Source organism: Geotrypetes seraphini, chromosome 1, assembly GCF_902459505.1.
Source record: "Geotrypetes seraphini chromosome 1, aGeoSer1.1, whole genome shotgun sequence".
In the NCBI taxonomy this organism is placed as follows: domain Eukaryota; kingdom Metazoa; phylum Chordata; class Amphibia; order Gymnophiona; family Dermophiidae; genus Geotrypetes; species Geotrypetes seraphini.
Window position 1 is genome coordinate 433,966,230 of NC_047084.1, and position 1,023,755 is coordinate 434,989,984.

General features: G+C 42.6%; 1 protein-coding gene and 1 long non-coding RNA gene across 3 annotated transcripts; one reads left to right on the forward strand and one right to left on the reverse strand.

The window, feature by feature from the left end:
• The first annotated feature begins 17,530 nt into the window (after nt 1-17,530).
• On the forward strand, nt 17,531-621,733 carry MLLT3 (MLLT3 super elongation complex subunit). Of its 2 annotated transcripts, XM_033919532.1 has the most exons (12): nt 17,531-17,889; nt 18,849-19,029; nt 351,521-351,603; nt 369,309-369,452; nt 396,049-396,171; nt 418,549-419,148; nt 560,357-560,432; nt 575,368-575,494; nt 587,361-587,457; nt 612,386-612,457; nt 616,253-616,324; nt 620,616-621,733. In XM_033919532.1, exons 1-12 carry the CDS (start codon nt 17,878-17,880, stop codon nt 620,745-620,747), a joined length of 1,719 nt encoding a protein of 572 aa, XP_033775423.1. In that variant the 5' UTR covers nt 17,531-17,877; the 3' UTR covers nt 620,748-621,733. The 2 variants fall into 2 exon arrangements, with proteins under 2 accessions (XP_033775423.1, XP_033775416.1); XM_033919525.1 differs by lacking the exon at nt 396,049-396,171 and having other exon boundaries at nt 17,537-17,889.
• On the reverse strand, nt 212,084-265,372 carry LOC117347992. Its single transcript, XR_004536887.1, has 3 exons — nt 265,272-265,372; nt 217,841-218,005; nt 212,084-212,386 (listed from the first exon to the last, which is right to left on the reverse strand). It is a non-coding gene; the product is annotated as an uncharacterized LOC117347992 (long non-coding RNA).
• Nucleotides 621,734-1,023,755: the final 402,022 nt, after the last annotated feature.

Sequence of the window (1,023,755 nt, forward strand, 5' to 3'; positions counted from 1 at the left end):
TATGCAATATATTTTTCCCTGTGCCTTCTTTAAATGATGCATTATTAAACATATGTTGACCTTAATAACCTGGAGTCCTCTATACCCCAAAAATAAAAGCCTTACTCACCTATAAGTGGACGCCAATGGCATACCTAAGTGACACCTAAGTCGCGTCTACCTAACTCACATCTACCTAGCACCCAGATCATGATCAAAAGTAGACCTGGTTTTGCAACATCTACATTTTAGGCATTAGATAGATGCGATAGCACGCTCACTGGCATGCGATTCTGTAAATGGAAATCCAAATCAAAGCCACTCCCACCCATGCCTATCTTTTATGCACAGCTTTTTCCGATTGACGTATACAAAATTGTGGACATCTATTTGTAGAATCATGTCCACAAAAATTGTGGACATCTAACTTCCAATTATTGCTTTTCAAAAGCGTTAATTAGGCTTATTATCCACTTTATTTGGGTACCTAAGTCAATAGACATCCACATTTTGGACACCTAAAGTTAGACGTCCTTTACAGAATTTGCCCCTTATACTTCTATAACATGTTGATAACTCTGTGTAATATGTACAACTTTATGTTAAGAATCAATTCCTAACTTCTGTAATACCCTATATTGTATTACCCCATACTGCTGCAACATGCAGATACGTCTAGGTAATATGTATAACTCTATGTAATATGTTTTTAGTCTACATAGTATTTCTGTGTAGTACTCTAGAACTCTGATTTGTGAGGATTCAGTGGGATATAAGATTGAAAATAAGATAACATTACATTAAAATGTGTCATGAATATGAAATGCATTACATGTGTAAGTATGGTCATTTATAAAAGCCGATTTAGGCATGTGGTGAGCAGTGTTCCCTCTAAGCGGGCGGGTGTTGTGAGCAAACTTTTTTCACTGTGAGCTAAAAATATCGGGCGCCAGCAAGTTATGAGCCAAATAAATATGTTGTCAAAGTTGCTGATACATGAGGACGAGGTATTCAAAGGAATTTTAGGCCTACACGCTAAATTAAATAACGTTAAATAATATTTTTAAGAACACAAAACAACGCATGAATTCTTGAAAGTACAAAATTCTTTATTTTTTTTTTTTTTACCAGAAAAACTCAAATTTATTTTAAAACAGTCTACAGAAATTGTAGGGATGAAATGATATCTTAATAAATGTTTTACAACAAATGTAGTTATGTCTGTTACATCCATATGTGTAAACTGTAAATTAAAAACAGTCCAGAAGACAATACGTTTGATGCTTTCAATTTCTAGACAATCTATCAATTCCAGATTCTACACAAAAGTATAAATACATTAAAACAAAATATTGAAAACCATTTTATTGGGCACAAAGTTTGCCTTCAGTGAGAAGAGTTCACTCAATATGTTGTAGAATAATTGTTGTGAAACTGGAATGGAATCAATTCTTCACTCAAGTTAGATATCATCAATATCTTCATCATCATCCCCAATATCATCAAACTGGATTTCATCGTCATCACCGGGGCCAAATGTGTCCGTTTCATTGATTTTAGCATGTTCTGGAAGTTCTCCATAGGCTTTTAGGCTCCAAAATTCTTTATTAAGATTGTTCTCTTCTGCCTTTTTCTGATTTCCAAAAATTGTAAACACTGTCTATGTTTACATTATTTCCTGTGGCTAAATAAAGTTTGATTCTAATTAGGCATTCCAAATGTTCTACTCTTAACTTATTACGAGTCTTTGTCTTTATAGCATTCATCAAGCTAAATCCTCTCTCACAATCGGCACTTGAAGCCTGAAAGGTGCCACACACGTCTAATAGAGCATTTAGTCCACTGAACTGTTTATGCTGCTGAGCAAAATTGTACATTTCCTGAAGCGTTTGTATAGCTCCTGCTTTTACTTTTTCAGCAATAATATATTTGAACTCCGAATATTCTGAAATAAGCTGCCTTTTGAAACAATGTTCATCATCTTTGTTCATTAACAGAAAATAACGGTTAGATAATCGTGAAAATTGTTCGTTTCCAAATGTAAATTCCTCTAAGTTGGACGGATTTGAGATACAGTCTTTGTCGAAAACCCGCCAGTCCTCTAATTCATTGTCAGGAAATCTTTTGTCCATATGATCACAAGTTTGTGTAATAAATGTAAGAATATGATCTGTTTTAATTACAGAATTACAAGATGAAATGAGAGTTTCAACATTTTCATTGAAATGTGGTTTTTCTCCCAGATATTGAGATCTGAGTTTCCTTAATTTGGCTTTAGTGAACTGGAATGCATCCAAAGGTGCCAAACAACTCTTCTGAAGAAGCTTACACAGTGATCCAAGCTCCTCAAGAACATCGCAGAGAATAAATAGCGCAACTTTAAATTCCAGATTACTCAATTTAGTCAGGCAGTATTTGTGCACGGGATCATTGTCTTCTTCCACCTGTTCTTGACAATATTCTAACAGGATGTCATAATTTCTAACCACTGCACTTACAGCAAAGTGCCGAGACAGCCACCTAACATCATGTATAGCTTTAAATGAAATGACATCTGAGTCTGCAGCATTAGCAATATCCTCCAGTTTGGCTTTTCGTACGCTCGATCTACTGAAAATCGTATACACGGTGCGTATTAGAGTTTCGATCTCTTTCATGAATGGGATCGTTTTCCATGCATCGTCTATGCCTAGATCTTCGCGGTGAGCTACACAGTGTTGCTCTAGAAGATGAGGAACTGATTGACGTAACTTTGCAGCTACACCATTATGCTTCCCAAGCATGACTGATGCTCCATCGGACGTGAACATGACCATACGACTGAAATCTAAATCGTTCTCACTATAAAACTGCTTTATAGCATCAACTATAGCTGTGCTGTCACAAGCAGTTAGATGTTTGATGCCAGCAAAAACTGTCTCATGAATGTTGCTGCCACTTCTTCTAAATTTAATGTATATTATGAGCATTTTCGAAACAGAAATATCAGTACTTTCATCAATTATTAGGGTATGAAAAGGAGACCTCCGGATTTCTGTAAATGTTTCCCGTTTAACAATGGCATTTATGCAGTCAAGGAACTCGAAAGCATAGTTTTTGCTTCTCCAGCTATCAGGTATTTTTACGTATTTAGCCATGTGATTGTGAATTTCCTGGACGGATAGCATGGACGAATTCAACTTTACCGCTAGCAATATATTATCAATTAAAATGTTAACTTCCTCTGGACTTGATTTATATCTCTGTGCGTATTCGATTCTGTTGTTCCGACTATCGGGAGTTTCTTTCAAGAAATTCATTAGAAAACCTCGGCTTTGATTGTGAAGCTTTTGAACCGCTTCTAAATGAGAATTATGATTCAGATGACGCTTTAAATAATCAATTTTCCACTCAGACCAAGTCTTCCCTGTGCTCCATTCTCCGTTAACACCTGCTTTTCGGCATAGGGAGCAAATTAATGCGTTGTCCGTGTCGCTATATTCGAATATTTCTTTCATCGCCACTGTTTTCCGTCCACTCGCGTGCGGCAACGTGGTGTCAACCAAAAACTCGGTCAGCCATTCCTTCTTAAATTGGCTGCGCTTTTTCTTTGTGCTGCTACCAAACTCTTCATTCTCTTTATGCTTCGACATTTTCGAATGGATGTAAAAATTATTTGACTGAATCTATGGAAGATCGCAAAAGAAAGTTTATGCACACGCTTCAAACGATCGAAACTTGAAAAGAACTTGCTTCATGCATGTATAGATAAACAATGGCGCTCGTGCGGCCTCAGTTTTGTAGCGCATTACTAATTTACTAGTAGTAGTACCGTGTTTCCCCGATGATAAGGCAGGGCCATCAAATAAGACAGCCCCCCCTTTTTAGACAAAAATATAAAATAAGGCACCCCCGCAAATAAGCCACCCACCGATACCTGCGCTTACCCGAATCGAGTGGTACGGTGGGTGACTTCATGTGGTGCCTAGTGCAGGAAATCACTCGCGTCTGCTCTGACCGCCTCTTCCTGCACGAAGTCGGGCCTTATCCAATCAGGAGCTGCATGTCAAAGCAGCTCCTGATTGAATAAGACCCGGCTTCTTGCAAGAAGAGGCGGTCGGAGCGTACGCGAGTCCGGCTGCCTCTCCTTGTTGGCGAGCTGAGCGGACCGTCGGGATCGACCCCCCGCACCCCCTAGGTACGCCTCTGCAAGTCTTGCCTTGCCCGGATTTGCCGCTCTCTTCCGGTGTTACTCCCCCCCCCCCACCCGACTCTCCTCTCGCCGCCCTGCCATCTGCCGTACGCCTCTTCCGATCGCCCCCCTCCCTGCTCACACCCCCACCCCGACGTCCGATTCCTCCCCCAGCCTCCCCTTACCTTTGCGACGCGTTACATGGACTGCCAGCTCGCCTGCCTGCAAGCACGTGTGTGCGCTGTGACGAGAAACTTGTGCGCTGCGATGTAATATTTTGTGCGCCAGCGCACGCCAGCGCAGCTTAGCGGGAACACTGGTGGTGAGGCATGGGTTGGAAGGGACAAGCATTTACATGTGCACTCCTGATTTTACAAAGAGAATACATGTTTTCCATGGGGTGAAATCCCATTGGGTTTTCCAACAGCTCAGAAGCACACAGAATTTTAAAAAGTGCTCATTTTGAGCAGGGATCTACACAAGGGATTAAGGGAGTAATTATCTTTAATCTCCCATTGTTTATCCCCCCTCCTCAAAAACCAAGAAAATAAACACTGCAGTCTCACAATTTAATTAGCAGCACTTAACAGGTCTAGGGGGTCCTTTTACTAAGCTGACTTAAAGTGCCTTTAGGCAGATCTGCCCTGTGTACAAAAGCCATTTTACCCCAGCCATAAAAATTCTAATTTTTAAATTATTTTTATTAATAGCTATGCACTATTACCATTAGTGTGCAGCCATTTTTTTTTTTTAAAGTAACTTGTGAGCACTTAGAAACTGATTCTGTAAACGGCACCTAAATCGGCAGCCACCTACAAAAATGGCGCCGGCTGCACGTCAATCATGCTTAGGTGGTATTTAAAGAATTACGGCTAACTGCCCCATCACAGAACTTAGGTGCCGGTAATGTAAGCCAGGGTTTTACGGCCTACATTGCACATGCCTAAGATCTTGTGAGAATCACGCCTAGCGGCACCTAATGTCATATCCACCTCTAACCATGCCTACTTTGACCTTAGGTGTCATTATTAATAATAATAATAATAATTATTATAACAGTTTATATACCGCAGTACCGTGAAGTTCTATGCAGTTTACAATGATTAGAAAGCTGCTACAAATTGAGTGGAACTTACATAGTTGGAGATTAGTAGCTAACAGTTTAAGAGATCATTTGTTATGGGAGATTGTGATGGGAGAGATTGATGGGCGAGATTGTGCAGATTAGCTACCTAGGTACTTCAGGAACAGGTATGTTTTTAGGTGTTTCCTAAATTCACCATAGTTATTTGCTTGCATAATTAGTTTTTCCAGGTCTTTGCCCCATAATGCTGCTTGATAAGAGAGGAGGTGTTGATGATGTTTTTTAAATTTACATCCTCTAACCGGTGGGGAGACGAACTTCAGGTATACGCTTCTCTTATGTCTATTGGTTGAGAAGGAGAAGAGGTCAGTTATATATTTAGGGGCTAAACCAGATAGTACCTTAAAGCAAAAACATCACAGCTTGAACTTTGCACCTGCCTCCATCGGCAGCCAGTGCAGGAGTTGGTAGGAAGGAGTTATGTGATCAGACTTCTTCAACCCGAAGATCAACCTGACCGCCGCATTCTGCACCAGTTGTAGTCTCTGCATGTTCTTCTGGGAGATTGCCAGATGGGCGATATTACAGTAATCGAGATGGCTTAGTATTAGGGATTGTACCAGAATTCTGAATGATGAAGCGTCAAAGTATGCTCTAATAGACCTAAGCTTCCAGAGAATAAAAAAACCCTTTCTGACTAGGGAGTCCACTTGGTCTTTCATGGTTAGGCCTTGGTCCAGTATTACTCCCAGAACCTTCATTGTAGGCTGAATAGGGTAGCTGAGTTTGTTGATGCATAGTGGTGGTGTAGTGACAAGTGGGTGTGGCGAGGCTACAAATTTAGTTTTTTCTTAATTAAGCTTCAGTCTAAATTCTGTCATCCATTGTTCCATCAAGTTTAGTACTTTTGTTGCCATAGGGGTAGCTTCAGAGAGAGAAGTAGCAAATGGGATAATGATTGTAAAGTCGTCTGCGTAACTAAATAGTTTTATACCCCGCTGGGCCAGTTGCGCGCCTAGGGATGACATGTACACATTGAAGAGCAGTGGGGATAATGGTGACCCCTGTGAAACGCCAGATGGGTGTCTCCAGGTATTAGAGAGGTTGTAATTGAAACGTACTTGATAATCTCGGAAACCTCGGAACCAAATACCTCTCCTCTGATGCCAATTGCGTCTAAGCATTGTAACAATTAGGCACCTCACGATAGATACGATTACGCTGTCTACCCTAGTAGGTTTCTACTTTTTTAAAATGAGTTTCTAATGGCATGGTCAATTAGCGTGCTGATTAAAGCCAATTAAAACAATTAAGTTAATGGCGGTAGGGCACATACCACCACCTAACTTAAAGGGCCATTTACAGAATCAGCCCCTTATTCTCTAAGGCCTAGATTCACTAACCTTCCTGATCCTATCTGATCCATGGTGATGTGTGGCAGGCCAACAGATCCACAACGCATCCTCATGCAAATGAGGGCAATCGGAGGCATGCCCCCCACTGACTGCATGGATCGCTGGAGAGCGATCCTGACGCATGCACAGACCGTCTTCTTTGCCTGTAGAGTCTATGCATGCTCTCTGCGTAAGGAAGAGCTGGAAACTTTATTTTTTTTGTGAGCCTGTGGTTTTAACCCATGGGTATAACGTGGGGCTGTACTGTGGTGTGTTCTGGAACTAAACAGACCTGTTTTAAACCCACAGATTAAAACCATGGAGTCGGGGCAGCAAGAGCAGGAGAGTTGGGGCAGAGAACAGAGTTTTTGCACAAGCGACTGGCCCTCAGCAGTCGCTTGTTTCTGGATTGGCCAGCCCAGTCGGTGTGCCTGCATTTGTTTAGTGAATCAAGGCCCTTCCTAATGTGCATTCTGTTTCCTCTCATTTGCATGTGCGGATTGGATCAGAGGATGATCGGCCACGAGGTTAGTGAATCGGATCGGAGGAAAATCAGGTCAGTACATGATCACAATCGGTGGGTTTAGTGAATCTAGCCCTAAGGGTTTTATTGGATCCCTTTCTTACAAATGAAGATCAAATTGCTAATCTATGGAGAAAGACTTTGTATGAGACAGCTGAGATTAGTGAAGTCCTACTTCTTTGAACATCTTTTTGCACTGCTAATTCAAATGCTAGTGCTACCTCAACTTGATTATTGTAACTCTTTGCAACATAAAAAAAAAGACTTTATTGGTTACCTATTGAGAAATGTATTAATTTCAAAATTGTCTGATTCATCATATTTTACAGGCTGAGGCTTCTGAATATCTTCTTTTGTTTTTCTCTCATTTACATTACTCAACTAATAGGTTAAATGGTTCACTCTTATTGCATTTTCCACAATTTAGACTGAGGAATAAGATTTAAACGTCAGTTTAACTCTGTAAATGCTGCTATTGTTATCTGGAATAATCTACCAGTGCAAATAAGAACTGAAGTATGTTATTTGAGGTTCCATAAAATGCTGAAAATTTTTTTTTATATATTGTTTAAATTTTATTTTAATTTAAGGTGTTTAGACTGGGTTTTGGAGTTTCCCTATATTGTATGTTTCCCTTATTTGAAAATTATTTATTGTTCATCGCTTTGTAATCTTTGAAAAAGCGATTTTATCAAATACAAAATAAACTTGAAGCTATGTATGGCTTCTTTTCATGTAAATTGCCTTGAACTCATAAATCTTGTATTAGATTAGATTATTTAAGAGGTGATATGGGTTCCCTCGTTAACCATGCGCCAACTAGTTTGCGTGCAGTAATACAGATTCCAGAGTACACCTGACATGCCCCTAAAAACAGGAAAAATAATTAGTATGCAGCTAGTGCATGCATGTTCCTAAACTAATCCAGAATGCTTTAATGTGTCCAACTTGTAATACATCCATATCTGTTCTCTTTCTCTCTTTACTCTCTGCCTTTAGAGCCTTATATTTTCTCACCTAAGTAACTTGTATAAACCTTTGTACTCTGTCCATCTTAATTGGATTGTAAACTCTTTCAAGCACAGACCATCTCGTGTGTTTGTTGTACAGCACTGAGTGCATCTGGTAGTGCTTTATAAATAATAAATAGTAGTAGTAGTAGTGAATATAAGAATTGCCGCTGCTGGGTCAGACCAGTGATCCATCGTGCCCAGCAGTCCGCTCCCACGGTGGCCCTTAGGTCAAAGACCAGTGCCCTAACTGAGACTAGCTTTACCTGCGTAAGTTCTGGTTCAGCAGGAACTTGTCTAACTTTGTCTTGAATCCCTGGAGGGTGATTTCACCTATAACAGTCTCTGGAAGAGCATTCCAGTTTTCTACCACTCTCTGAGTGAAGAACTTCCTTACATTTGTACGGAATCTATCTCCTTTTAACTTTAGAGAGTGCCCTCTCGTTCTTTCTGCCTTGGAGAGGATGAACAACCTGTCTTTATCTACTAAGTTTATTTCCTTCATTATCTTGAATGTTTCGATCATGTTCCCTCTCAGTCTCCTCTTTTCAAGGGAGAAAAGGCCCAGTTTCTCTAATCTCTCACTGTACGGCAACTCCTCCAGCCCCTTAACCATTTTAGTCACTCTTCTCTGGACTCTTTCTAGTAGTACTGTGTCCTTCTTCATGTACGGTGACCAGTGCTGGATACAGTATTTCAGGTGGGGGCGTACCATGGCCAGCTACAGCGGCATGATAACCTTCTCTGATCTGTTCATGATGCCCTTCTTTATCATTCCTAGCATTCTGTTTGCTCTTTTTGCCACCGCTGTGGATAGCTTCATTGACTTGTCGACCAATACTCCCAAGTCTCTTTCCTGGGGGCTCTCTCCGAGTACTGCACAGGACATCCTGTATTCGTGTATAAGATTTTTGTTACTGACATGCATCACCTTACACTTATCCACGTTAAACCTCATTTGCCATGTCGCGACCCATTTCTTGAGCGTGTTTATGTCACGTTGCAGGTCTTCACAATCCTTCTGTGTCTTCACCAGTCTGAATAACTTCTTATCGTCTGCAAATTTAATCACCTCGCTTGTCGTACCAATTTCCAGGTCATTTATAAATATGTTGAAGAGCACGGGTCTAAGCACCGAACCCTGCGGCACTCCACTCGTGATGCTTTTCCAGTCCGAGTATGGTCCATTTATCCCCACTGTCTGTTTCCTATCCACCAACCAGTTTTTAATCCACGTGATTATTTCACCCTTGATTCCATGGCTTTGCAATTTTTTCAAAGTCGTTCATGCGGAACTTTGTTGAAAGCCTTATGAAAATCCAGATATACAATGTCGACCGGGTCACCCTTGTCTATCTGCCTGTTTACTCCCTCGAAGAAGTGCAGCAAGTTCGTCAAGCAAGATCTTCCTTTGCTGAAGCCGTGCTGGCTGATCCTCATCAGACTGTGTCTGTCACGGTGATCAATGATACTGTCCTTTATCAGCGCCTCTACCATTTTTCCCGGTACTGAGGACCGACTCACCGGTCTGTAGTTTCCTGGATCTCCCCTCGAACCTTTTTATTTTTTATTTTTTGCTGCATTAAGCACATGTTAGTGTTTAATATAGCTTAGCAAAAGGACCCCTAGGTTTGTAATATGGGACATCTACACATGGAAGAGGCAACACTTACACATGGATGTCACAAAATTACTACTTCCATATGGAAGCTGTCAAGTTTGAGCAGTTCAGTTTTTTAACATGTATGTTTGTAAAATGTCTATTCCCACTATGGATGCAGCACAATTCACCTGTATTCTTCTGTCAGCAGAAATACGTACTGTTGGAACTGAGCACTTCCCACCTTGGACATCTCAATTCAGATCTCTATATCCTATGAGTAAAATGGGATTTCATATAAAGGCTCTTTTACTAAAGATTAGTACTTGTTATCTGCCACAAGGCTCATTTTATCCCTAATGGCCCTACAGCATATAGCATGCGCTGATCTTTAGTAAAAAAAAACTAAACAAAAAATCTTGGTAGTGTCTTATTGAATTATGTGCGTCCTGCACAAGAGAAAACTCTTTATTAATCAGAAGCATTAGCAATGTTCCTGAGTTCACAAAGTAAAGAAAACAGGTACATGTACAGAAGTACATTGCTGTTAGGAATAAACACCCAAAAAGATGATATCAGGGTATTTGCTCCCTGCTGTCCGCCAGATCCCTGCAAGTTTCCCCAAAAACCCTAAAGAGTGATGTTGATTTCATAGAGTTACTCTTTTTTTTGGTGGTGGTGGGGGAAATATAGCAAGAAACTATCCCAAGTTATAGGTCACATTTATGGGATAATGTCATAGAAGAACATCGGTAGTGTAGACTGCAAACAATCTCCGATATGGACATAGGTGTGTCACAGGTATATTTAATTGTCAATTTCCTGATTTTGTTTTGCACATGACTATGATATTTAATGTGTTACCCACACATGAATATACACTTCCCCCTCCCCATTCGCGGTTCCTGCACTCACGGTTTCATATAATCGCGATTTTTTTTCTGGGGAGGGGGAAAATTTTAAAAAGTCTTAAATGTAAAAAAAAATCCATCTTTTTTTCCTCCCTGCTGCCTTCCCAGCCTCTCGAGACTATGTTGGGAACTCCCTACAGCCATTTCCTGATGGCGATCTGCATGGGGCAGGAGCGTAGGAAGATGGCTCCTGCCCCGAAAACCCTCTAGACCACCAGGTAAGGCCGGGAAGGCGGCAGGGAGGTGGGGGTGGGTCAGAGCCAGATAATCACGGTTTTTCGGCATTCGCGGTCCAGCTCTGCCCGTACCCCCCGCGAATGACGAGGGAGAAGTGTATGATTTTTAAACACTTAGGGCTCCTTTTACTAAGGTACGCTAGCGTTTTTATCGCCCGCTGCATTGCCGTGCGCGGTAACCCCACGCTATGCGCCAAGAACAAATGCCAGCTCAATGCTGGCATTAGCGTCTAGCGCATGCGGCAATGCAGCCCACGCTAAGCGCGTGCTAAAACTGCTTGTGCAGCTTAGTAAAAGGAGCCCTTAAGATTTATACAGAGATGTACATTCATCCTAATTTCCATTCCTCTTTCTTTTGTGGTCTTCTTTTAAAAACACCTTGCAGATTCAGGGCTGACTTCCTTCTGCTCGGTATACAGTAGTCTTTCATGGTGTATTCTGGCCACTCTCCCAGCGCCTTAGCCTGTGTTGCGAAGGACTGCCCAGCCTTTGCTGTGCATGATTGGCTGGCATACTTCCTCCACTGTCCCCTCCCTTTCTATTTTAGCCTTTTTCTTTTTAGAATACAAAAAGCAAGCTAATGAAAACATGAAGTAGGGTTTTAGATCGATTAAAATTTTTTCTCACATGATTAATCATGATTAAAATTCTTAATCACACGATTAATCACATTTCCTCTTGTAAAGAGCAATAAATAGACAGCAGATGTAAATTCTTAAAACTGACATTTTTCAATTATTAACTAACACATATCTCCCCTTTTGCTAAACTGCGATAGTGGTTTTTAGCGCAGGCTGGCGAGCTAAATGCTCTGCGCTAGCAGCACAGAGCATTCATCACACCAACCTGCACTAAAAACTGCTATCATGGTTTTGTAGAGGTGGGGGGGAGTAAATTAATACATCTTCCCTCACAGCTCTCTCCTTCTCTTGCACACTCTCCCCCCTCCTCCCATAGTCTGGTATCTTTCCCTCTAGTTCCCCTCATAGTCCTGCATTTTACCCTCTCTTCCTGCCCCCTTCCCTACACCTCTCTCTCTGCTCCCCACCCTCAGTCTAACACCTCTCCCTCTGCGCCTGATTCTTCTCCTCCAGTCCAGCACCTTTCCCCCTGTACCCTCAGTATAGTACCTCTTCCTCAATTGAGCATCCCTCCCGTACAAACGTAAAGAAGTTCTTCTTCACCCAGAGTGGTGGAACACTGGAATGCTCTTCCGAAGGTTGTTATAGGGAAAACACCCTCCAGGGATTCAAGACAAAGTTAGACAAGTTCTTGCTGAACCAGAACGCATGCAGGTAGGGCTGGTCTCAGGGCACTGGTCTTTGACCTGGGGGCCGCGGCGGGAGTGGACTGCTGGGCAGGATAGACCACTGGTCTGACCCTGCAGCGGCAATTCTTATGTTCTTAGCCCTCCCTTCTCGAGTACAGCACCTCTGACTCAGCCAGCCTCCCTCTCTATTGCAAGGCGCCAGCACTTTTTTCCTTTGTTACTTCTCCTCTCAACTCCAGCTTTCAAAATAATCCACAGGCAGCAACAGCAGCAGTGCTAACTTGTTGCCCAGGCTGACCCAGAACCTATTCTCAGCTAGATCTGATGCAACTTCCTGTTCAAGTCAGGACCTGGCTGAGGAAAGGCGCTGGGGCAGCAAGTTAGCACTGCCACTATTGCTGCCAATATGATTTTGAAAGTTGGAGATGAGAGGAGAGACAAAGGAAAAAGAGCTGGGGACTTGTGAGGGGAAGTTGTTGCTGCAGCAGGGCAGGATGGGGATTTCCAGGCAATTTTAGAAAGCTCTAGGAGGAGGGGAAATGCGATTAACATGTTAAATTATTAACGTGAGTTAATATTTTAACGTATTAATCATGTTAAAAATGCACTAAATGTGCAGCTCTAGTTTTTATCTCTTTGGATTTTACTGCTGTGAGAGCACACAAGTGTTCACAGTTTTGACATGTGTGGTGTGTCTCCTAGTTTAACGAGAGGATGGGGAGCAACTCAGCTTGACTAATATAATTGTGTTCATGTGGGATGTTCCAGAACCCTACTGAAGAAGTTGCAGATTATTCAGAATGCTGCAGTTAGACGTGAAGAAGCCTAATCAAAAGAAACGTCTAAGTCTGTTTTGGACCTAGAGTGCTAGTCGCCGAGAAAGTTGGCTGCTTCAAAAAGTCCATTCTCAAAAAATACATCCAAAATATTTTTTGGATGGGGGAATCGTCTATTCTATCTTTGTACCACATTCTTGTCCAGAACAAGACCTTTTGTCCAGAACTCCCTTGCAAGTCATGGTAACCCTCCCAAACACCCCTAAAACCCACTATACCAGGGATCTCAAAGTTCCTCCTTGAGGGCCGCAATCCAGTCGGGTTTTCAGGATTTCCCCAATGAATATGCATTGAAAGCAGTGCGTGCACATAGATCTCATGCATATTCATTGGGGAAATCCTGAAAACCCGACTGGATTGCGGCCCTCAAGGAGGGACTTTAAGATCCTTGCCCCTATACCCATCTATCTACAACCCCAATAGCCCTTAAGGCTGCAGGTGCCACCTATATGGCAGTAGACTAGGGTTTGGGTTTTTTTTTTTTGGTGGGCTCACATCCATTTTCCACCATGAATGGCATGGTTAGAGTGGCCTATGGGCTTGGGTCCTCCTTTCTATGGTTCACTAGCCCACCCCCCAGACTACTTAAGCCACCTCTGTGCAGCTCTACTTGACTTTCCTATGCTAGATGCTGATGTTCTGGAGGCAGGTATGTACGTTTTTATTACGATTTTTGTGGCAGTGTGAGGGGGTCAATGATCACTGGGAGAGTATGTGGGGGTCTGTACTTTGTCCCTGCAGTGGTTATCTGGTCACTTTGGATACCTTCTGGGTACTTATACCTGTTTTTAGATCGCCTAAGTTACAATATATAAGTTCCGTCCAGGGAGCCTCACTAAGCTTTTGATTATCCCTGTAGTACGACTAAGTCTAGATCAGCCCACATTCCGCCCTCACTACTCCTTCAAAAACGCCTCTTTCAGCTCTTGGCGCACAGTGGGATTCAGAGGCCTAAGTCTCTGGATATGTCTAAAAACCTGTTTCGATTATTGGCACTTGGACGACCTGTATTTTAGAATGACTGATTATGGTCTTAGAAATTATTTTAAATTGAATTATTCATATGTGATAGGGATTAAGTTCATGTAAATAGGGTAGATTTACCTCCGAAGCCAATTACATCATCAAAGGCCCGATGTGCAGGCTGCCGGCATCGGAGGAGAGCTGACAACACAGAGAAGAGCATCCTGTGATGTCCCCCGTGAACCCAGAAGTGCCACTGCCATGAATCTGGGTCACGGCGGGAGAGTGGAGACAGACATGCAGTGAGGCCAGGAGTCAGGAGGATGAGCCATGACACAGGAGCGTGCCATGGCAGAAGACAAAAACTGGTCAGCTGATCTCCAGCAGACCCAGGGACCCTCCAGGCTGCAGGGAGGGAAGGAGAGAAGTGAAGCCCAGAGGAGGGCTGAGGGGCTGGGCTAGCACCAAAGAAAACTAATTGGGAGGCAGGACATGCTGCAGAAGAGAAGCTAGCCAATCAGGAGACAAGGTGGGCTTGCAAGAAGAGATGACCCAATCTGAAGTCAGGCAAGGGGCATCCAATTGGGTGGAATCAGGCATCAATCTGGAGGAGAGCCCCTGCCTAGCAACAAACCTGCAGCAATTAGGATCAAGGAAGCCAGGAGAAGCTTGAGGGAGTCTGGGAAGAATGAGAAAGAAACCAGGAAGCAGCCAGAGAGAAAGCAGGAAGAGGTCATGCTGCAGGGAAACTGAGGAGAGATGTGTCTAGGCAAAGAAAGGCAAGTCTGTGCAGAAGGAAGCTGCTGCAGGAGGGAGAGAAGCTGAGCAGAGGAGCAGAAACAGTGGACACAGACAAACCCAGGTAGGATAAAACTGCAGCATCTTTCTATCCCTCCCTCCCTCTCATCCCCTCGTGCAGTCAAACCATTGAGCAGCATCTTTCTCTCCCTCCCATCCCCCCCGTGCAGCAAAACCCTTGCACAACATCTTTCTATCCATCCCCCGTGCAGAACCCTTGAGCAGCATCTTTCTATCCCTCCTTCCCATCCCCCCGCCAACCCTCCCACCGCGAGACCGACATACCTCCTCCAAACATCAACATCGGCAGCATTCTAAACAGTGTGCTTTGCGGCCTTCTCCCGCTGGGGCTTTCCCTGTGCTGTGTCGCTGATGACATCATCAGTAACGTGCAGGGAAGGACCTGGCAGGAGAAGACCGTGAATCAGCTTGTTTAGAGTGCTGCCGATGCTGCTGTTTGGAGGGAGGTATGTCGGTCTCGCGGTGGGAGGGTTGGCGGGGTTCGGATGGGAAGGAGGGATATAAAGATGCTGTGCAGGGGAATGGGAGGGAGGGTCAGCGGGGTTCGAATGCGCGGCGGAGGGGGGGGAAGGAAGTGCTGCTGCTGTTGAATCCAGGGATCGAGTCAGGGAGTGTCAGGGACATTTGGGAGGGGCTTCAGGGATCGATCTAACTAGGGCTTATTTTCAGGGTAGGTCTTATTTTCAGGGAAACGTGGTAATATAATATATCACCTCAACATATTCATCTTATAACTCTATTATTACATTTCATATGCACTCTGATCCCTTATATTGGGCCATGATCACTATTATCATTGCTCTTTATAGTCTACTTGTACACTCACATTGCTACATATCTCCATAGGATCCCAGAAGAAGGTTTCTATTACTGAAACGCAGACCATGATGGGTCCACACCACAAAATTCTCACTGTGTTCTATATGGAATATACAGTACATGGAATGATCAACTGATCTGCATCACTTTTATTGTGAATACTTTTTAATAAACTTTTCATCAAGATCATCAATTCTACAGTCTTGTTTCCTTTGTTTAATTTTCCCAGTCTTTCTGTGGAACATTTTGGTGATTTTGTTTTTGGCTTGTCCTGGATATAGAAATTAAATTGACCGTTGAACTTTTGCCAACTTTCAGAGGTAAACTGTAATATCCTATTACTTTTGTAATTTATCCTGAAGTATTAACATCTGGTACCATTTGGTACCCATGTGAAAAGCTTACCTGACACTCTTCTTCTATCTCTAGATTCGGTAGGTAGGAAGGAGGGAGGGGGCCGTACACGATCGGTGACCACGCGTGTTCCCTCCCTTAACTGCTGGGACAAGGCCATTCACCGCTCCACAGGGCAGTGGATGGCCTTATCCCCGGCTAGCCGCAGCTAACAGCCACGGTGTCATTCTCTAATTGTGAGCTCTGCATTAAGAGCCCCTTTTAGCAGGGACGAACAAAATGATGGCGCCCTCGTGTTTCACCGGTGATCTGATTTTGGCAAGTTGCATGATATCCAGAACATGTTGGTACCGGAGCACTTTGAGCACTATCGGTCTCGGGTATCTTTCGTTGGTATGTTGTCAATAGCAATTCAGAATGTGCTTCACTGCTGGAAAGATTTATCAAAAGTGGAGTTTCATACTTGGTGGAACTCATTGTGTCTCATAGGTAAATATGAAAAATTACTGGTTGAAAGATCTACTGTTCCGTCCGCCTACGGAACTGTCTGGGCACCTTTAGTCAGATATTGTAGTTCGTAGTTTCACGGGCTTTTACATATATGACACGAAATTACACTTGCTTGATATTGATAAACCTAACTCAATGTTTTCTTGCAGGACTGCTTGTCCTACCCTATTTTCTTTATGGTATCCTGTATACTTGATATAGTCTGATTTTCATTGGTTTATTTCACCATGATGTATGTTTGTATCGAACTTGCATTCTGTTCTGTATGTTTGTCATTACAAAATTCAATAAAAAATATTGAAAAAAAAAAGAAAAGAGCCCCTTTTAGAAAGCCACAGTAGTGATTCTGGGCACAGCAAATTCAAGGAAGCCCATTCAATTTCTATGGGCTTTGTCACATTTGTTATGCAGGGAATCGCTACTGCGCCTTTGTAAAAGGGGCCCTAAGTTAGTCTAATCAAAAAGGTAACACCTTATTTATGTTTTTGTTTTATTTCTATATATTACCTTTTAAAAGTGGACTAATATGGCTACTACACCATTGTACCCTAGGAACAGAGAAATACCTATCGTACCTGAATGTAAATATCAACTTCAATAGTTTGCAGGCAATATACAGTATAAAGACATTTTTGTACAGAAATAAAATAAAATCCCCGGCGACGAAGCTAAAGGTTTCTATAGTTGCGCCCTACTAACCCATTTGGAGACGTTACCCCGTAAGAAAGGCGTTGCACCAAGTGCTCCTGTTTTACCATCATCTACTCTTTCTCAACTAAAGCGAAGAGAGAAAAGTACATTTTTTATTTTTTTTTTTGTTATTCTCCTTTGTTCACGTCTCTTAACATAGTGCTACGATCGTCTGCTTCTTGCAAGGCCACTACGATCCATCCCTTCCCGCCCATCCCCTGGACCTGCTCGTGCCAATGGGATGGCAGGAGGACGACAGAAACTTCCCACACCTCCGCCCGATGCCAGCCTCCTAGCAGCTCTCTCCTCCTACAGCCCGCCCCCTACCTTCTTTCTTTGCATTCTTGCAGTGCATCTTGCGCCCGTGTCCACCCCCCCCCGGCCTGTCAGTGAGTAGGGGGTGGGGAGCGAGCGCTGTGCAAAGATCCTCCCTCCCTTCACATCGGGCCGCGCCTCCGCCTCAGTGTCAGGCTGCGGCCGTACTGCGCATGCCCCGCGGTCCCCAGTCACCGGGGCGGCTCGCGGCTCCGCTGCCTGCCACAGGGAGAGAGGCAGCGGCGGCAGCAGCAGGAGGAGGAGGAGCAGGAGCAGGGGGGGAATGTCCGCCGGCCCTTCGCACGGCCAGCGCTTTTCATGAGGCGCCCCCGCTGAAAGGGCGGGGGGGGGGCCACAGCTAGCGCACACCTCGGCAGACCTGCGGCCCCCGGCATGGCCAGCTCGGTAAGTGCGAGGGCAGGGGAGCGGGGAAAGAGAAGACTCCCCTCCGTGACAGCACCTTCAGTCTGTGAATAGGTGTCGGAATCCCCTGCTCTGAGCTGCTGCGTTGAATGAAAGCTGGGGGGGGTTGGGGGGGGAGATCGGCGCTTCTAGGACCAGTGGCTACTACAAAATGCATTTCTTGATATTTCGGCGTAAGTTTTCCTTGTGGCCTCGCTCGATAATCTGAGAGTTTCGCCTCTTTTGTGCTCTCTGGCTAGTTTCGTCCAGGTATCATTCCGTTACAGAGACGCCCCGAGGTCTCCTCGGCAGGCGGCGTTGGGCTGAGCCGCACATGCGACTTGGCTTTGATTTTCGCAGCGGGGTTCGCACAAGGTGGAATGGCCCGAGGACGCCCGGGTTGCTAGATCGCCGCTCGCCAGCCCTCCTGGCGTGAACCGGCTCTTCTTGTAACCGGGTGCATGCGTGCAAACTGGGATCGCCTCTCCCCCCCCCCCCCCGCACGCGCTGGGTGTTTGTGTGTCCGTCTGTGAGAGCACGCGTGTAAAAAAGATCGTTCTCCCCGACATGGTGTGTGCAAAGGATTTCCCCCCCCCTTAGTGTGGTGTGCGCGTGCAAAGGAATCCCCCCTCGCTGTGGTATGCGTGCATAGGATTCCCCCGTGGTTGTGAGTGCGTGCAAAGGATCTCCCCCCCCTCCTTCCCTCCCCGCTGTATGTGTACGCGCGTGCAAAAGGTTGCCTCCATCCTCTCCGTACGAGGAATGTGTGTGTGTGTGTGCGCGCGCGCGTGTGAAGGGATAATACTCCCCCATCCCCCCCCTGTGTTTATGGTTGCTGCAGATGTTATTTCCACCCCCCCTACACTTTGCTGGAGCTACCTGTACGTTCAGAGGTTCGTGTCCCCCCCTCCCTATTTGTCCAGATGGTAGCCCCTCTCATCCGGGCTCTATGTTCCTTGCAGTGTGCTGTTCAGGTGAAGCTTGAGCTGGGACACCGAGCCCAGGTCAGGAAGAAACCCACTGTGGAAGGCTTCACTCACGACTGGATGGTGTTTGTCCGAGGGCCGGAGCACAGCAACATTCAGCACTTTGTGGAAAAGGTCGTCTTTCACCTCCACGAAAGCTTCCCTAGGCCAAAAAGAGGTAAGCAAGGGCTCTTGAAGTGCTTTTTTTTTTATGACGGGGAGACCTTTTGCTTCTGAATGTTGCCTTGATATTGATTTGTGTCTCCTTGTTGGCTTCTCATTGACTCTGCACCTGGTGGTAGTTGCAGCGCTCATTGCTGTGGAGATCATCTTGATTGCCTAAGCTCAGGCTGGCAAAGCCCTGTCTTGCTTGATTCTGCCTTGAAATTTGCTGGTTAGGAGAGTGAGCAAATGGTTTTGTGTTGGAGGTGACAGAGAAGGGTTGATTCTGTAATACCATACAAGATGTGACCTGATTGATGAGCCTTCTGGCAGTGATGCAATAAGGAAGCTCTGGCTGTTGACATTCCTTTAGTATCTGAACCTTTCCTTCCTTATTTTATCATCCTTCCTTGAATAAGATGGAGTTTGGGTTTGTTTGTCCTGTTCGCTTTTCTTTCACACTGGTTTTACATTCGAAATGTCATCAACCTGGGCCTTAATGTTTCTTTTTTCACATTGGATTAGATTTATTGCATGTGATATACCGCTAGGCCCGATGTATTTAGCGGTTTACAAAACTAATTTGATGACATTACAGTACAGTTACAATGCAGATGTCTCAAACAAGTACAGTACAATTATAGATCTCTCAATAAGCAAGTAGTGCGGAGCAGCAATGACACACTTTTTTCGGTTTCTATGACACATCTGCTGCTGCTGGAAAATGTTGATTGTGCCAGTTGTCTTTATTTACTTATATCGCTCCAGATTTCCGCACGTGACCTTTCTATGAGCTGTGCATGTCAGGTGTTCTAGATATGTGTATTGTGGAATGATGTTATAAAAAAAAATTTACTCACGAAAGACCAATAGAATATTCTTACTGCAAATATAATTCTGTTTATGTTCACGGCATACTCTCCCTCTCCCTAATAATCTTGTTACATTGTCTTCTTAATAAGACATTCTGTACAATATAATAATAATAATAATATAACAGTTTATATACCGCAGGACCGTGATCCCAGAATATTTAACAAAAATGGCCTCGTGTTTAATCTGTGATCTTTGTTATGAGCTGCTGTATTTGTTAGGATGTCCCCCAGGTAAATAGCCCACACAATATAACAATAACAGTAGTTCCCCTCCTCCCTGCCGAATATGTCTTTCTACATGCCCAATGGTGAGGAACCATCTCCTATTTAATCTTTTTTTTAGCTGCCAGAGCTCCTGCAGCTTCTTCGAACCTGGTGTTAAATCCATTCTGCTCGGTGCTACATGAGAATTACTGACAGTGGCTGGTATAAAGAGCAGTGACACATGATTTGAGGAAAAGGCAAGCTTTTATTCCAGCACTGTTGTTTAGTTTGCCTGATTTACTGTTCATTCTGGCTTCAGATGAACAACGGTGCCCAACAGAAGTTGCCTCATTGTTCTAGTGGAATATTTACACAGTGAGTGGGCGCTGGTGTAGAATTCTGTGCCGAAGCTAGTATGTTTATAAGCACTGCCAAAAAAACTAACTGTATGTGTGCAGCAAGGATGGACTGTCAGTGAGCAGAATGGAAAATATTGGTGGTGATGTTTTAGCTAGAGCGAAAAAAATTAAGGGGAGTATTACTTCTGGCCAGCACTGTGCTTCTGAAGCAGCAGATGTGGCAGCTTGTATCCATTTATGTAAATAGTTTGAATTACCTGATTTCTTGAGATTCACTTATTCTCGATTTTAAGATTATTTTGCCTTTGCGGGCTTCTTGGTTGTTGGGTTTGTTTCTGTTTAGTTTTGTGTTTTATTTTCTCTCTCTGGGGTCCTTGTACTAAGGTGCGCTAGCCGTTTTTTTTTTTAGCATACAGTAAATGCTAACGCATCCATTATGGCAGGGGTAGGGAACTCCGGTCCTCGAGAGCCGTATTCCAGTCGGTTTTTCAGGATTTCCCCAATGAAAATGTATTGAAAGTGGTGCGTGCACATAGATCTCATGCATATTCATTGGGGTATCTTGAAAACCCGACTGGAATATGGCTCTCGAGGACTGGAGTTCCCTACCCCTGCCATAATGAAAGCGTTAGCATTTACTGTGCGCTAAAAAACATGGGTAGTGCGCCTTCGTAAAAAGACCCCTCTGTCTTGGTATTAGACGCTTCCTTATATATTAGAGCAGTGGTCCCCAACCCTGTCCTGGAGGACCACCAGGCCAGTCGGGTTTTTGGGATAGCCCTAATGAATATGCATGAGGCAGATTTGCATGCCTGTCACCTCCATTATATGCAAATCTCTCTCATGCATATTCATTAGGGCTATCCCAGAAACCCGACTGGCCTGGTGGTCCTCCAGGACAGGGTTGGGGGACCCCTGTATTAGAGTATTTTTCATTGTCAGATGGTAAGAATGAATTGTAAAACGTCTCCTATCTGTTGGTCATAGGCTTAGCAAAGTGATACAGCCAAGAGAACAAAAAAAGGATGACCGTGCTCAGAATTGTTCCCGTTTGGGTCAGTGTTCGGCTCACTGATGTTTATTCCACTGCAGCATGCCCTGTCCTTAAGTCATATCAAAAGTTGAGCAGTATATCCTGAAAGTTTAGACCTACATATAGAATGTATCATACCTACCACTGTTTTTGTATATCTTTTATTGGGTGGTGTTGTTTTTTTTTTTTTTTGCAAACCTAATAAAAATATTGAAAACAAAAAGTAGAGCAGTCTGGACAAAAAAAGATGAGCATCTTTGTTATTCATCATATAAACCAGGGGTGTCCAACCTGCGGCCCTGTGAAGTATTTTGTGCGGCCCCGGTCGAGTGTGATGCAGTGTTTTCCACTGCCGCCCCCGGGTGTTTACCATCTTGCCGGCTCCCTCCTCTGTCTTGCTGCAGCGTTTGCGCGGCCCCAGAAACATTTTTTTCGGACAGTGCGGCTCAGGGATGCCAAAAGGTTGGACACCCCTGATATAAACCTTTGTTTTGTTGTTTTCTTACTTTAATATATGACAGTTTTACAGAGAAATTGGTCCGTGCAGTCTATGAAATGGTTAAATTTATCCATAAGGAAAAGATTTTGGTTGGAGTGACGATAGGGGTTTGGGGGGGGGCATTTAAACATTCAGTGGTAAAATCCAGTTGCTGAATGTTTAATTTACAGTATATGTCTGTGCGCCAACACTCATACAGTAGGTATTAATTTAAGTATTTATCACCTGCCTTATCACTGAAATTCAAGGTGCAATACAAATAAAGGTAAACAATATACATACAGCGAAGCAAACATAGGGGTCTGGGGGGTATTTAAACATTCAGTGGTAAAATCCAGTTGCTGAATGTTTAATTTACAGTATATGTCTGTGCGCCAACACTCATACAGTAGGTATTAATTTAAGTATTTATCACCTGCCTTATCACTGAAATTCAAGGTGCAATACAAATAAAGGTAAACAATATACATACAGCGAAGCAAACATAGGGGTCCTTTTACTAAGGCGCGCTAGCGCACACTAAACGCAAACACGTCCATAGAATATAATGAACGCGTCAGCGTTTAGTGCGCGCTAAAACGGCTAGCGCGCCTTAGTAAAAGGACCCCATAATATTACACGCATCTAATCTAAATAAATAAAATAAGACACCCTAAACGCCTAGTCAGAATGACTTCTAGACATGCACGAGTCATAGCTTGAAAGCGGCCTTTAGAATTTACGTGTCTGGATCGCTGTTTCTCAATTGGGTCCTGGAGTACCCCTTTGCCAGTCAGGCTATCCACACTGAATATGCACGACGGAGATTTGCATAAAATGGATATGGTGTATGTAAATCAGTTTCTTTAGCAAGAGGTGCTTGGCACTAGTTGGGAACAGTTGAATTTACAAACCAAAACATTCCCTTTTTGGAATTTTGGTGGAATTTATGTGAGTGGTAGCATTCTTTGTATATCATCATTTCGTGATTCTCAAGACTCCTGAGGCAGGCTTGTTGGCCGAAACATGTACATGTCGAGTCATTGAGTCATAGAGTCGTTTGAATGTACCATTGTGACATTGGAGGAATAAAGATCCTCACATTATCAGTTGAGTTGCAGGACACTTTCGTAGTGCACATCATTCTGATCTGGACAATTCCATTTTGTTTTGTTGTATTTGCATCTGTGGTTTTGTTTTCCCCCTGATTTGTTCTTTGTATGTAAATCAGTTTCATGCATATTCAGTGTGGATAGCCTGAAAACTTGACTGGCGAGGGGGGGGGGGTACTCCAGGACCCGCTTGGGAAACACTAGTCTAGATCAGGGCTGCCCAAGTGCAGTCCTCGAGATCTACTGGCAGGCCAGGTTTTCAGGACATCCACAATGAACATGCATGAGAGAGATTTGCATACCAAGAAGGCAGTGCAGGCAAATCTCTCTCATGCATGTTCATTGTGGATGTCCTGAAAACCTGGCCTGCCAGTAGATCTCGAGGACCGGACTTGGGCAGCCCTGGTCTAGATAGTATATGATTAGCAAAATATCAACCTCCTGGTTTCTGAAAAAAGAAGAGCGAAAAGCTGCAGCACAAACTCACATGTGTACTTTAAAAATAGTTCTAATTCTGAAATATTTATGCTTCAGTGCATAGTGTCTGAAGGAGCTGAACAGAGATAATACTCAGTTATTGTTACCTGCTTGTGACTGGCACTCCTTGTGTATGCCTCCTGTGACCTGCTGAGTCAGCCATGGCAGGATTTAAAGGGCAAGTTTACAGAGAGGCAGTTGCTTCTCGCTGCCTGTCCCAAGGAAACCTTTCTTGGCGTAATCATTAACCACACTTGGTGGAAGCAGTGCAGTACTTTTTCTTTGATTATACACCTGAAAGTGAAATGCAGCCTTGCAGCAGTTCTGGCCCATCAGGCACAGAACAGCTGTCTCAAAGGCTCTTGCTGAAGGGCACTGCTTCTTTAACATCACAAAGACAGTCTGTTGGTTACTCCCAAGCCAGTGCAGCTTGAAACACACATTTAGGGCCTGATTTCAGAAATGCTTTTGCCCCATATGGTATGTTTGAGAAGAAAAAGCTTAGTAAATAGGTGACCCTAATAATTAGTGTGAATTGTTATGATTTCCCATTGGTTGCTCAGCACGTTATCTGAAACAGTTTAAGTAAGATCATTTAACCAAAATTCACAGGGCACAGATGCTTCTTCAGTGCAGGGTTTATTCTGGTGTTAGGGGATGTGTGTTACCCCCCCTCCCCCCCAGGTGACTGGTGGCTTGGCTTCCTTTGTGCATTCGAATTGCTTGTGATCAGTGAGAGAGAAATCATTATTGCCCGGGCGACCATTTGCTAGAAATACACATGCAGAAGTGTCTCTAGATAAATCCTTGTTTAGATTCCGCAAGGTGGTGGTAAGTTGTGTAAGCCTGTGGAGGATTGCCAAGCAAATGAGCTGTGGGATTACCAAGTCACAGAATCCTATTTTGCATTGTGTGTCTGACGTGTCTCTAACAGTATTTCGTATTTCCATGGAGCTCAGTTGCATTTATTCACTCTTTCCTTTAAATTTCAAACTGAAGTGATTTCTCCTGTGTCAGCTGCAGCTTTTGCCTAGCAGTGCATATATTTTGCTGGGTACCCTTTTACTATTAATTCCTAAGGGCTGAGGAAGGGAGAGAAGAAGCCAGCTCATCTTAGAAGGGCTGGTTTTCTTTTTCGCATGCTGTACCAAATGGTTGGTATCCAGCAGGAGTCGGTACATATCCTGTGCTAAACATGGGATGTTCTCCATCCTACCAGCAGGGCCTCCTAAGAGTGGCCAAAAATCTAGCTGGTCATAAGCCTTCAATATATGAAGCGTGAAAATTGTAAAAAAAAAATTATTCCCCATTTTCCAACATGCAGGCATAAGCCAAAAGTTGCAGAAGAGGAGGAAAAATCTTGTTTTTATCCTTTTTATGATTTGCCATTTGATTTGTCTTGGCCTGTGGCAGAATTATTTTGATAAGTATCTGAATGCTGAATAATGTTAATATTAAATTAAATATTAGCCAAATATGCTTCATCAGTTCTTCCCTCCTCATAGCAAAGAACTGGCCTCCCATCCTTGGCAGATTGCTGTTTGCCATAGGCAGTATGGCACTTTATTCCACTCTGTCTTTAGGGAAAATGTGTGATAATTAGGATGCTTGGTGTATATTTTTCTTCCAGTCCTAAGGGACTGTGTTTGTTCTGTGCCAGTGTGTGTTTCTGTGGCACCTTGCCTTGTATGCTGCTCCCTCATGCCTAATGATTTTCTTTCTAGCCTAAGGGAGAATGACAGGGGCCCAGGCTTTATTGCAAGGTGTAGATTTCCGTCTGACTTTGCACATGTGGACTTTTACTTACCTGTTTTGGCAAGCTTGGACATTTCTGTTTCATGGTTGTTGACTTTTTATTTTTATTTTTTCTGTACAGCTAACATTTCTTTTTGGAGCATGCTTGGATGTTTTTTTGGGGGTGACAAAAGCTGGGACAATGCCAACCTGAAGTCAGCCTGAGAACAAGACCTTATCCCCTTGTAATAAGCAGTGACTCAAACTGAAAGAGAGTGTTTTGTTTTCAGGAGGAATAGTCTTACTTACCTCCTCTGCCTTCTACAGTTCCTTTCAGTTTCTGAGACCCTGCAGAATTTACAGTAATGAGCAAAGCTTGGGCATGGCTGAAATCTCCAAGTCATTTCAGAATTGGAGAAGTCGGGGCTCAAAGGAGGTTAGCAAGTTGGATTTTTTTTTCCTTTTAACTTCCTGGTACCTCTTTAAGGCCCCCTTTTATCAAGCCGCGTTAGGGTTTTTTATCGCTGGCTGCTGCAGTAAAAGCACCAATACTCATAGAATTCCTATGAGCATCAGCTTTTACCGAAGTGGTTGGCAATAAAAAAACCCCTAATGTGGCTTGATTAAAGGGGGCCTAATTTAGAAGATGAAGAAGGTGGTTGTTTTACCTGGTGTTTAAATATTTGACGCGCTTTATTTTCCTTATTATTTTGGACTGACCAAGATATTGTAGCTAAGTACATTTGACATGTGCCAGGGTACTACTGCCTGTTTATAAGCTTTGTTTAAAATGTTGCCTGTGGGTCTAAGGTTGAGTTGGCACTGCAGTGTGGTTCCTTAACAATAATTTGTTCATTTGAACAGTTAAAGCTTTTTTTCTTTACTCCCTGTCCTTGAGGGCTGCCAACAGGTCTAATTTTCAGGATATTCCTAAAGATCATGGATTGTAGAGATTTGCATGCCTACCACCTCTACTATATGAAAATCTTTATCATGCATATTCATTAGGGATATCCTAAAATCTGATGAAGACTGAAGTGTTAATCCTCAGCATTGATAGGTTCTTCAGAACGGTGCTTCTTAAGTCCAGTCCTCAGTTCACACCCAAGCCGGTCAGGTTTGCAGGATCTCCACAGTGAATTTGCATGAGAGAGATTTGCATAAAGTGAAGGTAGTATATGCAAATTGACCTCATGCATATTCATTGTGAGTATCCTGAAAACTTGACTGGCTGGGTGTGTTTTGAGGACTGAGTTGAGAACTCCTGGCATAGACCCTCCAACTATTCTGTCTGGTCATTGCAGTAGTGGTTCTGAGGACAGGAGTCTGGCATCCTGACTTCTCCTAGCACCCTACATTAGAGGCTGTAAATCTTTATCAATGACCAGGAATCCTATCTTCTTTTCTTATGTGGGTGGGGGGTGGGGGGAGTTGTGAATGATGATTTTACAGAATATTAGCCCCAGCTGACCCGGGGAAGGTAGACCTGATTACCTGATCTATGACTCAAACCTGAGGTGTTCCATATCACTGGTTCCCAAGCCTGTCTTGGAGGACCCCCAGGCCAGTTAGGTTTTCAGCCCTAATGAATATGCATGAGAGAGATCTGCATATAATGTAGGTGCCAGGCATGCAAATCGGCTCCATGCATATTCATTAGGGCTATCCAGAAAACCCGACTGGCCTGGGGGAACCACTGTTCTATTTAGCAGTGCACAGTATTGTATTGGCCGTATTTTGATCTTTTCTTCTTTTGAACATCTTTCCTGATGACTTCATTGGGTCAGATTTCCAGAAGGCCAGTGATAAAAAGGCATAAATTCCAACCAGGCAGCCCCGGTGGCCAATCCCATATTTTCTGAGGTAAATCCCCTTCTCCTGGGGCCCTTTATTTTAACTTCTGTATTGCCAGTGAGGGTCTGTGAATGTTATAAAGATAGTTGGTGTTCCTAGCTCCTGGGACTGGAAGGTGAGCCAGGATAAAAGAAATTCCCTAAAATCCATTCTTGAGTTTGAAAGATACAATTCTTAGCAGTGTCTCTTGTAAGGTGGCAATTTGAGTCATTATCTCTCTTGGCAATCTTTTCTACTACTGCCGGAGACTAATGGAGTTTATTTCTGATATGAGTTAAAAAAAACAACAACCCATAATTGCAAGTTGTGAAATTTCCAAGTGCCAGTTCTCCACCAGTGACTAGAAATTTGATGCTGGTGAGCTAGTCCAGGATACTGCTGCAGGGAATCCTTAGCGTGCTGCTTTGTTTCTGCTTCTTACAGTAGGTGTAGAAAAACCTTGACACCTGTTGCTGGACTACCAAAAGGAGTCTCTGCTATTGCTGTTTCTCAAGATGGACGCTCTGTTCCTGCGCCACACAGAAGGGGAAAAGGCTGGGGGTAGAGAAGTGGAAGGAGGAAATCAGAGGGAGGGGAGAACAAAGAAAAGTAAATAAAAGCCAAAAAGCAAAATAAATAACAAAAGAGGAAAGTGAATAAAAACAAAACAAACACCCCACAAAAAATCCTCCCAAGCCCTCAAAAGAATGCTTAAAACCCCCCCCCCCATAAAGGAAAAAGTTATTTTTCTTGGGCTTCTAAACATTTTAGGTCTCCTTTTACAAAGCGGTGCTACCATTTAGTGGTGCACTGAATGCAAAGAAGTCCATTCAAGTCCCATGGGGCTTCTTTACATTCAGCACATGCTAATGGTTTTGCTGCTTTGTTAAAAGGAGTCCTTAGCTTGTACCAAAGTTTCCTAAACATTTTCTTCCTCCTGGCTATCACCAGAGTGCTAATAAGCCAGTGGAAGATCATGTTTGAAGGAATTATTTCATGCCTCTCCTTTCCTTCTTGTGGTTCTGGCTCTATACTGAGCTAAAATAAAGGGGAGGGGGGGGGGAGACAACGAACGAACAAGAAAAGAGGAGAGAGAAAAGACAATGATTGAAAAAAGGAGACAGAATAAGAGAAAAGGGGGTATGGACTAGAGCAGAGATGATGGGATGCTGTACTGCTGCAATGAGGAAAAGCTACCTGCTGCATGGAGAGAGCAAGAAGAATAGCATAGACGATTGGGTAGGAGGGAAGGGGGAGAAAGGAAAGTAGGAAGGGAGAGAACTGAAGCATAGCATTGTCTAGCTTACAGGAGTGGGCAACGAGGGCCGCAATCCAGTCAGGTTTTCAAGATTTCCCCAATGAGTATGCATGAGATCTATTTGCTTGCACTGCCTCCATTGTATGCAAATAGATCTCAAGCATATTCATTGGGGAAATCCTGAAAACCCGGCTGGATTGTGGCCCTCGTTGCCCATCCCTGGTCTAGCATAATCTCAGACATAAGAAGGTGCCTGATATCCTCATTTGTCTTGTAGATAGATAGCATCCAGGTGGTTTGCTTCCTATTTTGTATCTTGGTGGTTCCTATCCACCCCAAAGACCCAATGGTGTCCAGTGGTATGTGCTTGTTAAGGTGGTCAGCAGTAGCCTTGAGAACTTCTCATCTGAATCCAGATCCCCAGGAAGTCTGACCCAGTGAACTCCATTTATCTTGTGAGTTTCCTCTTGATAAATAAGACCATCTGTGTCTCTTGTAGGCAAGCTTTGTGTTTGTGTTCATACCAACAAACACACATATATGCACAAAAATCATTGTACAGTGATGAAATGTTTTTAAGGCATTGTATTTTGAAGGTGATTCCAGATGATGTCTTTCCTCCTCTTCCTCAGCTATTCATTCCATAGTAGTTTGAGTCCAGACTTGATGGTGATGTTAGTGCAAAACGTCCACTCACCCTCTTGGATTTCCCTAACACATTGGACCTGCTACTTGAAAAGTAAGATTTTCTAGTCAAAGCGCATTTCACTATGCCCCTTTTGCACACATCCAGTAACATACAATTTTCTGATCATAATGATCTTCCTGGACTATACAATGTCAAGCACTTAGACAAATGGTAAAATACCATAAATCTCTTGTACAATTTTCAAAATCTTAAATTGCACATGAAAAAAAATCTGGCAACCAGTGAAGTTTTTTCAAAGTTGGGGAGATATCTTCAAAACGAGATGACCCCCATCAGGATCCGAGCTGCAGAATTCTGCCCACTCTGTAATACTTTCATCTGGGACAAAGGCAGTCCAAGATAAATCCGATTACAATAATCAAGCTTAGATAATACCATTGTCTGAAGCACTTGTCTCAAATCCTAACCGGTTAACACGTTTTTCAGCTGCGATAACTTTCTCACTGCTAGCTGTACAACTTTCTCTACTTGTGATTTGAATATTAATTTTGCATCAAGGATTACTCCTAACATTTTGATTTCTTCTCTAATCACAATTACATGTTCATTTACACAAACTTTATGGGGCCACAAATTCTCATGCTGGTTCCCAACAATCATTATTTCTGTTTTATCTACGTTCAGGTTGAATCCACTACAGCTCATCCAATCATTGATCTTCATCATATATGTTTATAGTCCTATTTGTGCTGAGCATTACCTGGAAAATGAAACTCGCTCTCAACCCAATGTTTTCCACTGGGTTGCTGGAACTCTGTGCGCCTGGCCCAAAGGGCCTTACTAATTTATGTGGGCAAGTGTGCCTGCACCTTTTGAAATTGAAAATCATGCAGTAGTGAGCCCACAGAGGTGAAGGGGGCTGGTGAAGGTCAGTGAAAAAGTTGGGAGTTTAGAACATCCCAGCATGGTGCCATAATTAACTACATAGCATCTTGTCACATGCTTTGCTTCTAAACCAAAATGCACCTTCTTTCTGTCTTCCTCTCTTTCTTTTTGTCCTCTGTACTTCTTTCTTTATTTTCTCTGTGCTGTATTTGACGAAAATGCTTCCAGGCTCTTCCTGTTTGTTGAGAGGTGGTTTTGAAAAGAAGCAGAGTTGACAAATGTTGAGTAAAAGTGATGAGTCTGTTCTACAATGCCTACCACATCAGATAAAGCAGTAGGACCGTCTGGCTTGAGCAAATATGAGCAAGACGCCCAGGAATGATCTACCCCCTTCCTGAGTAAGTAATATAGCTCATTGCTTCACACCCACACATTTCTCAATTCGATCAAAATGATTGTAGGGCTGAAAGTTTCGATAATCCCATTTAGATATGGCCACCAATATAGTTTAATTTAACATCACGTTTATATCCTATCTTAACCAAGGAAAATCTGGTTCAAAAGGGTTTATGAAAGACAAAACTGGCCAATATTCTGTAAAGGAGCAGGAAGGATTAGCATGGGATAGTAGATGGCATGGATAGACCATATGGTCTTTTATCTACCTTCATTTTTCTCTGTTTCTTTGTTTTTGCTGTCCACTTAAGCCACTTTGAATATCAGCCAGGTATAGTTGTACAAAATTTGTTCAACAAAATCAAAATGATAAAACATGTGCATTCAAAAAATAGATGGATAACATTGGGCCATTTCAGTCACTTAAGGGCCAAATATTACCCGATGTATTTGTGGACCAGGCTGATGAATAGGGAGGGCAGGCCAAAAAGTTATTTAGATCACTGTTTTTCAACTTTTTTACACCTATGGACCGGCAGAAATAAAAGAATTATTCTGTGGACCGGCATCAGTCCGTGAACTGGCAGTTGAAGAACACGGGGCTAAGTCGTGGGCCAGACCCCACCCATCTCTACCCAATCTCCACCCCAGCCCCAGCCCCCATAATAGTACTAATTGCACCTTGCACATCCCGTGCCTCATCTGGAAGCCTTTTCTCTGACGTTGCAACGTCAGAGAGAAGGCTTCCAGTTCAGGCGCAGGATGCCCTTAGGAGCCACTGCCCGTGGCTTTGTGCACTGAATTAGTTAGGAAGAGGAAGCTGGCTCGAAGATAACGCCGCATCGATCGCACTGTGGACTGGCGGTTGAAGAACTCTGTTTTGGGCCTGATGCACATGCTGGCCCTGTGGATCGGCAGGAAATTTCTGTGGACAGGCACTGGTCCATGGACCAGTGGTTGAAGAACACTGATTTAGATAACAGCAGCATATAGCTGCTACCTGGGTAAGTTACACTCAATCAACAAAAGTAGAGATGAAAGAGATGCTTCAACTGGGACTTTATTGCATTAAAACAAACATCAGACACAGTCTGTGTTTCGGCACCTTAGTGCCTTCTTCAGGAGTCAAACTGTTGATATATTCTGTTGTTTGGAGAATGACACTTCATATAATGGTACACAAAAAAAGCCCAAACATCGCAATATCAATCTCTTAAGTCCAAATGAATCAAGCTACCAGAAATGGATAAGTTATACATTTCATTTTGATCTGCCAAATAGCAGGCCTAAACCAAACAGGTATTGCAGTGATCAAGCTGGCACTCAGTATGTTATACAGATAACTGGCACTGAATACATGGATTAAGTTAAATGCCAGTGTGTTTAAATTAAGCTGGTGGCCTTTCTGGCTGCATCTGCATGGCTCATATTGCCCAAAGATGAGGTGCAGCAGCTTGCTCCGAGTGCTGCAAACCCTTGAGCTTGCCTTGATGTTACTTGGAACAAGAGCTGGAAATCATCCTCATTATTGTAGTGATGATCCCCAGAAGGTCTAATGATGCCGCCGAGTTGGTTGGATAAATACATTACAAAGAATTGGAGGCACTGGTGACCTCGGTGAGAATTTAATGCAGTGTCTATCTAGTATTCCACTTCTTTGCTGGCCCTCTGCTTTCCTGGACTATGGTATGCCAGTGTTCCCATTGGGAAAAGAGCAGGAGATGAGGAGAGAGGATGTATCTGCAGTAGGGATGTCTCAGATGCCAGTACTGGAGGAGGAAGTATATCAGCCCCAGGTTGCAGCACAACTTTACAAGAGAAAGAATAGACCCCGTCTTAAATAATGAGAAAAAAAGGAAGCAGTATAGAGAATCTGATAGACGCTTCTGTTTTCATGCAAATTAGCAAGAGCAAGAAGAAAAATATCTTTCTTAAAACTCTCAGTAGCATGAAAAACACTGCTGGGTTACCCTGATCATGGAATTTAGTCACTGGTAGCCATTTATTTTCATATATTTAAAATTTGGTGCTTTTATTATGCATATGAAAGAAATGTGTAAGATAGGTTTGAAAATTAGAAAACAGAAAACATAACGGCAGATAAAGGCCAAATGGCCCATCTAGTCTGCCCATCCACAGTAACCATTATCTCTTTATCTCTCTGAGAGATCCCACGTGCCTATCCCAGGCCCTCTTGAATTCAGACACAGTCTCTGTTTCCACCACCTCTTACAGGAGACTATACAGATTGATTTTACTGCTTGTTGAAATATTTTTGCAGAAGAGAATAAAATCTTTAAAATATTGCCAAATTTAAATAACTATAACAAAGTAGAGCTGGATATCATTTCAGGAATATAAAATGAAGCAGCTTTCTTTTGTTTCTGGAAAAGGTAAAGGGACATTTGTACATTGATTTCTGCTGTATCATTTTGATCTCTGTTTTGTTGTGGTGGTTTACTTATTGGCCATAGTTTCCAGACCAGAAATATTGGTGAAGCGACTCTTCAAACTTTCTCTCAAAAAAACCATGTAATTTGTACAGGGTTAGTGTGTAACCTTACAATGAGTATTGTGTATATTTCTAGTTGCCATATCTCAACATAGAAACATGATGTGGCAGATAAAGTCCAAATGGCCCTTCCAGTCTGCCCATATGCAGCATCCATTATCCCCTCCTCTCCCTAAGAAATTCCACGTGCCTGTCCCCTGAATTCAGTCTTTGTCTCAACCAATTCTACTGGGAGACTATTCCATGCATCTTCCAGTGGTTAGAGCTACAGCCTAAGCACCCTGAGGTTGTGGGTTCAAATCCCATGCTGCTCCCTATGATCCTGGGCAAGTCACTTAATCCTCCGCTGCCCCAGGTACATCAGATAGATTAAGAGTTGATTGGGACAGATAGGGAAAATGCTTGAAGTACCTGTGTGTAAACCACATTGAATGTGGTTGTAAAACTACAAGAAGGCGGTATACAAGTCCCAATCCATTTTCCTTTCTTTCGGTAAAAAAGTATTTCTTTAGATTATTCCTGAGCTTATCACCTCTTAACCTCAATATATGCCCTCTCACTTTGAAGTTTCCTTTCAGTTGAAAAAGACTGGCCTTGTGTATTTATGCCACATAGTTATTTAAACTTCTTTATCATATCTCCCCTATCCCACCTTTCCTCCAAAGTATACATATTAAGTTCTTTAAGTCTGTCCCTGTACGCCAAGCATGTCAAACTCAAAGACTGACACCCAGGCCAAATAAACAAGGTTTAAGTTTATGTGGGCCGCAAAAAAGCAAAAACATAATTTTTCATAGAAACTTAGGGCTTCTTCTACTAAACCGCGCTGAATGGCCCGAACTCAGTGAGCATTGGGAGCAGCGCAGGCCATTCTGTGCGACTTTCTGCGCTAAAACCACTATATCGGTTTAGTAGAAGAGGGGGTTAGGTTTATTTCAAAAACTACAGTATTAAAAAAGAACAAGAGCAAAGATAAAATTAATGTTTTCTTCCTGTTACTTGGCATCTCTTCTCTGCTACTATTTTTCCTATTTCGGGGGAAATCTTGTCTGCAGTGATTACTTGTAAAACTAACCCAAGATGAATATCGGTAATTCTGGATCTGATTGGAGACTTATTTCCTTTCATAAGTGTAAATAACTGCTCCAAACATGAAATTAATTTCATATGAGAATTTTCGATTATTTTCAAACCTGGCTGGCAAATATTTGTAAAATTCAAGCAAGCCAACTTCACTGTATTTTGTCTTCAAATCTGAATCGCACTGGATCATGATTAGGTATTGATTCTATATTTATTGAGAAAATTGAAGAAAACAAAGAAAACTTGTCTTCTAAAGATTTAAAATCTGCAAATATTGTTTCAAACTCAGTTCTAAGGCTTAAAAATTTTTCTGCATATTTTTGATATAATGCAGTTTTATCTAAATTTGATTTGTTTTTGTTGCATGTTGGAAAGTGCATTAAATCTTCATTTTTCAACTGCTTTTCCCAAAGAACTATTTTACATTGGAATGTTTTAACTTGATCACACATGTTCGTAATGATCTGATCTTTTCCTTGCAATTTTAAGTTTAAGTCGTTTAAGGGCTCCTTTTATGAAGGTGCGTTAGCGGTTTAACCGCCGGCCTCGCTAGTTGCTACCGCCTCCTCTTGAACAGGCGGTAGTTTTTCAGCTCGCGCGGGGCTTAGCGCCTGATTAAAAGTCACGCACGCTAAAGTCGCTAACGCGGCTTCGTAAAAGGAGCCCTAAGTGTTTTGTTATATCAACCATTAAGAATAAACCTTGCAACCATATTGGATCAGAAAACAACAGTGTCTTAATTTTTTGTTATTAGAAATGGACATATTTCTTCTTTCAAGTCCCAGAATTGTTTAAGGACCTTGCAGCAGGATAGCCAACGTACCTCAGTAAAGTAGGACAAATTGGAATATTCGCTTTCTAATTTACTTAAGAGAGCAGAGAATTGTTGCCGATTTAAGCCTCGAGATCTTATGAAATTGATAATTTTTTGACAAATGTCAGCACATTTTCCATGTTTATTACCTTTGTGCATAATACTTCTTGATGTATAATGCAAAGCGTATGATAAATCTTGGATCCATCGCAAGTTTCACTTTGGTTTTTTTTTCGCAGTATGCCACAAAACCATTGGTTGTTCCGGCTATTGAAGGAGCTCCATCTGTAGCTACAGAAGTTAGTTTTGATAGAGATAAATTGCATTTTTGTAGAAGTTCATAAACACAATTAAATATATCTTGTCCCGTTGTAGTGCCACGCATCGGTACTAGTTTGAATAATTCCTCAAAAATGTTGAAATTCGTGTTGCAAGCATGAAGAAACACAGCTAATTGAGCTACATCCCCAATGTCCATACTCTCGTCGTATGCAATGGAAAAAGCTTTGAAACTGAGGGGTCCTTTTTACTAAGGTGCCCTAGCCATCCATTATAGTCTAGCACGCCTTAGTAAAAGGACCCCTAAATGATTTTGCTTTGATCTGATCACTTAAATTGCTGGCCAAATTAGTAATTCTTTTTGCAACTGTATTTCGAGACAAAGAGACTGTTTGTTCGAAAAACGTTCACGCTTCAAGGACAAACAATTTCTGCAGCTTTAATTAGACATTCCTTGATGAAATCACCTTCGGTAAACAGTTTCAAGTGTTTGGCTATCAGCTCTGACAAGGTGTAGCTTGCATGCACCGCCGCTTCACTTTCTTGTGATACTTTAGTAGACATGAACTGTTAGTTTTTCAGTCCCAACTTGAGCTCTTTCAACTTTTCTTGCCTCATTAATCCTTTGTAATTATCATATTTTGATTTATGCTGTTCTTAGTGCCGCTTAATGTTATATAACTTTGGCACACTAATAGCATTATTACATATCAAGCAAATTATTTTATCTTTTACTTCGACAGCAAAAAATACTCCAATTCCCACTTTTCTTGGAAATTTCGATGTTCATCAGCAATTTTTCATTTAGTTTTACTACCACTTGGTTTCAATAAAGACATATTGAATTCAAAGAGCTGAAATAAATGAGTACCATATTTTCTCGCATATAATGCGCGCGTTATACGTGGTTTTTACAAACCGCGCATACCCTTGCGTGTTATACGCGTGAGCGCGTTGTACAAATTTTTTTTTACATAGTTCCCCCCCCCCCCCGACGCCCGATTCATCACCCGGAAGGAGCACTTGCACTCCTACCCCGAAGGACCGCTCGCACCCCCACCCGAAGGACCACTCGCACCCCCACAGCCTCCCCCCCTCCCCCATGGAGAAGCTGTCTACCTTGTTTCCGAATGCCAGCCCAGCTGCTTCCTCTGACGGCGGTCCTGCCCCTTCTCAGAGCCCTGTGCTGCGCTGCTTCCTCTTCAGGCGGTCCTGCCCTTTCTCTGACGTCAGAGAAAGGGCGGGACCGCCGGAAGAGGAAGCAGCGCAGCAGGGCTCAGAGAAGGGGCGGGACTGCCGGCAGAGGAAACAGCTGGGCTCGCTGGCATCCGGAAACAAGGTAGACAGCTTCTCCATGGGGGAGGGGGGGGAGGCTGTGGGGGTGCGAGCGCTCCTTCGGGGTTGGAGTGCGAGCGCTCCTTCGGGGTGGGGGTGTGAGTGGTCCTTCAGGGTGGGGGTGTGGGTGCGTGCGAGCGGTCCTTCGGGGTGGGGGTGCGAGCGGTCCTGCGGGGGGAGGGGTGAATCGGACATCGGGGGGGCATCAGGCTTTCAGGGTAGGGACAGGACTTCAAGGGGGAAAGGAGAGTCGGGGCGGGCGAAAAGAGAGTCGGGGTCTCCAGAGGAGAGTCGAGGCGGGCGAAAGGAGAGTCGAGCAGCATGCGCAGTATATAAAAATTTCTGTACATAAATTTGTGTTTTTCGCGCGCTATACCCGTGTGCGCGTTTTACACGGGTGCGCATTATATATGTGAAAATACGGTAATTGTTAACACAAATCGTTAACACAGATAAATGAGTAATCGTTTATCGTTTATTGAAACACATTTCAATAAAAATCAATCTTTTCTTAAATATTAACTTACCACACAATAATAATAATAATTTTATTTTTTATATTCCGCCTAACCAAAAATGGTTCTAGACGGTTTACAACAAATAAGCACTAGTCATACAGTGATGAGTACAATTTAAAAGGAAAGTACAATTATAAACAATGTATAATAAATAAGAACTAATCCCATAGTGAAGAATATGATTTTAAAAAAGTACAATTTAAAAGAATGGTTCTGAGCAGTTTACAACAAATAAGAACCGAACATACATGAACTCTAAGATTAAAATTGGCAGATTTATGGTCATCTGGAAATATTGGATGATTGGAGGCATATGCACTTTAGATGATGTTATTTCAGATGGTAAGTTGTTTGATTTTTCACAATTGCAATGCAAATTTGGTCTTAATAAAACACAAAATTATAGATGGTTGCAGTTGAAACAGGTCATTCAGGAAGGGTTCCCTGAATGGAAAAATTTGGAGGTTCAAAATAGTTTGCCGGTCTTATGTTTTCAGGTAGACTTCCTAGGTCACCAGGCTGCTTAGTGGTATAAATTAATATCTGGATTTTTGATTAAGAAACCAAAAAATGGTCTGCGTGACATTTGGAGCATTGAGATAAAGCATCAAATTACTGCATCTCAATGGCCACGAATTTGGTCTTGGAGGTTGAGATGTACAATGTCTGCATCTATGAGACAAACATGTTTTTTTTTTAATTACATAGAGTATTTTGGACCCCAGTTCGTTTACATAGAGTAGATAGTTCTAAATCTAATAGATGTTAGCATTGTCATCTGGAAGTTGGGACGTTAGATCATTTACTATACTATTGTCCTTTGATACTAAAATTCTGGAGATCGATTTGGGATCAGGTTAATAATTTATTAGAAAATCCAGTGGTACTATCGTATGATACTATTTTGTTTGGAACATTTATGAGGGCAAAAAGTCACATTTCAGCAAAAAATAACAAACTTTTGATTATAATGACGGGAGTTGCCATGCAGCTTATTTTAAAGAATTGGAAAAATTGGAATAGATTAAATTATTCATTCTGGTGGGAATCCCTATGTTATATCTTTAAAATGGAAAAGTTTATGGCCATCAGAGGGGTTATTATAAAAAATTTATGGAAGTTTGGGAACCATTAACTAAATATTGTAAAGATTGATTTATTTGTATAAACTGAGGGAAACTTGCACATCCGTGGAGGGAGGAGGGAGATATGTTTTGGCATTTGTTAAGAAATATAGAAGGGTTGATTACAAGTATTTTATGAGGTGTTTGTAAATTGGAAAGTGGGTGGGAGAAAATAAGTCTTGTTTTTATTCTGTTAAGTATATTGTGCTGTAATAATAATAATTTATGTAAATGCATCTTCTTTAGTGCACAATTGAAATTCTAAAAATGAATAAAGAATTATTAAAAAAAAAAAAAAAGAACCGAACATACAGTAAAAATACAATTTAAAAGGTAATACATTTCATAATGGAAGCATAAAATTATTAAATAAGAAAACCAGTTAGGATACAAATTTTTCAAATAATTGGGTCTACAATAATTTTCTAAAATCAAAATAAGAAAAGGATCCTAATATAATTTTACCAAACCAGCCATTCAATTTGGCAGCTTGAAAAGAGAGAGTTCTCTCAAGAAATTGCACAAATTAATAAGTGTAACGTAAATAAACCTATACTTGTATTTTTATTGTACTCCGAAGGTGAAATATTTCCTGTTAGGTGCACCAAGCAAGTCAATACAAGATTAATGGCGTGGTAGCTATTATTATCGTCTGATTCACTTTTAGTATTAGTGGGGGGAATGGTGCGTTATGACTAGAGGCGCGAACCTGTCTCGGGTACCAAAGGCGTCCGCATCGTAGTACTTAATAAGAATAAGCAACTGATTATACTTGTATGTTGTATTGTTGTTTTCAACTGGCTTAGATAGGCGACTGCTTGGTGCCAATGGATTGCAGGAGAAATTTCACGACTCTAGTTATGACTTATTGGATTACATTGGCTGGGCCACAAAGATGTTTGTTATGGGCCACGAGTTTGACATGCTTGCTGTATGCCTTAAGACACAGACAACCAATTTTAATAGCCTTCCTCTAGTCTGACGCTATCCTGTTTGTCTTTTTGAACGTGCAGTCTCCAGAATTGTACACAATATTCTAAATGAAGTCTCATCGGAGTCTTATACAGGGGCATCAAAATCTCCTTTTTCTTCCTGGCCATTTCTCTCCCTATGCACCGAAGCATTTTTCTAGCTTTTGCCATCACCTTTTCAACTTGCTTGGCCACCTTAAGATTATCACTTACTTTCACACCCAAGTCCTGCTCCTCTTTCATGCACAAGAGTTCTTCACCCTGTAAACTGTACCATTCCCTCAGGTTTTTGCAGCCCAAATGCATGACCTTGAATTTTTTAGCATTAAATCTTAGCTGCCAAATTTCAGACCAATCCTCAAGTTTCATTAGGTCTTTCCTCATTTTATCCACACCAGCAGGGGTGCCTACTCTATTGCAGATTTTGATATCATCTGCAAAGAGGCAAATCTTACCTGACAGTCCTTCAGCTATATTGCTTAAAAAATGTTAAAAAGAACCAAACCTTGAGGCACACCGCTGGTAACATCCCTTTTCTCAGAGTGATCTCCATTGACCACTACCTTCTGTCGTCCTTCCACTCAACCAGTTCCTGATCCAGCCCATCACTTTGGGGCCCATCCTGAGGGGACTCAGTTTATTTATTGGAACACTGTCAAAGGCTTCGCTAAAATCTAAATATACCACTTCTAGTGCACTCCCTCTATCCAATTCTCTAGTCACCCAGTCAAAAAATTGATTGGATTTGTCTGAAAAGACCTGCCTCTAGTGAATCCAGGTTGCCTCGGGCCCTGGATTCCAGAAACGTCACTATTCTCTGTTTTAAAAGTGTTTTCATTAATTTACTTACCGCAGAAGTCAGACTTACGGGCCTGTAGTTCCCTATTTCTTCTGACTTCCACTTTTGTGGAGAGAGACCGCATCTGCCCCTCTCCAATCCTCTGGCACCACTCCTGACTCTAGAGAAGCATTGAAAAGGTCAGCCAGCGGAGCCACCAGAACTTACCAAAGTTCCCTCAATACCATCAGATGTACACCATCCATCCCCATCAGCACTTTACCACCTTTAGTTTAGCAAGCTCCTCACGAACACAATCCTCTGAAAATCTATCAGGGTCTACCACACCTCCACCCTATTTGCTTTTGTTTTCTGTGGTCCCGTTTCTGGTGCTTCAACTGTGAACAGAAATATTTTTTAAGCAATTTAGCCTTATCTTTATCAGCTTTATTCCTCTCCTTCACCTTTGAGTCTCACATTGCCACTTTTGCATTACCTCTTATCACTTATATATCTTAAGATACAGCGGAACTAGAAAAGGTTCAAAGAAGGGCAACCAAAATGATTAAGGGGATGGAGCTTCTCTCATAAGAGGAAAGACTAAAGATTAGGGCTTTTCACCTTGGAAAAGAGATGGCTGATGGGTGGATATGTTTGAGGTCTACAAACATATCCATCCTGTAGAGCAGGTAAAAGTGAATAGATATTTTTACTTCTTTCAAAAAGGACAGAGATTAGGGGATACTCAATGAAGTTACATGGTAATCTCGTTACCAGAGTGTGTGGCAATGGCGGTTAGTGTATCTGAGTTTAAAAAAGGTTTGGACAAGTTCCTGGAGGAAAAGTCCATTGTCTGCTATTTAGACATTGGTTGCATGGAATCTTGCTACTATTTGAGATTCTGTCAGATACTAGTGACAAGACATGGCTGCTGCTGGAAACAGGATACTGGGCTAGATGAACCACTGGCCTCACCTGGAATGGCTATTATATATAACTGTTCTAATTAATGTAGTTACCTATGTGTCCAGGTGCAGGGATTTTTTCCTCCTTCCATGTCCGTTCTGCTTGGTTTACTAAAAGACATTTGCATGTATTTCTTTGTTGCTTTGACCCAGATTCATCTGGAGGTGTTTTCCAACTTGGCTTTTATGTGCTGCCAAATATATAGTTTTAGCTGGCTCATAAAAAACGCACTGGGCAATGTTTAGTTGCGCTGTCTTTCCAAGAAGCCCTTTCTCGGTCAATGTGTGTGTGCATTTGAGACGCCTCTAGGAAGCAGATCAGAGTGATGCAAGCACATTAAACAGATTATGGACAGAAATGCCCAAGGGCTACCCAATTGGTCACCATCTGTGCAACAGCATGATTGCAGTTTAAAAAGAAAGAACTTCAAGACTTGTTAGTGGATATCCTATGAACTTTAATTCAACAGATGTCTAAATAATGTATGTCTATGGAAGGCTGACCTCGCTACGGGAAATTCAGTGGCTGAAAACATATATCAGTTATTCTCATCTATATCCATTCTTCAGCAGCACCCCAGCCAGTCTGGTTTTCGAGCTGACCATAATGACTGTGGATGATGTGCATTTGCATACTTTAACCTGATCCATATACTCACTGTATTTGAACAAATGTCCTGAAAAACAGATTGGCTGTTCTGTTTCCAAAGACTGAATTGAAAATTACTAACAAATAGTATCTTGCAAAAGTCTTTACCCTTGTACAAATTTTCACACTTTATTGTCTTTAAAAAATTCAATTCATAAATTATTGATTTTGTGAGTTTTGGCATCTCTTGTCTCTACGTGATGAAAGTTACTTCTGCAGTAATAATAGCCATGAGTCTTACTTTTGCATACTGGGACACAGGGCTGGCTTAAGCTATGGCCAGTTGAGGTACTACTTAGGGTGCCAGTGATAAAAGGCGCCAAAATAACTATTGTCTCTAGGCCTCTTGTGGTCTGGCATCTCTCCTCCTGTTGCCCCACCCAACCCAACCCCACCCCAGCAGTGCAGCAACCCCTTCTCTCTCAAACATCTCTTTCCTCCTGAGTCAACTTCAAATTTGTCTTTACTCCTAGAGGTAGCTGGGAAAAGCAGTGATTCATACATGTGTGACTGACTCGGAGCCTTCCTTCAACCATCCCAACTTCCTGTTTCTGGCAGTTTTGCACATGGACAAAGGAAGGCTCCAGGACTAGCCACCAGACAATGTGTTTAAATCACTGCTGCTTCCAGTGATCTCTAGGAGTAAAGGAATGCTTCAAATTGTTGAATGTTTAACATATTTCCTTAGAGAGACTTTCAGGGTAATCTTAGGCCTTACAATTTCCTCCTCAGAATTTCCTTACTCCATAGCTACTGACTTTGGAGGAATGGCCTGACTGAATCAGTTGTGAGAAAACAATAAGGCAGTTGGTCCACTATAGAATCCAACGTGGAACAGAAGACAATAAGACCAGATGGAGAAGAAAGCAAGATTTAATCAACATGCTTCCAGGAACAGTGCACAACACCATTTGCCAGTGCATCAAGGAATATTCAAACACATTGAAACTTTTTACATCCTTCCCCAATTTGTTAGATGCCATTGACTCGCGTTTGAGTCCTAGCGACTTGATGAATTACAGATCTAAAAAGAGATTGGTTTTTGTGCTAGACCGTTAAGGTCCTCCACTGTCATCCCCAAGGTTGTTTTCAACGCATCCAGCCATCTGATTGCAGGTTTCTCTCTTCACCTGGTTCCATCGATCTTCCCAAACATAATGTCCTTCTCCAATAATCTTTCTCTTCTGACAGTATGACCAAAATAAGACAGTCGTAACTTCATCATTTGGTCTTTGAGTGACATAGCTGGTTTGATCTCTTCCAGAATCGATTTGTTAGTTCTTCTGGTGGTCCATGGCACGCATAAAATCCTTCTGTAGCACCAAAGCTCAAATGAGTTAGTCTTAATAATAATCATAATAATAATCAGTTTATATACCACAAGGCCGTAAGTTCTATGCAGTTTACAGTAGTTAAAAAAAACAATAAAAGAAGTTGAATAGAACTAAAAAAGTTAAAAGCCAATAATTAGAGACATTAAAATGATCAAAATAATACATAATAAAATTTCTCTCTTGTTTCCATAGTGTCCAGCTTTCACATCCGTAGTTGATCACTGAGAAAATTAGTGTGTGGACAAGTCTGATCTTTGTTTGGAGTGTTATTTTCTTGCCTTTGAATACTTTGTCAAGGACCGTCAATGAAGAGCAACGCAATGATATTTTGCAAAGTATTTCTTCCCAGCTAGTTGATTCTTTGTTTACGAAAGAGCCCAGAAGATTGAAATCCTTAACATCAACTATTCTATTGCCTTCAAGCGCCTTCAATTTGTACCTTTTCATAATTTTATCCGCATTGTTTTAACAACTGTATATTTGGTGTTTTTAGATCTTTAGTTAAACTTTACCTGTCTTGGGGCAAAATATCTCTCCAGAAATTTAATGGAATGGGATGAAAGCTTGTATTTTGGAAAAACCATTGTAAAGACACATAAAGTACAAAAATGAGAAAATTTGGAGTAGGTGTTCGATAGAAGTACTCTTCCTCCCCAAACAAAAATTGGCCCTATGCATTTCTATCGGAGCAGACATGTAGGCAACATAACTCTTTAACAGAATGGGATGAAACTTGGCATGTGGGAAAAAAAACTGGTAAAAACAAAACAAAACATGGGCCAGATCAGTTTGAAAATGGGCCAAAAGGTCTGGAGAAATTTTAATAGACTTGAAACTTGAAATAACCTTTTCCCTCCCAAGAAAATCATTCAGTGTGTTTCTATGGGAGAAGGAATTCCAGCTTCTTTATCATAGAAACTTACATACAGTGAAACATGGCAGTTAGGGAATTCCTATTTTCAAACTGCCTCTCCCCATTTTCTTCTCTACCAACCCACCAAACTACGTGTACCTCAAAAAATATTCTCTGCACCAACTGCCTCTCCAAACTGCGGCTGACCCCAAAAACTGCCCCATCTGAAAAATACTCCTCTACTGTATCCAACCTCCCTGCTAACTGCCCCACCCCCAAACAATTATCTCTAGAACTGTCTTACCCCCAAAACTATCATCCAACAGACTGCCCTGCCCAGAAAAATTATCCTCTGCAGTTGCCTGACCACCCCAAAAAACTATCCTGCACCTGCCTCGCCACCCTTTTAACTGTCCCTCCTCCAAAAACAGCCTCCTCAGACTGCTTCACCTTCAAAAATATGCCCTGCCCTCCAAAACTAGTGCTAACATAGTAATATAGTAACAAAGTAGATGATGGCAGATAAAGACCCGAATGGTCCATCCACTCTGCCCAACCTGATTCAATTTAAATTTTTTAAATGTTTTCTTCTTAGCTATTTCTGGGCAAGAATCCAAAGCTCTACCCGGTACTGTGCTTGGGTTCCAACTGCTGAAATCTCCATTAAAACCTACTCCAGCCCATCTACACCCTCCCAGCCATTGAAGCCCTCCCCAGCCCATCCTCCCCTAAATGGCCATATACAGACACAGACCGTGCAAGTCTACCCAGTACTGGCCTTAGTTCAATATTTTTAATATTATTTTCTGATTCTAGATCCTCTGTGTTCATCCCACGCTTCTTTGAACTCCGTCACCGTTTTCCTCTCTACCACCTCTCTCCAGAGCGCATGCCAGGCATCCACCACCTTCTCCGTAAAGTAGAATTTCCTAATATTGCTCTTGAATCTACCGTTCCCCCCCCCCCCGCACACCCACCGACAAAACACACATATGTGCAGATGTTTGGAAGATCATGAATCATGCTTTTCATGTTTTTCCCATTTGTTTATTCAAGAGTAGAATCAGCTCAATTACTGTGTCTGAACTAGAGGTCTGCACGGGAACGGGGATTGCGGGAATCCCGCGGGTCCCGCGGGAATCCCCCCTAACCCACGGGACTCCCACGGGGACCCCTCTCTGGCCCACGGGACTCCCACGGGGACCCCTCTCTGGCCAATGGGACTCCCGCGGGGATGGAAGGCTTTGGAAGCAGGGTTCGTCCATATAATATAATGGACACGTCAGCCTTAGTAAAAGAGGGGGTTTATAAGTTAATTACCTGAACAGAAAACAAAAAAAGGTTCCACCAAAGAGATTCCACAAGGAAAACAGCAGCGTAAACACAAAAGAAACTGTGGAATTGATGATCCTGTCTGAAGTAATTGCTGCTTTTTATGGGGATGGGCGGGGATGGAGGTAATTCTTTGCGGGGATGGGTGGGGACGGAGAGGATCCTGGTGGGGACGGGTGGGGACAGAAAGGATCCTGGCGGGGATGGGCGGGGACGGGTGGGATTTCTGTCCCCGTGCAACTCTCTAGTCTGAACATAGGTAGACTCTGTGTAGCTTATTACAGGCCTTGTTAAGGCAGTTTTGGAACCTAAACTGGTTTGAGTTTGCTCTAAGAATATGAAGGCTAACAAAAAGAAGACATTTTGTTTCTTATTTTTAACTACTGTACTTTTTGAATAATTCTATAATTGTTCTCTGATTTTAGAAAGTGTAGAGCAATGTCATGCAAACACTTTTTTTTTTTTGTTCTGGCACGCTAACGGAGCAAATGTGTTTTGCAGCACACAAAGAAGCGGACATGTGGCCCCACCCACTCTACCTCCAGTCCCGACCTGCTCTACTTCCAGTCCTGCCCCTGCACTGACCTCTGACTATACGCAGACATTGATGCAATGACATCACACGCATGTGTGCATTCATGTGACATCACATCGACATCCACGCATGTTTGTAGGCCTGTGTAGGGGTTGCCCTGCGCTGTCTTGATGGCAGAACATTTACGGTGGTGCTGGGGGGGGGGCAGAGAGGAGGAGAGGTGCTGGCAGTGACAAGACTCGTGACACGTCATTCTTTGGCAGCACACTACTGTGCCATGGCCCACAGTTTGCGAAATACACGACATCCTCTACACCAGTGTGTCAGTGAAACTTCAGCTTTAATGCATTCTGAATTGTAATTTTGTAGACAGCAGAATGTGGAAAAACATATGAGGGTGTGAAGACTTTTACAAGGCACTTTTATATTTTTTAAGTCCAAAGGGTCCTAGTTCTACTCCATTGTTTGTAGATCTATGGAGTCCTCTTTTACTTTTGGGAACTCAGTAGAGAAATCATAATGCATGCAGTGGTAAATCAAGGGTTGGCTTAGCTTCTCCCCCTCTCCCCCCCCCGTTTGGGGAGCTTTATGGTCAGCCTGCATCTGCGGTAGTAAATTGCAGCTTACTGAGAAATCTGAGGTTACAGTTATTTGTTAATTTCTTGATATCTTGTTATGGCATTGCTTGTTATACAGTGCTGAGAGAAGTCACTTATAAGGAGTGTTGCTGCTGAAGAAGTGTCAATGCATGGAGTAATGTACAGCAAGTCCCCAGGTTAAGAATGAGTTATGTTTTTAAAGCTGTTCTTAAGTTGGTTATGCGGTCTATAAGTTGATTTTATGTTATGTTATGTATGTAACTCAGAACAAGATTCTTGTTGCTTACCTCTGCTCCCAGCTGACAAAAGGGCCAACTGTCCCTACCGGTATTCCTTCTAAGGTACTGCGTGCGCAACCACACACTGTTCTTAAGGTGGCCATGCATCATCATTTCTGAATCTGCTACAGGAGAAGCGTAGGAGTCTATGCCACTGGAAATACTGCTCAGTGAAACCAAATGAAGCCATGAACGTGTTCTTAAGTACGAGTCCTACTTAAGTTGGGCATCTGTAACTCAGGGCCTGCTTGTATATTAAGCTCACCCGTGACACAGCAGAACTGGAAATATGAATTGTGTTCATTTTTTTTGTAATATAATTTTTATTGACGTTTTTCCATTTCAATGACAACCAAAGGGGTCCTTTTACTAAGGCAATACCAGTAGATCAAATGCAAAAATAGGTATGTGTAATAAACAGTCACTGCCAAAACATACCAGGAAACTCGCACCAAAGTGAGAAGTTTTATAAACAAAAATGAAGGGGAGCCTCAGAGATCTTGAAATTAGGCTAAAAATGCCAAAATTCCAGATCGACAAAAATCTCAATCATTGGCTCCACCTCCACCGAATAAGCATATAATTTGAATTTTTTTTTGCTTTTTATAAGTATTTTTTAACTTAAATATATAAGAAAAAGATAGTGCTGTAATTTTCAAAAGCACTTATCTTGATATGAATAGTCGTCAGCACTGCACTCTGCTGTGAAACCCGACAGGGCCACCGTTTCACCCGAGTCAGCTTCGTCAGGGGTTAGAATCTTTGCAGTATGGAACGTGACTTCCTCCGTGGCTCAAAAGATTGAATTCAAAATGGTCCTTTTACTAAGGCCCACTAGCCATTTTAACGCGCGCTAAATGCTAACGCGTCCATAGAATATAATGGACGCATTAGTGTTTAGCGTGTGCTAATATTTACTGTGCGCTAAAACGACTAGCATGCCTTAGTAAAAGGACCCCAAAGTATCAATATCCAATCCAACCAGCATAACATTCAGGAGACCACCTGAATCACAGGGGTCTAGATATTCATGACAAACATGAGAAAAAACACAATACACACTTCTCCCTTCCCCCAAACCCACCCATAAGGAGCTGCATTATCATGAATTCAAAATAATTCTAAACGCCTGAGGTGACATACTGTACTCCATTTTCAACAAGTAGAACAGCTAATTTCTCCACAGTGTGAACGTGGGGGCCTCTGGCTGCTTCCATCCTGAAAGTGTACACTTTCTAGCTAACAAAAAGGCTTTTTGAAGTAAAGCAATACCCCTCTTACGGAGCCCCAAAGCCCGAACATTAAAAAATAATTGTATGTCCACCTGTAAGGGGATACATTTATGTAACAAATTCTGCAAGTAATTTATAACTAAGGGCTCCTTTTGTGAAGGCGCGTTAGGGCCTTAATGTTCAGAATAGCGTGCGCGTGCTAGCCGCTACCGCCTTCTATTGAGCAGGCGGTAATTTTTCGGCTAGCGCGCGCTAATCTGGTGCGTGCGCTAAAAACGCTAGCGCTCCTTCATAAAAGGAGCCCTAAATTTCAAGACTTGTATCCATTCATAGGACCAAAACATATGAACCGGTTTTGTAGGTGAATACTGACATCAAGGGCATTCAGCATGACATGTTATTTGGGACTGAAAAGCACAAGATTGAGAAATTGTGTTCATTTTTATAAAACGTCATAATAGCATGTTATCCTGGATACCTAGTTGGCGGCATTTGCAAGTGCTGATTGGTGTCATTGGTTTATACCATTGGCAAATTGATAGGGGCTGAGCATTGTTTTAAAGTAAATACATTTTTTTGCATGGTCATTTTTCTGTTTTTCTCTTAATAGTCACTGGTCCAGTAATGGTATACATGCAGGAGACTTGGTTTGGTTCTGGATCTTGCTTCTGCTCCTGGCCTGACCCGGAGGCAGATGCAGCAAATCTCGCTGTTAGAGCTGCAGCATGCACTAATCAGTGAACATGCAAATTACTGTTAAAATCATGACTGTAATGGGCAGTTCATTGATAAATGTCACCTTTCCTGGTGACTGGAAGGGTGAAAGGCAAGCATGATGCAGCATTTTGCCTATTCCGTCTCGACCTCCACCCCAGTCAAATGTTATGTTATTCGCGGACTTCTATCCTGCCAAATCCTCCGAAGTGGAGTTTGAAGTGGGTTGCAACAGTAATTATTGCAATATAAAACTTAAATGTACATTAGAGTCTGGTTGTGCTCTTAGCAGATTTCAGCTACAATGAGTTACAGACAGTATATTTGTTTCGCAATTATAGACATATAGTGCATCATTAGGTTGAGCTAGTTTCTTAGCCAGGATTTTTTGAAGAGCCATGTTTTCAAGTTCTTGCGAAATAGAGAATACATAATAAAGGTGTGAATTTCTGTGGGAAGGGAGCTCCACATTTTTGTAGTCTGGTAGTGAAATGAATTGCAGTCTTATATTTTACCCCTTTCATGGATGGAAAGGACAATATCAGCCAATTAATGTTCTCTAGTGGCACTCCAGAATTACCCAACCCCATTCCCCCACCCCTTTGCCGTGATATTTAAAAAAAAAAAATATATTCCAAATATCTCTACTCTCTCCTTCCTCCCTCTCTTCCCCTGTTGGTCTAGTATGGTTTGGTTGGGTTGGGTCTGTCTCCTCCCTTTCGCCCCCTGTGGTCATCTTTCTCTCCTCCTTCCCTCCCTCTCTCTAACTTTTCATAGCCGCCGGAAGTGCTAGTGATTAAAGCAGAGCACTGCCTGCAGCCTAGGTAACTTCAGTCTCTCGTGGTCTCTTCAGTCCCTGCTATACCACAACAGCTGATGTAACTTCCTGTTCCTTTAACCGTACTTTCATAGTAAGAGTGCTATGGCACTGATGAGAATAACCTATAGATAAGATGACCCTGGTTTTATACACAAGTATATATGCTATGTCAAGTATTTTTGTTATGCAGGATTTGATTGAGGTTTCATGAAGGCAGCCCCTGCATTGTAGAGGATATCAGATGGTACTGGTACAGCGAGTGATTGCCACTGTTGGGAGGCCTGGGAGAGGAGTGAGGCGAATTGGAAGGAGGCGGGAGAGGGAGAAGGAAAAGGGTGAGTGATCTGAAAGTGCTGGCCAGGGAGGTGTGATGGAAGAGAGAAGGTTGAAAAGGGGCAGAAAGAAAGAAAATGAGAATGTTATTGAAATGTGTGATACAGGGAGCAAAGGAAAGAAAGGTTGGGGAGACAAATAGGAAAGAAGGGATTTATGGGTGTAGAGATAAGGAAAACAAGAGGAGAAGGGTTGCTTTTTTCAAGGAAGGAGGGATAGATGACCGGAAATAGTAAAACAAAGAAATACGAGTTTGAAAACAAATGCAAAGCACAAAAAGACAACAAAATAGGAGATGAAACTGAGAGGCAAAAATCACCCCCCCTAAAAATCTGAGAATGTTTAGAAAGAAAGTCTTGTCATTCTCTTCCCTTTAATGTTTGCCATATATAGCTTTGAGTCACTGGTTCATTAAATTCTTCCCATGTTGCAGTGACTGTTCTGAATTATTCTATTAAGCTACTCGGCTACCTCGTTCCGTCCATCAAAGCAAGAATCCCAGGCCAGGAAGTATAAACATCGACTCTGGAGATATAATAATCCTAAAGAATGGACCTGTGTGGTCTCAAATCTGTGGACAGCAGTCTCTGAATAATAATTATGCTGCTCCAAGTTGAGAAATCATAATCTGGCAAAGAAGTGTGGCATAGTGGTTAAAGCTACAGCCTCAGCACCCTGAGGTTGTGGGTTCAAACCCACGCTGCTCCTTGTGACCCTGGGCAAGTCACTTAATCCCCCCGTTGCCTCAGGTACATTAGAAAGATTGTGAGCCCGCCAGGACAGAGAGGGAAAAATGCTTGAGTACCTGAATAAATTAATGTAAAACCGTTTTGAGCTCCCCTGGGAGAACGGTATAGAAAATTGAATAAATAAATAAATCCCTTTGGAATGCGATAATGTGAAGTTTACTGCTTGAAGCTTCAGTGTCTGTATAGATAACACTTTTCCACTAGATATGTAGTAGAGAATGACACGGTGAAAAAATTGGTCCCCGTCACCGCCCCGTCCCCGTCTCACCATCCCCGTCACCGCCCCGTCCCCGTCTCACCATCCTCTTCACCGCCCCGTCACCGCCACTGCCACCCCATTCACCGCCCCGTCACCGCCACTGCAATCCCATTCACTTTTCTTTATTTACGTATAAAGGAAACATTCTTTAAAACTTTAAAACTTAGTTAAATATTAGTTAATAACTATACAAAAACAAAACACGCAGAGAAAAAATTAATTAATATAAATTCTCAAAACTGACACATTTTGATCACTAAATTTAAAATAGTTATTTTTCATACAGTTTTTCAATCACTAATCTTCCACCACCCCTGGGGCTAGCAATGCAAAAACAAACACGACATGTACTTTAAATGCTTACAATGTTAGCCTATATGGTAAGTAGACGCGGCCGCTGTACCTAATCGCGGCAAAGATCTCCCTGCCGTGATTAGCATAGTGACCGCGGCTACGGCTGCAAGTCTCCCCTCCCCCCAGCGATCACGGCAGGAGGGCACCCAACCCCTCCTGTAGACCCCCCCAACGGCCCTCCCGACAATCGCAGCAGAAGGGTACCCAACCCCTCCTGCCGGTCCTCCCAATGGCCACCTCTAAGATCGCCGGCAGGAGGGTACCCAACCCCTCCTGCTGGACCCCCCCCCAACGAACCCTCCCACCCCGGAACCCCCTTAGTCTTACTTTCCAAGTTGGACCGGACGGCTCCTCACACGTATGGCCAGCAGGCTTGCCTCCGTCCAAATGAGGCGGGCCCGCCCCTACCTTGCCCAACCCACAGGATCCTAGGGCCTGATTGGTCTAGGCACCTAAAGCCACTCCCGCTATAAGAGGGGCCTTAGGTGCTTGGGCCAATCAGGCCCTAGGATCCTGTGGGTTAGGCAGGGGAGGGGAGGGGCGGGCCCGCCTCATTTGGACGGAGGCAGGCCTGCTGGCCAGACGAGCGAGGAGCTGTCCGGTCCAACTTGGAAAGTAAGACTAAGGGTGGTGTTTCGGGATGGCGGGGTTTGTTGGGGGAGGGACCGGCAGGAGGGGTTGGGCACCCTCCTATTGGCGATATAGGGGGCCGGGGGGGGTGCCGGCAGGAGGGGTTGGGCACCCTCCTACCAGTGAGGGCGATCGTCGGGGGGGGGGGGGGGGCGAGTTCTATTGGCAGGAAGGGTTGATCTGACAAATGAGGAGCACGGTGAAAACACAGGTAAATAGCGGTTCCTAGAAGGGGGGACATTGGCCTGCGGGGACAAATCTATTCACCGTTTTTGCGGTCGGTGAAAGGATTTGTCCCCGCGTCTGCGGCGATTTGCTAATGAGGTCACCATAACCCGCAGCCAAACCGCAGCCACGCAGCGGTTCGCTGCGGGGATCGCTCCCCGTGTCATTCTCTAATATGTAGCTTCAAAGCGTCTAGTACTTGAGACAAGACTGTGTGTTGCTTACTTTGTTGCTTGGGTGCTTTGTTATTTTGCATAATTCTTGAGAACTTGGAAGTTGTAATCTTCATTCGAACTGACTGGGTAGTGAGGCAGTTTGTGTTGAATTGCGTAAATGGAAGGTAAGCTTTATTGTTTAGTATGTGCTGCTTTGCAGCTTGGATTATTGATGCTTTAGTTTGTCTCAATAGCTGTAGAACTCTAAGGGCTCCTTTTACGAAGCCGCGTTAGCGGTTTAACGCGTGCTAAACCGCCGGCCTCGCTAGCCGCTACCGCCTCCTCTTGAGCAGGCGGTAATTTTTCGGCTAGCGCGGGGGTTAGCTCGTGATAAAAAGTCGTGTGCGATAAAGTCGCTAACGCGGCTTCGTAAAAGGAGCCCTAAGATTCGGAAAACCTCTCGTACTACCAGTGCCATAGTGTATAGTAACAACCTTAAGAAATCGGCAGACAAAACAAAGGGACTGAAAAAAGATATAATCCTTTAAACCGAGAAGGTGCTCAGAACCAACGGATGGTAAGAAAATCACAAAACCGGGGACAAACCCCTATAAGTGTTTTCAAAAGTCTATCATTGCACCATCTTCAGTCAGGTTTAAACCAGGAGTATCGAACCTGTGGCCCAGTGAACTATTTTGTGCGGCCCCGGTTGAGGGCGATGCAGTGTTTTCCTCTGCCGCCCCTGGGTGTTTACCGTCTTGCCGGCTCACTCCTCTGTCTTGCTGCAGCGTTTGCGCGGCCCCAGAATCATTTTTTTTCCAGACAATGCGGCCCAGGGAAGCCAAAAGGTTGGACCCCCCTGGTTTAAACTGTGTCTAAATATAAATATATTGTTTTAAAGTGTCCATTTCTTTGTAAAACAGCAAGCTCCAATAAATTAAAGTGCAAATTGTTTTGCAAAACTTAGCTTGAAATAAAGGTGAGGTTGTAAGGAAGTTGTCTCACTCCAGCAGGTCGCCAGTGGCTTCCTCAGAGAACCACCTCACGCTGGCTGTAATAGATGAGTAAAACTCCTTCCTCACTCTTCGCCCATAATTACTTCACTTCCTGGTCAACGGTTTAAAGGATTATATCTTTTTTTCAGTCCCTTTGTTTTGTCTGCTGATTTGTTCAGGATTTTGGGGACATGTTTGTCTAAATCTAACCCAGTAGCGTGATTGTAGTAACAACCTTAGACATTGATGTCTTGGATTGCATTTGGCTGTTTTATATTGGCACTTAATTTTCTATTTTTCTAACTTGCTTCATTTTAAGGGCAATTTTATAAATTTGTACCTAAAGATCGGCACAAATTGTACACTAAGTTATAGAATAATAGCACTTAGTAGTGTGGCGCCACTAATTGACAAACGCTTAAGTGCCAGGTACAATTCTATACCATGTGCACCAGAATCACTTAGGCCTGGATTATCTAACTGGCACCAATTTTTTTTAGGCGCCCAAATTCAGTTAAAAAAAAAAAGCTGTTTAAACAATGTTTTTAACTGAGTTTCAAGGTGCCTACCTGTGCCTAAAAAATCAGCAGCAGAATCACACCTCTGTAGGCGCTTTAGGCCGCCTAACGCCATTGTGGGTGTGGCTCATGCTGGAAGTGGTGTTAAGTGACCTAAAGCGCCTATAGAGGTGTGATTCACTGGAAATGTAGGCCTGGAAAACCCTGGCCTACATTTCTGATGCCTGTGGCACCGTTGTGTGATTGACACGTGATCAGCGACTGCTTTTACGGTGGCCACCGATGAAAGCACCAATGACAGAATCTGGGCCCTAGCACATAAGTGCAAGGGGGCACAGACATAGGTAGAGTATCGGCGAGAAAACAAAACAAGGGAGAACGATCCTCCATGAAGACAAATGCAGCGTTTTTGCCTACGTTTGACCCATGAGAAAATTCCTTACATAGAAGATTTTGCAATTCTTTCTATGAATCCAGGTGTTGTCACAGCATGCACAGATTGCATGACCCCTGATGCAGGCCATTAAAAGCTGAAACACAGTCCCACATTGAATCTTAGATGCGTTGCTCTGACTGAAACATCAACCAAATTTTGAACTCTATCCCCCTCCTTTACAAAGCTTTGCTATCATTTAACGCCAGCCGCAGCGGTAACAGCTCGGATGCTCATAGTAATTTTGTGAACGTTGGAGCTGTTGCTGCGGCAGCTTGCAATAAAATTGCTAGCATGGCTTTGTAAAAGGGGGGTATATTTGGCTGCTTTGTGAGCCCTGTTGCCCTTCCTAACTTCTTTGTTGCTGTAGAGCAGTGGTTCCCAAACCTGTCCTGGGGGACCCCCAGCCGGTTAGGTTTTCAAGATATCCCTAATGAATATGCATGAGAGAGATTTGCATACCTGTCACTTCCATTATATGCAAATCTCTCTCATGCATATTCATTAGGGATATCTTGAAAACCTGACTGGCTGGGGGTCCCCCAGGACAGGTTTGGGAACTACTGCTGTAGAGTATGGGCAGGTCATGGGTGTGTTCAGAGATATATGCTTAACTTAAACAATATTACACTTCTCCCTCCGTATTCGCTGTGATAGGGGATTAACAGAACCGCAAATACAGAAAAACCGTGAATAACTTTTTCATATGTTATTCGCTGTTTTCTATTAAAAACCATTGTGAATATGGTGAAACTGCGAATAACATGGTGGGAGACCTGGCCTGTTCCTGAAGGAGAGGCAAAACACGGTGAAGAAAGTGCTGGGAATCAGTGATTTCTCTATGCAAGCTGACATAATTGGGGGGGGGAGGAGCCAGCAAGCTAAAAACCGTGAATACGGAGGGAGAAGTTATGTTATGTGCACTTCAGGGAACACGTGCCAACAGTGAAAAATGCCATTGATTTGGCATAATTGACTTTACACTGGTGGTCTATAATGGAATCTTGGCATCATACTCAGCTAGTGTGGTCCCAAACCAGTTTGACTTTTAATTGCATGTGACAATTGATTGCTCAGGTGGCTAGCTCTTCTGTAGAAAGCAGCGAGTTTAATGGTTCCCAGTTTCTGTTTCGAGCTATAATACAATAAATTGAAGAGTAGTGGTTTTTTTTTTCCAGGAGTTGTGTGCCAGTTTCTCTTTATAATTTATTTCAGCAAGGAGTTAAAATCCTTATCTTTTTTAGCACAATTGTCTTTTTCCCTTTTCTTAAGTATGTTACTTGGTGAATATCTTATCAGTGCTTCCTTTTTTCTCTCTCGTTGACTATATGATCCGAGATTTCTTAAGATGTGTTAAGTATTTCTCCACATATTGCTACAAAGGTTTTATATATATATTTAAAAATTATGTATAATTGCCTAATCACTAAAGTGGTTGGCAGAGTACATCCAACATCTAAAATAATAAGGGAGTGGATTGGGATTTGTATACTGTCTTTTTGTAGTTTTACAACCAAACTCAAGTGGTTTGCATACAAGTACTTTGAGCATTTTCCTTATCTGTACCGGTGGGTTCACAATCTATCTAATGTACCTGGGGCAGTGGCGGATTAAGTGACTTGCCATGGTCGCAGGGTCATTTGAACCCACAACCTCAGGGTGTTGAGGCTGAAGCTCTAACCACTACGCCATACTGTCTTCTATGTACACACAAATAACATTAAAACATAATTTAAAACTAAACAGAACCAGCCTTCAACCGCGGTCACTGAAGAGATTGTTCTTTAATTTATTGTACTGTAGAATCTCAGTTAGCCGGTTATCCTAGGATAAGCAGGCAGCATATTCTCACTTATGGGTGATGTCATCCATGGAGCTCGGTACGGTCAGTATGAAAAATGCACTGTCACTAAGTTTTAAGAAACTTTGCGACCACGCATGCATGAGTGCCTTTCCGCCCTGCCTGCTCATGGTACCTCAGTTCTTCATTTTCTGTGGAGCGAACAAGTCTCTTTTTGACTGGACTCTCTGTTCAGTCGGCATTGCCTTTCTGCTTTCTGCTTTGCGTTTCTTTTTCTAGTTTCTAGTTCTTTTTTGTTTATATAGTTTAAAAAAAAATTGTTTTCTTTTTTGTTCAGCCTCGGGCTTTGGCCTTGTCGTTCTTTCCCTTAGCGGGACTTTGCTCACCATTGAGTTTAATCTTGCCAACCAGATATTTCTCATGTTGAAACCTACAACGGGGTTTAAAAAATGCTGCAGGTGCCAGAGGCCTATTTCGATAACCGACCCCCATAATTGGTGACTTCAATGTTTGAGCCCTGATCACCAAACTGAATCGTGTATTAAGTGTTCACCTTGCAAAACCATTCCACTAAAGCCTGTTGTATTCAACAGGAGAAGCTGTTCGGCTCTGCTATGGACATCAGAAAAACTTCATAGCTGTCGCCTTTGAAAACGCATACATTGGCATTGACATCGGGAAATCTAGCATCGGGGAAGCCAATTTGTGAGTCTCTTGATGCAGACCACACATCGATGCCATTGATCTTAGACTCTACAGGTTGTCTCTCCTCATAGGTGTGCCTCCTTGTCGAGGTCACCCTCTCTGAGACAACCTGCTGCACTGATAGTACCGGCTGGTGATCCTTCAGTACTGGTGCATGCTGTTCAGCAGGCATCACAGGCCTCAACGGCATCAATCTCTTGATGCAGGTCAAAAGACGTTGTCGTCGTTCTGCTGAGCTGCAGGTTGTTTCTCCCATATGCGGTACGTCTTCTGCAAAGTTGGTTGGTGCAGCTCTTCCCAAAGGAAGATATTCTCCTGAAGAATTCTCCTTTGCTGCTTACATTAGCCAGTTGTGAAAAGATTTGTCTCTTTCAGTGGAGACTGATGCTTCATTTAGTGCTGAATTTCAAAATATATTGAACTTTCTTGGACCTTCCAAAGATCTCTTTAAATTGCTATTACATGAAATGTTTAAATAAATCCTTTTCAAAAATTGGGAGATGCCTTTGTCTGTCTTGGCTGCTCCAGGGAAAATGAATTTGCTTTATGGAATTTTCTCTACTCCAGGATTTGATAGTCCACAACTTCCACATCGAATCAACCCTCAAAAAATATTTTCCTACAAGAGTTCATGCTTCATTTCCTCCAGGACATAACAACTTTGGATTTTGCTTTTACCAAACCTCTATACTGTTGAGCAAAATCCGTAATTACACTTTCTACATATCTTTGTATCTTCAACAACATGCACAATGGTTGAGCGATTTTGAGCAATACATTCCTTCAGAGCATCTTCTAGAATTTCAGTGGACTATTCATACTCTGTCACAGACAGCAACGTATCTTCCAAGATCACTCTGATGCTTTTCAACCATCTTTTAGAGCGTCGGCTATGTCAGTAGCTATGGGACGCCTAACTTGTTATTTTGCATAATTCTTGAGAACTTGGAAGTTGTAATCTTCATTCGAACTGACTGGGTAGTGAGGCAGTTTGTGTTGAATTGCGTAAATGGAAGGTAAGCTTTATTGTTTAGTATGTGCTGCTTTGCAGCTTGGATTATTGATGCTTTAGTTTGTCTCAATAGCTGTAGAACTCTAAGGGCTCCTTTTACGAAGCCGCGTTAGCGGTTTAACGCGTGCTAAACCGCCGGCCTCGCTAGCCGCTACCGCCTCCTCTTGAGCAGGCGGTAATTTTTCGGCTAGCGCGGGGGTTAGCTCGTGATAAAAAGTCGTGTGCGATAAAGTCGCTAACGCGGCTTCGTAAAAGGAGCCCTAAGATTCGGAAAACCTCTCGTACTACCAGTGCCATAGTGTATAGTAACAACCTTAAGAAATCGGCAGACAAAACAAAGGGACTGAAAAAAGATATAATCCTTTAAACCGAGAAGGTGCTCAGAACCAACGGATGGTAAGAAAATCACAAAACTGGGGACAAACCCCTATAAGTGTTTTCAAAAGTCTATCATTGCACCATCTTCAATCAGGTTTAAACCAGGAGTATCGAACCTGTGGCCCAGTGAACTATTTTGTGCGGCCCCGGTTGAGGGCGATGCAGTGTTTTCCTCTGCTGCCCCTGGGTGTTTACCGTAACTTGACTCGGACTCTCTGATATAGACCTCAATCTCCAAAATAGATTGGTCAATTTTCAATGCTTAGGGAAAAAGCTTTTTGGGAAGCCCATCGAGGTTGCTGCACAAAAATTAGCTCAACATGAGCAGACTTGGAGTACTTTAAATAAAGCAAAGTCTAACCCCCTCTTTTTCTAAGGTGCGCTAACTGATTAGTGCACGCTAATGCGCCCATAGACTAATGTGCACGTGTTAGTGTTTAGTGCGTGCTAATCGGTTAGCGCACCTTAGTAGTAGAGGGCCTAAACCTTTTTCTTCAAGGAGATCTACTAAACAACCTCCTTCACATCAGAGACATTCTCCTTCTATACCTTCTGTTTCTGAGCAGTCACTGAAATAGTGGCAAATGTGCTAGAGGCCTTGAACTGATTCAGTGGAACTTGTTCATAACTCTGCCAATTCTTCTAGATCAGTGTTTTTCAACCTTTTTTGGGCAAAGGCACACTTGTTTCATGAAAAAAATCACGAGGCACACCACCATTAGAAAATGTTAAAAAATTTAACTCTCTGCCTATATTGACTATATATAAAGTAATTCTCTTGAATAGGAATCAAATAAACACAAAGAAAGTATTTTATAATTACTTTATTACGAAATAAAAATTATAAAATACTTTATTCAGTGCGAAACCTGGGCCTGTTTGGCTGAACACAAAGCTGATATTCTGGCTGGAATCGAAGAAAGACACACACGTAGCTCTTCGTCAACAGCTCTCAGTCTCTCTCTGTATTTGGTTTTTATAGCATACAAAAATAGACAAATATACCCTCCATCCTTTTTATTAAACCACAATAGCAGTTTTTAGCGCAGGGAGCTGCGCTGAATGCCCAGCGCTGCTCTTGACGCTCATAGGCTCCCTGCGCTAAAAACCACTATTGCGGTTTAGTAAAAGGGGACCATATTGTAAAATATAGACAGCAGATATAAATTCAGAACTGTGCATAGTAAGTGAAGGGAAGTTTTCATCTCTGGGAATTTACCCAGTTAACTATTAAGTTATTTGGGCAAATTCCTTTGAAAACTGTGGTAATACTGCCTCCACTTTGCTAAATTTAAAATAAAATCATTTTTCCTACCTTGTCTGGTGATTTCTGGTTGCACTTTCTTCTTCTGACTGTGCATCCAATCTTTCTTCCCTTCTATCAGCCTGTATGCTTTCTCTCCTCCACACCTCATTCCCTCCCCCAACTTTTTCTTCCTCTCTTCCTGACCTTTCTTTCTTTTTTTCTGTTTCTCTTCTTTCCTTCTGTTTCCCTGCCTGCCCCCTTTCTTTCTTTCTCCCTGCCGTTCCCCAAGCCACTGCCACTGCCGCTGCCATCGGGGAACAGGACCCACCAATGGATAACAGGCCCCAAAGCCGACGCCGACGCATGCTCTCCCTGACGTCAATTCTACAATCGGAAAGGAAGTTCCGCCCAGCCAGGCAGCGATTGGCTGGCCCGAACTTCCTCTCCGACTGTAGAATTGACATCGGGGAGAAGAAGACTAGATCGCCAAGACAAAGTGAGTCCTGGGTGATCGACTCACTTTGCCTTGGCGAGCTACTGGCGCCCCTGCCTCGGGCCCCCTGTCAGCTCCGGGCCCGGCGGCCCTGCGGCACACCAGGCAACATCTCGCGGCACACTAGTGTGCCGCGGAACAGCGGTTGAAAAACACTGTTCTAGATCAATTGAAGCTTACCTCCACTATACCATCAACGTTGGTCTCTCATATCAACTGACCGGTTTCTAGTTTCATTTTATGCCCGTACCGCTTAAAAACAACAACAACAAAAACTTCAGTTTTTTGATTTCCAGCAGTATTTATACTTCATATTCCTATGAGTTCTGCTGCACAACTCGCTTTAGTAGGAAATCCACCGTGGGTGTAGAGCAGCAGTCTCAAACATGTGGCTCAGGGACTATTTTGTGGCCCACGATCTGTCCTCTCCACTTCACAAGTTTTCCGATTGTGGAGAGGACAATCGCGTACAGACCGCAACTGCTGTAATTGGACTTGCAGAAGTCTCTCTAGAGGGAATGTCGGCAAATGGATTGCGGCTCGCCTAAAGCAGGGGCCCCCAATCTGCTTCCCTTCCCTTTTCACTGCCCTCCCCCAAGCCACCACAATCGGGGAACAGGCCAGCGCCAAAGTCTTAGCTCTCCCTGTTTATCTTCCCCAGCTCGGAGTCGACCAATTCTTTCCACCCGACGTTAATTCTAACGTCGGAGAGGAAGTTCCTGGCCAGCCAGGCAGCATTCTGCAAAATTTCATTGGCAACTCTCCCTCCATCCCATTCTAATTAGCTAGGGAGTCCCATATGTGAGAATATGTTACCGTAACAAGTGTTATCCGGAGACAGCAGGCAGATATTCTCACAACTAACCCACCTCCCCTGGTTGGCTTAGTGTACTTACGGAATTACTAGTGGGCATCAGGTGGGAAGGCACTCGCACATGCGTGGTGCGGGCAGTCGCAAAATTTCTTAAAACATAAAGTGACAGTGCACTTTTCATACTGTCCAAACCAGGCTCTGTGGATGATGTCACCCATATGTGAGAATATTGTAACAATTGTAACTTGCTACTTTGTACTGTAATGCTCCTGGAAATGTCCAGACCTCTAATCTGTAATCCGCTTAGAACCGCAAGGCACAAGCGGAATATAAATCACTAATGTAATGTAATATTTGCATGCTGTTTCTGGATAACACCTGTTATGGTAAGTAACTGTGCTTATTCAACTAACTGGCACGCTCAACCAACCGGCAAAAAAAATTGTCTCCCATGGGTGCTGGATAACTGAGAATCTATTATAGTTCTAAACAGAATCTGGGAACATTAGACTCACAAGACTGTTTCATGGCATTTAAAATATGGAACTTGGCATGCACTGTCAAGTTAAAAGTACCATTGTGTTTTTATCTTCCTAATCACTATGTTCTCTAAATAACAGTGCTGTGAATGTACTGGCCTTGCAGGTTGCTCGATGTGTAAGGACATGTAATCAAAATGTACGCTATAGCTGCTAGAGAACTGCATTACCTGAGATAGTATGATTAGAAGCTGATTTTTGTGGTTTTAGGAAGAAGGTAAAACCATTTATTTATTTAATACTCTGCACAATCCAGTGTTCTAGGTGGGTTACAATAAAATATATATACATTGCTTCTGCCCTATGCTGATGCTGGGTTCAACATGGTGACAGCGAACCTTAGCAGTGGTCTTGTACTTCCGCTAGTAGTCAATCTGTGTAAGTGCAAAACTATACCGATGCACAAACTTCATTTAACCAAGCTTCCTTATGTATTCACACTGAATTCTGTGGGCAAGAATCCTCACGGGAGGTGGAAGAATGGTCCATCTATAATAAACTGGTTGCTACTTTTTCATAATTTCTGGGAAAGTAGGAAACTGTGTGGCTTTCTGATAACTTGCAAAATTTTGCTGTGAGGCAAGTCCTTCTCCTGACAGTTAGCTCATGCTTATTCCGCAATATGAACAGAAACTAGATTCGGCAGGAACAATACCGGTAGAAGAATTTCTAAGCTTCTCCATTACTTTGGAAAGCTCTCTTGGGTCCCAATACTCGGAACCTAATGCTGGCTTTAGAGGCAATTAGCATTGGAATAGAGCTGGTGTTAATGTGTGCAGAATGTTCAGAGGGCACTAGCGCAGGAAACAACGTGCGTGCCAAAGATGGCCGCAAAATGTATTTAAATATTTTTTGTGAGCTCCTGAACTTTTCTAATATGCATACTGATATTGAAAAAATTGCTGAAGAATGAACTAGAAGGGGACTTAGTTGTGTTGACATCATCAGACAGCCTTGAGCTTACTTCGTTTGTGGCATCTTCTTTGGATGATACTCAACCAAGACCTACCCTTCTAGTGGTAGTGAATTAGACAATATTAATGTATTGAAATCTGTTGTCATAAGACAGAAGTGTCCTTTTATGGTCAAAGGATCTCTGTTTTCCCTGATGTATGTAAGTGACTATGGCTCATTGGAGACTATTTTTGCAATTAATGCTCAGGATTTTGATTCTGGGCACTCATTTCTTTTTTAAATTTTCTGTAAATGCCTGATGTGTGTTTGTATGTGTGCATGCTGGTCAATGGGAAAATTTTCTTAATAATGTTTAGCGATGTTGATTGTATAGCTTGAGGGGATTCATTATGAACATAAGGTAGTGGTTTGTGCCTTAATAATGACTCATTCTGTGGGTTACTGGATGATATAGATTTTTTTTTTTCCCTTGGATGGGTTTGTCCTTCTTTCTCCATTACATAGAAACATGATGGCAGATAAAGGCCAAATAGCCCATTTAGTCTGCCCATACGCAGTAACCATTATCTCTTCTTCTCTCTAAGAGATCCCACATTCCTATCCCACACCTTCTTGAATTCAGACACAGTCTCTGTCTCCACCACTTCTTCTTGGAGACTGTTCCACACATCTACCACCCTTTCTGTAAAAAAGTATTTCCTCAGATTACTCTGGAGCCTATCACCTCTTAACCTCATCCAATGCCCTCTAATTCCAGAGCTTCCTTTCAAATGAAAGAGACTCAACTTGTGCTCATTTACGCTACATAGGTACATTAACATCACTATCATATCTCCCCTCTCCTGCCTTCCCTCCAAACTGTGCATATTGAGATCTTTAAGTGTGTCCCCACACTCCTTATGATGGAGACCACACACCATTTTAGTAGCCTTCCTCTGGACCGACTCTTTATACAAGGGCATCAATACCTCCTTTTTCCTACTGGCCATACCTCTTCCTATGCACCCCAGCATTCTTCTAGCTTTCACCATCACCTTTTCAACTTGTTTGGCCACCTTAAGATCATCACATACAATCACACCCAAGTCCCGCTCTTCTGTCATGCACATAAGTTCTTCACCCCTACTTTTCCTTTGGGTTTTTGCAGCCCAAGTGCATGACCTTGCATTTCTTAGCATTAAATTTTAGCTGCCAAATTTCAGACCATTCTTCAAGCTTTGCTTGGTCTTTCTTCATGTTATTCACACCATCCAAGGTGTCTACTCTATTGCAGATTTTGGTATCATCCGTAAAGAAGCACATCTTACCTGACAGCCCTTCATCAATATCGCTTATAAAAATGTTAAAAAGAACAGGTCCAAGAACAGAACCTTGAGGCATCCCTTTCCGCAGTGATCTCCATTGATCACTACTCTATTGCCTTCCACTCAACCAGTTCTTGACCCAGCCCATCACTTTGGGACCCGTCCTGAGGGCATTCAGTTTATTTATTAGAAGTCTATGTGGAACACTGTCAAAGGCTTTGCTAAAATTTAAATATATCATATTTAATTCACTCCCATTACCCAATTTTCTGCCCACTCAGTTCTGTAATCCACCGGATTCCAGAAACTTCACCACTCTATGTTTTAAAATTGTTTCCGTTAATTTGCTTACCACAGAAGTCAGACTTACTGGCCTGTAATTCCTTACTTCTTCCTTACTTCCACTTTTGAATAGAGGGACAGCATCCGCCTTTCTCCAGTCTTCTGGTACCACTCCCGACTCTAGGAAAGGTCAGTCAGCCAAGCCACCATAACTTCCCTAAGTTCCTTCAGCACCCTCGGATGAACACCATCTGGCTTCACCGCTTTGTTTAGAGAATGACATGGGGACAAATTTTTCTCCTTCTCCACAAGAACTCTTTGTCCTGTCCTGGAGAGTTTTTATCCTGTCCCTGCCCCATTCCTACAAGCTCTGTTCTCATCTGTACAAACCTCAAACACTTTAAAATCATGTGTTCGAGGCTTGTGCGGTTAAGGCAGAGCTTACAGGAATGGGAAAGGGACAGTGACAAAACTCACAGGTACGGGGTGGGGCAATTAAATTCCCATGGGGACGGGGAAAAATTTTCCCCCATATCATTCTCTAGCTTTGTCTACTTTCAATTTAGTTAGTTCTTCATGAACACAACCCTCTGAAAATTGATCAGCCCTATTCGCGTTTGTAGTCCTGTGCTCGGCGCTTCAGCCATGAACACAGAACAGAAATATTTGTTAAGCAATTCAGCCTTTTCTTTATCAGCTTCTACATATTTCTCCCCTTCACTTTTAAGTTTCACAATGCCACTTTTGCACTTCTTATCACTAATATATCTAAAATAGTTTTATCTCTCTGTTTTACCGTGTCAGCTGTTTTTTTTCTTCCATTTGTATCTTTGGTTTCCTGACTACTCTTCCAGCTATTCTTAACTTTTCCAGATATTTTTGCTTGTCTTCCTCTTTCTATGATCTTTTGTAGTTTATGAAGGCTAAACTCTTATTCCTTACCTTCTCAGCTACTATAGTTGAGAACCAAAGCGGCCTTCTTTTCCAAATTACCTACTCATCTCACAAAAAGATTTGTCATCCTTAGAATAACTCCTTTCATTTTTGCCCACTGCATTTCTATTCCTTCCAGATGTTCCCATCCACACAACAATTCCTTGATGTAATCCCCCATCCGAACAAAGATTTTTTCAAGTGTAGAACCTTTACTTTTGAATGAGCTCTCTCTATACCCATATTAATATTAAACTGTACCATGCAGTGATCACTGGTTGCCAGATGATCACCCACTGTAACTTCAGAAACACTTTCCCTGTTTGTGAGCACTGAGTCCAGTATGATTCCATCCCAAATGGGTTCCGTTATCAACTGCTGGAACAGTTCTCCTTGTAGAGAATCCAGGATCTTCCTACTTCTAGAAGACCCTAATCAACATTTAGCATGTTAAAATCGCCTATTAGTAAAACTTCCCCTTTTTTAGATATATTCTGAATGTCTACTATTAAATCTCTGTCCACTTCTTCCATCTGTGAAGGAGGTCTGTATATCACACCAATGTAAATATATTTACCATTCTCTCTTTCCAAATTGATCCACAATGCCTCTTCCTTGCCCTGCGCAATTGTATGGCTTTAATATGATCTTTAACATATAATGCTACTCCCCCTCCTTTTCTTCCTACCCTGTCTTTCCTGAACAAATTATAGCCTGGTATAACTCGAACATCTTAGTCATGGTTCTCCGTGAACCACGTCTCTGTGATCGTTACTATATCCAACTCATCTTCTTCCATCAGAGCTTCTAGATCCAGAATCATGTTTCCCATACTTCGAGCATTAGTATATACTGCTTTACAGACATTGCCCCCTTTTCCCATTTAGGTAGAAGTATTCAGTGATTTACTTACCTGAGGGCTTATACTCACCCGGGGGCTTTGATCACCTTGCCACATCACTTCTAGTTTAAAGCCCTCTTCAGTAGATTAGCCAACCTGCTGCTGAAGACACTTCTTCCCTATTTTGATATGTATGCCATCCCTGCTCAGCAGCTCTTGGAAAATCATCCCACGGCCCAGGAAGCCAAAACGCTCTTAACGACACCATCCACATAGCTACACATTCATCTCCAGGCTGCGTGCTTCTCTGATCTGGCCCTTACCCTAGACAGGGAGGATGTACAAGAATAACACCTGCGCACCTTACTACTTCACCTTCTCTCCCAGAGCCACAAAATCATTTTTGATACGTTTGTAGGGGTATCTGGCAGTATCATTAGTGCCAATGTGGATGAGCAGCTTGATAAAGTGAGGTTTATTTTATAGTAAATCCATAAGTTATTATTTGTATTTTTATGTTAAATTTTCAATTTTAAAAAGTTTAACAATGGTGCCAATTTTCATGCCTAGCCACTACTTTCTTTTTTGGAACTAAGGAGTCCATTGGTACCTACAGCTTTGTATTCTGTAACTCCACTTGGGCTCCACTAACTAAATTGATTTGTTCTCCAGTGCCTGTAGTAGGTTGTTGGGACATTTTGATAAAGAATCCACAGTTAACCAAATTTAAAGTTTTGAATTCTTGGAATCACCTTCACTCAAATGCCAGTGGACACACAAAAAGGAGATTGACCTATGGTTAGAGATATGCCCTGGCAGGCTGTAGATTTTTGAGGTCCTATCAGTTATTCAAATGCACTTCCTTTGTGCTGGAAGGCTCGTGCTCCATATTGGGTGTTGGGAAAGGAATTACCTGATGTTGCCCTTTGTCTTCTTCACAGGGAGCAGCGCAGCATAACTGGGTTGACTTGTCACATGACAAATTAGCAAGGAACCTGATCAATCTTTGATAAGGACTAACAAATATCTAAGGGTCTCTATTGATGAGTGAAAATCTCCCCACCCCCACCCCCCTCATAAAGTATTTGCTTAACTGAAAGATAATCTGTACTTGTTAGATGAAACACCAGTACAGTAGACAAAAGGCAAGAAATCCACTGATTGCTAATATTTACCCAGCGAGGAGTGTTCTGATGGTCAGGCCAACCCCCAAATTCCCTCTCTCTCTTTCTCTCCTCTCTCTTTCTGAGATTTGGTTAAGAGAGGGATGAAGAGAAGGTCTACATTTGTTAAACAATACTAGGGCAAAGATTTGATGCTCTTTGTGTTACAGGGAACTAATATTTAACACACAATCTCCTGGAAACTCTCAGGTGGCTTTCATATTGTTTGAATCCAAATAATAGCCATGTAGGAATAGATAAACATGGACTGTATTCACAGGAGAGAAAATGTCAGGTGAAAATATAGCATATTTGCACAGCCCTTGATCCCTTCTATATCGTCTCTGAAAATATCCTGGTGCTGTACTATGAGATCAGAGAATAAAAACATGAAATAATCACTGCTTTATGTAGCCCTGAGTGAATATTATACACTAGAAGGTAAGGAGTAGTTCATATAGTTCTAGAGTTACCAGATGCTCAGATTTCCTCGGACACGTCCTCTTTTTGAGGACTCAGTTGGGAGTCTGGGTGGTTTTTCAATTTAACAACTTTTGTCCAGTAAACTAGACATCTAGTAACCCTATAGCAGCTCAACCTATCTGGAGTTCTTTTTCCCATGTGCACCTATGCGGAGTCCTCCTTCCTCCCCCCTCCACCTCCACGCACCTATCCTGAGTCCTGTTGTCTCTCCAGCTCCTCCCCCCCGCGCTGTACACCTATCTGGAGTCCTCCTCCCTCCCTCCCCCCCCAATCCGCGGGATCCTGTGCTTGCTCACCCGGCGCTTTTGTATGTCTTTGGCTGTCGTCAGCATCAGTGAACAAAACATGCTGCTTTTGGTGACCTGGAAGCTTTCTCTCTGCAGAGAAATCAAGTTGGAGGATCACAGATAAGTCCCAGTTTTTTCCCCTTATGTGTGCACCTGATTGGCAGTTTTTTTCATTTCTAAACCTATCTGATATTGAATGGGAGTTTTTTTATGCCTATGATATTATTGAAGGCAGCTTGATGTTATTGGTAAAACTGTGCTACTACGTAACTTTGAGGCTTTATTCTCCCCTCCTTGTATACGGTTTGAAATGAAATGCCTTTCAGTGACCATGGAATAGTTTTGATTGTTTGTTTGGTTTGCATTAGCATTTTGCTGTTTTCTCTTGTTTTTTGTTTTTATTTATTTATAAGTTTTCAATTCATACAGTCAAGATAAACTTGTACAGAAAAATGATTCATGAAAAGAAAATTATCAAGAGAAAATTAAACAAGCAACTAAAATAACCCAACATAAATCTTCTCAAGTCCTCAAATGGATCCAAGATGTAAATCAAATGCGAGTACATCAAAAAGAAACAATCTTTATAGAATCATAATGATTCTCTGATTCTCTTGTTTTGTTTTGTGTGGAACCTTATATATTCCCCATGGCTGCAAATAAAAGTTTACAGTTAAAAATGATCACTGCTGTGTTTTACTGTGCTATACAGTGGAGTGTGAACTTCTGACCTATGTGTGTGTGCTAAGCTACCTATATCTAGGTTTCCGGGGGAATGGGAGAATAGCTTCAGGCATTGAAGCACCTTTGAAACAGCCTTTGATTTCCAGCAGTTTCCAGAAGACAGAGAAATAATGTGAGAAGCCAGACTAGCTCTTAAACTCCCTGGAAGGTGGGCTTAGGAAATTGACATTCCAGAGGAGTCTTAAGCGCTAGCTCTGGAAGGGAAGTTGTCATTTGGGCAGTACAACCCAACTAGTCACAGTAGAAAACTCAGATTTAGGTTTAGGTCTTTCCCACACCAATAGACCTGGACATTTGGACTTTGCAGTTGGATCCATCCAACAAGTTGGATCCCAGTTTATCTCAAGTATTTACATCTGATTTTGAATTTGTACATAATTTTGGAGTTGTTGAAAGAAACTGTTATTGGTCAAGTGCATTTCCTCTTTTACGTTCCAAGAAGAAGTAAAGATTGGAATTATTCTTTCAACTGCCGGTGTGGTGTGATTTTATTAAGAGGAGTGAGTGGAAGTTTGCAAGCTTGCTGTGGAACCCAAACCTAAAGAGTTGGCTCCTGCTCTGATCCTCAACAAATAAAATAACTTTATGTGCCCTTTGCCAGCATCTGGGAGAAACAGGGGATTACATTTATAAAAATTTTTCTTTACTGTCTACTGAGGTAAAAGATATGTTGTTAAGCAACCGTATCACTTTAGTAATTTATAGAAATACAGTGGTACCTTGGAATCCGAACTTAATCCGTTCCCGAACTCAGTTCGAGTTCCAAGACAATTTTTTCCATTGAAAATAACAGAAACTGGATTAATCCATTCCTTGGTCCCACAAACTCAGATTGACAGCACAATAGAATCACTTTGATCTTTTATTTTATTTTTTTTTACAATCTAGCCATGAGATTTTGCTACTTTTACATGCAAGCCATCCCCCACGCAGCTACAAGTTTCTAGAGCAGCCCTTTAAAGGCAAGTACCTCCTAATTTTTTTTTTGTTGTGTTTTGCTCTCAGATGGGAGAAGGGCAGAAATGAAGTAGGAAGTAGGAAAACCTTGCAATGTGAAAAAGAAAAATAAGAAACCCTCCCCTCCATGCAATTTGACAGATTTTCAGCCTGAGAGGTGGAATAAAGGTACAGCCAAAAAAAAAATAAGAATCAGACATCAGAATGCTTCAAAACAAACAGGGAGAATGGAGGGGGGGGGTGTTAGAGATCGTCGGGGGGTCTGGGAGGGTTTCTGGAGACAGGAAGAGGAGGCATGGCGAGAAGGGGCTGGAGTAGCCCGATCGGCAGCTGCAGGTAGGGCCCCAGCAGATCCAGCCTTCCTCTCCACCCCACCCCCCACAAAACTTTTTCCTTCCCCACCTCTCTGGCAGCATGGCTTACACAGAAGATCGGAGGGGGCGACTATTACTGGCGAACTAGCATCTGCCACTTTTAATTTCTCCTTCGCCGCCCGCAAAACAGCACAGAGGAACTGGCTTTTACCCATGTGTACAGGCGATCGGGAGCTGCTGAGGAGTTTTGTGGAAAGGAAGTTCGGATTCCAAAGCAGCCTTCGGATTCCAAGACAAAATTTACTAAAAAAAAGTTTGGATTCCAAGTTGTTCGAGTTCTGGGGCGTTTGGATTCCGAGGTACCACTGTAGTCTGTAAAAAAAGAGGACAAAACAGCTTTTATGGAATATTGTACTTATCTCCTAAGACATTGTGTGATGATGATCATTTTTGTATAGTTTCTCTCTATGGAATTTTCTTTGTTGGATTTCATGCAGAATTTGTTTTTTATAATTTGTATAATGTTATGAACGAAAGGTTCATCTTCATTGTGGAGGTACTTTTGAAGCATGACAGAGGTTTTAGTTGATAAATATTTATCAAAAATGTCTTGTAGATGATATTTAGTAGCAGGGAGTCATTCAAGCCACATATACACGAACTGCTGACACAACACCAACTGTATGAAAAATCATAATACAACGGAGAAAAATATTTTGAGAGGAGCCGGCTGTACGATTGTCGGGTTGTAAGAAGCGGGGAGATATTTGGACACTGCATGGATTCCCTGAAGTAGCCTTTCCAGGCGAAACAGAAAGACTTTTCTGTCGGGACAAGGAAGTTCTACGCCTTCAGATGAGTGCATTTTTTTCTCTTCTACCGTGATTCTATGCTCTACACCTCCACAACCGCTTACACAAATGAAGTTGAGCTGTAGCCCTCGCTAATATTTTAGTTAGTTTGGGATTCTAATCACTTTTTTGGACACGATTAAGGCATTGAACTTTGCTTACACTGCTTACATTTAAAAAATTTTGAAAAAGATTTGATCCTGTATGAATGGAAATTATTTATTCATTTATATGTATACAGAGCTTTTTTTATAAACCTGTGATGATGTGAACAGGTTTGGGCACTTGTGTAGTCCCGGCCTTTCACAATTGAGGTTTATTTTTCTCCGTTGTATTATGATTTTTCATACAGTTGGTGTTGTGTCAGCAGTTCGTGTATATGTGGCTTGAATGACTCCCTGCTACTAAATATCATCTACAAGACGTTTTTGATAAATATTTATTGATTATATACGATTGTATTCCTTAATATATTTAGAGGTTTTAGTTGACCATTTCCCATAGATTATTCCAGGACACTCAAGGCTTATGAGCCAAGACAGATGAGCCGAGGGACCCACGTTCTTTCCTTCTGAGCAGCGACATTGCGGATTTTCTACTTTTGCTACTCCAGTTGCACACATTTATTTTGTTTACTCCTTTCCATTTTTTGGATAAGAATGTTGTGCTCAGGTCTTCCAGTATGAATTGCCTGCATACGCAGCTGAAACACAGTGTGTCCAGTCTCCTTCCATTGGTTTCCTTGTGAATAAAGACTGCCTTTTATCTCTTTACTAATTTGTGGCCTTCCTTGACTTTTTTGTTACCCCACTTAATGTGACCCATTGTTTATAGACATATTGGACATTTCTCTCCTGGTTGATTTCTTCTGCTACTGATGAGCCACCACAAGGGCCATCTTTTGTGTAATAAATGTCCTGAAATCTTGGTAGTGTCTTATGAAAGCACCATCAGCAAAACTTGGATTATTCAATGCAGCTCTTGTTTAGGTTTTGGTTTGATTTTGCTTTCAGGTTTGGCAAAAGATTCTTAATCTTTAAAAATCTAATAGAGATACAAAATAGACCTGTATTGCATTATGTTTTGTCCCAATGATGGCATTGATTTTGTATTGAACTGAGCTCAGCTGAATAATAGTTTTTCTAGCAATGGTGGCATTGCGAGGGCAGCGCTTCCATTGACTCAGAACGAAGAAACCTGTGGATGACTACCGTATTTTCACGCATATAACGCACGCGTTATACACGATTTTACAAACCGAGTATAACCATGTGCGTTATATTCATGAGCGCGTTATCCCCTTTTTTTTTTTTACATAGTTCCCCCCCCCCCCCCGATGTCCGATTCACCCCGCAGGACCGCTCGCACCCCCACCCCGAAGGACCGCTCGCATCCCCACAGCCTCCCCCCATCATGTAGAAGCTGCCTACTGTTGTCCTGCTGCTTCCTCTGCCGGCGGTCCTGCCCCTTCTCTTAGCTTTGTGTCTACGCTGCTTCCTCTTCCGGCGGTCCTGCCCTTTCTCTGACGTCAGGAGAGTCAGGCTGGCCAGAGGAAAGTCGGGGCGGGCTAAAGGAGAGTCGGGCAGCGACGGGAGAGTCGGGGCGGCATGCGCGGTACACGGGTGTGCGCAGTATATAAAAATTTATTTACATAAATTACTGTTTCCCGCGCGCTATACCCGTGTGCGCGTTTTACACGGGTGTGCGGTATATGAGTGAAAATACAGTAATCATTAAAATGGACTGACCAAAAAGCTTCAGTGTTATCCTCATATAGGCATGTTTTCAAAATAAGCTTTAAAACTGTACCTTGCACCAATGCTGGATAGAGGTTTGATGGTGGGATGACAGCAAGATTCTTTTTTTTTGGGGGGGGGGGATTTAAGAGAAAAAATATATTGGTTTGGTCCACTAGGAAAATTTTTGGTTAAGGTGGAACTAGGGTTACCATATGGCTCCAGAAGTAAAGCCCAGATGTCTCTATCTGTCCTCCTTACTGCCATTGCTTTCAGTAGAAGTAAAACCTGGATGTCTGAATCCGTCCTCCTTTTTCTGGAGCCGTATGGTAACCCTAGGTGGAACATGGATAGATGTTTGTATATGCAAACCTTTGAATCACATTTTCTCTTGTGTTTCCATGGAAATAGTATTGACAGTATTATATATCATTTTATGCTGTGATGATTGTTGTCCATGTATCTTGACCAGTAAAGAGATTTTTTTTTAAATTTGTACATTGCTGATCATTCAAAAACCCTTCTCCACAAAACTAAATAAGATTAAGGAACTTGAGAGAGGCCTAACTTTCTAAGGCATTGTACTTCACTGCTTGATAGACGAAAACCATCTGCCTGCAGCATTTAGATGTAATAATCATACTAGAAAAGATGTGCCCAGCAGTCAATATAGCTGTTTTTCAGTCTCCAAAAGCATTTTCTATCAAGGGGCAAACAGTTATGTTTGTCTTGGACTGAATAACTTCTATTGTGTAATTTACAAATGATGGTTAAATACAATCTTTGGTCCTCCCCCAGAAAAAATGGGAGACTGCAACCAGAGGGGTTGCTGTGAGGGTAGAGAATGTGGACCAGTTCACATCCCATGCTCATTGAAGCATCGCAACCAGTGCTGAGAATAGTGTCATACCTGCCTCTGCTGGAGGCTGTGAACAGGTGGGAGGGAGGGACTTTGATGACCATAGTTACAGTGTAATAATACTGTCAATATCTTGTGGGCCTGGACATGTTATTGTTCAGAATTCCTTCTAAAAATGTTGAATTCAGTGTCCTGGAGAGCCTTTAAGCTGAGAATATTCACATTTGTGTGCAGTTTCTTTGAAACTCATCATGAGTCCTTTGTTTACTTTTCTCAGCTTGCTGAATTGAGCATTAGATGGTTTGTCTTTTAAGGAGCAGGAATGAAAATGATAAAAAAAAAAAAAAGATGGCGGTGTACAATATTTTTGGTCACAGATTTCCTATGAATCCTGGTAGAAACGTATAAGTCCCTCAAAGACAATGCCATATCTAAAAACCAGAGACACGTGTTGATTGCATAATGATTGTGAATATTAAAGTTGGAATGACACATTAAGGGGTTCTTTTACAGAATCGTGGTAGCGATGCTGCTGCGGGAAATGCACCAAGGCCCATAGGAATTGAATGGGCTTAGGTGCATTTGTAAAAGGGGCTCTCAAATTTTTGAATGATAATGAATATCTTTTTTTTTTTTTTTAATCTGGACAGTTTTCTCCAGCTCGGTTGGAAGCAGGATAGAATCAAGGCCCCGAAGCCCAATGCTCCGACGCCATAGTAAAAATTACCATGGCGGGAGCGATTTTTCCCAATAGCTGATGCTCAGCATGAATAGCATGCAAATTATATGCACACTATTCTTGCGGAGCATTGCCAAAAAAAGGGGACAGAACTGTGTTTAGCGCCTGTTCAGAAGAGCAATTGCTAGGCACAGCTCCTCCTTATCTATCCTATCAAATGTTTTTTTGCTTCTCTCCCTGCTGGTAGGACTCTCAAAAAAGTCGCAGCTTTGGGGCTTCTCCTGCCAGCTGAGCCCAGGGGAGTGGAGGGGCCTTAGGCACCTGAGCCAATTAGGGCTTTAGACACCTCCCAGTACACCCCAGGATGCATTGAGAAGGGGAAAGCTCACCATTTTGAAGAGATGGACCTGCTGACAGGAGGGAGTGAGCATCCCTCCTGCTGAACTTAAAAAAAAAAAAAGTACAGGGTGGGGTAGGGTAGGGGGGGTGTTTTGGCCCTGTGTCAGGAGGGAGTGGGTATCCCATCTGCTGAAATTTTATTCATTATTATTATTTTTTTTAAGTGTGAGGGTTGGTGTAGGGGTATGAGGAGGGTGAATCCCTGCACAATGTGTTGGGGGGAATATGGACAGCTGAGGGGGGGTGTCAGAGGCATGGGAGGAGGGAGTTCGATTTATTTTTAATTTGTGGGGTGAAGGGGGGTCTAAGCTGTTGAGACTTACTTTCCTGTCAGTGCTTGAGCTCAGACACTGACAGGACCCGATGAAGACTTTGACACGTAAAGCTTGGGGCAATGAGATGGTATTGAGCCCCAAGTGGTGCCGCTGAGGATCCTGAAGAGCAGTGATTGAAATATTTATGCATGAGGGCATATCAGGGTGGTTGAATATACGCTACCTTGGGAAGAACAAGTATACATGTGGGGCATTTAAAAACCCAGTAAAATTATAAGCTGACCACAGAAAAATGTGAGCTGCTTAATCAGCAGAGGGTAATGCGCTTGTAACGCTCTTAATGACTGCATTAGGAAATGGATTTCAAACAAAGAAATGTAAATGTGTTGCTTATTTAATCTGATTATACTATCAAAGTGTACAAGACTAACATGATTAGCAGGAGAAGGGAAGCCTGCTTTATGCTTGTCTCTATTTTTCTCTCTCATTGACATCTTAAAAGAGTCTGGGCTTTTGTGTCATGTTTCAGTGACATTCAGATCCACAGAGACAGAGAGTGCTTTATGTTGGTAATGTGGGATTTACTACCTTCAGAGGTACTTGTCCTCAATTTATCAGATTTCCCCCCCCCCCCTGAAATACTGTTTAGAAAGCTATTATATTGTCAGGCAATTCATCTTACATCTTACATATGAGACTATCTTGTGGATTTCTTCAGCGATTCCATTTTTGTAATATTAAATAGGCTTGACAAAGCCTACTTCTGTTTATTGGGTTTATATACCGCACCATCTCCACGAATGCGGAGCTCGGCACGGTTTACAGGAAGAAAGATGAGAGAGGAACTACAGTGGAGAGATTAAAGAGTTAGGTGTAAAGGGGGAAGGTGAGAGGCCTAAGAGGGGGGAAGTGTTACAGTTTTGAGAATAGCCAGGTTTTTAGGTGTTTGCGGAAGAGTTGGTGGAGGGAGCTTGAGGTTCGGAGAGGGGAGGTGAGGTTATTCCAGATCTCAATGATTCTAAAGGGGAGGGATGACCCAAGTTTGCCTACATGGGAAATACCTTTTATGGAAGGGAAGGATAGTTTAAAAATTTGGGAGGATCTGGAGGAAGTAGGGGTTGGGGAGTTCCAGGATAGAGGGATAACGGCAGGAAGGATGCCATGTAGGATCTTGTAGGCCAGACACGCACATTTGAAGTGGATCCTGGGGATTACTGGGAGCCAATGGAGCTTAGACAGGAGTGGTGAGACGTGATCAAATTTGCTTTTCGCGAAAACAAGCTTAGCTGCGGCGTTCTGAATCCGCTGAAGTCTGTGGAGGCTTTTCTTGGTTAGGCTGAGGTAGATAGAATTGCAATAATCCAATCTGGAGAGGATGATGAATTGTACTAGGACTGCGAAGTGTTTTTGGTGAAAATAGGGTCTGACTTTCCTTAGCATGTGAAGGCTGAAGAAGCATTTCTTCACCAGGGATTGGAGATGTTCGTTGAAGGATAGAGAAGAGTCTAAGGTGACACCCAGAACTTTGCTTGAGAACTCGAGCTGTAATGGGGGGCTGGTGGACAATGGGATGGAGGAAGGTAGATGGTCTAATTTTTGGCCGAGCCAAAGGAGTTTTGTTTTGGACTCGTTTAGTTTCATATGCATTGTGAATGCCCAGGATTGGAGGTTATTTATGCATGAGGATATGTTCGTGGAGAGGTTAGTGAGGTTCGAGTCGGTCTCAAGGAGGACGAGGATGTCATCAGCGTAAGTGTAAAGAGTTTCAAGGGGTGATAGTTGGAGTAGTTTCAGGGAGGACATGTAAATGTTAAAGAGGATTGGGGAGAGGGGTGAGCCTTGTGGGACACCACAAGTCGGGGTCCAGGGGGAGGATGAGGTGCCGCTCATGTTAACCATGTAAGAACGGGAGCTCAAGAATTTGGAGAACCAATCAAGAACTATGGAGCTAATGCCTATCTCGGAGAGTTGGAAAATTAGAATGTCGTGGTGGACAACGTCAAAAGCTGCGGAGAGGTCGAATTGTAGAAGGACAGCAAATTTGTTACGAGAATGCAGTTGCTGAACCTTAGAGATTAGAGAGGCCAATAGGGATTCAGTGCAGAAGTTGGGTCTGAAGCCATATTGGTAAGGTAAGAGGATGGAGAATCTAAGTAGGAAGAGAGCTGGGTAGATATGATAGACTCGAACAGTTTGGTGAGGAGAGGGATATTTGCTATTGGACGGTAGTTGGATGGTATGGAGGGGTCTAGGTCAGCTTTTTTCAGTAAAGGGGTCAATGCGATGTGTCCCATTTCAGTGGAGAATAGGCCTGATAATAGGGCAGAATTTATGAGTTTGGTAAGAGATGTGATGGCCTGTGCAGGGATTTTCTCAAATAGGTAGGAGGGAAATGGGTCCAGGATGCAGTTGCATGATTTTGACTTGAGGCAGAGTTTAAGGGTCTGAGAATCAGATATGAGCTCGAAGACAGTCCAGGATCTGTCGGCAGGGATGGGGTTGAGAGCAGCTAGGGTGGGGTTGGGTTCGGGGGGCACCAGAGAATTGTAGGAGATTGCGGGCGGGAAGGAGCGCCTTAAGGTAGAGATCTTATCATTGAAGAATTTTGCTAGGACCTCGGCTGAAGGAGATGAGGGAAGAAGGGTGGAGTCATTTTTAGTGGTTAGGGAGCGCCAAATGTTGAACAATGTGCCATTCTGATTTTTAGATTTGGAGATCTTGTCTCCATAGACGTTCTTCCTTGCTTTTTTTAATATTGAGTTGTAGAGTTTGATATTGATTCTCCAGGCCTGTCTGTCAGATGAGGATTTGGAATTTTTCCATTTTCGCTCTAAGGCTCGACATTTTTGTTTCAGGTCTCTATGGAGTGGAAGGTACCAAGGGGCTTTATGGGGATAGGTGATGGATTTAGTGGTTTGGGGGGCGAGGGAGTGGTAGGTGGACTTGGAAAGGGCGATCCAGTTGTGCCAATTGTTTTCAGAGTCTGCAAGCTTGGGAATGGAGGGGAGGAGGTTGAGGAATTTGGTCCAGAACAGATCGCTCAAAATTTTTTTCTGGAAGGTAATAGAATTGGGGGATCGGGGTGGGGATCCGAGATGAGACATGAAGATGGGGAGGCAGAAGGCCCCTAGGAGATGGTCTGACCACGGGATGTGTTCCCAACGGGTGTCTTCGGCAGACGTTTTATAAGCGGTGAGGTCAAGGAACTGGATGAGGTCTAGGGTGTGCCCTTTTTCATGGGTAGGAGCGGATGTGGGGGGGGGGGAGAAACCTAGGGAGATGAGGAAGTCATTGAATTCTATCGTGTCCTTGCTGGTGGAGTCGTCAAGGTGGCGATTAACGTCTCTGATGATTAGTAATCTTTGGAATTTGAGAAAGGCATTAGTTATGGTCTCGAAGACAAGGTTAGAGGAATTGGACCAAGGGATAGGTGGACGGTATAGTAACAGGATGCCCAGTGGGTGAGGACGGAGCTCATCATTGATTGAGGCTAGCATATATTCTAATGAAGCGTGGGTGCCTCTCTCGAGGAGCTGGACATTAAAGAAGGATTTGTAGAGGAGTGCCAGGCCACCTCCTTTGCGGTTGATTCTGGGTGAAAAGAGGCCTTGGTAGTCATGGGTGCAGAGTTCGTTTTGTGTGAAGAGGTCGTCTTTTGAGATCCATGATTCTGTGATGCACAGGAATCCAGGATCGAGGTCCTCAAGGAGGTCCTTCAGAATTTGAATTTTATTGCATGCGGATCTGGCGTTGCAGTAAAGGGTCGGGACAGGGGTGAGAGAGTTAGAGGCATGGCAGGGGAGGTTAGCATGGGGGACAGGCTTTAGAGAGGTGGGATTGACTTTGCGGGGGTTTTTTCTGGTGGGGTGATTCCTGGGGCACGTCAGGGTGGGGATTCTGGTGCCAGGGCCAGAATTGTGACTATTTGAGGAGTCGAGCAGGTTGGGAGAGGGAGGGTTCAGGCAGAGGGAGATGAGCAGAGCAGGAGTATAAGGACCCAAAGGGGTGGCTTCATGGTTTGTTTGTTTTTTGGTCAGAAAAGGGCCTTAGCAATGGGCAGAGACTAGTAACTGGACAAATTCCAGCGGAGGGGCTTAGCGATGGCTAATTGGGTAAGAGCCTTTATAATGCAATCAAGTAAACTGTACAGATCACGATGGAATTTGAACATGGGAGACTTAAGCCAGGCAGGCAGAGTGGAGGCAGCGGACTGTTTTGTATTGTGTATCTAAATGTTAAATATACTCTTGCCATTATTAAAAGTACCATATTTTTCGTTACATAAGACGCACCCTAGATTTAGAGGAGGAAAACAAAAAAAACAAACCCCATTCTGAACCAAATTGTGCACCCAGCCTCCCTCACTCCCTGCACCCAACCCCACATTCAGGCTCTGTACCCTGTCCCACTGCCCTCAAATGTAACCTTCCCCCTCTCACCTCTGGTGGTCTAGTGGTAGACTGGGACAAGAGGGATCCGTCCCAGCCGACTAACAATTTTTCCTCCTCCCCCCCCCCTTCCCGTATCTTTTTAAAACACCCCTTGCCCCGCAGTACCTTTTTTTAAAAAAAAAAAAAAATGCAAGATTTCAGAGATGTTTATTTCCAAAAGCTAACATTTAAATTAATAAATGCAAAATAAAATACTTTTTTCTACCTTTGTTGTTTGAACACTTTTTTTTTGGTAATTTACTTTGACTCCATGTGTCTTTTTTCTGTTTTGATCTGTTTCTTCTGTTTGTGCAGGGTCTCCTGCCCTTTGACATTTCTTCTATTCTCAGGTCCACCATCCTTGTTCCTTCTGCACCCCTATTTGCTCTGCCCAGCATCTTCCTTCTCTGTCTCTTCTATGTTCTTATCTCTCTCCAGGTTCAGCTTCTCACCTGTCTCTTCCCTTCTTCTAAAGATCTCCTCCCTCCACCCTATCTCGCCTCACCTCAAGGCCATATATCTTCCCGGCCTGCCCCCCCCTCCCCGATGCTCATATCTTTTCCTCTCTTTCCCTCCTCCAATGCAGTCTCTTTCTTTCCTCTCCACCTGCTCTTTCCCATCCCCATGTTCCTCCTTACTACTCCAGCAGCAGTGATTGCATGCAATCTTCCCCGCAGTACCTTTTTAAACACCCCCTTAAGCCTGATGGCCCAGCAGTGTATAGGCCGGCAGAAACCTGCTTTCTGTGCTGCTGCCTGGGCCCACCCAGCTTTCTGAATGGCTGCAGTCAGTTCTCGCGAGTCCCGCTCCTGCCAGCTCATACACTGCTGGACCACCCGGCATAAGGGGCGTTTAAAAAGGTACTGCGGGGCAGGGGGTGTTTTAAAAGGAAGGGCCAGCCAGCAGGCAGGCCATGTTTTTAAAGGGCGAGTGGGTGGTGTTTTAAAAAGGTACTGGGAGGAAGGGGGGGGTTCGTCTTTACTCCATAAGATTAACCCACTTTTCCACCCCCATTTTTGGGGTAGAAAAAGTGCACCTTATGGAGCGAAAAATGCGTTAATTAATTTGCTTTTCAGAACAAATTTGCAGTAGTGTTTTACACATGGCAGGTCAGCTATGCCCAGGGATTTCAAAAGTCACACGTTTATTCTCTTTCCTTGCATAAATCTTTCTCAGTTTTCATCCTTCCCTTATCTCTGTTGCCACATCTTTGCACCCCTTGATAGTACCAGCTGACACTAGACTGTTCCAGCTGCCTTGTGTTGCTGCTGTTAAGGCTCATAATTTCTCCCCCTCTCCACCCCTCCTGCAACAAGATTGGTGATGAAATTTTAGTTCCTGAAAGGAGTAGAACCTGTGACCTGACCGCGTGCACTGGGGTCAGCCTGGGAGTTCAGTGCAGGAGTTCTCCATTAGACTAGACAATAGTCTGGAAAAGTTGAATTCATACACCAGGGATGCACTTCAGGCCAGGTTCCGGCTTTCAAGGCCTAAACTTCAGCATCCCTACTATAGACCTAAAAATTGCATCAAACAGACTTCAAGGCCACACTTGTAAGAGGTTGTCTGGGAAGTAACCATTTGCAAAAACCTAAAAGTTAACTTGTCCTCTTAGTATCAAACTCTATGCTTGTAGAATCTGTATTAAGTTTCATTCCTTTTTAGGCTTTTGCTTCAGTACTGCTGCTATTTGCGTCTGTTTCTTGCTTATGATTCTACACTTCCAGTTTCTGTGTCCCTCCTGCAACTTGCTTGCTGACTCCAGTTTCACACCTGAAGCCAAGCTCTAGAGCAGAGCTTCCCAAATGGGGTCACAAAACCCTTATTTGGGGCTGCATGCTGGGTGGGTTCTCCATATGTGCATCATTATTCTGCATTACGGTGGGGGGGGGGGGGGCACTTTTATTTGGCTGTGATTATTGGGGGGGAGGGTCATGGCCATAAAAATAAATTGATAAGCACTGTTCTAGATGCAGTTCTGCTCTACCCTTATCTCTCAGGCCCCTAATCCAGGTCTTTAACAAATGCAGCTGGGTGTTTCTTAGCCTGTGACCGTCTCGGCCTAGACCAGTGGTCTCAAACTCGTGGCCCGGGGGCCACATGCGGCCCAACAGATACTATTTTGAGGCCCTTGGTATGTTTATCATAATCATAAGTAAAATAAAACAGTTTCTTACAATACTATCATTAAGACTTAACCAAAAGGAAATATTTATAAACTATAAAGAGAGTTTTACCTCATGCAAAATTGTCATTTCTTTAATAAGACATTATCTATTTTTTTCTAAGGCCCTCCAAGTACCTATAAATCCAAAATGTGGCCCTGGAAAGGGTTTCAGTTTGAGACCACTGGCCTAGACCAAGACAACTGGGGCTCAACCCTCCTAGAATTGTGAGTTCTTAAGTGGGGGCTTAATAGGCCCACATGAAAGGAAGATATTGAGACTCATTTTCAAAGCACTTAGACACACAGTTTCATAGGTTTCTATGGTACTTTGTGTGTCTTAAGTGCTTTGAAATTAGCACTATTATCTCCCCCACCCTCTCATCCTTGCTCATCAAATTTTCAAACACTTGGGGTATGAATCTATTTTTTTGTGCCTCATTTACATCCATCTCTTTTCCAGACGTTCAAGAAAATAAATATCAACAAAATAGGTAGGGTACTTTTGATACCCTTTATTGCTGAATGTTTAAATGTACTAAAGCTGCAACTGCAATGCTTTCATCACAGTCCTCCCCCCCCCCCCCTAATGATGGAGGTTTGTTTCTTACATGATTTTGTATTTGAACTGAATCTGTATTGCAGTAATTCTGGGCAATTCTCCAAGTTGACGGAGAACTTTTGAGGAAAGGCCCACCAGTCTCTGAGGTCACCATGGAGTTTAAATATTGACTCAATAAATAATAACATCATAAAACCACAGCATAGTTCCCCATTACTCATAACTTATCCCAAACAAATGAGCCTTCAGACTTTTCTTAAAACTTAACAAATCTTGCTCCAAATGTAACTCCAAGGGATAACAGAAAATGTCCTATTACAAAGAATGGCCCACCACACTTCTTTAATACCCGACTCAATCAATAGTGCCGCTTCATTAGATTGCAGAGAACATTTTGGCAAATTGTAGGGCTCACTTCATTCAGCCTCTAACATATCCTTTATTTTGGCTACAATCTTTGGTTTTAAAAAGGATCTGGTAAGGATTAGCACAGCCATACCCCTGCTCCAAGTTCACTTTACATTCATAATAATAGAAATGGCTGAGGAGGAGGAGCTTTGGCAAACGTTCAAAGCACTCACATCGCTGAGTAAAATCAAAGATTTTATCTGCCAACCAGCTGAGTCATCTTAAATGATATTATAATGGTTGTAATGGATGAAGAGTAGTAGGTACTGGGCTCTGTACTGTAATCAGCAGTTCTCATTGAATTTGTGTATCTTTGTGTGTGTATGTTTTCCGTTAGCATGGGGGGTGGGTGGGCAGGCAATTGTGGTCCTTGAGGGCCACAACCCAGTCACACTTTCAATACTAATCCCTCTAAGCCAGTGGTCTCAAACTCGCGGCCTGGGGGGCCACATGTGGCCCACCAGGTCCTATTTTGAGGCCCTCGGTATGTTTATCATAATCACAAAGTAAAATAAAACCGTTTCTTGATCATGTCTCTTTACCTATAAATTACAATATTATTATTAAAAAACTTAGCCGAACAATTTATAAACTATAAAGAGTTTTACCTCATGCAAAATTGTCATTTCTTTAATAAGAAGAAATTAACTATTCTTTCTGCAGCCCTCCAAGTACCTACAAATCCAAAATGTGGCCCTGCAAAGGGTTTGAGTTTGAGACCACTGCTCTAAGCCGAATGAGAGTCCTCCACCTACAGTCCTTCCAGTAGAGGGTGCTATTTCACCATTATAGTTTCAAAAGTGAGAGACAGCCAAGCTGTGCTGGATTCCAGGGAACCTGCCTGTCCTTAACGATTGAAGTTACAGGGATATACTTTAAAAAACCAATAGGAGAAAATATTTTTAAACCTGGAGAATTGTTGAGCTCTGGAACTCATTGCCAGAGGATGTGGTAACAGCGGTTAACGTAGATCGGTTTAAAAAAGGTTTGGACCAATTCCTGGAGGAAAAGTCCTTTATCTGTTAATGAGATAGACATGGGGGAAATCACTGCTTGCCCTGGGATCAGCAGCATGAAATGTTGCTACTATTTGAGGTTCCAGAATCTTGTTTATTCTTTAACATTCTGGAATGTTGCTACTATTTGGGTTTTTGCCAGGTACTTGTGACCTGGATTGGCCACTTGGAAAAAGGATACTGGGTTAAATGGACCATTTGGGCTGACCCAGTATGGCTATTCTTACGTTCTTATGGTTTGAAAACACAATATTGAAGGATCACCCCTTACTGGCAGCAGTCATGGTTAGTGCAGTGACTTGAGAACTAACGGAACCAAGTTTGATTCCCACTGCAGCTCCTTGTGACTCTGGACAAGTCACTTAATCTTCCAATGCTCCACTTACAAAATACAGTAAAATCTTGGTTTGCAAGCATAATTTGTTCTGAAAACATACTTGTAATCCAAAACACTCATATAGCAAAGCAAATTTCCCCATAAGAAATAATGGAAGCTCCAAAACCCCAAAACTTTAGTACAGAATACTCTATGTACTCGTATTGCACGACCTTGCTTGTTTAGAACAGTCACTACACTCCTGCAGTGTCAGAGAGAGAGAGAGAGAGAACCATCGGCTCAGTTATGATGATGTGTGTATGCTGTATGTACTTGTATTGCAAGACCTTGCTTGTTTAGAACAGTCGCTACACTCCTGCAGTGTCGCAGAAGAACCATTGGCTCAGTTGTGATGATGTGATGTGTGTATACTGTATGTACTTGTATTGCAAGACCTTGCTTGTATATATCAAGTTAAAATTTAATAAAATGTTTTGCTTGTCTTGCAAAACACTTGCATACCAAGTTACTTGCAATCTAAGGTTTTACTGTAAATAACTGTATATAATATGGAAACCGCTTTGATTGTAACCACAGAAAGGCGGTATGTCAAATTCCATCCCCTTTCCCCTTAGAGCAGGGGTGTCAAAGTCCCTCCTTGAGGGCCGCAATCCAGTTGGGTTTTCAGGATTTCCTCAATGAATATGCATGAGATCTATTAGCATACAATGAAAGCAGTGCATGCAAATAGATCTCATGCATATTCATTGTGGAAATCCTGAAAACCTGACTAGATTGCGGCCCTCAAGGAGGGACTTTGACACCCCTGCCTTAGAGGGAACAGTGGTTTTCAGGATTTTCACACTGAATGTTTGATCTGCAGAATGCAATCTCATGCAGATTTACTGTGGAAATCTTGAAAGCTTGATGTGTTGTGGCTCTTGATCAAAAATGGGTGTGTCTGTGTGACAGAGCAGGTACATGTATCACACTTTGTAGTGTTCAGAACAAAAAGAACTCTTTATTAAACTTCAGGGAAGAGCCTGTTTCCTTCACAAGTTTCCCTTAATGGTTTATTTTCCCAAGAAACAGCTATGCTTTTCACACGTCTTTTCAGTAAACACAGGTCATATTTTCAGTAAGGCTTGCCACTACCCAAACCAGTCTTTATCACAGTTGCAAGAAATAGTTTTATGCAAGATTCAATCCCAGCTCTGGTCAGGCATTAGAATACAGGCAGAGTTTTCCACATAGAAAAAGATTCTCCTATCAGCAAACCAGGTCAGCTCTTTCATTCAGCTTCCATAGCTCCTGTGTTCCCTCTGGGGCTTCCATATGCAGCAAAGCTGGTCCACACATATACCATATAATGCCTGAGCTAGACTGAAGTGCGGTGGGGGGTTGGGGGGAGGAGGTGAAAGGAAGGATAAGAGGAATGCTGCACATGCTGTAGGAGGAAGGGAAGGTAAGAAAGTTGCGGCACAGGCTGGGGGGTAAGGGAGAAAAGGAGAGATGCTGTATGGGTTGGGGAAGGGAGGGAAAGAGATGCTGCACGGGCTAGTGGTAAGGGAGGGAAAGATGCACAGGCTGAGGGGAAGGGAGGGAAAGAGAGATGCATGGGCTGGGGGAATAGAGGGAAAGAGATGCACAAGCTATAGGGAAGGGAGGGAAAGAGATGCTGCACGAACTAGGGGAAGAGAGGGAAAGAGATGCACGGGCTGGAGGGGTGGGAAGGGAGGGCAGGAGAGATGCTGCATGGGCTGGAGGGGTGGGAAGTGAGGATAAGAGAGATGCTACACAGGCTGGGGAAAAGGAGGGAAGGGAGGGAAAGAGATGCATGGGCTGGAGGGGTGGGAAGAGAGGGTAAGAGAGATGGTGGGAGAGGAAGAGAAAGGGAGAATAGTTGCACATGGGTGCATGGAGGAAAAGAGTGATGGTGCACTTGGTGAAAGGAAGAACGTAGGACAATTGTTTGACATGGTGGAGAGGAAGGAGGGAGAAATTTTTGATGTTACAGATATGGAGAGAGAAAGGTTGAACAGATGGAAAGAGATGCAAGAAGGAAGAATGTTGGCCATGTTGGTGGAGGGAAGAGTGGGAGAGATAGCAGCATGGTGCTGAAGAATGTTGATAGAAGGAGAAATGTTGGGCATAAGGCTGGTGGGGAGGGGCAAAATATGCTGAACAGGGGATGGGAGATTAGAGAGGTACATTAGATAGAGTGTGAGCCTGCCAAGACAGATGGGGAAAAATGCTTGAGTACCTGAATAATTTGTAATCCACTCAGAGAAGGAGAGGAGATGAGGTTTATGTGGGGGCAGGGCTGGGGGCGGGGCCACAAGTCCTCTCTTTTTTTTGTACTTCTACAAACATGGTAACTCTAGTAATAGCTGCGTTAGATGGAAGAAAGAAAACCTTAATGAGCTCTGAATGAAGGGCTCACATAGCTCACTGGAGGTCAGTTCAGAGTGAACTGAAATTACAAAAGCAGAAGTAAACACAAAAGCATCCTCTTCCATAAGTGGCGCAATGAGGGTAGGAGGCGCTTTGGGCGGTGGCACCCCTTCCCCCAGGCCTCTTCTCCACACTGCATGCGCCTTCCCTTCCACCTCCTACAGCTTATGCAAAGCATGATCCCTGTGGCAACATTTAGCCATAGCACAGGGCCCTGTGTGTCAGTATGCACTCACAGATCAAAGTAATCTGCAGGGGTTCCCAGTCTTTTTAAAAGAGGTCCACATTAAAAGAAGGGGTAGGGACTGTGATGTTTGGATTCATAAGAACATAAGAATTGCCGCTGCTGGGTCAGACCATTGGTTCATCGTGCCCAGCAGTCTGCTCACACTCTCTGGTCAAAGACCAGTGCCCTAACTGAGACTAGCCCTACCTGCGTACGTTCTGGTTCAGCAGGAACTTGTCTAACTTTGTCTTGAATCCCTGAAGAGTGTTTTCCCCTATGACAGACTCCGGAAGAGCATTCCAGTTTTCTACCACTCTCTGGGTGAAGAACTTCCTTACATCAGTACTGGACAGAGGTCACAGTGGAGGTTTGGGGGGAAGAAGAACTAGCTCCAATTTTGGGTCCCTCATCCACTGGGGGGAGGGGGGTGTATGTGTTCTGACTCATGGTTTGGTAACCCCTGTAGGAGAAAGACGGGATGGATTTTGCAGTCCTTATCAACTTTAGACTTCTGCATTTATGGGGATGAGGTGTGAGGACAAGGGAGTTTCTTGATTTCTTTTTCCAGCTTCACCTTTCCAGCCTATATACTGCTTCACCCTCAGCTGGCCTCTGCAAACATTGTTTTCATTTGTTTCCCTCCTTCACAGATGGCCCAAGTTTGATATGCTGATTTGGACTGGAAATTGAGCCCCGTGACCCAGTTCCTTTATTTGTTCTTGTTTGCAGTATTAGCTGTAGACAATAAAAGGCCGGTTGGTTTTAACTGCTTGCAGGACTGCCCAAACCTGCTGGAAACGCTTCTTTTTTTTTTTCAGTCCAAGGCTGACTAAAACACAAGGGAGACTTAGCAGTTCAGAACATTATGCCTTTCAAGAGGTTCTGCTCAGACAAATGGTGACGGAACCCACATGGGAAAAAGCAATATTGGATCTGGTCCTCACAAATGGAGAGAGTATTTCTAATATTCGAGTGGGTGCTCACCTGGGAAGTAGCGATCATCAAACGGTTTGGTTTGATATAACGGCTAAAGTGGAGAGTGGCCGCACGATACTTAAAGTCCTAGATTTCAAACGTACGGACTTTAATGCAATGGGGAGAGTACTTGAAGAAAGAGCTTTAGGATGGGAAGACATAAGAGAAGTGGAAAGACAATGGTCTAAGCTGAAAGGAGCGATAAAAATGGCTACGGACCGTTATGTGAAGAAAATCAATAAAAACAAGAGAAAAAGGAAGCCGATATGGTTCTCCAAACTAGTGGCAGAGAAAATAAAGGCGAAAGAGTTGGCGTTTGTGAAATGTAAAAAACCCAAGAAGAGGAGAGCAGAAAGGACTACAGGGTGAAACTGAAAGAAGCCAAGAGAGAGAGACATCTGGCGAAAGCACAGGTGGAAGAACAAATGGCTAAAAATGTAAAAAAGGGAGACAACATTTTTTTCAGATATATTAGTGAAGGGAAGAAGATGAAAAATGGAATTGCTAAACTAAAAGATGCTGGGAGAGTGATGAGGAAAAAGCAAATGTGCTAAACAAATACTTCTGTGTTCACAGAAGAAAATCCTGGAGAAGGACCGAGATTGTCTGGCAAAGTTACATGAGAAAATGGAGTAGATTCTACGCCATTCACAGAGGAGAGTGTTTATGAGCAACTGAAGGTGGACAAAGCGATGGGACCAGATGGAATCCATCCCATGATACTAAGGGAGCTCAGAGAGATTCTGACGAGTCCTATTAAAGACTTGTTCAACAAATCTCTGGAGACGGGAGTGATTCCTGGGGATTGGAGGAGAGCGGATGTGGTCCCTATTCATAAAAGTGGTCACAGGGATGAAGCAGGAAACTACAGGCCGGTGAGCCTCACTTCAGTTGTTGGAAAAATAATGGAAGTGTTGCTGAAAGAAAGGATAGTGTATTTCCTTGAATCTAATGGGTTACAGGATCCGAGGCAACATGGCTTTACAAAAAGTAAATCGTGCCAAACAAACCTGATTGAATTTTTTGATTGGGTGACCAGAGAGCTGGATCAAGGACATATGCTAGATGTAATTTACTTAGATTTCAGCAAAGCCTTTGATACAGTTCCTCATAGGAGGCTGTTGAACAAGCATGAAGGGCTGAAGTTAGGACCCAAAGTGGTGAACTGGGTTAGAAACTGGCTGTCGGACAGACGCCAGAGGGTGGTGGTTAATGGAAGTCGCTTGGAGGAAGGAAAGGTGAGTAGTGGAGTCCCTCAGGGTTCGGTGCTGGGGCCAATCCTGTTCAATATGTTTGAGTGACATTACTGAAGGGTTAGAAGGAAAAGTGCCTTTTTGCAAATGATACCAAGATTTGTAACAGAGTAGACACTGAAGAGGGAGTGGAAAATATGAAAAAGGATCTGCAAAAGTTAGAGGAATGGTCTAATGCCTGGCAATTAAAATTCAATGCAAAGAAATGCAGAGTAATGCATTTGGGGATTAATAATCAGAAGGAACCGTATATGCTGGGAGGTGATAATGTCCGAAGATCTAAAGGTGAAAAAACAGTGTGACAAAGCAGTGGCTGCTGCCAGAAGGATGCTGGGCTGTATAAAGAGAGGTGTAGCCAGTAGACGGAAGAAGGTGTTTATGCCCCTGTACAGGTTGTTGGTGAGGCCCCACTTGGAGTATTGTGTTCAGTTTTGAAGACTGTATCTGGCAAAGGATGTAAGAAGACTTGAAGCGGTCCAGAGGAGGGCGACGAAAATGATAGGAGGCTTGTGCCAGAAGACATATGAGGAGAGACTGGAAGCCCTGAATATGTATACCCTGGAGGAAAGGAGAGACAGGGGAGATATAATAATAATAATAATTTATTTCTTATATACCGCTATACCGTGAAGTTCGAAGCGGTTTACAATAAAGATACATTTGACAGTACATGGGATAGAAACGGTTTACAATAAAGATACATATGATATAGATACAATAAAGAAGATACATATGATTCAGACATTCAAATACTTGAAGGGTATTAACGTAGAACAAAATCTTTTCCAATGGTAAAACCAGAGGACATAATTTGAGGTTGAGGGGTGGTAGATTCAAAGGCAATGTTAGGAAATTCTACTTTATGGAGAGGGTGGTGGATGCCTGGAATGCGCTCCCGAGAGAGGTGGTGGAGAGTAAAACTGTGACTGAGTTCAAAGAAGCGTGGGATGAACACAGAGGATCTAGAATCAGAAAATAATATTAAAAAATGAACTAAGGCCAGTTCTGGGCAGATTTGCATGGTCTGTGTCTGTATGTGGCCGTTTGGTGGAGGATGGGCTGGGGAGGGCTTCAATGGCTGGGAGGGTGTAGATGGGCTGGAGTAGGTTTTAACGGAGATTTCGGCAGTTGGAACCCAAGCACAGTACTGGGTAGAGCTTTAGATTTTTGACCAGAAATAGCTAAGAAGAAAAAATTTAAAAAAAAATTTAAATTGAATCAGGTTGGGCAGACTGGATGGATCATTCGGGTTGTTATCTGCCGTCATCTACTATGTTACTATGCTCTGTGTACATGTTTCAATAGTTTGGCTGTGCCTGGTCTACAAGGCTGAGCATGGTCCAGGAGCTTAGCTGCCTTGACTAGCTGTATGGATGGGTGACTGACTGACCTTCCACAGGCTTACTCCATGAGGATTGTTGGGGGGGAGGGGGTGTTGTTGTTTTCATTAGCAGTGGCTGTGACTGGATTACCTTCAAAGCAGCCTTGAGAAACCTTTTTAAGTGGGAGATAGGCAATACATGGCATCACATTTCTCTTCTCTCCCCTTCAAAGTCATAATGCTTTCTACAGTATATCAAATAGTACCAGCTGCCCATTGCTGATGTTGGATACAGCAGTTTTGTTCTTCCCTTTGTTTTGTGGTCTCTCTGCCCATTAAGCTTGTGTCTCAAGCGGGACTAAGGTGCTGTCTAAGGTGATAGGAAGTTTCTTATGTAAGCTGAGCACCATAGGTGTGAATCCTAATGTAAACAAGGTTAGGAACTGGTTGAGTGACAAGCAGCAAACGCTCCAAAGAAAGGGGGATTCCTAGTGAAGCCTGATCACTTGATCAGTCTTTTAGTAATTTTTAGTTTTTCTAAAACTATTGTTTTTCTTTTGAATTGACAGTACTACGCAATGGTGGCACATTTCTGAGGATTTTAGCGCTTTTTTTTTTTTTTTTTAAGAAATTATGTACAGTTGTTACATTTTGTTAACCAAGTCAAGCCAATAGGGCCAGGAGGGATGAATCCAAGGATCGGATCGGATTTTCTTTTGAAAATTGATCTTTGATGGGGGTTGAAAAAGCATGTTATCAAGTTGTCTCTTCTTTCCAAGCCACAGTATGTCAGAAAAGTATATTTATATACCTCAACAATCCAGGATAATCAAACACAGAACTCAGTTACCCAGCTCCCTAAGGAGAGAAGATCTGCCACATGTTAGCCACATTCACCTTGACGGGTGTTGACTGTCCCACACGTATTGAGCTGCCTCTTTATTTAGACTTCTGCAGTCTGTCGAGGGAATACAAAATATTGTTAATATTGCTAGGTTCACGTTTATCTCTGATTTCAACACCACAGAACAGTTGGGTACCTTTTAACTAATATATATATATAAGTAAAGAGTGCAATTTCATTTATTCATTAGTTTTTATTTATTGCCTGACCAGAAGACTGTAGGTGATGAATAAAAAAATGTATTTATTGCTAGCTATATAGATTGATTCATTTTATTTAGTTCATGCTTTTTTCAGTAGCAGCTCAAGGTGAGTTTCATTCAGGTACACTAGGGAGAGCTTACAGTCTGTTTGTTGCTGAGGCAATAAAAGGTTAAGGGTTTTGCCCAAGTGTACAGGGAACATCAGTGAGAATAATAAGATTCTCTGGTTCTCAGACGGCCTTTCTAAGCCCTGTACCACTCCACCAGTTAGTTTAAAATCTCAGGAGCATTAAACAAATAATATTTTTTAATAGTATAAGAAACAAAATCCAAGTCTATCGCTTTAAACTTGGCCACCTAGAACGTGTTTGAAATAAAACATAAAATTATCACATTGCTCTACAAAGGTCCTTGCTTGCATGATTGGCAGGGCTAAGGAAGCACATCAACCAATATGATTATCAAACTGGTTCTAGTTGTATAATATGCTGCTTTATGTGGTAGAGAGCTTTCAAGAAGGTACAATGTGAGGTGCAGCCAGTAGTGTTGAGATTATTTTAAACCCATGAATCCCCTTTCGACTAAAACTGGAGATACAACATTTTAAGCTAGTTCCTCTCATATCCAATAAAGTAGTATATTTATCCTAAGACAGTTGCACTTTTGGTAGTTTGTGTAGTTCTTAAATAACACACTCGGAACCTTTATATAATGAATGCCTCGTATTCCCATTACTGTCACACTCCTTTCTAAAAATTATAAGACTCCGTCGGCCACAGTCAAAAAAACTGAAATGGATTGCACCAAGCCCTTTTCAAAATGCAGTTTGTATTGTAAGATTTACAGCTGTTAGTCACAGTCCCCATAAGGGAAACATATATCGGAGCACTGCTTAAAGACTCGGCAAAAGTACACAACGTTCAATGTGCTTTGTTATATAATAATCCATTATTGTTCCCACTCTTGAGCACTGGTTCAGGAGGACTTTAATTCATTGCTTACTGTTGGCAGCTAGTTGTAACTACCGACAGGACTACATTTACCAATGTGACAAGGTGGTGGCTGTAGCTAAAAGGATGCTAGGTTGCAAAGAGAGAGGCAAATCCAGTAGAAGAAGGAAGATTTTAGTGCCTTTGTACAAGTCATTGGTGAGGCCACAGTGGTACCTTGGTTTACGAGCATAATTCGTTCTAGAAGCATGCTCGTAATCCAAAGCACTCGTATATCAAAGCAAATTTCCCCATACGAAATAATGGAAACTTGGACAATTCATGTAAAATCTTCTCATTAACTGGTCAAATTACTTACATTTTAGTGAAGGTCTTTAATACAACTGTAGATATGAAATAAATATTAAATAAGAACAAAAATAAATAAAAGAAAGATGAAAAGAAAAATAAATGGGGAGTGAGTTGAAATCAGTCATTGAGGTAGCTCGGCCACCACAACAGGACACTGCCTTTGTAAGCAGGGGAAGGCGCCGTTGCCCAGCTCCAGGAGCAACCGAAAACAGCAGGGTCAGAATGGAGAAGGCTGGCCGTCGGTTCATTGAAGCAAAAGTCCCAAAGCAGCCGAAGGAAGTGGGCTGAGACAGAAGGCAGGCCCAAGAATATCAATCAAGGCAAGCCCACCACTGCCAAGACAGAAGGCAGGAGGGGCAGAATGACCAAAGGCAGCAGGCTGAGGAGAAAAGGCGGCCCACAGAAGATCCATCGAGGCGAACCCACCACTGGCGATGAGAGCTCTGGCATCTGCCCCAGGTCCCCAGTACACAACCAGACTCCTAAGGCGTACCACAGCCCCACCAATAAGCAGAGACTGCACCGAACACCACCAATAAAGCAGAGATGCCACATCAATCTCGGAGCCCCGCAGCTGTTGATGAGGGAAAAGCTGAAGGGCCTCAAATTCAATCACCCTCTTCAGGCCTGCTTGTCGGGGCCCGTGGCGCTCAAGCTCGCTAATGCCTAGGCTTGCGACACTTTCTAATTGTGCCGGTCACTGGTACTTCGCTGGACAGCTGCCTGCTGATTACCGGCATGTCGGGGCCAGCGGTGCACAAACCTGCTGCATGGGTGCGCACCACTTCTGAATGGCTGCCTCAGTTCTCGTGAGGAGCTAGTGAGAACTGAAGCAGCCATTCGGAAGTGGCGCGTGCCCACACAGCAGCGCGCTTGTGCGCCACTGGTCCCAACATGCCAGTAAACAGCAGGCAGCCGTCCAGCAAGCACCAGCGACCGGCACAATTAGGAAGTGTCGCGGGCCCAGGCATTAGCGCATTTGTATGCTGCGGGCCCCGACAAGCAGCAGGCAGCCATCCACCAACCTCCACAATTTAAAGGTACTGCCGGGGGGGGGGGGGCTGGAATGGAATTTAAAGGTGCTGGGGGCTCCAAAATTTAAAGGTACCGCTGTGTGTGTATGGTATATTTGCATCATAAGATGTACCCTTATTTCCACCCACTTTTGCGGGGGGGGGAGGGGGAAAGTGTGTCTTATGGAGAGAAAAATACGGTAAGTATACCGGTGTTTAATCATGAAGAAGTAAAACTCGTGCAGAGTGCCAGATTCAACTCTAGCTATCTTGTTGGGCTGACAAGATGAACTGTGCAGGTCATGATCTGCCGACATTTACTATGTTACTATAGTGCATTGCAATAGTCTAGTGGTAGAGAGAATTCCTACTATGGAAGTATGTAAATAAGGCACATGGAATGATTTTCCTATGAAAAGATTACAGCCCCCATGATGTATGTCAGTGGCAACAGTGAGCTTCTAGTGTTAGTTTAATAGCAATCAAAGAAGGAGTCTTTATAGATTTTAGATTATATGAGAAGAGCCAAGTTGAGAATTGGTACCTTTATCAAATGTGTGACGAGACAAGAGGCAGTTTGTAGAAAATAAAAAAATTCTAGGCTGCTTTAAAGGATAACATTAATTCTGATTGTCAGGATCTGTAAGCAGAATGTGGAAAAACATCAGTAATTATAATACTTTGTGAATGCTTTGAAGCTTACACACTCTGAAATAAGCTCATTACCTCTCGCCTGGATTACTGTAACGTGCTTCACACGGGTCTTCCACAAACCTATTTGTTCCCCCTTTAGTCTGTTCAGAATTTAGCTATGTGCCTCGTATTATGCTCATGTTACCCCTCTCCTCAAGTTGCTTCATTGATTTCCTGTTCGCTTCCGCATACAGTTCAAACTCCTCTTACTGACCTACAAGTGTATTCACTCTATGGCTCTTCAATATATCTCCTCTCTTATCTCTCCCTATACCGTGCCCTTCCATTCTTCGGATAAGTCTCTCTTGTCTGTACCCTACTCCTCTACTGCCATCTTCCAACTTCACCCCTTCTTCCTTGCTGTGCTGCATGCCTGGAACAATCTGCCTGAATCAGTATGCCAGGTTCCATCTCTGGCTGTGTTCAAGTCCAGGCTCAAAGCCCAATTTTTCGAAGCTGCGTTTAGGTCCTTACCCTTCCAACTTGTAATACACTATATCATTTCTTCTATAGCCCCTACCCTCTCTACCTATTCATCCCTTTATATTTCCCTTCATGTGCAGCATATATTGATTCACCCTGTGTCCTGTGTGTCTGTCATAATTAGATTGTAAGCTCTTTTGAGCAGGGACTATCTCTTGTATGTTCAATGTACAACATTGTGTGCATTTGGTAGCACTATAGAAATAATAGTAGTAGTAACTATACTCCATGCTGAGCCAGGATCTGATTGTCAAAACATTAGTGCACTAATTTTTGGAACTTCATAGAATTTTTGATTTGAGTCCGTATATATAAATATAACGGTTCAAGTCCCGCTCCTACCTCATGCACTTATTTGCTTACTTTCTTTTTTATATTACTTTCTGGAGAGGGCTGTTATTATGGCGCTTATTCATGCAATATCAATTTTTAACATGCAGTTCAAGAAAGTAAACATATATCCTCAAAACCCTTAGTTAATATGAACAATCAATCTAGTCAAACAGAACAAACACACTCTCCCCTCCATATTTGCGGGTTTAGGATCCATGAATTTGGTTATTCAATCACAAGTCTCTAAACCACCCTGCCTCCCAGACCTTTCCAACCTTACTTTTAAAGCCTGTTGGTCTTACGGTGAATCAGGGCATGAGCGATCTTCCTATACTCCTACTGTCTGCAGAGCTGTGATAAAAATGGCTACCATGAGTTCCCGCTAAAGTCTCATGGGAACTCAAGGCAACTATTTTTGATCACAGCTTTGCACAGGTAGGAGGAGCATAGGAAGATTGTTCCTGCACCATTTGACCCTAGACCACCAGGCTTTAAAAATAAGATGTGTGGAGGAGGAGGCATGGATGGTTCAGAGTTGGCTGTAAAGTTATTCACAAAATTTTGTGCCTCTATCTCTCATGATTTGGGTGGGGAATTGTATAACAGGACTGAAATGAGGCTTAAAGAAGAAAATAAGTACTGTATTTTTCACTCCATAAGACGCACCTGACCATAAGACGCATCCTAGATTTAGAGGAGGAAAACAAGAAAAAAAACTGAACCAAATTCTCCCTGCCAGGCTCTGTACCCAACCCCATACTCCTTGCCAGGCTCTGTACCTGTCCCCCCTCTGGTGGTCTGGTGGTAGGCCGGGTCGGGGCACAGGACAGGCAGGCCTAGTGGCTGGCAGGCAGGTAGGGACAGGGAAGGCCTCCCCCCTCCCAGGCAGCCCCCCCCCAGGCAGGCAGGCAGGTCTCTCCTTCCTAGGCAGCCCCCCAGGCAGGCAGGTCTCCCCCTCCCAGGCAGCCCTCCCCCAGGCAGGCAGGCAGACCTTTCCCCTTCCAGGCCTCCCCCCCCCCCCAAGCAGACATGCCTCCCCCCTCCAGACCTCACCGCTGGCAGGCCTGGCCTCTCCCTCCTCCCTCCCTATTTTTAATTTGGCAGGCAGGCCCCGGACTCTCTCCCTCCCCACCATGTTACTTTTTAAAAATTCTGGCGCCCTCCCTCGCTGGACGCAGTTGCCTGCCTGGTCCCTGCTGGTTCCTGCGAGCACTGACGGCTGCCTCCGAATCCTCTTCTTTTCCCTTGCAGCAGAGCAGTGCACAAGGCTGCCCGCTTGGTCCCGTACCACTTCCCATGAGAACCGAGTTCTAGCGGGAAGTGGTATGGGACCAGGTGGGCAGCCTTGTGCGCCGCTCTGCCGCAAGGGAAAATAAGAGGACTCGGAGGCAGCCATGTCAGCTGTTAGTACTCTCGGGAACTGGCGGGGACCAGGTAGGCAGCTGCATCCAGCGAGGGAGGGTGCCAGAATTTTAAAAAGGTAACCGGGAGGGGGGAGGTTTAGGTATTCACTTCATAAGATGCACCCTTATTTCCACCTCCTTTTTGGGGGTTGGAAAAAGTGCATCTTATGGAGTGAAAAATACGGTAAATATATTTCACAGTGTTGTTTTGAAAATGTTCTTTTAATGAAGAGCACTGTACATGGACTGGTTTGAGTAAATTGGCTGCCTAATAGCGACTCAAGTCTGGATACAATCAACAAATTGTGTCTGAACCCAAGTAAAATGAGATTCTGTGGGTTCCTAACACAAGTGACTAGGTACCTGACATCAACATTTCTTCTGGGACCTATGAACCTCTCCTAAAGCGCAGGTCAGGAACATTGGATTAATATAAACTCATCAATTTCTTTGATTCCACAGGTTAAGGCAACATTTAAAAATGACTTCTGGCTACTACAGAATCTCTCTGCATACATCAAGAAGGCAAGCTATGATAAAGTCATGAGCACACTACTGTAATGCTCTCTATATTGATCTAAGTTGACAGTTTTCATCAGCTCCAGTCACTTCAGAATGCCACAGCATGACCACATATCTTTCCCCTTGTAATAATTCCCAGCGTTCCTTACGTATTTGCACTTTTTTTTTTTTTTTTTTTAGTATCCTTCAGCAAAGGGCAGTACACATCAAAAATATATAGAGCGAACCTTTTCATATCATGCTGCTCATTGGGAACTAAGAGTTACCGGCACATTCTTTAATAATCTTTTGAAAATGTATTTGTTTAGGAAGTTCTTAGAATAATGATATTGATATTATTATTTTGATACTGTTACTAATGACTAACCCCGTCCTTTACAAAGCCACACTAGCATTTTTAGCGCCGGCCGTGGAGGTAACAGCTTGGATGCTCATAGGAATTCTATGAGCGGTGGAGCTGTTACTGCAGCGGCCTGCGCTAAAAACACTAGCGCAGCTTTGTAAAGGAGGGGGTAAGTCTAGCTTTATAATTTATTGTAATTTACTATATTTGTACAGCTCTCTTTGCTGTGTTACTCACATTGAACTGAAAGGTAATATAAAATAGAAATAAAACTTTGTTATATAACACATTTTCTGTGAAAGAATCCACAGCCAAAAGTATAGTACAAGGTCAAATTTAATTTAAAATCCCATCTCTGATCTTTAAGGTTCTTAAAGAAAACGGGCTAGGAGTTAGACTAGGTTGATCCTCTATTTACCTTTTGGACCTCAAGGTTCTCCTAAGGAGCATTTTTAATTAAGCTCTCACCAAAGGAAACCACACGATATGACACCAAGTTCCAAGTTTTCAAGTTTATTTACATTTTAATATAGCGACCATCATCATGTATCTGGCTGGTTTACATAGCTAAAACTATAAAAATAAATTTAAGAAAGGGGTTAAAGAAAAAAAAAAAAAAGATTGAACACTAAATAGACAAATACAGTTATGTATGCGAGTTTGTGGGAGAAGGGGGAAGGAAAGTTTGTAATTACATCATTAAAAATAAATAAAAGGAAGAGAGGGGAGGAAAAAAACACCCTGAAGGGGGAGTCGCTTCTTAGAAGCAGTTCGTTTTATATACTGCTGTGCTGTTAGAAAGAGGAAATGTTAAACGCTATGGTATGTGTCTTGGAATAAGAAAGTTTTTAGTTTAGTCTTGAATTTATCAAGTGAATTTTCTTGGCGGAATTGAGATGGCATGGCATGCCACAGGGTTGGAGCTGTAACAGAGAAATTAGTGTTTTTAGTGTAATAAAATTCCTTAATTGGGGGAACAGTCAGCTGATCTGAGGGTCCATGGAGAACAGTAGGGAATGATAAGTTTATCAAGGAAAGCCAGTGATCCTTCTCAGAAGTAGCCCCCATGTTCTAGAACTCGCTTTCAGAAGAACTACACCTAACTTAATTCTGTCTCTACTTCAGAAGGCACCTGCCTTCCTCCCACTTTTGTTTCCTCCTATACTTCTGGTCTCTATTCCCTTCTCAGTTTTCTATTCCTATTTCTTCTCTCTCTTTCCCATTCGATTGGTTATACTGTACACCGCTCAGATATCCTCGATGGGTGGTATATCAAGTATTAAATAAACTTGAAACTCTTCTTTCAAGTCTTTAATTTATATGACAACTAAGGGCTAGATTCACTAAAGATAGTGACTCAATCGCTGTTGGCCAATTCTCTGGCCGATTTTCCAAAAGCAATTGATTACATTACATTACATTACGGATTTCTATTCCGCTTGTACCTTGCGGTTCTAAGCGGATTACATTGGAAGATAACTGGGCATTTCCAGGAAGTTACATTACATTGGAAGATAGCTGGACATTTCCAGGAAGATACATTGGAAAATAGCTGGACATTTCCATGAAATTACATTACATTAGAAGGTAGTTGGTTTCAAGTTACATAGTGAGGTTTCAGGTTATTTTGTGACATAGAGGAGGTGTAGCATTATATACTAAAGATGACATTAAGGTCACCAGAATCACAGATGTCCACTACACTGGGGAATCCCTTTGGGTAAATTTGGCCAGAGGGAAGGACAAATGCCTGTATCTTGGTGTAATATACAGACCCCCAAGACAACAGGATGATCTAGATATGGAATTAATCGGAGATATAGAGAATATCACCTTGCGTGGGGACACAGTATTGTTAGGTGACTTCAACATGCCTGATGTGGATTGGGACACTCTTTCCTCTGCTTCCGGCAGCAGCAGGAGGTTATTAAACTCTATGAAGGGAGCAAGACTCAGGCAACTGGTGTTGGAATCAACAAGGGATCAGGCAATACTGGACCTGATACTTACCAATGGAGAAAGTGTCAGAGGTCTCGGTGGGCGACACATTGGCCTCCAGTGACCACAACATGGTATGGTTCAATCTCAGGAAAGGTTTCACTAAATCTACCACACTGACCAAGGTCCTCAAATTCAAGGACACAAACTTCAAAGAAATGGGAAACTTCGTTCACCAGGCGCTACAAAGCCAAGCAGAAACAGATAACGTGGAAGAAATGTGGTCGACTTTGAAAGCCACCATACAAGAAGCAACAAACTGCTATGTTAAATTAGTAAGTAAACGGCGAAGGAACAATAAGCCACAGTGGTTCTCTGCGGAGATTTCGGACCTCATCAAGGAGAAGAAAAAAGCATTCATCTCTTACAAACAATCAGGGAAACAGGACTCTAGGGAAGTCTATCTGGCCAAGTCAAAAGCCGTCAAAACAGCAGTTAGGGAGGCCAAATTCCGCATGGAGGAGTCTCTAGCGAAGAACATCCAGAAAGGAGATAAATCCTTCTTCAGGTATATCAGTGACAGAAATAAGAACTCAGGCGGGATAGTACGTCTTAGGAAACCAGATGGAGACTATGTAGAAGCGGACTCGGAAAAAGCCCAACTGTTAAATGAATAGTTCTGCTCAGTCTTCACCTGCGAGGCGCCAGGACTCGGCCCTCAGCTACAGACAAGGGTTGACGCAGATGACCCGTTTAGTAATTTCGAGTTTACACCCAGCGGTGTCTACTGCGAGCTGTCAAAGCTTAAGGTTAACAAAGCAATGGGGCCTGACAACCTACACCCCAGGGTGCTCAGGGAGTTGTGTGATGTCTTGGCGGAACCGCTATCCGCGCTCTTCAATCTCTCCCTTAGTACGGGTAACGTCCCGTTGGACTGGAAGACGGCTAACGTCACTCCACAAGAAAGGCTCCAAGATGGAGACAGCAAATTACAGACCGGTGAGTCTCACATCAATAGTGTGCAAACTAATGGAAACTCTAATCAAATGCCAATTGGATACGATCCTGAACGAGGAGAATCTACGGGATCCCTGTCAACATGGATTTACATGGATCCAACTTGATCAGCTTCTTTGACTGGGTGACGAGGAAGCTGGATGTTGGGGAGTCCCTGGACACCGTATACCTGGATTTCAGTAAAGCATTCGATAGCGTACCACACCGCAGGTTGCTGAGCAAGATGAGTTCTATAGGATTGGGCGACACATTGATGAAATGGGTTGGGAACTGGCTTGGAGGTAGGCTTCAGAGGGTAGTGGTGAACGGCACCCCCTCCGAAATGACGGAGGTAATCAGTGGAGTGCCGCAGGGCTCGGTCCTGGGCCCGATCTTATTCAACATCTTTATAAGAGACTTGGCAGAAGGGCTGCGAGGTAAAATAGCATTATTCGCCGATGACGCCAAACTAAGCAATGTAGTGGGCAAAAGCACAATAGACATAAATTCAATGTCCGACAACATGATGCACGACCTACTCCTACTGGAGCGCTGGTCTAGGTCCTGGCAACTCAGCTTCAATACCAAAAAATGCAAAGTCATGCACCTGGGCAGCCAAAATCCATGCAAGACTTACACCCTTAATGGCGAGATCCTAACAAGAACTGAAGCAGAACGAGACTTAGGGGTGATCGTCAGTGAGAACATGAAGACTGCCAATCAAGTGGAGCAAGCTTCATCCAAGGCAAGGCAAATCATAGGTTGCATACGCAGGAGTTTCGACAGCCGTAAGCCTGAAGTCATTATGCCATTGTATTGTGTGCAATTCTGGAGGCCGCATTACCGTAAGGATGTGCTGAGACTGGAGTCGGTCCAGAGAATGGCCACCCGGATGGTCTCGGGACTCAAGGATCTCCCGTACGAGGAACGGCTGGATAAGTTGCAGCTGTACTCACTCGAGGAACGCAGAGAGAGGGGTGACATGATCGAGACATTCAAGTATCTCACGGGCCGCATCGAGGTGGAAGAAGATATCTTCTTTTTCAAGGGTCCCGCGGCAACAAGGGGGCATCCGTGGAAAATCAGGGGCGGGAAACTGCACGGGGACACCAGGAAATTCTTTTTTCACTGAAAAGGTGGTTGATCGCTGGAATAGTCTTCCACTTCAGGTTATTGAGGCCAGCAGCATGCCTGATTTTAAGGCCAAATGGAATAGACACGTGGGATCTATTCACAGAGAAAGGTAGGAGAGGGTCATTGGGGTGGGCAGACTAGATGGGCCGTGGCCCTTATCTACCGTCTTTTTCTATGTTTCTATGTTTCTATAGAGAAGAAGATTCCAGCATGATGGGATTCATGTTAGGTTAGGTTAACCGAATATGTTTTTTGAATAGTAGTGTTTTTATTTCTTTTCGGAATGCTTTAAAGTCTGTTGTTGTAGTCAATAGGTTGGATATGGAGGGGTCAAGTTTCGCTTCTTTAGTAGCTAGGAAGCTGTCGTATAGTTTTTTGCCTCTCCGGCCCTCTTCCCTGCTGGCACCCCCTACTGGCGTCTCAGGGCCCTTCTGAAGGGCCTGTGCACATGCGCGGACGTCGACGTGATGATGTCACGCATACGCGTGATGTCATCACCGCAACGTCCGCACACTTCTGGGTGCCTCAAGCCGTGGCCACTACCTTTAGTGTGCCGCGGCTCGAGAAAGTTTGAGAGACACTATACTAACAGGTCTACAGCAATCGGGTTTTAGGATCGGTAAAATCTGATGCTAAGTAGCCGAGCAATGTAAGTGAATCAATCGCTTGGCTATTTTGCCTGGGGTTTGACTAATTTGCATGGCCGGATTAGAAAATGGGCGATCGAGGGGAAAAACACGCAGTGGGCTGTTTAGTGAATTGGGTCGGTTAGCAGCAGATTGTTGCTAAACCTTTGAAAACAGGTTTAGTGACGATCGCTGACTTTAGTGAATATAGCCCTAACTAACTTTCTGCATATCTGGACTAGTTTGCTCTACACCCTGTAACCAAGAGCAGTCCTGCAAATTTTATTCAGCTGTACATACAATAGGCCCTCCGTCTAACCATACTCTCTTATTTATCCCAATGCTTTAGTCATAGAAACATAGAGTATTATGGCAGAAAAGGGTCGACAGCCCAACAAGTCTGCCCACTCGAATAATCCACCCCCTTAAGCACTTCCTCGAAGAGAACCTACATGTTTATCCCATTTATTCTTAAAATCGAGCACGTTGCTGGCCTCTACTACCTGGAGTGGAAGATTATTCCAATGATCAACCACCCTTTCGGTGAAGAAATACTTCCGAATATCCCCATGAAATCTCCCACCCCTGATTTTTAGCGGATGCCCTCTTGTCCTACCTGTTCTTGTCTGTCTATATGCCCAGTGGCACATGTCTCCTCTGGCACCTGTTCAGATTTTATTTGCTTATTTTCTTCCTTAAACAATTTATTTCATATTGATCTCAGACAGCAGGCACAGCGGTAGCACATGCAATTGTAAAAGCATGCAGTTCAATAAGCAGACATAAAAACAAAGCCAAATTAAAACACATATATCCAATAACCTGGACTCTGTGTGAAAAAGAAAAGTCCTCTCTTTTCCATTCTTAATTGGCAGATTGTTCCAAAGAATGGGTGTCTGGGTGCCATCAATATAAAGCTCTTGTTCTAGTTTCAGCCTTCTTAAACAAATACATCGAAGCCATTTGCAGTAATTTCTGCTCAAGAGCGGTTTCATTTGTATTGTGCTGACATTGTGAGGATCATTTTTCTTATTGCAGTGTTTCGTTGTGCTGTTTTAATGTGCCCATTACTGACACTGTATCACATTATTGCTAAGACTGTGATTTAATTTACCTATTTCAAAATTTACTTCCCCATTCTTATTGTGTATTACACTGACATTTGACAATTACATTGTAAAAAAACATTATGTCTTGTTTTTCTTGCTATACACTGCCTTGGGTGAATCTTTTCATAAGGGCTACCAATATATCTTAAATAATAAAACATGTTAAAATAAAATAAAACTGAAATTATATTCTCCAAGTGTTAATTCCTGCATAGCATAGAAAAGTGAAGAAAAGAGAGAACATAATAGTTGTCATACTGAGACACACCATACGTTCCTCAAGCCTAGTACTGGGAGTAAGCAGTGAATTTCCCCAAAGCCATCTCAATAATGGCTTATGGACTTCTCTTTGTAGGATATAATCCAAAAATTTATTAAACCCTGCTAAGCTAACCACTTTCACTACATCCTCTGGCAACAAATTCCAGAGTTTACCCGTTGAGTGAAGAAATATTTTCTCTGGTTTATTTTAAATCTACTATATAGTAATTTTGTGCATGCCCCCTAGTCCTAGTATTTTTAGAAAGAGCAATTCACATCTACTTGTTCCACTCCACTCGGAAAATCTCTGGTTGAAAAACTTTGATCATTTATATAAAAGAATGACAAAAAGGAATGAAATTAGTCCAGGCATGAGACTTACGAGCTGCAGCACTAGTCATTGAGGCTGAAATCCTGGCTATATCTTGGCTATCTCTGTTACACAATTATGATTTAATCAAGGCAGAATAATGTTATCTGAAGGGAAGTGTGTATCTCAGGCTGCAAGGTTAAGATGTTTCCTTGAGAAATTCAGATATCACAGGAAGAAGAGGTTTATAAGAGGATGGGATTTTCCAGGGAGTGGATAAAGGGAAGCCTTTTTAAGAAATAATGGAAAATTACCAGCTTTGAAAAACATTGATCATCATTGTATATAACAATACAGTATATTTACAGGTACACCAGAACAAACAAACAAACAAGATTTGTTTATTTTAATTACTTTAGAATGCAATATCTTATGTTTATAATACTTGATTCAGGTGTGGCATATCTGGCAACAATCTCACTTTTATGCCCATAAAGTTCACAAATAACTTGTTTTGGTGTTGAGAGAATGACCTGAGAGGCTAGGTCTTTTAATAACATTGCGGCTACTAGAGCAATTGGGTATTATGATGTTATATAGACCAGTGTTACTCAACTTGCGGTATACGTACCCCAGGGATTTCTCCCTGCTTGTCCAAGCCTCCCTGCCCCACTGCCAAAGCCAACCCTGCCACCCGACACACTCCATTCCCACCCCCTGCAACTGCCGCAACAGGAACAGGCTAGGTGCGTACAGTAACTGCATGCGGGTAGACCACAAGCCTTCCCCCAAAATCAATTCTGACGTTGGAGAGAAGGTTCTGGCCCAGCTAATCCTGGGCTAGAACCTTCTCTCCGATGTCAGAATTGACGTCGACGGAAGGCTTGTGGGCTGGCTGTATGCAGTTGCTACACATGCCTAGCCTGTTCTTGTTGCAGCGGGGGTGGGGGGATAGGGGGTGGGAATGGAGTGTGTCGGGTAGCAGGGTCAGCTTCAGCGGTGGGGCATGGAGGAAGCGGCTGCTTCAGTGGAGGGGGCAGGCAGGGAGAGAGGAAGAAAAAGTTGGATTCATGGAGGGACAGAGAGAGATGGTTGGGGAATAGAATGAGGTCTGGAGGAGAAGAAGCATGCAGGAGGCAGAAAGAAAGGAAGAAATATTGGATGCACAGTCAGAAGAAAGTGCAACTAGAGACTCATTAAATCACCAGACAACAAAGGTAGGAAAAATAATTTTATTTTCAATTTAGTGATCAAAATGTGTCGGTTTTGAGAATTTATAATCTGCTGTCTATATTTTGCACTATATTTGTCTATAGTTGTTACTGAAGTGACATTGCATATTTTAAAGTCATCTGCCTTGACCTCTTTGAAACCCCCCGAATATAAATGATAATTAACATTTTCTCTGCGTACAGTGTGCTTTGTGATTTTATAATTTTGTGGTTCTATTATGTATTAATAAGATTATATTGTGTGTATATGAAAAATGGATAGAAGAAATTGCAATTGGTACTATTATGTGGTGGAGTTAGGGGCGGAGTTTAAGCGGGTCTGGGGCGGAGTTTTGGTGGTCTGGGGTGGAGCTTGGGGGGATACTCGGTTGGTATTTGTTAGGCTTAGGGGTACTTGGCTTGAAAAGATTGAGAAGCACTGATATAGACTGTCTATCTGGTGGCCAGGGTTTTCTTAAGATGCAATTGTGAATCTGATTTCTTATATTTTATATTTGATAATTCTAGGAGAATTTAATTTACATTTAAAGGATAATACATCCAAAATGAAAAGGAAGAAGAAACTGTGGAATCAATGTTTGTGATGCAGGATTTTATTCAGTCAGTTTTAAATATATTACAATTCAAAAATCCAATAATCTGAAGTTGCTCACGTGGCGGATTAGAAAATTGTGATATCTTACAGACAGCACTTTTATGCATTATTGTTCAATATCCAAATTTTTAGCACTGTATTCTCAGCGCTAGGACCCCTGAGGAAGACTATTTGTTGAAACACGGACTGTGTTGGGTCTACAACCTTCAACACATAGGGCTCCTTTTCCGAAGGTGCGCTTGTGTTTTTAGCGCGTGCACAAGATTAGTGCGCGCTATAGCACACGGTAGCCGAACAACTACCGCCTGCTTAAAAGGAGACGGTAGCGGCTAGTGCGTGCTAAAACCGCTAGCGCACCTTCGTAAAAGGAGCCCATACTGTATGTGGATTTTTTTGAATTGTGATCTATTTTAATTGATTGAATAAAATCCTGCATCACAGACATTGATTCCGCAGTTTCTTCTTCCTTTTGTTTTTGGCAACCTTTCCAACTGCAGAATTGCTGGGTTCCTTTTTGCTTGAGGATAATACAGCTACAGGAGTACAGGATTTTATCTTTGCTCTGGTCATTTAGCCATCCATCCACTTTCGATTGCTACATAAATAGATACCCTGCTTAGCCAGGGAGGGTAAAGGTGACTGGAGAGGACGTTTCATAGACAACGGCGCGAAATACAAAAGCACACGCCGACAATTGAGCGCAGCACGCGCTGCCGCGCCGCTCTAAATTACAGTTTTTAGGGGCTCCGACGGGGGTTTTTGTTGGGGAACCCCCCAGTTTACTTAATAGACATCGCGCCAGCGTTATGGGGGGTTTGGGGAGTTGTAACCCTCCACATTTTACTGTAAACTGAACTTTTTCCCTAAAAACAGGGAAAAAGTGAAGTTTTCAGTAAAATGTGGGGGTTACAACCCCCCACACCCCCCACAACGCCCCCACAACGCGGCGCAATGTCTATTAAGTAAAGTGGGGAGGTTCCCCCCATGCCCCCTCTGTCGGAGCACTAAAAACAGTAATTTAGAGCGGCGCAGCGGCGTGCGCTGCGCTCAATTGTCTGGGCGCGCCTTTGTCCCAGCGTGCTTTTGACCTGACACCGGAGAGGACAATGGGAAATCACCCCACCAGTATAGTCTACCAAGAAACTGTTATGCAAGCAGTGGGTCCCGTAAGTTGTTTTTGACTTGATACATTGAGGTGACACAGTTTTTGTCCCCTCTTGATTTCTCCTATCACTTCATATACAATATGTCACACTGAATGGTTTTTGATCTCTGAGCAAAATGTAATATTAGACAAAGCAAACAGTTGTAACGTCATCATTTGGGCTTCAAGTGACAAAGCCAGTTTGATCTCTTCCAGAATCGATTTGTTAGTGCTTCTGGCGGTCCACGGCACACATAAAATCCTCCAAAAGCTCAAATGAGTCAATCTTCTTTCTGTCTTGTTTCCGTACTGTCTACCTTTCGCATCCATAATTGACCACTGTCTGATCTTCGTTTTGGAGTGTTATTTCCTTGCCTTTAAATATATGTCAAGAACCTTCACTGAAAAGCGACCCAGTGCTATTCTTCAGAGTATTTCTTCCCTGCTAGTTGATTCTCTGTTTACAAAAGAGCCCAGGAGATTGAAATCCTTTACAACTTCTTTTCTGTCACCTTCAAGCTCAAACTCTTCATCATTTTCTGTGTTAATGATCTTTGTCTTGTTTATCTTGAGTTCTAATTCCGAGTTGTGACTTTTGGCTTTGACTTTCCTCAATAGATAACAGCAATAGATGCTGTTGGTGATGAGCATTGTATCATCCGCATGGCACCAGTTGTTTATATCTCTGCCACCAACTTTGAAACCACAGATTGCTCCCATGACCTGAAAACCACCCTTAAATGTCCTATCACCTTGTGAACTGCCCCATCCCAAAAAGCCATCACCCTGTAACAGCTCCACCAACCCACAAATTGGTTCCTTAAATTTCCTCAGTGTCCCATAAACTGCCGTACTCACAAAAACTGCTCCCACAACTACTGCTTTGTTCTGCACACATACTACCCTCGTATTATTGTGTGTGTGTATGCGTGTGCATGTATATATTGTGGCAGGGACCCCTGCGCTGCACTTCCCAGACTTTGAGATAATGGACTTTGAAACAGAACCAGCATATGTTAGTCCTACCCCTGTGCCCAGAATCAGAGCCAGGACAGCACAACCCAAAAAGGAGAAATATTTCTGTGCTTCTCCTTATAAGTCTGGCCCTTTAAGAACAGGCAAGAATGTGCTCTGGCCAGGAATCAGCCAGTATAGCAAACCTGCACCTGAGTTAAACAAGGGGGAGGGGCGTAGATTGAGAGAGCCCTTTTCCAGCAGCAGAGCGCAGGCAGAAGGGGAGGAGCTTGGTTGAGAACACGAGAGCTGAGAGCAGCTGGGATGTTTCAGATGGGGCATCAGAGAGTTGCTCGGGGACAGAAATCCCACCCGTCCCTGCCAAAATCCCCTCCATCCCCGTGAGGAATCCCCTTCATCCCCCCATTGCACTGCTCTCCCCAGGGAACCATCAAGCCTTAGGCAAACAGAAGAGGCTCTGAAAAGCTGCCATGCATTTACAGTACACAAATCTGGGGATGGGGGGTGGGAAGTTAAGATGAAAACAGGCAATAAACAATTCTACTCCTACTAATAATAGACTTACTTCGGCAGGCTTGTGCTTTTTTTATGGAGTCCTGGTGACATATTTGAAGGATGCATGGTATATTCTGGGAAGAGTTGCTGAACTGATTATATTTTAACAATGAACAGGGCACAGCTGCAAAACACTGATCTTACTGGGAGGAAATATTTTTCACATAGAGATTTAAAATAAAGTAATACTTTTCAGTAAAATGAATCAAAAGTGAAAGATTTTGAAAGGAAATGGTGGCAATTTCAGGTATATGATTTTTGGTCCCACAAATTTTCAGAAATAATATTAAAACAGTCTATAAATAAAAATTCGTACAGAGTTCGATAATATTATTTCAGCCTTGTAAAGTGTAGCAGAGAATTCAGAAGCATCTTTGTACCTGAACAAGATTACAAAAATTGAACCAGGTTTGATTTAAAAGCTGTAATATGAATATACTGTGATAGGGAAGAATAACCAGTTTCAATCACTTGGACTGGGCTATGACAGCTTCAGGAAAAATACTGGGTCAGACCAATGGTCCATCTAGCCTGGCAGAAACCCAGATAGTAGCAACATCCCATGCTACCGATCCCAGGGGCAGGCAGTGGCTTCCGCCGTAGCTAAGATAAACATTTATGTTGGACAAAATTAAGCATTTGTGTACTTGTTTTGACACACTGATTTCTTATATGCTTATTTTTCTAAACTAATAGAAGGTGATAGTGTTTGCAGACTTTTAGACATCTCTCTTGAAGGTCGAGATTTCTAGGACTATAGCCCGACAGGTGGGGGCTTCTGTATCTTCAAAGAAATGAATTCCAGGAGCTTCCCTTTCCCTAAAGCCACAGGGCTACATTCGGGATGCGTTGGTAATTCCTGTGTGTTGTACACACTTATCCTCACAGCTGGCTAAATGTAAAATTTGGAGTTAAATTTTCAAGCACTAAAAGCTCAAACACACAGTAAAATCTGAGACGTGTTGAACAGAGTTTGCAGCGCATCTAATCAAGTTTATTTAAAGCTTGATATACCGACCATCACATGTATCTGGACAGTTTACAATGCTAAGAATTTTTTTTAAAAAGTCTGTTAAATTTTAAAAATCTAATTAATGTAAAATAAAAAGAGGGTAGAATTAAAATATTAAGACTTTTGATGTAAGGCTGGTTCCAAAAAGCTGGTCTTCTCTATTAATCCTATTTTCTGGAAGGAAACATAGCTACAGGTAGCTGGCAAAAGAACACAAAGCCATCTATTCTATACAAGAAGAAACATTTTGGAGGAGAAGACACCTATTTTGACAGGATGGTTTACCTTAACTAAGGGTAGATCACAGCTATTGACACTAATATTCAAAAAGAAAGAGAGAGAGAAAGATCAGTTTTTAAACTCAGGAGGCCATGATTTGGAATAAAGTGTCTGTCAAAGTGACTGTTAAAACAGGAAAGATAGGATATTCTATTAGAGCTGTTGTCAGATTTGAGGTAGCTCAGGTAGGTGGGTTTAAATACAGATGAAATAGATATTAATGAATCCAAGTAAACTGACATTTACTCTTAATAAACAGGCTATGATAGAAATAAAGCATACTTTTTGGGCTCCTTTTATCAAGGTGCGGTAGGGGGTTAGCGCGTCGGACATTTCATCACGCGCTAACCCCTGCGGCAAGCCAAAAAACTAAAGCCTCATCAATGGGGGCGTTAGCGACTAGCGCGGCAGGCGGTTTAACGCGCGGTATTCCGCGCGTTAAACCCCTACCGCACCTTGATAAAAGGAGCCCTTAGTTGTCTATCTGCATTGTCAGACATCTAAAAAAAAAACCCAAAACATTGGATAATCAAGATGTTAACAGTAAGGCCTCTTTTATCAAACTGTGGTAGCAAGTGCTGCGTGGCAAATGCACTGAAGACCATTCAGTCCCCATGGGCTTCAGTGCATTTACTGCACCATCCTGCACTATTTGGCAAGATATAAGAGGCCCTCATTAAAGATATGGGCATTAGAACCATTTCAAGGACTTGGTAGAAAGAGAACAACCATTGGAAGTACAAGCTGTATTATAATTGGTAGAGGGGTGGTACTATACATTAGAATAGCATATGAAATAGAGCTTTCATAATGTCAGACTTCCTGACTGAAGTTTGGATGGAAAGGGATTGTGTTAAATTTAGAATGATGGTAGAACCCCTTTTATTTCTGGAAGCTCTTTAGTGGCATTCACTATGCTTTTTTATGGGTGCTCTATTTTTGGGAACTTTTAATTGATTGTAGGTGTTTCTAATTTTATGACTGTCAATTCTCTATTTTGTATATGTATTGATTGTATTGATGTTTTCTTTGCCACTTGTACAGAACATTTTGATCAGTTGAGACAGAAATACACTAAATTAGATAGAAATAGTGTAGAGATTTTATGGATGGAAGTCCAGCCTAACGAGGAAGAGCAAAGCATTGGGTACAAACTAGTGCCTACCAGGTCAGACCATGGTGATAAAATAGAGTAAAATGCTAACAAAATTATGCAAATAAAATTGGCAGCAAAATAGTAGCAGAAGATTTTAGTTAATCCAATATTGAATGTATAAATGTCTCATCAGTCCAAAGGAAAGCTAAACTCTTCCATAAAGTCCAACTGAAATCTAGAACAGCACGGAGACTGTGGTGATCTGATCTAAATGGGGACATTCCTTGAGGCAGTTTGTTAGTGAAACGTGAATTCACATCGGAGTCCCTCTTATGCTGCTAATTAATAATAATAATAATAATAATAATAATAATAGTTTATTCTTATATACCGCCATACCCATGCGAGTTCAAGGCGGTTTACATCGAGTTATATTAGGGTCTGCATAGACAGGCAGATTTACAATTATTTGTCAGAATTACAGATTTGTTATTAGAATTACAGAGTAACAGAATTTCAATTATTTATCAGCTTTATTTGAACTAGACAGAGGATGAGGAAAGTGGGGAAAAAGGGGGAAGGCCTCATGAGGGGGCCGGGTTGGGGAGGGGGGAGTTATTGTCGGGGGGGGGAACAATTCGGGTCTTGTTTGCTGAATAGGTAAGTTTTAAGTGATTTTCTGAACCCGAGGTAAGTGGGGGCCTCTAGTATCATTTGTGCTAGCCATGGGTTCAGCTTGGCTGCTTGGAAGGCGAAAGTTCTGTCAAGGAATCTTTTGAAGTGACAAAGTTTGGGTGAGGGGAAGGCGAACAGCTGAATACGACGGGATTTCTTGTTGGTGCGGTAGAGGTTGAAGTGAGGGTTGATGTAACTTGGTGAGGAACCATTTACAGCCCTGTAACAGAAGCATGCGAATTTGTAAAGGACTCTAGACTCGAAAGGCAGCCAGTGGAGTTGGTGGTAGAATGGGGTGACGTGTTCCCATTTCTTTAGGCCAAAGATGAGGCGCACGGCGGTATTCTGGATTATTTTTAGTCTCCTGGTTGTTTTCTTCGTGGCGTTAAGGTATATGATGTTGCAATAATCTAGAATGCTAAGGATGGAGGATTGTACAAGAAGGCGGAAGGAAGTGTCATTGAAGTATTTTTTTATAGTGCGAAGTTTCCAAAGTGCAGAGAAGCTTTTCCTGATGACGAGGTCGGTGTGATTTTCTAAGAAAAGATTTTTGTCCAGCGTGACTCCCAGGATTTTTAAGGTTGGTTCGAGGGGGAAGGTCATTCCTTTCAGTTGAATTGTAGTTTCTTTGATTTTGTCATTGGGGGTGGCTAGGAAGAATTTAGATTTATCGGGGTTTAGTTTCAGTCTGAATGCTAGCATCCAGAGTTCGATCTGGTTGAGAATGTTTGTAGTGTGGTCGAGTATTTCATGTGAAAAGTTGGTTAGTGGGATGGATATTGTGATGTCGTCTGCATAAATGAAGAATTTGAGCTTGAGGTTATGAAGAAGGTTGCCTAGGGAGGCCAGGTAGATGTTGAATAGGGTGGGGGATAGGGGGGAGCCCTGCGGGACCCCGCAGGTGTTGTCCCAGCTGTAAGAGAAAGAGTTGTTCTTGCATACTTTGTAGGATCTATTTCTTAGGAACCCCTGAAACCAGTTAAGGACCTGGTCTGAGATGCCGATGTGAGCCAGTTTATAGAATGATTAAGCATTGACCGATGAGGAGACTTGCTACAGTTGACTCGAACTTTGCATGAAAAATGCAGTTTGAGTGTAGCCGCTGAGGTCATCATTGAAATATATGACAAGATTTGAAAAGTATTGCAAAGTATTTGAATATGCTAAGTGAAGCGGTTTTTAAACATTGAGCAAAAGAAAGAAAGATTTCAGTTGGACTATATGCAAGAGTGTAGCTAACCTTTGGACTGTGTTATATTAAATTTGCTTCACTCACAAAACAATATATTGGGTTAAAGTACTTGGTAAATGTCTCATCAGGGCATGTTAGAGAGGTAAAGTTTCTAGAAATCTTCAATAATTGCTTCATGGAGAGCTGGTTTTGGAACCCACTCCAGGGGGATCTCAGTGGGACATAGGACTCGTGCAAGAGCCAAAGGTGGTGGAACTTGCTTGATAGTAGTAATTACAATTCAACCAAATTTGACATGATAACTAGAGGTAGATCTTGTCAGCCAAATCTCATCAATTCCTTTGACTGGGTGACCAGAGAATTAGATATAGAGAGTATGCTAGGTGTGGTGTATTTAGATTTTAGCAAAGCCTTTGACAGTATTCCACAGAGGCATCTAATAAATAAACTGACTGCCCTTGGAATGGGCCCCAAATTTGACAGACTGGGTCAGGAACTGGTTGAATAGAAGGCGACAAAGGGAGATTTCTCTGAGGAAAGGAATGTTACTGGTGGTGTGCCTCAAGGTTCAGTTCTTGGGCCTGTTCTTTTAATATTTTTTGTAAGAAATATAGCTGAATGGCTATCAGGTAAGATTTTCATCTTTGCGGATGATACAAAAATCTGCAATAGATGGTATGAATAATATGAGAAAGGACCTAGTGAAGCTTGAGGAATGGTTTGAACTTTGGCAGCTAAAATTTAATGCTAAGAAATGCAAGGTAATGCATTTGGGATGCAAAAACCTGAGGGAACTGTACAGTTTAGGGGGTGAAGAACTTATGTGCATAAAAAGAGGAGCAGGACTTGGGTGTGATTGTATGTAATTATTTTAAGGTGGCCAAACAGGTTGAAAAGGCAACCGCAAAAGCTAGAAGGATGCTAGGTTGTATAGGGAGAGGTATGGCCAATAAGAAAAAGGGAGGTATTGATGCCCCTGTATAAGACTCTAGTGAGACCTTATTTAGAATAGTGTGTACAATTCTGGAGACCGAATCTTGAAAAAGATATAATCTGGAGTCAATCCAGAGGAAGGCTACTAAAATGGTCAATGATTGTCATCATAAGATGTATGGGAATAGACTTAAAGATCTCAATATGTATCATACTTTGGATGAAAGGTGAGAGAGGGGAGATATGATAGAGATGTTTAAATACTTACCTCCTTGGCATAAATACACATGAGATGAGTCTCTTTCATTTGAAAGGAAGCTCTGGAATAAGAGGGCATAGAATGAAGTTAAGAGGTGAAAGCTCAGGAGTATTCTAAGGAAATACTTTTTTTCAGAATGGGTGGTAGATGCATGGAATAGTCTCCCAGTAGATGTGGTGGAGACAAAGACTGTATCTTAGTTCAAGAAAGCATGGGACAGGCACATTGGATCTCTTTTCTCAAAAATATTGTAGTTCTTCCCCCTTTTTCCTTCTGTTTTTGTTCATCTTTAGTCAGAGTTGTTTTTTTTAACATCCCCTGTCCGTTCATTGTCAAATTTTACATTTGTTTTATCATTGTAATTCTATTTTATTGTACACCGCTCAGAAGTCTGATAGAGCGGTATAAAATTTTTAAAATAAACTTGAAACTTAGGGAGAGGAGAAGATAGTGGATGCTGCGGACGGACAGACTGGAAGGTTCATTTGGCCTTTATCTGTCTTCATTTTTCTATGATCTTAAGTAAATTAAAAAACAAACCCAAAGGTGTGGTTGCAAGGTTTTTTTTGTTTTTTTATGTTCAATCATCTTTATTAGTATTTTAAAATGTACAACCATAGGCACGAATGACAGTAACTTTAACAGAACATAAGAAGTTGCCTCCACTGGGTCAGACCAGAGGTCCATCCTGCCCAGCGGTCCGCTCCCGCGGCGGCCCATCAGGTCCGCGACCTGTGAAGTGGTTACTGACCAATTCAATAACCTACCTCAAGTTCTATCTGTATAAGAACATAAGAAGTTGCCTCCACTGGGTCAGACCAGAGGTCCATCCTGCCCAGCGGTCCGCTCCCGCGGCGGCCCAACAGTGATGACAAAAAGCATGTGTAATAGCATTCATGCCACAATGCACTTCATAAAAATAATGAAGTAACAGGAACAACCAACAAAACCAGAACTAAAAGTACTGGACAGACGTAGTAGTGAATGAACAATAAAATTTAACGTATAATGCTGTATATCTTAGCTCAGAGGCTAGGTTGAGGAGTAATAAACAGCATAATAACATTACAATCATAACATCGCAATAGCTACAGCAGTATTGTCATTATCAACAATGTAAACATTAAGTTCTTTAAAATTGTTAAGTTCGTTAGGTCCACAGGGGCCACAGCAGCACACAGCTCACATCCTACATTCCGTAAATGTAAGTAATGATACCCACATTTTTTCAAATCTAAATAGGGATCCCCTCCGGATAGCTGCCACTCTTTCGTATTTGGCATAGAGACATACAGTGTTCCACCATTCAGTGTGTGATACATTAGAAAAGTCTTTCCAGTTAGTGAATACGATGCGCAGTGCAACTAAGAGTAGAAATTGAAGTAATGGAACTTTATCAAGAGGTATTAACATATGTGAACTAGTTAAGCTTATAAGTAATTTCGAATATGACAATTGTTCCTTAATTTCTAAAAAAGAACAAATTTGTGACCACACCAAATGCCAATAATCATGTAATAAGGGGCAATCATAAATCATATGTTTTAACGTCCCTATGGAGAGTTTGCAGGACCAACATAAACCATTCATCTGTTCTTTTTGTAATTTCGAAAGTTTACTTGGTGTCCAAAAAGCTCGATAAATCAAAAAGAAGAAGGACTGGTATAATGCTGCCGAACTGGTCATCTTATAGATCACAGACCACATTTGATTCCAATCCTCTTCAACTATGGGTATCCCTAATTCTTCTTGCCATTTAATTTGAGTGGAATGTTGAGAAGGCAATCTATATGATTGAATCATATAGAAGTTAGAAGCTTCTTTTTTTTTAAAGGTAAATGTTGTACAATAACTATGAAGATCAGGATCTTCCCATTTGTCTGTTCTATTATGTATAAGGTCACGAAAAGCGTGTTTGAGTTGCAGCCACTGAAAGAACATAGACGGGGGAAGACAATATCGAGTTCTTAGTATATCATAAGGTATCCAATTGCTGCCATCATATAGATGTCCTAAGGTTTGTATACCTGCCGACTTCCAGGTTTTCCAATTTACTGTAGTATTCTGAATTTGTATAAGGGGGTTACACCAAATCGGGATATAAAGTGAATTGTTCCATTTATGAGGTAAAAGTTTATCCATTGTGTGAATAGCAGTCTTAGTAGCTTCCAACACATAATCTTTATGGGTCAGAAATCCTGCAGAGGAAACGAAAGCCAGTGATGAAAGTGACGTCCATCTATATGTCTCCACATCAAGTGAAATCCAATTACTAACAGGTATCTCGGTAGTATTGTGTAGAATCCATTTAGCATCTTGCCTGAGTAGAAAGGCATAGTGGTATTCCAAAAAATTAGGAAAGTTAATGCCACCCTCGCATTTGGGTAATTTTAATCTATTTAATGCTATTCTGGGAGTCTTATTATTCCAAAGAAACTTGGTCAGTAATTGGTCTATTTTTTTATAGAATGACTGAGGAAATAAGATTGGTAGCATATTAAGAGGGTATAAGATTTTTGGAGCTATCATCATCTTGATTGTTTCCAACCGACCCCACCATGATAGATTTAAAGGACTCCACCTAGTAGTAAGCGTATTAATCATGTGCAGTATGTCTTCCATTGCAAACTTTATGACATCCTCTACTGTAGATCCAAAGTGTATACCCAAATATTTAAGTTTCTTTTGAGTCCACTGAAAGTTATGGTCTGCAATAGTATGTTGTAAAACGTGTTTATTAAGAGGAAGCAATTCTGTTTTAGAGGTATTAAGTTTGTAACCAGAATATTGGGAATAAGATCTAATTAATAATAATAATAATAATAATTTTATTTTTTATATACCGCCATACCCAGCGAGTTCTAGGCGGTTTACATCAATTCAAAAGGATCTACGTTATCTAGCAGATTTACAAACAAATAAAATAAAACAGTTCGGTAACAAGTAAAAACTGAAATTGACCGAGGATGGGGGAGGATTGTTGAAGACTTGGAAGAGTGGAGCAGAAAAAAAGGGGGGGTGAATGTTGGGGGGGGAGAGGAAAAAGTGAGCGGGTAGGGCCATTAGAGGTCTTGTTTGCTGAAAAGGTAAGTTTTGAGAGATTTTCTGAAGTCGAAGTAGGAGGGGGCTTCGAGGATCATTTGGGCCAGCCATGTGTTGAGCTTGGCTGCTTGGTAGGCGAAGGTTTTGTCTATGAATCTTTTATAGTGGCAGAGTTTTAGTGAGGGGAAGGCGAAAAGTTGAGTTCTACGGGATTTCTTGTTTATGTGATAGAGGTTAAAGTGGGGGTTGATGTAGCTTGGAGTAGCACCATTAACCGATTTGTAGCAGAAGCATGCAAACTTGAAAAGGACTCTGGAATCGAATGGCAGCCAGTGTAGTTGGTGGTAGAAGGGGGTGACATGTTCCCATTTCTTTAGGCCGAAGATGAGACGCACGGCGGTGTTTTGGATTAATTTTAATCTCCTGGTGGTTTTCTTCGTGGCGTTTAGGTAAATGATGTTGCAGTAGTCAAGAGTGCTGAGGATGGAAGATTGAACCAGCAGACGGAAAGCGGAGTCGTCAAAGTATTTTTTTATTGTGCGTAGTTTCCATAGTACGGAGAAGCTTTTCTTGACCATGTGTTCAGTGTGGTTTTCTAAGGATAAATTTTTGTCCAGAGTGACTCCCAGAATTTTTAGGGTGGGTTCAATAGGGAAAGTAATTCCTTTCAATTGGATAGAGTTGTTTTTGATTTTGTCATTAGGGGTGGCTAGGAAGAATTTTGTTTTGTCGGGATTGAGTTTCAGTCTGAACGAGAGCATCCAAAGTTCGATCTGGTTAAGAATATTTGTGATGTGGTTAAGTAGTTCTTTTGAGAAATTGGTTAGTGGGATGGCAATTGTGATATCATCTGCATATATAAAGAATTTGAGGTTGAGGTTGTGTAGGAGGTTACCTAGGGAGGCTAGGTAGATATTAAACAGAGTGGGTGACAGGGGGGAGCCCTGAGGAACCCCACAGGTGTTATCCCAGCTGTATGAGAAGGCATTGTTTTTGCAAACCTTGTATGATCTATTTCTTAGGAATCCCTGGAACCAGTTGAGGACCTGATCAGAAATGCCGATGTGTGCCAGGCATTCTAGGAGAATGGTGTGATCTACCAGGTCAAAGGCACTACTGAGGTCCAGTTGTATTATCAGGGCACTTGTGCCCTGGCTGAAGAGCGTGTGGAGGTGGTCAAGAAGGGAGGCTATGATGGTTTCGGTGCTGTGATTTGCGCGGAAACCTGATTGACTGTCACTTAGTATGTTGAATTTTTCAAGATATGCTGCAAGTTCCGCCTTTACCAACCCTTCTGCTATTTTGGTGAATAAGGGAATGCTTGCGATCGGTCTGTAGTTGGATGGGGAATCCGGTGGTTCTTTCGCATTTTTTATGATTGGGGTGATCATGATATGACCTTGCTCAGACGGGAAGTTACCTGTGGATAGGAGGGAGGTGACCCATGTCATCATGGTAGCTTTAAAGTGGAGCGGGGCAGCTATCATAATGTTCGGAGGGCATGTGTCCAATTTGCAGAAGGTGCGTGAGTATTTGTTGTAATAGGTATTAAAGGTGTGCCAGTCGAATGTTTTAAATTGTTTCCAGCTAAGGTCTGTTCTGGTTCCTGGGTCAGGGTTAGATAAATCTGGGAGCGGGAGAATGGGGAACTGCTCGAGGGGATTGGGTATGGTGGGCAGTATGGACCTTAGTTTTTGGATTTTGGTGTTAAAGTAGTCTGCAAGTGAGTTTGGAGTTAGTGTAGATTCTTCGTTTGTGTTTGTGAAGGTCTCGATGTTGTAGAGATCATTGACCAGTTTGAAGAGGTTACTGCTGTTGGATTTGGTGTTGCCTATTTTGTGGGAGTAGAAATTTTTCCTTTTTTCATTAGTGAGGTTTTTGTAATTTTTTAGTTTTTGTCTCCAGGCCAATCTGTGTTCTAGGGTTTTGGATTTTTGCCATATTCTTTCTGCTTTTCTGAGGTCCTTCTTAGCCATCAGCAGTTCTGAATCGAACCAGCCCTCTTTGTTAGTGGATCTAATTCTGCGGGTTTTGAGAGGGGCTATCTCATTTAGTGTATTGGTACTATTTTTGATCCAGGTGCTCATGAGTTGTTCTGTTTCTTCAGTTGGATTAGTGTTAATTTCGATGTGGGACCAAAATTCAGTAGGGTCGATTTTTCCTCTGGTGGTGTGAGTTTTGGCGATTCTGGTTTTATTGTTTTTGGGGGGTTTGTGTTGGCATCCTATGGTGAAGCTGCATAGTCGGTGGTCAGACCATAGAGAGTCTGACCAGTTGCCTTGTTTCCAGTAGAAGGTGGGGTTGGACTGTTCCTTGGTGGAGAGCGTCACCAGGTCTAGTTGGTGGCCTCTTTGATGAGTTTTGATAGGGGGGTGTTTGTCGAAACCTAGTTGAGTGAGCAGTGACCAGAAATCCGAGATTTCTGATTGGTCTGTTTGCTCGAGATGGATGTTAATGTCCCCGCATAGTAGGTTGTAGGGACTAGTTAAGGTGTTGGTTAGTAGCGTTTCCGCAAAGTCCTCTTTGGACAGGGTCCATTTTTTTGGAGGGATGTAGAATAGGGTGATGGTTAATGCGGCGGGCAGTGGTTTTGATGTTAGAGAGATGGTTAGAATTTCTGCATTGGGGGAGGATATTGTGTTTAGAGTGGTGCAGTTTAGTTGGTCCTGGTAGATTATTGCCAGGCCTCCTCCTCTTCCCCACGTTCTGGCTAGTGAGAGGATCTTGAATCCTGGAGGAAGACAATCTTTAATGATGATGTCTTTGTCAGATAGCAACCAGGTTTCAGCAAGAAGGACGAAATCGGGGTTTGTTTCGATCAGCCAATCTTTGATCAGAGTCGATTTGTTCCTCATTGATCTGATGTTTAGGTAGAAACCGTGTAAGATCTGCTGGTTGGGGTAGTAGATTGGGGAGAAGTGGGTGTATGTCAGTTTTTTTAGAGTTTGTGGTTTTCTTGGGTGGGGCTTCGTTGGTTTGTGTGGGTGAGGGGGGATAGTGGGTGGAGTGGTGTGGGGGTGGTCTTGTGAGTAAGTGAGAGTTTGGGTTTGGGTTTGGAGTTTGGGTTTTGCTGCTCGGTATGTTGTGACATGGATGGGGATGGGGGAAGCATTAGAGTTGTCTGCAATGCAGATCCTAGTGGTGAGCAGGTAGAGTAGGCATAGTGCTGTGCATCGGTTTGTGCTTGGCCAGGCCATTGTGAAGGGGTCGTCCTGTCGCGATGGCTATGGTTTGGCTGAGAGCCGTGTAGTAGAGATTGGTACAGTACAGTAAAATACGATACAGTAAAATACAATCATACAGTGCAATGTAATATCTAGTCGAATGTTCCAATATAGTACAGTAAAATATAATACAGTAAAATACAATCTTACAGTGCAATGTAATATCTAATCGAATGTTCCAATACAGAACGGAGCTGTATCAAGAACCATGCAAATTTGCGTAGTACAGAACAGCCCAGTATTCGGGTAGATTGAGGGGATTACTAGATTAGTTAACCTTATCTTGCGTGGAATGTATATGAGGAAATGTAGGCCTCTGTTAAGTGATTGAATGGGCTGGGTGCTGTGTTGAGATTACAGTATGCAATGGGATAGCAAAGGGATTCAGTGTCTAGCTGTGACTTAGCGGTAATACTTATCCGATTGGGCTATCAAGTCTGGCTCCGTGGGACTTTGCGTCTGGAGAGGCAGTCCTGTTGGGGTTGACTCTTGAGAAGGAGCTCGTTTGTGGGTGGAACCAGCTGTGACTCGGTCTGGTTGCAGTGAATATGCTTGTAGTGGCGATCTGTGGTCGGCTTTGTGTGTTCCGTGGTCAGGGTTTAAGTTGGAAGGTTCTGGGGGCTGGAATCGTAGGCTACCTATGCGGGTGCCTCGCGCAGGAGCTTTGCAAAGGCGCGTGCTAAGGCGCACGCGCCTTTGACGTGCGCCTTCGACGGCACGCCGAACGGCAGCACGCCGTTGGTGCGGCTTGTTTTATCGTCGCTGGGCTCCTGCTGGCTCGGGAGGGGGGCGGAGCAGGGCTCCCACGCTCCTCTCCAGCAATGCAGGCACGAGGTCGAGGCTTGGCTTCCCGCAGCCCACCGAGCAGCAGCCAAAGCAAAAAGGCTGTGCTCTGATGGTGCGGCTTGTTTTATCGTCGCTGGGCTCCTGCTGGCTCGGGAGGGGGGCGGAGCAGGGCTCCCACGCTCCTCTCCAGCAATGCAGGCACGAGGTCGAGGCTTGGCTTCCCGCAGCCCACCGAGCAGCAGCCAAAGCAAAAAGGCTGTGCTCTGATGGTGCGGCTTGTTTTATCGTCGCTGGGCTCCTGCTGGCTCGGGAGGGGGGCGGAGCAGGGCTCCCACGCTCCTCTCCAGCAATGCAGGCACGAGGTCGAGGCTTGGCTTCCCGCAGCCCACCGAGCAGCAGCCAAAGCAAAAAGGCTGTGCTCTGATGGTGCGGCTTGTTTTATCGTCGCTGGGCTCCTGCTGGCTCGGGAGGGGGGCGGAGCAGGGCTCCCACGCTCCTCTCCAGCAATGCAGGCACGAGGTCGAGGCTTGGCTTCCCGCAGCCCACCGAGCAGCAGCCAAAGCAAAAAGGCTGTGCTCTGATGGTGCGGCTTGTTTTATCGTCGCTGGGCTCCTGCTGGCTCGGGAGGGGGGCGGAGCAGGGCTCCCACGCTCCTCTCCAGCAATGCAGGCACGAGGTCGAGGCTTGGCTTCCCGCAGCCCACCGAGCAGCAGCCAAAGCAAAAAGGCTGTGCTCTGATGGTGCGGCTTGTTTTATCGTCGCTGGGCTCCTGCTGGCTCGGGAGGGGGGCGGAGCAGGGCTCCCACGCTCCTCTCCAGCAATGCAGGCACGAGGTCGAGGCTTGGCTTCCCGCAGCCCACCGAGCAGCAGCCAAAGCAAAAAGGCTGTGCTCTGATGGTGCGGCTTGTTTTATCGTCGCTGGGCTCCTGCTGGCTCGGGAGGGGGGCGGAGCAGGGCTCCCACGCTCCTCTCCAGCAATGCAGGCACGAGGTCGAGGCTTGGCTTCCCGCAGCCCACCGAGCAGCAGCCAACTTTGGCAATGAGTCAGGGTCGGTGTAAATTAACACGTCATCCGCATACGCAGAAAGTTTAAATTCAGCTGAACCACAGCGAACACCCATTATTTCAGGAGATTGTCGAATGTAGATGAGAAGAGGCTCCAGTGCTAAATTAAATAACAACGGAGATAATGGGCATCCCTGACGAGTACCTCGGGAGGGGTAAAACATTTCCGAAATTAAACCATTTATTCTGACAGTAGTAGAAGGTCTAGTATATAACAACCGTACCATTGAGATAAATTTATCAGAAAACCCAAACCAAGACAGTGTCTTAAATAAGAAATCCCACTCAACTCGATCAAATGCTTTTTCAGCATCTAAAGCCAAAGCCAGGTAAGGATGAGATGAATCCTGGGCAATTTGAATAATTGAAGTGAATAGTCTGGTATTATCGTTGGCAAGTCTACAGTGCATGAAACCATTCTGTTCATTACCTATCAGTACAGGTAGTACTTTTTGGATTCTGTTAGCCAGTATTTTAGCATATATTTTCGCGTCCACATTAATTAGGGATAGTGGTCTATAATTCTGTATTTTCAACGGATCCTTTCCTGGTTTAGGTAAAACGATTAAGGAAGCTTCGGTAAAAGTTCCCCTAATATCACCTGTGGTAGAATAATAGTCAAACAGTTGACACAGTTGAGGTGCTAGAATATCTTGAAAGGTAGAATAGAATTCGACCGTATATCTGTCCGGTCCCGGGGATTTTTTCTTAGCCATTAAAGACAATGATGCTATGATGTCGGGGACCGTGATCTCTTCTTCTAAAGGAAAATTGTCTTCTGGATTTAATTGTGGTCTTTGGAGTAGGGGCTTCAAAAATTCCTTTGAGTCAGAATGGGTCAATTCTGTAGAGTATAAAGAATCATAAAATGCTTTGAAATGTTGGATGATTCGTTTTGGCTCAGTATCTTTATTACCATATTCATCTAGAATAGCGTAAATATACGATTTCTCCTCGCGCATCTTTAAATATTGAGCTAATAGGTGTCCGCTTCTATTGTTCGAACTATGGTAGGATGTGGATTGCATGAATAGCGTGTTCCCCGCTTGAGTACTTAATGTTAAGTTATATTTTAGCCTACATTCCCGAAGTTGTTGCAAAAGCTGCATATTTGTTGGATTCAATTGATGTGATAACTCCAAATTTCTAATATCTGATATTTGTTTAATTAGAGATTGTTGGGTGTTTTTTTTTAATTCTTGCTTGATAGGCAATTATACAGCCTCTAATATATGCCTTGCATGCATCCCAAAGTGTAACCTTATCCACTTGGTCACTGGCATTCAGCTCAAAATATTCAGTTAAGGCAGTCCTTATGCAAGGGATGAACTGTGGGTCTTCAAGCAATGCATTATTAAATCTCCATGTACAGGAAGTCTGTCTAGGTAAGAGATTATCCAAATGTAATTCTATAGCAGCATGGTCTGAAACAGATATCTCGTTAATCAATGCATTTAATAAGCATGGAGCTAAACTCTTACTTACGAAGAAATAATCAATTCGAGAGTAGGAGTTATGTGGGGATGAATAGAAGGAGTACTGTAACTCCGTGAGGTGCAGAAATCTCCAAGAATCTATTAAATTCAATTGAGACAGCATATTATGTAAGCTATGCCAAGCCTTTGTAATTCTGTAGGATACAGTTGATTTCCTATCAAGTGATGGTTCCAGGGCTAAACTGAAATCTCCAGCTATAACATATGCTTGCGCATGTTCTGCCAGAGCAAGTGAAGTAAGAGTATCAAAGAATAGCGGGTCATCAATGTTAGGAGCATAAATAGTGAATATAGCAATAGTATAATTTATTACTTGTATTTTTACCATATTCCATCTTCCCTCCAAATCATTTTTATGAGCAATAATTTTTAGATTTTTACACGACCTAATCAACAGTGCGGTACCATTCTTCTTATTTACCACTGGTGAGTAATAAACATTATTCGCCCAAGGAACTTTTAATTTTTGACTTTCAATATCTGTTAAATGGGTTTCTTGAAATAAAATAACATCAGGAGATTTGCGAGATGCTTCTATTCTTTTCTCTCCTCTCTTCTACCTTCCAAAGTATTTAGATCAATGCTGTCTTGTTAAAATGTTTATTTTATTTTTATTTTTCCTCTAACTCTACTTTTCACTTCTCTATTACCCTCCAGGTACTTTAGTTAGATTGTGAGCCTTCGGGACAGTAAGGGAATTTTTCAAGTACCTTTCTTATTTCTAATCTTAATGTATATTTTCTGTAAACCGCTTAGAACCTAACGGATGTAGCGGTATATAAGAAATAAATTACATTACATTACATTACATATGTGAGTATTTTCTTTCTCTTAATTGGATTATTAAGCCCCTTTACATTCAAAGAGAGTAGTTTTAATGACATAGGAATGAGAGCACATATAGATCTAGGCTGCTGTAGCCCCTGCGAACCCAACCAAACCCCAACACCAGGTAATGTGTATCACATAAATAAACCACGTCTGTACCTAGATACCATACTTGCGTCCCCATACCACAGAAACGGACGAAAATATGGTATGTATGTCTATGGGAAGCGAACAGGTGAGAAGCAGCACAACCTCTTTCAGCTGCTAATTGTAATACAAGTTCTTATCATTAACCTCTATATTAAGGCATAATACAAAGAGAACAGTGTCAATACAATGAGTGTCAAGTAAGACATATGGTGGACAACCAACCATATCCTAAACCCCGCAGTCAGCAACATGTTATAAGAGTACACAAATATGTGTGTGTAACGCATGAATCAAAATCAGAAAAATAGTTAGATAGGGACAGTCAATCTCTCCCACGTTTACATATTTAGAAAGGCTATGATATTTCAGTACAGTATAGTATGAACAGAAAAGACCTATAATGTCATCACAATGCACGTGTCTATGATCTTGCGTATAGGTTAGAGATATATAATATTGCATGTAGTGATATGAACTACCATATTCTATAACATTCTACCATGAACCAATATACCAATAATAGCTGCAAAATGCAACTATTTACGGAAACGTGTATGTTATTATATCATATACATAAGCTGAACTTTACTGTGACAGTCAAGGCCAGGATGTCATGATCAGAATAAACCTATATCATCTGATCAATATAAGTGCATGTAACCAGGTATCGATACGCGATGCTGGAAGTGACGATTTACAAATCAGTGGCCTATGATCCAATTACACTCATACCTTCTTTCAATTCAAATGGATGTATTTGTATTTATAGCAATGATTTAATCAAGGGAGTGATGTGGTGTATAGTATAAGGAATGGTGATAATCAAAAACTGTAAAGCATGTACCGAATAAACTTATGACATCAATTCCATGCTATTTTATGTGACTGTGTGTATGTAAAAATTTCCCCAAGAGAGTAATGTATAATATATGATATGATATGTAATATATGATATGACAGGTTTCAAGATTGTGAAGCATAAACTAAATAAACTTATAATATCTTATCAATTCAAGTAAACGTGGTTGTGTGTATAATAATAATTTAACCAAGGAAATGATGTATAATATAAAGAATGACATAATTCAATCCAGTGGAGCATGAACTAAGTACACCTTTAGCCCCTTTCCAATTCACGTGTTTGTAGTCGTATGTATAGTAATAATTTAGACAAGGGAATGATGTATAATATAAGAAATAGTAGTGTTAGAACTGTGGAGCATGAACCAATTAAACTTATAACATCAATTCAATGCACATGTATGTAGGTGTAGATGTATATATGATAATGATTTAACCAATAGAATGATGTATAGCATAGGAGATGTCACTTTTCAAGTCAGTAAGGCATGAACCAAATAAATTTATGACATTGGTTCAATGCAAGTGTATGTGATTGTGTGTGTAACTGTGATTTTGCCAAGGAAGTGGTGCATAATATAAGAAACAGTAGTGTACAGAGTTTTAAAGCATGAGCTGAATAAACTTATAACATCAGTTCAATGCAAGTGAAAGTGGTTGTATGTATGACAATGATTTAGCCCAGGGATTGATGTATAATATATAAATGACAAAGTGTAGAGCTGTGTAGCATGGACCGAATAAACTTATAACATCGGTTCAATAAGAGTGTATGTGGTTGTGTGTATAACAAGGATTTAACCAAAGGAGTGATATACAATGCCAGAAATAGTAATATTCAAACCGGTAAAGCATGAGCCGAGTAAACCTATAACCTCAGTTCATTGCAAATGTATGTGTTTGTATGAATAGTAATAATTTAATCAAGGGAGTGATGTGTAATATAATAAAGGGTATACTTCAGAGCAGTGCAGCATGAACCATATAGTTACATAATAACAGTTCACTGTGAGCGAATTTGACTGCATGTATAGTAATGATAAACCTAGGGTGTGATGAACAATATTGGTAATGACAATTTCAAACCAGTGGAGCATGGGCTTAAGAAACTGATAACATCAATTCAGCAGAGGTATATGTGAATGTATGTGTGACAATGCTTTATCCAAGGGAGTAATGTATCATATAGTAAATGGTAGGTTTCAGAACTGTAGTACCTGAACCGAATAATTCACATTAACATTCAATGCCAGTGTTTGTGTTTGTATAAGTGGCAATATTTGATCAAGGAGGTGAAATATACTATAAGAAAGAAATAGCATTTTTCAGAGTAGTGAGGCAGGAACCGAATAAACTTATAACATCAATTCCATGCTAGCGTATATAGTCGTATTTATGGTAGTAATTTAACCAATAAAGTAATGTGTAATATAGGTGAAGAGAAGTGTACAAAAGAATAATCCAATAGTAACTGAACGACATCGTCGTTTGTATTAATGCAGGGAGCTGTGTATTAAGCAAGTGAGTGACATGTAATCCTATATGTGATGAAGTGAAATGGACTATGATAATCCAGGTCTGTGTAATAAGGGTATAAGGAGTCACTGTCAGCAATGTAGTGTAGGTTAGCAGTGTAGTGTATGTCAGAACATTAATCCATTAATAGATAAGCTATAAAATATGAAGGAATGTACCAGATAGTATATTATTATACATCATAAGTGATGTAGGCTATATTATGTAAATATGATCCATTTAAGTCACGAATTGAACAAACATCTAATCCCAGAGCATAGTGAATAAAGTATAAATAGTTCCATATGCTAATACATATCAAATAAGTTATACAAGAAAGCTGATGCTATGTAGCTGCGCATTTGATCAATGTATATTGTATTAATAGGTAGTGCAATGTATATGGCATATTAGCAGTAGAATGTGGAAAATTCAACCGGATGACATTATAACACAACCTCTAATATAAATAAATAAATTCTAGCTGTTAATAATCTGTAAGTAATACTGGGAAAAAGAGACGAACTTTAAACTGCATAGCTGTAGGAATAGATAATAGAAAGGAAAAATCTCCATTTATCACCATCTATCAATATCCATGTTAGATTTCTGTAAATCATTCTAACACAAATAATCAGTGAAGAATATAGCCCGTAATTAGCAGTGCCTTCCGACTGATTGCTGGAACTGGAACAGGGGACACAAATGGATGCAGATATCGAGAGAAATTAGGTAAGGCAGTAAACACACTTGTGAGACCTTATCAAGGTTCTATCATTCGTTTAGGCTTTGCGATCATCGGAATATGCAGCAAAGGATGCAACACTTTACTGCAGGCTCTCGAGTTGCCATGATGACGCTATCGCTGTAAGGCGTGAGAATTTCGCGCCAGTTGACACGTGGTTCATCCTCAAGAAGAAGAAGGTAACGCCATGTTTGTTGACTTGATCAGATGAAATATCATTAAGTAAATCGCCATATAGTGGAAATGAGAGATTACTTCTATAGTACAAAGTACTTATCTTTATCTCCAGTAGCGTGATCACACAGTCGCTGACAGCAGAATGTAACATAGTAGGTTCCATCCTTGTCTCAAACAGGACACCCATATTGTGAAGAACTGTAAACTTGGAGAAAGAAAACAACTTCGGTTACTTAAGTCATACTGCATCTATAGTTGAAGGGTTCATTTCCTCAATGAAATCCGCTAGTGCAGTCGGTTCCGTAAAGTCTTTAGTACTATTATTGAGAGTTACCCTCATCCTCGCAGGGTACATCATCCCGTATTTTGCATTTAACTCTTTCAATTTAGGCCGGTAGGCAAGCATCTGCTTTCGAAGCTGTGCAGTTTTCTTACTTAGATCCGGGACGAATAGGATGGAGTACCCATCAAGCTTCAGAGGTGACTTTACCCTTGCTCGTGCCATTATTTCAGGTATTTGACTATATCTTAGCAGCCGGAACACAATCGGGCGCGGGTAACGGGCATTGGTTAGCTTATGTGAAGGAACCCGATGTGCCCTGTCGATTTCTAGCGGTTTGTCAAAGTGAAGTTCCAATATTTTTGGGATGAAGGTTTCCAAATATTTTATCATATCGGTCGACTCTGTCCCCTCCGGTACTCCCAAAATTCTTAGGTTATTTCGCCGAGAGCGTAGGTTTGCGTCTTCGAGCTCACGCTCCAAATTGGCAATTTTTTTAACTTGTACCTGGAGTTCTTTAATAGTGGTCTGTTGAGCTGATTGTTTGTCTTCAATAGCCTGGAAACGCTGCTGAAATTGCAAAGCATCCTCTCGCATCATCAGCTAATTCAGATTTAATTTCAGTAACGTCGATTCCCACATCAGCAAGCATGGATCTTAATGATTTAAGCTCCGCCATGATGTTTTGTGAGCCTTCCTCATCCTTGGCATCTTCTGCTGATTTTTTGGGAGACGGTGGGTCAGGCTTGTGCCTTTTTCCTACTTTGGAAGTTGCCATATCTTAATTAAAGATCCTCACAAGTAGAATTCACCAAATTTTATCAGTGAAATATGGGTTAATTATCGATTTCGTAATGGTGCAGCCGGAGCTCAAAAGTTATGCTGCCATCTCGTCACCGGCTCGCTAGCGCCCCCCCCGAGGATTATATTTTAAGTTAGGTGGGGAGAAGCTAGGTTATTGGTTGCAAGGTTTAAAAATTTGAGGTATGAGATTATTTTAGGAAACTACTTGTTTTTTTTTAAAAAATACTTTCATTTTAAACTTAGCAGAGGTACAGTCAGCAAATGTCATAACAAATAAAAAAATATGCAATATCAACGTCAGCAGTAGACAATCTGAAAGCATGAAACTACCCACAAGTTCAACATGACATATCATGTATCAAGTAAATCAGGGTTGTCTTATCTGTGGGTTATTCTCATCAGTGCCACCAATTCTGTGGTTCATAGACAAAACCGTGGAAGACAAAGGCGCGTGCCGACAACTGAGCGCAAGATGGAGGTGCGCGCCAAAGAAAATAACTGTTTTTAGGGGCTCCGACGGAGGGTTTTGTTGTGGAGCCCCCCCCCACTTTACTTAATACAGATCGCGGCGGCGTTGTGGGTGGTTTGAGGGGTTGTAACCCTCCTCATTATACTGTAAACTTAACTTTTTCACTGTTTTTAGGGAAAAAGTGAAGTTTTCAGTAAAATGTGGGGGGTACCAACCCCCCAAGCCCCCCACAATGCCCCCACAACGCGGCGCGATCTGTATAAAGTAAAGTGGGGGGGTTCCCCTAAAAACAGTTATTTTCTTTGGTGCGCGCCTCCGCACTGCGCTCAGTTGTCGACGCGCGCCTTTGTCTTCTGCGGTTTTGACCTGACCCCAATTCTGTTATTAGCTTCACAGAACTACATAGACAGATTCTGACTGTTCTGAACTTACTTTAAAGGGTAAACCAGTGCTACTGTATATGTTTCTGGCACAGGAAGAATTCTTAATTCAGGGTGACCTTGTGTAGTGTTCAAATTAAAGAAAATAGGTTTGGAGAAGGTATGCAAGTAAGACTGGTGAGAGGTAAAAATAGATAGTAATGATTATCTAAAATCTGTAAACGTGGCTTGTTGAAAGTTTGTGCATGTACCAGTGGTATAGCGTTAGTGGGCACAGGCCCATCCAGCAGTGGAACAGTAGCAATGTGACTGGCAAAATCCCCAAGCCCTTCCAGCTGAATATTCACAGCATCTCTCCTTCCAGGAGATTGGGGGATCACTTCACCCCCTACCTCCTGGTACCTTTAAATTCTTTAGTTCTTTGCTGGCAATGAGCAGCAACACATTCCTACTGCTCACACTGGCCTGGGCCTTCCTTCTGGTGCAGCTTCCTGTACATGGGACAAATAATTTGCATCAGAGGGAAAGCTCAGAGCCGGTGTGAGCAAGGCCTGCCCAAAATTGGGTGTCTGGCTATGTCCCTACCATGTCCATTAAGAGGAAGGCATGTCTGTAGGAAAAGTGTGCATGACAATTATTAGGTGACCTGGAGACAACTAAAAGCACTGGGTTCCAAGATGAAACAAGATACAACAGGAGTGCTGAGAAATACCAATTCTTGTATAATACAGTCTCTTTGGATAGGAAGGGATCTGTGAAAATATTTTTCTAGATCACTTTGCTTAGAGAACTTGCCAAAGTTTAGAGTGAAAGAGTGGTGAATAAAACTGAATTTAAGACTTAGCAGTTTGAAATATCTATATAATCCTCACATATTGATGATTTAGCTTAAAGACAGAAGGAAATAGGCTGTTCTGACTGCTGTTGAGATCTGTGAATCTATGTGTTATGGGAAGGAGGCATCAATGGGTTTGGGAAAGGCAGAGTTGATGTTGGAAGGGAAGAAGAGAGAGAGGAAGCAATGTTGGATCTGGAGGGGGAAGGAAGGGAGAAAGAGGGAGCAATGTGGGACCCAGCTTCAATTTATACATGGATCACTGCATTTTTGACCCCTGTTTAGTTCTAAAATTGTCATTGACTTTATCCACAAATATATAAGGTAACCATATACTCATTTCTCCCTACTGGTGTGTTCTCATCTGGATGATGGCAAACCAGGGGTGTACATTGCTATTAACATATTTGATTCATTAGTGTGCCTTAGAATTTACTCCCTCTATGGGCTTCGGGGCCATTACCGCTCGGCTTTGTAGAAAAGGGGGTTAGTGTGTTCTAAATCAATTTAACATATGTTAAACTGAAGTTAATGCATATTAAGTGAGGAATTCATCAAGAATGCTAACTGATTTAACACTAGTCACCCTCCCTATTGCTGGCAAATCCCTTCTAGGAGAGTGAGTCAATCCTAACGCAGACCTGCATGACTGCTCGTGGCCTTCCCTCTGTTAGTTTATTATTATTAGGATTTTATATACCGCCTATCAAGGTTATCTAAGCGGTTTTTACAATCAGGTACTCAAGCATTTTCCCTATCTGTCCCGGTGGGCTCACAATCTATCTAACGTACCTGGGGCTATGGAGGATTAAGTGACTTGCCCAGGGTCAGAAGGAGCAGCGTGGGGTTTGAACCCACAACCCCAGGGTGCTGAGGCTGTAGATCCAACCACTGTGCCACACACTCCTCAAGGCCCTTCCTTATGATGCAACTTACTATCTTTGCGAAAAGAGGAACTTGCATTACAAGGAGGGGCCTGACAGAGGGAAAGCAGCAAGCACTGATGAGCAGGTCTGAGTAGGGATCGGCTAGCTCTCCTAGAAGGGATGTACCAGCAGCAGGGAGGGAGGGAGGTGCATTGCTATGTTAGACACACAGGAGGCAGACTGGAGCTGTCGGACCTGCCAGGGGGGTGGGGCTGGAACCGTTGGACCTGAGAGGAAGGGGGAGAGAATGCAAAGCAAAACAGAGAAGCTGGGGCTGGAGGGAAGGTAGAGAGCTGCAAGACCTTCAGGAGAGGTACCGGACCTGTTTGGGGGAGCTGAAGAGAAGGGAAAAAGAGATGCTATCCTAATGGGATGAAAGAATGAAACACTGAACACACAGCAGAGGGATGGAGAAAGGGAAGGGAGAGGGAAAGACACAGGGAGGTGTACTGAAATAGAGGGGAAATAATGGATATGGAGAGGAGAATAGGGATAGAGACACAAAGGGAGATACTGCATGGGAATGGTACATGGACAAAGAGGGGCAATGCCAGACATGGGAGGGGGTATATGGACACAGAGGGAAAGTTCTAGATATGTGAGAGAATAGGGATATAGAAGGGAGATGCTGAACTTGGGAGGTATATGGACAGAGGAGTGATGTGGGACATAGAGTAGTGATGATAAATGCAGGGAGATGGACACAAGGAAAGTGCTGGACAGGGAAGTATAGGGGATACAAAGAAGTATAGGGGATACAAAGAAGGGAAAATTACAGATACAAAGAAGTATAGGGGATACAAAGAAGGGAAAATTAGGAACACAAAGATGGAAAATGGATGATAAGCAAAGAGAGAGAAGCAATGTCAAATGAGCAGGAGACCCTGGCAAGTGAGTTAAGACAAAGGGAAACAGAAACCAGACAACAAAAGGTAGAAAAAAATAATTTTATTTTCTATTTTGTGATTAAAATATATGAAAATTGAAATGCTTATCCTGCCAGTGCTGGTGTTAAACATGGCTAGGGCCCAAGACAGAAATTTGGGAGGAGACCCCAAAGCCCACAACCAGCCTATGCCACCTTCAGCTTCCAGCAGGTTTAAGGCTCTCTCTAGTCAGGGGGCAGTTGCCCTAATTGCATTCCTTGGCCTAACACCATTCTTGGCAAGTGTAATCTTTATATTTTACACAGGATGGGAGGAAATAGATCTCTCTCTTTTGTGTTGTACTATATGGAAGGTGTGGTGGCTAGGGATTTTGGTTTAATTTATGTTTATAATTTTTGGTCGGCTGCTGCCCTCTGTTGCAAGAAATCAACCAACTAATGAATTAGAACATCTTCCATAAGTTTAGTATGCCACATGAGAAATCAGCAGATAATTCTAAACTAAGCTGTGGCTTCTTTAAAGGACATTGTATGGTTTCTTAAATGAGCCTGAAAACCCCTCTCTAAACGAGAGCAATTAACCAGATGTTGAAGAAATGACAATAGGCTACTATGGAATTCTTTTATTGACCGGCTAATAAGAGGGTCCAAATGTGGAAATTCCAGGAGTGTCTGCTCCTCCCTTTTCTCCTCCCTTCAGAGTGACTGAGTCACCCATCTCACTCTCCAGCATGTTAAAGAGCTGCTTAGTCATGTTAAGAAATAATGTAGCAAACTTCTCACAGCCAAGCAATCAATCTTCCTTCTCTGTGCAGCCCTCTCTGATGCCCTCTCCCAGTAGGAAGCTTCTGCAAGGGGGAAGAGAAAGGCAGTTTTCCAATTGCACATCCATGTAGTAAAATAATCCTCTTTCACTCCATGAAACTTAAGATTACACGCTTTTCTTCCTACCTGACTTCCATTTTTTCTTCCGGTGTGTTTCATATTAAATAAAGCCTTAGTAAAACAAAGCACTGGGCCCAATCTATTTATACAAATTGGAAAGCTTTCCATTCAAGCACTAGCCTTTTGTATTTGAAAATGGTTTTGCTAATAATGCATCCAGAAAATTTTCAACGGTTAATTCCTGTGTATTTCTAAAAAGTACCATTTTCACCTTTGTCCAACAGCCTGGGATCACCAAACTAGTAGTTCTGCCCCAATCCCAAGCATCTCTGGATTTTAAACACCTCCCACCCCCCTTGTTAAAGGTTCTGCCTCTTGTACCACAAAAGGAATTAATTTTTGGTGCTACAGATATAAAATACACCGTTGCTGAACAGGGTGTATGCCTGATGTTATCGGCACTTACCGTATTTTCATGCAGATAACGCGCACCCGTGTATAACGCACACACGGGTATAGCGCGCAGAAACCACGATATTATGTCTAAAAACTTTTGTATACCGCGCTCACGGGTATAACGCGCATGCTGCCCGACTGTCCTTTCGCCCGCCCCGACTCTCCTCTGGCCACCCCGACTCTCCTTTCGCCCGCCCCGACTCTCCTCTGGCCACCCCGACTCTCCTTTCGCCCTCCCCGACTCTCCGTTTACCCGCCCTGCCCTGCCCCCCCCCCCCCCCGGCAGGACCACTCGCACCCCCACCCCGAAGGACCGCCGACTCCCCGACAATATCGGGCCAGAAGGGAGCCCAAACCCTCCTGGCCACGGCGACCCCCTACCCCCACCCCGCACTACATTACGGGCAGGAGGGATCCCAGGCCCTCCTGCCCTCGACGCAAACCCCCCTCCCTCCAACGACCGCCCCCCCCCCCCAAGAACCTCCGACCGCCCCCTCATAAATGCTTTTATTAGAAGCTTATGGCTTGCCCACTACCGTAAATATCCTCCCTTCTGGAAGACACAGCAGAGAGTCTAATAAGAGCCCACGAGATACAAAAGTTTTTCTACATAGTTCCCACCCCGCCCGACGCCCGATTCACCCCCCCAGCAGGACCGCTCGCACCCCCACCCCGAACGACCGCTCGCACGCGCTCCCACCCGCACCCGCGATCGGAGCAAGAGGGAGCCCAAGCCCTCTTGCCCGGCTGACTCCCCGACAATATCGGGCCAGGAGGGAGCCCAAACCCTCCTGGCCACGGCGACCCCCTACCCCCACCCCGCACTACATTACGGGCAGGAGGGATCCCAGGCCCTCCTGCCCTCGACGCAAACCCCCCTCCCTCCAACGACCGCCCCCCCCCAAGAACCTCCGTCCGCCCCCCCAGCCGACCCGCGACCCCCCTGGCCAACCCCCACGACACCCCCACCCCCCTTCCCCGTACCTTTGGTAGTTGGCCGGACAGACGGGAGCCAAACCCGCCTGTCCGGCAGGCAGCCAACGACGGAATGAGGCCGGATTGGCCCATCCGTCCCAAAGCTCCGCCTACTGGTGGGGCCTAAGGCGCGTGGGCCAATCAGAATAGGCCCTGGAGCCTTAGGTCCCACCTGGGGGCGCGGCCTGAGGCACATGGTCGGGTTGGGCCCATGTGCCTCAGGCCGTGCCTCCAGGTGGGACCTAAGGCTCCAGGGCCTATTCTGATTGGCCCACGCGCCTTAGGCCCCACCAGTAGGCGGAGCTTTGGGACGGATGGGCCAATCCGGCCTTATTCCGTCGTTGGCTGCCTGCCAGACAGGCGGGTTTGGCTCCCGTCTGTCTGGCCAACTACCAAAGGTACGGGGAAGGGGGGTGGGGGTGTCGTGGGGGTCGGCCAGGGGGGTCGCGGGTCGGCTGGGGGGGCGGTCGGAGGTTCTTGGGGGGGCGGTCGTTGGAGGGAGGGGGGTTTGCGTCGAGGGCAGGAGGGCCTGGGATCCCTCCTGCCCGTAATGTAGTGCGGGGTGGGGGTAGGGGGTCGCCGTGGCCAGGAGGGTTTGGGCTCCCTCCTGGCCCGATATTGTCGGGGAATCGGCCGGGCAAGAGGGCTTGGGCTCCCTCTTGCTCCGATCGCGGGTGCGGGTGGGAGCACGTGCGAGCGGTCGTTCGGGGTGGGGGTGCGAGCGGTCCTGCTGGGGGGGTGAATCGGGCGTCGGGCGGGGTGGGAACTATGTAGAAAAACTTTTGTATACCGCGCTCACGCATATAACGCGCGAGGGGTATGCGCGGTAGGTAAAAACGCGTATAACGCGCGCGTTATATGCGTGAAAATACGGTAATGTTTCTATGAAATGCATGGCTCCCCTTTTGTTCTTACCATACATCTCCTTTGAGTTTTTGGTTTAAATTTTTTTTTTTAAATTTTTTAGTAATTTTTATTACTAACAAAAAGTGCAACACAATATTCACATCAGTAATAATAAATAAGCATTTAAATACAATCAGTATTAGTAAAACAATATATGCCTTCCCCCCCCCCACAATTACCCTAAAGATACATCCCCTCCGGATGTGTCTGAATTACATCAGTAAAAGAAGACTAAACGAACTATAACAATTGTACAAAAGATGTAATGGACCCCATACTAAGTTAAATATCTTAAAATGCCCTAAAATATCGGCATTCATCTTTTCATACCTGTAGCTTAAACATAAGTAAACATTGGTTTAAGTTTTTTATGATGAATTGGTTTCTACAGTACAGTCTCAATTATTTGTACTTCACTAATCCGACCATTCAGCATATCTGACAGAACCCCCTCCTCCCCCGGGTGACATCATTGTGTTGCATTTAAGAAATGTGTCTTCTCTTTCTGTTTCCTGGGGTAGCACAAAGGGAAGATTTGCACCTGAGAAAATATGTTTTGAACCCAAGACTCTGTTTTTACTATAAAATAGTACCACTGAGATCCAGAATCCTGCTTTTATTGGCCTTTGTGTATGCATTGTTTTGACAGGTTACCATTTTTTTCCGTATTATCCAACTTTTCACATCTAACAACGGGTCAATCCTGTTTATGTCGGATAATTGAGACTATACTGTATATGTGCTTTGTTTAAAAATACCATCTTGGAAGCCCAGATAACATGGGTTCCATGCTGTAAAGTGGAGAAAGCATGCATAACACAGCTCATGGAATTAATTTAAACTCTTCAGCATGTAAATATGTGTGGAGGGAGGTACATGGTTGTTTTTTTGTTTTTTTTTAGCATTTGTGCACATGTGTTTGAATGTTAGTATATGTGCATGCTTTCTGTGTGTCTTATGTGATTAGAAGATGGGAATACAGTTTGAAAGGTGCAATTCCTGAAACACAGTGTTATAGGGGAGGGAAGTTGGTCTACTGGTTAGATCTGCTGCCTCAGCACCTTGAGGTTGCGAGTTCAATCCCAGCCTGCTTCTCGTGACTCTGGGCAAGTCACTTAACTCACCATTGCTCCAGACAGACAGATAGATAGAGGAAATACTTAAGAGTACCTGATTTCTATTCAATGTATTGTAAACTGTTTTGGGTGAATCTCTTCATGAAAAGGCAGTTAATAAATCCCAATAAATAACTAAATAAATGAATGAATATAGAATCAGAGTATGTATACTTCAGCTGTTGGAACTGCTTCTCTCCTAGAAATGTAAATTGCAACTGGGATTTCATTTATTTTCTGCCTCCCACCAGATGCAGAAACTTCACTTCTATGCAACAGATTCTTCCTTTAGGTCACTTCTTCTGGGACTCAAGCTGCTTTCCAGTTTTCTACCCCCACTGCCTTCTCATTAGGTGGATCCTACTCAAAGGTGTTAGAACAGGGGAGCCCAGGTGCCATGGCATCCCAAAATCATAGACTTCGGATATGCTGCCTTCCTAGGACTGTAGTAGGTAGTAAATATATTGCAAAGACTCACGAAACTGTGGCACTCTGTTCACCGATGCTTCCTCTGCTGGTCTCACTCCCTCTGAAAGAGGAAGTTGATAGAGGGGCAGGAATGGTCTAAGAAATAGCATTCTTTTGCTACCTTTATTACCACAGGCCAGGTGAATATGGCAACAGGAGGGAGGGAGTGGAAGGGAGAACTATAACACTGCCATTAGAGTTTTTATGCTTAGATATGTCCAGACATATTACCTATCATTCCACCTTCAGGACATGCAATGTAAACTTCTGCTGACATCTGTAAAAAGTGAAGACAGTTGGTAGTCCTAATCTTCTGAGTCCTGAGTAGAGAATGACACGGGGAAAAAAATCTGTCCCCGTCACTGCACCGTCCCCGGCCCACCGTCCCCTTCACCGCCCCGTCACCATCTCCGCAGCATCCATACAAACCTTAGTATTGCAATATTTAGCTTATTCCTTCCTTATAAATCAAAGTTTTGGCTGCTGAACTGGAGAAAGAGATGTTCAGCTGGCATGGCTTTGTTTATAAATTTTTATCAACACAACTAATATACTACTTTATCCTGAAGCAAAAAAAAGAAAAAGAAATAGAATTTTTTTTTCTATCTTTGCTGTCTGGTTTCTGCTTTCCTCATCTTCTCATTCAATTCCTTCCATCCACTGTCTGTCTTCTCTCAGCGTCTTCCATTTGCTCTGTTACTGTGCCTCTCCCTTTCTCCCCCTTTCCAAATTGGTCTGGCACCCTTCTTCCCTCCGCTCCCCCCATAGTCTGGCAACTCTGTCTTCTTGCCTGCCAGTATCATAAGAACATAAGAACATAAGAACATAAGCAGTGCCTCCGCCGGGTCAGACCATAGGTCCATCCTGCCCAGCAGTCCGCTCCCGCGGCGGCCCAAACAGGTCCCGACCTGTCCAAATCACCAGAAGGGGCCCCCATGCCACCTTGGTTTCCTATTGAGTCCTATCTTCCCATCAAAGTCCTAGCCCTCCGGTCTTGCACATGCACGACCTGGTCGGGTTTCTATACTTATTTTCTGGTTAGCTTTCTCAGTATCCCACGATCCCTTTATCCCTCAGGAATCCGTCCAGTCTCTGTTTGAATCCTTGTATCGTACTCTGCCCAATCACGTCCTCCGGTAGCGCATTCCAAGTGTCCACGACCCTTTGGGTGAAAAAAAACTTCCTTGCATTCGTTTTGAACCTATCTCCCTTCAGTTTCTCCGAATGCCCCCTCGTACCTGTTGTCCCCTTCAGCCTGAAGAATCTGTCCCTATCCACCCTCTCTATGCCCCTCATGATCTTGAAGGTCTCTATCATATCACCCCTGAGCCTCCTTTTTTCCAGAGAGAAGAGCCCCAGCCTATCCAACCTCTCGGCATATGGGCAGTGTTCCAGCCCTCTTACCAGTTTCGTTGCTCTCCTTTGGACTCTCTCGAGTACCGCCATGTCCTTCTTGAGGTACGGCGACCAATATTGAACGCAATATTCCAGATGCGGACGCACCATCGCTCGATACAGTGGTAAGATGACTTCCCTCGTCCTGGTTGTTATGCCCCTTTTTATGATGCCCAGCATCCTGTTTGCTTTTTTTGAGGCCGCTGCGCACTGTGCAGATGGCTTCAGTGATGCATCCACCAGCACTCCCAAGTCTCTCTCAAGACTGCTTTCTCCCAACAATGCCCCCCCCAATTTGTAGTTGAACAACGGGTTTTTTTTTCCCTATATGCATGACCTTGCATTTTTCCACGTTAAAGCGCATTTGCCATTTGTTCGCCCAGTCTTCCAGCTTGTCTAGGTCCCTTTGCAGGTCCTCACACTCCTCCCTGGAGCTAACTCTGCCGCACAGTTTGGTATCGTCTGCAAATTTTATAACCTCGCACTTTGCCTCCTTTTCCAGGTCATTGATAAATATGTTGAAGAGTAACGGCCCCAGCACCGATCCCTGCGGCACACCGCTTGTGACTCCCCGCCAGTCAGAATATTGGCCCTTTACTCCGACCCTCTGCAGTCTACCCGACAACCAGTGCTTGATCCATCGGTGCACATCCCCTCCCACCCCGTGGTTCCACAGCTTCCTAAGCAGCCTTTCATGTGGCACCTTGTCGAAAGCCTTTTGAAAATCGAGGTAAATGATGTCGATGGGTTCCCCATTGTCCACCCGACTGCTTATTCCCTCAAAGAAGTACAGAAGGTTCGTTAAGCATGACCTTCCCTTACAGAATCCGTGCTGGCTTGTTCTCAGTAGGCCATTTCTCTCAATGTGCTCGCAAATGCCGTCCTTTATTATAGCTTCCACCATCTTCCCTATAATTGAAGTCAGGCTCACCGGCCTGTAGTTCCCGGGGTCACCCCTCGATCCCTTTTTGAAGATAGGTGTGACATTCGCCAATTTCCAGTCCTCTGGTACCTCTCCAGTTTTCAAGGATAGGTTACAAACATGCTGGATTGTGCCCGCTATTTCTTGTCTTAGCTCCTTCAGAACCCTCGGGTGGATCCCGTCCGGACCCGGTGATTTGCCGCATTTTAACCTGTCTATCTGTTTGAGGACATCCTCCTTACTTACCTCTATGTGCTCCAATTTCTCAGCCTGTTCCCCACTCATGAGCTCCTCTGAGTCCGGTATATTAGATGTGTCTTCTCCCCACTCTCTCTTCCCCATTTCCCTTCAGCGTCTTCTCCCACTCTGTCTTCCCCATGTCCTTTCAGCGTCCTTCTCCCCCCCGTCTTCCCCATGTCCTTTTAGCATCCTGCTCCCCCCTCTGTCTTTCCCATGTGCTTTCAGCGTCCTTCCCCACTCTGTTTTACCCATTTCCCTTCAGCGTCTTTTCCTCTCCACCCCACATTTCCTTCTCCCTGCCTCTTACCTTTGTGGCGCTTTCACACCCCCTCCCCCCAGGACAACGGGCCCGGTGCGACAAACCTCCCTGCCCTTTACCTGTGGCCGGCGATGTCTAAACTGCCTTCTTATAGCAGCTGGAGCGTTGTAGTTACGTATGGCTGCCGTAAAGGTCATCTCTGATGCAACTTCTGGTTGCGTCAGAGATGACCTTTACGGCAGCCACACGCAGCTTCAACGCTCCAGCTGCTGTAAGAAGGCAATTTAGACTCATGGTCATGAAGGTAAGGGGCAGGGAGGGAGAAAGGGAGCTGTTTCAACTCAGCGGCGGCAGTAAGGAGGGAGGGAGCGCAGTAGGTGACTGCGCGCATTCCCTCCCTTAACTGTGGGGACAAGGCCATTCACCGCTCCACGGGGCGGTGAATGGCCTTGTCCCCGTAGCCACGGTGGACACAGGTTTTTCCTCACCATTTTGGCGGGTTACCCGCGGCTAACAGCCACCATGTCATTCAATAGTCCTGAGCACATCTCACAGAGTAGAGAATGACATGGGGACAAATTTTTCCCCATCCCTGCGGGAACTCATTTTCCCGTCCTGTCCTGGCGGGTTCTTTCAATGCTCTATTCCTGCAAGCTCCGTCCTCATCTGCACACTTTAAAATCGAGGCCTGTGTGGTTAAGGCAGAACTTACAGGAATGGGACAGGGACAAAATTCACGGGGATGGGACATGGAAATTGAGTTTCCATGGGGACGGGGAAAAATTTGTCCCCGTGTTATTCTCTGTCACAGAGCCCCGTAAACATGTGGACACAAAGTATGTGCAGATTTTGCCAGTGGCTTAATCTGGCCCTGCCCAAAGCAACGGATGTAACTTAGCAATACAAATTGCAACCAATAAGAAAACTGATTTCCTGAAGTAGTTTTCAGAGTAGAATTGACAATAAAGAAAATTAAATAAAAGGATAGGGAAACATCAACTTACTCTCTGTATGGATCTGTAGGGTGTGCAAATGTGTGTGTTCATCTCTCTATTCTGTGTTACGACTGCTAGACATGTTACAAGCGGGGTTTGGGGAAGTACTTGTGGCAATGCAAGTTTGAAGGGGAGAGGGTAGTTAAAACCATGCAGGGAAAGTTTCCTTTTAAATTTTCAGTCCATTTACAGCTCTTCCACTACTTATTGAGGACTAATTATACATTGTGACTTATTTCATTGTTTACATTTCCAAGAAGTTTTTCTTGTAAGGAATATTTCTAACACTGTATTTTTTTTTCTTATTTGACTGATGATTATGTCAAAAGTTTAAAATTTAATAAAGAATTGAAAAAAACCCTCCCAAAACAACAACAAACATGCAGGGATAGATGTGTGGGTCTAGGTTTGGGGTGGGGTAAGTTGAGGGGTATTATGTTAATTGCAGGCAGGGAGTTCATAGGGAGCTATTTTAGTGGTGCAGCATATGCAGGCGATAGGTTTTGAGTGTAGGCCAGTTGAAAGATGTGTTTTGGGGGATAGGGCAATTTGCAGGGGTTTTATTTTGGAGAAAGAGCAGTTTGAAGGGTGATGCAGTTACGAGGGTATATGTTTTCAGCGGCTGGGGCAGTTTGCAGGTTTGGAAGAATAAAGAATTCTGTCTTTTAAACTGCTTTTGCCCTATTTTCTTCTGACTGTAACATTTTGCTTTATCTAAGGGCTCCTTTTACGAAGCCGCGTTTGCAGTTTAACGCGCGTAATAGGGCACGCTAAACTCCCGGCCGCGCCAGCCGCTACCGCCTCCTCTTGAGCAGGCGGTAGTTTTTCAGCTAGCGCGGGGGTTAGCGCGTGATAAAAAGTCGCGTGCGATAAAGCCGCTAACGCGGCTTCGTAAAAGGAGCCCTAAGTTTCTATGCTGCGGAAGCTGCAACTGCATTTTGGCAGACTCATTTCTCTGGCACCTCTTGTTCTACAGTATTCCACACACTTTTTGAACTTGGTATGTCTCCCCCTCCCCCCACATGCCAAATTCCCCCCCCCCCATTCCATTAATTTTCAATACTGCAGAATCTGGAACTCTTCCTCCCATAAAAATGCATTGAGTCTTTTTTTTTTTTTTTTTTTTTTTTGAGAGGGGGGAGGAAGGCTTATATCTCTGGAACCCTCAATCCAATTTGACCCATTTTCCAGACTCATATCTTTCTATCAATTTCTACCAGCCTATCCCATTACATTTTTAGAGTTATTTTGCTCCCAGACAGACAGATGGACAGATATAGTAAAAGGAAAGAGTAGAACGGTTAAAGAAACCAAAAATAATTTTCAGCATGGTTATTGTAAGGTGAAAGAGAGTGCTGAAAAGTTCTTAGCCCAACCAACCAGCTTCCTAAATTCTAAGCATTATTTTGCCTCTGTAGTTGAAAAGGGTGGTGTTATCTTATTTCCTTAAGTGCCAATCTGCAGAAATGAAATTCTGTGTTTTGACATTGTTTCAGATCATTGATTGAACCATATCCACATCATTTTTTTCTTGCTTGAGCTGAGAACGTTTCAGCATCCCCTTGTAAAAACAAAAACACACCTTTTAAAAAAATAGAAAGCAGACCCAAACATGGAAAATGGGAAAGAACACAGTGCTGGCAAATAGTAAAACTATTAATAAGGCAGACAAGAAACAGCATGAAAAGAAACTTGGCTTAGTGTCAAAAAAACATATATTTTTTCAAGTTAAAAGCAAGAAGCCTCTGAGGGAGTTGTTGGAACACTAAGATATTCGTTGGGAGGGGGGGGGGGGGGTGTCAAAGGGTGCTCCTATAAGCCATATCAGAAAATCATATAAATTCTTTGCTTTGGTTAGGGGAAATACCCAGAGAAAAAAAATATCTTTGTGATGATTTAGAGTTCTTAAAAAGCTCCAGCCCTGAAATTGCATGAACTTTGGGGAAATCTGTTACATAAATGTCTCACCTCTTAAATTATTTTGAAATCTTCTATTTTCCTGATAGTCATTAATAACTCTGGACTAGGGACAGCTCAACATATGGACCAGATGAGGCACTGGCCTAGGATGCCAGTGATAAAGGGTGCCAAAATCCCAGTCTGGTCTACCTTCATACTCCTAAAGGGATAGTTGTTGGACTGGGATTTTGGCAACCTTTATTATAAGAGCCTTAAGCCACTGCCTCACCTGGTCTGGGGATGGGAGTGGGGGGATGATAGACAGACTTGAGAGAGAGGTGTAAATGCTAGATCACAGGCAGGGAAGGAGGAGTAATGGAGGGAGAGAGATCATCAGATTGTATGAGTGGGGGGGGGGATGTCAATTCAAAAGTTGGCTCATGATGCCACAGTAGAGAGTTGCGCGGGGACAGAAATCCCACCCGTCCCCGCCAAAGTCCCACCCGTCCCCGTGAGGACTCCCACCCGTCCCCACCCGTCCCCGCGAGGAATCCCCTACGTCCCCGCCTGTCCCTATAAACTACAGAAATAGTTATTTCATTTAATTATGCTACTGAATTAAAGGCTCTGGTAGAAACCCATTTAAAAATAAGCAAAAAGACTTTATTAATTTGGAAATATTAATTGGGAAGAATACATACTTTGTAAACGGGTTTCTACCAGAGCCTCTAATGTTTATAAATTTTTATCAACACAACTAATATACTACTTTATCCTTAAGCAAAAAAAAAAAATAATAATTTTTTTCCTACCTTTATTGCCTGGTTTCTGCTTTCTTCATGTTCTCATTCAATTCCTTCCATCCACTGCCTCTCTTCTCTCTGTGTCTTCCATTTGCTCTGTTACTGTGCCTCTCCCTTTCTCCCCCCTCCCAAATTGGTCTGGCACCCATCTTTTTCCCTCCGCTCCCCCCATAGTCTGGCACCTCTGTCTTCTTCCCTGCCAGCGTCTTCTTCCCATTCCCTCTTCCCCATTTCCTTTCAGTGTCCTTCTCCCCCACCATCTTTCCCATGTCCTGTCAGGCAGCATCCTTCTCCCCTCTCTGCCTTCCCCATGTCCTTTCAGCAGCCTTCTCCCCCCTCTGTCTTCCCCATGTCCTTTCAGTGGCATTCTCCACCCCTTTGTCTTCCCCAGTGCTTTCAGGGTCCTTCCCCCCCCCCCTTCCTCCCGTTTACCCCATGTCCTTTCAGCGTTCTTTTCCACCCCTTTGTCTTCCCCAGTACTTTCAGCGGCCTTCTCCCCCCTTAAGCGTCTTTTCTTCTCCACTCCACCTTTCCTCCCTCCCTGCCTCCACCTTTGTGGCGCTTTTGCACCCGACCGACAACAGAACAGGCCCGGTCGGACAAATCTCCCTGTCCTGTAGCCGCGAATCTAAATTACCTTCTTACAGCAGCTGGAGTAGTGAAGCTGCTGTAAGAGGTAATTTAGATTCGCGGCTACAGGGCAGGGAGATTTGTCGGCCGGGCCTGTTGTCGGTCGATCGGGGGATCTGACCGGCTGTGCACATTCTCCGGGGCGGTCCGCCCCCTCCCCCCTCTTTAGTACGCCATTGCCTTCTTCCTACCTGCCCTGCCGCACACAGCCGACCGGAAGTCTTCCTGATGTCAGCGCTGACGTCGGAGGAAGGGAGGGCTTTGCTTAAGCCCTCCCTCCGACGTCAGCGCTGACATCGGGAAGATTTCCGTTCGGATGTGTGCTGCGACAGGGCAGGTAAGGAGAAGGAGACTACCCTCGCGGCTCGACCAACCCCGCTGCGATCCAACCCCGCAGGAACCCCGCGACCCTCGGAGGCGTCCCCACGGGATCCCCGCGACCCTCGGAGGCGTCCCCACGGGATCCCCGCGACCCTCGGAGGCGTCCCCACGGGATCCCCGCGACCCTAGGGGGCGTCCCCACGGGATCCCCGTGACCCAAAGGGGGAACCCGCGGGATCCCCGCGGGTCCCGCGGGATTCCCGTCATCCCCGTTCCCGTGCAGCTCTCTATGCCACAGTCCCTTGAGCCTGCCCTGCTCTGGACTTTTGAATTTGAAATTTTCCTTTTTAATAATCAAAGTCCTAAAAATCATGGGCACCATGCTGCCACAATGCCTAGAAATTGGGCCATGGTGCTATAGACCTAACAGCAATCATGTCTTCCCTGACCACTGCTGCTTCTGAACATCTATTTTATTGAGACCTGCACTACACAGCTTTCAGTGGATTTGATCCACACGATGTCTTAATTCCCATGCTGGTCTCTGGCGTAGCCAAGGAAGGACCACAGTGGCGAATAACTATTCAGTTGATAAGAGACTACAGGAGGAGCACCAGAGTCCACAGTAGGTAGTAACAAATTAGTGGCAGCTGGAAAATTGAGATGGAATGGGAAGTATCTTGCTTGTTGGGAATAGAGAGCTGCACGGGAACGGGGATGACGGGAATCCCGCGGGACCCGCGGGGATCCCGCGGGTTCCCCCTTTGGGTCACGGGGATCCCGTGGGGACGCCCCCTAGGGTCGCGGGGATCCCGTGGGGACGCCTCCGAGGGTCGCGGGGTTCCTGCGGGGTTGGATCGCAGCGGGGTTGGTCGAGCCGTGAGGGTAGTCTCCTTCTCCTTACCTGCCCTGTCGCAGCACACATCCGAACGGAAATCTTCCCGATGTCAGCGCTGACGTCGGAGGGAGGGCTTAAGCAAAGCCCTCCCTTCCTCCGACGTCAGCGCTGACATCAGGAAGACTTCCGGTCGGCTGTGTGCGGCAGGGCAGGTAGGAAGAAGGCAATGGCGTACGAAAGAGGGGGGAGGGGGCGGACCGCCCCGGAGAATGTGCACAGCCGGTCAGATCCCCCGATCGACCGACAACAGGCCCGGCCGACAAATCTCCCTGCCCTGTAGCCGCGAATCTAAATTACCTCTTACAGCAGCTTCACTACTCCAGCTGCTGTAAGAAGGTAATTTAGATTCGCGGCTACAGGACAGGGAGATTTGTCCGACCGGGCCTGTTCTGTTGTCGGTTGGGTGCAAAAGTGCCACAAAGGTGGAGGCAGGGAGGGAGGAAAGGTGGAGTGGAGAAGAAAAGACGCTTAAGGGGGGAGAAGGCCGCTGAAAGTACTGGGGAAGACAAAGGGGTGGAAAAGAACGCTGAAAGGACATGGGGTAAACGGGAGGAAGGGGGGGGAAGGACCCTGAAAGCACTGGGGAAGACAAAGGGGTGGAGAATGCCACTGAAAGGACATGGGGAAGACAGAGGGGGGAGAAGGCCGCTGAAAGGACATGGGGAAGGCAGAGAGGGGAGAAGGATGCTGCCTGACAGGACATGGGAAAGATGGTGGGGGAGAAGGACACTGAAAGGAAATGGGGAAGAGGGAATGGGAAGAAGACGCTGGCAGGGAAGAAGGCAGAGGTGCCAGACTATGGGGGGAGCGGAGGGAAAAAGATGGGTGCCAGACCAATTTGGGAGGGGGGAGAAAGGGAGAGGCACAGTAACAGAGCAAATGGAAGACACAGAGAGAAGAGAGGCAGTGGATGGAAGGAATTGAATGAGAACATGAAGAAAGCAGAAACCAGGCAATAAAGGTAGGAAAAAAATTATTATTATTTTTTTTTTTTGCTTAAGGATAAAGTAGTATATTAGTTGTGTTGATAAAAATTTATAAACATTAGAGGCTCTGGTAGAAACCCGTTTACAAAGTATGTATTCTTCCCAATTAATATTTCCAAATTAATAAAGTCTTTTTGCTTATTTTTAAATGGGTTTCTACCAGAGCCTTTAATTCAGTAGCATAATTAAATGAAATAACTATTTCTGTAGTTTATAGGGACAGGCGGGGACGTAGGGGATTCCTCGCGGGGACGGATGGGGACGGAGGGGATTCCTCGCGGGGACGGGTGGGGACGGAGGGATTCCTCGCGGGGACGGGTGGGGACGGGTGGGAGTCCTCACGGGGACGGGTGGGGACGGGTGGGACTTTGGCGGGGACGGGTGGGGACGGGTGGGATTTCTGTCCCCGCGCAACTCTCTAGTTGGGAAAAGGATGGAGGGGTTGCTTGTCTGGTTGATCAGCTGACTTGGGAGTAAGGCAGTGACTCCTACATTTCTTTCTATGAAAGAGCCCCATCGAGGAGCCTTAAATTTATGTAAACATGCATATGTTCATACAAACAAATTCTATAGCGAGAGGAAGAGATAATGGTTACTGTGGATGGGCAGACTAGATGGGCCACTTGACCTTTATCTGCCATCAAGTGTCTATGTTTCTATGATTTCTTGTGGAGCCTTGGGGTTTCTAGAAACCCAGTTTGAGGATCATTGGAGCAATGTTTTAGAAAAAAGGGAGACTGGTAGGAACTCAAATTTAATTTGAATTTTGCAATGCCTGTCTTAGGGGCCCTTTTACAAAACTGCAGCAAAAAGTTCCATAGCACTCTTATGTGGGTCTTTCCCGCGCACTAAGGACACTTTTTGCTGTGGCCAGAAAACGACAGATTTTTTATTTTCAACATTAATGCCCACATGCTAATGTTGCCATTAGTGCAGACACACCTACTCTCTATTCCCCAGACACTCCCCCTTGGCCAAAGAATAAAATTAATTTTAGCAATGTGGGTAGTGTGCGCACATTGGGGTTTTTACTGCAGGACGCCTTAGCGCGGCCCACAGTAAGCCCTTTTAATCTGCTGTAATCACACATTAGTACTTACTGCAGCTTGGTAAAATGACCCCTTAATGTAAGAACAGGGAATTTAGACTTAATAAATTTTCGTTAAGCAGATAATACATTTTTAAAATTATTACATGCAAAATTTTTAGATTAACTTATTACGCAGGCAGAGCTGTGCCAACATCAATTTATATAAAAACACACAGCTCAAATATTTAAATATACATTTACCTCAGAGGTTAGAATAATTTTCAGACTTAAGCAGTTTTGTTGTTGAGGCTATAAGGTGTCTTTGTTCTCTCTGGTTGTTGTAGCTGGAATGAAGGTGCAGATACCCAGAACACTGGAATGTCGGGCTCTGGGAGTTCTTGGGTATTCACAGAAGTGCAGGCTGGGAGAAGGGTGGCAGAGCCCGAAGCAGTTCATCGTCAGTAAAACAATCATGGTGATGTCCATGATGGTGTTTTTACTGCCAGTGTCTTTGTGCTGGCTTTCATATAGGACAAAATAATGTATTTATGTATTTTAATTTGGTTTTTCTCATTGGTCCATTCCTTTCCTCCCCTCTGGTCTTTTGTGTTCAGTGTAAGATTAAAGTTCATTCCAAGACTTCCTTAAAGACAGGCCTATATCATTTGTTGACCAGCCTACCAGACACTTCTCATTTGCAAATAGCTTATGTAGGGGGCTGACTGATGTTTTCTCTGTCTTTGAGAAGGTGCAAGCCAGAGATGGCTCCATGATATTCTGTTTAAATTTTGTTATCGGACTCACTCGTTATAGGTACACTTCAAATGGTTTTAAAACTATTCTTATAGGGCAAAGGTGGGGGGACTAACTGGCTTGCTTGCTTTCTTGCTGGGGTTGACTTGGTGAGTTGGGTGGCTAGGTTAACTGGGGGGAGGGGGATGGAGTTGGGTGAGATTTATTTATTTATTAAATTTATATGCCGTCTACAACTAGGCGGTTTACAAAGTACGAACATAATGGGACGAGGGTGGAGGGTTTAGAGAGAGAGAGAGAGATTCAGAGAACTGGAAAACAGTCTTAAGCAGTTGGACCATAAAGGAACTACAGCAGACCTTGGAGAGGGAACTCCAAAATCTTAGGTGCAAGCAACTGGAGAGCTTTCTCATACACTCATCAACCCCCTGCTCTTTAACTTCTGAAACTGAAGTTATACATCAATTCACAGAACTGAACTATTGTAGTAGAAAATGAGGATTCCTCCAGTGTCTGAGGCAGAACACCATCCAGCAAACCATACTTCTCTGGATAAAGCAGGCTCAGCCATCAAGCCAGGAGAAACACCATGTATGAGGATTGGCTTAGTTGGTAGGGACTTTCTCAGGAAAAAAATTGAAGCTAGCTACATTAACATGTTTTCTGTGGAGTGTGAAGCCACAAGCTGTTCAGACAAAGTGCTTCCAGATGGCATAACTGAAAAGGTAAAGATGTCTACGAAATCTGCTGTTCTTGGAAAATCTTGCAGTTTCTGTTTATTTTGGGCTTGCCATCCAAACACCACACAGCAAAGAAAGAGTATGGGTTGAATGAAGAGCACAGGAGAAGTAACAGTGGGTGATAAAGGAGGTGTCAGCTGAGTTCAGTTATTTGGAGTCTGAAGTACCATCACACTGATGTCCATCTGAGCACAGTCTGATGTCATCTTCAGGTAGTTGTCTGCCCTGATAAAATCCATTGGCTCTGTAGTGCAGCAAAAGGGATGCACAATGTACCTAAGGGACATACCCTGTTCCTTGGAGCATCATAGAACTCCTAGGATTTAAGACATTAAGCAAGTTTTCAAAATAATACTTCCCCAACAGGTTAATGGAAAGAGAAAGGTAAAAGCTGAAATGGTGACAATTTCAGCTCCTACGCTATCGGGGGCCAATGGTTTGACATTTAACCACTACTATAGAAGATAAAATGACTGTTCCAGTTTCATCATTAGAAGGAGCTTCATTAAGCTATGTTAAGAGAACCAGTCCCACCATCAACTAATGGTGTTGAAGGTGAACATAGTAACATAGTAGATGACGGCAGATAAAGACCCGAATGGTCCATCCAGTCTGTCCAACCTGATTCAATTTAAATTTTTTTAATTTTTTCTTCTTGGCTATTTCTGGGCAAGAATCCAAAGCTCTACCCGGTACTGTGCTTGGGTTCCTACTGCCAAAATCTCTGTTAAAACCTACTCCAGCCCATCTACACCCTCCCAGCCATTGAAGCCCTCTCCAGCCCATCCTCCCCCAAACGGCCATATACAGACACAGACCGTGCAAGTCTGCCCAGTACTGGCCTTAGTTCAATATTTAATATTATTTTCTGATTCTAGATCCTCTGTGCTCATCCCACGCTTCTTTGAACTCAGTCACCGTTTCCCTCTCCACCAGCTCTCTCGGAAGCACATTCCAGGCATCCACCACCCTCTCCGTAAAGTAGAATTTCCTAAGACAAAAGAATGGAACAAAAAGTCTTTGGATGTCACAGGAGTCGAATGCAATAAAAAATTTGTTTATACCATACTATACTAAAATTCCAAATATAGAAGCAAAAACATAAAATATGTCAGAAGTCCATATAATACCAATTGCCCATTTAGATAGCGACATATGACGTACAAATAGAAGCTTGTATTGGACCCAACACGGTCCATGTTTCAGCTATCTTTTCCTTCATCAGGGGTCCTAATGTTGCATAAACCAGCCGGCTCAAAATTGGTAGTGATGCACCTAATACAACTGGTCTGTCATTACCAATTTTAAATAGACTGGTGTTATCTTCGCCAGCTTGTTTCATTTTCTCAATGTGTTTCAAACATCTCAATACTAAGGTACAATATCAGCTCAATGTTTGTGTCACAAGTTATAATTCTCATGGTTATGCAACATTAGGACCCCTGATGAAGGAACAGATAGCTGAAACATGGACCATGTTGGGTCCAATACAAGCTTCTATTTGTACATCGTATGTCGCTATCTGCATGAGCAATTGATATCATATGGACTTTTGACATATTTTATTTTTGTGCTTCTATATTTTGAATTTTAGTATAAATAAAGTTTTATTGCATTATGATTCCTGTGATATCCAGAGACTTTTTGTTCCATTCTTTTGTTTTTGGATTCACCAGCATTTTTTAGAACATAGGTCCTTTTTCTTCTGTTTCTGTTGGAGGTGAAGAGACTGGAATGTTTCCAAAGGGCTTCATCCCATCTACTTTATTGAAGGAGGTGGTTTTTCCTGTGTTTTATAATGTGATACCTAGATTGACTTATGAATAAGATATTATTTTAAAATATAGACTGCATTTAAGATCATTGTCTTCCTTTTCTTCTGAATCGTTCTCTAAGTTGAAAGGATTAGATGAAAAAATGGGTCTATCTTGTAAAGAGGTTGTACCTTTTCTTTGGTTTCTTTGTTTGTACCTCTTTGGTTTCCTTTTTTTATTTCCCTTTGAAATTACTGGCATTTCTCTAGATATCAGATAAAATTTTTATAAAGTTTTTTTATTTAATAGGATATTTGATTTCCTTTATATAGTTTGTTGCTATTTATTGCCTATCCTGATTTTGGATGTAAACTTTTTTGAAATGTGAACAATATGAATGAACAACAGGGAAGATGGAAATGTATTGTTTTGTCTCCAGACAGCAAGACCAGAAGAATTGCACTGCAGAAAATAAAATAGACTTAAATGGACTGAAAATACACTAAACTAAACTAAACTAAACTAAACCTTAAGTTTATATACCGCATCCTCTCCATGAATATAGAACTCGGCATGGTTTATAAGAGCTTAATAAAGGAAAAGAATAGCACATTGAGTTTGATGGATTGAGTATAGGGAGGGAGGAGAGCGTTACATTTTTATGAAAAGACTGGTTTTCAGGTGCTTACAGAATAGTTGTAAGGAGACATGAGTCCGCAGTGGGGTAGTAAGGTTATTCCAAAGCTCTGTAATTCTGAAGAAGAGAGATTTTCCTAATTTTCCCGCATAGAGGATACCTTTTAGTGAGGGGAAGGAAAGTTTAAGTTTTTGGGTGGGCCTGGTATTGTTGGGATTCAGGGAGTTCCAAGATAGAGGGATTAGAGGAGGGAGGATGCCGTGTACATAAGCACATAAGCATTGCCTCTGCTGAGTCAGACCATAGGTCCATCACGCCCAGCAGTCCGCTCCCGCGGTGGCCCCCCAGGTCAATGACCTGTAGTGATCTATTACTCTACTACTCTATTACTTTACAGCCTTCTGTATTGTATAGTAACCCTTTAATTGTACCCCTGGATCCCCTTTTCCTTCATGAACTCGTCCAATCCCCTTTTGAACCCCAAAGTCGTACTCTGCTCTACCACCTCCTCTGGAAGCGTATTCCAGGTGTTCACCACCCTCTGCGTGAAGAAGAACTTCCTAGCATTTGTTCTGAACCTATCTCCCTTCAATTTTTTTGAGTGCCCTCTAGTTTTTGTTGCCCCTGCTAGTCTGAAGAATCTGTCCCTCTCTACCTTCACTATACCCTTCATGATCTTATGAGTTTAAGAACATAAGAACATAAGCAGTGCCTCTGCCGGGTCAGACCAGAGGTCCATCCCGCCCAGCAGTCCGCCCCCGCGGCGGCCCAACAGGTCATGACCTGCCTTAATCACCAGAAGGGGCCCCCTTGCCCCCTAGGTTTCTCATCGAAGTCCTATCTTCCCATCAATGTCCTAACCCTCCGGCCTTGCACCTGCATGACCTGGCGAGCTGTCTATACTTATGCAACACCCCAGCACCTCCCTCAGTACCCCACGATCCCCTTTTCCCTCAGGAATCTGTCCAATCCCTGTTTGAATCCCTGTACTGTACTCTGCCGGATCACTTCCTCCGGGAGCGCATTCCATTTGTCCACGACCCTTTGGGTGAAGAAAAACTTCCTTGCATTTGATTTGAACCTATCTCCCTTCAGTTTCTCTGAGTGCCCCCTCGTACCTGTCGTCCCTTTTAGTCTGAAGAACCTGTCCCTGTCCACCCTCTCTATGCCCCTAAGTATTTTGAAGGTCTCTATCATATCCCCCCTGAGCCTCCTCTTTTCCAGAGAGAAGAGCCCCAGTTTATCCAGCCTCTCAGCATATGGGCAGTTTTCCAGCCCTCTTACCAGTTTCGTTGCCCTCCTTTGGACTCTCTCAAGAACTGCCATGTCCTTCTTGAGGTGCAGCGACCAATATTGAACGCAGTATTCCAGATGTGGGCGCACCATCGCTCGATACAACGGCATGATGACTTCCCGCGTCCTGGTTGATATGCCCCTCTTGATGATGCCCAGCATCCTGTTGGCTTTCTTCGAGGCTGCTGCACACTGTGCGGATGGTTTCATGGATGGATCCACTAGCACACCCAAGTCTCTCTCAAGTCCGGTGTCTTCCAGCAATCTCCCCCCCATTTTATACTCGAACAACGGGTTCTTTTTCCCTATGTGCATGACCTTGCATTTATCTACGTTAAAGCGCATTTGCCATTTGTTTGCCCAGTCCTCCAGCTTATCGAGGTCCCTTTGCAGTTCCTCACACTCCTCCCTGGTCCTAACTCTGGCGCAGAGCTTGGTATCGTCTGCAAATTTTATAACCTCACACTTTGCCTCCGTTTCCAGGTCATTGATAAATATGTTGAAGAGTAGCGGCCCCAGCACCGATCCCTGCGGCACACCGCTCGTGACTCCCCGCCAGTCAGAATATTGGCCCTTTACTCCGACCCTCTGTAGTCTACCTGACAGCCAGTGCTTGATCCATCTGTGTACATCCCCGCCCACCCCGTGGTTCCACAGCTTCCTAAGCAGCCTTTCATGTGGCACCTTGTCAAAGGCCTTTTGAAAATTGAGGTAAATGATGTCTATGGGTTCCCCTTTGTCCACCTGACTGCTTATTCCCTCAAAGAAGTACAGAAGGTTTGTCAGGCACGACCTTCCCTTACAGAATCCGTGCTGGCTTGTCCGTAGTAGGCCATTTTTCTCGATGTGCTCGCAAATGCTGTCCTTGATCATATCCCCTCTAAGTCTCTGCTTTTCCAGGGAAAAGAGCCCCAGCTTCTCCAGCCTCTCAGCATATGAGAGGTTTTCCATGCCCTTTATCATTTTCGTCGCTCTTCTCTGGACCCTCTCGAGAATCGCCATATCCTTCCTAAGGTACGGCGACCAGTACTGGACGCAGTACTCCAGATGCGGTCGCACCATCGCCCTATACAGCGGGAGGATAACTTCTTTGGTTCTGGTAGTGATACCTTTTTTGATAATGCCCAACATTCTGTTTGCCTTTTTTGAGGCCGCTGCGCACTGTGCCGCCGGTTTCATTGTTCTATCTACCAAAACCCCCAAGTCCTTTTCTAGGTTGCCTTCTCCCAGAACAACCCCCCCCCCCTATTGTGTAGTTGTACATCGGGTTCCCTTTCCCTATGTGCATAACTTTACATTTCTCTACATTGAAGCTCAACTGCCATTTATTTGTCCACTCACTCAGTTTGTTCAGGTCCCCTTGAAGTTCTTTACATTCCTCTACAGATCTAACCTTACTGGAGAGTTTCGTGTAATCTGCAAATTTAACAACTTCGCACTTTGTCCCTGTTTCCAGGTCATTAATAAATATATTGAATAGCAGAGGTCCCAGCACTGATCCCTGTGGGACCCCACTCGTGACCCCTTTCCAGTCAGAATAGTGGCCCTTTACTCCTACCCTCTGCTTTCTGTTCGCCAGCCAGTTACCGATCCATCTGTGTATGTCTCCTTCCACCCCGTGGTGTAGGATTTTAAAAGCTAGGCAGGAACATTTAAAATGAACTCTGACGATTATTGGGAGCCAGTAGAGTTTGGACAAAAGTGGGGAGACATGGTCAAATTTACGTTTTGCGAAGATCAACTTGGCCGCAGTGTTCTGAATTAGTTGAAGTCTATGAAGACTCTTTTTGGTTAGATTAAGGTAGATGGAATTGCAGTAATCTAGTTTGGAAAGGATGATGGATTGAACAAGGAAAGCAAAATGTTTGCAGAAGCAGGATCTCACTTTCCTCAGCATGTGGAGGCTGAAAAAGCATGATTTTACCAGGGAGTTGAGGTGGTCATTGAAGGAAAGAGAAGAGTGATGATGCCTAGAACTTTGCTTGAGAACTCAAGCTGCAGCGTGGCGCCAGAGGGCAGTGCAAAGAGGATGGGCAACTGTTCTAATTTTGGACCGAGCCAGAGAAGTTTCGTTTTGGACTCGTTCAGTTTCATTTGAACAGAGAGGGACCAGGATTGGAGTTTAGTTATACAGGCTGTTGTGTTCTCAGAGAGGTTGGTAAGGTTCGAGTCTGTCTCAAGAAGGACAAGGATGTCGTCAACATAAGTGTAGATTGTTTCAAAGGAAGATTGATTGAAGGAAGATTTTCAGGGAAGATATGTAGATGTTGAAGAGAATAGGGAATAGGGGTGATCCCTGCGGGACTCCACAGGTCGGTTTCCAAGGAGCGGACATGATTCCATTTGTATTGACAGTGTAGGAGCAGGAACGTAAGAAGTTCGAGAACAATTCTAAGACTGTGGAGTTGATGCCTATCTCAGAAAGTTGATAAATTAGACTATCGTGGTGGACGACATTGAAAGCTGCAGAAAGATCGAATTGTAATAGGACAGCAAACTTATTGCGAGAGTGTAATTGTTGTACCTTTGAAATTAATGAGACCAGGAGGGATTCAGTGTTGAAGTTGGGTCTGAAGCCGTATTGGTAAGTTAAGAGAATGGAGAATCTCTCTAGGTAGGATGAGAGCTGGGTGGAAATGATGGCCTCTAGCATTTTAGTCAGGAGAGGGATGTTTGCTTTGGGACGGTAGTTAGAAGGAGAGGAAGAGTCAAGATCGGCTTTTTTCAGTAATGAGGACAAGGCAATATGTCCCGTTTCTGTGGAGAATAGGCCCGATGTTAAAGCGGAGTTTATAAGTCCGGTAAGGGATGAGATGGCCAGTGCGGGAATATTCTCGTACAAGTAGGAAGGGAATGGATCTAGGGTACATTTGCAGGATTTCAGTTTGAGGCAGAGATTGGCGATCTGGTGTTCAGACACGAGTTCGAAAGAAGTCCAGGATCTGACTGCTGGGATAGGGTTAGAGTCGTTGGGGGTCAGAGAGTTGAAGGAGACTGATGGGGGGAAGGAGCTTCTTATGGTAGTGATCTTTTCGTTGAAGAATTTTGCTAGGTTGTTTGCTGATGGGGAGGAGGGGGGAATGGTGGAGTTGTTTTTGGAAGTTAAGGAGCGCCAGATGTTAAACAGTGTGCTGCTTTGGTTGTTGGATCTGGAAATTTTATCACCATAGTAGTTCTTCCTTGCTTTTTTTAGTACTGAGTTATAAAATGAGCAGTACTTACTAACGATTCCTTCTCTTAAAATTATTAATACAAGACGGCAATTTATTTTTTCTATCACAGGCCCACAAACATGGAATTCGTTCCCTATCTATTTGAGGGAAGAACGCAACTTGGAAAAATTTAAGAGCAAATTAAAAAGCTTCCTTTTTAACCCTTTCAGGACCATAAGGATCGTAGGCCAATTTTTGTGGTTTTGACAACATTTTTATGGTAAAAAGGGCTTGCAGATGCCAAAAAATTGATTTTTTTTTTGTGAAATATCATTTTTTTTTTTTTTAAATCACACTTCTGGCTTATGGACAGTGTGGCAAGTGAATCTTCTCGTCAATCTGGCAACGACGCTAATGAATGAATGTTGGAACCAGTTTGTTTACATAAAGGCAGTATCATATGGAATCCGTACATATCAAATTTAGAACTGTAGACTATCCCAATCAAAATTTATAGGATTTTAAAGTTATGGGACAAATATGTCCCTTGGTCCTGAAAGGGTTAAGGATGCCTTTGATAACTAGCAAGCCAGTTCACTGGTCTGATTTCAACTCTACTGTATAGCTTCACTGAAGTATACTGACTTCCCCTCCCCTCATGTATTTCCCTTGAATGTCTTACTTACTATCAAATAACTTGTAGTTCTTTTCCCCTCTTTCCCTGTGATTATGGGTTTGTCAAATTTGTCATTAGTTTTGCAAGACTCAGTTCTTGCTATGTGTTGTACTGTTCCCTAAATTTTGTAATTTTAGTGTTATGTACATCGCTTAGAATTATGATTAAGCGATTAATCAAACTTTATTAAACTTGAAAATACAAAAAATATTAAAACAAGAGGGGCAATATAAGAAAATAAGCAGCAAGAGCTCTACTATTATAGCCAAGAGGTAAAAGGCAAAAATTATGCTGTGTGGTCTGGGTTTTACCAATCTTATAGGAACATTGGTACCCTGATATAGGCTTTTGTGCCAAAACCTGGCTGAGTTTCATCATATTTACAATAAATACCATTATAGTGACATTTCCTGGTTGTCCTTCCTTCCTTCCTCTTGGCCACCTTTGCTGTTGATGTTCTCTGTGCATTGTGTGGAGCTTCCTTTCTTTCGTCTGGCCTATAGGTTGAATGCACAAATAGGAAAGGCACAGGGGGTCTATGGCAATCTAGATTCCCGGGGAGAACTGCTTTTCAGACAGAGAATTGTATTAGGGCTTCCTATTACTATTTAGGATTTGGAACAGAAGCGCTTATTTATTCTGTTGCTCATGATAAAATAAAGTGCAACTGAACTAGCATGGGGGGGCTCAGTGGGCATACCATAGATTGCTATGTAGATGGCCCCTTGATTCAGTACTAAATTTAGGCTTTGGATTCTGAGAGTAGGCTGGGGATGCTGTGGAGAAAAAGCGTAGGCAAGACCCAAGGCCATTGTTTAATGGCGACTACTACTGCCTGGATTCAGGGCCTTTGATGGCATGGAGAACCTGGTACAGGGGCTCTGACTGGGATGACTGGACCTAAAATAATATTCTGTGAGAAAATATAAAATAAAGTAGCAAATGAATGCTTATGGTGCCCATTCCTGGGAAGGAGGAAACTGCTGGTTCAAAAAATAAGTTGCAACAGGACTGTAATTGTATTCCGGTGGTTTTGTATGCTGTTCAATCTAAAAATGAATAAAAAAATGTTATTAAGCACTGTGGAACCGCTTCAGAACATTCATATCTTAGTGTTTCCGTATGGCTTCATACCAGAGAAAAATAATAATTGACTCTCAGAGCAATAAGTGTGAATATATTTTAGTATGTGACAAAAATTAGACTGTCAAATAAACAGACCAGCTACAGAATAATTTTGTTTTCATTATCCTTTTTTCTGACTTGAAATGAAATGGAAACAGTCTGGTTTATGAGGAACAGTGCTCCTATTAGATCACTTCCTTGGGCATTTTGATATGATAGATAAAAACAGAGCTAAACAGCTGCTTTAGATTTTGCTAGGGCTTAACCAACACCCCCTCCCCCAAAATATTTTTTAACCGTATTAGTTTTGATATTATCATTTTTTTTTTTTTTGCTTTGATTAGGTACTTGCTGGCTTGGATTTTTATCTTTTGAAAATAATGCTTTAATGTCTGAGTTCTTAGAAAGGTGAAACGTGCAGCTTGAATGCATCCTTCCTTATCTCTGCGTCTCCAATGTGTTTTATTTTAATACACAATACCAACACATCTTGCCCTCATTTAGCAAGCTTTAAACAAATGTCTCAGATCGAGACTTAGGTTTTGACACGTATATTTCTCACTCTGATCTGGTGTTTTGATGTATGTGTGTGCATGCATGGAAATCCAGAAGTGTATGTGCAAAAGAATGAGAAACAGGATTGTGTATAAGTGTGTGTACGAGGTGATGCAGAAAAGTTCTCAGCCCAGCTAACCAGCTTCCTATATTGTGTTACTTTGCCACTGTAGCTGAAAAGAGTGTTATCTTATTTTGTTAATGCCAATTTGCAGAAACAAAATTCTGTGTTTTGACATTGTTTCAGTACTACTACTATTAATTATTTCTATAGCACTGCCAGACGTACACAGTGCTGAACAGAGTCACAAAGAAGACAGCTCAAAGAGCTTACAATCAAAACAGACAAACTGGATGAAATGGATACAGTTAAGGCAGCGGTCTCAAAGTCACGGCCCTCCAGGTGCTATTTTGCGACCTGCGGTCTAGACGCGATGATCCTTAACTCAGGAAAGATTTATAAACTATAAAGAGTGTTACCTCATGCAAAATTGTCAGTTTTTTAATAAGACATTAACTTTTTTTTTTTTTTTCGGCGGCCCTGGTAAGTACCTACAAATCCAAAATGTGGCCCTGTCTCAAGGTTCTATTCTTGGGCTTGTTCTTTTTAACATTTTTATAAATGATATTGCTGAAGGGCTGTCAGGTAAGATTTGCCTCTTTGAGGATGATACCAAATTCTACAATAGAGTAGACACCTTGGATGGTGTGAATAACATGAAGAAATACCTGGTGAAGCTTGAAGTATGGTCTGAAATTTGGCAACTAAAGTTTAATGCTAAGGAATGCAAGGTCATGCATTTGGGCTGCAAAAACCTGAGGGAACGGTGCAGTTTAGGGGGTGAAGAACTTTTGTGCATGATAGCAGAGCAAGACTTGGGTGTGATTGTATGTGATGATCTTAAGGTGGCCAAACAGGTTGAAAAGGTGATGGTGAAAGCTAGAAGGATGCTAGGGTGCAATATGGCCACTAGGAAAAATGAGTTATTGATGCCCCTGTATAAGACTCTGACAAGACCTCATTTAGGATATTGTTGTACAATTCTGGAGGCCACACCTTCAAAAAGATATAAAAAGAATGGAGTCAGTCCAGATGAAGGCTACTAAAATGGTGTGTGGTCTTTATAAGACACATGGGGACTGACTTAAAGATCTCAATATTTATACTTTGGAGGAAAGGCAGAAGAGGGGAGATGTGATAGAGATGTTTAAATACATATGTGGCATAAATGTGCTTGAATTGAGTCTCTTTCATTTGAAAGGAAGCTGTAGAATGAGAAGGCATAGGATGAAGATAAGAGGTGATAGGCTCAGGAGTAATCTAAGGAAATACTTTTTTACAGAAAGGGTGGTACATTCATGGAACAGTCTCGCAGAAGAGGTGGTAGAGACAGAGACTGTGTCTAAAGTCAAGAAAGTGTGGGATAGGCACATGGGATCTCTTAGAGAGAGGAAGAGATAATGGTTACTGTAGGTGGGCAGATTGGATGGGCCATTTGGCCTTTATCTGCCATCAAGTTTCTGATTGCTGATTTTAGGTTTGTATCTGTTATTATTTGTCATGTGTTGTGAGTGATTTTTATGTATGTGATTTCTAACTCACCTAGGTAGTAGGCAAGAAATACATTTTTAAAATAAATAAATTAAAATAAATAAATTAAATATCCCTGGATTCTGTAAAGCTGTACACCCAAATTTCTGACTAGTATGCAAATTTGGTCACAAGGGTTATAGAATGCTGGGTGTGTGCCTAACTTAATTGTTAAATTAGGCGCCAATTGGCCGAAAAGGATAAAAGATTTGATATGCTGCCTTTCTGTGGGTACAGCCAAAGCAGTTTACATATGTTTTATATGCAGAGGCTTTCTTTGTCCCTAGTGGTCTCACAATGTAAGTTTTGTACCTGGGACAATGGAGGGTTAGGTGACTTGGCCAGGGTACGAAGGAGCAGCAGTTGGAAGTAAACCCGGTTCTTTCCCCTCAAGCACATGTTCGTATTTGTAATTTGTCTATTTAATGTTCACATTTTCCACCCCCCTACAAAAATTTATTTTAACCTTTCATTTTTAGCATTGTAAACCGGCCAGGTGCATGTCAATGATCGGTATATTAAAAGTAATTAAACTTGAAATTTCTTTAGGATCTCAGCCCACTGCACTAACCAGTAACACCAAGGATAACCCTTATGTGGTGTTGGTGCTGATTGACACGAATTTATAGATACATGTATAACGTTTCATAGATGCTATTCTATAAACGTAGCTTCTAAATGCTATAATGTGCAACGACAAAAGGGAGCATGTACATGGGCGGATCAGGGGCTTGTCTTGCAGTTGCATGCCTAAGTTACAGAATAGTGTCATGTGCACAGCTGCCAACTTTAGGTGCAACAGCCTTTGTACATGGCATACGTGCAGGGCCTAAAGTTGGACACTGCATACCGATTGATTGATTGATTGATTTATAATAATAATTTTTTTTAATATACTGCCAAACCTTCAGTTTGAGGCGTTTTAGAACAAGAAAAAAGCTGGACATAGAACAAATTACAGTAATAGTCAAATGGCTTCTCAGAGAAATACAAATTACAATTCAAAATCAGAATCAAAATTAATTAATTTATCTCAAAAGCGGTTCTAAATATATAAAAAAGTAAGAGTACAATAAATAAGAATCATGGTCAGATATATCATACAAGATAAAAAATACAGTTGAGTCAGAAATTTTTTAAACAAATAAGTTTTAAAAAGTTTTTGAAATAAGTAATAGGATTGAGTTTGAGGGATAAGAGCATTCTAATAAGAATTCATTGTACCAGCCTGAAATGCCAGGGTTTTCCCCAAAAATCTCTTGTTACAGCATACTTTTGCTGAAGGAAACGAAAACCAACATGATCTTCGTGTATTTTTGTCAGAACTATAGAATTCAAAGTGGGAAGAATCCAAATAAAACTTTAAAACAGATACAACCAAATTTAAGCAGAATTCTAGCCTCGAATGGTAACCAGTGAAGCTTTAGATAATAAGGGCTTACGTGATCATGTTTTTAAGGCCAAAAATCAGACAAACTGCTGTAATCTGTATTATTCTTACTCTACTAAGGGTCGTCTTGTAAGAACCTAGGTAAACAATATTACAGTAGTCCAATGTAGACAAGATTGATGACTGAACCAGAATCCTAAAAGATGTTGAGTCAAAGTATTTTTTTGATGGTATGTAGCTTCCATAGAATTGAAAACCATTTTTTAACCAAAAGGTCGGTATGAACATTAAATGATAACGAACGATCTAGTGTAACACCTAATATTCTTATTGTGGTAGCTATAGAATAATTTTGACCATTAAATGAAGTGTCTTTTCAGTGATTTTATATCATTGGGACTGGCAAGGAAAAACTTTGTTTTTTTTCTGGATTGAGCGCCAATTTGAATTTAGTAGTTCATTGTTCTATTTGTGCCTGGATAAACGATATCTGATTTTTTTTTACTTCAGTCATTAAAGATGTTAAAGGAATAAGTACTGTTATATCATCGGCATAAATAATAGAATTTTACCTGTAGGCTGTTTAATAAATTACCCAGTGATGCTAGATAAACATTAAATAGGGTAGGCGAAAGTGGTGAACCCTGTGGGACACCAAATGGGTTCGCCCGCGAAGAAGAATATTCACTAGCAGTGACTACTCGGCATGACCTATTTTTCAAGAAGCCTTGGAACCAATTCCATATGTTTCCCGAAATTCCAATTGAATCCAGGCAATGTAATAATATCTCCTGGTCTACTAAATCAAAAGCACTACTCATCCAGCTGGAGAATTAATGCACTGGACCCTAACTTAAATAAGCTATGAGCATGATCAGTCAATGAAGCTAATACAGTTTCTGTGCTATATCCTGTTCTCCCCAACCAGCTCAGAACTGATTACAGATTAACATACAGAATACATGGTCAAACTGGTTACACTTAGCCATAGTTATAATAGAATGTGTTCATCCTGACTTGACATATACTGTACAGAGGTTCTAGTTCCTATAATGGCAATTTTGTGCACAATTGCCGTTACAGAATTGGCACTTAGCATCCATCAGTGGCATAGCCATGGAGGGTCTGGATCCCCCAGTTTGTGTACACCCCCCCCCAATTGAGGCATAGATGGGTCAAGGCCTGCTAATGGAGGCCCTCCTGCTGCAAAGCCAGACAGTTGCTACTTTTCCTGGGCTGCTGCTGCACTGGCCTAACCTCCCCCCACCTCCCCACAACCACCACACACACACACATGCTTGTTTCTGTGAAACTGAGCATGCACGAAAGAAGCCTGCCCCCTTGTGCTTGCTCAGGTTTTTGCACAAGCTATTTCACAAAAAAAAACAAGCATATACTTGGTGGGGGATGGGGATGTTCAGCGCAGCTGTTGCAGACCAGGAAAAGTGCTGCTAACTGTTGGCTTCGCAAGGAGGAGGGTTTTCATTGGTGGGGCTTGGGGACCCCACCAGCTCATGTATGAGGGTTTGGGTAGGGCAAATTTTTGTGGGCCTCCCACCTTGGCTTAGGACCCCCCCAAATCTGAAGTGCGGGATGAACACAGAGGATCTCTAATCAGAAAATAATGGGTATATATTGAAGGAACTAGGGTCGGTACTGGGCAGTCTAGTATGGCATGTGTCTCATATGTGGACATTCAGTTGAGGACGGGCTGGGGAGGGCTTTGTTGGCTGAAATGGTTAACATGGGCTGGGGTGAGCTTTGATTGAAACTCCAGTAGATAGAACCTAAGCATACTACTGGGCAGGGCTCTCGGTCTCTGGCCCAGAAATATCTAAGAAAAAGGACAATTTTAATTAAATAATCAATTTTTGTGGACCATTTGGGTCTTTATCTGTTGTCATGTACTATGTTACTATGCCTTGTGGTCATATTTTTTTGCACCTAATTTTTGACACTCTTTGCTGAATCTACCCTAGAACGTATTTTTGTTTATGTGTGTAAGAATACTTGTAGAAGTGTGAAGTGGTACATGGGGAAACTGGTCACATTGTCTCACGTCAGTGCGGTATCTGTGCGATTCCACAGCTGAGGTGAATCTGAAAGTTTAGACTAAGTACATTATTCAAGGAAGACAAGATTACTGCATTTACTCTTTCATGATTAGAGCAGCGTGTTTTGCTTTTAGCTGTACAGCTTTCACAGGTTTTCCTGAAAATGACTGGCTTATTTTCTAATGGAAAATAATCCCTCTATACGAGTTATGGCAGCAAGGTCTGTTCTCTCACAGAGTGAAGCAAATTGCCACCTACTGAGACGTGAGCGAATGTAAAACCTGGAGCTCGATTCCTTTTCTAAGAATAGTTCTGCGAGTGTGCTTAGAGTAAAACGTTGTGTGTGGCTTTTTTGTGATTCATCCAGAATGAGTAGTGCCGTAAACTGCTTTATCAGTGACATAATTGCTCGGCATGTCAAAGGAGTGGAAGAGCAGAAAAGCTGATTGCAAAATAAAGGCAGTGCTAAATCTGAAGCACTTTCTATCCACACAGCTGTGAGATTACAGCTGTGCTGTTCCTTTTTTTTTTTCTTGTCTGTAAACTACATTAAGAATGGTAAAGTTCTAATAACAAAAAATGTTTGAAAGACTCGACTGATCCTTAGATGAGTGACTTCAAATGTTCCAAAACAGATTAAATTCCGCTACTCACAGAATATAGATAAAGATTGCTCTGGGTGCATGCACAGCTTTCCCATTTAGGTTGGGAGTTTTGTCTTGTACTACTGTTCTTTGTCAAGTATTTTTAAAGGCGATTCTTCAGAGACTGTCTGGATATTTTTAATCCTAGATAATTCTGACCGCACACAGGTTCACTGCCATTGCTTTTTTTCCCCTGTTTTGAAAGGGTTTCCTTATGTTTAAGAATGTTGGAACTGAGTTGCTTTATATGAAGTTACACCAGTGGTCTCAAACTCGCTGCCCGGGGACCACATGCGGCCCGCCAGGTACTATTTTGAGGCCCTCGGTATGTTTATCATAATCAAAAAGGTAAAATAAAACAGTTTCTTGATCATATGTCTCTTTACCTATAAATTACAATATTATTATTAAGACTTAGCCAAAAGGAAAGATTTTTACCTCATGCAAAATTGTCACTTCTTTAATAAGACATTAACTACTTTTTTCTGAGGCCCTCCAAGTACCTACAAATCCAAAATATGGCCTTGCAAAGGGTTTGAGTTTGAGGCCATTGAGTTACACTGTATGTTTGTAAGAGGGCTCTTCAAAAAGTTTGCGCACTTCCATATTTTCTCAGGAAATGGTTTGCAGCAGAAAAAGTGGTAAGAGGGTATGTTATAGAATTTGATGGGAAAATGTATTGCAAAGCAGGGTGTTTCCATTCCATTTCATTAAATTAGTGATTTTTATTCTGCCATTACCTTGCGGTTCAAGGCGGATTACAGAAGAGGATTTCTGGTCATGTCCAGAGGTGTTACAGAATAGAGCGGGTTGCTTCAGAGAATTGAAATGTTTCATACAGTGTTAGTTAGTCTTCAATGATTTTTTGAGTAGCAGGGTTTTTATTTCTTTTCTGAATGTTTTGTAGTCTGGGGTCGCAATTAGTAGATTGGAGAGTTGGTGGTCTAGTTTAGCTGCCTGTGTGGCTAGTAGGCCATCATACAGTTTTTTCCATTTGATGTCTATGATTGGAGGGTATGTGAATGGTGTCTGGGTTCTCCTGGGTCTGGTTGAGGTACTTTGGATTAGGCGGTTGTTCAAGTAGGCTGGGCTGTCACCCTTTATGGATTTAAATAATAGACAGTAGAATTTAAATAGTATTCTTGCTTGAATTGGAAGCTAGTGTGAATTGAGGTATGTCTCGGTGATGTGGTTGTGTTTTCTTAGTGAATAGATTAGTCTCATGGCTGTGTTTTGTACTGTTTGTAGTTGTTTTATCATTGTTGCGGGGCAGGGGAGATATAGGATGTTGCAGTAGGCAAGGAGACCTAGGACTAAAAACTGGGCCATGAGCTGGAATTGTTTTCTGTCGAAGAATTTTCGAACTTGCCTTAGGTTTCTCATGACCGCAAATGAATTTTGTATTGTTTTGTTGATTTGTGGTTGCATGGTGCAGCATCTTTATATCGTCATTCCCAGAAGTTGAATGGGGTATGTGATTGAGTTTATTACTAGGTTTGTTATGGTTGGAGTTTTATTTTTTTTATTTTTGTAGAAAAGTGATGCAATTTACTTATTTAATAAATACTGTTTTAAAAAATAAGAGTGTGGAAACTTTTTGAAGATCCCTCATATATGTCTCTAGACTGTTTAGTTATGCTGATGACATTACGATCATCACTCCTTGTAATACAGCTATATCTCATATTACCCATATAATTGAGTCTATACTGAAACTGATGGAATCATGGATGCAAGAATTTTAATTCAAATTAAATCATGATAAGACCAAATTCTTTGTTGCGTCTCCACCTAGAATTTTACATGAACCATCAATTACTATAGACTCAACATTCTATAAGATCAATCCAATGATTGAAATATTGGGAGTTGTTATAGATCAACACTTGACCGTGAAAAAGCAAGTAGATGCTGTGGTGCAAAAGGGTTATTATACATTGTGCAAGCTGTGTACCATAAAATCATATTTTGAGTTTCCGGCCTTTAAACTTTTAGTTCAGTCGTTACTTCTAAGTCTTCTTGACTATTGTAACAGTGTCTATTTGACATATACCAAGAAAGAGAGGGCTAGGCTTAGACTGATTCAAAATACAGGGGTCAAATTAATTTATGGTCTAAAGAAATATGATCATGTAACTCCTTTCTACCATGAGTTGCATTGGCTTCCAGTGGAGGCGCATGTTTTGTTTAAGCTGGGTTGTCTTTGTTACAAAGTTGCGTATGGTATTGCTCCAAACTATATGACCGATAGATTTCTCATAGCATTCCATAAACATAGGAGAGAATCACATGTATTGTTTAATTTTCTGTCTGCTCAAGGTTGTAAGAGCAAGAAATCCTTGGAACATACACTAGCATTTCAGGCTGCTTTCTATGACAGGGAATTTAGGCCACTGTTGCATAGTGCTTGCTCTTACAAGCACTTTTAGAACTCAATTGAAAACTCATCTTTTTTCAAAATATTTAGCAAACTAATTTAAATCATCCTTAGGTTATGTTATTTTTAATCTTTTGTTCACTGCATAGAACTTACGGTTATGCGGTTTATAAGTACGATGTTATGTTATGTCTTGCAAACTTTGTCAAGCTACGGCACACTAACCGTAGTGACCACGGCTTGAGGCGTCCAGAAGTACACGGATGTCGACGCGATGATATCAATGTCTGCGCATGCGTGAAGGCCTTACAGATGGGCCCTGAACCGCCAGTGGGAGGTGCCGGAAGGGAAGATGTGCAGAGAGAAGGAGAGACACTGATGCTGGCTGACTGCCTACAGGATGTGCCTCTCACTGCAAGAGGCACATCCTGTAAGCAGTCAGTTGGTGCCGGCACCTCTCCTCCTCCCTGGCATCTCGCAGCCCACTGAAATTGCGGTAGGCACACAGTTTGCAATATACACTGGTCTAGATCTTTTCTTGTATGTGTTTCTGAGAGGTTCCTTAGGTGATCTTATCTGATAGATATGGGAGACACATAAAGTGATGTTCTGTCTGTTGAAACATATTGGACTTAATGAATTGAATTCCACTGTGTTCCATGGTCAGAACTAAATTTTCAAGCTGATGAATTATGTGTTCATGGAGAAGATGGTGAAATAGCTAGAGCAGCCTTCCAGTGGAAATCACAGAAGCCAAAACGGTGACTGAATTTGGGTTTGTATTGGTCAGACATAAAAGAGTAACCTTAAAAAGTTGATGAATATAAAGGAGTTCTTTGACATAAACCCCCAGTATTTATATATGCTATTATCAATCTGTGAATATAGTGTGGAAATTTATGTTTTTTTATAGGCTTATAGGCAGACATAAAAGAGATCTTAGTTACAGGGAGCAACATAGTATTCTAGTCTTAATTATATGTGAACCGAGTTGAGCTCCACTGGGAGATGACCCGGTATATAAACCAAAGATTAGATAGCAACAAGCAGGGGAAAAAATGTGGGTGCCTAAAATTTGGAGTCTGGTGTAGACCCAAGAAAAAAATGTTACTGCTCAGTTTGGGCCCGGACAAGGATGGGGGACATGGTGGGCCAGGGTTTAATCTTTGCTGTCTAGAACAGTGGTCTCAAACTCAAACCCTTTGCAGGGCCACATTTTGGATTTGTAGGTACTTGGAGGGCCTCAGAAATAAATAGTTAATGTCTTATTAAAGAAATGACAATTTTGCATGAGGTAAAACTCTTTATAGTTTATAAATCTTTCCTTTTGGCTAAGTCTTAATAATAATATTGTCATTTATAGCTAAAGAGACATATGATCAAGAAACTGTTTTATTTTACTTTTGTGATTATGAGAAATATTACCTGGCGGGCCGCATGTGGCCCCCGGGCCGCGTGTTTCAGACCACTGGTCTAGAAGCACAAGTCTTGGGTGGAAAGAGATTGGAAGAAGGGAAGCAAAGAGGCTGGGGGGTAGGGAAAAGGGTGAGACACTATTGCAGGGATGTTCAAGATTTCCACAAAGAAATAGATTTCATACATATTGTATACAATGGAAGCAGCATATACAAATCAATTTCATACATATTCATTATCGAAATCTTGAAAACCCAACTGGGTTGTGTCCTTTGAAGACCGTAGTTGCCCACCCCTGGACTACAGGGAAGGAAGAATAGGAAAACAGGATGAAGGAAGGTGAGATGGGATGGAAAAGAAGCTGGGAGCAGAGCTAAGGAAGGAAAAAGTAAAACTGCACAAACGATAAAGAACCCCTTCCCCCTTTTTTAAAAACTTGTCTTTCTTATTTTGTCCCTAGTTGGCTCAAGCACTGACAGGAAAGTAAGACTATGAGAGCTCAGATCCACAAAAAAAATCACCAAGCGTCCAGTGGACCCCCTTCCCCCCTTCCCCATCCCCCGCTGCTCCCAAGCCCTCCAAAGATGTCACCCGACTTAATAAGTGTTCATGTTGCATCGGGAGATGAATCTATGGGTAAAACAAACACTAGTTTTATGGCAACTTGCCTCCTTAAAAAGGAGGTGGTGATTAAGTTGTGAATTCAATCCCTTCAAGAGACATAAGTTATATGTCCCCCATTGCAGGAAGTTAAAAAATTTTAATTGTGATTAATTAATCATGTTGTGCAGTAGCAATTGTGATTAATATGTAAGATATTTTAAAAGAAAATACAACAAACACAAATAATTCTTGAAATCAAGTATAAGCCAGTATTAACTTCCAAAGCAAGGATCCTACTTATGAAAATGCAGTGCCCTAAATATTACTGTAGGACCCTAAAATATCAGTAAATTTGTACCAAAAACTGAACAAGCCAAATTACTATAGAATGTTACATTAAAAATTTATGGTAACAGAATACCTCAGTCACACACATGAAACACAAATGCCAAATACAGAATAACTGACCACAAACAATAAACATAAATTTAACCGAAACCCAATGTATGGCCTCGCTTGTCGTACACTATCAGTAAATTTGGCACATGCCAGGTTGGTGTTTGGAGGGTGCAACTAGTACAATTGTTCTTGGCTCCCTGGCCAGAGAGAGCCCAAGCCTGCTGGAAGCTGAAGAAGACTCAGCCAGCCTGGTAATAGACTTTCCTAATTTTCTTTCCTGGGCTCTAGCCATGTCTAACATCAGCTCTGGCAAGATGTACATTCCAAATCTGACATATTCTATGGGGCCTTAAGCAAACTGGACAAGTCAGAGCCTTAGGCCCCTCCCCGGTGCAAGCCAGGATGCACCGGGGAGGGGAAGACCTGCCATTTTTAAGAGGTGGGCCTGCTGGCCGAAGGGAGTAGACATCCCTCTGGCTGGCCTTTGTAATTAAGGTAAAAGGGGATGGAGGAATCATTGGAGGCACAGGGGAGGTTGGCGGGGGCACAACAGCATTGAGGTTAGGGAGTGGGCATCCCTCCCACTGTTGGGGTGGTTGCTAATTGGCAGCAGTGGGAGGGAGTGAGCATCCCTCCTGCTACCAGGGAGGGGTGTTGGGGGTAGGGGACAACGGCAACATTTTCTTGCAGGTCTGAGCTATCAAGTCTTACTTTCTTGTCAATGCCTGACCTACCAGCTCAGACCTACCAGAAACATTTGCTAGCAGATGTAGGACAGAAAGGTTAGTGAATCATCCGGCGATATTAGAGAATCGCCTGGATGGCTTGTTTAAATATTAATGACCTCGTTGTAATACAATTGCATGGTAGAGTCAGAGACTGTTAGGAAGCTCGGAAAAGACTACTGTAAGCCGTTTTGATAATCTGCCACTAAAATACATGAATGCTAAGCCGGCTGGAACCAGTTTAGCGACCACGTTAATGTTTTGAAAATCTTCCCCTGTGTTTTCTGCAGTTCTATTTATGCAGTTACCTTAGCCAGTTAAGTGCTGATTCCACTCCTGGAACATCCACAAAATAGCTATTTTTGGCTTAGATCAGGGGTGTCAAAGTCCCTCCTCGAGGGCCGCAATCCAGTCGAGTTTTCAGGATTTCCCCGATAAATATGTATGAGATCTATTAGCATACAATGAAAGCAGTGCATGCAAATAGATCTCATGCATATTCATTGAGGAAATCCTGAAAACCCAACTGGATTGAGGCCCTCGAGGAGGGACTTTGACACTCCTGGCTTAGATGCTAAATGGACATCTTCAAGAAGCACTATCCGGTTAAATGCTGCTGAATACGCCCACATAGCCCTGGACAAGTGATTATTTTGAATATCAACCCCTTGGAATGTAAGCTCTCCAAGGACAGAGAAATATCAAATAAACCGAACGAAACTCATCTTGAGCCACTACTGAAAAAGGTGTGAGCAAAATCCAAATATTTCTCTAGTAGTTCCAGAACAATCCACCATTTTGCCTGTGCATTGTTTGTAGTCTGCTCACTTTTCACATGAGTCTTCCATCCTGTGCAAAAAGTCTCCAATCTCACTATTTTCCAGTATGTTAAGATGGTAGATAAATTAAGTTTGTAAAATGCTATGTAATCTCTAGTACATTTGACTCGGCAAAATCCTTTAGTATGAAATAGGGGTTTGTCTTGTCACCACCCCATGTACTCAGGGTAAATTAGTTTCAGCCTTATGGTTGTGATCTTAAGCCAGAAGGAGGCTGTGGAAGGGAGCTAAAGCAGCTGGTAGACTTTTCATTAAACATACTTGTGTTGCAGGTTTGTCAATATCCAGCTCAATAGTCTCCAGATAATCCCCGGCTATACCCAGTCTCTGCCCTGGAGCACACTATCCAGATAGCACTGCAGAGGTCTGTAGAGATTTCCAGCAGCATTATCTGGATAATGTGGCTGAAAATGCATGAATAGTCCCAGTGAACACTACTTATCCAAATAGCAGGTTCTTTTACCGGGGTAAGAAGCTTTGGCTATCAAGTTCTTCGTGCAGAAAGAGAAGTGACAGGTTTTTGATGACAGATTCAGTTAAACTATACGAATGCATAATGGTGAGGGGAGATATGACAGATGTTTAAATACCTATGTGACATAAATGCGCATGAGATGAGTCTCATTTGAAAGGAAGCTTTGGAATGTGAGGGCATAGGTTGAAGTTAAAAGGTGATAAGCTCAGGAGTAATCTAAGGAAATACTTTTTTTTACAGAAGGGTGGTAGATGCATGGAACAGTCTCCTGGAAGAAGTGTTGGAGACAGAGACTGTGTCTGAATTCAAGAAGGTGTGGGCATGTGGGTTCTCTTAGGGAGAGGAGGAGGTAGTGGATACTGCTGATGGGCAGACTGGATGGACCATTTGGCCTTCATCTGCCATCATATTTCTATGTAACTTCATATCCTGCTAACATGTTCATATAAAGAACATCTTCAGATCTTTTTGAGAAGGTTTCCTGTTTGCTACAACACCTGTGGGAGCTCAGACTTTAGCTCATTTGTTAGGAGGAGAAAGAAGGCATCCTAGTGTACAAATCTCTCTCTGTTTTTGAGTTCTCTCCTACCATGCGGTAAAGTTTGAGACAGCCAAGCCTCTTTCTTTAAAGTAGTTGCCCCCATTGCTTTGGAATAGACTGCCTCTTGATGATAGACTGGAGAGCTCCCTTAAGAAATTTAAGCAAGCATGAAAAACCTAATGTCACATGTTGGCTCAACCAAAACCAATCTTGTCACTGAGTTCTCTTTTTCTGCTACTCCTTCCCTCCATCCTTATCTTACAATCCAGTGCAATAGGAATGGTATGCTGAACTTTAGGGTCCTCTGTCCATTCTCACGAACATACTGCAGAAAGATGCCAGTGAGAACTTTTGAAACCTCCTTTTCCCAGGAGTCTGCTGCCTCCCTCCAGTTTTTATTTCTGCAGGTGAGCATGAAAGGTGTCTTCCGATAGGCTCAATTTATTTATTTTTTATTTTGTGATGGTTTTGCGGTTTTTCACTCTAGTTGTGATCTTTTTTGTGAAATCAGAGATCCCTTTTGATAAGGGTGTACTCTGCCTGCATGGAGAGGAGCAGATTTTAAACCTGCAGCTGGCAGGTGTATTCTTCAGTGACCTGTTTCAGCCAGCCTTGTTGAAGATTAGTGGAGCTTATGGTCAGTTCCCCTGGTGTTTTTCTTGCCCCTTTGACTTGATCTCCTTACTGTCTCAAAGCGACGCCTCCCTGACAGGAGATTCAACCTCCTATGTTACAAATCAGGATGGAGTACTGGCCGCAGACCTGGTAGAGAAGGGGTGTCAAACTCAGTCACATTAAGGGGCCGAAATCCAAAACACAGGCTAAGTCGTGGGCCAAACCCCACACCATCTCTGCCCCAGCCCCAGCCCCCATAATAATACTAATTGTAACACCATTTTTTCAATTCATTTTTATGTATACACACATAATATAATCTTATTAACACAAATGCGCATTTGGCATAATGGTTAACCACAAAATTAAACTACACAAAGCTTTTCAACATTCATTTCTACCAGAACACAGATAACCCCTATGCAAATACGGGACCAAAAACTAAAAGTACTAATATATACAAAGGAAACCCTAAGATTCAAGACTCTGCATGCAGTAGAACCCCAGAGAAAAAGAAACAAATGCATTACTTCCTGAACAGTGCAAAATATAGACTGAAAATGAAAATTCTCAAAATTGACACAATTCAATCACTAAATTGAAAATAAAATCATTTTTCTCGACCTTTGTTGTTTGATGATTTCATGAATCTGTGGTTGCACTTCCTTTCTTTTTTTTCTGCTTCCTCTCCACCGGACCTCAATCCTTTCCCCAACCAACACCTCTCTCTGTCTCTCCATGAATCCAACTTTTTCCCTCTCTCCTCCACCCCCATTGGCAACATGTCTTCCTCTCTCTCTCTCACTGTCTTCTCATTCCCTTGCTGCAAAGGGAGTGGGTAAAAAGAGAGAGAGATCTAGGGTGCATCTCTCCCACTCCCTCTACTTCCACATCCAACATGTCTCCCTCCTTTCCACCAGTCCAACATTTCATTCTCTGTCTCCTGCACGCTTCCTCTCCTCCAGTCCTCATTCCCTCCCCCAATCAACATCTCTCTCTCCCTCCATGATTCCAACTTTTTCATCTCTGCCCTCTCTCTCTTCCCCTGAATATGACATTTCTCTTTCCCTCCTTTCTGCCCTCACTATCCATCTTTCCCTCTCTCTCCATGAGTCTAACACTTTGTTTCCTGCACGCTTTCTCTCTTTCTCCTCGCCCCTTCCCTCAAGCATGACATCCCTCTTTCCCATCCCCAGTCCATCTCTCCCCAACCCCACTCATATGTTCTCTCCTCATGCCCCATTTCTCCCTCTTCTCCACACCATGTCCATTTCTCCCTCTCTCATCACTCTCACTCAATCTGCAACAATCTTCCCTTCCTTCCCTCCCCCAACCTCACTCACAACTAATATGTTCTCTTCTGATACACCATCTCACCCTCTCCTTCAGCACCTTTCCTTTCTCTCCCCTTCTCCTTCAAGTCCAGCCACACCTTTCCCTTCCCCTCCCCTTGTGCCAGGACCAGCAGCACCTCCCTTCCCTTTCCCTACCCCTTGTCCAGCAGTTCATCTTCCTCTCCCCATGTCCAGCAGTACCCCTTCTCCCTTCCCCATGTTCAGCAGTACCTCTTTTCACTGTCCAGCAATACCTCTCCTTTCTCTAGTGGCAGCTCAGTGCATGCTTTTAATTTCCCCACACAGCTGTCGCTAGCGTTAGTTTAGCCGTGGTTCCATGAGGCAACCTCAGGGCCTTTGCTAGGCTAGCCCATCTCAGATGATGTAACTTCCTCTTTTGTCGGAGGTGGGCTAGCCTAGCAAAGGCCCCAAGGCTGCCTGATGGAACAGCGGGGCTAAACTAACACTAGCGGCAGCTGTGTGGGGCAGTTAAAAGCACACTGAGCTGCTGCTATGGAGAGGAGAGGTACTGCTGAGTCAGCGATTCCATCAGGCAGCCTTGGGTCCTTTGCTAGGCTGTCCCGCCTCCGATGATGCAACTTTCTCTTTTGTCAGAGGTGGCCTGAGGCTGCCTGATGGAATTGCTGGCTAAACTAACACTAGTGGCAGCTGTATGGAGAAGTTAAAAGCACATAGTAAGCTACTGCTGCTGGTCTGGGGAGGGGGGAGAGGGAGGCTGGAGAGAGAAGACAAGTAAGGCGGGAGATACTTGATAGCAGAAGGAAGTTGGGAGACATACAGCACTGGCGTTGCATACCCCTTGACAATGGTGCATGTATGACTTGGAGTATGCGTACCGTGTGTTGAGAAACACTGTTTTATCAGACCATCTCTTTGTTCTAACCAAAGGGTCAACCCAAGGCAAACCAGCCTCCAAGTCCACCATTTCCCGGTGGATTCAAACAGCGATCTCCTCCACCTACATTGTCTGAGGCAAACAACTGCCAGTATTGTTGAAAGCACACTTGACCAGAGGAGTAGCCTTCTGTTAGGCAGAATCGAGGGTGATACCTCCGGAGGAGATGTAAATCTGAAACATAGTCTTCCCTACACTCTTTCACTAAATTCTTTAGGGTGGATATGGCATGGCAGTGCATGAGTATTCCGTTTGTATCCTCAGTACTGAAAGTAGGCTTATCTCTCCCACTGGGACTGTGGGGACTGCTTAGCTACATCCCTAAGGTTCAGCATACAATTCCTATTGCACTGGAAAAAGAGATTAAGTTCTTACCTTGATATACCTTATCTTTTCCAGTAGATAGGAATGGTATGCTGAACCCCCTGCCTGATAATTTTGGATGCACCCGTTTCTGCCTTATGTTCCATGGTCCTCTCCATAGTTAAGACTTCTCTGCCAGTCAGACTATGGGTTCAGAATCAGTTTGTAAAGAGAATCTTTAGAGATAATTAAGCTCCACTAATATTCAAGCTGTTGCTTTTATTTGATGTGTGTTACTGTTCAATGCTATGTTCAATTGTAACGTACATTATAGTTTCATTATTGACTGTTACAATGTTATATGAACAGATCAGAACTTTGGTTTCGGGGAGTTCCCCATGTCCTGTCTTCTGTCTTTTACTCTAGAGCTCTTGCATGCTTTGGAACAAATTGAAGGGAGCAGCATATCCCTGGGGAGAAGGTGAAGGTTTCAAAAGCTGTGATTAACATCTTTCTGCAGTATGCTTGCGAGAATGGACAGAGTATCCTAAGGCCTTCTTTTACTAAGGTGCGCTAACTGATTAACGTGCACTAAACGCTAATGTGTGCATGTTAGTCTATGGATGCATTAGCGTTTAGCGCGTGCTAATTGGTTAGCGCACCTTAGTAAAAGAGGGGATAAATCTCTTTCTATTCATTAATATTGCTCCAATCCTTTTCATCTGTTAGAAATTAATTGTAATCTAGGCCTCCTAATCTAATCTAATCCTTAGGTTTGTATACCGCATCATCTCCACGTTCGTAGAGCTCGACGCGGTTTACAGTAGGAGAAATAGGAAGGAACTACAACAGAGGGTTAGAGGTAGAAGTGTGAAGAAAATTTAGAGGACTTGGGATGCCAAGATATAAGAGTTTCCTTGATTCCTAAATTGGAGGGAAACTTACATTTTTTGAGAAAAGCCAGGTTTTCAGAAGTTTACGGAAAACTTGGAGAGAGCTCAAGTTCCGAAGAGGGGAGGTAAGGTTGTTCCAGAGCTCAGTGATTTTGAAGTGGAGGGAGGTCCCTAGCTTTCCTGTGTGGGAAATGCCTTTTAGCGAGGGGAAGGATAGTTTTAATTTGTGGGAGGATCTGGTGGTATTAGGGTTTGAGGAATTCCAAGAAAGAGGGATAAAGGGAGGGAGGATACCATATAGGATTTTGAAAGTTAAACAGGCGCATTTATAGTGGACCCTGGCGATTATTGGAAGCCAGTGGAGCTTGGCCAGGAGCGGGGAGACATGGTCAAATTTACTTTTAGCGAAGATGAGCTTGGCCGCAGCATTCTGAATCCGTTGGAGTCTGTGGAGGTTTTTCTTAGTTAGGCTTAAGTAGATAGAGTTGCAATAGTCCAATCTGGAGAGGATGATGGATTGGACAAGGATGGTAAAATGTTTTTGATGGAAGCAGGATCTAACTTTCCTCAGCATGTGAAGGCTGAAAAAGCATTTTTTTACCAAGGATTGGAGGTGGTCATTGAAGGACCATGTGGAATCAATGATGATGCCCAAGACCTTGCTCGAGAACTCAAGCTGCAGAGAGGAGCCAGAGGGTAGTGGGATGGAGGTGGGTAGGTGATCTAGCTTTGGACCGAGCCAAAGAAGTCTTGTTTTGGACTCATTCAATTTCATTTGCACAGTGTGGGCCCAGGATTGTAGGTTCATTATACAAGAGGATATGTTCTTAGACAGGTCGGTGAGGTTCGAATCGGTCTCGAGGAGGACGAGGATGTCGTCTGCATAAGTGTAAATTGTTTCAAGGGGGGATAGGTGGAGGAGTTTTAGGGAGGACATATAGATGTTGAAAAGGATAGGGGATAGTGGAGAGCCTTGCGGGACTCCACAATTCGGTTTCCAGGGGGAGGATGAGGCGCCATTCATGTTAACAATGTAAGAACGAGAGCGGAGGAATTTAGAGAACCAACCTAGGACTGTGGAGTTGATACCTATCTCAGAGAGTTGGTAAACAAGAATATCATGGTGAACAACGTCGAAAGCAGCGGAAAGGTCAAATTGTAGGAGGACGGCGAACTTGTTTCGAGAGTGAAGTTGTTGAACCCTTGAAATCAGGGAAGACAGTAGGGATTCGGTGCTGAAGTTAGGACGAAAGCCATATTGATGGGGTAAAAGAATAGAGAATCTCTCTAAGTATGATGAGAGTTGGGAAGAAATGATGGGCTCTAGCATCTTGGTTAGGAGAGGGATATTTGCAATTGGGCGATAGCTGGATGGTATGGAAGGGTCAAGGTCAGATTTTTTCAGTAGTGGGGTCAAGGCGATATGACCCATTTCTGGGGAGAAATGGCCCGACTGTTGTGTTCTCCACCTTTTGTTCCCTCTCTTGTACGCTTTTATTTTTTAATGTTTGTAATAGTAAACTACTTAGATATCTTTGTTTTATGATGGGTGGTATATCATATAAAAGTGACCTGTGAATTGTGATTGATTTTTTTTTTTTTTTTGTTAAAATCACTTGTCTTGTCTGGTATTGTTATTATTTCTTTTTGAGTAGGCCTTTTGGCTCTTATCTAAGAATTACCATATTTTTTGCTCCATAAGACGCACCTGACCATAAGACGCACCCTAGATTTAGCGGAGGAAAACAAGAAAAAAACATTCTGACCCAAATTCTCCCTGCCAGGCTCTGCACCCAACCCCACACTCTTTGCCAGGCTCTGCACCCTGTCCCCCTCCCCTGCCAGGCTCTGTACCCTGTCCCCACCCTCTGGTGGTCTAGTGGTAGGCCAGGACAGGGAGGGCGGGCAGGGACAGGGCATAGGGAAAGCAGGGACAGGGCACAGATGTTAAGACAGATGACTTTTTAAAATATGCAATGTCACCTCAGTAACAACTATAGACAAATATAGTGCAAAATATAGACAGCAGATATAAATTCTCAAAATTGACACATTTTGATCACTAAATTCAAAATAAAATCATTTTTCCTACCTTTATTGTCTGGTGATTTCATTCTTTCTTTCCTTCCTCAGGCCCAACAATTATCCCTTCCTCCCTCCCTCCTTCCTATGTCCCCCTCAATGCCTTCCAGCCTTTGTCCTCTTCCTCCCCCGTTGTCTGGTGATTTCTTTCTTTCCTTCCTCAGGCCCAACAATTGTCCCTTCCTCTCTCCCTCCTGTTCCCCTCACTGCCTTCCAGCCTCTGTCCTCTTCCGCCCCACCCCCAAGCTTGCCCGCCCGCCCGCTGGATATAATTACCTCTTGCTCTGCTGCAGTGAGGACACGTTGACGAAGCAGCAGCAGCGAGGGGGGACACTCCTGGCTCAGCAGCGCGGCACCTGGAATGAAAGGAATTGCTGGGAAGGATGCACGCCGATTGCACGCTGCCGGCCCAGAAGCCTTGCCCTGACGTCAATTCTGACGTCGGCGAGAAGGTCCGGGCCAGCCAGCCAGAATTAACGTTTGGGGGGGGGGGGGTAAGGCTTCTGGGCCAGTGGCGTGCAATCGCTGCACCCGTCTGACCTTTCCCTTCTACTTTCAGCGGCAGTGAGCAACCAGCAGCGGCGGCAGGGGGAGGGCGGTGGTCCTACAAGGTAACGGGGATTTGGGTATTTGCTCCATAGGACGCACCCTTTTTCCACCTACTTTTTGTGGGGGAAAATTGCGTCTTATGGAGCAAAAAATACGGTATTACTTTATTTGTCATTGTTATACTGCTTAACACAAGAGATAGCTTCATTTCTTCTAACCTTCCTCCTAACCCCAGCTGTGCTTAGGTGTTTTTATAGTGCACATCACAAAAATAATATCTTGTTAGTGATAATTTTGTTTTGAGTCCCTATATAGTTTTTGTTGGAGTCTTGGGATAATTATCATTTCAGTAGCAAGTGCTGAATACATTCTTTACATATTGCAGGCATATTGAAGGGGCACTTCAGCTTTGTTAAACAGAAAGCATGGATGAATCAGAAAAATTCCCTGATAACTGTTGGCATTCCTAAAATAGAAACTGGGACTGTGCTGGCTGTTAAAAAGTTCAACGCTCATTCAATCTGCCCATTTTCTCCTCCTATATTGCTGTCAGATTTAGTTACTCTGGTTTTACAGATGTTTTCCAGGAATCTGTATTCTTTTTTCTTTTTATGTAGGGAGTGATTCTATAAATAAGTCTAACATGTGCATGCAGATCATGTGCATAAATTGCATGTAGTTTTCAGGTAGGCATTCACATAGGCAGAGTACACAGTTACACATGAGAATACTATAATTGATGTATGTATTTTCAGCAGTTCAGGCAAGAGCACTTAGACCAGCTCTATGGCTGGTGTGACGTTTTCATACTACCATATTTTCACGCATATACCGCGCACACGGGTATAGCACGCGGGAAACCGAAATTTATGTAAACAAATTAATATATAGCGCGCACACGCATATACCGCGCATGCTGCTCCTTGAATTAAAACCTCCTTCTGCCGTCCCGAATCTCCTCTAGCAGCTCTGCCCAGAATCGCCGCCCTGCTCCTGCCTTGACGTCCCAACTCTCCTCTCGCCGCCCTGCCCTCTGCCCCGACTCTGCCTATCCCCCCTTAAAGGTCTGCCTGTCCCCCTTGAAGTCCTGTCCCCCCTTGAAGTCCTGCCCCCCCCCTTAAAGGTCTGCCTGTCCCCCTTGAAGTCCTGTCCCCACCCTGAAAGCCTGATGCCCCACCCCGAAGGACCGCTGGTCCCCCCCACCCTGAAGGACCACTCGCACCCCCACCCTGAAGGACCGCTCGCACCCCCCCCAATGTCCGATTCATCCCCCAGCCTCCCCCGCACGGAGAAGCAGCCTACCGTTGGTTCCCGATGCCAGTGAGCCCTGCTGCTTCCTTTGCCGGCGGTCCCACCCCTTCTCTGAGCCCTGCGCTGCTTCCTCTGCCGTGGTCCCGCCCTTTCTCTGACGTCAGAGAAAGGGCGGGACTGCGGCAGAGGAAGCAGCGCAGGGCTCAGAGAAGGGGCGGGATCGCCGGCAGAGGAAGCAGCAGGGCTCACTGGCATCGGGAGCCAACGGTAGGCTGCTTCTCCGTGCGGAGGGGGGGGGCTGGGGGATGAATTGGACGTCGGGGGGGTGCGAGCGGTCCTTCAGGGTGGGGGTGCGAGCGGTCCTTCAGGGTGGAGGTGCAAGTGGTCCTTCAGGGTGGGGCATCAGGCTTTCAGGGCTGGGGGATGAATCGGACGTAGGGGGGGAGGGAGGTCGCGCGTTATATGCCTGAAAATACGGTAAATTATAAGCATGCATCTTGCTGGCTATGCTAGTATACTAGTGCAATATGCCTAGTGGCCCTGAGCGCTAGGATCTTGTATCTGAACTAGCAAATTACTTGCAGAAAACTTTCAATCATGTTTTCAACTACAGTTCCTTTCCAGGGAGCTGTTCTGCCCCTATAATTTGTTTTCTGTAAGCAAGTTGCTCAGAAGTGTGTTTGATATACTCCGCGGTTTTAGTTTTTTGATATTTTTTTCTCAGTGTTCTTTAGAGACTTGATGCCTGGAGGTTCCCACTTGGTGGGACCTCTGCCTGGGAGAAGATGCAGACTCTTGGGGTGGAAGTCTGCTTGCTAGCAGGATCAGCTCTTGGGGACACCTAGCTAGCTAGCCTGCTTTTATATTTTTTGATCTCAGGGGCAGTCCCCTATGTAGCTTCTTGCATCCCTGATTTAATCAGGAGCTGGAGCACAAGCTGTTTGGCTCCTTCCCACCTTGGCTGGGGCTAACAGTTTTTATCCCAGGACAAGCAGGCAGCATATTCTTGACTGATGGGTGACGGCACCGACGGAGCCCCGGTACGGACACTTTTAGAGTGATTGCACTCTAAGAACTTGGAAAGTTCTAGAGACCGCACCGCGCATGCGCGAGTGCCTTCCCGCCCGACCCCGACGCGCGGGTCCCTCAGTTTCTTAGTTTCCGCGGAGCTAAGAAGTCGCATTTTCAACGGCTGTTGAAAAATTTTTTCATTCGCCTTCCCGCTCGCGTAAACCTTTCGAATTTTTTTTTGAATTCCTTTTTTCTTTCTTTTGTAAAAAAAAAAAAAAAAAAATCTAATTATTTTTTGTCGAGTTTCTTGATTTGCCCCGGCGGGGCCTACTGCCATCATCGAGGCCTCGGCCTTCGATTTGGCAGAAGCCGTTTTTCCGTTCATGCCCCCTCAGCCCGGGTTCAAGAAGTGCCAGCGGTGTGCACGGCCTATTTCCCTTACAGACCCACACAACTGGTGCCTTCAGTGTCTGGGTCCGGAACATCAGGCCTCTACCTGCACCCGCTGTGCCACTTTGAAAAAGCGGACTCTCAAAAATCGAGAAATACAGCAGAGACTGCTTTTCGGCACCGACATGTCCGACCCCACGTCTTCGGCGCCGGTCTCGGTACCTGTTTCGTCGGCACCCACCTCATCGACGCCACGCGATACCGCATCGGCGTCGCAGCATGCAGGTAAGCCGGCTAAGAAGCCTTCCCCGCTGGAACGTCCTCCGGTCTCCATTGCAGAGAGTCCAATCCTGCCGACCGTGAGGCGCCAGCGGAAGCGCTCCGCCCCTATTGAGGTGAGTCCCTCGACATCGGGCTCCTCATCTCCGGGGCGTCGAGCGGCACCGCAGGTACCGCAGAAGAAAAAAGCGGTACCGGTGCCCTCCCTTGATGATCGCATTGCGGCCATCTTGCAGGTGCAGCTGAAGGAACAACTCAAACAACTCCTTCCAGCTCTCCTGACACCGAGCCCTCCGGTGTCGGTCCCCACTGAGCAACCGGTACCGATCGTGGAACAGTCTGTATTGTCACCATCCACTCCTTCGGTACCGGTACACTTGGCCTCATCGGCATCGATGCCTGTCCTCACACCGGAGCCCAGGTCTCATCACCAATCGGTACAGACTTCGGCTCCGGTGCGACCGATAACATCACCCGGTACCGCGTCGATGAGGTCGGGTAAGTCGGTACAGAAGTCCCGACACCGGGAACCATCCACCCCTGAGTCTCGGGACCGTGGTCCCCATGTTCGAGACCCTGATCTGTGGGGCGACTCTGAAGAACCTTTTCAGTCAGAAGGGGAGTGTTCGTCAGAGGAGGACGAGCCTGTTCTTCAGGATATTTCCTCCAAACCTGATTCCACCTCTTTCTCTTCTTTTTTAAGAGATATGTGTGAATCTCTTTCCATTCCTTTGGAGGCTGAGTCTAAAAAGTCCAAAGCTTTTCTAGACGCTCTTGATTTTGACCAGCCTCCAAAGGAATTCTTAAAACTCCCCTTACATGACATCCTGAGGGAGACCTTTTACAAGAATTTGGAGACTCCTCTTACTGTCCCGGGAGCTCCCCGCAAATTGGATTCCCTATATAAAGTGATCCCTATTCCTGGGTTCGATAAACCACAGCTCCCTCATGAGTCTCTCCTTGTAGAATCCACCCTCAAGAAGTCCTTAGGAGCTAGTGTCTATGCCTCTGTTCCTCCTGGCAGAGAGGGAAAAGCCATGGACAAATTTGGTAAGCGACTTTACCAGAATGCGATGCTTGCTAATCGTTCTGGTAACTATGCTTTTCATTTTTCTTTTTACTTAAAGCATCTCCTTACCACCATGGCTTCCTTTGAGCAGTACCTTCCTGTGGGGAATCGTGAGGCTTTCCATCAATGCTCCTCATCTCTCTTCCAGCTCAGAAAATTCATGGTAAGGTCTATATATGACACCTTTGAGCTTACCTCTAGAGCAACAGCCATGTCTGTAGCCATGCGACGTTTGGCCTGGCTCAGAGTCTCCGAGCTTGATGTTAATCATCAAGACCGGTTGGCTAATGCCCCATGTTTAGGGGATGAGCTGTTCGGAGAATCTATGGACTCGACGACTCAGAAGCTCTCGGCTCATGAAACCCGCTGGGATACCCTTCTTAAGACCAAGAAGAAACCCCCACCTCCACGGCCATTTAGACAGCAATCGGCCTATCAGCGGCGTTTTGTGGCTCGCCCCTTGCAGCCGTCCACTCAGCAACCTCGGAGGCAGCGTCAACAACAGAGGCAAACGCCTAGACCTCAGCAGCAACAACCAGCCAAGCAGCCTCCCCAGCAAAAATCGACTCAGCCCTTTTGACTTAGTCCTCGAGGGCATAGCCAGTGTTCACACATCTCCTCTCCTCCCTCAACCCATAGGAGGACAACTCTCTTTCTTTCTCAGCCGGTGGGAAGTTATCACTTCGGACCAATGGGTCCTCAACATCATCCGCCACGGCTACTCTCTCAACTTTCACACCCTTCCAGGCCAAAGTCTACCAAAAGAGTCTGCTTTGCACACTCCTCAATCTGCCCTTCTTCGTCAGGAGGTTCAATCCCTCCTCCTTCTGAACGCCATAGAGGAAGTTCCTCTGGATCAAAGGGGGCAGGGATTCTACTCCCGTTATTTTCTAGTTCCCAAAAAAACAGGGGACCTAAGACCCATTCTGGATCTGCGAGACCTCAACAAATGCTTGGTCAAAGAAAAATTCAAGATGCTATCTTTAGCAACACTTTATCCTCTCCTCGATCACAACGACTGGCTATGCTCTCTCGATCTCAAAGAGGCCTACACTCACATTCCAATCAATCCGGACTCCAGACAGTACCTTCGCTTCATGATCAATCACTGTCATTACCAATACAGAGTACTCCCCTTCGGTCTTGCCTCCTCTCCAAGAGTGTTCACAAAATGTCTGGTAGTGGTGGCAGCGTTCCTGCGCTCCCACCACCTTCAGGTTTTTCCCTACCTGGACGACTGGTTGATCAAGGCCATTTCATCTCAAGCTGTTCTTCTGGCCACCAACCAGACCATCTTTTTTCTACAACTTCTAGGGTTCGAAATCAATGTACCCAAGTCTCACCTTCTTCCTACACAGAGACTTCAATTCATTGGAGCGGTGCTGGACACTGTCCAGATGAGAGCCTTCTTGCCGGACAACCGTCTTCACAACCTCCAGTCGCTCTGTCAGCAGGTGCTGCCCCAGCACTCCATTTCTGCAAAGCAGATGATGATTCTCTTGGGTCACATGGCCTCCACAGTTCATGTCACACCTCTGGCTCGTCTTCACCTGCGCACTCCTCAATGGACCCTGGCCCTACAGTGGTCTCAGGCGACAGACTCTTGCTCACGACACATATCTGTGACATCGTCTCTTCGTCAGTCTCTACAATGGTGGTTGACATCCTCAAATCTCTCCAGAGGCCTTCTGTTCCATCTGCCTCCTCATCAACTGGTCATCACCACCGACGCCTCCCCTTATGCATGGGGAGCCCATTTGAACGAGTATCAAACTCAAGGCGTTTGGACTCCTCAGGAAAAGAAGCGTCATATCAATTTCCTAGAACTCAGGGCAATGTTCTATGCCCTCAAGGCCTTCCAACACCTTCTGTTTCCTCAAGTCCTTCTACTCTGCACAGACAACCAGGTAGCCATGTACTACATCAACAAACAGGGTGGAACAGGCTCTCGCCTCTTATGCCAGGAAGCTCAGAAAATCTGGTCCTGGGCAACCACTCGCCGCATATTCCTGAAGGCGATTTATATTCAAGGAGAACAGAATTACTTAGCGGACAAGCTCAGCAGAGTTCTCCAACCCCACGAATGGACTCTCGACCCATCGACTCTACAGTCCATCTTTGCTCAATGGGGCACTCCTCAAGTGGACCTCTTTGCAGCTCCTCACAATCATCAGTTGCCCCAATTCTGCTCCAGACTTTACTCTCCCCACCGTCTAGCAGCGGATGCTTTTCTTCTGGATTGGTCCAATCTGTTCCTCTATGCTTTCCCTCCTCTACCTCTCATGCTTCGGACCTTGTTCAAACTAAAGAGGGAACGGGCCACCATGATCCTGATTGCTCCACGGTGGCCCAGGCAGCATTGGTTCTCCCTTCTACTTCAACTCAGTTCCAGGGATCCATTTCTACTTCCACTGTTTCCCTCTCTGCTTACACAGAATCAGGAAACCCTTCTCCATCCCAACCTGCAGTCCCTACACCTGACAGCTTGGTATCTCTCGGGCTGACTTCAACTGATCTTATTCTATCTCAGCCTGTTCGCTCCATTCTGGACGCCTCCAGGAAGCCAGCCACTCTACAATGTTACCATCAAAAGTGGACAAGGTTTTCTTCTTGGTGTCGCCTTCATCATCATGATCCCAAGTCTCTGGCAGTGGAGACTCTTTTGGATTATCTGCTGTCTCTGTCTAACTCTGGTCTTAAATCTACTTCCATCAGAGTCCATCTCAGTGCCATTACGGCCTTTCATGAGCCGGTCCAGGGGAAACTCCTTTCAGCTCATCCCCTAGTCTCCAGATTCATGCGAGGTCTTTTCAATATGAAACCACCTCTCAGAGCAGAGCACCTCCTGTGATCTGGGATCTGAACGTGGTTCTCTCCACCTTGATGAAGCCTCCATTTGAACCCTTGGCTACTGCCTCTTTCAAATTTCTCACTTGGAAGGTACTTTTTCTTATTGCTCTCACCTCTGCCAGGAGGATCAGTGAGCTCCATGCACTAGTCTCTGACCCACCTTTCACAGTCTTTCATCATGACAAGGTGGTTCTACGTACACATCCAAAGTTTCTCCCTAAGGTTGTCTCTGAGTTCCATCTCAACCAATCTATTGTACTGCCTGTTTTTTTTCCCAAACCTCACTCCCATGCCGGAGAACAGGCTCTTCATACTTTGGACTGTAAGCGGGCTTTAGCTTACTATTTAGACCGTACTAAGCCCCACAGATCATCTCCCCAACTTTTTCTGTCCTTTGATCCGAATAAATTGGGACGTCCTGTGTCTAAGTGTACGCTATCTAATTGGCTTGCGGCTTGCATTTCATTCTGCTATGCTCAGTCGGGACTGACACTGGAAGGTTCCGTCACGGCCCATAGAGTAAGAGCTATGGCAGCATCTGTAGCTTTCCTCCGTTCCACGCCTATTGAGGAAATCTGCAAAGCTGCTACGTGGTCCTCAGTCCATACTTTTACATCTCATTATTGTCTGGATGCTTTCTCCAGACGGGATGGACATTTCGGCCAATCTGTTTTACAAAATTTGTTTTCCTAATGGCCAACCTTCCCTCCATCCCTCTTTTAGTTAGCTTGGAGGTCACCCATCAGTCAAGAATATGCTGCCTGCTTGTCCTGGGATAAAGCACAGTTACTTACCGTAACAGGTGTTATCCAGGGACAGCAGGCAGATATTCTTGCATCCCACCCACCTCCCCGGGTTGGCTTCTTAGCTGGCTTATCTTAACTGAGGGACCGCGCGTCGGGGTCGGGCGGGAAGGCACTCGCGCATGCGCGGTGCGGTCTCTAGAACTTTCCAAGTTCTTAGAGTGCAATCACTCTAAAAGTGTCCGTACCGGGGCTCCGTCGGTGCCGTCACCCATCAGTCAAGAATATCTGCCTGCTGTCCCTGGATAACACCTGTTACGGTAAGTAACTGTGCTATATGAGCATGTGACCATTCCTCCTTTTGTGGTGCGGTTTTCTGGGGGGGTCGAGATTCAGTCCGACCTTGGATTGACTCCTGAAGACCAGGTTCATCCAGTAAATCTGTGAGGCAGATTTCTTCTCCATTGATTCCATTTGAAATCCTATGCTGAAGCAGACAGGCACAGTGAGTAAAGCTATTGAAGCCTATGGGGAGAATTGGTGGGTAGGGAGGTCCCTGAAAGTAGAATTTGAGGGTTTCTGATCCCAGACCCCTATCTCTAAACCTCTTTTCCAGTGATTTTATTCCTTCAGGGAAGTCTTCATGGGCTGTTTTTGATGCAATTTTTCTGGCGGTGGCCATCTTGGAATTTAAACATTTTTTTTCTTTTGCCTCCATCTGCTTCAAAACCCCTCAATTTTGCTCAAAATCAACTGGGATGGACTCCTCAGGCCTTTTTACTCCTATATCATGCCAGGTTTGCACTGGCTGGCTGGCCGAGGAGTGTCAATGTCCAGTGTGCGATGAGGTGGGTGGCTCGGGCTCAGCCTCCTCTGATTCCTCTAGGGCTGGGGATCTGCAGGAGTTGCTTACCCAGGGTAAGAGACCCTTCCCAGGACCCTCTGAATTTGTATTGGCCATGCACAGTCATATCATGTGGGGGCCGTGGACACCAGAAGGACCAGCAGGGGGTCCCTGCCGGGGTCGGTGAGACCCCCAGTACAAGGCTTCACCCCAGATTTTATGTGGAATGCTTATTTGAACTGCCGAGGGTCCTCAGCATCTGATAGTAGTGCACCAATGGCGGCAGTGAGGAGTTATCACCTCAACAGGTGCTCCGACCAAAATAGGACGCAGACTTTGTCCAGGAGGTTCAGTATGTCATGGACTGGGAGGATGGCAAGTTTGATTTCGTGCCACTTTTATCCCAAGGTGAAGTCACGTTGTCAGAGTCTGCTTCTGTGCAGGAGGATGGTCAAGAGGAGGTGGCAACCCTGGACCAGGGGGAAGACCCCCCCCCCCCGTATGCTGGCTATGCTGGGCCTGCACTTTCGAGCGTTGTTTCCACCTTGCTGGAAGTCCCGCCAGCTTCCTCTTCTCAGTACTCGGTTATGGGCAGTTTTTTCCTTCATGTCCGGACATCATTAATCTGATCATTGACCACTGGGAGTCACCAGAAGAATCCCTTTGAGTGGCTAAAACTGTGGCCAAGCCTCATCTGATGCCGCCAGATTTCCAGCATGTTTGTTCAGCTGAAAGTGGATTCACTGTTGGTGCGGGTCACTAAACGAACATTCCTGCCTAGTGAAGGAGGGGTGATTTTAAAGATCCTCAGAACTGCAAAGTCAACTTGCTCCTCAAGTCTCATTTTGACGCTTTGGCCCTAGGGATTAAGGCGGTAACTGTGTCTTCCTTTGTGGCTTGTGCTGGTGACATTCTTTTGGCCTGTCTTTTGGACCTCAGACACAATAGATGGGGAAGATCCCCAAATGACTCTCTCTGGGGTGAATTATATTGTGATTGCTCTGTATGATCTTATCAGAATTATGATCAGACAGTGGGCAGGAAATGCTGCCTCTAAAGATATGCTAAGCAGGCTTTCCTTTCAGGGGCAGATGTTCTTTTGCAAGGGTCTAGATGTGCTGGTGGCCAGTGTAACAGACTGTTGCCCCAAGTCCTTACTAGACAGGAGACCCCAGATGGCCCGGCATTTGGGATGGAGCAATTTTCGAGACTCCAGAAGAGTTTGTATATGTTCGGGAAGCTAAACAACGCAAAGACCCTTTCAGGGTTTGCATCAGAGATTCAGTGGGGGCAGGAGACAGCAAGCCTAGGGCTCTCACCTCTCACCAGCCACTAAGAAAGCATAATGATGCTAGGCCAGGGGCCTCCCTCTCCCATATAGGGGGCAGACTGTCAACTTTTTGGTCGGTCTGGTCTCAGATTGATGCAAACCACTGGGTTCTAGACATAATCTGGGAGGCGTACAAAATAGAGTTCTATGCTCCTGCCAGACTGCTTTGTAATTTCTCTTGCCAGCCAGAGAGAGCCCTCAAAGTTCGGGCTACAGTAAAAAGGTTACTGGCTTTTCTGGCCATAGAGCTAGTCTCAGATGCAGACTTGGGCTTGGGTGGATACTCCATATACTTCATCATGCCAAAGAAAGGCTCAGATGACTGCAGACTGATTCTAGACCTTAAGTCGGTCAGTATGGCTCTGAAGATACCACACTTTCACATGGAGACCATTCAGCCAGTCATAATATCTGTGATGCTGGGGGAATTTCTTGTCTCCCTCGATCTGATAGAGGCCTATCATCACATTCCCATTTTCCTGGCCCACAGGAGGAACTTGCGATTTCAGTGCTGGAAGAGCATTTTCAGTTCTTTGCACTTCCCTTTGTTCTGGCCAAGGCACCTCACACCTTTACCAATGGTGGTGGTAGCAGCACATCTCCGCAAAGCTGGAATGCAAGCGCACCCATATTTGGATGTTTGTCTTAACAGAACTCCTCCAGAACTTGGGCTGGATAGTCAGCTTCAAGAAGAGTCAGTTGGAACTGACTCAGTGTCTGAAGTACCTGAGAGTCTTGTTCAACACGGCCTTGGGCCAAGTGTTTCTTCCAGAGCCATGCAGACTCAGTCTCCAGAAGCAGATTTTGGAACTACTTCAGAGACCGGCTTCCATGGTGTGACATTATCTGCAGGTCCTAGGGTCGATGGCGGTGAAGTGGTTCCTTGGGGCAGAACTCTTGCGATCTTTCCAAGACTCTCTTCTCTTTCACTGTTCCCCTCAGTTGGACTCACTACAACAGCTGCTCCCATGGCTACCTACAGCGAAGAGAAGCCTGTGGTGGTGGCTGAGGTCAGCTACCTTTTCCAAGGGCATGCTTCTTCACATCTTCTCCTGGGAGATACTAAGGACCGATGTCAGCCTTTACAGTTTTGGGTTTGTGGGGGGGGGAGCTCACTGCAATGGACACCCAGTCCAGGGGCATTGGACTCCGATTCACAGAAATGGTCCATAACTCACCTGGAACTCAGAACCATTTGCCTAGCGCTTCAGGCTCTACAGAATCTCTGGAATTTAAAGTAGTCAGTCTTGGACAATGCAACAGTCATAGCTTATGTCAACAGGCAAGGAGACCAGAAACACCCTGTTGTATCTAGAAGCTCAACTTCTCTCTGGTGGGTAACATAGAAACATAGAAATAGACGGCAGATAAGGGCCACGGCCCATCCAGTCTGCCCACCCTAATGACCCTCCCTTTCTCGACCGTGCGTGTGGCAGGAGTGGAAAATGTGCAGGCTGACTTTCTCAGTCAGCAGACTCTCTCTCCATAAGCATTGGATATCATAGTTCAGTTGGATCTGATGGCTTCGGTGGTGAACACCAATGCCTCACTTTTACAGCTGAAGAACTGAGCTTGGAAGCGAGGGGTTGGATAGGTTAGTCCAACTGTGGCCTGAGAACGAGCTCTTGTATGTGTTTTCCCCATGGCCCATGCTCGATTGAGTCATTTGCAGGATTGCAATCTATTCTGGCTTGGTATAGAACCTGGTAAAGGAATGAAGAGTAGATCATGTAGTTGCTCTACAAATCTCTTCAGGTGAGAGAGCCCTAGTCTCTGTCTAAGAAGTGGCAATCTCTCTAGTGGAATGTGCTTTCAATGCAGTCGGTGAACAGGGCCAAATGGGACCGTGGTATATAAATTTAGTTCATTTCCAGAGGGCCACTCAGGGACTGATTCCTATTGAGAATTTGGAACATTTTGGCATGGCTCTTTAGCGAGCGGCCCTGACAAACAAGGGTTATTCATATGTGGTTGTTACCACCTTGTTCAGATCTAAGAAGCCAAGTACAGTGGCAGCCTTTGCTAAAGCCTGGAAGTCCTTTCAGGACTAGTATAGTGTCAGAGATTTTTCCCCATTTTTCTCCTTCCTGTTATGTCTTTTGTTACAGTGCTACTGTAGGAAGAAGGTGTTGATGCCCCTGTACAGGTCATTGGTGAGGCCCCACTTGGAGTATTGTGTTCAGTTTTGGAGACCGTATCTGGCGAAAGACGTAAGAAGACTTGAGGCAGTCCAGAGGAGGGCGACGAAAATGATAGGAGGCTTGCGCCAGAAGACGTATGAGGAGAGACTGGAAGCCCTGAATATGTATACCCTAGAGGAAAGGAGAGACAGGGGAGATATGATTCAGACGTTCAAATACGTAAAGGGTATTAACGTAGAACAAAATCTTTTCCAGAGAAAGGAAAATGGTAAAACCAGAGGACATAATTTGAGGTTGAGGGGTGGTAGATTCAGGGGCAATGTTAGGAAATTCTATTTTACGGAGAGGGTGGTGGATGCCTGGAATGCGCTCCCGAGAGAGGTGGTGGAGAGTAAAACTGTGACTGAGTTCAAAGAAGCGTGGGATGAACACAGAAGATTTAGAATCAGAAAATAATATTAAATATTGAACTAAGGCCAGTTACTGGGCAGACTTGCACGGTCTGTGTCTGTGTATGGCCGTTTGGTGGAGGATGGGCAGGGGAGGGCTTCAATGGCTGGGAGGGTGTAGATGGGCTGGAGTAAGTCTTAACAGAGATTTTGGCAGTTGGAACCCAAGTATAGTACCGGGTAAAGCTTTGGATTCTTGCCCAGAAATAGCTAAGAAGAAGAAAAAAAAAAAAAATTTAAATTGAATCAGGTTGGGCAGACTGGATGGACCATTCGGGTCTTTATCTGCCGTCATCTATTATGTTACTATGTTACTATGTATGTTACTATGATTGCTTTTGTACAAACTAAGGGACTAGGAGCAGCTCCCTGGAAAGGAGATGGAGTTGAAAACATGATTGACAGTTTTTTGCAAGCAACTTGCTAGTTCAGATACAAGACTCTAGCATTCAGGACCACTAGACACATGATTACCAAGATAAGAACCTATTCTGTTACGTCCCTTCCGGATTCCATACACTAGGTGTTCAATCCCAACCCGCAATCTGGAAGTTGCAGAAATCTAACACTTTACTGAGCACATGCTCCTCCCCCCTTAGATTGAGAGCTAGAGTCATATCCATTTGAGTCCCAAAGCCAAGTAACATACTTGAACAAATCCATGACAAGGATGGTACGGGGAAAGATCCCAAGCAACATAAACAATTTCTGAACTGGTCTTCTCTACAAAACGTGAACAAGTAATAAACAGGCACAAAGACCACTCAGAAAAACACAGAGAACTAATCTGCTATGTGCATCAAGCACTCCAAGAAAGAGCCTTCGACAATGATCATACTCACAGATCTTTAAGGTATGCCTTCAGTTATGCCACCCTTCTATTTGCCCCAATGACTAGTCTTATTTAGTTCAACCTGTACTTCGCCCCTCAGGTACCTAGTAAGATGCTTCATTGTAATCAAAAAAATACTCCAAAAAGAGAACTGCCAGAGGAGCTTACAAAAGAGACCAACTGAAAGGCAGTATAGTCAACGATTTCTGAGAGTGGTATTCTGGCATTAAAGAATAAAACAGGGTAACAAACCCTTAATGAATAATCCTATGCATAAATATATTATATTATGATATTGAAACGGGATATCCTCAGTGTGAAGAATTAGCGAGGGGAGGAGAACCTCCAGCGCTTAACACACCAAGGCAGAGGCAGCAAGCCCCTACCTGCACACCATCACTGGATATCTCACGTGTGCCCAACCAAAACAGTGAAAAATAGTGCATAATGTTTGTGTTATTTGAATGTTCTAATGCTTGCCTGTTAGGTGTTTCTTTGGTATCATGCTGATATTGTATCTATGTTATATGAATGTTCTTTCATGTTACCTGTTATGGCATCATATTCTGCCGACATTTATCATATTTCTGCATTATGATCATTTCCAGTCTCATGATAGTTCTGTTACTAGGATTTAATTTACCATCTCCACATTGACAACATTGATTATATTTATGCTTATTTCTGGTCATTTTACTTTTGTGATGCTGTTACAAAAACATTGCAAGTTTTATGTCAAGCTGTACACTGCCTTCTAGCATAAGAGGTAGTTTAGTGGTTTAGGAGTGCTGTATTGATTCAAGAGTTTCAAGTTTCAAGTTTATTGATTTTTGATATCCCGATCATAAAACAAATATCTGACCGGTTTACAATTTAAAAAAGAAACAAACAAGAAATTAATAAGAAGGAAAGTTAGAACTAGTTAATAGTGTATTGGAAATATTAATAAAAACACATTAAACATATACTGACAAACGTGACTGTGAGGAAAGTATAAGTAGAGAGGGAGAAAAGAAACAGCAAATTTTTGTAAAAGTTCTGTGGTGCAGTTATTTTCATCTTGATGAGTTTTGTTTGTAATGGGGAAGTTTGGGGATTTCTGGTGTGCTTATTTCACTCTTGCCAGAAATGTATAGTCAGCCATGATATCGGGGATCCTGAGTTATTTCATGTCTCTTCTCGTATGTAGGTATCCTTGTTATAGTAAATGTTGGCTTCATTCAGTGCATAGTTTGAGAAGGATGTGAATTCTAAGAAACAAATATAATGTCTTGTATAGCATTTGTTTATTTATATTTTGGATTTAGCTCGCACCTTTTCAGTGGTAGTTAAAGGCAATTTATGTTTGGGTACAGTAGGTATTTCCCTGTCCCTGAAGGGCTCACAATCTTTGTATTTGAGGCAGTGCAGGGTTAAGTGACTTGCTGAAGGTCACAAGATGCAATAGGATTTGAACCAGTTTTGTTAAAGCATCAGCTGACAACTAGGCTGCTCTTCCACTCTTTTTTGGCCGTCATGATTAGACTGTCTATTTTTAAAAGCAACTGGTGCTAACTTATTGGTTGATTTAGGAAGCCTTTTTTCCTTCTTGGTGCCTTTAGCTGAAACAATAGCGCCTCTTGAGGAGGATCCATCTGTCTGTCCCTCCATCTGTATGCATAGTTTTGTTTGCACTTGCACAAACAAAGCTTTGTTTTTCCGATACAAACAGGCTCTGGCAGCCTGAAGAAGTTGGTCCTTTGGCATGGCATAAGAAAATGAAGAATGCTGATGGGAAGCCCAACTCTGCTAATTAAAAAAAAAAGATACTGCCACAGTGAGACTTCGGGAGTCTGCTGGCAGGGAGCCCAATCTCAGCTGGCAAATTGAAGTTAGAAGGCTATTAAAGCAGTGAAGAGGTTTGGAATCTGCCAGTTGGGAGGCCAGCTGCCCTGGTGAAGGACATGCCACCAAAGCCATGAAGAGTCCCAGGAGTCCAACCTTTACATGCAGGTGAAAATGAAAAGGCCCCTGAAGCGGAAAGAGCTCTAGAGATAAGAAAATGCAAAGGGAAGGAGAGGGGAAAGGAACGAAATGGAGAAGAAGAAATTGTGCAAGAGGTAGGGCAGGGAAAAGGAGAAGGTATGATGGAGAAGAGAGCAGGAGGAGAGGGAATAAAAGACTGATAGGCTGCAGCAGAGGTGGAGTAAGTAGAGTACCTATGGAAGGGGGTTGGAAGAGAGACAATAGAGCAGTGTATTTATACTAGTGTGCCCTGGAGGATTTTAGGTATGCCTCGAGATGCCAGTGAGGAGGAGAGGCGCTGGCTGAGTGCTTACAGGATGTGCCTTTGCGGTGTGAGGCACGTCCTGTAGTCAGTCAGCTGGTGCCTGTGCCTCTGCTCCTTCTGCAGCACCCCCTACCGGTAGTAATTGTAGGCTCAGAGCGGCGGCTGGAAGACCTCTGCACATGCATGGCTGTTGATGTGATGACATCATGCATGATCGTGATGTCACTGCATTGACGTCCACACATTTCCAGGTGCCCTTCAGCCACAGCCCCGAGATTAGTGCGTCGGCAGTTAAAAACGTTTGCGACATGCTGCGATAGAGCAAGTTGGTGGGAAGTTGATGAGGTGACTGCAGGAATAAAATGAGAGAGGAGTATAAGAATGCCTGTATGGCAAGAGACACACCCTTTCTACCCTACCCCCACACATAATCACACACCTACATCTACACCTAAAAAAAATACCATCAGCACTGCTCCATCCCTCCCTAATCAGACATCACCAATCCCCTCCCAAACCCAGAGGAAAGACACCAGGCCTAACTTGTTTCCCTGCTGGTCTAGTGGCACACTGGGGTAGGAGTGATTCCCAATCGCTCCTGCCCATGCTCTTTCAGCGATGAAAATAACTGCTGAGACTTCCAGCGGCAGTCTTGACATGTTATCCTAGGATTAAACTAAACTAAACTAAACCTTAGGTTTGTATACCGCGCCATCTCCGCAAGCGCAGAGCTCGGCACGGTTTACAGAGTTAAGAGGAAAGGAACTACAATAAGGGATAAAGGAGAGGGACAAAGAGGAAAGAGAGGGACAGAATACTGGAGAATGGGAGGTGATTAGATTTTTGCAAAGAGCCACATTTTCAAGTGTTTGCGGAAGGATTGGAAGGAGCTTGAGTTTCTGAGTGGGGATGAGGTTGTTCTGTGGTTCTAAAGGGGAGAGATGTTCCAAGTTTTCCTGCGCGGGATATACCTTTTATAGAGGGGAAAGATAGTTTCAGTTTTTGGGAGGGTCTGGTGGAGTGTGGTTTTGAGGAATTCCAAAAGAGTGGGATAACGGGAGGAAGGATGCCATGTAGGATCTTGAAGGCTAAGCAGGCACATTTAAAGAGGACTCTGGAGTATACTGGGAGCCAGTGAAGCTTGGAGAAGAGTGGGGAGACATGATCGAACTTGCTTTTTGCGAAAATAAGCTTAGCCGCGGCGTTCTGAATAAGCTGAAGTCTATGGAGGGTTTTGCTCTCTCCTGGTTTTCTTCCTATCTCTCTCATCATACCTTCAGCGTATGTTACGGTGGATCCTCCGCCGCCGTCGTCCTGCTGTCTATTGACGTACCCCAAGGTTTTGTCCTGGGCCCTCTCCTCTGTTCCATATATATCCGCTCTCTTGGTACACTGATCTCCTCTCATGTTTTTCAATATCACCTCTATGCTGACAATTCCCAGATCTACCTCTCCACACCAGATATCTCTTCAGGAGTTCAGGCCCGAATTTCAGCCTGCCTGTCCGACATTGCCGCTTGGATGTCTCACCACTATCTCAAACTGAATATGGCTAAAACTGAACTCCTTATCTTTCCATCTAAACTCGCCTCCCCCCTCTCAACGTTCTCTATTTCTGTGGATAACACTATCCTTCCCTGTCTTGTCAGCTTGCAACCTTGGAGTGATCTTTGACTCCTCTCTTTCCTTCTCTGCTCAGATCCAACAAACTGCCAAATCCTGTCACTTCCTCCTCTATAATATTACCAAAATCCATCCTCTTCTTTCTGAACACACTACCAAAACCCTTGTTCACGCTCTCATCACCTCGTGCTTAGACTACTGCAACGTACTTCTCTCAGACCTCCCACGCACCTGTCTCTCACTTCTTCAATTCGTTCAAAATTCTGCTGCATGACTCATATTCCGTGAGAGCCACTATTCTCGCATTACTGCTATCCTGAAATCACTTCATTGGCTCCCCATCCATTTCCAAATAAAGTTTAAACTCCTCTTGCTGATTTACAAGTGCATTCACTTTGAAGCCGTCCAATATCTCTCCCCTATGATCTCCGTTCATCGGGCAAGCCCCCTCTTATCTGCACCCTTCTCTTCCACTGCCAACTCCAGACTCCGTCCCTTCTTTCTTGCGGCATTGTATGCCTGGAACAGGCTGCCTGAATCAATATGCCATTCTCCATCCCTAGCAGTATTCAAATCCAAGCTAAAAGCCCACTTTTTTTGAAACTGCTTTCAACTCGTAACTCCCACTCACTGCTGTCAGATACCTAGTCCCACTGTATCATTTCCACTACCATTATCTCCCAACCCTGAAAAGTCCTGTCTAAATTAGCTTGTAAGCTCTTCTGAGCAGGGACTGTCTATTGTATGTTAAAATGTATAGCGCTGCGAACGCCTTTCAATGCTATAGAAATAATAAATAGTAGTAGTAGTAGGCCTGGTGCCTTTCCTCTGGGTCCGGGAGGGGGGTTGATAGTGTCTATTCAGGAAGTGAGGGGGGAACACACTTTTCTTGTACAGGGCATGCTGACGATGGGGGAAAGTCTCCCGGTTCAAGGGGGGGGGGGGGGGCGGCGGCTCGGCTGATGGCAGCGGCGGCAGAAGCAGAGAAGGAACACTAGTGGAAGAGAGGGTGATAGGACTGGTACGTTGGGGGAAGAATTAAAATATAAACTGAAACCCCCCGAAGCAATCTGGATAATTGGACATCCAGATAATCAGCGTTTGGATAATTGGCGTTCCACTGTACACATATACAATACTACTCACACATTCCTTATAAAGCCACCGTAACAAAAATATCCTATCATGTCAATACCTATGAAGTTCTCCACACAGACTTGTGGGAAAACGTGCCATTTTGTTACACTATTAAGTGTGCACATTTCATTTCTTTTATTATATTTTTTTGTATTCTCCAGTTGTGTTGAGAACGAAAGTCAGCTGTAGGAAAGTCATAGAAAGTGCACTTTGGAGCCTTTCTAACCGTGAATAAGTGCATACTTGGTATTTTAGCAACTATAGGCACGATCAGCTGGTCACTAGATGATGCACAGGGAATTTGCTTTTAGCATCCTAGATTCTTGTCGGAAAACTGTTGATGGAGGAAAGTGGTTGTAACATAGACCAGAAAATCTTGGGTAGCTGCTTTCAGTTTGCATGTTACTTAACCTATATAGGTATTGTTATTAAATACAGTCATGGTGTATATATAGTAGTGTCTATGACCAAATAAATTTAAAAGCTGCATTTAAGAGGGAGAATTTCAGAATGTATTTGTATCTCCCTGTTGAGACTGCTTTTAGTCTTGTCACTGTATCTGGTAAGCAAAAGGAATGTTTTATCTCTGTCTGTAGGAGCTGTTTTTAGCAGGACCTCCACACTAGTACTAGAGTTGGCTTTGAAGCCCCAGGGCAAGCTGTGATATCAAAGGGCTACAGGAATTCCACAGTAAGTGTTTTATGGCTTGCCAGAAATCAGACCTTATTTGTATGGGGGGCATACCAAATAGTGGTCATTTGACAGTTTGGTGCTGTTTATGCCCTGCCATAAAAACAGAAGAGAAAAAGCCAAAGGCCTATTCTAGAGACAGGAACTGAACCATAAATGCAAATTGCCCCTTCTCAGCTTCTCAACGGAAAACCCCCCCAAAAAAACAAAGGTGAGGCTTAAGGGAGCATTTTATTGAAGTAAAGTTAACAAGACAGTGTCTACTCTTTTTACCATGAAAGACAGCTTCCCAAACCAAAATGTAAAGATATACGTAGGTACTTGTTACTTATTATATATGATAAATTAAATACATGTACATATTTATATTTTTTTGTGATGGAATATAATTGTCATACCTTCATTTAATTCACAATCAGCCCCTTTTTATCAAGCTGCGTTAGAGGATTTTAGCGCGGGCCAGCGTGGTAAATGCTCCAAAGCTCATAGGTACATTAGATAGATTGTGAGCCCACCAGGACAAATAGGGAAACAGCTTTGAATGTGGTTGGGTTAACTAAAAAAAGAAAAAAAAAAGGCAGTATGCATGTCCCTATCCCTTATGCATTCTTTAGCATATGAAATATTTTATTGGATCCAAAGGTACTTGCTAGACTTTTGTGCGTGCCCATGTTGATGGGTCAGCCTAGATGTTAGGACAGCATTTAAAAATAGAAACAAGTAAAAAGTGGAGTCTCAGAGGTATTCCAGTTGTGGTAGTGAGAGTACTGAAAGTCTATGAAAAGAATCTCTGTTCCACAGTCTTTATTTCTTTGAGTAAAAACTTTAAGTTTTTTTTTTTTTTTTTTTTTTTTAGGGGGTGGTTGCTTGTATTTATTAAGGCATCATTTAAGCAAGGCCTCCTTTGCCGGATTTGACTTCCAAGAAGGCGCTCACTTAGGAGCTGTGGCAGCAAGATGCTGATTAGATTAATCAATTTCAGGATGAACTGGCTTGGTGCGTGCATTTAAATTTAATTTATGCAGGTTATGGCAATCATCTTAATTTCACATCTGGTTTGGTTGAATTGTATCTTTATGGTGCTGCCAGAGACGTTTTCTCCAAATTTATTGCTCCAGATATTCCAGTCACAAGTGTGGCCTTACCCAGTTACTTAGACAAGTGTATCACAATGTGAACAAAAGTTCTACTTTGATGGATGAAATGGGATGAGCCCCCAGAGTTCCATTTCAGTAAACTGAGTACGTTTTGCAATGCGAACTTGCAACATGTTTTAGTTTAACCACCTTCCTGTAATGATTTTCATTGATTTTTGGTTTTTTTTTTAAAAGAAAATCTACAGATTTTTACAAAAATGACCAAGTAGTGTGATTCTACCATGTTTCCCTGAAAATAAGTCAGTGTCTTATATTAATTTTAGGGTCCAAAAAACGCACTAGGGCTTATTTTTTAGGAGATCTTATTTTTTTTCATGTACAACGATCATCTCTCCCTTCCTCTCCTCCACCCCTATTCTTCCTCTTTCCTCCATGTGCAGCATATTTCCTCCCCTCTTACCCATTTCCTTGTGCAGCATCTTTCTATCCCTTCCTCCCATGTCCTTATGCAGCAGAACCCCACCGACTCTCCCTCCCATCTCCCTGTGCAGCATCTTTCCATCCCTCCCTCCCATCCCCCCGCACAGCAGAACCCTGCCAACCCTCCCACCGCGAGACTGACATACCTCTGCTCCAAACAGCAGCAGCTCTCTGAACAGATTGCTTCGCGGCCTTCTCCACTGGGGCCTTCCCTGTGCCATAAAACATAAGAGCATAAGAATTGCTGCTGTTGGGTCAGACCAGTGGTCCATTGCGCCCAGCAGTCCGCTCCCGTGGTGGCCCCCAGGTCAAAGACCAGTGCCCTACTGATGTCATTGATGCAGTAGAGGGAAGGCCCTGGCGGGGAAGGCCGCGAAGGAGTCTATTCAGAGTGCTGCCGCTGTTTGGAGTGGAGGTATGTCAGGCTCGCGATGGAAGGGTCGCCGGGGTTCTACTGCGTGGGGGGGGGATGGTTAGTGGGGTTTAACTGTGCGGGGGGATTGAAAGATGCTGCACAAGGGGGGGGGGGGGGGAGAAAGCACTGCCACCGGCAAATCTGGCAGCACTATTGCCAGGGATGGAGTTGGAGAGTGTCGGGGCATTCAGGAGGGGCTTCTGGGGTTGATATAACTAGGACTTATTTTTAGGGTAGGGCTTATATTAGGAGCATTCTGAACCAAATTGTGCACCCAGCCCCCCTCACTCCCTGCCAGGCTCTTCACCCAACACCACACACCTTGCCAGGCTCTGCACCCTGTCTCCTCTTCTCTGCCAGACTCTGTCCCTGTCCCACTGGTCTATTCTGTAACCTACCCCCCTCCACCTCTGGTGGTCTAGTGGTAGGCTGGGACAGGAGGGATCCGTCCCAGCCAACTAACAATTTTTTCCTCCTTCCCCCATACCTTTTTTAAACACCCCACCATCCAACCTCCTGCCCTTTTAAAACACCCCCGCCCCAGTAGTACCTTTTTTAAATGCCCCTTAAGCCTGGTGGTCCAGCGGTGTATCGGCCGGCAGGAGCATGCTTTCTGCGTTCTTGCCTGGGCCTGCCGATCGCATGTCAATTGTGCAAAGGTGCCTTAGAGAGAATTGCGCCTCCGTGAAAGATAGGCGCTGGAAATGTAGGCCAGGGTTTTCCGGGCCTACATTTCTGGTGCCTATTTTTGTCGTGAATCACATCTATGTAGGCACTTTAGGCCACTTAATGCCACTTCTGGTGTTAGCCACGCCCATAGTGGCATTAGACTGCTTAAAACACCTATGTAAGTAGATATGATTCTGGCACTGATTTTTGCGCCTTGAAACTCCGTTAAAACACGTAATTTGAATGGTGTTTTTAACTGAGTTTAGGCACCTAGTAGCGCCTAAAATAATCAGCACCGGTTAGAGATTCTGAGCCTAAGTGCCTTCATGTTAACTCTCTGTTTGCCAGTTAGGGTGTAAATAATCTGAACATGCTAACTGGTTAAAAGCTTCCATGCCTATAACACACCCCCTTCCCAAAATATTTTTAATAAAATAGTTAATTCATATTTAGTGCAAAGAAAAGGGGAATAGGCCTGCTTTGCAATAGGCCTGTTTTACCCCTGCTAAACGTGCTTTAAAGGGCTAACGCAGATTAGTAAAAAGGCTTCTAAAACAGAGATGTTTAATATCAAATATATTTGGTTGAGCAGTAATCAAGCTGTTCCGGTGCCTGTGAATGTGAGAATTTGTGCTTTGCCTTCCTGTGCTTAGCAGAGAACACAGATTTCAGTGTGACATAAAATTTAAAGGAGCTGCTTTTGCTGAGAGCTAAATTGGGGTTGTCCACATTAAAAAGGAAATTCTGCAAGCATGATAAAAATACACTTCTGTTTCTATAAAAAGAGGAAGGATAAGCTCTCAAATGAGATACTTTGGGAATAACTTTTGTAAATGCATAAAGTTTACCAATAGGATTTAGGCTTCCTTGAATGCATAGATCTGATTATGCACAATTGTACTGTGGAATAATCACAAGAGGATTTTTATATAGAAAAAGGTTGAAATCAAAGCAAAACTTAAATGACTTCATAGCTGGAGTGAGCTGTGACTTCACCTTTAGTGGTTGGAAATTAACACCAATGCTGGGCAGACATCTATGGTCTGGGTCCCATAAATGGCAAAAACCAGATTTAGGATCAAGGCTAGAGTATGTTTCAAGTAATGCATGTAATGGGCAGATATCTACGGTCTGTGCCCCACATTTAGGCAGGAAGAGAGAGAAACAAAGTATACCAGTGTTGAATAATGAAGAAGTAGAACCTGTGCAGGGTGCCAGATTCAACTCTGGGCAAACTGGATGAACCCTGCAGTTCTTCATCTGCCAACATTTATCATGTTACAGAGTATTATAGAGAAGGAATAATTCCATTCATGTCATGAGGAAAACATTTGGAAGTATTTTTATGAGCTAATCAAACTGTCATTGAAAGAGATGAATCAACGAGTTTGGTTCCCAAGGTGGATAGTGCTGACCCAGGACTATTGTATTGTATCTAATATAATAAAATGCTAGGCCGCGCATGCGCACTTCCTATGCGTGTGTCCGTTTTCCGTGAGCTGTAGCGACTCATAGGAAGTGCGCATGCGCGGCTTACGGTTCTTTGAAAGACGCAGCGGTGGCTCCTCTCACGATCCCCGCCTGCTTTGGACTTCCGATGCAGGTGGGGATCATGAGAGGAGCCACCGCCGCGTCTTTCAACAACAAAAAAAATACAGCAAGGCGGATGTCGGCCGCGGCGGCTGTCGGCTGCAGGCCGCGGCGGCTGTAGCCCGCCGCGGCAGAACACGGAGACGGGCCGAAGTTTTTTTCAACTTCAGAGACGCTGACGTCAGAGGAAGGAGAGGTTCACAGTCACTACAATCGAGTGACAAAGGTCAGCCACTGTAAATCGAGAGACAATAGTACTGATTGAATAATTTATGGATATGGAGGTTGAAGAAAAATGCAAACATTGCCAGTTTTGAGAAAAAAGACAATAGCGGGGCACTTTTGAACTTTGCTATGCAGCCATGCACGGTGCCACATTGTATTGCCGTCCCCTTGGAGTGCCTGCGTGCTGTCTTTCACCTTCGGAGTTGCCCGTGTGTCTGTCTACCTGCACCCCCCTCCCCTTGCCTGCTGAGCCATTGTCATCTAAATTCCGGCAGTCTCTGGCGTCTTTTGGTAATGGGGAGGTATTTATCGTTTTTCATTTTCATCCGTATGTCTTTTACAGACTTGAGCCGCCTGATTCCTTTATAAGACTTTGGGGGGGGGGGGGAATTTTCACATTGACCACAGAAGTCTGAATCCATGTTGACTGTGCGCGACAATTCCTGGGGGCAAAATATTAAGATGAGTGAGAGTATGGAGAGAAACAGAAAGAAACACAGACATATATTCTACCACCAGCGGGAGGAAGGGAGACAGAAAGAAAAGAAGAAAGACACAGGGACAGGGAGAGATACAGAAAGACAGACAGATAAAGGGGGCCAGAAAGAAAGACAGCAGGACAGAGAGACAGAGACGGAAATAAAGACAGACAGACAGACATATATTCTAGCACCCGTTAATGTAACGGGCTAAAATACTAGTTTATTATATTTAAAATACCGCTTGTACTTGATTATTAAGCAGTTTATAAAACATTAGGCACTTTGGACTTCACTCTCTGTCCCGAACGGGCTCACAATCTAATAAACTAAAGTGCTTAAGAGAAAAAGAACATCATTCATATACAGGTAGTTGTCGACTTACGACTGCAATCGGATCCGACTGATAGGTCGTAAGTTGATTTGGTTGTAAGTCGGCCTATGTTAATACAGTACTATATACAGTACGGTACTAACTATTTTTAACCCCTCTCCCCGTACCTTTTCCCTGGTGGTCCAGCGGTGTATCCTGCCTAAGCTCCTCCTGCTGATGTCAGAAGCCAGCAGCGCACCTGGGCTGGCATGCGCAGGAGCGAGCTTTGAGAACTCTTGCCCCGCGCCGCTGACTGAAACACTGCCATAAGTTCTCACAAGACTTGTGGTTCTCGTGGCAGTGCCACAAGAACCACAAGTCCCGTGAGAAATTGCGGCAGTGTTTCAATCAGTGGTGCAGGGTGGGGCGGGAGTTCTAAAACCTCGCTTCTGCGCATGCCGGCCTGGGTGCGCTGCTGGCTTCTGACATCAGCAGGAGGGGCTCAGGCAGGATACACTGCTGGACCACCAGGGAAAAGGTACGGGGAGAGGGGTAAAAAATACTGTAATTAGTATGGGTTGGGGAAACACGTCATAAAGTCGAACGGTCGCATAGGTCATAAGTCGACGACTACCTGTATTAAAGATAAAAATAGAAAAAAGATGAGAAGGAAGAAGGGAACCCCAGAGAGATGTAGAGAACCAGGGAAAGTGAAGCAGAGTGGTTACATTGTAGAAAAAACGATAGAATAGAAAATCTGACAAGATAAATATAAATTAGTATATCAGGCAGGAGAAAAGAAATAGAAAAAATAAAATAAGACAAACCCAGCAAAATATCAAACTGAAACAAATATTCTTACAGAAGGAATAGTATCTTTGAAGGAAGGCATATGGTTAGTTATATGGCAATGGTTGCAAATATTATTTATGAACCTAATAGAGTGTGTATGTTTGCCTAGAGTCCAGTATAGTGTTAATGTAACCGTAGATGTGGGATAATGACACCCCACATTTAAATTGTTAAATCCATCCTTTCAAATCCATTTGTCAGTGATATCTAATGGCTTCATATATTATCACACTTGGTTTACCTGTTCTTAACTTTACACATAGCAGAACTGATTAAAATCATTTTCTGCAGTGTGTAGTTTTGTTATTCCTTTAAAACCAACAGAATGTTTGGGTATATCACCATTCAAACTACTGTCCTCCCTCTCTTTTTCCTAGTCTCTCGCATATACAAACAGAAAAATTCCACGAACTATGCTTTTTGCTCGATCCTTGTTGATAGTGTTCATTTACCCACTGACATATTTTTCTTGCTAACTGATATGAAAGACATTGAATCAAATTAATAAACGTTAACAAGTGAGTGAAAGCGAATAATAACTGAACTGCTAGTGGTCTTTCTCCAGCACCTGTGATGTGTCTTGATTTGGAGTTGACTCACTTAAAAGTGCAGTCATTGGAGAAGAGAGTGGGAACAACATGTAATTAATACCACATGTAATTTTATATTGACATGAGTCGATGTGTTGGTAAAGCAAAAAAAATGGGTTTTCTTTTTCTTAGTATTTAGTTATCTTCCGATGTAAGGAAGAAGATAAAATACCTTTGATTTTATCCTAAACAGTCTGTGTATCCTGCATGAAAAAACAATTTCATTCTCATGTGTGGAATTGAGTATTGCAAAGCTTGATTTGTAAATGTTGGCTGTGGTTGCTATCTATCCTTGGTGTAGATCAAGGGTGTCAAAGTCCCTCCTCGAGGGCTGCAATCCAGTCGGGTTTTCAGGATTTCCCCAATGAATATGCATGAGATCTATTTGCATGCACTGCTTTCATTTTATGCTAATAGATCTCATGCATATTCATTGGGGAAATCCTGAAAACCTGACTGGATTGCGGCCCTCGAGGAGGGACTTTGACACCCCTGGTGTAAATAAAAACAAAAGAGTGCTTAAAATTATTAGGTGGGCCGGGTCCAGTTTATGTTAAAGAGAATGTGAGAAGGTGGCATCTTTCTTTTAATATACGGTATGTTGGAAGTGTTCCAAGATCAAGAGAGGTTAGGTGGAAATATGAAAATGGATAGAACAAATTAACCCATGTCAAGCTAAAATTGGATGATATCTGTTTTCTCTTGGGATATGCAAGTGATATAAAGGTGCTAAAGTCAGATAACAGCTTGATCTCACACTGTCTTCTTCAATCATGCTCTTATAAAAATGGACATGTAATTTCAGGTTTGGGTGCTCTGCTTCATTTCTAAGTGTGGTTATTCTGCTAGACAGCGAGTTCTCCTTTCTGTTCCTCAACGGCTCTCCCTTCCTCAGTTTTCTGAGTGCCAGGGCTGTGAAATTGAAGTGAGAAACAATTTTGGGTGGAGATGGAATCAGTAAAAATATACAGACTCTAGCTTCAAAATAAAAAAATGTTATATGGTAAGTTTATCACTTTTATGCTTATATATACTGTATATATCTTTCTCATGGATCTAAAGTTACATTAACCAATACTTTAGATCCAGAACAAGAAATTTCAAGCCTAATATTAGTAGGAGTTGGAGTTAGACAGTAAAGAAATAGAGGAGTCTGAGCCAAAGGTTTGGTGTACTCACTCCACAGCCCTGCTGGCTACTCAGAAAGAATATTTATTAGCTTTGTTCACATACACTTGTCACAAGAGCCAAATTAATTTTGCAGATTATAATCGTGCCAATAGCCATATCTTGAGATCCAGAATTGAAAACTTACATCCTAGACCAGTGATACTCATTTCGAAAGCCACAGACAGTGTGGGTTTTCAGGCCATTCTGAATGAATATGCCTAAGATCGATCTGCGTGTAACCCAGATGAGTTCATATGCATATTTTTTTGTCTATGTATCTGAAGCTCCGGGGGGGGGGGGGGGGGTTGGGTGTTCACGTGACCATTGCAGTCATGGCTGTTCTGCGCTGCTGTAGAGCCAATGAGGTTTGACTGCAGTTTATGACATCAGTACCTGCTGGCTTGGATCACCTGCTTGCAGGCATCTCAACATTCTAGAACTGTCATTTCAGGCAGTTGGGAGGAAACCTTTTATGAGGGCAGATGTGTGTGTTTAAATGGGGAAAGAACAATTAGTTTTGCAGAATTTCAGAGTTGTTTCAGAGAAAATAGGGAGAAAATGTAATCGCGTAACCAGCAGAAGAAAGGCGGTGTTGATGCCCCTGTTCAGGTCATGGGTGAGTTCCCACTTGGAGTTTTGTGTAGAGTTTTGGGGGCCATATCTGACCAAGGATACAAGAAAGTGATGAAAATGGTAGGGGGGTTTGTGCCAAAAGAAGTATGAGAAGAACTAAAAGACCTCAACATGTATACTTTGGAGAAGAGGTACAAGGGTGATGTGATACCGACATGTAAATATTTGAAAGATATTAATATAGAAGCAAATTTTTTCCAAAGAAGGGAAGTTGGTAAAACTAGAGGACATAAATTGAGGTTGAGTGGTAGTAGACTTTAAGAGTAATATTAAAAAATTATTTTTCACGGAGAGGGTGGTTAATGCACCTGAGGGAGGTGGTAGGAGGAAAACAGTGACAGAATTCAAAAAAGCATGGGATGAACACAGAGAGTCTGTGTTTTGGTACATAATGAATATATTATTTATCTTTAGTTGACAATATTCCATAATGAGTATTATTTCTTGTAGTAACACTTGCGGTAAGAACATAGAGGGGCATAATAAAAAAAAATGTCTAAGTCCTCTTTTGGCCTAAGGCCCTGAATGCTGAAAGTAGCAGCAGGGAAAATATCCATTCTCAAAAAAAAATGAGGGTTTTTTTTTGAGAATGGCCTATCTCTACGTTCAACAGTTTAATCGCCCAGACCACCACTGCGTCTAAACTTAGAACAAACTATCAATCAAAAAATTGCTCAATTCTCAAATGCCCAAAACAAGACATTTTTGGCGAAGGAGGGGCCAGTCCTTTGCCTAAAAGCTGGATTCTGTAACCGGTGTCTGTCAAAAACAACACCGTTACAGAATCCCCCCATCCCACCCCCGCAACGATCGTGGAAGGAGAGATGCCTCATGAAACAATACCGGCAGGAGGGAGCCCAACTCCTCCTGCCGAGGCGACCCGCAACACCCCCACCCCCAAAACAATACTGTCAGGAGGGAGCCCAACCCTTCCTGCCGAGGCTACCTGCGATATCCCCATCCCCCGAAACAATAACAGGAGGGAGCCCAACCCCTCCTGCCAAGGCGACCTGCGACCCTCCTCTCAAATACAAGCAGTTGGGAGCCCAGGCACTCCTGCCCACGACGCACCCCATGCCCCCTAAAATATTGACAGGGATCCCAGGCCCTCCTGCGCTCAATGCATCCCCCCTTGACCACCACCCCTCAAACCCCTGAATCCCCCCACCCCCAATACCCTCCCTTTAACTTACATGAAGTTGGCTGGACGGACAGGTCCCAAGCCCGGATGGCCCGTCATCCTCCGAATGGCAGGCCTGTTTGGGCCAGATGCCTAAGCCCTCGCCCATAGGAGGTGCCAATCCAGCTCATGTGCCTAAGGCCCTGCCTATAGGAGGGACCTAAGGCAACTGGGCCAATTCCGGTTGGCCTTAGGCGCCTTGCCCAATCAGGCCCTAGGCCCGCCATTTGGAGGATGGCGGGCCTGCCGGGCGGACGGGCTTGGGACCTGTCTGTCCAGCCAACTTCATGTAAGTTAAGGGGGGTGTCGGGAGGGGGTCGCGGGGTTAGGGGGTGAATGGGGGTTTGGGGGGGCGGTCACGGTGCATCATGGGCAGGAGGGCCTGGGATCTCTCCTGCCCATATTTTAGGAGGGGTGGAGGGTGTGTCGTGGACAGGAGGACCTGGGATCCCTGCTGCCCGTATTTTAGGGGGCTGGGGGCTGCGTTGTGGGCTGGCGGGTCTGGGCTCATTCCTGCCCGTATTTGAGAGGGGGGTTGCGTGTCGCCTCGGCAGGAGGGGTTGGGCTCCATCCTGCCGGTATTGTTTTGGGGTTTGGGGGTGGATCGCGATCACTGTAGGAGAGATTGGGCATCTCTCCTGCCACGATCGCAATCCCCCCGAACTGCCACGGGTCGCGGCAGTTCTGGGGGGGATTACGATCGTGGCAGGGGAGATGAGTCATCTCTCCTGCCGTGATCGTTGCGGTGGGAGGTGGGCAGGTTGCCAGGGCTGCTGAGCTATTCGCGGCAGCCGCGATCAGGTCAGTGGCCCCTATTTGGAACTTATGCCTGTTTTGACTTGGTCTAAGTCAAAACTTATAAGTTCCGACTGGGCAACCTGCTCAAGTTTTTGGTTATACTTGCTGTACGACTAAGTCTAGGTCAGCTCAATTCCCGCCCTTTCCCCTCCTCTAAAAACGCCTATTTTCGCTCTAGGCATTTAGAGGCAGGGGAAAGGCCTAAACTAGTTTTAGATACATCTAAAACCAGCTTTGATTATCGGTACTTGGACGATCTGGCTTTTTGATTGTCCAAGTACCAATTTAGGCCACTTTTTGGATATTTTTTGTTTTTGTTTTTTATTATGAGCCCTATACTGTTCATTTCTGTTCTTTTAGTAGTTGGTAGCTAGAGATAAGATCTGATCACTTTTGATACCAAGCATTGATAGATTTAGGCCAACAAAGTATCAAAGGATTACAGTTCTCAGTACTCACCCCATTTAGAAAGGTCTGAGGTGAAAGCACATGTTAGTTTGAGGTATGCTTGTTGAAAATCTAATGGGCAGTAGGTGGGAGATACTGTCTTCTAATTTGTATGATAGTCTCACTAACCTCCTGCACAGCTAGTGTATTCCTTCTAACCTGTTAACAGATTCTGCGGTTTCAAAGGGGGGTGGAAAAGTTGGTGCATCATATGGAGTGAAGACGACTCCCCCCTTCATGGTACCCTTTAATAACATGGCCCGCCCATCCTTCCTTTAAAACATCCCCCGCACCGCAGTACCTTTTTAAATATCCCTGAAGCCTGGTGGTCCAGCGGTATATTGGCTGGCAGGAGCGTGCTGTCTGCGCTGCTACCTAGGCCCATCCCGCTTTCTGAATGGATGCGTCAGTTCTCGCGGGACTCGCGAGAACTGACTGCAGTCATTCAGAAAGTGGGGCGGGCCCAGGCAGCAGTGCAGACAGCGTGCTCCTGCCGGCCCATATACTGTGTATACCAGGGAAATTAAAGAGCTTCTTTTATTGTGATACCCTTTCTGGAAGTAAAGATCACAGTCTCCTCTTCTACATTAGTCACCTCTCAATACTCAATACTTAAACGACTAATGTCTCCACTGTCTCATCACCTCTATAGTAGAAATTTTTTGATTGTTAACGGGCTTCAGACATGCCATTTTTTGTACGCCCACATTTTTTGGCGATACAAAATGCTCTTAGTGGCTATGACTGCGGCTTCTTCATTCGCCCAAATTTTTTATATTTTTATTTTTATTTTCTTTTTTACTTTTAAAGTGCATAGTGCCCTCATAAATATTTGCAATAAAAATATTTTGCAATAAAATTTAACTTATCTTAAATATCTGTTGGTTCCTTAATAGGATCAAATATCGGGTAGGGGCTTGTCACATCGACATGTTTCGCCGTGAGGCTTTTTCAAGATAATATCCCCCTTTTTTTATTTTAACAGACCGTCCCGATGTCAAAGTTTTCTGATCTAACAAAGATCTGATCTAACAAACTTTGTTAGATCAGAAAACTTTGACATCGGGACGGTCTGTTAAAATAAAAAAAGGGGGATATTATCTTGAAAAAGCCTCATGGCGAAACATGTCGATGTGACAAGCCCCTACCCGATATTTGATCCTATTAAGGAACCAACAGATATTTAAGATAAGTTAAATTTTATTGCAAAATATTTTTATTGCAAATATTTATGAGGGCACTATGCACTTTAAAAGTAAAAAAGAAAATAAAAATATAAAAAATTTGGGCGAATGAAGAAGCCGCAGTCATAGCCACTAAGAGCATTTTGTATCGCCAAAAAATGTGGGTGTACAAAAAATGGCATGTCTGAAGCCCGTTAACAATCAAAAAATTTCTACTATAGAGGTGATGAGACCCTTTCTGGAAGAGCACGGCTGTTGTAAACAGAGCCCGGATGAGCATGCGGCATGGAGCGCACTGTGTAAAAAGCCGGCTGCGTGTGCCTGCTCGTGGTTGCTACACTCTGCTGGAGGGGGTGGGCTCAGCACGAAGATGAAAGGTGGGGGCACAAAAACGGGGCTAGGTCAGTTCCGTGATGGTATAGTAAGGAGATAGGATGCGTCTGTTGTGTAGAGGATGTAACAAGGAATAGGGTAGCACAAGGAGAGGATGTGATGGAGGGATTCAGGAAGGCAGTTGGGTGATGGAGTTGAAAGTACAGGTTGAAGATGGGATGAAAGAGAGGATTAGTGCAACTACAAGGAAGATAGGACTGTGAAAGGAGCAGATGGGGAGAGGGTACAGGGCAGGGCGGTGGGACAGGGTACAGAGCCTGGCGGGGAGTGGGGACAAGGTGCAGAGCCTGGCAGGGAGTGTGGGGGTTGGGTACAGAGCTTGGCAAGGAGTGTGGGGTTGGGTGCAGAGCCTGGCAGGGAGTGAGGGAGGCTTGGTGCACAATTTCGTTCAGAATGTTTTTTTTTTCTTGTTTTCCTACTCTAAATCTAGGGTGCGTCTTATGGTCCGGTGCATCTTATGGCGCGAAAAATACAGTAAATAATAGTACTGACTTCTGTGGGTATGGACGAGGATGGTTTTTAACATATTTATCAATGATCTAGAGATGTGAATAACTCGTGAGATAATTAGATTTGCTGATGACACAAAGTTGTTAAATCACAAGAGGATTGTGAAAAATTGTAAGAGGACCTTGTGAGACTGGAAGACTGGGCATCAAAATGGCAGTTGACGTTTAATGTGAGCAAGAGGAACCCGAATTATAGCTACATGATGCTGGGTTCTATGTTAGGAGTCTAGGAAGTCTAGGCTGGGTTCTATGTTAGGAGTCTAGGATGCCTAGGAAAAAGATCTAGGTGTTATTGCTGAGGATATATTTAAACCCTCAGCTTAATGAGCGGCGGTTGCTTAGAAAGCAAATAGAATGTCAGAAAATATCAGGAAAGGAATGGAAAACAAAGATGAAAATGTTATAATTCCCTTGTATCGCTCTATGGTACGGTCGCACCTCAAATACTGTGTGCAGTTCTGATTGCCATATCTCCAAAAAGATATAGTGGAATTAGAAAAGGTACAGAGAAGGGCGACAAAAATAATAAAAAGAATGAGCTGACTTCCTTATGAGGAAAGGCTAAAGTGGCTAGGGCTCAGGAGTGATATTCCATATACAACCTCCAGAACACTTTGATCATCTTATCAATATCTCCTTGCAATTCCCTCCATTTGACAGGAGTTATTGTACAATACAACCCGTAAAACAGTTTTCTCAGTGGTAGCTCCCACATTGTGGAACTCACTTCCATCTAACCTGAGGCAAGAAACCAACTCAGCAAAATTCAAATCTAACCTAAAAACTTTTCTTTTCAAAGAAGCGTATGAGGTTTAGTCCCGGAGCCTGATTTAAGTGATATAAGTTATTTCATATGCCTTTCTGCTTTTTCCTCCCCCATTAATTTTTATTTTTAGCAGTGTCATCCTACCTGTCTCCCTTTTGTATCCTGTGAAGTTATATCATGTGCTCTGTTTTATATTTTAATTGTATATGCCAAACCTCCCTGTTTTAAACTTACTTTTAGTACTGTATTATGTAAACCACTTAGGAATGTTAAAGCGGTATATCAAGCTCAAATAAAACTTAAAACTTGAAATTTGATATGATAGAGGTCTGTAAAATAATGAGTGGAGTGGAAAGGGTAGATGTTAATCGCTTGTTCACTCTTTCTGAAAATACTAGGACTAGGGGGCATACAATGAAGCTACTGAGTAGATTTAAAACAGACCAGAGAAAATATTACTTCATACAATGTGCAGTTAAACATTGGAATTCGTTTCCGGAGAATGTGGTGAAATCAGTTAGCTTAGCATGGTCTAAGAAAGGTTTGGATAATTTCCTAAAAGAGAAGTCCTTAGGTTATTATTGAGATGGTTTAGGTTTAGGGAAATCCACTGCTTATTTCTAGGATAAGCAGCATAGAATATGTTTTGCTACTTGGGATCTAGCTATGTGCTTGGGACAAGTTTCAAGTTTATTAAAATTTGATATACCGACCATCAAACAAATATCTGGACGGTTTACAATTCCTAAAATTAGAGTTTAAAAAATGCAATAATTTTGAAATTAAAAGTTAGAGCTTTGGCCTTAGAGGCATCCTTTTATTTGAAATTTCCATGTAAATGTTTAGTCAAGAAACAGGATGTTGAATATGTTTTTTGGGATCCTATACAATTCCAACAATTTTTAGTTGCTAGAGAACAGAAATGAGTTTAAATTTCCTTTTAAGTTTCATTTCTGAGGAAATAAGAGGAGTAATTAGAACCTCCTATTAAGTAAGGAATGATTCAAGGTCACTAGGGTGAATTGAGAATTATTTTTTTATCTTTTCCTAAATTTTTTGTTTAAAATTGTATCATGTCTCCCTATCTAGTGGGCTTAAAAAGGATTTATGTATGTATGATTGATTCTGTACTGTTTTGGATATTCCTTTTTTTCCTTTGTTTTATGGGATCCTGTAAATATTCAAAATTATAATTAAAAAAAAATGCAATAATAGAAATAAATAAATAGGGGAACATAAAAACCAAACAAAAACAAAGATATGGACAGAGTAGGTACGATAGGCACAGATGGAGGGGAAGATTTAAAATTACATCGAAGTCAAAAAATTAAAAGGGAGGTAAGAAGGGGAGGGGAGAGGACTAAAAGGAGAGAGGAGGGAGGTCGCTTCATAAAAGCAGTTGTTTTGAGCAAAAAATAGAAGCAACAAGGATCTTATCCAGAATTTTGGTATATGTCATGAAATAAAAAAGGTTTTAGCTTAGTTTTGAATTTATCGAGTAAGTTTCCGATCGAACATGAGACGGGATTGCATTCCAGAGGGAGGAGGCTGTGACAGAAAAGATAAAGTTTCGAGTGTAGAAAAGATATTTTAGAGATGGAACAGTCAGTAGGTTAAGATCAGTGGATCTCAGTGCCCGGGGAGAAGCATAAGGAATGAGATACTTATCTAGAAAAGATGGGGAGTGGGTGAGTTTAATCGTAAAAACCAAGAGGAGAATTTTGTAAGTAATACGATGCGAGACAGGAAGCCAGTGTGCCTCACGTAGCAATGGGGTGACATGATTGAATTTTTTTGCGTTATGAATAAGTTTAATGGGTTGGCCACTGTTGGAAACAGGATACTGGGCTTGATGGACCTTCGGTCTGTCCCAGTATGGCAATTCTTATGTTCTTGTGATCTTCTCTTCCTGTTGCTAGTGAAATGTGTGTTTTGGTTTTTTTTTGTGATTTCTGGTGCGGGAAGCTTGGAGCGTTCACCTGTGCTCTTTGGGATAGGTTAACATGGCTCCAGAAAAAGGAGGATGGATCATAACATCTGGGCTTCCATTGCTTTCAATGGAAGAAAAAAACAGATGGCTTAATCTGTCCTTCTTACATGCGTTGTTGTTAGTGGAAGTAAAACCCGGATGTCTCAAGTCCTCCATTTTCAGGAGCCATATGATAACCCTTAATATTAAGGATGAGGCTTCCATTCTTGCTCCTTTATACCTAGTTACAACTAGTTATCAATTACTCTATACCTGTGGATAGAATTTTCACATTGTTATGTTTCAAATGATCAGATTATGTTACTATTAAAGAAATTAAGTCGATATTCTTGTTCCTTAGAACCTTATTCATCAACAATTTTCTCAAATGTACCTTTGGAAACTGTTTTTGGATTAATTCATTAGTGAATTCTTTCTTAGATCAAGGATTTTTTTTCCTTATCAATGAGCCAAATAATGCTTACACCATTAATAAAATCTGTTTCTTTGGATCCTCAATGACCGGAAAGTTATCTTCCTATAGCTAACATTCCTATCTTGACAAAACTTTTAGAATCAATAGTTTGAATACAATAGTCTAATTTTCTAGATAAATTCTTTATTTTTCATTATTTTCAACATGGTTTTAGACCTAATTATAGTACAGGGACTCTGCTTTTGTCACATATCTCTAAGGTTCAAAGTATATTGAGTAAAAATTGTTATTCTGTTCTTTTGCAATTTGACTTATCAGCTGCTTTTTTGTATTTATTTATGCAATTTTCAAATATTACAAGTTTACACTTTATAAAGAAAATAGATAACACTTGAAAATCTCCGATAGCAATTAATTAAGGCAATAAATTATAAGTATATCTCTATATTAACCTCAATTTAAGGAAAAAAAGAAATAATTAGAGAGGAGACAAGATTACAGAAATCTTGGAGGATTAGAGGACAACTTAATTTCAAAACTGAAATTTTCCTTTTTCAGACCATTTAGTTAACATTCTTATATTGCGGGATTAATATCACAATCAGAGGGGGTGAATACAGCTATAGGAACTGGAGGTTGCTTTGACTCTAGGAAATTCTTTTTTTTTTTTTTTGTATTTATTTATGCAATTTTCAAATATTGCAAGTTTACACTTGATAAAGAAAATAGATAACACTTGAAAATCTCCGATAGCAATTAATTAAGGCAATAAATCATAAGTATATCTCTATCAGCTGCTTTTGATGTAGTAGACCACATGATTCTGTTATCCCTCTTGTCTCAATTGGATATCGGTGGAAAAGTTCTGAAATGATAAAATTGTAAAAACTGGTAAGATGTTAAAATTGAATAAAGATTGAACTAAAAAAAGAAAAGTTCTGAAATGGTTTCATGAGTTTTTAGCCTCATCATGGTCTCTGGGCTGTGGGCTGTGGTGTTCCTCAGTGATCTCCTTTGTCGCCCACATTGTTCAATGTTTATATGACTTCTTTAGGCTCAGATGAATGTCTTTTTACTTACACTGATGACATTTTTATTTACAAGAAATGTTAATATGGATCTTAACCATTTTACAATGAAGATTATTATTATTTTTTTTTTTAAATTTATACTGCCAAAAATCTCAGCGGTTTCCAAGGACATACACAAACTGTTATACAGTGACCCAAATCATTATACATATAGCTAACGACATAATAAGTGCACTTAAAAGTACTTTCAATAATTACTCATCAACTATGGCAAAGGGAAAACAGCACAATTTCAAAGGAATAATTCACATACCATATCATAAATAAGCATCAGTGAATAGCTTAGTTTTAAGCAATTTTTTAAAGGTAAAGTGTACCACACATAATCTTATTTGATCTGATAAATTATTCCACAAAAACATCCCAGCAGTCGTAAACATTTTCATTTTTGTAGACACATATCTTATATTTATAATTGATAGATATATTAACTTCTTACTGCCAATTTATCGCAGAGCTCTACCGGGTCTGTATACCTTCCAGAGACACTGGAACTGATATGGCGCTGTTCGAAATAAAATTTGATGCACCAAAGATAGCACTTTAAAATGAATTCTCTGTGTAATTGGTAACCAGTGGAGACTTTTCAATACAGGGGTAATATGAGATGTTCTTGTTACCCCACTAATCCCAGTAACAACGAATTACAGTAGTCAAACCTACTCAAAAACAATTATTGTATCACCATTCTGAAATCAATAAGTTGTCAAGAGGTTTCAGTCTATATAATAGGTGAAGTTAATCATAACCCTTTTGAACCATATTCAAAACTTGTTGCCCCATAGTCAACGACATATCTAGGCAAACTCCCAAAATGGTGATTTCCTTCTTTTCCTGTATCAACTCACCCATAACAATCATACTCGCCATCACAGCCAACTCACTATCTCTCCTTACAATCATTAATTCTGTTTTGTTCAAATTTAGCTTAAGACCATGTTGGATTATTCATTCACATACTTTTGTCATATATTGATTCAATCGTATCTCAACCTCTCTCTGTTGACCTTCAACCGGAAAAAGAAGAGGAAATCATCTGCATAGATCCTATATTGCATCCCCAGAGTTTGGAAAAACTGCCCAAGAGATGACATGTAAATTTTAAACAACACTGTGGACAGGGCAGACCCCTGGGGGACTCCTCTACTGATCGTTTTTTTTGTCTAAGATCTTCCGTTCCCCTCTCACACAAAAAGACCTGCCCAACAAATAAGATGAAAACCAATCAAACACAACCCCCTTAATTCCTAAATTCTTCAACTTAGAAAGCAGTACTTCATCATTAACTGTATCAAAGGCTCCAGATACATCAAGTGAGATCACGCAAAAAGAGCAATGCCATACCTTCCTTCAAAGTATCCACTAATGAAAGTAAAAACAACTCCACACGATGAGCCTTATGAAACCCATATTGAAACGGATCCAAGCAGCCAATTTCCCGTACATACTCTTCCAATTGTTTCAACTTCAATTTTTCAATAACTTTTCCAACAAAAGAGACAGCATGTATTTCTAGTTTATTAAATTGGTGTACCCAATTTTTGATTAAATTAAATCCCACTAAAACAGACCTGATTAATCTAATCAGACCTGATTAATCTAATCTAATCTTTGGTTTATATACCGGGTCATCTCCCAGTGGAGCTCGACTCGGTTCACATATAATTAAGACTAGAGTACATAACAGAAAACATAAGAGAAGGAAGAACTAATTAAAAACTAAAGTACATAAGAAAAGCATAAGAAAAATAACTAATATATAATATATACCCTAATATTCTGGATAAAATTTTGCTTGAGACAGGTAGAAAAATTATCTCTTGACAAATCATCTCAAATCCTTGGAGTCATTTTAGATTCAAGATTATCTTTTACAATGCAGATTAGCAATCTGATCAGGAAGTTGTTTATTAGTTTATGGAGACTAAAATCTGTACATTCACTATTTTATCAGTCATTTCGCTGTTCTTGTCCGCTCAATCATATTAGTTCAACTAGATTATTGCAACTCAATTTATTATGGAGTTAGCAAAACTAATTTAAAAAGATTACAGTTGTTACAAAATACAGCTATTAGAGTGATATTTAATGAAAATAAATGTGAGCATGTCGCTCGTTTGCTAAAAACACTAAATTGGCTGCCCAAGGTGAAGTTTAACTGTGTTTGTATTGTCTATAAGCTTATGTATGGTCAACTAGCTCATCAAATTTTACCCTTGATATTTCATGTATCAGGATGAAGATGTCATGGATCTGCTTCATTATTCTCATTAATATTTCCTTCAATTTAAAGGAGTCCCTTCTAAGGGTCAGGCCACACATTCTACTTATTTTATATTGACTGCCTTTTGGAATGGCTTACCACTTAAGTTGAAAAAAGGAAATTTTATTTATTTATTCCGTTTTCTATACTGTTCTTCCAGTGGAGTTCAGAATGGTTTACATGAATTTATTCAGGCACTCAAGCATTTTCCCTCTTTATCCCAGTGGGCTCACAATTTACCTAATGTACGTGGGGCAATGGAGGGATTAAGTGACTTGCCCAGGGTCACAAGGAGCAGCGTGGATTTGAACCCACACCTCAGGGGCTGTAGCTCAGCTGCGGCTAAAGCTCAGCTGCGGCTGTAGCTTTAACCACTGTGCCACATTCTCCCCCGTCATATTCAGTATTTCGTAAATAGCTAAAAACGTATCTGTTCAAAGTACAATTTGATTAGTTGATTGGCTAATATATGTCTTATTGTAAACTGCACCGAGCTTCAATATAAATGGGGATGATGCAGTATATAAGAAGAAAGATTAGATTAGACTTTAGTGATAATGCATATGCTTCTTTATCTGCTACCCTGTGTGTCCCCAGAGCTTACCCATTACTGTTTAAAGTAAGTGGAACTTAATTTTGATAAAAGAATTTAACATCTGATCAGACTTCAAACATGGAGAGCCAACAGGGTGGCTTGATTCCCAAGACAGCTAGAGTGTTGGGCGGAGAGGGGGGGGGGGGGGAGTTGTCATGCTCAAGGGTGACACCTTGGCAGGTTTCCATCATTGCACTGCCCAGTCTTCATATATTGTGAGGTGGGTAAGGAACAAAATACCCCAAAAATCTCAAGGTGGCTAGGAATAAAGGCTCATGGTGTCCAATCCCAGCATTGATCTTGATTGAATCAGAAGGTGAAATAAGCAGAAAAAAAATCCTCTCATTTTGTGCTACAAAGGACTGTGTTTGTTTGATATACAGAGAATCATTTAAAGTGCTGAGGTGAATTTAGGGCCCCATTACTCTTTTATTAATTATATAGCAAGGTGACTTTTCCAGTTTGTTACTATAGGTCGTCAGAAGGTAAGGGAGCTGTGAAGAAGAAATAGTGGCATTGTTAAAAGAAATTGGAGGACAGAAGAGGGTGAAGGGTGTTGAAAATTCTTTAATAGTTTTAAGAAAAGCAGATATATCAGCAGGGCCTTGTATTCCTCCTAAAAGTAGTTTTTTTTCTTATAAAGCAAAACTGAAAGAGTGGTTCATAAATTTGATATCAGTAGAGGATTAGATTGGATTTATTTCACTTGGCATACTGCTTGCACGTAGTGTAATAGGCAGTTTTTAAAGCAACAAGGGACATTCTTGCTGCAGTGAAAGAAATGGGATTGTTGATCTTTAAATCTCTTTCTCTAAATGGACTTTTGTGCAAAAAAGGAGAAGCAAAGATCTGAGGATCTAGAAAACATGGTCACCAGACCTCGAGAGAACAGCCCAGAAGCTGAGCAGGACTGAGAGGGAGGACAATTTTTTCTTTTAAAGGACTTTTTAGAAATAAAGAAAAACTCTCCTGCAATCATTTGTAAAAAGGCATAGCTAAATGAAGTCAGAAAAAATTTAGGGGTAGATATTCAGTCAGTGAACTTTTTTTTTTTTTAGCTGCCACTGGCATTATTCAGTGCCAGACCATGTCTGGGCACCGACATTGAGTATCTGGGTTTAGGTGGCTGGTTAACTCTTATGTGGTTAAGTGTGATATTTAGCACTTAACCACCTAAGTAAAACCAGATAAAGATAGGACTGACTTTTATGTGGTCCAATATGATTGTTTAACTTAGGGCTCGATTCACAAAGCAAACCGATCAACCCCGGCCCGATTCACTTAACTCTCTTCCGACCATCCTCCAATCCGCGCATGCAAATGAGGACAACGGCATGCAAAGTAGGCAGGGGCGCGATTCACTAAATAAAATCTTGCAACACCGACTGGGCTGGCCGATCAAAAAAAAAAAAAGACTGCAGTCACTGAAGCCCTTTCCAGCTGCGCTGCCTTCTGCTGCCCTGCTCTCTGCCCTGTCAGCCCTTATCCTGCAGCCCTGAACGCGCCTGCCTGCCCCGAACACGCTGCCTGCCTTCCTGCCCCAAACGCACCTGCCTTCCTGCCCCGAATGCGTTTCCTGCCTGCCTCCCTTCCCCGCACTGCAAGCCCATGGTTTTAACTTGTCGGCTTAAACGGGTTAAAACCACGGGCTCCATTAAAACGATCGCCTTTAAAAAAAAAAAAAAAAAAATTTATACCGGCCCTGAGGTCCAGCGCATGCGCAGACCATCTACAGATGGTCTGCACATGAGCGGGGATCGCTATCGAGCGATCTGGGAAGGCAGATGGGGGCGTTCCTCCGATCGCCCCATCTGCATATTGGGGCATCGTGAATTAATCGGGCAGTTTCCTGAATCTAGTCCTTAGGTGGTTAAGTGCTGTCTCTACCTTTGGATTGCCCACAAAATTGCTGGCTTTCACTTTAGCAGTCTCTGGTGATATCCAGCGTCACTAACCAGTTAAGTGCCAGTGAATATCAGGAGATAGCCCTCACAAGTGATTTAACCAGTCAGGAGCCTCTCCTACCCTGATAAATCACTTTGAATATCAACCCCATAGTGTTTTTTTTTACATTTTTTTAATTGTATATTTCTCAATTGTTTTCAATAATCTCACAAGCAAACATAACTTGTTACAGATATAGATTTTGCAGAACACTATTATCTAACAAATATCCATAATACAAAAAGAGAAAAGAAACTCTGTAACTCCGAGACACAAATCTCAGAGAAAACATTATACACATTTTAGTTATGATGATAAGTTAATATGTGATTTACAAACCCCTGTCTAGTTCAGAAGAGCTGGTGTGTACTTGTTCAGTTACGGAGGTTTAATAAATGGGTGACAGGGCACTTTGTGGTCTTTTACCTTGCAGTTTCCTTCTGTTCCTTTATTCTTATCCATGCTGGAATCTGGTGCCTTGAGTCTTCTCAACCCATGGATTTTTCCTCTGTTGCATATTCCTGTCTTTACTTTCAGTGTACTTAGTCTGGTCACTGCAGTGATAATCCTGGGTTGCAGGCAATGTTCCCTCTAAGGACCGAGTTCATGTGAGCAAAAAATTTTTTTCCATGAGCAAAAATTTTCCATTATACCATTGAAAGAGAAAGCAATGTGGAAAATATAAAGATAGCAGATGTAAATTGCTAAAAACTGACATAATCCAATCACTACATTACAAATCAACAAATGCAAATAAAACAAAAAATGGAAAATGATACAATTTTATTGGACTAAATATATTTTTCAATTAGCTTTCAGAAGTCAAAACCTCCATACTCAAGTATACTGCTATTATAGTATCCTATCCTGACCAGAGGAAGGAAGTTTTGGTCTCTAAAATTAGTCAAAAAGGTATTAAAATTAATCCAATAAGAGATCACCTTATTTCCATTTTCTAGTTTTACTTATTAAAGTACTAAGTACTAGTATTTAAGCCCGTTACATTAACGGGTGCTAGAAAGCAGCCCCCTTTCCCTCTCCCCCTCCAGTTCCTCCCTAACTGTCTCTCCATAGCCCCCCTTCTGTCTTCCCCCTAAGCAAAATGATCTGCCTCCCAGCACACCCCTCCCCCGAAGCAGCCCCCTTTCCCTCTACCCCTCCAATTCCTCCCTGACAGTGTCTCCGTGGTCCCCCTTCTGTCTCCCCTCCCAAGCAAAGCTGTCTGCCTCCCAGCACACCCCTCCCCCCCCAAAGTAGACCCCTTTCCCTCTACCCCTCCAATTCCTCCCTGACTGTCTCTCCGTGGCCCCCCATTTTGTCTCCCCCCCAAGCAAAGCTATCTACCTCCCAGCACACCCCTCCCCCAAAGCAGACCCCTTTCCCTCTGGCCCTCCAGTTCCTCCCTGACTGTGTCTCCGTGGCCCCCCCCTTCTGTCTCCCCCCCAAGCAAAGCTGTCTGCCTCCAAGCACACCCCTCCCCCAAAGCAGGCCCCTTTCCCTCTCCCGCTCCAGTTCCTCCCTGTCTCTCTGTGGTCCCCCTTGTGTCTCCCCCCCAAGCAAAGCTGTCTGCCTCCAAGCACAGCCCTTCCCCAAAGCAGGCCCCTTTCCCTCTCCAGCTCCAGTTCCTCCCTGTCTCTCCGTGGCCCTCCTTCTGTCTCCCCCCCCCCCCCCCAGCAAAGCTGTGTGCCTCCAAACACAGCTGTGTGCCTCCAAGCACACCCTTACCCCAAAGCAGGCCCCTTTCCCTCTCCAGCTCCAGTTCCTCCCTGTCTCTCCGTGGCCCCCCCTTCTGTCTCCCCCCCAAGCAAAGCTGTGTGCCTCCAAGCACACCCTTACCCCAAAGCAGGCCCCTTTCCCTCTTCCTCTTCCTTCTTCCCAGTTCCTCCCTGTCTCTTCGTGGCCCACACGATTTTCTCTTCTCGCGGTCTGGCCAGCTCCCCTAGTCCCTTGCCGCCGCCGCCACCCCCTTCCCTTCCCGCGGTCGACAAACTTCTTGCCTCCAGCAGCCGCCGCAGCACTGTAAACACGCTGCTTCGTGGCCTCTACTGCCCCGATTTGTTCTTCCATGTGCCTGATGACGTCATCAGAGAAACGGAAGAGCAAATGAAGGCAGTAGAGGCCGCGAAGCAGCGTGTTTACAGTGCTGCGGCGGCTGCTGGAGGCAAGAGGTTTGTCGACCGCAGGAAGGGAAGGGAAGGGGGTGGCGGCGATGGCAAAGGATTAAAGTAGCCGGCCAGACCGCGAGAAGGGTGGGCTCAGAGGAAACCGTGACCGTGGCAGAGGCTCGTTGCACAGTGTAAATACTCAGTGTGAGGCTTCCTTCGCTCTTCCGGGTCTGCATTATGACTCCTCAACGCGCCATCTAGCGCATGCGCAGTCGTGCGGCCACATCCCGACAGAAAAGGGATCAGGGAACACGTTTCGCTACTGCGCATGCGCGGGCTAGCATTTTATTATTTAAGGTAAGTATAAATACTTATTAAAGTATAAATACTTATTAAAGTATAATACTTATTAAAGTATTTATCTTAAACTAATAACAAAATTCTTTTTTTCTACCTTTGTTGTCTGGCTATTTACTTTTTTCAGTTGTTTTGGTGGTTTTTGCTTTTCTCATCTTGCCAGGATTTCCTGCATATTTGCCATTTTTTTCTCTTCCTTTTCCTTTCAGCTTTCTTCAATTTTCTGCCCCTGTCCAGATTTCATTTTTTCTTACTATCGATCCTCAATTTCCCTTTTTTATTGTATCTACCTACAGCTTGCCACCTCTTTCACTCACCCTGGCTCATCCTCTTATTCCCTATCCTCTTCCCCCCATCCTGCATATGCCCTCTCACCCACTCTTTCATCCAGGGTCTGCCTTCTCTATGCCTCTATCTAGTGTCTGCCCTCTCTGTCTTTCCCCTCTCTCCTCCCTATTTTCATTAAGCATTTGTTCCCCTCTCCACCCCCATCCATCCATCATCTGCCCCCTCTCTCTCCTCCCCACTTCTTTCCATCATCTGCCTCTTTCTCCTCACTTCCAACCATCATCTGCCCCTCTCTCCACCTCATCTGCCTCTTCTCTCCTCCCCACTTCCATCCATCATCTGCCCTTCTCTCCTCTCCACTTCCAGCATTTTTCCTCTCTTTCCTTCCCATGTTCATCCAGCATGTATCACTCTGTCTTCTCCACTTCCATCCAATATACCCACTATCCTCCCCATTTCCTTCTAACATGTGATCCTTATCCTTTAACCCTGACATCCATTCAGTTACATCTATAAATGATTCCAGCACTGCTTCATTCCTGCCTCTCGTGGGCCCAACAATACCTCTTCATCATCCCTTCCCCCGCCAGTATGTAAACACATGTGGCAGGTTGCCAGCACAAGCAGTACCAAATACAGTTTCCGGGTAGAGAATGACACAGGGACAAATTTTTCCCCATCCCCGCAAGAACTCAATTTCCCTGTCCTGTCCCCGTGAGTTTTGGCCCTGTCCCTGCCTCATTCCTGTAAGCTCTGCCTTAACCGCCAAGCCTTGAATACTTATGATTTTAAAGTGTTTGAGGCTTCTGCAGATGAGGACAAGAGCATTCAGGAATGGGACAGGGACAGGAAAATAATTTGTCATGATGGGAAAATGAGTTCCAGCGGGAACAGGGGAAAATTTGTTTCTGTGTCATTCTCTATTTCTGGGTCAGCCTCACAAGGGCTTTTCCTGTGCCTCATCCTGCCCATGATGCATTTCCTGTGAACTGGGCTAGCCTGGAAACAGCCTGTACAGTACCCCCCCGATATTCTCAGGGATTCTGTTCCAGGAAACCCTGCGAATCTTGAAAAAACGCGAATACGTTTTTTCGTGGGAGTGGCAGGAGAGAGCAGCCGGACCGCCAGCGAGTCAAAGCAGCTCCTGATTGGTAAGGCCCGACTTTAGTGCAGGAAGAGGCGGTCAGAGCATACAGCGAGTGATTTCCTTCATTCGCTGGTGCTCTGGCTGCTCTCTCCTGCCTCTCCAGCTGTCCTCTCCTGGTCGGAGGTTCACGGTCGTAAAATACCGCGAATGACCGGGATCGTGAACCGCCAACTGTGAATGACTGGAGGAACACTGTATTTGGTGCTGCATGTGCTGGCAACCTGTCACGTGTGTTTGCATACCAGTGGGGGAAGGGTTCTGGACCTGCAGGGATAGGGAATGAAGAGAAGCCGGGGGAGGATGAAGAGTTTATAGTACAGGAGAGCGGCAGTAGTGAGAAAGCAGAAGTGTAGTGTGTCTGGTGGTTAGGCTGTGCAGTGACCCAACACAGCTGTGCGGCCTCTTATTGGGAGGTATGCAGCTGCACAGCTTAAAGGGAACGTTGGAGGTCATGCACTAGAACTCCTCCCAGATACCTGACATCTTTAGCTCTAAATCAGCTGTCACCCTCTAGTGATGACTAAGGCTTTTTCCATTCCATTTTCCTCACCAGACTGTGAATGCTGGCTCTACAGCATCATCAACTATCCCAAGGAGTTGAAGATCTGACCGGGGAAGAACTTGGATGACACTTCATAGCACTTTTACTATCAGAACCTGAGTTGGCCAAAGAGAATTCAGTTTTGGATTAAAAAGTTTTTTTGGTCTCTATCTTAGCTTGGTAGAAGTCAGTGAAGTTTACCCTGGCTCTAGCCAGGTTACACTGTCATACAGGATAGGGGAAGACAAAAGGGTCTTCATGCCTTAGATAAACATTTTACTATAATGAAAACCTCTAGGCCATAAACAGATATCTCCTGGCCCTTTTGGAATCTCAGGTCCACAGTACTATTTTTTTTTTCACTCATTCTCCTCTTGACCAGCCCCATACCTGCAGGCTGAACATTCAGGAAAGCATAGTACAGATTTCAGACTTTTACATTTGTTAAGTCATGTTACCTACTTTTATTTCCCTCATTTAAACATCATATCCTTATCCTTATAAAACTGCTTTTTCTTACTTAACAGGTAAATAATACATTTAAGGCTCAATCCTGTCAAGAGATTACCACTCCTCAAATAATTAGTAAATAAACCTTTCATTTTTCAAGAAAAAAACTCTTATCTATAAGTTCTCCTAAGAAAGGTTTTGACCAGTGCTGATGGGGTTTCTCTGGAAATCTTCAGACTGTTCTCATAGGTAGGATATTGGAAGTCTAGGTGACCATGCTGGAATCCAAAATGCTTTCAAGTTCAGCATTTCATTGCTAATTCAACAGATGCTGTCTCCAGAAGTAAAACCTAAGTATTTTTCTCACCCAGATGGAGAGATTTCTGGATTAGGGAATATAATGCTTAACTTGAAAACATGATGGATTCCAAGAGGGGTAGTGTTTGCTAAAATGCAACCTTTCTCCATCCTAGAGTAATGAAAATATAAGCTGATACTTGGCATATGGTAGATCACTAGCAGAGCTGCTAGGATTTTCTGAAATGTTGGGAATGCATCATTGGTGTTAACAGAATGAAACATAGGAATGTAATGGGGACAGTATACATCTTGTTTGTATTGAAGCTTGTACATGCTGGGTGGTAGTGTTAAATTTCACATTACTGGTTATCTATTGCTGAATTTCAAGTTTGTTCATTACACTGAAGGCTCTGCTCATGCTAACACTGAAAGCCAGATATGTAGCTTTTTCCTGCTGCTGATACCTGTCATTTCATTTTTTCTACAGCCAAACAGTGAAAAGTGCATTAGCCCATCTTACCAGCAGGTGTGTGCTTGTAGAGGAAAGATCGACAACATTAGGGGCAGGAGTCAAATGGGACATCTTTTGTGTAACAGCTCTCCGTTGTCACCTTCCTTGTTCAGTGTATACCAGGGATCTCAAAGTCCTTCCTTGAGGGCCGCAATCCAGTCGGGTTTTCAGGATTTCTCCAATGAATATGCATTGAAAGCAGTGCATGCACATAGATCTCATGCATATTCAATGCGGAAATCCTGAAAGCCCAAATGGATTGCAGCCCTCAAGGAGGGACTTTGAGACCCCTGATGTATACTTAAGGGCCTTAGGGAGGAAATTTGCCGCCTCTTTGACCCACATATTTTCCTGTGCAGCCGATATCTTCCTCCTTTGCCCATCCAAAGAGTCCTTTGATAATACCCTACTATATCTTACAATAGGCCTGCATAACTTCGGCCCTCGCCAGGCCAGGTTTTCAGGATTTCCCAAATGAATATGCATACAATGAAAGCAGTGCAGGCAAATAGATATCATGCAAATTCACTGAGGAAATCCCGAAAACCCGACTGGATTCAGCCCTCGAGGACCAGAGTTGTGCAGGCCTCCCTTACAAGGACTATGAAGGACCTGGGTATATGGACAGAAATGAACTTCTTCAAACTCAATAAACTCAAGACTAAAGTGCTGTGGTTTGCCGACTTTAATTTGCTTCACACACATTAAAGAGAATAACTTCAAACTAATAAAAAAAACTTCCTTATTAAAAAAAAAATGTTATTTAGTATGTCCCATGGAAGGCCCGTCCGTTAGTGGCTATGGGAATCAACCAATTAGGGGAGATAAAAGCCTCAAAACTAAACGATAGCTATTTACACACAGTAAAATAAAGCTACCCCTCTATATTATAGGCAAAAAATCCTCCACTTTTAATTTTACCGATAGTCAACCACATGTAACTTAAAAAAATTCTTCAGGCTAAGACAATTGAGAGCAATACGATCAGTCCTCAGCCAGTCCGACTTTAGAATAGTTGTGCAGGCTGTTCTTCTTCCATACTTTGATTACTTTATCTCTCTATACTGTAGCATCATGGAAAAAGAATATAAAAGGTTGCAGCTGCTTCAGAACACAGCCGCCAGACTAAACTTCCGAGTTGGCAAATTTGGTACTTAAGGCCAGTCTGCTGCTGAGAGAAATACACTGGCTGCCTGTGGAAAAAAACGAATAATTTTTAAGATTGCTTGCTTGGTTCACAAGGCCATCTACGGTGAAAACTCAACTGGACTTGTATCAACCATTAATATTACACACACCTTCCTCAACTCGTGAACAACACAGTGCTACAAGCTAAACTTTTCCCATCTCCCCAATATGTCCAAAGGAAAAAGATATTCGAGTCTACTTTTGAATTTCAAGGCCTCAAAGTGTCACTATGTCATATCGCTGATTACTACTGCTTCACAAGAATGCTAAGTACCCATCTCTTCTCTATGTGAGTCACATGTTGCAAATCTGCTCATGTCTCCTAAAATCTTAGTGCAACTCATGAGCTACTCATCTTAATTGTAAACCATGATGAATCCTAGTTGAAAATCTGCAGGGTATGACAAACTGTATGGTATGGTTCACGCTCAGGCCAGCTGCCTTATAACAGAAATTTTACCTGGTGCCTGTATGAGGGTAATTATATAAGGAGAGTGCAAAAAATGCATGCAATTGATTAGATTACTGGTATATACGTACGTGGTGTGTGTGCAAGTGCCCAGGGCCATGACATCACTGGCCCATAAGCTAAGCTATCATGTGGCTTCCCCCTTCTCGCTCTTCCTCCTCCTCCTTTCCCTTCTGACACTGCTGTCCTATCCCGGCAGGATGCAGCTTCATAGGCCAGCTGCCCTGGGGGTGGGGGAGGCCAGCGTATGCGTCAGAGGAAGAGTGTGCAGCACTTCTCTCCTTTGACGCTATTGCTGGCCTATGAAGCTGCATCCTGCTGGGACCAGACAGTAGTATCAGACAGGGGAGGAAGGAACTGGCTGGGGAGCGGGACATGGACCAGGGCAGCGTAATCTCTTGAGCCGGCCCTGTGTGTGCACATAAATGCATAAGTACCAATATTTCAGCTATGCACTATTATATAAACTGATTCCTATGCAATGGCAAATTTTGAAGGTCAACATATGCACGGAGGACAGTCAGAGTGCATGGTTATGCATTATCTAAAAAGAAATATAGCAGAACTAGAAAAGATGCAAAGAAGAGTGACCAAGAGGATAAAGGGGATGGAGCTCTTCTTGTATGAAGAAAGACAAAGAGGTTAGAGCTGTTCAGCTTGGAAAAGAGACGGCTGAGGGGAGATATGATTTTATTTATTTATTCACTTTTCTATACTGTTTTCCCAGGGAAGCTTAGAACGGTTGACATAAATTTATTCATGTACTCAAATATTTTCCCTGCCTGTCCCAGCGGACCCACAGCCTAATGTTGAAGATTACAAATTCCTGAGTGGTGTAGAATGGGTACAAGTGGATCAATTTTTTTCCTCCTTCAAAAATTACAAAAACTAGGGAACACTTGATGAAGTTACAGAGAAACACTTTTAAAACCAATATGAGGAAATTTTTTGCAATCAGATAATAGTTAAGTTCTGGAATGCATTGCCAGAGGATGTGGTAAGAGTGGTTAACGTAGCTGGTTTTAAAAAAGGTTTGGGCAAGTTCCTGGATAAAAAATCCATAGGCTGCTATTGAGACAGACAATGGGGGAAGCCACTGCTTGCTCTGGATCGATAGCATGGAATGTTGCTACTATGGGGATTTTGCCAGGACCTGGATTGGCCACCATGAAGACTGGATACTGGGATAAATGGACCTATGTAACAAGCTCATTTACAGCCAATTTATCTCTAACAAAATATATGTGTTCCCTAAGGTACATCTTGCACATAATTTGTAATAGCATTTCTATTCTGCTAGAACAAATCATCTTTATACAAATGTTCGAGGTATACTAGAAACCTAACCAAGCCCCAAAAAATTAAAGGAATTAATCAGCCAAAGTAAGAATTTGTTCCTAAAAATAATTGATAGATACAATATAAATATTTTTAAAATAAATATTTCATTTTCAGTAGTTATAAAGCCAACAAATGAATGTCTTAAATTTTCTAAAGGCTCACATAGAAGGAGGGTTTTTTTTTTTTTTTTTTAAATAACATTGTCAAGAGTGAAAATATATTGTTTATATTCCTTGTATTGTTGTTTTGGATATGTTTATATCCCACTTACACGAACTGATAATTCTGCTAATTTTCACTCTTGTAACTTGTGTGTAGTATATCTCTTAATGTGGTATTCCTTCGTATACCTTCTGCTGTGCATCTGTTTTTTCTGTATTATCTGTTGGTTTCATTAAAAAACTAATAAAACTTGTTGAACTGAAAAAAACTTTGCTAAATCATATCTCAGCAGGCACAAGATAGTGCAGAAGTTTTATGTAAGCTGTCCATTTTCCTAAAGTTTTATCTCACAGAGAAGTCCCTCTAAAACAGTGGTCTCAAACTTGCAGCCCATGCGGCCCACCAGGTACTATTTTGTGGCCTGTGGTCTGTACTAGTGCTGTCTGCGATCTTTGCAGTGTCTTCCAGCTTCCCCCCTGGCCTCCTACTCTTACCTAAATTACTACAACCTGCAGAGAGGATCGCCGGTGCTGTAACAATCCTTGCGGGCTGCCGTCATCCTCAGCAGCACGTTCCCTCTGCTGCGATACTGCCCCTGACATCAGGAGGAGAGGGAATGTGCTGCGGAGGCTGATGGCAGCCTGCAAGGATCGCTACAGCACCGGCGATCCTCTCTGCAAGCTGCGGTAATTTAGGTAAGAGCGGGAGGCCAGAGGAGAAGCTGGAGGACGCTGCAAAGAATGGGGGAACATGCAGGCCATTGGGGGGCAGGCCTTCAAGGGAGGGGGGCCCTGGTGTAGAAGTACACGGAGGGAGGGAAGGGAGAAGAAGTGCTGCTGGACCTGGTAGAAAGGGAGGGAAAGGGAAGGTGCTACACACTGGAGGGGAGGGTGAGATGGTGCATGGGGAGAAAGCATGTTGGGTTGGGGGGTGGAAAGAAGGGATGCCACTCAAGGGAAGAGGCAAGGACAGAGAGAGAAAGCGTGCAGGAGGCAGAAAGTGTTGGACTCATGGAGAGGGTGAGATAGATGGGGAGGACAGAAAGGAGAGAAGGAGAAATGTTTTAATGGGTAAGGAGGAGAGGGCAGAGAGGGAGGGAAGGAGGACCAGAGGAAAAGCATACAGAAGAAAGAGAGAAAAAATGTTGGACTGGTGGAAAGGAGGGAGAAATGTTGGACGCAGTACTCCAGGTGAGGGTGCACAATAGCCCGGTACAATGGCATGATAACCTTTTCCGATCTGTTCATGATCCCCTTCTTTATCATTCCTAGCATTCTGTTCGCCCTTTTTGCCGCCACCGCACATTGCGTGAATGGCTTCATCGACTTGTCGATCAGAACTCCCAAGTCTCGTTTGTGGGAGGTCTCTCCAAGTACCGCTGCAGACATCTTGTATTTGTGCATGAGATTTTTGTTACCTACATGCATCACTTTACACTCATCCACGTTGAACCTCATCTGCCTTATCGATGCTCATCCTTCTGGCCAGCCATCTGAAAATAAGGTAAGGGGAAGAGGACGGGGGTCGTCGGAGGCACGGGGAGGGGTTGTGTGGTGGCTGGAGAGTGTGGGCAACTCTCCTGCTGCCAAGGGGCATTGGGGGATGTTGGTTGGTGGCAGGAGAGGTTTGGTATCTCTCCTGCTGTGGAGGTATGTGTCAGTTGGGAGGGAGAGAGCGTGGGCAACTTTCCCGCTGCCGAAGGGAGTTGGGGTGGTATTGGTTAGTGGCGGGAGAGATTGGGCATCTCTCCTATTGCCGGGTGTGTTTTTCAGTTGACAGCGGGAGAGATTCAGCATCTCTCCCGTTATTGTTTTGGGGGGTTTTCCTCTTTTTTTTCTGCGCATGTGTCCATCATTATAACCAGTGATGGTCACATGCAAATTTAGCGATTCTGTGCTACTCTCCGCCAACCTCATTTGCATGAGCATTTTTGGAGAATGTCTTGCTTTCTTAAAATCACTACTATAATGGCTGTGATAGCAGCCTGTTGTTTTCTTATGCGTTAAAAAAAAAAAAAATCTAGCCCTCAGAGAATAGTTAAGCCCTGGAACACTTTGCCGGAGGATGTGTTGAGAACGGTTAATGTAGTTGGCTTTAACAAAGGTTTGGACAAATTCCTGGAGGAAAAGTCCGTAGGCTTCTAAACATAGGATGGTAGCATGGATTGCTGCTACTATTTGGATTTTTGCCAGGTACTTGTGGCCTGGATTGGCCTCCGCAAAGACGAGATACTGGGCTAGGTGGCCCATTGGTCTCACCCAGTAAAGCTGTTCTTATGTTCAATATTTGTAAGCTTGCTAATGTGAACAATCATCAAGGATTAGCTAGTGCCACTTCCCTATATCTGCTGCCAAGGCACTGTTATATGTACCAGGTTTAGGGAAGAGTAAATGATACTGCTGTAGCTTGAGGTGCAGCTAAGGGAAGTAAGTTCTGGCATTCCAAGCTGCAGAGAAGAGAGGTTGCAGTGTTCCAGCTTGGATAAGCCTACAGATGTGTGAGCCTATGGGTGTTGTAGCCCCTTTCATCTGGGCAACAGAGATGCACGGTTTGGTGCTGAGAAATCACCCTTACATCCTGAGGCAGCCCTTTTGCAGCTAGCATGGGGGAAGGAGAAGAGGTAAACACTGAAGGTCAATGGGAAGTGAAAAAAAAGGATGAAGGGGAGGGGATTCAGATGAGACTGGAAGGAAGAGGCTAGTAAAGATTTTTAAAAAACATACAGAAAACAGAGAGTAAGTGAATATAAGCATGATACTAAATAGTAAATATAATTTTTCCTTGAATCCTAAAAATGTTGGCTGGCACTCACATTTTCCTAATATTTTTTCCAGCTTCTAAACTCTTTCCTTGGCTGTGTTCAGTTAACATTGAAAGCCTGTTCCGGAGGAGCATGTGTTCTCTGAGGCACTACAGGGGCCAAAGAGAGGGAAATAATAATTGAGAAGGGAACTGTCTACATAATGCAGGTATCTCAGGAGAGTAAAGCTGCTAGAGCCATTGCTGAGAGGTTTTTGATGGAATTCTTAAAGGTTGCTGTACATTCCCTGAAAACAATCTTCATAAAATGTTTGCTTACAAATAAAAAACAGTATCAATCATACCAAAAATAGCTACAGATTGGTAATTGATTCTATTAAAAAAAAAAAAAAGAAAGGAAGTTGAGACTAAGCAACTTCCCAGATAAACATCCCTGAATCCAAGCTTGCACATAAAACAAGATCGGAAGATAAGCCATGCTAAGTCAAACTGAGGTTCAAGCCCAGCATCTTGTCTTTGATAGAGGTCAGTGTGGTCACAAGTACATGTCAGATCCCAAAGTACATCAGTTTTCTATAATTAATATTAAAGGATGATCCAATATTACCCAAGTCTACATAGCTATTATTTTTATAGACTTCTTATCCTAGGAGTTTTCCAATCATTTTTTTGAATTCTGCTGTATTGGATGCTTTGAGGGAATCTATAGGACATTACCACTCCTCCTGCTGGATATTCCTTTACAGTGTCAGTCATCTCAATTTCCATAGCCCCTCCTAAGGGGGAAGTGACATGGGAGGGGTGGAGCCAGGAAGTATAAAAGGCAGAGCCAGAGTTGGGTTAACCCTTAAGAGTTCTCTCTATGTTCCAGGTGTGCTACAATTAGGGTTACCAGATTTCACGAATGTAAAATACAGACCTGCCCCCCAGGCCAGCCCAGTTCTACCCATCCCCGCCCCATTATGCCCACACCACGCCCCCCTAGCCCCGCCCCCTCAGCCTGCTTGTTTACAGTTTATTTAAAATTTGATAAAAGCGCTGTACATAATTAAAAAATGGGGTACAAAGCATACAAAAAAATATACAAAAATACATACATGACACTCAATGGACAGCAACTTACAGGAACAAAAGAAATAGAGGGGGAAGAACTACAATAGCATAAAGAAAGGTTAACACTTTGTCTTGGTCGGGAGGGCATCCACATATGCGCAGATGCTCTTCTCGAGTCGATCTGCTTTTCAAAACTCAGACAAAGTGACAGGTTTTGAAAAGACTTCCGGACGCCTGGACATGCCCTCTAAAAAAAGGACATGTCCGGGTAAATTTGGACGTCTGGTAACCCTAGCTACAATAGTACATGGTTAATATATTTTTGACTATGGAAATGTAAGGTCACATGCAAAAAATCGAACCAAATGGTTAATTCCTTGTTGATTTCTTAGTACGTTACCATTTGGGAACATTGACACCCTGGAGGACAAATTTTTTATGATTTTTATTTTTTCACAAACAACTAATCAAAATTAGACAAAACAAGTACTTAACAAATATTTGTAGATTTGACAAAATGCTGACTAAATAATGATAAAACATGATAAATACATAAGTCAAGACAAATATGTAAATAGCCAAGCGCGGCAATGAATCACATGTTAAGAAATTCTGGGAAACATGTTTCATGGAGCCGCTTAAGGCATATTTGACACCATTCTCTTGTATTCTTTTGGCATTGAACACAATGTCCTTGTGTTGTTTATGAGAGGAAATGACCACCATGGGATTGCACAACATCTTGGCAGACTATGGCTATTGGGATGGAGTGGCCTAGTGGTTAGAGCGGCTTCCTCAGCACCCTGAGGTAGAGGTCTGCACGGGAACGGGGATCGCGGGGATCCCGCGGGTCCCGCGGGGATCCCGCGGGTTCCCCCCCTGGCCCACGGGACTCCCACGGGGACGCCCCCTGGCCCACGGGACTCCCACGGGGATGCCCCCCTGACCCACGGGACTCCCACGGGGACGCCCCCTTGCCCACGGGACTCCCACGGGGATGAAAACAACCTACCTAAATTCTGGCGATGCAAGCATGCAGCTTACATTACAAGTCTGGCGTCGCGTCGGGAAATAGCCATGTTGAGCAGTGAGCTCAGCACGTACACAGATGAAAGCCTTGCTTGCTGATTGGTCCGGCGGCCCCGCCCCACCGTGCCGCCGGACCAATCAGCAAGCAAGGCTTTCATCTGTGTACGTGCTGAGCTCACTGCTCAGCATGGCTATTTCCCGACGCGGGCATTAGGCTGTTTTTTGTCATTTCGGGTGGGGGATGGCAGCGGCAGCAGCAGCCTGAAAAAGAAATCATCCTGGCCGGGTTCGGTGTCATGCTCCGGAGCTTCTACAGCCTTCCTATCTCCCTCTCCCTTCTACCTGCGGCTCTCTTCGGCAACGATCGACACAAGCTTCTGGCGTCGGGGCCTACCCTCTGCGAGTCCCGCTTGTTTCAACTTCCTTTTTCCACAAAGGTGGGACTCGTAGAGGGAAGGCCTCGATGTCGGCAGCTTGTCTTGATCACTGCTGCTGACGAGTTGCTTAAGAGAGCCGCGGAGCAGGGGGGTGTTGCCAGGTGCAGGTAGAAGGGAGAGGGCCAGATGCAGGACTCGTGGGTGAGGGAGGAGAAGAGAGAGGGGAGAGAAACAAAAGGAAATATTTCATACTGGGTTGGGCCGGAGTGGAGGGAGGGTGGAAAGATTCTGGCTACAGGGTGCATTAACAAAGGAAAAGGGGGGAAAGCTGAAAATGGAGATAGTGGCACAAAGAAGAGAAAGAGTAAGCAGGACCTACTGAATAAGGATAGAGATACAGAGTGGACATGAAGAGGAGGTGAAATAGAGACATAGAAGTAATGCTGAAAAAGTGTGTGTGGGGGGGGGGAGATAAAGACATTGAAAGGGCAAATGGTGAATATGGGGTAAAGACAAGGACAGAGACAAATGAAGATTCTGAAAAAGTGGTGAGATAGGGATATAGGTGAGATGGACACAAAGAAGGGTGATGCTGGAAAATAGGTGGAATGGTAATTCTGACAGACACAGAAGGGAAATGCTGGATCAAGGAGAGATGGGGCTCAGGCTGGATGGAATGAGGAGAAATGCCTTGTTGGCCCGGAACTTACTCTCCTACGTCAGAATTGACGTCAGGGAGCGGAATGCTGGTCAGCGCGACGCTTCTGCAGGGAAAGCTTGGGACAGCGGTGGCTTGGGGACTATTCCCCGATGGCGGTGGCAGCAAACCGAGTGGCTTGGGGGAGGGCACGGAGAAAGAAAGAAAGGGGGCAGACAGAGAGACAGAAAGAAGGGGGAACAGGGAGACAGAAAGAAAAAGTTGGGGGAGAGAATGAGGTCTGGAGGAGAGGAAACATACAGGAGGCTGAAAGAAAGGAAGAAAGATTGGATGCACAGTCAGAAGAAGAAAGTGCAACCAGAGACTCATGAAATCACCAAACAGCAAAGATAGGAAAAATGATTTTATTTTCAATTTAGTGATCAAAATGTGTCTGTTTTGAGAATTTATATCTGCTGTCTATATTTTGCACTATGGCTCCCTTTTACTAAACCGCAATATTGTTTTTTAGCGCAGGGAGCCTATGAGCATTGAGAGCAGCGCGAGGCATTCAGCGTAACTCCCTGTGCTAAAACCTACTATTGTGGTTTAGTTAAAAGGGAGGGGGTGTATTTGTCTATTTTTGTATTTTGTTACCGAGGTGACATTGCATAGAGTCATCTGCCTTGGGAAATGTATATGGCAGATATCTTTGTTTTGTGTTCAAAAGAAAAGGAAATGCATTTCTGGTTTTATTTCTACAGTGTTGAAGTACTTGTTGGCCCTTGCTGTGACTGGTGGGGATCCCCAAGCACCGCCAGCAGAGGACCTCCTCTAGAGATGGTCAGAACTCCCCTCCACCAAGCGCAGCAGTCGCTGGCAGCATCCATGAGCCACTGAGGTGCCAGCATCTGTGACTCAGGGACGCTACTGCTGCCTGCCAAGCTTGGCAAAAGGGACCCCAGGCCAACTGCAAAGGAAGTCCTCAGCTGACAGTTTGTGGGTTCTCATCAGCTGAGTATTTATATTTTATATTTACATTAGAGGTTCTGGTAGAAACCCATTTACAAAGTATGTATTCTTCCCAATTAATATTTCCAAATTAATAGTCTCTTTGCTTATTTGTAAATGGGTCTCTACCAGAGCCTTTAATTCAGTAGCATAATTAAATAAAATAACTATTTCTGAAGTTTATAGGGAAGGATGGTGACGGAGGGGATTCCTCGCGGGGACGGGTGGGGACGGAGGGGATTCCTCGCGGGGACGGGTGGGGACGGAGGGGATTCCTCGCGGGGACGGGTGGGGACGGAGGGATTCCTCACGGGGACGGGTGGGGACGGAGGGATTCCTCACGGGGACGGGTGGGGATGGGTGGGATTTTGGCGGGGACGGGTGGGGACGGGTGGGATTTCTGTCCCCGCGCAACTCTCTACCCTGAGGTTGTGAATTCAATTCCAACTGCAGCTCCTTGTGACTCTGGGCAAGTCACTTAACACTTCATTGCCCCAGGTGCAAAATAAGTACCTATCTAACTCTCCCCACCCCTTTTACAAAACCATGTAATCAGTTTCTAGCGCAGGCCAGCGCACTGAATGCTCTGCGCTGCTCCCGACACTCATAGAGTTCCTATGAGCATTGGGAGCAGCGCAGGGCATTTAGCGCACTGGCCTGTGCTAAAAAACGCTTCTGTGTTTTTGTAAAAGGGGGGAAGGGAGTAAAATATATATACCACTTTGATTGTGTAACCACACAGAAAAAGCAATATATAAGTCCCATCCCTCCTTACTGCTTACAGTACCGAAGTACCAGTGGTACATAATGATGTTCTCAATTTTATTCTCTGTTCCTTTTTGGATAATCCCTAACATTCTGTGTGTTTTTTAGCACAGCACACTGCTAGAAATTTTAGTGTATTGACATTGATGACTCCAAGATCAGTTTCTTAGGTAGTGATTCTTAACTCAGGACACAGAATTGTGTAACTGTAGTTGGGTTATGTTTCATTATGTACTTGTTCATATTAAATTTCATCTGACATTTAGATAACCAAGGGTTAGATGCACTAAAATCTCCAATCGTCTCTATATTACCAAATTTAAGCAATAAAAATATACCTGGTAACTTCTAAAATCAAATCATGAACCATAGTACCCTTCTTAGTTTAAGATGTTAAATTTAAAAGTAGGCGTCAAAAAACCACAAAATTTGCCAATAAAAGAGCAAGCTAAACAAGAAAAAATTGGCAAGGACTTTAAGCTCCCTGTTTGGAATCAACACTAGCGTAATGAAGAAAAATGTAAACTATAAAGGAACCTCAGTAAGGGCCCAATCAACCCTTCGATTTTCTTTTAGCCCCGGGCAAGTGTTTATAGATGACCAGCACCAGACCTGTAAGGTCTAAATAAACAATGCCACATACATCATGCTGTTCCTAATACATTTTTTAAGATTAAATATAAGTGCTACTAAAAACTAAAATGCTAAGGGCTCCTTTTACAAAGGTACGCTAGCGTTTTTAGCGCACGCACAGGATTAGTGCGCGCTAGCCCAAAAATGACCGCCTGCTTAAAAGGAGGCGTTAGCGGCTAGCGCGTACGGCATTTTAGCGTGCGCTAAAACCGCTAGTACACCTTTGTAAAAGGAGCCCTGTGGATTCCAAACAGAAGCAAAATGACTAAGGGCTCCTTGTACGAAGGTGCGCTAGCGGTTTTAGCGCACGCACCTGATTAGTGCAAGCTAGCCGAAAAACTGCCGCCTGCTCAAGAGGAGGTATTATTATTTACCCAATAAAAAGATTCCCGGAAGAGAAGAAAAAGGAAAAAAGAACAATGAGAGAGATTTTGCTAATGTGACTGCTCTTCTTGAATAAACAATACCAGCGGACACTGATAGAGTTACGCTCTTAGTATCATTCGTATCTGAGCAAGATGTTAACATGATTTTGAAATTGTACTTTAAAAATTCTCAAAAACTAGTTGGGGAACAGAAAATATGGATTTATCCTGATGTTGCTAAGACCACTCAAGAACGGAGGAAAGAATTTCTTTCTATGTGTCAAGAGACTATTAACCAGTGGTCTAAAACATGCAGCCCGGGGGCCACATACGGCCTGCCAGGTACTAATTTGAGGCCCTCGGTATGTTTATCATTATCACAAAAGTAAAATAAAACAGTTTCTTGATCATATGTCTCTTTAGCTATAAATTATAATATTATTATTAAGATTTAGCCAAAAGGAAAGATTTATAAACTATAAAGAGTTTTACCTCATGCATAATTGTCATTTCTTTCTTTTTTTCTGAGGCTCTCCAAATACCTACAAATCCAAAATGTGGCCCTGCAAAGGGTTTGAGTTTGAGACCACTGCTATTAACTAATTTCCTTTTTGTCACCTCATGTATTGTTTGACCACTCTCCCCAGTATAGTGGTCTAAGAAGGGGATTAAGATGGATTGATATTGTAAGATGGATTTTCAATGCCTTGATCTGATTTTCCTCCCTGTGTTTAATGGAGCAAGATGTATTCTTGTGAAGTTTCATGTATAATTAGAAAAAAAAAGATGTCCAAGGCTGGAAGTTTTTCTTGAGGGGGGGGGAGTTTTTCATTGCTTGCTGCTGCTTATGAGCTCAAGCACTGGAGTTGTGGCTTAGTGATTAGAGCTCCTGTCTGAGCAGCCTGAGATTGTGGCTTTGACCCCGACTAATTTGTCGTCTGTAGTGTGAGGGTATGTGCTGTGCCTAACAGCTGCTTTCTGCCCAAAGGCACATGGGACATACAGTCACATAACAGACGTACAAACAACTACCAGCAGCTCCAGACTTCCCATAAAATTTTACCTGGTAAAAGTTGGAGGGGGGTGTTTCCTTTTGTGCATCACATGGAGAACTCATTTTAATACTAATGAGCTCTGTGTAATGCATTTGCATACTATTCTCAGAGGCTGCTATGGGGCATGGAAAAGACATCGCCTTTGTGCATTGGAAGCTGAAATGCTTGTATGCTACACCGGCTATAACTACTGTAGTATGCGCTCCCGAGGGAGGTGGTGAAGAAGAAAACGGTGACAGAATTCAAACAAGCATGGGATGAACACCGAGGTTCTCTAATCAGAAAATAATGGGTATATATTGAAGGAACTAGGCAGGCATGCACGGCCTGTGTCCCTTATATGGACATTCAGTTGAGGACGGGCTGGGGAGGGCTTCGATGGCTGGGATGGTTAAAGTGAGCTTTGATGGAGACTCCAATAGATGGAACCTAAGCACACTACCGGGCAGGGCTCTGGGTTTCTGGCCCAGAAATATCGTAAGAAAAAGGACCATTTAAACTAAATAATTAATTTATGGAGCATGTATGGTTGGGTGGCAGACTGGATGGACCTCTCAGGTCTTTCTCTGCCATCATTTACTATGTTATGAATGGTACGTTTTGAGCAAGGGGTCTCAATCCCTTGTGAGCCTTGCCTTTAAAGGAGATAGGCATGTTGCTGAAGTCAGAAGCATTTATGATTCCCATCCAGTCAGCTACTATCAGCTAGAAAATTAAATTATCTGCTTTGCAAGTACCCATTAAAAGGATTGGAGATACAACCAAATCCTTGGGCACTCCACATGCAAAGCAGCATGGGTTAGATCATTCTCTGTCCCACATTATTTATTTAGAACTGCCCTCTGAAAAACACGTTGCCAGAGGTTGTGCTAAGAGCGGATAGCGTAGCTGGTTTTAAGAAAAGTTTGGACAGTTTCCTAGAGCAGTGGTTCCCAACCCTGTCCTGGAGGAACACCACGCCAATTGGGTTTTCCAGCTAGCCCTAATGAATATGCATGAAGCAAATTTGCATGCCTATCACTTCCATCATATGCAAATCTCTCTCATGCATATTCATTAGGGCTAGCCTGAAAACCTGATTGGCCTGGTGTTCCTCCAGGACAGGGTTGGGAATCACTGTCCTAGAGGGAAAAAACCCATAGTCTGTTATTGAGAAAGACATAGGGGAAGCCACAGCTTGCCCTGGATCGGTAGCATGGAATGTTGCTATTCCTTGGGTTTTGAATTGGTCACCGTGACAATGAGCTACTGGGCTGATGGACCATTGGTCTGACCCAGTAAGGCTATTCATATGTTCTAAGATTGGAGCTCTAAGCCAAAATATCAAAAGGGACACCAGGACAGAAAGGATCTACTTCAGAAGATATGGGATTGATTGCAAGTGGATCCTTCCTTCCTTCCTGTGCACTCAGTGGCGTAGCGGGGGTGGGGAAGGGGTGTGCAGACTGCCACAGGTGCCATGTTGATGGGGGCACCAATACCTCTCCTCGCCTTTTTAAATCTTCACTGGCAACGAGCAGCATCTCCTCCCTGCAGCTCATACTGACCTCCATTCTTCTTCTGATATGACTTCTTGGTCATGGGACCAGGCAGCTGAGGCTCGTGCGAGCAGCAGGGAGGAGATGCTGGTGAAGATATACAGAGATATTCGGGGGGTGGGATTTGTGTGTGGCAGGTACAGTGGGGAAGAGTGTGGGGGCACATGGCACAGTGATGCTGAGTGCCTCCTTTCCTCACTACACCGCTGCATGCACTTCAGGGGCTGCTTGGCAACTGTTAAATCATCTCCTGACTTCACTCTTTCTTCACCTCACCCAAGCATCTCAGCAAGATGGTATCATGAGAAAAAGGGCTTTCTATCCCGCCCATCAGACAGTCCGGCAGCAACTTCATCAGCAGCAGTGTAACAGATAAATTAAATTGAAAGCCTTAAATACAGTGCCTGCTTGAGTCTCTGCCCTTTTACTGCAGAAATGATGCTGCAGATCCCCACTGAAAAGCCCATCGGGCTGATTCTGGCCTGTTGGACACATGTTCTCTACTTACGCTTTGTATAATTTGCTCACAGGTGGGGGCAAATAGACTCAAGGTAGTATTTGAGTGATTAGAAAATATCAAAAGCAATAGAGTAATCACTCAATAAATCTCAACAACTACAGTTGACACGAAGGGAGGAAGATTTAATATGGTGTGTGTGATCAGCAAGTAAAGAGTGTTCTAACTGTGAGTCTGCACCGCTCATTATCAAAATTCTTTTGTAATACTATCGGTTCCCTGAAGCAGATACGAAACGTGTCACATCGGAACCTGATCTCCGCAAGCTACAAGATAAGTTTTGGTTTAAACGCATAAAAAGAATAAGTAGCATTGCCTTAATGGCACTTTAAGTCAACAATTTAAACATCTATACTGTCCACAAATGGTGCTTTAAGATGCGATGATTGGGTGGTGAGACATTAGTGCTGGGGTTCGCCCCCGTTATTGTCTCGTTGATTCTGAGCACAAAAGTTACCAAGAATTGTACTCTGGATAGTAACTGTAGATGTTGAGATTTATTGAGTAATTACTCTATTGCTTTTGATTATATAATTTGCTAGCATGCATATTCTGTTTTGGGTAGTTGGTTATATGTAGCTGGTCCTTTTTATAGATTGTGCTTTTACTGGGTTGCCAATAGCCTCACTTGCTGAACTAATTATTAATGCAGGTCTCCATTTTAGTCTGATTATTTTCCTTTCTTCTTTAAAGCATACCATCAAGCACATCATTTTAGCTGCTAAAACATAATCTGATTTTCAGTAGGGGATTTAAAAAATAAAAAATAAAATAAACCTTAGCTCTACTTTTGTGTTATTCATGGAGTGCTTCCACCATTTTATGCACAGAGAGAGACATTGTTCTTGGTCTTGTTCTTTGACTGTATAAATGGGATTTGTTTCTGTTTTGCTTCCGGGAGCTATATTCCTGTTTCAACAGTGCTTGGTGCTCATGCCGCCAAAGTTTTGAATTTGGTCCCAGTTTCTTGCTCTCTATACAAAATGCTGATGTGAAGTAGAGAATGGCACGGGGACAATTTTTCCCCCTCCCCCCCCCCGGGAACTCATTTTCCTGTCCCGCGAGTTCTTTTCCTCTTCCCGCCCCATTCCTGCAAGCTCTAGCCTCATCTGCACAAGCCTCAAACACTTTAAAATCATAAGTGTTTGAGGTTTATGCGGTTAAGGCAGAGCTTATAGGAATGGGGCAGGGACAGCGACAGTGACAAAACTCATGGGGACGGGGACAAATTTGTCCCCCTGACATTCTCTAATGTGAAGCTAATAGATAATGTGAAGAAATCAGACCACATCAGTCCATGCTTTAAGGAACAACCTTGGCTCTATATAAACAGTAGAATCTACTATTACAAAGAGTTTATTATTCCAGATTTCCACTGTCCTTCTCATTAATCCATTATCTGCCATCCTGTTCTTTGAGGTATTCTAACATTTTAGTTGTTATGTAAGTGGCAAAGTTAAGGTTGGATATCTTTTGTGAATCCTTTTTCTGTTGCTTCTGTTCGGAACTCTCTCCCCACTAAACTTCATCTAGAATTTTCTTTTAACAGATTTAGATCTTCTCTGAAGATTTGATTGCTCATGCGCACCATCCCCTGGTTTGGTTTGGTTTATTTATTTATATCCTACCCTTACCAAGGGTGGGTTACAAACTAACTTACAAAACTACAAAATCTACAATAAATACATCCACAAAACAGAGCAAAAATACAAACAATAAAATACATAGGCGACCAGCACCTCGCTGTCATCATCTCTTCTTCATTAACCACACAGTCTCATACTTATATTTCATCTGGCAAAACAGATGCCTTTTCAGCCATTCTTAAAAATTCTGTATGTTCTGTTGTCGACGAATGTACTCAGGGATGTTGTTTTCCTCATTTGTGCCCTGTTCTCTTTTGCTGTTCAGCTTACCTCTCCATTGTTTCATTGTTTACTGGGACCTTTTATTTTATTTATTTATTTTTTTGGAGGGGGGTATTTTTTACTACCAATACTCCTTTCCTAATGTTTCTTTAGCTGGCTCAGTTGGTTGGCCTATTTTATATGCGTCACTGTTACAAATAACTTATTAGGGTTGCCACTTGCATGACAGTAGATATACTAAATTGATGTTTCCTTAACAATGTAATGTAGCATACTTGTTTGAATTTTTTTACCACCGTAATTATTGCCTTTCTTTTTTTACTTATTCTTGTTGTACACCACCTTGAGTGAATTTTCTTCAGAAAGGCAGTAAACAAATCTTAATAAATAAAATTAAAAAATCTTTTATTTAAAAAATATTTTTCCTTTGTTGTTCTTGGCTCTTTTTTTCAGTACAGTCTGCTGCAGCTATAGAAAATGTTGTTTTGCAGGACTTGGGTTTGATTTTTTGTTCAGTCTATGATTGATACCATGAGCAGGTGTTATTGGGCTGTAAGAGAAGATGCACTTCAGCTGCTTAGGTAAATAGACATACATTCAAATAAGGATCTATAATAACAGAGCAAATACATCTTATTGTGACCAGCTGTTTGTTTTCATTTTGATAAATATCGTGTTTCCTCAAAAATAAGACCTAGCATCATTTTCGGGGTAGGTCTTAATATAAGCCCCACCCCCAAAATAAGCCCTATTCCCGGGATTCGCCGGCAACTCTTCAACCCGCCCTCCCCAGCCAAACCCCTGCTGACCCTCCATCCTTCCCTCCCCATGGACCGCGAGCGAGCCCTACCTTCAACTGAAGCAGCATCGGGCCGGCAGCACTCTAAACAGGCTGCTTTGGCCTTGTCCGTCGGGGATTTCACTCTGCCGCGTTTAGAGTGCTCCTGGCCTGACGTTGCATCAGTTGAAGGTAGAACAGACTGGATGGACCATTTGGGTCTTTATCTGCCATCATTTACTATGTTACTATCAAATCATCAAGCCTAGAGGTAACAAGAGCTTCTATACAATAATACCTAAATTATATTCTGAAGCATGCTGGGATCTCTGAATGAGACACTTTATTACAATACTCATAGGTAGTGGACAATGATTAATAAGACCTGTGTTGTCAGTATGAACCTTCTGTGCACAGCTGCTCATAGAAAAGGAACTCTAGAGTCTCAGATGAAGTAATACTTTTCCTTTTATTTAGATGCTGTATGTAATTTTCATCGTTCAAGTGTTTCAGCGACTTTAGTATGCTTATTTGGCATATAGTTGAGGCAGTGATGCATCATAGAGAAATATCCAAAAGAGCTTTATTAATTTGTTGTTTGATATGACTGTGGGTATCTAGGTACATCACCATCCTCTGGCTCAGCACCAGTTTTAGTAGATGCTCCCGTGATATTTTCTTGCTTGAATGGTCTTTTCTACTGCCATTCTTTGTTCTTCAATGTTTGCGCTGATCTGCTGGCATATAAAACCTCATTAAATCTACGGCCTCCAAAATTAGGTTGGTATAATCTAGACAAGAAATGATTAATATGTGTGTCAAGGAATGTGTCCAGATTGTTTTGAATTATAAACCTGACGCCTCAGCCCCACCACTCCACCGCAATGTTAAATTCAAAGAGCGGGAGATTTATTATGGGAGCCTCATCATTGGCTGTCGGGTTTGTATCCTAAATTTATTTATTTTTATATTTTATATATTTTTTTTGTAAATTTTTAGTATATTTATCAGTCATTAGACTTAGACTTTAAGAAGTTTTAAGAAAATAAATATTCTCTTTCTGAGTATCGTGATTTTAAAAGTACTTGATACTTATCTCAGCGTTAAACCCAGGGAGTCAGACCCGACATGTTTCACAGCATTTGTGTTTTATCAAGGGTCTCCCTGCAAAATATTAAAAAGAGAAAAGTAGTCACATACAGTTGTGCGCGCTGCTCCCCTCCTATCTGTAATTCATTCAATGTCAGTAGTAGTTCAATTTAATAGTGTACTTACCGAGGGCGCCGCCGCCATCCGACTCCACTACTTTCATGAGAAAAGATGGCGCCGGCGTCCTCGGACCGGAATTTAAATCCTCCCTCGCTGTCATATAAAACTCCTCCCCCTGCATTCAATTGGTCCTCACAAGATTATACCGTCCCCCACTCTATACCGATATTTAATCCGTGGGGTTCAACTGTATCTAAAGAAAAAATGTATCTTTGTTCAAATTCATTAAGCTTAACAGGATCCCCCCGCCCCTCCCGCCCTGTTACTTTCTTAATAACCCGCCATCTCAACTCTGTCACTGCATGCTTAAACCTTAAACAGTGCTCCACCAAAGGAGCTTGCATGATCTTATTCGTAATTCGAGATTTGTGCTCAGTTAACCTAGTTTTTATTTTTCTGCTCGTGCGCCCAACGTATATAAGTTCGCACGGGCATACTATGACGTAAATCACCCCCTCAGAATCACAATTAGTGATATGTTGTGCCTTCAAAATGTCAGGACGACCCGGAACGTCCCATGTTTTTCCTTGGATGGCTGAGGGGCACCATTGACATCTACCACATATGCCGTGGTTTCCCTCCACCCCCTCTCTGTCCGGACGAATACCGAACTTCATAAAGTTCAATTGTTGGCCCAGTGTGTTACCTCGGGTGTATGCTATCATAGGAAAAGAACACAAAGCTGAATGGGGTTGAACAATAAACCAGTGTTTTCTTAATATTTGCACTACCATTTGCACCACTCTAGAATAAGGGAGCACACAGATAAGGTTATCTTCTTCATCCTGTGTGGTAGTTGATTCTTGCAATAGAAGGTCCCTCTGTGCATATTTGCCCCTGTTAAATGCTTGTTTGATGGATCGTGTTGGGTAACCCCTATTCAAAAAGCGTTGTTTTAGATCCTTAGCTTGTAATTTGTATTCTTCTGTTGTAGAACAAATCCTGCGCACCCGCAGAAACTGTCCCACCGGCAAATTAAATCTAAGCTTGAATGGGTGAAAACTGCTAAAGTGTAAAATGGTGTTGCGAGTTACTGGTTTTCTATATAGGGACGTGTTGATTCTGTCTCCTTGTATTTGTACAGTGATGTCCAAGAAATCAATTTTGGTCTTATGGCAGGTCATTGTAAATTTTATATTTGGATCAACCGAATTTAAAAATTCTACAAAGGAGTTTAGTTCTTGTGTCGTGTCATGCCAGATGAAAAAAATGTCGTCTAAAAATCTGCCCCAGAGTTGGATATGGGGCATCCATGGTGAGGTGTAAACCCAGGTCTCCTCAAATCTGGCCATGTATAAAGCAGCTACAGAGGGGGCGAGGGTTGCGCCCATAGCCACCCCCTGTATTTGTTGGTAAAATAAATGTTGGTATTTGAAGTAGTTGTTCTTAATAACCCACTTCGCTAACTGCATCAAAAATTCGGTTGGAATACGGTGGGACTCTCTCTTGTGGAGGGACTCCCTAATGACGGTCAAAGCTTCTTCCTGAACAAATACAATTTGACAGATACAATGAAGAGCAGTTCCAAAAAACGCTTCTGAGACCTGCTCTTCTGGACAATGAAGAGACACCCCCTGCGGAATCTTCTTGGTTTGAGCTTGAAAGTACCATGAAACGAGCCATTAGAGCAGAGCTACATTGTAGCACACTAGTCCAATACTTAAAGAATGCAATGATCCCGAGGGGTCTGCGGATTTTAAAAGAGCCCAAAATGATTACAACTGATAAATCATTTACAGAGCGTTGGACAGCGATTTTAAACAAATGCTCTAGAGACCTTATGATTCTCTTGGTGGAAACTACCGAAATCACAGAAAAAGAACTTTGTAATAAAGTCAGTATTATAGAGAACGAGCTTCAACAAACACTAGATACCAACGACTTTGACAAAAAACTAAAAGAATTGAAAGTCAATATGAAGACCTTTAGGGATGACATTAGGACTAATAAAATTAAGAAATGGAAAAGAGACCAGAAAGATTACACACAAGACCGAGTTTACTCGTGGCAAAAGAAAACCTCAACAGTCACGTATAAGAAGAAAGTCACTTTTGACAGTACCTCGGGGGAGTCTGACACCTCAAGTGAGGGCCCAGCTGAGACGTCCACCGAAAAGCCAGGGGAGTCTACCAACGTAGACCCTCGCGGTCGGGGCAGGATGAGAAGACAACGGACAAGGGGCAAAACGCGGGCAGTACCCTCTCGACAGTGATTAATCTTTCAACTATAACTCTCACAAATTCCCAATTGGAAATTTTAGAGAAAGGATTGGGATTTGTTAGGACCCACCCTCCGGATTTTTTTAAACTACATGCAGCATTCAATGCATTTATAAGGAAGATGCAACTAAAGGTTTTTTTTGGAGACAAACAAGAGCAAGATCTTCAATTTACGGAGGAGGAGCAAATGGACGATTCACTTACATTATGTAGGGATTCTATCCCAATATGCAAGACAAAATCATCATGGGTTCCCCCGGGTTCTATGGACCCTTTGATCCACACTTTCCGACAGTTGGTTACTGCTGAATTGAAACACCTTCAAAAGACTTGGCATAACATGGGGCCTTACAACACTACAAGAGCCCAAGAGAAGGGTTTTCAAGAATTATTGAATAATAAAGATATCATCATTACAAAGGCCGACAAAGGCGGGGCTACGGTAATCTTAGATAGAAAAAATTACGAACAAGAAGCTGATCGCCAACTGGCAGACATTTGTGCCTACAAGCTTCTACAGGGGGACCCCACTACATTTCTGGGCCAGCAAATTCTTGCATTTTTGAATGACTACCGAGAGCGAGATATCATCACAAAGAAAGAATACACTTTTCTGTTTGAAAAAAACCCCAGGATTCCATGTATCTCATTCGTCCCTAAAATTCACAAAACGCTAGAGAATCCACCGGGGAGACCCATTGTCAATACCCGGTCTTCTATTTTAGAACCTCTTTCCAAATTGGTTGATTTTTTCCTTAGAGAGGAAGTACCTAAGATAAAATCATATATAAAGGATTCATCCCATTTTTTGAGAACTCTAAACGGGTATCATGGTAAATTGACTGATGTATGGCTAGTGACATTGGATGTCGTTTCACTGTATACACAGATCCCCCAGGAAGAAGCTTTGACCGTCATTAGGGAGTCCCTCCACAAGAGAGAGTCCCACCGTATTCCAACCGAATTTTTGATGCAGTTAGTGAAGTGGGTTATTAAGAACAACTACTTCAAATACCAACATTTATTTTACCAACAAATACAGGGGGTGGCTATGGGCGCAACCCTCGCCCCCTCTGTAGCTGCTTTATACATGGCCAGATTTGAGGAGACCTGGGTTTACACCTCACCATGGATGCCCCATATCCAACTCTGGGGCAGATTTTTAGACGACATTTTTTTCATCTGGCATGACACGACACAAGAACTAAACTCCTTTGTAGAATTTTTAAATTCGGTTGATCCAAATATAAAATTTACAATGACCTGCCATAAGACCAAAATTGATTTCTTGGACATCACTGTACAAATACAAGGAGACAGAATCAACACGTCCCTATATAGAAAACCAGTAACTCGCAACACCATTTTACACTTTAGCAGTTTTCACCCATTCAAGCTTAGATTTAATTTGCCGGTGGGACAGTTTCTGCGGGTGCGCAGGATTTGTTCTACAACAGAAGAATACAAATTACAAGCTAAGGATCTAAAACAACGCTTTTTGAATAGGGGTTACCCAACACGATCCATCAAACAAGCATTTAACAGGGGCAAATATGCACAGAGGGACCTTCTATTGCAAGAATCAACTACCACACAGGATGAAGAAGATAACCTTATCTGTGTGCTCCCTTATTCTAGAGTGGTGCAAATGGTAGTGCAAATATTAAGAAAACACTGGTTTATTGTTCAACCCCATTCAGCTTTGTGTTCTTTTCCTATGATAGCATACACCCGAGGTAACACACTGGGCCAACAATTGAACTTTATGAAGTTCGGTATTCGTCCGGACAGAGAGGGGGTGGAGGGAAACCACGGCATATGTGGTAGATGTCAATGGTGCCCCTCAGCCATCCAAGGAAAAACATGGGACGTTCCGGGTCGTCCTGACATTTTGAAGGCACAACATATCACTAATTGTGATTCTGAGGGGGTGATTTACGTCATAGTATGCCCGTGCGAACTTATATACGTTGGGCGCACGAGCAGAAAAATAAAAACTAGGTTAACTGAGCACAAATCTCGAATTACGAATAAGATCATGCAAGCTCCTTTGGTGGAGCACTGTTTAAGGTTTAAGCATGCAGTGACAGAGTTGAGATGGCGGGTTATTAAGAAAGTAACAGGGCGGGAGGGGCGGGGGGATCCTGTTAAGCTTAATGAATTTGAACAAAGATACATTTTTTCTTTAGATACAGTTGAACCCCACGGATTAAATATCGGTATAGAGTGGGGGACGGTATAATCTTGTGAGGACCAATTGAATGCAGGGGGAGGAGTTTTATATGACAGCGAGGGAGGATTTAAATTCCGGTCCGAGGACGCCGGCGCCATCTTTTCTCATGAAAGTAGTGGAGTCGGATGGCGGCGGCGCCCTCGGTAAGTACACTATTAAATTGAACTACTACTGACATTGAATGAATTACAGATAGGAGGGGAGCAGTGCGCACAACTGTATGTGACTACTTTTCTCTTTTTAATATTTTGCAGGGAGACCCTTGATAAAACACAAATGCTGTGAAACATGTCGGGTCTGACTCCCTGGGTTTAACGCTGAGATAAGTATCAAGTACTTTTAAAATCACGATACTCAGAAAGAGAATATTTATTTTCTTAAAACTTCTTAAAGTCTAAGTCTAATGACTGATAAATATACTAAAAATTTACAAAAAAAATATATAAAATATAAAAATAAATAAATTTAGGATACAAACCCGACAGCCAATGATGAGGCTCCCATAATAAATCTCCCGCTCTTTGAATTTAACATTGCGGTGGAGTGGTGGGGCTGAGGCGTCAGGTTTATAATTCAAAACAATCTGGACACATTCCTTGGCATATAAAACCTGACATCTTTTGCTACCAGTACTCTAGGTCAGAGCAGATATGGTGCCCATGATGCAGCTGAGGTCTCTCAAGAGCCACACTGTGATCACGTGGAGAGTTAATGAGATTACTGCATTTAGGTTTGAAAGGGCAGGAGAAGATATCATAGAGACATGTTATTATCTCAGTTGCGTAACTGCACAGGAGGCAAGTTTTTCACAGTTGAAAGAGAGCTCTGGAATGAGGGAACATATGTAGGATATGTGGATAGACTTGGGTGTAATCTAAGGAAATACAGAAAGGATGGTAAATGCATGGAACTGCCTCTCAGGGGAGATGGATAAAACCAGGACTGTATTTGAATTTAAGAAAGTATGGGACAAGTTGCACATGAGATTGTATGGGTCAGCAGACTGGATAGGCCATGGTGTTTAACAGTTGTCATTTTCTCTGTTTCTATGTTTAACAAGTCCAGGTACAGGCTTTAGGGATTAAGAAGCTGAGAACAAGCAGTCTTGAAGTGGACAAGTAGCTTAATCATAGCTGGCTAAGAACCAGGGAAGCAAGCTGCTTCTTGTGGCCTTGGACAAGTTACTTATCCTCCATTAACTTAGGTGCAGGGTGGAAAAATGCAATCTCCAGGAGATTTCAAAGAGAACTGCAGATACGTAGATAATATAATAGAAATTTAAATCATGGGGTAAGGAAAGGGACTGTAAAATACCTTCTGTACCTGAATATAAATTGCATTCAACTACTACTGAAAGTGCATGACCTAAATCCAGTCTAGAATAAACCTTCATTACATGGCTCTTGACTATATCCAGCATTCAGTCAAAGCCTTGTCCTGTCTCAGCCTAATCAGAGCTCCTCAGGGGCATATCCTAGTATATGTCAATCACCAGTTGAAACTGTCACCTTTTAAATCAATTCTGTGGTTTAACAGGCTAATTCCTACTCTCTGGATCCTAGGATAATGTGCTCAGGCTCCAGCTGCTGTCACATCCTGACACTGACTTCCCTGAACTCGCATTCGATATTATAAACCTTGCTTCTTATTGCTGGAGGAAAGAGCATGTTGGTGACATAATTGATATGTAAATGGTTTAAATCTTGTAAGTATATTAAGATAATAGAGAATATTGAGCAGAGCTGATATTAAACTGTTGTCAACTAAACTCTGTCGTGAGATGTCAGTCTAGTCCTGCACAAAACATTGAGTTGTGGCAGAAAAATACAATTCAAATGTAATGATTTCATCGTAACAAAACATTTGATGACAGTGCATAATTTTTCCTCCATCATGACCTCATCAAAGTAAGTCAATTACTAATAGTACACTAGGGAACCTTAGACTCCAGGGTTCTCGTGACCTGTGGGTTACTGTTGCTTGGAAAATGTAATAAGACTAGCAATTCTAGCTGGAAGTTGTCATTATGGCTTTCCCTGTGCTATCTTCATGTTTCTTTCAGCTCAGTCTGAGGACATCTGTGATCTAAAATATACATCACAATATTGTTGAGCTTATGGCCAGCCCAATGCCTCAGTGCCAGTGTTGTGAGCTGCCATGCAGAGGGCAGAGGGGACTGGTTTTGATTTGAAGGTCAGGTCTTCGTGCCATTTAGGACTGGGGAGGCTATTAGTAATTTGATTTGATTTATTTATTTGATATAACACACACAGTTTTAAAACTGTTTACTAATAGCCATTTGCCTGTTCCTAGGAAGTAGATAGAAGTTTTACTTTGATGTTTCATTTGTACTGGCGATCAGCTTTAATGTGGACTAGGAAATGGTTGAATTAGTTTTCTTATATTATGTTAATTCCTTTTTGGAATTCACATTTTTGTACTTTGTATTATTATTTGTGTTCATTCATGTATGTTTATTACAGAGATATTGTAATGAATAATCCAATAAATAAAGGAAAAAAAAACAACAACAAAAAAAAAACTGTTTACAGTAAGCATAACATTACAGTTATAGAGGAAAAAACTGTGTTTTGCAGTATAGCACTTTACAAGTACACATAAGAGAAGGTCCTTTCTTCAAAGTCTTGACTAGACTACATTCTAGTCAAGACAGATATTTACAGTATCAGAGAGAATTTTATTTATTAAAACCAGCCAAAAGAACATCAGGTTTTAGAAGGATCATTGGATCATGATGCACCCATCCAGGATGTGTAATCCAAGCATAAATTCAGCAAGGTAGAAATAGTGGAGTTGGTGATAGAGGAGAAGAGCTTAGATAAGAGGGACTTGCCAAATGAACAGAGTTTGTGAAGAGAGGTGTAAGAAGAGATTATGAGTAGCTGTAGAATGAATGCCTTTGGTGAGTAAGAGAGGCTTGAACTATATGTAGAAGTGGATAAGAATGTTGCTGAAGCAGTACTGATAGGCTCTGCGGCTGGATATAGGGCTCCTAGCTGCAGGGCTTTGCGAGGAATCCTGATGTGATGGCAGGATATAAATATGGTGAAATCCCTCTTCCTCCTCCGATAGTAAAAAAAAAAAAGAAGATTCTTGGTGCCATGGTCCAAAAGAGCAGAAGGAAACTGTAGGGCAATAGATAAATAGTGTCAAGCAATGTACCATACAGACCATCATCTGATCTTATGTAGACCAGCAATGTACATCCTGAGTATCTCTTGAAAGGATTGTGGCTTTATAAAAGTGAAAGAACAGGAATTGCCATTAAGGAATCATGCATTGCAGTACTTCATACAAATTGTCTAGCCAGTGCTGCATTAGTAGGTGATCATTTATCTACTCTATAGCATTTTGTTGAGATCTTATTACGCATATTGCTGCTTTACATATCTTTTTCATAAAAATCTAATTTAAACCACTCTATATGAAGTCAAGATTGCTTTAGTTAAGTGTGTCATAGATCTGAGGATTGTTAAGATTGTTGGTCTCTTTGTGGAAATGGGGCCAAAGGGTAATATTTTGAAAGGTTTGTATACCAATGCTTGTACATGATATGGGTAACAGATTTCTAGATCTAGAGCAGTGGTCTCAAACTCAAACCCTTTGCAGGGCCATATTTTGGATTTGTAGGTACTTGGAGGGCCTCAGAAAAAATAGTTAATGTCTTATTAAAGAAATGACAACTTTGCATGAGGTAAAACACTTTATAGTTTTATAAATATTTCCTTTTGGCTAAGTCTTAATAATATTGTAATTTGTAGCTAAAGAGACGTATGATCAATAAACTGCTTTATTTTACTTTTGGGATTATGATAAACATACTGAGGGCTTCAAATAGTACCTGGCGGGCCACAATTTTGAGACCACTGATCTAGAGGCTTTAATGGTAGAAGTTGACTGGATTTAGTGGTTCACAGAGTGCCATGACTGGGATATATTTACACATGGTTATAATCTATTTAGCAGGGACAGGGTAGGATAAAAGGGTGGAGGAGTGGCGTTATAAGTTAATAATAAAGTGACAGAATTACAGGACATATGGGGTAAGGAAGAAGCACTGTGGGTTAATCTGGAAAGAGGGATAGAAAATGTATTTACATTGGTGTAATATACAGGCCTCCATCACAGTCAGAACAAATCTTATAGGTGATTTTAATATGCCAGATATTATGGAGTATCCTTGCTGTGGGGTCATCCAGAAGCAAGGGGATTTTGGATTCGCTACAGGAGGAACTATTCCATCAGTTGGTAGTAGAACTCACACAGGATGGATCTATTCTGGATCTAGTGCTTACATATGGGGAAAGTGTTTTTGATGTTATGGTGGGCAATCATTTGGCATCTAGTAAACACTGAATGATGTGGTTCAATATTAAGATGCAGGAAGAGAGGGCTTATTCAAGATGGAAAGTTCTAGACTTCAGAAGAACTAATTTTATCAAGATGGGGGAACACATCAAGGAGTTGGATGGGAACAGTTGAATGAAGTAGAACAACATTTTAGGTGACAAACTTTTCTGTTAAAAGTACATAAATATAAGAGGAAAAGAAGGCTTCTTTGGCTCTTAAATATAGTACCTGAAAAGGTAAAGGAAAAAAAAGGTAGCCTTCATAAATTACAAGACATCACAGAAAGAGGGAGATAGGCAAAAATACCTAGAAAGCTACGAGAAGCTGGGAAAGCTGTTAGAAAAGCAAAAATGCAAATGGAAGAAAAGATAGCCAATCCTGTAAAATTTGAGGGCAAGACATTTTTTTTATATATATGTAAATGATAGGAGAAAGTGTCAAAATGACATTGTGAGGCTCAAGGATGGAAAGGCTAAACATGTAGAGGCTGATAAGGATAAAGCTGAACTGTTTAACAATTATTTCTGTTCTGTGTTCATGGATGAAAGGCCTGGAGTAGGACTGCAGAAAATAACAAATGCAAATGGGAATGATGTGTGGTAGACCAGGACAGATTCTCCGAAGATTTTTTATGAGCTAGCTAAACTAAAAATAGACAAAGAGAAGGGGGCCTGAAGGAACTCAGAGAATTTCTGGCAGCTCTGTTGGCAGACCTTTTCAGTGCTTCTTTAGAATATGGAGTGGTCCCAGATGTGGTCCCTCTGGAGGTTTGCTAGATGTGATATACCTGGTTTTTAGCAAAGCTTTTGACGCAGTTTTGCATAGGCGGCTGACAAACCGAGTGTCCTCAGTATGGACCCCAAAGTGACTAACTGGGTTAAAAACTGGTTAAGTGGAAGGAGGCAGAGGTTAGTGGTAAATGGAATAAGCTGTGAGTCATTCCATGTCACGTGGTCTAGGCCTACCCACCTGACTATCTCAGAAGTTGATTAAAGTTTTAGTGGAAGTACAATAGAACGTGCAATGAATATGCGCAGAGTCTTAGAGCTGGATCTCAACTTCTTCCAAAGTTAGGGGTCTCATTATTGTGGCCACTTGTTTCATACAAAATACAGCTATCAAAATTATTTCGGGCTCCAAAAATTTGATCATGTCACCCCTTTGTTACAAAAAGCTCATTGGCTGCCTGTTTCACACCGGATCACCTATAAAATTGCTCTTTTAACCTTTAAAACTATACAGACTAATATCCCTGCATTCATAGATAGATTACTGATTCGTTATGACCCTCCCAGAACTTTAAGATCAGCCTTTCAACATTCCCTTAATGTCCCATCCTTAAAAATAATTGGTACTCGTCGTACTCTCATTTTCTCTGTCATTACCCCATTAATTTGGAATTCTCTCCCTCTATACCTCAGAGCTGAACAAAACTTGCAGAAATTTAAAAGTAGCCTAAAATGCTTTCTCTTTAAAGATGCCTATAATTGATTTCTTACATATGTATTTACTTCCGCATTACTTAATTTCCCTTCCCTATTGAATTTTCCTTTTATGTATTCTTTTGTAATAAATTGTAGTTTTTCCCTTTTCTCCCAATGTTTTCATGTCATAAGTATATTTGTTTTGTTGGTCTATGTTTAATTATTTAATGTTCGTCTCCTATCTATCTTAAATTACTGTGTACAATGCTTTGTACCTCTGGAGAAGCGTTTAATCAAAATTCAAAAAACTATGAAACTATTCCATTGAAGATAGTGCCAAAATGTCAACTTTTGGTTCAGGTTGTAGAAAGGATAGCTGCTTGACCAAGCTAAAAGTCATTTCTAGTGCAACTGTTTTGTGCTGAATCAAAATATACCACTCATCATTGGTGCGTGCTTTGGTGTATCACTGGGGGACCACAAAGTTATTTTCAGTGGTAGCCCCCCAGCTTTGGAACATACTTCCCACCTTTGTCAGAGAAGAAAATAACTTAGATTGTTTTAAATCTCTTCTTAAAACATACTTATTTAAAGATGCCTTTAATACTAAATCCTCTCTTGGGATATTCCTGCTCTCTGTTCAACAGACACTCTGCTTCTAAAAGAATCAAATCATTGTACCCCTATTCCTTCTGTTTTGTGCCTTTTATGTACTCTCTATCCTATATCGATTGTATTTCTACCCCAATCCCTTCTGTACCTTGTTAGTTCTGGTTAATTGACCTTGTTTGTAACACCATTTACTGGAATTGTTGTATTCTTTTTAATTGTACTGTCACAGTTAGGGGTTTTTTTTTTTTGGGGGGGGGTTGTTTCCCCCTTTTTATCTGTAAATCGCTTAGAAGTTGTATAAGCGATAGCATCAAATTTTAATAAAAACATGAAAACTTGAAACTTTGTCATGGAATGCACAGGTAAATATTTGTTACAACGTAGCTCCTGAACAGAAAGCACAGTAGGGCTCAGATTGTAGAAACTGGAAGTAATTAACTTTTAGGCACACTACGCTTTTTCTTTTCTGAGATAAATCTTAATTAAAATTGCTGAAAAATTTTTATGCAAATGTTTAGCTATATTTAATATCATATATCACAACTGTACATCCTCCCTTCTCTTTCTTTCTTACACCATTTGAAAGAGCAATTTTTTGTCTACCAAACTCACCAAGCCACATTTTTGATCCGCTATCCCTAATAGCTTTAAAAAGGCTGAAAATACACCAAGATTTCATCCCGTGTTTAATATTAAAATATGTTGGATATGTAGACAGGCTCTGGAATAATAAGATAAACTTTGAATTGGTAATTTGTGGCTTTCTAATAAAATAATTTCTTTGTACTCGTATATCTTTGCTTCAATTGGCTGCAAAGCTTCATAATGCAAATCCTATGTGCATGTCATATGCCATGACTGCAGGAACAGTTATGACATGAATCGAAATACAAGTCAGGAGAAATGAAAGAGTCAGAGTAGGCATTAAATTTATTTTCTAACATTTTTTGCCTACTTTGCTGGCTCATAATAGGGAAAATAAACTAATGTTTCATTCCAAATTTTGCACAGTAAGGGCTCCTTTTATTAAGCCGCAGGAATTCTCTGAGCGTTGGAGCAGTTACCTTGCTGGGCCATGGTAGAAACTTCTACCATGGCTTAGTAAAACCCAGTGTAAGTTATTAGTAGGGGTTGTATGATAAAATCTTCCGCCCAATGTGCAGCGGCAGCCAAAAATCTAATAGGATACTAGGAATTATTAAAAAAAGGGATGGTTAACAAGACTAAGAATGTTATAATGCCCGTATCGCTTCATGGTGCAAATTCATCTGGAGTATTGCGTTCAATTCTGGTCTCCTTATCTCAAGAAAGATATAGTGGCGCTAGAAAAGGTTCAAAGGAGAGCGACCAAGATGGTAAAGGAGATGGAACTCCTCTTGTATGAGGAAAGACTAAAACGGTTAGTGCTCTTCAGCTTGGAAAAGAGACTGCTGAGGGGAGATATGATTGAAGTTTACAAAATCCTGAATGGAGAAGAACGGGTACAAGTGGATCGATTTTTCACTCTGTCAAAAATTACAAGACTAGGGGACACTCAATGAGGTTACAGGGAAATACTTTTAAAACCAATTGGAGGAATTTTTTTTTCACTCAAAGAATAGTTAAGCTCTGGACGCATTCCCAGAGGACGTGTTAAGAGCGGATAGCGTAGCTGGTTTTAAGAAAGGTTTGAACAAGTTCCTGGAAGAAAAGTCCATAGTCTGTTATTGAAAAAGACACGGGGGAAATCGCTGCTTGCCCTGTATCAGTCACTTCATGAAAAATAATAATCATGAATTCTTATACAATAGTTGTCAATTTACATATCTGATAGAACTCTGCTCAGAGACATGAAGGTATTATGTTCCGCCTCACCACCCAATCATTGCAGTGTTCAATTTAAATTTACTCCAGGTGTGAGTCCTCATTAACTGTTATGTTGCTAGCTGTCTCTGAGCAGAGTTTTATCAGATATGCAAATTGACAACTATTGTATAAGAATCCATGATTATTATTTTTCATGAAGTGACTTTCTTTATATCAAAGCATTTTCCTTTAGTCACTCAACAGTAACAGCATAGTGGTTGAGTCTGTTACCCCTTCAGTATTTTTTGCCCTGTATCAGTAGAATGGAATATTGCTACGCCTTGGGTTTTAGCCAGGTACTAGTGACCTGGATTGGCCACCATGAGAACGGGCTTCTGGGCTTGATGGACCGTTGTTTTGACCCAGTAAGGCTATTATGTTCTTTGTTGGTCTTTAGTGGCTGTACAAAGTTGCCATTTTGGGTTATACAGAGCACAGTTCTCCGAGAGTGGCCTACATTCAGCATTCTCTAGGTCTAAAACCAATAGAGATTCAGCTGAAAAAGTTTATATGGTTTCATTTGAGGCTATAGGGAACATCCACACAAAAGTTTATTTAATTTGGAGGTCGAGTGAGGATGATTTTAATATTGGACCACTTGACACCTAAGGAAATGGAGGTTACCAGTGGAGTGGAATGTTCTTGTGCTGTTTTCATTAACATCTTTGTGAGCAATATTGCAGAAAGACAGTCTGGTAAGATTTGCTTTTTTTTTTTTTTTTTACAGATGATACCAAGTTCTCTAGTAGGGAAGATATTCCAGATGGTGTAGATAGCATGAGGAAGGGATCTAGAGAAGCTTGAAGAATGTTCCTGAAATTGGAAACTAAGGTTTAATGCTAAACAATGCAGGGTCATGCACTTGGGCTGCAAAAATCCAAGGGAATGATATAGTATAGGAGGTTTTGAAGTACTTCTGTGCATGAAAGAAGAGCAGGATTTAGGGGTGATCATACCTGATGATCTTACAGTAGCAAAACAGGTAGAAAAGGGATGATCAAAGCCAGAAAGATGCTTGGGTGCTTAGCAAGAGGAATGGCCAGTAGGAAAAAATAAGTGATAATGCCATTATATAGGTCGCTGGTGAGGCCCTATTTAGAATTCTGTGTGCAATTCTGGAGACTGCACCTTCAGAAAGATATAAATAGGACAGAGTTGGTTCAGAGGGTGGCTACAAAATTGGTCTCTGTCATGAAGCATCTGGAGAAAGACTTATGGACCTGTATACTCTGGAAGAAATTCACTTCTCTCTAAATCACTAACTATTCTCTGTACTCTTTTTAAATCTCTAATATTGTAAAGCTATATGGTGCCTGTTTATATATTGCGGCCCCATATACACTGTACATATATATGTATATGTATGTATATATATATATGATAATATATGTATATATATATATTCTTTATTTTTTCATTTGTATGGACCTTCAGATATCAACTGGACCATGAATAATGCCCAGCAATCTCTTGTCTTCATCAGTCCACTTTATTGTTTACTTACTCAAAACTCTAAAATTCATTTAGTTTCATACTTATTCTTAATTTCATAATTCCATAACTATTTCTTCATTGTATTTCATTTTAGTTTCCTTCATTTCCTTACTTAATGTCTTTTTCTTCTAATTTAATCTTATTACTTAGCTACTTAGCTTCGAGGTTAGCTCTCAAATGTTCATCAATGCCACCTCTCCCGACATGCATGTTTCAAACAATGTTTTTTTTCAGGGTTGAGGGGAATAATCGAGTGTGTGCAGTCTTTCTTCAAACACACTCGATTGTTCCCTATCCAGTGACCACAATTTAAAGGTACCACCGGAGGGGGGGGGGCGTTATGTCTATTCGCTCCATAAGACGCACCCTTATTTCCATCCACTTTTGGGGGGAAAAAAGTGTGTCTTATGGAGCAAAAAATACGGTATATGTATTCCACTTACAACTATCTCAAAAGTGAAGTCTTAAATATTGGTAGAACGTTCTTACAAGCACCATATAAATAACTCTTAAGATTTGCTGAAGGATCCTCAGTATGTTGTTTCACCTCCTTTATATTATTTATTTTAAAAATTTCTACACCGTTTTATTCCCAAATGGTTTACAATAAAATTACATACATAAAATATTGAAACAGGACCCCCAGTATATGCTCTTTTATAAAGGACTTTTTATGCTTGCTAAACATCTGTTTTATTTATACAGTGGTGCCTCGCCTAACGGACGCCTCGCACAGCGAACGCTGCGCACAACGAACTTCTTGTCTTGATTCGTACAATGGACTTCGTTTCACACAACGAAGTCGCCCGAGCTGCATCCTTCCGCGCAGGCACTGCACTTAACTGCCCTCTCTCACTTGTTTCCCCTGATTATCCAGCATCTAGCCCTCCCCCCCAAACACTTCCTGTTTCCAGCGTCAGAGGGGACGGGGTATCGAAGCGCGAGCGAGCTGCGGAAGTGGCCTCAGGTATGAGTTAGGATGGTGGGGTGGGGTGGGGAGGGGAGGCCTGAGAGCGAGCATGCGCGCACAGGGAGGAGACGGGGAGAGACGCGCTGGATTGGCAACGGTTGCTCTCTGTCGCCTCCCGGGTCCAGCGGCGTGACAGTTTTCAAACAGGCGACCACCAGCTTTAACGGCGCTGACTCCCGACTACAGCCTCCAACAGATGACTGCTTCCCATTGCATCCGGCCGCTGGCAGGTCTCGCGCGCAGCAGCCAATGGGTGCCAGCCACGAGTCGGCCAGCACCAGAGGGGGGAATCAGGAGAGACGAGCATCAGAGGGTGGAGGAGAGGCAAGGTAGAAGAAGAAAATCAGAGAGGAGGAGAGAAGCAGAGAGAGAGAGATTGGACAAAGAGGAGGGGATGGTGAAGGAGGAAGAGAACAGAAAAGGAAAGCATAGGAGGAGCATTAGAGAGGGAGAGGAGAAGACAGTTTGCCAGCCTGAGAAACTCCCTAACCCCTTATGCTGCTGCACAGGGAAATGGGGAAAAATGACAGACAGACAGTGGGAGGGAGGGAGAACGAATTATTTTTTTTTACATGTATTGTTATGGGAAAACGCGTTTCACATAACGAACTTTTCGCATAACAAACTTGCTCCTGGAACCAATTAAGTTCGTTGTGTGAGGCACCACTGTATGTATAATTGTGTGAATTTTAACTGAAATTTTTTTATTTATAATAAACATGTTTGTCCACAGTAGTGGTTTGACCACTTCCTTGTTTTTGTTTCTACAGCTTGCCCATGGGGTTGCTTTTTTTCCTTTGTATTGTTTGATACTTTGAAAGATCTTAAAGAGCAGCAGATTTGCAAATACCATGTCAAACTACTGATATTCTAAATAATGTAACAGGCACATGGACTCTTAGGGCCAAATTCTGCAAAGTGCACTTACATGGATGTCCTCGTTAGGTGCACTTTGTAGAATCACACTTAAGAACGCTGAGCGATGCTCAGAGTCAGACGTCTACCTTTACAGGCATCTTTTACAGAATCGTTTTTTTCTTTAGGTGGGAGTTCGACGTCCAACCTTAATGTTATAATTCTGACATTATTAGACTGGCGAATTTATGCTATTTTTTTATTATAATTGTAAAATGTTGGCACCTGTTTTCATTTATATATTTTTTGTCACAGGTACTGAGTTGGATTTGAACTAGGAACATCAGTGTAGAAGGCTGTAGCTTTAACCAGTGTGCTACAGAGGAAGCTAACAAGCTGCATAGCAACTGTAAAACTAGGTTTTATAGGCATTTTAAGGAAAGTATACTTTTGAGCGTGGTTTGGGATTCAGATAGACGTGAGTTAGGCGGGCTTTGAACATTTCCAATGTGATCTTGTAAATAAGGTTTAGGGATTTTATTTTTACTTTATTTAGCTCAAAATACATTTAATAAGCCACCACATAAACAGGGCACATCAATACAAACATATTGCATGCCAAACCTACTAGTTTTCTGGCCAAACAGCAATGTTATTTGCTAATTGTAGCACATGAAAAAACACAGCTTTAGGTTTCTTGCTAAAAAAAAACAACCCTTTTTTTCTCACTAAACAGTGCTCCAATGAGCTCATTCATCAAAGAGATGCAACCGACTTTATTCCTTAATGCTGGGAGAAGGATAATATAGTGTTAGGTAGCCTTTCGAGAACTGCCTGTATTATGGTGGATTCAGGAATGTTGAACAAGCTTGCCATTGTCCTGATTCCGGTGTATTCCTGGGTTTTTTTCTGATTTGGCTTTGTGATCTCCTGTTCTGGTTGCTGTGGCAACAGAAATAACTGGTGCCAATCATGCATTTAGCAGTGCAAAACCTTCCTACATGCCGGCTACTATCTATTTTTTCTTTTGGTTAAGCTTCCTTGCCATTTTTTACCTGTCAATGCAATTTGCAATTCTGCACCCAACCCAATTTACAGTCCTACTTGGAGTGTTAGATTAGCTGTTTCAGAAAAGATTAAGGATGATTCTGATGCCATCTCAGTTCATAACTAAAGCTGTTTGATGGCTTGAGTTAGAGCAAATGTTTGTGTTGAGCCTTTAACATGTGCATTTGCGATAAGAATGCTGCCCAGCATTCTGATGCCCTGACAGGTCATAGCTGCTCCATTTTAAAATGGATTTTACTGTATTTTTAATTTTCTTGGCTGTTTTGATCAGATTGTTTCTTTATTTTATATATGTTTCTTTAAAACATTTATATCCCACCAAGACACAAAGTTTATGGAGGGTTACTATAAACACATATAATCAAATAAAATAAGAAATAAAATGAAGAATATTTTTTTTTTTTTTAGTATTTATATATCACTTATAGCCTAAGTGGTTTACATTCAGGTACTCAAAATGTTTTCCCTATTTATCCTGGTTGGCTCACACTCTATCTAATGTACTGGGGCAATGGTTGATTAGGTGACTTGCCCAGGGTTACAAGGAGCAACATGGGATTTGAACCCACAAACTCAGGGTGCTGAGGCTGCACCACACACTCCCCATGTACATGTGCAATTTTGGTCACACCCACACAAAGTCCCCTTGTCTGTATGTGACCAATATTTATTCAATATACATATGTAATGGTGCTGCCCGATTCAGGGAAAATGTTTTTGATTCGATATGGCCTGTTGAATTGATCTTTCAATTCAATTCACTTTTCCCGCCCAATTGGGTGTTTTTATTTTCTTCCAAATGGCCTGGTGAGTTTATTTTATAGCTTCTTCACCCCCCCCCCCCCTTTTGGCCTCTCCAACCCAATGCATGTGCTGTGAGCTCCGGCACACTAAATGGAAATGTTTTTTTGTGGCACATTATAATTGGAATTATAAAATTGTAAAACCAACAAAAAATTAAATTTGAGAGTTATTTATTTAAAGTTCTTTAAGCTATGAGGAGAGACTGGAAGCCCTGAATATGTATACCCTAGAGGAAAGGAGGGACAGGGGAGATATGATTCAGACATTCAAATACTTGAAGGGTATTAACGTAGAACAAAATATTTTCCAGAGAAAGGAAAATGGTAAAACCAGAGGACATAATTTGAGGTTGAGGGGTGGTAGATTCAAGAGCAATGTTAGGAAATTTTACTTTACGGAGAGGGTGGTGGATGCCTGGAATGCACTCCTGAGAGAGGTAGTGGAGAGGAAAACAGTGACTGAGTTCAAAGAAGCATGGGATGAACACAGAGGATCTAGAATCAGAAAAGAATAGTAAATATTGAAGAACTAAGGGCAGTACTGGGAAGACTTGCACAGTCTGTATCTGTATATGGCCATTTGGGGGAGGATGGGCTGGAGAGGGCTTCAATGGCTGGGAGGGTGTAGATGAGCTGGAGTAGGTTTTGACGGAGATTTTGGCAGTTGGAACCCAAGCACAGTACCGGGTAGAGCTTTGGATTCATGCCCAGAAATAGCTAAGAAGAAAAAATTAAAAATTTTTAAATTGAATCAGGTTGGGCAGACTGGATGGACCATTCAGGTCTTTATCTGTCATCATCTACTATGTTACTATATATGTTACTATGTATGTATGTATGGGTAATTGTAACAACTGTGACACTAAAATAGATAGAATAGAATTGCTAATCAACTCGATAGATGACTCAAAACACAGCTCAGTAATCGACAAGAAAAACATGCGTTTCATCATCCACCATCTGCAATCGTTCTCTTTTTTTCAATCTAGTTTCTGTCAGAGCTGAAAATCCAAGTTTGCAATGATAAGAAGATCCAAATGGTAGCAAAGCCTTGATGATTACTGCATAAAAAATAAAACTAAAATTGCATGCCGTTAGTTTTCAAGGACCAATCACAAAGAATGATGCTTGTCTGGGTGGTAGTATCCTTACGTACACAGACGCTCATAATATTGACAGACTCATGCACATGCCATCTAAATCTTCTCAGAGACCTGCTTCCTATTCATACAAGAGGCATTATCCAACAACCTTGTCCTCTTCAAAATCCCAACCAGAAAAAAAGCAGTAATCGCAAATGCCTCAGAAACTTCAGACTTCTGCTCCTCAAAAACCAGCTCAGTTTTTTTCACATGCTTCTAGAGAGCATAGCCACAATATCCCCATCTCAGCTACCTCCCCAACCCATCAGAGGCTGACATCTTTTATATCATCAATGCTGGACTCTCATTACCATAGACACCTGGGTCCTCAAAGTCATTCAGGAGAGTTACTTTCTTCATTTTATCAACATTCCTCCAAACAACTTTCTAAGAAAGTCCTCTTTCACATCTCAACAGACGTCCCTTCTTTAGAAAATTATAGCTCTGCTTCAACTAAATGCCATAGAAGTAGTACCCCCCCTTCCTAGAAAATCAGGGGTTCTACTCCAAGTATTTTCTAATTCCAAAGAAGACGGAAGGTCTTCATCCCATTCTCAACCTCCAAGCCCTCAACAAATATTCAGTCAAAGAAAAGTTTTGCATGTTATCCCTGAGAGCCCTATACCCACTTCTAGAATGAAACGATTGGCTGTGCTCACTAGACCTCAAAGAGGTTTGCATGCACATATCCATACACCCAGAACACAGAAAGTGTCTTCGTTTTCATATAGATCAGTGGTTCTCAACCCTGTCCTGGGGACCCCCCCAGCCAGTTGGGTTTTCAAGATAACCCTAATGAATATGGATGAGAGAGATTTGCATACCTGTCACTTCCATTATATGCAAATATCTCTCATGCATATTCATTAGGGATATCTTGAAAACCCGACTGACTGGGGGGGGGGGGTCCCCAGGACAGGGTTGAGAACCACTGATATAGATCATCAACATTTCCAGTACAAATTCTACCATTTGGCCTCACTCTCCAAGGGTATTCACACAGTACCTGATGATTGTAGCAGTAACCCTCTGCACCCACAGGTTTCAAGTGTTTCTGTATCTACATGAATGGTTGATAAAAGCTACATTGCCTCAAGCAGTACACGCAGCAACACAAGTGACCATAACTTTTCTCCAGCTTCTGGGGTTCAACGCCAGCTTTCCAAAGTCTCATCTTCACCCCCTCAAGTGTTGGAGTTCATAGGAGCCATACTCAGCACCACTCTTCTACAGGCTTTCCTACTCCTGCAAAGACAAAACACCTTGCTTCACTTTTACAATCATGTGTCCACTCTATAAAATATCTCAGCAAGACAAATGATGTGTCTCATGGGTCGAATGGCATCCACAGTTCATGTAACTCCCTTCGCTCGACTTCATTTCAGGTCAGCTCAGTGGACCCTGGCATTTCATTGGTCTCCCAACGGATCAAAGTCACCTTGCCTCTTAGTCAGTCTCTTCAGTGGTGGTTGAATATGACAAATCTCTCCAAAGGCTTGCTATTTCATCTCTCCGCATCACAAAATATGATGGATGTGTCCATGCATTCTTGGGGAGCTCACCTAGATGGTCTCAGGACTCAGGGTATGTGGTCTGCTCAAGAGAAGACATTCCACATCAACATATTAGAATTGTGAGCAATTTGCAATGTCCTGAAAATGTTTCAAGATCATCTCTCCAATCAAGTCCTCCTTGTTCGCACAGACAATCAAGTAGCCATGTACTACATCAACAAACAGGAAGGAACAGTCTCTCTTCCTCTGTGTCAAGAGGCTGAGAGCATTTGGAGAGGGCAATTCCTCAAAATGTATTTCTCAAAGCCATATATGTACAAGGGAAACGGAATGCTCTGGCTGACAGGCTCAGCAGATTTCTTCAGCCGCACAAGTGGACTCTCAACTCCAAAGTCTTACTCTACATCTTCTCACTATGGGGGACTCCTCAGATAGACCTGTTTTGTTTCCCCACAACCACAAGCTGCCTCAATTCTGCTCTAGACAGTACTCTCCTCATCGTCTGTAGGCGGATGCTTTTCTTCTAGATTAGTCACACAAATTCCTGTTTCCCTTCCGCCAATGCCTCTAGGTTCTGCTCATCGAGTGAGAGAACTTGAAGCTCTTATTTGTGATCCACCTTTTACAGTGTTTCACCATGATAGAAATCATCTTAAATTCTTTCCCAAGGTAGTCATGGAATTTCATCTAAATCAATCCATTGTGCTTCCTATCTTTTTTTCCCAAAGCCTCATTATCACCCTAGAGAAACTGCTCTTCATACATTGGACTGTAAGCGTGTCTTGACTTACTAATTACAAAGAACTAAGCTACACAGGATTTCACCTCAATTGTTCATCTCTTTTGACCCTAACAGGTTGGCCCTGCCTTTAACCAAGCAAACTATTTCCACATGGTTAGCGGCCTGCATTTCCTTCTGCTATGCTCAGGCTGGGCTGCAACTCGAGGGACGTGTTACAGCACACAAAGTCCAAGCTATGGCAGTTTCAGTGGCTTTTTTGTGTTCCACTCCCTTTGAAGATATTTGCAAAGCAGCTACTTGGTCCTCAATTCATACATTTTATATCTCACTACTGTTTAGAATCCTATTTCAGATGAGATGGTCATCTCAGCCGAGCAGTTTTAGAGAATTTAGTTTTTCCTACCATCTCATTCAGTAAGCTAGGGAGTCCATCAAGTGAGAATATGCTGCCTGCTTGTCCTAGGATAAAGTACAGTTACTTATTGTAACAGGTATTATCTGGGGATTGCAAGCAGATATTCTCACATCCCTCCTACCTCTTCTGGTTGGCGTTTTAGCTTGCTTACAAAACTGAGGATCAGTGAGCCGATGTTGGGCAGGAAGCCACTCGCATGTGCATGGTGCAGGCAGTCTCAAAGCTTCTTGAGAAGTTTAAAGTGACAGTACACTTTTAGCACAGTCTGTACCGGGCTCTATGAATGACGTCACCCACATGTGGGAATATCTGCTTGTTGTCCCTGGATAACACATATTAAGGTAAGTAACTGTGCTTTTTGTTTTTTTGTAGAACAGTGTGGCATAGTGGTTAGAGCTACAGCCTTAGTACTCTGGGTTGCGGGTTAAAACCCCATGCTGCTCCCTGTGACCCTGGGAAGTCACTTAATCCTCCACTGCCCCAGGTACATTAGATAGATTGTGACCCACCGGGACAGATAGGGAAAATTCTTGAAGTACCTGTATGTAAACTGTTTTGAGTGTGGTTATAAAACTCCAAATAAAAAAAATTGGATACAAGTTCCAATTTTCCCCCACCACAATAGTTCATCTTTGCACACATATTTACTTTTCTTCAACATAAGGAAGGGGAAAAATTATATGGAGGAAAATGTACCAGTTAAAAATCAGCAAAAAAAAAAAAAAGGCACAATGAAAGGCTACCATAATACTCCAAAGTGCCAAATTCTGAAATTGTGCAAGTCTCCCAGAATGTTTTTTTTCTTTTTTTTTGCAGATTATTTTACTGGTAAGATTTCTTAAATAAAACATTCACTTTTAAGAAATGAATGAATGAGCAAATTACATGTAGTCAGATCAGGAGGCTTTTTAATATACTGTACATTTATTTATTTCACCAGAGCTTTATACCTGGTTGTTAGATCCTGTCACTTATCGTTTCTCAGAAAAAAGATGCACAGCAGCTTAACTAAAAAAAATGAACTCTGTTCTCCTGCTACTCCTGAGGCTCATCCTTTGTATGTACCTAATTTTTTTTTTTATATCTTTGACTTTCCTCTAATCTCAATCATTCCCAAAAAAGTATTTAAACACTAGTACTGGGCTTACTTGCAGCACTCTTTGCTTCTTGTGTGATGCACAGTAGAAGTGTAGATCAAATGATTTACTTGGGAGGGAGTGTCAGTGCTCAAACCCTAGCACCAGTAGTAAAAGAATTAACCCCAGATGCTCAGAGGGTTCAAGCGCTGCTAACATGTGTGCCATAGATGGCCACAAATTGCATTATAATGTATTTAAACGGATGATAATGATAATAATAATAACTTTATTTTTCTATACCACCATAGTCAAACGACTTCTAGGCGGTTCACATCGAAAGAAGGCTGGACAATCAGTGAATTACAGAATGCATGAAGAGAAAAGTTACATAAGAGATTGGAGTTATATGGGGAAAGAATACATGAGAGATTGAAGTTTCCTGAGAGGTTACATATTCGGGTTTGCAGCAGGGAAATAACATAGTGAGATCTTAATGCTAGGATAGCAGTGCTGCAATGCCCAGAAGCAAATGATGAACCATAATGCTGAAGACTTACTGTTATGAAGCTGAAGGACAGTGATGAGGGGTTTTGGGAGAGAATTTCTTCTCAGTTTCTCATATTAAACTTCCAGTTTTCGTGTCTTTTAGGAACAGAAGGAAGTCTGTGCAGCTTCTAAGTGCTGAAAAAAATCCATGCAAGTCCAAGCAAAACCGAAAGTGAAAGCACACATTGGTGCCTGATTTTATGTACTTAAATATGAGCCTTTCAAAAATGTTAAGTGCAAACAATTTCTGAAAAGTCCACATTTAAAGGCGCAGAAGAACCGTGCCGATGTGTTTGTGTACGTCTGATTTTGCCTGGACATGTACACTATGAAACTTTGGTGCACTTGCGTCAGGCACATTTCTCCCCTTGCTTTTGGTCTAATGGCGCAAGTTTTCTGCACATAAAATATGAAAGTCATTTGCTTTGAGCATTAGTTAGCTGTTTTCTGCTTTAGTGTTGCGCGATGGGGTTTGCATTGTGGCTTTACTGCCCAGACTTTGAGCGTCGACCAGAGTGCTGGAAGCATAGAATGAGTAGGGTTAGCAGTACTAAAGCTCTAGTGCAACAGGAATATCAGCCTTGACCAACGGGTATTTACCGTACTTTATTGCGAAGTCTGTAGAGAGCCTAATTTATATATTCTACAGCTCCTCCTCCTCCTCTCTGAGCTGTGCTAAATTTCCTTAGTTTTACTCTTTACAGCCAAGTTGTAGGAGCTTCTTCATTATTTAGAGGTGACGAACGAGTTTCACCTATTGGATCATCTCTTTGTGTTCCTGAGTGCAGCACGACGGGGACAGTAGGCATCAAAACAACCATTTCAAGATGGATTTGACTAGCAATTTCTTCAGTCTATATTAGGAGTAGAAAACAGTATCCCATGGGAGTAAAAGCACACTCTACCAGAGAGGTGGCATTGTCCTTGGTGGAAGCTAGAGCAGACACATGGTCCCTCCACTTTTTTGCCAAGTTCTAAAGGGTGGATGTAACAGCCAGAAGGGATGCAGAGTTTGGTTCTACGGTATTGACAGCAGGCTCACTTGTCCCTCTTAGGCACTGGGGACTGTTTTGGTACATCCCATTGGTCAAGACTGATATTCCTGTTGCACTAGAATGGAAGATTGTGTTCTTACCTTTGCTAATCTTTCTTGTAAACAGGAATGGTAGTCTTGATGTCCAATCTGTCAGTTCGTTAGCCCACTTTCTGTCTTGGACATGTCTGGAGGGTCAAACATCTTGATTATTTCCACTGTCCCTTATGATCAGGGAGAAGAAGAATTTATTATAGTAGTGTAAAACTTACAAATTGAGTAATTTTTGAATTACTGATGCCGGTTTCACACAGGTTTTATTTTGCTTTGTAATGCTTTGCAAAATGTTTTAATTAATGCTGTTTTGTTGAGCAGAAACAGACTTGTATTATCTCTGGATGAATCCCTGTGTCCCCTCTCTCTATTTTTGCACCAACTCTAGGGCTCACCAGTTTTGCCAGATACTTTTTTAAATATTCCCAGTTCCATCTCTTCCCCTAGAGCAGGGTAAGTAATTCCGGTCCTCGAGAACCGGAGCCAGGTCAGATTTTCAGGATATTCACAATAAATATGCATGAGATAGATTTGCATCTCAAGGAGGTAGTGCATGCAAATCCATCTCGTACATATTCATTGTGGATATCCTGAAAACCTGACCTGGCTCCGGCTCTCGAGGACCAGAATTGCCTACCCCTGCCCTAGATCTCGTCATTAAATACTGTTCCCACTCTGCCTGTAGTTTACAACCTATATAAAGACAGGATTATAAAACTGCAATAAAACTCCCAGTTGAGGGAAGGCCTGATGTTTTTTGGGTATCTATTGATTTACACTGTAGCGAGCCAAATGGCCTATTTCTACCAATAAATTCTCTGTTTCTGTTTAGGAATCTGCCAAAAGTCTCACAGAGAGCCCCTTTTATAAAGCTGTAGTAGGGAGTCCCAGCGCGGCAAATGCCCATAGGAACTGAATAGGCTGTGTTACATATGCCAAACTGGAATTGCTACCGCAGCTTTGTAAAAGGGGCCCAGAAATGACTTAAATCATATACTGTGACCATTGTTATCTTGCCATGTTGCTTTCCTGGTTTTAAGAAGGAGAGATATTTTGAGTTTAAAGGTGTGATAAGATTCAAGATTATGCATATTAATGGTCATAAAGCTAGACAGAATCCCATTCAAACAAAGGCTGGAAAAAGCATGTACTTTGCCTCCCCCCTCTCAAATAGTAATAAATACCCTTTCTTCACAGGTGTTAGAATGGGGTTAGAACAAGTGTAGTTTCCATCCTCTGAAAAGTCTGTGAAACCTGAGCTGCTTAGTGCCCGTAACCTTCAGCTGAGCAAAATAGCTCCAAATGATGTCCATCTGGATGTATTGAAAGGTTTCATCATCGTGTATAATTTAATCTCTTGACATGTGTCCATAAATTCTTTTAGAATATCTTCCATCGTTTAAGTGCTGAAAGTCTGAATGCTTCTACAGGTTTATCTTCATCAGACTGAAAATTCTAGAATTTCATATCTTCCAACAAAATATTCAACATCTGTAATTGATAAATTTTTCCTTTTGCAGAATGAAATCAAAGAAGCAATCATTCTGAAGTAAAATGTATTGTGAAGGGCAAACGATCCATAGCATACTGGACTCCTTGCTCCAGAGTAGAAATTCTATAGATGTTTTTAAGTCATGTTACCCTCATTTTCCAGCTTCTGTGTGGTTTGCCTGGTCACCGTATCGGTATGAAGAGCATAATTTGATAGCGATTTGTCTTTATCTTTGAAAGGTATCTGTACAAATCTTTGCAGTAGCTTTTTAATGAAGCTTGGCATCTGACGTAAATATTCTTGCTGAAGAAACTTCTTGAAATTTGAAAATGCAAGGAAAGAATAAATATACTTCTGTCACTGGGTCTTCTTATGCTATTCTTTGACTTTTAAATCTGGTCTCTGACCTGATTAAAACTTCATGATTCTTAGAAAATATGAGTGGCAGCCAACATACATTTAAAAAAAAATTTATTTACTGAATTTTCTAGGCTCAGCCACTTAATAGAAACATGCTGGATGACTTAGTTATATTCAGAACTGCAGAAATAATTTACTTTTTTGTTTTGTACTTTTTGTCAAACCAGTAGTGAAGATCAACTGCCATATTTTCGATGTTGAAGTTTGCAGTAGCCTGGAACTCTTTCACAGCTGATGGATGCCGTGTTTTGAGAATATGGCAAGAATATCCCATAAAATGAAATTTATATTTTTTTTAATTTCTCCCCTGATATTGATGGAATTTCTTCTTCCGGATTTACACTTGTGTTACCAAGTTGAAATCCTCCACATTTGACCAGGAAATATTGCATTCTTCTAGCACAGACTCTCAGAAAAGATTGCTTTTGCTGTTGCAGCTAGTGTTTATGCCCATGTCAAGAAATTCATCACAAACACATTGCATTGCCGCATGAAAAATACTGACTGCGATGGGATTAATTTTCTCAAGAGAAAACCAAAAAAACTCTGTGGAGTGACGATGTTCCCAAATGGACTTTATTTGAAAGTATCAAAGTTCCAAAGGTACACTAAAATCATCCACATAAAATAATTCCATCCACATAAAAGTATATCATCCACATAAGAGTGTTAAAGGACCTAGTCCGCTAGGGATACAGGACCCAACACGGTACGCGTTTCGACAAAAAGTCTTCTTCAGGGGTCCCTGGAGATCCTATAAAGGTGAGAACGTGGGAAACAATTGTGTGGTGAACTGGACGTGAGACACCGTGTTGGGTCCTGTATCCCTAGCGGACTAGTGGATGAAATTATTATCATCATCACTCCACAGAGTTTTTTTTTGTTTTCTCTGGATTTTCTTCTTTGTGGATATTTTGGGGTCAATTCCTTTTGTTTTTTGCTTGTTGCTATTCATTTTCTCAACACTGATGTCCTTTGATCTATCAGCTAACAGAAAGTAAGGTTGAAGGCTCATATGAAATCCAAGTTGCTCTTTAAATTCTTCAGTAATTACTACAAGCAGTTTTTGTTTTGCCAGTAGAGTAACTCAGTGCAATGGTACAGTCTGTGAAGACAGTTAATATTAAAGGGCTGTGATGGTCTTCAGCTGCAAAGATGGCTAGGAAGATCGATGACAATGTTCCGTCAAGAACGTGTGATTTTCTTGGAGATGAGATCATTGAGACATATGAAGTGTTCGTTTCTTTTTCGATGAGATTTTGATGGCATATTGTCTTGATGTTCTCTTCTCCCATGTGTGAATAGCTGAAATTCATATTGCATGTAGTACATTGGAAAGTGTATGCCTCTGCTTTGACAGGAAAAACAAAGTTCGATATTTTGGACCAGTCTTGATAGAATCTAGTTCTGTGTTTATATGAACTGATGTATTTTGTTTCTGGTTCGCACCCTACTTCCTCTTCAGTTGAATCTGTATTTTTTTTCACTTTCCTTTCAAGGGGATTGATAAGTCTTGAAAATCTAGAAGGGAAGAAACCCAGGTACTGTCAATATGTTTCTTCCCAGAAAACTTACAAGTTAAGTTTACACATGAGGCAATGGAGAGGATGGAACAGTAGGGCATCAACTGATATAGAGAGATATTCATGTAAATTGCTTTTTCTCCAGCCCTTCAGTCCCCACCAGTCCGTCCCCCACACCCTGTCCTCTGCAGTCACTTTCTCTCAGACTCCTCTTGGCTTATTCCCAGAAGTCCCTCTTGTTCTCATCGGTCATACTCATAGTCTATTTTTTTGTGCCACCCAATCCTCAAAAGTTGCATTTTGTTTCTATCTATAGCTTTCTCCTTTTCCCCAGCAGCTCTGACATGCAGAAGCGTAGTGACCTGGGACCACACCTTGTGTGGCACCCTCCCAGTAATTCCCACCCTGCCTACCGTGTCACAGCTAAGCAAGGGAAGCCAATGGATGGAGTGGAATTTGGGTGCTCCAGCCTCCCTTGGTTCCTGTGTTGCCATACCAGCTGCACAGATCTGGCTACAGCCCTGCTGACCTGGCTCTGTTTCTACATCAAGTCCTCTGAAGATAAGGCAATAAAAGAGAAAGGTTTTTCTTGTTTCTCTCAAGATGACAGTTACTTAAATGAATAATAGAAGTGGAGACAAAGAGCATTTAAGAGAGGGTGAGTGAGCCATTAGCATTGCTTTCAGAGTTGGAGGAGTCTGTGCAGAAAGCCACATATTAAAGCCATGTGCCAATGGCTTAGCGAGTGGCTTTTATCACATGCAGAACAAGAAAATATGCCATGGCGATGCAGAAATCTAATGAGATGAAAAATGAAGCATGCAGAACCTGTGAGCTACATTTATGAAAGAAAGCCTGCTGGATACATGCACACAATGGTTCTATGGTAGGGGAAGCTTCACTATTTGCATGTCTGAAGGAAAAAAATGTCAGCACACATCTGGACAAACATAAATATTAGCCTTGCACATCAAACTTTTGAAAGGCTCATATTTATGTGCAGAACAACATGTACAGGTGTTTATTGGTATTTTCATGTTCTTCAGACACACAGTCTTCCCCGAGGCCATAGCAGTAACTAAACCAGAGCTGTTCTTGCCCAACCCCTCACCTGTATTGCAGAATGGCATTTTTTCTTGCTATTGGTTTTTAACCCTACTTTGAGTGGAAGCATGGGAGATGACTCTCTAAGGCTAAATTCTCTTGCTGAATGGGGGGGGGGGGGACTTGAAAGATCTGATGAGGAACTGGAGTGATTTTATGGGTCATAGACAAAATCGCGCGAGTCAACGGCGCACAGACAACTGAGCGCAAGGTTGACGGCGCTACGAAGAAAAGCACTATTTTAAAGGGTTCCGACGGGGGGTGTTGGTGGGGAACCCCCCTATTTTACTTAACAGACATCGCGCTGGCGTTGTGGGGGGTTTGGGGGGTTGTAACCCCCCTCATTATACTTGAAACTGAACTTTTTGCCTGTTTTTTAGGGAAAAAAATTCAGTTTTAAGTATAATGTGGGGAGTTACAACCCCCCCAAACCCCCCCACATTGCCAGCGCAATGTCTGTTAAGTAAAGTGGGGGAGGGGTTCCCCCCTACACCCCCCATCGGAGCCCTTTAAAATAGTGCTTTTCTTTGGCACGCTGTCAACCTTGCGCTCAGTTGTCAGCGCGCCGTTGTCTCGCGCGATTTAGTCCCGTCACCATTTTTATTACTGAATGCTAGGTTAAGAGAGAGGTGCTTGCCTGTGAAGCACATGATAAGTATTGACTGCAGAAGTTTAAATAATACATACTGATGATAATTCTGTGTAGAATAGCATTCCAGATATGGAAATATGCAAATGTATGCACATGTACCGTATTTTCACGCATATAACGTGCGCGTTATATGCGTTTTTACCTACCGCGCATACCCCTCGTGCGTTATACGCGTGAGCGCGGTATACAAAAGTTTTTCTACATAGTTCCCACCCCGCCCGACGCCCGATTCACCCCCCCCAGCAGGACCGCTCGCACCCCCACCCCGAACGACCGCTCGCACGCGCTCCCACCCGCACCCGCATCCACGATCGGAGCAAGAGGGAGGCCAAGCCCTCTTGCCCGGCCGACTCCCCAACTCCCCGACAATATCGGGCCAGGAGGGAGCCCAAACCCTCCTGGCCACGGCGACCCCCTACCCCCACCCCGCACTACATTACGGGCAGGAAGGATCCCAGGCCCTCCTGCCCTCGACGCAAATCCCCCTCCCTCCAACGACCGCCCCCCCCAAGAACCTCCGACCGCCCCCCCAGCCGACCCGCGACCCCCCTGGCCGACCCCCACGACACCCCCACCCCCCTTCCCCGTACCTTTGGTAGTTGGCCGGACAGACGGGAGCCAAACCCGCCTGTCCGGCAGGCAGCCAATGACGGAATGAGGCCGGATTAGCCCATCCGTCCCAAAGCTCTGCCTACTGGTGGGGCCTAAGGCGCGTGGGCCAATCAGAATAGGCCCTGGAGCCTTAGGTCCCTCCTGGGGGCGGGGCCTTGGCCACATGGTCGGGTTGGGCCCATGTGCCTCAGGCCGCGCCCCCAGGTGGGACCTAAGGCTCCAGGGCCTATTCTGATTGGCCCACGCGCCTTAGGCCCCACCAGTAGGCGGAGCTTTGGGACGGATGGGCCAATCCGGCCTCATTCCGTCGTTGGCTGCCTGCCGGACAGGCGGGTTTGGCTCCCGTCTGTCCGGCCAACTACCAAAGGTACGGGGAAGGGGGGTGGGGGTGTCGTGGGGGTCGGCCAGGGGGGTCGCAGGTCGGCTGGGGGGGCGGTCGGAGGTTCTTGGGGGGGGGGCGGTCGTTGGAGGGAGGGGGGTTTGCGTCGAGGGCAGGAGGGCCTGGGATCCCTCCTGCCCGTAATGTAGTGCGGGGTGGGGGTAGGGGGTCGCTGTGGCCAGGAGGGTTTGGGCTCCCTTCTGGCCCGATATTGTCGGGGAGTCGGCGGTCCTTCGGGGTGGGGGTGCGAGCGGTCCTGCGAGGGGGGGTGGTGAATCGAACGTCGGGGGGGTATCAGGTTTTCAGGGTGGGGACAGGACTTCAAGGGGGAGAGGAGAGTCGGGGCGGGCGAAAGGAGAGTCGGGGCGGGTGAAAGGAGAGTTGGGCAGCATGCGCGGTATACGTGTGTGCGCAGTATATAAAAATTTCTGTACATAAAGTTGTGTTTTTCGCGCGCTATACCCGTGTGCACGTTTTACACGGGTGCGTGTTATCTATGTGAAAATACGGTAATTCAAGGGCCTAAAGTATTATAAGAACATAAGAATAGCCTTACTAGGTCAGACCAATGGTCCATCAAGCCCAGTAGCCAATCCAGGTCCCTAGTATCTGACCAAAACCCAAGAAGTAGCAACATTCCATGCTACCGATCGAGGGCAAGCAATGGCATCCCCCAAATCTTTCTCAATAACAGACTATGGACTTTTCCTCCAGGTAATTGTCCAAACCTTTTTTTAAAACCAGTTACGCTATCCGCTCTTACCACAACCTCTGCCAAAAGCGTTCCAGAGCTTTCTCTGAGTGAAAATAAATTTCCTCCTATTGATTCTGCAACTAATATGCATCCATGTGACCAATTATGCATAAATTATTGTGAACCATTTGGTTATAGCTTTGGCTGCAGTATTTTTTTTTTTTTTTTTTTTTTTACATGTATTTGAGGAAGCTGCACCGAGCTTCAATTTACAGCTTATTACCTTAGCCTTATAGTGTGAGCAGCTTCTGAAAGCATTCAAAAATAGTGCAATATTGTCCTAAACTGAGGGAAGGAAAAGGTTAAGCCACAGAAACATAAGCTTTTCATTTCAGAGATTGATCAGAACAAAAGCTGCAAGACTGCTGCTATGCAGTGACAAGGTAATTGGTACAAAATTGCCTGAAAGAGAAACTTGATGTGAAATAATTGAAGGCAAGAGGGAGAATTGGTGTGTGTATGTGTGTGGTTTTTTTAAAAACTTCAGAAAAGTAGAGCGTATGAATGGAGTGATGTCTGACAGCTCAGAAACACATTCCTTCATACAGGCCATTTAGAGTTGTCACGCCTGGCGTTTGCAGAATCAGACTGCTGGAGCTGATTTTAAATGAGCTATGTAAAGTGATATTGTTTATGTTTTCATTGTCAGGGCACATGTGCGTGCAGAGGCCTTCAAAAATGCTGTCAGCTTGCAGACCCATGACAGGATGGAGCGGAGAGTCAAGCCCCGGTTCTGTTCTATGGGCTTTGATTTATTTGTGTTCCTGCAGGCGACTTAGACAAATAATGAGGGAGTCCCTCTTGGTTTGAAAAGATCTGGCAAAAGTCAGAAGGGTCTAAACTGGCATATCTGAAAATTAGAAAACACAATGGAAAGCTTGCATTTTGGATTTTTTTTTTCCATGGAGCTCTGCTTGGGTTATAATACTGCAATACTTTTCTTGTAAATTTGAGTTTCCTGAGGTGGTTGTGGCTATTCTGAACTGTTTTATATCAGTTTCAAACTGTTTGTTCTCTATTTAATTTTAATAGATCAAAAACGAGGACATGGCCACTATGGAAAATAAGCAACGATCACACTTGGTTTGATTTTGTTGGTTTTGTGGTTGCCGCTTTACATTCTACTTCATGAATCTAAGATTGATAAAACTAATAGTCACAGAAATCCATACACATTTGTTTTTATGCCTGTTAGATTCATGATACCGTAGAATCCCGATTAACTGGCATTCAAGCAACTGATACTCTCATCCACCTAGCAGAAATAAAAAATAAAAATCATTCCTGAAGTGGCAGCAGTCCTGAGCGAAAACCTCCTCCCCTCCAGCCTTGAAGCAGCAGCAGTGGTCCTGAGCCACGAAACCCCTCAGCCCAAATGCAGCGGCAGTGGTCCTGAGCCATGAACTCCCTTCCCTCCCTTACCTGAAGCAGCAGTGGCAGCTGGTCAGCAGACAGCGCTGAAAACAGGCTGCTTGTGGCCAACTCCAGCAGGGCCTTTCCTCCGACATGTCACTTCCAATGAAGAGGAAACGCCCTGCCTGGGCTGGCCATGAGCAGCCTGTTTTCAGCACTGTCTCTTGTGATTTGCTACTGCTGCTGCTCGGTAAATGAGGGGGTCCGGGGGAGGGGGGGGAGGTAGCCCAGAAGTGTGTGTGAGGGAAGGGTGTTGGGGGTTCGGTGGGGCTGGTGGTAGGAGGGAGTGGGCTTCCCTCCTGCAAATTGCGGTATCAGCGGGTCCGTCATCAGGGGGAGGTTCTTTTTTTTTTTTATGGGGCAGATACAACATTCCATGATTGAGTAGTTCTTTGCACTTATCCTAAGTTCCTCTCGAAGATTGTCTCAGAGTTTCATCTAAATTAGTCCATAGTTATCCTGCTCTTCTTTTCAAGACCACATTCTCACCCTGGTGAAGTGACATTCCATACATTGGATTGTAAATGTATTTTTGCTTATTACTTAGATCGCACCAAACCTCACAGAGCTTCCACACAACTGTTTTGTATTTTGATCCAAAAAGACTTGGAACTCTTGTCATCAAAGGAAACATTTCCACATGGCTGGCAGACTGTTATCTCCTTTTTGCTGTGCTCGGGCTGGGCTGAGGCTTGGAGGCTGTATCATGGCACACAAAGTTCAAGCAATGGCGACTTCAGTAGCTCATCCACGTTCTGCTCCTATTGAGGATATCTGTAAAGCAGCCACCTGGTCTCAATTCATACTTTCACATCCCACTACTGTTTGGAGAATCATTCCAGATAGTCAGTTTGGTCAAACAGTTCTACAAAGTTTATTCTTCACTAAGATGCCAACTTCCCTCCGACCTGTTTGGTTTTTCCAGGCTCATGGTAGTTGTCAATAACCCTCTGCTCAGAGGCATGATCCTGGCAGCTAGAGAGTCCCACTTATGAGAATGTGCTGCCTGCTTGTTCTTGGATAAAGCACAGTTGCTTACTTGTAGCAGGTGTTATCCGAGGGCAGCAGGCAGATATTCTCACAACCTTCCCTCCTCCCCTAGTTGGCTTCCTAGCTTTGTTATTGAGCTGAAGATTCTGTGAGCTGGCATTGGGTGGGAAGTAATCAACACATTTATTTATTTATTTATTCATTTTTATAGCCTGTCCTCCTCATGAGCCCAGAACGGGTTACAATAATAGTCATTAGGTGCTTAAAACTTCCCTATCTGTCCAAAAGGCTCACAATCTAACTAAAGTACCACATTAAGCATCCATCAATATAAAACATTTCAACATGACAAAACAAATCAATCAAAAGAAATAATAATAGTATTAGTCTAGTCCTCAGGAAAGCAGTAGCAGGATTGGAACTGAGCTTTACTGTTGTCAGCCCATTGCTATAATCTTTCTGGAGCTGTGACCCCATGATTGTAAGGCCTCTGTCAGCCTAGAGGCCTATGGGAAATTATATCAATCTGACTCTGGCATGGGAAGGCAGATAGACCCTTAGTGCAGGGAAACTGTTTTAAGTATCCCTGATATGTTTTAAGTTTCCCTGATTGAATCATGACTAGCTAAAAGGTGTTAATGTCTGATTAAGAGGGTGCTTAGGACAATGGCCTGCTTGAATGGGACAAAGAAGCCAGAGACTTAATCCCATCACCATGCTTGCAGGTATCTCACCCTCCTTAGCAATTAAATTAACCATTGTTTCAAACAGTTTACAAATTCTAAACAGAAAGATACTGGGACATACAATATTTTCTTTATTCAGAATAAGATTCCAAGGTATAAAAGCCTGCTCTCTGCAGCACACATGGATCTCTCTTTCTATCTAGCTATCTCTTGGCTCTTTGCTTGGCACTCTGGTTCTGTCATGGCTCTCCCTCTCTCTGTCTATCCTTCCCTTTATCTATGGAACACGAAGCTTACACCATCCCCCTTTTCTCTCTCTCTGGCTCTTCCTAGAACTGCAAGCTTCTATGTCCCTCTTTGCCTCTGAACTCTGTAAGGCAGGGAAACTGCTATGCTCTCTATTTAATTGTAATGCTTAATTGTAATGATTATAAATATTGCTTTTCTGTAAGACTATCTAATATAATAAAATGGTAAGCCGCGCATGCGCAGTTCCTAAGTGTGCGCCGCTTTTCTGTGAGCTGTAGCGACACATAGGAAGTGCGCATGCGCGGCTTACGATTCTTTGAAAGACACGGCGGTGGCTACTTTCACGATCCCCGCCTGCGTCGGACTTCCGACGCAGGTGGGGATCATGAGAGGAGCCACCAACGCGTCTTTCAACTTAAAAAAAAAAAGTCAAAACGGATGTCGGCGGCTGCAGGCCGCGGCACCTGTAGCCCGCCGCGGCCGAGCACGGAAACGGGTCGAAGTTTTTTTCAACTTCACAGACGCTGCAGCGGCTCCTCTCACGAGCCGCTCCTGCGTCGGAGAAGGCGGCGATCGTCAGAGGAGCCGCCGGGTAGTTAGACTGCTGGAGGCTCGGCCTGTTAGGTCCGTGTGCAGGCTCCTCTCGCGGTTAATGGAGGGAGAGGGAATGCTGCGGCTGCTGCACAAGGAAGTAGGGAAGGAGAAAGGGACCGGTCTGATGTCGCCCTCGCCTTCTGTTTTGCTGAAAAATCCACCACCCTCGGCTGCGATTCAGAAACATTCCGCCGGGGGGGAAAGGGGGGGAGAACCGCTGCAGATTGAAAGCAGGAAGGGGAGCCACGGCCAACGTTCCTGAATCACAGCTGAGGCCAGCGGATTTTCCAGCGAGACAGAAGGTGAAGGCAATATCGGAATGGAATGGAGAGAAGAGGGAGAACATGTTCGGCCTAGGAAATTCCCTGGATTAACTTTTTTTTAATTTTTATAAAGTGTAAAGGGGGAGAGTATTAAAAGAAGTGCCAGACTGGGCATGGGGGACAGCTTATGGGGCCAGGAACGGAGGAGAGAAAGAGATGGTAGGTAATGGTCTGAAGGGAGAGAAGCTGGATCTGGGGAAAGAGATACTTGAAGGGAGGACTATTGGGGAGAGATGGTGGACCTGGGGGAGGGAAGTTGGACCTAGGGATGGAAGGGAGGGAGAAATGTTAGGTCTGGGGGTGGAAAGGGGAGAGAGATGCAGCATCTCTTTTTTTCCCTCCATCTTATTGTTCAGCATCAAGGGGGGAAGGAAGAAGAACAACAGAAAATGGAGGAAAAAAGAATCCATGGGAGGGCAGAGAGCTGGGATAAGAAGATGCTAGGGGATGAAGAGAAAGGGACAGGGAGATATAGACTGACCAGTGGAGAGAGGGAGGGGTATTCTGAAAGTGGTGAGCCATTTGTATGAGGTCAAAAGGGAGATGACAAGATGAATGAGAGTATGGAGAGAAACAGAAAGAAACACAGACATATATTCTACCGCCAGCAAGAGGAAGGGAGACAGAAATAAAAGAAGAAAGACACAGGGACAACGAGAGACACAGAAAGACAGACAGACAGACAAAGGGGGCCAGGGACAGAGACAGACAGAAAGAAAGACAGCAGGACAGAGAGAGAGACACGGAAATAAAGACAGACAGACAGACATATATTCTAGCACCCGTTAATGTAACGGGCTAAAATACTAGTTTCTATAATATATTCTTTATGCAAACACCTCTGGCTATGCCTTCTTTATTCTACTTTCTGGTGAGTCATCTGTGAGGGAACTGAACCTGGGACCTGGCGTCTGTCAGTGCGCATTTCACTTAACCCCTACCACCATACCTTGGGGGGGGGGGGACACTAACTGAAACTTACAGCCTCCTCTGGAGGTAATAATACTATGGAAAGCCCACATAGGTCATAGCCTCAAATGTGGGTTTCGTGACCCCATTTGGGGATCTGACCATTTTGGAAGCTCTGCATTAGGCTAATCAGGGTGGATTTGATTTAAATCATGGTTTTCTACTGAAAGACTCACTCTTACTAGTATAATCTTTTTTATTTTTATTTTTTATAAATCTTTATTGATCTTCAAGTAGTAACGGTGTAATACGTATGAATCTGAATGTATACCAAATCAAGAAAAGCACTTTGAAGTTACAAATATTTGAAAGTAATCTTTTCCTCCACCCCCTTTACTTAATCAATAATATAAATGCAATTATCCTTCTAATAACCCACTCTTATTTAAAGTAGTAATACATTCCCACCCCCTCCCTCTCACTCTGGATGTGTAAAGAAATCAGACAAAAATTAAAGAGAAATGACAACTATACAGAAGCAATAAAAGATGCCAATGGGCCCCACACCAAGTTAAATACAGTACTATGCCCCAATATCTCAGCATTCATTTTTTCATATTTGTAGCTAGAGCATAAGTTCGCCCACCAAAAAGGGAAGTTAAGGCGATCATAGTTCTTCCAATTACGTGTTATCATCTGCATGGCTATTCCCGTCATAATTAAGAAAAGCCGGCATTTATAATGATCCATAGGGGGTTTAACATGTAATAGTGTTCCACATATTATGACTTCATAAGTCAATGGGATTGATGACTCAAGTACAACATTAATTTGACCCCCATATCGACATCTAAAAATTAAGTATCAAAGGACAATAGAGTAACAGATGATCCAAAGTCCCTATATCAAGATGACAATGCCAGCATCTATTAGATTTATAACTGTCTAATTTTTGCAAATGAACTGGGATCCAAAAAATACTATGCAACAAAATAAACAAACATGTTTGTCTTATAGATGCTTATGCTGTACATCTCATCCTCCAAGTCCAAATCCGTGGCCATTGAGAAGCTGAAATCTTCTGCTTAATCTCAATGCTCCAAATGTCTCTGACTAGTTTTTGTTTTTTTGTTCAAATATTCCGATATTAATTTATACCACTTGGTGGCCAGATGCCCTAGGAAATCTGTCTGGGAGCATAGGCCTGGCAAGCTATACTGATTTTTAAAATTACGCTACTTACATGGGTTCTGGGCAATTTTCTCACAAAAGTATACTTTTAAAATTATCCAATTAACTGAATGGTTCAAAAACCACCTTAACTTAGGGCTCCTTTTACTAAGCTGCGCTAGTGGTTTTTGTGTGCTCTAGACGCTAGCATTGAGCTGGTGTTAGTTCTTGACGTGTAGCGCGGAGTTAGCGTGTACGGTAATGCAGCGCACGCTAAAAACACTAGCACACCTTAGTAAAAGGAGCCTTTAGTCCAGTAAGGCTTTTCAGGTGACCCCTCAACCATTGGAACTGTTTAAATCAACCTCCTACATCCCAAAAACTTTCAATGACAAAAAACATGATTTCTCTGGAAGTCTGAATTGGATACCTCAAAAATCAAGACCCAGGCTTCATATGTGGCCTACTGGAGATCAATTCATGTATTGCCTAGAAGCCCCTCCCCTCAAAGGAGGCAAGAATTAATTTTAACCCCTGGTTACACTATTAGAAATACATAGATAAATAATTATCGTGAGGTGAACTTTCTCTAGCTTAATAGGTTAATCAGTCATATTTGGAAACTTTTCTGCTGTATTTTATTGAAAGGAGAAATGTATTCTTGTGTTTAAGAACATAAGAGATGCCGCTACTGGGTCAGATCAGTGGTCCATCATGCCCAGCAGTCCGCTCACGCGGTGGCCCTTTTGGTCAAAGACCAGCGCCCTAACAGACTGGCCCTACCAGCATAAGTCCTTGTTCAGTAGGAACTTGTCTAACTTTGTCTTGAATCCCTGGAGGGTGTTTTCCCCTATGGCAGCCTCTGGGAGAGCGTTCTAGTTTTCCACCACTCTCTGGGTGAAGAAGAACTTCCTTACGTTTATACAGAATCTACCCCTTTCAACTTTAGAGAGTGCCCCCTCGTTCTCTCTACCTTGGAGAGGGTGAACAACCTGTCCTTATCTACTAAGTCTATCCCCTTCAGTACCTTGAATGTTTCGATCATGTCCCCTCTCAATCTCCTCTGATTGAGAGAGAAGAGGCCCAGTTTCTCTAATCTTTCGCTGTACGGCAGCTCCTCCAACTCCTTAACCATCTTAGTCGCTCTTCTCTGGACCATCTCGAGTAGTACTGTGTCTTTCTTCATGTATGGTGACCAGTGCTGTACGCAGTACTGCAAGTGAAGGGTGCACCATGGCCCAGTACAGTGGCATGATAACCTTCTCCGATCTGTTCGTGATCCCCTTCTTTATCATTCCTAGCATTCTGTTCGCCACCGCCGCCGCACATTGTGTAGACGGCTTCATCAACTTGTCAATCAGAACTCCAAAGTCCCTTTCCTGGGAGGTCTCTCCAAGTACTGCCCTGGACATCCTGTACTCGTGCTTGAGGTTTTTGATACCAACATTCATCACTTTATACTTATCCACATTGAACCTCATCTGCCACGTCGATGCCCATTCCTCGAGCCTTATTATGTCACGTTGTAGATCTTTGCAATCCCCCTGCATCTTCATTACTCTGAATAACTTTGTGTCGTCCACAAAGTTAATCACTTCGCTCGTCGTACCTATGTCCAGATCGTGTATAAAGATGTTGAAGAGTACGGGTCCAAGCACCGAGCCCTGCGGCACCCCACTGGTGATGCTCTTCCAGTCTGAGTATTGCCCATTCACCTCCACTCTCTGTTTCCTATGCTCTAACCAATTTTTAATCCACGTGAGTATTTCTCCCTCGATTCCATGGCTCGCAATTTTCCGAAGTAGTCGTTCATGCGGAACCTTGTCAAACGCCTTCTGAAAGTCCAGATATACAATGGTGACCGGGTCGCCCTTGTCTATCTGCTTGTTTGCTCCCTCAAAGGAGTGCAGCAACCATGCTGGCTGGTCCTCATCAGACCATATCCATTAAGGTGATCAATGATTCGGTCCTTTATCAGCGCCTCTACCATCTTTCCCGGTACCGAGGTCAGACTCATCAGTCTGTAGTTTCCCAGGTCTTCCCTCAAATCTTTTTTGAAGAACGATGTAACATTCACCACATTCCAGTCCTCTGGAATCTTTCCTGTTTTGATTGACAGATTGGCTATTAGTTGAAGCAGTTCAGCTATGGTCCCTTTCAATTACATAAGAACATAAGAACATAAGAAGCGCCATCTCCGGATCAGACCTTCGGTCCATCAAGTCCGGCGATCCGCACACGCGGAGGCCCTGCCAGGTATACACCTGGTTTATTTTATAGCCAACCATACTTTATATGCCTCTCTCAAGGAGATATGCATCTAGTTTGCTTTTGAAGCCTAGGACTGTCGATTCTGCAATAATCTCCCCTGGGAGAGTATTCCAGATGCCAACCACTCTCTGTGTGAAGCAGAACTTTCTGACATTAGTCCTGAACTTGTCCCCCCTTAGCTTCATTTCATGTCCTCTTGTCCGTGTCAAATTGGACAATGTAAATAATCTTCTCTGCTCTATTTTGTCGATTCCTTTCAGTATTTTGAAGGTTTCGATCATATCCCCACGCAGTCTCCTTTTCTCAAGGGAGAACAATCCCAGTGTTTTAAGTCGATCCTCATATACCAGTTTCTCCATACCCTTCACTAGTTTGGTTGCTCGTCTCTGCACCCTCTCCAGCAGTTTTATATCCTTCTTTAGGTAGGGAGACCAATGTTGGACACAGTATTCCAAGTGGGGTCTGACCATTGCCCTATAAAGCGGCATTATAACTTTCTCCGATCTACTCGAGATTCCTTTCTTTATCATGCCCAACATTCTATTTGCCTTCTTTGCCGCTGCCGCGCATTGTGCTGACGGCTTCAGGGTCCTATCTATCAGTACACCCAGATCCCTTTCTTGTACACTTTTTCCCAGACTTGCACCTGACATTCTGTACTCGTATTCCTTATTCTTACTGCCTAAATGCATTACCTTGCATTTCTCCACGTTGAACTTCATCTGCCATTTCTCCGCCCATTTTTCTAACCGACACAAATCGCTCTGGAGTTCCTCACTATCCTCCTGCGATCTGATTTCCCGGCAGAGTTTTGTGTCATCTGCAAACTTGATGATCTCACTGGATGTTCCGTTTTCCAAGTCATTGATATAAATATTAAAAAGGATCGGTCCAAGTACTGAGCCCTGGGGTACACCACTAGTCACTATCTCCCAGTCGGAGAACTTCCCATTTATGCCCACTCTCTGCTTCCTGTTATCCAGCCATTTGCCTATCCATCTTTGTATATCTCCCTCTATGCCATGGCTTTGTAGTTTCCTGAGAAGTCTTTCGTGTGGAACTTTGTCGAACGCTTTCTGGAAGTCCAAGTATATTATGTCCACCGGCTTTCCACTATCAATTTGCTCGTTCACGGTCTCAAAGAATTGGAGTAAATTCGTCAAACACGATTTCCCTTTCCTGAATCCATGTTGACTGGGTTTCATCAAGTCGTGTGTGTCCAAGTGCTGAACTATGCTATCCTTGATCAGTGATTCAATCATCTTGCCTGGGACAGACGTAAGACTCACAGGTCTATAATTGCCCGGTTCTCCTCTCGATCCTTTTTTGAAAATTGGCGTGACGTTCGCTTTCTTCCAGTCGTCTGGTATCTGACCAGTTCTGATTGACAGGTTTGCAAGTTTTTGCAATAACTCTCCGATTTCAACCTTCAATTCCTTCAAGACTCTCGGGTGAATTTCATCCGGTCCAGGGGATTTGTCACTTTTAAGTTTGTCGATCTGGTAGTATATCTGATCTAAGTTCACTTCAACTGTGGTGAGGCTGTCCTCTATTTCTCCTGTAAACAGTTTCTCCGCTTCAGGTATTGTTGAGGTGTCCTCCTTCGTAAAGACGAACGCAAAGAAGGAATTTAGTTTGTCTGCGATTTGTTTATCTTCCTTGATGTACCCTTTTCTTCCCTGGTCATCCAGGGGTCCCACTGCCTCTCTTGCAGGTTTTTTCCCTTTCACGTATCTAAAGAAGGGCTTGAAGTTTTTGGCCTCCTGGGCTATTTTTTCCTCATAATCCTGTTTGGCATCCCTCACCGCCTTGTGACATTTCTTCTGATCATCTTTATGTTTGTTCCAGGCTTCGGTTGTCTTTATGCATTTCCATTTTTTGAAAGAGTCCTTCTTTTCTTTTATGGCTTCCTTCACCTGTATGGTAAGCCATGCCGGTTTTCCTTTGCCTTTAGTTCTCCGATCTTTAGAAATCCTCGGAATGTAGAGATCTTGCGCTTCTGCAATAGTATTTTTCAATAGGCACCATGCCTGATCTACTGTTTCAAGTTTGTCCACCATCTTCTCGAGTCGTTTTGTTACCATGGCTCTCATGCAATCGTATTTACCCTTTTTAAAGTTTAAGGTGGTGGTTAAGGTTTTGGCATGTTTCCCTTTCCCGATGTCCAGTTTAAAGTTGATTACATTGTGATCACTCGTTCCCAGTGGAGCCATGACTTCTACTTCTGTTATCGGTCCCGTGAGACCATTTAGGACCAAGTCCTTGATGACCCTTGGGTGGATGTCATCCGGTCCCGGGGATTTATCGCTCTTAAGCCTATCGATCTGCCTATATACATCTTCTAGACTGACCATAGACCCTGTCAGTTTCCCGTTTTCGCTTCCAACGTATAGCCTGATGGGTTCCGGTATGCTGTGTATATCCTCTTTGGTAAATACAGATGCAAAAAACGTGTTCAGTCTGTCGGCGATTACTTTGTCCTCTTTTAACGCTCCCTTTATTCCTTGGTCATCCAATGGTCCCACCACTTCTTTTGTGGGTTATTTCCCTTTAATATATTGAAAGAACGGTTTGAAATTTTTCGCCTCCTTGGCTATTTTTTCCTCGTAGTCTCTTTTACCGCCTTATGGCACCTGCGTTGATGTTGTTTGTGCTTATTCCAGTTTTCATCTGTTTTTGATCTTTTCCATTCTTTAAATGAAGATTTTTTTTGTCTTTGATCGCTTCCTTAACCTCTACAGTTTGCCACACCGGTTCTTTATTCTTCTTCCTGCTGCTAAGCAAGATGGAATCGATGGGGTTAGGAGAGACACTAACTGCATGGGTCAATGATTGACTGAGTGGCAGACTTCAGAGCGTGGTGGTTAATGGTACCCTCTCTAAAACATCGGAGGTGACCAGTGGAGTGCCGCAGGGCTCGGTCCTGGGTCCACTCCTTTTCAACATATTCATAGGGGATATGACTCGAGGGCTTCAAAGTAAAATAACACTATTCGCTGATGACGCCAAACTATGTAATATAGTAAGTGAATGCAGTTTACAGAATTATATGGCGCAGGACCTGCTTACATTGGAAAGTTGGTCCTCAACCTGGCAGCTAGGCTTCAATGCTAAGAAATGTAAGATCATGCACCTCGGAAGCGGAAATCCATGCAAGACGTACTTCTTGAACGGAGAAACTTTAACTAGGACTTCAGCAGAATGAGATTTAGGAGTAATCATTAGTGCAGACATGAAAACTGCCAATCAAGTGGAGAAGGCTTCATCTAAGGCAAGGCAGATATTGGGTTGTATCAGTAGAAGTTTCGTCAGCCGAAAGCCTGAAGTCATAATGCCGTTGTACAGGGCCATGGTGAGACCTCATCTGGAGTACTGTGTGCAATTCTGGAGGCCACATTACAGTAAAGATGTGCGCAGAATTGAATCGGTTCAACGGACGGCCACCAGGATGATCATTGGGGCTCAAGGGTCTCTCGTACGAAGAGAGACTGAACAAATTGCAGCTCTACACTCTCGAGGAACGTAGGGAGAGGGGAGACATGATCGAAACATTTAAGTACCTCACGGGATGTATCGAAGTGGAAGATGATATTTTCTTTCTCAAGGGACCCTCGGCCACAAGAGGGCACCCGCTCAAACTCAGGGGTGGAAAATTTCATGGCGACACCAGAAAGTATTTCTTCACAGAGAGAGTGGTTGATCATTGGAACAAGCTTCCAGTGCAGGTGATCGAGGCAGACAGCGTGCCAGACTTTAAGAATAAATGGGATACCCATGTGGGATCCCTACGAGAGTCAAGATAAGGAAATTGGGTCATTAGGGCATAGACAAGGGGTGGGTAAGCAGAGTGGGCAGACTTGATGGGCTGTAGCCCTTTTCTGCCGTCATCTTCTATGTTTCTATGTTCCTATATATAGATTTTGCGCCTCGGTGACCATATCCTTAAAAAGAGACCAAGCTTGCTCCAGCGTCTTTATAGTGTTTATACTCTTCTTAATTTTCTTCCCCACCATGCGTCTCATCCCTTCGTAATTTCCTTTTCGGAAGTTTAGGGCCGTGGCCATCATTCTGGACTGACGTTTCGCCCCTATTTCCAGGTTGAAGAATATCATATTGTGATAGCTGTTTCCCAGCATCCCTTCTACTTCTACATTCTGTGCCGGTTCTCGCAGCCCATTTAGAACTAAGTCCAGAATTGCGTTTCCTCTTGTGTTTTCCTTGATAAGTTGTTCCAGGAAGCAATCGCCTACAGCATCCAGGAACTTGGTCTCTCTAGCGCAGCCTGAGGTGCCTAGGTTCCAGTCTATCCCCGGATAGTTGAAGTCGCCCATGATAACTGCATTGCCTCACTTGCAGTTGTGTTTAATCTCATCCGTCATTACTTAAACATCTATGTTAACTGATTTGGTTAAACAAAATATCTTAAAAAAAGAACTTAGACTAACAGCCAGGTCCGCACATGAAAAACTTAAAATACTGTCTTCTGTAGCTTACTCATCTTTATCTTTTTTTTTTTTTTTTCCATAATCTGGAAAGGAAAAAAAGATTTCCTGCATTATTGGGTCCCAAACGATTTCTCAATTTGGAATGAATGAGTCCAAAGGAAGAGCATATTCTTTCTATACCAGTAGAAGATGCTACTGCTCTTAAAAGTGAAATCATTACTTCAACAGTCTCTAAATCCAAGTGCTTTTTTTCAAATTTAAATTTTTATTGAAATTGTTTATATAAATTACAAACCAAACTCAACAACAATACCTCATACAACAGCAGAACACGCAAGGACATCCGTGTTAATCCTTCATGGAGACCTAAAAGATCCAAACCTCCCCACCAAAGGACCCTGCCCTCCCTAACCCCCCCCCCCACCCCAGCACTCCAGTGAAATCCAAGTGCTTAATAAGTGACCACCAGTTCACTGATGTGAGTTTCTTCAAAACATCATCAGCAAACATATATTTCTTGACTGATTCTTCCTTAGTTCTGAAGTATATTATAGTTGGCATTACAGATGGATGATTCACAGCTAACTCATCTTCTTCAGCACTTAGGGGGAGATTCTGTATAGGATGCTGATCTCAGCAGCTGCCTATGAAGTGGCTGAGACTCGCAGACTAGCGACCTATACAGAATTGTGTTTGCCCTAATTGACAGACACCTAATCCTGCCTAACCACACCAATTCTCTAACAGGTGCCAGTTAAAGAATCATGCCTGATCCCTTGCCATCAGCTGATCTTCGCAAGGAAATCTCCCTGCCGCGATCAGTTGAGTGGCCGTGGCAGAGAACCCCTGCGAAGTCGACTGGCAGGGGAGATGCCCACTTCTGCCGCCACCCCTGATCCCCCCATGAATATCTATGACAGGAGAGATGCCCACTCCCTCCTGCCATCCCCTAAAACTTCCCTCCCCACCCAGCGACACCCCACCTTCAGAGCCCACCTGTAGACACCTCAGGCCCCCCAGTCCTGTACCTTTTAAGATGAAAGTCCTGCTGGAGGGATGCACCAAGGAAGGGCCTAAAGGTCTGATTGGACCATAGGAGGGGTCTTAGGTATCTGGCCAATTGGAGTCTTAGCCCATTCCCACTGTATCCTTGTATAAGACTCTGGCGAGACCTCATTTAAAATATTGTGTACAATTCTGGAGGCCGCATCTTCAAAAAGATATAAAAAGGATGGCGTCGGTCCAGAGGAAGGCTTAAAGATCTCAATCTGTATACTTTGGAGGAAAGGCGGGAGAGGAGAGATATGATAGAGAAGTTTAAATACTTACATAATATAAATGCGCATGAGTCGAGTCTCTTTCATTTGAAAGGAAATTCTGCAATGAGAGGGCATAGGATGAAGTTAAGAGGCTCAGGAGTAATCCAAGGAAATACTTTTTTACAGAAAGAGTGGTAGATGCGTGGAACAGTCTCCTGGAAGAGGTGGTGGAGACAGATACTATGTCTGAATTCAAAAAAGCCTAGGATAGGCATGTGGGATCTCTTAGAGAGAGAGAAAGAGGTAATGGTTACTGCGGATGGGCAGATTGGATGGGCCATTTTGCCAATACCTGCAATCATGTTTCAATGTTTTTATGACATATGAACTAAGGAAGGCTTCCAAACATTCAGTGTAGTCTCTGTTTTGGGGTAATAAAAAAACAGCCTCTTCCCTTGAGATTATTGTTGGACCAGTCATTTTAGATTGCTATTAGTACTGTAGAACTGAACATTGGTGGCTATCCCAAGTTATTGCTGAGAACTCATTGAAGCAATATGGCTGATGAGATTAAAAGGGTGGTTTGCCACTGGGCAGCTTTGTGGAGAGGATGAGAGAGAGAGTAGAGAATGATACGGTGACAAAATTCATCAACGTTCCCGTCCCCGCAGATAACCGCAGGAAATCATCTTCATGTCATTCTTTAAGGAGAGAGAGAAGAATCAGAGTATGAATGGGATCAGCCACTGAACCTCAAGCTTTGCTTTGAAGAATGCTGGTGTAGAAGGACTGAAGTTGAAATAGACACTAAAAAATGACATGGTTATCTGCGGGGACGGGAACGGTGATAAATTTTGTCACCATGTCATTCTCTAAGAGAGAGAGAGAGAGCAGTCAACAGCCTGTGCAGAGTCAGCCCTAAAAATCTAAAAGTCCTTTCAGAAACTGCATGATGAATCATTTTAGTTGGAAGAAAGTTTTATTGGAAAAATAGCATTCAAGTTATTACAGCCAAAGAGCATTAAGGTCATAATCTGATTGAACTTTCCTTATCCTAAAGTGTTGTATGAAAAATGAGATTGGAACCACAAATGCATGAGTTTATATATGAAAACTAACAAATAGGAAAGGAAAAACATATGTTTGTGGTGACCTTGAAACCGAAAGGACTTTCTTTTGGGTTTTGAGAGGAATGGTTAGCAGACTATGTAAAACAGCAAGCATATGTACTGAGGATATGGTTGTATACGTTATGCAGACAAGAGCTTTACATCCGATTTAAAAGAATGCAGTTTAAAGCTGAAATTGTTGCCCATCCAGACCTGAGAAAGGGAGTGTTAATTCCAAGAAGTTAGTCAAAAAAATGCATTAAATTACTCCAATTTTTAAAAATAGTATTTGTAAATGCATTCTGTTTGGGTAGCTCCTCCTGCACCTTGTCCAAAGTGCAGAAAATAAGGCTGATAACTTAAAAACAGATCTATAGTGGCTGCATGCAGAAGAGATGGCTGTACACAATTAATTCTACTTTTGCTAAATGGAAGTATGTTATGGGGTATTCTGTCTCTTTATGCAGTGCTTCTCTTTATTGCCGATGTTATTGTTTTACATGGAAAATGTCCTTTAGTAAGTAAAGGGATGGATTCATCTAATTTTGGTCTGCTTATATTATTCATACGGAAGAGTTTTAGGCATCAGAAAGTGTCACATTTTCCAATCTGCCTGGAAAATTTGCATTTCAAATGCATAAAACAAATCTATGGAAACTATGCACCCATTGGAAAAGTTTCAATCAGCTCTAGGAGTGAAAAAATACTTTAAAAGGTTTTTGGCCCACACCTTAATTTTCTAAGTCAGGGAATAGCCCCCCCCCCCTTTTTAACTAATTTGCATTTTATCTTTTTTTTGTTTGTCTATTTCAGTTTAATTCCATTTTCTCCTCTAGGCACTTTCTTTCCCTTTTCTCCACTCCTTTGCAAGCAAGCAGGTCATCCAAGGAAACTCACAAATGTTACAGAGTTTATATAGTTCTGTATGAAAGAATGGGCCAAAATTCCCCATAGGTCAAATGAAATTAAGAGGTGATAGGCTGTGGAGTAATCTAAGGAAATACTTTTTTACAGAAAGCGTGGTAGATGCATGGAACAGTCTCCCAGAAGAGGTGGTGCAGACATAGACTGTCTGAATTCAAAAGGGCCTAGGATAGGCACGTGGGATCTCTCGGAGAGAGAAAGAGATAATGGTTGCTGCGGGTGGCAGACTAGATGGGCCATGTTTCTATGTTCCTAAGATAGATGTCCTTTGTAGAATCATGCTCAGCACTGTTTAGACGTCCAATTTTTGAGACATCCTTTAGAGAATCGGCTTTTTGGGGGATCACTGAACTCCCATGGGCTGTCATAGCAGACTGATGTTCTTTGATTAAGTTGGATTGAATTGCCTAGTGAGCACAGTTAGTTATGAATGAGACAGGGAAGTATATGCCTGAACTGTAGAATAATTAATGGCTTCAGGATCTTGTTTTTGCAGACGATTGTCTAGATCAGTGTTCTTCAACCTTTTTACACCTATGGACCGGCCAAAATAAAAGAATTATTTTGTGAACTGGCGGTTGAAGAGCACTGGGCTAAGTCGTGGGCCAGACTCCGCTCATAATAGTATTAATCGTAACACTATTTTTTCTATTCATTTTTCATATATACAGTACACACAATATAATCTTATTAAAAACACGTAATGTTTAACCAAAAATTAAACCACACAAAGCAGACTGTATGCTTCTCAACATTCATTCCTACCAGAACACAGATAACCCCTATGCAAGCATGGGACCAAAAACGAAAAGTACTAATATATACAAGCGAAACCCTAAGATTCAAGACTCTGCATGCAGTACAACCCCAGAGAAAAAGAAACAAATTTTTTTTCTTTCTGAACAGTGCAAAATATAGACAGCAGTTGAAAATTCTCAAAATTGAAACAGTTCAATCACTAAATTGAAAAGAAAATCATTCCCCCTACCTTTGTTGTCTCCCTCCCTGCATGGGCCATCCCTTCATCACAGGCAGTTGGGTGAGGCTGGGTGTCCTGCCCTCTCTTGTTTACAAACAACGCCTTGATTAAACCCAACTGTCTCTCTTGTCTTCCTCCCCCTCTTCAATTTTGCTATATCTTTTTTGAGATGTAGCGACCAGAATTGCACACGGTATTCGAGGTGTAGCTGCCCCATGAAGCAATACAAGGACATTAAAACATTCTTGTGGCCTGAACAAGAATTTTACAGTAATCCCTCTTTGTCTATGTCACATCTAGAAAAATACCTCATATTGCAATTCAGAACAACCAGTGGGTTTACATTAAAAAAACAGAACCTGAGCTTCTTTTGATAAGTATAAATTTAATGCTTTGTAAAACCAAGAACAACTTCTAACTAGTGCTAGATTTTTGAAACATACCAGCGCTCCCACCTGGCTGTTTTATGTTGCCCGCGACTGGCTCCCTCTTCCTCACTTCCCCTCTTCCTCACTGCCGGCCTGCGGCCAGAATGTGCCTCGGGCTTGAGGAGATCAGTTCACAAAGCCATGTGCGGTGGCTCCTCACGCGTCCCGTGCATCATCCATTGTGACGGCACAGGACAGGTGTAGAAGCTGCCGCCCGCAGCTTTGTGAACTCCTCAGGCCCAAGGCACGTTCTGGCCACAGACCGGCAGGAAATTTCTGAGGACCGGCACCGGTCTGCAGACCGGTGGTTGAAGAACACTGGTCTAGATAAGTGTTTCTCAAACCTCTCCTGGGGGATCACCAGCCAGTTAGGTTTTGAGAATATCCCTAGTGAATAGGCACGAGTCAGATTTGCATACCTGTCGCTTCCAATTTATGCAAATCTCTCTTGTGCATATTCATTAGGGATATCCTCAAAACCTGACTGACTGGTGGTCCCCCAGGTAGGTTTGAATATCACTGGTATAGATGTTGAATAATATCTCAATACAGAGATACAGGGAAAGAGCAAATTGGAGATAAGTTTGTCTCCATCTATGCCTTCTAAATTTTAGCTTTTGAAAAAGCTACCTTTTGAGATTAATTTAACAGAGATTATGATTTAAACATTTTATTGTTTATTGTGAGCTTCTATCCGCTACCAATAACTAGGGAGTCAATTCAGAGCAGTTTGCATGAGCTTCTGTAAGGGTGTTGCAATACATGAGCTTCTGTAGAGGTGATACAACAATACAGAGTTACAAAGAGCTTCCTCAAGGTGATATATTACATGGGCTCTGTACAATACATGGGCTCTATACAGAGTTACAGGGGTGTTACCATACAGAGTTATTAATACCGGCATAATTATGCCATAATCAGTCATCCTACTTATGTTGTGAGCACATCGATCATCCTACTTATATGCATACATTTGTACCAAATCAATCTTCCTACATATACTGTATTTTTCATTCTATAAGACGCATCTGACCATAAGACGCACATTCCTGTAGAGGAGGAAAAACCAAGGGAAAAAAATTGGATTCAGAATTTTTTTTTTCTTGGTTCCTCCTCTACACATAGGTGCGTCTGGGAAGCCTGAAGCAGCAGCAGCCCGCAGCCTGAAACATCCCCCCCCCAATACCTTTTTTAACTAGCGGTTATCCAGCTCGGTCTTCTGCTGGACATCTGCCTTTCATTGCAGAGTGCACCCATTTTTCCACCCCCTTTTTGAAGGTGAAAAAAGTGTGTCTTATGGAGAGAAAAATACGGTATACACATATAATACTAGGTTTACTATTGCAGCTAATTAAACAATATTTGCACACCTAAGTACATTGGCCATTTCAACTAAATATAATCTATTTACATGTATCTGTATCATGTGGGGGGTTTTTCTGGAAATATTCCCATTTGTTTATTCTTTATTAATTTCACTTTTACATCACCAATACTTTGGAGATAAACAGAAATTCTTGAAATAAAGTAAAATAAAACTAAGAATACAATAGGAAATAGTTAACACCTTTTGTCCACAACATTTAGGTAATTGTGATCCAAAATTAATAAAAAGTAACTGTCTATAAGTAATAAAGGAACACAAATGCATTGAAAGGCCGCTATGAGATCGTGCCCTTAGCCAGTCTACAGCGCCACTATGACATTAATTTCTTCTCTAACACTTAAAAATTCCTCAAGCTGCTTCGGGTGAAAGAATTTAAATTCTTTGCCTTCATTAACATTACAAAATCACAACCCCCCCCCCCCCCCCAAATAGAACACAGCAATACTTAAAAGATACCTGAAATAATGCAAGTAGGGAAAGAAACATAAGCACATAAGCAATGCCTCTGCTGGGTCAGACCAGAAGTCCATCACACCCAGCAGTCCGCTCACGCGGCGGCCCATCAGATTTAGGACCTGTATAGTAATCCTCTATCTATATCCCTCTATCCCCTTTTCCTTCAGGAAATCATCTAATCCTTTCTTGAATCCCAATACTGTACTCTGACCTATCATACCCTCTGGAAGCGCATTCCAGGTGTCCGCCACCCTTTGGGTGAAGAAGAACTTCCTAGCATTGGTTTTGAATCTGGCCCCTCTTAATTTTTCCGAATGCCCTCTCGTTTTTGTAGTTGTCAAAAGTATGAAGAATCTGTCCTTCTCCACTTTTTCTATGCCCTTCGTGATCTTGCAAGTCTCTATCATGTCCCCTCTAAGCCTCAGCTTTTCCAGTGAAAAGAGCCCCAGTTTCTCCAATCTTTCAACATATGAAAGGTTTTCCATACCTTTTATCAATCTCGTCGCACTTTTCTGTACCCTCTCGAATATCACCATATATTCCAATATTGGTGACCAATATTGGACGCAGTACTCCGGATGCGGGCGCACCATTGCCCGATACAACGGCAGGATAACTTTTTTCGTTCTGGTTGTAATACCCTTCTTGATAATGCCTAGCATTCTGTTCGCCTTCTTAGAGGCCGCTGTGCACTGTGCCAACGGCTTCATTGTTTTGTCCACCAGTACCCCTAAGTCATTCTCTAGGCTACTTTCACCCATTACCAGCCCTCCCATCGTATAGCTGTGCATCGGGTTTTTGTTTCCCACATGCAAGACTTTACATTTCTCTACATTAAAGTTCATCTGCCATTTATTTGCCCACTCTCCAGTTTGTTCAGGTCCCTTTGTAAATCTTCGCAGTCCTCTTTAGTCCTAACTCCACTAAATAGTTTGGTGTCGTCTGCAAATTTTATAACTTCGTACTTCGTCCTTATTTCTAGATCATTTATAAATACATTGAACAGCAGCGGCCCGAGTACCGTCCCCCGCAGGACACCACTCATGACCCTCCTCCAGTCTGAATAGTGGCCCTTCACTCCCACCCTTTGCTTTCTTCCCGCCAACCAATTTTTGATCCATCTATGTACCGTATTTTCTCGCATATAACGTGCGTGTTATACGTGGTTTTTACATACCGTGCATACCCTTGCGCATTATACAAATTTTTTTTACATAGTCCCCCCCGACGTCCGATTCACCCCCCCCCCCGCTGGACCGCTCGCACCCCCACCCCGAAGGACCGCTCGCACGTACTCCCACCCGCACCCCCACCCTGAAGGACCGCTCGCACCCCCACAGCCTCCCGACCCCCTCCCATCATGTAGAAGCTCCTACCGGTGTCCTGCTGCTTCCTCTTGGTGGTCCCGACTCCTCGACACGATCGGGGCAAGAGGGAGCCCAAGCCCTCTTGCCCCGCCGACTCCCCAACTCCCCGACAATATCGGGCCAGGAGGGAGCCCAAGTCCTCCTGGCCCTGGCGACACCCCCCCCCGCTAATTGTTCGGGCCAGGAGGGAGCCCAAACCCTCCTAGCCACGGCGACCCCCTACCCCCACTCCGCACTACATTACGGGCAGGAGGGATCCCAGGCCTTCCTGCCCTCGACGCAAACCACCCTCCCCCCAACGACCGCCCCCCCCAAGAACCTCCGACCGCCCCCCCAGCCGACCCGCGACCCCCCTGGCCGACCCCCACGACACCCCCATCCCCCTTTCCCTTACCTTTGAGTAGTTGGCCGGACAGACGGGAGCCAAACTCGCCTGTCCGGCAGGCAGCCAACGATGGAATGAGGCCGGATTGGCCCATCCGTCCCAAAGCTCCGCCTACTGGTGGGGCCTAAGGCGCCTGGGCCAATCAGAATAGGCCCGGAGCCTTAGGTCCCACCTGGGGGCGGGGCCTGAGGCACATGGGCCCAACCCGACCATGTGCCCAAGGCCCCGCCCCAAGGAGGGACCTAAGGCTCCTGGGCCTATTCTGATTGGCCCAGGCACCTTAGGCCCCACCAGTAGGTGGAGCTTTGGGACGGATGGGCCAATCCGCCCTCATTCCGTCGTTGGCTGCCTGCCGGACAGGCGGGTTTGGCTCCCGTCTGTCCGGCCAACTATACAAAGGTACGGGGAAGGGGGGTGGGAGTGTCGTGGGGGTCGGCCAGGGGGGTCATGGGTCGGCTGGGGGGGGCGGTCGGAGGTTCTTGGGGGGGGCGGTCGTTGGGGGGAGGGGGGTTTGCGTCGAGGGCAGGAGGGCCTGGGATCCCTCCTGCCCGTAATGTAATGCGGGGTGGGGGTAGGGGGTCGCCGTGGCCAGGAAGGTTTGGGCTCCCTCCTGGCCCGAACAACTAGTGGGGGGGGGGTCGCCAGAGCCAGGAGAACTTGGGCTCCCTCCTGGCCCGATATTGTCGGGGAGTTGGGGAGTCAGCGGGGCAAGAGGGCTTGGGCTCCCTTTTGCCCCGATCGTGTTGGGGAGTCGGGGGGGGGGGGGCAAGAGGGCTTGAGCTCCCTCTTGCCCCGATCGTGTCGGGGGTGCCGCGGTTGGCTGGGGCAAGAGGGCTTGAGCTCCCTCTTGCCCCGATCGTGTCCTGCGGGGGGGGGGGTGGGGGGGGGGGCATCAGGCTTTCAGGGTGGGGACAGGACTTCAAGGGGGAGAGGAGAGTTGGGGCGGGCGAAAGGAGAGTCAGGCAGCATGCGCGGTATACGGGTGTGCGCGGTATATAAAAAATTCTGTACATAAATTTGTGTTTTTCGCACGCTATACCCGTGTGCGCGTTTTACACGGGTGCGCGTTATCTACGTGAAAATACGGTACATCTCCTTCCACCCCATAGTTCTTCAATTTCCGTAGTAGGCATTCATGGGGTACCTTGTCAAAGGCTTTTTGGAAATCTAAGTATACAATGTCTATGGGGTCCCCTTTGTCCATCCGTTTGTTAATTCCTTTGAAGAAGTGCAATAAGTTCGTTAGGCACGATCTTCCCTTGCAGAAGCCATGTTGGCTTGTTTTCATCAGTTTATTCCTTTCTAGATGCTCATTGATGTTGTCGTTTATCAGTGCTTCCGCCATTTTCCCCGGGACCAAAGTCAGTCTTACCGGCCTGTAGTTCTCTGAGTCACCTCTCAACCCTTTTTTAAAGATGGGCGTAACATTTGCTATCTTCCAATCCTATGGGATCTCCCCTGTTTTCAGGGATAGATTACAGATCTGCTGTAGTAATTCCGCTATTTCCTCTTTTAGTTCTTTCAATACCCTAGGGTGGATTCCGTCCGGGCCCAGAGATTTGTCAGTTTTTAATCTATCTGTCTGCTTGAGTACATCTTCAAGGCTTACCTCCATGGATGTTAATTTTTCTGCTTGATCTCCTTTGAAGATCTTTTCAGGTTCTGGCACGTTGGATGTGTCCTCTCTTGTAAATACTGACGAAAAGAACATGGTTAGTCTATCCGTCACTTCTTTTTCCTCCTTTACCACTCCCTTCCTATCTCCTTCATCAAGCGGTCCCACTTCTTACCTAGCCGGCTGCTTCCCTTTAACATATCTGAAGAACGGTTTGAAATTTCGTGCTTCCCTGTCTAGCATCTCCCTGTATTCTCTTTTTGCTCTTCTAATCACGCGGTGACATTCTTTTTGATGCTTCCTGTGCTCTTTCCAGTTTTCCCGTTTTTGTCCTTTTTCCACATCCGGAATGATTTTTTCTTTTCTCCTATTGCTTTCTTCACTTCTTTAGTTATCCACGCCGGGTCTTATGTTCAGTTCTTTTTACATCCTTTTCTAAATCTGGGGATATACAGATTTTGCACTTCGTTTACTGTGCCCTTGAATAGATACCAGGCTTGCTCCACAGTCTGCGATTTCTTTGAACTGTTCCTAAATTTCTTTCTTACCATTTTTCTCATCACTTCGTAGTTGCCTTTCTTGAAGTTGAAGGTTGTCGCTGTTGTTCTCTTCCCCTTCGATATTCCTACTTCAACTTTGAACTGGATCATATTGTGATCGCTGTTTCCTAATGGTCCCTCTACTTCCACTTCTTTTGCCAGATCCTCTTAGCCCATTGAGGACCAGGTCCAGAGTGGCATTTCCTCTCTTCGGCTCTCTGACAAGCTGCTCCACGAAGCAGTCCTGTATAGTCTCCAAGAAACAAACCGAGGGCCACTCCCAGAACTTAGACACTCTCCTAAATAATTTTTATTTTGTAATTTATAATTTGTAGGAGAACCCTCAGTGTGAGGTTATAAGCTCTGAAGAGCGAATTCAAAAGAACGCGCTCTATTGCTCTAAATTACAACCATTGGCATAATCTCAATGGATTAAGCCACACACCATCATCGGGTTCTCCGCAATGTGTGCTAATATATGTGCGATAAATAATAAATGTGAACAATAAATGCCACAATTTAGTAAATTAATATATTAACTCCAAGTTCAAAGGAGTAGCCTCTGATCTGAAAGCCAAAACAGGGAAAAACAGTGATGTGAATTTAAAGCCGTATTATCTTATTTTCCATTTTTTGTTTTATTCTCCCCCCCCCCCCCCCCCATCTTTCTGGCCCTCTTTTATGAAGCTGCAACAATATTAGCTCTGACAGGAATTCTATGAGTGCCAAAGCTTTTACCACCACAGCCGGTGATAAAAACCCCTAAAATGTGGCTTCGTAACCTCCCCTTTTTTATGAAGCCGCATTAGCTTTTTTTATCACCAGCCTTGGCAATAAAAGCTCTGACGCTCATGAATTCCTAAGAGCATCACAGCTAATATTGTCGCAGCTTCATAAAAGGGGGCCAAAAAGAGGGGAGGGGGAATAAAACAAAATTGGAAAATTAGATAATACCATTTTATTGGACTAATATATTTATCATTTAGCTTTCATAGGCCAAAACCTCTTTTCTCAGGTCAGTAAAGTATACTGCTGTTATGGTATCTTGTCCTGACCCGAGGAAGGGGGTTTTGGTCTCTGAATTAGTAAAAAAAAGTATTACAATTATTCCAATAAAAGGATAACCTTATTTCCATTTTCTGTTTATAAATATTTATCAACAGGATAAAGTAGTATTTATCCAATACTACTTTATCCTAAAGCAAAAAAATAAATATAAATTTTGTTTCTACCTTTATCTTCTCTTCATTCTCTTCCTTACATCTACTGTCTGCCCTCTCTGCTCCTTCTATATGACATCTTCTTTCTATGCCCCTTCCAGAAATTTTCTGCCTCCCCCTTCCATCTCTCCCTCCACCCCCATTAGACTCGCATCCATCTTCTTCCCTTCCCTCCGGAATGGTCTGGTACCTCTCTCCTCTCCTTCCCTTCCTTTTCCCACACCCCCATGGTCTGGCATTTCACTCATTTCCTTCCCTTTCCTTTTCTTCCCTCATCTTCCTTCTCAATTTATTTTCTGCATCTGTCTAGATTAAATTCTTACTACCCAGTCCTCAATTTCCCTTTTCACAGTATCTGCCTACAGCTTGCCACCTCTTTCCCTCACCCCTTCCAGAATTTCACTAACTTTATCCTCTTTACTCCATCCAGCATACACCCTTTTTTATTTACCCCCTCCTTCTATCATGTGCCCTCTTTCTCTATCCCTTCCTTCCAGCATCTTCTCCTTGGTCCACTTCCTTCCAGCATCTGCCCCCTCTCTCCACTTCCATTGTCTGCTCCCCTCTCTCTCTCTCCTCCCCACTTCCATCCAGCATCTGCTCCCTTCTCTTTCCCATCCCTACTTCCATCCAGCATAGGTTTCCCCTTCCCACTAACATCCAATGTCTGCCCTTTCTCTCGCTTCATCCACCCCTCTTTCATCAGCATCTGCCCCTTCTCTCCCCTTTCACCCTACTTCCATCAGTATCTGCCTCCTTTCTCTCTCTCTAACCCAATTCCATCCAGAATCCTTCCCCCTCTGTCTCTCTATCCCTCTTCCTGCACACTAATTCCATCAGCATCTGCCCTTTTCTTTCCACCACCCTTTCATACCAGTCTCCTGCTCCCTTCTCTCTCCACCCCAATGCCATCGAGTATCTTGCCCCCTCACCTCCCCACCGCTGCTGTATGCTTTCCTAAACCAGGAGCAGTGTCTGTAAACCTAAATGCAGTCATCGATTGTGGGACCTTGCTACACCTCCCCGCACTGCTGGCTCTGCTCCAGAACAAGGAAGTGACATCAGAGGGGGTGGATCAGCAGTCACGAGGAGGTGCAGGAAGGTCCCACGATGACTGAATTTAAAGTGTACTGTCACTGTGCTGGTTCAGGAAAGCAGCCGAAGCAGAGTAGGGCAGGAGGTTCTGGATCCAGTGTGCTGGCTGTGCACCCCAGCAGCAACGACTGTAAACTTAAATTCAGTCATCATGGGACCTTCCTGCACCTTCATGCGGCTGCCGCCTCTGCTCCAGAACAAGGAAGTGACATCAGAGGGGGTGGATCAGCAGTCACGGGGAGGTGCAGGAAGGTCCCACGCAGGAAAGCAGCAGCGGCAGATTAGGGTGGGAGATTCCAAATTCGGTGTGCCGGCTGTGCACCCCCTTAGAGCATGCACCTGGGGTGGACTGCTCCTCCCTCCCTGCCCTTGGTATGCCACTGTTTTCTAGAAAGCAAAGCAAACCAAAGGCATCCTTTCATAAATCGGATATACACAAGCAGAACAGTGAAATGTTAGAATTATAAGAGATCATTTCTATATAAAAATGAAAAATTGTATTGGTACAAACAGCAATAATGTATATATATATGTAAAATCACATAAATAAACTTTACATCAGGGCTAAAACATACATGAAAACACAAAAGTTAAAAGCAATGTATTACACTTCTCCCTCCATATCCACGGTGGTTAGGGGCAGAGCCGGCCTGCGAATATTAAAAAAAACGCGAATAATATTTGGTCCGGTTCTGCCCCTAACCCCCGCTTCCCCTAGATATTTTAAGCCCTGTAAGCCCACCCTTAAGCCTTACCTGATGGTCTAGCGGATTTTCAGGCAGGAGCGATCTTCCCACGCTCCTGCCCCGTGCAGATCGCTCACAGGAAATGGCTGCCTTGAGCTCCCGTCTTCTCTTGAGACTACGATGGGAACTGAAGGCAGCCATTTCCTGTGAGCGATCAGCATGGGGCAGGACCGTGGGAAGATCACTCCTGCCTGAAAACCCGCTAGACCACCAGGTAAGGCTTAAGGAGGGGCTCCCAGGGCTTAAAATAGCTTGAAAAACAAAAGTGATTTTTTTTTTGGCAGAAAATCTTGACTAATCAAAACTGTAGATACAGAAACCGTGAATACGGAGGAGGGGAGTGTAAATGGAATGTGGCTACTATTTAGGTTTTTCCAGGTAATTGTGACTTGGATTGGCCTCCATGAAGACTGGATACTGGGTTGGATATAACATTGGTCTGACCCAATAAGGCTATTCTTATGTTCTAAAACAGGGGTGCCCAACGCGTCGATCGCGATCGACCAGTAGCTCAGGAAGGCAACTCGAGTCGATCGCACTCGTGTTGCCGTCCTGATCTACGGGCCGATCAGCCTTCCTCTCCAGTGTTCTCCCTAGGGCCTTTTAGCTGGGCGGTCCGCCCAGCTGTCATCTGCCGCTGCTGAACATTAAAAAAAAAACCCAAAAAAACCGGCTTGGAGATTTCAGCCCCTAGCGAACTTATGCTCCGGGCTCTAACGTGTGCGTGCAGGCTTCTCTTCTCTTCCCTCCGAAACCGGAAGTTATGCCCGGGGAGGGGGGGGGGAGAAGGGAAGCCTGCACGCACATGTTGAGAGCCCTGAAGCAAGCGTTCGCTACGGGCTAAGGCGGGAGACATGTTAGTGAAGCATTTCCTCTTCTTGCTGCCGGGTCCTGCCTACTTTCTGTTTCCGCGAAGGCAGGACCCGGCAGCATTTCCCCCAACAGTTCCTCGCGATGCTGGTCGGCCGAAGCAGGGAGAGGTTGGGGCGTCGTCGGCTTTTGGGCGTGTTATTGGCGTCGGCTTTCGGGCCTGTTATTGGTGGCGGTTTGGGTCCTGGTCCCAGATGGCAGTTTGGGTCCCCGATGGCAGTGGCAGTGTCTTGGGGGAGGGCAGGGAGAAAGAAAGAAAGAAAAAGGGCAGGCAGGGAGACAGAAGGAAAGAAGAGAAACAGAAAAAAAGGAAAGGGAGGCAGAGAGAAAGAAAGGGCAGGGGAGAGGAAGGAAAAGTTGGGGGAGGGAATGAGGTGTGGAGGAGAGGAAGCATACAGGCTGAAAGAAGGGAAGAAAGACTGGATGCACAGTCAGAAGAAGAAAGTGCAACCAGAGACTCATGAAATCACCAGACAAGGTAGGAAAAATGATTTTATTTTAAATTTAGTGATCGAAATGTGTCTCAATTTATATCTGCTGTCTATATTTTACACTAAGGTCCCCTTTTACTAAACCGCAATAGAGTTTTTTAGCGCAGGGAGCCTATGAGCGTCGAGAGCAGCGCTGGACATTCAGCGCAGCTCCCTGCGCTCTAAAAATTGCTATCGTGGTTTAGTAAAAAGGGAGGGGGGTATATTTGTCTATTTTTGTATGGTTGTTACTGAGGTGATAGTGCATAGAGTCATCTGCTTTGACCTCTTTGAAAAACCCTGGAATAGGAATGATAATTAACATTTTCTATGCATACAGTGTGCGTTGTGTTTTTTTTTAATTTTATTGTTGGTAGATCATTTTGACTTGGTCATTTTAAAAGTAGCTTGCAAGCCCAAAAAGTGTGGGCACCCTTGTTCTAAAATATACTCAAAATGACTATCTCTCATCTTAAAGACTGCATCAGGGGTATATATTGTTAAATGTCAAACTACACTCACATCTAAACACAAGAGAGACATAGCAATTAGAAAGCATTATTCCAGGAGTCAGAATTGAAAACAGAAAAAAAGGAGAGAAAAATGACTTCAATATAAACCTTCCTAATATGCAAACTTAACAGCATATTGCACCATGCAGTCCCAGGACAGCAGAAGCATGTTGCACAGAAGACATTATTCCACTCATTATCTTTAAGGCTTTGCAATCGTACAGAAATAATCCCGTTTCGTTCAGTGTGGACAACCTAGCATTTGGTAATATGTAGCAGAGAGCTTGGTTCATGTTGGTGCATACTAAAATTTTAAATCAAAACTAAAAACATTTCTCTTTACTGATGCTTTTAGATTATAACTATTCTTATGATGTACATTCCCCTCCTGTTGTCTTTCTCTTTTATGCTCCTTTTCTCTCTATATTGTAGTTCATTCCTCCCTTCCCTTGTCTTCTCTGTTTGTTTCATGTATTAATCTACCCTAGTAATGTTTTACCCACTAATTTAGTTATTTTATTTTAATTTTAGGGCTCCTTTGACAAAGGTGCGCTAGGGCCTTAATGCACGGAATAGTGCGCGCTAAATTGCCGCATGCGCTAGCCGCTACTGCCTCCTTTTGAGCAGGTGGTAGATTTTCGGCTAGCGCACGCTAATCCGGTGTGTGCGTTAAAAACGCTAATGCACATTTGTAAAAGGAGCCCTTAATGTTCCTTACATACTACTTTTATTGATGTACACCGCCTAGAAGTCTGATTAGGCGGTATAAAACTTTTAAAAAATAAACTTGAAAATGACCAAAATGATTGAAAACAAAGGAAAGAACATTATCCCAAGCATTCTTTGAAAGAATGCAAATAAACCTGTATTTTTTTTTTCCAAATCTTTATTGATTTTCAAATATTGACAGTACAATGCACATGTAATAGAGCATATAAGAAATCAAGAAAAGCACTTTGAACTTACAAATATTCAAAAGCAATCATGTCACCCCTTAATTAATCAAAAATACAAATGCATATAATCTTCCAATAACCTAGTTTTAATTAAAATAGTAGTGTATTCCCACCCCCCTTCTTCCCACCCTGGATGTGTAAGGAAATCAAACAAAAATTAAAGAGAAATAACAACTAAATAGAAGCAATAAAAGATGCCAAGACACCAAGTTAAATACGTTACTATGCCCCAATATTTCAGCAATCATTTTTTCATATTTGTAGCTGGAGCACAAGTTCGCCCACCAGAAAGGAAAGTTAAGTCGACCATAGGTCTTCCAATTGCATGTTATCAACCTGTATTTTGTTATATTTAACTCGCCTTTTCTTTGGGAGCTCCAAAATGTGTTGCATTCAGGTACAACAGGTATTTCCCTATCCTCAGAGGGCTACAGTTGCGCATATGCTTTGAATTAGTAAAGAAAATAAGTCTTTTAACCAAGTTTTTGGACCATGCATCTGTTTTGTCTAATAAGACTTAAATTGTATCCAAAGGCATAAACTGCTATATTCTAAAGCACCCACGGGGAACATTTCAACTTAGATGAGTGTGAATCAGCCAAGTTAAATTGCATCTTTCATAACAGCTTTAGTGCTTGATTCTCTCTCTTGGGTTCTTTTGCCTTATCAGCAATGTGACTGATCATCTCTTTATTGGAGTTACCAACATTGGCATCCAGCCCATCCCCCTCAGATTGTATCAGCAGCTGGTGCCCATTCTTACTGCCTTGATATGCCTGTTTTATGGTTTTAGGATTACCTTAAATTTTGTTCATTTTTTATTTTTGTGGTGTTCAGGCCACTTTGAGACCTTTTTCGTCCCAGGGAGTATTGACAATTTTCGGTATACTTTTCACTCAAACTCCCCGGGCCATTGAACCTGTAAATGGTATTATTAATTTCAATCTTGCTTACTTGATATAGTAACTGCAAACAATCTCTTGAGTGTGTTGCTCGGGTGTCTCATTTATGGAATTTGCTACTGTTGACAATCCAAAATAAAATAAGTTTTAAAAACATATCCTTGAAGTGTTGTAGAATCAATATTTGTATTAATTTTTAATGTTTAATACCCAGTCTGAACAAGCAGGTCAAAGAGGTTTACAGAATTAGTAGTATGCGTAAGCTTGAAATTAGAGAATGACACGGGGACAATTTTTTCCCCGTCCCTGCGGGAACTCATGGTCCTGTCACGGTGAGTCCTTTTCCTGTCCCTACTCCATTCCTGCAATCCCTGTCCTCAGCTGCACAAGCCTCAAATACTTTAAAATCATAAGAGTCCGAGGATGTGCGGTTAAGGCAGAGCTTACAGGAATGGGACAGGGGCAGCGGCAGCGACCAAACCCGCAGGGTAGGGATGGGGAAAAATTTGTTCCCATGCCATTCTCTACTTGAAATCTTTTGGTGGCTCTCACAGAGTTCTCTTATTCATACTATGACCCTTTACATGAAAAATGTTGGATACCACTGTCTGATTTAGGGAAGTGTTTTTTCTAATGTTTTAAGTAAAAACTTGTTTAACACATCTTCTCCGTCGTGAAACCACGTTATCCATAGAAGCTATTTCTTTTAATCGGCAGTATCTCTTGCACATTACCAAATTTCAAATGACAGAGCTGCCTTGTGGCCTAGTGGTAGAGCTGCTGCCTCAGCACCTTGAGGTTGTGTGATTGATCCCAGCACTACTACTTGTTTATGTTTGTTAAAACTATTTTTTTTTTGTATATCTTTATTGAATGTCCAAACTACAATTGTGCAACAAGTAATTCATATACATATAATATTACAAGAAAAGCACCATAAACTTTCAGACATTAATGTACAATTATATTTTCCCCCACCCTCCCACCCTAATATTCAAATAAAATAAAATCCTTCAAGAAACTATCCATAAATTCCCTGAATCAAATTCCAATGCAACTCCCTTCCCCCCTCCCCCCACCCACCCTGGATGTGTGTTTACAGGTCAATGAAATAAAATCAGTTATCCTTACAAAATGTAGAGCTTTTACAAAGGTGCGCTAGTGTTTTTAGCTCACGCACCAGATTAGTGCGCGCTACCTGAAAAACTACCGCCTGCTCAAGAGGAGGTGGTAGCAGCTAACGCGTGCTAAAGCCCTAACGCACCTTTGTAAAAGGAGACCTTAGCCAATGGCTCCCAAACATCCATAAAATTCCTGTAACGTCCCTGCTGCATTGCCATAAAACTTGATATGCCGCCAAAGCTTATGAAAGTCCTCAGTGGTTTACAATAAAATAACAAAAAGGAAAATAACTCCATAAAAATGTAGGACAGACCTAACACTCACACACACCAATCACACAGAGGAAAAAAAGAACAGATCTGTTGTGTTTATGAAGCAAGGCCACTGTAGTCACCTATCAAAAATTAATAAATGTGGTCATGTTGTGGATACCCTCTCCAAAGTAGCTATTATGCTTCAATAGGGTAGACCCAGTAATCTCCTTGAGAAAGCCCGATGTGTAAGGCGAAACGGGTTCCATCGGATCGGATCTGTGGGTCTGAAAGATAACATGTTGCAAGATTGAAGAATCATATGACAAATAGAAAAGAACAAAAAATAACACATGCTTCATATAAGTTAAGTGTTCTTCTATTTACTTTTTCAGCACATGCATTTTTTTGCACATTAATATATTTTTGAAAAAGATAAAAAGTTGTGGACACATAAGCATTAGAATTGGTGTAATTATAAAAAATTTGAAGAAGATAGCAATTTGAATATGCTATTTAGATTTTTCTAGTTCAATGAATGAAACCCCTATCCACGAATAAGCCACATAAGATTGCAATTATCTTTGGCGTGGATTCTTGAGATCCTTTTCCTTAAGTTTTTGAGATTTTTTTCATTTAAGTAAACCCCAGTAGAGTATCTAGTGGAAGTGTTGGTGTACTCCATTTTCGTCTTTTTGGTGATGTCACAAGGAGCAGCATGGGATTAGAACCCACAACCTCAGGCTGCACCAAACACTCCCCTGAGAGTTATTACGTACCTTTGGGGCATTTTACACCCATCCCCAGTAAATTTAGTTTGAAGCCTCTTCAGTACATTAGCCACGCTGTTATTGAAGACATTTCATCCTTACTTGAATAGATGGTCATCATCTCTGCTGAGCAGGTCTAGGAAAATCATTCCATGGTCTAAGAACCCAAAGCACTCACGTCAGCACCATCCACGCAGCCAAGCATTCAGCTCCATGATGCATGTTTCTCTCATTTGTCCTTTACCTAATATAGGAAGGATCAATGAGAACACCACATTCGCACCTAATTGTTTCATCCTTTGTTTCGGGGCCAAGAAGTCGCTTTTGATACATTCAGTGGGATGCTTAGCAGTATCATTTTTGCCAATATGTACCATAGGATAATGGTTCTTAGGCTTGATGGGTCTCAGCAAACGTTCCGTTACATCTCAAATTTTTGCAGCAGACAGACGGCACACCTCTCTTGAGATCATGTCTGGTCGGCAGATGGGCGTCTCTGTACCTCCCATAAGGAAATCTCCAACCACCACTACCTTTCACCGCTTTGAAATTTTTCAGCTCTTGTTTTCTCCTGTTCTTGAGATATTATATCTCCTACCTCTAGAGCTGCAAATCATTTCTTCAGTTCATCAGAAGATGGAGTAGTGAGGTTCATTTTGCAGGGTTTGGTGATTTGCATCCGGATGACAACTTAAACAATTCACACGGGCAGCCCAGCCAAAATCTGTTCACTGTTTGTGGTTTCAACCAATCTGAACGTTTTCCAACATTCAGCTTTGCCATCTGCATTTTCTTTTAGAGCAGAATCATTTTGAATCACATTATACAAACTGTCCAATGTCCACAATTCAGATGGTTCACAGTCATTCTTAGACATCTTTGCTACTCTTACACACAGGGCCAGTCAGACTGCCCAGGTCCATCCAATCTCAGCTCAGACCACCAATCGGATTCCTACCTGCAATCAGTCCAGTCCTTTGGCCTCTGCCACCAGTGCATAGAACCAGTGTTTTGTGTTTACTGGGGAGTGGGGATTCTATATCAGGGTTGGACAGCGCCTCCTCATTCGTCTCATCGCGGTTTTCTTTTTACCCACAGGCATGGCTAAGTTGTGCAGACATTTCCCATATCAGCTTTGTGGATCTGCTGTAAATTGTCTCTCCACAACCATAGACAGCTACATTCAGCAGCAGCAGCAGTCCACTCCCCTTTTATGGCCCAGTGGGCTTTATAGATGGACCAAGCCACAAGCACACACTACAGCAATCATCAGGGCCACTAACCTCCGGAGAGCAAAGCTATACAAGGAAGCAGGTAAATATAATTTTATCATGGGTCAGTAGGTCACAGACCCATCCAGTATTTTTGACCCATTGATCCATTATCAGCTATTGAGTTGAAGGCATAGGCTAGATCTAAAGAGACTGCCAAAACTAAATACCACTTTCCAGAATCTCTAGAACAGAGGTGTCCAACCTCAGTCCTTGCTAGGTTGGGTTTTCAGGATTTCCCAAATAAATATTCATGAGATCTATTTGCATACAATGGAGACTGTCCATGAAAATAGATCTCATGCAAATTCATTAGGGAAATCCTGAAAACCCGACTGGAATGTGCCCCTCGAGGACAACCCTGCTCTAGAACATCGCTAATAAGCCAACATACAATGGTTTCTGTGCTGCGATTTGCACTGAATCCTGCCTGGTTTGGATGTAATACATTTGTGTTGTCAATGAATGTGGAGAGTTAAGTAAGGACAATTTGTTCTATGATTTTACTGGGAAGACATAAGTTGGAGATTGGCCTATAATTCTGTGGATTGTTGATCATTTGTAGCAGAAAGGGTAAAAGGCAATGTATTCAAGCTCTAGGAATTGTCATATAATTTGCATATATTATTTATGTTGTGTACTATTTTTGATAACTGAATCAGAGAACATGAGTCAAAGCCAAGATTGTGAAGTGTCAGTTCAGGTGGACAAATCCAGTATAGTATTATGAGTAGGTAGAGTATCTTTAACTGAAGTAACTTTATTCTCAAATAATTTGACTAGTGAGGTGGCTGTAGGGATCTGTGATGAAGTATTTTGATTCTTTTTATTAACTAAGGCATGCTATAGACTAACAGACTCTTTTACAAAGTCTAAAACAGCCCTGAAGCCCTTTAAATCTCTATGGGCCTCGGGCCGTTAGCGCAGCGCAGCGTAGCCACTAGTGCGGCTTTGTAAAAGAGGCCGTAAATAACTGTTTTGGTTTATTTTTGCAATTTTCAAGCAAGTTATTGAAATATTTTTTACTTGTTTTATATATGTAATCTAGCCATTCTACCTTGTTGATTTAGGTCAGCAGTCTCAAACACGCGGGCCGCATGTGACTCTCCAAGTTTTATTTGCGGACCGCGGTCTGGACTGGATCATTCTCTTCCTTTTGGAGCAGAAGCGTGTCTGGCCGGTTCGTTCCGTTCATAGCTGCGGGTTGGCGGCTCCTTGCGCTATCCACTCTTGCATCGGAAGCCTCTCTGACATCACAACATCAGAGAGGCTTCAGATGCAGGAGCGGATCTCGCAAGGAGCCGCCACCTGCAGCTTTGAACGGAACGAGCCGGCCAGACACGCTGCTGCTCCAGTGGCGTACCAAGGGGAGGGCGGTCCGCACAGCTGGCCACCCTCCACTGTTCTCCCTAGAATGCGGCTCTTCTAGAGCAGTGGTGCCCAACCTGCTTCCCTTCCCTTCTCACCACTGCCATCGGGGAACAGGCCAGCACCGTGCTCTTTGATCTCCCTGCTTCTCTCGCCGCCCGACGTCAATTCTGACGTCGAGAGGACGTTCTGGCTAGCCAATCGCTGCCTGGCTGCCCGGAACGTCCTTACCGATGTTAGAATTGACGTCGGGCGGCGAGAGTTGGTCGGCCCCATGGAGAAGAGAAGCGTGGAGATCTCGGCCTGTTCCCAATGGCGGCAGTAGCAGCAGCCTATTCCCCGGCGGTGGTGGCATGGGGGAGGGCAGGAAGGAAGAAAGAAAGAAGGGGGGGGACAGGGAGCCAGAAACAAAATAAAAAATGGGACACGGAATCAGAGAAAGACAGATATAGAGAAAGAAAGAAAAAGTTGGGGGAGGGAATGAGGTCTGGAGGAGAGGAAGCATACAGGAGGCTGAAAGAAGGGAAGAAATATTGGATGCACAGTCAGAAGAATAAAGTGCAACCAGAGACTAATGAAATTACCAAACAAAGGTAGGAAAATTATTTTATTTTCAATTTAGTGATTGAAATGTGCCAGTTTTGAGAAAGAAAAGATATTAAACTTTAAATGTGAGTGCTGCAGAAAAAATAGAGTACTTGGAGGGCCTCAGAAAAAATAGTTAATGTCTTATTAAAGAAATGACAATTTTGTATAAGGTAAAACTCTTTATAGTTTATATATCTTTCCTTTTAACTGTTAAAGGAAAGTTTTATAAACTATAAAGAGTTTAACCTCATGCAAATTGTCATTTCTTTAATATGACATTAACTATTTTTTTCTGCGGCCCTCCAAGTACCTACAAATCCAAAATGTGGCCCCGCAAAGGGTTTGAGTTTGAGACCACTGATTTAGCTCCTGTGTCTTGGATTTACATCAAAGGTGTTCTAGGCAACGAACCTGTCTTTTAACTGTATTGAGACCTGGATGAAGCCAACCACCATTTTAAGATTTACTCTTGGAAACTAAATAGGCAGGGCAACATGGACAATTTTCTTATTTAGAGTGTCTTGTCAAATAACTCTCCTTCCCCTTCTAGACCCCATTATCCTCTCACATTATCGACCAATTGCTAATATACCATTGTTGACAAAGGGCTCCTTTTACAAAGCTGTGCTAGGGCCTTAACACGCAGAATAGCCTCCTTTTGAGCAGGAGGTAGATTTTCAGCTAGCGCATGCTAATACGGTGCGTGCGTTAAAAACGCTAGCGCACCTTTGTTGTTAGAATTAATTGTAACGGGTCAACTTACTAATTATCTGGAGAAATTTTCATTACTTCAACCTTTTCAATATGGGTTTCGTTCTAATTTTAGTACCGAAACTTTATTGATCTCTCTTCTTTCTAAACAAGTACGACTTCAGAATAAATGTTCAATTTTGCTTCAGTTTGATTTGTCCGTGGCTTTTGATATAGTACATCATGGCATTTTGCTCCAATTACTTTCAGATATCGGTCTTAATCAGATTGTTCTTGTTTGGTTTTCTAAATTTTTATTGTCCCGATTTTATTCAGTTAATATTGATGGTAATATTTCTAATTCCTGGCAACCTCCTTGTGGAGTTCCACAGGGCTCTCTGTATTCCCCAATTTTATTCAATCTTTATATGACAACTTTGAATATTTATAAGCTGTCAGCATGGGAAACGCTTTTTACTTATGCAGATGACATTTTTATACTGATTGAGATTGACCCAAATATTACCAATTTAACTTTTAAAATAAATCACTGTATCTCTAAACTTCAAAGCTGGGCTATGTCTGTCCAGATGAAGCTAAATGCAGCTAAAACTAAACTTCTGTGGTTAGGCCCAAAATTGGATCATCTTCCTTCCACTGTACTTTTGGATTCTGGAGCCTCCTTACAAATTGAGTTCTCCTCTAAGATTCTGCGAATACTTTTTGATTCTTCTCTTACTTTTAAGGGTCTAATAAACTCTCTGGTTAAGAAATGTTTTTTCAGCTTATGATTGTTGAGGAAGGTCAGTTCTCTTTTTCATCAATGTCATTTTTCTGTTTTGGTCCAATCTATTATATTATCCCGGTTTGATTATTGTAACGCCATTTATTTAAGCATCACTAAGAACTGCCTTCAAAGACTACAATTGATTCAGAATACTGCCACGAAGTTGATCTATGGAAAGAGCAAATTCGACCATGTGACCCCTTTGCTTTTCTCTCTCCATTGGCTCCCGGTTTATTTTAGAATTCAGTTTAAGTGTTTATGTATTGTTTTTAAGATTTTACATGGTATCTTTGCTCTTCTTGTTCCACTGCTATGGAATGTTTATACATTTTCATATGCGAGAGGCATTCATCGCTTTAAACTTTCTCTTCCTTCTAGGAAAGGAATTCAAGGAGTTAAGAATTTTAGCAGCTCTCTGGTGTTTAAATTTCCCCAATTATGGAATGAACTTCCCCTAATTTTGAGATATCCCGGTTCCTTCCAACTCTTCCGTAAACTTCTAAAAACTTTTTTATTCGCTAAATATTTTGAAAACTAACTCTCTTGTATTTCAGTTTATTTTTTTTTTTAATTTATTGTTAACTTCGTCGAGCTTCCTTTGGTTGAAGACCTGGTATATAAGGTTAAGTTTTAGTTTAGATTAGTGAAAACAAGTCTTTAGGGAATTTTTCATACAGAAGCGGTGCCTTGCCTTGCCTTGCCCTATTTTGCCAGGCCCTGCACCCTGTTTCCCCCCCCCCCCCCATTGCTCTGCCAGGCTCTGCATCCAGCCCTCTCATTCACTCCCTCCCCTGCCAGTCTCTGCACCCAGCCCCCCTCTCTTCCTGCCCTGCCAGGTTCTGTACTGTCCTCTCTCTCTCCCAATGCCTTGCAAACCTCCACTGGGCCTGCCATGAGTCCTGGTAGCCCAGTGGTGGGCCGGGACAGCAAGGATCCCTCCCGCCTCCTGTCCCAGCCGATTCTAAGAATTTTTACCTCCATCCCACCTCCCCCTCATACCTTTAGAATTCCCAGTAGTTCAGCAGTGAACCGCGGCAGGAGCAACTTTCCTTTGCTTCTGCCTGTGCAGGGCCGCTAGCTGATTGGCTGCTGTGAGTTCACAGCTAGTGGCTCTGCACAGGCAGGAGAAAAGAAAGGTTGCTACTGCCCATGCAGAACCACTAGCTGATTGGCTGCTGTGAGTTCTCAAGGTCCCGCGAAAACTCACAGCAGCCAATCAGCTAGCGACTCTGCATGGGCAGGAGCGAAGGAAGGCCATTCCTGCTGCGGTTCATTGCTGGACCACCAGGGATTCTAAAGGTATGTGGGGGAGGCATAAATTCCTAGAATTGGCTGGGACAGGAACAGGAGGGATTCCTGCTGTCCCAGCCCACCGCTGGCCCACCAGAGATTTAAATGGTTCACTGGGGAGAGGGAGTCGGTCTGGACAGGAGACAGAAGGAATCCCTCCTGTCCCTGCCCACCGCTGGACCACCAAGTTTCATGGCAGGCCTGGCAGAGACCTGCAACAAGATTTGGGAGGGGGCAGGTTAGTGCTGACCCAAATATAAACCAAGACCTCCCATTTTTGGCCCTAAAATCTCAGATTATATTCAGGTATATACGCTAAGGGTCCTCTTTATCTCTGAATCATGTTTCTGTTAATCTAGGTATTTGAATATTATGGGGCTCATAATCGAAACGGAAATATATCTAAAAACTGGCCTAAATCGGCACTTGGATGATCAGTGAGACAAGTCATCCAAGTGCCGATAATCGAACCGGGTTTTAGATGTATCTAAAAATGATTTAGGCCTTCACAGTGCTGTGGTATATAAACTGCGGTATGTAAACTGTTATTATTATTATTAGTACGCCCAGAGCTAAAAAGGGCATTTCAGGAGGAGTGGCGAGGGCAGGATTTGGGCAGGACATGGGCCGTCCTAGACTTAGTTGTACTGCATGTATAACTGAAAGTTTAACACTGCCTAGACAGAACTTGGACGTTGTGATTTAGGCCATCTAAAACCAGGTCTAAGTCACAAGAAGGTATCCAGGGGCAAAGTACAAACCCATACACACTCCCCCAGTGATCACTGAGCCCCACCCCCCACCGCCATAAAAATCGTAATAAAAACGTCACATATCTGCCTCCAGACATCAACACCTGCAGCCTGACATAGGAAAGCCTAGTAGAGCTGCATAGAGGTGGCTTAAATGGTCTGGGGGATGGGCTAGTGAACCATGGAGAGGAGGACCCGGGCCCATAAGCCACTCTAACCACTGCATGCATGATGAAACATGTGCACCCCCCAAAACCCTTATGTACTGCCATATAAGTGGCACCTGCAGCCATAATCTTTCCCACAACAACCGCTCTCATATTCTGTTAGTCACTAACCTCCAACTATGTAAGTTCTACTCAATTGTAGCATTCTTTTTAATCATTGTAAACCACATAGAACTTCATGGTCCTGCGGTATATAAACTACTATTATTATTATTATAAGGGCTATTGGAGTGGTAGACAGCTGGATCTAGTAGGTTCTGGGGGGGTGTTTTGGGGGCTCACCACGACCTATAAGGTTGTTGTAATGAGATGTGTATATGTTACCCTTTTTGTGAAGTTCCTCTGTAAGGTACCCCCCTACTCTGGTGCAATGTTTGAGTGTCCAGTCCATCACTTTGCTGACCAAGCCCACGTCCAAAAGGTCTTGTTGTGGACGTTTTTGACTTGGATGAATTTTTGAGCGATAGACGATTTAGCGGTCTGGATGATCAAACGGCTGATCTCTCCAACTAGACAATTTTCAAAAAAAAATATTTTGGACGTATTTTTAGGGAATGGACATTTTTACTTAGCCGACTTTGGGCGACTAGCGACTTAGACCAAAACGAACTTAGACTTTTCTTCTGATAATGCCCCTCCACGTGTATTCGATTTTAGCAAAGCCTTTGATAGTGTTCTACTCAGGCATCTAATAAATAAACTGAGTACTCTCATGATGAACTCCAAAGTGATGGACTGAGTTAGGAACTGGTTGAGTGAAGTCGACATAGGGTAATGGTCAATGGAGATCTCTCTGAGGAAAGGAATATTACAAGTGGTGTGCCTCAAGGTCCATTTCTTGGGCTGTTCTTTTTAACATTTTTTATAAGCAATATTGCTGAAGGGCTGTCAGGTAAGATTTGCCTCTTTGTGGATGATACCAAAATCTGCAATAGAGTAGACATCCTTAATGGTATGAAGAACATGAGGAAGGACCTTGCTTGAAGAATGGTGTGAAATTTGGCAGCTAAGATTTAATGCTCAGAAATGCAAGGTCATCCAAGTTTATTAAAATCTTACTATCTCGCACCATTGCAATCTTTTTGGGTGGCTTACAATCTAAAATTCAGTAACACAGCCATTAAACAAATTCCAAACAAGTCACATATACACGAGTCTGAGGTTAAAGGTTGAACTACAATTTTTATAGCAAAAGAGGGAGAAGGTAAGTACAATTTGATAATCTTGTGCTGTTCAGAGTTCCCTTAGTGTAGATAAAACTGCCATACACTTTTATATTAACAGAATTTTATGTTTTATGAGCATCTACAAATAAAAATGTTTTAAGATCGGTCTTAAATTTTTTCAAAGAATTCAAGAAACTGTGAGATAGTGGTAAAGAATTCCAAACTTTAGGACCAGCTGCTGAAAAAAAAGCAGCCCTTACATGTTTATGAACTATTTCTTGATATGTTGGAACTGAAAGATGGTTTTGAGTTCCTGATCACAATGGCATATATGGCGTTAATAAACACGTGGAGGGACATAATAAAAAAACATGTCTAAGTCCGTTTTGGGCCTAAGTCGCTAGTTGCTCAAAGTCAACAGTGGCCAAAGTCCATTCTCGAAAAATACATCCAAAATTAAAAAAAAAAAAAAAATCATCTATTTGTACGACCAGCTGTTTGATCGTCCAGACTGCTAAGTCGTCAATCGTTATACCCCATTCTCATTCAAAAATATCATCCAAGTCAAAAACGCCTAGAACAAGACCTTTTGGACATGGACGGGATCAATAAAGTGATGCACTGGCCACCCAGACATGGCAACAGAGTAGTGGGGCACCTTACAGGGCACTGCTATGAACTTCACAAAAAGGGTGCCACATAAACATCTCACCACAACTTCTTTGCAGGTCATGGTGAGTCCCCCCAAAACCTACTAGACCCACCTGTCTACCACCCAATTATATGGCAGTACAAAAGGGTTTTGGTGGGTGCTCATATTTCACTATGAATGCAATGGTTAGAGTAGCTTATGGGCCTGGGTCCTCCTCTCTGTGGTTCACTAGCCCATCCCCCAAGACCACTTAAGCTACCTCTGTGCAGCTCTACTAGGCTTTCCTATACCAGGTGCTGATGTTCTGGAGTGAGATATGTATATTTTTATTCAAATTTTTATGTCAGTATGGGGGGGTCAGTGATCACTGGGGGAGTGTGTGGGGGATCTGTACTTTGCCCCTGCAGTGGTTATCTGGTCACTTTGGATACCTTTTTGCCACTTAGACCTGTTTATAGATGGCTTAAGTCGCTACGTATAAGCTCCGTCTAGGCAGTTTATGTTTATTAAGATTTGATATACCGCTCCAGCATTTTACTGACCTAAGTGGTTTACAATGCAACAATTGATTAATAAAAGGAACTCCATTGAAGATAGGAAAGATAAAGATAGAGACAAGATATGTATATCCTAACAAGTATTCAGTAAGGATAAAAACAAAGATTACCTTAAAAATAAAAATAAAAATAACATAATAGTTAATTATAAATTAAAAAGATTAAAAATTAATTAAATTTAAAAATAAAATAAATTCTTGTCAGGTATTAGGTCCTGATATTAGAAGTTATAGGGGAAAACACCCTCCAAGGATTCAAGACAAAGTTAGACAAGTTTCTGTTGAACAAGAACGTGCGCTAGTAGGGCTAGTCTCAGTTAGGGTGCTGGTCTTAGACCAGAGGGCCGCCGCGTGAGCGGACTGCTGGGCATGATGGACCAGTGGTCTGACTCAGAAGTGGCAATTCTTATGTTCTTAAGTCCGCAGAAGCAACAGGCCAAGGAGAGAAAGAGGATCCAGCAGTCAGACCTCCCGACAGGACTGTCCCACCAGATGCACGCCGCATCAGTAAGGCTATCGCCACCATCATACTTGGCGCATCAGCCGGGCAACTGCCACCATCACCCTTGGTGCACTAGCTGCAGGTGAAGCGAAGCGTCGCGTTCCTTTCAGCGGGCCAGATCTCGATCTCCACCTCAGAGCCGGCCGATCCTCGTTAGTACGCCGGATGTTTCCGCAAGCCACATCTCCCGACGCTAAGTGTTGCTCTCCTCTCGGTGGACTAAACTTTGATCTCCCCACTGGCCTTCGCGTCCTGCTGCAGAAGGTAGTAAGCATGTCCACTGTCATTAAGACCGTTAGCCCGCAGAACCAATGGTCGTTTGAGGGGCAGTGCAAGAAGATAAATAAGTGAGTTTTAGGACCAAAATACAAGTCCGATCAAAAAACAAACCAAAAACAAAAGAAAAAATTAAAGAATAATGCTAAAATAAGCAAGGAAAACTTAGAAATAAAAGCAAAAAGAAATAAGGGCTGGGGGATGTCATAACTGATAACTATGGGAAAGAGTAACCCACGTAGAACTTATGTACTAAATGGTGAGACCTTGGTTAGGACCACAGCGGAACGCGACCTAGGAGTGATCATTAGCGAGGACATGAAGGTTGCCAATCAAGTGGAGAAGGCTTCCTCCAGGGCAAGACAAATGATGGGGTGTATACGCAGAGGTTTCGTCAGCAGGAGACCTGAAGTTGTGATGCCGTTGTACAGAGCCATGGTGAGGCCTCACTTAGAGTACTGCGTTCAGTTTTGGAGACCTCACTACCGAAAGGACGTGCTAAGAATCGAGTCGGTACAGCGAACAGCCACCAGGATGGTCCTGGGGCTCAAGGATCTCACGTATGAGGAAAGACTAAAGAAATTGCGACTGTACTCACTTGAGGAAAGAAGAGAACGGGGAGATATGATTGAAACGTATAAGTATATCACGGGACGCATCGAGTCAGAAGATGATATCTTCCGGCTCATGGGACCCTCGACCACCAGAGGGCATCCGCTGAAAATCAGGGGAGGGAAGTTTCGTGGCGACTTCAGGAAGTATTTCTTCACCGAGAGAGTTGTGGATCATTGGAACAGACTCCCACTCCAGGTGATAAAGGCCAGCAGCGTGACGGATTTTAAGAGAAAATGGGATACTCACGTGGGATCTTTAAGTGAGTAAACTCAGGGGGGGGATACACGGAATGGGCAGACTTGGTGGGCTATAGCCCTTTTCTGCCGCTTTTTTCTATGTTTCTATGTTTCTATGTTTCTAACTAGCAGTCTGGTTAAACTTTTGGTTTTATTTGCAATACAACTAAGGGCTCCTTTTATGAAGGTGCGCTAGGGGTTTTAGCGCATGCACCGGATTAACCCATGCTATAGGGCGCGCTAGCCGAAAAAGTATCACCTGCTAAAGAGGAGGCGATAGCGGCTAGCATGCGCGGCATTTTAGCATGCGTTATTCCACGCATTAAGGCCCTAATGCGCCTTCGTAAAAGGAGCCCTAAGTCTAGGTAGGCCCACATCACGCCCAAATCCCGCACTCATCACTCCTCCTAAAACGCCCCTTTCAGCTCTGGGTGTACAGCAGCACTGAAAAGGCCTAAGCTGTTTTTAGATATGTCTAAAACCTGTTTCGATTATCGGCATTTGGATGACTTGTCTTTTAGATTGCCCAAGAACCAATTTAGGTGAGTTTATAGATATATTTGTTTTTTGATTATGAGCCCCATAAGATATAACAGTTCTTCTGTATTTAATATTTTAAAAATCAATAAAATAATTTTATAAGTGATTCGATGATTTATAGGTAGCCAATGTGCTTCTTTTAAGAAGAAGGTTACATGATTGAATTTACATAAATTGTAAATTAATCGAATGGCCATATTTTGGGCAGCAAAAATCTGAGGGAATGGTACAGTTTAGGTAGTGAAGAACTTTGGTGTACGAAAGAGGAATGGGATTTGGATAAGATAGCATGTAATGATCTAAAGGTGGCTAAACAGGTTGAAAAGGCGATGGCGAAAGCTAGAAGGATGCTAGGTACATATGGAAAGGTATGGCCAGTAGGAAAAAGGAGGTATTGAAGCCCCTGTATAAGACTCTGGTGAGATCTTATTTAGAGTATTGTGTTCAATTCACAGATATAAACAGGATGGAGTCAGTCCAAGGGAGGGCTTTTAAAATGCTCAGTGCTCTTTGTCATAAGGTGTACGGGGGACAGACTTAAAGATCATAGGATGAAGTTAAGAGGTGATAGGCTCCGGAGTAATCTAAGGAAATATTTTTTTATGGAAAGGGTGGTAGATGCATGGAATAGTCTCCCGCAAGAGGTAGTGGAAACGGAGACTGTGTCTGAATTCAAGAGGGCCTGGGATAGGCATGTGCGATCTCTCGAAAAGAGAAAGAGATAATGGTTACTGCGGATGGGCAGACTAGATGGGCCATTTGGCCTTTATCTGCCATCATGTTTCTATGTTTCTGTCTCAATATGCATACTTTGGAGGAAAGTTGGGAGAGAGGAGATATGATAGAAAAGCGTAAATACTAATGAGGCATAAATGCGCATGAGGCAAATCTCTTTTATTGAGATTTCAATGTGAGGGCATAGGATGAAGTTAAGAAGCGATAGGCTCAGGAGTAATCTAAGGAAAACTTCTTTTTTTTTACAGAAAGGGTGGTAGATGTGTGGAGTAGTCTTTCAGTAGAGGTGATGGACACAAAGACTGTATCTGAATTCAAGAAAACATGGGGCAGGCACATAGGATCTCTTAGGCAGAGGAGGAGATAGTGGATACTGTGGATGGGCAGATTGAATGGGTCATTTGGTCTTTATCTGTCATCATGTTTCTGGGTTTGTATTCCAAATATTTCACAAACAACCTTCCTTTATTTTGTAATAAAACATCGACTCAACATGCGCATGTTTCGGCCTAACGGCCTGCATCAGGAGTCTTAATGGTTTGTACAAAAGTAAATGAATAAATCATCCAATGGCTACTCCAATCTCACAAAAGGAGATCTAAAGAAATGCAATGTAAATGTCGCTGTGAAAAACGCCACCAATAGCACACGTGTTTTGTTAGACATTAGAGAATGACACGGTGACAAAATTCATCACCGTTCCCGTCCCCGCGGATAACCGCGGGAAATAATCCCATGTCATTTTCTAGTGTCTATTTCAACCTCAGTCCTTCTACACCAGCATTCTTCAAAGCAAAGCTTGTGGGTCAGTGGTTGTGGCCATTCATACTCTAATTCTTCCCTCTCTCTTTAAAGAATGACATGAAGATGGTTTCCCGCGGTTATCTGGGACGGGAACGGTGATGAGTTTTGTCACCGTGTCATTCTCTATTAGACATTTTGTCACACTTGGATTTACTCTTCATTTTAAAGAAAGCAAAGACCCCTGAGGCAGGAAAGAGCCGAAACACTGTCAGTGTCGGGTCATTCGTTGTGTTCATTTTTTGTTGCAATAAAGTACATTTTTTAACCCAGGTCTGGAGGCAGTTTCACCTCGATGGGTGTCATTGTTTTTGGTACTTTGGGGTGCCATAAAGTCACACTGCCTTGCCTGCTTCCAGATGTGGCAGTAACAAAGTAGTTTCTTTGTAGATAAATTTGAGACTGTTCAGACCCTTTTTTTCCTTTTCACGCACACTGCTTCCTTGCTCTTCTGTATATCCAGGAGGATTAATTTTTTTTCATCTGCTTATTGCCTCCCTCACTAAACTTACTTTCCCCTTTTATCTTTGCTGTGTCCTTTCTAGTTAATTATGCACTGATATAGTAAGAGAATCATTCTCTGAAAAGAAAAAAGGAGCACATATAGAGAATGTCGATTAAGGGTAAGTTTGCCCATAACTGCTAATTGGTGCCAGTTATATCCTATCATTGCTCATTGATACCAATAATTGGCTCATTATTAAGTTCTATCTATAACTGATCTTATTCTATAACTTGTGCACACAATTTTCTAGAATCATAAGATAATTCTGGTGTTCCAAGGATCTTGTAATGTATTAGAGGATCCAAGTCTGCTGATTTACCTAGTAAAATCGGCTCCCCCACCCCCACCCGAATACAAATACTTCTGTTTTGTGTTTTAATTATACATACCGCCTCGGTTTTTCACTGTCTTGCTGCAGACTATATGTGCTGGATGAAAATGAAGCAAAACATCTTATTGCAAAATAATTAGATCAACTTCTGCTGCCAGTCATACAAGACAGTTTGGCTGTTTTAGAATGGATGATTTCATTTCTAAGGTTTGAAGTACACTAGTCGCAAAAGTTAAGGCTCTGGGCTAGGCAGCGACTAACGCTAACTTCAGAATTTGGTTTATCAAATTAGGCTGACTCTGTGGCTTTTGATTATATTATTTGCAGCCTTAACAGCTTCCAGATAGACTTTGCTGCCCCCATATGTTTACCATATGCTGAGTGAAACTAATGCTGAACAAATAAAGTAATCTAAAAGTAAAGTAGACTTTATCCCAATGTAAAATAAGTACAGTGTAACAGGAGACCAAGTAGAAAAAGTGTTATTGCTAATGAATTGCCTATTGAACATGAATCTGGGAAATTCAGAATCTGCATGAAAAAGGTGCTTAAATTGATGCAGATATTTAAGGTAACTGCTTTTTAGCCACCATTGTTCATTCGGAAGCTGAATATTTGAGATTTTAATAAAAATTTGAAAATAAAAATATTCTGGTTCAAATTTTTCTCATTTGCATAAAAACTTTTCTCAGAATTGGAGAAATAGGCTTCATACACTTTTGCTTTTGGAGTGGAGAGTAGCCTGTACTAGCTATAAACGTAAACGACTATTCCTTCAGATATGGGACCCCTACATTCAGTTCCTTGCACCTAGGGCACACAGTGAGGTCCTAAATCCCCTTTCCTAAATTTGGGATTGCGCGGGCAGGCGGGTGGGGTGGATGGGGGCACGAGAGGGGGGGGATGAGGGTTTTGGGTTTTTTTGTTGGGGATCGCTTCTTGGGGAGCGGGTCCAGTATCTCGGGAGGCTTTCAGAGTCAGTAGTTTTCTGAGTCCTTTGCTGAGGTATCGACTTGTGCTGGGTTTGGTGGGGAAGGGGGGAGGGGAATATTATAGTTAGGTTTATTGCGGTATTGGTTTTTCCCGTATCCTATTAGCTTTGTCGCAACAGGGTGCCTTTGTGAATTTTTGCTTTGTTTGGATATGATCTGTACCTGGAGGGATGTGGTCCCTTATTTTGTTGGAATACCTTTTTGTTTCCTTGTGTTGTATCCTGGAGCTCCTTTCTGCTTCAGGAGGGGGGTAAGGGGTGGGGTCCTGGTCTTGTTTGTTTCTGTTCTGGGCCATGCCTGAGTGCCTGTTTGTATTGTGTTCTGAAAACCAATAAAAATTGTTATACCTTAAATAAATTTGTGATCTGATTGTTTAGTTATTTGATCTGTATGTCTAGAGCAGTGTATTGCAAACTGTGTGTGCCGTGGTGAGATTCCGGGTATGCTGCAAGACGGCGGCAAGGAGGAGAGGTGCCGGCGCTGACTGACTTCCTACAGAACGTGCCTCTCACGGCGAGAGGCATGTCCTGTAGGCAGTCAGCCGGCACCCACGCCTCTTCTTTTTGCCAGTGCCTGTCGTCTTTTCTGTGCTTCTCCTGTTCCAGCACCCCCCACTGGTGGCTCAGGGCCCCATCTGGAGGGCTTTACTCATGCGCAGACGTCAACATGATGACATCACGCATACACGTAATGTCATCACGTCGACATCCACTCTTTTCTGGGTGCCCTCAAGCCACGGCTCGGAGTTTACTGTGCCGCCAAGTAAAAAAGTATGTGGGACACTGGTTTAGAGTAAGGAACGTGATGAAGTTAATTTCCCACAATATGAAGCCCATGTATTAAGCTGTGAAAAAAATAATTGTGGCTTTGAGGGCTTTTTTGGGAAATCTAGCTACAACATATAAGTTAACTCCATTAGCTGAATTTCATGAGAAATTTCTTTTACATTGCCATGGCTTTGAACTTTACACATATGGGACCATGGCAATCCATGAGAAATTTAAAAAGAATAAAGCTCTTCTTCATTCAGTGGTACTCAGTATTTTAAGGAGTTGCTGCCATCAGACCCACAACCTTCCCTGGAGGCTGGCTGGTACCATCTTGATAAGATGGTGATGGGACCTGTCCTAAGAAGACTTTAGATGGCAAGAGGGTGGTCTGGGGAATGGGTAGTAGAGTTGCCAACTGGATCCAGGTTTGCCCAAAAGGGTTGATCCAGTCCTGGGTTTACCATTTCAAATGCAGGGATTTGTAGGTTTGATTTCCCCATTGCTCTCTTAAGAAAAATAAAACAAGTTTCTGTGTGCAAAAATGGATCAGCCATATTGGACAAATCGATCTAGTGGCCACCTCAATGGATAGGTCTGGGGCCAAGGGAGGTTTGGGAAGGGAGGGGGTTAAGTGGCAATGTGGGGGAAGAGAAGGCCATTAGTTTCACAAAAACTGGTGGCTGAAACTAAAGGGAAAACAAACATTTTCCTCCTGTTTTGTTTTGCAAATGAAATGGCAGTACATCCTTAAATTATATACCACTGAGTATGTGATGCCATTTTTGGGAGAATGGCACAAAGGATGACTTACAGGGTTGCAGAGTGTAAAAGAGCTCTTTGAAGGATCTGGAAGCTTGAAGGTTTTATATCTGAGCAGTTTTATTACAAGCTGTGTTTTAATTTGAAATAGTGCACAGTACCTTCAGACAGTGCTTTAAATGAAGTGGTCCCTGCCTGCAGTCTTCAATCGGCCACCAACAGGTCTGGACTTTACAAAATATCTAAATGAATATTCATGTGGCATGCTTGCATGTGTTCCATCACTGACCTGGTTGCTTTGCATATTTACGGTTCTCTTGAAAACCTCACTATTGGAGACCGCAGCTGTGCAGGGTACAGTTGTAAGTTAAGTCTCTGTACTCCAGCCTGAACGTAAATCAATCTGTCAGTAGGACTGCATGTGGCACCCTGAGAGCTGACTGAAAACAGGTTTCACTTGGAAACTGAAAATGTGCCCCAGGAAAGTTTAATTCTGCTGCCCAACAATAAAGTAACCTGGACAGTAACCAGCAGGCTGAAATGGTCCATGCTCAATAGGTCTTTTATAGCCATTTTTGTGTACATGGTTTAAATAATCATCTCAATAAATTACTTCCAGCCGCTACCCCCCTATCACTTTCAGTTAAAAATATCAGGTCAGCTGAGAAAAAGCATTCTGAATGCTGAGCCGCCTGACAAAATCTATTTCGTTTGAAAGTCCTGTTAGCTTGAAAAAAAATTTTTTTTTTTTTTTTTGTAAATCTTTATTAAATTTCCAAACTACCTTAGTGCAAACAAACAATTTCAATATACATAAGTTTATACGAAATGCACATTAAACTTACAGACATTAATGTACAACCATTTCCCCCCATCAGATAATCAGAAAAAGTACATACCTACAGGAAACCCTCCATATATTCCCCGAATGAAATTCCAATGCAAAACCCTGCCCCCTCCCACCCACCCTGGATGTGTATGCTTAAGGGTCAATAAAATAAAATCAGTTATCATTCCTTACAGAACTTAGTCAATGGTTCCCAAACATCCATAAATTTCTTATACCGTCCCTGTTGTACGGCCATTGAACGTTCCATTTTAAAAGTAAAACTGAGAGTTTCCCACCAGAAAGTGTAATTTAATCTATCACAGTTCTTCCAATTCCTCAAAATGAATTGTATGGCAACCCCTGTCATTATATAGAGAAGTTTGTTATTTCGGGCAGATATTTGGCTTTTAGCCTTCATTAACGTACCAAATAGGATGGTATCGTATGTCAGTGCCATTGGATTTTCTAATATAATGTTCACTTGATCCCAAATAGATCACCAAAATTTAAGTATTAAGGGACAATAGTATAGTAAATGATCCAAAGTCCTAGCTTCAAGATGACAAATGCCAGCATCTATTAGACTTTGAACTATCTAATTAAGGCAAGTATGTGTAATTGAAGTTAGGAAGTTTCTATTTTATTTATTTATTTTTAATAATTGAAAGCTTTTATAGAAAAATATGCTCAACAAATGTCAACAGAAGTAATACAAAAGCTCAGTAGACCTATACAGAGCCCCAAGTATCAAGAACAATATCAGCAAAACTGTCCACAGTATACTGAAAAATGTGCAGTCCCTCATAAATTTCACAACAATAAAGTCTCCCCCACCCCAACAGATCCAAGGCCCCAGAATCCTAAGAAAAAGCAAAAACAAGACAATGGAAAGCAAAGTGAGCCCTAACATGCCCACAATCTCCAACCCCCAGAGTTCCACAACTAAGTTTGTAGGCGAAAGTTCCTCCAAACCCGCTCATATTCATGGCGTTTACCATGCTGAAGAGCCATAAGTTGGTAAATGAGCTGCCACAGTTGTAACTTCTTCACCACAGGAAGTTTCTATTTTCTGAGTATTTTGCTTGTAAAAAAAAAAAAAAGCAAAATATTTGTAGCAGCTGCGTTTTGTAAGGTTTAGAGCAGTTGTAACGCAGCTTCCTACATAAGAACATAAGCATCGCCTCTGCCGAGTCAGACCACAGGTCCATCGTGCCCAGCAGTCCGCTCCCACAGCGGCCCCCCAGATCAGTAACCTGCAAATGATCCTCTTTTGAAGACATTTTGACCTGTATAGTACCCCCTCTATCTATATCCCTCAATCCCCTTTTCCTTCAGGAACCTGTCCAACCCCTTCTTGAAACCCGAAATCGTACTCTGCTCCACCACCTCCTCTGGAAGTGCATTCCAGGCATCCACCACCCTCTGAGTGAAGAAGAACTTCCTAGCGTTTGTTCTGAATCTGTCTCCCTTCAATTTTCTTGAGTGCCCTCTTGTTCTTGTTTCCCCTGCCAGTCTGAAGAATCTGTCCCTCTCTACCCTCTCTATACCTTTTATGATCTTGTAAGTTTCTATCATGTCCCCTCTAAGTCTCCGTTTTTCCAGGGAAAAGAGCCCCAGTTTCTCCAGCCTCTCGGCATATGGAAGGTTTTCCATGCCTTTTATCATTTTTGTTGCTCTTCTTTGGACTCTCTCAAGTGTCGCCATATCTTTCTTAAGGTACGGCGACCAGTATTGAACGCAGTACTCCAGATGAGGGCGCACCATCGCCCGATATAACGGCAAGATAACTTCTTTGGTTCTGGTAGTGATTCCTTTTTTGATAATGCCCAGCATTCTGTTCGCCTTCTTTGAGGCCGCTGCGCATTGTGCCCCCGGCTTCATTGTTTGGTCCACCAGAACCCCCAAGACCTTTTCTAGGTTGCTTTTGCCCAATACCATCCCCCTCATGCTATAGTTGTACATCGGGTTTCCTTTCCCTATGTGCAAGACTTTGCATTTCTCTACATTGAAGCACATTTGCCATTTATTCGCCCATTCACTCAGTTTGTTCAGGTCCCTTTGTAGCTCTTTACATTCCTCAACAGTTCTAACCCTGCTGGAGAGTTTTGTGCTGTGCTTCTTCCCTTGCTGTCCTGATGCTAGAGTGGTGTTCTTTACAGTTTTTCATACCGGAGCCACATTGGTAAAAAGACTTCTGTTTGAGGGCCAGACAAAGTGGCCAGTGCCCCAGGCAATGAAACAAAGGGTTAGCCCCCTGCAATGATGCATCCATTCTGCCTGTTCAAATGAACTCTGATTCCTTAGACTCACTCTCTCCCAATACACATTCCCCCCCCCCCCCAAGTTCTCTCCCTAATACACCTCCCCTCTAGAGTTTGTATAATGTTCCTAAAGCTATGTGCCAGATTTTGGGCATGCACCCAAGTTGCGCGTTCAACAAGTCTTTAACTAGCAATAACTAGGTGCTAACAATTATTGCAGTTAATTGGCTTTAATTAGCAATTGCATGCACATATAGTTGTGCGCTATTCTAAAAAGATCTGTACAGAACTTTTATTGCACATATCTGAAAAGAGGGCATGGCCGGGGCATGTCTGAGGCATTCCTATAAGTTGCACACAGAATTAGGTGGATCACATCTAAGTTAGGTGCTGGAATTTATCTTGCACCCGACAGTTAGACACATGTTCCCTTTATAGCAGGCATGTCCAACTTCGAACAGGTCGTGATCTACTTTTTCCGGCCACCATGAAAATTAAGTTTCAGATTAGTTTCAAATTAAATTTTAATCCGATAAAGTTAATGAACATTCTGGCATTTACTTGGATGTGATCAGCTGTTAAGCAAATTAAGCAAAAACAAAACAGAGAGACGAAAATTCAGTAAGAACTGCGAGGGGAAATGGAAAGTACATTTTTTCTTAAAGTTTTATTGAGTAATAACTTTCTTTAACTGTCTTAATAACTTTCTTTAACTTTTATTGAGTGATTTGTGTTAAATTTAGGTCGAGTATTGATCCAGGCTGATCTTGTACAATCTTTAATATTTCACTCTTGCTCATTAGTGAGACGTCTAAGCCTACATTAGACCACCAGCTTTTTGAAGTTGGGTGAATATTGCGTGAGGGCCAGTCTCAGGGAATCCTGGAGATGTTCATTTGTCATGTTCAAGTTTCAAGTTTTATTAAAATTTTGATGTATTGCAATATCATTAATTCAAAGCGATTTACAATTAAAAACAGGGTCTTAATTATTAACTACAACAAACACAAACGGACCTGACATACCAATACATAAGGGAAGTAGGGAGAACTACAATAAGTATAGTAAAGAATACATACAAGGAAAATATAAATAGAAGGTAAGAAAGTTTAAAAGTAATTATAAAAGTATAGTAGAAAGTTAAGAACTTTTTTTATCCCCCAAATTCTCAGAGCCTAAGAAGGAGGATTAATGAGTATAAGCGTCAAATGGGATCCGTAGGGATTCCGATAATTAGGTCTCAAAAGCATCCTTGTACAACCAGCATTTTAACAGTCCTTTAAACGTGTACTCTTTGTCATTTTCAGATGGGAAAACGCAGATTCACACAAATAAGTTGAATCGAAACAGGAGTGTACATCTTCATTGCATCTTCTCAAGTTGAGAAATTTGTCTCTAGGCACTAGCTTCTAAAACGATTTTTGCTCAGCACGGATCTTGAGAAAAATGTCATTTTTAAGGGTTAATATTTCATTTTCAAGAGATGGCTTGTTCAGTGAATTATTTTTACTGATAGCAGCTGCAGTTTCTTTAATGTCTACATCTACTTTGAATGGGTATGACTAGTACTCCACAACAGTTCCAATTTTTTGGAAGTCATAGAATCTATTTTCGAATTCCTGGATAACAGAACAGATTTCTGTCACATACTTCTCGTTCTGAAAAACAAAATTTGGATATTGTCCCAGATGGTCCTGTGTATTAGGAAAATGATCAAAAGTGTTGTTTGCAAGGCTAGTTATCATTAGCTCAAATTTGCTCTTGAAGGATGAAACTGTACTCATCATCTCGCCAATTCATTTGTTTTTACCTTTTAGTTCAAGGTTCATATCACTTAGTTTTCATGTAAAGTCAGCGAGAAATGCAGGTTCACATAACCACTCCTCATCTTCCAACTCTGCTTGGTCATCTCCTCTCTCCTTCAAAAAACTTCTTATTTCATTCAGCAAATCACAAAATCTTTGCAGAAATTTGTGCCTACTTAACCACCTTACATATGTGTGCAAAATGATTTCCGCTGCCCTTTCATCAAGAGTAAGATTGAAATGCCATCTTTGAAATGATCTTCCACGAACTGAATTTACAATTTTGAAAGTGATGTCCATGACAGTGTTTGTCTTTGTATTGAGTTTCTTGCTTGGGAAGTCATCATGCTGTCTACAGAAGGCTATGAAACCCTTAACTTCACTTGTCATTGCTCTTGCTCCATCAGTAGTGATGGAAACAAGTCTATGCAATGGAAGATTACACTTTGTCACAAAAGAATGGAGAGAACTGAATATTTTCTGACCAGTAGTTCTCCCTTTTAAAGAAATCATTCCAAGTAGTTCTTCTTTAACACTGAAATCTTTAAAAACCATTCAGATAAAGACTAGTAACTGGGCTATGTCTCTTATGTCTGTAGATTCATCCAGTTGGAGTGAGAAAGCAACACAATTTGAAACATCCACCAACAATTGTTCAGTTGTGTCGCCACACATCTTTTTTATTCGCCACATGACGGTGTTTCTTGACAATTGTACATCTTGAATAGCAGCTATGATCTCTTTCTTATTTTTAAATCCTTCAAAAAGATTGTCAGCTGCTTCAAGAAAACAATCTTTTACAAATTCCCCTTCAGTGAAAAGTTTGCATTTCTTTGCAATCAGGTTGCTGACGTTGAAGGATTCTGTGGTTGCATTGATCGAATGTGACCTTGGCTTTGCCATCAACTGTTGCTGAGTAGCCAATTTTGATTTAATTTCTTTGAACTTCAGTTTCCGAATTTCACTGTTGGGTGGAAAATCAGCATCAAACTTGTTGCTATGCAGAGCCTTATAATGCCGCTCCAGATTACCCTTTTTGGACAAGGATACTGGGGCGTTACAAATTAAACAACACTTGTCTTTTACCCTGGTGAAGAAGTAGTCAATTTCCCATTCATCATGAAAATGGTAGGTTTTGCTCTTCTTTGGAACACTCATTTTCGTTATATTGGGGTGGCTAGATGTAAGAAGGCTAAATCTGCTAAGTTAGTATAAACACTGGCTGAATCTGGTCCAAAACTGTCATTGTCCCAAAGTATTAAAGGTCAACAGGAGCTGAAGACCTCTGGATGATATGCAATACAAGGACTGGAGATGCCAAAACCACACATACAGTTCTAAAAGTAAAAATAAGAATTCATCATACTGGCACCAATAATCAAATACCACCAAACAATCATCTAAAAAACTCAAACACCTGTCCAGCAAACCAGATAAAATCAAATACAGTACTGCCAAACAAGTTCAAATGCCACCACACGTGATTTAATAAATTCTGCACACAATGTAGAATCAACGCAAAGGCAAGGCGACATAGAATTGCAGTATAGAATCAACGTAAAGGCAAGGTGAAATAAAATTGCAGAGGCAAGCAAAAGTCACAGTAGTTTGAACCAATTCGAAGGTAAGGCATAGGTAAGTTAGAACAAAATTGGAAAAGCCCGCCAGAATCACCAAATTATTGACACTTTGTTGTATCTGCCCAAAAACGTTTAATGAAAGCGAATTATAAAGTGACCAACGACCAGCACACAATACAACTAATATGGTAAGTGTATTCAGGTAAAGCTCAGGTGAATGGATATCATCCTGTATATAACATACTTCTAAGGGGTGTTGGGGTGGGAGCAGGAATGGGTGATTCTGAGAGGCAGGAGACCAGGTATGACGCCGGGCCTGTGGTGTATCATTGCAGGGCACGGACGGCGGCCCCCTGGGTTACCCACAAACTATTGGCATGAAAACAAGTGCCCCCAATACATCTGCAGGCAAGATTCCCGCAGGCATGGAAAAAAGACAGTCAAAGGATCAGCAGCGGTGGCAAGCCTTCGGCAGAAGACCTGCCAGGACAAGCTCTCTCCTAGTGAGGGGGCAAGCTGCTAGAGAGATGGAGCCGTGGGGCTGGCGATCTACAGGTAGATAACGATCTACCTGTTGGACATGCCTGCACTATATGCATGTTGAGAGGTACCAGGCTGTTAAATGCAGAGAATGCAGATTGGGATAAAGAAGAGAACCTTGGATCTAGGTTAGCAGAGATGGAAAGATCTATAGTAGAATAGGATCTTTGACACTCAGCTGAAGTAGAAGAGAGAACCAGTATTGTCTGGGCCACCAAGGAGCTATGCCCAAGTTGATAACTTTCCCTGTAATGTCATTAATGCTAACTCAGCACTACCTTTTATTTTCTTCCCATTATAGCTGTTTATTTTCTTCACTAGCGTAGAGAACTATATAGCCTGTTAGTTTTTGCTCTTTCTTTGGATTATTATTATTGTTAACTATTTGTGAGTTTTCCCTCGCATATTTTATTTTGTATAAATAGGGTATAAGTTAGACAGAGCAAGGTCCTTATTTTTTTGCATTATGGTTAACTTTATTTACAGTATATGGCACGAACTGTGACAATTTGTGTAGTAGAAGTGCTGTAGATTTTGTTCCATACCACTGGGAATGATGGTTGAGTGCCATATTCTGCATAGGGAGACCCTTCTTTTCAGTCATTTGGCCAAAAGAACTATCGTATATACTCAAATATAAACCAGGATTTGGGGGCCCAAAAATGGGGGCCCTGGTTTATATTCGAGCCAACAATAAACCCCCTTCCAAAATTATTGCAGTCCGCCGCAAGGCTCTGCACCATGACCCCCTCCCTGCCCTAGCCTCATACTTCTACTGCCAATCCCCAGTAGAGATGCAGCAGGCAGGAGAATTCATAGTAGCCAGTAAGAAAGCCGCTCAGCACCGAGCAGCAGAGCCAAATCACATGCCTGATCATGCTGCTCAGCGGCCGAAGAAACTCGCAGCAACCAGTTAGCAGTGGGCATGAACTCTGAAAGTTCGCTGCTGCCCACTGCACCTCCACCAGGGATCGGCAGTAGAGGTATGAGGCTAGGGCAGGGAGGGGGCAGGGTGCAAAGCCTGGGAGTGAGGGGGAGAAACAGAGAAGGAAGGGGGCTGGGTGCAATGACTGACAAGGGAGGGAGGGAAGGAAGGGTGCTGGGTGCAGAGCATGACAGGGCAGGGCACTTGAATATTAAGCCAGCTGACTTATATTCGCGTCAACCACTTTTCCTCCTTTTGGGGGTGGGGGGTAGGAAGGGGGGGTCTCAACATATTTGAGTATATATGGTATTAGTGGGGCAGGATGCCAGAGAGGTTCCAGCTTATATTGTCTTTGCTTATGCATTACATTAACTCTAACATTGGTTTCTAAAAAGCATAGAATCGAGGTAGACAGTTGATAGTTCTGTTGAGTCACTTGTGTTTAGCAGTATTTGATAGTTTTTGCATATTTAATTTCATGTTTCTTGCACATCCATGATTGCAGTGATGAAATAAACAGCATTCAGAGCATTTATCCTGATACAGATGTTTGGAATTTTGCCAAGTATCTTGGGCTCGATTCAAACTTTTTATGGCTGTGTGTCTGAGGTTTATTTAGAAGATGAGGGTGAATTGGTCTGTTAGTGTAATTGACAAAGATTGATGCCATGGACCGTTAAAATGAAAGGAAAAATAATAAAGGGAACTTTGTGCTCAAATATAATGTAGTTAGGAGAAACTGATACTTGTACTGGCTCAGATTTCCTTTCAGGCTTCCTCCTCTCTGGTTTTAGGAATGATGGTTAAGAGCGGTTGAATTTTCCAGCTTGCTTGCAGAGATATTTTTTTTCTTTTGACTATTGCCTACCATATATGAAAGTTAGTATTCATAAAATATGCCATGCATAATTTTTAAATTATGAAAGTCTGTTAGAATGATATACCTAGGGCCTGGAAAACTCACGTTATGCGTTCTCAGGTATTGTACTGTTTCTAGTTGTTTGCAAATGATAGGTAGGAAAAAGTGAAACAAAGAGGCATAGGAAACTGGGCCTTGATTAACTTTGGGGTCCTTTTACTAAGGCGTGCTTTCTTTAACAATTTCTATCTCCATATTCTTTATTTGATCAATCTGTTCTTGGTGTTGTTTAATGGTCTCACTTTGTTCTTTTAGAATAGTCTCATGCGTATTGACCTGAGATCTAATAGTAGCACAATCAGCACGTACTAAAGTTATTGCCTTCTTGAAGTTAGAGTCCATGGTAACTATTGCCTTCAGCAGATTGTTTAAATTGACTTTGGCAGGCTTAGTTAGTTCCCCAGACTAAACATTTTGAAAAGAAATATTCTCATCAGATTCAGCCTTGATGGTAAACTGTCTTCAGTGGAAGCCTGTCTCCCAAGAGACCTTCCTTCCACCTCTCCTCTGGGGCTTGCCAGTTGTTCAGGTTCTTTGGGCAACTGAACTGCCACTTTCACTGCCATAGTGTTCCCTTCAGGTTGGGGAGGAGGCTGCCTCGGGATCGGGCTCAAAGAAACCTGATCCCCACGCTAAGGTTTGCCGATTGAATCGGTACTCCTCCCGAGGTCTGGGACGTCCTTTGCAGGCGAAGCATAATTCGAGCATTCAATGTCTGAATCAGTCTTCCGAAACTGTTGACCACCGGAGGTCCCGGTCATGAGGCTCCTTTCCTTTTTCCCATCGCGTTTCAGCGAGGGGGAATTCAGCCAAACGCTGGCTAGGATAAACGCCTTGATGCGCATTCCAGCTAGCTGAAGAAACAATCGCTGCCAAAGGTAAAAGATTCAGACTGTGAGACGCTCTGAGACAGTTTTGATCTGGGACTTGCCTGAGTTAATGGGGGACAGTTGAGTGCAAAAGCAGGCCCTAGCCACTTTTTTTTTTCATAGAATATTTTATTGAAAATTTATATAAACAATACAATATAATACGCATAAGAAATCAATTCAATATAAGTGAAAAAGCTATTAAATGATCAAAATTAGTCATGGGCTGTCTCAACACTACTAACATTCTATCTAATTTAATATCAATGGTTAATCATTAACCCTCTCTTTTACTAAGGTGTGCTAGCGGTTTTAGCATGCGCTAAATGCTAACGTGTCCATAGAATATAATGGATGCGTTAGCGTTTAGCATGTTCTAATATGTAGCGCACTCTAAAATGGCTAGCATGTCTTACTAAAAGGGCCCCTAAATTTAAGGAAACATTCCCAAATTTTCTCAGAATGCCACTCTTAACATCATATATTTTTTAATATGTACTATACAAGCACAGCATATTCCACCAAATATTATAATCTAATTTTGAAAAATCTTTCCAGTTATATAATATTGTTTTAAACAGTTATTATTAGATTTTCCAATAATCATGCTTTATAAGTATCTAACTTAGACTTTAGACCAGGGGTGTCCAACCTGCGGCTCCGTGAAGTATTTTGTGCGGCCCCGGTCTAGGGCGATGCAGTGTTTTCCTCTGCTGCCCCTGAGTGTTTACCGTCTTGCCGGCTCCCTCCTCTGTCTTGCTGCAGCATTTGCACTTTGTGCAGCCCCAGGGAAGCCAAAAGGTTGGACACCCCTGCTTTAGACCAAACTCCCACAAAATAATTATTTCATAGGTTAGGTTCTGATATAGAAACAAAGTAGAAATAGTGGACTAAAGTTTACTCCAATAAGAAGCCACATATGGACAGCTAAATAATATATGCTCCATAGTTCCAATTGTCACCTTATGAGTCCAGAAAAATTTCCCATTTTTTTCATCTATTTTTGACTATTTCACTGATGTTCACAGAGCTGTATGCATTAAGAAAAAAAAAAAAAAAGATTGCATTATACTCGTCAAATGAAGTGAGGTCGTAATTGATGCCCATATTGATTCCACTGCTAGATGTCTAATCAAACTCCCAGGTACCCTGCAGCCCCTTTGGCTGCTTAAAGGCATTTAATTTCAGGCGCTTGTACCATTGGGAAGCTGCTCCTTTACAATTTGATAGAGATGAACAGAGTGACACACAATCCAGTTGCACTTCCTGTAGCTTAAATTGTGAATGAACGGATTTAACACAACGTAAAAGTTGAATCCATCTATAATGCTGCTGCTTAGGCAATCCATATTTGTCTATTAGATCAGAGAATGGAATCTAATCCTGTTGATACAGTAAGTGCTTGATCTGCCAAATTCCAGCTCTTTTCCAAATCATCTAATCAACGGTCATCCCTTGTATTATTCCATGTTGGAGCCTATAATATTTCATTCCATTTGACATTGACATTGTTTTCCAATTCTTGAAATGCTATCTTAGAAGCCATGATCACTGTGTACCTACTTTGATCACTCTTATTGTTAGTAAATGGTATTGTCCATAGAGGCACACCAAACATAGCCTCCACAGTCCCTATCACACTTAAGCTTCTTTAAACTAGGAGGTTTATTATGCCATAAAAACTTTGTATCAACACAATAATACCTAATAAAATACGTCACAAAGTTGCAAATAGCGAATAGTAATTTATTTATATAGTATTAGATTCACTAGAGAGACTTTTATATCTGCATTATTTGAAGCACTTAAAACACTTTTAGCACTTTTGCGTTTTATCACACATGTATTTGCCGATGATGGTGTGGGCGTGGCTTGTAATAGAACCTGCCGATTGATTTAAACTGATTTCGCAGTGGCAGTAGCTCCTATAGCTTAACAATCACACTGAAGCTACACATACACTTATTATTAATAAGATAGATAGATATTTATTTAATTATTGGATATACGATTAGCATCTCTAGTGACTCTTATCCTTTCACAATTACTATTCGCTATTTACAAAAACTTTGTAAGCATAGTTTCAAACTTATGATAAATCGGCCTGTGCCTGTATGCAACATCACTGTGTTGCATCCGTGCATGCGCAGGTGCCCTTCAAACACGACCCAATCTCATAATAACATAAGAATTGCCGCTGCTGGGTTAGACCAGTAGTCCATCGTGCACAGCATTCCGCTCATGTGGCGGCCCTTAGGTCAAAGACCAGTGCCCTAACTGAGACTAGCCTTACCTGCGTACGTTCTGGTTCAGCAGGAACTTGTCTAACTTTGTCTTGACAAGTTTCCGGGTTTTGAAAAACCATCTGGATGCCTAAAAAGAAAACATGTCCCAGTAAATCCGGACGTCTGGTAACCCTACTAAAAACTTGGAAGAAAAATTGGTCCATGCCCATGCCTTTCCAATTTCTGCCATCTGGTAAGTGACTTTTTATGCACTTGTTACTTTCTTCATAGGGTAATGTGCCCATGTGTTGCACAGGTAAGCCTTGTGGAGTAACAAAGTGAACTTGGCCAGTTTTTGTTCTTAGAGACTCAATTATGCTTACCACTTGGGGAGGGGGTGGTTTGAACTAATCTAATCTAATCCTTAGGTTTGTATACCGCATCATCTTCACGTTCGTAGAGCTCGGCGTGGTTTACATTAGAAGAAATAGGAACTACAACAGAGGGTTAGAGATAGAAGTGAGAAGAAAATTTAGAGGACTTGGGATGCCAAGATATAAGAGTATCCTTGATTCCTAAGTTGGAGGGAGACTTACATATTTGAGAAAAGCCAGGTTTTCAGATGTTTGCGGAAAACTTGGAGAGAGCTCAAGTTCCGAAGAGGGGAGGTAAGGTTATTCCAAAGCTCAGTGATTTTGAAGAGGAGGGAGGTCCCTAGTTTTCCTGTATGGGAAATGCCTTTTAGCGAGGGGAAGGATAGTTTTAATTTGTGGGAGGATCTGGTGGTATTAGGGTTTGAGGAATTCCAAGAAAGAGGGATAAAGGGGGGGAGGATACCGTGTAGGATTTCGAAAGCTAAACAGGAGCATTTATAGTGTACCCTGGTGATAATCGGAAGCCAGTGGAGCTTGGCCAGGAGCGGGGAGACATGGCCAAATTTACTTTTAGCGAAGATGAGCTTGGCCGCAGCATTCTGAATCCATTGGAGTCTGTGGAGGTTTTTCTTAGTTAGGCTTAAGTAGATAGAACTGGTTCTTTTAAGCTTCATTTCTTAATTGCTTAGCATGTCTCCATTTTCCACAACATTCTCCACATAGCTGGTCAGCATCTTAAACTCTTACAATTTGATTCCCCAGTTTATCTGGGAAAAAATGTCTTGTTAGCCTCTCTTTATATTTGTAGTCATTTATTTATTCTACTTGTGCTTTTGCTACTTGAGTTTCCTCATTATCTGCATAGTCACTTAGATCGCTTTCCAGAGAACCTTGGTGACTTAAACGAAGAGCAAGGTGAAAGATTTCACCATGACATAAAAACAATGGAAGCCAGATACCAAGGAAGATGGGATGCATACTTAAGGCTCCTTTTACAAAGCTGCGCTAGTAGTTTTAGCGCACCCACTGGATTAGCCCGCTAGCCGAAAATCTACCGCATGGCTTTATAAAAGGAGCCCTTAATGGCAGACTATTGTTGGAATCTTATGCTGGAATGTCTTGGCAGATCCCTCTCTTGGAAGTCTTACAAAAGGAGCTTCTTGTGTGTCGAATGACTGGAAACTTGTGCTTTTGGTATGAAATAAGTACACTTTTCTTTTAATTTTTAATATGTTGCCTTCATGCTTAAAAGATATTAATTTAAACACTACATTAAAATAACTTGATTTTTTAATGGGCCAGCAGAGTGAAGAGTGGTATATGGCACATGTTCTGTATCTCAAAAACTAGAGCTGATAAGAGAAAACTGGTGCCATTTTTGGAATCAGCAGGTCAAATATACCCAGAAACAGTTCTAATATTTGAGGCACCAAAATGAATGTTGGCCAGTGTAATTGGCACTGATTAGAATTTATGCACACAACTTTCTAAATGTATCCTCTAAAGTAGTGCATGTAAATTGTAGTGTACAGATCCAAAATGGGGCATGGGTGAAACTTGGGCATTCCTGAAAGTTAGGCGCACTGTTATAGAATATGCCTGATCCATGTACAATTTAGGCAAAGGTATTTAGACATGGTTTTCATTGACATAAATGGGTGTGCCTAAATGCTAGGCATGGGCACTACACATGATTCTGTAAACTACACCTAACTTCAGAGGTGTTTTATAGAATCGTGATAAGCAGGTTTTTTAGACGTCATATATAGAATATGGCCCAAGATGGGCATAAGGACTGCAAGAAACAAACCTCTAGGACAGGGGTGGCCATACTTTTTGGCTTGCAAGCTACTTTTAAAATGACTTAGTCAAAATGATCTAACAACAATAAAATTTAAAAAAAAAACAAAGCAGGCTGTACGCAGAGAGAATGTAATTATAATTTATATTTGGGGTTTTTTTCAAAGAGGTCAAGGCAGATGACTTTAAAATATGCAATGTCACCTCAGTAGCAACTATACAAAAATAGGCAAATATACCCCCCTCCCCTTTTATTAAACCGCAAGAGCAGTTTTTAGGGCAGGGAGCTGCACTGAATGCCCCCCGCTGCTCCCGACATCAATAGACTCCCTGCGCTAAAAAACGCTATCATGGTTTAGTAAAAGGGGACCATAGTGCAAAATATAGACAGGAAATTTTAAAATAAAATCATTTGTTTGGTGATTTAAAGACTCTCTGGTGATTCATGAGTCTCTGGTTCTACTTCCTTCTGACTGTGCATCCAATATTTCTTCCCTTCTTTCTGCTTCCTGCATGCTTCCTCTCCTCCAGACCTCATTCCATTCCCCAACCAACATCTCTCTCTGTCCCTTCATGAGTCCAACTTTTTTCCTCTCTTCCTGCCCCCTCCTCTTTCTTTCTTTGTCTATCTTTCTCCCTGTCCCCTCCTCTTTCTTTCTTTGTCTATCTTTCTCCCTGCCCCCTTTCTTTCTTTCTTTCTTTCTCTCACTGCCCTTTCTTTCTCTCACTGCCCTTTCTTTCTTTCTTTCTTTCTTTCTTCTTTCTTTCTTTCTTTCTTTCTTTCTTTCTTTCTTTCTCTCTCTCTCTCTCTCTCTCACTGCCCCTTCTTTCTTTCTTTCTGTCTTTCTCTCTTTCCCTGCTCCCTTTCTTTCTCTCTGTCTCCCTGTCCCCCTTTCTTTCGTTCTTTCTCTGTCTCTCTCCTTTCTGTCTCTCTCCCTGTCCCCACCAAGCCACTGCTGCCGATTTCTCCCTGCTTTCCCGATGCCAGGCCAGGCACATACAAGCGCCGAGCCAACAAGCCTCCCCTCCTACGTCAATTCTGACATCGAAGAGGAAGTTCCGGGCCAGCCAGCTGGCCTGGAACTTCCTCTCTGACATCAGAATTAATGTTGGAGGGAAGGCTTATGGGCCCGGCGCTTGTACGCACCTGGCCTGGCATTGGGGAAGCAGGAAGAACAGAATGCAAAAGCAACGTGAGTCTATCGCGGCTCTGCGATCGACTCGCATTGCCTTTGCGATCTATTGGTAGATCGCAACCGACCTTTTGGGCACCCCTGCTCTAGGAGATGGAGTTATTTATAATTTACTTTAAATTTTTGTGCAAATATCTATCACCAAATTACATGTGGTTGGCATTTTTCTACTGAGCTTATTTGCATGCAAAACAAAATATCATGCATAATTTTACAAATTTTGCTCAGACATGTTTTTAGTTAGGACATCACCCTTATGGAAAGGGATGTGCATAGCTGAAGCCTTTTGCAGTTTCCATGTGGTATTTGATAGTATAATACTGTCTCAGAAGTCCAAAAAGAAGTGGAACCAGATCTCTCTACCTTGTGTTGTGTGAAGAGTTTAAAACATCAGCACTAACTATCCCTGGGCCTAAACATTACTCCCATCTGGATAAACAAAAACTTGTTTCTTGAAACCTCTCTTTCTGTATTGGTTAGCAGGCCCCAGGCTAATGAAACCTCCACACCTGCATAGTCAAATATCACTGGAGGCCCATAAATAAAACCTCTCCTTCAAGGGGCTCATTTAGACTGTCTCTTGTAGCTTATCCTTTTTAAAACTGCCATCAGCAGTTTGCTAATTAGGAATCTTAAAATGTCTTAAAGTGCGGGATGGCCTTAATGATAGTAAATTATTTTAAACAGAGCTTAAGGTTCACTGCTGTTTCACTAGACCTATAATTCAGGCAGTCCTGTTAAATAAAATGCTGGAATAAAACCCTCTTCAAATTGATCTTCATTTCTAGATGTGATTTCCTTTGCTACTTGATGTTAGGATGCAACCAGAAGAGCAAACGTTTTCCTTGGAAAGGAAGAGTAGCTGCTAATAATAGTCTTTGTAACATTTTAATGAGTCTTTAGGGCTCAAATATGCTGTTAAGCCATTTTGAAAGCAGTTTTAACAAGAACATAAGAATTGCCATAATGGAACAGACCGAAGGTCCATCAAGCCCAATACCTAGCTAGATCCCAAGTCGGTGGTAGATAGTTTTCGATATTTGGGAATAATAATTTATAGTTGTTGGAACTTTGAGAAGCAGGTTTCTTCAGTGGTAGCAAGAGGATTTGGAGCTTTGAAATAACTTAGATCTATTAGAAATTTCTTAGATGAAGAAGCTTTACACACTCTTTATACATGCATTTGTGCTGTCAAAATTTGATTATAGTAATCTAGTATATACAGGGTTAGTGTCGACACAATTAAAGAGGTTGCAGACATTACAGAATACGGCAATTTGTTTATTAGGTAAAGCAAGGATTAGGGATTATGTTATACCATTATATATAAAATACCATTGGTTACCTATGGAATTTAGAATTAAATTTAAGATTCTGATGCTAGCACACAAGGGTTTGTTTGAACTTCAACCTCCATATTGTTCTTCCTTGGTGATGTTCTATGCTCTATGGCGATTATTAAGATCTCTAGATGATAATAGAGTAGCTTTACCTCACATATCTAAGGCAGTGCTATACCTCGCATATCCAGAAGAAGTGTTTTTTTCAATCTAATATCTATTGTGGAATAACTAGCCGATAGAACTGAGAAAAGAAGAATCTTTGGTAAGGTTAAAAAGGAGTTTAAAATCACATTATTTTAAGCTAGCCTTCTCTCTAGACTTGACAGTCTGAATTCCTAGGTATTGTCTGCATATGAATGTTTCTGCTATGTCTGATTGAGCTTTCCTATCTAAATGGAATTATTTTATTACTTTATTATATTATTTTGTAAAAAGCTTTGTTCTTATTTATAATTTAAGTGGCATAGCAAGAATTTTAATAAACATAAACATACTGCTCATCCTAGGAATAACAGTGGATTTCTCCAAACCATCTGAATAGTGGCCTATGGACTTCTCTTTTAGGAAATTATCCAAGCCTTTTCTAAACCCTGCTAAGCTAATTGATTTCAATGAACTTGAGATATTTGGAATTCAAAGTACCTTTTAAAATTTCTCCTTTCAGTATGTATGCCTTAAAAGAGACTGAACTAGAAAAAACCTCCCAAACCCCAAGAGAGGAAAATGACTAGGGGAAGGAGACAAAGACCAACTGAACACTCAATCAACTATATTAGAAATTAATAAATGCTTAAGCAGGAGAGCCCTCAGTCACACAGCCACCACTGGGAAACCCTAGGGAAAAGCTGACGCGAATTTACACCCAGAAGAGTGTTAACTGCGAAACATCCCCGGGCTCTCTCCGCATAATAAGTGAATAAATAAAGTGCAACAATAAAGTGCAGTATGTGTGAAAAAATATGATTAAATAAAAAAACACATCAATGAATTAAGTTGAAATTTGTCTCTATCCCCCAATCATGGGGCCAAAAGGAAAATGAGTGTCCAAATCTAGCCAAGCTGAACACAAACTAGAAGAACTTAGCTTCTCCGTGTGTAGGCAGTCAGCAAAGATGGCTTCTTCCTACGGGACTCCGTTTCGGGGGTGCACACCCCCTTCTTCAGAAACTCGACTGCGCTGGGTTTTTCAGTTTCTCCGACACAGCTTGGAAAGCGAGGTAGAAAATGGCACTCAACTGGAGAGGACGCCTGCAATTTAAACAGCAGACACAAATGTAATTGGTTAGAAAAGTCAGCTGACTAAACAGCTGACATGCTGAATCTGTAACTATTGAATGAATAAGAGAATACACTGAACTGAAATAGTTGATTGAGTGTTCAGTTGGTCTTTGTCTCCTTCCCCTAGTCATTTTCCTCTCTTGGGGTTTGGGAGGTTTTTTCTAGTTCAGTGATTTTTCTGCCTCCACTTTTGTAGGGTTCATTTTTTGTTCTTTAATGCCTTAAAAGAGAGGCATTACTACTACTTCTGCTACTGCTTATCACTTTTACAGACCTGCTAGATGTAAGTAGCACTGAACAGAAACATGTAAGAAACAGCCACTATCTGACAGAGCTTATAATCTAATCAAGACAGTCCAATGGAACAAATAAGAGATGATGGATTTGCATAGAAACATAGAAAACGAAAGTAGTCTGCCATTCTGGCTTTCTCTCCCTTAGAGATTCTTTTTAATTATTCCAAGGATTTTGAAATTAGAAACATTCTTCGTCTCCACTGGGAAGCTGTTAAATGAATTGATCACCCTTTCTTTGAAGATTCCTTAGGTTATATTCTTGGTTTTGTCCCCTTTTGACTTCTTCCTATGACCCCCTCTTTCTAGAGCTTCCTTTCATTTGAAAGAGACTCATCTTCTGTGTATTCATGCCACAGAGGTACATAAGAACAAAAGCTGGACAGTCCTAAGATCCATCAAGCCCAGTATCCTGTTTTCAACAGTGGCCAATCTAGGTCATAAGTATGTGGCAAGATCCCAGAAGAGTAAAACATATTATGCTGCTTATCCTAGAAATAAGCAGTGGATTTTCCCATGTCCAATGGTTTATAGACTTTTAGGAAATTATTGAAACTTTTTTTAAACCTTTCTAAGCTAACTTCTTTTATCATATTCTATGGTACCAAATTTTTCAGTTTATATGTTGAGTGAAGAAATTTGTTCTAAATTTATTGCTTAATAGCTTCTAACAGCTGGAACCAGATTGGCTGTTCTGCCCCGCCCCCCCCACCCCCCACTCACGCACTTACCCCTTCATAATACTTGTTTGATATTAGAATTAATTATTGACCGACAGACACATTCTAGGCCACAGCTTTGTTTATTGAGCAGAAACAATACTACGTAGTTTACAAACAATTATCCCCCTCCTCCTCCACCCCCTCCCCCGAGCTACAACAAGAAACATTGCATTTTGAACTGATGCCTCCATGCCATTTTGGGTCATTTGACCCTCAAGATACTGCTCAGTGAGCTGTATGACCCGATATTGCTCATCGCCCAATAATCACTTAAACTTATAACTTAAGATTTCTGCGAGCTACAATGATTACCCCCTATGAACCCCTCTATTACTGCCTTCACACCAGCTAGGGTGGGTGGACGGGTGACAATCTGCCTCCACTAGAAAAGGGAAAAGACCTGTGCCCTAGAAACTGTCCTTTAATACCCTCCTAGCCAGCCAACCCCTCAAAACTACTTTGTCCTATCCTGACCCTCACCTTTGATGGGAAATTCAGGTTTAACATTGTTCCCCATCAATCTCATGCTCCCTGTTCTCTCCTCCCAGCCCCTTATCTCTTGCAGCCTGCTGGGTCAGACCAACAGTCCTTCAAGCCCAGTAGCCCATTCTTACGGTGGGCAATCCAGGTCACTAGTAACTGGCCAAAACCCAAAGAGAAGCAACATGCCATGCTACCGATCCAGGGCAAGTAGTGGCTTCCCCCATGTCTATCTCAGTAGCAGACTATGGACTTTTCCTCCAGAAAATTGTCCAAACCTTTCCTAAAAGCGATCTGCTCTTACCACAACCTCTGGCAATGCATTCCAAAGCTTACTATTCTCTGAGTGAAAAAATATTTCCTCTTATTGATTTTAAAAGTATTTCCCTGTAACTTCATCGAGTGTCTCCTAGTAATTTTTGACGGATTGAAAAATTGATCCACTTGTACCCATTCAACTCCACTCAGGATTTTGTAGACTTCAAAAAAATCTTCGATTTGATTGATTTACTTTTCCTGCCCAATAGAGCGGTTTTTTGTTTTTGTTTTTTTTAAACATTCTGGTGGGTTTATTTTGTAGCCTCTTCACCTACCCCTTTGCCATCTCCAGCCCCATGTTGGTGCTGTAGTATAAACAAAATAAACAAAAAAGACTTTCCTTCTCTCTGTTAGATCCTAGCTCATACTTGCTGTGTAACACCAGCTCTGGCAGGATATACATTTCAAATCTGACATATTGTAATCACAAAAAAGAAGATTAAATTATTATTTTTTTACCTTTTTTTGTCTAAACTAAACTAACTAAAATTTAATTTTATAGACCGGGTCATCAACCAAATGGAGCTTGACTCGGTTAACAGTAAATGGTAGCATAATACAAAAGAACAAAAAGCAGGAAGTCTAAATTAAAAGAAGTGGTTAATTTTCGAAATATTTGGCAAACAAGAAAGTCATTTATTGTCTGGTCATTTTATTATTCAAATTATGTTGGTCCCAGGCTCTGGTTTCTGTTTGTCTTATGTTAACTCGCTCGCCAGGGTCTCCTGCCCATTTGACATTTTCTTCTTTCTCCATACTCACAATCCATCTTCCATCTCTGAACCATCCCTTCCACTTCCATATCCAACATATCTGTTTCTTTCATGCTGTGTACCATCTCTCTCTCTCTGCCATGTATCAAACCTCTCTATTCTCCTCCATGCAGCATCTCTTCCTTCCTCCCCTCCATTATCATGTGCACCATTTCTTTCTCCCCATGAACCATCTCTCCCTGCCCTCTACCCTATTTCCAACATTTCTCCCTCTCTCTTCTCCATGCATGTCTCTCTACCCTCCACCATATGCAGGATATCTCCTTCTTACCCCTTTCTACATCAGTTGCATCTCTTCCTTCCTCTGCCCCATCTCCACCAATTCTTCCTCTCTCCTTCCCCCCAATGTAGCAGCTTTTCATCCCTTCCACCCATCCCTTTGTGCAGCAGCTTTCCATCCCTCTTATTCCCCGCCCCCTTCATGCCTCCTAAAGTAGCAGCAGCAGTGGTGGTGGTGACCAGCTTTGCAAAGGTATCAAGGTGAACAGGCTTCTCACGGCCTGCCCACCAGGGCTTCCTTCTGCCGTGTCATCAGTGATGTGGCAGAGGGCAGACCAGGAGAAACCTGTTCACTGCATTGCATCTGCCAAACTAGTTACTGCTGCTACTTTAGGGGGCCCGAAGGGGGGGAGGGTGAGGGGGTGTCAGTTGGGAGGTGCTGCACAGGGGAATAGGAGGGATGGAAAGTTGCTGCACAAGGGTGAATCAGTGAATTGATTTGAATCGGGCAACACCACCCAGCAGTCCTTTCTCTCACCTTCCCTCTGTTACAGCCTCTGCTCCAGTCCCATTCTCCCACCTTCAACTTCACAAAAAAATGGAAGCAGTTAATTTTTGACTCGTACAGCACACATTGCTGGTGGCAAAACCATTTTGAGATTACGTAGATCAGCAGAAGCAAAAAAAGACGCTCCCGTCACTCTGTAAATGGTTTTATACTTCAGGGAAGGGAAGAGAAGAGGATTGGAGTTGAGGATTACAAAAAAGGGATATGTGAGAAAAGGAGTTTCTGTCTGAGAGCTGCAAAAAGGGGACAGGTGAAGACTGAAAAGGGATTTGGAGCTGAGGGCTGCAAAAAGAGACTTGTGAGAGAAGGGGGCTGTAAAAAGGGAACAGGTGGGGCTGGGGGCTACAACTGGGGATGTGTGAGAGAAGAGGAATGGGACTGGAGCTGGGGGGCTGAAAAGAGGCAGGTGGAAGAAAGGAGCTGGAGCTTGGATTGGGGCTATAAAAAGGGACGTATGAGAGAAGGAGGCAGAAAAATGAGAGAAGGGGGGCAAATGATGATGGGGAATAGGGAAAAAGAGAGGGAGTAATAAGAAAGTGAGGGTCAAAGGAAGGGGACAGATTGTTGAAGGAGGTGAGGAAGGTAAAAGGGGAAGTGAGAACCTAAAAAGGAGATCAGACAAAGGGATTGAAGCCAGAGAGGGGGTGAACGACAGAGAAGTAGCTAGGGTTGGTAAGAGGATGAGAGGTAGAGACAAGCTAGGAAGGCAATGAATGCATAGTAGAAATGGGAGACTAGAAAGTGAGTGGGAAGACAGGAAACAGGAGACCAGGGAAGAATAAGACACAAGTAGAAATGTGAGAAATAGGGGAGGTAAGGGCACGCTAGCGGGGTTAAAGCGCGTGACTTTTCATCACGCGCTAATCCCCGCACTGGCCAAAAACTACCGCCTGCTCAAGAGGAGGTGGTAGCGGCTAGTGCATCCGGTGGTTTAGCACGCACTATTATGTGCGTTAAACCACTAGCGCACCTTTGTAAAAGGAGCCCTAAGGTTTTGGTTTTGTTTTTAAATAAAAAGATGAGGGAATTGAGACAAAAAAAAGACACACAAGGATTAGTCAGAGTTAGATATATAGGAAGAAGACAGTGAAGAAGCAGAAAATGAAAATTAGATCCTGGAAAAGGACTTAGGAGAAACCCAACAAGAAGTAGTAGTAAAGAGAGATCAGGACTTTCCCAAGTGGAAAAGTAAAATGGTCAGACAACAAAGGTATAACAGATTTGATTTTTAATATTTAGATAAGATATGGTGTTTGATTCCATTTTGTCCTTTAAGGCCCAAATCAAGGCAGTGATATCCGGCATATTTTTCAAGCTGAGTCTACTGTGGAGGTTACCTGATTATCTCTCAGATGATAACTTTCGAACAGTTATCACGTTGGTGATAACACCTCTGTTCGACTGTTGTAATTACATTTATTTAGGTTTTCCTAACTGTGTCCTGCGTGCTTTGCAATTGGCACAAAATGATGCTGCATGCCTTATTGTTCATGCCTCAAAATTCTTTTTTTATAAATCTTTATTCATTTTCAAACTTAAAACATGCAAAATCATTTTTTCGCATCTGTAACTTAAACATAACGAATGCCACCAAAAAGTAAAATTTAATCGATCACAGTTTTTCCAATTTTTTGTAATCATTTGGATGGCTACCCCAGTCATAATACCCAATAATCTATTTTTATTTCTGTCTACTAGAGATGTAGGAGATAACAACATCCCACAGATTACCATATCATTCGATAGCGGAATCGCAGTCTCCAGAATCAGAGCAATATGTCCCCATATAGATCTCCAGAAGTTAAGTATGAAGTGACAAAAGGCAAAAGAATAGTGTCCCTATATCGAGATGACAGTGCCAGCATTTATTTGACTTAGAACTATCTAATTTTTGTAATCTAACAGGGGTCCAAAAACTTCTATACAATAAAAAAAAAACCCACGTTTGTCTCTTAGATGCTGACGCAAAAGTGGTTTATTTGTTGCATAGAAGTTTTTGAACCCTATTAGATTACAAAAATTAGATAGTTCTAAGTCAAATAGATGCTGGCACTATCATCTCGATATAGGAACCCTGGATCATCACCCCTCGAAATTCAGTCACATTACTCCGATACTTCGAGAGCTTCATTGGCTGCCTGTTGTTCTGTATATAAAGTGGTCTGTAAACAACATCAACAAATGCGCAGTTTTTGCACAGGTGGTATGTATAATGTATAGATGTGAAGGGTATGTATAATGTATAGATCTTTGGAAGTAAAACTTGATATAAGATCAATTAATTGAGTAATCAACAGGTGATAATTATTGGGTTGTACATTAGATGTGAAGGGCAGCATAAATGTGGTGCTTCCTTAATCTAGAAAAAGTAAATACACTTACTTATTTATTAAGATAAAGGATTGGCTTTATCCTTAGATTTATTTCACTTTAAGTAGGTTTTACAAAGCATGAGTTTTTTTTAAATACATATGTTATTGCAGACAGTTTTTGCATTCATTTCTGTTTGTCTTCTGTTAACTCGGGTCTCCTGCCCATTTGACATTTTCTTCTTTCTCCATGCTCACCATCCATTATCCATCTCTGTACCATCCTTTCCACTTCCATATCCAACATTTCTGTTCCAACATGAAGTCATTCTTTTTTTGTCTGCTGTGCTGGAGAAAGTTCTAGGCAGGATTTGACTGCTCACCCTTGTAGAACTGACAGACTGATATGGTCCTGCTTTTGCTCTACTGAATGAAGAAACTGAAGTTACAGTTTACACTTTCCTGAGGCAAGCTGGGCCACATTTCCATCCATACAGAGGGCCAAACTAGGACCTGGTTTAACTCAGAGCGGTTTATGTTTTATTAAAAATTTGTTATATCGCTTGATCATATGATGGGTCCACACGGTTTACAGTAAAAATTCAATATAAAAATAACTCCAATAATAATAGGAAAGACCTCCAGCATACAAACAAGAATTAGCTCTCATTCATCTTAAAAAGCACACCATATTCTAAATTAAGTCCTCTAACCACTACAATCTCAGGAGTCACATTGCCAGATCAATTCCCTTCAATAAATATGAGTAATCTCTGATATGGATGTCATTATCAAACGCTTCACAGAAATATAAAGTTTTCAGTCTTGTCTTAAACGCCTTCATGGTTACCTCCAATCTAATACCCTGTGGTAAATGATTCCACAATTGGGGGGGGGGGGGTCAATGAAATAAAAAGCTTTATTTCTTGTTTATTCCTACTTTGCCCTATTGGCTGAGAAAAGGACCAACCTATTGTCCTGCATTGATCTCAATGTTCTCATTGGAGTTTAAGTGATTATTAAAGGATGTAAATATTCATGTTGATGATGGTAAAAAGCCTGATGAACCAAAGTCAAAGTTTTAAATTGTATCCTATAACAAACAAGTAACCAATGATATTTCAAATACAAAGGAGTCACCCTATCAAATTTCTTTTTAAAACCTAATAATTTGATCGCGGTATTTTGGATTGTATGTAATCTCCTCAGATTACATTTTATAATACCTATATAAATGATACAATAATCCAATTTAGAGATTAACAGTGCATGAATTAGAGTATGCAACAACTTAATCATAAAAATAGGTAGAAAAGAACTACAGTATACAAATAGAAATGGGAAATGATAGAGAAAAGAAGTGGGGAGAGCTACAGAAGCTACAGAAGTGGGGAGAGGGAGAGTAAGAAGTCAGGGAATTGCTGGATCTAGGTCGGCCTGTATATTGCAAGGTGCTTGTTACTCTTGGAAAAGCCTGAGAGAAAAGGCATGACTTTTGTGTAGTTATACTAACCACAAACTGATTTAAATGTAATCTTCTGCTCAAAGCCTATGGATCAATTTAAATATTTCATTACTTCAAGCAAATATTTTCTTTTCAAAAGAATTTATGAGCCTCAGCCCCACCACTCCTCCGCATCAAAGAATTTTCATAGCGGGAGCTTCATGTGGTAATATCCTCATTGGCTCTATTCTTTTACCCTTACTTTTCTATTCTTTTTAGTATAAAATGCACCGTGCTTAGTGCTGCATTTATCTCAATTTCTCTGTCGAAGGTGTTTAGTGCTTCACCAGTTCATACTTAATATAATTCATACATGTTTTAAGAATAGCTCATAAATAATTCATAAATAGTTGAAATTTTTTTTTAGTTAATTCTTTAAAAACAGGGCTCCTTTTTCTAAGGTGCGCTAGCGTTTTTAGTGCATGCATGAAATTACCGTGTGCTAAACCGCATGGTACACTTCTAGAATAACACCAGCTCAATGCTAGCGTTAAGATCTAGCACGCACGCTAATCCTCGCGTTAAGGCCCTATCGCACCTTAGTAAAAGGAGCTTATGATAGTTGTTAAGTTCAATTCATTCGATTCAGGAGGTTGGACCCAACATGTTTTGCCTACTGCTGTTTCAAGGGTCCTCCCAGAATCATCGGTATCGATCCACCATGCTTCAATTTTCAAAGTCAAAGTTTTTAAAGAATTAACTAAAAAATCAACTTCCTGTTCGTTCCGCTTGTCAACAATGTAGCGCTACCCCATTGGTCCTCCTGTGACTTGATCCTGCCCCTGAAGACGCGAACCTATCTGGTGTGCTACCAGGCTCCGGGGGAGCGCCGATGCCGGGGGGGGGGGGGGGGGGAGAGGCATTCACACAGTGGTGCGGGACAAGGCAGGTACATGAAAAGCTCGTGCCTGCCTTTTGCCCCACTGCGACGCTGCTGATGCTTCGGGAGTGAGCCGAAGGGCAGGACTGCCAGAGCTAAATAAGGTAACGGTGGGGGGGTGGGTATTCGCTCCATAAGATGCACCCTTATTTCCACCCCCTTTTTGGAGGTGGAAAAAGTGCATCTTAAGGAGCGAAAAATATGTTTAGTATGATGTGATAAATTTGAGACATTGTTGCATTCATTTGTTTGATGTGGAATTGAGTGGTAGTCTAATACAGTGTTCTTCAACCTTTTTACACCCGTGGACCGGCAGAAATAAAAGAATTATTTTGTGGACTGGCAAACTACTAAGACCGAAATTTAAAAAAACACATTTCCGCCCCTTCTCCGCAAGCTCGGTCCCCACAAACCATCTGATCCCATCTGCACAAGCTTCAGTTATGATTTTATGTTGAACGTATTTTATTAAAGTATAAAAAGAAACAATATTCTGTACAATTGTCATTTTATAAATATAAATATTCAGAGCAAGGACCAACAAAACCTCTGTCTCCCCTCCCCTTCACATATATCCCCTCTACTATCAAGAAAACTGAACAAGCCAAATTATTACAGAATGCTACACAGAAATATCATGCTAAAAGAATACTGCAGTCACACATGATAGGAATAGTGTTAGGCTTTGCAGTCCCCAGTTATGTCTCTAGCAGGATATATATTTCAAATCTGATATATTGTAATGACAAAATAGAAATAAAATGATTTTTTTCTACCTTTTGTGGTCTCTGCTCTCAGTTTCTTTCCACTCTTTTCCTTCCAGCGTCTGCCTGTTCCATCCACTGTCTGGCCTCTCCCCCTTCCATATGTATCTGACTTCTTTCTATGCCCCTCTCCCCTTTCCATCCAGCCTGTGCCTCCTCTCTCCTTTTTACATCATTCATTCCAGCTTCACTGCTTTCTTCATTTTTATCTCTCCTACACCAGATCTAGCATCTTTATCCCTCTCTCATTTCTCTGCTGACCCCCTTTCCAGCATCAATCTCTCTCTACTTTCTCATTCCTGTCTCTTCCCTTTCCCTCCTCTAATCTCCCTCCCAGCCTCCTTCCTTTTTTCCTTCTCCCCCCTATCCAACAGTAGCTCTCTTCCCATCCCTTTCCCTCTTCCCCTCCCAGCAGCATCTCTCTTTCTACCTCCCTCTAGGTGCAGTAGCAGCTCTCCCTTTATCCAGCAGCTTCCCAGCCTCCAACAGGGCTTCCTCTCCTTCCAGCAGCTCTCAGTACTTGCCTGCAGCAGTGATTTCCTTAGGCAGCCTTGGGTCCATTGCCGCCTCTGAGGAAAGGGGAAGTTGCCAAAGTGAATCACTGCCCTGGTACGTACAGAGCTGCTAGGAGAGGAGACAGCCTCTGTTGAAGGCTCCCCATGATCTTACTCCTGCTGTGCCCTGCACATTCGCGACCCCCCCCCCCCCAAGCCTGCAAAAATAGCTTTGCACCGCAGGCCCTGCCGCCCAAGATGAGCCGGAGGCCCCTACCCGCCGCATCCTGCACGTGGGCAGACTCTGAGCACAGACGCTGCTGATGGCCCCAATCCACACGCTGACCCCCCCCTGCGCACGCTGACCATCTCCCTTCTACCTGCACCTTCCCTGGGGCCCTCTTCGGCGACTCGGCAAGGGCAGTGATCAAGACAGGCTGCCGACGTCGGGAATTCCCTCTCTGAGTCCCGCCTATTTTGTTTCAACTTCCTGTTTCAGCATAGGCGAGACTCACAGAGGGAATGCCCAACATCGGCAGCCTGTCTTGATCGCCCGAGGCTGGGAGGAACAGAAGATTTCCGCGAACACCACCAGGGCAGGAAATTTAACGGTGTCCATCTCGCCAGCCCTGCGCGGACTGGCAGGAATTTTCTGCGGACCGGAACCGGTCCGCGGACCGGCGGTTGAAGAACTGTGGTCTAATACACACTAAGGGCTGGAGTTGGTTCTAGCCGTTTAGCGCAGGTTTAGCGTGCGCTAAAACCGGTAACGCGGCTTCGTAAAAGGAGCCCTAAATGTTCTGTCAACAATGAAATATTTAGGAGTGTTTTTCATTTGTGAATTTCAGTGTTACTTGATCATTGTCAGTGTGTCACAACAGAAGAAAGATTGAAAGATCAAATCATGTGGCCTCTCTCTTAATTGAACTACATTGCAGAATTAAATTTTAATGATCAGTGCTGACATATTGTATAAAACTCTGGCATTTTGGTCTGTCCTGATTCAGTTTTGGTTCCATATCATCCTTAGTGCTCATTGCAATCCTTCCAGACCAGCATTTTAAGTTTATCAAAATTCAGATTAGAGGCTTCTCATGGGGCCTGTTTGATTTTCTTGTCCCCATTACATTGCAATTCATTACCAGATATTTGAGAGTTGAAACTTCTTACCGTATTTTGAAGGGCAAGGTTAAGCCTTAGTTCTTTGAACAGTTATATCTTCAGAAAGGGAACTCTGATTAATCATTTTCTTTAATGGAACATTTTAACTCAAGATTCTGGCAGTTTTTCTTTTTTTCTTCCTGTGCTATTCAGTTTCCATCCTGGTGTTGCCTGTTTGCTGGGGGGGGGGAGGGGTTCCATCTAGCTGTCATTGCTTGTCATGTGTTATGCTGACAGTATTGTTTAAGATTGATTTTATGTAAATTCTTATGATGATGTTATTCTGTTTAAACTAATTTGCCCTCAATGTGTTAAGTCTATGACCAATACCCCTTAAATTATGATGTATAAGAGAGAGTTCTTTATTAGAAAACCTCTTTTTATTTGAAATTAGGATTTTATATTTTTAAAGGCAGAAAGCCCTCAAGTGTTCACGGCTGTCTGGGTTTGGAACTAGTCCTGCCAGAACAATCTATCGTGAATTAATCAACACAACATAAAAGAAGATAAGAATTAGTCAACACGACATAAAAGAAAGGAAATTGAGACTAATGATAGTTCACGATAGGTTGTTTTGGCAGGACTACTTCCAAACCCAGACAGCCGTGAACACTTGAGGTCTTTCAGCCTTTAAAAATATAAAATCCTAATTTAAAAAAAGGGGTTTTCTAATAAAGAACTCTCTCTTATACATCATAATCTATGTAAACTACCATGATATTTTGTTATGGTGAATGATGGTGTATCACCTATCATGAAATAAATAAATCTGTATAAGAGTTACAGAAGTTGGAGGATGTAAGTCTTCATCTCAAGCACCATTACTGTACTTTTGCAAAATCTCTGCAAACAAATGTGCAATGGGGAAAGTTCACTAGTACAGACAGGTTTCTTTTTTGGTGCAAATGAGCAGGTCTGTTATAGATAAGTTTGTGTTATCAGACATCTAATCATTTCTTGTTGGGTTTTTTTTTCCTTTTTATTTTGTAGTGTGCAAAGATCCTCCCTACAAAGTAGAAGAATCTGGGTATGCTGGCTTCATTCTACCGATAGAGGTGTACTTTAAAAACAAGGTACATGGGTAAATTTGTTGTTTCTTTTTATAAAAAAAATATCACTGCTGCAAGTTCCCCAATATATCAAATTGATTGTTTTTTTCTTCTTTCTGCATTAGTAAACATTTCCTTTTTTTCCTGATATATTTTATTCTATACTAGTTTTTTAGCCCGTTACATTAACGGGTGCTAGAATAGATGTGTAGACTTAGGCATTTCTTTCTTTCTTTCTGTGTCTGCCTTTCTTTCTCGCTCTCTGCCCCCTGCCTGTTTGTCTGTCTTTCTTTCTGTCTCTCCCTGGCCCCCTGTCTGTCTTTCTTTCTTTCTGTCTCTTCCCCCCTGTCCAGCAACACCCCTTCCCTGCTCCCCCTGTCCAGCAAGCAGTAGCCCTTCTCCCTTCCTTTTACCTCCCCCCTGTCCAGCAGCATCCCTTCCCTACTCTTATCTGATAAGTCTCCCGTGTTTTCTGAAGCAGCTTTGCCAGGACCTGCCGCAGGCTCCTTATATAGCTGGCTCAACTGCCACACTCATCACAAATCGTCACAGTCTTCTTCTACTGCGCATTCGGTGGCACGGCCCCACGGATCACGGAACATGGAGATTGAAGTGTGCATGCGCACTAAGAGTTTTATTATAGCGGATGGTATTATACTTGTAAGATAAACAAAAGTATGTGTCTTTTTTCATAGCCAGGGAATACCGTGTTTCCCTGAAAATAAGACAGTGTCTTATATTAATTTTGGGTCCAAAAAACGCAGTAGGGCTTATTTTCAGGGATGTCTTATTTTTTTTCATGTACAGTCATCTTTCCCTTCCTCTCCTCTACCCCAATTCTTCCTCTTTCCTTTATCCCCCCACCCCCCCATGTTCAGCATCATTCTTCCCCTCTCACCCATCTCCTTGTGCAGCAGAACCCCAACGACCCTCCCACCGTGAGACCTCCGAGGCCTCCTAAAGCTGAATTGATGAATTTGATTTTTTTTTTTCCAGCAAATCAGGCAGCACTAGTGTCAGGGATGGAATCATAGAGTGTCAGGGACATTCGGGTGGTGGTGGGGGGCGCACTTCGGGGGGTCAATCTTAACTAGGGCTTATTTTTGAGGTAGGGCTTATATTAGGAGCATCTTTAAAAATCATGGTAGGACTTATTTTCGGGATAGGTCTTATTTTCGGGGAAACAGGGTAGTCACAGATGGGCCTAGGTAGCCTATAGACCTTCTCCCTTTGGAATGAAGCCTACCTCGCCAGTGGCATCATTGGAGGCCAAGGAGGTTGTAGCCTTCTAATTTGAACCTGAGGCTTTACCAAAAATACATTTCTGGCTTTGTATTGGTAACTGTGTTACAGTTCTCCACTTTTTTTATTTTACTCTCTAAATCCACATTTCAGTTGACACTAGCCCCCTCTTTTACAAAGGTGCGCTAAGCTTTTTAGCACATGCTAAATATTAGCTCGCGCTAAACATGCACTAAACGCTAATGCGTGCATGTTATCCTATGGACGCGTTAGCGGACAGCGCATATGTTGATTTAGCGTGCGCTAAATCTGTGCTAAAACGCTTAGCGTGCCTTTGTAAAAGAGGGCTTAAAAGATGCTGAATAATTGAATGTTTTGAATCTTCTTATGTGTTTGTTTCATTTTAACATTTTTGTAAATGATATTGCTGCAGGACTATCGGGTAAGATTTGCCTCTTTGAGGATGATATCAAAATCTGCAATAGAGTAGACACCCAAGATGGTGTGAATAACATGAGGAAAGACCTAGTGAAGTTTGAAGATATAAACTTAAAATGTGATTTTTAAAAATGTTAAGCGGTGGTGGTGCCAGAGAGTGACCACATCCCAAAGAAAATTACAATATTATGTTTATAGTGAGTGTAATGTGCTTGGAGGACGAGAGATAGCTGTACATAATATTCAAGAATGCTACAATGAACAAATAGATCATTGCAAATGTGTAAGGAACGAAGAGGAAGTGTGCTGCAAGCAAACCATCTCGGCTTACAAACTGTAAATGTGCTCAAACTGTGATATTTGTAAAAATAAGAGCATACCTGATAATAGATGTTGCAAAGAATGCAACGGAATGTTTATCTTAAAGGTGATATTAGAACTATAATGTAAGGATAATATATCTAATATAATAAAACGGTAAGCCGCGCATGCGCACTTCCTATGCGTGCGCCCGTTTTCCGTGAGCTGTAGCGACCCATAGGAAGTGCGCATGCGCGGCTTACGGTCTGGCCTCACGTGAGGCAAGACAAGTGTGCATGCGCGCCCTTCCCTGCTCTCCACCTGTGGAGCGGCGGCTGCTGGCCGCTAGCACCCCCTGCCCTCTCCGTCGCATCCCGGCTCCAGCGGCGTAGGCAGCACTATAAACACGCTGCTTCGCACCCTTCTCTGCCGATTTCCTCTGCCGCGTCTCTGATGACATCATCAGAGACAGACGCAGCAAAGGAAATCGCCAGTAGAAGGCCACGAAGCAGCGTGTTTAAAGTGCTGCCTACGCGGCTGGAGCCCTGAGGTTTGTCGGCGGTGGGAGAGTCAGGAGCAGGCCGGATCGACAACAGCAGTAAAAGAAGGGGGAGGGGCTGAACGGAGCAGGGAAGAGAAGGTAAGAGAAGGGAAAGGGGGAGTAGGGGAAAAAGCTGCTACTGCTTCTACACAGGAAAGGGGGGGATAGGAGGGAAATGCTGTTGCTGCTGCATAGGGAAGTGGGATGGAAATGCTGCTGCACAGGGAAATGGGGAAAAATGACAGATAGACAGCGGGAGGGAGGGAGACAGAAAGAAAGAAAAACACAGGGGCAGGGAGAGGGACAGAAAGACATACAGAGAAAGAGGGCCAGAGAGAGAGTCAGCGGGAGAGGGAAAGGGGGCTGCTTTGGGAGGAGGGAGGTGCTGGGGGGAGACAGAAGGGGCCATGGAGAGATAGGGATAGGGGGCTGCTTTGGGGGAGGTGTGCTGGGGACAGACAGCTTTGCTCTGGGGGGGAAGACAGAAGAGTGCCATGGAGAGACATTTGTGGGGGAGGTGGGTGCTGGGGGCAGACAGCTTTGCTCGGGGGGAGGGGGAGACAGAAGGATACAGACAGCGGCCAAGGAGAGAGAGATAAAGAAACACAGACAGACAGACACATCTATTCTAGCATCCGTTAATGTAACGGGCTTAAAGACTAGTCTATAATAAAACGTTATGCTGTTAAAGAAAGAAGAGGAGAGTACAGGATCAATTCACTATAAGTTAAGTGAGGTTCCTTTTATTTTATATCAATAAGAAAAAGAAAAAGTTATACAATAATAAATTAAAACATGAATAAAGATTGGACTGATGCAGAGTTTAAGCATCTGGCTCTGTTTGCCTGATTGCTACCTGAAGGTCCATACAAAAATTATTTGCAAAAGAAAATTACTTGCAAAAGAAAAGTATTAATAATGAAGATAAAATAGAAAGTAGATGAGAGATTGAACAGCTAGCCTTTGGTATGATGGTGTAAAATTTAGACAACTATTATATGATTTAATTGATGGTACAGCAGTGACATTCCTTTTGGTAATTAGTAGTTAAAGAAAGAGAACATTGGCAGAAAGTGTACTTACATCAAGCTTGAAGAATGGTCTGAAATTTGGCAGCTAAAATTTAATGCTAAGAAATACAAGGTCATGCATTTGGGCTGCAAAAACCAGAGGGAACAGTACAGTTTAGGGGGTGAAGAACTTTTGTGCACGACAGAAGAGTGGGACTTGGGTGTTATTTGTATGTGATGATCTTAAGGGGGCCAAACAGGTTGAAAAGGTGATGGCGAAAGCTAGAAGGATGCTAGGAAAAAGGAGATATTGATGTCTCTGTATAAGACTTTGGTGAAACCTCATTTAGAATATTGTATACAATTCTGGAGGCCACACCTTCAAAAAGATATAAAAAGGATGGAGTCGATCCAGAGGAGGGCTACTAAAATGGTATGTGGTCTTCGTCATTAAGTGTATGGGGACAGACTTAAAGATCTCATTATGTACACTTTGGAGGAAAGGCGGGAGAGGGGAGATATGATATGATAGAGATGCTTATATTTTAATTACTCCAAAAAATGTTATTAGCCAAGTGGTGGAAATACCCATTGAAAAACCATTTAAGTAAAGTGGAGAAAAAGCCTCAACTTAATTTCATATGCAGACGGCAACCCAATGAGTTTTTCAGCCATTTTTAATCTGTATCATGGTCAAAAAAACAGAATAGGAGGGAACTCGCTGAAGCAGCTACTTGTTGGTGAAATAAGAGCCTTGTTGGATTTGGACACCGGTTCCTTGTCTTCACTTCAGTGACGAAAATGTGATTGTGGGAAGATCGTTGCATTTTTGGTTATGATCAACAGCTGTGAAGATAAGTGAAACCTTCCTTAAGGTTCTTTTTCCTGTTCCCTGTGCACAGTGGTGAAATATGTTCCCATTTTGAAAGATTGCATTTTGACAAGTAGTGGAGTTTTTTTTGCCCATGATACAGATTAAGAACGGCTGAAAAATTCATTGGGTTGCCGTCTGCATATGAAATTAAGTTGAGCTTTTTCTCCACTTTACTTAAATGGTTTTTCAGTGGGTATTTCCACCACTTGGCTAATAACATTTTTTGGAGTAATTAATATATAGATTGTTATTATTAGTATTGTTCTAGAAAGATGTTTATATACCTACGTAATGTAAATGCGCATGAGTCGAGTCTCATTTGAAAGGAAACTCTAGAATGAGAGGGCATAGGATGAAGTTAAGAGGTGATAGGCTCCAGAGTAATTTAAGGAAATACTTTTTTTACAGAAAGGGTGGTAGATGCGTGGAATAGTCTCCCAGTAGGGGTGATGGAGACAGAGATTGAATCTGAATTCAAGAAAGCCTGGGATAGGCATGTGGGATCTCTTAGAGAGAGAGATAATGGTTACTGCGGATGGGTAGACTGGCTACTCGAGCTGCAACAATCGACATCCAGCTCTACAACCTATTGACCTCGACCACAGACTATAAAACATTCAAAAAAGAAATAAAAACCCTTCTATTCAAAAAAAATATAAAACCGAACTAACTCTATCAGAAATGTCCCAAGCATCACTTGCAACTACTCCTTATATACTTCTAATACCATGACAATTCAAATGTAATCCTGAGCAACTCAAAGAAATGTACAAACTACTCCCTAAATACTCCTGACAATCCATTTGTAATCCACCTTGAACCACAAGTTAATGGCGGAATAGAAATCCCCAATGTAATGTAATGGGCCATTTGGCCTTTATCTGCCATTATGTTTCTATGTTATGAAATTACCCTCAATAGAAGTAATTTTATTTGAGCATGCCTAGGTAAAACACCTTTTTATGGTGCATAAGTACTCATGTAAGTGGCAGCTTTGGACATTTACACAAGCTCTAGAACAGTTTTAAATGATTACGCCATTATTTTTCGAGTACATGGTAGTAATATATAATCTATATGTGTACTTGCATTCTTCTGCCCAAATTCTACCTTGCTCACCAGAAATTGACACACTATCTTTTTAAAGTGCTTATGTGGCTAGATCTGTACATAAATGAATAAAAATTTTACCAAACTGGATATATACTAACTGCTTAAAGTACTCACACCTTATAAAATTACCTCCCACAAATCATGTCTTTGTGCCACCATAGATAGGTTGGACATGACCAGTCTCCATTTACAAAAAACATGTCTTGTCTATATATTGTAATTTCAAAATGCTATTAATCATAGACTTTCCATTTTACAATATATATTATGTTTTCTAATTTTTTGTCTTACTGTTGTCTCTCACTCAGAGAATTCCTTCTGTATAGTATCTTTATTTTTTGTCACTATGTTTGTAAAAATGGCACAGAGGATACTCGTATAAGCTTACATTAGTCTCAACGTAGAAATTCGTTAGTCTCAATCATCCTGCTGAAGTGGAATCCAAGAAGACTGCTTGTACCTGACATGCTGCAGCTCTCTCCATTTCTATTATTTCTTCAGAATGTTTAAATGAAAAGGCAAGTCTTCAGCTCTGACCGCTTAAGAGCATAAGTGGTTCATCGTGCCCAGCAGTCCGCTCACGCAGCAGTTCCTAGGTCAAACATCAGTGCCCTAATTGAGTCTAGCCTTACCTGCATGCGTTCTGGTTCAGCAGGAACTTGTCTAACTTTGTCTTGAATCCCTGGAGGGTGTTTTCCTCTATAACAGTCTCCAGAAGAGCGTTCCAGATTTCTACCACTCTCTGGGTGAAGAAGAACTTCCTTATGTTTGTATGGAATCTGTCCCCTTTTAACTTTAGAGAGTGCCCTCTCATTCTCTCCACCTTCTCTCTTTATCTACTAAGTCTATTTCCTTCATTATCTTGAATGTTTCGATCATGTCCCCTCTCAGCTGGTATTGATGGGTTTTTCTACGAATGTTTTACTCTCTTGTCATTTAGATATTTGGCTCTGTGAATAGCTGTTGGGTCTTTTCTCTTATTCTTATTTCCTTGTTCTATCCAACAGTATTCTTGGATTTCCAAATTTGTGGAACTGAGTGGCTTAGATTTTTTTTATGCCATTAGGCCTATTGCTTTATGTAATTACAATATCTGTTTCCTTAAATGATCACTTTTTTGTCCAAGTTTTCTATATGGTTGTACAATTAAAAATTTACTATAAATAACATTTAAAAAAAAAAAAAAAGGACATTAGTCACATAAGAGAATACTTTGGCCCTGTACCATAACTTTCTGGGCCAAATATCTTTCCCTTTCTCCATCTTAAACTTTGGATAACTGCTGTCTATAGCCACACACATAGCAGTTCTGTTCTGAGACCATATACAATATAGTTCTGTCCCCTCCTGCGGATATGGAGTTTACCCAGATTACCTGTGTCCAGCCTATCATTCTCTCTGCAAGCAACTCCCCAACCCCTATATATTCTGTCTTTCCAAATTAGTTTGTAAGCTCTTCATAGCAGGGACCGTCTATTACATATCAAATGTACAGCACTGTGTATGCCTTTTATCGCTATAGAAATTATAAATAGTAGTAGTAATAGTAGACAAGCCAAATGAAGGGTGTCAACTATGATGTTTGTTTCTGCTTTTTGGTAGTTTGGTAGCTGAGTGCTGTGAGTCAGGCATTGCAGAAAAGCAGTAGCAGAAGCCAGCAGATCTGAAGGCACAAAAAGCTGGGAAAGTAGAAAAAGGGGGAGGGGGAGGGGTTAGATGGTCAAAACCATATTCTTTCTCTTTTAAAATATTACTAGAGAATCAGAAGTAAGTAGGAAGGCCTTTCTCTTTCTTATATTTCTTCATCTGAGTCAGAAAAAGAAATTGTGTTGGCTAATGCAACCTGGGACTGTTCTATCTTAATTTTCCAGCAGTCAGCCCAGTCAGTTATGTGAAAAGGCTGGTGCCAGAGAAGATAGGTCTAAAACAGAAGGCTTATTGGGCAAGGTAGCCAATAATTCTGCTTGATTTGCCTATTCAAATCGATTCACCCATTCACTTCGGTGAATTGATTCAAATCGATTCATTGGCTGAGAAGATTGGACTCACCGATTCAGCGATCAATATTCTCCCCTCCCCCCCCAGTGAGACCTGACATACTTCTGAGGCCTCCTAAAGCAGCCATGGCGGTGGATGGTCAGCAGCAGCATCTCTCTGAATGGGCTGCTCTGTGGCCTGCCCCGCCGGGGCCTTCGCTCTTCCACGTCACTGATGACAGGGCAGAGGGGAAGCTCTAGTGGGGCAGGCTGCAAGTAGTCAGTTCAGAGTGATGCTACTGCTGACCGTCCACTGCTGCTGCTGCTGCTTTAGTAGACCTCGGAGGTATGTCAGGTCTCACGGTGGGAGAGTTAGTGGGGTGCTGCTGTACAGGGGGATGGGAGGGAGGGAGGAATGGAAACTACTATACAGGGGATGGGAGGGAGGGGAGAGTGTGTGGCGCAGTGGTTAAAGCTACAGCCTTAGCACCCTGGGGTTATGGGTTCAAACCCACACTGCTTCTTGTAACCCTGGGTAAGTCACTTAATCCCCCCAATGCCCCAGGTACCTTAGATAGATTGTGAACTCACTGGGACAGACGGGGAAAAATGCTTCAGTACCTGAATAAATTCATGTAAACCGTTCTGAGCTCCCCTGGGAGAATGGTGTAGAAATTAAATAAATAAATGAAAAGTTGCTACACAGGAGAATGGATGGGAGAGGAGGAAATCTGCTGCTCAGGGGAATGGGAGGGGAGGAAAGATTTTGCACATGGTGGGGGGGAGGGGCAGGGGGAGAGGGAAGAGGAAGAATTGTTGAGGGTGGAGGAGGAGAGGAATGGAGAGAAGAGGTAGAAAGGTGTGAGGGGGGAAATCCTGCATATAGAGGAGGGGAGGGAGACATGCATGGAGAACAGAGGGAGAAATGTTGTGCATAGGGTGGATGGCAGGGAGAGATGGTGCATGGGGAAAGAGAAAGAAATGTTGCACATGATAATGGAGGGAAGGAAGAGAGAGATGCTGCATGGAGGGGAATAGAAAGTTTGACCCAGGGCACAAGGCAGGGAGAGTGAGAGAGAGAGATGGTAGACAGTGGAAAAGAAACAAATGTTGGATATGGCAATGGAAGGTAGAAAAAAATAATTTTATTTTTTATTTTGTGATTACAATATGTCAGATTTGAAATGTGTATCCTGCCAGAGCTGGTGTTAGTGAGCGTGAGCTAGGACCTAACAGAGAAAGAAAAATACTTTTATGTATATTTTGTGTACACCACAGTGTCTGTGTATGGTTGGAGAGGGAAAAGGAGGGCGGGTGGGGTGGAAAGGCTACAAAATGAACCCACCAGGACGTTTGAAAAAAAAGCCTGATTGGGCAGGAGAATGAAATTGAAAAATCTTTCCCTGAATTGGGCAGCACTAGTAGCCAGTGATCACAAGGATGTTACACCAATTTAAGGGTGCAGATGTCCCAAAAGTGCTTGGTGACTTTTCTTTTTCTGGGATATTCTCTTTTGGGTTAGGAGGTAGAAAAGCCTCTGGTATTCATTCCCAGATACAAAAATGAGTTTAGTTAATGACTTGTTTGCCCAGTAGCATAAGAGTTTACTGCTGTTTTAATACTGAGGCCTTCAAGCAAAATCTTTAAATAAAATCACTCTCTAAGCTGAAGCTTGTCTCTTGTTCACTGCCTGAACCACATTAGTAATTGTAATGGGCTCTAAGAGGCCATCTTTGGAGTGTTAAGGACATTTATTCAAATAGATAATGTTCTCAGTAGAATCCCCTTGAAAGAATCCTCTTGTGATACAGAGTTCAGCAGCATTCTTTCAAACAAAGAAGTCATTGTTTATGTTTAATCTGGCAACTCCTGAAAGACTCATCCTCGGTGCTGTAATAGAAGACATATAGGGTGTATTTTATATCCATATGCGTGGCTTGAAATTGCCAATTGCAGGAATACCTAAACTTTCCATGCTGACACCCTGAGAACAAAGGGGGGCAATTCTAGAACTGGGCACCTCCACTAGGTTTCCAGTTCCTTTTCTTTTTTAATTCTTTATTCATTTTTGCATGTTACAACAAGTGTAGCAGTTAAACTCATATGAACTTAAAGATACACACTTGATTAACTCTCATATATGCATTAAGTATAACATTTCATGACAAGTTAATATTCTGTAATATTTTAAATATTATGTAAGAAATCTAATATATAAATTATTCTTATTGAATAGAATAACCTCCCCTCCCCTCCCTCCCTACTCAATAATACATAGAAGTATCATTACTATGAAACTATTCAAATAATCATGTATTATGAAATAACAACAAGTAAAGCCCACTTTCCTTTGTAGAATACTAGCATGACAAAGTATTAATACCAAGGGGTGCGGAAAAGTTCTCAGCCCAACCAAGAAGAGAATGACAAAGAGCCATAAAACTTAAAAGTTATTCCATATATTGACCCCTAAGTTGCACATCATGTCTGAAGTTTCTGTACCTTTCCAAAAATTACTCTGTCTGGTCACTGAAATATTGCTTCTCTGCTGCAAATCACTTGAAAATTGTCACCCTTTAACACTTTTTCAGGGTTTTCTAAAAAAAATAAATCTTACCAAGTATATAGTGCTGGTAAATATTATTTTTCTTGGAGTAATCCTTGTGGGATCTCACAAGGTTCTCCATTATCACCAACCTTGTTTAACATTTACCTAGTTGCGTTGGGTAATTTATTACAAAATCTGAAAGTAAATTTTACCTCTATGCCAACAATATTGCTATACTTATCCCAATGATGTCATTTACGGCAGATATAAAACATCAGATTTCAGTAATTCTGGCAAAATAGAGACATGGACTATTAACTTTAAACTTAAATTTAACCCCGAAAAAATGAAATTCTTTTTAGCCTGTCCAAATTATAATATCAATGAAAATGTATTTCAACTTAATGGACATAATTTCCCGATATCTAATACTATAAAAATATCAGGTGTTGTGTTAGATTATCATTTTACCTTAGACGATCAGATGGATCTAATGATAAAGAAATGTTTTTCCGTCCTTTGGAAACTGCGCACGATTAAGAAATATTTCAATCTAGCGTCTTTTAGGCTATTGGTTCAGTCTTCAGTCCTGTCTGTCCTAGATTATTGTAATATAATTTATTTGGGATCTCATAAAAAAATTCTTAACAGATTAAGAATAATGCAAAACTCAACGGTTCGTTTGATCTTCGGTCTGAAAAAATATGACCATGTTAGCTCTTATTAGAGACAGCTTGACTGGTTGCTGTTTGATGCAAGAGTTTTATTTAAATTTGACTGTATCTGCTTTAAAGTACTATTCGGTTTAGCTCCAGCTTATCGTGTTTCTCATTTTGAATTTCATAGAACAAAAGTGAATACATGCAAATCTTACTGGTTTGCATTTCCATCACCTAAAGCTTGTCGTTACAAAAGAGTTTTTGATCAAACTTTAGCATTCCAGGCTAGTAAAATGAATGCTTGGTGGAGCATTGAAAACCTATCTGTTTGATTAATTTATATCTTAATTGTTTTAATATTGTATTTATGATATGTATATGTGGTGCATTTATATGAGTCGCTGATTGTCCAGTTTTTCTTGATATAAACCACCTAGAACTCAAGGTACGGTGGTATACAAAAATAAAGTTTAGTATTATTATTATAAAATAGTCAGATGGAGCAAGATCTTGTGAGTAGAAGGGATGGTCTATGCAGTGAAACCCCAACTGCTTGAGTACTTGAATAAATGCATGTAAACCGTTCTGAGCTCCCTTGGGAGAACGGTATAGAAAATTGAATAAATAGCTAAATAATAAATAAATAAAAACATCCATCGTTTTTACAGCTTTGTGAACAGGTGCATTGTCTCCTTTCCGCAGTGCCTCCTTTAATTGGCACAGAAAGTTACAGCAGCATTCTGCATTAAATGTTTGGCCCCTTGGAAGATAGTCATTACAACACCTTCCTGGTCACAAAACATTGTAGCCATGACTTTTCCTGTGGACTTTTGGATCTTGAATTTCCTTTGGCCTCGGAGAACCTGAGTGCTGTATAACTATGTTTCATCAACAGTAACTAGTTCCAAAATGTTGGCATCATTTCACTGAAAATGCTGCAAATCAACTTGGAAGTGTCCACTCAATGTTTCTCATCAGCATTCAAACATTTGGGCATCCACTTGGCTGACAGCTTCTGCATACCCAGCTGCTCGTGGATTACCGTATTTTCTCGCATATAACGCGTGCGTTATACGTGGTTTTTACGTACCGCGCATACCCTTGCACGTTATACGCGTGAGCGCCTTGTACAAAACTTTTTTTACATAGTTCCCCCCGACGTCCGATTCACCCCACCCCGAAGGACCGCTCGCACGCACCCGCACCCCCACCCCGAAGGACCGCTCGCACGCACTCCCACCCGCACCCGCACCCCCACCCTGAAGGACCACTCGCACCCCCACAGCCTCCCAACCCCCCCATCATGTAGACGCTCCTACCAGTGTCCTGCTGCTTCCTCTTGGCGGTCCCGACACCCGACACGATTGGGGCAAGAGGGAGCTCAAGCCCTTTTGCCCCAGCCAACCGCGGCACCCCCGACACGATCAGGGCAAGAGGGAGCTCAAGCCCTCTTGCCCCCCCGACTCCCCGACACGATCGTGGCAAAAGGGAGCCCAAGCCCTCTTGCCCCGCCGACTCACCAACTCCCCGACAATATCAGCCAGGAGGGAGCCCAAGTCCTCCTGGCCCTGGTGACCCCCCCCTAGTTGTTCAGGCCAGGAGGGAGCCCAAACCCTCCTGGCCACGGCGACCCCCTACCCCCACCCCGCACTACATTAAGGGCAGGAGGGATCCCAGGCCTTCCTGCCCTCGACGTAAACCCCCCTCCCCCCAACGACCGCCCCCCCCAAGAACCTCCGACCACCCCCCCAGCCGACCCGCGACCACCCTGGCCGACCTCCACGACCCCCCCACCCCCCTTCCCCGTACCTTTGTGTAGTTGGCCGGACAGACGGGAGTCAAACTCGCCTGTCCGGCAGGCAGCCAACGACGGAATGAGGCCGGATTGGCCCATCCGTCCCAAAGCTCCGCCTACTGGTGGGGCCTAAGGCGCCTGGGCCAATCAGAATAGGCCCGGGAGCCTAAGGTCCCACCTGGGGGCGGGGCCTGAGGCACATGGGCCCAACCCGACCATGTGCCCAAGGCCCCGCCCCAGGAGGGACCTAAGGCTCCCGGGCCTATTCTGATTGGCCCAGGCGCCTTAGGCCCCACCAGTAGGCGGAGCTTTGGGACGGATGGGCCAATCCGGCCTCATTCCGTTGTTGGCTGCCTGCCGGACAGGCGGGTTTGGCTCCCCTCTGTCCGGCCAACTACACAAAGGTACAGGGAAGGGGGGTGGGGGTGTCGTGGGGGTCGGCCAGGGGGGTCGCGGGTCGGCTGGGGGGACAGTCGGAGGTTCTTGGGGGGGGGCGGTCGTTGGGGGGAAGGGGGGTTTGCGTCGAGGGCAGGAGGGCCTGGGATCCCTCCTGCCCGTAATGTAGTGCGGGGTGGGGGTAGGGGGTCGCCGTGGCCAGGAGGGTTTGGGCTCCCTCCTGGCCCGAACTAGCGGGGGGGGGGGGGGGTCGCCAGGGCCAGGAGAACTTGGACTCCCTCCTGGCCCGATATTGTTGGGGAGTAGGGGAGTCGGCGGGGCAAGAGGGCTTGGGCTCCCTTTTGCCCCGATCGTGTCGGAGGTGCCGCGGTTGGCTGGGGCAAGAGGGCTTGAGCTCCCTCTTGCCCCGATCGTGTCGGGGGTGCCGCGGTTGGCTGGGGCAAGAGGGCTTGAGCTCCCTCTTGCCCCGATCGTGTCGGGGGTGCCGCGGTTGGCTGGGGCAAGAGGGCTTGAGCTCCCGATTGTGTCGGGGAGTCGGGACCGCCAAGAGGAAGCAGCAGGACATCGGTAGGAGCTTCTACATGATGGGGGGGGTCGGGAGGCTGTGGGGGTGCGAGCGGTCCTTCAGGGTGGGGGTGCGGATGCGGTTGGGAGTGCGTGCGAGCGGTCCTTCGGGGTGGGGGTGCGGGTGCGTGTGAGCGGTCTTTCGGGGTGGGGGTGCGAGCGGTCCTGCAGGGGGGGGGTGAATCGGACGTCGGGGGGGGCATCAGGCTTTCAGGGTGGGGACAGGACTTCAAGGGGGAGAGGAGAGTTGGGGCGGGCGAAATGAGAGTCGGGGTGGCCAGAGGAGAGTCGGGGCGGGCGAAAGGAGAGTCGGGCAGCATGCGCGGTATACGGGTGTGCGCGGTATATAAAAATTTCTGTACATAAATTTGTGTTTTTCGCGTGCTATACCCACGTGCGTGTTTTACACGGGTGCGCGTTATCTACGTGAAAATACGGTATACACCCAACATGTTCCCTGGATATTTGTAGTGTTTCGGCAATTGTTTTAGCTCATATTCACTGATCTGCCCAAATCAAGTCATGGACATGGCCAACAATTTCAGGAGTAGGTGCCATTTGAGGCCTCCCAGACCTTGTTGCAACTTTGGTCTTGAAATCGCCACACTGAAAGCTTGCACACCACTTTATCCCTGTGGAGTATGATGGGAATTTTTCACTCGATGTTTGGATCATACATTCATGATTTTCCTTTGAAATTTTCTTCTGCAGGAATAGGAACTTTATGACGGCTTGGAGTTCCACACTTGAAAATTCCACCCTTTCGTTTACATGGTTCAATCAATGATCTGAAACAAACTCAAAACATAGCGTTATGCAAATTGGCACTTTGCAAAATAAAGTACCGTATTTTCACGCATATAACGCGCGCGTTATACGCGTTTTTACCTACCGCGCATACCCCTCGCGCGTTATATGCGTGAGCGCGGTATACAAAAGTTTTAAAACATAGTTCCCACCCCGCCCGACGCCCGATTCACCCCCCCAGCAGGACCGCTCGCACCCCCACCCCGAACGACCGCTCGCACGCGCTCCCACCCGCACCCGCATCCACGATCGGAGCAAGAGGGAGCCCAAGCCCTCTTGCCCGGTCGACTCCCCGACGTCCGATACATCCCCCCCCCCCCGGCAGGACCGCCGACTTCCCGACAATATCGGGCCAGAAGGGAGCCCAAACCCTCCTGGCCACGGCGACCCCCTAACCCCACCCCGCACTACATTACGGGCAGGAGGGATCCCAGGCCCTCCTGCCCTCGACGCAAACCCCCCTCCCCCCCAACGACCGCCCCCCCCCAAGAACCTCCGACCGCCCCCTAGCCGACCCGCGATCCCCCTGGCGACCCCCACGGCCCCCCCCCCCCCCTTCCCCGTACCTTTGGTAGTTGGCCGGACAGACGGGAGCCAAACCCGCCTGTCCGGCAGGCAGCCAACGAAGGAATGAGGCCGGATTGGCCCATCCATCCTAAAGCTCCGCCTACTGGTGGGGCCTAAGGCGCGTGGGCCAATCAGAATAGGCCCTGGAGCCTTAGGTCCCAGCTGGGGGCGCGGCCTGAGGCACATGGTCGGGTTGGGCCCATGTGCCTCAGGCCGCGCCCCCAGGTGGGACCTAAGGCTCCAGGGCCTATTCTGATTGGCCCACGCGCCTTAGGCCCCACCAGTAGGCGGAGCTTTAGGATGGATGGGCCAATCCGGCCTCATTCCTTCGTTGGCTGCCTGCCGGACAGGCGGGTTTGGCTCCCGTCTGTCCGGCCAACTACCAAAGGTACGGGGAAGGGGGGTGGGGGGGTCGTGGGGGTCGCCAGGGGGGTCGCGGGTCGGCTGGGGGGGCGGTCGGAGGTTCTTGGGGGGGGCGGTCGTTGGGGGGAGGGGGGTTTGCGTCGAGGGCAGGAGGGCCTGGGATCCCTCCTGCCCGTAATGTAGTGCGGGGTGGGGTTAGGGGGTCGCCGTGGCCAGGAGGGTTTGGCTCCCTTCTGGCCCAACTACCAAAGGTACGGGGAAGGGGGGTGGGGGGGTCGCCAGGGGGGGTCGCGGGTCGGCTGGGGGGGCGGTCGTTGGGGGGAGGGGGGGTTGCGTCGAGGGCAGGAGGGCCTGGGATCCCTCCTGCCCGTAATGTAGTGCGGGGTGGGGTTAGGGGGTCGCCGTGGCCAGGAGGATTTGGGCTCCCTCCTGGCCCGATATTGTTGGGGAGTCGGCGGTCCTTCGGGGGGAGGGATGTATCGGACGTCGGGGGGGGGCATCAGGCTTTCAGGATGGGGACAGACCTTCAAGGGGGACAGTGCACGGAAGTCAGGGGGGGTGAACGGAGAGTCGGGACAGCGCACGGAAAGTCAGGGCGGGCGAAAGGAGCGTCGGGCAGCATGCGCGGTATACCCGTGAGCGCGGTATACCAAAGTTTTTGTACATATCATCGTGATTTCTGCGCGCTATACCCGTGTGTGCGTTTTATACTGGTGCGCGTTATTTGCGTGAAAATACGGTAGCACTCTTTTCAGCTACAGTGGCAAAATAACGCTCAGATTTTAGAAAGTTAGTTGGGCTGAGAACTTTTCAGCACACCTTCTAATCTAAGCAATGAAAATAACCAGAAATTATTCAGTTCAAGTCCACTACAATTTGGAGTTCCATTTCTAATAACATAGAGGAGAATAAAGGAAAAATATTAATTAACTAATCCCCCTTTTTATGAAACCGCATTAACGCTTTTTATTGCTGACTGGCAATAATAGCTCCAATGTAACTTTTACTGTCAAGGTTGGTGATAAAAAACACTAGCATGACTTCATAAAGGTGGGGGGAGGGTATGTAATGGTCCAGATATGAGGACACAGAGTACTTTCAGATTCCCCTATCCTCAATGCAGGAGCATTGGAGATCCCCTACTAGCCAAAAAAAGATGTAAATTGCCTAGGTTCCAAAAAGAATCATGTGAGCAGGTGCATAACAGCCATACTGGGTCAGACCAGTGGGGGCCATCTAGCCCAGTATCCTGCTTCCAACAGTGGCCAATGCATGTCACAAGTACTTGACAAAAACCCAGATAGTAGCAACATTCCATGCTACTGATCCCAGGACAAAGCAGCGGCTTCCTCCAGGACTATGTCAGTAGCAGACTTGTCCAAACCTATCCAAATCTGTTTTTTAACCCAGATATGCTAACCACTGTTACCACATCCTCTGGTAACAAGGTCCAGTACTTAAAAATTATTTGAGTGAAAAAAATGTTTCCTCCTTTTTGTTTTAAAAGTATTTCTATGTAATTTCATTGAGTGTCCTTTAGTCTTTGTACATTTGGAAAGAATAAAAAATTGACCCATCTTTACATGTTCTATACCACCCAGAGAGAGAGAGAGAGGGTTCATAGACAACGGCGCGAAAGACAAAAGCACGCGCCGACAATTGAGCGCAGCGCGCGCCGCCACGCCGCTCTAAATTACAGTTTTTAGGGGCTCCGACAGGGGGTTTTGTTGGGGAACCCCCCAGTTTACTTAATAGACATCGCGCCGGCGTTATGGGGGGTTTGGGGGGTTGTAACCCTCCACATTTTACTGTAAACTGAACTTTTTCCCTAAAAGCAGCGAAAAAGTGAAGTTTTCAGTAAAATGTGGGGGGTTACAATCCCCCACACCCCCCATAACGCCCCCACAACGCGGCGTGATGTGTATTAAGTAAAGTGGGGGGGGGGGGTTCCCCCCCATTCCCCCCCGTCGAAGCGCTAAAAACAGTAATTTAGAGCGGCGCACGCTGCGCTCAATTGTCTGGGCGCACCTTTGTCCCGGCGCGCTTTTGACCTGACACCGAGAGAGAGGGATATATATCCCCTCAAAATATTCTAAATATTGGCTCCTGGATATGTTTGCATTGTAGATGATGTAATATCACAAGCAGTTTGAGCAAGTGTCCCACAGAATAGATGCATAGCCTCTCCATAAATCTTTGTCATGCCATAGCTGGACAAAGTGTAATATATGAAGACAATATTTGAAGCCCTCATATCCTGTATCCTGATATAAAATAAAGGAAAAAGAAAATGTGTTATTTTTCTTATGTTTTAAATTTTTTGGACCCTGATTGATTTTTAATATAAGTTAGATTATCTCAGACTTTTTATAATAACAAATAACTTGTGTATTTATTTTTTGGTTGATGGATATGTTGATTATTAAATGCCTTGCATTTTTTAAAAATACTTCTTCTCAAACCTTTTGATTAATTATCTAATGTCAAAGCTGTCACCTATATAGAGTTTTGTACATCTGCTCTTTTATTTCCCCAGGAAGAACCTAAGAAAGTCCGTTTTGACTATGATTTGTTCCTGCACCTTGAGGGCCACCCACCTGTAAACCATCTCCGCTGTGAGAAGCTCACCTTCAACAATCCCACAGAAGAGTTCCGAAGAAAGCTGGTAAAGGCTGGAGGGGTGAGTCCCACTCCCTTGTCAAAAGCCGTCACACTTAAGAAGTTAATGATTGTTCCTGATTCATTTTGGCTGAGGGGGACATCATAAAACATTTTAGTGCAAAATGTGATAGAATGCTTGAGTGATAAGCTAAGTAGCCATTGTTTGGGAGGGAACAGATGAGCAAACAAGCACTCCCCTTTTCTCCCCTGCCCCAAAAAGGCTAATCTCAAAATGCATTACCTGTCTTTAGGATCTTGTGCTGTTTTTAAGGTCAAAGCAGTTAAAACGTATTTCTCAAAAGGCACTTAGTAACTTCAGCTTTTATGCATGGAAAAGAGAAGTGCATGAGTGTCTCTGAGATCCTACTGCACTTTGCTTTGTGGAGAGAGATCAGTTAGCACAGATAAACATTTACTATTTCCTGTGAGGTTGTAAAGCCAGGATGAAAAGAAAGGGGTGTTTTCCTTTCTCATTTGAAGTGCCTCAACTCAGGAGAAAGATCATGTCTGCTGTGCTTTCCATAGACTCTTGTTTTTGTGGATGAGATGTGAAGAGAGATGAGACCACCTTGTCTGTATAGATTAAAAGCACAGAGATAACAAGGGATCTCAAACAGATGTACCCCTTGAGCACTTGCAAATGAGTCACTACTGTGCCAAAAATAAAGAATCTGTACATGAGATGACTCCATCTAAGAACTCAACAGCAGCTCTATTCTTGCTCCTCTAAAGGTGGGAAAGAGAATTCAGTCCTCGACTGAGACCATTTATGTTCAAATATTTTTTCTTTATTCAAAGCGCAATTAATAAAACAGAATAATAATACCATATACATTATATTCTTATCAGCTGAAGTAATGAATAGAAAAATCTGATGTTGCAAAATATTACGCTCTGAAATTTAAATTCATTTTTTCACCTTGATCCCTTTTCCAACTCTCCCCACATTCTTGGTGGACTGCAAATGAATTTTAAACAGAACCTCACTAAAGGTTTAAAATATGACTATAGTACATGCTGCTGGAATAAGTGTGTCCCAAAACTGTTCCCAGGTTTTTGAAATGGCACCCCCTCAGGGGACTGCATGTCCTGGATTGAGATCTGAGACTGTTTATAAATATACAAAGTACTGTAATTATTTCTTGACAGGGATGTGGCTATCAGTCCATTATCCTGCTAGTACGGCTTCATATTGCAAAGGATACTGAATGGGCTTTATACAGAAATGGCTTTTGTGCACTACCACTTGCTTCAAGGGGATTAATTTAATCTCCAGACCAATGTAATCCATGCATTATTTTAAAATCAGCTAATAACTCTGTGTAAACCATTGGAATGCAGTGTTACACCTTTAGAATCCCAGAAAGGGTGGTTGACCGTTGGAATAGGCTTCCAGCGCAGGTGATCGAGGCCAGCAGCGTGCTGGACTTTAAGAATAAATGGGGATACCTATGTGGGATCCCTATGAGGGTCGAACAGAAACATCGGTCACTAGGTATAGACTTAAGAGGAAGGGTCAGTAGGGTGGGCAGACTTGATGGGCTATAGCCCTTTTCTGCCGTCATCTTTCTTTCTATGTTTCTATGATATGGAAAATTAATCTTTTTTTATTAGGATATAGTGGCTTAGTAAGGGGGGGCAGACTGCCCCAGATGCCATTTTCGCAGGGGGCACCAATGCCTCTCCTCCTCTCTGCCCTACCCTTCCCTGCGTATCTCATTAAAGGCTTGGGCGTTTTAGCTTCTTATGGTTATCTCAGCATACACAGTATTGTATTCCGCCCTCCTGGACATGTAACAAAAAGACTGCAGGGCTTAGATAAATGACCTGCTAGTGACCTGCTTAGGTCCAATGATTGTTAAGAAAAGTAACACATGAGAAGTTTTTTTTCTAGCATTCAGTTGTATAGCCAGAAAAATGTATAAATATCACTGTAATCTCCTGGTTTTGGAACTTCTGAAGCTGCCAGCTTAGGGCTCAGAAGTCTGCATATGCTGAATAAAACATCTGTGCTTTCTTCAAGTCTCTAAGTTTTGTGGCTGACCAAAGTGACCTTTCATTTTAAGCAAGTTTCTTAACCCAGGGGTTAATCCAGTCCTTCCGACGCACCCAGGAAGTCATGGTTTTCAGGATATCCTCATTGAAACCTGATTGGTTTGATGAATCCTAAATACTGGGTTGAACACCTGTCTTAACCCCTCCATTGTCTCAGGTACAGCTGCTGCTCTAACCACTAAACCAGGGGTTCTCAGCCCGTCCTCAGGAAATAACTAGCCCGTCGGCATTTCAGAATACCCACAAAGAATATGGACAAAACAGATTTATGTAGAGTGGAAAAAGCACATGCAAAATTCATTGTGGCCATCCTGAAACCCTGACTGGCTAGGGTTATCCCAAGGATTGGGTTGAAAAGTCTTGCACTAGACTTTTTCTCCACATTAGAGAATGACACGGGGACAAATTTTTCCCGTCCAATAGAGCTCTTTTCCTGTCCCTGCCCCATTCCTGCAAGCTGTGTCCTCATCTGCACAAGCCTCAAACACTTAAAAATCCTAAGTGTTTGAGACTTGTGCGGTCAAGGCAGAGCTTACAGGAATGGGGCAGGGACAGGGATAGCAACAAAACTCGCGGGGATGGGGAAAAATTTGTCCTTGTGTCATTCTCTACTCCACATCACATGATTTTTGCCTATATATTATTTGCTAATATTTTATTAGGAAATCATAAGAGCAGAGCTATCAAAATTACTTACATTACTGCCCACAGGATTTGAAGGACTGTGGCCAGATTATTGCTGCCTTTATACATGACACTGCCAATACAAGTACAAATTCTCATGCCAATAAAGATTTTTCAGTCTAAGAATTACACTTAACTAAGGAGAGCTGCCAGTATAAGAGAAGGAAGGGTGTGGAGGGGAGAGAAAGAGGAAAAGATTAGGGCTGAGAGAAAAAGAGGAGAGACCCTGCACTCTCTCACCACTTATTCTGTAGCCCAGGAACAGCTGCTGCTCACAGAGCCTTTGACATGATACAGGTGTGATTTTACCTTTAGGGCACAACACTTTCGAGCATTTCATTTCAAAGTTTGCTCTCTTTAGAGCTACAGCTCCTTCAGAAGCAGATTTTAAAAAGCCATCTCTGTTCTACAGTGTTTAAAAAATAATGCCACAATACAAAATATATGCCCTAATATTTGTGGCTCAGTTGTGAGACAAAAAATAAATAAATATTACTCGAGATCACATAAAAATAAACAATTTGTTGCCTCAATATGATGCCTGATGTACGGTTAAATACCTTTACATAAATCCACTTGATTCTAACCACAATACATGCATTTCCTGAACCCTTACATTTGTCTTTCTTTTGTTTGTTGACTAGATTGTAGGCTTTCCAGAGTAGGCCCTCACCCCTTATATGTGTATTGGTCCTGCAATGGGCTAGTGAAAATAGGCTGGAGGAATAGTATATATTTATTTATTTGGGCTTTATTAACTGCCTTTTTTCTTGAAGAGATTCACCCAATGCAGTTTACAATACATTGAATAGTAATCAGGTACTTTAAGTATTTTCCCTATCTAGTACGAGTATTTTCACAATCTAACTGTGGTACCTGGGGCAATGGCGGGTTAAGTGACTTGCCCAGAGTCACAGGGAGCAGGCTGGGATTAAACTCTCAACCTCAGGGTGCTGAGACAGCAGCTCTAACAACTACACCCAATGACTATATCAATAAAGATAACATGTACATTGTAGGCACGTTTCATAAACATAGATCACACATCCCTATTAATGCATCTTGCTATTAAACTCAAATATGAGCAGAAAAACAGTAAGAAAACACTGTAGCCATAAAGAAGATAGACAGGTGTGTGTTGGGGAGAGGGGACGGGAATGGGAGTGGAGCCTTCAGAGTCCAGTAAATAGTCTTTGTATATATATCCTATATAATAAAAGACTAAGCGCACATGCGCACTTATGATTTCGTGTTGCCTGCCGCTGTGGTATGTGTTCCGTGGCAGCCAACCCAGCGGCAGGGAACATTCTGGCCACTCCCCTCTTCCCGCCCTCACTCACCCTGGAAGCCAGGCAAGCTCTCTCCTTGCCCGCGTCCTCGGCAGGGAGCACACCTAGGCCCTCACTCAGACTACACCCAGTGTATGCAGACTAGAACATGAGATAAGTCAGGTCTGATGTCCTTGGCTCTCAAACTTGGGCTAGTCTTGAGTTCTAAATAAATAAATGAAGGTCCATAGGCAGAAATTAATATTAAAGGGCAGAGTCCACTAGTCCAGTTTCTTGATATTTTTTAAAATAATAACTCAAACCAGTGGTCCATCTAGCCTAAATTCCTATTTCCAACAGTGACCAATCCAGGTCACAGTACCTGGCAGAAATCCAAATAGCAACAACATTCCATGCTGCTGATCCCGGTCAAGCAGTGGCTTATCCGAACAGACAACCAAATGGCAGTGTACTACAATGTAACTACATGAACAAATAGGGAGGGTCAGGATCTTGCCCACTTTGTCAAGAAGTGAATCAACTCTGGCCCTGGGCAATTCCTCCCAACATATTCCGTAAGGCAGTTTACTTAGCAAGAGAACAAAACATTCTAGCAGTCAAATTGAGCAGATTCCTACAACCTCACAAATGGTCGCTCAACTTAACCATGTCACATCAAATATTTACCAGTTAGGGAACTCTGGAGATAGATCTCTGCTTCTCCCCACAATCACAAACTTCTACTTTTCTGTTCCAGAATATATACTCCCAATTGTTTGGAGTCAGATGCCCTTCTCCTAGTTTCTATATGCTTTCTCCCCAATTCCCCAATTGGGAAAACTTTGTGCAAACTCTGCCAAAAACCAGCTACCATGATCCTCATAACACCTCATTGGCTGTGACAATCATGGTTCCCTCTTCTTCTTCAACTCAATGTCTGGAAACCCATTCCATTTCAACTCTTTCTGACCTTAATAACTCAAAATGGGGTGGGTCCCTTCATCAGCTCAGTCTATAGGCTAGATTCACTAAGCAAACCGATCATGTACCGATCGGTTTGCAACCCCTTAACGAGCAAATTTCCCTCCGGCCTGATTCACTTACCTCTCCTGCGATCCGCTTCAAATCCATGCATGTAAATGAGGAGAAAGGCATGCAAATTGGACAGCGACACGATTCACTGTACAAAATTTCAAATCCGACAGGGCTGGCTGATCAACAGAAGAAGCAATTGCTGGGAAGCAGTCAGAAACGTCTTTCCAACTCTCCTGTTCTGTTGAAGCCCTGCTCTCTGCCCTGTCAGCCCTGAACACCTCCTACAGCCCTGATCTGCCTACCCTGGCCCTCACGTCCTGCACCCCTGGGCTTGCCTGCCTGACATGTCCTTGCTGCTCCCCCTGGCTCTGCTACCTTCCCTTCAGTGTGAGCCTGCGGGTTTAAAGCGGGGCTGCATGCCACACTGCAGCTCCGCTTTAAACCCACGAGCTTGCACTGAAGGGAAGAGGCTGCCACCGCCTGCCTGCCTGCCCCGAACACGTCTGCCCTGACTTCTTGTGCAAGCCCTTGGGTTTAACCCGAAGCGGTTAAACCCACGGGCTGCAAAAGTTTAAAGTTAAAAAAAAAAAGTCACAGCTAGGACGGGTTTGCGCGATCTGTGCATGCGCATCGATCCCGCTTGCGTGAGCCGTGAAGGCAAATGGGGGCATTCCTCCGATCACCCTCATCTGCATGTTCGCATTTGCTGAATTCGTCGGACCTGCCCAGATCGGGCCCGCAGGTTAGTGAATCCAGCCCTATGTTCATTGACTCTCACAGCGTGGTTTCTCTCTCCCAGTGAGTAGATGTATTTACACTGTCGGCACCAGTGTCAAACATCATCAAAGCTACCATCACTGAAGCTTCTAGGAAACCTTCCACTCAATGTTGTTACTTCTTCAAGTGGACTAGGTTCACACTTTGGTATAAACGCCAATCATTGCATCCAGACACGTCTTTTGCCATCAGTCCTCGACTATCTCCTACATCTTTCCAACTCTGGTCTTAAAACTACTTTCAGCAGAGTTCATTTCAGTGCTATTAGTGCTTTTCATACACAGCTGGACAAAAACCCCCAATCTGGGCATTCACTCATCTCCAGGTTCATGAGGGGCCTTTTTCATACCAAACCACCAATCAAACCTCCTCCAGTTACTTGGGATCTTAATATTATACTTTCAACACTGATGAAGTCACTCTTTAAGCCAATGGAGTTCATTTCTTAAACATCTCACATGGAAAGTAGTATTCTTAATCTGCATCACTTCAGCACGCCGAGTTAGTGAACTGCAAACATTCTACCATGATAGGGTAGTCCTCCGTACACATCCGAAATTTCTTCCTAAGGTCATCTCGGATTTTCATTTGAACCAGTCTGTAGTTCTACCTGTCTTCTTTCCAAGACCACATTCTCACCCTGGTGAAACTGCAGTTCACATATTGGACTGTATACATGCTCTCACTTACTACTTGGATAGTACCAAACATCACAGGACTTCCACTCAACTGTTCTCTCATTTGATCCAAACAGACTTGGACTCCCCGTCTCCAAGAGAACTATCTCTACATGGCTCATGGACTGTATTACGTTTTGCTATACTCAAACTGGGCTGACACTAGAAGGTCATGTCACGTGACTTCAGTAGCTTATCTACATTACATTCTCATTGAAGATATCTGTAAAGCATACCTTCACATCACACTACTGTCTGGAGAACCATTCCAGATGAGAGAGTTGATTTGCCCAAGCAGTTCTACAAAATTTATTCTCTACATAAAACTAACTTCTCTCCAACCTATTTTGTTTTAGCTAGGTAGTCCCACATGTGAGAATGCTTTATACCAGGAAACCATGTCCACAACAGAAATCACTTAATGCTGATCGACTATATCCAAATCACACGTGCACAGAGTCGCAAAAATCAAGAGTTCAAGGAAGACCTTTAACGGGTATCAGACACATACCAACAAACACCATAGGTTTGTCGGAAAATTCCTCATTTACCCAACGGTGCCTCCACCTCCTATTTTGTTTATCATTGATCTTTTTCCTTATTTGCATTGCTTTTCCTATTGAAATTCTTATAAATTATGCATAGCTAGTATGAAAAACTTTTACTTAGCTTTTTCATCCCCAAACGCCAACGCGTTTCGATAATCTTTATCAAGACGAAAACTGGGGAAATTTATGCAGGACAAACGTCACATACCAACCATCGGCAAAAAAAGCCATGGTGCTTTTTTTGCCGATGGTTGGTATGTGACGTTTGTCCTGCATAAATTTCCCCAGTTTTCGTCTTGATAAAGATTATCGAAACGCGTTGGCGTTTGGGGATGAAAAAGCTAAGTAAAAGTTTTTCATACTAGCTATGCATAATTTATAAGAATTTCAATAGGAAAAGCAATGCAAATAAGGAAAAAGATCAATGATAAACAAAATAGGAGGTGGAGGCACCGTTGGGTAAATGAGGAATTTTCCGACAAACCTATGGTGTTTGTTGGTATGTGTCTGATACCCGTTAAAGGTCTTCCTTGAACTCTTGATTTTTGCGACTCTGTGCACGTGTGATTATACCAGGAAAAGCAGATAGTGTAGTTACTTACCTGTAACAGGTTGTATCCAAGGACAGCAAGCAGATATTTTCATAACCCTCCCATTTCTCCTAGTTGGCTTCTTAGCTTTTTTACTGAACTGATGGTTCTGTGAACTGATGTCGAGCTGGAAGGCACTGGCATGTGCGCGGTATAGGTAGTCGTGGCAGATGCAAAAAGCTTAAAATGACAGTACACTTTTGCACTGTCTTTACCGGGTTCTGTGAATGATATCTTCCATAGCAAAGCAGCAGATGAATCCAGAAACTAGTGGGTATAGCTCACATCGACCAGCAGGTGGAGATAGAGAACTGATTAACAGTTGGCCTTAAAGCCTGGTGTTCCTCCTGTTGATTCAGTTTTGCTCTATCTCCCAGCAGGGGTTGAGCTAACTCTCTAGCTCCTGGATTCTGGCTGCTGCCGGATAGATTGGTGTTCTTTTGGATTCCTCTGTTGAGACTAGTTCTCTTCAGTAGGTCAGGGGTGCCTGGCTGAGCGGTGCCGGCTTTCGGATGTACACCTGGGCCCTCCCAGGTCCCTTCTCCACCCTCCCCTCCGATTGATTGAGGGGTTTCTTTAGACGCTGCAGGAGTGTTTCTTTCTTCATTCCACTCGGGCATTGGCTACGTCTTGGGCGGAGTCCGGGGGGATGTCTTTGGAGGAAATTTGCCGGGCGGCCACGTGGTCGTCGGGAAATACCTTTTCGAAGCATTACCGTTTAGATGTAGCGGCCCGTTCGGAGGCAAGTTTTGGCGCTGCAGTGCTGGCGGAGGCGGCATTGGCGTCCCACCCGGTTTGAGTTTGCTTTGCTACATCCCACTAGTCTCTGGATTCATCTGCTGCTTTGCTATGGAAGGTAAAATTATGGTCTTACCTGTTAATTTTCATTCCTTTAGAAGCAGCAGATGAATCCAGAGCCCCTCCCCAAGTACACTGTCTGTTTGTAGGTTGTTTGTTTGTTTGTTCAGTTGGGGTATGGTTGGTAATTGTATTATTTCATTTCTGAGTGGCACATTTTCTACTGGAATGAAGTTTTGTGGATGCTCATTCTCCTTTCGGGATGCTTGGGCAAAGTGCATAACTGAATCAACAGGAGGAACACCAGGCTTTAAGGCCAACTGTTAATCAGTTCTCTATCTCCACCTGCTGGTCGATGTGAGCTATACCCACTAGTCTCTGGATTCATCTGCTGCTTCTAAAGGAAAGAAAATTAACAGGTAAGACCATAATTTTACCACCCACATGTGAGAATATCTGCCTGCTGTGCTTGGATAATACCTGTTACAGGTAAGTAACTGTGCTTTTCCTCCTGTTTGTTGCTAGTGCAGTTTCACTGGCTCCCAGTTGTGGTTCAGCTGCGTTTTAAATCAATGGCAGTAATGTTTTGAGTGATGAGGGATAAGAGTCCAGGTAATTTACAAGAACTGACTTGTGCTTTCTTGGAGGATGTTACAATCAAATCATGGAGTGATGCTGGAGGTGCCTTCAATTAAGCACATGAGGAAGGTAGACTTGGTGGTACATTTAATATGGAATGAATTACCAGTAGAACTGCATCAGCAAATAAATTATTGTATTTTCTTGCATATAACACATGTATTATATATGTTTTTACAAACACCATCCCCCTGCACACTATAGGCATGGGTGCACTATACCTGTGTATCTTTACTAAAAGGCACTAATTGCAAAATTAGCACATTTGTTTTTAAGGCTCTTTCTTTTTAGGATTTTTGCAGATTTTGTGCACTATTAGTCTGCAAGAACCTTTAAAAAAGTCCTTAAAATCAAATGTGTTTGGCAATTAGTGTTGCTGTTGATTTGCTTAAGTGTCACTCAGAGCAAAGAGTCAGATAGGCTGGCACATAAAATTCTGGTTAACATCCTTCAGCTAGAGCAGTGGTCTCAAACTCAAACCCTTTGCAGGGCCAATTTTGTAGGTACTTGGAGGGCCTCAGAAAAATAGTTAATGTCTAATTAGAGAAATGACAATTTTGCATGAGGTAAAACTCTTTATAGTTTATAAATCTTTTCTTTTGGCTAAGTCTTAATAATAATATTGTAATTTATAGCTAAAGAAACATATGATCAAGAAACTGTTTTATTTTACTTTTGTGATTATGATAAACATACTGAGGGCCTCAAAATAGTACTTGGTGGCCGCATGTAGCCCCTAGGCCACGAGTTTGAGACCACTGAGCTAGAGCGACCGCTGATCTTGGATATGGACTCTGTATGTACCATGAATTTGTTTACATGTGACATTGGAATTAGAGAATGACACGGTGGTTGTTACCCGTGGCTAGCCCTCCGAAACGGTGACGAAATGGGGAAGAGAGAGTGGGGAGAAAACGCTGGGAAATGGGGAAGAGGGAGTGGGGAGAAGACGCCTAAGGGAAATGGGGATGACTGAGTGGGAGAAGACGCTGAAGGGAATGGGGAAGAGAGAGTGGGGAGAAGACGCTGGAAGAGAAGAAGGCAGAGATGCCAGACTATGGGAGAGCGGAGGGAAGAAGATGGGTGCCAGACCAATTGGAGGGGGGGAGGGTGAAGGGAGATGCACAGTAGCAGAGCAAATGGAAGGCGCAGAGAGAAGACAGACCGTGGATGGAAGGAATTGAATGAGAAGATGAGGGAAGCAGAAACCAGACAACAAAGGTAGAAAAAAAAATTTTCTATTTATTTATTTTGCTTTAGGATAAAGTAGTATATTAATTGTGTTTATAAAAATTTATAAACAAAGCCCTGCCAGCTGAACATCTCTTTCTCTAGTTCAGCAGCCAGAACTTTGATTTATAAGGAAGAAATAAGCTAAATATTGCAGTACTGAAGCTTGTATGGATGCTGTGTGGACCGGGGCGGGGACAGTGTTTGCGAGGAAGTGGACAGGTTGGGGACAGTGGTCTCGGGGACGGGGCGGTGACAGGGACGGTGGTTGCAGGGATGGGGCAAATTTTTTCCCATGTCATTCTCTAGTTGGAACATCACTCCCAATAAAGATATTTTTCAAAAAAAACAAATTCTGGGCCCTGTTGGGTTATTTTGATAAAGATGTTCCACATTACCCTTCTTGAAGGTATGAGGGTTTTTTTCTTCTATATTATACATCTTGTGCTCTTCAGATCCCTCTCTTTTGATGTTCTGTAGCATGCATGGGCACATTATTCAACTTTATTTTTACATAGACTCATAATCTGTGTGTGTTATGTGCGTAAAAATATAGGTTATGGCCTTCCATAAGAGTATGAGGACTGGGATATTCTGAGATCTATATTGACTGCTTCAGTGTTCTTATGTTTTGTTCTTGTCCTTTTGTTTTTATGTTGTATTATTATTATTATTTGCATTTAAATTTAGTTTTTGCCTGATTCTGAATAATTTGGATGTGTGAGTGTCTGCTCTATGTTGTCTTGTTTGCTGAAGGCTGGCTCTCTAAGTTTCACCACAGCTCTAGGGGATGGGCGTTGGGGCAGTTTGTAGGGAGGTGTTGGGGCTTTCTATGTGTGTGTGGGGGGTAGTTTCTTCTTCTGCCTCAGTACGTAGTAGGGGGGAGTTACTAAGCATTGTTAACCCCCAATAGGGGTATATGCGAGTCATGTAACTAGTACTGATGTGTATTTTGTTTTTTTAATGGATGACTATAGTTGAGTGGTACTATCTCCCACATTCCCCTATATGCCTTACCATCTTTGTGAACTCTGCAAGCCTAAGACTTTGACAGCTTCTATGGGCTTTGTGTGTGTGACGAAGAGGGTTGCTTATATTGGTAGTTGGGGATCAACCGAGGGGGGAGGGATAATATGCTGTGATGTTCCACTAAAATGCATTTCATGGTCTATTGGCACTTTGGAGGTGTTTGGTTTGTTGCCTATGATGCCTGTTTTTGCTGTTTATTCTATTGTACTTTTGGTACTCATCAATAAAAATTGTTTGAACATAAATTTAGTTTGCAAGTACCAACTTGAAAAGGAAAGCTTTAAGACCCAAATTCTCAGTTGCACCAAAACATTAGGCGGCAGCAGGCGCCCTACCACCACCCAACTTAAGCGGTTTAATTGGTGCTAAACGATGCGTTGCTTAAATCTAATTAAAATCTAATTTTTAAAAATGTAGGCGCTTGCAATCGCCTACAGATGACATTGGCCAACTCCCATTCAAAGAGGCATCTACATCTAAAATAGGTGTGGCTTACGCCGGAAGTTGACATAGACATGATTCTCGTTGAAAGTAGGTGCCAGAATTGTAAGCCTGTAAAACTCTGGCCTACATTCCGGTTCCTACTTTCGATGTGGCTGTGATTCTCTAAATGGCGCCATCGTGTGATTGACACGCATTCAGTGCAACTTTTCTAAGTGTTCATCAAAGTACAGCTTTTACAAAAAGTATATGCAGACTTGCTGGTGTTCAACCGTTGGGTCTTCAGAATGCCAATTGTGTCAACAGACACAAACTGACTGGATTCCTCATTAGTCCCATAGGTTTATTTTATGGACTTATAAATAAATTATTTAATTAAATAGTGTGTCAATTCATTTGTTCAATCTTCTTAATACTTATTCAAGTTATGATTATGCAATTAATTGATAGAACAGCTAAATACACTCGAAATTAGCAACCATGTACTTAGCTTGCTTAACAGGAGAAGTGGTGCTCTTAAGCAAGCTAAGTACATGGTTGCTAATTTCGAGTGTATTTAGCTGTTCTTTCAATTAATTGCATAATCATAACTTGAATAAGTATTAAGAAGATTGAACAAATGAATTGACACACTATTTAATTAAATAATTTATTTATAAGTACATAAAATAAACCTATGGGATTAATGAGGAATCCAGTCAGTTTGTGTCTGTTGACACAACTGGCATTCTGAAGACCCAACGGTTGAACACCAGCAAGTTTGCACATACTTTTTGTAAAAGCTGTACTTTGATGAACAGTTTTGTATGATTGACTTTTTGAGCATTACATCATCATAAAAACCTACAAGTGATTGTTGTACAAAATGGCACAAAGATATTTTTACTTTTCTAAGTGGCCACCAGTAGCGGCGTCATTTAGAGAATCCAGCCCTTAAAGAATAATATTAGAACTTTCAGATAATTTCTATTCATCAGGAAATAATGTGCTGCTCTTACCAGCTGAATGGTATGCATCTAACATTTGATGCGTTTAATCAAATCTATATATTATTTTTAAGTCCACCAATTTATTTCACCAAATCCTGCCAGAACACGGACTGTGTTGGGTCTCGTTGTTCCCCACAAATTTTCATTCTGTATATCTTATGGACTTTTACTGTTATTGTCCTTATTTAATAAATTGACTCATTGTCAAGATTGAGTTCCACCTTCTTTTGCTCTGTTTAAACGGTCCACAATAAGAAGGAAGGGAGTGGTAGAAAAATAATCTTTGAAGTTAAAGGATTTATATTTGGGGAGGAAAAAACTATTAAAACTGAAAGGCTTGTACTAAAGAAAGCATGCCCATTCTACATTATTAACTGCTCCAATAATCTACCCTTTCCATTAATCTTAGCCTAAATCGGAGGATGCTGTTTTCTAGAGTCAATAAAATAAATTTGTAGCTGATCTGTATCAAAGAAAATACATCTTGTTGAGGAAATACGGTAACTATTATACATTTACATGGAAATTATAAATGAAAAGTTCCACCTAGGAACTGAATTTGTTGACAGAGCGCAAGAAACGTTTTTCTTAAGTTCCTGCTTAGCCTTTGCCAACTCCATGAAAATACATAAACAATAAATTTCTGTTCTAAGAATATGACATAGGACATGGTCACAATCTTGAGGAAACACAAATATCAGTGTAGCACAATTAGTCACTTCTGAATCAGATTGTTCTAGAAACGCAGTTAAATCCAAACTCCATCTTAATTGTAGCAGCAGAATCCCCTTGTATTGATTCTGTGGAATGTAAGTTATGTGTATTTTTTTAAATGTGCATTGCATTGGGCGGATCATTTTGTTCTTGGCAGGCACCTGATACGTATCTGTAAACAGAATAGTACAGCGAGAAAGTGGAAATATTTTGAACTGCTCCAGATTATGCATTTTTCAAAGTTTCCTGATGCCTACTTCAGAAATAAATGTTCAGTAATCAAAGAAGGAACTACAAGCTATAAGGAAAGAATGGCTCCTTGTAGTGTACTGTGTAGTCATGCTAAATTGTGTTGTGTTGTGTAATGGTTCGCTGATAGAGATATGCTGCTTTATTTTACCTAAATTTGAAGCAGGAGATTTTAGCCTAGTTTGATTTTGCTGAGATGTAGAGAGATTTGTGCAGATTTGGTTTTGCTGGGGCCTGTAAAGTTTTTCATTTGTAAATATCAGTAGGTTTGCAAACATATTTGAAGTTCACAGATATTTGCAAAGGATCATTGAATTAGATCATGGTCTTACTTTCACACAGTTTGTTCTTCTCTAAAGAGGAGCATGCCCTAGGGGTTAGACTGAAGCACTTTCACTGAAAATCTGTGTGGCTATATCTAGTTTTGAAAATACCGTATTTTTTGCTCCATAAGACGGGAGAACTGACGGCAGCCAATCAGAAAGCAGCGCAGGGCCAGGCAGGAGCGCGGAAAGCTCGCGCCTGACCTAAGCTGCTCCTGTCCAGGAAATAGGAGACGGCTAGCAGGGAGGAATCACACTAGACCACCAGCATGTTTTTAACAAGGTACGACAGCGGCGGGTGTTTGTGGAGAGGGGGATGTTTTAAAAAGGTGCGTGCAGTGGGGGGGGGGATTTTTTTTAAACGGTATGGGTGGGGGGGTTTAAAAATTGTACCTTCACTCCATAAAACGCACCGAGATTTCCACCCACTTTTGGGTGGAAAAAAGTGCGTCTTATGGAGTGAAAAATACGGTAGTCTCCTGAGATCCAGTTTATTATACTTGTATATTGATACTGTCATTCTTGAAAACGCATTGGAACCATACTCTGTTTATTAACACCTTTATGAACCAATAACACCCAGTGTTACTAAGGATGGCTTAAATTTACCTCTTAAAGAACTAGCCCCCTCTTTTACTAATGTGTAGTGTGGATTGTAGCGCCGGCATTGACGGTAACTGCTCCGACACTCATGAATTCTTGAGCATCAGAGCAGATACCGCCGCTGCCGGCGCTAAAACCCGTGCTACGCATTAGTAAAAGAGGGGGGTAGAAGAGAGAATACTATAGCACAGTTTTCTTGAAAAGGGACTGAAGTTTGCTTCATTCAAGACAAAATTTAGATTTTTCATTTTGTTTATTTAATTTTTCATTAGTTTAACTTCAAAAATAGTATATACACACTTTCTATCTTCAGTCAAGTCCTCCATCAGCAAAAATCACTTGAGAAATATAAAAAGAAAAATTATATAGCACATTCTCTGATGTGAAACAATTGCTGGATTATGCATACGTCCCTCCCCTTTTGCTCACCCTTCCATATCCTTTAAGACAGGAGTGCCCACACTTTTTGGGCTTGTGAGCTACTTTTAAAATGACCAAGTCAAAATGATCTACCAACAATAAAATGTAAAAAAAAACACAAAGAACACTGTACGCAGAGAAAATGTTAATTATCATTTATATTCCGTGGGTTTTCAAAGCGGTCAAGGCAGATGACTTTATGCAATGTCACCTCAGGAACAACTATACAAAAATAGACAAATATATCTCCTCCCTTTTTACTAAACCACAATAGCGGTTTTAGCGCAGGAGCTGCGCTGAATGCTCTCGATGCTCATAGGCTCCCTGCGCTAAAAACCACTGTTGCGGTTTAGTAAAAGGGGGTCATAGTGCAAAATATAGACAGCAGATATAAATTCTCAAAATGGACACATTTTGATTGCTAAATTGAAAATAAAATCATTTTTCCTACCTTTGTTGTCTGGTGATTTCATGAGTCTCTGGTTGCACTTTCTTCTTCTGACTGTGCATCTAGTATTTCTTCCCTTCTTTCAGCCTGCTGTATGTTTCATACCTCATTCCCTCTGCCAACTTTTTCTTCCTCTCTCGCTGCCCCCTTCACCTTTCTTTCTTTCTGTCTCCCTGCCCCTCTTTCTATCTTTTTGTCTTTCTCTCTCCATGACTCCTTTCTTTCTGTCTTCCTGTCCCCCCTTTCTTTCTTTTTCCCTTCTTTCTTTCTGTCTCCCTGCCTGCTCCCAAGCCACTGCCACTGCCATCGGGGAACAGGCCTGCAAACCGCCGCCCCAAGCTCTCCCTGTTTCCCCACACATAAGCGTCGGGACGTCATTTCTGAAGTCGGAGAGGAAGTTCCAGGCCAGCCAGGCAGCGATTCGCTGGCCCGGAACTTCCTCTCCGATGGTGGGGGAAGTTGGTTGGCTCGGCGCTTCTGAGTCGGGAAGCAAGTAAAACGCGAAGGCAACACAATCGACTCGCGTTGCCTTCGTGATCTACCGGTTGATCGCGATCGACCTTTTGAGAACCCCTGCTCTAAGACATATGGACAGCAAACTCTCCAGATCTGTCTGATGTTCAACACCTTCTTAAGGAGGTCATGACTGGTCCAAACCCTTCCCAAGCAGCTGTTGAGAATGCTGAATATCTTTGGTTGAAAATGTATGCTTTTGAAAATTTTGTTATTGATTTTTTTTTTTGTCACCTTTTTATGTTAATGTAAAAATGCAGTGTTTTAACATGAAAATATTAACATGGAAGATTTCTGTCTGCAGTAGTTTATTCAATGTGCAGCAGTAGACTATATCCAAGCCAGTTTTTTAATCTGCAGAATCACAGAATGCTAAAGACTGTAATTATGTAGTTACTTCAGTAACCAAATGGTTTGAAAACTGCTGTTTAAAGAATCTCAGTTCACTAAATCTGGAGCTGAGTCAAATAATAATTTGATGTTTGGTTGTCTTCTTGCACAATACCTTTAATAGGTTAATGTTAACTTTGTAACAATAGCAAAATCTGTCATTTTTTTAAGCCTCCGAAACAACAACAGAAAACCAGAAGAAAACCTTGCCTTAAAATATAAAAGTACTACAAATTAAAGGCGTTTACAAAGATAAGTGCTTTTGAATTATGAGTGCTATCTTTTGCTTGTAACAACAAACATTGTGTTAAGATATTATATGCTTATGCAGATCCAAAAGTTAGGATATTTATGAAGATTAAAAATATATAAAAAATCTTAAAAGTGTTTACAAAACTTTTACAAAAATATTTGAATTGATAAGCATTGGGAGTTTGGGCCAATGATTGAGATATTGACCTGCAAAAAACATCAGCAGTCAGCTGTCTAAAAATAGGTCTCTGAGGCCCATCTCCTTTGCTAAAAGTTAGTACTAATTTTTTTGGGTGTATTTTGCTTTTGTTAGCAGTATATTTTAGCCAATCTGTCTTTAAAATGTAAAAGATGTCTACCACTAATGCCTAATGTATAAATCATAAAATATTGACATAAAATAGACCCATGTAATCTTATATAGGTAAAATAATCAAAAATAGAAAGATAATAAAAATGAAACCAACAAAATGCATATGAGGTAAGTAGCTTTTGGTGATAATAATTTAAAGATAGATACTATCTCTCTGTGTATTGAGACTTGATGGTTGAAGAGTATTAAGGTCATGAATGACCTGTTCTATTTATAATAAAGTTTAATCTCCACCTCTGGGATTTCACTTAATGGTTCTGAATACAAAGAACCTTGAATCATTAATATCATGTCTTTTCTCTTCCCAATGTGATACTAATGGTTTAAATGTAATTTATCTCCTAATATTGCTTCTGTGTTCTATACACTTCTCCCTCCGCATTCACTTAGAATTGGGTGAAAAACAGAAACTGCTCCCAAATCTGACCTGGTCACAGAGCACCTTGCAGCTCAGGCCAGCTATTTAAATTAAATGAAAATTAAATGAAATGCCTTGCTCAAGCTTCTGAATTTTTATCGATACTGTGCTCATGGATGACATAATTTGGGGGGAGAAGTCAGCAAGCTAAAAATCGCAAATAATCGAAATCGTTATTGCTGAAACCGCGAATATGGAGGAAGAAGTGTAATATGTATTTTGATCATTCTTCTAGGTTTCTAAAATAAATGAAATTACAAGGGCACAATATAATATAGGCAACACAACTCGTATTGTAGTCTGAGGAATGATGCAAAACATATTCTATATTGCTTATTGGATGTATAAATTTTTCAATCTCGAAGCTAAAGATTCACACTACATTTGTCACATATTTTGTGTTCTGTATTTATAGTCGGATTTCCAGATGTAGAAAACTCAAGAAGTCTTAGAAACATAATGGCAGATAAAGGCCAAATGGCCCATCCAGTCTGCCCATCTGCAGTAACAATTATCTCTTCATCTCTCTAAGAGATCCCATGTTCCTATCCCAGACTTTCTTGAATTCAGACACAGTCTCTGTCTCCACCACCTCTTCCGTGAGACTGTTTGTTGCATATACCACCCTTTCTGTAAAAAAGTATTTCCTTAGATTACTCCTGAGCCTATCACCTCTTAATTTCATCCTATGGCTGCTCTTTCCAGAGCTTCCTTTCAAATGATAGACACTCGATTCATGTGCATTTTCATCACTTAGGTATTTAAACATCTCTATCATATCTTCCCTCTTCCGCCTTTACTCCAAAATATGTAGATTAAGATCTTTAAGTCTGTCCCCATATGCTTTATAACGAATACCACGCACCATTTTAGTAGCCTTCCTCTGGATTGACTCCATCCTTTTTATATCTTTTTGAAAGTGTGGCCTCCAGAATTGTACATAATATTTAAATGAGGTCTCACCAAAGTCTTAAACAGGGGCATCAATATCTCTCCTTTTTCCTACTGACCATACCTCTCCCTATGCACCCTAGCATCCTTATAGCTTTTTCCGTCATCTTTACAACCTGTTTGGCCACCTTAAGATCATCACATTTAATCGCACCCAAGTCCCACTCTTCTGTTGTGCACATAAGTTCTTCACCCCCTAAACTGTACCGTTCCCTTGGGTTTTTGCAGCCCAAATGTATGACCTTGCATTTCTTAACATTAAATTTTAGCTGCCAAATTTCAGACCATTCTTCAAACTTGATGTAAGTACACTTGCTGCCAGTGTTGTTCTCTTTCTTAAGAACAGCCTTACTGGGTCAGACCAATAGTCCATCAAGCCCAGTAGCCCGTTCTCACGGTGGCCAATCCAGGTCACTAGTACCTGGCCCAAAACCAAGGTGTAGCAATATTCCATGCTACCAATACAGGGCAAGCAGTGGCTTCCCCCATGTCTTTCTCAATAACAGACTATGGACTTTCCTCCAGGAACTTGTCCAAACCTTTCTTAAAAACAGCTACACTATCAGTTATTACCACATCCTCTGGCAATAGATATACTATCCTTACATTATACTTCTAATATCACCTTTAAGATAAACGTTCCGTTGCATTCTTTGCAACATCTATTATCAGGTATACTCTTATTCTACATCTTCATTCTACAAACCTGCTGGTTTTGAATAAGATATCACACTGAGCACTCTAAATAATATTTTATTGTTTATTTTTATCAATTTTGATTAGATTATACATTATTGAATTCACTTTATTTGGTATCATACTCTTATTCTTACCAATATCATAGTTTTTTTGCTTGCAGCACACTTCATCTTCGCTCCTGACACATTTGCAATGATCTATTTGTTCGTTGTAGCATTCTTGAATATTATGTACAGCTGTCTCTCGTCCTCCAAGCACATTACGCTCACTATAAACATAATATTGTAACGCTCTAAATCGGCTAGCGTGACTTAGTAAAAGAGGGGGTATATTTCTTATAATGACATTTTTAGTTTTCAATATGCATTATTGTTTCCATTTGCATTATGTTCTTTATTTGATTTTATGGTCATTTATTTGTGTACCCTGAAGAAGGCATCCCACAATGCTGAAACTGCGATCCTAGTTAGGACGTCTGTTCAATGGATTAATCTGATTTCACCAGCTTAGAATTGTTGCTCTATGTATTATGATCCTATTGAAAGACTTACCGTATTTTTCGCTCCATAAGACCCACTTTTTTTCCACCCAAAAGTGGGTGGAAATCTCGGTGCATCTTATGGAGCGAAGGTACAATTTTGACCCCCTTGCCGCTGCATCTTTTTAAACACCTACCCGCCCGCCATAGCTGCACCATTTTAATACAACATAAAAACAAAAGGACAAGAAGAAAACATAAGAACACTGAAGCAATCGATGTATTGTGATCCTATTGAAAGACTTACCGAATTTTTGCTCCATAAGATGCACTTTTTTTCCACCCAAAAGTGGGTGGAAATCTTGGTGCGTCTTATGGAACAAAGGTATAATTTTGACCCCCCCCCTTGCCGCTGCACCTTTTTAAACACCTACCCGCTCTCCGTAGCTGCACCATTTTAAAACACCCTGCCGCCATACCTTTTAAAATACCCACCTACCCAACCACATACCCTCCTGCTGTCATCACTACCGCCACCATAGCTGCACCTTATAAATCAGATACCCGCACTCTGCTGCCTCCTCCTTCTCTGTCGTTGTGTATCCCTCCCTCGCTAGTGGTGCACAGGTCAGGAGCGCGGACTAGAGAGTTGCACGGGGACAGAAATCCCACCCATCCCCGCCAGGATCATCTCCATCCCCATCAGGATCCTCTCCGTCCCCGCCCGTATCCTCTCCGTCCCCACCCATCCCCGCAAGGAATTACCTCCATCCCCACCCGTCCCCATAAAAAGCAGCAATTACTTCTGACAGGATCATCAATTCCACAGTTTCTTTTGTGTTTACGTTGCTGTTTTCCTTGTAGAATCTGTTTGGTGAAACTTTTTTTTGTTTTCTGTTCAGGTAATTAACTTCTAAAGCCCATCTTTTACTAAGGCTGACGTGTCCATTATATTATATGAACGAACCCTGCTTCCAAAGCCTTCCATCCCCATGGGAGTCCTGTTGGCTAGAGGGTGTCCCCATGGGAGTCCCGTGGGCAAGAGGGGGGTCCCCATGGGAGTCCTGTGGGTTAGGGGGGATTCCCGTGGGAACCCCGTGGGATCCGCAGGATTCCCGCGATCCCCGTTCCCGTGCAAACCTCTAGCGCAGACGTCAGCAGCAAGCTTTCCGCGCTGTTTTCCAAATGGCTTTATCAGTTCTTGCAGGACTCGCGAGAACTGACGAAGTCATTTAGAAAACAGCGTGGGCCCAAGCGGGAGCGCGGAAAGCTTTCTGCTGATGTCTATGCTCCTGACCTGTGCGCCGCTAGCAAGGGGGGATACACTTTGGACCACCAGGTACGAGGGAATGATTTTAAAATACTGGTGGGATGATCTAAAAGTACTGGGGGGGTTATCTAAAAGTACTGGGGAGGATTATCTAAAAGTACTGGGGGGATGATTTATCTAAAATTACTGGGGAGATTATCTAAAAGTACTGGGGGATGATTTAAAAGTACAGGGGGATGATTTAAAAAGATATGGGGGTTGGCTGGGGGGCTGGCTGGCTTGGGGAGGCTAGCTTGTGGTGGGCTGGCTGGCTGCCACTACGCATGTCTACCATTAGACGTGCCCACCTCTAAACATGCCCTGTACCCTGTCCCTGCCTACCACTAGACCACCAGAGTGGGGACAGAGTACAGGGCACACCATTTGGTTCAAAAAAAATTTTTCTTGGTTTTTCCTCCTCTACAGGTGGGTGCATCTTATGGTGAGGTGCATCTTATGGAGTGAAAAATACGGTATTTGTGTTTATGATTTTTGTATAATAAATTTGATCATAAGGTGGCATAGACATCTCACTTGCCTTTAATTTGTAGGCCTCAGAAAGACATTAGCAGATTTTCAGAGCCATTTAACCAAGAGGAAAGGCTCCAACCTGGTTGCATCATTGCCCATCCCTATCACTGATATTCAGTGGTATTTATCTAGAGGGTACCGCTGGATATCGGCCTAGACTGCCAAAGCGCTCTTTATTTAATGCCAGGCTGGTCCAAGAGCAGAGTTCGTACAAACTCATAAATGATCTAAACCTGTCAGTACTCAGTGCCTGGTGCCCAGTTTTCTATTTATCCAAGTAGGACTGAACAGATTGGGGTCCTGCCTATAGCCAGCTAGTTTTTCAGTATATCAGCTGGCACCCAGATAATTTCCAGTAGCTGATCAAGCCCTGGATATTCAATGCCGGATTAGACCATACAATTTTTTTAAAAAAATCTCTTATTCATTTTTTTAATAATACAAAACAAAAATGAAAGTATATAAACAGACAAGAAATCTAATGAATTAGGGTGGGGAATAAGTCCTAGTAGATTGTCATATTCAACCCACAGTGGTCAGCACCTCTAAAACCAGTGTGATTTGAATATTGGTTTGACAATTTTGAGTTCCTTCTCTTTACACAGGTGATTCTCTTTAATTGGTGATTGAGTGTGGTAGATTTTCTTTTGTTGGAGTAGGAGTGTTTTCCAAATAGGGGTCCATTTTTATTATTTTTCTGTGTGTGTGTGATTTTAAGATATTGTATTTTATATTTTGCGCACTGCTTCAAATATACTGTGTTCAACAAGGTAGTTTATAAACTGTCCAAAATAAATGAATAACTCTCTGATTGGTTTTGCTGTGCAGGGAGCTTGTTTTCATTGTAGATGGCTCTAGAGAAGATAATGAAAGATATCGTCGTGTGTACTTAGGTTCTCAGTCAATAGGATAAAGCAGTTGTTTACTGTAGGCAACACTGTAGATAATTTACATGGTAATGGGTTTTATTAGCACAGGTAGTTATATAAAGTTTTATGGCAGAAGCAGTTGTGTTTGTTCTCAAGAGGTGGGAGTGTGAAATATATCCTACAAAGAGGTATTTGGGGAACACTTTATGGTACTGGCAGAAACAGCCTAGACCCGTGCTCCTGTAGGTATTGTAGTTCTTGCGTTTTCCAGCTCTCTTTTTACTTTTTCATAAGGAGGGGGAGATGAGAAGTATAATTTTAAAAATTTGAAAGCTGATAGATGTAAAACACTTCATAATGTTAGGACGGTGTTCCAACAAACTAATCAGAAAAAAAAGAATACATGCAAATATATAATCAGAAATATATGGAAATGAGTGTGTATATGTATATAGCTACAGTATATGCTGAAGAAGACATATTTTTATAAATATAGATATAGACAGTTATCTCAATATAGATGATTTATGATTTTCTAGATAATATAAAAAAAAAGAGAAAAAAACTCTCTCACAAATATGTAATGTCACCCAAACAAAGAGAGAAAGACAATGTGTCAATAGTGTAATCACAAGGAATAAAAGACCCTTGGTCTTGAAAACCTAATTCATTATTTAGTTTTTATATTATTTAAATTTTTTTTTATAAGTTAACAATTTAATTCATTATGTCCAAAAATATCAAGTGATATCTACATCCCCATATTCATAGTATTCCAAAAGGCACTTACTGTATTTTTTGCTCCATAAGACGCACCTGACCATAAGACTCACCCTAGATTTAGAGGAAGAAAACAAGAAAAAAACCATTCAGAACCAAATTCTATACTAATATATACCAGGCTCTGCACCCTGTCCCACCTCCGTGCCAGGCTCTATACCCTGTCTCCCCTCCCCTCCCTTTCTAACACCAGCGTTGGCAGGCATTTCAAATCTGACATATTGTAATTACAAAACAGAAAATAAAATCATTTTTTCTACCTTTTGTTGTCTGGTCATTATTCAAATTATGTTGTGGTCCCAGGCTCTGGTTGTCTTCTGATAACTCGTTTGTCAGGGTCTCCTTCTTTCTTCTTCCCTTCCCTCCCTCCATCCCGGCAGCTGAAGACAGGCACCTCCTCCAGTGGTCTGAGACAGGAGGTAGGAGAGGGCCAGAGGCCAAAGAGGGGCCCAACAGCTGAAAACAACCATCCAGGAAGAAGGCAGGCCCTGATGTCAGCATCAATCCAATCATGACACCAAGACAGGCCCCTCTGGCACCAATCAAAAACACAACCATCTCCAGGGGCAGCGCAGCTCCAGCAATGTAAAAAGGAGCTGCATCGAAATTGGAGGCAGAGCCCCAAATGGCTGTTCGCAACCACCAATGTCCATTCACATTCCCTCTCCCTAGGGCCTGAAGAAGTCGGCGGAGACTGGAGGGAAACCTTTGATGTCAGCAGAGGCGAACAAGATCGCTATACCTTCTCCTTCTGCCTCAACTACGCCGCAGAACGAGGTCCTGGAGGAAAAGAAACAGCCTTGCATTCCTCCCCCACCTCTGCCCTGTACCAGACTCTCAGAAGACTTGCATCCGCCTGCCCTAAACAGCCCTGCCGCCACCGTAGCACGTTCCCTCTGCTGCGGTCCCGCCCTTCCTCTGACATACGGAACCATGGCAGAGGGAATGTACTACTGTGACGGCAGGGCTCCGATTTAGACACAACTCCTTTTTACATTGGCGGAGCTGTGCTGCACCTGATGGAGGGAGGAAAGGAACGGCGGGCCCGCAGGCCTTGACTTAAAGGTACCAGGGGGAGGGGTGGTTGGGGTTGGTTATATTCGCTCCATAAGACACGCCCTTATTTCCACCCACTTTTTAAAATTATTATGATTTATTTATGTTCATTTACAAGTTGAATAAACAATACTTGAAAGGGAATATAACAATTTAAAAAGGAAAACTAATAATTAAATTACAAAATAATTCCACACTAATAAACTATAGTTAAAGTCCACATTAAGAGGAGAGAGAATCAACCATTTCCAAGGGAAGTTGGATTCCAAGAAATAATACTAAATTAATCAAATTACAGAGTACAGCTGGAATCAATTAATGGCCTGGTTGGGAGATTCTATGGAAGTCTCTGGAATTCTTGTTGTTGCTTTACCTTCAAGAAAAAATTGCAACTGATCGGGTTCATAAAAAGTATATCTATTACTCTGATATGTGATGCAACATTTACAAGGAAAACGTAACTGAAAGCTTGCTCCTAAACTCAAAACGGATTGACGGTAGTCCAGAAATTTCTTACGTCTGGCTTGCATCCATTTCGATACATCAGGAAAAATTGAAATTTTGAATCCATGAAATTCCACATTATCAGTCCTATAAAATAGACAAAGAATTGCATCCTTATCTTGAAGAAAGACAAAAGTTACCAATAAAGTGGCTCTAACCAAAATTTCCTCTTGAGATGTCTCCAGCATACCAGTGAGATCCAATTCTGGTTATGCATCTCCTTTTTCTTTATTCACTTTTGGGAGATTCAGTTAATATAACTTTTGTAACAGTGGCATACTATTTTCAGGAAATTTCAAAACTGATTTCAAAAAAGAATGAAATAAATCACTAGATGAGTGAAATTTAGAGACAGGAAAAATTCTTGTTTGCATTGCCCAAATTTTCTATTTTCCTAGTGAGCAAAACCTTTTCTTTCAATTGTAAATTAGTGGAAACCTTCACTTCTGCCACAAGACCCTCCAAGACCGAGGTCTGCCCATCTCGGTCAGTGGAAACGCCCGGTCCAGCTGGAACAGCATAAGCTGTTATTGCCACTTGTTGCGTCAGAGAGGTGGAAGAGGAGGAAGAAAGAACACTCCTTGGCTTACCCCTGCGCTTAGGCATGCTGCACAAAAAAGATAAGGTTCCCACATGAAAATGCAAAGATTGCCAACGAAAGCGCGACTCAGTCCATCCTTACACCCACTTTTTTTGGGGAAAAATGTGTCTTATGTAGCGAAAAATACGGTAACTTTATGTTGGAATAGGACAAAAAAAAAACCAAAGAAGGATCAGCTGTGTAGTCCTTTGATCAATCTGTTGATCCAATCCTTATGGGCCAATTCAGTACTTTGATTAATTGATTGGTCCAATCTCTTTTAATCCAATCTTTAAAGTGTAATCCTTCTGAAGTTCAATCTTCTGAAGTGTCTTTCTGCTCCAATCTTTAAAGTCAAGTCCTTAATCAAATCTTTAAAATATAGTGTGTTAGCGGCTCATCCGTTTCACAATAACTGCTTCATCAGGGACATGTTATAAAATCATGATATATGTAGAAATATCATTTATTCCTTGGAAAACATGGCATTACCATGTAGGTCAGGCTCCTATATGCTGGATTGTTTCCAAAATGCTCTCCTCCCTTCCTGCCTGACCCTGAGGAGCACTGGATGACCCGCTTAAAGGTAAAGGTGTTCTGCATAAACAATAAGCTAGTTTGTGTTTCCCTTGCCCCGCCTACACAGCTGGCAGGGGTAGAGCTGGCTGTTTAAGTTCTAACACCCACTTGCAAAACCTCTCATGAGTGAGTTGGGGCAAATTGACTTTATTATTTTTCAGATTGTCTTTCTGAAACTCTCCATGACTTAAAGGTGTATTTAGAAAACAGTATTACTGTACACTCCTTCCAGCTTCATCCCCAGGCATCCCTGGGCCTACAGTGAACCAATTTAAATAGGAGAAATATATACCCCTTTCCATCTCTCTTAAAATGCCCAAATAGATTAAATTATACTTGCATCTAAACTAAACCTTAAGTTTGTATACTGCATCATCTCCATAAAGATAGAGCTCGGCACGGTTTACAGGTAATTCAATAAATGAGAGAAGGACATAATAAGAAATTAGAGGTTATGAAGAGGATAGCTAACTTTACATTTTAAATAGCTTTACGTTTTGGAGAAAAGCCAGGTTTTCAGATGCTTTTGGAATAATTGGAATGAGCATCTCAGTGTCTATTTCACTCCCATTTCAGTACACTCCTTCCAGCTTCATTCCCAGGCAACCCTGGGCCTACAGTAAACCAATTTAATTAGGAGAAATATATACCCCTTTCCATCTCTCTTAAAATGCCCAAATAGACTAAATTATACTTGCATCTCAGTGTCTATTTCACCCCCATTTCAAGTCAGCATGCTTCTGCGTTATCTTAGTCCTGTTGTTCACTGCAATAGCATTGTCTGGTGGAGATGTACTCATTCTCCTCTTCCAACAGATCATGGTCATGTCAGATGGAACATCCGTCTCATCAGGACAGAGCCTTCAGCTCCCTAGCCTTCCCAGTAACTCCTTGTCTTTTTCCGATGTGAAGAAGAGCAAGTCATCTCATGGGTCAAAGGTCAGTCTCCCGACTAAGACCTCCTTAGACACAAGAAGCAGGGATGGAAAAAGCAGTGGTGAAGAACATTCATTTTTTTCACACTGCTTTCTTGTGCAGTTACGTGTTAATTTTGATTAGATATTGACCTTCTTCTATTGCAAGAAGAGCAACAAATTATTTTTGAATTACAGTCAATGACACTGAAGGGTTTAAATTTGGAGATGGATTATAGCCCGTTTTTATAATTAGCCAACATTTATTCCCACAGATGTCTTTATAAATAATTGATATATAATTCAGTAGTTTGATTATTCAAGAACTGTATAAGGGATTATCAGTTTGCTCTACTTTTTAATTAGTCTTGTTTCTTCTTTGGTTCAACATTAATAATTCTTTTTTTATATGAATTTAAAAGGGTTTTTAATGTTTGATATAAGAATGTGTTAGGACCTCTGTGATATTTTATATCACACAAGACTACTTATATGATACATGGCCTTGAGTTTAGATGAAGCTTTTGGCCAAGCTATTTCACAAGACTATCTGTATGATATATGTACATAATTTCAGATGAATCTATTTGTTAGCTGACTCAAACTAAATCATGATGCACATGATTTATTTAAAAAGCTGTTTTATTCATGTATTCATTACAAAGCAACTATTTGTCAGCTAACTCGAATCCAGCTATGCTGCACTCGTTTTGTTTAAAATGCTGACTTATTTATACAATTCTACTTGTGAGTTACAGGAGACATCCTGAAGGACCTGTGGTAGATATATTTTTACTATAGGGGTTGTTCATGACATAGAAATACAAGTGCATGTCTAACAGAGTCAATTTTGTTTCCTGTTCACATATATTCTTTTTAACTTCATACCCAACTATGTATTTGTATTGTTTTTAACTTTATTATTTTAAGCACATATGGATTTTCTGCATTGGATTATGCTACACATAAGCTGTATAAGGTTTCTGAGATATATTTATGGCAGCTCCATCACTGGCATTCGCAATGTTATAAAAATCACACTAAGCAAGCACCAATCTTTTTTCCTGCCATTTGCAAGAGAATACTAAATGCTTTTGGATATTGCTTCTCAAGAAGTAAGTCCAGGTTATTTTGTATTAAAAAGAGCACTCAACAAAATCTGATTCTTTCTTGTTATCTATATGAGCACATTATCCGCAGTGATGCAGAACAGGCTGAATATTCTTGGATTAACTATCGATGCACGATTGTATTTTTTAGATAGAAAATAGCTAAATCTAATCTTTATTCTAATCCTTTTATGTTTCAAAGATTGGCCTACCTTTGGGAGGGGAAGCTCCAATTGTTAATACTATATATTTCTTACAACATCCTTTTACCATTTGTGTTACTGCGATGTGAGCACTGCCAGCTGTATGTTAAAGACCTTGGTTGTATAATGTAATCATTCTCTTTTTGGATTTTTAAATCTTTGAATTCTAGAACATAAGATAGATAGTCCTTGATTTAGGTACATAAGAACAATTTTTAAATCAGTGTCATTTCTTTAATCACTATTTAAGGGATGTTTGAAATGGTGGTGCGGTTCATCACATGCTCTTGGCATCTTTTCTCACTGGGTTGAAACTTCTTTTTTTTATTTTTTTCACCGGGTTGAAACTTCAGTTCTTCCTATGTCATTCTTTGCATTCCTACAGAATGTTCTAATATGGAATATTGCATTATGATTGAGTGATGTTTTAAGTATTTATATGTTTACCACTCTTATCAAATAGTATAACTTGTAAATTTTGGCATGTCCAGAAAACTGTTCCTTTGTTTTCTTCCATCTTTATGCATATTTTTTATGCATTCAACCCTCCATTTATATTTTATTATGTTTTAGATGACCTAATTCAAGTTGTGATTAATATTTAGCACTATTATTTAAATTTCTGTATTTTATGTGTGTTATTTATTTTTTATTTATATGTATTGTATTTTATTTTGTTGTAGACTCCTGATGAAGGTACCTTTTAGGAACTGAAACACTGGCCTTGCCTTGTCAGTATAATTTGATCTTATATCAAGTTTTACTTCCAAAGATGTTTCAACAATATTTCTCTTCAACCAATCTTATTTATATCAATTTAAGACATTTGTATGGACCTTCTGTTTGTAACTAGGCACCACACTGCCGGTTACTTTTTATTCTGCATCAGTCCAAATTTATTAAACAACTTAATTTTATTCTGTATTTTTTCATTATTTAATTTTTTTTAAAAAACGATGTATCTATCATTTTTGTATATAACTCAAGCCTAATAGTTTTCATATTCCTATTGGCGCTGTGATTAAAAGGAACCCGTCACTTATCTTAACAGTAGACAGTTCCTCCTGCACCTCCCCCGACATGCATGTTTCAACTAGAAACTTTTCTTCAGGAGCGAGGTAAACGTTTGTGGGAGCAATTTTGAGCAGCAAACACAATTGCTCCCACAAACGTTTACCTCGCTCCTGAAGAAAAGTTTCTAGTTGAAACATGCATGTCGAGGGAGGTGCAGGAGGAACTGTCTACTGTTAAGATAAGTGACGGGTTCCTTTTAATCACAGCGCCAATAGGAATATGAAAACTATTAGGCTTGAGTTATATACAAAAATGATAGATACATCGTTTTTAAAAAAAATTAAATAATGAAAAAATACAGAATAAAATTAAGTTGTTTAATAAATTTGGACTGATGCAGAATAAAAAGTAACCGGCAGTGTGGTGCCTAGTTACAAACAGAAGGTCCATACAAATGTCTTAAATTGATATAAATAAGATTGGTTGAAGAGAAATATTGTTGAAATATATTTGGAAGTAAAACTTGATATAAGATCAAATAATTGAGGAATCAACAGGTGATAATTATTGGGTTGTACATTAATATTTGTCAGTATAATTGACATATGTTACAATAACGTGGATACAGATGCTCTGGAGATAATTTATTAAACACTGACATATAAAACCATGAAAATTCAATTAAAAAAGTACAATGATAAAAAATACTGTGATAAAAATCCAACCGGACCCTACATGGTCCGTGTTTCGGCGAACAAGCCTTCCTCAGGGGTCCAATGGTTTGCAAACTCACATATAAAGGACTGAAAACAGTCTATTGTCTTTAAACATGTGAGCAAAGAACACCGCAGACAAGCTGAAGTAGCAAAAAAAATGCTACTTCAGCTTGTCTGTGGTGTTCTTTGCTCACATATGAGGGGTTTTATTTCCTCCTGGTACTCATTGGTCAGAATGATCCAGAGGCGAGGGGTGGTGGTGGTGGTATTTAACGCGGCGGTATGTAGCAGCAGCGGAGGCCGGTGCAGGGGGGGGGGGGCAGGCTTCGGCGCTGGAGGGATGGGAAGCAATTGCCTGTCCTATTGTCTCCCACAGACAGCTTTGGGTCTTTTTTTTCTGCTTTCTGTTGTGTACTTTTGATTTGATATCAGCTTGACAAAAGCCCAGTTTAACAAGAACAAGGAGTTGAAATATTTGAAATTATGTTTTGTGTAGTTTTATTGTTCCTGCTATCGTCAGACATATGTATCTAAAAATAAGAGCCCTCTTCTAAGGAAAGCAAAAATGAACAACAATGTCATGCAAAAAGCAATCCAAAATAGAAAGACTCAGAAACTCTAATAAGAAGCTCAAAGTAATGAAAACATCATCTATTGGCTAGTTATTTATGACTCTGGTCACCCTCACAGATTCACCCCATAACCATTTTTTCATTTATGCTTATTAAGGTTTCTGAGTCTCTCCTATTTTGGATAGCATTTTGCAAGATGTTGACTGAATGCTGCACATGCAACTCTCACTTGTACGCATCTCAAGTGCATTTGGTTGTTTGCTATACTAATACCATGTTTCCCCGAAAATAAGACCTACCCTGAAAGTAAGCCCTACTATGATTTTTGGGGTAGGAATTAATATAAGCCCTACACCCAAAAATAAGCCCTAGTCGCCAGCAGCAGCGCTTCTCCCTGCTCCCCTCCCCCCCGCCAATCCTTCCATCTCTCCCTCCCATGGGAACCCCGACCATGAGCCGAAATACCTGGAAACAAACGGCAATGTCAGCAGCACAGGTTGGATCGCAGCCTGCCCTTCTCACATCCGGGTGTTCCTCTGCCGCATCACTGATGATGTCATCAACAATATGGCACGGAACTGCCGGGTGTGAGAAGGGCAGGCTGCGATCCAACCTGTGCTGCCAATACAACCGTTTGTTTCCAGGTATTTCGGCTCGTGGTCAGGGTTCGAATGGGAGGGAGAGATGGAAGGGTCAGCAGGGGGTAGTGCGGGTTGCGTGGTGGGGGGATGGGAGGGATAGAAAGATGCTGCACAGGGGGGATGGGAGGAAGGGAATGTTGGAAGCTTCAAGGGTTCTGCTGCACAAGGGGAGGGAGGGAGGGATAGAAAGATACTGCACAAGGGGATGGGTGAGAGGGGAGGAAAGATGGTGTACATGTGGTGGAAAGAAAGGAAATAGGAAGAATTGGGGTGGAGGAGAGGAAGGGATAGATGATCATTGTACATGAAAAAAAATAAGTCCTACCCGAAAATAAGACCTAGTGCCTTTTTTGGGCCCAAAATTAATATAAGACAGTGTCTTATTTTGGGGGAAACACAATAGATGTCTGGACAGAGAATGGCCTTCTCAGTAAACGTCCTTCCTATTTATCTAGTGAAGATGTTTTAACAAAATTTTTTATTAATCTCAGTAGTTTGTTTGTGGATACTAACCAAAGAAACTGTAACATTTACCCAGATGAGAGGAAATTGTTGGATGGGTCAAAGTAGTAGTACAAGATGGGCTTTTATAGGGACAAGTTTTGTCAGAATTAGGCACATAAAGCATCACTTTCAAAATGTTATACTAACAGAAACTGAAGCTAGTTTTCTTTCTGTTGCTAAACTTAGACAATATCTGGGTCACATCGGCTTATCATTTGGATTTTGTAGTGTGTTTTGAATAGTTACCACTGAGGAGAAAGTGAGCCTTTCTCCCCTCATATCTTAAACTAGTTATGAACTAGTAAATTAAAACAGCAAAGCTGATTATTACAGCTACAGGGAAATATACCAGTAAAACTGACTTAATATTCAGCCTTTCCTAACTTGTATTATTTCTTGGCATCTGAAGCCCAGCCCTATTTATGAGTGAACCTGCTCTCCTGGCGCATTTTTCCTGTGTTATAGTTTTGTGATTCTTCATTTTGCAGATAAGTATTTGATTTTTGTTTTGTATGGTGCATTTTGATTTTTTGTTTGCATTTTTCGGGGGTTCGGCTTGCAGGGTTCGTTCAGGGGTTGCTCAGGTCACACTGGTCTACTCACCTGTTGATTTATTGGCTTAATTGGTGGAAATTTTCACTTTGATTTTCAGCACATTATGGGTGCTCTATGATGGTGTGCGGGTGGGGGGTTTATTACCTCTACCTAGAAGTGAAGTGTTGGAGCTGGACTCCTATCGCTGGTGGTTCACACTGAGAGCATCCTTCATTTTTGATATTACTCACACTATATTGTATGTGGTTTGTGTGGTGTGCACAGCCTGTGTTCCTGAGCATCCCTTTAATGAAACTTGAAGTGACTAGGTCTGCCTTTTTTCGTTATTGCTAGTTTAGGTTTTTGGCAGTGTTGGAGTGTATTGTTTCTGTTTATGAGTGAGCCTACCAATAAATAAAAGAACTACATGGACACAAGGTTATGATTGCTAATTGTTAGAGAAAGAGAGTATAATAGGGAAATCGAGATGCTTATATATTAAAAAGAGAGTCCAATTCTGCTATGCTGGATTTAGTAAACGTTATTCTCTTACCCATGTTTCATTGTATTTTATTTATTATTTATATTTCTTATATACCGCTTCTATTCGAAACAGTTTACATTCGGGTACTCTTTAAGTTTTTTTCCCTATCTGTCCCTGTGAGCTCACAATCTGACTATGGTATCTGTGGCAACTCAGGGTCACAAGGAGTGGCGCGGGGATTGAACCTATAACTTCAGAGTGCTGAGGAAGGGGTTCTAACCAGAGAAGAGGTGCTTAACAGGGCTACATTTAAGAGAAGGCAGCCTGTTCAGAGAACACTCTTATACTTTTAAATTTCTTTCATACTAACCAAAGTTGAAGGGCTGATTGTATCCAGAAGCTCCCTTTTCACCCACACCAGGTTACCTGATAGAAGAAGAGTGTTTTACTTACTACCAGCTTGCCTTACTAATCGAATCGAATCCAAACCTTAAGTTTATATACCGCAACATCTCCATAAATATGAAGCTCGACACGGTTTACAAGAACTTAAAAATATAGGTAGAGAAGGAAAAGGTTTACATGAACTTATATGTAGAAGGAAAGAAAAAGGGAGGAGGATAGAATTACAATTTGGTGAAAAGCCAAGTTTTCAGTTGTTACACTGATGATCTGGCATTAGTCACCCCAAGACTGGGCTAAATTTAGCTCCTTGTTTGGGTATCTGAATAAATAGCAAGTTAATAACAAGTGGGACCATTATCATGCTATTTACATCAGTGGAGGAGAGTAAATAATGGAGTGGTCACCTTATCTCAAATATCTCAAAAAAGATACAGTATAGTGGAACTAGAAAAGGTTCAAAGAAGAGCAGTGTTCCTTCATCTCTCCCTTCCTTGAGTCATCTGTCCTTCCCTCATCCCCCCAGTGTAACATTTCTCCTTCTTGCAGTCCAACATATCTCCTCCCTTCCTCCTTTCTGGCCCTCCTCCCAGTCCAACATTTCTCTCTCCTTTGCCTCCATAAGTCCAACATTTCTTTCTCTCTGTCTTCTGCATGCTTCCTCTCCTCTGGACCACATTCCCTCTCCCAACCAACATCTCTTTCTGTTCCTCCATGAGTCCAAATTTTCACTATGCCCTCTCCCCCTTCCCCTGAGTGTGACATTTCTCCTTACCTCCCTCTCTCTCTCTCCATAAGACCAACACTTTCTGTCTCCTGCATGCTTTCTCTCTCTCGCCTCGCCCCTTCCCTTGAGTGTGACATCCCTCCTTCCCACCCTCATGTCTTCTGCAAATCTTCAAGCAGTTGCTGTCCATTGGTTCCTTCTACCATGGTCCAGCATTTCTATTTTCCCTCCCACTGTACAGCATCCTTCCTCCCTTTTATCCTGGACATTGTCCCTCTTTTTCCCCTCCACACTCCTGAACAATATCTCTTCCATCCCCATGTGCAACATGTCTCCCTCTCTCTTTCTTTTATTCCCTCCCTTGCTGCAAAGGAAGTGGGGAAAGAGAGAGAGAAGGATCCAGGATGCATATCTTCCACCCCTTTACTGCCACATTCAACATTTCTCCCTCTCTCATCCACCGGACCATGTGCAGCATCTTTTGCCCCTACCCACCAGCCCCATACCCAACATTTCTCCTATCACTTCTCTCCAGCACCATGCCACATCTCTTCCTCCATTCCCTCCACCACTGTGTCCAACATTCCTCCCCCTTGCATCCTTTTCAATCTGTCCCACTGTTCCCTCTCTACCACCATATACAACATTTCTCCCACTCATCCTTCTCTTCCCCATGCATTTCTACTTCACTTCTCTCTCTCTCTCTGCCCAACAATGTTCCTCTTTCTTCCTTTCCCCATGTGCACATCTCTCTTTCCCTCTCAGTCACACACTCATGCCCAACAATTCTCCCTCCCTCCTTACTCCTAAGTTCCTGACACCTTCCTGCCTCTCTTCTGTGTCCCAAGTTCATGCCCCCTCCCTCCTTCCTTCTAGCCTTTGTCCCAAGTTCATGTCCCTTCAATGTCCCAATGCACTCCTTTCCTCCTTTGTCCCATGCTCATGTCCCCTCTCTACCTTACTTGTCCCAACATACTCACTCCCTCCCTTCAGGGTCGTTCTTCCTGCCTTCAGCCACACTTGCTTCTTATCTTCACGCACTTAGCAGGTGCATTTAAATAATGATTATTCAATTATCTGGAATAATCCATGTGGCATTCCCCAGGGTTCTCCTTTCTCTCCCCTACTTTTTAATATATATCTATCTTCCTTGAGTACTAAACTGTCTCATATAGGGATTAAGTTGTTTAGCTATGCCGATGACATAACAGTCCTAATCCCTATTCCAACTTTGATTTCACATATTAGGTACATAATAACTGACATTCTTTCAATCATTGAACAGTGGATGGCTGAATTTAAATTAAAACTTAATTCAGATAAAACAAAATTATTTTATGCATCCTTAAGCCATAACTGTACTGAATCATCATTGACACTGAACAATGTGACCTATTCGGTTCCTATTAAGATTCTAGGAGCAATTTTGGACCAGACCCTAACCATGAAGAATTAAGTTGACGCCATGGTACAAAAAGCTTTCCACACTTTATGGAAACTATGTACTATACGAGCATATTTTGATATCTCATCTTTCAGATTACTGGTGCAATTACTGATTTTAAGTCAACTGGATTATTGTAATATCGTTTATTTGACAGTCACTCAAAAAAACTTCCATAGATTACCTATTATTCAAAATGCAGCAATTCGATTGATTTTTAATCTGAAAAAGTACAATCATGTTACTTCTTTTCTGCGTGAACTACATTGGTTGCCAATAGAGGCTCATGTGAAATTCAAGTTTGGCTGCATTTGTTTTAAGGTATTACTCGGACTTGCACCTAGTTATTTAGTGGATGCTTTTACATTCATTAATGTAAAACATTCTAGGCACTTAGATACACTTTTCTCTTTTCCATCTGTCAAAGCATGTAGATTTTTAAAATATCACCATTGTCTCTTATCTTGTCAGGCAGCTTCCTGGGACAAGGACCTAAACTCTTTATTGACGACCGCTAATATGTATCAGCAGTTTAGGAAACACTTAAAAACATAGCTAAATGTCAAATTTTTAGGTAATTAACTTTATTTTGACTCATCTTTCTTTTGTGAACTGCATGGAACTATATGGTTATGCAGTATATAAGTAAGTTTTTATATTATGTTATGTTGCTTCTTCGCAAGGCCACAAGCAGTAGCTCCTGCATGTGGCTGACCTGGAGACCTTCCATCTGACGTCAGCTCTGACATTAGATGGAAGGCTTCGGGGTCAGCTTTGGCAGAGTGCTGTGAGCATGCATATGGCTTTGTGGAGGAGGGCGTATGGTTGGAGGGCAGGAAGGAGGCCTGCTGAGGTAACACATGGGATTCCCGACGGTGGTGGTGACGACTGATGAAAGTAGCTCCATCTTGAGGAAGAAGGGGGGCAGGTGCCCCCCCCCCTCCACACACACACACACACATACACTATCACCAGCAGTTCATGTACCCCTAGGGGGTTGAGAACTTCTGGTCTAGGATAAGGTGGACAGGAGCAATCTCCAGTTACTCCAGCCCATGTTAGTTCTGAGTTTAAAGTGGCAGCCATGGCCCTTAGTGCTGGCTTGCAGTACTACCTCCAGGAGTCAGGCTGACATATAAGGGCTTTTGATTACAGAAATGCCTGAATACATACCTAGGATAGCTTACATCTTCTCACCGAGTCATGCATGTGTCACATACCAAATTTCAGTTAATTCTGCATGACTGGTTATAAAGTGTATTATAACCTAAAGATACATTTGTTTACCTTTGCATGCTTTTCCAGCTATAGAGCTTGGGTGGAAACCTGCAGCTAGTCTGGGATCTGGCACCATAGCTTCCACTGCACTTAAAGAAAATCCATTATTTATGGAGAGCTGCATAATATGGATAAAACTGCTGACAGATTCCCATATAGCAGATTTCAGTGTGTTGACAAACACGATGTGGATTCTATTATTGTATAAGCACACCAACACACAGCTTGCCGTCTTTCTACTGCATGGTTTAACATTCAAGTTTCAAGTTTTATTAGGCTTTGATGTACTGCCCAAAGAGAAGCCTCTCTGGGCAGTCCACAATTACTGCACAGCCTGATTGTGCAGCTTTCCCCAGTACCTGCACGATGTAGCTGTAAGGAGTAAATGTAGAGCTGCTGTCAGTTGTTGGATTGACTGTGCATTCAAGTTATAGAATTGATCCCTGACAAAGGCGTACCATACTGAAATATGGCCCATGTTGGGTCAACAATAAACCTTTGTCTGATTGTTCCAGACTTTCCATGCCCTTGGTGCTTTTTGCTTTGATCTCATGTGGTGTACTTTGACCCTCTCTTTCACTTGAAAGCTACTTTGGTATCATTTTCTTTCTTTTTTTCCAGAGGGACCTTTCACACTCTTCATAGCATGTCTCAATCTGTCTTACAAGCACAGGCCATTGAAGTTGTGCAAAACTCGATGCAGGAAAACCTGTACACTGAACATCACTTCATGGCAACACATGTTTAGCAATCCTGGTGCTCAACCGCTCTGTGTTTATCATGTGAGGTATTACACTTTAATGAACTGCTGGAAGTAAATGCTATCGGCGGTGTTTGGGTTTTTTTGTCACATGAAACAGAAGAATATTTAGGGCTAGATTCACTAAGGACACCGATTGTGCCCTGACCAGTTTGCGACTCGATTCACTAACCTTCTGGCTGATGCTGTCCGCACCCGATCCGATCCGCACATGCAAATGAGGGGAAACGCATGCATAAGTAGGAAGGCAGTGATTCAATAAACCAATTGGGCTGGCTGATCCAAAAATAAGCAACTGCTGAGGACCAGTCGCTCACGTCCCCACCGACTCTCCTGCTCACCCACACTAATGGTTACTGCAAATAAAAGCCTTGCAAGCGGGAATACTTTTTCTTTTTTTATTATTCTGCAAAAGGCTCGAGATTATTGCGTGCATGGATCAATATTATTATTTAGAAACAATTCATCCCAGCTCCTGAAGAAGAGCAGGGAAATAGGCAGGCGTTAGGAGTTGTAAAAGTGCGTGCTTTTGCTTTTGCAAAACAACATGAAAAGCAATCAGTGGAAAGTCACCATGTTTCCTAGTCCCCCCCTTTCCTCCAAATACACCTTTCTGTGCAAACCTCCCCCAGACCCTTCTTATGCTAAGCATTTTCCCAGCTGAACTTTCCCAGGGAAGCCACGGTGTGACCTGGATGAGAGTTTAGGCAGGGGGCGCATGGAGAGCAACTTCCCCTCTTCCGTGCTTTGGCATTTGGCATCGCCTAGCATGGCAAACTTCCCATACCTCGTGCTACTATGGCATTGGGCGCCACCATCCTGGAGCCTCTGTCCCGGAGCGTCATGCTGATGCTGTGCTCGCTGCTCATGTCACTCTCGTCTTCTACTGCATGACTGATCGCTGCCACATGCCTGGCCCCGTCATTGGGGGCTCCAAGGAGGAGAGGAGGAAGGAGGATCCCTGGTGTCCAAGTCGGTGATGGAGCAGAGGCTGCTACCTCCAGGAATCACCCTTCCCTGCAGTGCGAGCCCGTGGTTTTAACCCTGTTCCAGAACCTGCTGCAGCACTGCCCCGTTTTAAACCCGTGATTTAAAACCATTAAAAAAATTAAACCATTAAATAAAACATTTAAAAAAATTAAAAAAGCTAAGTTTTGCCATGGAGAGCTAAAGCATGCGCAAACCATCTATAGGCACAGAAGATGGCCTATGCATGCGTCAGGATCGCTCTGCAGCGATCCATGTGGTCGGTTTAGGGCGTACCTCCTATTGGCATAATTTGTATGATGACGTGCTGTGAATCAGTCGCCCGGCTACGGATAAGATTGGATCGCCCATGGATTGGATCTGTGAGGTTAGTGAATCTAGCCCTTAATGTTCAAATGGTTCAGCATTGTTCCATACTCCAGCTAACACTTTAAAGGAGTAGTTTATTAAGGTGTGATAGGGCAATAGCACAACTTATTTGCCCCTTAATAAGAACATAAGAATCTCCGCTGTTGGGTCAGTCCAGTGGTCCATCGTGCCCAGCAGTCTGCTCACGTGGCGGCCCTTAGGTCAAAGACCGGTGCCCTAGCTAAGGCTAGCCTTACCTGTGTACATTCTGGTTCAGCAGGAACTTGTCTAACTTTGTCTTGAATCCCTGGAGGGCATTATCCCCTATAACAGCCTCCGGAAGAGCGTTCCAGTTTTCTACCACTCTCTGGGTGAAGAAGAACTTCCTTACGTTCATACGGAATCTATCCCCTTTCAACTTTAGAGAGTACCCTCTCGTTTTCCCTACCTTGGAGTGGGTGAACATTCTGCCCTTATCTACTAAGTCTGTTCCCTTCAGTACCTTGAATGTTTTGATCATGTCCCCTCTTAATCTTTCGCTGTACGGCAGCTCCTCCATTATATTTCTGGAGTGCATGTTAGTTTGTTACTGTGGAATATATAATAAGATTCAAAGCATGCAAAACATTTCATTATTATGTAAATTATAAACAATCTGATGCCTAAAACAATTCAGTTGCAAAATAAGCACTGGTGATTAACAGAGGACATCTTACTACCATTAAGAGGTGATAGGCTCCAAAGTAATCAAAGGAAATACTTTTTTACAGAAAGGGTGATAGTTGTGTGGAACAGTCTTCCGGAAGAAGTGGTGGAGACAGAGACTGTGTCTGAATTCAAGAAAGCATGGGATAGGCACGTAGGATCTCTTAAAGCGAGGAAGAGATAATGGTTACCTCAGATGGGCAGTCTGGATGGGCCATTTGGCCTTTAACTGCCATCATGTTACTATGTTTCTATAACCATTAAGCTCTATGACCTCACAATGCAAGTATTAAGAGCCTTAACCAATAGGGAGAGGAGGAGATAGTGGATGCTGCGGATCCACTGGATGGGCCATTTGGCCTTTATCTGCCATCATGTTTCAACGTTTCAGTGTGCTACAACTATCATGTCTGTTTAGTAGCCAGTTGCCATTTCCAGTATTTGTTCAAGAAGCAGCAATCTTCCAAACTCTTCTCAGAAATAATGCTCCTGTAGACAATAGAGAAATTGCAGGTTCCAAGGCTGCTGTTTGTAGCTCTCTTCTGAACATCACATAAAGCACAGGTGATCCTGTCATAACCGCCAGTCCTGCACTTCCTCGCTGCAGCTATGTGACAAGTACACATGGTTTCTTTTGCTTGCCATCAGGATTTTCTGTGATAGAGAGAGACAGAACTACCAGTGGTAGACTGATGAATGGGGAGGGACGGGGGAAGTTCATGGAATCAGTATTACATTACATTACATTAGTGATTTTTATTCTGCCATTACCTTGCGGTTCAAGACAGATTACACAAGAGGATTTCAGAATTACAGAAGAGGATTTCTGGACATGTCCAGAGGTGTTACAGAATACAGCGAGTTGCTTCAGAGAATTGAAATGTTTCATACGGTGTTAGTAGTCTTCAATTATTTTTTGAATAGTAGGGTTTTTATTTCTTTTCTAAATGTTTTGTAGTTTGGGGTCGCAATTAGTAGATTGGAGAGTTGTTGATCTAGTAGGTCATCATACAATTTTTTTTCCATTTGACGTCTCTGATTGGAGGGTATGTGAATGGTGTCTGGGTTCTCCTGTGTCTGTTTGTGGTAGTTTGGATTAGGCGGTTGTTCAAGTAGGCTGGGCTGTCACCATTTATGGATTTAAATAATAGACAGTAGAATTTAAATAGTATTCTTGCTTGAATTGGGAGTCAGTGTGAATCAAGGTATGTCTCGGTGATGTGGTCGTGTTTTCTTAGTGAATAGATTAGTCTCAGGGCTGTGTTTTGTACTGTTTGTAGTTGCTTTATTATTGTTGCGGGGCAGGGGAGATATAGGATGTTGCAGTAGTCAAGGAGACCTAGGACTAGGGATTGGACCATGAGCTGGAATTGTTTTCTGTCGAAGAATTTTCGAACTTGCCTTATGTTTCTCATGACCGCAAATGATTTCTGTATTGTTTTGTTCATTTGTGGTTGCATGGTGCAGCATCTGTCTATCATCATTCCCAGAAGTTTTAAAATGGGGTACGTGATTGAGTTTATTACTAGGTTTGTTATGGTTGGGTTTTTTGGTGTTTTTTTTTCGAGAAGTATGAATTTTGTTTTGTCTGGGTTCAGTTTTAGTTTGTGGTCTTTCATCCATGTTGCCACTGTTTCTAGAATTCTGTGTAGTGTGTCTGTCATGGTAGGCGTTGGCTGATCAAAAGGAAGGAGAATGGTGATATCGTCTGTATAGCTATAGGAGGTTAAGCCTATTTTGTCTAGGCAGGTGCCAAGGGATGCACTGTAGAGTTTGAAAAGTGTTGGGGATAATGGCGATCCTTGTGGTAGGCCACAGGGGTTAGACTGTGGTTCTGATTTTTCTTTGTTTGTCTTTACTCTGTAGGTCCTGGATTGTAGGAATTCTTGAAACCATGTGTATACTTTGCCTGTGATTCCTATTGTATCTAATATTTGTAGCAGGATGTCGTGGTCTACCAGGTCAAATGCTGCGGTGAGATCTAGTTGAATAATCAGCATTTTTTTTTGCCTGTGCTGAGGTGTTGTCTACTAGGATCCAGAAGGGATCCTAGTAGTGTCTCTGTGCTGAAGTTGGTTCTGAATCCAGACTGCGTAGGGTGGAGCAAATTGTGGTTTTCTAGGTAGCTGGTGAGGAGTTTAGCTACGAGGCCTTCCATTAGCTTAACTTATACATGAAACTAATACATGAAACTGAAACTAAGGGTATAACATAACATAAAAATGTATTTATATACCGCAGTATCTTAGGAGTTCTATGTGGTTTACAAAGAAAATTGAAACAAATGACAATAAAAACAAATGACCTAGAAATTACAAAAATTTCTTAAATAAGTAGGTTTTCAATAATTTCCTGAACTGCTGGTAAGAGACAGGGCTAACTAACAGATTTAGTGGTGTTAATTGGAGATTGTACTGAAAAGGGAGAATGCCTGAGGAAAAAAGAGCTAAATTATTTCAGGGAGCTTAGTCCTTCATTGGAATGAAGTTTGTTGGAGTGATGGAAGATCATTGCACAATAGTCAGTGCACAATATTTTCAAAGGTCTACAAAACTGGCAGAGTAATCTGTGCTTTTCACAATAGCCCGTGTTTGTAGAACATGTGATTTCCAACTCTGGCCTTACTGCTAATCATCGGTGCACAGGACTGACAGCAATGCATGTTGTGGCGGGGCCAGGAGTAAGCCTAGCGCTGGCAACCTGGCTCCCGCCCCAGGCGTAGGACGGAGCGCTCCCAGGAGGACTCCCACTGGATAATCAGTAGAACAATTAGTAGACTGCTTTTTGGGTAAAGTTCAGCTTTTATCTTTATTACCCCTAGTTCCAAGCACTGGAGTTCCAGTAGTCCCTCTGGCTGAGTGGACTTAACACAAATCATACATCCACAATGTTTCTTCTTTATAATATAGTCCAGCCTGCTGCTCAGGCAAAAAGCCAAAAATAAACCAAAACGTTTTCTCTTTAGTTTTACTGCTTTTGTCTGGACACTTCAGGAAGCTTCAGGAAGCTTTTCTAACTGACCCACCTGAAGTCCAATGCCCCCATTACCCCTATGCTCCTGGGTAGGGGCTAGGGAACTTTATATAACCCTGTTGAATCAGTTTTTTGATTCGATTCACTTTCAATGACACAGCTTTTTAAGTTGAAACATTTTATTTAGCCAAGGCAAATCATGTCAAAAATAGGAACATCCAAACATAGCATAGCTGTAAAATTAGGTAGAAACATGGATTCACAGCTTCCCCAAAGCAAATCTTCTTCAAAACTTCCCCAGCCCCCCCCCCCACCCGATTCTCATACTTACACTGTGGAATCGTGGGGAGGAGAGGAGAAATGCTTCCACAGCGTGAAGGAAAGAGCCAACCCAAAAAATGCAAATATCAGCTTTGCTGCTGCTGGCGCCGATTAGTATGAGGTTCGCTCAATGCTCCCAAGTCCTTCTGATGTAACTTCCAGTTTCGCCAAACAGGAAGTTACATTAGATAGGAACGACTCCAATGGGTGGCAGCGGCAGAGGGAAAGCATGAACGCCGTGAATGGATCTCGGGGCTAACTTGAATCGGTGAGTTCGATTTTTTTGCAAAACCAAATTGATTTGAATTGATTCACCTGAAGTGAATCGGTGAATCGGGCAGCACTAGTATAGAAAATTGAATGAATGAATGAATAAATAAATAAAACGTTTAGCAGTGCTTAGGATGTGTGCAGAAAAAGACAGAAGAGACCCAGAAATGATCTCAAGGTTGTAGGCTGAGACAGAAGTAGAAAAAGTAGAAACTGGAACTGAAAAGAAAGATTAAGTTCTGTCTTGCCACATCAAATTTAAGTCAATGTGGGTACATCCAGGTGGCAGTATAAGAAAAGTAGGCCGAGATCTGGAACTATGGGCTCCTTCTACGAAGCCACGTTAGCATTTTTAGTGCCCGCGACTTTTCATCACATGCTAGCCGGAAAACTACTGCCTGCTCAAGAGGAGGCGGTAGCAGTTAGCGCGGCCGGCGGTTTAGCACGCGCTATTACATGTGTTAAACCGCTAACACACCTTCGTAAAAGGAGCCCTATATTTAAGGTAAGGGCTCTAGTATAGAGAGGTAAATCTGTAAGTCATCAATGTAAAGATGATACTAAAAGCTATAAGAGAACCATGGGAATGTCTATAAAGAAGAGGGCACAGGAAAGAGCCTTAACTTGGCAAATTGATACTTCCAGCCAAGTGTAAAAGTGTGAAATTAGCGGCTGTTAAATGCTTTTATTCTAAATTTGATTACATTACACTATTCGGGGTGAGTCAGCATGGGGCTTCTGTAAAATTTTATTATTTTAGCACAGGGTCTCATTGCATAAAATGCATAAACTCATGGTAAAATAACCCATCTTTTTGGTAGCCCATGTTGATAACTTCCTAACTTATTTACTTAAAATTGAATATCTGCCCTTCACCAGTGGATAAATCAAGGTAGTTTTATTTCATCACCGATATAATAGGTAAAAATAAAATACAGTTGTAAATTTAGACTACAATAGTATAAAACTGTATACAGTTGTGTGGAAACATTTAGGGACTTTCCAGTCAAATTATATATTTCAAGGAATTCTTATGTGAGCAGAAACTGACACAAATTTTACATGGCTAAAATCTCAGCACATTTTTCTGTTTGTTTTATTTTTATTTGTCATTTCTTTTCAGGTATGTTTTTTTTACAGATTCAGATTAATAAAACTGTGCAAAAGCTAACGCACCCTTTCAGTCAGTTCTCTGTAATACCTTTTTCAACAGGAATGACGGTGTTCAAATATTTTCTGTAAGCAGCTAAGTGTCTTTCCACTCTTCCTTTTTTATTTGTTGCATTTAAACATAAAAAAAGTCTTTTTACTAAGGTGCGCTGGCCGATTTAGCACCTTAGTAAAAGAGGGGGAAAGTTTGTAAGTATTACACTTGAAAAAGAAAAGCACATTTCAGCAATAAAGAGAGTTCAATTCTCAAACAAGTCACCAATTATAAAGGAAATATACTAATGCATTATCAGTCACCCAAAAAAGGGAGAAAGATCCAAAGAAAGGAAAATACTACCTTGAAATTAAGGTTACAAAGAAGAAAAAAAATCAGAGCATTACTTAAGAGTTAGCATATAATCAAATTACACCACTTCACTGCTAAGAGCGGGAAGCTCTGTACTCTTTGCTGAAAGAAAATTTTTCAACTGCTCTGGGTCATAAAAGATAAACATATGTGACTGATAAGTCATACAGCATTTACGAGGAAATCACAAAAATGAGTTTGGCATCAAGTGAAACCACTTGTTGCCTCGTTTGAAGAAATTTCTTTCTACATTCCTGTATACTGTTCGTCAAATCAGGAAATATCCAAATCTTTTGACCCAGAAATAACTTTTGCCTATGGCGAAAATATAGCTTCAGGATATAATCTCGATCCGGGGGAAATCCAAAAGTCGCTAATAAGGTTCCATGAGTCACAAGTCTCTGAATCTGATTTTTCCAGAATGCTGTTAAGTCTAGACCACAGGTGTCAAAGTCGGTCCTCGAGGGCTGCAATCCAGTCGGGTTTTCAGGATTTCCCCAATGAATATGTATTGAAAGCAGTGCATGCAAATAGATCTCATGCATATTAATAGAGGAAATCCTGAAAACCCGACTGTATTGTGGACCTTGAGGAGGGACTTTGACACCCCTGGTCTAGACTGTCTTATGAGAGTTTGGACTTCTCCCTTATTTTTATCCTGTTCAACAGAGAATTTTAATACTTGGAATATAATAAGCCTTTGTAGTTGGCAGAATAGCTTCCTTAGGGAGAAGTAAAACTTCCTCAAAATAATATTTCAAGATATGATCAGCTAGAAAAATTGGATGTTTGGGGAAGTTAAAAAAATTTGCTATCGTTTATTAGTAAAAACTTTATCTTTAATCAGGTCAGCTTGCACATTATGTAACTCAATGTATTCTGAGATGATTTTTAAATTTGATTCTGAATAGTTGTTAAGGCATCATCAGTTTTCACAACAGTTGAGCTAAAAGTCACCACAACATTTGTTTAAGCAGAAACTGCTTCATACGGAGAGGTCAGAGTATCCCAAACCGTCTCTAGCGATACTTTCTCTGGTTTAGCCAAGGGCTGAAAAGACTTCAAAGAGTCTATTAAGGATTCATACAACTGTACCTAGTTCCATGCCGGACAGCATTTGAACCAGAGCTTCCTCCTCCCTGTAAGTTGATCTGAGTTCTCCCTTTTGCCAGGGGCTCTCCTCTCCAATCTTATTATTGGCATGTGATTCCAAAGATTACAGCCCTTCTTAGGAATGGAGCTCCAAACCAGGAGAAGGCAGTGCCTGACGCTGATCTGGGATCAAGCTAACTTTAGCATTCTCCATAGACGCTGCTTCTTGTGACAAAGCAGAGGAATCTTTCAGCATCTGAATGGAAAAAGCCTCCTCGATGGTATCTTGCCAGTAAGGGGAATTCATCTGCGAATCAGAGGGAAAATCTCTAAATTTACCCTTGTGTTTCTTCCCCATTTCAAACAGGGAAGTGCAGAACATGGCTTTCCTGTGGCCATCTTGGATTCTCTTGCTTTTTCTTTTGAATTTTTTTCCACTCTCTTTCAGAATCCTTCTAGCACAGAAATATTCTTAGATCTTTGTGCATTCTTGCAACTGCCACACATACAGTCATGTGAAAAAAACTAGGACACCCCATGAAATATTCAGTTCTTTCTTAAGAAATGTTAACATATCGATGTCAAAATCTTTTTTTTTTTTAAATTTATCTCTGGAAAAGAAAGTGATGCAATTGCAGGTAAACAACAAAAATTGTGCTTGAATATTTCACGAGGTGTCCTAATTTATTCACATGACTGTATTTCAACAATAAGCTTGGGGACTTGGAAGGCCACCACAAAACCTTCATCTTTCCTTTCTGTAAATACTTCATGACTGATTTTGAAGCATATTTTCAATTGATAACATGCTTGAACTCTTTATTCTTTTTTTCAGTGGCTATTCTCCTTTCTTTCTAGCTTAAGGGATATGTTAATACTGAGTTAAAATATTTAGTTGAATTCAACTTGGTAGGGTGGGAGACCAGCTTATTTAAAATGTTGCCATCTCCTTTAAGATATTTCCCTGGAGCATTGAGTTGTAGCTTGGTGGCCTAAAGCTTCTGAGCAGTAACATAAGCCTAACTTTTTTGCTGGAGTTTATTTGGTACTCTTATGAGAGCCAAAAGTCAAATATCAATGAATAATAACAAGCTTTTAATAGTGATGACAGCGGTTGCCATGCAGCTAATCTTAAGAAATTGGAAAAACTGGGATAGGTTGAACTACACATTCTGGTGGGAATCCCTATGTTATACATATAAAATGCAGCGTGGTATGGCTATACAACAGGGAAGATTGAAGAATTTTATGGAGATGTGGAAGCCATTGACTAAATATTGTAAAGAGGACTAATTTATTTTATTTTATAAACAAGGAACGTACACATCTGGGGGGGGTAAGAGAAGGGAATGGAATGGAATTTTATGATTTTTATGAATGGTTTCATGAAGGTTTGATTTATTGATTGTATATTTTATGGGGGGGGGAAATTACTTTGTTGCTGTAATATTTGAAAGTTCGCTGTGCTTATTATATAATTGTACATATATGGGATTTATTTATGGCGCATTTGTAGCTTGAAAATCAATAAAGAATTAAAAAAAAAAGATAAGATAACCTACTTTAAATATATTTGCATGTTTTGCATTTTATTACTAGGTACTGTGCGGTAGCTTAAATTACGTTGTGCAAGAGCACTGAGACCATCTTCAGAGTCCTTTAACACACCCTTTAGGGCAAATAACATGGCTCAATGCTCCAACGCAGCTTGATAATTACTCCCCTTAATGAATCCTAACTAAAGCTTAAAGAAGTAAAATAAATAGCAGCATGGGGCTTACTTTATTAAAGTTATTTCTTGTTTTAGTTTAAATTGTGCAAAGAAAGCTCTACTACTAGGATTAACCTTTTTCCAGGTGTAACATTCAGGAATTCATATCATCAAAGCTAATTGTTGTCGCTTTTTTTAAAAAAAATGACTATAATGAAGGTGTAATCATAAATAAAAGTCCTCAATTGAATATATCCAACCTATATTTAGAGCTTTCCTGTCATAAAATATGGATTATTTTATATTCCGCAACCCAGTGGGTTTTCAAGATTTCCACAATGAATATGCATGAGACTGATTTGCATGTACTGCTTCCATTGTATGCAAATAGACTTCATACACATTCGTCTTCAAATTGGTATCAAGCATCAATAATTGACTTTTTAACAAGCTATTATTGGTGCTAATTAAAATCAATTATGGGTTCTGCACATAAATTTAGGCACAAGATCTGCAGGCGAGTCGAAAAAGGACGGGAAATAGGTGGATTGGGGGCGTTACTTTTTTGATTCATGTAAATTTGGTTGTGGCTTAAAGAATAGCACTTTTTGGGTGCCAGTTTTTTGGGATGCTCTCTTTGTAGAAATCTTGAAAACCACGACTGAGTTGTGACCTTCAAGGACCATGATCTACCACCCCCTGTCGTAGAGGGTTTTTAATATGTTTTGCTCTTTGACAAAGTAGTGACTTTGGCCGAGTTATCCTGTATTTTGTTTAGGTGACACTGAAAATTGTTATGGATCCACAATAAGGAGGATCTTTGTGCTATACCTGGCCTTTTATTTATGAATGGATTATTTTCCATCCAGCTCTTTTCCCTTTTATCATTCCATTATGTTTTCATTTATCAGCTGCGTTGCATCAATCCCTCAATTTTCTTTATACAGCCTGTAAGTTAATAGTTAAAATTTTGCAGCTTTAAATAATGATTCTATCTGAGTTTATTTAGAGGGCAGTTTAAGTCAAAATAAAATAAAACTTATTGACTTATTGACTGTGGGCCTGTTTGACAAAGCTGCGCTAACCCATAGAGATTTAAAGGGCTTCAGGGCTTTTGCTGCACGGCTTTGGAAAACAGGCTATGTATGTACAGTATGTTACAATGCATTTTCTACCCATGGGCTTTCAAGCTAATGTTCAAGGGGAAACTCCACGGCGGCTGGAGCCATATCCTTTTAAAAACTCTGAAAACCATTCTGAAATCTCTGCTCTGGATTTTGCAATCCCACCGCAGGCACAACTTCTTTTCCCCACAGAGAACCTTGGAGCCATTTTAAAGAAGCCTTTTTCGTGGATACACACACCTGTTTAACCATGGCGCAGCCCTTTCAAAACTACCTTCTAAGTTTAGATATCCCTAGAATCAGACACAGAAAAAGAAGGTCAATTCGGAGCTTGTAAAGAATTGCTCTGAACCAGGCTTCATTTGCTTACTAATTTGTGACAACAAATATCATGTTTATTGCACTGATTTCTTTGATCCGTTCTCTGATGTAGACGGCAGTATTTATAAAAAAAATATGGAAGGGGAAAGCCTGCAAAATAAATCGGGGGGAAAAAAGCATCCTTCAGTCACCCACCCAGGGTTTTATTTAGAAGAGTATGACTTTGCCTGTGAATGTAATAGGAAACTCAGTTTGTTTTCCCGTTTGGTTGTGCTGTTTTTCAGTAAATATGTTAAGAGGGTACCCTTTCTTCCCTGTGTTGCAAGGGGGTATTGTTCAGTGTGTGCCTTTACAAAGGTGGTCAGAAAACCCACCAAGATGAGCGAAAGGTGAGGAGAGTTTTGAAGTCCCATTTCAGAAAACATTCCAGAAGTAGTAGTACTTGCTTACACATTTTTTTATGCATCGTCTATGTTTATATTTATTCATTAGAGGTGACTCTGTTGGCTGTCTGTCTGAAAATGCTGCTTTGAGTGGGGAAACTAACTTAGCAAAATCTGTAGTGTTTTGGACAGCCTCAGTCCATTTTCTGCATATTTTGTTATCGGTATAAATGCTAATCTCCTGTTATTTGTTTTTGTTTCAGGATCCAAGCAAAAATGGCACCACAAACAGCAGCTGTAGCAGTTTATCAAAACCCCACAAATCAACAAAGGAGCACAAAGAAAAACCATTAAAAGACTCTAAAGAACATAAAAGTGCCTTCCATGAACGTTCCAGGGAACACAACAAATCTTCCAAAGAATCCTCGAAGAAGCCCAAAGAAAACAAGCCCCTTAAAGATGAAAAAATAATTCCTAAGATGGCCTTTAAGGAACCCAAACCTATGTCAAAAGAGCCAAAATCTGAAAATAATACCATTTTGACTGTAACGACGGCACAGCAACAAGATAAGAGGGCTGTTAGTAAAAGGCCTCCTAATGTGGATTCTGAGGAACTTGCAGCCAAGAAAAGAAAGAAAATTATTTCTGACCCTTCCGTGAAAACTCTTTCTAGTGCTTCTGTTTTGATTTTTTCTTCTTCCGACAAAAAGCAAGGGAAGGACAAGTATCAGTTTAAGCCAGGAAAGGTGAAAATTGAGAGTGAAGTGTTTGAGAAGAAGAAGCAGCCCTCTTTACCACCGTTTGAAGATATTGTGGACCCGAATGATTCTGACTCGGAAGATAACATGTCTTCCAAATCCGAAGTGAGTTTTACCTCATATGTGCTACTTGTGGTTTTGACTGTTCCATGTTTCTTCTTATGCACTTTTTGGGGGGTGATGTTGGAATGAGGTCATAGTGTAGCAGGTCTTTGAATTAGTTCGAAAACAACTTTTGATTTGTATTTTAATAAGTAATGCTTGTTTTATTCTTGTGTAGAAGTTGGTTGTGAAAGGGCTTGAAACCTTTTTTCTATATAGCCATGTTCGTTACCCTTTTGCCAACTGAATGTCAATACACCAGTAACATCAAGTAGTAGGTGTTCAGTGGGATGATGTCTAGAGAGAAGATGATTTTTATTCAATATATGTCATGGTCATAGTCAAATATAGGCACATTTAGCTCACAGTTTGGTTAAAAGTACAAGAAAAGATGTGTGAAATATATGGATCATAGAGCGCAGAAATAGACTATCTGAAGATTTGAGCCAAGAGACCAGAATGGCATTGTTACTTTATAGGAGCAGTGTGCAGTAGCAATTTTGTGATTTGTGGGGTAGTGTAGTATAAGAAGAATTCAAATACACTTTGAATTTCATTCTTGAATAGATTTTTTTTCAAGTACCAGGTTATGACAGTCTCATGATCTCTCTGGTAGCTGTTTTAAGTGGATATATACCATTCAGTTGGTAGGTTAAAACATTGTTATGAAACTGTGACTGCCTGTTATCATCACCTGTTTATGTATGTCTCTGTGTGTGATTGTGACAATTAGAGAGTTAAAAATCCTGTTTCTAATTTCAGCAATGTAGTAGTTGATGGTTAAAATCTTCTGGGGTGTGACTTGCAGAAATATTAAAACTGAAGGAAAGTGGTAGATGTCTGGGAAACCTAGGAGATTTACTGTTTAAAAATCTTTATAAAAAATACTGCTGTTCACGTTGGATGTCAGAGGAAGTTTGTGACTGCTTTGTGTCGTTGTCATTAACTGCAAAAGCTTTGTTCTTCTCACTCTTACATAATAACCATTTGGTAGATTGTTGATCGTACACGCTATAGCTTGCGTTCGGATCTACTGGGTGGCTAGTAGAGTCATTTTTGCTTGTATTTAAGTGTTCATATATGAGATGTGAGAGACAAAGGCAAAGCAAATTGGCATGATTTGTAATAATCCTTGATTCTGTAAAATTTTAATTCAGTTTATTACATATATCCTGTTGTTACATCAATTATAATAAGGTGATCGCTTTGAAATCATTATTATGTCGGGGTAGTAACGGGAAATGCGGCTTTGTATTTTCTTTGTTGTTATTTTTTATTGATGTTTCATTTTTAATATGTGAATGTGGTTATCTTCCATTGCTGGTTGGTGAATTTCTGGAAGACACTCCTTGTGAAGGTGATGGAACAGTGATGGAATTCAAAAATGTGTGGGATAATCGGAGAGGATCCCTGTATAGAAAGAGGATGGAATTAAAGCAAAATTAAATAACCCTCATTTTTTTAACACTAGGGCACAACTGGATATCTGGGAGCTAGACCCGTTTTAATAACAAATGCCAAAAAAGGTGTCCAAATGACCAGATAATCACGGTTCATAGACATAATCGCGGAAGACAAAGGCGCGCGCCGACAACTGAGCGCAAGATGGAGGCGTGCGCCGAAGAAAATTACTGTTTTTAGGGGCTCCGAAGGGGATTTTGTTGGGGAGCCCCCCCACTTTACTTAATACAGATCGTGGCAGCGTTGTGGGGAGTTTGGGGGGTTGTAACCCTCCACATTTTACTGGAAACTTAACTTTTTCCCGAAAAACAGGGAGAAAGTGAAGTTTTCAGTAAAATGTGGGGGGTTACAACCCCCCAAACCCCCCACAATGCCCCCACAATGCGGCGCGATCTGTATTAAGTAAAGTGGGGAGGTTTCCCCCCCACGCCCCCCCCGTCGGAGCCCCTAAAAACAGTAATTTTCTTCGGCGCGCACCTCCGCACTGCGCTCAATTGTCTGCTCGCGCCTTTGTCCCGGCGCGCTTTTGACCTGACACCGATAATCACTGAAGCATGACATTGCTCACCCTGCTTCTCCAGTAGTCACTCTCCCCCTCCCATCTTCCAAAGATGTGAATGAAACAGTGCACATCTGCCTGTATGACAGCTTCAGATATTATGACCAGTCCTTGTAGAGCAGCAAGCAGGTTGCTGGAGTAGCCTGGGGGGCAATGCAGTGAACCATAAAGATGGGGACTCAGGCCCTTACTCTACTCTAACAACTATACGTATGGTGAAATTTGTGAGTCTTCTAAACCTCATCCTAATCCCACTGTACTCACATATAGGTGTCACCTGTAGGCATAAGGGCTATTGGTGTAGTGTACATAGGGATACAGTGGGTTTTGAGTGGGCTTTGGAGGGCTCAGCATATAATATAAGGGGGCTAAGGCAAGATTTGTACCTGGGACTTTTTATGTTAGGTTCACTGCAGTGCCCTCTCAGGTGCCCCACTGACTGCTGGGATGTCTTATGTGGCCAGTCTACTAAGAATGCTAGCCCCTCCTGCAACCCAATGGCTTGTTCTATGTCAGGGGTGTCAAAGTCCCTCCTCGAGAGTCGCCATCCAGTTGGGTTTCCAGGATTTCCCCAATAAATATGCATGAGATCTCTATTAGCATACAGTGAAAGCAGTGCATGCAAATAGATCTCATGTATATTCATTGGAAAAATCCTGAAAACCCGGCTGGATTGTGGCCCTCTAGGAGGGACTTTGACATCCCTGTTCTATGTTTTTGTTTTGGACTTGTTTTTTGCCAAATGGCAAATAGACACAAAGGCCCAAGTACAGTATAGGGTGCCCGTTCTCAGAAGCCGCCTAAGCAGCTTTTGAGAATCGCACATGGGTGCTTTATACAGAATCGCCCTAAGCCACCCAACCACCACTCTAACCAGCACCCATATTAGGGAGGCACCTAGGGTCACCTAGGGCTACCTAAGCTTGCCTAAGGCCACTTCCTGGCGAAACCATGTCCACGCCATCCCTTTATCATTTTTGTCGCCCTTCTCTGTACCTTTTCTAATTCTGCTATATCATTTTTGAGATACGACGACCAGAACTGCACAAGGTATTCAAGGTGCAGCTGTGCCATAGAGCGATACAAGGGAATTATAACATTTTCATCTTTGTTTTCCATTCCTTTCTTGATAATTCCTAACATTCTATTTGCTTTCTTAGCCGCTGCTGCCGTACATTGAGCTGAGGGTTTCAACATATCCTCAACGACACCTAGATCCTTTTCCTGGGCAGTGACCCTTAACACAGAACCCAGCATCACATAGCTATAGTTCGAGTTCCGCTTTCCCACATGCATCACTTTGCACTTGCTCACATTAAACATAATCTGCCATTTTGACACCCAGTCTTCCAGTCTCACAAGGTCCTCTTGCCATTTTTTACAATCCTCTTGATATTTAACAATTTTGAACAACTTTGTGTTATCAGCAAATTTAATTATCTCACTAGTTAATTCTCATCTCTATCTTATTGATAAATATGTTAAAAAGCAGCGGTCCCAGCACAGACCCCTGGGGAACCCCACTATTTACCCTTCTCCATTGAGAATATTGACTATTTAAACTCACTCTCTGTTTTCTGTCTTTCAACCAATTCTCAATCCATAAACTAAACTAAACTAAACTAAACCTTAGGTGTATATACCGCACCATCTCCACAGTCGTAGAGCTCGGCACGGTTTACAGGAACTGAGATGAAAAAAGAACTTCGAGGAAAGGAAGAGGATAGGAGGAAAGAAGAGGGTTTGGAGGACTAAGATATCAAAGGATTAGGATATCAAAGGAGGGGGGAGTGTTACGTTTTTGAGAAAAGCCAGGTTTTCAGATGTTTACGGAAAAATTGGAGAGAGCTCAGGTTCCGAAGAGGGGAGGTAAGGTTGTTTCAGAGCTCGGTGAATCTGAAGAGGAGGGAAGTCCCCAGCTTTCCTGGGTGGGAAATGCCTTTTGATGAAGGGAAGGATAGTTTCAACTTTTGGGTAGATCTGGTGGTATTAAGATTTGAGGAGTTCCAAGAAAATGGAATAAATGGAGGAAGAATGCCGTGGAAGATCTTGAAAGTTAGGCAGATACATTTGAAGTGGACTCTGGAAATTATCGGAAACCAATGAAGCTTGGTCAGGAGTGGTGAGACGTGATCAAATTTGCTTTTTGCAAAGATAAGCTTAGCCACGGCATTCTGAATCCGTTGGAGTCTGTGAAGGTTTTTCTTCGTTAGGCTTATGAAGATAGAATTGCAATAATCCAGTCTAGAGAGGATGATGGATTGGACGAGAATGGCAAAATGCTTTTGCTGGAAACAGGATCTTACTTTCCTCAGCATGTGTAGGCTGAAAAAGCATTTTTTTACCAGGGAGTTGAGGTGGTCATTGAAGGACAATGAAGAGTCAATGATGATGCCCAGGACCTTGCTGGAGAATTCGAGCTGCAGAGTGGGGCCGGAGGACAGTGGGATTAAGGTGGGTAGCTGAGCTAATTTTGGGCCGAGCCAGAGTAGTTTTGTCTTGGATTCATTCAATTTCATTTGGACGGTGTGGGCCCAAGATTGGAGGTTCGAAATACAAGAGGATATGTTCTCTGAGAGATTAGTAAGGTTCGAGTCGGTCTCGAGGAGGACAAGGATGTCATCAGCATAAGTGTAAATTTTTTCAAGGGGGGATAGATGGAAGAGTTTTAGAGAGGACATATAGATGTTGAAAAGGAAAGGAGATTACCTCCTATCCCATGACTTTCCAATTTCCTTATCAGTCTTTCATGAGGTACTTTGTCAAATGCCTTTTGAAAATCCAAATACACAATATCAACCAGTTCACCTTTATCCACATGTTCATTCACCCCTTCAAAGAAATGCAGTAGATTGGTGAGGCAAGATTTCCCTTCAAACCATGTTGGCTTTCTCTCATTAATCCATGCTTACGTATATGTGCTGTCATTTTGTTCTTTATAATAGTCTCTACCATTTTGCCAGGAAGCAATATCAGACTCACCGATCTATAATTTCCTGGATCAACTCTGGAACCCATTTTAAAAAATCGGCATCATGTTGGCCATCCTCCAGTCTTCCGGTAATATGCTGGTGTTAATTAGCTGCTGATAAATTTGCGCAAACTTTTTTACCACGAATTTTAATCTGCCTGATTCTGTGGCATTGTTTAAAATTTCAAAGCCATTCAGAATCTCCATGAAGTTGCTGACTGAAAAATATTGCTTTTTCAGCTCACATTGGCCCAGAAATCAGATGACCCAATGATATATTTTTTTTTTTTTTGCAAAAACCATAGATACAGTAGAATCTCAGCAAACCGACATTCAATTAACAGGCATTCTAAACCAACCAGCAAAAATATTGCTGGCCCAAAAAAGGTCTCCCGCACTCTTCGGACAACCTCCAAACAACCCCTCTCCCTCTCTCCCTCCAGCCCCCGAAGCAGCAGTGGCAGCCGTCCTGACAACTCCCTTCCCTTTCTCTGGGCTTGAGGCAGCAGCTGCAGCCAATCCTGACACCCCCCCCCCCACCTTCCCTCAGCCTCGAAGTAGCAGGCAGCCACAAATCTCCCTCCATCCCCTGAAGTAGCAACGGTAGCCAATCCTGACAAACCGCCCCCCCTCCCTCCCCCCATTTACTGAGGCAGCAGTGGCAGACGGTAAATAGGTGTTTCTGGCCAGCTCCAGCAGGGCCTTTCATCTGCCACGTCGAATGTGATGCTCACAATCTATCTAATGTATCTGGGGGCAATGGGGGGATTAAGTGACTTGCCCTGGGTCACAAGGAACAGTGTGGATTTGAACCCACAACCTCAGGGTGCTGAGGTTGTAGCTTTAACCATGGCACGCCTCTTTTCTGTTTTGACAGTCAGCTGTGGACATTTTGGGCCTGTTTCTGTAATTGGCACCTAAAAAAGATGCATGTAAAATCAAATTTACATTATTTATTATGGAACTATATATGAATATATGGCATTGTCACAGAATTTCAAATACTTTCCTGCAGAATTTTCCAAGTTATGCCACAGAATATGCACCTGAGCTGCCTCTGTGAATATAATAACGTCTCAATCTATTGCTGTTGATGTCACCTGTTCCCAAGCTGTTATGACCATCAAGACAATAGAATAGCACGTATCTTTGCTAAAATGATAAGCTATCACGTACTAAAGCTTTGTGCCGTTTCTGTTCTCTTGAAAACCGTGCGTCATGGCATCCTTCACGTGTTAGAAAGCTTGGACTGTGCTGTGGAAGTCAAATGATATCCCATTGGGCTATTTTCCTGTATATGTGTGTGTGTTAAAATCCTGCTTCGTTTCCAGAATCCTAATAACGTTCATTGTGACTTGTGGCTGTAATATGTCATCTGAACTGAAGCAGAGCACAGCTATTTGTTACCATAGCAGCGTATTGTAGAATTGTTTCACCGCCATGCACTTTGTACCTTTCGTTCCTTTATCATCACAAATCATGTAGTATAGAGGAGGGCTTAGTTTCTTGTTTTCTAGTCAGAGCTAAGTGTCAAAACATGGGCGATACAATGGTTAAAGTAAGGTATTAAAAGCCTTCTTATTCACTCCCGGGACATTGACTGGTATCAGCCCTGTTCTTTACAACAGAGTCCTTCCTAAAGCATTTCCATGCAGTACCCAGCATCTGCTGTAAAATGAAATGACTCATAAAGAAGTCCAGTCTTTGTGGTGCTTTGTACAGCTCTGATATAATTGTATATTTGATAGGCTTTACCAACTTCTGTTTTGTTCTTTTTTTCCTGTGAAATTTCTGGGAGGAGTATACCTAAGGAGTGTTTACTGCAGGGCTTTGGCACCTACTAATGCATCAAAAACCTCGTCAAGGGGGACCCTATAATAAGGCGGCACAGTTCTGGGAGTGGCATCTTGCCGCCAGCAGGCCAATCAGTGTCAGGTCAAAAGCGCGCCTGGTCAAAGGTTTTTACGGCTCCGACGGGGGGGCGTGGGGGGGGGGGAACCCCCCCACTTTACTTAATAGAGATCGCGCCGCGTTGTGGGGACGTTGTAACCCCCCACATTTTACTGAAAACTTCACTTTTTCCCTGTTTTTAGGGAAAAAGTTAAGTTTACAGTAAAATGTGGAGGGTTACAACCCCACAAACCCCCCACAACGCCGGCGCGATCTCTATTCAGTAAACTGGGGGGTCTCCCCAACAAAACCCCCCGTCAGAGCCCCTAAAAACTGTAATTTTCTTCGGCGCGCGCCTCCATCTTGCGCTCAGTTGTCGGTGCGCGCCTTTGTCTTTTGCGGGGTTGTCTATGAACAGGCCAACCTACATGTTGTCTCTGCCACATTCCTTCACCGATATTTCTTCTTCCATTCCCTCCCCCCAGGTTATCACTTATCCTCTTCTTTCCTCCCCCCCTCCTCCCCCTAAGTCTACCTTTTATTATATATAAATTTTTAGTCATTACATACATACGTAATGAATAAAGAAAAGGGAATTAATATAATAATATAAAGATAAACATATCAATCCCAAATTTCCTTTCAAGCCCACATCAATGAAGTGGCACACCGCTATTTCAGGAAATTATATATACTATAGGTAAACAATTAACTGAGTCCAGTCCATTAAATGAACCCCGATTCAATCAAAACTATCTACGGCCAAATTATTATTCCGCTAAAATCTGTTGTAGATAAACAGTACTCATTTCATTTCTCTAGCCAGCAGAAATTGTTGTAACTGTATAGGATCCCAGAAGACAAATTCCAAATCTTGCAATTTAACCAAACATTTACAGGGGAGTTTTAAGTAAAAGGAAGCCTCCAGAGCAATCACCCTAAGTTTTAGTTTCAAAAATTCTTTTCTTTTTAATTGAGTGGCTCTGGAGACATCTGGAAAAATTCTTACCAAGTCTCCACAAAATTTTGTCAGTCTATTTTTAAAATATAATTTCATTAACAATATCTTATCCTTCTCACACATGCAGGTTATTACCAGAGTGGACTGAGTCTGGATCATATCTTGACTAGTCAACTTTTAATTGTTTCACAAGTTACCGGGCAGCTGCATTGATTCACACTAGCCCGATGTCTTCTCTCTACTGCGGCCTGCCCTTTCAGACTTAATTTCCTATTTCCACTGAGAAGGATGGCAGAAGGGCAGCACTTATGAATCAATGTAGCTGCCCAGCAACTTTTAAAATAATTAAATATAGACTCAGTGGCCTTGTTTATGTGAAGCTGGAGAACAGGAGGAATAGGAGATAGATATTGGGTTCAGAGTAGAGAGTTGCGCGGGGACAGAAATCCCACCCGTCCCCACCCGTCCCCGCCAAAATCCCACCCATCCCCACCCGTCCCCGTGAGGAATCCCTCCGTCCCCACCCGTCCCCGTGAGGAATCCCTCCGTCCCCACCCGTCCCCGCGAGGAATCCCCTCCGTCCCCACCCGTCCCCGCGAGGAATCCCCTCCGTCCCCACCCGTCCCCGCGAGGAATCCCCTCCGTCACCATCCTTCCCTATAAACTTCAGAAATAGTTATTTTATTTAATTATGCTACTGAATTAAAGGCTCTGGTAGAGACCCATTTACAAATAAGCAAAGAGACTATTAATTTGGAAATATTAATTGGGAAGAATACATACTTTGTAAATGGGTTTCTACCAGAACCTCTAATGTAAATATAAAATATAAATACTCAGCTGATGAGAACCCACTTCCTTTGCAGTTGGCCTGGGGTCCCTTTTGCCAAGCTTGGCAGGCAGCAGTAGCGTCCCTGAGTCACAGATGCTGGCACCTCAGTGGCTCATCGATGCTGCCAGCGACTGCTGCGCTTGGTGGAGGGGAGTGCTGACCATCTCTAGAGGAGGTCCTCTGCTGGCGGTGCTTGGGGATCCCCACCAGTCACAGCAAGGGCCAACAAGTACTTCAACACTGTAGAAATAAAACCAGAAATGCATTTCCTTTTCTTTTGAACACAAAACAAAGATATCTGCCATATACATTTCCCAAGGCAGATGACTCTATGCAATGTCACCTCGGTAACAAAATACAAAAATAGACAAATACACCCCCTCCCTTTTTACTAAACCACAATAGTAGGTTTTAGCACAGGGAGTTACGCTGAATGCCTCGCGCTGCTCTCAATGCTCATAGGCTCCCTGCGCTAAAAAACAATATTGCGGTTTAGTAAAAGGGAGCCATAGTGCAAAATATAGACAGCAGATATAAATTCTCAAAACAGACACATTTTGATCACTAAATTGAAAATAAAATCATTTTTCCTATCTTTGCTGTTTGGTGATTTCATGAGTCTCTGGTTGCACTTTCTTCTTCTGACTGTGCATCCAATCTTTCTTCCTTTCTTTCAGCCTCCTGTATGTTTCCTCTCCTCCAGACCTCATTCTCTCCCCCAACTTTTTCTTTCTGTCTCCCTGTTCCCCCTTCTTTCTGTCTCTCTGTCTGCCCCCTTTCTTTCTTTCTCCGTGCCCTCCCCCAAGCCACTCGGTTTGCTGCCACCGCCATCGGGAAATAGTCCCCAAGCCACCGCTGTCCCAAGCTTTCCCTGCAGAAGCGTCGCGCTGACCAGCATTCCGCTCCCTGACGTCAATTCTGACGTAGGAGAGGAAGTTCCGGGCCAACAAGGCATTTCTCCTCATTCCATCCAGCCTGAGCCCCATCTCTCCTTGATCCAGCATTTCCCTTCTGTGTCTGTCAGAATTACCATTCCACCTATTTTCCAGCATCACCCTTCTTTGTGTCCATCTCACCTATATCCCTATCTCACCACTTTTTCAGAATCTTCATTTGTCTCTGTCCTTGTCTTTACCCCATATTCACCATTTGCCCTTTCAATGTCTTTATCTCCCCCCCCACACACACACTTTTTCAGCATTACTTCTATGTCTCTATTTCACCTCCTCTTCATGTCCCCTCTGTATCTCTATCCTTATTCAGAAGGTCCTGCTTACCCTTTCTCTTCTTTGTGTCACTATCTCCATTTTCAGCTTTCCCCCCTTTTCCTTTGTTAATGCACCCTGTAGCCAGAATCTTTCCACCCTCTCTCCACTCCGGCCCAGCCCAGTATGAAATATTTCCTTTTGTTTCTCTCCCCTCTCTCTTCTCCTCCCTCACCCACGAGTCCTGCATCTGGCCCTCTCCCTTCTACCTGCACCTGGCAACACCCCCCTGCTCCGCGGCTCTCTTAAGCAACTCGTCAGCAGCGGTGATCAAGACAAGCTGCCGACATCGAGGCCTTCCCTCTACGAGTCCCGCCTTTGTGGAAAAAGGAAGTTGAAACAAGCGGGACTCGCAGAGGGTAGGCCCCGACGTCAGAAGCTGCTGCTGAGTTGCCGAAGAGAGCCACGGAGCAGGGGAAGGGAGAGGGAGATAGGAAGGCTGTAGAAGCTCCGGAGCATGACACCGAACCCGGCCAGGATGATTTCTTTTTCAGGCTGCTGCTGCCGCTGCCATCCCCCACCCGAAATGACAAAAAACAGCCTAATGCCCGCGTCGGGAAATAGCCATGCTGAGCAGTGAGCTCAGCACGTACACAGATGAAAGCCTTGCTTGCTGATTGGTCCGGCGGCACGGTGGGGCGGGGCCGCCGGACCAATCAGCAAGCAAGGCTTTCATCTGTGTACGTGCTGAGCTCACTGCTCAACATGGCTATTTCCCGACGCGACGCCAGACTTGTAAGCTGCATCGCCAGAATTTAGGTAGGTTGTTTTCATCCCCGTGGGAGTCCCGTGGGCAAGGGGGCGTCCCCGTGGGAGTCCCGTGGGTCAGGGGGGCATCCCCGTGGGAGTCCCGTGGGCCAGGGGGCGTCCCCGTGGGAGTCCCGTGGGCCAGGGGGGGAACCCGCGGGATCCCCGTGGGACCCGCGGGATCCCCGCGATTCCCGTTCCCGTGCAGACCTCTAGTTCAGAGGGCCTACAAAGAAGGATAGGAGACATGTTAAACTGGGGGAGGGGTGAAAGGGAGAGATGCTGGATTTGAGGGAGGGAAAGGAAGGAGAGATGTCAGAGTTTTGGAGGGGCGAGAGATGGATGGGAGAGAATGGAAGGGGACAGGGAGAGATGGAATTGGGGGGAGGATGGAGGTGTAAAATGGGGAGAGGGACTAGAAGAGGGAGAGAGAGACCAGATGAGGGGAAGAAGAAATAGGGAAAGGCAAAGGGGAGATGGACTTGGAGCTGGGAGGGGGTGACACGGAAAGAGATATGTTAGACTTGGAAGGAGCAGGCCCACCCAAAATTGTGGCAATCTTGTTTAAGCTGGCAGAATCCCCAAGCTGAAAAATTCCTTCTCTGGCAGTGCAGAATGATCCCATACTAGTTGAAGTTGGCAACACTCTCTATGGCACAGGTGTCAAAGTCGGTCCTCGAGGGCCGGAATCCAGTCGGGTTTTCAGGATTTCCCCAATGAATATGCATGAGATCTATGTGCATGCACTGCTTTCAATGCATATTCATTGGGGAAATCCTGAAAACCCGACTGGATTACGGCCCTTGAGGAGGGACTTTGACACCCCTGCTCTATGGGCTGCTTTTGCACAGGGTCACCCATCTCCCACACATTCTCAGTTTTTGTGCATTTGCAGTAATGAAGAAAACTGGTTTAATGGTGACCTGGTTTTTGTGCATGAGCAGAAGGAAGGAAGGCTGGTTTGACGGCAGCCCATGTGTTCTGGGCCACTGGAGCAAGACCTCTTCAGCTGGTGGCATTTTGGGATCCCTGAATTTGGGCTTATGGGGGAGAGGAGAGGAGGCACAAAATAGTGTATGGTCCCCCACTTTGGGCTGAGGCCCCCCAAATTGGCAGGTCTGGCTACGCCCCTGGGAAGGGGGGAGTGGAAGGGCAGGAAGGAGAGATGATGGACTTGTGGGAGAGAGAAAGAGAGGGAAGAAATGCTGATTGCAAGGGGCTAGAACTGGGAAAATCCATCGGAGGGTTGTCAGAGATGAGAGAGAAGGAGGATGGTGAGTATAGAGGGTAGAAATGTGGTAATGAGAAGCAGATAAAAGTGAATAGGATGGGAAATGTGAGAGCTAGGTAATGAGAGAAGGAGATACAAAGTTGATAAGTAGATAAAAGGTGAAAAGGAATAGAGGGTGAAATTTGAGTAAACAGAGGTAGAAACGAAAAATGGAGGAGAGAGTTTTAAGATCAATATGTCAAATATGTAGAAAGGGACTGTAACAAGACAGGAGGAGAGAAGAGAAATAACAAATTGTTAGCAGCTGCTGGAAAAAGACTTAGCAGAAGATAGGGAAAGCAATGAAAAGAAACTGAGATCAATGTGATGGAAAATAAAATGCCCAGATACACAAAAGGAAGAAAAAAAATTGTTTTATTTTTAATGTATTAATTGGAATATGTTAGCTTTATAAACTGTATATCACAGATATTTAGGTACTGTGTTCAGTACAAAAGGAATTGCATTTAATTTTGTGCATGAGGATGTTACTGGCCGGACTTTATGGCAGATATCCTGCAAACAGGATGGTTGGATAGGCCGGATTGAGCTTAGATGGCAATTTCAGCATTTGGAACCTAGGACAATACCAGGTGGACTTTACAGTCTATGTCCCAGAAATATCAAAGAAGAGACAAGTTAATCGAATCATGTATTTTTAATGGATATAACAGGGGTGTCCAATGTCAGTCCTCGAGGGCCGCAATCCAGTCGGGTTTTCAGGATTTCCCCAATGAATATGTATGAGATCTATTAGCATACAATGAAAGAAGTGCATGCAAATAGATATCATGCATATTCATTGGGGAAATCCTGAAAACCCGACTGGATTGCGGCCCTCGAGGACCGACATTGGACACCCCTGGGATATAACTAATGGGCAGACTGGATGGATTGTTTAGGTCTTTATCTGCCGTCATTTACTATGTTACCTGGCAGAAACCCAAAGAGTAGCAACATTCCAGAACTGAGATTGTGATGTCATAATGCCTCATTCCAGCAATGCCTGAGAGCCAACCTCATCAGTGATGTCACAATGGCTTGATTAGATGGCAACTTCAGCATTTGGAACCTAGGACAATACCAGGTGGACTTTACAGTCTATGACCCAGAAATATCAAAGAAGAGACAAGTTAATCGAATCATGTATTTTTTAATGGGCAGACTGGATGGACCGTTCAGGTCTGTTTATCTGTTTTTCTAGTGTGACAGAATATGCTGAGCTTGAGTTCTTGGGGTTCCCAGTTCAATTTTTGTCTTTATATCTCAAACTTTAATTTGTGATCTCTTGTTCTGTATTTGGTGAGGGTCTGTTTGTGTTCTGCAAATAACTGACGTGTGATATTTGTTTGTATATAGTATCTGTGTTGAGATGTCTTATTTGTATAGAAGTTTTGGTGTTTTAGCGCCCAGTGTAATATTATATTTTGTTCTGTATTATTTCTTTTTCTCTGGGATTTCAATTCTCATAGCATGATTTCTTTTGTATTCACTTTCGTTTTTAAAATCTATATTATATTTCTAGTTTATGGTATTTTTTTTTCTATGTGGTGGTCTGTATTTTCCTTGTGTAACAAGGATGAGGAATTCAGTTGATATGCAGATTCTGTATAGGAATCTGTAGTAGTCCGTCCTCACCCCCATATGCTTAATAGACCCACACCATTGATCCCTGGAGGTGTGCTGGTGTTCTATAATGTTTATTTTTCATATGTAGGAGTTGGTGCAGTTTGAGTTCTTAACTTGGTGCTGGTATGCTTCTGAAGGTCTCTTTGCAAGGTTTTGTCTTACATCACCTTGTGTTTGGTAGTAGAGAGAGTGTGTGCTGCTGTCGTTCAACTGACCCCATAGTTCGTATGTTGCGTTGTAAAAGTGAAACATTCTACTAAGGATTGGCCCTATAATTAGGCCAACGGAGGTGGAGACCTCAGGCAGCACTCATCAGGGAGTAGCATTGCGGCAAAAGAACAACCCCTAAATGAGTGGTGAGCAGAGAGAAAGCTAGAGGCAACATGTGCTATATATACCCCACTTTCTTGCTCTCTGCTTTCTCCTTGCCCCCAGCCAGCCTGCTATCCTCTCAGTGCTCATTTTGGCTCCATCAGAGCATACCCTGCTCCCCTCCCCCATCGGCTGCATCAAAGCATAGCCTGCTCCCCTTCCCCTGGTTGCTATAGCTCTTTTCATATCTCTGCTCACCTCTGGTAGGGCATCTCACCTTCCATCCTCCCTCCCCACCCCAATACGCCTTCATTTACCTTGTAAAGGCCATCAGCTGTAGTGGCAAAAGCAGTTCACATAGGCCACCCTGCTGCCGACATCGAAGTCTTCTCTGTACTGCAATTCGTCCCTGAGGAAACAGGAAGTTACATTAGAAGGGGTGAGTCACAAGGCCTAAGACTCCCAAGGCCCAGCGGCAGGGCCACCTATAAGGATTGCTGCTGCTGTTAGTGACATTTAAAAGGTAAATAAAGGGTCTGGGTCCTGGCAGGAAAAAGGAGCGCATATTGGAGTGAGGGCTTGTAATAGCCTAACAAGAGCAATTGGCAGATTTAAGGTGGCAGTAAGGAGATCTGGAGGATCTGGTTTTTCTCAACCTTCAGCAAATGGTGCGTCCACATCTGGAGTACTGCGTCCAATTTTGGTCGCCGTAACTTAAGAAGGATATGGCGTTACTCGAAAGGGTTCAGAGGAGAGCGACACGTCTGATAAAAGGTATGGAAAACCTTTCTTACGCTGAGAGATTGGAGAACTTGGGTCTCTTTTCTCTGGAGAAGAGGAGACTTAGAGGGGATATGATAGAGACTTACAAGATCATGAAGGGCATAGAGAGAGTAGAGAGGGACAGATTCTTCAAACTTTCGAATAATAGAAGAACAAGAGGGCATTTGGAAAAGTTGAAAGGGGACAGATTCAAAACGAATGCTAGGCAGTTCTTCTTTATCCAACGTGTGGTGGACACCTGGAATGCGCTTCCAGAGGGCGTAAGAGGGCAGAGTACGGTACTGGGGTTTAAGAAAGGATTGGACAATTTCCTGCTGGAAAAGGGGATAGAGGGGTATAGATAGAGGATTACTGCACAGATCCTGGACCTGTTGGGCCTTCGCGTGAGCGGACTGCTGAGCGCGATGGACCTCAGGTCTGACCCAGTAGAGGCATTGCTTATGTTCTTAAATGAAGGTGTATGGAGGGGGTGGGGGTGCCCTCTTATCATTCACCTCAGGCAGCAGATTGCCTTAGGCTGTCCCTGACCCTAGTTTAAAATACATTCACACGTACCTTTAGCATGCTTCTAGCCCTCTGTTCTTGTTGGTTTCCAGTTTGCAGCCTTTGCTGTTCACAGTATTATATTATTAAGAGGGAATACAAAACGGCCCTAGTGGGACTGAAACCTCAGCTATTAAATCTCCTTTTGTTTATCCCTGAACTTACATTAAGTGTACATCTGCATTTATTGAGTACATTAATTCTGAAGAAGCGTTTTCTGTATTGTTCTGCTAGTTCATTGGAGCATAGAAAATAAGGGCACACAGGAAGGTGAAAGACTTAAAAATGGAGCTGACAAGTGCAGGGTAAATAGTTTTTCCCTTACATAGCTGTACATTTTGCCGAGTCTCAGTTTTGGTCAGCCTTGTTTAAATAACTGCCTTAAGATGAGCAGTGAAGATCTTCTCAAACTGCGAGTCGGGACCTTGAATGGGGTCAGAGCTTGGTTAGGCTATCCATAGATGCATCATAATTCTGCATCTCTGGAAGATCACACAATTTTATTTGGCTGAAATCACGATCACAAAAAGATTGATAAGTACTGGTATCACTTGCAAATATGCACCTGTTGAGAGTACGACTTTGGGGAGTAAAAAGGTGAAAATGTATTCCTGGGCCAACTATTTTATAAGTGCATAAAAACGGAACCCGAAAGGTTGATTCACTTGTTCTGTGTGGTTTAGATAAAGAAACCAAGGGTGTACTGGAGGCCACAGTACTATACAGTAAATTGCTGAAGTTGCTTGAGAGGATTCTGTCCCTTGTGTGAGAAGAACTCTTAATTAAGGGTGAGCTTGAACAGTGTTCAAATTAAAGAGAAAAGGTTTGGAGGGAGATATGCAAGTAAGACTTGGGAGTGCTAAAAATAAATAGAAATGATTGTTTAAAATCTGCTCTGGCTGGTTGAAAGTTTGATACCCTGGATGGAAAGAAAATGGAAACAAACAAACTTAACGGTGCTTAACTCCAGTAATTTGGGAAGCGAAGCCAGTGTCGGGCAGACTACTACAGTCTGGGCCCAAATTAGGGTTGGAGTGGGGCTTGGATGGTCTGTGGCCTGAAAATGGCAAGGACAAATCAAGATCATTTGTGCATATGTAGTATTACATTATACCTTCTGCTATGAGTTTATCTTGTTAGGTAGACTGGTTGGATTTTACAGGTCTTTATCTGCCATCATCTACTACGTACCCAAAGAGAAGGGCATGCCTGCAGGAAGGGCTGCATAATTATCCTGCCAGAGCTGGTATTAGACCGCGAACGTGAGCTAGGATTTAACAGAGAGAGGAAAAGTATTTTTTGTTTGTTTATTTTGTTTACACCATTGCGCCAGTGTGGGTGAGAGAGGGCAAAGGGGGGGGAGGGGGGAGTGAGTAAAGAGGCTATAAAATAAACCCAACAGGATGTTTGAAAAAAATCACCCAATTGGGCAGGAAAATCGAATTAAATCGAAAAATCAATTCAATAGGCTGAATCGAATCGGAAAATTTTTTCCTGAATCGAGCAGCACTACTGTGGACTATGGAAAGGAATCAGTGGGTTTGGGAAAGGCAGGGGAGATGCTGAAAAAGAGGGAAAGAGAGAGGGGAGCAGTGTTGGTCCTGTTGGAGGAGGGGATAGGAGAGGAGAGCATTTCAAAGTTATAAAAAGTAGGGCAAGTCTCATGAGCAAACTGGCAACTTTGCCCCTCTCCCTTGCCTCCAGAATTTACTCAACATCTTTGAAAAGTTGAAAGCCTAATGTCTTTCACTGACTTGTCTCCAGATGAAGTTTAGAAGGTGCTAAGTCTTGCCTTTCATGTTTCCCTTTTATATATTGATTTTGCCAACATCTGTTTATTTCTGATCTGAGGGAAAAGGGGTTCCCTTCAAAAGCTAATCATCAACTACATTAAGGGCTCCTTTTACGAAGCCGCGTTAGCAGTTTAACGCGCATAATAGCGTGCGCTAAACCGCTGACGTGCTAGCTGTTACCGCCTCCTCTTGAGCAGGCGGTAGTTTTTCGGTTAGTGTGGGGGTAGCGTGTGATTAAAAGTCGCACGCACTAACGCGGCTTCATAAAAGGAGCCCTAAGTTAGTCCTATAAAAAATGTATTATTTTTTTCACTTATTTCTACATATTACCAATGGATGGGGGAAACACATGAAAATGCAAACTATAACATAAACACAAATCCCTTATTTTATATTAAGCCAGAGTCTGAGAAAAGGGTGACTTTTTAAAAAGAGATGTGATTTCTTTTTATAAAAATGTATTTATTTATAAATTTTTCAAATTACATATCAAGTATTTACTTGTATAGAAAGTGAGTTAGTGAGGACATAACTTTCTAAAAAGTGTAACATAATTTTATAACAAAGGAAAAACTTTTTTTTTAACTAACTCAACTCAAGTCCACAACCTGTGATTCCAAGATTACATACAGGCAAACAAAAAAAAAATATAAATCGGTATAGCAAGATAGAGCTGAGTTAGGAGCACCTTATGTAAACTATTGAGCAGTTGATTTCCCGTCATCCAGTCGGGACAAAGCCAAAAAAACAGTTAACTGTTGAGGTTCAAAGAAAACATATTTAACTGAATGGTGACAAATAATACACTTGCATGGGTGTCTCAAGTAAAATGTTGCCCCCAGTGAAATGACTCCTGGTCTCAGAAGAAGAAATTCTCGACCGTATAAAACATTTATGGAGGTCTGGGAGCCATTAACAAACTATTGTAAGGAATGATTGTAATTGATTAATTAATAATTTATTTCTCTCCTTTTGTTTATTGAAGTATAAGGGGGGAAGGGTGGGATGATTTTATATTTATAAAATTGTATGATTATATTGGAAGAAGGATGGGAGGGTGAAGTTATAGTTCGATTTCATTGGATGTATGATAAATAAGTATCATTACAGTGTATATGATTGTATAATGAATTACTTGTTGAAAGTTTAAAAATGAATAAAGAAATATATAAAAAGAAAAGAAAGATCGGGAAACATTTGAATTTTAAATCCTAGAAACTCTTTCTGTTTATTTTTAAAGAAAAGTCTCAATAACCATATTTGATCTGTTGAAAGGGCTACAGTTAATATCATTGTAGAAGGTATTGCTATATCTCTATCTGACATTTCTAGAAGTTCCGACACATTCAGTGAAGCTTGATCAGGTGTTTTAACCTGTTGAGTCCCATTTTTATTTGGCAAGTAATACACTTGCCAAATAAATGGTAAATGGTGGTAAAGTTTCTTCCAGGACTTGCAAAATTTCCACCAGGTATCTCCTAAGCATTTCCCTAGGGGTTACCATAGTTAGTCTAGGAAAATTAATAAGTCTCCAATTAGTATTCCGTGAATTATTCTCAAGTGTTTCTAATTTCTTCCTAAGATTCGTATTATCCTTGATTAGGGACTCTTGTATCTTTTTAACCAATACTAAATTTTGGTCAAGCTTTTGAACTGAAGATTTTGAAACTGTCAGATCTTCACTTAAACCCTTCAGCTCTTTAGCATGTTGAATTAATTTGTTTTTGATTGTACTGGAAATTGGGACTGATAGACTTGGTAAAGTTCGCAACTAAATTCCATAAGGACTCCAGGATCACTTGTGCTGGCTTCTCCAAAATTTGAAACTTTTGCTGAGTGTAAAAATGCTTACCCTCGGAAGAAGAAAAGGCTTCCTGACTTTGCTCTGGCTGATTTCCTTCAACACTCGCTGTTGAATCAGCCCCAGATTCTCCTACAGAGACATCTTGAACAGGGAGCTCTTGTCTCCACAGTCTCCGATGTTAAACTTACCGCCTCAGGAGAAAGAACCTCCCCCATCTCGGGGTTTCCTCGCCCCTTGGAGAATTATCAATCTGAGGTTGCGGGGTGGAGCTCTCACGTCGGGACTAAGTATAGTATCAGGCCCAAGAGAAGCAGCTCCAGTCTCGCTGTGTCCAGGTGCCCTCTGTGGGCTAACATCTGACATTAACGAAGCAGCTCCCTGCATCCGCCGCAACAACTCCTCGATATTGCCGAGAGTTGGTATATCGGAGCGCCACAAGGCGCCAGTGGCACTCCTGCTCCTCCTCTTCAGAATCAGTGAAAGCTGGGCCACAAAATCTGTCGGCAAAGAAGAAAAGAAGAGTCGTATTGAAGCGGTTCAGGTGCGTACCTCTAAGCACGTCTTTTCCACGTCTCTTCAAGAGATGTGATTTCTTAAAACCCCTCTTGTAGTAAGGAAAGAGCTCATGTCTAGTAAGGTTCAGATCCCAGCGGCTTATGGAGGAATGTATGGAAATTTACCATTTCCCTTTAATATCACACTCTCACTGAATCACCTTGAATACTCCAGTACACAGTATGGTTGCCCAACTCGCTGATTCACTTCGGTGAATTGATTCAATTTGATTCACTTTCTAAAAAAATTGGACTCACCTATTTAGTGAGTCCTTCAGTCTCCTGACACATCCAGGCCTTGTCCGGGTCTCCAAAAGCAGCAACAGCAGTGATGGCAGAGGCCAACAGGCAGAGACATGCGTTGAACAGGCTTCTCCTGCCTTCACCACCGTGGCCTTCCCTCTGCCACGTCACTGATGACACAGCAGATGGAAGCCCTGGCGGGCAGGCTATGAGCAGCCTGTTCATCGCACTGCCTCTGCCACTACCGCAGCTTTTTTAGGAGGTTTGAGGAAGTTGAGGTTTCGGGTGGGGCTGTCGAACAGGAAGTGCTGTACAGGGGGGATGGAAAACTGCTGCATCGAGAGATGGGAGGGGGGGTTGGAAAGCTGATGCACAGGGGGATAGGAAGGTGGGATGGAAAGCTACTATACAGGGGGATAGGAGGGATGGAAAGCTGCTGCACATGGGGGGAGAGAGGAGAAAGGAAGAATTGTTGGACATGAATTGGAGGAGATGAAGGGAGAGATGCAATAAAGAGGTCTATTTCTTGTGTAATATGTTGTTGGTGACGGGACTAAATCGCGCAAGACAACGGCGCGCCGACAACTGAGCGCAAGGTTGACGGCGCGCCTTAGAAAAACACTATTTTAAAGGGTTTTGACGGGTGGTGTTGGTGGGGAACCCCCTTATTTTACTTATCAGACATTGTGCTGGCGTTGGGGGGGGGGGTTTGGGGGGTTGTAACCCCCCACATTATACTTAAAACTGAACTTTTTCCCTAAAAAACAGGGAAAAAGTTCGGTTTCAAGTATAATGAGGGGGGTTACAACCCCCCAAACCCCTCACAACGCCAGCATGATGTCTGTTAAGAAAAATAGGGGGGTTCCCCACCAACACCCCCCCGTCGGAACCCTTTAAAATAGTGCTTTTCTTCGGCGCGCCATCAACCTTGCGCTCAGTTGTCGGCGCGCCGTTGTCTATGAACCATGTTGTTCCCTCATTTACCACATTCTGCAACCCATTGATTGTCCAGCTTCTATTCCCTGGGTTGCATACATTAGATCCATATTTCTTACTTAAGTTTCATATTTTCCTTTTATCTATTTCTTGTGTAATAAGTTGTATCCTCACTTCTTGCATTCTGTAATTCGCTGATTGTCCAGCCCTCTTCGATGTGAACCGCCTAGAAGTCAACTGACTATGGCGGTATAGAAGAATAAAGTTATTATTATTATTAAATCCTGTATATGGTGCAGGGAGGGAGACATCCATGGGGAACTGAAAGGGAGAAATGTTCGACATAGGGTGGAGGGCTGGGTGAGATGATGCATGGGGAGAGAGAAAGAAATGTTACACATGATAATGGAGAGGAGGATGGAGAGATGATGCATGGAGGCTAATAGAGAGGTTTGACGCAGGGGACAAGGGAGGGAGAGAGAGAGATAGACATGTTGGTTATAGCAGTGAAAGGGAAGGTACAGAAATGGAAAATGAATGGTGAGCCTTGAGAAAGAAGAAAATGTCAAATGGGCAGGAGACCCTGGTGAGTGACTTAAAAGACTTAACAGAAACCAGAAGCCTGGGACCAACATGATTTGAATAATAAAATGAACAGACAACAAAAGGTAGAAAGGCAAGAGAGAGAAGGAGCAGGAGGTGTTTTCAGTACTTCCTGCTCCCAACTTTTAAGGTACGGGGCACGGGGGCCTGGAGGGACAGGGAGGGCATTCTTTGGCAGGAGGGAGTGGGCATCCCTCCTGCCTTTTTTTTCCGAGGAGGGGAGGGAGTGAGTGAGCGCCTTTGTGGCAGGAGGGAGTGGGCAACCCTACTGCCTTTTTCTTTGGGGGGGGGGAGAGGTGTTTCCTGACAGGAGGGAGTGGGCATCCCTCCTGCCATTTTGCCACGGGGCAGGGTGGGAAGTCAATCGGGATAGCAGGAGGGATTTGGCATCCTTCCTGCCATCTTTTTGGGGTTTGGGAGGGACGGTGGCTTGGGGGTGCTAGTGCAGGTGGGGGGCTTTTTTAATGGGACAGATTGTGCGTGTTTAACACACGCATAACATCTGTGCCATTAATAAAAACAGAAGCCCTAACAGCAGTGATAGTAGGCTGCTTTCCCTGTCACTGCTGTTAGGGCTCCACGCATGTGTCAGTCACTCACTGAGCAATTGAATCGGTTGCGTTTGCATACAGATGATTTGCACTTCCGTGCAAATCATTTGCATGCAAACTTGATAGTAAGTCAATCGCTGTTGGAGAATCGGCCAGAGAATTGGCCAACAGCAATTGAGATGCTATCTTTAGTGAATCTAGTCCTATTGTGCGACTCTGACTCCTGCTGATATTAGGCTTTAAATATTTTATATTGGATCTAAAGTATGTTTATGTTTATTTAAGATTTGATATCTCACTCCTGCATTTTACTGACCTAAGCGGTTTAAAAAGTATCAAACTAAAATGAAATTAGGTACTGGAGAAAAACTACCCTGTCTGTCCTGAAGGCTTACAATCTAGCTAAAGTACCTGATAAACTAAAAATATGTAATAACAACATATAATACATTTACAAGATCAAAAATCAAAGAAACAGAAAATAGAAATAATGAAAGAAAATAAAAAAATAAAATAAAACAAATTTAAGCGATAGAAAAGTCTATGAAGCAGCCTGATAGCAAACAGTCATATTTTAGTGCAGGTCTTAATTCAACTCCCGGCAAAGCACACTTCACAGATCCGTCACTGGCAGAGCTTAAGAGCATCAAAGAAATTAACATTTCTAAAACATATCCACTACTGTTAAATATGTTATATTTACTAGTATATTAGATCCAGGACAAATACATATTTAAGAATAAAATGGTACATTTGCCATATATTATAATGTAAGTTTGTATTTTGAAGTTGGTGTTAGTTGGTGTGCCTCCAACACCACAGCCCTGAATGCCATCTGCTATGTTTTAGAGCTTTCACTTCTATAATGATGGTTTTGGTGAAAGGAGGGCATTTCTCCACTAGGAAATGGATGAAGACCACTAAATCATTTCAAGCAGCTCAGCATTGAACAGAGCATTGTGGTTATCATATATCTTTTCCTGTATTCGCTCAGCTTCGTATGCTCTTCCAGGTTTTTTTTTGTTTTTTTTTTTTGACATGCAGAAAATTACTCATGCCTTAATTTTTCTCAAAAATTGATTACTGCAACTCATTATACTCGCGATTAACTAAAACTTCTATATATAGAATACAGCTGCTTCAAGACACCGCAGCTAGGATTTTAATCTGTAAATCCAGATTTAATAGGATAACTCCATTGCTTATATCTTTACACTGTCTCTCTATACCTGCTAGGATAGATTTTAAAATATTATATTTGGTTCACAAAATTGTTTATGGCAATTGTCCTGAGTATTTGAGCTCTTTAATTACATTGAGAAGAAATCAACTTTCCTGTAGCTTAAAATAAGTCTGTGGTTCCTTCATCTTCTTTAAAGCTTAAATCATCTTGTAAAACATTTCATTTACTGCAGTTTCATCTTGAAACATGTTGCCTACTGTTCTTAACCTAAATTTCATATAATTTTGTTCTAAGCTATCTTTAAGATTTTGGCTTTTTGAAAAATATTTCAATTGATTCTGGTAATGATTGGCTGAGTGGCAGACTTCAGAGGGTGGTGGTTAATGGTACCCTCTCTAAAACATCGGAGGCGACCAGTGGAGTGCCGCAGGGCTCGGTCCTGGGTCCACTCCTTTTCAACATATTCATAGGGGATCTGACTCAAGGGCTTAAAGGTAAAATAACACTATTCGCCGATGACGCCAAACTATGTAATATAGTAAGTGAATGCAGTTTACAGAATTATATGACGCAGGACCTGCTTACATTGGAAAGTTGGTCCTCAACCTGGCAGCTAGGCTTCAATGCTAAGAAATGTAAGGTCATGCACCTCGGAAGCAGAAATCCATGCAGGAAGTACTTCTTGAACGGAGAAACTTTAACTAGGACTTCAGCAGAACGAGATTTAGGAGTAATCATCAGTGCAGACATGAAAACTGCCAATCAAGTGGAGAAAGCTTCATCTAAGGCAAGGCAGATATTGGGTTGTATCAATAGAAGTTTCGTCAGCCGAAAGCCTGCAGTCATAATGCCGTTGTACAGGGCCATGGTGAGACCTCATCTGGAGTACTGTGTGCAATTCTGGAGGCCACTTTACAGTAAAGATGTGCGCAGAATTGAATCGGTTCAACGGACGGCCACCAGGATGATCTCGGGGCTCAAGGGTCTCTCGTACGAAGAGAGACTGAACAAATTGCAGCTCTACACTCTTGAGGAATGTAGGGAGAGGGGAGACATGATCGAAACATTTAAGTACCTCAAGGGGCGTGTCGAAGTGGAAGATGATATTTTCTTTCTCAAGGGACCCTCGGCCACAAGAGGGCACCCGCTCAAACTCAGGGGTGGAAAATTTCATGGCAACACCAGAAAGTATTTCTTCACAGAGAGAGTGGTTGATCATTGGAACAAGCTTCCAGTGCAGGTGATCAAGGCAGACAGCATGCCAGACTTTAAAAATAAATGGGATACCCATGTGGGATCCCTACGAGGGTCAAGATAAGGAAATTGGGTCATTAGGGCATAGACAGGGGGTGGGTAAGCAGAGTGGGCAGACTTGATGGGCTGTAGCCCTTTTCTGCCGTCATCTTCTATGTTTCTATGTTCTATGTTTAATTGTTTTGCGCTGCTTGTTAGTCAGGTTATCATTATATAGATGGCATATTGTTTATTTTTGTAACATACTTACGGATTTAGAGCTAATAGGATGGTATATATTAATCTTTACATTATTCCCCCCTTTTACTAAACCGCAATAGTGGTTATTAGCGCAGGGAGCCGCTCATAGAGTTCCCATGAGCGTCGGGAGCAGCGTGGAGCATTCAACGCAGCTCCCTGCGCTAATAACCGCTATTACGGTTTAGTAAAAGGGGGGATGTTAGAAAGGTTGAATTGTGAGCACAGCAGCTCTTATTTTCGGTTTTTGGTTATGTGGTAAATTTATGTCTTTTATTATTTCTTTTTTCAGTTCAATCTTTTTATTGAATATTTCAACTAGATAAAGGAACAATTAACAGAACTATCAGGAAATGTCAATCCACTTCAAAATAGCAGCCAGACATGTCATACAAAGAAGATAAGATGATGATGATAGTGATAAATTACAGTTTTTGTTCAGTTACAAAATTATCAATGGGAGTCTTTTATTATTTCTATATATAATTGAATTCTCTGGTTTTATATTGTTTTAAATACGACATGGGAATTCCAGTTTGTACATATAGGTTAGTTAAAATGCTTTACGGCAAAATTTATGCTATCAAAGTGAATTTCAAACTTAAGGTTAATTAGTTTTGAAGCAAACCAAAGAAATAAAAGACAAGAGAAATGTCCTAATCAAATCTTTATTGTTAAAATATCCCAACAAAGATCCATGTTTTGGCATCAAAGATGCCTTTCTCAGGGGCACTGAAAGGTAATCTCTAGAGCGATGTAAACCACGCTGATGGTTCCAATTTAAGCTATGCCAGTTCTTATCAATCAGTTGTTTACATCGCTCTAAAGATTACGTCTCAGTGTCCCCTGATCTTTGATAGAAACATAGAAATAGACGGCAGATAAGGGCCACGGCCCATCTAGTCTGCCCACCCCAATGACCCTCCCCTACCTTTCTCTGTGAATAGATCCCACGTGTCTATCCCATTTGGCCTTAAAATCAGGCACGCTGCTGGCCTCAACCTGAAGTGGAAGACTATTCCAGCGATCAACCACCCTTTCAGTGAAAAAGAATTTCCTGGTGTCCCCGTGCAGTTTCCCGCCCCTGATTTTCCACGGATGCCCCCTTGTTGCCGCAGGACCCTTGAAAAAGAAGATATCTTCTTCCACCTCGATGCGGCCCGTGAGATACTTGAATGTCTCGATCATGTCACCCCTCTCTCTGCGTTCCTCGAGTGAGTACAGCTGCAACTTATCCAGCCGTTCCTCGTATGGGAGATCCTTGAGTCCCGAGACCATCCGGGTGGCCATTCTCTGGACCGACTCCAGTCTCAGCACATCCTTACGGTAATGCGGCCTCCAGAATTGCACACAGTATTCCAGGTGGGGCCTCACCATGGATCTATACAATGGCATAATGACTTCAGGCTTACGGCTGACGAAACTCCTGCGTATGCAACCTATGATTTGCCTTGCCTTGGATGAAGCTTGCTCCACTTGATTGGCAGTCTTCATGTTCTCATTGATCTGAAATTTGGATCTTTGTTGGGATATTTTAACAATAAAGGTTTTATACTGGTTGGTTAGGACATCTCCCTTAGCTGTTTTTTTTTACTTTGGTTTGCTTCTCTCACATGAGGCAAGTACTATTTGTTTGTTTCGTAAATATTTTTGAAACCATAATAGCCTTTTTTAGCATTGAAAGTCTGAAGCCATCTTTAAATCTTATTCCAAAGAGATTCAAATGTAGCTTCAGAGACATTACCCTGCTTCTATATATTTTGGGAATAGGCATGTGTGTGGTTTTTTTCAATAATGGCTGCAAACGATAGGATGCTACCTCAGAAGTACCTCTTTCAGTTTATATGGATAGAATACTTGGAATAGTACAGACCTTAATTAGTGTTTTAGCAATTTATTTATATACAAGGGCGAATTAAAAATTAAATGCAATTGTTAAATTATTTGATGACCGGAACAGAGCTAGCGAAATGCAACATATGTACTTGCACATTGCCTGTTGGATAGTTTGCGAACATATAGTGCAGTGCTCAGCCTTTGAACATACGGCAGAAATATGGACACTTCATTTCAAGATTGCACCATCGAAGAACAATGTGCAGTAGTGGGCTTTCTTTGGGCAGAGGTAGTGCTGCCCAATTTCCGATGCAGTATTCCAGGTGAGGGTGAATGAAAGTAGCAAGCATGTTGAAACAAGTCTGTATATGTTGTGACGTGTCTCAAGGTTACTCATGTACAGTTGCAGTTCAGTGTGAGTCTTAACATTCCCAGAGACATGATGTCAGGAGAGTCTTAATGCGAATCAAGTAAGATTTGGAGCACCGTTCAGTGATAAAATTATTTCTCGCAACAGAAAGGAAAAAGCCAAAGGAGATCCATGAACACATGACTGCAGTTTATGGTGAGTCTGCCCCATCATCTTACAAAGTAAAATTTTGGAGCAAGCATTTTAATTGGGTAGAGAGTCAATTGAAGATGACCTTCACACAGGACAGCCTGTGGAAGCAACTTCCACAAAAATGTGCAAGAAAGTAGAGGATTTAATTTTGTCAGACATATGAATTCAGGTTTCCCAAATAGCTGAAGAAATGAGCATCTTGGCAGATGCTGTTTGGAAAATAATTCATGAAAAGATGGGCATGTCCAAGGTTAGTGTAAGATGGGTTCCAAGAATGCTGACACCATGTCAGAAGGCAAGGTTGGGTTTGTGAGTCCACCACTGTAACGTGTTGTGGAAGTGAGAGGTTGGGAGCGTTGTTCTCATTGGAATTTTAGATCCCACTGAGTACTTTGCATTTTTAAAAAGGTTAAAGGGATGACATGAAAAGCCATATCCATGTGCTCTAGCATCTGTATGTAGATTCTGGCTGTTACTTAACTCTTTAATGTGCAGATGGTGAAACTTGATGTTGAATGAGAGCAACAGTGCCAAGTAATAGGCATTTGGAGATGCAGATCTCCCATAAAAGCTATAGAAACACATGTTGCTTCTGAGCAACAATGCCAAATAAAGGGTTAAGGGCCCTTACTCTATGATATGAACATGAACTATCAGTATCTGGATCCTATCTTCCGGAAGAAAGTCTTTGTATTGGATAGTGTCTAGTACAGCTCCTATAGAGTAAATGTTGTGGCTTGGATGCAGGGCAGACTTTTTTTATAAGTTGATAAGAAATCCCAGGGACTGAAGAAGAGCAGTTGTTTACATATGGAAAGTTAAGGCCTATGATTCTGTCTGGGCCACAAGGAGCCAGTCATCCACATATGAAAATTATGGCTGCCCTTGTTCTTATAGATGTGCCTCATAGTAGCAGTTGCCCTTTGAAAACCCCCTGGGGTTTGACAAGAGGCCAAAAAGAAATGGTTGTACTAAAGAGTACAATGGAAATGGTTGTACTAAAGAGTAAATCTAAAGTGGTACTTGTTACAAGGATGGGCTGGAATATGTGTGCATGCAACCTTGAGATCCAGGGTACATCTACAGTATACTTTGGTAAACAAAAGAAGCATGGAGGAGATAGTTCATTCTGAACTCCTCCTTGAGGAGGAAACCGTTTAAGTCTTTGAAATCTATTAAAGGGTGTAAGTCTCCTGTCTCTTTTTGTTTGAGAAAGTATTTTTAGTAGTAACCTTGATTTCTCGTCTGTGATGGAATATGCACTGAGGCCTTGGCCTCGAGTACACTTTCTTTGATAAAAGACAGATGTCTGGAAGGAGATTTGGTTCATGATAAAGATTAATCAGGGAGAGGGTTGATGAATCTGAGATGATATCCATATTCATTCCAGATTACAACAAGAACCCATACCAAGCTAGTAGGAAAAACGGAATCCTGTCCCACATAGATAGGGCAGGATACGTGATCTACATAAACTAGAGGTTTGGAGTATAGTCAGAAAGAAAGCTGTTGCTTAGTCTAAGCCCTTTATCTTTGCTTTGTTTATGTCTTGTAATAAAATAATTTTGGTTAAAAGATATTGGTTAAAAGAAATATGCGTAGCAGAGGTAATTGATGCAGAGGGCTGAGAGATGCTGAAGTGTGGAACAATAATCTTTAATCTTGTTTATGGTCTCCTTCATCTTCTCTCTAAAGAATAAGTTTCCAGTACAATGAGCATCTGCTAACTTGGATTGGACATACTGGGCCTCTGCCAGTAAAGAAACAAGCTGGATTTGAGCTTGTGGAGAAAGCAGGTGAAAATTCTTGCACGTATCCATGTACTGAACCATGTAGAACTGATGGGTAGCAATCTGAACAGAGAACATAACTCCCTGGAAACTTTCTTCTTGAAAAGATGTAACAAATGGGAGTCCTTTTCTGGAGGAGCATTAGAGAGATCTCTGTGTATTTTTTTTTTTTTTTTTGCTTTTCTCATGGCTTCTTAAGCCACTACTGCAGAATGCAACAGCTGGACCTTATTAAATCCTGAAATCAGTTGGGCTCTGTGTAGTCTTTTGGAAATAAGCTGAACCCACATACAGAACTGCTAGTCCTTGAGCTACATATTAAAAAACAACAATAGGAGGAAATATTTTTTCACTCAGAGAATACTTAAGCTCTGGAACACATTGCCAGAGGATGTGGTAAGAGTGGTTAACGTAGCTGGTTTAAAAAAAGGTTTGAACAAGTTCCTGGAGGAAAAGTCCTTAGTTTGCTATTAAGGCAGACATAGGGGAAGCCATTGCATGCCCTGGATCAGGGAATGTTGCTACTATTTGGGTTATTTGCCAGGTACTTATGAGGGGCTACTGGGCTAGAAGGACAACTGGTCTGACCTAGTAAGGCTATTCTTATGTTCTTAGATGGAATTCCCATAGATTCCTTTTTCTTCATTGCTTGGAGAATGTGGTTGAATATCAAAGGGATCTAGGAGGTCCTCCGCATTAGATGGAAGTGAGTCCATTGTGGTGAAGAAACCTGATATATATTTGAAATAAATCTTGACAAAATCAGTTAACATATCTGAAGAAACTCAGGAACTTGGAAAGACATCAAAGGTGAAGACTCATCTGCCACTGTAACCAACGGCAGGATTGAAGGAGGAAATCATTGTGCAAAGATTTGTGCAGAAGTGAGTCAGTTTGCACTTAATATGTCTTTTCCTGTAGCATGGAATGTTGCTACTCTTTGGGCTTTTGCCAGGTACTAGTGACCTGAATTGGCCACCGTGAGAACAGGCTACTGGGCTTGATGGACCATTGGTCTTACCCATTAAGGCTGTTATTATGTTGATGGTGCACAGAAAGTGTGTCCAAGCTCCACCTCATATGTTGTGTAGTGGAAAAGGTTTCATTAATTAATTAATTAATTAATTTATGTATTTATTTGTTCAGTTTTCTATACTGTTCTCCCAAGGAACGGTTTACATGAATTTATTCAGGTACTCAAGCATTTTTCCCTGTCTGCCCAGCGGCCTCACAATCTATTTAATGTACTTGGGGCAAGGGGGGGGGGATTAAGGGCTCCTTTTACAAAGGTACGTTAGGACCTTAACGCACGGATTAGCGTGTGCAAAAATGCCCCGCGCCCTAGCCGCTACCGCCTCCTCTGGAGCAGGCGGTAGTTTTTCGGGTAGCATGCGCTAAAAACGCCAGCGCACCTTTGTAAAAGGAGCCCAGAGTGACTTTCCCAGGGTCACAAGGAGCAGCCTCAGGGTGCTGAAGCTGGAGTTTTAACCTTCTGCGCTACACCTTTAATGATATTGTCTGTGGGGAAATAGTTCTGGAATTTGTGCTTATTAACTCTTTAAGCAAAGGGAACCATTGTGAATTGTATTAATATTCCATACTGCATATGAGCAGTGTTTTTATGGTTCAAATTATTTTGATTTGACAGCACTCAAGAGAATTTTTTGAGATGGATGTTTTATGATCAGTTTACAAGTGGATTCAGTGTGCAACTTTGGCAATTAAGCGCTTAAATCAATCCCTTTGATAACTGATGACGGCTGTGCATCTGAATAATACTGTAGAGGTGTTAAAAAGCAATTGGCGAAAGGATAGAGTTAAGGTAAGGGAACCAATGTTAGGAACTTAGCACTGGGTATCGAACATAGGAATCAGAATCTAAGCCTATGAGTTTGCTGCCTAAGTAGCTTAGATTTTAGAATTCTAAACATAGGGGAAATTTCTAAGTTCCTATCTGAAAATTAGGCAAAAAAAAACCCCAAAACACTAAACGGTTTACATCAGTTAAGACATACATAAAATAAAAACAAGCCATATCTTAAAATCCACATAATTAAACAAGTTCTCTGCAAATGTCAACTAATAAATCACAAGAATACAATAGCAAACATGGTTAAGCAAATTGTTTTTATCAAATGCCGACTAATAAATCATAAAAATGCAGTAAGTAACAAGTTTTTAACTGTTTCTTCAATTGAAACCGGTTTACACACAGTCGCAATTAACCCACCGGAGCATTCCACATTTTAACACCAGCAATACAGAAAGTCTGCATAATTTCACTGCGCTATTGGAATTAATAGCTTTAGATTTTTGGATCATAAAGATCTATTAGGCTTATAGAGTGCCACAACCTGTTGAAAGTGCCATGGTGCTTGCTGGTAAATAGTTTGATAGACCAAAAAAACAACTTTATGTTGCACCCGAAATTTCAACTGGTAACCAATGTAATTGCTTCAGAACTGGCATATGTGCCATCTTGTCAACTCCCATTACTAACTTAGCTGTGGCATTTTGTATTTGAAATTTAGCTCTTTGAAACTCTGATATAATTATATATTTATACACATATCCCCAGAGTTTATATATGGCACCTAATAAATTGGCGCCAATAAACTGTTCTTAGGGCTCCTTTTATCAAGGCGCGCTATGGGGGTTAGCGCGTCGGACATTTTATCACGCGCTAACCCCCGCGGCAAGCCAAAAAACTAATTCCTTGTCAATAGAGGCGTTAGCGACTAGCGCGGCAGGTGGTTTAACGTGCAGTATTCCGCGCGTTAAATCCCTACCGCACCTTGATAAAAGAAACCCTTAGTGTGATTCTGTAAAAGACAAGCAACATATATAGAATCATGTTCCTGGCTGTGTGTGTCAGTAACATTTAGGTGCATCCATCTACACCAGCGGTCTCAAACACGCGGGCCATGGGCCGCATGTGGCTCTCCAGGTTTTATTTGCGGCCCGCGGTTTGGAAACGATCAACAGTATTTCTCTTCCCCTTTCCCTTTCTTTTGGAGCAGCAGCGTGTGTGGCCGGCTCATTCCGTTCAAAGCCGTGGGTTGATGGCTCCTCGCGATATCCACTCTTGCATCGGAAGCCTCTCTGACATCACAACATCAGAGAGGCTTCAGATGCAGGCGCGGATCTCACAAGGAGCCGCCACCCGCGGCTTTGAACGGAACGAACCGGCCAGACACGCTGCTGCTCCACAAGGAAGAGAACAGAAGGGGAGGGGAAAGAGAAATGCTTCTGCTACATAGGAAAGGGGGACCCTAGGAAAATGCTGTACAGGGAAAGGGAGAGGGAGGGAAAGGGGAAGAGAAATGCCTCTCCTGCACAGGAAAGGGGGAAGGGAAATGCTGCTTTTGTTGCTGCTGCACCCAATTGGGGAAAGAGAGAGAAGGCAGGAGAAAGGGAGAGGAGAGGAACAAGAGAAGAAGCCAAGTTCATGGGAGGGAGGGAAGGAAAGGAGATATCAGACCATGGAGGGGGAGGGAGAGATGCCATGGCATGGGGGAAGGGAAGGAGACAGATGCCAGACCAGGGGATAGGAAGGAGGGAGGGAGAGAAAGGAAGGAAAGAGATGCCAGACCATGGGAATAGGACAGAAGAAGAGAGAGATAGGAAGGGAAGGTAAGACATGAAAACGTAGATTTTGAAAAGAAAGCAGAAAAATTGAACACTAAGTTAATGCCAAAGATGGATGCAAGGCAGAAAGTGAAGACGGAGAGAAAAACAATCAAAGGCAAGAAGGCTCTAGAAACATAGTTGAAAGCACAGAAAAATAAAGTCACTAGACAACAAAGGTAGGGGAAATGATTTTATTTTCAATATAGTGATTGAAATGTGTCAGTTTTGAGAAAGAAAAGATATTAAACTTTAAATGTGAGGGCTGCAGAAAAAATAGAGTATTTGGAGGGCCGCAGAAAAAATAGTTAATGTCTTATTAAAGAAATGACAATTTTGCATGAGGTAAAACTCTTTATAGTTTATATATCTTTCCTTTTAACTGTTAAAGGAAAGTTTTATAAACTATAAAGAGTTTTACCTCATGTAAAATTGTCATTTCTTTAATAAGACATTAACTATTTTTTCTGCAGCCCTCCAAGTACCTACAAATCCAAAATGTGGCCCCGCAAAGGGTTTGAGTTTGAGACCATTGATCTACACCAAGAAAAAACAGGCCTAAATACCTGCGCCTAAGTTATGCATAGATCAGGCATATTCTATAACAGTGTGCTTAGATTTTAGGAACCCCCATGATCCGCCCATGTATCTCCCCTGGCCACGCCTCTGTTGAGATTCAGGCACTAAAACTGATGCACACCACTATATAGAATGCGCCTGCAAAGCTGTGCGCATAACTTCTAATTAGTGCCAATTATCAGCGCCAATTGGCTTGTTAAACAATTTTTGTGCACAGATCAGCTGTGTGCACTAATTTGCACGCCCAACTTAGGACGCCATATATAGAAATTTGATCAATAGTGATTATATGTTGGGTACAATCTTTGGAAAGTATGGAGACAGAGTTAGACATGCCATGCTTGTCATTCCCCTTCAGGTTTCTTTGTCCTCTTTTCCTCTAGTAGAATTAAAGAGCGATATCTGAAGACCCTGACCAGCTTCAGAACAGGTCAGAAATCTCTTCAAAAAGTTCTCCACCACAGAAAGATTTTAAGTAAAAACCTGTAGTTTGGATTTTTAAAAATCAGTAACACTGGTCAAAGACATTTATGTCTTCATGCATTGGGATATGCCACTCAAAACCTAAATAATCAGTTTGCTGACTTTGGCCTGAGTTTTGTGTGCATGTGGAGGGGAACAGAGAAATCAGGGAAAGATTTATGGTTTTATTGAATCTAAGAGCAGCACTTTTCCCTTAAAACCCCAAAGCTCTAACTTTATGGCTTTATTTAACTTTTTCCCAACTAACAGACTTCTTTGAGGAACATAAATGACAGGATGTTTGAGTAAAGGAGAATGTTGTTTACCTGTTTCATAGTATGATAACTGGAAGTACTTAACCCTCTTATTAATTCTGTGAATACAGTTGTGAAATATGGCTAGCATTTTCTTCTGACAAGAGGAAGGGAGTGGTTGCTCCTGAAATCTAGTATAAAAATGTATTGTTAGTCCAGTTTTTGTTATGTTACCCTTTTTCTGTACAGGCAGTTACCGGATTATGAATGTCCAATTTAACATCTGATTCGTACTTATGAACGGGAGATCTGCTTCTCCCTTTGGTGTTCCAATGTGCCCCTCTCCATTCCTCTTATGTCTCAACGTGCCCCTTTTCCTCCCATGTCCCAATGCATCCCTCTCTCTCCCTCCCTCCATTCTATCAGAGGGAAGGCTTCTGGGTCAGCTACGGTCTGCATGTAGGAGTAGCTTTGCGAAGGGAAATGAGTGTGGCTGGAAGGAGGAGGAGGAGGGAGACAGCCAGAACAAGTAAACACCAGTGGGAGGGAGGCACGAACTTGGGACACAGAATGGAGGGAGCACAAACTTCAGAAAAAGGATGGAAGGAAGGAAATGGGAGGCGCATGAACTTTAGATACAGAATGAAGGGAACATGAACTTGGGACATAGGATGGAAGAATGGAGGGAGTGAGGAAAAGATGAGATGGTGCACATGGGGAAATGAAGAAAGAAGAGAATTCTTGGGCATAGGGAAGGAGAGAGAATTATTGGATATGGTGTTGGGAGAGGAGTGAGGTAGAGATGCCTGGGGAAGAGAGAGATGAGAGGGAAAAATGTTGGATGTGGTGGAGAGGAAACATTGAAACAGATGGAAAGGGACGCAAGAGGGACCTCTAGGAAGTGGAGAAGGTGGGAAGAATACTAGGATCAGACTTTGGGAGGGAAAAATAAAGTTTTCCACTATTCCACTATTAGGAGAGTGTGTGGCGCAGTGGTTAAAGCTAAAGCCTCAACACCCTGGGGTTGTGGGTTCAAACCCACGCTGCTCCTTATGACCCTGGGCAAGTCATTTAATCCCCCCATTGCCCCAGATACATTAGGTAGATTGTGAGCCCGCCGGGACAGACAGGGAAAACTGCTTGAGTACCTGAATAAATTCATGTAAACCGTTCTGAACTTCCCTGGGAGAACGGTATAGAAAATTGAATAAATAAATAAAAATAAATAAATTAAATAAATAAATATTCTATGCTGAGTGAGAGGGAAAGCTTTCAGGTCAGCAGCGGGCAGCATGTAGGAAACGCTGTCCAAGGCTTTGTAAAGAGAATCAAGATCCGAGTTGCATACAAATTTAACTTAAGAACAGTTTTTAAAATGGAACTCGTTCTTAACCTGGGGACTGTCTGTATAATGTCTGTGGAGACAGAGATTTCTATTTTAGTTTTTTAAAGCCATGGCAGTTTCCAGCTTAGCTAAAACTGACTTCCAGTAGACCCATACCTTTATTTGGAAGGTTTGGGTCTTTTCATGCCCAGCCTTTGCAGCAGCAGAACTCAGCTAGGAGACATGGAACAGAGCTTCCCTGAAACCCACCTGCCTACAAGAGCATTCTTAGTCTCTGCTGATTCAGGAGTTGAAGCTGGCTTGAGTATTAATACTTAATTTCTTTGTTAGCAACCTAGAGTAGATTTTTGAAAAGATTCATATACAATGGCATAACGAGGGTAGTAAGCGCCTGGGGCAGTAGCATACCTTCTCTGTTCTCCCCACTCTTTCCCTGCCTCCCCTCCCTCCCCCCGCCACACACGCTTTCCTTTCTCCTCCCATACCTCTTTGGCTCTTTGCTGACTCAAGCAGAATCACCAGCCTGCTTCCCGTGCCAGCCTCTGCTTTCCCTCTGACCTAACTTCCTGGTCCCGCAACAAGAGCTAGCAGGTCTACTGCAGATATAGTCTTCATGGGCTTTAAAGACTTTTATGCCTGCCTCAATCCGGCTTGAGGATACTTTGGTAGGGAGAACGAGAGGGCACTTTCTAAAATTGAAAGGGGATAGATTCCGTACAAATGTAAGAAAGTTCTTCTTCACTCAGAGAGTGGTAGAAAACTGGACCGTTCTTCCAGAGTCTGTTGTAGGTGAAATCACCCTTCAGGGATTCAAGACAAAGTTAGACAAGTTCTTGCTGAACCAGAACGTACACAGATAGAGCTAGTCTCAGTTAGGGCGCTGGTCTTTGACCAAGGGCCGCCGCATGAGCGAACTGCTGGGCACGATGGACCACTGGTCTGACCCAACAGTGGCAATTCTTATGTTCTTAACCCTGCTCAACTTCAAGCATCAGGAGCAGCACGGACCCAACCAACACATGAATCATCGTTGGCAGAGGAGTTATCTCCTAGGTCAGAGCATCAACCCCTGCCTCGTTGCTCCTCAACGCTCACCTCAGTGCACCTTACTCACCTTGCAGGGAATATTTTGGCATTTCAGATTTTTCCAACTAATTCTCATAGGAACTACTTCCCTGTGAGATAAAGCTGAAGCGGTTAGAGCTCTTCAGCCTGGAGAAGAGAAGGCTCAGGGGAGATATGATAGAGGTCTATAAAAATACTGAGTGGAGTGGAATGAGTAGATGTGAATTGCTTGTTTGCGCTTTCCAAAAGTACTAGGCCTAGGGGGGTATGCAATGAACCTACTCTAAGTAGTAGATTTAAAACAAAGTGGAGAAAATATTTCTTGACTCAAAAGGTAATTAAATTCAAATTCGTTGCCAAAGAATTTAGTGAAAGCAGTTAGCTTAGCAAGGTTTAAGATAGGGTTGGCTAATTTCCAAAAAGAGAAGTCCATAAGCCAATATTTAGATGGCTTGGGGAAATCCACTGCTTATCCCTAGGATAAGTTGTACAAAATCTGGTTTTCTCCTTGGGATCTTACCAGGTACTTGTGACCTGGTTTGGCCACTATTGGAAACAGGATACTGGGCTTGATGGATCTTTTGTTTTTTCCGGTATGGCAATTCTTATGTTCTTACTCAGATGAGGACCTCTTTGGCTTGTCAGCAGAAGTGTCTTATGGCATTATTTCATATCCTCCTCCGCCTCGCCTGATAGATTTTTTTTTTTGCTTTTTGCTTTTCAGTTGTATGTAGTCAGTACATGAGGGACGGTTAGAATTCTAACAGTTAACAGGCAGGGATATCAATGACTGGTAGAATGAGTTTTATATGCTGTCTTTTAGGCACTATGGCTTTTCTAACTGATTCTCTGAAGAAGTACTAACGAAACGGATCCGTCAGAGTCAGTTTTTGTGCCACCAAGATAAGTGGTTTCTATGTTTCATGAATTTTTTGATAGTACAAACAGTCAGTTCCAATGATAAATTTTGAAATCTTTATCTATTTATGATTAAACTGCTATTTTTGCACAGAATTGCCATTTTGCACAGAACTTTTTATATGACCTCATACAACTCCATTATTAACTTTGACAATCACAATAACTTAATACAAAATTATAAAATTTACTGAAAAATTTTTTAAAATATCAATTATAGCACTTAATGGATTATTGCATTCATATAAAAAGGATGGAGGTGGACCAATGATTGAAACCATAACATTGCATTTGTCAATAGCCTTTGGCTGTTATGAGATGCAGCAATACGGGTCTGAAGTTTTGCCTTCTTCCATTTATGATCTATCAGTGCAATTGAATTGACAAAGTTAATTTTTGTTTCATTTCACTTTTTTTCTGTATTTGATATTTAGTTGTGGAATTACAGTTTTATTGTTTTGTACTATAAGTCTCTGCCAGAAAGGTTATAAATCACGGGCTTTATAAGGCAAACGGGTCAAGCCTTACCAATTAAAATGGAGACAGAGGAGGAGCCTCACTCTGAACTCTTTGAGCTTCTTGATTATGAATGACCTCTCAATGACTATCAAAGTACCTCTACATAAAGTCATGAGAGATACTTTATTAAAGAAAGGGAGACTTAAAATGAAGTGAGAGAAAGAGGTAGAAAGCGATGATAGAGAGAAATCCTGCATATGGTGGAGAGAGGGAAACGTTGGAGATAGGATGGAGGGCAGGCAGAGATGGTGCATGAGGAGAGAGAAATAAATTTTGCACACAATGGAAGGGAGGAAGAGAGAGATGCTGCATGCAGGGGAATAGAGAGGTTTGAGCCAGGGCAAAAGGCAGGGAGAGAGAGAGATGGTAGACAGTGGGAAAGAAACAGAAATGTTGGATATGGCAGTGGAAGAGAATGTACAAAGATGCAAGATGAATAGTGAGCACAGAGAAAGAAGAAAATGTCAAATGGGCAGGAGACCCTGGTGAGCGTGTTAACAGAAGACAAACAGAAACCAGAGCCTGGGACCAACATGACTTGAATAATAAAATGATCAGATAACAAAAGGAAGAAAAATAGTTTTATTTTCTGTTTTGTGATTACAATATGTCAGATTTGAAATGCTTATCCTGCCAGAGCTGGTGTTAGACAGCGAGCTTGAGCTAGGACCTGACAGAGAGAGGAAAAGTCTTTTTTTTGATTATTTTATTTATACCACAACGCCAGCATGGTGTTTGAGAGAGCAAAGGGGGATGGGGTGGGTAAAGAGGCTGCAAAAATAAACCTGTCAGGACATTAAGAAAAACACCCATTTAGGCGGGAAAAGTGAATCGAATTTTAAAAAATCAATTCAATAGGCCAAATCTAATCAAAACATTTTTCCCTGAATCGGGCATCACTAGACTAGACTAGACTAGACTAGACTAAGGGCTCCTTTTTTGAAGGTGTGCTAGCATTTATAGTGCGATTTATAGTGGATTAGCGCGCGCTAGCCAAAAAACTACCACCTGCTCAAGAGGAGGTGGTAGCGATTAGCGCGTGCGGCATTTTAGTGCGCACTATTCCGCGCGTTAGGGCCCTAACGCGCCTTCGTAAAAGGAGCCCTAAGCCTCATAGGAAGTGCTCCCAGTTCTTTTTGGCTTTTGACCCTAAAGGACTAGGAATTTCTGTTACTAAGAGAACCATTTCAACTTGGTTAGTGGACTGTATCACTTTCATGTATGCTTAGGCTGGTTTGAAGCCCACAGTGTATGGGCTACAGCTGCCTCAGTAGCTCATTTCCACTCTGTTTCTACTGAGGATATCTGCAAAGTGGCTACTTAGTCCTTAATACACATGTTTACCTCTCATTACTGTTTAGAGCAAAATTCCAGAAGAGACAGATGGTTTGGACAAGCAGGTCTGCAAAATCTTTTTATTTCCTAAGCGCCAACTTTTCCTCTAGCTCTGTTGGATTTCACCAGGCTCATACTTATCCAATGTATAAACTCTTCCAGAGTCATGATCCCAGCAGCTTGGGAATCTTACATGTGCAAATATAATGTAGGCTTATCCTTGGAGAAAACAAAGCAAAGTTACTTACCTGTAGCAGATGTTCTCCAAAGACAACAGGCATATATTCTTACATGAGGGTAATGTCATCTGTGGAACCTGATGCTGCAGTACCAAGTGCACTGTCAGTTTAAATCTTTAGGCAGTTCTAATAATGCACACTTGCAGGTGCTTTGCCATCTGACACTGGCACGCAGGACAAATAGTTTAGTAACAAAGATTAATCTGGGCAGGTTGTGATAGCATATGCCTACTGTCCTTGGAGAACACTTGCTATAGGTACATAAGTAACTTTCTCCCTATATATAGTGCTCAAAATTGCATGCGCAATTTAATTGAATAATGAGCCATTTAGCGCAAGTAATTGGGTGCTATTAATTATTGGCGCTGTGGCAACAATTTGAATTCATGTGTCATCTTTGTAAATTTTTACGCACAGATCCAAAAAGGGGGTTTGGCCATGGGAAGGGTATAGGTGTTTCAGGAGCATTACTAGAATTTGCGTGCAGTGTTACAGAATAAGACAGATCTGTTTTTAATTTAGGCATAAGCAGTTAAACCTAACTTTGAGCACTGTTTATAGAATAACAGTTAGTGCTCTTTTTTTTTTTTTTTGGCGCACAAATTTGGCCACTATTTATAGATTTTAGTGAAAGGGACTTGTATACCACTTTTTTGTGGTTACACATTCAAAGTGGTTTACATATATACAGGTACCCGACGAAGGCACTGCATCCGCTGGCTTCGGCCATGGAGAGGAGCGTCCCCCACAGCCACCGCCGCCACCGCGAAGGGGAGGCCATGGTTAGCCCGGATGGCATGGTCGCCGAGGAGCCGCGCACGATCAAAATGGCACAATACCTGTCCAAAAAGAGACAAGTTCATCAGGTTTGGCATGCAGGAGGAGGATGTCAACATCTTGGTTGAGTTCGAAAAGCAGAGATGATACCTGGTGAAATTTGGCGGCCTAGCAGTGAAGTCATCTCAATCTGGACTTTAATCCGACTGTTCTGATTTATATTTTCACTTTTTTTCCAGTTTATGTTTTATTGTTAATTTCATTCATTAATTAGCCCCTTGTTTTGTTTTATTTTTAACATTTAAATTTCTCCAAAATTCTTATGCTCAACGGTTCCTCCTTTCTGCAGCTATTCCTATCTCTCTTCTTTTCTACCTTTCAAAGTCCTTAGATCAATGTAGTCTTGTTAGAATGTTTATTTTCTTATTTTTTCTTCTATTTCTATTTCTTACTTTTATTTCTCAACTAATTGTTATTTTTCCAGGTACTACAGTTAGATTGTGAGCCTTCGGGACAGTAAGGGAATTTCTAAGTACCTATTCTTTATTTATTTATCTTATTTTTATTGTATCCTTTAATGTATATTTCTCTGTAAACCTATATTACTTATAATTTTAATGCACACTATTGTCTATTTTCTGTAAACCGCTTAGAATCCTAACGGAGTTTAGCGGTATATAAGAAATAAATTACATTACAATTACATTACTTATTTTGTACCTGTAGGCCCCGATTCTATAAAGGGCACTTAAGTCATGCCTAAAGTTAGACGTGCTTTAGGCGTCCAATCTAAGTAGTTAATGAGCCAATTAAGGGTCTTAACAAGCAATAATTGGTACTTAGGCGTCCAAAGGACATAGACGCCACTATGTAGATGCAGCCACAATTTCATGGACGCCCATGGTTAAAACTCGTACCTAAGTCAATAGACTCTACAAAGGACACCAAACTTAGGCACCTAAATGGCACCTAACTTTAGGCGCGTTTTGCTGAATCAGGGCCAGAGTATATAATTGCAAGGGGGTATGCATATGGGTGGATCATGAGAAGGACATGGGCATGTCTCCTACTTACATGTGCTCTAAGTTGCACACACTGCATGATGCATTTAAGTTCAACAACTTAAGACTTTCATAGATTTGGCTTAAATGGGCCTAAATGTAAGCATATCAATGATGATTTATGCTATTACTAGTCGTTAAGCCCGTTACATTAATGGGTGCTAGAATATATGTCTGTCTCTGTCCCCCTCCATTTCTTTGTGCAGCGCTGTCTCTGCTTTCTTCCTCACTCTGCCCTCTCCAGCTGTAACATTACTGCCTCGCTTTTTCTCCCTGCAAGCATTTCTGCTCTCTTTCTCATCCCCAGTCTCTTTGCTCTTTTGCTCTTCTTGCAGGGATCTCTGCTCTCCTTTCTCTATATGTTTCTGATTACTGCAAACGCTCTCCTGTTTTCTCTGTATGCTCCTGATCCTGTGTTTCCCTGTAGGTGTCTCTTCCTTTTTTTAATTCCTTCTTCAGTCTCGGTTCTTCTTTCTCTGAACATTCCCTTCCTCAGTCTCTATAACTGCAGCTCTCTTGCCCTATAAGCCCCTGCTGCAAGTGGCTGTGCATGTTGATCCTGCTCCCCTTTCACTGACTCTTGTGACTGCATCATTTCTGTTCTTCCGGCTGGATTTCCATGGCAACCCTGCTCGCTAATGCCTCGAACTCGCGCTTGGTTTTCACTTACAGTGATCATGGTCTCCTTGCTCCGCCTTTTCGTTGTCAGCCGGGGAGCCTGGACTCTGAGGCGAGAAGCAAGAGGAATTGTCGAAGCTGCTCTCAATTTGTGCTCCCTTCGACGATGGCCCTGCTGCTGCTGTGTGCGAGTGCAGGCAGGTGCTGGGAAGTGCTTAGGTGAGGGTGACAGACCCCAGCTCCGGCACTGCCGGCAGAAGTTGCAAACGCTTCCCCACATGGGTCCACGATTCATTTTTCGCTTGTTAGAGTAGAGTGTTGGACCTTTGTAAGGGCGGGAGTAGTGTGTGGGAGTGCGATTCACTTTGTGGTCAGCTGCCATCACATTTTGCTTGGGGGAACCTTTGTAAGGGCGGGAGTAGTGTGTTGGGCCTCGATTAAGTTAGGGCGGGAGTAGTGTGTGGGGCCACGATTTAGTTCAGCTGCCAGGGCTGTTTGGATCCGCGATTCACTTTGGGTTCAGCTGCCGCGAGTGTGGGGCCGTTGTAAGCACGCATGCGCACTCTTGCCGGCCACGGATCACGGAACATGCGATAAGAGTGCGCATGCGCGCTTAGTGTTTTATTATAGTAGATTCTATAACAGAATCTTGGTACTAAGATGCCATTAAGGGCACTTATCATATGGCATCAAGACACCTAACTTGGGTTGCCAATATGTAATTGTAGCACTGTAATGCTTAACTGAATGTATCAGTAACTACCGTATTTTCGCGGATATAACGCGCACGTTATACGTGTTTTTACGTACCGCGCATACCCCTCGCGCGTTATATGCCTGAGCGCGGTATACAAAAGTTTTAAAACATAGTTCCCACCCCGCCCGACGCCCGATTCACCCCCCCAGCAGGACCGCTCGCACCCCCACCCCGAACGACCGCTCGCACGCACTCCCACCCGCACCCGCATCCACGATCGGAGCAAGAGGGAGCCCAAGCCCTCTTGCCCGGCCGACTCCCCGACGTCCGATACATCCCCCCCCCCCCGGCAGGACCACTCGCACCCCCACCCCGAAGGACCGCCGACTTCCCGACAATATCGGGCCAGAAGGGAGCCCAAACCCTCCTGGCCACGGCGACCCCCTAACCCCACCCCGCACTACATTACGGGCAGGAGGGATCCCAGGCCCTCCTGCCCTCGACGCAAACCCCCCTCCCCCTCAACGACCGCCCCCCCCAAGAACCTCCGACCGCCCCCCCAGCCGACCCGCGACCCCCCTGGCGACCCCCACGACCCCCCCACCCCCCTTCCCCGTACCTTTGATAGTTGGCCGGACAGACGGGAGCCAAACCCGCCTGTCCGGCAGGCAGCCAACGAAGGAATGAGGCCGGATTGGCCCATCCGTCCTAAAGCTCCGCCTACTGGTGGGGCCTAAGGCGCGTGGGCCAATCAGAATAGGCCCTGGAGCCTTAGGTCCCACCTGGGGGCGCGGCCTGAGGCACATGGGCCCAACCCGACCATGTGCCTCAGGCCGCGCCCCCAGGTGGGACCTAAGGCTCCAGGGCCTATTCTGATTGGCCCACGCGCCTTAGGCCCCACCAGTAGGCGGAGCTTTAGGATGGATGGGCCAATCCGGCCTCATTCCTTCGTTGGCTGCCTGCCGGACAGGTGGGTTTGGCTCCCGTCTGTCCGGCCAACTATCAAAGGTACGGGGAAGGGGGGTGGGGGGGTCGTGGGGGTCGCCAGGGGGGTCGCGGGTCGGCTGGGGGGGCGGTCGGAGGGTCTTGGGGGGGGCGGGCGTGGGGGGGGGGGGGGGTTTGCGTCGAGGGCAGGAGGGCCTGGGATCCCTCCTGCCCGTAATGTAGTGCGGGGTGGGGTTAGGGGGTCGCCGTGGCCAGGAGGGTTTGGGCTCCCTTCTGGCCCAACTACCAAAGGTACGGGGTGGGGGGGGGTCGTGGGGGTCGCCAGGGGGGTCGCGGGTCGGCTGGGGGGCGGTCGGAGGTTCTTGGGGGGGGCGGTCGTTGGGGGGAGGGGGGTTTGCGTCGAGGGCAGGAGGGCCTGGGATCCCTCCTGCCTGTAATGTAGTGCGGGGTGGGGTTAGGGGGTCGCCGTGGCCAGGAGGATTTGGGCTCCCTCCTGGCCCGATATTGTTGGGGAGTCGGCGGTCCTTCGGGGGGAGGGATGTATCGGACGTCGGGGGGGGGCATCAGGCTTTCAGGATGGGGACAGACCTTCAAGGGGGGACAGTGCACGGAAGTCAGGGGGGGTAAACGGAGAGTCGGGACAGCGCACAGAAAGTCAGGGCGGGCGAAAGGAGCGTCGGGCAGCATGCGCGTTATATGCCTGAGCGCGGTATACCAAAGTTTTTGTACATATCATCGTGATTTCTGCGCGCTATACCCGTGTGCGCGTTTTACACGGGTGCGCGTTATATCCGCGAAAATACGGTAATCAGAAATGGCAAAAACTGTATCATCTCCTCAACATCTTTAGATTAAATCTCCAAATAGAACTTTTGGGTCCAGGCCATTATAATTTGACAGAAAATTGAAAAATGCTTTAGACAAAGATTTAAAGGTAAATAGGAAAGAAAATGTTACTCGTAATTGTTAGTGGTAACCTTCTCTGTAATTTAAGAAAATAGCTGTAAATATTAATCCGAGAAATAACAATTTAAACTGGTTTTGAACCATTCTGAGCAAATGCAAATCACATGTACTGTGGATAATAAATCTTACTGAGAGCAATAAGACCCTGCAGTGGCAGTGTAGCAGGATTTTGTCCTGGATCAATTGGTATGTTTTAAAGTCATTTAAAAATATGTCTTACTAGTAACTTTAGTTTCCCATAAACTGCTGCATTACATCTGGCATGCAGTCGATTAATTTTACCCATTATGAATGCATGGAAATATTTTGAAAACCTCTGTGGCCTTGTAAAACATCCAGTTCTGCATGAGCTGAATAGTCCTACCATCTGCCAGGGCTCTAAGCCAAGATAAGATCTTAAGCAGATAGCAAGTACTGTTTAAAATACTAATAGCATTGCAATAAAAGTCAGATGGAGCCTTAATGAAATGCCTTTGTATAAAGGATTGTATGTCAAGACAAAATGTAAAACTGCCAATTTTTTGTTAGGTGAACACTCAGCCGTTAGCAAAGTTTTAAATTAAATATAAGGAATAACATAAGCGCTTTGGTGTATTTTTCACTTTGTCTCTTTCATGTTTACTTTATGTAATGACAAAGGTTTATAAAATAGCTTGGCAATTCAATGATATTGTCTGGGTAACTTGACTAGCTCTATTAATGTGTGTGTGTTTGTATGTCTATGAGTGGATTTCAACACAGTCCTTGAGATGCAGCCAGCCAGCCAGTCTGGTTTGTAGGATATCCACAATGAATATGCATGAAAGAGATTTGCATGCATTGCTGTATACAGATTGGTCTTATGCATATTCATTGGATAACCTGCATTGGGTAGTGGTGTCCTGAGGGTTGGGCTAAGAAATTGAGAAATCCTGCTGTATATCTATCTTTCTTTCTTGCATGTATATGTATAGATGCATAAAATAATAGCATTTTCTAAGCTGGGTAATGCTGACATTTAAAAGTGAGTTAGGTAGCTATGAAAAACTTGAAACATAAATTGATATTCAAAGGGTTTATGAAACCAGCTTTGGGAATTAAGCTCATAAATTGATTTCTCTGAAAAGTTACTAGGGCCGAGTGTCTATATTTTAGCTTAAAATGTCACTGAACTCTTACATTTAAGAGTAGGTGGCAACAGGGGCAGACTGAAGGTGGGCGAAATAGGAGCTTAGCACCAGAGTAGATTTGATTTAAATCCAATCAATTTAAATGACTAGTCAGAAAGACTTGATTTAAATCATGGTTTTCTACAGAAAGAATCATTCTTACTAGTATAATCTTAATATTTACAATAAGATGAAGGTTTCATTTTTTGAAAAATAACTTTTCAATTTAGTTTTACAGTTATATCAAAAAAATTACTGATTTGGTTATACTATTAGAAATGCGTAGATAAATAATTATGAAATTATTGCAAGGTGAACTAACTCTGGTTTAATAGGTTAATCATTCATATTTAGATAAGTTTTCTGATGTATTTTATTGAAAGGAGAAAAATAATCATTACCTTAATAACAATTTAAATAGTTTTATTAAACCAAAACAGTAACATTATAGCATACAGTATGTATTCTTGTATTTGCTCAAACATCCATGTTAAGTGACTTGGTTAAACAAAATATTTTAAAAAAAGGACTATCAGCCATACCCACATATGAAAAACTTAAAATATTGACTTCTGTAGCTCATTCATCTTCATCTCTTTGTTCTTAATCTGGAAAAGAAAAACAAATTCTCCTGCTTTATCAGGTCCCAAACAATTTCTCAGTTTGGAATGAATGAGTCCATAGGAAGAGAATAATATTCTTTCTATGCTGCCAGAAGAAGCTTCTGCTGTTAAAAGTGAAATCATAGTTCAACAGTGTCTAAATCCACATGCTCTGTAGGTGATCTTCATCAGTTCACTAGTGTGATTTTCTTTAAAACATCATCGGAAAAATATATTTCTTGAATGATTCCCCCTTAGTTCTGAAGTTTATTTTAGTTGGCATTACAGATGGATGATTCCTGAATATCCATGTCATAGCTAACTCCTCTTCTTCAGCATTTAAGGTTTGACCCGGTACCAGATATTGACAATATTTACGAGAAAATGAGCTGGAGACAGTGCTTGTCCTATTCATTTTTTTAATGCTCATAATTTAATTCTGTAATTGTGCAGTTCTGTTTTTAAGTGCTCACTCAGTTCCTTCCAAATTTCAAAAGCATCAGCAATAAAACATCTAATTTTCTGTATTTTGTTTAAAACTTCAGAAATGGGTTTCAGGATTCTTTGCATATCTTCAACATTTCTCTAAGCCCAATGTTGAGGATTTTGGCTGTAACAGTGCCATCTATTTGCTCTTGATATTGTTCACAAAATTGTCATCATAATAGGCCACTTCTTGATATGCTGATCAAAACAGTCTACTACAGAGTTCCATTTAACATCTTGTGGGAACTTTAGCTTGGTTCTACTCATTTTGTTTCAGAGCTCCTGCAGCAAAATGATTATTATGGAAGTATTTAGCAATTTCAATGACATTAGTCTTTATTTCTGGGACACTGAAGTCTTTGGCTAGGAGGTACAACAAATGAGCACTGCAACCATATGTTATTAGCTTGGTATTCTCTTCATGCTCTTTTAAATTTCTTCTCATCTTGGATACATTTGCAGCATTGTCTATGACTAAACTGTGTACTAGACATTTGAATTTTATTATAGCCTTTTCTGCTACTTCATGTAAGTATTCTGCTGTATGTATATTTCCTGAGGTATCAATTCTTTCTGCTAGAAAGACATTCCCTTCTTCTGTTAAACAAGCAAATACAACAGGATCATTGTGGACATTACTCCACCCATCAAGGCTTAGGTTAACAATTTTACCCTCTAGACCTGTTGCACATTGCTCTATTTCTCTGTCATACACTTTATCCAGAAGTTTCCCTGCAACATCTGCTCTACTGGCCTCAGTGACTGAACCATGTCAATAAAGTGTGGGTTTTCAATTAGATGGAAAGAAGTTTGTTGCATAAACAAACTGGAAAATTTTTTTATCAGTTAAGTCTTTTTCTAATTTACTGGTTTTTATAACAAACTTAGCTATGGTGGTTTCTGGATGTTTGGATTTTTTTCTTTCTTTTTTGTATATGTGATGTATATGAAACGCTGTCCTAGACAAATTAACTCTGAAACTATAGAACAGGAAGATGGTGATCTCAAAGGTGGATAGGTTCCAGAAAACCTTTGGTTGATGATAGATTACCCTAAACAAAAAAGTCAGTGATATTATTTTATTATTGATACAATTTCTGTTTATTTAGTATTATGTTATATTCAGTGCCACTCAGTACAATCCAAAAAAAAGTAATATTTGCTTGTTTCAACTTTTATTTCTTCATAACAACTGTATAAAAATGACAGTAACATGCAGTAATAATAATAAAAACATTTTTGCTCAAATGTGACAATTCCTCAAGGCAGTCTTTAAAAAATATGATGAAATCAAAACATTTACCAACCCGAAGATCCTGCCTGTTCAAACATGTTCTTTTTGTTATCTTCATCAAAGTACTTCTTATGATGATGTTTCATTTGGGCCACCAGGCCTTGCATTTATTTGTTGCAATGTTTGCATTTTGCATGCATGCATGCCTTACCCATAGGAAGAGGAACTTCAGTAAAATATTCCCAAACTGTGTCTCTTATGGCCTGCTGACAAACCAGAGAAAATTGACCCCAGGGAATCCACAGAGAAGAAAGTCCAAGAAAAAACCAAAAAGACACTGTGGAGTGACGATGATCCTGAGATGGACTTTAATGAAAGAATCAAAGTTCCAAATGTACAATATAACAATCCACATAAAAACCTAAAGGACCTTTAGGTTTTTATGTGGATTATTATATTGTACATTTGGAACGTTGATTCTTTCATTAAAGTCCATCTCAGGATCATCGTCACTCCACAGTGTCTTTTTGGTTTTTCTTATGTCCTGCTGCCATTATAAATTTTCTCCTCCAAGGAGAGAATAATATGATAAACCTCAGGCTATACACACAAAGGTCCCAAGACTTATGGAGTATTCTGCTCAAAAGGTTTCACTTTCATTTTTACTTCTTGGCCCTCCTTCATCGCACTTAGCTCCTTGTGCAGAAATATAAACTTAAGAGGTAAAGGGTTGATTCTGTGTATTTGGTTGTGCTAAGGAACAATGCTTGATAAAAAAGGGGCTTAAATTAGGTAAATAAATGGCATAATTTAACACCTTAATTTCTAAGTCTTTAAATTTAGGTGAATTTTCAGCTGAAAAATTTAGGCAACTATTTAGAAACCTAACTTGTGATTTAGACATGCATAAACTGGCATTTAGACTTGTCTCACATATATATTTAAATCCCAATTTTAGAAAGTTGAGATATACACATATAAATCGTGCATATGGCAGGGAGCCTGATCTGAGCGTGTTTTGGGCAGGGTTTTACATCAGCAAGACCTATTATAAAATACTACTGGAACTGTTCACTTCCCGGTCCTGATTTCTGTGTTCTTTCAAAAATGGGGCTTCATGGCACCTATGTTTAACTCAGAATAGAGGACAAATTTAGGCACCTAATTTAAGAGTTTGAATTTAAGAGCTCAGCTTGTTTTGAATATCAGACCTTTATTATTATGAAGTGAAACTTATGCTAATAGTTGTTCCTTAGTATAAGTGAATATATATAGTGTGGTTTGCTGAGTTAGGCCCCTTTTATCGAGCTGTGGTAGAGCATTTTATTGCTGGCTGGCAAAGTAAATACTCCGATGCTCATAGGAATTGCATGGGGGAGATATGATTGAAGTCTACAGAATCCTGAGTGGAGTAGAGCGAGTACAAGTGGATCGATTTTTCACTCCGTCAAAAATTACAAAGACTAGGGGACACTTGATGAAGTTACAGGGAAATACTTTTAAAACCAATAGGAGGAAATACATTTTTACTCAAAGAATTGTTAAGCTCTGGAACGCATTGCCAGAGGTTGTGGTAAGAGTGGATAGCATAGCTGGTTTTAAGAAAGGTTTGGACAATTTCCTGGAAAAAAGTCCATAGTCTGTTATTGAGAAAGACGTGGGAGAAGCCACTGCTTGCCCTGGATCGGTAGCATGGAATGTTGCTACTCATTGGGTTTTGGCCACTAATGACCTGGATTGACCACAGTGAGAACAAGCTACTGGACTTGATGGACCATTGGTCTGACCCAGTAAGGCTATTGTTATGTTCTTAATGAGCATCAAAGCATTTATCTTGACAGCCAGCACTAAAATGTTCTAATGCAACTTGATAAAAGAGGGCCTTAGTCCATTTGGATATATTGAAACTAAGGTAAACAAGCTGCAAGTAATGCCATTTCATTGGGCTAATTTGACATATCTGTGGCTAACTTGAGTGCTACATTCCTTTCATTGTATAGATGCAGTGATTCTATACTGGTTTGATGGAGTGGACATAGCTCTCAAAAACTACTCACAGATGTGTTAGCTTTGTACAGTAGAAAGATATCACCTACAGATTGTTTTGTTGACCTTTAACTTGAGTTTTCATACTCATTTAGAAAGAGCTGTACTGTATTCTAATTATATCTTTCCCCCAAATGGGTGACTTTGTTGAAATATTGTACATCCTCATCTGGTTAAAGGAAAAAGCCATTCAAGTTACAGTATTTCCTCTGGTTTTGTTTAGTTCTACCTACATGGAAAACAGCAGTTTCCTGAAAAGGAGTTTTTGAGGTGGCTTGTAGTTACCTAGAAATGATCTTCAAGAAAACCTGCTTCCTTGTTGCCAACAAGGGTATGGTAACATAATTGATTATGGTAGAAAAAGACCAGTTGCCATTCAGTTTGTCCAGTTATTGTAGTGTACAGTCTTCACTGCTAAGGACATATCTCAGATGCCAGTCATAGAAGTTTCACCACTTGTAGGATATTGTTTCTTATCTAACTTTGTTTTTGTTATCTTCTTCATTGGAATTTATCTGTCCTATGAAGGTGATCATAAATATTCCGATGCACCCATCATTCTCCAGCATCACTGTCCCCCCCCCAACTGTGTTTTATCATCAAGTTTTGTAATAATCCAGCTAGCTATTAAAACTAGTGAGAATCTTGTCCAAAGTTATATCTTCTTAGATCCCATGACCATGTTGCACCATCACCAACCTGGTGGCATCAACCCACTTAGTTTCTAGGGAGATGTAGCTTGGTGATTCCTACCTAACCTCCCTGTATCCTGCATTGTTGCTAGGTTGTGTTTCAATTATTTCCCCAACTCTCTGCTTTAAGGAAAGAACGCAATCTAGACAGATTGAAGAGCAAGTTAAAATGCTTTCTTTTTAAAGATGCATTAGAAAGCTAGATTAGGAGCCTCAATTGAATCCTTTTTCCCAACTTATTTGAAGCCCACCGCTCTCACCCTTCCTATTGCTTTTTTCCCCTACTTGTCTTATTTACTGTCAACAACTTGTATTTCTTTCCCCATTTTTTTTCCTTTTGTTTAATATGTTTTGTCAGGTTAATCTTATTCGTTTGTTTTGTTTCCCCCAGAAATTTGTAATTTTACAGTTTTGTACATCGCTTAGAATTTTAATAAGCAATTAATAAAATTTATAATAAACTTGAAACTTCTGTTTTCAAATGAAGTGTTATAAGTGAATATGACTGCCAGTAAGTACCAAGAAAGCATCTCAACATTGTCACTAATCATACGTGTGAAGCAGACCCCCTAATTCCCTGGCATGGTGCACCAAACAAGAACAAAATCTGGAACTGATGTTATCTGTGATGTTAAGCTGGGGTAAAAAGGCAATGACAAAAGTCAGAGGAATGATCTTCGTCAATAAAGCATTTCGAGAGACACATAAGAGATCTGTTTTCCTTTCAAAGTATGCATATTGAAGAGAAGGGAGATGTAATTAGACACTTAAGCCCAGATTCTATAAACAGTGTCGTTATTGGCAGCTGCCTTAAAAATGACTTGTCGTTTTTGTGTCTGTCATGCAACAGCAATGTTTATAGAATCAAGGCTTTGGAAAAGGTAGATGCCGGAAATGTAGGCCAGGGTTTTCAAAGCCGAGATTTTTGGTGCCTACCTTTCATGTGAATTGTGCCTGCGGAGACACTTTATAGCACCTAATGCTACTTCTGGCATTATCCAATACTTAAACGCTCATAAATAGCTATTTGGGAATTCAGATTCCACCATTTCATTCGAAATTGGTAGTAATGGTATTCTTCATTCTTCCCTTCAGGGCTGAGCGTTTATAACCTTTCAGTATAACTTATTTTATAACTTATTATTTATATGCAATTTCATTCCAACTCTTTTAAATCTTTATATCAAGATAACTTATCTTATGTCTTCGCTGGTTCCCCGTCCCGACGCGTTTCGCTGATCTTTATCAAGGTCGGGGGAACTATAATAAGGATTAGACTTTTCCCATTTCTGTCTGCCGCAAGGGGACACTCAATGAAGTTACAGAGTAATACTTTAAAAACTAATAGACAGATAAGATAAGATCACAAGACTCGCTGATGACCTTTCAGGAAACGCTGAAGACCCATCTCTTCAATTGAACAGTGCTAATGGACTACCTCCTCCTAACTCCCCTTCCTTTCTCCTTCTCTCCTCCCTCTCCTGTTCCCTGCTCCCCTTCCTCTAACGCCTTGCTACCCTACTGCTCCCCCATCTCTGCCCTCCTCTTCCCTCCTCCCTTCCCTTGCTCCCCCTGCTCCCCTTCCCCTTCTCTCTCTACATCCCCTCACCTGCCTCTCCTTCAATTGCCTATTATTTTTTAGTTCAAATCTATTTTATTAAGCAACAGTAAATACAACAGCAATAACAACCATGGGATACATTTTCATCAAACACCCGCGGAGGACTGGACTCTTATGTCCTCCCCGGACCCACCATACCCCCACCCCCCACCAAAGAAGCCCCTACCCCCCACCCTCCCCTCCCTATCCCCCCACAGATATAGAAAAACTCGTAAGCAGGGAACAGCAGAGACACCAAGAAGCACTGTTTCAGAGGTGGAGTCTATTCAAGACCCGACTACGACTCTCAGGAGTCAAAATGTTCAAATATGGAGTCCAAGTGTGAACAAAGTCTCTGCTCCGGCGTCGAGAAGGACGAGCCAAACGGGCCTCCCAACCCATAAGCTCATGAAGGCGATTCCTCCAGTACGAGAATGAAGGTGGTTCAGGAGACAGCCAGCAACACAAGATACATTTCTTCCCCAAAATAAAACATTTACTAAGAAATAATTTTTCATAAGAATTGTACATATATAAGAATGAAAAATGGGCAAACAGCATAGACTGCACAGATACTGGCACCGGGGTCCGCAACAAGCCCTGCAAAAAGGAGGCCATTTCCGTCCAGAAGGTCTGAATCCCCTCACAACTCCAAATACCATGAAAATAAGAATTTACCTCCACCGTACAGCGGATGCATAACTGAGTATCAATGCAACCCATATGATAAGCCTGACTCTGGGAAGCATAGGCCCGCAGGACAGTTCGAAAGTGACATTCGCGTAACTCAGCACTATGCACCAAACCCGCAGTTCGGTTCAGGGTTTTTAACAAGAAATTGTCCCCCAATTCCCTACCCAAGTCCCGCTGCCATGCCTCCAAGATACCAGGGAAAACCTTAGGCGGGCAAAGGGCCAGAATCCGGCCATGCAGAGCAGATATAGAGAACATAAGAACATAAGAACATAAGAAGCGCCATCTCCGGATCAGACCTTCGGTCCATCAAGTCCGGCGATCCGCACACGCGGAGGCCCTGCTAGGTATACACCTGGCTTATTTTATAGCCAACCATATCTTTATATGCCTCTCTCAAGGAGATATGCATCTAGTTTGCTTTTGAAGCCTAGGACTGTCGATTCCGCAATAATCTCCCCTGGGAGAGTATTCCAGATGTCAACCACTCTCTGTGTGAAGCAGAACTTCCTGATATTAGTCCTGAACTTGCCCCCCCTTAGCTTCATTTCATGTCCTCTTGTCCGTGTCAAATTGGACAATGTAAATAGTTTTTTCTGCTCTATTTTGTCGATTCCTTTCAGTATTTTGAAGGTTTCGATCATATCCCCACGCAGTCTCCTTTTCTCAAGGGAGAACAATCCCAGTGTTTTAAGTCGATCCTCATATTCCAGTTTCTCCATACCCTTCACTAGTTTAGTTGCTCGTCTCTGCACCCTCTCCAGCAGTTTTATATCCTTCTTTAAGTAGGGAGACCAATGTTGGACGCAGTATTCCAAGTGGGGTCTGACCATTGCCCTATAAAGCGGCATTATAACTTTCTCCGATCTACTCGAGATTCCTTTCTTTATCATGCCCAACATTCTATTTGCCTTATTTGCCGCTGCCGCGCATTGTGCCGACGGCTTCAGGGTCCTATCTATCAGTACACCCAGATCCCTTTCTTGTTCACTTTTTCCCAGAGTTGCACCTGACATTCTGTACTCGTATTCCTTATTTTTACTGCCTAAATGCATTACCTTGCATTTCTCCACGTTGAACTTCATCTGCCATTTCTCCGCCCATTTTTCTAACCGACACAAGTCGCTCTGGAGTTCCTCACTGTCCTCCTGCGATCTGATTGCCCGGCAGAGTTTTGTGTCGTCTGCAAACTTGATGATCTCACTGGATGTTCCGTTTTCCAGGTCATTGATATAAATATTAAAAAGGATCGGCCCAAGTACCGAGCCTTGGGGTACACCACTAGTCACTTTCTCCCAGTCGGAGAACTTCCCATTTATGCCCACTCTCTGCTTCCTGTTTTCCAGCCATTTGCCTATCCATCTTTGTATACCTCCCTCTATGCCATGGCTTTGTAGTTTCCTAAGAAGTCTTTTGTGTGGAACTTTGTCAAATGCTTTCTGGAAGTCCAAGTATATTATGTCCACCGGCTTTCCACTATCAATTTGCTCGTTCACGGTCTCAAAGAATTGGAGTAAATTCGTCAAACACGATTTCCCTTTCCTGAATCCATGTTGACTGGGTTTCATCAAGTCATGTGTGTCCAAGTGCTGAACTATGCTATCCTTGATCAGTGATTCAATCATCTTGCCGGGGACAGATGTAAGACTCACAGGTCTATAGTTGCCCGGTTCTCCTCTCGATCCTTTTTTGAAAATTGGCGTGACGTTCGCTTTCCTCCAGTCGTCTGGTATCTGACCAGTTCTGATTGACAGGTTTGCAAGTTTTTGCAGTAACTCTCCGATTTCGACCTTCAATTCCTTCAAGACTCTCGGGTGAATTTCATCCGGTCCAGGGGATTTGTCACTTTTAAGTTTGTCGATCTGGTAGTATATCTGATCTAAGTTCACTTCAACTGTGGTGAGGCTGTCCTTTATTTCTCCTGTAAACAGTTTCTCCACTTCAGGTATTGTTGAGGTGTCCTCCTTCGTAAAGACAGACGCAAAGAAGGAATTTAGTTTGTCTGCGATTTGTTTATCTTCCTTGATGTACCCTTTTCTTCCCATGTCGTCCAAGGGTCCCACTGCCTCTTTTGCAGGTTTTTTCCCTTTCACGTATCTAAAGAAGGGCTTGAAGTTTTTGGCCTCCCGGGCTATTTTTTCCTCATAGTCCTGTTTTGCATCCCTCACCGCCTTGTGACATTTCTTCTGTTCATCTAGTATCAGGATCCGCAGCCAAAAAAGTACAGAGCTGGGTCCCAAAATCCCCCTGCAAAGATGTCCCCTGAAGGGAACCCACATAATGACTAAGTTGACAATAGGCAAATGGAAGGCCTATCTCCGGGACCCCCCCCCCCCCCCCCCGCCAACTCAGCACAAGGTAAGAGAGACCCATCTTCCCGCAGAACATGTCGCAACTGTTCCACCCCCCGCGCCCTCCGGCGACCGAACACAGAAGGTCCAACCCCCGGAGGGAAAGCTAAATTCCCCGCCAACGGTAGAAATACACTAGAATGAGCGTCCTGATTCCACAACCGAAGGATTTGATGCCACACTGTCCACAAGGACCGAAACAAAATACTACGCTTACAGGGTCGCGGTGGTTTAGACAACGGGGCATGGAGGAGATACAAAAGATGAAGAGGATAGAAATGATCCCGCTCCAGAGAGAGATCCGTATAAAAAGAGGTACCCAACACCCAATCACTAAGATGACGAAGCAAACAAGCCTGGTTATAGACCCTGATGTCAGGCACCCCCAAACCACCCCCGTGGGCAGGCCCCACCAACAGGGACCATTTCAGTTTGGGTCTACATCCACCCCAACAAAACCGGATCAATAGGGAGGTAAGGGAACGAATATCCCTCTGCAACAAAGAAAGGGGAAGAGTCTGAAGAACATAAAGCCACCTCGGGAAAACAACCATACGAAATAAATGAATTCTCCCCACCAGGGACAGCGGCAACGCCTGCCATTTGGCTAGCAACAGTTTAGTGTCCGCCAGGAGTTTATCAATGTTAAAACGATACAGTTGGGCCACATTCATAGTCAGCCTAATCCCCAGATATCTAAAAGAGGTGTCAGCCCAGCGCAATGGGAAACTATCCCCCCACAACCGCTGAAGATGAACCGAGGAAGCCAGCGCCTCAGATTTCGCAAAATTCAAGGCGAAGCCAGAGAAATCTCCGTATTCCTGAAGACTTTCCAATAATACGGGCAAGGAACGCTGCGGGTCCGTTAAAAAGACCAAGAGATCATCCGCAAACGCCGCCAGTTTAAAATGTGAATCACCCAGGACCAATCCCCGAATATCCGCATTTGCCTGAAGCTCCCGAAGTAAAGGATCTAAAGAAAGTACAAAGAGGAGCGGTGACAAGGGACAACCCTGGTGAGTCCCTCGGCGAATAGGAAAAAAACCAGAACAAGTCCCACTAACCGAAATCCTCGCCTCTGGATCACTATACAGTGCCTAGATTGCACCAAAAAAGAAAGGGCCCAAACCGTACGTCCTCAGCACCGCAAAAAGGTAACCCCACCGCACCTTATCAAACGCCTTCTCTGCATCAAAACTGATGAGCATGGCGGGGCTACCATCCTGTCCCACCCGTTCCAACGCCAACAAGATGCGCCGGATATTCTTAGCCACCGGCCTATCCCGCACAAACCCCACCTGAGAGTCTGAGATCACCGATGGCAAAACACGTGCCAGACGGTTAGCCAAAAGTTTAGCCAATAGCTTCGCCTCATAATTCAGCAATGAGATAGGACGATACGATTCAGGCAAAAGAGGGTCCTTACCAGGCTTCGGGAGAACTATAATAGACGCTAGATTTACGTAACGAGGAAGAAAGCACTTGGCAACACTCAAATTATATACCTCAGCCAGCACTGGCGCTACGTCCGTCACCAACAACTTATAGAACTCACTCCGAAACCCATCAGGGCCCGGCGTCTTGCCCAACGAACTGACCCCTATCGCCCCCTCCACCTCCTTCACTGTTCCCTCTAAGCTGAGCAGGAGTCCTCCACCCACAGTCTCACCAATAGAGGGTGCTGTTTTACTGTCACATTTTTCAATTGTGAGGGACATGCAAGTTCTGCAGGACTCCAGGGAACATACCTGTCCTTAGCGACTGAAAATATTCCACCCCCTAGTGGTAGCAATGCAGCTGGAGGACACCTGCTCAGCTTAGAGGGAACACTGCAGTTGCGGTAATGGGAAGATCCAAATCGGCAGCATCCCGCTGAGATAAACAAGGCAAATCGAGGCTGTCAAGATAAAGTTGCCCCTCCAAAAGCTCGGGGCCTGGATCTGTATACACCTCAGCAAAAAACTCCCGCAATAATTCACAGATCTCCCCTGGCCTATGATGCATCACCCCAGAGGAGCCCCGAAGAGCCGTTATGCTCTCAGGTCCACCCCTCGGACGCGCCAGGCGGGCCAACAATCGACTACTCTTATTCGCAAACCGAAATAAATGAAACTTAAAATACTCCCTCGTCCGCAAAGCCCGAAGATGCAACAATTCATTTAGTTCCTGCTGGACCTCTAAAAGCTGCACCCGAAGCAGGAAGGAGGGCGCCCTACCATACCGGCGTCTCAACACCGTCGCCTTCCGTTCCAAAACCAGAATCTGCCTATGCTTCCGCTTCGATTCCCCGGCCACATATGAAATGACATCCCCCCGTAAGACAGCCTTAGCCGTCTCCCAGTAGAGAATGGGATCATCCCGATGCTGCTGATTGTTGACTTGAAAATCACGCCAGCGCTGTATCAAAAACTCGTGAAAACGAGTATCCCTATACAGGTAGCAGGGAAATCGCCAGGACCCTCTATTGATCCGCGAATCTCCCCAGGTCCACCGAAATCCCACCCAGGCGTGGTCAGATATTTCAATGGGGCCCATATCAACCCCCACTACCCGGGGAAGCAGCTCGCGAGAGATGAGGATAAAATCAATGCGGGAGAGCGTCCCGTGCGCCCTGGATAAGTGGGAGTAATCCCTCTCCAACGGGTGTAACACCCGCCACACATCCAGCAACCCCAAGGTGGATTCCAAAAGCTGCCCACCCGTATAAAGTTTAGAGGTCTCTCTTCCCATAGAGGCAGAGCGATCCAACTTTGGGTCCGGCACCTCGTTAAAGTCCCCACCCACCAGCATCGGAACCCCTCCAAACTGCAGGAGATGATTACGAAGCCCCTAAAAAACCTGGCCGATGGATTATTAGGAGCGTAGACATTACAGAGCAAAAGAGGCCGATTATCAAGTAACACTAAGGCAACGATGTAACGCCCACTAGGGTCACGTAACACCTTCTGGGTCTGTAGGCGAAGGCCCTTACGGATCAAAATAATAACACCTCCCTTTCCCCCCACAGCGGGCGCCTCCAAATAGGAACCCACCCACCAGGTACAGAGCTTAGCATGTTCCACTGAAGATAAACGGGTCTCCTGTAAAAAGGCAATAGAGGTTTTAGAACGATTCAAACGCTGCAAAATTTTAGAGCGCTTAATGGGGGAGTGGATCCCCCCAACATTCCAAGAAGTTAAAGTGTATTCCAGAGCAATCCACTCACTAGACAAGTCACACAAGAAAAAGGAAACAGTATAGTACCAGAGAAGCGTCCCAGCCACCGCTCCCCCGGCCGCTCGCCACCCCTTACCCCATAAATCAAGCCGTACCCCTGCCACCAAGTCAATCCCAAAGCACAGAACCCCCCAACCCACCCACCCCAAAATTCCACCAGAAGCCCCACCACAAGATCCCTAGAACCCCCCGAGACCCACCCACCCCCCCAACTACCCCCCACACCACCCCTCTATCCCCCTGCCCCAACCAACCCTCACCCAATCCATACCCAAGACACCCCAAAAAGGGCATCACTTCCAGGAAACCAAATGCACCTTCCCACGGGAGTAATGACCAGGACCCCCGACCCGCAAACCCCAAACTCAGAGAGCAGCAAGAAACATCTGCCATCAGCCAAACCCCCCCAGACCCTCAACGCCACCCCTCCCCTCCCCAAACACCACAGCCACAACACCTACCCTCAAGCACTCCCACCAAGCCCAATCCCCAATGCTCAGATCCCCATATAGGCCAGGAACAGACCCAAACTAACAAAGGACAAACATGTGAACCCCCCCTCCCTCCTCACACACCCCCCCCATGCATTCCTCAGGAGAACACAGAGACCCAGCACAGAGGGAGAAAGGAGAAACCCCCAGTCCAACGCCAACCACAGATCAGTTCCCAGAAATGGATCTCCTCAGTCCACAGCAGCTCCCTGCGGTGGTTCTTCTGGCATCATCTCCGTCACAAAACGCTGCGCGGCCTCCAAAGTGTCAAAATGATGAGCTCTACCCAGATGTGTCAACCTCAGGCGAGCCGGATATTGTAGAGAGAAAGAGATGTGGCGCTGGATGAGACGGGTGCATAGAGATGAAAACCTGCGCCGTGCCTGAGAGACCTCCGCCGAGTAGTCCTGGAAGCAAAGAATGGGCTTGTTGTCGTACAAGAGCTTCTTGCCCTGCCGCAACGCACGCAGGACCTCCATCTTGTGCTGATAATTCAGGATACGGCAAATGACCACACGGGGTCTGTCAGCATTCTCTCTCCGCTGCCCCAAGCGATGCGCCCTCTCCACCTGCAAGGGGCCCGAGGAAGATGATAGAGACAAGGACTCAGGCAACCAACGTTCTAACAGCGCCCCTAGCTCCACGTCCCGCACCGATTTGGGCAGGCCAACAAAGCGAAGGTTGTTACAGCGGGACCGGTTCTCCAGGTCATCCACCTTGGCACGCAACACAGCCAGCGCTGTAGTGTGGGCGGACTGCTCCTGGGCAAGTTGCTGGACATGATCCTCCACAGCACTCACCCGCTGCTGAGTCTCCTTGACCTCCGACGTAAGGGTGGCAAATCGTTGGTCCAGCGTGTCCAGTTTATCAAGTATGCGCTGCAGTTTGTCCCCCAGAGAACTCTCAAGGGCAGCCTGAACCTCTACTGTGACTGCAGAAACCCAGGATGGGTGGGGAGCCTCCGGCGAAGGGGGCGCCATGGGATCCGCCATCTTGGCCTCTAGCGGCTTACCCCTCTCCCGATCTTTCCGGACCACCTTAGACGCCATGGCGATCCAGTACTGGGTTCCCGGATTTTGCTACACCACCAAGAACCTCCCCAGCACAGGGAGAAGCCCGAACCCGGAATCTGGCCTGCAGGTGGGGAGCACGCCACGGCCCGGCGCTGCAGAGACACAGCCACAGCCACACACCCACTGCTGCACTAGGGGACCGCTGATACCTCCGGGCCCGAGACTACCGACCCGCAGGGAGGTCAGATCCCAGCCGCGCCGCGCCTCCAGAAAACCCCCCAGCACGGGGCGAAGACCAGTCCCGGGATCAACCCTGCACAAGGAGAGCCGCGCCGCGTTCCAGGGGATCCGAGTCGCTGCCACACGCCATCCGCGGCGCCACGTGTTCGCCAGCCGTCCCGAAACAGGGTCGCAGGTCCTCTATTTAGGTTCTGCCGGATCGCGCCGCTTCCCAGCAAATTCCCCCGTGCCGCGAACTACCCAAACCTGGGGTATTATTGCAGATAATGTGCCGCGCCGTGGTCAGGTGCACAGAGCTGTAGCAGCGCGCTGTCTACAGCGCCATGTTTCCGCCGGAAGTCCCTATTATTTTTTTGTCCTGTAACTTTACTGTGAATGTCAATTATAACCCGTTCTGAGCTCCCAGGAGAACGGGATAGAAATCTAAATAAATATTTTTCACTCAGAGTACAGTTAAGCTCTGGAACGCTTTGCCAGAGGATGTGGTAAGAGCAGTTAATATGGCTGGTTTTAAAAAAAGGTTTGGACAAGTTCCTGGAGGAAAAATTCATAGCCTGCTGTTAAGACAGACATGGGGGAAGCCATTTCGTGCCCTGGATCGGTGGCATGGAATGCTGCTACTATTTGGGTTTTTGCAAGATACTTGCGACTTGGATTGGCCTCCGTGAAGATGGGAAATTCAGGGCGTGAATATACCAGGATGCAAAAAGAGTTGTGGTCTTTGAGCTTCCCCACTTCTCTGATAACTATCTCTGTGATAATGTAGGTTATGATGAAAGGAGGATAAAAGAATAAAAATGGAGTAAAAATGCTAAGTGGCTGTGAAGGCATGCTTATGGTGTTAGAACAGGTTAAAGTTCAGCTGGAAATTCGAAAGGAGTAGGAGGAAGACATTGTGCCAAAAATGAATATTAAAAGGCAACTTTATGGAGCCATTCTAATGACTTGGTGACTATGATAGTGCTGTGCATGATTATGTACAAGACACAACCAAACTCCTTGAATCTACACTTCTCCCTCCATATTCGAGGGGTTAGGTGCAAAGCCGGCCCGCGAATAGGGAAAAATCGTGAAGTTTCAAGTTTAAGTTTCAAGTTTATTAGGTTTTTATATACCACCTATCAACGTTATCTAGGCAGTTTTTACAATCGGGTACTCAAGCATTTTCCTTATCTGTCCCGATGGGCTCACAATCTATCTAATGTACCTGGGGCTATGGAGGACTAAGTGATTTGCCCAGGGTCACAAGGAGCAGCACAGGGTTTGAACCCACAACCCCAGGGTGCTGAGGCTGTAGCTCCAACCACTGTGCCACACACTGAATAAGTTTTTAGGCCGGCTCTGACCCACCCCTGCCTCCCTCCTGCATCCCCGGACCTTATCTGGTGGTCTAGCGGTGACACGGGGCAGGAGCGATTTTCCTACGCTCCTACACCATGCAGAGCCATCATCAGAATGGCTGCCCAGAATTCCCGTTGTAGTCTCGACACTACAACGGGAACTCAGGGCAGCCATTTTGATGACGGCTCTGCATGGGGCAGGAGCGTAGGAAGATTGCTCCTGCCCCGCGTCACTGCTAGATCACTAGGTATGGTCCGGGGAGGTTCGAGCAGCCTGCAAATAGATGAAAATTAGAAGAAACTTAGAAGCAAAAAAAATTGCAAATAATCAAATTCGCGAATAGAAAAACCGTGAATAGTGAGGGAGAGCCATATTTCCTGTTTATATGACCCCACTGGACCACCAAGTATTTACTTGTAGACTTGGGATGGGGGCAACAAGGGGGTCCTTGGTCAGCTCTTAAGTACTTGCAGGGTTCAAGGTTTCAAGGTTTATTAAAAATTTCTTGTTCTTATACCGCTTAATCCAAAATTCAAAGCGGTGTACAATGGAGGGGGGATTTGCAGAAGCAAATGGTACCTTATGTGGTCCCCAGTTAATATTCAGGCCTGGTGGCCTCAACTTTGTTTAGTTTAAGATATTCAATGCTGATGCATCCAGGACGTGGCCCAGCATTGAATATCCAGGGCTACATCTGACTGTCACAGGCTGAATATTGGCTGGATGGTTTATAATGTGATTAAGAAACCCAGATCCTTGTTAAGTCTTGTCAGGTGCATGTCTGTCCCTAGTGATTGAAAACACAATATTGAAGCACTGGCAACAATTCAATTGGAGGACTCCTGCTCAGCTTAGAGGGAGTAGTGATTCCAAGATAGCAGAGTCAACAGTATGATAGACCAGTGTGATCTCAATGTTTCAAATTTACTGATAACTAGAGAATGACACTGTGACTGTTTCCCACGGCTGCAATGGCTAGGAACAGGGGGGGGGGGGGGAGAATCAACTGGTTGCTGCAAGTATGAGGACAAGGCTTTTCACCGCCCCATGGAAAGGATCTGCCATGAGTCATCTCCCTTCCCACCCCTCCTGGCCAACAGCCCCCCTCGCAATCACGGGTCCAGCAGTTCCCCCTTGCGAGTCCAACAGCCCAGCCCCCACCTTCGCTCCCGATCTCAACTACTGGAAAAAGAAACCTGCAACTCCCCTGGGTTGGCCCTTTGCACCTCCCGGGGCAGGCCAATTAGCCTTTTCAAAGCTTCCTAGATGAAGAGGCAACATCGCACGCAGGGCTGCTTCGGAACCTTCATCCCGCCGAGTCCCAGTTTCAGTGAAACTGAAAGTTACATCAGAAAGAGGGATGCAGCGAGAAGAAGGTTCTGAAGTAGCCCTGTCTGCAATGTTGCCTCTTCATCCAGGAAGCTTCGAAGAGGCCACCCCGGGAGGCACAAAGGGACCGACACAGGGGAGTCCCAGGCTTGTTTGGGGGAGGGGTTGGGGGTTTGCTGGTAGCCACGATCAGGAGCAAATGAGGGAGGGTGTGAGGAAGAGGGGCTGTTGGATCCGCAATAGGGAGAGAGGGAGGGGGAGGGTGGACTGGCTGGAGCTGAAGGAAAGGGAGACAGTTGCTGGAAGTGGTCTGGGGATTGGGAGGAGAAGGGAAACCGGTGCTGGGCCAATGTGGTGGGTTGAGTGGAGCTGGAGAGGTGCCAGATCCACACCTGGGCTAGAGGGAAGGGAGAGAGGTGCAGGACCTGCAGGGAGAAAGAGAGAGAACGAAAGGGAAAGAGAAAAGCTGAACCAAGGGGATAAAGGAAGAGTGAGTAAAATATTGAACATAGCAGAGGGAGGGAAGAAAGAGAAAGTGTGAGAGACACATTGGTGTAAGAGAGGGGAGAGGCTGGACACAGGGAGATATACAAAAAGAGTGGAGTTGGTGGGCATGGATGGAAGCATAGGGACAAAAAGGGGAATGCTGCATGGGGTGGTATATGGACACAGAGGGGTAATGTTAGAAATGAGAGGGTATATGGACACAGAGAGAAGATGGCTAGACATGGGGGAGAATAAGAATGCAGAAAGAAGATGCTGGATTGTGGGAGCATAGGGATATAGAGGAGTGATACTGTACACAGTGGGAGGGGATCATAGAATGGTGAAATGATGAAAGCAGGGAGATGGGCATGGGGAAATACTGGAAAGAGAAGTATAGGAGACATGGAGAAGGGAGATGCTGAACATGGAAACAATACATACATGAGCATGGAAAAAGAAGAAATGTCAAATGGTCAGGAGACCCTGGCAAGTGAGTTAAGAGAAGACAAAAGAAAACAGAGACCAGCACCTGAGACAACATGATTTGAAGAATAAAATGACAAGACAAGAAAAGGTAGAAAAAAAATTATTTTCTATTTTGTGATTAGAATATAGCTAGAGCTGGTATTAAGGACATAACTGGGGACCACAATGCCCAGGCTGTGCTTCTTTAGCTTCCAGCTGGCTTAGGGCTCTCTCTGACCAGGGGGCAGTTGCACTCCCCTAACATTATTCTGTTAGCATGATTTTCTATGTAGCATTCTGTAATAGTTTGGTTTATTCAGTTTTCTTGATAGTGGAGGGGATATTTGTGGAGGGGAGGGGAGACAGAGGTTTTGTTGATTCTTGCTCTGTATTATTTGTGTTTATAAAAATGACAATTGTGCAGAATATTGTTTCTTTTTATACTTGAATAAAATAAGTTCAATATAAAATCATAACTATTCGAGGCTTGGGCGGATGGGATCAGATGGTTTGCAGGGATGGGGCGGGGACCGAGCTTGTGGAGATGGGGTAAAGATGGGGGACTGAGCTCACGGGGATGGGGCAGGAACAGGGACTGAGCTCGTGAGGATGAGGTGGAGACGGGGACAAATTTTACCTGGGTCTTTCTCTACTGATAACGCTTACCATAGTACTTGGTCAAAAGAGAACTTCCTTCTTGAGTTCTTAAGATGTAACGTATAGGCAACCTGTCCAGGTGTACTTTGAAGTTCTGGGGTATTTTTTTAAATCTTTCTGCCACATTTTCTTGACCTCAGACTGCATTTCTTGGTACCTGAAGACAGAGGTTCCAACTTTTCAAAATGATTGGGAGTGCTAAACACTACCCTACCCTGAGCAAAATGAAGGAGTTGCTCAAAAATGGAGGTGCTTAGGCACCCACTGTATCCACATAGGTGGTTCCTGTACTTCAAGATCTTTTTTCTCTCCATGCAGTTCAGAAAGTAGTCACTTTGGACTGTCACCTCTATGATTAATGGCATTCTAGTGTAAGTCACTTAATCCTCCACTGCCCCAGGTACATTAGATTGCGAGCCCACCAGAACAGATAGGGAAAGTGCTTGAAGTACCTATTTGTAAACCACTTTGAGTGTGGTTGTAAAACTACAGAAAGGCAGTATACAACTAAGTTCCAATCCCTTTCCCTTTTTCTCTTTTACCACTATATCCATTTTTTCTTGCATCTAGCTTTTTATCAGTCAGGATGGATATGTCCCTGGTTTGCTTTGTGTTGTCTGATGTGGTGCCTTTCTGAGTTGATTCTTTTCTTTAACGTCTGCCCTGTCTCTCCAATATGGTACCCTTCTTCATTTTCTGCATTGAATAATACTGTTTATACAACATTTAAGGAAGTGCATGAGTAGGATCCCTTTATGTTCAATGTTTTTCCCATGTTAGTAACTGATATATGCTGACACAGTGTGCAAGGACTCATACTATTCTGCTGTTTTTGAAATACTGTTTGGAGTTTGTTTTCCACTAATTTTTGACTTGATCTCCATTGACGATACATAATGGCTGTTCTCTTACCCCAGTCTTTATGGGTTAGCATTTCTGTACAGCCATTGTAGTATATTCGTGTACCAATTCTCAGCTCCATTGCTAGAAGACTCTTATCTTTATTGCCCTTTCATTCTTTGGCAAATTTTCTCTGATATTATGAGACTTGTTTTCAAAACAGAAAAACATCCAAAAAGTGGCAAATAGATGATTTTTTTTTTCAACCCGAATGTCCAAATTGCTAATATCAAAACCCATTGGTGATTGTAATAGGTAGTTTAATTTTTAAGCCTGGGTTTAGTTAGATGAGGTCAAGTGATTGATTTTTATCTTAAAATTTCTTCTGACTTATTTTTTTTGAGAAAGATTGTTCTCCCCTCTCAGTTTCTTTAATATTCTTCATGAACAGGAGGAATCTGAAAATGATGCTGATAGTTTTTTGTTCCTTTTGTTTGATTCAGCCTGTGTAGGCTATGATATGTGATTATGTTTAAGATTGTATGTTCCGAATAAATGTCTGGAAAAATAGTTTGTTCAATTAATCATACAACATGCAACTATGTATGAACAAACTGATTGCAGCTGATTTTTATATATCAAGACCTCAAACACCTAAGACACCACTTGGTTAGTTTCATGTCCTTACTGGGGTAACGTGTTCATCATCGGTCTTGTTAATTTTTTTTAATGCGGGTTATACCCTAATGCAACTATGTATCCATAATTTTAGGAAGAGCACTTAACTTACCCCAGTAAGGACACGAAACTAACCAAGTGGTGTCTTGGTTGTTTGAGGTCTTGATATATAAAAAATCAGCTGCAATTAGTTTGTTAATACATAGTTAGTGTATGTTGCAATTTTCCAATTAAAAAAAACAATTTTTAGATTGTTTTCTATGCAAGTTGCATGCAGTGCATCCACATCTCAGGTTGGAGGCATGTTTTTGGTGGGACAAGGGTAGATTTATTATTTGGATGCTTTTCTGCAATAATGGAACATTATAGAAAATGTCTAGGGCAAAAATTGGATGTATGAGGACTTGTTTCAAAAATGAATATGTGCCAAAAAAGGTGCCCAAACTGAGCAGATGTCTAAGGTAGAGAATGACACGTGGCCAAATTTGTCCCCGTTCCCACAGGAACTCAATTTCCCCATCCCGTCCCCTTGAGTTTTGTCACTATCCCTTCCCCATTCCTGTAAGCTCTGCCTTAACAGCACAAGCCTTGAACTCTTATGATTTTAAAGTGTTTGAGGCTTGTGCAGATGAGGACAGAGCTTGCAGGAATGGAGCAGGGACAGGAAAAGAACTCGCCAGGACGGAACAGGAAATGAGTTCCCACGGGGACAGGGAAAAATTTGGCCCCGTGTTATTCTCTAGTCTAAAGGAAAGAATTAAAGCATGACCCCCTTTTATTCTTCCACTAGTTACTGACCCTTTTCCACCCCCAAAGATGTGAAAGAAACACTACATACCAGCCTGTATGACAGCTTCAGATGTTATGGCCAGTCCTAGTAGAGCAGAAAACAGGTCCCTGGGGTATCCTAGTGATTGGCACAGTGGACTATAGAGAAGAGGATCTATATCAGTGGTTCCCAAACCTGTCCTGGGGGACCCCCCAGCCAATCAGGTTTTCAAGATATCCCTAATGAATATGCATGAGAGAGATTTGCATATAATGGAAGTGACAGGTATGCAAATCTCTCTCATGCATATCCATTAGGGATATCTTGAAAACCTGACTGGCTGGGGGTTTGGGAACCACTGATCTAGATCCATATCTCACTTTCTCACTAGTACACTTTTGGTGGAACATGTGAGCCCTCCAAAATCCATTAAAAACCAACTGTACCTACATATACATAACACCTGCAGGCATAAAGGCTATTGTAGTGGTGTTTAGTTGGATATAGTAGGTTTTTGGTGGGTTTTGGAGGACTCACAATACACTGTAAGGGCGTAATGGTGAGATGTGTCTTTTTATGTGAAGTCCACTGCAGTGCCCCCCTCCCCTCCCAGGGTGCTTCATTACTCTGTTGGAATGTCTATGTGGCCAGTCTGCTAAGAATGCTCCCCCCCTTCCCCCAATACATTCTAATGGCTTAGTTATGTGCATTTTTCCCTTGGATGCTTTTTCTGTACTGGATTTTTGGACATTTACCCCAAAATGTCCAAATTGGATTTAGGTATCATTTTGAAATTGCCCTTGCATGTGTCTATTATGGTATTGAAGCAACAGTACTATGTCAGTTGCAATGTTTCTTTTCTTTCCATTTTTGTAACTGAGTAAAGCCAATATAGGAGGTCATTTTCATAACAAAAAAAATCTATTTCTGTCAAAACAGGGAAACAGGAGGTTTTGTAGCATTCATGACTTTTGTAGTTGGAGTTACTGAAGCTTGATACGGTGGAATTTTATGCTCTGTTAGATGACTGAATTATCGTTAATTGTAGTATATTATCAGTACTGTGGTCATGATGTAAAATTGCTTTCAGTGTACAGCATGTGTTTTGGAAAATCAATCTTTCAGTTTAAAATATTCAGTGGACCCAAAAAAGACCGCACATGGCACTAATAGATTACACGTTGCCATCAAACCTACAAATTGTTTTCTTTGGCTAAATCTTGCAGTGTTTTACTTGAAGAACTTTATCTGCTTCAGTGACTTGCAGCCAAAGCAAAGAGGAGTGACATTTTATTTCCTCTTTTGGTCCCAGACAACTTTGGAAATGAAAGAGATTTCGTTCTGCTGCCTAGGATCTCCTGCCCAGGGCTTTGGTTTTTACATATGAAATTTGCTTTTGAAAGTCTGGGCATTGTTTATAAAGAGCAAGTATCTGAGCAGCAGTGTGTTTTTAATCCAAGTAGCTATTGAGTGCAAGTTGATTTAACCACATAGATCAACATGGGTGAGAAAGCCAAAATACTTTACCAGTGCAAAATAATTCAAAGACATCTTTCCCAGCTTGATCTATAACAATAAGAAAGAAAGTCAATAAATAAAATATATAGTTGCTGAAAATGGATCTGAGATTGCTAAATTCATTGATATGCATTGATATGCATTAGAGAATCAATATGTAAGGTTGCCAGCCAGGAGCAGTTCTGTGCCACTATACTGACTGCATGCTATTCAGTAACTGGTGCTAACAGTTCATGAAGACTAACTTTAAATTGGTTTGAAAATCCAATAAAATATTCTTATAATATACAAAGATAAAAATTAAGACTTTCCAAACTGGGCCAAAACAGAGATCAAAATAAATCACTGCAAAACAATTCAGATGATAATCTGTTGAATTGCTGTGTATTTCTGAGAGAGAAGGAATGCATTTTCTCCCCAAGTCTTGTAGAATACCTTCACATGGTGACCCTATTGTATAACATTTATACCAAATCTACTGTAGTGACATTTAATTTTTGCAAGGGCAACTATGATAAAATGAGGAAAATGATTAAAAAGAAGCTAAAAGAGTCTGTGGCTAAGGTCAGAAGTATAGACCAGGCATAGATGTTGTTTAAAAATATCATCATGGAAGCCCAGATCAGATGCATTCCACGTATTAAAAAAGGTGGAAAAAAGAGAGAACGAGAGCCGGCTATTACAGCCAAAACATCCTTTAAAGACTGGGCTTCCAAATGGCAGATGAAATTTAATGTGGACAAATGCAAAGTGATGCAACTTGGGAAGAATAATCCAAATCATAATTACCAAATGCTAGGGTCCATCTTGGCGGTCAGTGCTCAAGAACATAAGAACATAAGAAGTTGCCTCCACTGGGTCAGACCAGAGGTCCATCGCGCCCAGCAGTCCGCTCCTGCGGCGGCCCATCAGGTCTGTGACCTGTGAAGTGATTTCTGACTATTCCATAACCTACCTCTAGTTCTATCTATAACCTACCACTAGTTCTATCTGTACCCCTCAATCCCCTTATCCTCTAGGAACCTATCCAAACCTTCCTTGAACTACTGCAATGTGTTCTGGCCTATCACATCCTCCGGAAGCACGTTCCATGTGTCAAGAAAACGATCTGTATGTCATCATGGACACTACGCTGATACCTTTGACCAATGTTCAGCGGTGGGCAAAAAAGCAAACAAGATGCTAGGAATTATTAGAAAAGGGATGGTAAATAAGACTAAGAAAGTTAAAATGTCTCTGTATCGCTCAATGGTGCAACCTCACCTTGAGTATTGCATTCTGTTCTGGTCTCCTTATTTCAAAAAAAATATAGCGGAACTAGAAAAGGTTCAAAGAACAGTGACCAAGATGATAAAGGGGATGGGTTAGTAAAGAGATGGCTGAAGGGGAGATATGATTGAAGTCTACAAAATTCTGAGTGGTGTAGAACAGATACAAGTGGGATCGATTTTTTTTAATTGCATCAAGATTTACAAAGACTAGGGGACACTCGGTTAAGTTACAGGGAAATACTTTTAAAACCAATAGGAGGAAATATTTTTTCATTCAGAGAATAGTTATGCTCTGGAATGCATTGCCAGAGGTTGTGTAAGAGTAGATACCGTAGCTGGTTTTAAGAAAGGTTTGGACAATTTCCTGGAGGAAAAGTCCATAGTCCGTTATTGAGAAAGACATGGGGGAAGCAGGTAATTGGCAGCTCCATCACCTGCCCATTCTTCACATTTGATACATTCCATGTCCAAACACAACTGTGATTCCTCAGGCTCCCTACTCTTCCAATATGGCTCCATGTGACTTCTGGCTTTTTCCCAAACCTTATATTTTATTACATAAAATACACAAAAATAGCATATCAGAAAATGGAAAACAGTACAATTTGATCAAAGGAAAAAGCTTCAAAAAGCAACTGATGCTGATATACAATCTTTATTTGGACAAATTAAAGCATGGTACCTGAGTGAGGATGTCTTTTGAAACAGCTGTGTGATCCCGTAGAAAGTGAGATAGAATGGAAGAAAAGGATATTTGGTAAGGAGTACAGGGGGGGAGAGGTGATGCAGCAGCAGCCACAGCATTTGGAAGCTGCAGTGAGAGGGTCTTTTCTAGATGAGATAGAGAGAGGAGCTCCAGAAATGCAAGATAGCATGATAAATGAAAGACAGGAACAGAGAGTCAACCAAGGAAGAAGAAAACTTGCAGGAGAAAGATCCAAGAGGTAACAATTGAGCTATTGAGTTATATAGACATAGATAAATAGGCTAGGCTTCTGGAGAGAGAAAGGCTATCTAAGTTGAATATTACACCTAGAGTAATGAATAAGACCATAATTTGTATAAAATGTCACCTCTGTATATTATAAAAATTAACCAAATACACTATGGGCTCCTTTTACTAAGGTGCGCTAGCGGTTTTAGCGCAAGCAGGGTATTACCGCACGCTACGCAGCTAGAACTAACGCCAGCTTATTGCTGGCATTAGCATCTAGCGCCCGCGGCAATGTAGCATGCGCTATTCCGCGCATTAATGCCCTAATGCAGCTTAGTAAAAGGAGCCCGGTGGTGCAGCCAAAATGATTACAGAGAGGGTTTTCTCATCAAGGATGCTGGACCAAAAGAAAAAGACAACTCCTCCTCGGAAAATTCATATTGAGAGAAAAATAAAATCTTTTCGAGCAGGGCTGTGTGTCCTTGATAGATGGGTATCTAAAAGGAAGGCATTCAACAAAGATACTGAGGAAGATCCAGAACATCAGCCCGAAACATGCTGCATTGACAGAAGAAGATCTTAAATTCATATGCTCTGATAATAAATTGAAAGGAACAAGCTAGAGTGCAACAATTGCGGAGATATGAAGGAAACAAAAAAGAATGATATTAAAATAAATCAGGGAAAACCTCAAACAGTTCTACAGGGAATTGAGAGAGAATATGAGTACAGTGAAAAAGAACATCAATTAAAACTGAAGCAGAAACATTCTGAAGGAGCTTACTATAAGGACCCTGTAGAACATAACCAAGATGCAGAATACAGGAGAATTTGGAAAAAGTAAGCATTAAAGCTATGAAATTGCCTGAAGTAACAGAAAGTTGGGGGGAAAAAAAGAGCCCCCAATTTGGAAAAGACTTGGCGTGATCAACTGTTGGCTGAAATAGCTAACATCCCTCCACCAAGACATAGCAAACCACAAAAATCAATTGACCAAAAGTTGTCAGATTTGAAACCACTTGGCTGTAACAGGCAGAACATTTCTTCTTCCAAAGGGAAATCCATGGAACATGTCTAAAAATTTAAGACCAATAACTCATGTGCCTACAGCCTATAAACTATAGTTTCAAGTTTATTCAAGTTTCACATGTATTATGGTTTGATATACCGCTTACCAATCCTAAGTGGTTTACAAAATAAAAAAAAACCCATTATCTAAAAATTAGACTAAGATAGGGTAAAATAGACAGCATGAGACACAATACATGAAACAAAAAGAGAACTTTGGGGATACATCATTTCATAAAATTAAAAAAGGGAAGGTGTGGGAAAGAACAAATTGCAAAGGGAATAAGATACTTAAAAACACCTGATTCATACTCCAAATGCATCTTTATAAAGAAAGGTTATAAGGTTTGCTTTGAATTTGGCCACATTGATTTCTTGCCTCATATTTGAAGGGAGAGAGTTCCACAATGTCAGAGCTATCGCAGAAAAAAAAATTGTTTTATGGGTCATGTGATTAAAAATCTGGCAGATGGATGGAGTAACCAGAAGATTCTTTTGGGACGATCGAAGAACTCTGGAAGTTGTGTATGGAATTAATAGTCTATCTATGGAATTAACTACACTATAATAGATGCCAACATAATATATACAGTCATACAGACTCTAGTAATATCAAGGCAATAGAGCAGAGGGGCAATATGAGAGGAGCATATGAAACAAAAGACCAACTAATGTTAATTAAAACTATTATGGCCTGTGCTAAAAAAATACCCAGAAATTTTAGTATAGCATGGTTAACTTTAAGAAAACCTTTGAGAGCATTCCACATTCCTGGATGATAAATTGCTTTGAGAAATGAACAAAAATAAACCCTAAATTGATTGAATACATCAAGTTCACCATGAAAATGTAGCAAACTACACTCCACCTGCAGTATGCAAATGGATAGTCTGTCATTCTTAACATCATGATCTAGTGAGGCATATTTCAGGGAGACTTCCTGACCCGCCTGTTTTGTTTGGCACTTAATCCATTAAGTAGTAACTCTTTGGGCTATGATTCAGCCTCACTCTTAAAGATGCCGACAATCCAGAGGTTACATCACACTTACTATTTTGTAGATGGCCTAAGGCACTACAGTTCCAATGACCAGCAATTAGTGGAACAACTTTGAGTTTCTCAGATGATATCAAGATGACTTTTGATCTGGACAGATGTGCTAAGGCGCCTTTCCTTAGGGGAAAGTTGAACAAAATTGAAAACATCTCTCTGACTGATGACTGTGAGATAAAAGAACTTGAACAGGAAAGTGTATATAAATACCTAGGAGTAGAAGAAGGAAAAACTATAAGGCAGAAATCACTCTGAGAAAAATGCAGTAAAGAACATTATTAGAGACTGAAACTTCTATTAAAGGGTGAATTAACATCATGGAATAAGATAACAGCTATTAATCAGCTGGCAATTCCTGCAATCTCATGCAGCTTTAATTTTGTAGCCTGGCCTTATAAAGACCTTGAAAAATTGGATTTATGAACAAGAAAGTTCCTTCATGGCCACAAGGTCATCTATAAGATTGTGTATTCCTAGAGCTAAAGGAGGAATGGGCCTCAGAGAAATAGATTATGCATATAGAGCTACAATCATAGACCTTCAGACCTATCTAACAGCATCAACAGGTCCTAATGTAATGTACAAAAAGTGCTGAAGTATGAATGCAAGTGCCCAGAATCTAGTTAAATCATTAAGCTTGGTTAAGCATTCCAACAAGTAGAAGAAATCATTGAGACTCCACCTATAAATACCAATGCAAGATAAAAGATTTTAGTAATGGAAAATCAATAGAGACTTATTAAAAAAAAGTGGATCAGCAAACATGAAAAAGAAATAAATTCACAAATACTGTAGTACTATAAATATAGAGCACTACTGCACAGTGGCGTATCAAGGGGGGGGGGGGCAGCCTGCCCCAGGTGCATGCTCCAAGGGAGTGCACAGCCGGCCGGGTCCGGAAGCTTGCTGTTGAAAATGGCACCTCAGCGTGGCTGCTGTATTTATTCCAGTAAACATCAAGTTACCACCTGAATTGGAGAAATTCAACACACAAGTTCCTCAGAATGCCACACCAGATATACGTGTGGTAGCCGTCCTCATAGGAACATAGTAATGTGTGAATATGTTATTTTATAACATTTCATAACGCTTATAAAGTGCAAGTGCTTCAATAAGTTATATAATGGTCATTTTTTAAGAGTTACTGCAAAGACAATACTTAGCTTTGTGAAACTGGGTCTGCCTCAATCCCCACCGACGCGTTTCATAATTTCATCAGGGTCGGGGATAGAGAGAACAGAGCAGTTCAAAATCTTAGCAAGATGCTAAATCCTTGTTAAAGATGCCGGGTTTGTCTTTTGTGTGCACATTTAGACTTGTATTTATTCCAGAGCATAAATATGGCAGCCGCGATGAAGTGCACGAAGGTCCCACAATGACGACTACTGCTGCCGCTGCTTCAGAAGAGATAAGTGACGTCGAAGGGGGGTGGACCGGCAGCCGCAACTCCCTGCATCTGCTGGCCCAGCCCCCCTCCAACATCACTTACCTCTTCCGGAGCAGAGGCAGCAATAGTTGTCATCGCGGGACCTTGCTGATTTCGATGGAGAGAGAAAGAAGCATAGTAGGGTGGTGGAAGGAGATAAAGGGGGTCAGGGTGGTATGGAAGTGTGGTAAAGGGTGAGAAAGGGGGTCAGGGTGGTATGGAAGCGTGGTGAAGAGTGAGAAAGGGGGTCAGGGTGGTATGGAAGCGTGAAGGGTGAGAAAAGGGGTCAGGGTGGTAAGGAAGGGTGTGGAGGGTGAGAGGGGGTCAGGGTGGTATGGAAGTGTGGTAAATGTGGTATGGAAGTGTGGTATGGAAGTGTGGTAAAGGGTGAGAAAGGGGGTCAGGGTGGTATGGAAGCATGGTGAAGGGTGAGAAAGGGGGGTCAGTGTGGTATGGAAGTGTGGTGGAGGGTGAGAAAGGGGGCAGATGCTGATGGAAGTGGGGGGAAGGGAGAGGAGAGAGTGAAATGCCAGACCATGGGGGTGTGGGAGAGATGGAAGTGGGAGGCATAAAGTTTCTGGAAGGTGAATAGAAGGAGAGAAGATGCCATATAGAAGAGGCAGAGAGAGGATAGACAGTGGATGAAAGGAAGAGAGTGACAAGAAAATGAGGAAAGCAGAAACCAGAGAAGACAAAGTAGAAAAAAATTATATTTATTATTTTTTGTTTTGTTTTAGGGGAGATGCATTGCTGTTTCTGTGGTGTTGCATTGTATGTCGAGTCCAGCTTCTTGGTGCTTCAGTTTAATCTTTGTCTACGTATTTTTATTCTATCTCCCCATTTACAAAACTGTAGAGCGTTTTTTAGCGTTGGCATCTGAGCTGTTACCACCATGGCTAAAAACCACACTACAGTTTTGTAAAAGGGGGAGGGGCTAGTTTGTGATTAGATACTAAGCGAAGGTGTTTTCTGTGTTCTTTGTGTTCGAAAAGACATGATTTTCTGTTAGGATTGACTGTGTAGGATTGATCTGTACTAGTCTGGCTTGTTTAGTTTTACAATGGGTATATTGATGTACTGCTCACTGCAATATGTAAGATGCTACCTTTTCCTAGGTATACTCTTGTGTGACGTGTGGATTGTTACTAAAAATCATGTTTTTCATACAGATGGGGGGGGGGTGTCAAAAATTATGGGCACCGGGTACCACATATGCTAGGTACGTCACTGCTACTGCATGAACCATATTTGGATAACGTCTGGACACATGAATGCTTAAAAAGAGGGGAACTGCAACCTAAGGAAAAGTGGTTGATAATTGCAGCTAAGGATAGCAGATTATGGACAAAATGGTTCACAAAGAACATAGAAAAACCTACTATAACCTACATTTATAGATTCTGTAAGAAAGAACTATAAATGGTTACTCATCTCATAGCTGGTTGTGAAGTGCTAATGACAGAAAATAGTTACACTTCCCCCTCCGTATTTGCGGGGGTTGGGGGCAGAAGAATAACTTTTGGGCTGGCTCTGACCCACCCCGCCTCCCTCCCTCCTTCCTCCTGGCATCCCAGACCTTACCTGGTGGTCTAGCAGGCTTTCGGGACAGGAGCGATCTTTTTAAGCTTCTGCCCCGTTCAGAACACTCATAGCAAATAGCTGCCGTGAGTTCCCATAGTCTCTCGAGACTACGATGAGAACTCCCCGCAGCCATTTGCTATGAGTGATTTACACAAGGCAGGAGCGTAGGAAGATTGCTCCTTCACCAAAAGCCTGCTAGACCACCAGGTAAGGTTGGGATGCTGGGAGGGAGACAGGGAAGGTCCGGAATGCAGCATTATTATTATATTTTTTTTTAAATTGTGAATAACCGAATCCGCGGATTCGGAGGGCTCACTGTATATGGAAAGGCAGGAGGTGGCACATCTCATTCATTGGAAACTCTGTAAACCAGGAAAGCATTGGGATCATGACCCTAAGAGAATTATAAAAAAACAAAGGGGTTATGATCACCTGGGACATCCCCATCCGAACTGATAAAAAGCTGGATGCAAGAAAACCGGATACACTGTTATTCTTTAGTGCATTGCCATAGTTTCTCTGTGCATTTTCTAATTCCACTATGGAGAGGCATTGAGATATTATTTGTTGTCTATTTCTTTTCTAATAATTCCCAAAATTCTATTTGCTTTTTTGACTTCTGCTGCACATTGAGTGGAAGATTTTTTTCAACATGTTCTTCACATTGACAACTAGCTCTTTTTCTTAGAAACTTGGAAACTTGACTCCAGGTTGATATTAAGCTCAAAATATGTTTAATAATGTATCACTTAAACAATGCACATGGAAAAAAAAATATTGCATACTTCACCTTCTATTTTTTAGCCTAAAGAGGACTCCTCTTTACTACTAATAGCTAAAAATATTAATGCATCACTGAAGCAAAGCATATTAAAATATATATATATATTGCATACTAAACCTCATTTCTAACAGGTTAAGAACATTAAAAGAAATACACTACTCAAAGAATGGCTTGTAGTTCAGAGTAAGTGAATGTGTCTGATGCACAATCTTTCTCTGTAACTGAAATGGATCTGAACCTCTTCAATGTGAACAACAAACAAAAATACAGGTTCAATGTGCAATTGTATAGAATTTTCAATAAATTCAAGGAGGGAAAGACCTCAGAAGCCTGCGCCAACCAGAATATCAGATTCTGTTATGGTTATTCAGCAGGACAGGTTTGTAATCATAGGTCTCACACGCCCCTCCACACCGGTCACCAACATAACATTTTTTATCGTGTATTCAACACTTCTCACTTTTAAACCGGTGAAAAAACAAAAGAGAAAAATGCACTTATCTGCAATAAGGATAAGAGCCGGACGGGACCCGTTTCGCCACTTTGAGGGCTTCGTCAGGGGACTTTTTTTGAAAGCTATACAGCAACAAAAAACAAAAAAGACAAGCGCTATAATATTTCATACAAAAAACAATTGACTTCATTCTTCTACGAAATAGTACTCACTGTGTTCAGTTTAGACTAACACTTCAAAAAATGGCGCCGGTGGCGCTGAGACGCCACGCATGCGTATTTAAGAACCATGCATGGTGACGTCACTCTACACACATCAAAAAGATTTTTTGATCAGAAAAAAGATTTTTTGATCAGAAAAAAGAGTGTCAGCCAATATTACTATTCAGACCCACTGGTTTCATGGAGTTAAGCTGAAACGTCCATCTGGCTTCTCTCTGAAGAAGTTTACTGTGCCGATCACCTCCCCGATCATTCTTAGTCTCTTTGTCAATGCACATACACCTAAGTTGTTGAAAATCATGTGCAAATTCCAGGCAATGTTCCACAAGAGGGGCGCTGATTTTCTTAAGTTTAAGGTTAGACCTGTGCTCATACATCCGTACACGAAACGGACGTATGGTCTTACCAATATATACTTTGGCACAAGGACAGACAATGGCGTACACCACAAAATCAGAATTACAAGACAGATTGTGCTGAAGATGGTATGTCCTATTGTCAGCAGGGTTCGTAAAAATCAAACCCTGCATCGTGATATTACAGATACTGCATGAGCCACACTGCGCAAACCCATGCAGGGACGGGATGTGATCAATCATGCTCGTGCGATACATCGAGGGACTGAGAAAATCTTTGAGGTTTTTATCGCGAGTGAAAGCGATTCTCAATGGTACATCCTGAAAAGTAGATAAAGTTTGGATAATCTTCCAATTCTTACAGAGTAAGCCATTAAGAGAGAATGAAGAGAGGGTTCAGACCTGTGTCATGCGGTTTACATCACATGGTAGCACACCGGTGAACATCTTGAAGAAGAATTGGAAGATTATCCAAACTTTATCTACTTTTCAGGATGTACCATTGAGAATCGCTTTCACTCGCGATAAAAACCTCAAAGATTTTCTCAGTCCCTCGATGTATCGCACGAGCATGATTGATCACATCCCGTCCCTGCATGGGTTTGCGCAGTGTGGCTCATGCAGTATCTGTAATATCACGATGCAGGGTTTGATTTTTACGAACCCTGCTGACAATAGGACATACCATCTTCAGCACAATCTGTCTTGTAATTCTGATTTTGTGGTGTACGCCATTGTCTGTCCTTGTGCCAAAGTATATATTGGTAAGACCATACGTCCGTTTCGTGTACGGATGTATGAGCACAGGTCTAACCTTAAACTTAAGAAAATCAGCGCCCCTCTTGTGGAACATTGCCTGGAATTTGCACATGATTTTCAACAACTTAGGTGTATGTGCATTGACAAAGAGACTAAGAATGATCGGGGAGGTGATCGGCACAGTAAACTTCTTCAGAGAGAAGCCAGATGGACGTTTCAGCTTAACTCCATGAAACCAGTGGGTCTGAATAGTAATATTGGCTGGCACTCTTTTTTCTGATCAAAAAATCTTTTTTCTGATCAAAAAATCTTTTTGATGTGTGTAGAGTGACGTCACCATGCATGGTTCTTAAATACGCATGCGTGGCGTCTCAGCGCCACCGGCGCCATTTTTTGAAGTGTTAGTCTAAACTGAACACAGTGAGTACTATTTCGTAGAAGAATGAAGTCAATTGTTTTTTGTATGAAATATTATAGCGCTTGTCTTTTTTGTTTTTTGTTGCTGTATAGCTTTCAAAAAAAGTCCCCCGACGAAGCCCTCAAAGTGGCGAAACGGGTCCCGTCGGGCTCTTATCCTTATTGCAGATAAGTGCATTTTTCTCTTTTGTTTTTTCACCGGTTTAAAAGTGAGAAGTGTTGAATACACGATAAAAAATGTTATGTTGGTGACCGGTGTGGAGGGGCGTGTGAGACCTATGATTACAAACCTGTCCTGCTGAATAACCATAACAGAATCTGATATTCTGGTTGGCGCAGGCTTCTGAGGTCTTTCCCTCCTTGAATTTATTGAAAATTCTATACAATTGCACATTGAACCTGTATTTTTGTTTGATGCACAATCTTGACATCATTGTGACATCATTAAAATGCACCTAGATGGCAGAATGCCACTAAAGAATGATAGGAACCCCTTCCTAAAAGGAAACACTTGTAGCTCTGTGGTTAAAGGCGCTGTTTCCATGATCCAAAAGTCATGGGTTCAAATCCATACAACTTCCCCCCAATACCATAATGGCTTTCTTTTTGCTCTCATAAGAGAGTATGGATTGTTGACTTTGCCATTTACATTTGCACTCTGCTTTTTCCAGGGTCCAGAGGGAAACTTATTTTTACTCTAAGATGGCTAGGATCTCCTAACGTATCATATCTTGCCTTGCATATCATACCTTGCAAAGAACCTCTGCCTAAAAGAAAGTGCCTGTGGCTCACTGGTTAAAGGCACTGCTTCTGTCTTCCAAAGATTATGAGTTTAAATCCCAAGTATTGTCAGATACCCCAGCAGATGGCTGCCGTGAGTTCCCGTAGTCTCTCAAGATTACGATGGGAACTCACGGCAGCCATTTTGGATGAGTGATCTGCATGGGGCAGGAGCATAGGAAGATCGCTCCTGCCCCAAAAGACCGCTAAACCACCAGGTGAGGTCTGGGAGGCTGGAGGGAGGTGGGGGTGATTCCAGATTTAGGAAATTGCGAATAATCCAAATCGCAAGTCTTAAAACCACGAATCAGGAGGGGGAAGTGTAGGTGCATATTGATGATGTCACAGTGATGTCAAGATTGTGCATCAGTTACGTCCCCTTGCTGTGAACTGCAGCCATTGTGTGAGTAGTATATTTCTTTTAATGTTCTTAACCTGTTGGAAATGAGGTTTAGTATACAATCTATGTATTTTTTCATACGTTTTGCTTGAGCTATGCATTATTAAAGATCTTTTGAGCTTTAAATCAACCTGGAGTCCTCTTTACCCCCTCCAAATAGAAGGTTTAGTATATGTATTTTTTAATGTGCTTTCTTCAATAATGCATTATAAAATGGGTTTAATATACTATATATATATATATATATATATATATATATATATACTAGTCTTTAAGCCTGTTATATTAACGGGTGCTAGAATAGATGTGTCTGTCTGTGTTTCTTTATCTCTCTCTCCTTGGCCGCTGTCTGTATCACTTCTGTCGCACCCACCTCCTCCACAAATGTCTCTCGATGGCCCTCTTCTGTCTCCCCCCCCAGAGCAAAGCTGTCTGTCCCCAGCATACCTCCCCCCAAAGCAGCCCCCTTTCCCTATCTCTCCATGGCCCCTTCTGTCTCCCCCCAGTACACCCCTCCCCCCCAAGCAGCCCCCCTTTCCCTCTCCCTGTCTCTCCATGGCCCCTTCTGTCTTATCCCCCAGAGCAAAGCTGTTTGCCCCAAGCACACCCCTCTCCCCCAAAGCAGCCCCCTTTCCCTCTCCCGCTGACTCTCTCTCTGGCCCCCTTTCTCTGTCTGTCTTTATGTCCCTCTCCCTGCATCTTTCTTTCTTTCTGTCTCCCTCCCTCCCGCTGTCTGTCTGTCATTTTTCCCCATTTCCCTGTGCAGCAGCATTTCCATCCCACTTCCCTATGCAGCAGCAACAGCATTTCCCTCCTATCCCCCCCTTTCCTGTGCAGAAGCAGTAGCAGCATTTTCCCCCACCCCCCTTTCCCTTCTCTTACCTTCTCTTCCCTGCTCCGTTCGGCCCCTCCCCCTTCTTTTACTGCCGTTGTCCTGCTCGATCTGGCCTGCTCCTGACCCTCCCACCGCCAACAAACCTCGGGGCTCAAGCCGCGTAGGCAGCACTTTAAACACGCTGCTTCGCGGCCTTCTACTGCCGATTTCCTCTGCCGCATTTGTCTCCGATGATATCATCAGAGATGCGGCAGAGGAAATCAGCAGTAAAAGGGCGCGAAGCAGCGTGTTTATAGTGCTGCCTACGCCACTGGAGCCGGGAGGTTTGTGGAGGGTTAACGGCCAGAGCGAGGCTGCTGTCTACCACTCGGTTGCTGCCACTGGTGCTGCCTACGCCGCTGGAGCCGGGAGGTTTGGAGAGAGAGAGAGCACAGTCGCGCGCATGCGCCTCCAGCCCCTGCAAGCGCCATGAGGTGTCAATTAGAATGTTGCCACGGAAGCACACCTCACGGCGCCAGGACTCACGAATTTTTGAGAGCGCATGCGCGCTCTAGCGTTTTATTATTATTGATATATTTATTTATTTCATGTGCTTTGCTTAAATAATGCATTATTAAATATCTTTTGAGCTTCAAATCAACCTGGAATCCTCTTTAGCCCAAAAATGAAAGTCCCGATCAGCTATAAGCGGATGCCTCAAGCATGCCTATGGGTCACCTAAGTCATGTCCATCTAAGTTGCACCTAAATAGAGCTAAAAAAAAAAACTAGTTTTACAATTCACATGTAATTTAGCAGCTGAGTGTGTGGTGCTTTGGAGCTACAGGCTTAGCACCCTGACATTGCTGGTTCGAATCCCCCATTGCTCCCTGTCACAGAAGAGGAATAAAAGAGATTTTAAAATAAATAAATAAAAAATATAATAGTGGCACCAGCATTTCACTGTATACAATTTTAATGAAAAACAGCATAAAATCACCATTCTAATGATGTCATAATAATGAGACGTGATAACGTTATAGATGTTCTGTAGACGTCTGTGTGATGCCTAAAAGGCGATTCTGTAAAGGACGTGTAACTATTTATACACTTCTAGACTTGGGAGTTCTCATCCGGGAAGATATGAAAGCTGCCAATCAGGTTGAGAAAGCTTCAGCAAAGGCAAGACAAATGCTGGGTTGCATCAGAAGGAGCTTTATCAGCCGAAAGCCTGAGGTCATACTGCCGTTATATAGATCCATGGTGAGACAAGTTTCAAGTTTATTAGGATTTTATATACCGCCTATCAAGGTTATCTAAGCGGTTTTACAATCAGGTACTCAAGCATTTCCCTATCTGTCCCGGCGGGCTCACAATCTATCTAACGTACCTGGGGCTATGGAGGATTAAGTGGCTTGCCCAGGGTCACAAGGAGCAGCGCGGGGTTTGAACCCTCAACCCCAGGGTGCTGAGGCTGTAGCTGGAGTACTGTGTCCAGTTTTGGAGGCCACATTATCAAAAGGATGTGAAGAGAATGGAGTCGATCCAGAGAATGGCCACTAGGATGGTCTCAGGACTTAAAGACATCCCTTATGAAGAACGTCTGACCAGACTGCGCTTATATTCTCTCGAAGAGCGCAGAGAAAAAGGGGACATGATAGAAACATTTAAATACATCACAGGTCGCATTGAAGTGGAAGAAGAAATATTTTTTCTTACGAGTCCCACGGCAACAAGAGGGCATCCGCTAAAACTTAAGGGGGGAAGATTTCATGGTGACACCAGGAAATACTTCTTCACCGAACGGGTGATTGATCGATGGAATAAACTTCCATGCCAATTAGTCGAGGCTAATAGCGTGCTCGACTTCAAAAGTCGATGGGACAAACAGGTGGGGGCGCTACAGAGTTATGCATAAAAGATGGGTACTCCAGGGAGGGTGGTTCTTGAGTGGGCAGACGTGTTGGGCCACCGGCCCTCTTCTGCCGTCATACTCTATGTTTCTATGTTTCTATAATTCTCTATAGTGCATCTATACATTATAGAATCACACTCAGCTGGATGTCTAAACCACGCCTAAATTAGATGTCCTTTACAGAATCTAGGCCTAAATCTAAAATATTTCCATCTCTTATCAGTTCTTGAACCAGCTGTTACATGAAACATTTATTTACAATCCTTCTAGGAACCTTACCTCCCTAACATATCGTGATGTGACATTTATCCAGTCAGTATTAGGGTGATTAAAATAAATTGTTAGAAGCAGAACCTATAGGGAGATAAAGCTACTTTGTATCAAGAAACTCAAAACAAAAAAAGTAATATTGAAGGGCTTTGTATACCAGTGTCACAAAGAAGAAAAAAAAATTTAGTGGACACAAAAGGCTTGGTGAGAAATTGTTCCCAGCATTTTAAACTCCACTATTTTAATTGAATAAAATGCTGCTTAATAAGAAATATTCAATAATCAAATTTTAATTTCCAAAGCAACGAGTTTGATTTGTTTTCATAGTAATGTACTGGATTAGAAACAACTGTCAACTGATATGGATTTTCAATTTAAGTACAATTGAATCTAATGGTTTAAATACTTTTGTTGAATGGAATGACTTGAATTGATTTATTCTACCATCACTATGGTGTTATTTTGATTTTTTTTTTTTTAGGGGGGGGGGCTGGGGAAGAAACCATTTTGGTGACATGTGTGTGAGAATTCCCATTACTTTATGAATTTTAATACAGCACTGATGTTCCACCAAGCATGTTTTAAAAATTTGCAAAGTTTGCCCTACATAATATAATGCGCATGGACATTGCAAAAGATAAACAACATTTAGTAATAAACAGTGGTTCCTGCTTTGAGTAAACTCTCTCCTAGTTCTGTAAACTCTAAATATTGTAGATTCAATCATAGAACACATGGAATAGCGTTCTGTTCATCCATACTTCTTGTTTTGTCTGTCCATATATCACTGCATAATTTGTCTTGGAAATTGCAACTTTGAGTATATGGAAATATGTAATGCCAATTATGAAAACAAGGATAAGCATTACTTGTAAAAGATTCAAGTATGTTTTTATAATGCCAGTAATCTTCTCAGAACTTCAAAACAAACAGAGAGAAATCCCGTCCCTGTGACTTCTGCTTATTATACTCTAGCAAAGCCTCTCAAGGATTAAAAAAATATGCTTTGTAGCTTGCTTCCCAAACTGCATAACCTTATGGTGAACATAGTGGATATCTAAATTACATTTACAAGTATTAATGTGTCAGTAGTCCTAAACCAGAGGTAGGCAATTCCAGTCCTCGAGAGCGGGAGCCAGGTCAGGTTTTCAGGATATCCACAATAAATATGCATGAGATAGATTTGCATCTCAAGGAGGCAGTGCATGCAAATCCATCTCATACATATTCATTGTGGATATCCTGAAAACCTGACCTGGCTCCGGCTCTCGAGGACCGGAATTGCCTACCCCTGTCCTAAATCAGTGTGAACATAGGGCAATTTTATAATTTTTTTTCTTGCATATAAACCTTGTTTTACCCATGAAAAGGGGCTTACGACATATGTTAAGGCACATAGGCGCTTTGCATTTGCTAAATAGGGTTATTTTTGCTAATTGGACATAGGCATCATCTTGTAAAATTATTCTATTATAACTAGGGCTTCTGATATTAGGATATAGTTGATAAACACCAATAAAACACCCCCGATGCCAAGAAAAAACAGTAAAATAGATGTGGATGAACATATAAAACGCCCACTTCCCCTATTACTCTCACGCCCCACTTTACCTATCTTGAACTTTGTTTTTCTGCCTTTTCTATTCCTGCATAGAAAATCGCAAGAACCCGAAAATGCTAAGGAGGCTAGAAAGTTAACATCAAAAAAGTAAACCTCCCAGACCCCAAGAACTGGAACCAGATAGGGGGGAGAGACTAGAGCGGAGCTGGTGGAATGACTAATATATGACTATCTCTAATGAATGAGTGATAAACACAGGAAAGCCCTCAGTCACACAGCCACTCACTGGAAAATCCAGCGGAACAGGCTGTCACTGGCTTACACCCAACAGGGTGTTAACTGTGAAACATCCCCGGGCTTTTACTCTGTGTATAATTTGTAATAAAGTGCACCCAACAGTGCTCGGTGTGAAAAAAGATAATACATCAAAAAAACACACACACTCGTTCCACCATAAACAGCAATAGTCTCTGCCCCTTGTCCGGGGGGTCAAATACAAACGTCCAAAACCAGCAAAGTGAAAAAGCCAACAGGAAGTACTTAGCTTCTCAGTGGAAACAAACAGCCAGCGAAGATCTTGATTCTTAATTCGTCCAACGGGACTCTGTTTCGGGAGTGCACACCCCCTTGTTCAGGAACTGCTGGACTGCGCTGTGACCCTCCAAATGATCCGGCACAGCTTAGATTGACAGAGCTGGAAATGGCCATTTCTAGCTCTAGTCTCTCCCCCCTATCTGGTTCCAGTTCTTGGGGTCTGGGAGGTTTACTTTTTTGATGTTTTCCATTCCTGCGACACCACAGCTGCATATGTATTATATTTTTTTCCACCAGGAAAGAAACCCAGCGAGGGCACTTGAGCCACAACCTCCCCCCCAAAAAAAAACCAAAGAAAAAAACACCAATAAACACTGATTATTTGTATTCTCAAATAACATCTAATTAGCTGGAAAACATATGCCTGAATTTATATGTTATAAAGTGTAAATGCCTAAGAATAGAAACCCTACTATTAACATAGATTTATATTTTACATTTCTTAGTTTTGTCATGGAATAAGGACAGGGAAAGGCATTGATACCTGTTCCTGGTCTACCCTAAATGCCCATGGTGTCTGGGTTTAAAGCTTGGTGATTTTAAAAGTAGCTCGCAAGCCCCAAAAGTGTGGGCACCCCTGCCCTAGAGAGTGATGTGCTGTAGATAGGAGCCATGTGGAGTCACAGATTCCTCATTGGACCCTGAGAGTAGGTTGAAGTCCAGCCTTTGGGCCTTCTTTATGTTCTTCCTTTTGTAAAAACTCCTCTGTCTTTTCTTAGTTTGTGTCCAGATCTAGCAACTACAATGGCCATTTAATAAGTAATGCACAGGTTGGTAACATTGGAGAGTGGATGATGCAATTGCAGTAAACCTTGTTTCACTTTCACTTCAGTGCTTGAAGCAGTAGGATGTGTGCTTAGGCGCTCTGTAGTGTACAAAGTGTGGCTGTGACAAGTGTGGGAAATGGAGGCTGCAGGTGTCTCAGGTACTGTGTCTGTTGACGATCAGAGATTATACATTAAGATTGAAACTCTACGTAGCAAAAACTCGACAGAAATCCAGTGTGTTACATGAAGTTTGTGGTGAGTTAACAGTGGACCGTAGTACAGTTTCTCAGTGAGCAATTCATTTTCAGAGTGGTCGTGTGAGCATAGATGATGATGCAAGACCAGGAAGGCCGATATCAACAGCCGATGAACGATGTGTGAATCTCGTGGCTGATGCTCTTGAACAAGATCGTCGTACGACATGCGAGGAACTTTCTGAAACCACAGGGATTCCACCAATATCAGTATACCGAATTCTAACAAATGATTTAAAAAAGAAAAAAAATTTCTGTGCGATGGGTCCCCCACTTCTTGACTGCTAAACAGCAGCTGAGATGCCAGGACAATGCAACCGTGCTGGTACAAAGATTCGACATTAAAGGTCAGGCATTCTTGAATCGCATGGTTCCTATTGATGAAATGTGGGTCAGAGACTTTGAGCCAGAGCTGAAATCACAGTCCAACGAGTAGAGAGCTCCATCTTCCCCACAACCCCAAAAATTTTGATGAGCTCAATCAAAAGTCAAAGGGGAAAAGAACCACAACGACGGCACTCAACTTCAAAAAAGGAAATTATGATGACATGAGGGAAATGGTGGGAAAGAAACTCAAAGGCAACATAGGGAAGATGGAATCCGTAGAAAAAGCCTGGACCTTACTCAAGGGAACTGTGCATGAAGCGCAAAACCGGTGCATCCCCAAGTTCAGGAAAGGGTGCAAAAAAAAAAAAAATAGAACAAAAAACTCAGTGTGGATAACAAATGCAGTGAAGAAGGCGATAAATGACAAGAAAGCATCGTTCAGAAAATGGAAAGAAGACCAAACAGAGGAGAACCAAAAAGTGCACAAAGAACACCAGAAGGAGTGTCACCGAGTGGTTAGAAAAGCAAAAAGAGAATACGAAGAGAGACTGGCAGAGGAAGCAACAAACTTCAAGTCGTTCTTCAGATACGTCAAGGGGAAGCAACCGGCAAGAGAAGAAGTGGGACCATTGGATGATGGAGACAGAAAGGCAGTAGTAAAAGAAGAGAAAGAAATAGCTGACAGGTTAAATGAGTTCTTCACGTCAGTCTTCACGATGGAGAATACAACCAACATTCCGGAACCCGAAGAGATCGCAATAGGAGACCAAGATGATAAGCTGGTCAATTTAGAGGTAAGCCAAGAAGATGTACTCAAGCAGATAGACAGACTAAAGAGCGACAAATCGCCAGGTCCGGGCGGCATTCACCCAAGGGTACTCAAGGAACTAAAAAACGAAATAGCGGAGCCACTTCGACAGATATACAACCTATCCTTAAAAACCGGAGAGATCCCAGAGGATTGGAAAATAGCAAATGTTACGCCCATCTTCAAGAAGGGCTCAAGGGGCGACCCAGGAAACTACAGGCCGGTGAGCCTGACCTCAGTCCCGGGAAAGATGATGGAGGCACTGATTAAAGACAGCATCTGTGAACACACCGAAAAAAATGGGCAGCTAAAACCGAGTCAACATGGCTTCTGCAAGGGCAGGTCATGCCTCACAAACTTATTGTACTTCTTTGAGGGGGTGAACAGCCAGGTGGATAAAGGGGAATCTATAGACATCATTTACCTTGACTTCCAAAAAGCCTTTGACATTCTTCAGCTTTCATTGACAAAATACTTTTTCCATACACCATAATAATAATAGTAATTTATTTTCTTGTATACTGCCCCACCAACAGTTCTAGGCGGTTCACAGCAAAGGAACTGAGACATTTCAGTAAAAATACAATTTCAAAAACACACTGCTACTATAAATACAACATCAGTTAACTACAACGTAAAAGGTACAATTAAAAAACATATCCTAATAAAACCATCGTAAATATGCAATTAAGAATCAACATTCTTGTTTATCAAATAGGTGAGTTACATAGTAACATAGTAGATGACAGCAGATAAAGACCCGAATGGTCCATCCAGTCTGCCCAACCTGATTCAATTTAAATTTTATTTATTTATTTTTTTTAATTATTTTTTCTTCTTAGCTATTTCTGGGCAAGAATCCAAAGCTTTACCCGGTACTGTGCTTGGGTTCCAACTGCCAAAATCTCTGTTAAGACTTACTCCAGCCCATCTACACTCTCCCAGCCATTGAAGCCCTCCCCTGCCCATCCTCCACCAAACGGCCATACACAGACACAGACCGTGCAAGTCTGCCCAGTAACTGGCCTAGTTCAATATTTAATATTATTTTTTGATTCTAAATCTTCTGTGTTCATCCCATGCTTCTTTGAACTCAGTCACAGTTTTACTCTCCACCACCTCTCTCAGGAGCGCATTCCAGGCATCCACTACCCTCTCCGTAAAGTAGAATTTCCTAACATTGCCCCTGAATCTACCACTCCTCAACCTCAAATTATGTCCTCTGGTTTTACCATTTTCCTTTCTCTGGAAAAGATTTTGTTCTACGTTAATACCCTTCAAGTATTTGAACGTCTGAATCATATCTCCCCTGTCTCTCCTTTCCTCTAGGGTATACATATTCAGGGCTTCCAGTCTCTCCTCATACGTCTTCTGGCGCAAGCCTCCTATCATTTTCGTCGCCCTCCTCTGGACCGCCTCAAGTCTTCTTACGTCTTTTGCCCGATAAGATCTCCAAAACTGAACACAATACTCCAAGTGGGGCCTCACCAATGACCTGTACAGGGGCATCAACACCTTCTTCCTTCTACTGACTACGCCTCTCTTTATATAGCCCAGCATCCTTCTGGCAGCAGTCACTGCCTTGTCACACTGTTTTTTCGCCTTTTGATCTTCGGACACTATAACCCCAAGGTCCCTCTCCCCGTCCGTGCATATCAGCTTCTCTCCTCCCAGCATATACGGTTCCTTCCTATTATTAATCCCCAAATGCATTTCTTTGCATTGAATTTTAGTTGCCAGGCATTAGACCATTCCTCTAACTTTTGCAGATCCTTTTTCATATTTTCCACTTCCTCTTCAGTGTCTACTCTGTTACAAATCTTGGTATCATCTGCAAAAAGGCACACTTTTCCTTCTAACCCTTCAGCAATGTCACTCACAAACATATTGAACAGGATTGGCCCCAGCACCGAACCCTGAGGGACTCCACTAGTCACCTTTCCTTCCTTCGAGCGACTTCCATTAACCACCACCCTCTGGCGTCTGTCCGACAGCCAGTTTCTGACCCAGTTCACCACTTTGGGTCCTAACTTCAGCCCTTCAAGTTTGTTCAACAGCCTCCTATGAAGAACTGTATCAAAGGCTTTGCTGAAATCCAAGTAAATTACATTTAGCATATGTCCTCGATCTAGCTCTCTGGTCACCCAATCAAAAAATTCAATCAGGTTCGTTTGGCACGATTTACCTTTTGTAAAGCCATGTTGCCTCGGATCCTGTAACCCATTAGATTCAAGGAAGTACACTATCCTTTCTTTCAGCAACACTTCCATTATTTTTCCAACAACTGAAGTGAGGCTCACCAGCCTGTAGTTTCCTGCTTCATCCCTGTGACCACTTATATGAATAGGGACCACATCCACTCTCCTCCAATCCCCAGGAATCACTCCCGTCTCCAGAGATTTGTTGAACAAGTCTTTAATAGGACTCGCCAGAACCTCTCTGAGCTCCCTTAGTATCCTGGGATGGATCCCGTCTGGTCCCATCGCTTTGTCCACCTTCAGTTTTTCAAATTGCTCATAAACACCCTCCTCCGTGAACGGCGCAGAATCTACTCCATTTTCTCATGTAACTTTGCCAGACAGTCTCGGTCCTTCTCCAGGATTTTCTTCTGTGAACACAGAACAGAAGTATTTGTTTAGCACATTTGCTTTCTCCTCATCATTCTCCACATATTTGTTCCCAGCATCTTTTAGCCTAGCAATTCCATTTTTTATCTTCCTCCTTTCACTAATATATCTGAAAAAATTTTTATCTCCCTTTTTTACATTTTTAGCCATTTGTTCTTCCGCCTGTGCCTTCGCCAAACGTATCTCTCTCTCTTGGCTTCTTTCAGTTTCACCCTGTAGTCCTTTCAGCTTTCCTCTTCTTGGGTTTTTTTTATATTTCATGAACGCCAACTCTTTCGCCTTTATTTTCTCAGCCACTAGGTTGGAGAACCATATCGGCTTCCTTTTTCTCTTGTTTTTATTGATTTTCTTCACATAAAGGTCCGTAGCCATTTTTATCGCTCCTTTCAGCTTAGACCATTGTCTTTCCACTTCTCTTATGTCCTCCCATCCTAACAGCTCTTTCTTTAGGTACTTTCCCATTGCATTAAAGTCCGTACGTTTGAAGTCTAGGACTTTAAGTATCGTGCGGCCGCTCTCCACTTTAGCCGTTATATCAAACCAAACCGTTTGATGATCGCTACTTCCCAGGTGAGCACCCACTCGAACATTAGTGATACTCTCTCCATTTGTGAGGACCAGATCCAATATCGCTTTTTCCCTTGTGGGTTCCGTCACCATTTGTCTGAGCAGAGCCTTGAAAGGCATCCACAATCTCCCTACTTCTTTCCGATTCCGCAGACAGAACATTCCAGTCCGCATCCGGCAGGTTGAAATCTCCCAACAGCAGAACCTCCTCTTTCCTTCCAAACTTTTGGATATCTACAATCAGATCCTTATCAATTTGCTGCGATTGAGTCGGAGGTCTGTAGACTACATCCACGTAGATTGAAGTTCCGTCTTCTCTTTTCAGAGCAATCCATATCGCTTCTTCCTCTCCCCAGGTCCCTTGCATTTCGGTCGCTTGGATATTGATCTTTACATAGAGAGCTACTCCTCCACCTTTATGACCATCTCTGTCCTTCCTAAAAAGATTATATCCCGGTATGTTTGCATCCCATTCATGTGATTCACTGAACCATGTCTCTGTGATAGGAACAATATCTAGATCTGCCTCTAACATCAGGGCTTGCAGATCATGAACTTTGATTCTTAGACTGCGAGCATTTGTGGCCATCGCTTTCCAGCTAGTTTTCAATAATTTCCTAAATGTAAGATAAGAATAAGCTTGGGCAATCAAAGGACTCATCCAGGAGTTCATCTTCCCCACATGATATTCTGATGTCCTGTCGTTTTGTAGCGACAGGCCCTTGGGGTAGGGAAGATGAACATACCCAAATTTCTGGTACATTTTTTTTGAATTAAACAATTTCAGGTAAAATACGAAATAAGAGGGTAATAAATCAAAGAGAGTCTTATAACAAATACACCCAAACTTAAAAAACACTCTGACCTGAAAAGGCAGCCAATGTAGTCTCACGTAAAAAGGACTGACATGATCATATTTCTTAAGATACCGAGAGCATTACGATCAAACCACCAAAATCTTCTGTCAATCCCCTCAATACATCAAATCGTTTATGACATACCACGTAAATCAATTTTTTCTGTTACTACCCCCTCCTTATGGAATGCTATGCCTCAACATCTTAGACAGGAGTTCTCTATACACTTCCCCCTCCCCATTCGCAGTTTCGGCAATCGTGATTTCACATAGTTGCGATTTTTGGGGGAGGGGGAAAAAAGGGGAAAAAAACCCCATAGTTTAGCCTTCCCCCTGGCATCCCGGCCTTACCTGGTGGTCTAGCGGACTTTCGGTGGGTCAGAGCCAGACCAGAAGATATTCGTGGTATTTCACCATTTGCGGTCCGGCTTTGCCCATATCCCCCGCAAATCCGGAGGGAGAAGTGTAACAAAGTTCAAATCAAATCTTAAATCATTCTTGTTTAAAGACGTATTCAACATATGAGAAAAATATCTAAAGTGAGTAAAATCTTTATTCTCCCCTACCTTTTTTGTTTTCCGTTCTCCTCCTCTTTTTTTTTTTTTAATACAATAGATTTCCCTCTCTTTTACCCTCATGGTTTTGTATCAGATGAATAGTATTTTCCCAGTAATTTTTATTGTTTTTTATCTTGTAAACCGTTTAGATGCTTCTGATAGATGGTATATCAAGAAATAAATAAATTTGAAACTTGTTTTAACAGTGTTAGCATAGGGGCTGAGTTGATACTGAAACATGATTTTTGTAGAAATTTTTGTTTCAGTATTCCCAGACTTGTGCAAGTCATGAAATATGTATGTAACATTATGAGCCGCCTTGGATAAAGGTGGGTTAAAAATGTTTTAAATAAATAAATAGTGGTTAGAGCTATAGCCTCAGCATCCTGAGGCTGTGGGTTCAAATCCTGCACTGCTCCTTGTGACCCTGGGCAAGTCACTCAATCCTCCATTAGCCCAGGTACAGTAGATAGATTGTGAGCCCACCAGGACAGATAGGGAAAATACTCGAGTACCTGATTGAAAATCGTTTAGATAACCTTGATAAATGGTATATAAATACCTAAAATAAATAAATTAAATAGATAATAGTCTGTCTGGGGCTTACATAGTCTTGTGGGGGAGGAAAAATTTTGTAAAAAGGGGCCTATGTAAATTTGCCTAAACAAATGCCTGTTTTCTAAGGCCAACTTGTGTACCTATGTATATAATAGGCTGTTGGAACTATCCTTAACCGTGCACAAATGCTGTTGCATAAATTTACATCTTCTCCAAAGAAAATATAAATATGTGCATGTACTTTGTGTACACCGCATCTCTCTCCACCCCAAACAAATTCTCTCCTCCCCTAATCACCTGTGCATACTGTATGTAATAAGTGCAGGACCCTTTCATCTAACTGCAGTGAAAATTAGAATTACTGCAGCTTCATGTAGGATTTTACTGCCCAGTAACTACAAATTTAACAGAGCACCTATTGAGGGCATTATTAATGCAGGTCTCACATTTAAAGATCCACTGAGGCAACAGATAATGTTAGTAACATTAGTGCCTCCTAATTAGGAGGCGTTAAGTGGTCCTGTGCTAATTGTGCATTATTCAGTGTGTGGTAAATGCAGTGGATTAACTGCTGAAATCTCTCCTTGCCCTGCCAAGTTACTATGGCCAGGATTCACTAACCTGCCAGATCGGGCACGATCCTGGCAGGTCCAATCAATTCAGAAACCAAAAATATGCAGATGGGGGCGTTCGGAGGAGCGCCCCCATCTAACTGCATGGATCGTGCATGCGCAGAACATAAGAGCAGCGATCTTTTTAAAAAAAACTTTTTTGTACTTTGGGCGGCAGGACTTCGGGGAGACTGAACCAAACACCGACACTGACCCTCCACCCCCCCCCCCTTTCAACCCGCGTGGCTCCCAGAAAGCTGGTCCCGCTCTTGCCAGCTGACGCCCTCACTAATAATAAAAAGATAAATGGAGCCTGTGGTTTTAACCCGCTTAGAGCCCCCGGGTTAAAACCACAGACTTGCACTGCGGGGAAGGGTGGGAGAGTCCAGGCAGGCAGGAAATCATGGCAGTTCGGGACAGGCAGCAGTTTGAGCAGGCAGGAGAAGAGCATCGGAAAGACGAGCAGCAGGAGATAAGAAGCAGGGCTGAGCAGGGCAGCATTCGGGGTGAGCAGGCAGGAGAGATTGCAGGGCAGAGAGCAGGGTTTCCAGTTGGAAAGACGTTTTCGACTGGTCCCCAGCAGTCGCTTCTTCAGGTGATCAACCAGCCCAGTCGGATCAGAATTTTGGTGTAGTGAATCAGGTCGCTGTCCAATTTGCATGCATTTCACCTCATTTGCATGCACGGATTCGAAGCGGATCACAGGAGAGGGAAATGAATCAGACCAGATGGAAATTTGACAGTAAAGGGGTCGCAAACCGATCGGTACACGATCGGTTTGCTTTGTGAATCTAGCCCTATGCTACTTAGCAAAATAACACTATTAATACACAGTTTAGTGCAAAGTAATGGCAAAAATTACTGCAAAAATTGATTATTGTGTTTGTGTGTTGGCTATTACCATGTCCTAAATTGCACATTAACAGTCTTATGCACTTTAGTAAAAGGGCCCCATTTTTGTACGTGAAACTAAACAAAAAACGAAGGACTAATGGGTGCAATGAAAGGCACTTGAACTATCAAAACGGGATAGTGAAAGATGTATATCAACGATAACTGTAACAAGGAAAGATCTGACAGAGGCTGTATTTCATTGAATGCCTACCTCAGGGTCTTTATCAGCACTTCTCCCCATCCTCTTTATCATTTTTGTGCCCTTCTCTGTGTACCTTTTCTAATTCCACTATGTCTTTGTTGAGATGCGGGTGACCAGAATTGTACAGCCACATCATGGAATGATAAAAAGGCATTATAATGTTATCTTTGTTTCCCATTCCTTTCCTGATAATTCCTAACATTCTACTGTATTTACTTTCTTAGCTGGCTTTTTAGAAGTGATCTTGTAGAGCCAAAGGGGTTTTATATGTGACAGTATTCTTATTTAAATCCAAAGCCTGGGGATAATGCAATATGTGCAACACTATAAGCATCAGGAACCTTGCATTAGAGAATGACACGGTGACAAAATTCATCACCGTTCTCGTCCCCGCGGATAACTGAGGGAAATAATCCCATGTCATTGTCTAGTGTCTATTTCAACCTCAGTCCTTCTACATCAGCATTCTTCAAAGCAAAGCTTGAGGGTCAGTGGTTGTGGCCATTCATACTCTGATTTTTATGTGAGCCAAGGATAATGAAGCCATTGTGACATCACTGATGTGATTGGCTCTTAGGCACTGGTGGAATGAGGCATTATGACATCACAGTATCTGCTCTGGATACCAGAGACTGTCATTCTGTAGTGTCTATCTCAACTTCAATCCTTCTACATCAGCATTCTTCAAAGCAAAGCTTGAGGGTCAGTGGTTGTGGCCATTCATACTCTGATTTTTATGTGAGCCAAGGATAATGAAGCCATTGTGACATCACTGATGTGATTGGCTCTTAGGCACTGGTGGAATGAGGCATTATGACATCACAGTATCTGCTCTGGATACCAGAGACTGTCATTCTGTAGTGTCTATCTCAACTTCAATCCTTCTACACCAGCATTCTTCAGAGCAAAGCTTGCGGGTCAGTGGTTGTGGCCATTCATACTCTGATTCTTACCTCTCTCCTTAAAGAATGACATAAAGATGGTTTCCCGCGGTTATCCGCGGGGACGGGAACGGTGATTAATTTTGTCACCGTGTCATTCTCTACCTTGCATCCTGGTGTTCTGCAAGTCCATTCTGTTTCAAAGGAGTGGTGAAAGTTGAGACCCAACAGCTTTGGTAAAAAATTGTTGAAGGAAAAAAGATTGGTCTCATTAGATCCTTACGTTGTAATGCTGGCTTTTGTTATTCACATTTTCCAAGTTGTTTTTTTTTTTCTTTCTTTCAATTACACTACAGCCTTGATTTGCTTTTAAAGAGTACGAATTTGTGCTGCCTGAGCTTCCACTGCATGCTCCACTTACACGTTTCACAATCGAGGTTTGACAAAACAGTTCATTCATTGGTGAGATTAAAGTTTCATGATTCTCTTTTAAGAGGTTCTTAATTTGGACAAATTCTTATAGAGAGCAAATCTTAGAAGTTGTCATGTCCACAGCCAAAATAGGCAGAAAATACACTCTGGATCCTGTAAAAGGAACAGATAGTTTATTACTATTCATTATTTCTATAGCGCTACCAGACGTACGCAGTGCTGTACAGAGCCACAAAGATAGTTCCTGCTAGAAAGAGTTTATTATAGTATATTTAGCTTTAGTATACAGTGTGTTCTCGCTGTTTGTAGCAGTTCATAAACAACAGCGTGAAAGACAAAGGCGCGCCCAGACAATTGAGCGCAGTGCGGAGGCGCACACCGCTCAAACTTACTGTTTTTAGGTGCTCCGACAGGGGGTTTTGTTGGGTAACCCCCCCCACTTTACTTAATAGACATCGCGCCGGCATTATGGGGGGTTTGGGGGGTTGTAACCCTCCACATTTTACTGTAAACTTAACTTTTTCCCTAAAAACAGGGAAAAAGTGAAGTTTTCAGTAAAATGTGGGGGGTTACAACCCCCCAAACCCCCCACAACGCGGCGCGATGCCTATTAAGTAAAGTGGTGCCCCCCCGTCGGAGCCCTAAAAACAGTAAGTTTGAGCGGTGCGCGCCTCCGTGCTGCGCTCAATTGTCTGGGCGCGCCTTTGTCCCGGCGCGCTTTTGACCTGACACCGTTTGTAGCAGTATGATAACTGAAAACCTTCACAAATTGTAAATTTGCAAATAGCAAAACAATGCATCAGTGGCAAAAAAAGATGTTAGGTACCGGCCATAATGTGGTTACTCAAAACCGTGACATGTGAATAATGGATCCTGTAGGAAAAACAGGGTTAGGTTCCTGCATGGGACAGCACTTGACAAAAAATATATAGAACATTGATACTTGCAACTCACTCCCTGGGCACTTAGGGCCGGATTCTGCAACTGGCATGTGTCAATCATGTACCGGAAGCACAGCACAGGCTTAAAAAAAACCAAACATCCTACCCACATCAAAAAGTCTTTATAGAAGGGTAAAAAGATGATGAACAAACTGTCCTTTACTAATTTTACCATTTACGCTCTGCAACTTACTACCAAACTCTAACTTGTTAACAAGTTCAACCAAAATTTTATAGGTCAAATTCTTTTAATTACCGTTTACATCTAATATACCTATCAAACACATATTCAAGCAAAGGGTGGGTATATCATAATGTCATAGGCAGTCAGATCATAGGACCTCCAATAACCTATATGTTTTTTCAGATTCGCATCCTTCAACCTTGATTTAATCATATACACCCACTCCTCCTTCCTAAATCCTACAAAGAAATGTGTTCAAACCACTGGTCATGAAGGTAACTTCACTAAAAAAAAACCCACATTGTAACATATTAAATGCTGCAGACCTACATCTGCTAAAAAGCAATATCTGTGAACTGTAAACACAAGTTTCACAATTAGACTTCCAATTACTGACAAGTAACAAAGTTACAATATTTGCAGTCCCCAAATTATCCCCCCCCCCAAAAAAAATTTTTTTGCTACAATGTGTCTAAAAACCACATAACTGGATGTGGATAAGTGTTGCCTTTCCAGTTATGAGGTTTTTAGACACATTATAGCAAAAAAGGTTGGGTATAATTTGGGGACTTCAGATATCGCAACATTGTTACTAATTATCAATTAAAATAATGTTTTTTATTATGCCTTTTAACTCATTAAAAAGCAATTAAGTTACGCACCAACTTTAGTTGGGTGTTGCTAGGCATCCGTGATTAGGGTGCCTAGTGGCGCCAAACGTAGAAACTGATTATAGAACCAGGCCCTTTGAGCCTCTGCCATCACTGCATATGGTGCATAATGATAGCATACAGTATTTGAAAGTAGACTTTTTGAAAATGAAAATGTCAACACCAAGAGTATTATTATTAGGTATTTATATATCACCTATCAAGGTTATCTGAACACTTTACAATCAGGTACTCGAGCATTTTCCCTATCTGTCCTGGTGGGCTCACAATCTATCTAACATACCTGGAGCAATGGAGGGCTGAGTGACTTGCCCGAGGTCACAAGGATAAAAAGCGCTTACTTGTATTTCCTTGTATAGTACCAGCCTGATAATCCTTCCAGCAGTTTGTGGCATTTCATAAAGAAAATTCTGAGTGTTGTTAGTATCATTGCTTTCCATGATGTATCTGAAATATTCAGCTTCTCTGTGGCACCACTACAGATTTCCAACAGTGTCAAAGGGTTGATAATTTAGATCAGGGGTAGGCAATTCCGGTCCTTGAGAGCCGGAGCCAGGTCATGTTTTCAGGATATCCACAATGAATATGTATGAGATGGATTTGCATGCACTGCCTCCTTGAGATGCAAATCTATCTTGTGCATATTTATTGTGGATATCCTGAAAACCTGACCTGGCTCTGGCTCTCAAGGACCGGAATTGCCTACCCCTGATTTAGATTATTTGAGCATAATGATTAAGTGAGAAGAGACTTCAGGTACTATACATATTTATGCATATTTAAGGCTGTTTTTATTTGTTGTTTTTGAATGTGTTTTTCACAATAGTTTGAATATTTTATGGGTAGATCAGAAACCAAAACATACCTAAGATGTAATGGTAATGCTAAGACAAACAGAAGGAGAATGTGTTCCATTTATCAGGAATCACCCTGATGATGGGTTACATGTGCTGTACATTGGCAGGTGATCTAGAGAGGCGAAGGCCCAGGATGGGTAAGGAACCAGGAAGTCGTTGTTGGCTGCCACTCACAGAGACTCATAATGTTGCTTTCTGATAAGTGTATGGATACAGGCAAAACCTAAACATGCATTAGTGTTACAGACCTGTAAGATTTCCCCCGCATTCTATGAAACTTCTCCAGCAGTGGCATTTCAGACTCTAGGGATGATTTGCTAGCTGGGGATGGCCACCGACATTGCTTAGGGTTGCATATTTGAAGGAAATCCAGCTTTTGCTTTAGGGGCATGAAGCTGGACCTGAACCATTTAACTGCATCCATTAAATCAGGATCAGAAGTCATGATCATTGGTTCCATTTTGATGTGGCCTCTGTCTTGTGCTTTTCCAAACTGTCAGGGGTTATCCTCAGTGAGGAAGTACTCATACTTGAGATTTGGTCAGAGCATGTCAAATGAGGTTCCTTTGCTTTTACAGCAAAGAGAGAACCCCGTTCAGATGTGTTTGACCTCTTACAATTGATAAAGAACCCAAAAGCTACTGTGGTCATTCTAGTCAATGACTTCCTACAGAACAACAGGTTTGTATGTGGCAAACCAAATTGTTTTAACCTATATCTAAAAACTGGATTTGGGGAGATACTTCCACATAGTGCATAAAGTGCATTGTTGAATATTTTTCAATGGGTCTCTGGTACTGTGGGGAAATGGGGGGCTAGTAACTGGGGTTCTTTGTATTTTTGTGGCTCAGCTCTGGTGAAGAAACAACCTGGGGCTGATCCTTTATTTGGAGGCTTGTTATTAGATGGTTGGGAAAGAAAAGCTAAAAGCCTTTTCACCATTACTGGTTGGTATGTTTTGTTCATACAAGGTAGTGATTGATTTGTATTTGAAACACTTGTTGTATGGATACTTAAATGTTAATGGTGATAATAAAGAGTTTAAAAAATTGACTTTAAGTAGAAACGTTCAACCAGCACCTAGTTTCAATAAAGTCCAGCCCTCACATTCATCAATGAAAAAAGGGTTTTTTTTTAAAATTTAAACTTTATTGATTTTCCAAATATTGACAGTGAAATAAACAAGTATATAAACATACAATAAAACAATAAAAGCACATTAATCGTACAGACATATCTGGTCAATCATTTTAACCCACCCACCCTTTAAAAAAAGTAAGAAAATTCAGAAAAAATTTTAATACACTTTCTGGTATTGATGATAGGCTGTTGGATCATTTGGGCAAGAAAATACTCATATTCCAGAACACAATATTATCTGCCTGAATCACAATCCATTACCTTTCTAATATTCATTTCATGTTTATTGCTTTCCACATCCACAGTCTAAACTGGCTTCAGTTATGGCCAAATTAGTGTGGAAATTCTCTTACATTCATAGAGAGAGATATAACCAGCAGATGAAAGGAGGTGTTGATGCCCTTGTTCAAGTCATCTGTGAGATTCCACCTGGAGTATTGTGTTCAGTTTTGGAGGCTGTTTCTTGCTAAGGATTTTAAAGACTTGAAGCAGTCAAGAAGAAGGGGACAAAACTAGTGTGGGACGTACACTAAAAGACATATGAGAAGAGACAGAAAGACCTGACTATGTATGCCCTAGAACACGGGTGTCAAACTCAATCCTATTAAGGGGCGAAATCCAAAACACAGGCTAAGTCGTGGGTCAGACCCCACCCAATCTCTGCCCCAGACCCCGCCCCCATAATAATACTAATTATAACACCATTTTTCCCATTCATTTTTCATATATACACACACAATATAATCTTATTAACACATAATGGTTATGGTTAACCACAAAATTAAACTATACAAAACACACTTTTTGCTTCTCAACATTCATTCCTAGCAGAACACAGATAACCCCTATGCAAATACGGGACAACCCCTATGCAAGTACTAAGAGTCAAGATTCTGCATGCAGTACAACCCCCAGAGAAAAAGAAGCAGTGCAAATGATAGCAGATTAAAATTCTCAAAATTGACACAATTAAAACACTAACTTGAAAATAAAATCATTCCCCCTACCTTTGTTGTCTCCCTCCCTCCATGCTGTGCCTCCCTCTGGCAGGTATCTGACCTTCTGGCAGGCTCCAACCAGATCTTTTTATGCGGCCCGATGCCCCCCAGTGTTACCTTGTGGCCGGCTCCCTCCTCCTCACAGCCATAGTGTGCACGGAGCCACGTGAAGGGCTCCTCATGCGTCCTGCACCTGAACCAGAAGCCTTCTTTCTGACATCGCAACAGGGAATTCTTCTGGATGAGGTGTGGCACCCGTGAGGAGCCACTGCATGCGGCTCTGTGCACACTATGGCTGTGAGGAGGAGGGAGCCGGCCACAAGGTAACACTGGGGGCACTGGACCACGGGCCGCGAGTTTGACATCTGTGCCCTAGAGGAAAGAAGGGACAGGAGAGATATGATACAGACATTTAAATACTTGAAATGTATTAATATTGAAACAAATTTTTCTAGAAAAAGGGAAACAGTAAAACTAGGGAATGTGAATTGAGTTTGTGGGGTGGTAGATTTTGAAGTAATGTCACGGAGAGGGTGGTGGAGATAAAATTGTGACAGAATTCAAAAAGGTGTGGGATGAACACAGAGGATCTCTAATTAGAAAATGGATGGTGTAGACAGAGGAGCCAGATTCAAGATGGTGACTGAAGCGGAGATGTAGCACTGAGCTCTGTGTTAGCGTTTGTTCTGACCTCCTTCCTTTGGACTTTTACTTAGCGTCGGCTTGGTCAGTTCTCTTGCCGACTGCTATTTGCTTCATTTTCTTTTAAGCCCTCAGTGGTGTACAGAGGGACTACGTCTCTGTTCTTGATGAGAAAGAGAAAGAAGAAGGGTGCTCAGCGGCCAGGACCTCCGGCTTCCGCGAGCTCCAAACAGCTGATTCAGACAACGCTGAACGTCGGAGCAATGCATCAGCCAGTGATTGCTCCCCAGACTTTGGGAGGAACACCGAGCAATTCGGCAGACCTTAGTGACAATCAAGCTTCGTTGAGTCCGATGCAGAGGCAGACACCTCTCCAACCTGCGATATCTATCTCTGAGGAGGTGAAGCAGCCAACCAGTGGGGGAATAGTGCTGCTGAGCCCCAGAGGAGCGATGGAGGTGGTGGAGTTGGAGAGTTCAACCTCCATTAAAGCCAGCCCAACGTTGCCCGAGATGGATAAGGGTGAGATCTTTTCCTCTCCATGTGAAAAGTTTGGAGAGATAAGTAAGCCTGCAAATGTTAGCATGGATGATCTGTGGAAGGCTATTTCCACTATGGACTTAGAAAAGCTGTATCTATGGTTCGTTCAGATTGTGCTCATATCAGCTCCCAGGTGAAAGTGCAAAGAGATACTATAAAAGAACAAAGTGAGACTATTAAAAGCATGAAGAGCAACTCTCTCAAATAAAATATTTGGAGTCAAGGAAATTGGAATTTTTAGAGAATAAACAAAGAAGAAATATTTTGAGGCTATTAAATTTTCCAAAATCTCCAATAATTTCTCCTTTGGAAATGTTGCAGAACTATTTAAAAGAGATATTGTTAATACCTGTGGAAAATTTACCACCCATAATTAGAGTCCAAAGTATTTCAGTGGATTTGAAGAAATCATCTACCTCTACCTCAAAAAGAGAAAAGGAAGAACAAGGGAATAAATTATACCTGACAAACATTTTGGAGAGTTCTCTAGAATTAATCACTGATCATCTACCCTAATTGTATCATTTGCCTTAGAGTTTGATAGAGATTTAGGGCTCCTTTTATCAAGCCGCGCTAGCGGGGTTAACGCTCGTGACTTTTCATCACGCATTAACCCCTGCGCTGGCCAAAAACTACCGCCTGCTCAAGAGGAAGCGATAGCGGCTAGCGCGGCCAGCAGTTTAGTGTGCACTATTACGCATGTTAAACCGCAAGCGCGGCTTGATAAAAGGAGCCCTTAATCTTTCACACTTATTGTCAACATATGAACAAATCTTTCCTGGTTTCAAAAGTGAGAATCTTTCCAGATCTTTCTAAAGAAATACAAAAAAAGAGAAAGGATTTTCTCTGTTATAGAATAAGGACATTAGCTCTTGGTGCATCTTTTTTGTTTAAATTTCCTGCTAAATGTTATGTTTCTATTAATGGGAAGAATTTTCTATTTTTTGAACGAAAGCAGTTATCTGAATTTATAATCGCTAGAGAAGGGGGAGGGGTGGTCATAGCTGTAAAATTGCCTTCCGTAGTTTGAACAAACCGGCTGTCTGGGTGGAAGACAAAAGTACTCTACTCAATTTTTGAAATTCTTGTATTATTATCTTAAGGGTTTTTTTTAACTTAATCTTCCTTGTTCTTGGATTAGTATTGTGGACTATATAATATTGTTTTTTCCTTTTCTTTTACTGTAGTTAATCATTGTGATTAAAATTTTAATTTCCAATCCTTATGCAACTTGATACTTATTTATGATACTAAAAATTTGAAATTTGAATAAAGAAATATATATAAGGAAAATGGATGGTGTAAAAAATACCCAATGGTTAAATGGTTTCATGCTTGTGGATGTGTCATGTAGCACTTGATGTCTACTGCAGCTGTGAACTAATGACTGTGCCAGGCAGACTTGCATGGTCTGTATCCTGTATGTGAAATCCGGTTTAGGATGGGCTAGAGAGAGCTTTGACAGCAACTTCAGTTGCTGAAACAGTGCCAGGCAGATTTTTATGGCCTATGTCCCACAAATAGTAAGATAGATTCAGATAGACTGGAGTAGGCTTTGACAGCAACTCTAGTAACTAGAACATATGTAAAGTGCTAGGCAAACTCCTACTATCTGCAGTTGAAGAGAATTGCAAATCTAATAACAGCGGGATCTGGATAGTCCCCACTGCCGCCCATACATACCCCCACCCTTTCTCCTGTCCCAACTAACTTCTAAGACAACACACAGAATTATGGAACTTAGCCGCAGCTCAATTTATTAATCAACAATAGCAAATAAATTAACTTTGCATATATTAACATCATTAACACATTAAACATCAATTGAACAACATCAGCAAGCTCCTCCCGAGCTACCCGGTGTAAACATCAACATATTGCCCCCGACCCTGCCACAAACAGCAAGAATCTGAGGGGTGGCATGACCTCATGCCCCTTTAACCGGGTCACCTGACCCCAAGGCATGGCTCCCAGCCGGCCCACTGCTCATTGCCGGATGAGCCCCAGCACCCAGTAGCTCGGGAGACCCGCCCTCCTGAGCTACCATAGCCACCAACACACAGGCGGGTGGGTGGGGGGAAAAACCACCCTGGAGTGTGTGGCGCAGTGGTTGGATCTACAGCCTCAGCACCCTGGGGTTGTGGGTTCAAACCCCGCGCTGCTCCTTGTGACCCTGGGCAAGTCACTTAATCCTCCATAGCCCCAGGTACATTAGATAGATTGTGAGCCCATCGGGACAGAGAGGGAAAAATGCTTGAGTACCTGATTGTAAAAACCGCTTAGATAACCTTGATAGGCGGTATATAAAATCCTAATAAAACTTAAAACTTAAACTTAAAAAGCCAAGTCCTCCAAGGTCCCGGCTTTATCATCTCCCCCGCGCTATCACCTACAAGCCCAATCCTTCTCCAGCTTTTTGGCGTGAACCACACCTCCGCTATTTTCTCCCTAACTCTCGCCTACTACAGTCCCTCCCCCCTCCCAACATGCCTCGCGGGCGACAAACGGGCATCCCAGCCCCGTGTTACAATACACCCGTCGAGACAAGCTCTCAGGCTACTCTAAACACAACAGTCTTTTATCTGGATTCCTGGATCCCATTCTTTTCACCTTGGAAACACTGGTGAATCTGGAAGATCCAGCTCTTGATTTTGCTTATTTGCTTCTCTGGGTGCAGCTGAATCCGGAGTGTGGCACAACTTCTCTTGGTGGGTGGGGTGTTGGGCTGGTTGTCCAGATGATATTTCTGGATTTCCTGGATACTCCAGATTAGCCTATTGGTTTCTTTTTTGGCAGTGTATTTGGATAAGGAGATCTCTAGATCCTTCTGATCTGACTTTATTGCTGAGAACAGGCTGTTTTTATGTCTGTGTCCAGAAGTGCCAAAGACCATGATCAAGTATTTTATATTAATGAATGTGACTGTTGGGCAAACTAGATGGATCATTCACGGCATTATATGCTGTCATGTATTATGTTACCTTGTTACTTTTAGTGTATGACATATGAAGTACATCTTCTAGAATTTTGGATTTCACTATTCCCTCAAGACATTCTATAAGGCTATGTGTATCCAACCTCTGGAAAGGGGCTCACATCATAGTATCAGATGCTTTGTATACTGGAAACTTCTGAATAGCAATAAAGTAAAAGTGGTCCAATTACCACTAGGTTGGTAAAACAGAGATGTGCACTTAAGAATTATATTATGCCCTCTGAATGTTTATTATTTATTCATGTCCTGAAATGAACTAATCTGAGTTTAGACTGCTAATATATGTATGTACCATGAAAACATGTAACTATAATAAAAGCAAAGAGTTTATTTTCAAGAATATAACAATTCACTATTTACAAGAATGAAATGATGACAAAAAAATGTTCAGAAATAATGCACTTTGAAAAGAAAACTCATGCTTATTAAAAATTAGTTAGTACAATCACATTCTTTACCCTATTGGCAACTGCCTAATTTGTCACCCATAAGCAGTTGCTATAGTTTGATCATTCTACCTGCGTGTATTATCAGGGCCTCTCAGGAACAACTGAAGAAGCAGTGTTTGTCTTCCTGAAGGCATTACTTGCTTAGAAAGACTCAAGTGTTCATTGAGATGATAGAAAATCAGATGAAAGTCAGTTGAGTCTCAAGAGACTAAAGGAAGGATAGGTTTCAGGCATCTTCCAACTAGAGATGTCTGTCTTTTATACCATGCTTTCTATCTGAAAAGAACTGAGCGCATCAGAAAATCAGTGCAACTGTTTTTCTATGTTGTCCTCCAACAGAGCTGATATTCAGTAGCAAAGCTAACTTTTAGCAAACTGCTCCGGGGTGTGGAAGGACAGATGGATGGGCAAGCGCCACCGTCGGCCTTTCTGGGAGAGTCAGTCTGGTTTGTATGAGAAGTGCTCCAGGCCTAATTAGAGGGACCTAAAAGATGCGTTATAGATAGTCTACCCGCTTCTAGGGAGATGGGCCTAAGCTGCCCAATGGTACCTTAGTGGTCCTGATTCCAAAGTACATAGGTGCCAACTGTTTGAAATCATTGGGGGTACTACACATAACACAAATTACTCCTTCCAGGACACAATGAAGGTATTTGCTCAATATTGGGATGCTCAGTACCTACTGCACCTGCAGAGATGGATCTGTGGTTCTTGTACAATCCCACTTTATTCTTAGACAAGTGGGTATAGGGTTACCAGGACCTAAAATCTGGACCCAGGGCTGCACTGCTCCACCCAAGTCACGCTCCATTCTGCCCAACCCCGCTCGTAGCTGCGTCGGGAGAGCATGCGTGTGGCATCAATCTGTTGCATCGGTACATGCACAGATCTAATCTAATCTTCTGTTTGTGAGTCACAACAGGCTTAAACAGGCTTATACAGGCTCAAGGCGACAGATCAAAGAGGAAGGGGAAAAGAAGGAGGGGAAGAGGATGTGGAGAGATAAGAGGAGAGACTTAGACGTAGGGGATGCTATACAGAAACTGAGATAGTTAGTTGTTAAAAAGGTGAGTCTTCCGGTTTTTTTCTGAATCTAGTGTAGTTTGTCTCTTTCCTGATAGCTTCTGGTAGGTCATTCCAGATTTTTACACCCAGATAGGTTAGCATAGAGTGGGAAATTCATTTTTAGTGGAGCTGTTTTGTGGATGGTAGATTTAGTTGGACTCTGTTAAGGATTCTTTTTGATGTTGACCAAACATTAGAGAATAATTGGATGAAAGGGGCTGCTGAGCTTCCTTATAGGATCTGGTGTAGGATACATGATGATTTGAAGATTAGTCAGGATGATATTGGGAGCCAATGTAGTTGCCTGATGAAGGTTGTAATTGAGTCAAATTTCTTTAATTTGTAGATTAGTCTAATGGCTGTGTTCTGGATGAGTTGTAGTTTATGGATAAGAGCGATGTTGATGCCAAGGTAGGCAGAGTTGCATTAGTTCAGTTGGGGTAGGGCCATCATCTGAACAATCAGAGCAAAGTGGTGTGGGTGGACGTATGGTCTTGTGAGTTGCAGTTGACGCATAGTGTAGATGGTCTTTTTCCGAAGGTTAGATATTTGTGGTCCCATTGTGAGAGTGTCGTCTAAGATGCAGCCTAGTATCTTAGAAACATAGAAACATAGAAAGATGACGGCAGAAAAGGGCTATAGCCCATCAAGTCTGCCAACTCTATTGTCCCACCCCATTAAGTCAGAGTGCTGCTCGACCCACGTAGAGATCCCACGTGGATGTCCCATTTATTCTTAAAGTCGAGCACGCTAGTGGCCTTGATCACCTGCACCGGTAGTTTGTTCCAGTGATCCACCACCCTTTCTGTAAAGTAATATTTCCTGGTGTCACCACCAAATCTCCCTCCTCTGAGTTTGAGCGGGTGCCCCCTTTTGACTGAAGGTCCCTTAGGAAAGAATATGTCGTTTTCCACCTCGACACGACCTGTGACGTACTTAAATGTCTCAATCATGTCACCCCTCTCCCTGCGCTCCTCCAGAGAGTAGAGCTGCAACTTGCCCAGTCTTTCCTCGTATGAGAGACCTTTGAGTCCGGAGACCATCCTAGTGGCCATTCGCTGGACTGACTCAGCTCGAAGTATATCTTTACGGTAATGTGGCCTCCAGAATTGCACACAGTACTCCAGATGAGGTCTCACCATGGTTCTGTACAGTGGCATTATGACTTCAGGTTTACGGCAGACGAAGCTTCTATTGATACATCCCATCATCCGCCTTGCCCTGGATGAGGCCTTCTCTACTTGTTTGGAAGCCTTCATGTCTGCACTGATGATTACTCCCAAGTCCCGTTCTTCTGAGGTCGTAGCTAGTGTTTCTCCATTCAAGGTGTATGTTCTGCATGGATTTCTGCTGCCGAGATGCATCACCTTACACTTCTTTGCGTTGAAGCCCAGCTGCCATGTTGAGGACCAGTTTTCCAACTTGATCAGATCCTGCGCCATACCATCCGTGAGATCGCTTTCACCTACTGTATTACACAGTTTGACGTCGTCGGCAAACAGCGCTACTTTTCCCTGAAGCCCTCAGGTCAAGTCCCTTATGAATATGTTAAAAAGGGATGGTCCCAGGACTGAGCCCTGCGGCACTCCACTAGTCACCTCTGATGTCTTAGAGAGGGTGCCATTGACCACCACCCTCTGAAGTCTTCCACTTAGCCAATCATTGACCCATGCCGTTAGTTTCTTACCTAACCCCATCAATTTCATCTTGTTTAATAGTCTACGGTGTGGCACACTGTCAAACGCTTTACTGAAATCCAAGTACACTATGTCCAGAGACTCTCCCGAGTCTAGCTTTCCTGTCACCCAGTCAAAGAAGCTGATAAGATTGGATTGGCATGACCTGCCCCTAGTGAATCCATGTTGACAGGGATCCCTCAGATTCCCCTCATCCAATATCGTGTCTAATTTCCCTTTAAGTAGAGTTTCCATGAGTTTACACACTATTGATGTGAGACTTACTGGTCTGTAATTCTCAGCCTCCGCTCTGCAACTCTTTTTGTGCAGAGGAACAACATTGACAGTTTTCCAGTCCAGGGGGACTCTCCCCGTACTTAGGGAGAGATTGGTGGATTTTTCCATTATAAGAGTGATGCCTGATGAAAGAATGAGGTTAGGTATGACATTCTGTTGTGCGGTTCGGGAACCAATGGCTGTGGTCTTAGTGGCATTCAGTTTCAACTTGTTCATTGCCCAGGTTTAAATTTTATCTATATTGTGTGAGATTTTTTCGACAATATTGGGATGAGGAGGAAGATGTCGTCAGCATACGATAGTATAGTTTCATCTTCCATTTTGATGTGGCCCAGTGAGCTCATGAATAAATTGAATAGGATTGGAGATAATGGGGAGCCTTGTGGGACGCCACAGAATGCCTTCCAGGGGTTGGAGTATGATTATTGCCTTTTGACCATGTATTTACGATTTTGTAGGAAGTCTGCAAACCATTTTAGTTCAGTTCCTGTTATTCAGATTTCCTAAAGTGGCCCCGAGCTGGAAGCTTTTCAAAACCCAGACAAAGTGCCAGGTTTTGAAAAGCCGTACAGATGCCTGAACAGTCCTCTAAAAAGAGGACATGTCCAGGTAAATCCGGACGTCCGGTAACCCTAAATGGGTAGTTAATCCCATCTGGCGAGATCTTTTATAGGAAGCCTCTTTTACATATTTTTGAACCACCCTCTTACCTCAGGGTTACCCTTTGACATCCAGTAAAAAAACCAAAACATAAAAAATTCTTACTCCATTAAACAATAAAGTGAAACAAACTCCTGCAGTTACCGTAGCTTTCTTTGATAATCCGCTTCACTAGACACCATATACACAGCATCAGTTGGTTTTTTTCTTTTTTGATATCTTCACTTAACACTACCTCTTGGACCAGTCCACATCAGAGATAATGCTTGAGTACCTGATTGTAAAAACCGCTTAGATAACCTTGATAGGCAGTATATAAAAATCCTAATAAACTTGAAACTTGATAATACATTCGGTCAATCTATGCTGGCTAGTCTGTCTTTTGTAACATAGATGTTCCCTCTAGGTCCCTGTGGACTAGTGCTGCCCGATTCAGAAAAAAAAATTTTGATTCGATTCAGCCTATTGAATCAATTTTTCGATTCAATTCGATTGGGTGGGGGGAGGGAGGTTTTCCAAACATCATGGTGGGTTTATTTTATAGCCTCTTCACCCCCTTTGCCCTCTCCTACCCACACTGGTATAAACAAAATAAACAAACAAAAAAGACTTTTCCTCTCTCTGTTAAATCCTAGTTCACGTTCGCGGTCTAACACCAGCTCTGGCAGGATACACATTTCAAATTTGATATATTGAAATCACAAAACAGAAAATAAAATTATTTTTTCTACCTTTTGTTGTCTGGTCATTATTCAAATCAAAACAGCCTGCTAGGATCGCTACAGCACTGGCTGTTCTACTTGGCTGTCTCCCTCTCCCACCCCTCCCCCCAAAAATAATAATAATAAATGGACTTCTAGTTTAGCTACTGATTTGCAGTACTCACATTTCATAGGTAAAGTCAGTGCAGCTAAAATCTAGATATCCCATCACACAACGGCAACAAATGGCAGCACTTCAGCAGTCTGGCAAATTCTTCCTCACAAACTCTTTCTGACTCAGCTCATCTGAAACACACACAAAAGAGCTCCACCTCAGAAACACCTGAGCTACTAGAGTGAAAGCAAAGCAGAAAAATTCAAGAAATGACAAAATAATTAGAAAGATAGTGCAGCAACTTCTTATGTTCCAAATTATGGAAAATAATACATCTCCCTCCCCTTATGACTGTGGCAAAGCTAGAGATTATTGCCCCTATGACCAGGCCTAAGTGCCTCTTCTAGGTTCCCTTTTGCCGTGATTAATCTTGCTCTAGTCTTATTCCAAAGGACAATAGCAGTACATGCAAAGTGAAAGTGGAATGGTGTAAGTTTAAAAAGGAGTGAAGGAATTTTACAAAAAGGAGAATGTTACTTGTATAGGGTCACATCCACATGCCCCTGAGGTTTGGAGAGGGGCTCTGAAGGTTTCCCTCCACTATCCTCTGACAACTCATCATGTGCGGATTCCTGGGGGTGCCGGGCTTCTAGGACCTCTTGTGGATTCAAGTATAATGTGACTGGGATTATTGGAAGAATGCTAATGTACTTTTCAGCCAAACCTAGAGGTTGGAAGAAGACAGGAGCATAGCAGCTGAACTTAATCAAGCTAAGCGGTGCGAGAATGCAGCAGCCACTGGAAAGCAGGAACCATAAAAAACACTCCATCTAAATGGTGGACATATCTACAATACCTTGTAAAAGGCTCAATTCAATCCCTGAACCTCTACCACCAGTTCCTCCATATTGCTCAGTAGGGGGGTGGGGGGAGGAATCCTACGCCTCCTTCCTGGGCCTACTGCCGTTGCTTTTCCTTCAACATCAAGCCCGGCGCATGAATTCCTAAGGGTGGCTCTAAGGCAGGCTCGGTCCCTTAGTTAGCGAAAAAATGAAACCAAAATAGTAAACCCACAGCCGATGCACTGCAGCACTTCCCGACTGACCCTCCCCCCCTAAAGCAGGAGCAGCAGTGGATGGCCAGCAAGAGGCAACGCTGCCGCTCATGCTTTTGGAGACCTGAAGACATGGGGAGGAGGGTTGGGCCCTGAATCGGCCAAGCCAATTTAAAAAAAAAAAAAAAAAAAAATCGATTCGAATCAATTCACCCGAAGTGAATTGGTGAATCAATTTGAATCAGAAATCGGGCATGTGAATGTCTCAGGTAGATCTCTGCAGGTTCCATCTACCTAGTGGTTGCAATGCACTCACTGTTAGACTTTTGCTTGTGGAATTCAACTCCCTCTGACCTTGGCTTAGAAACTGAACTAAACTAAACCTTAAGCTTATATACCACATCTTTTGTATAAAGATAGAGCTCGGCGCAGTTTACAAGAAATTTAAAGAAAGGAAAATATAATAAGAATTAGTGATTATATAGAGAGCAGCAAAATTTATATTTTTGAAAATAAGCCAATTTTCAGATGTTTTTGAAATAATTGGAAAGAGCCCAGAATTATCTGTCCTGTCAGATGAAATTGAAGGCCTGGTTTTATATGCAGTATCCTGAGCATTTACCGTAATCTGTGTGTATGAGAGGATATTGTGGAGATTTGGGGACTTAGTGGGTTTGAGAGGATGGATTATCTCTTAGGGGGTAAAGGAATGTTCAGGATCTTACTGTAGTGGGGTTTTGGGGAGAGTGGGGAAAGTATTGTTCTATACTCTGAATTTGAATGAATGTGGTGTGTAATGAAATACTGTAAATAAAATTCTTGAAACTTTCTTTATGATCAGGCTGCTCCTGGTCAAGGAACAAATTAGAGATTGACATGGGAATAAATCTGCAGTAATGTAATAATTATAATGGAATTACTGCAGATGTAGATGAAAAACTGAAACCACACTGGGGGGATGATAAAATGCAGTTTCCCATGGTAAGGTATTTGCAATCATTCTTGTTTCTGGTTACAGCATGACCATTATCAGAATTATTTCTAATTCTGGATAAAGCAACAGTATAGAATCTCATTTGTAGAAAAAGTGAGCAATTGTGTGGGGGTTTGTTTTTAATTTTTTTTTTAAACAAAAATGATAGAACTAGTGCGGTGGTGTCAGGTCAAAAGCGCGCTGCGACAAAGGCGCGCCCAGACAATTGAGCGCAGCGTGGAGGCGCGCGCCGCTCTAAATTACTGTTTTTAGGGCTCCGATGGGGGGGCGTGGGGGTAACCCCCCACTTTACTTAATAGACATCGCGCCGCATTGTGGGGGCATTGTGGGGGGTTGTAACCCCCCACATTTTACTGAAAACTTAACTTTTCCCTGTTTTTAGGGAAAAAGTTCAGTTTACAGTAAAATGTGGAGGGTTACAACCCCCCAAACCCCCCATAACGCCAGCGCGATATCTATTAAGTAAACTGGGGGGGTTCCCCAACAAAACCCCCCATCGGAGCCCCTAAAAACTGTAATTTTGTGCGGTGGGTGCCTCCGCGCTGCGCTCAATTGTCGGCGCGCACTTTTGTCTTTCACGCCATTGTCTATGAACCCTAGTGCGGTGCATGATGCAGAAGGCATTTGTTATCATCTGCATGGATGATGAAAACTGGTTTTGTCATGTATAAGACTTATAAGATGACATTGAAATGGAAGTCATGTAATACCAGTAGCTTGAAAATGCACACAACAAGCTGTGAGCTGAAACCTATATGAGAAACATTGGGACCGTGTCACTTATAAAACATTATTGTTGACATTTAAAACATGAAAAACAGGGCAGCCGGAATTTATCTACAGACTTCTGATCCCATTCTTCTCACCACACACCCTTCGAACCTCTGATCAAAACTTGTTAGCAGTTCCGTCACTGAGACACATTAATACCAGGAGAAATACTGTCTTTTCAGTTGTTGCTTCCTCCCTCAGGATCTTGGCTCCAAACTCTTTAAGACAGACAACAACAACCATGGAGAAATTCACATCTTCCCTTAAAATGTTCCTTTTTGAAGATGCTTTCCAAGTTTAACTGTCCTTTTAAGGATTTTTTAAACTTTACTTAGTCCACTTCCTTTGGACTAACGTGTTGTCACCCCATCCTTTTGTATTTTCCTGCTTTCCTCTCTTTCCTTTAATTATATTGTAGTTCTCCCTTTCCATTCGTACCAGTTTGTTTATCTTTGTTTCGTCTGTCTTGTCCTGATTGTTACAGCTGTTTTTTGGCTTATTATTTGTTCTCCCCTTGATTTTATTGTGAAACCACCTTGAAATATATGATAAGGTGGTATAACGAATTCTTAATAAACTTGGAAACCTCCAAAAATTGGAACAACTACTGTGCCTATAACAGTGAAAGTGGAAGTTACTGATGGCAGTTGCCTCAAATGTGTGCCATTGGCATTGGACATCAGGACTTCTCTACAACCAAAGGAATTGGCTATGCTTGTCTTGAGGGTGCCCTTTGAAGCAGCACATGGCAATGAAGTAAGCAGATATAGGCTTCTCGTTGGCTTGGGTATTTTATGTCTTCAAAATCTGGTGCTATAGGTAGTTGCCTACGTCCATATTCGGGTCTGATTTACACAGGGAACTCTTTGGTAAATGAGATGGATCCTAATACAACATATGTTATAACTCACTTAAATATGCCTCCATTGCCTTTGTATGTGATTGAGTTCTTAGGGAAGATCTGATGGCTCTGCTGGTTGACTTTTTCAATGCTTCTCTAGAGTTGGGAGTAGTAACGGAATGCTGGAGAAGGGTGGAAGTGGTCCCTCCGCAGAAGTAAGGAAGAGGTAGGGAATTGCAAGCTGGTAAGTCTGATTTCTGTGGTAAGTAAACTTATAAAACAGAGAACAGTGAAGTTTCTGGAATCCAGTGGATTACTGGACTCAAAGCAATATGGTTTCACTAGAGGCAGATCTTGTCAGACAAATCTGATCAATTTCTTTGACTGAGTGACTAGAAAGTTGGATAGAGGGAGAGCACTGGATATGATGTATTTATAACCACTTGTTCATAAAGAGATTCACCCAAAGTGGTTTACAATATATTGAATATAGTGTGATTCAATGAAATACAGGCTTGATTATTTTTTAGCTATTTTTTCCAATGTTGGAACATATATGAAACAAACATACCTTCATTTCATCTTCAGTGCATTGAAGACTTTCTCTTTTTTTGCATTTCATGTTAGTGAAGAAACCCCTAATTCACATAGGTATAGTTCAGTCATTCACAGTGAAATACTCACAGAAAGGGTGAAAAAAGCGCACGTGTGTTCCATCAGGGAGGACTTATAAGAAAAAAACAGTCACTGGGAGAAACGCAAAGTCAGGAAACAGGCAAAGGGCATACCTGAGAGTGACTGTCCCAGCGAGGTACCCCGTCCCAAGAGATTGGGGAAAACGGGACCAGCTCCCGGGCATCACTGCCGTGCATTGCTCGGTCCCCTCTTTGGCTTTGCTATGTGTCAGAGACTGCGACCTGGAACCAACTGGCAATATACAGGCACATGTCTCCCCACACTCTTGCCCACTGGTTCGCCTTTCATGCTCTCCCTCCCCTTATCCCAGCACCCTTTCCTCGCTCATCTTGCCTCGCTGCCTCTCTTGCCTGTGCTCCCCAGCTTCACCGTGCCCCACCACTCTTTCACTCAAGCATTCCCAAGCCTTGCCACACCTCTCTCGCACCATCCCCAAACCTCACCTCTAAAATACTTACCCACAACAGTTTACAGCACACCTAGACACCTCTTGTGGTACACTAGTATGCTGTGGTACACCATTTCAGAACCACTGATCTAATAAATAAACTGAGTGCCCATTAGTATGGACCTCAAAATGGCAGACTGAGTTAGATACTGGTTGAATGGAAGGCGACTTAGGGTAGTGGTAAATGGAGTACACTCAGAGGAAAGGGATATTACCAGTGGTGTGCTGCAAGGTTCGGTTCTTGGGCTTATTCTTTTTAACATTTTTGTAAATACTGAATGGCTATCTGGTAAGGTCCGGCTCTTTGCAGATGATACCTAAGGTAGACAACCTTAATGGTGTGAATATTAGGAGGTTTTGGGTTGCAGACTTAACTTTAAGTACCCATAAAGCACAACTGTTAAAGATCTTACTAATGTTAACACTTAAAACTATTTTCATTAATTGGAAGCATTTTTCTAAATTAGAATACAAAACGTGGTGGAATGTGTTATGTCTTTGTAGTAAGTATGAGAAGATTTATGCAATTAAATGTGGTAATTTAGAGAAATTTAGGCACGTTTGGGAATGTTTATTGAAATTTAGGGGTCCTTTTACTAAGGCGCACCAGCTGTTTTAGCACGCGCTAAACGCTAATGCGTCCATTATATTCTACGTGTTAGCATTTAGCGCACTGTAAAATGGCTAGTGCACCTTAGTAATGATTAATGTATTATGCTTAATTTGGATTCATATGTTATGAAATCCTATGACTTTTTCTGTTTTCTGCTTTCTATTTTTCATTTGATTTGGTATGTTGTATCTTTATTAAAAAAAAAATTTTTATTTCAGTAAATTATTTAATGGAGGAAGGACCTAGCAAAGCTTGAAGAATGGTCTGTAATTAGGTAGCTAAGAAAAGCAAGGTCATGCATTTGGGCTGCAAGAACCCAACAGAGCAGTACAGTTTAGAGCAGGGGTGTCCAACCTTTTGGCTTCCCTGGGCCGCATTGGCTGAAAAAAATGTTTCAGGGGCTGCGCAAACACTGCAGCAAGACAGAAGAGGGAGCTGGCAAGACGGTAAACACCCGGGGGCAGCAGAGGAAAACACTGCATCGCCCTCGACTGGGGCCTCACAAAATACTTCACAGGGCCGCATGCGACCCTTGGGCCCCTGGTTTAGAGGGTGAAGAACTTTTCTTATGAAAGAAGAGCATGACTTGGGTATGATAGTATGAAATGATCTTAAGGTAGCCAAACAGGTTGAAAAGGCAATGGCAAAAGCTAGCAGGATGTGTAGGGAGTATGAAAAATAAGGTAATGATTCCCCTGTATAAAACTCTGGTGAGACCTCATTTAGAATATTGTATACAATTCTGGAGACCGTACCTTCAAAAAGATGTAAATAGGATGGAGTTGGTTCAGAGGAAAGCAAGTGAAATGGTCAGTGGTCTTTGTCATAAAGCGTATAGGGACAGACTTAAAGATCTCAATATGTATACTTTGGAGCAAAGGCAGGAGAGGGGAGATATCATAGAGATCTTTAAATACTTGTGTGGCATAAATGCGCATGAGGAAACTCTGGAATGAAGGTGAAGTATCCTTAGAAATTATTTTTCATGGAAAGGGTGGTGGAATGAGTGGAACAGCCTTCCAATGAAGTTGGTGGAGATGAAAAGGGTATCTGAATTCAAGAAGCTTGGAACAGAGAGGATGGGATAGTAGATGTAATGTAATTGTAATGTAATTTATTTCTTGTATACCGCTACATCCGTTAGGTTCTAAGCGGTTTTAAGAAAATATACATTTAAAATTAAAAATAAGAAGTAAGAAAGGTGCTTAATAAGTTCCCTTACTGTCCCGAAGGCTCACAATCTAACTAAAGCACCTGAAAATTATGTCTTTATGTGCTTTCATTTTTCTGTTTTCTGTGTTTCAAGGATTTCCAATGTGTGGAGTGGAGGTGGCTTAGTGGTTAGAACTGCTGCTTCAGCACCCTGAGCTTGTGGGTTCAAACCCAGTGTTGCTCCTTGACACCACCACTTTTTGAGAGCTTTGCTGAGTGCTCCATTTGGTTCCCTGACGCATGATCGAAACGGGCCCTGTCGGAACCTTTGATCAAGCTAAGTGATTGCTTGTGACTGTTCAAAGTATAAGAACTTTTTCTATGCTAGTTTGCAGCAAATAATTTTGTTTTCCACTGGAATTTACAATATGCAATGATTGGGTGGTAAGGCAATTTTCTCTTGGGGCTCCATGTTACTGCCTTTGTGTCTCTGAGCATATTTTTGAATTCTAAGTGTGTTCTAGAAGTATTAATTTCACTAAGTGATTTTTTGACTTCTGTATGTTTCCCTTTAATCAGAGTACCAGTTTTTTAGTTTTCCTCATATATATTTGGACTTAGCCTTGATACCCTTGGCAACTCACTTAGCTCTCCATTGCCCCAGGCATTGTAGTAAGATTGTGAGCCCGCTGGGACAAATGGGGAAACATAGAGTACCTGATTAGATTGTGAACTGCTCAGATGGCTGTGCTGATGAGCGGTATATAGAATGTGAAATAAACTTGGGCTCTTTTTAGGGCCTTCACCATTTTTTCTTCAGGGGCATGATTATGCAAACCTTTTCTTAGGAACATTTTTATATGTTCAGATTGAAAACTAATTAACAAAAGGTTATCCAGTTTTTTGCTTTTATACTAGAGATTTTGTTGTTTTAAGTATTGGCAGATTCAACATTTATCTATGTTTCTATCCTTTGGCCCATGAAATATTGTGATTTTTTGTTTCTAAGTATGAGGTGGTGTGTCATTTTTGTAAATGAGTTTTGTTGGCTTTAGACCTTTTGCATCTTTTCGCTAATAATTCATCAAACCCGAAGAACCTGAATTCAATCCCTTCTCAGGTGGTCTAAAGGAAGGGAGCCTGAGTCAAACAGGGAAAGAGCATAAGATGTTTTGCTAGCACGGTTCGGAGCTTCCTTTACTGAAGGGCATTCTTTGAACTAATTTCAGACTCATAAAAAATCTATTTGGTAATTAATAGCCAGCAAATGGGAGCAGAAATCCCCAGAGAATAGTGGCCATAAATACCAAAGTCCTTGAGGTAACAACCTATAAAGCTGTCACAGAGACTTGATTAAGTGACTAAAGATAGCCTATAGTTCACAAAAGCGTCAGCTTTCTAGATCATCATCCATGTTAATAAATGCAAAACATAGTTTGTGCTGCACATACAGTATATCACACATATCCACCAGGATTCTATATATAGCACTAAGATTTGCATTCCCCAATTTCTGCATTTGCATTGTTTAACAAACTAAATGACATCAATGATTGGGGGCTAGTAACCAATTAGTGATGTTAATTGGCACTCAATATTTGTGCATGTATCTGGCTGCACACTATTCTATAAAGCACTATGGGAGTTAGATGAGGATGTGTCCATGGGAGGAGCATGGGCGTGTCAGGTGCCTTCCAAAAATTTGCACACCTAGTTATAGAATACTGGGCAAGAGCATCTAACTTGCAAGCCAGCATTTACACCAGGCATAATTTTGACACCCACCGTTAGGCCAAAGATCCAGGCTCAAGCACCGTTCTTTAAAGGGTGTGAGTTCTTTACAGAATAGCACATAGTGCTGAATTTTTCCTATACCAGGTTTTGAGTACCATGTATAGAATCCAGCCCCTAATGTGCCCATGCTCATAACATGGGCAAATTGCATGTAAAAATAAACGGGTATAGCATGCGCCTTAGTGAGCGCCTTTGTGAAACGCCCTTGTGAAACAACGGATTTGCTGCACCCACAAGACTCTAACTTTGCCTTGACCTCCCGAGCTCCCGGCAGTTCCAGTAGCCCTCTGCCGGACTTGTCTAAACCTCGAACCGGCTGCATGCGATTCCGTCTCTGAGCACTACAAATCCTCTTCAAGTCAGGTAACGGCGGCCCAACCCATTATTTAATTTGTCTATTTAGTACAAGAGCCTCACAAATCCTCTACAAGGCAACCAATTTGCAGTATGTCTAACGTATAAATGTATAATTGTACTTCTGACTCCGGCAAAGAGCCTTAAAGAACCCCCTATACGGCATATAACTTGCTATCTGACCACTGTACAATTGTATAACCTGTGTATTCTGTAGAGTCTAGCTTGGTTTTCTATAACTCATAAGTAACCCTCTAGCTGGCTACTATACAATTGTATATTCCGATTATCTCAACAATATGGAGCTCCTTCACCATAGCCTGAACATACTACTTCTCGCTTTATACCTAATCGATTTAAGAAGCAAGGCAACCGCCCTCCCTTACCTACTCCCACTCCCCACCTACTACTCGACAGTACGGAGCTTCAAACCCAAACCCCCATTAGCCCATGATTTCACAGACTCTAGCCCTTCAGAGATCCCAGTCCTGACAACATTCCGCAGACCTTCCAGACCATACATCAAAAAAGACCGAGCACCAAAAAACTTAGCTTCTTCCCACACCTTCTCCAAAGTCCCATTATTCTACTCTAACCTCAGAGAATCCTACCTAAATATAAGATCTATGAGGAACAAATCCCAACTAATTTATGACTGGCTAACTGACAACAGTCCTGACTTCGTCCTACTAATGGAGACTTGGCTACTCTCGGATGACGACATTATCATCCAAGAATGCCTCCCCCCTAACTTCAAAATCCTATCCTTAGCAAGAGAAAGAGGCAGGGGTGGAGGACTGGCGATAATCTTTAAAAACAACTTAAACTGCTCCATTCTAAGCTCTAATTCCTCCTCCAACTTGGAAATCTTATCTCTAAAGTTACATTCAGAACTTCTAGCAGACTCCCTAATAATCACTTTAGCCTACATTCCCCCCCCCAAAAAAAAAATGGACCTCAGCCAAAGAAAAACTTCACGAGTTCCTCTTAACCAATTCTCTAACAGGGCCTTATAACCTCTTATGCGGAGATATAAACTTACACCTAGAGCTATCAGATCATCCAGAGACTACAGAATTTTGGTCCTTTCTAGCTTCACTAGGCTTCCCAAATCCACCCCCGGTAACAACTCACAAAAAAGGCCAACAACTGGACCTGGTATCACTGTCCTCAATAAACTCAATAAATCCCACTATTTGATGGATATCAGAAACCTGGTCTGATTCTCTATGGTCTGATCACAAAATATGTAATTTCGAATTTGAATGGCAATGGAAAACAACCTCTGCCACAATGAAAGTTAAGAACAAACCCACACAATTCCACACCAGCAGAAGCAAGATCAACCCCATAGAATTCTGGTCTCACTACGATATTATTCACAAACAAGACGAGGATTTTAATCAATTCATGAGTTCCTGGATCTGCACCAGCATCCAGATCCTAAACGAAATGGCCCCACTGAAAAAAAGAAGGATTAGACCTAGAAACCTAACAGGCTGGTTTGACCTAGAGCTCCTTGAGATAAAAAGAGAGTTAAGAAGGTTAGAAAGGAAATAGTCAAAATCAGGAACCCCAGAGACTAGAGACGCCTGGCGCCATATGCTAAAAAGCTACAAAAACATAACCAAAGAGAAGAAAAAAACCTGTTTAAACTAGTCAATGACCTGTACGATACTCACTCCTACACGAACCCGGTAGAAGAACTCACAGTTACAGCAGATGACCTAGCCGATTTTTTCAATTCAAAAATAAAAAAATTAAGACTTGCTTTATCAAGTCCTCAAGACTCCCACTGGGACTACATCTTCCCCCACGACCAAGATGCATCTAAAGCCGACATGAGTTGGTCCAACATCAAAGAGATTGACTGGCAAACATTCAATAAGCTCTACAACAAGTACGCCAAATCATACTGCAGACTGGACCCCTGCCCCCCAAATGTGATGAAAGTGGCCCCTTTCAACTTCAAAGCCAAACTACTAGACTGGATCAACCTACAACTATCCATTGGCAAGTTTCCAGAGGACTTGGGTCAAATTGTAATAACTCCTATTAAAAAGAACACCAAAGAAACATCCAATAACATAGCCAATTTTAGACCTGTCGCAAACATCCCTCTTGCTGCTAAATTAATGGAAGGCCTGGTAAATGCTGAACTAAATACCTACCTAGACAAATTCAACCTTCTGCAGAACAACCAATCAGGTTTCAGACCCGGCTTCAGCATCGAAACAATTATGGCCTCACTCCTAAACCACCTACATTCTCTTCTCAGTCAAGGCACCAGTGCAATGATTCTACAACTGGACCTAAGTTCTGCCTTCGACCTAGTAGATCACACCATTTAAATGAACTGTTTAAAATCCTTAGGCATCACAGAAAACGCTTACAACTGGTTCCAGGAATTCCTTGAGTTCAGATCCTATCAGGTATTCAAAGAAGACAAATTCTCCTTCAGCTGGAAAAACAACTGCGGGTTGCCCCAGGGCTCCCCGCTATCTCCGCCCCTATTTAACATCTACCTTATCACATTGGGACACCTGCTACAAAGCCTAAAACTCAACTTTTACATTTATGCTGATGACATTACTGTAATGCTACCACTAACCTGTCTGTCGTCAGACTTTATTAATTTCTTAGCCAACACTCTAAAGCAAATAGAGCTTTGGATGACGGCCTTCAAACTAAAACTGAACACAGAAAAAACTAAATTTTTCCTGGCATCTCCCAATGAAAAGATAAAAGACAACACGATTCACGTGAATGGCTGTGATTACGAAATTGACCAAACTATAAAAATACTAGGAGTCACCCTTGACAAACACCTAACCCTGGAAAAGCATACAGATTTAATGTTCAAAAAAAGTATATCAGTCGTATGGAAGCTTCGCACCATTAAAAAATACTGCAATGATTCATCCTTTCGATTACTTGTACAATCATCCATCTTGAGTACGCTGGATTACTGCAACATTATAAGCTTATAAGAAGACACTTAACAAGCTGAGATTAATTCAGAACACTGCGGTCCAGCTCATCTTTGGTTTGAAAAAATGGGAACATATCACCCCATACTTCCAGATACTCCACTGGTGCCGGTGGAATCCAGAATACTCTTCAAGTTTGCCTTCATCAGCTACAAAGCTATCTTTGGGATGCTACCAACTTACCTCGCCTCTCAATTCATCCTCAACAGCTCTAATAAGAGCTCTCGCAGAATAAATCTCTTTAATTACCCATCCCTGAAATCATGTCTTTACAAGAAGTTCCTAGACAGAATGTTATCATTCCAGGCAGCCAAACTGAACACATGGCTCATAAAACCCATTCTCGAGGCCACTTCTTACGCCGACTTCAGAAAATCACTGAAGACCCATCTCTTTAACAAATTCTAATTCCCAATTCTCTTGATTTTAGATTAACTCATCCTTCCCATTTGTAAAGGTATTCCACCCAAATTGTTTTCCCCTGCACCCCAATCTCTGACTAGATACTTCCTTTTGATTCAAACCATCTTGGTTCTCTTCCATTTGCAATTTGTATCCCAGAAAGTACTTTTTCTGTTCCCCTTACATCTCATACACTCATTGTATGTATCTTGTTGTAAACATCTCTTACTTCTTGTTGTAAACATCTCTTACTTCTTGTTGTAACTTGTTGTAAACCGCTTTGAACTTATGGTGTAACGGTATATAAGAAATAAAATTATTATTATATTATGCGTTATACCTGTTTATTTTTCTAAGATGCACTACCGTAATTGCAGAAGTAATGTTTTTGGTTTTAAGGGCTTTTCTGTTCAGGTTCCTGCAGGCAATAGTGCACAAAACCTGCAGAAAACCTAAAAAGAAAAGGCCTTAAAAATACACTAATTTTGCATTTAGCCCATATTGGTAAAAATACACTTGTACAGAGCAGCCACATATTTAGACACAGGGTGTGTGTGTAGTTTTATGTATAATACATATGTTGTATATGTGAAAATATGGTATATATTTGTATGTATGGTTCCCGTTCCTGTGGTGTGAGCTACTACAAATTACTCTTCTGCATTTTAATTGTATCTGATTTATTGCTTACACCATTAATATATCAGTAACATTCATTGCAGCATCTATGAACGTGTGTCAGTGGTTTCAATATGTGTGAATGCCAGACAGTGATTGCTAACAGCCGTACCAAGCAGCTCCCAGTGCAGCAGAAATAGAGAATTATACCCGAAGCCCTCTTATGTGGAAAGACGACGAGGAACTAAATAAGAGAAGCAGCAGCAGCAAAGACAAAGCTGCTTTCTGGAAGATTTTGTTGCACCAGCAGAAAAAGCCTGTCAGGCCAACTATGAAAGCTTTTATGCCACAGTTTGTTTTATGAAGCTGGATCACTGCTCAAGATACTCGTATATTTACAAGATCTTGTAATCTGAACCATCTCTGTTGGAGCTGGCCACCATCAGTATGTTATCTTCAGCTAATCCCTTAATGGTAGCGCCACAAATTCTCTTTTTTAATGCACCTCAGAGCTGGTCTTTTATGTGTTGTTGCGAGTACCATGTGTTAGAGAGATCTTTCTTTTGAGCTGGTTAAGAACAAACGTCCTATTGGATGATGAGAGTCCTCTAGGGAGGTTGTCAGGTCCAAATCCACCGCTTTCTCTCCTTGAATTTCCTTAGGGGTAGAAGACTTCTCCCCAGAACTTTTTAATTGTAGGTAATTAACTCTTAAATTAACTGAAAGGAGAACCCTGTTAGTTACACTAGCTTTGGAAAGTGACCATGAATATATTCTACGCGTCTTTATTTTCGTCACTTAAATGATCAGTTCTTTGGGGCCAAAATTCATATATTTCCAGATATGGCTCAAAAGTTCCAGAAACGGAGGAAGGAGTTATTGGCTTTAAGGCCAAGAATCCTTGCCCTAGGTGGAACTTTTTTGTTAAAATTTCCGTTGAAATGATTTGTTACCTATCAAACTAAGAATTTCTTATTTTTTGAACCCAAACAGCTGTTAGAGTTTATTGAAACCAGAGAAGGAGGAGCATCTGTAGCTACTAATGTATAACTTTCTATATTGGCTGTAGGTAATCCGGAATAATGCCACTTTCGTTTTGTGTTGTTATAGGGCTCCTTTTACGAAGCCGCGTTAGCGGCTTTATCGAATGCACCCTTTTAGCGTGTGCTAACCCCCCCCAGCCAAAAAACTACCTCCTGCTCAAGAGGAGGCGGTAGCGGCTAGCAAGACTGGCAAATTAGCACGCACTATTACGCGCGTTAAACCGCTAACGCGGCTTCGTAAAAGGAGCCCATAATTCTTTAACATTGTATTTCTTGTTGATCCTCTCCAATTATGGTGGACTAAATATCCAAGTAATTGTTTTCCATTCGTTTTGTTAATTTCCATTATGTTACATTGATCTGTTCAAGTTGTGATTATTCTACTTGATTGTAATAAGAAAGTTGTTATAAATAAAAGGATGATGAGAGTCTTACTTTCGGTTGGTACTTTGGCTGTCTCGCACATAGAGTAGCAAAGTTTGATCCCTATAGTTTTGAAGTTTCTGGATGTGAAACTCGGCGTGTCACTTAATCTAGCGAAAGCAGATGTTGAAGGCCTTTCTCCCCCTTCCCCCTGAGCAGCTTCAGGAATAGAGAACCCTTCTATGACTGAAATAAACATCTTTTTGACTGTGAGAAAAGGCGGTAAAAAAGTTGTAAATCTGTCTTCGCATTATGGAGGCACACAATAGATTGATTTATGGCATGGAGCAACTGTTCAAGCTTATGTAAGCTAGGTGCATGAATGTGCACATTAACACACAGCTTTGAGATGCTTAAATGATGATATTATTCCTGTTCATAATGGGAATGAAATGATATTTTCAGTTTTCTTCTTCTTCTCCATCTCCCAACCAAATAATTTTTACTTCCTTTCATGTTCCTTACCTCTTGTTTAATAATTTATTTTCACAAAACAGATCAGACCGGTGATAATATAAAAACACTGGACACACCGAAGGCCCTTGAGAAATATGAGAGAATAAATAGATAAAGCTTACCCTCCTGGAGCAGATCTATTTGTGTCTACGTAGACCTGGTAGCAGACGAGCATGCACCGCTCTTTCCTGTTCCACAGCCTGCTGTGTTCTGGCTGATTGTGCTTCCCTGAGCGTGCAAAATTTTGATTTATTGAGAAAACATTGCAACTGTGTCTGATGCACATTACATCTTTCGCTTTCCTTTCATCCCATCAAAAAGTCATTTAGCCCAAATGGTAGCATTAATAGACATTGTGTGGGCTGAATAGACATAACGGTGTCACTGAGTCCTGATGACAAGGGCCTATTTTTTTAATCTTCCTGAAATAGCACTGAGCCTGCCAGCTCAAAAGTGACTGGTTTGCTAATGGTGACAAGCATGGTTGATAAGCAGCAATGAATTACATTTATTCTTTGAATTCTTTGCAAGTTTTTCTATCTTTTAATTAATCAAGACGGGCAAATCACTTAACCCTCCATTGTCTCAGGAACAAACTTACTAAAATGTGTTAAAGCAATAATGTACGTTGATGTTAAGTGCTCGAAAATCTTGAAGAGGCTTATAGTGGAGTTTTTCTGATTGACTTTTAAAGTTCTCGTAGTATGCCTTTTTGGCCTTGGATTTGACCTGTTGGTATTTTATTTTTCTTCTTGTCCTTCATTTTTCTTCTTGCACTTTCTTGTCCAGTTTGTCTGCCTGCCTTGACTAGATTGTAAGCTCTCGTGAGCAGACTCTCTTGTCTGTTTTGATGTATAGCATAAGAACATAAACAGTGCCTCCACTGGGTCAGACCAGAGGTCCATCGTACCCAGCAGTCCACACACGCGGTGGCCCAACAGGTCCAGGACCTGGACTGTAATCCTCTATCTATACCCCTCTATCCCCTTTTCCAGCAGGAAATTGTCCAATCCTTTCTTGAACCCCAGTACCGTACTCTGCCCTATTACGTCCTCTGGAAGCGCATTACAGGTGTCCACCACACGTTGGGTAAAGAAGAACTTTCTAGCATTCGTTCTGAATCTGTCCCCTTTCAACTTTTCCGAGTGCCCTCTTGTTCTTTTATTATTCGAAAGTTTGAAGAATCTGTCCCTCTCTACTCTCTCTATGCTTTCATGATCTTGTAAGTCTCTATCATATCCCCTCTAAGTCTCCTCTTCTCCAGGGAAAAGAGTCCCAGTTTTTCTAATCTCTCAGCGTATGAAAGGTTTTCTATCCCTTTTATCAGACGTGTCGCTCTTCTCTGAACCCTCTCGAGTAACGCCATATCTTTCTTAAGGTACGGCATAGGTATGTCTAGTAGCATTATAGAAATGATTAGTAGTAGTTGTTCTTCATGTTCTCCATGCTGTTTCTCTTCTTTGTATTCATGAGACAGGTAAAGAGGAACTGCTGCAATGACGAAGTACGTACATTCCTGGGGTAACCTCACACTGCCAGTCTGCCATCATCTTTTGTTAAAAATGCACCTTTGTGCAGGGGATATTTTTATCAACAAACCTAGCACGATATCTGCTCCAGAGCAAAACTCAATGCAAAATGAAGGCTGTTCGCAGTAATAGTGACAGCAGTTTAAGATGGCATAGGCAAAAGTGAAGCGAAGTATCTTAATCAGTATGTTTCCTGAAAGTAGCTTCCTCTCGAAAATGCTGGTATACTGTCGCATTTTCAGAACCATCAGTATTCATGAAGGTCTGGATTCTATAAATAGTATTCAAATTCAGCGCCAGAAAAAAATCAGCACTAAATGTGATTTCATAAAAAGCGTACACCCTTTAAAGCAGGGGTGTCCAACCTGCAGCCCAAGGGCCGCATGCAACCCCGTGAAGTATTTTGTGCAGCCCCAGTCGAGGGCGATGCAGTGTTTTCCTCTGCTGCCCCTGGGTGTTTACCATCTTGCCAGCTCCCTCCTCTGTCTTGCTGCAACGTTTGTGTGTTTGTGCGGCCCCAGAAACATTTTTTTTGGCCAGTGTGGCCCAGGGAAGCCACAAGGTTGAACACCCCTGCTTTAAAGAATTATGCTTAGCGCCGATTCTTGTGCCTACTTTAGGTACCAGGACTAGTGTAAATGCTGGTGCCCAAGTGAGGCACACTGACCTCATATTCTATAATTTTGTATTCAACGTTTTGGAATGACCCTGACATGCCCATAGCCATATACTTTGTTGAGTTACCCATTAGTAGAGTTATAGAATAACTCAGTCAGATATGTATAAAAATTTTTAATGTGTGCCAATTAATATCAATAATTGGTTATTACCCAATTATTGATGTTAATTAATTTACGGGTGTACAGTTCTGGGTGCTATATATAGAATATGGGGGTAAGTAGACACATAGCATAAGCACTTAATATCAACAGAAACCCTTTTGTGCTTTAAACATTAGACCCTGATTCTATAAAGCCCGCCTAAAGTTAGATGCTGATACCAGCACCTAATTTAATTGAGCAATGGGCTTAATCCATGCCGAGATTGGCACTCAACATCTTACAATTGGCGGTGCATTCCGGAAATCAATCAAAACCTCTCTCTTTGACAAATTCCTCTCCTAAACAGAAGCCTCACCACTTACAATGTTATTTTTCCCTCTACCAATCTTGGTGTAATATGCTGTCCGTTAAGCCTTTCATCTCTCTCTTATACAATAAGTTGTATTCTCTCTTCTTGCACACTGTAATTTGCTGATTGTCCAGCCTTCTTCAGTTGTGAACTGCCTAGAAGTCTTTCGACTGTGGCGGTATAGAAGAATAAAGTTATTATTATTATTAATTGAAAGTTAGTCGCATAACTCAAAAACCTTGCGTCTATAAAAAGTAGGTGTCTAGCTCAAAGCATCTACACCAGGGGTGTCCAATGTCGGTCCTCGAGGGCCGCAGTCCAGTCGGGTTTTCATGATTTCCCCAATGAATATGCATGAGATCTATTTGCATGCACTGCTTTCAATGCATATTCATTGGGGAAATCCTGAAAACCCGACTGGACTGCGGCCCTCGAGGACCGACATTGGACACCCCTGATCTACACTAAAATTGGGCATGGGTGTGTTTTTAAGTTGTGTGTCTCTTTGTAATGGGCGCCGAAGTTTTATAGAATCAGTGCCAATATTGGTGCCCAACTTAAGTTGGCTTAACGAACCTCAATATATAGATCGGCTACTCATTCCTTATAACACGGCACGTTCTCTCCGATCCGCATCTCAGGGACTGCTAATGATTCCTTCTCTGAAAATTATCGGAACCAGACGTCACAATATATATTCTGTAATGGCCCCTCTAACCTGGAACGCCTTGCCCTTACATATAAGAGAAGTTAAAGATCTCAATAAATTCAAAAACAATTTAAAAACATTTTTATTCAGATATGCTTTTAATGTTTAAATAATTCATCTTATTTAATACTTAATGTTTAAATAATTCATTTTTATTAATTCCAATCCCATTCCTCATGTTTTTTCCCTATTTGTTTTTCTTTTCTTCATAATTATGATAAATATTAACATTGTAACTGTTCTCTCTTACTTTCCATCCCCTTATGTATCATGTCTGTTTGTTTTGTCTGTTTGTTTTTAACCCACTTTAATGATGTACAATGAAGTCTTGATCTATCTCATATTTTAATGTTACTCACTTAGTATGTTATAAGCGATTTATCAAATTTTAATAAACTTGATAGAATAAGGGCCTAAGAGCCTACTTTCATTTTACAAGTAAGAGATCCTAAGATAGACTCCAAAGGGATTGGAGTTAGCTTTGGGAAGGAGATGGCAACCTTGAACACACTACGTTGAAAATTATGAAGAAAGCATAATGCTATGACATAGCAGTGTAAAACATTCAAGCGTGGCTGGCTTTTTGATAAAAGGGGGAAGGGGGTTTCAAACAAGGACACACTAGCTGGTCTGGTTTTCAAGATATCTGTAATGAATATGCATGAGGGAAAGGGTGTCTCCTGTGGACTCGGTTGTAAAACACTGCTTGAAAATGATTATTTTTGGGGACATATCGGTTCTTTCATGTAAAATGTATATAATATATATCTAATATAATACTAGTTCATGTATATAACATATAAACCACTTTAATTGTAACCACAGAAAAGCAATACAATACGCCCCTGAAATTTGCGGGGGTTCCGTTCCAGGAACCCCTGCGAATTTCAAAAAACGCAAATGTGGTTTTTCACCTGTCAAAAGGCAGGGGAGGCAGGAGAGGGCAGCTGGAGCGCCAGCGGGTAAAGAAAATCACTCATGGTCTGCTCCAACCGCCTCTTTCTGTAGTAAAGTCGGGCTACACCAATCAGGAGCTGCTTTGACACGCAGCTCCTGATTGGTGTAGCCCGACTTTTCTACAGAAAGAGGCGGTCGGAGCAGACCGCGAATGAGCGAGTCCACAATTTGCGAATCGCAAATTTGCAGGGGAACACTATATATCAAATCCCATCACCTTGCCTTTCTTGCTGTTCAGAAAATTGCTTCATACCTTTTTTTTTCTCCTTTGTAACATTAAGTGGTATGTGCAGAAATCAGTACGTTATAATTTGATCAGTTTTGTAGGAATGATTTTAGTAAAGCTTGAAAACTGACTTCTTCTGGTAGCCAAGGACACTTATAAAGCACAGTGGTGGTTAATGCATGCTTTTTGTGAAAGATTATAGAAAATGTGCATAACTGAATGTAACAGGCTCGAAGATAAAGTATTATAGTTATCTCTAGCTGCATGCTGTCAGTGAAACAGAAAAAGCTGTCTGCATGACCTTGGCTATTGAAATCTTTAAGTTGGTTGACATTGTGGCTCATGAGATATGTACTCGCCAAATGCAAAAAGTCCTCTTGTCAGCTGATGTGGATGCATTGATTTTCTTGGGGCTTTCCACTAGGCCAGCGATGGCGAACCTATGGCACGCGTGCCAGCTGTGGCACGCGAAGGCCTTGCAGCTGGCACGCCGGAAGGTCCGCAATAGAGAGCTGCACGGGTCGTGGAGATCCCGTGGGGACGCCTCCGAGGGTCGCGGGGTTCCTGCGGGGCTGGATGTACTATGTCGCAGCTTTTCTCCCTACCTGCTCTGCTTGCAGCACAGAGCCGAACGGAAGTCTTCCCGACGTCAGCGCTGACATCGGAGGGGAGGGAGGGCTTAAACAAAGCCCTCCCTCCGACGTCAGCGCTGACGTCGGGAAGACCTCCGTTCGGCTCTGTGCTGCAGGCAGGGTAGGTAAGGAGGAGTAGCCTCGCGGCTCGAGTGGCTACCAAGGGAGGGGGGTGGTCCGCCCCGCCCCGTGTGCAGCACAGCCGGCCAGGTCCCCTTATTTTTGTGGAGCTAACCCGACCGACCGACAACAGCCCTGGTCCGACAAACCTCCCTGCCCTTAACCGCGAATCTAAATTACCTTCTTACAGCAGCTGTAAGAAGGAAATTTAGATTTGCGGTTAAGGGCAGGGAGGTTTGTCAGACCGGGGCTGTTGTCGGTCTGTCGGTCGCGGAAGCGCCACAAAAGTAAGGGGACCTGGCCGGCTATGCTGCACCCGGGGCGGGAGAGAAGGAGGGGGGAGAAGGACGCTGAAAGCACTGGGGAAGACAAAGAGGTGAAGAAGGACGCTGAAAGGCCATGGGGAAAACGGGGTGGGGGGAAGGACACTGAAAGCATTTGTGGAAGACAGAAGGGGGAGAAGGACGCTGACAGGACATGGGGAAGACGGGGGGGAGAAGGACGCTGAAAGCACATGGGGAAGATGGAGGGTGGGGTGGAGAAGGATGCTGAAAGGCCATGAGGAAGACGGGGGGGTGGAGAAGGATGCTGAAAGGCCATGGGGAAGACAGAGGGGGGAGAAGGACGCTGACAGGACATGGGGAAGATGGGGGGGGGAGAAGGACGCTGAAAGGAAATGGGGAAGAGAGAGTGGGGAGAAGACGCTGGCAGGGAAGAAGACAGAGATGCCAGACTATGGGGGGAGCGGAGGGAAGAAGATGGGTGCCAGACCAATTTGGAAGGGGGGGAGAAAGGGAGAGGCACAGTAACAGAGCAAATGGAAGACGCAGAAGGAAGAGAGACAGTGGATGGAAGGAACGGAATGAGAACATGAGGAAAGCAGAAACCAGGCAACAAAGGTAGGAAAAGAATTCTATTTCTTTTTTTCTTTTTTTTTTTGCTTCAGGATAAAGTAGTATATTAGTTGTGTTGATAAAAATTTATAAACAAAAGAGGCTCTGGTAGAAACCCGTTTACAAAGTGTGTATTCTTCCCAATTAATATTTCCAAATTAATAAAGTCTTTTTGCTTATTTGTAAATGGGTTTCTACCAGAGCCTTTAATTCAGTAGCATAATTAAATGAAATAACTATTTCTGAAGTTTATAGGGACGGGTGGGGACGGGTGGGATTCCTCACGGGGACGGGTGGGATTTCTGTCCCCGCGCAACTCTCTAGTCCGCAATTAAGATATGCGGCGCGGTAGGAGGCGAGTGTGCCGGTGTCTGCTTTGCAGCTCACCTGGCAACAGGGCCGGACTGGCCATTGGGAGGACCGGGCATTGTCCCGGTGGGCCGTGGCCCATCCTCCTGTGCTGGCTGTAGTCCTGTGAGTGGATGTTTAGCCTGCCTGTCTTCCCCTTAGTATCCTATGAGCCAGGCAGTGTGTGAGGGGGAAGTGGGGGGAGGAAGAGAAGCTTCACACTGAGTCTGTCACAGGAACTCAGTGAGGCTGTAGTGTGACTCCACATGTGACATCTGTAATCAGGAACAGTTCCTAGTGCTCCCATGCTAGAGAGGTGAGGATATGGGGGGAAGTTAATGTGTCTAATAATGTGCTCCTCTGTAAAAACCTCTGTATCTTCCATGGGGGACATGCTAAATTCAAGGAAATAAAAAAGCTGCTTATGATGATTGCATAGAGAAGTTCAGTAAGCTGAGAGGAGGGCTGGGCTCTCTGTGAACAACCAACACACTAATCCTCTGCGCTGTACCTTATGGAAAACTCAATATAGCAAAAAACAGTAAAGTGTATATGTGGCCCTTCACAGTGCTTTTGTAAACATCATAATAAAATAACAAAGGCTCCAATAATGAAAAATAAAAGTCCTTTTCCCATACACTCAGGTTGCACAAGTCCGGTTTTCACCCGGACAGTATATTTTTTGACCAAAACGGATGTCTACAATTAGTAAAATTCCCCAATCACATATTTTTTTATGGGGACGGATTTGTATACAGCACTTCATTAGATTTTTTTTATTATACAAATTTTATCTTTTTGTAGACTTGAAGTCTTGAACAAAGAAAATGAGTACAGCAAAAAAAGCAAAAACAGATAGTGGAAGACCATTCCAAGAGGCCTGGACAGAGTACATATGGAGTGATTGAACGCAGTGGGAAAGCATTGTGTATTATGTGTAATGAAAGTGTTGTGTCTCGCACATCAAGTGTCAAACGTCACTTTGAGACCAACCATAACAGTGTTGCTGAACTTGGTTTAGCTCAAAGAAAAGAGTTCCTTGTAGGAAAATTATAGAAATATCACTCCCAGTCTCTTAGTTTTAGCAACTATCTTTCAAAAACTAATCATCTTACAGTTGCCAGCTTTCAAATTTCACTGTGCATGGCAAAACATGGTAAGCCCCTCTCTGATGAAGATTTTATCAAAAAGGCAATTTTGGCTGGGAGTAATTCACTCTTCCATGATTTCCAAAACAAGGATAAAATTGTGCAGCGCATCTCTGAGATGCCGCTAAGCAGAAATACTGCAAAAGATAGGGTTCTGCGAATGGCTGCTGATGTTAGTCAACAGCTTACTTGCGACTTACAAAAAGCACCCTTCTACACCATTTGCTTGGATGAAAGTACAGATATTACTAACCATGCAAGACTAGCGCTCATTTTGCGTTATGCTACTGGTGACATCATGAGAGAAGAGCTGGTAAAACTGCTGTCTTTGCCTGGAAGAACACAATGCTGTGATGGAGGCTTTTTCATCACTAGACATAAGTCCAGAAAAAGTGGTTTCAGTTACTAGCAATGGAGCACCTAGCATGGTGGGGACAACATCAGGATTCATTCATTTCTTTGCTAAGGAAGCAAAACATCCACTGATTCAATTTCACTGCATAATACATCAAGAAGCTCTCTGTGCCAAAGAAAGCAGCAAAAAACTTGACGATGTCCTCAAAGATGTAACAAAAATGGTGAACTTCATCATGGCGCGTGCTCTTAATTTTCGACAATTTCAAGCCCTTCTTGATGAGGTTCAAGCACAATATAACACTTTACTGATGTACAATAATGTCCGGTGGCTGAGCAGAGGACGAGTGTTAGAGAGATTTGTGGCCTGCTTGGAAGAAGTTAGGCTATTTATGAACGAAAAGGGGGAAGACTATCCTCAACTCACCAACATGGCCTGGCTTACCAACCTCATGTTCTTTACAGATTTTACTAACCACTTTAATGTACTAAACAAAAAATTACAAGGCATGGGGAAAACAGCAGAAAGCATGTTTAGTGACATCAAAGCTTTTGAGAGAAAATTGCATGTTTTTGAAAAAGACCTTGAGAGTGGACAGCTAAAATATTTTCCCAACCTAAAAATACATTTGGATAATTCTACAACATTTGTGGACAGTCATAAAAAACACCAGGAAATCCACAAAGCATATTCCACCATTGTAGCCGAAGCAAAGGAGAATTTTAGTAAAAGATTTTCTCAGTTCCATAAGATGGAGACAACCCTTTCATTTATAACTTCCCCAGAAAAGTCCACATTTGAAGATCTTGATCTTTCCTGCTTATAGTGGTTGGATATTCAAAATTTGGAAATGGAGCTACTGGAATTTCAAGAAAACTCTATCTGGAAAAGTAAATTCAATGACCTGCGTGCGGCTCTTGAACGTATTGAGTGTGAAAGAGTGACAAATGAAATCACTGCTAGCAGTTCTGAAAATGAAATCCTAAAAGCGTGGAATTCTCTGCCAGACAATTTTAAGTCCATGAAAGCACTTAGGATTGCACTTCTTACTTTGTTTGGGTCATCCTATGCTTGTGAGCAGCTGTTTTCGGCTTTGAATCATATAAAATCTGATGCTAGAAACAGATTAACGGATGACATGAGTGCTGCATGTGTTGCTCTGAAATTAACACACTATGAGCCAAGGATTGACAAGTTATCAGCATGCATGCAACAACAAAAATCACATTAATTTTTTTCAGAGCATGCCCAATGCATATGTTTACATGAAGCAGTGTTTTCAGTTTGCAGTTAAGACACTTTCTAAGTTATTTAAATATTATTTAAAGATGTTATTTAAAAAAGGGACTTTACATGGCCCTGTTGTATTCCAATCTGGAATTTCCAATAAAAACGGTTGGTTTAATTGAAAGCTCTTTTGTTTTCTTTACATCATATTATTAGAAATGTAATGATTTAACTATTTTCTAATTTGATTGTAAATTTTACAAAAAAACATGTATAGACTCTTTGGGAATGCACACCGAGTCATGACACAGTTAACAGTTTTAAGAAGTTTATCTTTTTTTTTACTCAGGATACATTTGACATGTTATGTGAATAATACATTTAAAATATATTGTGTAACTGAATCAAATTCTTCCTAAATTCATTAAATTGAATGAAATCATTAAAACATTATAAATTGCCAATAAATTGAAATGAAAACCAAAGGATTGTGAATCAAATTGATTCTCTGACAATATTAAGATTCCAACCTTTAAAAATGATGTTACATAGTTCAGGCAACTTTATAAAGAGTTTTTAGATACTAAAATCTTGTTATTAAGGTTTAATTGACGTGCCTGCACTTTGAGGAAATTCTTTGGTTTTGTGCGGCAGTTTGGGCACTCGGGCTCAAAAAGGATAGCCATCACTGCACTAGGCAAACCCAGGATACCAGTGTAACGGTTAAAGCTTTCTAGGAATGTGGCTAGAAATGAAAATAGTGTCTTTGGTCTCTAGAAGGGAAACTATGCATCAATGCAGTGTAAGAGCCTTTATCACCAACATCCAAACTTAAACTTTCTTTAATCCTGAAATGCTGTTAAGAATTTTACTTGGTTCTTTACACAAGCTATGATGAAAAAGAATTGATGTTTGCCAGTTGGACTTTAAATGGGGAAGTGAAATAGATACTGTCATGTAGTGGGTCTTGATTTTACTTTAATGATTGGTTGTTTGGGAATGGGTTGCTAATATTTAGATGTGCATAACTGGGAGAATGTGTATATGCTTGTTCTGTGATTGTTAATGTATAACTGTACTGTATTTTATTCGCGTGCAATGTGTCTAGTGGTCTTGAACACTAGACTTATGTATCTCAACCTGCAAGTTACTTGCAGAATGCTGTCAATCATGTTTTGAACACCACTCCTTCCCAGGGAGCTGTTCTTGCCCCTTCAGTTTTGGTTGCTGCAAGCAAGTTGCTCAGAAGCATTTCTGCTCTGTTCTGTGATTTTGTTCTTTTTAGGTATTTTTTCTAAGTGTTTGGTTGGAGACTCTCTGTCCAGAGGTTTCCACTTGTTGGGACCTCTGACTAGAAGAAGGTGCAGACTCACACTGAGTTAGTCTGCTGCTGGCAGGATCAGCCCTTGGGGGCACCTAACTAGCCAGCCTACTTTTATATTTTTTGAGCACAGAGGCCATCCTCTGCATAGCTGCTCACATCTCTGATTTATCAGGAGTTGAGTGCAGGCTGTTTGACTCCATCCAGGTTTGGCTGGGCTTAATAGTGGGCAGCGAGGATTTCCAGGGGTTGAGGTTCAATCTGATCTCAATCTGACTGGCAGCCCGACGACCAAGTTCATCTGGCAAACCTGTGAGGCAGAGCTCTCCATTTATCCCAGCTGCATTCCTGAGCTGAAGCAGGCAAGCACATGGCACAGTGAGTAAGGCTATTTATTATAGCCTATGGGGAAAATTGGGAGGGAGGGGTGCCTCCAAAAATGAAATTTAAAAGTTGTTGCAGCCAGAGCCATGGTTCCCCACCTCTAAAAACCTCTTTCCCTGCAAATTTTGTTTTCACAGAAGTCCCTGGGGCTGTTTTTAGTGCGATTTTACTGGTGGTGGCCATCTTGAATTTTTAATTATATTTTTTTCTCAAGCATCCATCTGCCTCAAACCCCTAAATTTTACTTAATTTAAAATTGACAGGGATGGACCCCTCAGGTCTTCCTACCACTATATCATACCAGGTTTGTGCTGGATGGCCAGCCAGGGAGCATATATGTTCTGCATATGGCGGAGTTCATGAGGGAAGGATAGGAGCCTTGGGCTCAGCCTCCTCTCAGTCCTTCAGGGCTGGGGATCGGCAAAAGGTGCATTCCCATGGAAGAGACCCTTTCTAGAGCCTTCTGAAGGTGCATTGGCCAAATGCAGATGTGCGGTTGCTGCAGAGCCCAGGAGGATTGGTAGTGGGCCCCTGCCTTGGTCCTAGAGACCCCCAGTATAAGGCTTCACCCCAGATTTTGTGAGCTTTATGTGGCATGCCTGTTTGAACTGACGAGGATCCTCAGCATCTGTGTTCAGCGTGACAGAGGCGGTGGCACAGGGTAACTCCCCTAAGCATGCACCCTGATCAGATGAGGACAAGGAACTGGACCAGGAGGTTCAATCTGACATAGACTGGGAGGATGAAAAATCTGATTCCATGCCACTATTGTTCCAGGATGCAGTTTCTCTGGCAAAGTCTGGTTCTCTGCATGAGAACAGCAGTCAAAAAGTAGTAGTGGCCCTGGACCAGGAGGAAGACCCCATGTAGCACTGGCTGTTCAAAGTCTCTGCGCTCTCTGACATTATTTTTACTTCTCTATGAGAACTGGGACTGAAAGTTCCTCCAGCCCCCTGGTCACAGTGTTCAATTATGAGTGACTCAGTTGCTCTGACCGTGTTCTTTCCCTTGCATCTGGACATCACAAAACTGGTCATGGACTACTGGGAGTCACCAGAAGGGTCCCTGCGAGTGACTAAGACTGTGACCAATCTTTTCCCTATGGCTCCGGACTTCCAGCAGCCTCTTGTTCATCCGAAGGTGGATTCGCTGGTGGAGCAGGTCACCAAACAAAACTGCTTGCCTAGTGAAGGAGATGTAATGTTAAAGATACTCAGGACTGTAAAGTGGACGTGGTCCTCAAGAGGCAATTTGAAGCTTTGCCTCTAGCGATTAAGTTGGCAGCTGCGGCTTCCTTTGTGGCACATGCTTGTCACAGCTGTCCATCTCAGCCTCAGCAGATGATGAAGATCCCCAAATGCTCCTATCTGGGGTGAATTATATAGCGGATGCTCTGTATGATATCAGAGTTATGATCAAGGTGTCATCCTATGCTACCTCCGCCTGGCAGATGCTCTGGATCAGACAGTGGGCAGGATATTCAACCTCTAAAGCCACTCTGAGCAGGCTTCCCTTTCAAGGGCAGATGCTATTTGGCAAGGATCTGGATGACCTGATAGGCAGCATTATGGACTGTCGCCCTGAGGCCTTGCTGGATGGCTCGGGGTCCGGGATGTGATAATTTTCAAGGCTTTCAAAGATTCTGGCCTTATACAGGAGGCCAAGCGATGCAGAGGTCCTTTCATGGGTCACAGCAGAGATTCAGCAGGGGTAGGAGACAGCAAGCCTCCCCAACCTCCAAGAAAGCACAATGATGCCAGGACAGGGGCCAAGCCCCCCCCAGATAGGGAACAGGCTGTCAGCCTTTTGGTCATTTGAGTTCAGATAGGCGCAGACCATTGTTTGAGAAGGTTACAAACTTTAGTTTTGTGCCTCCCTTCCAGACCTCTTTGTAGATTCTCAAGCTGGCTGGCCAGAGAGAGCCCTCAGAGTCCAAGCAACGGTACAAAGGCTACTGGATCTTCATGCCATAGAGCCAGTACTGGACGAAAAATCGGGCTTGGGCAGATACTCCATATACTTCATTGTGCCAAAGAAAGGCTCAGACTGGAGGCCAATTCTGCACCTCAAGATGATCATTGCTGCACTGAAAATGCCACATTTTTGCACGGAGACTGTTTGGTCGGTCATAGTGCCAGTGACGCTAGGGGAAGTTTCTTGCCTCCCTCAATTTGATGGAGACTTGTCTCCACATTCCCATTTTCCCAGCCCACATGAGGTACTCATGGTTTCATGTGCTTGAACAGCAATTCCAGTTCTTGGTGCTCCCCTTCAGCCTACAATGGCACCTTGCACTTTTACCAAGATGATGATATTGGTAGCAGGTGCACTCATATTTGGATGATTAGCTAATCAGATTCCTGTCCAAGGAGGAAGGCAAACTGGCAGTTTCGAGAGTGGTCCAACTCCTCCAGGACTTGGAATGGATCATCAATTTCAAGAAGAACCAGCTTGAGCTAGCCCAGCACCTGGAGTACCTGGGAGTTTTGTTTGACACAGTCTTGAACCATGTCTTTCTTCCAGAGCCACGCAGACTGAAGCTCCAGAAGAAGGTTTCGGACCTGCTACAAAGTCTGACTTTCATGGCATGGCATTATCTGCAGGTCCTAGGGTCGATGGCAGCAGCCTTAGAGGTGGGCCCTAGGGCAAGAGCTCACATGAGACCTCTCCAAGACTCTTCTTTCTTGATGGTCTCCTCAGACAGACTCGCTTTAGCAACCGCTTTCATTGTTACCGGAAGCAAAGAGCAGTCTATGAGGGTGGCTGCAGATGGCTGCCCTCTCAAAGGGTATGCCTCTCCAAATTTCCTCCTGGAAGATTCTAATGACAAATGCCAGCCTTTTTGGTTGGAGCATCATTACAACAGACACCCAGTTCAGGGTCTTTGGACAGTTGCTCAGCAAAAGTGGTCCATAAATCGACTAGAATTTAGGCACAGGCACTGGAGAAGTCTCTGGAAGACAAGGCAGTCAGGGTATTCTTGGACAATGCAACAGCAATGGCCTATGTCAACAGGCAAGGAGGCACCAGAAGCACCATGTTACACCTAGAAGCTCAACTCCTCTTTCGATGGGCAGAGGCTCATTTGCAGGCTTTCTTGGCCGCACATGTAATAATAGTGGAAAATGTGCAGGCTGACTTTTAAAATCCGCAGACTCTTAACCTGGGGGAATGGTCTCTGTCCTCCTAGGCATTCACCTCCATTTTTCGGCAGTGGGGACATCCACAGATGGATCTGATGGCCTCGACGGTAAACACAAAGATGAGTCACTTTTACAGCTAAACATACAAGCCTAGAAGCACAAGATTGGACGCGTTAGTCCAATTGTGGCCAGAGAAAGGGCTCTTGTATGTGTTTTCTCGTGGCCCATGCTAGTTCAAGTCATTCGCAGGTTTGCAAGTCATCTGATGTTGGTAGTCCTTGTGGTAACCGATTGGCGCCGCAGACCGTGGTTTGCGGATCTAGTTCTACCTCAGACTGCTGGTCCAGGTGGATCTTCTTACCCAGGGACCGGTCCCTATCGCAAATTTAGGCTTATGGCATGGCTCTTGAGTGAGTGGCCCTGATGAGCAAGGGTTACTCAGACGTGGTCATCTCCACTCTGCTTAGAGCTAAGAAGCCATTGACGGTAGCAGCGTAAGCCAAGGCCTGGAAGTCCTTTCAGCACTGGTGTGCTGTGGATGATGTAGAGCCCTTATGAGGTCTGATTTCGGTTGTCCTGGATGTTTTGCAGGGAACCGTCCCTTAAGATTACAGAAACAGGGCTCTCCTTATGCATGTTTCTTTCTTTCTTACCGAAAGTAGTCTTGACATCAGTCAGAAAGTTTGTTTACCCACTTTTCACCCTATGGGGTCTAAGAAAAAGGATGAAGCGTTGTATTTGTTGGATGTCAAGTGAATGCTTCTCTGATACCTCAAAGTTACAATGAATTTCATGTATCAAATCACCTTTTTGTTCTGACCAGTTATGCCAAGAAAGGGAGGTTAGTGTCTAAAGCCTCGATTTCCAGATGGATTAAAATGGCCATTTCTTCCATGTATGTGGACTGTGGTAAGCAGCTGCTGATTGTATTGAAAGTACACTTCACTAAAGGAGTTGCTGCCTCATGGGTGGAGAATCGGGCGATTTTGCCTAAGGAAATCTGTAGAGCAGCTAATTGGTCTATCCTTCATACCTTAACCAGATTCTATAGATGGACTTAGCAGCCAAGAAAGATGCCGCTTTCGGGTCCTCCATTTTGAATGCAGGTTCAACAGGCCTTCCCTAAACTCCAGGGACTGCTTTGATAAGTTCCTAGCATTCAGGACCACTAGACACATTGCACTAGAAAAAAGATTAGGCTCTTACCTTGATCATTTTTTTCTTGTAGATGTGTCTAGTGGTCCTGAAGCCCCGCCCTATCAGTCTGAATTTGAAGTATTCTCTGTTTCTCAGATGAACTGAGAGGTTATTAAAAAAAAAAAAAAAATTAAAGAAAGAAAACGGAAAGCATTCAAGAATGTAAAGTTTGGTTTAAGTCTGCTTGAAAGCTACGAACTCTGTATAATATTAATACTGGTTGCACACATTTTTGTATCTGGTTTGAGCAGTTACTTGAATGTTATAATGTTAATTGGTAAAGTTTGTTATAGAGCAGAGCAGAATTGTAGTCTCTGGGATTTTTCCCCATTTCTTTCCTTCCATTTATGTCTTTTATTACAGTGCTACTTGATTGCTTTTGTACAAACTGTAGGGGCAAGAGCAGCTCCCTGGGAAGGAGGTGGAGTTCAAAACATGATTGGCATCATTCTGCAAGCAACTTGTGGGTTCAGAGTCATAACCCTAGTGTTCAGGACCATTAGACACATCTACAAGAAAGAAGATTATCGAGGTAAGAACCTAATCTTTCTTTGGGATTATATTCTTTCCAACTTAATGGAAGTGGGAAAGAATTATATAAAAGGAGGGCAAAATAATTCTCCAAAATTTAATGAAATGGGATGAAACTTGTTTAAAAAAAAAAGAAAAGAAACAGTAAACTGGCACACTGAATTCAGACATGGACTTTCGGAGGAAGAAGCCCCCATCCCCACGAAAAATGGCCCAATGAATTTCTGTGCAAGCAGGTTGTAGTGAGGGTAAAATTAATTCCAAAAGTTTAACAGAATGGGATGAAACTTGACATATGAAAAACTGGTAAAAAGACACATTGACTTTAAAAAATGGGCTGCTTCAGAGTGATTGTTTTAAAGAAATAAGTTCCCCATCCTCCAAAGAAAAAATATTGCACAGAGCATTTCTGTTGGAGGAGTTCCAACTTCTATGATATAGAAACTTACATACAGTGGAACATAATGGTTAGAGAATTCCTCCTTTCAAATTGCATCTCCCTATCCTCTCATCTACTCTTAATCCCCCAAGCTATTCCACTCAGAAAGAAAGCCCTCTGCACAAACTGCTGCACCCCTTAAAATCTAACCTTCCCAACTATCCCACTGCCCTGCAAACTGCCTCAGCCCAAAAAAACTACTCCAGTTGCCCCACCACCTTGCAAGCTTCCTCGGTGCCCTAAATTACCTCCCTACTTGTTTTATTTTGAGATACTCAGAACCCTGTAAGTACAGGCAGGGTAGAAATTTTTAATACATTGCCCTTATTTTTCATTGTAAATGTATGATTGTTTTTTTTCAGAGGGCAGAGAATTAGCACAGTCATCAGATTCTATTTGTGTACCATTTTGAAATTCTTAAAATTGAGCTTTTGATGGTGTTATTGGTTTCATTCCTGTTCCTCTTCACGGTGTGAAGAGATCAAATCAGATGGGTGTCACTTGGTAATTCCAGAGGGCCTAAGTCTTCTGGCTGTTCTGTGGAAACTTCCTGGCAGTCTGATCCTTCTCCCATATCTCCTGTCTCCAGACCCATAACAGCAAAGTGGAGCATCGCTGCCAGGGTTCTGGAACTCAAGTACCAATACAGCAACACACGAGTTCCTGTTTCTGCTTCTCCTGCCCCTGGACAGGAAGCTGGACCTGACCCAGCAGCCACCCTTCTCTGTTAAATAGCTATTGATATTTTTTATGAAATCCCCTTCCTACTGATAATCCCTTGACTGTTCTCTTTTCTCAAAAATATTGTAGTTCTTCCCCTTTTTCCTTCTGTTTTTGTTTGTCTTTAGTCAGAGGTTTTTTTGTTTTGTTTTTTTCTCCCCTATCTGTTTATTGTCAAACTTTACATCAGTTTTATCATTGTAATTCTATTTTATTGTACACCGCTCAGAAGTCCGATTGAGTGGTATAAAAATTTTTTAATAAGCTTGAAACTTGAAGTGACCACCTTGCACTGGCATGCTGTGAATAATTATGTGAAGGAGACAAGAGGTGAATGCTGGGAGAGGGATCAGTGCTGGGTACTTACTTTTTTATTTACTTTAATAATTTATATTCCGCATATCCTACAATTCTATGCGGATTACAAATTATTCAGGTTCTCAAACATTATTCCGTAACTGTCCCGGTGGGCTCCCACTCTATCTAATGTACCTGGGGCAATGGGGATTAAGTGACTTGCCCAAGGTCACAAGGAGCAGTGCGGGATTCGAACCCACAACCTCAGGGTGTGGAGGCTGTAGCTCTAACCACTGCACCACACACTCCCAGTGAGTGGCAGAGAACGATGTAGTGCATAGTATACCCTCACGCCATTTTACCCAAATCAGCAGATTAAACTTGGGCTGTGTGATGTTTTGAGCCAGGCTCACAGCCTTAATTTTCACTTTTTCTTCTTTGTTTTCCTTTTCAAGTCCGAGCAGCCCAGCCCCGCCAGTGTCGGCTCCAGCTCCAGCTCCAGCTTCACACCAGCCCAGAACAGCAGACAAGGTACCACGTAATAATTTTAGGAAAAAAACTGTACACTAAGAGAGAATGAAATATGAAATTAGTTTGTGCTGCAATCTTATTTTTGCCATCTTCTTCCCACTTGTACACTATCCATAGTCTGAAATAGCAGAGCAGAGCTTGTCTCTTCTCTGTGCGTTCAACCCCTCTCTCCCCCTGTGCAGGTAAGTGCAAATTTTAAATTGAAGAAGGTGGACAAAGAGGCATCATTATTTTCAAGAGGAAGAACTGGTGGTAGTTTAATCACTTCCCGCTCCCCAACATAAAAAAAACACCTCAGCTGAACCAGAGCCTTTTAAACAAGTTTTAAAAATGCATTTTGTCTGTTCTTAAACTGGAGGCCACCGGTTCAATATTCAATGTGATTTAATCAGTCAGAAATGACTCCTGGCTGATTAAAACTCTTTATTATTGATTATATATAATAAAGTTTCTGTGTTATTAGATTTGACATCTCACTTGCCTTTTGTGTGTTGTTCCTGGCTGATTAAATCACCTTTTTTTTTTAGAGCTAACTAGTCATTTTCAGTGGCACTTAGCTGTTTAATGCTGCTAGAAATCTCCAGTTAGTTTCTATCTCAAAACCAGCTCTTTTGGGAGCTGTTCTGGGAGCAGAGTCAGCATTTAGCCAGTTAAGTGCCAATATTCAGCACTTAACCAGCCAAGGTAACCACATAAATAGGACTGCATGAAAGTCAGTCCGATCTTTATGCAGTGCCACATTGCCAGTTAAGTACCGAATATTGCTGTGCTTTATCCGGCTCCGCAAACCTGGAACTTCAGTGCCGAAGCCCAGGCATGGCCCAGCATTGAATTTCCTGCCATAATGTTGACAGCAGTCCGCAAATCACTTGAGTGCTCCTGCCTGAATATTAACCCCCACATTTTTTTTGTTTTTTGTCATCTTAAACTATGGAACTTTTCCATATAAGGATAATTTTTTAAAGTACAGTCAAACCTCGATTTGTGAGTAATGTGGTTTGTGAGTGTTTTGTAAGACGAGGAAAACATTTTTGCAAATTGTGACTCGCAAACCGAGCGTTGACTCAATTTGCGAGCATAACTACCCCCCACCTGCTCACCCGCAAACGCCCCTCCCTGAGAACCGGCATCACTGCCCCCCCCACCGCGCGAACCAGCATCCTCCGCCAGCCCAGGCAATAGGAAGGATCTTAGTTCACCGGCACCGGCATGTCCTGGAGCTGCGTGCCAGTGCCAGATCAGATAAGGCTTCTTTTTGGGCTGGCGGGGAATGCTGGTTTGGGGGGGGGGGAGCGATGCCAGTTCTTGGGGGGGTGGAGAAGTGCCAGTGGCCTCGTGGGGGTGGGGGAGGGCTAGGAACAAATCAAGCAAGTTTCCCTTATTTCCTATGGGGAAACTCGCTTTGATATACAAGCAATTTGGTTTATGAGCATGCTTCTGGAACAAATTATGCTCATAAACCAAGGTTTCACTGTATTTTATTTATTCAATTTTCTATACTGTTCTCCCAGAGGAGCTCAGTACGATTTACATTAATTTATTCAGGTGCTCAAGCATTTTTCCCTGTCTGTCCTGGCGGGCTCACAATCTATCTAATGTACCTGGGACAATGGGGAGATTAAATGACTTGCCCAGGGTCACAAAGAGCAGCATAGGTTTGAACCCACAACCCCAGGGTGCTGAGGCTGTAGCTTTAACCACTGCACCACACTCTCCCAAATAGAAAATGACCCTTAAAAATTGTATAGCTGAACACATGTTTGTGTGCAGACTGACAAGGGCTTTCTTGCACTTATACACATGTTACATGAAGACAGTCCCCATGGGCATCATTTGGGTGAAGTGGGGAGTTGTCATGATGTACATGGGTATGTTATACACTACAGCATCCCTCAAATTTTATAAATGGCACTTCAAAATGTGCACACAATTTAATTGAATAATGAGCCAATTAGCGCCGATAATCGGTCGCTAACAATCAGGATCTGAAAAGGGATCATAGCCATTGGAGGGGCACAGGGACATTCCTACAATTTGCATGCAATGTTACAGAATATGGCAGATCTGCATCTAATTTAGGCATGAGGTTTAACTCCAGGTTTCAGTAGGTGTAAATCCTCATGGCCAAAATCAGATGTGGATCTTGGTGCTAAGAGCTTTTCTATGAATGGCACCCAACTTGGAGTGCTGTTTATAGAATAGCTCTTAGTACTTTTTTTAATTTTTTTCAGCACCCAAATTTAGACACCATTTACTGAATTTAGCCCTATATGTGTGTATTCATAGAGTACATTCATGCATTTTCATCTCAGGAACAAGCATAAGGTGATGAGCTCTTCCTTCTCTACATAGATCTAAAAAAAAAAAAAAAGAGAGAGAGAACAGAAGAGGAGGAGAATATTCACAGGTGGGAAAAGAGCTTGGTAGCTTGTGTATTGGAGGACAGCGCCAGAGGAAAGTTTCTTTTTTTCTGTCTGCTCCTTCACGAACCGCGATGGACGGCGGTTCACATCTATCACTTCGCGTCGAAAATCCAGTGAAGCTGACGCACAGGTAGACAACGTAGATGGCTCCCTCCCCCCGGGACCCTGACTCGGTGCCGCAGAAGGAGGGTAGCCAGCAGCCGCCGATGCCATGGGAGTCAAAGAGGCCAACAGAATTGGCAGGCAGAAAGAGATCCAGGGTCCCAATGCTGGAACGCTGCCCCACACCATCACCACCGGCAGTAGTATCGTCTACACGAGTCCTGTATGCCAAAAGAGACACAGCCATTCTGCTTGGGATCTGGCCCACTCGACTGGAGGACCTTGTAGCGATCGGGGAGACCTCTTGGTGCTGTTCTCCTGCGGTGTGGAGGTCTGCTCCGGCTCTTGGTCTCTGGCGAGGGTGATTCACTGCATCTTCCATTGAGGGATCTCTGGTGGCCTGGCTTCTTTCCTCGGACTGCTGTTTGGACTCCCCCTGCCTCGATGGAATTGCATAGCTGTCTCAAACGGCAGTACATGATGGCCTCCGATCTTGGGCACTGTCTCTCCATCAGGCAGAAGTTGACTGTCCTGCCTTCCAGGATTGAGTTCTGTTACAGTGGAGCCAACTTCTTCACACAGAATGGATTGAGATCAAAGACTTTATTTTATTTTCTTCTATGCTTTCCTCCCTTTTTATTTTATTTAACTGCTTCTTTGTCAAATCCCATGTTAGTAATTCCTTTTAAGTAACGTATATATCGTTGATCTTGAAGACTGTGTATGTATCCTTGTAACCCGTGCTGGGCTCCTGGGAAAAATGGGCTATAAAAATGAATAAATAAATAGTAAGAGTCATTGTAGAATCCTATTTTATAAGGAGACATACGAGGGAGTGCTGAAAAGTTCTCAGCCCAACCAACCAACTTCCTAAATTCTAAGTATTATTTTGCCACTGTAACTGAAAAGAGTGTTATCTTATTTCATTAAGTGCCAATTTGCAGAAACAAAATTCTATATTTTTTTACATTGTTTTAGATTATTAATTGAACCATATCCACATCATTCTTTTCTTGGTTGGGCTGAGAACTTTTCAGCTCCCCCTCTTAGTGTGAAGATTTTCAGTCTCTGGAACCAGAGCTGAGGTTGTGATGTCATAGTGCCTCATTCCACCAATAAGAGCCAACTTCATCAGTGATGTCACAATGTCTTGATTTGTCCTATACTTGGCTCACTTTTATTACATACAAGAGGGTGCTGAAAAGTTCTCAGCCCAACCAACCAACTTCCTAAATTCTGAGCGTTATTTTGCCACTGTAGCTGTAAAGAGTGTTATCTTATTTCGTTAAGTGCCAATTTGCAGAAAAAAAATTATTTGTTTTGATATTGTTTCAGATCATTGATTGAACTATATCCATGTCATTCTCTTCTTGGTTGGACTGAGAACTTTTCAACACCCTCTCATAGGCACCTTGCCACTTCTATTAAATGGGCATAAAATAGGTGCCCTTTTGGACTTGATTCATAGGTGTCCAGTTATCATATTACTGTAGCTCTGTTTTGGTTATAGCAGTGATCAATGCTAACCAAACTTTTCATTTGACCAGGTGTAACTGGCATTGTTTACTCTGATATATTTTCAGATCCCTTCTAAAATCTAAATAGGTACCAGAAGTCATGATTAAGAGATGTAAGTCTTTGCCCCAGGATGCTGCCTGATAGGATAAGAGATTTTGGTGGAATTTTTTGAATTTACATCTTTTTATCAATAGAAAAGTAAAAATGGCATGTGAATGGTCTAGTATGTTTGTTAGTTGCGAGTGAAAATAGACTCGTGAGATAATTCAGAGTTAGGACAAACAGGGTCTTGTAGTAAAAACATCCGAGCTTGAACTTAATCCGAGCCTTTACTGGCAACCAGTGCAATTTGCAGAAGAAGGCAGTAACATGGTCTGACTTCTTAGCCTGAAAATCAGTCTCACCATGGCATTTTGAACAATACGCTTACTAGCTTTGGAAAAGGTTGGAAGAGCCCAGCAGTTTGGGAGTTTTGCAGTTACTTGTAAGAAAAGAGGTACAGTACTCCCGCGAAATTCACGGGGGTTGCGTTCCAGGAACACCTGCGAATTTGGTTTTGAGTCTGTAAAAAGGCAGGAGAGGGTAGCTGGGGCGCCGGCGGGTGCAGTAAATCATACCCGGTATGTTTGGGGGGGGGGGGGAAAGAGAGAGGAGCAGGAATCGGCTGCGCAGAAGGCTAATTCATGGACTTATTCCCTGCATTTTGTGACCGGAAGAGGCAGTTAGAAAATACCGCGAATGACTTGAGTCCACAATTCGCGAACCGCAAATTCGCAGGGGAACACTGAGCAGTCAAACCTCGGTTTGCGATTAACCCGGTTTGCGAGTGTTTTGCAAGACGAGCAAAACATTCTCGCAAAACGTGTCTCGCAAACCAAGTGTTGACTCGATTTGCGAGCACCCCTCCCCCCCCCCGATAACCGGCATCACTCCCCTCCGCTCGAACCGGCACTCCCCCCACCCGAACTACTTAAACTTCCCCCCCCTCCCCCCTGCTGTCTGGCACCGGCATGCAGCCCACAGGACGTGCTGGTGCCGCTATCCTTCCCCTCTCTACACGGCATCCTCCACGCAGGAAAACTGGGAAGATCCCTCCTCTCCAAAATCACGGGCCTCTTGAACGATCTCACTATCCCGCTGCGGAACCTGGGCTCCCTCCAACTATTCCGAAAACAACTGAAAACCTGGCTTTTCTCTAACATATAACATCTCGTCCTCTGTTTCATCCCCTCTTTATATATCCCCTTGTAAATCTTTCCCCTCTCTCTTCCTATATTTTTAGCTTTGTAAACCGTGTCGAGATCCACTCCCGTGGAGATGATGCGGTATATAAACTTAAGGTTTAGTTTAGTTTAGTTTAGTTTAGTTAGCTAAAAGATCTTCCTGCTTCTGCCGGCCTTGAGCATGCATCTGCGCATGCTCAAGGACTTCTAATTCTCCCTCTCGCCGAGATTCTCGGAGATCTTGGAGAATTAGAAGTCCTTGAGCATACGCAGATGCATGCTCAAGGCCGGCAGAAGCAGGAAGATCTTCTAGCGGCACCGGCATGTCCTGTGGGCTGCGTTCCGGTGCCAGACAGGGGGGGGGGTAAGTTTAAGTTGTTCGGGCGGGGGGTGCCGGTTCGCGTGGGCGGGGGGGTGCCGGTTCACGTGGAGGGGGGTCTTTGCGAGTGGGGAGGGGAGCAGCGCCACTGGCCTCGGGGGTGGGGTGGGGCGTATCAAAGCGAGTTTCCATTATTTCCTAAACCAAGGTTCCACTGTACTTTGTTTGGGGATAACTTGAAAGATAACATTTTGATGCAGTTTGCTTCACCTTTTTTGTTTGCTTTAAAGAATGAAAATTCTTTTATTGCACTCCTAAGTTTGTGAAACTCAGCTATGAGTCAAGCACCCAGAGGGAGAGAATGTTTGTAACTTCATATAGCCTAGAAGAGATAAGAGAAAGGAAGGAATGTTGTAACATAGTAAATGAGTTTTTCTTCCTCAGATGAATTTGTTTCTTGGCTTAGTTGGAGCTTTCTTTGAAGTGGCTGTGTGAGGGACCTGGGCCTTCTCCAGGGTTTCAGAGGGAGAAAGAAAGAGAAGCAAAGCCCTCCAATGGACGGCACTATTTTAACGTGTAGGACAGGCTAGTACATCACAATATAGGCCAGTACATGACAACAGGAAGCTGAACATATGTTGATAATTCTGATCCACCTCAAAACTGCCCTATTCCCCTAATGGTCAGAGCCAGTGGCATAGCAACTGTATGGAACAAGTGGGAAATCCCCTGGGCCTCTGGGTCTGGTGTGTGTGTGTAGGGGGGGATATCCTAAGCATGTTCTCTTTTCCCCAAAAAAATTCCCACCATTTCACGTTTACTAGTTAGAGAGCTGCATGGAAACGGGGCTGACAGGAACCCTGCAGGGATCCCCTCTAGGGTCATGGGGATGAAAGTAGTTCCTGCGGTGTTGCCGTTGGAGTGTATGGTCCTTTTAGTGGCCCAAATGAAGAAAATGCAACTTCAAGGTGTATATTCATAAAAAGTGCAACATACAAACACGCCCATAAGATGATTCAAAACACTTCAATATGTCAGGGGATGAAAAGACCTCAGAGACCTTTAAAGCCACAATGCTGCTTTAAGTTAGCAAGTGAAGCTGGTCAAGTCTCAATCACTGGTCAAAACCCCATGTGATACTTAATGTGAAAAGTGCAAAATGCAAAATAAGTTTTCAATTATAAATTAGTTTAAATGCAAATCTTTAAGAACAGCATTTACCTTGTGTAGTAAATGCCACAATGAAACTCCATCACTGCTCTTCAAACACTACATGGCCTCCGTTTCACCAGGATAACCCAGGCTTCTTCAGGGAAAGTGCAGTTGTGCCTTCAAAATGGAGCATTTGTGTGACGAACAGATAGCATAAACATATCAAAGTAAAGTTCAAAACAGTTTGTAAAAGACAGCAAAACAGAACACTACTTTGTACTGCTTTTCATTGAGAAAAATGGTGTTAAGTTCAGCCAAACTCACCAATCAAAACTGCTGAAAATCACTGATGGCAAAAGAACCAATCAGAGCACTCAAAAATCGTTAGTGCTGGAATGAAACAAAATTCAAGCACAGCTTAAAAAAAAAAAGAGTCAGAAAAAGCTCAATAATAGGCTCCCCAGCTTTAGTGATGATTGTTTTTACCAACCTGATTCACAAAATGACTCAACTGCGTGTTTTTCCCCTCGATCACTAATTTTCTGATCCGGTCATGCAAATTAGCTAAAACCCCATGCAAAGTAGCCAAGCGATTGATGCACTAATATCACTTGACTATGCAAAAAAACAGGGGCTTTAGCGATCGGAAAAAAAAAAACGACAGGTATGCCTGGGGTTTTTTCACACACAAAATATCTGTCCCATTAAAAAGAAAAAAATGCCCCCCCTCCCCTGCCAATAACAGCCTTCCCCAATGAACGCGGCACTGGGAATCCCGGCCCCCCTCCCCATGAGAGAAAATTGACAGGAGGGATATCCACGCTCTCCTGCCAACGGAGGGCCTCCCTCCCGAAACATCTCCTATCCTTCCCTTTCCTCCCCCAAAAAAAGGCAGGAGAGATGCCTACTCCCTCTTCCCACTGGATGCTCCCCTGAACCCCACTCCCCAAACCCCCCATACCTTTTGTAGACCGGAGCTAGAGGGAAATACAATTCCTCCAGCTCCGAGGCCTGCCCATGGAAAATTACAGGCCTACCCTTTCCCAGTGCACCATGTGATACACGGGGAGGAGCCTAAGGCCCTCATTTACTTAGACGCTTAAGGAGGGGCCTTAGGCATTTGAGCCAATCATGGCCTTAGGCTCCTCCCTCTGTATCCCATGTGATGCACAGGTAGGGGCCTAAGGTCCTGATTTGCTCAGACATCAGACCTTAGGCCCCTCCATGTACATCACATGGCAGGAGGAAGTGGGCATCCCTCCTGTCATTTTTCTCTCATGGGGAGAGGGGCCGAGATTCCCAGTCTTTACCTGTGAGGTGCCGGGATCCGGACCGTAGCTGCAGACAAGGGAGTGCTCGGAGGACCTGTTCTGGGATTTTGAATTTATCGCGAGCAGCGTTTACCAGGAGCTATCGAGGCTAAAAGTGAACAAAGTCATGGGACTGGATAATCTACACCCCAGGGTACTTCGGGAATTGAGAGATGTCCTGGCAGAGCCGTAAGCTGCGTTTTTCAATCTTTCCCTAAACAAGGGAAAAGTCCCTTTGGACTGGAAAACTTCTAATGTCATTCCACTCCACAAAAAGGGATGCAGGTCAGAAGCTGAAAATTACATACCGGTGAGTCTCACATCAATAGTGTGTAAACTTATGGAGACGTTGATTAAAAGCAGATTGGAACTGCAGCTTGCCAACGCTGTAATGCCCCTGAAGCTGGTCTAGGCCACATGCTTTGGACTTGTCCTGCAGTGTAAGCCTTTTGGGACTCTATTTTTCTTTTTGTGGACCGCATCTGGAACATTACTGTACATCGCTCCATTTTGATGCTGTTTGGTGCATCCCCACACTTCCATCCCCGTTGACCTGGGGCAGCAGCATTCCTTCATTGGACTGTTTTGGTAGCAATAAAGTGTATCTTGCTTAAGTGTATGGAGGTTGAGGCACCGGACTATTCACTTTGGCGATGTCGCCTGATTACGCTCCTCTCCTGGGAGCGCAGAGGTGTGCAAGATATTTCTTCTTTACCTGGACGGGCCTTCCAGCGCACTTGGGAACACTTTTGGTCCACTATGACACCACTGGCACGTAGTCGCCTTTTCAATTGTTAGCCTTGTCCACTATGTAACACTGCTTTGTTTCATGTCTTTATGTCCATGCTTCTTTTGTTTTCTTTGTACGGAGTACCTCTTGCGGTTTAACAGTGAGGAGGATCGAGGGGAGTTGGGGGAGGGGTGGAATTGGGGGGAGGTGGGTTGCTTATGGGTGAATTCCTGAGCTGATCTTGCTGTGTTTTGTACTTCTGTTTTTGGCTCTTTGTTGTGCTCAATAAAATATATTTAACAATAAAAATAGATTGGATATGATTCTGGATGAGGAAAGGCTGAGGGATCCCCACCAGCATGCTTTTACAAAGGGAAGGTCTTGTCAATCCAATCTGATAAGCTTCTTCGACTGGGTAACGAAACAACTGGATAGGGGAGAGTCCCTGGATATAGTGTATTTGGACTTCAGTAAAGCCTTTGATAGTGTCCCACACCATAGGTTATTGAACAAAATGAATACAATGGGACTAGGAGAAACATTAGAAACATAGAAATAGACGGCAGATAAGGGCCATGGCCCATCTAGTCTGCCCACCCTAATGACCCTCCCCTACCTTTCTCTGTGAAGAGAACCCATGTGACGATCCCATTTTGTCTTAAAATCGGGCACGCTGCTGGCCTCAATCACCTGAAGTGGTAGACCATTCCAGCGATCCACCACTCTCTCTGTGAAAAAGTACTTTCTGGTGTCACCGTGCAGCTTACCTCCCCTGAGTTTCCACGGATGCCCTCTTGTAGCCGTGGGACCTTTGAAAAAGAAGATATCTTCTTCCACCTCGATACGGCCCGTGAGATATTTGAACATCTCAATCATGTCTCCCCTCTCTCTGCGTTCCTCGAGAGAGTATAGCCGCAACTTATCCAGCCGTTCCTCGTACGGGAGGTCATTGAGTCCTGAGACCATCCGGGTGGCCATTCGCTGGACCGACTCCAGTCTCAGCACATCTTTGCGGTAATGAGACCTCCAGAATTGTACACAGTATTCCAGATGGGGTCTCACCATGGATCTATACAATGGCATAATGACTTCAGGCTTATGATTGACGAAACCCCTACGTATACACCCTATGATTTGTCTAGCCTTAGATGAAGCCTGCTCCACTTGATTGGCAGTCTTCATGTCTTCACTGATGATCACCCCTAAGTCCCGTTATGCTACAGTCCTTGCTAGGATCTCGCCATTAAGGGTGTAAGTTTTGCATGGATTTTGGCTGCCAAGGTGCATGACTTTGCATTTTTTGGCATTGAAACCTAGTTGCCAGATCCTAGACCAGCGCTCCAATAGGAGTAGGTCGTGCTTCATATTGTCGGACATTGAGTTTTTGACCGTTGCACTCCTTTCTACTACATTGCATAGTTTGGCGTCATCTGCGAATAACGTTATTTTACCTCGAAGCCCTTCTGCCAAGTCTCTTATAAAGATATTGAACAGGATCGGGCCCAAGACCGAGCCCTGCGGCACTCCACTGATCACCTCCGTCATTTCAGAGGGGGTGCCGTTCACCACCACCCGCTGATGCCTGCCTCCAAGCCAGTTCTCAACCCATTTTGTCAAAGTGTCACCCAATCCTATAGAACTCATTTTGCTCAACAGCCTGCGATGTGGTACGCTATCGAAAGCTTTGCTGAAGTCTAAGTATACGATATCCAGGGGCTCCCCAACATCCAGCTTCCTCGTCACCCAGTCAAAGAAGCTGATCAGGTTGAATTGGCAGGATCTCCCCATAGTAAATCCATGTTGACGGGGATCCCGTAGATTCTCCTCGTTCAGGATCGTATCCAATTGATGTTTGATTAGAGTTTCCATCAGCTTGCTCACTATTGATGTGAGACTCACCGGTCTATAGTTTGCAGCCTCCATTCTGCAACCTTTTTTGTGGAGTGGAATGACGTTAGCCGTTTTCCAGTCCAACGGGACTATACCCGTACTAAGGGAGAGATTGAAGAGCGCGGATAGTGGTTCCGCCAAGACATCACTTAACTCCCTGAGCACCCTGGGGTGTAGGTTGTCTGGCCCCATCGCTTTGTTAACCTTGAGTTTAGACAGCTCACAGTAGACACTGCCTGGCGTAAACTCGAAGCTACTAAACGGGTCTACTGAACTATCCCTTGTCTGTAGCAGAGGGCCAGATCCCGGCTCCTCGCGGGTGAAGACCGAACAGAAGTATTCGTTTAAAAGTTTAGCCTTTTCCGAGTCCGCTTCTATATAGTTCCCGTCTGGTTTCCTAAGGCGTACTATCCCGCCTGTGTTTCTGTTTCTGTCGCTAATATACCTGAGAAAGGATTTATCGCCCTTCTTGATGTTCTTCGCTAACGTCTCCTCGTTTCAGAATTTGGCCTGCATGGGTTAAAGACTGGCTCAGTGGTAGACTTCAGAGGGTGGTAGTAAATGGTACTCCCTCAGAAATGTCAGAAGTGACCAGTGGAGTGCCACAGGGCTCGGTCATGGGTCCGATACTATTTAATATCTTTGTACGAGACCTGCCCCAGGGACTTTGAGGTAAAATTACATTATTTGCCGATGACGCTAAGCTATGCAATGTAGTGGACATCACAACCATGCCCTTCAATATGAGGCAGGACCTACTTTTACTGGAAAAATGGTCTAATACTTGGCAACTGAGTTTTAATGCCAAAAAGTGTAAGGTTATGCACCTTGGTAGTGGTAACCCCTGCAGAACATACACCCTGAATGATGAAACCTTAACAAGAACTGTCGCAGAACGGGACCTGGGTGTAATCATTAGTGAAGATATGAAGACTACCAATCAAGTGGAGAAAGCTTCAACCAGAGCTAGACAAATGCTGGGTTGCATCCGGAGAAGTTTCATCACCCAAAAGTCTGAAGTTATAATGCCATTGTACAGGTCCATGGTGAGACCTCATCTGGAGTTCTGTGTTCAGTTTTAGAGGCCGCATTATCAGAAGGATGTGAAGAGGATGGAGTCAGTTCAGCGAATGGCCACTAAGATGGTCTCTGGACTCAAGGATCTCCCATATGAAGAACGTCTAAGCAGGCTGCAGTTATATTCTCTCGAAGAACGCAGAAAGAGGGGAGACATGATAGAGATGTTCAAATATCTTACAGGCTGTACTGAGGTGGAGTTAAATATATTTTTCCTTACAGGTCCCAAGGCAATAAGAGGGCATCCGCTCAAACTCAAGGGTGGGAGACTTCATGGTAACATCAGGAAATACTTCTTCACCGAAAGGGTGGTTGATCGATGGAATAGTCTTTCACGTCAGTTTGTCGAGGCCAGAAACGTGCTCGACTTCAAGAGACGATGGGATTAACATGTGGGTACACTCCGGGAAAATGCTTAGGGGGGAGAGTTCTTTTAGGGGGAGGGTTCTTTGAGTGGGCAGACTTGTTGGGCCGACAGCCCTTTTCTGCCGTCATACTCTATGTTTCTATCACATGGGATACAGTGGGAGGAGCCTACGGCCCTGATTGGCTCAGGTGCCTAAGGACTAAGTGCTTTCCTCCAGCTCCCAGCATCTACCAAAGGTATGGAAGGAGGTTTGAGGCGTGGGGGTGGGTTTTGGGGAAAGCATCCGGTGGCAGGAGGGAGTGAGCATCTCTCCTGCCTTTTTATCAGGAAGGGGGGAGGGTAGGGATGGTTCAGGGGGGGGAAGTGCTCCATTGGCAGGAGGGAATGGGCATACCTCCTGCCAATTTTCTCTCGTGGGGTGTGTGACATGGAAAGGGGGAGTGGGCATCCATCCTGCCATTTTCGGTGACAGGACATCGGGGATGGCTTTTTTTCTTTCTTTCTTTTAATGGGACAGATATTATGCTTGTGTAACACACACACAACATCTGTCTATTAAAAAAAAAAAAAAAATGTTTCTTGTGCCGAACAGCTGAGTGGCAGAAAGCTGCTTTCGGGGCTTCTTCTGCCTCTCAGCTACTTGGGATTCTCTTTGCCGGCTTTGCGCATGTGTGAGAGTCGCTCTCACATCGGTCAATCAGACGAGAGAGACGGAGATTACAACGAACCTCCGCACGAATCATTTGCATGCAGTCTTTTTGGTACATCGTTCGCTTTTCCACAACCAGCCAGAGAATCGGTCAGCAGTGATCCTGTCGGTATTAGCAATTATGTTTAGTGCATCCAGGCCTAAGTTGTCATTTCCCCGTTTGCCTTCTCTGTAGTTGTGTTCTTACTGAGGCAGTCCTTGTCAGTGGTGTGCATCCACAGCTATGATCATGATAAGCAACTCAGAAATAGGTGATAATGACTTTCTGGACCAACTCATTACATTTGTGGATAACAGATATCACCTATAGCATGTTTCTTTATCTTATCTAAGAGGACTAACATGGCAGTCAAGCTACTTTAATCTTTGTGCAGGAAAGCAGAGGCTCTGTACATGGTGTGAAGTGTGAGTGCGCCTAACTGTTATCAGAACAAAAACCCCTCTCTGCCGTTGAGATCTGACCTGTACAAGATTGCTTTTGATATGTGACCTTGCATTCACTTTTCTGATATACTGAGCCAAGGGATGAAATCTGAACCACATTCTGTTCAGTTTTGTGGAAATTTCATTCCCATGCACAAGCTCTTTCATGGGAAAGAAATTGAGTTAATTTTGCATATGGAGCTTGCCACGCGTCGTCCATCCAGACCTTAGCAGAGCACTCGCCTGACCAGAAGTTGACCTTGAAATGAGAGCAAATGGCTAGAACTAAATAGATGTAAAAGCAGGCAGACAAAGGCTCTGTAGCCTTGGAAAAGCCATGATTTATTGCCCTTTGCTTTTCTGTGCACAGCTTAACCTTAACAAAATGTCCTATTTACAAATATGTCACTCCAGATTGTTTTTAATAGTCTCTTGCTGAAGATGGAGTGTTTCCAGAGGCTTTTATTTTTTCCCCCCCTTTGTCTCTACAGCCAGCCCCTCTTGTTTTCCCAAATCATAATCTGTGATTTCTTGTTGGGGTTCAGCATGAGGCACACAGTAACAGAATGCAAACATTTTTTGAACCTTCGTCTTGGGGGCGAACTTTCTGATTACACAGAGGATGCAGATGTGAGACAGTTGCTTTTGGTTTATCCAGTTAAAAAAAAAAAATTGTCCTCCAAGAGGTGTAAAAATTAATGATGATAAGGGTGAAATAGAGCAGCAGAGAAATGAGTGGAATTGTCCTTGAACTCAGTCTGTGAGGTTGCCACTGTTGGACAGAATCCAATGGTTCGAGGTAGAGCACCGCTCTCCAGAGCATGCCTGTTTCTCTACAGACCTCTACGGTACCACATGGCAGGCCTCCAAATGGCGTCTGAGTGTAAGAGCATTGTGTTGTACTAAAAGATTCTTTTTACTTTCGCTTTCGCACCCGCACTGCGAAGGAGTTCACCCAGCCTGCTTAGTTGTTCACAGCCTCGCTGTTTCCAGTTTTGTTATCCATAAGGTTACCCAGTATATGACACTTGTTTGGACCCCTGAGGAAGGAGTGTTTCTTCAAAATACGGGATTGTGTCGGATCTGGATTCATCAACCTTTTTTGGATGCAAATTGTTTCATGTTCATATTAATGTTTGTTTATTAAAGACTTGGCATCTTGTACATCATTCCTGCAGTTTTTTCTTTTGTTCCTTGTTCGATATATCACTGCAGTTCTGTTGGATTTTTTGTTTGTGTTTGCCGTACTAAAAGATTCTGCACATGGGATCAGGCCTGCTCAATTACAGGACCCTGACAATGGATCATTAACCACAGGTTCCCTATTACAATATTAAAATTTTTTGTGAAAAGGAGAAGACTTGATTTTTCAATGAGAAATATTCAGACTGAATGCTATAATTTGGCATTTATATTCTATTTTAATGTAGAATTTTGTGCATTGATACTCGTGGTTTGATGCGTCAAAAAAAACTGTCTGTATTTTAGTTGTAAGCAGTTTAGAATTTGATGATGCCCAGTATCAAAATTGTAAAATAAATTGAAAATCCACAACACCATCTATCCCAAATAAAAATTGTGCAGGTTGCTTGTTTTGCATGCATGTCGTCAAATGGCCTGGATTGCAGTTGAGTTGCTGATGTAAACTGTGGGGTTTTTTTGTTTGTTTGTTTTCTGTTTGGCTTTCCTCAGGCCCTTTGAGATCTGTTGTAAAAGATCTGCATTCTGATGAAAATGAAGAAGAGTCGGAAGAAGCCGAGGACAATGACTCGGAAATAGAGAGAACGGTGCATACTCATGGAGGAAGCAGAGCCCGCAGGTGGGTGTGCAATGACTGCAGACATCCTGAAGATCAAACCTAGTAAAAAGCAAGACATGATGGGAGCAATTCTAGAACTCAAATATGTTGCCAGAGAATGTATTGAAAGCAGTCAGCTGAGCAGGGTTTAAAAATAAGTTTGGTTAATTTCCTAAAAGTAAAGCCCATTATCAAGATGGAGTTAGGAAAATGCACTGCTTATTCCTAGGATTAGCAGCATAAAATCTGTTTTACTCTTTAGAATCTTGCCAGGTACTTGTGACCTGGGTTGGCCATGGTTGAAAACAGGACCAACTTTCTTAAGTAGCTAAGGGCATTTATGTAGCACAGTGGTGGTTAATGGATGCTGTTTGTGAAAGATTATTGAAAATGTGCATAACTGAATGTACCATGCTCGAAGATAAAGTATCATAGTTATCTTTAGCTGCGTGCCTTCAGTGAAACAGAACAGGCTGTCTGCGGGACCTTTGCTTGATGGACCTTCATTCTGTCCCAGTAAACTCTAATGTTTGAACCTTAGTTGCTCATATTTACACATGTTTTGCAGGTGTAAATGTTTAGAAGACTAGCTTGCACATGTGTATGTGAGCTTTCCTGCATATATGTCAGCATGCTGCCTAAATGCTATTCTGCATTTACCTATTTAGAATTAGATTCAATAAAGAAAACATCAGCACTAAGTGTGATTCTATAAAGACTTTATAAAATCACAGTGCTGATTCCATGCCAAACTTTTAGGCACTGGACATACGAGCCTGGTAAAAACCAGGTAGAAATGCTGGTGCTTAAGTTGGGCACACTCAGATCTTATTCTGTAAATCTGCATGTAACTTTTTGAATTGTTCCTGAAATGCCTCTGGCTGTTCTCCTTTTCAGATACATGCTACAAAACTTAGATTTCAAGCCTTATAAAATAGCGCACAGCCAGATGTATGCACAAATCCTAATTGGAGCCAATTAACTGCAATAATTAGTTGTTAGCATTTTCAGAAGGCCTCCCTGTTCCATGTGCAGGACCCAAGAGAAAGGCCAAGCTCCGGAGTCTCAATGCATGGATAAGGCGATGGTGCAGAGAGGAAGGCTTTAGATTTGTTAGAAACTGGGCGACATACTGGAGAAGGGGAAATCTACCCCGCAAAGATAGGCTCCACTTTAACCAGGGTGGAACCAGGCTGCTCGCATCAACATTTAAAAAGGAGATAGAGCAGCTTTTAAACTAGAAACTGGGGGAAGGCTGACAGTCGCTCAAAAGGGCATGGTTCGGAACAAGGTATCTTTAAAAGATATCATCATAAAAGGGAAGACAGAGCATCCCAATAGCGAGATTGCAATACAGACCACGGTAGACCAGGTTTCCTTAAATACAGAGCAAGCTAATTTTAAAGATTGCAAATTATCCATGCCAGCTGCTGAGCAAATTGTAGATAGATATGATAAACATTGTTTTAAATGTCTATGTGCAAATGCCAGAAGCCTAAGAAACAAGATGGGAGAGTTAGAATATATTGTACAAAATGAAAAGATAGCTATAATGGGATACTGTTATACCGGGATAAAAACTTTATTGCTATGATAGGGTGGATCGAATTGGTGGAGGCATAGCATTATATGTTAAAGAGGGCTTTGAATCAAATGGACTGAAAATTATATAGAAGCAGAAACACATCTTGAAATCCCAAGGGTAGAAATTCCATGTATAAGGGGCAGAGTATAAGTGATAGGAGTATTCTACCATCCACCTAACCAGGATGAACCCACAGAAAAGAGGAGAAGCAATTCTAGACATAGTGGCACACAGGAATTGGTGTGGAAAGAATGGTGCTGGGGCCGCTTGATAACAGTGATCATAACATAATCAGATTTAATATAATCCATAGAATAAGTTCACACAGGAAATCCAATATGTCAGCATTTACTTTTAAAAAATGAAACTATGAGAACATGAGAAGAATGGTAAAAAAGAAACTTAGAGGAGCAGCTATAAAGGTCAAAAATTTACATCAGGCATGGATGTCATTCAAAAATACCATCCTGGAAGCCCAGACTAGATATAATCTATGGGGTTTTTTTAATTCTTTATTCATTTTTTAAAACTGAAAAAAGCGCCAAGTATACATATATATAATATCATAAAAACACAGCACTTACATTTGTACATAAATATATTAGAAAATCATTTAATCCCATCGCACCCCTCCCATTTCTCACCCCCCTCCCTGGATATGTGTAGGAACCATAAACCTTAAATAAAGATGCAATCTATTGTCTAACATAAACCTCTAATGGGCTCCAAATGGTTTTAAATCTTTTACTAGTCCCCAATTGCTTTGATAACATCCTTTCATTCCTGTAACTTTGACAAAGGGTTTCCCACCAAAACACAAGGTTTAGTTTGTCCCAGTTCTTCCAGTTTTTCAATATTAGCTGCATGGCCACTCCTGTCATGACAAGAAAAAGTGTTTTTATTTATATCGATTAGACTTTTAGGTTTTAACAAAGTTCCAAAAAGGACCACGTCGTATGATAATGGTATGGAAACGCCTAGTACCGTAGTCATTTCCCCCATATACATTTACAAAAATTGAGTATTAAGGGACAATGGAACAACAGATGATCCAGTGTCCCTATTTCAAGATGACAGTGCCAGCATCTATTAGACTTTGAACTATAGAACTTTTGCAAACGAACAGGGGTCCAAAAAATTCTATACATCTCATCCTCCAAGTCCAAATCTGTGGCCATTGAGTAGCAGAAATCTGTTGCTTTGTCTCAATGCTCCAAATATCCCTTAGGCTTGTTTTTGGTTTCTTATTCAAATATTCCCATATTAATTTATACCACTTGGCAGCCTGATGCCTTAGGAAATCTGTCTGGAAACATAGGCCCGGTAAGCTATACTGATTATTTAAGTTACGCCAATCAGGGAACCCTTTCTGAATGGCCTGTTTCAACTGCAACCATTTAAAAGCTTGAGACTTTGAGATACCGAATGATTGTTACAGTTGTGATAAATTTAGCATTTTCCCATTGGAGATCACATCATCTAAAGCAGTGATTCCCAACCCTGTCCTGGAGGAACACCAGGCCAATCGGGTTTTCAGGCTAGCCCTAATGAATATACATGAGAGAGATTTGCATATGATGGAAGTGATAGGCATGCAAATTTGCTTCATGCATATTCATTAGGGCTAGCCTGAAAACCCAATTGGCCTGGTGTTCCTCCAGGACAGGGTTGGGAACTACTGATCTAAAGTACGTATTCCTGCCTGCATCCAAGTTTCCAGAGGATTTTAGACTCGCCGATTTGTATCTTGGAGTTTAACCATAGAGACTGACACGTGGATTGTTGTATTGGAATAGGTGTTAAATTATTCATAAATTTTAGGGTATTCCAGGTGGCACAAAGAATACTATTGTCCTTGTATATTCTAAGTAACTTAACACTCAAGATAAGGCATAAACGCAATGGGGATAATAGATGAGTTTCTAATATCAGCCAGTCCGGGAGATGTTCCATGAGTTCAGGAAGGATCCAATACATACTCTGATACAGAATGAATGCTTGATGATATCTATAAAAATTTGGAAAATTTATCCCCCCTACCGATTATGATTTTTATAAAGATACTAAAGCTACTCTAGCAGTTTTACCCAGTCTAGCAGTTTTGTAATAATCCCATCTAATTTCTTATAAAATGAACTTTGAAAATAAACCGGTAACATACTCATTTGGTAGCAAACTACAGGTAAAATCTATGTATTTAAAAAGGAGGAAGAAAGTCCAAACGGCAACTGATGTGGTTAATGAGTGAGGTGAAGGAAACTATGAGAGCCAAAAGAGAATCCTTCAGAAAGGGAAGAAAGATCCGACTGAAAATAATTGTAAACTGCACAAGTCAAATGCAAGGCACTAATAAGGAAGTCGAAGAGTGACCTTGAAAAGAAGATTGCGCTGGAAGCAAAATCACAGTAAAAATTTTTTTAACTATATTAAAAGCAAGAAGCTGGAAAAAGAATATGTTGGATCACTAGTCGACTGAGGGATAAAAAGGACTCTCAGGGAAGACAAGACCATAGCAGAGAGATAAAATGAATTCTATGCTTCAGTCTTCACTGAGGAAATGTGGGGGAGTTACCGATGGCAGAAATGGTATTATAAGGACTAGAGCAGGAAAGAATTCTTGCTATTTTTGCAATACCGCTCTCAGAGACCTGTATTGTTTAAACACAGCAGTGTTTAAAACCACATTAACAGGTAAATGGTATCTTTCATTGAGCCGGTATTTTTCTATGCAAAATTACAATCATGCTGCTCGCTCTTATAAAGTGCTGGCCAGCGCCATTTTTGCATGTGTTAACAAAAACAAAGTTGCACATTTTCAAACATAAGACCCCTGAAGAAGCCCTTGAGTGTGGTGAAACGGGTCCCGTAGGGCGTTTAGCCATTATCTACAACAACCATTAACTACAAGCCAGCTTTTATATAAGTTAAGTGCAAAAACTTTTTTGATACACATTTTAAAGTTATTTATTATATTCAGCACTTTATAAGAGCGAGCAGCATGATTGTAGTTTTGCATAGAAAAATACCGGCTCAATGAAAGATACCATTTACCTGTTAATGTGGTTTTAAACACTGCTGTGTTTAAACAATACAGGTCTCTGAGAGCGGTATTGCAAAAATAGCAAGAATTCTTTCCTGCTCTAGTCCTTATTTTTGTTTGTTTGTCTTCATTTTTGCAAGAGGACTTTGCCTATCATAGTGGTTAAGAAATGGTATTATCCCAGGACAAGCGGCAGCATATTCTCACAGATGAAGTCTGGTACAAGCGGCAGCATATTCTCAAGGAGCCTGGTACAGACGGTCTAAAAGTGTAGTATCACTTTAACTCTTCAAAAGTCTCAAGGCAGCCTGTACCACTCATGCGCGAGTGGCTTCCTGCCCGACGTCTGCTCACAGTACCATCAGTTTTTAGTTTTCTGCAGAGCTAAGAAGATGTATATCGTTGGTGTCTCTCCAATTGCCCTATTGTTTTCCCCTTTTTTAATGCCTTCCCGTATCTATTTTCTTCATTAATTTTAATTTCTTTGATATTACTTTATTTTTTTTAAAAATTTTGTTAAAAATTTTTACTTTTTTGTTTTTTGGGCCTTCTGCCCTCCTTAAGCCAGCTTTCCAGCTAGCAGCATCGACTCTTTTTCAGTTGCAAATTTACTCAACCATCAGAGAAAAATTTGTTTCCTTTGATCTTGCATTGACAGTTTTTCCCTCGATGTCGATACATCTACTCCACCACCTAGACATACATTGCCTCTGGAGAGCCTTTCCTTTACCATGTTCATAAGGCAAATGGTTCAAGCCCTTTCTGTACATATGGAATCTAAACCAGAGCAAGAGCTTCACCTTTCGATTCACTTGACTTTGAGCAGCTCCCAAGTGAATGTTTAAGACTCCTAATCCATGACCTTATAAGGAACTATATGTTGAAAAATTGGGAGACTTCCCTGCATATACCAGTGGCTCCATCCAAATTTGATTCCCTTTATAGGGTGCAGTTATGTCCTGGCTTTAAAAGGCTACACGTGCAACATCAACCTCTTCTGATTGAATCTGTTTTGAAGTTGTCATCCAGATCATATGCAACTGCACCTCCAAGTACAGTCATAAGCTATTTCAAAATACAATTCTTACTAGCTGCATCCTTAACTATTCTTTCTATTTTAACAGTTCAATGCCATCTCATGTTGAACAATTTATTCCTGTAGACCAGCTTCCAGACTTTCAGCAAGCTTCACATGATCTCTTTGAGAGCAGGACATTTATGTTGAGATCATTCTTTGAGACTTTTGATGTCACTTCCAGAGTATCAGCCTTTACTATAGTAATGAAATGGCAAGCGTGGCTTCATAAATCAGGCTTGCAACTCGCTCTTCAGGACCACCTTGCGAATTCCCCTTGCATGAAGACAAACTTCAGTGATCACATTGAAAAAAAACTATACAGAAGATCACCAGACAAGGACACTGTAGGACCTCTCCCTCAGCCTCCAAGTTGTATGATCCTAAACAGCTAACTACATCATTTAAAAGGCATTGAGTTCAAAGAAGCGTGGGATGAACACAGAGGATCTAGAATCAGAAAATAATATTAAATATTGAACTAAGGCCAGTACTGGGCAGACTTGCACAGTCTGTGTCTGTATATGGCCGTTTGGGGAAGGATGGGCTGGGGAGGTGTAGATGGGCTGGAGTGAGCTTTGATGGAGACTTCAGCAGTTGGAGCCCAAGCACAGTACCAGGTAGAGCTTTGGATTCTTGCCCAGAAATAGTAAGAAGAAAAAATTTAAATTGAATCAGGTTGGGCAGACTGGATCTTTATCTGCCGTCATCTACTATGTTACTATGTTACATTCCTCTCTGGTTCCAAGGTGCCTTAAACTATACCGTTCCTTTGGGTTTTTGCAGCCCAAATGCATGACCTTGCATTTCTTAGCATTACATTTTAGCTGCCAAATTTCAGACCATTCTTCAAGCTTCTCTAGGTTCATGTTATTGCAGATTTTGGTATCATCCGCAAATAGGAAAATCTTGCATGACATCCCTTCAGCAATATCGCTTATAAAAATGTTAAAAGAAACAGACAAAAGAACAGAATCTTGAGGCACACCACTGGTAACATCCCTTTCCTCAGATTGATCTCCATTAACCACTACCCTCTGGCGTCTTCAGGTTTCAGGTTTATTAAAAATTTGATATACCGCCTTATTAAAAATTCAAAGTGGTTTTACATAATATAAAAACAGAATATAATAAAAAGTACATTAAAAACAAATTACAAACAATGCCATAGACAATCAAACGCACTGACGAACATAAACTTACCGATACAAGATGGAGATGGGCAGAAATACAATTTGTATGACGAGAAAGAGAGGGGAAGAGGGATCAAGACAAAAGGAAGGGGAACAAAATATAAAAAGTCTAGAATTATGTAAAATAAGCTTAAATGATTAGACGATGGCAAGGAACAGATTTCCATTACCGTTCTTAAAAAGACTATTATACACCATTTACATTTTTAGAGAGGGATTTTTGCCCCCAGCTAGAAGGACAAATAGTCATTTCTTAACTGTTTTTGTGTAATTCTTTCCAAATTCCATTGAATTGGAAAGAACAATAAAGGCAACATATGCATCTCTATGCCTTTACGAAATAGTCCTTAAGAAATCAGATGCACACATTTTACTTAGAGCTTTATTTAATGGTCCCTCAGTAAATGTGATTTCTTCCCAACCTGTATCCCCCACTCCAATACCTGTGCTCTTTCTACATCAGGGATGGGCAACTACTATCCTATATGCAGCACCCGGAGGTGATGTCGGTGGGAGACCTGACATGGTAGTAAGGAGAACATTGGGGTTGTTGCTTGCAGCGGTGAATGGCTGAAGGTGCGCAAAGGGGAGGCGTGCTTGGTGAGGGGAAGAGGAGGTGGGGTGCCGGCGCTCCCACCAACATAGCATCCAGGGCGGACTGCACCCCTTGCCCCCCCCTTACTACGCCACAGATTAGATTTAATCTATCTTATTTACGGTTATGGGGGAAGCCACTGCTTACCCTGGATCGGTAGCATGGAATGTTGCTACTATTTGGGTTTCTGCCAGGTACTTGTGACCTGGATTGGCCACTTTCGGAAACAGGATACTGGGCGTAATGGACCTTTGTTCTGTCCACGTACAGCAGATCTTATATGTTAAAGAATATATTAAAGCCACACAATTGCAGGATCTGCAGGGCAAGGAAGAGGCACTGTGAATCAATTTGGAAAGAGGAAATGGTGAATATATTTACATTGGTGTGATATACAGGCCTCCTTCAGAGATGGATGAAGTAGATAGAGATTTAATAGTAGATATTCAGAATATTTATAAAAAAAGAGGAAGTCTTGCTAATAGGTGATTTTAACATACCGGATGTTAATTGGGGTATCCCTATTGCAGGGTCTTCTAGAAGTATGGAGAATCTGGATTCTCTACAAGGAGAACTGTTCCAACAGTTGGTAATGGAACCCACATGGGATGGGGTCATAGTGGACTTAGTGCTTACAAATGGGAAAATTGTTTCTGATGTTACAGTGGGTGATCATCTGGCATCCAGTGATCACTGCATGATACAGTTTAATATTAAGATGGGTATAGAGAAGGCTCATTCAAAAGCAAAGGTTCTAGACTTTTAAAAATCTAACTGTGTTCGAATGGGGGTTTACGTAAAGGAATTATTGTCTGGATGGGAAAGTCTGGAAGGAGTGGAACTGCAGTGGGCTAAACTGAAAGGAGTGATTGTAAGGGTGACAGACCTTTATGTGAGGTAAGTAAGTAAAAGTAAGAGGAAAAGAAGGCCACTTTGGTTCTCAAAATTAGTAGCTGAGAAGGTAAGGAATAAGAGGTTAGCTTTCATAAACTACAAAAGATCACAGAAAGAGGAAGACAGCCCAAAATATCTGGAAAAGTTAAGAGAGGCTGGTCGTGTAGTCAGGAAAGCAAAGATGCAAATGGAAGAAAAAATACCTGACATGGTAAAATGGGGGAAAGAAGACATTTTTTAGATATATTACTGATAGGAAGAAGTACAAAAGTGTCATTGTGAGACTCAAAGGTGAAGGGGAGGAATGTGTAGAAGATGATAAAGAAAAGGCTGAATTGCTTAACAGATATTTCTGTTCTGTGTTCATGGCTGATGCTCTGGGAGCGAGACCACAGAAGACAAACGTGAATAGGAATGGAGGAGTAATAGACCCTGATCGATTTTCAGAGGGTTGTGTTCATGAGGAGCTAGCTAAAATAAAATTAGACAAAGCAATGGGGCTGGATGGTGTACATCCTAGGGTGCTGAAAGAGCTTAGGGAAGTTGTCTCTAGAGTCAGGAGTGGTTCTGGAGGACTGGCGAAGGGCAGATGTGGTCCCTCTCCACAAAAGTGGAAGTAAGGAAGAAATAGGGAATTACAGGCTGGTAAGTCTGACTTCTGTGGTAAGCAAATTAATGGAAATACTTTTAAAACAGAAAATGGTCAAGTTTCTGGAATACTGTGGATTACAGGACTGGAGGCAACATGGATTCACTAGAGGTAGTTCTTGTCAGACAAATCGGATCAATTTCTTTGACTGGGTGACCATAGAATTGGATACAGGATGTGCGTTAGATGTGTATTTAGATTTTAGCAAAACTTTTGACAGTTTTCCACACAGACATCTAATAAATAAACTGAGTGCCCTTGGGATGGGTCCCAAAGTGATGGGCTGGGTCAAGAACTGGTTGAGTGGAAGGCGACAGAGGGTAGTGATCAATGGAGATCGCTCTGAGGAAAGGGATGTTACCAGTGGTGTGCCTCAAGGTTCTGTTCTTTTCAACATTTTTATAAACGATATTGTTGAAGGGTTGTCGGGTAAGATTTGCCTCTTTCCAAATTCCTAAATTTACCATAGAGTAGACACGCCGGTGTGAATAACTTGAAGAAAGACCTAGCGAAGCTTGAAGAATGGTCTGAAATTTGGCAGCTAAAATTTAATGCTAAGAAATGCAAGGCCATGCATTTGGGTTGCAAAACCCCGAGGGAACAGTACAGATTAGGGAGTGAAGAGCTTATGTGCACGATGGAAGAGTGGGACTTGGGTATGATTGTATGTGATGATCTTAAGGTAGCCAAACAGGTTGAAAAGGTGATGGCAAAAGCTAAAAGGATGCTAGGTTACATAGGGAGAAGTATGGCTAGTAGGGAAAAGGAGGTATTGATGCCCCTGTATAAGACTTTGGTGATACCTCATTTAGAGTACTGTGTACAGTTCTCGAGGCCGCACCTTCAAAAAGATATAAAAAGGATGGAGCCTGTCCAGAGGAAGGCTACTACAGCGGTATGTGGTCATCATAAGGCGTATGGGGACAGACTTAAAGATCTCAATCTGTATACTTTGGAGGAAAGGCGGGAGAGGGGAGATATGATAAGAGACGTTTAAATACCTATGTAATGTAAATTTGCATGAGTCGAGTCTCTTTCATTTGAAAGGAAGCTCTAGAAAGAGAAGGCATAGGATGAAGTTAAGAGGTGATAGGCTCAGGAGTAATTTAAGAAAATACTTTTTTGCAGAAAGGGTGGTAGATGCATGGAACAGTCTCCCAGAAGAGCTGGTGGAGACGGAGACTGTATTTGAATTCAAAAGAGCCTGGGATATGCAAGTGGGATCTCTTGGAGAGAGAAAGAGATAATGGTTACTGCGGATGGGTAGACTAGATTGGCCATTTGGCCTTTATCTGCCATCATGTTTCTATGTTCTTATTCAATAAATGTTGCTGATATTTCAGTGCCAGAAAAAATTGTCAAAGAGTGCTGTTCTATAAACAGCGTTCCAGGTTGAGCATCGTTAATAGAATAGTGTGTAATGTCCATTTCTGAGGCAAAAAATAGGCACTGGTATGTAAGTGCCAGCACCCAATTCCAAGTCTTTCAAGTAGATAGATTTAATTACCCAGATGATAACACATACATGAATTCTCAATCCAACATCCGAGTTTCACGCCCTTTAATTTAGCTCAATTCTTATTCATAGAATTTGCTAAGACTCTGTAAATGTGTAAATATATACTTTTGTATGAGAAAAAAGGCCTCAGAAACACCTCCTCCGCCCTTGATAATGAGTTTATATCTGATGGGAATTGCGGTGTAATATATTCCTCAGTAGCCTTAGTTCATCTCTACTTTTTGTATGTATATTATTTATTATTTTTATAATTCATTTCAAATATTTTAACCATTCATCATAGGTATCAAAAATAAATATTTAATATATTTCAAACGATGAATTTTGTACTTAGCTTAAATTCATCTCGAATCTGATTTGACCTGGGAGCTGCATATCCAACATGTTTTGCAATGAACTTGCTTTTTCAAGGATCCTCCAGTGCTGCTATTGCCATCCGACTTTCCCCTAAGTTCTTAAGTAAGACACATGTGCTAATATTCTACAAAGAAAAATAGGTGCCTACTTTTTTTTTTTTTTTCAATAGGATAGGCTTACAATAGGTACTGAGTTAAAGAATTAGCCTCTTAATTTTGGTAGCACTTGTATACCCCAGGGTAATTTTAGAAACACTGAATTTCTGTAGTGGAATGCTCCTTTACCTACAGAAAAGCTGTAAAAAATGTTTGAAATTTCTTAAGTGTTTGCATATGGCTGGTTCATGGAAGAAACAACTTATGTATCTATCTATCGATCTACGAAGGGGTGCTGAAAAGTTCTCAGCCCAATCAACCAACTTTCTAAATTCTGAGCGTAATTTTGCCACTGTAGCTGAAAAGAGTGTTATCTTATTTTGTTAAGCGCCAATTTGAAGAAACAAAATTCTGGTTTTTGACATTGTTTCAGGTCATTGATTGAATCATATCCACATCATTCTCTTCTTGGCTGGTCTGAGAACTTTTCAGCACCCCCTCATATCTTTTGACTGAGCTGAAGAAAACTACCAACTTAAAAACAAACTACAGGGGTTTTATATATATACCCTTCCTTCCCTCCCTCCGTATTCTCCAGCTCAGTCACAGTGAGGACTGGGATCTAGCGCCAGCCACAGACCTTGAGGAACCCTGCAGTTTTGGTGTCTAAATTTGGCAATTAGGTGTCAGTATCCTATGACATCCTCACTCCCCCCTCCCCCCCCAGGCTATAAATACTGGGCTGGGAGTGGAGAGGATTGAGTAAAAGACCAAAACCAGAAATCAACTCCAAGCTTCGGCCTGGCCATGCACAACATTGTCACTGAGCCACTGGAACAAGTCTGTTTTTTAAATGTAATTACAAGCTGTTTCTTTTCTTCTCAGGGTAAGTCTGAGTGACGGGAGTGATAGTGAAAGCAGCTGTGCCTCATCACCCCTACGGAACGAACCACCATCTTTATTAAAAACCAACAACAACCAGGTAAGGGGACACCAGATATCTCAGGGCACTTTTGTTTGGGTTAACAGTACTTCACGTGACCACTTTCGCTTGTAACTTGCCATTGGCATTACAATTTAGAAAGCTGGCTAGCAAATGATGGTTTTCAAATGAGCACATTTTGCCATCTATTTTGTTAACATTTTATTTCTTCTTAATGTGTGCTTATATCCCTCATAGCTTATAGGCAGTGTAGAAAAGCAGCAGATGAGGAACTAGGCTCGTGGTGTTTTTCCACCTGTGAATGGATAACTCGGCTATTCTGAATGCACAGGGGCTAAGAAGGCAAATATTTGTATTTTCTTTAATAAACTACAAAAAAATGACACTAAGGGCTCCTTTTACGAAGACGCGTTAGGGCCTTAGCGTGCAGAGTAGCGCGTGCTAAAATGCCCCGCGCGCTAGCCGCTACTGCCTCCTCTTGAGCAGGCGGTAGTTTTTTGGCTAGCGTGCGCTAAAAACGCTAGCGCACCTTCGTAAAAGGAGCCCTAAGCTTTGCACAAGCACTAGAAAAGGATTTGCACCTGAAATTCTGAAACAACGCATAACGTATTTTAAATAGTGTTGCCAAATGTGCTTATTTATTTGTTGGATTCATTTTATATCTCATTCTCCCCAAGGAGCTCAGAACAGCTTACATAACGACAAATTATTACAGGTTAGCATACAGAACGGGCTATACAGTAGGTTAACGTACAAAATTTCTAGACAGAATGGTTACAATTTGCCATATTTATAATACAGTGTATTCATCCTAACTTGACATACATAGAGGATCTCAATTTAATTGACCAGGTTAACTTACATAGTAGACATTGCTTTTGTAATCATATGGGCATTATGAGGGAGGACTGGGTGAAGAGGTAAGCTTCTATTGCTTTCCTAAAATTTAGAAGTTCTTTGAGGGATCTGATCTTTTGGGGCAGTTGATTCAAGTAGCTTGGTATGAAATGGGAGTAGGATTGTCATTTGGCATTTTGGAGTTGGAGGGCATGACCAGGGGGTATTTTGAGACGTGTTTTCTCCTGAGAGCATAACGGCCTGTTCGGAATGTATGGAGGAAGCTTAGATAAGATGTACTCGGGTGCCATGTTGTACAAGGACTTGTATGCTAGTATCAAGCCATTAAAGATGCAGCTGGCCCTTCCCCTCACCTTGCTGGGCTCCCGATGCTGTTCTTCTTGGCCCCTTAAAGGGCTTAATTTGTTCTTCCATCATTTTGTCAAAATTACCTTCAGGCTCCAGATTTAAGACCAGCTTGCATCTTGAACCCCCAGAAGCTGAGGGCATATATCTTGGGAGGGGAGAGACTCGGGGAGGGGAACGTTGGAGCAGTGCAGAGCATTCAGCATGCCAGCCGGGGCTAAAATCCTCTTGCACAGTTTGTAAAGGTGGGGTTAATTATTTAAAATATTTAATTGATGACGATAACAAGTAATTAGTACTTTATAATTAGCTTAAATTAAAATAATTGGCCACTGCACCATATATTTAAATGCATAACTTATCCGTTGCTGCTAATTGATAAATGCTAGTACTGCCTTCGCCTTGTCCTGTTGCTGGCTCATTTATATACATAAAATCTGACCATGATTTTATGAGTATGAGTGCCGAAAAGCAAGAACAAGGCAAGCTGTTCTTTTACCACCCACCATGAACTCATGACACTTTTTAAATATTGTTTATAATCACCAGCCTTCTATGACAGACTAAGGGCCTGATTTGTAAGCTATTTTCCCATGGACAGAGTATAGGCAATTAATTAAGTGTGGGGTTTCCTGGATTTAAATTGGCTTCTGTTTCTGGCACTGTTGTAAATGCTAAGCTTGCAAAATTCCAGTGAAGGTCTTTGATATATCTGCTCGCAGAGGGGCTGCTGCTGATCTGACAATACAATGAAACACTTTGGGCTTTAATTTTTTTCTTTTTTTTAATTGAGGAAAGGTTATTTTTTAAGTATATAGAGAGTAAACCTGAGGCTCTGTTTAAATTACCAAGGCAAATGTACAGGATACAGGCTTCTTTTCTTTTTTTTTTTTTTGCAGCATGTAGCGATACTTGAAAGCAAAAAGGAACATTTCACTAACCTAATATCTAAGTTCCCATGTACTGTAGATCAAAGGCCATCTTCTTGCTGTCGAAAAATTTGTTCTCCTCCTCCCAAGGATCATCTCAGGACCAACAAACAAACTTAGTGAATCCCTCTCTACTTTCTTCTACGACAAGATATCAAAAATACGAGACACCCTAGACGTAGAGGCAAAAAGCTCTGCCGAACAGCCCAACATCTTCACAACAGGACAATCTAACAAAGAGAGAAACCCTAAACAGCTTCAAACCAGTTTCCATAGATGATCTGAAAAATTCAATAGATTCCTTAAGTCCCACAACTTTGATCTTAGACCCATGCCCATCCACAACACTTCTAGCTATCAACGAAATCTTCTTGTCCTCCATCCTACCCTTACTAAACGAGTCCCTAAAATCAGGCATAATACCACAATGTTGGAAATCTGCTGTAGTGAGACCAGTTCTAAAAAAAAATCCACCATGGACCCAGAAAATCCAAGCAGCTATAGACCAGTCTCAAATCTTCCTTTTATCTCAAAAATACTTGAAAAGATAGTACTCACACAGCTAAGAGGTTTCATAGAAACAAATGCCAGTCTCTCCATCTTCCAATCAGGATTTAGGAAACACCACAGGACAGAAACAGTACTACTAGACATGGAAGACGACTGCTGGAAAATTCTATATGAGGAAAAAGACGCATTATTGGTACTATTAGACCTAAGTGCCGTCTTTGACACTGTTGATCACTCGCCTCTTCTATTCAGACTACAATCTATTGGAATTAATGATGTCACACTAGCTTGGCTCTCTTCCTTCCTTAATGAAAGATCGCAGAGAGTACTATTAGGACACTCCCTATCTGAGCCAAAACCACTCCACTACAGAGTGCCCCAAGGTGCATTGTTATCTCCACTCCTCTTCAACCTCTATGTCAGACCAGTACTCAAAATCGCAGCAAAATACCAAATCAAAATCCACTCATTCGTAGACAATATACAGCTTTACCTTCTCTTAGGCCAACACCGAGACACACAAATCATAAAACTCCATAGCTGCCTAACTGAAATAAAGAACTGGATAACTGCAAATAAACTATAACTTAATGCTTCAAAGACCAAACTCCTCTAGATACCTGCACATACCCCCATCCATACTTTTACAGCTAAAGATAACGTCCGCAGTAGTGCTGCCCGATTCAGGAAAAAAAATTTTGATTCGATTCAGCCTATTGAATTGGTTTTTCGATTCAATTCAATTCGATTTTCCTGCCCAATTGGGTGTTTTGTTTTGTTTTTCAAACATCCTGGTGGGTTTATTTTATAGCCTCTTCACCCCCTTTGCCTTCTCCTAACCACACTGGTGCTGTGGTGTAAACAAAATAAACAAACAAACAAAAAAGACTTTTCCTTTCTCTGTTAAATCCTAGCTCACGTTTGCGGTCTAACACCAGCTCTGGCAGGATACACATTTCAAATCTGATATATTGTAATCACAAAACAGAAAATAAAATTAGTTTTTCTACCTTTTGTTGTCTGGTCATTATTCAAATCTTGTTGGCCTCAGGCTCTGGTTGTCTTTTGATAACTTGCTTGCCAGGGTCTCCTTTCTTTTTTCTCCGTGCTAACCATCCATCTGCCATCTCTGTCCTCCCCTTCCGTTTCTCTTCCCTCCCCCGGAGGTCTGGCATATTTTCTTTTTTTCATCTTCATTCCCAGATCCACCTTTTCTTAACTACCCTTTCATCCAGCATCTCTCCCTCTTTTCCTACCACCCCAGGGTCCACCATCTCTCCCTTTCTTTTCCCAACTACCCTGCTATCCAGTATCTCTATCCCCCACTCCACACCATCCCTTGTGTCCAACTTCTCTCCCTTTCTGTTCCTTCCCTCCCTGAATCCCATTGTCCATCATCTCTCTCCCTCTCCTCTATTTTTAAACCCATTATTTCTTCCGCCCCAAAGTCCGGCATATGCACATCTCTTTGAAACCCCCCTTCCCTCCCTCCATCCGTGTACTTCTACACCAGGGCCTCCCTCCCCTGAAGGTCTGCCCCCCCCCCCCTGAAGGCCTGCACCCCACCCCTGAAGGCCTGCCTGCCTGTCCCCTCTGAAGGCCTGCCCCCCTTGAAGGCCTGTCTTCCCCTTGAAGGCCTGCCTGCCTGTCCCCCTTGAAGTGTTGTCCCCCCTTGAAGGCTTATCCCCCCTTAAAGGCCTGTCTGTTGCCCCCTGAAGGCCTTCCTCACCCTGAAGGACTGCTCCCCCTCCCCTGGAAGGCCTGCGTGTTCCCCCTGGCCTCCGATTTCCCCCCCTGGCCTCCCTTCACCGTTTACTTTAAAGAAGCAGCCTGTAGACAAGATTGCGATGCTAGCGATCTTTGCAAACTACTTCAGAGCTGTTTCCTCTGCCCCGGTCCCGCCCCTTCTCTGACGTCAGAGGCAGGATCGCAGCGGAGAAAACAGCTCAGAAGCAGTTTGCAAAGATCGCTAGCATCGCAATCTTGTCTGCAGGCTGCTTCTTTAAGGTAAATGGTGCAGGGAGGCCAGGGGGGAAGCCGGACGCCAGCACTAACCGGCTGACTCTCCCCCCATGCCCTCTAAAGCAGGTTGTAACGCAACCGGTACCTGAGTCTCCGCTAGGCCCGTATTCCGTTCATGAAAACGCTTCCCTGGACGTGCTTCCCGTAAAGTAAGGAAGTCCTGCTGGATTACAATCACTCTCCACATATGAAACAAAAATGTAAAAGAGTCAGCTCACAGTTCAGATAATAATCAGTTTATTGTGGGTTGGAGTTGGGAGACTACTTTCATTCAGTCCTGACTCCCAAAGCTACAGTATAAGTCCACAAACAGAAAAATAGAGCTGACAAACCCTGTGCAGTTTCAGCTCTCACCTTCATGCAGGTAAGGGAGATAAATCCCTTGCATATACTATTGCCTTCAAAGGTTAGGCAATAAATCCCAAACTGCTGCTGTCTTAAATTCCGACAGTTATACAGCACTGCTGCTTGCCCTGCTTACAGCGCTGTGTCCAAGCCTTAAAGTCAAGCAGGCTTGGCCCCAATCAGTTTAAACTGCTGATGGGGGAGGGGAGTAAGTGAATCCACTAATTAAACTTTCTGAAATACAGAATGCCACAAATGGCCCCACAAACCCAACCAGTATGGACAGTGGATTCTCCCCAAAGATTACTTCCCTCGCTCACAACTTAACAGTCACAATCAAGGTAAACTTCATGTTTTTAGTGCCCTTTAAGTTTAGGAAAAAAAACCGTTTTTCCTTTCTTCCTGCTTCAACTCAGCAGGTCAGCACAAGTCCCAGTTAACTTTCAGTAACCCCCAGTCTCTGAGAAATATATCAACAGATAGATAATACTCCAAGCAACTACCTGGCCCTGCCACTTAACTCTCTTCCATCCGAATGTCTTCAGGCAGTCCATTAGTTGTTGAGCAGTCCATGGGCTCTGGTAGTGTTTGCTGGTTGGCCCAAGGGTCAGTATCAATCTCCTGCATCTCAACGTCCTGGGATCCAAGAGAGCAGCCAGGAGAGACCTCTTCCTGGGTTGTCCCAGGGTAGACTGTTTTTCTCTTTCTCAGAGCAGCTTCTAAAGAGCTGAGGTGAGCACGCCCTGCTCTCCCCGGGGGAGGAGCAGCCTGCACTATTTGCTTAGGTTTCCTGGGCTTCCTAATTATCTCCTTCAGCTGGAGGTGTCCAGGGGGAGGTGAATTCCTAGCTGGCTGTTCTAAGCTGTCTCTCTCACCTTCCTCTCCTCCCTGGAGATCCTTTGGTTCAGATTTAAAGGGGAATGTAGGAATTTCCCTTCTCCTGCCTACAACCCTATCTCCCTGGTTAGCCTTTTGTACAACCGGCCTAGCTTTACTAGTAACAAAACCTGGCACAAGATGAGCTTCAGGGCTAGGATTGTGACAAGGTGCAGCAGCGGCCGGCCAGCAAGAGCAGCGCTGCCACTCCTGCTTGAGGGGGGAGGGTCAGCCAAATCAGGAAGCCAATTTTTTTTTTGTTTTAAATCGATTCGAATCGATTCACCCGAAGTGAATCAGTGAACCGATTTGAATCGTGAATCAGGCAGCACTAGTCCGCAGCCTAGGAGTGATCCTGGACTCAAATCTATCACTCTCAAATCACGTATCAAACTTAGTGTCTTCATCCTACTACCACTGTCAACTGAAGTGCATCCGTCCTTACTTTTCAGAAACCGATTTTGCCCAACTACCGCATGCCTTTGTATTATTCCGCTAAAACTATTGCAACGCACTACTAGTGGGCTTACCCACAAAAACCCTCTCCCTCCTCCAAGGTGTACAAAGTGCAGCCATTCGTTTCCTGAAAAACCTAGCACTAACATCCATGCGTTGGTTACCTATCCAAAAACGCTGCGCCTTTAAAGCCTTGGTCCTAGCCTTCAAGACCTTCCACAAGCTGAGAGCAAACTACATGACATCAAAACTACAAATTTATGTCCCAAACAGATCACTGAGATCTCAAACAGAGAGACGGCTCACACTACCACCTGGTCGTTCACTCAAAACTGAAACAGCCCACAAACGCTCTTATTCACAGTTTATACCCAGATTCTGGCACATCATCCCCACATCCATTAGATTGCTAGACAATCAATGGAACTTCAGGAAGGCCATGAAAACCTTCCTCTTCACAAATCCAGATCCTTAATGTCCAACGCTACTCACGAACTCCATAATGACCGACGCTACTCACGGGACCTAAACTGCCAATCACCAATCATGTACTAGCTTACAACACTAAAACTTTAGTACAATTATGTTATGTTATGTTAGTACAGTGAATGCTGTCCTAAATCTATACTATGCCATGTAGTATCTTCTTCAAATGCTGCAAGTTCTTCTAAGCTATGTCTGCCAAAAATGTCTTTAAATAATTTTGTCCTTCTATTCTGTGAATGGGTACCTTTGTAACCCATTCTGGGCTCCTTTGGGAGGACAGGCTAGATATAAATGAATAAATAAATAAATATTTTCATCGTTAAAGTACAGAGCATACAGATCAGGCATTTTTTGTTGCATGTGTTTGGTAACCACCATCCTATGGGACCCCTGAGGAAGACATGTTGATCGAAACACAGACCATGTTGAGTCCCAAATTCTGTAAAAAGTGGTCCATCTGTATGCAACAATTTGTTAGTTCAAAATAAACTTTGCCTGTATCCTGTACATTTGTCTGCAGTACCTTTCTTTGTGCTTTGGTATACCGCATTTTTACTGCAGACTTGTTGGATTTTTTTCTCTTGTCTCTAAATTACCAGGGTATACAGGCAGCAGAATGAGGCAGAGGCTATTTGTTACACAGTCTGATGGGCTAATAAAGTTTCTTGGTTGAACTGTCATATGTTACAAAGAATTCTTCCTAGGACTTTTCAAGCATTCAGCTCCCATGCAAAATGTTTCTCAAATTTAATCAAAAACTTGCTATTATATTTGTTGACTTTGGCTATAAGAGACAGTGGCTGTTGAATATAAAATCAGCTTGCTAGATAAATTGCCAGGGCTCATTTTTCTTCTGTCAAATTTGAATTTATACTGAAAGCTAAGTATATTGTGCAGTGAACACAATAAAAAGGCATCCCTTTCAGTAAATTAAGTGGAAGATGATAGCCTGTCTTTTGTAACATTAGTGGCTAAACTCTACCAGGTCAGTACTCGGAGCCAGGACTGCCACATAAAGATAAAGAGATGCTTTATTTGCTTCACTTTAGGTTAGCCTACAAAATATGGCTGTTCTAAACTTAGACAAAAAATGTGTCCTCTTAATCTAAACTCCTCTTTATGCAGTTCTCTTGCAAAGCTATTTAATTGGATAGCAACTGGATGTTTTGGAATATTTTCATTTTAATTTAATTTGAAATACTTCGGGGTCCTTTTACTAAGTTGCGGTATAAAGGGGTCTTCGCATACCCTTACATGGGTGTTTCCTACACTCTAAGGACATTTTTTATATAGCAGTAAAATAGCTGATTTTCCTCTTTTTGTATTAATAGCCATTCACTAATGTTCTTATTATTACATGGTTATTAAAAAAAAAAAAAAAGACTGATAGCAACCTGTTTTGTAGGCAGTAAGGGCCCAATTCTGTAAATAATACCTAAAAATTTGTCACTGCCTAGTGCTGTGTTAAGCACGATTCTATAAAAGTTAGGCACACTTTATAGAATCACACTTAGTGCCACCTAAGCAGCCTTAGGCATCGTTAGACATCCTAACTTATAGACGCACCATATTTATGCCAGGGTTTTCTTGGCCTAAATACCTGTATTTAGGTTGGGCGCCTAAGTCCAAAACAAGCACCTATATACAAAACACCCTCCACGATCCAATCCTGATCACACCTACTTTGTGGTAGGTGCCTTGAAGTGGTAGGCACCTAATATCCAATTAAGTGCAATATATGTCAGTTATGAAGCGCTGATTGTCAATTATTGGCGCCGATTAAGTCTTATTAAGCAATTAAGTTAGGCTCCATTTATAGAATTTCCCCATAATCGCTCACGTGGGAAAATCTGACGGCATACCACAATTGTGATTTCTTGATATCTGTTACTGTCACCATTGAGGGCATTATCCAATTGCATGGAATTCTGCTACTATTTGGGTTTTTGTCAGGTTCTTGTGACTTGGATTGGCCTCCAAGAAGAAGGGATACTGTTATAAATAGATCATTGGTCTGACCCAGTAACGCTATCCTTATGTTGTTATGTTCTTAAAAGCAATATACTGTGACCCCTTGATGCAGTCATCTAGGCCCGGATTCTGCAAAGTGCGTCCCGATTTTAGGCAGCTTTAGGCATCCTACAGCTGTCTAATCAGCCAATCGGGATGCACGTTTTTAAAAAAATGCTCCCCAGGCAGGCCGCCTATATTGCAGGTGCTTCTGGGAGCCTAGGGAGTCCCGCAAGACTGCCTAAGCTCGCCTAAGGGCCTTAGGTGAACCTAGGCGGCCCTAAGCATCTCCCTAGTAGAGCGTGAGACGCTTACAATGTAGGCCAGCAAAATACTGGCTTGCATTGTAAGTAGACGCGGCTGCTATATTTATCGAGGCAAGGGATCTCCCTGCCGCGATAGATATAGCAGCCGCCTGTGTCCCCCCTCCCCCCCCCCCGACGATCGCCTGCAGGAGGGTGTCCAATGCCTCCTACCGGAGGATGCCCCCTGACACCCCCAATTGTCAGTAGGAGGGTACCCAACCCCTCCTGCTGGAGGATGCCCCCCTACGGACCCCCCCATGCAAACCCCCCTCCCCCATGGACCTCTCCCCCCCATCAACTAAACTGTAATTATTGGACGGACGGATTGGTCTTTCTACCCACCTCGTCGAAATGAGGCAGGCCGGCCCCTTTCCGGCTCATCCCCTCTAAGCCGAAGGCCTGATGGGCATCCTATAAAGAATCCGGGCCCTAGTGTCCAAACACAGATCTGTGTCGGGTCTTTGGATCCATTCATGGTTATTGTACACCTGCCTTATTGTTGAAAAGTTCATATACACAGCAGTTTTTATTCTACAGACTTTGTAAGATTTTCAGAGTAAAGATGTATGCTTTCATTTTGAAAATTATGCAAGGAAAAGTAGTTCTAATTGTGTACACATGCTAATTTGTTTGCATAATTTTTCTGAGTACGTGGCTTGGAAAAATACTCTCTTAGTGATTTATTGCTGTATTAGGCATTGTATTGATTATAATGTGCTTATTAACCTTGTGTTGTAAGACATGACCTAAGCTGAAATAACAACACAGCATATTAATGTACTCTAAACAGCTTGAGCCCTGTTCTCAGATCAGCGGAACAGGTAGATCCAGTCCTAAGTCTGATTCTCTTACAGACCTTGAACCCCAGCCAGAAATGGCTGGATAAATGTGAACTACAAATGCATGTCCTGGACTAAGAACAGATCAGTCTGTTCATTAGCTCTGGTTGAGGTGGAAGCTCCCGCCTTTGCCAGCCCCCTCAAAAATACCAGCCTGAGACAGAGATCGGCTATGGCAAATGAAATGAGGAAGGCCAGCCCAACCATTAGGCAAGACTAGGGGTCACCTAGAGCAGCAGCAAGGGGGAGGACAGCAAAGAACAGCTGCAGTAAATGCAAAACAATAGATCCTGATAGTCCTACAGCCTTTAAAAGAACCATCAGTTCATACTATTACCTGCAGGAAGGGTAGGCAGTTTTCAAAATGGTCCATTTAAAGCATGTTTTGAGAGGTTGAGGACAAGAGCAGATTTGGAACTTATGAATTTAATTGACTGGGGCATAAAGCTTGAGAGGTCACCAATTGTCTCTTGCTTATGTTTGACTTATTCTTGCTGTACCCCAGCTTGAGTGAATTCCTTCAAACAAGTGGTAAATCATACATTATAAATAAACAAGGGTACCCAGTACTACTTACACTGGAATTAGGAATTCCCTCGCCCCAGAATTTCAGTGCCTGATTTATGATTCAACAATTTTTATTGATTGACTGCACCATGAAATAATAACAAAACTTGCCAACCATAGTTTTACAGTATAACAAACTCCCCCAACCAACCCCCAAGCTCAAACAGACCAGGAAAATAATAATAATACCCCACCTAACCCTACATTTAAATTACACAAAAAACCTCCATTCCCACCTAGTTATCCCTCCCCTCAATACCCCACATCAACCCTCTCCCCTGAACTTACTGCCAAACTAGAAAACCCAAGCATACCCACAAGGCCAAATGATAACTCATTCAGCAATAAGCTACACTCTCTTGAGTGTAGCTGAGTTAAATAGGGCCCCCCAACCTTCAAATAGAAGCGCCTCCCCTTACATTTCCCATGAACATCCCGGGCCTCCCAACTGGCCAACTGATGTAGCAAGTTTCATTAGTGCCAATATGTAGGTGTACCTTTATTGCCCTGTATGTCCAAGAAGGAGCAGAGTCCATCAGAGAAGGGATGACGGAAGGAAAGGATAAACTCGAGTCCCTCTGGATAAAGATTCCTAGACAGAGCGGAGCAGACACAAAAATTGGCCTCTATTATTGACCCCCAGCACAAACGGAAGAAACAGGCACAGCAACGATAGAGGAAATCAACCATGAATGTAGAAAAGGTAATGTAACGATCATGGGAGACTTCAATTTTTCGGGGATAAACTGGAACCTAGGAACCTCAAACCGCGGCAGGGAAACAAAGTTCCTAGAAATAATAGGAGATTGCTTCCTGGAACAAATGGTGGGAGAACCGACAAGAGGAACTGCAACCTTGGACTTAGTCCTAAATGGCATAAATGGAAGTGGAAGTCACGGCCCCGCTAGGGACGGGCAATCACAACATGATTAATTTTAAGATTGGCATTGGGATGGGGAAATGAACCAAGACTCAAACCACAACCCTTAACTTCAGAAAGGGGAACTACGAAAGCATGAGAGCCATGGTTAAAAAGTGACTCAAGAAAAAGACAGCCGAAATCAAAACGGTCGACCAAGCATGGTTCCTACTAAAAAATACCATCACTGAAGTGCAGAATCTCTACATTCCGCTAATATCCAAAGGAAGGAAAAATAAGAACAAAGGAGAACCAGCTTGGTTAACTAATGGGGTGAAAGATGTGATAAGGGATAAGATATAAAAGGCATGCATAATTGTATAACTGAATGACTGGCAATCCCAAACCTCCCAACTTCCACCCCCCACCCCTCAATGTGTTCAGTTTGATTTTGGATTTCTTCCCAGCCCAGCAGAACTCCAAATAACACCAATTCAAAGTGCAAACTTCCCAAGCCAGTAGTTTCAGTGGGAGGGTTTGCAAAACATATAACCATTTAGGAAGGAAGTGCCTCCGATTTATCCAAATTGAGTTTCAAGCTGGCATAGTCCCCATATTCTTTAAAGACCTCTAAAAGATCTGCAAGCAAACCTAGTGTCCACTAAATTGACCAACAGGTTGTCCACGAAGGCCGCCAGCTTAAACCCAGTAGACCCACTGATATCCCCTTTATGGTTTGCATATTGTAAACGTCTCTTATCAGGGGGTCCTATGTTAATACAAATAGCAAGGGGGACAACAGGCAGCCTTGTCTAGTCCCTCTGTGTATGGGGAAACAATTCCAAATTCCTACCATTAACAAAGATCTTCACCTGAGGGGAGGCATATAAAGCCCTTATTGCCAACACAAAAAAATCCTCCAAAACCATATGCCTTCAAGGTAGCATACTGAAAATCCCATCGCACCCTGTCGAATACTTTATCAGCATCAAAACTGAGCAAAATAGATGAGACCTACAACCACTTCCTCTGTTCTAACAGAAGTATTTTCCTCAGATTCTTTGCTGCTGTTCTGCCCTACACAAAGCCCACTTATGCCTCATGAATTAATCTAAGGAGCACCTTTGTCATTCTATGTGCTAACACCTTAGCCAGCAGTTTGATCTCAACATTCAACAATGATATGAGAAGGTAGGAGGCCGGCAACATGGGATCTCTACCCGTCTTAGGCAGGACCAATATATGCACCAGATTCAAACCAGCTGGCATAGCCTCTGCATGAACCATGACGTTAAACATCCTTGTGAGAAGGTCCACAATTTCTTCTCCCATAAGTTTATAGAATTCTATATGAAATCCATCATCTCCCAGGGCTTTCAAAGACAGGCTTTGATGGCTAGCCCAGAGAAACATCTCCTTACTTATAGGAACATTAAAGTTAGCAACCTCCTCTGGTGTCAAATGGGGTTTAGAAATACCATTCAAATAAGCTTCCGCCTGGAGGCCCATCTCATCTGGAGCCTCATAAAAATGCTTATAGTACGAGGGTCATTTCATAAATAATGCACACTATTTTTTTTACTTTAATTTTTTTTTTTTCTAAGCATTTCTTTACAATCCTTCAATATAGTCTCCCTGCTTTGCAGTGACCGAGTCCCAACATCCGGGAAGCTTCATTATTTCATCCAAGACACCGTTTTTGTTCAGTTGCCAAATGGCTCAGGTTTCGGCAGAAAAAAGTTCTTTCAGAGATGCAAAATGATGTCCACGCGTAGGTTGTTTCAACTTTGGAAAAAGTTGAAATCTGGTGGACTCATGTCTGGACTGTAAGGAGCATGAGGTAACACCTCCCAGCCGTATTTGTGTAGTTTTTCAATAACGACATTCCCTATGTGTTATGAAGAATAAGTGGCCCAGCCAAGAGCAACTGAGGTTGGGTTTTGTGCATTTTCCTGTGCATTTTTTTGCAAAAAATCACAATACACTGCTATCACACTTCTTCCACATGGAACTTTGTCTGTAATGATGATTGATGCCTTCATGATCATATTAATAAACAAAAATCATCATTTGTTTGACTTTTGATTGAGCTTGTCAAAATTTTTTTGGTCGTGGGGAAGATGGAGCTCTCCACTCTTCATTGAAAAACTACACAAATACGGCTGGGTCTACAAGACTTCAACCTTTTTCCAAAGTTGAAACAACCTATGCATGGACATTGTTTTGCATCTCTGGAAGAGCTTTTGTCCACCGGTACCCAAGCCATTCGGCAACTGAACAAAAACGGTGTCTTGGATGGAATAATGAAGCTTCCCGGATGTTGGAACTCGGTCATTGCAAAGCAGGGAGACTATATTGAAGGATTGTAAAGACATACTTGGGAAAAAAATAAAACGTAAATTTTTAAAAACAGAGTGCATTATTTATGAAATGACCCTCGGTATCTATGAAATAAAGCACAAATATCCACATTGGAGTGCACCTGGTTCCCCTTCTCATCCCTTACGTGTAAGAAACGTTTTGGACATTCTCTACAATTCACTAAATGAGCCAACAGTTTACTCCCCTTATTGCTGTATCGATAAAATTGATACTTATAAAACCAAGAGACTTACTTGCTCTTTGGTGAAGTTTTTCATTCAATGCCACCTGCAGTTCATCAATGCTGCATAATGGTCTGTTCTCCAGGTATCCCCATAGCTCTGCCTCTCTGCCTGTAATGCGCATTCCAACCGAAGGATTTTGTTATGCCTAGCCCGCTTCACATAATTACTGTAACTTATAATTTCATCCCGTAAGACCGTTTCACTGCCCCCCAATATAGTGCTGGCTGGTTTCTGTATAGTACATTATAAGTGGCATAATCTCGCCAGCTGGCTTGCATTTTACCCAAAAATTTCTGGTCTTTAACAAGGGACAACGGAAAAGTCCAACCCCTCCTACCCTCCCAAGGGCCACCCACCTCCCAGGCCATCCAAACCCAAGTATTACATTACATTACATTAGGGATTTCTATTCCGCCATTACCTTGCGGTTCAAGGCGGATTACAAAAGGTTAATTTAAAAACTGAGTTACAATGATTAGCTAGAGAGGTAGGTTGTAGATCTTATAGACATTTAGCGGGTTGTTGAGGGTGAGGTGGTTTGTAGTAGAGTTGATAGGTGGTCAAAGTGGAGGTTCTATTGTTATTATTAGTGAGTAATGGTTAGATCGATCGTCAGTTTTGGTGTTACTAAGAGGTCGTGATGTTAATGCTGCTTCAGGAATTTCTTGAAAAGTGTGGTCTTTATTTCCTTTCTGAATGTCCTATAGTCTGGGGTGGTCATCAGAAGGTTGGAGATTTGGTTGTCCAGTCTTGCGGCTTGAGTGGCTAGTAGGCCGTCGTGTAGTCTTGTTCTTTTTACTTCCTTGATTGGGGGGGGTATGAATGGGGAGTGCGTTTTTCTGTGTCTGGTAGTGGGTGCTTGGATGAGGCGATTGTTTAAGTATGATGGGCTGTCTCCGTGTATGGTTTTAAATAATATGCAGTAGAATTTGAATTGGATTCTTTCTTGGATTGGAAGCCAGTGTGAGTTGATGAAGGCATCCGTAATGTGGTCATGTTTTTTCAATGAGTATATGAGTCTCAAAGCTGTATTTTGGATTGTTTGGAGTTGTCTAATCATAGTTGCAGGGCAAGGAAGGAAGAGGATGTTGCAGTAGTCCAATATACCCAGTATTAGAGATTGTACTATAAGTTGAAATTGTGTTCTTTCAAAGAATTTTCGGACTTGTCTCAGGTTTCTCATGATTGCGAATGATTTCTGAATTGTTTTATTTATTTGCGGTTGCATAGTGCAGCATCTGTCTATGGTCATGCCAAGTAGTTTTATGGTGGTTTGGATGGGATATTTGATTGCGTTTATCTCTAAGTTGGTTGTGGTTTGGATCTTGTCATTTTCGAGAAGGATGAATTTGGTTTTGTCTTGGTTGAGTTTAAGTTTGTGATTTTTCATCCAGGTTGTGACTGTTTCAAGTGTTTGGTGAAGTTTGTCTGTCATGGTAGGTTTGGAATGATCGTATGGGATGAGGATGGTGATGTCGTCGGCATAACTATAGGTGGTTATGCCCAGATTGTCCAGATGCGTTCCTAGAGATGCAGTGTAGAGATTGAAGAGGGTAGGGGATAGTGGAGATCCTTGTGGTACGCCGCAGGGGTTTGACCAGGATTCTGACTTTTCTTTGTTTGATTTTACACTGTAGGTTCTGAGTTTTAGGAATCCTTCAAACCAGGAGTAAACTTTATCTGAGATACCCACTGCGTCTAAGATCTGTAGAAGGATGTTGTGATCCACTAAGTCGAATGCCGCAGTTAAGTCCAGTTGTATGAGAAGCATCTTTTTTCCTGTACTAAGGTGTTGTCTGACGGTATCCATAAGGGAGCCTAGTAGTGTTTCTGTACTGAAGTTTGTTCTGAAGCCTGATTGCATGGGGTGGAGTAGGTTGTGGTCATCTATGTAATTGGTGAGGAGTTTGGCTACTATGCCTTCTATAATTTTGACATATAGCGGAATTGAGGCTATAGGTCTAAAGTTAGATGGGTGGTTTTGTGGTGCTTTTGGGTCTTTTTGGATTGGGGTGATGACGATTTCGCTGAGGTCAGCAGGGAATGTGCCTTCTGTGAGCGTGAATTGAATCCATTGTAGCATTATGGTGCGGAATTTTACACTAGCGGTGGTGAGGAGATATGAGGGGCAATGGTTGAGGTCACAGGAGGCATGACTGTATTTTTTGTAGAATTTGTTGAGTTCTGACCATTGTATGTTGGGGAATTGAGTCCAAATTCTGTCTGCTGCAGTTGCCTCTTTTCCTGAAGGGTGGATTGTGATTGTGTTTTGGTGGGATGGGTTAAGGATGAGAGTGGCTCTGGTGTTGGTAATTTTGTTCTTGAAGTGTTCTGCTAAGAGGGTGGGTGATGGTGGGGGGGTGTTCGTGGTGGTTGTGTATGGTTTGGTGTCTGTTAATTCTTTCAGGATTTGGAATATTTTTTTGGAATCTTGGGTTTCCGTGCCTATGAGATTAGTATAGTAGTTTTTTCTCTTATCCCTTAGTAGGTTTTTGTATTGTTTGTTGATTTTTTTCCAATCGGTTTTTGTTTGACCTTGGTTCTTTTTTCTCCATTTTCTTTCTAATCTTCTACATTGTCTTTTGAGTTGGAGTAATTCATTATCAAACCATTGGTCTGATTTCCTGCTGGTTCTGGTTTTGGTTTGTAGGGGGGCCAGATCATCGAGGATGTTGGTGGACACATTTTTCCAGTGGGAGATGAAGTTTTTTGGGTCGCAGTCTTGTATGGTTTCGTCTACTTTTGGCCAAAACGTGGTTGGGTCGATATGCTTGCGTGTGGTATATGTGGTTTTTTTTGATTGAGGTGTGTGTTTGGTCTTGGTCCAGTTGATGTTGAAGTTATATGTGTAGTGGTCTGACCATAGGGATGGGGACCATGTTCCGTTAGGTGTTTGGATTGCTGGGTTGGATGGTTGGTGAGTCATGAATGCAGCAATGTCCAGTTGATGACCTTTTTCATGGGTGGTTTGTGGGTTTAGGATCTGGAAGGATAAGGCCTTGAGGAAGGATAGACAGTTATTTGCAGGTGTGGAGGTTGTGTCTTCTAGGTGTAGGTTTAGGTCTCCTAGGATGAGGTTGTATTCTGCTGTTAATGAGTTTTGGAAGATGAAGTTTTCAAATTCCGGTCTCACTGTGGTCCAGTTTCCTGGTGTTATGTAGCAGAGCAAGCAGTTAAGTGAGTTTTTTAGTGTTGGGTTTGTGAGGTGACATGCTAGGAAATCCATTTGCGGTGTGGATGGTCCGATATAGTGTATGCCCCAATCTCCACTCTTAGGATTGCATTGAAAATACTCCCAGATATAAGCAAATAATCTATATGAGATTAGGTAGTGTGTAATCCTTGTCCAAAGGGTGTAACACCCACCACACATCGATAAATTCCATTACGTCACAAAAATTACATAACCTCCGGACACCTGCCATTCTCGCCTTACCTGCCGTGTCAGTGTTGTCCAGGTCCCTGGTGGCATTAAAATCCCCACCGACAATCATTGGGGAGGACCCATAATGTAGTAGAATACTCATCACCTGTTTATAAAATGAGCGGTCATACACATTAGGGGCATAAAGACTACAAAAATAGGTTTCCCACCCCTCTATAAACCCTTTACAAAGCACATACCTGCCCTTCTTATCCTTATCAGTGTATAGCCCTGCATTGCTGTGGGGTAGCTAATAAGCTCTTTAGCATTCATTTTAATATGATGGTCCAAATTCTTCTAAATCATGTCTTAGGTACCACAGAGCCATATTTTCCCATTAAAACAGCCTTATGATTTAGAACAACATCGTAACTTTTGTTTTAAAACAGGCACATCTGGAGAACAGGTGTTATAATTTTTTTGATTGGCCCCAGCTTTTAAATAGATTATAAAGAAAAACTCCAGCACACCTGTAGTCACTTTAAAGCATATAAACAGTTGGAAAAAAAACACCACACATAAAACATAGTCTACAGTAAAAGTAACATATTTTCAATTCATTGCATACATTATAAATAGATTGCAGATGGGACTGTTGCATGCTTTCTGAAGACATATTCTTTGCAAGTGGTGATGCCTATGCTTCTGAGACCAGAGAGAGAGGACCTCCACAGTCTCCAAAAACTTACGTGCTCCACCACAGTAAACGGTATCACAGATTACTAAAGAATTCATATATTCTAGACTCCATACAGCTGCTGCTAATCCTCACTCCAAAAATGTATTATGAAATGCCGTCATGCGCTTTCAAAACCTGTACACTATTAGCTGTGAAACCAATCCTAGGTATGACAAACAGCACAAGAAGAGGTGATCTTATAAACCTTGAGACCCGAGGTCAAGGACTTCATTACTGCCACCAAAAACCCACTTGTAGGATTTATTGCCCAATTTTATGGGTGCTTGGCTACAGTTTATTTCATGCAGTAAATGTCCTCCTCTGTTCTTTCCGTATGACTTGAAGGCAGTAAATGTGTGTGTGGGGGGGGGGGGGGGAGGAAGAGATTGTGTGAAGATGATACCTTATGAAGCCACATTGCAGGTTATATGCACAACTTAAGTGAAGTGCTGCTAGCCAAAAATGGGAATAATAGATAATACAAAACTTTTTCATTCTGCTTGTCATTTAACTCCAGAATAAATACTGTAACTGTGACTTCCTGTAGTTTCTACATAACTTACCTGCACCCACCATTATGAACATTAGGTAGGTTGAGGCTTTAGTGCAGGGGTGGGCAAACTTTCTGACTCGTGGGCCACAATGGGTTCTTAAATTTGCTAGAGTGGCTGGGTGACCAGGGAGGGGTGGTGGTGACGGGGGTGTGTGTGGAGGGGGGTTCTGATGCTCCGCAGAGTGATGATGGTAAGAGAATGGGCTAAGGCAGAAAGAACATCCCCCCCTCCAAAAAAAAAAAAAAGGGCAGACTGTTGTCTCTGGTTTCTGCTTTCATCTTCTTTTCATAACAGCATCTACCCCATCCATCCACGGTCTGCCTTCTTTCTATGCCCCTCCACCCTTTCCATCCAGCCTGTGCCTCTCTTTCCTTTTTACATGATTCATTCCAGTTTCTCTGCTCTCATTTTTATCTCTTCTGCACCAGTTCTAGCATCTTTGTCCCTCTCTTCTTATTTCTTTGCTGACCCCCTTCCCAGCATCAATCTCTCTCTACTTTCTCATTCCTTTGTCTCTCCCCTTTCCCACATCTGATCTCTCCATTCCACCCTAACCCTCCTCTAATCTCCCTGCCAGCTATTTCCTTCCTTTTTTCCTCCTCCCATGTCCAGCAGTACCCCTTCTCCCTTCCCTCCTCCCTCTATCCAACAGTAACTCTTTTCCCTTCCCTTTCCCTCCTCCCCTCCCAGCAGCATCTCATTTTCTCCTTCCCTCCCTCCAGGGCCAGTAGTAGCTCTATTTTCCTTAGTCCAGCATCTTCCCAGCCCACAACCCTCCCCTCTCAGTACTTGCCTGGACTAGCAGTGCTGGTGCTTTGCACGGTGGCCCCACTGCGCAGGAGAAGAACCAGGGAGCAGCTCCCCTAAAGCGCTGCAGCTCGTACCTGCCACAAGCGCTTTATTCGCTCAGGCGTGAGGCCTCCTCTCAGCCATTTGCAACACACAACCTTGCCACCCGCTAAACCACACCGATAAGGAGATCAGCAGTGACGTGATCCTTACACACACCAGTCGCCCCGCCCCCTGCGCAGGGCCGATTGCAGGAGAAGAGCCAGGGAGCAGCTTCCCTAAAGTACTGCAATTCATGCCTGCCAGAAGCAGAAGGAGGGCGGCGGCGGTGACGCTCACGCTCCTTCCACACACCAGTCGTGGAGAAGGGCTGGATGGTCGGTGGGCCGGTTTAAACATCTGAACGGGCCGGATATGGCCCATGGGCCATAATTTGCCCATGTCTGAGTGTTTCAGGTATAGGTGTTGGAACGGGGAATCCACAGGGGCCATGGCCTCCCCAAAAATTGCCCTTCCTGTAAGTGATCCAGTGGGGGAAAAACCCTCCACTTCTTGTGAGGCTGGGAGCTTGCTACCGGCCAGCGTGCCTCTCTAACGCACCCCTGCTGGCATCTACTTCTCCTCCCTCCCGCCTGCTCACCCGCTCACCGCGTTTAACTAATTAGAAAAGTGCTGCGCCGCGCTGCCACTGGCCTCAGCATCTTCTCTGTACAGTGGCCCGCCCTCTCTGACAACTTCCTGTTTCTACTAGGACTGGCTGCAGTGGAGAGAAGATGCTGAGGCCAGCAGCAGCTCGGCGCAGTGCTTTTCTATGACATTAAATGCGGCGGGCAGGTAAGCAGGCGGGAGGGAGAAGGGGGAGGAGTAGATGTTGGCAGGAGCACGTTACAGAGTGCCGACCAGCAGGCATGCTGGCCAATAGCTAGGTGTAGAAAGGAGGAGCTTATGGGACTGGGAGAAGGGAGAGATATGGACAGAGGAAGTAAGAGAGGGAGAAATTGACATGAGGGAAGGCAGAGGGGAGGAAGGGAGAAATGTATGTGGAGGGGGCAAGATGGGGAGAGGGAGAGAGATTCAGGAAGGGGACAGAAGGGGGAGGGAGAAATGGTCAACTCGGGGAAAGCAGAGAAGGAAGAGAAGACATGGCTAGGAAAAGGTGGAGGCAATATGGACTGGGGACTGAAACGTGAGAGATGTCATACTTGGGAGCACACTAGGACCTCTGGCCATACTCTGCTGCTGCTGCTTCATGCAGTTGGAAAGAATGAGGAGGGGACCTACTTGGATGTTTTAGAGCCAGCCAGAACATAGGTATGTACTCTTGGGAGTACATACTCTAGGGAGGGGGCATGAACTTGGGACACAGAAGGGAGAGAGGGGGCATAGGATGGAAGGATGGAGAAAGAGATGCTGAGGTGGGGGAGGGAATAGAAAGGGAGAATTGTTAAGCATGGGTGTGAGTAAGAGGGAAAGAGATGGTGTGCATGGGGAAAGGAAGAAAGAGGAGAATTATTAGAAACATAGAAACATAGAAAAATGATGGCAGATAAGGGCTACATCCCATCAAGTCTGCCCATAACATTGACCCCCTTTTAAGTCTACTAGCCCCCTTAACTCTACTGACCTGCTCTATTAAGTCTATATCCTAGCGACCCTGTTCATTGGTATGACTCCCGCAGTGATCCCACATAGGTATCCCATTTATTCTTGAAGTCTGGGATACTGCGGGCCTCGATCACCTGTACTGGAAGCTTGTTCCAATGCTCTATCACTCGTTCCGTGAAGAAGTACTTCCTGACGTCTCCACGAAACTTCCCTCCCCTGAGTTTGAGCAGATGTCCTCTTGTGTTCGAGGGTCCTTTGAGAAGAAAGATATCATCTTCCACCTTGACCCGTCCCGTGATGTACTTAAATGTCTCAATCATGTCTCCCCTCTCCCTACGCTCCTCTAGAGTATAGAGCTGCAATTTGTTCAGTCTCTCTTCGTACGAGAGACCCTTGGACATGGTGCTGGGAGAGGTGTGAGGTAGAGAGAGATAAGAGGGAGAAATGTTGGATATGGTGATAGAGAGGAAACAGTGGGACAGATGGAAATGGATTCAAGAGGGAGAAATGTTGGACATGGTGGTGGAGGGAATGGAGCTGGAGAGGTGTGATAGAAGCAGAAATGTTGGTCATGGGGCTGGTGGGCAGGGGCGAATGATGCTGCACAAGGTCCGGGAGATAAGAGAGGAAGAAATATTGGATGTGGCAGTTGAGGGGGTGGGAGAGAGGCACCCTGTATGTCTCTCTCTCTCTTTCTCCACTCCCTTTGCAGCAAGGGAGGGAATGAGAGAGAGAGGAAAACATTGCACATGGGGGTGGAAGAGAGAGGAAGAAATCCTGTGGAGTGGTGGGGAGGGGGAAAAGAGTGCACTTTGTGTAGTTTAATTTTGTTGTTACCATTGTGTATTATTAATAAGACTAGTCTTTAAGCCCGTTACATTAACGGGTGCTAGAATAGATGTGTCTGTCTGTCTGTGTTTCTTTATCTGTCTCTCCTTGGCCGCTGTCTGTATCCTTCTGTCTCCCCCTCCCCCCCCCCGAGCAAAGCTGTCTGCCCCAGCACCCACCTCCCCCCAAATGTCTCTCCATGGCCCTCTTCTGTCTTCCCCCCCTCCAGAGCAAAGCTCCCAGCACCCCTCCCCCCCAAAGCAGCCCCCTTTCCCTATCTCTCCATGGCCCCTTCTGTCTTCCCCCCAGAGCAAAGCTATTTGCGGGCGGCTCCTTGGCCAATCCGCGCTTACAACGGCCCCACACTCGCGGTCTGGCTGGCTCCCCCACCAAAGCCCTTCGCAGCGGCAGCCCCTCCCCCTCAAGACACATTTCAAATCTGACATATTGTAATCACAAAACAGAAAATAAAATTATTTTTCTTACCTTTTGTTGTCTGGTCATTATTCATATCATGTAGGGGTCCCAGGCTATGGTTGGCTTTTGATAACTGGCTTGCCAGGGCCCCTTCTTTCTTCTTCCCTCCCTCCATCCTGGCAGCTGAAGACAGGCACCTCCCCCCAGTGATCTGAGACAGGAGTGAGCATGATAGTGAGTTAGGAGAGGGTGTGAGGGCAAAGAGGGGCTCAACAGCGCACAACCACCTTTCCTTCCCTCCCTCCATCAGGTGCAGTGAATCCACCAATGTTAAAAGGAGCCGCGTCGTAATCGGAGGCCTGCCACTGCCGTAGTAGCACTTTCCCCTCTGCCTTGGTCCCGCCCCTTCTCTGACATATGGGACCGTGGCAGAGGGAACGTGTTATGGTGGCGGCAGGGCTCCAATTTCAAAGCAGCTCCTTTTAACATAGGCAGAGCTGAACTGTGCCTGATGGAGGAAGGGAAGGAAAGGTGGTTCAGTACACAGGGCCGGACTCAAGAGGAGCCGCCACCGCAAAAAACCCCAGCAAGGGAGCCAGGCGACGGAGAGGGCAGGGGGTGCTAGCGGCCGGCAACCGCCGCTCCGCAGGTGGAGAGCAGGGAAGGCCAGACCGTAAGCCGCGCATGCGGACTTCCTAGCTACAGCTCACGGAAAACGGACGCACGCATAGGAAGTGCGCATGCGCGGCTTACCATTTTATTATATTAGATTATATTGTGTATATGTGATAAATGAATGAAAAAAAATGGTGTTTACAATTAGTACTATTATTATGGGGGTGAGATCTGGGGAGGAGTTTGGGCAGGTCTGGGGCGAGGTCTAGGGCGGAGCTTTTGGGCCCACCAAAAAAAAAGCGTTCCACTGCCTATGGTTTCAGGTATCTTAACAATCCCTGGAAAATGAGAAGAGATGGGCTGGGGATCTGATACTGGCTCAGAGGCAGATTTTTTTTAAAGGTGAAGGGGGGGGAGGGACTGTAGTTATTTAAAAGAACAAAGCTGTGTTATTACAAAGGAAAACCAGATGTGGAAATAGAAGAAATCTCTCTTTGAACAAGAGAGGCCAAGAAATTAATTAATTAATTAATTTGAATCCCTCCCCACCTTACCAAATAATTCTCAGTGAGGCTTGCAGCATTATTAGTACAAAATTAATGGGTACCTGAAAAAACAAAAAGTAAAGAGGCTCTCTTACTAAAGCTTAATGCATGCTAATGGTCTAATTGTGTGGTGAACCGGAAGTGAGACACTGCTTGCGTTTGCAATAGAAAGGCCTTTTAGTGTACCTTTAGAACTTTGACACTTTCAAATAAAGTCCATTTTGGAACTGCTTGCCTTTGCAATAGAAAGGCCTTTCTATTGCAAAGGCAAGCAGTGTCTCACTTCCGGTTCACCACACAATTAGACCCCCAGGGACCCCTGAAGAAGACTTTTTGTCGAAACGCGGACCGTGTTAGGTCCTGTATCCCTAGCGGACTAGGTCCTTTAAGGCTTTTATGTGGATAACCTATTTTTATGTGGATGAATTTATTTTATGTGGATGATTTCAGTGTACCTTTGGAACTTTGACACTTTCAAATAAAGTCCATTTTGGAACATCGTCACTCCATAGTGTTTTTTTGGTTTTCTCTGGATTTTCTTCTCTGTGGATATTTTGGGGTCAATTCCTTTCGTTTTTAGCGTGTACTAACCAATTTAGTGCATGCTAATGCGTCCATAAACTATAATGGGTGAGTTAGTGTTTAGCACACTCTAAATCAGTTAGTGTGCGCTAAGATGCATAGCGCGCCTTTATAAAAGAGGAGGGTGAATGTTCTGTGTCCTGTTTTATACCTAAGGGCCATGTGACCCTTACAACACCCTAATGGAAATTAGTGTAGACTAAAATTTAGTAAAAAAAAACCCTCCAAAAATGTTTGTTTATTAAAAGTCTGATATACTGTTCTATCATCATATGATCTAAGAGGTTCACAAAACAAAATTTAAAAGTAAGGAAAGGAACTCTATTAATATATAGGAAATACCTATCCAATCAGATAAGAAACAATGCAGTAGCTATACATATCACTACCCTATCTCTTAAAGGAATCATAGCAAGAATCTCCACTGACAGTAGACCAAGAAATATCTATGACACATTATCAAATGCTTGTTTAAAAAATATGTTTTAATAAGTACCTTAAACTTCTTATGGTCCATCTCCCCCTGTATTTCCCAAAGGCAAGTTATTCCAAAGGGTGGGACTTGCCCAAAAAAGGGTTCTCTTTATCTCGTGGTGCTTCAATGCGCCCTTGATAAAGGTGGGATCGATAATCTATAATCCTGAAGGAACCTAAGACACCTTGTTGGGGTGTAAAGAATAGTCAATCTGTTTTAATTCGTTTAGGACAGAAGGTGCCCCAGTAGAAAAAGTGGGATTCTTGGATCATTGCTCTAACTCCTAGAAAGCTAGCTTGTGCTGTTGAATAATTGCTGGTAGACTTTTCTACGGGTAACTGTTTGAAGAGCATTGATTTCTTTTCACTAATTCTGGCCTCATAGACCAACCACACAGGAAGTGGACTATAGTACTGACTTATAATGTTATCCTCTCCTCAGATTCTAGAAGTGAAGAGCCCAATTAAACAGAGCAAGTCTGAAAAACAGATGAAGAATGGCGACTGTGATAAGGTATGTGCATCAAGGCAATGACAAATGGCATTTCACCTCATGTGAACCCCAGACCATTCTTTCTGTAGATGCATAAACAAACAAAAAAAACTAGCATTCTGAAAAGGGTCAAGGAGTTAACACCTGGTTTCTTCAGCTTTACTAGGAACATAAGTGAATGGTAACGGCAGCACCGCTTATTTCACATCAGCCATTGAAAGTTATTGATGAGGATGGGCCATCATTTCCAATGAAATATTATTTGCCAATAATATTTTAGTGCATATTCTTTTTAAAGAGTGAGAACTATGTGCAAAGAGGGTGCACACTCGTAACAACATTCATTCTTGAACTGAGAGGAGGGGGAAGAACAGAAAGCCTGATATGAAACTTTTCTTGCTTCTCATCACTAGTGACTGATCGTACTTGCTAAATGTGGAGATGGTGAAGGTGTGGGTTAAAGTTTTACCGCTGATATGTAGGACTCTTGTCCGTTGTATAGTCACTGAATTCTTATATCTTATTCCTATAGTACTTTAAAACATTTTATTCCTAATAGAGGGAAGGGCTGACTATGTCAGTGACATTATATGTGCTAGTTTGACCTTTCCGTACGTTTGTTTTTTAGCAATGAAGTGTAATTAAAATATTTCCCCCATTATTGAGCCCATGGGCAAAAAATATAACCATAAAGCAACAGAATAGTAGCTTCCACTGAATATCTTGATAGAGGGATGATGTGCCGGCAGAATCCAGAAAGCCTTCATATATCCAGATAGATTTAGGGAAGCCTTTTTGCTCTCTTAAGGTGTCTTGATAATTATTTGGGTAGTGGCAGTGAGAAACAGAACTATCTGGATAACTCTAGTCTTTGTCTCGACCTGAACTAGATTATGTCAAGGCCCATCCTGTAAAGATATTCAATAAAGAATGACACAGGGAAAAAATTTGTTGCAAACTCAGTCCCTGTCCCCGCTTCATCCCTACGAGCTCGATCCCCATCCCCACAAAACATCTGATCCCATCCGCACAAGCCTCAAATAGTTTTATTCTGAACTTATTTTATTACATAAGAATAGCCTTACTGGGTCAGACCAAAGGTCCATCAAACCCAGTAGCCCATTCTCACGGTAGCCAATCTAGGTCACTAGTATCTGGCCAAAACCCAAAGAGTTGCAACATTCCATGCTACCATCTTTCTCAATAACAGACTATGGACTTTTCCGTTATTGAGAAAGACATGGGGCAAGCTACTGCTTGTCCTGGAACAGTAGCATGGAATATTGCTACTCTTTGAGTTTTGGCCAGTACTAGTGACCTGGATTGGCTACCATGAGAACGGGCCACTGGGCTTGATGGACCTTTGGTCTGACCCAAAAGTATAAAAAGCAACAATATTCTTGTACAATTGTCATTTTATAAATCACAGTTCTGGCTGCAGAACTAGAAGAAGAGGTCTTCAGCTGGCAGGGCTTTGTTTATAAACATTTATCAACACAGCTACAATACTACTTTATCCTAAAGCGAAAAAAAAGAAAAGAAATAGAACTTTTTTTTCTACCTTTGTTGTCTGGTTTCTGCTTTCCTCATCTTCTTGTCATTCTCTTCCTTCCATCCACTGTCTGCCTTCTCTCTGCCTCTTTCATAAGGCATCTGATCTATTTCTGTGCCTCTACCAGAAACTCTCTGCCTCTTCCTTCCATTGGTCTGGCACCCATTGGTCCCCCATCCCCCCCATTGGTCTGGCACCCATCTTCTTCCCTCCGCTCCTCCCATGGTCTGGCATCTCTGTCTTCTTCCCTTCCATCTCTCACTCCCTCCCCCAGGTGGTTTTTACCACTACTACTAATAATAAACAGTTCAAAGCGGTTTACAAAGGAAGAGACTGTATACAAATAGCGATAATACAAACAGCATTTAGAAATACAGCATGGAAATATTAGAGACAACATTCTGAAATTCATCAGCATGAAAATAGAATCAGACACATTTATTGAAAAGATAAGTTTTCATTGATTTTCTAAAAGTTTGGTAAGAAAATGCATTTGAGATAAACTCACTTAGGCACTTATTCCATATACCAGCTTGAAACAATAGTGTTCTATCTAAGAATTTCATGTAACTAGAACCCTTCGAGGGTGGAAAGGAAAACAGATAAGCACTACATGTACAACTAGTACCTGCATGATCAAAATGATTTAGGAGATAGATTGGAGCTGAACCTGTTATAGTTTTAAACAGAGACAGGCTAACTTAATGAGAATCCTAGCTTCCACAGCTAGACAATGTAATTTTTTATAAGGGCTAACATGATCTGATTTTTTTTAGACCAAAAATGAGATGAACTGCGGCATTTTGAACAATACTTAAGTCATTTAACAGTTTTAATAAAGGATCCCAGGATACCAGCATCTCTCTTCTCTTTTCCTCCCTTCAGATCTGGTATCTGTCTCCTCTCCCTTTCCCTTCTTTTTCTTTTCTGCTCTTCCTTCTCAATTTGTTTTCTGCCTCTTGTCTACTTTCGTACTTTCCAGTCCTCAATTTCCCTTTCATTATGTCTACCTACAGCTTGTCACCTCTTTCCCTCACCCCTTCCAGTATCTCACTAACTCTATTCTCTTCCCCCACAACCAGCATGCACCTTTTTTTTCTTTATCCCCTCCTTCCATCAAGTATATGCTCTCTCTCCTCTCCACTTCCTTCCAAAGTCTGCTTCCCTCTCTCTTATCTCTCATCCAGTATCTGTTCCCCTCTCTCATTCCCCTCCCATCCAGCGTCTGCTCCTCTTTCTCTCCTCTCCCACTTCCTTCTAGTGTCTGCTCCCTCTCTCTCCACTTTCAGCATATGTTCTCCTCTCCACTTTTAGCATCTGTTCCCCTCTCTCTCCTCACTACTTCCCTTCAGCATCTGTTCCTCTCTCTCATTGCCCACTTCCCTTCAGCGTCTGTTCCCCTCTCTCTCCCTCGCCATTTCCATCCAGAGTCTGCTCCTCCCTCTCTTTCCACTTCCCTTCAGCGTCTGCTCTCCTTCTCTTTCCCCTCCTCACTTCCCCTCAGCATCTGTTCCTCCCTCCCCTCTTTCTCCCCTTCAGCGCCACTCAACCTCTTTCATTGTTAGGCCATCTCCCTCCCACAAGTCCTGCGTGACTGCCCCAAAACTTCTCGTCTGATGCACCTTCCTGTTTCTGCCTGGGCGACTTGAGTCAGAGAAGTTTTGGGGAAGTCACGGGGAAGAGATACCCAGACCGCAGGGCCCAGTGCAGTTGCCCTCCCCTAATGCCGACCAGTCAGAGCAGCCCTGGCTGGATGGTAGGCCCGCCCTGGGAGCTACGAAGGGGCCCACACAGCCCAGGAAAGTGACAGGTTTGTTGGGTATTTCTGCCGTTAGCAATCGGGAGGGAGCGAGTGTCACGATTGCGAGAGAGGAATGCTGGATGCGCGATCGCAAGGAGGGCTGTTGACCGGGAGGGGTGGGAAGGAAAGCAACACAACAGATACTTTACTGCGGGGACAAGGCCATTCACCGCTCCATAGGAATGGCCTTGTCTCCGTACTCGTGGCAACCAGTCTTTTTTCCTCCACGTTCCTGCAGGTTACCCACAGCTAGCCTTGGGTAACAGTCACCATGTCATTCTCTAATATTCAGTGGTACTGTTTGAATAGGACTGCTGAATATATGTTTCAGCAGTGTTTATCCAGGAGGAGGTGCTACTACCCAGTTAAATAAGTTTAAATTTGAATGCCCATTATACTTCCTGAGCCAAATAGGTACAGCTGTCTGAAGTCTTTGGGTTTTTTTTTCTTTTTTTATTTTCAGGCATATTTAGATGAACTAGTGGAACTCCATCGAAGATTAATGACACTAAGGGAACGACACGTACTTCAACAGGTGAGAAAGTATATTCAGTCTTATATGCCACTCTTTAGGGGTTTTATTAAAACCTACAACTAGCATATGTTTTGAATTTTAATTGCCATGCCCCATATGTATGTTCTAAAAGGTACCAGCTCTTTCTAAAGAAAGGCTGGTAGAAATCACTAGGTCTTTAAACCTCTCCTGATCTCTCCCTTTTATATATCTGTATTTATTTGATTTATTTCTAGCTAGCCACATAAAACAAAATTTCTCTTTAATATTCACATTATAGGGACCTTCCCTATAATGTGAACAATATGAGATACTTTTGAAGGCCCAGTAACAACAATCTCATTTTATCTGCATTCTGAAGAAGACTTACAAGATTGCCAAGTTTCAGTGTCTCGCTTACACTGTTACTTTGTGTTCCAGTCAACCAGATTTTTCAGTATGTCAGAGGGTGCAACCAAAAGGGTTTTTTTAAGATTCATATATGTGAGCAGACAGTTCTTTTTATGGTCCTCCTACAGCAATAAATTTTACGTAAACATTTAGCACAGTCAGAAGAACACTAAGGTATTATTCATAAAAAAGAAACCTGCTCCCTCAAACCCTCCCCCCACCCACCCAGTATCCTGGATGTGTATGAAGAGCAACAAAGGATCCCAAATCTGATAGGGTTTCAAAAACTAAGGATTGAAAATTACAGTTTGATATAGAATTTAAAGAAGCTTAACTTAAGAGTCTAATGGGCCCAAATATCTTTAAATTTTCAAGAGTCACCAGATTTTTCTGCTATTGATCTCTCAAAACGATAGTGCATATACAGTGTCTACCAGAACGGAAAATTTAATCGATCCCAATGTTTCCAATTTCTTGTTATCATCTGTAGAGCAAATCCAGTCATAATGAGAAGGAGTCTATCTTTACGATCTTTAAGTGAACTCTTAGGCATAAGTGAAGAACCAAACAGTACAATTCCATAGGAGAGTGGTATTCAAGAATAAGCATTATTTTGCTCCAAATAGATCTCCAGAAGGAGAAAATCAAAGGGCAATGAAACAGAAGGTGGTCCAAAGTTCCTACATCAAGATGACAGTGCCAACATCTATTGGAGCGTGTAATATCCAATTTTTACAGTCTCACCAGGATCCAGTATATTCTGTATAACAAAAAGTAAAAAGTTTGTCTCAAAGAGGCCAAACTCTGGAACCCAAACTACCCCTGGAAAACCCTCCTTGGACCCCTTTGGACCACCATTGATGATTCTGGTAGCCACTGGGAGGTTTGGGCAGGATGGGTTGAGGGAACCCAGCACTACAGGCAAGGAGCATCTCGATGCTCCCAGACAGTAAAATAACTGAAACAAAAAACTAGGCTTATTTTACCATGGCTTTTGGGCTCCACATGTGGTGTATCATCACAGGTTGCATTATTACATTTGCATAGTAATAAGACAGACGCAAAATATGTATTTGCATCTCTTTACTTACTAATATGTGGCAACTGAAATATAGCCATGCTAAGTTTAGAAGCAGAATTAGGGCTGTTTAAGTTGTGGTAAGGACCAATTGCCGCTACTTAATGCACTTTGCAGTAAGTGGAGAATTCGTCAAGCAGCATTATGGCTTTAAGTGTTTGGGGCTAAGTAGTCTGTACGCATGCTTTTTTTTTTCTGGAGGGGGCGTGCCAGGTTCAGAGAATGAGTGTGGATGTGCTGTCCAGCTAGCACGTTCCAGTTACTGTGTGCTAACTGGAACGTGCTCCTAGTGCTTTCTAAATGATTGCATTAGCACAAGTAATCTGAAAAAGAAATACAGTAAAACCTTGGTTTATAAGCATAATTTGTTCTGAAAACATGCTTGTAATCCAAAACAGTGTTCTTCAACCTTTTTACACCTATGGACCGGCGGAAATGAAATAATTATTTTGTGGACCGGCAAACTAATAAGACTGAAATTTTTAAAACCCCCATCGCCGCCCCATCCCTGCGAGCTCGGTCCCGTTAACCATCTGATCCCATCTGCACAAGCCTCAAATAGTTATAATTTTATATTGAACATATTTTATTAAAGTATAAAAAGAAACAATATTCTGTACAATTGTCATTTTATAAATATAAATAATACAGGGCAAGGATCAACAAAACCCCCAGCTCCCCTCCCCTTCACATATATCTCCTCTACTATCAAGAAAATTGAATAAGCCAAATTATTACAGAATGCTACACAAATATCATGCTAACAGAATACCGCAGTCACACATGGCAGGAATGGTGTTAGGGGGATTGCAACTAGGGCAACTGCCTCCTGGTCAGAGAGAGCCCTAAGCCAGCTGGAAGCTAAAGAAGCACTGCCTTGGCTTTGCACTCCTCACTTATGTCTAACATCAGCTCTAGCAGGATACATATTTTAAATCTGATATATTCTAATCACAAGATAGAAATAAAATTCTTTTTTTCTACCTTTTGTCGTCTCTGGTTTCTACTTTCATCGTCTTTTCACTCTCTTCCATCCAGCGTCTGCCCTCTGTCTCTTCAATCCAGCATCTGCCCCTTCCATACACTGTCTGCCCTCTCCCCCTCCCATATGGTATCTGTGTTCTTTCCATGCCCCTCTCTCCTACACCAGATCTAGCATCTTTGTCCCTCTTTCCTTATTTTTCATCTGACCCCCCCTTCCCAGCATCAATCTCTCTCTACTTTGTCATTCTGTCTCTCCCCTTTCCCTCATCTGATCTCTCCATTCCATCCTGACTCCTTCCCCTCCTCTAATCTCCCTGCCAGCTGTTTCCTTCCAATTTTCCTCCTCCCCTATCCAGCAGTACCTTCTCCCTTTCTTCCTTCCCTTATCCAACAGTAATTCTCTTTTCTTCCCTTCCTTTCTCCCCTGTTAGCAGTATCCTCTTCTCCTCCCTTGTCCAGGAGTACCCCTTCTTCCTTTTTCTCCTCCCCTTATCCAACAGTAACTCTCGTCCCTTCCCTTTCCCTTCTCCCCTGTCAGCAGTACCCCCTTCCCCTCCCTTGTCCAGGAGTACCCCTTCTCCCTTCCCTCTCCAGCAAATGTTTCCTCTATGTAGGCTAGCGGCAGCTCTGTGTGCTTTTAACTTCGGCACACAGCTGCCCCTAAGCAGTATTTTAGCCGCGGTTTCATGAGGCAGCCACGGGGTCTTTGGTAGGCCGGCCCACATTACAACGGCGAGTAAGCGCTGGGGCAGTATTACTAGTATTTGTAAACGCATACCATCCATGCCCTAAAGAAGCTCTCGTTACAGCGTGAGAGCGAAACGGAGATCTTCCGTCATTGGTGTTGAGCTGGGTAGACAATCAAACCCGAGCTAAGTACTTTATACAAATACTAGGGCCCTAAGAAGGGCTCATATTTTTGCATTTTAGTTGGGTAAAAGCCCTTGGACATTTATTTATTTATTTATATATCAAGAAATACAAAATATAAGATAAAAATAAATATATGACAAGAAATAGTAACAAAATTAGCAATTAAGCAGTGCTTAATAAGAGACGTCTTGGACCGATGATAGCTTGCATATAGGCCAGTAAACCTAGACAAGTTCAAGCGGCTACCAGCTGTGAGCACTTGAGATCCATTGTCTGTAATAGAGTCTTATTGAGATTAGTTTACTCTGGTATTAGCCTATTTTTAGGTAATTTTGGTGTGTTATACAGTAGTAAGGTAGGGTTTAAGTTTATCTTATGTTTCCCAGCCAGCGGCTTCACAGGCCAGAAGCGCAGAGATCAAGAGCAAGCCCTCCATGATCCCTGGGTTCGTACCGATCTCCGAATGGCTGCAGTCAGTTCTCGCTAGACCCGCAAGAGCTGACTGCAGCCATTAGGAGATCATTGCGGGCCCAGGTTGGAGTGTGGAGGGCTTGCTCCTGATCTCTGCGCTTCTGGCCTGTGGTGCCACTGGCTGGGAAATACACTGGACTACCAGGTATGACAGCAGCAAGCAGGCGGGTGGGTTTTAAAGATTCAGCGGTGGCAGGTTTAAAAAAAAAAATGCGGCAGGGGGTTAAAAATATGCAGTGGCAGATGGGGTTTAAAAGATGCGGCAGCGGGCTTAACAAATTTGTATCTTCGATTCATAAGACACACTTACATTTTCATCCCCTTTTTGGGGGTGGAAAAAGTGTGTCTTATGGAGCAAAAAATACGGTAGTTAAATCTTATTATCACTGTAATGTGATTGAGTGGCTTAATTAACTGACCACGTACATTAGTTTAAAGACAGATAATATGGAAATGCTGTAACTTTGCAGATTTAATACTTATGATTGTTCTTTTGTTTGTTTTTTTTAATATCAGATTGTTAATCTTATAGAAGAGACTGGACACTTTCATATCACAAACACAACCTTTGACTTTGACCTTTGTTCGCTGGACAAAACCACAGTTCGCAAACTACAGAGTTACCTGGAAACATCTGGAACATCCTGAGGATCTGACTGCATCACTGGAAAACTTTAAAAAAGAGAAAGAAAATAAGCAAAATATTCAGAATGATGCAAGCAATGGGATGTACTCACATGAGAAGAGGAAACAAACTCTCATCAGCTTTATTTTCTTGTAAGCCAGTCATCATTTTTAAAGACAACAGTGACACAACTCAGAGGATCACTCTTCTCAATATGAAAATATTCTGGGAAAGTCTGCCTGGATAGCCTTGAAAAAAAAAAAAGAAAAAAACTCATTCCCAATGAATGTGTATGGTTTCATGTATCTCAATGTGGTACTCCAGTCCACTTGATGAATGCATGTTCAACACACACACATGCATACACACACACTGCCTTATGACATAACTGACTTATTTATTACTGCATATATGTGGAATTAAACATCAAGGGAATGACCTTAGCAGATGTGATAATGCACTCCAGGTCTTCAGATGCAGCACGAGTGCTACCCCGTGCCCAGCACCCCTTTCTTCATGGGCAGGATAATCGATTGATGCCAGCATCCTCCTCCAGTCTTGCGGAGTACTGCAGTTCTGCTTCCATGTCTGCACTTTTCAGGGGACAGAGGGTGCAGTACCAAGCGGGTAGGCCCCCGATTCTGTTTCCAGTGTGCTCGGAACCATGTCATCAGCTGTTTCCGTCAACTGACTATAGACCACATCAAAAGTGAATGAAAACAATGCACCAAATAGGATCATTTGACTTGGTCTAGCCTTAGTAGATGAAATTAGTAAAATATGTAAGAAAAACAAAAGTGTTACTGTATGCTGTTCTGGACCCAGCATTGTTTATCTGTCTTCATCATCATTGTGTCTGTTTTAATGTTATACTATTAGATAATGTATAAAAGTGAAGGCATTCTACAGGATCATTGTTTAAAAAAATACTGATCTTGCTTTCTAAAGAAATGTTGTAGAAAATTCTTAATTTGGAGGTATTTATTATTACATTTCAGTACTTCTCTACTGCCAGTTATGTTTTGTCTTTAATCATGAAATTATGGCATAAGAGTTATTTGTTGAGTTTGCCCTTCATTTGTTTATGGTTTTCAAATACTTTTTTTGGTGGGCCTTTTTGGTGTTTGTTTATTTTTTGTCTGTATGTTGTTGGTTTTTTGTTTGTTTGTTTGTTTTTACACACTTGAAAAATTAAAAATTTTTTCATTAAGAAAACAAGATAAATATCTTGGTTTTTAATGCAGTGGCACATTGAATTACATTCAGCTGTTGTAGCTTTTGATTCTAAGCTTTTGTACAGTGTTTAGCTTATGTTTCCAGAAGGATTTCTTGGGTTAACAAACTATGCTGAATTATTTGATTCTTGGGCACCCTTCCAACCCATCTCCCAAGCCACACCCCCTTCCCAAAAAAAAAAAGAATTGGTACTAAAATGTGTATAAACCTGTGCAGCAAGGACCTAATAAAGCTCTATTCAAGCTTTAGGATAACCCATTCTTTGCAGCTTGAACACAATAAACTAAGTAGAAAAATTCTGCCTGGTATGGGTTAGAATATGATATAATCAGACGAAACAACTTTTGTAGGTGGATTAATAGAAGCATTGGAACTGTGAGTAATAATGACCCTTCAATACCTCCACACTTGTACCAATCCACATGCATAAATAAGCTGTGTTTTCTCTGGGTTTAAAATACATTCAGAAGATCCAGATAATAAAATACACATATTGAAAAACTGATTCTAATTTTCCATTACATAGGTTCCAGTATCTGCCCAAACTAGTTACAGGTTCATTTGCTATGATTGCAGTGCCTTTGATCTGAAACCAATCATTGTCTTCTTTTGATGATATTTTTAATTTATTGTCATTGGGGTTTTGCAATTTAACATCAAATCAAAAGGGAAACCTTCTGGATGCAAAGTGTCTCAGTCCAGTTTAGCATTAAATAACAAAAAATATCAGGTCAGTCCTCCGACACAGGGAACTCCCCACTCCCCCCACAATGAACACAATTTTTGTGCAAATACTGTAATCCATTGCTGAAAATCTAAATTTATTCTTGGATCATTTTTGCATATTCAAATTGGAATTCTCAAACTGTTTCATTAAATAAAGAGAATATGACTTTTTTCATAAAATAAAAATGTAGGTAAAATTTGGAAGGCCTCTGCAGGCTCTCAGAAGAATAAGTGTACTTTCTAGTAATGCCAGTACTCTTAATGACGATTGGCATAAAACATACTTGAAGCATTATCTTTTATTTTCAGGAGATGCCAGCTTAATTATAGTTGAATCTATGAAGTTTGGCCCATTGACTTTTCTAACTAAACACTGTAGAAAATCTCAAATTAAGAAAAGGGAGTAAGCAGTCTTTTAAGTTGAAAATTGATGGTGCTTTGGTGAGAAAAAATATTCAGCTGGTAGCTGGTTACAGACTGGCAGAAACAGAAGTTTAGCAAAAGTACATTTATCTTATCTGCTTTCCTTCAAACGTTTCATCATAGACCACTGTTTACTAGGTATAAGCTTTGTGTTATATATCTTTTTCAGCTTGAAACAACTGGAAACCCTCTAAAATGTCAGTGGTTTTTCCTGTGTCATCCATATTGCACATCTAAAGCAGGCACTCTTATTTACAACATTGCCCTTAAATTTTAAAAATGCAAAAACAAAACAAAAATTCCTGTAAGCAAAAATAATGGGGTTGCACATACCTAGGGGCTAATTCTCAAAAGGATACCTAAAGTTAGGTGATAGGGTAGAATGAGCTAAGTGTAAATATATACAATTGTCAATATAAAATATTAAAAGCAAAAGAAACTGTGGAGATGATGTTCTTGATGCAGACTTTTATTCAATCAGTATAAAAATTCCACATTTGCATAAATTGAAGTGAAGAGGACCCAACATGGTGAGCGTTTCAACGAACTTGTCTTCCTCAGGTGTCCAAGAAATGCTTCAATAATACTAAAGACAAAAGTGGAGACAAAAATATAGCATGGAAACAGGTCCAGTGCTGTACTTTGGAAACGATGTGCTGGAGGGGCAAGGGGAGCATGTTCTGTTCTGCTCTGATTCTTAGAAAATAGAACAATGTTCAATAAACATTTAACAAGCAGTCAGTAATCAATAAATTACGCACATGAGTAGCTAGGAATGAACCTGCTAAGTGCAACTAGTAGGAGCTAAAGAACCCTCCAAAGATAAAGGGAATAGGGAGCTCCCTGTTCCTGTAGCAACGTGTCTGCTGAATCTTAGATACAGTTAGATGAGGTCCCGAGATGGACATTGTCAATGTTTGAGGCAGAAATCAGGTATATCAAAAGTCTGTACGAGGTGGGCTATACAGACTCCTATGGTATATTAACAGAAACAAGATTATCCAGGTAAGAACTTAATCTTTCATTCTGTTACATATATAAAGCAGTGTCAGATCTCTAGGGAGGGACAGATGAACCTGCCTGCAGAACTGAGGACCCAAAAACGTCATCCTCTTGATCCGTCATATCCACTCTTAGATCTTCATAAAAGTGTGAAGAGTAGCCCATCAGGCGAGACAGCCCATGACTGTACCCAAGGAAGCCGCTGCACCTCTGTGAAAGAGATAGGAGGCTATTTCCAGCAGGCATAGTAACAAAGTAGATGACAGCAGATAAAGACCTGAATGGTCCATCTAGTCTGCCCAATCTTATTCAATCTAAAAATTTGTTGGTTTTTTTCTTAGCTATTTCTGGGCAACAATCCAAAGCTCTGCCCGGTACTGTTCTTAGGTTCCAAATACTGAAGTCTCCATCAAAGCTCACTCCAGTCCATCTATACCCTCCCAGCCATTGAAGCCCTCCACAGCCCATCCTCCACCAAACGGCCATATTCAGATCCTCTGTATTCATCCCATGCTTTTTTGAACTCTATCACCATTTTCATCTTCTCCACCTCTCTTGGGAGCGCCTTCTAGGCATCCACCACCCTCTCCGTAAAGAAGAATTTCCTTACATTGCTCTTGAGTCTACCACCCCTCAACCTCAAATTATGCCCTCTGATTTTACCATTTTCCTTTCTTTAGAAATGTAGGAAGACGAAAATGTGATACAATCCATCTGGCAATGGAAGCCTTGGAAGTTGGTTTGCCATGTCTTGAGCAGCTGGTCAATACAGAAAGATGATCAGAAAGTCTGGAATCATTAGTCTTCTCCAGATAGATAAGTAGGGCTCTGCACATATCCAGCCTCCACAAAAGTCTGTCCTGTTTCCTTGAACTTGTAGGGTGAAAAGCAGATAAACAAATCTCCTGATTGATATGGAAGGCAGAAACTACCTTCAGAAGATAGGAAGGTACTGTGTAAAATGGAGAAAGGGTTCCCTACATGAGAAGGCCTGTAACTCTGCGATCCTTCTTACCGAAATTATAGCAACCAAAAATACTGTCTTAATATGGAAGCTTCCATCAGAGGTTCATACGGAGCACGGATCAGGACCACACTGAGGTCTCAAGATGGGAATGGTGTGCACAACAGGGATCACAATCTGAGAGCCCCCCTCAAAAAATGAGTGACATCTTGGTGGGACACCAGAGATTGCAAACCTCTCTGAACCCAAAAGCATGAGATACTGGCTACCTGCACTTTGAGAGACAAGAGCACCAGGCCCTTTTCAAGACTGGCTTGCAAGGGTGCAGGAATGCAAGGATCTTTGAGATGGGAGTCTGCTCATGCTCCATCTGCTCCTTAGTGCACCATAACTAGAAGGTCTTCCAGGTCTTAGCATAAACTGCAACCATCACATTCATCTTTGCTTTAAGGAGAATCATAACCACAACCTCCAAGTAACCCTTCCGAATCAGGGCCAGTACACTCAAGAGCCATGCCTCAAGACCAAGCGTTCTGGATTCTCCATGGGAACCCGGCCTTGACTGAGGAACCCCGAATGAACCGGCAGTTTCAAGAACCTTCTTCCTTGCAGATAGAAACATGATGGCAAATAAAGGCCAAATGGCCCATCTAGTCTGCCCATCCACTGTAACTATTATATCTTTCTCTCTCTGAGAGATCCCATGTGCCTATCCCAGGCCCTCATGATTTCAGACACAGTCTCTGTTCCCACCACCTCTTCCAGGAGACTGTTCCATGCATCTACCACCCTTTCCGTAAAAAAGTATTTCCTTAGATTACTCCGGAACCTATCATCTCTTAACTTCATCCCATGCTCTCTCATTGCAGAGTTTCCTATCAAATGAAAAAGACTCAACTCATGCACATTTATATTATGTAGGTATTTAAATGACTCTGTCATATCTCCCCTCTCCTGCCTTTCCTCCAAAGTATACAGATTGAGATCTTTAAGTCTGCCACCATATGCCTTATCACGAAGACCACACACCATTTTAGTAGCCTTCCTCTGGACTGATTCCATCCTTTTTATATCTTTTTGAAGGTGCGGCCTCCAGAATTGTGCACAATATTCTAAATGAGGTCTCACCAGAGTCTTATACAGAGGCATCAATACCTCCTTTTTCCTACTAGCCATACCGCTCCCTTATCAGCCTAGCATCCTTCTCAAGTTTCAAGTTTATTAAATTTTTGTTATGTACACAATATCAAAAGCTTCAAAGCGTATAACATTTTAAAAATGGGGGGCAGAACAAAACTCTTTTACATAGTTACAGTCAAATTCTATCCAGTCTAATACATAACTGGTACGGAAGGGGATGAACTACAAATTTTTAAAGAGAGAAAGAAAACATTTAGCGGGGAGCACATTTGGTAAGTAACACAAAAAAGGGGGGAAAAAAGAAAAAGGATGTATGTGTAATCTATACAGTAATCTAGTTTAGATCTAAGAAGTTTAGTGATTTATAAAATTGTGTTGTCTATTTTTCAAAAGTTGCCTTGAACAAAAAACTTGTTAAGGAACCCTTGAATTTGTCTAAAGAAGATTCGTTACAAATATAAATAGGTAGATTGTTCCAAAGCTGGGGTGCTATAACTGAGGAAATGGTAGATCTTCTAGTTCCTATTATCTTTAATGAAGGGATAGTCAATAGCTGTTGTTGTGTTGATCTCAATGCCCTGGATGGAGAATACGGTATTAAGAAATGATGTAAAAAAGTTGGAGCATGAGTTTGTTGTATTTTAAAAGTCAATAGTAAAATTTTGAAGGTTATTCTATGTGTGATTGGTAGCCAATGAGCTGCTTGTAGAAGTGGTGTAACGTGATCATATTGTTTTGAGTTAGTGATAATTTTTATTGCTGTTTTTTGTATTATCTGTAACCTTCTTATTTCTTTTTGTGTTATGCCCTGATATAAAGAGTTACAATAATCCAGCCTTGAAATGATTAATGAATGTATTAAAATGTTAAGGGCCTTGGGCTTTAAGACTTTTGAAAAGGATCTAATGAGACGTAATTTATAAAAACAATTTTTAACCACTGAACTAATCTGATCACGATAGGTAAGTTCCTGATCTAATATTACTCCCAATATTTTTGTTGTGGTTACTTTTTGAAGAGGGGTATTGTCTAAGAGAATCTGTGATGAAAGTGTAAGATCATTTTTCCATGGGAAAAACATTACGGAAGATTTGGTTGCGTTCAATGTCAACATATTATCCTTTAGCCATTGGCTTTATTTGTTTTAGTTTGTTGTTTGTGGTTGTTATCTCATTGAGATCTGCTGTATTTAAGGGATACAGGAGCTGAATATCATCTGCATATGCATAGGAGGAGAATCCTATAGATTGACTGAGAGTTAAGAGAGGTGATAGAAAGATATTAAATAGAAGTGGGGAAAGAATTGAACCTTGGGGAATCCCGTATGAGCTGGTGAATGTATTAGATGATGAGCTATTAAAAATAACTTTAGCTGATCGATCTTGAAAGTATGATTTGAACCAGTTGAGTACTTGGTCAGAGATTCTAACTGGGGATAGTCTTTTAATGAGTAAATGATGGTCTATGATGTCAAATGCCACGGATAAGTCAAGTGAAACCAAAAGAACAGATTTGTGATCTAAGTGATATTGAATATTGGTTGTAAGTCCAATCATAGCTTTCGACGTCACCTTTTCAACCTGTTTGGCCACCTTAAGATCATCACATACAATCACACCCAAGCCCCGCTCTTCTGTCATGCACATAAGTTCTTCACCCTCTAAACTACCGTTCCCTCTAGTTCTTGCAGCCCAAATGCATGACCTTGCATTTCTTAGCATTAAATTTTAGCTGCCAAATTTCAGACCATTCTTCAACCTTCGCCAGATCCACAAGCCAGGGCCTGCGGGGCCAGTCTGGAGCCATCAAAATCACCAGCCCCTGATAGTTTGCTATTTTGTGGATGATCCAACCCACAGCAGGAAAACACAGAGAAGCTGCTATGTGGGCCAGGGGTGAAGTAAGGCATCTAGCCCTGTGCTTCCCCACTCAGTTCTTTGACTGTAGAAGCGAAGTGCCTTCATATTCTTGACTGTGGCCATTAGATCCATGTCCAGTTTGCCCCAATTCTGAACAATGAGGGACAACGCCCTCTGGGACAGAGACCACTCCCCAAATCCAGAGGCTGCCTGCTGAGAAAGTCAGCTTGAACGTTCTCAACCCCTGCCATGTGGGCAGCTGAGAGAGCTTGCAAGTGAAGTTCCACCCATTGGAATAACATCTGTGCCTCCAAGCAAAGGGGAGCACTTCTGGTGCCTCCCTCTCTGATCACATAAGCCACTGCAATGGCATTGTCTGAAAACACTCTGAGTACCTTCCCTGTCAGGAAAGATTGCAACTCCAGCAAGACCAATCAAATGGCTTTCAGTTCCAGACAATTTATGGACCACTTGCTTTCTGATGGGGTCCACCTGCCCTGAAGGGGGTGACTGTAACAGTGAGCCCCCAGGCACTCAGGCTGGTGTTGGTCATGAGTATCACCCCCACATGATTCTGAGCGACATACCCCTCGACAAGGCATCCCCTGCTGGGAAATCTTTTAAAATTAATGTCTATGGCAAAGGAAAGAGTTTTGGTTAAATTTCAAGGTTTCAACATAATGAGTTAGCAACTCACTGAATCAGATTGCTTGTAATTCGGTGCAGATCATATCCTTTCCAGGTTTGGTTGGAATAACTGTTGCCCAAACCAGAAAAGAATATAACTGTAATGTCTCTAGGGTTATTTTACTGTTGAGCATTGAGTTGTACATGTCTGGACAAGAATATTAGCAGCCAGATAACAAAGGTAGTCATTTACTAATGCTGAAAAAAACTGGATTGGGAAAGATAAGTTCCTTAATTATCTCTCAAGGCTAGAGTAAAAGTTAATGGAATCCTTGGCAAACTGGAAGGAAAAATTAAGTTACAGAAGCAGTACAATTAGCCTTTGTGGAGTCAGCAAGAAAAACATGGAGAGGACTTACATAGACAATATGAGGGGGTGTTGAAACGTTTTCAGCCCAACCAATCAACTTCTTAAATTCTGAGCATTATTTTGTCAAAAAGAGTGTTATTTTATTGAAAAGAGTGTTATTTTATTTTGTTAAGTGCCAATCTGCAGAAATTAAATTTTATGTTTTGACATTGTTTCACATCATTGATTTAACCATATTAACACCATTCTCTTCTTGATTGAGCTGAGAACTTTTCCAATTTGGAATGTATATGTTTACATCCAACACAGAGTAGAGAAAAGGATGGACGTGCATATACACATCACATGAAAAATTGCTACTGGCTTTATTCCTCCAGTTCTTACCCATGAATTTCCACCACCATCTCCAATTATTTTTTTCTGCAAGTTTCTGTGATGTCGATGTGGACATTATCGGCATTAGGACTGGCAGCATTTTGCTGTTGCCATATTTTATTAAATAATCAATTGCAATGTGGTTCCTGCCACAGCAGGGCGCCACTGAATCAGTAACGGCTGTATAGGTATCATCATGAATTAGCAAGTACTTGTGTTCAGTCTTGAGGTGACACTATTTTCAATTTTTTTTCATGCAGGAGCAAGTATGTTTTACACACACAATAATTGAGAGCAAAAAATGCTGGTGAGATTCCTTGAAGTGAATTGAGAAATGGAGATCCCTATCAGGATTGTGCAATAAGTTAAATGCTTGCTTCACACATAATGCAATCTTCCTTTCCCTTTGTGGAATCTTAACATCGTTTTGAATCACTAAAGCAGTGTTTGTCAACATGTGGTAGACGTGCCCTTAGGGGTACATGGGCTGATTGTTGGGGGTACGTGGCCTAGCTGCTGCTGGGGATCTCTCCTTGCCCACCTGCCCTGCTGAAGCCGCTGCCAGGGATCCTTCCCCACCTCTCTACCTCCCTGCCTGTCTGCTGCACCACCCCCACACCTGAAGCTGATCCTGTTACTTTGTTGGAGCCGGACTGGCTCCATCCTCCCCCAGCAGCACTCCATGCAGGGACACAGGTAGCGACTCACATGTTACGTTGCTGACCCGGAACCTTCTCTCCAATGTCAGAATTGAATTCAGAAGGCAGGCTTGTGGGCCAGCCACATGCAGCATGTGAATTGCTACATGCACTGTCCCTGGAGGATGGAGCAAGTCCGGCTCCAACAAAGTAACAGTGTCGCCTTCGGGGGTGGTGCGGTGGGCAGACAGGCAGGGAGGGATCCCTGGCAGCAGCTTCAGCAGGGGGATGGGCAGGGATCCCCTGCAGCTTCTGTGGACAGGTCGGCTTTTGGGGGGAGGGGGGCCGTGCAGGGGGGGGGTAGGCAGGGTTCCCCCGGTGTGCAACACAAGGAAGGGAAGGGGCATGAATAATGGGACACAGAAGGGAGGGAATAGAAAGGAAGAATTGATGGGCATGAGTGTGAGTGAGAGATATGGTGCACATGGGGAAAGGAAGAAAGGAAAATTGGGCATAGAGAGAGAGGAGTGAGATAGAGATGCATAGGGAATAGAAGGATGAGCGGGAGTAATGTTGGATATGGTGGTGGAGAGGGCAGATTGAAGGGGGAGAAATGTTGAAAATAGTGATGGAGGGAGAAATGTGGCATTGTGCTAGAGAGGGGTGAAAGAAGGAGAAATGGGCAAGGGGCTTGGGCAGTGATGAAAAATGCACATGATCCGGGGGATGAGAGAGGGAGAAATATTGGATGTGGCAGTAGAGGGGATTGGGAAAGATGCCTGGATCTCTCAAGACATGGACAGTGAGAGAGAGAGGGAGACATATTGCCAATAGGGATGGAGGAGAGAGGAAGAAAAGTTGGACTCATGGAAGAACAGAGAGAGAGATGTTGGTTGGGGAAGGGAATGGGATCTGGAATAGAGAGCTGCACGGGAACAGGGATGACGGGAATCCCGCGGGACCCATGGGAATCCCGCGGGTTCCCCCTTCGGGTTGCGGGGATCCCATGGGGATGCCCCTCGTGAATCCTGCAGGGTTCAATGCAACTCGAGCCGCAAGGCTCATCTTTTCCTACCTGCCCTGCAGCAGTGCACATAGCTAACCGGAAGTCTTCCCCGATGTCAGCGCTGACATTGGAGGGAGAGCTTAAGCAAAGCCCTCCCTCCCTCTGACATCAGGGCTGACATCGGGAAAAACTTCCGGTCGGCTATGTGTGCTGCTGCAGGGCAGGCAGGAAATAGAAGACAAGCCTCGCGGCTCCAGCTACCTCCCAGAGCTCCATTTGGATGAGAAAGTTGCTGGCAGATGAGGGCTGGACACGAACATGGGAGGCAAACGCAGGACACAGAAAGGGTCGAACGTAGGAGGCAAATGAGGGACAGAAGGAGGTCAAACATGGGAGGCAAACGCGGAACACAAAAGGGGGAAGGGAGTGCATTTTTGGACACGGCATGAACTTGGGAGAGAGGATGGAGGAAGGGAGGGAAAGAGATGCTGAGGTGGGGGGAGGGAGTGCATATTTGGACACAAGGCATGAACTTGGGAGAGAGGATGGAGGAAGGGAGGGAAAGAGATGCTGAAGTGGGGGAGGGAGTGCATTTTTGGACACAGAAGGCATGAACTTGGGAGGAGAGGATCGAGGAAGGGAGGGAAAGAGATGCTGAGGTGGGGGAGAAAATAGAAAGGGAGTATTAGGCATGGGTGTGTCAGTGAGAAGGAAAGAGATGGTTGGTACACGGGGAATGGAAGAAAGTTCAATTTTTGGTCATAGGGAAGGAGTGAGGTACAGATGAGAGGGAGAAATATTGAGGAAAGGGAACAGTGGGACAGATTGAAATGGATGCAAGAGGGAGGAATGTTGGACATAGTGGTTAAGGGAATGGAGGGAGAGATGTGGCATGGTGCTGGAGAGGGGTGATAGAAGGAGAAATGTTTGGCATGGGGCTGGTGGGCAGGGGTGAAAGATGAGAAAGGGATAAATGCTGGACCATGGTAGGAGGAACCAATGGACAGCAACAGAAGAATTTACAGAAGATGGGAAAGCGGAAAAAAAAACTGGGATCAACTTTATGGAAAAATAAGTCTCCAGACAACAAAGGTAAAAAACAGAATTTATTGACTAAAATATGTTAGCTTTGGAAAATGTATATAGCAGATGTCTTTGCATTGTGTTCAAAAGAAAAGGAAATGCATTTGTGGTTTTATTTCTACAGTGTTGAAGTACTTGCTGACCCTTGCTGTGACTGGTGGGGATCCCCAAGCACCGCGAGCAAAGGACCTCCTCTAGAGACGGTCAGAACTCCCCTCCATCAAGCACAGCAGTCGCTGGCAACATCCATGAGCCACTGAGGTGCCAGCATCTGTGACTCAGAGATGCTACTGCTGCCTGCCAAGGTTGGCAAAAGGGACCCCTGGCCAACTGCAAAGGAAGTCCTCAGCTGACAGCTTGAGGGTTCTCATCAGCTGAGTATTTATATTTACATTAGAGGCTCTGGTAGAAATTCATTTACAAAGTATGTATTCTTCCCAATTAATATTTCCAAATTAATAAAATGTCTTTGCTTATTTGTAAATGGGTCTCTACCAAATCCTTTAATTCAGTAGCATAATTAAATGAAATAACTATTTCTGAAGTTTATAGGGACGGGCGGGTACGGAGGGAATTCCTCGCGGGGACGGAGGGATTCCTGATGGGAATGGGTGGGATTTTGGCAGGGACGGGTGGGATTTTTGTCCCCGCACAACTCTCTAGTCTGGAAGAGAGGAAGCGTGCAGGAGGTAGAAAGAAAGAAATATTGGATGCAAAGTCAGAAGGAAATGCAACCAGAGACTCATGAAATCACCAGGCAACAAAGGTAAGAAAAATGATTATATTTCAATTTAGTGATCAAAATGTGTCAGTTTTGAGAATTTATATCTGCTGTCTATATTTAGCTCTATATTTGTCTATTTTTCTATAGTTGTTACTGATTGCATATTTTAAAGTCATTTGCCTTGGCCTCTTTGAAAAAAAACCCGAAATATAAATGATAATTAACATTTTCTCTGCATACAGTGTGCTTTGTGTTTTTTTAATTTTGTAGTTACCATCATATATTAATGAGATTATATTGTGTGTATATGAAAAATAGATGGAAGAAATTGCGTTACAATTATGGGGGTGGGGTCAGGGGTGGAGCTTGGTCAGAGGTACTCAGTTGATATTTGTTAGGCTTAGGGGATACGTGGCTTGAAGAAGATGAAAAACACTGCACTAAAGGATGCTTCTCTTCTGGACCTAACGATCAAAACTGTCTTTCTGGTTGCCATTGTCTCGGCGTGGCGTATTTCAGAGCTTCAGGCTCTTTCATGCAGGGAATCCTTTCTCTGTATTTTGGACTTGGGTGTTTTCCTCCGTACCATACCTTCCTTCTTGCCGAAAGTTGTCTCGGCTTTCCATACCAATTAGGAAGTTAGGTAGCCTGCATTTCCTCCAACAGGTTCTGAGCGCAAAGATCAGATCTTACGCAAATTGGATGTCTAGAGGGTCTTTCTCCATTATTTGGAAAGGACTAATGAAGTCAGGCTGTCTGATCACCTTTTTGTTCTAACTCCTGCGTCTCAAAGAGGTAGGCCGGCGTCCAAGTCCTCGATCGCTTGATGGATTCGAACGGCCATTTCCACGACTTACATTGCTGCCGATCTCGCTTAAAGCATATTCGACAAGAATTGTGGCTGCGTCATGGGTGGAATCTTATGCAATTCATCCTGATGAAATTTGTAGGGTGGCTGCTTGGTCCTCTCTTTATACTTTTACCCAGTTTTACCTAGTGGATGTGGTGGTACATTCTTATGCCATTTTCAAGATCTAAGTTTTGAGGGCAGGCTGTTCTGTCCCTTTCTAGTTACTGTTGTTTTGGTACGTCACCTAGTGTATGGAATCCGGAAGGGATGTAACAGAATGAAAGATTAGGTTTGTACCTTCGATAATCATTCTGTAAGTCCCTGGAGGATTCCATAGGATCCACCCTCTCTGTATACGCTCAGTTGTTTGGAATTATCACCCCTCCCCCATAATTATATCTAACAATTACACTCAAATTGAGAATTGAAAAATACATTCCAACCCGCCTTCCCACCCATCCACCCTGGACGTAGGAGAGGTTAGTTGTCAGTGACCTGCATGGCAACTTTAATAATCAAGCAGTTTATTACAATCTGTCTGTTTTCTAAAGATATCAGTGGTAAATGTTGCCTGTCTGATGGAAATCTGGACATCTAAGAAAGGAATAGTGGTGGCATCGCACTTCATCTCTAGCTGATTTAATCAAAGGGAAAAGTTATGAATTTAATCTATAGTGCCCTTCCAAATTACCAAAATGTCATCTACTGTATATAATGTCTCCAAAGTATAATTTTATCTTTGTACTGGTGTTAAGTTAAATATAATCTCTCAAAGTTAACGATAGATAAGTTGGCTACTGAAGCTGCATGCACGGTGGCCCCTTTTATCTGTTGGTAAAAACAAACATCAAATGCAAAAAAATATATATAATAATTTGTAAGTGCCAGTGTTGTAATCTCAACTGTGAATTCTCTGTCATATGGCCTCTCTTATAATCTATATGGCTTCACACTGTGGTATGATAATGGACAGGGATTCTATACTGAATGTTGCTAAAACTGTTTCTTCTGTGCATTTGATTTTACTCAAATGTTAATTATGGGATCCTTTTACTAAGGTGCGCTAGCCGATTTAGCATGTGCGAAATGCTAACGCGTCCATAGAATATAATGGGCGCATGCTAAATTGGCTAGCATGCCTTAGTAAAAGACCCCCTATATTTGTGGAATTCCTTGTGTACTATAAGATGGAATTTTCTGTACAAATTGACATAAAAAGTGGTCTGTGAATACAGAATGTGGCAGGTCTAAGACGATTCAGCGTAGCCAGTTCAGTGCAGCCATTGGGAGCCTGACACCAGGATCCAGAGGTTGGCGTTATACCCTCTGCCTACACATGACGCACTTTTCACACCACTACAGACACACAAAATGTGAGTAGGGTGTAATCTGTCCTAGATTGTGCCAGTCTGCTGTGCCACCGGTTGCTAATGCAGGCCCACTCTGAACTGGGCATGCTGAAATGGCTGTGCTGAATCATCCCATTTCAACCCAAATACACCACATTACAATAATCTAATTTATTTAATATAAGTGACTGAACTTAGCACAAATATACTTACGAATTCATCTTAACTTTAAGTGCACCAATATGGGCTTATGCCATTGTACTTACAGAATACTATCAGTTGGATGCATTGCATGTCACTCTTAAGGTTTGTCTACTTACACCAGCCATTGACCCGTCAAATTAGCTTAAATTTTGGTGCATCAATCAATGCAGCTTTGTGCTACTTTTTTTTATATTGGCTTAGGCTTTCCTAAGTATCATTTTAGAATGGCTCTAAACACGTCCCATTGTGGTGCCTACATCTTGACACCTAGTTATAGAATTGTCTCAGTCTCTCAAAAAAAAAAAAACGTAGAAGTAAAAGACAAAGGCGGTTCATGGCTGAGGATCTTGAAGGCCCTGACTGCACACCAATGCAGGCTGGAAACAGAACAGCAACAGAGTGATCTCAAACGTTAACATCTGCTTCAGTTTCAACATGGAGGAAGCATTTCAAATGTGTAGGCTTTTAATTCGGTGGGAAGGAAACAGTACACCAGTTGGATACCTAAATATTCCTTGCACAGCCACATTAAATTTAAGTTCATTCAGTTCAGTACAGCTCAGCTGCGCCAGAGAGTCCCTGTATTAAATTAAACAGTTTGTACTGTTGTGGTGGCTGTAATTTTCTTTATGAAGATCATTAGCTGTTCAGCACATTTGTTTGGGGCTTGCATGGTGATTACTATAATGAGAAATACATTGCCAGTTTGTCACCACACAATGTAAGCCTCCACTGATACATCTCTAGGGAAAAACTAGACTTTTGGTTTGCCTGCTCTAACTTCCAAGTCATGTTGTTTCAATTTGCAAGTTAGAATAGCATATAACCCTTTACAGGGAATGGGGTATTCCTTTAGAATAGCATATAATAGGGAATAGCATATAACAGGGAGGGAATAGCAGGGAATAGCATATAACAGGCAGGGAATAGCATATAGCAGGGAATTCCCCTCTTCCCTGCAGAATAGCAGGGAAGGGGGAATTCCTTTAGAATAGCATATAACCCTTTTATAGGGAAGGGGATATTCCTTTAGAATAGCATATAACAGGGAGGGAATAGCATAAAACAGGGAATAGCAGGGCATTCCCCCCTTCCCTGCAGAATAAGGACAGAGTAGAGAGCAGGGAATATAGCATATAACAGGCAGGGAATAGCAGGAAATAACATAAATCAGGGAAGGGGACATTCCTTTAGAATATCATACAACTCTTTTCAGGGAAGGGGGCATTGCGCTTATACAATAAAGTAGCAATACTAGACAGTGGCCCTGTGTCATTCAGTGAAGCCAGCTCTCCCAATACACATTTGACTGTGCAGTCATGAAATGTGTATGGAAGTGATGCTCATCAATTAATCCAACAGATGTCAGCTGGGAAATGAGGGGCAGATATTTATTAGGTTCTTTATATACCACTTTTGTGGTATTGTGTTCAGGCACTTTTGTTGTCCCTAGCTGGCTCACAACCTAAGTTTTGTGCCTGGAACAATGAAGGGTTTAAACGATTTGTCCAATCTCAAGAGGCTGCAGTGGGAATCAAACCCAGCTCCCTGGGTTCTCGGTCCCTTGCACTAACTGGTAGGCTTCTCCACTCTGGGATGAGCATGCTGCTCATAAAACAAATTACCCAGTTCAACGAGAAGCATATTGGGTTAAGTTAGACCCAGGGGGAGAAGATAAAGACGATAATATTTTTCTTATCTGTGACGGCATACTGCTTTACCTTTTGTCAACTGAGGGTAATGCTTAAACTATAAATGAGAAATCAAAGGTATTGGAAAGAATAAACCGAATGAGCTCTACTCAGGATGTATTAAGAATCGGAACACTAATATTGAATTCAGGACAGGCATTCTTTGCACATGTGGTTCTTGTGTATCAGTGTCCAAGTGGGTGGTCTTGCAGAGAAGTGCTAAATGCAGCAAGATGGCTGGGTTCCTAGGCACTGAGACTTTGGTGACTAGATTTTATTCCGTGTCCTGGGAAGAGTAAATTTCCATTTTTCTTTGTTCTGGGGTGCTTGATCTTAAATATTTATCCAGTGAAGTATTTGGGTCTCTTCACAGCGTCGCTTGTAAAACTTTTGTTTGGTTTAGAGGGGCAGGGTGGGTGAAAGAGGGAAACAGACGGATGAAATACAATAGTTTGTTACCATTTCTGTCTGATTTAGTTTGACTACTATGGAACTTTTTAAAGGTTTTTTTGGTCTGTCTGTGGTTTCTCATATATTTTTATCCTATTTCACAAGTTTAATTGTAATCTGCCCCAAAATGTGGATGGATGGCCTTGAATTTATTTTAAATAAATAAATGGCATCTGCTGGCTTTCATGCTGGCAGACAGGAAGGGTACTGTATTTATACCAGGTCCTTACAGATGGGGGTCGCCTACAGGCATTCTCCTTGTTATGATCCAGCTTTCACTGACACAGTCTAGATATTTTGATCTACTTGTAGCTGAAACACTATGTAGCCTCTATCCCCACTTTATCGCTCACCACTGTTACCTATGAACAACTCTGATCTGTATTGGCTAGATGCCCAGCTAATAGTACCCCTTAAATATTTTTGCCATTCTTTGTTAGACCTCATCCCTCTTTTGGATTTTGAGCACGTGGCAACAGAATGGCGAGCTGAACTGTTAATTAATATTCAAGGTCTCCATTTGCAGAAATATCTGAAAGCACTGCATGGGCTATTAGCGGAAGTAATGTATTTTTAACTGGGCTATAAATTCATATGTAGATTATATGCTGCACCTTAGTATGCTTATCAAGCAACACTCTCCTTAGTTGGGGACTGCCCAAAGTGTGCAAGTCCCAGGGCCTCTTTGTCTCTCATGTTTTGGACTTGCGCTCATGTTCGATTGCTCTGGACCTCTGTTTTCTCTCATGTGGGGCTCATGTGGCAGATCTGTTGGCCCTGCAATTGCTACAGTCTGTTCTGGCTTTTTGATCTGCAACATCCCATACCTAGGGGGCTCAAGGGGTTCCTTAGGTATACTGTATTAATGGGCCTTAAGGCTATCCTCACTGATTGGATTGCACCTTCTGGCCCTACTTATTTACACTCATGCTCTAAGATGTTACATCTTTTGGTGATGGAAAGCATGGGCTTATTTGACTGGGACTCTCAACAGGGAAGAGTGTTGATTGCTATTTGGCAGCCCTGTCTGCATCCACTAACCTCAATATCGTACAGGCGGATCCTAGTTGGCAGATTTTGAGCAGCATTTCATTTTTCCTTTCCCTTCGCATTCCTACAATGTTTGAGGGTATAGGTTTGGGGGGAGGGAGACCATGTTTGGACAACTATGTGATTGTTATCCTACATGTAATGGCATTATTAGCACTGTGATGCTTCACTTTTTCTTTTTTTGAAAATTTTGAATAAACATCTGTGTAAAATAATAAATAAAATAGTTATCCCCAGATATTCTATGCCACGACATCTGTACTTCACCTTGAGTTTCCCTATTGCCATCAGATAAAATATTGTTTTTATTGTATGTGGGGGAAGAGCTTTAGTTAGTGCTTTAGTTAGTGACCAATTTTTTTTTTTTTTTAATTTAGTGACATTTGTTAAATAAGAGAACCTGGCAGCCATACTGCATTCTAAGGGCCTGATTCTCTAAAGGATGCCATTTTTAAGTTTAGGTTCAAATACACCCCCCCCCCTTTTAGAAAAGCGCGGAAGAGGGTTTTAGTGCCAGCCGGTGCGTTAAATGCTCTGTTCCGCTCTGCCGCTCATACGAACTCTATGACCGTTGGAGCAGCACACCGGCCAGCACTAAAAACCTCTTCTGCTTTTTTGTAAAAGGAGGGGGGAGGGGCAAAGAATTACAATATTTTTGTGATAATATCAATATCTGAACCACCAATGCAAAATGATGTTCAAAAAGAGAAGATTTCACCAATCTCAACTGTCTCAAAACATACACATGGTTTTCTTCCATAAATTTGCGATCTTTTCTTCCCCTCTCCTCTCCTCCATATGCACCACCTCCCGCTTTTTGTCTCTCTTTCCCCTACTCAAACATCACCCATCGCAGTCAGTGTCATCTCACTCTCAGCTCCCATAGACAGCCTGCCTCAAGTGCTGCCATGTTAACGGCATGCTGCTTTTCTGTGCCACCTGACGCATCTCTGCAGCATCCCATCCAGCCCCGCTTCCTCTGACAGAACTTCTGTTTCCAGGTGGGATGCTGCAGAGAGGCCTTGGGTAGTGCAGAACACTGTGATGCCCAGAGAATTGCCCTAGACTTCTACAATCTGGGCATTTACCAGATTTAAGTTTGTGAGGGCAATTCATAACAAAGTGCCCTGGTCTAGTGCAGTAAAGAAAAACCCCAGTGTTTTGCTTTGTTTCTTTTTCTCTGCTACAATCTAAGTCCTGTCTGACCCACCTCCTTAGAATTTCGCTGTCTGAAATGAACAAGTTGTGAGGAAACCTTCATGGTGAGACACAGAGTTGAAATATTACCATCAGCCCTTCTGTTATCAGAGTGCATTGAGATATTTCACTAATTTGGGGAGCTGTGTTGATTCTTTAACTCAAATACCTAGCCATAACAGGAGTGGCAACTGACTGGTGAGAACAGAATTGGATATTTGATTTAAGATCTATCCAACTTTTAGGTGCGAATAATAATACTAAGTGGACCAGTATTATGGGACTCTTAGTCATTTCAATGAGGATTTTTTTGATGCTTCCAAATTCTGATAATTAAAAAATGTTCATCGTTAAGCAGACTAGGATGTAATAATAGTATAACAATACAATTTCATTACACATAAGCATATTTAATTCATTATGACACACCAAGTTTGTTTTGTCTATGAAACATAACATGCAGTCATTTTCCTAAATGCCATTGGGCTGCCAGGAAAAAAGACAATGGTGCATTGAAACACTTTGGAAGCGGGAAAATCGCACACAGCGATGTTCTATTTGGCAAGAAAAGAGGAGAGGTTAATGAACAATGAACATACCAATCTCGGGGCAGAAATTAACAAAACGTAATATTAGGTCAGGTGCAACAACAGTGGCATTTTACAACTGCATAAGGATGCAGCAGTATTCAAATAGGTACACCGTCAAAAGCGTGGAGGACAACGGTGCGCCAACAATCCCACACCGACATTTGAGAGCAGGAGAAATGTGTGCCGCTTCCACCGCTTTGAGACCTTCCGCTATACGCTGTGAGGGTGTGTGTGTAGGGGAACCCCCGACTACGCTTAGAACTGCTCGCGCTCCCGTTGGGGGAGGGAATCCCCCAGTACACTGAAAACTCCTGTTCTTTTCACTGTTTGGGAGTTTTCAGTGTTGTGAAGGGGTTCCTCCCACCCCACCCCCAGCAGGAGTGCAAGGACTTCTAAGTGTAGTGTAGTGTAGTGGGGGAGTTCTCCCCCCCCCCACTTAGAGCGCAAAAGGGAAGGCCTCAAAGCTGCGGTGCGCATTTGTCCTTCACTCAAATGTTGGCGCACCATTGCCTTCCGTAGTTATGACACATCACCGTTCAAATAAGTACCTGAAACAAGTAACATAGTAAATGATGGCAAATAAAGACCTGATGGGTCCATCCAGTCTGCCCATTAGTTATTATTAGAAATACATGATTAAATTAACTTGTCTCTTCTTTGATATTTCTGGGCTATAGACTAAAGTCCAGTTGGTATTGTCCTAGGCTCCGACTGCTGAAGTTGCCATCTAAGCTCACTCCAGCCTATCCAACAAGCCTGTTGTTTGCAGGATATCTACTATAAAGTCTGGCCATAACGTCCTCATGTTCCAAGTTAGTGGAGGTCCCATCGATGCCCTCCCTAGCCCATCCTACACCAAATCACCATATAAGGGACACAAACCATACAGGTTTGCCCAATACCGGCCTTAGTTCTTTAATTTTTATCATTTGTTTGTTATCTAAGAGGTAAGCTGTTAAAGTACTGAGGAGGGGAGGGGGTGGATTTGAACCCATATCCTGTGGAAGATAGAAGATATGCCTTTAACCACTGAGTCACAGGTGCTTCATCAGAACGTGTTAACACTGATGCAGTGTTATGAGATATAAATTCAAATCATTATCCAGTGCTCCTATTTAGGGTTACCATATTTGTGAAAAAAAGAGGATACATGATCCTGCCCACTCTCCACCCATTTGCTTGGTTCTCTTGCTCCTCCTCTGTACTCTTTTAGTGCTTCTCTTTCTCTCTCTCTCTCCCTTCCTTCCTTCCTCCAACCCTTCTATCCCACAGATGCATCTCTCTCCTTCCAATCCCCCTCTCTTGTGGGTGCTTCTTTCTTTCCTTCTCTCTTTCTCCTTCCAACCCCCAACCCCTTCCCCCCCCCGAGGGTGCCCCTCTCTGCCCTTCCAACCTCCTGCTGTCTCTCCCTTCCATTCCAGCTCGATCCTACCCCATGCTCTTTTCTCCAGCACTCTCTCCTTTCCATAATGCTTCTCCAGGCCTCCCTCTCTCCTTGCTGTTTCTCCAGCCCACCTTCCCACCATGCTGTTTCTCCATCCCCCTTTCTCCCTCCATGCTGTTTCTCAAGCCCCCTCTTCTGACCGCCAATGCTGCTTCCCCTCACAACCTCTCTAACTCCCCCACCTACCTTCTGATGCTCCTGTTGGTAACAGTTGTACAGTAGAACTGGCATGAGAATGATGGGCAGCTCAGTCATCCATGGTCTAGAAAATGTACAATGGAGAGGAGTGTTTTTCTGATGTGTATCAAATAAACATCTGTTTTAGATTTTCTCTTTCACTAGGGTTGTTTATTGGTTAAAACTCCAAATCAGAATCCCTAATACACTGTCCTCACTTGGAATACTGTGTCCAACATTGGTCTCCCTACCTAAAGAAGGATATAATACTACTGGAGAGGGTGCAGAGGTGAGCGACGAAGCTTGTAAAAGGTATGGAGAACTTGAGCTACAAGGATCACCTCAGAAAACTAGGATTATTCACCCTCGAGAAGAGGAGACTGCGAGGGGATCTGATAGAGACTTTTAAAATACTGAAAGGATTCGACAAAATAGAGCAGGGAACAACTTTATTCACAATGTCAAAGGTGACTCGGACAAGAGGTCATGGACTGAAGCTGTGGGGGGACAGGGCCAGGACAAATGTCAGAAAGTTCTGCTTCACTCAGCGAGTAGTGAACACCTGGAACGCTCTCCCGGAAGAGGTTGTGGAGGAAACCACCATTCAAGGATTTAAGGGCAAGTTGGATGCACATCTTCTTGAAAGACACATTGAGGAATACGAGTAACTAAGGTATTCGCCAGGATAGGACTGGCTGGGCCTCCGTGTGTGTGGATCGCCGGACTAGATGGACCCAAGGTCTGATCCGGTGCAGGTATTTCTTATGTTCTTATGACTCTAGGGCTCTGTTCTCTCCTGGTTTTCTTCCTACCTCTCTCATCGCATTTTCAGTGTATGCAATGGTAGATCCTCCTCCATTGCTATCCTATTATCAATCGGTGTACCGCAAGTCTCTGTCTTGGAACCTCTCCTTTCCTGCATCTATACCTGCTCCCTTGGTGCACTGATCTCCTCCTATGGTTTTCAGTATAACCTCTATGCTGATGACTCCCAGATCTCCACACCACTCTCCACACCAGATATCTCTAGAGGAATCCAGGCCCAAGTCTCAGTCTGCCTGTCCAACATTGCCGCCTGAATGTCTCGCTGTTATCTAAAACTGAATATGGCTAAGATTTATGCAACAATAGTACTGGGTAAAGCCTCTATGGCAAGTGTGGGTAATCTTGGTTCTAGAGGGCCACAACCCAGTCATATTTTAAAGATTTCCCCAATAAAATATGCATGAAATCTATTTGCATATGAGAAGAAGACTGGAGATCCTAAATATATATACCTTAGAGGAGAGGAGGGACAGAGGGGGGTATGATACAGACCTTTACATATTTAAAAGATATTACTGAACAAAGAAGCTTTTTCCAATGGAGAAGGAGCTCGAACTAGAGGACGCGATATGGAGCTATAGGGAGGCAGAGCCTAAAGTTACATCCAAAAGTGTAATAGATGCTTGGATTGCACTCCTGAAAGAGGTGGTGGAAGCAAAATGTGAAAAAATTCTGAAAGGATTGGAATATACACAGTACATCTTTAAAAGGCAAGAAAATGCAAATGAAGCATTGAGCACTTCAATGAGTTTTGCACGTCTAAGAAATCATGGGAAAAATAACCTGCACTGTGTGAATCAACGAAAGGTTTATGAGTGGGTAAAAAGGTTTAAAGCGGGAAGAACAGGTGTAACCAATGAAGGTCATTCTGGATGCCCATCAACATTGCGCACACAAGAGCAAATTGACAGGGCGGATGCCTTGATTAGAGAAGACCAACGGATAACGGTGTCTCAGTTGGCTGCAAATTTGAATATCAGCTATGGATCTGCATTTTCAATAATGCATGATGTCTTGGGATACAGGAAAGTCATCTGTTCACAGTGGGTTCCCAAACAGCTTACTGGTCTGCACAAGCAACAACGTATGGAGGTTGCATAGTAACATAGTAGATGACTGCAGATAAAGACCCAAATGGTCCATCCAGTCTGCCCAACCTGATTCAATTTAAATTTTTACACCCTCCCAGCCATTGAAGCCCTCCCCTGCCCATCCTCCACCAAACGGCCATACACAGACACAGACTGTGCAAGTCTGCCCAGTAACTGGCCTTAGTTCAATATTTAATACTAGTGTTTAAGCCCGTTAGATTAACAGGTGCTAGATGTCTCCTGCTTTTGAACTTGGGCAGGGGCAGAGGCAGAGCCGGGGTGGGAGGGAGTGACGGTGGGAGAGCAATTTCAAAGCCTCAGCAGCGGCGGCTCCTTGACCAATCCGCGCTTACAACGTCCCCACACTTGCGGTCTGGCTGGCTCCCCCACCAAAGCCCTTCGCAGCGGCAGCCCCTCCGGCATCCGTCCCCACGTTCCAAGCCTCTCCGAAGGCCGGCTCCCACGAAAATGGTACCCCTCTGTCCAAAGCCGCCGCGGCAGCCTCCCTCAAGACACATTTCAAATCTGACATATTGTAATCACAAAACAGAAAATAAAATTATTTTTCTTACCTTTTGTTGTCTGGTCATTATTCATATTATGTAGGGGTCCCAGGCTATGGTTGGCTTTTGATAACTCGCTTGCCAGGGCCCCTTCTTTCTTCTTCCCTCCCTCCATCCCGGCAGCTGAAGACAGGCACCTCCCCCCAGTGGTCTGAGACAGGAGGGAGCAGTTAGGAGAGGCTCTAAGGGCAAAGAGGGGCTCAACAGCGCCCAACCACCTTTCCTTCCCTCCCTCCATCAAGTGCAGTGAATCCACCAATGTTAAAAGGAGCCGCGTCGAAATCGGAGGCCTGCCACTGCCGTAGCACGTTCCCTTCTGCCTTGGTCCCGCCCCTTCTCTGACCTATGGGACCGCGGCAGAAGGAATGTGTTACGGTGGAGGCAGGGCTCCAATTTCAAAGCAGCTCCTTTTAACATAGGCGGAGCTGAACTGAAGGGAAGGAACGGTGGGGCCGGGTGAGTAAGGCCGCCTGCTAGGTAGGGGGACAACAATGGCGCTTATGCTCAAGCCCCCGCCGCAGCTCCTCTCTCGATCCTGATGCGGTTCGAGAGAGGAGTCATGGCGGCGGCTTGAACATAAGCGCGATTGTTGTCCCCCTACCTAGCCGCGAGGCTGCGGCGGGGTTTCCATGGCAACCCGATCGCGGATCTCAGTGTAGGGCCAGGTCTGGCGGCGCCGTGTAGGGCGAAGGCGGGACCTCAGCACTGCACCGCCGGGCGGCTCGCGCCGCCGGCCCCCAGGAGCTCGAGGCCGGTTGCGGACATGCCTGGCGTGGCATGGTGCAGGAGGAGTGATCGGTGGCGCGAGGTAGAGAGCAGGTGATGACAGTGATTGGTGGCGTAAGGTGGAGAGTAGGTGATGACGTAAAACGCGCGCATGCGCACTCGTGTTTTCGGGACGGATCAGGGAACACGTTTTTTTTAGTGCGCATGCGCGGCCTAGCATTTTATTATATTAGATTATTTTCTGATTCTAAATCTTCTGTGTTCATCCCACGCTTCTTTGAACTCAGTCACAGTTTTACTCTCCACCACCTCTCTCGGGAGCGCATTCCAGGCATCCACCACCCTCTCCATAAAATAGAATTTCCTAACATTGCCCCTGAATCTACCACCCCTCAACCTCAAATTATGTCCTCTGGTTTTACCATTTTCCTTTCTCTGGAAAAGATTTTGTTCTACGTTAATACCCTTTAAGTATTTGAACGTCTGAATCATATCTCCCCTGTTTCTCCTTTCCTCTAGGGTATACATATTCAGGGCTTCCAGTCTCTCCTCATACGTCTTCTGGCGCAAGCCTCCTATCATTTTCGTCGCCCTCCTCTGGACCGCCTCAAGTCTTCTTACGTCTTTCGCCAGATACGGTCTCCAAAACTGAACACAATACTCCAAGTGGGGCCTCACCAATGACCTGTACAGGGGCATCAACACCTTCTTCCTTCTACTGACTACGCCTCTCTTTATACAGCCCAGAATCCTTCTGACAGCAGTCACTGCTTTGTCACACTGTTTTTTCGCCTTTAGATCTTCGGACACTATCACCCCAAGGTCCTTCTCCCCGTCCGTGCATATCAGCTTCTCTCCTCCCAGCATATACGGTTCCTTCCTATTATTAATCCCCAAATGCATTACTCTGCATTTCTTTGCATTGAATTTTAGTTGCCAGGCATTAGACCATTCCTCTAACTTTTGCAGATCCTTTTTCATATTCTCCACTCCCTCTTCGGTGTCTACTCTGTTACAAATCTTGGTATCATCTGCAAAAAGGCACACTTTTCCTTCTAACCCTTCAGCAATGTCACTTGCATACATATTGAACAGGATTGGCCCCAGCACCGAACCCTGAGGGACTCCACTAGTCACCTTTCCTTCCTTCGAGCGACTTCCATTAATCACCACCCTCTGGCGTCTGTCCGACAGCCAGTTTCTGACCCAGTTCACCACTTTGGGTCCTAACTTCAGCCCTTCAAGTTTGTTCAACAGCCTCCTATGAGGAACTGTATCAAAGGCTTTGCTGAAATCCAAGTAAATTACATCTAGCATATGTCCTCGATCCAGCTCTCTGGTTACCCGATCAAAAAATTCAATCAGGTTCGTTTGGCACGATTTACCTTTTGTAAAGCCATGTTGCAACTCAGTTCCTGAGATAGTATGAAGAAGATCCGAGTATTCTAGATAGAATTGTCACCAGTGATGAGACATGGGTGCATTCGGTAAAATTAAGAGGGGACAGATTCAAAACCAATGCTAGGAAGTTCATCTTCACCCAAAGAGTGGTGGGCACCTGGAATGCACTTCCAGAGAGTGTCATAGGTTAGAGTACGGTATTGGGGTTCAAGAATGGATTAGATAATTTCCTGAAGGAAAAGGAGATAGAAGGGCATAGATAGGGGATTGCTATACAGGTCCTGGAACTGATGGGCCACTGTGTGAGCAGACTGCTGGGCATGATGGACCTCTGGTCTGACCCAGCAGAGGCATTGCTTATGTTCTTATGCATCACTGCAACCTGGAAAGCAAAAGACAAAGCATGACGAAGTAAAGGAAGAGGTGCTTACCTGGCTTCGGAAGCAGCCAAAAATACTTCTCTGCAGGAATGCAGAAGCTAGTTGAACAATACAACAAATGTGGTCGTCTTGCATGGGAACTATGTGGAAAAGTGATATGTTCAATTGCTTACAGTTACTTCTATTAAAGCCAGTAAATGTATTTTGCCTTTGCTTTTTGATTTACCCTTGTACATAAAATGTATCATGAACATAACTAAACACACATCAAAAGCTGTCAGATTTGCCAAAAATATCTTTGCTCAGCTGTTACAAAAAGCTGAGTTTTTTTAGTTTCTTAAACACAGAAAGCATTAAAACCTTGACAGTAGCATAATGCAGTCTTATTATCCATCTATTAATAACAACATTCCAAGTTCTGATCTTTGACTTCTTCCTGGCTGATACACCTCCACTAACTGTTGAAAACATACTAGACCAATACGGTACACAGCCTGATGAATGATCGACAGTACCTTAAATTGCGGTACATTGTATTGCAGACAAAATGCCTCAGAAATGAAGTTAAAATGTCAATTAACAGTCAAACTTGCAACAATGATCCCAAGCACGTATGCCACTCAGGAAGCCATTATCGGGGTTGACGGCTAGAATTTGTGTCATGGTGCTCTCAGCTTATGCTTTACATTTAGGGCTTCTTTTACAAAGGCGCGCTAGTGGTTTTAGCGCGTGTTAGCCGCTACCGCCTCCTTGTAAGCAGGCGGTAATTTTTCAGCTAGCGTGTGCTATAGCGCTCGCTAATCTTGTGCGTGGGCTAAAAACGCTAGCACACCATAGTAAAAGGAGCCCTTAGTGGATGGGATCCCACAGGGTTGTGAATAAAGGTTATTGAGTGCTTATATTGAGGAGTTCCTGTGATCATGTGGGCTGCACTGACATCTATGCCGGTTGTGTAATTAAAGGCTGGTAGCAGAACAACCATCCTTATTCTCTTCAGCTCCTATTTAGGTTTCTTGCAGTGGCCTTGTGGTAGACTTCACTACTCATTTTTGATCATGCTGTAATTAAATTACCATCAGATCATAATTAGATGGCGATCTTTAACAAAGACAATCCTGTGTAATGAAGTGATTTAGCTCTGGAACTGCCAGCACGTCATGTGCTGCTCTTCATTAAACAGTGCTGTTATTTCTATTGCACTGTTTTCATCTTCTGTATAACTAATATGTTCAAGATGGGTTTGCCCATGGAAACAAAAGAGAGCCTCTCTTGTGAAGAGTTTGTTATTTCTGAGGCATGTAACCCTAGACTGGCTTCCTAATTTCTGGCAATGACTTGCAGCCACCTTAACAACTGAACTGAGATCCCGGAGAACTCTCTTTTGTTTCATGAAACCGTCAGACAGAAGAAAGAAGCATGACTCATGGCTAGCAAAAGAGACTGAGATGGAGAAAGCTTCCTCTAACCTCTGTATTGATGGCTATAATACTGTACCTTAATAATAATAATAATTCATATTCCAGTTTTCTACCCACTCTGAAAGTTTGTCTTCTAGAGCAGTGTCTCTCAAACCTTCCCCCTCTTCTACAAAGCCGCGCAGCAACAGCCCCGAAGCCCTTTAAATCTCTATGGGTTTGGGGCTGTTACCACACGGCTTTGTAGAAAAGGGGGTATGTGCCATGGCACACTAGTGTGCCCCAAAGAGATTCCTGGTGTGCCATTGGAGATTCCAGAATTATACTTTATTTTTTAAAAATTCCCTTCATAAATATATAGTAGAATAGATGTCATGTACGTTGCATACGCAAGAGTCTGTCAATGTTAAAGAGCGTCTGTGTGTGTGTGTAAGGATGAAACCGCCAAGACAAACATCATTCATTGACGTGATTAGTCCTTCAAAACTAATGGCAAGTAATTTTATTTTTATTTTTTTATGCAGTAGCTATCTTAACTTGAGCAACAAAGCAATCCAGGGTCTGACACTGGCGGTTTATTTGTTAGGCATCAAGCCTTGAGAAAGCTGTCTATGCGAAACATGTTGGCATCAGAATCCTTAGCCAAAGACCACTCAAGTTTAAAGCTAAGTATTTGCTTACTATAAAAGTTATGAAATTAATGAATATACTAAATAAAGACAAAAATTATGCTCTTGAAATAAGAAAATAAGAAAAATAGAAAATCTAGAAAAGTAGATCCAGTGACGATTGGACACATAAAGCTTAGGGCAATGAGAGACTTTGAGCCCTTTGTGGTGTTGCTGAGGATCTTTACAAGGGTTGATTATATGATAGCTAAGGTTGTTTAAGGTCCTTTCTATGGGAGAGACTGGGCCTCTTCTCCCTTGAAAAGAGGAGACTGAGAGGGGACATGATCGAAACATTCAAGATAATGAAGGGAATAGACTTAGTAGATAAAGACAGGTTGTTCACCCTCTCCAAGGTACAGAGAACGAGAAGGCACTGTAAAGTTAAAAGGGGACAGATTCCATACAAACGTAAGGAAGTTCTTCTTCACCCAGAGAGTGGTAGAAATCTGGAACGCCTTTCCAGAGGCTATTATAGGGGAAAACACCCTTCAGGGATTCAAGACAAAGTTAGACAAGTTCCTGCTAAACCAGAACGTAATCAGGTAAGGCTAGACTCAGGGCATTGGTCTTTGACCTAAGAACCGCTGTGTGAGCGGACTGCTGGGCACGATGGACCACTGGTCTGACCCAGCAGCGGCAATTCTTATGTTTGGCTATCTTTCTGATTGCTTATATAGATATACTTCCTTTGAGAGATACATATAAATTAGTGCATTATTAGATAACATAATTTCTATGACATTCCTCTTAATAGCTAATTTGGGTAAAAACATTCCACAAGAGTTGTAAGTCCTGGACTGAAAGATCACCAAGCAGCTTGTGGAACTCTGCAAAACAGCTGCTCAAGCTTCTAAGCATTATTGGTTGGATAAGCATCCATTCATACTGTCTTCTGAAGAAAGGGTTATTAAACATACAGAAAATATTTTCCCATGGCTTGGGTTGTTATAGGCACTGCTCAATAAGTGATATTTTCTTAACTGCTTACTAGTTTTCTCAGAGTTCTACCATACTATTTCAGGTGCCCCTTTCTAAACCATGCTCCGATATTATATTTCATGTCTGTAATTCTGGGTACAGTATAAACCTATTATAAGATATTCTGGTTTAATGGCTTGGCTTATTTATGTAGTTAATATGGTGCTTATTAACCAAGCAAACTGAAGCATATTTCACAGCTCTGGGATATCTATAATAATAATACCTCAGCACATACGCACTATGATTGAAACTCCGTGCCTCCGTGCCACATTAAAACGCATGCGCAGTACAACAGAACCGCCGAGCAGGGAAGCATCTCAGCGCACAATATGCTGTCAGTATTCCAGAGCGAATGGGAACTGATTTCATTGGACAAGGGTCCAAGCCACAGTTCAGAGGCAAAAGGGGTCAAATAGGAGAATGGAACTAGGGGCTGAAAAAAAGGGGTAGGTGGGAGAAGGGGGCCGGGGCTGGAGCTGGGGTCAGTATTGTAAAAAGGGAACATGTTAGAGAAAAGAGCTGGGAGTTGACAATGGGGATGTGTAAGAGAAGGGGGCTGGGGGCAGAAAAAGGGATATGTGTGAGAAGGAGGCTGCAAAAGGGACATGTGAGAAAAGGAGGCTGGGGCTGGAGGCTGAAAGGGAAAAGATGGGAGAAGGGGGCTGGGGGGGCTATAAAGGGGTTTGGAGCTGAGGCTGAAAAAAGGAGACGTGTGAGGGAAGGCTTTAAGGGGGGGGGGGTTCTTGGGAAAAGAGACCCAATGCAGGAGGTTGTTAAAAGAAGACAGTTAAGAGAAGAGGGCTGAGACAGCAAAAGGTGATTTGTGAGAGAAGGGGTCTGGGTCTGGATTTGGGGGCTGAAAAGGAAGACAGGTGTGATAAGGAGACTGGGGCTAGAACTGAGGGCTGGAAGAGCAGGTATGAGTAGAGGGTTAGGGTTGGGGGTTATAAAAAGGGAATGTGTGAGAGAAGGGAGTTGGGAATGAAAAAAGGGGGAGGCGGGAGAAGGGGGCTACAAAAGGGGATGTTAGAGAAAATGACTGGGACTGAAGCTGGGGGCTAAAAGGGGGGGCATGTGAGAGAAAGGGTCTGAAGATAGGAGCTGGAAGAATAAGTTAAGATGCAGAAGCAAGAGGGAATTTTATGGAGGTGAAGGACAGAGAAAGGGGACAGATTTTTAAGTTGGTGGAAATAGGGAAGGTAAAAGGGGAAATGGGAGTCTGAATATGGGGGTCAGACATAAGAAGAATAGCAATACTGGATCAGACTAATCTATTCTAGCACCCATTAATGTAACGGGCTTAAACATTAGTACAGTATAGATCATATACGAGTCCTTTCTACCTGGATATTTTGTGTTGAAGGTAAATGAGTGAGCATATAAAACCAAAACAATGTATAATATATACAAAATATTTAATATTATGCAAATCTCATGTAAATACAGAAAAATAAGAACAAAAAAAGAGAAACGTGCAGCACATGCACAAAAGAAGAAAGTATGAACTGCATTATAAACAGATAAAGACCAAATTTCAGGTATGAACCAGGCAATAACTGACACACTGTGTTCCTTCAGTACCTGGCAGAATAAATGAAAGTGGAAGCAATACCCTAACCCCAAACCATCCCCAGAACTCAAACCCTCCCCAACCCCCTAATCCAGGTGACAAAAATGATCTGAATACTTTTTTTTATAGCACATGCTATGGAGTTTTTGCTCCTCCCCATTCGTTGTTTGTTTTTTTTCGATTGACAGCATAACAAAGGGAATATTCCATTTAAAGACAATGTGGCATCCTTCTTGCAGAAGTGACTTGCTGTCAGTGATTATTAAAAAAGCATCCTTTGAGCTGTTCTTTTACGGTGATTCTGTATGTGGTGAGTACCTTTTATGTATACACAATTTATTATTGTTGAATAATTTTTTTTGAGTTTAACATATTCCTTCAGAAGGTATGCTTGATACTGGAGTAGTACTTTTCAATCCCAATATCGGTGTATAAATGAAAATGTGCATATTCAAACTAAAGAGAACCTCTGAGAGGTCTATAAGGGTATACGATTGGAAATAAAGTAGATTAGAGATGAAGATAATTGAAAATGTACTTCTAAAAGATGATTTTATTCGAAGAAAATAATTTTTAGAACTAACAGAGCTCTTGATTTATTTGGATATTTTTATATTATAAGCGGCATTTTAGAAAGGATGTTTAAATCAGGATTGAGATGTCCAGGTCAGGACCTTTCAAGTTCTGTTAGCATTTTAGAGAGCTTGTTCTACAATACATGGAGAAATGGACATTTATTTGCTGGTTACATGTGGCATGAAAATCCATTTTAAAAAACTATCTAAAATATCAAAACAGGCACATAAATGGTTATTGTCCTCAATATAAACACTTAGGGCTCCTTTTATCAAACTATGGTAGTGGGGTTTACGCGCACAACGTTTCATCATGCGCTAACACCCGTGCTGGCCAAAAACTACCACCTGTTCAAGAGGAGGCGGTAGCGACTAGCACGGCCGGCGGTTTAATGCGCGCTATTACGCACGTTAAACCGCTAGCGCGGCTTGATAAAAGCCCTTAACCATTTTAGAAACATAAACATTTATTTTCCTAAAGTTGTCACAGAACCCAATATCCTTTGCAAGTTTGGCTTTTGGGGGGAACATCAAACACTAAGAAATTAAGGGGGCAACCTCCCCTAATTGCTGTACTGTAGCCCTGCTCAATAGGAGCACCTTCCTAAAACCTATATGTGTCAGGTAGCGGGTATTAATCTCAATGTTGATCTGTTGGGGCAAAGTCAGACTTCCAGTGTGCTCTCAGACCAAATGACTGCCTGAACAATGTGCTCCCACTACTCAACTGAATAATCGTTCATTTTCAGACAATGATCCTCCAAATTATTCAACCACATCATTTCTATTCCTTTCTGCTTACTTTATAATATGAAGAAAGGCAAATCAAAAGCACAGTTCAACTTACCTTCTACATTAAAAAGGCTGAAATCAAATCTACCATTGCCCAACAAAATCAGGTCAGACTCTTCTGAAATGCATGAAGATATTATTATGATGGACCTTCAATCTATAAAAGAAACGTTGAACAACCATATGGCCATATGAAGAGATATGAGAAAATAACTTGAAGGTATGCACTCTCAACTGGCTAGTTCTCAACATAAGGTGGAAGTGGTATCTGCATGTACAACCATAATAGAGGAATTTCTAACCCGAATTCAAAGTACTGTGTCAACTATAAACAAACTCAAAGATGATTTGGAAGATTTATCTAACAGAAACTGACATAATACCATTCGTATTTTGGGTCTTCCTGAGGGAGCCAAAGGATCTGATATGTTTTCTTTTCTTAGTACCTGAACCTGGATCCCTAAATTTTTGGATCTCAATTTCTCCACTCCTCTTGAGTACAAAAGAGCTCATCGTTCATCATCTAAACTTCTCAGTGGAGCTAAATACCAGTGGACTATTATCATGAAGTTTCTCCAATACCCTCACATTTTGTAAATACTACTAACAGCCATGAGTAAATCCTCTTCAATATTCCATGGGTTTAAGATTTTGATTGTTCCTGAGCTTGCTGCTTGAACAGCCTCCAAAAATAAGGAAATTTTATCACTCTGACAAGATCTGAAAGATATCAGCACCCAGTATGGTCTCTTCTATCCAGCGTGCATGAAAGTCATCTACCATAATTCTATTGCACCATACTCTGATCCAGCACTTTTCAAATCACTGCCTGGCTGGTCTGGAACTTCCTCTCTGATGTCAGAATTGATGTTGGGTGGAAGGCTTGTGGCCGTCGGCGTGCAATCACTGCATGCACCTGGCCCTTCCTTGTGGTGGCTTCAGCAGGGAGTAGGGAGAGATCCCAGGCTCCATGATTGACTCCCGTAGCCTCTGCGATCTACCAGTAGATCACGATTGACGTTTTGGGCACCCCTGGCCTAAGTAGTTTACATTCAGGTACTCAAGCATTTTGCCCTATCTGTCCTGGTAGGCTCACACTCAATTTAATGTACCTGGGGCAATGAGGGATTAAGAGACTTTCCCAGGGTCACAAGGAAGAGCATAGCATTTGAACCCACAACTTCAGGGTGTTAAGGCTGTAGCTCTAACTACTGTGCAACACACTCCCCAGAGTTTGACTATTTGAATAAAGGATTTTATTTGTGCCTTTGTTTGGGATCCGCTTTTCTTTGTGATATAGACTAGTGCCTAGGGCAGATGGGTACACCATCAAAAGTGTGCAGGACTTTGGCATACCGCCAATCCTGTGGTGACATTTGTATGCAGGAAATATGCACACTGACGCTTTGAAGCCTTCCCGTTAGCGCTGTGAGAGTATGTGTGTGTGTGTGTGGGGGGGGGGGGTTTGACCCTGCCAGTACATTTACAAGTCCTCGCACTCCCATTTGTGGGGGTTTGGGGGGGACATTGAAAACTCCTGTTCTCCTTTCTGTTTTCACTGTTTGGGAGTTTTCAGTGTAGTGAGTTTCCCCCCCAAACAGGAGCGCAAGGACTTGTAAATATAGTGTGGGGTTCCCCCCACACCCCTCTCAGATCGCTAATGGAAAGGCTTCAGAGCAGCGGAAGCGGTGGTGTTCATATGTCCTGTGCACAAATGTCACATATGTGTACAAATGTCGCCACGCATATGTCCTGCGCACTTTTGACAGGTCTCCAGGTAGATGTGCATGCAAGACTAAATTGTAGCTAATTAACATCTATCATTGATTGTAGATGCCTTGTAAATATTCATAATTATTTTGTGTATACAGTACATCTGCCCTAGGTGCCCAACTTTGAGCATCCTATATAGAATCCAGGGGGGTTTGTCTTATTGTTTCTTGTGTCATTGCAACTATGTGCACTCATTTATGGAAATTTAATAAATAATTGTTTGGTTTAAAAAAAAAAAAAAAAATATCCTAGAATCCATGGGTATGTGACCCATATTTCCTTCATGCATTGCTGCAGTGTTTTTCAGCAAATAGATTTTCAATAGGTTTTTAGAATGATATAGCATCTGTTAATTTTTTTTGACAGCTTACTGGTCATGCACTTAAAAGATTTCAGCAGAATCAGTTTTTTTGTGGTTTGTAAAATGATTTAACTTTGATATGCATATTTTTTTTCTTCCTCAATGAAAACTACAATCCAAAGGCATGTAACATAAGCCGGTGGGATCCATTCCCTGCTGATCACCCATTAAGACTTGCTTTGCATTTTAACCCCTCACGCTGTAAGTTAGGATTTGTCTAAATGCAGCATGCAAGTTTGAAATATCTGACAGGAGACTACAAAAGCACTCTGAACAGCTGTGGGTCTCATAAGAACAGATGGTTATACTGAGAATGTTACAGAGTTGTAATCATATTTAACCTGTGGCCATTAAACCTCCCCCCTTTGCTCCCCCTCCCCCCCCAATAAACCATCAGTTTGCAAATATATCAACTTTATATGTATAAAACTCAGGAAAACAGTGATGGAAAATAAATTAATTTATGTATTGCATTGTTCTGCACTTCGTGCTGTGAATGTGCCAAGTTAAGTAGCAAATGCCTCACTTCTTCAAGAGCAGAGAGAATCGATGGTTACCTGTAAAATCAATATAGCAGTGAAAATCTATCAAGGAAACATGAAAGAATATTAGTCGTGGTTCCTCTAAAACACAGGTGTCAAAGTCGGTCCTCGAGGGCCAGAATCCAGTCGGGTTTTCAGGATTTCCCCAATGAATCTGCATGAGATCTATTTGCATGCACTGCTTTCAATGCATATTCATTGGGGAAATCCTGAAAACCCGACTGGATTCCGGCCCTCGAGGAGGGACTTTGACACCCCTGCAAGTCTAAAAAGATCTGTACAGAGGATCAACACAAGGCAAGTGCCCCAGAATAACCTGTTCAATCACTGTTCTGCCCCCATATTCATGGGAGCAGGTTGTTTGTGTCGAAGTATGTGTTTAAATGTTGTTTTTAATATTTATTTATTTATTCAATTTTCTATACCGTTCTCCCAGGGGAGCTCAGAACAGTTTACATTAATTTATTCAGGTACTCAAGCATTTTTCCATCTGTCCCGGCGGGCTCACAATCTACCTAATGTACCTGGGGCGATGGGGGGATTAAGTGACTTGCCCAGGGTCACAAGGAGCAGCGTGGGTTTGAACCCACAACCCCAGCTTTAACTGTGCATAGTATAACAGAGTTGGTATGCATGCACTGCCTGTGGTACATTGCTGCAGCTGTGCCTTTAGGAGCAAGCTCCTCCAGCTCCCCATGTGTATTGTGGGATGCTTTCTGGTGGTTGATGATACTCTCGCACACTGGGCTGGCAGTTTATTTATGCTCTTTTTCTGGCTGGTTTTCTATGTTTTAGTAATTGCATGGCTTGCAGAGAGCAATGTCCCATTAAAAAAAATCCTTAGTACAGTGGTGCCTCGCATAACGAACGCCTCGCACAGCGAACGCTGCGCACAACGAACTTCTTGTCTTGATTCGTACAACGGACTTCGTTTCACACAACGAAGTCGCCCGAGCTGCATCCTTCCGCGCAGTGTGCGTGACGCTACCGGCTACCCTCCTCCTCCTCCTCCATCAACCAAATGGGAAGTTACATCATGAGGGGAGAGGAAGGAGGAAGGAAGCAGTTGGCAGCATACGCACTGTTAGAGCCCCGTGGCTTGTGTTAAAGTTGTTTACAGACTTAAACAGCAGCGGGAGAAAGCAGTCGCCGGCCCTGTTTCGCCGATCGAGAGGGGGCCCTGTTTCGCCGATCGAGGGGGGGCCCTGTTTCGCCGATTGAGGGGGGGTGCCTGGTGTTGCCGATCACTGCGGGGGGGGGGGGGGCGGGCTTTGGCAGAGGTGGGAGAAAGCAGTAAATGAGTGGAAGTTGGCAGGCCTGGGGATGGAAGGGCAGTCGAAATACGGTATGTTGGAGCAGGGGATGAGAGGGAGGGAGAGAAGGGGAAATATTGGACAAGGGCAGAAGGGATGCTAAATCATAGGGTGACAGGCAGAGAGAACAACAGGAAAAAGAGTGGAAGCAATCTTGAACCCTGAGGGTGAGGGAAGAGAGAGGTGGTGAGATGATTGATCATGGGGAGAGGGACAAAAGGGAATAGAGATGGGATAGGACGATAGTGGAAGTAAAAGGACAGGGAGATGTCAGGAGAGGAGATTATGGGCTACAAGAATGGAGGGAGGAGATATGCAGGAAATTGTGAAATTGTGGGACCGACCAAGGGACGGGGGTGGCAAGGACATGAATGAAAGGAAGATAACTTCTAGCCCCTCACCGCTGCTGCTTTCCCGCTTGTGCCTGATGCTGACGGCACAAGTTCTTCCCATTTCCATCATCTGCCTTCTTCTCTCCCTCCCTCCATCCCAGGCAATTCACTGAGAGGGGCAGGATAACTGATGGCACTGCGCTTAACTGCCCTCTCTGTCTTTAAATTTAAAAAATGTGTGTTGTTTTAAAAAACAATTATGTTTTTAGATGTATCTAAATAAAAATAATAACAAAAAATTTATCTTTTTTTATGTCATCTTAGCATATTTTATGCTACAGAACGAATTATTTTTTTTAACATGTATTGTTATGGGAAAACGCGTTTCACATAACGAACTTTTCGCATAACAAACTTGCTCCTGGAACCAATTAAGTTCGTTGTGTGAGGCACCACTGTATTGTTAATATCTAAAATCACTGCATCAACCTCAAAAAAGCAGCGGAAGTACCCTTTCCAGTCTCTGAGACAGGGAAATTATACTGGTAGAGAGGGTAGATATTGGCATGAGCCACAATTCTGTATAAGGAACAAAGTGTGAGGTCATTTTCTTTTAAGTCTGTATTAAAGATTTGCTTACAGAATTGAGAGTCCCTCTGGCAATGTTTTGAGACAACAGTGCAGAAAGTGTTTAACTGATGGTATTCCCTAGAGAGAGTCATAATAACCACTGTTACCTCAGTTGATTCATGATTGAAATGAGACAGAGCTACTACTCATAGTCCAGAAAAACCTACTCATTAAATTTATGCTTTAAATATAGTAAATGCCAATTCATGCATGCATGTGTGTGTGTATGCATGTGTAGGCTGGCTCCACGCACATCATATCCCCTCTCTTCCAAAGTATACATATTAAGTTCTCTAAGTCTGTCCCCTTACAATTTATGACTTAGTAACATAGTAGATGACGGCAGATGAAGACCCGAATGGTCCATCCAATCTGCCCAACCTACTAACCAATTTTGTAGCAGCATTCTGGACCAACTTCATCTTATTTATATCTTTTTGAAGGTACAGTCTCCAAAATTGCACACAGTATTCCAATGGGGCCTCACCAGAGACCTATCTATGAGAGGCAGAGAGAGATAGTAAGAATTTAAAATGAAATGGAAAAGGAAAGATCAATGACTGATAAACAGACGAGACAAGGTATTAAAGAAATGAAGAGGAGAGAGATGGAAGAAAAACTTGCTTTTTAAAGCCTGGGATAGAGCTGTGACCACTGCAGTGGTGATGTCACAATACAGAGTGGTATCACTGCCTGGCTGGTTACTAGTCCTGTGGGTGCCCAGCAAATCCATTCCAAGAGATTCAGTGCGGATTGAGACATAGAACTGACAGTGAAAGGAGCAGGAGGACAAGGCAATATTTTGCTTTGGAAGGTAGAGAATATAAGAACATAAGATTTGCCATACTGGAACAGATCCAAAGGTCCATCAAGCCTAGTATCCTGTTTCCAACAGGGGCCCATCCAGGTCACAAGTACCTGCCAAGATCCCAAAAGAGTACAACAGATTTTATGCTGCTTATCCTAGAAATAAGCTCTAGATTTTCCCAAGTACATCTTAATAATGGCTTATGGACTTTTAGGAAATTATCCAAACCTTTCTTAAATCCTGATAAGCTAACTGCTTTTACTACATTTGAGGCTAGAATTGTGTTTAAGATTGCATGTTTATGCTATGAAACGCTAGTTGGACTTATCCCTATCTACCTCTCTAATCATTTCGTGTTCCCTAGATATTCTCGTCCCAGGTGAGGAATCCCTCAATATTAAAGGCCTCTTCTATCAAACTATGCTAGCAGTTTTTAGCGCAGAGAGCCGCGCTGAATGGCCTGCACTGCTCCTGACACTCATAGGAACTCTATGAGCATCGGGAGCAGTGTGGGCCATTCAGCTTGGCTCAACGGGATAAAAACTGCTAGCGCAGTTTGATAGAAGAGGCAGTAAAGGGATGTATTTCAAAGAGATTTGGGGGTAAAACTTTGTCTTACCAGACTGGTGTTTACAGTAAAATTATAAGTGGTTTATTTTTGAATTCAATCTCTTATCAAAAGTGTAGAAGATCTGTGAAGACTTATTTATATGATAAATTTGTATAACAAACTTTAGTTATTTGATGGATATATTTCTGTTTCTATTTCATCTGTGCTGGCAGATCTTCTTAATGTAAATTGCTTTGAACTCTCAAGATATAGCGAGTTATAAATACATTATTATTATTATTATTCTAGAGTTTAATTATGCATTGAGACCCGGATTCTCTAAACAGCGCCACTGTTAGCAGCCTCCTTAAAAGCGGTTGCCGATCACATGACGATGGCATTAAGAGAATTGCATCTCTGTCAAAGGCAGGTACCAGAAATATAGGCCAGGGTTTTTAAGGCCTACATTTCTGGTGCTTACCTTTGATGTGAATCACACTTCTGGAGGCACCTACTGGCCACTTCTGGCATTAGTCACGCCTACAGTGACATTAGGACACTGGTAGGCCCTTCAAAAGGTGCGATTCTGGTGCCTTGAAATTTTCTATAAGTACTGTTTGAAACTGCTTTACCCTTTAACTTGGCCACCGGTAGCGTGCCCACCAGCGCCTAAGTTAAGGTGCCGTTTATAGATTTTAATTTCCCCCTGAGTGAAAAAAATATTTTCTCTGGTTTGTTTTAAATCTACTACTTAGGACTCCTTTTACAAAGGTGCGTTAGGGTCTTAACACACAGAATATGCACGCTAGACCTTAACGCCAGCATTGAGCTGGCATTAGTTCTAGAAACGTAGCGTGGATTTAGGGTGTGCTAAAATCCCGCATGCGCTAAAAACGCTAACGTACCTTAGTAAAAGGAGCCCTTAGTAGCATCCCTCTAGTGCTAGCATTGCGGGGGCGGGGGGAGGAGGGCGCCTTAAGACAACTTATACAATGAGAACAAAAATGAAATTTTTTTTTGTTAAACACTGTAAAACTGAAGGGGTTAAATGTCTCCAATGAATGGAAAGCCTTTTTTGATAGGACAGAACTCTAACACATCATTAATGATGTAGATTGGTTAGTTTTAAATTTTGGTGTCATATATGAGTGTCTGCCATTTGGGGAGCCATAGAATGGAGTTTCACTGAAGCAGCAAATTTTATTTGCAAAACAGGTATCCTGTCTGATGTATGAGTATATATTGGAGAAGAGTGCAATGAAGAGGAATTCTGTTGATTGGAGAATGGAGAAGTGAAGATACAAGGGTCCTTTTTGAATTGATGGCTTGGACAATATTCTTACAAGTATTTTGGTTAAAGTGAAACTTGATGTACATGATATTTATTTATGATATAAACACGTGGAGTTTTTTAATGACCAATGATAGAAAGTATAGCAATTTCAGGTTTTATCCTAGGCAGGGGTAGGCAATTCCGGTCCTCGAGAGCCGGAACCAGGTCAGGTTTTCAGGATTTCCACAATAAATATGCATGAGATAGATTTGCATCTCAAGGAGGCAGTGCATGCAAATCCATCTCATACATATTCATTGTGGATATCCTGAAAATCTGACCAGGCTCCGGCTCCCGAGGACCGGAATTGCCTATCCCTGTCCTAGAGCATTAGTTTATACCTAGGTCTTTTTTCTCCTCCCATTATTTATGATAATTAGTGATATTTCAAGATTATTTTGCAATTTTCTGATGCACTTAGAGATTCCATTTAAGGTAAATATTTTCTAAGATTTGTGATTTGATTCTCCTACCTTTGAAGTGTGTGTGGGTATTGGAAATCCTCTATTATTATTATGTTACCTAGTTTGTTAGCCTCCCTAATTTCTAATAACATTTTCACATCTGTCTGTTCATCCTGACCAGGTGACAGTAGTACACTTCTATCACTATCCTTTTCCCTTTTATACGTGGAATTTCTATCCATAGGGATTCCAAGGCTTGTTTTGGGTCCTGCAGAATTTTTGGTCTATATGATTCGAGGCCCTCTTTAACGTAATGCTACATCTCCACCAATTCGATTCACTCTATCACTGTGATATAATTTGTATCCTGGTGTATCACAGTGTCCCATAGCTTATCTTTCTTCTACCAAGTCTCAGTGATGCTTATTATATCTATCTGTTGATTTAGTACAATCTATTCTAGCTTTCCCATCTTGTTTTTTTAGGCTTCTAGTTTACATTTCAAACAATGTGTTGTTTTTAAAAAAAATTCTATTTACAACTCGATCAGCAGTTCACATGGATAAATCTTTAAAATCTGTCTGCTCTGTATTTAAAGATACCTGGTCTACTATGGTTTCTATTACAACCTCACTATCGGGATGGACCTATCTTCCGTGTTTTGATGATATCATTTAAAGATACCTTGTTCTGAACCATGCTGTTTTGAGTGATTTGACCTTCCCCTGTTTTCTAGTTTAAAATTGCTCTATCTTTGTAAATGTTGTTGCCAGCAGCCTAGTTCTACCCTGGTTACGGTAGAGCTCATCTTTCCAGAAGAGGCTCTGCCTTCTCCAGAATGCAGCCTAGTTCCTAACAAATCTAAAACCCTCCTCCCTGCACCTTTGCCTCATCCACGCCTTGAGGCTCCAGAGCTTTGCCTGTCTCCTGGTTCCTGCTGGGGAGAAAGAAAGAAAATTCAACCTAAAATGAAACGGAAAGATCAACATCTGATGCAACCGTAGGGGAGGTATGAAAGAAGATAAGATGAGAGCGATAAAAGAGAAACTGGTTTTGATAGTCTGGGACAGAGCAATGAGCAGAGCGGTGGTGACATTACTGCCTTACTGATTGCTAGTTCTTTGGGTGCCCAGCACCCCTTTTCCTAGAGCAGTGTATCGCGAACTGTGTCGCAGCACACCAGTATGCCTCCTGAGATTTCAGGTGTGCCGTGACACACTGGCGAGAAGGAGAGTCGTCCACACAGGCTGACTGCCTACAGGACGTGCCTCTCGTGGTGAGAGACACATCCTGTAGGAAGTCAGCCGATGCAGATGACTCTCCTCCTGGCCGGCGTCTCTCCTCCTCTCCCCGCACCTCCTGGATCCCTCCATTGAAGCATGTCACGGCCAGATGGGCCTCCGTGCACTTCCAGGTGCCTTCCGGCTAGGGCACTGGATTTAGTGTGCTGCCTGCTGGAAAATTTGGGAGACACTGTCCTAAAGGGAGGTTTGGGCCTCTGAAAGCTAATTGAAAAATGTATTGGTCTATTAAAATAGTATTTTCTTATTTTCCATGTTTTGTTTTATTTCTGCTTGTTAATTTGTAAAGTGGTGATTGTTGTTTGTCGGGGTTTTTTTTTTCAAAAATACATCTGTTATCTTTATATTTTGCACAGTATACGGGGTTATATATTACTGTTTCTGTGGACTGTGGGGCCACAATTTCTAAACTGGAAAGGTAGATAAGGAATATATTCCTGACCCATAAATGTTATATTAATCCACAAAAACAGTATGTGCAATGAATTTGGGATGTATTTTTTGGGGTGGGGGGAGAAGGGGGTTCAGAAGCTCCTTTGTTCTTGGATTTCCAACTCACTAAGAGCTAGCCTCTATTTAGGGCAGAGATCTCAAAGTCCCTCCTTGAGGGCCGCAATCCAGTCGGGTTTTCAGGATTTCCCCAATGAATATGCATTGAAAGCAGTGCATGCACACAGATCTCATGCATATTCACTGGGGAAATCCTGAAAACCTGACTGGATTGAGGCCCTCAAGGAGGGACTTTGAGACCCGTGATCTAGGGCATCAAAAACCTTTATTGCATCATATCTGTTGCTGTACAAAGCCCATATTTGCTGAGTTTCAGAAAGAGCTACAATTTTACAGATCCTTGCTAAAGATCCCCCCCCCCCCCAACTGTATCCTCACCCTGGTACACTGTTTGAATGAATGTATGTTTAATTTATTTGTATACCGCTTTTCTTAACAATTATTGCTAGATCAAGGCGGTTAACACTAGGGGCTCCTTTTACAAAGGCTCACTAGGGCCTTAACGCGGGGAATAACGCGTGCTAAATTGCCATGCATGCTAGCCGCTACCGCCTCCTTTTGAGCAGGCAGTAGATTTTTGGCTAGCGTGCGCTAATCTGATGCGTGCATTAAAAACGCTAGCACACATTTGTAAAAGGAGCCCTAGGTGCTTAAAACTTCCCTAACTGTCCAAAAAGGCTCACAATCTTACTAAAGCACCATATTAAACGTTTATTAACATACTAATAGTTGTAGAAATAAAGAAGGTTCCAAATGTTGAAGAAATAAAATTTTAAAAGGGAGAGAGATATGGTAAATTAACAGGTAAAATAATTAAATTAAAATGTTTAGATTGTATGCTCTTCTGAGCAGGGACTGTCTCCTTTGTGACTGTACAGCACTGCACATGAAATAATTAATAGTAATAATTAACAGAAATAACTAATAGTAGTAGTAATCTGCTAGGAGTACATTGAAGGGCAAAAGAGAGCAAGAGGATAGGATTATATTTTGCTGTGAGAGGTAGAAAGAAGGAGAGAGAATTATATCTAATGGAAAGGGAAACATCGATGACTGACACAAACAAAAGGGAGGTATGTAACACGATAGGAGGAGAGAGCCAAAAGAGGAACTGGCTTTCAGGGACAGGGCTAGAGCAGTGAACAGAACAGTAGTGACATCACATACAGAGTGACATCACCGCCCAGCTGGCTGCTAGTCCTGTGTATGCCCAGGTTGAAAATAGTGAGAGGATAGGATTATATTTAATTTTGAGGGGCAGAGAGCGAGGGATAGAATTAAAACTAAAATGAAATGAGAAGAAGAAGATCAATGTCTGACACAAATATAGGGGGACGTAACTCAGTAAATGATGGCAGGAAAAAGATCCTCACAGTCTATCCAGTCTGCCCAACAAGATGGCCAGAGCCATACATGGCACTGTCTACAGGCCCCAGCCACCCATGTTAAAATGCCAGTAGTGAAGTCATCACCATGCCAGCTATATAGGCAGTCAAACATATGATGGGAATGATAACATGATTATAACCATGACTCCGCGTATTGCTGACAGTATTCAACTTAACAGTCAAGATGTCGTCCCCTCCCCCCCCCTAAGCTGCACAGCACCCCCACTTGCAGTGACAATAAAAGGATCTAACACTGGAGTTGTCAAAATGTCTCTCATCTCTTGCCATTTGCGGGCCATAGACCGTGGAAGCCTGCCATGCAATGACCTCACTTCCCCCATGCTGGATTTGGCTAATCTTCTTTCAGAGATATTAAAGAAGATAAGGGGAGAGATTGAAGGAAAACTGGCTCTTAGAGCCTGGAATAGAGCAGTGAGCAGAGCAGTGGTGAGATCATAATACAGAGTGACATCATTGCCTAGTTGGCTGCCCAGCACATCTATTCCTGGAAATTCACTAGGAGTATGGGTTAAGATGAAGAACTGAAGGGTGAAAGTAGCAAGAGGATAGGGTTGAATTTCATCATGAGAAGTACAGAGAGAGGGAGCATTAAACCTATAATGAAATAGAAAGAGAACAATTCATGTCTGACACATACAATGGGAAGGTATGAAAGAAGATAACAGGAGAGGGATGAAAAAGAAACTGACTTTGATTGCCTAGAGCAGTGAGCAGAGCAGTGATGAGGTCACAATACAGAATGATGACCTCACTGTCCTGTGTGTGCCCTCTGCTCAGCACATTCTTTCCTGGAAATTCATTAGGAGTAACAAGTTGAAAGAGTGCAGGGCTGTATGTACAGCGTTATCTGTATAAGCTCCGGCTGTAGCAGCAAATGTATTCATATGTGCAGCACCTAATCAGCCTCTGCTGGTATTGTCCCGGGGAACCATGTGCTTGTGTGCCACTTCAGACAATCGACCCCATTGTAGAAAGGACATAAAAGTCAGAATTGAGACGTCCAGGTCAGGACATCTCCCGTTTCAGTTGTATTTTAAAACAGAATTTACTGACATAGAGGCTGTTCTAAAATACATAGATATATAAATGTAAAAATATAATGTTTTTCAAGTCAACACATAACTGGTAATTTTTGCGATGTGAGAAATTTAACTGGTTATTACCTGATGCTGTCATAATGACCGGGAAGAATTTTAAGATCCTCACAAGGCAAGCAATTTATGGTGCCTGGTTTATGACAAATTACACTAGAGATTACAAGAAATAGAGCCTTTTCCGATGTGGGGCTGACTCTCTGGAACACTGTGTTTTCTCAGTTTTATGAAGGTCTGTCATATTGTGCATTTCAAAAACAACTGAAGTCGGGTTTATTTCAGCAGAATTACAAATTTTGTTGATAACCTTTCATTGTAATGACTAAAGTCGTCTATTTTACTAATATCAATTTTTAAAAATTTTATTGTAAATTTCTTGTTTTAGATTTTGAATTTGATTGTATATGACATCTTTATAGATATGTTGTGATGTATAGAATATTTTTGGAATTTATAGCTTTGTAAACTGCTTAATACGTTGGTATAAGCGGTATATCAAGAAAAAAGAAATCTAGTCTAATTCCCTTTTCAGTTTAGATGCAGAAGGGGGGACAAAAAAATTGGGAGATTAAGTGGGTCAACTTTCCCTAATCCCTTCAGTGGAGTTCTGCTTACTACTATGTTTCCCCCGAAAATAAGACCTACACCAAAAATAAGCTCTAGCGTGATTTTCAGGGTAGGTCTAAATATAAGCCCTACCCCCGAAAATAAGCCCTAGTTCAGCAGTCTCAAACACGCGGCCCGCGGGCCGCATGTGGCTCTCCAGGTTTTATTTGCGGCCCGCGGTCTAGAGGCGATCATTCTCTTCCTTTTGGAGCAGCAGCCGGCTCGTTTGTTCAAAGCCGCGGGTTGGCGGCTCCTTGCGCTATCCACTCCTGCATCGGAAGCCTCTCTGATGTCACAACATCAGAGACGCTTCAGACGCAGGCACAGATCTCGCAAGGAGCCACCACCCGCGGCTTTGAACGAACGAGCCGGCCAGACACGCTGCTGCTCCAGTGGCGTACCAAGGGGGGGGGGGCGGTCCACTGTTCTCCCTAGAGTGCGGCTCGCGGCTCGTCTAGAGTAGTGGTGCTCAACCTGCTTCCCTTCCCTTCTCACTGCTGCCATCGGGGATCAGGCCGGCACCGTGTTCTTTGATCTCCCTGCTTCTCTTCCCTGCGGGGCCGACCAACTCTCGCGGCCCGACGTCAATTCTGATGTCGAGAGGACGTTCTGGCTAGCCAATCGCTGGCTGGCTGCCCGGAACGTCCTTTCCAACGTTAGAATTGATGTCAGGCAGCGAGAGTTGGTCAGCCCCATGCAGAAGAGAAGCAGGGAGATCTCGGCCTGTTCCCGATAGCGGCAGCAGCCTATTCCGCGGTGGCGGAGGCATGGGGGAGGGCAGGAAGGAAGGAAGAAAGAAAGAAAGAAGGTGGGGTGGGGACAGGGAGCCAGAAAAAAAGCAAAAAATGGGGCACGGAGGAAGGAAGGAAGAAAGAAAGAAGGAGGGGGGACAGGGAACCAGAAACAAAGCAAAAAATGGGGCACGGAATCAGAAAAAGACAGACATAGAGAAAGAAAGAAAAAGTTGGGGGAGGGAATGAGGTCTGGAGGAGAGGAAGCATACAGGAGGCTGAAAGAAGGGAAGAAGTATTGGATGCACAGTCAGAAGAATAAAGTGCAACCAGAGACTGATGAAATTACCAAACAAAGGTAGGAAAATGATTTTATTTTCAATTTAGTGATTGAAATGTGCCAGTTTTGAGAGAGAAAAGATATCGAACTTTAAATGTGAGTGCTGCAGAAAAAAATAGAGTACTTGGAGGGCCGCAGAAAAAATAGTTAATGTCTTATTAAAGAAATGACAATTTTGCATGAGGTAAAACTCTTTATAGTTTATATATCTTTCCTTTTAACTGTTAAAGGAAAGTTTTATAAACTGAAGTAAAGGCTGCTTTGTTTACCTCATTGGAATAACTACGAGACGGCATTGTATCTTCCAAAACAGACAATATTTGTTTATTGTTAGTATAATGGCTTACAAAATTATAGCAGCAAACATAGCAGAAAGAAATAAATATATTGTCAGTTCAGTATATGCAATGGAGAGAAGAACTTTACCCATATGCATAGCAGGTGGCTAGCAGTTCCCGTAGCATAAGTAACTGAATCTCTCTGGCCCTATCTGTGATGCACATGTTTTTTATACAGAGAAATTCTTCCTTTGTTCCAAAAAGTACATCCCCAAATTCTGGTCATGTGACCCCCTATTGGAAAAATGTACACCTAACTATTCCTTCTCTCAGTCCACGCCTCTCTCACTCCCACTCCCCTCCCCAGTAGGGGGGGGGGCTTGCAGAAACAGAGAATTCTTGGTGAACTTTCTTTCTCCAGCTCTGAGATCATTATCACTTTGCAGATGCTAATTAGTTGTTTTACAATTCTGTGCATCTTCAGGATGGTGTCCTTCCTTGTATGCTGAAAGTTGGCAAAGGAGACCTTTCAACAATCCAGCTGCTTGTTTCCCATAACTCGGTTCAGAGAATGTTTTGGTACCAAGTTCTCTCATCTTGCTACACCCACATCGTCCTGCAGGGATCCTTGCTCATTATAAATGTTTTATGGCTTTCCAGGGTGCCTGGAATATGAAGTCATATAGCACTGATAACAGTTCAGCAGAACCTTGGAGAAATATCCTCCCAGCAGGGAATGGAGACAAAAACTTTGTAGCAGAGGTCAGCTGGGTTAGCATTGCAAAGGATACATGTGTTCACAGACAGCAAAGTACAGGCCGGGCCTGACTATGGGAAAATATAGGTCTGTAGTGTCCAGCATACACAAGGTAGTCGTCCACAAGGTAGGCCTGTATGTCCAGGTTATCCATCTCAAAACTATAAAGAGTTTTACCTCATGCAAAATTGTCATTTCTATAATAAGACATTAACTATTTTTTCTGCGGCCCTCCAAGTACCTACAAATCCAAAATGTGGCCCCGCAAAGAGTTTGAGTTTGAGACCACTGCCCTAGTTGTAGGCAGCTGCCCCAACCCCGCTGTGCAGCCGAACCACCGTTGACCTTCCATCCTTTCCTCCCAACCGATCCCTGCCAACCGCGACCATAAATACCTTCTGGCAGAGGAGCGTCGGGCCACCAGCACTCACAGGCTGCTTCGAGGCCTTCTCGCTGGGGCCTTCTATGCACTGATGATGTCATCAGTAATGTGGCACACAGAAGGCCCCAGCGAGAAGGCCACGAAGCAGCCTGTAAGTGCTGGTGGCCCGACGCTCCTCTGCTAGAAGGTATTTATGGTCGTGGTTGGTGGGAATCGGTTAGGAAGGAAGGATTTAGGATCAGCGGGGGTTCACCTGCGTGGCTCGGGCGGCGGCGATTGCTCAAGGGTTCTGCTGCATGAGGGATGGGAGGGAGGGAAGGATGGAAGCTGGGCAAGGGTTCTGCTGCATAGAGGGATGGGAGGAATGGAGGAGGGATAGAAAGATGCTTCAGAGGGAAGTCATAAGTAGATGGGTGAGAGGGGAAGAAAGATGTTGCACATGTGGGGGAAAGGTAAAAGGAAGAACTGGGGTGAAGGAGAGGAAGGGAGAGGTGATCATGTACATGAAAAAAATAAGCCCTACCTGAAAATAAGACCTAGTGCCATTTTTGGGCCCCAAATGAATATAAGACTGTCTTATTTTCGGGGAAACATAGTAGCAGCTATTTTCAAAATGCGTAATTCCATGTCAACTGGTCCAATTTCAAAGAGGATCCACACTTGACATCTTCCGCTGATGTAAAAAAAGTGGCCCAATCAAAGGGACCGCCTAACTCTGGACCTGGTTGAGATCATGCCCCAAAACTTTGAATATCTTCATTAGAGGTCCCTGAAAAAATTTCAGCAATTTCTGAGATGGCTGAGTGGGGAGTTCTGGACCACTTGACGTGGAATGACCTAAATCCTAAATATGCTTGGAAGCAGGCCAAATTATATAAATGGCCTAAGACTTTGGTTGGCCCAGGTGCCTAAAGCCCCTCATATGGGAGGGGTCTTAGGCACCTGGACCAATCAGGGCCGTAGGCTCCTCCCCAGTGCATTCCAAGATGCACCTGGAAGGGGAAGCCACATTCTGAAGAGGCAAGCCTGCCAGCTGGAGGGAGTAGGCATCCCTCTAGCTGACCTTCCTGTTAAAGTTATTGGGGGGGGGGGTCTAGGTAGGCTTTGGGGGGTGGGGGTTCAGGTGATGTGCCGGCAGGAGGGAGTGGGCATCCATCATGCTGGGGATGTTGGGGGATGCCGGCAGGAGGGAGTGGGAATCCCTCTTGCTGGGGATGTTGGGGGGGGGGGGGGTGTCGGCAGAGGGTTGAAAATTAATAAGGAACCCAGGTTATTTATGGATGATCAAGATTTTCTTGACAAGTGTTGCTTGATTTTGAACAAATGTTCATTCTCTGGATTGATGTTTTTAATTGTAGAAACAGTTATAAAAAAAAAAATGGGTTCAGGGTGTGTGTGTGCATGTGTGTTTATGTCTGGCAAGAGGGCGAGGGCTTGGGCTCCCTCTTGCAGGTAGTGGCAGGGTTCGGGGGGGAGGGGGTGTTCTTTGGCATGAGATATTAGGCATCTCTCCTGCCGCGATCATTGAGGTGGGCAGGGGTACGGGGTGGGTGGGTGGGTACGATGGTTCCAGATTCTGTAACTGGCGTTGTTTTTGACAGATGCTGGTTACAGAATCCTGCTGTTAGGCGAAGGACTGGCCCCTCCTTTTCCTAAAAGGTCTTTTTTGGGCGTTTGGGACTTGGGTGATTTTTTGGTTGGGATTATGTTTTAAGGATAGACATAGTGGTGGTTTGGGCAATTAAACTGGTGAACGAAGAGGTAGGCCATTCTAAAGAAAAAAACTCATTTTGGATGTTTTATTCGAGAATTGACTTTTCCCTGCTGCCTACTTTCTGTGTCTAGGAACTTAGGCCAAAAGAGAACTTAGACGTTTCTTTTGATTATGCCCTTCCACGTCTCCTAAAGCAGGGGTGTCAAAGTCCCTCCTCGAGGGCCGTAATCCATTCGGGTTTTCAGGATTTCCCCAATGAATATGCATTGAAAGCAGTGCATGCACATAGATCTCATGCATATTCATTGGGGAAATCCTGAAAACCCGACTGGATTCCGGCCCTCGAAGACCGACTTTGACACCTGTGTCCTAAAGGACTCAATTCCGAATTAGATTTAATACCTTTTTATGAGTCATGCAATATTTTAAATTGTTTATTATCTGTTAAGCTCCAATATTACTTTTATTCATCATTACACATAACTTTTATTCATAATTACGCTCAGCTTTTCTTTTTTTATCATCTTTTTTTCTACTGCCTTTTTCTTTTTTCTGTCCTTTTCCCCTTTTTTTCGTTCTTTGTTAACAAATTCCTGCTATGTTCTTCATTGATTTTTTGCTTACTCAGCTATTTCAATGATGATACTGTTACACTTGACTGGGGCTTTGCAGCCATTATGCTTGTATCGTTTGCTATCTTTGTATTTATTTGCTTTATATTTTTATAAAATCCTCTCTAAAGAGTCAAACATGAGTACGTCAGATGCACATATGTTAGATTTTTCTTTAATTATATTTTCTTCTATGACAGTAGTCATAGTTACTCTGTCCTAAATTTTCTCTTCATTTTGTCTTTTCCTTTCACTGGAGTTCCTTTCTACCCTAACCCTTGTTAACCATGTCGAGCTTTGCAAATGTAGAGATGATGCGGTATACAAACCCAAGGTTTAGTTTAGTTTAGGAGTATTTACTAGGGCATTACACATCCATAGAATTCTCCTTTCCTCTGTTCTAGAATTTGTCTTGTCAATAAAGTTTATTTCATCAGGCATTTACTTCTGCGGTCTATTTAAACTTCCCCTTACAACCATGTTGGGGTTTTTTTTTGCGAGCACTACTGAACGGTTGCTGTGTATGTGTCAGCATTCAGGTAAGTCTTTTCCTGTTTTACTTTGCGTTCTCAGTCTCACGTTTTTTCAGCATCGGTATTTTTTCTTTCTTTTTTATAATGCTTTAACACCATTGGCTTTAGTTATTCGATCATTTTATAGTTTTACTCTCTCTCCACTACCATACAAATTTTTTCTTGGTATTTAATTGTTTAATTTTTCATTTAGATTTATCAGTAATCCACAACATTTCCAGTCGTAAGTACTCTTGTTCTTTTCTTTTTTATACATTTTCTTTTTTTATCAAATCTGAACCATCTATAGATGTGTTTATATAATATTTTTATAAACATCTTTTCCATTTATGTTGTTTGATTTATACATTGTTTTTTCAGTCTAGAAAAATTTATTTTCAATTCTGACACAATATTGGTATGTGAATCCAGCATAGCATTTGGGTATGTTGCTTCTCTTGGTGCCAAATAAAAGAAAGATTTTGAACGGGTAAATTCCCATTTCCTTCTTTTGATCAATGGTAAAACCAACCTATTATCTTGTAGTGATCTTAATGTTCGTAATGGAGTATACGAAATGGCACCGTTTAAAGAATATGGGCCTTAATGTTTGTTTATTTATTTATTTAATTAATTAAAAAACATATACCATACGCAGAGAGAGGGGTGACATGATCGAGACATTCAAGTATCTCACGGGCCGCATCGAGGTGGAAGAAGATATTTTCTTTTTCAAGGGTCCCGCGGCAACAAGGGGGCATCCGTGGAAAATCAGGAGCGGGAAACTGCATGGGGACACCAGGAAATTCTTTTTCACTGAAAGGGTGGTTGATCGCTGGAATAGTCTTCCACTTCAGGTTGAGGCCAGCAGCGTGCCTGATTTTAAGGCCAAATGGGATAGACACGTGGGATCTATTCACAGAGAAAGGTAGGGGAAGGTCACTGGGGTGGGCAGACTAGATGGGCCGTGGCCCTTATCTGCCGTCTATTTCTATGTTTCTATACTATCAAAAATATCTAAGCAGTTCACATATTAAATATTCAGACTTAAAATTCAATCAAATATCACAAATATATATACAAAAGACAGCAAAAATAAGCAACAATGCTCCATCTGGCCCAAAGGTGCATATGTACTCGGCATTCTGCACAGGTGTAATGAAAAAGCAAAATCGTTCCTAAACAAACTTCCATTCTGAATATCCCTCACCTTCTGTAGTATCACATTCCAAAGTTGCAGTCCCATTTCAGAAAAAATAGATTTGCAATATCGCTCCAAATACACTAACGATTTAGAAGGAACCATCAACAGCCTTCAGTGGCATAGTAAGGGTGAGAGGCGCCCGGGACATTGGCACCCCTCCCCTGCCACGTGCATGGCCCCCTTCCCTTTCCCCGTACCTCCTTTGATGTCACTTCCTAGGCGTGGGTCCTGGAAGTGACATCAGAGAGAGCACCAAAAAGGTATGAGGGAAAGCAAGGGATGCGCACAGCAAGAAGAGCAGCCAACAGGTGAGCAAGCAAGTGGGCGAATGGGGTGGGGGGGAAGGGTGGGCATTGAGGAGGATGGGCTACAGGTTAACATATACAGTTAACAGGTTACAATTTGCCATATTTATCATACAGGTTTGTTTTTTGGTGTTTTTTTTCTGGTACAAGCAATCAGAAACCACAGTTATCCGGCATCTACCAATCCCCATGGGTACCAGTTAACGTCATTCTAAACATTTATGTGCATAACTGAAGTGTGAATGATACTGCCTATTTTATAGAATTACCATGTGTGTGTGTGCCTGTGTGGTAAAATAGCATCTTTTATTTTTCCTAGTTTTTCTTTGGAAACCTTTCCAAGGAAAGTCATCAAGCACAGCATTTCAGCAAATTGGGTTTTGGCTCTTAGATTTATTTTGGCATTGCTGGGAAAGAAATATTAGAGGTTGAAGAAATTTCTAAGCATGAGATGCTTAAAACAGCAGCGAACAAACAAGTTACCCTTCTGTGAAAAGAATCAAAGATGGCTCACATGTGTCAGAGGACTCAAACTGAATTGTAAACGTTGAGAGTTTCTCTAGAGGAACTCTTTCTTTTTCTTCTTTTTTAATAAAGCCATGGTGTCATGAATTCTTGCAGATCGTGTGTCTACTTTCCAAGTCTGTGCCTAGTTTATTATCTAAGAGAAATAAAATACATCTTGCAGGTGGCATTCCTCAGAAGCTGTTAGAAGCATACCTATCTATGTGGCTGCTGGATTCTGTAAAACACAAAATGATATATAGATAGACAGAAACAATGGGCAGCCCAGTCTGGCAGGATTAATTTAAGTAATGGTGCCCTGCCTGCAGAGGCAAGAAGCTGGAGCTTTTCACAGCCGAGGACACCCACCAGCAGCAGGACATCCTGTTTCAGTGTGGAAATAACCCCCTTCCCCCTGCACTAAAGAAAAGAGGCTTGAGAAATACTCTCCAACAGAAGAGACCTGTTCAGGCGTTGATTGTCACACTGGCACAGGGCCAAAGCCCAGTGTGCCAAAAATATAAAAATACAAAAAAAAAAGCCCTCCAAGCCCTCCAAGAATTGTTGGGAAGTAGTTAAATAGCACCTAAAAGGAAATCATTAAACCTGTAACAAAAGAAATCTCATTTGTTCAGCTTTATTCAACCCCCCCCCTTCCACCACCATTTCTTTAATAAGTTCAGCTTGCAAATCAGTTCCTTTCAGCCAGCAATAAAACTCTAGACTTGCTTGCATTATACTGAATTTTTTTGTTTGTTTCTTTGGCAGAAGGGTGGATGGATTATTTTTTTTCTGTAATAAACCCATTACCGCCTCCCTGTAAAATTCTGACAGGTGACAGGATTACCAAGAAAAGATGAAATGATGGGTGGGAAGGTCTGTCTGCGTAGAGCTGACTTGGCAGTGATATTTCTTGTTATGCTAGGAGAGGTTATCTCTTCTTGCTTGGAAATATTATGCTGCTGACTGGAAGGGGAAGGATTTGGGAAGGCGGGGATGGTGTCAGTGTATTCAAGTCATACATTTAATATGGAGGCACTCCTGGTTTAACAGAGTAACATCCATTTATGGAGCAGGTTTGACTATAAATTGAGGGATTATTTTGTGTCTCTTATGGAAACATGCCACTCTGATTTACGAGCTATGATTTTGTCTTGTACACAATCAAGATGAAAATCTTTTTTTAAAAATTATTTTAAGAAACCCCTTACAACAAAACCCCAATAAAATGTACTTCTAGCATCCATCTCGGTGGTAACAAGCTCTACCGACAGCAACCAATCCACAATTAAGACAATTAATAGAGTGTGTAATTTGGCAAATGATAACTATCTTAGATAATGTTCAGTTCCTCTTTCATGCACACATTGTTTTAATTAACTTCCAAGATGTTTCCAGCCCAACATTTTGGGTATAGTGCTGGGGCAGCCTATTTTGATGGGATGTAGTGAAGAGGAGTTCGTCCTAGTGTCTGGTATGCGCTGTCATCATATGGCATCAAATGGGAAAACCATTCCACAGCTTGAGAAATGTCTCTTAACATATGGCTAAGGACCTTATTCAATAAAGATAATTTTTTTCCAAGAGAACACAACGGAAACAAAGCCCTTTTTGAATAAGACTTCTAATTTGTAGGATGAAGTAGATAGTCAGAACCACCGTATACACTAATTTTAAGCAGATGCAGTATAATTTTATTTTATTTATTTAATTCGATTTCTATCCCGTCCTCCCAGTAGCTCAAAACAGGTTACAAGCAAACATTCACAGTGGTATACATTTGGACGGTATAAAGACTAAACAGCAACTTAAGGACAGGTCAGGATTGGCGAGGAGGGGGGAATATAAGGAGGTCAAGGGATGACTGCATTGAAGAGGAGGGTCTTTACCGCTTTCCGGAAGGTCATCAAAGAGTTCTGTAGTCTGATTTGCGGGGGGGAGTTGGTTCCAGAGATGGGGGATGAAGTGGCGGTAGGAGCGCTTGTGGGCGGTTTCTGACAGGAGGGACCTTCCTGGGGGGATGCATAGGCGTTTCTCCGTTTCAGGGTGGAGGAAGCGGGTGGGGGTGTACAGGATTAGCTTGGATCCTAATAAGGTTGGAATGTCTGCCCCAACGCTTACAATCTGATTATTGTGTGACTTAGGTTTGAGGATAAACATGTGAACTTGAATATACTTGGTAAAAAGAGATTTTTGTTTCTTTCAGCAATACTTATGAACCTGTCTATTGTTTTTTCTGTCTCCACATTCCTGAGAAACTTCTATCATCAAACGAATAGGTTGCTCCATTTCTAGCTAGGCCATTCTTTCTCTGAAGTGGCTTTAGCGTGCCCTTATGTGGGTTGTTCCTCTGAGCTAAGACTATTTTTACTGCGACCGTATAATGGCTGATTTTTCTAATTTTTTTTTGTATTAATGCCCACTGGCGTAGTGCGGTGGGGGGGGGGAGGTTCTGCATAAAGGGCGCAGGCACCCATCCCCCTCCTTCCTATCCCCCCATGCTCTGTGCATGGGCCCCTTCTCACATACCTCTTTAATTTTTCCTGCTCGAGCTGCATTATGAACTGGCTGCCCATGTCGGAGTTGTCTCTTTCTGACGTCAGTTCCGGGCCCTGCATCTAGGAAGTGACATCAGAGGGATAGCTGACACGACACAGGCGGCAAGTTAGTGCTGCTGCTCTCGCCTGGAAAATTAAAAAGGTAGGGGGGAAGGGGGCACTTGCGGCAGGGGGAGTTGGAGAAGAGGGTGGGGGAGGGGCACCATCGCCCCGGGCGCCACTTACCCTCACTACACCACTGTTAATGTTTCAAGTGCGACCCTTTAATGAGGCCAACTGAGGTGGCGGCGGCCTCAAGTGGCATTCTTCAGGTAGCAGCATTTTACTAAAAGCTTTCATTCCACCCTTTCGGCAGAGCTTCAACTGCTGCACTCCTCCCCAGGTATCTCCCAGGCTGCCATCGCTTCTTCCTCACCCCCCCAAGTCAACCTTAATTCGCCTTGCAAAAGTTGCTGCCAAAGGCCACGACTCATATAGGCCGTCCTGCCTCCAATTCTCTCATCTTCTCTCTGCTAAGAACATAAGAACATAAGAATTGCTGCTGCTGGGTCAGACCAATGGTCCATCATGCCCAGCAGTCCACTCCCACGATGGCCCCCAGGTCAAAGACCAGCGCCCTAACCGAGACCAGCCCTACCTACGTATGTTCCAGTTCTGCAGGAATTCGTCTAACTTTGTCTTGAATCCCTTGAGGGTGTTTTCCCCTACGACAGTCTCAAGAAGAGCGTTCCAGTTTTCCACCACTCTGGGTGAAGAAGAACTTCCTTACGTTTAACTTTAAGAGAGTGCCCTCTTGTTCTCCCTTCTTTGGAAAGGTTGAACAACCTGTCTTTCTCTACTTTATCTACTACTATGGCCTGCTTCTGTTCTGTTTTGCTTGTTGTAGGTGTTCTGGTGTGTTAGGTCCATTGTAATATTTGTAGTGCTGCCTGTTCAAAGGTTACTCCTGGGGAATTCTGTGCTATTGCTCAATGCAGAATTTGTGCAGACTTTTATACTTGCCTTGCAAAAGTAACAAAAGGCAGAAAATTTGTCAGGTTTCTGATCATCTTCCCCTGTAGCACACACCCAGAGACTGCTCATGCAAATCCCCCCTCCTTACTGTGTCCTCCTAGATCATGTGGCAAAAAGAAGCAACCATGTGGCTGCCCATCAGACCATTCCATCCTCCCTCCTCCTCTGTTGGCCTGTTCCACATGTTGATGTTTATTAAGCTTGCAACGGTTCTCAGTGGTTTACAAAATAAAAATAAAAATTCAGGAATACAAGAACACCATAAAAATATAGGACAGGCCTAGCAAATGCTTTCTTACAGACAGGTAGAACAGACAACTGGGCCCTGGCCAGCAGAAGAGTAGGAAGTGATCTGATGTTTCTTCCTTATGCCACATTATCCAGGAGGAAAATATGGTAATGTGAAGGCAAGGAGAAAAAGAATAGAGAGAAAGGGGTTGGGAGCTAAGGGGAGAGAAAGAACCAGGGGGCAGAGAATGGCGGGGAAAGGAAATCAGGGTGGGGAGGGTAGAACCTGAAGTTAAGTTGAAGGTGGACAGGGTGGAACCTGAACCTGGAGAGCGATATTACTGGTGAAGGGAGAAACTGGGAGCATGGCTAGACCTTAGGAATGAGGAAATTCTGCACAAAAGAATTATAAATAAAGATGCAGAATTTTAAAATACTGTACACAAAGTTTTTCTTCTTGTGCTAAAATTCACCCAAGAGTAATAGGTAAGGATCTTGCTTTTTGCATGTTGTATTTCATATTTGCTAAATATATGTTGAATTTGGATGGTCATCAGGTTTTGTATTTCACATTGTGCCTGGCAGAGAGATTTATGTTGCTATTGTTCTGATGACATTAGATGACAAGCAGAACAAAAGAAGTTATTCTGCCGTTGTATCGGGTGATGGTGCGTCCCCATCTGGAGTACTGCGTCCAATATTGGTTGCCGTACCTAAAGAAGGATATGGCGACACTCAAGAGGGTTCAGAAGAGAGCGACACGTTTGATAAAAGGTATGGAAAACCTTTTATACGCTGAAAGATTAGAGAGACTAGGGCTATTTTTGCTGGAGAAGTGGAGACTTAGAGGGGATATGATAGAGACTTACAAGATCACGAAGGGCATAGAGAAAGTGGAGAGAGACAGATTCTTCAAACTTTCGACAACTACAAGAACGAGAGGGCATTCGGAAAAATTAAAAGGGGATAGATTTAGAACCAATGCTAGGAAGTTCTTCACCCAACGGGTGGTGGACACCTGGAATGCGCTTCCAGAGGGTGTAATAGGACAGGGTACGGTATTGGAGTTCAAGAAGAGATTGGACAATTTTCTGAAGGAAAAGGGGATAGAAGGGTATAGATAGAGGGTTACTATACAGGTCCTGGACCTGATGGGCTACCGCGTGAGCGGACTGCTGGGCATGATGGACCTCTGGTCTGACCCAGCTGAGGCACGGCTTATGTTCTTATGAATCAGAGTAATTGTATTGTGACTTCCATGGAGTATTGTACTAGTTACTGAGCAGCATCTTGGGATATGGATTTAAATTCTTTAATCGCGACTTCTAGTACCTATTAACTATTTAGGAGACATTTAAAAACATATTTGTTCACAAGCTCCTTAGGTAACTGAACAATCTTCATCTATTGTAATTACTTTATTTTGTAAACCGCATAGAACTTAACAGTATTGCAGTACAGAAGTAAGTTTATATGTTATGTTATATTATGGTCAATCCAGATCACAAGTACCTGGCAGAAACCCAAACAGCACATAGCAACATTCCACGCTACTGATCCCAGGGCAAACCTTTTAAAAATCCAGTTACGCTAACTGCTGTTAGCCCATCCTCTAGCAACAAGTTCCAGAGTTTAACTATTTCACGAGTGAAAATAATTTCCTCCTATTTATTTTAAAAGTATTTCCATGTAAGAACATAAGAAAATAAGAATAGCCTTACTGGGTCAGACCAAAGGTCCATCAAGCCCAGTAGCCTGTTTTCACGGTGGCCAATCCAGATCACTAGTGCCTGGCCAAAACCCAAAGAGTAGCAACATTCTGTGCTACCAATTCAGGGCAAGCACTAGCTTACCCCTTGTCTTTCTCAACAACAGACTATGGACTTTTCCTCCAGGAAATTAGAAACATAGAAACATGATGGCAGATAACGGCCAAATGGCCCATCTAGTCTGCCCATCTGCAGTAACCATTATCTCTTTCTCTCTCCGAGAGATTCCGTGTGCCTATCCCAGGCCCTCTTGAATTCAGACACAATCTCTGTTTCCTCCACCTCTTCCAAGCCCTTCTCAAAACCAGCTACGCCATCTGCTCTTACCAACCTCTGGCAATGTGTTCTAGAGCTTAACTATTCTCTAAGTGAAAAAATATTTCCTCTTATTGATTTTAAAAGTATTTCCCTCTAACTTCATTGAGTGTCCCCTAGTCTTTGTAATTTTTGACAGTGTGAAAAATCGATTCACATATACCCATTCTACTCCATTCAAGATTTTGTAGACTTCAATCATATCTCCCCTCAGCCATCTCTTTTACAATCTAAAGAGCCCTAACCTTTGTAGTCTTTCCTCATATGAGAGGAGTTCCATCCCCTCCCAACACAGACACAGCAGGAGGAGTGTCCATTTCCTCCTTCTACCACTCCCGAGGCATCCCCTAGCAGGAAAGGTGCCCAGTCCCTCCTGCCGGAATCCCTGAAGCCCCACCTGAATGTTACAGCAGGAGGAGTGCCCGATTACTCCTGCCACCCCCTCAAAGATCACCGGCAGGAGGGATGCCCAGTCCCTCCTGCCAGAAACCTCTCCCTCCCCATAGATCACCGGCAGGAGAGATGCCCAGACCCTCCTGCCGGACCCCCCCCCCGAAGATCACCAACAGGAGGGATGCCCTGTCCCTCCTGCCCTGAAAACATGCCCCAACCCCGACAGGATGCACCAGAAAGAGGAAAGCCCACCATTCTGTGTAGGCGGGCATGCCGGCCGGAGGGAGTAAGCATCCATCTGGCCAGCCTGCAAGAAACAGGAACAGGGGAGGGGTCCAGGTGGGCTTGGGGGTGTCTGGATGTTGGCATACTTTATGGGAGGGGGGATTCCAGCTGGAGGGATGATCTTTGAGAGTGGTAGCAGGAAGAATTGGGCACTCCTCTTGCAGCAGACATTCGGGGGGGAGCTTTTGGGGTTCTGGCAGGAGGAACTGGGCATCGTTTCTACTGGGGAGTGCTTTGGGGGGGTGGAAGGAGGAATAGGGGTACTCCTTCTGCTGTGTCTGTGTTGGACATTAGGGGGGGCTTCAGGGATTCCAGCAGGAAGGGCGAGTGGGCATCCCTCCTGCTGGCCAACTTCGCAGGTGGGACAGATTCCCTGCTGTGGCTACTAAACTGATCGTGGCAGGGAGATTCCCTCGCCGCGATGAGAAATATTGAGGTGGTAGAGTGATGGGGCTGAGGCTCATTGAACACTTAATACCTTATTAAAAGTGAAAGAAAATTTAAGAAAGAGGGGTTTTAGAGGTATTTAGGAAATGTATTTGAAATGTAAACCAGCATTTTGCTTGCCTACATTTCAGGTGCCTATCACAGCCCTAGGGAGACACTTAGGGCCGCCTAAGCTCACCTAAGGCCACTTCTGGGCAAAAGCACGCCCACGCCTAGCCTTGGGTGAGCTTAGGCGGCCCTTCCCATCTCCTTAGGCTCGTGAAAATGCCTAAAATGTAGGCTGCTTGCCTCTGTGTGTTAAAAAAAATAGCGTGTGGTTAGACAGCGGTGGGAAACCTACTGTCGCCTACAATCAGAACGCTGGTTATAGAATTTGTACCCAAATGTCTAAGTTCCATCCAGGATGTCTTGGAAAAAGTTCATTTATTGCGGCAAGATGTCCAAGTTAAACACACTCAATAACATGCCTCCATAAACACCCCTTGGAACTCTGGATGCATAGCAAATGAAACGTCTCGATGGACATCCAGGAAAACGGTTTTAATGATTGGCACTTAGATATCCCAGCGATTAGGCCATCCAAGTTCTGACTTAGACGTTTTTTTGGATGTTTTGATTATGAGCCCCATAGGCTCGAAATATCACCTAGATATTTTTTTTTATGATTGGGTAATACAATCAAATAATTCATGTAATCTGGAGTCTCACTGTAAACTGTAAGAAAAATAAAAGTATATATCAAAACAGCAGATCTCAGAATAAAGTTCTCACAAATATTTTTTATTGACAAAAGTATCCAATGTGGCCATGTTTGTCAACTATTGAGCTACCTCAGGGGTATAATAATGAAAGAGTAAGAAAATCTAAGCAGCAGTTCCCCTCCAGGTGGGTGGGCTAATGAACCATAGAAAGGAGTAGCCAAACCCATAAGACACTCTAACCACAACATCTATGGTGTTAGGTATGAGGTCATCAAACCCTACTATACTGTGCCACCTATGGCCATAAGAGCTATTAGTTGGGAAACAGGTAGATATAGTAGATTTTGGGGGAGTTTTGGAGGGCTCATCATAAATTATAAGGGGTATTTGGTGAGATGTGTACCTGGCACCCTTAATGTGAAGTTCACAGCAATGTCCTCTAAGACAGTGTTTTTCAACCGCTGTTCCACTGCACACTAGTGTGCCGCGAGATGTTGCCTGGTGTGCCGTACGGTCAGGGCCGCCATCAGGGCAGTACCACCAGTCCTGCATTCAGGAGCCCGGAGCTGACAGAGGGCCCGGGCTCCCCCAGGGTCTTAGGCCACAGTCTAGGGAGAGGGGCGGTCCGTCAGCGCTGACGTCGGAGAATACTTCCGTTCGGCTATTTGTGCGCAGCAGGGCAGGCAGGAAGCAGAAGACAAGCCTCGCGGCTTGAGCTTCGTTTTGCTGAGAAAGTTGCAAAGATGGGCTGGGAGGCAAACACGGAACACAAAAGGGGGGAGGGAGTGCGTTTTGGACACAAGGCATGAACTTGGGAGAGAGGAAGGGAGGGAAAGAGATGCTGAGGTGGGGGAGGGAATGAGTGTTTGGACACAGAAGGCATGGACTTTGGAGAGAGGAAGGGAGGGAAAGAGATGGTTGTGTACACGGGGAATAGAAGAAAGGAGAATTTTTGGTCATAGGGAGGGAGTGAGGTACAGATAGTGACATACCAGGGTGGGGGGGGCGGTCTGCCCCACCCCGAGTTTACGTCCCAAGGGGGTGCACAGCTGGCCACCCTCCAGTGTTGTCCCTAGGCCGGCAAACTAGGGCTCTTTAGCCACTTGAGTGCCACTGCCGCCATCGGGAACAGGCCGGCGCCAAGTTCTCCCTGCTTTTCCCTGTGGGGCCGGCCAACTCTCGCCACTCGTGTCAATTCTGATGTCGGAGAGGACGTTCTGGGCCAGCCAATCGCTGCCTGGCTGGCCTAGAACGTCCTCTCCGACGTTAGAATTGACGAAGGGTGGCGAGAGTTGGTCGGCCCCGCGGGGAAGAGAAGCAGGGAGAACTTGGCGCCGGCCTGTTCCCGATGGTGGCGGTGGCACTCAAGTGAATTACTTTATATATAGTCAATATAGGCACAGAGTTAAATTTTTTAACATTTTCTAATGGTGGTGTGCCTCGTGATTTTTTTCATGAAACAAGTGTGCCTTTGCCCAAAAAAGGTTGAAAAACACTGCTCTAAGATACCCCACTGCTCTGTTGGTATGCCAGTCCAGTATAATGCTGGCCCCATTCATGTCCAAATGGTCTGGGTTTGGACGTTTTAGACTTGGACGCTTGTGTGGTCAAAAATGGGTTAACAAGTTAGGTATCCTAAGGTTGGATGTCCTATTGGCCAAGATGTCCAAATAGGTGATTTTCAAAAATGAAATTATTTACATGTCTAGTGGTTTGCCTTTAGAAAATGGACATTGTAAACTTGACGCAGGGACTCTAGATCATTTATTATTCTATTGTCCCTTTATCATGGCCTTTTGGAAATCAATTTGGTCCCAAATTAATTGTTTATTAGAGAATCATGTAGCATTATCAGATAATACTATTCTATTTGGTACATCAATGAGAACAAAAGGTCAGATTTCATCAAACAACTTTTATTGATTATGACAGGGGTTGCCATTCAAAATATCACAAGTAATCGCAGTAGATTAAATTATACCTTCTGGTGGAATTCGTTATGTCACATTTATAAAATGGAAAGCATAATTGCTATTCAAAAAGGGTATTATAATAAATTTAAAAAGATCTGGGGGCCATTGACGACTTACTGTAATGAGTAGACACCATTTTCTATTGAAAGTATATTTGCAAATAGGGGGAGGAGGTGAATTAAGTTTCAAGTTTAATAATAATTTGATTAATCGCTTAATCTAAATTCTAAGCGATGTACAAGTTAATAAAATTACAATGTAAGGGGGATAATACAATAAATAAGACTAACAAGATTATTGACAAATTTGATAAGACTAGAAACAAGGGAGGAGATGGGTAAGAATTACAATTTATATAAAAGTTAAAGAAACAAATAAGGAGGACACATAAGGAAAGGGAAAAAAAAATAAAATATAATTAAATATAATTAAATAAAATAAAATAAATGAAAAGAAAAAAAAATAATATAATGATTACTTCAATAAAAAAATTTTCTTTTTTTAGGCAGAAAAAATGATGTTGGTTCAAAGACTAAATAATTAATTTATAAAGGCATCTTTAAATAGAAAACTCTTCAGTTTACCTTTAAATTTTTCTATATTGGTTTCTTCCCTTAAATGGCTAGGGAGAGAATTCCAGGTTTGGGGAGCTGTAACTGAAAAGATCAACTGTCGTCGAGTATAATTTTAAGAGAAGGAATTGTTAGCAAATGCTGTTCAGCGGATCTTAATGTTCTATTGGAGGTGTAAGGGATTAATAACTTGTAAATAAAAGCCGGAGTTTTAGAAAGAAGCGATGAAAGTTTTACTACAGGTTTAATCAATAATAAAGAATATTTATATTTGTATATTTTTGATTGAATGCTAAAGGAAAGGGTGGGTGGGAAGGGAATAAATTTATTTATTTGATGTTATATTAGAAAGAAATTCAAGTGGTGTATTTAATTTTAAATGTTTTATTATTTGTACACTTCTTGTAAGATTAAAAAATGAATAAAGAATTAAAAAAAAAAAAAAGAAAATGGACATTTCTAAGCCTCTGAATTTGAACATATTGAAAGAAACGTCCAAATCGGACTTAGACATCCTTTTTGAAAATGGGTTGCCATACAACAAATTCTGAAAAACTGGAAAAATTGGGATCGTCTGAATTATAATTTTTGGTGGAATTCATTATGCCAAATCTTTAAAATGGAGCGGGCAATAGCCATACAGCAGGGGCATTTTAAGAAATTTAGGGATGTTTGGAAGCCATTAACAAATTACTGTATAGAATAAATATTATTTTTTTTCCCTTTTTGTTCATACACGTCCAGGGGGGATGGGAATATTTTATGATTTCTTATGCTTATGAATAATTGTTGGGTATAAGGGAGGGGGGGATATTTGATGCGAGTTAGAATTTGATGATATATTAAGTGATGTTAAAGTATAAAATGATTGTATCTTATGTTACACTTATTGTGAGTTTTAAAAATGAATAAAGATTTAAAAAAAAAAAAAAAGAAAATGGACATTCTTTTGTGCTTTGTTCTCTTTCCTTGAAAAGAGCTGGACAAAGAAGGATGAGCATAGCCAGGCAGTAATAACAGCTAGTGTGCGTCCAAGAAAACAAATGGGCAGCTGAAACACAAGATCCAGGATACAAAAAAACCCCCCAGTAGATCAGAATAGAGGTTCAAAATTCTAATGTGAAATTTATTCACCACATAAAATCATAAATAACTAAAACCTTGACATGGCCATGTTTTGCCCTTATACGGACTACATCAGGAGCTGTAAAAATTGACAATCAAATAAATAATTGTACATACCGGGAGTTTTCAAAAGAATAAAAAATTCTGCATTCTTATTCCTAATTCAATAATTTCTTAATGCAGAAAAAAATTAACAAACTACAAAAAATTTTCCTACAATATTTTGATTATATTATATGGCATGCTCAGTGCTCCTGCTAACAAGTCATGTTAACGATTGACTAGTCGTGAGAGAAACCACCAAGTTCCTCAATTCCATCATAGTATCCTAATATGTAACTGTTCAATAGATAATCCTACTAAAAAAGTTTTTACTTATCTTTATTCCAGTAGAGGAACTTTTGGTGGTGTGGTGTCTCTTATACATTCAAGGCGGGCCAAGTCCTTCGTTTCATGAATGCACTGCAAAATTTCAAGTGTTCACAGTGTCCATAAGTGTCAACTCAAGAACCCCCAATTTCCCAAAAATACTAAAAAGCAAAAACCAATCAAACAGAAACCAAAAGAAGAAAAATATTCTATTTGATTCAAAGCATATATCTCCCCATAAATAAAACAATATATTAGTACAGTCACAATAAATTTTCCAATCAAAAAATCAAAAACATAAGCGCATAAAACCACAGACTCTGCTAATGAATAAGATCACATAGAAAGTTATTAAAACATACCCAAAAGGTATAATTCAACAGGTATCACCTGTGGTTTTTTAGACTGGCCGATTCTACATTCTTAAATTTAATAACTGTTTTGGAAGAGATTCCACAGATGTCTATTAACTGTTTCTTTACTCCCTCCCCTCTTTTTACAAGACTCTAATAGCAGTTTTTAGTGCAGGCTGGCACGCTGAATGCTCTGTGCTGCTCCCGACGCTCATAGGAACTCTATGAGTGTCAAGAGCAGCGCAGAGCATTCAGTGCCCCAGCCTGCGCTAAAAAACGCTATTGCAGTTTTATAAAAAAGGGGGGGTTAGTGTTTTATAGGTATTGCCAATAGGTAATACCTGTTTAATAATATATTTTGTGTAGGTTTTAATCACTTTTAATGTGATCTTATTCATTAGACCAGTCTGTGGTTTTTTATGCTCTTATGTTTTTGATTTGAAAATTTATTGTGACTGTACTAACATATTGTTTTATTTGATTGTCAGTTTTTGGAGCCCCCGATGCAGCTCTTATGAGGGTGAAACATAGCCATGTCGGATTTTATGTGGTGAATAAATTTTGCATTGGCGTTTTGGACATCTCTTCTGATCAACTGTATTTTTTTTTTAATACCAGCCAGTGTGGCCAGGAGATTCATAAAGATACAGTTGGTTATCCCTTTGGTAAGACACTACCTACTAAGCAGATGGGGCTGGGGATAAAGGCTGGTTTGTTTGGCTCTCTTCAACCAAGAGTGTTCTGTTGCAACTGGATTTAAGAGCAACACTTGGGATGCATGCACACTCCATAATGCAATTAATAGGAGTACTATAGAATATTTCTTAACAATAAATGTTTCATTAAAATTCAAGTTGATGATGTAACACGAGAGACGCAGATGCGTCATCAATAATTTTTGTTAATGAAGCCTGAGGTTACATCCTTGGGTGCCACCTTTGGCTTTCAAAGAACAGAAATGGATATATAAACTTAAATCCCTGGTTCCTACAGGATTAAATGAGGAAATTGAATGGTTATCAATCCTATGAGAGCCTGACATTACCTGTTCCGGTCCTGTCAAAGCTGAGCCTCGTACTGGGATGATGATGATGTCATACGTTCTGTGATGTGTGTTTGGCCAGCTGTATTTAATGGTTGTAATTGCAAACCGCGGCCATATTACAAGTTTATATTCAGTTCCCTCAAACGGTAAGCGTCGGGGTTTTTTACTTCATAAAAGGTTTTTTTATTTCATAAAACTTTTATAAGAAAGGCAGTATCTGTTGTAGTTTGTCGCATACATGAGAAAATCTCAACGCCCTTTTCCTTCAGTCTTTTCTCACAGATGGGATCCCCTTTCCTCACGTATTAACCTTTATTGTCTTACTGTCCTATAATTTGATGTAGTTCCACCTTGTTCCCTTTTGTCTCAGTCTGTCTGTTGGGTTAATTTTTATGTAATACCCCTTTTGGGGGGGTGTGGGGATTTGCTTTTGTTTTTAATTATATGTACTCTGCTTAGAAGTACGATAAACGATAACAAATTTTAAATAAACTTGGAAACTTGGATCCTATGAGACATAAAGCTATTATTGCATCTTCTCATTGGCATTTTCTTTACAATTATCTTCTTTTGTGCAGCTGGTTAATACGAAGCCGAGAGGTAAAGTTACAAAGCCATTTGGCTAACAGATCAGGAAGAGCATCAAAATGTCCGCTGGGAACAAGACTCCATGGCAACTTAAAATGAAACCAGAAAAGCATCAAGAGGTCCGCCGGGAAAATGGCTCCATAGTGACTTACAGTGAAATTGATACCTTTCTGGTGAGGTTTCTTAACAAATATGACTACTCTTTATGAAAAGAGGAACCACAGTGCACAGATTTTAAGGGATTGATTATCCATCGCAGTAGATAATGACAGTATGACACTACATATTTCTGCTGGGTATAAGATTTGCACATGGCTGCTTACAATCAGAAGTTGTGACAAATTATGTGCTAGTTAATACACAACTCTCAAGACTTCCAGGAGCCTAAGGAATGTGAAACATTGCATCTGTGTAAGTGATAACATGAACCACTAATACCCTCACTGATACGTGTCTTTGATATATCTGAGAATCTCACACCTGAATTGCTGTGTTTTCATTCGAGGCATGCAGCTTTAGAAAAAAAAATAAATCTAAATATATATATTTCTTTTGGTCATTTTAAATCTTTTTAGAATGTGTGGTCTCACAACTGTGCAAAGGAATGGAATGACATGCATGGTAATTGCAACATTTTTATGCATTTGAACATGTGTGGTCTTTCCTCTGTTAGTTATTTATATATTAATTTTTGTTTTCAGGACAATGTGTCTTTCTGAGAGTTGGTACACTTAATAATACATCAAAGTGCAAAAGGGATTACAATTTCCCTTTCTTTTTTGTTTCCTGCTTTGTGTTTGGTTTAGCATAAAAGCAAACACACTAGAGAGAAAGTGCTAATCCGCTGACCAGCCTACATATGCCAAGAGATTACATGTGACAGAAGGGACGGCATGAGGTGAAGAAAGAATACCAGACATTTCCTTGAGCTACTGCAGCCCTGCACATCATTTGGCCCCTGGGCTGCATGCGGTCCAAAACGGCTCTCAATGCAGCCCAGCTTTCACTCTGCTCTCCTGCTCCTGCTCTTCCCTCCTAGTCTCACCTTTAAAAGCACCACTGCTTTTGAGGACCAATAAGCTAATTACGGCAGCCTGCACAGCAAACCTAGCAGGCTGTCATCAGTCTCCACACACTTTACCTCTGCCGCGGTACCACCCCTGATGTCAGAGGAGGGGCGGGACCTCAGCAGAGGGAATGTGCTTCAGAGACCAATGGCAGCTTGCTAGGTTCGCTCTGCAGGCTGCCATAATTAGCTTAGCGGTGGACCGCGGAAGAAGATCTCTCTTGTTGGGTGCAGGAAGCAGCAAAAGTAAGGCCTCGCCCGTCACGAGGGCCCCGGCAGGATGCTAGATCGGGACACCAGGGGGGAGGAGGGGAGAGAGAGAGAGACAGAAAAGGATCTTGAGGAGGGGCGGGCAGGGAGAGAGAGAGAGACAGAAAAAGACCTTGAGGAGGGGTGGAAAAATAGACTTGAAGAGAGGAAAAGGCAGGGCAGATGCTGGACTAAAAGAGGGAAAGAGGGAAAACACCCTGAACTGAGGAGAGAGAGATGCCCTGGGGAGGGGGAAGACAAAGATAGTGAGAGAGACAGAAAGACTTGGATCAAAGATGGGAGGACTCAAAATATTAGCAGAAGGAAGATAGAGAGAGGGAGAAACCTGAAACAAAGGGGAGGCAGAAGAGAGGGGGGCAGATGTTGGATTTGGGGGTGTATAGAGGGAAGAGAGAGAGAGAGACTACAGAGAGGTGGAAAGATTCTGGACCAGGGAGGGAGGAAGGAAGGAGAAAGAGAGAAGCAGAGAAAGACCTGGAAGAAAGGAGAACAAATGCTTGGGGGGGGAGGGGGTGGCGGGGTTTGTAAGCAGAAGAAAGACAGGACCAAAGGGGAAAGATAGGAGGCAGATGCTGGGCTATGGGAAATGCAGACAGAGTGGGAGAGACCCTGAGGAAGAACAGAGAGATGGAAGATCATAACAGAGGAGGTAGAGAGAGGGAGACCTGGACAAAGGTGGTGGCAGGTACAAAAGAGAACTGACACTGGATCTGGGGAGGGTGTAAGCAGAGGGAAAAGAGATAGAGACCTGGACCCAAAGGGGATGGGGCTGGATTGTGAAATAAATGTTGGATGCACAGTCAGAAGGAAGTCCAAACAGAAACTAATTAAATCACCAGACAACAAAGGAAGGACAAATTATTTTATTTTCAATTTAGTGGCCGAAATGTGTCAGTTTTGAGAATTTATATCTGCTGTGTGTATTGTGTGTATATGAAAAATGAAAGGAAAAAACTGCATTACAATTAGTAAAGGGGGCAGGATCTGGGTCACAGTTTGGGTAGGTTTAGGGCGGAGCTTGGGATGTCTGTGGTTGGGGGTATTTAACTTGAAGTAGTTGAGAAAAACTGCTGTAGGCAATCAGCCGTTGCCAGTGCTTCGCCTTCCCTGCCCTCTTCCCTGCTGGCACCCCCTACTGGCATCTCAGGGTCTGTCTGGAAGGCCTCTGTGCATGCGCAGATGTCAACGTGATGATGTCACACATGCACGTGATGTCATCACAGCAATGTCCGCACACTTCCAGGTCTCTCGAGCCGTGGCCACTGCCTGCGGCCTTCACTACATTTTCTGATTTTGTTTCGGGCCCCGGATCATTTTTGAGCTGTGCAGGCCTGAGCTACTGTATTGACATTTGTAAAACCAACGCATGCCTTGATGCTCATGGATCTTAATTCCCGAAGGATTTTCATGATAGGCATATAATTAAATGCATTCCTTGTTGGATGTAGTTCCTGAGTAACCCCCTCCCAAACAAAAAAACAAAAAACAACCTAGTGTAATATATTTGAAATAAAAATATTTGACAGTTTGTTTCATATTATGGAGTTAGGCTTGCTTTTCTGAAGTAGGCTGTAAAAACCGTAAGGCTTATAGCTATTCTGCATGCTGTTTAGTATTCTTTAATTTGTAACTTTTTAATTTGCAATTTTTATTTCTTATCTTTTTATTACTTTTTGGCCCTTTTACTAAGCTGCAAAAGAGGTTTTGAGTGCGGCCCCAGGCCAGGGGTGTACTATTTTGCAGATGTTCTGGGCTGTGTTAAAATACTATCTGTCCTCGTGGGGCTCACAATCGGACTAATATACCTGGGGCAGTGGAGGATTAAGTGACTTGGTAAACACTAAGGAGTAAATTCTCTATTACTGCGTTTAACTTAGGCGTGCTTTGGACGTCCGATGTAAGTGAATAATTACGGAGTTAAGGATCTTAATTAATGTTAATTGGGAAATAAACGACACATAGACGTCCCTAAGAGGTAGTTGACGGACTGACGTCTACAGAAAGCATAGTCCCGTCTCCAGCTCTGGACGTGGGCGTTCCGTGGGCGTGCCAAATGGGGACGCTAGATAGGCGCTACCTGAGCGAACGCCTGCGTCTAAATATCGTGTATTATGTAGACATAAGAAACCCTGGTCTAACTTGGATTTCAATGCCGTTTCAACTTTCGTAATTGCGGCTCTTTGTTAGACGCGAGGCAGACGTTTGCTGTGTTTTTCATCAATAATTCCAATAGTGAGTTTGAATAGGTAATTCTCATCTTTTCTCTGTCCTAATAAATATAATGTCAATGGAACACATTATATTGCATGGATAACAAACCACATTTCTGCCTGAACAATAATATAATTTACACATGGCTTTTACAACCCCCTTTTTTTTCTCAACAAACAGCACTGCAATCAGCTCTCTTTTGAAAGCAAAGAAAAATCAGCACACATTATCAGCACTTAAAAAGAGAATAAACAGATACACACCTTAACATTCAGCTTCCCTCATTGCAAAATGGAGGTCTTCAGTTGCACAAAACTGACCTCATTGTGACCTCATCAATCTGCACCTTCAAAGTAGTATGCCACAATTAAAAGATGTGCTGGGTGTAGAACTCACAACCTCTGGATGTTAGGAGCACAGGCTGGCTCCTAACACATAGAGCCACAGCTGCTTCTACTTAGGTCCATCTCACCACCCTTTCATATCATACTTGACTGAGCTGTCTATGCTCATTAGCTATCATATCAGGATGAACTCAAATAAGTTTAAGCAAAGGAATGCCTAAAGATTTGGAAGGTTTTCAAGTAGAAAACAAATATCAAATATGTATTAAAGAATTGCAGCACAAATGACGCTGATCGGTAAGGGCAAAAAAAACACCACTTTTCCGGTATGACGCCTAAACGGAACAGATTACTTACAGTCATATATGCATTAGTACAGTGCTTAGAATGAAGATTAGCGTGTGAGAAAAATGGAGCTCCACCTCACATGCATTCAAGCACACTTGGGAATATGGTTTTGGGGCTCAGTGAAAGCAGCGCTTTTAACCATTGAGCTACCACTCTTTTGTCTCAGCCTACTATGACATTATAGCTAAACTCCTTTTCCCTTAGCACTTCATTAAGATATGATATGACAAGGGAGCCAGAGACATTGGAGCAAAAGGTGCTGTAGGTCAGTGAGGAAAGGTACTCTACCAATCCTCCGGGCTTTGAGGGTTCAAATCCCAGCCTGTATTTTACTTGTGGCATATCTGCCTTCCAGGTGCACTTTGATGATGCTTTCCACTTCTTATAGGAGTTGAATATAACATTACTGTACAACTTTGCTGTGTAGCAGAAAAATAAACTTTTCCCCCTTCCATGCTAAGAATTTGAGTTCAACTCATCTTATATTTCTCCTTTTAAACATGGCATACTTTGTTAGTTTTTATCATGGTAAAGTATACATTTCTGAAATGGTGAAGAAACAATAATATACAACTGCAGTGTTTTGTCTCTTAGCAGAATTAACAGCCTATAAGAAGCGGTATAAGCAAATCCAAACTGCTATAAGCACAAGAAAGCATTTCTAGCTCAACACGGTAATGCTCCTAAGCATTGATGAGAGGAAACCTTTCCTCTGACAGCAAGATGACATTTGTGGATCGCCTGGTTAATGTGCTCTCATCACTGCTTAGGATGTCCGAGCCATGGTAAGTTGAAAATAGGTTTGCCTGGAAAGGGAAATGTGCACCTTACAAATGGCAAAGTCCACCATGTAGATCCTGTTATAAGAGCTAATAGGAAAAAACTAGGACCTTATTAAAATGAGCAAAGGTGGGAGTTTCAGAGGTCAGAGCTCAGAACAAGAGCATTACCGTGTTGAGCTAGAAATGCTTTCTTGTGCTTATAGCAGTTTGGATTTGCTTATACCGCTTCTTATAGGCCGTTAATTCTGCTAGGAGACAAACACTGCAGTTGTATATTATTGTTTCTTCACCATTTCAGAAATGTATACTTTACCATGATAAAAACTAACAAAGTATGCCATGTTTAAAAGGAGAAATATAAGATGAGTTGAACTCAAATTCTTAGCATGGAAGGGGGAAAAGTTTATTTTTCTGCTACACAGCAAAGTTGTACAGTAATGTTATATTCAACTCCTATAAGAAGTGGAAAGCATCATCAAGGTGCACCTGGAAGGCAGATATGCCACAAGTAAAATACAGGCTGGGATTTGAACCCTCAAAGCCCAGAGGATTGGTAGAGTGCCTTTCCTCACTGACCTACAGCACCTTTTGCTCCAATGTCTCTGGCTCCCTTGTCATATCATATCTTAGTGAAGTGCTAAGGGAAAAGGAGTTTAGCTATAATGTCATAGTAGGCTGAGACAAAAGAGTGGTAGCTCAATGGTTAAAAGCGCTGCTTTCACTGAGCCCCAAACCCATATTCCCAAGTGTGCTTGAATGCATGTGAGGTGGAGCTCCATTTTTCTCACACGCTAATCTTCATTCTAAGCACTGTACTAATGGATATATGACTGTAAGTAATCTGTTCCGTTTAGGCGTCATACCCGGAAAAGTGGTGTTTTTTTGCCCTTACCGATCAGCGTCATTTGTGCTGCAATTCTTTAATACATATTTGATATTTGTTTTCTACTTGAAAACCTTCCAAATCTTTAGGAATTCCTTTGCTTAAACTTATTTGAGTTCATCCTGATATGATAGCTAATGAGCATAGACAGCTCAGTCAAGTATGATATGAAAGGGTGGTGAGATGGACCTAAGTAGAAGCAGCTGTAGCTCTATGTGTTAGGAGCCAGCCTGTGCTCCTAACATCCAGAGGTTGTGAGTTCTACACCCAGCACATCTTTTAATTGTGGCATACTACTTTGAAGGTGCAGAATGATGAGGTCACAATGAGGTCAGTTTTGTGCAACTAAAGACCTCCATTTTGCAATGAGGGAAGCTTGAATGTTAAGGTGTATATCTGTTTATTCTCTTTTTAAGTGCTGATAATGTGTGCTGTTTTTTCTTTGCTTTCAAAAGAGAGCCGATTGCAGTGCTGTTTGTTGTTCACTTTTGTTTCCTTGCATCCTAACAGTTCTCAGAAGTGGTGGAATTTGCTGTTTCTCCTCAGCATTCTGCAGCCACAGGTGCATGAGATACTTTCATGAATGTGTTTCTTTTGATGCAATATAGGCATTGGCCAACAGCTATGAGTTAAATCAAACTTCAGAGGGCTTGGACAGGTGTTGAAGAATGATCCAGTTAGGGGGGGATGTTTTTGGTGGGGGAGGGTGTTCAGCATGAGAGAGAACAGGTTGCATTAAATATTAGACAATGGGCTGCACATAATAAAAGCTGAAGCAAAATATTGATATGTAAAAGCAAGGCTAAAGAGTTACCAGGTGTCCTGGCTGAGAAATGAATATAAACTATTTGCTAACCTTACTCAAGACTTGAACCCCCTGATGTATGGAAGATGAAAAGCAATGCCTTAAGGCATAGAGCTATAGAGGTAACTTTGTTTAGAACATAGAGCTTCGTATCAAAGCTTAGAGATGTGAAGGAAATGACTACAATGTCACTACAGCTGTATATGGCAAAACGACATCCAATGCACATCCAATTAGATTTGAATCCTAACGGTTCCTATGACGTCAGCCGCTAATTAGGCGTGCATAGTATATAGAAAGCTTTGGCACAGCCATTTTTCCTATGTAGGACCCCCTCATGTGAGTTGGAGTTTGTGGTGTTCCGTTTCCTCAATGATGAAACTTTGTGCTATGACTTGGCTCCTTTATACTCCTTTATCTCCTTTATACTCCCTTCTGCCTTTGACACTCCTCCCCACCCCCATTATCTGTATTTCTTTAGTTTATGGATTTTTCTGGGTGTTGGTGTGAGGGATTGTTGAGGACTTAGGTTTTGTGTTAAGTGTGGAGGGGAATCAATTGTTAGGGAAAAGAAGGGGCCAGGCCAGGTTACACACAGATGCCCACACCCACCACTCTCCCTGCTTTCATAATGTCATGGTCTGCCCCACCTCCATTTTCCATATCTGCAACTCTCCATGCAAGAAATTCGATTTCCGTTTTGGAGCCATGTTGTAAGGTGAAGACATCTTTTCAGGCTACTTGTAGAACACGTTCAAACACACCCCCATAGGACAGCCAATGAGGTGTGATGGGCGTGGTTAGGAAGCAGGACAAGCAACCACGCCCGAACGGCGCCCAATAGGCATTGGGAAAGTTTTCCCGTCCTACTGACGTCAAACGCTACATAGGCGTGCATGGGTATAAGAAGGTCCAGGTGAGTAGTGTTTCCTTTCTATTCTGTCCTATTGCTTATGCAGATGTTTGAGACTTTACTCTGTCTTAGTCTTTTACATTTTTTTTCCTATCTCTGCCTCCCATTTCTCTCTATTCCACAGAGCCATTAACAAGCTACATGTCATTCTAATATGTTGTTTTATCTTTTCTAGAAGCAGCTCAGATAGTAAGTCCAGGTGAGAATGATATTTTGTAAGCTACTTAGGTGTCCTTATGATAGAACTAAAGAAACCAACCAGAAAAACTGACTTCTCTTTATGGGCTTTCATTGTGTGCTATTGTTTATAATAGTTATTTTATTTCTGATATCTCCTACTCTCCATTCCACAGGGCTGACAAAAATGACTGAGAAGACTGATAAAGACCATGCTGGTAGAAAAATGGATATGTAAGTAAAATGGATGTGTTCACACATCTGAGAGGGTTTACTCATAGAGCTAAAGTTAATTCTTTGTAGAATCAAATTACAGGCAAGTTAAAATCAGGTGAGGAATGGTTCTGTGTACTAACTCATTGATAAAAATAGGTCAGGTGTGTTGGGGGGGGGGGGAAACACTGCCATTCAGTGGACATCCAATCAGTGTACATGGTTCAGGTGGAAAACTCCTAATGAGTGCCTAATGGCTGCCATTTTTAATAAGGAGTCTAAAGGTATGTTAGCAGCTCTGTTACTTCTAGGTGTGTGTTCTGCCACAACTTCAGTGTTTAATTTTGGAGACATAGGTCTTTGTTAACAGTTTCTCTCTATTCTTCATTTCAGGTTAACTCTGCTCATCACCTATGTGTTTGCCAGAGAGAGACCAGACGAGCAGCTCAGCACACCAGCTTGCACCTAGCCAAACAGTTGTAGGTGAGAATTATATATGGTAACCTTTATTTGCTTACTCTACTATTCTTCACTTGAGTCACTCTTCTGATGAGTGAAATAAATGTTCACAAAGCTAACATGTTTCACACTTCTATTGTTCTCTTCACACAGGTATCCTTGATGACTTTCAGGAACAATAGTAAATTGATAATGTTGGCCTCATAGAACACCATGGCACACATTCCTGCTGTTATATGCACACAAACTTTTTGTTTTCAGTTAGTCTATTCCCTCACATGAGTTCTAAACAGTAGCAGTGGAGGATTACAGGTGATATTAACCCACACCATCAGCGAGTTAAGGCTATTGCTTTAACAACTATACCACGGTGACATCTAAGCAGCTCAACATAAATGAGGTTAATACATTGCTTCAGGGAAGGGAGGACAGATATGGACCTTGGGGGTTGAACCCCCTGTTTGTGAACCTTGTGTAAACCAGCTTCTCCTCTTTTCTGTTTTCAGGTGTCTTAGACAGGCAACTGCAGTATTGTCAGATGGAGTTTTGTATTACTGAGAGCAGTGCAGTTGTGAGCATCTTTGTGGTTTCCACACCTGCTTAACCAAAATAGTGCAGCTCAAGAACCAGGAGGATAGATTGAGGTATGTGGCCTTTACTTCCATCACCTTCCGTGAAAGGAAGAAAAACCCACATGTCTCATTTGGATTCTCCTGGTGTGGAGCCAACTCTTACTAGCAGTAACCCTATTCCTCAACAACAAATCTACCACAGTGACTTAGATTCTCTTCCTTATGTAGCCATTTACTTTGGAACAAGGACTGGCTTACTTTGCACATCATAGCTGAGATGTCGTCATCTACCTACAGTTGCATATACCCTTGCATTCACTTGCTTCTTTCCTAGATTCTGCAATGATTTGACATCAGAGTGGCTAGCAGGTAATAGAATGAATGACAGACCCCAATAAAGATTGTCAAACTTTCTATATGTCACCTTGTTGTTATATTGAAAAGGGCCCATTCAGCAGTCCCTCCTGAACCCCTATCTACCTTGGACTCTGTCCACTAAACTGCTGATGCTACAAGGTTAAAACCACACAGGAAAGTTTAAACAATTTTTTTATTCAAATATAAAACTTTTTTTAAAATTTAAACTTTTGAACAAAATAACTATTTACATAACACATAACGCAGGGAAAGAGGGTGGGTGCCTCCCAAGAGCAGCTTGAGCTACCTCAGGCGAGGGGGGCGGAAGAGGTGCAGTTATTGAGAGGGTGTATGGCTGCTGGCACCATGCCCTCTTTCGGCTACCAGCCGCAAGAGGGCATGTTCCATCCTCTCAACACACCCTCTCAATACCTGCACCTCTTCCAAGAGGGCAGAGTAGGGCTCTATCTCCCTGACCACCCCCTCCTGAGGCTGGTCGGGCTGCTCCTGGGGGGGGAACAGCAAGGAAAGGGGGTAGGATGGGAACAGGAAGGGCAGGAGAGTGAGGGAAAGGGCTATGGGTGGGGGAAGGGGAAGGTCCAACAGAGGATGGTGGTGGTGGTCCTGGAAGTAGTGGTGGGGCAGGCGGTGGGGGTTCAGGGGGCAGTGGTGGGGCAGGCAGTCCAAGGGGCAGTAGTGGGGCAGGCGGTGGAGGTCCAGGGGGCAGTGGTGGGGCAGGCGGTGGAGGTCCAGGGGGCAGTGGTGGAGGTCCAGGGGGCAGTGGTGGGGCAAGCGGTGTGGGTGGTCCTGAGGGCTGTCAGGCCTCCTCCTCCTCCTCTTCCCTCTCCTCTTCCTCCGCCGAGGACCAGGGTGGGGCTCCCTCCATTAGTTGTGGGGCCTCCTGAGGGGGTGCCTGCGCTGCTGCTTGACAAGAGAGAAATAGGATACAGTCAGATATGTCCACAACACTTTTGAACATGACATTCTTTACTACGTTATTTTCTTCAAATGCTAATAACAGGATGCAAAGCACCTACTCCACTGTAAACATCAAAATGTAGCGTAAGTAAGTGAGGCAAGTAGAACACCATAAAGCCATTGTGACATGATATCACAATAGCAGCTTTACTGCAGATTTTATGATTAAGAATGGTTTACAGCTACTCAAGCATTTTCATCTATTTATTCTGGTAGGCTGATCACAAAGAAACACGCTGGACTCATTACTCACCGGCTTCAGCGCGCAATTCCTCCCTCACCCCCTCAAGGAAGGCCTGCTCCTGGCGCCTCAGCAGCCGCCCCCTTTTCCTGAGATCCTCAACCTGGATAATAGAAAGAGAGAGAGAGAAAGAACAGAGAGGGAGGGATATGATGAGTGCCATCTAGCACTGTGGCATAACATGTTTGCTTAAGTATTGACCTCTATAAGCACATAAAAATGGAGTATGCTGCCCTCCAAGAGCCCCTATCCGCTTTGCTGCCTGCCTCCACCCCCTTCTGCCACATGTTTTACATGAATGTATTCACATACTCCAGCATTTTCCCCTTTCTGTGCTGGAGGCATCGCTATCTCTCTACTGTACCTGGGACAGTGTGTGTGTGTGTGTGTGTGTGTGTGGGGGGGGGGTGAGGTGACATGGCCAGCATCACAAGGAGGAGTGTGAGATTGAACTCACAACCCCAGGGTGCTGAGGCTGTAGCCTATCAGCACTGCCCCACATTACAGCATGTCCTGGTGAGCTTACAATCATGCAGCAGGGGCAATAAAATAGTTTGGTCAGAAGGAGCAGCGTGGCTTGAAACCCCTGACGTCAGGGTACTGACGCTGTCACTTTAAACGTCATGCCACTATCTCCCTAGACCAGCAGATTGATACAGGAAAGTTGTAGGTATTTGAAATGACATAGCAGCACTTTAATATATTTGTTTTCCTTTGGCAAAGTTGATTTCAAGATGTTTCTATTACAAATGCGAAGCTCGTGACCCAAAAATTAGTTGTGTGCATGTTGTGAATGGAATAGATGCCTTGTAGGAGCTGAATTTGTCATTTGAAATCCTACTACTGCTCCTTTGGGATGTGCTTTAATTTCAGTATTCAATGTAAAAGATTTATTATGCACAATTGTAGTTTTTAAAAGGAATCAAGATTTACCCACAAAAACATGACAATTTGATTGAGACAGGTTTCCATCATAATTACTTTTTACATGATTAATTGTGAGGGCCAGACTTGGAATACTTACTTCCCTGGGACAGGAGGCTCTACGATTGTACCGCCGGGTCAGGCGGGTCCATGAGTCCCTGAATTGCAGGTATGACCTGCGATGGCCAGGCACTACAAAATAGTGGTGCTCCCGGGAGAGAAACAGCCTGGCCAGCAGCCTGGAGTCCTGGGTGGAAAAGTTTGGCTGTCTCCTGGCAGCCATTTTAGGAGAAATAACTGCGTATGAACGGATGATTCTATGACATCACAACGCAAAAAAACACGATGACATTTTTGTGCTGCTTGGGCGTGCTTGCAGTGGCCGCTCCGCGCTACATCAACACTGTTGATTACATCCTAAAACATGCCGATATCGCTGTTATACAAAAAAGTATAGCAGAACGCTTAGAAGCTTACCATGTAAACCTAATGAAACTTCACCTCCCCCAAACACAATGACAAGTTATAAATTAAATAAATGAAGATTGGGAAGTGAGGTTCACATATTTTAGCTTAGCTATGCATGTTTGGGTGGGTGGAAAATAAAAAGAATATTATGTCTTTGGTAACCTTAATCAGGACTTGAACCCCTGACCTTTGGAAGATACATGCAGTGCTTTTAAGCACTGAGCTATGTTGGGGATTAGGGACTGGGAGTCTCCAGAAATGACTTTAGGTACAAGCTTAGAAGCTTACCATGTAAACCTAATGAAACTTCACCTCCCCCAAACACAATGACAAGTTATAAATTAAATAAATGAAGATTGGGAAGTGAGGTTCACATATTTTAGCTTAGCTATGCATGTTTGGGTGGGTGGAAAATAAAAAGAATATTATGTCTTTGGTAACCTTAATCAGGACTTGAACCCCTGACCTTTGGAAGATACATGCAGTGCTTTTAAGCACTGAGCTATGTTGGGGACTTGGGAATGGGAGTTTCCAGAAATGGCTTTAGGTACAAGCTTTGACAAGGGGTAATCATTGCAAGTATCTACAGGTGTATTTGATCTGAGAACACCCAATGAAGGTCCAAAATGATTTCAAAATTCTAACGGCTTCTATGACATCAGATGCTACTTTATGGTTAGGGTTAGGGCCACAATTAAGTAGCTCGGTAGCTCAGTGAGTAAACGCGCTGTACCAATCATCCATAGGTTGTGAGTTCAACTCCCAGCTTGTCTTTTACTTGATTATAACTTTTACTTGATTATGCTGCAGGAGTGTGTTGTTGGGGTGTTGCAGGGGTGTCTAGGATGACAGAGAATAGTCAATTGCATTTTCAACAATGCATTTGAATTTCTTAAGATGAAACCTTAGTGAGCCAGGGGAGGAAGGTCACCGCAGCCTCGCACCTCAGATGAAAAGGTTAATTTTTTAGGGACTGTGTAAGCTGATCTGGGACAGTCTTCAGCGACTCGGAGCCCTCCTCCCGGCTGGGCAGAAGGAGGAGGCTTTGGCGGTGGTGGTTTTGGTGGTGAGTGAGGGCGGGAGGGGGGAGTCGCCTGGCTGCTGCATCTGCACTCCTGCTGGCCACAGACCTACTGATCACAGAGCAGAGATCACAGAAGCACGCAGGTATGTGCGCATGCGCGGCTAGGGTTTTATTATATAGGATATACACCTATCGCATCTCATTTTCATCACAAACACATTAGCGAGACTATACACAATACATTACAAAGTTGAGCTTGGGTTTGATAAAATAAACAGCATAATTTTGACTCTGTATTACATTTATTGAACCATACTTAAGAATATGGGTGTTGCATCCGTGACAACGGTGCTTTACACCATTGAGCTACCAGTCTTTTGCCTCAACTGACTGTGATATGATAGCTAAGTAGAGTATACTTTAGCACATCACTAAGGTATGCTATGACAGGGGAACCAGAGACACAGGTGTAGGTCAGTGAGTAAAAGTACTATATCGATCATCTGTAGGTTGTGAGTTCAACTCCCGGCTTGTCTTTTACTTGTGGCATATCTACCTTCCAGGTGCACCTTGATGATGTCACAATGCTGCTTGCTACTTCCTCTTCCTGTGAACTAGAAGCCACATTCAGGTCTAATCTGTGTTTTGATTCTGTTTCTAAGTTGGGCCAGTGTAAGTTATGGGATTTACCTTTGTTCTGAAGAATGAGCTGATTGTTGCAATGTTTTAAGACCAGGAGAGTGTTCTTTCGAGCAAGATATCACTTCTAAACTATCCTCTCTGAAATAATGTCTCTGGGAAATCGAGAGAAAGCTTATTGGATGACTTAGGGTGCCTTTCCTGCCAGTCTTTGTGGAACTTAAACGAAGTTTATATGGTGTTCAAAGTCCTATCCTTTCCACTTCTAATAGGAGGTGAGTATGACATTTCTGTACAGCTTTCTGTGTAGCATACATCTACCGGTTCCCACCTTCCATACTGATAATGTAAGTTCAACACCCACTCGGTACGTTTCATCTTCTAGTTCTCCTTTGAAACATAACATATTTTTTTTCCTTGTATTAATGGTAAACTGTACAATTCTGATATCCTAGAGGAAAAAGATACAACACAGCAGTGTTCTCTGTCTGCCATTCCCTACCTCACTGATATTGCTAGATCAACTAATATATAGTTTACAAAATGGTATACTGTGTTTTGGTTATCTTTTTCATCATTCTATACTTACAATGCTGTATGAGTGATAATAAAGAGTATAAATAAAGTATAATCTAAAAAAAAAAAAAACCGTACCCACGTCTATCACGGGTCCATTGGAGACGTCTTAATGACGTTTCAGAAACCTGCGTCTATCTTGCGCGAAGAGGTTGTAGGGACGTCTACCGCACGCCTAAGTACCGTTTGATTGACACTTGCGTTTGCCGGACGTCTAAAGCACGCCTATGTTAGACGTACTAATAGAGAATTTACCCCTAAAAGGATGTAGAAGATGAAAAAGTGAGGCAAAACTGGAAACAACCACAGCAACCGCACACCTCGCATGTTTTGTGTATTGATGTTAATGGCTTTGAAGGCCCTTTTGCCATCCTGTAATTGAACCCGAACCAGTGAGGTGTGCGGTTGCTGGGATTAAGGACTCCTTTTACTAAGCTGTATTAGCGTCTTTAGCACACGCTAAACCCGCGCTAAGTGGCTAGAATTAACGCCAGCTCAATGCTGGTGTTAAGGTCTAACGCTTCCATTGAGCTGGCGTTAGTTTTTCCGCATCATAAAAACATGGTGTGAATGCCATAACAGAATAAACACCTCCTGCATCTTGTACATATTAGTCTGCAGTTTGCATTTTGGTTTTTGCTCTTCGCTTGTTGTTCTGCAGACCCTGTTGGACTTTGAACAATGGCAACATAATTGCTTTGGGTTATCATTAAGAACTGTGTTTAAAGTAGACAACCTCTGATGCAGGCATTTGATGCCAAAATACAGCCCGTGTTGGGTCCATTAATAAATCTTCTTTTGATTGTCCTTCACTTGATGGCCATTGGTGCTTTTATGTTCTGTATTGAATAAATTTGAAGTCTGATAAATAAAAAATAATTATTAAAAAAAAAAAAAATCATCAGAAGACCTGGATGTTAAATTTGTCATTCATTATAATGGAAAATTAATGAAAAGACATCTGCAAAGTGAGGTTTTTCTGTGTGTGGTTTTATTTTTAGTAATTTTGGGTATATTGTGATGATGAGAGATGTTTACAGGAGAGTAAGTGGCTATAAATAGTTAAAATCAATAAAAATGGTATTTTAAGTAAAATACTGTATTTGTTAGAATACTTGGATATTTGATGAAAATTTGTGGAATAATAATGTATGCCAGTTTACATTTATATTCAAACGTGTTTACAGACAAGCCTGAGGTTGTATGCAAAATTCAGAATGATTTTATAGTTGTATACATATGATTTATTAATGTTGCAAAGGTAGAGAGAAAGAACAAAAGAGGATTAAAGCTAGAAGACACTATCATCTCGATGTAGGGACATTGGATCATTTACTGTACTATTGTCCCTTGATACTTAAATTTTGGAGATCCATTTGGGATAAATGAATTATTAAAAAATAAATAAATTATTGGAAAATCCGGTGGCATTATTGTATGATAATGAGAGCTAAATGTCAAATATCATCTCACAATAACAGACTTCTCTTTATAATGACAGGGGTTGCCATACAACTGATTTTAAAGAACTGGAAAAACTGGGATCGGTTAAATTACACCTTTTAGTGGGAATCTTTATGCCATATTTTAAAAATGGAAAGCATGTTGGCTTTACAGCAAGGACATTATAGGACATTTTTGGAGGTTTGGGAGCCATTGATAAAATTCTGTAAGCAATGATAACTGACCTGATCTTAGTTTGGCCCTTTCATCATACACATCTAGGGTGGGGGGGGGAGGGGATTTGCATTATTATTTTAAATTGGGTAAAATTATTAAAAGGTTCTATGTATTTATTTTTCTTGATTATTAATTAGGTGGGTGGGAGGGTTAAAATGATTGTTCATGTATATTTGTAAGATCAATGTGCTTTTCTTGTACTATTATATGTATATATATATATATAATTGTTTTGCGCAATGGCTGTTTGAAAATTAATAAAGAATTAAAAAAAAAAAAGCCAGAAGACCCAAGGTTCCCACCATCAAGAAAGACGAGGAGATCCTGTAAAAGAAAGAAGACCACACAGATAAGTGACTGCTTTATAAACATGGATTTAAAAAAAAAAACTTTGGAAAAACTAGAAAGGAAAGAATAGGGAGATAGAAAAGATTTAAGAAAACAATAAACTTACCTGGGGAAAATTCCTGAGTTCTAGTACTTCTTGAATTGATTCTTACATAATACATAATAAACTGAGAGAATATTTGAAATTACACTCTTTTCTGAAGTAAAAGATTGTTGTACTTATCTGATAGGGGTTTAAGGTTTTATACAATATTGATTAGTTTTCAAGCTGTTTCAAATTAACTTGCTATGGTCTGAAAAGAGAATTCAGCTGAAGTCAATTTTAAATTATTTATGTTATACTGTTTATTTTTCACATTTGAGCAATAATAACTGCTAAAACAATTTATTATTAAGTTAGTTAACATCTGTGTTTACACCATAAAAGCTGGTTTTAATCTTTAATATATAAACAGAAAAGAGGGGAGCATACAAATACAAATATCAATCACCAAAAATGATTGTTTGCCACTCTCCAAAATGGATAAAGATAAGATCAATCGTGGCATGAACTTTAAATAGTCAACAAGGCCTCAAAGCTCCAGCAACTATCAGCATCAAGCTATCAAATGTTGCTATAACAGAGTCCAATCTCCTATCACGGGCTTTGTCTAACACAGTGTATCGCAAACTGTGTGCCACGGACCTCCGGAGATTTCATACACCAGGTAGGAAGAGAGGCTCCGGCAGGGGTGTCATTGACTTGAATCTTCCTGCCTCCTGTTGTCCTCCTCTTCTCTCCCCACCCTGGACCAGCGGCGGCAGCTCAATGTGATTTTCCAATCCAATCCAAACCTTAGTCTTATATTCCGGGTCATTCCTAGCAATACCCCTCCTTTCTCTAGCCTTGCGGCAGCACACTATGTGCTTTTAACTTAACCACACAGCTGCCGCTAGCATTAGTTTACATGCGGTTTCATCAGGCTGCCTCGAGGCCTTTGCTGGGCCGTCCCACTTCGATGATGCAAGGCGGGCCGGCCTAGCAAAGACCCTGAGGCTGCCTGATGAAACCACGGCTAAACTACTGCTAGCAGCAGCCGTGGGGCTAAGTTAAAAGCATAAAGTGAGCTGCCACTAAGCTAGAGAAAGGAAGGAAGTGAAGAAGAAGAGAGGTGGGAGTGGAAGTGCAATTTCTGATAGAATCCTATGTGGTGGTATTATTCATTCTTATCCTTTTCTTGCCGTCCTTCCAATAGAAAGCCAATCCTTATATACTGGATCATTTGCTATATTATTGTCCCTTGATACTCAAATTCTGGAAATCCATATGGGGGTCAAATTATTACGATATTGGAAGTTCCATTATCGCTATCATATGATATAATATTGTTTGGAATGATATTATTCCCCAACAAACCAATCAAGGCAACGCGTGCGGCAATTTAGCATGCGCTAGTCCACGCGTTAATGCCCTAACGCAGCTTAATAAAAGAAGCCCTTAAAGTATAATTTCTGGTGGGAATCCTTATGTCAGAAGGGACACCATAGCCAATTTATGGATATTTGGGGCTCGTTAACACAATACTGTAAGATATGAATATGAATTATTATCATTATTTCCCTTTGATTCATGAAAGATTGTTATACACATCCAGGAGGGGCGGAGTGGGAGGAGGGCTAGGGTGTGGGAGGGGGGTTAAATAGCAGTATATTGTTTATTGGAATAGAGTGCAGTATGTTATATTACTTGATTGTTCATATGTTTGCACTATGTATTTGATTTTAAAAATGAATAAAAGAATATTAAAAAAAAGAAAGCCAATCCTTTTTCAGTAATAGTACACGGAAGCATTTTTTATGTCCACCACCTTTGCTCTCTAGTGTAGACCAAATATTCAATCTACATAACTGAACTGCCAAATTAGTAACCTTGAATATTGTGAAGTTATTAGTCGCAAAAAAATGTTTTCAGTGCAGGGACCAGTGTCCTGGACCAGGGCCGGATTAAAGGGTAGGCCCAGTAGCCACGTACCTTGGGCCCAAAAACGTCAGGGGGGGGGAGGCCCGCCGGTGTGGTGCTTTAGGGCAGATTTTAGAGGGGTGCAAAGAGGGCAGCTGCCCTGGGCCCAAGGCTCTGGAACATAAGAACATAAAAAGTGCCTCTGCTGGGTCAGACCAGAGGTCCATCGTGCCCAGCAGTCCACTCACATGGCGGCCCAACAGGTCCAGGACCTGTATAGTAGTCCTCTATCTATACCCCTCTATCCCCTTTTCCTTCAGAAAATTGTCCAATCCCTTCTTGAACCCTATTACCGTACTCCGAAATTGCCTTCACCTCCACTCGCATCCGTTTTTGTCGCAGGGGAATGCCGGCTGCAGCAGCGACTCTGAAACGCAGCCTCCCTCCATGCTTTCCTTGTGCAGCGGTCTGTCCCTAATGATGCAACTTCTGTTTTCAGCCTGGGTGGACCGTGGCACATGGAAATCTAGAAGAGACAGTAATGTCATTTGTGGAATCCGTGTTATTGGATTTTCTTGGTCACCTAAATATGGGTGTTTCTTCTCATCTGTACTTTTAGCTTCTTGAGATGTGCTATGACAATAGAAAATTTGAATTAAATGAAAAACATTTTCTGAGAAGCATTTCCGAGGTGTGGTTATAAACTATGTACACATCTTTAAGTTGAAAAAATATAACACATAGTAACATGTGCACTTTACATCAATGTTTAACATCATGGATGTACCTGGCTCTTCAAACACAACTGCACTCAGACACTTTGCCTTACAGAATTGGCTGGCTTTGGCTGAAAAAAGCAGGTGTGCTTTTGCTAAATATTTAGCAGGCATGGACCCCTATCTAAGCTTTATCCTTAACATTCCCTTCCCAATATCTCCCTGCTGGTGCACTCCCTACATAAGGAGTCCTGGGTGGCAGTCTCTGACTGGGGTTGCATACAGATTAGCTTGTGCAAAAAGGCATCAAGTTAGGTAGAGAACAAAAGCAAACTAACTTCAAAAGAGCCAGAGCAAGTTGAATCTACTGCAAGTCCACACAAGGGGGTTTAACAGGCCTCAGTAAAAAGACTACAATACAAGCAGTTATCGGGCCCCCTCTTTCCCCCTACAGCACACAGGAGTAGCTTTTTGAGCAAATCATGATCAAAAAAGTAGTTCTTTGATTTTTCAGTTTGGGCTCTAGCAGCACTTTGTTATTCTTGATATTTCTTAGCGGCTCAGTGGAGCGTGAGCGTTCCCTGCCCACCATGTCTGGACTGGCTTACAGACAAAAAAAAAAAAAATCGCAGCCTGCAAATCTGTATTGGCTTGGTATAAATGAATTCTGTTCTGCCATTTCCTAAAGATTAGAGGGCTCGCCGTGTTTCCTCTCACTGCATTTTACTTTTCCCCTTTCTAGTTAATCACTGATGTGTGCGCATCTCCAGTGAAGTAACAGTGAGCCCAGACACACATTTTTCATGCTTATTCTATTGGGCACTTAAAAAAAAATGGTGGACTGTGCAAAGGAAAGGTTAACAAGATCTTTTCCTTTTTTGTTTCTGTTGTTCTCTTTCTCATGCTTTTTGTTTCTTCTTCAGGATATTGCAAGGAGGGACAATTAAAGCTGCACCTGTTTTTCTTGTAAACCTACTCAATGTTTGAAAAAACAAAAAACAAAAAAAAAAAAAACACCACCACCACCTCAATAACATCAAACATTCACACACTGAGGAGATATAGACCTAGCCAAACTCAGGGGCCAATGCTCAAAACCTAACCTCAGCATTAGAAGCAATTAGTGCTAGAGACTAGAGCAGATGTTAATGTGCGCAGAATGTTCAAAGCACTCTAACGCGGGAAACAATGTGCGTGCCATATTGTATTTAAATGTACAGAAATGGATATTAATGAGGCCATTTGGTATTCCTTCTCAATGTTCAGAGAACAGCACAGAAACAAATTTTGCCCTTAACGCTGGAAACTTTCCGGTAGCTCGAGGGGTGGCATTGAAGGTTTTGAAGAGAGCATTTCTTCAGAGTGTCTCACTTTAAACTGCCAGTTTGTACAGTCTATAGACATTGATAGTGAGAAACAAATGTGTGTGATGTCTGAACAAAACAGAAAGCGCAAGCACACATCAGTGCCTGTTTCTGCTCTTAAATATGAGCCTTTATTTAGAGGCACAGAATGGCGCCAATGTATGCTTGCACTTCCAGTTATGCCTGGGCACACATGAGCTGTGTTTACCGTGAAACTCATGTGCATATGTACCAGGCAGGTTGCTCCCCTTTGCTTGCAGTGTCATAGTGCACATATACCATATATACTCGAATAAGAGCTGAGATTTTTGGGCCAAAAAAATGGACCCAAAACGGGGTTCTCAGCTTATATTCAGTGCCCATCCGCCCCCTCCTGGACCTGTTGCAGGCCTCTGCTGGGCCTGCCATAATACCTGGTGGTCCAGCAGTGGGCCGAGCAGGAGGGATCCCACCCACTTCCTGTCCCGGCCGACTTTAAAAACTTTTACCGCCCTCGCTTTCCTGGCGTATTTTTAAAATCCCTGGTGGTCCAGTGGTGAACCAGATCAGGAGCGGTCTTCCCACATTCCTGCCCCGTGTAGAGCCTGGCAGGGCAGGAATGGAGGGGGTACAGAGCCAGGGAGGGGGTACAGGGTGCAGAGCCTGGCAGGGCAGGGCACTTGAATATTAATCCCCTAGTTTATATTTGAGTCAACCTTTTTTGTCCTCCTTTTTGGGTGGGTGGGGTGGGGGGAGGTTACCTCAGTTTATATTCGGGTTGGCTTATATTTGAGTATTTATGGTAATTTGAATATAATTTCCTATAATAATAATAATAATAATAAATTATTATATAATAATATAATGTAATAATAATAAATTATTATTATAAACAATAAATTATTATTATTATTTGAGCCTGTGGGATCCAGAACAATGAGAACTATTTCTGTATCTTTCTGCCATATTTTCTTAGTCTCAGATTGCATTTCTTATTTCTTCAGGATTTTCTCTTTCTCAACATGATTCACAGAATAATTGCTTTGGGAGTGACACCTCTATCATTAATGCCATTTTGGTGGTGGTGGTGGTGGTGGTGGGGAGTCATTTACCACTATGTCTAGTTTTCTTGCAGCCAGCTTTTTCTCTATCAGGATGGGGTTACTGTATCGGCCTCACTATGTGCCTGCCTATCTAAATATTAACATCCCCAAACCACATTTACCCCCACTCTCAGTCCCATCAATTTGCAAGTATTCCCATTCATCATCACTCTTTAAGAAGCCAGTTCTATTGACAGATCCTCATGAAATTTAAAAACAGAATCTCACATCCTACATGGTATTTAGGGCTCCTTTTATTAAGCTGGCGTTAGCGTCTAGCGTGCATGGCAAATTTAGCATGTGCGAAGCGCGCACTAAAACCGCTATCACAGCTTAGTAAAAGGAGCCCTTAATTTCCCTCTGCCATAAGCCATTTCTGCCTTATTACCTTGCTCTTTAATCCAATCTCGTAATCAAGGTGGTTCTTGGTGTTTCAACTTTGCTAGAATTTTCATTCTCTCAAGAAAGATATAGTGGCGCTAGAAAAGGTTCAAAGAAGAGCGACCAATATGATAAAGGGGATGGAACACTTCTTGTATGAGGAAAGACTAAAACGGTTAGGGCTCTTCAGCTAGGAAAAGAGACGGCTGAGGGGAGATATGATTGAAGTCTACAAAATCCTGAGTGGAGTAGAACGGGTACAAGTGGATCGATTTTTCACTCCATTAAAAATTACAAAGACTAGGGGACACTCGATGAAGTTACAGGGAAATACTTTTAAAACCAATAGGAGAAAAGTTTTTTTTCACTCAGAGAATAGTTAAGCTCTGGAACGCGTTGCCAGAGGATGTGATAAGAGCGAACAGCATAGCTGGTTTTAAGAAAGGTTTGGATGAGTTTCTGAAGAAAAAGTCCATAGTCTGTTATTGAGAAAGACATGGGTGAAGCCACTTCCATCAGTAGCATGGAATTTAACTACCGTATTTTCTCGCATATAACGCGCGCGTTATACGTGGTTTTTACAAACCGCGCATACCCTTGCGCGTTATACGCGTGAGCGCGTTGTACAAAATTTTTTTTACATAGTTCCCCCCCCGACGCCCGATTCATCACCCGGAAGGAGCGCTCGCACTCCCACCCCGAAGGACCGCTCGCACCCCCACCCGAAGGACTGCTCGCACCCCCACAGCCTCCCCCCCTCCCCCATGGAGAAGCTGTCTACCTTGTTTCCGGATGCCAGCCCAGCTGCTTCCTCTGCCGGTGGTCCTGCCCCTTCTCAGAGCCCTGTGCTGCGCTGCTTCCTCTTCAGGCGGTCCCGCCCTTTCTCTGATGTCAGAGAAAGGGTGGGACCGCCGGAAGAAAAAGCAGCGCAGCAGGGCTCAGAGAAGGGGCGGGACCGCCGGCAGAGAAAACAGCTGGGCTCGCTGGCATCTGGAAACAAGGTAGACAGCTTCTCCATGGGGGAGGGGGGGAGGCTGTGGGGGTGCGAGTGGTTCTTCGGGTGGGGGTGCGAGCGGTCCTTCGGGGTGGGAGTGCGAGCGCTCATTCGGGGTGGGGGTGCGAGCGGTCCTTCAGGGTGGGGGTGCGGGTGCGTGCGAGCGGTCCTTCGGGGTGGGGGTGCGAGCGGTCCTGCGGGCGGGTGAATCGGACGTCGGGGGGGGCATCAGATTTTCAGGGTAGGGACAGGACTTCAAGGAGGAAAGGAGAGTCGGGGCGGGCGAAAACAGAGTCGGGGTCTCCAGAGGAGAGTCGGGGCGGGCGAAAGGAGAGTTGGGCAGCATGCGCGGTATACGGGTGTGCGCGGTATATAAAAATTTATGTACATAAATATGTGTTTTTTGCGCGCTATACCCGTGTGCGCGTTTTACACGGGTGCGCGTTATCTATGTGAAAATACGGTACTCCTTGGGTTTTGGCCAGGTAATAGTGACCTAGATTGTCCACTGTGAGAACGGGATACTGGGCTTGATGGACCATTGGTCTGTCCTAGTAAGGCTATTCTTATGTTCTTATGTCCTCTGTCCAAACTTAAGCTTCTTAATGGTGAATTCTCTTTCCTTTAAGGGTTCTTTAATGCATAAAGTAACACTGTCCCAATCGATTTGAATAGTTAGGCATGCACAAAGATATGTATTGAATTTCCCTCCATTACCATTCAGTACGATCTCTGATAGGGATCCACTTATTTCTTGATTCTTCCATGGAAATGACCCTGTGCATTTCACAAGCATATACTTGCTTGACAGTCTATAAGATTTTAGGAATGCTCTGCTGGAGTATTTGCATGAGGAAATATCCTTGTCCTGTTTTCGGAAACACCAGAAGGCTTATTTTTTTCCATCAAGCCTTTGGGGTTGTTTTACCAGAAGGGCAGCACATGGAGGAAGGAGGTGAGGGCTGTGGAGTACAGGTCTTTTGGTTTGATTTGTGATTTATTTGGTTTCTATAGTTTTACTGTTTGAGATGGGGGGGGGGGGGATTTGTGGCTGTCCTACTGAGGAATGGAGTTGTTTACTGATTTTAAATGTAATTATTTTATATATGTTTATTTTAAACCTCTGTGTTTATTTGGCAGTTAGGCGATATATTAAGATCAATAAAACTGTAAACTGTAAAAGCTGCCTCATGGACCTCAGGTTAAACTAAGAAAAGCCTAATGGGAAAAGAATGGGCGAGTATGAGAGAGGGATGGAGGGGCTTGGCTAGCAATAGAAACACTGAATGACAACCAGGGCAGGGAAGAGTCTCACTTCAGCATCTTTGTGGGAAGAGTAAATTATAAGCAACAACTGAACAATTATATGCTGGAAGCAAAAACGGGAAACTGACAGGGTTGACGGTCAGCCTAGAAGAGGTATACAGGCAGATTGATAGGCTTAAGAGCGATAAATCCCCGGGACCGGATGGCATCCATCCAAGGGTCATCAAGGAACTGAAAGGGACCATAGCTGAACTACTTCAACTAATAGCCAATCTGTCGATCAAAACGGGAAAGATTCCGGAGGACTGGAAGGTGACGAATGTTACACCGATCTTCAAAAAAGGTTCGAGGGGAGATCCGGAAAACTACAGACCGGTGAGTCTGACTTCAGTACCGGGAAAGATGGTAGAGGCGCTGATAAAGGACTGCATCATTGATCATCTTGACGGACACAGTCTGATGAGGACCAGCCAGCACGGGTTCAGCAAAGGCAGATCTTGTTTGACGAACTTGCTGCACTTCTTCGAGGGAGTAAACAGGCAGATAGATAAGGGTGACTCAGTTGACATTGTATATCTGGACTTTCAGAAGGCGTTCAACAAGGTTCCGCATGAACAACTACTTCGGAAAATTGCGTGCCATGGAATCGAGGGAGAAATACTCACATGGATTAAAAACTGGCTGGAGCATAGGAAACAGAGAGTGGGGGTGAATGGGCAATACTCAGACTGGAAAAGCGTCACCAGTGGGGTGCCGCAGGGCTCGGTGCTCGGACCCATACTCTTCAACATCTTTATAAACAATCTGGACATAGGTGCAACGAGCGAGGTGATTCAATTTGCGGACGACACAAAGTTATTCAGAGTAGTGAAGACGCAGGGGGATTGCGAAGATCTACAACGTGACATAACCAGGCTCGAGGAATGGGCATTGACATGGCAGATGAGATTCAACGTGGATTAATGTAAAGTAATGCATGTCGGTAAGAAAAATCTCAGGCAAGAGTACAGGATGTCTGGGGCGGTACTTGAAGAGACCTCCCAGGAAAGGGACTTGGGAGTTCTGATTGACAAGTCGATAAAACCGTCCACACAATGTGCGGCGGCAAAAAAGGCAAACAGAATGCTAGGAATGATTAAGAAGGGGATCACGAACAGGTCGGAGAAGGTTCTCATGCAGCTGTACTGGGCCATGGTGTGCCCTCACCTGGAGTACTGCATCCAGCACTGGTCGCCGTACATGAAGAAGGACACAGTAATACTCGAAAGGGTCAAGAGAAGAGCGACTAAGATGGTTAAATGGTTGGAGGAGCTGCCATACAGTGACACATTAGAGAAACTGGGCCTCTTCTCCCTCAAACAGAGGAGATTGAGAGGGGACATGGTCAAAACATTCAAGATGCTGAAGGGGATAGATTTAGTAGATAAGGACAGGTTGTTTACCCTCTCCAAGGTAGGGAGAACGAGAGGGCACTCTTTAAAGTTGAAAGGGGATAGATTCTGTACAAACGTAAGGAAGTTCTTTTTCACCCAGAGAGTGATGGAAAACTGCAACGCTCTCCCGGAGGCTATCATAGGGGAAAACACCCTCCAGGGATTCAAGACAAAGTTAGACAAGTTCCTACTGAACAAGGACGTACGCTGGTAAGGCTAGTCTCAGTTAGGGCACTGGTCTTTGACCAAAAGGGCCGCCGCATGAGCGGACTGCTGGGCGCGATGGACCACTGGTCTGACCCAGCAGCGGCATCTCTTATGTTCTTATGTTCTCCAAAGCAATAATTTTTGCAATAAAATATGAATCTGATTCACTTAAAATTATGCAGAAAGATGAGCCTGAACACTTTTCTCCCCAATCATGTAGAGAAAAGAAGCATTTTCTCCAACATGCCCTTTATAGCAGAGCACCCTTTCAAGAGTAGCTTGGCACACTTCTTGCACTTAACTTTGGGCATTGAGCACGTATGCCTGCCATAAGCTGGTGTAAATGTTCACGCCCAACTGATGACAGTTAGGTATGCAAATGCTGGTATTCTATAACTTCTGTTATACCCTCAGGCAGCAGGAGATGCTAATCGAATGTGGAACTACAGGTCCCAGCATGCACTGGGTAATGGAGCTCAGTGTTGAGTCCAGGGGGGGGGACTCACAGGAGAAAGATATTTCTATTCAGGCTGAGTTCCTCCCTGAGGAAGAAAAGAAAGAGGAACTCTCAAGTTTTCCCTAGAGATAGGCATAGGTAGGCCTCAGGAAAACAGACTGATACCTGCAGCAGTTTGGCTGAGGTAAGCCAATTTCATTCTATTATGTGCGAGGCAAATGATAACAAATAAAAATTCTCTTTATGTGCAATTGTGTCTTGTGTATGTACTGACATCTCTGGGCAAGCCTAGCTAGCCATCCAAAAAGGCTAGTCTCCCACATAGCCCCCCAAAAGTTGATGAAATTGTGCCCCCAGAGGTTAGGAAATGAGGCTCAGAGGGTGTAGATTTAACAGTACAGTATTTCTTCACAGAAAGGGTGGGGATGTATGGAATAGCCCCCTAGAGGCAGTAGGGCAAGAAGAGAATTAGAATTCAAGAAGGCCTGGAACACGTAAGTACAGCTGATCCTTTGTTGCAAGAATGTAAAGGCAAAGCCAGGCAAAACCCAAGTGGGATCTATGGTAAGGCGGGAAGAATAGAAAATTGTTTCAGTGTTTCCCAACCCTCTCCTACAGGCACACTGATCCCTCTAAACCAGGGATCTCAAAGTCCCTCCTTGAGGGCCGCAATCCAGTCGGGTTTTCAGGATTTCCCCAATGAGTATGCATTGAAAGCAGTGCATGCATATAGATCTCATGCATATTCATTGGGGAAATTCTGAAAACCTGACTGGATTGCGGCCCTCAAGGAGGGACTTTGAGACCCCTGCTCTAAATTGAGTGGAAGCCCTTCAGCTGCATTGCTGCTAATAAGGGTTGGTTAGAGTTGCCAGATTTTGTCCTCCAAAAAAGAGGTTGTGTGGCCCTGCACTGTTCCGCCCCCTGCCTCACCTCATTCCTCCCACAGCCCCGCCCAGTTCTGTCCATAGCCCTGTCCTGTTCTGCTCCCCAACCCCAGCCCCACACAAACCCTCTCTCTTCGGGGCCGCATCTGCACATGCACCAATGTGATGCTATAATGTCAGACGTGGCCCCAAACTCAATGGTTTTCAAAGATTGGACAAAGTGCAGTGTTTTGAAAACCCCTTCGGACTCCTGGACAGTCCTCTAAAAAGAGGACATGTCTGGGTAAATCTGAATGTCTGGTAACCCTAGTCTTGGTGCTTCACTAAGGATAGGCAGGTTCCCTGGATCCTGCAGAGTAGAGAATAACCCTGGGACAAACTTTTCCCGTCCCCGCAGGAACTCAATTTTCCTGTCCCGTCCCCATGAGTTTTGTCCCTGTCCTTGTCCCATTCCTCGAACATTTATGATTTTAAAATGTTTGAGGCTTGTGCAGATGAGGACGGAGCTTGCAGGAATGGGGCGGGGTCAGGACGAGAAAATGAGTTCCTGCGGGAATGGGCAAAAATTTGACCCCGTGTCATTCTCTACTACAGAGCTTGCCTGCCCCTCACTATTGAAAATGTGATAGTGAAGTAGTGCCACTCACAGGCAGGACTGTAGGTGGAGGACTTTCTACTCTGCTCAGAGGGACCAGCGAGTCTTAGCCGACTGTGCTTTCAGGATTAACACAATGAATATACATGAGATAGATTCATACACATTGCGTCTCCAATGCGTTTGTATGTATCTCATGCATATTCACTGTGCTAATGCTGTAAACCCAGTATGCTTGACGGAGAGGGCGGAATGCATTGGACTAGATGGCCTTTTTTTTTTTTTTTTAAATTAAAAACAAAAGCAAATCCATAAAAACCAAAAGGGTAGACTCTAAATTGGTGACACAACATCTCACCTTCAATCGGAAAACTTACTTGACAAATTCAAAACCAAACAAAAAACCTTTTTATTTCAAGATGCATACCTAAATTCTGGATAAGATCCTTTTTTTTTCTCCAATTTTTGATTGTTGTAAAACAACCGCTTTTAAGAAGCGACCCCCCCCTCCCCTTCCCTATTCGGTCTCTTCCTTCCCCTTCCCCTTCCTACCTTCCTTTTATTTTTATTTTGACTTCGAGGTAATTTTAAATCATCCCCTCCCCCAGTGCCTATTGTATCAACTTTGTCCGTATCTTTGTCTTTGTCTGGTTTGTATATTACCCTATTTTACTTTTATTTTTATTATTACTTTTATTTATTTTTTTTACTCCAGTTTTAATCAACTGTAAACCGTCCAGATATTTGTTTGATGGTCGGTATATCAAACTGTAAATAAACTTGGAAGCAACACTTATTTAAAAAATTTTTTTATAGGTATCTAAAGTGAATTCAGTTCTGTCATAATTTTTTTTTTTTTTTTTTAATATTAATCACTAAAACTAGATCTCTACTATAGAAACTGATGTTCCCATTTCATGGCTATACTTTTCCTGCTGGCTATAGAGCAAGAATGTGTTTTTACAAGTCTATGGATTTTACAGATGCACAGAGCAGTAGCACTGGAAGAAATATGTTAATCCCCTGATCCTAGTGGGACCATAGCTGAAAAAATAATTAAAATTACTTTTCAGGAAGAAATACAATAAACTTTTCTTGATATATGGCAGCTAGATTATCAAGTATTTACTCATGCCTTTAGGAGACATAGGGCTCCTTTTACGAAGCCGCGTTAGCGGTTTAACGCATGTAATAGCGCGCACTAATTTGCTGGCCGTGCTAGCCGCTACCGCCTCCTCTTGAGCAGGCGTTAGTTTTTCAGCTAGCGCGGGGGTTAGCATGCGCTATAAAGTTGCCTGCGATAAAGCCGCTAACGCGGCTTTGTAAAAGGAGCCCACAGTTTTAGGAAGCACTGCAACTTGTCTACAGATGACGTGACTTGATGGATCCAAATGTTCGTTTACAAAAAAGACAAAAGTTCACCTGACCTTAGTCTCGTCTCTTTCCGTTCAGCAATTGAAAAGTTTAGGCAAGTCAAAATCACCTCATTGCCCAATCGCAAAAGAGTAACATTCCAAGAATTGAGGAAAAACTGCAGAACGACCAATTCAACAATTCCCCCTCCTGTTCTTTTATCGTCTCTGTTTCATCCTCCTTGGTTCCAGTGGAATAGCTGTCTTTGGTGTATCAGGTGTACAAAGCCTGTGTTTGCATAGTTTGGAGAGACAGAAGCTCCCACAGGTTTCTCTAATGGATCTGCAATCTAAATTAGAGACTAAAGTGTATAGCTCTTTATTTTTCATGAACGATGGTTTAAAATGTGAAATCATCAAGGCACAGAGTTAAAAAAAAAAAAAAAAGGCACTCCTTTCACAAACCTATTCTTGTTAACATCCTAGGGATTTCAGGAAGAATGCAAAAGTTTCCACAGGAAACATGTTTTTCTTATGTGCCTAATCAAAGATCTGCATTAATTCCTCTTTGATAAACAGACAAGCTTTTCACATTTATCATGTGCTTGCTGATGCCGAATCTTGGATATTTGTGAGACCATACAAAGTTGGAAGGGAAAGAAAATAAAGAAGATTAAAAGGATCCATGCAATGTGTGTGAACTTAAGAACCGGCTGTGACTGAACAGAGGCATATAATCTAAGGAGAGGAAAATCCGCTCTCTGAACTACGGATTCTGTAGGCAATGCAAATGATCTCATATGCAGCTGTCTCTGGCAGACAGTCACCGCCCCGTCACCCCCCACCCCATGCAGGAATAATGTCAAAGCAATCCGTGCTCAAATCCTGAAGAAGTAAAAAGCAAATTTTTTTCCTCCATCAAACTCTCTCCATCCTGAATTGTTACTGATAACTTCATCAAGCACAGCTGCTTTCTTAAGGATGATTGTTTCTTGCCCTGGGCTCCATCTGGCACTTTTAACTTTTGCCTGGGATCAGCAACACCTGTACTCTATTACTGTGGAAATTCTGAAGCAGAACATTTGTTTGAAATAATCAAAAAGTTCAATGCAGAACTAATCAAGTCTTTTTGGGATGCATACATATGTCTATCTGCCACCCCCCTCCCACCTCCCAAAACAAATCTTGCCAGGATCCCCATAGATCCCCTGAGCAGTCCTAAAAATTGTGGTACATATTCCTAGGTCATCAACACAATAGGGAGAAACACATATGCATAATTCCCCAGGGGTCTGTGCTGGAACTGCTGCTTAATAACATATTTATCAATGATTAACGGATGGGAATAACTAGTGAGATAATTACATTTGCTGATGACACAGAGTTGTTTAAAGTGGTTAAATCATGAAAGGATTGTGAAAAATTGCAAGAGGACCTTGGGAGACTGGAAGACTGGGTGTCAAAATGGCAGCTATAGTTCAGGTTCCTTTGCATTTGTTCACATTAAACATCCTCTAAGTGATGCAAGTTCTATGTTAGGAGTTACTGCCCAGGAAAAAGATCTACTGTAGGTATCTCTGTTGAAGATACATTAAGACCCTCAGCTCAATGTGCGGCAACTAAAAAAGCAAATTGAATGTTAGGAATTATCAGGAAAGGAATGGAAAACAAAGATGAGAATGTTATAATGCCCTTGTATCGCTCTATGGTACAGCTGCACTGTGTGCAGTTCTGGTCACCGTATCTCAAAAAAGATATAGTGGAATTAGAAAAGGTACAGAGAAGGATGATGAAAATGATAAAAGGGATGGGATGACTTCCCTATCAGGAAAGGCTGAAGTGGCTGGGAATGTTCAGCCAGGAGAAGAGATGACTCAGGGGAGATAGGGAAAATGCTTGAGTACCTAAATAAATTCATGTAAACTGTTCTGAGCTCCCTTTGGGTGAACGGTATAGAAAATTAAATAAATAAATATGGTAGAGGTCTATAAATACTGAGTGGAGTGGAATGGGCAGAAATGACTCACTTGTTTACTCTTTCCAAAAATACTAGGACTAGGAGGCGTGTGATAAAGACCCTAAGTAGTAAAATTAAATTGGAGAAAATATTTCTTCACTCAATATGTAATTAAACTCTGGAATTCGTTGCTGGAGAATGTAGTGAAATCAGTTAGCTTAGCAGGGTTTAAAATGGTTTGGATAATTCCCTAAAAGAAAAGTCCATAGGCCATTATTGAGATGGCTTGGGGAAATTCACTGCTTATTCCTAGAATAAGCAGCACAGAATCTGTTTTTCTACTTGGGATCTAGCTAGGTACTTGGAATCTGGGTTGGAAACACGATACTGGGCTTGATGGACCTTCGTTCTGTCCTAGTATGGCAATTCTTATGTTAAAATCTTCCAAGAGTGCTCAGTCATGACTCAGACCTCCTAGGAGCATCAGCCTTACCTACACCAAGGAAGACAGCTATGATTTGGACTTTACATTATTGAGAGAATCATTTCTGTCACCTACTCAAGTGCCACAGAGGAGCCCACTTTCTATAGCAAGCTAAAGGAAATGGCTCTGATGCTGAAATCCAAACATAGTGACAATTACTTGTTTTTCATCCTGTCAGAGCAGAGACATGATGTCCTGCCCTGGAGAAGGTTTGCAGCATCTGCAAAGCCATGGTCACCTTGCTAAATGCTGATCCACACAATGTTGTTGTTATCCACAACAAGTGAAACCAAGGCCAGACAGGTGTGGTCAATGCAGTTTACATGCACTAGAGCAGGGGTGCCCATACTTTTTTGGCTTGCGAGCTACTTTTAAAATACCAGGTCAAAATGATACCAACAATAAAATTTTAAAAAACACAAAGCACACTGTATGCAGAGAAAATGTTAACTATCATTTGTATTCGGGGTTTTTTTCAGAGGTCAAGGCAGATGACTTTAAAATATGCAATGTCACCTCCGTAACAACTATACAAAAATAGGCAAAATATACCCCCTCCCCTTTTACTAAACCGCGATAGCAGTTTTTAGCGCAGGGAGCTGCTCTGAATGCCCCTTGCAGCTCCCAGCACTCATAGGCTCCCTGCGCTAAAAACCACTGTTGCAGTTTAGTAAAAGGGGGCCATAGTGCAAAGTATAGACAGCAGATATAAATTCTCAAAACGGACACATTTTGATCTCTAAATTGAAAATAAAATCATTTTTCCTACCTTTTTGTCTGGTGATTTCATGAGTCTCTGGTTGCACTTCCTTCTTCTGTAAATCCAATATTTCTTTCTTTCTGCCGTTCTTTCTCTCTCCCCCTTCCAAAGCCATTGCGCCAATTTCTCCACTTCCCCAATTCTTTCTCTCTCCATGCCTCCCCCAAACCACCACACTGATTTCTCCCTGCCTGGCCTGGTGCATACAAGCGCCTGGCCTACAAGCCTTCCTCCCTCCCCACCCCCCTCCTGATGTCAATTCTGAAGTCGGAGAGGACGTTGCAGGCCAGCCAGGCAATGATTAGCTGGCCCAGGACTTCCTCTACAATGTCAGAATTGACGTCGGAGGTGAAGGCTTGTGGGTCTGACGTTTGTATGCGCCTGGCCTGGCTTGGGGAGGCAGGAAGAAGAAGATTGTAAAGGCAACGCGATCGACTCGCGTTGCCTTTGCAATCTACTGGTCGATCTTGATTGCAAGGAAGTTTTTTTTCACGCAAAGGGTCGTGGACACTTGGAATGCGCTACCGGAGGAAGTGATCAGGCAGAGTACGGTACAGGGATTCAAACAGGGATTGGACGAATTCCTGAGGGATAAAGGGATCGTGGGATACTGAGGGAGGAGCTGGGATGTAACACAAGTATAGAAAGCTAACCAGGTAATAAGTATAGAAACCCAACCAGGTCGTGCATGCGCAAGACCAGAGGGTTAGGACTTCGATGGGAAGATAGGACTTCAATGAGAAACCAAGGTGGCAAGGGAGCCCCTTCTGGTGATTCAGACAGGTCGTGACCTGTTTGGGCCGCCGCGGGAGCGGACTGCCGGGCAGGATGGACCTATGGTCTGACCCGGCGGAGGCACTGCTTATGTTCTTATGTTATGACTATTTGGGCACCCCTGCACTAGAGTAACATTTCTGCCAGTGCAGGTCAGGCTCTGGACAGATTTGCTATGAAGAGGTTCTACGAGGATAAAGTGCATCCAGTTGTACAACCATCCCAGTATAACACACAAGAGAGGAGAATAATAATAATATGATATAAATAGATATTAATTTGGGGAATGCACTACCTACTTATAACTTGTGTAATATTCAAGAACATACACTTACATAAGAATATCCTTACCATCAAGCCCAGTAGCTTGTTCTCACTGTGGTCAATCCAGGTCACTAGTGGCCAAAACCCAAGGAGTAGCAACATTCCATGCTACCAATCCAGGTCAAGCAGTTGCTTCACCATGTTTTTCTCAATAACAGACTATGTACTTTTTCCTCCAGGAAACTGTCCAAACCTTTCTTAAAACCAGCTACGCGGGGGGCGCTAGCGAGCACCACGCGAGATGGCCGCCTAACCTCATAGCTCCGGCGCGAATCCGTCTCCGAATCGAGATCAACATATCTTTCTGGGTCTATTTCCCTACCTTTTCGCTGCCTCTAATTAGGGGAATCATGGCTGCATCGAAAGCTGGGAAAAAAAGAAGCATCGAGCCTCCGTCGCCTTCTAAAACTCCCTCTAAACTCGATGAGGATACCGCGACGACCATCTTGGAGGAAATGCGGGCGCTGCGTGCTCTAATGAGTGAGATGAAAGGAGACCTCGACGAAATTAAAACTGAGTTTCAATCTTTTAAATCTGAACTCACCGACTTAAACCGCCGCATGGACACTGTTGAACATCAATCTGCTGTGCATGCTGAAACTATTAAATTGTTACAACGCCAAGCTAAACGCATTACACAGCTAGAAATGGAAATGGCCGACAGCAACGACCGCGCGCGGCGTAACAACTTTCGGGTCCTTGGCCTACCTGAGGCTAGGGAGGGTCGTGACCTCATTAAGTTCCTGGAAACAACTTTGCCAAAGATTCTGGACTTGAATTTTTCTCTCGCGTTTGAAATAGAACGCGCTCACCGGATACCCACTCACCAGCCATCAGATCCTGGCCGATATCCCAGACCTGTCATCATTAAACTGCTCAGATACCCACAAGTTATGACTATAATGCAACAAGCTCGCCTGAAAGCTCCTATAAAATTTGAGGGTCACACTTTACTGTTTGTGCCTGATCTATGCAAGCAGACAGCTAAAGCCAGAAAATTACTGTTAGAATACAGACCCAAACTCAAGCAACTGGGAGCAAGGTTCGGCATGCTGTACCCTGCGAAGCTCCGGGTCACCTATAATAACTGCACTAAAGATTTTACAGCACCGAATGAACTCGCTGACTATCTGGAAAAAATTGCTCCCTCCAGAATTGATGCTACCTGATGAGTATTATGCTGCCTGCTGTATGTTAACACTCTGTTTTACTCCACAGCTTTGTTTGCCTTACAAGATGAAGGGATTCCCCTATTACAGTGTTTGATCTCAACTACTATATGTTAAATATGTTGATACTTGTCTCTTTGCAGCGCGCTGTTGAGCTGTGACGAGGTCATCTCGAAGGGCTATCTGACCCTTGTTCCACTACTTCACTGTGTTATGTTGTTCTTGTTGATATCTATTTCTATCTGCACACTGCATTCATTATTAATGCTGCATTTTTCTCCTATATTTCTGATCCCAGGTGTAATTTTCTCACATTTCTGTGTTATGCGATATGACTGTGATGCCAGTATTCAATATCATATTTTTTATGGATATCAGACCTTGTCCATGTCTCATCTGATTCACTCATATGCCACTTCGCTGTGTTACATTGAATGTTAAGGGCTTAAATAACCCTATCAAAAAGACCAAAATATGGAACTATCTTTCCAATTCCAATGCTGACATATTATTATTACAGGAGACTCATCTGGATGATATACATTCGACCTCCTTCTCTTTTCCCTGGGCACACCCTGTAATATTCTCACCAGCCATACATAAGAAAAATGGAGTGCTTTTGTTCATTCGCAAGAAACCTGACATTATTATATCTAGCCATCTATCTGACATACAAGGGCGCTGGTCACAGGTTCTGCTGGACATTGCTGGTTATAAAGTGCTTTTGTTAAACATATATGGTCCTAACCTGGATGACGTCCAATTCTATTTGGATTTAGCTGATATTCTCAATAGTCACAGAGACTGTCACTTTCTTTTAGGGGGTGATTTTAACGTTATCCAGGACTTGATTAAGGATAGGAGATCTGACACTATATATAAAAAATCTAAAAATTGGCACATGATGCAGGATATTATATCTCAATTCCGTCTGGTAGACCCCTGGAGAATAACCCACATGGATGACTCTGATTTTACTTTCTACTCATGTCCCCATAATTCTTACTCCCGCATAGACTATTTTTTGATCAGTCAATCTCTAGTTAAATATGTGGACTCATCGGATATCAAAGAAATTAGCGTATCTGATCATGCTGCAGTATATTTAGATTTTCATACTTTCTGCAAACCTGTACCTCACAAACAATGGAGATTTAACACCTCTTTAACACAAGATGAAGATTTTAAATCATATATCTCTAAATGTATAGATGATTATTTTCTACACAACCTATCTTCATCTTGCACGTGGCCTGTAATATGGGACGCTTTTAAAGCTTTTATTAGGGGAGCTATTATATCCTTTGCTGCCCATAAAAAAAAGTGCTCCCTGCTTGAAATAAAAAAATTAGAATCTGATATCAAACAGTTGGAACAGAGACATGCATCCTGTACCTCTGATATGGGTGTACTTTCTAGACTTAGAGACTTGAGATATTCCTATAATCGTCTTCTCAGTACTACCGCCGCCACTCAAATTTTTGCTCAGCATGCTAAATATTACACTGAATCCAACAAATGTGGACATGGCCTAGCTAGTTATCTAAAAGGCAGGAATGACAAAATAAATATAGCTTGCATTCAATCTGAAAATGGAGAATTACTTAATGACCCTGCACAGATTCTAGATCAATTCAGGGATTTTTATGCCAAACTATATACTACAGAAGTGCCTTCTCTCCCTAATATTGTACATTACTTGGACTCTTTACCTCACGACACTCTCTCTGATGATAGTGTGCGACAGTTGGATACCGCTCTGGATGCGGATGAAATAGAACTTGCGCTTAATTCCATGGCGAAATCCAAGGCTCCAGGACCTGATGGCCTACCGATTGAGTTCTACCTTTGCTTTCGTGAACAACTTATATCTCATATCTTTTCTTTCTTTTCTTACCTGATCACCACAGGCGATATTTCTGGTACATTTACTGAAGCCAACATCATTGTGCTGTTGAAACCTGACAAGGATTCTACTCATGTTCAAAACTATAGACCCCTATCGCTCATCAATACAGATGCCAAGCTATTTGCTAAAGTGCTAGCCATGAGATTACAACATGTACTGCCTCAGATAATCAAACCTGAACAGAACGGCTTTATGCCTGGTAGAATGTCTTGTGATAACACTCGCATCTTTATGAATATCATCTCCAAAGCAGAATCTGTTTCAGCACCTATAGTGGCAATGAGTTTAGACGCAGAGAAGGCCTTTGATAGGGTGGAGTGGCCTTTTTTGTTTGCTGCTTTAAAATGGTTTGGCATTCCTGAATCTTTTATTAAAATGATTTCTGTGTTGTACTCCGCCCCTTCAACTAAGATCTACATTAATGGCCTGTTATCTGCTAGCTTTCAACCAACCAGGGGGACTAGACAGGGCTGTCCTCTGTCACCACTCCTTTTCAACATTGCATTGGAGCCCTTTCTTATAGCTCTCCGTCATAACTCTGATATTATGGGTCTTCGATTTGACACTTTTGAAATTAAAATCTCTGCCTACGCGGATGATGTTCTACTATATGCCAACTTTGACTCTATTCCTCACATATTGAACACTATTGCAGCGTACTCTGAGGTTTCCGGATACAAGCTCAATCATTCAAAGACTGAAATCATGGCTTTAAATGCTCCAGAACTTCATGAGTCCATCAACAGAATGGGGCTTCGATGGGCAGGTCGTAAATTGAAATATCTGGGGATATACTTCGGACCATCTTTGGAAGAAACTGTGGAATACAATACTGATTATATAATGTCATCTATCACTGCATTAACAACCAAGTGGTCTCCGTTACGACTCTCTTGGTGGGGTCGCTTAGAGACTATTAAGATGATGATCACACCTGTCATTAACTATGTCCTCAGTATGCTGCCAATTTATTTGAAGATGTCTTCTTATAAGAAAATTGAGGCCTTACTTGTACAGTTTCTATGGAATAAAACTACTCCTCGAATAAGTTTACAAAAGTTAAAAAGAGAAAAATCTGAAGGTGGAGTTCGATTCCCTAGTTTCTATGAGTACCATACCTCTTTCTTGCTTCGCCAGGGCTCTTATTGGCTTCATCATACTCATATGACTTCTTATCCTACTTGGGTTGACTCTGAGAAATCATATGTAGACAATGCTGATCTACAGTGTTTTGCTTTTACAGGTTCTGCACATAATGCTAACCCCTTTGGTATTCTCAGCTCAACCAAAACTGCTTTGAGAGAACTTGATTCCTTTTTAGCTATTAATTGGAACAACTCCTCCTTGACATACTTATGGAACAACCCAAAAATACTTATCCAAAAGAAACCGATAAATTGGCCTTTGTGGAGAACTGCTGGTATATGGTTCATAAGTCAACTGTTTGATACCAAAGGATGGATCCCCTTCAATCTTCTTTCATCTACTTATGGTCTACCTTCCTCGAACTTGTTCCGATGGATGCAAATTTGCCATGCTATTAAAGATCACTATAATATCAAATCTCATTCAAGTGATACACCCTCCATTTTGGCATTTAGTGAAGCCATTATGAATAAGCCTAGAGGTCAGTCCGCCATCTGGTACAAAACTCTATTATCTTACAAGTATACTTCAAAATTGGGACTAATTGATGCATGGTCCACTGACACTGGAATGCAACTAGACGCTGACATATGGCAGAAGATCTGGATTGACTCACTGAACACACTACATTCCTCTTCCATCACACAGTCCATGTTCTTCCTACTTCATCGTGCGTTCTGGACCCCTTATAAGCTGTCAAAACTCCCCAACAATAACAGTAATCGTTGTTGGTCCTGCACATCCACTGTTGGAACTCTAGATCACATGATCTTTCATTGTGCTCCCATTCGCTCCTTTTGGGATCAATTATGGAAGACTACTATGGAAGTATTTGATATTACTGAAAACCTATCACTTGCCATTGTCATTTATGGAAATTATGGTTTGATATCACCTCTTAATGTCCCACATGCTAGATTATTAAAATGTCTCTTGCTTATTGCTCTTAAACTCATTCTAGCAAATTGGAAAAATGCTGATAATCTTACCTATCACTTGTGGTGGCACAATGTATGCCTAATCATGAAATATGAAAGATGTTTTGCAGAAAAACGTGGTCATCTACATCTTCATGAAAAGAGATGGGCTCCTGTAACATCATATTGTACAAAGTACTAATTACCTTATTATTGAGTTCCACTATATATCTTACTGTATATTCTTATGTATGTTTTATCCTGCAGTCATATCGTTCCTGTGGTTTACACATTTCAGGTGTCATAATATTGCAGCATTCATAAATCTGTTTAGGACTTATGCAGATTGTTGTTGTTTGTATTCTTGTGATCTATGAATCATTTATGTACTTGATTTTATTGTACTTTTATTATATAAATTCAATAAAAATATTGAACACAAAACCAGCTACGCTATCCGCTCTTGCCACAACCTCTGGCAATGCATGCCAGAGCTTAACTATTCTCAGAACATTAAGAAATAATTAGAATTCTATTTTTACAGAGCCAAGTTTATGTATAAGATTATGCAGGCAATGCAGTAATTTTAGTAACAATTTAGGTATTTTTAAACAAGGGAAATGTGTCATAAGATAAAATATTGTTAGAGAAGCAGAATGATTAATTTAAACTGATTAAAAGTTACTCACTATGATAAAAGCCTAGGAAGTCTGTTTGCAGAGGGTGGTTGGAGGAAATGATGTCCTTTCTGTAAGAAAAATTCTTCAATTGCAGATTAGCTGAAAGCACATGGATTCTTGGATGTAAAGGAGAGATTACCGCAAGGTGTGCTGCCGATATCCAACAGCGATCCAAAGAGAAAGATCTTAGGTAAATCTACCCTTTTTAATGGACCATAGGGGCTTGAAATAAGGTCCAATCACCAAGTCAGGAATTCAGTTCAGACTGGGTTCTGATCTGGCTGGATGTTATTATCTGGTTTGGCTACCTATCTGGGCAGTGCCTTGATTGGATTTTAATAGGGTCATTGTCTAGAAAGTTTCAGGTAAATGGTTACCTACCAATCTCATTCTAGCTTTGAGTGGCTTAGGCAATTCCAGACCCTGTGTCTTTTGTTCTGTTCCAGCTTCCGTTTACTGTTCATAGCTTAGAGAAGAGTTCTATTTAACACTGCTGCATCTTCTATTATGGTGCATATCTTGCAGAGTAAAGTTCGGTTAGACATGGATACCAAACCCAGCTATCATGTGTATTCACCGAAAAGATTGCTTAACTTCTTTGTTTCAGGCTTTTAACAGTAATAGTTAGAATCTCTCAGAGACCAGGTCAGGAAGTATACCTTAGTTCAGGCAATATTTTTATAATTGTTAGATCCAGCAAAATTAACCCTATCATGCAACACCAGAAAAAGTACATTCATTACTTCAGTGGCCTACTCTCTGGCGCCATCAAAATGAACAATAAGCGCTTGTTTCTCCATCATGTCATTATGCATGGGATCTTGTTGTCCGTTCCTCAGAATCTACCAGGCCATGCAGCCCTTGTAAACTTCTGGAATCTACACTGTGCAGGGAGTCAGCCAGGTGAGCATCTGTATCACCTTTGAGCCAGGGCTGCTCCTCAAGGGAGACATTCTTCTGAAGCATTATCACAAAAAAGTTCTGAAGCCCAAGTTGAGATGTCATCATCCATGTCTATTTCCACACCTGTATCATCCATGACCTTGGTCTCATCTTTGGGAAGGAGGATCTGGATGAGGCATTTAAAGATGAATGGTTTCCAAAGTATGGCAAAGTTGTTCCACGTTGAATAAGCAGAGGAAAAGGATCTTTCTATGTTTGATGTGGCAGGTTTATAAGGGCCTGAAGCAGTGGACAATATTCCATAAAATGATCAGTGGTCTTCTTACATCTAAACCCCATTATACTACATACTAAAATGATTAGTTAGTATCACACATAGAAACTAAATTATTTCCCCGCTCGACAAAGGGACAAATGTATTTTTATGCCTATGATGGTCGTTAACGTAGGGCCAAGCTGCATTATTGACTCACTATGAAGAAAGGCCTTTACTTTTGTCTCCTTTCAATGCTATGGCATTCTGTATGGCATTAGTAGAGGGTAGCTTTTTTGCATTTTGATGTCCTCCACTCTTTCTGGTGTTGTAAGTGTATTTTTTTGTGAACCTGCTATATATAAGTGGGCTATAAGTCTGTTAAATAAATTAATAAAGCAGTTTACATATTTTAGACAGGTACTTATTTTGCACCTGGGGCAATGAAGTGTTGAGTGACTTGCCCAGAGTCACAAGGAACTGCCTTGTGGGAACTGAACTCAAAATCTCAGGTACTGAGGCAACAACTCTAATCACTAAGCCACTCCTCCAGAGAGGCCAGAGCAAGTGACAGGGTGAGATAGAAGCAGCATTTGCATTTTGAATTTCCTAGCCAATGGAATGGGGGGCCATGGCCGTAACAATCGTTTTGGCACACTCATCTGTCATGGGCGTCGGGGCGAGGAGCAGGGGGTTAACCGTGTATGAAAATGCTTTTTTCTTTGATTGATTGTGCTTTCCTATCTAAGTTTATAGTATATGATTTTTCACTTTTTTAATTTATTTTTGTTTTAAACCACTTTGTCTCATTCATGAAAGAAACAATATATCATGTTAATAAAAGATAAATGATAAGCAACCTTAGGGATGGAGGGATGGGGAAGAACTTTGGTTTGCTTGTTCCTCTCAATCGAAAAAGATGCCCCGCTGCCCTGACTCGGCTTTAACAGTGGAACCTGTAGCAGCCCGCTTCCCCCATGACACCTCCCCCCCGCTAGCCCCCCAATGAGACACACAACTCCGTTGATGGTGAAAACCTGGCCACAGCCCTGTTTATTGCAAATTAACATATAACTTAAATAGGGGTGTGGCTTGGCTGCAGAGCAAGATGGATGCATGATCTCACTGCTCTTCCCTCAATAGCACTATTCAGATAATCTGTCAGCAAAGAAGATCAAATTTTCTCTTTAAAATTGAATAATTTAATTAGTAAAATCTTCTATAGCAAGTATGGCTTCTGGAAGACAGACCAGATTAGATACAGCGTTTGCTGAGGGGGGGCACAGCTGAGCGGGCCAAACCAGACCCACCAACTCCATCAAAAGGACACATCTGAAATGTTTGAACAAGTGATATTGGAGCTGAAATCTATAAAAGAAATGCTGCAATATAATACAATCAAGCTCAATACTTTACAAGAGGAAGTTCAAACTCTCTCATCAGTTGAAGGTATGTGATGCCAGGACTGAATAGTTAGAACATTGGGTTTCAGAAGCAGAAGGCAGTTTGAATCAATTTAAAAATGATCATAAAACTCTGGCTCGTTTAACCAAAGAACTGGAAGAAGATGCCAATAACAGACGCAGGAGAGGGAGAATTAGAAGTCCTTGAGCATGCGCAGATGCTTGGTTTGTGAGACACGTTTTGTGAGAATGTTTTGCTCGTCTTGCAAAACACTCGCAAACCGGGTTACTCGCAAACCAAGGTTTGACTGTATCTGGATGTTTGGAGGGGAGATCTGGGCCATGGAGGAAATTCAGGAGAATATGGGCTCCCATTTGGGAGGGATTGTTCCCTAGAGCTCGAAGTTCTTTATTGAACTTTTGACACTGGAGTGCAGGGGGAGGGGTTTCTAGTGGTAGGGGGGGTGGTTTATGTGGGGCTTCGTGAAGGAATGACGCAAAAGACCTGACTGTTCCTGCTATTTCTCTTGTTAGTTGTTGTTGGTTTGTTATTGTATTGCTTGTATTTATACACCCGAAAATTTAATATAAATGATTTGAAAATCCCCCCCCAAAACAATTGGCTGGAATGAAGGAGTAGCAGATTAGCGCAGAGATCGACTTCCTCCCTACTAATGAAAAGAAGAAGTGGGCTTGGCCACTTATTTCTATGAACTTCGAGGTTTCATTTGTACCATCTGGGCTAAAGGTGCGCTACCTGAAAGTCTTTGAGCCAAAGCTGAACTACAGTGACCATGATGTGATTAAATGGGCTTGTTACACTGGCCAAAGTGGAATCTATTAGACCAGGTGCTAGCCATACAAGCAAAAGAGCCTTCTTCCCAGCCAGCCCTTTCACAACAAACATAGAGGTCCTTTGCATACTAGTCAAAGTGGAAACAAGCCTGTCTTATTAGTGGACTTTTGAATTATTTTCCAACCTGAAGTCATGCAGTTTGTTTTTTGTAACCAAATCTGTAAGAAAATGCCCAATTAAAGCGTCACTGCTAGTGACTAATTGTGGGTTGTAGTAGTCATTCATAGAACCTGTCAGAGCACCTATCTATTTGATTTATCACAGTAACACTCCTCATTTCTTTGGAAGGAGGATGAGATGTTGATATTTTGGGCACAAGGTTTCTGGCTTCCCAACATGAAGGCAGTAGTGATGAAGGGAATGATATTGGTGTTTTAATAATATTCTATTTTAGATGGTTGTTCAATTATTCAATGCCATTTACTCTTTTAGGCTCTTCTCCTGTAAGGCTTTTCTGTAATAATATTTTATTAAAATTATCCTTACAATTATTTAGATTTGTGGTTTGTAGTTATCTTAACAGATATATGTCTTAAGCTTATTATATCTGTTTGGAAAACTATGACCTATAATTCAGGGGTTTTTTTTTTAACTGTTAATGGTTTATTTGATCTGTTTTGTGTAACTTTTGTTATTTTGGTTGCAACTGAATCATTTTTCTGACAGATTGAATCAAATATTATGATTTAATTGAAGTTAGTACATCAGTACTTGATATATTGTCATTGAAATTTAATTAATTTAAGATATTGTAATATTAATCTAGCTTGATTATTCTGTTAGATTAATTTTTATGTGATTTATATTAATTAATTCTTCAATACTTAATATTAAATTGGAAAGTTAATTAATTTAAGAACATTGTCATATTAATTGCTATTGATTATTCTTATTGATTATTCTTTTAGGGCTCCTTTTTCAAAGATGTGTTAGTGGTTTAACGCACGTAATAGTGTGCACTAATTTGCCAGCCACGCTAGCCACTACAACCTCCTCTTGAGCAAGCAGTAGTTTTTCAGCTAGTGCAGGGGTTAGCGCGCGCTAAAAAGTTGCATGTGATAAAGCCACTAACGTGGCTTCGTAAAAGGAGCCCTTAGTTTACCTTTATTCAATTGATGTATTTAAAGTTTGGTTCTAAAACTCTACCTATTTATGTCCTTTATGAATTGGTATATTCCCTTGAATAGATTCTACTTGTTCAGTTAGATGCATTTAAAGTTTGGGTCTAAAATTCTAGCTATTTATGTCCTTTTATATATTATTGTTATCACAATATAGATAGTTTTTTTATATATGAGTTGGGATATTGTAAGCAATTTGATGTGTGTTAATTTACTTTAGAGAGCAATTTTTAGTGCTTGGGGGAATATATAGATTGCGGGTCATCATGCATGCATTTAAGTTTTCGTGTTATTTTCAAGGGGTGGGTAGGGGAGGGTTGCAGGAGTTTAATTATTTGTGGTCCTGGATATGTGTGGAATTATTATTAAATCTGAATGGTATTAACTGGAATATTGAAAGTTAAATTTTTTTGATTCTAATAAAATGACTTTGAAATTTTATTCATTGAATGTTAATGGACTCAATCATCCCATCAAGAAGAAAAAGATACTTACCTTTTTGAAAAAACAACAAGCGGACATATATTTTATACAAGAAACCCATTTGTCAGCAATAGAATCGGCTAAGCTAGAAGGAGGCTGGATAAAACATTGTTTTTTTGCTCCAGTGAGTGGGGAAAAAAGCAGGTGTGGCAATCCTGATTAATAAGACAGTATCGGCTAAGTTTGATAACTTTTGGGCTGATCCAATGGGTAGATGGCTCTATGTTAATATGACTTAAGGAAATGATACCTTGACACTTTTCAATAATTATGCACCAAATACAAATCAGGCGGAATTCCTTAAGAAACTCCAACAACTAATTCTTTCACTCACTACGCCTAATTTAATTGTAGCTGGAGACTTCAATGCTGTAATAGATCCAATTATGGATAAACAACCAAGTAGACAATTGAAATTTTAGTTCTTGTTAATCCAATGAACAATTGTGGTTTAAAAGATATTTGGTGGATTTTCAATTTTAATGCACAGGAATTTACATTTTGTTCCCTAGTTCATAAATCATTTTGAAGAATTGATTATTTTTTTGTTTCAGATCATTTAATTCAACAGGTCACAGAAGCTAACATAGATCCTATCATTTTGACAGATCATGCGGGAATTTGGATTGAGTATCAGTTTACTAAAGAGGATTCCCAGAGACCTGTTTGGAGGTTCAATAATACACTGCTTGCAGACTCAAACTCTCTAGAGGAAATTCAAATAAAAGTGAAGGAGTTTTTTCAACTCAATGCCTCGGAGGAGATCCCTTTGGAGGCACCCTCTTAAGGCAACCTTAAGAGGGTAGATTATATATTAGTTACTTAGAATGGAGATTTCTATTTTGGGAAAAAACGATTTTGGATTTAGAATCAAAATTGGCTTTAAAATGGAATCCAGAAATTTTAACTGCCATAATGAAGGCTAAATATAAATATAATGAGATTTGCTCACAAATGGCTGGGAAAGATTTGTTTCGTCAGCAGGTGATATATTATGGAAATTTGATTAAAGCGGGAAAAGTGTTGGCTAACTATCTTAAAGCTAAAAAGAGAAAAGAAAAGATTGTGGCCTTTAAAGATGAAAAAGGCAAGATTTACACCCACATAGCTAATGTTTTAAACCAATTTATGAATTATTATAAAGCTTTATACTCTTCTGAGCTATATTCAAATAAAGAGAAGGAAGGTAGAGATTTTTTAAATTCAATTTGGGGGCCTAAAATTCCAGAGCATGTAAAAGAAAATCCTGAGGCACCTATATCCTTTTCAGAACTCTAATCAGCATTGAAGTCTCTTAGAGCAGGATCCGCTTCGGGTAGTGATATTTTTCAAATCTTTTCAAAGTATACTGTTACCTCATCTTTTTCAATTGTATCATTCACAACTGATGAAATATTAGGTACTATGGCAGAAACTCTTACTATTGTTTTGCCAAAGCCAAACAGAGATTCCATGTTGGTTTCAAACTATAGGCCTATTTTTAAAATTACTATGGATGGAAAAATCTTGGCTAAACTATTGGCTCTGAGGTTAGCTAAGGCTCTCCCTTCTACTCGATCAAAGGCCTCCTCTGTATCCTTGGATGCAGAGAAGGCCTTTGATCGAGCAGAATGGACTTTTATGTACCAAGCAATGGATTGGTTTGGGATAGGTTCCAGATTTATTCAAATGATTCAAACCCTGTATAGTTCCCCCTCAGCCAGATTATATATTAATAATACGTTCTCTGAACGTTTTAGTTTAAAGAGGGGAGTTAAACAAGGATGTCCCTTATCTCCTTTGCATTTTGATATTGTTTTGGAACCCTTGTTATTGGCTATTCAGCAGGCAGAGGAGATACAGGGAATTCCATATGCAGGTCAAGATTATAAAGTTTTGGCTTATGCAGATGATATATTGCTTCATTTGAAAAATCCTGAATCCTCATTTACTGTGGAATACTTTACCTCTGACCTTGAAACAAGAAAACAATTTCAATAATTTTAAATCTAATCTTAAAACATTTATTTTCAGAGATGCTTTTGAAATTTATACCTAATTTTTTAATCCAAAATCTCAGATATCAGGCCTTACATTAATGATTCCCTTTGTACCTTTTGTTTTTACCTCCCCTTTCTTTTATTTTATACAATGTATTCTCTCCATTTGCCCATTGTGTATCATGTTATGTCTGTATGGTAATTGTGAATTTGTTCCCTTTATTTTTTATTTTTTTTTTAACTTTTAAAAACTTTGTATTAATTGGAAACCTCTTTGACTATAAAAGCGGTAGATCAAGACTTAAATAAACTTGAAACTACACTGTATAAAAGGAATATTTGATCCATTTCCATTCCTTAGGAAGGAAGAGGGAATAAAATATTTAGGTATAATGATTCAAAAAACATTGGAAGATACGATTACAGTAAATTAAAGATCCTTATTGTTGAAGGTCAAAGAAATGTGTGAGCATTGGAATCCATTACATCTTTCTTGGTGGGGGAGAGTCCAAACTATCAAAATGATCTCACCTGTAGTTTGTTACCAAATGAGTATGTTACCAATTTATTTTCAGTCATCTTTTTACAAAAAACTAAATGGGATTCTTTAAAAATTCCTTTGGGTTGGTATCTTTGCAAAAATCTCAATCGATGGGAGGGGTAAATTTTCCAAATTTTTACAGATATCATCAAGCTTTTATTTTGCATCAGGGTATTTATTGGATCCTTCCTGAACTCATGGAGAATCTGCCAGATTGGTTGATTCTGGAAAGTCATCTTATGGCCCCGCTTTATCTTAATCATATATTGAGAATCAAGCTTCCTAGAATATATAAGGACAATATTATTTTTCATTCAACTTGGATTACGTTAAAATTTTAAGATGCTTTAACTCCTATTCCAATAGAACAAACCAAATGTCAATCCCTATGGTTGAACTCCAAGATACAAATTGGCGAGATTAAAATCCTTTGGAAACATTGGTTGCAGGCAGGCATTCGTACTTTAAATGATGTAATTTTGAATGAAAAAATGGTATCTTTATTACAACAATCATTTGACATTTCAAAATCTCAAGGTTATATAATGGTTGCAGTTGAAACAGGCCATTCAGAAAGGGTTCCCTGACTGGCGCAATTTAAAAAGTCAGTGTAGTTTGCCTGTTCTATATTTCCAGACAGATTTTCAAGGGCATCAAGCCACCAAGTGGTATAAATTAATATCTGAATATTTGGAAAAAAAAAACCTAAAACAAGCTTAAGAGACATTTGGAATATAGAAACAAAGCAGCATATTTCTGCTATGCAATGGCTACGGATTTGGACTTGGAGAATAAGATGTACAGCATCAGCATCTATGAGACAAACTTGGTTTTTTTTGTTATATAGAATATTTTGCACCCTTGTTCGTTTACAAAAATTGGATAACTCAAAATCTAATAGATGCTGGCACTGTCAACTTGCAGTAGGGACACTGGATCATCTTTTATTTTATTGCCCTTTGATACTCAATTTCTGGAAGTCAATTTGGTGCAAAATCAACCTGGTATTAGGTGTCTCTATTCCATTGTCGTATGACGTGGTTTTATTTGGAACAGTGTTAAAACCTAATAGTCCAATTGACAAATATAAAAATATACTTCTTATTATGACTGGGGTGGCCATGCAATTAATAACTAGAAATTGGAAAAAATTGGATAGGTTGAACTTTTCTTTTTGGTGGGAATCACTTTGTTTATATTATAGATATGAAAGGATGCTAGCGGAACAATCTGGGAATAGTAAGATTTTTAAAGTTATTTGGAGTCCATTGGAGTCGTATGTTAAACAACGGAATGATTAAAACTTTAGTTAACAGGTAGGGAGGGAGGGGGAGGTTGGGGAAGGGTAATTTGTTTCAGTTAATTGCAAATATTTAAGTGCTGCTCTTTGATATTTTTGATTGTATAATTGTTGCACTTTTGATATGCCTTGAAATTCAATAAAGATTAAAAAACAACAAAAAACCCCCATATAACTTAAATATCTTATTAATACATCTTTTAACAAACACAATTGTGTAACCATAACAACCTTGTTCTTGAGCTACAGAAACTATTTTAATGGCCCCCGACCCCGCTGTACAAGCAAGGGTCCAAGGGGTGGTATGTCCCCACATGCCCCATTGTCCAGGGTCATCCGACCCAACAGGCAAGACTCCCAGCTGGCCCACTGCTCATCCCTTGATGAGCCCAGCAGCCAGTAGCTCGGGATACCGCCACCACAGCTACCCTAACTTGTTCCGATGCCCTATTGCGGGGCGGGCAGACCAAGTAACCATTTGGGTCCTCCGAGGGTCATGTCTAAATGCCCCCTCCCATCAGCCCCTATGGCCACGGTTTTCTACCAATCCAGGGTCTATCCCATGGAGGGAACCCCCCCCTTCGCTGTCCCTAACCGCCCTCCCTAAGCTAACCTCGACCCCCCCCCCTTTCTCCCCCTATGGGCGACCTTGCGGGCCTCCCAGCTCCACGTTAAAGTCGCCCATCGAGACAGGCTCTCGCGCTTTCTGTTGCCAGTTGTCTGAGCTTAGGCAACTGGTCTAGCTTGTGTGCAACATGAGGGGAGGAAGAAAAGAAAGAGATCACTTATACAAAATGACAATGTAGAACTCCAAAGTGTGTGTGTGAGGGAGGTCAGGGGTTGGTTTGTAAATTTTGATATTTTTATGGCCAAAGAATGTCAAGATTAGTGTGAAGTGAGGCGAAAGAGGACAGAGAAGCCAGCAGAAATTGATAATGTGGCATATGGGTGAGTTTTTCAGCTTTTTCAACATAAATGACAGAGAGGCTATAGCAAATAATTGGGGAGGGGGGAATAGGATAGAGTGACTTGCCTTTTTTCTAAAGTACTCAGAGCATTGAAATAATGAAATAACTATAGCAATCCTGGGACCTTGCTGATTATGGACCATTGACTAGCGCCACTGCAATTTCAATAAACAATTACTAAAGCAGGTAATCTCTCTGCCACACAAACAGTTCTACAAATGCAAATGGCAGAGCAGTAATCATTAAAGGTAATGGCATCCCCTTGTAAATCAATCAAGGAATCAGGAAGTCAGTCAGACGGCAAAAGGAGAAGTGCATTGTATAATGTTAATGGGCCTGAAGAATGGAATCTGCTTTCAATGGCTTTTTTTTTAAGCTTCTTGTGGAAGCAGTAATCTTGCATATTGCCAGCAATATACTTCCTTCAGGGGCTTTAGTTCAGATGTTCTGCAGTCCCAAAGAACAGCTTAGCATTAAGGAGGTCACCTAACTTCAGAAAAACAGTGATTTTTTTTTTGGCAATAAATACCACACAATAACATTCACAATTTGGGTTTAACAAACAGCCCCGTTTAACTACAAGTACTGATTTAGCAACTGCAATTTTCTAATATCTTTTTTATTATGAATGACGGAGGGGGGGGGGCAATTTTCAAAGTCATTTTGTCTGGTCACCTGCATTTATGCATTGCACACACATGTAAAATTACAGAATACTAGCACTTATGCATTAAATCCCTTATTATATAAACAGTATCCAACTCCTAGGAACCGTTCAGTGCAGTTGTCAATCAACTGCTAGGCACTATTTATGGAATCACACCTAGCTGGTTTTAAGAAAGGTTTGGACAAGTTCCTGGAGGAAAAGTCCATAGTCTGTTATTGAGAAAGACACGGGGGAAGCCACTGCTTGCCCTGTATTGCTACTCCTTGGGTTTTGGCCAGGTACTAGTAACCTGGATTGGCCACTGTGAGAAAGGGCTACTGGGCTTGATAGACCATTGGTCTGACCCAGTAAGGCTATTCTTATGTTCTTATGTTCTAGCGCAGGGGTCTCAAAGTCCCTCCTTGAGGGCCGCAATCCAGTCAGGTTTTCAGGATTTCCCCGATGAATATGCATTGAAAGCAGTGCATGTACATAGATCTCATGCATATTCATTGGGGAAATCCTGAAAACCCGACTGGATTGCGGCCCTCAAGGAGGGACTTTGAGACCCCTGTTCTAGCGGGACTTAAGCATTCATAGACACTGCTAGGCATTGATTCCTAAGGCCCACTGCCATTTAGGCCAGAGTTTTCTGGTTACACCAGTTTTAAAAAATCTTCACTGGTTACTGATCGAACAGAGAGTACAGTGTAAGATTATTTGTTTACTCCCCTCTTTTACTAAATGCTCCAAATCTCATAGGAATTCTATGAATGGCGGAACAGCGTTGGAGCATTTAGCGCTTCAGGCTGTGGTAGGAACCTTTACCGTGACTTACCCCCTCTTTTATGAAACTGCGATAGAAGTTTCTAGCATGGGGAGCCGCACTGAATGGCCCGCGCTGCTCCTGACGCTCATAGGAATTCAATGAGTGTCGGGCGCAGCGCAGGCCATTCAGCGCAGCTCCCGGCACTAGAAGCTGCTATTGCAGTTTCATAAAAGGAGGCCTTAGTAAAAAAAAAAAAAAAAAAAAATTTAAAATGGGGGTGGGGTGGTTTTTAAACAATTCATAAACTGGTCTCACCTATTTTTGCCTCAAGCTTGCGACTGTATCAGCCTACAAAATTATTTTTGCTCCTTTAGTCAAGACTTGCTTGATGTTCCTTCCTTTCATATGATTAGATTGGATGTACATAAGAGTTCTATGTTCAGAGTAATCAGTACCACGCTCTGGAATAAGCTACTAACATTCGATTAGAAAATCACTGGATTAAGGGCTCCTTTTACGAAGCCGCGTAATAGTGCGCGCTAATTTGCCGGCCTTGCTAGCCACTACCGCCTTCTCTTGAGCAGGCTGTAGTTTTTCAGCTAGCGCGGGGATTAGCGTGCACTAAAAAGATGCGTGTGATAAAGCCGCTAATGCGGCTTCGTAAAAGGAGCCCTAAGTGTATAGCCCTGGATGGAGACTGCTCCAACTTAGTTGGTTGGGCTGAGAACTTTTCTGCAGCCCCTTATATGTGAATTCTAATTAGAAAGGTATAAGTTTAATTATATTGTCTTATATTGTTCAATTGTGAATGTTTTATGTAACCCACTCAGAATTCTAGATGTCATGGCATATGAATCTGATAAATAAATTCTAGTGCATGGATCTCAAAAGGGGGCAAATGTACAGCATAGCTTACGCCTTTCAGTGCTATAGAAATGATAAATAGCAGTAGTATTACTGTCAGGGGAGGAGGGTAGATGGGTCATGGGCATTCCTAAAAGTTAGGCACACTGTTATAGAATATGCCTGATCCGCTCAAACTTAGGCACAGGCATTTAGGGCTCGTTTTCATTAGCATACGCGGTTGTGCCTAAATGTTAGACAAACCAGGAGAAAAAACTCCACAGTCCAGACAGAAACAAACCACAGTGGAGATATTCGGGAATGTTGGTGTGCAATCTATTCAGCAATAATGGAAATCTGTGCAGAACGTGACCTAGGGGTGATCGTCAGTGAGGACATGAAGGCTGCCAATCAAGAGGAGCAAGCTTCCTCCAAAGCAAGGCAAATCATAGGTTGCATACGCAGGAGTTTCGTCAGCCGTAAGCCTGAAGTCATTATGCCATTGTATAGATCCATGGTGAATCCACACCTGGAGTACTGTGTGCAATTCTGGAGGCCGCATTACCGAAAGGATGTGCTGAGACTAGAGTCGGTCCAGAGAATGGCCACCCGGATGATCGCGGGTCTCAAGGATCTCCCGTACGAGGAAAGGCTGGATAAATTACAGCTCTACTCACTCGAGGAACGCAGAGAGAGGGGAGACATGATCAAGACGTTCAAGTATCTCAAGGGCCGCATCGAAGTGGAAGAAGATATCTTCCTTCTCAAGGGTCCCACGGCAACCAGGGGGCACCCGTGGAAAATCAGGGGAGGGAAACTGCACAGTGACACCAGGAAATTATTTTTCACTGAAAGAGTGGTTGACCGCTGGAATAGTCTTCCACTTCAGGTCACTGAGGCCAGCAGCGTGCCTGATTTCAAGGCCAAATGGGATAGACACGTGGGATCTATTCACTGAGTTAGGTGGGGGAGGGTCATTGTGGTGGGCAGACTAGATGGGCCGTGGCCCTTATCTGCCGTCTATTTCTATGTTTCTATGTGTTTCGGCCAATAAGGCCTGCCTCAGGAGCCTTATAAGAATGCAAAAACTAGCAATGTGTAGCCTATAACGAATAAAACATCTCATCCGAGTGCTATAAATGCGAGTAAGGTTAGAGTATAAGTCTCAGCTCGTGCAATCAGCAAAACATTTTGCTGATTGTACGAGCGGAGACTTATACTCTAACCTTATTTCATTATGGGCTGCACAACGCGGGCTATTGGCCGAAACGTGTGCATGTCGAGCCATCACACAGATTTCCATTATTGCTGAATAAATTGCACACCAACATTCCTGAATGTCTCCACTGTGGTTTGTTTACTTGTGCCTAAATGTTAAGTCACACTCATGGCTCTACGTGTGATTCTAAAAAGTGTGCCTAACTTTGGAGGCATTTTATTGAATCATGCTAAATGCTGTCCTTTTTGGTGCAAATTTTTAGGCGTCATATATAGATTATGGCCCTAAGTGCAAAAGTGCCACAAGAGTGCTTATTGTATAAGGGTGTGTATCAATGCAAAGGGGTTGGAGTACACACGATCGGAGAACGAGTGGGGTTGCCGCCTACACATTTATCAGCCTGGGCGACTTTTACATTTGACTGATAACTTGCTACTGTATGTCTTTTCTTTCCACCAGGACAGATTTCAAACCTGTAGTGGTGATTTTTTTTAGGGGGGGAGGGGTTGCTAGGACACTTTTGCTGAATTGTTCCGTGTTATTTGCACTTTAGGAAGGCCTATCTGTTTCTGAGAGCCAATGGACGAGGGGATTTCTGAACGGGTATAGGAGGGGGGGGTGCATATTGTTAGGATTTATGTTATTTTAAGTTTTATATCTGTTTGTGGATGTATGATTTATGTGTGTAATTTTGAAAGCTGCACGGAATCATAGATGTTGCAGGATAGAATTTTTTAAAAAGCAATTTAAAGAATACCGTGTTATGCTCACCCCTGCTGCTTTTATGTGACTGCAGTTGCACTAAGTCTATGGCTGTTGTAACTGCAAGGAACATTAATGTAGGATGTGCCAATACCTGGTTACAGCAATTATCTATAATGAAAATCTGGATGCTCAGATGCCATTATGGAAAGGGCTCTTCCCACACAGCACTAAAGTGCCTACATGGATATACCCAGTAGGAAAAACTTCTGCAAATAGATGTTTTCCCCCGTGAATTTGATGGTGCTTGATCAGAATGTAATATTTTTTTTAAAAAAATTTAAAGCCCATCCTGGGGTCGCTCAGGCACTGATTACCGTATATACTCGAATATAAACCGATCCGAATATAAACTGAGGTAACCTTTTCCCCCAAATATAAACTTAGGTAACCTTTTTCCTCCCCTAAAAGGAGGAAAAAAGGTTCACTCAAAAATAAACCAGAAAACTTAAACTTAGGGGAGCAACCGAAAAGGTAAAAAATCTACATCAGGCTTGGATGTTAGTCATAAAAAAAAAAGGAGGAAGAAAGACCAAACGGCAGCCGATGTGATTAAAAAGTCCTAGTGACAAGATTAAAGAATCAATGATACACCTGAATGGTTGTGACTATCCTATAGAACAGTTTATAAAAATATTGGGAGTGACTTTAGATCAACACCTTACCTTAGAGCAACACACAGATTTGTTACTCAGGAAATGTTTCTGTTCTTTGGAAACTCCAAACCATTAAGAAATATTTTGATACAGCTTCCTTTCATTTGTTAGTTCAGTCATCGATACTGAATATCCTTGATTACTGTAATATAATCTACCTGAGCGCCTATAAGAAAATCTTCAAAAAACTAAGTGGTTCAAAACACTGCTGTCCGACTGATTTTCGGTCTGAAAAAATGGGAGCATGTTACTCCTTATTACCAAAAATTACACTGACTACTGATTGAGGCTAGAGTTTTATTCAAATTCGCATGTATTTGCTTCAAATCAATCTTTGGTATGTTCCCAGGTTACCTTGTTTCCCATTTCTCTTTAAATCACTCCAATAAGCCCACACGTAGAGTCCAGTTATTCACATATCCTACTGTCAAATCGTGTCATTTGAAGAGATTTCTCAAGAGAACTCTCTCTTTCCAGGCAGCCAAAATGAACGCCTGGTTTGGCAAAATCATGCCAGGAGTCTATTCCTATTATTTTTCTAGAAAACTATTAAAGACACAATTATTTGACAAATTTGTAACCCAAGCTTCCTAATTGCTTTTTAAATATAACATGTATTGTTTACATTCTAGAAATTGATGTATCTTTTTGAATTGTATATTCGCTGGATGTTCAGCCTTTTCTACTGTGAACCGCCTAGAACCATTCATGGTCTGGCAATATATAAGAATAAATTATTATTATTATTATTATTATTATTATTAATAAAAGAGAATCCTTCAGAAATTAGAAGAAGGATCTGACTGAAAATAACTGTAAACAGTATGCATAAGGAATGTCAAGTCAAATGCAAGGCGCTAATAAGGAAGGCAAAAAGAGACCTTGAAAAGAAGATTCCACTGGAAGCAAAAATACACAATAAAACCTTTTTAAGATATATTACAAGCAAGAAGCCAGAAAGAGAATCAGTTGGAACTGCTAGATGACAGAGGGGTAAAAGGGGCTTTCAGGGAAGACAAGGCCATAGTTTAAATGAATTATTTGCTTTGGTCTTCATTGAGGAAGTTATGGGAAAGTTACCGGTGCCAGAAATGGCATTCAATTCTGATGAACCAGAGAAACTCAAACAAATCTTTGTAACACTGGAAGAGGTAATGGATCAATTTGACAAATCAAACAGTAGCAAATTACTTGGACCAAATTGTATGCATCCCAGAGTGTTGATAGAATTGAAAAATAAACTTGCAGAGCCATTGTTAGTAATTTATCATTAAAATCCAGCATAGTACCATAAGGCTGGAGGGTGGCCAACTTGATGCCGATATTTAAACAGGGCTTCAGAGGAGATCTGGGAAATAATAGATCGGTGTGGGGCAAAATGTTAGAGACTATTTTAAAGAACAAAATGACAGAACATATATAAGTGAGAGAAAGCCAACATGGATTTTAGTCAAGGGAAATCTTGCCTCACCAATCTACTGCATTTCTTTGAAGGGGTGAATGAACACATGGATAAAGGTGAACCGGTTGATATTTTGTATTTGGATTTTCAAAAGGCATTTGACAAAGTACCTCATGAAAGACTTCTGAGAAAATTAGAAAGACAATACATTTTTTTCTGTCATGGCCCCCCCAATTGTGGAATTCCTTGCCAATCTACTTAAGGGAGGAAAGAATTGTTGGCAGATTTAAGAGTCAATTAAAATGTTTTCTTTTTAAAGATGCATTTGACACGTAGCTCCTGATTGGTAAGGCCCGACTTTAGTGCAGGAAGAGGCGGTCTGAGCATACAGCGAGTGATTTCCTTCACCGCCGGCGCTCCGGCTGCTCTCTCCTGCCTCCCCCGCTGTCCTCTCCTGTCTCCCCCACGACAAACCATATTCACGGGTTTTCAAGATTTGCGAGGGTTCCTGGAATGGAACCCTTGCAAATATTGGGGGAGTACTGTATATACAGATGTAAAATTTAATATTACACTCACTCAAATACCTTCAAAGAATTTTATTTTTTTTGCTATGGATTTGCTACTCTTGTTTTTTGAGCCTCTATAAAATAGACACAACATATGCTCCTATGCGCCTTCCCGCCTAGGTACTAAGTTGTAAAGTTACCCCCTCCCCCTCATTGCATTTACTGTAGCTCTAGAGAAATACCATAGAGGATTGCAAAAAAAAAGAATAGAAAGAAACATTAGCCTTGGCCTGCTTAGTTAATTTCAGAGTCGCAGACTCCTCAGGAAGCCGGTGAAATGTATTGTTTGACCTCTAAGCGAAGAAACATGCTACGTTAACCCAAACCTTGAAAAATCTTTTCTCTTGATGGGATTCATATGGATAAAGAGTTCAAAAGAAGCATGAAAAAATGATGCCAAGGAAATTTCATGGCAAAGACAGATCTAACATTGCTTTTTTTTTTCTGCAATGTCCCCTTCACAGCTGCAACATTAACAAACATTTCTGATGCTCCTAAGTTAGCAACAGGTTTATTAAGGCAACAGTTGTTGGACTGGAAGCCCTGAATATGTATACCCTAGAGGAAAGGAGGGACAGGGGTGATATGATTCAGACGTTCAAATACTTAAAGGGTATTAACGTAGAACAAAATCTTTTCCAGAGAAAGGAAAATGGTAAAACCAGAGGACATAATTTGAGGTTGAGGGGTGGTAGATTCAAAGGCAATGTTAGGAAATTCTACTTTACAGAGAGGGTGGTAGATGCCAGGAATGCGCTCCTGAGAGAGGTTGTGGAGAAGAAAACGGTGACTGAGTTCAAAGAAGCCTGGGATGAACACAGAGGATCTAGAATCAGAAAATAATATTAAATATTGAACTAAGGCCAGTACTGGGCAGAATTGCACGGTCTGTGTATGGCCGTTTGGTGGAGGATGGGCTGGGGAGGGCTTCAGTGGCTGGGAGGGTGTAGATGGGCTGGAATAGGTTTTAATGGAGATTTTGGCAGTTGGAACCCAAGCACAGTACCGGGTAGAGCTTTGGATTCTTGCCCAGAAATAGCTAAGAAGAAAAAATTTAAAAATTTAAATTGAATCAGGTTGGGTAGACTGGATGGACCATTTGGGTCTTTATCTGCTGTCATCTACTATGTTACTTTGTTACCCAAAAAACATATACTCCATTGCCATGACTACTACTAACTTCCCTGTTGAGACTCTTTGGTGGTTGATGTAATTATAATTCAGCCAATGGCTTCTTAATTATTCTCTTTCTTGACTGCAGTAATGTGGTCATCATATTAGTGCAATGAAATATGTAGGGGAAAAAAAAGGACACAGACAAGTTGTAAGAGATTATGGTAATCTACTAAATGTATGCCTTGCTTTTCATAGGTTTGTACCCTTAATTAAGTCAGTGTAAAATCTTCACAAAATGACTCAATATTAGCCAAATTTGCTGGTATGAGAAATCAAGCATTGAGATATTGAGAGACCAGCAAATGAAGAAGAATGGTATTCTGGGTGCAAAAGTATGGTCAGACAGATGACAATCATTTAAAAAAATATTCATAGAGGGAATTTATGTGACCTTTAAGGCTTTATGTTCTTTTTTTTATCCCCCCTTCCCCCTCCCACAAAGGAAGCACAAAAAAAATGAAATTTTATAAATCCTTTTCCCATGTTTTTTCTTAATTCAAATATTTATACACTGCATACAAGATAATATATAAAGCATAGAATAGAAATTATGAATGTTGGGAGCAGCACACAGCATTCTGTGGGCTCCCTGTGCTAAAAAACACTATCGTGGTTTAGTATAAAGGGTGTGGGGGTAAATCTTACAAAAATAATTTATAAACAAAAATGTCCCATCTTTAGCTCACAATATTGAGAGTGTTTATCCTGATGTGTCTAGATCAGCGGTCTCAAACACGCGGCCCACGGGCCGCATGTGGCTCTCCAGATTTTATTTGAGGCCCGCGGTCTGGACTGGATCATTATCTTCCTTTTGGAGCAGCAGCGTGTCTGGCCGGCTCATTCCGTTCAAAGCCGCAGGTCGGTGGCTCCTTGCACTATCCACGGAAGAGCCAGCCAGACACGCTGCTGCTCCAGTGGCGTACCAAGGGGGGGCGGTCCACTGTTCTCCCTAGAGTGCGGCTCGTCTAGAGCAGTGGTGCCCAACCTGCTTCCCTTCCCTTCTCAGGCTGGCACTGTGTTATTTGATCTCCCTGCTTCTCTTCGGGGCTGACCAACTCTCGCCACCCGACGTCAATTCTGACATCGAGAGGACGTTCTGGCTAACCAATCGCTGTCTGGCTGCCCGGAACGTCCTTTCTGACGTTAGAATTGACATCGGGCGGTGAAAGTTGGTTGGCCTGTGGAGAAGAGAAGGAGGGAGATCTCGGCCTGTTCTCGATGGCGGCAGCGGCAGCAGCCTATTCCCCAGCGGCGGTGGCATGAGGGAGGGCAGGAAGGAAGGAAGAAAGAAAGAAAGAAGGGGGGGACAGGGAGTCAGAAACAAAGCAAAAAATGGGACACGGAATCAGAGAAAGACAGACATAGAGAAAGAAAGAAAAAGTTGGGGGAGGGAATGAGGTCTGGAGGAGAGGAAGCATACAGGAGGCTGAAAGAAGGGAAGAAATATTGGATGCACAGTCAGAAGAATAAAGTGCAACCAGAGACTGATGAAATTACTAAAGGTAGGAAAATGATTTTATTTTCAATTTAGTGAATGAAATGTGCCAGTTTTGAGAAAGAAAAGATATTAAACTTTAAATGTGAGGGCTGCAGAAAAAATAGAGTACTTGGAGGGCCGCAGAAAAAATAGTTAATGTCTTATTAAAGAAATGACAATTTTGCATGAGGTATAACTCTTTATAGTTTATATATCTTTCCTTTTAACTGTTAAAGGAAAGTTTTATAAACTATAAAGAGTTTAACCTCATGCAAAATTGTCATTTCTTTAATAAGACACTAACTATTTTTTCTGCAGCTCTCCAAGTACCTGCAAATCCAAAATGTGGCCCCGCAAAGGGTTTGAGTTTGAGACCACTGGTCTAGATAGACTCAACATCATCGAAGACATTCCTACAGCTGAAGGCTATTTGCTGTGGGGGCCGTGTTTTCCCTTCGTTTTCCATATAAATGCCTGATCACTTTTGGGAACAAATGATATAGGTTTTCAGATCCAGCTCATTTGGAAACTTTTCTTCAGGATAAAAAATGTTCCTTATGTCAATGTAACCTATTCCCATGTAAAACACCGAAGGCCTCTTTTACAAAGCCGCACTAGCGCCTGCGATGTGTTAACGGCCCCGAAGCCCATAGAGATGTAAAGGATTTCGGGGCTGTTGCTGCACAGCAGCCACTAGCACGGCTTTGTAAAAGACGCCGTGAATTAGGCATGACCACATTACAGAGGCATATTTCAACTCACACTGGCTTCCAGTTCAGGAAAGAATACTATTTAAATTCTACTGTATACTATTTAAAACTATAAACGGAGACAGCCCAAACTACCTGAACAACCGCCTCATCCAAACTATCTCAACCAGACATAGAAAAACACCCCCCCATTCACACCCCGCCAATCAAAGAAGTCAAACGGAAAAAAACTATATGATGGCCTCCTAGCCACTCAAGCAGCAAAAATAGAAAATTAAATCTCCAATCTACTGATAACAACCCCAGACTACAAGATGTTCAGAAAGGAAATAAAAACTATACTCTTCAAGAAATCCCTGAAAAAGACTTAGAGCTCCTTTTACAAAGCCGCGCTAGTGGTTTAAAGTGTGTAATAGCGCACGCTAAACCACAGGCCGTGCTAGCCGCTACCAGCTCCTCTTGAGCAGGTGGTAGTTTTTCAGCCAGCACAGGGGTTAGCGCGTGATGAAAAGTCACGCACATTAAACCCACTAGCGCTAGCGGTTTAATGTACATAATAGTGCATGCTAAACTGCTGGCCACACTAGCTGCTACCGCCTCCCCTTGAGCAGGCAGTAGTTTTTTGGCCAGCGCGGGGGTTAGCGCGTGATGAAAAGTCACGTGCGTTAAACCCGCTAGTGCGGCTTTGTATAAGGAGCCCTTAATACCACGAGTACCTTCCTTCTTCCCATCTTCTCTCTAACTCACTGATACTACCTGATCTATTCTTTACCTTCATAAGAAATGACCTGTAACCCTACTTCTGTAACTCTTTTGTAATCCGCCTTGAACTGCAAGGTAATGGCGGAATAGAAATCGCTAATGTAATGTAAAGGCCTCATAAAATTATATCACACCTTTTGGTCTTCATAGGAGGTGTACTCAGGGGAAGACTTGGAAAGATTTTATTTATTTATTTTTTAAATTTATATACCATTTTATTGTGGGCACCATTTTGCATGCTAATATTTATGCCTGCTGTCAGTCAGGTGTAAATGTCTGCAGCGACAGTTTTTGTGACATCTCTGCAGGTTTTAGGCTCTTATTTTATAAAGACATATAACAGGGTTTTCATTCATAATCATGGCCTCATTCTTCCTTTTTCTTTTTGATTCTCTCATCATTTCTTTTCTTCCTTTTTACTCTTATTCATTCTCTCGTTCTTTCTTTTCTTTTTTGTTCATTCTCAGCCCATTATTCTCTCATTCTTATATTTTTCATTTTTCATATTTTCTCATTATCTTGTTCTTTCTATGCTTCTTTTTCATTCTCTCATTCCCTCATTCTTTCTTTTGTGCTTTCTCATTCCCTCATTCTCTTTCTTTCTCATTCCCTTGTTTAATTTTTTTCTTTTTCATTCTCTCATTCCCTTGTTCTTTTATTTTTCATTTTTGCTCTTTCTCATTCCATCATTCTAGTTATCTTTTCACTTAGTTCTCATTCCCTCGTTCTTTCATTTTTTCTGTCTTGTTTCCTCATTTTTCTTTTTCTTTCTTTCTCGTTCCCTCATTTTTTTCTTCTATTTTCCTGTTCTATTATAAAATTACCCTTTTAGCAATGTCACAGTAAGGGGGGCAGAGGCGAACTGCCCTGGGTGCCATCTTGCTGTAAAGCTGCGTATTGCGGAACATCTTAGCAACATAATGTAACCATGGGTTACAAAAATAAGTTTGAATTATGTTATAGTTTATAGGGCAGAAGATCTGATAGAAGTTTTTATTTTGAAGTGAAAAGTTTGTTTGTTAGCTGGGTAATTTAATGCAGTATTTGCCTGCCTGAGAGTGAGAATTCTGGAATGTTTATGTCTGCATCAGCTCTGATGAGATCACGTAACAGTGAGCAGTGCAGGGAAGGATTCAGAGAAAAAAAAAAAGAGCTGGGAAGAGTTCAGTTTGAAAGACAGGTTGGTCTGGGGTTTGTTGAGAATAGTTTAAAATACATCAGGGTTGGAAAATTTAGAGAATTTCAATTATTTTTTCTTTTCTATGGGTAGTTAGAGAAAATTAAAGCAACAAACATATTTTTCAGGGTATTAGGGTTTTGCTCCCTTTGATTTCTTTAAGTTAGGAAGTAGGTTTGCTGTTGATCAAAACTGAATCTCAAAAGAAGAAAAAAGAAGCGCTGGTACCCAACGGCTGTGTAAAATAAACAACGGAGTCCAGTGAGAAAATTTACATTTGAAATCTGTGAGAAAAATCTTTTGAAAGGACTAAATTTTATGAGGAAAATTAAGGATTTTATGTTAAAGTTATTGGATAGAATTGTAATAATAAAATAACAAAAACTCTTATTTCTTGTAAATTCTTTTTAAAAAGGTAATTTTAGATTTTATGTTTAACTTTTCCCTCTTAAGAGACTGAAAATAGGGAGTTTTAAAAGAGGGAGGGGTAACAATAAGGAGGGAACATCTACAGGCTCCTTTAGTTTCTCATTGGAAGGAGCGGGATCACAAAGTAGAGGATTTGAGATACACTGTACTGAGGCAGATTAAAAGCCCCCGGGGAGGTGATGTAACCTAAAGATTGCTTATGTGAGAACAGAAATTTAGTTTTGATTGGCAGACTTTAAGTCCGATTGGCCTGAATGCGGAAATTGAGCATCTGCAGCTTTAAATTAAAACTGTTGGAGAGAATGGCAGGTGGGTTGACCAATGGCCTTCTGGTGGGCATTATGACATCAGTTTTAGGGAAGTTAAAAGTGGGATAGGTAGTTAGGGTGATAAAAAAAAAAAAAACTGCCAGCGGTTTGTTAGACCCCATGGAATAAGTAGCTGAAGTAAGCAATGCTAAGGAATAAGAGAGATATAAGTTAGAATCAAAGAAGTTTAAATAATGGGTAACAATATATATTAGGTATCTGTCGCAAACTATGACAATTTACTGACCGCTCAGAACTTTGTGATCTAATGGCGCAATATGTTTGGCTTTGACAGATTTCTCAAAAATACACTATGAGAACACCTGCCATTTCTATCATGGGAGTAACGCTGTGGAACAAATTAACTGGACCGCTAAGAGTGTTATCGGATATTCAGAAGTTCAAATAAATCCTTAAAATCACACTATTTTTAGAAGCATTTCAATAAAGTTGAAATGTTGAATGCTGGTTTTAAGATGAATTATACTGTACAATCTATTTAAAATGCGATTATTTACCTGTAACCCAACATGTTTATAAAAGTTCTGTTTGTCATATTCTGTGCATGTTATTATTGTAATGCCGCCTAGATATAGGCAGTTGATAAATTTTTAAATAAAATAAATAAATAGCTAAGAAAGGTGGGCTGATGATTAGAACAATCAGACACAGTCTTTTCATTCCTTAATATTGGGGGTCAATGAAATAAATCCATAGTGAAGGAAATTGCTCAGTTTTCAGGGTTGAACTAAAAAAATAAAATCACCATATTGGTAAATGCTTGAATAAATTAGCTAGACAAGGATGTAAGTCACAAAAACTCTTGATGAGTTTACAAATTAAGGCTCCCATTTATCAAGCCATGCTAGGGTTTTTTTTTAAACGCTGGCTGCAGCGATCAAGAAAAGTGTGTCAAGAAAAGTGCAGAATAACTTGAAAGATTCATGGCTCCACATCATGCTCTTCTTGGTTGGGCTGTGAACTTTTCAGTGGCCCCTCATAAGTGGATTCTTTTTCTAAAGTAAGTCTTCTTAACATATGTAATTTCTGATTCTCAAAGAGATAAGCAAAAAACAAAAGGAATTGACCCTAAAATATCCACAAAGAAGAAAATCCAGAGAAAACCAAAAAAACTCTGTGGAGTGACGATGTTCCTAAATGGACTTTATTTGAAAGTATCAAAGTTCCAAAGGTACACTAAAATCATCCACATAAAATAATTCCATCCACATAAAAGTAAATCATCCACATAAGAGCCTTAAAGGACCTAGTCCGCTAGGGATACAGGACCCAACACGGTCCGCGTTTCGACAAAAAGTCTTCTTCAGGGGTCCCTGGGGGTCCTATAAAGGTGTGTACGTGGGAAACAATTGTGTGGTGAACCGGAAGTGAGACACTGCTTGCATTTGCAATGGAAAGGAAAGCTTTGGGTTGGGTCCTGTATCCCTAGCGGACTAGGTCCTTTAAGGCTCTTATGTGGATGATTTACTTTTATGTGGATGGAATTATTTTATGTGGATGATTTTAGTGTACCTTTGGAACTTTGATACTTTCAAATAAAGTCCATTTAGGATCATCGTCACTCCACAGAGTTTTTTTGGTTTTCTCAAAGAGATAAACACTTTCACCATTCTCATTTATCTCTTTCCAATTTAGATGAAATCCAAGCTCTTACTAACTTCTTACATTCCTGCTTTAAAGTCCTTAAATTCTGCGGTATACCAAGGGGAGCCTTCGGATAGAATGTAAACTATCTAAGAGGAGCAATTTGGTTGATAAAATAACTAAATTTAGAGTCTCAATATTCTATCAGGCAATTTGTAGAATTTAATTGCCTTTTTAACAAAATCTCCTATATTAATCTTGCCTTTTCCAAAATTGGATCATTAGCATGAGTTTTTTGTGGTGTATAAAATCTATCTGACCAGATCGACATTAACAAACATACTTCATTAATCAACTTATCCTACATCAACTAGTGAAGTAAAAAAAAAAAAAAAATTGCATTAAGTGAATGTGCACTGAAATGAGTGGGATGGTCATTGACCAATTTTAGTTCTAAATTGAATAAGATTCTGGACAAAACAGCAAAAGGCTCAGAAAATCATGAAAGTGAAGATTTAAATTGCCCAGTACCAGATTTCTTTGAAATCATAGACAATGTTGAGTAATCAAATTTCATAAAGCAATTCAACATACTTTTTTCTAACTTTTTCACATCCATCTAATCTAATCAATTTCTGTTTTTATCCCACAGGTTTTACTTGTTATGTTTCATTTTTTAACGAACTGTAAACCGAGTCGAGCTCGTTAGGGAGTAGATTCGGTATATATAATGAAGATTAGATTAGATTCAAAGTAGCATTTTAATATCCTAGAAATATGATAGATCAAAAGTATTCCTAACTGTTTATAATCTTGTAAATCACTAATTCCAAAAGATAGATACTTTTTAGTCCCATAGCTAAATGACTGTCATAGATTTGGATTGATAACCAACACATAAATATAATATAATCCCCCCTCATTGGTTAATCCTTGGGGAGTGGAATACAGAGTACCTGGAGGGAAACATTCATTCAAACAAGATCCCTCTTAATCTGTAAACCAAGGGCCTGTTTTACAAAGCCATGCTAGCGGCTGCAGCGCGGTAACGGCCCCGAAGCCCTTAGAGATTTAAAGGGTTTCAGGGCTGTTGCCGATAGCGCGGCTTTGTAAAACAGGCCCCAGGTTTCTGTAATAAAAACCAATCCTAATTAAGAATCCCTTACCCAGTCTGTAGTGAAATCTAATTTATTAAACTCAACCAGCATTAACAAGAGCATGAGGCATAGGTGATAAATCAGAATCTTTCCATTTTAATCGAGGATGAGGAACATTAATTTGAGTTCTTGGTCAAATTTTAGGAGAAGACAAAAAAATGAAGTTTACTCTATTTTTCTTGACCAGTTATCATGGGTATAAGATTGAAAGAACAGTTAAATTATATCCAAGTTTCAGAACAGTGGAATAGTCATTATGAAGTTAGAAAGAGTATTCATCAGTTTTCAATATGCTGGTATTCTTGTCATTTATGTGTACAAGAATATACTGTATATTAGCACTATATTTAAAGAATTAACACCCCCTCCCATAATGTTGCAAACAATGATGGGCAATGCAGATATGTTAAAATTAAATGTTAATTTTTTTTCATTTTTAAAAGTCTGTGGCTCGTATTTTTTTTCTCCTGCAGGCTTGTCCCACTAGATGAAATGCAATACACTGTGGAACTGTCTTTCTGAAAAATTAGATATTATTAGCCTTGGGATATATTGACATGTAGGGAAAGCGCAGGAACACCACTGGAAATTAGCTGGGACTAATTGGCTAATTGGAATAAAACTTTTCCAGGAAGTCTGAGAGAAAAAAATGTAGTCTGTCACCCATGAGCTGGGCAGGGATAGGATCTGAACAGTTGATGAGGTAACATGGACTGAATGAAGGCATCAGAAAAGTGTAAAACGCAGTTGCTTTAAAGTGTTTGTTTTCACAGCATCTCTGTCTTTTGTTTTTTTAATGATTAGTTGACAATTTAGCCCATATTATCATGTCACCTGACATGCTGAAGGTACCTTTGACAGCTCATTCCTCCAAATGAGATATCAGCCCAGCTAATTCTGAAGCTTCAGTGGCCCACTGAAGAGTCCTTTGAACTTTATGAAACAATAACTAAGCAAGCCCCCACTGTTTTCCATCTGCAAGCTATGCTACATACTGATCCATGATCCATTCTATATTAAAATGTATTTTTATAACTGTAATTTAAATATTCTTATGTATTTGCATAATAAAAAATTAAAGGCATATGGAGGTAGTAAAAGGCGAGGAGTAGCCTACTGGTTAGAACCACTGCCTCAGCACCCTGAGGTTGTGGGCTCAATTCCTGTGTCACTTCCTATGACCCTGGGCAAGCCACTTAATCCTCCGTTGCCATAGGTAGATTGTGAGCCTGCCAGGATAGATAGGGAAAATATGAGGGGGATGCTGAAAAGTTCAATCAATGATCTGAAACAATGTCAAATCATAAAATTTCATTTCTACAAATTTGCATTTAATGAAATATGATAACAACATTCTGTTCAGCTACAGTAGCAAAATAATGCTCAGAATTTAGGAAGTTGGTTGGTTGGGCTGGTACTTAGACTACCTGAATGTAACAAGCTGGCTTGATGGTATTGCGAAGGGCAGTATATAAGTACCTTTTATTTAATATAAGGAAATACAATAAAAAGCAGAAATAAAAGAAAATCATTTAAACAAACATCAAAGATCAGATTTAAACAATTGCAATTTCAACTACCAATCTCTATCCTACCATCCCATGTCCCATCCCTACCCACTTAATTTCCAAAGTAATAAATATGTACATATAATAATTGAAAAATTAATATCCAAATAAGTAAATAAATAACTATATCTATCTATATCCCCTTCCAGAACTGCATCTAATATAATAAAATTATAGGCCGCGCATGCGCACTAAAAAAAACGTGTTCCCTGATCCCGTCACGGAAACACGACTGCGCATGCGCGGGTTTTACGTCACCACTTGCTCGCGGCGGCTTTCAAATAAAAATAAAAAATTACACAGCTGCGGCGGCCTTCCTCAACCCCGCCTCTCACTGTGAATGGTACCGGCTCCTCTCTCGAACTGCACCAGGATCGAGAGAGGAGCTGCAGCGCTGGCTTTCAACTTAAAACAAACAAACAAAAAAACCCAACTGGAGATCGCCGCTCTCACCCGGCTCCCACTGTGCAAACCCCCCCCAACTGGAGATCGCCGCTCTCACCCGGCTCCCACTGTGCAAACCCCCCCCCCAACTGGAGACCGCCGCTCTCATCCGGCTCCCACTGTGCAAACCCCCCCCAACTGGAGATCGCCGCTCTCACCCGGCTCCCACTGTGCAAACCCCCCCCAACTGGAGCTTGCCGCTCTCGCCCGGCTCCCACTGTGCAAACCCCCCCCCCCAATTGGAGATCGCCGCTCTCACCCGGCTCCCACTGTGCAACCCCCCCCCCAACTGGAGATCGCCGCTCTCACCCGGCTCCCACTGTGCAAACCCCCCCCCAACTGGAGATCGCCGCTCTCACCCGGCTCCCACTGTGCACCCCCCCCCCAACTGGAGATCGCCGCTCTCACCCGGCTCCCACTGTGCAAACCCCCCCCCAACTGGAGCTCGCCGCTCTCACCCGGCTCCCACTGTGCAAACCCCCCCCCCCAACTGGAGCTCGCCGCTCTCACCCGGCTCCCACTGTGCAAACCCCCCCCCCAACTGGAGATTGCCGCTCTCACCCGGCTCCCACTGTGCAAACCCCCCCCCCAACTGGAGATTGCCGCTCTCACCCGGCTCCCACTGTGCAAACCCCCCCCCCAACTGGAGATCGCCGCTCTCACACGGCTCCCACTGTGCAAACCCCCCCCAACTGGAGATCGCCGCTCTCACCCGGCTCCCACTGTGCAAACCCCCCCCCCCATGGGAGGATGTGCCGCAGCAAAGTGCTGCTCAGGTACTAGAGGGGGAGAGACAAGGTAGAATATAGGACCAGGTCTACAGCGGTCAAAATGGCAGTTAGGGAGGCAAAACTTCGAGTGGAAGAAATTCTGGCAAAAAACATTAAAAAAGGGGACAAATCCTTCTTCAGGTATATTAGTGACAGAAAAAGGAACACAGGCGGGATAATATGCCTTAGAAGACCGGACGGAAGTTACGTGGAAGCAGATTCCGATAAAGCCGAACTACTGAATGAATACTTCTGCTCAGTCTTCACCTGTGAGGCACCGGGACACGGTCCGCAGTTGAAGGCAACACAAAGCACAGAAGACCCGTTTCAGAATTTTGAGTTCACACCAGGTGAAGTTTACAGTGAACTGGCAAGACTCAAGGTGAACAAAGCCATGGGACCAGACAATTTGCACCCAAGAGTGCTCAGAGAATTGAGCGATGTCCTGGCAAAACCGTTGGCTGAGCTATTCAATCTCTCCCTAAGTAAGGGGAAAGTTCCCCTGGACTGGAAATTAGCTAATGTCGTTCCTCTGCATAAAAAGGGTTGTAGGGCAGAGGCTGCGAATTATAGACTGGTGAGTCTCACATCAATAGTGTGCAAACTCATGGAAACACTAATTAAAAGCAAATTGGACACGATCTTGAATGAAGGGAATCTTCGGGATCCCAGTCAGCATGGATTCATCAAGGGTAGGTCCTGCCAATCCAATCTCATCAGCTTCTTTGACTGGGTAACAAGAAAGTTGGACTTGGGAAAATCTTTGGACGTCGTGTACCTGGACTTCAGTAAAGCTTTTGACAGTGTCCCACACCGCAGGCTGCTAAGCAAGATGGAATCGATGGGGTTAGGAGAGACACTAACTGCATGGGTCAATGATTGGCTGAGTGTCAGACTTCAGAGGGTGGTGGTTAATGGTACCCTCTCTAAAACATCGGAGGTGACCAGTGGAGTGCCACAGGGCTCGGTCCAGGGTCCACTCCTTTTCAACATATTCATAGGGGATCTGACTCAAGGGCTTCAAGGTAAAATAACACTATTCGCCGATGATGCCAAACTATGTAATATAGTAAGTGAATGCAGTTTACAGAATTATATGGTGCAGGACCTGCTTACATTGGAAAGTTGGTCCTCAACCTGGCAGCTAGGCTTCAATGCTAAGAAATGTAAGGTCATGCACCTCGGAAGCGGAAATCCATGCAGGACGTACTTCTTGAATGGAGAAACTTTAACTAGGACTTCAGCAGAATGAGATTTAGGAGTAATCATCAGTGCAGACATGAAAACTGCCAATCAAGTGGAGAAGGCTTCATCTAAAGCAAGGCAGATATTGGGTTGTATCAATAGAAGTTTCGTCAGCCGAAAGCCTGAAGTCATAATGCCGTTGTACAGGGCCATGGTGAGACCTCATCTGGAGTACTGTGTGCAATTCTGGAGGCCACATTACAGTAAAGATGTGCGGAGAATTGAATCGGTTCAGCGGACGGCCACCAGGATGATCTCGGGGCTCAAGGGTCTCTCGTATGAAGAGAGACTGAACAAATTGCAGCTCTACACTCTCGAAGAACGTAGGGAGAGGGGAGACATGATCAAAACATTTAAGTACCTCACGGGACGTGTCGAAGTGGAAGATGATATTTTCTTTCTCAAGGGACCCTCGGCCACAAGAGGGCACCCGCTCAAACTCAGGGGCGGAAAATTTCATGGCGACACCAGAAAGTATTTCTTCACAGAGAAAGTGATTGATCATTGGAACAAGCTTCCAGTGCAGGTGATCGAGGCAGACAGCGTGCCAGACTTTAAGAATAAATGGGATACCCATGTGGGATCCCTACGAGGGTCAAGATAAGAAAATTGGGTCATTAGGGCATAGACAGGGGGTAGGTAAGCAGAGTGGGCAGACTTGATGGGCTGTAGCCCTTTTCTGCCGTCATCTTCTATGTTTCTATAATGTTTTTAAAAATGGCTTCCAAATATTAAGCAAAATCCTACCTTTCTTCGTATCCCAGTCAGAAACAGACATAGGGCTCCTTTTATTAAGATGCGCAAGCGGGTTTAGCGCATCGGACATTTCATCAACGCGCTAACCCCCACAGCAAGCAAAAAAACTAACGCCTCGTCAATGGAGATATTAGTGACTAGCGCGGCAGGCAGTTTAACGTGCGGTATTCCGCGCGTTAAACCCCTACCGTACCTTGATAAAAGGAGCCCATAGCCTCCATTAGCACTAAAAATAACATTCATGCTCTCCAATGACCATAATTTGGTCTCGTAGACCCTATCCATGTAGAAAGAATTGCTTTCAACCCCGATAAAATCACCCTTTTCAAAAAATCTTTAAACCCTTTAGGCACTGGATGTTGTGTATCAAAAAGCCAAAATAGGCTATAACTATTATAATGCCATTTAACATGTCACATGTTACTAACCTTATAGAAAATCTGTCCAAAAATTACAAATCAAAGGGCATTCCATATGGGATAATGTCGCTTTAGGATGATATTACATTTTAAGCAAGAACCTAGAGAGACAATTGTCGCTCCTTAATAAACATAAACTTTGATTTATTATAAAAATTAGCAACCTGTAGTATAATAGTCCCACAGATTGCTGACTCCCATGGTAAATGAATTATGCTGCTCGTGAGCTACCTTGCAAGTAGCGTTATTCCAACAGCTCAGGGTCATCCCAGGCTGTTGTGCCCAACCTGGAGTCCAAAGGGAATGGTACTGTTCTCCTCCCCATCACAACTTTCTACCCCCAGATCACATCTCCCCATGCCTTGAATAAGCCTCCCCCAATCAAGTCCCCAACCCCCTTCCCATTCTCCCATCTCCATAAGGCCACCCCACCAACTTAGTGGGGCTAACAGTTCTGGATCTGGAGGTCCATTGGTCTTGGGGCAGGAGTGATCCTCGGCCACTCCCACTCTGCTGGCACTGACTCCAAAATGGTGCCCTGAGTAGTAGTCTCACACTACTAATGCTATATATGGCTTTGATGCCATTTTGATATTGACGTAATAGGTATATCGAATACTCAACTAATTAACTAAATGTGATATATACAGTATATTTATATATACTGTATGTGTATGTATGTATATATATATATATATACATATATATATATATATACACACACACACACACACTGCATTTATGCCTATCTTGCGGTTTTCAATACAGCTTTATATCTGAGGTCTCTTTTCTTTTCTTTGAGTTGGTTAAGTTTATAACAGTTGCTGTACTCAGATGGTTTTCTAATTATCTGCAAAGTAATATGTACATAAAGGGGCCATTGGCCATATGTCAGAGTTTTCCCTTCAGGACCTCAAATCTTTGCTGGGCTAGCAGTCCACTTCAACCACCCCTCCAGCCCTGTACTAGGGCAAAAAAAAAGAAAAAGAAATGCAGTTCTCTGCCAGCTCTTCTCTTTCTATAAATCCCTTCACTTTCAAGAGAAAAGTCCTGATCCTGTGACCCACCTAGCCTTCATCTTTCTCAACCCCAAAGGCTATATTCCTGAAGGGGCCAGTATCATCTTCATTCTGTAGCTTTAGCATCTAAATATAAGTACCATTTGCATGCTACAATTATAGTATACTAATACTTACATGCAGAAATTGTACACTTATACACATAAGTGCCAAGTGCTAAGGGGTAGATTTAGTAAACAGTATCCAAAGTTAGGTATCACAATGATGCACACTAAGCATGACCTATGTTTATAGAATACTAACTTTAGTCATTTTTGTGCCTGACTTTAGGCATGAGCATTTTTGCCTGGTGAAATTGCTTGCACTTAACTACTGGGAATGCCCACAATCCACCTATACTCCTCCCTTGGCCATGCCCCTTTTGGAGTTCTGCCCGAAAAAAGTTAGGATTTCAGTTTACAGAATATGTGTGTAAGTCAGGTATGCATGCAACTGCTAATTATTGCCAATTCATTCTTGTTAAAGCCAACAATTGGTACTTATCTCCACAACTGAACCTATTCTACAATTGGGCCCATTTGTGGGTTCAACTGTAGGCACCATTTATAGAATTTGAGGGCAAGTGCTAATCTATAACTGATGTGTGTAATTCGCTTGCCCTCAAATTCTATAAATGGCGTGCACAGTGGTGCATGAAAATATACGTACAGGTTATAGAATACCTCGCTTTGGCCCAGAGCTTCATGGGAGTTTTAATTTTCTTCTGTTGCAAAGGAAATTACCATTTCCTTTGTTACTTGCAACTCTAACCCACAATCAGCAAGCCAGAGCTCCTCTCTGTCACACCTACAGACAAGGTCCTTGACCTTTCAGAGCATGTAACTTTATTTGATTGAACCAGTGCCATATTTGTCAATAATTGGTGCCAACTAGAGCTAACTGGCCCTAATTGGTGGTTATACACATTAGTGAGGTACCATATTCCATAAAATTTGCATCTAGACCTTATAGTGTACAGCTGCAATAAGGGTATGCATATGGTTGGAGTATGGGCAAATCAGGGGGTGTGCCTACTATTTTAGTGTGAACTTTACAGCATACTGGCAGTCACACACATAATTATCACATTTAGGTGAAAACAGTTCCATCTGCCAGACAGCAGGCATACTCGTGAGTGGTTAAGCCTACATTTAAGGGCATGTCTTTGCCAATCTAAGCTAGTATCCTATAATGGCTTCAGCACACAATGTGGCCACTGAAGAATACTGGCTTAGTGCCCACTTTTTGGGCACCAGAATTGTGGTGCCCTGTATGGAATGACCCCCTTACCCCCAAATTGTGCATATGGCGCCTAAGATTCTGCACACAAAACTTAACTGACTAATTGCTTTAATCGGCACTGATAATTGCCACTTTATACCTGTGTTATGGCCTACCTACATACCTGGTGGTTCAGCGGGAGAGTGTTTGGGATAGAAGTACAGCCCCCTCTCCTACCCCTGTGTGGCATCTTATATGGGCCTGGCTGCTCCCCAGCAACACTCTTTGGCCTTCCGCTGACTGGCCTACTTTTCTGGGAGCTGGTCAAAGCCAATATTCAGCGCCATTGCCTGGCTTAATACCACTACTATTTATCATTTCTATAGTGCTGAAAGGCGTAGGCAGTGCTGTACAATTAATATTCAATAGAAGATCCCTGCATAGCTGGCTAAGTTGTGTGTTTGTGGGGGCTCGGATAAATGGGGTGATGGTGAGGGGTAGTGGAATAAGGATTTTTGAGATTTGCATTTTGTGTTCTTGATGCAGCCAGACTGAAATGTAAAATTATTATATCAGTTCAGGTTCCAGGACACGTCAAATTTTAAGAGAACATTTTGTTTTGTGGTCTGATGGCTTCATTATTTGGCTGAAGTCTGGGCTTTTCCATCCAGCCTTGCCACCATGATCCTGAATTTACAGGTACCATGATTTTCTCTCTCATTTTTTATCTTCCCTTCTCATCCTTAGCCTGGTCATAGCACTGACCAAATAAATGCAGTATGTAAATTCATGTATTTATGCAAAAAGCCCAATGTTTATACAAATATTTATGCAAATGAGGCTTCATAAAGAGTCTCTTCATATGGCCCTGCATCCTTCTCAGGCTGCCCCTTCCCATTTTTTGAGCCCCAACATCTTTCTATATAGAAAAAAAAAAAAAAGAGCAGAGGCTATATGAATGTCTTCTTTCAACCAAACTAGTAAAATAGTTAAGAGTCTGGCAGCTTGTGTATAGTACGAGTGTTGTAACAAATGATAAATGTGATACCTGTGATTACTTTAAAAGCTACATTCCAAAAGAAAATAGATTTACTCCTCCTCTCTAAGACCATTTGGGTTAAAAGGTATATTTTCATCTACTGACGTAATTATCCATCTTCACTGAAAAAGTTTACTCTGCCTGTCTCTTTACCTTCGGATGAAGCTATCAATCTCCCGGGAGTAGAATGAGGCTGAGAACTTCTTGTGACTGCTGAAAAAAAAAAAAAAAAAGGTTATGTAGGTGTTATGTTGAGTGTGAAAGAGAATGAAGATGATTCATTGCAGAAAATGTTGAAGTATACAGTATTAATGCTTTCTCTAGTTTAATGCACAATATTTTGAAAAGGTTGGAAGAACAGCACTTAAATATGTTCAAATATTTGTCTCAGCAGTCCTGTTGTAAAATGTGGCTTTGACTGCTGTCCTGTTATCACCAGCACTGCTGCCTGTATAGAATTAATTATATAAATATAGGAGCCGGTGTAAATTTACGCACACACTACCTGATAGTCAACACTATTTAGCCGGGCAGGAACATCTCCTGGCAGGCTAAATAGCACTAAGCCAGCTAACCGCTAATATTCAGAGGGAGATAGCCTGCTGCTTCCCATTGAATATCCGGGTTAGCGGGTAGCCTAGTCACTGCTGTGTCGAATAATATTCATTGGCTGACCAGCTAAGTATGGCAGTCCGAAAGGACTATCTTGGGACCTTATGACTTAGCCAGTCAGCTGATGAATATTGGCTCGGCTGGCTATGACAAACGCCACAAAACGTAGACTGGAAATTCAGCGTCGGTCGCTGGATATGACTCCAGCATTGAATTTCCAGGTTCGCCACTCACCACAGGAGATAGCCGGGCTGCCACCCATGGTTTGAAAATTGGCCCCACACTATCCCTCAATTTTCAAAGTGAACAAGCTAAGGGAGTGGGTGACGAGATGGCAGATGAAGTTTAATGTAGAGAAATGTAAAGTCTTGCACGTAGGGAACAGAAACCCGAGGTACAGCTGCATGATGGGAGGGCTGTTACTGAGTGAGAGTACCCAAGAAAGGGACTTGGGGGTAATAGTGGACAAGACCATGAAGCCGTCAGCACAGTGCGCAGCGGCCGCTAAGAAAGCGAATAGAATGCTAGGTATAATCAAGAAGGGTATTACAACCAGAACAAAATAAGTTATCCTCCCGTTGTATCGTGCAGTGGTGCGCTCGCATCTGGAGGACTGGGTCCAATATTGGTCGCCGTACCTAAAGAAGGATATGGCGATACTCGAGAGGGTTCAGAAGAGAGCGACACATTTGATAAAAGGTATGGAAAACCTTTCATACGCTGGAAGAATGGAGAAACTGGGGCTCTTTTCCCTGGAGAAGCGGAGACTTAGAGGGGATATGATAGAGACTTACAAAATCATGAAGGGCATAGAGAAAGTGGAGAGGGACAGATTCTTCAAGCTTTCGAAAACTACAAGAACGAGAGGGCATTTGGAAAAATTAAAAGGGGACAGATTCAGAACCAATGCTAGGAAGTTCTTCTTCACCCAATGGGTGGTGGACACCTGGAATGTGCTTCCAGATGGCGTGATAGGTATTGGAGTTCAAGAAGGGATTGGACAATTTCCTGAAGGAAAAGGGGATAGAAGGGGATAGTTAGAGGGTTACTAACAGGTCCTGAACCTGATGGGCTGCCGCTTCAGCAGACTGCTGGGCATGATGGACCCCTGGTCTGACCCAGCAGAGGCACTGCTTATGTTCTTATGAAAGTATGTGTGCAATTTGGCTTTGAAAAATTGGTAAAGCCTCCACTGTATAAAGCATGCACATACCAGGTGATATTCAAAATGATTAAAGCAAACAGCAGAGGCTCCTGCCCCCTTAAATCATTTGTCTGTAGCTAACCACCAACATTCAGTAGCACTTAACTGGTTAGCATCACTGAAGATTTAGTACAGTTGGCGTCTGTGTTGAAGCCAGAAAGTTGCTACTATTTAGGGTTCTTGCCAGGTCCTTGTGATCTGGATTATTCACCATGAAGATGGGATACTGGGCTAGATGGACCATTGGTCTGACCCAGTATGGCTATCCTTATGGGCGTTCTGGGATAGAGTTGGCACTATGTGGTTAAGTGCTGATATTCAGCCCTTAACTGCATATGATAGCCACTTAAATTAGGCCACATCACGAGTAATCCTATCTTCTAGCGGTTCAACTTATGCGGTCAAGGGATGAATATTGCACTAGCTTAAGCCTCGTGCACACCTCTAGGGTCAACTTGGTGGTACAGTGAGAACATTATGGGGCTCATAAAAATAAAAAAAAGTCTAAAAAGTGGCCTAAATAGGTACTTGGACGATCAAAAAGCCTGATCGTCCAAGTACCCATAATCAAAGCTGGTTTTAGACGTATTTAAAACCAGCTTAGGCCTTTCACCTGCCTCTATATGCATAGAGCGAAAAGAGGCATTTTTAGAGAAGGGAAAAGGGCGGGCAGTAGGCGGGTTGGGCTCATGTGCGTAAGGCCCCGCCTACAGGAGGGGCCTAAGGCTACTGGGCCTATTCCGGTTGGCCCAGGCGCCTCAGGTCCCACCTGTGAGCAGGGTATGAGCCACCTGGGCCTTTTACTAAGGTGCGCTAACCAATTTAGCGAGCGCTAAATGCTAAAGCACCCATAGAATATATGGGCGCTTTAGCATTTAGCATGCACTAAATCAATTTGTGTGTGCTAAATCAGTTAGCGCACCTTAGTAAATGGACCCCTTTATTTGGTGGTCCAATAATTTGGCTTTGATTATAGCTGCTTGTGTTCTTGTGGTATTCATCTTTGCTCCCACTGACTTTTGGCTGTCTTCCTTTCATCTATCAGCTGCCATGTTTTGTTCTGTATCCAACTCTTCCTTTGTGTCCTCCTTCTACACCCCATTGCCTCCTCTGCAATTCCATTCACTGGCTGCTTTAATAACCTCTATTATTTTTCAACATCAATTGCCTGTTGTAAAAATACTGTTTTGCTTATGTCTGAACTGTTTGGCGGTGGCATGGACCTTCAGTTTCTCCACTGCATTGGACTGTCTTGGTTTTCTTTCTTGTTTTGTCTTCAGCCGGAGCTTCACTGATACCCTCACCATATAATCCTTTATGCGCTCCTTCATGCGCTTCCTTAATTCGCTTCCCTTCGTTACTAGTGTTCACTCTCTTTTTCTGGCAAGTCCCTCCATAAACTTCTTCACCAACCAACTCATTCAAACAGAAGTTCTAATCATCGTTCTAATCATCTTACTCTATCAAACTTGTAATCCTCTTACTGCCTCATTTTCTTTGTCTAACACTATGGCTTCTCCAATTTCTATCTTATGGGGCAATCAGCCCCCTCCACAAACCACTTCTTGCCCACAGCCCAGTTATCTGAAGCCCATTCCCTTTGCCTCTTCTTACCAGCCTGTCACAAAATCTAACAACCTCATTAACCCTAAAATTGGCCTCTTAAATGTCCGCTGAATCAAAATCAAACTTCATTTAGTATATGATCTTATTCTTTATCACAATTTTCAAATCCTATGCCTAACAGAGATCTGGTTTAGAGAATGACACGGGGAAAAAATCTGTCCCCGTCACCGCCCCACTATCCTCTGCACCGCCCCGTCACCGCCGTTCCCTTCACCGCCCCGTCACTGTCACCGCCATCCCTTTCACCGCCCTGTCACCGCCACTGCCATCCCATTCACCGCCCCGTCACCGTCCCCGCTGCATCCATATAAGCCTTAGTACTGTAATATTTAGCTTATTCCTTTCTTATAAATCAAAGTTTCTGCTGCTGAACTAGAGAAAGAGATGTTCAGCTGGCAGGGCTTTGTTTATAAATTTTTATCAACACAATTAATATACTATTTTATCCTAAAGCAAAAAATAAATAAATAAATATAATTTTTTTTTCTACCTTTGTTGTCTGGTTTCTGCTTTCCACATCTTCTCATTGAATTCCTTCCATCCACTGTGTGTCTTCTCTCTGCGTCTTCCATTTGCTGTTACTGTGCCTCTCCCTTAACCCCCCCCCCAATTGGTCTAGCACCCATCTTCTTCCCTCCGCTCCCGCATAGTCTGGCATCTGTCTTCTTCCCACTCTGTCTTCCACATTTCCCTTGGGGGTCTGTTCCTCTCCACCCTCCTTCAATGTCTGTTCTATTCCTTTCCACCACCACCCTTCCCTCCCTCCTTTACCATCTGTTCCTTTCTACTACCCTTCAGCTCCTCTCACGTGGCCTATCTACCTTCCTTCCTCTTATTTTCATGGCACGTTACAATGTAATTTGTGCAAGCCACTGGAGCCTGCAAGCTCGGTCCCTGTCCCATCCCCACAAACCATCTCACTTCTGTGCTTCTATTTTCTCCATTTCTAATATCTCCCCTATGTATCTGTCATTGCCCCCCCTGTGTCCATATACCATCCCCATGGCATGTCCCCTTTATGTCTCTGTCCCTATGCCCCATGCACATAATTTCCCCTCTTTCTGTTACCTTCCTGTGTCCAGATTTCCCCTATCTTCCTCTTCCATACCAGTGTGTCTCTTCTTTTCAACCCCATCTAGCTTTTTTCCCTCTTTCTTCCCCCCCCCCCTGCTTCTAGCATCTGGCTCACCTGCCAGTCCTTCCCTTTCTTTCCTGCTGTGGGTTTTTCTTTCCGACTTCATCCCCTTGGCCCAGAATCTCTTTCCCTTTCACTCCCTCCTTCCAATTTGAGCCGGGAACACTAGCGATCGCACGGTCCCCGCAGCTCACACCCGCCTGCCCAATCGATTCTAGTGTTTAGCCAGCTCTCTCCCTTCTCCTCACCTTAGTTTGTAGATTTTCTTTTTCGGCGACCCGCACGCTATCAGAGAGCCGCGCACGCGCGGCTGCTCAGTGTTCAATCTTCTGCTCTGCTGCAACTTCCTGTTTCCGGTTGCGTCAGAGCAGAAGATTGAACACTGAGCAGCCGCGCGTGCGCAGCTCTCTGATAGCGTGCGGGTCGCCGAAAAAGAAAATCTACAAACTAAGGTGAGGAGAAGGGAGAGAGCTGGCTAAACACTAGAATCGATTGGGCAGGCGGGTGTGAGCTGCGGGGACCGCGCGATCCTTCATGCCTCACTGCGGGGACAAGACCATTCACCGCCCCGCGGGCGGTGAATGGCCTTGTCCCCGTCGCCGCAGCGACTGCTAGTTTTCTTCCCCGTTTTCGGCGGGTGACCCGCGGCTAAAATGCGGTGGCCGCGGGTAAACCGCCACCGTGTCATTCTCTAATCTGGTTATCTGAGGGAGAAGAGGCCTACATCAATCAAGCATGCCCCAACAACTATAAATTTAAAACGCACTGCCACCCAAATAAAAAAGGTGGAGGTGTCGCTGTAATTTTCCATTCTTCCCTCCCTTTTAAAATGGAAAATTCCCCAACTTTCAACACTTTCCCAGTTGAAACCCTACAATTCTCATTCTTCAACAACTCGTCCCTAAGCTTCTTTCTCACTTATATTCTACCTCCAGTCACTAAAGCTTCACTTTCCTCTCTCTCATCTGTTATAATGGACTTCAGTATTTCTCATCCCAGTCCCATCATCCTAGGAGATTTTAGCATTTATTTCGACCAGCCTAATCACCCCAACACCTCAGAACTCTTAACCCTGATCTCGGACATCTCCCTAATTCCGCTGATCTCATCTCCCACTCATCATGCGGGCCATACTATTGATATGATTTTTGGGCCAATAGCCTTCGCTCACTTATTTAAAAATCAGGCAACCCATTCCCTACCATGGTCAGATCATGTTCTAATCTCTTTCCATCTCTTATCACCAACTGACTATTCTCTAACTCCTACCCGCATAAATAATTTTAGAGATTACAGTAAAATTTCCACTGCCACCTTTCAGAATTCCTTAAATCTTGATTCAAATGACTTTGCAAACCTTGAAATAGAAGAACAGTCTATCTTCTGGGACAATATAACACGCACCCTCATTAATTCTTTAGCCCTCCACACAACAAAAAACCGCATACCTACATCCTAAAAAGAAACCCTGGTTCAAAGGAAATCTAGTTCTTCTTCGACATCAACTCCGCTCCTCAGAACATAATTGGCGTAAATCTCAAACAACTGTCATCTGTAGACATTTCAAAGATTTAGCAACTGAATACAAAAGTGCAATTCAACTAGCTAAGAAGGAATATTACTCCAAATATATCACGACTATTTGTAACTCATTGGCACTCTTTGCCATAGTATGCTCCCTTTCCCCATACTAAAAAAAAACCACCTACCCCATAACTCAACCAACTATCAGCAACAGACTTGGCCAATCATTTTGACCTAAAAATAAAAAACATCCAAAAACATCTCAGGCATACTCCATCAATAGGCCCTCCTGACCATCTCGTCAAGACAATCATCTTCCATTCAGCACCTTCTCAAAATTCAAACTTCCATCTCTTGGCGATCTTCTAAAAATCATCCAATCTATGAACACTTCTAACAGCCCTATTGAGAATTCATCCATTCTAAAATAATTTTTCTCGGTATTTGGTCCCTTTCTCCTAGAAATGGTTACCAAAAGTATTTTCACCAATGCTGTCCCTAAATTCTGGAAATCTGCCTTAGTTTTTACAACTTTATAAAACCGACACTTAGATGAAACCAACTGCGATAACTACCGTCCCATTGCCAACCTACCTTTCATTGCCAAACTTATGGAAAAAATAGTGTTCAATCAACTCTCTGACTTCTTTGAGAAAACCAATGCGCTCTACCCTAATCAAACAGGCTTCCGTATTAACCATTCCATGGAACTATCTCTCTTCATCTCACCACCACCATCTATTACTACCACAATCACAGCGAATCTGTTCTCCTCATATCTCTCGAACTATCAGCAGCGTTCGACACAATCAATCACGCCCTCCTTCTCCATTGCCTCAAAAACAGTGGAATTTCAAGTCATACCCTCCTTTGGTTCTCATCCTATTTTACAGATTGGAACTTCAAGGTCCACTCTAGAGGTTCCTCCTCTCCTTCAAACACTCAAAGTTATGGTGTCCCGCAGGGTTCTATTCTCTCTTCCCTACTGTTTAATATCTTTCTAGCTCCGCTTTTGACCTTAGCTCAATCAATAGAATTTACCACTTTTGCCTACGCCGATGACATCCAACTTTTGCACCCCATGAACTCTTTAAACACAAGCGACATTCAAAAAATAAATACCAAACTTGACAAAATCAGTCACTGGCTCCGATCTAACCATTTATCTCTCAATATAGACAAATCCTGTGGCATTTTCTTTCCAGCTAAAAATAATGAATCTTTAAAAAGGACCAATCTGCATAGACACCAAACAAATCCAAATTGAACCTAAAGTCAAATTACTTGGAATCATCCTAGATAAAGACCTCACCTATCATGACCAGATTAGTGCAGTTACCCAAAAATGCTTGTATAAACTCTGACTAATTCGCTCTATAACCTCCATTCTCGAACCGGCCTCCATCCAAACCTTAATTCATTCCTTGATTATTTTGCACATAGATTACTGAAATTCCTTATACCATGGAATAATCTAACAAGAAACTCGTCGATTGCAATTACGTAATTCAAAATACTGCCATTAAGCTTATTCACAACACAAAAAATATGATCACGTCACTCTGCTACTACATGAAGCACATTGGCTTCCTGTTTCACATTGAATCTATTATATAAAATCGGAGGTATGTATGTGTGTATGTATGTGTGTATGTGCCGCGATCACGCAAAAACGGCTTGACCGATTTGAACGAAACTTGGTATGCAGATCCCTCACTACCTGGGATGATATGTTCTGGGGGTCTCGCGGCCCAACTGCACACGTGGGCGGAGCTACAAACAGAAAATCAGATTTCACCCATTCATGTCAATGGAAAAAATGTAAAAAGCTGCCATTCTCACAGTAATTCAAAAACGGCTTGACCGATTTGAACGAAACTTGGTATGCAGATCCCTCACTACCTGGGGTGATATGTTCTGGGGGTCTCGCGGCCCACAACTCAATGTTGCTTGCTCAGGGCTGGGTTCACCCAAGAATTTATATGTTCTTGCTCCAGGAGGTGAAACTAAAAATGTTGTTTATAATCACGTTTTGCGTTAGTTGTATTGTATTCATTTTGTCAAATATTTCACATTATAATTTGAATATTGTACTTTTTATTAAGCTGTAAAAAAATAATTTCATTCACCACTATAAAGTATCTTTATTTGAATCCATTTACAGTGTTATTGCTATAATTACATACCCGTGCAACGCCGGGGCATCAGCTAGTTACTTATAAAATTCTCTTATTGGTATTTAAAATTAAACTCGCACACTCCCCATCATTCCTTGATAAATATCTCATTCCTTATGCTTCTCTTCGGGCCCTGAGATCCGCTGATCAAAATCTGCTGACTCAAATCACTCAAAGAACTTTTCTACACTCAAAACACTATCTTGTCCGTCACAGCCCCCTCCCTCTGGAATGCAATGCCATCTCACCTTTGATCGGAAAACTTACTTGACAAAATTCAAACCCAAACTAAAAACCTTTCTATTTCAAGATGCATACCAAAATTCAAGATAAGATCCTTTTTCTTACATCCTTAACTGTTAAAGAGAACCACTTTTAAGAAGTGACCCCCCCAATTCCCTCCCCTATTCATTCTCTCCCTTCCCCTTCCTACCTCCCTTTTATTTTCATTTTGACTTCATTGTAATTTTCAATCTTCCCCTCCCCCAGTGCCTATTGTATCAACTTTGTCCATATCTTTGTCTTTGTCTGGTCTTTATGTTGTCCTATTTTACTTTTTTTATTTATTAATTTTATAAGATTAGTGAACAAAATGTACAAATATTAAGTAAAACAAGAAACAAATCATATGTACAAAACAATAAATACAAATATTAAATAAGACAAGAAATAAATCATATGTACTAATCATTGTGTGTATATAAATCTATATAATTACATAAAATGTAAATAGCAAATTAATATGGGGGGACTTTTTTAATTTTTATTTTATTTATTTTTTTATTATTACTCTTTTTTAAACTCCAATTTTAGCAATTGTAAACCGTCCAGATATTTGTTTGATGGTCGGTATATCAAACTGTAAATAAACTTGGAAACTTGGAAAGCCTATACCAGTGCCTCTGAATTTTCATATACACTGTACGTTGTAGTAATTGTCCTAAAAAGGGGATATCTGTATTTTGGATGATCAAAAAGATATTTTGGCTTGGTTCAAAAAAAATCTCCAGCATGCGTATAGGAGGCACAGTCACCATGGCCACACCATATTATCGACTTTTACTAAATGATGGTAGAGGTTTTTACTGAGGGCCGGTGAAGTAAATGTGCTGACGCTCATAGAATTCTTATGAGCGTCGGAGCATTTACCTCACTGGCTCATGGTAGAAAATTCTACTGCTGTTTAGTAAAAGGAGCCCTAAGTCGGCTATCCAATAGCATGCCTCCACTTTGCTCGAAAACAGACTCAAAAAAGGGTTACTTACCAATATACATGACTAAATCATCTCTAGGGTGCCTGAAAACAGAATTTCTTTATTCCTTCCCAGGCTGAAATATTTCTAGGCTCAATTGCTGCCTTGGCTTTACAGCTACCATTACAGACTATGGGATTTATTTTATCACTTTAAATTTTCCTCTCAAGGCAAAAATAGGATAAGTATGATATAGAAACATGATGACATTTAAAGGCCAAGTGGCCCATCCAGTCTGCTCATCCACAGTAACCATTATCTCTTCCTTTCTCTAAGAGATCCCACATGCCTATACCAGGCTTTCTTGAATTCAGACAGTCTCTGTTTCCCACCTCTTCTGGGAGACTGTTCCACGCATCTACCACCCGTTCTGTAAAAATGTATTTCATTAGATTACACTTAAGCCTATCACCTCTTAACTTCATCCTATGCTCTCACATTGTAGAGTTTCCTTTCAAATGAAAGAGATTCGACTCATGCACAATTACATCACGTACGTATTTAAACATCTCTATCATCTCTCTCCTCTCCCGTCTTTCCTCCAAAGTATACAGATTAAGATCTTTAAGTCTATCCCCATACACCTTATGATGAAGACCATACACCATTTTAGTAGCCTTCTTCTGAACCGACTCCATCCTTTTTATATCTTTTTGAAGGTGTGGCCTCCAGAATTGTACACAATATTCTAAATAAGGTCTCGCCAAAGTCTTATACAGGGGCATCAATACCTCCTTTTTCCTACTGGCCATACCTCTCCCTATACACCCTAGCATCTTTCTAGCTTTTGCCGTCACCTTTTCAACCTGTTTGGCCACCTTAAGATCATCACACCCAAGTTCCTCTTTTCTGTCATGCACATAAGTTCTTTACCCCATAAACTGTACTATTCCCTTGGGTTTTTGCAGCCCAAATGCATGACCTTGCATTTCTTAGCATTAAATTTTAGTTGTCAAATTTAAGACCATTCTTCAAGCTTCACCAAATAGTATTCACAAAAAATCCGAACACTATTTTATGTGTTTGGAAAGAAACTAGCCAAAATTGTTTCTGTTTTAGTAATATAACATAGTAACATGGCAAATGACAGCAGATAAAGACTCGACAGGTCCATCCAGTCTGCCTAACCATACATGACCCATAAATTAATTATTTAGTTTGAATAGTCCTTTTTCTTAGATATTTCTGGGACAGAAATCCAGAGCCCTGCCCAGTAGTGTGCTTAGGTTCTATCTACTACAGTCTACATCAAAGCTCACTCCAGCCCATCTTAACCATCCCAGCCACTGAAGTCCTCCCCAGCCTGTCCTCAACTGAATGTCCATATACCGGACAAAGACTGTGCAAGCCTACCCAGTATGGTCTTAGTTCCTTCAGTGGTATACCTACTATTTTCTATTTAGAGAACCTCTGTGTTCATCCCACACTTGTTTGAGCTCTGTCACCGTTTTCTTCTCCACCACCTCCCTCAGGAGCATATTCCACGCATCAACCACCCTATATGTATAGAAAAATTTCCTAACATTACTCTTGAATCTACCACCCCTCAACTTCAAATTATGCCCTCTGGTTTTACCATTTTCCTTTCTCTGGAATAGATTTTGTTCTAAGTTAATACCTTTCAAGTATCTCCCCTGTCCCTCCTTTCCTCTAGGGTATAGATATTCAGGGCTTCCAGTCTCTCCTCATATGTCTTCTGACACAAACCTCCTACCATTTTCGTTGACTTCCTCTGGACTGCTTCAAGTCTTTTTATGTCCTTTGCCAGATACGGTCTCCAAAATTTAACACAATACTCCAAGTGGGGCCTCACCATCGACCTGTATAGGGGCATCAATACCTTCTTTCTTCTACTGGTCATGCCTCTCTCTGTACAGCCTAGCATCCTTCTGGCAACAACCACTGCCTTGTTACATTGTTTCTTTGCCTTTAGATCTTCAGACACTATCACCCCAAGATCCCTCTCCCCATCCGTGAATATCAGCCTCTCACCTCCCAGCCCATATGGCTCCTTCCGATTTCTAATCCCCAAATGCATTACTCTGCACTTCTTTGCATTGAATTTTAGTTGCCAGATTCTTCTAACTTTTGCAGATCCTTTTTCATATTTTGCACTCCCTCCTCGGTGTCTACTCTGTTACAAATCTTGGTATCATCTGCAAAAAGGCAAACTTTTCCTTCTAACCCTTTGGCAATGTTGCTTACATACAGGATTGGCCCCAGCACCGATCCCTGAGGGACTCCACTACTCACCTTTCCCTCCTCCGAGCGAATTCCATTAACCACCACTGACTTCTTGTTGCTCACAGATATGCTCAAAAGATTTTCTGGTTCAAGTTTATTATTATTTGTCTAAATTATAATAGGTTTTTCTCACATCATGGAGGGGCAGAAATATATTTTGGAAAAAAAAAAAAAAAAGGTGTGAGAATTCTTTAGAAACTCAATTGCCAAGTTTCTTAGAAACATTAATGTCATGTGTTCCCTAGTTTGGCAGGGCAGTCTAGGGTCAAGTGATGGAAGAAAATGCTTTTTTGAATCCAAGAATGGTAAGTCTTCACATTAAAGAAATCACTTTAAAAATAATATTGACAAAATAAATGGAGCAACCCATGAGATGGAAATAAACCTGGAAAGGAAGCAATAATAGAGAGAATTAAAACTAACCTGCTTTGAATCAACAAGTAATAACCATGCAAACTATTCTGGAATGGGAACTCCTTTTTAAATGAAGGAAATGGAAACAATCCAGAAATCCTTTTTTTTAAATGAAAAAATATGATATGCCCGAGAGGCAGAGTCACAGTTAAAAGGTTTGGATCTTCTTGAAGTAATCTGATAAATCTAAGAAAAACCATGAGGATAATATATTTTTGTGACTTTGTCAAGCTAGAAAACAGAAACAGGGTTTTTTTTTTTTCTTTTAACTTGGTGTGTTTGTAGAAATATGCTAACCAAAAAAACCTGCAATACATTTGTAATCCCAGCTGAAGGCCAAACTTGGGAGCCAAGCCATACTCTGCCACATATCCCTTCTGTAAAGCCATGAAATGACTGCATTTAGGTGGAGAAGTTATCAATGTGGGCTACCATTAAGGGCCTCTTTTATTAAGCCAAATAGTGTGGGATGGGGGGGGTTGGGGGGCTTACCCTAAATTATAAGGGGGTTATGGTGAGACAAACAGCTGACACCCTTTACATGAAGTTCACAGCAGTGCCCTCTAAGGTGTCCCATTGCTCTGTCGGGATGTCTATGTGGCTAGTCCATTACTATGCTGGCCTCACCCAGGGCAGGATTAATTCATCGAGGGCCCCTAGGCACACAAGTACACTGGGCCCCCTGCCCCGCCCCACCCCACCATGTGCCCATGCGGAAACAGTAAGCTGCGTCAGAGGGAAGCTTTGGGCAAGCAGCACCGCTTGCACAATTACAGTTCCCGTTGCCTTTCTTACCCGCGTTGCTTGCTTGTCTTACTTTCCGTTGATGGGGGGGCTGCGTTGCCGATCGATGCTGGAGGGGCCCATCGCCATGTTGATGCCTTTCTTCTTAGGGCCCCCCCTGACCATTTCGGGCCCTAGGCACGTGCCTACTTGGCCTATTGGTTAATCCTGCCCTGGCCCCACCAACATCCAAATGGTCAGGATTAGGACATTTTCAACCTGGATGTTTTTCTGAATGAAAATGGGGTATAAAGTTACATGTCCTGATACCCAAGATGTCTAAGCAGACGATTTAAATATGTACATATATCCTCTATAATAAAACCCTAAGCGCGTATGCGCACTTAGGGTCTTGGGATCCCTGCAGGGTGTTGTGTCCTTCCATGGCAGTATTCTATTTATGGCGCGCAGCGGCTTGAGGTGGCTGTCGGCATGTGCAGGCCGTGGTGGCTTGAGTTGGCTGTCAGCGCATGCAAGCAGTTGAGCTACGGCGGTTTGAACAAGAACGGCTGGAGCTGGTGCTGAAAGGTGGACAGGAGGGCGAACGGAACGGAAGCCGGATGCTGGACAGGGGGAGCAGGTAAGGGGTGCTGCTGGACAGGGGGAGCAGGGAAGAGGTGCTGCTGGATAGGGGAGAGGTAAAACGAAGGGAGAAGGGCTGCTGCTGGACAGGGGGAGCAGGTAAGGGGTGGTGGTGGACAGCCGAGGAAAGAGAGAGAAAGAAAGACAGAAAGCGGCTAAGGAGGGAAAGAGAGAGAAAGAAAGAGACACACACATCTATTCTAGCACCTGTTAATATAACGGGCTTAAAGACTAGTATATATATATTTGGATGCCCACCAGTTTGTCATTCGAAAATGGACATTTTTATACCTCCAACTTTGGACGTTTAGCTGGAAATAGAGAATGACACGGTGACGGTTTACCCGCGGCCACCGCATTTAAGCCGCGGGTCACCGCCGAAAACGGGGAAGAAAACTAGCAGTCGCTGCGGTGACGGGGACAAGGCCATTCACCGACCGCGGAAACGGTGAACAGGTTTGTCCCCGCGGGCCAATGTACCCCCTTCTAGGAACCGCTATTTACCTGTGTTTCACCGTGCTCCTCATTTGTCAGATCAACCCTTCCTGCCGGTCCTCCCAATGGCCTCCCCTAAGATCGCCGGCAGGAGGGTACCCAACCCCTCCTGCTGGACCCCCCCAACGAACCCTCCCACCCCGGAACCTCCTTAGTCTTACTTTCCAAGTTGGACCGGACAGCTCCTCACTCGTCTGGCCAGCAGGCCTGCCTCCGTCCAAATGAGGCGGGCCCGCCCCTCCCCTCCCCTGCCTCCCAATGGCCTCCCCTAAGATCGCCGGCAGGAGGGTACCCAACCCCTCCTGCTGGACCCCCCCAACGAACCCTCCCACCCCGGAACCCCCTTAGTCTTACTTTCCAAGTTGGACCGGACAGCTCCTTGCTCGTCTGGCCAGCAGGCCTGCCTCCGTCCAAATGAGGCGGGCCCGCCCCTCCCCTCCCCTGCCTAACCCACAGGATCCTAGGGCCTGATTGGCCCAAGCACCTAAGGCCCCTCCTATAGCGGGAGTGGCTTTAGGTGCCTAGACCAATCAGGCCCTAGGATCCTGTGGGTTGGGCAGGGTAGGGGCGGGCCCGCCTCATTTGGACGGAGGCAAGCCTGCTGGCCATACGTGTGAGGAGCCGTCCGGTCCAACTTGGAAAGTAAGACTAAGGGGGTTCCGGGGTGGGAGGGTTCGTTGGGGGGGGGTCCAGCAGGAGGGGTTGGGTACCCTCCTGCCGGCGATCTTAGGGGAGGCCATTGGGAGGACCGGCAGGAGGGGTTGGGTACCCTTCTGCTGCGATTGTCGGGAGGGCCGTTGGGGGGGTCTACAGGAGGGGTTGGGTGCCCTCCTGCCGTGATCGCTGGGGGGAAGGGAGACTTGCAGCCGTAGCCGCGGTCACTATGCTAATCACGGCAGCATTTAAAGTACATGTCGTGTTTGTTTTTGCATTGCTAGCCCCAGGGGTGGTGGAAGATTAGTGATTGAAAAACTGTATGAAAAATAACTATTTTAAATTTAGTGATCAAAATGTGTCAGTTTTGAGAATTTATATTAATTAATTTTTTCTCTGCGTGTTTTGTTTTTGTATAGTTATTAACTAATATTTAACTAAGTTTTAAAGTTTTAAAGAATGTTTCCTTTATACGTAAATAAAGAAAAGTGAATGGGATTGCAGTGGCGATGACGGGGCGGTGAATGGGGTGGCAGTGGCGGTGACGGGGCGGTGAAGAGGATGGTGAGACGGGGACGGGGCGGTGACGGGGATGGTGAGACGGGGACGGGGCGGTGACGGGGATGGTGAGACGGGGACGGGGCGGTGACGGGGACCAATTTTTTCACCGTGTCATTCTCTAGCTGGAAACATTCAAGTTGGACTCAGACTTTTTTTTTAAAAATGCCCCTCATAGTGTTACACATCATAGTGCTGCCATCTAGCACTGCTAGCTGTTTTTCCATGCAGGCACCTAGATGGGCAGCTTCTATAGCAAGGAGACATTGTGGAGGCTAATAACTGCATATGTAGGGGCAGAGCATGCCTGTTTGCCTTTGTGGAGGCAGTACCACGTCATAGGCACCCCTTTGGAGCAAGTTTTCACAGGACAATATTACAGAGGGTCTACGCAGGTTCAGTGCTGTCATGCACTTTTTTTATGAGACCAAAAAAAGGATTCTTACAACAAGTGAATTATACATAATAAAAACAATTTTCACATATCACTTGTATTTACAATCAAATATTCTAGTAATATTGTAATATCAAATATTCTTGTAATTCACTTGTTGTAAGAATCAAAAATGAATAAAGATTTATAAAAATAAAAAAAAAAGGAATGGGGAAGGGACACAAATCAACCCACAGTAAGGACAATCCATTTATTGAAACATCAATAGTATATATCCAACATATACATAGAATGAGGCAGGCATATATTTTTCAAAAAAGGATTTTTATGCCTGCCTCATTCTATGTATATGTTGTATATATAGTACTAGCTGATGCCCCGGCGTTGCACGGGTATTTAATTATAGCAATAACACTGTAAAAGGATTCAAATAAAGATACTTTATAGTGGTGAATGAAATTATTTTTTTACAGCTTAATAAAAAGTACAATATTCAAATTATAATGAGAAATATTTGACAAAATGAATACAATACAACTAACGCAAAACGTGATTATAAACAACATTTTTAGTTTCACCTCCAGGAGCAAGAACATATAAATTCTTGGGTGAACCCACCCTTGACCAAGAAACATAGAGTTGTGGGCCGCGAGACCCCCAGAACATATCACCCGAGGTAGTGAGGGATCTGCATACCAAGTTTCGTTCAAATCGGTCAAGCCGTTTTTGAATTATTGTGAGAATGGCAGCTTTGTACATTTTTTCCATTGACATGAATGGGTGAAGTCTGATTTTCTGTTTGTAGCTCCGCCCACGTGTGCAGGTGGGCCGCGAGACCCCCAGAACATATCACCCGAGGTAGTGAGGGATCTGCATACCAAGTTTCGTTCAAATTGGTCAAGCCGTTTTTGAATTACTGTGAGAATGGCAGCTTTTTACATTTTTTCCATTGACATGAATGGGTGAAGTCTGATTTTCTGTTTGTAGCTCCGCCCACGTGTGCAGGTGGGCCGCGAGACCCCCAGAACATATCACCCCAGGCAGTGAGGGATCTGCATACCAAGTTTCGTTCAAATCGGTCAAGCCGTTTTTGAATTACTGTGAGAATGGCAGCTTTTTACATTTTTTTCCATTGACATGAATGGGTGAAATCTGATTTTCTGTTTGTAGCTCCGCCCACGTGTGCAGGTGGGCCGCGAGACCCCCAGAACATATCATCCCAGGTAGTGAGGGATCTGCATACCAAGTTTCGTTCAAATCGGTCAAGCTGTTTTTGCGTGATCGCGGCACATACACACACACACACATACATACCTCTGATTTTATATATATATATACAATATTTTAGGTTTTATAAACTTTTTTCTAATCCTTTTTCATAAGAACATAACATAAGCAGTGCCTCTGCTGGATCAGATCAGAGGTCCATCATGCCCAGCAGTCTGCTCAAGCGGCGGCCCATCAGGTCCAGGACCTGTAATAATCCTCTATCTATACCCTTCTTATCCCCTTTTCCTTCAGGAAATCATCCAATCCCTTCTTGAACCCCAATACCGTACTCTGTCCTATCACACCCTCTGGAAGCACATTCCAGGTATCCACCACCCTTTGGGTGAAGAAGAACTTCCTAGCATTGGTTCTGAATCTGTCCCCTCTCAATTTTTCCGAATGCCCTCTCATTCTTGTAGTTTTCAAAAGTGTGAAGAATCTGTCCCTCTCCACTTTCTCTATGCCCTTCATGATCTTATAGATCTTTATCATGTCCCCTCTAAGTCTCTCCGCTTTTCCAGGGAAAAGAGCCCCAGTTTCTCTAATCTTTCAGCATATGAAAGGTTTTCCATACCTTTTATCAGTTGCGTCACTCTCCTCTGAATCCTCTTGAATATCTCCATATCCTTCCTAAGGTACGAAGACCAATATTGGACACAGTACATAAGAACATAAGCATCACCTCTGCCGAGTCAGACCACAGGTCCATCATGCCCAGCAGTCTGCTCCCGCGGCGGCCCCCCCCAGGTCAATGACCTGTAAGTTATCTATTATTTAAGACATTTTGCCTGTATAGTATCCCTCTAATTATACCCTTCAATCCCCTTTTCCTTCAAGATTTTGAAACCAAAATCGTACTCTGCTCTACCACCTCTTCTGGAAGTGAGTTCCAGGTGTCCACCACCCTCTGAGTGAAGAAGAACTTCCTAACATTTGTTCTGAATCTGTCTCCCTTCAATTTTTTTGAGTGCCCTCTAGTTTTTGTTGCCCCCGCCAGTCTGAAGAATCTGTCCCTCTCTACCTTCTCTCTACCTTTCATAATCTTGTAAGTTTCTATCATATCCCCTTTAAGTCTCCGCTTTTCCAGGGAAAAGAGCCCCAGCTTCTCCAGCCTCTCAGCATATGGAAGGTTGGAGAAGCTGGGGCTCCAGATGCTCTTCTTCTTTTAAAAACTTCTCAATAAATACTTTATATATTAAAAATATCTTGTTGATCTGTTTTTTAAAGGGCTGATTTATTGAGAAATTTGTAAAAGAAGAAGCGGAAGAGCTAAGAAAAAGGATTAGAAAAAAGTAAAAAAAACCCAAACAACCCAACTAAAAAATTGTATAAAAAATAACAGTAAAAGAGGGGGAGGTGGTATATGCTAGTGAACTGATATGAAAACGTATAATTATGCAGTCACTCTCTGAACTGCTTGTGGTATTGTGGTATACAAAAATAAAGTTATTATTATTATTCTGAGGCTATTTTTACCACCTATAGTATAGGATAGAGAAAGTAGAGTTTAGGTATATATGGATAGAAGATATAGGGTTCCTTTTACTAAGCTGCGCTAGCGTTTTTAGCGCACAAAGCATTTTAGCGCACGCTAAACCCACGCTACATGACTAGAAGTAATGCCAGCTCAATGCTGGCGTTAGCGTCTAGCGCACGTGGCATTTTAGTGCTTGCTATTCCGTGCATTAATGCCCTAATGCAGCTTAGTAAAAGGAGCCCATAGTACATTAATTTTGTTTCAATGAAATTATATTTATAGTGCGCAATAATTGAAAGTATATTAATTTTCAGTTGCCTAAATAATATGCACCAGAATCGCACCAATGTAGCTGCAATTCACGACAAAGACAGGCATAAGAACATAAGAACATAAGAACATAAGAAATGCCTCTGCTGGGTCAGACCCGAGGTCCATCGTGCCCAGCAGTCCGCTCACGCGGCGGCCCAACAGGTCCAGGACCTGTGCAGTAATCTTCTATCTATACCCCTCTATCCCCATTTCCAGTAGGAATTTGTCCAATCCTTTCTTGAACCCCAGTACCGTACTCTGCCTTATAACGTCCTCTGGAAGCGCATTCCAGGTGTCCACCACACGTTGGGTAAAGAAGAACTTCCTAGTATTTGTTTTGAATCTGTCCCCTTTCAACTTTTCCGAATGCCCTCTTGTTCTCTTATTTTTCGAAAGTTCGAAGAATCTGTCCCTCTCTACTCTCTCTATGCCCTTCATGATCTTGTAAGTCTCTATCATATCCCCTCTAAGTCTCCTCTTCTCCAGGGAAAAGAGACCCAGCTTCTCCAATCTCTCAGAATATGACAGGTTTTCCATACCTATTATCAGACGTGTTGCTCTCCTTTGAACCCTCTCGACTAACGCCATATCCTTCTTAAGATACGGCGACCAATATTGGACGCAGTACTCCAAATGCGGGCGCACCATCGCCCGATACAATGGCAGGATAACTTCTTTCGTTCTGGCTGTAATACCCTTTTTGATTATACCAAGCATTCTATTCGCTCTCTTAGCGGCCGCTGCACACTGTGCCGACGGCTTCATTGTCATGTCCACCATTACCCCCAAGTCCCTTTCCTGGGTACTCTTATTCAATAACATCCCTCCCATTGTATAGTTGTACCTCGAGTTTCTGCTCCCCACATGTAATACTTTACATTTTTCAATGTTGAACTTCATCTGCCATTTCGCCGCCCATTCTTCTAATTTGTTCAAGTCCCTTTGCAACTTTTCGCAGTCCTCTGTAGTCCGAGCTTCATTAAATAGTTTGGTGTCGTCCGCAAATTTTATTATCTCGCACTTCGTTCCTGTTTCTAGATCATTTATGAAGATATTAAATAGCAGCGGCCCGAGCACCGAGCCCTGCGGGACACCACTCGTGACCCTCCTCCAGTCGGAGTAGTGACCCTTCACTCCTACCCTTTGTTTTCTACCCTCCAACCAGTTTCTGATCCATCTATGTACGTCTCCTTCCACCCCATGGTTCTTCAGTTTCCGGAGTAGACGTTCATGGGGCACCTTGTCAAAGGCTTTTTGGAAATCTAGATATATGATGTCTATGGGGTCTCCTTTGTCCATCCGTTTGTTGATCCCTTCGAAGAAGTGCAATAAGTTCGTTAGGCACGATCTTCCCTTGCAGAAACCATGCTGGCTGGTTATCAGAAGTTCATTTTTTTCAAAATGTTGATCGATGTTTTCTTTTATCAGTGCTTCTGCCATTTTCCCTGGAACCGAAGTCAGGCTCACCGGCCTGTAGTTTCCCGGGTCACCTCTTGATCCCTTTTTAAAGATGGGCGTAACGTTGGCTATCTTCCAATCTTCCGGGATCTCGCCTGTTTTCAGGGATAAGTTGCAAATTTGCTGCAGTAGTTCCGCTATCTCCTCCTTTAATTCCTTCAGAACCCTTGGATGTATGCCATCCGGACCCGGGGATTTGTCAGTTTTTAGTTTTTCTATCTGCCTACGAACGTCCTCAAGGCTCACTTCTATGGATGTTAATTTTTCTGCCTGACTTCCGTTGAAGAATTGCTCAGGTTCCGGTATGTTGGACGTGTTTTCGTTTGTAAATACAGACGAGAAGAACATGTTAAGCCTTTCTGCCACTACCTTCTCCTCCTTCACCACTCCCTTCCTGTCTCCGTCGTCCAGCGGTCCCACTTCCTCTCTAGCCGGCTGCTTCCCTTTAACATATCTGAAGAATGGTTTGAAATTTCTTGCTTCCCTGGCTAGCCTCTCTTCATACTCTCTTTTGGCTTTCCGAACCTCACGGTGACATTCTTTTTGATGCTTCTTGTGCTCTTTCCAGCTCCCCTCAGTTTTGTCCTTTTTCCATTTCTTGAATGATTTTTTCTTATTGCCTATCGCTTCCTTCACTGTTTTGGTTATCCACGCCGGGTCTTTTGTTCGATTCTTTTTACACCCCTTCCTGAATCTGGGGATATACAGATTTTGCGCCTCGCTCACCATGTCCCTGAAGAAGGACCAGGCATGATTTACCGTTAGCCATGTTTTGGAAGTGTTCCTAAGTTTCTTCCTTACCAATTCCCTCATTGCTTCGTAGTTTCCTTTCCTGAAGTTAAAAGTTGTCGCAATGGATCTCTTGCCTTTTGACACTCCTACCTCAACCTTGAACTTGATCATATTATGATCGCTGTTTCCCAACGGTCCCACTACTTCTACTTCCTTTGCAGGTCCCCTTAACCCATTTAGGATTAGATCCAGAGTGGCATTTCCTCTCGTCGGTTCTCTAACAAGCTGTTCCATGAAACAATCCTGTGTAGCTTCCAGGAATTTTGTCTCCCTAGTGCATTTCGAGCTTCCAAGCCTCCAGTCTATCCCAGGGTAGTTGAAGTCTCCCATAATAACCGTGTTGCCGCTTTTGCATTCACGCTTCATCTCGGCTTCCATTTCCTCATCGATATCTCTGGTTTGCCCCGGTGGGCGATAAAACAGGCCCATCTTTATTTCAGGCCCTTTCCTTCCCGGTATTTTAACCCATAGAGATTCCGGCTTGCTGGCCGTCTCTGCTGTGTCCATTTGTGTGGATTGTATGCCTTCTTTTATGTATAGGGCTATTCCACCTCCTTTTTGTCCTGTTCTGTCCTGGCGATAGAGCTTGTATCCCGGTAGTGCTGTATCCCATTTGCTTTCCTCTGTATCCCAGGCGCCGGAAATGTAAGCCTGGAAAACCCTGACCTACATTTCCGGTGCCTATCTTTCACGGAGGCACAATTCTCTATAGGGCGCCATAGCGTGACTGACATGAGATTGGTGGCTGCTTTTTAGGCGGCTGGTGATATCAGCGCCCTATAGAGAATTCGGGCCTTAGCGCTCAAATTTTTGGCACTGATTTTTTTTTATAACATTGTTTATAGAATTGGGTTCTAAAAGTATGAGCATGCTTTGTTTCCTGAATATACTGTCTGTGCGAATCTATTCTGTTGAAGCGAGGAGGCTTCCATCCTAGCTAGCCTTACAAAGGGGTATATGTTATGAATAAAAACAGGAAAAAGGTAGCTAATGTCACAATGCTTCCTAGGGCTAAATCTCTAAGTACCTGGACTTTATGAGAACCAATTTGTTTGATATCTAAATGGGCATAGAGACACTTTTAAATGAATTACTGTGGAAAGAGCCATCATAATCCTCCTGAACATGGACAGATCCCTTTTCTTAAAGGCTGCTGCAAATATGGGTTTAATAGGCAGTGAAATGGGTACCATGATGTCGTAAAATCATCTAAATGTTTCCAAGTGCTACTGAAAATGATTTCCAGGCAGTGACAGCTGCTACTGAATTGCTGTATTACTGTTAATATACCTGTACTTCACGGCAAGACAAGGAAAGTACTCTAGATAAAGGATGCTAATTCATTGCACCTTTAGATCTTATTACTACACTAGTTGTTTAGCCCGTTACATTAACGGGTGCTAGCAGCCCTTCTCCCTTATTTTTACCTCCTCCCTGTCCAGCAACACCTCTCCCCCTTTCCCTGCTCCCCCCATATAGCAGTAGCCCTTCTCCTTTTATCTCCCCCTGTCCAGCAGCACCCCTCCCATTCCCTCCTCCCCCTGTCCAGCAGTAGCTCTTCTCCTTTATGTCCTGCTCCCCCTCTGTCCAGCAGTAGCCCCAGGAAAAGAGTGAGGATCACAGGACCAAAGCTTTTACTGACATCCAAGTAGGGGAAATCCACTCTCCCCACCTCCTTGCTCCTGCTGCACTTCCTCCTTGGCTATACACACGCGCGCGCACACACTTACATACAGCTCTCCGGCTCCTCGCGCCCCTCCTCCACATTCCACTTCTTCGGCGGGGGCCAACGTTTTCTTTATTTTGTTTTCTTTTCACGTGTTCCTCCTTCATGGAAAAACAGCACTACCGGCCAACTTAGTCCCTTGCCGCCCCCTTCCCGCGCCGCACAACCACCTTTCCTTCCCTCCCTCCATCAGGTGCAGTGAATCCACCAATGTTAAAAGGAGCCACGTCGAAATCGGAGGCCTGCCACTGCCGTAGCACTTTCCCCTCTGCCTTGGCAGAGAGGAACGTGTTACGGTGGCGGCAGGGCTCCAATTTCAAAGCAGCTCCTTTTAACATAGGCGGAGTTGAACTGACCTGATGGAGGAAGGGAAGGAACGGTGGGGCAAATTTCGGCAACAGCAGGAATTGTTTGGCGGGTCAAGCACCGTGAAACTTTGTTTCTTTAGGCAGCCCCGGGGGGGGGGGGGAGGGGGTTGAATCGTCGATGTGCAGGCCGCTGAGACGGGAGTGAGCAGTTCGGCTTCCCCTATCTGGGGAAACCGGGGAAATCGCCGTGCCGAACTCAGCTGCGCGTGGGGCCGTAGTAAGCGCGGGGCATGCTGCAGTCTTGGCGGCCACGGACATACGGATCATGGAAGCACGCTGATAAGACTGCGCATGCGCCGCCTACGGTTTTATTATATAGATGTAATGACTTCATTTCTGTTCATCCTTTCAGTGGTTCCCATTACACGTTCCAGCTCTTTGCTCTCCTGCAAGAACTTTAACTTTCAACCTTAAAACTCTGGTGACAGCTGTTGAGGTCCTTCCTTTCTTTCTGACATTTACAAAGGGTTGGAGTAAAATTGCACTGTGCTCTAAGTAAACATATTCTGTATTTGTAGGCCCCCATTTACTACTTCTCTCACCTCCCCCCCCCTAGCATTACATTCATTTTCCTTTCCCCTCCCCTGATCTTCATTCATTGCTTAGCCCCTACATTTTCCTTCTCTAGAAGTAGCAGGGAAAAGTGCAATGCCTAGTTTATTTGTATGTACTGCCTTTTCATGAAGAAGTTCACCCAAAGCACTTTACAATACATTGAATAATGATGAGATTATATTAAGCATTTTCTTTCTCTTTCCTGGCAGGCTCGCAATCTAACGGTGGTATCTGGGCCAATGGAGTGCTAAGTGACTTGCCTAGAGCCACAAGGAGCAGTCTGGGATTGAACTCATGACCTCAGCGTGCTGAAGCACTTGCTCTAACCCCTAGGCCAGGGGTAGGCAATTCCGGTCCTCGAGAGCTGGTGTCAGGTCAGGTTTTCAGGATATCCACAATAAATATGCATGAGATAGATTTGCATCTCAAGGAGGCAGTGCATGCAAATCCATCTCGAACATATTCATTGTGGATATCCTGAAAACCTGACCTGGCTCCGGCTCTCGAGGACCGGTGAATTGCCTAACCCTGCCCTAGGCCACTCTGGTTGTGAGTGTGGTGGTAACAGTTTGTGAGTGTGCATGCATGAGGACTAGAAAAACAAATGCTTCAGATTGGGTGGCTTAATGGTTAGAGCTGGAGAGCTGCTGAGTTACAGAGTTCCAGGAGGAAGATGTCAAGCCAGTCCTAAATTTCTGACAACCTTATCAAGGTGCATTATGGGATCTGCAGCACTGATTTCAATGAGTAGAACCAGGGACTACAGCTAGCACACTGAAGTGGGATAAATTCAGAAACAGGACTGACTGAAAAGTCTCCCTCCTAGAAATGGGAAATGTGGCAGTACTGGGGCTCAAAACCATGGAAATTGGGTAAGTCATTTTCATTCTCCACTACCTCTGGTACAAATCAGAGATGCCAAGAGTGGACTGCACTAAAGAATGATGTCTGCAGTATAAATTTATAAAGTTTGACTTAAGAAAAAAGCTTTACAAATGGAAGAAACAAAAGAGAATGATACGAGGGTAAATCAAAAAGTAAAGGTAAAATGCTTTTAATGGCTTTAATAGAAGCAACTGTGTGCATTTGAACATATCACTTTTCCACATAGTTCCCATGCAAGACGACACGTTTGTTGTATTGTTCAACTAACTTCTGCATTCCTGCAGAGAAGATGTTTTTCGGTTGTTCCTGAAGCCAGGTGAGCACCGCTTCCTGTATTTCATCATGGTTTGTTTGTTGTTTTTGCTCTTCGGGTTGCAGTGATGCACCCTTGTCTCGTCACCAGTAACAATTCTCTCCAGAATACTCGGGTCTTCTTTATACAGTCTCAGGAACTGGGTCGTAACCTCCACATGCTCTTGTGAAGCTCAGTAAGCTGTTTGGGAACCCATCGTGTGCAGACTTTCCTGAATCCCGTCATCATGCGTAATGGCAAAGGTAGATCCATAGCTGATATCCAAATTTACAGCCAACTGAGACACCAGCATCCGTTGGTCTTCTCTAATCAAGGCATCCACCCTGTCAATGTGTTCTTGTGTGCATGATGTTGCTGGGCGACCAGAACGAACTTCATTGATTACACCTGTTCTTTCTGCTATAAAGCTTTTCACCCACTCATAAACCTTTTGTTGATTCATGGTGCTATGTCCATACCGAGTCAATATCCAATGGTGAACTTCCACAGGTTTCACTCTCTCTGCCCAAAGGAAGCACACTATTGCATGTTGTTCTTCGATGGTGCAATCTTGCAATGCAGCGTCCATGTTTCTGACCGCAGGGCTGCCACAGGACTAAAGGCTAAGCACTGCAGTGTGCATGGATAAACTATCTAACAGGCAATGTAGGAGTACAAATGTTGCATTTTGCTAGCTCTGTGTCAAAGACAAGAAAATACTGAAAGACATCGATAAAATAGAGCAGAAAAACAAATTATTTACACTGTCCAACGTGACACGGACAAGAGGACATGGTTTAAAGCTAAGGGGGGACAAGTCCAGGACAAATGTCAGGAGGTTCTGCTTTACGCAGCGAGTGGTGAACGCCTGGAATGCTCTTCCACAGGAGGTTATTAAGGAATCCACTGTGCTAGGATTCAAAGGCAAATTAGATGCACATCTCCTTATGAGAGGCATAGAGGGATATGGGTGGTAAAACTACATCAGGTGTATACCTGACTGGGCCTCCGCGTGTGCGGATCGCCGGACTCGATGGACCATGGGTCTGATCCGGAGATGGCAGTTCTTATGTTCTTATGTTCTTAAATATCTACTGTAGGCTCCCCAAGTTCATTTATTGGAGAATTGCTCAATGAGCTTACATTTCTGCAACCTGAATATGCCAAACATCAGATCTGAATATTTGACATCTCTTCATCGTCTGTCTTTTGGCCCCTCCCTAGTCCCACCCAAAACACACCCAGACTCCACCCCTTTGCCATATGGATGCACAGCGGGTTTCAGATATTCACATTCTGACTTTGCAAATTGGTATTTGGATGTCAACGTAATATTGAGGTCTAAATGCTAGTTTTCAGACAACTAAAACACACACACTCACTCTTCAGACATGTGCACACACACATACGGATGCAGTTGTTCTTCAGTTGCGCACACGTTGCAGAAATACACATACCTGCTCTCAATCTTTAGACAGCACTTCATATGCAGAATCTTACTCCTCAGAAACACACACACACACACACACACACACATATATATATAAGATGCCTAAAGTCAGGCACTAGGGCCTAGATTCACTAAACTCACTGATCTGGGCGATCCGTCGGCGATCTGTGGCCGTCTTGCCAAGCGACTGATTCCCTACTGAGTCCTCATGCAAATTATCTAATCAGATGCATGCCCCACGCATGCCCACAGATAGCTGCAGAGCGATCACGACGCACGAACAGACCATCTTGGTTGGATCTAGATGCGAACGGGGAGGGGTGGCTGCAATACTCGCCGGCCCAAATTGCTTGCCCAACAACTCAAATTATTGTTTTTAGGATTTTTTTCGCTTTGCAGCCAGACTATGGAACAGAAAACTCACGGGTTAAAACCGCGGGTTAAAAAAAACGGGCTCGCAGAGAGACAGGGCGGCAGAGAGCAGGAGAGTCGACAAGGACAGTTGCGACTGGTCCTCAGCAGTTGCTTCATTTTGGATTGGCAAGCCCAATCTTCTGTTTAGTGAATCGCTGCCTTCCTACTTATGCAAGCAATTTCCCCTCATTTGCCGCCAGGTTTCTCTCAGCCTACAGCGTCTGGCTCCTCGCAGTTCCCCCTTCCCCCCATTCCTCTAGACCAGTGTTCTTCAACCACCGGTCCATGGACCAGTGCCAGTCCACAGAAATTTCCTGCCGGTCCACAGGGCCAGCACGTGCATCAGGCCCAAAACAGTGTTCTTCAACCACCGGTCCACGGTGCGATCGATGGAGCGTTATCTTCGAGCCAGCTCCCTCTTCCTAACTGATTCAGTGCTTTTTCCCTGGAAAGAAAATCCTAAACTTATCACTCCTATTAATATAAAAAATATTCCTTTGCAATTAGTTGATTCAATTAAAATTTTAGGAGTCATATTTGATAGTAAACTTACTTTTCATGAACATATAGGTAGTATCGTAAAATCATCATTCTATAGACTCCGTCAAATTCGCTCTCTTTCACAATATCTTTGTACCAAATCTCTAAATATCCTGATCCACTCTTTAGTAATCTCTAGAATCGATTACTGCAATGCCCTCTATAAAGGAATTGCACAGAATGAAATAAGACGACTTCAAATAATACAAAATACTTCAATTAAATTAATAACAAGGACAAAAAAATTTGATCACGTAACACCACTCCTCAAGAAAGCTCATTGGCTGCCAGTGTCCCATAGAATAACATATAAACTAAGCCTACTCACTTTTAAAGCAATGTTTTTTAAAACACCTGCATTTATTTTTAATACACTAATTCCCTACTCTATAAATAGAACATTACGATCCAACGAACAGCATTTATTAACAATTCCATCTCTCAAAATCATTAACACTAGAAGACAATTTATCTTCTCTGTTACTGCTCCACAAATTTGGAATTCTCTGCCAATATATTTAAGGAAAGAAAATGATATTGAGAAATTTAAAATTAACTTAAAAACATTTCTTTTTAAAGATGCATTTGATTAACAAGTTCTTCCCTTGAATTTAATAATGCTGCTTTCGACAATTCTTTGAACTCCCATCCTTATGTTTTTCCCTACCTACTTTTCTATTATAAATTGTATTTCATTTCCCCTTTTTCCCTTCGTTCATGTTTGTTTTTATTTAATGGTTATATATTAATTAATGTTTTATTGTTAATTTTAAAAATGTAATTTTATCTTATAGTTGTAATTTAAATATTTTCTTTTATGTATGTACATCGCTTTGAAGCAAGATTAAGCGATTAATCAAAAATTTTAATAAACTTGAAACTTTAAACTTTAAACTTGAAACTCCTACGGGCATCCTGCGCCTGAACCGGAAGCCTTCTCTCTGACAATGCAACGTCAGAGGGAAGGCTTCCAGATGAGGCACGGGACGTGCAACGTGCAATTAGTACTATTATGGGGGCGGGGTCTGGCCCACGACTTCGCCCAGTGTTCTTCAACTGCCAGTCCACGGACCGATGCCGGTCCACAGAATAATTCTTTTATTTCTTCTGGTCCATAGGTGTAAAAAGGTTGAATAACACTGCTCTAGCCTTCCTACATTTCTCTAGCTTTCCTACATCTTCTCTACATCTCATTACTGCCCTGAGATACTCACTAATTCCACTGGCTCTCTCCAAGGCCAGTGCTGAGCTCAGTCTTCTCTATCCTGTGATTAAAGCAGCCTCTCCATTGGCCCAATCCCACCACATTGTCTGTACTAGGAGAGGGAGTTATCGGAAAACTATAGAGGGATAAATTCTGGATAAACATCCAGACACTTCAGCCATCTTTCTGACTTTGAGGCAGGAATATATTCATTAAATGATGCTCAAAAAACCCAGCATACCCCCGCCCCCCCAAAAAAAAAAATCATTGTAGAGCGCTGTTCTATAAACAGTATCCCAAAGTGGGCGCTCTTTATAAAATAGTGCTTAGGATCAATTTCTGTGGCAAACCTCGGTTATCAAGATTTACACCACCTGAAAACTGGTGTAAATCTTGGCACACAATTTAGGCGCAGATCCCAGTATTCAGTGAACATCCTGGACCTGCTTCATGCCCCTCCCATGGCCATGCCCCCTTTTGAGTTGCACGCTGTAAGATTTGCATATGGATCTTTATACTGTAGAATACCACTTAGCAAGATGTGCGCGCAAATCCAAATGGTTACCAATTTTTGCCAATAATAGATTGCTGTGAGATTCAGGGACAATGATTACAGACCTGAGGTCAGAAATAGGCTATGATATCAAAATCAGTCAACTGACCCGCATTGGTAACAAAATTCATGGAGAGTGATCAAAAACAGGACTTAAACAGGGGGTCCCAAGTCCTGTTTAAGCTAAGTGTTATTTCAAAACATATTATAACACACAGTGACTCTCAAATATGTTATAAATCTTTATTATGAAAGTTTTTTTGAGACTGAATTAAGCAATATTCTGTGGAGTTAGTGATCAAAGTTTTTATAAAATCACAATGACTGGAAGGTGAACTCTTTACCCAAGGGAAGTACTCAAGCCTTCCTTACAGAGTTCCATATCTCTGAGTATTTTTATAAACTTTATTTTGATCACTCTCCATTAATTTTGTTACCAATGCGGGTCAGTTGAATGATTTTGATGGAATAATAGATTGCTAGCATCCAAGTATTGGTTCTGATTGGCTCATTGGCCAATATAGTTGTGTGTGCATCTCAGAATAGTGCACAATTCTAAGCGTGGAAATGTGTGCATCTTTTATAGAATCAGGGGGTTAATGCACAAAACTATGCATATCCAGGGTGGGGTGGGTGGGGATATTTTGTTGGTTTATTTTTGATTGTACTGTTGAAAGGGTGGGGTGGGATATTTTTCTTTGTATTATTATTGATGGAATTTAAGTGCTTATGTTAATGTTTGTAAAATTCATGGCACTTGCATTAGTTTTTAAATTAATAAAGATTAAAAAATAAAATCCTGTGGAAAGCTGTAAAAAATCCAGACAGTTGAAAATCCTAGCTTGCTGAGTCCTGTGCATATCTGACAGTGCCTCCCTCCCCCCACCCCCGGCCCCTAGACACATGCCTAGCTGCTTTTGTCTAAATCTAGGCTGCATTCCGCTGTTTGCATTCTGTATGTAGCTTTCTTTGTGTGTGCTTCTTGCCCACACATTCTTTATTTGCACTGTCACTCCTTTCCCATTTTCTCCTGTGCTGTCTATAATTTACATACATTTCTAGTTAGAAATATGTCGACTCGAGCTGCCAGTGGATTTCTGAATTAAGGTTACTGTAAAACTGGTTCACAACATAGTTTATACCATATGCCCAAATCAAAAGGCAGCTACTTAATGTTGACATTACGAATGGCAGCATGAGATGATACATAAGAATGTGTCGCTGCTGTTTTTAGTCGTTTCAAGAAACACAAAAACATGCTTACTTTTTCAATGCAATATTTTTTTTTAAGGAAATTGTGCCAGAATGATTCTGCACATTAAGACATTACTGTAGAAGCAGGAAGTAAGCAAACACGCATGGACTGCTGGGAAGAAATACAATTAAGAAACCAAAATGTACAGTACAGCCAAGGGATTCTTTGAATTGCTACGTGGTGTTCTTATGTTCTTGGGGTAGTTATTCAAAGTGATTTACATGGCCAGAAGAAGCTTCTTTAGGGATAACCGCAAATATTTCGCATTTAGCACCTAAACTGAAACTGGCTAATTTGTGGGGTGATTAAGGAGCAGAGTTGGCATGTAATCACATAGGTAACTGCATAAATAGGACCACACAACTAATGGGCAGACTGGATGGACCGTTCAGGTCTTTATCTGCCGTCATTTACTATGTTATGTTACATAAAACATAACATGTATGTCCTGTTCAGAACATACACTCACAAACCCACTTCTGGCAGCTCCAGACCTTCTGGAAAATTGTACCTGGTAAGAGATGGGTGTTCCCTTCTGTGCATCACAATGAATGCTCATTTTAATATTAATGAGCTCCTTGTAATTAATTTGCATAGGGTTCTCAGTGGCTGCTACCGTAATTGGCAAAAGCCCCTGAGAACCCTTTTTGAGCATCAGAAACTGAGCTGCCTTGCACATAAGACTGGCTACAACCACTTTTACTTGCATGGCAGACTTTTGAGCAATGGGGCCTCAATGTCAGTGCCTGGAATGGCCCGCCATTGAATATCCAGGGACAATGGTGGTGGTGACCAAAACAAATTGCTTACTGCTGACAGCAAAATATTAACCTCTCCATTCTTATAGTAATTTTGATCACTTATGCAGATGTGATACAAGTTTCCAAGTTTATTAAACATTTGATTAATCACTTTTCATGATTTCTAGGTGATGTACAATAAAATATGGGGGAAAACAAGTAATTAAAAAAGACAAAAAATAAAACCTCATGAAGAAGATAACAGATATACTAAGCAGTGGCGTACCAAGGGGGAGGGGGGGGAGAGGTCCGCCCCGGGTGCATGCTCCAAGGGGTTGCACAGTCGGACGGATCCGGAACCTCCTGCACTGCTCCAAACGGCACCTCAGCGTGGCTGCTGTACTTATAACAGAGCAGAGTCAGCAGCCATGCTGAAGTGAACGAAGGTGTCGCAATGACTGCGCCGTCCACCGCCTCTGTTCTGGAAGAGGTAAGTGACGTCGGGGGTTGGGGGGGGACCGACAGCCGTGGGATCTTGCCGCAACTCCCTGTGTCTGCCGGCCCAGCCCCCTCCGACGTCACTTACCTCTTCCATCCGGAGCCGAAGCAGTCATCGTGGGACCTTGCTGATTTGGGATGGAGAAAGAAAGGAGCATAGTAGGGTGGCGAAGGGAGAGAAAGAAGGTCACGGTGGTATGGAAGGGTGTGGATGGTGAGAAAGAGGGGTCAGGGTGGTATAGAATCATGGTGAAGGGTGAGAAAGGGGTCAGGATGGTATGGAAACATGATGAAGGGTGAGAAAGGGGTCAGGGTGGTATGGAAGAGTGTGGAGGGTGAGAAAGAGGGGTCAGGGTGGTATGGAAACATGGTGAAGGGAGAGAAAGGAGGTCAGGGTGTTATGGAAGGGTGTGGAGGGTGAGAATGAGGGGTCAGGGTGGTATAGAATCATGGTGAAGGGCGAGAAAGGGGGTCAGGGTGGTATGGAAACATGGTGAAGGATGAGAAAGGGGGTCAGGGTGGTATTGAAGTCTGTGTAGGGTGAGAAAGGGGGGTCAGGGTGTTATGGAAACATGGTGAAGGGTGAGAAAGGGGATCAGGGTGGTATGGAAGGGTGTGGAGGGTGAGAGAGGGAGACAGGGTAGTATGGTGAAGGGTTAGAATCATGGTGAAGGGTGAGAAAGGGGGTCAGGGTGGTATGGAATCATGGTGAAGGGTGAGAAAGGGGGTCAGGGTGGTATGGAAGCATGGTGGAGGGAGAGAAAAGAGCAGATGCTGATGGAATTGCGGGGAAAGAGACATAAGGGGGAAGGATACTGCATGGAATTGGGTTGGAGGGAGAGAAAAGGGCAGATGCTGATGGAAGTGGGGGGAAGGGAGAGGAGAGAGTGAAATGTCAGACCATGTTGGTGTGGGAGAGGGAAGGGAAGAAGAAGGGAGGAGAGGTGCCAGACCATTGGAGGAGGGAAGGGAAGAAAATGGATGCTAGACTAATGGGGGTAAAGGGAAAAAGGGAAGGGGGATGCATAAAGTTTCTAGAACGGGAATAGAAAGAGAGAAGATGCCATATAGAAGGGGCAGAGAGAGGGTAGACAGTGGATGAAAGGAAGAGAGTGACAAAAAGATGAGGAAAGCAGAAACCAGAGAAGACAAGTAGAAAAAATATTCTATTTATTTATTTATTTTTTGCTTTAGATGAGATGCATCGCTGTTTCTGTGATGTTGCATTGTATGCAGAGTCCAGCTTCTTGGTGCTTCAGTTTAACCTTTGTCTACATATTTTTATTCTATCTCCCCATTTACAAAACTGTAGAGCGTTTTTTAGCAATGGCATCTGAGCTGTTACCACCGTGGCTAAAAACCACACTACAGTTTTGTAAAAGGGGGAGGGGTTAGTTTGTGATTACATACTAGGCGAAGGTGTTTTCTGTGTTCTGTGTGTTCAAAAAGACATGGTTTTCTGTTAGGATTGACTCTGTAGGATTGATCTGTACTAGTCTGGCTTGTTTAGTTTTACAATGGGTTTATTGACGTACTGCTCACTGCAGTATGTAAGATGCTGCCTTTTCCTAGGTATTCATGTGTGACGGGTGGATTGTTACTAAAAATCATGTTTTTCATACAGATGGGGGGGGGGTGTCAAAAAATGATGGGCCCCGGGTGTCACATATGCTAGATACGCCACTGATACTAAGAACAAAAAAGAAGAGGGATGAACTGCAATAAGTAAAGGACATTGACACAGACCAGTATCTAAGATAGTTGGGAAAATAGTTTGGACTATTTACTGAAGACACACCCATATCACTGGTTGATATCACTGCTAACTCTGTGCTGCATGAATGCCAAGTGGACTTGGCTACAATATACCGTGTTTCCCTGAAAATAAGCCTTAGCATGATTTTCGGGGTAGGTCATAATATAAGTCCTACCCCCCAAAATAAGCCCTAGTCACCAGCAGCAGTGAACCCCTCCCTCCAGCCCCCCACCAACCCATCTCTCCCTCTGACCGTGAGACAGAAAGAAATGTACCTTATAACAAACCAGCAGCGTCGGCAGCAAGCTAGACAGGCTCCTTCGCGGCACTGATGACATCATCAGCAACACGGCAGAGGAATGGCCCAGGTTGCGAAGGAGCCTGTCTAGCTTTCAGCCAATGCTGCCGGTTTGTTATAAGGTACATTTCTTTCTGTCTCGGAAGGGAGAGATGGGTCAGTGGGGTGCACAGCAGCGGGGTGGGGGGGAGGATAGAAAGATGCTACACGGGGGGATGGGAGGAAAGGAGGGATAGAAGCTGCAAGGGATGGGAGGGAAGGATACAAGCTGCAAGTTTTGCTGCACAAGGGATGGGAGGGAGGGATGGAAAGATACTGCACAAGGGGATGGGTGAGAGGGGAGGAAAGATGCCGCACATGTGGGGGAGAGAAAGGAAATAGGAAAAATTGGGGTGGAAGAGAGGAAGGGAGAGATGATCATTGTACATGAAAAAAAAAATAAGACAACCCCGAAAATAAGCCCTAGTGTCTTGGGCCCAAAATTAATAGAAGACAGTGTCTTATTTTCAGGGAAACACTGTAGAAAAAACATATTGTTATCTACATTGTAACATCTTGCACTGTAAATCTAACCTATAAACTGTCCATATCTGTCAAATTAGGATAAAACTTATACTGTAAGGATAACTATGGCAAATCGTAACCGATAGACTGCATATTAGGTATGTATCAAGTTAGGATAAAAATCTTGTATTGTAATCTTGTAATGAAATTATGTATGCTAACCTTAACCCATTCTGAGCTCTTTGGGGACAATGGGATAGAAAACAAATTTAATTAATTAATATATTTGAAACATCTGTACAAGAAGAAAGATGGTTGGGGGAGTGGGGGGAGGGGAGGGAGAGGGAGCTTCACCATGCCATACAGAACTAAAGGGAAAGAAGAAAGGTTAAAGAGCCTGTTACAAAAAAGATTTTAAAAAATACTACAATATGCTGCTCTTTAAAAAGAAGTCAAAAAAACATAGAAGGCAATTTCAGTCACATCTTTTTACATTAGATATGGGATAGATGGAGGCTAGAGAGAAAATATTAATTTTACATTGATCATATAATATAGTCAGTCTTCCAAAGCCAATCCGGAGGAGCCAGCAGATGCTGAATCAAAAATGACTTCCTATTCACTAATATTTGGAAAAGTTGTGAGCTGGTCTGAACCCTAAACTATGTAGGCGCATTGGCCCTGATTCTATAAATGGCGCCTAACTGGTAGGCACCGTTGAGCACAACTGTCAATCATCTGCTAAGTGCCGTTTATAGAATCGCGCCTAAGTAGTTTTAGGCACTGGTAGGCGCCCTGATATTTAGGCCAAGGTTTTCTTGGCCTAAGTTAGGCACCTACAGGCGCCTAAGTCAGATCATGCCTAATATCTGCCCACAGTCCTCCCCACCTACTTTCTGGTAGGTTCCTCGGGGCAGATGCCTACCTCAAAGTGGTAAGCACTTACCGAGTTAGGCACCTACCAAACAATTAAATTTTAATCATTTTTTAAAATTGTTTTATGGCACTTCTCAATTATCAGCACTGATTAGGCTAATTTAAAAAATTAAGTTAGGCATCTAGATTGGCTAAGCATGCCAATCTAGGCACCTTGCTTTAGCTGTCTTTTATAGAACCAGGGTCTTTGTTTTTACCTTTAATGGCCAGTGGCGAAGTAAGGGGGTGTGATCCGCTCTAGGTGCAGTCTTCCTCGGGGCGCTGACACCCTTCCTGCTCTCTGCCCCCCTTCCCACTCCTCCCCCCTGCCATGCACATGCCCCTTTCCTTCCCCCCCATAACTTTTTAACTTCAGCATGCGCAGCCATGAACTTGCTGCTTGCGTCGGCTTCGGCGCTTTCTCTGACGTCGCTTCCGAGACCCGCGTCTAGGAAGTGACATCAGAGAGAGCGCCGAAGCCGATGTGAGTGGAAAGTTTGTGGCTGATCTCACCGAAGATAAAAAGGTGCGGGGAAGGGGGGGAGGGCATGCACACGGGTGGCAGTGGATGGGAGAGGGGCACCACCACCCCTGAGCACCGCTCACCCCCACTATGCCACTGTTAACGCCATATCTCACAGAAAGTTGTTCTTGTAAATCAATTATTTCTTGAAGAGTGATTGTAAATATCCTTCAAGTTTTATTTTAGTTTGATGAATCGCTTATTTAGTTTTATTAAGCGAGATACATTGATTAAAAAAAGCAGATATTTAAACATATTGTTTAAAATTTTAAATAATGGGTTAGACCGACAGACTTACAGACTAATCTATACACAAGGTAACGAGTGACAGAACTACAATTCAATATTTTAAATTATAGAAGAGATCAACCAAATAAGGAAACTTCTAGAAATGTCCAAATAGATATAAACACCAGATAATGAGGACAAAACTATTTTAAATGGATTTTTCCGCTAGACCTCAAACACCCAAGGTACTACTTAGTATTTCTATTCGTACTCTTACTGGGGTGGTGTTTTCATCATTGGTCTTAGCAAGTAGCATGTGCAAAAAAATTTTTATATAAATTAATTTTCTCTTCCGGCTCTGCATAAATTATAAAGTGCATAGAGTGTTATAAAGTGCTATAAAGGAAAGGCACTTATCTTTATGCCCGACGGCTGCCCAAACGTTTCATTCTTAGTTTCATCAGGGGCTATGCCTCCTTTAATATAGACACCATCATCTACAGAAAAAACATAAATCCCTTAATAAATAATTAATTTAATATGAAGTGACATCCTAACATATCCAGCTCAACCTTAAAAATTACTTTTAATTAATTAATTATTCAATCCTGATTACCTCATGTTCATTATTTTAAATAATTTAAATTTAAATTTAAAATGTTTAAATTTTTAAATCTTAAATCTTAAATTTTAAACTAATTGGTTCTATAACTGTAACTATAACTAATATAAAATTTGAACATAATTTAAAGATGAAAACCATCTTTAAAAAGGAAACTCTTTTAAGTTACTTTTATAATAACTCAGTAAAACCTTCCTTTAAAGCAGGGGTCCCCAAAGTCCCTCCTTGAGGGCCGAATCCAGTCGGGTTTCAGGATTTCCCCAATGAATATGCATTGAAAGCAGTGCATGCACATAGATCTCATGCATATTCGGACCTCAAGGAGGGACTTTGGGGAGCCCTGCTTTAAAGTATGGCCTTTTGCTAGCCTGCCTGGATCGCCCCCCACATATGATGATAGATTTTCTTTCAGTTTAGCTTTAAAGGTAATATTTCCTGTGTGCACACTCAAGAGCGCAAGAATCAGATTTATCTCTGGACACCTTTGCTCCAGTCCTCTCAAGATGGCAATCAAAGAAACCATAATTTGTGGTACGTTGTTACAAGTAAGGCCTGTTTTGGATAAATACAAGAGCCGTCTTTTATTGATCATGACAGGAATAGCCATCCAAATGATCGCAAGGAACTGGAAATGTTATGACAGACTTAACTACACATTCTGGTGGGCAAGTGTGTGTAATACATATAAATTTGAAAGAATGAATGCGGAATGCTTGGGTCTTAGCAATACATTTAGGGGTCCTTTTATCAAGCCGCGATAGCGGGGTTAGCGCGTTGGACATTTCATCACGCGCTAATCCCCGTGGCCGGCTAGAAAACTAACGCCTGCTCAATGCGTTAAACCCCTACCGCAGCTTGATAAAAGGACCCCTTAATAAAGTATGGAGCCCGTTGACTGCATTTGTTGACATACAATAATAGAGATATATCTTTTATTTCTTAGATCTCCTCACACATCCAGAGTGAGGGGGAGGGGAAAGTATTTGGAAGAGTTTAAAAATATTTAATTATAATATTGTAATAAATAATATGATTTAATATATTAATAATTGGGAGGGGGAAATGGATGTTTTCTTTAATATTGTGTGTAATATGGTGTATTTTATGCAATCTGTTAAAGTCATATTAATTGTAATACACTGTCAAAGTTTGAAAATTAATAAAGAATTAAAAAAAAAAAAAAAGATGCCAATCTTTTTAAAAGCTGAGGGCTAAATGTCTTTGAAAGATCACTGTAGGAAAAAGATGCATGCAGTTACTCTCTGCTTTCTGAAGCCGAAACAAAAATATACATGGGATGACAGAATTCTCTTAAACTATGCACTCTTTAAAAGTGGGAGCTGAACAGTAATAAAGGTCAAGTGTTGTAACAAGCTTGTCAGCTGTTTAGACAGTCAAAGACTTCAAAAGAGTTCTGCATGTACTTTAGACAAACTTTACTTGCCTTTTCCTTTATACATTTTCTTACCTTTCAACTCTTCATCTTTCTTCTTACTAGTTAGAGATACTGGAGGAAAGCAGGTGGTCCTCCTTATATTTGACACCCTCTTCTCAGACACCGCAAGCTGAATCTTAAACAAAATTTCCTAATGTAAACACGAAATAAGAAAAATCCCCCAACAAGGCTGTCTGCATCGGTGCTAAAATTATTTAACAGGAAATAATTGAATTATTTCCCATATGTTATAAGATATGAACCGTTATGAGGTTCTGATTTAGTTTATTGGCCACATTTTTAAATCCTTTGTTATTATATTTACATTTGCCATGCATTCCATTTTAAATGGCAACACTTTATAGTTAACACAAAATCTATTCTCCCAGCATGAAATAAGCTATCACATGTCTGTCATGAAACAAATGTGTCTCTGGTTGTTGGTTCATTTATGAAAGGCAAGAGACTGAAAGATTAGTCAAATCCAGCATGGGGGAACTTAAGCCGATGCCAAGCAGACTTCTACAGTCTGTTTCCCACAAATGGCAAGAGAAAGGCTGGGGCCTACACAGAGTGGTGGGAACAGCTCTGGCTGCCTTGTTGGTCAGACTGGATGGACTGTTGGGGGTCTTTTTCTGTTATCATTTACTGTGTTACTGTGACTGGCAATTGCCCAAACTGATGACATTAACAAAATTTCCTTTTTATTAAAGCAGACGTTGGGGCCTTATCAGCACTTCACTTTGGACCCCACAAAAGAGCACAGTTAACACCAATTCTGTTGTGGCTCAGGGGCATGCCTACACTGTTACAGAACATTACAGTAAAGCTGTGTTGTTGTGCATACATGTGTATATTGTGTTGTGCATACTTGTGCAATTGTTGGCGTAAGTGGGCATGCTTAAGTGTGTCATGCAACTGATAATATTCTATAAGTTGTGCACATCACATGGCAAAACACCCATAACATGTCCATGTTCCACCCATGTGCAAAGTTGGGCAAATTACTTTGTAAAAATAATATATTACAGTTATTAGTTACTGCAAGGAAAATATAATATATTACAGTTACTAGTTATTTGTTGAATAAATAATACAGTATATTAATGTACTGTGAAAGTAAAATGCTACTTTTAGTTGCTTTTTAATTCTTTATTTTGATAGTACATAAAATTAATTCAAGCAACTGGAAATTCATCTATTAAATAAATCCTATAAACAGAAAGGGCCTGATTCTATAAATGGCACTAAAATCGGTAGGTGTCTATCACATGTCAATCAAATTTAGGTGGATTTTATAAAATTGCACCTACCGGAACCTAAATCAAGTTAGGTGCCAGTAGGCATATACAACTTAGGTGCCAGTATATTAGGCCAGGGTTTTCCTGACCTAAAATACTGGCACCTAAAACTTTCCACATCCAAATTCTGCCCCAACCATGCCTACTTCTCATGTAGGTGCTTCGATATAAGCGCCAGTAGGCAACTTGCTGATTTCCGTGCGGAACTATAATTGGTTTTTAAATTGGCTTTTTATGGTATTTTTCAATAATCATATCAACTAAGCCAATTAAAATGTTTTGAGTTCTGGTTTGAAATCAGCTAGGCACCTATCTGGGCACCACTTATAGAATCAGGCCCCAAATGCTCAAGTCCTCAGATATATAGATGCAATATACTGCAATTAAAGAGAGATTTAAATCACATAAAGAAAAAAAACATGAAAATAACTAGCATATGAGCAATGCAGAAATCAGACATTATCTATATTCATTAGTCCTCGGAATGGCAACACCAGGCAGAGCCGTCTGGTATCAGTGCTAGGAAAGAAACAAAAATTTGCTCAATCAAAATGGTTGATCATAGGCAGGTTAGAAGTGTCAGTTAGAAATAAGCCCATTGACAGTTTCCTTGTATCAAGGCACTGTTTTTGAAGTATAACACCTACTAATGCTTTAACTAAACACTTCCCATCACAATGAAGGTTCTATTGCATTTCAACATGTTTGTCTATCATTCTGCATCTTCTTTCTTTAATTTGTTTTATACCCTGTCCTCCCAAAAGAGCTCAGAATGGGTTAGGTAACATATATAATAATTAAACAAGAGATGCAGACAATTAAGGCAATATGGGCTATGGAGGTATTTGTCTAGCACAATTGTTCATCCTAAATTAGCAGATACGAGGATTTATTACCTACGGATAGTACATCTTACATTAGCACTTCCAGAGATAAGTTGGTTTCACATATAGTTGGATTGTCCTGAGTTTGGACAAAGAGAGAATAGTTCAACTTAAGTGAGGGATAGTTTAACAATGATGATGTGCAGAGGGTGTTGGAGTCAAGGTGCTATAGGTCATGAAGTTAGATGAAGAGGTAGATTTTTATTGCTTTTCTAAAGCTCAAAAGTCTTTAGAGGGATTTGATGTGTGGAGGGAGTTGATTCCAGTACTTTGGTAATAAGTGGATCTAGGATCTGTGTCTGGCATTTTCTAGTTATAGGCTTTGACCAGAGGGTAACTGCAGACGTGCTTCTTCTTGGGAGCAGAGGGTTCTGTTCTGGATGTAAGGCAGGAGTTTGGCTGATATGTAGCAGGGCGCCATGTTGTGTTAGGACTTGAATGCTAGCACTAAGCCTTTGAAGATGCAGCGTTTGGTTATGGGCAGCCAGTGTGCTGATGCTAATGCTTGGGAAACTGCATCATTGGTGCGAAGGTTCTTTAGAAGTTTGATTGCTGCGTTTTGAACATGGAGACGCTGACGATTTTTTGCTGTCAGTCCACTGAATAATGCATTGCAGAAGTTCATGCTGTAGAGGATGAAGGCATAGAGAAGTTGAGTAAAGTTGAGTTCAGAGAACTAGTTTTTTATTTTGGGGGAGTTGTCGGAGATAGTAGAACAAAGAGGAGACCACTTGAGAGATATGGTAGGTAACTGATAAGTTAGAGCTGAGAAGTACTCCTAGGCTGCGTACTTGGTCTTTGATGGTTATGGCAGATGATTCCCAAAGGGTGGTTGTAAGTGCAGTGCTCTTTGTGGATCCAAAGGAGTTCAGTTTTTGAGGTGTTTAGTTGTAGTTTGTTTGTAGACATCCAGATTTTGATTTCTGAAGTTTTTGCAATCTGGGAGTCACGGTTCTCTCCAAGTGGAAGATATAGTTAGATGTCATTGGTGAAGGAGTGGATCTGTATTTGGTGTTTATGGACTATATCTAGGATGGAGTCATAAATTGTCCACTCATGCTGAAAAGCATTTGAAGGCAAATCAGTTATACTTAAAAAATCAGTGCCTTGATATGAGGAAACTGTTATACATTGATTACTTCAAGAGATTTGTCCTTTAGAAATAAGTCCAATTCAGCAGCAATATCACTTCTGTCACAACCATCAACATTCTTAAAACAGAATAAGTAATATCACCACAATCACTACTGGATAAAACTGGTTCAGTTTGTGCTGATGACAGCTTCACTGTCTTCATCGCTTTGAAAAGAAGTTCATTGTATTTCATCTTTCTTTCATTACCTTCAACTAATGAAGACAAATCTGTGGCAGCATAACTGCAGCCAGAATCAGATCTTTGTGATCAAGATAATGACCAAAATGCTTCAGAACATTGAAGTGTGTCAAATTCGGAACTTCAGAACGTTGAAGTGTGTCAAATTTATCCTGTACACTGCATATTATGTATATTGGTATTAGATCACTAGTAGGATGAGTCCAGTGCAAATAGTATATATGTTTAACTTTGGGGAAAATGGGATAGAAAACAAATTAAATAAATAAATATATAACTAGAGATGAGGCATATGTAAGGTTTGCACCAAACTTAATTACGTAGCTTTGTTTTCAACATGACCAAAGTGGGCAGCAAAAAGCCCAAATAACATTTAGCTTCAGTTTGTAGGATGTCCAGAGCAGCTGCTAGTGGATTCATCACACAGCAGTTGCCACCCAGAAAAATTACTTCATGTTGTCTAGTTAAATTCAACACTTGATTTTTATTTCTTTAGGACCCAAGTTTATATTTTTCTGGGTGAGGGATGGAAGTTCCTTTAGGATTCCAAAAGGGATGACTTCTGTGTTGCTGTTCTATTTGTTTCATGGTTGGTATTTGTCATTCATAGCTTCAGTTGCTGATAATTGATGAGGGGGGGGGAGTTCTAAAGGGGGGGGTTTTAGATTACTGATTTGATATTCTCAAGTGAGTACTAAAATGAAAAATTTTGATGATGGAGTTTGTGGATTTCCTGTGCTGTACCACTCTTGCTGCTCATATTATACTATGCTTGGTTCTTTTTCCATATGTACATGCTCCCTCTTTTCATCAATAAAAATTGTTTGAACTTATTTCTTTGCTGGCATTAATGCCACTTCATCACGCTTAGGTTTGTGGCTTACCAGACACAATTTGCACCTAACATAAATATTGTTATCTTTTTCACTTACTAAATCAAATAATTTGACATAAACAGAGTGCTTAAATGTCAAAGACCCAGCCATCTATCACCTCATGCAATTTCACTCGCAAGGAAGTTTGCCAGAAGCTGGAAACAGCTCAATGCAGAAAAAAATAGGACAGGTGTCACTAAAAAGTAACTATATAAAATAACTAAACATTTTCACTGGCTTTTACAAAGCTGCAGTAGAGGTTTCTACCATGGGCTAGCGAGGTAAACGCTCTGAGACTCATAAAATTCCTATGAGCATTGGAACATTTACCTCGTAGAAATATCTACCGCGGCTTTGTAAAAGGAACCCTATATTACTCATTACTTTTGCATGAAAGTAATCTTTATAATTACTCATTACTTTTAGATTACTGATTTGATATTCTCAAGTGAGTACTAAAATGAAAAATTTTGATGATGGAGTTTGTGGATTTCCTGTGCTGTACCACTCTTGCTGCTCATATTATACTATGCTTGGTTCTTTTTCCATATGTACATGCTCCCTCTTTTCATCAATAAAAATTGTTTGAACTTATTTCTACTCTAGACACTGAATGAGTCGGATGACACGCTGCACCTCGGGAGACCCTTGACACAGTGCCTGTATGGTGCGAAACATGTTGGGTTAAACTCCCCGGCGTTGGCTGGATTTAGCTATGCTACTTAAAGCTAAGTACAATTAAGTACATTTGATTCTTACAGCTAAGATGGTTTTATAGGTACACATAAAAAAGATACAAAAAAAGAATTAAAAAACAAGACTAGCAGATTTAAAATGACTATGAGCGGCCAATGATGAAGTGCCACAGAAATCTCGCCGCAGTTAAGAGCTAGCACAGCGGTGGAGTGGTGGGGCTGAGGCATACTCATAATTCATTGAAACGATTTGAAAATACTCCATACCGGTTTCTTTATATGATTATAGTACATTAGCTAGGGCAGCTAAAGCCAGGGGAGCTGTGCCTGTGAGGATAAGGCAGGGCAAACAGGGGAGGCTTGAACTGACACAGCCTGCTGTGGAACCAAAGCCCATCCCCCCACTACAGGTTGAAGGTAAGTGGCTTTGGGCTGATTAAAGGCAGGCTGAAGGAAGTAGTAAGGGAAGTGGAGAGTGACATGGTAGAAGCACTCCCGCAGGCTGAAGCAATGAGGAGCCTTGGAGAGAGCAGGCAGATCCTGAGGTCTTGGATTGGCCCATGCAGGAAGTAGAAGAAAGTTTTCTCCCTACTAATTTTCATTCTCTAGAAGTTTTGGAGGGAATGGAAATTCAGGAAGCCTGCAGTGCAAATGGAAATTAGCTAAAGCCGTGAGTAGCTGTGAGTCAGCTGGTGATTTTTCTTTTAGCAGAGTATGCTCTATGTTTTGTTTCATGATTCTGAGTTTGGCATTATTTTTGGCTAAGAAGTTTACTTACCTGGGTTTTTGCAGTCTGCTAATTTCATGTTTAATTTGTACCAAAGAACATTGGGGCAAAGATAGTGGACAAACACACTATGTTTGCTGTGCTGAGAGCAATCACAGAACACCGTTCAGCTGTGCTGCCTACCAATGGTTGCTAGAGTAACCAGAGAGCCTTATGAAAAGCTTATCTACTAATGTAACATATCTCTTGGTGCCTCAGAGAATGTACAAACTGTCAGCTACTGAATTATAACACTCCTGTATGTATTATACTGTGAATATATTTTTCTGCCTGGAAATAACTGTTACAGAGAAGAAACTCTATGGCTTGAAAGCAGCTGTAATATGAATGCTGAGCCAGAGTGTACTGTCTCAGGCAAGACAAGTTCATGTGTTGTTTTTTTTTCCTTTTCAAAATACTTTTGGTTATAACTCACTGCAATCGGGACTGAAGTCTATGCCTTTATGCAAGAAAATGAATGCTGGTTAATCATCACTGCAGTGCTGAACTGGAGCTGGTTTGGAGCTCATAGCACCTTCTGTGCTTTTTGCCAGGTGCACATATATTCTTTTACGAAGAGAGACTGAACAAATTGCAGCTCTACACTCTCGAGGAACGTAGGGAGAGGGGAGACATGATCGAAACATTTAAGTACCTCACGGGACGTGTCAAAGTGGAAGATGATATTTTCTTTCTCAAGGGACCCTCGGCCACAAGAGGGCACCCGCTCAAACTCAGGGGCGGAAAATTTCATGGCGACACCAGAAAGTATTTCTTCACAGAGAGAGTGGTTGATCATTGGAACAAGCTTCCAGTGCAGGTGATCGAGGCAGACAGCTTGCCAGACTTTAAGAATAAATGGGATACCTATGTGGGATCCCTACGAGGGTCATTGGGTCATTAGGGCATAGACAGGGGTGGGTAAGCAGAGTGGGCAGACTTGATGGGCTGTAGCCCTTTTCTGCCATCATCTTCTATATTTCTATGTTTCTATGTTTATTTTTGAAAACTGATTTTGAAAGTTGAATGTCATTTTTTTTCCTTATGCAATGCATTTGACCCCCTGGGTCAAAATAAAAGCCATTTCTGATTTGAGACTTTATGCCTTGATAACTTTATGCCTTTGAGGCTTTATTTCTTGATGAAGGAAGCCAGTACTTACCCATGCTCCCTGGCCTAGGCCATGGCCTAGGGCAAGTAGAAATCCTGACGATACCCCTGGTAGGAGGGGACACATCAGATTGCTGGTTTGTCATCTTTCAACTCCACTCTGAGCGGTGTTGGTGACAATGGTAGTAGAGTAGGGTTTGGGGGTTTTTTGGTGGGCTTATGGGCCTGGGTCCTCCTCTCTATGGTTCACTAGCCCACCCCCCAGACTACTTAAGCCACCTCTGTGCAGCTCTACTAGGCTTTCCTATGCCAGGTGCTGATGTTCCAGAGGCAGGTATGTATGTTTTTATTCTGAGCTTTGTGGGGGTGCGACGGGGGTCAGTGAACACGGGGAGAGTGTGTGTGAGTCTTTACTTTGTCTCTGCCGTGGTTATCTGGTCACTTTCAATACCTTTTGGGCACTTATACCTGTCTTTACATCGTCTAACTCACAACATATAAGTTTCGCCTAGGCAGTCTTGTCAAACATTTGATTATCCTTATAGGACAACTAAGTCTAGGTCGGCCCACATTCCACCCATGTCCCACCCTAACCACTCCTCCAAAAATGCCCCTTTCAGCGCTGGGCGCACAGCGGGTTTCAGATGCCTAAAATGTCCCTGGATACATCCAAAAAGCCATTTCAATTATTGGCACTTGGATGACCTGTCCTTTAGATTGTCCAAGTGCCGACTTGGGCGGGTTTATAGACATATTTAAGTTTCAATTATGAGCCCCATAATTCTATTTAGTGCCAATTATCAGCACTGATTAGCTTTTTTAAGTGATTAAGTGGTATATGCAAATCTGCACTGCGTACAGATTTGCGTATGCAACTTTGGTCATCCTATATTGAGTAAAGCCCTAAGTAATTTAGGCACACTATTTATAGAATAGCACTTAACATTTACACATATAACTGCCAATTATTGGTATCAATCATGCATGTAAGTGCCACTAAACTAGGGGCACAATTGACATCTAAATTTAGGCGCTAACTTATAGCTTTGCCTTTCGTGGGTTTTCTTTGGAGACAATAATCATCGCTAGACACATTTGCAAACCTACAGTCTGAAAGGGGGTCTTTTTATGTTGCCTGTTTTCATACCTTACCACTAGTGACAACTAGGAATGTGCATTTGTTTGAAATGACATGAGAAATGTTGACATTTCCTATCATTTCATGTAGTTGGCAAACTAAAATGAGTAGAAAAACCACAAAATTTTTAAGCAAGTACACACTGTTCATAAACAGTAGGCATTCTTCATGAATAGTGCATACGCTTTGGGGCATATTCTGTAAGAAGCGCCCAAAACTTAGGGGTCCTTTTACAAAGGCGCGGTAGCAGTTTAACGCGCGGAATACCGTGCGTTAAACCACCTGCCGCGCTAGTACCTAACGCCTCCATCGATGAGGCGTTAGGATTTTAGGCTGCCGTGAGGGGTTGGCGCGTGATGAATGTCTGATGCGCTAATCCCCGTGGCGCGCCTTGATAAAAGGAGCCCTTAGGCCCTGAAATAGGCACCATTCAGCGTGATTCAAGTAAAATTGGGTGCTGTTTAGTGAATCACACGGAGCGGGGCCTATTTTGGAGGCGCCCAATAAATATGCCAGCTCTAGGCACAATTAAAAGTTAGGTGGCCATATGAGCGCTTAAGCACGCTTAGGAGCAGCGATTCTGTAAGAAGGTGCCTAAGACGAAGGCATGCCCACGCCTAACATGCATAGCGCCTATTTTTTGGAAGGCTGCCTAAATTTTTAGAGGCGCCTTCTTACAGAATCTTTCTTGACAGGTGCCTATTTTTCAATTATTATTGATTGAAAAACTTAATTGAGCTTGTTATTCAATTTAGATAGGCGCTTATCTAGTTGGACGCCTCCAAAATAGGTGCCTAACATTAGGCGCTGGTTACAAAATTTGGGCCTCTGTGAACACTTATTTGAAGGGCTCTATTGGAAGATTGCTGTTTCCGGAAAAGTGCACAATTTTTCCAAAAAAAGCATGCACTTTTATTGACATTGTTCTCGTGATATCAAATGAACCTAATACCACCACAGCCGGTGATAAAAAAGCATAGAAGTATAAAAATATAAAATCAGCAATATCAAATGAAACAATAAATTTGTAAACAATTATCTATCATGTAAATATGCTGACATTTAGGTCACAAGGAAAAACATATTGGCGAAGCAACATACATTTTGTTAGTTTACAGTTAAATTCCAAACAATGATGCAGGCTTTCAGCCGATACGTGGACTATGTCAGATCATTTGAATTAAAGTGTCCTACATTCCAGTTCTCAATAATAATAAGAAGAACTTTATTCTTATATACCGCCACACCACACAGTTCTAGGCGGTTTACATCAGAGGACTGTACAATCAGTGCAAAAATACAATTAACATAAGAATACATTCAGGAAAGGTCAAAATTATACCATGCATTAAAGATTTTAGTTTACAAATTTGCCAAACAAATCAGTTTTCAGCAACTTCTTAAAATAAGGCCTATTGTGCTCTTTCTGTTGTACATTTGATGATTTTATCTCTGTATTTTTCCAAGATCAACTGCTTCTAAGGCCGTCCACCAGGACAGATAGGGATGAATGAATAAGTACCTGAATGTAAACCACTTAGGCCCTGATTCTGCAAAGTGCGTCCTGATTTTAGGCAGCTGTAGGCGTCCTACAGCTGTCTAATCAGCCAATCGGGATACACGTTTTTTTAAAAAATGCTCCCCAGGCAGGCTGCCTATATTGAAGGTGCCTCCGGGAGCCTAGGGAGGACCGCAAGACATCTAAGCTCGCCTAAGGGCCTTAGGCGAACCTAGGTGGCCCTACGCGTCTCCCTAGTAGAGGAAGAGACACTTACAATGTAGGCCAGAAAAATGCTGGCCTACATTGTAAGTAGATGCGGCCTCAATACTTATCACGGCAAGGGATCTCTCTGCCACATAAGTATAGCGGTCGCGGCCGCTTGTCCGATTGCTGGCAGGAGGGCTGGAATGCCGCCCCCCCCAACACTCCCAATCGCCGGCAGGAGGGTGCCCAACCCCTCCTGCCAGAGGACGCTCCTCAACACTACCGATCACCAGCAGGAGGGTGCCCAACCCCTCCTGCTGGAGGATGCCCCCTCCCAACACTTCTGATCGCCGGCAGGAGGGTGCCCATCCCCTCCTGCTGAAGGACACCCCCCCGACACTACCGATCGCCAGCAGGAGGGTGCCCAACCCCTCCTGCCGGAACGTGACCCCACAACACTTCCAATCACCGTCAGGAAGGTGCCCAACCCCTCCTGCTGAAGGATGCCCCCCTTTGGACCCCCCATGCTAACGCCCCTCCCCCTGCGCTAACACCCACCGATGGCCACCCCTAACCTCCCCTCTAACTAACCTCTAATTGTTGGCCGGCCAGACGGGTCTTGCTACCATCCAGCCGGCAGGCCCACCTCGTCGAAATAAGGCGGCCTTGCCCCTTCCAGGCCCATCCCTGCTAAGCCTAAGGTCTGATTGGGGTAAAGCAGGAAAAATCAAAACAGTTCTCAAGTAAACTTAATCCTATGCCTCAACCCAGAACAGGTAGTGAAAAAAGGCACACACTGGCAAGACTGAGGAATGCACAATCAAGCAGCCTGTAACCCATTAATTTGTATCTAGACCAGGGTTCAGTAGGTTAAAATCAGACCCGGGGAGAACTATTAAGCCTGGAGGCAGAGTTCCTAGTGGTGTTGCTAACTGGGTCATTCCTAGCAGCAAGTGGGGGACTGGTTTAGGGAAACACACTGCACACACCAGCAAGCAGGTGTTTAGGGTACAGTCCACACCTGTTCCTCATTTCCTCAAGCCCAGCAAAGGAAGGTAGGAGGGTGGAACACAGCAGTTGCACTGAGTATTATTTGATAAATTTATCTCTTAACTTGATATTTTTATCCTCAACATAAAAATTTTACTCCGTAAATTTAAATTTTTATCGCCTTTTTAGTCAATATGCTGTATTCTACTTTTAATATTTTGTACTTCGCTGAATGTCCAGTTTTTACTCTTTTGTGTAAACTGCCCAGAATTCTTTTGATAGTGGCGGTATACAAAAATAAAGTTATGTTATGTTATGTGGTGATACTTGTTCCACAACCACGCTGGCAGAGGAAGAATCCAGCACAGCAAAGAAAGCAGGTCAGCCAACTCTCAGAATGTAATATTGATTACCCAGAAGTAGAAATGGAGAAAGATTTCCTGGCAGAGAGTCTGTTGGCCCAGAGGAATATATGGAACTAGATGAAGCTAATTCTGTGTTGTCTGAGAATCAAACGGAAACTGACTTTGAGTGGGAAGAGATGTGCTAGCCTTCGAATAGGCATAGTTTTATTTATGTATGCCATATTGCCTAAGCTGCTGATTGCAGAAAATTCAAAGACTGTTTTGGCAACTGTTTGCTGGAAACTGCATGAGACAAAATGTAAAACTTAAACTGTTTGGATGAAATACAGGAACTATTTTGAAACCCCCACAGCAGTTTGTGAGAGTAAGGGCAAAGGAAGTTTTTTTTTTCCTTTTTGTGTGTACTGTGTCAGCTGGGGAACATAGTATTGCAGTGGACTTTAAAGTTTGTAACCTGAAAGGGTCCTACTGGGGAGGGACCATTTTACTGGTCATGGTGGGAGGTTGGTCCGTAGCAATTCAGGTAGAGTCCTGCAATTTGAAATAAAAGCAAATAGTAGAAATTGGAAGATATAATAATTGTTTGCCTGAACTGGGGAGATTTAGTTTTGGTCCAGTTGGATGTAGCTGGTCAGAAGACCTGCCTAAGAGTAGGCAAGGACCATATGTACTGCAGTTCAAAAGCATTTTTCTTTTTGTGCTATTAATGTTTGGGAAAGCTTAAATATAAAGCTGTTGAATCTTTGAAAGATTCTGAAAGGAAGTTATTTGCTAAAACCCAGTTTGGGGAAGAGAATTCTTTTGGGATATTTTGAAACTGTTTGTTTTCAGTTTGAAGTGTTTGACCTTTTTGCAAATAAAATATACTTAAAGCAAGAAACATTTGGAGACATGGCCATCTTTCACAGTGCCACTTGATCTACCAGCTCCATGTGATCTCTGCTCAGTCAGTGTTGTGTGCATTGGGCACTATAGGTCAGACCCACTTGGGCCCGACCATGCCTGGTCACAAAGTATAATTGTTAAAGCGCACTTATAAAAGTGTTGTGAACCTCAGTTTCGACACAGGCCATGTTTCACAAGCCATTGCTTCAGGAAGTCGAGTTTCCCTCAGCTTACAATGTTCTTTATTCACAAGCAAATGAGCTGGAAATGGGAATTACAAGTAAGGTGATTCAATTTGCAGATGACACAGAGCTACTTAAAGTTGTTAGACTGCATGTAAAGTGTGAGAAATTGCAAGAAAGGGGGGGCTATTTCTATTTTAATCTTAGCCCTTTGAGTATATACATCCAGGGTGGGTTTACATTACTATTTTAAATAGGGAAAGGTTATTGAAAGAATCTATGTATTTGTGGTTTTTATTGATTAGTCATTGGGTGGGTGAGTGGGATAAAATGGTTGCTCATGTATGTCTGTAAAATGAATGTGCTTTTCTTGATTTATTATATGTTTATATACTTGTGTATTGCACTGTTAATATTTGAAAAATCAATAAAGAATTAAAAAAAAAAAAAAGAATTCCTATGAGCATCAAAGCTGTTACTGCCATGGCCAGCGCTAAAAACCATGCTCCAACTTTGTAAAAAGGGGGTGGGGGAATGATAATTGTTAATGCGTTTAGCCTGTGTTCTGGTTATACTCTATATTTTTTTAGGCTTTTTAGTTTTTGTCATATTGTCAGCACCATCTTTTTTGCAGCTCACTCCCATAGAAGCATGATGCTATAGCAGCTGTATGTATACAACAGTTTTTTCAAGTTAAGTCTATATATTTTTAGGTTTAAGTTTTTAGAAACATTACAGTATTGCCTAGTCTGTCAATTGACAATTTGCCAGTAAATGCACTGCTTGTGTTGTTGGTTTCAAGGTTATCTCTGAAGAGAGAGGGTAACAACAGAACAAGTGTTTTTGTGAATGGATAGTCTGCATGCCACGGCATGTCCAGAAATGCGGAGGCAGACAGTGACATATGGCAGAAAACAGGGAAGTCCTTGAAAAAGCAGCTTTTGCTCTAGCGAAACATATTGGACATACCCTCCGGGCTGATGGACATCATGCTTAAAAAGATACGTTTGCTGTTATAAAGTTTCTTAAACACTGCTAGAAGTATAAGAATGATGGTAGTGAAGCTATATACTGTAGTTATTTAAAATGCATAATTAGAAAGAGAGGTTGACGACAAGGTGGGTGTGTAAATCTCGTTGCAATGAGAAGGTTTGAGCTTTGAATGACAGCCTGATAAATCTAAAGGTTTAAAAGAATAAAAGAAATGAAGTATATAGAACTGGTGGTTTATATCCTGAGGCTTGATACTGATCATTTGGAAATGAGCATTTGAAATACTACCTCCGAATAAGCCTTGAAAGTGAAACGACTGAGCCACCATTGGGCAAAAGTTGTGTTTCTAAGTTTCCAAGTTTATTAATTTCTTATTATACCATCTATCCCAAGTATCAAGACGGTTTACAACATGTAAATACAATAAACGTTTAAAAAGAATACATAGTCTAAAATATTAGGGGGGAGATAAACAGACTTGACTAACAGGAAACATAGGGAAGCTGGGGAAGGGAAAAAACACACCCGTTATAGTTTATGGACACGTTAGCATTTAGTGCGGCTAAATCAGTTAGCGCGCCTTTGTAAAAGAGGGGGAAAGTTACAATAAAATTAAGGGAGAAAGATGCAGATTTCAATTTAAAAAAAAAAAAAATTTTGCATAATAAATTGCATACAGTATTACATAAAACAAGGTTTTTTTGAGGAGCAACGATAATATTCATTACCCCAGCAAAGGCACAAACGTACGGTTGTTTCTGAATGTTTGAGGTCCTTTTTTTCTTGGTTGTTAACAACACTGCACATTAGTATATCATTGTACAACTTTGCTCTTTAATTTTTATTTTGTGGTTTTTGAGTTCTATTGAGCAGAAGTTTTGTTCTTCATTTTTGATTTTTGAATCACTTTGCTAACCGTCCCCCAATCTTCTCAGAATACAGCCCGCTCCACTTCCCTTCGATCAACAGGATTTGTCCCTTTCTCTTTAAATCTTTCCTTCAACAACAGGGCCAACATGACCAACTTTACAGGAAAGCTTATAGCCCTCCTCCTTCTCTACCTACTTGGGACGAGAAACCGGATCTCAAGAGCCTTAGCATTTGAACCTATTCCAACCTACTTCACATGGGATAGAATCATGGGGCCCGAAAAATCACTTTGCCCCCCTCGTGTCCTCCATGACTGCATGGAATCAGGTCCCTTCCCAATCTCTGTGGTTAATGACATTCACCATTCCTCTAAATCATTGCACAAAAGGAAACGACTCCTAAAAAACGTACAATGTGTTGACCTCTCAACCCCCTCGGAACATCTCATTATTTCTGGAGCATATCTTAACATTCGTTCGGTAAGGAACAAAGCTCAATTGGTCAAAGACTGGCTAGAAGAAACCCACCTAGATATCCTACTTTTAACTGAAACATGGCTAATTTCCGATCAGGATGCTATCATAGGCGACATACTACCTCTAAATTACAAAATTATTCCTGTATCAAAGAACTCAAAGAGAGGAGGTGGTTTAGCAATAATCCTCCGAGATCATCTTCAATTTCAAATTCTTGACTTCAAACTAACCAATGACCTGGAAATTCTCACCTGCAAATTATCCAAAGAGGACTGTAAAGATAATTTGATCGTTACGGTATTCTTCATACCCCCTAACAAGTGGAACCTAGCAAAAGAAGATCTCTATGAATTCCTCCTTACAATCTCAGTAGCCGGTGTCCACAATCTTCTAGCTGGTGATGTTAATCTATACCTCGAGCAGGAAGAGAATTCCAACGTTGCAGATCTACTTTCCTTCCTCACATCCCTAGGCTTTTCCAAACCACCTCCGACTAAAACTCACAGGAAAGGTCACCACTTAGACTTGATCACATTTCTTTCCAATGCTTCAACTACCCCTAGTGTAAGTCTTATAGGTGAAACCTGGGCTAACACCCCCTGGTCTGACCAACTTCTATGTAATTTCGAACTACACTGGATCAAAAAACAACCCAAAAGGAAACCAAGAACCAATCACAAAGAGAAAATGATATGGACAAGAGGACAACTAAACCCAGTAGAATTTTAGTCACACTATAGCTTAATATCCATCCCTGACTTAGATCCAAATTTCATCCTAGGATGGAAAAATTTCAGCAATCAGGTCCTAAACAGGTTTGTACCATTGACAGTATATAAGAAAAGACACTGTTTATCAGCCAGCTGGTATGATGCTGACCTACTAGCATTAAAATGAGAAGTACGTAAATTAGAAAGAATATGGTGTAAATCAGGGAAAGATACAGACAGATACAATTGGCAACAAAAAGTTATAGATTACAAAAGAATGATTAAAGAAAAGCGTTGTAAACATTATTCCCAAACAATTAATTCTCTTTCGCTGAATAGCAAGGAACTCTTCAGAATAGTCAGTTCCTTATTTGATATTAATCTACATAAACCTTCCCGCTCAGATCTCCCACCCTCTGCTGCAAACCTAGCTGACTACTTTGCCACAAAAATTCATAATTTGAATACGTCTTTCATAGCTACAAGCACAGACCTATTAATCAATCTACCTGCTCTAGGAAATGAAGGCTCAACTGCTGACATGACCTGGAATCATTTTGAAAACCCAGACTGGAACCAATTCCTCAAGCTCTATTCCAAATATGCAAAATCCAACTGCCTACTAGACAACTGTCCACCGACTATCATGAAATCATCCCCCCTTCCCATTCAAAGCTGAACTTTTCAACTGGGTTACTCTTTGCTTAGAGCAACAGAACCAAAAGAAGGGAGGTCCAACCTCGTCTGCAGTAAAAAAAAAAAACCAGCCAGGAACAAACAAACCAAAACTGCAGATATGTACAACGATGTAGGCGAATTTTATTGTGACAAGCAAACTATATATTAAAACCTTTTTACCAAACAGGGGACCCAACACGGTCCGTGTTTCGGACAACCTTCATCAGGGGTCCATGGTAGATAAAGGAAAAACATATGTCACAACAAATATTGAAAAAGATAATATAAAACCAAACAGATGATGTGTCACGCCGAGAGTCTCTGCAAATAGTAAAAATCTGTTTGGTTTTATATTATCTTTTTCAATATTTGTTGTGACATATGTTTTTTCCTTTATCTACCATGGACCCCTGATGAAGGTTGTCCGAAACACGGACCGTGTTGGGTCCCCTGTTTGGTAAAAAGGTTTTAATATATAGTTTGCTTGTCACAATAAAATTCGCCTACAACATTACTCTTTGCTTATCCACTGGCTACTTCCTGTTGGAACTCAGACACATTCTTGTGTTTCCTATTATCAAAAACTTCAAGGACCCAGTCTATTCGGTTGCCAACTACAGACCCATTGCCAACATACCTCTTTTCCTTAAACTAATGGAAGGTCTAGTTAACCTTGATCTCATGAAATACTTAGAGAAGTTCAACATTCTACACGACTCTCAGTCAGGATTTCGCACAAACCACAGTACGGAAACTGTCTTAGCGTCACTGACTGACCACCTCTTCCATCTGTTTTCTCTGGAAAAAGTGCACTGGTCCTTCAGTTTGACTTGAGCAGTGCCTTTGACCTTGTCGACCATGACATTCTACTCAAGTGCCTCGATTCTATTGGCATTTCTGGTCAGGTACTAATCTGGTTCACAGGCTTCCTAAAAATCCGCACTTACCAGGTCCACAGCGACGGAACCTTTTCCCAATCTTGGTGTAATCCCTGCAGAGTCCCACAAGGCTCCCCTCCTTCTCCTTCTCTGTTCAACAACTACATGGCATCATTGGGCCATATGTTATCTGACTTAAAATTGAAATCATACATATATGCAGATGACATTACAATTATCATTCCCATAACCTCACTGACACAAGAAACAGAACAATTCACCTCATCTGTTCTCACTAAGGTAGAACAATGGACTACACAATTCAAACTAAAATTGAACCCAGAAAAAACCAAGCTTTTCCTGGCAAGTCCTAACTACAAGCTAACGAATACCTCTCTGAAATTAAACGGGTTAATCTACCCAATCAATTCCACCATCAAAATCCTTGGAATCATCCTGGACCGATGCCTGACTTGAAGAACACACCAACGCTCAAGTTAAAAAATGCTTTTGCACCCTCTGGAAACTTCGTACCATCAAACACTATTTTGACTTCTTCTCTTTTCGATTGCTGGTCTAATCTCTATTCTTAAGCACCTTAGATTACTGCAATATCATATACTTGGGATCCTTTAAGAAAACCATCAAAATACTGAGAATCATTCAGAATACTGCCGTCCGTCTTATCTATGGTCTCAAAAAGTCAGATCATGTAAGCCCGTTCTACAGAAAACTACACTGGTTGCCAATGGAGGCAAGGGCCATCTTCAAGTTTGCCTGCCTCTGCTTCAAAACCATGACAGGTTCATCCCCAATCTACCTTTTGGACCATTTTGTATTTCCAGGCAACACTTGCACACGTAATACCTATCTGTTTGCCTTCCCCTCCCTGAAGGGCTGTATCTACAAGAGATTCCTTGATAGATCACTGTCATTCCAAGCAGGCAAATGGAATAAATGTCTAACCACCCTCATTTCTAATTCACCCTCCTACCAATCCTTAAAGAAATCAATTAAAACCTATCTCTTTGACAAATTTCTCTGACTCCTTCCTGCCTGTTTTTATCTCTGAAATACTTGCTGTATCTCTGAAATACTTCCGGACATACCTAACTACTCTCGGCTTACTAATGTAATTGAAAGTATTTTCTTTATTGTAACATCGCTGTCTGTGTACAGTCTCTTCTTCTGTAAACCGCTCTGAACTGATTGTGGATTGCGGTATACAAAAATAAAATTATTATTATTATTATTTGTCCACTTTATACTATATTTCCCTGAAAATAAGACCTACCACGAACATAAGTCCTAGCATGATTCTCAGAGTAGGTCTTAATATAAGCCCTACCACAAAAATAAGCCCTAGTCCCCAGAGGCCTAACTCGAATGTCCCTGGATTCGTCAGCAACAGCACTTCCCCCGCCTTTGCCACGTACCGAATCCCATCTTTCCATCTCTCCCTCCCGTCCGAACCTCGCCGACCCTCCGAATGCAAGACCTACAAAAAGCAGCGTTGGCAGCACTCTAAACAGGCTGTTTCATGGCCTTCTCTCGCCGGGGCATTCCTTCTGCTGCATCACTGATGATGTCATTAGTAACATGGCACACGGAATGTCCTGGCGAGAGAAGGCTGCGAAACAGCCTGTTTAGAGTGCTGCCAATGCTGTTCTTTGTAGGTCTTGCTGCCAACACTGCTCTTTGGAGGGAGGTATTGTGCCTGCCAAGGTCCCAGGGAAAGCCAGAAGAAAGGGTACTGAGAAGCCCAGAAAGGGGATTGCCAGGGATAGCTACCGGTACCAAACAGATCCACTGGAGGATGACACTGTCCTAGAATGGGGGGAAGATGAAGCCCCACACTTTCACCACCATGCACACAGCAGGGTTAGGGATAAGGGTTTTAAACCTCATTCCAGGAATAGTCAGGAAGGCTGTTTCCTTAATGTCCACCAGGGGAGCTGGAGAGAAGCCCCTGGGAGAGAAAGCTCAGCTAGAGCAGGGTTTGGCTCCCTTTTTGAAAAGTCAGTAGAGGCTAGCAAGCAAGAGGGCAGGTTAGGAAGGAAGCTCAGATCTCTCCCTAAAGAGGAGTTTCCCAGTGCCAGCAGGGGTAATACCTGTGACCCTATGGAAATGGAAGAGGCCAGATCCACTCCAGAGCTGTTGGAAGCAGAAGAAATGCAACTGGAGTTGCAAGGAGAGCTGGTCCCTGAGGGTTTGGAAGTGACTCCCGAGCCAATTGAAGTAGGCTTGGCAACTCTTTTCAAGGACTGAACTGAAAGCTGTGAGGTTTTTTTTTCTGTTAGCTATTTTTTGGGCTGAGTGTTTGTTTTTGTCAGCCAGCTACAGGGACTGTTTGAACTGTGAGAGTTTTGGGTTCTGCGCTGTTCTGTTTCTCAGTGGAGAGGTTTGCTAAAAACCTGGAGGGATTTTTGAAAGCTGTTTAGTGCTTTTGTCAGGCAAACCTAAGACACTCCCCTATTCCCAGCAGTGTTATAAAATATGCTGGAGGCTTTGCTATTTGAAAACTGGTTGTGAATTTTGTGCAGCAAAGCAGAGAACTGAACGGTTTCCACAATCTGCTAAGGAGTAGGCTTTGGGAAGCCTTATTGTAAGGTGCTCTGTTGAGAGCAGATTCACAGAGCTCAATACTGACTTTGATGAGGAGAAAATCCTGAAAGCAACCAGGGTTTTCCTTTTGGATATTTTTGTTTTGTGTTCTGCAAGTTGCAGTATCTGTTTTGAACTTTGCCATTCTGATTATTAAATTTTCCTTTGAAGAACCAATCTTGGAGCTGTGTGCTTTGGTTCTGGGTTTTTGTTTTTTGTTTAATCTACTTATTAATACAGTGTCTGCAGGGTGACTCCTTGCTGAGTCACATGCCGGTGCGAGTTTTTCTGTAACCACTAGGGGCAGTAAGGAGTCCCGTGGCTAGGCTCTACTGCCGGTTACAGTATGTAGGTGGAGATGGAAGGATGGAAGGGTTTGGCTGCGAGGGGGAGGATGCTCAAGGGTTCTGCTGCATGGAAGGGAAAGATAGAAGCTGTGCAAGGGTTCTGCTGCACGAGGGATGGAAGGGAGGGATAGAAAAATGCTGTGCACAGTGCAATTGTTCTGCTGCACAGGGGAATGGGAGGGAGGGATAGAAAGATGCTGCAGAGGGAAGCACAAGGGGATGGATGAGAAGGGAGGGAAGATGTTGCACATGGTGGGGGAGAAAAAGGAAAGAGGAAGAATTGGGGTGAAGGAGAGGAAGGAAAAGATGATCATATACATGAAAAAAATAAGACCTACTTCGAAAATAAGCCCTAGAGTATTAATGTAAGACACTGTCTTATTTTCGGGGAAACACAGAATTTCATCTGCTATTTGGATGCCTTGTCTTCCAATTTCCTAAGGCCTTCCTGCAAATTTTCAGTCCTTATATGCTTTGACAACTTTAAATTGTTTTGTGCCATCTGCAAATGTAATCACCTCACTTGTTCTTCCAATTTCCAGACTCTTTATAAACATGTTAAATAGCACTGGTCCCAGTACAGATGTCTGTGGCACTCCACTATACACCCTCCTCTGTTTGAATTAAACAGGGGGCACTAAAGCCCTAGTACAAATATTTAAAAAATGCAGCATGTATAACCTAACCAATCACACAGTTTTCCTTCCTTTTCTGAGGTGCAAATATGTGTTTGTTTCTATTCTGTGCTGAACAGTGCAAAACACTTATGTCTTCTCCTGGGAAGTACAAATTTTGCAAAAGAAAAAAAAAAAAGGCAATAACAGATGCTACTGACACATGTTGTTGCTAGTTTTCTGGCTCTTTGTTTCACAAGTGCTGTCACTTGTGCCATACTGAGCACGCACACACACCAAGCATACAACCAAATAGCAGACTGTCTAGCATAAACATAACAGAAAGGATGTGAGATTGAATACTTCTGCAGCTTACATACCCATGCCCAAGTAGGATAAAACACTGCAGCATAGCCAAGTTTGTAAATCAGAATCCTTTTGGAACATTACACCATGATTACAGCACATAAGAACATAACATAACATAAGAACATAAGCATCGCCTCTGCTGAGTCAGACCATAGGTCCATCGTGCCCAGCAGCCCGCTCCCGCGGCGGCCCTCCAGGTCAAAGACCTGTTAGTGATCATTTACATACAACATTTTGCCTTGTATAGTATCCCTCTAACCATACCTCTCAATTCCCCTTTCCTTCAGGAATTCATCCAATCCCTTTTGAACCCCAAAATCGTACTTTGCTCTACCACCTCCTCTGGAAGCGCGTTCCAGGTGTCCACCACCCTCTGAGTGAAGAAGAACTTCCTAGCGTTTGTTCTGAATCTTTCTCCCTTCAATTTCCTCGAGTGCCCTCTTGTTATTGTTACCCCCGCAAGTCTGAAGAATCTGTCCCTCTCTACCTTGTCTATACCCTTCATGATCTTGTAAGTTTCTATCATGTCCCCTCTAAGTCTCCGCTTTGCCAAGGAAAAAAGCCCCAGCCTCTCCAGCCTCTCCGCATATGAAAGGTTTTCCATGCCTTTTATCATTTTTGTTGCTCTTCTTTGAACCCTCTCGAGTATCGCCATATCCTTCTTGAGGTACAGCGACCAGTATTGAGCGCAGTACTCCAAGTGCGGGCGCACCATCGCCCGATACAGTGGCAGGATAACTTCTTTGGTTCTGGTAGTGATATCTTTTTTGATAATGCCCAACATTCTGTTCGCCTTCTTGGAGGCCGCTGCACATTGTGCTGCTAGCTTCATTGTTTTATCCACTAAGACCCCCAAGTCCTTTTCAAGGTTGCCTTCCCCCCAATACCTTCCTCCCCATCGTGTAATTGTACATCGGGTTTCCTTTCCCTACTTGCAAGACCTTACATTTCTCTACACTGACGCTCATCTGCCATCTATTTGCCCAATCACTCAGTTTGTTCAGATCCCTTTGCAGTTCTTTACATTCCTCAACAGTTCTAACCCTACTGGAGAGTTTCGTGTTATCCGCAAATTTTATAACTTCGCACTTCGTCCTTGTTTCCAGGTCATTAATAAATATATTGAACAACAGCGGTCTCAGCACTGACCCCTGTGGGACGCCACTCGTGACCCCTTTCCAGTCAGAGTAGTGACCCTTTACTCCTACCCTCTGCTTCCTGTCCGCCAGCCAATTTCTGATCCATCTATGCACGTCCCCTTCCACCTCGTGGTTCCACCGTTTCCTTAGTAGGCGCTCGTGGGGTACCTTGTCGAAGGCTTTTTGGAAATCTAGATATATGATGTCTGTGGGGTCACCTTTGTCCAATTGTTTGTTTATCCCCTCAAAAAAGTGCAGTAGGTTTGTTTGGCATGATCTTCCTTTACAGAAACCATGCTGGCTGGTTCTCATCAGATTATTTCTTTCTATATGCTCACTGATACTGTCCTTGATTAGTGATTCGGCCATCTTCCCCGGAACTGAGGTTAAGCTCACCGGTCTGTAGTTCCCCAGGTCGCCTCTGGATCCTTTTTTGAAGATGGGTGTGACATTCGCTATCCTCCAGTCCTCCGGGACTACCCCTGTTTGCAAGGATAGGTTGCATATCTGTTGTAGGAACTCCACTATTTCATCTCTGAGCTCTTTCAGTGTTCTCGGGTGGATTCCGTCTGGGCCCGGAGATTGTCAGATTTTAATCTATATCTGTTTGAGTACGTCTCCGAGGCTTACCTCCACTGACGATAACTTTTCCCCTTGATCCCCCTTGAAGAATTTTTCCAGTTCCGGCATGTTGGAAGTGTCCTCTTTTGTGAAGACTGATGAGAAGAACGTGTTTAATCTGTCTGCCACCTCCTTTTCCTCCTTTACCACTCCCTTTCTGTCTCCCTCATCCAGGGGTCCCACCTCCTCCCTCGCCGGTTGTTTCCCTTTCACGTATTTCAACATCCAACAACTTTTCAAGAAATTGTTCATCTCTGGGTGGAAACTGTCCAAGTTGTTTAGATAAAAATGATTTCAATATAAGATAGGCAAAGAAAATTTTTTAAAAATAGGCAAAAATAACATCAAAACACATAGGAAAGAGAATTAGTCAGTGACGGGAAAAATAAAAAACAGAGATACAAACATAAAAATAAAATAAATAAAGTCTGCTGCCATACACCTCAAAACCCCAACCCTACCCCCCCCCCCCCGGCATGCACCCAAGCTGAAACTGTAGGAAGCAAACACATTAAAGCCCTCTTTTACAAAGCTGCAGTAGGAAATCGTGGCATGCCAAATGCAACGCAACCCATAGGAATTGAATGGGCTGCATCACATTTGTCACCCGGGCATCACTACCACTAGAGAATGACACAGGGACAAACTTTGTCCCCATCCTCGCAAACTCATTCCCTGTCCCTGCCCTGTCCCCATGAGCTCAGTCCCCATCCTGCCCTGTCCCTGCAATATCTGTCTGTTCCCATCCGCACAAACCTTGAATAGCTATGATTTTATATTGAAATCATTTTATTAAAGTATAAAAAGAAACATTCTGTACAATTGTCATTTTATAAATTGCAAATAATACAGAACAAGGATCAACAAAACCTGTTTCTCCTCTCCTCCAACTCCAATTATCCCCTCCGCTATAAAGAAAACTGAACAAGCCAAATTACTACAGAATGCTACATAGAAAAATCATGCTAAAAGAATACCTCAGTCATAGATGGCAGAAATAGTGTTAGGGGAGTGCAACTGCCCCACTGACCAGAGAGAGCCCTAAGCCTGCTGGAACCTAAAGAAGCATAGCCAGGTGATGGGCTTTCTGGTCCGGTTATATCTAACATCAGCTCTGGCAGGATACACATTTCACATCTGATATATTCTAATCACAAAATAGAAAATAAAATTTTTTCTACCTTTTCTCTGTTAATTTTATTCTTCAAATCACATTGATCTCAGACTCTGGTTTCAGTTTCCTTCTGTCTTCATCATAGCATGGCTGTGTCCTGAAGGTAAATTAGGCATGAGAGGAGCTGGGGAGAAGATGACAAGCCTGATCCGGGCACAATTTTTTTACCACAGGATCAAGACTTTTTACCATTCCCGTGGGCCATTAAAAGGTCTTGCCCCCATTCCTGCGGTAAACTGGCTACAAATTTTCCCATTCCTGTGGATTTACTACAGTAAATGGTCCCCGTGTCATTCTCTAACTACCACAGCTTTGTAAAAGGGGCCCTAATAGAGACAGAAGTATAAAGGCCTGACTTAAATTTCTGAATAGATGGTTCTAATCTTACGAACTTGCTGTACTTCTTTGAGGGAATAAACAGCCAGATGGATAAGGGGGAATCCATAGACATCATTTACCTTGACTTCCAAAAAGCCTTCGACAAGGTACCTCACGAACGGCTACTTAAAAAGCTGTGGAACCACGGGGTGCAAGGGGATATCCACCGATGGATCAAACACTGGTTGGCAGGCAGGAAACAGAGGGTTGGAGTAAAGGGCCAATACTCAGACTGGCAATGGGTCACGAGCGGAGTTCCACAGGGGTCGGTGCTGGGACCTCTACTATTCAATATATTTATTAACGATCTGGAGACGGGGACAAAATGTGAGGTTATCAAATTTGCTGATGACACCAAACTCTGCAGCAGGGTTAGAAACACGGAAGACTGTGAAGACCTGCAAAGGGACCTAACGAGATTGGAAGACTGGGCAAAAAAGTGGCAAATGAGTTTTAACGTAGAGAAATGCAAGGTCATGCATGTAGGGAAAAAGAACCCGATGTTCAGCTACAAAATGGGGGGAACACTTCTAGAGGTGAGTAACCTTGAGAGGGACCTGGGGGTGATGGTCGACACATCACTGAAACCATCGGCGCAGTGTGCGACAGCCTCAAAGAAGGCAAACAGAATGTTGGGCATCATCAAAAAAGGTATCACAACCAGGACGAAGGAGGTCATCATGCCGCTGTATCGCGCAATGGTGCGCCCGCACCTGGAGTACTGTGTTCAATACTGGTCGCCGTACCTCAAGAAGGACATGGCGGTACTAGAGGGAGTGCAGAGGAGAGCGACTAAACTGATAAAAGGTATGGAAAATTTTTCATACACTGACAGGTTAAAAATGCTGGGGCTGTTCTCCCTGGAGAAAAGGAGACTTAGAGGGGACATGATAGAAACCTTCAAAATCCTAAAGGGCATAGAGAAAGTGAATAGGGACAGATTCTTCAAACTGAGGGGATCCACAAACACTAGGGGTCACTCGGAGAAATTGAAGGGGGATAGGTTTAGAACAAATGCTAGGAAGTTCTTTTTTACCCAGAGGGTGGTGGACACATGGAACGCGCTTCCGGAGGATGTGATAGGCCAGAAATCTGTACAGAGGTTCAAGGAGGGTTTGGATAGGTTCCTGAAGGAAAAGGGGATAGAGGGGTACAGATAGAACTTGAGGTAGGTTATAGAAATGGTCAGAAACCACTTCACAGGTCGCGGACCTGATGGGCCGCCGCGGGAGCGGACCGCTGGGCGAGATGGACCTCTGGTCTGACCCAGTGGAGGCAACTTCTTATGTTCTTATGTTCTTAGATGTAATGGAAGATTATTATAAAGAGTTGGAGCAGTAATACTAAGTTGTGTACTTTACACAACTTAAAAAGGCTCACCATGGGAAGTCCTGAGGTAAGTTTGAGATTAGCATGCACAAACTGCGCACTACAAAATATTTTCATAGCAGAGGGAGTGTTGTTGGGACAGAGAATTGGCATGCCAGCACTGATCGCAGCGCATGCTAACTGATTAGCGCATGATTAATGCATAGGCCCTTAGGACCGGATTCTATAAATGGCATCTAACTTGGTAGGCATCTAGAAAAGTGACACCTACTGCATATCAATCAAAGTTAGGTGCTGTTTGTAGAATCACATATAGTGGTGCTGCCGATAGGCATCAAACTTTTCAACACTGGAATATTAAGCCAGGGTTTTCTTGGCCTAAAATACCAGCACCTAAGGTGGGTGCCTACCATTGCCTAAGACAGCGATGGCGAACCTATGGCACGCGAAGGCCTTGCAGCTGGCACGCGCAGGGCCGCCATCAGGGCAGTACTACCAGGGGGTGCACAGGAGAGAGAGCTGAACGGGGACGATGGGGGACCCGCGGGGTTAAATATAACTCGAGCCGCGAGGCTCGTCTTCTACTCCGACTGCCCTGCCGCTCACACAGCCGATCAGAAATCTTCCCCGACGTCAGCGCTGACATTGGAGGGAGGGCTTAAGCAAAGCCCGCCCTCCGACGTCACCGCTGACGTCGGGGAAGATTTCCAATCGGTTATGTGTGCGCGGCGGGACAGGCAGGAAATAGAAGACAAGCCTACGCGGCTCGAGCTACATTTTGCTGAGAAAGTTGCTAAGATGGGCTGGGAGACAAAAGGGGGAGGGAGTGCGTTTTGGACACAAGGCATGAACTTGGGAGAGAGGAAAGGAGGGAAAGAGATGCTGAGGTGGGGGAGGGAATGGGTTTTTGGACACAGAAGGCAAGGACTTGGGAGAGAGGAAGGGAGGGAAAGAGATGGTTGTGTACACGGGGAATAGAAGAAAGGAGAATTTTTGGTCATAGGGAGGGAGTGAGGTACAGACAGTGGCATACCAAAGTGGGGGTGGGGGCGGTCTGCCCCGGTTTTACGCCCCAAGGGGGTGCACAGCTGGCCACCCTCCAGTGTTCTCCCTAGGCTGGCAAACTGCGTCTCTTTAGCCACTTGAGTGCCACCGCCGCCATTGGGAACAGGCCGGTGCCAATTTCTCCCTGCTTTTCCCTGTGGGGCTGACCAACTCTCGCCACCCGCGTCAATTCTGATGTTGGAGAGGACGTTCTGGGCCAGCCAATCGCTGCCTGGCTGGCCCAGAACTTCCTCTCCGATGTTAGAATTAACGTTGAGTGGCGAGAGTTGGTCGGCCCCGTGGGGAAGAGAAGCAGGGCGAACTCGGCGCCGGCCTGTTCCCGATAGCGGCAGTGGCAGCCTATTCCCCAGTAGCGGTGGCAGCATTTTCCCAATGGTGGTGGCATAGGGGAGGGCAAGGAGAAAGAAAGAAAGGGGGGGACAGGGAGCCAAAAAAAAAAAAGAAAGAGGGCTGGGTGAAACAAAGAAACATGGGGCACGGAGAGAGAGAGAAAGACAGACATACAGAATGAAAGGGGGTATGGAGAGAGAGAAAAAGAAAGAAGGGGGCAGGGTGAAACAAAGAAAAAGTTTGGGGAGGGAATGAGGTCTGGAGGAGAGAAAGCATACAGGAGGCTGAAAAAAGGGAAGAAATATTGGATGCACAGTCAGAAGAATAAAGTGCAACCAGAGACTGATGAAATTACCAAAGGTAGGAAAATGATTTTATTTTCAATTTAGTGATCAAAATGTGTCCGTTTTGAGAATTTATATATGCTGTCTATACTTTGCACTATGGCCCCCTTATACTAAACCGCAATAGCGTTTTTTAGCGCAGGGAGCCTATGAGCTTCAAGAGCAGCGTGGGGCATTCAGCGCAGGTCCCTGCGCTAAAAACCGCTATCACGGTTTAGTAAAAAGGGAGGGGGAATATTTGTCTATTTTTGTATAGTTGTTACTGAGGTGACATTGCATAAAGTCATCTGCCTTGACCTCTTTGAAAACCCGCGGAATATAAATGATAATTAACATTTTCTCTGCGTACAGCGTGCTTTGTGTTTTTAAAATTTTATTGTTGGTAGATCATTTTGACTTGGCCACAAAGGTAAGGGGGAGGGAGGGGAGCTGCTGAAAGAGTCTACCTTGACGTGGTTGCAGGCTTACAAATCTTTTGGTCAAAGAGTGCGGCGACAGAGAAAAGTATGTGTGTATTCGGCCCATGAATGAAATCATTAAAACATTATAAATTGCCAATAAATTGAAATGAAAAGCAAAGGATTGTGAATCAAATTGATTCTCTGACAATACAAAGATTCCAACCTTTAAAAATGATGTTACATAGTTCAGGCAACTTTATAAAGAGTTTTTAGATACTAAAATCTTGTTATTAAGGTTTAATTGACGTGCTGGCACTTTGAGGAAATTCTTTGGTTTTGTGCGGCAGTTTGGGCACTCGGGCTCAAAAAGGTTAGCCATCACTGGCCTAAGACATTCCACACCCAAACTCTGCCTCACATCTACTCCTAATCATGTCTACTTGTCAGTAGACACCTCGGTGCAGATGCCTACATCAAAGCTTTAGTCACCTACCGAGTTAGGTGCCTAACAGCTAATTAATTTTTGTAATCATTTTTAATTGGTTTTTAATGGTGCTTTCAATTATTTTTGCAAATTAAGGGGTCCTATTACTAAGGCACACTAACAGTTTTAAGGCGTGCTAAATGCTAACACGTCCATAGACTATAATGGATGCGTTAGCGTTTTAGCGCGTGCTTTAGTAAAAGGACCCCTGTCAATTTAAATTTAAGTTAGGCGCCTAGATCGGCTAGGTGTGACGATCTAGGTGCCTAATTATAGGTGTTTTTTATAGAATCAGCGCCTTACAAAATACTGTAGGTGTTGGTAAGTGCTCATGTGCTAATTTGTTTTAATGGGGGCATGCTCATTTCAACATTAGTGTGTGGACCAATGTTCCCTCTAAGCTGAGCGCATGAGCGATCGCTCACTATTTTCATTGGCGTTGCTTATAATTTTTCTTGTGTCGCTCACTAAAATATGCAGTGGGAAACTGAGGACTGCATAGTAAGAACCCCGACGCACTTCCAACGCAGGTGGGGATCATGAGAAGAGCTGCTGCCACGTCTTCAGTGGCGTACCAAGGGGGGGCGGTCCACCACGGGTGCACTCCCTTAAGGCTGCCGTCGGAGAGGAAGTTCGGGACAGCCAATCGCTGCCTGGCTGGGCGGAACTTCCTCTCCGACGGCAGAACTGATGTCGGGGGAATGCTGGTTGGCCCGACGGTGGGAAGCAGAGAGAGCTTGGGGCAGCTGTGGCAGTGGCTTTGGGGCCTGTTTCCCCCAATGGTGGCAGCAGGGAGAAAGAAAGAAAGAAAGGGGGCAAGCAGGGAGACAGAAGGGAAACAGAAAAAAAGAAAGGGGGCATCAAGAGAGAAAATAGAAAGGGCAGGGAGAGAGGAAGAAAAAGTTAGGGGAGGGAATGCGGTCTGGAGGAGAGGAAGCATACAGGCTGAAAGAAGAGAAGAAAGATTGGATGCACAGTCAGAAGATGAAAGTGCAACCAGAGACTCATGAAATCACCAGACGAGGTAGGAAAAATGATTTTATTTTAAATTTAGTGATCAACATGTGTCTGAATTTATATATGCTATCTATATTTTGCACTAAACCGCAATAGTGTTTTTTAGCGCAGGGAGCCTATGAGCGTCGAGAGCAGCGCTGGGCATTTAGCGCAGTTCCCTGCACTAAAAACTGCTATTGTGGTTTAATAAAAAGGAGGGGGGGGGGAGTATATTTGTCTATTTTTGTTTGGTTGTTACTGAGGTGACAATGCATAGAGTCATCTGCCTTGACCTCTTTGAAAAAAACCCAGAATAGGAATGATAATTAACATTTTCTCAGCGTATAGTGTGCTTTGTGTTTTTTAATTTTATTGTTGGTAGATCATTTTGAATTGGTCATTTTAAAGTAGCTCGCAAGCCCAAAAAGTTTGAGCACCCCTGAGCTAGAGCGTTGAAGCTGTGTATTTCTATTTTATCCCCCCTTTTACAAAACTGTGGAGCGTTTTTTAGCGCCAGCCGTGGTGGTAGCAGCTCTGATGCTCAGAATTCTATGAGCGTCAGAGCTGTTACCACCGTGGCTAAAATCCACACTACAGTTTTGTAAAAGGGGGAGAGGTTAGTTTGTGATGACATATTCCATTCTAGGCGAAGGTGTTTTCTGTGTTCTGTGTGTTCGAAAGACATGGTTTTCTGTTAGGACTGACGGTATAGGATTGATCTGTGCTGGTCTGGCTTGTTTAGTTTTACAATGGGTGTATTGCTGTTGTACTTCTCACTGCAGTATGTAAGATGCTACCTTTTCCTAGGTACTCATGTGTGACGGGTGGCTTGTTACTAAAAATCATGTTTTTCGTACAGATGAGGGGGGGTGCCAAAAAATGATGGGCCCCGGGTGTTACATATGCTAGGTACGCCACTGTATGTAAAGATACCAGAAAGCTGGCGAAGCAAAAACTTTAAGTAAATTGTTATTCTTCTAAGTTTTGAGTATTTAACCCTCCCATAATCTCATGGGCATTCGTCCTCTGCGCCTGCTCATAAATTTGTGGAGTATGTAACTTGTCGCTCATGCATATTTTTTTTTGCACACACCTCATCAATCCTTAGAGGGAACATTGGTGTGGACATTTGTTTTTTAAAAAATGGGACATCTAAGATTTTACTGCTTGATCTAGATTGTACCTGTGGATATATCCAGTATACCAGAAATCGACAGGCTATTCATAGGAAATGAAGACGGGAAACTGACAGGGTCGATGGTCAGTCTAGAAAAAAATATACAGGCAGATTGATAAGACTTAAAAACAATAAATCCCTGGGACTGGACGGCATCCACCTAAGGGTAATCAAGGAACTAAAAGGGGTTATAGCTGAACTGCTTCAACTAATAGCCAATCTGTCGATCAAATCAGGAAGGATTCTGGAAGACTGGAAAGTGGCGAATGTAACGCCAATCTTCAAGAAAAGTTTGAGGGGAGATCCTGGAAACTACAGACCAGTGAGTCTGACTTTGGTACCGGGAAAGATGGTAGAGGCGCTGATAAAGGACCGCATTATTGATCACCTTGACGGACACAATCTGATGAGGACCAGCAGCACGGCTTCAGCAAAATAAGATCTTTGTTTCCATCTTAGAGAATGACACGAGGACAGAATTTGTTCCCATCCCCCCGGATAACCGTGTGAAACCATCCTGTGTCATTCTTTAGTGTCTATCTCAACCTCAGTCCTTCTACACCAGCATTCTTCAATGCAAGGCTTGAGGGTCAATCCACCTTTCCAGTGACATGAACTTTCAAGTTTAAGGGAGCTCTTTAAAACAGGGGTATCCAACCTGCGGCCCCGTGAAGTATTTTGTGCAGCCCCGGTTGAGGGCGATGCAGTGTTTTCCTCTGCTGCCCCCAGGTGTTTACCGTCTTGCCGGCTCCCTCCTCTGCCTTGCTGCAGCGTTTGTACAGCCCCAGAAAATTTTTTTTCGGCCAATGCGGCCCAGGGAAGCCAAAAGGTTGGATATCCCTGCTTTAAAACATTTTATTTCAGAATGCATTTAACACTTGAATTTACAATTTCTCTGTCTTGCGGTGTGAATATACAGTACAGTAGTGCTTTGTCAACCAGTACATAATATTTTAGCCTACTCTTTTTTTCTTTATACTCTTAATTTTCTTTTTCTCTTTTTTTGTTATAATGTCATTTCTACACCGCTCTGAAAGGTTTACTGAAGGCAGTAAATCAAATATAAAATAGAAACCTGGAAACTTTCTCATATTATTATTATTGAAGATGGGGTGGGTTGTCACTTCTTAGAGACTGCCTGGTTCTCTGCCTTGCCCATCAGGGTGAGATGCTGAAGGCACCATCCACCTCCACTATGATCTCCATATGCTCTGCTACTTCTATGGTGAACAGTGGGCATGGTGGACTGAGAGGACTTCTGGACACTTGGGCAGTAGCTGCAGATGAGAAATTACCCAAAGACTGCAGCAGGGAGAGGAAGGCTAAGCTCTGATATTTTAAGTTTTATTTTATTTAAAATTTATTTTATTTATTTCAAGTTTTTATTTAAAATTTGATGTACACACATTGTCATAAATTTCAAAGCGTATTACAATTCTTAAAATGAGGAAAACAGTACAATACATGAACACAGTATCAGATAGACTTACAAACCCAGGACTGGTACAGAATGGGAGAGGGGATGAACTACAAGAATTATAGTAAAGAAAGAACATATAGGGGTAACACAAACCGGGCGGGATAAGAGGTAAAATAGAAAAATATCGAAGGATATATTTATAAGAGGATCTTAGGCCCTCTTCTATCAAACTGTGATAGCAGTTTTTAGTGTGGGGAGCTGCGCTGAATGGCCCACCCAGCTCCCGACACTCATTAAGTTCCTATGAGCGTTGGGAGCAGCGCAGTCCATTCAGCGCAGATCCCTGCACTAAAAACTGCTATCACAGTTTGATAGAAGAGGGTCTTAGGGCTAGGGCTAGGGATCCGATCCGTGTCCGTGGGCCTGATTCACGAATCGCCCTCATACAAATTAGGGCGATCGGAATCACGCCCCCAACTGACTGCTGGGATCATTCTCTAGTGATCCCGATGCATGCACAGATCATCTGTAGATGGTCTGCACATGCACTTGTCCTCGGTGCCCAGCAGAGCAGCGAAAAATGTTTTCTTTTTTTTTAAACTTTTTCGCTTTTTTAACCTGCTTAAAACCCGCGGGCTTGCAGTGCATGGAAGGGCAGGAGAGTCGGGGCGGCAGGAGAGATTCAGGGCAAGAGCAAGGTGGCCAGAGCAGGAGATTGGGGCAGAGAAGAGCAGGAGATTGGGGCAGAGAGGAGCAGGAGATTGGGGCAGAGAGGAGCAGGAGATTGGGGCAGAGAGGAGCAGGAGATTGGGGCAGAGAGGAGCAGGAGATTGGGGCAGAGAGGAGCAGGAGATTGGGGCAGAGAGGAGCAGGAGATCGGGGCTGACAGGAGCAGGAGAATTGGGGCAGAAAGCAGGGTTTTTACACAAGCGACTGGTCCCGAGCAGTCGCTTGTTTTTGGATTGGCCAGCCCAGTCGGTGTGCCTGCTTTTTGTTAGTGAATCACAGCCCTTCCTACTTTGCATGCCATTTCCCCTCATTTGCGTGCACGGATCAGAATCGGGTTGGAGGGAAATTGGGTCGCAAAGGGGTCGCAAACCGATTGGTATACGATCGGTTTGTTTACTGAATTTAGTCTTTGAGTCTAATTTCAAGAATAAAGTTAAAAGAAATGTGAACAATGAAATTTCAAGATCCTCGAGATTATGTTTCAAAGGCATCCTTATATAAAGTCCTAATCTTCTAGGATAGGTGTCCCCTGCATCTTGGGATGAGAGATCTAATCACTCTCAAATGCTATGGTGGGCTGGCTCAGGATCCTTAGTTATCCCTTATCTTCTACCTCTCTTAGGCAAGTAATGAAACCTCCAGTGGAAGGGCAGGAAATTTCTGTGCCTCATCTCTGTCCAAAATGGCAAGGCTGAGGTCACAGGGTGGGGAACGAGAGGAGGGAGCAGAGTCCGGGAGGGATCCCTGTCCAATAAGCCAGTAGAGGCATGGTATAAGCCTCTCATAAGAACATCAGAACTGCCATATTGGGTCAGACTAAAGGTCCATCAAACCCAGGAATCAGTTTCTAATAATGACCAATCCAGGTCTCAAGTAACTGGCAGATCCCATAACATAGATCGATTCCATTTTCTCAGGGGAAAACAATGGCTTTCTCCAAGTATATATTAATAATGGTTTATCAGCTTTTCACCATGATCTGTATACAGTAAAATATTTGTGCTCATCAGTGAAGAAATAAACACAGAGATGGAATTGCATTTTTAAGCATGAAGCCTCCATCATTACTTTTTAATGAACCAAGTCCTTTTATGTCCAACATTTACGGTAGTTTTTTTGGCTCTTAGCATAAACTGCAGATGTCAACTTTTCAGAATGATTTTCTCAAAGTACTTTTTAACATTTTAGTAATGAAAGAAAATTAATTACTTTAATAATGTGAGAGCTTGTAGTGTCTGCATGGAAAAATCTCATCAGATTTCAAGAACCTTTGATAGCATGTGAAATTAGAACTTTTCTCGGTAGAGACAGTATTAAAACAGGCTGATAAAAAGTACTGAAATTAACTCCACTCCACTCTAACTCTCCAAGCACTGAATACAATAAAGGTGTTGCTTGTTTTCTTTTTTTAATTCTTTATTTATCATTTTAAGATATTTAACAAAATCAAAACATTTTGTACAGAAAGATTGTCAGATCAAACATAAAATAATAAGAAATCATTTACGTGGTATTGAAAAATTCTAATCGAACAATCTCAAGTCCTCTATAATGTGATCCAAGATTTATATGAGTGAACTTAAGGAAATCAATTTATTAATTCTATACAAAAGAAACAGTATCGTGTGCCTGGCTTGAGGAATTATTCTATTATCAAATCCAATTTGTTGTTACTATTGCATTGTTGTTATTGTAGTTGCTGTTGTTCCTTCTTTTTCCAGACGTTTCAGTGTCAGGAAAGCTGTAAGTTGAGATGGTTCAAAAAACACATATTTATTATCTCGATACCTTATTATGCATTTACATGGAAAAAGTAAAAAAGAAAATACCACCCAGCTGTGTAACTCCTGCTTTCATCATAAGAAACTGACGCCTGCGGTTCTGAGTTTCTCTACTAACGTCTGGAAACATTTGAATTTTCAAACCCAAAAACTCTTTATTCTTGTTCCTAAAAAACATCTTTAATATCCAATCCTTGTCCGACAACAACGCCACAGATAGCAAAAGAGTTGCTGGTTTAGCCAAATCTTTATCTGATGTTTCCAGGATTGCTGTCAAATCTTGTTGAAGGTCTTGTATTTCCTGTTTCTTATCCTCCGATTGTTGATCCCTTACTTTAATAGGCAAATAGTATACTCGAGTGAGAGGAGGCAATAATTCCTCAGGAATATTAAGTATCTCCATAAAATACCTTTTTATCATCTCTCTCGGGTTTATAGATAGAATTTTAGGAAAATTCAGCAATCGTAGGTTATTAGTCCGATAGTTATTTTCCATAGTCTCCAATTTTCTTCTAATAATTTGATTATCTTTTATTATTGTAGATTGAACTTGTTTAATCATTTTCACTTCATTTTCAATTTCTCCCACTTTTTCTTTAATATTTGAAATTTCCTGTTTATTTTCCTCTATTGTCTGTTTTTGAATTTTTATATTCTTTTCGCCTTCTTTAATTTGTTTAGTTAGTGAGTCTCCCAGTTTGGAAACTAAGTCCCAAATTGAGTCAAGAGTCACTTCAGCTGGTTTTTCATGTTTAAAGAAAGTCTCATGTAAAGTTGAAAATGGCTCACCTTGACTGCCTTCTGTCTGTTGGTCTGGATTTTCTCCTCCTTCTGCTCTATCCGCTGGAACTATCTCTGGGCTTAGCAAAGCCATGGAGACTTCCCCTTGCTGGCTCCCCGGTGTTACAGCCTCACGATCAGAGAGTGCTGCAGCTTTTGGCCCACTCCTTTCTCGTGGGGAACTTGCACTCAGCGGTGGGGGAGGTGGATTCCTCTGGTCGGGGCTCAGCGTGGTATCCAGCCCCAGGACTTCCGGTCCGGCGTCACTCCACGTCACAGAGTCCAACGGGCGACTCCCCGACGCCACTGACTCCCTCTGAAGACCCTGGAGAAAATGTTCAATCGAAGCGAGAGGGGGGTGTTCAAGACGCCGCGAGGCTGCAGCGGCGCTCTTACCCCGTCTCTTCGGCATCGCGACCAACGAAAAATCTAATCGCTGTAGAAATGAGAAGCGGAAATTCCCTCAGCGTCTCACCAGACACCGGTACGTGTCGCCATCTTGGATCGTGTTGCTTGTTTTCTACTCTTGTTTGTCAGCATGAAAACATAATTCTACTACTGCCCTGCAGGGAAACGCATTGCTGTAAAATGTTGAGCCATATAGTTAAGATTTATTTTCCACATAGTCCATTTATCTTTTAAAAATAGGTTTGGGCCTATGTCAACATGCTGTTCTTTGCATAAAGTTTCAGACAGGGCCAGTGCAAGGATCCTTGCTGCCCTGTTCAATTCAAACTGTATCCTCCCCCTCCCCCACCCCCTACCAGTAGTAATGATGCCTCTTTCCACCTCAGCTTCTGATATACACTTCCCCCTCCGTATTCGCAAATTCTGTATCTACGGATTCGCTTATTTGTGGTTTTAAATTAAAAAAAATCACTTTCATTTTTCGGGCTATTTTAAGTCCTGTAAGCCCCCTCCCCTTAAGCCTTACCTGGTGGTCTAACGGGTTTTCGGGGCAGGAGTGATCTTCCTACGCTCACAGGAAATGGCTCGAGAGACTAGCTCAAGGCAGCCATTTCCTGTGAGCAATCTGCATGGGGCAGGAGCGTGGGAAGATCGCTCCTGCCCTGAAAACCCCCTAGACCACCAGGTAAGGCTTAAAGTGTGTGTGTGGGGGGGGGGGGGCTTTCAGGGCTTAAAATAGCCGGGGGAAGCGGGGGTTAGGGGCAGAACCGGCCCAAATATTATTTGCAGTTTTTTCATATTTGCGGGCTGGCTCTGCAAATACGGAGGGGGGAGTGTACCCACAATTTTAGCATTAGTGGAGGAGGAGCATAATGATAAATGCAGTGGCCTGAAAACCATGGGACCTGGCTTCAATTTCCACTGCAGCTCCTTGTGGCTCTAGGTAAGTCACTTAACCCTACACATGTTCTCATTTTGATGGTATTTGTTACAATTCTTATGAGCAATTGACATTTATTGTACTCCCGATACATCTAATGATGCTGGGTTTACATTTGGATATTTAAACTTAATTTAAAAAAATAAATAAATAAATTTAGCCAACGGTTCCTGTGACATCTACAGACTATTGTTCCTTTTTGTTTTGGATTCACAAGTCACTTAACCCACCATTGCCCCAGGTACCTGAGGTTGAAATTATACAGCATTTTGCAGTTGATATCCTTCTGTCATGTGGTTTAAATAAATCACATTCTCCAACTTATGGTACTTTTTCCTCAGTGGAACACATATGGTGTAGCTCCCCAAGCGTAAATAGTAACTTGCTAAAATTGCTACTTGCACATATAGCCAATCGACTAGTGTAAAAGCTGCCATTTACATGTGAAGATTCAGTTAAAATAATGCCCAAAGAACATAAGAACTGCCATCACCGGATCAGACCCAAGGTCCATCGAGTCCAGCGATCCGCACACGTGGAGGCCAGGTCAGGTGCACACCTGATGTAGTTTTAGTCACCCGTATCCCTCTATGCCTCTCGTAAGGAGATGTGCATCTAATTTGCTTTTGAATCCTAGAACGGTGGATTCAATAATAACCTCCTTTGGGAGAGCATTCCAGGCGTCCACCACTCGCTGCGTGAAGCAGAACTTCCTGACATTTGTCCTGGTCTTGTCCCCCCTCAGCTTCAGTCCATGTCCTCTTGTCCATGTCACACTTGACAAGGTAAATAATTTGTTTTCCTGCTCTATTTTGGTCGATGCCTTTCAGTATTTTGAACGTCTCAATCATGTCCCCTCGCAGTCTCCTCTTCTCAAGGGAGAACAGTCCCAGTTTCTTGAGTCGTTCCTCGTATTCCAAGTTCTCCATGCCAGTTATTAGCTTCGTTGCTCGTCTCTGCACCCTTTCCAGCATTTTTATATCCTTCTTTAGGTTGGGAGACCAATGTTGGATGCAGTATTCAAAGTGTGGTCTGACCATTGCCCTATAGAGCGGCATTATAACTCTCTCCGACCTACTCGTGATTCCCTTCTTTATCATACCTAACATTCTATTTGCTTTCTTTGCAGCTGCCGCGCATTGTGCCGACATTTTAAGGGTCCTATCTATCATTACACCCAGGTCCTTTACTTGTTCGCTCTTGCCCAGAGTTGCACCCGACATTCTATACTCGTGTTCGTTATTTTTTTTGCCTAAATGCATTACTTTGCACTTTTCCACATTATCAGCTGGAAAGATTTAAAGATATGGAAGAGAGAAATGCCATAGTTAGTAGAATACTATGTACCAGTGGGAAGAGAGCAAATGACTCCTAAAAACGCTCAGAGAAGTGAAACTCTGAAGGGGAGGTGGATACCTTCCCTTGGGGCAAGAGTTTACCGTCCAGTCATTGCATTTTACTTTACAGAACTTCACTTTCTAGCCACTGGTAAAATTGTGAACAGTTTGGAGGTTTTGAAGTTAAAAAACGGTATGTGTATTGTGCTTTCTTTCTTCTCCTATTTTTGCCTAGAGGCAGTAAAATTTCCCCACACCGCATTACATTTGAAATTTTAGTAGTGTGTGTGGTATTTATGATAAAATTTTTTGTAATTTTAGATCATCTCTTGGAATAATGTGGTTACAACAGAGGTGTCACAGTGTGTAGCATCGGGTCTCCTGAAGCAGAATATTCGAAACGGGGCCGCGTTGAGACCCCTAAGAGCCTGTACAACCACAAACTTTAAAAAGCTTGCACAGATAAGTGTATAGTTTCCAATGAGCAAGAGTCTTTTTGTATAATTTTTTGAACAATTTTTTGTCAATTTATAAATTATTTAAACTGTTCACAATTTTACCAGTGGCTAGAAAGTGAAGTTCTGTAAAGTAAAATGCAATGACTGGACGGTAAACTCTTGCCCCAAGGGAAGGTATCCACCTCCCCTTCAGAGTTTCACTTCTCTGAGCGTTTTTAGGAGTCATTTGCTCTCTTCCCACTGGTACATAGTATCTACATAGTCAGTCTCCTATTTATTATTTCATTCAATTTACTGACTAGTATTCACATATGAGTCCCTGTATGTTTTTCTAACATAGTTAGTAGAATAGCACACCCCGGAATGATACTAAGTTCCATTTGAAATAAATTTGCTACACACATAAAAAACCCCTTTGTGAGCCCATCTTTCCAACTATAGCCCTGAATCATGCTGGTGAATACTTTAAACATCTCGCCTTGTGTGTCTAAACTTAACTTTGATGATCAAGTTTCCTTGGGAGTTACTGCAGATCCCTATCAGATCAAGCTGTAAGCAAACTGCTTCTAGAAGTCTAATCCACTCTTTAGTTTTGTCCTACCAGGATTATGGGTTTGATGGGTTCTGCTCAGCAAAATGTTCAGAACACAGCTGTCAAAACGCTGCCTTAAACCCAGCTGCGCTCACTGCTTTTATCAAATCCTCTGGCAATAAGTTCCAGAGCTTAACTATGTTTTGTGGGGGGGGGGAAAATAAAAAAATTTTCTTCAGTTTGTTTTAAATGTACTGCTGTACTTAATAACTTCATAAGTACATATCCTAGGGCTACTTTTACAAAGCCGCACTAGGGCCTTAATGAGCGGAATAGCGCACGCTAAATTGCCGCATGCACTAGCCGCTACCGCCTCCTTTTGAGCAGCCGGTAGATTTCTGGCTAGCACGCGCTAATCCGGTGTGTGCGGTAAAACTGCTAGCATAGCTTTGTAAAAGGACCCTTATGAGTAAATATTTGGTTTGCGTTTACCACTCCACATGGTATTTTATAGACCTCTGTTATATCTACCCTCAGCCATTTCTTTTCCAAACTGAAAAGTCACAACTCTTTCCTCATATGAGGGTCATTCCATCCCCTTAATTTGGTCACCAATTTCTGTATTTTTTTTAGCATAAATCTGTTAAAGGTATAATTTTAACATGTCACACAACTAATTCTATGACTGGAAAACACATTAATACTACCCAGTAGAAAAAAAAAGAAAAGGATTTCAGAAGAATAATAACATATCAAAGCTTAAGATTATCTTGAAAGTATGAAATACCCATTGAGGGGCATAATAAAAAAAAATTCTAAGTCCCCTTTTGGCCTAAGGCAGAGGTGTCCAACCTGTGGCCCGAGGGCTGCATGCGGCCCCTGTGAAGTATTTTGTGCGGCCCCGGTCGAGGGTGATGCAGTGTTTTCCTCTGCTGCCCCCGGGTGTTTACCGTCTTGCCAGCTCCCTCCTCTGTCTTGCTGCAGCGTTTGCTCAGCCCCAGAAACATTTTTTTCGGCCAATGCGGCCCAGGGAAGCCAAAAGGTTGGACACCCCTGGCCTAAGGCCTTAAACGTTGAAAGTAGAAGCAGGGAAAATGTCCATTATCAAAAAAAACGCCCAAAAAGAGTTTTTAAAAAAATAATAGCCTGCCTCTACATCCTCTTCGGCTGTTTAAATGCCCAGACCACCACTACGTTTACACTACGTCTATATAATCAACCTAAAAAAAGCCTAACTCCCAAACGCCCAAAACAAGAGCTTTTAGCCGAAGGAGGAGCCAGTCCTTTGCCTAAAAGCTGGATTCTGTAACCGGTGTCTATCAAAAACACCACCGGTTACAGAATCCCCCCCTCCCTACAACAATCCGAGCAGGAGGAAGCCCAAGCCCTCCTGCCCCGCAGCATCCCCGAACCGCCCGACACAATCAGGACAGGAGGGAGCCCAAGCCCTCCTGCCCTGGCGAACCGCAACCCCCACCACTGACATCGGGGCAGGAGGGAGCCCAAGCCTTCCTGGCCCGGTGACACCCCTACCCCCCCCACCCCCACTAAAATACGACATCCCCCACCCCCACTAAAATACGACACCCCCCCCACTGACCCCACGAACCCCTAGCCCCCCTACCTTTAAATCGTTGGTCGGACGGACGGGTGCCAAGCCCGTCTGTCCGACAGACCAGCCATCCGTTGAATGGCTGGCCTTAGGGCCTGATTGGCTCAGGCGGCTCAAATCCCACCCACAGGCGGGGCCTAGATAACTCGTATCACTTCAGATCTGTAAGAGAAGGTCTTTATGACCAAATGAGTCTTCAACTGCCTTTTAAATTGCTGAAAGGTGTTACAATAATGCAGAAGAGCATTCCACAATGTTGGGTCCATTATCGAGAAGCAGCTTGGGTGGGGCTTTAAACAACCTGGGCCAATCAGAGCCTTATGACCCTCACCTCCATTTTGAAGAGGCAGGCCTGCTGGCCGGAGGGAGCAGGCATCCCTCTGGGCAGCCTTCTAAGTAAGGTAAGGGTGAGAGGGTGGGGTCATCAGAGGTACGAGGGAGGGGAGAGTTGCATGGCGACGGGAGAGAGTGGGCATCTCTTCCGCTGCCGAGGGGATGTTGAGAGTATATTGCTTGGTGGTGAGAGAGAGTGGGTATCACTCCCACTGCTGAGGGAATGTGGGGGGGGGGGGGGGTGTTGCTTGATGGTGGTAGAGAGTGGGCATATGTCCCACTGCTGAGGGGGGCTATCATACAAGCGCTAAAGAAGCGTGCTTTTACCACTCCCACAAAAAGAAGACTATAATTTATGAGAGTCATGTAAATTTTTTTTTTTTTCATTAGTCAGTCAAAACAAACTCCAAGATGCACTTTTAACAGTGCTAGCACTGTACAGACATCCTTGGACCAGTCATTGATTTTTGTCACCAAAAGCCGATGCCGCTCTTGAAATATGACTAGCAATGTTTAAGAATCCACTGGAGAGATAATGGTTACCACGGATGGGCAGACTAGATGGACCATTTGGCCTTTATCTGCCGTCATGTTTCTGTGTTTCAATATTCAAGAGCTCATTTGCATAGCAGTGTCAGAGACTGCTAGAAAGCTCACTAAAGACCGCAATAAGCTGTTTTGATAGTCTGCCGCTACAATGCATGCAGGCTAAACTGTCTGGAATCAGTTTAATGACCACATTAAAGGCAACCTTAAGTTTTGAGAATCTAGCCCAGGCCCATATTCTATAAATATCCCGGTTTTTTAGGTGCTGGTAGGTGCCCAAGCTAAATGAAAACTACTATTTAAACAACGCTTTTACCTGATTTTCAAGGTGCCTATCAGCACTGGAATGGCACCTCCATATGTGCTTTATGGCACCTAACACCACTGTAGGCCTTGAAAGATGCTGTAAAGCACCTACAGAGGCCTGAAATATAGGCCTTGAAAGGTAAGTGCCTGAAATGTAGGCCTTGAAAGAAGCTGTAAAACACCTACAGAGGCCTGAAATGTAGGCCTTGAAAACCCTGGCCTACATTTCCAGCACCAACCTTTGCGGAGGCACGATTCTCTAAACAGTGCCATCATGTGATTGATACACCATTGGCGTCTGATTTTTAAGGCGGTCACCGACAATGACACTATTTAGAGAATCTGGACTTTACTGTGGGCTCGGCACATGCCACCCATGCACTAAAATATACATATTTTATAGTGTGGGAGACATGTTTGGGGGCAGAGAGTAAGCGTGCCCTGTGATAATCAGTGGGTGCGCATTGTCATGCACTGACTGATTAGCACAAGATTAGCAAAGGAGCACTTACTGCCTGCAAAATAGGTGACAGTGAGGTAGTATGGGGTTATGTAGCAGTTGCAGGAATAAAGTTTGGGTGTGGGGCAGTTGCAGGGAATAGTTTTTGGGGATCAGGATGTTTGGGATCAGGACGTTTGTGGGGTTGGTGTGGCAGTTCTGGGGATAGTTTTGAGTGTGAGAGCAATATTCAGATTAGAGGGGGGAAGTTGCAGGTTAGTGGATTTTGGACAATGAGGATTGTTTTGGTGAGTAGTCTGAAGATTTGAAAGAGGAGGGAGTTCCATCTTTCAAACACTTTTGCCCTGTTCTCTATCTGCTACATTTCACTCTAAGTTTCTGTGCTACAGAAGTTAAAACTCCTCTTTCTATAGAAATGTACTGGGACATTTTTTTTTTTTTTTTTGGGGGGGAGGGGAGGTGGGAGAGGGTCTTATTTCTCTAGAACCCTTGGCCCTATATGACCTATTTTTCAAATTCAGTGGGTTGGGGTTTTTTTTACCTTTTTTTTCTCATGCCTACTTTCATCTCACTCCATTCAATTTTCAGACTTATTTTGCCACCTTACAAAGAGATGGACAGATATTCTTGAACCCTTTTGTGTAATTCATTCCATCTTCCATTGAGTTGGAAAGAATAATGATCCATCCCGGTGAAAGGTATATGTGGTGTTTGGTTTTATACCAATGGGTGTTGCCATAGGGACAGACAGAGATAATGAGAGCTTGATGGGGGTAAGAGAGAAGTGAAAGGTGAAATGAGAAATAGCTTTGGTTGCTCTGATTTATGCCATCTTGGTACTGATGAGGTCCTTTGATCACTGTGTTCGGTCCTCACATCCTAGAGAAATTCATTAAAGAAGACAATTTAATGTACTTCATGTACAATAAACCCCAATATTAACCTCAATTTTGGTGGACTAGGGAAAGAGAAGCTAAACAATCAAATTGAATTCATCTAAACAGCAAAAGGCCATTGTGGGTAATAGTTGGAAATTTTCAGTGTGCCAAAAAGGTGAATAGAATATTAAGGATTATTCAATAAGGAATGAAAAATAAAACTGAGATTCTGCCTCTGTATAGCTTTACACTGCAACTGCACCTTGATTACTGTGTACTGTTCTGGTGGTCCCATTTTAAAAAGAATATACCCACCCTTTTAACAAAACCGTAGCACGGATTTTAGTGCCGACCACAGCAGAAACAGCTCCGACATTCATAGAATTCCTATGAGCGACGGAGTTGTTACTGCTGCGGCCGGTTCTAAAAACAACACACTATGGTTTTATAAAAGCGGAGGATAGTGTGGCTAGAAAAGGTTCAGAGATTAATGTCACCTGTCAAAGTTTATTTTTTTTAATTCTTGGTATAAATTTTGAATTTTGCTTCAGAACTTATTCCACCTTTAAATAAAGTATATTATCTACCTTGCAGAAATATGGAAACAGGTGACGTTCCTAGCGAAAGTGAACTACATAACCTTACAGCGATTTTTGAAGATTCGATGTCTGATATTAAGGAGAGAGCTACTTTATTGGTTAACTTTGATTTTGAACAGGATCTTTCCTCTGTAATGCGATTATACTTTTAAAAAAAGTGGTTCTCTTTTTTTGTGTGACACCCAAATATATATTCAGAAATAATTAATTGCCCTAAGTGCACTAAACTGTAAACAGATATGAACTAATGTGCACACAGGTGATTAACACACACTTTCTAACACTTCTCAGTGATCAGAGAACCGTTTTTAGCTTATGAGACAGCAAAGTAAGCAAAATTTTTTAGCCCACTACTGATACGGTTCAATTCTCAATCATTGCACAGGTCCCTGTAGTATGTATAAGTATAATCCTCTCTCACTTTTTTTGATCTTTTTAAAAAACTTTTTGTCTTTTTAAATGCTCAATTCAAAACAGATTTAGCTTTTAATGCAAGGGTTCAACGGGTTCTGGCGCGTTTCGCCATGCTGCCTCAGAGAACCCACATCAACACAAACTTAATTCTGTCTCCACCATTTCTGCAAAACATAAAAACAATACAAACAGTATACCCAATGTTCTAACTAATTTATCTCTACTACTCTTATATAAAATTCTAGCACACGCTGACACATAGTACCTGTTTTTACTTCAACCGCTCTTGCTAAAATGCTGACTCTACAAACCCCACCCCTTTTATACAACATCCACCCAAACAGGAAGCGACCCATCTAAACTCCACCTCCTGCCCTCCTGATAGGTCAATGCTCCTCACAGAATGTCAATCACAAACATAGAAACTAATTTTAAAGGAAATTTTAAAGAAAAACCACCAACCTGGACCACCCTGGTTAAATCATGATCCCAAGAAAGCTCGCCATTCTACTTCTCTATTTAACCCCATGGGTTCGACTGTCTGCCATCTAAAAATCCATTCCTGCTCCCTCCTCCACAGTCTGACTGCCAAATTACCTCCCCAGGGCAGACACATCTACTCCAAAACTACAAATTTCAAATCCTGGAAGGAATGACTTTGCCTCACCCAATGATTAACTAAGGGGGCACCCTCTTCACCACTTTACTATAATGTTCAATGATACAGGTGCGCACAGAGCACACTATATCCAATGTAAAATAAAGGGCATGAGCACTGAATCAAATATACTACTCCTTGCGTGTTGCAATTTGTTAACCCAGTCAAATAGTGTAAACGAGGAAGGCAAACCTGAGATGTCACCAAGGCGTGAGAACATTCAGAACATGACCCACATCCTTTATGGCTGCCCTGTATGTCTTGTTCCTGTCTCACTGCTTTGCTGAACTGGGACCTAGTTATAAGATCTCCCCAGATTTTCCCCCTTGCATAAGCAAATCGTGGCATGGGTTCAAACTGGGGGTGAACCTTTTGCAAAATATGCCAATATTATAAAATAATTTTTTAATGCAAAAGGCCTTTTGGGTATAACGCAACACGCACACTAAAGAAGGGTTTTGAGGTCTTTCAGAAAACTGTAGTAGAAGGGGCCTTTGAGCATATAAAGCCTGCTTATATGCCTTTTTTATGACAGACTGAGGATAACCACGTTCTTCAAAGCATGCCCACATGGTATTTGATCGACTCTTATACTCTTCAATGGTGGTGCATAACCACCTGAGGTGTAAAAATTGACCAATAGGTAAATTGTCTTTGAGATGACGAGGATGAAAAGATGAATATGAGAGTAAATTATTTCGATCAGTGGGCTTCTGGAACAGAGTCATAGAAAAGCCTGATCCACATTAAAAAAGAATTTTAAAAAGTCCTGGGCGTCTGTCCAGATCATAAATATGTCATCAATAAACCGCTTCCATGTTAAGATATTTTCTTTAAAATTGTCTTTAAAATTACTTTCAGTATTTGTAATTGACATTCTGTGAGGAGCACTGACCTATCAGGAGGGCAGAAGGTGGAGTTTAGATGGGTCGCATCCTGGTTGGGTGGATGTTGTATAAAAGGAGTGGAGTTTGTAGGGTCAGTGTCTTAGCAGGAGTGGTTGAAGTAAAAACAGGTACTGTGTGCTAGAATTTTATATGAGTAGTAGAGATAAATTAGTTAGAACATTGGGTATACTGTTTGTATTGTTTTTATGTTTTGCAGACATGATGGGGGCAGAATTAAGTTCGTGTTGATGCGGGTTCTCTGAGGCAGCATGGCGAAACGTGTCAGAATCTGTTGAACCCCTGCATTAAAAGCTAAGTCTGTTTTGAAGTTGAGCATTTAAAAAGACAAAAAGATCAAAAAAAGTGAGAAAGGATTATACTTATAGATACTACAGGGACCAGTGCAATGATTGAGAATTGAGCCGTATCAGTAGTGGGCTAAAAAATTTTGCTTACCCAGCGGTCTCATAAGCTAAAAACAGTCCTCTGAGCACTGAAAAGTGTTAGAAAGTGTGTGTTATAATCACATGTATGCACATTAGTTCATATCTCTTTTTTTGTGGTCAGCGGGTATGGATTTACCCGGATGTAACAAAGTTTACGCAAATGCGACGCAAAGAGTTTCTGGTAATGGGAGAAAAAACTAAGGGCTCCTTCTATCAAGCCGCGCTAGTGGTTTAACGTGTGTAATAGCGTGCATTAAACCGCCGACCGCACTAGCCGCTACCGCCTCCTCTTGAGCAGGCGGTAGTTTTTTGCCTGCGCGAGAGTTAACAAGTGATAAAAAGTCACGCACATTAACCCCGCTAGCGCGGCTTGATAAAAGGAGCCCTAAGAAATTAGGTGCACGCCTCATTCTTGTTAGCTTACCCCTGTAAGTGTGTCATTAAATATTTAGGTTTAAAATATGGTTTTTTTTTCCAGCCTAAACACCTACAATCCTTTTTGGACATTAAGAATTTATCCAGTGGAGTGGCTAGAAGCACAGAATAATATACTGAGGGAAAATGCCGTTAAAGCTTTTTTTTTTTTTTTAAGTTAAATATATTGTATGTTATTCTCTCTGTAATTTCTAGATACCCCCCCAAATTATAGATAATTGGGGGGTCTAACGAAGAATTTAAGTTACTATTGCTTGTATTTGTTTCAGTGTTGTATTTGTTTCAGTGTTTCAGTGTATTTGTTTCACTGTATTGCTTTAACAAGTAGTTGTACTTGTAATATATGTATATTTGAATAAAAATAAAGTTTTTAAAAAAAGAAAAGGTTCCGAGAAGGGCAACAAAAAAGAAAATGGGACTAGCACGAGTCGCAAACACCTCCCTCTTGAAGAGGGGCTATAAAGATTAGAGCTTTTCAGTGCGGAAAAGAAATGTGTGAGAGGGGATATGACAGTTTATAACCCCCCTCCACTTTTATAAAACCGTAGTGTGTTTTTTTTAGTGCCAAGCATGGCAGTAACAGCTCTGATGCTCATAGAATTCCTTTGAGTGTTGGAGCTGTTACTGCAGCGGCCAGTACTAAAAACCACACTACGGTCTTGTAAAAGGGGGTGATGGGGTGAGATAATGAGTAGGGTAAAATACACAGAACAAATAACACTACAACAAGAAACTAACAACTAGCAGATTGAAAAAACTTAATGCAACACTTTAAAAAATCTGGAATTTGTACTAGAGGATGTAATCAAGGTAATTAACAGCAGAATTCAAAAGACGTTTGGACATGTTTCTGGAGGAAAAGTCCATAGCAACTATTACACAGTGGAAAATCATCTCTGAGCTAAAATGAGTTTTGAGAGAAATTGGCTCTACTTTTTTAAGGATCTTCTGGGTAGTTGTGGCCTAGACTGGCCACTGTTGGTGTCAACTCTACCTCTAGTGATTGGTAATTATACTGTATATAAAGTCAAAGTTTCTGGGATCCCCATTAATGGTAAGGGGTGTTTCCTAGGTCTTATGGAGAGAGTATCCCACTCAAATGACCTTTAGAATCCAGATGTGGCTATGAGTTCCCAACGGGGATAATACAGATGGAGCCAAGCTCCGATTGGTTGAGGAAGAGGCTGAGAAAGAGAAACAATGGAGAAATTCATTTAGGAGGTTGATCATAATCTAAGTCCTCCAAGTACTCAGCACTGTATAAAGAATCAGTGGCTAGCTCGAGTGGTAGCTCTTTCTCCAACGGCCTAATAAAGAACATAAGAAATGCCTCTGCTGGGTCAGACCCGAGGTCCATCGTGCCCAGCAGTCCGCTCACGCGGTGGCCCAGCAGGTCCAGGACCTGTGCAGTAATCTTCTATCTATAACCCTCTATCCTCTTTTCCAGTAAGAATTTGTCCAATCCTTTCTTGAACCCCAGTACCGTACTCTGCCCAATCACGTCCTCTGGAAGCGCATTCCAGGTGTCCACCACACGTTGGGTAAAAAAGAACTTCCTAGTATTTGTTTTGAATCTGTCTCCTATCAACTTTTCCGAGTGCCCTCTTGTTCTTTTATTATTCAAAAGTTTGAAGAATCTGTCCCTCTCTACTCTCTCTATGCCCTTCATGATCTTATAAGTCTCTATCATATCCCCTCTAAGTCTCCTCTTCTCCAGGGAAAAGAGACCCAGCTTCTCCAATCTCTCAGCATATGACAGGTTTTCCATACCTTTTATCAGACGCGTCGCTCTCCTCTGAACCCTCTCGACTAACGCCATATCCTTCTTAAGGTACGGCGACCAATATTGGACGCAGTACTCCAAATGCGGGCGCACCATTGCCCGATACAATGGCAGGATAACCTCTTTCGTTCTGGCTGTAATACCCTTTTTGATTATACCAAGCATTCTATTTGCTCTCTTAGCGGCCGCTGCACACTGTGCCGTTGGCTTCATTGTCATGTCCACCAATACCCCCAAGTCCCTTTCCTAGGTACTCTTATTCAATAATATCCCTCCCATTGTATAGTTGTACCTTGAGTTTCTGCTCCACACATGTAATACCTTACATTTCTCAACGTTGAACTTCATCTGCAATCTTCTAGTTTGTTCAAGTCCCTTTGCAATTCTTCGCATTCCTCTGTAGTCCGAGCTCCATTAAATAGTTTAGTGTCGTCCGCAAATTTTATTATCTCGCACTTCGTCCCTGTTTCTAGATCATTTATGAAGATATTAAATAGTAGTGGCCCGAGCATCGAGCCCTACACCACTCGTGACCCTCCTCCAGTCGGAGTAGTAGCCCTTCACTCCTACCCTTTGTTTTCTACCCTCCAACCAGTTTCTGATCCATCTATGTACGTCTCCTTCCTATAGTGACAAAAAGTCTTTCAGTAGAAGATTTAGCTGTTGGTGGACACTTGAGTGGAGTCTTTTTGTTTTAGACTCAGAGAAGTCCTCAATTGAATCAGACTGTAAAACTGAGGGATATGAAGGCCTCGGCGAAGAAATGCGTCGAAGATCGATGCTTACATCAAGTCCGATATTACAATTAGTACTATTATTAGGGGGGCAGGATCTGGGGTAGAGCTTGGACGGGGTGTAGGGCAGAACTTCTGGGCCCTCTCTCAAACAAAAAAGCTTTCTGCTGCCTATGCATTTAAATACAATTTGCAGCTATCTTTAACACACATGCTAACACTGACGCTCAAGTCCTCTGAGCATTCAGCATTGTGTAATGTGCCCACACCCAGCATTAACTGAATGTCTACGGTGGTGGTAGTTTTGAGCATCGGCCCACAAATACTGCAAGTTACACTCCTTCAATATTCGCAAGGGTTAGGGACAGAGCCAGCCCGCGAATATTGAAAATTTGTAAAAACTTTTGGGCTTGCTCTGACTCATCCCGCCTCCCTCCCGCCTTCATCCTGGCATCCCAGACCTTATCTGGTGGTCTAGCGGTCTTTCAGGGCAGGAGCAATCTTCCTATGCTCCTGCCCCATGCTGATCACTCATACAAAATGGCTGCCGTGAATTCCCGTAGTCTCTCGAGACTACAACGGGAATTCACGGCAGCCATTTTATATGAGTGATCAACATGGGGCAGGAGTTTAGGAAGATTGCTCCTGCCCCAAAAGACCGTTAGACCACCAGGTAAGGTCCAGGGAGGTCTGGGAGGCGGGAGGGAGGTGGGGGTGATACCGGTTATAGGAAATTGCGAATAATCGAAATCACGAGTCCTAAAACTGCAAATCAGGAAGGGGAAGTGTACATGCATGCCAATCCCGGAAGGATGACAGCACTTCTGTCAGCCCTTTAGCTGATATAAGTAGAAGCACCTAAATGTTAGGCTTACAGATGCCTAGATTCAGTTATCAAATAGAATCCTTTGCCTGCTCTCAGTGCACCGAAATCGAAAGACCCAGCTATAGAGTTGCCCCCTATATTTTGAAATTGCAGGGTAACATTTCCTGGAAATGCCTCTTCAGATAAAAGTGGCACAGGATTTAGTATAACTCCACAGACACCTTTATCCCCAGGCAGTGGTATAGTAAGGGGGAACGGGGGTGGTCTGCCCCGGGTGCTGTCTTGGTGGAAGTGCCGGTACCCCTCTTTCTCTCCACACACCCCACTCCTTCCCATTTCTCCCCCCACTGCGCACACGCCTTCACACACACCCCACCAACCGTAACTCTAGCCAGCCAGCAACTCCAACCTGCTGCTCGTGCCAGTGTCGGTTCTCCCTCTGATGTCACTTCTGGGTCCCACACTTAGGATGTGATGCCAGAGAAAGAGCTGATGTCGACGTGGGCAGTTAAAGATGTACAGGGGAAGAGGTGCACGCGCAGCAGGGGGGGCAGAGAAAGAGGGCGGTGGAAAAAAGAGAGGGCGAGGCACCACTACCTTGTGTGCGTCTCATCCTCCCTACACCATCGCCCTCAGGAATGGGGCTAGGAGGCTGTAGACAGTATAGAAACCGATTCATGATGCATTCCCTGGAGAACTGAGGCAATAGGAAAAGGAATTAGGACAAAACAGAGGAGCAGAGAAAGGAAGCACAATCTAACAATATTTCAGGTGTGGGGTGGCTGGGCAGAGTCAATTGACTATGTATACCCAGAAACTATCCAACAGTAAGCTTTGTCTGAGTATTGCCAGGAAAGACCATGAAGATTTTGAAACAATTTTGAATGTCAGGGCAGTTACCTGGTAACCCTTATCTTGATCCTGCCCCTCAGAATCAGGAAGTAACATGAGGGGGCTGGGAATCAAGATCAGCAGAGCCTGTAGTGATTAGGCAAGAGGAAAGCCCCCACAGCGTCTGGCTTCTTCATTGCCAGCCAGTTTAGCGGGACCGGGACCAATGGTAGGACTCATCGCAATCCAAATGAGCTGCTGACTCCTCACTCCCCCCTCCTGGTGGCCGGCAAACAGCATGGATGACCGCTGCAGCCGCTGCCATGAGGAATCAACTGCCTGTCTTGCATTTCGGGCCTACCCCGGACCCGTAACTCCATTCCCCTGGTGGGTTTAAATTTTTATTTTATTATTTTTTTAGTTAGAGAAGTACTCAAGTATAGACTTGAATATAAACTAAGACCCCTGGCCATTGTATTGGCCCCAAAATCTTGGTTTATATTCAAGTTTAAAAGGTATATCATATTGCATGTATCCCCTCATCCACCACACATCCAGCCTGTTACTAATCACACAAGTTTGAACCCCCATTTGTACATCACCCCTCACCCAGGATATACCCCAGAGGCCCAGCTAACAAAACACATTCACCCCTGGCGGTAATCTAGTGTTTAATTTCTGGATACTTATAGCCTGCTCATTTACCCCATAACCTATAAATTTATTGCCCCAAAATACAGAGTTTTGGAGCATGAAATGCAAAGTGATCAACAGCAACACAGCAGATAATACAGTATACATAAGGTGACCATATGTCCCATTTTGAACGGGACTGTCCCCTTTTTAGAACCCCTGTCCCGTTGTTCCCATGCACAGCTTCGGGATGCCGAAATGTCCCGTTTTCAGGGACAGCATCCAGAAGCTGTGTGTGGGGGACAACGGGACAGGCGATCACTTCCCCTCCCTCCAGGACCGAAGCCGAAGCCTGCTCCCCCCCATGGACAGGCCCCCACTGCTGCTGCCTACCGCCGCAACTAAAGAGAAGGAAGGTCCAGGCGCCAGCCCACAAACCTTCTTCCCAACGTCAATTCTGACGTCAGAGAGGAAGTTCCGGGCCAGCCAATCGCTGCCTGGCTGGCCCAGAACTTCCTCTCCAACATCAGAATTGACGTCGAGAAGGTTTGTGGGCCGACACCTAGACCTTCCTTTGCTTTAGCTGCAGTGGGTGGCGGCAGACTGGGGGAGGGGCTGTTTGAAGCGGCGATAGACAGCAGCGGGGGCCAGTCCAGGGGGGGCAGGTGGGAGGGAGGCAGGCAGGCAGGCTTTAGCACGGCAGGGAGGGAGGGAGGTAGGCTTACTAGCTTTGGGGGAGAGAGTGGAACAAAAGCTAGAAGGCAGCGAGGGGGGACATAGGAAGGAGCACTGGGGGCACTAAGGACATGGGAAGGAGTCACTGGGGGCACTAAGGATATGGGAAGGAGACACTGGGGGCACTAAGGACATAGGATGGGGCACAAAACCGCCCTATTTAACCAATTCATCTCCTAAACAGATGCCCCTCTCTCACACAAATCTTTTTTTCTCCCTCTGCCAATCTTAAATGAAATCCGCTGCCCTTTACCTACTTCTCATGTAACCTTTCACTCTTTGCACTTTGTAATTCGGGATTTTTTCCCTTTGCCAACTTCGATGTATTCCACTGCCCTTTACCTATTTCTTATGTAACTTATCATTTCTTGTATTTTATGATTCGCTGATTGTCCAGCCTTCTTCAATGTGAACCACCTAGAAGTCTTTCGAAAAATAAAGTTATTATTATTATTATTATCACTAAGGACATAGGAAGGAAGGAGGGAGGGAATAGAAAGGGACAATTGTTGGGCCTGAGTGCAGAAAGAAAGAAATGAAAGAAAGGATGCACAGTCAGAAGGAAACATAACCAGAGACTCATGAAATCGCCAGATAGCAAAGGTAGGAAAAATGATTTTATTTTCAATTTAGTGACCAAAATGTGTCAGTTTTGAGAATTTATATCTGCTGTCTATATTTTGCACTATAGTTGTCTATTGCATATTTTAAAGTCATCTGCCTTGACATCTTTGAAAACTCCCCAAATATAAATGATAATTAACATTTTCTCTGCGTATACTGTGCTTTGTGGTTTTTTTAATTTTATGGTTACCATTATGAATTAATAAGATATTATGTGTACATGAAAAATTAATGGAAGAAATTGGGGGCAGGGCTAGGGAAGGATTGGGGCGGAGCTAGGGCAGGATTGGAGGCGGGACTGACAATTAACAGATGTCCCGTTTTGATGAAAAAAATAAATGGTCACGTTAAGTATACATATATATTGAAATATCTGACAAATTGAAAGCAGAAGTGCTCAAGGTCTACATGGGCTTTTCAGCTACAAAGTAAAAAATATTAGAATTTTAGCGCGTGCTAAACCTGTGCTACGCGGCTAGAGCTAACACCAGCTCAATGCTGGCATTAGCGTCTAGCGCGCGTGGCAATTCTGTGTGCGTTAAGCGCGTGCTAAAACCGCTATAGCAGCTTAGTAAAAGGAGCCCATAGTTACAAGTTTAAGTAGGTCACCTTTGGCTCATCATTATGTCCCAGGAGCTGTATTGGACAATTTAGAAATGGGCTTTTACAATTGCCATTATAGTTTTTTCCGGGTTGGCTCCCATTTTCAGTATAGAAATGCTTTAAAAAGTTTTCTGAACCTGATATATTGATCACAATAATCTAGTCGAGTTAAAGGATGAACTCATAGATTCTATAGTATTGTATAATGAAAAGTTGAGCTCCATGCTCCTTTATAGAGGAGGCATCTACACTGGTCACAAATTTGGGCATACAGCTTTCTAGATTGAGGGGGTTGATGGGTAATTCTCCAAGGAGCTGCTTAGTTTTAGGCAACAGGAATATGCATAAATGGCAATGTTCTCCTAGGCACCCTGTTATAGAATTATCCTTATAGGAATAAATTTTAAAAATGGAACCCAGATTTGGGAGTGGATCGCAGAGCTGCACATAAACTAATTAGTCAATTAGACTCTAATAATTACTGTAAAATTCAAATATAATCAAAAAATTGCAGTTACTCCAGAATACTTGAAAGGGTCCAGAGAAGAGTGACTAAAATGGTTAAGGGACTTGAGGAGTCGCCATGCAGTGAGAGATTAGAGAAACTGGGTCTCTTCTCCCTTGAAAAGAGGAGACAGAGGGGACATGATCGAAATATTCAAGGTACTGAAGGGGATAGACTTAGTAGATAAGGACAGGACAGGTTGTTCACCCTCTCTAAGGTAGGGAGAACGAGAGGGCACTCTCTAAAGTTAAAAGGGGATGGATTCCGTACAAACGTAAGGAAGTTCTTCTTCACCCAGAGTGTGGCAGAAAACTGGAACGCTCTTCCGGAGGCTGTTTTAGGGGAAAACACCCTCCAGGGATTCAAGACAAAGTTGGACACGTTCCTGCTGAACCAGAATGTATGCAGGTAAGGCTAGACTCAATCATGGAACTGCTCTTTGGGCCGCCGCGTGAGCAGACTGCTGGGCACAATGGACCACTGGTCTAACCCAGCAGCAGCAATTCTTATGTTCTTATGTACTGTGGTTTGATTAATTTTTGGTCTAAAAAGATATGAAAGTGTTGCATTAGCGTAAAATAATCTTCATTGGTTATCAGTTGAGAGACAAATTAAATTTAAATCAGCTTGCATAGTTCATTGTATATTACAGACTGACTCTTCTTGATTTTTTATCATTTGCATTATTCTTCCACCAGATTATATGGTATTTTATTATTACATTTTCTACAGATTAGAGAAGTGCGGTATAAATGACAGCTCAATTCCTCTTTTGCTTACGATACCATTCAAATTTGGAATACTGTAATCTACCTGTTTACATTAGGACTGATATCAATTACTTAAGATTTCGTAAACATCTGAAAACTTTTTTTATATAACTTGTTGTAATATGCATGTTATAATGATATTTTAATTATTGATTGCTTTTGTACTTTCCCGTAGATTTTACGGCATCTTTGAATGTAAATTGCCTTGAACCTTTATGATATAGTGCAATTAATATATTGTGTATTAGATTAGAATAGGAGTTATACGCACATCTGTCCTATGCCCTTTTCTTAAAATGCATGTTTAAATTTCAAAGCATGCAACTCTGAGCGGTGTGGCTATGGAAGGAGCATGAGCAGGTCAGGGGCGTTCCCAGAAATTAGATGCCATGTTAAAGAATACCTGAATTTGCATGCCTAACTGACATGAGACGGGTGCTTTTGGCAAGCATAAATGCTCACACCCAAAGTTAGATGTGTGAAACATATCAAGCTAGTATCTTATAAAGAATGTTCTGTGCAGACGGCTGTTTACAAAATACTATAATATAAACATAATGGTGCCTAACTTTGGATGCCATTTCATTTAATTTGACTCTAAGGGCACCTTTTACACAGGTGCGCTAGCGTTTTTAGCGCACGCGCTATCTGAAAAACTACCGCCTGCTTAAGAGGAGGCAGTAGCGGCTAGCGTGCACGGCATTTTAGCGTGCACTATTCCACGTGTTAAGGCCCTAATGCACCTTTGTAAAAGGAGCCCTAAGTGATTTTTATAAAATAGTTTAAACAGTCAGATAGTATTGGTATAATATTACAAAGCCATAAGCAAGTTTGGGCTTGTGGCATCAGCATACCTTGCTGTGAATATTGGGCAGATTATTCTTTGGCTGATTGCAAGCCTTGGAATTCTCATATGTTTCCCACAGTTTCACCTGTCCTTGTCTATGAAAGATTTATATTATCTCCTTTCCAATTTTTGCTCTTGGCCCCTAAGAATCTGTAGTTTTGGAAAGAAGCAAAACAGATGCTTGTAAATGGGGTAAAGAACCTTTTCCAGTGGGGCAGTTTTCACAAAGCTCATGGCATATTCTGAATATCATTTTTTTTCACAAGGTAGTAGTTTTTCATGTACATGGGTGGCCTAATTAACCATTAGGGAAAGCTATGCAGCCATCTCAAATCGCAGCTTTGGGGGGGGAGGGAGAGTGGCAGAGAGAAGTTGCAGTCAAAGCAAAGCAACATTCTAGGAAGTCACAATGACTCAATGGGATTGGGAGCTACAGGGATGGCTCACAATTTCTACTACTACTTATCATTTGTAGAACACTGTCAGATGTACACAGCACTGTACATTTAACATGTAAGAGACTATTCTTGCTCAATAGAGCTTGCAAATTAACTGATGTAAACTAAACTACAGTCTAATCAAAATAGACAAACGGAACAAATAGGAGTTAGGGAATTTCACAGAGGGAATGATGTAAGAGTTAGGAATTTTAAAAAGCCTTGGAAAAGGGGTTTTAAGCCTAAATTTGAACATTGTTAGAGATGAAGCTTGATGGCTGAACAGGTGACGGCGAAAGCTAGAAGGATGCTAGGTTGTATAGGGAGAGGTATGGCCAGTAGGAAAAAGGAGGTACTGATGCACCTGTATAAGACTTTAGTGTAGCAGTCCCAAACACGCGGCCCCCCAGGGACTATTTTGCGGCCCGTGATCTGTCCTCTCCACTTCACAAGTTTTCCGATTGTGGAGAGGACAATCGCGTACAGACTATGACTGCTGTAATTGGACTTGCAGAAGTCTCTCTGGAGGGAATGTCGGCAAATGGCTCGCGGCTCGCCTAAAGCAGGGGTCCCCAATCTGCTTCCCTTCCCATCTCACTGTCCTCCCCCAAGCCACCGCAATAGGGGTCTTAGCTCTCCCTGCTTATCTTCCCCAGCTCGGAGCTGATCAATTCTCGCCACCTGACCTCAATTCTAACGTCGGGGAAGAAGTTCCGAGCCAGCCAATCGCTGCCTGGCTGGCCCGGAACTTTCTCTCCGATGTTAGAATTGACGTCGGGTGGCGAGAATTGGTTGGCCCTGCACTGGGGAAGATAAGCAGGGAGAGCTAAGACCTCAGCGCTGGCATGTTCCCCGATTGCGGCGGTGGCGGTATGTTCCCCAATGGTCGTGGCTTGGGGGAGGGCAGGGAGAATTAAAGAAAGAAAGGAGGGGACAGGGAGACAGAAAGAAAGAAGGGAGATGGGACACAGACAGAAAGGGGCGTAGAGAGAGAAAGACAGAAAGAAAGGGCGGGCATGGAGAAAGAAAACAAGAAAGAAGGGGGACATGGAGGGAGAGAGAAAGACAGACATATAGAAAGAAAGGGGGCATGGAGAGAGAGAAAGAAAGAAGGGGCAGGGTGAAAGAAATAAAAAGTTGGGGGAGGGAACGAGACAGATGCCAGACCAGGGGAAAGGAAGGAAGGAAGGAGAGAGGGAGAGAAAGGAAAGAAAGAGATATCAGACCATGAAAATAGAGACGGAAGAAGAGAGAGATAGAAGGGAAGATAAGACATGGAAACGTAGATTTTGAAAAGAAAGCAGAAAAATTGAATATTAAGTTAATGCCAAAGATGGATGCAAGGCAGAAAGTGAAGACGGAGAGAAAAACAGTCAAAGGACAAGAAGGCCCTGGAAACATAGTTAAAAGCACAGAAAAATAAAGTCACCAGACAACAAAGGTAGGGAAAATGATTTTATTTTCAATATAGTGATCGAAATGTGTCAGTTTTGAGAAAGGAAAGATATTAAACTTTAAATGTGAGGGCTGCAGAAAAAATAGGGTATTTGGGGGCCGCAGAAAAAATAGTTAATGACAATTTTGCATAAGATAAAACTCTTTATAGTTTATAAATCTTTCCTTTAACTGTTAAAGGAAAGATTTATAAACTATAAAGAGTTTTACCTCATGCAAAGATGTCATTTCTTTAATAAGACATTAACTATTTTTTCTGCGGCCCTCCAAGTACCTACAAATCCAAAATGTGGCCCCACTAAGGGTTTGAGTTTGAGACCACTGGTATATACTGTGGACTCCTGGACATGTCCTCTAAAAGGAGGACAAGTCCGGAAAATCCAGACATCTGGTAACCCTAGTCCTACTTACCAAGTATCTTTCAACCAAACTACCGTATTTGCCGGCGTATAAGACGACTTTTCAGTACCTTAAAATCCTCCCCAAAGTTGGGGGTCGTCTTATACGCCGGGTACTGTTTACATGCCCTTACTTTACATGCCCTAACACACAGTTCTTCAACCGCCGGTCCGCAGAAAATTTCTGCCGGTCCGCACAGGACCGGCGAGGTCAAGTCGGCAGTTAAATTTCCTGCCGACTGCGGTTCCTGTTGATTAATGTTCCTCCCAGCCTCAGGCGATCAAGATAGGCTGCCAACGTCGGGGCCTTCCCTCTCTGAGTCTCGCCTGTTCGGAAACAGGAAGTTGAAACAAGTTGCTGATGAGGGCCGCGGGGAAGTTGCGATTAGACCGGAGAGAGCTGCAGATTCAGGTGCAGGTGGAGGGAGATGGTCAGCGTGTGCTAACAAGATCCTGGGGAGCCTTCACAGTGGCTGTCTCCCCTCCCACCAGCTCTCCAATTTGCCAGGGCAGTGATTTACCGGCAACTTCCTGCAGGCAAGTACGGAGAGCTGCTGGAAGGGGAGGAAGCCACTGTAGGAGGCAGGGAAGGTGCTGGAAAAGGGAGATCTGTTACTGGACTTGAAGGGAGTTAGAAGGAGAGGTGTGCGGAAGAAGGGGTAGTCTTATACGGCGAGTATATAACAAACTCTATATTTTAACTGTAAAAGTTGGGGGGGTCGTCTTATACGCTGGCAAATACGGTAACTTCTATAGCTTAACCCCTCCTTTACAGAGTACCTCCGGGCTCCATATTATCCCTGCTACTTTTTACATTTGCAACTGTTCTCCAGAGTTTTAATATGTCTTTTCATATATACGCTGATGATGTTCTTCTGTTATAACACACAGATGCATTCTCTCTGGCCATTTCTTTAGCACAGCATTGTCTTGACTCTGTAACTGCTTGACTGCCCTCCCACCAATTGGTATTAAATCATGAAAAAACTGTAGCATGCTGGCTAGCAGGCCACCTTCCTTTCTCAAGCAACCCTATTACTCTCCTAGGAACTACCATTACTCCGGTTGTCCATTTCTACTATTTGGAAGTCTTGTTTGATTCCAAATTAACATTTGCATCTCATGCTTCTGCCCTTTGTAAAACAGGTTTCTTCATACTGAGAAAGTTGCGTACTATACACTATTACTTCGATAAACCCTCCCTTCATACACTAATCCTAGTTTTATTGATAAGGCGGTCAGACTATTGTCATACAGTATTATTTGGTATAAATAAATCCGTTATTAAGAAAATACAGATGTTACAAAACTCTGCCATCCGCCTCTTAACTTATTCACGATCCTACGAACACGTTACACCTTTACTGAAACAGCACCACTGGCACCCAGTAGCTTATCGGGTTCAATACAAAGTCCTCATTTGGGCCTTTAAATAAAACATAGAAACATAGAAATAGACGGCAGATAAGGGCCCACGGCCCATCTAGTCTGCCCACCTTAATGTCCCTCCCCTACCTTTGCCCTGTGAATAGATCCCATGTGCCGATCCCATTTGGCCTTAAAATCAGGCACGCTGCTGGCCTCAATCACCTGTAGTGGAAGACTATTCCAGCGATCAACCACTCTTTCAGTGAAAAATAATTTCCTGGTGTCACCTCGTAGTTTCCCGCCCCTGATTTTCAACGGATGCCCTCTTGTTGTCGTGGGACCCTTGAAAAAGAAGATATCTTCCTCCGCCTCGATGCGGACCGTAAGATACTTGAACGTCTCGATCTTGTCCCCCCTCTCTCTGCGCTCCTCGAGCGAGTATAGCTGTAATTTGTCAAGCCGTTTTTCGTATGGTAAAACACCCCAGATTATTTGTCATCTCTGACCATCCCATATTCTCTGATCCGTATTCTTAGATCTGTAAACAACCACCGGATGGTCTTACCTGGATCCCAATTCGCAAAACTTTAAACTACCCGTAACAATGTCTTCTTTTTCACAGCCCCTATGGAATAAACTGCCACGGACCATTCGATGGATCATTCAAAACCTTTAAGGTCCTTCTGAAATCCTGGATGTTTGAGCAAGTCTAAACTTCCTAAGCAGCTCTTGGACTGTTGCATGATGCTTACCTGTTCCCCAATGGAGCTGACAATTTTTAACTTGGTATGAAGTTGATTTCTGTCCTATACACATGATGGGAATATGCAAAACCCCTTTTTTATTTCAATCAATAGAATATCCTTAAAGAATAGAGGCAACATTTATCTTAGGTGGAACCAGCCACCACCAACGTTGGAATGTTGAAGATAATCTTTAAAGTTTTGGTATATAGAGGTCTTTATAAACATCATATTGCCCATTTTCCTGTCTGTTTTTAGCTATATAGAGAAATGTTGCCTCTATTCTTTAAGGATATTCTATTGATTGAAATAAAAAAGGGGTTTTGCATATTTAATATATAAGGAAAATGTTTTTGCATTTTTTGCACTAGTGGATAATCAATTTAGATGGTGGGAAGGAGGGGTAGAGCATAAATGATTACAACATCAAATTCAGAATGTGGACCTGGAATGATATATAGATCATAGGAGGTCCTATGATCTGATTTATCCAATAGGTTATGATAGGTGTGGGCAACTCCGGTCCTCGAGGGCCGGAATCCAGTCGGGTTTTCAGGATTTCCTCAATAAATATGTACGTGATCTATTTGCATGCACTGCTTTCAATGCATATTCATTGGGGAAATCCTGAAAACCCAACTAGTATCTGGCCCTCGAGGACCGGAGTTGCCCACCCCTGGGTTATGATATGCTCACATCCAACCCTGATTAAGAAATTAATATAGAATTTTCAGATGGAAACTTCATTTCATTGACAGAAAATTTTGTCAACATCCATGTGAAATAGCACAAAAGTAGTAGCTATTTTTTAGCACCTTTTGAGAATTTTTAAAGTTCTGGTATATAGAGGTCTTTATAAACATCACATTACCCATTTTCTCTATACAGCTTATTTTGGGTAAGATGGAATTTTAGGTCTAATTTCTTCAATCTGTCAGTTTTTAGCTAGCAGTATAGTAAAATGTCAACTACACAAATAAAAAGGCAGAGAACAACTTAGTTGGTTTGAGGGCTCAGACTTCTCCTGGGCTTCCTGGCATGAGACAGGGCAGATGTTAGGATGCAGGAAAGGCGAATGGGAATTCAGTGACTCTCCACTTTTATCTCCTTCCTAATACTGAGGATGCTAAATAGCAATCAGCTCCTGGAAAGCTGCCTTGCATCTGACTGAGTGATTTTCTCATTCTGGCTTCCTTTTTCTTCTTGGAGCTGATTGATTGCCATGTGGCCCCAGATGGTCAGTCTGGGAAGTCCACATGGGCTTTTTTTTTTCTTCCAAAGAAACCACTGTTAATTATGTTACAATGTTTTGTTTGGAATTATTATTATTATTATTTACAGCAGTTCGTAGATTTTGCCCTGCATAGTAACCATTAAATTCAAAGAACAGTACGGAAACAAGCTGTACCGCGCAATTAATTGAGGAAGCAAAGGCACAATATGATTAAGCAGAGACTGATAACACCATTGCCTGCCCTGCAGGGTTATAGCCAGCTGGTCTGGCTATGCATGACTAAAAAATAGACAAGGGAAGGAGGCCTGATTTTAAGAGAGTAAATGGAATGAGTGCTGCCTTGAACAGTTGATGTGCAAAGGATAAGCTTGGAAGGACAGTGATTTTATTTTATGTATATACGTATGGAGGAGGTGGAGTGCATCATCTGTGTTTTTTTCCCTCTCTGCCTCCCCTTCAGATGTCTCCATTGTTCTCTTATTAAAGAGGTTGTATTGGATCCCAATTCAGGTCTATTTTTTTAAAGTAACTTTTATCATTTTTAGCACACTTGAAGGTTGGAGCCCAGAGTATTTTTGACACCCTTTCCTGCCAATATTCAGAGCTATATAACTGACCAGAAATGGCCGCTGACTGGTTAAATTGAGATCTTTAAATCTGTCCCCATACGCCTAATGGTACGTGGTCTTCGTCATAAGGCGTATGGGGACAGACTTAAAGATCTCAATCTATGTACCTGGGAGGAAAGGCAGGAGAGGGGAGATATGATAGAGATGTTTATATACCTACGTGTTGTAAATGCGCATGAGTCGAGTCTCTTTCATTTGAAAGGAAGCTCTGCAATGAGAGGGCATAGGATGTAGTTAAGAGGTGATAGGCTCCGGAATAATCTATGCAGGGCAGGATTAACCAATAGGCCAAGTAGGCACATGCCTAGGGCCCAAAATGGTCAGGGGGGCCCGATGAAGGAGGGCATCAACATTGTTTTTTCCAAACAGCGATGAGCCCCTCCAGCATCGATCGGCAACGCGGGCCCCACCCCGATCGGCAATGTGCCCCCCCCCCCCCATTGACAGAAAGTAAGACAAGCAAGCAACGCGGGTAAGAAAGGCAACGGTAACTGTAATTGTGCAAGCGGTGCTTCTTGTCCAAAGCTTCCCTCTGACGCAGCTTCCTGTTTCCACCTGGGCGCATGGTGGGGCGGGGCAGGGCAGGGGGCCCAATGTACTTGTGTGCCTAGGGGCCCTCGATGAATTAATCCTGCCCTAAATCTATGCAAATACTTTTTTACTGAAAGGGTGGTAGATGCATGGAACGGTCTCCCGGAAGAGATGGTGGAGACAGAGACTGTGTCTGAATTCAAGAGGACCTGGGATAGGCACGTGGGATCTCTTAGAGAGAGAAAGAGATAATGGTTACTGTGGACAGGCAAACTAGATGGGCCATTTGGCCTTTATCTGCCATCATGTTTCTATGTTTCCCTATATTTAATCATCACTACTCTACATCCTGCATTACTCATCTTCCTTCTGTGTTCCTATTCTCTCCCGCATCTAACACTTTCCCTCTATGTCCACAGACCACCTCCCATGTCTGGCATGGCCTCTCTCTTTTATAAGAACATAAGACTTGCCTCTGTCGGGTCAGACCGGAGGTCCATCGTGCCCGGCAGTCCGCTCACGCGGCGGCCCCTCAGGTCCAGGACCTGATAGTGCTCCTACCCTAAAACTCACATACGCTTTTCGCTTTTGTCCTGTAGAGTAACCTTCTATCTATACCCTGCAATCCCCTTCGCTTCCAGGAAGTCATCCAGTCCCTTTTTGAAACCCAGTATTGTACTCTGTCCTATTACCTCCTTTGGAAGCGTGTTCCAGGTGTCCACCACCCTCTGAGTGAAGAAAATCTTCCTTGATTAGTTTTGAATCTGTCCCCTCTCAGTTTTTCTGAGTGGCCTCTTGTTTTTGTTGTCCCCGCTAGACTGAAGAATCTGTCCCTCTCCACCCTCTCTATGCCTTTCATGATTTTATATGTCTGTATCATGTCTCCTCTCAGTCTCCGCTTTTCCAGGGTAAAGAGTCCCAGTTTTTCTAACCTTTCGGAATATGAAAGGTTCTCCATTCCTTTTATCATCCTAGTTGCTCTCCTCTGGACCCTCTCAAGCATCGCCATGTCTTTCTTAAGATATGGCGACCAGTATTGGACACAGTATTCCAGATGTGGTCGCACCATTGCTCGATACAATGGCAGGATAACCTCCTTCGTTCTGGTAGTGATACCTTTTTTGATAATGCCCAGCATTCTGTTCGCTTTCTTTGAGGCCGCTGCACATTGCGCCGCTGGCTTCATTGTTGTATCCACCAATACCCCCAGGTCTTTTTCTAGGGTGCCTTTCCCCATCACCTTTCCTCCCATCGTATAGCTGTACATGGGGTTCTCTTTCCCCATGTGCAGGACCTTACATTTCTCCACATTGAAGCTCATCTGCCATCTTTTTGCCCACTCACACAGTTTGTTCAGGTCGCTCTGCAGTTCTTTGCATTCCTCAAGAGTTTTGACCCTGTTGGAGAGTTTTGTATCGTCCGCGAACTTGATAACTTCGCACTTCGTGCCCGTTTCCAGATCGTTAATGAATATATTGAACAGCAGCGGTCCCATCACTGACCCCTGCGGGACACCACTCATGACCCCTTTCCAATCAGAGTAGTGTCCTTTTACTACTACCCTCTGCTTCCTATCCGCCAGCCAATTCTGGATCCATCTGTGGACGTCCCCTTCCACCCCGTGGTTCCACAGCTTCTTCAGCAGGCGCTCATGGGGTACCTTGTCAAAGGCTTTTTGGAAATCCAGATAAACTATGTCAATGGGGTTACCTTGGTCCAAATGTTTGCTTATCCCCTCAAAGAAATGTAGTAGATTCGTTTGGCACGATCGTCCTTTATAGAAACCGTGCTGGCTTGCTCTCATCAGTTTATTTTTTTCTATATGCTCATTGATACCTTCCCTGATCAGTGATTCGACCATCTTCCCCAGAACTGAGGTCAAGCTCACCGGTCTATAGTTTCCTAGGTTGCCTCTTGATCCTTTTTTGAAGATTGGTGTAACATTTGTTATCCTCCAATCTTCCGGGATTACCCCTGTTCTCAAGGATAGGTTGCAAATATGCCTGAGTAACTCCGCTATTTCGTCTCTGAGATTTTTCAGTATTCTCGGGTGGATCCCATCTGGGCCAGGAGATTTGTCAATTTTTAATCTATCTATCTGCCTTAGAATGTCTTCGAGGCTTACCTCCATGCATGATAATATACCCTTCTGATCCCCCTTAAAGATTTTTTCCGGTTCCGGCACGCTGTATGTGTCTTCTTTTGTAAAGACCGACGCGAAGATCTTGTTTAGTCTATCAGCCACCTCTTTTTCCTCCTTCACCACTTCTTTCTTTCCGTGTACCATTCCCATGCAGCATCTCTCTTTGTGTCCTTGTCCCTATTCTTCTCTCCATGCCCATTATTTCACCTCTGTTTCTGTATACCTCCCTGTGTCTCTCCCTTTCTCTGCTGTGTGTTCAGAATTTCATTCCCTCTTCCTTTACCTGCTTAGTTTGGCATCTCTTTTTCCTTTCTCTTCCCTTCAGCCCCTCCCCCAACAGGTGTATCACCTCTCCCCCTTCCCTCTGGCAGCCCCCTTTCCACAGGTGTAGCACCTCTCCCCCTTCCCTCTAGCTCCCCCTCCTGCAGGTCCAGTAGTTCTCTCCCTTCATTTCCATTCCTCCCCTCCATGGATCAAGCACCTCTCTCTCCCTTATCTTCAGCTCCAGCCCCCCCCCCCCTTATGAGCCCTTCCCTCCAGGCCCAGGCCCCTCCTGTGCCTTTTAATCCAGCTCCCAATCCCCCTCATGTGCCCTTTTCTCCTGCCTCAGTCCTTCCTCATGTGCCCTTTCTTCATGCCCCAGAATCTGCTTTGCCATGCATTCCCTCCTTATCTTCCTCTGGGATAGCTACTACTCCCTTCCCGCTCATGGATACCGCAGATCCAGTCCCTTCTCCCTCACAGATCTGATGGGTCCAGCCTGCCAACCTCCCTCCTGCTGGCACATACCTTGTAGAAGAGTGAGACAATCTCTACACAAGCATGATTAACAGTGCTCGTGGCATTCCTGTGAAAAGAGGAAGTTGCATCATAAAGAGGCACCCAGCAGAGAGAAGGCTGCGAGCACCATCGAGCGGCCCTATATAGGGAATGGCTTGCTTGTCTACAAGGTAAGTGGTAGCAGCAGGGAGGGAGGGAAGTTGGCTGGACACGCTGGATCCATGAGCGAGGAGGGGGGCTGCAGCCCCGGACCCGTCAGGGGAGGGGAGGGATGGCGCTGAGAGGGAAGGGATGATGGGAGACCCAAGGGGAGTAGGGATGGTGTATAAGAGGAGCTGTGATTGGAATAGTAAAAAGTTTTGTTCCCGCACCTGCGGTAAACAAATCAAATTTTTACCAGTTCCTGCTGTTTTAATGTGGTTTCTGCAGTTAACCGCAGGAACGGTTACCATATCATTCTCTACTCCTAAGCCTATCACCTTTAAACTTCATCCTATGCCCTCTCATTCCAGAACTTCCTTTCAAATGAAAGAGACTCGCCTTGTGTGCATTTATGTCATGTAGATATTTAAATGTCTATTTTATCTCCCCTCTCTTGTCCTATCACTATGTATGTACCTCCTATGCTTCTATTAGGTTAGGTGCCATCGACTTGTCTTCAAGTCCTACTGACTTGATAATGATATCAAGTTTTCATTGCAAACTAAAGAAGTAGATTTTCGAGCCTTTGGTCTGCACAGTAGAAATCCAATGTTGTTGCATCAAACATGATCCTCCGCCTACATTTGCTGCCGCCGAGATGGGTGGTACATCATTAGTCTGATATCTCCACTAAAACCTGTCCGCCTTGTGAGGCCCTGCTGGTAGTGAAACTACCGACGGCATAGCTTTCAGCTTCACAGATGCACCCAAGTCCCAGTGGCACAACAAGTCTATGTACAATGACTTGTGATGCTTGTTTTACAATACCCAAAATACACACAGAGACTAGCATTTTACACATGTAAACGTTTATAAAATTACATCCAATTAGGATAATTTACAAAAACTATTTCTCTGGCCAAATCAACCTCATTTCTTCCTCTATAACAGTGTCCCGTAAAGTTTTCTGGCCGGCAGCACACTAAATGCAGTGCCCTGGCCAGAAGGCACCCGGAAGTCAACGCGATGACATCACGCACATAAGTGATGTCATCGCATCAACGTTTGCACATGCGCGGAGTCCTATCTTGCCCTGACCCCGCTGTTGCAGGGATCCGGGAGGTGCAGGGAGAAGAGGAGAAACGCAAGTCAGTAGGAGAGTCGTCCACGCTGGCTGACTTCCTACAGGACGTCCCTCTCACTGCAATACATTGCTCTATAATATCACCAAAATCCAACCTTTCCTTTCTGAGCAACACTACCAAAGCCCTTATTCACACTGTTATCAGCTCTCGCCTAGATTACTATAACTTACTTCTCACAGGTCTTCCACTAATCCATCTCTCTCTCTCCTTCAGTCTATTCAAAATTCTGCTACACAATTTATATTTCATCAGTGTCGCTTCGCTTACATCACCCCTCTTCTCAAGTCACTTCATTGTCTCCCAATCCATTTCCGCATAAAATTCAAACTCCTCTTACTGACTTACAAGTGCATTTAGTTGGCAGCTCCTCAATATCTCTCCCTATACTCCTCCCCAGGAACTCTGTTCATCAGATAAGCGTCTTATCTGTACCCTTCTCCTTTACTGCCACCTCCAGACTCTGTCCCTTCTATCTTACTGCACCATATACTTGCAACAGACTGCCTGAATCAGTACATCATAGAAACATGATGGCAGATAAAGGCCAAATGGCCCATCCAGTGTGCCCATCCACAGTAACCATTATCTCTTCCTCTCTTTAAGAGATCCCACGTGCCTATCCCAGGCCTTCGTGAATTCAGACAGTCTCTATCTCCACCACCACTTCCGGGAGACTGTTCCATGCATCTACCACCCTTTCTATAAAAAAATTATTTCCTTAGATTACTCCTGAGCCTGTCACCTCTTAACTTCATCTTATGCTCTTTCATTCCAGAGTTTCCTTTCAAATGAAAGAGACTTGACTCATGTGAATTTACATCACATAGGTATTTAAACATCTCTCAAGAACACTATTGTAGTGACAAAAAAATCCAAAATTTCAAAAAATGTCACTCACCAGCAGTGGGTTACCACAATAAGATCTAACATTTATATCTTAATGTTAGATCTTATTGTGGTAACCCACTGCTGGTGAGTGACATTTTTTGAAATTTTAGATTTAAACATCTCTATCATATCTCCCCCTCTCCCGCCTTTCCTCCAAAGTATACAGATTGAGATCTTTGTCTATCTCCGTATGCTTTATGATGAAGACCATGTTCCATTTATTTGCCTTCTCCTCTGGAGCGACTCCATCCTTTTAATATCATTTTAAAAGTGCAGCCTCCAGAATTGTACACAATATTGTAAATGAGGTCTCACTAAAGCAGTGGTCTCAAACTCAAACCCTTTGCAGGGCCACATTTTAGATTTGTAGGTACTTGGAGGGCCTCAGAAAAAAATAGTTTGTCTTATTAAAGAAATGACAATTTTGTAGTTTATAAATCTTAATAATAGTAATAATATTGTAATATATAGCTAAGGAGACATATGATCAAGAAACTGTTTTATTTTACTTTTGTAATTATGATAAACATACCGAGGGCCTCCAAATAGTACCTGGCGGGACTGCATTTGGCCCCCGGGCTGCAAGTTTGAGACCACTGGACTAAATATAGTTTATGATCACCTTTCGAAGGTAATGCCTTCTTTCTCGGAAAGCTAATCATAAACTATATTATCCCTCCCTCCCTTGTACAAAACTGTAGCACAGTTTATAGCGCTGGCTATGGTGATAACAGTTCAATGCTCAGAGAATTCCTTTGAGCTGCTACTGTCGTGGCCAGTGCTAAAAACACTAGTGTGGTTTTGTGAAAAGGGAGGGTGGGGGTGGGGTAAGATAGTCCAATAAAAAGGTATTATTTTTTTCCTTTATGTTTTTGTTTTATTTCTACAAATTACCATCTAGAACGCTCTGATCACATTCTCAACACCTTTTAACTGTTCCATCAATCAAATTCCTCAGTATAACCCGAACAGCAATTTTCTATGTTACAACCCCCACATTGTGGAACGCTATCCTACTGAACTACGGGAAGAAACAGTACTAGAACTTTTTAAAGGCAAATTTTAAAACATTTTTATTTAAAGATGCCTTTAACCTCTAAACTCTGTCCTTGATCTCCGCTTACATACAGGACCCCCTCCCTTTCGTTCATTCCCCAAATGGCTCCCTATCCTATCTGAATTGTATTTCCTGCCCTCCATACCTATCGTTATCATATTCTAGTTCATTGTATTGTTTGTCACCCAAATTTATAATTTTAAATGTGTACACCACTCAGTAACCTGATGAGCGGTATATCAGATTTTAATAAAACTTGAAACTTGGAGAGTGGATTAACAGGGCTACCACACATTTTCACTAAAATTATCTGTAGTAAATTTCCCTCCACTGTACATGATTTTGATATCTAAAAATGTATTTATTATTTATTTATTTTTTAAAATTTCTATACCGTTTATAACTAAACGGTTCACAAAGCTACATACATAATTTAAAAACAGAATCATCATGATGTACAAATAATCCTAAGAAATCATGTTAAAACATTATTACAAACTAAAATCATGATACAAATTATCGTGAACAGTTCGTAGCTTTGCCAAAAAAGGCAATTATTAACTAGAAGAAAGCATCTACAACCCATAAAATGATACTGATAGACTACTAAAATCCATTTTAAAAGCCAAATTTTTATCTAAACAGTTAAGCCAAGTGTGGCTTCTATGTTCTGTTTCACTACCTTGCCATATTGATAAATATTGTCAATGTATTGCTTCCATAATACAATAAACAGCATTATTTCTCAAACCTGGCTTCATATAAATTTGCTTTTGAGGGAGCCATGGTAGCTCCCATAGCTGTTCTCTTTATCTGTTGGTAATAAGTACCGTACCTTGAATACAGAAGAAATTTGTTATAAGTGTAACTGAGCTAGTTCCGAAACAAACTGGTAAGGAATCCTTAATATGTTCTCTCTGGGTAAGCATTTCTGCTATAATACCAACTGCCTCTAGCTGTGGCTAACATGATGTTCCCATGGCAAGTAACGGTCTAAAATGTTCTTATCTATAGAGTCTCTAACAAAGGAAGGGTTATGTGAAACAAATGGTTTTTAACAGTGGTCTGTGAAAAGTGATACTGGTTCTGCTGACAAGCCAATGGCTGACATAATAGGTCTTCCTGTGGTAATTCATTTGATTTGTGTATTTTGGAAGTATGTACAGTATATAATAGGTCTTAATGGATCAGTTACCGTGAGATAATCTAGTTTTTTTTTGTTAGTCAAAATTCTACAAGAAACTAAACCTACTTTCATTATCAAGAAAGAGGTTCTGTCACTCTTGGACATTGGCAGAACCCAAGGGTTTTTTTTGTTTTTTGTTTTTTACTAACAAAGAACTAGACTATTTCACTGTAACTGATCCCATTACACCTGACCTTGGGGACCCTTCAGCCCTTTTTCAGTATCTACAAGGAAGACCTATTATATAAGCCATTGACTAATTGTAAGAACCATTATCAATTTTCATAAGCTACTTGTTAAAAAATGTATACAACCCAACAAATGGTTTTGTGGTGAATTACTACTGTTAAAAAGATAGCGTACAAAGTTAGAATGGATGGAAATAGAAGGAAGTAGAAATAGTTTGAGAAGTGTGATTTTGATTTATAAATCTGAAATAGCACACAGGAGGAAGGATTAGCATGATAACATAGGGACTGATAAACTTGAACCCCTCCCCCCCCAAAAAAAAAAAATAAAAAAAATTGTTTAGTTTAGTAAAATTCTTGACTAATGTTAATGACTTAACAGTGAGGAGTGGATCAAAGTCCCCAAGCAATTTTGCTTTAGAACTTTATTTTAAGAACATAAGAAGTTGCCTCCACCGGGTCAGACCAGAGGTCCATCGCGCCCAGCGGTCCGCACCCGTTGCAGCCCATCAGGTCCATGACCTGTCAAGTGGTTCCTGCCTCATCCTAAAAAACCTATCACTACTTCTATCCGTATCCCTCAATCCCCTTATCCTTCAGGAATTTATCCAAACCTTCTTTGAATCCCTATAGTGTCTTCTGCCCTATCACAACCTCCGGTAGTGCGTTCCATGTGTCCACCACATCAAAGGGATTAGAAACCAACTAGCCCAAACTGGCAGATTGGAACTTAACAAGTTCTGGGATCTCAGTAGACAGAATTTGCACTCAGTTTGAAAAAAAATTAAAGTGGAGGATGTCAGGAAGCAGTTAGGAAAATATACTACAGTACTTGAAGCGGGGCACTGGTCATTTGCCCTGCTTATTTAATGAAGTCACCCCTCCTTATATTTTCATTTCTACATATAGGGCTCCTTTTACTAAGCTGCGGTAGCGTTTTTAGCGTGCGCTGCAGATTAGCATGTGCTAGCCCCCGCGCTATGCGGAAAAACTAACGCCAGCTCTATGGAGGCGTTAGCGTCTAGCGTGAGTTATAACCGCTAGCGTAGCTTAGTAAAAGGAGCACATAGTTACTGATTAGATAAATAAACACATGGAGATGAGTAAATGCCTAGCATTGGGTAGAGATATAATACTAACCCCTATTAAAAAAAAAAAACAATAAAGATGATATTTGAGATATCACTTGTTATAGACCTGCTGCTTTTATTTCACATTTTATCAAGATAATAGAAGGTTGGGTTACCCTGCTGCTGGAAAGTTATTTAGATAAAACTGAGATTTAGATAAAATTGTGATTTTGCATACCTTCCAATCAGGATTTTGTACAATTTTAGCATTGAGATGGTGGTGGGTTCTTTGATTTGCATTAGGAACCAGTCTGTTAAATCGGGGCAAAACTAAGTTATTACTCAATTTTGATTTAAGTGCTTTTGATATTGTAAATCATAGTTTATAATTACAATGCTTAAATTAATTTGGAATCTGTTATAAATTCTTGGGTTGGTTCAATGATTTTTTTTTTTTTTAATCTGGGAGCCACACAAACGCAGTGGAAATGTCCACAGGCTGCATTAACAGGGGTTATATTTGATAAATTGACATTTCACAATCACATAAGTTCTGTAATCAAATCTTGTTTTTTCTTTTTTTTTAATATTCTTTATTCATTTTCAAAATTACATTAAGTGTAAAATATATTCATTCACAGTAACAATAAATATATCACTTATAAATAATCATTGGTACATTATATAAATTTTTATCCCTTCCCCCTCCCTCCCATCCATATCTTCCATTATTATATAATATATGTAATAATAAAAATACCCCCTCCCTATATCCTGAACTGATAATTAAAAGGGAAATAATTTTACTTAATCCTTACAATAGTTTGTTAATGGTTTCCACACATCCTGAAATTTCTTAAAGTATCCCCTTTGTAAAGCAATAAATCTTTCCATTTTATAGATATGGCATAAAGAATTCCACCAAAAGTTATAATTTAATCTCCTCCAATCCTTCCAATTATATGTAATTTGCTGAATGGCAACCCCAGTCATTATTAGTAATAATTTATTGTTGTTAGCAGAAATCTGACTTTTTGCTCTCATTTCCATACCAAATATCACAGTATCGTAAGATAATGCCACTGGGTTATCTAATAATTATTAATTTGGTCCCAAATTGATTTCCAAAAATTCATAATATATGGGCAATGAAACAATAAATGATCTAAATTCCTACTTCTAGATGTCAATGCCAGCATCTATTAGACAAAGAACTATCTAATTTTTGCAATCTAACAGGGGTCCATAACGCTCTGTGTAACAGAAAAAACCAAGTTTGTCTCATAGATGCAGACACCGTACATTTCATCCTCCAAGACCAAATTCGTGGCCATTGAGATGCAGTAATTTCATGCTTAATCTCAATGCTCCAAATATCTCTTGTTTTTTCAAGCTCAGGATGATTCAGTCAATCTCTAAATTCCTAGAACCAAAATCATTGAACATATTGGTTCACTCATTAATCATTGCAAAACTGGATTACTGCAACAACCTATTTTACAGGAATAACTCAGAAAGAATTGAGGCGCCTTCAAATAATTCAAAACGCTGCAATCAAACTAATAACAAAAACTAGGAAATATGATCATGTAACCCCCTTTTTTCGGAATGGCCATTGGTTACCAATCAATCAAAGAATCTCTTATAAAATTTCATTAATAACGTTTAAAACGATACATTCCAAATCACCTCAATTCATTGATAAATATCTTATTCCATACGAGCCATCCCGGATTCTTAGATTGTCCGACTGTAAATTGCTTACCCTTTGAATAATAGGAACAAAAAGGCATGACATTTTTTCAGTGGTGGCTCCACAACTTTGGAATACCCTTCCAGCTCCCGTAAGGGAGGAGAGCAACCTTGACCATTTCAAGGGCCTACTTAAGAGTCATCTATTCAAAGAAGCTGTCAACATTTGATTTTTTTTCACTCTTATCAATCTTCAAATTCCTCTAAAGAAACAAGTAGCAATGATCCCCTTCCTTGTGTTTGTCCCTTATTTGGCTTTCCTATATGATTTGTAGTTCCAACCCAGTTTTGTCTCATGTTTGTCTGTCAAAATTGTCAACTATTAGTACGCCATTTATTTGATGTTGTCTCACTTAAATTCTTTTAATTATTCTGTTATTGGCGTTGCTTTTATTTTTATGTTTTTGTTTTCCCTGTTATTTTTTAATTTGTATTTCACTTAGAAATTGGATAAGCGACTGAATCAAATTTTAATAAAAACTTGTATACAGCTGTGTTTCTGCACCCTGTGCTCATCTCCACATCCTGTGGAGTTTGTTCTTCTGTTTGTCCTCTTTTTATCTGGGATATCATTTAAATTGAAGATGCACGATGTAGGGCTCACCACTCTCACCTTCATTGTTTAATGTTTGCTGCAGTCACTAGGGTCCTCTTTAACTAAGGTGCGCTAACCAATCAGTGCATGCTAACTGATTAGCGTGCACTAAATGCTAATGCGCGCTAAATGCTAATGCCTACATATTAGTCTATAGATGCGTTAGCGTTTAACGTGCGCTAATCGGTTGGCGCACCTTAGTAAAAGAGAGGGTAGGAGTTGCTCTTGAGAGGATCAATGCAGATGATATTACTGTGTTTTCCCCAATATCCAGGGCCATAGTCAGTGGAGTAGTGAGGATGAATGGCGCCCTCCGATGACCTCTTCTCTGCTCCTTCCGACCCCCTCTGCCGCACGCACGCACCCCCCTTCTCTTCCCCCGTACCTTTTCAATTTTCAAGATGCAAGCAACATCACAAACTTGCTGCCTGCATCGTGTCGGCTATCCCTCTGATGCCCTTTCCCAGGCGCGGGACCCAGAAGTGACATCAGAGAGAGGCCGATGGAGGCAGCAAGTTCATAATGTTGCTTGCACAGGAAAAATTAAAGAGGTACAAGGGAAGGGGGTGCATGTGGTATATCTTTGGCCATTGAGACTTCGCCGGATAGCCACTGAATATTGGCATAGCTGTCTATATTCCAGATGGCCAAAAAATAGTCCAGAGGTTCAATGCCAGAGGCCGGCCGTGGCGCCAGCATTGAATTTTCAGTATCTTTGTAGACTGTGGGAGATCACCAGCGATCTCCCGTGTTCTGAATATAGACCAGATTGTCCAAACCTTACTTCTGTCCCAAATGGATTGTTGCAATACTGTTATCTTGGATGTATTAAGCTTTAATCAGTAGACTCCAGATTGTCCAGAATGCAGTGCTAGACTGATTTATTCTCAAGTTTCTCAAGTTTATTAAAAATTTGTTTGATCGCTTTACATAGAATTCTAAGACCCTCTTTTACAAAGGTGCGCTAAATCAACGCACGCGCTAACCGCTAATGCGTCCACAGGATAACATGCATGTGTTAGCATTTAGCGTGTGATTAGCGCACGCTAATATTTGCCGCGCGCTAAAAAGCAAAGCGCACCTTAGTAAAAGTGGGGGTAAGTGATTTACAATATAATATGGGGAAACAATCGTATAAAAACAAGACAAAAGACATGAACGCAAATCACATACTGGAACATAAGGAAAGGAAGAAGTACAATTTTAAAAGGAAAGTAATAAGGGTAACACGAGTGGGAGGGGAGGGACGTATTTAAAAGGGAGAGAGGATTAATGAGTCAAAGTTAAGAAAGAGAGGCTGAGTTTAGGTTGCAGGTATGAATCAGCTAATGCACTCTGCTTCTCTTGAATCTTTTTATTTTTAAGTTCAATAATGTTTTATTAAGTTTTTCAAAACCACAACAAACAAGACATACGGTGCAAACCAGCAAGAACATATGCACCGTGTACGTTTCAAAAATAGCACCACAATGCAGTCAATACAATACTAAGGGCTCCTTTTACCAAGGTGCGCTAGCGTTTTTAGCGCGCGCTGAAGATTAGCGTGCGCAAATCCCGCGCTAAAAAAATATACTAAGGGCTCCTTTTACTAAGGTGCACTAGCGTTTTTAGCGTGCTGAAGATTAGCGTACGCAATCCCCGCGCTAAAAAATATACTAAGGGCTCCTTTTACTAAGGTACGCTAGCGTTTTTAGCGCGCGCTGAAGATTAGCGCACGCAAACCCCACATTAAAAAATATATTAAGGGCTCCTTTTACTAAGGTACGCTAGCATTTTTAGCGCGCGCAAACCCCGTGCTAAAAAAATACTAAGGGCTCCTTTTACTAAGGTATGCTAGCATTTTTAGCGCGCGCAAACCCCGCGCTAAAAAAATATACTAAGGGCTCCTTTTACTAAGGTGCGCTAGCGGTTTTAGCGTGCGCTGAGGACTAGCATGCACAAACCCCGCGCTAAACGAAAAATACTAATGCAAGATCTATGGAGGCATTAGCGTCTAGCACTTGCTAAAACCACTAGCACACCTTAATAAAAGGAGCCCTAATGCAAGCTCTCTGGAGGCGTTAGCATCTAGTGCACACAGCATTATAGCGCACACAATGATATTAAGGGTGGATGTTAATGATCATTTTTAGGGGGAAATACTTAGGATGCTTGGGGGGTGTTTGGGTTGCTTGTCTATATGTGCGCTTTCAAGTTGTCAAATATTTTTAGAGGTGGGGTAGGGGGGACAGGGTGATTTTAATGGTAGGGGTATGGACGTGTACTGATCAAAGGGTGTTGTTAGGTATAAATGGAATTAAGGGATATGTTTTGTGGTTCCATTTCAATATGGTACAGTGATTTTGAAAATATTTTCTTTAAATGTCAATGGTCTCAATCATCTGATAAAACCGCTAGTGCACCTTAGTAAAAGGAGCCCCAAAAGTAAGGGAATAAGTAAAGAAATAAATGATTAAATCAAATCAAATTAAATTAAATGTAATGTCAAAAAACACAGTAAGACATAGTAAGTAAAAAAATATAAAGAGTATTATCTGGATGTCAACCAGGAGGAAAAGACTCAGCACAATAGGACTCAGTACAGGGGTATCACAATGGTGCAAAAATATGATGTAATCTTTGAAAATAGTATTCAGTCAACCCATTTGCTTCTCTTGAATCTTCATTAGTTGCCTATTGAAGCCAGAGTGCAATTTAAACTTTGCACTCTAATATTTAAGGGGCTCATTAAAAAAATAATCCAAAACACAGTATAACAGGGAGACGGACAGCCATCTGTCCCAAAAATACATATAATCAAAAAGCCACAAGAAGCTAGATTGCTCCACACAATAAAATGCTATGGAAACATCCATAAAAATCTGCAAAAATACAGAATTACATTACATTACATTAGTGACTTTTATTCCGCCATTACCGTGCGGTTCAAGGCGGATTACATAAGAGGTTATCTGGACATTTCCAGAAGAGATTACATAGTTGAGCAGGTTACTTCTGGGGATTGAAATGTTTCCTGCGGAGTTAGTTTGTCTTGATGGATTTCTTGAATAGCAGGATTTTTATTTGGATAGTTGGTGGTCAAGTTTCGCTGCCTGCATGGCCAGTACTGTAACAAAACAAATCTCCCTAGCCCCAAGAAGGAAAACTGTGTGCAGGGGAAGAGACTGCCGACGCAAGCAGACAGAGAATAATACTCACGTAAAGTAAATAAATAATTTATAATTTGTAAGAAGAGCCCTCAGTTCTGGTTCAAGCGCCATTTTCTACTATTGCTAATCAGCTCTTGCCTGTGATTTTCAGGCTCCTGCTTTCAGCGTCTGTCGTTCCTGAGGAAGGGGGAGTGCTCCCCCGAAACGGAGTCCCGTTGGACGTTTGGCGACTTTCTGACTGTTCACCAGAGAAGCTAAGTATCTTCCTGTGGCTTCAATAGACTGAATTTGGACACTTGGTTCTTTTGCCCCCCTGGTTCAGGGGAAGAGACTGCTTGCAGTGCACTTTTGATTTGTTTGCACAAACAGCACTTTTGAGTTATTTAGCACCAAAATTCACAGGAGAGCCCTAGGATGTTTCACAGTTGACACCTTCTAGGTGCAAACCAGTGGCAGCCGTTTCCTCCCGAGGTGGAGGTTGGTTGTGCGACTGAGGGCTCTTCTTACAAATTATAAATTATTTATTTACTTTACGTGAGTATTATTCTCTGTCTGCTTGCGTCGGCAGTCTCTTCCCCTGCACACAGTTTTCCTTCTTGGGGCTAGGGAGATTTGTTTTGTTACAGTTTTGCTTTGCTCCCTATTTTTCGGGTTAGTTTTTGATTTGCATGGCCAGTACGCCATCGTACATTTTTTTTGCTTTTTACACCTCTGATTGGGGGGTGCGTGAATGGTGTCTGGGTTCTCCTTTGTCTGGTTGTTGTAGTTTGGATAAGGCGGTTATTCAAGTAGGCTGGGCTGTTTCCATTCATGGTTTTAAAGAGTAGACAGTAAAATTTGAAAAGCATTCTTGCTTGTTTTGGGAGCCAGTGTGAGTCAAGGTATGCGGCGGTGATGTGGTCATATTTATTCAGCGAATAGATCAGTCCGTTTGTAGTTGTTTTATCATGACTGCGGGGCAGGGAAGATAGAGGATGTTGCAGTAGTCTAGAAGTCCTAGGACTAGGGATTGGACCATGAGCTGGAATTGTTTTCTGTCGAAGAATTTTTGAATCTACCTTAAGTTTCGCATGTTCGCGAATGATTGCTGTATTGTTTTGTTGATTTGTGGTTGCATGGTGCAGCAGTCTTAGGGTGGGTTGAATGGGGTATGTGGTTGAGTTTATTACTAAGTTTGTTATGGTTGGGGTTTAGTTTTTTTTTCGAGAAGAATAAATTTTGTTTTGTCTGGGTTCAGTTTTAGTTTGTGTTCTTTCATCCATTTAGCCACTGTTTCTAGTGTTCTATGTAGTGTGTTTGTTATGGAGGGTGTACATCTTGTACATAAAATATTAAATAATGACACCAACAGGGTCTAAACCCCCTAATCCAGCCTAAAACCATTCTGTTGCTGATGCACAAACTCCTGTATTTAGAAATAAAAAAAATTATTTCAAGGAGTTTTGCTGGGAACAGTGGATTAGACATCACACGATATGCACTGAGGTCCAAAGGATCAGATTTCAAGAGCAAGGTATTAGCACAAATGTATTAGGTCCCACTAGCGTCATGGAACAGTCACTGTGCACGTAGAAAGTATTTTTATTGCCTAACGAAAAGTTAGAGAAGTACTGAAAGTTGCACCAATTGTTCTTCTGAATTTTAAAAGTAAGGGAAGAGAAAGTAGAGACAAATACATTATATTCCCATCACAATGAAACATCAGTTGAGGCACCCGTGTCGAGGCTTTGTGAATGCTCCCACTTCCAGCTTAAGAGAGATGTGGTTACCTAAATACAGAATCCTGGAATTGATGTGGGCATGTTTACAGATACATGGGTAAATGTCAATAAGAGGACATATTTTTTTCACTCAAAGAATGGTTGAGCTCTGTAACTCATTGTCAGAGCATGTGGTAACAGTGGTTAGCATTCTGGGCTTAAAAAAGGTTTGGACAAGTTTCTGGAGGAAAAGTTCATAGTCTGCTATTCAGGCAAGCATGGGGAAAGCTACTGTTTGCCCTGGGATTGATAATATGGAATATTACTACTATTTGAGTTTCTGCCAGGTACTTCTGACCTGGATTGGCTACTGTTGGAAACAGGATACCGGGCTAGATGAACCACTGGTCTGACCCATTATGTCTAGTCTAATGTTCACCCTAAGCACTAATCTATAAATACCTGCTTAACTTACAAATGGGGTATAACATAGCATAACCTAAAATCAATTTATAGACCGCATAACTGTAAGGATCTATGCGGTTTACAAAAAGATTAACCTTTATTACAAATAGAACAATGGAACCTAGGTGCTCAGCTGACACTGAGCAGCATGGGTGAGACGCATTTAGGTGCCCGCACTTATGGCAGCTCAGTGTCAGCTGAGCACCTAGGTTCCATTATAGAATAGCCTCCTACTGTGTGCCCTTGTGGTGACTAAATGGAGGCATCAGCTTATACTGTGGATGCCTGTTTATAGTGCATTGCTGAAAATAAGCCCTTTCCACCTGATATTCAGAGCTATTTAGCCAGCCAGAGTCAGCTCCTGGCCAGCTAAATAGCTCATAGCCACCTAAACGCTAATATTCAACATGATTGGCTAGCGGACAGCTGGCTATATCACGCTGCTGGCTGGCTAAGTTCGATGGCCAAATCAGGCCACTTAAAAAACTGGCCTATCTTTGGCTTCTATAAACTTAGCCAGCCAGCCAGCACTGAATATCGGCATGGCTGGCTAAGTTTTTAGTAGCCAAAAATAGACCGACTATGCAATACCGGACACCAGAAATGGCCTGGCATTGAATATCCGGGCTCAATATCAATCACCAGAGTCAGCCTGGCTAACTCCCACAGTGTGAATATTGGGCCCCTAGCCTATGGAAATACTTATATGCCATTGGCATTAAAGGTCTTAGGATGACATCAAGTTGGTGTATACTGTAGGTTGCGTGTAATTATGTTGGGGGACTGCTCATGATGAAGATAATGAGCAGTGACCCGATCTTGATACAAAGAAATGACAAGCCCCTTAAGTAGATTGAATCTAAGGACATCTCCGAATTTGAATTTGCATGATTTATCAAAAAGGATTGGATACTGGATTCATTTTCGCACCTTTTGATTTATTTAGCACTTAAACGAAGGTTACATGATGTGATCTGAGCAGTTAAATCCTGCAACAGTGAAAAATTATTCCACTGTCTTTACCACACCTCATTCAAAGAAATTACTTATTCAATTTTTAGGTCCTCAGCGGGCCACCACACACTCAAAGTTTTTTCATTGTGCGAGGCTTTATGCTCCTATTCGTCATTGGACCTCTTATTTAATCTTAATTTTATAGAAAATACGTTTTAAATATGTGAATGCTAAAGGTACTTAGCTTAGAGTTTTGACGCTAGCCGGGAGGGTAGAAACATCCGTCACCAACATGTTTCGCCCATATTACTTAAGGGCTTTGTCAAGGCACCCTCTCCCTAAATAAAAATAAAACTAAGTGTCACAACTACCATAAGCATATAAATAATGCAGAATAAAATACTAACCAAACTCTCTTACCGCTCTCAACTATTATGTTTCCACCATCGCGTCTCCGACGAAATGGCGGTCACGCTCTTAGTAAACCTATTTATACGTCACCCGAACGTGTACGTTAACGTCCCAAGAAATCAGGGACGTCAGGGGTTGACGTCAAAAGTTTTTTTTACAATAACTCTTATACACAGTTGTTTTTTCTATATATATTTTATGTTCTTTTATAGAGGATAACATTCAGAACCCCCATAAACACCTCATATTAGAGAAGCCCACTCCAACTCATTGTTCAGTCCATAAGGGACCACTGTGTTAAGGCGGTAAATCCACCGTTGTTCAATGTAATTTAGTCTAGCCTCCCAGTCCCCTTCCATTTGTTGTTCAGATATATGCTCAATAACCCTCCATTTAATATGTTGGATCTCATGACCCTTATCTAACCAATGTTGAACTATTGGGGCTTGTATTGCCCCTGTGGTGATACGGGATTTATGCTCGTTCAGACGCACACTGATGGTTCTTTTGGTGCGTCCTACATATACAAGATTGCAAGGGCATACAATAATATATACTACCCTCATTGTTTTACAGGTTGTATCAGCCTTAGCTCTCACCATATAACCTGAGCAGGGGTCTGTCCATTGGGGTCCTTCGAGTGTCGAATCACACCATTGGCAATGTTGGCACTTGGTGTGTCCAGTCCCTACCTTGCTATCATACTGATTTTCTAACTTCTTGAGGGCTTGGCCAATAGTCTGACCCCTTCGATATGAAAATAGGGGGAATTCTGTAAACCCTTGGTGAAGGTTCAGTATGTGCCAGTATTGTTTTATATAGGAAATCAATACCCCTGAAGCTCTAGAAAAAGGAAGCACACATACTAATCTTTCATTTTGTGATCTGAGCAGTGGCATAGTAAGGGGCGGGGTCCACCCTGAGCGCTGTGTTGGTGAGGGCGCAGGCACACATCCTCCTCTCCACCCCCCACCCCCCAACATCACGTTTACGCGCCGCTTCCCTTCCCCTGTACCTCTATAACGTTCCTGGTGTGAGCAGCAACCCCCAAGCTGCTGTCATGCTAGCGTAGGCTCTTCCTTTGATGTCACTTCCTGGACCAGCGCCTAGGACGTGATGTCAGAGGAAAAGCCAATCCTGGCGGACTGCAGCTTGGGGGTTGCTGTTCGCACCAGGAATGTTACAGAGCTATGGGGGAAGGGAAGAGGTGCGTGGGGCAGAAGGGGGTGGGGAAGGAGTGTGTGGAGGTGGGTGGTGGAAAAGAGGGAGGAGGGGCACCTCTCACCCTCGGTATGCCATGGGAACTGAGCATTTTATGTATGGCCCTTTTGAAACAATGGGCACTTCATATTAATTGCTCTTGGACCTTGGTAGATCTCTATTGAAATCCTTCCATATTTTCACACATTAATAGTAATAGTAATTGAGGCCTGTCTCTTTCCTTGTTTATCTACTACAGGACAGGTTTATTTTGAGCAAGTGCTAAGTGATGCGTGTGGGAAAGAGGAACCCGAACTACAGATACTTGATGTATGGTTCCATGTTAGGTGTCATTGTTGAGGATACTTTGAAACCCTCTGCTCAATGTGCAGCGGCAGCCAAGACAGCAATTAGAATATTAGGAATTATCCGGAAAGGAATGGAAAACAAAAATGAGAATGCTCTTATGTCCTTATATCACTCCATGGTAAAGCCGCACCTTGAATACTATGTGCAATTCTGGTCGCCGCTTCTGTAAAAAGATATAGCGGAATTAGAAAAGATACAGAGAAGGGCAATGAAAATAATAAAAGGAATGGGATGACTTCCCTATGAGGAAAGGCTAATGCGACTAAGGCTCCTCCGCTTGGAGAAGAGACTACTCATGGGAGATATGATAAGAGGTCTATAAAATGCTAAGTGAAGTGGAATGGGTAGACTTGAATCACTTGTTTATTTTTTCCAAAAATACTAGGTCTAGGAGGCATGCAATGAAGCTACTAAATAGTAGATTTAAAACAAACTGGAGAAAATATATCTTCACTCAGTGTATAATTAAACACTTGTTGCCAGAGAATGTGGTTAGTGGTTTGCTTAGCAGGGTTTAAAAAAAGTTATGGATAATTTTCTAAAAAAAAAAGTCCATAAGCCATTATTAAAATGGACTTGGGGAAATCCACTGCCTATTTCTAGGATAAGCAGCATAAAATCAGTTTTCTTCCTTGGGATCTTGCCAGGTACTTGTGACCTGGGTTGGACACTGTTGGAAACAGGATACTGGGCTTGATGGACTTTCGGTCTGTCCCAGTATGGCAACTCTTATGTTCCTATATTATAATGTTCTTATATTGTATATGCTAGATATATAGGCCCAGATGTATATGTCTAGTGCAGGAGTTCTCAACCCAGCCTCAGGACACACTTAGCCGGTCAGATTTTCAGGATACCCACAATGAATCTGTGTGCAACAGATTTGCATATAATGAAAGCAGTGCATGCAAATTTATCTCATGCTTATTCATTATGGATATTTTGAAAACCTGACTGGCTTGTTGTATCCCAAGGTCTAATCTGAGAAGCCCTGGTCTAATGTAAATATTTGGGCTGCAAAGCGATGTGTTATGTGTAATGCTTGAGTCTCCCCAATTGTAATCAGTGCAGAAGATCCTATAATGTGTCAGATAAGAGTTATCAGAAACCCAGGACTGACCTAAAATTTACCTCACGGAACTGGATAACTTGGTAGAAAGGAAGTCCTGCATTTTTAAGACCCATCAATGGTGTCTCCTGTTTGCAAAGTGCAGAGAGTGGATTCTGGGAGCTAGCTGAATCTGAGTATCAAGCAACAGAGATTTTTCCAGGACACATGATCAGATGTAACAGCACTTTGTTGTAAAACACTGCTCCACTATATACTGCCTGTGTCAGAGAAGGGATTTAATCCTATTTATTGTTCTGTGTCTATTTTGACCTAGCTGCTTCTGTCCACGACAATGAAGCAGATCAAAAGCTACAAATCTCCATTAGGCTTCTTTGCAATCCTCTTTGTCAGAGAGCGCCTGCAAAGTACAAAAACAAACAAAAGCAAAGCAGGGACAATAATTTTCTGATGGCTGGAATACTTTCTGCAGTTATACACCTTGAGGCTTCCCAGCTCATTGCTTCACATTCCCCAGACAGGAGGATGACATATCCTAGCTGTAATGGGCCACTTCCGGTATTAATGAGGGTGATGTCATGCAAGCCTTTTGAGACAAGCGATATGTGTCAGAAGGGATCAGGTGAACAAGGAGGCCATCTAAGAGATGAGCTGCAATTAGGAGACTGACACTACCAGTTCCAATAATGTGATTCTCTGCTATACAATTCTAGGGCTCTCACTAATGAGTTTAGCATGAACAATCATTTCTGAGTTATGCTCCTCTCTGTGAGCCACTTAACATATTATGTATAAAACCACACAAACTGGAGAATATGATAGAATAATGATTGCGCTTTCATTTAAGTCTATAGATTTCTAATTATTTTTGAGATGGACTGCAGTAATTACTATCCTCTTCTGTTATGGCTGTATTGTGATCAAATTTCTGGGCTCTTAGGTCAGGATTTCAGTACTTAGAGAAGGAAATGAAGTAAATATAAGATATTACCATTTATAAAGCTACTCGAACCTCTCGGTGACAGTATTTTACAATGCATTAAACACTAAGGCATCATTTTCTATAGTTTATTTCATTTGCATAAATACAAGGAAAACAATCTTAGGGGTCCTTTAACTAAGGTGAAGTAGCTGTTTTAGCGTGCGCTAACCGTTGTAGCGTGCACTAAACGCTAATGCGTCAATTATATCCTATGGACACATTCACACGCGTTGGCATTTAGCGCGCGCTGAAACAGCTGCCGCACCTTAGTAAAAGGACTACTTAGGGCTCCTTTTACTTAGGTGCGTTAGCGGTTTTAGCGTGCACTAGGAGCTGCAAATGTGTTGCCGATATGGGGAGAATGGACCAATTAATATCACCAGATAGTTTAAATATTTCCTAATTCTTAGAATCATCTAAGGATTTTATAGCTAAGTTTACTGGTTACTTTTAAATCTGAATTGGAAAAACATCTATTTTTAAATTATATTTTAGTAAAAAACAGGTCTTGTTTTGTGGTCAGCAATTAAAAGTGTTTCCAGATGTAGCCAAACACAATTTTGGAGGAGACAATTCCTACAGCTTAAGCCTAAGGTTTTAGCTGTGGGAGCTACTTTTTTTCTTCTCAAATTCCCTTGTAAATGTCTAGTATCCTATGGAAATAACAAGTATATATTTGTGGATCCAGCCCAATTAGAGATTTTTCTTAAAAATAAACCTTTACTTGAGAATGTTTCAGAAACTAATACAGTGGTTGATGATAAGTGACTATAAATAGAATGTTTTTTGCATTTGTTGCAAAAATCTTATTAAGAAGATTTACATAGCAATAATTTCTTTGCCTATTAAGGAACAAGATAGCCTAAATAATATGGACTAGAATAATGAAAAATCTTTTCTTTGTATTTTCTTTTTTTTTTTTTTGCTTGTATCTTGTTATGGTATATAATAAATGGAAAAAAATAATTTTTAAAAAAAATAGCACTCCTTTTACAAAAGCGTAGCGTGATTTATAGTGCCGGCTGCGGCGGTAACAGCACTGATGCTTATAGAATTCCTATGAGCATTCTGTATTTTTCTGAATGTGGGTGACTGGGAGCTGCAGAGTGGCAGGTATGGCTCTGGTCACCTTGTTGATCAGATTGGATGGAGCATGAGAGTCTTTTTCTGCTGTCATTTACTGTATTACTGTGTAATTAAGGCTTGTAGTTGGTCAGAGAGCGATGGACATAATTATTTTAGCAAGGTTGAGTAAATTAACACCTGTAATGTAGAAATATCTTTATTTGTACAGCTTGATTACAAGGTCCAGTGAATCTAGATTAGTTGGTCTAGCCCTGTTTATGAAAAGGATGTGCTGCCACCTGGTGGTCCAAAAAGATTTAGGAATCTTTTGTTCCCATGAATGGCAGAAAAGGGTCGATAAACAATTCGCTGTAGGTGACAACTTTTTATTGGACTGGTTTAATAAAACTGTGCTCTCTTTACGCAGTTGGGGAAATCTTTGCACTGACTCTGACAGTCTTGCATACAACTTTCTTTAAATTAGCCCTCTTATTTTCTAACTCCTTTTACTCTTTCTTCTCCATCTATGTATTCCACCCCTGCTGACATTCTATGCCTGCCTGTTAAGATGTTTAATGAATATTGTGTCGACCTTGTATGTGCCACACTATGCCAGAATGTGGACTTTTATTTGATTAAGTTTAATGCTGTAACCGACTATTGCATATGTCCTGCTAATTTTTGCTATGGACAAATTTCTTCACAAAGGCTGTAAAACAGTCCCAATAAATAAATAAAGGCAATTATTATTAAGATTAGTAACCCCAAAAATGTTTTCCTTCCTGTGATGTTTGCAGCACTGTTCATTTAGTTTTGGTTTGTTTTCATTTTTGATTTCAAATATATTTATTGAATTTTAAAGAACCAGAACAAAATACAAAAAGGAAACAGAAAAGTATAATGAATAAATGAGCAATGAGGTTCAACAGAACCAACCAGATAATAGAAGAATGCGTAGTACAGAATACATATGATATGATGTTAACACTTGTCATTACAAGAGAGAAAAAACCCAAGAGAACCTGGAGGTTCAAAAGAACCCGCTAAAGAACCTGGAGAGGAGAAAGAGAGAAAAGAAGAGGAGAAATAGAAAGAGAGGAGGAAGACGTGATTCAGGTAGAAAATGAAAAAAGGAAAAGATGGACCATAATGAAGTAGGAATGAGTGAAAAATATTAAGTATAGAACTTGGGAGATGGTTGCACTCTCCTCAAGCCCAAGTGTTTGTGGCAGCCATTTTGAAAGGTTACCTTGAGGGAGCAGAAGCGAGGGAGCAGCACTCCAGCCCCTGAAGACTCCTGCTGGATAATTAGGTGTTTAGATAGGCCTGGCGGAGCCTACCCAGGCATGCGGGTGGCTGGGGAGAGGGCATCCTTGGGGAAGGAGGGTTTCGAGAGGGGAACTTAGCTAGGGTTACCAGATTTTCCATTGGGAAAATCCGGATCCTTAGTCCCGCCTCCAGGCCCACCCATCCTGCCCCGTCACACCCCTGATCCCACCCCCACCCTCAATCCTGCTCCAGCCCCGCCTCTAATCTTGTCCCCCACTGCCTGCTCTCGTCGGGCAGGACATCTGCGCATGTGCAGATATGACACAATGATGTCACATCCTCCTGCACGAAGGAAAAATTTTCAAAACCCGTGTTTTGAAAAGTCATCTGGACCCCCGGACATGTCCTCAAAAGGAGGACATGTCTGAGGAAATCCGGATGTCTGGTAACCCTAAACTTGAGGAATCAAAGGCTCCAGGGGATTTATTTCTTTAAAAAAATTTAAATAGAGAATTACTTATGTAGGCCCTGGCCCAATATTCATTCGGGGCTTGCATAACTCTTATGTGGGCCCGGTTGAATATTAGCCAGGCCCATATAAGCTCCGGTTGACCAGGCTGCCCAGACTTAGCCCCCAATATTCAGTGCCGGTTCCCAGACATGGCTCAGCACTGAATATCGGGGGCTAAATCAGCTAGCAATGGTTATATTATATTTATAAATAGTATATTGAAGCCAATTTTGTTTAAAATATTCAAAATGCCAGTAAAATTCTTTAGTTCTGACTAGGCTATTTTAAAAAATATATTACTGTACCAGTGCTAGTGAAACATAAATATGGTACTGTCTATATGAACAGATGAGTTAGTGCATACTAATAACATGTCAGCTTTGCCGACTTGTTTATTTCACATTTTCTCTAAATGTGCCTCTTCTTGACACGATATTCAAATGAAGGACCATTTCAGATATGATTACATTGAAGCTGGTTTTCTTTCCTAAGGCTTCCCACTATCCTTATGTTTAAATTTAAAGTTGATCCTTATGTTTAAATTTAAAGTTGAAAGTTCAGGTTGCCAGGATTAGAGACAGCAAGGTCTTTGTCCCTTCAAGGTTTTGTGTTAGTGTGTGCACATCTGGAATATCACTTACGGAACATTAGAAGTACACCAAAAGTGCATTTGTAAGAGTGTTGTTTGCAAGAAATATATCCAGGTATGATCTGTGACAGCCCCTCTCTTTATCCTAATCAGGGCCGTATTAACCAATAGGCCCAGTAGGCACGTGCCTAGGGCCCGAAATGTTCAGGGGGGCCCGATGAAGGAGGGCATCAACATTGTTTTTTTCCAAATAGCGATGGGCCCCTCCGGCATCAATTGGCAACGCTGGGCCCCCTGATCGGCAACGCGGGCCCCCCTATCGACGGAAAGTAAGATAAGCAAGCAATGCGGGTAAGAAAGGCAACAGGAACTGTAATTTTGCAAGCGGTGCTGCTTGCCCAAAGCTTCCCTCTGACGCAGCTTCCTGTTTCCGCCTGGGCGTGTCAGAGGGAAGCTTTGGGCAAGCAGCACCACTTGCAAAATTATAGTTCCCATTCCCTTTCTTACCCGAGTTGCTTGCTTGTCATACTTTCTGTCGATGGGGGTGGGGGAGGTCCATCGCCAATTGATCCGTCGATGGGGGGGGGCCACATTGCCAATCGATGCTTAGGGGGGGCGTCACCATTCTAAAAAAAAAATCGGAGTGAAAGGTGAGTGGTGAGATGGGCCTGGGGTGGAGGGAGAGAGAAAGGGGCAAGGCAGAGCAGGGCAGATAATAGAAGTGGGAAGAAAGGGGCAGGGTAAATGATGGAAGTGGGGAGAAGGGAGACAGAAGGGAGCAGGGCAGGGAAGATGATGGGAGTGGGCAGAACTTATGCCCAGCCCTCACCCCCTCACCACTGCTACTGCTTTCCCACATGCTAGAGGGGGGAAAGAAGATAGTTAGTGAGATAGTGGAGGAATGAAGGAAAGGGGTGGCAAGCTGTGAGTAGACACAGTGAAAAGAGAGAAACTGAGGGCTGAATAGTAAGAAAGAATTTAATTTACACAGAGGCAGAAAATAGAGAAGGAAGACCAGAGAAGAGAGAGGAGAGAGATGCCAAAGAACGGGGAAGGACACAGAGATATCAGATCCGAGTGAAGGAAATGAGAAGAGAGAGAGAGATGCTAAAAACCACGGGGGGGGGGGTGTGGGGGGTAGGGGAGGAGAGATATGCTAGACTATGAGGGGAACAGAGCGAAGGTGATGGATGCCAGACCAAGGGTGGGGGGGGGGGGGGCAGGAGCAGAGACAGACATTTTCTGGAAGGGGCAGACAATGGATGGAATGAAGAGAATGACAAGAAGATGAGAAAAGCAGAAACCACATGACAAAGGTAGAAACAAAATTCTATTTTTTATTTTTTTGCTTTAGGGTAAAGTAGTATTGTAGCTGTGTTGATAAATGTTTAGAAATAGAAATAGTGATCCTTTTATTGGACTAATTTTTATACATTTTTGATTAACTTTCAGAGACCAAATTCTTCCTCAAGTCAGGACAGGATACTGTAACAGCAGTATACTTTACTGACCTAAGGAAAGAGGTTTTGACCTCTGAAAGCTAATTTAAAAAATGTATTAGTTCAATAAAATGGTATCATTTGTTTTCCATTTTTTGTTTTATCTTTATTTGTTAGTTTGTAAAGAGGTTTGTTATTTCTCTTTTTTCAAATTTACATCTGCTATCTTTATATTGTGTTCAGTATTGGGGGATATATACCATTGTTTCTTCACCCCCTAAACTGTACCGTTCCTTTGGTTTGTAGCACAAGCCAGCATGCTGAATGCTCTGCATTGTTCCGATGGTCACAGAATTCTAATGATTGTCAGATCAGCGCAGAACATTCAGCCCGCCAGCCAGCGCTAAAAACATCTTCCGTGCTTTTGTAAAAAAAGGGGTTTAGTTTGTGGGTGGGGTGGGGGCGGGGCTAGGGGGCTCAGTGTACTTGTGTGTCTAGGGGCCCTCGAAGAATTAATCCTGCCCTGGTCCTAATAACAGCAAGTGGCATGAGATATTTCATATGGCTGACATAGTATTCACACAAAAAGAAAGAAAGGCAAGGGAGATGTCCTAATCTACCAGTGTGAAACTTTTATTATGAAAATATCCCAACAAAGATCCAAGTTTCGGCATCAACAATGCCTTCATCAGGGGACACTAAGACGTAGCTTAAGTAAGTATGGATGAGCGTCAGTGGAGCTAAAAACTGAACCCGTACATGTTGACTCGGTAAAACCGAAATGAAAAGTACTTGCACACCATAAGCCAAAAGAAGACTGTGCCTGTCAGATTTCAGTCCATAAATAAAAATCAAACAGTTGGCATTTCAGAAGCAATTTTTTTGCTTCCAAAATGCATTCATAGACCCTAAAACAAGGAAATAGAAGCAATTACAAGAAGTTGTTCCTTTCTTCATCTTCTTTTTTAAAGACTGAGGAGATCATTCAAATTGTGATATTCCAGTAGAATCTGAAAATACAGAATCTTCAGGTTTGGAAATGTGACTTTTTATTTAATGAAAATTTGCCATTAACCATTCAATTGAATCTGGCAATGACATTTAACATAAGGCCTGTCAAGGTGCATTTTTGCCCCAAATCGCAAACAAATTGTCAGATGACTCATCAATTTAAGGAGCTTTTTCACTAAACAGGAGTAAAAAGTAGGCTTAGCTACACTCTCCATATAAAATTTTAAATGCAAGTACCACACAGAAAATTTCTTTACCATATATTCAATCTATACATGCTGATTGCTAATAAACTTAGAGGTCAATTCTATGAAGTGCATCAAAATCTAGACTCCAAAATGCCTCTTTGCGGATGACACCAAAATCTGCAATAGACACCCAGGATGGTGTGAATAAAACGAAGCTTGAAGAATGGTCTGAAATTTGACAGCTAAAATTTAATGCTAAGAAATGCTAGGGCATGCATTTGGGCTGCAAAAACCTGAGGGAACAGTACAGTTTAGGGGGTGAAGAACTTATGTGCATGACAGAAGAGGGGGACTTGGGTTTGATTGTATGTGATGATCTTAAGGTGGCCTAACAGGTTGAAAAGGTGACGGCGAAAGCTTGAAGGATGCTAGGGTGTATAGGAAGAGATATGGCCAGTAGGGTTTTGATGCCCCTGTATAAGACTCTGGTGAGACCTCATTTAGAATATTGTGTACAATTCTGGAGAACACACCTTCAAAAAGATATAAAAAGAATGGAGTTAATCCAGAGGAAGGCTATTAAAATGGTGCATGGTCTTTGTCGTAAGGCATATGGGAACAGACTTAAAGATCTCAGTGCTTTGGAAGAAAGGCGAGAGAAGGGAGATATGAAAGAGACATTTAAATACCTACATGATGTAAATGCACATGAGTCAAGTCTCTTTCATTTGAAAGGATGCTCTTCATCTAACCAACATCTCTCTCTGTCCCTCCATGAGTCCAACTTTTCTTCCTCTCTCTTCCACACCATTGGCAACATGTCTCCCTCTCTCTCTCTCACTGTCCTTCTCTCATTCTCTCCCTTGCTGCAAAGGGAGTTGGGAAAGAGAGAGCGAAATTGATCCAGGGTGTATCTCTCCCACTCCTTCTACTGCCACATCCAACATTTATCCCTCTCTCATCCCCTGGATCATGTGCAACATTTTTCACCACTGCTCACCAGCCCCATGCCCATTTCTCCTTCTATCACCCCTCTCCAGCACAATGCCACACCTCCCCCTCCATCACTATGTCCAACATTCCTCCATCACTATGTCCAACATTGCATCCCCTTCAATCTGTCCCTCTGTTCCCTCTCCACCACCATATCCAGAATTTCTCACTCTCATCCTTCTATTCCCCATGTATCTCTACCTCACTCTTCTCTCTCTATGCCCAATTTTCCTCTTTCCCCCATGTGCACCATCTCTTTCCCTCTCACTCACACACTCATGCCCAACAATTCTCCCTTTCTAGTCCATCCCTCCTGTGTCCCATGTTAGTGCCATCTCCCTTCCTTCTATGTCCCGAGTTCATGCCCTCCCTGCCTTCCAGCTTTTGTTCCAAAACTGTGCCCCTCCTATGTCCCAAAGTGCTCCTTTTCCCCCTCTTCCCAGATCATGTCCCCTCTTTCCCTTACTTGCTTGAGCCACACTTGCTGTCCAGTTGGATGGCTCCTTCTGCCTTCAGTGGCGCTTGTTACAGGGATGCATAGGCAGCAGTTCACATGCTGCACATTGCTGACCCTGCAGCCTTCCCTCTGACATCAGCTCTGACGTCAGAGAGAAGGTTTCCGGGTCAGCCATGTGCAGCATGAAAGAGCTGCTGACACATCCTTGCAACAACTGCCGCTGAAGACAGGAAGGAACAGCCCACCTGGAAGGAGATAACTGTGATCCCCCGATGACCTAGAAGGCTTTCCTCTGACATAAACTCTGACATTGAAGGGAAGCCTTCTAGGTCGGCTTTGGTGGATGGGGGTGGACAGGAAGGAGGGCATAGGATACCCAGCAGTGGCAGCGGCTTCAGCGGAGGGTGGCGGGCAGGCAGGCAATAAGGAGAATAAGGAGGGCATGGGATCCTTTGCGGCGGTGGCCAGTGCGTGCACCCCCAACAAGCAGTTTGCATACCCCTAAGGGTACACATACTGCATGTTTAGAAACACTGACTTAGAGAATGGCACGGTGAGAAAATTCATCGCCATTCCAATCCCCGTGGATAACTGGAGAGAGGGAAGAATCGGAGTATGAATGGACACAACCACTGATCCTCAAGCCTTGCATTGAAGAATGCTGGTGTAAAAGGACTGAGGTTGAGATAGACACTAAAGAATGACACGGGATTGTTTCCCGCAGTTATCCACAAATTTTCTTACCGTGTCATTCTCTACAAATAGGCACCTATATAGAGGCTATTTTATGAAGATTCTCAGGTGCCTATGGTGCTCGTTTTCAAAGCAGATGGATGTCTCAAAATGGCCATCTGCTGAAAATGTTCAAATTACGTCCTTTGAAAGGCAGAATCTGGACATTTTACGCTGCACTTTGTCCAAAAGCCAAGAGGGACTGTTTGAGGCAGGTTTTGGGCAGGACAAGGACACGCCCAAAACTAGGACGCATTTCAGCAATACTTGTTTACTTAAAGGCTTTTTGATTGATTGATTCAACCCATGCTACACCAAAGTTCTTCGTACAAGATTTCACCATTTAATTCTTGCTGTACGCTTTAGGAAAGTTCCTTGCTTTTTGCACTCCTTAACAAAAGCCACAATAATAGATATTGGTATTTTAAGCAAGCACGACAAATCTAAGCATGACAGATGCTCAAACTGGCAAATTCTATATAGTCTGCCTAAAGTTAGGCACCTACACTGGCGCACCTAGCCTACGAAGGCACCAAAACTTGATTAATATGCTTAATTGCTGCTAATAATTAGAATTTAACAACACATAATTGGCTTTAATTGGACTTAAATGAAAGTTAAGTGCCATATCTCAAAAAACACAATTATATAAAAAGTAGGTGCCTAGTCCGAAGCACCTACCTAAAAGTGGGCATACTTACGGGTAGATGGTGGGTATGTTTTTAAGTTAGGTCCCTAACTTAGGCACAGGTATTTAGGCAAAGAAAACCTTGGGATAAATAGGGTATGCATAAAGTTATTATGCCAAGCAACAGCTAAGCACAATTCTATAAAGTATGCCTAACATTTTTCACTCTTGCCTCTTATGTTTGCAGATCGCTGGACAACTGAATTTTTGAGTTTTAAGCAGTGCGAAAATTCCCGAAGAAGGGGGTTCTCCCCCCCCCCCCCCGAAATGGATTCCGTTGAATATCACGTGGAATATATGGCTTTACTTGTTTCATTGCAGCCATAAAGATAAGTACTGTGCTTGATTCGCATAATGATTTCCAGCTGACTTTCTGTGGTCTTCATTCTGGGCTTGAAATGAACTGTGAACGCTGAATTGTGCTGAATAGCAGCAGACAACATTGAATGTGCTTTTTAGAAATTTTTTTTACAAAATTAGCCCTGAAGCATGATTTTTTTGCACTGTGCTTCTTATGTTAATGGGAGTTAATCCAGGGATGTTTCACTAACTAACCCCTTTCTGGGGTAGATTAAGTGACAACTTTTTGCTTTACCTCAACAGCGTAGAGTTGTGATAACTGAGGACTCTCCCTTCACACAAAGTAATTATTTATTGAGTTATTAATTTGCTTTGAAGCTTTCAATGGAATAACAATATAGTAATTGTTGGCTGTTGGCTATTCCCATGTTCAATTGGAAGAATTTTTTGATTGATATTGTATCACATCCTTCAATTTGAGTTTTCAATTTTTGTAACTTTTTTATACAATCATACTTAGTGCTACACGAATCGGCAACTGAATCTCCTGAAAGTCCTCACTGTACTCCACTGGGGGGTCAGAGGACTGGAATGCCTACACAGTTGCCTTGGTTCATAAGAACATAAGAAACGCCCTCACCGGATCAGACCGAGGTCCATCTAGTCCGGTGATCCGCACACGCGGCGGCCCATTTAGGTACTCCTTTTTGGAGACCCGGATTTACCGTATCTCTCAATATGATATGCAAGAAGGTGTGCATCCAACTTGCGCTTGAATCCCAGTACAGTAGTCTCCTCCACAACCTCCTCCGGGAGTGCATTCCAAGCACCCACCACGTGCTGTGTGAAACAGAATTTTCTGACATTTGTCCTAAACCTGCTGCCACTCAGTTTCAGGCTATGACCTCTTGTCCGTGTCACATCTGAAAATTTCAGTAAAGCTGCTTCTTGGTCTATTTTATCAAATCCTTTTAATATTTTAAAAGTCTCTATCAAATCCCCTCTCAGTTTTCTCTTCTCAAGGGTAAACAGTCCCAGCTTCCTGAGAAGATCTTTGTAGCTCAAATGTTCCATTCCTTTGAATCCTTTCTTCAGATGAGATCATCTTCGCATCTGAACAAGATGGGGGTCTGGGGAGCTCATGGCGCTAGAACATATTTAGATTATTCTTATTCTGGGTCAACTTATTTATTTATTTATTTACAGCAGGGGTGTCATAAGTCAGCCCTCGAGGGCTGCAATCCAGTCAGGTTTTCAGGATTTCTCCAATGAATATCCATGAGATCTATTAGCAAACAATGAAAGCAATGCATGCAAATAGATCTCATGCATAGTCATTGGAGAAATTCTGAAAACCTGACTGATTGCGGCCCTCGAGGACTGACATTTGACACTCCTGGTTTACAGGTTAAACATGCATAATATATAGTTAACAGGTTACGATTTGCATTGGATTTACCATAATTTCAGTACAGGTTTATGGTACAAGTTTTTATCTAACTTGACACATACTAGGGATCTAATGCTAATATACATAATATACAGTTTACAGGTTACAATTTGCCAGTTATCCATACAGTGCAAGTTTTCCAGTACAAGTTTTATCCTAACTTGACACACAGACAGTTTATAGGTTAGGTTTGCCATAGTTACAGTGCAAGAGTTTTCAATGCAAGTTTTCTTTAAGTATCATATAACTAGCAGTCTTATGATAGATACTGATGGGAGTTATTCCATATAATAAATAGTTAGGGAACAGTCTCTTGCAATATCCCCTTATATATAACGCCCTTCAAGAGTTTAGCGATCCTCAGAAACACCACTTTATGTTCAATAAGTTTTCATTACACAAAAGCTTTATGTGTTGTATCGTCCATTGAATCAATAGATATTAATAAATATTTTTTGTTATTTTATTTGTTTTTATCTTTAAATATAAATATTTCTTTCACATTCAAAAGATTTCATTCAGTATTACAAAAAGTATTAGCTAGTACTTAGCTTTCTTTGTGGTCTATGTCAGGGACACTATTTCACCGACTTGTTTCACATTATATTGCTTTCTCCAGGTGAAGTCCCTCACAGTATTGTTGCCTTCCTCATAGACCGCTAGGCAGGGGAATCGGTTTAGCAAAGTACGGGGATGCCATATTCATGTCATCTTAAACATAGAAACATAGAAGATGACAGCAGAAAAGGGCTACAGCCCATCAAGTCTGCCCACTCTGCTTACCCAACCCTGTCTTCAGTGAGGCTTGTTGTTTTATTACTAGTATTCCTGATAAACCCGGCTCTCTTTCCAGCACTGCCCCAGGCTGCAGCAGTACGGAACACATTTTGAAGCTTGTGAACGAATTCATGTGTTTCTCCCCCCCCCCCCCCAGGTTTCAGTTTCTTGTTTTAGTCAACAGAGGTGTTTCTTTCCAAACATATTTTTCTTATTAGTCTGTGGGCTGGTATTGGATTTTTCTTACCGCAAGTATGCAGGTCACTTGACCTATGAAGTTGTGTCCTGAATGAGGAACTAAGCATGCCGGTGTATGCTACATAGTGCTGACTTGGTGGGTTGTTGTTTATTTTCACATGGACTCGTGTTTTTATTTTCAAGTGGAATTCAACTGATTTTGTGGACACTGGATCCTAATGAAGGAGTTTTTCTGTAGATATTCTCATTCCACAGAGAGTACGACACAAAATACTGTTAATAAAAAGGGGGGTGATGTGGAGGAATTCGGTTTGGATTCACACAAGAGCACCAAATCGACTGTAGACACATACCTTTTGTTTGTTAATCTTCATAAATTTGTCTATGCTCTATATCAGTGGTAGGCAATTCCGGTCCTCGAGAGCCGGAGCCAGGTCAAGTTTTCAGGATATCTACAATAAATATGCATGAGATAGATTTGCATCTCAAGGAGGCAGTGCATGCAAATCCATCTCGTACATATTCATTGTGGAGATCCTGAAAACCTGACCTGGCTCCGGCTCTCGAGGACCGGAATTTCCTACCCCTGCTCTATATGAATACTTGGGTGGGCAAAATCTTCACCTCACCTTCTTCTCAGTGCTGAGAAGGCAGTTACAGCTTTTATGGGGGTCAGTCCGCCAGCTCTTCTTCTTTTTCAAGTGCTATTTTATGTTCTCATCTTCTCTTGCCCAGACAGTGCACATCAGTCTTTAACACTTCCTCAACCACCTTTGAAAATTTAAAGCAGCTTTTCCAGACAGGTTGGCCTTAAATCCACTGACCTCTGCAGCCTGTGTTATTAACCAGAGCCAGCATCTCCTGCTCCCTAATGCATGCATCTGTATCTAGATGAAAGAGAAGGAAATGGCTCTTAGAATGGCTAGGGGTGCAATAAAAAGGCACGGAGCTGCCTTTAGAATTTCCCCTTGTAATTCTGAATGGAAAATGAGGGAAGCTTTTAACTTCTCCAGTAAACAGCACTTGAATCGCGATGCGCAGGTGGCACGCTTGAGAAGAGGCACTGAAGTGACTTTATCTTAAGAAAAGGTTTCCGCTGCATTCTGACTTGTGGATTTCTCTGCTCAAAGTTCACTTTAGCTGTACCTGGGTAGAAAGTAGTTACAATTTGTTTATCTCCTACATTTATCTTTTGGTGCCTCCCCACAGCAAGCATATTAGGACCTAATCATGAGAGAACTATATGCCCAGCCCCCCCCCCCCCCCCAAAAAAAAAAAAATTGTCTAAAGTGCATGATAATATCCTATGATTCCAATGGATAATTCATGATCTGAAAAATGATCTCAAAGAATAATCTGTAATCATCACCAATATCTCTTATTAAAAGTCCTGGATATGGAAACTGTGATAAGAACATAAGAATAGACTTCCTGGGTCAGACCAATGGTCTATCAAGCCCAGTAGCCTGTTCTTACGGTGGCCAATCCAGGTCACTAGTACCTGGCCAAAACCCAAGGAGTAGCAATATTCCATTCTACCGATCCAGGGCAAGCAGGGGCTCCCCCCGTGTCTTTTTCAATAACAGACTATGGACTTTTCCTCCAGGAACTTGTCCAAATCTTTTTTAAAACCAGCTACGTTATCCACTCTTACCACAGCCTCTGGAAGTGCATTCCAGAGCTTAACGGTTTGTGAAATAAGATGTAAAAGCATGTTAAAACTGTGCCTTCTAACCCAATTTGATTTAATCCAGTTATTAATATATGAGGATCTAAAAGATCAAAACATAAGAACATAAGCAGTGCCTCCGCCGGGTCAGACCATAGGTCCATCATGCCCAGCAGTCCGCTCCCGCGGCGGCCCAAACAGGTCACCTGTCTGAATCATCAGAAGGGGCCCCCTTGCCACCCTGGTTTCCCATTGAAGTCCTATCTTCCCATCGAAGTCCTAACCCTCTGGTTTTGCACATGCACGACCTGGTCGGGTTTCTATACTTATTTCCTGGATACTTCTCTCAGTATCCCATGATCCCTTTATCCCTCAGGAATCCGTCCAATCCCTGTTTGAATCCCTGTACCGTACTCTGCCCGACCACCTCCTCCGGCAGCGCATTCCAAGTGTCCACGACCCTCTGGGTGAAAAAAAACTTCCTTGCATTTGTTTTGAACCTATCTCCCTTCAGTTTCTCCGAGTGCCCCCTCGTACCTGTTGTCCCCTTCAGTCTGAAGAATCTGTCCCTATCCACCCTCTCTATGCCCCTCATGATCTTGAAGGTCTCTATCATATCTCCCCTGAGCCTCCTTTTTTCCAGGGAGAAGAGCCCCAGCTTATCCAACCTCTCGGCGTATGGGCAGTGTTCCAGCCCTCTTACCAGTTTCGTCGCTCTCCTTTGGACTCTCTCAAGCACCGCCATGTCCTTCTTGAGGTATGGCGACCAATACTGCACGCAGTATTCCAGATGCGGACGCACCATCGCTCGATACAATGGCATGATGACTTCCCGCGTCCTGGTTGTGATGCCCCTCTTTATGATGCCCAGCATCCTGTTGGCTTTTTTCGAGGCTGCTGCGCACTGTGCAGATGGCTTCAGTGATGCATCCACCAGCACACCCAAGTCTCTCTCAAGTCTGCTGTCTCCCAACAATGCCCCCCCCCCCCATTTTGTAGCCAAAAGCAGCCCAAAGATCCAAAGATATCAATAATGCTGATTTAAACTGATCAAAAGCTTCATATATTGTAGTAGTAACTGCCAAAAGTGACATTTCTGTACTATGATGGTCTCCAAACGCTATCCACAAGTTAGCCACAAATTCCCCAAATTCTATAGCACTGTGCATAAATCCTAGAAATGCCCCTTACCCACCAATGCCCCTCCCATTGCCATGCCATCTCTTTGGATCTGTGCAGACACACACACCTCTTTCTAAAATATTGGCTACAAAGATGCATGGGTAAATTTCAATTATTGGCAATTAGTGCTAATAATTGATTGTGGAAGCCCAATTATCAGCACTAATTGGCTTGTTAAGCAATTAAATTGTGCTTGCAATTTTGAGCGCTACATGCAGAATTAGTCTGTGTTATCCAGTTAGCAGATGTTAATTAGAACGCATCATCTATATAACATTTCTATGCCCACGCATCACCTATGACACACCCCTCCCAAAATAGTAACCCCCGATTACCATGGAAACATTTAAATTCATCTTACAGTAAACATTTTCTTGTGTTTTAAATGCACATTAGGGATTAACATCCTTTTGTAAAAGGGCTTTTAATATGTGAAATATCTTTTGTTCTTTCATTTGTATGACACTGTTTTTGATTAAAAATCAATAAAGAATTTTTTTTAAAAAAAATTCTTTGATATATCCCCATATTAAGCAGTTTGCATCTACTCAAGTGGTGTATACTTTTCCAAACCAAAGTGTATGAGAATTTTTGCTGATTCTGTAAACTGTACCAAAGACAGTAATAGTCCTTTGTGGTATATCAAGTAAATAAACACCATAACATTAATTAATTATAATAGGTTTGATCCCAATTTTGTAATTCAAAAAGAATGTAAGAGCTGCCATGTTAGCTCGGACCTAAGGTCCATCTAGCTCAGTATCCCATTTCTAACATGGTCCAATCCAAGTCCAAAGTGCCAGCAGAATCTCAAAAAGTATCGTATTTTTCACTCCATAAGATGCACCTCACCATAAGACGCACCCCAGATTTAGAGGAGGAAAATAAGAAAAAACCCTATTCTGAACCAAATTGTATACTAATATATACTTGATATGTTTAAATTCCGTCAGCCCCCCCAGTCAATCATCACTTTTACATACCCCCGGCACCTTTAAATTCTGTCCCAGCCCCTTGGTGGTACCTTTAAATTGTGGTGGTCGGTGGACGGCTGCCTGCTGATTATGTCGGGGCACACAAGCTCAATAATGCCTGGAGCCACGACACTTCATAATTGTGCTGGTTGATGGTGCTTCACTGGACAGCTGCCTTCTGATTACCACTATGTCGGGGTGAGTGGCGCACAAGCATGCTGTTGCATGGGCGTGCACCACTTCTGAATAGCTGCCTCAGTTCTTGCCCACCCCATCCCCATTGTGGGATACACCGGGGAGGGGCCTAGGGCCTGATTGGCCCAGGTGCCTAAGGCCCACCCATAGGAGGGGCCTTAGGCACTAGGGCCAACCAGAACTGCCCAATTTCAGTTGGCCCAGGTGCCTAAGCCAGGTGAGCCTTGGCACCTGGGCCAATCAGGCCCTAGGCCTCTCCCCAGAGCATCCAACAATATACCGGGAAGGGGCTGGCCCGCCATTCTGAGGATGGCGCGCCAGCTAACTAACAGGTTAGTGGTGGTGTCCAGGGTAGTGGGGGCATTTGGGGGTTCAGGGGGGTTTGTGGAGGGTGGGGGTGCATCTTCAGCAGGAGGGCTTGGGATCCTACCTGCCGGTATTCACATGGGAGTTTGGGGTGCATCTTCGGCAGCAGAGCTTGGGATCCCTCCTGCCGGTATTCACAGAGGGGGTGGGGGTGATTGCCTTCCATCAGGAGGGCTTTGGATCCCTCCTGCTGGTTTGGGATCCCTCCTGCTGGTTCGCGCCAGTTTGGGGGGGATCGCAATCATGGTAGGAGAGCTTAGGCATCTCTCCTGCCGCGATCGTTGTGGTGGGGGTTGGGCAGGTTGCTGGGGCTGCTAAGCTCAGCGGCCCCTATTTAGAACTTATACCTGTTTTGACTTGGTCTAAGTCAAAACATATAAGTTCCAACTGGGCAATCTCATTAAACTTTTGGTTATACTTGCAGTACGACTAAGTCTAGGTCGGCCAACCGCCCACCCTTTCCCCTCCTCTAAAAATGCCTTTTTTTTGCTCTAGACATTCAGAGGCAAGGTAAAGGCCTAAGCTGGTTTTAGATACGTCTAAAACTAGCTTTGATTTTCGGTACTTAGATGATTTCTCTTTTTGATCATCCAAGTACCGATTTAGGCTACTTTTTGAACATTTTTTTTTTATTATTATGAACCCCATTGCCTTTAAATCTCTTTTGAGTAGTCCCGCCCTCTTCCCTGCCCCCTGCCATATGCATGATCCTTCCCTGTACCTTTTTAACTTTAGCGCAAGCAGGGATGAAGTTGATGCTTGCATCGGCTTCGGAGCTCTCTTTGACATCACTTCCTCCCAGAATTGACATCAGAGAAAATGCCGAAGCTGATGTGGGCAGCAAGTTCGCCGCTGCTCGCGCTGACGTTAAAAAGGTACGGGGAAAGGGCGTGGGCATGCGTGCAGTAGGGGGAAGAATGGGAACAGGGGCAGAGAGGAGGGGTGCCGGTACCCCAAGGAAGACCTTGCCCATTTCAGACTACCCTCCGCACCCCCTTACTATGCCACTGGAGTTGTCCACCCTTGGAATCTTACCAGAGGCAATGGAGGGTGAAAATGACTTGCCCAGATTCCTTGATTCTCAGCCCACTGCTGCAGAACTGCCCAGTTTCCCAGCTTCAGGAGAAAAACTTTTTGTCCAGTTCTGTTTTTGAACTTGTATCCCAATTCAGTGTTCTATTTGTAGTTTCTGATGCCATTAACTGAAATTAGCACTTCACGTCCTATCAGGCTAGGGAGGTGAGCATGAAGAAGATAAATTCAAGACTTGCCTAATTATATAGCGTCATATCTGGAATGCCAAGCCCCCTAATGCCAATTATCCAATACAAAGCTTCATAAAAACATGATGGCAGATAAAGGCCAAATGGCCCATCCAGTCTGCACATCCACAAGAACCATTATCTCTTCCTCTCTCTAAGAGATCCCACGTTAGAGAGTTGCGCGGGGACAGAAATCCCACCCATCCCCGCCAGGATCCTCACCGTCCCCACCTGTCCCCGCCAGGATCCTCTCCGTCCCCACCCATCCCCGCAAGGAATTACCTCCATCCCCACCCATCTCCATAAAAAGCAGCAATTACCTCTGACAGGATCATCAATTCCACAGTTTCTTTTGTGTTTGCACTGCTGTTTTCCTTGTGGAATCTTTTTGGTGGAACCCTTTTTTTGTTTTCTGTTCAGGTAATTAACTTATAAACCCCCTCTTTTACTAAGGCTGACGTGTCCATTATATTATATGGATGAACCCTGTTTCCAAAGCCTTCTATCCCCATGAGAGTCCCATTGGCCAGAGGGGGTTCCCCGTGGGAGTCCCTTGGGTTAGAGGGGATTCCCGTTTCCGTGCAGACCTCTATCCCACATGCCTATCCCAGACTTACATAGAAACATGATGGCAGATCCAGTCTGCCCATCCGCAATAAGAGATCCCACGTGCCTATCCCAGGCTTTCTTGAATTCAGACACAGACTCTGTCTCCACCACTTCTTCCAGGAGACTGTTCCATGCATCTACCACCCTTTCTGTATAAAAGTATTTCATTAGATTACTCCGAAGCCTTAACTTTATCCTATGCCCTCTCATTCCAGAGTTTCCTTTCAAATGAAAGAGACTCGACTCATCCGTATTTACATCATGTAGGATTTTAAACCTCTCTATCATATCTCCCTTTTCCTGCCTGTCCTCCAAAGTATACAGATTGAGATCTTTAAGTCTGTCCCCATACTTCTTATGACGAAGACCACACATCATTTTAGTAGGCTTCCTCTGGACCAACTACATCTTTTTTAGATCATTTTAATATATAAGGATGTGTTCTCCAGAATTGTACACAATATTCTAAATGAGGTCTCACCAGAGTCTTATAAAGGGAAATCAATGCCTCCTTTTTCCTACAGGCCATACCTCTCCCTAAGTACCCTAGAATTGAAGTATACTTGTCTGATGAAGAAATTAATAAACCTGATAACAAAAGAGAATGATTTAAATTCAGGAAATATAATATAGTTTTATAGGAATTCATACTAACCTGTGAAAAAAAAAAATGTTGTGAATTAGTGGCTATTTTTGTACTATTTAGGTATGAGATACAAAAGAGCTCCTGACCAAATTGCATTCCATAGCTTAATGTCATGGATTGCCATGACCAGGAACTTTGGTAGGAATTTAAGAAATGACACTGAAAATTAGGTGCTAGAAAGATCTGTGCTAAACTAGAATTCTATAAAGAGCGCTCCATACTGATTTCAACTGCATAGATTCCTTGCAGAAAACTGTGGTATATAAGACAAATATTCTCTTGTTCTTTCTTTTCTTCTTTTTCCTTCTTTCTCATTCCCTTTTTCTTTCATTATTTTTTTGTTCTTTCTCATTCCCTCATTCTTTCATTTTTCTCTTTCACGTTTTCTAGTTCCCTCATTCTTTCTATATTTCTGTTTCACTCTTTCTCATTCCCTCGTTCTTTTTTTTTCTCTCTTTTTCCTTCTTTCTCGTTCCCTCCTTCTCTCTTTTTCCTTCTTTCTCGTTCCCTCCTTCTTTCATTTTTTTCTTTTCACTCTCTCATTCCCTCACTCTTTCATTTTTTTCTTTTTCCTTTTTTTATTCACTCTTTCATTCTTTCTTTTTCACTCTCCCATTCTTTCATTTTTGCTTTCTCCTTTTTCTCAATCCCATGATCTTTCTATCATTCTTTTTCCTACTTTCTCGTTCCCTCTTTCCTTTTCTCTTTCTCGTTCCCTCATTCTTTCTTTTTCTTTTTCACTCATTCCCTCATTCTTTCTATCTTTCTTTTTCCTTTTCACTCTCTCATTCTCTTGTTCTTTAGTTCTTTTTCCTTCTTTCTCATTCCTTTGTCATTTCTCTCTTTCTTTTCCTTCCCTCATTCTTTCATTTTTTTCATTTTCTCTCTCATTCCCTCATTCATTCTATCTTTCTTTTTCCTTCTTTTTTGTTCCCTTGTTCTTTCATTTTTCTTTTTCACTCTCTCATTCTTTCTACTAATGCTTGAAGTTCACTTACTCTTCTAGCAGAAGTAAGTGCAATGTGAAAAACAACTTTCCAGGTAAGATACTTGGGATAAGCCATAGACATTGGTTCAAATGGAGGTTTCATCAATCTGGCAAGTACCACATTGAGATCCCAGACTACTTGAAGCAGCTTGAGAGGTAGTTTAACATTGAAAAGCCCTTTTATGAGCCTGAAAACAAGAGGATGAGCACTGAGAGGTTTACCCTCAACTGGTTGATGAAAAGCTGTGATAGCACTGAGATGGATTCTAGTAGATGTTGACTTGAGTCCCGAATCAGACAAATGAAGAAGGTAATCCAAGACTAGTGAAACTGAGATGGATTTTGGATCATAATGATGAAGAAAACACCAAGAAGGAAAAACTAGTCCACTTTTGCTGATAGCATTGCTGAGTGGCTGGTTTCCTGGAGGCGTCTAGAATAAGGCGAACAGGCTGAGAAAGGCGAAGATCAGATGGATTCAGCCTGAGAGATACCAAGCTGTCAGGTGTAGTGACTGAAGGTTGGGGTGTAGAAGTGCACCCTGACACTGTGTAAGAAGAGATGGAAATATTGGCAGAGGCATTGGCTCCCTGGCACTGAGCTGAAGTAGAAGGAAGAACCAAGGCTGCCTAGGCCATTGAGAAGCTATGAGAATCATGGTGGCAGCCTCCTGCTTGACTTTGACAAGAATCTTTAGAATGAGAGGAGTAGGTAGAAATGTGTAGAGAAACTTGCGTGTCCAATCCAGCAGAAAAGCATCTGCCTCCAGACAGTGAGGTGAGTAAAGTCTGGAACAGTACTGGGGCAACTTGTTGTTGTTGGGAGATGCAAACCAGTTCACTTGAGTGCTTCACTGAGCAAAGATGGGATGGAGAGCTGCAGAGTTGAGTGTCCATTTATGAGGCTGAAGAATTCTGCTGAGTTTGTCTGCCAAGTAATTCTGTTCCCCCTGAATATAGACTGCTCTGAGGTAGATATTCCGAGCAGTCACCCAAAGCCAAATCTTTTGAGCTTCCTGGCAAAGAAGGAGAGATCCTGTGCTTCCTTGCTTTTGTATATAGTACATGGCAACTTGATTGTCCATGCGAAGCAAGAGGACTTTATTGTCTATGAGATGCTGGAAAGCTTTGAGAGCATAATAAATCGCTCTGAGTTCCAGAAGATTGATATGGTGGACCAATGACCTTGAGTCTGAAGACCATCCAGATGTGCCACCCAGGCGTAAGTTGACGCATCCGTGGTTAACGCTTTTTGATGAGGAGGCATGTGAAAAAGAAGACCTCTGGAAAGATTGGATGAAATCATCAACCACTGAAACGACCGTCATAGAGATGAGGTTACAGAAATATGTTACAAGAGAGGATTGGTCGCCCGCCTGAGACCACTGCGAGGCCAGAGTCCATTGAGGTATTCTGAGGTAGAGCCCTGCCAGAGGAGTCACATGGACCATGGAAGCCATGTAGCCGAGAAAAAACATTATTCATCTGGCTGAAATGGACTGGAGCTGGTCCACTTGGTGATAGAGTTGAAGTAAAGTGTCCTGACAATCCTGCGGAAGGAACACTCTCATCTGAATTGTATCGAGAAAAGTTCCAATGAACTGAAGTCTTTGAGATGGACGAAGTTGCAACTTGGGAAAGTTGATCTCGAAACCCAAGTTCTGAAGAAGCAATTCACCTGGCTTCCAGGAAATAGCTCAGATTTCAAGTGGCACATCATCATTAACAATACAAGGTACCAATACAAGTTGAAGGTGACCTCCAATTGGCTGAGGGAAAAGCTGTAACAGAGGGATTGGCACTATGCTTTCGATCAGCAGATCAAAAGTCTGAGTTGACTTGGCAGGAGCAGTAGGTTGGAGTTTGGGAGGGCGCTGCTACCTTTGCTTTTTCTGCTAAGGCCTTACTGGAGCAGAGGCTTTGGCTGAAAAATGCCTCTGATAAGAGGAAGCAGGCCTGAAAGGTCTCGATGATGAGGGTTTGGACTTAAGTTTAACTAAGGTGTCCCATCAAGTCTCATGAGCTGAGAGTTTTTGGGTCGCCGTATCTGCAGAGGCTCCTAAAAGCTCATCCCCTAAGCAAGGGACGTTGCCTAGTCTGTTCTACAGGTTAACAGCCATGTCAGACTTTAAGCCATGCTAGCCTCCTCATAGCTAGAGACATAGAAGAGGCTCTGGACATGAGTTCAAATATGTCATAAGCTGAATGAACAAGATAAGTTCTCAACTGTAGAACTGTAGATGTTGAAAACCTTTCAGCTTTTGAGAGGGAATATATTTTTGATATGCAGGGAACTGCTTCATGAGATGCTTCAAATAGCATGAGAAGTAGAAATTGCAGTTGACAGCTCTATTAGCCAACATGGAATTTTGATAGAGCCTTCGCCCAAATCTGTCTATAGTAAGGCCCTCCCTACAAGGAGAAACCAATGCATAATCCTTTGATGGAGTAGATTTTTTCAAAGTAGACTCCACTACAAGGGATTGATGAGGGAGTTGAGGTTTATCAAATCCTGGGAAAGAAATTATCTTGTAGAGAGAATCCAATTTCTTGGGTGCCACTGGTACCGAGAGAGGAGATTCCAAATTTTTGTAAAAAGTCTCTCCAAAATCCCATGCAAAGGAAGCTTGAGCATGTCCTTAAGAAGGTGATCGTAATCTACAGTTTCAAGAAACTCCTCACTGTATTTGGAATCGGCCTCCAATTTCACAGAAAGATCTTTTCCCATTTGTCGTATGAATTGAGTAAAGGAAAGATTTTCAGTTCGAGAAGAAGCTCTAGGTGGCGAATGCCTCAGAGATTTCGATGCAGGAGAATCATCAGCATCGATAGTAGAAGGTGACACATTGAGATCAGAGTCATCCTGTAAATCAGAGTCTTGCAGCAGAGAAGGAAGACGGTGCTTCGACCAGTGCTGGTCCGGTGTCAGAGTCCCGAATGTTTTCATTTCCGGGCAGTGGCGTACCTAGGGTATGTGGCACCCGGGGCCCATCATTTTTTGACACCCCCCCCCCCCCCCAATGTAAAATTTTTTTTTTATTTTTTTTTTTGCAATAACCATGAAATTAAATAAATGGTCAGAATAGAAACAGGCAGTGAAAATTTTCTTTTATTGAACCTCATATATGTAACCATTATTCCAAACATAACATAACATAAATTATGTCTAAATTGTCATGATATTAGAAGTACATATGGAGTAGTTGCAGGTGATGCTTGGGACAGTTCTGATTGTGTTAGTTCGGTTTTATGTGTTTTTTGAATAGAAGGGTTTTTATTTATTTTTTGAAAGTTTTGTAGTCTGCGGTCGAAGTCAATAGGTTGTAGAGTTGGAGGTCGAGAGTTGCAGCTCGAATGGCTAGGAGCTTGTTGAACAGTTTTTGGTTGGAGGGTGTGTGAATGGTGTGTGAGTTCTCCTATGTCTAGTTGAGGTGGATTTAATTAGTTGATTGTTCCAATAGGCTGGGCTGTCTCCGTTTATTGCTTTAAATAGTAGGCAGGAAAATTGGAAGTGTATTCTCGCTTGTATTGGGAGCCAATGTGAGTTGTGGTATACCTCTGTGATGTGGTCGAATTTCTTCAGTGAGTAGACCAGTATTGTTTGTAGTTGTTTTATCATGGTTGTGGAATCTTGACTGTTTTTCTTCCATTTTCTTTCTAGTTGTCTGCATTGTCTTTTCAGGAGTAGTTCATTGTCGAACCATTTGTCAGATTTTCTATGGATTCTGGTTTTGGTTTGTACAAAAAAAGGGAAAATGTAATAGGATTAATACTTTTTAATCCATGTATTTTTTGAAAAATACAGGGAAAACCCATACATTCATATTGGTCTTTCACAGTAATGAATATTACAGTTTCTGTTTTCGAGTCTTAGCTTCAGCAAATTTGTCAATGATTTCATCAAAATTGATCTTCTTTGCATATTCATATTCAATGGACAGTATAGCTAGATTCGTCAATCTATCATTGCTCATAGTTGATCGAAGAACACTTTTTATTAATTTTCATTTTGAAAAGTTTCTTTCACATGAAGCAACAGATACACAAATAGTTAGGAAAAATCTTAAACATAAGGATAAGTTTGGCACAGATTCATAAAAATCCCATTTCACAATAAATTCTAGAAATTGCAAAACTGTCCATGCCTTTGTTTCTTTGGGATTCATTCCAGCAGTCTTTACTAGCATCCCTTTCTTCTCCACTGTTATTTTTATGCTGTTGGTGTTGACTCTTGCTATCAATTAGATTCTCTTCCTCAGTGTCAGTGCTTATAGATGACGATTCACTGTCTTCTTTCAGTTCAGGGTCATCTGAATCTTGCATTTCTATTACAGGTATTTCGGATGTGCCAGCTTGCACTTCTTCAGAATCTTCTTCATTACCTTTATGCGATGCTGAAAGCATTACATATTTCAACATAGATCCAGATATTGATTCAATCGCCTCCCCTTTTGCTTTTTTAATTTTTCTTTGTTGAGCTCCACTAGGTCGATGTCGTTTCATGTTAGTACAGAGTCTGTACGTCAGTTGCTGGCTTCACAATAATCCAAATGACTGTGACTCTGCAAGTTCCTGCAGTGGTGTTCAGCAGCACTGTCAAAGAAAGGGGGGAAAATCCACAATGTATGTTAAGAAGAAATCACTTAATTGACAGAGTTGGTTAACGTAGTATATGAGAAGAGATGAAGCAGTGGTGGAGAGTACAAGGATCAAATAGCCTGAACATTGCTAAATGAATTGGTAAAGGCTGAACAGGAATGGGGAGGGGCGGGGGGTGATTAAGTGTTAAAGTTATTAGATGATCAGAGAGGGGAAGAAGTAAAGGAGGAAAAATTAGAGTGAACAGTTGGAGAAGTTGACAAGATCAAGGCAGTGGCCATTCTGGTTAGTAGGGATAGTGGAGAATATCTGGAGACTGAGTAAGAAGGTTAAAACAACAAATGGAGAATATCTGGAGACTGAGTAAGAAGGTTAAAACAACAAACTTAAAAGCAACTTAGAATTCTCTTCCATTTTTGTTCCCATTATAAAAAAACACTGATAAGTTCCCAGGAAAAAAATACATTAAAATAAGAAGTGAAAACAAAGGCCCCTACAGATGAGAACATAACATAAGAATAGCCTAACTGGGTCACACCAATGGTCCATCATGCCCAGTAGCCCATTCTCATGGTAGCCAATAGTGCTGCCCGATTCAGAGAAAAATATTTCATTCGATTCGATTCACCCTGTTGAATCGATTTTTCAATTCTATTCACTGTTAATGACACCGCTTTTTAAGATTAAACAAAATACAACAATAAATTTCACAACAACAATAAATTTCACAAAGTACTTAAAATAAAAAATCACATTTTTCCATTAAAGCAGTTCTGGAGACATTTGCTTGAACAGTCTTTTTTCCCAGTCCATAAGCAAACAATATGAAAAAGATTTCCTTAATTATCTACTCAAACATTTTTGCTATTTACTTTCATTGTACCTAGACTATTATTCAGTAGAAAAAATTTAGTTTGTTCAATCAAGCAGAACATTCACTCATAGAAGTCCAATGTCCACACAGGATTTGATTGAACAAACCAAATTTTTCTACTGAATAATAGTTTAGGTATACTGAATAGCAAAAATGTTAAAGCCACACAGAAAAGCAGTAAAAGTCAATAGGTTCTCCAAGTGGGAACAACCTGATGTCTCAGCACTTGAGGAAAAAACCACATAATAATGTTTATAATATAAATCATATAAATGATTATACTGAAGCAGGGTGTCCTCAGTGTGAGAGGTAAGCGAGAGGAGAGAATTCTCCAGCGCTTTACACAATAAGGCACAGGTTAATCACCCTCTGCCTGCAGTGCACACCATCATAGGACACCTCAGGTGTGCTCAAATTAATCAATGTGATAAATTAAACAGTGATAAACAATTGGTCAATCACAAGAGTGCAAGATCAAACAGGTTGTTCCCACTCAGAGAACCTATTGACTTTACTGCTTTTCTGTGTGAGTAGATAATTAAGCAAATTTCTGATAGCCTACAGAACTGATTCTCACCTTCCATCCCCAGCCCCCAAGACTTACCAGACCCCCCCTGCCGATGTATTTACTTACTGCCTGAACTGGATATTAAATCGTGGGGAAGAGAGGAGAAATGCGGGGAAAGAGCCAGCCAAAACTAGTATTTGTTGCTGCTGAGTGCACCAATCCAGGGCAAGCAGACGCTTCCCCCATGTCTTAATAACAGACAATGGACTTTTCCTCCAGGAATTTGTCCAAACCTTTCTTAAAACCAGCTACGCTATCTACTTTTAACATAACTTCTGGCCACTTCATTTTTAAGCTTAGATCTTTCCTTCCAAACAGAGACCTTGCTAGATGTCAAATACAGCACAAGGTAACTTCACACGGACTTAACTGTGCAGGAAATGAATCTCCTCATACACCCACCATATAGTGCAAAAATGTGCAAAGGTCTGTTTTTTTCTTTCGATCACTACATAGCCTAATGCCACACAAGCAGCGCTGTTACAAACATATTCTGAAGGTCAATGCTAAGGTTGACAAAGTTTCCTTCCTTGGACCAGAAGGAGATACTGACAAACCACTGGAAGAGATTCTAAAACAACTACCCAGAAATAACACCCAAAGACCCACTCAGTGTGTGAACCAGTTGAGTGGAGTGGACTAACTGGGGGTGGAAATGGGCCCATAGTTTGCTCAGCAGAATTTCCCAGACTACCTCTTCCTCTCAACACACTGACATGCTACCACCACCACCAACACTAGGAACACCTCACCGAGTATGCCAGCAATGCTTATAAACTTTATAAAACACATTATTATATTTTCTTATAAAGCATATATTTTAACTGAACTCAGCCTTGCCATTCACAAAACTAGAAAAGTTCCCATTTCAAGCTGTCTCATGTACACTTTTCAAATCTAACATATTGTAATCACAAAACAGAAAATAAAATTATTTTTTCTACCTTTTGTTCTCTGGTCAATATTCAAATCTTGTTGGTCCCAGGCTCTTGTTGTCTTGCTTGCCAGGGTCTCCTTTCTCCGTGCTAACCATCCGTCTGCCATCTCTGTCCTCCCCTTCCGTTTCCCTTCCCTCTCCCGGAGATCTGGCATCTTTCCTTTTTTTTTTTGTCTCCATCCACAGATTCACCTTTTCTCAACTCCCCACCACCCCAGGATCCACCATCTCTCCCTTTCTGTTCCCAACTATCCTCCTATCCAGTATCTCTATCCCCCCTCCACACCATCCCCTGTTTCCAAGTTCTCTCCCTTTCTGTTCCTTCCCTCCCTAAATCCCATTATGCACCATCTCTCTCCCACTCCTCTGTTTTTAGACCCATTATTTTTAACCCCCAAAGTCTGGCATATGCACGTATCTTTGAACCCCCCCTTCCCTCTCTCCCTCTGTGCACTTTTACACCAGGACCCCCCTCCCCCGAAGGTCTGTCCCCCCTCCGAAGGGCTACACCCCACCCCTGAAGGCCTGCACCCCCCCGAAGGACTTTACCTCCCACCCGAAGGTCTGTCCCCCTCTGAAGGCCTAAACACCACCCCTCTGAAGGCCTGCACCCTCCCCGAAGGATTGTCCCCCCCACCCAAAGGTCTGTCCCCCCCTGAAGGCCTGCACCCATCCCAAAGGCCTGCACCCACCCCGAATGCCTGCACCCACCCCGAAGGCCTGCACTCCCCCCGAAGGCCTGTACCCCCCCGAAGGCCTGCATCCCCCCGAAGGCCTGCATCCCCCTGAAGGCCTGCACCCCCCTGGAGGCCTGCCCCCCCCCCGAAGGTCTGTACCTCCTGAAGGCCTGCACCCCCCTGAAGGCCTGCACCTCCCTGGAGACCTGAACCCCCCCCGAAGGTCTGTACCTCCTGAAGGCCTGCACCCCCCTGAAGGCCTGCACCCCCCTGGAGGCCTGCACCCCCCCCCGAAGGTCTGTACCTCCTGAAGGCCTGCACCCCCCTGAAGGCCTGCACCCCCCCGAAGGTCTGTACCTCCTGAAGGCCTGCACACCCCTGAAGGCCTGCACCCCCCCCTGAAGGCCTACACCCCCCTGAAAGCCTACACCCCCCCCCCCGAAGGTCTTTACCTCCCACCCAAAGGTCTGTCCCCCCCCTTAAGGCCTACACCTCCCTCTTAAGGCCTACACCCCACCCCTTAAGGCCTACACCCCCCCATCTAGTACTGTCTAATGCAATTAGGTACGGGTCAGGAGGCCAGAGGGGAAGCAGGACATTGCAGCAATTCCCAACTGACCCTCCCCCCTCGCCCTCTAAAGCAGGAGCTGGCTAGCAAGAGGAAGTTGCTGATCCTGCTTTAGGGGGGGAGGGTCAGTTGATGATTCGGGAGGCCGATTTTGGGGTTTTTAAAAAATTGATTCGGGCAGAAAAAAAAATAACAATAAAACAACCGTCAAGCAGCCCAGCGATACTCACCCTCAGTTCCTGCCTTAATTGCAGTGTCCCACGCGGCTCGGGCTCCCTTTCTTGCTTCCACCCAGCCGGAAACCGGAAGTTGCTGACCAAGCTCCGACGGCGACGGGGTGTGTGGCCGTGGGGGAATGGAAGTTAAGAGAGAGGGCTCAGGCAGGATCACTTCGGGGACTCGCGGAAGCCTTGGAGTCGGGCCATAGCAGGGAAGTTCCCGGGCCATGACTCCAAGGCTCGAGCACCCCTAATGAGCTGGCATCCGGGGCGGCCCACCCCCCCCCCTAGGTACGCCACTGTTTCCGGGACACTTTTCCGGACTTCATGGAGCTCCTGTCAGTGTGTCTGGAAGCTGATGAATGACATGGAGCAGATGGAGACCGGTGCTTGGAAGAACGATGCTTTGATGCTGGAGTGGCAGGACTGGATTGACAATGTGAGTCCTTGGAACGCACCGATGGAGCATCAACGGCACCGGTGTCATGGCAATGTTGCTTAGGCTGGACCGGTGCCGGAGGAGCCAGTGTTGGGAGAAGCAACTGAAATTGGTCCCCGAGCTCCTTGCAAAGCAAAGCATTGAGCTTCTGCTTCAAAGTATGCACCGATACATGGGGCTTTGTTGCCGGTACCACAGGTGCTGAGACACATTCCAGAAAGAATGACTCCAATGGCGAAGCACCCCTCAATAATGGAACCAGTTGCTGCAGGGACTTATGCTTGGTCAGCATGAATTAGTTCAATGCCTTTGTGACCTGCGCCCCTGGAAGGGAAGGGGATGGCTTCTTAGCTGGCTTACCTGAGAGTGCAATGTACTGCGACACCAGTGTCGATGCTGGTGCCTCTGTCAGTGTCGATGTCTTCGATACTGTTGACTATGATGTAGATGGTGTTGTCGGTGGCTTTCCCTCCATGCCGACACCGAAGAGTTTCTCCTATTGAAGAATTTGATTCTTTATGGTGCGCTTCTGCAGCGAAGAACAGCGTTTGCAAGATTGTACACGGTGTTCAGGACCCAAACACTGCAGGCACCAGCTGTGAGGGTCCGCTAGCAATATAGTGCCAGAACACCAACTGCACTTTTTAAACCCCATCAGCAGGTGTGACATCAACAGGAACACCGCATCAGGCAAATTAAACTCAATGGCTGAGGCATAAATAAAGGCCCCCATCATGAAGAAATCTTGGACAGCTGAAAAAGAAAAAAGTTTAAATTCTCATTGTCATTTTTTAAACTTTTATACAAGAAAGAAAATTAAGAAGAAATAAAGACAAAAAATAACACGAAAACAGGAAGGCAAGCGTATAAAAAAACCAAAGACTGTTGGAGAATGCGACTTTAATGCTCCGCGGAAAAAATGGAACTGAGGAGCTGTGCATCTACATCGGGCGGGAAGGCACTCAGACAAGTGCGGTGTGGGCTAAGGCAAACTTTCTAAATTCTTAAAATGGCAATGCACTTTTAAAGTGTCTGTACTGGGGCTCCATGGATGACATCACCCACATGTGAGAATATATTGCCTGCTTGTCCTGGGATAAAAATAAGTTTTCCTCTGGACCCTGGAAATGGCAGAGTGCTAATGTAAATGGCAAAGTCCACAATCCATATTCTCTTATGAGACCAAAAAGATGGAAGCAGTGCCTTTAACCACTGAGCTACAAGACATTTTGTTTAGGTAGAGGTTTCAATTATTTTGTAGTGATATTCTGCCATCTAGGTGCATCTTGATGATGTCACAATGATGTCATGATTGTGCACCAGGCATGTCTACTTGCTCTGAACTACTGCAGCCATTGTGTGAGTAGTGTATTTCCTTTTCTTTTGTTAACCTTTTGGAAATGAGGAAAGATATGCAATATATATATTTTTTGATGTGCTTTGCTTGAGTAATGCATTATTAAATATATTTTGAGCTTAATATCAACCTGGAGTCCTCTATACCGCAAAAATAAAAGCCTTGTTCACCTATTAATGGATGCCTATGGCATGCCTAACTGACGCTAAGTCATGTCCACCTAATTTGTGTTTGCCTAGTGCCAAGCTCACACTGAAAAGTAGACCTGACTTTACAATGCCTAAATTTAGGCGATAGATAGACACATTTGGGTGCTGAGTGGCATGCGATTCTCTAAATAGATGTCCAAATCAAAGCCACTTCCACACCATGCCCAGCCTATTTTTTAGGCGCAGCTTTTTCCGATGGGCATCCATGAAATTTTGGATGTCTATTTTAGAATCGCATCTAGCGTTTAGATGTCTAAGTTCCAATTAATGCTTGTTAAAGTCATTAATTGAACTTATTATTCACTTTAATTGGACACCTAAGTCAATGGACATCCACATTATGGACACCTAAACTTAGACATCCTTTACAGAATCTGTCCCTTAGCATTAAATTGGGCATGCAAATGTTTAGAATGAGGGGATAGTTTAATTTCTAAATACTTTTCTTCTGTAAAACTCCTCATCTCATAATATTTTGAAGCAAAGTGGACTGTTTTGCACCCCATTCTCCATATTAAAATTTGGATCAATGGTTACCCATTGTAAGCTGCCAGAAATAATCACACAGGTATGTACAATAAATCTGTCAATTATTATGGGTACTTAGCATTTAAAAAACAACTGAGGGCTTTGGTGCCACTTTCACCAAAACTTCGTTTGGAATTTCTCACTTCTTTCCACTAGATGGTAGTAGAACACCATCTAGCATTGGCTTCCTCTTTACAATTTCAAGTTTGCTTTTGCTATAACATGATTGATCAGAAGTAAACTGTGATTATCAATAGATGAAATGTTATTAGATGAAGCATTTTAGAGTGAATGGTGGCAAACCTGTATTGATTTTAACAGCTGTATTTAGTAGGTCTTCTTATGATTAAATAAGTTATTGACCAGTATGGGTCTGATTCTATATATTGGTCCAGTGGCATAGCGAGGGTGGGAGGCATCTGGGGTGGTGGCACCTCCCCCCGCTCTCTTCTCTGTCCCCCGCTCATTTCCCTCTCCCCTTGCCATATGTGCATCCCTTCCCTTTCACCGAACCTCTTTAACTTCACTGCCATGAGCTACATCTCCAATTTGCAGCCTGCACCAGCCTTGCAGGACCAGGAAGTGATGTCAGAGGGAGAACAAAGCTGGCGAAAGCAGCAAGTTTGAGATGCTGCTTATGCCAGCAAAGAACTAGAGGCATAAGGGGAAGTGAAGGCACACACATGGCAGGGGAGAGGTGGGAAGGAGCAGAGGGCAGAGAGAAGGAGAGGTGCAGGCACCCCTACTAAGACGACACCTGGATATGTATTTTTTGATTCAGATCAGCTTCAATTTTTCATAGAAGCTAAAGAATGGGAGAATCGTTCTTCTTAATTTCTGGTGGGATTAACTGGATAATAATGAATCTGCTGTAATAATTAGCATCCTCCATGGGGGCATTTTTTTTTTTTTAAATATCCTGAGCTTCAAAGCTTGCGTAAGGGTTTTCTCCTCCATTTGTGGACTATGTAGTATGAATTGAGGCTTATTTTCAAAACATCTAGAAGCCTATGGTACTTTAGATGATTAAGTGCTTTGAAAATATAATTATATTATTTATTATATAACATTATATATAATATTATAATATATAATATATGTATATGGAAATAAATAATAATATAATTATATTATATAATTATATTATAATTATATTATTATTTATTTCCTTATTGTGCTTTTATTTCTAAGTATTTTGATTGTATGATTACATTAATAATAAAAATTAGAGGGTATTAACATTTACATGTGATTACTCATAAGAACATAAGAGATGGCATATTGAGACCGACCGAAGGTCCATCAAACCGATCCAGGTCACAAGTACCTGACAAGATCACAAAAGAATAAAACAGATTTTATGTTACTTATCTTAGGAATAAGCATGGATTTTTCCAAGTCATGGATTTTTAAGCCCTGCGAGCCCCCCCCCCCCTTAAGCCTTACCTGGTGGTCTAGCGGGTTTTTGGGCTGGAGCGATCTTCCCACGCTCCTGCCCCCCATGCAGATCGCTCACAGGAAATGGCTGCCTTGAGCTTTCATCGTCTCTTGAGACTACGACGGGAGCTCAAGGCTGCCATTTCCTGTGAGCGATCTGCATGGGGCAGGAGCGTGGGAAGATCGCTCCTGCCCGAAAACCCGCTAGACCACCAGCTAAGGCTTAAGGGGGGGCTCACAGGGCTTAAAATAGCCTGAAAAATTAAAATGATTTTTTTGGCAGAAAATCGTGAATAATCGAAACCATAGATAAGGAAACCACGAATATAGAGGGGGAAGTGTACCTGTATGTGCATATTAGCATGTAAATGTCCAAAATCCACCTAATCAAAATACTACTGAAAAAATTGGCTAAACCTCCTTAAACCTGAGAATAGAAAGTCTGACAATATAATTATTCTCTGGAAAAACACCGGGGTTAGAATAATGGACATCAGTATGAGCCCACCATGAATTATAGGAACCTCTGGCTCAGGCTAAATCTCAGAAGTGACTAGCACCAGACATACATCTAAATGAGAAATGCCTCATACATCATGTAGTCCATAGTCACCCCCCGTGAACCAAATAATTATATTTCCAAATGAACAATTGCAGACTTAGCACTCAGGAGAAAGGGGGAATGAGGACATAACAAACAGATAACCCTTGAAAGACTAGATCATCACAATAAATACAATAAATAATCATAAATGAGTGAAGTGTGCGAATAGCGATTATTAATTTACACATGCATAGATCTGAATTTTAGTAAATACATGCATTGACATTGGCAAATTGGTGCATAACATATGATAAACTTAATAGATAACATCTGATAAAAAAATTCTTACTGAATAAGTATCAAATATGACAATATATAAAGGCAATATATAGAAGAAATGTGCAGATATGCAGAGACCCTAAAATGAATAAATAGAATGCTATAAATAAATTATGTATTTATGAAAAGTGCCAGTGCAAGAGATTCCTATCTCTAAGAGCAGCAAAATCTAGCAAAAAAACTTCAAACATCAAATAAATATATTTTGTCTCCGCGCAGAAACCACGCGGTAGACCCTCTAGTCTGGTGTTTTACTTTGTTCCTGGTTCTTTGTATTCGGATTGTGGTTTACTTCTTTGTATACTTCTTTTCTTAATAAAAAGAAAATTTGAAATTTAAAAAAAACAAAAAAAAAAACAGATAAGGTAAAGTGCAACTGCTAAAGTGCAAATGCTAAGATGTCAAAAGTGCAAGCACTGAGATGCAAATAATGCCACTCATATAACAAAGCTGCTACAAATACTAAAGTACCAACACTGCAAAATGCTTCCGGGGTCCCAAAACATTACAAACCCCAAACGCATACACACACAACACCACTCAAACCAGTTACAATCACCACCATTCAAATCATATACATATCACCACTCGACAGAGCTCTGTTTCGCGTCTTCATCAGGAGCGGGATACAACTAAATAAATTGATAACCCAATGGAAAGACCGACAACGGTTTCTAAGTTATTCGGTCAAAAGTCAAAAAGAGAAATGTGCAGCGTGTACGAGTCAAACAACGCTGAAAATAAGAAAAGCAACAGGGTTTAAGAACGCCTAGGGAGATCAGCCGTGACAACGCCCTAAAGCTGCGTGGTGACGTAAAACAATGGCAGCACGCAAGAGGACGAACATAATCAATAATTATATTGTCAGACTTTCTATTCTCAGGTTTAAGAAGGTTTAGCCAATTTTTTCAGTAGTATTTTGATCAGGTTTATTGGCTATATAATTTAGGGTTTTCTTTGTTGCAAAATCCACCTAAGCATTATTCTTTAAATACACACATATCTTAAATAGCCCATATTTTACAGGTGTGCTTACCAGTGGTGTGGCCTTAGAGGAGCCTTTGGGGCCTGGCCCCTCTACTTTAGGCTCAGGCCTCCTCCAAGCCTGCACTGTAACTGTTAAATGGCTGGGGGGGATGACAAAACCCTGCCAGCCAAAGAAATTTCTGCCAAACTGCTCCCCTCCCCCTTGCACTGCTGCAGTAACCCAGTGGTCCAATGGGGTGTCTCCAGCTGTTGACACTGGGACTCCTCATGCATGCTCAGTGGGACTCCTGAAGCAGGTGCTCTGCCAAAACACATCTCTGGATCAACATCATCAGCGGAGCTTATTTATTGTACATGATTGTGTTGTGGTGAACTATGAGCCTGATTTGACCTTGTTTCAATAAACTGTTATATTTATCTCCTATTTGGCCCTCTGTTAACCTCTTTTGCCTTTGTGAGGGAGTATCATTGGTCCACCTCTACTTTCTTTGTTTGTTGACTACATAGATAAGAGGTTTTTCTCCCTCTTTTTCCCTTTTAAAGTGCATGTGGATGGCAAAGCACATTAATGCAAGAAGGGTGTTCACACGGGAAAGGCATGGGCAGGGCTCCCACTTATATACGTATATTACAGACTACTGAAGTTTATATATAGATAGATAGATAGATAGAGAGATCCCTGCCATATTTAAGTGGGTGCAATGGAAGGTGTATCAATGCCAGGTTTCATCAGTATTTTCTTACAGAATCTGGGAGCCCAGATGCCATTATACAATAGGCTCCCACCATGTGGCATCAGGCTCCCAAATGCAGGCACTCACTTATAGAATTACTCTCACTGAGGACTGATTGGGATATAAATGTTTCAGACAAAAAACATGCATGGGGCTGGTGCCACCACCAATTGCATTGGTGCTTTTGAATGCTGACTTCAGTATGTACAGTCATAAAAAAAACAAGTCAGTACTCAGGATACAAAAAATGTAACTGTAATTAAGATTGTACAGTATTTTAATTGCAGTTCATTCTGCAATTAATCATTAATTGCGATTACAAAACTTAATCACATTGTAACATTTCCTCTCTCCTCCAAATATTTCTTCTGCTCCCTTCCACTCCCAGCCCCAATCCTCAGCACAATCCAGCATCTTTCCCATCATCCATGATTCAGCATCACCCTCGCCCCATGCCAGTCTACCTTAAAAGTGGTTTTCTATTGACACTCACCACCAGCAGCATTGCACTTGCACATATGCTCCCTGCAGCCTGGTCTGAAGCTTTCTCTCTGACTCATCCTGTGCATGTAGAAATAGGAAGTGATGTCAGAGGAGGCAGGATGGGCCAAGTGAAAGCTTCAGAGCAGGCCATGGGCAGCATATGTGCAATGCTGCCACTTCCAGGGACTAACAGAAGACCACATTAAAAGTAGACTAGGGGATGATTGAGGGGGGAAGATGCACAATCTTGAATGGGAAGAGTGGAGTGGAGTGAACAGCAGGCCCACAAGCAGAACTCGAGTGGGTCACTGATGGAAGCTAAGGTTGAGACAGTGTGCTCCAGCAGCCGCAAGAAGAGCTGGGTGCTGCTAACCCCTAAGTTTGCATTGCTGCTCATTGAGGGACAATGGGAGAGAGGGAGGGAGATAATGGACCTCAGGAAAGAAATAATGGACCTGGGGAAGAGGAGAAGGAAGGAAGGAAAAAAAAGGGAGAGATGTTGGATCTGGGGATGGGAGGGAGTCCTTAGAGAAGGGAAGAAGGATGGGATTTGACAGCCACCTTTCTGTGGTTACAGTCAAAGAGGTACTATATACATATTTTGTACCTTGGGCAAAAGAGGGTTAAGCAACTTACCCAGAGTCACAAGGAGCTTAAGAAAGAAAATACCTTTAATTGTGTGATTAATCTCAGAAAATTTTTTATGGTACAATTAATCATGATTTAAAAATGTAATTGAATGTAGTCCTACCCAAAAAGGATGCACACAGAGTCAGCATCCACTGTGGAAGAACAATTCAGTAGAAATACATTTAAAATGTCCTAATAGTTAGGGTTGTTGCTTTGTTTAGTGATAATGTGGTAATGTTACCAGGACAGATTATAGATGTAGTTGATTCCAGGCTGACTCAGAGCCTGCTCTCATTGAATTGATAAATTACCTGCTGGCAGGGGAGTGAGGCTTTTTAAAAAAACAAACAAAAAAAAAAAACAACCCCAACCTGTTTCAGTACTCCTAGAGAAAAATAAATGCAAGCCTCCCCGCTGAGGAATAAGGCCGAGAAAATGAGTTTCCCCAAGAGGGTCAGATGGACTGGAAGAGGAAGTTCCCAAGAGGAAAGAGAGAGGAAATCTCCCAAAGGAAAATGGGAAGTTTTTTTTTGTATACTTTTGCCACTGTTGAAAACAACCATAGGAAAGACAGCATTGAGTTTGAGACTATGCAAAGGAAATCCTGTGTTGGGGAAACAGAATAACTGAAAGAGAGTTAGCATCATTTCAGAAATGAGAAGGTAGCTTCCCTGTCCATTTTACAAGGTAGGGGGGACTGAGTTCCATATAGAGAGACAAGAAGATGTTAAATGTGGACCCATGATGGCAGGGAACCAGAACTGCTGCTAAGAGACACCCCTCAAATTGAACTGCAGTTCCCAAAAGCTTGGATTTATTTGGCAGATTTGCTGTGTGATACAGAAATGCTGAGTAGCAGGGGTTTATTTCTTGTTGCTTTCCTCTGCAGTCACTACTCCTGTCTGTGGGCAAAACATAGCCATATTGGAACATTAATATTAATAAATCAGATTTCTGGTTATCTGGACTGATTTACTTGTTTTATTTGGACTGACCTGGTTTTTGGTTTGTGTTTGATTTGTGCCGGTTCTTTGCCTCTCATTTATGTTGCTAGGCCTAGGAAATGTAGCTCTGTTTCTCTGTCTCCAGTGTCACATTACATGCAGTCTGACTTCTGGGGTTTTCAGTTAAAACAATAGTGCCTTTGGGTCTACAGGCCATTTAATTCTAGAAAACTCACAATCCTTTGCTTAAGAAGCATTTCCATTCATTTTCTCACCATGGAGGTCAGACTAACTATAATTCCAAACATTCTCCTTACTTCTGCTCTTATGCAGAGGGACATTTGCCATTCTGCACTCCTCCAGGACAACTCCAGACTTTAGACTGCACCCCTCAAACCTGAAACTCTGCCTTATTTTTGTGATCACAGAACAGGCCAATACCTTAGGCGAGGCTTCAACTCCAAGGGGTGTGGCACAAAATAATAGGAAAAGGGGATGGAGAACTCATTAAGCTTTAAGTACTGAGGGCCAGATTCTCAAAACTTTAACGCGATCGCTAAACTGGTTTAGCCTGCACGCATTTTAGTGGCAGATTATCAAAATGGCTTATCTCTGTCTTTTTAGTAGTCTCCAACACTGCCATGAAAATGGGCTCTTCAACATTAAAATGAGCACTCTGATGGATTCTTTAAAATCGCCAAGCCATTTTCTAAGAGCGGCATCTGCTGTTGGCAACAAAAATCAACGACTGGTCCAGGGGTGCCAGTATAGTAACTATTTAAAACCCCAGCAGCGGGAGAGATGCTCACTCTCTCCTCTCGCCAAGTGACCCCCCCCCCCCCTCCTCCGGTATGCACCAGGAAGAGGCCTAAAGCTCTGATTGGCCCAGATTGTTTAAGGTCCCTCCTATGGGAATGGCCTTAGGTGTCTATGCCAAACAGAGCCTTAGGCCCCTTCTCGGTGCATCCCAGGATGCACTGGGGAGCGGAAGACCCATTTTAAAGAGGCAGGCCAGCTGGCTGGAGAAAGTAGGCATCCCTCCAGTCAATCAACTAATTCAAGGTAAGGGGGAGAGGGGTCGGAGGCAGGGGGGTGTTGTGTGGTAGTGGGAGAGAATGGGCATCTCTCCTGCTGCTAGGTGGGGGGGGGGGGTTCGCTTGGCAGCAGGAGAGAGTGGGCATCTCTCCCACTGCAGGTAGGCAATGGCATTGATTGGCAATGGGAAAGATTGGACATCTCTCCCGCTGTTGTGTTTTTGGGCTTTTTATTTCTTTTTGCATTTATTCTGCACATGTGCCCATCACTATCACCAGCGATGGGTACATGCAACTTTAGCGAGTCTTTGCTACTCTCTTCCAACCTCATTTGTATGAGCATTTTTTGGAGAATGACTCGCTTTTTTAAAATCGCTAACAGAACAGCTGTGATAGCAGCCTGTCATTTTTAACATGTTTTTTTGAGAATCTAGGCCTGAGTTAGTAAGAATAAGATAGATGATGAAACCTTACTTTAATATATAATAAAAATAAATAAATAACAATACAATTAGTTTGGTTTTATAATTATATTTTTATCTTAAAATAGCCCTAACTGGATCCAGCTTACATATCTAGGATAAATGCAATTAAAAATCTGATAAAGTCTAATTAAAATCCATTTAGAACATCTTATCTAAAATTGTTAAATACTGAAAACATATCGAAAGATTAGGTTCTTACCTCTGCTAATCTTCTTTCTTGTAAATCCAGTGGGTTATTTCCCTCCACCTGCCAAGGTCTGTAGGAAGCCTCAAAACTTCTAAGGCTTTTTCCCCTCTCCCTTACATACCTCCTCCCTGAGCATGCTCACCAGTCAGTCTGAAAGTAGCCTGGAACATCTGTAGAGGGGTACGGTGGCACTCCCCGACAAGTAAGTATATTCTGCTCACAATTATAAATGCAAAACAGCAACAAGGGAACATAATCAAATCAGTAACATGAATGACAATGACAGTGCTAGAAGTAGAAACAAAATGCACTGACAGAAGAGGGTGCCCTAACTGGGGACCACCCAAACTGAGTGCTAACCCCATTCTGGTGCCACTCTAATGAAAACTGGACAGAAACGTAGCTTACCAGTATTTGTAAAGGCAAATAATCAGCAAGTATAGGGCGGGTTCCCAGAATAAAGTGTGGATTTACAAGAAATAAGATTAGCAGAGGTAAGAACCTAATCTTTCGTTCTTGTATAGTCCCACTTAATTCTGGGACCAGTACAACATAACAGAGCAGTCCCAAAAATTCAGGGTGGGACTGATGAGCCCACTGCCAACACTGAGGCACCAAAAGCAGCATCCTGCTTGTCTGCCACATCGATCCTGTAAAACTTGGTGAATGTATGCAAGGAGGACCAGGTAGCGGCCCTGCATATCTCATCCAGAGAAACAGCTGACAACTCTGCCCAAGAGGAGGAAAACCCCTCTGGTTGAAGGAGCCCAGACCCTGAGGGGGGCCTCTTTCCGACCGCCACATAAGCTGTGGAAATGGCCATGCAAATCCACCTGGAAATGGTAGCCGTAGAAGCTGGCTTCCCTCTGTGAGCAAGACCTGCCCAGACAAGAAGGTGGTCAAAGAGGCAAAACTCATTGGTGACCTCCAGATACCATAATAAATTTCTGCGCATGGCCAAGGATTGCAACACCTGGTCCTGCTCCCATGAACCAGAAGAAGCAAAAGCAGGAAGCTGGACTTCCTGATTCACATGGAAAGCAGACACCACTATCGGAGAAAAGGAAGGAACAGTACGTGGCATCACCGTGGAATCCATAATCCACAGAAAAGGAACCCTGCAGGAGAAGGCCTGCAGCTACAAAACCCTGCGGGCTGAGGTAACAGCCACCAGAAAGACCGTCTTGAGCGTGAGATCCATCAGATACACCTGCTCTAGAGGCACATACAAAGGGCTGCTTTGCTGGCCTAGAACCTTCTCTCCAACGTCAGAATTGACATTGGGGGGGAGGCTTGTGGGCCAGCGGTGTGCAATCGCTGTACGCGCCTTGACCTTCCTTGCCCAGAGTTGTGGTGGCAGTGGGGGATGATTGGATGGAGCATGTCGGGTGGCAACAGCAGGGGGTGATGGTGGACCGGGGGGGGGGGGTGGATGTAGCGTATCGGATGGCAGGGAGGAATCAGGGGCAGTTTCAGGCAGGGAGAGATCCCAGGTGGCAGCCAGCCCGCATACCTCCAACAGGCGGCCCGCATACCCCTCTGGGGTACATGTACCTTCAAGTTGAGAAACACTGATCTAGACTTGTATCACTAATTTTGTGTTTGATTTCACATTCCAGTTCTCCTCTTTTGTGGCTTCTATAATAAGCATTTCACTACCTTGGAAAATACCATCTGATCATTAGAGTGGCTAGTATAGAATTATTCAAAAGTTCAAGTATATTTTAAGGCACAAAACACAGCTTTTGAGGATTACTCAGCTGAACTAATTGGATATATGGTTAAAGCCAGGTTTAAGAGCAAACATGAGAAGCCATATGTGCCATTTAAATGCACGGGGGTCTTTTTTTTATTACAAATGTTTAATATGTTTACATATAGTAAACCAAGAGCCAGGGCCGGATTTTCCTATAGGCTAACTAGGCTTTAGCCTAGGACCTCAAGATCAAGAGGGGCCTACATTCAAATTGTTAGCAAAATTAAAATTACACTATTCTAAAAACAGTGAACACTAAAACACTGAACCGAAAATGAGAAATTCTACGCATATGACTAATAAACAAACATAAAAATGTATTGGTTAAGATCAACGCGTTCGGCTCATTGGGTCTGTTCGTTTGTATATACTAGATTGCACCAAAGTATAGTTCATACGTTCACTGATTGCTATGGCAAATATTGACGTGCCTTATGCTACTAAGCTGCTCGAACTCCTTCTTTAACTCTTCGCGATCCACTCATCCGAAGAGATTTTTGCAAGCTGAAAATTTTGAATTTTCCATTTGTCTCGCCTCCATCTGTTCCGGGTTAGGGCTCCCGTTCTGAAATCACATTTGAAACCTCATTCTAAAGTGCCTAAATATTTATCAGACACTAGGTGGGAGGCACACGCAAAAGCTACAGAAGCTATTTTAGAAAATTACAATGATATCACCGATGCACTCAATTATTTACATTCAGATAATAATACAAAGGGTGATACTAGATTGAGGGCCAACAATCTTTTAGAGAAGATGGAAGAATTTGAATTCGTGTTTATGCTCCATTTCTGGAATCGAATACTGAGATATTTTTCAAAAGTAAATAAAATTCTTCAAAGCCCTAATATTTTACTTAGTAGTTGCGCAGATTGGTACAGGTCACTTTTGGATATTTTACGTGGAATTAGGGAAGATTTTGATGCACTTGAGCAACAAGCAAAAACCACGTTGCCAAATACTGAATATAGAACTGCCAGAAGGATAATAAGAAGTAAAAGGCAAGGGAATTACGAAAATTCATCTGACCCTGATGCCTTAGACGAACTCTCTTCAAGAGATAAATTTAGGATTAAATCATTTATTCCTATATTAGATGCACTAGAATCAAATTTAGGAAGAAGAGCTTTTGTTTATGATGATGTAGTGAAAATATTTTCTTTCCTTGCCGATCTTACATTATCAAAGGTAGAACTTCAAAGAGGTGTTGAGCTGTTAATGCAAGAATACCCAGAAGATGTCAACCAAAATCTTACTGAAGAACTATTTCATTTCCACACATATGTGAGACAAACACATAAACCTTCAAAAAATTCCACATTGTCGCATACAGACTTGTATCAAATAATATTCAAAGAAAATATTCAAGTGGCCTTCCCCAATGTGGAATCAATCTTATGGCTGTTTCTCAGTTTAATAGTCACTAATTGTACTGGAGAAAGGTCATTTTCAAGACTTAAAAATATCAAAAATCAATTAAGAAGCACAATGACCCAGACGAGGTTGTCTTCATTGAGTATTTTGTGCATCGAAAATGAGACCTTCAGAAAAATAGATTTTGATGAACTTATAGAAGAATTCTGTGTGAAAAAGTTTAGAAAGAAATTCTTCTAATCTACTATTTCATTTTAAATGTATACTTGGATTGAATAAGTTCTTAAATAAAATAACTATTAACATAAAATTTAATATGATATACAATTTGATATTTTCTTTTTTGTGATCTGGATTTTGTTTGAATAAAGTTCCATTTCTGGTTTAGTTTAAGACTTAAAATTCATAATAATTTATACTTAAACTTTAAATGTGAATTATTATGAAATAAATTTATCTGAATTGAATTTGGTTTAATCTTCAATGTATTGAATATAATTAATTTAATTTGATAGAAAATATGATAATTTTTATTGCGTATTTTATTTTCGTAGTCAAAGATTTTCATTATTTGAATTTTGTTTCTTTGTAAATGTTGTGTGTTATGTTTGATTAGTTATTGTTACAAGTACTATATATGGTGCTGAGAATAAATGTCCAAATAAGTGTTCTCGACTTTTTTTTATTTATTATCCGTGTCACATTTTTTATAAAGGTTAGTACCAATAACAACATGTTTCATTTAACATATTGATATATATCACAGTAATGATGTATTTTATTATCTCTCATGTAATTTACAAACTTAAAAATGGGAGGTGAAAGGGCCTCATAAGTGGAATAGCCTAGGGCAGGGGTCTCAAAGTCCCTCCTTGAGGATCGCAATCCAGTTGGGTTTTCAGGATTTCCCCAATGAATATGCATGAGATCTATGTGCATGCACTGCTTTCAATGCATATTCATTGGAGAAATCCTAAAAACCCGACTGGATTGCGGCCCTCAAGGAGGGACTTTGAGATCCCTGGCCTAGGGCCTCTTTTTATCTAAATCCGGCCCTGCCAAGAATAATACAGAAACAAGAATACAGATATTCACAGCAGTAGATAACAAAGGAAAACTAAAAGTAAAACTCAGCCCACATAATGGAAAGAGAGAGAAACAACAAGAAAGAAATAATAAGAAAAAAGTATTGGCGATCTTGTCTCTGAAAAATACACATATGAACTCCTAATTTACCCTTACCAGATAATCCTTTCACAGCAGAACCCCCCCCCCCACCCCAACAAACAAACAAAACAAAAAAAAACCCAAACTTAAACATTCATATCCTTATGGAAATTTTGCAGAGGAGATGGGTAATTTTATGAAGGTTTGTTCACAAGAAAAGTCTGATTTACATGCAGAAAAAAGCTTTTATATAATTGTACGGTGAAATCCATGAAGACTAACACCATATGAAACATTTCAATCCTCTGAAGTAACCTGCTCTCCTCTATAACACCTCTGGACATGTCCAGAAATCCTCTTCTTGAACCGCAAGGTAATGGCGGAATAAAAATCACTAATGTAATATAATGACATGCCTGTATAAATATGTGTGCCATAAACATTCTGCACATTTCTATCTGCACCACTCATTGGTGTTCCCAAGGACATAGCAAGGGTGGAGTTGCAATGTGCCCATATATTTGATAAAATAAGCATGCTGAGTATATTGTGCTATGGTATGACCTTCAACATCCTTAACACCCTTAAAGGGGGAAAAAGGTCTCAGAAGCTGTGGAGAAAACCTCACCGCTGCTATGAAGGGAAGAGCTGTAAATATACTGGCTCCCCTACCAACTTCTATCGTCGACCAAAAAGACCTCCTTTCCTTAACTACAAAAGTAATACTGATCAGGTTACATGAAAAATATAAATGCTTATCTGGGTTGCCAATCTTGTCCTCACTAGAATACAACGGGGAAAGTAATATTCTCAGTCCAGGTACAATTAATCTTGGTGAACTTGCTTTGCCGTCACTAAAATTGCAGTGCTTGCTATGCACGTGGTTGTTAATGCTGCCTTTAGGCTTAGCCGTTGTCTTTAATTGTTACCAACGGTGGCCATCGTTTCACAAGCACACACTCACTGCTTCAGGGCTCTACAAACTGAAAACGTTTGCACTCTCTAGATCAGTGGTTCCCAATCCCACTGGTTTAGGGTTTTCAGGCTAGCCCTAATGAATATGCATGAGAGAGATTTGCATATAATGGAAGTGACAGGCATGCAAATCTGCTCCATGCATATTCATTAGGGTTATCTTGAAAACCCATTTGGCCTGGTGGTCCTCCAGGACAGGGTTGGGAGGCACTGCTCTAGATGATGTATGGAGAGTTCAAGAATCACAAATTAAACTTTCTCATGCAGTTCTCAATTTGCTCATATTTCCAATGTAACAAAGAACAAACTTATTCTCAACAACTTTCACCTCCTCTATTTTCTTCTCCACACTTTCTACCCTTTGCACCTTTCATCCCTTTGACACGCAGTTCCTGATTGGTAAGGCCCAACTTTAGTGCAGGAAGAGACGGTCGGAGCATACAGCGAGTAATTTCCTTCACTCGCTGGTGCTCCGGCTGCTCTCTCCTGCCTCTCCCGCTGCCCTCTCCAGCCTCACCCACAAAAAAACGTATTCGCGGTTTTTCAAGATTCGCGGGGGTTCCTGGTTAGCGCGTGTAGCAATGCAGCGCACACTAAAAATGCTAGCGCACCTTAGTAAAAGGCGCCCTATATCTCAAGTCTAAAAAGCACTGAAATATATTTTTCAACAAAAAAAGAGGAAAAGGTGAGCTTATAAAGAATCTGAACACCCCATAAAGTCAATCTTATTTATACTTTCAATGGATTGTATCATAATTTCATCTTTGCACAACAAAATCTCCTTATACATATATCTGAACATTTTAATAAGGGGCTCATTTACTAAGCTGTGTTAAATAACTATCATGGGTTTTTAATCACTAAAACAAATCCCAGGTTAGTGCCTAACAACACAGGAGTGGGCAGGAGCTAAGATGACATGGGCATATGGGTTGGCCATTTTGAAAGCAACTCTGCTGTTAGCTGGATGTCGTGTGAAGAAGGCGTTGTGATATTCTCCTGATGTAGCCTGATTGAGGGGGAAAACAGGTGATCTCCTGTCAGCAGTGTTTTTTTGATAGCAGAAATGGAGATAAGTAATTTAGTTTTTTTTTCTCTATGCCTTAAAGTGCTGGGATCTGCTTCGTGCGACACTGCTAAAGTGCAATTTATTTGCTTTTCAAACACATATACATGTGGACTCCTACTGTTGCCATTATATTTTTATAAGTTTCTGTATTGTGGACTTTCACTAAGAAGATATACACTGAAGATAATTGAGATTTTGGATAAATGTTTTTTGATTTTGATGTAGTGGAGGTTTTTTTTTTTACAGATCTATGATGACATGAGCTCTAGTGAATGCTATACAAGTGCAGAGCTGTTTATTGAGGTCTGTTTTTCGCCACGTTTCACTTTATAATTTCTTTTTATTTCAGTTTTGTATGTATGAATGACAGCCCCCAACAACTCTTACAGCACAGATTGCGTTTTTTTGAGTGGTAATGATTTGATATACATCTGGGTCCATTCTACTGGTGTTGTCACCAGTGTTCCCTCTAAGCGGGCGGGTGTTGTGAGCAAACTTTTTTCACTGTGAGCTAAAAATATCGGGCGCCAGCAAGTTATGAGCCAAATAAATATGTTGCTTTCTACCACAGAACTTCCTTACGTTTGTATGGAATCTATCCCCTTTCAACTTTAGAGAGTGCCCTCTCGTTCTCCCTGCCTTAGCTACTAAGTCTATTCCCTTCAGTACCTTGAATGTTTCTATCATGTCCCCTCTCAATCTCCTCTGCTCAAGGGAGAAGAGGCCCAGTTTCTCTAATCTTTCGCTGTACGGCAACTCCTCCAGCCCCTTAACCATACGTGACAAAAAATCAATTCATGTAGCAAATGCTACATTTATCTTTTGGCATGGCCCATCATGTAGCAAATGCTATAACTGATGGGCCATGCCAAAAGATAAATATATATATACTAAAAAATAAAAAATAAAAATAAATATATACTAGGAGTAAAGGGGCATGCAATAAAGCTTTTAAGTAGTAGATTTAAAACAAACCTGGGAAAATATTTTTCATTCAACATGTAATTAAAAAAAGATTTGGATAATTTCCTTAAAAAATCTGCATGACATTATTAAGATGGACTTAGGAAAGCCCACTGCTTATTCCTAGAATAAACAGCATAAAATCTGTTTTACTCTTTTGCACTGTTGTGCTTTCAGCAAAATGTTTTAAACACAAAAACAGAAAATCACATGCACAGGCATTAGGTCACCCAGGCATCTAGAATTAGCAATCTTGCACAGCCAGCCTATGATTGACAGGAGCTGCCAAATCACATTGAAAAGGATGATAAGGAAGGCAGATAAGAGATGGTGGAAGGAAGACAAAACGAAAAGGCAAGAACAAAACTGAAGTAGAAACGAGCCAAACATACAGTATAGCATACAAAAAATGTATGTTTTCCTTTGGCTTCCAAAAACTGATTGGCATCCAAGTTCCCTAAAGTTTCACACAGTCATCTTCTAATAATGTCACCATATACAGTTGGCTTGCCAGAAATATGTTTAGGATGCCACTGCAACTCTACCAACAGCATATTAACTTAACAGTGTAGCTTCAAAATAACTGCATCTCTATCCTTCCCTCCCCCCTGTGGTTTTTAGCATATCTCTCTTCTCATTTCCTCCACTCAGATCTGATCATTCTCTGCTCTCTCTTCCCTTTTCTTCTCTGGTCTTCCTTCTCTATTTTCTGCCTCCATCTAAATTAAATTCTTTCTTACTATTTAGTCCCGTTTCCCTCTTTTCACTGTGTCTACACACAGCTTGTCACCCCTTTCCCTCACCCCTCCATTATCTTACTATTTTCTTCCCCCTTTATTTATCTCCTCCTTCCATCCAGTATGTGTTCTTTCCCCACTTCCATTCAGCATCTGCTCTCCCTTCTCAACTGACATCCATCTGCCTTCTGCTCTCTCTCCCTTCTTCTCACTTCCATCATCTGTCCCCTTCTCTCTCTCTCTCATCTCCTCCATTCCATCATCTGCCCCTTCTCTCTCTCTCTCTCCCCCCCCCACCCTCCATCATCTGCCCCCCTTCCCCTCACCTTTGTGGGTCACTTTCTTTCCCCTGAGGGTGGCTCATGTCACAGGGGAAGCTTTGGCCGAGCAGAACCGCTTGATTGACAGTGGAACTTACTTGATTGATGTCGATGCTGGGGCCCGTTGCCGTTTGAAGGAAAAAAAAAAGGTGGAAAAAAGGAACCTGTAAAGGCGAGAGGAAGGGAAACCTCCAGGACAGCTGCTTTTTGCCCTCCTTCAGCGGCCCAAGAGTTCAGACCAGCAGCGGCAGCTCTGTATGCTTTTAACTTCGGCACAGAGCTGCCCCTAATCAATAGTTTAGCGCGGTTTCATGAGGCAGCCTCGGGGCCTTTGATAGCCGGCCCGCTTCGATGATGCGATGTGGGCCGGCCTAGCAAAGGCCCCGAGGCTGCCTTATGAAACCGCGCTAAACTATTGATTAGGGGCAGCTCTGTGCCGAAGTTAAAAGCATACACAGCTGCCGCTGCTGGTCTGGAGGTGCGGAGACAAGGCAGGAGGCAAACGCGGTGGAAGGCAGGAGTCCCGGCGAAGGCAGGAGTCCCGGCACAGCGACTGCAACAGGAAGTTGCAAGTCAGCTGACGCCGGCCTTTCGTTGCGGCGGGGACCGAATCCTTCGCGGACCGGCAAGATTTTGTTTGCGGACCGGCGGTTGAAGAACTGTGCTCTACACTGTGTGCGCTGTGACGAGAAAATGTGCGCTGCGAGGTAATATTTTGTGCGCCAGCGCACCCCAGCGCAGCTTAGCGGGAACACTGTAAAATGGCACCACACACACTTGCTGTCACGACTTTTGATAGCGTGGCTGCATTTCCTGCCACCTCATAAGGAAACAGTAGGTGCAGTTGGATTATAGGAAGTCCAATAGAAAGGCTGCTAACAGATGAAATGCTACAATGGCAACCTCCAGCCCTCTGATCCATACCCAGTATCTGATCTCTCCTCCCCCAAATCCAAGTTTCTCTTCTGTACTCCTCCCTCACAGGCCCGATCCCCCTTTCATTTTCCCACCCTCTGGTCCCCTGAACAGAACAATCCCAACCCCCAACAGTAAAATCCCACCCCTCTGATAGTAAAACCCTAGATCTCCAGAACCCTACCCACCCCCACCCACCGACCCAGGGGTCTGCAGTTATAGTTCAGCAGTCATGGGTGGCAAGGATCCCCCTCCGCTGCCCTCCCCCCACAGCTCAGTGCCACCGTAAAAAAAATGGTGCCTCTGCTTCCCTAGCTACAGAAATGAACATTGATGCATTCTGTACCTTAGGATTTTTTTGTTTACATTTTGACCATATGAGGTTCAGTTGTAAGTATGGGCTCCTTTTACTAAGCTGCGCTAACGGTTTTAACGCACGCTACATTGCCTTGCATGCTAGACGCTAACACAGCATGTAGCTGGCATTAGTTCTTGGCGTGTAGCGTGGGGTTAGTGCGCGCAGCAATGCAGCGCGAGCTAAAAATACTAGCACGCCTTAGTAAAAGGAGCCCTATGTGATTTGGATTCTTGGCAAAATGTAAAAGTTTTCTAAAAATACAAAAAAGCATAACAATTCTTTTAGAGTGGATGGAAAACTGGCCATGATGAACACAGCTAAAAATGACAACAACCGATAGTAATAATTAGACAAAAAAGGTATATAACATGATATTCCTTGTACATCTGGCCCCAAATCCAATTTTTTTTTAATTTTTTTAGATAGTCTATTTCTAGGCATAATGTGTTTGAGGACCTTTTCTGAAAAGCACTTTCATTGGAGACTCCATAAGGATAATTATGCAAACATTCTATCTGCTTTGAAAAGGTCACAACAGTTTGTCAGCATTTTTTTTTTTTATTTCTTTCATTAAGAAAAACTTTCACTCCATCCCCCCCTCCTCCCCTTGACATTTTGTACCACTTCACCAGCATGCTATCACATACCCATTAAGAGTTCTATCTGATAATGGTCTCTACTATTATGGTCAGATACCAGGGGAACCCAGGGAATACTGGTATCTGACAGTAAACAGCAGCCTTGATACAAAGATGGTCACCCGAACTTTTACGAAACTGCGATAGCAGTTTCTAGCGCAGGGAGCCACGCTGAATGGCCCACGCAGCTCCCGACGCTCATAGGAACTCAATGAGCGTCGGGAGCAACGTGGGTCATTCAACGTGGCTCCCCGCGCTAGAAACTGCTATCGCAGTTTCGTAACAGGAAGCCTTAGTAATGGGGATTCCAGCTTTTGCCCCATGCTGCAGTTATTCAAAATGCCGCAGCATGATTAATTTGTGGAGAAAGCAGATTTGACCATGCTACTCCATTCATTGGCTACTAGTAAAATATTGTATTGTTCATAAAGTTCTTTTGCTGATCTTCAAAGTGATTCACCATGGGAATCCCCTGGTATCTGACCTAAGTACTGAAAGTGCATCAGCCATCTAGATCTCTGAGATTAGAGGGGATGTTGCGGTTAATCAATGAAGAGCTGGTAAGCGTGCATTACGTGAAAATAAGAGCTTCAGTAATCTCGGTGGCAGGAGTGCTTTTATGGAACAACCTGACAGGACTACTTAAGTTACTTTCTGATATTCAGAAATTTAAGAAGGTGTTGAAGATGATTTTGTTTGTAGAAGCTTTTTCTAGAACAATTGGTTAATTAAAATGGAGAATTTTTTTAGACTTATGTAAACTATCTGGGCTTGTATTGGTTTTCGAAGATTGTGTTTGTATTCTGTGAACTGCTTAGGCTTAAGCAGGTTATAAATTTTTTAAAAATAAATAAATATTAGAGTACTGTATTGGCTCCCAAATTACTTAGAAATAATGAAGCACAGATATCTGCCATAATCTTACCATAACAGCATGGTTTCTAGTGACTGCGTAACAGCCTGCTTCTTTGCAGATGATGTCAGAATTGTGCTCTTACTGTGTCCACCAGGGGCTGCTGAAAAGTTCTCAACCTAACCAACAAAGTTGGGGCAGTCTCCATCAAGGGCTATACACTTGGGCCTAGAAGCACAAAACTCCCAGTGCATTTAACCATCATTGCTAAACCAGTTTGAACAGGTTTAGTGACGAAGTATATCAATTATCAATGCAAAAAAAGGCAAATTGTGGGGGTTTTCCATGACTTGTAGCAGCCTCTGATAATTGTAGGTAAATATATTACAATGAGCTCCTTAATATTAAAATAAAGAATAAATAAATAAATAAAATAAAATGTTTTTTCTTATTACATAGAGTATTTTGGACTCCAGTTCGTTTGCATAGAGTAGATAGTTCTAAATCTAATAGATGGAATTGTCATCTGGAAGTTGGAACGTTAGATCATTTACTATACTATTGTCCTTTGATACTAAAATTCTGGAGATCGATTTGGGATCAGGTTAATAATTTATTAGAAAATCCAGTGGTACTGTCGTATGATACCATTTTGTTTGGAACATTTATGAGGGCAAAAAGTCACATTTCAGCAAAAAATAACAAACTTTTGATTATAATGACGGGAGTTGCCATGCAGCTTATTTTAAAAAATTGGGATAGATTAAAGTATTCATTCTGGTGGGAATCCCTATGCTATATCTTTAAAATAGAAAAGTTTATGGCCATTCAGAAGGGTTATTATAAAAAATTTATGGAAGTTTGGGAACCATTAACTAAATATTGTAAAGATTGATTTATCTGTATAATTTTGGGAAAACATGCATTTGTTAAGAAATATAGAAGGGTTGTTTACAAGTATTTTATGAGGTGTTTGTAAATTGAAAAGTGGGTGGGAGAAAATAAAGTCTTGTCTTTATTTTATTAAGTATAATGATATTCATTTATGTAAATGCATCATCTTTTATGCACAATTGAAGTTTTAAAAATGAATAAAGAATATTAAAAAAATAAAATAAAATTAGCTCTCCAATCGATGCCCACATGATGCACAACAAGAAGTGCCAGTTTCTAATGCTCTGAAATCTCAAACGGTCTGTAGGTGCCAGTAGCATTAAAAAGCCAACTTTTCCTTTTTTACACACACACAATATCTGTGCCCATTAAAAAAAGAAAGTCATGCCACCGCCGCCCCCCTATGACAGCCCACTGTCCGACAACAACCCCCAAACTTAATTGGCAGGAGGGAAGTCCACTCCCTCCTGCATCAGCCACCCATACCTCCCACACCTTGACCTACCCACTTTTAAATTGCAGAGCAGCAGGAGGGATGCCCACTCCCTCCTGCCACTGGGATCTCCCCGTGGAATTGAACCCCTTGATGCCATGACTTCCCCGTGCCAAAACCCCCCACCTCCACCCCTGACATCTGAATTTTAAAAACATATCAACAGGAAATATGCCCACTTCCTTCTACCGCCTGCCCCCATACCTGTCCGGGACTCCCACCTACAACCCCTTCCTTTTAGTTGAAGATTCAGCAGGAGTAACCTAGATAAATTTCCACTATCTTAGTTGCCTCTGATCCTTCAGCGATCATTTGGACTTAATGCATGCCTTCTTGACTTCTCATCTTGACTATTGTAATTCTATCTGTTCTGGCATTGTTGGCCATCAACTGAAACAACTGCAGAAGTCTGCTCCTTAAACTGAACTTGTTACTGGTCTATTTTCACATATGCTTCAAAATATAGGGCTAGATTCTGTAAATGGTACCTAAAGCTAGCCACTAAAATAATTATGCTAAGCTAGTATTTTGTATGTCAATGAAGTCTGTCAAACTAGGAAAAGGTGGTACCCATCTGTTGGAAACATCCCTCCCTGCGGTACTTATATGAATATTCTTGCTTTGTATATATGCCAATAATATTCCTTTGCTCTCCCCTTAGAACCTTCCAATCTACAGTAGATCTTTCTTCAGTCATGCCTGAATCTAATTGACTCCTGAATGTCTCAATCCGTTCTCCTTTTTCTGGAGCCATATGGTAACCCTAGATCTGGGAAGGATGTGTGCCTGAAAACCATAAGGTATGTTAACTTCAGGGATCTCAGCTCCAGGTCATGACTGGAAAATGACTTCCATGGTCTATAGAAATGCTTTTGAATATCAAGGTGAAAGTGCATAGTCTGCCACTAATCAGAAGCTACTTCAGAAAAAAGCAAATAAAAATAGAAACGTGTTTGGCACCAGTGAGCAATTAGTGTGTTCAGCCTTAGTACTTTTTGAATAATCTTCAAACCTTTCAAACTAAAAGTATAACCACAGATAGAATATTGAAGCTACAATTTAATTGATCTTCTTTCAATAACTTGCTAGGACATTGTGTACACTATGCCAGTGATTCAATTGGACTAATATATTTTTAGCTGAAACAATTAATGCACTCAGGGTTTTGTGTTTTTTTTTTTTTAATTCCATTTGTTGGAAGCACCTAGTACCAGGACTGTATTCCATAAAAAAAGACTGAAAGCCATCCATAGCACAGCTACTGTACGAGTGTGATGCAGAGAAGAGCTTGTTTTGTCCAGATTTAGAACCCAAAATAATTCTATGGGTTTGAGTTTAGATAAAACCAGAATTTGCCTTCCTCTAGGTATGATGCTGACAGCAGTAGAGACACATGTAACAATCAGAAGAGTTCTGCTTGTTCTCTTTTCCAAAGCTATCAGCTGGTAGTTGGAGTAACAGGCTGATTCCCTGTGGATGTATCACACGCCAAGGAATGCTGGAGGCACGAACGAGTTCAATGATCATTTTGTTTTCTGAATCACTTCTAGTTCGCTATAATATCCCTGGAACAAATGATTTTATGGGGAAGGATTTTGAAAGCTTAAAAAACCACCAGTGGCCTCCTGAAACCCAAAATATTTACACGTTCTCTCCTCTCTAGTGTGAAGAGGATGTGTTGAGAAGCCAAGAGTTAAAACCTGACTAGGTAGAAATCGCAAGGGACATGCACAAACACAAAAACAATCATTCCATTACAAAGCCATACCAGAGTGATTTGCCAAGCAGCAGCCCAGCTAAATATCTAATTTATATTCCTTAACAGTCCATTTTACTACTACTATTACTACTATTAATTATTTCTATAGCACTACCAGATGTATGCAGCACTGTACACAGTCACGAAGAAGACAGGCCCTGCTCAAAGGAGCTTACAATCTAAACAGACAAGAAAGACAAACAGGATGTCATGGATACAGTTAAGGGGAATGGTTAATCTGCTGGCTGGGTTGGAGGGCAGTGGGGAGTACAGGATAATCAAGCCATTGTGACATCACTGATGAGGTTGGCTCTTATTGGTGGAATGAGGCACTATGACATCACAATCTCAGCTCTTCTTCCCAAAGACTGAAACTCTTCACACTACTACTACTAATCTCTGTATATATAAAACCCTAAGCGCGCATGCGCTGTTGAAACTTCGTGATTCCTGGCGCCATGAGGTGTGCTTCTGTGGCAGTATTCTACTTGACACCTCACGGCGCATGTGGTGGCTGGAGGCGCTTGAGCGTGCAGCTCTTTCAACGGCGGTTGGCTTCAGGCGCGTGCGGCTGTGTTTGGCGGTTTGTTGGTCCCCTATTAGTTGCGCCTAGAGGACCGGCAGGAGAGTGGCGGTTTTTCAACATCGGTGTTGCTCCTAGAGGACCGGCAGGAGAGTGGTGGTTGCGGTGGCAGTTTCACAATGGCGGCACCAGCAGTTTGTCCTCTGTTAGTAGCGGCAGGAGAGTGTCAGTTGCGGTGCTGCTTTGCTTAGAGTAATGGCAGGAGGTGTCCAGCGGCTGCTATAAAGTAAAAATATTACTACTGCTCAGGGAAGTGGAGGGGAAGAGGGAAAGGGAGCTGCTTTGGGGGAGGGTTGTGCTGGGAGGCAGACAGCTTTGCTGGGGGGGAAGGCAGAAGGGGGGCCAAGGAGAGACAGTCAGCGAGGAACTGGAGGGGGAGAGGGAAAGGGGGCTGCTTTCTAGCACCCATTAATGTAACGGGCTTAAAGACTAGTTATTTATATAGTGCTACCAGACATATGCAGCGCTGTACAGAATTATGAAGGAGACAGTCCCTGCTCAGAAGAGCTTACAATTTAAACAGATAAGACAAACAGGATGCCATGGTTACAGTTAAAGGGAACAGTTAATTTGCTGGCTGGGTGGGTGGGCAGTGAGGAGTAGGGTTATGGATTGAAGGCTATATCAAAAAGGTGGGTTTTCAGTCTGCTTTTAAACAAGGGAAGGGACTTGGCGGACAAACGCAGGCAATTTATTCCAGGCATAGGGGGCAGCTAGATGAAAGGAACAAAGTCCGGAATTGGTAGTGAAAGAGAAGTGGCCCAATTCGCATGCTCATTCGCTCCCTCCCTCCCTTTCTTCTATGGCCCAACTACTTCTGTGCCCCCCTCCTATGAGACTGTACCGGAACTGTCCAGGTCGGCCGCCTCCTTCCTGCCTTCCAGCTGCACTTTGCAGGGCCATTGGCTGTGGTTCCTGTATGTTGCACAAGGTTGATTTATATTCCACCTTTAAACAAAGTGGATTACAACAGTACATTCATAATTAAAACAATAACTTAGCATTCATAATACCACATACAACATAGTAAAACATCATCATTACATAGCATAACAAAAGTTTTCTTGATAATTTTTTGAGAGGATCATTAAATCCAGTCTCTCTGACAAGTAAGTGCCTCAATGCACATATTTCATGACAAAAGAGAATCATACCGCACATGAAGGGTTATTTGATTACAAGATATGTCAGAATGTCCCAAATGGACATCCATGTGCTGGAGACATCCAGCATGAACAGCCATTTTACAAACTGGAATGTCTAAATTATGAACAGAGGGAAACAAGGGACTTGGACGCCTCTATGATAGCATTTTTAGAAAAAGTCCACACAAATGTCCATGAAGAGCAGAGGAGTAGCCTAGTGGTTATTACACCAAACCCCACTTTAACTTTTTTTGAGGGGGTTCTTTGTAATTGTGAGCCTTGCAGGAACAGTAGAAAACATATTGGATCTGAATGTACAGCACTTTAGTAGCCTTTGACCTTGCAGGTGGCGCATACATTTTGGTACAATTGGCATTTTTCTGTCCCGGAGGGCACACAATTTACAAAAAAAAAAAAAGAGTTAAAGTATGATTTGAGCCCTGGTCCCCTGGATTACAGTCCACTGCACTAACCACTAGAGGCTGTACCTCAGATCTGTCTGCTGCTCTGTTCAGAATACCCTAGTATTCCTTTCGAGTTTCACTTTCAGGGGAGAGGGACGGAGACATCAACCACTGGGAGATTAAGGAGTCATCACATCTTAATCCTTCCTTTTTGGACATGACAGAAACAGGTCTAAGGACGTCCTTCTCTTTAGACTTGGGCATTTCCTTCCTATCGATTATCGCTGTTGGATGTCCTGATTTTGGGCCCTCCCTAGTCCCACCCAACACTCCCCCTAGCTATTTGAATGAATGGCACCATCAGATGTCCAAATCCTGGCTTTGCAAAATTGAGATGTTGACATTCAAGCGCATGGATATCCATGTCAACATTTTGCAATGTCTATATGCTTTGGAAATAAGCACCACATGGTCACTGATCTGAGCACATATCCCTTTCACTTTTTATTTTTCTTAAATACAGAGAGCCAAGCCAGAAAGAATGTTTTTGCTTAAATGAAATTCAGAAGATACAGTGAGAAGTGGCAGCAAATTTGAGCTACGGAAAGCCAAACCTAAGGCTAAAAGTGAAATTTCTTTGTCCTACAGAAAAACCAAAAACTGCAGAAGTGGCTACAATGAAATCAAGCTGAGTTAAACTTACCTGAGGAGCTATAGTAGAAATTACTTATGAATTGTGCTTCTAAATAGCACAATTGCTAAAGTAGTACTACCTGGCGTGTTGTAGCAGCAATTACTTATAAAGGGTATCTTGGAAGCTACACTATTTCTGCAGTAACTGTGTTAATAAGACTGCGAGATATGCCAAAGTATAGTTCCAAACTGAGATCTATTGATTGCATGTGCATTTAGAGGGGCATAATTGAAAGGGACGTCTAAGTCTGTTTGCGTCTAAGCCGCAAGTCGTCCAAAGTAAAAAACAGCCTAGGACACATTTTCGAAAAATACATCCAAAATTTTTTTTGTTTCGAAAATTGTCTAATTATACGTCCTGTCGATCTGATCGTCCAAGCCTCTAAATCGTCCATCTTTATACCACATTTCCGTCCAACTTTCCGTCCAAGTCAAAAATGCCTGGAACAAGCCTTGTTGGACGTGAGAAGGGTCTGCAAAGTGATGGACTGAACACTCAGACATGGCACCTAAATAGTGGGGTACCTTACAGGGCACTGCTGTGAACTTTACAAAAAGGATGCCATGGCTTCTCCTCACTACAGCTCCCTTATAGGTCACGGTGAGCCCCCCAAATCATCTCCAAAATCCCCTAGACCCACTTATCTACCACCCCAATAGCCCTTATGGCTTCAGGAGCCACTTATATGCCAGTAAAAAAGGGTTGTGGGGGTGTATAAGGCAGTGCACATGTTCAGTATCAATGCAGTGATTACAGGGGCTTGTGGGCATGGGTCCTCCTCTCTATGGGTCCCTAACCCACCCCCAAGATGACTTAAGCCGCCTCTGTGCTAGATGACTAGGCTTTCCTATGCCAGGTGGCCAGGTGATGATGGTCTGGAGACTGAATTTTAAAGGTGTGATTAATATTTTTATGAGGGTGGGGGTAGTGTGTGGGGGGGTCTGTGTTATGTGTTTTCAGTGCTTATCTGATGACTTTAGGTGGGTTTTTGTGACTTAGACCATTTTTACATGGTCTAAGTCACAACGTCCAAGTTCCGTCGATCGTGGGCTGTATAACTTTCGGTTATACATGCTGTACGACTAAGTCTAAGCCGGCCTATGTCCCGCCCTCGACACTCCTCCCGAAACGCCCCATTTAGCTTTGATCGTTCAGCGGTACTATGAAGGCCTAGGTCATTTAGAAATACATCCAAAACCCGTTTTTATTATCGGCACTTGGACGTATTTAAGAAATGTTCGTCCAAGTGCCGACTTAGGCCGGTTTTTGGACATTTTTCTCTTTCGATTATGAGCCCCATTGTGTTTTGTTTTGTTTTTTGTCACCCTTTGATTGCTTGTCATACCTTTACTGATTTTCCCTGGTGCTTACCTTTTAGCTGAGACATTTTGTAAAAACTGGATTTGGATTTAGGAATTTAGATTTATTACTCACCTTTTTGCAAATTTAGTCTCAAAGTAAGTTCCATATTCAGTTAGTTCCCTGTCCGCACTGGCTTACGAATCATTCTAGTTGTCACAGTTACTTATGTTGGGTTTTGTGAGTTTGATTTCAGGGAAAGAAAAGTCATTTATAAACTGGTGTTCCTATCCACTCATTGCTGTGCAGTTCTTATACAAACAGTTTCTAGGGCAAAGAAAGTCCTATTGATCCTTCTAACTGGGTAGGGCTGTCCTGTTTTCAGTTGAGCTTTGTCTACTCTGTGTAGCTCTGATACTCTCAAGAGGCTTCATTCTTTACTGTTGGCCCTACTGTTATATTTTCCAAGCCGTCCTGTATATTTTCTGTTTTTGTTTCTTTGTTAGATTGCAAACTTGTAGAAGCAGACACTATCTGTTATGTGCGTCTGTAAAGTGCTGTACAAATAATAATTATTGTACCTTCTATAATTGTGGAGGGGTATTTTCGACAGTGCATCTATGTCCGACTTTGGACGTATCCAACAAGATGTCCAAATATCGGGGCAGGAAAGCATCCATTATCGAAACCGCTAGACATACAATTTTCTTTAAAAAAAAAATAAAGACCTATTTGGACGTCTTGGCCTTTAGGACATCTAACATTTATGGCCATTTTTGAATAAAAAATTGTCCATGTTCAAAATGTCCTAATTCAGACCATTTGGACATGGGAGAAGCCAGCTTAGTATGGATTAGCCACACAGACATTCCAACAGAGCAGTAGGGAACCTTAGAGGGCTCTGCTGTGAAATTCACATAAAGTGTGTCACATGTATATCTCACCATAACCCCTTTATAATTTATGGTGAGCCTCACTAAAACCTACTATATCCACCTGTCTACCACCCAAACAGCCCTTTTGGCTGCAGGTGGCACATATATAGCAGTATAGTAGAGTTTGGGTGGGTTTTGATGAGCTCATACTTAATACCATTGATATTATGGTTACAGTGCCTTATGGGCTGGGTTTTCCTCTCTATAGCTCACTAGCCTATCTACATACCTGATGCTCTACTAGGCTTCCCCATACCAGATGCTGCTGTTCTAGAGCCAGGTATGTACCATTTTGTTATAATTTTTGTGTGGTGGAAGGTGGTTAGTGAGTATTGGGGGAGTGGGGGGGTGTCTTACCTTGATGCATGCAGTGGTCATCTGGTCAGTTTGGGCACCTTTGTGGCACTTAGATGCTTGTAAAACAGGTATAGCTCCGAATGTCTGAGTTCCATCCAGGATGTTTTGCAAAGCATTTGATTATTGCTGCAAGACGTTCAAGTCTAAAATGCCCTTATGCATGCCCAAAGCCCACCCATAATATGCCTTCACCATGCCCATCTTGAGCTCTGGACACACAGAGCCTAGGACCCCTCACTAAAGAGCATATTCTATAAATGGCGTCCCGATTGAAGGCGGTGGTAGGTGTCCTACCACTGTCTAATCAGCAAATTAGAATGCACATTTCCTAAAAAAAAAACAAACCCGAGGGAGGCTACCTATATTGTAGGCGTCAGGTAAGTGGGTCAGGTAAGCGCCTAGGGATGCTTAAGCTTGCCCATGGCTGGGCATAGTTGTGGTTTTGCCCAGAAGTGGCCTTAGGTGAGCTTAAGTGGCCCTAGGCATGGAGGGCTTTAGGTATCTGGCCAGTTGGAGTCTTAGGCCCCTCCTAGTACATTCCAGAATGCACTTGGAAGGAGACCTAAGACTCCGGTTTGCCCAGGTGTCTAAGGACCCTCCTATGGGAGAGGCCTTAGGCATCTGAGCCAATCAGGGCCTTAGGCTCCTTCCTGGTGCATCCCAGAATGCACCAGGAAGGGGAAAGGCCCACGATTTTACAGTGGAGGGCCTACCAGCCTCCTTCAGGTCAGATTTTCTGTTTACATTGTAAAGGGGGGAGTTAGAGGTTGGTCTCCCCTTTAGGAGGATCGCTATGGTGGGGTGGCAGTCGCTGGGTAGAGGGGCGGTCACCGGGTGGGTAAGAGATTCCTTTGCCACAATCAGCTCAGTGGCAATATGATTCTCTAACCGGCGCCTGCGATATAGATACTGGTTTGAGAATCAGGGTAGTTAGGCGGGATTAGGTGGGATTAGATGGGGTTATGTGTCTATCTATCAGCACAGACACGATTCTGTATAGGATGCCATCACCTATCAAAACCTCTGTGACACTATCTCCATTGGTGAGTATCGGGTCCAGAATTTCCTGATCCCTGGTGGGCTCCAATACCATCTGTTTGAGTCGTGCTCCCTGTATAGAGGTTAGTAGCCTTCTGCTGCCGCTGGTCATAGCTGAAAGTTTGTTCCAGTTTGCATCAGGCATATTGAAGTCCCCCAACAGTATAGTGTCTTCACGCAGAGTTATGGTCTCGATGTCTTCGATTAATTCTTTGTCTATGTCGTCCTGATGTCTTGGAGGTCTGTATACAACACCAAGATACAGGCATTTGTCATTTCCCCTGGCAAGATTCCTGGAGTATACCTGGAGGGATTCCCCGGTATACTTGACACCTGTGATCCTGTAACTTTGATGTCCTCCTTGATGTATAGTGCTACCCCTCCTCCGGTTTTGCCTTCTCTGTCTCAACGGAGCAGATTATATTCAAGTTTTGATTAAATGTTTTTTGGATGTTTATATTTTTTATTATGAGCCCCCTAGTCATTATCCCTGACCTCTCAGAATTTCATAACTATTGGAAGGGAATTTTTTGCTCCAAAATTCCCCATTCCTCAAAATCTCTGTGGAAAACAGGACTTAATCAAAATGTTAGTTGCATTGGCTCAAGCATCTCTACCCTGTCCCCACTCCTCCCATCCCATGCTGACATGGGCTTTTGGTTGTTGCTCCACAATTGTGGAATGCATTTCCAAATTATATCCAAATGGAACCTACCCTTGAAAGATTTAAAAATTACTTTAAAACATTTTTTTTTCCATAGATGCTTTTGGTTGGTAAACTAATAACTTAGACTGATCCCTACAAGGCCTGCTATGATCAAAGATTAAGCACAAACCACAAATTTTAAATTCTTTCTCTATCCTATCACAGATTGTATTTTGATTTTTTATTATATAAAAAAAATTAATATGTAAACCATATAGATGCTATTATCAATGCGGTATATCAAATATAAATAAACTTGAAAACTTGGAACTTGGAAACAATCACAGTACAGTGTATCAGAAGGCCATGTAACCCTCTGCTACCCAGGAAGAGGTATAGCAGTTGGTATTTGCAGATCAAAGCATGACACTCGGCATCTGTCTATTACCAGATTTGTCAGGTGACTTCCCCATATGAATAACTAAACCCACTTCTTCTTGTCATCAAAAACAGGTAAATATGTGTGTCGCAAACACTAATACAGGGACACTACAAGTGCCCAGAGAAGCAGAGCAACCAAGAAAATGAAAAATGAGGAGGATAAAGCCTCAGATCCCAACCTTCACCCTATAGAGACAGGTATAGCAGGGTAATAAACCTCATAGGTATTAAAAAAAATAAACTCCTCATATGCAATGCAAGTACTTGTAAATCCACAGAAATTTCAAAAATTAACAAATAAAGGCTTATCTCTGTTAGAAAAGGTTTCTCACACCAATGAATGCCAGCATTATACATTCGTGGCTGCTTCAGGGTGTGAAGAACACACTGCTTAGACCTGTATTGTCAGAAACCACCTCAGTGGTGTCTTGCTGCTTCCCCATATGAATGACAGAGCAAACAATAGGCCTGATACTTAGAAAAAGCTGAGGAGCTGATATTCAGCAAAAGATATCTGAATAGGAGTGGCTCCTACCTGGATAAGTCCCACTGACACCAGCTAGGTGCCAACAGTTATGTCAAGTTAATGACAGTTGGAACAGTTGGCGACTAACTGTGCCCTGAAATGCATGTAACTTATAGTATTCTGTAAGTTGTGTGTGTATATCTCTGAGAAACAAGTTTCAAGTTTATTAAAATCTTATTATACCATCAAATCAGACATCAAGTCGGTGTACATACTATATTAAAAGTACATGTATTTAAAATTTACAGGATACAATGAAGGTATATCATACAACACTCATACTCTGCGTATGTTTGCACCCCTCACACACATTAAGCCAGTGGTTCCCAAACCTAGTACAAGAGGCACCTCAGTCAGTCAGGTTTTCAGGATCTCCACAATGAATATTCTTGAGAGAGATAATGAATTTTTATGAGAGATTTGCATGCAGTGGAGGCTATGCATGCAGATCTCGCTCATGAATATTAGTTGTGGATATCCTAAAAACCTGACTAGCTGGGGTGCCTCCAGGGCCAGGTTTGGGAACCACTGCACTAAGCAGTTTTGACACATATATATCAAAAGAGTATCTAACACTTAGGTTCATAATTGCTAACTAGAGGCTGCAGTCACATATATAAATGCTATTATTCTGTTATTTATGTGTACATTTGGGCCCTGATTCCTGTCTGTGTCTAACTTCTAGGCACTGAGTTGCGTGATTGTCAACCATCTGCTAAGCACCATTTATAGATTGGTCTTAGGTGCTGGTAGGAGTTGAAACCATGAGGTACACTCCTATGTATGCCAGGGTTTTCTTCACCTAAATGAGAGCACCTTAGACACCTACCAATGCCTAAGTCAAAATTCACCCAAAATCCACCTCTAACCATGCCTATTTTCTGGTAGGTATCTCGGTGTAGATGCCTACCTTGAACTTGTAGGTGCCTACCAAGTTAGGTACCTACTAGCTTATTATTTTTGTAAATTGTTTGTTATGGTGCTTTCAATGAACAGCGCTGATTGAATAATAAAATCAGGTGCCTAGATCAGCTAGGTGTATTACTCTATGCATCATATATAGATTCTGGGCCTTGGTGCCTATCTTTAGGCATCAATTTATAAAATTGTCCTTCTAGTGCAGGGGTTTTCAACTCAGTCCTTGGGGCACACCTAGACAGTCAGATTTTCAGGATACCCACAATGAATATGCATGAGATAGATTTGCATGCCCTACTGCCATTTTGTGCAAATTTATCTCATGCATATTCATTGTGGATATCCTGAAAATCTGACTAGCCCAAAGAATGGGTTGAGAACCCCTGTTCTAGTTAATGAATGGGATTTCCTGATTTGGAGTCTTTTAATCCTCCTGAATTACAAAAAGAGCTGGCCATGGTGCTGAAACAAGTCAATCCATATCCATTGTATACACATCATAGCAGTTCACTTACACAGGGCATCAAGTCCTAATGTGTTTATCATGTGAGAAAATAGTGTAAAATGTATTAGAGTTTTATGGTAATTTCTCTTTTTTTCTTTTTAAGTGCTAACCATGCTTTATATATATATATATATATATATATATATATATATTTTTTATTTTTTTATTTTTTTTAAGGAGTTGTGTCATGAGCAGGGAATAGGCATAGAGGCATTATTCAGTCAGTGTGTTCTGATTTCCATATACTAACTGGACTTAACATGGGAGTACTTAGCACTTGTAAGTGCTCCCATGTTAATTATTTGCAGATGCTGTGCACTAATGATAACATTACAAAAAATCCCTGTAAATTAAAAAAATAAAATTTTCCCCCCCTTTTTTACGAATGCATAGCATGGGTTTTAGTGCCGGCAGCGGCGGTAACTGCTCCAATGCTCATAGGAATTCTATGAGCATCGGAGCAGTTACCACCTCTGCCGGTGCTAAAACCCACGCTATGTGTTTGTAAAAGAGGGGGTTCATTTTATTGGCATGTTAAATATGGACAGCCCCACATTAAAATAACTTAAAGCCATTTTTAATACATTTTAGTAAAAAGGTCCCATAGTCACTTTCTAGAACACAAGGAAGCCATCTGTATGTTGAAGTGAATGTTCTCCTGCATCACTCACACAAATCTCTTCATAATATAAATTACACATAGAAAAGATCTTGTTTTGCATTCAAGCAGAAAAAAGGAAAACCTTTGAACTTTTAAAAAACAAACCACCATCCATTGGGTTCTTGTACTGTGCAACATTTGCTGTCATAGTTTTCAAGTGCTGTTTTTTCTGCCTGCTATGTTTTTATGCTTACTCTGATCCTGGTTGTATGTTCTCTTTGCAATTGTTAATAAAGACAATTTAAAAAAAACAAAAAAAAAAAAACACTTTTTACTAAACCGTGACAGTGGTAATTAGTGCAGGAGCCACACTGAATGCTCCACGCTGCTTCCGATGCTCATAGGAACTCTGCGAGCATCGGGAGCTGCGCGGAGCATTCAGCGCGGCTCCCTGCACTAATAACTATTATCACAGTTTAGTAAAAGGGGGTGGGGGAGGATATTAATCACATTGATAAACACTTTAATTCAAAATGAATGCCTGGAACTATTTTAAATTGAATTTATGACCTCGGGAATAATTTTAAAAAAAATTATTTTCCAGATGAGAAGTTTGGCAAAGCCAGAATTTATTTTTAACTTAAAGTTGTGAATCATGTAAAAATGTGTTTGAATGTTAATCATTTTTAGTATTTATAGTACCAGATTGTTGTTCTCTGTTTCTAGATGAGCCCATCTGTCCATGAAGCAATAAAAAAACCCTAGAGCCATAGAATGTGGATCTGGAATGAAAGTGTTACTTCTTTTTTTTTTTTTTTTTATAATTCTTTATTGATTTTTAAACAAGAACAGTGTTATATAAATAAAAGAACAGTATATTATTGCATTCAGTCATAACACTAATATCTATATAGATAACAAAACTATCCTTCAATAATTACATTATTTTGCATATAGTAATAACATAAGAACCAAGTAAATAATATACAATGAAACTAAGTTACCTAAAATATCATTATCAATAATTCCTCCCAACCACCCAACCCCCCCCCCCACCCTCCCTGGATGTGTAAAGATAAATAAACCAAGAAAAAAGTAAGACAAAATGCAGTATTATTTCTAATAGGGTAAATTAGTCTTTATAGAAATTTTGTGATTGCCACATCCATTTTGAATTTGTCCAGGCTTGTATCTGTGCCAGATTTTCAACTTCATGTTAAAGAAAACCCCCATCATGGCCTTGGATGCAAAAGTGCTGACAAAATTGACATATAGGGCCTCTTCTATTAAACTGCGCTAGCAGTTTCTAGTGTGGAGAGCCGCGCTGAATGGCCCGCACTGCTCCTGATGTTCATAGAGTTCCTATGAGCGTCGGGAGCAGCGTGGGCCATTCAGCACGGCTCTCTGCGCTAAAAACTGCTAGCGCAGTTTAATAGAAGAGGGGGATAGTGTATATGCTTATTTGTGCTATATACTATTCTATAGTGCAGCACTATTAGGGTAATTGAATTCACCCATTATTACACTGTTGCCTAGGATCCACTGATAAGGTTAGGACTTTAAATTAAATCAGTCGTGGATGTTGTTTTAAAATACTATCTTGGAAGCCCAGACCAGTTGTATTCCATGTATCAACTAAGGGCTCCTTTTACAAAGGTGCGCTAACGTTTTTAGCGCACGCACTGGATTAGCGTGTGCTATAGTGCACGCTAGCCAAAAAACTACCACCTGCTCAAGAGGAGGCAGTAGTGGCTAGCGCGCGCTGTTTTTTAGCGTGCGCTATTCTGCGCATTAAGGCCCTAATGCACCTTTGTAAAAGGAGCCCTAAGGTACAAAGAAGAGCAAACAGCAGCCAGAATGGTTAAAAGGTGATGTGAAATAGGCTATTAAAGCTGAAAGAGCATCCTTGAAAGAATGGAAAAAGGATCAGAATGAAGAAAATAATAAGTAACATAAGCAGTTAGATACAAAGCATTGATAAAGAAGGCTGAAGGAGAATATGAAGAGAAACTTATGACAGAGGCATAAGCTCACAGTAACAACTTTTTTCAGGTACACCAGAAGCAGAAAACCTGTGAGGGAATACATGGGACTGTTAGATCATCAAAGATCAATAAGGGCATTGAGGAAGGAAAAGCTATAGCAGAGAGACTGAATAAATTCTTTACAGAAAAAAATGTAAGCAATCTAACTGTACCAGAAATGGTTTTTAAGGATGATGTTGCAAAGGAACTCAACATTTTGGTGAACCTGACAAGTTAAAAAGTGATAAATCAACTGGACTACATGTTATACACACCTAGGGTACTGAAAGAACTCAAACATGAAATAGATGATTTGCTGTTAGTGATCTGTAACCTATTGTTAAAATTTTCCATAGTGCTTGAAGATTGGAGGATGGCCAATGTAATACTGATTATTTAAAAAGGTACTGGGGTGATCCAGGAAATTACAGGTTGGAAAGCCTGACTTTCATGCTGGGCAACATGGTGGAAACTATTTTATAAAGAATAAAATTATGGAACATGTAGACAAACATGATTTAATGGAAGGGTCAGCATGGTTCAGCCATGAAAACTCTTACCTCACCAATTTGCTTCATTTCTTTAAAGGTGTGAATAAATAACAAGTTTCAAGTTTATTTAAAAATTTGATTTGATCGCAATATCATATTCCAATGCAATTTACAAATAATAATAAAAGCAGGGTTAAATAAAAAAAAACACACATACAAGTGCCATTATAAAAGTATCTTAATGCACATGCTTGAATTTTTTCCTGCCTACAGAAGCTGTCAGTCGCCAGCAAACTGCCGATGAGTGAAGAAGTATAAGTAAGCACCATCGGAATTTCATTTTTGACAAAATACTCGTATTCAGATACAACAATCTTATACTAATCTCCTTCAAAGTAGTCCCCTTGGGCTGCCACACACTTCTTCCAATGGTTCTGCCACTCTCGGAAGCAGTGCTGGAACGCCTCTTTTGAGATTGCTCGCAACTGGTCCATCGCATTCTGCATGATGTCTTCTCTTGACTGAAATCTGGTCCCTTTCAGGGGCATTTTCAGCTTGGGGAAAAGCCAGAAGTCACACGGAGCCATGTCAGGAGAATAGGGAGCATGAGGAATCACAGGTGTGTTGTGTATGGCCAGGAAACTCCGTATCAAATGTGAAGAAGGGCAGGTGCATTATCGTGATGGAGCTGCCAATTGCTCGCTGCCCACAGGTCCAGCCGTTTGCATCTCACAGTGTTACAAAGGTGACACAGAACCTCTTGGTAGTACCCCTTGGTGATGGTTGTGCCGTGTGGTGCGTACTCGTGATGAACCATGCCACTGGAGTCAAAGAAGACGGTCAGCATGACTTTGACATTGCTGCGGACCTGCCTTGCTTTTTTTGACCTAGGGGATGTTGAATGCTTCCATTGTGATGACATCAACTTGGTTTCTGGGTCGTATCTAGAACTCATCGCCAGTGATCACTGTGCTGAGGAAATTGGGATCACTATTTACAGTCTCTAGCATGTCCTGTGCAATCTCCAAAAGGAGTTGCTTCTGCTCAATCGTTAGCAGCTTTGGCACGAACTTCACTGAAATTCTCCTGAAGCCCAAATCCTCAGTCACAATGGAATGAATGGATCCAACGTCTGCAAGTTCTCTGATTGTGATTCGATGATCCTGCATTACCAGAGTCCTCACTTGGTCAATGACGATCTCATTTCTGGATTTTGAGGGCCTACCAGAACATGCTTCACTCTCCACTGATGTGCCGCCATCTCTGAAGCGGTTGTACCACTCCTTTATCTGTGTGGGCCCATTGCTTTGTCCCCGAAGGCCTGTTGAATCTTGCAGATCGTTTCCATTTGGGAATCGCCAAGCTTTACACAAAATTTAATACAGTAGCGTTGTTTAACTTTTTCTGTCATTTTGTCAAAAAAGAAAATTTGATGGCACTCACTTACCCTTCCTCACTCATCGGCGGTTTGCCGGCGACTGACAGCTTCTGTAGGCGGGGAAAAATTCAAGCATGCGCATTAGGGTCACCTATATACGTGCACCAAACCATGCCTCCCTAGCTTTATTTATTTACGCAAGAAAAATTAAAGTCTGATACTTTCTGAACGGCCCTCGTATGTGGATAAGGATGAGCTGTTTGATGTAATTTATCTAAATTTTTAGAAAGCTTTCAGCAAAGTTCCTCACCAGAGACTCCTAAGAAAATTAAAAAAATCATGGGAGAGAAGGCAATGTTCTGTTGTGGTTTAGGAATTGGTTATTGGACAGAAAAAAAGAGGGTAGGGATAAATGGCCATTTTTCTCAAAGGAGGAGCGTGACTAGTTGGGTGCCACAGGAATATGTATTTGGACCACAACTATATGTATGTATAAATGATATGGAAATTAGAATGACAAGTGAGATGACTAAATTTGCAAATGACACAAAACTATTCAAACAGATGCGGACTGTAAAAAATTGCAGAAAGACCTTAGAAAATTGGAAGACTGGGCATTCAAATGGCAGATTAAATTTAATGTGGACAAAAGCAAAATGATGCACATTGGGAAGAACAATCCAAATCATAGTTATCAGATACTATGTCCACCTTAGGAGTCAGGACCCAAGAAAAATATATATTAATTATCTTAAACAATACATTGAAATCTACCTCTCAGTGTGTGACGATAGTCAAAAAATCAAACAGGATGCTAGGAATTAGTAGGAAAAGGATGGTAAATAAGACCAGGAATATTATAATGCCTCTGTATTGCTCCATGGTGAAATCTTGAGTACTGTGTTCAGTTCTGGTCGATGTATCTCAAAAAACAGACACCCCTCTTTTATAAAACCGCACAAGAGGTTTTTAGTGCCAGCCAGTGCACTGAATGTTTTGCGCTGCTCAAGTGGTCATAGAGTTTCTATGAGCATCAGAGCAGCACAGAGCATTCAGCACACTGGCCGGCACTAAAAACTTCTTAGAAAAAAGGGGGGGATATAATGGAATTAGAAAAAGCTCAAAGAAGAGTGACCAACATGATAAAGGGGATGGAGCTTCTTTTATATGAGGAAAGGCTAAAAATGTTAGGGCTCTTCAGCTTGGAAAAGAGATGACATCTTGAGTGGTGTAGAACAAGTAAAAGTTAATTGATTTTTTTTAAACATTCAAAAATTACAAAGACTAGGGGACACTCAATGAAATTATATGGAAATACCTTTAAATACAAATAGGAGGAAATATTTTTCTTCTCAAAGAATAGTTAAGCTCTGGAACTAGTCAGAGGATGTGGAAACAGCAGTTAGCCTAGCTGGGTTGAAAACATGTTTGGACAAATTCCTGGAGGAAATGTCCATAGCCTGCCATTGAGGCAGACTTGGGGGGAATTCACTGCTTGCCCTGGGATTGGTAGCATGGAATGTTGCTACTATTTGGGTTTCTGTCATGTACTTGAGACCTGAATTGGCCACTGTTTGAAATAGGATACTAAGCTAGATGGACTATTGGTTCTGACCCAGAATAGCTATTCTTACTGTTCTTATTGAGGGAGTAGGTGGTACATGGCTGGATTTCCATAGAAACATTCCCTTACCAAGGGCTGAAGATGAAACATCTTATGGTTCCTCAGACAAATTGCTTTTACCTATACCCTTCTCCTCCACTTCCAGTTCCATACTTCGTTCCTTTTATCTCACCACCCCTTTTGCCTGGAATAAACTACCTGAGTCTGTCCGCCATGCCCCTTCCCTTCTTTTGTTCATAAGTAAGCTGAAAACTCACCCTTTTAAGAGAGTTCAACTCACCACTCTAGCCAGCAGTTTAACCATCCCCTCTAACTGCAACCCCTACCTGGCAACCTACTTTTCTGTCTTGATTGTTTAGATTTTAAACTCATTCGAGCAAGGATTGTCTCCTTTGTGACTCTGTACAGTGCTGTGTATTTCTGGTAGCGCTCTAGAAATAATTAATAGGAGGAGCCTAATGGTTAGAGCACTGGGCTGAGAACCAGGTCAGCCCATTTCAAATCTCACTACAGCTCATTGTGATCTTGGGCAAGTCACTTAACTCTCCATTACCTCAGGCACAAACTCATACTGTGAACCCTCCAGGGACAAGAACATACAGTACCTACTGTATCTGAATGTATACCACTTTGATGGCTTGCAGGCAGCATCTAAGAAATTAAAATTCTATCTATATGGTTGTTGGCTGTGATTTGTCTGCAGAAATCTTCTCCCTAGCTCTCTTTCTCCAGGCCTTGCACAATCATGCCTCTGCTTCCTGTTCCCCTTCCCTACTACCAATGTTTTCCTAGCTCCCTTGGTGGGGTTATTGAGAGGAGATCTCAGTCCTTCAGTCACTCCATTCTATTAAGGGGTTTCCCCTCTTCTTGCAAAATTCTATTACCAAGCCTTTCTCTCCATCCTGGATGATGTTGCAGCTTTTGTTCTTAATTGTTGTGCATCTTGTATAAGGCCATTACAATGAGGTACATAAATAAATTGCAAATTTGCTATTTTTAATGCATATTTATATTCCTCTTTGAGGAGATGAAGCAAACTGAAGTACTGCAAATCAGGTATCATATCTTAATCCGCCTACTTTTTCTTTCAGTCATTTATAATTTGCTAGCACTATTATTATTATAATTTTTTGTAATGAGACGTTAAAGAAACTTTTCTAGTTAAGAATAACTTAATGACTGCAGCAGCCAACCCAAAGCATATTCTTCATTTCCTTGTTTTGATCTTTAATCCTGTTACATAAGATATAAAGTCATTAGGGAACTCCTAATTGGAAGCCATTGGCACCACAGTGAATTGAACAAGTACAGAGATTTTAGGGGGGAGGTGTACTAATGACATTTCATGCCACCACTTTGCCATCCAGGTCCATGTGTGCTCTCTACATATTACTAAAAATGACACAGCTACCCAGATGAATTGGGAAAGCAACGACAACAAAAGGTGACATGCACAAGTACAGCACAACTCTACTCAAATGGATGCACACCTACCAAAAGCTTCCTAAAATACAGAAGACCTTGGACATTCCAGGTATGTCAACAGTTCATTCCTAAAATCAATTACCTCGCCAACAAAACTGAAACCTCAGCCTTCCTTGCCGCTGTGATGTGAAATCACCCTCATTAGGGCTTGGGATGTGACAAGACCACTTTAAGCTTTGAACAAATGACAGATGAAAGTTCTTGGAGAATTCAAGGAAGTGTGATCATGTTACTCTTATGTTTCATGGGCTGCCTGTCTGGTAAGGATATGCATTAAGCATTTGACATTAGGACAGTGTCTCGTAAATGTTTCTCAGCCACAGCACATTAAACTCAAGGCCGCATTTAGAGGGCTTCCGAGCATGCACGGACAAGGACCAATGCCATCACATGCATGCACACGATATTGTCATGTTGACGCCCCCCCCCCCCGCCCCCCATGCTCAGGGGCCTTCCAAAACCCAGACAAACTGCCAGGTTTTGGAAGTTCCTCCGTCTTTTAACCCTAAAATTCTGCTACGCTTAGGGCCAGAGAAGAGGAGAGGTGCCAGCGCTGGTGCTGGCAGTGACAGATGCCTATCTCTCACAGCACACCTGAAATCGAACATAAGAACATAAGAATTGCTGCTGCTGGGTCAGACCAGTGGTCCGTCATGCCCAGCAGTCCGCTCCCGCGGCGGCCCTTAGGTCACAGACCAGTGCTCTAACTGAGACTAGCCTTACCTGCGCATGTTCTGGTTCAGCAGGAACTTGTCCAACTTTGTCTTGAATCCCTGGAGGGTGTTTTCCCCTATAACAGCCTCCAGAAGGGCGCTCCAGTTTTCTACCTCTCTCAGGGTGAAGAAGAACTTCCTTACGTTTGTACAGAATCTATCCCCTTTTAACTTTAGAGAGTGCCCTCTCGTTCTCTCTAACCAGGGCACACGATTGTGCCACAGCACACAGTTTGCAATACACTGCACTAGGGCATACTAAGTCCTCAACCTGCTTATTTACATTCTTTAGTTCTCCCATATAACCTTAGTCAAGTTTTGAAATATTTGCAGAATTGTAGAGTAGTTGTACCTCACAGGGCAAATAGGAATTTACCCACTCTAGAGCTTATTGTTTATGTATATTAAAATTTGATATACCGACGCAGCATACAACAGTTCTCAGCAGTTAAGTTTACAAGTTTCAAGTTTATTCATGTATTTGATTAAACGCTTATCCTAAGATGCTAAGCGTTGTACAATAATAATTAAAACATTTACAGGGGTACAAAAGACAAGCAATTTCTTTACGTACTTAACTATTAAAACCATGGAGATACAATAGGAAGGGGGAGAACTACAATATTTATCGAGAAAAGATACATTAAAGGGAAGTACATTAGTGCGGAGAAAGGTTAAAAGTTGCTGGACTTAAATCAAATGGTCAGTTAAAGGCATCTTTAACCCTTTCAGGACCAAGGGACATATTTGTCCCATAACTTTAAAATCCTATCAATTTTGATTGGGATAGTCTACAGTTCTAAATTTGATATGTACGGATTCCATATGATACTGCCTTTATGTAAACAAACTTGTTCCGACATTCATTCATTAGCGTCGTTGCTAGATTGACGAGAAGATTCACTTGCCACACTGTCCATAAGCCAGAAGTGTGATTTTTTTAAATAAAAATAATGATATTTCACAAAAAAAATCAATTTTTTGGCATCTGCAAGCCCTTTTTACTGTAAAAATGTCGTCAAAACCACAAAAATTGGCCTACGATCCTTATGGTCCTGAAAGGGTTAAAAAGAAAACATTTTAAACTACTTTTAAACTTCTGTAAATTGTGTTCGGATCTTATATATGTAGGAAGAGAATTCCAAATCATAGGGGCAGTCACTGAGAAAATTGAGGTGCGGCGAGTACCTATTATCCTTAGGGATGGGACATTAAGAGTATACTGAGAAGTTAACAATAAAACTTAATTAAAGAAAAGAACTCCATTAAAAAATAGGACAGACTTAACTAAAAAGAAAAACAATAATGTATTTGTAGGTAAGCCATCAGAAGTCATCAAAGAAGATCAGTAAATATGATCATTTTGGGGAATATCATGTCCAAAAGCTAATCTATAAAATAATGACTTTTCAAAAGCATTTGAAAAGCTTTTAAATAAGGTTCTAAGTGGATCTGACTTGGAAGCTGATTCCATAAACTGGGTGTGAAATAGAAAAAGGTCTTGGACTGAGTGACTTCCTACTAGTCCTTCTAACAGATGGAATTAGCAACCTGTTATCCCGGAAAGATCTGTGTGTACATAATGCAGTCTATGGAATGGTTAAAGAATTTAAATAACTAAGCTGCTGCATGTATAGGGATTTGTGTGTTAGTGTCAACATTTTAAACTGTATTCTATATGATATAGGTAACCAATGATAATGTAAAAATAAAGATGTAACTCGATCAAATTTGCTTTAATGACCCAATAACTTTAAAGCAATATTTTGCAGTGTTTGAAATCATTTGAGATTGAACCTAGATAAATCAGCATGAATGATATTACAATAATCAGTTTTGGAAATGAGAAAGGCGTGTATCAATGTATGAAAATTTTTATTATCAAAGTAATGTCTAATAGAATGAAGCATTCTAAGAATGAAAAAAAAAAATGACTCACTAACTCAGAGATGTGATCATTAAATGTGAGATACGAGTCAATTAATATTCCTAGGTATTTAAATCTTTTTTAAACCAGGATAGATTTACCCATAAAAGATATTGGACTATCTCAGGGGTAGGCAATTCCGGTCCTCGAGAGCCAGAGCCAGGTCAGGTTTTCAGGATATCCACAATAAATATGCATGAGATAGATTTGCATTTCAAGGAAGCAGTGCATGCAAAGCCATCTCATACATATTCATTGTGGATATCCTGAAAATCTGGCCTGGCTCCGGCTCTCGAGGACCGGGATTGCCTATCCCTGGACTATCTAAATCTGGCCCTTGTTTGGTAATCCAACAAGCATAGCATTTATTAATGTTTAAAGAAAGCTTATTCAAATTTAACCATGAGTTCGTAGCTGTCAAACATCTCTGAAGATTATCTAGATTTTTTACTACAGTAATTGGGTCAATTTTAGCCACCAACAGGATGTCATCAGCATAGCAATAAGCTTTAACTCCAGCTTCTTCAATGATAGACCTGATATTTATGCAGGTCTTTCTAACCGCTCAACTAAGCCAGTCAGTCAATGAATATTGATGCTAAATGGCCATGTTGCATGACATAGGGGTCTTTTTATCAAGCTGCGGTAGGAGTTTAACGCGTGTAATACCGCGTGTTAAACCGCCTGCCAGGCTAGCCGCTAATGCCTGCATTGAGCAGGCATTAGTTTTTTAGCCGGCCACGGGGGTTAGCGCGTGATGAAATGTCCGACGCGCTAACCCCGCTAGCGCGGCTTGATAAAAGGACCCCATAGTTAGTAACCGGGCTAGCTGTTCCTGGCCAGTTAAATAGCGCTGAATATTAGGTGGATAGATATTATTGTGTGATTGTGTCTTCAATGAATGAAGAGTCTTTCCTATCTGAAAATAATGGAGTTCTTTTAATACTAGTTTATTTTATTGTAAACCGCTTTGTATCAGTAAAGTTTAGCCTAGGAAGTTTGCTTGATTTTTTTTTCCTATCAATTGTGCCCCTTCTCCAAACTGCAGGAAATCAAGTCCCTGGACAAAAAAGACATGCTATTTCAGCTCATGAGAGGACCTGAGGAGAAATCAGGAGCAAAAAGGAGTCCAAGAGCATCAAGAAAAGTATCAATAAAGTTTAGCAGTATATCAGGTTGTAATAAAACATCTGGATGGAGCATGTATGTGTCATCAGCTGCACGCATTGCATGGTGCACTTTAGTTGTGCCCACTTATGCCAGTCATTTACCTGTCACAAGTAGGTGCACCAAACTTGGCATACCAATGCAGCTTTGCACTAGTATTTTATAACGGCTTAGGTACACCCTTAAGCCATTATACTGTAGAATTGGCACTTAGGGCCAGATTCTGTATAGGATGCTCAGTTTCAGCAGCCGCCTAAGCGGCTTTTGAGAATCACGTCTGTCCTGATGGACAGACACCTAACCCTTTATAACCATTCTGATTCTCTAACCGGCGTCCACGTCATAGGCGCCGATTAGAGAATGGTGTTGCCACTGAACTGATCACCGCAAGGGAATCTCCCTGTGGCAATCAGTTTAGCAGTCACGGCCTGGAACCCATACCCCCCATGAAGTTGGCCAGAAAGAGGGATGCCCACTCCCTCCTGCTGCCACCCTGGACCCCCACCCCACTATCCACAGCAGGATGCCCAATCCCTCCTGCCAGAAACCCCAAAACAATCCCCAGAAGGAGGGATGCCCAATCCCTCCCGCCACAAAGTTTCCCCAAAACAATCCCCAGAAGGAGGGATTCCCAATCCCTTTTGCAGCAAACTTGAAATAATCCCAGGCAGGAGGGATGCCCAGTCTGTCCTGCCAGAACCCCCCCCCCCACCACCACCACCACCAAAAACCAATAGCAGGAGGGATGCCAGTCCCTTCTGCCAGAACCCATCTCCACCCCCTGAAGATCAACGGCAGGAGGGATGCCCACTCTCTTCTGCCAGAACCCCCATGAAAAATTGCCCCCACCCTGACACTCCCCCAAGCCCACCTGGATCCTCTTCCATTCCTTTTTCTTACAGGCCAGCCAGAGGGATGCTTACTCCCTCTGGCCAACAGGGCCGCCACCACAGAATGGCAGGCCTTCCCCTTCCTGGTGCCTCTCTCCTAGTGCATTCTGGGATGCACCAGGAATGGCCTTAGACTCCGATTGACCATATCCATTAGGCAACTCCCATAGAGCGAAACCAAGTCCACGCCTAGCTTTGAGTGAGTTTAAGTGGCCCTACACACCTCCCTAGGCTCACGAATGTGCCTACAATGTAGACAGCCTGCCTCAGGGTGTTTTTTTTTTAATAACATGCAACCTGATTGGCTGCTTAGACAGCGGTAGGACACCTACCGCCACCTACAATCAGGATGCCGTTTACAGAATTTGCCCCTAAATGCACCCCCTTGTGACATCTAAAATGAGGCACCAACTTAAAGAATTGCTATCTTATTGATTTTTTTTTATATGTATTCTAGAGAGCTGCTGATCTAATAACTGCATTGCCTTCTTTGGTGTTGTATAATTTAATGGATTCTGTTGGATCTGGTATAATAGTACAGAGTGATTTTAGTTTTTTAAAAGAAATACCTTGGTTTCTGTGCCAGGGGTTAGCATATATGTGAATTCAGGTGAGGCTTTCTAGGACCCTCTCCCCTAGCTAGAAGCAGGCCAAGAGCAGCACAGGAGTGGATCTTTCAGGTGGTAGTTGGTAAAGACAGCTGATTAGAGAGCAGCTCCAGCAGCTTAAAAGCCTTCTTTGCTGCACAGGAGTGAAGGACGGGGACTGTGGAGTCCATAGCTCTGCAATGAGAGTGAAAGAACTTTTGCCCCCATGGTTAAAGTGCTTTTCTTTGTTTTGTTTACTGTAGAAAGCTGAAGTGAAGCTTTTATCTTTGTTTTCGTTAATGCTTTTTCTTTTCTACCAGCATGAAGCCATTTCTTTTGTACTTAGAAAGAGCCAAAAAAAATGCTATTATGACCTTTCAGTTGTTTGTTGGTATAATACAGAGATTTTGCTGCTTTTATTTGAGTTATAATGTCAATATTTAGCAGCATGACTGCTGTATAACTTTATGGAGGTTGTGTTATAAAGGATTTTCTGTATATAAAGCCAGCTTTGCATGCAGAAAAGGCTTTTTATAAGTTCATGGTAGTATCTGATCATGTATGAATGTAAGCATGCAGTGACAGGTACAGATTACTTGTCATGTTAGGAAAAGGGCTTTTTCTTGTAAGGAATCCAAAACTACAAGTCCCACAATGCATTTTTCAAGAGCAGGAGCAAAGCCTGTATCCTAATTGGGAAAGTAATGAACCAGGCCTATAGGCAGGATATGAGTTAAGAAGAAGGTAGATGTTCCCTTGAAAATATCTCACAAGAGACAGAATGCTAGAAGGGGGGAGGAAAAGAAGGAGTGTTAACAGCTCCCAGCCAACAGTCATGAGATTTGAAGAAAGGTTTGACTTGAGGAAACCCTGAGGAGGAAAGATGGCTAGGATGAGCCAAAGATGGATAGAGAAGGAAACTATGAAATATAGTAACCTTTAATTGAATGAACCCTGGAGATTTGATGTTTTGGACTAAGAAAAACATCAGAGAAAGAGAATAGGAAGGTAAAAAATCATGTTGAATTTTGTCCCCATCTAGACTGAGAAGGATCCAGTGTGTATTTTGGATAAAATTTTAAGGAAACAGGAAAGAGAACCCTCCCCCCCCAACAAAAAATCAGAGCCTAATTAGAGGAAAGATAATTTACATATAAGGATGCAGTGAGAGTGACTAAGATCTAATTTGCTTAATCAAGGAACTCTAGTATGCTATTTTCCTGTTTTTCCTCTGTCAGAAGGGCAGAATAATAAAGGAATTATTCTATCTCACAGAAGAAGTAGTGTAAAATTTGGGGAATTAGTAGTTTGACAGTTGTGGAATTTCACCATGAATGTACAAGCTACCAAGAAGATGGACTATTGTTATTGAAGGTGTATATTTATATGCAAACCATGTGTTGGCATTCCCAGGAGTCTAGGTTTGACAGAGTAGGGGTGGAGTTGAAATGCATGTATGCATGTTATAAAATACATGAATATATGTATAGAGTATATGTACGCATTTATTGGAGCAAGTATAAATGTAGTCATGGGCACTATGCACTAAAGGAACTGGTTCTAAGTGTCTCTTTTATAAAGGCACATAGGAACCTAAGTTACCTTTCTAAAATAGGTTTAAATTGGGCACCTCTTTGGACTTCTCACATAGGAGTCCTGTTATAAAATCAAACCCTATGAGAGCAATTTAATAAACCATTATTGGGGTGTTATAACATTGGGTCACTTACTTTTATAATAGGTATGCACAGGGATGGAGTTAGGATGGGTAGTCACAATTTATTGATGTAGGAGGGATAAATGAAAACTAATGCCTCCACCTCCATAATCCATGAACACGTGTTGAAATCTCTTCCTTCACTTTAGTTGGCAGAATTTTCTAGGTGAAAAGGCTGTTTTGCTAGTGCTTGTTAAATAGAAACATGCAATGAACACTCTGAAAATTAAGCAATGTGCCATGATGGATTTCTAACTGTTCAGTGAATCTATGATATGTTGTCTGAAGCTCTCCAATCCTTAAAAAAAAAAAAAAAAGACGTAGTTGAGAAGGATCATAAAAATTACAAGTAACATTATTAAGCTTAGGAATATATTTACATGGAAAATGCAACTAAAATTTCACTTCTAAAGAGAAAACTTCCTAGTTACTGCTTTTCTTTTGTTAAGTCTCAAATATCAGCTTCTCCTGAGTATTGGTAGTTCCCCCTCTTCATTTTTTGTGGACTAAAAGTCTCTTGTTTAAGTTTTCTTATCTATAATTTCCTGGATTTATTTATATTTTCGCACATTTCTGTTTAAAGTTTTTCTGTGTGTAATTTTTCAAATTTCATAAATAACCTTTTTTTTTTTTTTTTTTTTTTTAAATCTTATTGTTGAAGGAATCCCTCCAACTGAAATCCACCACCGCATTCAGGTTGTATATAGTGATGACTATGTTGACATAAATAGTATGCCCTACTCCTGGCTAGGTGGCCTTAATGCAAGTGATTTAGGGCTCCTTTTACGAAGGTGCGCTAGCATTTTTAGTGCACGCACCGGATTAGCACGCACTAGCTGAAAAACTACTGCCTGCTCAAGAGGAGGCGGTAGCAGCTAGCACGTGCTATTCCGCATGTTAGGGCCCTAATGCGCCTTCGTAAAAGGAGCCCTTAATGACAATAGATGCAAATGCATAAGTCATTGTGTTGACTAATCATAATGATGTGTGTCAGTTGGTATGGGAGATTTCAGGTAGAGATCCATATTTACGATTCAGGCAGGGCGTATATTTACCTATAGATCTGTCCATGGATACGTCTGTCTCCCATGAGCCCCTGTAGGTATGTATGTTAGCGAGTCTTTTTCACACCATAATTGTTTTTTTTTTTCTTAATATCTCGTCCGTAGATACACCAGCAAAAAACAAAAACCAGTGACTGAAGTTTAAGAAGTGGGCTCATTACGACGAATCAGGATGGTATGGTTGTGCACATGGTATGCCGAATGTGTGTGCATGTGTAGATATATATATATATATATATATATATATATATATATATATATATATACTAGTCATTAAGCCCGTTACATTAACAGGTGCTAGAATATATGTTTGTCTGTCTTTCTGTCTCTCTCCCTCCCACTGTCTCTCTCTCTCTCCCTGGCCCCCTTTCTCTGTCTTTCTGTCCCTCTTCCTGCCCCTGTGTCTTTCCTCCTTTCTTTCTGTCTCCCTCCCTCCTGCTGTCTGTCTGTCATTCTTTCCCTGCATTTCCCTGTGCAGCTGCAACAGCATTTCCCTCCCCCTCCATTTCCCTGTGCAGCAGCAGCAGGTATTTCCCTTCCCCTCTAGATCCTTGTGCAGCAGTAGCAGCATTTTCCCCCACCCCCTTCCCTACTCTTACCACGATGTGGCCTGCTCCTTTTGGCCCCTCCCCCTTCCCTCCCACGGTCTAGCCTGCTCCAAGGGCCCCCCTTCCCTTATCGCGTTTCCCGTAGGCAGGCCCAGCTTCTGCCTGCACGTTACCTTTTTTTTTTCATTCTGTTTCCCTCCCTCACGTGGCTGGCTGCCTGCCTGGTCCCATTGAGTGGCTCACAGCTGGAGTCTCTTTATGTCAGCGCTTCCATGCCTGGCCCGCGGTCTGGCCTGCTCCGGGCGAGTGTCGCAGCAGCTCCGCTCAATCCCCGCCAGCATCAGAAGCCTTCTCCAACGCTGGTGTGGCTTATGAGAGGAACCGACACCGCGATCTGGAGAGCAGGGAGTCCAACGCTGGCAACCAGTCCTTTGTAGGTAGGTGCTGGGAAGCAATAAGGCTGAGGACTCGCGCATGCGCACTCCTGCGGCCACGGATCTACATCTCACAGATCAGAGACCATGGAAGCACGCAGATTTGAGTGCACATGCGCGGCTAGGGTTTTATTATATAGGATATATATATAGAGAGAGAGACAGCTACATGTATATATGCATAGACAGTGGTAGATATGTTTAGGGGTATTGACGCATACATCAGGGAGGCTGGTCATATAAAAACATAAGAACATAAGAAGTTGCCTCCACCAGAGGTCTATCGCACCCAGCGGTCCGCTCCCGCGGCGACCCATCATCCTATGACCTGTGAAGTGGTCCCTGACTATTCCTATAACCTACCTCTACTTCTATCTGTACCCCTCAATCATCCCCTTATCCTTTAGGAACCTATCTAAACCTTCCTTGAACCCCTGTAGCGTGCTCTGGCCTATCACAACCTCCGGAAGCGCATTCCGTGTGTCCACCACCCTCTGGGTAAAAAAGAACTTCCTAGCGTTTGTTCTAAACCTGTCCCCTTTCAATTTCTCCGAGTGCCCCCTTGTACTTGTGGTTCCCCACAGTCTGAAGAATCTGTCCCTGTCTACCTTCACTATGCTCTTCAGGATTTTGAAGGTTTCTATCATGTCTCCTTTAAGTCTCCGCTTTTCCAGGGAGAATAGCCCCAGTATTTCCAACCTGTCAGCGTATGAAAAGTTTTCCATACTTTTTATCAGTTTAGTCGCTTTTCTCTGAACTCCCTCAAGTACTGCCATGTCCTTTTTGAGGTACGGCAACCAGTACTGGACACAGTACTCCAGATGTGGGCGCACCATTGCACGATACAGCGGCATGATGACTTCCTTCGTCCTGGTCGTGATACCCAACATTCTATTCGCTTTCTTTGAGGCTGTCGCACACTGTGCTGATGCTTTCAATGTTGTGTTCACCATCACCCCCAGGTCTCTTTCAAGGTTGCTTACCCCTAGCAATGATCTCCCCATTTTGTAGCTGAACATCGGGTTCTTTTTCCCTACATGTATGACCTTGCATTTCTCTATGTTAAAGCTCATTTGCCACTTTTTTGCCCACTCTTCCAGCCTCGTTAGGTCCCTTTGCAGGTCTTCGAAGTCTTCCGCGGTTCTAACCCTGCTGCAGAGTTTGGTGTCATCCGCAAATTTAATAACCTCACATTTTGTTCCCGCCTCCAGGTTGTTAATAAATATATTGAAAAATATATTAAACAGGAGCGGTCCCAGCACCGACCCTTATGGAACTCCACTCGTGATCCATTGCCAGTCTGAGTAATGGCCTTTTACTCCAACCCTCTGTTTCCTGCCTGCCAGCCAGTGTTTGATCCATGCAGACAAAATCATTGATTGCCATAGAGATAAAGGAATGAGTAAGTCCAGCTTTGGTAAGGAAGTCCAGCTTTGGTAATGTTGCTGAGGTTGATGACTTGAGCTGGGTTTGGAGACCCACACATGGAGATCGGTCCAGTGTGTCCTCTGTTTAGAATCCAGGCCTCGTTGGCATGGGAACACAGAATGGAGGTCTTTGTGACTCTTTGTCACATGCAGACTCAGAGCTATTTACTTGTTATGATGCTCTGTTTTGGCTTTCTCAGCAGATATGGCATATTTTCGGGCTGCAGGTAAGCATATACATGGCGCAGGGTAGTAATATTCCAACACCAATTTGAACTTGGAGTTCTCTTCTTCCCAATTTGCTTTCTGATGCTGGCTCCACTGTAAGATGGCACTTGCAAGGTGACTTGATGCTTCCTTGCCTGAAGTCACATGGATTCGGAACCATTCAGGTTGCCACAGGTTGCATCGGCTTGATTCCCATAGATTTAGGTAATTTTCCAATGTGCTACAGTTCTCCACAGTTTATGGTGATCCCCAAAGATAGAAGCCTTGCGGTATAGCCCTCTACCATTGACAAGAATGTTTTCTTCCCGTGTTTTTCTCTGAAACCAGCCCAAACCTCTGGTATTGCTTGCTCAACCTATGGTTGATAGATGGTCATCACACAATTTTGAGCAATGTTTGATGGTCTGTGGAATTCTTTTGGCATAGGCATGAACAGTTGGTGGACCATGTCCCCTCCTAAATTTGGGACACAGCACCTTTTGAGTTAATGCATGTAATATGAATGCATTCAACATCAGATGACCGGTTTCAGAACAAACTCTAATCTCGGTTAACGTATATGGCCCTGCTTCAGCATCAGTTGTCCAGTTCAATTTCCCCTATGTTATCCTTGGAATCATTCTGTTAACATAGATGGTTCACATTGGTCCGGTTCGCCTTCGATATAGATTTTTCATCGCATTGTTTCTGGATCATTCCAGTTTATCCTTCCAGCATCCTCATGCATCCCCAATCACAGCAAAATTTAGCCTTCATATATGATTCTCATTTGTCCGTCTACGTGCTACTTGTGCGATTCCATCTTGACAATCTCCTTTAGAGATCATTCCTTGTGTTGCTGAATTGGGTGTTAAAACACCCGGTTCACTTGTGATACTTTCTTTTCTCACTATAAGTTTTCTTGTGGGTCAGTTAATGTCAAAGGCAGCAGCTTCAGAAATAGATGAAATTGTAGGGGATAGTCTGGGTTATAAGCGCAGGATATGGGCTTTAGGATATGCTGGTGGCTGATGTTCCACTGTTGGTTGAAGATGGGGGAGGAGGTGCAACGAAAGGTTGGAATTCTTTCCCTGCCGTATGGTATTTGATTACTTTCAATCAGGGTGGCAGATTTTTTTCCATAGCCATCTATGGATGTACCATATAAGTTGCCCCATTTCCTTCTCCTTCCCTACAGGTTGTGAGGTGAAGGGGATAGTGGTTTCCCGAGATGTTAGGCAAATCTATGAACACTGTCCTTGCCAGGGACTGGGTTTTACTCAGACTGTAGGGCAATAACCTTCCTGAGGCCTTCGCCACACACCTCGGTGGCACTCGGTGGTGCCACTTGCTCCTCCTCCATCTCCCCGGTAGTGGCTGTACCTGTAGGCGGGGGTTCTTGGGAGGTTTGACTTGCTCTTGCGGGATGTTAAGTATGGATCACTGTTTCATACTGCATTCATTCCTGGGATGGGTGATTGGATGGGGAGCAACATTTGTAGCATGCTTTTCAAGGTTTCTTTTCTCCACAAATCCTTATCAAGTCCATAGAGGATGCATTTTCTTGTCTATCAGGTAATTTCCTTTGGCTACACTATTTCAACAAGTGGGAGAATGGTCAGCTGGTAGAGCTGCTGCATGGGACACATCTGTCTGGTGCACAGCTATGAATTGCCCGGCAGGAGTGCTACAACTATTAATTAGTTTCCTCTTATCTGGAGGTAACCTAATTTCCTGGATCATGTCCATCGTCCCAAATTAGGCCAATTGTCTTCTATTTGTTAGTTTCCGAAGACATCAATCTCTTTCTCTTTTCGGTTTATCATCAGGCCTTTCTAGCTTCGTCTTTTCTGGAAGTAACCTGGATTTTCCTGGATCATGTCCATCATCCCAAACTAGGACCATTTTCTTCTCTTTGTCAGTTTCTGAGGACCTCAATTTCTTCTGTTGCTTTGTTTATCATCAGGCCTGCTATTGACAGTTTGTTACTGCTAAGGGCTGCAGCATGAGGTCATTCAGTGTTGGGGAACTCGCGGCAAGTGAGGTGTCACTACCACGAGTTGAGGCAGGTATAGTGCTTAATAATAGAGGGGGGAGGAACCAAGACAAGTGGGGGAGGGGGTGCTCCTCAATGGCTGAGAGGTCCCTCTTGGACTGAGGGACAAGCAAAGATGGACCATCGCTACCCCCAATCGCTTGAATGGTGACCGGGGGGAGGCATGCTTGGAGGATGGCTCAGGCCAAGTGGGAGTCGATTTGCTTGAATGGTGGTGCCTACTCATCTGCAGTGGTGCCTACTCATCTGCTTGGCCCCTGCATGGTATGATGGTATGCCCCTACGCCAGAGGGTTGTTAGAAAGTTTAGGATAAGTTGTTACTTGGCAGGTTATTGGTAATTGAACATTGTTATTCATAGACAGAATTATTGAATATGGTTGTTGATATAATTTAGAACGTGTTATAACCAGTGTTCCCGCTAAGCTGCGTTGACGTGCGCACGCGCACAAAATATTACCTCGCAGCGCACAAGTTTCTCGTCGCAGCGCACACAGTGTAGAGCACAGTTCTTCAACCGCCGGTCCGCAAACAAAATCTTGCCGGTCCACGAAGGATTCGGTCCCCGCCGCAACGAAAGGCCGGCGTCAACTGACTTGCAACTTCCTGTTGTAGTCGCTGTGCCGGGACTCCTGCCTTCGCCGGGACTCCTGCCTTCCACCGCGTTTGCCTCCTGCCTTGTCTCCGCACCTCCAGACCAGCAGCGGCAGCTGTGTATGCTTTTAACTTCGGCACAGAGCTGCCCCTAATCAATAGTTTAGCGCGGTTTCATAAGGCAGCCTCGGGGCCTTTGCTAGGCCGGCCCACATCGCATCATCGAAGCGGGCCGGCTATCAAAGGCCCCGAGGCTGCCTCATGAAACCGCGCTAAACTATTGATTAGGGGCAGCTCTGTGCCGAAGTTAAAAGCATACAGAGCTGCCGCTGCTGGTCTGAACTCTTGGGCCGCTGAAGGAGGGCAAAAAGCAGCTGTCCTGGAGGTTTCCCTTCCTCTCGCCTTTACAGGTTCCTTTTTTCCACCTTTTTTTTCTCCTTCAAACGGCAACGGGCCCCAGCATCGACATCAATCAAGTAAGTTCCACTGTCAATCAAGCGGTTCTGCTCGGCCAAAGCTTCCCCTGTGACATGAGCCACCCTCAGGGGAAAGAAAGTGACCCACAAAGGTGAGGGGAAGGGGGGCAGATGATGGAAGTTGGGGGGGGGGAGAGAGAGAGAGAAGGGGCAGATGATGGAATGGAGGAGATGAGAGAGAGAGAGAAGGGGACAGATGATGGAAGTGAGAAGAAGGGAGAGAGAGCAGAAGGCAGATGGATGTCAGTTGAGAAGGGAGAGCAGATGCTGAATGGAAGTGGGGAAAGAACACATACTGGATGGAAGGAGGAGATAAATAAAGGGGGAAGAAAATAGTAAGATAATGGAGGGGTGAGGGAAAGGGGTGACAAGCTGTGTGTAGACACAGTGAAAAGAGGGAAACGGGACTAAATAGTAAGAAAGAATTTAATTTAGATGGAGGCAGAAAATAGAGAAGGAAGACCAGAGAAGAAAAGGGAAGAGAGAGCAGAGAATGATCAGATCTGAGTGGAGGAAATGAGAAGAGAGATATGCTAAAAACCACAGGGGGGAGGGAAGGATAGAGATGCCAGACCATGAGGGGAACAGAAGGAAGATGATGGATGCTAGACCAAATTGGGGGGTGGGGGGGGGGCAGGAGGAGAGATGGCAGGGAAAGACAGACAGTGAATGGAAGGGGCAGATGCTGGACTGAAGAGACAGAGAAGGTTATCATGCTGCTGTACCGGGCCATGGTACGCCCTCACCTGGAGTACTGCGTCCAGCACTGGTACTTTAAGAAGGACACGGTACTACTCGAAAGGATCCAGAGAAGAGCAACTAAAATGGTTAAGGGGCTGGAGGAGTTGCCGTACAGCGAAAGATTAGAGAAACTGGGCCTCTTCTCCCTTGAGCAGAGGAGATTGAGAGGGGACATGATAGAAACATTCAAGGTACTGAAGGGAATAGACTTAGTAGCTAAGGCAGGGAGAACGAGAGGGCACTCTCTAAAGTTGAAAGGGGATAGATTCCATACAAACGTAAGGAAGTTCTGTGGTAGAAAGCAACATATTTATTTGGCTCATAACTTGCTGGCGCCCGATATTTTTAGCTCACAGTGAAAAAAGTTTGCTCACAACACCCGCCCGCTTAGAGGGAACACTGGTTATAACCATGCTTTGGCCAAAATAAAACTTCCTTAGCGAAATTCAACCCTGATCTCGGACTCTGATTGACCGGGGGAAGGGGGGAGAAGAAGGGTAGATATCAGGGACCTCAGTGAGACCTCCCCATCCTTGAGAGAGGGGAATAGAAGCTGTGCAGCTGGGCTGAATATGTATTAAGTGTTATGCTATGAAACCTTAACTGTCTGTGTAAGATAGGTAGCACTGGAATTTAAAAGTCTAAAATGTAAATTAAGTGCTGTGCTGGGAAAGCCTGTTAACTGACTGTTTGAGAGAGATAGGTAGGGGGTAGGGCTGGTCCCTGGGTTAGAGAAAGAAACTGGGGAAGTTTGAAAGCCTGTTAACTAACTGAGCGAAACAGGTAGGCCTGGTCACTGGGTTGATGAAAGGAACTGGTAAAGTTAGAGAGCTTGTTTACTCTCTCCCTATAGAGCGAGACAGGTATTGCTGGGAGTCTGAAGTTGAATCAAGGGGGATAAGGTTACACCAGGGAAAGAAAGTAGATCCTAATTTGCAGAGTCCCCAGGCTGCCGGAAGAAGCTGGAGGAAAAGTGGAGACTCTGTAAGGATAGAAGGGGGATATATGCTTGTTGTTAAGCTGCCCACCTGAGTGATGTACTTTATATTAAAAGAAGTAACAAGCTACTCCAGTTTAAGGGGTCCTTTTAACAAGCTGCGGTAGGGGTTTAATGCGCATAATACCGCGCGTTAAACCATCTGCCGCGCTAGCCGCTAACGCCTGCATTGAGCAGGCGTTAGTTTTTTAGCCGGCCGCGGGGTTTAGCACGTGTTGAAATGTCCGACGGACTAACCCCGCTAGCGCGGCTTGATAAAAGGACCCCTAAGTTAATGAATAAAGTTTATTTAACTGATTCGAAACAGCGTGGACTCTCAGATTTGGCTAAAAGGATGCACAGAAGGCATTGGTGGATTCCTCTCCATCACTTTTGGCCTGGTGGGGCACTATAGGATCAGAGTCCTGACATGGGGAAAGGACAGTTAGAGGACAATTTAAAAAGCTGACCATTCCGGGGCCTAATGCACTAAGCAATTTTCCAACATGAGAAAAATCCCTGAAATAGATCAGCCCTGATGCTTATTACTTACATTTGGGCCAGATCAATAGAACAAGGACAATGATTTTGCTGAGCTGAATCCTATTTTAGCATGGGATCAAAAGCTGACTACATGTTATTTATGCAGACAATAAAGAAAAGCTAGCTATAAAGTTTAATAATTAATTATCCTGAGGGTCTGAAATAAAGTCATAGTAGGTATTTATATGCATCTATCTTCTTTCTCTCTGCCTTAATGGCTACTATATATTGATAATGGTTAATGAATGTAAGGTTTGGTTTTAAGGTCTTAAGTTCTTTGATGGGTTTATGTATTTATTTATTTATTTCGGGTTTGGTTGGGGGGGGGGAGGGGGGTTGCAAGAAATTGCTTCTTGAAAGACTCATAAACATTTTTGGAAGCTATTGACAGAACTGTTCTAACTTTAATGAATCCCAAGGACAGAGCACTGTAAAAGAGACTTTTACGCATTCTGTGTTTAAGGAGAAAAATCATTGTTGGCTAATGGCTGAAGAGTTGCTGACAAAGGTCTTTCAATGATGTATTACTTGAAACATAGTTTTTAGGCATTGCATCCTGTGATGAAAGTCAGTGTGTGAAAGGGGGCTGTTTTTGGGTTACTTATATTTGGATGTTCTGTCACTTCTAGTTCACGCTTGCTCAGTTTATAGGCTTAAGGCTTTTTGTGAACGTGCTGTAACCAAGCACAAGTTTGCATCCCAATACAGGCACTGGAAAGCCAATTCATAGCGAAATTTAAAGTGACTGCTGCAAAATACATGAAGTGGTGCAGATTAGAACATCTAAAGTACGTGTACATTCTTTCACCTTACCCATATGCCTAAAAGGGTTTGAATCACATGCTGTCTCACCATCTTTGCTGTAATTGACATTGAGAAATTAATATGAGGCTATCTGTGGCAAAAAATATCTCCCATCACTCTAACCGCCACCCAATGACCTCCCAATCAACGACTTCGGAAATACCCACCTATATTATCTTTTTATCTGCGATCTAGAATGTACTGTAATTCTGCTACACTACACCCGATTCAACCGATCGAGTTAACATGTATTACCTCTGTTAAATGCATTATCTTCCGTTATATGTACTATCTTCTGTAACAAGTATTATCCTCTGTGAAATTGTAGTTCATATCTCACTACTGTTCCTGTAACTTACTCTTATCCTGAAATGTAACTCTACTGGAATATTCCAGATATTTCTATATTGTAATCCGCCTAGAACCGCAAGGCACAGGCGGAATAGAAATCCCTAATGTAATGTAATATCCAGTTAACCTTTAATTCTGTAATCTATGCACACATTTTTGTTTTTAGAACCAAATTCAGGCCCCCTTTTATCAAGTTGAGTTAGGATGTTTTAGCGTGGGCCGCTGCGGTATAAGCTCCAATGCTCACAGCTTGATAACAGAGGGCCTTAGTAAATAGTGCCCAAAGTTAGGTGCTGTTAAGATTGGCACTAAGCACCCATTTTATAAAGGTCACTTAACGCTAAGCAACCTTTATAGAATAACTCTTACCCCCTCTTCTACGAAACTGCGCTAGCAGTTTCTAGTGCGGGTGAACCCGCTGAATGGCCCGCGCTGCTCCCAATGCTCAAAGAGTTCCTATGAGCATCGGGAGCAGCGCAGTCCATTCAGTACAGCTCTCTGCGCTAAAAACTACTAACACAGTTTAATAGAAGAGGGGGTTAGAGTGGATTCCCTTGCCCAATTTTCTACACAAGGGTTTATATCTGCTGAAACTTGGTATAAATCCTTATGCCCAACTGATGGCAATTAGGGTGCAATTCCATGTATTCTATAACATGGCACCTCATTTCTGGGAATGGCCCTAACTCGCCATGCACTTCCCTTTGCCATATTCCCTTTTGAGTTGCTCACTATGAGATTTAGGGACGGATGTTATAGAATAGCGACTAGGTCAGATGAGCGTGCAGATATAAATTAATTCTATAAATATTATAAAGTAATGGCTTCGATCTTCACTTAGAGTTATCACAACAGCTTTTCAAGAAAATATTCATTGTGGAAATCCTGAAAACCCGACTGGATTGCGGCCCTCAAGGAGGGACTTTGAGATCCCTGCCCTAGCGCAGGGGTAAGGCAATTCCAGTCCTCAAGAGCCAGAGCTAGGTCAGGTTTTCAGGATATCCACAATAAATATGCATGAGATAGATTTGCATTTCAAGGAGGCAGTGCATGCAAATCCATCTCATACATATTCATTGTGGAAATCCTAAAAACCTGACTGGATTGTGGCCCTCAAGGAGGGACTTTGAGACCCCTGCATTACAACAGCGCAAAGATCAAAGAATTCTCAGTTATTTTCAAGACCTCAGTGGTTTAAACCTTTGAACTGTATGGATTGGGGGGGGGGTCTCTTTGCCTATTTGTTTAAGCTGGGCTGGGAAGCAGAAGTTTCTATAGGAAGAAACAAGAAGCTGGGTTTTGGGGGAGTTTTTTCTTTCACTGCATTTCTTTTTGGCTGTGAGGGGTTTTTTTTAAGGGTTTTTTTTCCCCCTACTGCTCAGGTTGGTAGTAACCTCAGCTAGGTGTGGTCTATTGGGAATGTATATCTGGGGAGAAGTTTCAAGAGCCCTAAAAGTCAGACCAAGAAGATTGGCGTTTATTTTGTTTTTTCTTGAATGCTAATGTATCCACTTTCTCTCATTTATGTAAGCCAGACCACACTCACCTCTTCAACAAGGAGAAAAATGACAGCAACCTGTTTTGAAGTACTTACCAGCATAAAACCATCACAAGGTCTGATTAAACCTCAGAGATCACCTGCAGTGTAAGCAATTGCAAGCAATTACAACTCACTGGTGAAGTTTAATGTGTGTCTTCTCTCTAGCTGAATATACTATATTGCTAGTCTGTGGAAAGAACTGTCCTAGCAAACTATTCCTGTTTGAAAAGTATTTTTTCATGAAAGTTGTAGCTTGGATTTTCTTTGTGTTTTATAATTGCCAGCCTGGCTGTTCTGACTTGAATAAAAACTATTTTTCCTTTACACTGACTGTTTTGTATTTGGATATAACAATAGGAGATTTAAGAAGACAAGGAGAGAGGAAAGGTAGAGGTAAAGATGAGCTGTACAGTCTCTCTTACAGGGTTGTTCCTGGAGCCATCCACATCACATTCTAAAGGTTACAAGGAAGTAGCCGGCTGTCTCCATTTTGGCTGCATTTCATGTTAGTGCCACAAAGTTACTCAAAACTTTTAAAAAAAGAAACTTTGATTGCAGTATGTTACTGCTGCTTTTCACAATAAACTTTATTCATGAAGCTCCATTTGATTTAAATATAATATAAAATTAAACAAAATTACTAAATAGAGAAATTATATATATTATATATAATATTATATTATTATATGTATATAGGGTGAAGATAGTGGGTAAATACTGTGTATTGTAACACCATTACTAAAGCTCGTGTATCGTAACACCATTATAGAAGCTCATGTAAATCACTCTGAATTGACTCCCCAGGCATTAGTAGCAGTATATAAGCTTTCAATAACAATAAACAATTTTCAAATATTGACGCCTTCACTTTGAGATAGTGCTTTGTTATGGAGTGTACTTTGCATATTGCAAGCAGGGTTAGAGCATCATCTATTTACCCTGAAATGGGTTTCTAGGATGGCTCACTGATAAATACTAAAAGCAACAATACAAGTGATTTAGTTCATACCTTTCTCAGTTATATCTCCTGGTGAGTTATAGTTAGGTACACTAAGGGTTCCTTTTATCAAACTGCAGTGTAAAAGTGGCCTTAGTGCATCCTTGCATGGGCCATTCGTATGCACTAAGGCAGTGTTCTTCAACCTTTTTACACCTATGGACCGGTGGAAATAAAATAATTATTTCGTGGACCGGCAAACTACTAAGACTGAAATTTTTTTTAAAAAACCATCGCCGCCCCGTCCCCGCGAGCTCGGTCCCACAAACCATCTGATCCCATCCGCACAAGCCTCAAATAGTTATAATTTTATATTGAACATATTTTATTAAAGTATAAAAAAAAAAACAATATTCTATACAATTGTCATTTTATAAATACAAATAATACAGGGCAAAGATCAACAAAACCCCTGTCTCCCCTCCCCTTCACATATATCCCCTCTACTATCAAGAAAACTGAATAAGCCAAATTATTACAGAATGCTACACAAATATCAAGTAACAGAATACCACAGTCACACATAACAGGAATGGTGTTAGGGGAGTGGAACTAGAGCAACTGCCCCCTGGTCAGAGAGAGCCCTAAGCCAGCTGGAAGCTAAAGAAGCACTGCCTGGGCTTTGCACTCCCCAATTATGTCTAGCAAGATACATATTTCAAATCTGATATATTTGAATCACAAGATAGAAATAAAATTATTTTTTTCTACCTTTTGTCGTCTCTGGTTTCTGCTTTCATTGACTTTTCACTCTCTTCCAGCCAGTGTCTGCCCTAAGAACATAAGAACATAAGAATTGCCACTGCTGGGTCAGACCAGAGGTCCATCATGACCAGCAGTCCGCTCACACGGCAGCCCTCTGGTCTAAGACCAGCACCCTAACGGAGACTAGCCCTACCAGCGCACGTTCTTGTTCAGCAGGAACTTGTCTAACTTTGTCTTGAATCCTTGGAGGGTGTTTTCCCCTATAACAGCCTCTGGAAGAGCGTTCCAGCTTTCTACCACAGAACTTCCTTACGTTTGTACGGAATCTATCCCCTTTCAACTTTAGAGAGTGCCCTCTTGTTCTCCCTGCCTTGCAGAGGGTGAACAACCTGTCCTTAGCTACTAAGTCTATTCCCTTCAGTACCTTGAATGTTTCTATCATGTCCCCTCTCAATCTCCTCTGCTCAAGGGAGAAGAGGCCCAGTTTCTCTAATCTTTCGCTGTACGGCAACTCCTCCAGCCCCTTAACCATTTTAGTTGCTCTTCTCTGGACCCTTTTGAGTAGTACCGTGTCCTTCTTCATATACGGTGACCAATGCTGGACGCAGTACTCCACGTGAGGGCGTACCATGGCCCGGTACAGCAGCATGATAACCTTCTCTGTCTCTTCAGTCCAGCATCTGCCCCTTCCATTCACTGTCTGTCTTTCCCTGCCATCTCTCCTCCTGCCCCCCCCTCCCAATTTGGTCTGGCATCCATCATCTTCCTTCTGTTCCCCTCATGGTCTGGCATCTCTATCCTTCCCTCCCCCCTGTGGTTTTTAGCATATCTCTCTTCTCATTTCCTCCACTCAGATCTGATATCATTCTCTGCTCTCTCTTCCCTTTTCTTCTCTGGTCTTCCTTCTCTATTTTCTGCCTCCATCTAAATTAAATTCTTTCTTACTATTTAGTCCCGTTTCCCTCTTTTCACTGTGTCTACGCACAGCTTGTCACCCCTTTCCCTCACCCCTCCATTATCTTACTATTTTCTTCTTCCTTTATTTATCTCCTCCTTCCATCCAGTATGTGTTCTTTCCCCACTTCCATTCAGCATCTGCTCTCCCCTCTCAACTGACATCCATCTGCCTTCTTCTCTCTCTCCTTCTTCTCACTTCCATCATCTGTCCCCTTCTCTCTCTCTCATCTCCTCCATTCCATCATCTGCCCCTTCTCTCTCTCTCTCCCCCCCCCCCCAACTTCAATCATCTGCCCCCCTTCCCCTCATCTTTGTGGGTCACTTTCTTTCCCCTGAGGGTGGCTCATGTCAGAGGGGAAGCTTTGACCGAGCAGAACCGCTTGCAAGGAACAGTGGAACTTACTTGATTGATGTCGATGCTGGGGCCCGTTGCCGTTTGAAGGAAAAAAAAAAAGGTGGAAAAAAAGGACCTGCAAAGGCGAGAGGAAGGGAAATCTCCAGGACAGCTGCTCTTTGCCCTCCTTCAGCGGCCTAAGAGTCCAGACCAACAGCGGCAGCTCTGTGAACTTCTAACTTCGGCACAGACCTGCCCCTAATCAATAGTTTAGCGCGGTTTCATGAGGCAGCCTCGGGGGCCTTTGATAGCCGGCCTGCTTCGATGATGCGATGTGGGCCGGCCTAGCACAGGCCCCGAGGCTGCCTTATGAAACCGCGCTAAACTATTGATTAGGGATAGCTCTGTGCCGAAGTTAAAAGCATACAGAGTTGCCGCTGCTGGTCTGGAGGTGCGGAGACAAGGCAGGAGGCAAACGCGGTGGAAGGCAGGAGTCCCGGCACAGCGACTGCAACAGGAAGTTGCAAGTCAGCTGACGTCGGCCTTTCGTTGCGGCGGGGACCGAATCCTTCGCGGACCGGCAAGATTTTGTTTGCGGACCGGCGGTTGAAGAACTGTGCACTAAGGCCATATGTAGGCCAGGGTAAAATGACCGAGTTTTCTATTTTCCATATTAATGGCCATGCATTAATTTCCCCATTAGCACATGAGTTCCTACCACCAGCTATTTTTTTAAGGGGGTAGGGACTCACTCACTAAACCTGTGCTAATCAGGTGGAGGGGCATAATAAAAAAAACACATCTTAAGTCCCCTTTTGGCCTAAAGCCCTAAATGTTGAAAGTAGAAGCAGGGAAAATGTCCATTATCAAAAAAAACGTCCAAAAGGAGGGGTTTTTTTTTATAATGGCCTGCCTCTATGTTCAGCTGTTTAAATGGCCAGACCACCACTACGTCTACAGTAGAGAATGACACGGTGGCAGTTTACCCGCGGCCACCGCATTTTAGCCGCGGGTCACCGCCGAAAACGGGGAAGAAAACTAGCAGTCGCTGCGGCGACGGGGACAAGGCCATTCACCGCCCGCGGGGCGGTGAATGGGTCTTGTCCCCACAGTGAGGCATGAAGGATCGCGCGGTCCCCGCAGCTCACACCCGCCTGCCCAATCGATTCTAGTGTTTAGCCAGCTCTCTCCCTTCTCCTCACCTTAGTTTGTAGATTTTCTTTTTCGGCGACCCGCACGCTATCAAAGAGCCGCTGCTGCTCAGTTTCGATCTTCTGCTCTGACGCAACCGGAAACAGGAAGTTGCAGCAGAGCAGAAGATTGAACACTGAGCAGCCGCGCGTGTGCGGCTCTTTGGGAAAGCGTGCAGGTCGCTGAAAAAGAAAGCCTGCTAAATAAGGTGAGGAGAAGGGAGAGAACTGGCTAAACACTAGGATCGATTGGGCAGGCGGGTGGGGGCTGCGAGGACCGTGCGATCACCCGTGTTCCCGGCTCAGACTGTAAGGAGGGAGTGAAAGGGAAAAGGATTCTGGGCCAAGGGGATGAAAACGGAAAGAAAAACCCAAAGCAGGAAAGAAAGGGAAGGACAGGCAGGTGAGCCAGATGCTAGAAGCAGGGGGGGGGGGGGGAAGAAAGAGGGAAAAAAGCTAGATGGGGTTGAAAAGAAGAGACACACTGGTATGGAAGAGGAAGATAGGGGAAATCTGGACACAGGAAGGTAACAGAAAGAGGGGAAATTATGTGCATGGGGCATAGGGACAGAGACAAAAAGGGGACATGCCATGGGGATGGTATATGGACACAGGGGGGGGGGGCAATGGCAGATACATAGGGGAGATATTAGAAAAGTATATAAAATCGTACCCGTTTGAGGCTTTTATGTATGCAGCGGTGACGGTGACGGGGCAGTGAATGGGGTTGCAGTGGCAGTGACGGGGCGGTGAATGGGGTGGCAGTGGTGGTGACGGGGCGGTGAAGGGAATGACGGTGACGGGGCGGTGCAGAGGATGGTGAGACGGGGACGGGGCGGTGACGGGGACCAATTTTTTCACCGTGTCATTATCTAGTCTACACTTACCACATATAATGAACCCCCAAAAAAATAAGTCCCAAACACCCAAAGCCAGGCCTTTTAGGTGAAGGAGGAGGAATCAGTCCTTCACCTAAAAGCTGGATTCTGTCAAAAACAACACCGGTTACAGAATCCACCCCCCCCCCCCCAAGCAACTATCGTGGCAGCAGAGATGAGCCATCTCTCCTGCCGTGATGGTGATCGCCCACCCCCCGAACCATGGCACTTCAGGGTGAGCATAGTGGCAGGGCATCTCCCTTGCCGGCAATCCTCACCCCAAAGTGCCGTGGTTCGGGGGGATGGGCGATCGCTATTGCAGCAGGAGAGATGAGTCATCTCTTCTGCAGCAATCCAACGTTCCCCCCCTTCCGACAATGATCCGGGCAGGAGGGAGCCCAACCCCTCCTGTCCAGACAACTCCCCCCCACACACACACTCAATCCGGGCAGGAGGGAACCCAACCCCTCCTGCCCAGGTGACCCCCCACCCCCACACTCGATCCAGGCGGGAGAGAGCCCAACCCCTCCTGCACAGGTGACCACCTCACTCGATCTGGGCAGGAGGGAGCCCAAGCCCTCCTGCCCAGGTGACCCCCCTACCCCACCATTAAGATACAGGCAGGAGGGATCCCAGGCCCTCCTGCCCTCAATGCACCCCCCTCCCACGATGGCACCCCCCACCCGCCGACCCGCGAGGCCCCCCTGCCGACCCCGTGACACCCCCCTGACCCTACCCCCCTGTAAAAACATTAGCCAAATGGACGGGTCCCAAGCCTGTTCATCCGGCAGGCCCGCCATCCATCGAATGGCGGGCCTTAGGGCCTGATTGGCCCAGCCGCCTCAAACTCCGCCCTGCCTTAATGTTACTACCTAGCAATTTTTGCATTTTAAAAATGTTCAAGCTAAAACACAGTAAAATAATGCCATTGAAATGATACAATTAACAATGTGTCAGAATTTTGCGGTCAGTGTAAATACTCAAGGTGTCCGCCCCTACCCTTAACACAGGCCTTCTGCCACTTTGGGAAATTCTTAACAGGTTTGTTGATCTGTCACGGTGGCAGACTATCCCAGATCATCTGCAGCACTTCCTTGAATTTAGCGATTGCTTGCAGCTTTGGGTGGAGCTTGTGATAAGCCTCCAAAATTACACCTCAGACAAGTCTATGTCATCAACAGTAAGCTGGTACCTGTCCCCGCCTCCTCCCCACACACCCATACCCACACCCACACCCACACTCCCACTCCCAAATAATGGTATGTTTATAGCACAAACTTTTTGGAGCGCAAAAAAATCATTGGTAGTCACATCTCTTTTTTTTTTTTTTAAGCACTTTTGTAAACTTAAATTGAACTTTTATGTGTTCTTATTCCTACTCTTCCAGAAGGTGCTTTTGATTTAAAAACTATTTTCAGATTTACCACTCTGCATGGGCTTTTTTGGCAGTATAATTGCTTCCCTATACTCTATCATCTGGATCACCACTCTTCGGTTGTTTTGATTTCTCTTGATCTATCTTCGGCCTTCGATACCATAGATCATACCCTCCTAATTCACAGACTATACTCCATAGGTGTAACCGATCAAGTTCTTAGCTGGTTTAAATCCTATTTTGAAAACCGTTCCTCTACAGTTATCTTTAACAATACAAATTCTAATAATTTCACATTACCTTTTGGAATTCCACAAGGATCAATACTTTCTCCTATTTTATTTAATATTTTCCTAGCTCCACTTATGACATTATGTCAATCCATTGGTTTTTCGGTATTCGCTTATGCCGATGATATTCAGTTATTACACCCAATTGACCCCAAGAATGTACAAGAAATAACAGCAATAAATAATAAACTGGATCAGATTCATCATTGGCTGGACACTAACAAATTATCATTAAATATTCAAAAAACCAATGCTATGCTTTTCCCATGGAAGGATAGCAGTACATTTACTACTCCAATCTCTATCAATGGCAATTCATTACAGACTCAACACAACATAAAGATCTTAGGTATTATATTTGACAATAAATTGTCATACCACGACCACATAAGCAATGTCGTTAAATCCACTTTCTTCAGATTACGACAAATTCGTTCAGTTTCTAAATTTTTATGTGCAAAATCACTTAATATCTTGATTCATTCTTTTGTCATCTCTAAACTCGATTACTGCAATGCCTTATTCAAAGGTTTACCTCAAAAAGAAATTAGACGTCTACAAATTGTTCAGAATGCCGCTATTAAATTAATTCATAAAGCAAAAAAATTTGACCATGTCACTCCCTTACTTAAAGAATCACATTGGCTACCTATAGCACACCGTATTCTATTCAAGATATGTCTACTTACATTTAAAACTCTCATTTTTCAAACTCCGGCTTTCATCCATAGAGTCCTAATTCCATATTCCACCATTAGAACATTGAGATCACAGGACCAACATTTATTAACCATTCCTTCTTTAAAAATCATCAATACTAGACGTCTTACTATCTTTTCGGTGACAGCTCCTCAATCCTGGAATGATCTTCCAACATATATAAGAGAAGAAAAAAATTTAGATAAATTTAAGAGTAAGCTTAAAAGTTTCCTTTTTAATGATGCTTTTAGCGATTAACGATCTTTTAATATTATATTTTTAGTAATTTTCCTCCCCCTATGTTATTACCTTCTTTTTTTTTTTTTTTTTTTTTTTTTTTATTATTTTGAATTTAGTATGCATTGTAACCATTAATGAACTTTCCTTTTGTTTCTAACAATGTCCAATAATCTATTTTTATTTTAATATTGTGATTTGTGTTTATAACAGTATGTATTGTATATAATATTTTACCCATGTTTCATAACTATGTGTTTTATTTTATTTTGTACATCGCCTTGAATTTTGATATGGCGATTAATCAAACTATTTAATAAACTTGGAAACTTGGAAACTTAACTTTATTATTTCCCTTTACAGATAGAAAGAAGCCTTTTAAATCCTGTTTACTAATTACTTTTTTTTCTCACATGCCTTTTGTGAAATCAAAGATTGCATTTAAAATAATATTGAGTTTAGACCCATCTGGAGTCCAGATTCTGGAGAGAAAGCACCATTGTTTTATTACTTGGAGGAGCAGCGGGCCTGTTTCCAAATGTAGCAAAGCTGTTGGGATTAAAATGAGATTAGAGCACCCTTACGGCATGACCTAGTAAAAGCCTGCAAAAGGTTCAGTAATGGTGACATGACAGAAGGTAAAATGTATTGACAAATTTTAAAGATATTGCTATGAAAAATATATCTTACAACTTTGGAAAATAAATCCTGTGGGTAGACTATGAAATTAAATAACGTGTGTCGACAATAAAGGGGCAATTCTATAACTTGTATCTCCATTTAGGTGCGACCATACCACTTGCTGAGTACTAATTCGATAATGGAATCGGTGCACTAAGATACCGGGCATAAACCTGAATTAGCATGCCTAAATTTAGGTGTGACCATTTATGCTAGGTCTATGGCAGGTCAATAGCGCACCCAGTATTCTATAGGTTGTGTGCATTTGTTGGGAAATATACCGATGCCCTTCCCAATGCTCCACCCACATATATGCTCCCCTTGCAGTTGTGTGCTATAGCACTTAGGTGTGACATTAGAGAGCAGTGCCTAGTGCACTTTTGCATATGCTATAACTTCTAAATTTGGGGTGAAGAGGGTCAGGTTCTGGGCTGGTAGTCTTGGGGGAATTGGTCTGAAATAGAGAATGACACGGTGACAAAATTCATCACCGTTCCCGTCCCCGCGGATAATAGCAGGAAATAATCCCATGTCATTTTCTAGTGTTTATTTCAACCTCAGTCCTTCTACACCAGCATTCTTCAAAGCAAAGCTTGCGGGTCAGTGGTTGTGGCCATTCATACTCTGATTCTTATGTGAGCCAAATAAAATGAAGCCATTGTGACATCACAGATGTGATTGGATCTCAGGCACTGGTGGAATGAGGCATTATGACATCACAATATCTGCTCTGGATACCAGAGACTGTCATTCTGTAGTGTCTGTTTCAACCTAGGTCCTTCTACACCAGCATTCTTCAAAACAAAGCTTGCGGGTCAGTGGTTGTGGCCATTCATACTCTGATTCTTCCCTTTCTCCTTAAAGAATGACATGAAGATGGTTTCCCGCGGTTATCCGCGGGGACGGGAACGGTGATGAATTTTGTCACCGTGTCATTCTCTAGTCTGAAAGACCTGTCCATTTAAGAAGGGCTCGCTAGAAGTATCAAGTCACATATTAGTGGCCTCATGCTCCCAAGGAGAAAATTAACATCATTTATGAGGTAGATTGCAAGTTGTGTCCTTCATTTACTGTGATAGTCACTAACCTGTAGGAATGAATTACTGCAAGTTAGTGGTTTCTGCGGTGAATTAAGCTGTTCGAGATTTCACTGCAGCTTAGCTTCTTCTCCCCCTTAGAAATAAAATCCAAATCCCATCAGAAGACTTGTCAGACTTCTGGGTTAGACATAGCTGGCAGGTAAATTCTAACTAGTTAAAATGTGTGGGCAAGTGACTTTTCATGAGACTTGTGGACTCAGGATGGAGGAATGCCAAAGTGCCTTGCCAATGCCAGCAACACCATTTTGCTATGTTTTGATTTTTATTTGGAACTGTAAAGTGATGAGCTTGGGTGGAGGGGGAGTTATCAATGTGGGCTACTGTTGTGTTATATTACTGATAGCCTGTGTTGTTAGAAACTAGGTCTCATTGCATAAAATGGGACCTATACTAAAGTGTTCATTGTCCGTTCCCACTTCCTTTTGTGCTGTTTTATACCCGTGGATTCTCTGTCCTTTTGGACTTTTTGGTGTTAATTTATACTAAAATAACACAAGTAGTGGTAAAATAACCAGTCTTAACAGTCGCCCACAATAATAACTCCTCCCCCCCCTTTAGGGTGAAGAGTTTTAATCTCTGGTAACCAGAGCTGATATTGTGATGTCATAATGCCTCATTCCACCAATGCTTAAGAGCCAGCCTCATCTGTGATGTCACAATGGCTTGACTGCCCTATACTTGGCTCACTTTTATTATATATAGCAGACATTTCTTTTGTCTTTAATTAAGGGAGATGTTATCAATATGGGCTACCAGATGGCTATTTTACTGATAACGTATGTTATTAGTAGCTAGGTTTCATTGCATAAAATGGGATCTGTACTAAAATTGTATGATATAATGATATAAGATAATCCATCGTAATGGTAGCCTGCTTAATAATTTCCCCCTAAATAGTAATAATGATAATAACTTGGCAAGAAAGAAATACAATGAAGAAAGTGTTAAAATAGAGAAAAGAAATATATATACATCATCTCTGAGAATCTGTATAAACAGAACTGTCAACACCACATAAATAACATATAAAAAATATTACAAAGCCAAAAAAACCAAAAGTTAACCCACAAAATACTCTTTATAGAATTAATAGCATTAATCCCAAACATGGATCATAACTATTAAAAATAGACCAATTTTCATGTTAAAAAAAACCCTTTTTTATTTTTATATCTGTAGAGTCAATACCACCTGTTATGCAAGCATATTATCTTACATGGTATAAACACAGAGGACAGTTTTCTAATGGAGACATTACCCCAGATTCCCTGGAAATGAGAGAGAAGGCAGATATTTCCAGTAATTATTTTGTGACATTGGATATGGCTTTTATTAATAGTGCTGATAGAAATTTATTATTTAAACATTATTTTAGATCTAAGGGGAAGTCATTTGTGGGGAAAAAGATTTTGGTTTTCCTGGATGTATCACTTGTAACCCAGAAAGGGTGGAAGCAATTATCGCTATTTAGACTGAGTTCTTTACTTGGAACCTTCCTTCTGTCTAAAGTTTCCTTGCAAATGCAACTCATATGTTACCATTCAAACAAGTATGTTTTTGGGGAATCATCTCATTTGACTTCATTTTTGGCAACTAAGGGCAACTACTAGTTGTCCCTTGAAACTCATCATATAGGTCACATAATTAAATCTAGCTTCTCTGCATTATGCTTTGATCCATTCTGTTCAAAATTACTTTGATGATTCAGCTTCTGTCTCATTACTTCATGCTCTGGTAGCAACTTGACTAGACTATTATAATGTACGGTAATCCATTCCAGTATCTCTTATGCTCTCCTAAGGTGACTCCAAATAGTCATTTAATTGTTATTATCTGGTCAATGCTTTGATCATCTGACTCCTCTTTTCTATAATTATCATTGGCTACTACTCACTAAGCAAATTCAGTTTAAGATAGCAACATAGTAAATGACAATAGACTGCATGGTCCATCCAGTCTGCCCAACAATCACATTCATTATCAAAGCAATGTTGACCCAACAATCTAGTCATTATTCATTTTACTTGCTAAGTTCCCCTTTAGGAAGTCTTCTCCCCCCCCCCCCAAGACAGGTAAGACTTGTACTTAGATAAGAACATAAGAATAGCCTTATTGGGTTGAGTGCCAGGTTTTGAAAAGCAGTACAGATGCCCGGACATGCCCTCTATAAAGAGGACTTGTCTGGGTGCATCCGGATGTCTGGTAACCCTATGCCAAGATCCCTCTCCCAGGCCATGCATATCAGCTTCTCACCCCTTTAGCATATACAGCGCCTTTGGATGTTTAATCTCCAAGTGCATCACTCTGCACTTCTTCACATTAAATTTTAACTGCCACATTAAATTTAACTTCACATTAAATTTTAACTTTTGCAGATCTATTTTCATGTTTTCTATTCCCTCTGATGTATCCACTCTATTGCAAATCTTCTTGCCATCTGCAAAAAGATGCATTTTTCCTTCTAATTCTTCAGAAATATCACTAACAATTATATTGAACAGAATGGGCCCCAGTACCAATCCGTGAGGCATACCACTACTCACCGTTCTTTCCTCTGAACAAATTCAATTTACCACTACTCTCGATCATCTGTCAGTCAACCATTTTCTAATCCAGGTCACCAATTTGGTTCCTAACTTCAGCCCTCTAAGTTTATTGATGAGCCTCCTATGAGGAACCGTGTCAGAGGCTTTGCTGAACTTCAGATAGACTACATCTAGCATATATCCTCCATCCAATTCGGCACAATTTCCCCTTGTTGAAACCATGTTATCAGCAGATCTTTCAACTCGTTGGGTTCCAGGTAGTTCACTATTTTTACTTCAGTAGAGCTTCCATTATGTTTCTAACCACCATAGTAAGGCTTACCATCCTGTAGTATCCGACTTCTTCTCTGTTACCACTTTTGTTTTTTTTTTTTTCCATTATTTTTTATTTTCTTATTTTTCATAAAGTGTACATAATAATAAATTACAATTGATAAATGCATATTATCACTTTTATATCTAATACATTATATTTCTGAATTTGATTTTCCCCCTCACCCTCCCCCCTCCCTTTCATTTCTTTAATATAATATTTTAATTTTCAAATTTTTATAAAAAATATACAACATATTAGAATACAATTGATATATATTCAATAACTTTTTTCTATCTAATACAATATAATCAAAACAATTTTTGTCCCATTTCCCTCCCCTTACCCTTTTATTACCTTTTTTGTAAAGAGGGACCACATTTGCTCTTCTCCAATCCCATGGAACTTCTCCAATCTTCAAAGTTTTATTAAACAAATCTGCAAGAGGTCCTGCAAGAAATTCTATGAGTTCCCTCAGTACCCTAGGATGGATTGCATCTGGACCCATAGCTTTATCCACTTTTAGTTTTCCCAGTTGTTCATAAACACTTTCTTCTGTGAATGGTGCGATATCTATTCCATTCCCATATACATTTTTGTCAGCCAGCCGAGGTCTTTCTCCAGATTTTTCTTGTTCAAACATAGAAGTATTTGTTTAGTATGCCTGCTTTGTCCTCATCATTTTCCACATAGCAGTTCTTAGCATCTTTTAGTCTCATAATTCCATTTTTAGTCTTCCTCCTTTCTGCAATATACCTGAAAAAAGATGTCTCCCCTCTTTACCTCTCTAGCCATTTATTATCTTCCACCTGAGCTTTCGCCAATCATATTTCTCTCTTCACTTCTTTGAATTTTATCTAGTACTAGTCTTTAAGCCCATTACATTAACGGGTGGTAGAATAGACATTAACGGGTGTGTCTGTCTTTCTTTTTTTCTCTCTATCCCCTTGGCCGCAGTCTGTCTATTTTTATTTGTTTCTCTCTCCTTGGACGCTGTCTGTTTTTCCGTGGCCCCGTTCTGTCTCCCTGACTGTTTTTCCGTGGCCCCCTTCTGTCTTCCCCCCGCTGAGCAAAGCTGTCTGCCCCACAGCACATCCCTCCCTCCAAAGCAACCCTCTTTCCCCCTCCCTGACTATTTTTCCGTGACCCACTTCTGTCTTCCCCCCGAGCAAAGCTGTCTGCCCCCCAGCACACTCCTCCCTCCAAAGCAACCCTCTTTCCCTCTCCCTGACTGTTTTTCCGTGGCCACCTTCTGTTTTCCCCCCCCGCCTGAGCAAAGCTGTCTACCCCCCAGCACACCCCTCCCTCCAAAGCAACCCTCTTTCCCTCTCCCTGACTGTTTTTTCCGTGGCCACCTTCTGTTTTCCCCCCCTGAGCAAAGCTGTTTGCCCCCCAGCACACCCCTCCCTCCAAAGCAACCCTCTTTCCCTCTCCCTGTTTTTCCATGGCCCCCTTCTGTCTTCCCCCCTGAGCAAAGCTGTCTGCCCCCCAGCACACCCCTCCCTCCAAAGCAACCCTCTTTCCCTCTCCCTGACTGTTTTTCCGTGTCCCCCTAATGTCTTCCCCCCCCATGAGCAAAGCTGTCTGCCCCCCAGCACACCTCTCCAACAAAAGCAGCCCCCTTTCACCTGCAGCACCAGCACGACACCCTCAAGCCATTCCTCTAAGCTACCTGGAGTGAGTGCTTGGAGTGCGAGAGGGAGCGGGGCCTGGGCGTGTTGGGTGCGGCGGGGGAGGTCCCCGACTGCCCCAGCTGCAGTTTCTTCGGCGTCGGTGAAGGTTCCAGCCTCCGCCCAGAACATGTTCAGGTCGCCAGCCCTGTGCGGAGGCAGCGCCCTACTCTCCGCCGGTGTTTTGGGGACAGTCTTCAGCGGCTCAGAGCCCTCCTCCCGGCAGCCGCCGCCAGCGCCGCGAGAGGGAGCGGGGCCTGGGCGGGTTGGGTGTGGCGGGGGAGGCCCCGACTGCCACAGCTGCAGCTTCTTCGGCGTCGGTGAGGAAGGAGAGGTTGGAGAAGGAATGGACTGGTGAGGAGCTTCGGGGGCTGCTGCTGTTCTTCCAGTGTTGGGCCCTTCGCTTTTCCTGATCTTAAACGCCGAGTTGCTATGTGTGACGTAGTAAGCGCGCATGCGCACTCTTGCCGGCACAGTGCGACAGATCAGGGAAGTACGGGCTAAGAGTACGCATGCGCGCTTAGCGTTTTATTATAGTAGATTCTTTTCTGTGTTTCTCTTCTTGCATTCTTTTGTATTCCTTGAATGCCACATCTTTTGTCTTTATTTTTTCAGCCACCTGTTTTGAAAACCATAACGGTTTCCTTTTCCTCTTGCTTTTAGGGTTCAGTTGCCATTTTTATAGCTCCTTCCAGCTTGGTGAACAGTTTTTCCACTTCCCTTATATCCTCCCATCCCATCAGTTCTTTCTTCAGGAACATCTTCATTTTACTGAAATCAGCACAATTGAAATCCAAGACTTTGTGTGTCCACAGTCTGGTGTAGCTCTTAAATCAAACCATATTGTGTGAAGATCACTGCTACCAAGGTGGGCACCCACCCAGACATTAGACACACTTTCTCCATTTGTGAGCACCAGATTTAGCATCATTTCTTCCTTTATGGAATCCACCACCATTTGCCATAGAAGAGTGCTTTGAAGGGCATTCACAATCTCTTTCCTTCTTTCTGATTCTGCTGGTAGGACATTCCAGGCTGCATCAGGAAGGTTGAAATCTCCTAATAACAGCACTTCCCCCATTTCAGACTTCGTTTTTTTATGTCTGCAACCAGCTCTTTGTCCAGCTTATCTGTTTGTGTCAGAGGCCTATGAGGTTCCATCTTCTCTCTTCAAGCTAATCCATAACATTCCCTCCAATCTCCAGGATCCCTATATTTCAGTTGCTTTAATATTATTTTTCACATATAGTGCTACTCCTCTACCTTTTTGGCGTCTCTATCCTTTCTAAAAAGGTTATATCCTGCTATGGTTACAGCCCACTCATAGGAATCATTGAACCATGTCTCTGTGATAGCAACAATATCCAATTAGCTTCCATCATCAGAACTTGCAGATTCTGTACTTTATGAGCTAAACTGCGAGCATTTGTGCTAATTGTTTTCCAGCAATATTTTACTGACATCTTCTGTATAGTGTTTTGCCTACTCTCTGCTTCCTCTTTTTTGATGATAGTGTTAGCATTACTTTCCCCATAGCTGTTGCATTTTTTTGGGGGGCAGACTTTTTGATTCCACCTGCTTCCCTTTGTCACCCCACTCTAGTTTAAACACCAAGTAACATACTATCTGAATTTCTCAGCAAGTAACCTCCTTCCCACCATAGAAAGATGTAGGCCATCCCTACTATACAGCCTTTTGTTTTTCCACACATTGCCCCATTCTCCTATGAGTCTAAAACCTTCTTGTTGACACCAGAATTTAAGCCACTTATTGAACTTCTCTCTATTATGAAGCCTTTCCTCTCCTTTACATCAGGTAGGCAGTACTTCAAAGGAGGCTACATTCTGTACCAAAGGCTTCAAACTCTCCCCCAGCTTCTAGAACACTCTTTGTGCTTCAAGCACACCACTATTGGCCAGATCCTTTGTCCCCAAGTGGATTACAATGCAGGTTTTAGAATCCGTACTATCTTCTTTGATCACAAGCAGTTAAATGGAGTCTCCTAACAAGAGTTTTTTTTTTTAATTCTTCAGTTTAAGATTTTGACCTGGCTCATAAAGTATTGTAAATTTGGAATCAGTAATTCTTTGATCTCCACATTCTCACACGTTACCTTTCTTAAAATATTTCCCTACTTTTTTTTCATTTTTTGACTGTCATAAAGTATTGTATTCAGGCCAAACCCCTTACCTCGCCTCTCTGATTATCCCTCGCCAACCCACCAGACTTGTGAGATCTAGTTCTCAGCACCTTCTCTCAATCCCCTCCAGTGGCGTGGTGAGGGTGAGTGGCGTCCGGGACGGTGGCGCCCCCGCCCCCCCTCGCCTCCCCTCCCCTTCCCCCTCCCCTCCCCGGCGCAGGAAGCAGCGCCTAAGCAGCGCAGAGATCGCTGACGTCGGGATCCTGCTGCGGCTGCTTCATAGGTGGTGCAGGAAGGTCAGTGGGGCGAGCAGTCCTTCGGGGGTGGTGGGGGGGTACTGAACGGCAAGGCCGGGACCATAGGTAGTGCTGCTTCATAGTGGTGCGGGGAGGCCAGGGGGCGAGCAGTCCTTCGGGGTGGGGCGGGCGGGCAGGCAGGCAGGCTTTCAAGGAGGAGGGGGGTGACAGACAGGCAGGAAGGCCTTCAAGGGGGGACAGGCCTTCAAGGGGGGGGACAGGCAGGCCTTCAAGGGGGGGGACAGGCCTTTGGGGGGGTGTGCAGACCTTCAAGGGGGGCAGGCAGGCCTTCAAGGGGGGGACAGGTCTACAAGGGGGTGGGACAGGCCTACAAGGGGGGGACAGGCCTACAAGGGGGTGGGACAGGCCTTCAAGGGGGGTGCAGGCCTTTGGGGGGGTTCAGGCCTTCGGGGGGGTGCAGACCTTCAAGGGGGTGCAGGGCTTCAAGAGGGGACAGGCCTTCAGGGGGGTGCAGACCTTCAAGGGGGGGGACAGTCCTTCAAGGGGGGGGGACAGGAAGGCAGGCCTACAAGGGGGGGACAGGCCTACAAGGGGGGGAGGACAGGCCTTCGGGGGGAGGGGTGCAGACCTTCAAGGGGGGCAGGCAGGCCTTCAAGGGAGGGACAGGTCTACAAGGGGGTGGGACAGGCCTACAAGGGGGGGACAGGCCTACAAGGGGGTGGGACAGGCCTTCAAGGGGGGTGCAGGCCTTTGGGGGGGTTCAGGCCTTCGGGGGGGTGCAGACCTTCAAGGGGGTGCAGGCCTTCAAGAGGGGACAGGCCTTCAGGGGGGTGCAGACCTTCAAGGGGGGGGGACAGTCCTTCAAGGGGGGGGACAGGAAGGCAGGCCTACAAGGGGGGGACAGGCCTACAAGGGGGGGAGGACAGGCCTTCGGGGGGAGGGGTGCAGACCTTCAAGGGGGGGACAGGCAGGCAGGCCTTCAAGGAGGGGACAGGCCTACAAGGGGGGGACAGGCCTTCAAGGAGGTGGGACAGGCCTTCAAGGGGGGTGCAGGCCTTCAAGGGGGGACAGGCAGACCTTTAAGGGGGGGCAGGCCTTTGGGGGGGTTCAGGCCTTCGGGGGGGTGCAGACCTTCAAGGGGGTGCAGGCCTTCAAGAGGGGACAGGCCTTCAGGGGGTGCAGACCTTCAAGGGGGGGGACAGTCCTTCAAGGGGGGGGACAGGAAGGCAGGCCTACAAGGGGGGGACAGGCCTACAAGGGGGGGAGGACAGGCCTTCGGGGGGAGGGGTGCAGACCTTCAAGGGGGGGACAGGCAGGCAGGCCTTCAAGGAGGGGACAGGCCTACAAGGGGGGGACAGGCCTTCAAGGAGGTGGGACAGGCCTTCAAGGGGGGGTGCAGGCCTTCAAGGGGGGACAGGCAGACCTTTAAGGGGGGGCAGGCCTTTGGGGGGGACCCTGGTTTAGAAGTACACGGAGGGAAGGGGGTGTTCAAAGAGACGTGCATATGCCAAACTTTGGGGGGGGGGAGGAAGAAATAATGGGTCTGAAAATAGAGGAGAGGGAGAGAGATAATGGACCATGGGATTTAGGGAGGGAAGGAACAGAAAGGGAGAGAAATTGGACACAAGGGATGGTGTGGAGGAGGGATAGAGATACTGGATAGGAGGGTAATTGGGAAAAGAAAGGGAGAGATGGTGGACTCGGGTGGTGGGGAAGGAGGGAGAGATGCCGGATGAAAGGGTAATTAAGAAAAGGTGGATCTGTGGAGGGAGATGAAAAAAAGGAAAGATACCAGACTTCCTGGGGAGGGAAGGGAAATGGAAAGGGAGGACAGAGTTGGCAGATGGATGGTTAGCATGCAGAAAGAAGAAAGAAGGAGACCCCAAGTTATCAGAAGAAAACCAGAGCCTTGGACCAACAAGATTTGAAATATAACCAGACAACAAAAGGTAGAAAAATTAATTTTATTTTCTGTTTTGTGATTATAATATGTCAGATTTGAAATGTGTATCCTGCCAGAGCTGGTGTTGGACTGCAAACGTGAGCTAGGATTTAACAGAGAGAGGAAAAGTCCTTTTTGTTTCTTTATTTTATTTACACCACAGCGCCAGTGTGATTAGGAGAAGCCAAAGGGGGTGAAAAAGCTATAAAACCCACCAGGAGTTTTGAAAAAAATCACCCAACTGGGCAGGAAAATCGAATTGAAAAACCAATTCAATAAGCTGAATCGAATCAAAATTTTTTTTCCTGAATCTGGCAGCATTAGTTTGCGCTACTGTCTTAGACTTTAGGACCTGGGATTGGGGAGAGATGGCATCCTCAGTACTTTATAATGCAAGTGAAACGAGGATTTGGTCAGACTTTTGAAGGGTCTGCAGAAAAAAAATATTGTATAGGCCGGGGACATGAGACAGCAGGAAATGGGAACTTTTCTTCCTTCTATTTTTGTGAATGGAAAGGCTGAGGTTGTCAGAGAGTTCAGTTAAAATATGTGCTTTATAAGAAAATATAATAATGTGTTTTATAAAGTTTATAGCATAGCTGGCCTACCCAGTGAGGTGTTCCTAGTGGTGGTGGTGGCAGCGTGTCAATGTGTTGAGAGGAAGAGGTGGTCTGGGAAATTCTGCTGAGCAAACTCCGGGCCCATTTCCACCCCCCAGTTAGTCCACTCCACTCAACTGGTTCACACACTGAGTGGGTCTTCGGGTGTTGTTTTGGGATCTCTTCCAGTGGTTTATCAGTATCTCCTTCTGGTCCAAGGAAGGAAACTTTGTTATCCTTAGCATTGACCTACAGAATATGTATGTAACAGCGCTGCTTGTGTGGCATTAGGCTATGTAGTGATCGAAAGAAAAAAACAGACCTTTGCACATTTTTGCACTATATGGTGGGTGTATGAGGAGATTCACATTTCCTGCACAGCTAAGTCCATGTGAAGTTACCTTGTGCTGTATTTGACATCTAGCAAGGTCTCTGTTTGAAAGGAAAGATCTAAACTTAAAAATGAAGTGGCCAGAAGTTATGGTAAAAGCAGATAGTGTAGCTGGTTTTAAGAAAGATTTGGACAAATTCCTGGAGGAAAAGTCCATAATCTGTTATTAAGACATGGGGGAAGTATCTGCTTGCCCTGTATCGGTAGCATGGAATGTTGCTACTCTTTGGGTTTTGACCAGGTATTAGTGTCCTGGATTGGCTACCATGAGAATGGGCTACTGGGCATGATGGACCATTGGTCTGACCCAGTTAGGCTATTCTTATGTTATGTTCTCATCTGTAGGGGCCTTTGTTTTCACTTCTTATTTTAATGTATTTTTTTTCTGGGAACTTATCAGTGTTTTTTATAATGGGAACAAAAATGGAAGAGAATTAATGTGTGTGGGATGAGGGGGTAACTAATTTCTTCAGCTAAATAATTCAATCCACCTCAACCAGACATAGGAGAACTCACGCACCATTCACACACCCTCCAACCAAAAACGTCAAAAGAAAAAAACTGTTCGACAACCTCCTAGCCATTCGAGCTGCAACACTCGACCCCCAACTCTACAACCAATTGACATTGACCACAGACTGCAAAACCTTCAAAAAGAAATAAAAACCCTTCTATTCAAAAAACACATAAAACCGAACTAACACAATCAGAACTGTTCCAAGCATCACCTGCAACTACTCCATATGTACTTCTGATGTCATGACAATTCAGACATAATTTATGTTATGTTATGTTTGGAATATAAGAAAATTTTCACTGCCTGTTTCTATTCTGACCATTTATTCCGTTTCATGGTCATTACAAAAAAATATTTTTTTACATGGGGGGGTGTCAAAAAATGATGGGCCCCGGGTGACACATACCCTAGGTACGCCACTGCCAGACGCTCATAGGAACTCTATGAGCATCGGGAGCAACGCGGGCCATTCAGTGTGGCTCACCGCGCTAAAAACTGCTAGCACAGTGTCGTAGAAGGAGGAGGTAAGTTAAGGCAAAGCTGAAGACTCATCTGTTTACCCAAATCTTTCCCAGTTGAGCAATTGCATGATGTCCGGATCGGTGCAGTTGTGATCTGTCTCTTATCCTGGCTTTTTTCCTCTGACCTATCAATCATTTGTAGTTTTTTTCAATACCTATTTGTAGTGATGTGAACCACTTTGATTGTACCATAAACATGGTCTGTAAAGGGCTCCTTGGTAGGTCTGTTACATGGGTCTAATGGAATAATTATTCCCTGTAATCTTTTCATGACCTGCTTATTTCTTTAGGGCTCCTTTTACTAAGCCGCGCTAGCGGTTTAATGCGTGTAATAGCGCGCGCTAAACCGCCGGACGCGCTAGCTGCTACCGCCTCCTCTTGAGCAGGCGGTAGTTTTTGGCCAGCGCGGGAGTTAACGCGTGATGAAAAGTCACGTGCGTTAACCCCGCTAGCGCGGCTTGATAAAAGGAGCCCTTAATGTTACAAGTTTTCCTTACTTGACCTCCATTGTTAATATTGGATTCCTTTTTGTTATGGATGAATTTCCCTAATTTTAGAAAGAGATGTTTTTCCCTTTTCTTTTTGTGTATAATACTTCCATATTTTGGTTGCTACTTTGGAGGCGGTGTACACTTTTGATGCACGCCAGTAAAATTGGCCTTTAACAGTACTTTCCTGTTCCAGCATATAGGGATTTGTCAGGTGAGTTTACTTCTTTTGTATGATTTTATTATTTTATGTTCTGCAGCTTTGTCATTAAGACATCAACCGCTTCCTATCCTAGTAAAATGGGGAAATCTACCTCTGTTAATGGCTCGGCAATGCACTTTAAGAATAGACAAGTTCTTGGTCCCTTTAAGCTCCACCCTTTTAATCCTCTCAAAAAAAAAAAAATCACAAGTGTCACTCAACACCACACTACTGAATTGTAAATTTCTGCGTTCCAAATCATTTTTGATAAAGGATTATATCACATCATTAGGCTGCAACCTACTCTTCATCACAAAAACTTGATTAAATTCTTTACAATTGCTTGCCCCAGGGATATGAGGTCTTTTTGGTCTCTCATGCATCTAGATTGGCATTGCAGCAATTTTCACATCTGACCTCATGATCACAGAAATTACTTCACCGTTCAACTCTTCAGAGCTGTTACTTTTAAAAAATTAATTTTCTTATGCCGCTTGTACAGTAGAAAGTGTGGTAAATCAAATCACAAAGTACCTGGAACACCATAAACTACTACACACCACACAATCGGGCTTCAAAAAAAACACTATAGCACTGAAACACTACTCAGTGCCCTGACATCAAAGATTAGTACACATATAAGCCCTGGACAACCAGTCCTTGTACTACAATTCAACTTAGCTAGTTTATTTGATGTTGTAAACAATCAACTCCTATTACTGATCCTAAACTTGCTAGGGATAAGCAGTAAAGTGCATACTTGGCTACAAACAAACATACAGCATAAAAATGAACGGAGAAAGGTCGGAAGAATAGTCAACATCAAGCAGAGTACCCCAAGGCTCACCACTCTCCCCAATACTTTTCAACATACTGATGTCAACACTAGGTCATTTCTTAAACAAGAAAGACTTCCTTTAATTTTCCTATGCAGATGATATTATGATATGCATTCCTTTCTACAAGAAAGGAAACAAGATCAACAAATCAGTAGAAGTCACTCATCTAGTTGGCATTGGGCTAACAACATGTAACTGAAACTAAACATAACAAACATATTTTTACTGATAAACCCACCCAGAATCACCAGCGACGACACTCAAATAACACTGCATAATACCCCACTGAAACTGGAATCAGAACTGAGAATCCTGAGAATTATATTTGAAAGAACCTATCCTGGAAGACACAAACATAAACGTTAACCAGGAGAATATTCACAACACTAATAAAACTGGAACGAATCTGCATTGGTTCGCCAAAGAAAACTTTCAAATCTTGTTTCAGTCACTGACACTAAGCCAACTAGATTATTGCAAAGTCGTTTATGTAGGAAGCAAAGAAAATATACGGAAAAATACTCTGAATATAAAATATTCAAAATGTTGCAGCCAGACTTATTTTCTCAGAAGCTAAATATGATAAAGTGACACCCCTGTACCTCTAACTACACTGGATTCCCTTCAAAGCAAGGTGTATTTTTAAACTATATACACTGGTCTTTTTAAACTTCCATGGTGAAACACCAAACTACATATTGAATTTAATCGAAATACTACTCAAAGACAAATATAACCTAATCAGCAACCATATGAGAATCATATTCACAAATCCTAGAGGAATCAAATACAAAACTATTCACTTTACAACCATCCCATGCCTGCCAGCAAAATGGTGGAATCCTTTACCAATAAAATTAAGGAACATCCCATCCTATCAAAACTTTCATAAAGGCCTAAAAACCTATCTAGTTGGAAAATATCTTACCTCCCCCACAAACAACAGGTTGTGACCACCAAACAAGACACAAACCACCTCTCCTATCTTGATAGATGACCAAGCTCCTTACAAACTGGGATGAGACACCCATACCAGAACCCATAATATCAAGACTACAATACCAGATTTAGTCAATCTTCTCTCCAAGCCATTTGCCACAATCACATACCTACTTGAACACAAACCAATTTATCTATGTCATGAATCCTAATGAAATAATAGAATCCCTGGATATGGTCAGGCTCTTCTAAATTGTAAATTGCATTGAACTCCTTCTGGGACATATTAGTGATCCATAAATACTAAAGTAATGTTACTGGTTTACTGCCCTCCAGCACTGCCCACAGAGACATGGGATCCCTGCCAACAGGCTATACAAGCAGAAGCATCTGTTTGCTTTCCAAATCTTCTAATTTTGGGAGACTTTAATGTACATGTCAGTGACTTAGCAGCTAATTAACAAGCTAGGAATTTCCTGTCTGACCTTAACTTTAGACAATGGATTGACATTCCCACACACCAAGCAGGTCATACTCTGGGCTTGGTTCTTTCTCTGAAAACCAATCCATCAGTTACCTCTATTTCTTGGTCTGACCATTTTATTCTCATTTTCATTTTAACATACAACTGTCTACTTATATTTGTTCCCGTCAACAGAAAGATGGACACATCATCTTTCTGGGGTGGATCATGATGCTATGCTATGCTAAAGGGACTTATATTCTGTTTTTTCCTTACGGATTCAAAGTGGATTACATGAAGAGTAAGCAGGCATAGTGAATTAACTTGACTAGATTTGAGCAGATTATATAAAGAGTAAGCAGGCATAGATTCAAAGCAGACTACTTAGAGCAGTGGCGTACCTAGGGGGGGGCGGGGGGGGCGGGCCGCCCCGGGTACCAGCCCTGAGGGGGTGTTCCCGGCCTTGCCGCTCAGTCCACCCCAACGCCCGAAGGACCGCTCGCCCCACTGACCTTCCAGCACACCTATGAAGCAGCCCGCAGCAGGATCGCGACGTCAGCAATCCCTCAGCTGCTTGGGCGCTGCTTCCTGCGCCGCGGTCCCGTCCCTCCTCTGACGTCAGAGGAGGGGGCGGGACCGCGGCGCAGGAAGCAGCGCCCAAGCAGCTGAGGGATTGCTGACGTCGCGATCCTGCTGCGGGCTGCTTCATAGGTGTGCTGGAAGGTCAGTGGGGCGAGCGGTCCTTCGGGCGTGGGGGGGGGCAGTAGCTTAAGGTAGCCCGGCGCAGGAAGCAGCTCCTAAGCAGCGCAAAGATAGCTGACGTCGCGATCCTGCTGCGGCTGCTTCATAGGTAGTGCGGGGAGGCCAGGGGGGCGAATGGTCCTTCGGGGTGGGTCGGGGCATCAGGCCTTCAGGGTGGGGCGGGCGGGCGGGCAGGCAGACTTTCAAGGGGGAGGGGGGTGACAGGCAGGCAGGCAGGCCTTCAAGGGGGGGTGCAGGTCTTCGGGGGGGGGGGGTGCAGACCTTCAAGGGGGTGCAGGCCTTCAAGGGGGGGACAGGCAGGCAGGCCTTCAAGGGGGGGACAGGCCTACAAGGGGCGGCGGACAGGCCTACAAGGGGGTGCAGGCCTACAAGGGGGGGGGGGGACAGGCCTTCAAGGGGGGACAGGCCTTCAGGGGGGGTGCATGCCTTCAGGGGGGGTGCCGACCTTCAAGGGGGTGCAGGCCTTCAAGGGGGGGACAGGCAGGCAGGCCTTCAAGTGGGGGGACAGGCCTTCGGGTGGGAGGTAAAGTCCTTCGGGGGGTGCAGGTCTTCAGGGGTGGGGTGTAGCCCTTCTGAGGGGGGACAGGCCTTCGGGGGAGGGGGGTCCTGGTGTAAAAGTACACAGAGGGAGAGAGGGAAGGGGGGGGTTCAAAGATACGTGCATATGCCAGACTTTGGGGGTTAGAAATAATGGGTCTAAAAACAGAGGAGTGGGAGAGAGATGGTGCATAATGGGATTTAGGGAGGGAAGGAACAGAAAGGGAGAGAACTTGGAAACAGGGGATGGTGTGGAGGGGGGATAGAGATACTGGATAGGAGGATAGTTGGGAACAGAAAGGGAGAGATGGTGGATCCTGGGGTGGTGGGGAGTTGAGAAAAGGTGAATCTGTGGATGGAGACAAAAAAAAGGAAAGATGCCAGATCTCCGGGAGAGGGAAGGGAAACGGAAGGGGAGAACAGAGATGGCAGACGGATGGTTAGCACGGAGAAAGGAGACCCTGGCAAGCAAGACAACAAGAGCCTGGGACCAACAAGATTTGAATATTGATCAGAGAACAAAAGGTAGAAAAAATAATTTTATTTTCTGTTTTGTGATTACAATATGTTAGATTTGAAAAGTGTACATGAGACAGCTTGAAATGGGAACTTTTCTATTTTTGTGAATGGCAAGGCTGAGTTCAGTTAAAATATATGCTTTATAAGAAAATATAATAATGTGTTTTATAAAGTTTATAAGCATTGCTGGCATACTCGGTGAGGTGTTCCTAGTGTTGGTGGTGGTGGTAGCATGTCAGTGTGTTGAGAGGAAGAGGTAGTCTGGGAAATTCTGCTGAGCAAACTCTGGGCCCATTTCCACCCCCAGTTAGTCCACTCCACTCAACTGGTTCACACACTGAGTGGGTCTTTGGGTGTTATTTCTGGGTAGTTGTTTTAGAATCTCTTCCAGTGGTTTGTCAGTATCTCCTTCTGGTCCAAGGAAGGAAACTTTGTCAACCTTAGCATTGACCTTCAGAATATGTTTGTAACAGCGCTGCTTGTGTGGCATTAGGCTATGTAGTGATCGAAAGAAAAAAAACAGACCTTTGCACATTTTTGCACTATATGGTGGGTGTATGAGGAGATTCATTTCCTGCACAGTTAAGTCCATGTGAAGTTACCTTGTGCTGTATTTGACATCTAGCAAGGTCTCTGTTTGGAAGGAAAGATCTAAGCTTAAAAATGAAGTGGCCAGAAGTTATGTTAAAAGTAGATAGCGTAGCTGGTTTTAAGAAAGGTTTGGACAAATTCCTGGAGGAAAAGTCCATTGTCTGTTATTAAGACATGGGGGAAGCGTCTGCTTGCCCTGGATTGGTGCACTCAGCAGCAACAAATACTAGTTTTGGCTGGCTCTTTCCCCGCATTTCTCCTCTCTTCCCCACGATTTAATATCCAGTTCAGGCAGTAAGTAAATGCATCGGCAGGGGGGGTCTGGTAAGTCTTGGGGGCTGGGGATGGAAGGTGAGAATCAGTTCTGTAGGCTATCAGAAATTTGCTTAATTATCTACTCACACAGAAAAGCAGTAAAGTCAATAGGTTCTCTGAGTGGGAACAACCTGTTTGATCTTGCACTCTTGTGATTGACCAATTGTTTATCACTGTTTAATTTATCACATTGATTAATTTGAGCACACCTGAGGTGTCCTATGATGGTGTGCACTGCAGGCAGAGGAGCCTTATTGTGTAAAGCACTGGAGAATTCTCTCCTCTCGCTTACCTCTCACGCTGAGGACACCCTGCTTCAGTATAATCATTTATATGATTTATCTTATAAACATTATTACGTGGTCTTTTCCTCAAGTGCTGAGACATCAGGTTGTTCCCACTTGGAGAACCTATTGACTTTTACTGCTTTTCTGTGTGGCTTTAACATTTTTGCTATTCAGTATACCTAAACTATTATTCAGTAGAAAAAATATGGTTTGTTCAATCAAATCCTGTGTGGACATTGGACTTCTATGAGTGAATGTTCTGCTTGATTGAACAAACTAAATTTTTTCTACTGAATAATAGTCTAGGTACAATGAAAGTAAATAGCAAAAATGTTTGAGTAGATAATTAAGGAAATCTTTTTCATATTGCTTGCTTATGGACTGGGAAAAAAGACTGTTCAAGCAAATGTCTCCAGAACTGCTTTAATGGAAAAATGTGATTTTTTTTTTTTAAGTACTTTGTGAAATTTATTGTTGTTGTGAAATTTATTGTTATACTTTGTTTAAACTTAAAAAGCGGTGTCATTAACAGTGAATCTAATCGAAAAATCGATTCAACAGGGTGAATCGAATCGAATGAAATATTTTTCTCTGAATCGGGCAGCACTATTGGCTACCATGAGAATGGGCTACTGGGCATGATGGACCATTGGTGTGACCCAGTTAGGCTATTCTTATGTTATGTTCTCATCTGTAGGGGCCTTTGTTTTCACTTCTTATTTTAATGTATTTTTTTCCTGGGAACTTATCAGTGTTTTTTTATAATGGGAACAAAAATGGAAGAGAATTAATGTGTGTGGAATGGGGGGGTAACTAATTTCTTCAGCTAAATAATTCAATCCACTTCAAACAGACATAGGAGAACTCACGCACCATTCACACACCCTCCAACCAAAAACGTCAAAAGAAAAAAACTGTTCGACAACCTCCTAGCCATTCGAGCTGCAACACTTGACCCCCAACTCTACAACCTATTGACCTCGACCACAAACTACAAAACCTTAAAAAAAGAAATAAAAACCCTTCTATTCAAAAAACACATAAAACCAAACTAACATAATCAGAACTGTCCCAAGCATCACCTGCAACTACTCCATATGTACTTCTGATGTCATGACAATTCCGACATAATTTATGTTATGTTATGTTTGGAATAATGGTTACATAAATGAGGTTCAATAAAAGAAAATTTTCACTGCCTGTTTCTATTCTGACCATTTATTCCATTTCATGGTTATTGCAAAAAAAAAAAAAAAAAAATTTTTCCATGAGGGGGGGGGGGGGGGGTGTCAAAAAATGATGGGCCCCGGGTGCCACATACCCTAGGTACGCCACTGACTTAGAGTAAGCAGATATAATTACTAGTCCACGAGTTGTTGGTTCAATCAAATTATATGAAGATTGAACAGTTGCCAGTCTACTTTAGAGTTAGGAGTTGTAAGGATTATCATGAGGTCCAGTTTTCAAACAGGTAGGTTTTTGTCCTCTTTTGAAAGGTAGTGTAATGTAGATAGGTGAAGATCTAATTGTGAGGTGCAAAACAAGAAGACCCAATGTTCCACAGAAAAAGAAGCAATCCAAAGTAAAACAAACTGTGGAGAAACACAATGTTCTTGACTTTCCTTTATTTCTTCAAGATATCTTCAAACAATGGTAAAATTAGTCCACATCAAACATATAAAAGACTACGTGACCCGACACGGGCCATGTTTCAGTTGGCAAGCCTTTTTCAAGGGTCCTAAAGTCAGTCGTGGACGAGTAGTAGGTATAATGGAATTGATTTCTAAATTTGAAGAGTCCAAGTTGAAGAGCTCTTTAGGACCCTTGAAAAAGACTTGTCAGCTGAAACACAGTCTCAAGAAATCAGATCATATAAGCTCGTATTACAAAAAAACTACACTGGCTGCTTGATGAAGCAAGGGTCATTTTTAAGTTTGCTTGCCTTTGCTTCAAAACCATAACAGGTTCATCCCCGATCTATCTATCTCATCATTTCAAATTTCCAGGCTCAACTTGCACACGTAGTGCTTACCTGTTCGCTTTTCCTTCCATGAAGGGCTGTATTTACAAGAGATTCCTTGATGAAACATTATCATTCCAAACAGGCAAATGGAATAAATGTTGTTTTTTTTTTGTATACCACCTAACTGGTGGTATATAAAATCAAATAAATCCAATCCAACTTACATACAAAAGAAGCAACACATGCAGATCTATCTCATGCATATGCATTGTGAATATCCTGAAAGTGTGAGTGGCTGGCTGCATTCTTCCTACAGTGAAATAGTCTAAAAACTAGAAACATTTTGCCATTGTGATAGATTGTCTTGCATTTTATCGTAATGATTCTGGCATGGGTCTGGCCAGTGGAAACCCTAATGTCATGTTTGCTTTTGCCCCTATTTTTACTTGTCAGAAAAACAGAATGCTATTGCAATTGACCCAAGTATCGGTAAGTGAATATGAAAAAAATCGCCAGAGCTGTGCACCGCCACAGAGAGCTGTAGAACATCAGAGTTCACTCACTGTTAATAATCCCTTCAAACATCATAATTGCTAAATGAATGTGTCAGGTTCCATGCAGCAGAGCTCCCTTAGTGAGTGAAAACTCCCATACCAATTGAGCCCTTGCGTGCCTGATGAATGCTAAGCTTGCTTTTCGTAATTTAGCTCCAGAGACAAGTCAGCATTTAGCTCCACGTGTGAACTCTCATATGGATGAAGAGTCAGAAAAAAGAAACACTTTAAGGCTTCATCTTCCCATTCCTCTTGTTCTTCTGAATTTACCTGTGACATCATAACTCTGCGGCCAGCTGTTCTGACTGTAATGTGATCATTACTATGGTGCTGAACCCGGTGTTTGAAAGAGCTAATGAGCATAAGAATCTCTTGCTGGAGATAATAATGTCCTGCAATCAGTGAGAAAAGGAAGTACAACTGTAATGCACATGTGGGAGCTGATAACTGCGGGATACAGCCCATCATGAAACAGTGGCACACAGCAAGAAGTAATAACATATGTGAGTTGGTTTTTTTTCTTTAATATATAAGGAATGCATGAATTCAAATTTATAGTGCCTTAGAAAGGACAGTACATAAAGAAAACAGAGGCAGGCACTACTGATAAGGATTTACAAACATAATTCAGGAACGGGGACATCGAAGTACTGTACCTAATCACCTAACAATGGCCTAGATGCACAAAAGTCACCGATCATCTAACGATCGTCACTAAAAGCGTGGGATAAAAATAGAGGATCTCTAATTAGAAAATGGAGGATGTAAATTAAAGAACTAAGGCCGGTATTGGACAGACCTGCATGGTCTGTGTTCCATATATGGTGTTTCGGTGTAGGATGGGCATCAATGGGAACTCCACTAATATGGAACATGAGGATGTTAATGGACAGACTTTAAGGTAGATATCCTGCGAACAACAGGATGGTTGGATAGGCTGGAGTGAGCTTGGATGGCAACTTCAGCATTTGGACAATGCCAGACTTTACAGTCTACGGCCCAGAAATATCAAAGAAGAGACAAGTTAATCTAAACATGTATGGATATAACTTATGGGCAGACTGGATGGACCATTCAGGTCTTTATCTGCCATCATGTACTATATTACTATGACTGGTTTAGTGACCAATCGTATATACCGACACAATGCCCATAGTAGCACACCATTTGTTTTTCTGTGTGATCACTTATTCTCTGATCCAGGCATATGAATGGGTCATTAATATTAAAATTTCATACAAACTCTATGCTCACCAATTAATACTCTAACATTCCCACAAAAAATAGCAATCGTTCCTACTGCCCTGAAAAAACTGACAGGTCCAGACTTGTCGGTAGACAGCTCTGCCTGGTTTTTTTTGTTTTTTTGTTTTCATTTTTTATAAAGGCATAGACCAAAATGAGCAGGCTGAGGGGGGCGGGGCTAGGGATGAGGCTGGGTCATGGCGTTGGTGTAATGGGGTGGGTATGGGTGCATGTCTATGGGTCTGGATTTTACATACGTAAAATCTGGTAACCCTAATCAGACCACAAGAGTCCAAAATCGAGATGTAGTTTATTGACACAGGATTACTCCTAAAAGAGGAAGAACCTGATGTTTCACCAGAGCAAGCTGCATCAGGAATTTCAATCTATTTTCAGTGGCATCAGGAACCTTTCTCCGAGTGCAATTTTGATTGTGTGACTGATACATCAGTATTTAGTAGCCCTATGAGTGTCAGAGGCCCCTCGTGTATACTACGTAACTTCTGCAATTGTTTTTGAGTGTCATTACTTGACTGTATAGAATACAAACAATAATGTTGGCATCTAATGAAAAAAAAAAATTAATTAATTAAGTTATAAGAGTATCTCTTTTTTTTGCCACTATAAGTGCAGTATTTTTTTTTTCAAAGGATTTTCTGGCCTTGATGTAGTACAGTTTTTCTGTTCATCCTAGTCAAGTACCCATGAATCAAGTGGGCTTCTCTTTCATCTGCTCTTCTGATAGTCTGGCTTGGATCATGTCAATGGGAATGATTATACAATACTGTATACAAAAGGACAGATGGCATGAATGCACAGAAGTGAAATGTTCAGTGACTGGCAAGCTGTTTGGGTACTTATGTGTCTTGGTTCAAAATCTGGCCTTCTTGAATGAATCCTGCTGGATACTGGCCTCATGCATTCTCCTGCTCTTCCTGACCTTCAAGATAAGTGAAGGGTGGTGAGCAGCAAGAAGCCTGCTGAAGATACAGAAAGATAAAGGGGATGGAACTTGCACATACTGCTTTTTCTGTATGGTTTTACACAATCAAAACAATTTACATATTTTAGACAGGTACTGTACTTATTTTTGACTTGGGACAATGAAGTGTTAAGTGACTTGCCCAGAGGAATTGAACTCGCAACTTCAGATTGTGGAGGTAGCTGCTCTAACCACTAGGCCACTCCTCCACTCCAGAAGAAAAGGGAGGCTTTGGTCTCTGTGTTCCAGATTAAACCATACCTCAAAATTGCAGGTGAGCTTCTTTCTTTCTGAGATTTCGAAGATGAAAGGATCTTGTGTCAGCTGGTGCTTTTGCCACTGCTTGCCCTGTATTGGTAGAATGGAATATTACTACACCTTGGGTTTTGGCCAGGTACTAGTGACCTGGATTGGCCACCGTGCGAACGGGCTACTGGGCTTGATGGACCATCGGTCTGACCTAGTAAGGCTATTCTTATGTTTTTATGTTTACAGTGTATGTGTGTCACACACTCACTCACTATCATTTAAGACTGAAAAGCAGGCAAGTGGCTAAGCAGAAGGCAGAATAAATATAATAACATTATTAGGAGCATTTTCAAAACACTGAGATGTCCCCAAAATGGCATACATTGGCACTTGGACATCCTAATAGCAAGGATGTCGAAGTGCCGATATTCGAAGCCATCTTTCTGGTCATCATGTGAGGCGTCCTACCTGTTTTGCATCCAGAATTAAAGGGGGCAAGTTGGAGGCTGGGTGGGCTTTGAGTGTGCTTAGACTTGGACGTCTTGCGGTAATAATCTAACCTTTCCCAGGACATCCTGAGTGGAACTTAGATGTTCTGAGCTAGACCTGTTTTAAAAGCATCTAAGTGCCCAAAAGGTACCCAAATTGATCATATGATCAGAGGAGGGATCCCCTCCCCTAGTGGTCACTAAACCCTTCCCACCCCACAAAGATCTGAATAAAACAGTACAAACTGTCTCTAAAACAGCAGCACCTGCTATAGGAAAGCCTAGTAGAGTTGCACACAGGTGTCTTAAGTAGCCTTGGAGATGGGCTAGTGAACCATAGAGTGAGGAGGACCCAGGCCCATAAGTCACTCTAACCATCACATTTCTGATGGAAAGTGTGATGCCACCAAAATCCAACTATACTACTAAATAGGTGCCACCTGCAGCCATAAGGGCTATTAGGGTAGTAAACAGGTGGGAATAGTAGTTTTGGAGGGCTTACAATAAATTATAAGGGATATATAGCGATATGTGCACCTGGCACCCTTTATTTGAAGTTCTCAGTAGTACCCTTTAAGGTGCCCCACTGCTCTGTTGAATGTCTGTGTAGCCAGACCATTAGAATGCTAGCCCCTCCCATATCAAAATGGTCTGGATTTGGACATTTTGCACCTGGTCGTTTCTGTGGTCAACAGTGGCAAATAAAATTAAATGTCCTATGGTTGGACGTTCTGTCAGCTAAGACATCTAAATAGGTGATTTTCAAAAAAAAATTTTTGAACATCTAGTGGTTTTCGTCAGTTTCGAAAATGGGCATTTGTTCATTCCAGACTTTGAACATCTTGTGGAAAACATCCAAAGGCGGACTTAGATGTTCTATCAAAAATGTCCCTCCACATACATGATTTTTGTTCATGGACAGTAACTGTGGGAAGGGTGTGTGGCTTAGTGATTAGAGTTGCTGCCTCAGCATTCTGAGGTTGCAAGTTCAATCCCAGTCTTCTCCCTGTGACCCTGGGAAAGTCACCCAACTCATCACCACCCAAATACAGTTAGATTGTGAACCTGCCAGGACAGATAGGGAAAAATACCTGATTACTATTCTGTAATCCACCCAGAAACTGACTCATGCCTAAAAAGTGTAGAAAATGTCTGTTATTTCCATAAAACTTTGCTTTTGTTAAAAAATAGTGTTCCCGCTAAGCTGCGCTGGGGTGCGCTGACGCACAAAATATTACCTCGCAGCGCACAAGTTTCTCGTCACAGCGCACACAGTGTAGAGCACAGTTCTTCAACCGCCGGTCCGCAAACAAAATCTTGTCGGTCCGCGAAGGATTCGGTCCCCGCCGCAACGAAAGGCCGGCGTCAGCTGACTTGCAACTTCCTGTTGCAGTCGCTGTGCCGGGACTCCTGCCTTCGCCGGGACTCCTGCCTTCCACCGCGTTTGCCTCCTGCCTTGTCTCCGCACCTCCAGACCAGCAGCGGCAGCTGTGTATGCTTTTAACTTCGGCACAGAGCTGCCCCTAATCAATAGTTTAGCGCGGTTTCATAAGGCAGCCTTGGGGCCTTTGCTAGGCCGGCCCACATCGCATCATCGAAGCGGGCCGGCTATCAAAGGCCCCGAGGCTGCCTCATGAAACCGCGCTAAACTATTGATTAGGGGCAGCTCTGTGCCGAAGTTAAAAGCATACAGAGCTGCCGCTGCTGGTCTGAACTCTTGGGCCGCTGAAGGAGGGCAAAAAGCAGCTGTCCTGGAGGTTTCCCTTCCTCTCGCCTTTACAGGTTCCTTTTTTCCACCTTTTTTTTTTTCCTTCAAACGGCAACGGGCCCCAGCATCGACATCAATCAAGTAAGTTCCACTGTCAATCAAGCGGTTCTGCTCGGCCAAAGCTTCCCCTGTGACATGAGCCACCCTCAGGGGAAAGAAAGTGACCCACAAAGGTGAGGGGAAGGGGGGCAGATGATGGAAGTTGGGGGGGGGGAGAGAGAGAGAGAGAGAGAAGGGGCAGATGATGGAATGGAGGAGATGAGAGAGAGGAGAAGGGGACAGATGATGGAAGTGAGAAGAAGGGAGAGAGAGCAGAAGGCAGATGGATGTCAGTTGAGAAGGGAGAGCAGATGCTGAATGGAAGTGGGGAAAGAACACATACTGGATGGAAGGAGGAGATAAATAAAGGGGGAAGAAAATAGTAAGATAATGGAGGGGTGAGGGAAAGGGGTGACAAGCTGTGTGTAGACACAGTGAAAAGAGGGAAACGGGACTAAATAGTAAGAAAGAATTTAATTTAGATGGAGGCAGAAAATAGAGAAGGAAGACCAGAGAAGAAAAGGGAAGAGAGAGCAGAGAATGATCAGATCTGAGTGGAGGAAATGAGAAGAGAGATATGCTAAAAACCACAGGGGGGAGGGAAGGATAGAGATGCCAGACCATGAGGGGAACAGAAGGAAGATGATGGATGCTAGACCAAATTGGGGGGTGGGGGGGGGGCAGGAGGAGAGATGGCAGGGAAAGACAGACAGTGAATGGAAGGGGCAGATGCTGGACTGAAGAGACAGAGAAGGTTATCATGCTGCTGTACCGGGCCATGGTACGCCCTCACCTGGAGTACTGCGTCCAGCACTGGTACTTTAAGAAGGACACGGTACTACTCGAAAGGATCCAGAGAAGAGCAACTAAAATGGTTAAGGGGCTGGAGGAGTTGCCGTACAGCGAAAGATTAGAGAAACTGGGCCTCTTCTCCCTTGAGCAGAGGAGATTGAGAGGGGACATGATAGAAACATTCAAGGTACTGAAGGGAATAGACTTAGTAGCTAAGGCAGGGAGAACGAGAGGGCACTCTCTAAAGTTGAAAGGGGATAGATTCCATACAAACGTAAGGAAGTTCTGTGGTAGAAAGCAACATATTTATTTGGCTCATAACTTGCTGGCGCCCGATATTTTTAGCTCACAGTGAAAAAAGTTTGCTCACAACACCCGCCCGCTTAGAGGGAACACTGCGACCCCCTTATATTCCCCCTCTCCTTTCTGCACTCTTCTGTACTTAAGTTGTTGTATAGTCTATGAACTGTCCAAAATGTAGTTAAGTTGCTGTATAGTCTTGTAGGGTCCAAAATATTTTCCATTGTGAATGTTGGCTTGTAACCCGTTCTGAGCTTATGGGAGGACGGGATAGAAATTGAAATAAATAAATAAATTTTCATCTTTCATTCTTATGAAGCAACATATTGTCACAGGAAGGGTAGTGCAGAGTGGTCTAAAACGCCCAGGGGAAGGAAAAGAGAGCTACAACTGAGCCCATAGAGTTTAACAGTGGAGTCAGGCACGCAGCTGAGACTTTTGAGAGAAAAGGGAAGCCTTGTCAGGCAGTGCCCCATTACACCCTTGAGAGGGAACTTAAATGCAGGCATAATGCTGATGCTATTCAGTATGGGCGGGAGGGAATTTAAAACCTGGGGTTTAATTCTATACCCTTCTGTCCTAACCTGGGGGATGTTGTTACAGCCTGCAACATAAAAACATAAGAATAACCTTACTAGGTCAGACCAATGGTCCATCAAGCCCAGTAGCCCGTTCTCACAGTGGCCAATCCAGGTCACTAGTACCTGGCCAAAACCCAAGGAGTAGCAATAGTCCATGCTACCACTACAGGGCAAGCAATGGCTTCCCCCATATCTTTCTCAATAACAGACTATGGAGTTTTCCTCCAGGAACTTGTCCAAATCTTTCTTAAAACCAGCTACGCTATCCATTCTTACCACATTCTCTGGCAACACGTTCCAGAGCTTAACTATTCTTCGAGTGAAAAAAAATGTCCTCCTATTGGTTTTAAAAGTATTTCCCTGTAACTTCATCGAGTGTCCCCTAGTCTTTGTAATTTTTGACGGAGCGAAAAATCGATCCACTTGTACCCATTCTACTCCACTCAGGATTTTGTAGACTTCAATCCTATCTCCCCTCAGCCATCTCTTTTCCAAGCAGAAGAGCCCTAACAGTTTTAGTCTTTCCTCATACAAGAGGAATTCCATCCCCTTTAGCATCTTGGCCGCTCTTCTTTGAACCTTTTCTAGCGCCACTATATCTTTCAAGAGACCAGAATTGAATGCAATACTCCAGATGAGGTCACACCATGGAGCGATACAGGGTCATTATAATATTCTTAGGGCTCCTTTTACAAAGCTGTGCTAGTAGTTTTAGCGTGTGCTTAGCGCACACTAAAATGCCGCGCGCTAGCCGTTACTGCCTCCTTTTAAGCAAGCGGTAGTTTTTCAGCTAGTGCATGCTATAGCGCACGCTAATTGTGTGCATGTACTATAAACGCTAGCACACCTTCGTTAAAGGAGCCCTTAGTCTTGTTAACCATCCCTTTTTTTCATAATTCCTAGCATCCTGTTTGCTTTTTTGGCTGCCGCACATTGAGCGGAAGGTTTCATCGCATTGTCTACGATGATACCCAGATCCTTTTCATGGGCGCTAATCCCAACACTGTTGCTGAAGGAAGGTTGGGCTAATTGAGGGAAAGTGAAACTGATTAAGCTGGTTGGAGAATGTGAAAAGCACAGAAGCAGGAAGCTAAAAAGTTATTTGGATTTGAAAACTTTTTGGGGGGCGGGGGGACTGTAAATGCTAACTCCTTTTCCAGAGGGAGGAAACTTGGAGTGGATAGGGGAAAGGGAGATTCCCCTGGGGTTTTGAGCAGAGAAGCACAGGGAATGCTGTTATAGAAAAGTCAAATGGAACTGTGCTAAATCTTCCTGTTTGTCAAATGAAGAATGTTCTTTTTTTTTTTTTTTTACTCTAATTTGTTCAGCTCAGGCCATATTTTGGGGTTTTGGTTTTTTGGGGGTTTTGCACAAGAAATAAAAGTACTGTTTGAACCTTAACCAAGAACCATCTTTCTGTATGTCTAGCGAGGTGTTCCATCTTCTGTACGTTCAGAGCACGAGATGGGCATGGTGGAGGCATGTTAAGGGTGGGCTTTGAGCAGTCTCAAGAGGGGTTAGACATGGACGTCTTGCAGCGATAAGCAATCATTTTGCAAGACATCCTGGGCAGCACTTATACGTTTGGAACTAGATCTGTTTTAGAAGGGTCTACGTGCCAAATATACAGTAAGCAGCCTTCTTACTTGAGACCCCTGTGAAATGGGTCCTGTCGTGTTGGGTTGAGAACATTGGATCAAGATAAGTTCTTGATTTCTGTAGAACAATATTCATTAGTGCTGATATTTAAGCATGTTATAAAATTGTCATTTGATTTGTATTTTAGTATTTTATAGTCTGAGAGGTTTTTCAGGGTAAATGATTGAAATCTGGAACCATTTAGTCCCAGTTCATTTGAATATTGAAGGTTCTGATTTGGTTTCTGAGACCCTTTTCCTCTCTTCAATTAGATTGCTGACTTTGATCGAATCTGGGTCTTGTGGGCAGTGTAATTAATAATTGAATAGACACCAATTCCATCTTCTGTTTGGTAGAAATTCCTTGCACCCTAGGATCTTCCTTATCTGTGGTCTGACGAAGATACCAGCTTTGACCTTTGCTTCAGACAGATTAGGGAAGATGTCTTTGAAGGTAGTTGAAGACTGCCGACTCCATATTTAGAGCTTTGACAAATTGTTTCTTTAGGCCCAATTTGATGTGCAGTGGTTGCACCTGCACCTTCCAGGGGTCCACCAGTGGTTCCCATTTGACGTTAATTCTCCCTTCAAAGAACTCAGTCTTCTGAGGTCAGTCCTGCTTTTCACAGTGCACTTTTGTGTGCCTACTGTCCCAAAGGCAGAGATAGCAGGGAAACACGGACTGTGTAGGGTCCGGTTGGATTTTTATCACAGTATTTTTTATCATTGTACTTTTTAAATTGAATTTTCTTGGTTTTATATGTCAGTGTTTAATAAATTATCTCCAGAACATCTGTATCCACAGTTTTTGTTTTTATTTTCATAAATGTAAAGTAATGAATGTCGGTAAGAAAAATCTCAGGCATGAGTACAGGATGTCCGGGGCAGTACTAGGATAGACATCCCAGGAAAGGGACTTGGGAGTTCTGATCGACAAGTTGATGAAGCCGTCCACACAATGTGCGGCGGCAGCGAAAAGGGCAAACAGAATGCTAGGAATGATAAAGAAGGGGATCACGAACAGATCGGAAAAGGTTATCATGCTGCTGTACCGGGCCTTGGTGCGCCCTCACCTGGAGTACTGCGTACAGCACTGATCGCCATACATGAAGAAGGACACGGTACTACTCGAAAGGGTCCAGAGAAGAGTGACTAAGATGGTTAAGGGGTTGGAGGAGCTGCCGTACAGTGACAGATTAGAGAAACTGGGCCTCTTCTCCCTCGAACAGAGGAGATTGAGAGGGGACATGATCAAAACATTCAAGATACTGAAGGGGATAGACTTAGTAGATAAGGACAGGTTGTTCACTCTCTCCAAAGCAGGGAGAACGAGAGGGCACTCTTTAAAGTTGAAAGGGGATAGATTCCGTACAAACGTAAGGAAGTTCTTTTTTACCCAGAGAGTGGTGGAAAACTGGAATGCTCTCCTGGAGGCTATCATAGGGGAAAACACCCTCCAGGGATTCAAGCCAAATTTAGACAAGTTCCTACTGAACAAGGACGTACGCTGGTAAGGCTAGTCTCAGTTAGGGCACTGGTCTTTGACCAAAAGGGCCGCCGCGTGAGCGGACTGCTGGGCGCGATGGACTACTGGTCTGACCCAGCAGCAACATCTCTTATGTTCTTAACTGAGTGAGCCAGTGGAAGAGACAGGTATTTGTCCCCTTATGGAGAAGTATGGTTTTGATGCTCCTGGATGAGCTGTCAATGAAGAATCATCACTCTTTTGGGTTACAGGTGATTCTAATTGCCTCAGACAGACTGGTCACATTGTGGCAGAAGCAGAGTTCATCTTGATGGGTGAAGAAGGTGGAAAAAGCTTGGTGACATTTCCTCTGATCTGTGACTTGCACACTTTAATCCAACAAGTTCCATTGCTTGAGCCTAGATGTCAAAAGGGCCCCTAAGTTTACTCGGCTTGGAGTCAATCTTGAATGTTCTGCATCAAAAGGTAAATTTCAAAATATCAAAGTCCTGGTCACAAAAGCAAAGTTTGAGGGGAGTGATAGCCATTTTCTATTCTTATGTGGCATATGCAATTAAGAAAGAACACTTATTACCCAGGAACAACAAAAAAATTGTTACATAGTGTTATATAGAATGAAGATATTACATAGTGTTACATAGAACGAAGATACACTTCTCCCTCCGTATTTGCGGTTTCGATTATTCACGGTTTTTAGCTTGCTGGCTCCTCACCCCAAATTATATCAGCTTGCATAGAGAAATCGCTGATTCCAAGCATTTACAGAGAAAATCACCGATTCCCAGCACTTTCTTCACCATGTTTTGCCCCTCCTTCAGGAACAGACCAGGTCTCCCACCATGTTATTCACGGTTTCACTATATTCACAATGGTTTTTAATAGAAAACAACGAATAACATGAAAAAGTTATTCGTGGGTTTTCTGTATTTGCAATTCTGTTAATCCCCTATCACAGCGAATACGGAGGGAGAAGTGTATTGGGAAGGTGAATATGTATTGCTTGTATTCACTTAGGTCTGCATACTTAAAAAGAAAGAGAGAGAGAGAATAAAGATGTTAAAAAATTGTATTTATTTTACTGTCCAAACATACTACATTTGAATGACACATTTCAAAATCAAAATGTTATGTAGTACAATCATAGCAGGAGTACATAACCTTATTAGAAAGGTCTTTCACACTATGAAGTAGTTCTATAAAGGGAGTGCCAATATTTAGATTCTAAGAATGCACCTAAATGACCAAATATTAAGATATTGAGCTGGGAAGACCCAACACTGCTCACATTGAAAGAGAACCAAAATAGCATTTCGTCAGTGCTCCTTTTACTAAGATGCGCTAGCGTTTTTAGCGCACGCAGAAGATTAGGGCACGCTAACCGTTAAAGCCCTAACGCAGCTTAGTAAAAGGAGTCCTAAGTTACCCAGTTACAGGAGAAAAGTGTTGTGGCCAGTCCTGGTTTGGAATTTAAATGCCAAAGTACTGTGGTGTCTGCAGTTCTTGATTTTATCCATTGAAATCAGTGCTGCAGGTACTGTAATGCAGTACTTCTCAACCCAGTCTTTACGGTTCTCCCAGCTCTGAGGGGCATTACATTTGGCTACCTTAAGATCATCCACATCACCATCCTCTGCATATACATCCTCTTCATCTACAAATCTCACAAAACCAGTTCATAGACAGTAACGCGGAAGACAAAGGCGCGCGCCGACAACTGAGCGCAAGATGGAGGCGCGTGCCGAAGAAAAAGACTGTTTTTAGGGGCTGCGATGGGGGGTTTTGTTGGGGAGCCCCCCCACTTTACTTAATACATATCGCGGCGGCGTTGTGGGGGTTTGGGGGGTTGTAACCCCCCCACATTTTAGGGAAAACGTAACTTTTTCCCTAAAAACAGGGAAAAAGTTAAGTTTTCAGTAAAATGTGGGGGGTTACAACCCCCCAAATCCCCCACAATGCGGCGCGATCTGTATTAAGTAAAGTGGGGGGGGTCCCCCCACACACCCCCGTCGTAGCCCCTAAAAACAGTCTTTTTCTTCGGCGCGCGCCTCCGCACTGCGCTCAATTGTCTGCTCGCGCCTTTGTCCCGGCGCGCTTTTGACCTGACACCCACAAAACCACCTTTGTATTTCCTTCAGCCTATTTAAATATTTAAATATGGACTATTTAAATCGCACAAACCCACTAGGAAAGAATATAGCAATATCAAGAAAAAAAATCCTTCCTTGATGAAGTGAGAAAAACAAACGGCCAAAAAAGTATATATTATTAGAATGAAGAAAATACTAATACAAACAATAATTATGTGAAGGGAGTCTTCAGTTTTCACAACTTTGCACCAGATAACCGTAAAGGCGAAGTTGTCACTCTGTATATCCAACAGGGTTCACTTGTGAAACATCCCTGGACTTACTCCCACAGTGCAGATCACAGTGAAAATCATGAAGTGCAATAGTGTATGTGAAATTTCTTTTTCAAAATTCACAGAAATATATATAATATTGGCCACTGCTATTCAACACAAATCAGCATTCAATGTTCAAGCCTCAAAATATACTTTCAGATGAAATCAAAAAGAATCAGCTGGAAACGAACAAAAAACTAACACAGTACTTATGAGCCTGCCAGGACAGATAGGGAAAATACTGATTATTATTCAATGTATTATAAACCACTTTGGGTGAATCATTTTATGAAAAGGTGGACGTAAAATCCGGATGTCTCAATCCATCCTCCTTTTTCAGGAGCCATATGGAAACCTAACTATGGGTGGAGGGTTATTCTGTTTTATATTTAAGGATTAAGTGGGGACAGGCTTGAGGAATAAAAAGACCATCAGATCTCCAGTGTAACAACTGAAATTATGCCAAGTAATCTGCGTGCTTGCCTGCATTCAACGGAATCCATTTTGGAGGACAAATCCCCCTTCCTCAGGAATATAGCACTGCTCATAATGACTTGGGAAACGCCAATCCAACGATCTGAAAACATGAAAGGCAAGAATGAAAAAGGTGCCACTAGGCATCTGGCTAGGGTAGCACAATTTGGGAGGTGGCAGTGAAACTCTAAACCCACCTCCTCCCTTCTGTCGTTCTCTATTTCTGTGGATAACACTTTCCTCTTCCCTGTCTTATCAGTTCACAACCTTGGGGTATTCTTTAACTCCTCTCTCTCCTTCTCTGCTCAGATCCAACAAAATGCTAAAACCCGTCACTTCCTCCTCTATATTACCAAAATCCAACCTCCTCTCTGAGCACACTGCCAAAACCCTTATCCATGCTCTCATCACCTCTCATGTAGACTAATGCAAAGTACTTCTCTCAGGTCTTCTGCTCAACCATCTCTCTCCTCTTCAATCTACTCAAAAATGCTGCTGCCAGATTTTGGAAAGTCTGTCCAGGAACCCAGAAAGTCCTCTGAAAAGAGGACATGTACGGGTTTTTTCCTGGATGTCTGGTAACCCTAGGCAACCTGAATCAAACTCATTGTCACATGCTGCACACAAACATTATATAAATATCGGCTTTTAAAAACTGGGATTTACAAGTGTTTGTGATACACATATGTAACTACTAGTATTTACATGTATAAATCATGAACAGAGCTTCTGAAATAAGGGCCAAGAATGTTAGAAGTCCATAAATAAATGTTTGTAGAGGACATATTTCAAGCCACTTACCTAGTTACTTTGGCTGCCTGAAAACTGTCTGACATCCCTGTTTGATGAAATACACCTACTTTTTCATATGATTCATGCTTTTAGCTGAATTTAGAGGAGGTATTTTTTGTTTGGCATGGGACCATGGTTCACATAAACAGTTGGGTCGAAGCTGGCAAAGGAGGAGGAAGTGACCCGCTGTGCAGTGGGTCACTTCCTCCTCATCTTGCCATGGGAGCTTAGTGCTGGAGGGGAAAAGAGAGTGAGCAGAGCCACCTCTGCCTTTGCCTGCACTGAATTCTACATTGCATGTGCAGAATTGTACATGTCCTGTGCAGGAAAGGAATTCTGCGTGCACAGAATTCTGTCTGGATTAATATTAATTAGATGTCAGAGATCTGATGTGGAGAGTAAGGAGGCTCTTTGTAGCTAGGTATGGGAGACTGAAAGCATATCTTTAAGCATATAGACAGTGTATTTGCTCAGACGTTTTAGTAATTGGTATGTTACCTGAAATCAATTGGAAAGCTGTTTTAGTTCATGTATAATAAATAACTGACAGTTAAAGCAGAGGTGAGATGCCAGTTATAAACATATAGGCAGCTGAGCACAAAGGTTTAAGAGTAGAACAGTTGAAGAATCAACTAAGCTGTGAAGTCTATCACTGCCACTTGAGGCATACAAAAGAATCAGAGAACGTTTAAAAATTGTCTGCCTAAGGCACTGCCATAATATTAAAATTAATTTGAGAGTTGGCACAAGGGTTAGGTGTTAGAGAGAGCAGAGAGCAGTGCCATCTGAATAGTTTATTTTATTGTTTAAAAGGTGTAAGGACAGAAGCAGTAGCATGCTGGACAGGCTTTACTGTCAGCCAGTTACTTTAAGGGTCCCTTTTACAAAGTCCTGGTAGTGATTCTGCTGCAGCAAATGCACCAAAGCCCATAGGAGTTGAATGGGCTTCAGTGCATTTGCCACGCTGGAATGCACTACTGGGTTTAGAAAAAGGGCCCTAAATCAGAATTCTAAATGTAGACCAAAATAACTTAACCCAGGTGCAATCACTAAGGGTGGGTTTATTTAGGGCAACTGAATTTTGTTTGAGGGGTTGTTTTTTTTTGGTAGGTAGTTAGCACTCAGTCAGAATGGTTCCTATCAGAGGATTATACATAGAAACATGATGGCAGATAAAGGCAAAATGGCCCATCTAGTCTGCCCAACCACAGTAACCATTATCTCTTTCTCTCTCTGAGAGATCCCACATGCCTATCCCAGGCCCTCTTGAATTGAGACACAGTCTCTGTTTCCACCACCTCTTCCGGGAGACTATTCCACAAATCTACCACCCGTTCTGCAAAAAAGTATTTCCTCAGATTACTCTGGAGCCTATCACCTCTTAACTTCATCCTATGCCCTCTCATTGCAGAGTTTCCATTCAAATGAAAGAGACTCGACTCATTCACATTTATATTACTTAGGTATTTAACGTCTCTATCGTAATTCCCTTCTCCCGCCTTTCCTCCAAAGTATACAGATTGAGATCTTTAAGTCTGTCCCCATACACCTTATCACGAAGACCACACACCATTTTAGTAGCCTTCCTCTGGACTGACTCCATCCTTTTTATATCTTTCTGAAGGTGGAGCCTCCAGAATTGTACACAATATTGTAAACGAGGTCTCACTAGAGTCTTATACAGAGGCATCAATACCTCCTTTTTCCTACTGGCCATACCTTTCCCTATGCAACCTAGCATCCTTCTAGCTTTTGTCGTCACCTTTTCAACCTGTTTGGCCACCTTAAAATCATCACATACAATCACACCCAAGTCCTGCTCTTCCGTCGTGCACATAAGTTCTTCACCCCCTAAACTTTACCGCTCCCTCTGATTTTTGCAGCCCAAATGCATGACCTTGCATTTTTTAGCATTAAATTTTAGCTGCTAAATTTCAGACTATTTTTCAAGCTTCGCCAGGTCTTTCTTCATGTTATTGCAGATTTTGGTATCGTCCGCAAAGAGGCAAATCTTACCCGACAACCCTTCAGTAATATTATTTATAAAAATGTTAAAAAGAACAGGCCCAAGATACTGAATGGAGGTCAAGGCCAGACAGACTTCTACAAGTTGTGTCCCACATGTGGCAAGAGATAAGTGAAGATTAGTGAATGATCCAGTGTGTTGATCATTTTTTTACCACAGTTGCAGTTTGCAAGGGAGAGGAGAGAAGAACCAAATGAACCTGTTATACTGAAAGCCTTGATGCAGTAGTAAAGAATCTTCACTTATCGCAAAACCCTGGCTGCGTAGGTTGGATATATGAAAGCGGCATGGACTATAGCTAATTTTGAAAATTATAACAGAAGAAAAGGAAGAAGTTTTTTATATTCCGACATCCACTTTTTATCTGGAAAAGAGGCATCGCATATCCAGAAGAATGAGGATTTTTTTCCTGACAGTTGAGTGATTTGTTCCTTATATATACAATTGAACTACTAGCAATCTGGACTATGTGGTATGTTTTGATATAAAAGAAACTTTATTGGTTGCCAGTACATTTTCACATATAGTACAAAATCCTGAAGTTAGTTCAAATGATTTATGACATTTTACCTAGTTATCTCGATGAATGCTTGACTTTATAAAGGCCATATAGGTCACTGAGATCAGAAAATTGTATGCTGTTAGATGTACAGAGAAGAGAAGTAAAGTATTTGAGTACTGCAAGTCCTCTTTCTCTGAAGTTAGACCTGTGATGTGCAATGAGATTCCTAAAATGTGTTACAATTTAGGACATTGCTTAAAACACATTTTATTGTTCATACATTTGACTGAAATGACGATTTTCTGCATTCAGATAAAAAGGAAATGATAATTTGTATAGGAACTAGAGAGTTGCACAGGGACATAAATCCCACCCATCCCCGCCCGTCTCCACCAGGATCCTCTCCATCCCCTCCCGTCCCGCCAGGATCCTCTCCGTCCCCACCCGTCCCCGCCAGGATCTTCTCCATCCCCACCATCCCTGCAAGGAATTACCTCCATCCCCGCCCGTCCCCATAAAAAGCAGCAATTTCTTCTGACAGGATCATCAATTCCACAGTTTCTTTTGTGTTTGCGCTGCTGTTTTCCTTGTGGAATCTCTTTGGTGGAACCCTTTTTATGTTTTCTGTTCAGGTAATTAACGTATAAACTCTCTCTTTTACTAAGGCTGACGAGTCCATTATATTATATGGACGAACCCTGCTTCCAAAGCCTTCCATCCCCGTGGATTATGCCAAAGAGGTGCATACCTTTGTGTGATTCATGTGTAAGCATGTTCAGGGGCTGAGTTTAGGAGGAACATAGACAGAATTGCAGTGTGACATACTTATAAAATTCTTGTAAGTACACTAGTGGCCAAAACTGTGGAAACACTTTGGGCCTGTTTTACAAAGCCGGGCTAGCAGCTGCAGCACGGTAACAGTCCCGAAGCCCACAGAGATAACAGGCCCTTTGAGTTTTTGGAGATCGCAGAATTTTATTCAATTGTGGCTCTAGTTACTTATTTAATCCCACAATGTATGATATAAACATTATTTGATTGTTTATAAACATTACTGGTAATATTTGTGTAGTTATTTTGTTGATTTTGTGGTTAGGAATGACTTTTAGAGATTTGACATCAGAAAGGTAAGCAAATGGTCGTGTTTCTTTTGATATGTATTTCTTAGATTTTGAGCACATACATACATACAGCAGGTTGTTTATGTGTTTTGTTTTGGTGATCTGATGCTGTTGTCACAGCTTATGGGTGTTGTCTAAAGGCCTGTTGTACAAAATGACAAAATCTGAATTGCTATTTTTCATTGTGATTTAATTGAATTAAATAAATATCAGTTGTCTAAATACATTAAACTTACAGTTGTAGGTTAAATTTTGCAATGAAAGCAAAAAGCTGTGGATGCTGATGTTCTGAGACGAATTTATTGTACACTCTTACACTTAAAAAACCATAAAAATGCAAATGTAATAGTCCAACCGAACTCTACACAGTCTATGTTTCGGCAAACACGCCTTCCTCAGGGGTCCAATGGATCTCAGTTGCACAAATAAAGAAATGAACTGAAACCAGTCTAATTGTCTTTAAACATGTGGTGGAGATCACTGTAGACAAGCAATAATAACGCGAAAAGACACCTCTTAGCAACTTTTCGTGTTATTATTGCTTGTCTACAGTGATCTCCACCACATGTTTAAAGACAATTAGACTGGTTTCAGTTCATTTCTTTATTTGTGCAACTGAGATCCATTGGACCCCTGAGGAAGGTGTGTTTGCCGAAACACAGACCGTGGAGGGTCCGGTTGGACTATTACATTTGTAGGACTATTACATTTGCATTTTTATGGTTTTAAGTGTAAGAGTGTACAATAAATTCGTCTCAGAACATCAGTATCCACAGCTTTTTGCTTTTATCGTTGGATTGATTCTACTGTGGATTATTGGGTCTTCATCTCTTTTTTTGTGTTAAATTTTGCAGAAATGATTTTACTGGTTACCTAAAAAGAAAGCAACAGCTATAACCTTAAGAAAAGAATGCTACAGTTACTGACAGATTGCAGCCAAAATTTGTCTAGGTGTGTCACTGGCCAGGATACTGAAACTCTGCAAGCACTTTGAAGAGACTAGAAGCATCAAAATCAAGGCTGGAAAGGGCCAGAAAAATATTTCACCACCTCAGACTGATAAAAGGATAGTGAGAATGGCTCTACAGAATTGGAAATTAACTGCTGCTGATATCAATAAGTCACTGGCCGAAACAGGGGTGTTCGTATCAGGCCAGACAGTTCGCCAGAGACTGGTAAAAACAAGCCTGCGAGCAAGAATTCCTAGTAAAAAGTCCTTCCTCAATGCAGTTCAGCTTTGTAAACAATTGAGCTGGGCTAACGAGCATGCCAGCTGGACCACAGAGCAATGGAAGAAGGTACTGTGGAGCGATGAGACCCGAATCTCCATATTTGGCAGTAATGGTGTCCGCTGTGTTTGTCAGTGACTGGGTGAGAACTGCTTGCCAGAGTGTACTACTGCCATCATGAAGCATCCTCTGAGTGTGATGGTGTGCAGCTGCATGTCCCGAGATTTTGTGGGTCAATTGCAGGTGTTTGATGGAGTGATAAATGCTGGCAAATACATAAAGGAGGTCCTTCAGCCCAAGGTCCTGCATTCAGCCAGAGACATCTTTGGTGCCAGTCGACTATACATTTTTCAACAGGATGGCGCCCCATGCCACACAGCCAAGAAATGCCTCACCTGCTTCAAAGAGAATATGGTTGAGTTGCTGGACTGGCTGGGAAACAGCCCATATTTCAACCCCTTTGAGAACCTCTGGGCAAGATTAAAGAGAGCAGTAGTGGCAAAGTGACTCTCCAACAAATCTGAGCTGATAGCAGCAATAAACAACTCCTAGTTCCACATAATAATGCCTATTGATCTCCAAAGACTTGTGGAAAGCATGTCAAGAAAATATGGGGCAGTAATCAAGGCTAAGGGATATCAAACACGCTACTAGTGAGACTGATGAAGTCATTGGATAACTGGACAAATTATCATTATTAGCCTGGGTAGCTTATGAACAGCATTATTTTTGTGATATGTGCCAAATATTATGCTGGTCTTGTTAAGTGATTACAGAGTTTTCGTTATTAGTTGAGAATTTATGCATTAAATACAACTATGATATTATAGCCATGTTTTTTTAAAGTGTAATGCCTAAAATGCTAGGGGGGCTCATAATCGAAAGAGAAAAACTTCCAAAAACTGGCCTAAGTTGGCACTTGGATGAACATTGTCACAATACGTCCAAGTGCCGATAATAAAAACGGGTTTTGGACGTATTTCTAAACGACCTAGGCCTTCATAGTGCCGCTGAACAACCATAGTTAAACAGGGCATTTCAGGAGAAGTGTCGAGGGAGGGATTTGGGCGGGATGTGAGCAGGCTTAGACTTAGTTGTACAACATGTATAACCGAAAGTTATACAGCCCAGGATCGACGGAACTTGAACGTTGTGACTTAGACCATTTAAAACATGGTCTGAGTCACAAAAACCCAACTAAAGTTACCAGATAAGCACTGCAAACACATAATACAGACCCCCACACACTACCCCAGTGATCACCAACCCCCCCACACCCCCATAAAAATATTAATCACAACTTGAAAATTGTGCCTCCAGAACATCATCACCTGGCAGCCTGGCATAGCAAAGCCTAGTCGTGCTGCACAGAGGCATCTTAAGCCATCTTGGGGGTGAGTTAGGGACCCATGGAGAGGAGGACCCATGCCCATAAGCCCCTGTAATCACTGCATTGATATTGAAACATGTGCACTCCCCTATATACCCCCAAACCCTTTTCTACTGGCATATAAATGGCTCCTGCAGCCATAAGGGCTATTGGGGTGGTAGATAAGAGGGTCTAGGGAATTCTGGAGGTGGTTTGGGGGGCTCACCATGACCTATAAAGGAGCTGTAGTGAGGAGAAGACATGGCACCCTTTATGTGAAGTTCACAGCAGTGCCCTATAAGGTACCCCATTATTTAGGTGCCATGTCTGGGTGTTCAGTCCATCACTTTGCAGACCCCTCCCATGTCCAACAGGGCTTGTTCTAGGCATTTTTGACTTGGATGAAAATGTGGTATAAAGATGGACGATTTAGCGGCTTGGATGACCAGATCAGCAGGATGTATACTTAGACGATTTTTGAAACAAAAAAAATGTTGGACGTATTTTTCGAAAATGTGTCCTAAGCTGTATTTTGCTTTGGACGACTTGCGACTTGGACGAAAACGGATTTAGATGCTCCTTTCGATTATGCCCCTCCACGTGTTTCTACAATTTTGGCCACTAGTGTATGTCTTTAGATTCAAAGATTTATGTCTCCTCTGAAGACCCTTGGCTTCAATCTAGAAGTGATTTCTGCTACTTTGCTCCCAGTACCATATTTTTCACTCCATTAGACGCTCCTGACCATAAGACACACCCTAGATTTAGAGGAGGAAAACAAGAAAAAAACAGGCTCTGCACCCAACCCCACACTCCTTGCCCAGCTCTGCACCCTGTCCCCCCCTCTGGTGGTCTAGTGGTAGACCGGGACAGGGCAGGTAGAAACAGGGCAGGCAGGCCTAGTTGCTGGCAGGCAGGTAGGGACAGGGCAGGCAGGGACAGGACAGGGCGGGTGGGCGGGCGGGTAAGTAGGTAGGCAGGCAGGCAGGCTTTTCTCCTCAGGCAGCCAGCAGGAAAGCCCCGGCCTCTCCCTCCTCTCTCCCTATTTTTAATTCGGCAGGGCAGGCAGGTCCCAGCCTCTCCCTCCTCCCTCCCTACCCCCCAGGCAGGCCCTGGCCTCTTCCTCCTCACCCCCCAGTCAGGCGACAGGCAGGCCCTGGCCCTCTTCCTCCTCCCTGTTGCCTTGCAATCGTACCTTCTGGCTGCCTGGTTCCTGCCGCTTCCTCCGAGAACTGCCGGCTGCCTCCTCTTCCATTATCTCGCGTATTGGCGCACCAGGTTGCCTGTCTGGTCCTGTGCTGCTTTCCACGAGAACTCTGTTTGTGGGAAGCGGCAAGGGACCAGGCAGGCAACCTGGTGCGCCACTATGCAAGAGAACGGAAGAGGAGGCAGCCATCAATTCTCGGAGGAAGCGGCGTGGGACCAGGCATGTAACCTGGTGCGCCGCTATGTGAGAGAACGGAAGGAGTCAGCTGGCAGTTCTCTGAGGAAGTGGCGGGAATCAGGCAGCCAGCCTGGAGCGCCGCTCTCAGCGAGACGCCACATCCAGAAGTTTAAAAAAAAAAGGTACGCGCGGAAGGCGTCAGGGAGGAAGAAGAGGGCCAGGGCCTGCCTTGTGCACTGCGTCCAGCGAGGGAGGGCGGCCGCATTAGAATAAGGTAACGGAGGAGGCGCGCTTTGGGCTTTCGCTCCATAAGATACACCCTAATTTCCACCCACTTTTTTTGGGAAACAGTGTGTTTAATGGAGTGAAAAAATACGGTATTTATAAAGAAAAATAGGTGTACGTGACTCAGTGGTGTGCTGTCAGGGCCTTCAGGGAATTTACTGAATCCCCAGCCATACAGCCTTTCTTTTTTGTTTGTTTACTTTTTGCATGATGTAATTTGATTAGTTGAACAAGCTACCTACTCAACCAATCAAACTGCATCAAACAAAAAGAGGCATGCTGTCAGGGCCTTCAGGGAATTCAGTGAATCCCAAGCCCTACCAGCATGCATTTTTTGTAACTTTTTTTTGTTTACCTTTGAATTGCATTGGTTGGAGCACAATCAGGTGTCTCCACACAAAGATAAAGATTATCTTTCCAAGTACCAGCATTAATAAATTGTTTCAAACTGGTACACATTTTCAGGAAGAATGAAAGGAATATTTAACACATATATTCCACATCAACATAGGAGAAAAGCAATTTGAATGTGGAAAGGGTCAATAGGCAATTGAATAACTTTGACAAATGCATCATGAATAACCTCAGAAGAGACCAAATAGGTAAGAATTTTATCTTTCATAAAGTTATTAATGCTGTTATCCAATTCTCTGAATAAATCATAGGCTAGTTCTTGAACAGATTGCATGTAAGTGCATTCCTCATTCATCAAACATTTAATGATAGACAATTCAGCAGCATTAAAATTAGTCTTATGAGAATGTAAATTGACCAGAGTGACTGTATCATGAATGGTCTTGCCTTGGACAATGAGCTGATGTTGTTGGGACCCAATCAGTGATCTAATGCAGTGGTTCCCAACCCTGTCCTGCATGAAAGAGATTTGCATATAATGGAGGTGACAGGCATGCATATTCATTAGGGCTATCCTGAAAACCTGACTGGCTGATGGTCCTCCAGGACAGGGTTGGGAACCAGTGATCTAATGTTGTTTATATCAGTCTGAAACTGGGTCACAGTAGCATGTAGTTTACTTATCGAGAAAATAATTGCAATAGACATAAAGAAGGACCCAATGAGTGATCCCAAGATAGTGAGCATAAGGGCACCAGGCACAATACCAGGTCTAGCAGACTGGGGTTGGATAGGTGAGACCATCTCTTTCTCTAACTGACACAGGATGTTATTTACATTGGCAGTGGCATATTGCATGTGGTCCTTAAACCATAGCTAGGTCCTAGGAGAACATCAAGACGTACTCTGGTTAAAGTGTTTATGGAGACCGTGAAAAAGATCAAGAGAAACAAAAACTTTCTGAGTGACGATCTGAAATTGAGTGATCAGGAAGCCAGGAGATTCTTGAAGAACGACACCAGACATGGGAAAATGCTTGAGTACCTGATTGTTAAACCGCTTAGATAACCTTGATGGGCGGTATATAAAAACCTAATAAACTTGAAACTTGAATAATAAACTTGCAACAGCTCCAATCACCAGGGAAACCAGGAGCAGAATCTTTTAACATTCGTGTCTCCATCTGAAAAATAGAAAGGAGAACAGATTATGCTGTTAGGATTGTTCAGTTCATCTCAATAATGTACATATTAGGGGCAAATTTACTGGGATGACACGGTCTTAGCTGATTAATGTGGATCCATTTAAGGACATCGTCATTTTGTTTTTTCTTGATGCGTATTTGATAAGCTACTGGTGAAGCTTTTTTTCACAATAGAGAAAGGACCATGCAAACTGGGCAAGATTTTCTTTTCCTTCATCTTGTTTTTGCCAAAATTATAGTAGAATACCCCGTCACCAATTTGTTATTCCATTGAAGTAGTCCTTTGATCCTAGTAGGCTTTTCTACCTCTAGCGGTGCTTTCCAGATTCTTTTGGGCAAAGGCACTCTGCAAATGTTGGTATAAATGTGTGAGACATAGTCATGGGAAGTTGTCGTACTGGAAACATTCACATTAGTCCTGTATAACGAAAGAATAGGTAACATCATTTCCCTACCTGCCATCAGCTCAAATGGAAACACTCACATGAAACGATGAAGGGGGGCACTTATCGCCATCAGAGCCAACGGTAGCTTCATATCCCAGTCCTTGGCAGAGGTAGACAAGTGGAGGGGCATTTTTGAAAAAAAGAAAAAGTCTAAGTCCAGCTTGGATGTTTCCAGCTGAACGCCCAAAGTTGGAGGTACAAAAATGGCCATTTTCAAATGGCAAACTGCTGGACGTTCAAATATAATAATTTTTTTAAAAAAATTGTCTACTTAGACATCTTGGCCACCAGGATGTCTAGGCCGCCAGAACATCTAACTGCATATCCCATTTTCAATCAGAAAAACATCCAGTAGAAAACATCCTAATCCTGACCATTTGGACGTGTGTGGGGCCAGCATAGTAATGGACTGGCCACATAGACATCTCAACAGAGCAATGGGACACCTTAAAGGGCACTGCTGTGAAATTCTAATAAAGGGTGCCAGCTGTATATCTAATTATAACTCCTTTACAATTTAGGGTAAGCCCTCCAAACTCTGTCCCCAAAAACCTACTATACCTTCCTGTGTACCATCCCAATAGCACTTATTGCTGCAGGTTGCACCCATATTGCAGTATAATAGGTTTTCGGTGGGCTTACACGTTCTATCATAAATGTAGTGGTTAGAGTGGATTATGGGCCTGGGTCACCCTCTCTATGGTTCATTAGCTCACCCACCAGGTTACTTAAGACTGTATGCAGCTCTACTTGACTTCCCCATACCAGATGCTGCTGTTTTAGATACAGGTACGTACCTTTTTGTTCTCATTTTTGTGTGGTGGAAGGGGGGCAGTGAGCAGTGGGGAAGTGTGGGGGTGTCTTACCTTAATGCATGCAGTGCCCATCTGGTCAGTTTGGGCACCTCTGTGGCACTTAGACCCTTCTAAAACAGGTCTAGTTCCAAATGTATACGTTCTGTCCCAGATGTCTTACAAAATGTTTGCTTTGCTTTTTGCTGCAAGATGTCCATGTCCAACCTGCCCTTGAGACTGCCCAAAGCCCGCCCATAATACGCCTCCACCACGCCCATCTCGTGCTCTAGACATACAGAGGCTGGAACACCTCACTTAGACGTACAAAAAGACTGTTTCAATTATTAGCACTTGGACGTCCTGGCGATTAGGACATCTAAGTGCCACTTTAGGATACTTTTTTAGACATGTTTTGTTTTTGTTTTTTTTTAATTATGAGCCTGATACTTTTTCAGGATGGTAATGATAGTACTGTTTGTTCTTTCTACTTGTCCTGAAGTTTGAGGGTGGTAAGCTATGTGCAATTTACTCTTTACTTCAAGCATCTTCCACATGTTTTGTATCACATCTGTGGTGAATTAGGATTCATGGTCTGAGTCCACACAAATTGCATCTACTGAATACATGATTCAGTACTTATTTATTTTATTTATTTATTATCTGCTTAATAATCTATGCAGTTTACAGTAAAAACATTCAAAATTATTTAAAAAAATTGGACAAGAAACAATTGTTTAAATAAACAATAACAATGGAGTTATTACAAAAAAAGTCCTCTCTTAAGCTGTTCCTATTAGAGATCTGCACGGGAACGGGGATTGCGGGAATCCCGTAGGTCCCGCGGGAATCCCCCCTAACCCAAGGGACTCCCACGGGGATCCCCCTCCGGCCCACGGGACTCCCACGCATTTCTCCCTTGGGATAATTTTTTATAAAAGTCTTTGGTAATGTTAAAAGGCCTTTAAGCTTGAGATTTGCTTCTATAGGGATAATTTTATAAGCCTTCTTTGTTTGTGGAAGGGGCCCTCCCCCTAGTCCAGTGTTCCAGACCCCTCAGCCTCTTGTCAGTCAAGTTGCTTCCCTCTGAAAAAATGCAGCACGAAAGTGTGGAGCCATGCTACAGGTGGCTGCGCTAGTTCTGCCACAGGAAGTCCATTGAAAGGGGCTGAACCGGCAATATCAGCGATGAAGCCTGGACAGCAGCTCCACACTTCGGTAACCAATTCATCACTACTGGACTTTGTCTCAGTTTCCCACCAAAAGCTCACACTTTGTGAAATTAAATTGCGCCAATGAATTGACCCACCTTTCAGAATTAAAAAAAAAACCTGCTCCAATGAAACTGTCCGCCTTAAACTCCACTGTATAAGACCCACTATATAAAGACAAACTTCACAGCACACCCTGAAGATAGTCAGAATATGATAGCGGAAACATCAGTTCCACTCATGCAGATATGGCAAGACCTAAACAACAAAAGTTATTTTACTACTGTTTTGAGTTGAAACATATGCACCTATATAAGCTCCTACACTTTTGACTCCAGCTGTGGAAGCCTCAGAGAACATTACCTTTTTTTTTTTTGCACTTGGAAAATTTTATTGATTTTCTTAGTCAAACAAACAAATTATGTCAAGCACTTACTAACACTAAACTACATGCACATCTATGGAAACAATTCAGCTATATTTAAAGATCCCTCATGGGGCAGCGTCTCATAATGTAAATCTGATCA

Excerpts from the sequence above, each read along its gene's own strand:
- MLLT3 (XM_033919532.1), top strand. Across the intron at positions 396,172-418,548 it reads AGTCATCTCATGGGTCAAAG|GATCCAAGCAAAAATGGCAC; the intron begins GTCAGTCTCCCG and ends TTTTTGTTTCAG. Across the intron at positions 419,149-560,356 it reads ACATGTCTTCCAAATCCGAA|TCCGAGCAGCCCAGCCCCGC; the intron begins GTGAGTTTTACC and ends TTCCTTTTCAAG.